The following is a 1,140,920-nucleotide window of genomic DNA, read 5'->3' as shown; positions in this document are numbered from 1 at the left end:
ATTCCAGGAAGTTCTTAAGGGAGTACTAGGGTTAAAGATAGTCTGAGAATTTCTAAAGAAGTTTTTTATTGGAAAGAGGTAGAAAGGTCAAATCAAAGAGGCTCTTTCTGTCATAGAAATATTCTCAGTACAAAAGCTTCACTCAGAGAAAATAGTGTGGCCATGTACTCATTCCCTAGCAGATCAGATGTGTGGAACTGGCCCTATTGTTAATAAAAAAACAGTTTCATGACAATGGCTGCAATTTACTTCTTCTCACAGCCAAGAAACCATGTGGCCAGAGGGACCACTATGGGCAGATGGAGCTCTTGTCTACATACTTTCAAATTATTATTTCACTGCACATATATTAAACAACCCCAAAATTTCAACCCTGGTTGTAGTCATATTCAACAGATAAAGTTTAGGCCCTAAATTCAAAATTATTTTCAAAGAAAATAAAAGCTAGGAGGTTTTCTTTATACCTCTCTTGCTTTACCTTTTAGACAGTGTTAACATTATGCAGCCACTTCACCATGGACTTACTGAACCATGGACTCCTCTGCAATGCAGCAACAATTCATTTCTGCTTTACTTAAAGTCTATTTTTTTTTTTTTCTTTTGAGCCTGGCAGGACTGAAATAGAGCCCCATTCTATTTTAGAGACAATACAGAAAAGGCCACTTATTGCATATGCCTCAAAAAACAGCTAGTTTTGACTGACACCATAATATTGTGCAGATCTAGGCATTTTATCTCCCCTACTGGAATAATTTCAGATTTACATTTAGTTGATCTACCACTCTTGGAGCCTTAGCTGTGCAGATAATTGTAGCATGTGAGCAAAAATATAAAACAAGGTAAAACTACATAGAATGCCAACCATAATATGAAAGGAGACCTTTAACTTAACTTGTCTGTGTAGCACATGAGAATACCTTGTCCCTGAAGGGGGTGTGACACACACCATGTACATCAAAGCCAAAGATAAATCACCCAGTAGGTTCTGAAATGAATAGGCACCATATCACTGCTGATTGCTCATGGCCACTCCACACAAACCTCTACTCAATATTATCACTTTTATTCTTTTTATGGTAAGAAAAAGAGAGCGCTGAAGAGGGAGCACTTTCAATATCCCATTTGGGAATCAGCAGCCCTGTGGGTGCTGGGTGCTCAGGCTCACCCAAGTCTGAGCCCTTCCAAGCAACCCCTGCCACAAGCTTTCCCAACCCTGTTTTATATAGAAATGTTCCTTTCCCTTCTTTTTAAGCTTCTGTTTTGTTTGCTTTAACAGCCAAGCACCCTAACCTAACCCAGGGAGAGCTGCATTTCACACCACAGAGAGGGCACAGAACAGCTGGGTGACAGCAGCAGGCAGAGAGAGGCAGAGCAGACGAGCAGGATTGCTCTGTGGCTGTGCCAGGCAGGCAGGGCACACAGGCAGGCTCTGCTCTGGCCCTACAGCTGGCCCGTGTCTAAAAGTGGACCAAAGCTCTCACACAAAAAAATTCATATCAAGGACCACAGATATTTGTTTTTCTTGGTACACGATTCTTGGTTCTTGTGTTTTTTGAGTTCAATATCTACTAATAATCTCCTTAGTCATTTGTTAGAGTAGCCTCTGAATTCTCTAGTTTTTTATGGTTTTACTTGTTTTTCCTGTTACTCACATTGCCTTTTCTTTTTGCCTTTCTGTTTTTCAGTGTTTGTTATGGTATCTCAGGCGTCACCCAGAAATCAGTGTCTCACTCAGGCATTACATAACAGTTACACCAGATATTGCTGAGGTTTCCCACTGTTTACAAAGCAAACTCGGTTTGCTCTTCATGTTTTCCAGTACACAATTGTCAGTTTACAAATGAGAACTGAGTCATTTTTGCCGAGCCATCATCTTTCCACTTGCTGTATCCTAGTCCCAAGTGACAGGGAGCACGCAGCAAGAACAGCCTTACCAGAAAGGGCAGAAATCTGCTGCTGTCAAAGAGGGAATTTGTTTTAACTTGATGTAAGTGGTTATGAGGTTATTTCAATGGTACTAATAAGTCTTTTAATTTAGCAGTGTTGATGTAGGGTTATTTTTTTAACTGGTTGTTTTCCTTTCAATTTCCAACATTCACTACTAAGACCTAAATCTCTGGCCACAGTAAACTCTACCTTCTCTGACTTCCCTAAAATTACACTGAATTACACATCCTGTGGCCTCCACCCCAAATCTACAGCCAGGCAATTATAAATGGTGCTTGCAATTAAAGTTTAAAAATGAAAAAATGTTGGTTTGCTTTTGCCTCCTGTATCCTAACCTGAAGGTATGACAGAGCAGTCAGGTAGTGAACCTGAACAAGACAGAGCAAACTTCTGGGCCAAATCCCATCTCTTTCCTGAAGATTTACCTCTCTTAGTCTGTCCTGTGCCAGCCGTGGCACGGTCCTTCTATGTGCATGTGCTTTGGAAAAGGGGCCAGGTGACATACAGGGGAAGAAATGTGGGCTATGCAGAGCATTATTCTCTTGAGGTCAGTGTTTCCCAGTGTATGCTGTAGACCTGTTTCTCACATATCACAGCTCTCCCCTTAAAAATTTAAAGCCATGAGCAATAATTTTCTTACTCAATACTTTTCCAGGCCACAGTAGAAGAGTCATTCCAAAGAACCAGTGTGTGAATCTGCTCTCAGACACCTCTTCACTCCACTCCTGTGTATTTCCAGTGGGGACAGAAATGATGCAGCACCAGCACCACTACCCTGCCCTTTGGGTGATGGATGTTAGCAGTCACATATAATCACTGAATCCATGAGCACTAAGAGGAGCTCATTCCTTTGCAGTCCCAATAGAGTGTCACACCATGATCTATCACTGTGCCTCATAGAAATGAATTGGCCTTTTCTTGTTCTGTTCCTCCACATTAACAGCCATTAGCATTTCCCTGCAATGGATTTTATAACCAGGTGAGGTGACTATTCTTCACAGAACAGGTTTCAGACCTTGCAAGGCACAGTGGAGGAGGAAGGTTGTGACACAGAGAGCTTCACTGTTGCTGTAATGCCTTCTGGGCTGCAGTGAACTGAAATGTTTTCGTTTTAAAGGCTTTGCTTTGAAAGAGCAATTTCACCTTCTGAGTTTCTAGTGAAATAACTACAGTCATGCCAAACTGAGGCTGGTACTGCACTCTAAAATGAGACATGAACCAGCTGTGTTTGACATTTTGCCTTCCATTTACAAAAGGGTTTCCTTCTCAGGTCCCAGATCTTTGCACGAATAAGCAAAGCTGCAACTGCACAGCTTTGAGACCCCCAGCATCCTTGTGTGTTGTGCATTTTTCTCAGGGTTTGCCCTGAGGCTGCATGGAGGAAAGGTAAAGAACTGACAGATAAAAATAGATGTCTTGATGCTGTTCTTTAAGCTGGTGACCAGATGTTTGAAGTTAAATGTGACCAGTGCAAGCACACTGAACATTCACTCCACCTGAGTGCTTTGTTTGCTTTGTTTTCTTCACTTTCCAAGAAGCCTTGGATGACTTCATAGGATCTTACAAAAAAAAAAGTAAATAAACAGCTCCAGTTTACATCCACACAATGATAACTGCATTAATGAAATTGTTCCTTTTTCTACTGTGGTAAAACCATTCAGCATCATCCTTATCAATTTCCATGTTGTACAAAACTACCATAGAGAGGAAAAATTAATTGCTCCAAGTATTTTGCCATTAAAAGTAACCAAATGGGGCTTTAGGTCACAGCAGTGTTTTATCTGAGTGACTCATTTCAATCTTCCTGACATACACTTCACTCTCTTCTCTGTTGTGCCTGAGCAAAACTGTTAATGGGCCTTTGCAAAAGGCCTTTAACATTTCCTAATGTATTTTCCCTGCTCCTCACCTCATTACTGGCCGTTTTATTCTGCTTCAAATTATTTCTTCTCATGCATCCTCAGAACAGATCCTGCGAACTTTTGATGTCTGGGTTCATCAGTGACACACATGGCTGAAATGCACTCATTTCACACTGTGCCCTGACCACTGACATCCAATAGCAGCCATACCCTGCTGCATGCAACTGTTGGAAGATTATTAAATTGCATTGCCTAATCTTTTCTCATGATCCATGTTGCAATTTTCTTTGTGGCACAGCCTCCCCTCCAGCAGCACCCCCTCTGTAGCAATCCACTTTGCACGGCCCCAAACTGCAGCCGTAGCAAAGTTTGATTGTTGCCTGAGGTAATACATTGGGCAATGAAAATTGTGCCTGTCCTGAGCATCAGCAGTGTGTCAAAAATATTCACCTTTATGGCTTCATCTTACACCAGATGTCCTGTACTGAGAAATGCTCTAGGTGTTCTCACATGGTCTGCAGTATTTCAGCTGACACAGTGCCAGCCCTTCCCTGCTCTCAGGTAGTGCCACCCCCCATTTGCAGAAGCCAGAGGAAAGGCCCAGCCCTGGTACCCAGCTGTGTCACAAACAGCTGCTATCCAGTGCTGGAGGAGGCCACAGAAATTGTTTTCATGTTTCACAAACTGTGTTCAAGCTGTTTGCTAGATGGAAATGGAGAGCCAGGACTGGGCAGCCTCTTTGGGAATGAATACCCTTGAGTTAGAGGGTGGCTTGGGTTATGTGACAGTCATGTGGGCACTCACTGCAGTCTACCACCCATAACTGAGTCTGTGATCTCATAGCAAATGACTTTCAACTTAGTCCTCTCCTTAATACTTGAAATTATCCACTGATTGTTACCAGTGTTTCCTGAAGATGAAGTAGTTCAGTCTAACACAGCATACACTTTAGGGAGGGAAAAATATACTACTCTTTTTGCAATGGGTTATTCATGCCTTTACCTGCTTTCTTTAGGTACAATGGTGGGCTGCAGAGCAGGGAGTGACAACCCCAGGTTTGGCAGAGAAGGCAGGAAATGTAACCCATGGTTTCCTTAGGAAAACCCATTGGGAGTTGGGCATCAAAGCTGGCTGTCTATTCAGGCTTGCAGGCAGAGCCCACCCCCAGACTGTTCACTGCATTGAGCCCATGTGGAGCAGCTATTTGATGTACACAAAATGGAAGCCTTCTCTGAGTTCCGAACTTGATCTGTGAGTCTACAGTTAAGTATCTTTCTTTTACAAAAGAAATTTTTCCTGAAGTTTGCTGGATTTCATAGTAAAGTGCTTTTCATTTAAGATGTCTTTGTGTGTTGACAACCTTGTCTGAAGGTTATTTCATTGTACTCTCCTTGATCAAGTGCTATTCACAATACAGTGAATGTCATGACCCAGTAATCCCATTTAATAAAATTCAATGTCTCCTGACTAGCTAGCAAAAGGAGGCCCTACTCAAATAATTACCAGACCTTAGCATTGAACTTGTGACTAATATCAAATCAGAAATGGCTTTTATTTTTCCCCTTCTTCTCACCTTGAGTGAATTTGGGTTTAATAGATCTAGACATCATCAAAGTCCTGAAAATCTGCACACACACTATGATAAAGACAAAAATAATTTCTGATGGGTACATTAATTCACCTCATAAGGCATCCTGTTAATTCCCTTGTCTCGAACTGTCTAAAGCTGATGATGTTGCACATTTGTCTTCCTAAAATAACTCTTATCAAAATCCACTATGCTTCATTTACTCAAGCATAACAAGCTTGTTGCTCACAACACACAGTTTGTCTTTGATATCATGAAAATAACGTGAAAGAAAGAGGCTCTAGATCCATAAAGGGCATGGGTGTTTAGACTGTTATCTCCTATTTCCCAAGGGAATTACTTCAGCTTGTGAATTTGTCCAAGAACTTGGGTGCTGAAGCTCCTTACTATGGCTTGTGCAGGACTAATCTGACTATGTTGGGAAAAGTGGAGCAGCTTCTGTGGAAGAATGAGTACCACAAGATTACCTGTAAGGAAACATTCTTCTCTTGAAGCTGCTGCACTTTTCTGAATATTAAATACTTATGGAACTGTGTTGAAAAATGCAATGATACATGAGCTGGTAGGACCTCTGCAAGGTGGGAGATGTGGGAAATACCTGATCAGCAGGACACTCTCTGAACTTCAGCAATAATATGTCCAGGGGCCAGGAGAAATTAAGATGCCCAGACACCTCTTTTTTGACAGGAATTTGAGCATTCCAACAGGTGTAGGAGTTTTCATGTGAGTTTCATGCTTACCCAATGAAGATCTGATGTGGGTGAACTATCTAAGGACTGGAGGGGATAACAAAGTCTTTGCCATCACTACAGCAAGAAAGCCTAGAGGTTGCTCATGCTGCAGTCTCTGAAATGAGCAAAGGCTGCTGACTTTCCTGTCAACAAAGTCTCCAAGTATTTCTGGACAAGGAAGATTAGAAATTATGACAGCATACGTGGAATTTAATGCAGCCTGCCTTAAATTCCATGAAAAGTCAAAGAAAAGGCATCTTGCCCTTCCCTCTCTCAAGGATCACATACAGCTGCTGTGTTTCCAAACAGCTGCAGCGTTTGTCTGAGGAAGGTGCAGGAATCTGTTCAGTGTCTGCATATTTGTCTGAAGAGTGCTTAACAAACCATGGGGGTGATCAGCACTTTAAAAACTTGCTACAGGCCAACTCCTCCATGTCACGTGCTACAGTGACCTCAAACCCACATCCAGTATGATTTAAACCTAAATATGCATTAAGGATAACATATACAAATATCCAGCAATACCCAGACATAAAATCACCACTGTGGTAAAAGGTGCTAAAGCAATAAGGTCACCATGCGTTTCAATGTACACAAGTCACAAATATCAGCAAAATAAAACATTATTTCAAAAGTTAAATACATCTAAATGTTAGAGAACTGAATACTACAATGAAGACTTCCAACCACTTGGTGTTTTACCCTTTGGGTTATGTAACTGACATCTATATTTTACAACTTTAACAAACCTTATAATGTTATGGTAGTACATAAATGCAGCACATAACATAGATGAAGAAATAATTGTCCATGTATGTTGCAAACCACCCAAAACAGCTAAAACTAAAGCAAGTAATAAAGATATTTAGGATAGACACATCCAAAACAAACCAAAAAGAAGGTTATTTATAGACATTAAGAGTTAGTAACAGTTTGATACAAGCTCAAAACCTCTTAGTTAGAAAGTCAGCATGTAGATTTATTGTCAGCCTCCTTCTTTCAGCATCACCAGAAAATTAACATTTACCTGATATATATATATATGAATATATCGGGACATTTACCTGATATATATATCTGAATCAAGTAGTTCCATCCATAAGCCTGGTACACTGAATTTATATTGAGAAGATCCCTGCAATCTGACTTTTCACTAGTTCTCAAGCTGTTACAGACCCATACCTCCAAAACAAAGTGAAATAACCCCAAAACATGGATGATAAGACTGTCACAGCATATGCCACAGCTGAGATGGCCACAATACACAAAGTGTCACCATACAATATCAGAAAGCTTTAAGCATTCTCCCATCCACAGTAGCACCATACCTAATCAGAAGGCTTCAGGCACCTGCCCATACAGAGGAACATCAGGTCACTTCAGAAGGCTGCAAGCATCTGCCCTTCTTGTTCTTTGTCCCAGCCTTTTATCCCCTCACGTTGATGCCCTGCCCCTGTGTGCCTCTGCTCCCTTTGGTGGTTGGTCAGTGCCCTGGGCACTCCATGGCTCATTGCTGTCAGTGCTGCTCACCTGCTGCTCACAGCTGTGCCCACTGGGGATGAGGCTGGGCCAGCCCATCCCAATCACCACAAACTGTGTGCCTACAAGATTGTTTTGTTGTCTTCCGCAGCCAGCAGCAGAAAGTAACCTCATACAAAGTTTAACCTTTGTTTTGGGATGTGAAGGATATGAATATCATGGCACCATGAATAGAAAGGAAGAAAACAACAGTGGGCACTAGCACATCTTTGGATGCATAATCACAGCCTTAAGGCTGCGTTGCAATAATTAAAGAAACAGGATTTCAATATGGATTTGTTGTGAAGTCATGTTCCCACCTTAACCCTAAATGAAATGGGGTGGCCGGGGTGAGGTGGTGGTGGTGTTTCTAATGGACCTCAGTGCCACAAAGCAGTTTATCGGTTTTGCTATTTGGCGAAGCATTCTAGCAGAATCGAATGCTCCTTTGGGCCTCTTTCCTTACCTAGCAACACATCCACAGCAGCTAGCTGGAAGCTGCAGCCAGCACTCCCAGCTGGACACCAGCAAAGCTGGTTACCATCTGACTGGTACTCCTGGCCTTGGTCCTTCAGAGCTCCCTGGAGAAAACCCTGCTGACACAGAGTCACAGAGTAGTTTGGGTTGAAGGAGACCTTAAAGATCATCTCATTGCAAGCCCCTGCTGTGGGCAGGGACACCTCCCACTAGACCAGGTTGCTCAAAGCTTCATTCAACCTGACCTTGAACACTTCCAGGGATGGGGCATCCACAACTTCTGTGGGCAGTCAGTTCCAGTCTCTCATCACCCTCACAGTAAAGGATTTTTTTCTGATATCTCATCTAAACCTACTCTGAGTTTGAACTGTTCTGCCTCATCCTGTCACTATCCTCCTGTAAGGAGTCCCTCTCCATCTTCCTTGGCAGGCCACAGTCAGATCACCCCAAAGCCTTCTCTTCTCCAGGCTGAACAATCCAATTCTCTCAGCCTCTCCTGTTGGCAGAGGTGCTCCATCCCTCTACTCAACTTGGTGCCCTTCTCTGGACTTGCTCCAACAGGTTGATATCAGTTTAACACGGCTGTTGTTGTTGGCCTGGGGAGGAAGGGACAGGACAAACTGTGGTGTGGAAACCAAGGGGGTGAGCCAGAACCAAGCCACTCCTGTCAGCTCCGTCCCAAGTGCTGGCACTGAGCTGAGGGAGCTGTGCAGCACACGGGAGCCCATGGCACAACCCTTGACATCCATCACCACCATTTAAGGGTGTGCTGAGGGCTCAGCTGGGCAGGAGGCCGGGAAAAGCCAGCAGTGAGCATTTGTCCAGGCCAGCAAACTGTTCTTTGAGCAGCTCTAACCAAAGCCAACCCCATAGACAGAGGAAAGCATCCCAACTATCCCAGCTGGCAAACATTACTTTTTTCCTTTTGAGGAAAAGTAAAATACCATCAATTAAAGCATATTTAAAATATCATTCAGCATTTGTTTGGGTTCATTGTTATAGCAGCACTGTGTGGCTGATGGATCCCTGGAGTAAATGAGTTGTTGCTGCTGTAGAAAGGTATTTCTGCCCAGCCATGACTTCCTGCTCTCCTGAGTGTGCTGACAGATCTAATCAGATATTTAATTGTGTTCCTTCAAAAGTGAACAGGAAAGGCATTCAATGACCAGTGAAGACATTTCCAGAGGAAAACACTCACTTTCTCCTGAAAAAAATACAAAGGATTAGCTCTCCTTGGAACTATGTTATTGAGAATGAATGGCTGTAAACGTGGATTGCAGATGATTTATTCTATATCCCAGGATTTGGGGGATGAGTCATATTACTGTACCAGACAATGGCTGGACAAATAAAGTCTGCTTCTATTGAGAGAAAGAAATATATAGTGGAAACAAAAAAAAAGTGTTCTCCAGCACAATGATAAAAATAAATACATAGTCAAAAGAATTGTAGGACTGCTTTTATTTAAAGCAGAAAAAGTAAAAAAGAAAATGCTTTCATATCTGGATTTTTCATAATTGTTATGAAAACATACACATAACATATACACATTATGTTTGCCTTTTATTTGTCTGTATGCATATATAAAAACAGTACAATTTTGAAAACTTATGTATTTCCTGGCATGTCTTCAAGCCCTGGATCACTTCTGGACAGAAAGAAGGCAAACCCTAGAAATCTGCTTGCTTTGGATCTGGCCTTTGACACTCTTTGATGGATAACAAATAAGAGTGTCATTTTTAAGAGGCCTTCAGCTGAGATAAAAACCTGTATATTAACTGCAATATTTCTGTGGTAGATCAGAGAATATAAGAGACAGGGTTTGGCTGGGGGAAAAAAAAGACCCCCTTGGCATGTGCTGATATCAAGGAATATTAAGAATTTTCTCCCAGCTCACTGAACCTTCCCAGATTTAAGGCAGACCAGTGTAGCTGTCCACAGCAAGGTAATGCCCTTTCTGGAAGGAGTCAGGGAGACAGCCAGCCTGGGGAAAAATGCTGAGCTAAATTCAACACAATATTACTGCTCATTTCTGTGCTCATTGAAACAGACTCAGAAAGGAAAGGGAACTTAAGCTCTACAGTGTTTGAAGTGTTTGTTAAATAAGAAGTTGAGTCAAGTGACTATTTATCACAAAGTGCAGCAGATTCTGAGTAATAATGTCTCCTAAAACCAGTCTGAGTTGTAGGAAGGCCAGTTCAGGCAGCCGCTGAAAGCAAAACCTGGGACCTTTGTTTCAAAATGTGAAATTTGGTGGAAAGAAAGTGATGCTTATAAAAGTGGGGTCCTTAGTGTGCAACTGCTTGAATTATTCTTCCCCAGTGTGAAAATTGCCATTTCATTAGAAGTAATATAGATTTGTGAACAACTGGCAGCCATGCTTTGTTCAGGGTAAAGCAAAGCAATGCAGAATTCTACTCCATCTTTCACCAGACTGCTTCAGCTCTTTTACTTAACTAGAAGCCCATCATAATATTACAAAATACTTTTAAAATGTTCTGTAATTAGTTTCCAGGAATAAATTAGCTAATAGTGAATGAATGACCCTTTTTTAACCTGCACATACCAGGCTGATCAGTCCTCAGAGATACTTGAGCCTGGAAAAGTCACAGCTGAAGGCAGTGTTGTAGCCTTGTCAGCACTGTACAACTCTCAGCTCCTGGCTTTCATCCCTTTTCTAGCTGTCTCCAAAGACATGCACTCCCACTGGTATGATACTTGTCTTGCTTTCTCAGGAGTGATGTGGAAGTAGAGCAGAGTTGTGGATGGCTGAACTGAGCTTCCAGCTTCCTTTGAAGTCAAGGAACAACAGACTGTGTATGTTAGAGTATTTCTTTTATTGCATTTCCAAGCCAGTGCTGCTCATGAGCTTGCCAGCACTAAGCAGTTGTTAGCTTGCCATACAGGAGAGCAGCAGCTGCTGGGCACATGCCAATTCTTTCTTATATCCACAGCACTGCCACCAGAAACCACCAAAAACACAGCAGAGCTAAGGAGGAAAATGCCACAAACTCATCTACACATTGATATCCTGAGCTGCTGTGGGCAGGCTGCAATAATCACATACTCAGCCCTTCAGAACAGGGCTGACAAGAAAGTGACTCCAAACATAGCCAGCAGCAGGGCAAAGGTAAACTTAAAAGTGATTGTCCCCTGTTGGGTTTTGATGCTGGTGTTGTACTTTACTTCTCAAATAACTTTTCTGTTGCTTTGAAATCCTCTGTGCTATTGCAGCCGAGGCAGTAAGCAGCAGTTCACTCGTTAATGTCACCATTTGGGCCAGCACTGGAAGCACCAGCTGCTTGGCCTCTGACAAAGGCTGTAAAGAAAGGGCTCTGGGCTGGGAGCACACAGCACTTCAGCTTTGCTTTAGAGAGCAGCGAGGATTGCCTTTTGATGTGTTACTGCTCCCATCACACGGTGCATGTCTGAGGTACTGCCTCTAATAGTCCTGATTCAAGCCTGCTTGCACTAAAAGGCACCTGATCTTGTTAAAAAGGCTGACACACGCTGCAGATAAAATGCCAAAGCCCTTAACTTTTTGAAAGTTTATCTACTGTGGTGTTGAATTTACTATGGAGTGTATGAGGTGTGCTGCCAATGATGGATTCAGGTTGTAATCCCAGCAGGGGAGGGAGCTGAGCTGTTTTCCATATGTAAATTGATGACAGTGTTAATGGCCATCAGCAAGGAACAAATAATCTTACTCATAATGCCAGTGCCAGTTTCCTGTCTTTATCACAACCCATTCTTACAGTTGTAAATGGAATAAAACAGCCTTTTCTCCCCACCCCCCCCCCCCACCCCGTCTATGTACAAACATTCCTCTTGAAGGCTTTACTCCAGTTAAAAGCTTTTTCTTTTCTCTTTGCAGAGGAAAGATGTTCTACCTAGGGATGCATGTGTATTATCAGACTTACTTATTTGCATGTCTTTGTTCTTAACTTCTTTGATTAAAAAAAAAAGGTTTTACACAGTTACTCCATTTGAATAAGAATTTTAGGCACTAGAAATATAATTTTTACGTAGAGTTGAACTCCAGAAACATTGGCCATGTGGTCAGATACACAGCTGGACAGATTGTTGTCTCTCAGCACTCACCGTGCTAGGAATGCTTAAATCCCTATCCATCACCAGCACTCCCCAGCTTGTGTCACTGATCTGTTGTAATACAAAGGCTCACTGTCTCTCTTCATGGTCCATCAAGTTTGAAGGTACCACACTGATACTACTGGAAAAATCACACCTTGCACTTATCCTGCTCACTTAGAGAAGGCTCCTCTCTGGGAGAGAGACTATTGCCATTGGCATTATGCAACTAAGTAAACTCATCTGTTACCATTAAGTTGGTAATATTTACAATAAATAATAGTCCCAAAAAAATTAAGTGTCCAGAATTTGTGCATTTCAGCACAGCAGCTGAAGGATAGAGTGAATTTTTAGGAGGCTGTTTTGGTACCGCCAGCAAGGCAACATTTCTTTCCTGCTGTCATACACATTTAAATAATACAAAGTACCTGAAGATAATTAGCAGAGTAAATTACCTAAAGTAACATAGTTAAAATAGTTCTGCAGTAGCTCTACAGCATGTCAGTGGCGCTGAGGAGAGTGTTATGGAGTTAATGAAATGCCACTTCACTGTCAAGTGCAGAAGCGCCACGAGAGGAAGGCTTGTCAGCACAGACTGTGGTGGTGGTGGCTGGGGGACAGATGGGATGGCACTGGCACACAGGACCCAGCTCTGGCTGGCATCTGTGCCACCAGGCAAGAGCAGATGCCACTGCAGTTTCCTGTGGTGGCCTTCAGGACATTCAGCAAAGCACCCCAGGTGACTCCCAAAGCCCCTTTTGGCACCAGTGGTGGCCAGAAAACAGGGCTAAGCATGGGGAAAGAGTCATCCACATCTGCAGTGGGCTTCTCTCTCCCTGCCAGAGCTTTTGGCCAGGATTTCTGGCCATATGGGCCTCGTGGACTCCCTCAGGCTCCTGTCTGCAAGTTTGGCAGTATATTTTTTTTTTAATACTATTTGCATTGGCTACTTTGTGAAATAAAGTCCATGAAATGTTTCTGGGGCTATGTTGTCAGCAAAATACTGAATAATGACACAAACTTCTCCCTGTGTAACAATCTCAGGCTCCAACCCAGCAGACAGTGACTTCTGCTCAAAGCTGACTTGCTTGTCTGGCAGGTAGCAGAAAATTCCCAGTGTGATAAAGAATGATTTCTGTGCCACCCCCAAGGGGCTCTCTGAGACTCAGAGAAAACAACACAACCAGACCTCTGAAGGTGTTGGACCACATTATCACAGATCCCAGGAAAGGCTCAAAAATCCCTCAAGGAATCTCCCTGTTTAAGCATCTAAAAATATTTCAACAGCCTGTCCTCTACTCTTCCAGAATAAAACTCTGCATCAATCAATTTCTGGGTACACACTTAGGGAGTGTGCACCACATCCCATCAGGGAGCTGACAAAACCTTTTTTAAACATGAGAATATTATTTATATCAACCCAGAGTGGCCCAGCATCAGCAAGGAGAAGGATGAGTTCTGCAGGCTGGGAAGGAACCTTCTGGGCTGGGCTTCAGCAGATCATTCATTCTACAGATCACTTAAATATTAAATTAGCACAGACTCTAACACTGGCTGTGCCACATATCCTCAGAATGGTGTCACTTAAAGACATAACATTGCATAATTGTGTGCTTACTGTCCTAGCTGCCACATTGACAAGCGTTCTATTTTATCTCCAAAGAAATTTAAAAATTATGAAGTGTTCATAAATGACCCCCTCAAATCAGGTAATGAGCAGCAGGAGACAAAGAGAAGCATCTATTTTATGTAGAGTAATGGAGGAAAAGCCAGAATTCCCATGACCAGCCAAATGCCACTGATGATGAATGCAGGTAACTCTGGGGCAGGCACCCAACAAACCAGGCACAAGGATTAAAAGGGCATTCCAAGATAATGAATGTAGTGTTTCATTTCTGCCTTAGATCATTTTTCTTCACCTTTTTTAAATTTTTCCCCTTTTTAAAATTTTGTTTTTATTGGGGATTTCTGCTCTTTCTACACCTTGATGGACTGCTGAGAGTGTGAAAAGTGACCACCTCGAAAAACTCAAATTATTTCAGTAAATTATGTGCATATATTCTGCATGGGTATGGGGACTTCCTGTTCACTGTAAATAGCATTTCTTGCTTTATTCCTGCAAAGCTTTACTATGCCTAGAAGCAGGAATGCTTTTGTTGTACAAGAGCAAAGCCACTCCTTGAGATGCTGTTTGGAAACAATAATATTAAACTGCAAACCAAACAACATGTAGCCTTCCTATGTTTAATGAGAGCTTCATTTTTCTTACTTTGCCAAGCCTGGAAAAATGCTTTCAAAATTAAATGTCATTCCTGAGGCCTAGGGGACATTCAGGTTGGGTTAGAGCCAGACCTAATTGAATCTGAAATTAAAATATTTATTGAGTTGTAGAATTAGAAGTATAAATACACAAATTCTTCCAAAACCATCAAAAGTCTTTCCAAAGAGAGCATCAGAGGCAGAATATGGCCAGTGTATTTAAACAAAATGCAGAAAAAGCGATGGAGGAAAAAAAAAAATCAAAATCAAAGCTGTCCTTGAAATAGACCTTGTTTGATTAAATGCACAGCGTGGTTATTTTGGCTTTAATTCACTGTTGAGATCTGAGTGGTTTAAGTCTTAGTGCAGGCTTTCCACTGCTGTGTGTTCACAGAGTAATTCACACCTCTGAGGAGTATTTTCAGGGAGATGGCAAAGTGGCCCCAAATTCAAATGTTTTTGTTATTTCACCTACACTGTTAGCAAGTGCAAATAACTGATCACAGAAACAGAATCACAGAATGGTTGGGCTGGAAGAGACCTTGAAAACCAGATAGTTCCATGGCCCCCTTGCGCTACACCAGGATACTTAGAGCCCCTCCAGCCTGGCCTGGAACACTCCCAAGGATGGGGCAGCCACAGCTTCTCTGAGCAACCTGTTCCACCACCCTCACTGTAAGGAATTATTTCCTGATATCTAACCTAAACCTACTGCATTTCAGTGAAAGCCATTCCCCTCTCCTATTCCAAGGAGATGAGCACCTGCACGGCCTCTCCGTGCTTTGCTGGCAGGGCCTGGTGGGAGCACGCTCTGGGACCAATGTCCCCCTCCTGTCCCCGCTGCAGGACAGGGTCAGGATGAGGTGTGCACCTCCCCATACAGGAGAGGAACGAGCCAGCACCGTCTCTGTGCGGGAGCAGAATGAACAGCAGCAGGAAATAAATCACAGAGGGCAGAAGCAACTGAGAACACTCATCTTTGCTCACGTCTTTTCACTGCACTGTCAACAAAAGCTCTGCTCCAAGAGAAGGCAAAGCTCACCAATAAGACACAAAAACACTGATATTTTCTGAAGGTAAAACCATTTCTAAAACCATCTGGAGTCTGCAGAGGACACTGTTAGCACTGGCACAGGGCATGGGGGCTCTGTGGGGGCTGCTGCCAGGCGAGGGACTGGCACCCCAGAGTTCCCTTCAGCTCCAAGCAGTTCCTTGGCTAGAAACACATTGGAGGCTTTCATCTCATATTTCATCCCTGCTTGAGCTGAAATGATTTTACAAGTTTTGAAAGCCTCTGTATAACCTTTATCCACAAACTTCCTCAAGTCCAGCAAACCCATCTATTATTCCCCTTAATATCTGGCAGCAGCCAGCTGGAGCCCTGTCCCTGCTCTCTGCAGCTCAGGCTGCCCTGTGCCCTCAGTACCACACAGCTTCTGCACAGCAACACAAATCCTTGTGCCATGCTTGAAAGATATAAATATAGAGAGAAAAGAGACATTATTGAACGCCATGGGAGTGCAGTAGTTTTAACTCTGTGTTCTCACACCCCACATCTTCCAGGCTGTCCTGATTCTGTGGCAGCACTTGAGGAAGAACAGTCTCCAGCAGCTGCAAAGCATCAGCAGATATGGAGCTGCCAGGGCTCTTTCCCCTTTCTGTTTTATGGAGGGATACATAGCTGTGCAGTGAGAAAGCAGAACATTCATCCAGCTACTTTTGCAGAAGAAAGACATCTCTCAGACAAACACTAACGTCTAAATATTAGCAGCCACCACATAACCACTACTCAGGCATGTCTCAGAAATACTGGTTTAATAGCAATGTTTTAAAAGAAAAGCTGAGGGTCTTTCTGTCACAGAAACAACATTTTTCAGAAGCTCACAGGATCCAGAAACATGCACTGGAGCACACAAGGTGGGTGCCCAGTGCTGCTGGGCAGGCTGGAGGGTGCTCAGGCTCTGCTGAGTTATTCATAACACATTAAACTCACCAGGCTCAAGGCACTGCTCCAAAGCCCCAGGTGAGATCAAGAGCCAGTGCACCAGGCATAATGCAAGCCAAGGACTAGGGAGCTCCTACCTTGGATGCTGCCAGATTAGGCAGCAGTGGAGGGGTCCCTGTCCTTGACCAGCCCCCAAGGAGCCATGACAGGAAGAAGGGGATTGCAAACTCTATTTTCCTATGTGGAAAACCAAAGCAGAGTGAGTTACTGAGGCTTAAAGGGGAGAAACCTGTGAAAGAGCTCAAAATTGCCACCCCACCTCTGAGCTCTCCATCCTGATTCTGAAGCAGAAGCCACTGTCTGCCTGACCATCACACAAGCACACAGGGACAGAAACCACTGCTCTCATTCAGTGCTACCAATTGGTTCAATACAACACTTCATTTATTTTCAGAAACTGAATTTCCTAGGAAGAAATTAGCTATTGAATAGAGAGGAAATATGTTCCCTCCAATACCTTCTGGAATCTGGAGAACACTTTTTTTAGCTCCCTTTTGTTTTTTAATTACTCTGTCATTGTAGCTCCTTGAAGACTTATTGCTAAATGCTCAAAAATCTGATCCTTAGACCAGACTCAAATATCTTGTTTGTGCAAGACTGTGAATTACATTGGCCAAATTCCCTCTTTCTGATATAATTCAGCTGGCTTAGAGTTACTCACACTTTATGGCAACATGAATGAGAGGAGATTCAGGTTCAATGCTTCATTTTCCATCCCCATCCAAAGCTAACTACCAGCTTTATTGCTGATCCTGCTGAAAGAGCTGATGTTGGTGGGACACAAACAAAGGTGCCTTGACATGCAAAGAGTTGGGTATGTTGTTGCTAAACAAACTTGCCCATGTTAACTTCAGCCTCATTAAAAATACAAGACAAACATTCATCCTGGGATCCCAGACAGGCAATTGGTAATAAAGGACGTGTTCTAAGCATCAAAAAACACACAAGACACTCCAAAACAAACAGGAAAATAACCCACTGTAAACCCATGGTAGATAAACACTCAAAATTATAAACCCTAACAAAGAAAACATCTTTTCTGTGTCCTGACTAGCATGTCTTGAATCTGGATAAAAAGATTTAACATTCTTTTCACTCTATCCACTTTTAATAGGAAAATCCAGGTGCAGATGTGGGGTTGATTCCAGTGCCAAGATCCCTGCTCTCTTCAATATAGAGTTTAATGCAATTTAATCTAGAGAAGCAAAGAGCCCTAAGATATAAGCAGTAGAGATTCAGAATCCTGATTAATTCTCTGTTGGTCAGTTGTCACAGAGATTCCCTCAGTTTAAAAAATATTAAATCTAATAAACTGTGGATAAATAAGTTGCAACTCTTGGTGAAATAATTAATATTTATACAAGAAAATAGAATATAAGCGACCAAAATTATGCTGTTGTCTCCTCCCTCCCCTCACTTCATCCCTGGCTATGAGATTTTTCTATTATTAATAAATGGATAACCATAAATGTATAGAAACACCAGTGGCTGAGTCTGTCTCAACTGGTGTTTAGGAACAGAAAGCAGAAGCAGTTGTTCTCACCCTGCCAGCAAATCCACAAGGAGACATGACACAGGGACCTTTCCACCACAGGAAGAGAAACAGTTTTGGGTGGCTTATGAAAATATGCAGTTTATTTGAATTTCATAGAATCACAGGTTGGCCTGGGTTGGAAGGGACCTTAAAGATCATCCAGTTTCAACCCCCCTGCCATGGGCAGGGACACCTTCCACTGGAACAGTATGCTCAGAGCCCCATCCAGCCTGGCCTTGAACACTTCCTGGGATGAGCTAGTGACATTATTTTACAGGAAGCAAGTGCAAGCCATGCTTCCCTTGGCCTGGAAGGAGTAATTGGCAGAGAAGCCATTGATCATTGCACATGCAGCTACCCAGGGTCTAGGGTAGGCAGCAGCACAATGGCCTCATTTGGACATAGAGTGAAGGCACCAAGAAATTCAGCAGCCCAAGATGAGGAAAAGTTCACCAGCATGTTAATCACTGTAGCTGGCAGGAGGTCTGGGGGTTTAAAGCCAAATTCTATACAAAGGAGAAACAGCCTTTTGGGGGTGGCTGTGCAAGAGGCTTCCTGTCACAGCATACACCACAGCTGAGATGGCCACGATACACAAAGTGTCACCACGCAATATCAGAAAACTTCAACCCATACAGAGAAACACCTTACCACTTCAGAAGGCTTCAGGTGTCTGCCCAAACAGAGGAACATCACATCATTTCAGGAGGCTGCAAGACTCTGCCCTTGTTCTTTGTCCCAGCCTTTTATCCCCTCATGCTGATGCCCTGCCCCTGTGTGCCCTCTGCTCCCGTTGGTGGTTGGTCAGTGCCCTGGGCACTCCATGGCTCATTGCTGTCAGTGCTGCTCACCTGCTGCTCACAGCTGTGCCCACTGGGGATGAGCTGGGCCAGCCCATCCCAATCACACCAAACTGTGTGCCTACACTGTCCCAAAGTGAAGAACACATCTGTAGTCCCTACTGCTCCTGTCTCTCACCCATTTGGAGCCAGCAGCAGCTGCCTGCCTTGATGAGACTCAAAGCAGGGTCCCAGGGCAGGCAGGGGCTGGCCACGTGTGCAGCACACCCAGCGCAGCTCGAGTGTCCTGGACCCACCCACAGTGATATTAACATTTTCAGAAGCCCTTTGTTTGCAGGAGCACAGGCCACACATTGATTGCATTTCCTCCTGGACTAGGGTGAAATTCTGACTGAGAAAAGCACTGACAGGAACTCAGATAATGCATCACAAATTCAATATATTCAATACAAATGAACAAACACCAGAATTTCTGACCTCTAGTCACCATATCACTTTTGTAATATGATGACACCATATCAAGCTATTTCCGCCTGGTTCAAGAGCCAAATGCTATTTGCTGAAAGCCAGTTCAATTTGTCTGAACTTAATAAAATATCATTTTGCAACAAAGCATAAGGATTTTCTTCTGAAGGAAATTAATAAACATTTGACAACTTAAACAAACTGAACCCTGCTGAAACCCTTTGAGGCTCAAGCATATTGCTTTTTTTTTTCTTCTCCCCAAATCACAGATTTTAATAAATGGCAGGAGTAGACCTTATACAAGGGATTGTCATTAAGTAGATTTGGGAAAATACTAAATGTCTGGTGTCTGCCTGCTCACTAGAACTGTTCCATTGTACTGACTGGTTCCACCAATATAATTTTCACTCCCATTTAAAGATACCTGAGACAAAAGGAGTTTCGGCGAAGGCACAAGCATTGATAGTGATGATATGGTATTCCAAGCCACAAGCAAAGCAAGAGCAAGACAATTTGTGCAAAGGAAGCCTCCAGAGCTGGAGAAAAGACCTGAGACAGTGGTGGTTCCATGGCCCATGGCTGCAGCCATTCTCTGCCATGGGGGTTTGGATCTTCAGATGACCTTTATTTTAAAATGTTCAGCTCTTGAATTTGCTCCATCCTCTGCTCTCTACCTTCCTCAGAAGGGTGAAGAGAAAGTTCTTGCGAAGATGAGAGACTACCAATAGTTTCACAATTAATTTGGCAATAATATTAAAACTATTGCAATGTGGTTTTCAAAGAAGCTTTTTATAACAGTTTTCTATGTGAAAACAGAGCAAGTAGCCAAGCAAAATGCAATTATTATACAAGCTGATTTCCACTACTGCAGCAAAGAATCTTGGCAAAAGAGATCATCTTCTCCTTATTTATGCACAGCAAATGACACAGTCAAAAATAATAATGATTAAAAATCAAAAAGCCCATTACGCAACTGATTTCAAGAATGGTGCTGGGTTTTTTTAAATAATGCAGTCTTTCACAAAGATGAATATTAACTCAGCCACATGTAAATGCTGAGCTGTTTTTTAATGACCACAGTAGTGGGGCAGCCCCTGAGTGAGGTGACACCTGAGTGCAGTTGGGCTACACAGGAGTTACTGTAATCACTTAGAGAAGTGTCTTTGAAACCTCCTTTTCCCAAAAATAATGGTACCTCTACAAACAGTGAACTTCACTTCTCTGTCAAAGGGAGGAATTATTCTGTTGGTGACAGAAATAAATGTTTTCAGATTACTGAAACGATTATACACAAGGAGAAAATAATTCATGTTGAGGTTTTACTTAAGAGACAAAGCCCATTAAAATACGATCTTTTCCCCACTGATGTCTGAACCCTCTGCCAGAGCGTTCAATGTCAGCAGGACTGTGCCTCTCTTTCTTGCAAGAAAAGACTCACTCTGTGATGATTACAAATGGAAAGACTGAATAATACATGCTGCTGAGAAAGTCCTGTGACTGGGAAAAATTCCTCCCATCCCCTGCTGCTGCTTTCCCCATCATCCTGGGGCTGTCTGATGCCGCAGCGGCGCTTGCAGGGCGCAGCACTGTAAGTGGGAGAAGAGCAGGTTAACACAGACACATCAGAATGGAGGGCTGAAGCCAGCAAGAGACAAACCCTTGTGGTGATGGAGTTATCACAGCTTGGCTCTCTCCCGGTTGTAATTTCCTGCAGACATCCAGGGACAGTGGGAAAAATCAACTTGTATGTGTTCCAGTTAAAACCACTGGCGTGGCCTTTCAGGATGAAAAAGTAAACGTCAGGGTATCAGTATCTGAATCCAGGAATGCATTTTCCTCCTAATTGCACAAGCTCTCCAGAGCTGCAATTACTCCTGAGAGTGCCTGTGTTTTCTTGGTCCCACCTAAGCATTCAGCAGCATTCACAGCACACTGAGCACCTCACCAGGTTCTGTTTGGGCTTGGTGACAGCAGCACCCCAGATGCTGGGGGAAGCTGGGACAGGTTTTCAAAGGAGTTGTGAATCTCTGTTAAGGTAGCTTCCTTCTCTACAGAGTTTTCAAAAAATCACTGTTTTAAACATGATATTTCACCAAGAGTTCTTTGTAGCAATCTAGTGCTCTGACATATCACTAGGTAAGAATTATCAGCAAAATGCACTAAAGTGCCCCCTAAGTGGCTTTGAGAGCTGACAGGGAAGGAAAGTGAAGATGCAGATGAGTGAGTTTCTTGTCTGGCCCTCAGGGTCCAGAGGTTAAACCACAAGAAATCAGGTGCGAGGGGAATAAAAGGATGCACTGAAAATTCCACTGCCTTGACATGTGGGCGAGGATGAGTGAAATGTCTCCTTTCATCTTGATGTCACTTTTCTGGGCAACCAATGTTTATATGTTTAGGAAGAGAAGAGTCACAAGAGATAAGGTACTGTTTTTCGCCGGAGGAAACAAGTCTAACCCACAAAAGAAATCTTTCTCTGTGTTTTCACCATAGTGACAAAGTGAGTCCTCTCTTTTCATTAACAATATTGTACCTGTCAAACAAAAGTCAAGTCAACAACTAAGAGCTTCTTGAAACATAAGATCTTGACATGTGAGGTCTTTGTTTTCAGTTAATGGAAACAGGCTATCATGAGAAAACTTCACTGCATCCTCCTGGTGTCCCTCACCTCAGAAACTGCTGAAAGACACCAATCTGTGTGAGTGGGAATTCTGTATGGCAGGCTGGGGCAGGCTTGGTGCCTGTGGTCTTGCAGGATAGAAGACAGGGCATTCTTGCAAATTTATTTGCAACATTTTGCCTGCTCCCTATAAATTTACTTTTGTTCATTACCCACTAGCAGCTAAAATTTATCACCAAGGCTTATGTAAAGATTTGATGTAAAAAACTAAAGGTATGCATGAAAAAGGGGTAAAAAGACATTTTCCCATTGCTACAGATATTCCATTCCAGTGCTTCCTAACAAGAGCCACTTTCAGGCTTATCAAAATGGGATAGAAATGGTTTCATCAGTGTGCTAGTGCTCCCTCAGTCACACTCTGACCTTGGGCAGGTAATTTATCTGCTCTGTGCATCAGTTTTTCCTTCTACAGAAAGGAGGAATTGAATTTTACCTTATAGGGGCATGCTGTGAAGCTACAGAGTTTTAAGGGTGACAGAAGCAGACCTAATAAAGGGAGAAGATACAAGACCCTGAGACAGATCCAGCTCTTCGGTTCATTTTCCAGGACTTTGCCCTTACAGTGCAAGGCCAAAAGAATTTATTTAAAAAAAAAAAAAAAACAATAGATAAGTCTTCATGAAAGTCAAACATGATATTAGCTGCCTCTCAAAGTCATAACATTAAATTTAAAACTTCTAAATTACGGGAGTTTTCAGATCAAAGTGCTACACAGTAGCTCAAATGGAACAGAAATAAAAAGTCATTTATATCCAACTGCCCTCCTGCCAGCCACTCCTGTGCAGGCTGGGCTCAGCTTCCAGTCAGCAGCTGCAGGGAGCACAATGATTTTCTGAGCTGCAACAAACTCTGCTCAGGAGCCTCCCAGCAGCTGGGGAGGTCCCTGTGCTGTCACCCCCAGGCTGCCACTGCCCCTGCCCCGTTGTGGCACGGCCAGAGCACTCACAGCCAGCAGGGATAACAGCTGGGGACTGCCAGCACACAAAAACCCAACTGCACTGCTCTGCCCGCCTGCTCTGTCTGCTCACCGACGGACAAGGCAGATCAATGCACTCCCACAGCAAAGGGCAGAGGCAGGAAATGTGAACTGGGTTCAATCCAGAGAGACCCCACCCATGGCAGCCCCTGATTCTGGTCCATACCTCCATCAGGAGCACGTGCATGTGTCCACTCTCCGCTCTGCAGCAGGGAAACCAAATTACTCTGGCACATTTGTCAAATCCCTGCCCTCCTCACTGGTTTTCTGGAGGATTTTTGTTTATAGATTTTATTTTTTGGTTTTTGGTTTCTTTGGGTTTTTTGTTTTTTGGGTTTTTTGGTTTTTTTGGGGGGGGTTGTGTTTTTTTTATTTCATTGGTTAAAGTCTAAAATTATTAAATAACTTCTTTTCTCTCTCTAAACACCAAGTCTGGCTCTCAAAACTGCATTTTAGAATGCAAGAGGCTCTCAAGACGGGTCCTGCAGGAGAGGTCTGACAAGGGCAAAGGGCAGCCAAGGGGGCTGTGGCTGTGGCTCAGAGCTGCCAGGGGCACTGCACAGCTTTCCTGCTGCCCTTCCTGCAGGGAAGCTCCTGCAGGGCCCTCCAGCAGTGCTGCTGGGATGTGCAGAGCCACAAATCCCAGCTGTTTGCTGCTCCTCTTGCCATCCCTCTCCAATCAGCTCTCCAGGTGACCAAATGGACCCTCTGAAACACCTTATTCAAAACATTCATTTATGGCAGTATCTCAAACAGCATGTGAGGTATTATTTCTGTTAATTAGACCTTTTGGCTACTTGATATGCCAGAAAGTTCATATTTTTCTACTCTTTTTTTCCTGCTTTTGAGTTGTTGTATTTATTCAAGATGAAAGCCAGATGTTACATTAATAAGAGAACTGCCTTTCCTAAAGGGAAACATTCATCAGGGCAGAAGGAGACATTGTAGCTTTGCTGTGAATTATTTAAATTCTTCCTCTTTTTTTTTTTTTTCTTCTGAACAGGAAATCCAAGAAGATGTATTTGAAAGCAATAGTATTGTGACTGCACAATAAAAGCCATTTACCCTAATCCCTTTAAAAACTGGTAATAGGGATTTGAAAGTACTGAAGCTTAAAAATGTTTAAATTTGAAGGAAAGACAAATATAAACCCAAAATATTGGGGAAAGGAAAAGAATGTTTGGATAATTTATACAGCAAATACTTTACAAATCCAACAACAGATAATTACTATCAAACCAGCTGGATTTTTTTTATACCCAGTGGCAATTGTTTTTCCTACAGAGGCTCTCCTCCCAAAGCCAGGGTTTTAGCAGAAATGGACCTAAATGTCATTTTGCTTTATGCTGAAAAAAAGACACATTCTAGAGAACATCTCCTCTGATATTGTGCTGGATGGGTACACTGTGATTATTTTCACAGGGAGGGTGGGATGGGAGGACTGGGGAACAAATAATCTGTGCAAAGACAACCTTCCCCATGGTACTGCCCAGGTGGCTCTTGGGCTGTTTCTGACACCTGGGTTTGGCACTTGAGGAGCTGTGCTGGCTGTGACTCCTGGTCCAGTGCCAGAGGTGGGAAATGCTCAGTCAGTGCCTATTCTTTCCTCTCCTCCTCGAATTTCTTCTCACAGTGGCTGGAATGACACCCATAGGAAGAAGAATGGAGAAGGAAAATGCAGTGTTTTCTCCATATTTAAAATTTAACAGCAAATAAATAATACTTTTTATGGAAAAAAAAATAGACTTTACAACTGACTGATGGCCACAGTATTTCCCTGTGACTGGGACAAGCGCAGCCTCAGGCATTGCCCCACCCCCTGACCCCGGGTATGTGGGTATGCTGCTCACACTTACTTGTGATCTGAGTCCTTTCTAGTGCCAAACATGAAATCTAATGGCTTAGAAATCTAACTTTAGCAGCATAACTTTTTAAACAAAGATTCAAGCTTCTCACACATCCAAATGAACACTTTGAAAGCATCTCTCCCATGTATTAGCTATTTTATATATATATATATATATAATCTCTGATCTTTCTAATACCATACATTCATAAAAATAATCATCACCCTGAAACCTCATTTACTGAGTCTTGGAAAACTTTTTGAAGTTGTAGTGAAATTATCTGTTCTATAGAATGTTGTATCTTTATTATTAAATATTTCCATTATGCGATTTTAGGAATATTTTTAGAATTAATATAATCTGTTGTAATAAAAAGAAAAGTACTGGCATAGCTATTTGACAGAATGTGTTCCAGCTGAATGAGCTAATTAGCTTTTAATAATGAGATCCAGCCCATGGACTTACAAAGCAAGCTACTGGAGCCTAATGATTTCAAAAGCTATCACATTTACAAGTTAATGTAGTATAAATTATTCATGAGCATCTTATAAATAAGTGTAATAAGTTATTTGCAGGGCTAGTATTGCTTTAAAATGAGGTTCTTCTGAAAAGTGCCTTTAGAAACAGAGCTTTTTTGTGACCCCATATCCACCCTGGTTTTTGGTAGTTTCACATGAAGTTGCAGAGGTCTGGATGGTGATGGTCATTCACCAGCTCAGGTTTCCTTCAGCCCACATCTCTGCTAAGCCCTGACAGTCCCCACGGTTTAGGGGTGAGCAGAGGCATCAGAGGCACTGGGGCAGTATCCACCTTTCCTGTTTCCCTCTCTTAATGGCAGACAGTTACTGCCCATGACTCCCTCCATACAGAAACCAATTCCAGGGAAACTTCCCAATGCTGAAGCCAGGAGAGCTGCACAGAGGCACCAGCAACACTCTTCTTTGTCACACAGCCCTTTCTTTTATGGATAGGTTTTTACTCACCCAGCAGATTGAGATACCTTCCCCTGGGTGCCAAGCACCTGTGAAAAGTCAGTAAATGTTACAAATTGAAGAAATTCTTTCCAACCCAGGCTTTGTCAGTCTCACCCTGAACAAAAGGCAGAGTTTCAGTAGCAGAAGGTGAATCAAGTTTACAAAGCATTTTAAAACATAGGTCAGGAGTGGTTCAGGGGATATTCTACAGGTAATTAAGAGTTTTGAGCCTAAAGGAGGAATGCTAATTTAAAGGGAAGGATCTCTAGGGGTTTGGGGACTAAGGGCAAGAGGAGGGAAGGGTTGGCTTGGTATTAAGGTATTTAGGTATTTACTCTTTTGCCATGCTCCTATTCCCTTTCTTGGCCTGGCTTAATGAATTCTAATTGGCAACTGAAACAGGGCTTCAGCTGCAGCTGTTCAGGTCGGGGCTTCAGTTTGTATCACCTGGGGATGCTTTTCTTTGGGGTTCAGAATAGCAAAACTGGCTCATCAAGAAATTGCTTTGATTTGTGAGAATATTTGAAAGTCAAATCTTCTAGTGCACAATCATCTCTGCCAAACATCACTTTTTATGCAAAAATAATCCCTCTTCTAGGAGGGATTTTTTATTCATTTTATATACAGGTCATAAATCTACAAGTTCTAATCCTAGTTTAAGACCAACAAACACACAGTAAGATTAAGGCAGGAATTCTTTCCCTGTTTAATTGCCTGAGTTTTATCTTGGCAAAGTTCTCTATGATTTGTTTGTTTTGAATGGATGGTACTCTAGGCATTTTCTCAATTTTGTTATTTTGCTTATCACTGGGGGATCTAGGATGACTCAGAAACATCAATTCCTATAGAACTTCAGACCTTCAGAACAATCCCTGCCATTCCAGTCAGCTGTCATCCTTTGGGATTGTTTTGGGTTTGATTTTACTGAGTTTTTGAGCCACAAAACAATCTCTTCAGGCCTCAGAAGGAACTATGTGGTCCTCCTCATACTTCTTATTTGATTAGCTAAAACTGGTATTTTTAAAGAACAGAGGAAACAGTTTATTTCACAACTGCTCATTGAAAGCCAGAGGATTGTATTTTCTCTCAAAAAAGCAACTTGGCAATGTTTATGTATCTTATCAGGAAATAGGATGAGGGAAGACACTTGAACTATGTTCCTCTTACTCACTGGTTACACAAAGAAGATGTTCAGTACAAATTTGAAGAAGCAGAGGTTCATTAGATGCGTCAAACTTGAAAACCACAACTGCATCATTATCAGAGCTCATTTGCACAACTGGAGGAGAGAAGCTTGACCCAGAGGATTTCTAGCAAAGTGTTTTACTTACCTTGGGGGTCAGCTCAGGAACATGGAGTCACTCGTCAAGAGATGCTAATTATTACTACCAGGTTCTCCAGCTCCTGTATCTCTTCAAGCTGCATTTTAGCCCTGTTTTGTCCATCAGCAGTATGTAGCAACCATAGCAAACTGTGAGAGAAAGGCAGATATGTAGGCACAAATGTCCACATGTGCATGACTTGCCCCCCCCAAGACAAAATATTGTAGGAGTCCAAAATGTCTCCCCACAGGGAAAGGAAATAAGAGCAAATATCAGCCCACTATTATTTAAGAAAATTATACTGTTTTTAAAAGGGAACAAGACAGCATATGAATCTCTGGGGTGATGTCTTCCACTTGGGTATCTTCCCTCAGCTCACTCAAAGTTCGTTCTTGAAGTGCAATCCCAGTTTTTCAGCAATAGCAAACAAAGCTGATGGGTCAGATGGTCTGCAGGAGGCTAAGAAGGTTGACAGCAGTTAAAATACTTCTCTATATTTGTGTTAGAGGTATGAAAATATATTCAAAGCATACTCCTCAAAAAAGCCATTATGGATATTCAGTACTTCATGAACACTGTGTATGCTGTTAGTTGGGCTTTCAGAGGGCACCCCCATGAAACTCTGGTTCAAAAAACAGGCTGGTGTTTGCAGGTTTCAGAGAAATTCTATCTGCACAAGCAATGACGAGGTCCTTGAGGAAGACACAAGGAGCATTGTCAGTGTTTAGCCATGCCTATCAAAGTAGTTTCCATAAACATCCCACATTAGAAACAAAAAGGAAAAGGAAACAGTTTTCATCAATCAATTTAAATTACTTAATTTACAAAATGTTAAAAAAAATGCACATGTTTGCAGACACTTCTGAGCTGAGTTTTTTCTCCTCCTTTAATTAGTAATTTATTAAACCTGTTAAAACTATCAGGGTTTGCCAAGCAGTTCCGTCAAGCTACATCCTTCAATGAGGCCATGACTCTTCAGTGGAGTGAAGAACAAATGAGCAGTGTCAACAAGACCTTCAGCTAACAGGAACCAGGTGGGGTTTGACACAGTATTTTCAACTTGTGCGTCGTGTTGCATTCTTGAGCCTGGTGTGACTTCCTGGGAGCAGTGCCAAGGTCAGGCAAATCATTATTTACAAATAATGACTGACATCTTGAATACCACATGCACTTAAATTTCCCTTGTCCTTGTTTCTTTTGAACTGCCTCTGTCTTCTTTTGATTCTGACTGCAGGCTCTTTGGAATAAGGATTTCCAACAATTTACAGTGTTTGGGAAAAGGCTGGAGTCTCCAGAGATGAGCCACCAAAGCTGCACTCGTCAAGAGACAAGTTCTGGCTCCACAGGCACGTGGAACAGCACTTTCTTCTCCGCAGGGAGTGGTTTGCTGTCCTGAGCTGCCACCCAGGATAAGGTCACAGAGTGAATGAGGGACTCCTCACCCTGCAGCCCAAATGTGAGGGATTCATTCCTAGAGCACGGCTCAGCTCCCACCTGCCTTTCTGCATTCCCCAGCTGTTGTGTTTCTGCCCAAATTCAGCTCCCAGCCACTTGGGCAGTTCTGGGTGCCTTCTCCTCACTACAAAGTGCTGCCATGCAGAGCCCAAGCCCTCCTTCCAGCCCCTTTCCAAAGCTCCCTTAGCTGCTTCAGCCTCCACTGCAGCCAGCATGGTCCCCTCAGGCAGACAGAGCCAGGACCTGAGCACAGTCTCCATCCATCTCCCTTCTCCAGGGTCAGGGCATGGCTGCGTTTTGCAGATTCTATCTGCATGATATCTGTAAGATGCAATTTTCTTATCTATTGAGCCATTTAAAAAATTTCACCAGCACTACATCCCCCATCTGATACAACCTTCCCTCAAAAACTCAACCTTGTAGCTCACCCCCTTTCAGAGACCCGCAGTGGATCTTTGCATGACTCGTCCCTGCTACCAGCAAACCCAAACCCACTGCCTCATCACTCACCGATTCCCAGCTCCAGACAGACATTTTGCAGCTTCACAGGCAGAAACCTCTGTAATTTTCCCCCTCACCTCCTTTGTTGATTTAACATCTTATAACAGATAATTTTAAGAGCCTTTTGGACTGAAAGGCTTCCCAGGTGCCTGCACCATTATCCATTCCCTGTGTTTACTCTGAGCATACTAAACCATTAACGGACAAATTCAACTCTTAATTACTGCAACAGGAAAATGAGCTTTACTATTAAAATCACAATGATCTCTTGTTGGAATAAAAATTAAGAAGCATGCCGAACTAGGAAAATCACCAAGTGGACACAGAATCATAAAATTATTTGGGTTGAAAGGCACCTTAAAAATCATCTAGTTCTAACCCCCCTGCCATGGGCAAGGACACTAGACCAGATTGCTCAGAGCTCCCTCCAACCTGGCCTTAAACACTTCCCGACATGCTTTGGTATAATTTCCCTAATGTATCTGGTCAAAGATGGACTGTTGATACATATTTTCCATATAAAAAGCACCTCTTAACAATTTTCTCCTTATCCTTCTTCCTTAAAGTCTCCAACAGTTTGCCATTTTGTAATTATTTTGTTATCTTCTGCATTTGTAGTTCATCAAATTTCTCATTAGTTGCTTATCCACCAGGAATTGGAGATGATTATCGCTCTGCTGCTTTGAATTTATACTTTGATATGATAATTTGCTGTCTGGATGTTATCAATAAGAGCCAGAGGAAGCAGCCTGAACACCCTGGCTGTAATTTGATGAAGGATTTGTGGCTCTACTTGGCAGTTCTTTAACCATCGATCTTCCTCTGCAGGGACTTCGCCTATGCCCCCGTCTGCCACACAATGAATTAGGTTGTGGTGCAGGAGGAGCAGTGATTGTTCCAATATATTATTTCCAAGTCAGAGTGTCTAAGAAATGTTTACAGCCTGTATGGGAAGGGATGGTTATAAAGGACTTGTCTACAGCCCTGAATGCACACTTCTCCTGGAATTTATTAAGCAGGTGAATAGCCCGAGTGGTAGTCAGAGCTTGTGTTTTGTGTCCAGTTGTAACTCCATTAAAAAGATTGTCAGTGACCTTTGCTAGTTCATTGTGTATATTTGAGGGAAGAAAAAGGAACTTGTTCTTCACTACCATTTATTCAGTTAATTATTTAATAAAAAGCTAATGCCAGACAGGCCTCCCTGCTAGCACTAGAACTACATCTGAGGAGAGGAGTAGCACCAGTTTGCTGGTTGCCCAGTCTTGGAGAAGACAGCCACATTTATTTTCGCAGAAAACATGAGCAAAATTCAGCAATTCATCTAAACAAACGTTCACCCCAGGGTGATGGTCCCTGCAGGGACCCTGGAGCTCGTTTGGTTTAGGAACAAAGGCAGTGTGGGATGTCCCTCTGCGCTGCTCATCCCTGCCAGCCGTGGCCTTGGGCACAACCTCCCGGTGACCCGGCACCGCTGCCAGAGACACCATGCCCCAGCCAGCACTGCAGTCACAGGGGGAGGGCTCTGGGCTCAGTGCAAGCCTAGACTAAAATAATTAAAGTCCCTTGTCAGCTGCATGGACAGAATGTCGCTGTCACCAAAGCCAAATTCCCATAGTTTTACAGCTCCCAAAACAGGCTGCCAGCCTGCACCTGAGGCGACATTTCTACGACACTCCACCAACACTGACTAAATAAATTCAGAAGGAAGATGATGACAAACACAAAAATTGGAAGCAACCATAAAATTCTGCCCGTTTGTGTTTTTCAAGACAATTCGTGTTTGTAAAAGTTCCCAGTTCTTGGACTCCTTGGCTCAGCAGCTGCTTGCCTGGTTGCATAGCAACTTTCTCTCTGCTTCTGCTTGCCAGAATCAAAGGGCCACATGTTGCATAAAATAATTAGAGCATTTCTTGGCTCAGAGGGACTGAAGTTCAAGCAGGCTGGCTGGCACCTTGATGCCTGCACAGCTCTCTGACTCCAAACTCCCACCTTGACCATAAGTGATATTCATAGGACTGAAATCACAGACCTATCATTTACCTTTTTTCTTTTTAAAGGCACAGTATGATACCTCTTTTCACTGGCCATCTCCTCCTCTAAAATAAAGATGAAAGGGGTCTCTGTACAAGAAGAAGATTATGCAGCATCCTTGTAAGAAAACCTGGTTTTAGTACCATCTGGATTAGAAGACTCAACGCTCTCTTGGTCTTCCCCAGTGAGATGTATGATGGCTATTTAATACTTCATATAGATGCAAGACCTGACTGTGACAGCATCTCTGGGTGCTAGTCATGAAAGTGATGGCAATCATCTCTGGACACTCAGTCAGAGCCATGAAACACACACCAGCCCTGGCTACAGCCTGGCATGGCCACAGGCATGCCAGCCCATTGGAATATTATTGACTAAGCCCTTGTTTACTGGGTTGGCTTTAGGACAACACCAATTGCATTTTAGCATGAGGCTGAAGCATGGTGAGCTCTCAAGGTGCTTCACCAGCTCCTTGCAGGACTGTGCTCCTGGAAGGAGCTGAGGGGACAGTGTTTTGGTGGCATTTCATGTATTTCTGTGTGGCTGTGCATTTCCTTCAGGGCTGTACCCCAACAGAAAACACGGCCTTTCTGAAACAGAGACCCAAGCTGTGCCCCACATCACTGCTCTGTTTTATACTTTGTCCATAAAATCAGTAAGGTAGACAATTACCCCAAATTCTCTCCAGCTATCACAAGCATAACCATCTTTACAAGCAGTCCAACTATCAACAGAAAAAACCTCCAAAACAAACAAACAAACAAACAAAAAAAAACCACCAAAATTCACTCTAAAAAGAGATGTTTTACAGGATCTTTAGGGCAAAAACCTGTTCAAGCCTTTGATGGAAATATCAGATACACACATACAAGGATCCAGCCCTACTATTCTGTATTGCTGCTGTTACTGGGAAATGGGTGTATGGATTTAACAGAGTCCTTTACCTGACCCTAAAACCTCCCCACATTTTTTTTTCTTTACATCTCATAATTTGCAGAGCACAATGTCAGCAGGAAAGAAATCAGTGAACAGTCGCTCCATCCCTGTGCAGCAGCTCTGGATCATGTGGGCAATCCAACATGGTCCTTGCTGTGCTTTTGGGCCAGGCCACCCATCAGCAGTGCCAGGGTTTGCTGACAAGCAACAGAAAAAGGCTGTGCCCTGGCAAGGAATCATAAGAGCTCACAGCAGCCATGGGCAATGCCCACCCCTCTGTGGGGCTGGCTGGCAAACACGGCCTCCTGAGCTGTGCACACAAGCACACACAAAAGTGTGTCAGTGGCTCAGCCAAAGTGCCCAGCAAGCAGCTTCTGAGCATCCTGCCACTCCCTAACAGCTGAGACAGAATTGTCTCCTTTGTTCCTCTTTCCAAAACCCCACACTCCTCAGTTCTTCTCTGTGAGACCAAAGTGGTGGCTCAGATACAAACCACGGGAGGAGAATCAGCCCTATCTTGCATCTACCCATATCCTCTGGTGCTGGTCCTACATCAGCTTCAGAGGAGTCACACTTTATCTACATCACCCTGAAGGAAAGGAGAAAATCTATTTTCATCATCCATCCCTTTTTCTAGCACAGGAAAAGCAGCTTACCTTGCTGGAAATACATTGAAATCTCAGATTTATAAGATCTAGGAACTTCCAAAGATAAGACCAGTGCTGGATTTGATCTGAAATGTGCAATGAAGGAAAAAAGGGAAGAAGCTCATATCTTCCTTCTTAGTCTCTGTATAACATGAAAATACACATTTTTGAAGAAGCTGTCAGAATTAGTTTCATCCTAATTCTGATGCCTTTCCCCCTTAATCACCATAATTTCCAGTGAAAAAAGCACTGTCAACTTCCCCAATCCCATAAACATATCTTCAACCCTCTAACGATTAAATTTGAAGAGGGTAAGGGCAGAGACAGGTCACCTACTCACCTTACTGCAGGGTCAAACTTCTACAAGGAAAGGTCTCCAGCTGTGTCTGGACCTAGAATAATTGGTATCCAAGAGCACTGATTTGGGATGCTAATTGATCTGCAGGCAGGTGCCTCCTCAACTCCTCTAATTTATAAACAATGTCTGGACACCAAGGTGTATGTTTGTGCAGGGCATCAGAAATATGCAAATTATGTATATGTGTGTGAAGATAAATACATGCTAATTAGCAAATACTGGTTTTAGGGAGAATGAGGTATCTAAACATTTTTTAAAATTTGGCCGCAGCTGCAGGAAGTAGTTATACTGTGCTCCAAATATTTACCAATGCATAAAAAGCTGGTTCCTGATCATCCTAAGGACACAGAAATTATTTGAGATTACCCCAGGAAGACTTTGTTTTATTATAACCCAATATACTCCACAAGATTCTTTCCACCCACATTTCTTCCCAGCTGTCTGATGACTGTAGAGCGTAAGTGCACACACAGAGTGGGCAGGAGGCTGGCTGCAGCTTCTTGAGAGCTCAACATTTGGATGAAACATTCTAAAATTCTTCAGTCATCTTTCCAATTAAAAAAAATACAATTATCTTTCCTCTTTCTATACAGCTTCCCCTCCTGAAGAGCGTATGCTCCCAGGCTTCCCGAGCCCTCCAGCCCCTGTGGGTGCCAGAGCTCTGAAGGAGGAGCTCACTCACAGTCTGCTCTCTATCACTGTCCCAGAAGGTGCAAGGATCTATCCTGCACTCCTTTGGAAGCCATGTGCCATCTGATAGGGCACAGCCAGGATGCTTCACTCATGCTGTGATTTTTTCCTTAAATCCCCCTTCCTTCCTGTAAACACCAGCATGATCCAGCCTGAAAGGTGTGCTGCAGCTCCTGCTGGCCCAGCAGTGATGCCCAAAGCAGGCGGCAGCAGACACAGGTGAGGAGACACTCAGCTTAAAGAATCCTAAATTTTGGCTCTTTCGCTGGGACAAAAACAACTGAGCAATTTGTTGCTCAGGTGAGCAACTCCTCTCTTCACACAGTTCATCTAAGGAAGAAAAGGGAGGGTTATTCTGAGAAAAAGACATGGTATTTTCTGTCTCACCGTCCCCCAGGCTCACACTGACACAGCTGCTGAGTTATGGCTGCTCAGCATCCACAGCCATACTCTGGGCACAAGCTGGGGCTCTGGGCAGTGAGTGGAGCTCCACTCCTGCTGCTGCCTATTTGCAGTCTAAAATCCCATCAGGGAGCAGCCCAGATCCACCAGCCAGCTTTGCCATTCAAACATATGCAGTGGTTAAGTGGGAAGTATCACCTTTGTGCTGCTGAGGCCACCCAGTGCCATGGGCTGCTCTGGGGGTTTGCATGTCCCTGCCTGACTCCGAGCTCCCAGGGAGTGGGATCTGTCATCAGAAATGAAGCACTGCCTGAGCAATATAATTTCCCTCCTTTTTTCTTCTTTAATGAATGCAACAATGACAGCACAGTTATGATAAAAGGTTCCCTCTGGCAACAATCATGAAATAAGAATATGATAGACCCTCTATCTGCTCTGAGCTGTATATTGGCTCTGGCATTTTTATTTTTTTTTAAATTCAACTCCAAAGTACATAAACGTGGGCTAAAGCTTTTGGAAGTTGGTTTAGTGATCTGGAATAGGATTTGCTCCCATGAAAAGTTTGTTGCAGCTCCTCCTAATTTAAGTTGTAGAAATGGACATGAAAATAGCCATTAAAAAATATAAATGCTGGGAATTCTTCTTACAAACCTCCCCTTGGTCACAAACATTGTTGTCCTTCAGATTTTTTACATTACCTTTAGAAAATCAAGCAGTCCAAAGTCCAAGAATGTCAAACCTAAGGCTATTTGGACAACTCATACCACTGAATGGAAGACATTGGTTACAGACCTGTTTGGTGATATTAGCACCAAAGGTGTTTGAACATCACCTCAGTACTTCAAGAGAAAACACCTCATTAAAATCCGTGTGACAGTGGGAAATGGGGAGCCTTTTATCCTCCACATGGAGTCCTCTGTGGAGGCAGCTTTTGGCACACTGGCAAGTACAGCTGAGCTCATGGGGCCTTTGGCTGCACCCAGCTCTGAGGATGGTGTGACCAGCTCCTGCGTATATGTCATGGAGAGGGTGCAGGTGAGCATTATCACCTTTCCATCATGTCAGCTCATGTTGGAAAAGATGTTTTAAAGCAAAAGGCCTTCCAGGAGAATGTAAGAACAGCTGGACCCGTAGTTTTTCTAGCCTTGCTGCTTTTTTCACCAGCTGGATCCTTTCAGACAGAAATGTCTCATCTTTGGCTTCCATCCAGCTGTGTGGAACCTCATCAAAGCCATCAGCATTACCTCAGTCCCCAAGCTGGACCTAAAGAGGAAGTGAAAACCCCTCTACCCATAGACCTCAGGAAGTTAGAATTTGCAAATAGGTCTTTTCTTTAGGACAGCCCCCATTTACCACAGACAAACCTGGGTACACCTGAGAAACTCATCCCAAAGGCAGCACTTGAGCCCTGGTCCTAACTGATGGAAATAATGAATGTGTGATTTACTGATAAATTTTGTCTGTGGTGCAGTAAATCTGTCCAAAATTTTGTAGTGAAGTATTTGGCAATAAATTCTTTCAAGCCATAATAACAGGACAAAGCAATGAAGATGCTGTCACTGAAATGCAGAGAAGAAACTAATTTCCAGCAAATATTAATTGCATAAAAATATATATGCATAGTGCATGTACAAATGCATGTAAAGTATATATTTATATAAAAATACAGGGTATGCCAGGCACATAGGTTTAAATGCTACCCAATTACAAAAATGCTACACAGTGATTTGCTGCTTTTAGCAAGTCTGCTCTTAAAACCACAGTTCTTAACCAATTCCACATTTTGAACTGGAATGTTTATAGCAGGTTTTTTATATGGTAGTTTTCTCACTTATAAAACTATCTGTATGTTTAACATACCTATGAAAAAATATTTCTTCCATTGTAATTGAAAATGGGTATTATTTCACTAATTGGGAAGAGCTATTTATCTGAAATACATTAATTAAATTGATTTGACAATTGTTTGTGATTTTGCACTGAGAGAATATGTAATTTGCATAAATAAATACTAAACCTCTGACAACTTGGCTGACATGAGTAGTCTTTCTTTTTTAATCTTAAATTGCAGCATTTGCATTAAAATGGTCAAGCTTGATAAAAACAAGCCATGAAGAGATAAAATTGCCTTGGAAATTAAATATGGAATTCACTTAAGTAATTTCTTTGTGTCCAAAACACTCTTTGCAGGGTCTTGTGTCTCTTTGGCAGGTTGGATTGCTGGTGTGTGCAGGAGAGTTTGACAAGCATAGAGGTACCAGAGAGAAAGATCTGGATTCTCAGCATCACAGAAGCATCGCCATGTCATACCTGCTAAGCAAACAAATAGATTTGCAGTGAAATCTAAATGAGACTTATCTGGGATTTTAAAAACCTAACAGAGGAGTAGCAATAGTGCCAATACAACCTTCTGTTGGGGTTTCCAGTCGATGTCAAATGGAATATTTGGGATATGAACTCCGGTGTGAGGAGGATGGAAACTTTCCACTCCTTTCCTAGCTCTGTCTTGGGTTGTGCAAAGCACTGAGAAAGAGCAGGTTTGCTGTCAGTGTCAGGCCCCCATCTGTGAGTGGAGAAAGCCCTCCCTTTCTCTGGGAGTTAACAAAGAGCATGACATCCCAGCTGGGCCACCTGGGCTTGGTGGGCAGCTGCTGAGCTGGACAGGGCACTGCCCACCAGGGTACTTAGCACTGCACAGCCAAGGGACCCCGTCACTGCTGCTGCACCCCAGCATAAGCATTTGCTATGCAGATCTATTAATTACAAATTGAAAGCATCCACATACTCGGGATAGCTGCAACATTTTCCCCAGGAATGTGGGAGATATTTGACATTACCAGCTTCAAAGAGGGGGAGATGGAGAGAAGGAATTTAATCCTGCTTGTGCATGAGGTAACAGCAATTCCTTGCAGTCAGGAGACTGGGGCTTAATTGATATCATATGGCTAACAAATGTATTCCAAAGCCACGCTCATTTGATTGCTTTTTAATAACTAATAACTCTCAGTGGGAGTCCAAAATATGTATGTATGAAAAAGAGTGCTGGAGCTGCCTCTGTTGTCTGCCAAGATCGCTGTTACTGAAGCAAATTTGTACCTTTTGCAGTCCTGGAATAGATACCAGCAGTGGCTGGACACGTACTCTCTCGGCCTGGCCCAGCCAGGAGTGTCTGGAAGAGCTGCAGAGAAGATGGAGGGCACGTCCCTGGTGGTGGCAGTGGTTGTCCACCCTCACTGGGGTGGGCTGGGGGAAGGACTGAACCCCTCCAGGGGTTCTCCCTTGCCTGCCCAGACCCCAGCTCTACATGGGCACATTTGCCCATGGCTGTAGGGCACATTAAGTTGTTGCCACTGGGCAATAATTCTGTCAGAAATCATTTTTCCCATGGAGTTCATTGCCTGGCTGAGTCACAGATCCCAAAACAAGCGACTGTCCTCTGTGATGGGGCAGGGGAATCATCCAAGGTTGGGCTGCTCAGTCGCCTTGGTAGCCCCACATTACCTCCCCTGGTGCTCAGAGTCTCTCTACCTGCTCCCCAGCCCAGGCAGAGTCAGCAGGCCACCAGCAGTGTCCCTCAGTGTCCCTCACCCCAGGAACAGCACAGAAATCAGCTGGATTCCCCTGAACAGCTGTTTATAAAAATGCTTTGCCTGAACAGCAGGGTTCAGGTGCAAGGAGATTTTTACAGAGCAGGGTATATGCAAAAAAATCTGGTCTACTGACTAGCACTAGCTGACAAAACCAGAGGCTGAGTCCTCCTTTCCTCCCTTCTCTCCCTGCCCCAGCAGGGTGGCTGAAGAGGAACAAAAGGATATGACACTGCTGTGTCACAGCGTGTCATGTGCCTCCCTCCAGCCCTCAGCTGGTGGGTGAATGGCCAGGACTGGGCTATGTAGGGCCCGGAGTCAGGATCACTGGCTGGCTCCCCAGGGCTTCTCAGCCACTGGAAGCAGATCATGTAGTGGTCACTTCTAGCCCTTGGCAACTGAATATGTGGTGGGGGTGACCTGAGTGAATCCCTCTCTGTGGCAGGCTGTGGGAGCAGGGCACCTGCAAAGGTGAAGCACTGCCCCAGGGGAAGATCCCATGCTGCACGTCTGACCTTCTGCTTTATGGCATTGGTGAAACTTCTCAGGGAGGGCTTCCTTGTCAGGACTTGGTTTTATTTGGAGTTTTATTATTTTGGTTTTGTTGGGGTTTGGGTTTTGTGGGGTTTTTTTAATTGTTTTTTGGTTTGTTGGGTTTTTTTTTGGTCCAAGGGACCAAATCTTGAAAAAAATGCTGATCCTGTGCATCTTTCATTCCACCCATGGTTAAAAACTCTTCTTGCTGTGGTTGCATCTGGATTAGTGTCAAAAGGAATTCAGATGGCTTGTGCCCAGATGTAAAACTGGGCAAATTATACTTGGAATAATTCATATGTATTTGATTTCTATTGCTTAACAAGAGGATGCAGGAGAAAGCTTATTTAAAATGAGTTTGCAGAAGGACACTGAAGTCCATATACTGAGAACAATTAATAGAGGCCTTCTCCTGAGATTATTAGAAAGACTACTAGGAAGAAGCAAACTATGGAAAATTAAAGAAACTTGATGCAGGCCAGAAAGAGGAAAACAAAACCCAGGCTGGATAATTAATGATGAAAACAAAATTGTATCCTACTTGAGAAGAAAACAAACACATTCAAATAGTCCAGGGGTACTTGTGTGAATAGAGACTGATGACTGAGCACTACCACTGTTTCTGTGAAGCACCAGCAATGTATCAAAATTAGTAGAAAAATCATGAGCTTTAAAACAATTCCTCAGAAAATCACAGGTGGAATGCTAAAAATAGCTATTTTGTGTAGAAAAAGGGAAGAAAAATTACTACTTTTGTGTCTATTGCCTTGTTATTCCTCCACTATTCCTCTTTTTCCAAACCAACAGAGGTAACAGTCACATCAGAGCACACCTGCCCACCCCACTTCCTACAGAGGCACAATGGGACCAATTTATAAATGTCATTAATGGAAGCAGTGTCAGGAAAGATTGTGGACTGTTACCAGTGCAGTGACTGGTGGCTTTGTTTTACACATGTGCACACTGATTTTCCTTCATCTCTATAAAGCTGCCATTGATTAGATTTTCATTAGGACTCACTAAATTGCACAATACATTTGAGTGAAGGTCTTTCCTTTGCTTTTAGCCAGACCCTACCCTTGGCAAATTGAGGTTGTTCCTTGGCCAGTGCCTTGCACCAGCCATGGAGCTGCTCCATGAGAGGTCCCCATGGGCAGGTAAAGCCACCTTTAGCTCTGGTGAAAGCCACCTGCACCTTCAGTGCAAGACATGCCTGGCTCCAAGAGCTGATCATAGGGATCCAAATCGGAGCCATGGGGAGGGAGTTTCCTGCCACAGCCCTGTCCTCAGCGAGACACAGCAAGTGCACTGATGTAGCACCACCACCATCACTTCATTGTTTCCATTTCAAAATAAGATGATAGAAAAATTCTTGTGTCTGAGCATGCAGAGGTGCTCATGAAAAAGTCTGTTAATTTTTATGACTCATAAATGTAAAACACTCTTTAAGTTTGCTGTGAAAACATTCTTTTTAAAATCTGAGATATAGGACACGGAACAATTAGGATTTCAGAATAAAGCCTGGTTTCTATTATCTCAAGAATTCTGTTATTGTTAGTTAATAATTCTGCTTTGCCTTTCTTTGTTTTCAAATCTTTTCAAGGCATGTATTTCTGAAGTTCTGCTGTTTTACTGCTCTCCTTTGATGAATATTTTATCACATAGTAATGAACATCTTGTAAGGCAATTGTACAGTTTACAACTGTTACACAGTGGAACATAAAGCAAGTGGGGGAAGCAAGAGCAGAATACTATTAAACATTTAAACTTCTAGAAAAGCTGGAGTGACATAATATTAACTTATTCTAATGCCAGGCAGCATTTTGCCATTCTGCTCCTGCCTGCCACTTTCCTGAGTGGTGAGATTTGGCTGCTGGTGTGTGATCAGGGTGTTGATCACCCTTTTGGAAGCGTGGGCACAGGGGGCTGTGGTGGCAGCGAGGCCACAGCCACTGCCTGAGCTGGGGCACAGAGCTCTGGCACACCCCACACCTGCCTGTGCCTCCCTTGCTGGCACTGCAAACTTCTCCCTGCCTGACAGTCATGGCAGCTGATGCAGCACTGGATTTCATTTATGTCTGTGAGGAAGAGCTATTCGGAAACCTCGTGGTGAGTTTCTGGTCTGAGCACAAGGCCATTGCCCCTCCGTGGCTCTGCTGGGCACATCCCACAGACACCCTCCTGATGCAGAACATCACCACTGGGGGAAAGCATTTTCAACAGACATGATTTATTTACAGGCTGACAAAATGTAGGCCTTAGGGCTGAATATTAATGTAATAGCCCTAATTGTAATAAACCAGCTGCTTCTCAGAAGTGCTGATCTCCCACAGCTTTCAATATCCATATATTTTTCCCCCCATATTCTTTACTGTTCTAAAAATCAGACTGCTTTCATTTCCCTCTACAAACAACAGTCTTTTGTCAAGCAGCCTTTGGTGTTACTGTTTTGTTTCAGAATTGATTCTTGTGTTCTGCTAAAGTCAGAGGCTTGCAAACAGTTTGCAAGACTGTTTTGAAGTTTTTGGGTTTTGGGGATTTTTTAAACACTCATAAGAACAGCACTGCATGCAGCACCCCCCAAACAGTGTGCAGGAACCACAGATTTGTTGTCAGCATTACATGACACCCCCAGGGAAGCTTCACGCAGTTCAAATGCAGGAATTCTTTCTGGTGGAGGAGCACCGTCACATTTTTGTGGTGTGTGCTACATGGATGCATTTAGACCATTCTTGACAGCTGCATTTTATGCTATGAGGTGCAGATAAAGTGCTAGGAAAGGTTGTGCCCACCTTGACAGAAAAGGTTCCTCTTCTCTTGACTCCCCTTCAGCCCCAGTTCTGGACAGTCCCAGCCTTCACCAGCCGTCCTCAGTTCACAAACTGAGAAATGGATGGAAAACCAAGGGGGGAAGCACGCTCTGTGCTGGGGGAAGCATGCTCCAGAGAGGAGGCTGAGACCAGTGGTCACAGTGCAGATGTCAGGCCTGAAACAACAGCACAGAGTGAGCACTGCACACTTGGCTTCACTGCTCTACTGTTCCTTAGGCTTTATTTAAAAAAAAAATATTTAATTCTGTATAGATACCTCTCAAAACAATGATCCTTGTACACCAAAGCTCTGTCACTCTTTCTTGTTCTCCTGTGGTCTTGGGCTGCTGGTACACTGTTCAGAAGGAAATAGAAGGCCTAGAACCAATACTTGTTGTGGAAATGTCCCACAGAAGGTGAGTAGGACTGTTTCTTGCCCTCAGGAGATGACAGGAGGCAGTGGCATGAGGAATCTTTTCTCAGCCAGCCTCAGGAACCAGTCTTGCCCCCAAACATGATGTCACCAGTTTCCAGCTGCTTGAGGCCATATTTCTTCTACAGATGCTCCTTGAGCATGACAAACTGCTGACAAACCAGAGGTTCAAATGCTCTGGATGAATTTTGGTGTTTCTGCTGGTGCAAGTCTATAGAAGCCTCGTCAGCAGCAAGGTAGATCTGCCCATAACTCCAGTACCATTCTATGGGAAATACTGAGTTTTATTTCAACACAGGTTGAGTGGCTGGCCCCTATTACAGACAGTACAGAGCAGTACTTGGAGACCTACAGGAAGGAAGCAAAAATCAGCTATGATATGCTAAGTTTTCCATTTGGAGCAGACACAAGCACAAGGATACATATTCAGCTGCATAATACTGCCAGAACAGGAAAGAACAGGGTGATTTTATCCATTATCACTGTACTAGAGTAAAGAATTTTGCATGGGGGAGTAAACAGATTTTAAACAGCTTTAAAGATTTACTACTGAATTTAAAAGAGTTGCACAGCATGTGCATAACCTATTAGCTTTGCCACATATTATCTTTGCATTCAATTGTTTGACAGGGTTCACATACAAATCAGACAGAGGAAAATGAGAATATCAGATGGCTCTAATGAGGTAGATAGGTTTAAAAAGATGTAAATACTCAGATTTCCTTGGGGCAAAAGCCACTTCCAAAGACACAACAATGCAGAGAACACAGCAATGCTCTGCCTGGCTATGGTAACTTCCAGTTCCTGAAGAGCCCCATACTACATTTTACTGTGTCCTCTTACACACTACCTTTATACCTGAGAAAAAATAGTACTTGCTATCCTTGAAGTGCACACAAGAATTTTTAGCTGCATACCCATATAAACGTAGAACTGCCTTGGGTTTTCTCCTGGCATTATTCTGCCTTGCCTGGCACCTCTGAGCAGCTTCCAGACCAGCATTCCTGAGTCACTGGAATGAGCTGACAGCGAGGCTCAGCACACCAAGCCTTGAAGCTGTGTGAACACAGGAACGGTTTAGGAAATTGCTATCACTATCTCAGCATTTCAAATGGCATTAATCTTGAGCCCAGCATTACTGCTATTTCCTTATCTCTGGAAACATCCAAAATCCAGTGCCTTTTAAGCCCTTTTTTTTCACAGGTTTTCAATGGGGCCCACAGGCTATCAACCTCAGCACTGAAAGTCAGAGACGGGACTAACCAAATTAAACCTTTCTCTTGACTTCCTTTACAAGTATCCTTTGACACTTTCATGGCCACCAGCCCATCCAAAGGCAGGCAAGACAGGAGCCAGCTCAGCACTGTTTTGCCTTTGGCTGTTGCAAATACTGTTAGAACGTGCCTCGCCACCAGTTTCACCACTCAGGGAAGCACCAAGTCAGATGAAGGTGCAAAGAGGAGAGGGGAAATGGAAAGATCTATTTTTGGACATTAAAAGAAAATATTTTAAAAATCACCAGTGTTGACAAGGAAAAATATTTGATTTGAGGTTTTCAAGTGAGCAACTTTCTTTTTAAAGCTGGCATGAAGTCTTGCTTTGTCCCACAGGATCTAATCCAACACCAGCTGAAATCACTTGCCCATGGACTTGCACTAGGACTTTCATGTAAGTTAATACTTTACATTAAAAGTTACAGCTCAAAATTACCCAATAGAAATGTTTGCAATAACTACCATTCTATAAAAATAAGCCTCCATATTTTTAGAAGCATTTTAAGTGTTCACTATAAAATTTTATTATATATTAAACTTAATTACCCAAATTAAATTCTCAATTATTGTACCTGTGCATGCCACATTCTTTGCTTCAGTAATGCCAGACAGTATAGTGATTCAATTGTGTTTTGAAATTTTGATTGCATTTATTCAGGTATTTCAAGCTGGTAGTGAACTAATGATAGAATCTGGTTAAGCTTTAGTATTACTGACAGCAACCACACAGGCTCTGTATTGCCAATCATGGCTGGCAACACACCCTGGGATTTTTTGGAAGAAAGACAGCAGTGATCAAACAAACAGGACTGTCTGCTAGGTCCTAATGTAGAATCAAAAGCAGATTTCCATTTTGAAGCCAAATCTTTCTCAAAACCAGGTTTTCATAGATGAAAACATTACATCACCTTGGGGAAAAGGGAAAGGATACAATAAGAAATTTTAAGGCAAATAAGCCTTATAGTTTGCCAAGTATATGACTGCTGACAATTAATTTCATTTATGCACTTACAGAACATCTTTTACATTCTTATATCCAGCATAATAACCTCCTGCCCCACACCCTGAGTCTCTACAGTACTAAACCATCAAAATAAGAAGTTACATTCTTATTATTTTGATTTGAAATCTGAGTTGCCTGTTACTCTAAATGTTGTAGCAGGCATATATTTTCTAGTAAGCTCACTGATGAGCTCTGCTAGCCATACAAATAATACAAACATAATTCACTGCAAAGATATATCCCTTTCAGAGACCACTTCATTTATTCCTTGCAGTAGCTGAAAAATCCAGGCATGAAATCATGTTTTCCAGCTATGCTTTTTGTCATATTTATGGTCTCTTTGGTAAAATCAAAGGAATGCACTTCTGTGTAATGGGGCATAGTTTGAATGGGGCACAGTAACCATCACACCATAAAATTTAGAGTTGGGCTGCCTGATTACAAAAGCATGTCCTCACTCCAGCCTTTGCACAATGCAGCTGTTTAAATCACTGGGAGTTTAAAATTGGAGTCACTTGAGAACTAAAATTGCATGTGATGGCAAAATGGAAGAAGATATTAAGTTTGGGCTGCCAATTTCAGAGCAATTTCTAGAAGTCTGAGAGCTTACTGATAAAATTATGAGATGAAGAACATGCAGCAGTCATTAAACTCCTTCCCTTTTGCTTGCATCATGAGATTTCTTATCCCAACACTTTACTGTGGAACTCTTTGGATTTAGAAACAGGTACCAACAAACGAGAACAGGGTAATGAGATTTTTGATGGATGGAGCCTTTAACTACTGCTGGTTTTCTCCTGAGACATGCTCTCTGCTACTGCTCACTGGAACATTAATAAATGTTCATCTATTACTGTGTTGGACAAAACCTTGCAATCCCTACTTGGTTTAAAAATGTTCATGATGTGACAATCCCATGTAAATTTCCAAGTACAACATGCGAGTGCAACGACCACCCTCCTTTTCCTTAAGGAGATGAGCCTGGAGAGTGCTCCTGGAAGACCTCACTGCAGTCTTCCAGTACTTAAAAGGAGCTTAGAAAAAAACATGGAGAATTTTTTTACATAGGCAGAGAGTGCTGGGAATGGTTTTAAACTAAAAGAGGAGAGTTTTAGATTTGATGTTATGAAGAAATTCTTCTCTGGGAGGGTGGTGAGCAGTGGCAGATTCCTTGGAGAAGCTGTGGACGCCCCATCCCTGGCAGTGTCCTGGGCCAGGCTGGATGGGGCCCTGTGCAACCTGGTCTAGAGGAAAGTGTCCCTGCCCATGGCAGGGAGTTGTAACTAAATTTTATTTAAGGTCTCTTCAACCACATAATTTATGAGTTGATGCTGAGGAAGATTTGTGCCACGGCTTAGTTTGGGCAGTGGAGGCACCTCTGATCACACCGTCTCTGGAAGCTGGATGGGAGCTGGCCCATCCCCACTGTGTTTCTCCCCTCTGGGAGCAGGAGACAGAAAGAGGGGGAGGTGACACCTAAGTTACAATAACTGCATTGTTAGGAGAAACTAAAGGGACTTTTTTTCCCCTTGTATTTTTCACACTCCTCCACAGAAGCACCAAACCATGTGAGCTGCCAAGGATACTCAGGATGACATGTGACTCATTAAAACTCAATAAATGCAGGTTTAATAGCATGATTTTGCTGCTTTTCCTAATTTCAAATGCTAAATAGCCCTATACCTTTTTCTCAAGATAATTCCCAGTTTTCCAAAAAAGAGAGAAGACCACACTTCCCCACCTAAATATTACAGACTGAAAGCCCAATAATTTATCTTTATCAGAAATACGTAAGAAAAATAATGTGATTATCAGAGCGAATGGCAAATCACTTTCTCCTCAGGATGTCATCTCAGAGGTCTCCAGAACTCATGTCAAAGCATCAGTTATCTCCCATGCAGGGCAGTTTCTGCAGGGCAAAGGCCAGTGCAGAATCTGTACTCCACTGTTTCCTGAAGCTACTCACACACTTTCCACAGGAAATGCAGTTTAAGGATTACCAGACACCAATGCAAGTCTGCTCCTTCTGGTTTTCCTATACTAATAAACCCTCAGCCCTGTTGCCAACAAAATGTCAGTAAATTCAATAGCTTCCAAAAGCCTGTGTTAACTGTGGGGCATCTCCAACAGCACAGGGATGAGTAGAGCGATCTTCCTTCTTTACAACCACAAAACTGTTTTATTTGGAAATTAGTGGAAGGCCATTGCTGAACCAGAGCATCACAGGGAAATAAGGGTACAACACTTCTTTCTTTTTAGCTGTTAAGTGATTGTAAAATTTTTCCATGTTTGCAGCTATTTTTTTCTCCTTTCTATTAAATCGGGGTGTATAGTATTTCAGATCATTTTGATTTCCACCTGTGTGAAATTTACACACCTCTTGACATGATTTAATCTGCAAGAATAGAGTTAATTCTCTGTTTTACCTGATTAACTCCACTGAACTGATCACACTTGCTTCTCTCTCTGGCTAAGATGTACACAGCTGCTCATCTAGAGCATACAAATTATCTCATAGCCTAGTTATGCTGCTGACACGAGGTCATGAAAAATGTGCCAACAAAACAGAATCCCCAGCGCTCCAGCAGACAACAACGAACCTCATATTTCACTATAACTTGGCAATTAAGTTGGAAGAAATACCTCAGGAGAGGAGCCATTCTCCAGGATTTCAAGCAGAACAAACCACTGCTGCTGAATTAGCTGAGACCCACTGCAGCGTGCAGGCAGAATGTGAACCATGCTGAAATGCTCTGTTCTTAACCTTTATAACAGCATAAATTAGGATTCCTGTAAGTAAGGCACAGGGAATGCTGAGATCTGCTGCACAAAACTGTGCTCAGCACAGCTCAGCATCACCTCCCCCTGCAAGCAGCTGCAGGGCCACCAGCTGGAGGCACCCGGCCTGTGGCTGGGCTGTGGGGACACCCCAGAGCCAGCGGTGACAGGGCTGGGCTGTGGGGACACCCCAGAGCCAGTGGTGACAGGGCTGGGCTGTGGGGACACCCCAGAGACAGTGGTGACAGGGCTGGGCTGTGGGGACACTCCAGAGTCAGGGGTGACAGGGCTGGGCTGTGGGGACACCCCAGACCCAGGGGTGACAGGGCTGGCCTGGCCCCACGATGCTCCCACATACGCGCTCCTGGCTGGTGCCCCTCACACACGTGAGCCCACTGGGACCATCACCCTGACACCAAGGCGTTAATGACCTGAGGCAGGAAAGATGGATGCAGCCCAGCAGAGACCCGTAATGAGTCAATTATCAAACACTGGCTAATTACTGACAGTTAAACTTCTGCAGAGTGCAGGAAGGAGCCTTTTCAGCCCTTCCCTCTCTGCTCAGCACAGCCCAGTGCATTACCATCCACACACTTCCACAGCACTGCTAAGGAACTGTGTATTTTTCTGACAGGCCACACAAATTTAATCAGAGCACGCTACCTGCAGAAGACACTGCAATGGCCCAGGGAGCAGAGCAGAGCTCATTGGAAGTGACAGCCACCTCCTCACAGGGACACCAGGGACAGGCAGAGCAGGACAGCCAGGCTGGGGCAGAGCAGTGGGTGCAGGGATCCCACAGCTCCTCTCTCCAGCTCATCCCAGGTCATTCCTCTGCTACCCAACAGCAAGGACTGTTAGAAACAGGGAAGGGAGGCACAAATGCTGCTAATTCTTTGTGGCCAGAGCTGACTCAAAAAGACACAAAGAAACTTACCTGGGAACCCCAGAGAAATCAGGTCCCAGCCCATCTAGGAGAGCCTGGGCAGTTGTGAAGCATGGTCTATTAGTCAAGCACAGTTTCAGATTTCACCTGCTCCTGCATTGGAATAGGTCTGACATATTTTATGGACACAAAAATATCTTGCAGTTGACTATCATCATTTAACCTCATTTTTCCTTTCTAGAAGAGTTTCCTTTGAAGTTCCTCTGTGTATTTCATTATTATCTTGGGATCTGGAAAAGCTGTTGTTACTTGAAACCATGAGATCTGGAATCCATTAAAGATGAGACTGAGCCAGGGAGCACTGGCATGGTGCTGAGCACTCAACCACAACAATTTAACCCAACTGTGCAAGAAAACCTTGATTAATTACATCCTCAGTAATTATGTCTAAAACTATTTCTACTCTCTAAATGAGAGGTAACTAAATTGAAATAATGAATTTGAAATGGGAATAACACGCTTTTTCACATTCACATGACCTATATCAACGATATAAAATTACAATTCACTAAGAATGAAATCCACTCCTGTCCATCATTCTCATAAAATCTATACTGCCTGCAGGAAAACATACCAGCCACATGATGCATTATTCATGGGATTATAATGTTTCCTCTCTTTCCGAGAGCAATAAGATTTGCAGGAAAATAGCAGAGTATGTAAAGCACAAAGCAAATCAAAGTCACCACCTAGTGCTATCTTCCCACCCCAATGGTGGAAGTTGGGAAAGAGAGAGATGCTCCAGTCTGCACAGTAACCACCCCCTGGGGAAGGGACATTCTGGGGAAGGATGATTCTGCACCATGTGACAGGTACAGCAATTAAGATTCCCTCCTTTGCCATCAGATCTGGGACCTTACTGTGCCCTCCCACCCTCTCCCCCAGGATTACCAGCCCATCCCATTTGCTGTACAGTCAGCATCTGCATCACACCTGTGCTTCCAACACATCTCATAACCCTTTATCAGAGAAGGCACCACCGTAACATCTCTCCAAACATACAATTATTTTCAGTAAATCATTGTATCTGCTTTAACAGCCCTGATCAAAATTAATTACAATTCTAACTGCAGAAATTCTCACAGCACTTACCATGAACTGCAGCCACACAAGAGAGGTCTTCCCAAACTTCAAGCAAATCAAAGCAGACACTGTGCACTGCAGCACAGGGGCACAGTACCAGTGTCTGTGTCCTGCTAGGTGGGAGGGCACAACCCCCTGGACAACCTTGCCTTTCCCCAGCCAACCATGGTCAATGCCACATTGAGAGAGAGGAAGCATTTTAATGGAGTTCAACAAAGAAGGAACTTTTTAAAACACCCTGTATCTGTTTAAAATTACATTAGAAGAAAGGTATAGTGAGTGTCTCTACTTTCACTAAAGGATATATTCTATTACTGTAAACTCTGGTCTACAGGACAACAATCATACATTTAAGTCATCACTTCCCAATTACATGCAAATTAATAACTCACTGCCACAGGGAAAAATGAGCCTAAGCATATATCATTCTTAGAGCAGCTAATTGGGCATGGAGTGGGATAGCTCTGGTGGTAAATGGTAAATAATGCATATGGTACATCAAATTTTGCATGTAGGTAGACAATTTAATTTGCTTCTTACTGAAAAAGGGAGAACCGTTTAATAAGTAAAACATTCATCTCAAGACCAACATGCAAGACTGCCTTCACACATCCACCTAGTGTTACATGTCTATCACATACAGAATATTTAACAAGGATCATGTTTATCAAGGTGTGTGTGTGTGCAGGTATGTATGAACAGATATATCCATACATGTGTACACAGACACAAAGAGAACCTTACAATTAAAATAAAATTCAGTGAATTCACTGATATAGAAGTCTCAAAACTTCCAAAAATAACCTATTTAAAGTTTTCTAGGAGACTGATAAGGGGTTGCCACTGTATCAAAGGTTTCTCAATCATATACCGTTTATCTGTAAGTTTTAGGAAAATTAAATGAAAGTCATTGGCAAAATCCAACTGCTTTTTCATGTAAAAGTGAAGTCATTCTCTACAGAAAAGCTAAGGAGTGGAACCAGCTGCAGAGGGTTTTGTTTTGGAGAGGTTTTTTGTCGTGTTTTTGGTTGTTTCCTTTTTTTTTTTTAACAAAACAAAACATTCAGCTGTTCTTTGGAGCCTTTGAGTTTAAACATGAAAGAAATTACTCTCTGCCTTTCTCCATCCCCCTGGGCTAGAACCCCCATGCACATCTAAGCAATTCTCATGCAATCTATGCTCACTAGTGCGGAGTGTTGCTCTCCCCATGGCACAACCACCATTCACTCACAGCTCCACAGAAGACTTGGTAGGATCAGAAGACATTTAGACTTCAGAGCTTGAAAACCAAACTAATTTACTCTACACAGAGTCACAGTTTCTCTTTCTTAAGGTAGCTAAAAATGGTGAAAATTACCTTGGCATAACCGTGGTGATGTTACGTAGTGGCATTGAGGCACAAGGACCTAAATGCTTTTTCCACACTCCTAATAATGCACAGACACTCGGACCCTTTCCACTCTCCCTTAGATGCACAAGAGGGAAATAAATCCTTCACATGTTTTCCTGGCTGACACTGAAGGAACTCATCAACCCACAGCGGGATGCAGTGAGATCCAAAACTGGACTCTTTGTAGTTGAACAGCAACGACTTTAGCCAACTGGAAATTACTTCTGATGGAAACTTTGTGATTTTTCTTTTCCAGCAGATTAATTGATGTAAAAGTTTAACTTGATATTTCATTCCAGTATCTACTGGCAACTGATAATCAGTGATAACTGCTATGCTAGCAATTCATGATTGAAAGCATTTCTCCTTCTTGCAAATGGCATCACACATTTGGAATTGATAATGCACAGAGATTTGGCCTGAATTCCAAATTATCTAAGAATCCAAACTCATGATACTGATTATTTTTCAAATCTCATGTTTTCAAAGACACACTGCAGTTCACATTCCCTCATATTCTCTTGCATGTTTGAACTATTAGAAAATAGCTGGTTCGTGTTTCAAAGGGTCTGATTTTCTAATAAAAGGACTAGAATTTTCTCCTTTATATTTCATTTTTATCATGCAAAATTCTCAACGAATCCACAGCCTCCAATCACTTAGGAATTATCACAGATGCCACAGTGTCAAATATCTTTGGGAGACCTCCCCAACCCACTGTAAATCAGTACATCTGTAAAACAGAAATGTAGACTATCCCGTATAAGAAAATAAAAATGAAAAGACAACAGCAAAAATCCCAACAAAGATATTCTTCACTCAACCCACACTGGCAGGTGACTTAGAGAGACAGTATATTTTCATCAGGTCCCAGCACATTACAGGAAAGACAATTAATAATCAAATCATCATAGAATCCTAGACTTGTTTAGGTTGGAAAAGATCTTTCAGACTATTGAGCCCAAATGTTAACCCAGCACTGTCAAGCCCACCACTAAATCATGCCCTTAAACCCCACACCTACATGGCTTTGAAATACCTCCAGGGATGGTGACTCCACCACTTCCCTGGGCAACCTGTTCCAGCGCTTGACAACCCTTCTGTGGAATAAACTTTCCCTAATATTCAATCTAAACATTCCCTGGCACAGCCTGAGGCCACTTCCTCTCGTCCCATCACTTGTTACCTGGGAGGAGAGTCCAAGCCCCACTTTGCTACAACCTCCTTTCAGGGAGTTGTAAAAAACAGCGAGGTCCCCCTGAGCCTCCTCTCTCCAGTTCCCTCAGCTGCTCCTCACCAGATTTGTGCTCCAGACAAATTTTCCCAGCTCCATTGGCCTTCTCTGGACATGCTCCAGCACTTCAATGCCGTTTGAGGGACCCAAAACTGGACACAACACTGTCAAGGTGCAGCCTCCCCAGGACCCAGCACTGGTGGAGAGTCACTGCCCTGGTGCTGCTGCCACACCACTGCTGACCACACTGCTGTGCAGTTGTGCTCTGGCCTGGACTGGAGGGTGAGAAGGGCAGACTGTGTCAGCCAGAAAGATCACACCCACCCCATGACAGGAAGACATCCCACTCTCCTAAGTATTTGCTCCAGAAATGGAAATCCCAAACTCAAACCACCCACTGTAGGACTGGCAGGAGGCACCTCAGCTCCTGTGTGGGGTGGGCTGGGAATCTCCTGCCCCTCCCACACTCCAGCAGCCCTTGGCTAAGAGCTGGGGCTCACACATGAACCCCTCTGCTGTCAGCAGGGACATCTGGGTGAGAGGATGGAATGAGGGATTCCACCCACCCATTTATAGCAGCTTTGGTGGCAGAGCATCCAAACAAGTCAGGAAACTAACATATGACTACAGCTCTGAGCAAAAGAAAATAATTTGTTAAAAGTTGAAGAAAATTTTGCCTAATTCTGCCTTTGTTCAAAAAGGCAACTATATACACAGCAGGACCCAGATTTTCTTTTCTTTTTTTTTTCTTTTCTTTTTTGACAAGCATATAGTCCATACATGACTCCCCACTTCCAAATGCACATTGCGGGAAGAAAAAGAGAAATCATTTTTTAGATCTGTATTTGGAAACACTGGGTCATCCAAAGATTCAGACAAAAACTGGAAGCTGCCAGCATGGTGGTGTATTCCCCATCTTGCCATCAAATGCCCTACCTGAAACATGCTGTGATTTCTGTAAGCAAGGCAATACTGCTCCCACTCAGCAGAGCTCATTTCATCTGGTCAGGCTGGGAGAGGGGGGTATCTCTGCCACCTCCTGCTAAGCAAAAATTATAAATCATGTCCCCACTCCACAAAGTAAAAAAAAATTAAAAAAAAAAAAACCAACCCCCAACTGACCAAACAAAAAACCCAAAACAATCCAAAATAACCAACAAAACCAGCCAATCAATGAACAAAAACCACAAAAAACCAAAAAACCCCAACAACTAACCTCACAGCAATAATTAACCTAAACATTGAAATTAAAATAATGTTAAAATGTTAACAGCAATTCTCATGATGACTGATGCAATAATTAAAAGGAAATAAATTAACATTTTCATTCCACTAAATGAAATAAACACAGAACCCACACACACAAAACCACTGAGTTTACATTGGAAAGACAGCTTAAAACTAACAAGGTTTAACTCAAAACTTTTTTTTTTTATTAAAGTATGAATGCATTTATGCTGGAGAACAGTTTACATACATTGTAAAGCAACAAGCATATTTTCAAGAGGTGTGGGCCCTCCTCAATACATCTCCATGCTCAATCCACATGCTTTACCACTGGACTCGCACATACACTCTCACATACAAACACAGAGACACAAAACACAGACACAGAGCTATCTGCTTGGATTAGCTTTCTTTTAAGGCTTCTGTAAGGTGCCCTAGTGCCCCTAACATTACCATAATTACAAACAAAATTGTACAAAGGAGCAGCATTACTTGCAAACTATTGATCTGCTCTCAGCCTTAAAAAATATCAAGTGAAACAAGTTTTTACTTTATTTGAGTTTTATTAAACATCTGCATTTAAGAAAGGCATGACTGTATATCTGTGAACAAGGAAAGATAAGGGAATCTTAACACGAGGTTCTCAACCAGAACAGATGTTCAAACCTGACTCCTAAGGGACCACTTCCTTTGATCTTTACAGTGAGGCAGCCCTGTGTGGTGAGACACTGCCAGCTCCATCCCACCAGGGTCGCTCGACCAGCAATGCAGAAAGGGGACACAGAGCTGTGCCCACCGCGCTCGGATCTCGTCACCCCTGAGGTTGATGAGAAGTCACAGTTCTAACACTGACACACCCAAGCGTCCCTCAACTCTTCCCAGCGGGCCCCCCTCCTGTGGAGCAATCAGGGTGGGCTAATGCACAGACAGCAGGGCTGACTTGCTGACCCCCCAGCCACCAGGGAGTATTTCTGCCCACCCCTTTTTGGTATCCTGCAGTACACAGTCTGAAACTGCAACTACTGGTGTTGGGTGAAAGACATGGCAGCCAGTATGTTAAGAAAATAGGTACAATGAATAAAATAAAGGATAGCATATGATATAATGTGTACATACAAGCATCTTTCATCTTTCATCTGTGAAATGTGAATTAACTGCAGAATGCCAGGCCATTAGTCTAAAAGGCTGTGTATGGCTGTCTTAGCCTACATACTGTCAAAGGGTCTGTGTGATGTATCATGGGGAAAGATTCTTCGGGAACCATTAGGGCTTTCCAGGCCTACTTGCTCTTGTGCTTCAGCATCAGCCTGCAGCTAGGAATGCCAGAGAAGCAACTAATAAAATTGCCTGACCAGTCTCATAAGACAAACAGGAATGACTGCACTTCATGGTATGCACCTGAACTACAGAGACAAAAAAGGAACAGTGATGGGAGGGTGACAGAGGTGGGGGAGGGAGATCTTTTTCTCACTTTTACAACAGCAGCAGATTTCAATGCAACGTAATTACTTTAATGATGCATATCTGTAGGTACCAAATTGCTCTTCTGATTTAAAAAGCTGGTCAGACAAGTGTTTGGCAGTCCTTTCATTACCCAGTTTCAATTGTTGCTTATTCACCTATCAGCTCTCATTCCCTAAGCCATTTCTGCCTTTGCTGAACTGTGAATGAGTTCAGTCAGCCATCATCAGATTCAAATTCATGAGACACTTCCTCCGATGAGCTGTTCCTGTGGATCCGGCCATCGCTTTTCATGCTGTGAAAAGTCTTCTTAAAGGCCTCCATCATGGCATGGGCCAGCTTCTTGGCCTCCAGCTTGCTCTCACACTCCACAGCGTGGCAGTCCATCTGGTAGGACAGGTCATCGTTGATCTCCCGATAGACCCAAGCGAAGATGTTTGGGCTGACGTTGTGGTCAGCAGTGCAGTAGGCTATACGTGCTACCTGAAAGGTATCCATGTGCACTGTCGCCTCACCCTTGAGGTCCAGATGATGCAGCCAGACTTGGAAAGGGCGAATTTCCAGCAGGGCATTAGCTGGGTAAACATCCTCCCTGGTGAGCGTGTGCTTCTTCCACAACTCAATGACTGGTTTTTCTGTGCAGCCCGACAAAAACTGCATCCCTGTTGTGGAAACTTTACCCAAATATGTAACCTGCAAAGAAGAACAAAGATAGATGAAAACACAGAGAGCAGACTCTGGTGGGACTTTCTGCAGTTCCAGGGAGTTTCATTGGAGAAATAAAAGCACACACCTCCCCTCACAAACTCCCCAATTTCCACATCATTTTCAGTAAAACAGTTTTCCAACTGCTTTCCAAATATTTGTTTTTGCAGATGCTGACTTCCCCATTCAAACCCAGAGATTAAAAATGCCCAAGTGTCCGAGTTCCAAGGCATTCCACTTTCTTCACCTCTCCTAGAAATCCCAACTTTAGAGCCCCTGACTACCTCTATGCTCATCTCAGCAAGTGCAAATGCCATTGGAGCACGTCCAAAGTAGCTGTGATGCAAACTACATCTTTTTTTTTCCTTCACACACTATTCAGATTATTTATCTGTATCATATTTCAAACATTAGTATTAAGGAGATGGAGAGAGAGACATTCTCAGTTTGATAATGCAAGGCTGCAGGGGGTCAGAAAAGTATGATCACAGCAGAGGGTTTTAAACTGTTTGAATGTTTCTTTTCCAAAATGATCCTGTTTTTCCACCACTTTGGCTACTTCTACTTAAGTATTAAACCAGAACAGCTCAAAGCTGTTCAAAACTTTATCTTTGAGCTGGGCTGAGATATTTATTACATCAATTTAAGAAAATATACTGTTAAAAAATCTAGTAATAAATCTACCTAAGTTTAATCATATCATCTCTCTGCTTTCCTGTGTAGTCCTTTTGAGTAAATACCCTGTTAGGCAATCAGCACATGAAAGCAAGGTGGTTTGAGAGCCTTTACAGAAATTTGTTCATCAAATATCAAATTCACTAGGAGGTCCACATCAAAATTCTGTATTAAGCCTGTGCAGAAACATTCCCCTAAATCTGTGCAGCTACTAATGAGGCTTCCTTCCACTTACAGCTGAATGGAAGATTATTTTATCTGGGAAATGGGATTTTCTCTAGGAAAGACAGGTCAATGCCACATAAATGCAATTATGTAGATTATTCTATTTATTGCTCTTGTCAGGATGGTACATTTAAGAACAACTATATCAAAGCAAAATTGTTCCTCATTTATCTCTTGCAGCAGTAACTGCTTGAGACAGAATCTTTTACCCCTTGCTTGATGTCTTATAGCCTCCTCTACATTTTATTCAAGGCATTTGGAGGAAAAAAGTAATCACATGCACTTTTCAAATTAATTTCTTCAAAAATCTGCATTAAACATGCAGTATAGGTTATTTTTATGCTGTAAATGTGTTAAGAAATGAAAAGAAAAAACCATGGAATTTTCACATTTAAGCACATTAAAAAAACCTATAACCACAAGAAATACGGGATTTGTAATCTATGCAAACAAAATTTTCCACAAGAAAAATATTTTGCTGCAAGTTTCACACGTTTTGTTAAACTCAGAGGCCTAAATTAAGCCATAATTAAGGAAAAAGCTTACAAAACTTTATTGGAAGTCTGTGTGGTTTAATCATGCTTGCCAAAAAAGCAATTTCATAGCACTGACATTTCAAAATGGGAAGTCTTATTCTTTGCCTATAAATATTCATGATTTGCACTGGGAATATGTTGAATCTTATAAAGCTTTGTATTTTTTTTGGAACAGTGGGAAACACAACAGCTAGAACAGTTAACAAGGCAAGACCTACCAGTGTTTTGCCTTATTTTATTTTATTAGTGATGAAAGTTGAGTTCCCTAAAGTACCGTAGAAAAACTTAAAAGAAAACCTCAGAGTTCACAGTGCCAACTAAACACATACAAACAGCACATCCAGGACCAAAGAGGAATGTGTCTACAGCATACTGGGGGGTATTTCAACATATACCCCAAGCCAGATTGCTTTGAACGGAGCAAGATCATTGTGCAAATCTGCACATTCAATATATTCTCCAAAGGTTTGCTCAGCACTGCTTCATACTCACAAGCCAGCAAACAAAAGACAAACACAGTAAACTGACGCTTGGGGTCAAATTCAAAGCCCACTGCAGCATCAGAAGTCCTTCACTAACTTCAAAGCGATTTGCACAAAGACTTTAAACCCTGAGGAACAGTGAAATAACCTCTTGCTCATGCACTTTGTCACTGCCCAAATACAGCTTTGAATCCCTGGCTGCAGGAGAGAGCTGCCACCACAGCTACATTTTGTCCCTCCAGCTGCTGTTTGGAGAAGCCCAGTGTCACCTGGAGACCACAGAAATCGGCACCTCTCATGAGTGCACAAGAGGGGATGCAGGGAAGTGTTTCACTACTGGCTTGTCCTAAAGAGGAAGCTGCTGCCAGCTCATGAGCTGCCCCGAGGAGCAGCACAAGGATGGGGAGAGGGGAGGAAAGCAAAGACAACTCCATCCCAGGCAGTCAGTGTTGCTGAGCTCTCTCCTGAAAATTCACCCCAGCACACATCATCAGCTTCTGAGTATGGGCAACTCCCAAATGATGCTTGGACACCTTCAGCAGCCAAGGAGCAAGATCAGAGTGAGCTGTCACAGAGCAGCATAAATTGAATGTAATGTTCTCATCTGTTCCTCTGCAGCAGCTAACTGCAACCCCCTGTTGGCCATCAATCCATGTGTGTGGCCTGCTTAAGAATGAATCTACAAAAAATAATGGACTTCTCTAAAATAAAGTAGTTGTATTTTAAGAAAAAAAAAAAAGGCAGTGAATTACTCTGTAAGCAGCCAATGCAAAAGTAACTAATAATAAGGATGGAATTCTGGCTTGTTTACCAAAATGGGATGTACTGGTCTGATTTACTGTCCCCGTTCTGTCATGGTATAACTGTGTAGGAACCTTTGGAAAGTTGCTTCTTTTAACGTCACTTTGAACCTCCATTATATAAATCTCATTTTCCTTTGAGGACACATCCATAAATATTTATAAGGTGCTTAGACATTACAATAAGGAGCTTACTGTAAAGAATAAACAAAACCTCAACTTTAAAGTTTCTCCTGCACTGTGTCTTATATAGAAACATCTACACCTACTAGTGCTGTTACTTTTTTGGATTTTAAAATGAATTATCTTTTTTTTTTTTTTCCTAGTTGAGATACAAACATTTGACAAGAGTAGCATCACTGAAGCTCTTGGTGAAGACAGATGTCTAACCTTGAATCACAGCATGGTTCCCTGCCAAAACACAACAGGGATACAGGGGCTGGGGAGACACCTCCACTCCCTGACCCACAGGAAGGTACTTCTCCCTGAGCTAGGAGTTACAAGGTTATTCCACAAGCAGTGCTCCCTGCATTTTGGCTCCTGCCTTGACACACCTCACAGCATACCCACCTTTGTTTAAATGCTCAGAAACCCCTGACCACACTATTACAGTGAAGCCAGTACAGTACAGCCATCAATTTTCAATTTCCAAGTCTGCCAACCAAAGGTCAAAGAACAGATAATTCCTTTCATTATCAGATGGAAAAGAAAGCTATTTTGAGGCAAAAATTCCCACTGGTGGTCTTTCCCATTAAAATCATTGATATCTCATCAGTGTGAAGGCAGCAGAAAAAAAAATAGAATTCCATCTTTAATAATCGTAAGAATGAGATGTGAAGGGCACAGAAAGACATTAGTAGTGGAAGCAGTAGTGATGTTGTTACAGTTCTCATTGCACATACAAAAACACACTGAAGTGCCTGAACAGCATCAACTCCATAGCTTTAATGACCAGAGAGTCATCATTGCCACAGTGCAGGCTGAAAGCCACATCTGTGATAATACAGCTCTGACCACCAGCAAAAGTTCACCAGGACTGAACAATGCTTTTTCTTCCTCTGAAACTCTGGAAGTCACTTGGCAGCAAACATCAGTCCAGGAAAATTACTTATTTGTGCAAGTGTGGCATGTCCAATAGCAAGTATCATCTTATTCACAGTGAGGCCAGGACCTTTATTCCCTCCCCTCTAGGGTTGTTAAGCACTGGAATGAGATGCCCAGGGAAGTGGTGGAGTCATCATCCCTGGAAGTTTTCAAGAAACAACTGGTCATGGCATAAAATACCATGGTTTAGTTGACAAGGTGGTGTTTGGTCAAAGGTTGGATTTTATGATCTTGGAAGTCTTTTCTAATCTTAATGATTCTCATAATTCTATGATTCTAGCCTCAGTGCAAGGCAGAGTAGCTACAGGTTGGTTGTAACAAGTAAACTATGATCAAGCTGTTGCAGCCTTTACTTGTTCTGGACACTATCTTAAGTGAGAAAAGGAATGCAAATTCAGCTCAATGCCACTGTGTTAATTTTAGGCAGTGAAGGCATTTCCTATCATATCTTCTACCAGGAATAACAGTATATTTCTTTATGGCCCTTTTAGTCCTTTGTGTGTTCCATTTGTTCCACAAATTTCTGAAAGATATATACACCTCACAAAAATTTCTTGTGCAATTAAATATTACCCACATTCTTTCCAGCCTTTCTATGGCAAATTTCATCCTCTGGCAAGCCACTGTCACCAAGCATGACATAAAATACTCTTGAGGCTTCAGCACCTCTATGCTTGCAAGCATCCAAACCTTTTGTAAAAGTCAAGATGTTCTGAAGAGCTCCTTTTTTCACCCTAGAGATTCACCAACACCAGTGTCAGTATCTGGCAAAACTGTCCTCAACTGAAAAATGCTGTGCCTTTGCCCTTCTGTAATGCAGCTACACTCATGAGACACATAGAGACATCTCATGTCAAAGGACATGAAGAATAATTGATGTCATTTTTCATTTCTGTCTCCTGGAAAGACAGAAATATCTGAGTATTTTGACATTGTTGTTTTCAGCTCCTTCAATCCAATAACATATGGTGAAAATGTCTTTTAATAACTATGTTTAAGAGCTTACCAACTTTGAAAAGACCAGTAGAGCAGCTGCCATAGACATTTACACTTCTAGCACAGTATGATTTGTCAGAATTAATAAGGGGTTTTTCCTCTTCATACCCTTTTCATACTCTTTCATCATTGATCTCACATTTTTCACTTGCAATTCATAGCAGATAAAGAGCAGCTCAGCTCCTGTGTGTGTCACTCTGACCTCAGACCTGGCTCCCCAATGGAACACATATCCATACTGCTCCTATCTCACAAGCCTCACTCAGGCACCTGAAGTTAGGCAGTCAAATGGCTTTTTCTCCTTCTGCTCCCTATCCCCAGCCCATAGACTATCAGTGCTCCAGGAAAGCAGATCCAAGCTGTAAAGACTCATTACTGCACTACAGGAGGACAGATGCTCTCTTGGCACAGGAGCTTGGCACAGGAACACATACCTCACAGGACTCCCAGTCCTCTCACTATTCAAGACCATGATCAAAAGACCATATGTAAAATTAACTCCTTGTTTATTTATTTAATATAAGTATTCCTTCCATACCAGATAAAGAGGTCTTTGTCAGCAAAATCAGCAGAGAAAATGAAGAAAAAGTTTAAAATAGAGCACTGACCTTGAGCCATCAGGTATTTACTCTGCATATTTGCAGTCACCAGAGGATACCCTAGAGGATCTTCAGTCTTGTGCAAATCTTAGTAGTAGATGACTGTCTCTTTTGTTGATCAGTGTTTTAAAATAAAAATTCCTTTAGCCTCAAATTTGGTCTAGTTGCAACTGATCATGTTTGATCAAGGCAATTTGCCTCACTCAAATGTGAGGCAAACAGAGATAATGAGACATTTTCTTCCTGAAAATACAGCTCCTCCTGCAGCACCTTCAGGACACGTGGCAATGAAAAAAGTGACTGTAAGGGTCTGTGTTAAGATGCACAGGTACAGACCCACCAGTCAGCAAGTAAACCATCACAGAATCATGGAAACATCAGGCTTGGAAGAGACCATTAAGATCATACAGTCCAACAATCCACTCAGCACCACCACTGCAACTCCTACGCCACTGAACCACATCACCCAGCACCAGATCCAGACACCCCTTAAACACCTCCAGGGATGGCAGCTCCAACACCTCCCTGGAAAACCTGTTCCAGTGGCTGAAGCTTGTCAGTTCATCCCATCCAAGCCAAGAACCACCAGCCTAAAGATCGGGTAAACTTGCAAAAGTTCTAAAGAAGAATGCAGAGGAGATTGGAAGAACAGCAGCCAAAAGCAGGTTTAGGAGAACGCATGCATGTCTTGTTTAAAATTGCTGCAAGAACACACAAGTGGAGATGCTCCCTGGGTTTGCAGCACAAAAGCAGATGCAGGATGAGAAAGTTCAGGCTCTATCTAGACTCCAGGCACATACTGTCAAGGTCAGGACACAGCAAACTTCATCTCCATCTTCATTATCATTACAAGATCTGGAAACCTCTGCAAGAAGTTGCTATTCAGGAAACCTACACTCAAAGTCACTGCAAGGACAGTGTGCACAGAGCCCCCAGTGGCACCTCCAGGCTGAGTGGTTGGGGAGAATCAGGGCTCACCAAAGAGTCACAGATTTGATGGCTGAAACTAGTTTTTCTTTTATCCTCAATGGAGCTGGGATACAAGTGGGACAGGCCTGCAGCATGCTGCCCAACAGCTTGGTAAGTCCTGGCACAGCTTTCATGTCAATAAAAGCAGATTTAGCTGCAGAGTCGTTTTCCACATCTTTAATTAACACATCCAGCTCCAGGCACAGCAGGAGCGCTCTGTGCTGGACAGGGTACCCGTCTCACCACACCAGCTCAGCTCTCCTCACCCTAAAGCACAGTGACTCAGCCTCAGACTGGCAGCTTGGGATTTAGAGCCAAAAGCTGCTTTTTGGCTCTGAAGGAAAAACAAAAATATCCCAGACATTCCACTGGATCACTGAGCAAATACCACGAACTGCATTCAAGCAACATTTGCTTAAGACCCAAAAAATAACTCAGTCAAGTAAAAAGGCTGCACAGTTTCCCTCTGCCTGTCACTGCTTCCTCACCCACACTGCCTGTGTCCAGCCAAAGCCTTGCAGCACGAACACAAGGGTCTTTGTGGGAACAGCAGGGCTCCTCAGCACTAAGAAACACACTGTAAATGCAGTAATGTGGCTTACAGAAATATGTGAAGAACTGTTTTATTTTTGAGACAAAATTCGGAGGGAGAACAGACAGAGCTAGGCAACTATTTAATGGAAAATAACCATCAGCTCTGAGGGCTGCCGACTGGATTGGGAGAGAAAAAAAATACATCAGTAGTTAATGTCTGATTTATTCCAAGGAATCAAAGGATAGCTCCAGAAAAAGCTGGAAGCATCAGCACCTCTTCAACAGTTAAGTCAACATCACCTGACTCCTTTTGTGTGACCAAGGCTGAACTTAGGCCTTACAGCCATGCTACAATTCCCCCTTGAAAACAAAAATAATAAACAAGCCCAGCAAGAAATGCATTTGGCTCTTTACATCTTCAGAACTCCTAAGAAAAAACAACTGCTGGGCAGCAGCTGCTCCAGTTGTCCATCTGTCCCCACAGCCACGCTCACAGCAGCCCTTTGCAGGTGCTTGTATTTTCCCATGTGTTTCTCAGCTGTGACCATGCAGCAGATCCTGCCTTAGCTGCCCCCCAGGAAGGGGTCACCACATAAGTAAGGCATAATGTGATAGCACAGAGTAGTCACTTTGGATATAGTTCCCCAACTAAATGTCTTTGACAGACAGAAGAGCTCTCATTTTTAGTCCATCATTGCTCTTTCAGGTTTTACAGCCTTCATGCTTCTCAGTAGCTGTAGCACATGAAGGAGTAGGAAGAGCTGGGGCACTGTGAAAATACCTTTTCTTGAAAAATGCTCTTCCCCAGCAGAAAGAAAAATATAATACCAATTTCAGTGCTGCTGCTTCTGAGGTTGCCTAGGAAAGCCCTTTAACATGGCAGCAGACACAACAGGGGAGTTACTGTGATCCAGTGGGTGTCCCAACATCCAGTCCAGGGCAGCATCTCGGGAATGGGGCTTTTCTCAAGGCAGAGCTCACCCATGAAGAACTTCCAAACACTGTGCAGGACAAACACTCCAGAAACTGCAGATGATTGACATCAAAGTGCAGGGCACATCTCTGAGATTCTGTCCCAGCTCTGAGTAAGACACCCAAAAGCACACAGACATCTCAGAGCCCCTCTTCATAGCCAAATAAACCTGTAATCCTCCCAGAGCAGAGCTCTGCCAGGCCTCCCACTGATGGCAGTTGAGGAGGGGAGCAGAAGACAAAAACCTCTGCAGAATGCCCACAGGAGTGGAACCCTCCTTACCCTATGAGATCAGCCCTATCACCAGCATTACCCCACACTGCTCGAGGAGGACATGGGAAAACACATCAGCATTTGGCAAGTTTAAGATTTAGTAAATAAATGTACTGGAAGAGAAAAAAAAATTACCCTTCATGGCTTAATTTATAAGCTCTGAGAGGAAAAAAAGCCAATAAGAAAAAGCCCACTGAGTCCACAGGCCAAACAGCCAGTGTGGGGTAAATAAAGCAGTGAGCCAAATTCTCCTTCTGGAAGACAATCCTGAGAAACACAACCATCCAAGCTTTTCACCTTTCATTACATCAGACTGCTGCTCAGCAAGTCTCTTTATAAACTACTCCAGGTATTAAAGTACTGCCTTCAGTTAGACCTAAGAGCACCTAACTTATATCCAGTGACCAGGAATCTCTGCCTCACTGGCAAAACAGTTAACCAAGCCCAAACACAACCTCAGCAAGAGCCAGCTCTGCTCCCCGCAGCCTCCCGTTAGCAACAAAAGGATCGCCTCTTGCATTTCATTCTCCACTGGACAGGAAGCTCTTTTTGTGGTTTGGCTTGCAGGGATGAATCTGAAATGAAATCAAGTGGAACTGGCAAACTGCAGTGAGCTTGCAGTCAGAGACTCTTCGGTCCTGGTGTGAGTGGAAGATTTACGCTGCACTATTTAAAACTCAAGAAATCAATTTCATTCTAGCAGCAATTTAAAAATGTTGTTGTGCAAGACATAACTGAATGAACAAATACATCCATCACACACAACCTCAGCAGGGCTGCTGGACACCCTATTGTACAAGCTGATGATTACTTTTATTCCCAAATATTTTCTTTATGTTGCTATTTAGATCACTTTCCTCCTTTGTCTCCTTTCATTGCCTCATGTAACTTCCTCTCTCTGTACTCAGTTACTGCTGGGTTGAAATTAATACTTGGATAAGCCAGTTCATTTCCCATTGTCCTTCAGGAATCTTCACAGGCAAGGAGAGGTGGAGGCAGCCAGGAAGGTGAGAAAACCAACCCACTCTGTAGCCATTATTGCAATTTCTTGAAGTTTCCTTTACACAAAGTCCTTCCAAAACCTTTCCTCTGCTACCTCAAAACCTTCTCACCGAGAACATCCCTTCTGCCAGGAGAATGTGGCATAAATTTGCATGACCACAATCTCCCTGCAAATATACACCTCCCTTGATGTTTATGTTCAAAGTACACTCAAACCTCTTTCACTTCACATTCTTTATTCACATGAGGTTGAAACCAAACATGGAAATCTGATTAAGCACCTCATCATGTTTCAGAAAGCTTTTCAGTGCCGGGCTCCTCACAGTTGTTGTCTCATAGTAGAGGGAAGGAGCCCATGGACACAGAGGGAAGCAGACTGTTCGCTTTTACTTTGTTCCCCTTCTTTTCCAACCCACAGAAAATTCACTTTGGCACGAGTCCTACAAAAACTTCTGTACCTCATGGAGCATGCAAAGAGGGAGTACAAGAACAGTTACTACTTCAACCACCTTTTCCACTGAGGCATGTGTATTTCACATACTCTCCAAGACTTTGGGCACTGAAGCACTCCCAGAAAGCCATGCAGAATGCATGTTTTTCACTATCTTTTATGGGTAAGAGATCAGTCCTCAAGATTCCCTTCTTTATGCATTCCCCAGGATATCCTTGTGTTTCTCCTTTAGTTCTTGCCTTCAAAAGAAGATGCCAAGTAATAAAATTGAACAAAACCTCTGTTACTAAGACATTCCGTTCTGAAGACCAAAAATCTCAACTGCACTTGATTCCTGGCACAACTTGACAACACCTGAAATTAAGAACAAAAGGGAAGGGAGCCAACTTCGGGAACCACTGAAGATGACTACAAATTTGGATTGTGTATCAAAGGAACTGTCAGATCTACACTGCAGGAAGAACAGAAGTAATGCTCATAAAATTATTTCAATTCTTCCTCCCCCAAATGCTATAAGACCAGTACTATTCAAAAAAAAAAAAAAAAGAGAAAAAAATCACAAAACAAAGCACAGAGACTCCCAGAAATAGCAGTACTTGGTCCTTCTCCTAACATTCCCACACTGCAAATTAAACACTTTCCCTGAGGAGTACAGGGGAACACAGAAATATCAACCCCATATAAATGTAATTGTACCCACATCCCGCAAAGTCTCAGATTAAAATGCTCTGTCATTACTTTTATATCTCCTTCAAGAATTATTATGTGAAATTAGTTCCATGACTTAACAAAACCTTTTGAGATTTTTCCCACTCTCACAAGTTTTAGCATCTTCAGGAAAAGTCTTATTTGAAGGCTGGAGAAGAAGAAATACAGTGCCTACACTGGAATGGAACACTTACACTGCAGCAATGAAAAACCTTGCATATTTCAACTTAATAAAAAGCACTAAACACATTATGAAGAAGAAAATATAGTTAAACAACTCTTCTTATTGCCAAATGAGTCCTTACATAAATATGCCTGATTAATCACTTGTTTGTGTTATCAAATTCTGGATCCAGGCTATGGCAACACAGGCTCTACACAGACAAGAAAGAATACAACCTCACTGCCTCTAAGGTGTATGACACTGTGTTACAATTAAACCAGAAATTTCCCACTCAACAATGCAACAGTATGTCAGCAGACTAAAGAGAAGACTTTAAAGGAATAAATATGTCCCAGAGAGTATAATGATGGAAGACAATAGTGCCATACAGTTTTTAATTCATTTCCAAAGCCATGGTTCACATTGCCTCCAAGGTCCTGTTTTCACAATGGATTTAGTGCTTGCCTGTGTCTTCTGTACAGTCACTTTGCATTTAGATAATGTTCTTCCAACCAGCACAGAAGGACCTGAAAGTGATCCTTAGGCCCTGTGAGTGAATTTGGTATTCATCATTGATCAAGCTCTCTGGGCTCCAGAGATGCTCATCTCCTGCAAATTTCTCCCTGCATCAGGAGGCTTTTCACAGTATCACAGGGGAAGCCTCCTTCCTTTTCTGATTAATTTAATCACAGTACCACCCAAGAGCCTCTCCCAGAAAAGCTACATTGCCTCCAACCCATTCTCTTGGTATTTCACCTCTAAGGTGACGAGCCTACAAAGCAGCCAGAAAGGCAGCCCCTAACCACCAGCAGCAAAACCGAGACATGGAGATTTCTATGGTGCTAATTTCAGCCAACATGAAAGGAAACACTGAACCTAGGATGGGAGAGCCTGGAAAGCAGCACTCCAAAGTGAAGGACTGTCTGGAGGAAAGAAGGGGATGGGGGCAAAGGTCCTCCTCTCTGGGGACAGCTCTACTTATCACTGCTGTAATTTGTGTCATCTATTACAGCAGCTTGCCCCCAGCAGCATTCAGATGGTTGCAGGTCAGACTGATCACTATTCACACCAGTTGTACAGCAAGCTCCTAGAAGCTCCCTTCATATCCACAGTTCATCTCTCTGTATTGCAGAGGTTGTGGCTTTTACAAAGGGCAGAAAATTCATTTTCATAGATTCCACTGGCCCTGAAGTTGACTTTGCAAAGACAAAATCTATAGCGAGCAGCCCTGCTGTTGATCAGTTTGATAAAGGACAAACTGGCAAAGATTTTAGAGCTCTAAGGAAAAAAGAAACTACTTATGAAAACAAATAAATCCTTCACTGTTTTTCTTCACAGTTACCATCTTCATGTAGTAATGAATGCCAGCAGCTAAAAACATCATAATTCTATTTTCTACCTTCCAGTTTGCAGTCTGGCATTCACTGGGCCATGGCTAAGCCATAGGGAGCAGAGAGCCCACCAGGAACTTTGCCACTGACACTCAGACACCTTTACCCAGCTGCTTCTTGGCCTAACCAGGGACAGAGGGCCAGCCCTGGATAAAGCAACACTGACTCTGAAATGGCTCTTCAGCATGACAACAGAATACAACTTCCTAAAGAAATTAACATTACAGGATACCTATGACATTCTCTTGATGCAAAATATATCATTTGAAGCACAGGCCATTGTGTAGCAAAATAAGCTCAAGGAATTCTCACCACCCAAAAATCAACATACGACTATGCTCCAATATATAGATGGTAAAAATCTCAGAACTCTTATGAGTTTTCCTATAGAAGCAATTACTTCAACATATTTGATTAATAACGTGTTTCACAGCTCTGTAACAAGCAGAAACTCAGTCCCATCTATCATCATCCTAGAGTTACAATTTTCAATATAGTTTTTAAAATTATTTAATAGAATAAGCAAATTTTCTAAGAGCTTAATTGTTCGTGATCATATCAAACTAAGAGTACAACTAGTGCATAATACTTTCTCCAGCACTTTCCAGGATCAGACAGAAAGGAAGAATAAAGAATAAAGAAGCAATGTCCGAACTGACAAAGCCATGGCCAAGACAGGAATAACTGCTCACAGAGGAAGGTTTTCTTCCCCAGAGACAAGGAACCAAATATTTTCAGGCATTTCAAGAAAGCCCATGGGTTTGGAGTGCTCTCCCCCTTTGCTATGACATATTGACAGAGAGATTTTCAAAAGAGCATGGACAGGAACGTGTGTCAAGCATTTTAAGAAAAGCTGACCATTCTCTCAGTATCTAAAAATGCAGGCAAAAATTTGGCAAGAGAAATTAGTGTTCGCATTAAATAAAGAATCACTCATCCTGTAAAGTTCTGTAGCTTTCCCCATGTAGCCCAAAGCAAGCAGAAGCAAAGTGCTCCTGTTCCCAGAGACCCAGATCCAGAACTGCTGTGAGACACAGGTGTACTTTTACACAAGGATTAGAGCCTCTGCTAAGCCTCTCCTAACACTCTCATTTCCTACCAAAGCTGTTATTATTCTGGTTAAATACTTTTAAACAGAAAATTACATATATTTTAGGTTAGTTATGCATGAGCTTAAATATGACAGCACAATAGAAACCAAACAGCATTTTGGGTAAGAAAGAATTTATGCTGAAAATACAGATATTTACAGTACAAGCACAGACTATATTACTTGTTTCCTATTATCTGCCTCTAGCCTTCCACTCTTCTCCTCTGCTGCCTCCTCATCAAAACAAATTGGTATCTCTTGTTGGGCCGAAATCAAGCAGAAGATCCTTTAATTACAGTGCAAATCCACAAACAGCTTTAAAGTTCAAGCAAAAATCAAATCTGAAGAGACCAACCTAGCTACTCCTGGGAAGAAATCTTATTTAAAAGAAAGCATACTGCATCTACAACAAATTCATGGGGGGGACAAAACCCACAACAACAACAAAAAAAACCCTGCACTGTTTCTTACTCCAGGCAAGAGTAGCCAGCACATGATGTTTCTTTGCAGGATCTTGTTTACCTTTTGTTTTTCAAGGAGAAAAAGCTGAAATAAAGGTTAGTCCCTCCTGAAAAAACAATTACTGTGGCAGACAATATAGATGTAATTTTTTTTCATGTTTTGTCATTAGCAAGGTCAGATATTTAGTTTTTTGAAAGTAGTTATAAACAATAGCCTCTCCCTTTCTCACAAAAGCACCAGGGAGATTATAAAAATCTCACATTAAAATCAAATACAGCAAAAGCAAGGCAGCCCCTCCCATGGCAGCAAGATCATGCAACTGCAGCACAGCCCCTCTGGGGATGAACTCGTAACACCCAGAAATGGCATTAATGCATCATATTGTAATGCCTGTCACAGCCTTAGCTTCCTATGGTCCCAAATTGTTCAGCAGTGCAGACAGACAGCTTCCTATCTGCATCCTTAAAGTGACACTATGCTATTCTAACAGGCTGTGACAGACACATATATGTACTGCAAAATAACTCTATTGAATTATTTATAACACTTTTCTTCTTAAAGAAGCATTTAGCAAGCTGTATCATTAAAATATAACCAGCAGCTGCCTACACAGCCCTGTATATGCCAAATTCAGAGTTTAAAAGAGGAGGTGATGAATGGCATTACTGAGGGAAACTGCAAGGGCAATTTATGAGGGAGCAGTGCAATTAACAGAACAGAAATTGGGCTCCAGCAGCCACAGTCAGAGTGCCATTCCTGCAAAAAGAGACACAGCTTTCCAATGACTGCAGTACTTGGGACACTGCCTCATTCACAGCACAGTGTCATTAGAGAGGTGTCTCCCAGCACGGCGGGGAACAGGGGGAGCAGTGGCCTTGCACCACCTCCACACCCACACTCTTGGCAGAGCAGGTTCTGGCTACATAAACACTCAAGAATAAACAAATACAGAGGACAGGCAAATATGAAGCAAGAAAAATCCACTACCTTCTTGCATCTGCTTTCTTTCCTGCCTGCCATTTGCTCTCCTTCCATCCTTTGCTCCAGAAAAGTGCAATCCTGGCAATGGACAAGTGCCCCCTCTCACGCCCCAGCACTGCCTGCACTGAAGGCTGATGGAAGGAGCCGTGAGCCTGGGACACAGCCCAGGCACAGTGTGGAACCTACAGAAACTACAGCAATGGGAACTTTATCTGGGGAAGACTGGAAATGTGTGGAACAGATAAAGAGCCACACCATGACCTGGAGGAAAGCTCTTGGGAGATATGCAGCTGTTTTGAGGGTGGATTGCAAACCAGAGCACACCTGTCACAGGGAAGCGCATGGATGTCCCTGGATAATCCATAAAGATATTCCTGTGTTCCTCACATCAGTCAAATGTAGTTCATGTGATCATGAACCAATGACTAGAGCGAGCACTGTAAGGTTTACCCAGACATTTTTAATTTAAGATACCGGGATGAAATTTTAGAAGGTGAACAGAAGAAATTCCATGGAGTGATCCAAAAAGTGCATCTCAAGGGTGGGTCATACAGTAGAGGATACCAGCCAGAAAGGCTAATAAAACCAGAGAAGCTGTGAGATCCCAGCAGAACTGCCACCTGTGCTCTCTTGGAGGCGGTCCAAGAGGATGACGGCATGGTACCACAGGCCAAAGCAAAATCTACTCTCCATTATATCAGGCTGTTGCTCTTTGGAAAATCACATAACCAGCACAGCTAGGTTTAGCTAGAGCAAACTTTAGAGAAGGCAAAAATCACTTGGCTACTACTTATAGATTGGGTTTGGACTTGCATTATGAACTGTCTGGAAGACATCATGAAACCAAATATTGCTCTTTGATGTAGAGTCCAAACTGCTCTGGAGTTTCTTGTTAAAATGAAAACCTTTTTTCCTTTTATGCTTTAGGCAAAGGAGACATAATGTCCTTCACACTTTCCAGCTAACACTTAAAACTCTTACCCAACACTATGTCAGATACAACCAAAACCTAATTAAATCAAGGATGCAATGGCAAGAGCAGGCTTCATCTTGCCTGCATTTTCCTCCAATTCCAGCAACTTAGCTGCCACCTTCAGGCACCTACTTTTTTTTCTGAAAGGAAAATTAAGTAAGCACACACTGTAAAAGAACAGAAGAGAAATTTTTATCCAAGAGTGCTCAGCAAGTAGAAAAAGGAGATAGAGCTCCAGACTTTTCCAAATGGCACAATGATCTAAAGCCTGGAAAAATTCTGAAAGAATCAACAAAAGACTAACACAAATCCTTCCACATAAATGGCTAAAGACACATGGAGCAATTTTCATGACACTCAAAACACCTTGACTTAAGTACATGTACAGTCATCCTCCTTTTTCACTACCTAACCTGATAAGGAATGCAAACTCTTGGGGTCAGCTTCTTCCACTTCCATGTGCATTTCTCAGCAGATGATTCTCAGATGAAAAAAGCCCCAATCACTCCTGAAGGACATTATCATGTGCACAGCACTGCCAAATCACCTAGCACCTCATATTCTGAAATCACAGTGAATTCCCAGTTGAAAGGAGCTATAGCTCTTCTGTTTTCCAACAAATGATCAGCTTGAAGTTATTAACTTGGAAAGGAAAGCTCATGGTCACAAAGACATGACACATTTGACTGGGCAAGCTAGATTAGTGAGTTAAGTTCAGAGAAGCTATTGTGCAAGGCATGAGACCACTCTAAGATGAGGAGGCAAAAAAAAAGGGAAAAAGACATTGTATACAGAAGTCAAGAGAAAGTGCCTACCATCACCAGAGCACTTAACATAACTTTAAAAGAACCAAAGATTCCTGAAAATATCAAGTCATCAGAAAATACAACTGACATTTGCAGGCAAAAAAAAAAAAAAAGGAAAAAAAAAGAAAAAGGAAAAAAAAAAAAGAAAAAAAAAAAACAACACCACACCAAAAACCCTCACCCAATAATGTAAGAAAGTTGAAACTGAAATTTCAGTCCTGGTCTGATGTGGCCTCCCATCAGAGGAAGGTGACATTTGAAAGACTGTTTTGAGAAAGCTGGATGATGTCTGTGCCCAATGCCAACCTGTAGCCACACAACATCACTGAAGCCACAGTCATTTGTCCTTCCTGGGGCTGGGTGATCACTACCAGACACCATGTGAAGCAAGGAAATAATCAGCAGTGCATGGAACCAACTTTTCCCAATTTTTCAAACACTGTCATTAAACTTAACAATGCTCTGTGACACACACAGCTCCAGAGGGAATCGTAATTCTTTCTTAGCTGCAGAGATGTCTTATCTTCACTAGGAACTAGAACTCTATCAAGAGCATTTATTCAGAAATATTGCTAAAGTTCCAACAGCTGCCTTCACAGTCACATATGCAAAACAGTAGGCTGGAATTACCCATTAATCTCACAAGAGAGAATTAGGTTGATGTCACGTAGTTTGAATAGTAATTATAGCATGAACTAGAAACTGTTCACAGTAATAAAAATTGTTATAAACAGTTCTAGATCCAGGGAATATGATGGATGACTTGTTATGACACTGAATAATGTTTTAAATATTGCACTGCTTAAATTCCAGTACAAAGCACCATATTCAAATTTAGGGTGACTCAAATTTGATTCACACCAAAGATTTGCTTATCTTAATTTAGAAATATGGGTACAGCCAGTTGTCCATAAATGGTTTTGCCAAGAAGGTCAACATGATGTTTCATTTGAATTCTGCATGATTAAAAAACAAATCTTAGCCAAACTACTGGGAGCTTTTTGTCCTTTAAACATAGTGAAAGTCTGAGTCTTGAAACGAATCTTGGAAGCATCACTAAAACTGCATGCTAAAGCAACCACTGCCCAAACCAAGATAGGTTATATCCAGCAATGGATGCAGCAGCTTGAACACCGGCCTTCAACACCAACACTCTTCATAATGGCACCTTCTGGGGTCAAAAATATTCTAGCTACCCAACCAAATACCACTCTCAATGGATATTTTAACTTTGATCTGCCTTTGGCAACCCACTATTTTTAATGATATCCCCTACTATTTTTCTGGAGTAAAAATGATAGGAATATTTTGGTTTGTTTTTCTTGCTGCTTGACAGCTAATCAAATTTGATATTTATATTGTACTGGGATAATGAAATGTCAAGATGGATATTATAACAACATTTCTGAAGATAGTAATTTAACCTTCAGCAGTCCAATTTGATTTGATGGTGTCTACATGCTTGCAAATAATTGTATTTTAGAGCCCTGAGCCCTGATGGCAGAAATAAACTCTTCCCCTGTTAGATTGTAGGTCTGGAGTGCCACTCGGTGGCCAAATACAAACACTCTTCTGTTAGCAGACACCTCCCTAACACCACTCAAGTCACATGGTAGAGTCTAAGTTTGGGATAAACTGGATTTGGAAACACTCATTCTGCCTTTACTTATATGACAGCCTAACACAATGAGGAACATTTTTATTCCTCATATAAACTGGGGTCACGAAACCCTGGTGACAGTCAACATCTCCTCAGTGAGGCAGAGAGCCTCCAACTCAACAAGCTGAATGTCACCTCTCACTTCAGCAAATCCAGCTGTAACAAACATGTCCCCTGTGCACGACACAGAGAGGGACCTGCAGCCCGTCCTTACCAGTGGATAACTTTGAATCCTTAGCACTGTGAAACTCATTTAATTTTCAACCTAAATAATCAAGTTTCTCTACATAAACAAATGTGCCTATTCTAAATTAAGAAGGAATCAGAAAATAGGGTGAGGCAGACAAACAGAACTTTATAAAGGTGGGAGCATCTGTACCACTTTGTACACTACCATCACAGGAGAATAAATTACTATTTATTTATTCACAACATCTCATAACTACATTGCTGAGTTTGCATCACTCTGACCTGGCCATTTTCAAGGGCAAAGCACTTCCTGTACCATCAGAAAATTTCCATTTCCTCTTTCTCAGCTGTCTCCCAGATACTGAAATGCAACAGGGATTTTTGTGTTCCCATTTGTTTTTATTACAACTGCAGCAGCAACCAGCAACAGCATAAACACCACACAGGCAGCAGGTGGTTAAGAAAAGATGGAGAAAATTAGTTTATGCATGACTAATATCTTTCATCATTCAGAGAATAAGAAAAAATTCACTTCTAAATTTAAAAAGTTCCTCACAATCCAGATAGGTGCACTGTTCCTTTTCCTGTTGGATAGTACAGTATATAGGAATGGAGAGCAGAAGTAATTCTCTTGCATGAAGAATTATAACTACAGAAATGAGATTTCATTATATCAAAAAATATCAAACATCCTTTATTATTAATACCTTTACTGTAAAGGTAATTGCTAGCAGCTTCCCAGATTTTTTTTTTTTTTGCCTCTTGTTTTCTCTCAAGAGTAAATGGCTCACACTGCATTTAAGATCTTTAATCACTTTTACATTGCTACCTGAATAAATTCCAATTAGGTCAAATTAGTATTCCGTGTTCTTCAATAACCAATCCACACTGGTTTAAAGAGAGGAAAAATTCTATCTGGTTATAGCTTGGTATCAGACCAGAAACAACTGTCAAATATAACACCAGGCAGAAAAGACAATGCACTCTTAATTCAACAAGACATTAACTCATCCTGCATCAGTCCACACCACTGGGCAAGGCTCCTGCTGGGACATGACTCATACATGGGCATCAGTCTGTGGGAACAAGAAACTGCCTGTAAAGCCAAAAGTTGCTGCATGGGAGACTTGTACCCATGTGGGCAAACCTCAGAGGCTCAGGGGCTGCTGGAAGGTGTCTGCACTGCTCACTTCAGCAGAGCCTGGGATGCTGGAAATAGTCATAGGCATACAAAGTAAGGTCACCACAACTGTGCCTGTACTGTGGTACCAAAAACATCTTTATTTCAAAAGAGGAAAAAAGAAAAGGAACAATGTTAAGTCATCACAGAAAAAAAAAAGACAAAAAAATAAAAAACCTGCATGATTTTTGTAGAAAATCTGTGAGCTCACTGTTCCCTATGATTTCATCGCAAGAGGTGCCATGACAGGCAGCTCTGGCATGCAGAAGGTTCTTTGTAGCATCATTTCTTTAAACCAGAAGGTGACAAACAAACAGTGACAGCGTGCTGAAACCACATCATCCATACAGAGGAGGTGCTAGCAGGGTCCTAAAGGATGCCAACATTCCATCAGCTACAAAGCCATCATCTGGTTTTGCCCTCAAAGTTATCAAAGCCAGTATATTCCAAATACCTTTAAATCCCTGTGTTCTAATAAAAAATGTGGTCCAACCAGTGAACAACTGCAGGCAGATACATTCTGTGTTATTCAGCACTTGAAAATGAGAACAAGGGACATGATTTGCTGAGAGCAGGTGAGGTACACACCTGAGATGGGAACTGCACACCTGAGATATTTGCCACAACCACATTTCAGGGAGGCTGACATCCAACCTTTTCAAGCTGGAGGAGGCCTGTGGTGGGCTGGGACAATCCCACAGAGCTCTCTGCCATGGGAACAAACAGCTGAGCCAAAATGGTCAAGAGCCCAGAGAGGAGCACCAAGCTGAGCTCACCAGCTCCTTACACTTTTCATGTGACTTCAGAGAAGTGCTTAAGCACAGGAACCTACCCCACGCTCTCTGTATAATAGGAAACATTGAATTTTGTGAATAATTATAAACAGAAGGCTCTTGAAAGGGCTTTACTCCCCAGCAGAACCCCTTAAATATTTACATTCCGAGGGCTGATGTACAGTAAGGTCTGTTCACTGCCGAGGCAGCTCAGAGAGCCACCACATGCATGCTGCATGCCCACAGCACATGGCTGTGCTTCATCTGCCACAGCAGCAGCAGCTCAGCTTGGAAAACCAGGATGCCACAGTCCAACTGCTGCCTAATCTGCCCCATCAAGTTCATTTGCAAATAAACCACCTATATTCTTCCCTTCCAGGACACGGCTCAGCCATCATCTCAAATGTCTCTGAGTATCCTCCCCCAGAGGATGCAACTCTGCCCTCCATGCCACAGCCTTCTGGAAGCAGCAGAAATAATTCACTGCAACAGACAGATCTTAAGCAGGGTTTTTTGTTATTTTTTTTTCCTAAAGAGCTAAAGATTGTAGTAGAAAGAAACTGCTAATACAGCTCTTACACCCCTCCAAAATGCAATTCGTGTCTTGGGAAGCAAAAAACCTAAGACAAATGAAATGAAAATGTGGAAGGAATAATATAGGGACATTTGAGTCACTTCTGTGACATGACCAAAGTTTATACTAATTGCAAAACTGTGCTATGTCCATTCAGCAGCCCATTTTTCAGCTTTTCATTTAGATAGAGAGGCCAACATTTAGCATAAGCAAACAAAAATCCTGAAAATTCACAATAGGTGGTTCCTGTTGTGAGACAGCTCTAGTTTATCACTTTTTTTCTTTATTGCTATTTAATGACTCATATCGTGCAACTCTTTCCTCATTCCTTATGTCTGCTGCTGAAGTCTCCTCTAGAAAGATAATATTTGAATGCCTGAGGGAAAGTCAGAGAGAAGATAACTGCAAAAAAATCATGGGATTCATCATTTCCTAAGTCTGCATTGAAACACATAAAGCTTCCATTGCCAAGATTAGTTCATATGGTACAATATATGGGGAGATGGACAGATCTCTTTACATGGGATGATAGGATGAATCTTTCCATCAGATATATATGCAGACATATATGAAATAGCTTCTTTGAAATCAGCTGAGTTACTTTTGATTCACTGCCAGAAATATAAGGTCTGAAATTAGTTTGCTCTGTGACTTGGCAGCTGGAAAATCCAACTGATTGTCATAGAGAAGGTGCATCTTCTTTTGCAATACAGCCAAGAACACTAAGCAGAAAAATATAAACCAGATGTTATCTTAGCATATCATTGCATACAAACCCATTAGTTACTAACTAATTTCATGCACAATAACCTGCTAAACTAAAGCTGTAACTGTCACAAATGGTGCTGTCCCTATTTCATCATTACAGGTGATTTGATTCACCTTGGCTAAATACGAACCATACTGCAATTACTGAACAAAGTCACTCTTTGTGAGATCTTCACTTCTATACATTCCCTAAAGAATGCACAGCAGTCCTAAACATTTTTATATGGGCTGTTTTATGTCATAGCAATGAATACAGTCACCTCCTGCTCTCAAAATTTTAAGTAATAAATGTTTCCACAAGTGTGTATTATCTCATTGCTGGCCAGCATCACTGACAGCACAGGTAAGTGAGGATGTTTTATACTGCACATAATGGGAAATCAGAGATCTATCCTGTGAAAATCAATAAACCCCACATGATTTCACAACTAGGCTTGCAGAGATTCCAGGTATTTCCCTGGAGAATCATAGCTAAGAAAACTGAGGATATTGTAAAACCAATACTGGAGTGTTTTCCAAGTGGGCAGATGACTTAATTTAGACCATAACATTGCTATGACTTAGTAAAACATACACTGAAGTTACGCAAAAATAGAAAGTCTATTTCAAATGAGCCTGCACCAGCTCTGCACAGCTTTTGACACCAGCCACGAGCACTGCTATGACCAGGGGACATCCTCCCCTCATGCCCCCAGCCCTGCTGTCCTCCCACACAAGCCCTGCAGCAGCACAGCATCCTCCTGCCCTGGCTGCACAGCCATGAGTCTGCTGCAAGGCACTCTGCTGGGTCACAGTGGGGACACATCCTTAATCCTCTAACTCTGTGCCACAGGGCAGAGGGGGACTGCCCAGATAGCAACCTGCAGGATAACTGGAAAGCAACTGCACAGTGAAAGAAACTCTGCAGCAAGTAGAAAATATTTTTCATGCTTTCTATCCTCGGGAGACTGCAGAAGTCACGCACAGAAACCTCTGGCTCCTACTGAGAGAAACTAACTGTGCTCAGTAGATAATGCCTTTAGAAAGAATTGCAGGGAAATAGGAATACATTCTGCCACGGGCTGTGGCTGCAGCAGTTCATACTGAGGCTCAAGGAGCTGCCAGAGGAAATGCACTGCAGAGGTGAGCCCCAGGCTTCCCCCCTCTTCTTGCTGGGAAGAGTCAGCATGCAAGGACTGCAGACCACATGCTCTGCCTTCCTGATGCTCCATTCACAACCTGCTCCCTATGCAGTACAGGAGGCAGCACAGAAACCTGCTCAAGATCAAGAGTTTTCCTACAGTCTACTACCCCACATTTTAAAATCCAGCTGGGTTTGATTGTAGGTACTCACTTCCCCACCGCCTGCTGTGACTCCCTATCCAGAGCAGTGCCTGCTTAGATATGGACAGAGAAGAAAGAGTGTCCCTCCCTCCTCAGGCACCAGCTGATGCTGTCTGTCCTAAGCAGCCAGCTGGAGCTCTACCCATGCAAAGCCTCCAACGGCATAATTAAAGGATTCCTCAGCTAAGCAGGGAGGCAATTTATCCTTGCCATTATCAGAATGCCTCACAAATCTTCCAAGCGCCCTTCAAACAGCGCTGGATTTGCACTGACAGAAAGAGCAATTGATTCCACGCTGGCAAAGGTGGAAAATTCAGGAACACGTTACACTGCAGTTAATACAGCACAGACAGGGTGCCCTTAGCAACACCCGAGGTCCTCTAGCTCCAGGGACAAAACCATCAATGCTTCCAAGCTAAGCTGCTGCAGATGAGCTCCTTGAAGTGCAGGCCTTTCATCATGGATGCATATTTGATAACTGCCAGCCCCTAAGGTAAATAATGGATTTCCATTTCAATTGATAAGCATCATTTACTGTGCATCAAAAGGACCTCTGTTGGTAGAAGGGATTAGAAAACAAGGAGGTGCCTCAAGAAGGCCTTAAAGCTTTCCCCAGATGAGTTTCTTCTCCCAAATCTCCATCTTTTTTCATTTTCATCTCCATAAACAATATTATTTTATCCACCAGGTTCTGCAAATCCAGATAACTGGTAGCAACTCTTCTTAGGTGGAGGAACCCTGGTCTAGGGTTAAATAATGTTTTGCCAGTTTTGTAATGTCATTAAAAACCAAGGAAAACATTTGTGTTTGCTATGACTTTGATGTGAAATGCATTTAAATGAAGTCATTTAGGCTGGGCTTGGGGCAAAATTAAAAACCCCACATGGGACACAACCACATAGGAAAGCAAATTCACTGAGCTTTGCAGAAATCATCACAGAGATCCAAGCAGAAAACCCATTGTTAACTTACTGTAAGAATGGCTAAATTACAAAGACAACACTGAAACATTATAGTCAAAACACGTAATCTTGAAAGAATTTAGGATTTTTCCTTGAGGCCACTGCAGCCCAGGCCCCCAGTGGGTCTGTGCACAGAATTTCTATTGTCTTCAGCAGGAGACTTTTGTATGGAAGAATCGCTAACCAAAAGATTATTTCATGCCATTGAAACAGGTTTTAAATGTTCATTTAATATATAGACATATAGACAAATGCACATCTTTTCCAATAATCTTAAAAATCAGGCATTACAACAAATTTTCACAATCATGAGAATTGGAAAGGGTTTGTGAATTGTTATCAAAAGAGAAAGTAATTTTCTAGAAATACAAAATAAGTAAATATATTTTTTTAAATTACTTACTTCCAGAATTCAGCTCATTTCTTAAATACCCCTACTTTTCTTTTTTCTAAATATTTTGAAAGAAAGATAGCCTACCTCCTTTATAACCCAGTGAGCCAGCAAACCATCTGTGGCATATGTGGCAACACCTATCCTGATATTAGAAACCATATCCCTCTCCATCTTGAAATACCACAATAAAAATGTAAGTTGCCATATAATTTACCACACCCTTACTGTTTACTGCAGGACACCTCCTCAATGCAACAGGCCCCCTCCAGCAGTGCTGGCAGCAGCAGCCAGTGGGCTGAGCATGGTTATTTGTCACCTTAGCAAAAGAGTGACCCAAAGAGGGGACCTGCCTGCCTTCCCCACCACTGCAAAGACCCCAGGAAGCAGGGCTCATCTCAGCCTGCACTGGGAGTGAAGAGATCTCTGCTATTCAAGTTACAGTAGTTTTAGAGCTGTGGAGGGGTTTTAATATTTTCTGAGACTAGGATAATGTTAACATCAGATACTAATTAGTCTCAGTATTTTGTTTAGGAACTGGTCCTTAAATAAGGCAAAATTACAGTCAAGCCAACCAGAGTTTGCTCTGTTGGATAACCCAGTAGCATCATCCCAGTGACCTGGGATGAAGCAATTACACCACTGTGATCCATGGCAAAGCTTAAACCACAACTTGGGGAAATAAAACAAGAAGAAAGGAAAGAAAAGGAGAAAAAATACAAAAGGTAGAGTTCTAAATGTGGTTGCAATTGGTTAGTTACCATGATCCAAAACTGAATGCCAAAGAACATAGAGAAATGACAGCTCAGGTTCGTAACCTGCATCTTGCAGCAGCCAGAACATGTTGAAATAGAAATAGTACAAGGTACTCTAACACAAGATACTCTGCAGGTTTGCATCACCACAGATTCACACAGCCTGAAAACACTACCTCTTCTGGGTATATGATGGCCACTTATCCTGCAAAGCAAAAATCCAGAGCAAGAGAAAATGGAAGAAAATGCCCAAGAATAGGCAGAGATGCTCTGTGGGCAGCTCTCACCATGGGCACAGTGCCATGTCCATATTCCTGTCCTTGGCTATATGCAGGTGTAGCATGGAGAAAGTACCACATATGGAACATAGACACAGATGTAAAAATAGTTAGTCAAATTCATAGTTTTTCTTAAAATACTCATTATAATAACAAATATGTTTTATTCTGGGCATTGTTAAAACATAACAGTGCAAGATAAAGTAAATTAGAACAGAATCATGAAAAGGATCTAGAAATAGCAGTGTAATTCCATTTCAGATTTTGATTCAGTTACTGTGCTGGAACAACTCCAGGTTTCTACCATCCTGTCAGACTATAATTTGCTACCACATATATGAAATCCTCGTCTGGGTCAGTGCAAAGAAAGTCTACAAAAACCTGAAGAAGTTCAAGAATCTCAGTACAACATGAGAAGTTCAAAGGGGAGTCCAAGAATCCTAAGTAAAAATATTTTGCTTTTTCCAAGTATGCACATGTGGAAAAAGTGCCTCTGAAACAACGGCAGTTTGCAAAACATCAGCACACAGAAGTGCTGCAATTGCCTCTCCACCCGACAGCAAAGTGTTTGCAGCTGCCATACCTTACTCTGATCGGTTGGAAACCTGTGTGCTGCATTCCCTCCTCCTCTCCTGAACCTGGAGAGGAGGGAGAAGACAGTCATGACCCTGCTTTTGGTTTTTCAGAGCACAGTATACAAGTCTTTCTTAAAAAAAAAAAAAAGGCAAAAAAAAAGCTGCATGTTAAGAAACAAAACCTCTTATTCTTGACAAACAATTGCTTCCACTTTGCAACACAAAGACTCCCTCCTCCTTACTAAGGTAGCTCCATAAAGCAAGCTGTATTTTAATCAACATCTCCTGCCCAGACAGTACTTTTCACTGAGCACTTCTCTCCCTTAAAAGACTGCAAGAACTACCAAAAATTTCATGTTCTAAAAAGAAGTTTTCAGGACCATGAGATATGATCTTAAAAATCTGCTTCTGCCTCCGCAGTCTGTTTGGGTGCCAACCTTGGCAAATGCAGTATTCAGCAGGGACAGGCATGGAGACAAACAGCTCAGCCCTCCTGGCTGGTGCAAGCCAGGAAGAAATACCATAGAGCTCTCTCTGAAGCCCACACCAACAGCCACCCTCAGCTATGGACTGGGCAGGCAGCCCCAGCTCTCTAAGCTGTGTCACTGCAAGATGCTCTCACCCCTGGTACCACAGGACTGCAATTCTGCACCAAATGAGTAACCTTCACAACAAATTTAGAAGGTTGTGATGTTTCTCTTGCTTCTGGTGGTAATCCATGGTATCCATGTCCAGAAGTGGTAAAGGACACTTTTCATACCTCTGCTCTCAATCTAAAACAAAATAGACAATCTCCAAAGGAGAGGTGGAAGGAATGTCCTAGCAGCCATTTTAATCGAGCAAGAATTTGTTAGACTACAGCAACCAACCAGAACTCAGGAGGCATGTCAGATGTGAGGCATATTCTGCTCACCTCCAGCCCCTCCAGGCCTTACCCAACCCAAGATCATGAAAGCCAATTCAGGAAAGAAAATGAAGCAATGTGACAGCATGGGTGCCCTTGTTGTCCATCCCTTGTTATTCCATTCATGAAAGCCATCTGTAATTCAACGCACCCAGACGATAGCAAATCAACAAAAGCACAAGAGAAAAGCAAAGAAGCAAAGGACGTTTTCTCAAATGAGACAGATGTGTGTAATACTAGCAGTAACAAGAAGAGACTGTGTATATGTGCTCCAGGTTAACAGACTTCTCTGTGAACTCCTTCCTGCCACTATTTATATTCTCTAGGACAGGAATACTAAATTATCCTGAAGGAAACAGTCACCACAAAATGACAATGTCCTGTCAGTCGTCACGTAGCTGCAGAGCCCTTTCCCTCCATGTGGGCACTCAATAGCTACACTCCTGTTCTGCATTGTATCTAAAGTCCTTGCACAACAGGTTACATAGAAAAGATTGGGGTTTTCTTCTATAAATCCTACATGTTTTACAGTTTCTTCATCATCAGCTTGATTCCTTCCTGTGCTGCTTCAGTGAAGGGGCAGGGAAGAGAGTGAAGAAGAAGAAGGGTCTGGACTTGGCTCCAAATCACCCTTTCCAGAGAAAAGAGCCTGAAAACAGTTTGGGTCCTGCTGCAATAGGTGCTGTGGAGCTGATGCTGTAGGACTCCCAGGAAAAAAAGTTCTTTCCAGATCAGCCTGGCAGCAACACCCGTCATTAAGATCCCCACAGCTTTCCACTGAGCAGAGATGTGAGTACCTGTAAGATGGCCCTCTGGGGTCTCATGTCAGCAGGTGTATTACTGTATGAGTGACCGGGAGCAAAAACATGCTCTCATCTGGACTACTTATCTACAACTCCTGTACTTATTCCTGCTGCAACCCACTCAAAAAACATGTAGCACTGACTGCAAAAGTGGATGAATTACACAGTGGTGTCCCTCATTCACAAGCCTTACACACTGAAGTCTACAGCCAACATCCACGAAGGATCTTCTTCCCCTGCCTGATTCCCACAGACCTCCTGAAACTGCACTACTGAGCTCATACACCAGACAAAAAAGCTATGCCTGCATGTGCATTTACAAAATAAAATCTTATTAAATCATTAGTCATACAGAGCCTTAAGACAGGGCAGAACAACACAACTTATTTGTAGCTGTTTCATAATTGGACCCTGCCTGTGATCCAAAGATGACACTTTGGGTCAGTGCTGGATTGGCCAATCTCTTCCATGCACAGCACAGGGACCACCACAATGCTGAACACAGCCCATGGCAGAGCAAAAGAACCACCCCACCACGTTCCCTTTGAGGGGCTGGGACAGCACCCCTAACGCACTTGCCCATGTGACAGTGACTGGGGTAAAAGCTACAAGGACTGTTTTTAAATGTACTTGTTATTAGTGGTCAGTGTATCTTTACTTCTCTCATCTGCATGGAATTATTGCCCCTTTCAAAATTGATACTTGGACAGTTTATTTCAAGATGACTTTACAAGGCCTTCTATGTGATATTCATTTCAACAGCTCTCAAATATTGCACAACAGTCATATGATCCAGTGTGTGTGTTTTATGAGACAGACATGACACATGAAAATTAAAAACAGGTTCCTTGTCTGGAATACAGAGAGGGACTGGAGGGGAAAAAGGAAAAAAACAATGAGAGTGTGCGCCCAAAGATCAGGGTGGAGGGAAAAGGGGAGGAAAAAACAGGATGAGACGTCAGAGTCATGTCATCCTTCCCAGAGTGAAAACAGCTTTCATCAGTATGAAAGACAATTAATTTGCATAAATTTACTGCACAATACAATTGAACTGTGCTGCTGTATTTCGGGACTGGCAATAAGGATTGCTTCATCTATAGCCTATATGCTTACAGACATTTATCAATAATTTACAATATTCCCTTCTGCAAGCAAGACTTTGTAATTGCCCTTGCATTTCACATGACATTTTCTGTAGGTATTACATTCAAGGAGAGACACAGAGAATCACGTTTTAAATGCACAGGATTTAAAGTTTCTTTTGTAACCCATAATCTAAGCTCTCAGTGAGAACAAGAAGGTATTTCCTACGGTCAAGAGTATCCTTCTGCATGTTCTGCTAATCACAGAGGATTCAGAGGTATTTCAAATATCTCAGTGCTGATTTGAGTGCATCCCTCATTCAGACTCACCCTCCAGACTGCACAGCTGAACAATTTACAAGATCACCAGAAGCTGCAGTCATTTTGGTCTGTTTAACTTTGAATATATTTTTATTGCTATGTATGCATCATATACTATACTGGGAACAGCACAAGCAGAGCAGAACACCTCTACCTCAGGAAGAGTGCATAGCAGATGTAGTCTCTGAGCTTCTGCAGAGGTCACAGCAGGAAAAATCACTTTTACTTTGTCTGGCCTGATGTTATAGGCTGAGACAAAGAGGCTCCCTGCTTTAACCAAGTGTACTTCCTTGGTCAAAGGGTTATAAAATGGGTAATTTTACAAAGTTAGGTAACACAGCAGGTGTTATATTTACAGCTATGTGAGCATGAACAGAAAGACCTGAGGTAATCAAATCTCATGCTTGAAGGATAAGAGGATTCATAAGATGATCACCAGCTGAGATCAGGGTTTATCCCACACCCCTTAGACACCGAGTAATCAGCCAGGTGCAAATGTCTTTTTATGTACTTTTCAGTTTCTCCTTCTTCAAGGCATCTGCTGCTGGAGGTCAAATAGAGACCAAGATGATGATCCAGGTCCATTTGTTTTACCCCATGTAAGCAAAGTGCAGAGGGGACAAATACCTCAGTACACACAAGTAATGGGGAGGCAAGCCTGGACTAGCCAAAATTCTTGTACATCTCCATGCATCTCAAATACACACCACAGGCTTCCACGAAACCCAAAGCACTCCTCCAAACATATGAATTATTCACTTTTGCTGCCTCTCTCACTGGTAATATCCCCAGAGTTAGCAACATTCTTGAAGTAAACATATGTTCCATTGTACAGAGATAGAGTATTTCTCAAACAAGTTCACCTTTGTGGGATCTTTTGGAACACGTAATTTTAAATTAATACCATCACAACCATATGCATTTTATGACAACCTCTCGAAAAAAATATTTTTAAACATAGATGATGATTTTATGGGGAACTGAGTGCCAAGAAGCAAATAAGTATAAAAATATACAACAAAAGAACAAATGCATTTCCTTTGACTGAGAAAAGCCATTGGAAAGGAACACCTAAGAGCCATTTTTATAACTTCTGTTGCACAGCCTACTCACGACATGCAATACACAAACATCAATTTGCTCTGCCTGTATATGCAGTTATCCCAACTGTGATTGCAAGGGAGTATTTTCACCAGTAAACAACCACTGCTGTGCCTGTTGAGCCTCTCTGTACACACAAATATCAAAAAATAAACAAGTACCACAAGAAGTATCCAATAATAGTGAATTTTTAACTGCCTTTCTCTGCTTTGAAGCTTCTTCTTTTAACAGCTTTAATGACCTATTTATGTTTTTTTCTTTTACTATTAAAAAATGCCACAGTCAGCAATTTGCTTGTCAAAGGTATGCTATTTAAACAATTAAAAAGGAAAAAAGCAAACAAAAGTCATAATATGCAATAGTACCCTTCAGCCAAATCCAACTGCTACTAATATCAAAGGAATTGTCATCATGAACTTTAAACAGGACTAAAAATCATATTTAAAACTATGGATAAAAACAGCTTTCAGACAATGAGAGAGCAGGGGAACTGACTGTATGAACAGGAAAAAATATAAATAAATTGACTAAATTTAATCTACATTCATTGACAACCAAGATCAGGACTAAACTGATTGCTTCATACTCTCCACTGCTGCTCGTGCAGAATATCACAGAGGAGCAATCAATCTCCGTTCAATCTAAAGTAATTGACAGCAAAATAAAGGCAAGAATGGATTTTCTTCATGGTACTCTGCAAAAGGAACAAAAGGCCCCAAGATAATATTAATTCTGTGGGCTTAAAAAATCCTTATAAGGTTTGGAATTTATTTTGGTTTTTAAAAACAAAATAATTTGGAAAATTGTTTGTTTGAGCCAATCTTTTAGAGAACTTGTTAAAGAACTTGCAAGTAACATTTCCAGCCAATGTTACTGGCATTCCACATTGCTCACATCCCTGCAAAAACACTCTTGATTTGCTTTGAGACAGGATCCCATTTCAGTTGTCTTGAAGGATGCTAAAAATATCACCTAGTAAACTGGACTTGTTCTTGTGTGCATACAACCTTTCACGTTTATATCCGACCCCCAGAAGAAACATGAAACCTGATTAAACTTTGTGCTAAAATGTAGGCACATAATGTTTTCTGTCTTACAAAAAAAATCAAAAAGAGGTGGGAGGGATGGACAGCACCCACTTTTGTCATTCCTACATGTTACCAGGTAAATCCATTCTGATTCACCAAAGCGTTGGTAAAATGAATTCACTTCATTGCTCACCACAAGGAAACCATGAGGATTCACTCATGATATCACTGCCAGCGTGTTCTGCTATCTATCCAGTAGAGCCAAGCACAATCACACTCCTAGTTTTTTTTGTACAGTCTCTACAAAATAATTCGGAGATGGCCAGGGTCTGTGTCCTCAATCCAAAATCTGAAATCTAAACATTAAGAGGTGGTTAGCATGGAAGATTTGTAGGGACACACTTTTAACACTGAAACCTTCAACCACCCTCACACCCATCTCCTGCCCAAGCTACTGATGGGTGTGCAAGGTAACTGGAGCCAGGGGAAAGTGAAGGATATAGGCATTATTCACACTTTATAAGAAGATCAGAACAACAGTGGCCAATGCTATCTTACCATTCTTTTATGTTTAGAAGGGAGAGAATGAAACACTGGATAAAGTTAATATATATTAACTGTGAGGAATGCATGCTGGTTTGGGAGGTTTCATTTTCTACTAAGATCTCTGAATTTTACAGTTGGGAATAGCAGCCTGAGCCATAGCTTTTTTTATATGCTGAACAAGCATCTTAAATATCTTATATACATTTTGATTATGTCGAACTGTTCCAGACATGAAAAGACCATGGCTTGCTTTTTGCTATACAGCAAAGGCCACAATCATTTATATGATCTGGACCCTCAGCAAAAGAAATCCAAAACAGATTTCACTTGGTAGAATATGAACAATATGTTTCCTATATTTCACAAAATGTAGTTGGCTTTATATGCAACACTCCTCTCATTTTGGAGGAACTTACAACTGTGCTTTATATTGCAGTGGGGGGATATCAGAGCAATCCTGCATGTTTAATGCAGTTGCTGTGCAGTTATACTGCTCTAAAATGAATAGGGAATTTGCTTGTGAATATACAGCACTCCATTAAAAATATCTTTTAATATCTGTATAATCAGGCAGCACTTTCACCATCACCTGGCACATGCCCCCTAATACATTTCACGTTATTCAGCTCATCAGCTCTGGAAGAATTAATTGAAAAGATAGCCCTGAGATGTGAAGCAACACACCAGCTTAACCAAATGCAGGGCTAAACCACAGGGCATCTCCTAATTCACAATGATGATCCTCATTTATACCTTCTGTCAGCTGGAAATAAAGAAACACTTCATATCTTCAGGCTACAGTCAGGCATGACTACAGGATAATTTGTCTATTTACTGTCTGATTTCCACAGCAGCATGAGATACTAGGGAACTAGGCAGCTTTTTTTTTCTATTTATTCCCTGCTTCCTTTTTAATAACCTTCCTGTGGTAGGGCAAAAAAAAAAAAAAACAAAAAAAACACCTCATCACCCTGCAATCTCATAGAAAAAGACCCAGTGCTTTAGGGATGACATTTGTAACACCTTCCTCTCAACTCCAGCCTGGAGTCTCACACTTCCTCCCCACCCCACATGTGACAGGGACCAACAACCCACACACAATAATCATAAAGAAAGATACCAAGCTCTCATCCAAGGCTCCAATCATGCCACCAAGAACTATTGGGTTAACCACATATTTGCATGCTTTAATTGCACTTTCTTGGCCTTTAAAGACTACAGTGGAAAACAGGCAGCAGCTTGTTTTCAGTGGATGCAAACTTCAGAGAAAGTAGTGAAGGACATTTGCTCATTTCACACCCTGGGTCAAATTCGGCACGCCTGCATTTTTGCACAGTCATGCTCTTAGAAGAAGAAAGCTTTTTTGTAAATCCAGTCTTTCCTTCTTGAAAAGACAGCAAGGCTTTCTCTCATGTACTGGGAAATGTCATTCTTTGTCTATGCAGTTTTACAAAAACATAAACAATAAACAATGAACTTGAAGCAGAGAAGTCAATTATTGTACAAATGACTTAATCCTTTGTAGTTGTCCTTCATGTAATAAACAAATTGTATTTCTATCCTATACACTGTTTAAAGGCAGTGCCTTACAAAGGATATTCTAAAACACACCATGTAAACATTGCTGTAACTTGTATGTTGTTTTTTGGTTTCCCTTCTGAGAAAAGGTAGTGCTGCCTTGCAAAGACAGATAAGATGGGACAGAACTGATTCACTGTGCAGCTATGGATTAGTCACTTAAACCTCCCCAATTTCCAGTCTGCCCATGTGTATAATGGGGCAGCTCTGGCCAGGATTGTTAGGAGGATTAACTAAGTGGCACTGAAAGGCTTTGAAATCTGCTCAGTTAAAAATTATTTCTATAAAAGTGCATGTGCATAAAGTGCTAATTGATGCCAGCTGGCCTTTCATCCTGGGCAACAAAAACAGCTTCTTACCACACACATTTCCTTTAGTGGGCACCAGCGGCACATTTTTTATTTCTAAATTCCTGGGGTTTGCCTTAAAACATACAAACCATTTGATTTTCAGGAATTCTCCATTAGGAGATTGATGTATTCTAAAAATTACCTTGATTAACCTTGCTCAGGCACTAAGTGTAAACATTTTAACACCTTTCAAGCTGAGAAATGAGCCCTATTTGCAGTGCCCAATTCTAGATTCAGCAATTTGCATCTTAGAGTCTGCAGTGCTCTGTTCATTTCCTAGAAAACCCTGACAATCAATTTACCATGGCCCCTGAAATGAAGCAGAAATCCGCTGTTCCTGAACTGGCCTTATCTGACAAGGCAGCATCAAATGAAGACACATAAGTAATTATTTTTAATTTCATTTCCCCTCTGTGTTGCAAACAACTGTTTTTTCTGGAGCCCCTCCCTCAGCTGCAGAAACTTGGAAATGCTCCACCTGCTTATGTTTGCTGATAGACGCCAGAGGAATTTTCACTTCATCTGTTTCACAGATGCTCAGACTCTTTCCTCAAGACACATCATACAAAAATGTCTCCAAAATAATTAGCAGGATTTTAGTCGGCATGACCATGTGGCTGCACGTAAAGGAAAGCTCAGACAGCTCTTAAGAAATCGAAGCTCTGGAATGAGTGTCTAGGACCTTAACAGCACTTATTTAAATCTTCCTGCTTGACACATTTATAGTTATTCATGTAGTCGAAAGGGCAAAGGGGTTGGTATGCAGAAAGCTGCTACAATGTGAGAAACATCATGAACTTCTATAACCTCTTGTACTTATACTGACAGGAAAGTAATAGCCAGCAGAGAACAAACATGCAATCTAATTCAAAGCGGGGGGGAAATTATGCAAAGATCTCTGTAATCATCGTCTCTGTCTCACTTCAAAATAAAATTCACTACCTTACTGAAAAGCTACCTGAACAAAACTAACCTATGAAATATGTTGCAGTAATATCATATTTAATTGAAAGATGGCCCCCCATTTGGCCATTTGCCTGGCAGGGCAATCATCAAGCAGGGCTCTTGATCATCCCAAGCCTGCTCCTCCCTCCCTGCTCTTCACCATGCCCCATCAGGCAGCTGAGCCAGAGGCAGCAACGAGGACTCACTGCAAAATGAGGGCAAGCCAACAAATCCAAAGAGACAGCAAGAGTGCCTCGTGATAGTTCACAAAGCTCACACTACCAAGCCCAGGGGATAAATTACCTGCACCTCTCTGGTTGCACATTAGACTCTATGAGAGTCCTCTAGTGCCACAGTGAAGGATTCAAATTGCAATTCTTTTGTAGAAAATGATAGGAATTTAATTCCCACTGCATAAACCCTTGTTGAGAATACTTCAAAGGGCCACAGGCCACCAATGTCTGATTTCAGGCCTATTGTCACATGCAAGTATCCTTTAAAAGGCCAGGAAGGGGGATCTAAGGAATGTTATGGCTGGGATGGCCAACCCTCCACCCAAAGCCACACCAGAGAGCTTTTGCTTTCTTCTGTTTCTCTTTGGATGAAGGAAGGCTTATTCCTGTTGGCTTAGGTTATCACCACGACAAAGGCTCAACAAGCTGCAGGTGTTCATGCCACCACCCACAGGCACAGTGGGTTGCCCATTTCAGGGGCAGTGAGACACCTGAGAGCACACACAGGAACCCTGGGACTCCTCCCATAGTGGCCCTGGCTCCTGGCACTGCCAGGGCCAGAGCCCTGAGTCAGAGAGCAGTGGCCAGGAAGGGCCCAGGACAAAGCCAGACATGTCCTCACTCTCCTCCGTACCCAGATGGCAGCAGGGGCCACCTGGCCCCAAAGGATGGAGTCACCTGAAGGTAGAGGACACACAAAAATCAACCCTACTCTGCTGAAAATGGCCAGCAGCCACCAAGGAACAGCAGATACCCTCACCACAGCCCTGAACCGGAGCCCAGGAAATGCTCTGGGAGGTGACAGCCATGCTGGGCCTGGAGCAGCCCTGGGACCAACAGGTGTAGTCAGCATCCCAGGGAAGTACACGGATATCCCAAATCTGTGGCCTGAACAATTAAATTTATTTATTTATTTACCTATTTAACCCAGGCTCACTTGCTTATGACAGTACCACACACAGAACCTGAAAAGTGGACAGAACTGCAGCTGCTGAGCAGGACCAGGACACAGAAAACCCACCATATGTCTTCCTGTCCATCTTTTATTTAGTGACCCACAAACAAAATTTTTTAAAAGACCACATTTTCACCTTAGATAAGCATGCCCAGGAGCATTCAGTGGAGCACCACAGCAGCATGAGGCAGCAGCAGCCATGCCTGGGGAGTTGGGTTTGGGCAGGCCAGCGAGTTCCTTGGGGGCTGCAGCCATTCAACAAAGCTCCATGAGAGGCATCACCCTGCCAAATAATGCTCAGGGGCTGCTGGGGTGCCACTCAGCATCCTGGAGACCACTGGTGGCAGGGCTGGAGCTGGGATGCAGAGATGTGCACAGGCACCACAGCATGGGGCTGCCTCCAGAGATGTGCCTCCTGCTCCAGCCAGCACCCTGTATCAGACTCCTGCAGGGCACTGCTGCAGCAGCAGCCAAGCCAGTCCCTTGCTTTGGGGACCTGAAGACACATGCTGTCTGCATAAAACTGATAACAGTGAATAAAACCCTATATATAGATAAGGAAAGTCATGCAGAACAAAAACCTTACAGCAGTCCATCAGTGTCACTGGTAATTAAAGTCATTCGTTTATCCTCACTATAAGGAAGTGCTGTAAACAGTTCCAAATTTAAATTACACATATAATATATATGTTTAATATATAATATATCATTTCTCCCATTTGGGAATGCAGAGTGACAATTTATTTGGCCTTGTATGAAGGCCTGCAAATGTAACTCAAGGCAAAGCTCTGGGGTGAAAACACACCTTTCTTTAAATTACTATTACACTGTTTCATAAAAATCATTTCAAGAATTACTTAATATTTTTAACATTTCTGCCTAATAACAAATGACAAACAGCACTGGTTCCCATAGGCTGTATTCAATTACTTTGATTTTATTAACAGACTGCTTTCAATCAATAGGAACTCCAAGCCACATGTCAAACTAGAACACTGGATTCTTAAATGATATAACTTAGCATGGCAGTTCAGTCAAAGGAAGTATGCCAATTTATACCATAGCAAAGCCAACCCAAAAACTGCATCCCATTAATGATAATTCCCATGGGGATTCTGGCCACTGTGGTTACAAACAGCTGACAAAGCTGAAGTGTATTATTGCACTATTTGTAAGAATGAGTCAGACATCAGCACAGGGGAATTACTCCCAGCCTACAGATAATTCAGTCAAAAAAACAGCTTTCATAAAGAACTAAAACCAGTTTGGTTTTCTGTTCATCCTGCTCCAGAGAACACTCAGAATCCACTTCAATAATAGTCTCAAAATAATCATAACACACGTATATTATTTTGTTTTCTATTTTCCTTATCATCTCTCCCAGTTTACTACTCAACTGGACCAGTCTTTAGGAAGATCTTTCTCTAATCTTGGAGATATTAATTTAAATCTCTTTCTGACTTGAAGCTTGTTTTCCACCCTTTTGAAAAATAAACTGGGGCATGGGGGGACCCAGAACAAGCACTGAAATAAAACAAGTCCCCAAGGATGAAAAAAATTCCATCAAATAACCACTCATTGACAAATCTTTCTCAGCAAACAGTTCAATGAATCTTCAGTGAACTTTAGAAAGTACACTTATAAAGACTCTTTAAACTTGTTTATCTTCTAAAATTTGCTCATTTAAGTTAGTTTCCTTCTACTTTAAATGTTTGTGTATGGACATCTATTAAATATAAGGTTATCTACATCTCAAGTTTGGGATTATAAAGTGCAGGTCACTGCCATGCCATTTAAACCTTGAGAGCACTTTAATCAAAATATCATGTCACCATGCCCCAGATGATTAATTCAGTAACTCTTTTTTCTCAGTGTGCTATGCTCTAGCACTCAGAAAGCAACTCTGATATCTACCAGGCAAAAAAACATCAGCTTCCAAAAGGGATGGACCACAACCTCAGTGGGTATTCTGTTTCATCAAAGTTAACAAGGTACTACCAATTCAACATCAGTTTTTCATTCACTGATAAAACATAATAAACTTCATTCCAAATTTACATTGCTGTGAAATTCAGTATTTTGCTTCTGTGGCAATATGTATCATTTAATAGGATCTTGCTGTGAAATGACTGTAGGTGAATATCAGAGATTCCTGGGTTAGTAACACAAGGGAAGTTCTTAACTTAGAAGTACTCACTCATTTTCCAAACCAGACAATAAATTTTAAACTTGATCTGTCTCTTTTCTTAGAGAAAAAAATAAACAAACAAAACACCCTCATACTTCTGTTGCACCTGTTATGCCTATAGAACCTAGAGTCCCAGAGAAGAGAGCTCACTGAATTAGCACCAGCCTCGAGTCAAATATTCACAGTAGTTTACAATAAAGGTAATTGATCAGCAATAGATAGCATGCATCAGGCCTTAAACTTGCCCAGAAGCATTGTGATGGTGATTGTTATGAACTTTTAATTACCTATGCAAAGAAAATAATATTTTAATGAAATAAATAAAAGAAGTTATTAGTCTCAGACACTGACATCCAGATCCTGGAATGGAAAAATTAATTTCTCTTCTGAGCTAACATATTTATACATCACACTGCATTGCAGAATATATTGCAGTAGTACAAGGAGAACAGGATTACTTCTGGAACTAACAGAAACAGAGGTGGCACAAAGGACCCTCCTTTCTCTTATGACATAAAGCATTTTGGATTGCAACACTAATCTACATTCCAGCAGCCCGTGCACGACAGACACGGCCGCTGGTACCCCATCTGCAGGAGAATGGATCTGTAATCCAATTTCAGCCGCTTGCTTGCCAGCGTCGTTTGCTCCAGTGGGAAGCTTTCAGCACACAGGACTGGCCCCAAAATAAGTACTGCTGAGCTTGGGCATAGTACAGCTGTAACCAGAGATTACAAATTCCCAAGAAGGCTCATGTTGGCTCAAAGTAGCCTGAGCAGTGGTACCCAGTGCCAAATGCAAATTTTGCAGTATTCTAATGGAAATCAAAGTAACAATATCCATGGCTTCAGGGGAAGCGCCACACAGAATACCTTCACAGAAAAAGCACACACGCCTTTGTTGTGAAAAAGCACATCTGAAAAGATCTGCCAACACCTCTCCCAGCACATTTCATGCTGGTGAGTGGGGAGAGGCCCATTGCAACAATACCAGGGAGCAACAACCGCAGAACCAGAAGGTTTTTTTTGATTCTGTTGAAGAATAACTTCATGGCTATGAAGGAAGGGTGCTTCCTCCTCCCCTGAGGGGCAGCCCACAGCAGGGTCCCTAATGCCCTGAGGGCCACGGAGAAGCAGCAGCTTCCTGGGCTCTCCAGCAACACAACCACAGCTCCATCCTTACGCTGACACAGCCACACAGAGATGGAAACATTTCTCAAGGACACACTAGAACAAAACAATTGACAGTGACTGCAGCATCTGCTCAGCCCAGCCAACATAATAAATTTCAATCTCATTTTAATTTTTATATGTCTAAAGCTATTAGGTCTTAGAAACTTGAACTTTAATTACTATGGAAGCAATTAGCTCCTATGACCAGAAGGCTTTGCCTGAACAATTGCAATGAGCACAATATTTTCTGCAGCATAAAAAATAAATACCCTGACACATCTGTAGCTATCTAGGACCTTGCAATTGCCACTGTGCTTCACACTGGTGTCCTGGCTTTGTGCCAGGTTGCAAAAGCTGGAAATTACTGGCATAAGCTGTGTGACATTGTATATATGTCTAATTGAAGATTATCTCCTAAGGTATTCTGTAAGTTTAGAATTTCAAAACTTAAATATTTCCTGCTGTAGAGAGATTAAATTGGTTTTAAAATTTAAATATTCTTTCAGAGGAAACTATTTTGGTACGTTATCTCCTACAAAGACAGCTATAATTTAACAACAGTTCCAAGTACCCTGCAAAGTGGTATTTCTAAAACTGACAAAAGAACTCACATTTGTGTTTCAAGATACAGAAGTATTCCGTGGAGCTTTGTGCATCAAAGGAATTCCATTAGCATATATTGCTTTTTAGTACCTTCATTCAATGCATTACTACTTAATAGAAGTATGCATTTTAATTCTCATCATCTTTTTCAGTTGTCCCCTGGTGTATTTTATCCACAGTACAGTGGCCACACAGCTTTCCCTGAGCTCTGGTGAGCTGATCTGACCTCTGCACACAGGGCTGCTGGCAGAGAACAGCAGCTGAACAGCAGGGGACAACAAAGCTGCTTTAGAAGGGGCTTGGGGACCTTCCTGGTTCAGAAATGCTACAGATGTACAAATCACCCTCAGTGAGGATGTGAGTGAGCATCACCTGCACACAGTGTCTGGCCCCTCAGCACCTCCCAAGCTTCCCTTTGCTTTCACAAGCAAGGGTGGGAATTCAGGAACGGACAGGGCTTGTTCTTAACCAAGTCAGAGAGCATTTTTAATTCCCGTATGTTGGCATTTCACACAGTGCTCTCTGAATGCCAATCACTATCTCTTCCATAACTGAAAGAAATATAAACTGTTTAGTGCCCTGTTTTACACCAAGAGGTTTGATTTAGATGACTTCTGCTGATAAATACCATTTGCTAACAAAATCAAGGGTCTCTGACTTCCCATTCAAGCTTTTGTTGAATCAAAGGCAACTAATAATGTCAAAGCTCTGAAGCAAAAGGAAGTGCTAGATTTCAACCAAAGGGATTTCTGTTTAAGTTAAAAATATTTTCCCAGGCTCCATATCATGCATTGTCACCCACTTTCTTTACTGGGACCCAAGGCATCCACTACAAGGGCAGAACTGCTGAGTAAGAAGAAATTAAATGTACACAACTGTTGTGCAAATGACAAAATACATGCACCAAGGGGAGGAGCAAAGCACAACAAGCCAATGGATGCTGTGTCTTTGTATACCCTTGCATTTTCAAGGGGATTTTATTGTTTAGGGGTTATTTTCCACTGACAAAGAAAATGGGCTCAGGCACACATATATCTGAGCAAAGTCTGGCTTACCCAGTGCAACCTTTCTGCCTTTATTTACTCATGCAATACAAAGCAGTGCTGGGAACAGGTCTGTCCACAGACAAAGCCTGGGACCCTGAGCCTTGCTCTGAGGAACTAAGATCTCCTCAACACAAATTGGCAGCACTGGGGCAAGGGGACCTCTCTTCCCAGGTGCTTGGTCTGTCTGCAGGGTCCTGAGCAATTGGAAGCCTTCCCATGCAACCCAACAAGCAGGAACCCCAGTCTCTTCTAGTCCTCCTGGGAGTGTGCACACACACACACAGCTATTTTCACAATATTTTCACACATCTCTATGAAACTTAACTCACACCTGATCTTCCTGACAACATGCCCAGCCTTGAGCTCCCTCCCTCTGGAAGCAAACCCAAGGGGAACCACAGGAAGAAGGCCCTGAACCCAGGGTATTTCCAGCCCTTTTCTGGCCACAAACATGCAGGGCAGCTCCCAGAAATCCTCCCTGCCACCAATGCTCTCCTCCCAAGGTGATGATCTTATTCTTTTCATGGAGCTCTTTAAAATTATTTGAGAAAAACTTTCTCAGTGAAAATCTAAAAGGAAACTGAAATAGGCAAAACTGATTTCCTTTAATTAATATACATATATTCAGAGCAAGATTGCTCTACCATACACAGAAAACAGACACATACTTTCTTCTATGAAGGTAATTAAAGCAGAAATATTAAGCTGACTGCAAAATATGACCATTTTTAGATGGGATGTAAGAACTTCCTCAATAAAAAGATGCCCTTTACCTGAACCATGGCTTGAAAAATGTCACCAGTGCAAACACTAAGGAAAAAACAAATACCACCAACATATCTGACAGGACATAAGACATAACTTCCACCACTCTCAGTATACATTATTCTTACAATGCCACTTTAGCAGTAAGCAAATAAAGTTATCCCAAAATACATCCAACACAGCAAAACTGAACAGTGGACAAGATACTATTTAAAGCAGGCTCAGTTAAAGATTAATTCAATTTTACCCAATTTATATTCTCCACCCAAGACTCCTGGACATCAGGAAATGAAGCATTATGATGCTTTAACAACCTTCTGCACTTGCATCTACTCTTCATGTTTCTATTAGATCCTCTGCACTCATTCAAAGTATAAATTCTCACTGACATAAATGGGTTTTCCATGCATGTAATTTAAAAAATCATATGCAAGAGAGACTCTTTCCTAAGCTGAGAGCAGCCAGTGTCAAACAGCCTGCAGTGATTGCTGCCTGAGGGCTGCTGCCATCCTGCACAGCTCATCCCACCTTGCTCACAGCAGAGCCCACAGCAAAACTCAGCAGCTCCGTAGGTACCAGGCAGGACCTTGCTATATATAGACATGTTTTGAAACAGAAATGAGCACATGCAACTCTCCATTTTCAATGTTAGAACAAGATTCAGCCAATAAAGTCATGTTTCAAAGTTTCTGCAAGCAGTTTACTCTTCCACAACTTCAGGATTCATCTTTTGCTCTTTTTTTTCTTTTATTTCTATAACACTAAACCAAAAAAAAAAAAAAAAGGTAAAGAATATACTTCATCTTTATATAGCATACTTGTTGGGTTATGAGTTTATTTGATGCACTTCACCTTTGGAAAACACAACACAGACTCTGAATCTCTCACCAACCAGCACTATATCTATATCTAAATATAATGAAGCTACTAAGTTTTGACCTATGCAAGAAGTCATGTGTGATCTTTTGGTTCATTTTATGAGGGGAGAAAGGAGCAGAAAAACAATCTCTCAGTTCACAATACAAAATAAGTAATGCTTAAGGATAAAAGTAGAAGGCTTTTAATAAAGCAAGAAGAAAAAAAAACCCTCTGTGCTTCTGACTCAGATGAAAGATGATGGAAAACTGCAGGTTGGGGAGTGATGGTACAATTAGCTTTCCTCACTTGTTTAATTTGTTTCTTTATTAAAGTTAATGGTCATCTTAATGTTACAGGCCTACAAAATGGTAATGAAGATCAGGCAGCCAGTGGGACTTATGTTTACAGCTCCACTCAAAACAATCATCCTTAACCATTGTATAGAAGAAAAGAGAGCACTTTTATTAAGTTTTATGAGTATAAAGTGAGGTGGTTTTAAGAAAATGTGGAGCTTCCAGTTTGCTATGGTTTCAGTAGTCAAAAGAGCAATAAATGTTCAACAGGAGTAGGCTTTTTAAATTATTTGTGGAAATTTAAGTAAAACACAAGGTTTTTAACTACCCATTTATGTCATCTGGATTTCACCATCCCAAAGAGACTATGGATGCATTTTCAGCCAATTTGAGTCAACAGGACATAAAACCAGTAAAGGGTCCCTTGGTCTCTGGGTACTGACACGAGGGACAGTGTTCTTGCTGCATTTTATCTGATTCAGTATGAAGACACAAAACCAGCCCATAACAGTGACACAATTACAGGGCAGCAGAGGGAAGCCATTTGCCCATGCTTCAGTGACCCAGAGCTAAAACTTAGGCATTGGGGACCAATGAAGGGGAAGAGGAATGAGGCTGAAATTGCCACCACCAAAACCATGCTGTATGGGCTGTTAGAAACTGGGAGGATGGATCATCAATTTAAACATTTTCTGGATGCTGAAGGGCCTCCAGACCCAGCAGATGCTGCACCCCTGAATGCTCAAGTGGTAATAGATTTGGCCACTGCAGGATGAGCTGATTAGGATGGGACACCAGTAGAAGAGCTTGCACAGGCCAGAAATGCTGGAGAAAACAGCTTGGGAAAGTCTGGTCTACAGGGAAAAAAGCAACAACATTGTAAGTTTTAAAAATGCAAAGACCAATAAAAGCAACAACACAGCATTACTAAATTAGCTACAGAGGCATGTAGGGTAGAGTAGAAATGGGGTATTTTGCAAGTACGTGGTAAGAGACAGTCCTGCTGCAAGGCCTTTGCAATCAAAATTAACAAGGCAGAAAACCAAAAATAGGCAGTAATATCTGAGAAGATATTATTCCTAAATGACTGCCTTACACAAGGAATTATAATCAGACCAAGGAGGGCAATTTTAAGACAATGTTTCAGGGTTTTTTTAATGTGTATCCCAATGAGAAACATTGTAATTCTAAAGAGCATAATTAAATCACAATATTTCTTACTCTCTATTCATCCTATAAGCTTATTATGAGCTTTCCCCTATGTCCTAGGCTGACTTTATGATGCTGAATTGTGTCCCCATTTGTCTGCCTAGCCCTTGCAGGCCAAACTTCCAGTCTCTGCTGCACTGCTGTACATCCTGCAGCTCAAAGCACACGAGACAATTTCATGTGCATGGAGATTCATTAGTAGGGCCCATAGGTGATGGAATTGTCTCTAATGATGAAAGCTACTTTTAAAAGAAAGAGAAGAAAAATGGGAGAAAGACAGAGAGACAAAGGGAAGATGGAAACTGTTGGCAGCAGCCAGCAAAGCCAGGAGAAAAGGAGGAACAAGGGCAACAGGCTGTGGCTTTGCTGAAGGGGCCAGAGCTGCTGCTGCAGGGCAGGCACAGGTCAGGGCATCTCAGGCATTGCCCAGCTGTCCCAGAAAACACCCCCAACCCTGTTCACAGGTTGACAAACGTAGCAGCATCAGAGTTACACCAGTCAAGCTTGGTGTATCACTGCTGACACTACACTGGTTCCACAGAATCCCAGTGGTGGCCTTGGCCCCACTCATCACCAGCCTGCAGCCAGCTTAGCACAAGAAACACTTCCCTTTTTGCTTTGGGAGTGAATCTATTAAGCTATTCTGAAAGACCAAACTCTATTTATTTATGTTTCTTCTTGTCTACTTTTAAATCTCTATCAGTATGTGCAAGACTTGTTTTTAAAACACTATTACCCCACAAATTGTTAAACAAGGCTTTCATCAATCTTAAATTAAGATACACCATCACAGAGGTTTCCACATCATACCTTCCACAAAGCCTGAATTAATAAGCTCACAAAATCAATCCGATAAGAAAGGCAAGCAATGAATATCATTCCTGTAAGCACCATATCACTAAAATATATTTTCCTATTTCATTAAAGCACACTCTTAAGAATACAACTATTTGCACTGTTTATGCTCCTCTCATCCTCTGAGGCTGCTGAGAAAAGTTTTTCCACTGGTGGGAACTGGAAGAATAAGACTGCCTGACCCAGTGCTGATTATTCAGCACTGACTTCACTTTGAAGAGTCTTTCAATAAAAAGGAAAAAAAAAAACAAAAACCTACTACACCACTTTAAAAATTGCAGAGAGCATTTTTAACCTCTGTCCTTTTGCATTACTGCACCAGTGCCTGGAAAAGCTACAGCAGGAGAGAGAAAGTCATTTAGGCAGCTCTCTTCGTGCCACCACCATGGCTCAAAGGGACAGAAATCAAGAAACATTAGAATCAATATAAGCCGATTAGGACATTAAGGAAGAACAAACCATGCAGAACTTAAACAAAATCTGTTGAAAGGCACGAAGAAAGCAGGCATTTCTGAGTAGAAAGTAACTTATTTTCTGGAGATACTCCAGATTTTGCATTTCCATCTGGTGGTACTTAGTGCTGGGATAAGCAACAAGCAGGTTTCCAGCTGAAACACAGGAGTGCCCATTTGACATGAAATACCTACAAGCAGGACTGCCACAGTCTAATTGAAATCCTTAGGATCTGAAGAGAATGGATGTTTCTTTCTATACACGCATCTAAATCACACTCATACCCAAATGGAAAACATGCTCTACTAAAATAAAATCAGAACTGGGACTGGAAGTGTGGTGCAGTTACTAACAAAATATTTATTCTCACTCTTTTTTGTCTTTCTCCAGGAAAGAGTGGTTTACCTTAAGCTGAGATTTGTCATTTACAGGTATACAATAAGCCAGTTAGGTGTTCTCATTCTTTGGAGCAGCTGCCAACCTTAGCCCTTGGTGATCCAGCATTCAGAAATGCCTCACCCATCGCAGGGAACAGGCAGGATGCACACAGGATGTCCCCAGCTGTGTGTCCAGAGAAATGGCAGCTCTCTGGGCACAGCATCCCAGTGCCCTGCCCTGGCATCCTCAGCTGAAGGAGGATGAGAAGCTGCAGCTCCTCGGGCCAGAGACCTGCCTGCAGTGACTGCACACCACAGCTCAAATAAAGCAAATGATACCCCAGGAAAAAGCACAGAGGCTGAGTACTTCACTGTACCCAGAAATCCTGCTCTGGTTTGGGCTGTCTGCTGCGTGGGGCTGCACCACTCTGATCCCGGGGCTGTCACTCCCCACTTGGAAACAGGGCTGGTGGGCACAGGAGGGAAAGAAGGTGCCCTTTGGGAGCTACAGCCTCCAAGTCAACCCACCTGACTGAGCACCACAAACTCCCAAACTCCCAAATGTGTGCACCTAAAGCTCTGTGCTGCAAATCAGTGCTAACACTATCCATTTCTCCTGCTTGGGGGAACCATGTCCACAAGTCTAGAAGGATGGGAAGGACAACAAGCACATCAGAGCCAAGCAGCAGGTGCAGACATGCAGTTACAGAAGAATTGACTATTAAGCCTTCTGTTACAAGTAAAAAAATGTATTTGAGAAACCACAATGGCAACAAAGCTGCATCAGATGTGCAACTGGACAAGAAAGTTAAACAATTGAACAAATTCAGAGTGCTTAACTTTCCAGATTTGGTGAGGGCATCCCTAGATTACTTCAAACTAGACATTTCCCTGCTATTCTTAAAACCACCCCACTGAATTAGTAAATGGGATTAGATCTCAGCAAAAAAGGTTTTTTTCTTCAACATTCAGCAGCTAACTGCAAATGAAAGCAAAAAGAAAAGCCTGTCTTGTGATGAAAGGACAAGTAAAAGAGCAATCACATCAGAAAACCAATGCCCAGACTCTAAACAGCAAAGCAATTGCATGTGTCAAGTTCCCACAACAAGATGGTGCCAGCTGAGGCTTATGTTAAAACTGTGCAATACAATTAGATGTCTGGAGCCAAATCTGTCAGACAAATGATGCTATCTCATTAATGGGATTACATAGAAAAATTGGAGGGATTTCAGTCAAGAGGAATAAAATTATTAAGGATCAAAAAAGTGTGACTCATGAAAGCAAGTAGAAACTGGTTGCTCTTGCCTGAAAAGCCCAAGAGTCAGACCCAGACAGGCCTGGTGGTACCAGCAACACCACAGCATCTCCTGCCTTACATGCAGTATAACAGGAATTGATCAGACCTGCCAGTGCAAAAAATCAAATTATAAAATTCTAGCTTTTTTATGGCAACGCTACTGTTGTATGAGTCAGCAAAAAACTAATAATTGGAGGGGAAAGATGACAGGGAAGTTAATTACCTGTTAACAGCTGGCAGGGAGAATGCATTTAGTCAAGAAAAAAGAGGGAGAAAAGAAAGGGGTTGTGACTACAGACACTGGGTAAAATTGAAACCGTTCAGTTATTAACAGGAGAGGATTTCTTAGCCACAGGAACAACATACACATGGCAGGTACTGAAAATCACAACAGCTGAATCACCTGAAGAGAGCCTGGCCACTACTCCAAAACCACAATCATAAAACTCCAGCACTGACAGGAGGCAAACTAGCTATAGGGGAAGGGGACAATGCAAGAAGGAAAACAGGAGTGTTGTGGTAGATGTTCCCTAGTCAGCACTACTATGCTATACTGCAGAAAAAATAAATGAATAAATAAAAGAGATCTAAATATAGAATGAGATTCTCTTCACTGAGGGGTTCAACATCTCTCTGCAATTCTTTTCCAACGGAAGGACTGTAAGTGGAATAAAAAGCTTCATTTAAATTCTATACACATTCACAAAGATAAACTGATTTCAGAAAGCATTATTATGCCTGACCTCTCTCACTGGGGGTGAAAGCCAGATACTTTGTGAACCATTTTGATTATACTAATAGTCCCTAAAAATTCATTAGATGTCAACATAAAGGACAAAAGCACCACCATGGAAGAGCAGATGCTATGAGCTGCCATACCATGCAGCTTCCCCTGCATTCCTCTGCATCAGCACAGGGCAGCTCTGCTTCAACACCCACAGCAGAGTCCTGCTCCTGGCTATTGTGACAGGCAAAGAGTCAAACACTTGGGAAACGACACTTTCCAGGAAGAAACTTTGCTGAGGAAGTGCCAGCCCTGGGGGTACCCAAGTACAGTATGCCAAGAGAAGCAGGGGAAAGCAATTTCTTCCAACCCCACTTCACTCACATCTGATCCCCCAGCAAGGAGGAGTGTGTGTGCCCATGTTTGTGTACACACTGTGGCAGGGAACATTTAATTGCACTTTGGATCTTATCCAGCACACATAGCATCCAGCAACAGTTCTAGCGGAGTTAACACTTTACAGAGCAAGTGAGTCTGAATTCCAGTTCTCTCCATTTTCACCGAGACCCTGGAGGGCAGGTGGACACTCCCTGCAGCTGGCAGCCAGGCTGGGTGAAGGGGAATTGGTTGCCAAGCCCCAGCTGGCAGCACAGGCCAGACTGGTACCCAGCTCAGTCTGCCCATGGCTCTGCAAGGCCAGGGGAGCTCTGTGATCAAGGAAAATGACTCCAAGAAAAGATGCAAACAGAGCAGATTTGTTTCCTATTTTTATATGGCTTCTTACCACAGAAGAACACACTCAAGGCTCTTAAATGATTAAACTTTTGAAAAGAGGAATAGCCTTTGAAGAAGCTCGACTTTGATGTAACAGGACAGATTGATCTTGTTGCTTAACCAAATCAAGTAAGTCTCCTGCCCCCCTTTTTCCTTTTTTTTAATCTTAAAAACCCCAAACAAAGAAATAAACCCAACCAAACTAACCTTGAGTTTTAAGCTGCAGCACTAGCCCTTACAGAAAAAATGTCAGTGTTTACAACCAGCAGTTCATCACATCATTAGAAATCCTCCACAATTTGCATCATGACATGTAACCCAAAACTCTTTCCTCCTGAAACCGAAAATTTCTGGTCAGAAATGCTCAATGACTTTTTCAATTCAGAAACTTTATAGTATTAGTAGCAGCTGATGGAATTTTCAGCACAGTGTTGGTTACTTTGAGCTCTTTAGAGTTCTCACAATCACATGGGACACCTGCACAGTGGTGCCACTCCCTCAGTGTACACTTCTGAGTACCTTGCATCCAGTGTGAGTCCGGGTCTTCATGAGGGGAGTTGTGGTGCACAGCTCAATGGCTTCTGGTTCATGGAAGATCACTGTCGGGAGAGGCTCTTTACGAAGAGTTAGGACATTCAACTTAGTCTTTAACATGGTCTGAAAGTGCTAAACAGAAAAAGAAAAGAAATTACCTCCAGTTCTAGTGCAGAAAAATGAGAGTTAATAATTGGATGTGTCTCCATGTTTTACTTGCTGTTCAATGCCTCACAAGCTATCCTGGGGAAAAAGTTCTACGACTTCAGAGCATTCATTACTACCAGCAATGTGGAGACTATTTTTAATTAAAAAAGACACACAGAAAGTGAAAGAATTCATTACAATTCACACATGCTCCACAAAGGGTCTAAATTTAACCTCTGATCAATTGCAATTATATAATAAAGCTGGTCATGGACCTAGTTCCTCTATTAATGTCCACAGAGAGGAAGAACAGGGGATCAAAGACCATTAAAAGACCTTGTTCTCCTTCCTCTGTACTTAAATCTCATCCCATTGACCTTTGTAGATGTTACTGTGCCCACTGAGCTGAATCCCTCATTGGTTTGCCTTTGTCCTGTGAATTTTATATTCTCTTCCTTTGTAAGCAATAGTTCCTGTAGCCTCCAATGTAAATGTCACTTTTGGTACCAATGAATAGATGTCACTCAAAACTTGTCATTTTCTTAAACAGACTCCCTAGGCCTAGGTGAAGAACTATCCAAGTGGACAGTAAAATCATCAAATTAAATGTTTCTCAGCAATTGCTTAGAGTGACTAAAGTCAATTTTCTAAAGAATTCCATATCAATTTTGTGGAATTAGGGAAGTCAAGAGAAATTTTTTACATTTAGATGTTTCTTTGAACTGCCTTTCATTTGAGAAACTGAACATTTTCACATGCAACTATTTATGTAAGGGAGAAAAAATGCAGACATGAGCAAATCAAGGTAGTAACATGCCACAGCACTGTCTAGTGAAATATGACTTTATCAAAACTTCATAAGGTGACTCTTATCAAGCAGCAATTTTTAGACCTATCTGCAATGACTCCAGATTACTTTCATCAAAACTAAACCATTTATTCTGACTTTTGATAGGAGGTTCTTAACTTGCTTTGCAGCCACCCCTTTTCTCAGTCTCCACTTTACCTCTGCAAGGCAGACGAGCATTACAGGGTCTGGATTGCAGAAAAAGAGATGCTAAATGATTTCCCAGAACCATGCAAGAAGTCTCTATCAGAGCTAGAAATCAAAACAGGTCCTTGTTGTTCAGTCCTGTACTTTAGATGAAGAGAGTGTCTATTCAACATTTTATTTATACACAGGGGATGAATCAACCATTTAGATAGTATGCTTGGTTTCCTGTGGATTTTTTTGTGGATATGAATATTCCTTTGAAAATAAACTTGCTACCAGATCATAAATACTTTATCATGTGCCAACTGAAAACCTGTTAATGCACTTTTGTAACAGTTCAGTCCTTAGTTTGTCAGTGTTTAAGTCTAATAATTGTTATGCTACTGGAAGTACAGCACTTCAAACACTCTTAGAAATATATTCAAGGCATATACACTAAGAGTCTGTGAAAACAGTACTTGTTTACCTATTTCTCACATGAAGTTACAGCCTGCTAACAGCAACACTTTAGGGCCTCTGTGGTGTTTGTGCAAGCATACAAGTTTTCACCCCAGTGAAGCGCTCTACTCATACTATTTTTCATCTGCTCATCTCTTTATATTACATGTCACCCTGTTCACTCCCCCAAACACAGCTCAAGCAAAGAAGTACTCCATTTAAGATTATTATACACTAAAGAATATTCTCTGACATGTTTCTGGAGATAACAGACCTCTTTGACAGCTAGGATTACTAAACTGACTGAGAAAACCTACTTCATTTTACCTTTAGGTTGCAATTGACAGCCTTTTTGGCGTTTCCTAGGCCTCTCCAGTGGAGCTGTTAGCAAAGGCTGAACAGCAGGTAAAAAGCCATGGTGAGTACAAAACAAGTGGAATGTTTGAGATGCTGTGTTTGAAGGACCATCACTGATTATCAGCTGGGCTGGCTGGTCCCATTGATTAACTGTGCCTACTACAGCTTGACTTGCTCTTACCTATAGGCTCTAGATCTGCTAACCTGCTGCTGAAGTTGTATTTCTGCAAGTGAAAAAATGCAGAAGGCAAAGAGCGCTGGAGCTCAGACCCAGCCATGCACAAGTCACAGCATTTCCCCTGCAAACAATCCCTTTTCAAGCCTGGGGAAATGGTGTCTCCAGGGCTTTCTGCTGTGTCTTGTGCATGCAGGGGGATGGGAGAGGTAGTCAGAGATGAGAAAAATGTACTATTAAGGTTAAGTCATACTGTTTTCCAAGTGAGCTGATTTTGTATCAACAGAGATAATGGTTGTGAAACAATCAGGTTGAAGAACCTGTCCTAGCATTTAACTTTTCCCTGCCCTGAGTGCTGAAAGAGCTCTATTTCCATAAATGATCAGTTTACAGGACTTCTCCAGTAAAGAATGGTGCTTCCATTAGACAACAGATGTAAAAAACTCCATTTAGCCCTCCTGAGCAGTGAACTTGGACTTGCAAAATGGTTGTTCAACTCTGCTGACATCTCGATAAACTTCAATGAGACTACTGACAGAAAGGGCACAATTTGATCAAAATGAAGAAAACTACAGCAATGATCTATCTTTTTTTTATGTTGTAACAACCACATATACAATATTAAACAAGGAAAAGCCTACTCTGTGCCTTACAAAGGCAATTCAATACTTGCATGAGCAGCAAGTTGGAGCGGTTGGGTGCCAAAAACACGAGAGCACAATTGGCAGCAAACAGCTGATCAGCTGCCAGAGAAGTGCAGAAAGGACTGGGGGTGGACACAGAAATAGCCTTTGCTTTGGCCCACAGGGCTAATGCAGACCACGCTGTGCTCCCTGCACAGGCCATGTGATGGCTGCCATAAGAAAATCAAATCTCTGCCAGCAGACATCACACAGGGAACCCCCAAATAAGCACGTTATTTAAACACGTGCCTAACTTTCACTATGTGAGCAGTCACAGCAAAGCACACGTGGGTAGTCAATGGGATTATTCATGTGCTTTAAGCCAAGAACAGGATAAAGTGCTTTGCTGAGCCCATTTCTTGGGTTTCCACTCCAACCTGGCATCTCCTGCAGAAACTGTTGGCAAAAGCTGATCTATAACAATAGCCAATGTATTTTTTGAGAAGAGGCATTCACTCTCCACTGCTGTGAGCTCAAAATATTTCTTTAAAGTGCTTTAAGTTCACAAAGTTCTTGAAAAGCCTGACTTTTGGCAATCCAGTGAATAAAGTTTCAGGGAACATTATACCATTCACGCTTCATGTGCCAGAACCACTAGGTTCGTTTGGTGGCTCTTATACTGAAATTCATCATCAGAAGATATTCTCAGCTGGCATGATTACACCAACAGCTCAAAACTACACATCGCTCATTCTGTACCCATTGAGATGGTGCTACTGATAGGACTTTATATTTGAAAGAAATACAAGGAGTAACATAAGAAATTAAAATACCTTAAATGTCAAAGAAAGCATCAGTCCTGTAATTAGCATTGTATTTTACTAGTTGCTGAACATTACATCATTCAGAGCAAAATTTAAGTAATGCTGACAATAACACTAGACAATTATCTTAATTCAAATCCATAGTTTTGCTTGTTCAAGGATTCAAGTTCCATCAGTTTATTTTGCTCAGTTTACCCATCTTAATGGCATCCTTTCCCCCTGCAGAAGAAAACCAAATTGTGCATAACTGGTAGCCCAAACCCATAACTGGCTAAGACTCACTCCAGAGGTAGTGCCTCTTGTCTCCTTGGTGACCCTCAAAGTGCTCCCTGTTCCAATGAATATCCTGCCATCACTAAAAGGCTCAGCTACCAGTTAACTGAACATAAGATTCAGGAACTTCTATGTTGTTCAACGTATATTCTGTTATCAGCTCAACAGTCACACATTAGCTCTAGAATAACTAGTGCAGAACATTCAACTTGCAAATTTTATTTGCTGCATATTTAGTTCAGGCACAATTTCTGTTGCAGTTAAAACTAAAAATTAACAGCATGTGGGTTTTGGTTTAGTTTGTCAGCAAGAATACAGTCACTACCAGAACTCAGGCCAAATATCTTGGAGAAAATAACTATGATTCCATGCAAGGAAACATGACTTGGAGAAAATTATGCACTGAAATTTGTAATAATAATGCTCTTCATCTTCAGGTCTTGACAAAACAGTCACTGTTGTTCACAACAGTGAATATTCAGCAGCCAAGCCTTGTGGATCTTTTAATATTCCTGATGGAAATAAAGGACCAAACCCAAAAATCTAAGAAAGGGTTATATATTGGATAGGAGTATAAAAATAAATGTCAAGAAAGAGGGGACTGTAACTCCTTGTAATCTCTGATCCAACAACAGGAATTAAGGAAAATAAATACATTTTACAAGTTGACTGGGTTGCAACATGGTGATTGAAATAAAAGTTTTCAGCACCTTAGCCCTCATCCCCCATTCTCTCTTAACATCAGCATTACAATCAACACGACTGCCTAAACTGGCATCACATTTCCAGATGACATGTACTTGGCCAATTTTGCCTAAGAAGTACATTGAACCCAAACCCAAAAATGAGAGGATGTTGACTTGTGAAAAAGAGTTATTCTAAAAGTTCAGACTCTCCCAGAACAAGAAGCAGTCCTCTGGCTAATTCATCCTTCTACATCACCTACAAAGGAATTCCCACATTAAGTCCATGTTAGTGCATCAGCAAAAGATGAAGGGAAATTAAAAAATAATATCTGTAATTTACTACTTCAGTACAAGTACCTCTCTACCTCTGAAACCCATTTAGTCTCAAATGAACCCAGAACTTTTCAACAGCATCCTACAGCAAGGAAAAACAGCCTAGGAGAGGAAAGACACAACCAAGTGAATTGAACTGCAAGAGAATTTTAGCACTGTGGTTACCCCGTGAGTTACACAAGCACAGCTGTGAGCTGAGGACCACCCAACCCCAAGCCTCCAGCTTTTCAGCAAGGAAAGAAGAATTCTGATCTATATGAAAACTGATCCATTTCAAGGCTTTGTTTTGTTTAAAGCCAGTCTGTCCAGTACAGATAAATGTCATCTCTGATCCATTTCTTGTTAAACAAATACTGCTAATACAATATAAATGCTTTCCCTCCCTCACATTAAACTATATTGTGCTTCATTTATTTATCCTTTAGTAGCAGTTCATATAAACACTGTACTGAACACTGCAATAAAACCCACTACAGAAGGGATGGAAGCAATTTATCATGATAAAGTCAGAAATAATCCCATCAGCAGCCTGGTCTGTAACACAAAACTGGCATGCACAAACCCAAGACCATGTCACAACTATACTCAAGCTGATCCATCCCAAGGAACCTTCTTGAAACCAATCCAGAAACCTGCTTATTAAAAAGTTATCTCATCTAGCATCTCAAGACCTGTGGTTTGCCAGCCTATCAAAACAAATCCATTCAATCTCTTTCGGGTAACAGATGCTATTTCTGTGAAAAATCGTATAATTATGTCTGAATTTTCACCTTTCAATCACAAAGAAGCGGCAACATGCAGAAGTGGTAAGACAGGCTTGCCTGCAGGCACCCTGTGATAAATTTTGTAAGTAGAGGAGCTTGGACAGGCCCATGGAACAACTCAGTGGGCTGAGGGCATGGCATCCCCAAGAATCTTGAGACAAAGTATCTGGGAAATGTTCCACAAAACAAAAACAAAATCCAACCAAGCAAACTTTTCCCCCTCTCCACACGTCCAATGACCATGCATGGTTGCACATAAGAGACTCAAGCAGTGCCTGCCACCACTTCCCCTCTCATGTCCCCATGCTCCTTCCACCCTACCCAGCACAGGAGAGAGACGGGGTGGCACAAGGAGTTTGGGCACAGGAAGGAGTGATCTGCATTTGACAGGATAAGCTCTAATCTTTATGACAGAAGAGAAAGAGGAAGATGGCATCGAAGCAAACAGGGCATGAGACTCAAGAAAGGAAAGCACCAGGAGAGGCAACACTACAAGCACTGCTGCCAGGCAGGGCCCCTCCTGGACTTCTCCTGCCATTACTGAGGGTCTTAAGGAAGTCAAGGATAAAGCTCTGATGGAAAAACCTGTAGTATACAGAAACAACAGGTAATGAAAGGAAAGGGACACAAGACTGCAGACAGAAAAGCATGACAAAGTACACAGGAAACCAAAATCAGCTGTGTCAAAAAGCCTTCCAGCAAAGATGCTACTGGATCTTTGCATGCAAGTACTGAGCATTTTCCATCTCACTCTGACACCAACTTCTCAGAAATATTCTTTTTCCCTTGGTGGAAAGATGTATCTCTTAAAAACACATAAGTACCAAGATTTCATAAGTAGAGTCGGCACTCCCTGTCAATAGCTATGATCACAGCTGCCCGTGTGACGGTGCTCACAGTGCCTTGTTTTCTTACAAGTTTAAAGAATTCCTGTTTCCTCACAATTTAATTCATGTGAAACGTTTTGTTCTCAGACCCTGTGTACTTCAAGTTTGCTCTGGCTGAACGCCCCCATTCTGTTGCCAAGCTTATGCGATTCCAATCTGCAGGATTGCTGCCCAAACAAAACAGTCCCAGATACAAACACCCTCCAAACTGCAGGGAACTTCAGAGCCAGATGAGAATTTCATGACTGATCCTCTAACATCTCTCTATCATCAGTCAAACTAAACCCCAACCTAAACAAATGTAAGTATACAGGATATTCAGAGACCAAGTTTCCAGTTTAGTCACAAGTGCCCAGAACATAAAACCTCACTACAGAGATCCACATCAGAGTCGGAAGGAAGGAGTCAATATTTCAGGACACTCAAAATCATGACAATAAAATAAGACCTCCCTAACACATGAGTGGAGGAGGGGAAAAAAGTCACAGTACTACAGTAAAATGTTCTTTCATCAGTCTCTACATTACACTGCTTAAATTCCCAGGTTAATATTTCAGTGGAAATTAGGCACGTTGGACAGAAGACAAACATCTAAATATACTTGTTTGGATTTGGGCTTTTACAGACTTTTACCGACTGATGACTGTTAAATATATTTTGAAATAAGCTGTAGTTTCCAATACCTGGTGTTCATGGCACATATGGTTTATAACATTTTTTTAGCATCAATACAAATGAAGCATAAAAAAACCCTGACCAATATATCAACAGAGCTGCTCTCATAAATAACTACTAGCAAAATTTTGGCCCCAGAAATTACTGTTAACTCTCAAAATCTAATAACTTTGTCACAAGTGAACTAGTTCTGGAATCTTAAACTAGATTACAGTTTCAAAGACACCAGAATTTCTCTGTGGAAGCAGAAGAATTTATCAGCTCCAGCATTCTTCAGGACAAATGGCAGTCAAAATACAAGTCCAAGACAAGGCAAATGGTATAAAAAAAAAAAGAAAGAAAAAGAAAGAAAAAGTAGAAATAAATTAAGAAATAGGAGCTGACAAGAAAAGAAAGAACAAAACAGAACATGCAGCAGCATAGATATGTCAAGTTCATTCACTTTGATTTTGAGCTGAGCCCTAAGCTGCTTTCCAACATATTTTTCTCCTAACATGAGTTTCCAGTACATGTATTATTTGGTATAGTTGGCCCAATATTAAAACAATGGAATCCTGCAGCATGAAGGCAGCTGTTGCTTTTTCAGTTTGCCCTTGGAGGCTTTCCAATAATGTCTGTGTCAGAGGATGCTTTAAAAAGTTTTTCTCCTCACTCTATGCCTGGCACAAGAAGCCCATCTTGGACAATACCTGCCAGACAGCCACTGCATTCTGCAATGCAGCCCTTTCAAAACCAGTGTTTCACTCTGCCACTCCCCTCCTTCATTTTTTGCAATAAAGCAATAATTTTGTAAGCAGTTATGTAGTTCAATGACACCTCTCTTGCCTTGCTAAGACTTATTTTCTTCAGGGAGAGGGATTGGGTGACAAAGGCATGCGCTACAAACAAGGAATCTGCCCCGATTGTTTGCTACAAGTAACGCTGTTTCATACTGTGGAGAAACAAAGTGTACAAATTCTTGACAAAAAAGGTTACATATTGCTAAATGTAAATCAAATTAATTTCTGGTCTAATGAACTGTATTTACAGCTCAAAATAAGGAGAATCCATTTCTTCCTGTAAAGCTATTTTATCACGGAGCCCTTTGATGCCAATGTACAGCACTGCCTTTTCCAGGTCAGAACCACTCTCAAGATTTAAACCTGGCTCTCCTGAGGGTCTCTGAGAAGGGCTCCTCCTGTTTTCCATGGACACAAGCCACTTCCAAGGGAATGGACCTGCATCTTTAGCAAGTCAGCCTTTTTGGGAAGCCTTCACCAGGGTGCACCTCCTCAGCCCTTGCAAGGGATGAAGAAGAAGCCTGGAGGCTTTAGCCCTCCCTCCTGCCACGCATCCCACGAGCCCCATCAGTGCCTGCCCCAGAGCATCCCCGGGGAGCTGTGTCTGGCCAGCACGACTGTCCCAGCTCAAGGAACTTCCCCAGCCCTGACTACACTCACAGGCATTTCATCTCCTGCAACATGACTCCTTTCCCACCTCCAACAGCAAATTATTCATCATGGGGGAACTCTGCCAGGTTTATAGCTATACAAACCTTTGAGCACACAATGCAGAACACAGACGAAAATTGGGTCCCACTGCAGTGCAGATCCATAACCACTACCCCAGGGCAACTTCACACAGTAGATCTTTCCACATTTTTAAGCCATGAATAAAAGTAGTACACTAGAGAGCCTACATCAGAAATAACGGATTCTACAGAAAGTGATCAAAAATACCTTCCTACAAAGTGTCTCATTAAGTCAGCAAAACTTTAGAGCTGGATAATTGACAGGATTTGCACCAAGAAACCTTTACAAAAGAAAAATCAGACCAACTCATTTACATTCCTGCAAATACCTTGACAAGCTGAGCCAAAACAGCCAGATGCAAAATTACTCTGCTTTGTACAGTTCAGAATGAGTTAAGTAAAATGGCTGAGGATGGTGCTCCCCTTTGTTAAGGCCAACAGAGCCCATGGGTAGGACAGCCTTCCAATATCCACATCTTCCAGATATAAAGGTTAAATCTGCATCATGTTTTCAAGGTTTCTCCAAAAGTAATTAATCTTTTGTGACGCTTCAATTTCTTTGGTTTTCAAAGAACAATTCATTAGCACTTGACAAAACAGAGATTAAGCTTCTGACTTCTTGCAATTTAGTCATTCAAACTCAGTGATACTCAGAAACTCCAGCTATAAAACCTCAGTTTCTTCCTCTTGTCAGCAAAGTTCAGATAACTTTGCAGAAGCTTAACTAATCCTTCAGCTGAGTATTAAGTTTCAAAATGCTAGTGGTAATACATATATGTACATACCTACAGTTCTAAGAACAAAAAGTGGGGGGGAAACCATGGAAGAAAAAGCAAATCCCTCCAGAAAAGAAATAAAATATGCACCATGAGATTCAACCAGATGCCCTTATCCCCTCAAGGCATGGTTAATATACTATCTGCCAGTACATATGGGACCAATTAAAAAGAGCTAACTCCTCACACAGGCGCTGCAGCGTCACTCTGGAGGAACCCACAATCCATTAAACAAACTCATTCCAAGTAATTCCATTCTGGAAACACGTGCTCATTCATAACCAAATCCCAGTCCTTAGGAATCTCATATGCCATGAAAAAAAACAACCCTGCTTCCACAGAAATCTCTGGCAAAACAATCTGCAGTTCAACAAGAGCAGAACTACCCTCATCTTCACTGCTGCTTCACGTGTGCTACTAGCTGCACCTACATGAAGAATTACTAGCACTTCTTGGAGAAGTAACTGTTTTGGTCTTACACTTCAACATGGCCAATGAAATTAAATGCACTGAATGATGGAAATAATGAATTGTTTAACTAAAGAAAACAGAAAAGTTTGAAACTATCCAAGTGTTCCCTTCCAGCAAGACCAGAATTGGAAGATTTCAGGCATGTACAAGGATCATCATTCAACCTCTTTACATTGTGAAAGGTACTTCCTCTGTTTCCAGTAATTATACTCTCACTTTTGTCCAATCTGCTCCAAACTCTGTTCAACACAGCAATGACTTACAAGTTTCTACACACAAAAGACCTAGGGAATAAAGAATTCCACTCAGCAATAAGGAGGAACATCCTTATTCTCAGTACAGTCTCAACTTTCTTTTCCCCTCTATTGATTGCTCACCACCACAAACACGGTCCATTCTCAGCCACTTTACAACCTAAATAGTTCTGCATTGAAAAAAACCTGAGTTTTCAAGTTTGGGCTCAACTTGGAGAAATGAAGCTGCAAAAGAAACAGGAATGTAGATGAGAGGGTTGTTTGGGGGGGAGCAGAGGGGTTATTATTATCAAGTGTTTGTTCATGCAAACCCTGTAAATTATTGCAAGCAGTGTTTCAGCAAGTTTTAAGGTTAGAACAAATGAATAATATAGATACATCAAATGAATAATATAGAACATAAAGATCCAAGGAAAGTGACCTGGGATGTTAAAGCCCTGAGCTTCTCTAGATGGATAGCTAAAATATATTCCTATAATTCAAGATGGAAATATTTTGAATACCCACCACATTTCTAGACCACTGTTTGCCTGTGTCAGGCAGCTAAACAGATGTGAAATAATCAACAAAATTAAAATAAATTAAGTGCCTGCCCAGCATTTCCCAGCTGTCTTCCTCCTCTGCCCCATTCAATTTAACTTTGAAGCACTAGTGATGCAGTTATTCCAGCAACCCTCAAAGAGCACAGAGCTGTAGTTCTGCAGATGTTAACAAGGTGGCTTTTATCAAATTTGATGCAGCTGAAATCTAAATTATTTACCCTGAAAGAGAAGGGAATAAAAGAATTTAGTGGCCTCTGATAAAATACTAAAGCATTGAATCCTGTGAATACCTATTAGTCATTCCTCTGAGGAAAAAAGTATCAAGATATATATTTATTTTAATAAAGAAAAGGCATCTATTTGGCTGAAAAAAAAATACTCAACTCTGATGCAAAATGTTTGAGCAGCTTTACAAATTCAGACCTCTATAATTATACTGAGACTGTTAAAAATTCCACTTTTATAACCACCACCGCCACAAATAAATAAGTGCCAAAATAAATCCAGTAGATTATCATGCAAAAATGTGTCCTCTATAGCTTAATCGTGAGATAATGCTTTTTATAGCATGTCTTTCTGCCCAGATTTGCAGCTCTTGTTACTTGCATTCTGACCACTAAGCACAAGGGTCATCAATCTTATAATTCATTTTTTTCATTAAATTCTTCATGCTGCAGCCCTGCTGATGGCTTCTCACCTCTGATTATCTAAGGCATTTGCATATAGAATGGCCATACAGCTCTTTGAAAGATCTCCAAGCCTTACTCAGTGATGTCAAGGACAGTAATTTAGCCAAAAGAAAAGAAAAGGAAAAATATAACCCTTTAGAGGTAAATTGGAAATACAAGGCAGATGGATGAATGTACACAGGGATTCAATATGAATCTCCAGTGACACTTCTCTATTGGTCAGCCCCAAATTTGCAATGAAAAACTCACAGAAGACTTTTCAAGGGAATCTCTGAAGTTTCCTTCTTCCACAAATACTTTTGGGAAAAGTAACTCTCTAGCTCCAAGTGTTTAATGCAGTTTCTCATGTTTGGAAAGCAAGGATCATTCAGAAAACAATAAATTTGAATACCAGTCCATGGCTGGGATGATCAAGACCAACCAGTCTGATGGAACACCGTCCTCAGAAGGGAACCACTGTGGAGAGCATTTATCAGCAGAGGCACCCAGCAGCCAGGGCACAACGTGACAGCTCCACAAGACTTGTGCCTCGTCACCACACACTTCCCCCAGAGCTTCATTTACAGCTGCTGAGATCCCAAACACTGCCCACTGCAAAGCTGCTCTGCCTACACCATCATCAGGAACGTTCAGCACAAAACATTCCACGTGGGCACAAAATAAGGCTTTGCCTCTAGGTCTCCACTTGGGAAGTCAAAAGGTAGTCAGAGCTGAACACTCAAAATGAACATTTCTCTTGCTGAGGGGTAATTCTGAGCTCGATGACAGATGGCTGTTTTCCTGCCTTCCAAGCCTTACCATTATTTAGAGGAAAGTCTGTAAAAATGTTTGTACTTGTTGGTAAGTTACTTGGGAGACCACCACAAGTAAAATATTTTCATTTTTAAAGAAAGTATGTCATTTCAGTCCAGAAGCAAAGCTTGAAACAGATAACCTCAAAAGTGGAAAGTCTTGGGCAAGTTGTTAACTGAAGTCACAAATTTTTCAGAGGGGACTTTAACTCCACATCAATTAATCACCACTAGTTCCCCTCCCACAGACCAACCTTTAATCCAACTAGACTATTTTTAGTGTCGAATGGCTTGAGGAACAGAAGGTATCCTTGTTTGATTTTTTTCAATTTTGGATCCCAGGTTGTCTGACTGGAACAGATTTTCAGATGACATTAGAAATGCCTCTGAAATAACATCAGTCAAGTTTTGCATGCACAGCTATTTGCACAAGCCAATTCTACAGTTTTACAAGACAATCAGCTACATAAACATCTGGCAGCTCCATTCCCAGCAGCTGATGAGCGAGGGGGACCTTTGATCATTCAACAAAGCCAGTTTCCTCCTGGGTACAATCCAGCAACCACCACAATTCAAGGGTTCCAAGTTTTGCTGTTTCCCTGTCCTGAAGCACTCGTTGGCTATCATGTGCATCTCCGTGTCATCCACAGCACAACAGAGAAAATCAGAGGTTGAAGCCACAGCAACTCCCTGCAGAAACAGGAACCCAAACTACCACCACTGTCTCCTGTTCAAGCCAGGGGAGTGTATGCCACAGTTATCCACACAGGGTGACCCTGGGTTTTGACTGACACACAAGGAAAACTGTATAACAAGGGCATCTGCTAAAACACAGATTTTTTAAAAAATAGCTTGTTTTAAATACAGTTAGAATTCCTTTGAAAACCATGATATTATACAAGGTGCTCCTTCCCTTCCATAAAGATTAAAAGAGGAACAGCTTCAACCAGCACATGAAACAGGGCTATGTGTTATGATCTATTTTCTCTGTAGCATCTGTAGAAAGCAGATTAGTTCCAAGTCATGCTCAACAACATGAGCACTTCCACTTTCATGTTTTATCACCATTATAGTCAGAAATTAAAAGACTCTGGTGGCTATCACTGATGTTCCCAACCTGGCAGAGTAAAGCCATTCCTGAAGGAGATTTGAGCTTGCCTTTTCTGCTTACACAGCAGAGAAATCACAAATGCAGTTTACTGTGAAGCTGCCAATATTTAATAGTGTTTAATTGTGAGGTATCTGAGTGGAAAAAGGTGCAAGTATCTATCTAGAGAACAAATCATCCCTCAGCTTCCACTGAGTTTCCCCTTTCCTTGATCCCTGAATGCGTGCTGCTGGGCTGGAGCTGGGGGCCTATTTATTTGCTGAAACACCATCTCAGAGATGATTCTGGGGAAGAAACGGGAGGTAATTCTGAAAACAGAGGCAGCAACATGCGCACCATCGAGGAAATAACATAGGCAGGACACAGGTAAATCTCAGTGATAACTTGGCAGAGTTACCTATGGCAAGGGCTCTGACCTGCCTCAGGTTGCCTAAAACACCCCGGGGTGTTGCTGCCCTGCAGCAGGTTAGGCTGTGGCCAGCCTGACCGACCCCCACAGCTGCTTCCTCATCAGTTCTCTCAGAGGATGGCTACCTTTCCATTTCTTTAGCTCTAAGTGAGCATGCATAGCAGAAGGAATGAGCAATGCAAGGTTCATTTTGGCCCAGCCCATTTGATTTGGAAGATATTCTTCTCCAATTCGGCACATGAAGTGCTCTGGCTTCAGCCTCTTTCCTGTTTGGCACATGATCAAACATATTTAGAGGAAATGCAATTCATCTATAAAAGTTTCATCTCAATATATTGTGACTTACCTCTTTTCCCTATTCCCATTCAAAGAGAGAGACCATTGCACAGCTTTCAAAGCCATTCCCATTTGAACATTACTTTCCATCTGTACATTTTTCAACTTCCAAAACTGTACTTTGTATGAAAAAAGAACAGCAAAGAAGGAAGGCTGTCTCACTGTATTATATTCACTTAATAATCATAAGCAATTTCTCAGAGAAGTCCTCCAGGCAGAGTTTTAATGTTAAAGCAATTCTTGCTTCATTTTAACTATCCACTGATGCAGAGCTCATAGCCCAGCTCATTAAAAAGTACAGGGCACTATTTCAAGAAATGTCATAATTTATCAGGCAGAGTTAAGTCACCCTGCACACAGCAGCCTGGATGCACAACACCAACTGCCTCCGACACTTTCTGAATCCAGCTCTGAAGTCCCTCTGCTCTGGGCTCAGCTGCCCGTGTCGCATGAAGTCCCACAGCCAAGCTCCCTGCTACAGTGTCATCTTCTTTTTCAAGAGGCTTAGCAGCATTTAAAAATGCATGAACCTCGCTTGAGTGACAGCCCATTTAACCAGCTATAAAACTCTTAAGAGGAAGGATAGTTGGAGAGAAAATAAATATTGCAATAATTTTTTTTAACTTTAGCATGGAAAGTCCCACATTAGGTTGACTAAGGAGTCCAAAACAGTGACAGAGCTCTCACTTTGTCCTGTTGGACATCAGCAGCTGGTCAGTAGATTTAGCATATGAGTGATAAGATCCAACACCTTGACTTTGCAAATTTTAACAGGCAATGCAAGGAATCATTACTTGGGATGAAGTTCAGTTTAGCCCCCAAATTATTATTTTGAGGGACTGTGTTTCTATTCTCTCAAGTACTCCCAACACTGAGGAGATAATTATTGATCTTTGGACACAGGTAAGATGGTAATGAACCACCTCCCCTGCCCATCAGAAGGCATTCTTACAAGAAAATGGGCATTAGAAGAAATTATTTGGGACTGTACAACTTACTGGAAACCAAGTGGTGACTTTATCAGTGAATTCAAGTGGCTCTGTTGAACTAGGTGCTACACCCAAGTGAGACATGCAAAACCAGAGCACCTTGCTGACCCACTCTGACTCTGCAAACATCACACTGCTCTGCTTAACGATTTGTGTTGCTTTCTGCAAGAAAGCCTGATTTTTAAACTAAAGCCCACTAAAAGAAGATTAACTGCTCTTAAAAAGTACTTAACCACCTCTTTGCTTATTATCAAGTGGCCCATACATATCTGTCAGATGAGCACCATTGATGATAATGCATTAAATAAACACTTCTGCTTAAAATACATAAGTTTACTTATGAGAAGTTTGAGACACACAAACATCTACAGTTTATTCAGTTGAAGAATCCCCTGCTCTCAAAATGTCCATTCAGCAGCCCTGCCAGATAATGTTTCACAATACTACAGGCTCACTTATTCATAAACAAATCATTAACATTCTTGACATAAATCCATAGCGTACAACAAATCCCAGCTATGATAGTGTTTTACTACATTTGCTGTGCCCATCATGAATGGGAGTTCTGTTTTCACTAAAAAAACCATTCTCAACAAATAAAAGGCAAATTATTCTCTGCAAGAAAACCACTAGGATGAAATGCCTATGCACGGATTACAAACTAATTATCAAGTTCATACAGCAATAAACCTGGTATTCACTCAGTGAAAAGGGCTGCCAAAATATATGCAAGAAATTTTCTTCCTAGAACTCTAGTAACTCAGAAACTCTGAAGGTAAAACACACCATTACAGGCTTTTTTATATTTTCCTCAGCTACTCAAGAAACCTTTCATACATCCCGATTTCTCCACACATGGGCACAAGAATCATCTGAGAAGACCCTTCAAAAGCCCTTCGGCTTTCACTCACTGCCAGGGGTTTGTTTGTAGCCTTGGATCAGAGGGTTTCAGCCAAGCCCAAAATTATCAAGGCCAGTTTTACATACCTACACCACAACTTAAATTAGACTAAATTAACATGAATGGAATAATTCAATTAATGCATCAGGACCAGGCTTCTTGTTCTGTCTGAATATACTCCACATAGATGACAGCACAGGGCAGTATTTCCCAAAAAAAAAGTCCACATGTGAATCATCTGCAGGTATCCCAAAATGGCTCTATCATGCCGGTGGCATCCCACTGTAGTGAGGGGCATGGAGAGCACAGCAAGATGGAATTCCCTGCCTGCAGCTGGACCACACAAGGGGGGACACTCCCACAGCACCTCCCAGAGCAAATCACCCAGCATCCAGCCATCAGCAATGGCCAACCATCAGCAAAGCTTTGGATGTCACAAAGTTAAACCTTCTACCCTCAATTCACTAATACCTTCCTCACCACATTTAAAGAATTAAATGCTTCCCTGAATGGCCATATTTAAGTAATTTTAAAAAAAAGAGGGTGGAAGATAGTTAAGTTCCTATTGGTGTTCTTGGCAGATGAGATCTATGCTCCCAGGAACTGGACTTCTCCCCAGACTGATAAACATAAAGCAGACTGCCTTCTGTGCCGGCTGCCAGCTCAGCCCGGGGAATAAAAGATGTTTTCAATTCCGGAAAAGATCCATGTGCACTGAAACACTGAACACTCAGCAAGGCCTCAGTCCCTCACTCACAGTGCACAGGCCTGTGGGCGCCGGGGGCTGCTCAGAGTACGTAAAAATACGCATATGGCAAAGTTTTGCAGAAATGAGACCTTTGTTATTGTAAATATGTGCAGATTTTCATAGCCATTACATTGCAGCATTTTTAGGGGCATGATTCCTCTTTTTATTATTTCCATTGGCATGGCTTTTCCATTTCAGCTTGCTTTAGTTCCAGTTCTGTGATAATTGCATGGGAGTACACTCATGTGTGAGAATATGCAGCATGAACGGCTCACCATTTTTAGGTGCAACTGAGGATTGTTCTGCAAGCAGGAGAGAGGTTTACAGGATCTATTTATGGGTCTCACTCCGTATCCAGGCTTTAAAAACATTTCTGATGTTTTAAACATTGTGATGTTTAAAAACATCACAGCTACTGAAAAAACACTGGGGTTGTCTAATCTGGCTTTTGGTATCACAGAGCTCACCATCTCTAAAGTTCTTGCTTTCACCCATGATCACCTGAAGTGGTAACAAATCTGTTAGTATGGAAACTATCACAGCTGAAGGAGTTCAAGGGGTGAATAAATTTAGGAATCTTCTCATTTGCCTCCAAGTTTTCTGAGCACCTCAATCACAGTTTTAGATGTTGTCTGGAACAGATAAAACCTAACATTTAAAAAAGCAACAATTTAAGACAGAAAATCACATGTAATCACACATCTATAGTAAATGAGGCAGTACAGAAATGCCAGACTATGGAGGAGGTCAGACTAAAGTGATATATGATTTAGAAGAAGGCAAACAGCTCTGCCAGGAATCAGCAAGGAAACCAGACAAGTTAATCACTCATTTGCAGTATGATACAACAGCCAAATGACACTGAAACCTCAGTGTCAAGTCATCCAAGGAAACCACCGTGCTGCAGAGCAGCCCAGGAAGCCCCTGCTTAGGAAACACACCACACTGACCTTGCTGAGCAGTGCTGGGAAACAGCAGGAATGGAAACAAGTAGTACTGGAAAACTCAGAAGATATTCATGATCTGAAAAAATTTCATCCTCCTGAGTTACAGGTAGATCAGGGAGCTTGCAGGGCAACTTGCTAAGAGGGAGTGATGCCAGTGAAATGCCACCTCCAAGGTGTCCTGTGCTGGCCCATGGAGAGCTGCAACAGGCAGAGCCAGGAGCCAACAGCAGAAAAACCTGAATTAACAGGGAGGCTGAGCAAAAGTCCTGAGGACACAAGTGTTTGCCAGCCTTGATTGCCCATTTTCTGAAAATATCAGTATCTCCAACCCCACCTTTCCTTGCTGACCAGTAACAGCATAAAAAACTTTAAGCTCTGCAAACGAACAGCTGCACAGCACCTGGCACTGCTAACATCTCTTCACTAACCTGGTTTAGAAGCTGAAATAAACACTACACTTTTGTTTCTCAAGGCAAAAGCTGGTCATCAAAACCCATCTGTCACTGGCTGTGCTCCGAAACTCATCTCATGCTGAACCCCAGCTTGCAACTGCACAAAGCACACCCCACTCACAGGAGCAACAGGCACACTGACCAACCTCTTGTCTCCTTCAATACACTAGTGCTGTATTTTGCCCTCTGATCTAGTTCTTGGAAAAGAAAAAGGAAAAAAAAAAAAAGGCACGACCCCCCTGGCCCCTGATCCAGCAGCAAAATTTTCAATATTTTAACAGTGATTTCAAACAGGAGTGAAGCCAAGCCTGAATCCTCAGATTATCCTTTGCAAAACCCCAGCATCAGCGTTAGCAAATGAAAAGATCAAGTCAGTTGGCTCAGGCAGACTGTAATTTCTGTACCTATATTTATTAAAGTAGGTACATAAAACTGAGGAAAAGAAGTGCTAGAAAAACACACGGTGATGTTAACCACAATGGCAAACTGAATGTACTGATCCTTTCCTCCAGCCAGGAAACATTTTCAAGCTGTTTCTTTCAAGCTAGTCACTGGGTAGGAAATGCTTTTTAGACAGAAAAATATTTTCTTTTCCAGAAGACACCATAAAACCCAGGCACAGAGCACAGTATATGTTTTGATGAGAATTAATTACTTGTTTACTGTGGTAGTTCATCACACAGCTAATCCCCACACATTGTCTAAACAACTTATTTCCTACAGTGAGTGAAGAAAGGTCAACATAAACAAAACAGTTCAATTTTTTCTAAAGAAGAAGATGCAGACCACTGGCAACACATCTGCAGGGTGTAAAAAGCTGAAGAGCAACATTAGAGGGTGTTCTTTGAGCACCTTCCAGTTTTTTTCTAAGTGAAGGTATTTCAGAATGAAATGTTACCAAATATAATGGAATTGAGATGTTCCAGTATACAAAAATATTGTTCTAAACCAAGAGCTATTAATTCTTCAGAGCTGTGGGCTGTAGTTTTTCATTAGCATCTAGAAGTGAAGGATAGTTATAACAGTCAATTCCATTTCTCCCCAGTGACTAAATCATGTACTAGCTAAATCATTTATGAATGTCAAAGGGTGACAGTTTTCAATTAAGATAATGAGATTCTAGAGGCTCTGGCCATCTGAACCCAGTTTGTGGATTCTCTTGCCAATTAAAAAAAAAAACAAACCCAAAACAACAAAACACAAAACAAAACAGTCTGACAAACCGATTTTACTTAAAATAGGTACTAACAATTTAGCATTAATCCTACCACATACCTGCTAGCTACATACCAAGAATAAATATTTACACAAGTCACCACATGCTGTTAGGCATTAACACAGGGTTAAGAAGATGTTAATTGAATCATATATGTTGAAAACTGAAATAATTTTGCTCCCCTTGTACTCTTCAGCTGCTCAGGCAAGGACCCAGCCTTTGTCCATACAGCATCTCAGCAAATGGACACACAGCATCCAAGGCCTGGCTGCTCTAGGAGAAGAGGGCAAAACAGTCGAGGGAAAAAATCAAGGAACTGCTCACTCACACAGCAGGAGTGGGCAGCCTCCCAACAGCCAAAGTGCCCTCCTGATCCTGGGTCAGGTCCAAATGAGGACACAACCCTCCAGTAGCAAACACTGCCTGGGTGTGGAGATATATATTCCAGACCTTTGTAAATATGACGCCTGTAAGTGAGCATCCTACTCATTAGACCCTCTACTGCTAACTTCCGTGGAGTATCTATAATGCAAGTGCTGGTAGCAACAACCATTATTCTTTTTAGCCATCTCACACCCACTGATATCAATTCTTTATATTGACCCACTACTTTTCAGGAAAAAAAACCAAACAAACAAAACAAAAAAATCAAAAGAAACCCTAAAGAACAACAACTACACAGTGAAAGTGAAGATAAGCTTCTCAGGGTAAACTTCAAACTCCCACAGAAGTTCAATAAAGTCAAGTCAGAAAAGTAACACCACATCAGACTTGCTGGTTCAGACGTTACTAAGCACTGGCCAGACTCCATGCTTTCCCTTTTTATTTTACTTACAATTAGCTGGCAAGAGACGATGATTAGCTAGAAAAACCACATTCCCTTTTGACCTCCAGGTGTACAAAGCAGAACAGCATTAAGTATTTCCTAAAGCAAACCCAGGATCTTTAGGCAGAGTGCAGGATCTTCAAGCAGCCACGGCAGCAAGTCACCACACAGTGTTTATGGCACAAACTCTCACTATGGAGCCCTCAGCTCCTGCTCAGATCTATCAAGGCAGGCTCTGAGTGTCACAGCACTGTCAGGCAGGCACCTGCCTCCAGACTCTTTTCCAAAGCCTTGTTCCAAGGCTGGACCTGTACAAATTACTGCATGCAGGAGAATTTAAGGAGACAAGGTTACAGCATATTTCTGTACAATGGTGTGCACTGCCAGCTCAGCTCCCTGTTCTACTGGAGATCTGGACTTTACCATCTCTGTTACCAGTTCATATCCATACTCAGGAAGAATTAGAAAGGCCAAAGAGTGCAACAACAATGCCAAGTATTGTAAATGACCCAGGCAAAGCAAGGGGAGTTACTCCAGTGCAGGCAGCTCTGCTCACCAGGGGAATGTCACCGTACAGCACACAGGATCCAGTCACCTCGGCATTGAAACCTTCTTCTCTGTGGTAAAACTGATTACATTTAGCAGGTGATTATATGCTTGAAATTCATTCCTCTCCACCTCCAACAGATGGACAAATTGTGCTATGTCAGTTCATTCCTGTTACAAAATAGTCCCCAATTCCCCTGGAGAGCTCCCAGCAGCTCTGTTCCCTCCCTGGCCCGTCCATCCCACTGGCATTGCAAAGGGAGCCTTTACCTGCTCCTTTAGCCAGAGAGTTCCAACTCAAGGGTTTAATACAACTCTACCTTAAATAAAACTACTGCTGCCTATGAGACCTGCTAACTGGGATACCACAAAGACTAACTTTTCTGGAAACTGTGTTGCACAGCCAAAAACACTCTGGACTGAGGGCTCTGCAACACAGCTGCAATTGTTAGCAGTGACTAACATTGTTATCTAAAAATCTTCAAACTTACATTACTTTACAACCAGCATGGGAAGTCACACATGGTGCTGGCACAGCAGTGCAAGGTCATTTTAAAGCAAACACCAAGTTACAGAGCCCAGTGGAGACCAGATTTAAAAACCTCCCAGAAAAGTGTTTAAAAATCAACAAAAAAAATTTTTAAAACTGACAGACAGATTTTTGGGAAATGGGGAATATGACTGCACATGTATGGATTTGAAAGTAAGAACATGTTGAAAATAATGTTTTCTTTCCCCAGGATGAGGCAGACTGCTCTTTAACTTCACTTTTGTAAATGATGGCTGCTGGATAAGAAACATTTGTTTGTTTCTGAGAAACATTGAAAAAAAATAAAAAGCAAAGTGGGTGTTTTTCCACCCTTTGAAGAAACAAATACATGACTTTTTCACAAGAAAATGTGAAAATAAGAAAAGCTCTCAGAAACAAACCGGATCCACAAATAAGCAATATGAGTTTTGGCTGAAAACAGAAAATATTTCCTGAGGCTCTGGAGGTGTGTCAGGCTCCTGGCTGTGCTGGGCAGCAGCTGCAGCCACCATGGAGCAGCAGGGCTGGTGATGCTCTGAGCCCACTGCCAGGCAGCTGCCATGGCCCTGCTCCACCCTTCAGTGACACACTCCCTTTTTCCCCCCACAGAGGGGGGCAACTGGGTGACTGTGAGGTTTATTAACACTTCCATAAGTACTCTGTAAAGCAGTTTTCCCCCAGCCCCAAGTGAGCGGGCGGTGCGCTCGCTGCGTGACAGACGTTCCTCTGGCACATCCAGAGCAGCCCCTCATCCAAACAGCATTAGGGCCTGCTCCAGGATGACCTCAACAGCACACACTTTCCAAAAAGAGTTGTACAGAAACATTTAATTCAGCTCTCTTAGACATTAAGTCTTGTCTCATAAAGCTACTCTTAAAAAAAAATAAAATCAAGCAACATTTGGACTTTTAAAAAAACACATGAAGTTTCTTCTCAGTCATAATAGAAGAAACATAGTGTAAGTCCACTGGCATTAGTATTGGCACTTAGATTTACACCAACGCTCTCAAAATCTGAATTTGGACCAAAACCAAAACCCACATATAGACAGGGGCAAAGTTTATCCCCAAGCGAACAAAATAGCATCTCTTGTAGACATTAATGGCTTCTGAAACTCAAGCTTGATACAACATCAGTGATTTAAATGCCAAACCACATTCACTCTGTTTATCTTGGGAAGCTCCACATCCATGTAAGAACACCCTCAGACCATAACAGAGGAATGAAAGGTCAGGCTGTTACTTTCAGAACCAGTGCAGAAAACTTAAACAAGGTATGGGCACTTCCCTGGTCAGTGCCACACACTGCAGCTGGCTATTTTTCAAATATCGTGTAAGCAGCATTAATAACGTCTGATACAGAGAAATAAAAAACTCAACTTGAAATAAGCAATATAAATACACTCTCAAAGTAATTCAAACCAACCAGAAGTGAGCTACTTCAGTGCAAGATTTCTGCAGATGTGACTCCTGGGCCATGCCAGGCTGCTCATGGACCCCAGCTGATGACCTGCTCCTCCCACACCCAGAAGTTCTACATCACTATATAGCACTTAACTTCATCCAAAGCCTCCTTGGATTCTGTCTTTCTGACAAACACATGCAGATATTTTAATTTATACAGATCTCACTGCCCCACACAGCTGGACCCTGCTCTGCCCTGCTCGAGCACAGGCCCAGGCTCAGAAAACCCCTTGAGCTTGTCCAGTCACAGGGGTGAAAACCCTAAGCTGCAGCTCTGAATGCCACTTTCCAGTTGAAGATCTGTCCATGACTCATTTCAGCTCACACTTGCAGCTCAGCATCTCTTCAAATGTGACTTTTCCTTAGGGGAGATGAGCTCCAGCACTTCTGCAGCCTGAAACTTGTCAGCATTTTAAATGTGAGCAGGACTGGGGAGAATGGCTTCAGGAAAGGTATTACTAAGCACTAACTATAATTTATAACTAGAATAAGTGAATATTTTTCACTGTCTTGCAGTGCCAGGGCTTTTCACTACCCTTGATTACAAAAGGCAGTTATCTCACTCATTCAGAGATGGGTTTCAGGCTGGCCATCAGGCCCAGACAGGCTGCCCTGTGCCTTGGCAGACCCTGCAGCAAGACTGGTATTTCTGACAGGGCTATGTCCCACACCAGGTACCCCCATTTCCACTGGACACCCCCGAGGAACTGAACTCTGTGTGTGATGGCCATTAAGGAAAACAAAATCCCAAGTTTCATAGAGGGTTAAGTCCCAGGAGCTCTGGGTCCTGTTCCCAAGCCAGAAGCTGCAGGACTGTGAAGGGCAGGCACAAGGAGTCACCCATGACCTCAACAGCTACAAGAAAAAAACTGACTATTGCAACACCCATCTGTGGGGAAAAAAGCAACAGCAGATCCTACCTGTGATTCTGCAACCTTTCAAATTGTTCAACTCCTCCTTCCATAGCAACTCTGTATTTTAGAGGTACAAGATTAAAACATTGCCCTTTGAAAATGTTACTTGTCCCAGCACCAAGCTTCAGGCTCTTTAATGAAAAAAAGAGCCTCTAAACACCAGATCAAAACAAGTCAGTCACAAACAAATGCTTCCTAACATTCCTTATAAACCACAGAAAAGTTACATTGCCATCTCAAATGGCAAGATAAAAGTTAATGGATTCAAAGTCCTATCCCTATGCACCGAGCTAAGGCTGCATGCCTAAATCTGAGTGATTTAACACTCATTCATCAAAGTGAACTGTCTAATCTCAGAAAGTAACATCCCTTCTGCAGCCTTCAGCACCGATGCTCCATCAACAAGAATGTCACAGAGAAGGCTCCACCTCCCCCATCATCCCAACAGGAGCACTGCTGATGGCAGCACAGCACAGCCTGAGGGGAGCCAGGGCCACACACCCACAGTCCCAGGGCAGCCCAGCTCAGCAAGGGTGAACCTGAACCCAGCTCAAGGCCTGGACAGTCCCTATGCCCTGGCCTGGGCTGGAGGATCTCGAGGCTTTGGGTGTCTCAGAAATCACTGATGGGCTTTTTCTTTGTTACCCACCAGAAAAAGCAAGCACTCAGCACTCCTCAGCAGCACTGCACATCCCTCCAGCACTCCATTCTAGCAGGAGGCACCAAAGCTGTCTTTACTATCAGGATTTTCTCAAACACACAGTACCAAGCTCAATAGGGCCTTTCAGCCACGCTATCAAGAGGCCAACATAAAATTTTCAAAATATCCTTCCTTCTAATTCTAATCCAAACAACAGAGCACAGCTGTGAAAACTGAAGCCTGTACAGATCTACACTGTATGGGCTCCTTCTTAAAAGCACTGGGACAGGATTCAAGCTTCTACATTTTCTGATTCAAATTTATAGTCAGGCACAGAAAATTCCCATGGACTAGGGAAAAAAGAAGAATGCTTAAGCTGACAATTTTCTGGAAGATGAAAAAAAATCACTGCTGTCTTCTGCTGACACACTGTGCAGCGAGCTGGGACAGAGGTCCACACTATTCCCTGAAAACCAGGCAGCTCAGGGAGCTGCCAACTGGTGTTTGCTTAAGTTCCAAAAGGTACTTTTCTGGTCAAAAACCAGAATAAATATAATAAATGCCACATGGAAAAGCTAAAATTCGCTTATTTAACCAAAAGGTTTGGTTAAATAAATAGCCGCAAATGAGAGGAAAAGGGATTAAAACACTGGTTTTGAAGTCTGATGTATTTTTTTCTAACAATTTTGCTGCTTGTCATTTCACTCTCCAGCTCAGAGCCAAAGCCAGAACAACCAGCACACCATAACACAATTCCCAGTGCTCCTCTCCCCAGCAGAAGGGAATACTAGAAAACCAAGGACAAAATTCCTTTACATGACACTAGAAACCAAATTCACCTCGCTAATTTGGATGGGACAGTTTTGATGAATAATAACAGAAATTTAATTTTCCTGTTTTTCTTAAGCAGAATGACAGGGAAGGAGGGGTGATTTCTCTCCCTGAGAAACTACCCTTTTCAGGTCAGTGTCACCATGATCAGTTCAGAAAGCACAGGTTAATCCTGACAGCAGGAAAGCTGGTCCCCAGCTAGAGGAAAGCCACAGAGCAGCTGAGACTGGAGAGCCTCTCACTGTAGCCATTCAGAGAAGGAATGTTGCGTCCAACCCTCCCTCCTGTCACTCAGGCAGGGAAAGGAGAGCTAGAAACTTCACAGGTTCAGATGATGTATTTGATGTTGCCACCACCACAATGTCTTGGCCCCTCACAGACCCCAAACTCCTTTTATCCTACCTTCCAGCCAGCAGAATTACTCAGGAAGCTCCATAGCAGACAGAATTTTTCATTTTAAATGAGACACTACAAACCCTCTGGATCTCCTGTAAGAGTCCAATGGATGGGTTTCCTGCCCTGCTCTTGAGGCTCAAGGTTGGTACTGACCCCAGTGAAGTCTGGATCAGATCCCACTGCAAGAGCTCCAAAGCAGTTATTTCACCAGTGGGACCAGACTGAACGCCAGCTCTCCTCTCCAGACACTCAGTGAGTGGGTAAGATTTCACAAGAGCACAGTCCACCAGGTAAAACAGTCTCTGGAAAAGCCTGGCCTTGAACAAAGCTGAATACAGCCAGCTGAAGACTTGAAAACTTACTCCAGGGTCATTCTGCAAGCTTCACATGAGATGTATGGAACAACCATCTCTCAAACCCAGAGGGAGCTTGGCATGGGAAGAAAGAGATGGCCACAAATCTGAGCTTCAAGACACTTAATTACATTTCTATCTGCTCTCAGTGTTCTTGGCAGCTCCCATCAAATATATCTGGAGAAAGTGTTTTCATGTGAGGAGACATTTGAAAATTGTCTGGCACAACACAGACCCAAGGCCACAAAGGGTGATGCTGCAAGGACTCCGACTGCCCCGGTGCTGTCCCAAACCCAGCAGCACTGTGCTCGCAGCATAGCTCCATCAGTGAAACTCACCAGCAGCAACTCAGGTTAGAAATGCTCCTGCTCACATTGCCCAGAAGCAAAACCAGCCATTAATCTGTGAAAGGGACATTTATTAAAATGGTCCCAATGAAAACATGGAGGTTTTTCAAAGACCAACACTCCTGAAGTCGTCACCAAACTGCCAAGGTGTCAGTGCTACAAGACCAACTTAGCCATTCTGAGGCTACGTGTAATTTTGTAGAAGCAACATCATTAAAAGAATATTAAATACTGGCAATACACAACTTTACTTTTTTCCTTCAGATTCTGTGCAAAGATTTATATTTGCCACTCCATATTTTCAGGATGTCAGCAGGAAAAACAAATCATGAAATGTCGTATTAGGTCTTCTCAGGACACTTGCAAAATCACCCACATTTAACATCTTTGGTCAAAGAGTTCTGATACACTTATTCAGAAACAGCTCAAAAGACTTAACACTGTCACCTGTAACTCTTCCAGCTATTATATGAAGCACAAATAAGTTCAATTCCTATACATGAAAACACGAGGGGGGAAAAAAATATTTTAAGTACTAAACATTGCTTAAAGGGACTTTTCAGCTACACATTTACCTGTCTCTGGGTAATCAGACTCTCCTCTTGCCTGCACAGAGCAACATCCAAAACCCAGTAGTGCTGTAAGGGTGAGGACACCTAGCCCAACACCTCAGCACAGCCCAAGGCATGTCTGTGGAGAACACAGCCACGCCTGGAAGAAAACAGCTGGGACACCACTGCTGACTGTGCTGTCCTGCAGGATGACACCAGGGACGCACAAAATCTGAAACAGGCACTTAAAATTCTGAACTAGACTGATTGTTTAACTTGCCTTTCTTCAAGGAAATCACTGCTTAAATTTTTTGTCTTGGTCATCAAACGGGCTGGCACTTTCATAAACAGAAACTAGTAGTACACTATAAATGAACCCTGAAGATCATTTCCCAGGGGGCTTTCCACAAGGCTCTCACTGATTTCGATTTTCTTTCGGTCATAGAATGCTTCCCAAAATTAACATTTTTCCAGAGACATTCATTTTCTACAAAGAATAAATAATGTAGAAAAAAAGGAATTGCCTGAGCTAAGTGATGCCAGATGAGCCTCCTGGAATCACAGAGCTTTGTTTTAAAGATTCCTGACTGCTGTAAAGTCATAGCAGCAAACGAGTGCAAAAACACTGATGCCTTGAAAGATATCCCGAAGCCATAGAGTGCCAAAACACCGGGCTGTAAGACTTCAGACGTTTGCAGCCACATGACTCAGGCTTAAATTTCAAATACTTACCATTTTTTCCTTCTGACATAATATTTAATGAAACCAGAGTTCAGTAGTAGTATCACTCCTGCTATACATGTCTTGCAGCAGTTTCTGCCTAGACAGCTGTTTGTGTGCTTACAGCTAGCTTGTGTTTGATTTAGAAAGGCTTTCCATATGCTTTAAGAATTGGAAAACTATTGTTTTAGCTGACTGTATGCTGTTATTTTTAACACAAGTGAACATTGAAAAGCATCAGAAGCTCATTTTGAAAGCACCAATAGCACCTAAAATCACATTACAGCTGAACACATGCAAACATGTCAGCAAACCACAGTGGCTGTGATCACCTAGAAGTCATCACACATGTGTAGATCTACCCAGAGCTCACTTCTCTTCAGTGAAAAAACTTTTTAATGCTCCTGATACAGGAAAGGCAATTGATGTGTATACTAGTGGTAGTAAGATGCATGTAATATACATGAAATTAGCAACAGTCCACAATGACAAAATTTAAAAGTAGATTGAAGATGCAAGGCTACAGATATATTAACAAATTCCTGTTTAAAAAAAAAAAAAAAACAACAATATGTTTGAGGCTTTGGAAAGCAGTGCTCACAGCCCAGCCCAAAGGTGAGCAGCAACACCCCAATACTGCTGCTTTCGCTTTTTTCACTTCCATTAAAAGCTACACTGTTGTTTCACTGCTGTAACATAATGATGTGGAAGCACATTACAGCAGCCACTCAAAGACTGTGGTAAAGCAAACTTACACAACCTTATTTCTCGTGGACTTCAGAGGACCTGCACAAGTTACATGATGGCAGAATTAAGCCCTGGGGTTCAGGAAACCCAACCTGCCCCAGTAAAGGATGTGAAGCTCCCTGCTCTTCATCACCTGCTTCACTTCATCTCATCCTGCCCACCTGCAGCTCTCCTGCATAGTAATTCACAGCACATTAGGAGAGATGAGGAACTTTACGAAAGAAATCAATTCTAACAATACACTACAGCCATCCATTAATAAATCTTCGCCCAAAAATGGCCCCAAACTGTGGGTTTCCATCAGAATACTGAACTTCCAGAAGAGCAGAGAATCACTGGAATCCTACTGTGAACACTTGTCTAGCTGCATGCCTGTATGAAGCCAAGCAGCGTCCAGCCCAAAGCTCCATGACACAGCAGCCCTGTCTGTTCCCCTCTTCCCCTCCTCACTCATCTGAGCCCTGTACCACCCACAGAAGCAGAGTGAGACCTTCTCTGAAAAGAGGGCTCATGAGCACAGCTCAGTTCAGGGACAGCCAGCAGCAGAGCACGAGGCTGGGCAGCACCAGCACTGCTGCACTGCTGCTGGGGAAAAGCTGTTTGAACATGGTGAGCCCTGTCACCCACACGTGGCAAGGGAAACAGGGAAACTTGTAAGCAGGGCTTATAAACAGCACAGCCTCGGAAACTATGCACACATTGGGATTTATTATCTAGAAACAATGTCTGGCATCAAGATTCCAGAAAAAAATAGGTTACAAAGCAAATAGCAGCCACCTCTCAGGCTGTGAGAACACCTTGCTTCTTTTCAAACACCACTTCAGAGTCCTCACGGGAGCATCACTGAGACCATCAGCTCCAAAATCCCAGCTGTGCTGGCAAGGGCTGCTGAACCAGGCACAGAGGGTACATTTGGAAATCCTTTTAAAGAAAGATTTCACAATATTTTTGGCATCATTTCAACAAGTCCCACTGCCACAAACATCAAACCACAAATCAGTGCCCACTGCTTATAACCATTGATAAGGTCTGCTGCAAACACAGCAAGGCAAATCAGATCAAGCAGGTACAGTGAGCTCAGGACTGGAGTCTCCACATTCCCAGCAGGGGGAATGACCTTTAAATACCTGAAGCAACCTTGGCTGCTGCTCCAGAGAAGACTGGGAGGTACACACATCTTCCACATGCTCACCTGCACTTTACCGCACACAAGCCAGGAATGCCATCACAGAAATTAGAAGCTAAAAAGTCTCCCAAACAAATACAGTCCCAAATAATCTCTCTTAAGTGTGAATAATGCTAATCCTGTATTACCTGCAAAATCATGATCTTCTTACCACATCAGAGACTCGCTGATCCCTGTGGTATATTCCTGCAACATCCAAGCTGTATGATTTCACATGTAACTGCCTGTCCCACTAACTTTGGGGAAAACAGACGAAACTTCAATGTTGCTATAGGTGAAAGAATCATAAAAAGTGAAAGGAAGGAAAAAGCAAAAGAGAGAGCAGGCTTTGCTGTATTATAATTTCAAAAAGAAACCTCAATATCTATATTTTCTAGATTATTCTTCTAATCCATTTAATTCAATTCTACATATCTTCCAGAAACAGAGAGGCTTCTTCATTAAACAGCAGCATGACAGGAAAAGCTTCCATCAGAGGGAAGTAGAGAACAGGCTGACAAAAACAAAATAAAACAAAAAAACAAACCCAAATCAAAAAACAAGCAATCACAGCTTATTCCACAGCAAAGCCAGAAACCAAGGCTCTGGGAAGGGGGGCACATTTCAGCAGCAGATGAAGCTTTCAGCAGCAAATGGTCACAACAGCAGTGGGGACACGTCCAGTTCATGCCCCAGCTCACTGTGTTCTGTAACCCAGCTGCTGATGACACTTCATTCCTATTGCGTATGCGTGAGCTTTGCTGCTGACCTCACTACTGGAATTGTACCATCCAGTCCATGCCAAAAACTTCAGCACAAACTATGAAACTTGACAGGACTGAGCACATTTGGAACAGAAGATTTTGCGTGAACGGCAGCAGACCAGGAATGTGCAGTCTTGTCATCCTTTGAGTGGGACTGGGAAAGGAGGCCCAAGAGCAATTGAGGACCATGGCACAGTTTGTCAGAACACGACAGGAGCCCTCACACTGCAATGGCCACTGCCATTTCAGTTAGACACACACAGCTTGCCTTAGCTCTGAGGGCAGGACTGACCCACACCAACAGGCATCCACTTCCAAAAGCAGTTCATACTTTCCCTTACTGAACCGGGCCAAAAGAAATATTCTGAGAGATGAAAATATTTTCTTTGCCGTTTTACTTAGTACAGAGCTACACCATGGACTAACAACAGACCTGCGCTTCCACACAGCTGGGTACTGACACAAGATACATCTGTGTCAAAACTAAGTCACATACCATGCACACATTAGAACATCAAGACAGCTGGGCCAGCTCCACACTTCCTGCACCCATACATCAGCCTGATGTAAAAGACAGGGCTGTATCTGCCATTATACATCCCCTAAATATCCTACAGTAGTGACAGTTGCCATAACTGTAATCCCAGAATACATTAATAGAGACCATAAGACGTCATCTACTCTATCCAGTGACCACAAACCACCCTGCTACAACCAAAATCCCACACCCAGAGCCTCACAACACTTGCTTGTCAGCCAGAGAGAGCTTGTGATGCCAAGGACAAGCAGAGGGCCCCCCTTCAACACCCCCACAGCACCAACATTTGTTTCACAGCAGTTACGTGCCGGGAGAGAGGGAGCCTGGGAGAGGAGAGCAACATGGGACACCTGAAACTAAATTAGGATGTTGAGGGGGAGGAAGAAGGGAAAAAAGATGCATTTATTTATGCAAACTCTCCTCGGGGGCCAGGCAGCGCTGCCAGCAGTTCTGGCCAGGCTGATGATTCACAACATGTCAGGGGGAGATCAGACTACTTGAAAGAACCAGGCTTCAAGGGTTTTCTGGAGAAAAAAAAAATCAGAGGGGTTGGGGTTATTAGATAGTTTATAGCTCATATATATATGGATTAGGATTAAGCTTTCAGTTACAGGATCTCATCCTAGTTACACCAGCATCCTTCCCCTCACTGCATTCATTTTGCCCACAATTCACAACGTTGTTATTTAGCCCCTTGTGTGAACACAGAATTATTACGGGCTTCCTGCGACTTTTCCAAGGCTTTCTCCCCATTTCAGAAGCTGGCACAAGTCCAAAACATCCTTAAATTCTGCAATTTTGAGTCCCCCTGATTTCTTTATCTTTTAGAGCATCTACAGTTATTCATGTACTTCCCCAGAAACTCCTGTTGGCAAAAAGCGCATTTACAGGCACTCAGCATTTTGATCAACTCAGGATGCCCGGAGACTCCAGTCAGAGGCAGCCAAAGTAGATTTGGTTTGCACAAAGTTAGTGGCCACTGCTGAGAACTTTGGTGCTTGTGGCTCCCTTTCAAGAACAGGGAGGAGACGAGTACAGGATCCCCTCACTACAGGCTTGGGTTCCGCTGCAGCAGGTAAGTGAGAAGCCCAGTGATCAATCATCTCCTCTCCTTACAGCCCTGGTTCCCCACAGCACAGAGCCATTCCCACCCACTCCCTAAGGCCAGACCCCTAACAGGGCACAGGATACAGCTAAACAAGGCTGAGGTTACACTCACAAGCTTCTTCTGCAAAACACAAGCATTTGGTTCTCTTTAGCCTTGCATACTCTTGTAGGCAAGATCAGATATTTGTCATAATAGCACCTTGTTATTTTAACACCTCCCTAATTCCACAAAGGGGACACAAAGCCATTCTGTACAACCCAGACTAGCACAACACTACCAACCTAGGCTTTCCCTTTCTCCTTCCCTTACCTTCTCCTTTGTCACCAGCCACTGGGTTCAGCCTCACCTGAGGTCTGTCCCCTGCATCAGCATCTCCCCAGGGAACACCCCTGCCTCCACAGTGCCCCACACCATTAACTCCTTCACTCAGGGCATCCTGCCACTAGTGTCTAGCAGAAAGGTTTCTCACTAGCACAGGGAAAGAAATAATTAACAATACGCTCACATAGTTTTACCCTGGAATCCACCAACTATGTATGTGGTACCTCATTTCTATCCGCTAAAAATCAAGCTTTTCATTGTAGAGAAAAGTACAGCTTTTTCAGACCAGGAATTATTCCCATTACTGGCTGGTGAAGATTAAAGCTCACGGATCTCTCAGCTTGGCTCTACTATCAACTCCAATCAAACTGCTGAATTTTCTGCTTGATGATATCAAAGTAAATTCTCATTCTGAATTGCGAAAGTAGTAATAACCTTTTCTTGTCATCTGCTGTGCCCACTGATTCTTATCTAAGATATCCAATTCTCTCTCACTCGACACTTGCCCTGGAAAACTACACGAAACCGACGCAGTGAAACTACAAAGTGAGTTTTATTTCATGTCACTTTCTGCCTGTCTCGGATTTCCCCGGACTAGCAACACGCACACCAGCCACACGAACAACGGCAGAGCCGGCACCGCACACCCGACCGCCGCCGGAGGCTGCGGCAAGGGGGTACCCCGGTGACCCTGACACATCCCGGCCCGGGCCGTGGGGGGGCTAAGAGACTCCCACGGGACCCCGCATCCCCGCGCCGCTCCGGGACCCTCCGGCGGGTCAGGCAGGGCCGGCCCGGGGGTGCCCCTCACCGGAGGCGGCGGCGGAGAAGCCCCTGAGCCTCGTCCCCCGCCGAGCCCCGCGACCGGCACCCAACTCCGCCGGGAGCGCCGGAGCCGCCGAGCGGCGACAGCCGGGATGCGGCCGGGGCAGCGGCCCCCGCGCTGCGTGTCCCGCGTCCCCGCACACCCACCCTCCGCGCCGGCGGGGCGACAAGTTGCCACGAACTCGCGCTACGGGGGTGATGCTCCGCCGGTCCCGCCGCCACCCCGGAGCCCCGCCGCCCCCGGAGGCTCGGAGCCCGCCGGCCGCCCCTACCTGCAGCCGCTCCGTGGCCGGCTGCCACATGGTGCCGCGGCGGCGGGAGGCGCTGCCGAGCGGGGCCGCGCGCGGCTCTCTGCGGGCGCGCGCCCCGCCCCGCCCCGCCCACGCGTGGGGGCCACGCGCGGACCCGCCCGGCAGCGCCGGGGCTGGGGCACGGCAGCCCCGGCTCGGCAACCATCCTCCGGGCTCGGCAACCAGCCTCCGGGCTCGGCAACCATCCCTCGGGCACGGCAACCATCCCTCGGGCACGGCATTCCTCCCCCGAGCATGGCATCCATCCCACCTGGGCACGGCATCGATCCCCTGGGCACGGCCTCCATCCCAGCCGGACGCCTGTGGTGACCGGGACAGCGCCTCCCGCAGGTGCTGCCGCAGCCCGGCGTGTCCCGGCCCCGCTCGGCCTCTCGGGCAGCGGTGCCGGTGTCGCCGCTCGCTGCCGCGGAGGGTGCTCCCCCTCAGAGGAGCCTTCCCCACGGGACGCTGCCTCGCCACAGCTGAAACTTTTCCTCCGGTTCTGCAGGTGGCTCAAGCTGCTGCCAAGCACGTAGGACGTGTCAGGGCGCTGTAAGGCCGCTGCTGCTGGCAGTGCGGGGTCATGGAGCACAGCTGGGGGCAGGATCCCCCTGCCCGGCCAGTGCCGGGGTGGTCCCCCGAGGGACCAGCACCAAACCAGCAACAAGGCCACATCCAGCTGTTTCATGGTGTCAAGCATCCCAGCTGTGCCCCGGCACCCACAAAGACAGACATACACATTCTAGAGGTCTGCAAGGCACTGCTCTTCCCTGTGGAGGCCAGAGATGCCACAGAAAAGCAAAGTCTCTGCAGGTTCCAAAGCTGCACCAAAGAACATTTTTTCTAGACACAAAAGCTGCCCCTGGCCCTCCCTGCTCATGTAGGTAATGCCTCATGCCTGGATGCAGGAGGATTTGTTGAAAACCCAGAGGAGCCCGTGTCATACTCATCCCAAGCATTGACCACCACATCCCACAGGCTGCAAGCCAGGCTCCAACACATTGTGGGTGTGTGCCCCTGGGACACAGGGCATCCTTTCTTTGTCAGTGTTTTAAATAGCAAGGAAAAGCAAAACTGAAGGGAATCTTCTCAAAAAAAGGGTGTCAGGCTCACCTGTGGACAAACCATGACCTTTGGCAGGGCAGCTCTGCTACAGGATTCATCTCGAGGGCCAACACCTTGACACCCATTGCAGGATCTAGGTGAGGCTGGATGTGATCAGAGTAAGACTCTGTGAACATGAACTTTTAGATTGTTTCTGGAAAGATTCTATCAGTATGCCCCTGGGCAGTGATGGCCTGATTAAAGCAATCCACGTGTTGCAGCTGCATTTACTGATGCATCACCCCCTTCCTTCCCCTCAGGAAGGGAAGCACTAATTCTGCACCAGCTCTTGGCCAAGATGCCCACTAGAGCTCTTTCCAAACACCATGTCCCTGTCACACCATTGTTTGTTTCAACTGGTGCCTACACTCCTGCACGAGGGCCTTTTCTAAAAGCCTCACTCTTCCTCAAGTGAGCTCTGGAGCAGTTTCATCGACCCTTCCCATATGGATAAATCCACCCACCACCATTTCCTGAACCAGCTAGGAGCTGGCACAACCCAGGCTGTCAGCAGCAGGGCACACAAAGGAAGTTCAGGATCTGCAATTAGCAGGAGACCAACCCTGGGGCTGGAGGCTGCTTCTTTCTTGGTTTATATGACTTTTATACAAACTAAAACAATTGGGGAGGGAAATCTGCATTTGCTACGAAATGGGTGGCACATTATGGGAACAAATGAATTACTTAATTTCAAAAAAGGATATGAAAACAAGAGAAAATGAATGCTGTAGGCTTCAGATTTTAGTTGTATGAGAAGAAGGAAGGAATATGCTCAAACATGGGGAGGAGCAGCTCAGCTGCAAATCTTTTAAATCCAACTGGTTGATTAGAAAGCAATCTGTGAACCCCTGAGCCCCACCAGCATCCTCTCCAAGCCTTCCCCCTCCCCAAGGCAGCAAAGTGGCACTGTGGGGACGAGAGAGCTACTGAGCCCTTCTGCTCATGTGGTTTAGTCTCCAGGTGTGCTCTGCACCATGGGCTGTCTCAGGAAATTCAGCTTTTTGGTCGTGCCCCATGACACCTCTGCAGGAAACTTGGTCTTCTGCTGGGCCAGGTCCTGCTGGGGTGGTCAGGCACCAGCCAGAGCCCGGCTCAGGAAATGATTCATTAGACTTGGGTGAGTTCATGTCACAATCTCACTAAGATTAGGTCATTTCTACCTAGACTTTCTAATATTTTAATCCAAGCATCATTTTTTTATTTGATATTTAAGCTGTTCTGCATTAGGTAAGGTCCTGCTCCAAGCCAGTCAGAAATCTTTCACTTAAATAAATAGTGTGAATTCCTATTTCCAGGATGTACTGTGTTCCAGAATGTGCCTGTAAGAAGATACAGGATTTTTTTCTATTAATTTTCCTTTTGCTGTGCCAAATTGTAGAGTTTCTCATCTCAGAATGAGTTAAGACAATTCTTTCCGAAGACTGCAATACATTACACAGGTTGGTCCCACTTCTCTCAGTCTCCTTCCTTTCAGTGCTCACAGGACAGAAATTCTGGAGCCAGGGGAGATCTTGTATTTCAAAAGGGAATATTGGATGCATTAGGACCAATTTCACTTTTATTCAGATAGTAAATCTGAAGCATTTCCTGTGACTCCAGGATATTTTGTGTCTTTTAATTGCTTCTAGTTATTGGTTTTGTCTTCCTTTTGCACCATCTCATCCCCTAATAAGGATTATTTTATGTAAGGTCTTTATAGAAACATAGCTCCTCTGCACTTGAAAAGAAAAATAAATTATTTTGGTTTTAACTATAGCATTGCCTTTTTAATTAACTAAACTCATCCAATTGCTGCTCCCATTGAATTATTTGACTTCAAAAGCTCAATTTAGCTTTAGGACCACTTCTTTCTCACTGAAACACAACTAGAAGAGTCATTCAGTTATTTAAATGCTGCTTCCCCAAATATTTTGCAGACTTCGCAAGTCCTTTTTCCAAGATCCTCTTTTTGATTATGCAAGTTTACAAAGCATACAGAACCCATTAAACACATCTCTTTTTTTATTTTTAATTCACTTCACCTTGTATTTGCTTTTGTAGAGTAAGTTTGCCTAATTAACAAATGTAATGTTCTGTAAAGTGCTGTAATTAATAGCATACTTCCAAAATCTAAATACACTTGTTACTCTTAAACACTGTCCAATAACCTGAGGCAAATGCAGCTACCCTGCATAGATGGCACCAGACACATCATCTGAGCTTTCCAATATTCCTCTGAAAAATTTTTAGTGCCTAAGCAACCCAAAATACACTATCCAAGTAATCCAAACTGTTTTCTTTAACAACCATTACATTTTAATGTTCAAGGTAACAATAAATGTATTTTTATGTAGAACTTCATCTCATGCAGATGACAAAGCTGGGTAGGATGGCATGGCCTCAACTTTATCTCGTATAAATATGGCAGAGGGAACACAGAGATTTCCAGTTCCCATGGCAGGGCGCACACTTTGGAGTCTGGGCATGGGGGAGCTGCAGTGTGGGCATTACCTGGGGAGGACACAGTCAGGCTGGGGCTCCAGCACCACAGCCACACACAGGATGCAGGCAAGGGCAGCCAGGGGCAGCATCAGAGCGCTGGCAGTTTGCAAACACTGACAGCAGAAACCTGGGGTTTGAGGGGTCTCAATCATTTGCAGAGTTCAGAAGCTATTGAGAAGTAACTTCAAATTACATGTGGTGGCAAATACACCCTCTTTGCTGGGAACAGCAGCATCTAAAGGTCTGGTTCTGATTCCTTGCCAGGGATATCCTCAGGCATGGTCACTGTTAAACTAGCAGCAATTCAACAGTAAGAATGTTTCATTAAAATACTGCCAAAGTACAGACCACATTATCTTCAAAGGCCCTTGATTTCCTTTCAGTATTGTGTTTTGATATTTTGTAAGGGAAATTTATTTACATCCCTGCTTACTGTATAGTCCCTAATGTTATTTAGTAATAATTTTCATTCTGATTGTGTAGGTGCACAGAGATGATTATGCAGACATGGGAGTGCAGCTCTACCAAAGGTGGTTCAGCTGAGGGCACTTCAGCTCCCAATGCATCTGCCTCATATCCCTGCACAGGTATTTGAAAATGGCATCAGGAGACACTATAACCTGAAGCAGTGTGGTGTTAACGATTTGTGAAATTGAGGCAGCAGTAAGTATCCCAGTCAAGGGAGATAATTCAGCTTTGGATATGCCATATTCTCCTACCCATCCACATTACGCTTGCCAGGGATAATGAGGTCCTGATTTCCAATTTGTTGGGGAAGCTCTTGCTGGCGTTCCCATAGCGACCAGGTGTCTTTAATTACCTGTGCTGCTGCCAGAAGAGCTTGTGCTTCTGATTCCCTCTTCAGCTTTAACCACCCCACCACCTTCCCCAAGTACCAGGACAGCTACTTCTCTTCCTCTTCCAAAAATTCTGTTTTGGAGATGGATGGACTAAATAAAAGTGTGAAATGCATAGGTAGTGGCGTATTTGGCCATGTTTATGTGATATCCCTTTTTTCTTCTCACCTCTAGAGGTTTATTTTTAGAAAGGCACAGAGATATTTGGTCTTAGTTTTCCTTCATGTTGACACTGCACTGGTCCTGCTCACAGCAGCAGAGAAAATAAAGCACCAAAGCCATGGCAGGTCAGCAAGTGCATTAGGAAGGTTGCTGCAAAGGTCTTGCATACATTTAAAAGAGCACAACACTTCTGTGAAAAACAAAACACACGAATACTTGAAAGGGGGAGCAAGTTTTATTCTGCCTCTGCCAGGCAGCCCCTCCACTGTCCCCGCAGGAGCCCGGGTGAGGAAGGGAAGGGCTGTCAGCCTCCCAGCAAACACAGAGCTGATCTTTTGGAGATGCCAAGTCCCTCGGGCCAGCAGCACCAAGCCTGTTTTTCCCTAGCCAGCCCCGGGGACGAAAGGCCGAGCCTGTGGGCGCTGGCAGCGGCCGCGCTGAGGGGCTGCGGCCTCTGGGCCCCGTGCCTGGCGGCCCCGCGCCAGCCGGCAGCGACAGCCGGCCCGGGGGAATTCAGGCCATGGAATCTGGGCCGCACAGGCGGCGAGAAAAGCGTCTGGAGAGAGCAGCAGAGGCGGATGCGATCGGCAGCCCCCGGCCAGGCACTGCGGCCATCCGGGGGTGGGCGAGAGGCGGCGCGCACGGGAGAAGCTCCGGCCGTGCCCAGCGTCCGGCCGGGGGCCTGGTGAGGGGAACCGGGGCACGGGGCCGAGGGCAGCGTCCCACAGAGGAAGGGGGACCCGAGCAGAGAGGCAGCAAGGGAGAAATCCCGAGAATTTCCTGCTTCCTGCAGAAGCCAAGTGCCCCGGGGTGTGGGGGCAGTGATGACACGCAGGGCAGGAGCGCGGGACAGGAGGATCAGCCCTCACCGCCCCAGGGAATGCTCTCACCGCTGGCACAGCTGCTGGCAGACACCTCCTTGCAGGAACACTGATATTTCCCAGGCAGCCTCCAACAGCAAATCTTGCATTAACAATCGAAAGAAGCTCAAGTCCAGCTCTTAATGCACCAATTAATCTTGTAAGCAGCAGAAAATGAACGCCAGAAAATCTCTGGGTTGACACATGCCAGACGCTTACACATTTGTTCTTTCTTAGTCCAGAAAAACTTGATACAAGACCTGTTAAGACCCCTGTCCACCTTGTGCACCTTTGACTGTATTGTCTTTATTTGTTAATTACCCCTAATGATTATTAAGTACTTATTTGTCTGTGACAAAAATAAATATGTACCTCCACAAATCTGTACAGAGATCCTGATGACCCTTACACCAGTTTTACAGTAAGTTAAACCCATGGCATCTGCGTAGCTCCTGATCATGACACTTTTCTGAGTTGCATAGATGTGATTCAGTGAATTGAATTCAAATTACTTCTGACTTTTAACAACATAAGAGAGAGAAGAATCATGTCTATATAGATGAGCTGTTTTTAGAGTGAACACTGAAGAGACTGAAATGATAAAAATGCATGAAGTATGATAAATGATAAATAATACTGTGGGCAATTTTACATGCACTGGATATTCCCTCAGAATAAGAAAACTTACCAAGAAAATAGACTTTTGACAGTCTCAAATTGCAACTTTTTTTTTTTTTTTTACAGAGCATCATTATAACAGGAAGAAGCTTTGGCAATCTGTGATCTAGATTTCGCCATTCCAGCTACCCAATTTTGTCCATTAAAATAGGAAGTTACTAGAAGCCACACTTCCTATTTCAGTGACACATCCCCAGCAGTTATTCACAGGCTTAGGGAGACTGGTCAGCTGTGTGGCAATCCAGGAGATGTTTCTCCTCCCCCCACTCAAGCAGGGGAACATAGAGCGCTGCTGCAACAATCCAGATTCCCCTGGAAATTACTGTGCCCACAAGCATTGTTTAAGAGCTAAACCCAGGTAATTTTCAAATTACACTGCTGAGCTGTTCATGGCAGAGTGTGCAACAGCACTGGTGTCATTGGTTAGGGCACTCAGTGTCCCCCACAGCAGCAAGTGGTACCAGTAGTACCCTAATGGCTGAGTATGGCCAGGCACAGAAAGGGGCAGAAACCCAAGACCTCTGTAGGACAAGGGACACGAATTCCCTGTTCTGCAGTGATCATAGACTATAAAATGGGCGAGACAGGAAACAGAGCAGAGTTCAAGGACAAAACAATACTTCAATTCACCCCAGTCCCAACTAAGAAAAGGCAGACAGGTAAGCTGGGAAGGGCTGCCCTCTTTGTCCCTAACCTGGGCACTGCACTCATTATTGGGAAGAATTTCAACACATGTCGGCGAGTGGATGTGAACTGATTTTCTGGGAAATTACCCACAAAGATTGTAAACAGAGATTTACAAATCATCCAGAAAAGCACATGAATCACCCTCTTGTGTACAATAATTTAGTGGACTTAAGTCCTTTCTAAGTTTTTGGGAACCAGAGTGAATGTAGAGCCCTCACAGAAAGTATAAGGCTGATGCCATCAACATTTCACATAAGATTTTACCAAATCTTGCAACTCGAACAGCTCTATAAATGCAAAAATGCATAACAGAAAGTTAACAAACCTCCAAAGTCCTTCATTAAGCTTATGCTTAGGTTTCATCACAAACAGTGCCCAGCACAGCAATGCAGCTGGTCTCCCAGGCTTTGCTCAGCACCGTGAAGTGCTTCTTTCAAGCAAAGAGCAAGAGATTGGTTACAGAGCTGGACCTGAGACAGTCAGAGGGACTCCCAGTGGATCCATCACATGAAAATGCCAATTCCATGTGGCCAGAATAGTTTTTGTACATGTAACATATCTATAAGTAATTATGAGTTATTATGAGATGGGATTTGCATTTGTCCTTTCAAAAAATAAAGTCTTTTTAAAGAAATTCAAGGGTTGTGTGCCTCTTTGGTGTCTGACAAAGAAGAATACATCCCCTTGCTGAGGGAAGGGATTTGCCAACTATTGCCACATAATATTACACAGAAAATTGCACTCATAAATCACCCTTGACACTAGAGTTTGAAGGAGAGGGATGTAAGTCAGAGACAACACATAAACAATAAAGAGAGAGACAATGAATTCTCAGAAATCTCAAGGCTGAGTTGCTTTTGAATGAAGATCACATTTAACTGTTAATTTGAAGTCTGATAATTCTCTGTCCACAATTTCTGCCCTCTTTGAGAGGTACTGCCTTACGGGGAAAGAGAATATGACTTTATTGCTTATGCAAAATCAGAGCTTCTTGAAAAACTATTGGAAAAACATGGACAGTGCCTGGCCAAATGCCAGGGTAGGGTAATAGTTTGTTGCAAATTTTGGTTTTCTCTGCAGATGACAGTCCCCTAAAGTCAGGGAAAATTTGATAGTATTAACCAGTTTTTACAGAAATTTTGTAGTTTATTGCATGAAACTCCAAAATATTATTAAAGCATTTACCATTCAATAATCCAAACCACTGAATAATGTATTCCAAATTAAATCTTCCAAAATTCAGCAACATACATCACTAAGTAAATCACAGCTGTGAGACATTGTGATTTAAACCTGACATGTCTGTCAATACTGCTAGCTTACTATTTCATTTTAAATCTCGCATGCATTAAAGAAAAATAACCCTTCAGATCTCTCAGGGATTAAGGCATCTCCATGGAATTGTAAAATATTCTCTCCATGGAAATTAAATGAACAAAAGACAGAGGAAAACTGATAAACACCACACCGAATTCAGCCCTCTAAAAATCTCCTCCTGTCTTTGTCCCTATTGCACACAGACAAGACAGGCACTGGGAAAGAGGGGAGCAACGTGGTGAGTACTAGAGATAAAAATAACTGGTCATCATCTTTCATATGTAGAACAACCTCAAGTCCAAACTCATGGCAAGATGAAAGTGAAATGGCATAATAGGCACATGGGAAAGCAGATCTGCCCTTAGTTACATGGCGTTCTGTCAGCTTTGTTTTGACAGACCTTTCTAGCAAATGCCATACAAAGGCATAACAACTGAAATAAATGTTCAAATTAAATTAATAGGAGGAACTGGTGTCATGTATAAACCACAAATAAGACACTGTGGACAACACATTTAGGTACAAAATCCTTGAAGTAAATTATTCTGCATCGTGACATGTTGGGCTGGTTGCCTTATTCACATGACAGATGCAACACAGCAAATCAAACAACCACAGACTGATCTGTAGAATAAATATCAAGGCCATTCACTGGGATCTACAAACACCCTTTTCAGCAAGCTGATGCTGCTTTCTGCTCTCTGTAACCTACCCACATCTCTCTGTTCTCAGCGAGAAAGAACCATAACTGGAACCTGTTGTTTGTGCTCTCTGCATCCCAATACAATATAGAAAATAAGCTTCTAGGAGGCCAAATTGCACCAACAGTGATCACATATCCAACAATTACAAATGGGGGCGAGAACAAAATATTCTACTGACAAACTAATTAGTAATGCAGCTCCTACATGCCAAAATAACCTCCATTGCATCAGGCTGTTTGCTTTTCCACAGAAGCTACATGCATTTTTGTTACCTTGTGCATCTTGTATTTGGCTTATAGGCTCAGATTCCAGGCAGATTTACTTTAGATTACTTCAAATCCATAAGTCAATAAAAAACCATGGTGAAAATTGGAACAGTCACACTCATTTCCTTGAGTGGTGTTGGACTGAGATCCATGCAGAGTCACATGCAAACTTTCTCATATGCAAACATGAATGGAGTCCAAAGTTTAAGACCCTGCAGATCCAGACTGTTGTCCGTGTGTGTTCTACTCCCAGGAGATGGAAGAGAAGCCACAGCTGACCTCATAAGAGACCTCTGTTCTGCTGTGAGGAGCTACCTCTGACAGGAAATAGACCAGTCCACAGGAAAAGAAACAAATCAAAAATTTAGGCCGAAGGACATCTCCTTGACAAGACAGCGCTGCTGCCAGAGTGATAAACAGAATCTCTCGTGCTCTGTGGGATGCTAGCAAAAAGTCCAGGCTCAGCGAGATAGAGCAGATTGTTTTCCTTAGACTGGTCTATTACTGAAGAAAGCACAGCAGTCTAGCTTATTTTCCTAAATGATTAACTTTGCTGCCTTTTCTGCTCAGCACATCAGATAAAGAAGTTTATTCAGTTAGCTTATTTATTTACATTCCTTTGCCAAAGATCTCACCAAACAAAGCCTATTTGATGATTTATTCTTTGCTAAAGGAGAAGCTTATTTACAATAATCATCTTATCATAAACGTCTTAAAAGGAGGATTTGAAACTGGAATTCATAATAACAGAGAAATCTGACTTTTCCAGAGAGGTCATATTTGTTATCCATTTTGCACAGCAGAAGAAAAGAAGCCAGCTGAGCCCAGATGAAGCTGGATGTGGCATAACTGCTTTGAAGTTTTGTTTGTTTTCACTGGTTGACCCATGTCCTGTTGGAAGGAATCACCTTCACCTACTTGGAGCCATTCCAAAACATGATGGGAGAAAGGATAGAAAGGGTTCAGATGCTGGGTCCTACAGGGGGGACTCTGCAGCACAGAAGTTGCACCAGAGGGATCAGCTGTAGTGCAAACAGCAAAGTCAAGAAGTGCAAAGATGGCTTCTGAGGGTCACCTCTCCAGTGACCAGCACATCAGACTGAGCAGGAGCTCAGGGCACATCACACTCTGCCTGTCTTGGCAGTAATCTCCAGCATTCTCAGGTGATTGCTCAGATGCCAGACTCTGGCTGCTCTCGTCTCCCTGATGGGATGTTTAAGATGGACATAAAAGTGTCTCAAATCTGCCTTATGCCACCCCTCCCGACCCCACACAACTACAGTGTTTTGGCAGACACTCAGCCAAAGTCTCAAGGGACAGAACACAAACTTGCAGGGAGGAGATAAAGCAGATCAGCCCCATGTCTCTCATTTGGCACCAGTTCTCTGCTTTGCCCTTCTCTCACTGCTCCCCTGCTCATGCAGAGTATTTCCTAAGGGAAATGGATGCTGAGAGAGAAAACAAACTTTAAACGAGAATTTTGTTCATATTTTGTTTTAAAATGAAGGGTGCCTCAAAGCTGTAAGCCAGTGCACATCTCTCTCAGCAGGTTGGAAGAGAAGGTTTAAGCACACATTGGACTGCCCTGACTCCCATTTTTTTATTTTGGGAACATGTCTGAACTCATTAGCTCTTGATAATACACTCATTATTTTAACTATTCATAGCAGGGCATACCATGAGAGACTAAACTCTTCCCTGAATTAATCTGGCTTTCAGCTGCCCTCCATGATCCATGGGAAGACTGTACTTCTGCACCCCCTGTGAGGTCAGGAATACAAGAGCAGAGTACCATACAAACAGCAATTTCAGCCCAGCTGAAAAAAAAGCTTCCCAAAGCTGGTAGCACAGCAAATACCTCCCACAGAAACCAGGCTGGAGGCACCCAAAGGGAGGATGGGCTGCATTTGCATCAGTCTGATGCAATGTGCCTGTCTGTTCTGCAGAAGCTGGGTGGTTGTGTGCAACATGAGAAGGGAATCTCAGAGAAATTTTGGACACAGAAGGATTTAGCCACATGAAGGGGAAAAGAAGTTCCCTCTGGCAACACAAGTGAGGAGTGGCTCTTCAATTCCTCTCAGCCAGTCACACAGAATAATTTTCAGAGGTGTTGAGTTTATTCCTCATCAGGTGTCTATTGCTATCAAAGATGAAACTACACATCTTCAGGAATGTCATAACTGCTCAGGCATTTCTCAGCAAAGCCCTGCTGGAGAAAAGCCATGCTGTTTCCAGAAATGAAGCTGAGACAAGATGAAAACATGAGTTCTGTGACAGAAGTGTCACAACACAAGACTTCACTAAAACAAGCTGTGTTTACTCCTATGGTCAGATCTTGTATATTTTTAGATGCCCAGGGACACCAATCCACTTTCTCCCAAAACATCACACACATTGTCTTTAAAATCCCATTGTTTTCAAAGGGATTAACCACACAGAGACTTTCACTGTTTGAGGATGCACTTATTGAGCTGAAGTCTCTTTTCAGCTCTCATTCCCCTCACACCAGTGTAGTATTTGGCCACAGCTGCAATGGAGGGAGAGCAGCAAAATCAGGTTGGCAGGTTGGTGTTACCCAGCTCTGACTGACACAGGCTATTCAGGAGCCCAGGTCTCCTTGCAACCTCTCACCTCTTATGTGCTTTCCCCACATCTCATCCCCAGCCATGAGTGTCCCTCTGAGCCCATTGTTTAATATACTAACAAGAACAGGGTTAGAGAGCTGAAAACAGAGTTCCTGCAGGCTCAGCTGAGTCAGGACTGCATCTCCAGGCCTTTCATCCTCTGCCTGCTTGCCCACGTGAGGAATGAGGCTGGCAGTGCCCCACTGCCACTCACGGCAGGGCTGCTGCTGCCACTGCTGTCCTGCCTGGCACAGGGACACAGCGGGGCTCTGGGAACCCCAAGAGGGAGGGATGGTCTGCACTCAGCTGCAGAAAGGCCGGGCCCCTCACCCCAGAGAACACCCCATGGCACAGCCCCTGCAGTGAGAGTGCTGGGGACACAGCAGGCCTGGCTGGCCTGGAGACCTCATCTGCTTCTCAAGCTACCTGCACTTCTCAGCATCTTCATTTCTCATCGTGACTTTGGAAGATGAAGCATGTTGGAGTTAGGAAGGATTGAGAGCCAGCTTGTTCCAAGTGCAAGATCTATTATGAACACTGGCTCTGACATGGGACTGAGGCTTCTCACCCAAGGGTTTGGCAGGGTGTCACCTCTGGAGCCCACACAGAAGGAATGCAGATTCCCAAGGCACATCCCAGAGACAAGATGCAAGGAGCAGATGAATCTGTCTAATATTTCTAATGGCAATGGTCTAATTTTTCTCAGCTAAAGTTAGGTTTACACCTTCAGGTTTTAAAGGGGATAATTTGTATAGTTTCAGCCAACATGTGTTTTCTAGATGTTATGCTCAACTGTTCCCTCTGGCCTTGTATCTATAATATACTGCCATTAGCCCAATTGGATAGGGTCACTGTCTTCATCATTTTGGAGTGACTCTATCCAGAACCCATGTAAATGATGACATTTTCCTGTTAGCACATGTATCACAACTCTGAGCTGCAATGGCAAGTGTCACAACACCCCAAAAAACAAGTAAGAATACATGTACATGCTTCTGGAGGAAAAAAACACTCAAGGATGTTTTCCTGTTTCCAGATAGAAGAGCATGAAAAAATAGCCAAACTTGGAGAGTACACAAGTGTTGCAGCACATGTCACAGCTGAGACAGCCATAACACACAGAGTATCACCATACAATATCACAAAGCTTCAACCCATACAGAGAAACACCTTACCACTTCAGAAGGCTTCAGGCACCTGCCCATACAGAGGAACATCAGGTCATTTCAGAAGGCTGCAAGCATCTGCCCTTCTTGTTCTTTGTCCCAGCCTTTTATCCCCTCACGTTGATGCCCTGCCCCTGTGTGCCCTCTGCTCCCTTTGGTGGTTGCTCAGTGCCCCTGGGCACTCCATGGCTCATTGCTGTCAGTGCTGCTCACCTGCTGCTCACAGCTGTGCCCACTGGGGATGAGGCTGGGCCAGCCCATCCCAATTACCACACACTGTGTGCCTGCACACAAGTACTAGAGGTTAATGACAAGCCCAGAGAATTGTCTCTGTCTTGTCCAGGAGGAGCTGGAGGCTGTTAGCCCATTGCTAGGGGAAGACTATATACAATCAGCCCTTTCTGCAACTGGATTATTTACAGGGGGGGAGAAAGAAAAAAAGAAAAAATGTAGTATCTTAACAGCAAGTGGTATTTGCTATACATCTGCATTTGCTCCCTGTACAGAGCAAACCTCATATGGTTGGGCAAAAGGACATGAAATAACCAGTGTCCCTTGCCCACATTCATGTATGTTCTCAGGACACAATCTGGTGTACAAAGACAGTAACCAACTTGTCCTTGCAGATTCAGAGCTGGGATACAAACGCAAGATGGGTCTGTTCCCTCCAGGTCTTAGGACAGCTCCATCTGGCAGGCAGTGCAGTGCCTCACAAATATCTCACAAGTGCATGCATAACATGCCATCAGAGTTCAATAAAATAAATTGGAAGGAGACAAAGTAATTTTCAGAATACAATTCACAGGATGCACAGGATGATTTACAGCAGCTAGAGGCTTCAAGCTGACAGGAAAATAGCTCCTCACAAATTACTTATCGTTCAGGTCAGTCAATTGAGAGAAATATAGGTTGGTCAAGAATCGCTGCCAAGGTGTGATTTGTATGCAGAAAGGCTGCTGCTCATTGCAACATCTCTCTTGTAAAATATGGACCATGAATATGTATGTTCCCTAAAACAACAGAGTTGCTTGTTTCCCTACTTCATGTAGATTTTTAAGCCAATATTTTACTGACTGAAAAGGCCAAAAATTCTGAAGAATGAATATTTCCTTTCCTTTGATTAACAAATTAATTAACAGTGCCCCTTTTCTGCTCAAGTTACCAAAAATGGTACAGGGTATAGCTTGCTCTTGATTTTTCTTTCTTAAGGGTTCTCAAAAGACTTCTAGAAGTCACAGTAAACAAAAGTTTCAATATACTGGTACAGCAGAAAACGGTACCAATAAAAAAAACCATCATCTGACAGCCACCAGATGCAAATTTACAACTTCTGTCATAGAAAACCACACCTGAAGAATTAATCCAGTTTAAACTTGGATCTGAGCTCCTCAGTCCTCTCTTTAATAATTGCTGTCTTGGGCCACCATTGCTGAAAGCCCATGGTAGCAGATACAGGACATCAGGAAAGGACATCAAATGCTCGGAGGAGCATTTGGCATTTCTGTAATTCAGACACAGAATGGTGTTACTAACCTGCACATGCACCATTCAGGACTGTGCCTTTACTCTGCAGCTGCATTTATCTCACTTTTGAGAGATTACCTTGATAATACAAACCATTTCTCGCTTTTCAGATTAACAGCTGAAATGTCATCTTTTTGCATTATTTATAGTACATCATATGCTCATGTCCTTTCAAATTTATAGACAACACTTCAGTTTGAAATGAAGAAAAACAAAGAAACAGCTGCAATCTTCACTGGTTAACTTTTATTCAGTATTTTCTGAAATAAGCAAGAATTTAAGACGCTCATAAGCGATCAAATACAGCCACAAAAACCCCATACTGATCCTAAATAAGAAGCACTATGAGAAATACACAATATTTCATGAAACAATACTGTACATCAACAACCTTTAGGAAACAAACAGTTCAAACCATATGCTTAGTTTACTCACAATATAAAAAAACTTTAACCTTTAAAGAAAAATATAGATTCAGTCCAATTGTAGGATCCAATCCCATATCCAGTGAAGTCAATGGATGTTCTCTCATTGATTTCAATGTTTAAAGGATCATGCCCTTACTTTGCCTCAAGAGGCACTTTAATTATTATACAAGGCCTAGCCTGAATAACTATTACAAAAATGTCAACCATCAACTCAAGAGTATGATTTAGCAACTTTCAGGAAATAATGGAGGAATAGGTTATCTATCCATGCATGGAATAAGGCAAAAGCTAATTCATTCAGATTAGGAATAATAATTTTTACTAGTTTCTTTTTCACAACACAAACATTTTAGACTTTTTTAATTAATGGATATATTATATATCATATTATGCTTCACATTTTTCCTACCTCTACTGAGAAAGCTGGCACTGACATTTCATAAAGAACTCCTCATTAATTATTGTTTTCTGTTCTGTAACAACCACAAGAAACTCATCTGGGTTTAGTAATAGTGTCTACCAAGAAAAAAGCACACACTATCATAAGCTTATAATTTATAGAGCTCAAGGTACATTAAAATGTAAATCATGAAGTTCACAAATTCTGTTTTAAAATATTTTTCCAAACTAAAAGCTGCAGAAAATTGGTTCTTAAATATTCTACAGAAAATTCTGAAGCATCTAATGGTTTAAATTACTTATGCTTTCTTCTTAAAAATATTTAAATTAGGTTAGTAGCCCATCCTTTTGAAAAATAATCCAAAAAAGATACACTAGATTACAAATCTTTTGTCTTAATCAGTGTAACCAAAGGTTTGTCATCTGGGCTGTAATCTTCATAAGCAATGGGGGTTGCATCATACATTGCAGGTCGGGATTTCTTGCCAAACCTGGAAATAAAAGAAAACTTTTAGTGACAAACAGAAACATGAATGAGCTCAAAGCAACACCACAGTGAGTTATGGCCTGTGATCAGAAACAAAGTCAGCTTAGAAAAACTCTATATAACAAAAGAAATCACAGGAAAATGAGGCAAAAATGGTCAAGTAGTTTTTCTTACTGACCTGATGCAGAGAAAACATGACAGAAAACACAGAAACCAAATTATTTATTTAGTCATTCACACTAAGGTTATTTAAGCATTTATGAACTATATTAAGCCTACATTAATCTGCATTGTGCAACCTGGAAAGTAAAATCTGGAAAATTGTTTTCAGTGATATAGAATTGCAGACAAAACTGAAATGGCTGAAAGCATTACGATATATATGGTGAAAATTTCATTTTTCAAAGTACTTCAGCTGTCCATAAGGCTACACTAGATTCATTTCCATGAATGAATGTCTGCCTTATTCTATAGGTTACTTTAATAAATACAGACAGGTCACATTGGCTCATTCCCATCATGATGGATAAAACTGATTTTCTACAAATGAGATAAAATTTCAAAAACTAAATAAAGGAATCAAGTAATGGCATCTTACTAAATCAGAGGCAGCATTGAATTCTGAATCACCCATTTTCACCATCACTCTCAAGGCTTTAAAGGAAATAGAACTTTGCAGAGATACAAATGATGGTGAGCATTCTCCAGACATTTCAGTCAAAGTCTACCTGCCCTTTCTGACAGCAGAGAGCACGTGGCTTGTTGCACACAGGGAAGCAGGACAAAATCTGTTTCTCCTTTAGGTCAGGGTTGACATGTGCCCCTAATTAGAGAAGGCTGAGAAAAGAGCACAGCACATGTTTGTTTTTTATGATCTGGTTGAGCCACAGAGCTGCTCAACCACATTGCTTTGATCAGGTGGTTCAGAAGTCAGCCCCTGCCCAAAGCAGCAAACAGACAGAGTTATCACCAACCTCACAGGTTTATGTTAAAGACAGAAGTGTTAAATGGGAACTCTGTTCAATGGGTGTGTATCTGCTAGTTCTGCACAGCAGGGCTATGCTATCTAATTGATGGCATAAAGGAACACACAAAGCAATTATCAATACAATCTGCAAGAGGCAATGATTCGAGGACTAATCAATAGTGAAAAGCTGCAGGTTCTTGCTACAGAGTGTGCTGGATCAATTAACTGCCTGCTTACAACAAAAGCATATACAAACAAGTGAATAAAGATTTTTTTTTTTCCAGGGCAACCAAACACAAGATTATTCCTCAAACAAAGAGTACACACTGTATGTGGAAATCTTGATCCTGGGAAGCATTGAGTGTGAAAAAATACTGGAGGGACATGATGGATAATAATTTTAACATTAGCTTCAATGCCATACTGTGAACCATTATGTGCTTGGGTTGGTAAACAGTGTAGCAGTAGCACAGGGGAAGTTTTTCAGGGTCAACATTTAGCTTTGGCATGTCCATTCATGAGTGATGATGGTGATATTCCAATATGCAGATCAGACATCCTTACCAGTGTATAACAATATTACACATCACAAAGATAATCACAAAGTAAAGTACATGAAATAACAATTAGAAAGTGTATTTTGCAGTGAAGCACTGAACAAGAGACACCTGCATAGCTTGAGAGAAACTGAGGGTTCCATGACAATTCTGAGGACAGCACACATTCATTGTAGCAATTCTTGGCAAAGGCAGTTCCATATGTGAGTGACAGACACTGCAAATCAGCTTCACATTTGGAATGGTCCTGATCCTCCACTTCCTTAGAACAACATTTCAAGAGATGGCTAACTATAGACAGTTATTAACCTCAACAACTCCACTCAAACAGATTTTTGAGAACATTGGACAGCTGAATCCTGAGGAAATTCTATCTTCCGACTTCTGTGGAACAGGCAGAAGTTCAGAGTTTACCCAGCAACAGAATAAAGAAACCAACCACATGTTGCTACTCTGCTCAAAACCAGCAACTGGCAAATGGAGTCCACAAATGAAATTTAAACAAGAGAAGTAAAAGAGACAGAAGTTAAAAAAGGGATAAAGCATATTGAGAGGAGGGATTATTTTGGATTCCAGAGGAGGAAAACGAGAAGATTTATTTCCTCTGCATTATTCAGAGAAAAGGTCAGATGTGCAAGTGGTATTGTGCCTTGCTTAGAAAAATTGAGCTATAATCCCAGAAAATTAACCCGGGCAGAGGATGTATATTAAGCAATTGCTAGGTGATGTGAAGACCAGAGAACATGTGCACGTGATCACACTTCTACAAAAAGGCAGCTGACGGAGATCTATGCCAGTAAGAAATGAGTGCATGCTGATGCTCATCCAATTCAGAAAGCTTAGAACAGCACAGTCTGACACAGGCATCTCCACAGGAAGGGGGAGAATATGCAGTGGAGAGAGGCTGACCCTGCTGTGACAAGAAAACTTAATCAGAGTCTGATGAACCAGACTCTTCAACTGACAGAGACAGGACAGATCAGCACGTGAAAATAAAAATTAAATAAACTACACTGTAAGTGGTGCATGAAGACTACTGATATCTGGGCACACACAGAACTAACTGCAGCATAGTCTGTCACCAGATAATTCATGAACTCAGCGTGAATGCTTTTCTAAAGTGAACAAATTTGTTTCAATAACAGATCTTGGTTCCATTTCAATGGCATCTTATGGCTGCCATAGCCAGCAGTCTATTAGCCAACTATTTCGTTACACTGCTCTCTTCCAGCTTTAGAATGTATACATTTTAACATAAAAGGAATATTTCTTTACTGCATCATGGATGCTAAAGACAGCTGTGCTTTTTGTGCTCAGAAAACTACCTATTTCTGATCTGCTACTCTTAGGAACATTCTCTAGAAGCAGATATTTATTAATAATGATCCTCCAGCACATTGGTTTTGTCTTACAGCAAATACCTTGATTAGTAAAGATCAAATTATATAAAAAAAAAAATCCAGGAAAAAAATGCTGAGAAACATGAACAAGTAATTTTAAAATAATTCAGTGACTACACAACATGCATCCACACCCCCAGACACCTGCTGACTTTATCAGAAAACTTCCCTTTAAAGAAAATAATCTACCAACTTTGCCCTTGGCCTCCACTTTCCAAAATTACTAACAACTTTTGGTATCTAACTGTGAAAGGGAATTATTTTCAGAAAATGCTGAACTTTGTTATTTGAAAGTAGATTTCTTAGATTCAGCAATTCTGAAAATTCAGACCTTTATAGATGTAGATTTAAGAATTTATGCAAAAAATAACTATGAAAGTTTTTCTCATTTTCCTGGATTGAAATGACCAAAACAGTGGTTTATATCTTTCTGAACCCAAAATATACACAACAATCAACCTCCATGAATTACCTTACTTGGCAGCTCTGTCTTGGATTTTTATAAGGCATCACATATTGGAGGCACTGAAAATTATTTGGAATTAAAACATTTCATTTGCTTTAAGTAGAAATACCTTTTCCAAGATAGGGAAACCCTCAATGGACAAGAATGTAATTTCTAACTACATAATATGGATTTGAAAAATCATCATTAAACTATCCCAGTCTAAGAACGTTTTTGAAGTTGGAACACTTTGAAGAGCTACTACTCAAAGCTGTGATGTGATTAACTGAGCCTGGGGGAATGCCTCACCCATTTCAGATAATTTTGATGACTTCAGCAGTGGTACAATTGAACCTATTTCATCTTCACTGAAACAGAACTGGAGCATTCAGAAAATGAATTACCAGCAATCACCAGCCAACATGCACACATTTCTCCAGTTGTTTTAAGAGCATTTTAATGGTAACACACATGAATACTCTGTTGGAATTTGAAGTGATCCTGACAAATTGAAGAAATGGGGAAAAATAATGACCAAAAATGAAAGTTCCACCCTATTAAGAGAGATGTCAAACACAGAAGAAACCATACTGGCTAGGAAGCAAAATGACAGAGAGGATCTTGGGATGAGGAAAAGGTCTCACAGGTCACAAAAGTATGCCATTTGTCACTAGAAAGGGAAAAAAAAAAGAAAAAGCCAAAAACCAAGCAAGTTTCTTTTTCAGATGTATGAACAGAATATAGAAGATGCAGGAGGTGATTACTCAGTTTATTTGGTGGACATAAATCTTCAGACAGAGAACTACTTCCAGCTTTAGGGACCCCCCTTCAAAAACGAAAAAGAAGAGAAATATAATCTGGACTTTGTCCCAGGAAGGCAATAAGAAAGCTGGCATGATCTGGGAGGGGATACTGAAAGGATGGGTTAGTTAAACCTAGCAAAGAAAAAAAGTTGCTTTGCTTTGTTTGTTTTTATCATACAAGAGAAGGGGGGAGGGCTGAGCACCTGATAGACAAGTGATATGAGCAGTGATACATTATCCTTCATGGCAGCCTGAAGAGCAGTAAGAAAGAAGCAGCCAGGTTAATAGCAAAGAAAATCCAGGTTAGATTTTAGGAAAGCCCTTTCTAAATCTACTCAACTCCTTTGGAAGTTTTTGAACACAATTGTTGGCAGGGAGCTAGGTATATTTAATGCCATATTAGTGCCATGGCTTACACTTGAGCTCTCAAATCCATTCCACTTCTACTTTTGGATTATTCTGACATTCAATGCCCTGCCTTGCAAGTATTCCATTGAATTTCAAAGTAAAAAAATTACTGTCTCTAGGAAAGCAAGTAAGAAAGGCAAATAGGAGCATAAAAATGAGTGATGTGAAGAGATTCTCACTGAATAATCTGGTAAATGAGTCACAAAAATCTATGTGCCTTTCCTAATATCTGATCATATTACTTGTGTGTAGTAGTTAAAGAATCTTTACATCCTTAACAGAAGATCTGACAGGCTAAGAACTCTGCACCTGTCCCACTTCACCAGTTACACCAAATAAAGTCAGAATAACTCTGTTTTCAAGGAGTTTTGCTGTATTGTCACCCCTCAGATGAGAAGAGTGAGCAGTGCTGGTGTTTTCCCAGCAGAGCAGCCCACTGGCTCTGCCAACAGCACTTGGCTGCACCGTGCATGAGCTGCAAAGCCACATCAGAACAGCTTCCCAGGACAGCAGCATGCCCAGCACCAACCTGGCATGTCGGATGGAAGCGATTGCACTACTGAATTCGCTGTCAATGCTCCTGCAGTTGTAGAACTCCTCGTAGGCTGGCCTGGAAGAGCCCTGGTACTCGATGCGGCTGATGCGGCAGATGCCCACGATCAGGATGATCAGCATCAGCACAAAGGCCACGCACAGTGCCCCGATGATGATGTACAGGGAGTGACGAGGCATATTTGTCAGGCTCTCTGCCATATGCCCAGACTTCCACTGCAGATCTGCCAATAAGAAATAAAAGGTTATCATTAATTAATAATTTATATCCGTCCTGCTGAACTACTTTATGATATTAATTTTCAATAGTTCTGACTTTTGAAACTATGGAGATAGGTAATTTGAACTTCCCCAGGCTCTGTTACCAATACACCACCAGGCCTAACATGCTACAAATTTGAATAGCCCTATGTTGAACCTTCACCCACTTTTTTTCTGTTGATTTTTAAGGTCATCCAGGAACACCTATCTAGTTTGATCTCCTGTGTAACCCAAGTAACAGAAATTTGAGTTATTCTTGCATTAAGTTATTTTTATATTACAGGCTCTCTAAAGGCAGGCAGGTTTTATGCAAAAGCTTCTAGGAAACAACCAGTTCTCTTGTGCAGTTTGTTCCAATAGTGAAGCCTTCCACTAAAATGTGTTATTTAAGATGTACTAAACACACTTGGTTTGTAATTTGAAGCAATATGATATGCTTATCCCCACCAAACTGCAGAGACTTCAGCATTTCAAGGACAAAAAGGACACTTCATGAGGTCCTACAGTAGGAGCCCATTGGAGTCTTTTTCCAAGCATAATTTCCCTGAGGTTCTCAAAACAGACCTTAAAGTAAAGCCAATCTGGAAGAGGCTTCTTGTATTTATGTATTCTAGATCTTCTATATAAATATTCTTGATCCCCAAACTATATCTATGCCAAACAGATTTTCTATCAATTGCCTATGTCCTCATATCTGTTTCTCTCTAGCATGGGTCAGAATATTTCTAATTAACCTGTACTTCCCTCCAGGGTTCATTTTTGGCAGCCTATGTTCTCATATTACTTCAAAACAGGAACAGACTTGAATCATCCTGACTACAGAAATGTAACACTCTGCAAAAGTTATTTCTAGGAGGTGCCTGTTCCTTTTTCAAATGTACTTCTGCTTTGCACAGATTTAGAATCTTCCTTTACTCAAACAGGCTGGGGACAGGGCTTCCAAGCATATGCTTTGGGAGGTTAAGATATTCTCAGAAGCCACCTCTCAGGGATGATGATGGTGGCAGATAATTCAAGCACCTGAGATGAAATCTCCAGTTCAGCAGCAGTGGATAAAATCTCTGTCTATGGTAGAAATACAGGGCATGTACAAGGACAGGAAAAAAAAAAAGAGATCTGCTTTAGAGGCAGGTGGTGAGAAAGCCCAAAGCTGTAACATGTGGGATTCAGCTGGGCAGAGTTTGGAGAACTGCTCTTTGTCACAATACTGAAAGGTGTCCTGGAGCACCTCCCTGCTCAGGGGGGCTCAGACTTTGTCCACAAATGGGAGCTGAGTTTATGGACTGGCTGTTTCTCTTATCTTCTTCAGAGGTCAATAGTTTTGATCAGCCTGAATCATTCAGTGATTTCATGTTTCTAAGGCACTGTTACTGCAGTTTGCCCAGTCAGGATGTGAGGGAGGGAATACAGCTGTGCCCTGTGCAGTTTGGGATGGGCCTCTATTTCTGTTCTGCAGCACATTTGTCACACACAGTGGCTTCTGTCAGGCTGTCAGACTAGGATGAATTCAGATCTAATGTGTGCAGATATATGGCAAGACATTTCTGATTTAGATTCCATGTCTTCCATCTCTGGATGACAAAGATGAGAAAAATTTCTTCCATTTTTCCTCACCATATCAAAATATAAAGATTAACATCTTATACTCCAGAGATTAGAGATAGCATATGACAGCTTGAAATCACAGTATTTTCAGTTGTTATATTAAAGTTCATAAAATTAATTAAGAATACTATTTCAATGCACAACACAGTGTGTACTAGAAATTCTTCATAATGTTAATTTTCAAATAACCACATGATTTGGCATACCTCAGTAGCTACATTAATAATTACAAAACTGGCAAAGGTAATGATATTAACAAATAACCAGCAGGCATTAGAGAATTCATATGAGACATTTGTAAGCATTTTTACAGTGAATGCTCCATTAACTTTTTAGGCAAATGCATTTCATTTTGAAAGAAAGAATATCCTCTTTATAATTAAGACCAATTTAATCCTATTTAATTGGAATTGCTAATACTGGTAAGGATCATAAGATGATATTAAAAAATATCACAATTCATCCAGGCAACATACATCTTATCTAGTTTTTTGTAAATACAGCACTTGGAAATTAAAAAGAACAGTCTGACAAGAAGATAACCCTGAAATCCTGTTAAGGCAGTCAATTCAAGTAGTTAAACCAGCTGGTGAAAAGTGGGGAACTATAAATAGGGTGGTTCTACAAAAAAGTTGCAATATCCTCCTTCATGGTCAGTAACAGAAAATCACAAAGGATAGAATGTGATCTATTTAGTCAAATGCCACCCAAACACCAGTTCCTTGATAAGTCTGGCTTTGTGTCTTATTCTAGCATTCAGAGGGATGGTCCAATACAAAGTCAGTATGCAGTGTTTAAATTTAATTTCCATCACATCATTACCATTATATACAAACTGCTGAAAGAATATAATAAATATGGCAAAGAGAACTGGAAAGATGAACAGAAGCACATTTACTAATAGATTCAAAATTGAGAGCTCAAAAAAATCCACTGCACCATTGTCTCAACCCCAGTGAGTTCAGAAGTGCTGCACCTGTTATGGTGTCCCATAACAACACACCCTTTTACTTTGATGTCGTGGCAAAGTGACTTGTATAGCAAGGGAACATCAGATATTTGCTGAAATGAAGCCTACTGGAAAAAAGACTGGTAACCCTCAAATTTTAAATATATTTGTTCTTTAAAATGCATCTTTTTGTGGTTATAAGAAGGTTTTTTTCCTGTTTTCATTCATGACCAGTCCAAACCAGATTTTTTTACACTGTATTTTTATATCTTCTCTATTATTGTTATTATTTTATACATGCATTTTATTAACTACTGTCATGTGTTGGATAAAAACCTCAGTAATTTCAGCCACTTTAAAACAATTGCCATGAATAAGGTAAGGTTGAATACTTCTGCTGGGAACCAGCCTTGCAGTGTTACTAATGCAGTTAACATTCAAGTAATTCCCTGCCTTCTGTCATAGCAGTCACAAGATAAAAGAATTTGCATCCCCAAAAGAAGAAATACTTGAGTAGCTGGGCAGTAGGAGAGGCTCCTTCCACCCTCTCTTCTGCTTCTCTCCTTTTCCCGCGTGTTTACATGCACTTCACTGTGTCTGTGGTGCACACAGCCAAACTGAGTGACTAGAGCATGACAGCCACAGCACTCCAGAGCATGCACCACTGAATTCCTGCAGCACATCTGCAGGCTCAGAAAGCATGCAAGCCTTTGCATCCCTTTGGTATTCCATCACATAACAGAAATGTAATTGTTACTTCATCAAGGGACTCCAGGAAATGGATTTCCAGGATGATTGTTGCTTTCTCCAAGAACTAAACCCATCTGTCTGTCAGCCAACTACTTGTTAGTGAAGGCAGGCAGAATTATACTGCCTTGCTGATCAACTTGGACATGCATGTTGCAGGTGTCACCAACATCAGCCTTGTCAGGAAAAGTTCATCTGAGCATATTTTAGATCAGCAATATGGTACACAGACAGCACACAGTGTTGTGCTCCCAGTGTCTGCTGGCTCTGCACCATCCAGGGAAGTGTGTGAGCCATTCACAGAGATAAAAAAAAGGCAGGGCTGTCACCATGTCTGGGCTAGCTGGCAATGGTCTTCTGCAGTCTTTGCTCATACCAGAAAGCTCTGAAACTGAATGTACTGGGTCAAAGTAAGGACTAACAATAAGAATATCAAGAGTAGAATCAATTTGAAAAAAAGTAGTCGATAGGTTTAAGTAAAGTGTATGTAAAAGAGAATAAAAAATAGAAGGCTCACATGCTCCTGGTGTAAAAGAGATACAGAAAACATTTTTTAATCCATCCTTTGTTTGTTTTATTAATCTATCACCTATCCCTGCAACCTTAACTGTGCTAACAAACCTGTGTGTGTATCTGTATAATGAGTCAAAGGGATCTATGACCACAGTACCCGAGTATTCAAGCAGTTAAATACACAGCCAAATTCTCTAGCAGAGACAACATCTCTAGCTCAAGAAAAAAAACATCAGGGAAACACAAAGCAGGTCTGTGAGCAGCAGAACTAATGAAGCCTAATTTCCATTTTAACTCTTCTACAGTTGGGCTTCATACTTTCTGTCTCTCCTGGACTCTCCACTGTGCCATAAGGATGCCCTTACAGTGAAGCTTCTCTCTAAAATAGGAAACAAGATTACACTGAAACTGTTCCTTCCAGTGGAACCTCTCTCAATTCTTACTGAATGCTCTGGAAATATCTGGCCTTGGAGCCCTTCCTCTTTGTAAAAAATTTGATGGAAATTAGCCTATGGCTGGAAAAGTTATTACTGAAAAAGTTGTTAAATGCCTGTTAAATTACAGAACAATTACACAGAAGCAGTTTCCTTAGGTAAGCAAGTTCCAAGTTATTTTGCTGAAACATCACTAGAGCTGCAGGTGCTCAGAAGTCAACACAAGCCTGTTAGGAACGTGCTTATACTGCTGTGGAACACACTTGACCCAAAGTGTGCAGGGAGGCTGTGAAGCTTGAGCACAATTAAAATGCAAACTGAGTGCCCAGCTCTGAGACAATCTAGTCTGACATCTCAAAGTAGGGTGCCCAGAAACAGAAGTTTTTAACTTTCATGGCCATTTTTGAAATGCTATGGCCAAAAATAAAATTAATTTACCATTATTTTGTTCATTTGCGTATGATTCAGAGTATTTGTGCAGATAAGTATTTAGAGATAAAGAAAAAACTCCTTTAACATAACTTACAATTTTTAGAAATGTTTAGAGAACTCCAAAACTTACGTATTTCGCAGTTTGCACCGACCCACCCATGAGGACAATGGCAGGTGTAACCACCAGGCTGATCTATGCAAGTTCCAGCATGGTGACATGGGTTGCTGTCACAGTCATTTACATCAATTTCACATTCTTCACCTTACATAGGAAAAAAAACAAAACCAAAATTATGGATGGCAAGTAACTGACCCCAGTCATTTAACTTCTCTCTTGCTGCAAAACACGTAATAGTGCAATACATCTTCATTCTCAGAACATCAAAAGGATTCCAAGAAGGAGGTATTATCCTTATTCAACCAGGTGAAAATAAAGCCTGAGGACTAAGGGACTTCACTAACCTCACACAGACTCCATCTCATTTCTCTAAATATAATTTCCATCCCAAGAAAATGTGGTATAACAGATGATCATGGATATTCTGATATGCTATGCAATAATGTAGATAATTGCTGCCTGAGAAACTGACATGGTACAATGGAAAGCTAATTCTTTTCCAAAGAATGTCCTTTAATTAGAAGAGATCCAAAAGCACAATTTGATCTATAAACCAGCTATGAATGGGTTTACTTATTACTCTCACATTGAATATTACCTTACATGACTAACAGAACATCAGATTGTAAATTATCTTGACATCAGATATTTGGATTATGCCAATCACATCAGTCTAAGCACAAGGCCAAAAGATTAAATGAGTTTCTTACCAGTACTCTGAAAGTGTAAATTGATTCATAACGAGTACTTTAGGGCTTTAAGCAATTGCATATTAAGATAATGGAATAAGCTCTTTCTTGAGCACACAGTAACTAAGGTCACTGTTAAAACATTTTTCAGTTTCAACAGTGTCCAATTAGTATATATTGGGTTACCTGGAAATCTTCAAAATACTATTTTTAAAATGCAATCTAGTCTCAAGTAGCAAGGGCATAAGCCGTGCTAAATAGCTGTTAGCTTTGTGAAGTCACTTTAGTAACAGGCCCTTTTTGCTACAAAGTTCAAAGCAGATGTAAGTAATATCAAAAGTTTTTCACTGTCACTAGACTGCTCACAATACAGCAAAGCCCAAATTAATTCCTTTCTTGAAGAGACACAGCCTTACTTGGTATTTGTCTTCTTCTAGACACGGTGAACAGTGACAACCATGTTCTGTGTAACACACAAATCACTTGCCTGCATATCCAGGTGCACAAATGCAAGTAGCATTTAGACCTTCACTGTCACAAGTGCCACCGTTCTGGCAGTTGATGTTAACACAAGGATCTTTGTATAATTCACAGTGCCTTCCTGAAAAGGAAAAAAAAGTAATTGCCATTGACATGACTGATAATGGCAGCATGGAATCAGTACATGTGGTAACTCGACTTCCCCTGGATGAGTGTGCAGACTCCAAACCTGTCCTTCTGGGATAATGATGTCATAACACCAAAGCCATGGGGTTTATGCTGGCTAAACTTTTTACACACGTGCCTCCTCTCTGCTCTTCCCACAGGCTATGGGCTAGGAGAGGCAGGGCAATTTCTGTTTAGAAGAACTATTGGATGTCTAAGAAAAACCACATAATGAAGAATAAGCAAATCAGTTATCTAAAATTCTTCAGTAACATGTCAACAATAATTGTCTTGACTAATAATTTTATGTAATAACTGCTTTAATAACATAAATAACCATACTGATGCCTGTCATTACCTGTTGCTGGAAATGAGGAATATTACTTAGGTAATAAAAATTTCAAATGTATAGTTAAAAGTATATAACTGGATGGCTCTACTTGATGCCACTGCCTTCACTCTTTCATGCCCAGTGTAGGCCTTGTGAATCCAGCAGGTTTGCCTTGCAGAAAACAGTGAAAGCTGCATCTGGCATACAAAACATGTAACAGCATATTCCCACCTAGGGACCTGGAGAGAGACTCTAATGCCACTGCTGCATGCATTATTTTCTTGGGGTCTACTGTTCAGATAAAACTTATGTATATATATTTTTTATGTATGCACACACACTACACTCACTACAGACCTGTCAAAATCATTCTGTCAGCATTTGCAGTGTTAGCAGCAAAAAGGCAGAGCACTCAAGTTGAGCAGCTGTGAGTGAGGAGCAGCAGAGGCAGCAGCACAGGCACCTGCTGGCACAAGCTGCAGCCCTGCCCAGCCCTGAGAGCTCTGTCCATCTGCCAGCCCGGGGGTGGAGGCAGAAGGGGCACTGGGAGGGGCAGCTCTGGGGTGGTAGTGCCAAGACTGAGGCAGCTGATGGCCCACAGCATGTCTGGAGCTGGGTACCTCAGCTCTGTTCACTGGTGCCCCTGAACCCCTCAAGTGCTGCAGTGCTGGGAGCTCAGAGATCAGCAGAAGCTGCTTCCAGGACCAGCTGCCCTGCTTCCATTTCCAGCACGATGTGCTGGGCACACAGTGCTTCCAGCTCCACCAACAGGTCGGGTGAGAAGATAACCATAATGTTCACCATGATGTTCAAGTGCTGCTTAAACTGTCATGAAAAGCTGAGGGTCATTTCCTCACCAGACCTCTAAAATGATGAATTCTGTATCTAGAGTTGAAGAGCAGTGCAATCACCAGTGTGAAACACATATTTATCTCAAGCAGCTGTTAAGTGAGCGTTACTTATCAGCACAGATAAGGGTTGATATGCTTAATGAGAAAATGCTAGAGCAATGTTCCTTAAAACATAGTTATTCTGTGTAGAATATTTACTTATTTATAATCCTAATAGCATATAAAATTACATTCAAAGTGTTCTCATGATTCAAGACAGAATACAATAAAAAAGTATCACTTTAGCCTTCCCCACAAGGACTTGTCACAGACCACTGATACGTGTGAATTTGTTTACAGCTGAAATCTGCTGTGAGAGAAAAGATTTTGTATAGCCAAACAAACACTACTCTCATCTGTTTTATAAATTATTTCAAAAATGCCAAAGATGGATTCCATTTGAACACAGATCTAAGAATAGCTACAGTTAACATGGAAAAGGAGTCACAGACCTACTACTCTCTCTGGGCTTTAGTTTTCTAAATGAACAATCAAGATAAAGCTTTTATTTCTACTCCTTTATGCTAATCTATTTCAAATACTAATCTTTTATTATTATGTTTTAGCTCACTTCACTGGAGAAAATAAAAAATAATTTGAAAGCTCTCTGTGTAAAGGCTCCAACAACAAATGATGAAAAAGTCTATTTAACAGTTATGGGTTTTTTTTAAATCTCCTCACTTTCTAACATATCATAAAAACAGCAGAATAAACTACACCTGAGAACAGAGAAAATCCATTTGTGCCCAGACCAGGACATGCATTATTCACAGAGGAGCTAAATCTTAACTATTAATTTGAATAAAGATTAAGGGATCAGGATCAATACTGAAGTTTTTCTCCGTTAATTTTACATGAGGGATATACTTCTGCTCAGGATATGGCATCTCTGTAACAGAACCTACCATAAAAACTGCAGAGAACAATTGCAAACCCCAGCCTACCTTCGTATTCAGCAAGGCACACACACTCGTAGCTGTTGACGAGGTCTCTGCAGGTGGCTCCGTTCTGGCAGGGTGCAGAGAGGCATTCATTATATTCCTCCTCACAGTAAAGGCCATGGTAACCTAAATCACATGAAGGGGAAACAAAAATAGTTATGAAACAATTTGCAGTAAAAATTAACAATTAGGCAACTACAGCATCTGCCCACAGACTAATATAAATATACTGTGCAAACTGATATTTGTTAAGACAATGATTTTAAAGGCATCTGTTCCCCAGGTGAAAATTACCAAGAAAATATTGGAAGCACAGTATTCTGAGAGAAATCCCAGCTCCTGTGATGAAGCACAATGAGGTGTAAGGATGGAGGCTGGTGGCAGAGGCCAGAAGCAGCAACGTGAATGCCCACACTCGGATTGTTAAAAGAAATACAGGAATATTGACTGTCTCCAGCTCCTTTGGATCCTTGCATCAAAGCCACTGTTCATCAAAGAGGTGATAATTGTATAACAGTAGTTAGAATGATTACATGTTTTAGCATAATGCTGTACAATGTCAAAGCACTGTGGAAGCATTAAGGTACTTTCATCTTTACAGTATTTCCAAGCCAGAGGCAGGTATTATGGGCTGATTAGGTAAACATAGAAAGCAGAAGCAGAGAAAAGCTACAGGGCCTGTTAACAGCCACTGAGTAATTTGTATTATGAGATAAGAAAGAAGGAGTCAATCCACATGAAAACAGCCCCTTTTTCATTACATAGTGTGCCACGCAATCATTAGTTGTAACAGTAGTTGAAATTACAGACCTAGTGTAGTCTATGATATAATACCAAGCACTGGAACTGTGCTCATGCGCTTATAAAAGCTTGATTTCCTCACTACATTAAAAAAAAAATTAATGAATGTACAATGAATAAATATGCAATGGGCATGAATACAGATGCCAGGAAAAAAGGCTTAAAATACTAAGTGTGGATTCTTCAGTGTGACTTTCTTCTTAAAGTAATCTCTAGTTAATGCTACTAACTAGATATTAAACTCAGATATGAAAGGAGGGTATCTTTCATGAACAAAGAACCAGAGAGTGGCATATTCTCTTAGTAAGTCACAATCAAACTATATTCAGCATCCTGGTCTAAATATTCCCCAAAATTCTCAGAGAATAATAGAAAATAGGATAAATGCTGCCTTCAGACAATATTTGCATTCACCCTCTCCCTCCCTATTATGGATAATTCAAAACAATTTTTTGAAGATACAACTGTTAGTACTACTCAAGATATATAGACAATACCATCCATTATGCTTCTCAAAAAATTGTCCTTTCATAGGAAATAGTTGGGCTAGTAAGGTATTAAGAAACATTTTGGAACCACTTTCTCCAAAGCTGTCAGCCAGGCAATAGAGAATTAATTATGCTAAATGTTAAGGGTTTTCTTGCTAGCCTACAATGAAGTTTATCTAGCTTATGAATATATGAAATATTCTTATGTAGTGAGATCTGTAGCCAACATAAAAACCACCAAAATCAGACGGGAGAATCAGTAAGAAAACAGATGGGAATTCCCAGTGTTTAACACCGATGTAATTAGACATTCTCAGAAAAAATATTTTCAACTTCTCACCTTTCCAAGAGAATGAAGGGAATTTGTGACTAAATAGCTGTCTGGTTTCCAAAATCAATATGAGCTATGGTATCACCTCCTTAGGCTGCAGCCAGCCCACGCTGCCAGACTCCGCACACAGCCAGGGAAAGATGTTTCCTCTCTCCACGAGAGGGCAGGTCTCACCCACACACAATTTCACCCTCAGCATCCTCACCCTGGGGCCAGCAGCCTCCTTCTGCTGGAGCTGCTGGGATGGAGAACATTCCACTGTGGGACCACCTGAGGGAAAGGCGTGCTTCTCCTCAGGGAGATAAGAGGTACCTTGTCATTCTTAATGAGCATTTCTCCTTGTAATACTGCTTTTCAATAATACTGATATATAAACCCTGTAGTACACTGAATTCATACATATATCTTCAAAAAGACTACATAAATAATTTATACATTTTTGTTGAAGAATTTAGATTAAAAAAGGAGCATTTTTCATAAATAACTTGAGTGATGGATTCTAGTGTAGTTGCTTCCTTTCCTTCTAGTAGTGTTACAATTCTGCTGCTTTTATGTTCCCAGCCAAAGCCAAATGCAGCTCCTGGCATATTTTGTGGTGTGCAATATTTCTGTGGATGTATTCAGAAAGAAGGAAAAAATACCTACAATAACAACACTTCTCCAGCTACTGTGTCCTGAACAGGATAAAAAAAATCCACAGGAGGCATTGTAGCTTCAAAAAAGAGCAACTTTCCCAGGCCACAAGAAATTGGAAAAGTCTTTAGTAACAGAATCTTCATGAACTCAAGAAGAACCTGAAAATGAAAGTTGAATCCTGATGTGCTCTCTTCAGAGGCTGAGGAATGGATAGGGAACATGTCCATTCAAAAAAACCTGTCTACCCAAAAAAAACCCTAAAATAGAGATGTCCCTATGTCACCCCTTTTCCCTCTATGTGACCATCCCACTGGCACTACCCACTGCTACTGCTCTTTACAAAAGCAGAAACAGATCTGTTGCCATTCTCCTTGTGATCCCCAAATTCTTCTTCCTCTTTCTTAAGCAACTGGAAGGGTGCCTCAAAGAGAGCAGGTTATTTTCCTGATAGAAATAAAACCTCACCACTTTCTAACATATCATAACAACAGCAGAAAAAACTACACCTGAGAAGAACAGAGAAAAAGTCCATTTGTGCCCAGGTATGGCCTTCAGTTGCATGCTGAACTGCACTGTCTTTGTACATGGCTGTTAAAAACTGCAGAAGGAGAAAATGGGAAAGGGAGCTCACAATCTGTGTCACATGGGCTGATCAGGAGAAGACATGGGGTTTGTCAAAGCCTTCAAGAGCAAAAGATACAGCAGAATAATCTCTCAAGAATATCTGCACTATCAGGTTAACAAAATAGAGGCAAAATCTTACTCTCCCTTTAGAAATCAATAAAGAACAAAGCTGAAATCTTTTCAGCCTTTTTAGACACTAACCCCTCAATAGTGACTCCCTGGGCTTATCCATAATTAACATTTCACCCAATCAAGGCAGCAGAACATAAATCCCATCCTTATGGGAAGGCCTAATGGGGTACAATGCAAACCAGCTCTATTTTGCAGGCAACAGCATCATTTCATACTTATGGCTGTTCACTAACACAGAGTTGCATGTTATATAGCCAGGAAATGAATGTTCTGTTAAAGTCTGAGCTTATACAGCAATTAAATAAGAGAAGAATGCTCCAGATGGCAGGAGGTTGGAAGCCGTGTTCACCAGCCATGGTCAGATTGCATGGAAGGTTGTCTTAATGTAGGAGTGGAAACAGATGAGGAAACAGAAGCAATAACGGGCTCAGAGACAGTCAGGAACTGGAATTAACCTGAATTCATTTCTTCCAGAGATCACATGTCCTGCCCCAGTTACAAAATGTGGGAAGGGAAAAGACAGAGAAAAGAAAAATTGCAACTGCTGCAGACAAATCTTGCTCTGGCCTCTGCAAAGGCACTTAAATAAACTTATGCTCCTAGAACTATCTATTAAGCTGCATGAGCAGTACAATCAAGGGAACATACTCCATGGTACTACTTCTAAAGTTGCAGCCACTTTTTATACCCTGCAGCACTTTTTCTGAAACTCCTTTTTTCTTTTTCCCAAATGTTCTATATATGCCATCATATATATCTATACAGAGGGCAGGTGCTAATGTCTGTACATGTGCAGTTTCAAAATCCGTGTCTAAAAAACCCAAATCCAAAACCTTGCAGTGATATTAAGCCATGCAATTTCTAGCTACATTTGTCCACTTCAGACCGGATAAAACTAAAAATACTATATTAAATATTAACATCTGAAATTTATAATGGTAACTGTATTAAAACAATTGCATGTAAAGAGTAAAAAGGTTTATCAGGAGGGAGAAACTGGTTTGGGATCCAGGGACTAAATAAACATTCTACAAACAGACACAAAGGGTTCCCATTAGTTTCACCAACCAGACTTTAGATGAGAAGCCAGCAAATGAGCACAAGAACTTTTATTAGAATTGGTTCTTTAATATGAGGTAAGAAGTAAAACATGACACAACCTCTGAATCTAAGGTCCAAACATTAAGTATTTCTTTGTTACCTATAAAGGACAAGGTGATAAGTGTTAATAATTAGGGTGTGTAAGCATATAAATACAGAGTTAAGGTAAGGTTTCATGTGCAATTGAAAAATTGCACACACAGTACAAAGCAGGTATGGTTGCATAGGCTTGGGAGTTCCACAGAGCCCCTCAGCAGACATTTGAAATATGTTCAACTTGGAAGCAACTTACACACTTTTCCTTCCACTCTGAAAATAGGAACATTCAAAATATTAGACTTCTTTCTAACTATATAGTTAGCTTATACAAATTAGCTTTCCTCTACAAGCTATTAGATGAAAGCTCACAATGAAAGCCAACACATACACAAAAAATTAGTAGCAAATGTCTGGTTGTTCATGTTCTGCAAATTGTGCAGCTATGCAAGTATAACCACTATCATTTATCATTCTTCAAATCTGTACATTGGCCAAAGAAAAAAGGAAGCCAAACTGCCTACCAAGCAAGGAGACTTGCACAGACCTTGGACTAATTGGAACAATTTAAAATTCCTCTCTTGCTTAATTTTTGAGACAGAAGTAACACTGATGAAAAATCCAATTGACACTGTAAAATAGTGCTTAAAGGAAGGACAACATTCAGGTCACACACACAAGCAAAACTCTTAGTCACTTTGTTTCTGTATTAGAAAATTATATCCTCTGTCAAATACTTAAAAAAAAGACTACAGCATGTTAGAGCTAAACACAAAATTTAAGTGACAGATTCCAAACTTCATAAAACTGTTTTTCAGACACGTCAGATAATCGATGTAGAAGAGAATTCTAAAATGTCATTTAACAACTTTTCCATTAAAATACCTAAAAAAAAATAAAGTGTAGGATTCAGTGATATGTCTATGTCTGAAAGCCTCCTGTACAAAGAAGCTAATGGTCTAGGAGCAGGCACAGATGCTGAGAGCCTGCAAGTCAGAAAGCCTCAAGGTCACAAGACAGAGACCGTTTCTTTCCTGGTAATATCTTTATTATTAACCCTTGATAATGCGTCTAAACTGCACACAAATTTTATTCATTCCCTTTACAAGTAATGTAACAGATACTGTCAAGGTCTGTAAATAGAATCCAGCTTCTTAATATCCCAGACATGTAACTACATTGCTCACCCCCTCTAGCAAACTGCTTTTTGAGAGACATACCAAAAATGTATTAGCCTATGATTTGTAGTTTTGTAGTCATTACTTTAGTTTGGGTTTTTTTAGGAATCACAACATAGGAATCAAGCTTAATTGTTCTTACATGCCTTACACTCCATAATTACCCAAACGAAGTGCAAAGTGTATGTCACAGTGCCTCCTACATGCTGATCTACACACAAGTTGACTGCCCCTTGTCTATTATCCTTTTAAGTTATGGGGAAAATATCTGAAAATAATTGATTAATAAAAGCCCATGTTGGTATATTCATAACAATGAAAAGACAGAGAAGGAAACATTCTGTCTACCCTATCTTGATGCCACTTAGGTGCAGTTCTTAAACAACCTTCTGAAATAAGTTACCCAAGCTATTGACAGATTAATGATGAGCTCACTTAATTTGGCCTCTAGCTCCACCTCTATGTGAAGCAAGTAATGTTATTTTTTAAAGTGACATCTACAGCAGCCTACAAAGTGTATGGAAAAAATAGATAGTTTTTTTGAATGTCATACATGGAGCAACACAAAAGACTTTAAATAAATGCCACATGGGGTCCTGGATGCCACCTCTAAGGCTTCTCATCTCTAGCTTTTAAATGCATAAATATTGTTCAAATAAAAATAAGTTTTCATAACATGAGAGGTTTAAGACTACTTTTAAGTCCGGAGAGAGACAGAAAAATTTTGAAAAAACCAAACTATGGAATTCTAATCAGGTTTAGGTGACAAAGTTCTGAAAAAAGCTTTTATTTGACCAAGAATATTTGACTAGCTTTTCTTTGTTTGAACTGCAGGCAAAGAACATGCTGAAGAAGATTAAAACTTTCCTGGGTTTCTTGGAAAGATGAATGTCTCGTTTTTCCTATTATTAATGACAAGTGCTGTCAACAAATGCATTATAAGATAACATTACTGTGGTATTGTCTGCATTTCATATTTTTCTCCTTTATAAAAGAGTATGTAATTTAACTATAAATCTGTCAACTCCAACAACAAATTTCCATAGTTTCTGGTAATTTGTGACTTCCTCCCAAAAAATTTCTGATAGTCCCTCTCATGTCTCTAAACAGCAGATAAATTGTGACACCACCTAAAAATGCTGAATAAGTTAATTTCATTACAAAATCCCCATATTCATAAATATCCACAAATAGATTAGTAGGATACATGCACATCCTGAAAACTGAGATGGAAGAGATGAAGAATTATGACTGGTTTCTCACAAAACAAGGAAAAGCAGCAGAGAGAAGGTATTCATCTGAAAGGAGTGTAGAACAATGTGAATGTCACAGCAGAGCTACAACTATTAAATGTCACTCCTTAGTTTATCCCTTGTACACTGGAAATTTTTTTTATCCTTAAGTTATTCAGTTTTCAAGTTTATAGCTTCATAGGAACAGACTAAAAAAAAAGTGAAAACAAAGATTGGTGCTCACTCTGTAAGTGCTTAGGCAGCAGTGGATGTGTAGCACTGGTTATCAACATCTGAACTGCTACTTCACCTACTACTTGCTAAATCATTGCTAAAATGGATAAAGGGAGCTATAAGCACCAAAATATCCTGTTCTATTGGTACAAGGATGAAAAAAATCTGGAGCTAAACCAGTTGCTACACAGACCCCATGAATGTCAGGCTGTGCTGTCAAACAGCTCCCAGCTGAGTCTCCCCACTGGACTCACCTGAGCAGCCCTGCTGGATCTTCTCTAGAGAGACAATTTATGTAAACATGGATGGCAGAACCGATATTTTTCCTTCTCTACCTTTGTTCAGCCACCTTGTCTGTTTTTCCCTAAAGATCAGTGTCACATTTTCCATTCTCTCTACCAAATGTTGTAATTCCAACAGTGCTGATGCCTTGCCTTAGAAAGATTTATCCTGCAGACTACAGTTTTGTATTACAGCTGTAGAGTTCGCTCAAGCCATATGGATCTCAGTGGGTATTTCAGTGCTCACTCTGCAATTTTTGGTTCTCCAAGTGCAATGTGTGGATTCCTATCATTGCTCTAAACAGATAGAACATCTGCTCAATCTGCTTTATAGACTGAAAAGAAAAGGAAGTAATTTTAAGCTATATATGGAACCTACATATAAAAATATGAGAAGATTTACAGAGGATGTAACTTGGTACAAACCAGGGATACAGAGGCATCTGTAGCTGGTTCCAACGCTGCGACAAATGCCGTGTGCACAGGGATTCAGAGCACAGAAATCTATCAGCTGGGCACACGTAGGTCCTGTAAATCCAGGACTACAGCTGCAGGAGAAGGCAAGTCTGTCTGCATAGCAGGTTCCATTGTTCTGGCAGGGAGATGATGCACAAGGGTCTATTTTGTCCTCGCAAGTGGTTCCTAAAAACCCTACAAGAAATAAATGGGTTTGATAAGTAAGCATCCTGATATGCATACAATTCTAAGAACTAAAGCAAGCTGAAAGTAAGCCATTGAGAAACCTATATTCCTTTCTTTAATTCTATGAATATTATAAAAATACAGACTTCTTACACAATTAAACTCTAATTTTGCCTATTGACATTCTCTGAAAAAAGATGCTTCAACTAATATCATACTATAAATGATTAACGCAGTGAATTGCAAAAATATTTTCTTAAACTGACAGTGCTTATCTGCTTTCTGGGTGAATCTGGCTTGAAAAGCAGAGGAGATTTTCTAAAGATCAGGAGCTGGCTAGCCTAGAAAAAAAAAGAAAAAAAGGCCAAACTGACCTATTTTTCCTCTGTTAACGTGTATGTAAAATGTAACAACCTCTTAAACATAACATGCGTTCATTGCATTTCAATAACTGAAATATCTTTTACAGGAATAAACTTCTCATTAGCAGGGGAGACAACGATTTATTGAAGCAACACCATGCCAAAAAAAGACATAAGGAAAGGGATATTCTTGCAAGGGAACTTTTAATCAGGTGTAAGGAAGAATTATGTTTTAATAAATTACAGTAACTGCACCTTGTACCTATACATACACATACATCATGTATGTAGTAACACAATGCATGGTTATTGTATCCTAAAGCAAGTCAGAAAAACATATTCAAATTCTAGAACCCTTTCAAATAAAAGAACCAACTGTCCTTTCCATTCCATTATATATTTTTTTAATAAGTATTTGGTCTTTTTGTACAGACCATCACTTTTCAGGCTTAAAATTCCCCGGAATATCTTACATTGTAAAAAAGCTCACAATATTGCAGTAGAATAAGCAAAGGTGAGTAACCCACACAGAGCATACTACAGAGATCTACTCACAGAGTTAAAAAGACATATTAATGGAACTAAGAAAAGATGGGGAGGCCACAATTGCTCTGTGAGTGCCAGAGTTTTTGGATTTTTTTGGTCACAACTGGCAGCAGGATTGTAGGGGCATCTTCAAAACATTAGGTGCTGGACAAATGAATTTCAACGCTGAATCTGCCTTAGATATCCATAAGTCTTACATCAGACTTGTGGAATAAAAAATATGGAAAAAATAGAATTTAAAAAAAAGTAGCTAGAAAGATGGAAAGAAAAGAAATAACCTATAGATTGGACTTTTAAGTTTTGTCATACAAACTCTGCAACAGACCAGGAGAGAAAATCAGGTCTGGCAGAGCACAGATGAAGAATAGGCAGGAGCCTTCTGTCCTCCCCATGTTGCTATCCTATGGCTTCAATTGCTTCATGGGCTTTGTCAGGACCACCTGCTCACCAGTGCTGGACAAAGAGCCTGAAAAGAAACACTGTGGAATCCTATACTAGAGGTCCCTCCTGTAGATAACTAACCATCAGAAACTGTAGAGAACAGAAACCCCATGAGCAAGGATGTAATTCCAGCAATGGTTCACTAGCAAATTTACAAAGCCTGTACAGTTGTAATAAAATCTTGGTCAGATTTAAAAGAACCTGCAAGGACTTTTAACTATTACCAGGAGGAGATCAGCTAGTGAGTCCAGTGAAATCTCTCAAGTAACTCTGAAACCAGATTAAAAAGGTTTAAGGAGATCTGAGGTCACACAATGACACTAATACAACCTTTGCAGTAATCCTCCCTCCAAAGAGGAGGTTACTGGCAGATGGCTAATGTTCCAAGTGACAAAGCACTTCAAGAACATATGCAGGTTTAAAATACACCAAAACATGTTGCCCTTGTGCTATCTTTGACTGCACTGTGAAACGCATTTAGGTGATTCTGGAAGTTCAAATCTCAATCATGAGTCAAATATCTGAAAATACTCAAAGCAGAAAATATGGAAACCTATTATTCTGGCAGTTCTGAATGTACACTTAAATCCATACTAGTCGAATTACTGAAAGCAAATAATGCAAGTAATAACTATAAAAATCAGATTCAGAGGTGTATTGACTGAAAACAGAATCAAATTCCAGACCAAAAAAAAAGTCCCCATTGTTTATGTGCAGAAAAATATCTCCTGAACTTCTCTTCAACCAGCTAACATGGACCCAAAACTGCATGCAGGTCATTGCTGGCACAAAAGGGACATGACTGAAATGCAAAGTCTAGTGATAATTTGAAAGAACTGAATACAAAATTTACCAAGAAATAACACAGAAGGTAAAGGGGAAAGGCAATAATAGAAAATATTTATACTGGTAAAACCCAGAGTACAATGTCTGTGCTTACATGGATAGTAATTTGGCTAGTTGTCAAGAAGTATAACAGTCTTAAGTTAGGTGATATGCTTTATAAATTGCTACAGACCTCCAGGGCAGTGACAGAAACTAGATCAGATTTCAGAGACAGAAAAGCTCTGAATAAAAACCAAATTTCTCACCACAGTGGGATATTAATTATTTGGCTATTGAAAGCAAAAGAGCCATGTGCAAGTCAAGGAAGTCAAACATCTCTGAAGACACTACAGAACTGCCTGTTATACAGAACTACCTTTTATACAGCTTGTAAAACAACTAACTTGTCTGAATGTCACATTAGACCCAATTCCAAGAATTAAAAGTATGTGAAAAATTAAGTCTGTGAATTGTGAGAGCTCAGGACTATAAAACTTTAAACTTTGAAATGCAGGGATAAGCACTAAAAGAAACACAAGTTATTTATTATTTTCTCTATAGAAATTTGTCTTGTGAAAAATAGAAATAAATGGTATTTCATCAGAATTCTGTAGAGAGAAAAAAGTTACTAATCAGAAGGATCAAGAAATCATTAAAACACTTTAAGATTTTGATTGAAATTCACTCTAGCTAAGTCTTTCTGGATGAAGATGAATAGAGGCTAAACCCATTCAAGCATTGAGGAGAAGTCTATTAAAACTAAGAGCAATTTGGGAAGGTGCCAGATAAAAACATTAGATTAGTGGAAAGTACCAGAAACTAAACAGCCATAAAAAAATTTAATTAACAACAAAATGTTCTTCAGGTAAATTAAACTCCTATGGTAATATGAAAAATGTTGCATTCTGATCACCAGTAACCTTGGGAAATCTTCCATATGCAACAGCTGTGTGACCCAGTTGCCTGAGATCAAGATTTTAAATGGTTTATTCTATGTAAACCTAAAGAAGTTAGAATGACATCTGCAAGATGTGCTAGACAAAAAGGCTTTTACAAGAACAATGAAGCAGAGAAAATAGTGAAAACCTTGAAACTTAAACTGTTCTAAGACACAGTAAATAATTTCTGTTCTCCCAGTCAATTAAGATTCATGGTGACAATGTGCATTTTCTAGCTGCAATTGCAAATCAACACATATGAATCACAACTTAGCATCTTCTATAGCTGTCAAACTCTATTTTCTAAACCACAGAAGCCATTATAAGAGCATTCATAAATTTATGAATTCCAGTATTTTCAGAAATGCCTGCAGATATTTCAGGCACTTTTGCTCAGTGTGTTGCCAGCAGTAGTTACCTGCAGCTACTCAAATCAAACTGTCAAAAGTAAAATAAATCAATGCTAAAATGTGAATTTCAAGTAATCTATATACGTTAAACTCTTTATCATAGCATTGTTTTCACTCTGTCTTCTTTTATTCTAGAGGATGACTGACATCCATTATTGTTGATGACCATTTTTAAAAAATATATTAAGCCAAATTAAAATATTTCTGCCCCTTCTGTCCAAGCTGGTGACCTCCACATAAAGCATGTAGGAACAGCCCAAGAACCCAGGCCACTTTGATGGGGATGGCCAGCTGAATGCAAGCAATTTTTAGCAAAAATTAATGTTTTCCTATAACACTGAAGGCAGTTAATCAGTACTTACAGACATCAAACTTGCACAGAACAGAACTTCAGAAACATCTTGCAACAGAAGTTTATTTCTTTATTATAACTGATCTGCACTTTGCTCATTACTGTCTGGCTTTGTTCTAAACCACAGCCCACTACTGAACCTTTTTAATATTATCATATGAGCAAAATTCACAAAGGGTGAAAAACCTTCACGTACATCAGTACCAAGTCTTTCGTTCTATCTAATTTTACAAAATTTGTGTCTGGAAGGAACACAATTCCTCACCACACAATCAGGCAATTTCCATACAGTTGGGTTTGCTTTTTTTTTATTTTAACTTTCAATAAAGATTTATGTGAATTTAATAACTACATAAACAAGGATCACTAGCTTCAACATCTCTAAAACCTATATTGATTTATTTAATAATATGTGTTTATTAATTTACCAAAATGCCATTTATTTATACCAACCAGGGTTTTTTTTACGTTTCCAATTATTATTTGTATATTTAGTTCAACTTCAGGGTATTTTGGAAATACACAAAACTTCTCAGAAGCTTAAAGAAAATGGAGTAACCAAATTTGAAAACTGATGAGCAGTACTCCAAGCAGTTTAAATCAAATCTATCAATGTTACTGTCAATATAATAGTCTGTTATATACTAAAATAAGTGGAATAAAACAAGAGGAGATATTTTTAAAAGTAATAAGGATGGAATGATTCTGAATAGAAATTTCAAATATTCATTTTCAGGTTGGCATGTTTACTACGTGTAGAGTTTTAGAATGTCTAGAAATTCCTTTGCATGAACATTTGAAATAATATTTACTAATTGTATGTTTATTGACAAAATTAATAAAACAATCAAAGATCCCTATCCAATTGTAAGCAAGTACAAGATCCAAACATTATTTTGAAAGTAATAGTGTCAAAATTTTAAATAAATTCTTTGGTCTTTAGTATTACTTAAGCTTCTCCACTACAAATTCAAATACAAAATCCAATTTTCTCTTTACAAGTGATTCAACAACTTCATATAAGGGTTTATTTTCTGATGTATTTTGGGTATTGAAACCTACAGTGCATCCCACAGAAAACTGAATCTGTAAGCATAATGAAATTTTCTTTACAAAAGGAGACTCTTAAGACAGTAAAATTGTCAAAAGAGTCATCATGAATTGTCCACATCTGAGACAGGCTGCTTTTTCAGGGCCTCAGTTCTAGCCTTCTGTCAGTTATCATGTGCTTTTTCATGGACCACAGATCTTGTTTGTAAAAGAAATGCACAGTCTCAAGATCATTCTTCATTGTTTCCATCTCATTCTTTTTTCTGCCATCTTTTTCTTTTCCTTGTGTGATAGTTGCCACATTTTCTTATCCTTTTCCAAGCCACATTATATCTGCAGCCTGTAGTTACTACACAAACAAACTCCTTGGTTACTTTTCCCCACTGTGCTGAATTAGCAGTACAGAAAGAAAAGCCATTTCTCAACAAGCGATCACTATTAAGCAGAGCAGTATAACAGCAGAGAAAGAAACCTCACTTAAATGAGAAAATTGGGGGTTGGCAGCCAAATTTGCAAGTTACTGCATCTGCAATTTTCAATTAACTACTCTGTTGTATTTACAAAAATCACTGAATCTCTTCAGAGATTAAAACCCAAACAAAAGCTCCCAAATTATGCCTCTGTGAAAGGATAACACCTCAAAAGATGTAAGAATGATCCAGGGACAGTCATTAGACAATACATTTTGTTAAATCAACTTTCTTTCCTTCCACAAGATATCTGAATTCTTCAGCTCGTTGACATGAGACCTTCCAGAACAAAATGAAGAAGCAGCAGTGCCTGGCACAGCCCTGCAGGGTCCCCAGCCCAGCAGTGACCCTGCCCCATGGGCAGCAGAGAGGAGCTGGGCTATGAGCAGCACGTTCATTAACAGGCCATCAGGAGCCTTTAATTAATGAGCCCCACACAGAAACACATATGGCAGACATAAAACAACCCAAAATCCCAGTAGCTGCTCTTCCCAACGTTATTGGAAAGATCATTTCCTGCACTGCTTCCTTGAAGAGCCTTGAACAGATTTCTTTGGGAAATTGCAAGTAAATTATAGACCAAGTCTAACATTTAATATTTTTCTCCTGAATTTCACTACTATTTATAAGGGAAACAATTTCCAAAACTTTTCCATGTGCAGGATCTGCATGGCTGTCAGTATGTCAGCCCGTGTTTCAACACAGCAGTTAAGTATTAAAGCATACCACTCTAGGAAGGCAAAATCAGCCCGAAGAAACTACTACTACTATTAATAATAATCTTTATTATTAAGCACGCAGATATTACCAGAGCAGTTATCAAAGACTTTCACCCTGAGAGCAAGCATTAAAGTACTGGTAGAACAAAACCAACATCCACAGATCAAGGAAGGACAGAAGTATAATTAGTTCAAAGTTCCAATCTTAATTATAAATAACTAATAGGAGGCTTCATAATTGAAAACTTCCACTCATGGTAATTTTTTCATGCGCAATTTAGGGATCTGTCATTGCAGTCAGCACAGTGTTATGAAAGCACACTCTGGCATTGGGGTGTCCTTGTTTCACATTTACAAGATTTACCAGTGAGAATCAGTGAGAAGCTTCCACGTCAAAAAAAGGAATATGTCCAAATGGAAAGGAGAATTAATTAAAAATTTTGGGGGATTGAAATAATTCCTTCAGTTATTACTTTTACACACCTTGTAGCCAACTGGCCCATGTGCAGAGTAGTGCAAATACTACAAGGGAGACATCTTTTTCTCACACATTTAGTGGACAACACAAAAATCAGATCACACCCTGAGTCTCCTCAAATTTGCCTTTCTCATCAGTGCTGGAGCCGGACTTCTATTGTAGAAATAAAGAACATTTCTGCACCACATACACACTGAAACACAAAACTGCTACAACACTTCCTATCCTTTTGCTGATTATCCCAAGATTTCTCAGCTCATTTTCATTTCTGCTTACAATTACAAGCTAAGGCACATTAAAAAAAAAAAAATTAAATATACATATCTACATGTCAATATAATCGAAAATTTAGAGGAAAAATAGCACTTTGTATGAGGTACTGGAGAGGAGTGTGCTGGTTACCTTCTGGGCACTGACAGCTGAATCCATTGAGGTGGGATGAGCAGGTGCCTCCATTCTGGCATGGCTGCTGGATGCAATGATCAATCTCTGACTGGCACAGCTCTCCAGTGTAACCTACAAAACAGCTCACAATATTCAGAAGATGGAGCAAAAACAAGGGTTTACCATTTACATACTGCTCAGCCATCCAAACAGTACCATTAGTTTTCTTTAATCCAATTAACCAATAGAATGCAGGACAGTCTCTCATTTCTTATAAAATGATATTTCTAATTAAAATATATACTTCACAGGAGAAGCGTACAAAAACAGCAGAATGCTAGAGACTACATCTGTGGTATTTTACAACAGCAATATTCTGACATCACCAGTGAACTGGCAAGAGCTATTGGGTCCTCATTGGTGCTCATATAACTGAAAAATAAAGTCATTTTGGTGTGGTTTTCATATGCCACTTGAATCCCAAGTCAACAATCTTTAGCAAGGCTTTAAACAGAACTTAAGACTATGAATTATTTGTGCATATGCTGAATGACTGTCATTTGCTCCTACTTCTGGGCTTCAAGAAGAGTGTTTATTTTAAGTGGGAGCTGTGAAGAACTGCTCAGCACAGTTGCAAACTCTTCCAAATAAGCTTCTATAAGTTCACAAGCTACAGATTGTGTGTACTGTACTATTTGACCATAAGTTTGCTTTGTTCCATATGTCTCATGTCTGCAACACATCCTCAAAAAATGAACAAACTTCAAATACAATCTAAATTATTCTACACTCCGTACCTAAATTTCATAACAAATACCACACATTCCCCTTTTCTAATTTTTAATTACTTCCAAGAAAATATCTTGGATGCATAACTGAAGAGAAAACTACATGCTACACCCAGGCATATCTTATTTTTTTAAAGGAACCCTACAAAAAATTATTAATCTCTTCCATCATGAGCATATTTAACTGAATGGCTGGTGTCAAAGGCTAGTAAGCTGTGATTATCACTGCTATGAACAGGTATAGAAGAGAAAGACCCCAACGTGAGACAGAGGTCATACATGGACAGGATTTAGCTGATGCAGGAGAGAAAAAGGAAAAAGAAGGGGGAAAACCCCCCAAATCAAACAATAGTGTGGGAAACATCCATGGGTTTTTTAATAATTATTTTTAATGTAATCAAAATCGGTATGGTTTTTTGTACACAGTAAGACCCACGCACATTTAGATTTATGATGTCACCATAAAATAGCTGTCAACACAGAGCTGCTATAGCACTGCTACAGACAAACATCTGTAAGACTTTCTGTGAACCTTCCACTTCTATATGCTATAGAGAGCTAAATTATAAAACTGTTCTCTGCAATGCAAAACCTGGAAAAAGAAATGGCTGTATATTGTAAAATTATTCTATTAAATCACCTAAACAGAAGGAAAAAAATGAGGTAGAAAGCCAGAAATGTGGTCTCATATGGCAGGTCCTCCTGACTGGGTTAAAGCACTTGGAGGGAGGGACCTCAGCTCCACTCCAGAAAACCAGTGATTTTCTGTAATTCTAACTGGTCTCAAATTCACATAAATTTTACAGAAGCAACAATGAAGTATTATAGAAGACTGCATGCACTGACTTCTTTCATCTATAGGCTTCACAGCTTTTTTAGTTTGCACATTCAGCTGATTATTTTTATAGATTGTAACACAGTATTGAATGTGCTTAAGTCATTTAAGCATTCTTCCATCTTTGAACTGTTACCAAGCTTGTGAAGGTTCAAAATTACCCTGGAATTCAACATGTATCCAAAAGAATGTGGCATGGAGGCTGAAATGATTATGCTGCTCTGAATTTTGGTACAAGAATTGGTCTTCCTGCAATTGTCATTACAGCTTGCAGGGAAACTCATTAGAGATAATATCTTATGACACATGTATAAATATAAATATGTCCTATCTTATTACCACCTGTAGTGCATGTTTTGTCCAGATGAAAGAGAATATGATTCAGGAATAGCATCTCAAATACATTGCAGGGACTAGAAACACAGAGGTACTACACAATCACCAGAGAAGTGGGGGGAAAAGCAGGTTTTTTGTGAGATACACAGTAAGAATCATGACACCTCTCTGTTTTGTGCTGATATTTAACTTCAAAACATTTCCTTCTATCAGAATTTGGGAAACATGATCATGTTCACATATAAATGTTTCTGAAACTTACATATGGAGACATATTGGATAATTAAACTCTTACCTACAATTTTCCTTAATATTTTTCATATGAAATTGATATTTTTTAGAAATTCAAAGTTAAATTAAAACAGTTAGTTTTCCAGACTGTTTTATAGCGTGTGGACACAAATTCTGGTGGATACAGTAATTACAGGTAGAAACACAAACCACTGAACTTAATAATGATTGAGCCATTTGAATGACATAAGACATTTGATATTAAAAAATGAAGAAGAATTCTTTTTTAAAAAACCAAAAAGATAAACCTAAGCTTATGTGTGGCAGTGACAGAAGACTTTTGGAAGAAAAATCTGATAAATAAAAAGCTGATGTAAATTAGATTTTGCTCCTGTGTTTTTAGTAGGTAAGGTTCCACTAGTTATGATTAATTCCCTCATCGGGTTGATGTTCAGACATGTGCTTTCAATGGCATTTTTCACCAGTGAAGAACCTTCCACTGCCCTTATGTTGTTGTTGCATTTTCTCTCTGTTCTGGTATCAGAAGTTGCACAGTTCACTGCTCTGCAAAAAGAGATGCACCGAATGTCAAGCAAAGCTGCATTATTCAAGAATTCAAAACCTACCAGGCAGGCAGCTGCAGGTGAAATTGTTCCTGTCATGTTTCTGTGCTACATCAGTGCAGGTTGCATTGTTCTGGCAAGGCTGGCTCTGACAGGCATCAAATTCTTCACACAGGGAACCCTTATATGCATCTTCACACTCACAAAAAAATGTTGCCTAAAAACAAAGAGGATATGTACTTCACAATAAATTTTCAAAGATGATGTTTTCATTTAATACACTTCTGAACAAGGATGGTTTGGTTTTCCTGTTCATAACAACAGTAGTTGCTATAAATACATCAACTGAACAAAGTTACTCCTTGAAATACTAAATCTGCATCAGTTCTTCAGCTCAAATTTTTAATGATGTTGGGTCATTTCATCTAGACAAGGAGTCTGGGATCAGATCCATAATATCTAAATCATTATACATTTTTCTTCCATTCCAGAAATTAGATTTATAGGCTGAAATAACTGTCAGAATCAATAATGTGCAGATTTACTGCAAGAAAACCTTACTACAGATATGCACTCTTTATATGGCAGGCTCCCAGAGTGGTACTTCAGCAGTAACACTCCCTTTACAATTCTGTTAAAATACGTCTTCTGAGTGTATTCATTACCTTTTGCAAACTTTGCTGCTTAATAGAAATCAAGACCACTACACCTCTTAAAGGTTTAAAGCAGCACCTACAGGAAGCATGATATGGCACTTTTTTGTTGGTAATAAAATAATTCAAATCAGATTTAAAAACTCTTTAGGTAACCAAGATTGTCAAGGAAGTCTGCAAGAAGCAAGGAAAGCTCTCTCCTCTGTGGTATGCATTCTGAATCTTGGTTCATCAAACACTAGATGGCAACATCACTCACTCTCATCTATTCCAAAGCCAGACCTTTGGTGCTGGAACGCAGCTGTCCCATGCACAAACATTGGACTGCAAGTGCAGAACACACATGGAACTAGAAACAAAGGGGTGGGGGCTTCTGGTTTTGCTTGGTTTTGCTTCATATGAATAAATTACTTCAGTAGAAAATAATCATCTTCACTTAAATAAAATACTTCACTCAGTAAACTCCAGGTTTCACTCTTCCTTACAAATATGACACTGATAGAGTTACACAAGAATAAATATGATACACCTTCAAAACTATGACTATGTTATTTATCAGGAGTGCCAGAAGCCCTTATTAAGTGTACAGTCTACACATGTTCTGGAATTTACCCCAGCCTCTTCACAAAACAGCTCTGAGTATCCCACACATCACCAATGACAGGTTTACAAAAAAGGGGGTAGTTCAACAGAAAGAAAAGACAGTCAAGCAAAAGACAGTCAAAATTATTATACTCGCATAGCACAGTAACTATCTTTAAAGTTTTATCCAAGAGTTTGATATAGGGATCAATTTACCATAAAGAGTACTTAACAAAATGGGGTTTGAAAGCTGCAAAAGAAAAGCATTTTAACACTTCAATCTGAAATATCTAATGACAGGTAACAACTCTGAGATGCTGACAGGTTATTCTGTGGAGAAGGAGAAGATTAGGTTATCATCACCCCAATTGATACTACTTTTTTTTTTCCTGAACAGACAACATGGACTAGTATATTTGAGCAAAACTGAGTCAAGAAGCAGCTTCACACTGCCACTATGCTAGAATTAATGTCAGTAAGAACTCCAAAATAATGTATTATCAATCAAGAGACCATCTGTGTATTTTACTTGATTAAGTGCAAGTATATAGTATAATTTTGGATGGCAATAAAGTAATTTTTTTAATAATTTGCTATTATCCAACCTACACCATATTATAAATATAGCTGGAATATAGTAATTTTTTGCTGTTCTAATTAGGAGAGTAATAAATCCTTTTTTTACAATGGCAAAGAAGTTAAGATGACCAGAACAAAACTAATGTCTACTCTCTCTGACTGAGAAAGACTTTCAGTATTTAGTACAACTCAGAGTGAGTTACTATAATATTTGATCAAAATGTTGCATGATAATTACATACTCCAGAGCATACTGTACTTAGGAAAATAAGTCCATGTGAAGGACAGCATACCTTCAGGTATACATGAGGGGTTTTATAATTTGCCTTTTTACAGATTATTATCAAATGGATCTATCCCAAAGCTTCCAGCCTGCATAGAAGACATGAAAACCATTGCTATTCAATTCAATGTATTATTTCTCTGTGCAGGCAGAGGCCAGATATTTTTTGGTAAATCTCATGGGTTCTAAATCTAGCAATAAAAATTCATATTTACACAGTCAGCCCATCCATATTTTTTATGGGAGAGCCAAAGTTATGGAACAGAGCAATCTGTGACAGACACAACCTCTTGCGTAAGCAAAATTGTGGCACTCGCAATCAATGGATGGCCCAAGTCCACTTCAAAATCTTACATGAAATAAGAAATTCACACCAGACAAATCTCTCCCCTTTGGGTTAACACCAAAACCTCTCTCTTCCATTAACTGCTAACTGTTAACTCATCCTGGTAAAGGCGAGTAGATGAATGTGAGAGTGGTATTTATATTGTGATGATGCCAAGACCAGCACTATACTTCTGACACATTCCCGTTTCCCTTGTGGACCAGTGGCAAGCATGGCAGAAAAACAGGCACAAAGCTCATACAAAGGAAGGAAAAGGCATCACTTGAGCTCAGCATCACCTCACTGCACAGAACTTCATTCAGAGTGATGAATTTTATCTTCCATTCAAAAGCAATAATTGAAAACAAAACTGCATTAGAACTTGCTTTTCATAACCACACTGTATAAAAGCATCTAGCTGAGTAGAAGTCAAATTATAGATCAGCAAAAATGAGTTAATATTGGCTAAAACTCCCAGGTTAGATCAGAATTCATTTGTTTATAGTTATATGCACTCTATACATAACACTAACCCCCTGTGCTTATATCACTGCAGATTGTTAGCTACATTCAAATTTCCCAATAAGCAGATGTGTTCCTACATTCTTTCACATTCTACTAGATTTGAAATAAAACTATGAAGTACATAAAAGCCCAAAGACAACCATTAATCTTCTTGGCACTGGAAGCAATGACTGCAGCCAGCAGAGCTCTGAGCTTGCTCATGGCATTGGGCCTTTTATGCATTCTTCTGAGAAGTTGCTTTGCATCCTGCAAGACTAGATTGTGCAAAGCCAGAATGCATTATGGATAAAAACAAAGAGCAAATCACAAAGGGCGCATTTTTAAAATTTAAAAAATTAGAGTTTTTGTTCTGCAAGAAGAAGTGTGTTGTGGGAAACAGACACAATGGTTCTGATGTCAAGCATGCAATTTTGGCAGCCGCTTGTTCCATCATTAGGGAAATCATCAAGATATTTTAGAGCAAATCTCACATAATTTCAGTTAAACAATGGCAAAAACATTCTACTTAATGAAATATGCCCTTCTATTTTTATCTTCTGCTGGGCATGAATCAGTGTCCTATCTGAAGTTCTCTGATGTACATAATAGGCTAAAGATCAAGGAAAGTTCACGGATTTAGAAACACAGGACAGGCAAAAAGACAACATGGAATTTTAACTCCGCCTGGATATAAATTAACTTCCTTTTGGTCACTGTGTGATGTTCTAGCAAGCTACCCCAGCCCAGCAGGTAGCACAGGTTTGATGGCATTTGAGAGGATCACTGGGAGCATTCCTCATTTATTCAAGTTCTAGAAAACTCAGGAGCAGTTTACGACAGCAAAAATAAAAGCAGCTGTGTTTCTGAAGCTAAAATTTTATTTGAAGATAGGTAAATATCTGCAATGTTCATATTATATATTTAAATAATTTTAATATATTTTTTATATTTAGAAATATTGAGAATCCTGCTAATTCTTGGTCTCTCACTGACATTAATTGCTAGATACTCTACAGAAGTGGATTTTGACATGGCTTGTGTGTCCCACAGCTTCAGCCACAGGGTTTTGGTCAACTGCAGCCTAGTGCATGTTATACCAAAAACACTGCCTTAATACATTTTCTGGTTATTAGGTTCAGAGAAAGAATAGCATAAAGATATGAACAATCCTAATTTTTTCTATTCACTTGCCAGGGAAAACAGCAGCCTGCATGTGCACAAGGCAGGGCTCTCTCATCATTCACTGTTCTGGTTTTAACATATAAAGCTTCCAATGTCAAGATTACAGGTAGGAACATACAGATACTGACTTATCTTTTTTTGGTTTTTTTGAGTTAAATAATTGCCACTCTTTCTTGCTGTGAAGCCAATCCATCTCTCTTTTGTAAAGAAAATTTTACTTTATTTGCTACACCTTAAAAGATTAATAACACACGGATAATTATTAGAGGCCATATATGCTTTTCCCTAAATACAGAAAGCCATTAATTCTTCTGCATAGATATAGGAAACAATTTATTCTTATTTTGTAACATCACATGCAACGAGAGAAAGAAATTAAAGTCATAAAACTAGACAAACAACATGAAAATATATGAAATGAGGCAATCTATCAAAAGATACAACTCTCAAATTGACAAACAATAGAAAAAGACAATATTTTGATATGCTGTTATGCATAGAAAATTTGAACATATTTATGCAAGTCAAATTCAAAATACTGATTTATAAAATAAAAATTATAAATACACTAAAACACAAAACCAAAACTGGGTCATGAAATAGAACGCTGTATCTGAATTAATAATTTATTTGGATACCAGCCAGCTGGTATAGTAAAGCAGCATTTATTTCAAAATTCATCTTGCAATAATTATGTTCACACATTACCGCTAGCATTTTACAAATTCATTTTTGAGAAATAAAACAGGTAATTATTCCAGATGTTAGTACTGCCACGTATGTATAGATTACTGTGGCAATTTAATTATTGTTGTTACAATTGAAAACACCATTTTCTATCAAACATGCTTATTGAGAATTTAAATCAGAAAATGGTAGCAGATGAACTACAAGCGAATTCACTCAGTATGCCAAATTTTTTGTGCTCACAGCAGGCTCACAGCTGTTAATATTTACTCAACAGTTACTACTGCTTTTATCTCCCAAATGAATAATAATAAAACCAAAGATTAACTGTGCATATTTGTACTGTAAATTACTTTAAATCCATAAAATAAAAAATAACATGTATAGAAGGTAACAGAGTATACAGTATCTAAATCACAAAAGCCCAATCTGGTTTTGTAATAGAAGAATACAGACTGCAAATTTGACAGATTTGGTTCTTATTTCCTCATGTTGCTAGATCACACAAAATCCCCAAGTCCAGTGGAATTGCCATTGTAATCCCTCACTGCAGCATTATGTAAAGCACAAAGCTGTACAGGAAACCTTGCAACCACTACCAAATTACTCCATTCTGCTTCTTTTCATAATTGTGGTCAGGAAATTCTATTGCACTGGTCAGTCTGTTCTGAGTAAGCAGTTATTAAGAGGTAGAGAGAGAAGCACCAGATTAAAGCTGACCTAAAACCTACGACAAGGTTGAGAACTTAACAAATCTGAGCACATTGGTCTGGAGATTGGAGATCCCTAGTGCCCAAGCCATGGTCCTCCTTTAGGAAAGCTTCCTTCTACAGTGACTGTAAGATGCAGTACAAATTCCCTTACCCCTGATTTGAACCACTGTTTTTATTGCCAGGGCAGGGTATGAATCTTTGCATCTCATTTCTGTTATTTTCTTACTTCAAGTGCTTGATTTTCAGGTATAGCAGATAAATATTGTTATTTAGTAACAGCTGAGAGCTTTCAATTTCTGTTACACAGCTGCAAGGCACAAACACCAAGGACAATTTGCCCTGTTTCAGTTATCATGGAATTGCCACATTACAGGAATGTCTTGGTAAGCTGACCTTACCTCATCTGGCTTGGTGATGCATTTCCCTTTCCCTGAGCATGGGAAGTTGTCTGAATGGCCTCCCACAGGCATGCAGGTACTCACTTTCACCACCACAGTCAAGCGTAGAGCCACAATGCACTTGGTAACTGAATCATTCAAAAAACCTTTTTAAAAGAGAAGAAAATATTCTTGTTATATGACAAAATAGGCTGATACAGTTAATGCTCTGCAGCTAGACAAAGAAATGAAGCTGATTTGAAATAAACTGTCAACTAAGAACCAAATTGCTCATACGTAATACACACCTCTCTGATTGCAAGGCATGTAAATACAAATTAAAATACAGTTTGGTGACAAACCTCATCATATTGACTTAAAAAATGGAAGACAGGATGGTGAACATATCTACGTCTAGAGCTCAAATCTACATTTTTTTATGTTTCAAAAATAAATGCTTTTGCCTGCTACTTTTTGAAAAGTTAAAAAATATATTTCTTTAATGTCTCTAACAACAAGGAACATTAAAATCAAATTTTGTGGAGAAATATGTTTAAGTGAGTTCATAAAAGTTACTTTCAGAGCTACAAAGCACCCAGATTCATGACATTGGTAAAAGATGGAGAATTCGTTTGGTTGTGTTTTTTATGAAGTTGGCAAGTATATATTTATACCACTTGACAGCAATTTGCAATACAAGTATTATTGATGTCTGATCTGATGTCTCTATAAGCTGATATGGCAGGTAAAGATGAACTAAACATGGAAATGGGAACACTGGACAAGGAACAGGAAGATTCATTAATCTCTGGCTAGCACCTGTAATTGCATGGAAGGAAAAAATTGTGGTTGGTAGCTATTAAAACACACTGGAGCATAACAACTTCACTATCACACATATTCCTAACAGTTATCTGAAAAATAAAAGAAGGACAGGAAAGATAAAATGGGGCTCACACAGAGTCCATGACATATGGGATAAAGTCGGAGTTCATGTCAAAACACACAGCCCCTGCTCCTTGTGCTTGAGCTGCCTCGTTCCAGCACACTGATCAGACTCCTGCACCACAGCCCTTCCATGTGTGGCATCAATTAATTGTTTGTTTGGGGAAAATAAATGTGCACTGACACAAAAATGTGGGTTTGGTATAGCGTATATACTGTATGCAGAATTTATGAATAAAAAACCACCAAAGATCCTTCCATAGACTGTCAAACCTTGACTTCACTATCCTCCATGTAAGTAGACCCCAAAAGGGGCTAAGACTGTAGGACCAGAATGGAATGCTGCAGGCACAAAACCATTCTATGATTCCCCTTTTCTTTAGAAAATATAGAGAGAATTTAAGTAAAAATTGATGGTTTTTTTAAAAACAAATATCCTTAATTTTAAAAAGAACAGCACTAAATAGATGCAATGTATGACAGAATGTTTTTTCTTAGATTTTTCCACTTCAAATTGCAAAATCCATTTACAGCCTAAACCTCTAAGGAGCTTCAAAGATGCAGTTCAGCTTCTTGCATTACAGACTGGATATAGCACATTTAGTTAAGAGAAAAAAGTAAAACAAAACATTTTTAATGAACAGGAACAAACAAAAGTTTCATGAAACAGAACTTCAAGTGAATTCTCTTTCAGAACAGCTGCTAAGCATTACTTATATTTTGCATATGGAAGTGTCAAGCATGACTAATTCTACAAATTCCACACAATCGTGTTTCCACAAAAACTTGCATTCTTTGTTCTTCATTTTTAGATTTCACTTGTTAAAATGCTGCATTCCTTCAGCTATTGGTTGTCTATGATCCTTAAACCCTACCTTCAAACAGGAAAATCTTATGTCCTACATAGACATCACTGGCTTGAGTACAGCCTCCACAAGTTAGCTGAATGTTCTAAAGGATCAGATTAAAAAAAAAAAAAGCAAACAAAAACACATGTATTGGGTATAGCTCCAAATGCCTAATGGTCTGTTTTGGCTAGTGAAGATTATTGTAATCTGATGACCTCTTCAAAGCAAGCCAATTTATTCTGGCCTCAATACATACCCCATTTTTACCCATCTGTTCAAAGATGCAGCCAGAATTTTTCTTTAACAATTCAATGCGATTGTCACTGGCAGTCATGCAATTATATGTGAATGCTTGGAAGAATGTGGTATTTAGAAAATGTCTTTGGGTTCACATTTCCTTGTCTGAAGCAGATTGTTACATATTCTTCAGGACAGTTCCCTAAAGAAATATTAAATCAACCTTCTTTGTACTTTGAATCTTGTTACTATTTTGGTATCAAAAGCCCTTAGGCAAACCACTGAAAAAATCATTATTCTCTCTGGAATGCCACACATTTTCCTGCAATTTCTAATTATCTCACCTAATTTGTAAATACTAGAAAAATACAAACATGGGTATTTATTTTCATTTGATAGAAGTTGCATATAACATTCTGAGATGTCTAGTTTTTAAGGCTAAAAAAGAAGCTTGTCTGACCATCTAAATATAACACCCTGCTTAACTCAGGTCATAGCACTTCAATTAATTCTTTCCACAATTCCCATAACAGCAACTGAACTAGAGTGAGTTTTAAGTTCTATTTTTAACTTCTAGATGGGAGAATAATTTCGGAACCGTATTTACAGCTCCTTTCATCTCAGGTCTGGAGAAAAATATTACAGCAGTTTATACCAAAAGGTAGTTTTGTTCAGTTCAACCTTGCTGGTTTTCTAAAGCCAGTTAAAACACAATGGCATCAAAGCATTTTTAGTTGCAGAATTCAGGGTTGAGTTATTTACAGTAATATTACAGAAACAATTCTCAAGCCTAATAAATCATAATGTGATGTGAGTAGCCATTTAGATTGCAGAGGAGGCATTTTCAAGCTTTTTGCACACACATTTGATAGTCTGGGAAATTCCTACACAATTTCCTTGGCAGAAAGCTTGGTAAAATACACTACAGCTCCTTCCATCCTGGCAGTTCCACACACTTATGTCCAGGAGCACAAGGTACAAGTGCTCCTGTTTCACTCACATCAAAAAAGTTAAGAATGAGAAAAAGGAATAAAGTCAAACTAAAAGATGACAGGTATCATCATTATGTCCAGATACTTTAAGAGGATCATATGCCATTCAGATTACCAGTACTCAAACACTGAGTAGACAAACTGATTTGCTTTCCCCACAAGCCCCATTTCTGAGCAATACCTTCCTTCTAAGCACAACAGTCTGAGGTCAGCGAGCTAGTCCACAGTGAACAGTCAAAATAGGGAAGACTGAAACTAACAGAGCACCAAGAAAGTTATCATATTGCACATAATGTTAGCAAAAGGCAAAACATTTCACTAGAAATCATTCACTAACTCTTAGTATGCGCCCCACATGCTCTGACACACACCAACGTCGTTTCCATTTGGCTCAAATGTATCTCTGTATTCCACACAGTGAATACATCTATTCCAAAGAGATCCACCTTTGGTTGAAACAGTAGATTATCCTTTTAGTTCCAGTTCACAGAAGAGCAGATCTTTGAGTTCACCTAAAGGTTTCTTGGATGAGTGAGAATGACTGCTAAGGCAGGATTGGGCACTCACAACAAAGTATCAGTCCTCAAGTTTTCAACTTATTTTTAGCCTGGTTTCCCAAGGAAATGAGACAGCAGTGGGATGTCTATCAGTTTCCATCTGTTCTCTTTTTCTCTCTCAACACTTTCCCACACCAAAAGCTTTTGGGGTCAGTAGCCAACTTCAACATTTTGCAAAGCAGTGAAGTTCTCAAAGACACCAAGTGCCTACAGCTCTCCTGCACAGCAAGCAGCCCTTGCACCAAGGGCATTGGCAAGGCAAGATGGTAGGAAAACTAAAAAGGGCCCCAGAATAAGGTGATGTAGATTGTCCACCCCATTCCCCATGTACAGTACAGCCAGCTATTCATTATTTGGAAAATGGGAAACTGAGATATTGTTAAATGGAAGAAAAGCAGATCGTATCAATCCTTCAGGATCAAAGCAGCAGTACTTGGTGTGCCTGCACCATATCTTCAGCTCTTGTCATGCAGTAACATCGTGAACTGTGATACTTCCACATCAATTTCAGCTTCTAGGAAAAACACTGCTATTATAAGAGCATAATGAGCATCCTTTATAAACCTTACTGGTTCAGGATTGAAGCTACGTAAGAATATCTGATAGTTTATCCACAGATGATGGAAAGTCATAGAATTAACCTGACGTGTAAAAGAGTCCAGAGGAATTTTCTGTTTCACCATATCTCTCCCACCACAAAAGAAAACATTATCCAGCAAACCAAACAACAGTGGTCAATATGCTCAACCTTTTTTTTATGACCATTGAACTTTGCAGACATAAGAATACTTGAAAAAGAGGAAGCTAGGAAAGAAAGAGAACTATATTTTTATTACAGTACCCACCAGAACAAAAAAAAAAAAAAAGAAGAAAATAAAGGAATTAATTCTAGTTCTTCCTCCTTAAATTTTTGATGTCCAAATTTTATCCAAAGACTACTTCATGTCCATGTCATGTGATATAGGTAACATTCAATACCATGAAAATTACTATGAAAACAGAAGTCTGTACTAATCACCACCATGCTTTAGTGCCTTTTTGGATCTAAGCATGAAGTTGGAAATTAACTATATGAACCAATTTCCCTCTGTTATGGCACTGTATATCACAATCTCAAATAGTTTTCCATCTAGCAAATCTAAGCAAGCTCAATCCTTCTCTTGTCCACACAAGTCATGTTCAACTCATTTTAGAGATCTAACAAATGAAAAAGCATGACAAGATGTTCTCATGATGCACTCAATTCTGAAAATTTACCTTCACATGTTAAAGTAGTAGAGGCCTGCTTTTGATTTACAAATGGACAAATATTTACCCCCCTCTTTCCATGACACTAAGGGTCATTAAGGCCTCCCAATCCCCACAGGACCCTGACACCAATACTGTTCTACAGAGTATGAAAAATGGGTCAGGAATCCTTTCCTGATTTGCCTCAGGATCATTATCATACATAAGAAAACGAGAAGTGAGGAACAGGTAATCAATGCCATTTGCAATCTTTGATGCAGTACATCAGTGCCATCAGCACCGTACAGAACATCTGAGATCACTCTCTAACGATGCTGCTAGGCAACATAGCATCTGGGGATACAAAAATACAGCTGCCATAGCAAAATTGCTATTTTGTCCACAAATAGCACTATTTATAGGTGGTAAAACTCTCCCAAATTCTACACAGATCAGCATTCTTACTGTGTTTTATTCACAGAAGCCTTGGTCAGATACTGCTTTGGAAAGTATATATGGATCCTAATGAGAACAGTTCAAGAACTATTTCAAATATTTTACTTTTCACAATCTCACATGAAGCAGCAATTTAAAGAATTTTTCCTGAGAGGTGGCTGAAAACCTTCTCATCATATTCATTGTCTTCTCCAAACTGCATTCATAGCCACTGTCAGTTTTAGATGGATATGCTTTCTTCCTTTGCTACCAACAATGAAAACGGCCTGGGCTCCTAAAATCAAACATACACTCTCTTGCCAGGCACAACCACATAAAGGTAAGAGTGCAAGTTACATCCTCAGTAACAATCCTACAGTTCTGCCAGAGGCAGATTGACAGTGACAGTGTTACACTGGTGTAAGAGAAAGCAAAATTTGGGTATCATAAAATTATTACCAAAACTTTGGGGAGAAACAGCACACAGCTTGCCTTTCAAGCTGGAGCTCAGTTTTCCAGGGGTCATAGTAAAAATTTATTTATGAACTGAGAAAAACAGTTGAATTCACTTAGCATAGCAAAGCCCCATGTTCCACTACATTTCCTCTATAACAAATGTCAATTTGTGAATTTCACTGTTACTTAAACAATTATCCAGCTTAATAACTTGACTGGACCAAACCCCATGGCAGAATTATGAAACAGTCAGCTAGCAGGAGTACATTTACTCTTACAAAGCCACTTGCATTCAGCTTATTAAGGAGCTGGGCAGTGGCTTACTGTGTCCTTCTCCCACAGCTTCAAGGACTCTGCTTACGGTCCAAAGTAATGGGGAAAGCCCAGCAAGGGGTGACAAGACTATTCTTCTAAAAGATTTCCTGTATCACAATTTCCCAATGTATCTTTATTTGTCAGCATTTCAGCCAAGTTGCCAAGCTGGCACAGAACTAATTTGGGCCCAAATGTAGATCACTAGAACCTCTGATTCCACGCTTCGCAAATGTAGTTAAGTGTGGTGGAATACAAGAGGCATAGCTGGGACTGCACGAAGGGGAGCTGCAGAAGATGGGATGGCAAGGTTGGCCAGGATATATCTCTAGTGACTGGTTCAACTGAGAGGCTTGTGGCTACCCTACTTTGTTACACTACTAGCTGAAGATCTCATTGCATTCTACAAGCATTAGTAAAATGTGTCTCACATTGGTGAAACAATGAACCAGTTATGCACTGGTATCCATATTCCATGGATCAGGCTAAGAAGTCTGTCCAAGACTGTATCATGCAAACAACTATGTGATCAACTTAAAATAAATATTTTGATCTTGATTGTGAATTGGTCACAGAAGTAATATTTGAAGAAAGAGGAATCTTAAAGAAACAAACAAAAGGTATTTCACCAAACATTACGAATCTGAGTAGATGAACCTCCAAATACAGACCAGAAAAATAATTTCCTATTGTTACTTGCTAGAAATAGAAGTGAATAGAAATTATTTTTTAATAATTTACTGTAATTAAAGATTACTCTAAAGACTAAAAATTATTCAAATGCTAGCTTAAAACATAATACAATGTAAACATCAGACTAGCTACTAGTTTCATACATCTACTTATATGTGAGACAAGGTACATGCAACTTAAACATAAAGGACAGGATATTTATTTTATCATTCCTACCAAGATACCCTCTCTTATATAGGCCAACAGCATTCTTCAGAATGGCTTGGATTTCAGCTGAATGCTGAAAGGCCATCTTTTAAAATAAATCATTGAAATTAACACTTCACTGCGCTTTTCTTGCAGTTCACACTTTGCTGCTGCTGCTATTGCTTACCAAAAGGCCATTTTCTGCAAGGTTAGCTCTTGTGCCCGGAACCCCAGGGAAATGTTCTGTTGAGCACAATGCTCAAATCGGCAGACAATAGGGCCCTTCCAGGCAAATTACACACTTAAGATTGAGAACCCCACTAACTGGAGCAGTTGTCACCAACTCCCGCCAGCGAGGCACAAAAGGAGCAGAACAGTCACGCACACGGACAGGGGCTCTGCACATCACCACAGCATGTGCAGGGCACAGAGATTTAATTAGGCCCAGAGTGAGAGAGGGTTAAGTCAAATGACTCAATATGCCGTGGACTAGGAGCTCACACAGATGCTCAGCTGAGACAGGGCAACTTGTTAAAGCTAGAGTAACTTGATTATGTGGCTTTCAGTGAATTCAATTCACACATCTCTTATTATGAAATAAAATTGTCCTATTTAATTTTTTGCTTAAGTGAAAACAATTTCAAGATGCAGTAAACTGCTTTCTTTAGACAGAAATGTGTGCATGTTTTAGAGGCCTGTAACAACAAAAAACATCTCAAAACCCCAGCTACAATTTACGTCCTAATCTGAAATCCTATTTCCAGACAAGAAGAGTTAGAAAAAAACAACTTGTTTCAAATATCTGTATTATTTTTATTTCATATAGTATTTTATATACTGTTTCATTTTGCCTATTCAATATAGCTGCACAAGTATTGGTGGTGACTACTCCTTAATACATGATAAAGTCTTGTAGGGAAACTCATTGAATAATCAAAGAACAACAAAAGAGTAAATAACTGCTCAGGGCAGAGTCAGAAAAGAAAATACTTCGTTGCATTTGAAAGGCAGGACAGCATTTTGGATTAGAAAATATTATCCTTCCTGACACAGAACCATATGGCTCCCACACTTATTAAAAAGCAGCAGATATCTTGTGCTTCAGAAGCCAAGCATTAATTTTCCTTTTTAAGCCAAACATCAAAAAGTTTTGTGGAATTGAAGCAAGCTGCCTTAGAGGTGTTGGCATTTGAATGGCATCAGTACTCTTCATCTCACCACAAAGATGCTAGAGCACCTATTTTCAAGTGAGTTTGTACAGCTACCAACTTTATTTAAGGAAATATTTTTTTAAATACTTGATAATTATAGTTTAAAGCAGCTAATTATATTGTATTGATCTAAAAGGCTGGGCTTCTTGGAGAAAACCAGATGACATGCCAAGCAATGTCAACTGACAAGTCTACATCAGTTTCTGTTTGCTATGATGAAAACAAGCATTATAATTTAAAGGTTGTGCTGGAGGACTTATTTTCTGTTCAGATACAAATATTAATTCATATTAAACATTGAACTTTCTACCTTATTATCTGCAAGGGCTTATCTGAGAAACAGCAATTTTGTTTATAAATGTCTTCCTTTGATTTCATAAGCAGACAATAAGCTAAAAAGCTAATGTAGCAATATCTCATGAAAGCTACTTTTTAAGCAGCTGCTTAAGCAGCACCATGGAAGTGCTAAATAAAGCACAAAGTCTAAAAGTAAGTTGTTTCAAGCTATTTACAAGCCTTCTTTTTACAATTATATACAAATTTTCTATCATATTAGCTACAGGGAAATGGAACCAAAATACCATTGCCCAGCTGTTTTACTATTTTTCTGAAGAGCTCCTATCATTACTGCTTCAGCTCTGGGCACACCGAGGCAGAAGAGCAATTTTTCCAACATTTTATCATGAAAGCTGTTAAGAAGATATTTTTTCAACAGAAATAATATCCTAACAGCCATGATAAAGACCTGAAAACATAATTTCATTTTTTAATGTTGTTAGGAGAAAGAAAGGAAATAGGTCACATGCACACAGAGTCGGCAGTGCCAGCTCCACATTATGTCCAAAACCTCCAAACAAACACTTCTTAAAAGTAAGTAATAATCATACAATAGTCATGTACTATGCAGTTTTATTCTGGTATGAAAAGGAAAATGGTATGAAGCTGTGTCAGGGGAGGCTTAGGTCAGATATTAGGAAAACATTTATCATCCAGAGGGTGTTTGGGCACTGAACAGGCTCCCCAGGGCACCAGGGCTGACAGAGTTGAAGAAGTGTTTGGACAATGCTCTCAGGCACAGGGTAGGATTCTTTGAGTGTCTTGTGCAGGACCAGGAGTTGGATGATCCTGATGAGTCCCTTCCAACTTAGCATATTCCATGATTCCATTAATTATTACTCAATCTCCAAATTCATTAAAAGGAAGCTATGGTTGTTTTGTGTCCTGGCTGTTAACTGGACTGTTAAATACGATCTGGTACCTGTACAGCCACACAGGTGTATATATATATATATGCCAGTTTTCCAAGCAGAATGGAAACTGTGAAATTAGACCTGCCTGACTGCAAGTCTGCCAGCCACAGGTGCACCTTTGGATACACCTGAAGCACAGAACTGCTGCCCTAGTAAACAGGTATATTAATTTAGCACCAGGTAGATTAACTGAGTCGTGCAGAAGCAGATGGTGTACAAGCACTGTAAAACTCCTAAAATGTGAGCATTAAAAAAAAAGGAAATATTTTAATGCTTTTATTCTATGTTGGATTTGGTTTTCTCAGTATTTTGTCAGCAACCTATGTTCTCAAAATTAATGTTCCAGTTCTCAGTCACAGCGTGATAGCATGCTTGGATAAAAGAGATGCATGCAACAAATCAAAGAATTTTTGTGGGAGATGCCATACGAGCAGAGAATGTCTTTCAAATCCCTTTTTTATTTTTTAAAGAAAAATGTTAATGCATAATTTTTTCTCAATACAGCTTTATTTAATCAATTTGGTAAATCTTCAGTGTTTGCAACAATCTAGTATAGAAAAATATATACATATTCCAAAATTCAGTGTATTATTCCCTGAAAGAGAGGACTGCACAGTGCTGGGTAGATTAGATTTCCCCCAAAACATATAACAAGCAGCAATTTCAACTCACCCCAGAGATCCTTAGCTGTAACCTATTAGCATTCATGAGAACTACTGAAAGACTCCTCCACCAGCTGATGGTGCATCAGGGACCTCTTATCTTACTTTTTCAGACTTGTGAAATGTATTTCATCTGATTTCAATTTTTCAAGATATATTGCAATGAAGAATAGGTGTATGCCTCTAACAATGTAAAGTTTTGCAGTTCACTCATTTTCAAACATTCTAGTACCATTACTGCTAGCATGAATATGAAGATCCAGAAATAAAACAAATACTGATTAGACATTTTATAAATATCATAAATACTTTATGCAGGAATCACTCATTAACTTCAAAGAACATTGGGACAAAGAGTACGAATCTATGTCTAATTAATGGAAAGCCTGCCTTTTACTTCAATAATGTTTTTAATGTTGAACCCATAATTTCCATCTCTTATTCAAAGACACTATTAAATCCCTCCTGCTTCTCCTTTTCACTCTTTGGCCAATCTTGATGCCCACCCATAGCACTTCACAGAATAGATAATAATTTCCTGTTTAGAAATGCTCTTGATTAAACATCCTTTTTTTAAATCTTGGTTTTGAAATAAATGTTGTTGCTGCAAACCATGAGCAGAGACAAACAGCTCACTGGGCTGTCCTGCACAAACCAACCACCTTGTGACCACCTCTGTCCAGCAGTCACCTGGCACTGAAAGCCACCAGCACCTGGGCATGGGACATGTGCTTCATCCTACTCCTAATCCACACAATCCACTTGCTCACTTCAAAGCCTGAACCATACTGGGGTTTCTTCCCCACTGGCTAATAAGTACACTCTAATAAAACACAACAAATTATTTTAGAAGACTGGCACATGTGTAGCAGCAAATCTCAGAGAAACTCTTTAAAAATCCTCTGAGCAAAACATGGAAGGAATGTGTTACAGGATGCTCAAGCCAGTCTTCTGCTGGCCACAGGCAGGTCAACGCTGTAATTAAACCACATAATCCTGCTGCATAATCACAGCACCATGGCTCTGTCCTGCACTGCAAGGGGCTGTTTGCAGATGCAGCAGCCATTTTATAAACCCAGCAGAGAACACAGAGTGCTCTTTTTGGCCGAGCTGCGCTCCGCGCTCCCCTTCATTCTCACACAGTGCAGGTACTGTCTCTGGGGTGAACAGCTCTGTGCTGACAGCCTCTATTTTTAGATCTCAAAAACAGCATTCTTCCCAACCTCTAGACACTGTGCCCTGAACCACATGATCAGCAAATCAGCACATTACTGCTGACTTCTGAGTCTTTTCAATCTTGTATCAACAACTTTAAACTTGTGTCACCACAGGCTAACACAAAACAAATAATATTTCCCTAAATGTTTTATCTTTGATATAAATAACTTATTCAGAAAGAGCTGCAAAAGGCAATTAAAGTACCTTGCTGAGTAACAAAACTTGGAAGGAACACGGTGAGAAATGACTCAAAAAGGATGTAGATCAAAAAGAGACACACACATACGAAAAAGTCAAACCAAAAAAAAACACTCATATCTTCCTCATTTTTCTTTTACAGTTCTAATCAGAAATTTTTACAAGTTTAAAAGTGTCCTTGTACAAAATTCACCAATTAAGAGAAGAAACCTTCAAAATCATAATTGAATAAACAGAAAAAGACAGGGGAAAGCAGAAGGAAATTATAAAAAGTAAATGCATCGACTGACATGGTCCACAGCCTTTCTGTGTGACTCTGTTTACAGAAACCTACAGCATCTTGCGGCCTCCTCATATCATTCCAACTTTAATAACATCAACAAAAACACTGGCAACATTATTGTTTTTCTAATATAAAATCACCCACTTTAACTTATTGTACCTTAGAATAAATTTTTCATGTCTATCAAGAAACACGGAAATTTGTCTATAAGAAAAACTTTATTGAAGTGAGTTATTGAAAACTAAATTATTAAAAACTTGCAAGGCACATCAAATTGACAGACCTCTTCAACATATCTGGATCAAATCTGAAGATCAAATTATTTTTCTATAAGCTTTGGTAGAATTATGGATTTCAGTTGAGTGAAGATAAAATTCATTTTCACACCAAATAACTGAGTTACTTTTTAAGTTTTACACCCATGACCTACACTTCATTGGACAGAAACTGATGATGGGAAGTAAGCAGAATATTTCCATACAACTGAGAAGGAAATTCAGAGGCTCTTTCTTAAACCAAAAAATTCATGCCTTATTTTCAGCAGCTGGAAAATTTTACAAATAATTTCACTATCACATAACCAAAAAGAAAAACCACATAAAGTATTGAAAACCACATGGAAGTAAAGCAAGAGGTCTCAGAATACTTGTACTGCATGAAATAAGCCATTTTTGTGAATTCAGCCTCGTTATAAAGGTACATTTTCATCTCCTGTTATCCAGCACACAATAAAAAATTCAGAGTAAGAATCCCAGTGACAGAAACTCAGCTATAGAGATGAGAGGACAAGACAAGCTATGAAAGAGTAACACAATTCGTATTTTAGTTACCTAAACCAATAAGCTGTGCTTGTACAGTCGAGTGGAGCCTGCACAGAGCAACCTGGCCCCTCTGCTTAGCAGCTTAGGCCAAGCTGTGCCTTTAGGCATTTGCACCACTGCATAAAAGCTACCAATCATCCTGTCTTCAGGATACTTTTATCATACATTAACTACCAAAAAGCAAATTCAAAAATATATTCCAGAGACATGAGTGGAAAGCTTTAACTCTGATAAATTAAATGTAAAACAAGATTAAAAGGGAAAAAAAAGGCCTAAAACTAAGTATCTTAGAAGGAATAATAATATTAAAAGAAAGTAGAAAATTATTTGAAGGAAATAAACATCCCTAAAGGAAACCACTGACGATAAAAATTAAATTATTCTACTAACAACCTTTAAGCAGTATCTTTGGAAGGTGATAGCTGAAAAAGGAGAGAACAAGGCACTACTTCTGTATTTGGGGATTTTCTGTATTGGCTACACACTTGGAATTCTTTCCCATGTTTCCACATCAGAATGTTTTTAATTTTACATTTATTAGCATGGTAAGTTTTCAAATAACAATTGTAGCAGCTTATAGTTCCTTTAGAAATATACAGCATTTCAAGCAGATAACAATAAGTGCTTTTATTACAATGATTTTGGTTTCATGTCATTGGTATAATAAAACATCTGCCCAGAAATCTCAATTTAATTAAGTCTATTGTGTCTATGCAAAAATTTAGCTTTAAATCTGTGTTATTTCCATACCCTTAAAAATAATGTATCAGGCTATTTTCATTATACTCCTTCACCAAAGATGCTTAACATTTAATTGCTGAGTGAAACAAATAGTATATTTCTAAGGCTCCATATTCACAGAGACAACACTAAAAGATAAAAAAGCAGTGCAATTAAACACTGTTAAAATACAATAGGAAATCTGATCTTGTAATGTATTTTTTCAATTTTCCTGTCTACAGTCTTAAGCTTCTTTACAAAGGATCCCACAACACAATTCCTGACAGAAACACCTCAAGCATTCAATTATATACTGCAGCATTTGCCAAAAGCTTATTAAAATAGAACATATAAAATAACTTGCATCATCTCAAGGCATCAGACAAAAGGACCGTGTGGATTTTAAAGTGAATGGTGCCAACTGTGTAAGAATTTAGAGTAGCTCTTGTCTGGTTTGAATGAACCAATGTCTGAAACATGGTCCCAATATCCCATTAGGATCTTTCAGCACTTAAAGGAATTAATCCTTTGTTCCCCTAAATGCTGAGTGTACCATCAGCTGTCACCTAGAGGTGATGGACAGAAAGTCAGCATGTTACTCACCAATAAAGTAGTTGTTGCCTAACGCAAGCATTTCTTCAGAAAGCACAAGTCCACCCAGTGCCTGGAGAAGAGTGACACTTCTGCCATCAATAAGTGAACACTGTTTAAATCCAGTGCTTGTGACCTTCCACAGCAGGATGAGAGAAGCAGTAGCATCTTGCCTTATTCTAAAAAAAGAAATTATGAGAATAATTACACTGAGGGAAGTCAGTGTAATTAGGAAGTACATCACTGTAGAACTGAACCTTATCAAAGATGGGAAACTTAAATCTAGCAAGTATGGAATCAGGAAAAATCCTGAACATCTTTAGTATGTCCACAAAACTTAAAAATGCTCCAGTTGTAATATTTGCATAATAGTTTATGTAATAGCAGATGAAATCATACAGAGTCCCAATTTCTGATTCTTGAAGGTCACCATCTTAATACCCAAGAAGAGTTTTAGATAAACACCACATAATAGTAAAGCATATCCTTATAAGGGATCCCTGTTCAGTCTTTGCAATTATGCCTTTTTGAGTATTACCTCCATCCTACTGTGCCATCATTTTCTGCAGCTGAAGTACATCCAGCCCTGCTGTTTACTGAAGAACATTCAATGTTCACTCAATACTGGGAGTCAGATCCTGGTAGAAATCCTCATTTGTTTGACACACCAGATCGAAGATTCAGGACAGTTTATTCTTGTAAATCAAATGAGTCATGTAATGCTCCCAAGGTCACTGAGCCCATGGTGCCTTCCTGAATATTGACAGATTGGATATAAAGTCTACTGCTGCATCCACTCTGTTGGCTCCATTAGGGAGCTACATTATGCCACTCTTTGTACTCACAGGGCACTTTTTTTCCTACTCACCTCCATAATGAAACAATAAAAATCTGTCATTTTTCTGGTAAGGTCCCAGTATTTGCATTAATTTCCTATGAAGGAATCCAAAATGAGTTTGAACAATCCTCCAAAAATACAAACACAACGGCATCCAGCTGCTAAAAACTGGTAATTCTCTCCTGCTGAAAACAGACCTCTAAATACCTAGAGATGAAGCTCTGTTCCATAATATCCTGTATTGAAATTGTTTCAATCCTGCTAAAACAAAGGCAGTTTATCCCTGGTTACTTGTTATTTGACTTCAAAACAAGAAAACCAAAGTTTTGTAATAATGTGCGACAGACATTGAAAAAATCTTGCAACTAGGTGTCATAAGAAGCAAATTTCTTACAGTATTTGCACCCTCTTTAAGAACAACCCCAAATACTATTCCAAAAGCTGTCTCACTTTTAGAACAGCATAGAAACTAGTTTCACAGTTTAGGTCTCATATGACAATCAAAACAAAATCAACTTATTAAACTGAAATTATTTTCCTTTCACAGCCAGCCATTGAATCAGGTAAGTTACTTGGGCCTTTAAGTTAGTAAATGAAACGAAATAAAAATCGATCTTGACTTGCACTAATCTACTCAGGTATAAAACTCCACTAAATATATACAATGTAAAAATGATCAAAACTGACTGTGTACTCTGCAACCTGCTTTAAAACAGGGTTTCTCCATCAAAGCTCTTAAATAGAACTTCAGAATCTATAAATGCCAGGTTTTTCCCGATTCCAAGAAAAGCCACTTGTTTGCTTTCAGACTGCAGCCAGTCAGGGCATCCACACTCCCAGATCTCCTCCTGGCTTAGGCTTAAGGCTCATGAATGAGCCCAATTCAAGCCCCGTGGGAAGGGTGGGACGACCCCACGTTTAACAGTTACTGCTCCAAACTGTCTGCAGCTTGTCTGCTTGCATCACTTTGTTTTTTCCTGTGAGCATGGCCTTTTTTAACAGAAACATGGGATTCTGAAAGATAAGATGACAGTATGAGAAAAGTAGGCTATTTTGGGGAAATGCAAGTCTAAAAGTGCAGCAAAGCTGTGAGCCAGAGAACTACGTTGGCAGATTTTTTTTTAAATAAAATTTCCAATAAGAAAATGCCTCATCCCAGCTGACAGAATCAGATCTTTCTAGGAAGTCAGGTTCTCTTAACTAAACACAACAAAACAAGTATTTTATCCAAAAAGCATGATTTTGAAAAGTGAATAACAGAATACATTCAATTTTTTTTGAGAAACGTGTTTTTTAGGACACACACAAAGATTTCACAGCTGATGGCAACACCCAAAGCAATAACCCAGAAATCAAATACAAATGCACAATATACATGCACCCATATAGTCAACAATAACACTTTCTATCAGCAAGTTCACCTGGAGATTAAAGGGGGAAAAGTGTTCACTGCATGAAGTCATATCTTCTCCAAACTGACATCTTCAACATATCTGCCCTAATTTCTAATGCATTATGATGGCCCAGAGACAGCTTACATGCTTACATCTTCTAAAACATTAAATATGTCAGAGAAATTATGCAAAGCAAAGAGCTGCCATGGCTCTGCTACATGCTTGAAGTCTGCCTGAATTGTCTCATCGTCTTTTAGTCATTTGACAAATTTGCCCATCTGAAGAACAGTTGTTTGTCTAAAATATCCAGTCAAATGAAAATAAAAGTGCTTTTGTATTTCATCACATATAAGACTATTCTCACTTTATTGATGTATTCTGTGGAACTTCAAAGGAGATAAGCCGGCCTCCAGCAGAAGTATTGGAACTGGCATTTCCACAAGCCACATCTGGGGTTATCTGAAAATAAAAATAACTTTATTTAACAGCAAACCACAAAATCTGACAAAAGAAAACATGAAAGATTTTTCTTCTTTACAAATGACACTTGTAGTCCAGCAGTCATCTTCTAAAAATCCTCAGGAACATTCACTGAAACCTTTGTGCTGCCAACAAAGGTGCTGAAAATTCACATAACCATCCTTTCAGGGTTTTGTTTTACCAAAAAGCTCCTGCAGAAAAGTGTGAACTTCTAAAGGTATCTCCCCTTTAAAGTGAACATATTTAGAAAAATATGAATAGTTTTCTGGTCCTTCAGAATAATAAATAATGCTCTAACATTTGCTACATCCAAGAAATAGTTCATCATTAACCAGTGCAATACTGAAGGATTTATAGTAACAAATACAGACATTGCCTTTCTACTATACTGAAATATGTTTTTTTCCAAACACAGGTTTCCTTTAAAAATCACTCTCCCACTTGCCCATTACTATTCTTTCCAAGAAAAAATTGCTTGGACAAACAGTAGCTTCAGATGAAAAAAATTATGATCACAGTGAGACAAAAGGACACGTTTGCCAAATCTAGTGATGCCTAGTAGGCATAAAAATCAGTTACTACATTGACTACATCCAGACACCATACAAGGAGTCATGCAACACAGGAACTACAGAGACTCCTTAATTATGCAGATCTTCACCAGCAGTAATTTCATAAAGACAGGTTGAAAATTATTAGTGTTTCCAAGGGTACATTTATTTCAAATAAGTAACACTTTATATGGCATAATTGAGTCTATTATTTAATATCATATCATCAGAAGTTTTAAGTAACTTTTCATGTATCTTCATCAACTTGCCTATGAAATGTCACACTAGGGAAAAAACCAACAAACCAGTTTAATCTTCAAATTTCCACGCAGTTTGCAATGCTATTCTTTCAGACAGAGAATGTTTGCAAACTTTTTACATAAACCTTAATACTGAAAACACAAATCTGCAACCTGACGCACTTCTGCAAATTAATCTTACACCAAAGGAAAAGCCAGAATAAAATTTGTAAATTTAAATACAATTCAAATTTTAAATATTACATTAATGTAATGAAACACATGTAACTAATACATGAACAACAGAAGTCCACAATATGATGCAAGTAATAATTTTTAGGACACTCCAAGCTTATCTTGACTCAGGCAAGACAAATACTCAGTATTCACATTTCCCAAGGGAATGATTTCCCAGTGTCTAGATTACTCAATTCAGTGTGGAATTCCCTGATGTATATAATATGAACAAGTTCATGAAAATAAAGCAAGATGCAATTTTATTGTATTTTTAAATGAATTTTGAAAAATTATAGTATATCCATTACAATTACATTATAATATATCCAGTATCATTTGTAAATCTCAAAGCCAAAAGTTTGGATCTAACAGTCAAAGCACAATGTATCCAAAATTAGTTTGGCTAACACTCTTCCTTATTTGCCAACATTTAAACTTTTTTTCCTTGAGACTCTGCATGCCTACTGGAACAAAAGGAAAAAAGAAAAAGGATCTCTCTTCTCATACAGTCTTATACTACATCTAAGATACACTTGTTTTTACAGTATTTCTATAATTTTACAACTTCATGCATCTATTACCTTAGAACATAGAGGGGCAGTTGTAATGTAAGCATTTCATTCCCCTTACTGTTTAATATTAGAAGTTTTTAAAGTAAAAGGTATTATGTCTTTACAGATAGAATAAAAATAAAAGAATCATAGAACCAAGAGCTGAAAAAAGTGGCTGCAGAACAAGACCCGAGATTTCGCCTTCATAAAATGGAAAAAAACCCCATTGAAACAAAAAAAATACTTTAGTTTGCAAACATGCCAGAATTTAGGATTACTCAGCAGGAAAAGCACACACAGGAAATATTGCAAAGATAATTAGAAGAGTGAAGGTAAAATACATGATTTTGATTCTTTTATTCAGAGATCTGTAATGTCTGATGGATTTCTCTAGGAACTCTATTTGTAATTGGCCCTGACTTCCTGCTCTAAGAATCAGGTAAAATAACCATCTAAACCAGTAGGATGATAAACCCAGATTTTACAGCAACTGAAATTTGAATTTTTTGATATATTAACAATCCTGATACTTGGATCAGACAAAAAACATAGGAAGAAGTAGTAACTCTCATAAGGAAAAAAAAACGGTCTCAGCAGTGTCCTACTTCAGCCAAGTTCTGTGGAGACAAAAAATGACAGCTTTGACACTTGAATTAAGAAACAAATTGCAGGTTTTTCACAGCTGTGAAAAATTTCTATAAATATTTTAGATTTTTAAGTGTGTCTCTTTCATGTCTTAACAGAGCACTCTGCAAAACTCTACTACTGAAGAATGAGGGCAAAGACAACCAATATATTACAACAATAAAGGACTCTCAGAAGATAAAAACAATCTGTAATTTTCACTCTCAAAAACAAACAAACAAAAAAGTGTTGCTAGAACTGGTAGGAGATATTTAAACTCAAGTCACTGGGAAATATACTTTAATGATTTTCAGAGGACAAAATAAAGATCATTCATAGTCTAAAGTAAAAAATACTAATAGAGTAGGTATCTGTCATTTAAAGACAATCAAAAGAAAACATAACTGTAATGACATCCAACACTTCTCCTAAAGCATTTCTTAGTACAGAAACATCAGGACAGCAAGAAGGTTCTTGGGGAACAGACTTCTAAACATTTACACAAATGATGCAGCTACTTTAAAAATAGTTACCAAAGATAATAAAACCTTCATGCACCCTCCAGAGTCTAAAGTATGTTTAGGAGCTGATCACAAAGATAAGCTCCTGTGTCAACACAGAATACATGCAAGACTGTTCTTCAATACCTTATTCAGAGTTCAAAATTATTAAATATCAAATTGTGGACAGTAAATAGAGAATTCCTCTTTACATAAATTTTCCACAAGTTTGCATCTAAATCATGTTATATTGATCTTAAAAGATAACATAATACATAAAAACTATATTTCTGCTTCAAATGCTTTTAGACTTTACATAGGTAAAAAGCAGCATCATTTGAGAAAGCAAGAGTGAAATCTTTAGAATTCTCACTCCTACAATCTCCACCTGGGCCTTAACAAGCCAGCAGTGATTTTGTTAGATTTCCTTACCAGGCCATGGCAGCGGTATAAAAGAGATTGCAAAGAAAATCAGGGCTGGTACCTAAGAGAGAAACAGACTGTTCTTCCATATTACAACTTTTCTGAAGAAATTAAATAACATGAGTTGGGCAGATATGCTCCTGCCTAACAAAACCAGAATAATGAGATATACACTAAATTCAACTAGTGCTGAAATACATACATAAATCCCAAGGCAATATTTTTACATGAGTGAGTGCTTTCATTACTTTCCTAAGTGTACTAGACTTTAATTCAATAAGGCTGAGAAGAGGAGCGTACAGACTTTAAGTCTACTTTTATGCAGCCTCTCAGTGTTGAAATTAGTTCTCTGAAGACACTATTGTATATGAAATTTCATAGTAGATTTCTTAAAAAGTTGAGCAGACATTTGTAATTCTACAAGGCCTTATCAACACAGGCAGACTAATCCTGACAGTGCAAAATCCAGCCATTCTGCTGCCATGATACGTTGGCATTTCTTTTGTGTCTCAACCCCAAGTTGATAGAATTGCAGAAAGCTTTTACTTCTTGCAAAATAGGCTACACTTTCCTCAAATTTAAAAGTGTTTTGTAAGTAGCATGGCCAAATTCATATGTTCCTTAGAAAGTCCTCACTACCCTATCAACAAGGTAATAATAAATGTTTCTGAAGACCAACAGATAGTTCCAAGCAGTGGAGGAGGCTGCCCAGGTATCTTGTGGACTTTCTATCCTCTGAGTTATTTAAGCTTCAGTGAATAAAGCCCTGACCAACCTGCTCTAGCTGACCCTGCTTGGAGCAAGGGTTTGGACTAGAAAAAATCCAGAGGTGCCTTGAACCTCACCTACACTGTGAGGCTGTCAGTGAAAAGCCACCCCATGAGCCAGTTGCCTATTAAGTGTTTCCTGTTAATTGCCATTGTAACTTCAGTGACAACACAGCCTTCACTAAACCCCACTCCAACATACAGTGAAAGCGCTTCTTTGGAAAATATCCCCAAATTTACCACAAATAAGTGTATGTGTGTGCACATTCAGGCACACTGAGATACCCATGACTCAGGTACTTTCCTCCTGTTCCCAGACTGCTCTCTTTCAAAATATTGTTTTGGGAATTTTCTCTCTGGTCAACCTCTTGTTTTTTTATCTCAAAAAACTGTTCTCCTGTTTTTACCTCCTAGTGGGTCAACAGACAGCTCTGCAAGGTCTTGCAGCCAGAACAAAGTGAGGCAAATTAGTCTGAAATTAAACAGAATATATGAATGCACATATAATTCTTGAACTAAATAAAGATGTATACAAACCCATCCTACAGAAAAGATCAGTGCTTAAAAGAAAAAAACAAACTAAAATTTTAAACATATTTGAAAAGACGTTATCTTATGGAAGGAGTGAGAAAATGAGTTTTTTGAGAAAAGCAAGGCTGTGTTCTGGGGTGGAACCCCATGAAAACTGGCATGGTCATTAAGAAAGAAAACCTTTCAGATCTTCTGTAGGACAGAAACTATCAAAAAAATGTAGTATGAAGGATGGTCTTGTAAATGCTAGCTCTTTCAGATTTTCTTCCAAGGGATTTCATATTAAATTTCAGTTCAATAAAGCAAGTTTCATAACGTGCAATTTTGGCTTTTCTGAACATATAACTACTTTTCTATCAGAATAGGGCCTGCCAAATTTATTCTCTTCTGATCCTGTAAGTGCGGCAAGGGGTATCCCTCATTTTTAAGAAATATAACATGTTTGGCACTCTTCCTTATGCAAGGAAAAAATAATACATGAAAGAAATAAAACAGGTTAGCTCCTAACTATAGATCTGGAACAGCAGTTGGCAAATAAAAAGTGAAAAGAGAAGTAGGAAAATAAAAGGCAACAGAACAGAACCATAAGAACAGGATCTAGTACTATCTACTTACTGTCAAGGATGTCAAGCAACAAAGCAGGATCATTTCTAGCACATAAATTGAACTCAGAACAAAATTCTACAAGAAAAAAAAAGTACCCTTGCCCTGTAGCACAGAAAAACTACTGCTTCTGAAAAATCCAGTGTCACTTAGCTTAACCTCCACATCACCACACTTGGTTCTATCCTAGAGTTTCAGATGGAGCAATGCTTGAAAGAAAACCAGAACAGAAAGAAAATCTAGGTTTACTTCTAACACCTCACCAGTGGGAGAGAAAAGCAAAAGTGTTTAGAGTAGGAGTAGTGCCTCTCTGAGGAACACCAGGGGAGACTGACAGACTGCATCCAAAAACAGTATCAGATGAAGAAGGCTTACCAGTTATCACAGCACTGAAACCTGGTGTAAGGGAGGCTGCACATCCACCCAGCACATTCTGCTGCTGCCAGTCTGTTTCTTTGCTCATCTAAGCAAGAGTCACTTTGGAGAGTCAGCAACCACAGCACCAGGAGGATCCAGCACATTCCAGTGCACAGCAATCCTCCAGATAACATTATTAAAACTTTGTGTTTTTGTCACAGACTATCAATGCCAACATCACACCAGGCACAGGAGGCTCTCTTACACAACAGATAGATTACCTAGATTATCATATCAGCAAGCTGCCTGCTCATCTCAAGCCATCCACCAAATTCACTGCCAGCTCCATCAAACCTGACATTCAGTCTGTACTGGTTTTGGCTGGGATGGAGCTGATTCTCTTCACAATGGCTTGCATGGTGCTATGCTGCTATGCTTGCGTGTTTTGGACTTGTGATGAACCAGGGTTGATAACAGGGATATTTTAGTTGTCATTGAATTATTCACACAGCATCAAGGCCTTTTCTCTTTCTTAGAGTGCCCTACCAGGAGGTGGGCTGGGGGTGCTGAGGGAGCACAGGGGGACAGCTGATCCCAGCTGACCAAAGGGACACCCCACACCACAGGAAGCCGTGCTCAGCAATAAAACTGGGGGTGGGGGGTGGAAGTTGGCCAGGGCTGCTGTTGCTCAGAGACTGGCTGGGCATCAGTTACTTGGTGGTGAGTAATCAGGGGTTTTTGCAGTACTTGTTGTGTTCAGGTTTTTCCTGTTTTCTATTTCTCCTTTTTAATATTATTGAACTGTCTTCATCTCCCCGTGAGTTTTCCCACTTTTACCCTTACAATTCTCTCTCCCATCTCACTGGATGGGGCAGTGAGCAAGTGGCTGTGTGAGGCTTAGCTGCCTATCCTCTGCTTAGATCACAGCACAGTCATTCAACAAAGATTACTGCCATGAAGAATTAATAGTCATTTATTATTCCAGAGTGTATGGAGCTGTTCTGAAAAGAAAGATAAACACTGTGTAAACAAGTTCATTGAGCAAAAATTCCACATAGTCAAATCTTTGCATGCAGTGTATGAGCTCAGGCCACTGGAGGATAAGCTGGGACATAAACTTCAACCTAAGACTGTCAAGTCAGCTATAGATACTTCTACACAAAAACAATGAAAGGCAGTAAACACATCAGGTTTTGGGGCTTTATTTTTTTTCTCTTTTTCCCTCATACTCTCTAGGACTTCAAAACAGGATGACTCCTGAAAGAGCAGTTAAATGAATCCAGATACTTTTCAAAAACAGGTCTGGATAACCAAAAAATCCTGAGCCCACCCACCACTATAGCTTAAGAAGAGAAGATGTTCAATATCTTGATGTAATTGTACTCCCTAGAAGTCTTAAAGAGCTTTGATTTTAGGAAAGCTAGTATTTATGACTATCTATTAAACATGATTAGTAATGGAACATAATAAACTGAGGTTTGTATGAACTTCACATAAGTTTTGTTTAAGCATATTGAGTTTTTAGAGATATTCAAGGGTTTATTTAGAAAATATATATAGTAAAGACTAGCACCTATCCTAGCACCCAAGAGATGCTCTACATCAACTTGTCTATGGAAATGATGTTTCTATATAAACAAAAAGTTCCATAAATTAATATTGTACAGAAGAGTTATTGAAGTTACAGATTTATCCTAGAAGAAAGCTAATATTATTCTACCAAAATCTGTGCTTCTTTCATTCTCCTTATGTGTTTGTAGAATATCTTTTTCTCAGAGCAAAAGAAAAATTACAGAGATTTCAAAACCAAATCTTATACACAGTTAGAAGAGCTGTCCTAAGTCAAACCAAAATTACACATTCCAGAACTTAACAGCAATAATAAGAGGGAATGGCAAGAAAATAGGGTAAGAAGAGGACAAGCATATATACTCCAACCTTCACCCATTTCCATGTGAAAGCTTTTCCTAAGACATCATTTTTAAGGGTCAAGTTTCTATTCTGTATTTAGCAATCTCAAATGGGTCTTTCCTCTGCTATTGTTCTGTTCTTTCTTCTGCACCTATATCATACTTTGACCAAAAAAAAAATGCATGAACATTTGGCAACACATAAAAGTAGTCAAGACTTAAATGTTCCTGTTTCAAGAATATACTTAAGAATAATTCTGCCATTGCTGCAGAGCAGGAACACTCTCGGGATTTTACACCTGACTCAGCCACACTCCTGAAGGCTTGCAATTTACTGACTAAGGACACACGTAAAACAAGTGCTGTCCCCACTGCAAGGGGAATTAGAAGTTTATTGTAGCCTCTAATCATTGGTTCCAAACCCTTGGATCTGAGCACAGAATTGCAGTATAAATAGAAGGTTAGGCTAGGACTCACACGCTCAGCATTCTAATTTCTGGCTGTGCACCTGGCAAATCACTTCACTGCTCTGTGCTTCAGCATCTCAGTCTGTAAAATGGGAATAATACAGCTGATTTCCTTTGAAAGAATTTCAGGTCTATTATGAAAAGCTGTATATACGAGTATGGTACTGCTATTCTTATGGTTGATTTTGTACACTGAAGCCTTTATTATATCCATTAATTGAATAGGGTTAATGAGATGGTTTCTTTTTCCCTCCATTACTGGCTAATAAATATCTCCTATACACTGTAACACAAAAGATGTTTGAACTGGGTAAATGTGGATTGTTACCTGGATCTCTCTTATAAGGGGAACCAGTTGCCCGAAGTAGGAAAAATAATTATCTTTCAATGGATGAGCACAAAGATAAATTCATATTATACTAAAGAAAATCAACTAAGAGAAAAAATTCTTGCTTATGATCTATGGTTTTAGTCCTTAATCTGCACATCAAGAAAATATTAATTTCTTCTATGAAGACCACTCAGAAATTAAAACATCTGCATCCAAAAACATCTGTACCTTACCTACTGGTACAGACACTACTGAGACAGTTGATTCCAGCAAGCAGTACTAAATGCATCCCTGGTATCCAAGGAAAACAGAAAACATGTCCAACTCTAAGCACACATCATGCCTCTCCTAGACAGCTTACTTCTCTCAGGTGTTCATTTTTGAGTTCCCAAAACTTCCCAGAAAAGCTGTCATGGAAACTTCATCCTTGCAAAGATAGTGAGAGTTTTCACTTGGAAAGAGTCTGGCAAATTTTTTCTCAGAGACAAAAGTGTCTGAAGAACATTAATTCACTTCCAGTATCAGTATAGAATAATTTGGAAAACAGACTGTCCTGGAAGATTTATAAAAAACAAACAAGAACATATTTGTTGTCCTCAGAAACTCAAAGATCAAAACAGCACATTTTTGCAATACAAAACCTACAGCTACTCTTCCTTTTAAGAGAGTGAAGAAGGATGAAGTTTTGCAAAATTCTTACAGCTATGAGGAAAGATAGTGTTTTTGTTATTAACACATTTGACTTTTGAAACCTCCACCAAAGAGGCTTTGGAGCACAGACCTTCAGGCAAATCAACTCTCCTCAGTTAATAGAGATCAGATAGAATGTCTTTGATCAGCAATTGAAATCTCTTTGTTTCAGATAATCATCTCTCTTGTTGTGACTTCCAAAGAACAAGGTAGAAGGTCATTATGCCACACTGGAGAGCTTGTCAAAAATACAAGACCCATCACAGTATATTAAAACATATCAACACAAGCCATTTTCTAATAGGATAGCAAGTAATTTCCATGTTAGTGTTAGTCATGCAATAGCAATTGATGACCTATCTGTACTTCTTAGCTAACAGAAGACATGCAGAAGAGTAAATTTCAGCTACTGAAATACTCACTTGTGAATTAACTGCTTGACTGAAATTCTTACTGAATCTACCTAAAATGCAAACCAGGCAGAAATGTTCCTTATACAACACCAAACCACAGATTGAGGAAGACACACCAGGGAAATCTGGTACAGGGAAGAGCATGCCCTTAATTGATCAGGACATATGGACCATCCATGCAGAGATGAGACTGCATTAAAAGTAAGTAATAAGAGCAGATCATTGTTTGTTTCTGCTTCAGTGCTCTCTCCAAACTCCATCTGTGGTGCCTGACTGTGGTTCTACTGTAAAGTAATAGATATAAGGGATGGAATTCCAGGAAATAAAGTTTAATGCTCCAGACATTGCCCACCAGCACTCCCACTGAAATGGAATACAGCCCTATAAATGCTTCTACCTCAGCTAAAACCAGAGAGTCGTAACACACCAAACATACATTTTACATGGTCTGATTCTATTTACAGAAAATTGATTAAATAAATTTTACAGTGGAAACATCAACAAATTTGTTTGGGCTAGCGAAGAGTGATGTAAAATACACTTGTTCCATGATTAAACTCCTGCCTGCTCACTTTCTCATTATGCAGTATGTTAAAACACCTCAGGAGAATCAAACTCATTGAAACACTTCAAAAAAAGATACAACTGACATTTTACCTATTTATTCCTAAATAACCTGAAATAAAATTATATTACAAGACCTCTCTCAAAAACATGCCAGAAAAATTCCAATTCTTTGCCTACAGAAATTAAAGTATTTTTTTCAGCAAAAGTTTCATTATTCCTAGCACTTGGTACTAAGGTGGTCATTACTTTAACAATAACCTTGTTAACTTTGATCAGTTGTTTTTATTTTTGCAGACACTTGAGTCCACGCAAAACATTTAAGCATTATAAACAGCACAGAGTACAAGGTGGAAAGCAAAGATCACATTTCTTAAGGATCATATGTTGTGTGCTTTCCAGCTGTAGTTTTACTGGATATTGTTAAGTTTTGATAGAGACTCGTTTGTAGGAGTTACAATAAAAGTTTAAAATTGAGACATTTAGAAGTTTCCACCACTGTCATTGCATCCCTAGAACTGTGCCCTGTGTAATGTATTAACTACCACTTTTAATCCTCAAGCAACTATGTTGTCTTAATAATGCAGAAACATGTAGCAAAATGTGATTGCAATGGCAAATACCAAAAAATATATCAAAGGTATTGCTTTAACTTTTAGCATTTCCTTAATTTTTTTGATGTTTGGAGATACGTTGTCACACAATTGTCTGAAAGAACCAATATCCCATTTCAAATAAGTATCTAATACAACACACTAGCCAGCTTGAGTTCATTACTCATAACATGGATCAAATGGGGATTTATTTTAATTTTATCAGCATTTTAACTCAGGGCAAGGTTCATATCTTCAGTCTTCTCCTGAAGAGATCACGAAACCATGCAGAAAAGACAACCCGAAAATAACACTTTAAAGTTTTTTTGTCAGTGAATTTTCACCGTGTCCGAATAGTCTCACCTCGATTTCATCCCATTTGAGATCCACCACTCTCTGTCCTGCCTTTGGCTGCCACGTAGGTAACGTCACAGTGGCCCTGGAGCGGGGCAGAGCAATGTCAGGCTCCAGGGTGGACGAGGCTGGGCTGCTGTGCCGGGGTGAGGTGGCCTCTGTGCCCTGGGAGGCTGCAGGGCTGTGGGGCGAGTGCTCACAGTGCCTTCCCTCAAAGCCTTCACTGCACACACAGAGGTAGCCATCCCCGCTGGTGCTGCAGTTACCATGGAGACAGGGGTTGCTGGCACAAGGATCTGAAACAAACTGGAAAAAACATATCATATAGGTCAATTACTGATTATAAAGGATTTATTTCTGGTTTTAAAAATACCATAAAACAGGATTCTTTCCCCCGACTGTATTCATCTTCTGAACATATTTATGAACCAAACTCATCTTTGATGTATCTTCAAGGAGGTAAATTCAAAGGATTTAAGAAGAATACAAATTAATTTATATTAACTACTTTCTTCAGACCATTTATGCTAATTCACTGTTGCCACATTCAAGCAAAGAAATAAACAGGAAAAAGGAACGTGACCACCATTCATTATCAGGAATTTTCAAATATAGACTTAAAAGAGTAACCTTTCCAGGGAAAACATCAGATATGTTGGAATTTAAGGGAGTAACAGAAATAGGAAAGGGCACAGCACTTGTACAGATCAGCAGGTTACAGAGCAGCTCTGTGTGGTCAGAGCTAACCACATCACACAATCCTATTTGTGGACACAACTTCCTTTGTAAAAGAGCTGGGCCTTTTACCTACACTTCATTTTGTGGAGAGCAGTTTCAGAGTCCAATTCATTTGGGTGCTGAAAGCTTTCTAACAGGAATTAGAAAGCAGGGCAAAAACTGTGCCTGCTTTAAAGCAGCACTTGTAATAGCATGGACAATATTAAGCCCAGTATGTAGGAAAAATGCTGTCTGAGCCTTGCATGCCTTCAATTTCTAGCTTGAATTTACCTACACCTATTTCGTAGTTTCTTATATCATCACTAACTTTCAGGTTAAATGTCTTTCCTCTTCTTTGTTGAATTTTACATCCATAATGCATTTATAGAATACATCTACAAACTCTTCATCTCCTGAAAAAATTAGCTGTACTTGCACTGTTTCCTAGGGGAGGAGAAGCCCTTCCCTCCAGACACGTTTAATTTTGCACCTGGGACTCCGAAGTTTAGCACTGCCTTTTGCAAAAGCATCAATACTTTTGCTTGTCCTGGAAACAGCTTCCAAGATAATACTGAGGAAATGCTTGCCTTAATGAGAGCTCAATCACCACTGCTGGCTCGCTGACACCAACCAAAACCATCAGGCGGGCTCCCTTCACTTGTCTTCACATCAAAGGGAAAACACATCACTGGAATCAGACATTTCCTCATCTTTAAATGCAAATTTCACCCAAGAGCTCCAGTCCTAAAGGTTACTCCATTCTTTCCTGTACAATATTCCTGCTCTTCTCTGCATAAGCAATGCTTCATATTACATTGCTCAGTAAAGCAGCACAGTTATTTATTATTAAATAATTTGTTATAATTACCTTAATAATTACATAAGTATTAAATATCATTTATATAAAAAACAAGTATTGGGTCTACACTAGGAATTTTACCTTTCCACTAATCCCAAGGTCTGGTGTCAGGGACACCAAACCCTAATATAAAGCCTCCCTATATAAAACAACACTATTATTGACCTCAGCTGGAATTCTTTCTTTGGCTCAAATTTTTGTATACCCCAGATTCTTTAACGTTTTTGGACAGAAAACAGAGGAAAGATTATTAGGAAAGTTAATTTTGGAAACAGTTGATGAATGTCAGATTTTTACCTGACTGACATAGAAGGCTTAGAGGCCATAGAGGACAGTCCAAAATATATGGTTTATAATTTATCTCATGGTTTGGTCACAGTTCAGAGTGTTATTTATTTTGCTTGGGGACACATCTCGTACATACAAGGTGATACATTAGACATCAGGATCTAGCTCTGACTCTTCTTCATTTTTAACACTCAACTACATGGCAAGTTTATATATATACTTGACATATCAAGGAAGTATGGAGTTTTATGTTCAGAAGGGCTTATCTCCTTAAAGTCTCTTTCCCCTGCAAATCAAAAGAATACCTAGGTTCTCAAGGAACAATTTCTACATCCCTTCTCCCCAAAATGATATTTAAGTGACAGAAAAGAACAATTTTCAGGAAGGAACTGGTTCTGTTCTATGGTTTGTCAGTTACATTTTAAGCTTGCTCCACTGCCAAGTGCCAGAGATATTCATAGAAATTTTCTTTTCCTTTAAGAGTACTGAAGATAAAATGTGTTGACATGTGAACAAAGCCCAGTTCAAAAATTGCTTGCAACACTTTTTTCATATTCTAGTTTCTTGGACTAGATCTGAGTTTCAAAGAACTGCATTCTTATTGTTGGATAAGCTCTTTACTCATGCTTTCAAAATAAATCCAAATTCAAAATAAGCCTATTTTGTGTTAGTAATTCAATTGTTCTTGTCAAACCTAAAATGCTAAGGTTATTATCTGCAACAAGAAAGAAAAAAAATAATGCTTTCAATCACAAAGGGCACTTCCCCCATTACTGAATGCATCCATTCACCTTACAAGCACAATAATAAAAAATGCTGTGTGATCCATTCTATTTGATACAAACTGGTCTGAGCGTGTTTGACTGGAAACAGATGTGTTTAATTAATTATTAAGTCCTGCTCAGTGCTGCCCCTGCCATGCACTGAAGAACACCTTGTGCTGTAGGAACCACCCCTACCCTTCAGACAGCGGAAGCGAAAATAATTAAAACTGTTTAGATTAGATGAAAACTAAAAACACTATGAATAGATGTTGAATTTCAGCCACAGACTTCCTCAGAACTTAGTTTTATGAAGCACTTCACAGGATTTTATCATCATTCTCACTCCTTAGTTACTAGTAATTCAAAAGCTCATTTGTCTTCCAATAAGCCTATCAAAACAAATCAATGTCGTTTGTGCATAGGTTTTCTGTTGAACTAAAGAGTCCATTTTAATTATCAGATAAAAAGAGATAATAAGCAAATCAAATGGATTAATTTGTGCTGGTTGTAGTGTTTCTGTGGTTTCTCTGGTCCTCACCAAGGTGCCAGCAATGGTAGCCAAGGGGTCTGAGAAACATTTTGACACAGTGAACAGCATGGCTACATCAGAATTAAAGCTAGCAACATTTCAAGGCTTAACCTTCAAGAAACTATTGAAGCTCACAAAAAAAATTCTAAAAAACCTAAACCGAAAGAAAAAAACCAAAACACCTTGGTCTCATAACTAAGAGCTGAACCTAAGTGTACTGTAAAGACACAATTACAAACTCCTTTTTTAGCCACTCCTCATGCAGCTCACAATATCTTCAGAGATTTGCACAGAGAAAAGAAGGCAGCAAGCAACACAAATCCATATAGCCCATGAATAAATACTAAATCAGTATGATCACTACTAAAAAAATCCAGGGTTGTTTTAGGTACAGAATTTCCATAGTCACTAATAAGAAAGTATATTTTGTATTTTGGCCTCTTGTTTTCATCCTCATTTTTTCATTTAATAGTCTGTCTGTTTTTATAATGCATCCCTTCACTAAACAGGCACAGCCAGCCGTTGCAGCTGACAGAGCCAAGCTAAAAAGCGTAAAATGTATTTGCATGCAATTACTATTCCATATGCCTGGACAACTGTAATCCCCGAAACATTTCTCCAACAGAATCCTAAGACAGATGCATAGCAAGGTGCCCTTCATATCATAGTTAATTTTCCACAGGCAGACTGAATACGGTATAACATACTGGGCTTGTTTAAGAATCACACTCACAAACATGGATCCTTTGCCAGCCAGTCCAATTACTTCCTAAGGTTTTAATTCAAGATAAAACACTGCAGGATGTAAATTTGCAAGATCTTTCTGCCAGTACTACTTGTGATGACACCGATTTGTCAGTTGATGCTCATTCACCTTCTCTTCAAAGTGGTTCTACTTGTTCCACCTGGAGACAGTCCAGGTAGATCCTCCAGAGAGCTTCAAAAAATAGAATGGTAAGTCTAAAGCCAAGGCTACAGATGAGCTCCTAAACACTGTGCCAAACCTCTCCTCCACCTGCAACTCTCCTCTTAGATGTGTCAGTACAAAACTAACTTTTAGCTCCATTTTTATTGCTGTTGCCTACAGCCACAGACAATATTGCACCAGTTTGCAACTTCAATAAAATATTGGGGAAAAAAAAAAGTAAATCCAGTTCTCATGTTAAGAATTCAGCAGATTGTTTAAATTCATTCTACATAGTGAATGTTAACCTGCTAACAAAGCCAAGCTGCCACAATCATGTCAAAGGCTGATACTTTGCATAGGTGTCCAGAAGCACTCACTACCTCTGAAGCAGCCTGCAGATATTAAAAAGCAACACAGCCCAAAGTTTTCAACTTTCCAAGGCTCCCTGAGATCGTTTTTCCAGTTACAGGGTAAATTGCTGTGGTTTTCAAATACACAGAGTTGTTCTAACTCTGCGTGGCTGGGACTTAGGTAGTTTCTTCATGTGTTCTGGTAAAAAAATCTTAGGAGAAATTTAAATCGGTAAAAATAAAATTGGTTTTGCACCTACACTGCTGAAGAAATTCCCCAATACAAAAAGAACTTCTCTCCCAGATGAGATCACAGAAAGATCCACCACATTCCAACACCAACTTCAAGATTTGCACGGTACATTAGAAGTTATCAACTTCTGAATACTTTAGAAAGAAAATAATTAAAACCTACAGTCTAAGCCATTATCTGCTTTTAATAAAGTAGGGGGGAAATATTTTTCCTTTAAAGCATCTGAAATATCATCTATTTTTGCATATGCATCAATTTATGAAAAAGAGATGGAAACAGATCTAAATCTTTTACATAGCAATGACAATAAAGATTATCAAAAAATGTAATCTCTTTGAAAAAATGTGTTTAATTATGTTCAAACTATTATTAAAATTTATTCTATTTCAATCCTTCACATAGTGAAGCTGTAAATTCCATTCCATCTCACATCAAATATTAGTGCTAAATATAAAATGAAAAGCAAGAAAAAAAAATGAATTTGAATTTTAAAAAATCCCCAGATGTTTCAAATAGTATCCACAGGAAAAGCATTGAGATGAGTATATCAAATAAATGCATTTTCTTCAGTTTTGAGAAAAGACTGCCTTGAGACTCAGTAGGACTCAAGCAACATATCTGGGTTCAATTTCTGTCTCTCCCAGAGACGTCCTGTGTGAGCTGAGAACAGCCAGACTCCATCTCTGCCTCTTTCCAACTGCAAAATGGGGATTACACTTCCTTTCTCACACTGCCAGTGTTGGCTGGTTAGAAAGCAATTTTTTTCAGGATGGGAACCACAGAGACAATAGGAACTCCAAAGCAGCACTGAAATACAAATAAATACAATCAATAAATAGATCCCTGTAGAGCAAGGCTAAATATGTAACCTGCAGCTATTCAGGTTTGTTTCTTAGTCTGTCTTTCTTTTTTGCTTCCTTCTGTGGCCATTCTAGTTTCTTCTGAACACTTCTTTGCTCCAATGGGCAGAAGTGTTTACAAAATTATTCAGCAAACTTTAAAGTCAGGAAAAAATTCTAAGTTATATTAACTCTTCTAATTAACCCATAACAGACAGGAAAACCATCTTAACACTGCATCTCAAGACACTATTCTTCTTCAAAACAAGATCTGCTTCAAAACAGATGCGCTGAAGAATACACTCATTTTCCAACTGTGACTGAACACAACAGAAATAAAAGTGGCTGAAACACCCTGATTAGGAGAGTCAGGATGAATGAGAGCTTTTTGTCACATGAGGATGTAAAAATAGAACATGATCAGCACTGTGATCACACAGGTACTGCCACATCAAATGGCTGCTCCCTGAAAGCTGCCTGCAATGTCCTTTGTGTGAGAATTTAAGGACACTCTGCAAAAGTAATTCTTCTGCACGTGCACCAGGACACGCAGCACACTGCCTGACAGGGTGAGGTGACCACAGCTGTCAGAGCCAGGCCGTACAGGAATGGGAATGTCAGTCTGTCTGAAGGAAGGACGGACGTGCCATCGCGGTGCTGTTCATACTGCGAGCTGCTCATGGGCACCGAACTACACCCGGCTGAGTATCAGGATTTAACAGAATAGGCAACAACAAAGGAACAAAAAGTGCTGTATGCAGAGGTCCTGGAAGCCAGAGCAATCAGGGCTTTCCTCAAAGAAGTGTAAGCAGGACAAGACATTTTTCTATTACATAAAACAAGAATGTGGCAGCTATGTCAGCTTCAGTCATTAGGAACTATCTACAAGCTACAAGACAAAACTGAGATTAATCAAGATTTAGAAGGCCAAGACCAAGACTAAAAATAGAATATAAGCAACTTCTTTCTAGAAGTAAACACTCTTTTCATTTAGCAATTCAACCCTATGCTCAACCCATGAGGAAAGCTATCAATAAATCTAATAAAGTGTAACCTTTATCAGATAATTCAGAATATGATTCTTTGAAACACCATTAACAATGAGAACTTTGGATTTCTTCCAAGCTGCAATTCTCATTCCATGAGTTTTGAATATTCAGAGTAATGAAACTGCCAATGAATGTAATAAATGGATATAAAACATTTTTCTTTCCTTCAGTGAAGCAGAAAAAAAATGCCTAAAGAAATTGTCTGTTTAATTGCAAACCAAAGCATGGCTGCCCAAATCTATTTGAAAAACCAGCAAACATAACACAGCAGAATTTGAAGAGCGCGATAGATTTTCAAAAGGGAGCTCCAGCAAATGGCTGATTTACCCTTGTGTAATAAGTTACCAGACACCAACTGCTTTGCTCTACCTATCCTCAGGCACATTCTTACCTCAAGGTATCCTGAAATAACTGCAGAGTAAATTGAGATCACTTTTCCTCTCCCTCAATGAAAGGACAATATCTGCTTCACATTAACCTGAAAACTGTCAGATGTCAGCATGTACACAAACAATTATCGAGAAGCATCTTTTTTCTCTCTGCTTTTGTCATCAGATTATTTTCAATCCCTTCTTTTAAATATATATTTGCCTTTCTCCTGTTGTGAAAGGACAAATTGCTTGATATTTTTGTAAATACAACAGATTTACCATTACATTCCAAGCAGACAAGCCAAGCAAGTACACTGCATTCTTCAGCAACACCCATAGTCACTTTTTCAAAAAACCAAAATGAAGTCAGGATTGAAACTAGGGGGTAATTGTGAAGGCAAAGCATTACATTTGACACACTGGCACAACACACTTTTGTTTAGATCTTATGCTATTATTTCATTATTAAAATATCACACGGTGAAAGAATTATCAACAGTACCTTCATTCTTAATATTGTTTTCCCTTTTTAGAAGAAATTTTTCTTGAGCAACAGCACAAAATATTTTTATGATAGAACATTAAAATATGTAATGATACAAGCATTCATAGCATTTTTTATTTCTACTCTGAACTAGCACAAAGCTAAAATTAAGTAAACATGCTCATAAAAAATTACTAGTAGAATTGTATTTAAAAAAAAACACACAAGCAAGTTTCCAGGTTATTTGCACAAGATTTCTAAAAAATTTTTTAGCAAAAGACAATTTCAATAAATAAAAGTTTGAAATTAACCATATGGGTCACAGGCTAATTTAAGGTTATTAATATAATTTCAAAATACTAAAGTTCTGCCATGAATATTCGGAGTTATAGTGAGATCAGGTTTAGCACAGGCAGAAATACACTCCACCTATCTTAACACGGGAAAAAAAAATATCCCAAATTATCTGCTACTTGAATGTTGAAAATTAACTAAGGAAATTACTTATCCTACTCCAAGTAAGATGATCTTAATTTCCTAAAATTTTAGCTGTTTTAAAAACAGTAGTGTGTTATAATTTCTCTAGAGGAATGCTGAGTTTTATATGTTTGCCCACCCTTAAAAATATTGAACAAAACAAATTTGAGAGTTTTCTAGAAATCTAAAAAATAATTTGAAATTTTACCTTCATTGCATGAACAAGCACCCAGGTCAAGGATCAAGCCTATGCAGGTGCTCTAAGTGACAAAAAGTGCACAGTGTAAGCTCACACTTACTCATCTACAAGATCCAGCACGCTTCCTAAGTTCAGCAACAGAATTCTCATTTTCTTTAGCCTTAACATCAATCAACCTCAAGACACAAATTCATACAAAATAGACTTCATTAGTTCAAGTACTCAGAGCATTTCTTGATTTCCAAGTCTGAGGCTTCACACTTTGCCAGGAAAGATACAGCAAAATAGACAAGATAGGACTTAATAACACAGTGAGTTGTGCCTAAAACTGCAGCTGAACCATCAATGGGGCATGAAATCCTGAAAAACTCAGCAGATGTGACAACTGGCTACTCATAGCTTTTTGCCCACAAGAGAGTATGAAAACAGGAAAAAATAATAAACACATCCATAAGGTACCTAGGAGATGTGACATAACCAGCAGTTCATTGATGTGTCACATTTTCCAAATCAAGTATGAAAAAGAAAATTAAAATTTGGGGACGTTGAAAAGAAGCAGTTGTTATCATTTCAAGCCACAGCACATCAAAAAGGAGACATTTTGGCAGCTGAGGCATTTGGCAATCAATAAAACAGCAAATGCTTATGCACCAAGTCAAACAGATGAGCATGAGATGGGTCCTCCAGCACTTTCAAACAACCAACATTCCTTCACTGCATCCAGCACTACTGACAGCATAGTAAATCACAGCTATGTGCTCTGCTGATTTTTTGCTTATTCCTCATACTTAAAACATCCTGTTAGATGCAAAGTTAAAATATTTTCTAGTTGGAGAAACACCGAAACAAAGATGAAAAAAATTGCAAACCCATGAACACATTCTCTCAGTACACACGTCTGGTTTTCTGTGTTGGATTATAGTACACCCCATGATTTCTATTTCAGAAACTCTTTCCTTTATAAAATATATACTTGATATTAATCCTCTGGACTTGCAATTAGAATTCCAAGACCCAGCTACATTTTTACACACTTATTGGGGGTAAACTGACTACTAAATACACTTAATACACCTGAACAACACTGGGCATCTGACATTTGCAGTAATGTCAGAGCTATCTACAGAGAGCACGTAAAAAGAGATTGCCGTGGGAAGAAACTGACTTCAGCTCTCTCGTTGTTACAGCAGGCAAGGATTCAAAGCCTTCCTTTCTGGACTAGGAACCTGACCATTTTCTGGTCAAAAGTGATTTTTAATTTTAAGACAGGGCTGGAGGCATCTTTATCTCATAACAAAGCAGCTGCCCACACATAAAGAGCAGTGTCCAAAGAGTTTCAAATCAACATCCACTTCCTCACCCCTGAAGAATTTACCATCTTACTGCAAAAAGTAACTGGATTAAATATTTGAACAATGTTGGGACAGAGATAAAAACTCCAAATTTCTCTGGTGCTACTTGCTAAACACCATCACTCACTCATGTTGGCACTCACTGCCATTGTCACCATCCCTCTCTGTGAAAGTGCTTTCAACTACAACATTTTATCTCACATTTTATGACAGCCTGGGTGTACTCAGTTACTCCACAGCACTTAGTTAAGGTATGAAAACAGCAGCATATGCCTGAACTTTGAGAATAAGCTAGTCTGCAGACCCATAAAATAGGTCTTTATATTTAGTGGTGAGAGGTAATGTTTCTTTTAGCCTCATCTGAAAAAGCATTTTTGCACAGTCAGTAGAACATCCTTTCTGGGGTTATTTTTTTAAAAACAAATTTATCTTGAGATCCAAAATACCTTCTAAAATTGTATTAAAATAAAATGGATCAATTTTTTCCCATGCCATCCAGTAACAATTGCTCAGGGTTTTGTCTTGCTACTCTATACCTGTCATCAAACTACATTGTGTGCATGCTGTCATTTTGCTGTCCACTAGAAACAAGACTGGGTTTTAAACAATACCATTCTACAACTTCTGTCACTTAAATTTCTCTTCTGATGGTTTACCCTTATGAATTAGTCTGTATCCAGACAAGTTGAGGCCTATGCCATAGGTCAATCCCCATATTATTTACTTCTCCAAATCAATTATTACTGTCTGTGAATTACTTCAAATCTGCTGTTTTAGCTAGTAATGCCAATACTAATTTATCCCTTCATGGTTTGATGCTATGAATTAGACCTTTAATTTTCACATGCAATACTTCACAGCATCTAAAAAAATTGTAAGGTTAATAACTAAATGTAGATTCTCTCTGATTAAAATTTGGCGATTTTATTGTATGTCCCTATGCCTTATCTTGCAATATTTAGCAAATACATTGCTCTTCTTCAAATCACTTATGGTTTTAAGAGACTTCTATCACAACTGTATTTGAGAAAGAGGTGAACAAGCAACGTCAGATATTTAGAAGCTCTTTCACACCCCTTGTTTTCATTTCACCCCTTGTTTGTATCCTTTTAGGATGTAGAAAGAGAATACCTGACATGCAAGTATATCTTGGATTTATATACTGGTATTGTGATATTCTTCTGCTCTTTTCTCTGGCCCTTCCATCACAGTAATCAAAATATTAAAAGCAACTTTTAGACCAATTCTCATTTGTTTTGACACTATACATAATTTCCTATGTATATGACCCATGACATTCTACGCACTGTATTCAATGCCCCGATTGTCCTGGCTGCTTCTCTGTGTCCCCATTCCCCTGTACAACACCTGACAGCAATGACCCACGGGAACTGTGAGGGCAAGGACCTCCAGCTCTGATCACAACCATGCTGGGAAGCTTTGTATGGAACACAAAGGCAACAGCAGCAGAATTGTGTTTCCTGCAGATCACTCCAGCAGCCTTTCATCAGTTAGAGTCCTACATGTACACTTACATTATTAATAGTTTTCTGTGTAATTTTTTTCAAGTTTCCATTAATTCCCATAACAAAAGATTCATTTTTGGTAGCAAACATCAGGGCTTTTGAAAGGCACTCTACTGTATCTATTTATGATATAATAGATAGCAAGACACATAAGAGTGCCTGAGAGCACTCCAGAGGCAACGAGAAGTGTTTATTGATATTATTTTCTCCCAGATTATCAGGTTGTCAGGGCTGAAGCACTTATCTCCTTTTGAAACAGCTACAAGAATTCAAGTGAGTATTTCCTGGCACTGTAAAAGAATTCTAGGTTATTTCTGGGGTTATCACCCAGCATATTGCCTCCACGTCATGCATTAGTGAGGCACTTGGACACTGTCACTTGGAATGCTTAGCTCTGATACAAGTGTTAGTCACAATATCAAAAATGCCACTTTTCCTGTTGTAACTGCACTGAAAGATGGTGATTCAGGAAACATTTGAACGGGCAGCCAAACACCAAGTGTACAAATAGCAAAACAGTTGAGCACCTTTTGCACAATATCTCTGTCACTGGGGGCCCAACACAGAATACATTTTGTCCATTCTATGTGTTTACATCACGGAATGAGATGGCATCTTTTGACAAATGTCAAGCTTTTTATAAATTATTGGAAATTACACACACACAACTTGCATCAGCATTTTGTCCTTGACCTTTAGCAAACACATTTATACTACAACAAACTTCTTTTAAAAGATAGCAAAAATAGGGGGAAAACAGTAACAATTTTAAACCACTCCTAAGGGCATGCCTTGCAGGAAGTTTCTGATAATGGACAAAAAAATGGCTCATTAAATCCCTGCTGTACCATATCCTACACATCTTATTCTGTCAGGTTACATGATATTTTAAGGCACTACACCACTGCCTTTCCCTCAGAGGATAGAAAGTGCAATGGAGTAGATTCTTAATGCTGTATTTGCAAAGTGGAACAACACAACATAATATCATTGAGGTATAAGTTTTGTCATTAGTCCTTGTTCTTAAACTGTTTGTTGATTCAAAAATTGTTTTATATAAGTAGTTAAAAGAGTAACAAAAGTATGGAGAATTAAAATAAAAGTAAGAAAAAAGTTATTTTCTCTTCGTTTGTCTTCTTTATAGACAGGAGACAAACCATGATGTGACTAGGTAGTAAACCTGCCAAACCTCTTCCCATTGACTTACCTTTTACATTACAAAAATTATTTTTTAATTAAAGACCTAATAAAAATATTTCTCTGAGAAACAAGAGTGGGGTTTCTAAACAAAAAGTTATTTTACTGAGTAATTTCTTATTTAATATAGAAAGGAACCAACACTGAAATACATTAGGAAATAAATACTGACAGAGAATCTAGAGCAAGAGCAAAACAAAACTAAGAGAAGTTGACCAGGACAGACATAAACCTATTTTGCCAATACAAGAGAAAGAAGTATTAATTCATTAAAAAGTCTAATCACAGAACCAGCTTGATTTTCTAGTACTTTAAGATGATGCATCATGGGCTCAACATCATTTTCTCAACAAGATACTAAGTTATAGATCAAACTAGCTACTAGCTGTAGCTAGTGCTACAGCTTTTTGCCCCCCAAAATATATTTGTATTGCAAGGACAGAACACAAGTATTTTACACATGAACATGCAAACATTTAAAAAAAAATAAGTCAGCTATACCTGCTAGATTTGGTACTACAGCCTTGAGCTGAAATCTCCCCCTACAGATGCACTCTTGAAGCATTCAGCTGCAAAATACTTAGAAAACTAAAGCACAACTTTCTGAAATGAGTCTAAGGAGAAAAAGATGTAAAAAAAAATCTGATGTGTTAAAAACAAAAATGTTATTTATGCACATATATAATCTTTCCATTATTGCTTTTATCTACTACGTAAATATGTAGGAGGAATACAACAATCCATCTATTGCAGGGCACAGCAGAAAGAATTTTTAGAAGTACTGAGACCTACATTTTGGAACAGAAGCACTCCGAAAATAATATAGTCCCATTTCTCTCTTTTTCAGGAAAAACTGGGCTGCTGCTCACCTTTGAAAAAACATTCTTGTGAAATTCTTCATCACAATACTACTCCTTCTTGATCAAATTTTCTGTAAGTTCCCTGTAAATGCTAAAATATAAAACAATTGAAGTACCATCACAGGAAATCTACTGCAATCATACCCTCAGAGGCTGGTCTTGATGATCAAACATATGTTGGAACTGAGCTTCTAATGAGCAATGCACACTTATGCATAGTTGGATCCTTTAGTAAAGAGGTATAAGTTGCAAATTCAGAATAAGATTCAGAATTAGAGACTCAATAAATATCCTAGAAAATACCATTACCCTGCCTAACAGGTATTAGGAATTAAGATGACAACTCCTGATAGGTTCTGTCAGCTCTGATGGATATTCACAAAAAGACTGAACTTCCTACAAACTCTGGGTTTCTGTAACAATTCATTTACTCACTCCAGTTTTACTCCTGCCTCTCCGGGTTCAAACCCTTAAGGACCCTTTCACAGGCACCCCCAACATCTCTTTAATCTCCCATTTGAAGGACACCATCATCCAAATATCTGCGCACTTGTTTCAGGATAAACCCTCTCATAGTAGGTCCCTTCCTGCTCAGAATAGTCTGTGATGTCCTCAAAGGGGATTTCATTGAGGACTACATTAGCTCGTCACTCACCTCTGACAATGAGCTCAGATAACACTCAGGCACTGAGATTTCAGACATGCACCCACTTTACTGGGTGAGAATGAAAGAAAAGGAGTACAGCAGGTGGAAAATCAACAGGAGGTGAATAAATCTCTTTTCCATTGGGCAAGCTACACTAGGATACTTGGGTTACAAGTCAGTCCAAAAGCTTTCTTACATCTGGGCTTGCAAAATCCACTCTCCTCTCTAAAATCACTTAAAAAAATGCACCCCTCTTTACAACCTTAGTGTCTGCTTTGCTAGTTTACCAAATCCATACTATTTTCCTTCCCTACTCAAATGATCTGCTGCTGAATTACAAGTTCATGTGGAAGGATCAATATCTCTTAGCAGTAAACAATTCATTATCTAAAATTCCTGCATTTGATTCAGAGAAACTCCAGTCAATTTTTGATAATCTGTCATCAATACCTCATTGAATTCCAGGGCCAAATACACACTGGAAGAAAAAAATATAATAAAGAGACAGAAGCACAACACATTTGTGGTCAAAAAACCCCCAAACTTCTACAATCAGATACATATTAAATCCTCATTGTCGCAGCACTTGTCACAGTTGAGACAGCTGCAATACAGATTATCACCATACAACTTCAGAAAGCTTCAGCCCAGACAGAGTAACACCACACCGCATCAGAAAGCTTCAAGAGCCATCCCTTCTTGTTCTTTGTCCCAGCCCTTTATCCCCTCATGCTGATGCCCTGCCCCTGTGTGCCCTCTGCTCCCTTTGGTGGTTGGTCAGTGCCCCTGGGCACTCCATGGCTCATTGCTGTCAGTGCTGCTCACCTGCTGCTCACAGCTGTGCCCACTGGGGATGAGCTGGGCCAGCCCATCCCAATCACCACAAACTGTGTGCCTACACCTCATGGTCCTATCCCCTGAGAGAAATAAGTAGAGATTTGTGAAACACTGCTGAAATTACATTTGAAGCCTAAAAGGTGGAGAGATACAGCACGTAAAAAGTGACTTCTATTCTTCTGGTCTTCTCTACCAAATCACTGGCTTCCTGTGACAGCAGAGAGAAAGAATAGTAAATTAAGCATAAAATTCCCGTTTAAATCAGATAATCAGATTTAAAAAATTGCTTGTTAGGGCTTTCAGCAAGACCGAATTATGTATCACTCTCTGCTTTTGCCATATCAAGTGGAACAAAGGGACAGACTCTAGAAAGCCTAACACAACATGTAGTAAAATGGACTGTTTCAGTCCCAGTATCAACGTCTGCATAAATAATTAGCTGGAACACATGCATTAAAATCATAGGTATAGACAAAATACAAATCATAAACATGTACAAAAGCTGTCCCTTTGCCAATGACTTCACTTCTATTCATTTTAAGTTCACAAAACATCTTACCAGGAATGAACTATTGCCAGGACAATTTTACTGGAATTTAGTGCCTAGGTACATTCAGGTTAAATGTCAGTCCAGTGCTGGCAGTCACACTCTGGCCCTCAATAGATTCACAGAGTAAAGGAAGTCTGCAAGCCAGAAAATTTTTAAGGGATGTTCTTGGTCATGTGAATTAGTACTGAATTTGGAAACAGATTGAAAGGTAAGATAAAAGCATGTGGCTTGTGCACAAGCTTTGTGACATTGCTTTGTCAATATATTTCCAGCTTGGTTTGTCACACTTCTGTTACTTTTTTTATTATCCATTATTCAAACAGATTGCATATTTGATGAAGACATTCAGGAATAATTTCTTGCACACAAAAATGTCAAGTAAAAATAAAATAATGAGCAATTTCATTTTAATTTATGATCTCAAATAGAAAAAGCAAAGGAACAACCTCAATTATTACTTTCTTGCACTGCGATTTTAATTTTGTGTGGAACAGTCCATGTTACTTATGCCTGAAATGCAACTAAAAAAAAATTTGCTATACTGACTGAACAACCAACCAGAGAAACCCCTCCCTCATAAGCCAGTAGATTGGCAGCAAGCAGTGCTGTAGGTGTGCCTGTAACTCCCTGCTGTGGTACCTAGCACATAAAAAATAAACCAAATGTAGAGATCTGCCAGATAAATATTTGGAAACTGAAAAGCTGGTATTACAAGCAGATTGAAGCATGGCACCATCCCATCCTAAATTTCTTTAGGGTATGTTCCTTCTGCTCACTCTGATTGCAAAGACAGAAAAATAAAAGCAAAGCAAAGCAATGCTGTTTTTAGATAACAAACCATCTGGTAAAATGCCTACAATAATTACTCTGTTTCCTTTACAATAACTTTCCATATGTTGGTAACTAGTCATATTTTCTTGTCCCACAATATAATCAGCTTGGAACTAAAAATGCACTCTAGAGTGCTGAAATTGGACTTACATTCACAATTTAGGATATACCCTACTGCAACTGTACTTATTTTAAGCAGAAGATTATGCCCGTGATTTAATATGGTTCTTCACTACCAATCCTTATGAGATTTCAAATTGCAATGATCTTGCAAAATAAAGCATTATGATACACTTTATTATTCTCTCTTTTTTTTTTAGATAAAAGCCAGCATATCTATTTCACCTATTTACCTGCTCTACTTATTATAGAAATATTGAAATATTTCCAAAAATAAAACTATATTTTTATCTCCATCCCAGTAGACATACTGTATCTTTATCATCCTTTCCGTGGCCAAGATTTACTACCTAAGACAAACAAATGCACTGAACATTTGTTACACTAATCTTATCTAACCCCTTTTCTGCTCCCAGAGAATACTTCAATCTTTTCTTCTTGCAATTTTTATTTCCCATAAAGAGCTCTTACCAAAAAATGCACACGACTCCATATTACATATTACTGCACCCCACAAACTATGCAATTTTTCCTTTGAATTCCTAATAGAAACAATTTTTAGCTTGTCAGCATTTTCCAGCTATATCAAACTTGCCTAGCAAAATGTGTCAGTTCTATTTACAAACTCCACCCAACTAGCGAAAATATTTTTATATTGAAGGAAAACTGAGCTTAAGTTTCTAGTTAAGAGCTATAAAAAACTATCAGGCCCCCAGACAGAACAAGCTATTTATTGACAAAGCAAGTAGCAGGATACTGAGTGACATAACAAGACAGCAGAGTTTATATTCTATAAGAAATACTGACACCCTACAACTGAAGCAATGCATGACTTGTTAATATTCAAGTACTTGCACAACTAGATGACAGAAATTCTCTTGATTTAGCATCAAGTCTTTTCTCCATAGCTTGTCAAAATATGACAAGTTACACCCCACAGCAGCCAGCAGTACAGAAATGACCTAACAATGCAAACAACACCCCTGAGGCTGGGGAAAGAAATACTGGTAAAAATATATCCCACCTTCTTTAAATACAGGCTCCCAAAATTGGTATGAAAAAGTCAAAACACCTGGTAAATCACAGGAATATAAACTGTATGTTTGCACACTCCTTAATACTACAGATTCTCGGACCTCTGCAGCAAAAAACTGAACCAAACAGAACATCAACCTTAATTTTTCTTACAATCAATATTTACCCACAGGCCAAAAGCCAAGCACCAGATAGTGTGCACTGGCATCATGAAATTGCATTAGGGATGGAAGGGTTGGGAGTAAATAAACTGAAAGACAACTCCCTACTCTCCCCCCTCCTCTATCACTCAAAGCTAAGTTCTTAAAGTATGTCTTTGAGGACATATGCCCCTTTCTGAACTCTTGCTATAACTGCACACTTACATATCAGCAAACTCTGATGGTGTATAACAATATTTAGGCACAATTTTAATTTGCTTCTTGAAATGTAAAGATTACATTTATCAATTTTCTTTTAAAGAAAATGCAAATGAAAATTCTAACTTCTCTAAGAATTTCACACAGATAAGATGGAACAATAGTAAATTCCACACTGGTTAAGAGAAATAAAGCAAAAAAAAACCCCAAAAAGTACACCTCTTTGTCTATATCTGTCCCAGAAAGTATTTCAGTTGAAAATACTTTCAAATTTTTATATTTTTTACTCAGAGTCCTTGAGTCTTTCAAGACACAGAAAATTATGGAAGACTTTTTACATTCACTTCTTTATAAACAGAAGTGGATTTACATTTTGTTCCACTAATTTGAAGATACAGTAACATTTTGAGGATAAGCCAGAAGTCATACATCAGTGTTGTAGGTTACAACATATTCTTAAATTACAGGTTAAAAACAGAGTAAAGCAAAAATTTTATAGTGGGCCCTGCATCCAACATTTACATCCAAAACCTGATATTTATTGGCACACATCCCCATTGTTTCCTTTGTTGAAATCTTGCACTTTCTTCCGATCAGTTTGTTTTCTGTGAATAAAAACAAACATTTAATTGTGATTTTTACTAACATGAGTAAACATTATCAGAATTGACCTCTTACTGTTGGAGCATCAGATGCTTATAATTACACCAGACTAAGTCTGTGGACTATGTTCAGTATCTTTTTTTGTATTCATATAATGCTAAATCATAGTTTAATCCAAGCCTGACTTGGCCTTTTAGTGCTACCATCAACACTTATCTTACTAATGACCTGATGACTCTTATTTGGATCCTCTGCTCCATGGATCATCATAATTTTACAATCTTTCAAAGATCAAATAAAACTCTACAAAGTGATGATAGAGCTAATCCACTTGCTAAGGAAAATCCCCTTGATTCTACAGAGATTATTTCATACACTCCAGGATATCCTTGGCTGCTAAATACTACATCTCTAAACCAAAAAGAAGATGCTTAAAATGAGGGAGAGAAGGAGAGAACCTTTCCAATATTCAGTCTTCTTCACAACTATTTTATCTGCAAAAATGTTAAATATTCACTAACACTTGTTCTACCTGGACTCCATGGAAAAACGTGGCAGGCACAGGGAGCCTCTGTGTTTTAAAATGTCTGAATCCATGAACATCACAAAATGTATTGCCATAAAGTATAATGCCTTAAATCCCAACCAAGGCTTTGCTAATCAAACTTCTGGATTAAAAGTTTTACCCAATTAGCTCCCTATTAAAAGATATGGTTACTGAATTTTCACATTTCCTTTCCAATTGCTTCCTCTTATCTGATTTCTGTCCTTAGGTCCTTGTGATGACCTACATAAAATGGCAAAGCCTCATTATCAGAATTCTGCAGCACCCAGAACTGGGTGAATTGAAGAACCGAAGCCACAGCTGGAGCAAGAGACTGTACATGTAAAGTCAGGCAGGAAGGTGTTCCTTTGAAACAAGACAGAAATGGGCTCTTCTCACCAGGGCTTTGAAAACAGGTAAAATGTGAAGTTCTATTATATTTAAAAAAAGGATGGTTTAGGGGGGAAAAAAATCTCTACTTGATACTTTTATCCTCCTAATCTCTTTCTGCCCATCCAGGCACTCATTCAGGAGCACTGTCCCTCACAGATTTCACATGCTTACAAAGGAAGAAAAAAACAAACGTAACTTCTGCTGAGATTGTGATACAGAAGGGGACACTTCTTATACCCCATATAAAGTTAATGAGTAAATCCAGTCATGGAAAAGCCATGGAATTCCTAGAACTCTAGAAAGGACGTACACAGACATCATCCAAAAAATAGCTCATGAGTTTTCTTAGATTAGCACTTCACCTGTCCTCTAACAAGTGGGCCAGCACTGTTCAGCAGAAGAAGCAGAGCACACCACAGAACACTTTGAGTCTTTGAGAGCACATAAAATTACTGGGAGCATTACTTTCATCTTACTAACTGAAAGCAAAGTGGGAAGACAATAGTTCTGTCATTCCACCTAATTCTCTTGAAATCTGGAGTACTCTTGGGACCTGCATTGTGCATGAACTACTTTTTCAGATGCAACAAACACGCTGATGTTCAAGTGTTTACAATGCCAAAACCATCCCATCTTGCTGCCTATATATTCTGTCGTGACTGAACTTCAATATGAGGAGCTCTATTGTCAGCCACCCCAAAGATGACTTTCCTCCATGTGTGAAGGAAACTTCTGATGAAACCTCTCCAAACTCTTTCTGTTCTGATTTAAAAATTCTTTTTTTAGCTGTAAGAGGTTTGTTTATTATGCTTAGAATTGAGTATTGCTGTTTCAAATTTTATGAACTTCCAGTACTGGCAATTCTAATGGATCTCCAGGGCTCTGACAGCAACAAACAGTTTGTCAGAATTTCTTAGATTACCTCCAGTATTTAAGTGTCTATAAACATGTATAAACTCTGTATTTGTTCATAAACGTATCTTGGCTAAACCTGACAATAAAATCTCTGGTTATTTGCACTTCTGTTCAGAAGCCATCACAAAGTTCACCCGTGTCAAAACATTTGGGGTTTTCAGTAAATAAAGTAAAATAGCAAGATTTTTGTCATCTAACATTGACTTAGATAGAACTCTTAGCCCTGTCTATAACCTATGCTGATGGGTCATAGCTGGGGTTAAAGGAAAAAAAAAATACTTTAAGGATATTTTAACATGTTCACTGTTTCAGAACAAAACAGTACTGACAGCAACAACCTAAAAGCATCAAACTTCAGCCAAAACAGGCACAATGTGGATTTGCTTCATAGCCTTGTACCATACAATACAAATATCACCTGCATGTGTGCTACCACACAACATTGAAAGCCAAACTCTTGTGCCTCAAAAAGATATCAAATTAGATTAATTTGATCAGCCTTATTTTATATTTTTCCACATACAAGCTGTTTTGCTTATTAAGTGGGACTACAAAAAACATAATTCAGTTTAAATTGCATGTGTCATATCGAAGCAAAGGTTTCATAATATGTTCTATAGTTAATTTTGTTATAGAAAAAATCAGACAAATTGTTGTAGATATGGCTACTGCTTGTAACTGACAGTTACAGGTATGTGCTCCAATTCCACTGATTCTACAGAAGTACATTTTCCTAACAAGGCTATTGCATCCTTAGAAGACATTCAAACATATTTTTGTATTTTCAAGATATAAACAACTCATTTCCATCTTGCATTATAAAATTATATTGAGCATCATGCTGTATCTTATTATAAACAGGAACTACTTATTATAAATACATATAAGAAATGAACATTCCTAAAATCTAATGAACAAAACTGTGATCTGCATGCTGTGGTTCATTAGGTTCTCATATGAAAAGCAAAAAACACTCCAACCCAAAATTAAAAACTGTGGTTTTAAATTAGTTCTTTTAGGGCTCCTCATCTTTTGGCTGCAGTGGGAAATGGATATGAGAAGACAGATGCTGTAAGTTCATTACTAGCAGCTCTGCATTATTTCCCAGCCTTCCTGATACTATGAAGATTGATTTTTACTCTATTCCTTTAGATGTATGTGGATTTGAATAAATGGTTTGTTTTCTCTATCCTATTTCAAAAAATTTAGTATTTTTCTTTTTTTTCTCCCCTTTCCTTCTCCTTTGTGGCACATTTTGGAGATCTCTTGACCCAGCATACTCTCACGTAGCACTGGAAGAGAAATCATTAGCAATCTTGATTGAACTCTGTCATGGCTCCAAAGCAGCACAATTACGTTTCACATGGGGAGAGCAGTGCTGCACTTCCCAGAAAAGACCTACATTAGCTCCAGAACAGTGGGCAAAACAAAGATGCCCTCATGATCCAAGAATGGGGATAATTTTCACCACAGATGTGTGTAAGTAAGGAAGAGGAGATAAAAGCACTCGAGTTAAAAAACCTTCACAAACTACAGCTGACCTCTCCATCAGGCAGCTTATTTTCAGTACCATATGAAAGCTCAGGATGTTTATCAAACTTTCAAGTAAAAAAAAATAAGATTACCAGTTAATAATACATCTCTTGGATAAGAACAAAATTATTGTGTTCTGGGAGTTTTTTATTTTTAAATCTACCTTATTGCATTAGAATAAAGTCTGCCTTGTCATATTTCAAGGCTGTGTAATTTGGTTTTTTATCTCATGTCACGTAAGACTTTAGATATCTCTGAATTGCCTTAACACACCAAAGCAGTCACACCTCTACACTTTGTAAAAGCAAAGAAAGAAAATATGGGTATTTTTAAATAAAACAGGTATTTTAACTGATGTCTTTCATCAGATACTTTCATGAGATTTCATTTGAGGATACACACTGGAGGAAACAATGATTTGAGTATGTAAAAAATGGAAGAGGTTGCCCATTCACAGCAAAGTGCTCTGCACTTTTTAAAGCATGTATTAGTCAAAAGTGGATAATAATGCCAGGAATTACATTTATACAAAACCTTCTATAACTAGAAAATTATGTCTGTACAGCAACCATGAACCACTGATAGAGGGTTAGCACAATGTAGGCAATTCCCATGGAATCTGGTTACTGAAGTGATGCCAGGTTAACTGAATTGGTTTTGTTAAACTAAAACATTCTTTGCGCAGGGACTTTTCTATAATAGGTTTTCAAACAGTTATTTAAACTTAAATTGTGTCTGTGAAGTTGTGCTGTTCTCATTTTATAAGAATTTCATATAATCCTGCTAAAGAGAACTCTTGCTCCAAACTCCTACACTTTCATTGCTGCAGGCAGACATGGAGAGGGTAGATAGGGCAGGAGGATTATTAGACTGGAGACAGGCAGCTTTCCCATTTACTTCCAAAGACAGCCACAAATATTTCTTGTTCATGTGTTATTAATCAAGCCTTTAGCACTACTTTTTCTGCACTATCATGTCAAACCAACCTTGGAGCCAACACTGCTAGGTCTCCATGTCCCATCATCCATTTTCTTTTGTGACAAACTGGAAGCTCCTTCATATAGGAATGATTCCTCCCCTCTGTGTTATGCAGGTACAGCAGGATTCTCATTCACTGGTAATTGTAGAGATACTACAAACATACATGAACTATTATACACAGAATTACAAGAAAATGATGGTCTTGGTTGATTACCATGGCTGCAAGGTCAGAATGTTTATGGGAGGTTATTGCAGTCAGTTAAAATGACCCAAATTTGACAGGCTATGCAAACTTCAGCCCTTCCCAAGCTAAACCAATGTGAACAGCTCTCAACAGGAGAATAAGAGCTCTCAAGTGTGTTTTACACTGTCTGCCTAAAAACATCCAACCCAGGAAAGAGACACCTCACTGATCACTCCTGTCTGGAAGGGAGTCTACACCCAAGGACAACAGGCTTGTAACTCAGAAGTTCTATCTGAAGGTAGCTTAGGAAAAAACACATTTTTCTTTTCAGCTATCATATCTGAGAATATCTACCAGAAGAATGCCTAAATGCAAGAGCTTTGTAAGTTACATTACATCCTTAAAGACTGCTAAAAATTTAACTAGCTGGAATCCAAAACATGTGACCCTAAATTGAGAAGCTGTTAAATAAAATATGTAGGAACACACTCAAAGCTTTCATTTGGAATTCTATTGTGGTCATTCTATATTTGGAGCTTGAATGTCTCAAGAATTACCTCAGGTAACCCATTAAAAAAAAAAATCTGGTGGGGAGGGGCGGGGGAAGAAGTCAGTGGCTCTAGGAGGAAAAATAAAAATGAATCCTCTTTTTAAACCCACAGACTACATGAAATGTAGAAGTAAACAAGGACTTTGAAGCACATTTTGTCACAGCCAATAGTTTACCTAATTAAGTTGGGAGTTCATTGTCATTAAGCATTGTTTCAGTCTTAAGTGGATAGCCAGAATGAACAGCCAGCTGTCAGAAAGTGACAGAGATGAATATTAATGCATGTTGGGGGAAAAAAAGCCCAAAAGCTTTTCTGTCACATTAGTTTCTTACATATAAAAACATATTCCTCCATTTTGTGGGCTGAAAATAATCCCTCATTTTACCACTTTTTAACTAATACGTGGTAACCACCACACCTCTAGCCAACATTAGGCAAGGTGAATTTGGGGAGGGGGGTCCCACTATTAGATCATTCAGTTAATTGATCCTGATATATGAACCCATACACATAGGAGAAATCAAATCCTGATAGTCTGATAGAAGGGGTAACTGAAGACACACTTTTCCTGATAGAATCTGCATGCTCCAGGAGCAAGAACAAGGCAACATTGCATTTAACAGCCTCTGGTCAGGAGCTTACCAGCTTCAGAAGCTCCTTGTTAACTTTTCCCCTGTGGTAGAACTTCGTTTTTCAGAAAATACACTGACAAGGTGCTTCTCTATTCTATTTCAAAATAATTAAAATGTGCATACACCTGAAACAATAAAAAGTACTGGTTATGACAGCACGTTTGAAGATTTTGGAAACCAATTTCTTCTGAAGGTTTTTCTAATAATTTCTGGCAACTTCTTCAGTCCTGTCCCATATAATCTTCCGCAACATAAATACTATGTTGGACTGTTCTTGAAACATTCCACATTTTTAGGCAGGGCAATGCTGATTGGACTAATTTTTTCAATCAAATTTTCACCAGCCCAATATTAGTACATTATTTATAAGCTGTTTGCTGGTTTACTAGGTTTATCCATTAAACTAAGTAAGTCTTTTCATTGACATTTGTCTGAATTGAGACCAGGACACTATTTAATATTCAACCCCACAAAAGGCTTCAGTAAAGGACAGTAATGAAACTGACTTTAAAAGTTATTTTAGCAATTGTGGAACTATGAGCAAAAAGCAGAAACAGCAATATAAAAATCACTGAGTAAAAAGTGGGGCTATTTTCTTTTTGTAAGAATATGCCTTACAGAATAAAAATATTGGAGAAATTGCATTTCATGTGTATTTGTTTTCACTCTCTGTCAAACACAGATCTTCTAGCAAACAAATCAAGTTTGAAGGTAGCTTTTTGGATCCTTTATTAAAATTAGCTTCCCATCCATGAATTTCTCCTAGAAATAAAAAGACTCAACACTAGAAGTTTTAAAAACTATAAAAATTGTGTTATACATTTTTCTTACAAATTCTCCAATAGACCTAAATGTGAATTCTCCCATCAGTGTAAACCCATACATCATCCATATGATGATGGTCAAATCAAAGAACAAAAAATTAATCTAAATTTTCTTATTTGCAAGCTGATGATAAAATTATTTCTCTTTTCACTATATCATACAATTTTGTTTATCTAGCTGTTGGTATTTTATTCAAAGCAAATGTTCATTGTTTTCTTAAGAGTACGAAAAAACACATGCCACTGAAATTCTCCATATTTCAATGTGAAACAATGCTCACAGCTAAAAGGCAGTATTTTTATCAGCACAAAGGTCTTTTTCAATAATAAGTTCTCAAGCAGATTATGATGAAAAAGTTAGGATTTTTTTGTTTGGTTGTGGGGATTTTTCTTTTAAGTACAAAATAATTAAGGGTATCCACTTACACTTTACTGAACCAAGTACAGACTAGTCCTGACTGTCATACTTATGGATCCAATTTCTCCATAATGCCAGACTTCCCCATTTCTATTCAAATTACAAGCCATAATTGAGAATTTATTATCTATTGAATCTTATGTGTAGGACCATTTACTTTTTAATGAAACCAAACAAAACAACATAGTAGAAAATGTTCCCTAGTTACAAACATGCCTTCATTAAACCTCCTTTTTTAATTAAAAATATGATATTAAAGTCAGGTCTAATGTAAACTGTAAGATCTAAAACCCCAAGTAAATACTTTGATAAAAAGTTATTAATACTACCTCATTAACTTCAGTGCTTGTCAAACATGTCTATTAACGAATGTTAAAATTTAATCTTATGTCTACCTATTAAAAAGCCGAAAGCAAAGGGAGAAATGAAAGAACAACACATTATAACTAAAAGCCTGGAGCAATCAAGGCAGTGATAGTGATAGCAAATTTTATCACCTCCAGAACATTGAGGTGTGTTATACAAAAAGGAGAGTCAGATACATCTGGGGACAGAAAGAGAGGAATAAAACAATACACTTCTAGAGTAATTAGAATTATTATTTCTTTAATATTAAGCAAGGAATGTTTCTCACTATTTTTTACTTTCTATATAACATGGAGCAAGATTGAGAAGTATTATCAAAGGGGATAAGCAAACCCATAAATAAACTGAGACTAATGAGGAATTGCCACCAAACACCATCTTTGATATGGAAGAAAAAAATCTCAAAAATCATTCAAAGTAGGAGAAATTAGAAGTGACATTATACTGGCACAAAAGAAAAGAGACTTCAAAATAAAAGAACACATTTCAGAATTAGAAAAACCTTGACACTAGGTTTCAAAGTCAGAAAATTTGCTTTCCTGTAATTTAGGAAAAAAGAAAATCTGTTTCTTGTTTTTAACATAATCCTGCTCCAAATGGATGTAAATCCTTTAGATTTAATTTCTTATATATAAATCTGTCTCACATGACATGCAATGGAATAGGAATGGTGTCACTGCATATGCTGTTGGCAATAACAGTTTGGGGTTTTTTGCCTTACAATACTCTAATTTCAATCACACAAGTCATTAAGCGCTGCAGCTTTCAGGCCAAAAACTTTTGCTTACAACTGTCACAAAACTTCAAAAGATTTCTTATTTTTAGAAGTGCCTAGGAATACATGCTTGGTTTATTACATCAAAGAACCAGTTCACTGACATCCCTGCATCTGGACAAGACTAAGCATTCATGAAAGAAGTGCAAGCTAGAAAGCTTATTTTCCTGATAATGGACACTATAATTTGAAATGGTTGATGGTTTTGAAGAGAAACTATCACTATTCCCTGAAATTGTGCAATCCAGCAAAACAACCCGCCTTTCTGGCAGCACAGAATTCAGATAATGTGACAAGGAAGCTGGACAGCATTCCAGCCCAAAGCAGAAATTTTGCATTTCATCTGATATAAGTAAACCTGAATATAAAGTCACAAATATTTTTCAGTCATTTTGAACACAGATGCAGAGACATGTGCAAGCTGTGCTGCAGAAAATAATCAATTATTTGAGTTCTAGCTGACAATGTAATTCCTCAAACTAAACTTTCTTCCTCATCGTAACTGAGTGCTACCATCCACTGCAGTAACACAGCAAGCAAAGCAAGCCCTTTCTCTAAGTGAACTTTCATTCTTCTTTCTCTTTTTTCATTCTCCCTCCCTTTCTTTACTGCAAGAGATCATGTAAATAGAAGACTGAAATAAACTATCTCTGCACCAAGCTATCTAAGCATCAAGCATATGCCAAAAAATTCTGCTGTTAAAATCAGCAGATTGAAAATTAAATTGTCAAACATTTTAAATCCCAATGATTCACTCATTTGTAACAGGAAAATAGTATTTTACTTCTTTCCCTGTATGCAAAAATATCAGAATGACCTACTGTTAACTTTTTTACAATTAAAGATACTTGGCAAAATACACTTGCTTCCTCCTACTCAGAAACAAGTTAGAAAACCTCCAGGCCTGACTCCGTATTTCCTAATTTTATAAACCTTTCTCTATTTAATTTTAACATAAGAGGTGGCAATAAATTTACTTTACTGACTGTGCACATCTCAAACAGCTACAAAATACAAACAACGAGGCGCGGATCCTGCAGGAGTAAGAAAGAAAGGATGCAGATGGCATTGCAGTGAGGATTTGTGCTACGGATGGAAGCATTTCCCAGACTGAAGGCTTTTGTCAATCACTGAATTGTGCCCCTGAGCGCCGGGGTTTTGTCCCGCGGCTCTCGCGGCACAGCGGCTGAGCATCAGCAGGACAGGGACAAGGACAGGTCAGGGACAGGGACAGGACAGGGACAGGGACAGGACAGGGACAGGGACAGGGACAGCCCTGATGTCACCGAGCAACACCCAGCCCTGCCTGGACTGGAGGGCAGCTGGGCTGGGAACCCACCTGGGCACCTGCCCAGGCCCTGGGAATCCCAACCCATCCCATCCCATCCCATCCCATCCCATCCCATCCCATCCCATGCCATCCCATCCCATCCCAGTTGGGGCAGCTGAAGGGCCACAGCTGGAACAGCTGGACTGCAGAGAGCTCGGGCAGGACAGGCACTCTGCACCAAGGGCCACAGCTGGAACAGCTGGACTGCAGAGAGCTCGGGCAGGACAGGCACTCTGCACCAAGGGCCACAGCTGGGCTGAACTCTGAATAAAGGCGTGGCTGCAAAAAGCAACAGCATCTGCTCAATATTGGTGTTTAGCAACCTTAGTTAGTACCTTAGGCACTAAAGACAGTCTGTGTGTCTTCTGCAAAACCCTCTGCAGGAAGAATTGTTCCACACTATTAAGTCTTTCTATTATACATTTTCTATTATTAGATATTGCTATTTTAAGTTCTTCTCCAGGTCTTACAACAAAACTGTATAAACAGAGTTCACACTGACAGCATTTAATTGCTTTGCATGTGCATTATTTAATGCATGAATGATTTGAGCAATTAAGAGCCAGAGGTGCTGCTTAGTTTCCATCCTTTTAGAATCCAGGAAAATCTAGTGAAATAAAGCAGTGATTCTCAACTGGACTCAAGCAGTCTGAAACCATTCAGTGTGTCCTCTTAAAAAACAAAACATGGAAAACATGCCTATGATCCTAGGGTTTAACAGGTATCACTTTTATACTATTGGACTATCAATATGGCATTAATTTTCAAGAATATTTTAAAACAGCAAGAACAATCACTTTCTGGATGTCTGTAGAACCAGAGCATTTATAAGCAATTCTTTCAAATGATGGATTACAACTGAGAAAGTTTATTTCATTCTTTAAAAAAATCAACTAAGCACTCAACCATTCAGTTAAGACAGCACCAATAATTTCCCCAAAGAAACTTAGATAAGAATATATAGTGTCCACTTATGTGTCTAGTGAAGAAGCATTTCTCTTGAGAAATCAAATTGGTTTTTTCACTTTTTATCATCATATGGTTCTATTTCCAACAATCAAAAAATACTTTTACTTTCAGAATTACACGTAAATGTAAAATGCAAACAGAGATAAAACATTATGCATTTTTACATGAATAAGATAGTTCTGAATTTCTAAGAAACAGAATTGAATTATGGTTCAACATAAACAGAACAATGTTTATCATTCAGTGCTTTTCACTGCATTGCAACAATATTATTATATAAATTATATATAACATGAAAAATATTAATTACAGAAGTACTTGTAACTAATTAGTTACCTGTATTCAGAATGAAACAGGATCTTTTTATGTTAATTCTAAGAAGACAAAGACCTTGAATTAGGACATACTTCAGCACAATCTCATGGACACAAAGTTACTGAAATGTGAGGGTAATTTTGCTAGCTAAATACCTAAAAGACTCTCAGGGCACCAGCCTCAAAACTGGCATAGTTGAACACTTTTACTGGTCTTACCAGCTGGCCTGAACTGACACGAAAGGGGAATAGGAGGTCCTGTTAAAGGACATGACAGTGGCTGGTGTATAAATCAAAACATATCAAAACACATCAATTGCAAAAGTCCACAGTTTTCAAAACCCTGATTTTAAAAATGTGTTGAATTGGATTTTTGACTTTGAGATTTCCTATGCTTTCCTAAAGAAGAGATGACATCCAGATGACATTCTGATAACTACTGGATTTTATTTTTTTTATTACTAGAGCTATTACATCAAGTTCAAAACATTTTGTTACAAATGCCAACCCATTATGCAAAGTTCTTTGTCTAAAAAAGAACATCTTACATCTTACATCTTACATATACATATTCTGATTCCTAAATTTTGTATATTTTGTTTAAAAGTTATGAGGCGTTTCTCATTGTTAATTAAACAACAGATGCTAGGATAAACTTTGTGAATCTATATCATAGCTCCTTTTTTCAAATGAACTACCTGTTTTTTTTCCTTCAGCAACCCAGACACCTGAATTTAAATTGTAGAGGAATGGAGAAATGAGCAAGATCTGCCTTTTCCACAGACACTGTGTCTCTGATGTACCAACCATGAAGCTGTTGGAGCCAGCATGCACCAAGCCTGGCTTCTCTCAGACGATGCACACTTATCTGTGAGGAGATTCTCCTGGAGAAGCTCATTCTCCACATCAGACCAAGTTACAGAAATCTCTGCTGGCATGGGAGCCAGAGTGGCAAGAGAAACAGCCATTATTTATTAAAAATAATAAATGGATTTTTTTACTTCCAAAAAATATAATTTATTATTTGTAAATAAATAATTATTTATACACACATTATTTGTAAAATAAAAAATTCTTTACTTCAACTAAGTCCAGAAAAGGCAATTGGCTGACAATCAAATATTGATTTGCAATTTGTAGGCAAACAGCTGGGAGAAACCTGGATATGCATCAGCATTTATAGAGAGCTGACCTGGCAGCCAGGGAAAAATGAGCAGGAAAAGATTTCTGCATCTGTAGGTTACTGTAATTAGTAAAGAGCATTCTGTGAAACTTCCTAAGACACAAAATCAGAACCATCTCATTTTATTTATATAAAATAATAGAATTTCATGTGGACAATTTGATGACACCATTCAGCTTTCAGTTGTTAGCAGATTTTTTAGGGTGGAAAATAAGCAGACTACAGATGGAGAAAACATTGGAGCTGGCTCAGCAGGGTTAATTGTGGCATGATGCTGCATTACCAGTCAGCTGCAGTGCCTCAGCACCACACTCCAGGGACCAGGGTAATTGTGCATGGAGCTGGCAGGGAGTCAGGAGCTTTGTTAGCTCCTGATCAGCATTAACCATTCTAAATAAAGCTCAGCTCTACGCAGACAAATGTAGGTGACTCCACATGATCCTCATCAGTACCCTGGAGCTTTCTTCCATGTGGAGTATGTTATTTCCCCAATAACAGATAATGGAAAGTGACTACTAGCAGGAGAAAGATTTTGTCCAAAGCTGTTCCGCTCCAGTTTCAGCCCTTCTGTACAAAACTTCCCCAAAATGTACAGGGGAAGGAGGAAGTTAGGAGGAGAAAGCAGACCTTCGCATTGTCACAGGTGCACAAAAAACAACCTGCAGTAAAGTGAAAAACAGAATTTGCATTTGGTGTGCTTATTACTACAGAGTGAAAATGTTTCATCATGGCAAGAGGAGTTTTAACCATTACTGAGAATTCCATAAGGTTACAGTCCACACAAAGGAACACCTTCAGGGATTCAGAACTCTACAGAAGACAAACTAAACAAACAATTCACCAGAATAACATCCTGTGACAAGGTAAACTGGTAAAAGTAAAAATAAAAGGGGGACAAAATGAAAGCCTAAATACAAAAGGATACCAAATTAAGACTTTGGCACAACTAAGCACCAAAATCCACCAGATTGCTGGACAATCTACTAAAACACTTCTAGAATAAATCTGATAGGGACAATAAGGAAAGTAAATTAGTATCACCAGGTAAAAATCTACAGTACCTATCAGCTCTGAAGAAGACCTCTACAAGCTCTAAAGGGTCATCATATTGTTAAATTGTACAAGAAAGTCTGCAATATTTGGAATGAAAATACAGAGTCCATTTTGTAGGCTGAAGGTCAATATTTTTCTTATAAGATCAAGAAATTTCCAAAGTGAAATGTGAGTATATATTATTCCGACATTATAGACATACAGAAAGTTTTGATGTTGAAGAAAATGGTGAGAAAATTTCTAGGGGCAGATTATAAATCAAGCCTTGCAACACCAAGTTTCCAAACCTTCAGATCAAAAATCAACATTAACAGATCAGGCAGGAGACAAGGAAGAACAAGCAGGGTGAGGACAGAATTTTTTCCTTACATCTATTAATTATTTGTAGCCAGAATTATTTTATCTGAATTGACCAATAATGTGGTCTTGCAGATATTACTCACTATTGCAGCCTATTGATCCAATCCACAATCAGCTGAGTGCAATGGAAACAGTCTTTAATTAGGAATTTAAAAATGCCTGCAAAACAGATTCTTATTTCTTTCTTTCTTTCTTTCTTTCTTCATTCATCACATCTTGAATCATATCAAATATTTTATCTTCACACAGAATCCAACATAGAAGTCACCCTATAGCAATACACAAAGAAATCATTAAAAAAAAAAATTAAAAGCACAAAACCCAAGGGCACCTAGAACAAACTGTGCTTACCACATCTACACAGCATAGCAAATGATTCAAGGTTTCAGAGCAAGGCCTCTGAGCTGCACTGCTCTGTTCAAGCCATTTCAGAGTACCTGGAGAAATGAGCTTCTTGAAGACTGTCAGCAGCACCACAATCCACTGTGAAAAAATTAAACCACACTTGCCACACCACTGGGTATATCTGCATATATATAAATGATGGGAGTCCTATTCAACTGCTAAGCTCAAATGTATCACTGTAGATAATTATTTTAAATGTTGCTAGAAAGAAGTCATTGTTACATAGCTTCAACAATAGATTATTCTAAATCTATTCCACAACCCATACAAAAATGGAATCTCAGATTTTACTTACACTATCAAGCTGCATTGAGTTATCACAAGTGTAGAAAAATAACAAAGTTGCTATCCAGTCTAGTTGGATGAAACAAAACAAGATGAATTGCAGCACTAGTAAGAGTTGTTTTGTCATCTGATTATCCAGAAAGCATTTTAAATGTTATAACAAAATCTTGAAAACAAATTAGTTCAGAATGATGCCTCTGTGGTTCATAGGATTTTCAAATAAAATTCCCATTCTCAGCTAGCTTGGTGGTAGGAGCCATCTACTTGCTCCAGAAATACCTTTCCAGAATAAACAGGAACAGTTAAACAATTGTGAAATTGTAATTACAACTGGAAAAACTCGTTGAAGGACTTAGTCCCTCAGAAATTCAAGCTTATAAATAAAATCAAAAATAATCAACAGTGAAGAATTACAAAGACTGACTCCAAACATATTTCACAAAAAGTAACTTTAGACAAACTTCTTTTCTAGAAGAATCCTCTCACTCGATCTGAAATAAGAAGAGATGCAATCCACTCACACTTCCAAGTTGATGTGGATGACTATACAATATAACTTCAGCAAAAAGGCACATGACTTCCACATCAGTTATTGGCCAAAGCAGAAATGAGATCTTAAAAGGCTAAAGACCTAAATACATTCTGAAATGACAGTATTACTTAATAGCCATAAGTGAAAGTCATAAGTGAAAGTCATGGTTAAGAAGTTAGTCAGAAACAGGGAAATCTACCAAATTTGTCAAGCACTGAGCACATTCACTAAATTTTTCAGAACTAAAATGCAGGCAATATTTTTAGCTGGTAAGTCACTGCTGAGGTTATTGCTGCTGAGCACAAATATTTCACCTATAAGTCTATAATTTGTTTAATAGGAGTAAGTGAACACTAACTGGATCACTCTGGTTAGTTATCTAGCATTCACTGTGGAAATGCAAATCAGATTTACTACCAAAAAAAAGGGTGAGGAGAATAAATATTGTTATATTTGGAAACACATCAGCAATGAAAACTGACTAATTTTCTCTAAATTATCTGCTTCTTTTATATCCCAATTCATACCTTAATGCCAAAAATTAGTTCTTAATATTTCTATTCATGTGAAATCCTATGGCAGATGTCTAGCTATGTCTGCTTCTGCATTAAAGAAGAATGCTGGCCTTCGAAGAAGCAAAATTCAAAAATCCATACAGATGGCTAAAAATAACGTGGGTTGCTGTATCCACATGAACAATGGTATAGAACATCATAATAGGACCTGAGAAATTCATAATCCTTTCATACCTGAGAGAGTGCTAAGGACACCTGGAACACTATGCAGGATCATTAATGCATTTATTCAGATCTGGACTACAGGCAGGTGCTAAAGGAAAGGCCAACAGTCAAATTCTCTGCTATATTATGTGAATTCATCTAGCTGAGGCACAGAAAATTCAAACCAACTATCCTTTTAGTTATACCTAAAGAACTGTCAGTACTGAAAGGAAAATCCCACAATGCCATTGAAATGCAAGTCAAGCAAGAAAAGAAGCTATCAGACTTTTTCAGCATCTAAATCCTCTTTGTCTAAGAAGAAAATAAAAACTATTTTTGGCAGCTAACTTTATTTATGGAATTCACAGTTAAAAGACAACACCAGAAGCTACAGAAATTACATTCCTGCAACTGCAGTGAACAGATGCCTAAGCATCAAACAAACTGGGAATCGAACAGATGTTATTCTGATAAAGGTAGAGGAAAACCAGAAAAACGTACCTAGAGAATATTTCAAATAGATTGCCTTCTAATGACTGTTTGAAGTATATATTTACTCATTTAGCTAGGATCCTCAAAAGTATTCCGCACCCTGTGAAAGTCAAAGGCAAGGGCAGCTTTGTGGCTCAGGAGCAGCCCTGCTGTGGGAGTGGGTGTCAGACCAGGGCCCCAGCCCAGATCTCCCTTTCCAAACCAGCCAATGCAGCAATGCAAACTTCCCTTGCTCAGAGCATATTTTGTACATGAAATCAAAGCTGTAACTGTCAAACTCCAGAGCACAGACACAAGTGCTTTGTCATTAAGCCTGAATGTATTGATTTCCTCATTCTATGATGAGTATCTACAGCAAATATTTCAGCTTATCTGATACAAGTTCAAAAGTCATCCAAAAAGTTTAACTTTTGTCTTTTTTTTTCCCCCAATGCTTCCTGTACTTCATGTGTTAACTAAAGAAATGCAAATACACAATACTGTATTCCACACTCACCTTTATCCCACTTACTTCATGAGGTTTAAAGGAACTATGAATGACTTATTATTCTACTCATCCATAATTGCAGTAGAATGACTGCAAATTAGTTTCTGCACTGGAACATCCCTACATACACTTTGATTCCCACTAGTTTGACATGATTGTCTTTAGAAAAAAAGCAAATTCTTCTAAGATGAGGGATACAAGTTTCATCAGCTCAGCTTGATCAGCAATCAACCTCACACCTTTACAATTCCCTTGAAAAACAGAAAACCTCATCTCTGTTATTTTAAAAAAATTGAGAAAAATAAACTGTGCAGATCAACAACTGGTACTCAACAGTTTTACAGTTATCTCCAAAATTAGATTAGGAAATGGCAAGGTTAACATCTAAATCGATTCACCATTAAAAACTCAGGAACTTTTCTCTCCAGACACAAGTGATAGAAACTTCTAGCTGAACATAGGGGTTATCAGAAAATGACAATTCATTGATTAAAATGAGTTTTGTGCTGATACCTCTGATCAGAGGAGGCCAAATCCCAGATGTGTTTCTGACAGACACTTCACTGAACTCCCTCCTGCAGCACTAATGTTCTGCTCCAAGATCAGGGCATGCTGCCCCTTGAAGCCCTCATGCTGCAGCCCCACTCTCCAAGTCAGAGAAGAGGATTTCAAAGCCATAAGACTGCCAGGGTAACTTGAAGACTTCACAAAACTTCAGCTTCACAGAACTGCCCTGCTCACTGCCAAGAAGCCTGGAAGAGCCTCTGCCAGCCAGCAGCTCCCACAGCTCAGCAGCTGCTGGCAGGAAAGGCCCCAGCTCCCAGTGGGGTGAACTGCCACACGCAGGCAAGGAGCTTAGAAATTCTGAGAATACAGAACACAGCTGGATGCAAATGTATCTTGGAAAAGGAAAATGTCCTCAGAACTAGAAATCTGAAGCTGAAGATGCTGCAGTACTCATTACAAAGTGAAAAGCACATACATCATGCAAAAATAACTAAGATGTACATTTACATTTGCTGCGTGTCACATACTAAGGTTTGTTAGTACAGCTGTCATTCTAGAGTATCCTTCAATTGATTAGTATGATGATTTACATCATGTCTCATGTAAACATAAAACATGGTTAAATCACTCACAAATATGTTACATTAACAGAAAAGCCTCCATGTTCCTAAATCAAAACCAGCAAAGTTGGACCATATCCTGGTTTGCTACACACTGCTACCAGCCAGACTTGATAATCAAAGAGCAAACTAACTGATAGATCTATCCTGCTACTCTTAAGCAGGCCTTTGTGAAAAGGTGGAATCACTGTAACTAATGATCCAGCCTTTCTCACTCACCTGCACAAAAGAAAATGATGACATTTGATGACTGCAGGGGAAGATGTTTAACTGGGGAGAAAGGTGTTTTGGAATCAAGTGGCACAGCTGAGCTTGTTCCTGCACTTTCACCTTAGAGAATTTCTTTGGCACATTCCAAGAAACCAAAGCTAAAATGGTTACTGAAATAACAATTTCTAAATACATTTAATGTTTTCATAGACAAAAAATTACTATGAGTTTACATTAGCTTTAAGTGATATCGCAGTCAAGTCCCAAGCAGCCCTCTAAAGAGTTCCACGTTTTTAGAATCCTCTGTACAAGCCAGGTCCTCACAAATCCTTAGAAAGATTATCAAGAATTTCTGTAACATCAAGTCAGTACCTTTCCATTACTTTTAAAAGGCAATAGTTAGAGAATTTTTAACATTAGAGTCTATTACAGTCATGTAAATTAAGTCAATTTGTCCTTCCTTCAATTAAACATGTTAATTTCCCAGGGGACTCAACACCATTTTCTTCAGTTGTCACATATGCCATCATCACACAGTATGCTGTAGCCTTAAAAAGAATTAATCAAGTATCTGATCTTACAGACCCTGCCCATGTCAGTAAACCTCACGGAACCCAACTCCCTGAAATTCAAAGACATTGTCAAATGAGAAAGTTTCTCAAGTCCCCACATACCAGAACACAACCTTGGTGTTCCATAGTCACAATAAATGCCAGAAAACTCTCTTGCGACCAGACAGCAGAATTAGAAATCTCAACACAAAACGCATTTAGCTCATAAACTATTTTTAGACTTTTACACAACCTTCTTCCTTCTGTTTAATGTTCAGTTTGTCTGAAAACGGTTAAATTTGCCTGAAAATCAGATTACAATAGAAGTACAAGTATATAGTCAATCACAAGTTATAAATAGACTGCTAGGTGTGTAAGAAACCTAAAAAATTTGTTTTGGTTAGTCATTACAGAAATTCATTCATTAATTTGATTTTGATAAAGGTATTTAACAATTTGCTTAAGTTCTTCAGCAGAAGAAGCCATACATTACCTTCAAAGCAAAGATTAAAAAAAAATTTGCATGAATTTTTACAGATTTGCTGAATTGAATGCACAAATCATTACGGCTGAATAAGAAACTGAAGAATTGTCATTGTGGTTCTTGGTGATAGTTACTGTCCTTATGGACAAACACAACCAATACATATTTCAAAGGGAGATCACAGCAACGTATCAAGTCTGGAAAATTACAAAAAATTGTCCATTTATATTCCTTTGCCACATGATTTGATTAAAAGCTGATGCCCAAAAGAATTTAACTGTCTCACTGATACTGTTATTTTAAGGGGTTGTCCTTGTCACAAGATTACCTTCAGACTCTCCTGTTTGTATGAAAGTGAACAAGTAGTCCATCCCACACTATTCAAATCTTTCCATATCTACTACTAATCTTTCTCGGGGTGCTCTCTATTTCTGCCTTCTCTATCTTGTAAAAAAAGTTACCACAATGTGATTTCAGGGAACCAAGCACTATTTGTTCATAGAAGGGAACAACATTCTGCTCTCTTGTGACATTATCTGCACATCTTTAAATTGTATGTTGAACACTCAGGCTCAGTGAAGATTCTACCACCCACCAAACCTTATGGGTATTCCTCCCAAAGAATCAGAGTTTATTTATTTATTCAGAATAGGCATGGTTGAGTCAAGTTATTCCTCCTCTTGTACCCTTGTCACCAACAAGCTCCAGCTTTGTTAGATCCAGCACAAAGGACCAGATAAGGGCTACCTGGGCTGAAAGAGAGGCTTGTTGGAAAGAAAAGGAACCCTATCTTGTTACTTTCTTTACAGCTATTGTTCCTACAGCTACCCCAAAGTCTTCTCAAACTGACAATACAGCTGCTGTTGCAACTAATACATGAGGTACAACAAAGTTCTCAAAATCATTAACATTCAGTGACCTTATCTCAGTAGAACACTTTCACTGTCAATTGGAATTCTGTTCTTACCTTACTCAACAGCACCTTGTTCACAAACACCTTTGCTACAGAAGTCTTTGAAATACTGGTCATTGATATATTGCCCTGTTTTCAGTGGGAAAGAACATTATGAAACTAAATTAATCTGTAAACTGCTAGACTGAATATTTGCCAGATATAAAAATAGTCCAAGTGGTTGATTTTTTTTCTTTAATAAGAAGGCTTTTTTCATTAGAATTTAAATATATCCTGATAGGATCACTGATGTGTAATTCAGAATCTGGCATTTCAATACTATACTTCCTTATAAAGTACTTCTCACTCAGCAGTCTTAGAGCCTTTATATTTATTCACAAATTAACCTTTTGAAAACCCAGGATTAACTGAATTTACAGAGGAGAAATGGAAGCAAGAAGGTTCTATGAGTTTTTGCCCAGTGTGACTCAGCAAGGCAGTGAGAATTGCAAGCACCAAATCCTGATATCCCCATTCCTAGTCACTATGTATCAATTCCAGACTTTTCTATAGAATTTACAGCTACTTTTTCAGGGTTTACACCAGAATATATTACTAAAAATACATTATAATTGTCACAGCCTATATTATTGTAAAGCAAACCAAGGTCAACTTGAAAAATAATATAGGGCAGTGATATGTACTGCTGAACTCAAACAGGCTCCATATGCAGCACACAAATCAGCTTCTGAGTGCCTGAGTACTTCTCCATAAGAGATTACACTCAGCCAATGGAAAAATTAAAGAGTTTTCTGATCAAGCAAACATTACTGTCTCAATGTTTATTTTGTTACAAAATTGTTGGAAAATTACCACTGAATCACAGTTCCAGATCTTTTTTCTAATAATACAATTACAATTTATGTTTTGTGAATTCATATTGACAAATGAAAAGTTTTCTCTAGAGAACATTTATTTTGGAGTTCACTTTATTCCAGTAACGTATAAATTGGAAAAACTATATAGAAACAAAAAGCTGAATAAACTACTTATTTTCCTTAAAAAACCAACACAAGATTCTTAATAAACAGCGCTCAACAGTGTCAAATGCACTAATAAACTGTTTTTACCTTCAGATTTTAAGTTAAATGCCACTAAGAAATGTTAATGCAATTAGCCCTAGTTCTGCCAAAAAATGTGCTTTCAGCTGAAGCAGGTGCACTGGAAATTTAGATCCTTTCATTTGGGGATCACCATACCACTAGGCAGGTTGCTGAGCTCAGCTTACCACATCAATCAAAAGTGTTAAAGAAAAATATTATTGAAGCCTTCCCTCTAGTGCAGTTGTCAAGAGAACAGGTGACCTCTCAGCATACATAAAACAACCAGCCTATGTTTGTGGTCAAGTGGACAGTGTTTCCAGCAGACCCATATCTGCCTATTAAAACAGAACTTTAATTTTAATTAATCATCTTCTAAGATTTCTAGACTCATGACCCCGTGATCAAGCGAGATCCTGCTAAATGCCACTTCTGAAATTACTGAAATTACTGCTACTCCTGTAACACTGAACCAAGGCATTCAATTCCACTTCCATTGGGAACCTGCTCCACTAAAAATGAGTTCCAGAGCTACACAATATACACATGACAACATCAAGTTAGATTGTTTCAAAGGAAATAAAACAATGATGGTTTTTAAGCAGATATGATTGTAAACTGATTCTCTTAGATCAAAGAGCATAAGCTGCAATAAAATACAACATATGAAAAGCTGAAGCATATAGAAGTATAGCATATCTTCTAATATTATTCATTTACTTTACACCTGATCCAGCTTTTTGCAATCTTTAGTCATAAAAAATTATTGTATTGAAAGCAACACATTAAACTTTCGTTTATATGATGGAATTTTTCAGAGCTAAATAGTTTGCACTATATGTAATGACCTGACTAGCCTTTAAAATGATCTATTTTTAACTAATTTAAAGAGAGCCTTTTGAGATACTGGAAAAGACAATACAAAGTTTCAAAAGGTCAGTGTGTAGATGATACCTAAATAAAAACCTCTCATATAACTGAGACAGTTTGGGTTATTGCATCATTCCAGATTTATTCTACAGATATTTACAATAAATTTTTTTAGATCCCATGGCAAAAATCACGGCACAATTTTTTACTGACTGCTTAGGAAACTGCTGAGTAGTCTCTTACATATTTTCACATTATATGCTTCAAGGCAAGATGCTAATTTTAAAAGCTTAAATTTCTGACTGAAAATATATTTCTACTACACTCAGAGAAACCAGATGTTCTAACAACTAAAATAAATTGGGTGAAGAAACCAGATCTCACATTCATTTACTCTGTGCTATTTGAAACTACTCATAGCCACACTGCAGAACTTCACCAGCTCCACTGCAACCCTGGGGATCAGAGTTCACGAGGTGCCTGAACAATACTGCACTTGCAGAGCACAAGAACTCCCAGAAAACAAATTACACCCATAAGTTCCATGTGATATACAACTGTAAATTGAAAAAAAACCTCAATAATGACTGTGCAATGTGAATATAGTCATTTAAGACTAAAGGAGATGTACACTAAGTGTCCTGGAATTCATTTTTTAGCTATCTAACAGTAACATTGCCATCTTAGGAGTCCTGCTTGCATGGCAGGAAGTTTGTCAGCATCCAGGTACAGCTTAAACTTGATGTTAAAACAGACATATATAACAACAGGGAAATAATTCAGATTTCCAGCAAAGGGGAGGCAGAAACAGGATAAGACTAATAGGGAAATGCAAAATCTAATGGGGAGAAAAAAATTACAGGGGTGTGTATATGAAGAATGGTTTAGACTGGAAGGAACCTGAGGGAGGTTCTCTGCTCCAAGCCCTGCTCAGGTCACAGTGCTCAGGATTTTGGCCACTCAAGCCCAGAATCTCCAAGGATGAAGGACCTACAACTGTTTTAAATGCCTCTTCCAGTGATTGACCATCATCATTGCAAGGAATTTTTTCCTTAGATTTCTGGGACTTTCCCTACTACAACATGTGTGTTGCCTCTCCTTTCATTGATTACATCTGGGGAAAATCTTGCTCCTGTTCTCCATGACCACCCATTAGGTGGTTGAGAAGGGCACTTGGATCCCCCTTTGTCGCCTCCAAGTAAAACAAACTGAGCTCTCACAGCCTCTTCTCACACATCGTATATTCATCAGTGCAAATATTTAAATTCTGCATCCTGAAAGTACTGCAAGAGTGAGCAGAGCTAGCCAGCAGGAAACAACATGGTATCTCAAAACTCAGGCTAAAGGACATCCAAATAAAAGAAGAAAATTCGAGGGCATCTGCTAACTCTACATGTTACTGTTATTAAAGGTAAAAGAGCAAACAGAGTGGTCACGTCACAAAACATTTGAATCACAATAACCACATAATCTAAGTATATACCCTTCATTAATGAGTACAGAATGGGGAAAATAGCATTTTAAATATATTAGGGAATTCATTATAAATGTAAGGACTAGAGACCGTTCAGAAGGATGTCAGCGCTTAATAGAAAACAGGATCATGTGAGGAATTAATCAGGATACTGACACCAAGGTGATTTAGCAGTTAGATTAAAGGATGTCCTTTTACACAGCACTGTCCAGTGCAACCTGAAATAACCCGGCCAATGAAATTCATACTGCTCATGCTGAAGACCAGCGAGCCAAGAAACAACAATCCTTCTTCCTGCAGCAGTTTGCTACATCTGGATTTCTGCATTCAGCATTAAACACATTACTAGAAATCTATTGAGAAAAAAAATCAAAGAAAAAAGAAGCAAAAACCCAACACAAAATAAAAATACAAAAGCTGAGGTCAAAGGACAAAAAATCCTGAAATCTCTGCACTAAAGTCTACAAACATTCAAATACTATGATCAAAGACAAGAATAAATTCATCTGTCATTCAAAGGTACAAAACAAAAGGGAGGGAATGAAGAAGAGCAATCAGGCAGAAATTCAGGAGGGAAATAAAAAACAACTTTAGAAATGCTAAAAATAATTATAAGAACAAAATTTAAAATGTAATCTATTGTCCAGCTTTCATAATATCAGTTCCTTCCTTGACTTTTCTAAACTCAAGCTACATCCTTCTAGAATTCTGTTATAAATAAAATGTCCACAATTACATCTAAAAAATATTTTCTGTTCTAGGTGTGGAAATACAACCAGTAAACACAACAAATCATCCCCAAGACCAAAGAGATCTCTCTGCTGCTAAAAGACTAATTTGAACACTATCTCAAAAGTGCACTGCACCAGTGGCTACCACGTCACGCTCAGAAGTGGAACAGTCAGTCATCACTAATCAGGCTGGACAGAACTGCTGCAAAGTCAGAGTGCTGCTTCAGTATGCTTGGACACTACTTGTTTTCTAGTTTTCATTACTGACCGTCTATAAAATAACTAAAAATACATTAAAAAGCAGCAAATGAGAAAAAATTATCAACCAAAGGAGAGAGAAAAAAATTAAATTAAAAAACAAGCAAGTTAAGCAACTAAAGCAAAGCATGTATGACAGTATTTTCAAATACATTAATAATTTAATATTTCTTCATGTGATAGCCTTTTAACGAAATTACCACTAGCATGGGATCAAATAAACATCACGCAATTCAATGCAATTAGCTAAGTTCCAATTATGTATTTTTAAGCAAATTACCAAGTTGATCACAAAGGTTTTTAATTTCCTAACTACTTACTTTGTGCCTCATGTCTCCAAAATTATTTCATGAGGCACTAACACAAATTAATTTTTACATACAACTTTCTGGGTCAAAAATATTGAATATAGAATAATAATATTGAATAATATAGAATATTATTGAATTCTATACATCATTAAATATAACAGAGTAGTGATTACCTTAGTAATTTAAAAATAAATGTTGTTTTTAAAAGTAAAACACAAATAAAAATTTAAGGATTATAAAGTTAATGGAACTTTAGTATTTGTTAATGTCAGCTTATTTCATCAAATTCTCCCAGTGTAAACCTGAGAAATGGCCAATGTCAAATTCCCACAGAAAAAAGGCATTTGAATTCACTATAATTTTTTGTACAATTTCCTTGGGAATACATGTGATTTCTTTGCTCAGACAAAAGTTTAATATACTTCAACACAGTAAATCTATGTCTCCCTTACAGACTAGAAGTATTGTAAAGAAAAGCGGGGAAAAAAATTCAGAACCATGAAAATAAATGGAAGTAAATTAGAGCAATGTCCCACAAAGGGGGAGCAGACAATCCATAACAAAAAAAAAATCCTGAAATTTGCAAAACAAAGTATATTCAAACCACAATGTGAGATATAGACAAATGCATAATTCATGGGATGGATGCACTAGAAGGACCTGTAATTTCTGTTGTTAAATAAATAATGAGTTACTAAAGCAATTATAACGTGAAATCATGGAATTAGCTTGCCCCAGTAAAACACATCACTTGCTGATAGGAAAGCTCTGGACTTTTAGAAGTATCTCATGCGTACGTGATGCCAGTTTTATTACTTTCCCATGCCAGCACCAGCATCCACAGATGTATCAAAACCAGTTACAGTAAAATCTTCAGGGGTAAAACTGACATGCAGTCTCCAGGTTTGACTCTCAGCAATCTTTCTGCATTATCAACTTCACCATGCCCAGCTGACTCACAGGCACATTGAGAACATTCTGTCTTCATTCTAAAATCTCAACACATCTGAGCAGAATCATTGAAATGTTGCCTTCACTACAAGAAGCAACATGAAAGTAATTCTATGTTTTTAGGAAAGCTGGAGTCCCCAGAGAACTCCAGCTCCACCATAAATTCCAAAAATCCAAACTTACTTTCCATGATCTGAGTATTTAAATACAATAATTCCTATTCTTTCTTCCCTTCCTGGCATTTCCCTCTATGAGTCCAACTGTTCAGTAACAACTGCAGCATTAAGACAAAACCCCATATCTAGATATATCCCAGTGATACCTTAATTTAGCCAATAGTTTTCTCATAACCTGTAATGGTACATGAAAAAAAAAATCCTTACAGTTATTTTTAAATCATTATGGTTATTTACTGTCACTGAATTAGAAAACATGATCTTTCTTTGTGGAAGTTTAAGCTATTAGGCATCTGTTAAGCTCTGAAGTATCTGAATGACAGCAACACAAGAAGTAAGGCATTTATACAACACTTATTTATTCCCTATTTTGATAAAATGAGCAAAACCTCAAAGATGGGTGTACTGTGTTTATACTACATCTTTAAAAACCCCTGCCTGGTCTCCAGTTAAAGTTACATTTCAAAACCATATTAATTTTCCAGAACTACCTGGTATCCACACTCAAACTGCTGATGTGATAGCTAGAAGTGGCACTCATTTCTTTATCAGTATTCCTTGCAGGGGTCATTACTCACTGTTTTATAAAAAGAAACAAAATGTGTAACACCATAAGCCTCCTGCTATCAGCTAATAGAATGCATAACTGCTATGAAAACATTGCCTATGTCTTTTATTAGAAAAACAATTAAACCCAGATCCCCAGGCACAACACTTCACAGGAGGTGTGATGGCAGCAAGTGTTACATTTTACTAGGTCTTCAAAAGGGTCATTAATCTTTCAGTCATCGATCTCACACACTTAAGTCTAACAGCAACGTGCAGCAGCAAACACACAGCGCTCTCTTTCTCTCCTTGCAGAGATAGAAACACAGCAAACTCCTAAGACAGGATCTAAAATAGCCAAAGAGAAATCTATTTAATCCACTTTCATCTCTCCGATTTTACAGAATCTCATTAGTGTAAATATTTTCACTTTCATTGTTACATTGAACCAGCTGAGGCATTTCAAGGGAAGCAGAGAACTCTGTGCATAGCGCTCCTACTTTGCAATGACTCTTACACTTCACTACACATTAAGTCTTCAGTAAACGCATTATCCCTTTAATCTATTCAGCAGTATGGATCAGATACTACACGACAAAGGAACAAGAAAATAAAGTCTAAAACGCTGACTGAAATTACTTGAAGTCATTTGCTTCTATGTCAAATGCACTTACAAGCGAGAGCACTGACAAAGCCATGGTCATCAATCCACAGAGCCTTTTGTACACCACTGTCACAGAAAGTACCCTAGCATATACACACGCACGAAACAGCCCTCTGTGTACCTGCACCTGCTTTCCCTCATCTGGAGACAGACAAAAATGAGTGTTTGTGAATTTCTTCACGTGATAACAAAGATCCTTAATGCTAGAGACAAAAGAAAAGAAAAAAAGAAAGAGACTATTTCATGTTACAATAAATAAACTCAACTATTATATTACATTAGGTCTCAATATGACCAAGCACATTAGAAAGATATTGCTTACTGCTTCTCTGTATTTTAGATCATTATCCCTACTTTAAGCGTTCCAATCTTTCAGAATTCAAGATCAATTCAAAAGGCACCCAAAACGTGGGAGCGAGCACTCCTAGCCTATGAAAATGACTACTGGAGACACGATTTAAGGACTAGCATTCAGTGCAATAGAGCATCCGCTTCCAAGGACCATCCTTTTCACCTTCCAGTAAGTCAGTGTTAAATAACCTGCGAGGTCTGGCCGGCGGGGGGGCTGAACCACTGACATTAACCCGCAGGCACCGGCGGAGCTCAGCCCCGTCCTCCCGAGCCCCGGCCGAGCCCGAGCCCCAAGCCGCTCCGGCTGACGCCCGTGTCGCGGCTCTCGGCTCGGGAGCCAGCCCGCAGGGCCGGCAGCCCCTCGGGAAGCGCCGGGGCCCCGCAGCCCCGGGTGCCCGCGGCGGCCGGGAACGGAACCGGGGGGGAGCGGCCGAGCGGGGCGGGGGGGACGCGACAGCGCCCGCCGGGGACCGGGACCGGCCGGGCGGCAGGGCCGGCGCAGGGCAGCGGGAAGGGCGGGATGCGGAGCGGGGCAGGGGTGAGGCGGGAGCGGGGGGAACACGGGCTCTGTCCCCGCAGAGCGCGGGGACACCCAAGGGCAGGGACGGGCACAAGGACGCGCGGCGGGCGGGCGGCGCTGAGGCGCGTCCCTTACCTGGCAGGAGTCGCCGGTGACCCCCGGGGGGCAGGTGCAGCTGTAGCCCACCGGGGGCTGGGGCAGCACCAGCTGGAGGCGGCGGGGCGGCGGCAGCGGCGAGCAGGTGCCGTTGTTGCGGCAGGGCTGGCTGAGGCAGGGGTCCCGGCCGGGGGGCGCGGCGCTGGCCGGCGCGGGAAGGCAGGCGCGGCGCTCGGCCAGCGCGAGCAGCAGCAGCAGCAGGAGCGGGGCGGCTCGGGGCATGGCGGCGGGGCGTGCGGGTGCGGGCGCCGCTCCGCTGCTGGCGGCGGCAGGGAGGGAAGGAAGGAAGGAGGGATGGAGGGATGGAGGCAGCGGCCGCCCTGCTGCTCCCGGCCCGCGTTCCCCGGGCAACGGGCGGGCGGGGCCGCGCCGGGGCGGAGCCGCTGCCGCGCCGCCGCCTGGCCGCCGGGGGGCGCCGCCCGCCCGCAGCGCGCGGGCCCGCGGGACGGGCTGAGGGGTGGGGGGGGCCCGACAGCGGGGCCGGGACGGTGGGGCCGGGGCTGCAGAGACCCGCCGGGCCGGGGCTGCAGAGACCCGCCGGGCCGGGGCTGCAGAGACCCGCCGGGCCGGGGCTGCAGAGACCCGCCGGGCCGGGGCTGCAGGGACCCGCCGGGCCGGGGCTGCAGGGACCCGCCGGGCCGGGGCTGCAGGGACCCGCCGGGCCAGGCTGAGCCCGGGCGGAGCGGACCGCGCCGCGCCCCCGCCCCATGCCCCGGGCGGGGCGGCGGCCGGGCTGTGCCGAGCAGCCGGGGCCCGGGGAGCTGGCGCTGAGCGGGAGCAGCGCGTTCCTGAAGGGCCCGCGGGGCTGCCCGGCCTCCAGGGACGAGGCAGAGGAGCCGCGGACGGGCGGCAAGGGACACCCCTGCCTAAGAGCGGCTCACCGTTTGCTGCTTGTTCACTTTTCACAAGTGAAATTCACTGATGGTTACTTTGAAGTTCTGTTGAGACCGAAGCAGGGTCAGATGAAAAGCATAAACACTAACCCTATCATTTCTCATACTGCAAGGAACCTGTATGTTTTCTCAAGTGAGGGTACCTACGGCTGGTTTTTAAAAATCGATTTTTATTTTACCAGTCTTCTGGGGATTTTCCCACTACCTCTTACTAGAACTAAGGTACAAGATCTGTAAATCAGCCAACAGAGAGCAGAAAGATAACCCCTGTTCTTTGGCCTTCTATTCATTTACTTCTGCAAAAGTGAAGTATTTGAATTTCTCGTAACTAACGACTTCTCACATCCCTATCACAGGGTACAGGAGGATTCCCGCCCACAATATCCACTAAGTTTCACACAATGTATGGCCAAAAGCTCTGTTAGGAGCAGAAATGATGCTAACTGAACTGAAAATTCGTCAGGGTCTCAAGCAGCTTCACCACGATATTCTGTCCCTACAGCCTGTCTGTGCTCCTCCATCCCAGTTCCTCAGGGGCTGTCTGTGCTGCTCCGTGCCCCCCATTCCTCAGGGGCTGTCTGTGCTGCTCCCTGCCCCATCCCAGTTCCTCAGGCTCTGTCTGTGCTGCTCCCTGCCCTATCCCAGTTCCTCAGGCTCTGTCTGTGCTGCTCCCTGCCCTATCCCAGTTCCTCAGGGTCTGTCTGTGCTGCTCCCTGCCCCGTTCTCAGGCTCTGTCTGTGCTGCTCCGTGCCCCAGCCCCGCTCCTGGCAGCGCGTTCGGTGCCGCTCCGGCTCCCTCTGCTGCCTCCGCTCCGCTCGAGCCGACTCCATTCACATTCGACAGGATTTGTTCTTGATAAGTCCACAGAGGCTGCTGCTTGTCTCCCTGTTATCTTCCAAGCGCTCCGAAATAACTTGTGTATATCCCAGGTTGCTGTGGGATTTGCTGTTAAAGCAGCTGGGCTGTAATTCTCTCTGTCCTCCTTCTCAACAGGGTTTGTCCTTTTGCAGTCTCATAGGACTTCACCTTTCCTATCATCTTGTCAAAGATACTTGTTAATAACAAGCTTTGGCCAGCTCTCTAAAAATTTTATAGAACAAGTCATCAAAGTCAGACAATCTGAAAGAATGTTCTCCCCTCGAACGTGACCCATCTCTCTGCTCCAGCTCTGCTCCTGGCTGATGCTAATTGTGTTGAGCTGCTGACTGATCTTCCTGACAAAGAGGATGGCTGAACAGTCAGTCATGCAGTGACCCTATATTCCAGTTGTTCCTGTACCCCCAAATGTTCAATAATTGTGGTCTGTAGCTGAGGTTTTTTGGGAGTAAGGCATTTTAGATAAGCATTGGAAAACATGGTTTCAGGACTGACAGCTACACTAGACAATGAATCCTGTTGGTGGAGTAGCCTGGTATTTGCAGAAAATAACAACCTGAAATATAAGCTGGTCAGCAATGCAGCTGACCAGGCAGGACACAGCACAGTGCTCTGAGTCAGACTGTACATGCCTTCATCACAGTTTTCTTAGCTTTTCACAGAATATATAAGGAATGTTTACATTATCTCATATGGAAATATTTAGCCTTACAACAGAAGATATTATGCTTACCTAATTAGTTATTTTTTTGAAATGCTATTTCTTTTTATACATATTAATGTTCCAATGTGCATAGTTTAAGTAATTTTGTACCCAGGTTTCCATAAACAAATTGCTAATCTTAGTATTCAATAAGGATTCAAGCTGTCTCCCTCATTTACACTTGCTAGGATTTGAATTGTATTACCAACCTAATAGCTTATTAGTGTGGCTTAGATAAGCTACATTACAGCTTAACTATTTATTTTGATGGAGAAGTACTCATCCTCTAGTGGCTTGAAGGAGATTTTGCAGAGATTTTTTTTTCCTGTTCTGATTAAATATTTAGTAACCAAAAAAACCTTCTCTTATTTGCTAAAAGAAAGACACATGCTTTAAATGTCTCCCATGACAACAATGATCTATTTTCTAAATATTAACTCCTTTAAAACTGCTAATTATTTCTTGCATTTTTCTTTACTAGCATAGAAGTTAATTTGTATAACAAAGTTACTGTGTTGAGCCTTTTCTGAACAGTGTCTGGACTGTGATTCTTTTGTTGCTTGTTTTGGGTCAACTGGAATTGACATACTAACATTTTCCTCATGCCTCCCTCAGCTTGTGCCTGCTTTACAGCATCTCAGGAGTTTCAGTTCCAAATTACACAAGGACTGGGACCTTAATGTCACTTGAGAAATTTCAGAAGGGCCCCACTCATGCAACTGAAGTAATTTTTTTTTAAATTGCCCATTGTCCTCCCAGTCCCATTCTGAATAGCAGGCAAAATTAAAGCTATATCCCCTGGAAAATAATTGCTGTAATCACAGAAATTGTTACTGTTAAAAGTTGTGTTTCATAAGCTTTAAATGCATTTATTTAAAATGTTTGCTGCATGTTTTTTAATTTTCTTTTTTCAACCACATGGGGTTTACTGAAATAGAAACTATTCATTTAACTTTAAATGACCCATACTTCAATTTATCAAAATATTGGAGTATAAATTTAAACACATCAGTGGCCCACAGAATTCAGTAAGAATATTCACCTTGGAAGGAATGTGCTCAGGTGTTTCACATTGGAACTTATTTTGTCTCTCCTTCCTGGGTTTGTGAGGGCAGTTTTTAACCATAGGAGAAAGGTAGTTTAAGGCTCTGAACCGAAACAGAAAATTTAAATTACATTATTTACTGCTGTAGTTGGGTGAGGGGAAAATACTGCTTTATTTCTGTGTGCACATGAATAATTGCTATTTTTCTTCTCTCCTGGCACACACCTTGCTCCCTGACAATGTATGGGGATTTATCTGCTTTTCTACCCGGCTCTTTCATTTACATTTATTTTAGCTTGCTCCCCTTTATTAAGCTGTAAGAAAATTGCATGTTTTCTTCTTTTTGTTTGCTAACTTTGCAGTAAGAAATGGTGATAATCCTGCTGATTTGTGTGCCACTGTGTGTGTTGTTATTCAATGTCTGCTGGGCAGGGAGCTGGTACCAGTAGGGAGGTGTTGACACAAGAATATCAAGAGCTGCCAGCCCAGGTGGAGAAATATTCTTCATTGTGGGAACCATAAATTCCTGAGAGCCATAAACTGTGCTTAAAGACAAAATCCATGGAGCAGAAGTTAAACTCTTCTATCAGGGAGCACAAAGCCACCGTGCTGTGAAAATTCATGGCGTGTGTTTTATCAGTGGCAGCATTTCCCACATCTTCACCTGTTTGCTTGGTTCAAACGTGGGTTTTATTTATTTTTAGAACAATGAGATAAAATATACACAGTACAGATATTTCACAAACAGACCAACTCTCAGATATCTAAGAAAGCTCTTTCTCTGAGGGTTAACAGAGATTTTCTCAATGGCTATCTCACCTTTCACCAGAAAGCTGTACACGTCCTTTGAACACAGGCGCTCTTCAGCCAAGGTGTGTTTTTTATCCTCTTATAGTGCTTTTTATCACCATTTTGTGTGACACCACAGCAAATATTTCTGTACATCATAAAAGGAGAAAATTATCATAGGAAAAAACTGATCTGGACCTACCTCTAAGCAAACTGCATCGGGTAGAATTCTGCATGTTTATACCAGGCTTGAATTCACTTGTTTGGAAAGTCTCTCACAAAACAGATGCTGCAGCTAACACAAGTACAGCTTAAGGTCTTTAAATCCTATGATGTAGATACAACAAAGTAATTAAGAATGTATGGGGTTTGCCATTTACAATCTTCTGCTCTTTTCTTAAGCTGTGACCTAGACTTTCAATTAATGATCTGATGCAACTACAACTTCAGTAGAGATAAAGAAAATAATACATAAGTATCATTCATACAGACAGTAATTTTTAGTTAATGAAGCAGAGTAAGTGCAAAGCACAGGAATAGAATTAATTAATGTCAGAATTACCTTAAATCTTCATCCTAGAATTTATAGAGATGTTTCAGTAATTCAAGTGTTGTGCTTAATATGGCAGCAATCAGAAGAAGTATTTGACCGTAAGAACTTCAAGGAAGCAAGATATCTGAAGAAGAGCTATATTTATATCCAGCAATTAAATCACTTTTTATTTCTATGAATTTCAAGGTGTGCATGGCAGAGGATGTGACATCTGTGTTCTGGTTGACTGGAAACCTTACACATTAGGAGCTGTAAAAAGGAAAAATAAAATGCCAATAGACACCTGACCCTAGCTCTTTGTTCGCTCCCCAAAAAACAAACAAACAAAAAACCCACAAAAGATCATTTACTGACAGGTTTTAAGGCTAAATGCTTCTTTTGTTATTCTTCCTGAGCAGTAAACAAAAAGGTGATGCTTTAGTTTGGTTGGTAGACACAAAAGAACAGTACATGAAATTCTCAAGGGGCAGCCAGCAGTAAAAAATACTCCGAATAAAGAACTGCTTTTATTGCTTTAATTTCAGCACAAAATTTCCCAGAAAATACAAAACTGAATTTATATGTTGTAATTTTTTCTTTCATTCAATTATTCTTTCAAATTTTTTCAGGTATTCATTTGAAGTCTTTCAAGTTATTATTGCTCTGTGATATCAACCTCACTAGAGTTGAAACTCACAATAAAATATCACTTTTTTGTTATCTGTTCTTTTACAATACTTCATAATCAGTAGACTATGGCTCAGTCTGGGCTTATCTTTTCAGTTTCATTCTCTCCTTTAGCATTTATTTCAAAAAGATATCACAGAATCACAATATGGTTTGGGTGGGAAGGGGCCTTAAAGATCATTTAGTCCCAACCCCTGCCATGGGCAGGGACACCTTTCCCTAGTCCAGACCTCCATCCTGCCTGTCCTTGAACAGTTCTGAGGCTGGGATAGGCACATTTTCTCTGGACAGCCTGTTTCTGTGCCTCACCACCATCACAGAAAAGAATTTCTGCAGTATCTAATCTAAACCTACTCTCTTTCAGTTTGAATCCATACACATCCTTGTCAAAAATCCCTCTCCCCCTCTCTTCTGGGCTCCCTTCAGGTACTGGAATGCCACAATTAGGTCAGACCAAAGCTCTCTCTTTTCAGGCTAAACAAAGCAAATTGTCTCAGCCTTTCCTTGTAACAGAAGTTGGTGAGCTCCTCTGGCCTTGCTCCATCAGGTCCCTGTCCTGCCTGTGCTGGAGCCCAGAGCTGGATGCAGGGCCCCGAGGGGCAGAGCCCCTCCCTGCCCTGCTGCCCAGGGGGCTCTGGGTGCAGCCAGGGCACGTTTGGCTCTCTGGACCGAGTGCCCTGGGCAGGGCATGTGCAGCCTCTCACACACAGCACCTTCTCAGCAGGGCTGCTCTCAATCCCTTCATCCTCAGCCTGGACTGGTACTGGGATTTGCCCTGACCCAGGTGCAGCACCTGGCACTTGCTCTTAGTAAGTGGTGTATGCACCTATTTTAGTAAATGTGGATCCACAAAATATCTTGACTCCTTTAAAGGATGGATGTTCAGGCTCACAGTTAACTGAGTGCTGATCATGACTCACCATCTCCTCACTCCTCTTCTGAGGTGAGGAAGTGCTTTACCCCAATTTTACAGCTCAAGCTTCAGATCCTAAACAATTTAGACTTAACCAACAAGCTGGATTCTTGCCTCACAGCTACAGAGGGGCTGGTAAGTACAAAACTCATCCTAAAGCTCTGAACTACTGGTTTACACAATGCTGAACCTTGCTAGAGAAAATAATCAGGTTCTAATTTCTGTAAAAATTAAGAATAAATATTATATGTTTATAGGAAAACAATGAAGCCAGTATGACTTCATTGTCATGAAAAAGAGTGCTACTGTGCACAACATGGTCTTAACATCAACCCAAGTTTAGGGAAAAGCAGACTGGACAGATGCAAGGTATCAGTGGTGTTTGCAGAGGCAGTGGATGTGTGCTGGCATTCCACACAGGCCACAGCCAGAGTTAATGACAGCCTGTTAGAAACTCTATCCACTGTTTCTTAAAACCTTTTCAAAACAAAATGGTAATGTTGTAAGACAGTTCTGGGCCAGTTTTCATGAGGCCTCCCACATAAAGAACCTCTTCTTAATTTTATATTCAGACTAGAAATATGCATAAATTACAGTATCCAGTCTTTATTTGAAGACAACAAGTGATGAAGACCGAGGTATATTTTTCTCAGGAATCATAATTTTAATCTGAATTATTCTAGTTTTCAGTCACCAGATCTGATTTTACTTTTTCCTCCTCACAGATTAAGGAGCTACATGCTACTAAAATAATTAGCATAGCATTTTTGCTTTGTAGGTGATTCTACATTAAGATTAAGCCATTTTTAACATGCTTTTAGATGAGCTAATAATTTTGTGGTCACTCTTATTAAGACTAGTGTGCTATAGCTTGCATAGACATATAATGGCAGTAAAAGCTGAATCTTGACCACTTCCCTTTGTGTAACCACTGCAATTGCAGTTATCTCCCACTAACAGTTACTGGTTTCTGAGGAATCAGGTTGAATGTTTAGCTTATGTGAGCTTGTAAAGATTTTATAGGGAATAGGCCAAAAATTACATGTGCTTTTCCTTGTACTGTAAAAATCTTCAGAAAGAAATGCCAGAGTGTGGAACACAAAATAGAAAGATCCTTAATCTGTGCCTTAGTACTGAAATCATTCAGTCTTTTACATCATCAGACAAAAAGCAATGCAAGATTCATCAAACCTCAAATCAAAAACCTTAGAAAGTGACTTTAATATTCCAAACTGGCTGGCAGATACTACGTAACACACTAGTGGTGGAATGACTTCCTTGAATTTTAGTCCTCGATTAATTAATTGTATATGAATTTTTTATGTTTCTGAAATTACTACAAAATTATAGAAATCTACAATACTAAAAACAATAAATAGCTCACTTTCATCTCTATGGCTACACCCCAGACATTTTTGCATTAATACAGCAGTGACAACTATTAATCCCATCCCACTGTCTACTACAAAAACAGAGCAACAACACATTGTTTATTTTTTTCTTAATACCTTCTTGCTTAGTTTGTAAGTGGCTATAAAGTTGATGCTCTTACACAGTTAAGCAAGTCAATAATCAAATGCAGAGTCATTCATCTACATTCCACATTCAGCTTTACTACTTTTTGGTTTTTTGATTTAAAGTGTTTGTGTGTCTGTTACCTCAAAGAATATGCCCACAGGATTCTCCACAGCAGAGGCACACAGATTGAAGTCCCTGTTTTTTCTTAAGTAATGAGAAATCTAAGTCATAAAAATTTGATATGCTATCTCAAAGATAGATATCAGGTTCTGTCAACATCTAGCACTTCTGGTACATGCAAGAGTTACAGGTGAGCTCTATCAGGCAATTCTGCATTAGGTGGAGCTCTAGAAATGAGGCTTTGGCTTTTGGGAGGATGGCTGGTTGGTTTTGCTGAAGACAGTGACAGGATCTTTAAAAATTGCTCCTTTCCTCAGCAATCATCACTTCTGAAATAACAAGTACATGTATAAAAACTGAAGGAATGACTTACTGACATTCGCAAGTTTACTGAAGAGAAAGATACTAAGTACTTATTACCAAAAAAAAAAGAGAGCATATTGCAGAAATAGGCTGTGTCATCCATTTAACAGCTTCAGCTCCATGCAGAGGTGCTGTAGCTCAGTCTTTCTGGAAAGCAAGAACAGCAGCAGCACGGCCCATCCCCACGCTGTGTGCAGCCTGGAGAGCTGCAAATGCAGAGTTCCTAATCCCTGAGCCTCTGCAGGGGAAACACAGGCACTTCAACAAAGCTCCAAGACATGGAAAACGAGGCAAACTGTGGAGCAGTGCTTAACCTGAACTTCTCAGTAAACTTCATAAATGGCCCTGGCCAAGTAAGAAGAGTACATTGAACTGAGATTAATTTTACTATAAAAACTGAATGAGAGGTGTAGATTCACCCTTTGGAAGGCTGATTTGCTGGTATGGTGTAAGGCAAAGAAAATATAGCCTAGATTTCTTAACACCTTCTACAACTCTATGATGGCAGCATGAAGTATAAAAGATATTATTCTAATCTTCACATTAATTCAGGTGTGAAAGACATGCATTTTCTCAAATAGGTAGTTCTCCTAAAAGAAATAACAGAAAAAGCCTTATCACCATTGATAAATGCTTATATTAACAACTAGCTAACTGGAATTGCCTAATTCCATTTGTTAATTATTTAAAATCTAAAATTATTTTGATTAAATTTAATATTTTATTTTCTCACATAAGATTAAAAAGTAAATCTCTAGCAGCTGTTGATTTTTTGCTTCCATTTCCAGATTGGGTAACAGTTCTGAGACATTGTTCTTATAAGCATGTTCTACTTGATGCTGTGCATAGAAAGGACAAGAAGACCTCTCCACTTTTTTTTACCATTAAAGCACAAGAGGAGGCAAAGTCAGGCACTACAGAAAAACAACCCATCATGAAGGGTATAATGAGATAATATCAACCATCACAACAAGCCACAAGAATCCACAGCAATTGTCATTTATCATGATCATTTCTGGGGCAAACATTATGACAAAGAAGCTTTTTAAAGATCTTTTAATTGCCTGAGGCAGACATGAGAATACATTCAAATGTGAGGTGAAGAACAGGAGAGGGAACAACAGTTCCTTCTCAGAGCATGGGAAGACAACACCTTTATATTTAATGTGGTGGAGGAAAGGGAGCTAAGAAATATACATGGAGAAAAGAGACTATTAACAGAGGCAAAGCTGCAGTCTGTGTGTCTGTCTCCTGAATGGGTATAAGCATCATTGCCTTTAGTAGCAACAAAAAAAAGAAAAACAAAAATGTCAGTTACATAATGGATCCACTACAGCCACTGAATGATGCATGTGGACAGGAGAGGACCTGCACAAAGCATCAGTGCATGCACCTGTGTGGATGCAAGAATCTATTTTTGAAGCCAGAGTGACAGGGAGGATGGGTGTATCTAAAAAAAAAAAAAAAGGTGAATCTCTTGGAAGAATGATTAAAAGCCTTATTTTGGACTTAACAGATATGAAACGTGTGGACATCAGTGCTATTACATCAGGATTGCAGTTCAGTCAGAAATAGTCTGCTTCAGCACAGGAGGATAAAACCTTTAAATTTTTAGTATGAAGGAAGCAGCTGAATGTGTTTTAGTGCAAGACTACTGAAAAATAAACTATGAGAGAAGAAAAAGAGGAAAGCAAGAGTGGGGACAGTAATTGTAACATATAATGCATGTAGCAAAAATACCAAGGATATGAGAAGATAAAAGTGAGCTATAGCTGTACAATATACAGCTGGTGTTGCACAGCCTCTGGCCCTGCTCTAACAGTGCTTTCACAGTTCAGGAGCTGTAAAGCTTCAGCTGCCTACCTAATGCAACTTGTACATAATTCTGATTTTACTTTTGGAAGAGGTGTGTAAGAGATTGGTGCTGCTAGGGCAGAGCAGGGGCTGCTGAGTTACAGGGTCACCTTTGCTAGGGCACAAAGCTCTGTGTTCTTTCCTCCTATGATGTGCTGCCTGCACAGCTTTAGCTCCCATCTCTGCTTTTTCACTGTTGTTCTTCAGACAATTATTTTCCTATGAAACTTCATTAACAAAGATTGCTTGATGGATCCATAAATGCCTCTCACCAAATAACTGATACACAAAATGAAATCCTACTTGATTTGAACTAATTGGTAGTTTCTTGATACATCTTTTTCTGTTTACCTTGTCATAGACAAGCAGGATCTATACCAATTCAAAATCAGGCCTCCTGTTGAATTCTGCCAACAGCTTCCAACAATAGCAAACATCCCAAATATGACAGCTGGAATGTACAAGGGTCTCAATACTGGGCATAGGATCCTAAACAGCATCTTACTCTGTTCCTTTGCCCATACATTTCTTAGGATCAAGGCTTAATTAATCTGTAATTAACTGTACAGTGAGCTTTTGGTAGAAAATGTATTTTGCAGGTCTGTATCACTAAACTTTTGCACTAACACAGTAAAGCAGGAGGTGAGTGATGTAACATGATCATAAATAATCTTGAGCATTCCCATGGATATCCACAGCACTGCTGGTCACTCACCTATCAGTACTCATTTTTCAAACTTCACATGCAGGACAGAAGAAGAACTTTTCCCTATCCTGTCCATTTCACATTCCTAATTCCTATCTTTCCATTTTCAGGATGCTATTTTTTGCTAACACCTGTGAAAACTGCCCTTTCTAGAAACTCCTCTATATGCAATTATGGCACCTCTCTATAAGTGCTGTCAAATCATGTTAACTACTTACCCCAGAAGAAATTGGAAATGACCAGGTGCTTGCTGGGGCAGGGATGAACATGGAGTCATAACAGTTTCTCATCACAGATAAGTGCCAATCCATTCAATATTAAAAACAGAAGAGGAAGCCAGAAAAAGTTTTGAGAATTGAAACCATTTTGAAAAGTAGAAGTAATTAAGGCCTGTAATTTTCAGCCAGTTGAAAAAGAGTGCTGATGTGGAGATTACCCATAATCTGCAGCTGAAACTAAGAGCCTTGTGTTTTCTACTTATTTTATCAGAAAATTTAGAAAACCTCTCTGCATATAAATTTCTCCCACGGAATTTATTTGAATTGATGGGACTGATGTAGCACAAACAGTGCAAGGGTAAAATGCATATCAATTTAGTTTGATGCTGTCATACAGCTCTGACTTTAAATTCTAAAGAGAACTCATTTTAGAACTGTGGTATGTTTTAGCAAAACAAACACATCCATTTGGATCTTAAAAAACCCACGGGGACTGCAAAATCTCCTCTGGGGATATGAAGCAAAGGAAATAATCCCTTCCCTTGATTCAGCAGCTGTGCTCCCATCACTGCAGTGTGTGATGCTGCTGCCTTCCCTGGCTGCCAGGGCACAGAGCTGACCAGGGCTCAGCCTTTCCAGCAGAGATGCTCTCTAGCCAGTTTCTCCCTTTCCCTCCCACTTCTGGTCCAGTAGAAGTGCCAGTACAGCTGGCCATAAATTGAAAATTACCACTCTTAGAACCCAATGTTACTAAAGACAGAATAATTTTGCTGCTTGATTAAGTTTTAAAATTACTTTTCCCCTTCTGGACAGCATTTATAGTTTTAGTGCCCCAGAACAAGAGCTGGTCCTTTGTCAAGAAATATCAAAACTCTGGGAAACCTTTCTGGATGGTTAGTAACATCAGTACTTCCAGAAAATTAAGCAGGCCAAGCTACAAAGCAAAGGCAATTTTTTTTTATTTTTTTTTTTTCTGAGAAGCATAGCAAAAATACCGGAAACATTGTGGGGGGGAAAAGTAATCAGCTAGCAAATTTTTACTGTTTAGCCAATGTCTTGACAGTTTTGTACATTGCAGCAATAATCTGTAAAAAGGGCTGGAAGATGAGGCTGGGAAATAAAATGCCACCTCTTAGATTGGCTAACTATTTTGGGATCAGTGCTTGCATCACCCTGCCTGTCAAAAAGGCTTCAGCATGCAAGAAGTCCCAAGAACAGCCGAGCTGCAGTCAGACCAGGCCTATATTTAGCCTAGAACACCTTGGATAGCAGCTGAAGGAAGAGTAAAATATTTGGGAAATAGCTGTTGAGATGGGAAAACTGCATTACATCCATTTCCAGAGCAAGAACCTGCCTTGGCTTTCAGTGTGGAAGCTTACATTTTGCAAAGGGAAACCTCCTCCTTCCACACCCCTTCCTGTTCTGAGGCAAGAGGGCAGGGTTGTTGCTGTCCCACATTCTCCTCCAGGCTTATCTACTTCTGTCTTTTATGGGGGTTTAGGAATCATAATCCTGAAGTGAGGGGCAGGAAGGGAAACAGGACAGAGGCAGCCAAGACCAAAGGTACAGCACAAGTGCTGCTTTACTCCAACACACTGCTTCCAGCTTGACTGCTCAGTATTCTCCCTATGGGAAAATACCACAGGACTGGCAGTTCCTCCCCACTTTGTGAAGGGTGGGTGGGAGAGGGGCTTTCATGGCAGCTGTTATGCCTTTTAAGAGTAGTTTGGGTTTTTGAGTTTGTGTCTTGTAGCATTTTGTTCTCTGTTTTTCTCTTAGAACCAGCTTTCCAGCAGCTGCTGCCAAACTAGATCCAGAGCTATCAGGAACTTCAATCTAGTGCCTTGCAGATACTAGATATATCTTAACCATTCTCCCCCACTTAGTTCTGCTTACAGCCCGAGATGTCGCTAGCCCCAGATACACACAAAGGAACATGCCCAGGATCCATTCCTCCCTCTGCCCCCAAAGCAGCTTCATACCTGATCAATACAGGCACATTCCAGTACCAGGAGACAAGAACACAGCATTCCTCTAGAGAACCAGTCATTCCTTCAGCCATGTGCTGTCACTCACAGGCAGCAGAGGATGCAATCTCTGCTGTACCAACAGGCACCAAGGTTCTGATCCAGCACTGCCCGTGCAGCTTGTGCTGCTGCACTGGGCTGGGGCGACCACTCCTGCTCTTGGGGCAACCACCTACACTCACCTGAGGAAAGCTCCCAAAAACACAGCACAGGGGGAGATAAGGCACGCTGGGAACACAGGCTGGAAAGTTCCTGCAGGATCACAGGAGGAGTTCACATAGCACAGATGCTTTCCAATTCCAGCAATCAAGAGACCAGGAAGGGAAAGGAGACAGCCAGGGCAAGCCCTGGCAAGGCTCACCTATTACCTCCCCTTCGAATTCCAGCATTTCCAGAATCCATTTCAGCAAGGCTTTTCATTTTTCTCCATTCTGCCAACAACTTTAGCTATAGCAAACTCGTGGCTTGGGGGAAGCACATTCGTATCGAACCCAGGGCATTCTCTCTCATGTCAGGCAGGCCCTTGTTTCCTGCCTCTGCAGAGCTCAGGCTGCTCAGAGCACGGGAACTGGCACTACTCATGTGAAGACGGGGGGCCAAGGCCCAGAAATTCCACAGATGACCGACCTACCTCCATCAGGGGCCAGAAGAGAGGGCACAAGTGTTAGAGGCATCTGGAATTTCACCAGTCCCTGCCCTTAGGCACCCATCTTCTTATCAGCTCAGTAAGGGAAAGGAGACAGAACAAAATAAAACACATGGTTGAGGGGAAAGAAGGAAGAATCTGGACAATTCAATTATGCAAGCAGTCTGCATATGGAAATTTGAGTATCTGATTAAGTTTGGCAGTGAGCATGGGGGACTTCACACATAATGGGAATTAATTCTTGTGCACCTTCCTAGAGAACACGAAGAACAACCGTAACTAATTCATGTCAGATGGGACTGATGCTAAAGTGTTCCCTAAACAAGATATTTTGGTAAAAAGCCAACAACAAAAAAATATTGCACAAGTTCAGTAGGAGCTATCTGTGCCTGTATGGCCCCTTCATCCACTACTGATTTTTTTGCTACTCTTGTTAACACAGAAGGACATTAAACTCATCCAAAACAGTAACTGGTGGTGTTACCTAAAACCAAGTGAACTCACATGCTAAAAAAAGCATCCATTTTAAAGATAAGACTTCTGATTGCACCTTTTATTATACCTTATAAAGGTATACAAAGTGCAGTACTACAATGACTACATACACCCATGGATTGATTTTAGCTTTTCCCTTAATCCAAAATTCCTGAAAACAAGAAATCCTTAAGGTCTTGCACCACCCCTCCACTCATTCTGAACTACTCTTAGATACATGCATATGTGACTTCTCAGTTTATTCTTGTAATTTACTATCTTTACCTTTTAAGCCAGACTGCTTTTCTAATATGCTAAAAGCTGCCTTTGGTAGGAAAAAAGAAGTGTCACCCAATAGGGTTTCATTCACTTTTCAGGCAAACTAAAACCTTAGTCTGTGCTCAAAGTGACAGCCAGAACACATCACCACAGGTACTTGTTTTTCCCTTCCTTTTTTAACAGGCACCAACTTATTTTCCCACTGAAACAGTTACACAAGCAGTTACACTATCAAATCTGAAAGCTCCTCAAAATTTCCAAGTCAATGAAAGCCAGATTCTAAAGGGAGACAACATGGGTAAAAAAAGTATCAATACACATGATATTTTAATACAAAATATTAGCTTTTTTCTTTTTTTTTTTACACAAGTCAGTTTTTTTTAAAATATAGAACCTTAAAAAAATGAACAAATTGCTATCCACACACTATAAACACTTGTTTGTGCTCAGTTTGATCAAGTTATCAGAACAATTTAAACACCAGTCCATAGTTTAAACACTGCCTTGAAGTTGGATGCAAACTATGCCGCACTGCGCGCTACCATTATTGTATGTACAGGGTGAAGCGCCTTCGGTCGGGTTTAATACCGGAATAAAAAACTGTTCAGTTATCAGGTTCTTTGTGCAAGGATTTCACATTCTACTCATGCTCATGACAGGTCTGTATTACATTTCAGTGGCACTGGTCTGAGCAAGCACAGGTAATTCTGTGAATGTTCACCAGAAGAATGTCCGTTACATGTTCTGGAAGTAGGAGTTCTTCAGCTGGATAAAAGAAAACTTGTTAGTTTAGGGGAAATAACTAGCCTGATTAGCCAGAATTTAACAATTTCTAAGCACTGAAAGGAATTTTGATTTCTCAAAGTTGAATAAAAGTCATTAACTATCACATTTTCATAAAGATTACCTATGTAGCAGGTACATCTCAGGAATATTCATAATTGCCCGTTTTTTTTGAACGCACAGAAAGGAAAAAATTCCCCTCAAAGTTGGAGGTCTTAAAAGGTCTTGTTTTAGTAGTAAATCATCCACAAGTTGCAGGTTGTTAGCCAAGTAGATTTAGGATGATTTACTTGCATTACAGTAATTTACACAATTGAACTTTAGGCATACAGTACAAAACTATGAACAAAAAGGTGAAGCAAACTTTTTTATTTATATTCAGGTAAAAACATTAACCTGATGAAGTAAATTATTGCAGATTTGAGAAATCAGCACATAAAACAGTTGGACAGAGCATTGCTTACAGGTGCTTTATCTGTGTCAAAAGACAAAGGCTGAACTGCTTGTTCCAAGCTAGCACTGGGGGGAAAGAAAAAAAAGAAGAAAAAAAACCTACAAAATTAGCCAGGAACTTAGATCAAGAACAGGAAAATTCTTTACTCAAACAGGGAATGAAACGACTAATTTGTCTTTTCAAAAACTTTACATCAATTCGAAATGCTCTGGGCCTTACCACAATACACGCTGGCCAGCCCAAGCTGTTGGACTTCAACTACATGAAAGAAATAATTCTTCCCTGCCTCCCTTACGAGGCCTTTGCTGCCTGAATCACTGTGTAAACAGCTCTGGAGCACTCTGGTAACGACTGTCGCCATTATATCCTACCACTACAGTAAAACTATGCTATAAGAAAGGTTCTACCTAGTTACAAAGGCTGAATTATATTGACAATATATATTTGATTTCAGTAAAATTTAAATTATCTTAATCAGAGAAAGAGGCATGGAGCAGTTAAATGCCCACGCTAACCAAAACATAACAATTGTTGAATGTTGCACACAAAAAGAACCAAGTGAATTGCACATCAGACAATACATGAGGATGGGTAAAATTAGAGGCAGGTGAGGGTACACAGAACTAGTCTACTAAACTAGATTTGTCAAATACATGGTGTATTTTAATTTCTGTACTTATGTACAAAAGTTGTCTTTGGAGGAAAAACTTCAGACTTAGCTAGATGGATACACACAGCCCAGTATTAAACTGCACAGCGACATTTATTGTTCCAGCCTGGAAAAACATCCCTTTTTAAATTTCACACAGCAAAGCAAGTTAAAAACTTCACTCATCAAATAAATGATAATTTAAACAAGAACTTGCTAAAGAAACCTTGTCACAACAACTTTTAGGGCCTGATCACTTTAAGTCCATAGGGGCTTTTAATGAATATCAACCAAGTGTCTTTGCTTATAATCTGCAAGCCGTTTTTCTACAACAAGAAGGCGTAACACGTTTCCTTGACTCAGGTGATATATTTAGAAAAGAATCATGAGTTTCTCTTTTGCTGTAACAGGCAGACATTGCATTTTTCATTGTGATCAGGAAAGATGGAATGACTGCTGCCCTTCTCTTGCAGCTATCAAGAGTTTTTCACGCATTATCTCAATAGTTGAATAGTCCGGCAATTTGAGATAGTTCACACAGGTCATTACTGAGGGTAAGAAATCATCGGGATTCTCTGTGGACTCAAATGTCTTCCGTACAATCGTCAGGGGAGGATTCAAACTTCGAAAACCTAGTAATGAGAAAAGACACTCAGAATAAGGCTGCTCCTCCTGAACACCCACAGCTGACTGCAGACATGCCCGGTGACAGAAGCACGCATCGCACAACTGACTGCCTGGACACCTTCAGTAAGTTCAGAATATGGCTTTGTAAAGCTGCACAACAAGCTAAAAATACCTCAAATCCTGCCTGCAGATTCATCTTACAAGATTAATTTAAAATAAAGGAATAAGCTGCATGGATCTCCTTTTAATTGTGTTCTGTATGTGTAAAAATTCTATTCCAACCAGTATTTTTAAGTTTGTTGGCTTCATGCACATTTCTTAACAGGAATCATCTATGACTCTAGTACCTGATTCTTCTTACTTCAGCTATCATTTCTATACTCCTAAATACTCAATTGTGTCTGCACCATATGTCCACAGAAGAGCTCCCAAAATATACTAAGAAAAAAGAATAATCAAGTCTTTCCCCCAAATCCCAAAGAATGTAAATATTGGAACATATGCGTGAATGTTGTTTTGACCTGCAAAGCACTCAGTTGAGAATACAGTAAAATGCATATTTTACAACAGTCTCTAGCAAAGACAGAAAATTTCTCTGTTTACTGCACTGCCTCCTACCTAAATGCTGAAATCAAAAGGGGGAGAAATTAAATAAGATTAATACTATCCTAAGCATTGTCTCCTTTCTGTAAAGGAGACTATTCTTTTCAGGTTACAATGCATCATATTGTTGCCATAACTTACTGTACCTCTAGCCAAAAAATACAGTATTAGGACCTTTCAGTTTTATTTAAATTTTGAACTCTTTTTTGCCCTCTGACAGATTTTCTGGCAACAATTTAAACCTGGAGAGTGAACTGTAGGAAGTGTCATGAGATTAACACAAAGGTTATGAGAATTATACCTGACATCTGCCCAGCCACTTATGAAATTAGAAATGGAAACAGTATGAACCTCCCAAATACCTAAGTTAAGGAATTTCTTCCTATACTGAAATAAATATCAGAAATATATCAGTAACAGTGATTTTAAGCACAGCAACATGTAATAAGGAAAACCTACCTCCTACAGGCAGTCTGGGGCTGCCTGTCACAAACTGAAGAAACAGTCTTTGCTGCTCACTATCAAAACTACTGAGAATTTCAAAGAGATACTTCACTGCTCGACTGAGGAGGGAAAAGAACAAAGAGAATATTATTTTGCTTATAATTAAAATAATTGCATCAAATTCATATTCATCACAATATGAACATTTTCAAATGTCATATAATTCATTTAGCTTGAAAAACAATGTATAAAGATTATTTCAAGAAAGTATTTTCTACTGTTTTGGTTTTATGTTTGTTTAACAAGACAAACATGGTATTACCTGTCGTGCGTATAACCGTGATCAGGCCTGCAACATTCCATTAAAGTCTTTGCATCCCAAGTGTCTGTCTTGCTGCCACACAAGAGCTGCTCCAACTGTAAAATTAAACAGGGAGTAAATGTTCCTCTTTGCCTTGCAAAGCATCAGGAGCAGAGGAGTACCACAAAGACTTGGCTAACACATTGTTCCAAAGCGTGCTTTAATGTTTGTTCTTAAAGTCAGAAGTCTGAGTTTACAAAGGTAAAAAAACCCCTCAAAGTACAGTCTTCAAATAGACTCCCTCAAGGAAGAATAAAACATTCTCTCTTCTCATCCAGAGAACCATAATTGTGACTCAATTCAGTCCACTTAAGAGTGTTGAGAATTTTACAAGGAAATTGATATGGTGGTGGTGAGACTAAAGCAAGACCAACTATCCTTGTTCTTTATCCCTCCATCTGAATCTCTTCTTACTGCTGAAGCCTTGCTAAAGAGCTGGCTACTTGTTTTATTGTTCTAATAGAAGACCCAGATATTGTCCACAACTATCTACAGCTATTCAGAGGTACTGCAAAACAAGGAATTAGGGTACCCATACTCCATAAAGAAATGAAGTATGATACATAAATTAAAGCACTTCTCAGAAAAGATGGATACACACAATTTAATGAACATAATAAAAGCATTAAGTAAGTGACTACTGAACAGAGAAATCTTTAAGAGTTAAGTGTGGAATTTCAGGGACACTCAGTTTTACTAACTTGCATCAGAAATGCAATGTCAGACTGTCGCAAATGGCCTGCACCCAGGTTAAGACTGCCCATACATGCACATAAAGGTTATAAAAGCAGCAGCAAAAACACTTTCACCAACCTCCTCAGGATAAAAGTACTGAAGATGACTAAGGGGGAACACCGACTCAAATCCATCTCTGAAGGAGTCAAACTGTCTGGCCACACCTTCATTTAGTGCCCAGAATATAACCAACTGCAGGGAAAGAAAAAAAAAAAAAACAAAATGAAAAAAGCAATTTGAACAAAGGAAACATGCAGTGATCACTACTGTACAAAGAAGTACAACTGCAGAAGCCAAACTCCAGCAGCCCAGCCATATGCTCACTGGAGTTCCCACAGGGTGCACATTGATTCATGGAGCTGCTCTGCAGCACTGCCTCATTCTGCCTTAATTCATCATTTGCATTACCCTTAATATGAACTTTTGCAGAATTTAAACAACTCATTTGCCTTTTTAACAAAACAAACAGAACTCAGAATAGCTGGTTAAACTGAACCTATTTAACAGAGTAACAAAGTAAATCTGAACATTTGTTATCTTTAGAAGCCTTACCTAGGTGTTCTCTCTCTACACCTCTTAAAATGCAGCACCTGAAGCAGAAATCCATAGGGCATCATTTGGCAATATTATCTTAATTTCCCCCATGGAAATATATGGATCCCTATTCTAATATTAAGTTTAAAAAAAGCAACTCTAGCCCGTTTGATACATTAAGTAGCTTAATATTGTAAGAATACATAGGGACAAAAGCAGTAACTTCATTTCAAGTTACTGGAATATGGTTCAGAATCATAATGCAAAGCACAGTAAGACACTAATCTAGGCCTTTTGAGCGTAATTTTTCTGCTTTGTTTTGTTTTTATCTCTAGTTACCCCCTCAACATTAAAGTAACTTCCAAAGTGGACAGCACACATTGAGACAACAATCAATGGGGGGAGGAAGGTCATATGACACAAATGAGATCAGAGTTCTTTTAAATAAATCTCCTGCAGCCACTAAATTAAGGTATTTTACAAAGCAGATTGCAGGCCAAGTTCACATTCTCTTGTCAGTCAGTGCTATTTGCTGATTACACTTGCCCTGGATATCCTCAACACCAGCAGCAAACAAGGGCTGGTCATAAAAGATGTGCTGTCAACACTGAACTGCTAGTTTAAAAAGTGTTAAAAGCTCTGGCCTGTGGTGCTGATTAAATCATCTATGGATGCATCCCAACAGGATTAAAAAGTTCACAGATCCTGCTAGAGTCCTGAAGCAAGTGTGTCACCCTATCCCAATAACTGAAGAGTTACTGCTTCCAGAGAGCCCTCAGGATACAAAAGCTCATTAGGATCTGCTGGTAAGTTTTCCAATAGAAGAGTCAGGCATTGAGTTTCATGTGAGATACACTGCACTACTTCCACAAACCAGTCTTAATACTGAAGAGAATGGCAGCAAGCACCAGCAGCACAAAAAACTCTTCTACAACACAGAATATTCTAACAGCAGAGCTGCTTACCTACAATTGTGATTAATTTTTATGATCAAGAGCCTGTGGCATAATTAAGCTGCACTGTATTCTTGCAGATTCAAAGAGAAGATCAAATTGCTAGACAAAAATCTACACTACTGAAACTTTTTGTTCACAAATTTAGAACAAGCAAGGTGGCCTCTTTATAATACAGGGGAGAAGACTCAAAAAAAAAAAAGAGAATACAGTCTTTCACTATAGTGGTAATTGAAGCAGTTCTACTTTCTGATAAAGGCAGCTCCTGTGGGAACTGTCCTTGGGGGGAAAACAGGGAGGTAGAGGGAAGAGTGAAATGATGGCAGAAGAGGCACAAAAAGCAACATTAGGATATTCCAGCTTTATAGACTACTTTTCATGTTAATCCTCACACAAGATTTTAATGAAAATGACATGTTCAAGAGCAGGGCAGCTAACCTACAGGATGTTATACAGGCCAGGTGAGCAATTAAATATATTGTTTCTAAAACGCAATTAATGATACTTGCGATGGAGAGCACACTAATTTTCCCTCTGAAATATTTTCTATTTCTTTCACATCAAGTCTATCAAGTCATAAAGACAAAGGGAGGAAATCTGCATAGAGATCCTTTAAGAAAATAAAAGTTCCAAAAGCTTTTAGTAGGAGGAGAAAGTTTTCTGTTGTAATCTCCTTTTCCTTTACAAAGACAGAAGCCTGCAGCAGGACAACTACAGGACATCTGAGCCATCTGTAAGCCTTTCTCAGAGTATCAGATCTCTCATACAAGTTACTTAAGGAAGAAAAAAAAATCCCACCGCAAACTATGGAAATCAGCCTGGAGTGCTTAAATGCAACATTACTCAGTAAATGGAGACTGCCAATTCTGTTTCTAATAAACACTGGAAGTTTGTATTGCTTCTCTGTTAGGTCTGCAAAGAGCATTAAATCCAAATATATTTAATTCCATAAGTGATTCTTGACTATCAGAATTTACTTTTAACAAATAAATGCATGAGAAGTGGACAGGTAACAGTTTGAAACTATAAGGTAAACAGAAACTGCTCAGTATTCACTTGTAAGGATTACAGGACAGCTTTACTAAATTTCTCAGCTGACAGGCAGGAAGTTACATGACCCTTATTGAATTGTTTCTACTAAAACATCAGATATGTTTCTTATCAGTGCTTCAAAGCTTAACAGAGTGAAACTGGCAGAACCCTAACCTGCCAGGAAATGCATTATTTAGTAACTGGAACACAGTGGTCCTCCCCTCCATCCCACCCACAACTTCATGTGATAATACTGCATTCTTCCCATCTTCCCTCATCTCTTTTCCAGGCTGTTTTTAACCAATTCCCTTGATCATTTCCTTCAACAGAAACAGCTTCCTACCTTTGTTCAGCAATGTCAACCTTCTGTTTTTCTATGTCCCTTTTGTCATAGGAATGAATCAATACACAGGTGTACTGTCAATTTATTCTGGAAATATTTTGTTATCTTTTCCTTATTTATTCTTTTTTAGGGTTTAGGGTTCTTTCACACTTTTGGGGTTCTTTGGTTGACTGGCTCAGTTTTCCTTGAGATTTTTTTTGGTTTTGGCTTTTTGGACAAAAAAAATGATGCTTTATTTTTGACTCACAACTGCTGATGTTTTTGTAAGACTGAGCCCAAAAAAATTACACTACTATTACAGCAGTTTAAAGGCCACTGAGATGCTATTCACTATTGCTAAATAATTTGCTAAATCAGTATTCCTAAAAAATTGATCATCATAACTACTTACAATGAATCCACTTAAATTACCTTTTCTCCAAAAAGCCAAACTTCTGACGACTTTATCACATATAAACCAGGCTTCTTGTACTACACAATTTTCAAGTCAGGTGCAATTAGGTTCTAACAGTTTTACTGGAGTAATAAACTAGTACAGAAGAGAAGTCATAAGTAGGAAAATTACTGTCATGCCTAGTTTATGAGAATGAACTGAAACATATATGGAAACAAACTACCTGGGAGCAAGAAAAAAGCGAATTTTAGTCATAGGTTTGCTTTTACATACTCTGAGATACTCCTCTAAATTGTGGATAGTGACCGGTGTATCTTTTCCCCCCTTTTTCAGCTCTATGTTGGGAAACCCAGGAAGTGTGAAGTCCAGCCCTAGATCTTCCACTGAGCAGCCATTCATAGTCAGAGCCTCCAATGCATACTGTAGACTTTCTTTGGTCTAAAAAATTGGAAGTGAAAACCAATGAGAACAATTAATTCAAATAAACTTATCCAGAACTTTTGACTTCTAAAGCAGCTTTGACTAATCAGACATTTCTGTAAGAGCATGACCATTAAAACTGTTGCAGCTCCTCTCCTTGCTCTCCTTCTGGAGTTTTCACACATAACAGTAAACCAAGAGAAATCAGATAAACAAGCTTAATGGATAAACTGGAAAGATCACAGGAGTACACTTTTTTCTAGCAGTTTTAGAATTACTTAACATGCCAGAAGACAAACTAGCTAGAAAATACTACTGCAAGAAAAAGAAATGTGAAATATGCTACAGCACAGAGGCTGTTTTTTCCTTATATTCGGCATGCATACTGACATTTTTCAACTTTCATCCACCAGGTTTCAGATTTTTCCAATTCTTGGGAAATTAAAAGCCATGACCAAGGAGAGAGAGTGAGACAATGAGGCAAAGAGGAACAAAGACCCACAAACTTGCAATACTTTCACTAGTAATAAACCAGATAGATGTATTAAGAGTATAAATTAGGTTATTACTTCCTGCCATCTATTAATACTGGATGCCAGAAAAACCATGTGTGCCAAAGACCTTTTACCAGGAGTGCCAGAGTGAACTGTGGTATTTTCAGCTAAGATTAATATTAACTACTCTTATTAAAAAATTCATGTATGTCTGAAAGAACCTGTGTGCTCATGCATGCTGACAGTTCACCTCAGTTCTGCATACAGCTCTTCAGTGAAAAAAAAATCCTACATAAAAGGCACTTCTATGAAACATGGAATTTTGATTAAACCAACTAGTAAAAAAGCCGAGCTTTGGACTGTTCAAGTAGCAAGGATGGATTTTTTCCACCGATATTTAGTCTTTTTAAAGTGAACCAAAAGAGAAGTTAGGCAAACATCTGGCAGTTTTAGGCATTTCTAGGATTGTGTTTAATCACACAGAAGAATCTCATAATGAATTTCTCATGCTAGACTTGACAAGAAGACTTTTATAATTATTAGCCGCTGATCTAATAACATTAAAACTACTCTGTGTGAGCACAAAGCAATTATCACAAAACAATCAGTTTCAAGCCCTATGATACATGCTGAATTACTGCTATTTCATAGAATTCAAATGTGCAAAGATGCACTCTTCCATTCTTAGGCTTATTTTCCCACCTGAGTTTTATCTTGTTCAAGTCTTTTCTTTTGTCTTACAATATCTTCAAGGTGATATATTGATTTGGCTACTACTGGATCAATACTGAACAAGTCATGTGATGTCAAGGAAGTTTCCTGTCGTAGCATCCACTTATAAAAAGGAAGTCCAAGAGGAAGATCCACCTGGAAAGCAAAGCACTGAACTGTTTAGTATTGAACTGCCTTCCAAAAGTATCTTTTACTACTTCATCTCTTGACCAGATCTACAATACTATCTCATAGTTCTGGCACACACCAAAGCATGTCCTCATGTGCTTGACTCAGAAATTTAGTCAAAAATCCCAAGTGACTGCCTACTGGCTATACATTAAAGCAATCAGCAGCTGGTGTAACAATGAGCCCAAAACATTCTTGAAAGACTGGAAAGACTGCAACACATAGCAGATAATAGCTTTTCCTTTCCTCTCCATGGTCTCAAAAGCCACTGTAAAGATCTTCCAACATGTATTACCCATTTCCCCCACAAAACTTGACTGCATGCTCATCCCTCTCCCTGCCCCACCTCAGACAGCCCTGACTTCTGGAGCTGAACGTAATACCATGTAACTCTTAATGCTTTTATCCCTCAACAGTCAGAACTAGTATTTTTATGTGACCCCTTCAGAATAGGTTTTCTATTCCATTCTCACCAGTCTGAAGTCCATGATTGCCTTGGCCATTAGTTTTCCCAGAAAGCGGAACTTCATTTTGACTTTTGCAATGTGAGCTGGCTTGGCTGTTCTACCAAAAGGAAGTGCAAAAAGGCCTTGAAGGTTATGAATGTACTTGGTACCTTCCTGGCTTCCTGTTGAGGAAGAAAGAAGGAAAAGAGTTCAGTATTTACTCTACTAGTTTCTTTCAAGATGCAAGTGGCATTCAGATAAGCTAAACCTAAGCTTCTCACTTCAAAAAAAAAAAAAAAATCAAACCAAACAAAATGCACACAAAAACTCCAACAAAACCCACACTATGATCAGGCATATTATCTGACCACAAACTGAGGTGCTCTTTACATAATTGAAGTCAACTTAGATTCAATTCAATATTCATCAATATTTATAGATTAGGTAGTAGAGCAATTACCTTTTGGATTGGCTAAAGTCACTTCTTCTCCCCTCCAAAGGCCTAAGTCTGCTCTCTGTAGTTCCTGAGATACAAGTGCATAGAACTCTAGTGTAGGGCCTAGGCCTGTGCCAACCTTCAGGGGAGGAAGGGTGAGGGGAGAGACGGGGAATGAGATAGATAAGTCCATTAGGTCAGTTTGAATATAAAAATCTTTACTTAGTCTGAGAAATACATTATTTGCTATAAAAAAGACTACATGGCATAAAGTATCTAGGGAACCTAACTACAGAAACATTCACAACATGACAGAGGCAACCTGGAAAGACCACATACCAGAGGAAGTAGCAATGCAGTAAAAAGCATTAACCACCTAATGCTCATATATAGAGAACACACACACAGTTTGCTCAAGAGTTAGAAAACAGATGAGCTCTGCTAACTACAATTGATTATGAAATTTAGATCAGAAAAAGCTTCTCCTAGCAACTAAAAATCACAACCAAGTGGATTAGGGATAATTAAAGGATAAAATTCTTTAGCACCAGCAACATGAAAGACAAAGGGTCTGACCAAGCCATTTTAAGAAAGCTGTAGCTATTTTGTATTAATCTTCAGTAAAAAGGGGATAAATTAGACTGCAGTGGTATTACTTACTTCATTCTCATACTGGATTTCCAACATGGCTCTTGAACTGCCTAGATCCTGCATCACAGATTCTGCCTGTTTCAACAGCTCATCTCTGTTCACAGTGCGCTACATTAGAGAAGTTTTATGTAGTGAAATTATGGCTTTAAGTTCCAGCTCCCAAGGCAGTTACAACAGGTAAAAATCAGTCATGCACATTTTCCACCCCATGCCAATAGTTCCACAGTTCGGTTCAACAATTTTTAAGCTTATGCTTTCATATAACTCTTGCTTCTATATGAAAACTGTTTAGAATGAATGCGTTCAATATAAAGTGAAAAAACAATGCCTTACACTTACATCAATATAACTAATAGGCACTTTTCTCGCCAAGAATATGGCAATAGAACCATGATACAGCAAAGTGTTATCATGTGACATTAAATACCTCAACATGTAGAGAATGTAATATGTAGAGAAGAAAACAGAGTAAAGATACTGAAACCCAAACAAAAACCTCAACAGCACTGGGATTCCTACATGTGGGCAGCTAAATTCTTTTGAACTTGATTCTTGTGTCTCCTGCTGCTTATCTCCACAGGAATTTGAGATCATATAGTATGTATAGCAGATATCATTTTAAGATAACATATCTCGAGATTCAAGACAGACATCCCTCAAAGACTCCCTCAAATTTAACACGATCACAGCATACTTTTATTATGTTGTGACAGGTAATTTACCTTCCCCAAATACAAGGACAGTATTTCTGTATATTAAGGGTCTAAATCTCATTACTTGAATTCTTCTGAGAATCAAGCAAAACAGGGGTCTAGAAGCCAGTACGTGGAAATATCATTAATGCTGTCTGAAACTGTGTTCACTGCTGGAATTATGTCAGGCTGCTCCTCCTGCCCTCATGCGGCCAGCACGGAGAAGACACTGCGCCTTCTGCTGGGAGACTGCAGGAACAAACCCACCTCCCCTTCCCTATACCACCAAAACATCAACTTCTACAAATAAGCCTTGCTCACAATTATATTCTTAAAGACAATATAAAAATAAATAGATCCTTGATTCCATTTTCAAGAAGATGTACTCACTTTTTTCCTGTCCAGCCGTGGTGCCACTCTGCTATCCTGAGAATCCGACTGATTGATTTCTGGATTAGTGTCCAGGAGCCTCTGCATGGCTCGATCACGATCAAAGGCCGTTACATAAAACAGCATTTGGCGGGTATCAAATGGAAAGAAAAATGGGCTGTGAAGAGCATTAGATTAGTCAGCTGTGTTCCAAACAGCATCTCAGACTAGCATTTGGTTTTAAACACAACAGAAAAGTAGTATATCCACAATGAGTGGTTTATTATACTCTGTGGTGAAAGCAGCCTCCAAAGCATGCTGAAGTTTTAGTTAAAATGCTGAGGAGCAGGAGTTTTGAGGAATGCAATATATGAAGGTGACTAAAAATTCCAGAATCTTTTGACTCCTCTTGAAAAGTAATTCATAGTACTCGAATGCCTTGGCTGTGCAAATTTTAAATCAGAAAATAAAATTCCTTGTTCACCACTGCTCTACAATTAATAAATCCAACAGATCAAAGACTTAAGCTCACGCTCCCATATTTGGCAGCAGAAAGACATGAGAACCTGCCCAGAGCAGCATGACTATTCTACCTTCCACCATTTGCAAAAAGTAGTCTAAATAATCTGTGAAAGACTCCCAGAGAAACTTCTTGTTTTAATTTATCACTTCCACTATTCTCAAAGGCATGTGTATAGTAACAGTTTTGTCCTCCATAGGCATTAAGTGGACAGGCAGTTTTACTGAACAAATAATGCTACAGATGTTTAAGAATATACATTCATGCTCATCATCTTATCTGGAACATTTATGAGATCTTATTTTTAAAATGAAAAGCCAAAGTTTCTCTGAGTATGTATTCCACAGTCATCAACAATATTGCTGCAATTAACATGCCTGAAAAACCCAAGAATGTCAACTCTAATTTCTCATTCTTTCAAGTGCAAGAACTTGACAGCCTGTACTCTGTATCAAGATAATACAAAGTACCATGTATATAGCTTCATTAAATTATTTTGATTCTTTTACCAGTATTCTTCATGAACATATCTTCCTTTGTATCATACTGTATGTGCGGAGATAAATACAGTGATACGGCAAGAACGTTATTGAGCAGTTTATCAGGAGAAAAAATATCACATCACTAATCAAAATTTCAGTGAAAAACCTTCAGATTGCTCAGCAATTCCTGTAAGAAGTGGTCCAAATTCTGCACATCATCTACCTCTCTGAATGTGATTAAAACTGTGCAACGTAGGTGTAAACATCCATGCCACTATGTAACTTGGCAAGACAAGACTTCAGTGACTGCATTTTGCACTCTGAAGTCCTGTAAGGATGATGCACTGTGCTGCCCAGGTAAGATTCCTATTTAACTGGAATTAGAGACACTACACAGCAAATTGCTCATACCATGTTTTTCCAAGTTCTGTCAGCCAAGTCGGGATGTTTCCTGTCATAATTACCAAAGGATCCTGAAGCTGCCTGTTTGCCTTTGCTGTCAGTTTACTGTTGATAAACTCTGAGGTTGGAATTATCTCCTTGCAGACTGCATTCTGCGTTAAATAAAAGCAATGTATTTCTAGTTAGAGAAATGCTGAAAGAAATAGCAAGTCTTTGTTAGAAAAGATTTTTAATGCTTCTAATTTGCTTAGCATGGAAAGTAAAACAATTTTCACTGCAGTTTTGTTCATCCAGAGTTTCAGACGTGAAAGAAGGACTGAGTAGATGTTCACTTCCAATCTCCTTTTCAGGAATAATGTTGGTCTTTGAACTTAAAGGGCAAAGCATGGATATTGTGTTCAAAACAGTATAAAGAAAATATGACAGACTAAGAATTTACAGCTTTCATCTTCTAAGAAGTTAGACAAACATGTAGGAGAAGATGGCAGTATTTGCGTTTGTCTGTTTTCTTGAGGGGCAGTGGAGAGGCAGGAAAGGTTATTTAAAATGTTACAGATGGTTCTGTCCTGAACCAAGTAGCAAAGTGATGTAAAAAGTGTTCTACTCACATCATACAAGTAATACCAGTATCGACTGATAGCATGTAGAACTCTCAAAAGAAGAATAACATCTAATGAGGGGTCTTCAAATGTTATATTTTCAGGTGGAGTAGATATGAGGTAAATTTCCAGAGGATTTAACACCGAAGGGCATACACCATCTGGCAGGAAAAAACAACATCTTAGTAAAACAATTCAATTAGAATTTTTCCCAAGATTTAATTATGAGGAGCCTAGACAGTATTAGTCATGGCATTCACTTAACTGCAACAGTTCAGGTAAACAACTCAGTAAATATCTTACTTTTAATATACAGCTAAAAATATATGCTTACAATTTTTATACTATGTCTGCTTTAAAAGAAACACTATAGTGACAGTAAACATTGTGAAAGTTCTGAGAGGAAATCTAACATATAGCAAGGCACCACACTCACCATGCCACAACTCATCATGTTTTTTAGAATTTCTAGGGGAGGTTTTTGTGGGAGCAGTTTGTGCTCTTCCTCTTTTACCCCCAACACAGTCCTTATTACCATCTTCATCCTCTCGCACAGGTTTGTACCTAAAAAGTGAACAAAAGTTAAAAATGTTTTAAAATGCTAACTTACAGGGAAATAAAAGCACTTTTAAAGGTGTTAGTTCTCAGATTTCCAGAACTTTGAATGACAGTTAAAAGCAGAAAGACAAGAACACTGCACTAGGATATGATCCAGCCTCTGAAACAAGTATTTTACAGGGGAGAAAAAATAGGGACCCGTCGGCTCCATGAACTGGAAGGAGAGAAGGTGAATGTATAAACAAAACCCAAAGTGTTTGAGGTGAAACTCAGGTTAGGGTTTGGCATTTTTTGGTTGCTGTTTTATGCATTTTTATTTGTTTGCTTTTTTCTTTAGCACATTTAAATGTTCAAAAGAAAGACTGCTGAACATTCAGATGTTCAGCATAGTCATGTGTCAATGTTTCTTGCAAAGTATGGCCACAGAACACATTCATTTTCACAGCAATTAACTGGAAAAATTAGTATGAAGTCAACCATTAGTTGAATACTGCACATTCTCTACTGTTTGTGGTTAGTTATCTAAATCAGAATGGCTCCTCCCCATCTAGCAGGTGTCATTTTAAATTCCCCATTTCTTGTTCGCCAGCTTTACTCAGGAGCTAGAAAGAGCATCAGGAGCTAGCAATGAATTCTTCCTAAGTTTTAAGTATCTCAAGCACATCAAGAAATTCAAAGCTCCACGTTTTTCAAAGGGATAAAAAAGACAAGACAGCTATATTCCAATTTCTTGGTGTATATACATTTAGTAAACTGCAGAAGTTATTCCTGGGTCTCTCTAGGCAGCTTACCAAATGGTGTGCGTTTTTGTCCAAATCCCAGCTCTTCCCAGTGGGTTGCTTTCATCATCTGTGGACTCCCTCTCTTCCTCAGCTTGTAAACTGTACTGCCTCACTGCTTGGTACACAGTCATATTGTATGGCAGCAAGTGATCTCCAATGTAAAACTGCAATCTATGTCTCACATTCCCTGAATTTAAGAATTGAGCAGCCTGAATAAAGAAAACAACCATACAAGTTAGGAAACTTGTTGCATAGCTTTTCTTTAAGGGCCTCCCCACACTGCACCCTCCCTGTGCAAAAGCTTACCAAAGATTCATCTATTTCTTCATCTGACCCATCATCATCACTATCTTCATCATCTTCTCTAACTCTTCCATAGCCTGAGGCAAGAGAGAAGACATCCTCATTTGCTTTTTTTCATGAAAAGGTATCGATGCTTTGTACTTTGACTGTTATTCTAAGATGGTCCCAAAATGTATCAGTTAAGAACAGTAAGATTCAGAATTGCTAGAACAAATTTCAGTATCAACACCTGGCATCAAAACTGCCAATATACAGCCAGTGTGACAGTAAAAGAGCAATACTTCTGATAGTATTTTGACTGAACTGTTTACCACAGGAAACAGTTTGTCCCAGAAAAGGAAGATTCTCCACAGCTTCAATCTTCTCCCTTGTGAGCAAGGTATCTCCATAGGTACTTTTCATTTGTCTTCAGCATAATCCTCACAAGGTTTTACAGACTCTACACTGACAGCAGGAACTATTCCAGAAAGGAAAATGCAAGTGACTGTGTAATAAATAAATACCTCTAACTACAAGGTATCTTTCAATGGCTTGTACCAAAGCCAGAGGATCAATCTTCACAGGTCCACCTTTCCACTGTTTCACATTAGCACAGTCTGGATGTCTTTGCAGTTGGCATTTTAATTGATGTGTATTGAAGAATTTTAAAGCTTGGGATCCTCTGTTAAGAGAAAAACTCAAAATAATTTGTGAAAAAAGTTGCTACACAAAGAATCTAATAACCATAATTGCACTAAAAATGCAGCAAAATAGGCTGATACATGCATTTACAATTTTACTTGTTCAGAGTATTATTTGTCAGACTATTTTTCTAAAAATAAGCTAATAGGGTTTGGAGAAAAAGTTTTCTTCTACAAGAACAGCAGAAGCCAGAAGTTGAACAAAATCTGGAAGCTACATGAGTTGGGAGAAAGCCCAGCCTGAAGTCTGATTACAATATGGCCTATACTGACCACCTCTGAAATCTGAAGTACTTCAGTGGTCAGCTGATGGCACAGGAGATTTAGAGGTGTGTTTATGTGCAGAGCAACAAGGATCAGAAACAGGCATGGAAAATGTGAGTATTCATTAAAATGGATTTTTTTTCAATAAGGACTCAAAGAGAAAACCTGAAATCTCATGTGTTTTTCTCTTGCCAAGAATACTTAATACATACATTCCACCTCACCAAACTATCAATACTCAAGCTAGCTGGTTTTATACAACAAGCCTCTTATCTTGGGCTGCTTCTATTTCCAGGTGCTAGTAAAAGACTACCAAAACTTAATGCTTCAAAATCCTCATTGACATAATCCACAGTAAAACTTGCAGTCAAACAATGCTACAGCACTCTGGCTTCTTGTGTTTCATTTTCTATGAAAAACAGCAGGATTTTGCTTCTATGATTAGCAGCTTTTTAATTTTGGTAGTTATCCCATTTTTTACAAAAGTAATATACATACAGAAACATTTTGAGATTACAGAGCACATACTATTTGCCAAAGCCAGTATAGAGACACTAATTTCTTCTAATAAGAAATCTGTGTGCTGCATTAATTCCCACTGATTTTAAGTTTCACAAAAAACAAGTATTGAATTTTAATGTCAGATTAATGCTACAGTGTGAGGCTCCAATACATCAAATTGAATGGATGTTGTGTCACCAATAATGAAAAAAAACCTCTCCACACTACCATACTACCTGAGACATAGAAGACCTTTGGCATTTCTAACTTTAAAGAAGAGTTTTCAAAAATTCATTTTCAATGCTCCTCCTCTCATGCTGAGCTTTTAGCCAGCACCAAAATATACTTTCAAAACTTATGCACAACTGTACTAAAAGAAATTCACTGTTATATAATAAATAAAAACTAGTCTTGATTTAGTGAAGTATAGAAAAGACCTTGTAGAAACAGGTCTTTATTCATTCAGATTTGTTACTTAAAGAACAACTACCAAGCTGGATTCCAAATTTATTCTCTATCTTAAGACTCAGGGTAGGCCTACAGCTATTTTAAACTCTATTCACAGCCAAGACTTATCACCTAATCCACTATCATGCTAGAGAACAGAACCTAGATGAATAACAGAACGTAGATGAAGTTGAGCACTGTAATACACTCTCTGCAATTTAATTACTCTGCTAAAAAACATCAGTGTCCCAAAAACAGATTGTCTCTTTCCAGTGTTTGTTATGTGGGGATAAGGAAGACATTTGTATTTTTAAAGGGTAAATTTTGAGATTGCATTTAAAGTTTATCTATCACCACCAATTTAAGTGAGATAAAAAACCAACTGTGTCATTGCTTTTGTCTTTAACAGGGTCAGAGGTTTCCATTATCTTCTCTTGTAATCGTATTTCTACTTGTACTTGTCCTTTTAGTGTTGTTTAAAACAAGTTTTAGAAAACAAAAGCATCCAACAAAACTGTTACCTGAGCATTAATCCTTACCTGCTCCCTGTTCCATTTCCACTAGGGAAGTCATGCACTTTAACAGGAAACTGTTCCATCTGACTGAGGCAGTTGTTCATTTTATGGACTAATGCCAACAAAGGTGCGTTTTCTAATGGCTCTAATCTTCCAAGGGGCTCTTCTCCAGGAAGCTGAAATATGGATCAGTTTTTAGTTACCTGCTTGAATTAAAACATCCTAAACAATTTATACCATAAATTAAGAATCCCTGCTCTCACTGAAAATAGCAGCAGTATCAGGATGAGTAAGTGACAGAAGTTTATGAAAGACCTGTTTCAAAGAATGAACTCTTCTCTCCTGCTTTCAACTGAATAGCCCAACAGTATTTTAGCATTCACCCTTAACTATGAACAAGCTTTCTGGAAGTTTTAGTTATCTGCTTTCCTCTCTTCCACTTCAAATTTCATCCTTTAAAAACAGAACACTAGTTTATTGCAGTATTTAGTCCCAAGTGATAATATTACTATCCAAATTCTTTCCATAATAACTTCATGAAAGAGAGAAATAACTTTTAAGTTGTTCAAGATTCAGACAATTGGGCATTTTGGCATTTTTTCCACTGCTGTGTGGAACTTTCTGTAATTACAGGTTGCTCAAAAAAGTTCATGACCTACAAAGACACTGAACAAAGTGGAAGTTGCAGTGTTATACAACTTAGACATAAACAAAACATTCTTTCTGTATTCCACCTTTAAGATAGGTCAACAGAACCTTTCAGATGGTTTTCTGAGAAAGAAAATTTGAAAGAAAAAACAACTAAGAATGCCAAAAAAATAAACAAGAAAACTTACTGGAGAAGAAAAAAATACATGAAGAAATCTTTTCAATCTGATATCCCTGCTAACAGCATCTTTTTCACTTTTAGATGTCAAATAGAGCAGCAGTTGTTTAACAAACCCACTATGCTGGATTTCAAATGAGGAGACGTCAGATTCCGAGACAATGCTACGGATTTCTACAAGGCACTCTGTTCCACCATCCACCTGAAAAATATGAAGAGTGTTTTACTACCCACGTATTACAGGCTTCAAGAAATGTTAGCTTCCTTTCTACTGCATGAAACAGCTCTAAAGGGCGGGGGGGGGGGGGAAAAAGGGAAGTCTGGAATGTATAGTAACTCAATACAAGCTGCAATGAAGGACAAGTAATCTGAGGATAAGCGTGTCTCTGTTCAAGGGGAGACATTACTGGCAACATCTACATTTTCTCTACTTTGAGAGAAACACAAGGTCTCATTTCCGTCTTATGCAAGGTAAAGATAAGCTCCAAGCAGGGGCTTTCTGTTTGGAAAAAAAACCACACTAACAAAACCCGTACAACTCAGATTGCTGTATGTTTTATGTGACATCTGAGTGGGAGAGAGGAGGTGGGAAAGGTTCATATTTTAATGATTGCTCAGATCAAAGCACAGAACACAGCTCAGCTCTTGTACTGGTTTACAAGTTAGATGTTTGGACCACCTATCAAGGACTGCTGAAAAAAAGAACTGTCTAAAAAACAAGGCTGAAGTTCTTGACATGCTATCACATTTACCCCAATCTGTATTTCTTCTATCATTTTAACAAAATGCTGCTTCCCTCTCCTTCTCCCTCCAGTCTACAAACGGTATTGTTCTTTAAGAATAAAGTTGATCCCTGACACTGATCCGTAGAACTTTCGAATGTGAAATGCTATGCAAATGACACACTGCTAGGACTGGTCTTTTATCATAAAGTGGTGTGTGTCAGAGCATACACACTCATTCTAAAAAATTACTCCAAGTCATAATGACTCATAAGTCAAGGCAAGAAATAACTGTCCCCCCACTCTTAAGTAAGTTTGCCACTTCTAACCTGGAGGTTGAGTTGTTCAGTTGCAGTGCAAAGTCTCTGTAATACATTTAGTGCAGGATTGCTTCCATCCATGTTTTCAGAACTAAAGTAATGTTCTACAAATTTATGGGCTTGCTCCTTAATCCAGCCCTTAATTTTTTCTCTGTAAAGAAGCACACAAAAATCATTTAGCCACACTTAGCATTTGCATACACCAACATTGCAAGTAAATACAGCCTGAGTATTACTTTTTCCATGTTGAACAGCAGTCAGAAAACCCTTTGCTTTTACTCCAACGCTGTCAAGTAATTTTCTCTACAGATCACTCCTTGCATTGTCTTCCTCAGTTCTCCAATCTTTCCCCACCATTCAACTTCAAATTACTCAGATAATCTCTCTACCTTAATTTCTTGATTTTTTTTCCCAGAATTTTTTCAACTGTGGTTCAGCTCCAACTTCCTTGTAGGTGCTACCTAATCACCTGATTATAGTCAACATCATGTTACAAGTACAGTGATTTTTTTTGGTGTGTGTGTACCTGTTATTGGAAATGGTATCCTTGGAAGCAGCCCTTGCCAGACCACTTACTCCTGCTGTTCTTGCTGGTTCAATATTATTACTGTTGGACTGTGTGCTTAATCTTCCCCATGTTTTAGGATTTAAACTTGCCAAGAAAGATGATTTAGGAGACTGTGTAGTTGTAGGGCTTTTAGCTGAAGGAAGTAAAGACAAAATTTAAGAAAATCAAGAAGTTTATCACAGCTAGCTCTTTCTGCAGTTTATAAGCTTACTTTAAAATGAGATTAAAGTATCATATGTTCAGAATTATTTACCTTGATTGTCTACTTTGTCATCATCTCTTGGAGGGGAGTATTTTGGTCTCCTTGGCCCTCGTTTTGGCAGTCTTTTTCTCTTTAGAACATCACTCAGTCGTCTGTCCAAATTTAAAAATAATTATTTCCACCCACAAATATATACTCATGCACACACCCCTCCCTCAGTTTAAGATGCATCTGCCAACTACTTCCTTGAGAATTAAAGAGTAAGTGAATATCCTTGTTATGGGATGAAACAAACTCCATCCAGAAAGAAAGTTTTGCCGGCCATCATCTTTCTGTTATGAGCAGCCAAATACAGCCAGAAGTGGCACTAAACAGAGGTTTCTCAAGATTTCCATGCTTTAATTTGTATAACCATTTGTTCGTCCATTTATTTAAATACACTTAAAATGAAAAAAAATTCCACACATCTCTACTGAATAAACACCAACCAACATTGGATATTTGACATGCCTCCCCTACAAAAGCACAGAAAACACGTCAACAATTTGTGGCATTTCTACTCATCAATCATTACACTTCACAAGTTCACATATTTCAATTCTTGTTTAAAGTGACAAATCCTTGACCTTTAAAATAAGAGCAAACTAATAATTTATTCCTACACTGTATTTTAATTCTACAAGTGTTCAAAATTATTGCCTTTCAACAAAACTTAAGGATAATTTATTTTTTCTCAAGTCTCCAGCAGAAATAAACCATGCCCCACAGCTCTGAAAGAATCACTGTCCTCAACAGTTAGATGAGACTACAAGCTGTTGCTCTTGACAGTCTCCCAAAAAAGAAAATTATTTAATATAAATAATTACAACCTAGCTATCAGGTCACTGCTTTTTTTCCTCTTTTAAACATTTAATATAAAATGAATCAAAACTACCCATTGAAAAATTCAACACAAATTTAGTTCTTGAGAGGAAAACACCACAGCGAAATGCAGATGATCACGTGGGCAGCTCGTGTTACCCTAGACATCCTCTCAAAAAATAAGGTAAGAAAAACCCAAAACCCCACAAGAAAGCACCAAAGCCAGAATGCAGATTACTCTTCAGGAAGTGCACTCAACTCACCCCTGTGGGCTCAGATCCAAGGAATCCTCCCGGCTGTGCTGCAGGCTGGGAGAGCCCAAATCTGCAGCTGCGTTGCTGGCAGCAGTGGCTGTCCCAGTGCTTATGGTCGTAGTGGTTCCCAGCGTTCCTGATCCATTAGTGCAGACTTTTGGGGGGCTTGTCAGCAAAGCCTCAGACTCTGCCAAGTTTTTCACTTGGTGCATCACCCCTTGGAGAAAGAAGAGATCTTTGTTTGGTGGGTTGGTCTGGGGTAGGGGGAGAGGAGGGGGTGGTAGAGATGTGGTGGCAGGAACAAGAGTGTTTGAAAACGTAGAACTGAGTGTTACTTGAACCTCTGCTTTGACTATGGCAGTATTTGCTCACCCCACCCATCAATACTAAGCTTTAAAAGCAGTTCAATCTTTTCTTCAAAAAGTTAACCTACATAGTTTAAAAATAAAAAATTAGAACAGTATGAACAGCAGCTAAAGAAACCCCAAGTGCAAACATTAGTATAAAGACTTCCTGCCAAAGATTCATCCATTTTCTCCACTAAGACTTCCCATGTAATTTCAGTGAGCCATCTTCAGCCTAACTGAGTTCACTAGTATCTAGTAAACCTGTACAAACTTGCTTCAGATTCTGAAAACACAAGCTTGCTTCCTCCGGAAAAAAATCTGGGCCAGCTCCTCCCTAGGAGTATGAGGACATCTTGCACAGGACTTCCTTTATTATTCAACAACAATATTCAATTTTTACAGCTTAGGAAAAGCAGACACACATTTTTAAAATACTACATAAAGAGGTGAAGGAAAAAAAAAGAAACCAGGATTTACCTTCTCTCCTGAAGTAAACACTAAAAATGTCAGGTAACTTCTGCATTAAAATCTCTGCCATCTGCAGGGCTCCAACTACTATCTTAAGGTCTTGACTCGACAGCATGGAGGCAATATGACTAAAACAGATAATTTATTAGAATTAGCTTTGTGAGTTTTTGGCTGAGTTTTTCTTTTTAAATCAAGTCAGTTCATCTTGGATACACAGCACTGGAGACTAAAAGCGAACAAATCTCACAGTGCTTTTATAACAGCTATCAATAAAGGACTGCAACAGTTCTCTTCCTACCTATATAATTTTTACCAAGTTTTCACATGGCATAAAGGAGACAGTCTTTTATAAACACAGTTCTGGAACTCAGTACTGTCTCTGAAAAACTATTTGGTTTATACTCCAGTTGCAACCTCAGATTCCCAACTTTATGTGTAACATGTAGGACAGGTTTCATGAATAAAACAGTTGAATGCTATTAGTGTCTGTTACTGTTCACACTGTATTACTTCAAAAGTTATCTTGCCCTCAAATTTCATAGGCAAGTTTTACAAATGAAAAAACCAATAAAGGGTAATATTTGACACTTCTAGTACACACAGCCAGAGGCCACCTAAGTTTCTAGTAAGAATGTCTAGCATTGGCAACTACTGCAAAATCTATGATGCAAAAAATCTATGATCCTGCAGAGCTGGCAGCCTCAGCTTTTGGAAAATAAGTCAGACTTTTAAAATATTTTCCCTTGAAAAAGATTATTAAAAAAAGTATTAAGTTTGAGCTGTAAGCTCAAAATTAGTTTCATTTGCAGCAGTTAAAGAACCCACCTTGAAACAGCATGATTTTTCAACACATCCTTCAGAAGTTCAGCATCAGCAAAATAAATTATCCTAAGAATTGCTCTAAGGCACTTGTGTCTAACAGCAGGTCCAGCTGAAGAACTATATACTTCATAAAGAACACCAAACAATGTTTTGATAAAGGATTTTGCCAGTTCTGGGTCCTCTTTCATTAACTGTGCTCGAGCATCATCCTTCTTCAATTCTGAATGTCCACCTGTGAGAGAGTGCACAGCGTATCACTGGACAGACCTTTGCATCTCTGCTCTGATGATTACTTTCTTTTTTTAAAACTGATTCAATTCAGCGCTCAAATTGAGAAAATAAAATTCAAGAACCAGAAGTCAAAGTGAGTAATAAGGTACAAAACCTTTTCCTTTTTCAAGGAGTTTAATCTTTTTTTCTTCAGTTTTCTTATGTATTTCTGCATAACAGTAAGAAGCCCTCACAGAGTCTTCCTTAAATAAAAGAGTTGTATGAATAGAGCTGTTTCAGAAATCTCAAGCCAGGAACACCCCCAGTTCCTCCCCTGTGCCATAAATTTTCAGGTCCCAGGAGGAACTTACATGTTAAAAAGCACATACGTCAACAATACGAGTTTTGTTATGAAATTTTCTACATTCATGTAAATCAGAACAGTTTGATGTTCCACAGAAGCCATAAGAAATTTATTAGTTAAAAATAAATGAACACATTTGCTGCACAACCCAGCATATACTAGCCACAGCTAGAGAGCCCAGGTGTCTCCTGGGCTGTACTTACTAGTGTTTGTACTGGCTAAAGGGTTTGGTTTTCGCTGAATGGCACGAGCTGTTCCAGTATCCTCATTGATTTGCTGCATAGAGTTAAAATCAATAGTATAGACACGCCCAAGCGTAGACAGGCTTATCTCATCCTCACCAACCTGATGAGCTGCCTAAAATCAAGGAAGAATTTAAAGTTAAGAAACCCCTAACAAACAGAAAACTATATGAAAGGTGAGGAGAGGGGTAACACAGTAGGAAAAACAGTGACAGAAATTCAGTAAGAACAGCCAGTAAGTGATTTGGTATGGATGAACACCAAAATAGTGCAGTATTACAGCAGGATGTCTGAGGAAACTTGTGTTTCTTACTCAGAAAGATCAAGAGTGGTATGTTTAAAGACAGAGAAAGCACTCAATTCCCTATACAACCGCACGCAGATTTGAAAAGCATCACCACACAAACGTGTGGAATTACTACCTCTATTATTCGACTATCAATCCTGTTATAGGGATGCCAGAGACCCCTGTCATCTCGCCATTGCCATATTGCACCATCTGTATTTTGTGCATTTCCTTTCTTTAGCATAGTATCAACAGCAAAGATTCCCTCTTTTGGCAGGCAAGGCATCAGTTCACTGTAAAGAACATTAAAACAGTATTTTACTAGAAGTATACAATCAAGGCCATCTAAGCTGAAAACTGTTTGCCTTATTTTAGTGAAGTTAAGGATTTTAATATACCAACCACACCCAAAACCTAGGACTGCAAGACTTACCAGATAAGAGAAGTAAGTTCATAAAGTTCTTGAGGACTTCGTGGAACAAGGTCAATTTGTTCTTGACAGCTCCCATTTGAGGCTCCACAAAGGAGGAAGTGAAGCGTTTCTGCAATATCTATAAAAAATTATTATTCATGACACTGCCTGCATCAGATATGGATTCCATTTTCTGTTGGACACTACACAGAAGAGACAGTTACTGCCCAAAGTAAAAAAGGGACCATAGGACAACAGTGTTTCTTTGAACACTAAGAAATGTGCTTGTTCTCAGGTCTGGCGTTTGTGGCTTTTTTGGTTTTGTGTTTTTTAAGGGACAACTAGGGGAGAAATATCACTCAATATGCAAGACACAGAAGAAAACAGGGAAAGATACAGGGCAGCTGAAGGGGTCAGTCAAAATTTGTGAGATGGAACAAGAAAACAAATGACAATTAAGACAACTCTACAGCAGTTATGTTTGTTAATGTTTTCCCCTTGAGGAAGTACTTAAAGCACATAGTTCCCCCACATGGTAACAACTAAGAATTATTGAGCTCATGTTAGAATAAGAATAGTTTGTGCAGCCAAAACAGACTCAAAGTTAAGTGAGCACTGCAATGACAACAGCTAGAACTAGGAAAAAGGATAAAAACCCCTCTGGATAAAAGTGTTCAACAAGTTTAACTCATCTTTTTATCCCAAAGGGAAAACAGTAAAAGAAAAATTGAAAAAACAGAATATTTATATAATCAAGTGCACAGAGTTCCACACTGACTGTAAGCATTAACATGAACAGGCCTCCTAGAACACGGAAGAGTAAGAACTCACTTTGCTTCATAAGCTGGACTGCAAGTGTGGGGCAGTTGGAGCACATCAGGGAGAACATGCGCACCACCATGATGAACATTCCTGAGCTCAGGATAGGAGGTGTCACGACCAAGAGCTGCTGGATGTTTGTTAGCAAGTCCTTGGAAGCAACCTGCTGCAGCAAGTTCTTCAAGGAGGGAACAACAAAATGGGAAACATTAGTCCTGAAAAGGTGAGCCCTCAAGAGAAACAAGCAGAAATGCACCCTCATCCACACTCTTACCTCTTCATGCTGGAAATTGTCCACTAGCCGTGCAAAACACAGACAGGTGCTTTCAACAGACTTTTTGTCCTGTTATAAGAAAGTTTTCTTTAAATTGAAATATTTTAACTTGCATTAGAACATGCTATCATCTTGAGGCATTCATAAAAACTTCTCCAAAAGGGCTGGTCTAATCACATTCATTTTACAGAACATTACAGCTGCCACTTTTAAACTCACTGACAGTCTAAACTGACCTCCTGATACAGCTGTGCTTCCTATGTATTCCCTGGGAAACACCCCCCCCTTGCAACACAAATACCTTTAGGGACCTTTAGAATTAATAAATTGATCTCTAATACCCTTCTGGATTCTGAAAGGAAGAAACAACAGGGAAAAGCTGAAGTAAGCACTACTACTATTCTACAGACTACATGAAGCCTGATTTTCATATTATGCAGCACAGACAACACAGCAAATTCAAAGACACAAGTAAAGACTGCCCTGAAAATAGGTTAAAAGTTCAATGAAATGCTCAAAAAAGTTCACCTGAACATGATAAAACACTAACTGTAAGGGTAGCTGAGCACTGGAAGAGGCTAGCCTGAGAGATTAAGTCTCCATCCTTGAGGATACTTAAAAACAGAAATAAAAGTCATCTGGACATGCTCCTGGGCAATCTGCTCTAGCTCAACTTGCAGGGGAACTAGGACTAGGTAAACAGAGCTCTCTTCCAACCTCAACTATTCTGTTAAGAGCTAACTCAAGATTCTTTTCCAGAAAATTTCCACTTCAAAATTTCTTGAAATCTTACTTTGGTGGGTTGTAGCTTCTCTTCAGAGATCAGGATCAGTACTTGTCCCTACTACTGGTGAGAATGGTGCTTCCTGTTTCTAGAGTACAATCTAAAGCTGTCATTTGGCTTCTTAGAAGCTGCCTCAAAGATTCAAGCAGTCTTTCAGCAAGACGATGTAGGCAAAATTAAGAACAGCACAAGAATACATAAAACCATGGAAGCTTCCAGTTAGTTGCATTTGTTAACAAACAAAATATTTCTCCTTTTTCATCTTTTTAACAGGGATCTGCCACCAAGCAGATCACCAAAACTCTCTTTTGGTGCACCTGTTATTGTAAGTGCTCATTTATAAACACAGCAGCACTGCAGGATATGTAGCCCTTAGGAGCCCCTTGATTTCAGATTCATCACTTCAAACTATTGTACAAAAGCAGAACTTTTTAAAAATGCCGTTAAGTCCCCCAAAAAGTTAAAGCACAAAAAATTGAAACAGAGGGTGTTCTGATTTAAACTGGGAGAGAACCTTGCAACCCATCTGGTTAAGAAAAAATAAAACCAGTAATGCTACTGGACTTCCTCTTACTGATGCCCTTGTTCTTACAAGGACTACAAAACCATTACTCATGCTTTGAGTTAAACTATCTTGTCTTGTTTTATAAAATTTCACATTTACAGAACCACAGAAGGTCTATATGCACATTGGCATATCACAACCTGACAGTATAGAAACTTGAAGTCAATTATCACCTTGCAAAGGCAAATAATACACAGCAAAGAACCAGGTATCTGGAGATATCTTTAAACTGCTTTCAGATCAAAATCAAAATGTTCCATTTTTTTAAACTTCTTACCTGATGGGTTAACCTTTGTGTTAGCAGTGGCAAAGAGTCTGCCACAAAGTGAAACTCATCAGGTGTTATACTCTGGCAGCAGTTGGCAGCGATAGCTAGTGCATTCCTTTGTGCATTTATACTGAAGAATTCCAGATACAGCAAACAGTCTGCCAACCCACCCTATAACAAAAGAAACAAACATTTGCACTCTCAGTACTGCTGAAGTCACAGAAAGTTGTTTTCTTATTTCATCTTCACAGAAAATCACCAAGATGTAGAGCTGGCAGAGGCAAAGCTGCCTGGTTTTGGTTGTACTTACTGCCTGCAGAATGGCTTTACTGTGCCTGCGTGACAGCATCTCCAGGGCTGTAAGCGCCTGCTCTGCCACATCAATGCACTGGATAACTTGCAGCTACAAGAAAACAAAAAAGCTGGTATATCAACTTCTAAACCGATTTTCAAAAATAATCATCTTGATTAACAATCAGACATACAGCCTCTACTAAGATATATATGCTAATGAAGCCAGCTCTGACCAAGTCTGACAGTCTAAGGCTACCTCAGCCATGAAGCTACTCCAAGGGGCAACAGCTCATTTATTTACACATTTTCTATGTTTGTAACACCAATCCAACAAAAAGTTCTCAGTGAAGGAGAGAGCACTTTTCAGTAAGGGTGGGAGCAAAGATTAAGCCTGGCTTTAGATGCTTCTCATGCACTTGATACTATCTTGTAAGCCATGAAAAGAAGCCACTACCTTAAAGGCATTTCCTAAAGTTAAAACAAACTATATAATCCCCTCATGCTGTTTGATTACTGTTTTGATTTCATTTTACCTTTTCCAAGAAGACAGGAATTGCATCTACCACTACAGCAGATGATCTAGGAAGTGCTTCCATCATGTATGTTAAGGCCCGACATGCATGATTCATCTATTAAATATAAAGATATTTGATTTTAAGTTCAGATAATATCTTAATATTTCAAAAGCTTCTTAAATATTACAAACTACTTACAATGTCGAAGTTGTGCTCCATCTGCAGCAGCGTTATCTGTTTAAAAAAAGGTATTTGTTTAAAAAAATGTATCTAGATATCATCATATAAAGGGTACAAATCACTGTAGCTTTTGACTCAGGATTCTGAATGTTAGTAAGAATTCCAAAAGAACCACTGCCTATTCTTGAGCTATTAAAAAATTAATAGGACTATCAAAATTAAGCAAAACATCCCCTCTATACCAAATAATAAGAAAGATACATACACTAAGAAGACAATATAAATAGTGATGATTTAATGTAATCAAGACATTGAGTGAAATGTTATATCCTCCAACAGAGATCTGAGATTAAATCTTTACCAAAGCTGGTACAACACTCTTGACTGGAAATCCTCCTAATGTTTCTTCATTTCCCATAACCAACAGCTGGCACATCTCAATCACTGCCTGTAGTTGCTGACTTTCATCAGTGGCTTGGAGACCTTGTAAAAGCTGTTGAGCTTTGGAACCTAGATATCCAGGAAAAAATTTAGGAAAAAAGATATTAGAAAATGTTCAAGAGAACTGTTATGCTATACTTCTGCCAGAGTGGAAGACCAGAGATAGTTTGTTTTCCTCTGTATTTGTAGTTTCATTTCCTTTCCCTGTCACAGAAAGGGGGAATAGGGAAGGGAGACAAAAATCTCACTCTTGGCTGCCTTTCCAGTGCAGACTGGTCAGCACAGGGAGTCCGCCACACTGCTCAGCACAGCCATCTTGCCAACCTACAGCAGGTGCCAGAACCCCAACCATCCCAACCTTTGTGCAGCAGAGGACTTTACAACACCCCCCAGTTAATACAGCACATGGAGCACCCATGAGACCCCATCCTCTTCTTGGCATGCAGTGTAACAGGCTGCCTCTGGCTCTCCTGGGAAGCCAGACCTGGACTGGAAGGTGCACATCTCATCCAGCTGCATAGCGCAGACCTGGTGCAACAAGTCTAAGGACCCACATTCTGACACGTCTGAAGGAAATCCATTCTGTCCAAAACCTAAGACACTCTTGACACTAAAACCAATGTAACTTAGAACTGACATCTACTAGTTGTTTTAAAGCTAGCTTAAGCACGTGTTTAAAGCTAGCAAAAAACCCAAGGGGTTGGAGAGGTCTTTTGTTAAGCAGCCCATCATGCAAAAGAAAAAGATAAGGAAGGGGTGAAAAGGCAAGAACCCTCCCTTCCCCACCTAGGAAGGAACATTAAGATGCCCCAAAAAAGAAAAGCAAAGAAATACAGCTAAGGCAAAATTTTCTTCCTTAAAGGAAGACAAGCAAATTAAAATTGTTGACAAGTGGTCTAGCACTATCATGACATACAAGTCTCCAACATGTAAAATGCTATATTAAACTATGAAGCTAATACAAATATTAGATTTACTATTGGCTGAATTCTACTAGTCTGGAAGTGGAAAGAATTAAGTCAAATTAGACAAACTTTGCTTACTAGCTCCACTTCCAATTGTCCTGTGGAAGAGCTGCGACATCCGAGGACCAAGAGGGCCAAACAGGTGAGGAGGAAGACCCCTAGCCTCTAATAGAGCTAAAAGCAAACAGAGGATAACAGCCATTGTCAAAGCTTCTACGTATATTTTTAAAAGCTTAAATTCCGTGATGTTATCATTTAAGACTACTAGAATGTTGATACTTTTAAGAGTTAGGATTAGATGACTGCAGCTACCTGGATTTTGAAAAAACACCAAAAAGATGACCTTAAAGGAACAAGTGACTCATTTTTATGTTAGAGCAGTATGGTCCTTTACAAAGTCACCCGCTGAGTTTGCATAGCTGTGTATTTCACAAAAGTAATCTATTCAACTGCTACAAGCCTAGAGCCAGAGCAGCAGATACATCAGGCTGTAATTTCAAATCTGAACTCAAACTACACAGGATAGGTTAAGCTTATCTTCGTGTTTTCAGGACCTGCAGGCACTACTACTCTGAAAAAAATGTCACTGAAAAACAGATTCAACAGCTTTATTTGCTGATAGGAGGAGAGGGAAGAAGTCTGGTAAGTATTAGCGGGTTTCTTGTTTGATTGATTTTCAACACTTTATAGTACTGTTACTTAAGCTAAACTAAGTGGGTGATTCTGATTTTTATTGTAGCAACCATGACTACTGCTGATAATAAAAATAATGAATAGTGAAAACCAATTTAGCCCAATGTTTCTAATGCATAGCTGTACTTACTGATAACTACAAGCAAGTGAACTGATACTGACAGCACTCCCACATTAAATATACAGATTAACAAAAACCTGTCATTTGCAAGGGAGATCATGATCTCAGGACTTCCTGCAATGTAGTAGCAAAATCATTAGACCAGTTGCAGGACATGCATACTGAGTTTATACCTGTCATACGCTCTGGTTTTGAGAGACCAGACTCCTTTAGCCCAAGCACAAAAGCAAGCATTTTAAGAACATTCAGACTTTTTTTGGTCAAAGCTTACAGCAACATGGGTATCAATGACAAGCACAAAAAAAAAAAACATTATCCAGAAGCAGGCAGAGTATAGTAGGCCTAACCTACCCTCCAAACTTAAAACATGCTTACAAAGAATATTTTCATATTTGGGCTTACACACTTAATAGGACCGAGTTCTCAGTTCTCTCCCTCCCACCTCCTCCTAGAAAATCATCAGTAGTAGGGTATTACACACCACTTAAATGAATAAAGACAATATCCCACCCCCCGCTCCAGACTCCTTGCATCTTTTCTGAATTAAGGCTTGTAAACCCTTACTTCAGAATTACTGTGAGCAGAAACACATTCAGACAATGAAACAAAACACAGCCTTCCCACTTGAATGCCATACAGAATTTGTGTAGGTATGGTTATTTATAGGCTAACAACCAAAAACATAAATTAGTGACAACTTTTATACCTTGTAGTCTTCCCATCTCAGAATCATCTGACTCACTTTCTCCAGAAGTTGTCATACCTACAGCTCCAGCAACAGAACTAGAAGCTAAAGGAACAAGAAGAGATTAATACAAGTTACAGAGTCTTTAAAGCCCCAAAATCCAAAAAAGCTCCACCATCAAAAGCACACTCTGCATTTAGTGCTTCCACCAGCAAATTCCTGTAAAACTTTCAATTTAATACAGAGAACTAGTACTTTCCAAAAGCTGAACAGGATGGCTTTATCAACACAGGATAATGAAATAAAAATACAGCGTAGTTCATAAAATTAAGTTTCAGACAGATTTACCTGTATTCTTAATAAATGTATACCTTTCTTAGTTGAGTATTATGCTATAATACTTCCATTACTACTTTCTGTACTGATATAGCCACCTTTAAGCATAGAATGTTTAGTATTGTCTACCATTCAGCATAATTACTGCATAGTTCTTTCAAACTCACTAATTAGGACCAAATGATAATTTTAACATCTAACAGAACTGTGCAACTAACAGTATTCAACTGGTCACAAATTTCTCCAGTACACACATGCTTGCAATTTCAATAAAAAGCTGTAGAATATTTGAGTAGTTTCAATAGTGTTTTTACAGGTAATGCATGCCTTCTGTATTCTGAAGTTTGATGTCTTTTCAGCTGATGATATTTATGCAGCACCAGCTGAAGTTACTTTTTTTAAAAGTAGCAGAAGCTTAAAAGCTAATATCTGGATTACTGGATATAGTTTGGATATTACAAAAAAGCATACCTGAAACATGTACCAAATGGCAAAAAAAAAAAAAAAAAAGAATTTTATACTAGCAACTATGCTAAAAATTCTTCAGTTGGAATTCCTTTTTACCTGCAGCTCCCTGGGGAGGCTCATCTGTCCGTGCAGCTGAAGAGTTAACTCCATCCTGGTTGTTGTCAGGATCAGCCATCTTCTCCTGTCGGCGAGCTTCAGCTGCTCCTCTTTTGCCCAGGCCAGAGCCCCGCCGACTAAAGGTTCAAAAAACAGTTTCAGACCTTGTGAACTAAGATAACAGATTTATTAATGCAAGTCTACTAAAGACTACATAATGTTTATGTACATCACTGCCACAACACTGCACAAATGAGCAATTTGTGAAAGAATCAATCTTCATAAAATTATCCAACCTTTCTGTGCACTCCCTACCCTGCAACATGGCAGTGATTTGTTTACACTAAGGCATTACAGACAGGTCCTTACATTAAACATTTCAAGACCAGGCAGTCTACTAAAATAAGACAGGGAAAATCAGCAAGCTAAAAGTGACTGTTAGTTATAAATCATATATACATTTGAGAAGGCAAATGATTGAGTAATCATCTTTAGAGGAAGTTCTGAACTACTGAAAGCAAGAAGAGGACTCTGACATTCAACTCGGTTTTCAGTCAGAACAAGTTTGAGAGGATGAGCCCATTTAGATTTGCAGTTTTTAAACACTACAGCCTTCATCACTAGAAATACACTTGCCTTCAAAGTAAACAGTCAAATTCAAATACGCACTTGACAACAAAATCAAGACTTCAGAAGTGGTTTTTTAATAGTGTGGAAGAGGGAAAAGAGGATGTGCTAGAAGTACTAAACAGTCTAGGCATAAGAACAAAAATAAAGCTTGTTAAGGCTTCCTACATCTAGTCCCACAATATATGCAACTAGAAAGTTTATTGCATCACAGGATATTTAAATCTCCCCTCCCATTTAATCTACCAGCTGTTTAAAATTACTAATTCAGGACTACTTCTCCTCCTACTTCTACTACCAAGAAGTACATTATTAAGTACTTAGATGCAGTTCAGACAAAACTGCTGACAAGCTGAGTCAGCTTAACAGTGTACCCTATTAAAACTGACTCCTGTGTGGTACCATGAAGTCTTATTTTTCAAAACAATTATCTATTTCACTATTCATGACAGACAGTAGTTAAGCACTACTGTCTGTCTTCTAGAAGACCTTTCTAAGGACAGGATTACTGAAGTTTGTGATAGTGGCTTTAGCTGTTTCTCTTCCTCCACCTCCACAGCTGAGGGACTTACTGGAAGTCTGATGGTGACAAATTCTATGTGCTATCCATGAGCAATCCAGCAGGCCTGAAAAGCTACAGCTACTTTTACAACAGCCAAGTCAGAGACAGCCAAGGCCAACTGTCATGCATGGAAATGACATGAATACCAACTCACTGTAGTAATCAAGTTTCATTTCTCTAAGTTTTACCTGGTGCTAGCACAGGAGCCCGTGGTCTTTTGCCGTGTGCTCCGCCGTAAACTGGGGAGCTCAGCAGGTGGTGATTCACTGCGCTTCTTTGTAGATTTTCTTAGACCTATGCAATATATAAAGAATTGAAAATAAATCAGTTTTTAAATACACAGCAGTTCTAAAAAGAAATTAAACTTTTGTGTAGAGGAAACCTCCATGTAGAAGAACAGCTTCTACATAAGAACCACAATAAGTCAGCTTATACTATACCAATAAAAGAAAAGTCAATGAATAAAAGTAAATGTCTGAACCTAAGTAATACTAAACTCAAGTTTTTATGTAGGCACCTTTTACTAAACTATATACCACAGCTATAGATCATCTGTCTCATACTAAACAGGTATCACATTATAGGATACAAGTGTATTATTTCTACTTTCCAACAATTAAAAGATGCTTTAGCCTTACACAGAAAAAAAAAAGCAACTATATTTCAAGAGAGTTGCAGTAATGGGAGGCAGTAGTGGTTGCAATCTCAAATTTTAGTCAGTTTTATTCACACTAATCTGGCTCAAAAAAAAACCTCTTCAATCAGAACCATGCTCTCCTCCAGGAGTTAAGCACTGTCAGTGCTGAGACCTATCATCCCATGTATTATTTGTGTTCCTATTTCAACTACAGCCCTTCAGCCCCTCTTACTGTCATAAGGCCATCCTTGATGTGTGAATAAGCAAGCACATCCTCACAGCTTTGGAAAAGGAGTTCCAGTGATTAATTTACAAGCATTTTCATGGTTGAAAACTGAACCAATTGATAACTTGCTCTAAGTGACAAAGCCATTGTTCTTGTAACATCCCACCACAGAAGCAGGTTAAACACACAAAAAACCCATGCAATATAACATTCTCAGGTGATTCTCAGCAGGCTTAGTATCAGGTTGAAATATCCAATGGCAGCTTCCAAAGCACAAACGGATATTTTAGGATAAAAATAAAAAATTTTTATCAAGCCCAGTTTGACATTGCAGTGACCCCATCCACATACTCCACAACAAATAAATATAATAGAAGAGATCATCATAACATAACATTGAATTCAGACATACTACTAGAACAGATGTAAACAATTTTGAAAAATAAGTTAGATCACTGCTCCCTCTTCTGGCAACAAAGCAGAAATAAAAATAGTTAAACATGCAATGCATTTGAGTTCAGAAGTTATCAAACTAGCTCCTAGTTCCTTAATCCTAAAACATTCCAGGAATGTAGGGTTGTGGTACTGAAGGATGAAATTATAACTATGCAGCCTCTGACTGGAAAATTAACAGAAAAGGAAAAGTGACCTATAAAACTACTACTGATCTGGCCAATATTGTGACCTTTCAAACACCACAGCATATTTGACCCAGAAACACAACGCTGTGTGCAGTAAAGATCCGTGCAGATGAAGGTTAACCTGATATTCAGGTATTTACCACACACTTGGCGTAGCAACTCCAGAAATCTGGCAAACTTAAGAAAATAGCAATGTTCTGTAATTAAAAGCCACCAAGCACTGAACTGAAGCAGGCCAGTCACTTGAATTTCCACATGGTCTGTACATATAGAACACATGCAACTTTTGAGTATTGAAAAAGTAGCTGCATTTTTACTACAAATGCTTTGAAACCAAAACTGTAAGTTGAAGTTAGCACTACACAATGACTCAAACCTTACTTACATACAGTATATGTAATACTGGGGGGGGAGGAGAACAGGACAGGTGTGACAGGAGAAAATGTGTTGTAAGGTAGAGATACAAGACAAAACTCATTTAAAATGGTTGCAGCAGGATCCCATGCCATAGCTACATTTCTCAAGTACTCAGAAGTACAATGATACATCAACATTTCCCTCATAACTGGTTTTATTTTACAGTAGAAAATGCATTCATCAACTGGCACCAGGTATAGCACTGTACTATGCCACAGGTAAAATCTGTTTGCCCCACTGAGTTCAGAGATACACTTTCTCATATATAACATATATGGAAAACTAGGTTACTCAGTACCTGTTAACACTATAGTAAAATTCTAAGGGAAATGCATTTTTGCTTTACATTAGAAGAACAAAATAATCACCTCGATACAGTAGAGTTCACAGGGGGGAAAAAAGGCACATTTTTGTCCTTTTTGTCAGCACATCATTTACTACTTCAAATCTGTGGGTAATCATTTTCAAGTAGTCAAACCTAAATTAGGTAATTTCATATTAGCTTAGTAACAGGCTAATATGAGACACCACACATTCACTGTAAGTGAAGGCTGACTTAGCTTGTATCAAAATAGGATTTCTGCTAAGGGCAAGGGTTTCACAAAGCAGCAGAGCCAGCTTAACAGCTTACTGTTGTTTAAAAGTATGGCCCATCCATCTCTTATTTTCCCCAAATCAATCCCAGATGTCCCAAGTACACATCTGACACACACTTTGTTCTTTTAGTATTCTGCCAGTTTGGTGAGCTGAGCTTGCTAAAGGGTCAGATGAACACAAACACCATCAAGCAGCAGGGCAAAGATGGAATAAAACGGGTTGTCCTCTTCCATAAGTGGCATTAAATTAGCTGAGCCATCTCTTTAAACTGAACTATTTCAGAGGGCTGTAGAGAATATACAGTTACCCAGTTACTGCTTGGTGGGTGAGCTTCAGAATACATCAAACCTTGAGCATCCAGAAATGCCGAGCACATTTTCTCCGGCTGCTCAAGAATGTTCTACTTGTCAGAAGATCTTCCTATGTTTTTCTTTTCCCAAGTCTTTACTTTTCTGTCTCTGGGCATCTACCAGGGTACAACTGAGCTTCCACCTGCCTCTATTTATTTTAAAGGCTAAAAGAGAAAGCAAAGAAAGTCTTCTCACAGCATGTTCCCTTCCTGCTGTTCAATGCCACTCTGCCCTTAAGAAGCCTTCTTAACCAACTTTAGGTCAATCTTACTCTTACCACCTGTATCTTCTGCAAATCCTTCCAGTCTTCCCAATACCATAACTTTAGCACTGCTAATCTCTTCAGACTGAGCCTTCTTCCTTTCACTCACATAGTCATTCAAATTTGGGATAGCCAGCACAGCCGCCAAACTGAAGGTTAGTCCTGTGTCTTTAGGAGTTGCAGGAGGCTGAAAGTGGCAAGTATTCACCAGCAAAGAGAGCACAACCAGTGTTCAGGAAAATGAGATGAAAGATGCCCTGTGTAAGCCTGATAGAGGAAAGCACCAGTCACGCTGTCACAGATAGCAAGGGCTCTCAGGGGAACTGGTGTGATGCTCATCTCCAGAAGTTGTTTACTCGGCTTAGTCAGTTTACTTTATTACTATTTCTGTAATACATACAGCAATTGTCACAGACTCACAGGAAGGTTGGGGCTGAAGCAACCTTCAGAGAGCATCCAACCCCACTGCTACAGCAGGTTCACTGGTCATGTCCAGGCACATTTTGAGTATCTCCAGAAAAGCAGACTCCACTGTCTCTCTGGGCAGCCTGTTCTAATGCTTTGCCACCCTCAAAGAGTTTTTTCCCCTTATTCACTGGAACTTCCTGTATTCAGTTTGTGTAATCTGCTGTTTGTCCTGGTGCTGGGCATCACTGGAAAAAGTCTGGCCCCAATCTCTTGACAACCACCTCTGAAGTATTTGTATGCATTGGTAAGTCATCTTTTCTCCAGGCTAAACAGGCAGAGATATCTCAGCCTTTCCTCACGAGAGATGCTCCAAGTCCCCTCATTACCTTCACAGCCCTCCACTGGACCTTCAGTAGTTCCTTGTCTTCCTTGAACTGGGGAGACCAGAACTGGACACAGCACTCGCTGTGAGGCCTCACCAAGGCAGAGTAGAGCAGCAGGATCAACTTCATTGAGCTGTTACAAGTGCTCTTCCTAATGTGTCCCAGAACTTTGTTTGCCTTCTTAGCCACAAGAGCTCACTGCTGGCTCATGCACTGCCTGTTCTCCACCAGGGCCCCCAGGTCCTTCTCACCAGAGCTGCTTTTCAGCAGGTCAGCTCCTAACCTGCACTGATGTGTGACCCTGCACTTGCCTTTGAACTTCATTAGGTTCCTCTCCACCCAACTCTGCAGCTTCTCCAGCTTCAGCTGAATGGCAAAACAGTCTCTGGTGTATCAGCCACACCTCTCACTTTTGTATCATCAGACTGGCTGAGGGTGCACGCTGTCTCCTTATCCAGGTCATTGATGAACCAGCAGGACAGGACTGAACCCAATATTGACTCGCTGCCAGCTACAGGCCTCCGACTGGACACTGCATCGCTGATCACAACCTCTGAACTCTGCCATTCCGTCAGTTCTCAACCTAGTCCATGGTCGTTCACCTCACCCACACTTCCCAAGCTAGGAGGATGCTACAGGAGACAGAGTCAAAAGCCTTGCTGAAGTCAAGACAGCTATCCACTGCTCTCCCTTCATCTACTCAGCCAGCTATTCCATCACAGCAGACTATTAGACTAGTTAAGCATTATTTCCCCTCAGTGAATCCATGTTGACTACTATGATAACCTTCTTTTACTTCACATGCTAACAGATGACAATGTGATAAGTTCTTCCGTCATCTTTCCAGGGATAGAGGTGAGGCTGACCAGACTACAGTTCCCTGGCTCCTTTTCCTTGCCCTTTCTGAAGTGACAATGGCTTTCCTCAAGCATCTCTGCTGTTCTCCATGACCTTTCAAAGATGATGGAGAATGGCTTAGCAGTAACATCTGCCAGCTCCTTCAACACTTGTAGGTGCATCCTATCAGGGCCCATAGATGTGTGGGTGTCAAGTCTACCTAAATGATCTCTAATCCAAACCCTCAAAGAAAATCAGGTTTAAGCATCTTATATTCAGCACCTGCAAAAACTTCAGAAGTAAACGTCAGAATTAAAGCAGAAGCACAGGCTTTCTTATGGCAGACATTTATTGCTTATGCCCTGACATCATCCTATTTTGCATGCAAAGCACTCATGTTTATGAGTCAGAAGGAAAATACATTCAAACAGGCTAAACCTGAAATAGCACAGCCCAACAAATCAAACTGAAAAATCTTAACTTCACATTTAAGTGTGTTTACTTGTCAGCATTTTTTAAGGAAGATTTTGTTGTGCAAAATAAAAGTTCTGAATGCAGCTGTACTGCAATCACTAATTAAGCCTGAATGTATTACCCAAGTCAAAACAAAGTTAGACAAACTTTCACAGTTCATAACCTAAAAAGCCCTTCATGTACAGTTCAGAACGGCAATCAGCAATAATTTACTTGTTAGGACTGGAATTTTAGTCTTCAGATTGGCTCCTGTGTGAGGCTGTTCTTCTCACTAGTTGAGATAGGATAACAAGAGCCCCAGCAGGGGAAGGCAAGACAGCCTCCTGCCCTTGTAATATTCCACTATTACCCTCCCTCAACACCAACCCAGACATCCCCAACTCTTATTAAAGCCCCACAGGCTGTCTGTCACCACAATTAAACAAAGTATCTCCAAGCTAGCCATCTGACTGCCTCAATCCCAAATCCACAATTCCAAGGCTCTAACTACCATCACCCCAGACAGCACAGTACCCACAATCCCAAATAAACTGATTCAGAGCTATCTTCTGACTTTTTTCTCCCTCACCACTGCCAAATCCCTCAAAGGCAGGAGTTGCATACCATTCACACACTCTGTCTTTAGGTTCACATGGCTTTTCACTGCATACATCAATAACCACCCTAACTCTCCAAATCTCCAAATATTAGGTAGAGACTTCCCAGGCAGGGACAGCTATCCTGAATTACCCTGCTCTTAGCACTGCCCCACGCCATTGCTGCCAGCATCTTCCTACTTAGGGGCCACAAGACAATACACAAAGGACAGCAAAGATTTCCCCAATAATGGAAACATAATTGAGCTTGATTTTATGCTGTTACATAATCAGTAACATGACCCAATTTGCAATATTTTAAAAGCCCCTCCAACAGATATGGCCTGGAAGGGATGTGAAAATAGGCAAGTCACGAGAACAAAATGAGAAATTTGCTTTCTTCCTCTCTTCCCCCTTTCCTCCATGAAGAAATATTCAACTACTCAAATAGATGTGAAGAACTTTAGTGTAGCCTGTTTTTATTATTCAAACACATTCTTTAGTTGTTACTTAGTGATGTCACTGCTCTGTTATGGAGTCTGCTATGTAGAGCTTAACACTCTGGATTTAACACCTATTTAGCTATGCAGGAGGACTGGACAAGAAACCTCAGGGTATTCTCCTCATTCTCCTTCAGCACGTGAAAAACTTCTGCAAAGATGGCAACCATGTTTGTCCTCATTCTTCTCTTCAGTCAAATCAGCTGCTCTAATTTTTCATTCAAAGATCACAACCCCTAAAAATGATTCTTGTACTCCTTGAACTGCATCATCTCCAGAAGGGAACAGCATTGCATTTATATAGACAGGACTTACCAGATGGGGCTTTGAGAATCTGGTGTAGTAGAAGGCAGCCCTGCCTGTGGCAGGGGGTTTGGAATTAAGATCCCTTTCAACCAAACCACTCTATGATTTTATGTCAGCCTGAATAATCCCCCCTCTCCTCACACTTATTTTCCTTGAGCCACTTCCACCTACAATTTTCCTGACTTTATTGCAGTTATGTTTGCTTTTTTTGTTTATCTTCCACTAATTCTATAAGCCCTATTTCAGACTTCTCCAAACATGTTTCATAACATACACACCTATAAAAGCCAATCAAGTTAAAGCTTTTTGTTTCTATACAGAATTACTATGACTTCTAAGGATTTGTTTCCAGGTAGAAGGGTGGACACCTCCATTTCATCTAGATCACTCTTTGCCTTCCTGCTTTAGAAAACCCCAGTGTTAATATTTGTGTGAGACATCACTTTCTTGTGCTCTATTATCCTCTAAGATTACTGGTCTGCTATAGAAAACAAATTTGAACTTGCCCATTCTTTCTCAAAAACCTACCCTAGTGGTTTATTTTTCTCATATTTTCATGACACTTCTCAGCATTATGCAAAATGTGTATTTTGTTAAAATACTTCAAAATTTTCCAAATATTTTTTAAGTGCATGTCACACACACTCTCTTTTTCAAAAAGACTAAGCTAGCAGTAGTTATTATTGATTCCAAGATCACCTCAAACTGTGGTCAGAGAGCACTATTTGAAAGGCTGAGACTGTTTGAAAATATCATAGTTTAAGTCTTCTGTTCTAGGTTAGGCTCTTACAGTGATATTTGGTGATCAATGATATTTACTGGAGTATGTTTTGCTGCAATCTATGGTAAAGAGGCATTAGACATTTTAGATTTCCTAATATCACCTGTTAGTACTTTTCCCCTCCCTCAAATTGAAATGTCATCTATAAAAAATAACTTGGTAATCCATCACATGTAGAAATATCTCTCACCATGCTTGGTGCCCCTTAGCAGTGACATTTTATACACACACATCTACAGTCCCCACCAACTTGATTTTGTCTCATATTTCAGCATCTTCTAGCAAAAAAAACCCTTTAACTTTCAGGTCATAGAAGAGCTAAGTCATAGTATCTTTCCTCAGTTCAGTCTTTGCAGTAACAGTTTAGATTCACATTCTCAATGCTATTTTCTCAAGGTACACAAGACATGCACACACAGCCCTTTACATTGTGCTATTCCACCCCTGTCCTTCTCACTCCTCCAAGAATTTTTGTAACGTATCGCATGAATTACTCTCTGCCTTCATCTTCTTGTTCACTTGTTGGAGGTAAATCCTTTTTCCTTCCTGTTGCCTTTCTTCATTGCCTGTAGCCTGACTTATCTCAGAACCTGCTGGTCATTCCCATTGATCCTGGACTTCTACTCACTTCCCTTTCCTTCCACCCCATGCAAATTCAGAGTTTTGATTCTGGAATTCATCTGGTAGCCTTGAATCACAGAGCATGTAGGGAAAAAAAACCCATAAAACTTTGCTGTAAAACAAATAACTCCTCTCTCTTCCCCAAATGCAATTCTTCATCTGTTAGGTCATTCCAGAATCAATACTCCAGTCATGCACATTAGCCAAAACACACCTGTAAATTTAATTGACCTATGTTGATTACACAGAGACAGCCAGTTGCTTTTGATTATTTCACCTACTTTCAGCATTACTATTAGCTATGGAGGTGTCCCTGTTTGGACAAGCTACTCGTGATGCCTAAGTAAAGGAACAACAGTGAGCAAGCTTAGGAATCCAACCTCTTCCATCAAGCTTTAGAGAATGCATGCAGTAAATAAACCATTCAGTACACAAAGACAGTAAAACACATATTTCTTTAAAGTGTTCAAGACAGAGCTACAAGCATATCTGCATACTAGCAAGCAGGTGCTCTGCTTGGAAACAGCCTGCAGTTCTCAATGATCATGTTCAGGAACTGTAGCTGCTATTCCAACTCAGCAGCAGAGAGAAGCCATACTTTTTAAGAACAACTTAGAAGATAAACTGACTAATATCCCCAGCACTATGTACACCAGCTTTACAAGACTACAGTTTTTAAACATAAGTTTCTCACAATAAGGAGGAAGCAGGGAAGTAAGTCTCAGAGAACATACCACATATGAACTATTTGTTTTCCAGCATTTATCATTCCCACTTCCAAACAGAAGACTTAAGAAAATGAGGGGGAATAAAAATCTGACAAAAGGAATATAGTCAAGAGTGTTTTATAACATATATGCCTCCATCACAACATCCAATTACTTTGCATGTATTTTATTTTTAGAATTGATTTGTTAGACACAGAAGCAACTTAAATTCACAGAACACTGACTGAACTTAAATTGTCTGCTTTAGCTGTCAATAATTTCAGCCACAGCTTTACTTTACTCAGCAGAACATACTAAAAGTTAATTTTTCTAGGAACACCACAAGCAGCTTGAAAAAACAGAAGCATTTGTTTAAAAGACTTGATTTTAAAATATGTGTTTATTCTTCCAGAAAAGAATTACTTACTTGCTAGCTTAGCCTGTAGTCCTGAAGGTCCAGGTTTTGATGTCTCCGACTTGGAAGAGCCTGGTAGAGACAGTTTTGTTTTAGGGAGACTGACTTTTGGGCTAAATCGAGCAGCCCAGTCAAACTTTGAAGAGCCACCTGTTTTACTTGGTTCTTTGTCCCTGCTACTCCTTCTTGGACTGGGGCTGGATGCAGAACGGGAACGTCTAGCCTTACTCTGGTCCTTTCCCTGTTTCACTCTGGCACCCTGAGGAACAGTAGAAGAAGCAGAGGCAACAGCAGAGGAGGAGGAGGAGGTGGAAGCTGAAGAAGAAGAATCAGTGATGGTGCTACACCCAGCTTTGGCTGAGGTCACCGATTTTGAAGCCAGCTTGGAGACTTTTGCTGACTTTTCTTCAGTGCCAGTTGATTCAACTGATGACCCACTCTCTATACAAGACAGATTCTCTGTCCTTTTCCTTTTCTGACTTCGGGAGCTACCAGCAGCTCCACCCTTTCTCGTGTGAGCCTTGCTTGTTGATGGCAATTGTGTAGACTTGGGCTGCTCTTGGTCTGAGTGTCTTCTCTTAGATTTAGTATGTGGCTTGTTAGTTTCTGAGGAAGTTTCAGTGTGTTGAAGTGCTTTGGGTTTTTTAGCAGAGCTAGGAGAATTGGTCCTCCTGTAATCTGGACTAGCACTGCGTTTAACTCCTCTAGAATTGTCTTTCTTAGGCACTTGCCCCGTTTTTTGCTTTTCTGAAGTATTGACTCTCTCTGGATCTTCTTGTTGTGGTATTAAAACAGCAGATGAACTACAGCCTCTGTAGAAGTAAGCAGGAACAGCATTAGAGTTGAACTCAAGAAGCCTCACAGCTTGTAAGAATTCTGCATTATAAATGTCATCATTGTTTAATAGTAAAGCATACTGCAGGTAAAAAAACATTGTTCAATTTACACTGAAGCAAACAAACAAAAACCCCCACATGCTCGGATGCAAACAGTCACATTGCACAATTTGCTAGCATAAAACCTAAGTAGATTGCAAAATAAAAGCACGATACACCATTTTTTTAAAAAAGAAAATATAACTTGAATAGATTTTACTTTTTTAGATCTATGTCAAACTGATTAAAACCAAACAAAAAAATCAAGCCATAAAGTTATTAACTGAATGTTTGAGAATATAAGTTCCACAAGAGAGTAAGGAGTGTTCAGTAATGCATAACTAGTCATAACTGGATTCTAGTTCAAGAAGGGCTCTTGAAGAAAGAATAGTTTCTCACCAATCTTTAAATTGATGTAGGGAATCACATACAAAACTGGCAAAATTCTCTTCTATGTAATCGAAAACTGTTCCAGTGTGTATATAGCAGAAGCATATGAAGAGCAGACAAGCAATACCAAGATTACCCTGAGCACAGGCCTACTTTAGATTACTGCACATTTCAATTCACATTGGACATTGCTCTAAACTCCTTGGGCAATCTTCCCCCAACATGAAGCAGAAGAAGGGGAGAAAGACCTTGCAAATATTCCAGGACTAGTTATGCAGAAATCATTTCCTCCCCATCACTGATGGAATGCTCTTAGTAAGTGAATTAGAAAAAGAAAAAAACAAACAGAACTGGAAATACTGAACTATATCCAGTGAATGCAATACCTAGATTAGTTAAATATCCATTAGTCATACGTTTTATTAGAACTCTGTGTAACTCAATAATTATACAAGTTTTTCAAGTGCAGATAACACTGGTTAACATATGAATATGAAGCACAATTACCTTTTAGAAAAGTGTCCCTTGGACTGCTCAGAAGTAGTATTAGACTGCACTTTGGGTGTCTTTGAAATAGATTTTCTACTCTCAGGAGGGCTATGTGCCTTATGCTTTGCCTGCCCTAAATGTGACCTGTCAGCAGAAAGTCAAAACAGAAAGCTATCAGGATTCCAAGATACAGATACAGACCTGTAGGTGGAATATTGTTTATTTTTGTAGCATTTACACATATTAATTTACAGCTACCAATTTTTCCATATCAGCTCCTCATATTAAAGCAGCATTTCAAAACAACCACCTGATGCAGTTACAAATCACTACCAGTGTAACTGTTTTGCAAAGCACACAATTATTTAGTCATTTTAAATGAATAAAACATCATCTTACATCTGAGTTTTGCAGATAAGTTCAGATCTTTTTAGTGTGCAAGATTACTGAATTATTCACTTAATCATTAACCTAGCAGAGTAAAGCACAAGACCTAGAACCTCTGCCAAAGATCTCTTCTCAAACATAGATGTATACTCATCTACCTCCAGATCCCAAGCATTAAGTCTTTATACACTTATGATTATTTACATCTTTACTCTTCAGTTAAAAAAAACGAAACACATGGGCTCAGAATGGGAATGCAGCCAGTTCCACTTGGTAGGAAAGCTCAACCATACCAGTTATTTTCTGGCTGCAAGATCTACCAGTTCAAAGGATTGAGAACTGTTTGGTAACCACTGAAGTAAGAGGAATGAAGAAATGCACACCACCAATGAAGGCAGTCAAATGAGACAGGAAACTTGTGATGTCAGAGACCAGAACGAGTTTCACACAGATAAGCTGTAAAAGGTCTTGTAAGCAGCTTTCAGCTGCATGAAAAAAGAAGTTTGTTGTATGAGTTGTGACTAAAGGACAAAGATAATCCTATACACCATGGAAAAAATTTAAAACTTTAGTTACATCTTCATATATTCCACATTTACTTTGAAACCCATTCAGAATTATCATCTGCAAGACTCAAAAGAGAATGCTCATCAGCATTTAAAACAGGACAGTATAAATAATTTCTAAGGCAAGAGACATCTCACTTGCACTTCCCTGGATAAAAAGGCGGGTTTTGACTCAGCTGCCACCAGGAAAACCCTACTGCACATATCCTACCAATACAGAAGGCCCAAGAACCACCAATCTTTGTTTCTTTCAGCATTAATAGTAGAGTAGTTTGAGATTTTTCAATGTTTCAAAGTTAAAGAACTGCTGTTTACATGGTCATATGCTATTAACCCAGGCCTAGACAGCTTTTGAGTTGAGCTCTGCAAACATCCATGGAGGATGGGGAAGAATGTAGACTTCCAATTCCAACCCATGATCCCAAACATCACAAAGCTTAGCCCAACAGACTAAGTAGAAGTGAAGTTCCACAAGCTTTAAAATTAACATCTTCCAAGGAAATGCCAAAGTGTAGTAAGTAAAGGCAGAGTTAAGTATACTACTGACCAGAAAGCTTCCCCATTCTCTTCAGGATTTCAACACAAACTTGAATCTCAGTGGAAAAAAAGTACCATGTTCAACCATCCAGATGATAACCACATGCTAATTCACTTAGAGTCAAAACAGTAAAACTTCAGTAATATGACTGTTTTTCCTTGATAACTTTCCTCCTTCTGCTTTCTGCTGAATTATTCTCATTTAGGCAGTTACTCAGATGAATGCACATAGACAGTACATATTCAACATTTTCTGTGCCCCATCTAAGAGTGTGACAGTCTGAAAAGATTAAATTAACAGCATCTTCTCCAGACTCCAGTAATTAATTTTTATTTATCATACTATAAGAGATATTGTTTACTATCAAAAGCAAGTGAAATAAAACTGTTAGATCTTGAGATCACAACAGCAAACTCCATCAAGGTAAACTTGGGAATGTTTCACCTAATCTTGAGTATTTGGATTTTCCTTTTCCCAACAAAATATTAAGGCGTAAAATTTAATTTTCCCCATGAAATGTTTTTATTATGGGAGTAACAGACATTATTACATAATTTGCACTTGGCAGGAATGTCAAGTTTTATGTAAGCTAAACTGATCAGGGTTCATTTATTCTGAAGTACATTTTAAAAGATGACTTTCCTGTAAAGATTTTTGTTTTGCTTTAGATATTCAGAAAACATAATAATTGAAGAACTTTTCAACTAAAATACTGCTAAAACAATAGATGCAAAACATGCACTGAAGAGTTTCCACTTGCTTCTGACTCTCCCCTCTCACATTTAAACTCTTCTGATTCTTCCAAGTTTTACAAACACACTTTCATACTAATGTCCAATTTGTGTGGACTGTTAAAGCTAAAGCCATATCCTAGGGATCATGAATACATGCAGAGTATTAGCATTTGCTTTGCTTTCTGTATCCATCAAGCTACCAGTACAAACAGCCTTCTGAGCAGAAAGGTTACATCACAAAGGGGGAGTCACCACTGAGGTTTTTTTGATTTTATTTTAAAACACCTACTGTGCTCTCACATCTCACTGTGAGTTTAATCATTCACCTTGCATCAATTAGAAAGAGAAGGCCCCAATACAATAGCAACTGAGCACACAGTAGCATGTCAGTCACTAGGATCATGATATGAACTCTCCTCACAGGTTTATACAAGAAAATTGAGAATTTGATTACAGGATTAAGATAAAAACATAAAACAGAGTAATCAAGTGCTATAAAAGATATATGCACAACTGGAAAGCTGATTTTAAGGTTGTAAGCTATATGTATTTTGGTCTGTAAACCATGGCTTTTCACTTGTAACTTAGAATTACAAGTTCTACAGTCTTTTCCATTAATGTACTATTCATTAAGAACTGTCATTCCAGCAAGAAGTGTTTTGAAAGACTAAGTTCCTCATTAATGACAAAATAGCACGAGATAAGTATTTATGAGCTTGCATTCTTCCATTTCCACTCTCAGGGGCACCTCCAGAAAGACTGGGCTCCTGCTGCACCTTCAAGCTGTGTTTGTAGGGATTTGTTTTGCTTTCCTCCCCAAACTTAAAGACAGTTTCATAAACAACTCCAAGACTTCATTCAACTGGGCAAAGCTGTCTGCTGATGCAGATTTTAGTTCACAAGCAGACATTCAAGTTTAGAGTAACACAAATATACAGAAGTTGACAAGATAACCACCATTTAGCTTGCTGTGTTATATAAACAATATGGTGCAAAATGCCAGCTCTGAGCAAAACAATAATAAAGGACCAACTCGAACCTGTTCTCAGAGTTACTCTGTGCATATTAAAAAAACCTTTTGAAGTTAGTTAATAAACAAAGTGTTTAATCTAAGTCATGTCCCTCGGCAGCTGAAAGTGAGCTATTAAATGCTTCCAAACAACGTCTGCAAAAACTATTCTTTTATTGCTGTCAAAAATGAGATTAAGAAAAAGGCAACAGCACACATAAAAAAAGCTGTGGAAAAAGACCTACTTTCTCTCCTCAGAAATACACTATATGTCTTCCCCACCAACTCTAGCATCATATTTAGTTTGTTACAGGTCTCACATAAGTTCTTACCAGTTAACCTATCACCAAATCCTGTTTAGAACAAAAGCAATATAACTGACATAAGCACTCCTTCTGCTTATATCAAAGTTCTACACACAGCCAACAAGGATCTCATTTATCATTTAGCCTTCAATTCCAAATACACAAGAACATGTATATATTTTATTCCAAAACATTAAACTTTGCTTATAAAGTATCCTACTTTCATATAGAACAACAGCATAGCAGCTATTTATGTCAAAGTGATAAGCTACTTAAATACTACTACTCCCAAAAATTACTTAATACTAACAAATGTGCAAAAAGATAACCACCATTGTCATTTAATGCCACTAATTAAAAAAAAAACAAAAAAACGTTTGCAGCACTGGTAAAGAAAGTTCTAGTACATGGGACCACTTCCATTACTCTATACCAAATACAGTGAAACATTGCTCACAACTGAAAGGAACAATCAACTGCCCCATGTCCAGAAAAGATCTTATTGTGTGCCTCACAATACCACTTCCAAATTGCTCCCATTCAAAGTAAATCCTATGGCATCACTGGGAACTAAGCCAGGAGGGCACAATTCTTCAACACACATGGTAACAATGTCAATATACAGTTATAAAAATGACAGTAAGTACCTTCCACCCCCTCCTCCTACCACCAAGAAAAGAAAGCTTCATTAACACATCTGCTTCAGTTTACTGCTGCAAAGGGAAATTTTAGCATCATTACTGCTTCCTTAAAAATGTGCAGTCACTCTTCAGCGGAGAGTGCTCCAAGAGACTTCAGACAGAGTTCAGGCTGCACCATTCTAAAGGTGCAATCATAGCAGTAATTGCAAATTCAGAGGTAAACACTAAATACTTTCCAAAATGGTAGTAAAACCAGTAAGAACTATAATACCCGTAAGAGCTAAAATTCATCCGAAGCACAGTTACTGCAAAATAACTACTGACAACAGATCACATTAGTCCAACCCCTTTTCAAATACAGACCCCTTTCTTCCTTTAGGGAAAAAGCATACATCACTCTTACAGCACAAATTGCAAATAAACAGCATCTGTCTTTCTACGCTTCCTTGAGCCTAGTACCATTGCTTGTACCTTTAAACAATGCACCTCAAAATCAAACTCTAAAAGCTCCTATCAAGTTACTATGCTGAGAGTGAATTGCTGGTAAAACTCCAGCAGAAAACCATTACAGGCGTCCCCTTCTCATTGTGACTCAAGTATTGACGTTATGGGGACCTCAAACAAGTCCAGTCTAGAGGAAAATGGGTTTGCATTGTTACTTCCAGGTTAAGCCAGTCTGTCAATACTCAATGTAACAGGAGGGAGATTCTGAATTTAGAACAGACAAGAGAGAAGTTTGGAATTTCCACGGTCTTCATACAAGTGAACAGTAGCAGCTCAGCAAGTTAAATTGGCAGAGTTTTAACAAAAGACCTTTAAGCTGTAGAAGTGTCAAAGATTATAGAAAGACATACATTAGCACTTCAGCTTGGCAGCACTATCATTCTCCTGACTCTCTCTTTTTTAACACCTTTATCAACTAAAGTCTCTGGCATTCAGTCCAGCCAGAGCATAAAAAAGATCGAGGCAACTCTAATGCTATTACAAGGCCATCTGGCCATACCACACACTTACCTTGGATTACTGGCCTTCACACCCAAGTCTGAAATTGTGAGTGACAAACTGCATAAACTCTCCAAGCTTTCGTCACTTAATTTGTATTTTGAAAATGCACACACCTCAGCCACAAAAAAAGCTTTAAGAAAAAAGCTGTTGCATTTCCAGCACTGAGAACGCTATTTATACAAAGCAGAAATGCAATCAAGTACACAAGTTCAGACAGTATCGAAACCTGTCCTTGCTCGAAGGGTTATGATTGCATATCTACGACCAAAGTGAAGTAACCTCCAACACTGCAGAAGGTGTGGCCCTTAAGTCTGCTTACAAACTTTGTGGCTAATTTTAGGCATGAAGCCACAATCCTCTACAGTCACATCACTGTCTAATTCAATCTTTTTTACTGGGAAGGGGGGGAGTTGGGAGTTTTCAATGTTTGTGTATTGGTTTGTTGTTTATTGGGGGAGGGCAAGAAATAGGTGGATCTAATAAAGTGGCTGAATAAAATCTCACACTGTCTGTACAACAACATCAATAAGTAGTACGGATCAACAGAAGAAAATCAATAAAGCAAGACAGTTGCCATTAAGGATCAGTGTCCACCATCTCTGCATTTCAATCATTTCTACTTTAAAGCATACTATATCAAAATCACAAGTGACCAGCATACACAAACTGCTCTCACAGAACACAACCTCCAGCTCAGTTTCATCCAAAAAGATTCTAGTTCAAGTGCTCCAAGACCATTCCACATTAGCCAAAACACAGCAGGTGAGGATGACTGACTGGCTTCAAAAGAACATTCCCAGCTCCAACTGAAATACTAAAACAGATACATCCCAAGTTCAGTTATTTGCAGTGTGAGCATATTACTGAAACTAGTCTTTCCACAGTTTGTTTATTCTATTGAAGTGATTTTACAGCTGAAACTGAAGAGTTTCATTTTACTGATGACAAACGCAAGAAAGACTGAAAATAAATTGTCTCAGGCATCCCAAAAACCCCCATAATGTAAGAAAAGGTGTATTGTTTTTTGCTGTGTTTGTTTGGGGTTTTATTGGGTTTTTTAATATAGCAGCAAAAGCAGTATTTATCACTGGAGTACAACAAGCTGTGAACTCAAGACCCTCCTGCATACTGCTCAGCAGCAGAACTGAAACATACTATACCACTGCATGCTAGATACATGGAAGGGTGAGTCCTGGGAGGTTTGTGTCCAAAGACACCAACTAAAAACTTATCTGAGAGCTTGTCTCTTTCCATGTCTTCCACAAATTTTGTAAGGACCTGACAGATCAATCTTACACTGGTCCTTGAACAATAGCCATTTCTGCCCAGCTCCTTATTAAAAAGGAGATGCTGATGACAGTAAAAGAAGAAATATTAATTTTAAATTTTCTATTAACCACCATGTTTTAACCAGGCACTTTTATAGGCTTTGCCAGCTCAAAATGCTTGCTCAGAACTGCAAAGGCAGGGGAGATCCTGTTCTAAAGAGACCCAGATTCAAAGAGAACTGTAAGCTTCTTCCATCCTGCTCACTTTAGCAAGGAGCTCTCATTCTGATAAAGGTCTAACATAGCTTAAAAGTGCAATACACTCTTGTTCATGGAAGTCTGGCACAGACCTGGTGAGGGGTGGAAGAGGTTCTGTCATTTCAGACAAGTGAATCTTCAGTCAATGTATGACAGCATAACAGATCACAATGCACCAAAACAAGGGATGAGTGACTTCCTCAAAGAAAACAGTGCTACCCTTAAAATGCTTCAGTTTGTCTGACTCACTCACTGTGGAGCTTCTCCCTGGCATTCTACTGTAAAATCTGAACTACCAGTAGATATCTAAAGAAGAATCCCCCATCTCATCTCCAAATAACTTGCCTCCTATCCTTTATTCTAGGGAGAGCTTTATTCACTCCAGGTCAAGTTCTGTGTAAAAGGAAAGAGTTGGTAGGGCAATACCTAATTTAAACAGCCACTGAGATGCAGAGACAACACAGAATGGGCAAAAGGGAATGAAGGGCTCACTATGCCTCTGTTAAAAGAGCTGTTCTCCAAAACCAATTCTAACTTACAAAATAATCAGCTACATAAGGCAGCAACTTCCCCTTCCTTATGCCACATTATTTGAGGGGAGAAGCCTTGTGTTTATAATCTGTTCTTCCACTTGTACAGTAGACTAGTTTAGTTCTACTAGTGAAGCTGCATTTTTCAGGTTGAATTCCACCCAAAGTTCCTTAGAAGTTTGCCTTCTTCACCCATTCAACAACTGTTCAACTTCTTCTCAGTTAGACTTGATACTAGTAACACACCTCATCTTCATTAAACTTCCCAGTTCCTTCATAGTAAAAAGCTTTTGTGTCACTGAGCTGTAATATATTAATACTCATCCCAAAAAAAAAAGTCAAGCCCAAGGTACACATATTCAGCAACTCACCAGTAATGCATCTGAGGGAGTATAATAGACAGATTTGCCTACCATCACACTATAACCTCTCTCTTCATTAGACTGATTTTTTAACCAAGTTGAAGACACTTCCATCCATATAGGATTCACTCACAGCAGTAACAGTACAGTCATCCACGGAACAGTTTTAAGGATCTTTTTTGTTCTGCACTGCAGAGGCAATCACTTACAGCACAAATACAATCTGGTCCACTTGCTCACTGTATCAGGCATATTAAATGATGACAAACCATTCTTTTCTTGAATTATTCAAGATCTGCACAGCATTTATATGCAGTGCAAAGGTAACAGAGTACCAGTTATTCAGTCTTGTCAAGGAGGAACATTTTCCCAGATTCCCAGTAACAGACTCTCCCTGTCATCCCCCTCTCATATTTTCAATATCAGCAAGAAAGACACTGAAAGAATTTGTTACATGTGATTTATGGAAAACAGCTTTTTCCCTCTATAGGATCTACTACTACTATTGCAGCTGAACATGTATGGTAGTGAGCTATCCATGGGCTTATCCCATGCAGTAACAGTACAGGTTGCATTTCAGGGGCAAAAATATTTAATGGAAGTTTCAGTGCTTGGATTGCAGGGTAGAAAACATTCTCTAAATCACATGCATTTCACTGTTACACATCTGAACAGTCACAGAGAGCAGTCATACCTTCCTCCTACTGCGTCGTCTTGTGGCTGGGCCCCGGCAGTGTTCCTCTGTGAACGTCGCAGTGACCCCCCTGGATTGTTACTAGGCCGGTTGGACATTGGCACCTCTCTCCTGAAGGGACATACCCTTTCTAGACACTATCATTCACTGAAAGACAAGAGAGGAAGAGCCATAAGATACGTGGCATGAAGACTCACCACCACAGCTCCAGAGACAAATGTAAAATGCTATCATTTAAGCCAAAACCAAAGACAAAAACCTTCAAACAATTTTTAGTTAAAAGACACATGGACAAGGTTCTTCTCAAGACATTTAGAACCTTAATACAGAGCAACCAGGCTTTGGTATACATAGCATGCTGAACTAAATGGCCTTTAAAGATCCCCTCCAACCCAAACTACAAACTCCTCTATGATTTTGTGATGCCACGCTTTCTTTCTAGCAGGCTTCTCTAATTATAAGGAGACAGGACAAATGCAATTTAGGAGAATCTGTGTTTATCAACACTAAGGAAAAACTCAGTGCTTCACAGACAGCAACAGTATTCAAGTATTTTAACTTTCACTGTAGGAGATTACAAAGCCCATTTCAGGAGTAAGAAGCAGCATTCATAATATAACTACAGTGCTTTCCAAACAGCTTCTTTCTCTAGTCAGATTTATGCAACTTTCATTTGCATAAAACAAGATATATAATCAATCAGGAAAAAAGATCTAGCTTTATTATCAGGAAGTGCTCCTCATGAGAGCTAAATTAAAGGGAAGGGTATTTGGGACAGAAGGATTAATGAACACATACAAATTTTTTTTTAAGATTATCTACCATGACTTTCTATTACTACTGTTGGTATTGCTTTTTGACTGTTAGAGGTCTACAGATATTATTTTGGTAGTTATTTATTAAAGACTACCATAACCCCCAAGCCACAGTTCTCTAAAACAGACATACTTCAAGAACAAGTCTCGGTTAATTCCTCAGTGAAGAGAGGTAATTTCTGTATACTGAGTTAAATTGGTATTTCTATGTAGAACATAGCAACAGGATCACAACCAGCAAATCCAGTTTTACTGTTTCTAATTTTGCAGAATCTGGTATAAAAAAGGTATGTGCAGGTGAAAAAAAGAAGCTGTAAGAAGGAAAGTAAAATTCTTAAACCCAAGTTTAAGAATTCAGTAGTCTACTGCTTTGGTGTACAGAGCACAGTAAGAAGGAGTCTGTCATGAAAAAGTTTAAAACACTGCAGCTTCAGATTCAAATTCAAATGCCTCCAAAGAAATCATTTTCAAGATCTGGCATTGTCAGTAAAAACAGTGAATAGCTGAACGTAATTGTCTATTCTTCTGAAAAGGGCTCATAGAAGCGAACAAAGGTGACAGGAGGGGAAGGGGGCACAAAGAAAGCATCCTAAATGACGCAGTTTTACTGTAGGCCATAAGAAACCAGACATATAAACTCACATTATGCAAACCATTGCTTCACATATGATGCTACAAGGAACACCTATATCATCGATATACCTGTGCAGCACAGGAAATTATTGATCAGGATTTTGTTAACTCAGACTCAGTCCTGCTACACTGTAATAATACCACCTAATATTGAAAGGTCACACTTCGCATGCCAGAAATACTTTAAATATTTCCAGGAATTGAGTAAGAATACAAGTTAGGCAGAAGAATTGCTTTTCATCCTAATCCCCACATCACAAGAACTAAAAGCATGTTTTGAAAGTTTTTCATGTTCTTTCTACTAAGAAGTCCAACATAGCAGCAAACCACAAACACAGAAAGTAGAATTATTTAACTAATCACTTATACCTTCACTTGTTTTGGTTGGGGTTTATTTTTACCTTAGGCTTAGGGATTTGAAAGAATACAAGTAATGCACAAAACATGCAATCCCAGTTGTTTGATAAACCTCTTAGATAGAGGTCATGATGACTAAGTTGAGAAAGCTATAAACACTACTACTCAAAAGGTGACCATTCCCTCTTCAGTTTTTCCTCTTATACAAACTCCTTAATCAAAGCCCATATTCCCACTAACAGAAAATTTTAAAGCTTTTCAGTAACATGTAACACCATCGATCTACAACTTCTTATACTTTAGAGCACAAAAAGATTTACATAAAAACAGAAAAAGCTTGCAACTGCTGGAAATCCTGGCAGCTTGCTGGTGTAGCCAGACCAGTCAAGTTCGTAAGCTGTAGCATTCCCTTCAGAACAGCAGTGCAAGAAACAAAGCCTAGCATTAACCTGGCTGAAAGCTGAGCAAGGGCTCAGCACCTGGGAGGTCCAGCTGAAGTCAGTCACAGGCACTGTCAAACGTTTCTGTGCATTCTCTTTTTATTTCCTTGTATTCAAACATTAAAAAAAAAAACCACCAAAACCTCTCTACTATCAGAAATTAGGTTCATTTTGCACATTTTCTAAAAGGAGGGAGTAGTGTCCCCTTCTGCATGAAGGTCAGCTGACACTGAAGCTGTACTGTCAAACTTTCAGTCATACCACAAAATGGTTGCCACGGAACTACTGTCTCACCTTGTACCAATTAAAGTGTGCATTCCAGCAGGTTTCACTCCCTAAGAAGCAGTGCTCGCCTAGACCTCTGCTAGGTTAGCCAAGCACTTTCCTACCTAGGGCCAGAACATGGGCTTCTCCACATAACCACCACAAGAGTCAGCTGAAGAAAACCTCCACAGGCAATCCTGGCCCTCCCCAGAGAAACTTCAGTTTAACACTGATCTGCCTGGCTGTGCTGGTTTTGTCTCTCACAAACTTGAATTTAAAGTAGCTGGTAGAGGCGCTGTGTTTTGGATTTCTGTTGAACACAACATTGATAATAGAGCATAGTGTTGATAATACAGATGTTTTAGTTATTGGTGAAAAGTGCTTAGACAGAACCAAGGCCTTTTCTGCTTTTAGTCCTGTCAGTCATGCTGGTGAGGAGGCCTGAGGTGCATGGGCGGTTGGGATGAGACCCAGCAAGGAGAGGTGACCCAAACTGACCAAAGAGATATTCCAGACCACAGGACTTCATGCTCAGTCTATCAATTGGGAAGAAGGAGGAGGAAGGGGAGGACATTTAAAGTGGTGTTTGTCTCTCCTGGATAAAGCTGAACACCTGCCTAACAATGGGAAGCAGTCAATTCTTTGTCTTGCTTTACTTGTATTCATGGCTTTTGCTTTTCCAATTAGACTCTTTACTTCAACCCACAAGTTTTCCAGTTTTTACCCTTACAATTCCCTTTCCCATCCCACTGGTAGGGGAGAGAGCAAGCAGCTGCCTGGTGCTTGGTTGCTGGCAGGGATTAAACCATGACAGGGTTTAGCCAGACACTTTAAGTAGTCTGTGCTTAGAAGTTATGTAGCACAACGTGTTGTCATACACACAGTATGTTCAGCTGTGTAGAAGAATGAAATGACAACTGTTTTATCCTGTAAGGCATCTGTCAAGTAAAGATGATGTACAGAGTTATGCTCTGTATTGATACCTCTCAATTTAACTGCATTTCTTATTGTGTACTTGTTACCATATGACTGCCAGTTTGCTTTTAAATATAATGCAGCTTTGTGACTCAGCTGTGACCTTTAACATCAAAATGCTAACTTAAGTCTCCCTGCAAGCCACACAATGCCATGTTCCCAGTTAGTCCAGCAATGAAGAGACATTTTCACAACTGTGCCTTCCACATCCTAAAACAAAAGAGCCCAGAGGTTCCTAAATCTCAGCTGTTCTCATTCATACTTGTCAATATCTGTGTGCTCACTCCAAGCACTTGGCTTCTTTTTTCCCATCATCAGACACCTACATTCAAAACAAAACATGCAACTCAGTAGAGACCAGACAAATGCACCAGTGCAATCCTGCTAGATTTTAAGATAATTTCCTTAACTACACTGATTCTTCCTCACACCCACAATAAAAAAAACCTCCAACCCTCCCTCAGTCCTCCATGCTTCCAAAACAGACAATGCTATTTTGGAATTGTTAAGCTCAGGTCCCTTTCTAGCATAAAGTTATCTGCATACAAGCCTTTTTAGTTTCATAACTCCATATTCCTAGCTATGATGAGGCCAAAGCATGGATGGACCTGCAGAGGTTCTCATTATCAGCAGACTCCTTAGAATGAGGATGAATTCCAAAGGCCAGCATTTCATATAAACCCACAATGTATCTTTTGAAGCTATGTAACAACACTGCTATCTAGTGCTTATTATGCTGCATAGTATTTTTGAGTTTCAGCAAACATTATTGATTACTATTTAAAGTCATCTTTGGAAAGTAAGGAAAATAACTAGAATTAATTTCTGTAGACCTAACATATCCATTGCACATAATATAGCTTATCTATGGTTAACATATGGCTTGGAGAGGTTGTACAGGAATACAAGACAAAAAACACCTGTTACCTTGCAGTGAAACCTTTACCTTTCTTCTTGCAGAAAAGCCAGCAGGAAACAATTAACATGCTTCCATGTTTTTGAAGCAAACTGGGAAAACAGAACTACACAACAAGCCTTTGCTTAGCATCCAAATCACTCCCTGCAGGATACTAAGAGCTAATGTAGCTACCCTGACACAGGCTACTGAGACAAAAAGACAATAAGTAAACTGAACAACTCCAACATGCTCTAGGGCCATTACAGGGTAACATGGCAAATCAGTAACAATACCCATAAAAAATGACCTGAACTCGTCCACAAGGGCCTTCTTAATCTACCTGCATAAGCTCTGAAACTTGTTTGGGGTGTTTGTTTGGTTTGGATTTGTTCTGCTGTTTTGGGTGGTAGTTTTGTTTTGGTCTTGGGTTCGAAGTTCCTTGCAAAAATCTTGGTAATGCTAGATTTTTTCAGACTCTTGCACTCTCCTGAATATTTCAAGGTAAGCCTAGCACCTCTGCCTGTAATCCCTCATTATGATACTTGTTATCTCCTAGGAGTTGAGCTAAGTACGCCAGTCATCACCCTTCCTCTCTCATAGTTTAGCCAAAAAAAACTGGCGCCTTATTTAATGTTGCTGCAGCAATCCTCAAAATTGTACAGACTTACTGCCCTGAAGTGAGTATTAGGCAAAAGGAGGGGAGGAAGAAGGAAAAGACAGGAGGATGTTTATATACCTTGCAAGTTCAGAACATTTTCTTCCAGCAAGTTGCACATCTTTCCAGCCAGAATCCAGAGTTCAGAGCACATATCAGAAAATATTAAGCCTAAGACTTCAGATTTATATTCCTTTACTTCAATGTAGACATTAATTTACATGATCAGCTGTCTCTGTGATAAATCTTGTCACTTAAGATAGAAACAACACTCTAAATATATAAGCATATAACACATTTAAGAGCTCAGACTTCAATTGTGACTAAACTGAAGAAATTACTGCCTACAGTTTAGTAAATGCTGAATTGTTGCAGATTTACATCATTTTCAACTGATCACAGCTGCACCTCATTTTTGCTCACTGGTCACAAGGTTCTCCTCATTTAACTGCAGACATACACACCTCTTTACTTGCCTTACAAGCAAGCACTTGCAAGTGCTCAATTACTACTTCTACTTCAATAGCTGACTTAAATTAAGATGACTTTTTAGTCCAAGGAGTTGCTTTAAACTCGATCTTCTGCAGCTGGTTTTGACACAATATTCTCCCTCCCTATACTTTCGAATTCAAGAGTTATCCACTCATTGCTCCTTTTCTACTGAGAGAATAACTTTCCAAATTGCCAACAAAAAAGAGGAAAAACTTCAGTAAAATATTCTTCCTAGATGCATTTACAGTGGAAGAGATCTTTTTAATTCAGCTTCTCTAGAATCACTAGAGTGATTTCAACATAAAGAAAAAAAGTAAAATAGATCAGTCAAGGAACAGGAGTTATTCCCTGTTCCACTGACTTTAGACCAGTCATCAGAAAATTAAGGCAAACTTCAGGCCTTGCTACATTAGGAAATCAGCTTTCCCATTCCCAGACTTTCAAGAGGTCAGCCCTTGCCTACCCTTCTAGCCAGGAGTGGCAGTGCTGAAGGCCACCTTGACAGAACAGCAAAATGAGTGGCTAAGAGCCTGAAAGGATGTAACCCCTACATAGGTTTCCAGACTGCATTTATGCATATATGTCTAATGACATAGACAACTGTTGAGAAAGTTTCTGTATAAAAGAGGAAGGAAGAAGAGCACAAGTCTACATTTGTAATCTCTTACTGCTAAATGGCAGTTCAAATACTCATTATCTGCAACCAGAAGATTTAAAAGTTCCCACAGGCACTAAGAACCCTGAACACACCTCTGAAAAGATGCACAGCACTACTTGCTAGAGGAATGCCAAGGCTGTCAGGATTACGTGATCTAAAAGGTCATCCATGCCATGACCCCAAGCAACCAAAGCAGCACATTTACCTACTGACTTCTGGCTACTGTCCTTCTGCAAGGACTGGAAGATATGAGATAAATACATGTATCACATATTTCAGTGGTGATAAGAACAGTTCTATGAAAATGACCAAGTTGCAGAAGCTGAATAGTCTCCCCTGCTTCAAGCAGGTCAATTGAATTTGAAGTCTGAGAGTGCAGAGACCTTTCCTTGAACCTGGTATGGGAAAGAAAAGCTAAAGACTTCTTCAGAGACCTGTAAGAAATGTAAAAACTTGTTCCATTAAAATTACAGAGAACTAACAACCATCAAAACAATGGATTGGCCTTTATGCCACAGCCTGAACATCAGTAAGTTCTCCTGGGCAGTGGAGAAGTCAAATTGAGTTAGCAAATGGGGTACTACTCAAAATTACCAAGAACTACAGGTACCACTGGCAGTCAAGAGTACAACCAGCTTATCAGCTGAAGAACCAAGAGAAACCTATGGATGGAGGGGAGGGTCACAAGTTAGCTAAAAAAACTTAAATATTAAGCAGCTGCAGAAGTTAGACAGCAGAACATTCCCACTCATCTGAATAGCTTAAAGGAACAAAAAACCTAAAGCTTGTACAGGATACAAGGACAAGCTCAGGTATATCAGGTCTGGTTGGACAACTGGTGTTCCCAGTTCATGGTACACAGGAATCCTGAGCTTCATTTCATTACTGAAGGAAAAAAATCACTGTATTTGTGCACTGAGAAATTAAAACCAGGTCTGAATTTTAACTGAACTCTTGCAAGGTGGTTGAGAGGGCTACCTAACGTTAAGACAGTAAAAGCCTTCACTCCTATAGTTTGTTTTTTTCAGAGGAAAGAAAGAAAGAACTGCAGTCTGAGGAGAAAACTTAAGAAAGTAGCATGAAACAAATATAATGGTCTCTCTTGAGGGCATCCCTCTTCAATTCTGCCCAACACTGCTTTCTATCTCTTATGTTCATCAAGGACTGAAACATTACAATTTGTGTCACTCTTTGGACTGCACTTTGGTTCCCAAAACAACACACGCATCAGTCAGCATCTTTGATCCTCATCCAAAGGAGAAACTAGGAAAAATAGAAAGCATTTATTTTCTCCTGCTTCTCTGTAGTTTTACATTATGTATTGAAAGTGCTGTCAGCAGCTACTATTCCTCTTGTTTTTGAGTGCAAGAGTAATAGAGTTAACTATAAAAATAATGTCCTAGAACATTTACTCACTATTTCATTCAAAGAATTTGCCCTTGTAAAAAAATTAAAATATTAAAGTTGTTCTTCTCCAAATAAACCACATTTTATACTTTTCCATGTCACCATTCATAACATGTTTAAACTAGTTCTGTCTAAGTTTTTCTCTACTATATGGTTTGACTTGAATTTATTAACAAAGGAAGGGAATGCTCTCACTGTGGCAGAGAGCCAGGACTCAAAGCTTCAAGAAAATATTTTCATGTTTACAACACCTGTAGTTTCTCAGTCTAAATTCGGTGTTCTGTATTATTTCAGCTTTTTAACCAGCTAAACATTTAAGTTTTGTTGCACAATTCCATCAACTCTGCAGCAGTTAATATTTTTGCTAGAGACATGAAGATTATCAAAAGCATAAGAAGCCAGAAACTCCTGAGTCAATCTATACCAAGGAATAGTCTGACCTGGATAGCTGCAAGCCAGCCAGAGACAGCTCAACTTCAGAAGCAGCCCAGAGGTATTTAAGCCATGTCAGTAACACAAAAGATTTGTTAGATCACACAGAGAACAGGCACACACAAACACAGTAAATGTTTGCTGCAAAATACTGAACCACATTTCCTATCTTTATTGATAGATTTTTTTTTTCCCTTTGTCACACCAACAGGAAACAAAGGAAAAGAGAGGAACAAATACCTTTACATTTTTATCTTCTGTACACTTGTGTCACAGAGCAAAATTTTTCTGCCAAATCAGTCCTACAGCAAGGTCTTGACTTCACCTCTACAGGACCTTTAAAACTACTCTTACAGACTGACAAATCTACACTATGAGACCCTCACGATGGAATTCTGCTACCAGGTGTTAACAGAATTGTAGTTGCAACTTGTAGTAACAATGAAAATAATAGTTCCTTTCCTTTTTAAAATGAAAGCAGCTCTCTCCAACAGAAAAGAACACATTTTCCAACAGACAAATTCTGACCAAAACCATGCTATTTTTACATAAAGTGAAATGATGTGAACTCTTCCTTTCTTGCACACTTTTAACTAAAAAACACCATAACCACTACAAGTAAAATCTTACCTGATCTTTGTTTTCAGACTCTCTAAAAACTCCTATTTAGTTGTCACTATCAGAACAGTGGTCTAAGCTTTCACTAACAGCATAACAAAAAACATTAAAAAAACCATAACAAACACAAAACCACATTGTCTGGCAAGAATGAAGAAGACTCTACTCAGAAGACAGGAATTCACTTGAATGAGCAGCTTTATCTTCCGTGAGACAACATGAACCAAAGGACAGAATCCTTCATGAAATACAGATCAGTGACACTGCCAGAAAAGAAGGCAAGCTAGAAGCAGGTGGTCAAGCTAAGACCAAGTAAAAGAAATGTGGCAAAGTTGGGAAAAGGGGTATTTATTACCAGAGGAAAAAAAAAAAGATAAAATTAGCTGAGTGATTTATACAAATTTCAATTTAGCAGTTTATTTCAGTACTATCTTGCAAGTGAACCAAGAAGTACTCAAAATCATCACCACTAATGCTTCATGCCCTGCTGCCTTTGAGCTGCACAGCTGCATTTACTTACAACACTGAATGCAGAACCTAGTGCTGGAACACCAGGCCTCTTCCCTATTCTAATGCCACAGACCAGATGGTGCCTCATTTGCAGCTTGCCATTCACCTGCAGCTGGCACACACAGCCCTTAAGCAAAACCAAGTGCAACAGCAAGACAAATACTGATATGGTGCACAGCCACGTCCTACCTGCAGAGCCTGTTAGACAATACGTGCCCCAAGTTGCAGCATGGAAGCTTTTCTGAGACCTGCCAAATTCCTCATCAACTTTTGCCAAGCTGTCTTAAATTACTGAGAGACCTAGTGAGTTCAGTGACTAGTACAACATAGTTTGGTCACACAAAGTCTAAATTAACACAAGATCAATTAACACAAATGATCTCTGTATCTCTAGATGGGTATAGAAGGGTACAGGCAAAAAACAAACAAACAAACAAAAAAAAAACAAAACGAAACAAAACAGAAAACCCACAACAAAAGGCCAAGAACTTGAATCAGCCACTGGACTGAAGAAATTCAGAGACCAGATGCCACAGAAGTTACTGCTGGAAAAAGAAACACAAAAACCAGTTGACTTATAGATGTGGATTAGAAAAGTGCCACAGATGAGCTCAAGACCACAGGTCTAAGTGTATTATAAAAACAAGATAAAGAAGCAAAAGACTGGGTCTCCATCGTCATAATACTCTGCTTCAGCTCTAAATCAGTCTACAAAACTGTTCAGTAATAGCAGCATGCCTTAAAGAGGAAAACTACAAAGCTAGAAACAAAAATTTCAAAAAATACCTTCTACCTGGCCTTGGAAGCATAAGTTATCTATCTGTCTTCTACTCACCTAGAATGGGTCCTCAGATTTTTGCATCTTCAAAATATAATTTAGACAAGTTTGGGAGAAAACAGGAGGATTTCAGGAGTTTTCGTGCTGTTTTTCTAATCACTGATCTCTAGCACTGATTCAGACCAATGCCTGTTGAGGCTTCCTTTCCCACCCTGGCTCAAGCAGGTTATGTTATTCTCCTTGAACAGAGACTTGATCCAAATGCTACACAGAAAAGGTAATAGGCCCTAATGCATAGCAAGAGCCCTACACCACATGACACAATCTGGGAAATGGTTTAATTGCAGTCATTGAGGAAGAAATCCAATTAAAACAGGTTAAGTTTCCGGCTTCCTCAGCACTGGATCTGCATATGGATCTTTTGCTATCACAAGAACACTGTAACAACAAACAAAGGGATTAAAACACATTGAAGTTTCCTAAACTGGGCAGTGCTTAAACCAGTGGCATCTTGGAATTATGTGCCAGAGACATATTCTGTCGACTATGGAAAAATTTATATATTTACATTATATCTTAGAGTGATGTAATTAGGAGGAAGCTCCAATACACATACCAAATTACTGACACAGGCACAATTAACAACATTTACCTTGTATGAAATCATGAACCAAACTGCCTACCAAATACCTGTATAAACAGAAGTTCTGTGTAAAGTTGAGCAAAACAAAGCCACAACCCAAGAAACATGTGTTAAACACTAAGGATTAAGCTGTCTTTAAATTGATCCTATGAATTGTAAGATCATGACTTTACAGTGCTCAGAGCTATTCTTTCATGTTAAATACAGGGAATAATATACAATATATGTAGGTCCCACAATTGTACTTAAGGAAGGTTCAAACTTTTACAGTCATGGAAAAAGTTTTCAGAAGCCAGAGCTTTATGAAGAAATTAAACAACTTTATGGCACACTTTTTAGACAAGTGTCTACTCCACTCTGCACATTTACACCTTCCCATTGCTCCACAAATAAAACAAGAGAAGTTGTGGGAACAAGGCACTGTACATGATGCTGACCTTGAGCAAAACTAAATATTAGAGCTCTCTGAAGTGCTTTTTAGCAGGATGCTAGATTTAGTCTTAGTTTTAAGCTAGACAAAAACTCAGCATTACCAAATACACACAAAAAAAGTCTGCTGCAAATTCCTTTCCCCCTTCCCTTATGTGCAAGTACCACTAGGACATTTTTCTGCTTCACCTCACCAATGATTTTTACTTCATCTTTCCCAGGCTACCCACACACTTTCCTCGAACAGGAACAACTGTAACTATGCCCATATGTTACAGTTCACAAGACTAACAAGTTCACACTAATGAGGTGTTTTTCCTGGGGTCCTAGCATGGCCAGGTTTGTCAAAGTCTGAATTTCTTGTCAATAGTCAATCACTTCAGGGCTGGAAGAAAGGCTCCTTACTTTCTGACAAAAAAATGTTCCAACAGGTACCGCCTAAATCTGTTCAAGGCTTTTTGTTACCTTCCAGCTAAACTGCTGCTCTCTGTGTTTTCCTGTTGTGTGTTCTGTATTCATCAATCTCTTCACCACCGTGAGACACTCATAAAAGAAGCAGAGCTGTAAGTTTTCTATAGCTTGATCAAAATGATTATTTAAGAAGATATTACAGTAGCTGGTTTGATAAGCCGTTGCTCTTGCAATTTGCTCTGTGACCCAATCACAATACTGAAAGAGTTGTCTCCTATGCTGGTGACCTTTCATCCAACACTAATGATTAACTATGCTTTATGAACAAACCTACAACCTACTGCCCTGCAAAACAACACATTATTTTTGGCCTTGTCTAGGACCGAAAAAGAATCGGGTGAGGAAGAGAGAAAAGGAAGACAGTGTCTCTCCTAAGTGCTCAGTGTATACATCAATGATGTAAGCAAGGCAATGCATCCATCTTGCTACACTCCTAAAATACATTTTTGCAAACATGAAAATAACCCCATACTGATAATATGACACTGAACTGGAGGCAAAGTTCACTCAACTCCCATGCAAGATCTTTTGTCTTTCTGGTTCGTTTTTGTGGTTTGGGCTTTTTCCCTTAAAGAATATCTGTAAGACACTCCAAAACTACTCCACATCATCCTCTTTACTCTCATCCACTCATAATCCATTTACTAGTAAGGAAGACAAAAACAAGGATATTTAACTGGAGAGGTCAGCTTCATCATGGAGTAAGATAAAATAACTCTTTACAACACTTCAGTAAAAAACATACAGGGAATGGAGTGGCTTCAGGGAAAGATTAAAAAAAAAAAGAATATGAAGCACACAGGCTTGTAAAGAAAGACAGAAAATATCTGAAGTGAGCCAGTTTCTTCCCTCCCCTCTGCACAGTATCCTACATATCACAGGTAGGATGTCCATAGTTCCTAAAGGCTGCAGCCTCTCTTACTCTTCATTCTGTTTTGCAAACCGAAGACACTCAGGAACATGCACACCCCCATCCCCCATATGATTAATGGGCAAAAAAGCATGCCAGTAATCCCAGTATCTTTAACACCTCCATTTCCCAATGTCAAGTCTTGGAAATGCTTTCAATCTTTTCTCCCATCAACTACTAGATGAGGTGCTAAGGAGAGCACCTCAACCCCTATTAGCTACCAAAGATGCCAAATTATTGCACTGACTTTGGGTCTTTATTCTATGCTTTTCAAAATTTATCTGTATGTTTACTTGGTATTTAAAGGCTCCCCTGACAGACCGGTTTTGGGACACAGATATCATGTACTGCTATTTGGAAACAGCCTGATCTGTCCAACACAAACTTCTTCCACATAACTGAAAGCTGATGAAAACACAGCTCTCCAAACATGCAGTTATCTATGAAAAAACTAATTGAAACTATTTTCTATTAAATGTCTATTTTGGTAGAAAGTGGAGGATATAAAGCATACAATATTGAATTTTCAAAGCAGAATTCCAGAGTTGTTTTTTCTTATATCAATGGCAGAATATGCCACTAGCATATTACTAACATGGCAGTGTTTATTATATTAAACAGTTGCATGATAACAGCCTGAAAGTTTCAGAAGTACTTTTTCATTTTCAAGGAAAACACTTCAGATGTGGCATCATAGTCTGTGTTTTATAATGGCTACTTTTTAATCAAAATGACAGCATAAATATTCTGTACATCTTCAAGTATGACAGATGCTCTGAGCCAAACACTTACTTGTTTTTTGGGTTTTTTTGTAACTCCGTTAATTCTAAGCTTAGAGGTGATTACACTCCTTTATACTCTTCATACAATATTTAATTCACTACTGCAGTTACAGCACAGACTAAGGAGAGAAAGCAAACAGGCCAGACTTCAGGGCATTACAGCCGTGAGTCTGCACTATGCAGTTGCTCAGCTGAACTCCATTATTTCTCCCAAAGAATATCAAGTACTGATGGAAGCTAAAAATCCCAACTACATTTCTTGGGAGACATCCTAGTATGTTCACCTAGATAAAACAGGAAGGTCAATTAGCTGCTCTAATCCAAACCTACATGGATGTCTTGTGTACTACACAGAAGGCAGTTTCCAACTATTACATGTATTTAGTTCCACACACCTCAGAGGGTATGGGGATAGAGCCCAATCACAAGCTTCACTATTATGCCAGTGCAGACCGTTTTCACGTTAAAATTCAGCACATGAAACTTAGGGAGTTGGTCCAAAATATAGATTGCATCTGTACAAGTTGAAATAGACAATTTAAAACCTGACATTTTGATCTATCACCAACTGTCACAAGTTAAACTTTTCAAATTCTGATGAAGCAACTTGAAATTACATGAGCTTCTCCTCCACTCTCCCTCACAAACATTATTCCAGTCTATTCAAGTACAAAGAACAAAACAGTTTAAATGACAGCCAGTCACAAATTTGTATTTTCAAGTTAATCCTACTTCAAAGCTGGGCCACCAGCCTTCCCAACAATAGAGCAAACACACCCCAAGAGTAAATGCATTTCTAGTTTGTTGTCATAACCTGGAATACTATCAAGGAGTAACAAACTACCTTGCTTTTGGATGCATCTAAGCTAAGCTTAGACATTTAAATCACTATATTCTGCCATAGGTTAAACTGCTGCTTCTAGCTGCCACAGGTCTGGGCATGCACTAGTCACATCCTGCATTTGATGTTGTCAACAGAAAGCCCAACTCCTTCTGAAGCAGGCTTTTTAACCAGGTAGATCATATGCATAAAGCAAGGATAAGGGCTCACAAGCCCTTATCCAACTCAGCTATGTCTCACCGGGTTAGGTGAAAATTTGAGTAAATACAGTAGCTTGCATCTCCTCTACGTGTCACACTCAGTAATCTCTGAGCAGCATTCCTGAATCCATTGGCACAGAACTCTGAGATTCTGAATTCCTTGACTCAGTCATTCAAACCTTAGGCATGGCAGGTTAACATCTTTAGAATGCCTGAGAACTCTCTCCTGGTATACCTGTAACATTTTTGACAACACGGCTAGAATCAGTGGTATGAAAACTGAATACTTGTACATACTTTTGCACTCCACTTTTTCTCCTCCTTAAGTTAGCCTTCAGCTGGCAACTAGGTATTTTACACAAAACTCAGGTATTTAAAGTCCCCCAGCCTAAAGCGGTACAAAAAATACAGTAAGGAAGAATTGTCTCTTTGCTTTAAAAAACCAAATTACTATTTAAAGAGATACCCTTAGTGCTGACTGTATTTCCAGGAATAGGCCTTCTCCTTTCCTGAGAGACAAAGTGTGTTCTTTTTCAAGTACTTCACACAGGACAGCCTACCTGCCTTCCCTATGTCAGTAGTGCAATGACATTTTATTTAAGTTAAATGAACTTATGTAGATAGACATTCTCATTGAACCAAAGTTTCAAAGTTTAGCAAAATGTACTCTCTGATGAGGACTACAGCTTCCACCTGCTGGGTTCAAAGCTGGGTTACAGCACACACACTCAAAAACACCATTCAGATGTATCTGGACTTAAAATATTCACAGCTACTCCAAACTAACAGTCAAAGGCCCAAGGTTTTGAAAAACAACTGGAAAATAGTATCTCTGTAAGCTGTGGGTGCTTAAACATTTTTAACACTTGAAGGCAGGCAATAATGTTCAACTTGTAATGGTATTAAATCTTGAAATCGTACTTCAGTAATGACAGGACATCAACAGGCTCCAGAAGCAAAAGATTTCGGTTTTTGACAGCAGACCTCTGCACACTTGTTACTGTTTCCTGGCTCACAAAAGAGAGGTCATTAATATTTTATTTCTGTTTTGTTAAACCCAAGACTATTTAAATTGCTTGTAAGTAGCATCCAAACAGATTGCATCACTGCACAAATTTAACAGAAAGTGTTTGTAATGATGGAAGACTATTACCCATAGAAGAAAACTATGAACTAAGAAGAAAACTTTGTTATCATTATAGCCTTGCTTATTTCCAAATAACTACACAGGTGATATGGTTATCTAAACACAGAGCTCTTCCCTTAAAACTCCCCTTTTTCCAAAATTATCAAAACTTGCAAGTCCCCTTTTCTCTCCTTTGTCCCTCTCCCAAAATAGTAAGGGTATACCAAAATATGGAATAGTAAGTTATTTTAAAGAGACACTTGCAATGCTATGAAGTACAATACTACCATTCAATGTGGAGATGTTGTACATCAGAACTGAACCCAAAAAGCATTTGCTGTAAGCCAAACCCTGTCAGCACATTCCAGTTCCTCCCAGTGATGCTGGAGGGGAATGGGAAAGGAGGTGTGGAAGAGGAACCAATGCTTAGGTGCATGCTCCATTACCGAGTAACTGAGAATTCACAGTGCTTATCTGAAGTACTCTACCCCAGCACAGTGGGCCTTTAGCAAGGTACATGAATTTCAGCTGAAAATCAGAAGGGTTATCTTAAAGAAGTTAACTAATAAAACCTATATTATTTAGCTGGGCAACAAGGTTGTAAATACTTTGAGTAAGTGCTAAGACTAAAACATCAAGAGAGGAAAATAAAGAGAGCATGGTATTGATACAGTTAGCAGGCAAACAGTTAAGAGGAACTTTCAGGCTGGAAATTAGATGATCCTAAATTTTGAGATATGACATGCTGAAAGAACATCCAATAAGGACTGAAGAATTAAAAAGGCAAGTGTGAGGTTTATTACTAAGCTTACTCCCAGAGAGTTTTCATTGTCCTTACAGACAACTAACAAGTTCTGTTGTCCTACCATGCCCACTAGAAAGAGGAGATGCTAATGCTGCTCAGGTACAAAAATCTCTTTTAAGGCTCAGTTCCTACAAAAAGCTAGTCCCACGCTTTGCATCTTTTGGTTCAGGAAGTAACTAGAACACCATTCTTGCTATTGTAACAGCCATCCCCTTTCTCAGAAGGTATTAAGAAGTCAGAGAAGACACTGCAAAGAAGCCAACACCTCTATTATGTACAATTTGAGAAGCATTTCCTGTCCTTCTTGTCCCACGGTACCTACCACTGAAGCTCTGTTATGACTGAAGAGAGAAAACTTGTCCCCACACCTTCTCCTGGGAAAGAGGAGGGGAGGCAGAAGACAGCCCTCCACAAAGCAAGTTACTGCAGTAAGCAGCAAGTTCTAGGATTTAAAAATAAAAAAACCACAAACCATACACCACACTTTGGGATAGGGCTAGTCTGTGCAGAGGTTGTTTATCCAGCTTGATCCTTCTATTGCTGTGTCACTCTGTGCCCATATGTTCACGTTTGATATCTGCCACATGACGGGGGGGGGGGGGGGGGGGGGTAGGGGGGGCAGAGGGGAGGAAGCTTGCCAAAGTTAATATATTCCAAAAACCAAATCAGTTATTCCATTTGTGGAAAGGTGGAAAGAGCTTCATGTAGAACTAGCAGACAAAAAACATAGGAGTCCTATGAAAATGCAACAGAGAAGTTTTATAACCAAGTTGCTAACATTCAACTCAACTGGTGTTTCAGAGTGGGCTACACAACAGAGAAAGTCAAAATACTAATTGAACTCTGCTGTTAGATCAATTAGCATTATCACCTGCTATCTGGTTTTGATTTGCCATCTTACTGAGCTGACTTTCCAAGTAGCCTGATACCATCTTGGTAGAGGAAAACAGTATTGCCAATCTGCAAGTCTAGGGAAGAAGAAATCATTTTTTAGCTTAGAAGGGCTAAAAAGGCCCCTTTAGAAGGGGAACAGCTTTTAAATTAAAACACACTATACAATTTGGTAATGCAGAGCAATCTACATGGCTTACTTCTGAGATAAGTTTTTAAGATGCTCCAACACCCCTAAAATAGGATTAAAATTATTTCAATTTAAATTAATTAATTAAAATAATAACACAGATGGGTGTTTCCAGTAATTGCAAGGTAGATGTGAAACCAACAAACAAATGCCACAAACAGAAGCAAGTTTAGCACAGTCTGCCTAGTTTAGCACAGGCAGACTGCTGAGAACAGGTCAAGGGAGTTGAGTGTTCCTGATAACACTACAGGTACTACCAGCAAGAATCACAGTTTGCATTCAAGTGTGAGATCTCAGTCTGATATAAACCCAAGATTTCGTCTGAATAAAATAAATGAATTAAGATGTTTTGAAAAACAGATGATACAATTGTTTATCCATTGACTTGTTACTTAATAGGAATCTATTATATTTAAACTACAAGAATAGTTTTAACAGCTTTTGGCTAAGTCTGTGACAGTGGAAGAGCAGGGCATACACCTTAGGAACCTCTGGAAGCCATGAAGCATAGCAACAAGTATGGTCACTGCATTGTATTTTGAAAGTGACAGATTGAGATTACTTGGCCTGTCACTTCAGTGGAGTTTCACAGACAACTTTACATTTAGTTTAAATGTATTCCCAAAAAAATAACTCATCACTACATTCCTATTTACCCCCAGTTTTTAATAATTAAGTTCTCAGGTTCTAGCTTACTTGAGTTCTTCTCCATAAAACACAATAAAATTGGAATTTTCAGTGTTCATTCTGCTCCAACTCTGGTTTAATTTGGATAATACATCAAGAATCTCTAAACTATTAAAAAAAAATATGGCCATAGTGCTCAAATATGTCAGCATTAACCGAAAGCATTAAAGTGATTCCTTCACATCATAAATTTCACAAAGTTCATCTTTCTTCTTCACAGCTAATCTGAAGAGAGCTCACTTTCTCCACGCCATGGAGCATTTAAATGTGCAGACTGAGGTGTGCAATGGCATTTCCCTTAACATGCTACCTCCAATTCTAGTTACCAAGTGCTGGTGAAAGTTCTGAGGGGCTGTCAAGAGTCAGGTATCCAGCATGGCTGTTTGTTTACAAGTCTACAAATATCCAGCAGAACTGTATCAACTTAAGAGCTGCCATGGAGGAAATTTTTCAAATGCACATTTCCTATCTTACTTTTGGCAAAGGAATGTATTTATTCTTCTGCCAAGCTTTTTGTAACTAAGGGAGTGAAACTAACTTCTTTAATCCACAATCTTATGATATAATTAAATTTTTAATTTTTATTACCAGTCTTTTACTGTAGACTATCATCTGCTAAATACAACAGGCAGAATATTACCAGAATAAGATATGGCAGCAACCATTACCCTCATATAAACTTGAGAAACACTGTAGAAGAGACTGCAGCAGATCTTCCAAGTACAAGCTGTAACACTTGAAACTGTGGTTTAAAGTTTGCTGGTTATGCAGCTTCCATTCCCTTCATTAAATGAGATTCAGCTGAAATTTTGTTTTCTCCAGCTGTTTAACTTAAAGATCTCATATGTACCTACCTAGCTGTGTAGCTGCTTCTCAGGTGCTGCTCACTCAGGCTTATTGACACAGCTCATGACTGTCTGCTGTCCTTGTTCAGCTGAGCAATTTCCTACCTTCCCCTCACCCCTGTAAAATGGGCGAGTTCATCAAGCCATCACACCTGAAACAACTGCAAAGCTCAAGACAAGTGAAGTTATAAGGAGAAACTAGTTCGCAGTCAGTAAGTTGATTATAAATAAAGTGTATCCCCAAAATAAAGAGGAAGAAAACATTCTCTAAGGAAGGCAGAGTTTCAAGTTTAAATTCAGCATACAGCCTATTAATATGCAGCCTCAGTTGCTTTCTTCATTTGTCCTCTTTAAATGCACAGCCACATCTCACCTGTGATCAGAAGATTCAGTTACACTGCACACACCTTCCAGGACAGGACACTCCCTACACTGAATAAGCTAATTACATAAGGGATTTGACATTAGAAGACACAGAACATTATTAACTTGGATAAGATGGCATCCTCTAGCCCTGACATTAACCACATCTTACAGTACTGCCTCGTCCAAAAACACGCATCTACCACATATTCCACAAAGGCATATATAATGTAAAAAGAGCTTCTCCTCACTAACAGCAGGAGTTAAAGTAAGCAACTCATCATTATACCAGTATCAAGGACATGTAATTCAAGTCCCTTGATGAGTGGGTGGGATGCAGGTGGTTTTTTTCCTTTTCTTTAGGGCTGGAGGGAAGGAGGAGGAGGCAGGCATGGGGGATATTGGAGTCCACCCTGACTACTATTACTATGCATTGTTTCCATTTTTTCATTTTTGGTGCCTCAACTCATTTATGTTGCTCTTGATCCTACAAAAACTCAATGTCAACTCAGAAAATACTATACAAGAGTGTATTTTTGATTTCCACACTTATTTACCTGTACTTTTACATCTAAGCAGCCTTGGACTAGAGCAGAGGTACAGAGCAGACTTCAGTCACATAAAAGCACATGTACAGAGAGATCATTTCTCCTACCCAGAGGTGCTAAGACAAACTATCACAAGCTCAAAGTAAGACAAGTAAGACAGAAGACAGAGAAGGAGAAAAATGAGAGAGAACAGAACACACATATGCATTCTAAAAGCAAACATAACTATCTAGTTACTGCTCTGCATTAACAAAACTCAGTATTAACCTTGTCAGTTTTGTGGCTGGCTGTTTGAAGCAGAGGTGCACACTGCAAGCATTAAGTCTAATGCCCACCTCAGGGCTTGACAGCCTCCTGAAAGTTTAACACTTCTGTTCCCAAAAAAACATACATACCTCAGAAAACAAATAACATATTTGTATTCTTTTATTTCCAGCTTTACAGAAGTCAAGCAACTATTTGCCCTTCTTTACATTAAGTTCAGTTATTTGGACTTTATGAAACGCAACACAAGTTGTCAGCAACAAGTTGCTCTGAAAGTAGAATAAATGTGAAATATACTTTGCCTTTCAGATCTTAAAAAAGGCCATCTTATTTAAAAAGTACCAGGGACCTCAGCTTCCAATGTGAAACACCAAATTGCTCCCTACAACTCAAGGTTCACATTCCAGAAGATGACTCAGACCCTTTCATACCTTTCATGAATGTCAGATCTTTGCAGTTCAGCATGTGCACTTTCTTGTGGACACTATCAAAGCAAATCACATAGAAAACACTTGAGAAAATTGGATTTTTCCCTCCCAGTCCATGAGCCAGCATAGTATTACTACACACTGATAGAATCATTCCAGTTTCTTCTCCAAGAATACCTTTGTATGTTTGTAAGCTTTTGGTCCTTTCTTATCACTCAAGAAAATGGACCTCTTTTTAGCAGGCTGTAATCAATGAAAAACTACTCAAGGGTATAAGAAGCCAAACGTGAAAAGGGCCAAGGAACTTCCTGAGGTTTCCAAACTTTCCAAACAGACTTACTGTATGAGTCCTTACAAGAGAGGCTTTTCTAGAGCAACTGAGGGCAACCCTGGCTTGAACATTGTTGCTAGTATTTCTCATGCATCTTCAATATTGAAGTCCAATATTAAACTATCATGATTAACTTTTTTTAAGACACCTAAGTTTTCCATTACTCCTATATGAAAACAGTATTTCCATTTTTCCTTACAGACTTGACCATCTACTGCTCCCAGGGCAGTTTGCTGCCATATTTGTACCAAGCACCTTCATGAGTCGAGTTAGACTGGCAACAGTCAGCACCTTGCAAGGCAAGCATCATCCCAGACAAGGAGAGCAAACAGATTTGGTTCTGTGTGCTTGAACCCTCGCTGCTGAAGGAGAATATACATATTTACACACTTGGACTCTACCAACTTGATGGCAGGATTAGAACAATTGCTCCTCAAACTGAACTTCGTACAAGCAACCATTGCTGGGAGCAGGCAGGAGAAGCCAGTTCACTTGACTCTGAACTCCACAGACACTGTACACTTGATAGGTAGTTAAAATTTCTTAATTTGCAGAAGATAACTTTAAAACATTAATTCAGCAACTGTTTTGTTTAAAAAAGCAATCCCGAGACAAGTGGGTACATATAAGCATTTTTTTTTCATTATTGCTCACCACTGAGAACCGTGAAAATAGTTTCACTCCTTGAGAAGCACTTCATTTCACATAAATTGAAAAAAAACCCCACACCAGCAGGAAAAAAAAAGTTAATATGACTTTGTTTTGCAGTTACCAACCTCATGTTCTACGTTAAAACTGAACTACGGAAACCCTCAAGTTTGCTTCATATACTACCGTAAATCTGTTGTGGTACTATGTAATGATTAAAATATTAAGAGCACATTTAAAATACTACTTCTTCAGAAAACTAAGCAATCACCCAAAGCTAATACGTTAACTCTATTAAAAAAATATCCAATGTGCTACTATCTTCAGAGTCAGCACTGAATGGGACAGTGCAGTGACACCTTGATGAAAAGAGCATAACAGAGTCAACAAAGTGCTTTATAGGGAGTTTTACTGATTTGACAAGTGATGAACAGGACACTGATCATCCAACAGGCCAATGGGAGATCCCAGAAACATTCTGGGTTAAGTTTTTGCCAAGGCCATAGTTGACCATGTTGTACAACTTCAGTATTTGATTACACTTTGTCATAAAAATTTAGCCTCAGTGTTGCACAAGACAGATCCATGATCAAAAGTGTTCTACATGATGCTTACCAAGTAGTTGGTTAGAAAATATAGCATGGCCCATAAATACAATATTAACACAGATAACTGTGAGATTCATTTCGCTGCAAATTAGGTACAAACATGTAGTTTACTTACTACCTTTTCTACTTCTGCTTCAGCCTCATCACTTAGAAATAAAAGGAATTTAGTCAGGTTATGCTTCTGGACTGCTGCAGAGTAACTGTATTTATCAGTGATCTAAGGATCCACATGGAAATTGAGCATGTCTCCACTGATGGCATTAAAGACAAATGCATTTTATTTTTGCTACACTGCTGCAGAAGGAATACTGTTGTTGTAACCTATAGCTTTAGGCCTCAAATTTTGGAATAAGTCTATAAGAAAAAGTTTTAATAACAATTTTTTTTCTGTAATATTTACACTCTGGGTTTGAAGACAGTCAAAAGTACAATACAAAAAGGAAAACTAAAAAAAAAAACCCCACACAAAAACTTGTGCATGATTCCTGATTAGGAATGACAGCTTTGATTATTCATTTACTGGGAAGATGCAGAATATTTCCCCTAATGGCCACTTTGACCTGAAAAACTTTTGCAAGACATCAAAAGACTCCATTTTCATAAGCTCTTACTCAACAGGTTGGCACTCCCACTGAAGTAGATCTGCTATATTAATAAGCAGTAATGCCACACTGTGGGTGACCTACAATCTTTCTGCTAACAGCTAAGACACCTTTAGGTTCCTACCTATGCAACCATCTGGAGACTGAAGACTTAAAGGTTGTTAATTCAAGTTTACTACTCATTTTTATCAGAAAAACCCTAAGAAAGGGGGGAAAAAAAATCTGATTACCTGTATTTCTAATGCAACAATAAGATACACCAAACAATAAAATTTAAAAACACCTTTGCATTTAAAATCAAAAGAACTGAGCTGCTCACAATCAGCTGCATTTTATAAATACAGAAACTATTACAAGTTAAAAGCATGTATACTGCCAAAAACATTAAGTATTATTTTCAGGATTTATTCACTGTTTTAAAATTTCTTAGTTCATATACAACATATTTTGTTAAAATATCAGCTGCAAAAACTGAAATACTAGTATTTTCATAGATACATTTAGCTCCTGTTGATATTTATTAAGCTACCAAAAAAACAAAGATATAGTTATTTTTCCAGTACCTTCATGTCCATTACATATATTTTTACATATATAAAATACAACTTGCTTAAAAACTTATAGCTTAACAAAAATCTTAATAAATCTCAGAAACCTCAGAAATCAAACACCAAAAATTTTTAATTTAAAAATTAAAAAAACCAACCAAACAAAAAAAACCAAAAAAACCTCAAAAAACACTCCAACCCTGTACAATTGGAACTCTCATTTTGAGACTGGAAGAGGGAGAAAGAACTGAAAAAAAGAGACTACATCAGAGATAAACAGAAATAATCACAGGAATGCTTTCTCTAGCTTTTAAAGTCTTACAAAAGCATACCCACAGTGTCAGTTCCTACAAGAAAATCTTGAAAAATTAATTTAAGTGCTCAGAAGTCCTTTCTCATTATGATAGATGTACTTCAAATTTATCAACTGGTAACTACTCAATTCCTCTTTATGGCAGCCTCTAAAGCACTAGGAAGCTCAAAATTCATATTATACACAACACAAACCGTGGAAGTTAGTCTGAGTTAAGTTTTGCATTACAGTGTTAGAAGCTCTGAATCAGTATTATTTCTGCTGAACAAGGCAGGAAGAAAAAAAAAAACAACAACTTGAACTACCTTTTTAGGGGAAAAAAAAAGATTTAAAATAAAAATTATTACTGGATTGCTACACATAATAAAAACACTCCCAAAACAAACTACACACTCCCTGAAAGCGTTCCTAAGTTCTATGCCAGACTTACAGAATAAATTTAGGCCAGTACCAAGCACTCATTTCTTCCCCGTGTGTAAATGCGACACAATCAGGCCTCACATGCAGGCCTCTCTCTCCAGCACAGGCAGGACCTTTGTTCGATACGTCGATGTTTTTCCCCCAAAGCCCTTGACATAACTTTCCATTCTTTCCCCTATTATTTTCCGGTTCCCCGTCTAGACTTTGGGACTCCCGAGCCGTGCAAACCCCCGCCTGCCGGGGAGCCCGGGCACTCGGAAGGGGGAAGGGGGAACAATAAAAAAGTTGGACACAGGAAGACAGGCCTGCAGGTCTGGCCAGAGCCCCGGCCTCGGCTCCTGCCCTTCCCCGAGCAGCGGGGCAGCAGCCGGGAGCCCCAGCAGCCCCCTCAGGCTGGTCCCACGACCCAGCCCCCCGGGAAAAGGGAAGGAGGAAGAGCCAGGCAGGAAAGGCAGAACCCAGCGTTTGATCAGCCTCCAAGTACGACGCATTATGCAAGCGAACGCAAGGACCAGGCAACTTGCTTCTTGACTGAAAACAAGAAAAACATCAGCTCGAAAACATTTAGCTGCGAAAATAATCCCTTTCGTGGGCAGCCAGCTTTGTGACTCCGACCCCACGGGCGCCTCCGTTTTCTGCCCACCTTCTTCCTCCCCCCAAAAAAGATCGTGAAATATGGACGTCGGCCGATTGTTTAGCATTTTTACCGAGCTGGGCAGGAAGGAAAGAAAAGGAAAATGCTATTTTTTTTCCTTTAAGATATTCCCTACCTTTTTTAGAGGGGAACAAAAAAATAAAAGGGGGGGGGGTGGGAAAGAAAGGACCACTAAGAAAAAGGGGGCCAAGCGGAGTGGGGGAGGGAAGACAGGGAAGGGCATCGAAATCGGCACGGCAGTGTCAACACTGACACTGCCCTTTTGTATCAGCAGCCACACAGGGCCCGCCGAGGGGCGGCCGCGCTGCCGCCCCCCTCCCCGCCGGGCGGCCCGGCAGAGGCCAGGCGGCCCCGGCACCCCAGCCCGGGCCGGGGGGGCGAGGGATAGCCCTGCAGCGGGCCCGGGGACCGCCTGGCCATTTTGTCAGCTCCGCTTCCACCCCTTCCCTGCACGGCGAGGGCCCCATTCCAGCCCTCCGGGCCGCCCCACTCACTCACCAGCACGGCGCCGCGTCGCTCCCGGCTCCCATTCGCCCCCCCCCCCCCCATCCGCAACAATGCTCCGGGATGGCGCCGCTCCCCTCCCCCTGCCCCGGGCCGCCAGGAAGGGCAGCTCGGCTAATGCCAGGATGACACAACAGGCCCGGCCCGGAGTCGCCGAGGGGCCCAGCGAGCGCCCCGCCGCCCCGCGCCCGCCTCCCCGGCGCCCCCCGACCGAGCGGAGGGGCCCCGGGTACCTAGTTTGTCCCGGTGCGGCCTCCGCAGACGCTCCGTGCCTCCCTCCTCCCGGCAGCAGCCGCCTCGCTTCCCTTCAATTATCAGCTGAAGCCGCAGCACCGAGCGACGCCTCGTCCGCCGCCTCCGCCGCCGAACCCCTTCCAGCGGCGCGAGGGGGAGGCCGCGGGACTACTTTCTCCTGGCGCCGGGGCCCCGCCGGGGCCCGCGCGCGCCCCGGGCCGGCGGGCGGCCCCTGCCCCGGCTGCCGCCCCCCGCGCAGCCCCCGCCGCGGCCCGCAGCGCGGCCCGCTCGCTGCGCTCGGCGGAGCCGCTGGCGGCGGCCGGTATCCCTCCGCCGGGGTCGTCACCTCGGGTCCGCGGGAATGTCCCCCCTCGGGGCGGCCAGGGGGCGGCCGGGGCGCGGGTCGCTGGTGGCACCGGCGGCGGGGGTCAGACCCTGCCCGGCACCGCGGGGCCGCCGCGGCTGCTCCTTTAAGAGGGGGCCGGGCTAGCGGTGACCCCGCGCGATGTCCGCCCCTTCCTGGTTGCCATGGAGACCGCCCGCCGGCGTCCCAAAATGGCGGCGGCGGAGCCGCGCGGGGCCGCCGCTCTCTCCGCTGCCCTGGGAGGAAAGAAGGAAGGGAGGAAGGCAAACCGACAGCCTGAGGCGGCAGCGGCTTTAGCGAGGGCTTCTCCTCGGGGAAGGAGCCCCTCCGTACCCGAGCAGGACGAGGGGCCCCGTTAACGCTGCCAGGAAGCGAGCCGGGAGGCGCCGCCAGTAAGTGCCGCTGGTCCGGGCTCCTGAGGGCTGGGAGCGCCCGGCTGCGTGAGGGCCGGTGCCAAAAAGGGAATTTCCAGCACGGCCGAAAGAACGTCTAGACCGCAGCCTCGGTGTGTGGGAGGTTGCTTCCACCTGGACTTTCCCGAGCCTGTGGGATGGGGCTCTGCGTGAGGAAACACAGAAAGGGAAATGTGAGTTAGAAGCCTTGAGTAGCACATACATATCGTGATTTTGTACCTTTAAAACAGACATAAGTTCACTCTCAGAAATGCCTCACAAATAAATGTGGTGCGGCATTTAACACAAATAAAGAAAGGTAAGTTTAGATACACTTTCAGGGTGATCAGACTTAATGCAGACGGGAAAGCAATAATCTAACGTTCCAATAACATGAAATTAACCTCTGGGAATGGGAAGGCTGTATATATTTCCACATTGTACCTGGAGATGTTAGATCTCCTGCCTTTCACCAGTGCAGATAACTGGTTTTTCAAACACAGAAATAAGCAATGATAAATATCTTGGAAGAGTTTTTTGAACCTTTGTTTTAAAATATCCTGTAAAATGTGCAATACAAGTATTTTTCAGACTAATCTAATAGAATCATCAATGAGAAATGTTAGACAGTAAACAAATGAAATTTAACAAATCTGATTGTGTTTATAAGATTAATGAAATAAAATGCAAAAAAACTATAATATTTGTTTCATTTTGAGACATTTTTACTTAGTTTACTTGCTTTATATTTACTAGAGAGACAAACACAAATACTTGTCTCAAGCTAGACATAATGATTTAGAAAACGTAAAGTTTCAGAAACTTTTCTGAGAAAGTTTTTTAAATGTCTCACGAGAACAAAAAAAACCCCACAACATATTTTTAAACTAGCAGAAAGTTTTCAGTTTGTTTTCATAACATAAACCAAAATAATGAACATATTTCAGGGAAGAACTGCTGCACAATAACTGGGAAATATGTGGTTGTGAGTAGCTGAAGCCTTGTAGTGGGCCTGTCCCACTGACCCCGTAGGAATCCTACCAGTGCTCTGCTCGTCTGTGGAATGTGACTGGGTGTTGTGGGGTCTTTGCTATTCAGTTTTGCACTCAGATAATAAAAATAAGATGGTTCTTATTATTGTTTCTGTCTTTAGGGTTTTGGTTCTCATATCTGTTTCCTGTCCCACACTTCAGATATCTGTTCTTGGGTTTGTTTTCAACTGACCAAATATATCCTGAAAATGAACCAAAATCAGTTAAGATAAACCATGCAAAAAAAGCTTCATAACTGTCAGTGTAAGTAAGTTCAAATTCTTCTGCAAATGTTCATTGTACAAGGCATTACCAGGAAGGTGGTGTCATTGAAAAATAACTGGTTTGGACTGTTTGAAAAATTCAGCTTTGATTTTATGGCAATAAGATCATTTAAGTATGGTGCAGTGAATGTATGTATTTGAATATATCACTATATTTTCTGAAGCTATTGCATCTGATTCCAGCAAAACCTCCCAATTCACTCAAATTTTAATTCCTTACTCCTCCACACACCTTCATGTAAGTAGTGTCTCCAGTTTTAACTTCTGTACATGTAAAACTTCTGGATGCTAGTTAACCTTTCTACAGGCTATGGAATCTCCTGTGAAGAGACCTGTGTCAAAAATAGCAGTTGAAGGTATGTGCATCACTGATGTTCCAAGTTGTGTCTCATGTAAAATATATTTAGCCATCCTGGGTTAGCATGGAGGAGGCCTCGTTGTTGGCTCACGTTCCCAGGGTGCTATTTTGCAGTTTCCAAATAAATAACAGTCTAAGCCTTCAGCTAGCACAGGGTTACCTGAATGCTGAAACCTGCTACTTTGAATATCCCTCTTCTTGGAAGTTTGTGGTTTCAGAGCTGTCTGTTGTTATTTTTTTTAAAAGCAAAAAGGGGAGTTTGTGGCTGCATAGTGGATTTGTATAAAAGCTCCCATAATTCTGTGCAGTGTTGCTCTGCTTCATGGGCTTTACATGAGCAGTAAATTCAGCTCCTCCAGGATGAAATTATCAATTTACTGGTATGTCTTATAAAGCTCCAAGGCTTGTGGGCCTGTGGTCATGGCCAGGATTTCCAGGTATCTGCTGACTATAAAGTCAAACTGTCACAGAACCAGAAATCCTGTACAAATACAGAAGATCTTAAGAATGTGTTAGGGCAAGAAACTTACTTGCATAAGTGAGCATTCACAGAATGCAATTCACCCAGCTGGATTGTGTGGAAGGAGAGATCTTCTGAGCCATCAGCAAAAATAATTTTTTCAAGTAGCTATTTTAAGTCAGCAATCATAATTTTACAAATGCACAGAAACTATTCCACATATTTCCCCTGTGTGGGCATCTGCCAGTTCCACTGCAGAAATATAAGACTGAAAGAGACAACTTCAGGTCATCCAGTCCCAGTGCCTGCTGTTTCATCCAGCTACATAATAGATCTCCTAGCATAAATGGGATTTGATGTGTTTCAAAGGCAGTGAAGCTTTTTTTCCTCTGCTACTTCACATAGAACAAGTGCTTCAGATCACTTCTCTGATGGTTAGCAGTGCAGTTGTGCAGATTCATTTACAATTATTTTGTTTAGATATCTTTTGTGTTGGTAACAATGCTCTATTTATGTGTGTGTATATATGAGATATATTGTATATATTTAATAAATACACACTCTGGATAGGGCTTGTTTTGTTTTATCAGTCTCCACTTGTGAAACAGACACTCTGCTTCTTGCTCACTCTCATTTTCTCATTGCACTTATTCCTATTAATAATTTTGTTCTTAATAATAATAAGCCTAATAAGTACCATGTGCAAAAGCATTGTTACTTCCCCATGTCTTCTGAAAAAAACTGGGTGATTTAAATTTTAGGTTTGTATTTAACTTTCTCTACCAAAATCACATTAATGACTCTTGATCATCCTTCGATTATTTATTATTCCAATGTCTTTCTCCTCTGTCAACTTTCAATTTATAACTTTTGGTTTATGGCAGAAATTATTTCCAGATCAATGACTTTGCCATTTGTACTTTTCAATTTTTTTTTTTTAATTTATTTCCTTTTTTCCTCTTCAGGGCTGCTCTGAGTTGTTATGAAGGAGAAGTTGGTGTACATGTCAGAATAAACATAATAAATAAAAAATCATTCTTGGCCATAAAATGTGTTCTAGAAATCCTGCTAGTATTCATGGGAATGGTGAATAGTTTTTGTTTTGTTTGAGTGCATGTGCTGTTACATAGAATGGAAATCTTTTTGTTCAAGACTGACATGAGGGATGGCAACTTGTTTCACATATACCTTTTACTGTACATGTTTTTTGAACTTTAAATGCCAAATTAATATTTGATATACCAGTTATAATTTGGCAACATTTATCACAAAAAACAATAGATGTTATCTATTTGTACAAGGCAAGTGATTAATCCTATGGCTTCCAACATTAAATGTAAGATGGCTTGAGAGAGCCACACAACCTTTCAAAATAATATTTTTTATAAATTGCCTAACAGATGATAAGTACAGGTTTTGAAAAGTGCAAGAGAGGAATCCAGATGGTGGGGTAGTGTAGGAAAGATCAGTCACTCATTTTGGTCAAACAAGGAATATAGACACACATCCCCCACCCTCAAAAAAAAAAAAGTCTGGTGCTTAATCTGCTTATAGGGCAGGCTGATAACTGGAATGATGAGGCTGGTAACAAAAGAAATGTAATGGGAAAATGATCCGCTCAACATGTAATTAATACTAGCATCTGTCACCATTTAATGAATGCTACACTAATCAGAAGATTTTGTCATGTTAGTAAAATGTTCAGCTACTTACCCACAAAAGCCCAGCTTGGTACATTCACCAGGCGGCCGCGGCTCTGTGCAATATTCCACACATGATCTGCTCGTGTAACAGCCAGGGCTCTGTCAAATGTGCCACTGCAGGATTGTGTGTTTGGCCAGAGATCAGCAACTGGCTTCTGTCAAAGGTACACACAGGACGTGTAGATGAACAAACAGTGTAAGTAACTAGGCAAACAGTTCTCATGAATGTTCTTGTTCTTTACCCCTCATCGCTCCTATTGTTTAGTGTTCGCCTCTGTGTCTTCAATCAGTTTCTGATTAAATCAATACATCCTGAGCACAGCACATTATTTTGGATAGTGAATATTATAGTATTTGCTTGAAAGATCCTGTAATTAATTGTTTCAATTTTGAAAAGAAAGTTTTTTTCTGGCTTTTTTAGTTGTAAGCAAAAATTCTGAACCTACAGCGCTTAAATCTTTAAGAACCTTTTTTTTAAAAAAATCCTTTCTCAATAAACAACCCAATTCTCTAACTGAGCTCTGTAAGCCCTATACTACAAAAACCCAAACAAAAAAAAAACCACCACCACACCACCACCAACATAACCCAAGCAAAAATTAAACAAAACAAAACATGCCAACAACTTATCATTTTCAATAAAATTTCCGTTTTAGGAGACATTAATAAATAATTCTTGTAGTGGTGGGCTGGCTGATTTTCAGTTGTAAGAACCTTCATGATTTATGAAACGTGCAAGGATAGCTCCTTCATTTGGAAAAAAATGTATTATACAGTTAACTGTTACATCTTGGGCTTGTTTTCAAGTCTTTATGATGACATTTGATATGTAACCTATTTGATTGACAGCAGATGCCATTTGAAGTGCTTAAGCCAGATGGATGGGGGGGAAATTAACAGATGTTCTAATAGTAATTGAGCTGAAATTAATTTCATGTTACACAAAACAATTTTTGGAAAGATAAGTCTTATTTTAAGTAAATATCTGTGGGAGATGAACCTCTTTCAAATTTCTACTATTTTATTTGCATTTGAAACCTGAGGGATGCCATACCAGTTACTACCTAGCGGGATTCTATCCAAGTCTCTTCTTTGACTTTTCAAACAGAGATTTGTGTTCTTAGCAAACAAAAAGAGCACATAAATTTCTCAAGAGGGAGTTTAAAAAAATATATTTTTGTTATTAGCTATTTGTATGGAGGACTTCAACTGCATAAAATAGGAACTTGTTGTTGTAAAGTAGAAACATTTCAAGTATAGTTTGTTGAGACCAGGAGACAGCAGCCATTTTGTCCCAGCTAAGGAAATGCTCTGCTGTGCTGAAAAGGTATATTTCCAAAAGAATCAAACATTTTCATGGTAATGGTACCACACAGTATTAGCTGTTATTATCAGGAAAATGTTTGTTAAGCCTAAAATACATAGGGAAATTGTCCTTGCTCTTTTGCTGTCTCTATTTCAGACATCAAATCAAAGCTGCTCAGAGAAAATGGAGACAGTTTCTCTGGGGAAATAATGCTGAAGTGGAAAAACATGAATATTGTTGTCAGGTGTTTCAGTCCAAAGCTAAAATAAGTCAGTTTAGCAGTGCTGTGACAAGTTATGGTTTGGATGCCTGATGGTACCTCTCACTTCTTCTGTGATGTGCCACCTCTGGGTGCATGCAGTTGCTAGATCTTATCCATAAGTTTTGGGGAAGATTTGGGAATTCTTTGGTCATGTTGCAATATTGAAAATGTAATACAGCACGAGAACTGACATAGGAAAATTTGGGCTTTTAACAACTGAATTGTAATTGATGTGTTGCACCGGCAATGCTGGAATTTCAGGGCTCTCGTTATTAGCGGAGCATGGTTTCTCTGCTGAAGGCATTACACACAGCAGTCTAAGTGGTGGGTTCTTTATCTTCCCAGAAGACGCCATTCTCTTTTTTAGAGGGTGATTATTTTGGGGTTTTCCCCCACAAATGTTACCAAATGCTTAACCCTGTGAAACATTCATTTATTGATTTGAAATTAGATATATAATTTATACGGAGTGATTATTACTTGTGAAGTTGAGTTCTTAGTGAGTCTATGATAATGCAGTGCTGTCATGTGGGCTTATAAAATCCTTTTTCAATAGAGGTTGAGCTGTTATTTGAAGATGCATTGGAATATTCTCATATCAGTTTTAATTAAGGTATGTTAAAGTAATCACAGTTAATTTGCCATTAATCTGGTTTTACTATATCACTGGTAGCCTAGAGATGTATTTTTTACTTTTGTCTCAGCTGGGTTTTGTCTACTTATAACCAGTCTTTAATATACAGACAGTAGTATCTCACAGAATGGCAATGTTTAAGCTCCCTTTTTAAGTATTATGCATGGTTTTAATATTTGTGGCTTTCTTTAAAAATATCATACTTGATCTAGTCCTACCTGACAAGGATGATTTTCATGTCATGAAATTAATAGTTTCTCAAGGTAAGCAATCACAACTACTTTCTGCTTAATAATGTAAACATTTCTTGCTGTAACCAAGTCATGTTCACACGTTCCCTACTGCCAGTGCTTGTTCTTTAGAAACAAAGATTTAGTTCTATTTTTCACTTGCCTTACTTAGGTAGTAAATCGTTATCAATCTTGTTCTCTGGGATACCTCAGGAGTAATTCTACTTTCATGTTACCAAAAGTAAGTTTGTGTTCTTGCCTGTTTTATTTTCCTTTTTCCTGCTTCAAGTTAGAAAAATAATTATTTATTTTTTCTGTTACTTTATTAACCAAGAACTGTTTACATTATTTCATTTTCCATATACATAGTAGCATTCATGATGAACAACTGTCAGATATGTTTACTTGACTAGGCATACCATATATTTATACTTTTTCATTTATCAAAAGTCATTAAATGCACTCAGCAAAGTGTTCAAGGGAAAGAAGAAGGCAAGAAGTGTAGAAGGCAAAGCTAGATAAAGTTCTGAATTTGTAGCTCAGTGTGAGATAGGCTATGAAAGGTCTTATCTAAAGATGCACCAGTGTAACCTAGATATAATTTTTAAACAAAGTTGGTGGTCTAAACTGCTCTATGGATTTTTATTCTAAAGATTTGCTTGATTTTGATACGGTATAAATGAAATCAGTTTGTGTTAAACTGAAATAAACCTAAATAAAACCAAATTAAAAGTGCCTGCAGCTTTTGGATGGACTTAAAAAATTAGATTAAAATTGTGCATTGGGTACAACCGTGTAAATGTCATTTGTTGGCTGAAGCCTGAATTACACAAATTATCTGGAGAAGGGTGGGAACTAGAAGAGTGACCACTAGTGCACAGTAAAATTATAGAAATAATTTGTTGAAAAACTCAAAATAATACTGTAGATGCAGAAGCCTGGGAGAGTGTCTGAAGCCAGAGTTCTAAATAACATAATAGGATGACAGTGAACAATAGAGTGAAAGGAATGACAGCAGATGGGGATTGCAAGCAAGAGAAGCTGTGTAGCTGGAAAGCATCACAAAACCAAGCAGATACTTATGACAGAAAATGCAATGTATGTTTTAATACTTGTGCATATCAAATTATCATGACAAATGATAATGAGAAATTTCAGCTTTTGCTAAGTTGGTGCTACAGCTGAGTTGTACAATTGTTTCCTCCTATGCAGTTTATAATGGACTGAAACCTAAAGGCAATCAGTGTTAAGTTTCATGTAAAATGAGTAGTTAAAATTGGACTGAAAAAATCCTAGTGTTTGAATAAACAGGAAAAAAAAATTCAACCAACAGGTAGCACATGCTCCCTATAGTACTGGGCTGATAACTGATGGAGAGAAAGGGCACACTTGTTAACACAGCTTTTTCTAAAAACTGGAGTCATGCGTAGGAGCCAAGTATATGAGAATGCCTGCACCATGTGATAGATTCTTTAGTGTTCCTGTCTTCTGATTTGAGGTGGAGTTAAAGCTGTAAATAGACAGCAAGGGAACTTTGAAAAATGCACTGATGGTGTTAGTTTGTTCTTAAAAAATGTGGTGAGATTTTAGGGACCAATGCAATAGATGTTCCTCAAAATTTAGAGTAGGAGATGTCAGTGCTGAAAGTGAGCTGCCCACGTACAAATATAGGAAAACAGTTTTCAGCAGATATTAGATTAAACTGGTGGCAGATATATGCAAATCAGGAAGATAAGAAGTATCCAAGAAGGGAGCAGTGGGATGATTTAACTAAGACTTCATCTGTAATAAAAAGGATTGCCAGTTATATATACATATCCTGCTAAAAGAGGTGCAGATTCCCTGAAAATTACTTTGCACTGTAACACTGCTGTACTTCAGGACATTTTATACAGATAGCAAAAGTCTGACTGCTCTATTCTGTTGTTTGGAGTTTTTTAATAAAGAGGAAACAAACTCAAACACACACACACACACACAAAAAAATTTAAAAACATTGACTAGACCTGAAATTGTGAGAGGGAGACCTTAAAACTGAATTAAGGAGGACAAAGTTTAAAGAAATGGTTTTAAATGAAACCTGTCAGTGTCTTATCCATCTAGAAGGGAATGTTATGTCTTGCACTTAGCTTGCATGCTTTGTTCTATTAAGTGGTAGAATAATCTCTTTGTGGCGGTCTGATCTAGGTCTGCCTGTTTAATCACATTAATAAATGGCCAGTATCATGCTCATAAGTGAAGACTCTGATCCTCTAGAGTAATATTTTATTCCCTCTGATAGTTTTGCTTTCCCTTCAGCACATCCCCTCCCTTCTGCATTGTCTCTCACTCTTGTACTCTTTCTCTGATCTGTGTGCACAAGTCCCTACAAAGGTAGACCTTAACTTCTGAAGCACCTTTGCTGCAAGCAGCTGTGATAAACAGCTTTAGTTACTTCTTTTTTTTTTCCTTTCGTCACTTTTTATTTATTCTCTCTCCCACCCACAAGCTCTGGGAAAACTGAGAAAGAAAGGTACTAAAACAGAAATAAACCAGGTATGAAACCGAGAGAAAGGGAAGAGACCGTGGCAAGACAACAAATGTTGTGTTCAAATATAAGTACTGCGTTCCCCAAAGGAAAAGACAATTATTATTTCCAAGCTTTTTATATCTTCCTCCTGAATTTTACTAAAATGTTTTTCAGATGCTCTAAGTGGGAGCCTTCAGTAGTCAGGCATACACACACGCAAAGCTAATCCCTTGGTTTAAGTGGGTTGATGTTTCCAAGTGTGAGTGAAATGGGGGAAAAATTATCAGCTTCATAGTTGCTACATGTGAAATTTTGGAATTGAGACACTTCATGCATTTGAAATACTTGTTAAAAGCACCACACAAGAGTTTGCCTTGCCACCAGGAAGTTACCTTCATTATCTCTGAACTGCTACAGTCACTGTTTCTATTTTTGTTTGCTAACTAAAGCAAACTAAAGCTTGTTTTAACTTTCCTTGCTATTAAAACTTCTTTTTCTCCAAAACCAAAGCAGACATAGGGAAAGGAAGTATGTGGGTTTCCATGATGACTAATGTGGTCCTGAGAAGAATCTGTACAAACTTTCAAGTACACACTGTTGTCCAGAATTTCAACTCGATTTTGTGTCTGGGTATTTCTTGTAGAACAGTTACTTTAGCACAGCTGGGTATTAGCTTTTACCCTTTAGACTCTTTGGCATAGATAAAGTGGACATCTCTTAGAATGACTGAAAAATGGCCTATGTCTAGTAAATGCCAGATAAACTTACTTTTTCTTCTCATGAGTGCAGATCAGAAGGAAACTTTTATCTTGTAGAGATGTAATCCTATCAGTGTAGACAAAATAGTAATTTGAATAATTTCCTATATTATAGCACATGCAGATGTTGAGGTTTTGTATCAGTTGTGAAATGAAGCCGGGACCCTGTAAGCCCTACCTTAAATTTGAGAAGAAAGTCAATAAATTGCCAAAAGAACAAAAGGCATCTGATTTCACAGACATAACAGCAACTAGTACCTGTTTTATTTCATATTGTTCATCCCTGAAATGTGGAATGGCACCAGTGCATGTTTAGTTTAATTTCAGTTTGGTGGACTCTTGCACTATTGTACTCAGATGTGTTTCATTTTTTTGTGTTTACTCCTAAACAGTTGTCCTTCAAAGACTTCTGAGAACCCCAAATAAATTAGGACTTCATTAACTGCAACCTCTTGATAGTCCGTTTTACTTTCTTTTTCAGGTCAAACCCTGCCAGTAATTCTGAGCTAATACCAGCACCAGTCCTGAAAACAGTATAGTCCCTTCTTCCAGGCTGCATTTGCTGGTGCTCACATTCTTGCATATTAACCAAATCAGAACTCTCAAAATAATCTGCTTTGACCAGTCATGTATTTTCATTACCAAGTGTCTAACTGGTCTTGGAGGCAGGAAGGAAAAAAGGAGACTTAACAGATTCTTCAGTTCCACAAGATCTGCATTCTTGCTTTTAAGTTAATCACAATATGCCATTGTAGCTCTCATGAAACAATTGCCCGTGTGTGTTATCGTTCCGCAGCAGCTTATCCCACAGGGATCAAAATAGCATTGGCTTGAGCTGGGGCAGTGTCCATGCCTAAGGAGAGCCTCACTCCAGCCCTTCCTAAAGATATGAAACATTTTATTTTAGTTCTTTTGCAATTGCCTGTCTATTGTCAGTGCTACTGCTTTCATAGTTTAGACACAAAACATGGTTGCCTCTTCTTGGTGAAAATGGAGTGATATCTGTTTTGCATTTTTCATAGTCACCTAGAAGCCTCAGCTTCATTCACTTGCAGAATGAGGAAAGCTTTGTCTAAACTTAAAGATTTCTGTTGTCCAACTCAATATTTCCTTTATTTCTTATGCAGTCAAAGCTGCAGTGTGGATGTAAATGCAACTGTTAGAAAAACTTCACTATGAAATAAAAAACACTCTCTACTATGGTATCAGCTTCTCACTTAGATGTAACTATGTTAGAATAGGAGTAGAAAAAACTATGATGAGAGGCTGCCTTTTCATAAGTAAAAAGTTTAGAAATATCTAATTTATAGTTATCTCCTTTAAGATATTTCAGTAATGCTGATATGTATTCCACTTTTATTTTGTTAAGGTTTAAGTGAGGGTGACATGGGCAATTTCTTAACCAAAATACATGGAAGCAAATTGTTTTGAAACCAATAGATTAATTTGAAATTGTAGTAAAAATGCAACAACACTGTGCAAGAGAAGAGAAGATAAAATGATAAAGTGAGTGACAGAAGCATTTGAATACTCTAATTCTGAAATGAAGATTTTATGGTCTTCTTCAATCTACAAAACCCAAACAAAAGCATAGGTTGGTGGGGTTTTTTTTTAATATGATGGAGAAGTAATATAATATGTGATAAAATAGTCTGGGTAAAGGGATTCAGTAGAGATAAAGTCTCTAAGACTGAGAATGTGGCATTTTCTCTGTAGAAGACACAATGGCTCCTTCACTGTACAGTGGAATCTTGGACTGTAGTAACAAATCCAAGGCTAGAAACAAAGACTGGGGATCTAGGCCATTCACCTGGGACTGAGGAAAATGTTTCAGTCTAGATCTCCTGAATCTCAACAATGTTATTTTCTAGATTCTGTAGTCACCTGCTTTCTCCAATGAATGTTTAACTACTTCAAGGAGAATAATTTAAGGGAGAAGTTAACCTCCATATAGCCTGTTATCTGAGAAACTGTATTTTGAGTTACTAGTTTTAAGCAAAGCAAAAAGATGAATCTGAAGAAGTTTGAAATCCTAATAATGTGTACTGGGGAAGGAGAAAATTTCTCATATTTGCCTTTGCCCAGGGTTTCTCAGTTCACACGTCTGTCTCAGCTTCCCCCAGAGGCTTCTTAGTACACAGTACGAGTCTGACATGTGAGACTTGTCTTCACTTCTGTAGCTTCTGAAAGAGATTAAAGGAAAGTGAAATCCACATCCTTAAAAGGTGCCTAACTATGTGACAAATTTCAAATACTATTTTCTCATACAATGTAGAGAGTTCTATGCTTCTGGTAATCTACCGTTCAGATTCATTTTGACAAGAGATACTTCCTAAATAGTTTATTTTTTGCTAATTTTCCCGTAAATACTTTAGTTGTTTTATTTGTTTAAAAATTGCAATGATGTTTTACCTGAAGCCTTGTTTGGTTGCTGCTGTTTAGATTTGGGTTTGCTCATCCTTTCATCTTCTCTCTTTTTTAATGAAGAAAATGCCTATGGAATAAGCAGTGTGGTAGTGAATTCCTTTACCACTTGCACCTCCAAATAACACTGAGAATGGAATGTGTCCATGGTAACTAGGATGCACTCATAACACTTTCCATTCTTCATCTTTTAATCTATGCAAATAGTATAGTATTATAAAATCTATGCAATATTTTTATTTGAAATAACCACATGCTAACAAATTACCAAGGTAACTGCAATTTGTCCTGGGTATTTGTTTTTTAATGGAGTTTTTTAATGGAGTGGTGCTATTGACAGTTTGTTCCACTGTAAATCAAAGAATAATGTTTCAAAAAATCACAGTGGTGTTCAATAAAATTACTTGAAATTTTACTTTTTCTGTGCCTCTATGTGTTGGCCTGATTTTTCAATTTTGGCAGAGTTCTATTGCAGTGTGCTTCCTGGTACAGCAATTAAGAGGAGGCAATGTTATGGAAGTATGTATTTCTTTCACTTTTTTGAAATTCCTATTAAAATGCCTTGGAATTTGTAAAACAATAATTTGGAATTGTACAACAATACTGTAAGAAAGTACATTTTTATACCCATATTAAAACATCTGCTGTAATAGACAAGGGTATTTCATTTGCAGAGTATTGGTTTATATTCCATTTTAAAGTTTGTTAGATTCTGTAACGATAAAAACCTTTTTCAAGAGTCTAAACACACATATGCCCACTCTAGTGTTTGGAATAAATATGATCTTGGGCACTCACATATATTTAAGCTTACATTATGGATAAATTTACTCACATACACAAAATAATAAACAAAAAGTATATAGAAAATTTGCTGTGAAAAGTTTGTCTTGCTTACAGCAGTGCAGATTTTGAGTATTTTCTATCTGTATACACTTTGTTTTGTTGTACTGTATATCCCAGACTGAAAAGTGTTGATTAATATACTTTATTACAGATCCCAACACATTGTAATCTCTGGTGCAACAGAGCTCTGCTTTTTAAAGAATCAGACTTATAAAATTGTGTATGGTTAATTTTCTGTATAGATAGATTTAATCTGTAGAACATTGTTAGGTATGCAAGTTCAACAGTTTAAAGGCAACAGTTATTAATCAGTTTTGGTAGGTGGTTCTGGGGCAGGTAGCTATTTTGTTTTTCAGTTACACTTGGCATTTTCATGCTGAGAAATGGGTTTGTTTGTTTGTTTATCATTTCAAAATGAAGTTTTGTTTTTCTCATCAACAGTTTTGGTTGACATCATCTTATGTAATCATCATCTTATTTGAGTAAGTTCTCCAGGGAGGTGCTGGAGTCACTTTCTCTGGAAGTGTTCAAGAGGTGTCTGGATGTGACTCTTGGAGAATGATTTAGGGATGATTATGGTGCTGCTGGGCTGATGGTTGGACTGGATGATTTTGAAGATCTTATCCAGCCTTAGTGGTTCTGTGATTATTTACACCAAGATGGAGGAGATCTTCTTTCCCAAGAATTATATGAATCTTAGGAAAGAGGTATGGGGTAGGGGAGGGTACAACCATGTATCTCTTTTCAAGAATAAATTGGAGTGTATCCTCACTCAGAGTCTCAGATAAGACCAACACATTATGCTTTGCATATTAAAATCTAACACATCCTACAGCACAACTGAGAGACTTTTAGCCCTGCTGAGTTCATGTGGCCTGAACTTCTATGTTTAGGTTTGTGTTTGTTACATTTGTGTTTCTGATTCCCTGTTATAATTTTTGCAACTGATCAGTTTCAAGTGAACTTGGTAGAAATAATAACACCACCTCAGGCTGTTGGGTAGGGCTGTGAGCTCTGTTAGTGTTCCAGGGACGGAAAGGCTCCACGTTCTGAGCTCGAGGGACTGGATATATATACACAAGCCATGGAAAAAGTTTCAATCAGCACTCACAGTCCATGACAAAACCAATCTTTAATTCCAGTTATTACTGCTTGTTTTGACTAGAGGGGAATGAATATGTCCTGAACCAACAGAAAATGGACTGCCTGTTGAACTTGGCTCAGGCTCAGACAGTCTTTAAATATGCTGGAGTTTTGCAGATGTTCCTAATTGCTCCATTAGTTGAAGCAAAAAGTTGTACCACATTTTAATTCATGGCAAAATTGTTCCTAATTTTTTATAAATTTGAGCTTTCAAAGAAGTAGTCTTCTATAGTCTTTTTGTTTACTTTTCTTTATTTATTTACCTTATAAGTGTAGATCTGATATGTGAATGTATGCTGGTGAGAAGGATTCTAGCTTTTTGGTTTTTACTCATGGCTTGTAGGTTTTCCTGCACTACTTGATATCAATATGATGTCACAATGAAAGATCTGTTTTACATTACGTGGGTGCAATGATTTAGATAATTAAATTATTGTTAGCAAGCAGTTTTCTACTGTTATTCTGTGGTTTTAGTAGGTTACAAATAATTCAGTAGGTTATGAATAAGATCTGCCTGCTTTTTCTTGAAAAGTCTTATTGGTGGTTCAGAGGTTTCCTTCCCTATAGGAAGTATTGAAAGCCACAGTTGCCATTCTTTTCTAACATGTAGTAATTTCTTTCTCCTTCTAAAAGTATCTCTAAAATTGGGGGGTTCCTCTCTATTTTTTTATTAAAAATATAATACAAAATAAGGGTGTTTTCTTTTTAGAAAAATGCTAACATAAATAGAAGTATTACAAGTATCAATTACTATGCTTATGAATTATATTGTCATACTGATATTATTTCTGTCCATAGTTCTTGCTGTTCCACACAATCAGATGTTTTTACACCTCCTCACCTCCTGTTAAGAGCTTTGCTGCTCCTAAGTATTCACACACTATTATTTTTCTATTCATTCTCCACATATATATAATATACATACATATCATACATATATACACTGGAAGGATAGATAGATAGATAGATAGATAGATAGATAGATAGATAGATAGATAGATAGATAGATAGATATTCTGAAATAATATTCTAGTTATCCGTACTGATTTATTTGCTAACTGAGAGTTCAGATAAATAGTTCTCACCAGATCCGTGGTTTGCTGCAAAATATTTGGTACTCTCCTGCCACTAAAATGTTTTCCTGTTAATTGTTGGTATTTCCTGTTATTATCTCCTGGTTTTCGTTCCTGAGATTTTATCTCTCTTCATGTGATTGGGATTTTTAGAGAACTTTTTTTATAAGGTGCCTGAACTATTAACATTACCATTTTACTAAATTTATAAGAAGGACCATACAGCTGTACACATTCATGTTTGTTTTGAGATATTTTCTGTTCTTTTTGGGCAGTGAAATAAAGTATTATTATGTTTCTTTTCATTATTTCATGAAGCCAAGAGGATAGAGCAAGATTTTTTATTTGGTTTTGCAATGATGGAAAATTAATTGATGATAGTGTTGAGCAACAAGAAGAGAGGTCTACTTATATTTTTGGGTGAGTGAACAATTAGTACAAGTCATCAAATATTCTGCAGCACTTTCAGAATGATAATGCCATGGAAAACTTAAAATTCAATAGATTTGCACAGTTAGTTCATTGTTAGCTTCACATACATTAATAAAATAAATTAAATATTAAATATATTTTAGAATAGGCATACCAGATCATACTATTATTTCTAGAAATAAATAATTTCTAATAAAGAAAAAGTCAGATATGTGTGTGGTACCCTGCTTGATCATTCAACATTAAATAGATGTGCAGTGAAAATATTTATCTCCATCATTCCCAGGATGAGAAGATTTGAAGCATTCTTTCGTATCGGCTTGAATTAGATCAGCCTGACCATTTTTAGTTGGCTGTGTAGATCATTTTGTACTTGCATAAGAAATTTGAGGGAAATTACCAACTGTATAGAACTGAGATGCTTGGAACACAAAAAAGCAAAGGAGAACACAGCAAACTGATTCTGCAGTGTGATATAGCATGGGAAAGAGAGCTGCAGAATATTGGGCCACCTACCCAAGCATGAAGGAAGAGAAGGTAATAGCTTCCTCCCCTATGGGTACCTCAGGAATATTTGGGCAGGGGGGAGAAGAAAAAAATCTTAAAGTCTTAAAATCATGTCATTTTCAAAGCTCTTTCAAAGGTATTCACACAATGTTGAGTTTTGTAATTAATCTTACAAAATACTTTGGAAGGAAAACTGCTGCATCCAAATAGGCCTATAGTCAGTACAATTTCAACTTCCATGAAAAATAAGGAGAAAAAATCCTGTACAAATCTGGATGGCTGCATTCATTTTGTTAGGAAACAAAATGCAGCTTAAAAATGTACCACTGATTGTTCATTAAAAGTGTAGCAAATTGAATTCAGGAGTCTATTTTGTAGTGAACCAGTAATTTTATTACGGGAATTTGATAAAATAGATAAGTGATCTGAAGAGAACAGTGGTAAACTCGAAAGTCCAAGTTCCAAGTTGGACACAGAAGCAGCAATAATGGGCTGGCTGTGGGTTGGGCAGTTGGTCACTAGGAAGGACATTTACAGAAGGACAGTTTTGTGTTGTGCTGGATCACAAAGGAATAAGTCAAAAAATGCCACATCCCTGTGGAAAGGAACTGCCTTCAATTTCATGTTGGTTTAACTGTACCTATGTAAGATAAGAAGCAGAACTACAGGGACTCTTGATGTCAGAGCCATCATTCTTTTCCCCAAAGCATATGACTGAAGAATTTTTTTCAGTTTTTTTAACCTCCTTCTGAGTAAATAGTAGTCCTTACATAAAAACCTATATGTATGTGGAAAAGTTGATCCAAAAATGAATCTGAATATTCATGTTAAATAATATTTTCTCTAGAAAACATAGGGGGGGAAAGCTGACTTTTTGTTGGGTTCGTTTTGGTTTGTTTTGTTTTTGGTTTTTTTAAAGATGTACCTGCATAACCTGAAATTATTGGAAAGAAATGTCAGGCTTTTACAAATCTGTTGTCTCTTGTATTTGGTTTCCCACTTGTGTTTTTTTCCCACTTGAGATTGCTGCAGTGTTTGGTGCCAGAGTTCTGGAACGTCCTCCATCTGTGCCGAGGTAACTATGACTTCCTGAAACGGCTTCCTGTCCCGTTGCTCCTGTACATCATTTCCTTTCTGGAGCTTGAAGATATTGCCAGACTTTCTCAAGTTTCACACAGATTTGAAACAGTAAAAATTTAAAACCCAAAAAATTCAAATTGAAATAGTTATCTTTGCTGAGCAGCCTGTTGGCTTTGATTCATGGTTTAACATAATCATCAATCTGTCTGCTTTACTTAAGACAACAAGTAAATAAGGATTGTCATTTTTTTGAGACAATAAATGAATCAAACTGAATGGCTGCAGTAAAAACCAGATCTCTAAAAGGCTGTGTTTATCCTGCAAATTTTGTTTTATAATAAACACAGTGATCCAGGTAATTCCATTGCAACCCATGGCTGGGTGTTGCACACTACCTCCAGGATTAAGTATTGGAAATGTGAAACCTTTGCTTTGTGTTGTGATTTGTATTATTTAGTGTCTAGAAACTGACTGGGATCCCCTTATACTGAACTCATCACCAAACAAAAATTCCTTACATTTTATGTCTTCAACAAAAGACATGAGCACAAGGAAAGATTTTTTTCAGTATTTTTTTTAGATTTTGCAGCAAGGAACTGTTAGAAACACAGGAGGAGAAAGAGGTGACTTTTGCTTGCTTGCTAGGAAGCTCTTCCCAGCCCTCAGGAAATTATGGGAAATAGTATGTACATGTTGAATTGAAAATTTAAAGAGTGAATAACAGAAGTTGCCATTATTGGACAACTGGAGCTAAGGGTATCCTCTCCATGCCAAATGAGGGGTAAAGGATTGGAAGGATAGCCTGGAAGCTGCAGGAGAATGGGGGGCAATCTATTGGTGCAAAAGAAAGAAAATTTATTGGAAAGGCCTTTGGGAGGTCAAGTGTTCCAGCTTCCTGGTCTGCGCAGGGTCAGGAAATTGGGATGGAAAGCTAAAAAATTCACAGCTATCATGTAAGAAGTTTATTTTTGTGGGCCTGAATACCTCAAAATTGTAATTTCTGTCCTTGTCAGAGCCTGAAAAAAGGCTGCTGCAGTAATTCAAGTAGGAGAGAAAAATATTTTAGCCTATAGAAAATAGGAAGATAAATGTTTTAAAGAGTAAAATAACTTCATTCTTATCCCCAAGGGTGCTGTAGAGGCCTAGAATGAAGCCCATTGGTTTCTGGGTGGAGCAATTAATGAGAACATAAGCCACAGTGAGACCTTATGAGGAATTTAAAAATGGGTTTAGTTCTCTTGATTCTGCTGTGACAACTGGATGTGCTCTGAAGGACTTCAGAGAGGCAGATTAAATTTGTAGTGTGGAGAGTGGGACATGTCTGCTGCAGAGTGCATCCCAATCAGAATGAGCTTGCTCACAGGATTTGTATTATTTTGAGGCTACGTGGGACAAGATTTCAAGAAAAGTTCTGTGTCAGACTGGCAGTTCCAGAGGATGTGGCTGTGCTGCTGCTCCTGTTGTGTGGCTACCAAAGCATTACAGATGCTTTAGAGAGAGTTAAAGTGAGCACAAGTTAAAGAGGACAGGGCAAAGAAAGCACAGGAGGAAATGGCAATACAGGAAAATAGAGCGTGTCATTAATTTTAAAATGAAGGCCAGATGGGAGTAGATAAGCTTGCTAAAGTCCTAGTATGTATTTCAATTTGAAGATAAATCAGTTGATATTGTGACTGGGGAACAATTGAATGGAGAATAAGGGAGTAAAAATAACTAAAGGAGAGGAAGATAATGAATTGAAGAGAGACCAGGAAATTATTTGTCAGTATATCTGGAATTCATCTGTCATTTGAAGAGTGTGAGTGGAGTAGGATAAGGTATTGTGGAGGGCAGTAAACTTTTCATTAGTTTAACAAAAAGCCTTGGATATTTTGGAATTTAAAGAAATCTTAGAAAGAATTAAGTTTCATACTAATAAAAATATGATTTTGGCATAATGCAGTAAACTATCAGAACAAGTAAAGCCATGCTCCCTTTCTCTCTTTTCAGCAGTATATTTAGAGAATTTAAAAATTGCCTAAATAATATGAGTTTTTATTTCCAGACTAATTTATGCATATGCCGGAATGATGCTCTCTGTGGGATTATTAAGTAGCATATTTGGATTTCTGAACAGAGGAAACAGAACAGTCTCTCCACTCAGGACTGGAAAGTGGAGTGTGGGAGCTCTGTGTGTCCGTGCCGTGCAGTGCATCCTTGCAGGCTGAACTCAGCAGGTATCTGCAGTTACCCCGAGCATGGCATTTCTCAGACTGGGGTTCTGAGCATAACTCCTGCTCTCCAGAGATCCAGACCCTTTCAATGTGAATTTCAGAGGATTTTAGACTGTTCACTAGGTGCTACTCTTACGTCCTGTAAAAGAAGTCCTAACGTGGACACCACCGTGCGAGCACTGCGTGTGTTTTCGCGGTGCTTTGGCAGCGAGCTGCTGCTCTGCGCGGTGTCCGGCGCCAGTCCCGGCCGCGATCCGTGCCCGAGGATCGGGACGAGCCCTCCCGGGAGCGCCGGGAGCTGCGGGAGCTGCGGGAGCTGCGGCCGCCAGAGGGAGCCCGGGGCAGGGCCGCTGTCACCGCGCGGGGGCCAGCCGGGAGCGGCGGGACTGTCCGGAGCCTGGGAATGGTGGGACAGTGCAGGGACAGGGAACGGTGGGACAGTGCAGGGACAGGGAATGGTGGGACAGTGCAGGGACAGGGAATGGTGGGACAGTCCAGAGACAGGGAATGGTGGGACAGTCCGGAGCCTGGGAATGGTGGGACAGTCCAGAGCCTTGGGAATGGTGGGACAGTCCAGAGCCTGGGAATGGTGGGACAGTCCGGAGCCTGGGAATGGTGGGACAGTCCAGAGACAGGGAACGGTGGGACAGTCCAGGGACAGGGAATGGTGGGACAGTCCAGAGACAGGGAATGGTGGGACAGTCCGGAGCCTGGGAATGGTGGGACAGTCCAGAGCCTTGGGAATGGTGGGACAGTCCAGAGCCTGGGAATGGTGGGACAGTCCGGAGCCTGGGAATGGTGGGACAGTCCAGAGACAGGTAACAGTGGGACAGTCCGGAGCCTGGGAATGGTGGGACAGTCCAGAGACAGGGAACGGCGGGACAGTCCAGAGACAGGGAATGGTGGGACAGTCCAGAGCCTGGGAATGGTGGGACAGTCCAGAGCCTAGGAATGGTGGGACAGTCCAGGCCCTGGGAATGGCTGGGATTCAGCTTTGCTTTTCTTCCTGTATTTTTTTTTTATAGACCACTGTGTTTGGAAATAAAAATATGCAATAGTAAAAACTAGTCTATATTTTTTTTTAACTTCATTAAAGACTTCACCATTCAGGATGTCCTTATTTCATGGGCAAAGAAGATTGGCAATAGCCGAGAGTAAGCAGAAATGCAAAGAGAACTTTTAAAAGGCTCATACATTTTCATTTCAACACTTATACACATTTTTCCCCCTATAATCCCTGCTTTTGCTCTACTACAGTGTGCTAGGATGTTGTGTACGCCTGCATAAGAACAGCCAGGACCACACGTACTCTGAGACAGTTTTGCTGTAGGCAGTGAGTGAAGCAGTTCCAGCTACATCTGCAGTGTGTAACACAAGTTACATCAGGATTTTTGCTTTTCTATTTCTGTTACCACTTGCATTGGAGTCATTGAGTACAACTGCACTTAGGGTCCTGCAACTGCATCTGTAGAAAAGTGGAAAATTTGTGGGAAAAATTAATGTTTCTGCATTCTTGTATAATTTACAGTGAGTAGATAATATATGACAGAGAGTATCTTCCTATTTTTTTTGGTGATGGCTCTGTCATCTAACAGATTACATTTTTTTTTCTTCCTTATATTATTTCCACCAGATTCTGTTCTCTCCTGAGAAACAGGCTTAATCCTTACAAAACATCGGAAAGTTTTCTAAAATTGCATTTCTGTTCAAACCTCAAGGCCTCTTTTACTTGCCTTGAAAACAGATTTGTATTTCTGAGGTGATTTTTACATCCTGACAAGGTTTTTGGCTTCAGTTTACACAGCTTGGTTGATTTCAGAGCAGCTGTATGAATTACACACCAGGAAAGTACGTGGCATTACAGCTGCTTTTTTTTTTTTTTTTTTAAACAGTGGCAGAAAGGCCTTGGATATTATACCAAAAATAGCTTCTCAGATTTTTCACAGAAAAACATGTGATATCTTGCACTGGCAACCCTGGGCAAAACTTCTGATCTGCTGTGAGTTTAACGTTCACTGCATCTTTCAAAATGCGTGGGCAGCTTGCACTGCAAATGACCTTCATACAAGGCCTCTGTGCTGTCTAAACACATTTTGTGGAGTAGAATAATCAGCAGTGAGTAAGCCAAATGATGATTCTAAGCCTCTGCTTTCTCTTACAAGTAGCTGTGTGACAGTGATGTGCTTTGGGAAGCTCTTGTGGAGAGCTTGCGTGACACAGCCACACCTGAAATGAAAGAGCCCCACAGGAAATGGGCTGGGAACCTTCACACACACAAATGTCAGCCACAGCTCCAAAGGAGGCGGGAGCAACACGCCAAGAACAAAAAACTAACTGAATAAAGGTGCATGTTCCATCAAAGCAATTGAAGTGTATTTTTGGGTAACATAAGTTTATTCCCAACATATGGCCCTGTAAGAACCTCTACAGAAAGATCTATTGCAGATATCACAAGTGAACAACATATTTTTTATTACTGTAATATGCAAATAACGTTGCTTTTGACAAAAGACAAAGTGAAGATCTATGTATGAAGGATACATATTTTTTAAAAAAAAGGCAAATGAGGGAAATCATCACTACAATATATATTTCACCAATAAAAGACAGCTCAGTTCAAATGAGCCATCAGCAGCATTCCCACCAAGAAGACATTTAACCTGTAACAAAGAACTGATGTGAAAATTTACGTGCACATTTTCTCCAATAAAAAAAGTTGATTTTAGGAAGTTACTGACTGTGTGTTCACACCGTGTGTTGCAGTTCAGTGCCACCTCAGTTGTCTTATGTGAATTTTAAAGGCCGTACATAACTACCCTATATGATTGCACTGATATAAATCTTAAACTAATTCAGAGTTCCTTAAGGTTTTATTTTTTAACTTGGCTGACTTCAGTGGTCCTTAAGGAATACTTTAAAGTATGTCCCTGCCAAGAGTTGTAGAAGTGCAACACTAAGAAGCTGGTGAATTGCAATATAGAACGATACACATTCAGAACTTTTTCTTAACCAACCTTGCAGCTATAAAGAAGATAAGGATATTGATATTGTTGTGAACTGAACTGTTTCCCAATAGTTCTTCAGTATAATCAAATAGTTTCAATTGCTTTTTAAGGAATTCCAGCAGCACGTAGAAATATTAAACTAAGAACCTGATTTGTCATGCAAAGAAATTTCATAAAGAGGATGAAAACTTACAGTGGTTCTTATTTGATAGGAAAATTAACATCAGACTCACCTCTCAAAGCTGAAAAAAATATGCCCTCAACCACCACACACCACCTTCTGCACAGGTTACCAGACCCTTAATGTTAAGAAAATTTATTTTAGTATTTTAAATGCTCTTTAGCTATTCCATGCTCTGTAGTATCTCATTTTCTAGAGAATAAATTCCTCAGACATGATGAATCTTAGTCAGTTCATGATACATTACAAGCAGCAACACGACTGCTCACATGTAACAAAGTTGGTGAACAATTAAATTAAATTATAACAAAATTTAGTGTGCTATAGTAGAGTTCATTCCCATGGAAAGAATCAGTGGCAATGTTATTAAATTCTACAATAACTCTAATTAGGTAAAGGGGCCAAAGAACTCAAACTGTTTCTGGAAACATTTTCCAGTCACAGTGATATTTTCCATATGTTTCCTGTTTCTGCATTTATTGTTTTTTCTACTTCAGGTGCATTAAGTGTCACAGCATTTAAAATGTAGCCTATGTATTGAGGATGGCTACTTTAGATGCAGTTGATACTTTAAAAAAACAAAATTAAAAATCATTGAAGTAGAATCACAGAATATACTGGGTTGGGAGGGACCTATTGAGTCCAACTGAATCACTTCAGAAATATATGAGACCTTTTCTTCAGATTTGCATCACAGAAATAGTAATTTTAGTACACTGAATTAATGGAATTATTATAATAGTATTTCAACAGTACTTGACTAGCCAGGCAAGAAATACAATCATTTTCTAATACCCAGTAACTAATCTTTCATCAGCTTGAATACATAGTAGAAAGGACTTTTATAAATCATTCATGTCCTGACCAAATTCTCTCATAGGACTAATGTAAATCAAAGTAACTGCATTGCAGTCAGTGGATTTTCACCAATGGTTAATGGTGAAATATTAAAAGAGAAGCAAGGGTAAGTGTTCTTAGCATTGTTCTAATATTGAAGTACTAGCAGTGTGCTTTTAATCACTGTATTTGGTAGTTATAAAGTAAAATATATTAACTATTTTAAAAGCACACTTCAAATAATTTATAAGCCTTATGGAGCACATTTGCTTTTCAATTAAGTGCAGCTAAATGTGGTTGGTTCTATATGAAAAACATCTTCATACTGTCACACAAGAGAAACACAAAACCAAAAAAGTTCTGTAAAAAAGTTCTGGAATTTGTTCTATACTTGTGCTTCTTCTGTAGATTTTTCTCTTGACTGTTTCTTTTGAATACAAGGCTGTAAAAGTAAAAATATTATTCCCACCATGTATAGCAATCCAGCTATGTAAAAAGAAAAATCGTATTTTTGTGTGATGTCATAGATCCAACCTGGAAAACAAGGACAGAACATGTTTGTTACAAAGTTTGCCAAAAAAGTACATTTCATAAGAAAATACAAAAAATACTTCACTTTTCTTTCATGACATTTCTGTCAAATCCACAGATGCTTTGTGGAAAACCAGTATTTTTCAAACAAGTTATCACAGGTTTGATTTCAAAATTGACATTTTGTAATCCCAAACCAATTAGATCCTCCTCCCTATCACTGCCTCTGTAAAATGCCCAGTATTGGGTATTTCAAATGCTCTGCCTTGTGCAAGCAAACACATTCCCCATAGCTGTTTCTAAGCCTCACATACCAATAGAAGACTGTTCAAGAGATACAATCTCAATACTGCAATGACTCTCATTCCAGCCTCAATTCCTTTGCAAAAACACATTAAAGTTACTTCTTCATTAAAGTTACTTCTTCATTGCTTTGGGAAGGTTTGAGAACCCAAATAAGCAAAACTGCCTCACTCCACACTGGCTGCATTGCGATGTTCCCACAAGATCTGGAGCTCTCTTTACATCAGCTGCTTGCATCCAATTTGCTTCCTAACCAAAGACCAAATTCAGAGACAGGTTTAGCACAGACTGGGAGGTGCTGAGGGAATGTGGCAGAGTAAAACACTGCTGCTTTCAAGGGGCACTGAGAGAGCTTTCTTCTCACTCGTGTCGCTCACCCAGTGGTGTGGAGAGAAGGGGCTCTCGTTTTCCAGGGCTGCTCATGCTGCTCAGGCTTCTCTTCAGCCTAGAGCTGTCCCTGGCTGACTATAGCCATGACATCCCCAAGATTTCTCACAGCAGCACCTCGGTAAGAGAGCTCAAGTCTGATATAATACTGACAATCAGTACCTGTATCTCTTCTGTACTCCCCCACCTCTTCCTATGAGGAAATTTATAACGAATGTCTGTTTAAACCTAAGTAACTCTAGGGATAGCATACATACACTTCTCCCTTTTGCTGGGGATGGCAGAAAAGAGTTTATGAGCAGTGAAGTCCCCAAAGTAGGCATTTCTGGCTGAAGGAAGGCAAAGCAAATGTAGCTAAATCAACACATGAGCTGGCAGTTTGGAATGGGGACACCCAAACACACAGCACAGTCCTTGGGGTAATGCTGTGGTACAGACAGCTGCCTACCCTGAGAACTAATCACCATTTCTTCATGTGGGTAAATGAATAGTGCATATAGTATACAAAACATGAAAAAATGGGTTACACCTTTCTCATTTAACAAAAGAAAAAGTGTATGGTAACTATTTTAAGGAAACATACCATTTTAAGGATAGGTTGTAATAGATTTGGGGCTATGTCCAAGAACTGTAATTTGCAATGTGAGGGCAGTGAGCTAGAACCCAGCAGATGTGACCTGTAAATCTGTACAATGTAAAGCTCAATGTTATGTCCATTCTGGAGCAGCTGTGATTTTGTTAACTGCACATGCTCATAGCATAAGTTTAATAATACAAAGAGTCACACGGTCATTACACAAACATCTGTTGGTTAGCAATTTGAACTTTTTACCTGCAAAGGGTGGTCCAAACAAAGCAGATATTCCATTGGCACAAATGATGATGCCATAGGCATTTGCAAGGTGTTTAGTTCCAACTAAATCTTCAGTCACAACAGGCATTAGAGAAAAATAGCCACTAGAAAATCCTATTAGAGCACAAACCACAGCCAGGCCAATGTATGTCTGCATTAGTGGCAAAGTAAGAATGCAGGTGACCAAGGTAAAGTTAGCCATGAGGAAGACATTCCATGTGCTGATGCACGGCAGATCAGAGATGATTCCAAGGATCACTTTACCAAAAATATGAACAATGGCTATAATGGATGTCAAAGGAAATACATTGTCCTGCCTAGATAAGTTGTACTGCTTGACTATTTCTGGAAGGTGAATAAAGGGAATGACAAAGCTGCTATAGGCAAACAAAGCCCAAATGATAAAGGCCACAAATACTCTATTGGTAAACAGTGATGCAGCTCCAAAGTAGCTGGAGTACCAGAGTGCAAAGCCCTTCCTGACTGTAATTGTCAGCTGGCTCACTGTCTTAAAGAGGCGCAGTCCATACATGCTCCTTCCACTTCCAGATTTACCTCCAATTTCTGTGTGCTGCACATTGCCAAGCACTTCTTCATTTGCTGCCTCTTCTTTTTTCTCTGGTTCTTCACCAAGGACTCCATTAGATTTTATAGTCTCTGTAGAATGGGACAGAGCTTTTGCCTGATTTTCTTCGCTATCATTTCTCACCACATATTTTTCACGGAGCTCTTTGGGAGAGAGCGGTCTCATGAGTGCCCCGCAGACACAAAGGTTCAGGGAGATGGCTCCCTGGATGAACATGGCATTCCTCCACCCAAATTCAGTGCAGAGGTACTTCAATAAGGCAGTCATTAGGAAAGCTCCAAACCCCGTTCCTGTGGTACTGAGCCCTTGTGCAAGTGCTCTTCTGTTCTGAAAATATTGCCCTACCATGACCACTGCAGGTAGATAAACCATGCCACTTCCAATGCCTATAAAAAAAAAATTAAATAAATCTGAACTGTTTGCCAGCAACATAAAAAGCAGTGAAAAAAAAAATCAGTTTTATTCCTAATTTTTGTGTAAGCATAGTAGTAAAACCAATAATAGTTCTGATGTTAGCTTTCATTTCTGTCTTGTAGTGTTTTCCAAATTCTGCAATACTCATTTCCAGTGAGAATGCAATACTAATATTTATTGCTGGAAAAACTAAACACATGGAATAGAAAACCTTTATCTCAGGTCAGCATGTCAACATTGGAAAGTTACAAATGTCCCACAATCAATCAGTGACAGTTACTATGGGGGCAAACATAGACACAGCCTATTTTGAAATATCTGCAATTATAATACCCACATCTGATGGTATCAGTGACCAGAACTGCTTAGTGAGCACATCTTGTTGCTTTCACCTAAACTCCCCAGCAATGAAGATTCCCACTGAGTTCCTGTCCTTGTTCAGTAATAGTGACCATGACATGTATTTGAGAAGCCAGCACATGGGGTTAGTGCACTGCTGGGACTTTAGGTGGCCTCCAGGTTGGTTCTCTTTGGGCATTCCAGGGAGGGCCACACAGCAGCTGCTCAGTCTTACAAGGTAGATCTCTAATTCTGTTGAAAACCCCTCACCTGCAGTTAAAAACCAGGGTGGGTATTCATGGCATGTACTTCAAGCAGAAAGCAATGAGGTGTGCAAACACATCATTAGAAGTAACAGTTCACCATTTTTTCTCACAGCAAATTCTTCATAGAGGGATTTGGATTGGAACAGGTGTATGCAGAAAATGCTTCCCAACTCACTGTGATTGTAATTCAGAAGTGTTTTGTGACTGTTTTGTTTTCCTAAATAGGTGCTAACGTAGCTGCATGCAGCTGCAGCATGATGTAGCTGCAGCTAGGCCAGAGAAAGCCATGATTCCAAAAAAGCCTGAAAAAAGCCCTTCAACATCATAGCAGTGACCCTGGCCAGAGCTGACCCATTTTGCTTGTTAGAAGTATTTCTTTCTTTCCTAGGCAAATACACAATTGAGCTTTTATTTTTGGGCTTCTATTTTGCACCATTGTCCCTCCCTACACCTGACCACAGACTCTGAGGCCTCTCTGCCCCCCGGAGAGCCCCTGCTCCTGGGGCTGCGAGGAGCTCCCTGAGGGAAGGGGCCCTCGGGAATGTGCTGAGGGTGGCTGCGGATGGACAGATGAGGTTGGGATCGGACGGATGAACTGAAGGCAGCAGCCATGAGCAGGCCCACAAGCGCAGCGTGGAGGCCCAGAGGTGATGGCAGCAAGAGGTGGCCACCGCAAGGGAAAAGCGGCTTTCCAGGAGCAGCCATGAGAACATGGAGAGACTTCCACGGATGGGCCGGGACTGAGAGGATGGTGAGTGAGGGGATGGGACTGAGTGGGCAGGACTGAGGGGATGGTGAGTGAGGGGATGGGACTGAGTGGGCAGGACTGAGGGGATGGTGAGTGAGGGGATGGGACTGAGTGGGCAGGACTGAGGGGATGGTGAGTGAGGGGATGGGACTGAGTGGGCAGGACTGAGGGGATGGTGAGTGAGGGGATGGGAGCAAGTGGCAGGACTGAGGGGATGGTGAGTGAGGGGACGGGAGTGAGCGGGCAGGACTGAGGGTGAGTGAGGAGATCATGAGGGAGGGACAGTGAGCAGAGGTCTCATGGAGCTGGAAGGAACCTCTCAGGTATCTCTACGCTGTTTTCCTGGACAGAATTACTCCTGCAACATCTCACTTCTCCATCTCATATAAAAGTTTGTCTCTGATTTTTTTTTTCCCCCCAGAAAATCTGTTTTTAAATTTAAACTCCTCTTTAAATTCTCTACTTAAACTCTGCCATTTTTTGGTTTGTGTGTGCTCTTTCTGAAAAGCAGCAGGGGCTGAAGAACTGTGTAGATTCCTGCCTGCTTGATTATATTCAATATATATGAAAACAGAAATTCTTGAAAAGGCGGGATCCTCTCTGTGATCATTATTCTTTTTTCAGGAATTTACAACATTACTGAAGTCTACGGTATGGTGGTGTAAAGGGTCATCAGAGTGATCTTTGCTAAGCTCAGTATTTCTCCATCCAAAAAGCTAGATAGAAATTTATGTATAGAAATTCTGTAGATTTCTATGAAATTCTATGAAAGGACAGTTTAAGATTATATAGAGTACTGAAGCTATTACTAATATTGCAAACAGTCCATTTTTTCCATAATGTTGCCCTCTGGCAAATGTAACATAGACAGTGCTTCATTTGCAAATTTTCAATTTGTTATCTGTGGAGTGAGTAACATTTCAAAGCCCCTTGAACTGCTCAGTGTTGCTGAGATAGTAATTAAAGCCCAAATTTTGCATTTCTTACATGGATAACTTTCACGTTTTTGTTTCATATCTGTTAACAGTATCTATTTTCAGAAATGAGCACCAAACAAAACTGAGTAGTGCTTTAAGTACTTAATACTGGTTCCTCTACATAACTTACTTTATGTAACTGAATTTTTTCACAAGAAACATTGTTAGAAACTGAGCATTCAAGCACTAAGGATTTGTTGGTTTTGAAGGAAGATGCCTAAACCCACATCTTTTTGTATTTTGCTTGGGCTCTTGCTCTTTGCTTGTCAAAAGGTTTTCTAGACACCTAATTTCATTAAAATGACAAAACATTACATCAGTCATTTTGATTTTAAAAATTGTAGTGATATTAGTTGCTCTGAGTGGTTGTTGATATAATATGAATAAATGTTATTAGAAACTGCATATGAAATACAGCTCCATACATTATCCTAAGTGAGGCTGGGAGAGAGTTAATTTGCTTCTTAGCAGCTCATCTGGTGCTGTGTTTTGGATTTGTGACCCAATCCCTGCTAGCATGCTTAGCTGTTGCTGGACACTGTTTACACAGCACCAAGGCCTTTTCTGTTTCTCACAAGGCCTTGTGTTCCTCACCCCCTGTGAGTGGCAGAGAAGCTGGAGGGGATGCAGTGGGACAGGGGACCCCAGCTGACTGAAGGGACATCCCACACCACGAGACGTTGTACTGAGCAGTAAAACTGGGGAAAGGAGGAGGAAGGGGGAACACTTGGAGCTGTGGCAATGTCTTCCCAGGTGATAGCTACACGTGACCAAGCCCTGCTTTACTGGAAACAGCTGCATGCCTGCCTGCCTGCCCGTGGGAAGTAGTGAATGAGTTTCTTATCTTTGTTTTGCTTGTGTATTCAGCTTTTGCTTTATCTACCAAACTCTCTTTATCTTATTTTTACCTTTCTGATTCTCTCCCCATCCCACTGTGGGAGAGGGAGTGAGCAGCTGTGTGCAGCTTAGCTGCCTACCAGCTGTAACCCACTCCAACCTTTAAAATGGGTTTTGAAGCAGTGCTGAGTCTTCACATTCCAGTATTTTATTAATGTGGAGCAACTTCTGGAGAAAACATTTGTTATTCTTTCCTGTGACAAGGAGAGGAGTTAGCTAGATATGAAATTCATCTTTAAATTTTACTGGTCAGGGTTTGGGTTACAGTAACTCCCCTAATTAAAAATGTCCTCTAATGTATTCATTTGGGTGAAACTGATAGAAATTCCACTTTCACATGGCAAATTTAAACAACAACAGAAGTCACTGGGCCCAATCCACTGAATAAATAAGTTTCCTAAAAAGATAACAGGCTGTAAAAAGTGTAAAAGCAGAGCTGGAATAACTTTACAGTCTACCTTCCCTATTTACTCACTCAAATCAGCTTCAAAGGAATCAAAAATAATTGAAAGAACCTTCAAACATTAGTGCAGCTCTCACCAGCTGTCAGTCCAAAGGTGAGGAAGAGGTAGTGCACATTTGAGGCATAGGCACTCAGTATCCAGCCCAGGGCATTCAGGATCCCTCCAATTATGGCTGTCGTGCGGCACCCACACATGCTGATGAATAAACCAATAAAAGGACCTGTTAAAAAACATGAAATAAATGATAAATTATTTATTTAATTATTTAAGCTCTAATAATTTTTCACCGTAAGTTTCTTAATGTTTTCAATAAAATGTTAAAACATCAGGCAAAAACTCATGCAACTCAGTTTGTTTACTTCTTAAAATTACTTCTTAAAATCATGGAAAGAGAAATACAACCAACTGATTAAATACTTAGCAAATACCTGCCAGACCTGCAATCAAAGTTGCCCATCAGTTTAAACAGAAGAATAAGCTGAAACACCTGTTCCTCATGCTGATGCTGTAGGAGTGCAAGACATTTTCACAAGTAACTAGAAGTTAAGCATTTTATCTTGTTTTCAGTAGAATAATTTAGGCAGATATAAACATAACTTTTTTCAGTCTTCATTTAGGGAGTCATACATGTGTATGTACACATATACACAAACATTTCCTCCAGATACTATTTTGGGTTGATCCAACTACAGCTAAAAAAATACATTTTCATTCAGCTGCCAAACTGAAATATAAACTGTGTGAATTCAACATTTTCTCCTCACAGATAGAGCATGGGGATGACTCCAAGCTTCACAGATCATATTTTCTTAATTCTAGGCAGACCTGGAAGTCACAGGCTTCCTTTCCTGCTCAAGCAGTCTCCTGGGCTAACTGTCTTCCCTGTCATCTTCCTTGTTATTCCCTTTCTCCATCCACATTGTAAAATTGGTCCTGGTGACTTTAAAGGTCAGCTTGGGACAACCATAAGAAAATACTTTAGGGATGAATGGCAAACATATTCTGAAAATATATCCAGTTTTAATATATGTGATGCTGGCACATACCTACAATAAGCGTGATGCCCATGCTGAGGGAGCTAACCCACGCTGTTAAGCCACGACTTTGATTAAACTCTTCAAGCCATTCCATGTTGAGTATTCCAAGGGCCATTTGGGAACCCATGATGAGAATGTGCACAAGGAAAGAGGAAAGTACAATCATCCAAGCCCATCCTCCATCGATGTTTGGATTAGGTTTAATTGGCTTACTTCCAACTTTTGAGTCATCCCCAAAATCATATCCAATATCCTCTCGGCTAGCATACATTTTCTCCACAGTATTCTGAAGCAAATGCAGTAAATACCTAAAAACATACAAAATAATCAGATTTTGTGGTTTGGTTATGGTGAATGCCATAAATCACTACCATATTTCACCACCATAGTTAGTGCAGTTGTAGTGAATACTGTGACTTCATTGTTCAAATGTAAAATGCTTAGAAAATTGTCCAATTAATTTATTTGTGTAACTTGTTATCATGGCTGTCTATGCAGGAGTATTTACAGGCTGACAGTAGGCTGCATTATTTCCATTACTATATATTTTACTTACTTTTATGTGGCTGAGAGCCCTCACTCTTCATGGGTTGACTGTGGTCACAAAACAGATTGGTCTCCCTCTGTATATTACTTCTCTATGTTACCTTCTGCTGTCCCAATAAGATGATGTGCCTTTGTGTTCAAGTTCATAAAGCTTGGAGTAAAGAAGCAGCAGGTAGATGAAGTTACCACATCTTTTCAGAGGAAACCAGTTTGGGGATGTATTTTTTCCTTAGAAGTGGAAGAACAAGAATGAAGACAGCAAAAGATAAGGAATTCAGATTCTTAATTTTTAAAATGTTTTGCTTACATAAATCACAACAAGGCAATTGTTACTGCCCCTCTTTTTAATAGACTCAACATGACAACAGTTTGTTATTATGTGTTCAGTTTCCATAGTATTAATCCTTATAATCCTACTAAAAACAAAGAATTCTTCCAAATTAATGTCAATGCCCATCAGAATCAAACTGAGTGACAGAGTTACATGCATAGGTGTACATAGGATCAGGTCACACTAGCTTAATTTGATTACTTTGATTTATACTGTTACTCTGAGTAAAGATTGCAACACAAGGTGAAAATAATTTCAAAACCACTTTTAATTGATTAACAGTCAAGGTGTATAACCCAGTCTTCCCTCCATCTGATTTCTGCTGCAACAGATTCAAATCTTACCCAACTGTGGAGCACCACATAGGTTTCCATGGAGACTAGAAATGCAATGATACAAATTACCAGAGAAGGTTTTTTTTTTGTCTTCTTTTCTTCTTCAGAGAAATAAAAAGAAACATCAGCTTCATGTCAGTGGAAAGGGGGAAAAGATATCAAAAATTGTTTTTAAAAGGTCCTTATGTCTCCTGTGAGCTCTCAGAATGTGTGCCTGGGCTGGCTCCTCACTGCTGCAAACAGGCAGTGAACAGACAAACCCAGATTCTGTCCCAACTCAAAATTTGTCTTTAAATACGTGAGTACATTTTGCTTCTCAAGTTACTACCTTTCCAAACAGTTTTACCTTTTTTCTTATTGCTAGATAAACACACAGAGAAGGCTCTGGGGCATTCCACAGTAATCCATAGCTGGGGTCAGAGCTGGCCAGTCCCAGCACCAGTGAACACCTGTGGATACGTGCAGCCTCTCCAGCCTGGCTGCTGCCTAAGTTCCCTTTGTGCTCAAACGCCACCTGACCCTTCCTGGCAGGGCAGGTAATCATGTGTAACTAAGGGCAGCTTGAGCATGTAGGTTCTGAGAGCACGCTGATCTGCCTCATAAGTGAGCTGCAGCTAAAATATGTTGCACTCCTGGTAGCAAATCTTGAACAGATGGATGTGTTCTATAGTGACTCAGTTGTCATTAGCCCTGACTTGGCCATGGGAGGTATTGGTGACACAGTGAGGAAGAACAAGAACTGTGCACATTTAACACTTGCTGCACAGACAGATAAGCTGGGATCAATTGATGAGTTGCCAGTGGAAATGGATACTGAAATGCCTTCCAGGCTGTTGCTTTCCAAACTGGGAAACAGAGAATGGGATAGGGCTTAGAGGTCCTTTGAGAGGTCCTGCAGGGTGTTTGAGGCAGGACGAGCAGCAGGGGAACAAGTCAGAGCCTTGCACTGATACGGACTGGTTTTCTGACCATAAAAGGACAGCCTGGTCACAATTAGTAAATTATATTATTAATTAAATTAAAGAGGACAGCCTTAGTCATAATTATACCTCACCATTCTTCTGCAAAAGATAGGTCTTAAAGATGACATCTCAAGCCTTTCCTAATAACGAACTTGGAGCCAGATCCTCTGTTGCTGTAGGTTACTGGACTACTTACAGAGGATTCAGCCCACTCACAAGGCAGAGAGAGACTAGGTGCAAAAAGGTGATAAACACAATGAATAATCATGTTAATGGGAAATAATGAGAAGAGGCAGAATGAAGGAAAATCGCAAGCTGTTGCACATGCTCTGCATAAGATTAATGAAAATGTATGAGGGATATTACAGTGCATCTTAGATAATGGAACACAAAATTATGTAACTGAAGATTCAGAGTCAAGATTAAATGTAAAGCCTCACCTTTCTCTCCTATACTTTTGATTGGTTTTGTGCACACCTGAATCCTGATACTGGATACAAAAAAATTTTCTTCTTTGGACAGGAAATAGGCACATCTTTTACATATTTTAAATTATTTGAAGAAAAACAATTGATATTGAGCTGCAAAGTTATGACACTCCTCTTTGCAGTCTTGCTGACAGAAGTGGCTTAGATTGAGTAGATGCAAGTTAATGTCATGCTTGTATCAACCCCCACAAATCTTCAGAAAATGCATTTACCATTTGAACTGAATTCTTGCTTATTATTGCTTTCATACTATTAACTTTTCACTAAGGTGACAAGTTCAGAGTGAATACACTCAAAAGCAGAGGAGGTCATCTCCAATAACTGCACAAACTCTCAGTCTCTGGATAAGCAAGGATTGGATGCCTGGATCCCCTTCCCAGGACAGTCTGATTGTCCCATGGCCTGTTGCACCCAGAGGAAAGGCACATACTGCCTTCAACCTTCTTCCCACACAGCACTGCCAAGAGCAGGCTCATGAAAGGCAGAGGAGCCAAATGAACTCTTTGCAATTGTGAAATCCTAGAGAAACTGTAGCGAAAATGACAGCAGCTGATGAAGCCAGCCAGTCTCCCCAACAAGCAAGTAACAGTGTTTGAATACAGCTCCTCAGGAAGAATGTCATTTAAAGGCAGGGGAATCTAGATTCTTATTTGGTCACCTGTAAAAGAATGAGATTTTTTTTTTTCCCCAGAAAAGCTTTTTAGATTATATGCACACAAAGTATGCAGAGCTCTTAGAAAAATGGCCCAAGCATTAGTGCCTGCAAAGATGCTGAGCTTTTCTGAAAACCTGACTCATGAACTATTTTAGGGACAAATGCAGATGCTGTAATAAGACCTAAGTTAGCAGCAAAACACCCAAGTTCCATGTACCATCAGTGGAGCTATGGCTCTCTAGCTTGTAGTTCAACTAGATCACTGAAAAACATCTGCTCTTGCTATAAAAAGTATATGATTAATAATTTACATATATTGGGTCAACTACCTCCAGCATTTGACTGCATCAGTGTTAAAAATTATAGAATAAAATTGTACTTTAAAGCCAGTTCCAATGGATAACTCATAAACGCACTATAACTAGTAATGAGGTTTACTTTGTAATATCCCCAGTAAACATGCCACATGTAATTATTTGGTTGATGAAGGCATACAGAGGAAACATTGCTAAAAACATGGTTTATTTTGGTTGTCATATGTTTCAGCAGTCTTGTTTCACCTTGCTAACATGCCAAGCACTTCATCCGTCAGCAGCTTTACGGAGATGTGGACACCGGCCACTTCTGCCAGTCAGAGCCCCAGTGCATAAAAATGCAAGCCCAGAAAGGGATACAAAATCAGGGCAATTAAATGCTTAAAAGGCTAAACTAATTGCCAGGGTCACAAGTTTGCATAAAGCCGGCAGCAGTTGCGTTTCCAGAGCGGGGTGCTGCCCTGCTGCCCCTCCCTGAGGGATGCTTCCAAGCCCTGCTCAGGCGGCCTCCCCGGAGACCGCTCGGTGCTCTGTGCCCCGGTGGGACCCACGCGTGGTGCCCGGTCCCCAGGCAGAACTGGCTCCGATAGTGGACAGTTTTCTCCCCTCCTCCCCTGGGCGTGGGCAGCTCGCATCAGGCGTGCACCTCTATTTTGTACAGGCTTTTGTACAGCCTCTTTCGGGAGCAGCCCGAAGGCAGGGAATGTGCTTTTTTTCTCCCAAGAGAGCCGCTTTGGGAGCTCCACACGCGACGCCCTCCCAGCCCTCCAGTTCGGTTCACCTATGCGGAGCAGAGCTGGGGCAGGGACGGCCGCCACCGCCCGGGCCGCGGGGCTGCCACAGGGACGGCTCAGCAGCGGCTGTCGCGCAGCCCGGGCCGGGGAGGGGGCGCGGGCTCGGCCCGCGGGGGCTGCGGCGGGGCCGGGCGGCGGGGGCGGCGTTCGGGAGGCGGCGCGGCCGCGGCACCGCCCGCCCGCCGAGCACAAAGGATGACCGCGAGTTACCCCGCTGCGGCAGCCGCGCTCCTGCTCCGCCGCACCTCCGAGGGGCCGCCGCCCCCGGCCCCGGGAGCCCCGCGCCGGGGCAGCCCCGGACAGCCCGGGACAGCTCAGCCCCGCACAGCGCAGCCCCGCACAGCGCAGCCCCGCACAGCGCAGCCCAGCGCGCCTCTGCCGCAGGCGGCGTGGCCGCTGCGCGTTCCCCTCCCGCTCCGGTGCCGCTGCCGTGCGGTGGCTCCCGGCTCCTCCCGAGGTACTCACCGCGTCGAGCTCCGCCAACGCCGCCGTCCCTGAGCGCCTCGGCACCGAGTCCCCTGTCAGCCCAACCCGCGGCGCTGCTCCGCGCCCCGGGACCCCGGGGGCTGCGGCGGGCTCCGGTGTCCACCTGCGCCCCGCTCCGCTCCGCGCCCGCGCCGGCTCAGCCTCGCCCCTGCTCACCACCCTGGGGCTTATTTTCCATAAGAGTGCGGCACCGGTCTGGGGCCTCCTGCTCCCCAGGCAGCTCGTCCTCTGCACCGCCTTGTCTCCATTCTCTGCAATTTCAAATCTCCACGCTCTTTCATTCCTGCGATACCGGCTAATTCTGGTTTGGCAGAGCAGATTTGCAATCCTCTCACATGCACACTCTTGTGGCTGAACGAAGTTTATTGCTGCACAGGTTATGGCTGGAAATTTACATCCCAGAGAGCTGGAGGATATGATCCAATAAAATCAGCCAGTATCGAGATTTTAAGGGCCGTTGAATATGTTTATTTCAGAGTGGCTGGTTGAATTTATGTATCCAAACCACCCTGACAATGCAGCTTGGGAAGTTTCTCTGTATGGTACCTAATTTGCACTATAAATAAGTTTCAAAAATATTCCACCCTTGGGAGAAGAGCTGCAAAAATACATTACTTTTTCGGACCAGTATCCGCTCCTCAGTTACGTCTTTCTAAGTAACCTGACTAATGAGGTTTACACTCTGCAATTCATTGCTCTATTTGCAGTGAAGATACCCAGGCTAAGGTGACTATATGCCACCACACATAACTTTGATTCTCAGAGATTCTTGATGTCCTAGCAGTGCACTGAGTAGTATAAATTAAGGTTGTTCAAGAAGAGGTAAGAAGTATCATGAGAGAAGACAAAATGAGGAGAGGCCAACAGGAATGTTTTGTGCTACACATACTGCCTATGTGCAAAACGTGGCACAGAATCTGTTAGAGAAGAAATGGTCAGAAGAGGGCTAAAAATATTAATTTGGGGCTTTTAAAATATTTTTTCTGCATTTTTGCTTGACTCCTCCATCTACTGATAAATGCAAGTCTGATCTGTTTTTTTCATTAAAAATGTGCTGATCCATTATGGATCTAATTTATCAAATATATCAATATAAAACACTTCTAACTGGGTTGGGTTCAAATGTGTGGCAGACTATGAATTATTGCTAGGGCTTCGGTCTTTACATAAAACTTACACTACTTTGCATTGTAGTCTTCAAAAAGAAATCCTTTTCCAGAATAAATAACTAGATTAGTGTCAGAGACTTGTGATTAGGTTTATTTATGTCTTCATCATAAACAAAACTAGATTTCCATTTTAAAAGACTGTGATAGTGCATTGCAAATATGTGTCATTCTACAGTACACATGTTCCCTGATGATTTCATCTTTTACAATAATACCTTGCCCGACAGTGTATGGGCACTTGTATCCCAGAATTTAAGTTATAACTTGGCATTAGCTTTTTGTCTGGAGTCTGCTTTCTTAAAAGGCTTAATGCTAGGGGCTTGGCACTTGAAATTTTCTACTTATTGACTAGTGTTATTACTCAAGTTTGAGACACATACACTTGGATTTATAAATTATCTAACATGCTAACATCCTTTAAATCTGCCACAGAAACAGATTTGACTGGCTGCTAACCCAGTGCCTCCAGAACCTGAGTGCCGCCTATGTGCCTAAATCCTTGTGCCCACAGAGATTTGATCTGATGGAGAATTCACTCAGCTGTGTCATACTGCTTCAGCAGTTTTGGTTCGTATACCACAGTGGTTCTGGGCTATTGTTTTGGATTTATGTTGTCCCTTGGGAAGATGACTATGTGTGGATCTACTTGAATTGTAACCACTAAACTGTGCAGGTCTAACAGCAAGAGTACAAATTATGTTCAGTAAGGAAAAAAGCCCATTTTGTTAGAATGGAGAGCACAATCCTATGGTATCAGAAAATGTCTACAGTTTTTAGCTAAGAAGAATAAGGTGCCTGATCCCCTAAAATAAGAGGTAAACAAAGTCTGACAGACTCTGGTGCCTTACAAATCTTAACTGTGTAAAATGCTTGGATGGCAAGCAGAGTAACCCCAACTAAAAAGGATGTTTTACTAGTCTCTTAAACATAAAGGTAATTAGATGACATAATATAAGTTAGAGGGAAAGAGGAATGGAGGGAGAGAGGGGAAGGCAGAAGTAGGAAGAACTGATAACTCAGTTTCCTTTACTGTCACTGTGGCAGTACAGTCCTAGAAGTGGTAGCTGGAAGGGATCTCTGGGATCCACCCAGTCCAGCCTTCCACTTGAAGCAGGACTGTCACCTGTGGTATTGCAGGTCGGTCATGGCCTTGCTTAAACTGCCCTTGAAAGCCTTCAAGGATAGAGACTGGCCAGCCTTTCTGGGCAGTATGTTCCTGTATAGCACCAGCCATGCATAATCACATGCATCCAGTCACAACTCCAAGTACTCAGCTTGTGACTTTTCCTTCTGGTTTTGCCATTTGCTGCAATTAAGAAGAGTCCAGCTCAATAATCTTTGCCACTCCCCTTTGAACAGTTTTAGGTTGTTGTCTGATAGCCCGTTATTTTCCTCTCTGCTAGGCAAATGAAACCAAACTTACTCTAAATCACTTCACAAATTGTATGCTGTAGGCCATTTGCCATCTCATCAGCCCTCTGCATGCCCTTCTCCCGTTTCTTGATATCCTTTTTGGAATGGGGAACCCCAAACAGGACACTTTATCCCAGGTGTGGACTCACTATCACTAAATAAGGAGGGATAACAATCTCCATTCATCTGCTGTCCGTGCTCCCTTCCTAATGTAGCTCGGACAGTGCTTCACTTTATTCACAATGAAAACACCCTGTTGGCTCAAGTTCAGCTTAGTGTCCACTGTGACCCCACATTCTCTTCAGCTGCTGCTCTGGCAGCTTGCACTGGTGCCTGGCACTATTCAACTGCATGTGTTCCCTTTGCACTCGTCATCACATTTTGTAAGGTTTCTCTTGCCTCAGTTTTTAAGTTTCCCAAAGGCCTCTCAACTGGATCTCTACTGTTTGATTTGGAAATCACCCCTTCAAAGTTAGTATTGTCTGAAAATCTGCTGCAGGTGCATCCTATATAATTATTCCAGCTAAAATCAAGGTAATGAACAGTTCTGGTACCAGTATTGACCCTTGAGTGTTCTGCTTGTACTGGTCACCAACTAATCACCCCACTAATTTCTATTCTTCAAGCCCAGGATTCCATGCAGTTTTAACCCATCTTGAGTTCATTCATTCAGACCATACTCTTCAGCTTCAAGCACTTGCTTAATCCTCATTGCTTAAAAGGGTAGCTGTGCTGTAGATCTCACAGACCATTTAGCCTTCTGGAAATGCATACTGATAAAAACATAAAGTGCTATTTATCTTCCCAGCACTTTTCCTCTACTGTTGCTGTAGTGCTGATCACTCTCCTCCCTAAAGCTCTCATTAAACTGCCACCCTGCTTCCCATGAAGTCATAGTGCTGTAGTGATTGATGAGGAAGGTAAGGTCTAAAATAGGAGCTTGGCTGCTGCAGCACCAAGATACACAACAGAAAAAAAAAATTTTTAAAAATCCTTCTCCCAACCGCTGAACTTTTAACCAGTACAAAGTATCACCAAATGACCCGGCCAATTCTTCATTACACAAGTTACTGTTAAAAGGAAAGATAATTTATGGTATTTATAGATTTTGCCTCCTCTTTCTTCCATGAGCCTCTTTGGGTAACTGAAGAATTCTGTATATTTGCAAGGGCATGTTACATTGGTGCTGGGTAAAAAGGCAAAAGGAAAACAACCTAATATTATCATTTGGCATAGAGACTGCACAGTAGTACAGCTACCTTACGAAACCTTAAAGCTTGTGCTCTCTCTTCATTCTGGTAACTCCAGACTGCCAAACAGAAGTAATGCATATTTTCTTCTTTTCCCACTGCCTGTCTGCAGAGGATCCTTGGTATCTTTGGTGGATTCAACCACAAAACAACATTATCAAACAATATTCTGAGCAAGTATGAACATTTTCAGCAATTCCCCTGCCTACTCCCATGATAGTTGCAGAGTCTTACTCAAATGGGAAAGAATGAACTAATTTGCTATCTTCAAGTTCACTCAATACTGAGGATAGGCCATGGGAATGGAATTCAAAAGTAGAGGAAAAAGCAACGTTTTTATCATTGCTGGCATGGAGATTTCCTTTTGGAGAATAACTACTTGTCTTTTCTGTCTTCTCCCTTCTCTCTCTAAGAGAGAGCATTACAGCAGCTACAAAAGGTCCTGTTTAATTTCCTTAGATCCTTTAGGAGGACAGTGCAGAATGATAGAATGGTTTGTGTTGGAAGGGACCTTAGAGATCATGTAGTTTCAAACCCCCTCCTGTGGTTAGGAACACCATCCCCTAGACTGAATTGCTCAAAGCCCCGTCCAGCCTGGTCTTGAGCACTTCCAGGGGTGGTGCAACCACAGCCTCTCTGGGCAACCTCTGCCAATGCCTCATCACTCTCACAGGGAAAAATTTCTTTGCACCATTTAATCTAAGGCTACACTCTTTCAATTAAATTGTGTAAAAAACACACTGTATGCTGTGAGAAATGTGAAAGTTTCCTGGACTCTATTAAAAGAACCAAAGAACGTTTCTCAGCAGCTGGGGATGCTGCAGAGGTTAACAGTCCTGCCTCAGGGTGGAGAGGCTATTTTATCAGTGACTTGTCAAGATTCTTGTTAGAGGTTCTCCCAGCAAAACTGAGCATTGCCTCACATGAGAAGTGCAGCAATGAAGGGAGAAAGTGAGCAGGAGCAGGATACTGAGCTGCAGAAGTCTAAAGAGCTGGCAGGGTACATTGTATGGGTAGGAGTATGTGTGGTGGCTGCTGCTTCTGAACTGCTGCCATCTCCACACTTTTAAGCTCTTCAGAGGCAGCAGCAACAGCAAACCCACATGTCCATGTTATAGAAAAAGACGTCCACAGGAAAATGTGTACTCTCCAACTCATTATAGTTATTTCCCTAATTCAGAAAGTCACAGCACAGGAGGAATGACACTTGCTAGCAAAACAAAAGAAGAGGTGATGAAACAGTCCCTTTTTGCGGTGTTATTTAACTTCAGCGTTCTACGTTAGCAATCAAAGTTGTAAATTGAGAAGGAAGATAAACTATCTTATCAGGAAAAATCCCATGAGTCCTAAGTGCAACTGTAACACTAACATGTTTTGCACATGGTGATATCTGGCTTTTCTGGTTTAAAACGTGTGAGTATAAGGGTGTGGTTGCAGCTGGCTGAACATCTGAAGTACCGCGTCAGGAGAGAGAACTTGGGGCCTCCAACGTGACTCACGCTGGCACTGCAGTCACTTCCCCCAGGTCAGACCTGGGCATGTAAGAGATCTCACAGCATGCAGTGCTTGGTGCTTGGTTGTGGGCTGCACCTGTTGCAAATATACCAAATTAACTGCAAATTCCTGCAAGGTCAAATTAGCACTGAACTAGTTAATATAAATGCAAGTATTTATTTCAGTGGCACCAAGGCTATGTCTAATTTTATTGCATTCAAATCACAAATCTGTGTGGAGTATCTTTCTAAATTTTTGCTCTTTAAATGTTTTATTCCAGTGGGTATGAAGTGAAGGTTTTGCATGTGTCTAGTTCAAACCAATAAAATTTGGTTGGTTGTAAATTATGTATAAAGTTTAAAACATATACGTATCTTTGTTCTGTAGTTTTCTTCATGCTTATCTTGACAGACATTTTGGTCAAAAGAATCTTCTGATCTCTAAACATTTTGAGAATATAATATAAAACAGCATTTGTGCTTGTAAACATTGAGTTTTTCTGAGATTGATTTGAACTGGTGATTTTCCTTTCTGTTTCCCTTTTTATTTGCTGTAGCACCGCTGCCAAAGTATTACGTTCTTTATAAACAGTTTTTGAAATATCAAAACTTTCATGAAATCCCAAAAACATTTTATAACTTGATTTGGGTAAAGTCCCAAAGCAACATATTTTCAGAAAAGGTATTTTTTAAACACCAGAACAGCAATGGTGTTAGGATTCATGAGAGCAGGTAAACAATGATTAGAGACAGAAGGAGACACATACACTGTCCTCCACTGAATTGAGAGCTGTAAATAATTCAGCCAAGTTACAGCAGGTGACTTCCTCAGCTCACAGCTAAACCGCAGTGTGCCATTAGTGGCTCATATCTCATAAGGTCATCTGCAGCAGTACCTGAACCAGGGACTTTCACATTGTGTGAAGCTGCCAGGGTGTGCTCAGTGTTCTGCTGCTGTCGTGCTCTCCACAGCTGCATGGGCTGCTTTGGAGAGCTGAAGTGTGACTGATCTCCATTAGGCCCAAAAACCCCAGAGGTCCTGCAACGGAGATCCCTGTGACAGCTCAGCCAGAACTGTTTGTACAAAAGCTGCCATTATGTGTCTAAGATAGAGCCATTCCTTCCTTCTCAGTAAGTGTTCCAATATCATTTGCTTGTTTCACTGGAGTTTTTCCTATCTCTGCATAGCGCTCATACTGTCAATAACTACAGTTTTCTCTAAACAGACATAGAAAAAATGAATGTATTATTACACTGCCTCCAGTTTCTTAGAAAACTTAAATAAACGTAAACAGGACTGCAGAATAGAAATATATTTAATGGGATTTTTTATTTGTGAGCATTTTATAAACTTCAGAATTAAATTCAAACATTGTATTAAGGCCTGGTTTGTGTTTCCTTGTTAAGTTTTTGTTCTTGAACCATAAAGAGAGGGCTTCCTTTGAAATCTATATGAGCACAAACCGAACAGTTGTTACCATGTGCTTAGTTTGTCCATGTCACAGTATATAAAGAAATATTTACAACTTTTCAAGGTCACTTAAACTTCCAGTGCTAGATTACTGCTTTGACAATTGACATATTAACCCCTCCCAGCCTTCTCTACTCTTTCTGCAGTGGGTTTTAATTAAAGTAACATTTCAGCTTTTGATTATGTGCCATCCATATCTGTCCTTTAGGTAGTGGGCATCCTGTGCCCACTGTCCAAATGACCTTACAAATGCATCAGGAATTTGGTCCTGCTCAGTACTCTGAGCTAGAGCAAGTGTCTCATGTTTCTGTGGGCTGGGGAAGTTCCCACACTGAGGCAGTTCTGTGGGCACACAGACACCAGTTCTTGTTTTCTTACCTACCACAAACTGCAAACTAGCAGAACCGCGAGTCCAGAGGACTGAAAGGGACAGATATTTGTGTGGATATCATGACTGGATCATCAGGTTATTTAGGTGAAATGGAAACACTGACACTCTGAACAGTTACTGTCAAATTGTATTTGGGGAGGTGAGACTTCTCTGAGCTTCTGAGGTGGAGAGTGACCTGTTGGGTGGAAGAAATCGTGCTCTGATTTCTAAGGAAGCAGTGAAAACAATGCTATACCTGCAGGAGTATTCCATATCCCATACAGAATGGAAAGTACAATATAGGTTTGGGGTTTTTTGTTATCAAATTAGTAACTGTTACAATTTCTGTTACTTTTGCTATTTATTTTGGATGTTTTAATAAATATGTTAACATCTATGTCTAAAGAAATCAACTTGGTGTAGTATTGATTCCAGAAAGTAACCTAGCAGCAATGAAATTTTAGATTTCAGGTCTTTAGTATTTTAGGAGTTACTTTGTATTTGATAAGATGATGAACTGCATTCCTGGGGTTTTTTTCCCCAAAACTTGACATCATTGCTTTAAATGGTGCCGAATGAAATTGTTTGCAGAATCTGCCCAGCAACAAGAGCCGCTCTCTCTCCCTCTAGCGGAGAATAATAAAATAATTTTCTTTCTGTTTTTCCATATGTAAACCGCCAAATAATGCTGTCAGAGCTTGAAAGCTTTTCTGAACAAAAATATACAGTAATTTAGGTTTCATGTATAACATAAATATTACATGAATAGCATTTTAATATATGTTTTCATATTAATACTTTTCTGCAAGTGCACTGTTTTAAAAATTATTTTATGTATTGTAAAATATTTATGTGTGTAAATATTTACATATATCTATGCACTTTTAAAAACAACAATAAAGCAGTAAAGATTATAAATAGCTCAATCTCAGAAGTACAATACAACATGCTTATGAGCATACAGGAGCAGCTTACTTCTTGGTATTTTCCAGACTGATCCTCAGTTTAAAAAACATATACCTAAATTATAAACCTTTTTTTTTTCAATCCAAATGTTTTCAGCATTTGTGGTGTTCACCTTAAAAGAAGAAGGAGGGTGCCACAATACTTGGATGGGATGTGTATCCTCTTTTTCATAACTAGATGCTACAATCTACTGCTTTGTTTCAGTCTCCTAAAAAACAAATTTTCAAAGAACAGCATAAATATCTTCCAAATATTTTGTATTCATTGCAAGTACAAACTTCTTATGCAAGTAAAGATTTACATGACTAAATCCATAACTAGGATGCTAGAAAACACTTCTTATGTATTACTGATAAAATAAGATGTGCCTATAATTATTCTACTTCTAGTTTCCAAAGTGTACCAAGACCATTGTTTCTTGGCTAGATTCCTGTTGCTGTTTTCAGGGGAAAGTTTGATTTCTAACTCTGCTGCTGAGCTTCTTTTTAGCATATTTTTCTATTTTGTGTTTTTGTTATCTCGCTTTCTCTATTAGTACTTTTCTTTCCTTTCATTGTTGCCATATAAAACTTCACACAGGTAGGTGGGGGAGCTGTCAGCTCAAGGGAATCTGAAAGATTCACATGTAGGTAACTTCAGAGTCTTCATCTTTCGGGGAGAGGCGCTTTCCTATCTGCAAGTCGCTGTCTTGCACTGCATGTCACTGGGAGCATTCCAGCTCCATTTCATTTGAGTTTGTGTATTTGTTGTTCCTACCAAGTCACTAAGGGGTAAAAAGCTACTTGAGAAGAAGTGTTGGATGACAGTTCTGTCTGGGTTGCCACCATCTGACTCAAATACCAGCAGAAAGTAGGTCCCATAGAAAAGAGGGAGAGCTTTTATTTTCTTGTATGAGGGAGTGACTCCAAGACTTGTGGTGTAATGACTCACTCGAGTTGTAATTGCTTTAAGTAGCACAGAAACTTAGAGAGGGGGATGGAACAGTGTGCATGCAGAGAGATGACACAGGAGAGGTGGCAGAGATGTCACTGTGGACTCCTATCCGTAGCCGTAGTTCTCCCCCAGCATGAGAGGAGCCAGAGGGATGTATGGGATCTCTTGTGCGTCTGTGGCTGCTGCAGCAGCTCTGCACTTCCATCCGGATAGAAACGGGCTGATGAAAATGCATTCCAGATTCTGGAATCTGACAAACTATTTCCGGCTCAGTTTGTGTTGTTTTAGGGAGAGTAACGAAGAACAAAAAGCAGAGGAGCAAAGTGCGAACGGGACATTTGTTCAGTAATTGTTTTTATTATCAAATGGAGAGAGAGAAGTAAGAGATTGCTGGACAGGATAACATCGTCTTGTCCTCCCACACAGCAGCCTGTAGATGTTGTTTTCCCAAATGCTTATTGCTTTCCTTTCAGTGCAATAAGAATGCAATAAACATTGTTATTTGAGGGAGAGCGAGGGTGTGGGCTCCCAGGCGTTCATTCGAGCCAGCTGTTCCCTTCGCCCTGGTTCCCAAATGGACTCGAGCTCCAGCGGCTGGTGCTGCCGGTGGCCCTGGCAGACTTTGGAAGTGCTGCTCCTGCTGTTGCGGTGGCTGCAATGGAAAAAGCAAACTAGTCAATGTTCTTTAACCTAATCATCTGGTCACCTGTGGAGTTGCTTTAATAGGGAATGCAAATATTACTTTAATACAACTTTATTATATATTAAGGAAATGATTGTTAACCTCTACAAACATCGTTTTAGAAGCACTTTTTGTTTGTAATCTGAAATGTCAACGTGCTCCTGACACTGGGATGATGATGATTTCTGCTAACCAGCTGCACTGTTTTTTAGGTTAGATACTACAGACCCTCTTCTCAAGGTTTTATTCCAAAAGGGAAGGTTTATTCAGCTCATACTATTACTAGCCTGACTTTTCTGCCCTTTGTATTTTCAATATATTTCTTAACAGAACTGCATTGCGGCTCTAATGAGGAGCAATCATTAGTTTTAATAAGGCTTCTTGCAAGCGGCAGTGACCACAAGGTTTTACTGTCCCTAAAAATCACAAGTTTTATTATTCCAGTGCCTCCGGCAGTCCCTTTCCCCGTCATCCCGGTGTGAGACCGGTGCTCCCAGCGGGGCCGCTGCGGGACCATTGCGAGACCGCTGCGGGGCCGCTGTGGGAGCATTGCGGGGCCGCTGCGGGACCATTGCGGGGCCGCTGCGGGGACGCTGTGGGACCATTGCGGGGCCGCTGTGGGACCATTGCGGGGCCGCTGCGGGGCCGGCGTTCCCCGCCATCCCGCGCTGGGGCCGGGGCTCCCTCAGGGCGCGGGGGCAGCGCGGCCGCCATGGCGGGCCTGGCCCGCCAGGGGGCGCCGCGGCGCAGCGGCCGGGCCGCCTCAGGCGGGGCCGCTCCGGGAGCGGCGCGGCTCAGGGCCCGGGCCGGGCCGGGCGGGAGCTGCAGCCCGGAGCAGCCTCGGCCGCGGTGCGAGCCCGCCAGGAGCAGCAGCTCCGCAGGGCACGCCAGTGCTGATGTGATGTGACACACACCGGGCAGGCGCTCCCGGCGGTGCGGGGCGGCAGTGACGCCGGCAACACCAGCGCCGTGGCAGCGGGTCACGCTAGGGTCATACACCTTATGGGTTCTGAAAGTTTAATTATTTGGCAAGTATACATTGGTTTTTTTAAAATATTTTAATGTACTTTATACTAAGATCCATCTGAAAATATTGCTACTAAAGATGTAGCAAATTAGATTAAAATATTTTTAAATCTATATTAATATCTCTCATGCTATTGCCAATTTATTGAGTCTTGATGGGTTATTTAAGTAAGCCCACAATAATGGGGGCTTTTTGTTCAACACATAATTAGTCTATATCCTTGAAATTCAATAAAACTTTGCTGCACTAAATAGCGGCTGTTAATGCTTTCTGAGTATCTTTAATATGTACGATTCACAGTACTTGCAAATCATTAAAACATGACATTGTTTCACAAACAATGCCACGTTCGTCACAGAGGAGCCAAAAAATACTGGGAGCAGAGTGCTGAGAAGACAGGAAATAATGAGCTCGTCCTCTGACCCCATTTTGATGCCTCTTTGACCCAAAAAGCGAGTAGTGCTTGATAGGCAGGCATGGCTGATCACCAGGGCCTCTAAGGAGGTTAGAAATTGCATGCAGGAAACCTTAGAATCTCTGTTTTCACATCAGGCTCAGAAAGCTATCCATGGTTTTGATATTTACTGAAATACACCTGACATCTGTTAGAAAGGAGGGATCCTAGCTGTCAGCTGCACTATTCTGAGACTAGAGAATACTGTACAGCAAGTACATACAAAGTCTGACCTCTGTGTCAAATTACCCTGATCTTTCTCCCTGCAGCTCTTCTGGAGAGGTGGGGAAGCTTCTGGGTCTCACCACTGACCTTATCCTCACCTTTTAAGAAAAAATGTTGTGGACTAACTAGGACCACTACTAAAGGACGATGTCTTAATTTTCTGGAGTTACAACAGCCTTACAGAATCAAATTTAATCTTACTCTGCCAATAGCCAACTGCAAACCCTGATTACCTTTTGCGGGGTTAGCATCAAGGCCCTTGGCCTGATTCTGCCAGAGCTCCAGGCAGTTTTAGATAACTGCTCTCACAATATCATTTGTCAGACCAAGGTTTTGGCTTACACAAGATCAGAAGGAAAAACAGTTATCAAATGCATTGCTGAGTCGTGGTTCCAATGGGAGAATGCAGGGAAATACAACTGTTACTAAATCTTTCAAATGTTACATTAAGTCATTTCATCCTCAGTGCTCTTCACAATTACTAAAGTTAATTTATAAACAGAAGGAAAAAACATTGTCCCCATTAGTAAAAAATGGTTTTTGAAATGCTTTACTTATAGCAAGTAATTAAATAAATTGGAAAGAAGCCTGTATTCTGTAAATGTGTACACTGACCATGAAAAGTGCCAGTGTGTATATATAAAGTCTCATGAAAGAGAGAGGTTTCAGTATTGCCCAGGACCAAGGTCATACCAAGTTAGCACAGGACACTGATCCTGCAGTGTTAGACAAGTATGTGCTGAGGCAGTGAGCAGGACTTTTCACAGCACAGGGAGTTTGGGACGTGCAGTAATTTGGGACATCTGGGGCCAAAACTATACGGGGCATTTTTCTAGGCCTTTTTTCCTTATGTTTAGAGAGCTAGATTTGCATTTAAAATTGCTGCCTATTTCAAGTTTCTTGGTTTTAATATGTTAGAGGTCTTATGTCCATCTGCTTTGATCTTTTTGAATTTCTGGCCTCTTTCAGATGATTTCAAATTTAACACCTAAGAACTGAGATGCTAATGACTTCTATGCAGTGTGTTGTATTGTTAAATGTATCTTGATTTGTGTGTTTCTTATGTAGGTAATAATTTGGCTTACAGGTAGCTGGAGCAGCCTGCAGCTGCTCCCCTGAAATCTGTGGGAGTCTTTTAGCTTTGACGGCAGCATGAGCTGGCTCTAACCTAGAGGCCATGCAGCTGGCTTTTACCATACTTAGCTGGGTATGAAATCATTGTATTAGTCAGAACAATGAGGAGGCAGCAGCAAAGCTGAAATTGAAGCTTCAAGGATCTGACTCATTCCGTTTCTGGCGCAAAGAGGTGCAAATTGCACTTCCTGAATTTGCTGCACACCTACCAAACCCCAATTACTGCACACCCCAAACGGGCTGTGCTGTGAAAAGCCCTGCTCACTGCCTCAGCACAGAGCCATCAACTGATTAGCTGTTGGCAGCTGCTGTTTGTAGGATGTTAGCTGAAAGTTATCTGTGTGTTGCTGCAACTCTCTTTACCAGCCCTGCAGTCCTAGCTCACTGTCACCCAGAGAGCCCGGTTTGCTGCAATGGTACCCTGAGAATCTTCAGCTGGACAACAACATGACAGAGCAGGGCCCTCATCCTCTGCTGGTCATAAGGAGCATATTGTCTACTTGGTTTTTTCCATCAGAACTAGCAAGAATATAGCTCCTCAGATGTGTTCTATATATGTGTTCTAGGGAACTAGAATAATTTTATCACCCTAGTTCATAATATTATATAAAAAAAAACAAAACCCAAACAAAAAAACCCACATAAACCAAAGCTGCAAGCCCACTGTGGTCTTGCAGAAAGCATGTTGCAGCCCCTTTTAAGTCACAAACCCTGTCTGAGAATTATCAAATGCAGTGGGTTGTAGCTATGTCAGTCTGATTCAGCAGGTAATTGTGCATGGAGACAGCCACAAGGTACACTCAGCATGAAGAGCCAGCCAAAGGAATTCTGCCTGCTGATCTTTGATGGTTGGAGCAAAGGAGGAGCTTTCTAGGACAAGTCAGAGAAGATGGGAGGCATGTTTTTCCCGGTGCCTGGGTCATTATACAGAATGTACTGGTGCAGACACCCCTGGTTGCTGCTGTTTTCTATCCAGGGTAGCAGCTTGCAGATACTCATTTAGGACTGTTATTGACAGCTAGTTTGGGGGAAAGGCTGTTGCCATTCTAAGGCTTGGGACCAAAATTTGCATGAAAAATGTATGTGCACAACGTCTTAGGCTATTAACAGGTATTCTCTTATCACAGCAAATTAATTAGGAGAACTACATTCTAAGTAAGGGGAGCTGGGATTTGTTACTTTTTCTGTTTCTGTAAAATTTTAGTCCACAGTAAATCTGTGGTAGCTGTGAGGTTATAGTATTTGTTACAGTATTTATATCTCTTGCTATTACTTTTTGAGTCTTTGATGGCATAAAAAACTGTAAATGCCTCTAGAAGGACTCACATTCTAACTATGTAATGACATTGTAGACATTTTGGTTTCCAAGTAACTTCTCTAATTTTGCTTCTCTTTAATTTCTCTTGCTTCTTCTTTTTCAATGAGCAATGTTTTAGCAACACAGAGAAGGAAACATGCAAAAAGTACTCCAATTTGAACAAAGACAAAATACAAGGTAAGTTAACTTTCTTTGAAGATACAATCAAATTACATCATATTCCTTTAATTATCAGAGTTTGATAGGCATGAGTGTACTGCTGAATTTGATGTTTTATCTGTTTTTTAAAATTTGTCTTTTCCAAATAAAAGTCTGGGTATTCTCTACATGAAACTCTTATCAGTAAAAGGATGAATTTAAGACTACAGTTTGTGTTACACTCAAAGAATAAAATTATACCCAGTAGCTAAACATCAAAAGAGTAGGGATACATCAGATTATTCTTCTCAGTAGTAAGAAAAACTGTTTCTGGAAAATATACTTTTATATTTAAAGTCAGCAAGATATATTTGAAAATTATTCTTGATATTATTCAGTGAGTCTGCACCCTAAGATTTGAGTCATATATGTCTTTAAATATTGCCTCAGTAGGTTCAAACGTATCAAATTTTCCTACTTCTGAATTATTTTTAGTTCATCATTCTTGTCCTTTAAGTTCACCATGTTCCTATACTCTTTTTGTATTGTGAAACTTCTCCAAATGATATTTCTTAAATTTGGGAATAGATTATTGGTACAAAATCGAAATACTTTTGAATTTGTGCTATCTTCTTAACATTTTACCTATAGTTAACAACATTCTTTCTCATGAGTCTGAATAAAACTGCAGGAGATTAGAAAGCATTCAGCATCAATTCCCACACTGCCATCTTAAACCAGTCCTGTCCAATTGAAACCAGCAGTACCCTTTGGCTTCAGTGGAAGACAGCCCATTATTTTAACTAGAATTACACATAATTTTCTGTCATCATGTGGATATGTTTCACAGTCAGCTCTGTGGTATTACAGACAGTTTAGAAATACCTTTTCTGAACATCAGTCTGACCTGTTAGCAAGTGATGCCTTCCTAGCATCTCATACTTTAATCCACATTTTTCCTTGTTTGAAGTCTCTCTCATACCAGGATTACAGTTAGAAGCAGGCCAGAATCAGAGCAGCAGGCTGCTCATGCAGTGTTATTTGGGATGAAATTCAGTTTCCTAAATGGAGGCTTCCAGTGCCTTTTAAAACGCCCTGAGTTACCCAAGACATCCATATGGGGCAGTTGGATGTGATGGGGCTGTCAGAATAAGAAGACCCCCATTCCTCTGGAGCACAGAGGGGTTGAAGTGTGTGACCCCTTGGAGCTGCCATGTTTTAGGCACTGCCAGCAGACAGTGCAGAGTCAGTGCTGTCACAGCTACCACCTGCTGAAGGGGCAGCTCCTTCTCATGTCACACAGCAGCAGCCCTGGCTGCAGCATGGGCCAGCCAGGCTCCTGAGACAGGGACACTTCAGGACACAGCCTGGGCAGCTGGTGAGCACGAGGTCCTGGGTGCCAGGTTGAGCTGCCCCTCTTGAGCAGGGAGAGGTTACTTCTGCTGGGTGTATATTCTTTTTGATTTACATTACCAGACCACTTCAGCCACTAAATATTTAAGTATTAAAAATCCTTTTGTTTCCACAGCGATGAAATATTGCTTTCAGATTATTAAATATTTCTATATATATTTAGTCAAAATTAGTTTGGAGTTTTGAAAATCAATGAATGTAGCAATGATAGAAGATAGCATAAGACACATCAGTGTGGCAATCTGATTTTGATTTCTTTTAAACATCTCCTAATTTATTTATCAATATATTATCATTGTCATCTCCATGGGCAGTGCCTGAAATAATACAACTGATATATTGTGGGTTTATTGTTTTGGGTAAATGCTAAAATGAAATAATTTTACTTCCATGTAGTCTAAATAAAAACTCCAAATGAAGTCTGTGATGCTTTTTAAATGAAGCTTTAGCTCCATGTAGAAACATTGCTGATATAAAAACAGGCTTCACTTCCTATCAAACTCAGTGTTAACATTCTTTTTAGGCTTTTGTAATACTGAAAAATCTGCAAGATGAAGACTTCCATGTGTTGTGGGTAACGACTTGAGTGAACAGGCCTCATGACACTGCTATAAGAACTGTAAAAATTCATACATTGAAATTTTACCACATGCCTTGCAGACTGAGCTTAATCAGCATACAGATCTAAACTGCAGAGAAGACCCTTTAGCCACTGTTATCTTTTGCCCATACATAGGAAATGACCAACTGATAGATGAATGACTAAGCAAAGCTGTCCTTATTTATGCACATACAAAATTGAGTTTCTAGAGACCCTGACAACCACAGGACTCAGTGATTTCATTCTACAATGTCTATTCTGAGAATTCTAACAAAAACAATAGCAGTTTTCTGCTTATTTAATGCATCCTTTCAATGTGTTCATCATTCCGCACAGTAAATGGAAGACTGAGTGCCTGCCATGCAAATATATATATATATATATATATATATATATATATATGTACACACACATATATCAAAGTAGGTGAAGTAGCTAAATGTGCCATTTGCTAAACAGATTACAGTAGGAGATCAGAAAGCTGATTCATGACAATGCAGTGCACTTTAAAAATAGCTCCAGACACCAGTATTGCCACTGCTGAACTGCAGCTCAGTGACTGCACTGTACAAACAGAAGCTGGCCTGTGTGGAGCACTTTGAAGCTTTGGAGCTGTAGCTCTGAAGTGATGTGTTAGTGCTAACAAGTTGACAGGAAGTGGTGATTCAGCCCCTTGGAGGGAAGCTGCAGTCACTGGCCCCTTTTGCTTAAACAAAAGAAAAATACGAATATTTCTCTTTTTATGTAAAACTTGTTCACATGCAGTATCTGTCCCTGACACTTTCATCAAAATAAACTTCATATACTCTATTTTTCCACAGACTTTTTGCAGTCCATGCAATAATTTTAAATGCTTATTTCTTCTCCATGTGCCCAAAGGCCACACATGTCTATGGAGACTCAGTGTCACCTTCTTGAACCATGCAGAGTCAGTAAGAGATACTGACTCTCCCCCATCCATATGCTGTTTGTATTCAGAAGTATTCTGGAAGAAGATGACTGTAGGTGAACTATGGAAAATCTGCTGTAGGGTTTTGTAAAGACAGAAATTATATGTAATACCTCCGTTGTGGCTTGCTGTTACCCAACAGCCCAGCACAGGCTGGTCTTTATTGTAATAAAAACGAGGTCACTCCAAAGCAGACTGGAAACTTTGTCAGGAGAAATCCTATGGCTAACAGCTGAGTGACAGCTGGCCATGAGCAAAGCCAAAGCTTCCACCTTTTGAAAAAAGGACTTACACTCTGAAATTACCCAACTGCTTTGGAAGTGCTTAAACTGTAGTATTTATGTACATAAGTACTTTCTTAATTGATGATCACACAGACAAACCTGAGACTCTGTAGATTATTTACAGCACCGTCCTTGCCTCTGAAATACCTTCCTTGATTTTGGGGGCTTTTTTTGGGTGCTTGTCTCTGTTCTCAAGTATTACGTTCAGTCTTCTCAGTAATGTGTACTTTAGTTAAATGCAGGGAGCATCAAAAGATGCCTGAAAACCACATAAAAATAAAAGTTACCTCAAGTAAGCCCAGCATTTAAGACTGCATTTAAAAGATTCTACACGTATATAAAAATAAGAAAATGTTAGATGGCCCGCTGTGGTGCCTTCCAACTGTGTCCATTCCGAGACTCTGGGAATCAATTTACCTATCAAAATGCTTTGCAAACAATCCTTATTGTAAGGATACTTTTCATTTCCTTACTCTCTATATTTACCCACCCACTAAATGGCCATCAAAAGGAGAAAGTTAAGGACATGCTTTAGAGGTTCTAGTATGATATTCTTTCAGCCATGAAAACCAATATATTACATGTTACAGTAAAATCAGCTACTTGTGTGCAGGAAAGCTTGTCTTATTGTAAATATCTGCTAATTGTAGATATCTGCTAAACATGAATCGTGCTTATGGTTATGGGAAGAAATAGCATCAAGCTAACTGTACAAATTATGATACTTTTGGGTTTTTCTTTTTTTTTACAGGACCTGGGAGCTGCCTTTAAAGATCATGAACGTGTTTGGTAATTCATCTGAGAGGAAATGCTCAGTATCAGTGTATATGGAAGTGTACTAAAAACCATTCCTTTAAGCAGATGATTACATTGTTATTATTTCACTTAGCTTGCTAATACCAGAGATAGTTTGAGAATGCTTTCAAATGAAGAAATAAGTGCAATATTTTCTCCTGTGCCATCACCTGCTATGTTGTTCCCTCCTCTCTGACCTTGGTGCAATCTGTTAAACAGTACAAGTACTTAATGTGACAACTCCACAATTTGTAATATGGACAATGTTTGGAGTATAAGGAGCAAGTGGCAGAAGACCTCTTACTTTGATGGCACTTCACTGGTATCTTGATTCATATGCTGATCTCCACATTATTTACGGCCAGTGTGCTCGGTGAAACACCAACTCATCATTTGTGCTTGGATTACAACAAAGCTTAAAGCTATTTGCCTATTACTTACAGAAAGCAAAAAAGAAACACCTCAAGGTACACTCAAAACAGAACCTCATGGCCAACTCTGCCTGGAGCTACTTTTGTCAGAGCAGCTGGAATTGTTTTAATTGTAGTTCATATAATCATCATTGTAATTGACTACTGCCTCTTCTGCAGAGAAGAAAAACATGATGGTCATTCAAATATCTAAAATAAAAAGCCCAGAAAAAACTATCATTATTCATGGACAGCAATTGAGTTTGCACCTTCTGCTATTTCTGATAACAGGTGTTGGAAGACACCATGAAAGCACTATTTCACAGCCCTTCTTACTTTGTAATTTGCACTGTTTTAACCCTGTGGTTTATGGTCAGTGAAACAAAGAGCTGCAAAGCAAGCTATTCAAGAGGCGAAGACTTGGTGCAATTACTCACCACATGGCAAACATTAATGACACAGCAGCTATTTAGTTTGCTGAATTAGGTGAGTGATCTTATATGCAAAATTATAACTTTCCACTTTCTAAGCAATTATGATCATCAGGACTGTAAAATAAAGAAGAAAGTCTTGGATACTCCTGCACAAAATGTTTTTATGACACTGAAACTTAAGAGAAGTCGAACTGTTTCACTCCTTTAACAATTTTCATATTCTTGTTATTATGACCCTACTGCTATGAAGCTGGCTATGAAACAAGATCAAGCAGAAGACAGAGTACAACTTTGCACGTAAGAATGCTACAGGTTTGCCAAATGAAATCTAAAACAGGATTTATTTTAAAAGAAATTAAAACCTGCTTTGACTGGCAGTGAAAATTATGATTACGAAGAATATGATGGAATCTATCTGAAGGTAAATATTATTAGACAGGGAAGTAACAGCAGTGCAGTAAGTTCCGCTTAGCAGTCTTTCCAAATGCAAAATCAACTTGCAAAATCAAGTTTCAGAATAGTTTTTAATATCTGAAAATATGTACACTATTATTTCTTTAGTCATTACATTTAGACCAATGAAGTTTTTATTACGATTTTAGTGAACTACCTTTTTTTTGGTGAATTTGTCCCTTTTACTGTTGAATTCTGAAATACATCAAAAAATAGGAACAATAGAAATTCTTTTGTTTATGTATTTAAAGCAATGAGTTATTGATCTAACAATGCTGATACATTGTTCTTGTAGGACCACTAAAATGGTCATGTGTATTTTTTCACCTCTTGCTTCCTTATACTCACTGTATGCTCTGGAAAGTCTAGAGGTTGCCTTTTGAATTCGAAGGTAAAGCTAATTAAATCCCTGGGGATTTATTTTGAGAGAGGCTACCTAGACACAGAAATCTGAAAAACTAGAATAATTTTTAATTGAAAATTTTTCCAGCATTGTCAACTCCAAGAGATCATTCATAAGTACATACACCAGAAAATGAATTGTCAGCTTTTAAATTGTTATAAAACTAAAGGAAAGCAAATGTGGCATTCACTTGCCTTTTAATGTTTAACTTTACAGTGTATGTTTGCTTTTAGCTTTGATATAGATCTGTGCAGCTAAAAGTTATTTTTAAATAAATGCTAATAGACTTCCTACTAATAGGATCCCCAAACCCATAATGCTGCAATGAGGCAAAAAGTTACATTGTACTTGAGTAAATTTCAGTAACTGCTGCATTACTGTACCATTCACTACATATTGACATGCCTAACTTGGGACATTTAAATTTGAAAGCAGTGTCTACATGGTCTTACTTCTGCAGATCTGACAAGCAGATGAAAAAGGAGTAAAAGCCTGCTTATTTAGCAGTGGGTTTAGATGAGCCAATGAGATCCCCGTTTGTAACCTGACGTACAAAAAAAAAAAATAAAATAAAAAAAAAAAAGAGGAAGTATGAGCCCGACTACTTGCCAATTTCTTCTGTGGTCAGGCAGCAGATAAGCTGTTTTCAGCTTGGTCTTTATTTTAGATTATTAGCGTCATCATAAGTACAGCACAATTTGCACTGAGACTGAAAACTAACGCCAGCTGATAATGAGTTCCACTTTGAATGAGCCCTGAATTTTAGGTATGATGGAGGGGAGAGTATAATAGTGCGTCGCAGTATACAGAGAGAATGGTATGCAGGTACTGGCTTGGGAAACAGAGGCAGCCCGAGGTTGTGTGCGAGCTGAGCCCGGCCGCTGCCCGGAGCCGCCCGGCCCCGGCTCTGCCGCCCCGCGCAGCCACCGCGGGCCCGCGGGCTGGGCTGCGCGGCCGGGCCTTTCCCCCGCTCCGGGGCCGCCTGTTTAAACCGAGAGCTCAGTGAGGAAAACGTCACAGGATGTCAAAAACAACACAAGATGTCTGATCCGTACAGTCACAACTCCTAAACAGGTCTGTTTACACATTTCAACATCGCTGAATTGCTATGTAAAAATATGAAAACAAACTGTATAATACCATAGCTCCATATTAGCAGCAGAACCTAAAGATAACTCCTAACAAATACTGGAAAACAAAACAATTTGGAATTATTAATATTTTTTTCACCATAAGTAATTTGAAATCTTGCTGCTTTTCTTATTTTACCCTGTTATTCCCAGTGTTGAATCAGAGCAGGAGAGACTAGAAGAGTCCTGCTACAGGGAGGTGGGGGAAAGTCCAAGCTGACAGGTGGAAAAAAGTACTGTGTGTATGAAGACTGGAGTAACATGGCCTGTTCTGAGTATCACTTAACTGCGTGGCAAGTACAGGACCAGATTTAGAATAACCGCAAACTGAAACCTGAATAGTGGTGGAAACAGTCATCTCTACAGAACTCTGGTAACACAAGTTGGGTGATCGATGGGGTCTCTCTTCTGAGTGTCTTGTTCACAAGCACTTGTCCTGGCAAAAAGCCCTATGTCCTGGATATCAGGAAGCAGTTCACAGTTTTTCCTTTCTGTGGCTTCTTTGGGGTTACAGTCCCAGGAGCAGGTGGTCTTAAGTTCAGTCACTAATGCAGATTTATTGTGGCTGTTACAACAATTTTGGTATCTTTTAAAGGCAGAGTTTGCAGTTAACGTAAATTCCAGTTGATAAACCTTTAGATAATACCAGATTTTATGCAGTTTTATCATAATAAGATGATTGTAGACCACAAGCTAAGGCAACCACAGACTTTCTCAAACAAGTACGCTCAGCATGTTATATTTAACAAGACACCAAACATTCCATGATCATCAAATCCTTTTCTCCAATAGAGCTCCTCCTTATAAAAGAGGTAATGCCAGTAGAATCTTTGTCAGGTAGACAAAAGCTAATGAGGGATGTAGTTAATTTCTGACTTTCTCCTTATCCCTTATGAGAGCTCTAAAAAGCTCTCTTAAGCTACTTTTGCTTTGTTGTGTTTTTATGCTTTAAATGCATAATGCAAAATACGCTATTTGTCTCTGCTTTTCCTCTGCATTTGTGAAATGGTCATTGGTCCATTTTATAGTGGCAGAGAACCTCAGAGAGCAGCAGAGGCCAACCTGCTCGCCAACACTGAGTAACCACAGGCTAAAAATAGCTGAGAACTGCATGCTGTGTAGAAAAGACACAGAAACCAATTGTCCTTGTGGTAATCCTTCTTCCTTCAGGATTATGATTGGTATTGCTTGTTAATTTGTATATTCTCCACTCTTAATGGAGAGGATATATTCTGATGCTATATACAGAGGATTTCAGAGTGGTGACAGCTGTTGGTGGTTGTCATTTCAGAGAATGTAGACAGAAACACCTTGGAGTGTATCTTCAAGGTTGCCTTCTGTGGTGGTGCATCCTCCCCCACTCCTTGGGCTGCACTATCGTCTCAGAAACGCCCATTAAACCTCGGCCTTGATGAACAGAACCTGGACTGAGCTCCTTTTGAGCTTGTCAGAAACTCTATCAGCTCCTGTTTTTCGAAGAATAGCCTTGGAAAATTAGTTTTCAAGCCTGAATATCAACTTGAGTGGAACAACATTTTTATTATCAAACTTTCAAAGAACGTCACTGACTGTAATCATGGCCAGGATGGAAAATTGCTATGACTAAAGGGTTGTCCTAAGTGAGACCCTTTGAGCTGTCCTGGACCACAGCAGGCTGTGCCCAGCCTCCCCCACCTGAGTGGGACACGCTTGGAGCAGGTGAGCTCTCAACTTGGCTATACTTGGAGTACCTCTGCCAAGCACTGCCAGTGTACCAATGCCAGTCATTTGTGACACCTTCATGACAGATGTTCTACAGTCCTGCAAAGCTTTTCAACACTTTCCAAGAAGGTCTATCAGGCCATGTGGTTCTGCCCACATGTAAAGATAGGTTGGGATATTTTACACATGTGGGTTGAAAGCAGTGATTGAGCCTAAACAGAGATTACACAGCAGTTTAATAGGGCAGCAGATAAATTCTCTTCTACAGCAGCTGACATCTGCCAGCAGTAACTGCCATAATGTGATTAGTTTTCCAAATTTTAATTTTTTTTCAGAAGAAAGCATGCTTTTAGATGTATTTTTACTTTTTAGTGTTCCTACTCAGAAGTAAAGCTGGCATCAAGTATCATGAATATTCTCTCTCAGTGTCTTCAATTCAAAAGGCGATAGCTTTAGGTGATACATTCTGTTTTCTGTGTTTGCAAGCACAGTGAGGGGTCAGGTCTCTGACAGTGAAGCACTGTGCTTTTCAGTACATTTTTCATTGATAACAAAAATCCTGGAAATCGAGTTATGCCCTTGCTTATATCTGCTCAGCCTGGCTGCTAGACCTAGAGCCCAGAACCATACTGACTTCATGGAATTTGCAGTGATGTAACAGTTTGAAATTCAGCTTGAAAAAACATGAAATACATTCTTCACTGAGTAAAGAGAAGTTGGACTTCCAACTTCTCTTTATTACTTCTCTTTATTATTACTTTCCAAAACAGATTCCCTTGCAGTTAGATGTTTCCAACAAAACTGTTTTGCACATTGCTGGAAAAAGATTTTGTGATCGTGGGTTTTTTTGTATTGTTCTGTTTTGTCAGTGTGGTTCAGAACACAAAGGCTATTGTTTAAAAAAACCATGAATGTTAATTTGCATTCCATTGCTGGGTTATTACACAGAGTGTGGAAAGAAAAAACAAGCTCTGATTTAAAAAAAAAAAAGGACATTGTTTCCTTTTCCCTTTCTTCTTCGTTGTGACTGGTTCTCCTTTATTTTAATGTTTCTAGCCCAGACTATGCTCTTAGAGACACTGACTGTCTTCTAGTACTTGTAGGCAAATATAAGTATATCCACATTCTCTGAGTTTCACAAGTGGCAGAGACCCCACTCAGACCACAGTGCCACATCTACCACTGTCTGTTGATTCTCAGCCCCGAGCCACATTTTCCAGCCAATTCCACAGCACCAGTTCTGGTGTTCACACAGCAGTGTGGGGAAATAACCTTACCAAGGGGATTGTTTTCCTCCTGAGCTGGTCTGACTCCACATGCAGCCTCACAAGCACTAAGCTAGAATGAGGAGGGTGGGAGGAACAGGACACAAGGAAGAGGAACAAGTGGAACTGTCAGGACCCTGAGGACACTGATAAGCCTTTACTGGCTTCCCCCACAGCCCCACCCATGGGCCCAGAGGCTCTATTTACATACAATACCTATTTCTACCACAGCCATACCTGTGCCTGTGTCTGTGCCTGCTGATGTGGGCACTGTGGACTGTTCTGGCCTCAGACCTATGGACTGACTTCCCAGCCTGACCTTGGCTCTTTCCTCTCACTGTTGTCCTGACTGTGGATCACAAGGCTGGACCACTCCTGGCTCGACCTCAGCTCTGCTCTGGCATCACAGACCTGCCTGTCAGTCACAGGGCTGTGTCTGACCCTCACTTGCAGACTGGCTTCTCAACCTGACCTTGGGCCTGCCTCATTGTCATAAACTTGCTTGGTGACCTGTTTTGACCCTGGCTACACCCCTAGCCTGCCCTGCTCCCTTACTTCAGGACAGGAGGAGGGTGTCTGGTGAGCCACCTGCTCTGCTTGCTGCCATCTATCTCCCTGTCCCTAGGGAGCAGCCAGCCTTGATAAGGACCAGGCACTGGGAGCAGTGTGGTGTCTGCCTGGCTCCCAGCAGTTTAAACAAATTACAAGGCTGTGTTAAGAGGTGGCAGGCACAGAAGGTGGTGCCGGCTCTTCCAGGAGCTGCTTCCAAAAGAGGCTGTCACGCCACTTCCCCAGGCACAGGTATTTGTTCCTACCCTTTTTCCCTGGGCCAGCACAAGTGTTTGCACAGCAAGGCAGTGAACCAGGACAAACAAAAGTGATTCAGTTGGTTCCTGAAGGAATGGATTTAACCCTTTATCTGGATCAAGAACAAACACCTCATGTTGAGAAGAGTGATACAGATTCAGCCTCAAGTGTTTGTGGAAACCTGGAAGATCACCAAGATTAGGGATTTTATTGTGATTCCACCAGGCCTGGGATCCCAGGAATTGGTGTGATTGGCCTAGGCTGAAGTGAGCAATTGTGTATCTTCCTTTCTGTCACTACCCAGACTAGCTCAGGTATTAAGGTGCTGTTGCAATTACATCCTGCAACTGACAATGTAGCTGGATGTGTGGTTGTTTAGACCTTTCATATATAAGTAAACAAAGCAACAAAAATATTCCTCTAGACCCAGAGGTCCTGGGCTCAGGGTTTACTTTCAGTTCCTACTGAACCAGGAGAGGGTCAAAACAGAAGTGTTCTGTGCCCGATTCTGCCTGTTCAGTTTTGTGAGGCTGAGCCCCTTTAGTCCTGATCGGCTCTTTTGGGCTCTCCTACTGCTCAGCATTTTGACTGTTCTTTCCAAATGTCAACTTCTCTCAGAATCAGCATGGAAATAATGTCATGACTGGTATATCTGAGCCAGCAGTGTTCAGAAGATGTTAATTTATGGAATCCTCAAGGCACTAAGTGAAATCTCCTGGATAAAGCTCCCACCATTGGCCATACTGCTGGCAGGGAAGCTTGTGGTTAGCTGGAAATGGAGACTAAGCTGATGCTGCAGTTGATTTGCTTATGTCTGTAGTGTTCAGCTCCTATGTTACACTAATTTAATTTTTATGCAATGAGGAAGAAGGGAAACCTTTCATATAAACTGATAGGGCCAGAACTGCCCAGCAAATAAAAGGCATATTGAGCATAAGCAGGTAAGAAACCTTTAAGATTAATGAAAAGAGAAAATGGTAATCACCAATAATTTCTTCAGTGTGTTGTAGAGGAAAATACCTTTCATTAATTACTAGTTACTCCCTGTTGGATATTCATAAGAGAACATTTGCTTTCTTCTGCTATTAAAAATGACAAGTCTGTTAAGGACCTAATTAAAATAATTTTTGGGGGACTAACAAGGTACATTTGCATAAAGGTTGTGATATTCTAGAAACTGATAATGTTTCAAAATGTATCAAATATCATGGAAATTAGGAATCATTGAAAAGGCAGTCTAAAAGTAGTAAAATATGAAAGTAGCAGTGTTAAATAAGTAGCAAGTGATGAATGGTACAAAGGGTGGAAGAAAGGCAAAGGATTATTTTTGTCTGAAATTGAGTCTCTGATGCTTGGCAAAGATGCAACTTTGTTGTAGCTCTTATTGTGAGATACATTAAATCAGCCTAAGATTAACGAGTGACAGATTAAGTGTTTTCCAGGACATTCAATAAGAAGAGGAAGCCAAAACAGCTTTTAAATATTTGGTTCTTGTTTAGTTGTTTGTGTTTGTTTTTTGGTTTTTTGTTTGTTTGTTTGGTTTTGTTTCCCAAGAGCTGAAAATATTGGAGGAAACTGGAATGGTACATGGAGAAATAATTTATTATTGTAACAGTTTTGTCCTCCTTTCTATATCCAACATGATGTTTTAAAGAAAGTTGATACAGTCATGGTATCCTCTTCTTTGAAGTCATAATTGATGTGAATAACATAGATGACTGCTTCAGACCTCATGACCATTATTTAAAATATTCTCCTACTCTTAGATATGTATCTGAGTAAACCAATATAACCAGTAAGAAATTCTTGATGCTTATGAATGATCTTGCAAAGGTCCAGTGAGAGTTTCAAAGTAAATTAACAAGTGAAAGAAATTTACCTGCTGTACATCCACAGCAACACTACTTCCTTGCTGGTGAGCACGACCTCAGAGCCATTACATCATGGTTTTGGGAGTGCTTTATAATGTTTGTATCTGACATCCCACTTGGATTAGTCTGTCAGCAATTCTCGGTTGGGATAACCCCCTTGTGCACGTGGTGCTGGGCTCTATTCCTGAGTGAATCACTTAACCTCTCTGTCTTTTTCTCTTTCTATCCATAAAATTAGCATAATAATGCTAATTCATCACAAGCTATAGTTAGGCTCAATTAATGTTTGTAATGATCTCTGAGATTGTTGGATAAAACATGCTGTAAAAGTGTATTATTATTGTTAATAGAGCCTTTTGTACTTCGGCACTCTAACAAAGCACTACCATTGCTCACCAGCTCCTAAAATTTCATTGAAACTCTGAAGGACTTAATGGGATACAGCTTTCTCTTAGTGTGTCCATTTATCTTCCTGACTTATTCAAACCATCAGAACAGTTTCAGTTCTGCAAATGGAAGAGCTATGGAATTTGAGCTGAGAGAAATTATGTAATTTATTTTGTAAGTGATCTGGGACTGAAAGCTTTTTAAACAGGCCCTCTATTACACTGACCTCAGTTCTGGCTGAACTAGTTCAAACTGCAGAGAGCTGTGATTTGTAGAATAACTTTTTTTAAAATGAGGTACCTGTCTGGTCAGGACAATAAATAGTCATATCTGTGGAAATGATGGCAGTGGAAGAGAGTGGGAGTAGACAAATCTCACTCTACTGTTGGAGGAAATGATATGGGGTTCATCATTAATGCTCTTGGGTCTTGTTACACATACCAGGTTCAAAGCTGGAAGACAAAGGCTTAGAACTCCCCTTCCATTTGTCAGGAGCAGAGGAAGAAATGAAGGAACAAGCTTCACAACTGAACTAATTAGGAGAAATGGTTTGAGATCTACTGGCCTCAAAGAGCAGCCCACATTTAGCAGCATATTGGACAGCTAAGCTTGAGCATGTGAGCCTGAAATGGATTTGTTGGTTGAATTGGTTCTACATTTGTAAGATTATTTGGAGCTGTGAGGCAGTCATCTCTACACATAGGTTTTAAGCAGTGAGATTACTCTGTCCTGTTATGTGACATTTTATTTCATCAAATGCTAAACAGCTTTTGTGGGACTTCAGATATTTTCTCTTCTGCTGACACATGTTGGCTTCCTACCCCTGCTTGTTCCAGTACCTGTATTATTCACAAGTGATTTCTTAATATTTTTTATAATGAGAAATGTGTGTTATTCTCATCTTGCTTGCTCTTGAAAATAGATGGACAGTCCTTACTAAAGCTTTATGGAAAAAGAAAACCAACAATAATTGAGATCATATTCACAGACTGGTTCTTCTGAAAGTCTTATGTTCCAGAAGTATCTTTAATCATGTGTTTTTAAAAGAAAGTTTTTGATCATTTGAAAATGTAAAATGGCTGAATAGAATTTAAGTTGGCTACTTTGAGAAACTTCCTTTTTTTCCAACCTAATTTTTATTGCCCTTCTTGTCTACTGTCTAGTATAACCAAGGATGATTCAGATAAAATGACTGTAATCTCCCTGCAGGATTTTATGTGACTCAGTGAAGCCTTATTCCATATCAAATCTTTGAATTTTTCACTCTCTAAAAGAAACGTTTTCTCCTTGAAACTGGAAGAAATTGGTGATGCGAACATGGATGAGCTGATCAACACAAGCAAGTTGTGCTGTTTTGTACAGAGAAAAATAAAAGCAGTAAGCACTTAATAAATTTGATAAAAATACAATACTTACATTCACTAATCATGTGAATTAGCCAGGAGTGATAAGAGACAGAAATTTGAAACCTTTGTCAGAGTGTCTGGCAACAGCTTAGAAAGCAAGTAGGGCCTTAGCAGGTAGAATTAGATGGGGAGACCATGCTCATCAGTAATTAAAGGACTATTCAGAGAAAAACCAAGATAAAGTCACATTTTATTGCTAACTACTTTGAGCATCACGTTATACAGAAATACAACCTATAAAGGTGAGTGCAAATATCTATAAAGGTTGTCATTTTCTTGAGATTCCATGGGTGGTTCTACAGGGTTTTAAGACATTCTTTTTGCCATTTGTTCACAGTGAATCTCAGGTGTTCTATCCTTAAAGATTTCATAGTTTATAGAGTACTAGACTGTAAGTGGCTGTTAGAAGCATTTCACAAAAAACATCCAGCATCTCAGTGTATCTTAATACATGACTTGTGTAGGATCCTTCAGTGTAGGAAAGCCTATGCTTTTTCCTAATGCATGTTCATAACACATTGATACAATGGAGTATCTGAATACATTTCATAATCTTCAGATACTTACTATTTTTTCTAGATTCTCAGTACTTGCCTTTTGTAAAAGGAATTGCCTTTAAATGCTGATTTTAATTCAGCTGGGAAGTCCCCATCTAACAGGAGCAGCAGGAATCTAAACTTGCATCTTAGATCACTTAGATATTATTTTTGAAGTCCTGTTTATATGAGTGTGACAATTAAAAATGAAGTTGTGTAAATCATTCATAGGAATAACAAAAACCAACTGTTTTCTGTCCCAGCAAATAATGGAAGACTTCGTAGCTGTACAGAGACACAGAAGGAATTGTGGGAAAGTCTGGGAAAACTGTCAGCACTCAACTGAGTTAGTCTGTGTATCCTTGGGGCAATTTAAGCTAGATGTGTACACAAAAGGAAGTGCAGGGCATGTTGGCTGGATCAGGCATAAATGTGCTTTACTTTGGCTCTGGCAAGGCACACTCTGGAGGTTTTATCATCATCTTTTTTTTCCTCCCCCAGCCTTGTTTTCTACATCCCAACAACAACTAATGGAGGTTTCAGTACTGAAGAAGGCAGCATTTGAGCAGCAGGTTAATTACTAGGCCCAGTGTCTGGGTATATGGATGCTTTCTTGAGTGTGTTAGGTCAGAGAATTTTAATTCATGATAAAGGGTGTGGGTTTTTTGTTCTCCAAAACTCCAAAACTCTAAATTTCAAACTGAGGCTCATCAATAATATGTTTTATGCAATGACACCAGTGGAACAAAGAGACAAACATAATTAATGCAGCTAAATTCAGAGGCTGAAGGAGTTGTTCCAAGAGCAGGTTTGCTGATAGGCTGTAGGCAGTTCTGGAATGCCCTTTTAGAAACACCCACCCTGGATTCCCAGCTGTGCTTCATGTCCCCTTGTCATTGCTTTGCAGGGATGATATCACCAAACAGTTGACTACAGTTTCTTGAGGGTTGGGGCTGATTCTGTCCCTTGATTGCTGTAATGCTGCTCATTTATTTGACAAACAATTTTAAAAACAAAAGAAGCAAAACTCTAAGGTGGGAATGAACCCAAGTGTAGGTATGTTTCTTCATTCACTTATTAAACATGTTGACCACTATTAAGCAGAAGTCCCACCTGCAGCATGTCTTCTATATAGCTGGAGGCACAGTTTAATCCCTTGGTCCAGCTTAGGCCACTGTCAAACAAAGAAGTGAGTTGATCCATATCAAATTAAAAGTGTTTGTCACTTTTTTCTCAAAGTCTCCTAGTCTTCCTCCACATATTTACTGCTATAAGGTTAGTGCTTGGCAGAGTTCCCAGACTATCAGGCTGCCCTCAGAATTTCCTTCTTAGGAAAACAAGGTGTGGCAATACTTTGAGACAAAAATCAGTACAGTTTTAAGGATTTCAAGTGAGTCTGTCTTTCCACACTCTACCTCCTTTTGCCAAGTGATTGATGTGGAGGACTAGGACATTTCTGCTAAAAAACCATATGTCATGAGGAGGATGCTCAATATAAAGTGATGTTGGAACTCTTCATTCCTCACCAGTTTTGATAAGCTATAGTATGTGAGGAGAGATAAGATATTGTTGCACTCGAGTAGTGATAAATAAAGGAAGAGGAAACATGTTTACAAGTAGGATGCTTGAAAGTGGGAAAGGCTGCAACACAAATAGCCTGTGAGATCCAGTGTGGATACTTGAAATAGGCTCACTTTAAGCTGATTGAATACAGAACCAACACAAGCTTATAGCCTGGATAGAGGTGGTGCTGCAGACACAGGGAATTTTGAAGTAAGGAATCAAGTGAGACAGTGCCTTGGTACTGTAACAGTTTCGGCACAAATTATGTTAGACTTAAATCCAAGTTGCTGACTGAGAAGTAACATTTAGTATTAATATATGTCAACCTTGAAAAATTGGACATACTTTGTGCAACATACAAGTGCAATTTTTAAAATGTATTTATTTACTATGGCATGTACTGTGCAATTGTAGAAGGACTTAGAGACTGATTTCTGAGCTGAAATGATGTTGAGTCTGAAGTAAAATCATTGCAAATCTAAGCCTGCAAAACTATTACTAAGCACTGAAAATGGCCCATTAAAACAAGAGGTACGCATAAAGATTTGGACAAGCTCACTTCCCTGTTCACTGGGAGTTGTTTATTCGTCTGCTGTGTTCACTTCCAGCAGGTTTTTAATGTTTCCTAAATCACACAACCCAAATCACCTTGTGTCTGTCCCAGAGCACTACTTATCTGGGTGAATGCAAATGCTGACTTCAAGAATGCAGGAACAGATATATTTATTGTGAGACTCCACTGAAATCGGTCTTTTGCTGGAAATCATTTGCTTTAAATAAAACTACCACTTGCTTCTGAAATAATAATATCATACTTTAACAAACTGCTCCATATAGCCCAAATCTTCCGTTCTTGAAATCTATAGGAACTTTGCCATGGTTTTCAACTAACATGACAATATACATTTGACTAAGAGATGAACATAAAAAACCCTCAAAATTAATCCATATTAAACATTCTTAAATTTGATATATGGTGACATCTATATAATCAGACAGCTCATACTTTAAAAACCTCAAAACAAACCAAAAATCTAAATAAAGGCTTGCTAAAATCCAAACTTATTTCGTAATCATGCATTGGAATAGCAGTTGTTTTTGCTGGTCTGATCTGCCTTTCTGTTGGCTGGATTCCCTTTCTGTGACAGATGTGCTATTTATGGAAGGGGATTCTGAATATTTTAAAGCACTGACTGTTAGGAACATCTCATTCCCAGACTTTAAAATGAAAGAGAGCAAAATGCCAAATAATTTCCCAAAGAAAAACCTCCAAATTAAACAGATACCTATTTAATCATTAAAAAAAAAAAAAGGAAGGGAGAAAAAAGCAAAATAAGATTGTCTATTTTTTGATAATAAGTGAATACATACGTACAGCAGCCTAGTTTTTGCTGTGCAACATTTTCTGATTTACTACAATACTTTATATTAGTCTTCCCTTTTAAAAACAGGTCCTCTTTGGAGAAAAAAAAAATCAGGTACACAGGTTCCCAGGGAAAGAATATGTGTTTGAAAATTTGGCTGCTTTCTTCCTCAGGCGTACTGGCAGGTCAAATGAAAGCTAGCGCTTCTCTGGACAAATCTGCTCTCACAAGGAGCTGTTTATTTCTGCAACTGGTCAGAAACCATCTAGATTTATTTTTATATATGGTAAACAATGGCTACCTGAAGAAATCTTTAAGTGGAATATTTTTAGAGCTAACACATTAATCTTCACCATTTTGTTCTTGTGCTGGATATCATCTTGCGGTATTTGCAGGAAGAGAGATAAAGAGCTGAGAGAAGTCACCGACATAGTGGGGGGGGGATTTTGCTCTCTAAACAGGTATACCTTATGGTTTGTTTTACCTCACCTGGTGGTTCAGCCTTCTGGGAAGGTAACTCAGGTTACAGAAAACTGTAGCATGGTTCTCTCATTCTCCTTCTGGAGACAGAGTGATAATGAAAATAGCACCAGTTTTGCTTATTAGGCATTAAAAAAAAAAATCAGATTGGCAGTTTTTGATGCTTTTCTCTTTGCATATTTTTCATTATACATGCAGAATATTTTGCTGTAATTTTAAGTTTTCCAGATGATAACCCGTTTTTGACATATACAAAAACCTAATTCCCACAATTACTCTTGCAGTCTCTGCAGAGGGTGATACCAATTTAACGTATGTGGCTGAACAACGTACATGCTATTAATCTCAGAGGGTAATAGAAAGACATTAAGTAGGTGATGTGAAATTTTTAATTATCATTATTATTATTATTATTATCTTTGCAGCTATGGTTTTATATTTCAATTTTCTTTTCTTCAAGACGACAGCACTTTAGTATCTGCATTGACCTCCATGATGTCAGAATGTCATTGTGCAACCGTAGCTAAGAAAAGCCGCTGAGAAAAAAAAAACAAAGGAGCTTTGCGTCTTCCAATAACATGAGATGTGCATATACAGTACGTAGCATTTTGGAATTTATACTGTGCTAGTGAGTTGTTGCTTTCAGTTTGATTAGACAATCATTGTTTCGTTTTCCTTGCTTTGACAGTGAGTATGCTTGCACGCTGCTTAAGTCTTCTTAGTGTTATCTAGGTCAGTGTACTTAGGATAGCTTTTATGTTCTGTGAGTCTGACAGATATCATGCTTGACAGTGATCAGCAGCAAATTTTGTTTTATTTGTTATATCTGAGGATAGAAAAATATCTTGAAACTAATCAGAATTGTATACCACATAGCACCTACTGTTTCTGCATTGCAGATATATTTAGCTCTAACACTGCTTGTGGTTAACAGGGTGTAGCGTAGACACAGACAGCTGATCATGCAGTCAGAGCCGGTGCTCGTGTGGTTTGTCAATACTGCTCAGGATTTTGATGGACTGTAAAAGAGAGAAAACAGAAAGGAGAGAAAAAGAAATGCTTTATTTGTCTGAACATTAGACCTTTAGCTATATTATTTTTGCTATCATTGGTTTTTAATTTTATTTTTTAATACTGGAACTTAAAAATTAAGAAAACACAGCAAATGCATTCAGGATTTAATGTGTGCGACGTGAAATCTTTCTGCATCGAAAGGATGTTGCTGTAGTGGATGCAGCGTTTCTCCAATAAGCAAGAAGACTGTTTTGTTTTCCTCGGCAGGCGACTCAGCCATTGCACAAGCAGATTTTGATAAGAGTTTGAAATGCCTACTACTGTATCGTTGTAGAATTTGGAGTTTGCTAACAGTGTTAGTGACTGGAGCTCATCTTGCATCACCAGTTGATGACAATTTTCTTTGTTCCCTCCCACCCAGTTGAACCAAGACTCTGTAGCTGATACGCAATGTCACTTACAACATTAATCAGATACTGCATTTAAGGTGAGCTGTCCCCTGCCTCCTCCCTTACCAGAGCTGTGCTGCAGTATGTATCTTACTCCTGCAAGCCTAAAATGGCAGGCAGGATTAACGTTGCTTGTGCTGTGTGCATGCTGTGTATTGAATTCATTATACTGTGCCTAGTATCTCAAATGTGAGTATGTAAATGGTCTGTGTGCCATGTCATGCAGTAGTGAAGACTGGTTTGTGCTTCATTACAGGCTTAGATATTTGAGCATCACCTTAAGAATTCTTTTTTCATTTGCAATGTGGTGAGCTGTTAGCTTGTCATCACATTCAAACTACATTATTAGCCCTTGGAAAGGAAAAAAAAAAGCAAACTGTGCTTCCAGATGGTGTCACCCTTTTTCTTCTTGCATTTACTGTAGTTTAAATAATGTATATTGTATTGTTAATTAATGTGAATATCGAATTAAAGCACTTGAAACTTACATATTTATTATGCAGGTAGGAGGCACGTCAAATCTATTTTTAACTCTTACGCAGTCCACGTTGTGCAATGGGCTTTGGTTGTCGAGTTTATATTTTCAGCTGTGATATCAATAGGTTGATTTTCAGTAAATGTGACAAGTGGCCTTTGCACTGGTCAGCTTCAAGCTTTGAACCCTCTGAGGAGGAGAAAAAAAAAAGCCAACCTTGTTTTGCAGTTTCGGAAAACCTTGGATGAGGACTTTTTTTTTTCCCACTCCTGCTTTCCCTGTTGATAAACTCAGTTCTCCTGCTCACGGTCTATTCAAGCTGCTTCCCATCTGAATTTTGACAACTGCTTCTAAAAAATTATCAAGAAGACCACGAACAGAACTTATCTCCATCGCTTTACATAAAAATGGCTGGGTGCATTGCCATGTTAACACTGCTCTAAGTGGTACATGCAGGTAGGTTGAGATTTGCATGTTTTACTGTTTTCTTGGTCAGTGTTGCAAGAACATGAAATGGGCTTTGGAATGTAGCTTTCAGTTTTAAAATGTACTAAACTGTTAATGAAAACAACCTATATTAAATTGTTGTCTTCACGTGTTGGCATGGCAATTACTCTTATCTGTTTTTTTTTTAAACCTATTGTGAAAGTGGAGCAATCATGTCTGTTAAAATAATCATATGTACTAAGGGCGTGGCAACGCTTATGCAACAAAAGAATTTTTGAAAACCTTATTGATTCCATTACATTTTAAAGCTGACTATAAGCATTACTAAACTTGCAGCTAAAAGGCAGAAATAAAAATTGAGGAAGATTATAAAAAAGAAAAATATTTAAATTCTGTCATAAGCGGTTTTGTGTTTTGTGCGAAATATTAATTAAAGAATAATATGCTTTAATGCTTATATTTTCAGTACTGGCTACAAACATAAAACTGCAGTATTTCTTGTTATTTAAAAGTAGGAGAACTTTAAAGAGAGATATTGATATAGATGGCCCTGTCAGCTTAAACTGAGTATCAGTTCACTGAAATGTGTTTTACTTCACACACAAACAAAAAAAAAAAAATTAATTAAAACTTAACAGCCTTAAGTAAAAACTTGAATTTGAGCATAAAGAATAACAATAATTATGAGTACTGTATTACTTACACCAACTCATGTAATACATTTCTTTCAGATTAATACTGGGCCAGAACCAGTTTCCTTGGCAACCAAATCCTTTAAAAAGGTTCAGTGGTAGAGATGTAGAAAGATGTTATTCTCTTTAGTAGCAATATCACAATGCAAATGGAAATGTCGCAGTTGTTTCCTCTCAGTTCGAACTGAGAACGTGATCTCACTTTGTGTTTCCATGCGGCTATCAGTTCTTAAATGATGCCATGTTTATAAAGCTGTACACACAAAACCTGTTTTATTTCTGGTTTGCATTGGTTGTTCCCAGAAACGTATCCTGGTTTCTTTTTTAATTTAGCCCAGTCTTGCATGTAGGTCAAGGTTTGTACTGTGTGTATATAAAGTAATAGTTTATTATCATCACAAGTATAAAAATATGACTAAAACATTTAGCAGCTGACAAATGTAGAGAATCACAAGGTTTAAGCCTTCTTTCAACTTTGCTGAATTCAGCCACAGTAATGCTAATAAACCTTTCTTTAAATAGTGGACCCAGTCTGAAGTTCAGGTAAAGAACTGTGTTTAAGCATACTGCAAAAGAGCTCCAGTCAGACCTTAAACAAGCCTTTAGAGAATAAGCTCACTTGTGGTCTGCGGTAATTTCCAGACCTTGTAGATTTTGCAAAATTTAAGTATTATAATTCTTTATTTCTATTTTTATCTAACATTTTTTACCATGCCAGTAAAGTGAAATGTTATGTATACTACAAGTAAGTGCCTACACAGATCAGATGTTACTGCATGTCTCCACTGAGCTTATAATGTAGTGTATCTCCTCGTCGATGCCCTTTGTACGTGACTTGAGAAATTCTCACTACTGCAATGAGACTTTTGCAGCAGGGAAGCCATTTTCCTTTCATGTCCTTGACTTTAAAATGACTGAGTATATTTTGTGTGGAAGAAGACTCAGCACTGAAAGTGAATGCAGAGGAGGTATTTAGAAGCACAGCCAATTATCAATAATAGCCCTGACAGGATGAGTAATATTAAACAAATTCTCATTTACTTCTAAATATACCAGTTCAGTGCATTCCAAATGAGCAGAGTATAACTGTTCAGGAATATGACTTGTCATGTGTCATAATAGGCAAATCCTTAATGATTACAATAAAACCATTAGATTCATAATTATAGGAATAATTTGATGCACTCCAGTATTCCTCTGTTCCACCTAAAGAAGCAGAACTGAAAACATAACACACAGCATCTCTCAAGTGACGTATTAAAGCCTGTATTTTTGTAATTTGATTTATCTCCAGTAGCTTGCTGATTATTTTCCTGTCTAAAATGTTAATACAGAGGGCACCATTAAATGTAGTAAGAAAGTCAATTTCTTTGTTTATTTCTTGTGTGGTTATTTTTAAAGGAAATGCTGAGCAAATGATGTGCCTAATCTATTTATTGCCTCTGATGCTTATCTTTAGAAAAGCTGGGGCACTTAGCAATAAACTGTTTTTATTATATCTTTGTGTTTAAACATACCCACTCAAGGCATTTTAAAAAAGTAGCTCCATTACATGAGCACATTTCTCTATGGTTGTTTTAAATCCATTTGCAGATTTGCTCTTTGTTAAGGGGTGCAAGTCCTCTTGTAATGAATATGACTGAGCTCAAGTGCTTTCATGAGTCCAGAAAAACTCATTGGCAGCCATGAACGGTAATTTCTTCTAGCGAAAGAAGCGGATTTCTTCATTTAGGAGGAGTCCAGTAATTAGCAAGCTGTTTCCAGTTTTGACTGTTATACGTGGGTTGCTGTATGTATTTCAGCGGCACTCACATCCAGCTAATGCAGAGTGTCAGAATGTTGCAGACAGAGGTGCTATAAAAAAATCTTCTGTGAACTTCATCCATTTTATTCTTTTGCTAAGAGGGCTAACCAGGGCATAGAGGAGCAGGTGCAGTTTTTCCCACCTCCAGCACAGCCTGCAAATGCTATTGTCAGGGGGGCCTGTTAGGGTTTTTGGGTTTATTTTGTTGTGGGTTGGGGGGAGGGGGTGTTTAGTTTTATCATAGAAGTCTAATTGTTGATACTAAACCACCCTTTTTATAATTGGAAATTGTTCCTCTATCCAGGCAAATTCCATTTCTGCCTAACAGAAAATCTAAACAAAGCATGACTAAAAATGAAATCAAACAAAAAAAATTATTGACTTGGACACTGTCCTACTTGTTTTTCAATGGTCTTTCTAATTAAGGTTACTTCTGCCTCTAGACTTCATTTTGATTTGAAACTGCAGGTCTCTCAGTGGGAAACTACCTGTGTTCAGATATTTGTCAAACTATTAAACAGATTCTGGTAGTAATGAATAGGTACCAATTAACCCTTTTGAGGTGGTGTCTGTTGCGCTTTTTCACATAAATTGCTTCACTAAGTATTAAAAGGGCTTTATTTATAATACTGTATTTGAATTCCAGTATTATCAAATTTGGGAAATCTTTAGCTTTGGTAACATCTTTAACTGATTCCTCCAAACATGATGTTTAAGCTTCCCTTTTATCATATTTTGGTCATTTATGAATATGCCTTTATTGGAATTTGAGGTAATAATAATGACTTACTGCATTTTTTTTCATTCTGGCCTTCGTTAAGGGCAGATATGAGCTACATATTTCTTATTCAAATTAACATATACTAAAAATGTAAAAGGCTAAACCAACAACAACAACAAAAAAATTAACTCACCTTCTTACCTTTTCAAGTAATGGGTCCTGTATTTCCTGTACAATGTTATTGCTAAGAGCATACAGTGTATTTGCAAATGGAGGATGGAGCTATGTATTCTTAATTGCTGCTCCATACTTGCTGCTGTGTGAATGCCTATCAGCTGAGTCATAAGGCCTTATCTGCATGATTTTGCAATTTCTCTATGGAACAATTTCATTTTTTTCAGTATCTTTGAAAAAAAAAAGGTTCCACATAATTTTTATACTGTTACAGGAAAACCTTTTAAGTATTTTTGATACATAATAATAAAATCAGAATGTTTGACAGTGATGAATAATCATTTAAGCAGAGAAATACAGGAAGTGTATTCCAGAGAACAAGAGCTGCCTAGAAATGTCATTATCACAGATACCGTGGTGATATCTGTGACAAGAGAGATCAAAAGAAAAGTGGTGGAAGAGAAAGAGGAGAAAGAAAACGTCTTTCAAAATAATTACTTTAAACTTGAAAACATCCTTACATTCCTGTCTAGAACATATCATTATGTCCAGTCTGCACAACACAGGTTAAACCATAATAAAACAATGCAGCAGAAGTGTGGTTAATGCTACTGGTTTGTTGCTCATGTGTTCTAAAATTCCCAGATGTAGATTTGGAGCCATACAGCACCCCAGGGAAAATTTTGATGAATTACACAATGTATGTGGAAATTAGTACTCGTCTAATAATTCAGTCATTAAATTTGGATTTTTCCCTTTGCAGGCTGATACACTGTAGCCACACAGTTCACAAAATTACTGAGATGGTTTTGCTGAAAATACCTGTCAATACCACTTTTAAAAGACCCTAACAGAAGAACAACCTGATTTTAGGTGGGTAAGTTTATGGGGCAATTTCACATAGAAATAGAGCTAAATTATTTAACACCATCACCACTGCATTACCTGGGTATATTTTCTGTTAATTTCTAGTTTATTACAATAATTTAAGATTTAAGTTCTCACTGTGGTACCACATTGCTCTATTTACATGTCAATATTGTTGGATTTTTCCAGTTCCTACCAGCTTTCTATTGCTATAGAGATTGGACAAACAAAATCAGACAGAACCATTTTTGAAACAGGTTGTTACAGCCTCCAGTGATCTGCACAAACCAAACATACTGGTATGCACACAAACCTCCTGAGCATTCCAGAATGTTAGCTCTGGATCCCAGGCACGAGTGTTCATTACAAACCTGTGCCACACAGGAGAGGCAGAGGAACTCCCAGTGCCAGTGCCTGTTTCTGACACTGTTGTGTTGGTTAAGCTGGGCAGAGTTCATAGAATCTCTACCTTTATACATGACTGTAATCAGGGACACAAAAAAGCCTCTTGATTAATGAGCTGGAAAGAGCAGTTTGTAGATTCAGGTATAGTATTGTGATAAATAATCACAAAGGATATTTCAAAATAACAGTTCACATTTTGCACAGCTTTTTCAAATATTAGCATTTTCTTTTTTTCTTATTGTGAATGCCCAATAATAATCTTGGTTAGCATAAGTATGACTGGTATCTGTGCTTCAGATTTAAGATACACTTGTATTGAATGAAAGAATCAGTGAAATTCTGATTAATTCATTGATTTTTAATGTGGTCCTTGGTACCAAAGGGCACAAGAAAGGGAGAAATCCCACTGATTAGAGTGGCAATATTTGCACAAATTCTGGTAGGAAATGCTTTGTTGCATCAGAGCCATTCTTGCTGTGGTACCTGTAAATTGAAATAAGTAATTAAGGTCACCAGGCAGAATGTACAGTAAGGAATCAAATTTTAAAAAACCCAAAAAACCCCACAATCCCACAAGTCAAAAAGCCCTCTTCAATTCCTAGAGTATCTCAAAATGTTTTCTGTAATTAAATCTACTTTTAATATGCAATGTTGTATGACACAGAAAATGTAAAGGATTTTCAGAGGCAATAAAATGGCATTGGTGTTTTAAACTAATCAGTGAAACATTACAATTAGATAAATTCAGGTTACCTGCATTTACAGAATCGATGAGCCACAAAACCCAAGTTGTACCTGTTTTAAGTAATTTATCTTAGAACACTTGCTCAGTACATTTTAGACAGAATACTGGGCCATAACCTGTTTCCTTGACAACCACATAGGAATAAAAGGTACATTAGCAAAGCTGCAGATGTGTGTCAGTGAATGCTTATTAAGCAGCCCAATGCATTTACATACCATGTGCTCACAATAATGCATGCATCTTGAAAATCACCATATAAAAAGATTTCTGGGCATGGCCCAGTGTGGTTTCTTAATACTCAAAGATTTTAACCAAAACTCCTCATGTTTTCAATGCAAATATCTCTTCTGACTTTTTATTATTGAACTTTCAATTTGGCTTGCAATAGCTGGATAAAATTGGCATGGTAGGCTTGGTCTGCAAATGGAAATCTTCCTCTAGGAATCTGAATACTCACAGCACTGCTGTAAGTACAGATGGAAATCATGGGTAATGGTGTCTTTCAGCAATGCTCAGGCAATCTCAATTTGATCTTGTACCAGCATTCAGAAGCAAGCTGGATTATATTGCTTTACACAGTGACAAAGTAAAGCCACTAACTAAGAATGAAGCTGCTGTTGCTTGTAGCACTCTGGTTCTATCTAACATAGCCAGGCAAAGAGATATGACCCAAGTATTGTCTTCTGCCAGACAACAGGAGAAGACAGGGGTTGAGAAACAGTTGTGGAAGTCAAAATGACAGTTGATCGTGGACTTCTGGAATAATATCTGGATGTAGCATTTAGGCAGCACTTACACTTTCCGTGCAAGTGTTCAGCCCCGGATTAAAAAGAAGCTTTGATAAATAAGATCAGTTCTGAGAAATTTGTCTACTGACTTCAAGTTTATGTACAGGTTATTTTTGGCCTTTTTTCTTAAAGTATTCATTTATATGTGAAATGAACAATGTATCCAACCATTTGGGTTACTCTAAATTATCTATTTTAAAGAAATAAGTCTAAAATCCTATTTCTTAAAAAGATGGGGGAAATGAGAATCTGCAAATCTTGAGTTTAAATTCAGTGGGTGTAACCTGAGAAGTTGCTTAGCTGACAAGTAGCCTCATTAAATTTGCCTTGAAATCAATGAAAATATTCCCATTTATTTTTGGAGTGCTTAGTAAGAGAGTAGATTTCATATATAACAATCAGATTTAGGAAATGAAGATTATCCTGACAGTGTTCAATATTCCCCTTACTCTCAACAGCCAAGTTGAGAACCAGAACCTACTATTCATTTCAGATAGTTTAAACACTGCCACAGGAATCTTTTCATGATCCTGAACCATAAACAATGTGGATATGTACTATCACATGCTACTATTAAGGCTTCTGAGTGAATAGGAGTTTGGGAAATTATAACAGAGAGGCAAGCCAACTGTTGGGGTTTTAGTAGTAGTAGTAGTAGCAGCAGCAGTAGTAATAGCAGTAGTAATAGTAGTAGTAGTAGTAGTAGTAGTTGTTGTTGTTGTTGTTGTTGTTGTTGTTGTTGTTGCTGCTGCTGCTGTCCCCCACCTGAGCTGAGCTCGGATCTGAGCAGTTCACATTGGTGGCAGAGCAAGCAGCACAAACCAGAGCTGGAGCCACCACAGCTTTCTTTGTACTGCCAGTGCTATTTGCTTTTGCTACAGTCCTCCACTGCATGAGCAGATGTCCTGCTTTGGACTTTAGTTTGGAAACATGCAGTAGGATGGAAAAGGAGGAGTAGGGCTTGGGCTGGGCCCCTTTGGTCAGCACAAAACGGAGCACAAGAATATTTAAGAGCATATGAAGTTCTCGAGCATTCACGAAGTTGTCATAATACTGGCCATGCTGAAGTAATGACTGAGAGCAATAGCTATACCTTTTATGTTGGTTTTGGTTTACCGAAACAACAGCAAAATCAAAAATATTTTGCAAAATTTTAAGGAATACTGGAGGCTAGCGGTGGCAAATTAACAGCTTGAAGACCAGTTCTGGTTTCCAAAATGGCTGTGTGCAGCCACCTGGCAGACCAACTGAATGAGCTGTTTGCAGGCGCAGACTGAACTCTATTTCCAGTCCATCGTGATTTGCTACATCAGCACTGGTAAAGGGCAGGAACCCATGCATTGGCCTGGCCCCCACATACCTCACCCAGAACAGCAGCCCCAAGCCTGCACTGTGGATGCTGGCTCCCATATTCAAATTATGCTTGCTCTGAAAATTGGAAAATAGAGGCTGAACTTAACTATTTATATTTTACCTTTCTGATAACAGAACAGGCAACAGGGAACCACATAGCAATTGTTCTGAATGAACAAAACCTAAATGTTTAGTTTGCTTCTTCTGTTTCAAGCTATTCAAATATATTAATCACTACATTTGACAACAGTCATCACCAGAAGAATGTCTGTTGTTGTTACTCTGACTGTAAACATAGCTTCATGTTTGCAACTGATCTCTGTTAGCTAAGGACTGATATGTCCTACAAGTGTAGGCAGCTAGAAAACAGCTTGCCAGCAGCATATAAAAAAAATACTTAAACGGAAAATAATAATAAGATTGTTCAGAGATAGCAAGATGTAAGGCCAGATGATTCTTAGCAGCAGAACAACATAAGCTTTTGTATTTTGTGCAAGAGAAGAATTTGGATTTATGTTATTGTCATTACTTCATTTTCTTTTTTAGACTGGTGAAAAAGATGTAGTTACACCTTTTAAAATTGCTTGTATATGTCCTGTTTAGTGTTAATGGGACTCTGATTAGGCCATGCCTAAATTTTAAGAAGGCAGCATTTCTTGGAGAAAGACTTGGTTTGGTGCATGTGCACAGCTCACAGTTTGAGAGCCAAGCGAGTTGTCCCAGGTTTCTCTCCTCTCCACCAGACTTGGAAGGGCAGGGGGCTGCTGCAGGTGCTGTAACTGGGCTCCTTCCCCCTCCATTTGATGCTGAATTAGAGGAAGAGGGTTGCACATGAGCTCCTTCCCTTGCTCATGGGCCCCAAAGGGGAGCTGAAGTCACTCTGGGCTGCTGGGTCTTTGCTGTGCCCCACTCCTGAGTGAAGGGTTGGCCTGCCTGAGGGTACAGAGGAGCTGTTCCCTTCTCAGCAGCACCCCTGGGTGCTCTCACCTCAGCAGGGAGAGCAGTGAAGGTGACAGTCTATCCTAGCGTTTTTCTCTTGGACAGGCTGGTCTAGGCACCGAGACAGAAACCAGTCAAATCCTGGCCAAACTCCTGTTGCTTATGAGGAATTTGCAAGACTGAGTAATGCTCTATATGTTGTTTCCTGCTGTTGCTTAAGAACTGAAACTGTTTGTCTAGAGAGGAATATTGGCACATTTTTTTCATTAAATACTCTTACAGAAAGAATACCATATGCCATGACTTGCAAAGTAAGATTACCAGACTTCAGCAAAGCCTCCCAACACCACCATTTCAGTAACCTTGGAAATGTTTTATACATTTTAAAGAGATTTGCTGAAAATTTTCTTTAGATCTTGCAGATTTACCATATCAGAAATAATCCAGTGCTAAACTACTTGGACTTCCTTCTACAAGGAACACAGTATTTGTGTGCTGTGATGAACAATCATTTATGTCTAATAGGAATTGGTACCATATACTCTAGCAAGCTCCCTGTTTCTAAAGGACATCACTAGTGTTGGGGATTACACCTGCAATCAGGGCTGCAGAGCAAATGGATCTTGTCCCACTTCTCCCAGATATCACTGCAGTGCATGCACAGGTCTGGCTGCAGCACCAGTGCCTCCATTTTCTTTGCTTGCAGTTGGTTTTCCATGAAACATTAGACTGATTATGTAAAATCTTGGATGAGGCCAAGACAGCCTTAGAAAGAATTACTTTTTCTGAAAAATATTTTTAACACACAATGAGCTGATGGGACTGTGAATTCCAAATAGCTCAAATTATATATATATATATACACATAGACTTATATATATACACACAGAAATTAGTGCCTTCAATTACACTACTAGTCACAGAAAAGGTGATTCTTTTTTTAGTGGATGAGCTAAAATTGCCTTAAGAAAACACCCTTTTTAAAAAAGAGAGAGAAAACTTGATTATTTTATTCGTTCTCTGTATCTATTATATTATTTATAGATACTGACTGCCAGAGCATCCAGTGTTTAAGTACAAATAAATTATTGTCTCTAAGTTGGACATATCAGCTATACAAATGATGGTTATGCATCTGATTTTCAAACCAATTTAAAATAACCAATTTTAATTAAGATTTAGAGGGAATTAATAACCTAATCTTGCTTAAATTTGTTTCAAGATGCTTGTTCAGTAAGGCATTTATTTCCTTTAAGGGATTACAACAGGTTTAATTTAATCTATTTTATTGTATTGTTACTGACAACACATTTGTCACAAATACTTTTTATGGCACTTGCGTCAAAAATCTTCATTAATACATACTATTATGTATATACACATCTAAAACAGTAATAAATGAAAAACAGCTAGCAAATAAGCAATAGGCAAAGTCCAAGATTAAAAGTAACCAACATATAAATATGAAACTGCTTATCCAATAAAAATGAATGTTGGGAAAATGCTGAGACACACTCTGCCTTTGCCATCAAAACCCCTGTGCTCTTCAATTATTTGTTTCCATTCTAACAGCTACGGTCATTCATCACTCAATTTGCCATGAGATTAAAGAAATCATGTTTTGGTGGCAGAGAGCCCTAAGCTAAAAACATATTCATGGCTTCAGTAGGTGAACTTATAGGTAAGAATTCCAGTGATCCAGAATTACAGAAGGAATTAAACTCTTCACAGAAATGTTCAGTATTTCTAAGATGAACTTTTAATGTAGACTGTGTAAGTTAGTGAAAATTGTGTGCATAAGTAAGTCACTGAAATTGTTACAACTTCCTGACAGGAAAAAATGTCTTTCCATAGCTTTTAACCAACTGGGAAAGCACTAATTCCAAGACAGAATTGGGGGGAAAAAGAAAGACCTCCCCTCTTTATAACAGATTTTGTACATTATGTTGATATTAAGCAGTTTCCTGCAATGATAAGCAGCATTTATCATGAAGACGCTCTACCAAAATTCTAACTTCCAGGCCCATCAAGTGTGACAATGATAAAGTAGTTCTTAGTTCTGAATTTATTTTTTTGCTAAAATTAATAAATTCCTGTTTTTCAGGGCTTTTACTGCGTAGGTTTAAGATTCGAAAATAAAGGTTCTGTCCCATGAAGCATTATACAAAATACCTTGTAAAAATAAACATAGGTTAGCCTTGGACAAAAGCAAGCTTTAAGACAAAACCCAACTGTTCATTTACCTAACAATGTTTTTCACCTCTCTCAAAGCCCAGTTTTTCTCTAAGCTTCATGACTCCGAGTTCTGAGAAAACAGCCTTTGCTGATTATTTACAGTGAGAGGCTGAGAGACAATATCTGGGAGAACTGTACAAATGTGTTGGAGCATCGGGACAAATGAAATCAAGCTCTGTCCTTCTTTATCTAAGGGAGCGTTTGTTACTGCTTATGAAGCGCTAATGGTAATGTGTTGTTTCCCGAGGCAGTAAAAAATATCAAGAAAACCTGAATTATGAGCAAGAATACTGCTTAAAACAAAATTCCTCATGTTGAGTTTCTATATATGCTTTAAAAAAGATAATATAATCAGATAACGAAAAGGGTAAATGTTACTGTAATTCACTATTTAAATGTAATCTATTTCAGGTATTTTTTTTTCAAGCATATGTTTCATCTCTGCTTTGTGGAGGGAAGCGGCAGAAGGTAGCACCGAGCTATCGATGCTCAGAGATACTTTCTCTTTCTTCCTGGCCGAAGGGCCTGGAAGGGCAGACAGGCAATGAAGTCCCGTGTTAGGTCCAAGAGGAATTCTCCGGGACGTGCACAGCACTGCGTTGATGGCCGTGGAGCAGGCGCCGGGTTCTGGGAGCGCCGCGTTTCCTCACGGGTGTCAGTTCACAGCGGTTGCCTCCCAGGAGCTCGGCGGAGAGGCGCCGTGCCCGCTGGCCGCGCTCGCTGCGGAGCGAGGACAGGGAACACGCGCGGTGCCGCGGAGGGCGCGGGCCCGGCCCTGCCCGGCAGACCTCGGGCAATCCCATTGCCGGGATCGGCACAGCAAAATGGCGCCCGCGCCGTCCGGCCGCCGCCGGGCCGGGATCGCGGCCCCGGCCGCAGCCACCGCCCGCCTGCCGCCCGCGGAGAGCCCGCGGGCCCGGTGTTAATGGCGCGGGGACGGGGCGCTACTGCGCGCGGGCCGAGGCTGCGCCGGCGGGGACGGAGCGGCGGCAGGTCAGTGGCGGCTCCCGCGGGAGGGGCCGCGCGGGCACCGCGGCCCCGCCATGAGCGGGCGCGATGCGGGGCCCGCGCGGGGGGGGGCCGCTCGCAGACGCGCAGACAGCGCGAGGCCGCCGCGCCGCGCCAGGGCCCCGGGACCTGCAGGTGACGGCGCCGCCGCCCGCGGGCCCCGCGCTGCCCGCGCTGCCGTGGCTGCGCAGCGCAAAGCCCGCGCCGCGCCGCGCGGCTCGGGCCGGGCCGGCACTGCGCGGGGCCAGCGCCCCCCGGCGGGCGGCGGCGGCCGGGCCGGGCCGGGGGCGGAGGGGAGGCCCCGGGGCTGGGGGAGGCCACCCGCGGCGGGAAGGCGGTGGGAGCGGAGCAGCCCCGGAGCGCCCGACACGGGCTGGTCCTGCGTGTCCGAGCGACGCGCCGCGAGGCCGCGCGGGCTGTTCCGTGCGGTGCGAGAGGTCACGGGAAGCGCAAAGCGGGGAGTGAGAGAATTGAGGTGGGGATGCTAACAGTTGGGAAGAGCCCCGGCTCTGAAGGAATGCTCGTCTTGGGGCATCAGAGGTGTGTTGGCACTGACATACTCCTAGGCTACATTCCGTCACCCCAGCCCCCCCCCCCCCCCCCCCCCCGTGCTGTCGAATTAAAAGAGGAAAACGCGAGGCTGAAAAAAACATTTAAAGTAATGCTCTTCTATAGCAACAGGGAAGGAAGGATGTGAGCAGCGAGAGTCCAGAGAAAGTCTCTCAATGCAGTTGAAGTAACGTGTAGCTCTGTAGGGTGAGCACTAAGCTACACGCTCCTGCGAGCTATTGAAAGTCATTAGACATCATTAACATCGTTAGACACCACGAACACGGCCCTGCATGCCCGAGGTTGCAGGGAGGCTGCAGTGCCATGATCCAGGCAGCCCTCCTGCCGGCATAGGACTGATGGAATGATTCCATAAAAAACTGGGCAGTCGCCTTAGCAGTGATGGTTGGACAGTAAGTTTCCAGGTAAGCAAGGATCAGCACTGGGACGATAGGGGGGGAAGGGTGGGGGTGTACTTGTTTGGTGGTTTTTATTTGTTGGTGATGCCTGACTCCATTTTGGATCTAGAACAAAACCAGCATCGTTAAGGAGACTTGAGATACAGGTGAATGTTTCTCCTCATCTGGGGAAGCCAACTGGAAACAAAAGAGACTTCAAAGTACCTTTACAGAGTGGGGTGAAACTGAGCATAAGGAAGATATGGAATGAACATATTTCTGTAGTGTCCTGTTGGTTAGTACCAGAATGTATTAGCACTTTAAAAACCCAGCAGAAATTCACGGAGTAAGAAAACAGGGAGAATTCTTACTGCAGTTCTTTTGTCTTGCTGGTTTTGATTTTGCTTGGGTACTGCCACTAATGCTTTGGAGTTTTTTTGTTATGCCATTAGCTTGTCTTTCAAATTCAGCTGACTGAAGTGGAATAGAATAATCTCATACATAATGGGGTACACTCGCCTGGCAGTGGATTTCAAAAGATAAGCAGAAGTTAAAAGAATATTCCTAGATTGTAATAGTTCTCTGTGGTAGTAAAAAGTTTGTATTTGGTACTCATGGGCCAGTAAAACGTCTTCTGAACTCTTTGTTGACTTCAGAGTAATGTTAATATAAAAATTAACAGTAGCTTCTACTCTCAGCTGTGTCCACCTAGAGCTGGCTTCTCTATTTATAATTAGCAGTGTCATCTGTGAGGCATTAGTAGTCAAATTTGTGTTTGGATGCATCAATCTCTGATGTTGACATTAACTTTCAATATTACTTATTTTCATTTGTGACTGTTGTCCTGGAGTGGTGTTCTGTTGATATCAGGAAAGCTACTGTTATAATTTAATAAACCTACTGACCATTACATTTACATTTCAGATGAATATTTAAATCTTACTTTTCCAAGTGATTCCAACAACTTTTAAGGACAGGTTAAGTCTATTCCTGTATTTGCAGAAAATCTGAAAATAATATTGTAACCTCCCCCAATCAAAAATTCTGCTGTTCTGAACCTGAAGTTATTCATAGGTGTACCAAAGACCATTAGGTAACACTACAAAGGTGCTGTTCAGATTCCTAAGAAAGTATTTATGTCTGGTTTGAGAGTAAAGAGTATGAAATTAACAGACAGATTTGTGAAAAAAGAGGGACTAGTTGGCTGAGGAGTTTTATCGGTTTTTAATAGGTCAAATGGTACTTATTTATGTTTTGGGGAAAATTTACAAATACTAGTTTTTTACTAGTTTTTTTTTTTACTACTAGTTTTTTACAAAAACTAAATTTTCTTCTGTAACTCTATAATAAAAATCATACAGAAGAGTTGTTACATTCTGAATGGATTTTCCAGTGTTTTGATGAAAAATATTTGATACTAACACATCTGAAAAGTTTGATCTCCATGTGTCTTGGTTCTTGGTAGTGCTTCCTTGGAAAAGCAGGTTTTCATTTTACAGTATGAACTGCAAATGGAATGTAAAAAAATTCCTAGAATATTCCATTTATATGTGTGTTTTGGTAGGGCATTTTGATTTTATAGCATTTCAGACATGTTTTTACAAATGCAAGAAGCAAGGCAGGTGAAATAGAAGGCAGTAGAGAATCATTACAGACATGAATAAATGGACTATTTGAGGTATGTGTAGGTTGAGATGAAGAAGGAAAAAGTGTTTGCTCTGAAAAGTGATGTGTTCTGGAAGTTTTTTGTATGACTTTCCAATGAGATATTTAGCTTATGGTTTAGCACACAGAGAAAAAAAATTAAATTACCAAATATCAAATGATCATTTCTACAATGTTGACACAAGGAATCTAGTTTAGTATACCAAATTGTCCAGGATTGCAAAAGCTGGCAATCTATATACATGGCAAGTAGAAATTTAAAATACTCAGTTTTGTCCTTAGGAAGATAAATTTTAAGATAATTAGTTGAATAATAAGACTTGTACTAAACCCACTTGGGTTTGTATGCCTCTCAGCATGGCATTAGCAGCCTGATACACTTAGCAAACAGTCTGTCAGATGATGTGTCTTTGAACTAAAACCAGCTGTCTCCAATAAAGAAAGAGAAAAAACACAGGCAAGTTCCTGTGGGGCAGTTCACTGGGAGGTAGAGTTGACATCATTTATTTCCTATACTCAGGAAATAACCCTATCAATAGCTCCTGTTGTGAAATGTTTTTGATGTGTGACAGTTGGTTTCTAATACCACATCACATGAGCAAGTCAGATGTAATCTCAGACATTGTCAATGAGAAAAAGGAATCAATTATGGAATAGTGGCTGTGCTGGATGAAAAGAATTGTCAGTATGCTTGCTCTAGACTCCATACGCCAGAAACTATCTACAGTTCCCATCTGAGTTTTTAGATACCCAACCAGAGCAGATAACTGTATCTGAACACTGTGAATTTCAGGTTGCCATTCCAAAGGAGTAAATATCACTTATTGTAAGCCAAATTAGTGTCATAAACAAACCCGTCATAAACTATGATTTTAACATTTCAAGGCACAGAACATTGCATCTAGATTTACAGCTGCTGAGAGTGATCAAATAATCAAAATAATATTCATGAATGTTTCTATCACCATTATATTGATGAATTCAATTCTTGACATCCATGGCATATCATGGGAAACATCAGAGGTATTTTTTGTGAATCACAGTTTTGTTCTGAATTCTGTGCGTTGAAAATTCTCAGCCATCAAAGTCTATTAGAAATTTTGACTATTTGCATAGATAACACCTTTCCTGATAGAAGCTGCAAGGTAAAAATTTTACTTCCAAGCTTCATCTGTAATGTACTAAACTACAGTCTTGTTCATAGTATGTTTGGTTTGTCTTTGTGGTAAAGTTGTTGCTACTTTTTGTGTAATTTGATTTGCAGGGATGTTGTTTGTGGATTTGTGATAAAAGTGTGCTAAGTGTAATTAGATGAGTTAGAGCAAGAGTGTATGACTTGTATTACTTACCTTTGTGATAGAGGCCCTATTTTCCAGAACAGATTACTTCCCAGTATGATAAATAGATATGATTTGTGCTAACTAAATTGTAACTACATCAATATTTTGGAAAATAATTGTTATAATATGAGGAGAAGTATATGTGATTAGTGTTACAAAGCAGATGGGCCCCTTTGCAAATGGTACATGTGACAAACAGGATACAGGATGTAGTATTGAGATAAGCAAGATCCCAAAACAAAATTGACCTTGGGATGAGCAAAGCTGGGATGATTCCAGACAACAGCATCAGTCTTGGGATGAGCAAAGTTGGGATGATTCCAGGTATGGAATCTAAGTAGTGGTTTTATCTATGAAATAATAGGGCTTATTTGGAACATAATGCTTACTTAGATAACACAAAGCCCAGTGCATGTGTACAAACTGTAAGACTGTTCAGAGGGCAGCGAGGAAGACAGCGAGCCTTCCTCTGAAAAGACCACCAAAAAGGCAGGAGACACCCTGGCAACAATGGAGCATGTGCTATGCAGTGTAGTGATGTAGAGTTCAAGAATTGACAATAGGAGGAGATTTCTGGGAAATATTGATCAATATGTATTAGCCTACAGTATGTAAGTGTAGTTTGGGTTCCTTTGTTTGGTGCGTGAGGCAGGGTGAGGAGCCCTCCCCGTACCCTGGTTGGTTTTGCTTATGCTTTATATGAACCTTAATAATAATAAATTAATCACTGCCAATTTTTTTAATATGCGTGATTATATTTAACATACTTGATTGTATTAATTTATATTAAACTGCTGTTCAATTAAAATTGCTGCAGAATTAAATTTTGTTGATTATTAAATTAGACATATAGAATCTCATTCATAACACCACTGTTTTGGGTGAATGAGCCAATGTTCCAAATGGCCATTGCTGTTTGCTTAGTGAATATGGGTCAAACCTTTATTTTGCCAATTGGATCAAACCCATCTTATATATTGGCATTCTTAACTTAAAGTATTTGAGGGTAAAGGTCATCATAAAATTTTTAAAGCTGAACATTAAAGTTTGGAGCAGCAGATGGAGTGTTTAGAAGGTAAATCCTGATTGAGAGTGTTGTAATATTTCAGCCTGTCTTACAAAATTTCTGTCAGTAATATTCTTTAAGGTGCATTTTACTTCCACAAGTTTAAAAAAAGGGTCTTTAAGAAGTGTAATTTTTTTTTACTGTAGTGATAAGTTCCACTAGCACAGCTATTTCTTCATGACTTGAAGTCAGAAATGGACAGTAGTAGTTCAAAACTCTACTCCAGACATGGGAAAAAAAAGAATAAACCTCATTGTGTGGTACAGATCTGAATTTGAGAAAAAACATCTTTTGAAAACAAATTTTCACCAGACAGCAAATTCAGTTGACAAAAATTGTCAAAATTCAAATTCAACTGGCAAATTAATCAATTTTTTCCAGAATATTTTTCAATCATATTTTGCATATTTTTTCTCAATGGGATGAACTAGTATATTCATATAGTAACAGCCTGGCTAATCAAAATAAGTTTTGTCAGCATTAAACCTGATTATTTTATATGAGCAGTTATTTAATGGTACTTATTATTGCAATTAAATCTTACTATTTGAAAGAAATCAAGAACACAGTATCTAATTATAAAGTGTGAACACTCTATATGAGCTGTAACTGAAGGGAAAAACTCTCTTATTTTCTATTTGTTACTCCATTATTTTCTACTTGTTTTATTCAGAACTTTTCAATAATTTTGAAGTAATGTAAATTATTGAGTGGATTTAATCACTATTAAAAAAAAATCTGTTCACATAAACAGTGTTTTAGGTACTTCACTGTTGTCTACCAAATTGTGTTCCTCATGCATTCATTTGCTTATAAAGCCTTACCATGAAACTGAGACTCTCTTGCTGTGATTTAAATATGAGCTTAGTAAGGAGGCCAGATGCAGCTGTGCTGTGAAGTCGGTGTCTGACATACAACCCAGAAAGCAAAGTCCTCCTCTGCAGAGAACCTCGGCAGCACAGCCTTCCCCTTCAGCTGTGCCAGGTCCCTCCGTGGCACGCTGGGGAATTCCATCCAGGCTTCAGGGAGTCCTTCGGGGTGACCCTGAGCGGCTCCCCTGCTGGCAGAGCAGAAGGCATGGGCTGCATTCTCGGTGAAAGGCGCAGGATGCACAGCAGGTTCCAGCTGGGAGGGAGTGAGAGCGATCCTCTGCCTCCTGCTGAGGAGCTACTGGTGCTCCTGCCTTCCTGATCTGGACAGACATTTCCTGCAGTAGTGTTGGCACCAGAGAATATAAGATGACTTAAACCTGAAATACTATGACAAAATTTTACTCATTCTTAAACTTTTAAAGTTAATCAACTAAAAAATATACAAAAATAATATATAATGTAATGTGTAACTGAAATGGATGAGAAATGCCTTCTAATTGGTGGTTTTTTCTCTTGTAGATGACAGTCATGTCCCATTCAAAGGACCTCAAGGACGACTTCCACAGTGACACTGTACTTTCCATTTTAAATGAACAGCGCATTCGGGGTATTTTATGCGATGTCACCATAATTGTGGAAGACACCAAATTTAAAGCCCATAGTAATGTGCTGGCAGCTTCAAGCCTTTACTTTAAAAACATTTTTTGGAGTCGTACTATCTGTATTTCAGGTCACGTACTGGAGTTAGATGATCTCAAAGCTGAAGTGTTTACAGAGATACTGAACTACATCTACAGTTCCACAGTAGTTGTTAAGAGGCAGGAAACTGTAACGGACCTTGCAGCTGCAGGGAAAAAACTGGGAATATCATTTCTGGAAGATCTTACAGATGTGAATTTTTCAAGTTCCCCCTGTCCCTATTCATACTGTGTTAATGAAAAAGGGACTGTCAAAGAGGAAAAACATGAAAAGCGACATGAAGATTCTGCTGTGACAAATGGACCACGAATTACAAATGCATTCTCAATTTTTGAAACAGAAAACAATTTGTTTTCTCCCCTTGATTTGAGGGCGAGCTTTAAAAAGGTGTCTGACACAATACAAGCTCCCAGCATTGGCCTCGACAGAAGCAATGTGTGCAAAGATGCTGAGCCAGCCAGTACCTTGGCTGAACACTCCTATGCAGTTTCTTCTGGGGGAGATACTTCACAAGGAGCACCTTTTGTTGACCAGGACAGCAGCCCTTCATACCAGGTGGGTGAGGACCACTATGAAAATCACCAAGCCACCCCAGTCATTCAGCAGGGAAAGCAAGCAGGTAGTACTCCTAAGTCAGCCTTTAAACCCCATGGCACTGGTTTGGCTGCAGCAAAAGTACCAGCCTCCACCGTAACCACTGCAGAAGCCCAGCACAAAGCAGTTAGTGATCAGGCAATTACTTCCTTTCCAAAACCTCAAGATAAAACAGGAGATTTGCATGTATCCAGAGAAGAGGGAAACACTTCTGCTAATGTCTCTGCATCTGGGGTGACAGCCACTCCACCTGTTTACACTTGTAACTATTGTGCAAAATCATTCAATGACCGGGTGTTACTCACTGCTCACCTTCAGCTCCACTCAGAGCATCAGGAAACTTTCATATGCAAATACTGCAACAAACAGTTTGCAAATCTAAATATACTGGAAAGTCATGAACAAGTCTGCACGAGATCAAGTAACTTATCAGCTCACAATGGAAATGAACAAAATTTTGCAGATAACTGCACTACTACAGAGGGACGGAACGGAAGCTCCTGTGCGAACACAGAGCCTCTGTTGTCTGAAAACAGCATCACTGATTGTTCTAATGCAAACTGCACTTTACCAGAAACGGATCATTTGGTTAAAGTCGTTGATGGGCAGATATTATACACTTGCGTTGTTTGCAAGCGTAGTTATGTCACATTGTCCAGCCTTCGAAGACATGCAAATGTGCATTCCTGGAGGAGAACATACCCCTGTCACTACTGCAATAAAGTCTTCGCGTTAGCTGAGTACCGCACCCGACACGAGATCTGGCACACTGGAGAGAGGCGCTACCAGTGCATTTTCTGTCTGGAGACCTTCATGACTTACTATATACTGAAAAATCACCAGAAGTCTTTCCATGCAATTGACCATCGCCTGTCAGTAAATAAAAAGACGGCCAATGGGGGTTTAAAACCAAACATGTACCCATACAAACTGTATCGACTCTTACCTATGAAATGCAGGCGACTGCCTTATAAATCCTATCGAAATTCTTCCTATGAAAATGTTCCAACAACTACCCAGGCTAATGAAACTCCTTCTACTAACTGTTTCATTCCGAGCTCTCTTAGCTCTGAGCTGCCACCGCTGAATTTTCAACATAGTATAATATCAAACAACAGAACTCTGGCCTTGGATACATCTTCGTGTAATAATACAGCATCTTCCACAAATACTCAGAATTCTTTCTCTGGAGGAGTAGGTATCTTAAATTCTGACCTGCAGAGGGACTTTTTCCCAGCTGAAAAAAGAGTTTCTACTGCTGCAAATGACTCAGGTTCACAGGAGTGTGATTCCTCAGTTGTGTCTTTAGCTAATGTAAATGAAAAGTCAACCTCTGTCATCAGTTACAGCAGCTCTGCACCCTCTGTTATAATGCACAGTAGCAGAGTTTCATCAGTAATAATGCACAGTAAAACAGTCACTTCCATAGAAAACAGTAAGACAGAATCTTCAAATAACCTACCCAGTCAGTCAGCAAGTGATGACTGTAAGTATGGGTCGGATAGTTATGGGAAATGCATTACAAAATCAAAAACTATTAAGGAGAAAAAGAAAACACTGCTGTACAGCAGAGCAGAAGCAACTGAGGATACACAGCACATGACAGGATCTGAAGGTTCATGTAGCAAAACTACAAATACTGTCCAAGAGTCCAGTAAAACTGAAACGTACATTGCAAAGCCTGCCTTACCTGGAACATCTGCTGACAGCAATGTCGCGCCTCTTTGTCAGATAACAGTAAAAATCGGTAATGAAGCCATTGTAAAAAGACATATATTAGGATCTAAGCTGTTCTGTAAAAGGGGTCGAAAATCCAAACACGAATCCAAACAGGACAATCTCATTGAAGAACCAGAAATGGAGGTAAAAGAAAAAAGCCCATCTAGACTCTACAGCTCAGAATGCCTAGAGCTGACAGAAATGGGTGATGATGTTAGTGACCAGGACTCCAGTGATAAACCCTGGAGACCTTATTATAATTATAAACCAAAAAAGAAATCCAAACAGCTAAGAAAAATGAAAAAGACCAAGTGGGGGAAAAAGCATAGAAGCAAGAACACTGGTATGGAAAGCCACAACACAAGCAGTCGAGAGTATGCGCTCAGGAATGCTCCTGAGGAAAAGGTGGTCAGCCAGGAGGAGAACACAGAAATGCCTAATCTTCACTGTGAGCTCTGTGAAAGAGACCAGTCTTCCACAGCAGAAGCTCAAGAACACGTACACTGGCATGTAGCTGCTTCAAAGCCTTACATTTGTGAGTTATGCCAAAAACAATTTCAAAGTCCATCCACTTTAAAAATGCATATGAGGTGTCACACTGGGGAAAAGCCCTACACTTGCAAAACCTGCGGTAAATGTTTCTCAGTTCTTGGTAATCTACAGAAACACGAACGTATTCACCTGGGTGTCAAAGATTTTGTCTGCCAATACTGTAATAAGGCATTCACTTTAAATGAAACACTTAAAATACATGAAAGAATTCATACTGGAGAAAAACGCTACCACTGTCAGTTTTGCTTTCAGAGCTTCTTGTATCTTTCTACCAAAAGGAACCACGAGCAAAGGCACGTACGCGAACACAATGGAAAAGGATATGCTTGCTTTCAGTGCCCCAAAATTTGCAAGACTGCAGCTGCTCTGGGAATGCACCAGAAGAAACATCTATTCAAGAGTCCAGGCACACAAGATAGAAAAGAGCAGTTTTGCAGTGAAAGCAGTAAACTTTTGGAAAATCCACATTTCCTTGGCTCAGAAGGAAGCGAAGTGAAAAATAAACAAAATGTAACTCCAGAAGTTATACTGTGAGTGACAATTGTGCAAAAGAGAAAAAAAATCCAAAACTATATATTGGAGAAGATAAAGATGTGTTGAATGGGGAAACGTATCAGTAAGGTCAAATTTCTTCCGTCAATATATGCAAAAGAAAAAATAACACAGAAAAACTAGTATTTGCAATAATACAGATTTAATTTGGAACACCCAAAATACTTTTGCCACAACAGACTCTAGCATAGAGAAAAAGAAAAATGGCCAACTCAGACCCTTCTACTTAACATTACAAGAAAGTAGTCACTGAACTATTTTACAGTTCTGGTTTTGAATCAGAATTGTTGGAAGCAAAAGTAATAAGTAGGTTCATTGTGTATTCTGTAGAAGGATTTTTTGCTGCAGAAACCATACATTGCTTTTTTTTTTTTTTTACAACAGTAATGTGTTTATAAAGGAAATAATTGTAATCTTGTGTATTCTAAAGTGAAGGTGGGAAGTGTTTCGTGGGCTTGGGTGTGCCGAAGTACATTTGAGTACTGCCATGCTTTTCTGTAACTCAGCCTTTACGAAACATTCAGGAGTTTAAACTACTCTTTTCCTTTCCATATTCAGTTTTGTAGTTACCATAATAACTGTTAAGTCTGAGTGGAGGTGTGAGAAGTATTCCCAACTTATATATGTTCGAGACATTTAATAAAAGTTCAGTGGAACTTGCTATAGCCAGTCTTCCAAACTGCATAAATCCCCATGCCAGTGGCCTGGTGAACTCTTCAGGTGCATTGGTCTAAAGAAAATTGTTCTTATGAAACAAAGAAGTCCTGTGTAGAAATGTCCACCTCTTGGTGGGTCTGCAACTCTTGTCTTTTAGAAATACAGTTTTTCCAACAGAAGGACATACAGACAGTTTCCCTCCTCTTCCTGGAATAATGCCTGGACACAAACAGTAGAGCAACTCCCCATAAATACTTTGAGTTTGAGAGGAGTAGGTAAATAAGACTCTTGCTTCCATATATATCCCTGAGGCTATCTGTGTGTATAAACAAGTATAGAGCCAGTTTGTGGGGTTCCCTGTGATCTCCATGCCTTAAATGCAACATTTAACCTTCAGATGTCCCTTCTCAGTGACCCCAGTGACCATTCCAGCAGCGACGGGCCAGGAGCAGGCTGCTGCAGGGAGGAGTGTCAGCCTTCTGCCTCCCTCACCCTGCCGCACCGAAGGGTGGTGGGGAGCCTGCAGTGCACAGCTCACTGCGAGCTGCGAGAATGGGCTTCTGAGAGGCAGCACCAAAATGTTCCAGTTAGTACTGTGTTGTGGAAGTGTGATTCATTTTAACTGAGATGCTTAAAAAAGTCCAAGCAGGTGTATGTCTGCAAGTTGCATTTTATATGATAGGGTTCTGTTGTACCGTATCTGCATTTCTGGTAGTCATGTTCATCCCTGTGAAGTGTTAAAAAATTAGGTCATGACAAGGGTTAGTGATTCTTGACTTCATTCTCTGTGATGGTTCACAATTTGTTACTTAACTTTGTCTTCTTGAATATTTTAAAAGAAACTATAGCTTGGGTACAATAAAACTACAATGGAAATGATAATACAGTATTGATTGAAGTAATAATACAGTCCACTTGCTTATTCTGTCACTGGTGAATGCTATGAACCCTTTGAGAAACTGGTTTCATGGCAGCTTTGGTTCCATTTAAATAAGGATAATAGAATAATAAACACAGGAAAGTATAAAGATGTTTCAAAGAAAGTACACAAAGATATCTTCTAAGTGGACTTGTATGGTGATAAATATAGACCAAAGCAAATAAGGTAGAATATTTATAAATACAAAGATAATTTTACAAATATTTTATATAACTGTATAGTTCATAAGAAAAATATTGTTAGCTTGTGTTAGGTTTGGGGGGGGTTTGTATATTTTGATAAAAACACAACAACTTTGTAACTCTGTATATTCTCTACAGTTTATAGCAAAGCAGTTTTAAGATGGCAATGTCATGTTTATAGTTCAATTGTGGCACTTTTACTACAAGTAACATGTTGCAGTAATGGATCAAGTATTAATGACCAAATTAGAATTAAAGTAAGTGTAAGAGAACGTAAATACTATACGTTGTCAAAGACTGTAATTTGCTACATAATCACATCTGTATTTTTGTTTAGAAGAAAATATTAAATGCAGATGTTAAGGATTGATAAAGAGTCTAATTTTATTTTTAGAAAGAGTGATTATAACTCTGTTTTTGCTTAATTAAAATAACATATTCCTATTTTTCTGTAAGTCTCTCAATTTTTTAAATTGTTTTAATACTTATATAATCTATATGATCCACAGATACATATCTTCTAATAGTTATTTCAGTGGAAAATTAAGCAACACGGTTACCAAGTAGTTCCTTCATTAAGGTCAGAACACTGAATTGAGAACCTGCCAGAGCTCAAGGGAAGTGATGGTATCTCCTGGCATCATACAGGGTGAATGCAATTCAGAACAGAATCTACCTGCTCAGTGTTTCAGAGGGCTGGAAATACAGGTGAACGGTGTTTAATACTTTGCAACATCTTAAACGTGTTCATGAGGACCTGAAACTTGAAAAATTCTTTTCAGTTCTGCTAGTAACCTTGTAGTATAGATTGTGTATTTTACACAGTCTACTTTTTTTGGCTTCTGTCAAGAAATACAGTTCAAAATGCAAATATCTAATTGCATATGAAAATATGAAGATACATACAAAAGAGAAGACCATGCATATTCAAAGTACTTCCCCCTTCAGCTAGGTGTCACTCGTCTGTAACCTGCATTAAAAAGCAAACTTAAGCTAAATTATGCAGGTCATTTTGGAATGGTTGGCAGGAGAGATGTGTAACTAAAAAAAGTTATAAGTCTGCTAATTGTAATAAGTTCTTTTTTTTTTCTCTATTTGAAATGCTAATTAAAAAGACAAGTGGATCATCATGAAGTTTGTGCATCTAAACAAAATGTTAGTCCTCATTTATGATACACCCAAAGTTAGAACAAATGTAGTAAATGATATTGCTGTTTTCTGTGCAGTGAGATTGCATGGCAGCTAAACGACAGGCAGAAGCATTTGTGTGTATTTTCATTACTATTATACATTCTAAACTTTCTTAACACTGCAGCTATCACTGGCAGTTCAGCAGCTTGGCTGTGAGGTTCTCTCACAAGAAGCAAAGATCCCCCATGGTACATCTCCATTGTTAAATGAAGAAATCTTTCCCGTAAGTTTGCAACTCAGCACACCAGTGTTTGTTTTAACCATGTCCTTAGCTACACAGATGTACTTGTCATACAGATACTCCTAAAATGTAACTTTAAAGGAGTCCAAAAATGAATGTTATGCAATTGAAACAGTATTCTGAATATCATTATGTTATACTAAAGCAAAACTTTTTTTAAAAATAAAACTGTGTCAGGAATCTGGCAAAACTTGATAATGCAGGTCAGTGCTGTAAAGAAAGCTGATGCTAAAACAGTAAACCCCCACCGTGGTCATAACATTTGAGAGAGTATGGAGGCAGTAGAGTCACTCTGCCTCCCAGAGTGTGGCAATGCACAGTTCAAGCACACATCTCCATTCACAGCGTGCTGCCCTGCTGCTTTTCCAGATCAAAGCTCTGACTCTGCCCAGGTGAGCCTCAGTTCAGCAGCCACCAGCCAGACAGGGCAGCCAGCCTAGACAGCCAACTGGAGATAATCAAATCCTCAATTTGTACTGTAGAGGAACCTCTTGTTTCCAACAGGTTAAAATTCAGCTTATGCAAACTCCTGTCTTTGTCAGGTTTAGGTTTTGCATTCACACAAATCCACCTGTCACTGGTGTGATGCAGCAGTTTATTCCCCTCCACTACCCTGCTTGCCTTGAAACACACCTCTCTCTTTCTTTCCCCAGCCACAATGTAGAGTATGGGGATGAGGAAGGAATGTCACCACTGCTGAAGAAGCAGTGGGGAAGTTGGATGCAAGGAAAAGCCATCAAGAAGTAACGACAGACTATATGGCTCCATACCATATCATAGTGATAATGGTAAGATTTGCAAAGGAAAAATAAAAAATGGCCAGAGCACCACAGCAGGGGACTTCAGTTAGAGACAATGACAATGCTGGTCTGCAACTTTCCAAACTTCCCTTTAACAGCAGGACAGACTGAGGAAGGTCTTTATGTGTAGAGTGAAGAACCCATGTCCTGTACTGCTTCCTGAACCAGCTTTAGCCAGCTGAACTACCCGTGTTTTAGGACGTGTCAGTCAGGAAAGGCTTCCACCACACTCTGTCTGCAGGGTCTGGGAACGTGTGTACCCTCAGTTTGACTGAGAGGGACACTGAAGCAGACAAGTCACCTGCCGCCAATGGCTGGTGGATTGGGCGGGCCCAGGGTAGATGCCCAGAACCAATGCAGGACCAGGGTGAAGTCTGGGCGTAAGCCAGATCCCAAAGTTTCACATTAGGATTGGTGTCTTCAAGAATTCTTGGTAGAAAACATGATGCAAAGGCCCTTTAGTTCTTGATGAAGGCGAGCTGCTGCAGCCTGCAAACACCTCCGGGCGCTGTGTGACTCCTGAGGGAAGCCTTGCCTGTGGCGTTCTGCAGGCAGCGACATCTGCTCCTGGGACAGTGCTGGCAGCCGAGCCATTTCCTACTTGTTTCATGGCATTTCTCACACAGCTGAACAGCTGAACGTGGACTAGTGACAGCAGAGGAGATCCAGTGGAGCCCGTGCTGTGCTTTGCATAGGGACGGGCTCTTGGCACACCACAGGCCAAAATGGCCGGAGCTGCCACTCGTTCCATTTAATGTGACCAGTCTCGGCATAGAGAACACAGCGTTCAACGTGCCGGGCTGCCGAGCCCTCTGTCCCGGTGGGAGGCATACAACCACAGAACCGATTAGGTTGGAAAAGACCTCTGAGATCATCGAGTCCAACCTATGACCCAACACCACTTCGTCAAGCAGACCCTGGCCCTGAGTGCCACGTCCAGTCTTTTTAAAATACCTCCAGGGACAGTGACTCCAGCCCATTCCACTGCCTAATCACCCTTTCTGTGAAGAACTTCATCCTAATGTCTAACATAAACCTCCCCTGGTGCAGCTTAAGGCTATGTCCAGTCTTCCTGACTAACAGCAGGGGAAGGAGCGGTCAGGGCAAGCTCCGGAACCAGCCGAGCCCCGCGGCGGCCCGCGCGGGCCGGCGGGAGCGCCGGGTGCCGAACGCCGTGCGGAGCCGCCTCGCAGCGCAGCGGGAAGAGCCGCCCCAGCGCAGGCGCCGCGCCCCCCGCCCGCCCCGGCCGGCGGTGCCCGCGGGCGGCGGGGGCGGGGCCGGGCCGCTCCTTCCCTCCCTCCCTCCCTCGCTTCCCCCGCGGCGCTGCACTGCGCAGGCGGCGGCGGCGGCGCTGGCGCGATGGCGGCGGGAGACGGCGGCGACGAGGTGCGGGTGCTGCAGAACCTGCGGGGGAAGATCTGTAAGTGCGGCGCTGCGGTGGGGCCCAGCGCCCGGGGCCGCTGCGCTCAGGTGTCGCTCCCGACCCGGCCCCGCTGCTGCCGCTCCCTCCCCGCGGCGAGACGGGCGGGCACTGGCGCGGCGGCCCTGGAGGCGGCGGGGCGGGAGCGGGGGGGCGCGGAGGGGCCGCGGGCCGGGTGCGGGTCCGGGTCGGGCCGCGCCGCGGCGGCCCCGCGGAGGAGCTTTGTGGCGGCACGTGCGGGCCGGGCCGGGGTCTGCGCGCCCCGGGGCGGGATGGGTGCGTGAGCTCTTGCGTGGATGGATGGATACATGGACGCGGCGGGGCCGGCCCGGAGTGCCAGGGAAGCATCCGTGGCTCCGAGGGATTCCTGGAGTCAGCGGGCCAACAGAAATGCCCCCTCCCGCCCGGACCTCGGGCATCACAGTCTGTTTGTCAGGCTGAAATTGCGAAATTAGCGATGTGCAGGAAGTTGGTGGTGAAGGGTTGTTCTGGAAGCGGTTACCAGCACTCCCGTGCCTCTGTGCAGAGTGTGTGCGAGCGGGAGGAGGCGGAGAGAGAGGCCGGTGGCCTTGTTTTGGTGTTTGGGAAGTGCTGACTGCCGATGCCGACAGGCTCGGTAACGTGGGAAGCCGGTGGGCTGGGAGGGGGCTCGGGGAGGCGCGGACAGTGCGGTGCGGCTGGGGAGCGCTTCAAAGCGAGTGGGAGAAACAGGATGTGCGGCGGCTTCCTGAGGGGCACCGGAGCGCGTTCACAGCGCTCGGACGCGGCCCGCTTGTTTCCTTTCTCACGCAGCCCGTCGACTTTTTTGAGAATGAAGCGAAACAAGTTGACTCGGGCATGGCGCTGGGGCTGAGAACCGGTTGTGAGAACGTGTTGAAGGATTAGGTTTGGTGGAGGAGTGGAGCCGTGTTTACTTAAATATCGTCATGCAGCCTAGATGTATTTACTGTGTCTTCAGTAAATAGAAGACTGGGTCATGAAAACAGGAGATGGCCCGGAGTGGAGCTGGAGGTGCTCTCAGCCCGAGCTGTGAGCAATAGGACGTGGTTAGGTCGGCAAGGCTGAGCACACACCGAGATCTGCTGCTGTTAGCAGTTAGCACAGAATAATACAGGCCAGCTAGCCTTTTAAAATGCAGACTGTTAGTTTTGGGGTTAAAGCATGAATTCATAGAATCATAGGGCTATGGAATGGATTAGTTTGGAAAGCACCTTACACACGGTCTCATTCCAGTGCTGCTGCCGTGGGCAGGGACACATTCTGCTACACGTCTCAGGGCTCCATCCAGCCTGGCCTTGACCGCTTCCAGGGATGAGGCATCCACAGCTTCTCTGGGCATCCTATGCTACTGCCTTACCACCCCGAGAGTAAATAATTTCTTCCGTATATTTAACCTACGTTTCAGCTTTTTCAGTTTGTTCCAATGGGAACAATAGGAACTCTTCATTCTGTCAGTGCAGAGTCCCTCTCTGGCTTCCCCCTGAGATATGGGAAGGTTGCTGTGAGGTCTTCACACAACCTTCTCCAGCTGAGCAGCCCCACCTTTCTTAATCTGTCTTCAGTAATCTCTAGCAACCAAGGTTTTATGTATTCCCTGGGGAGGTCATAGTACTCCCTAGGAAGAAGGACTATGACCCACTTCCTAGGAGTACATAAGAAGTTAGTTGCTAAAGATTATTGAAAGTGGCTTATTTTTTGATGCTATTCTGCTTCCTATCTTCTATTGTAAGGTTTTGTCAACATTGGACTACACAACATTGAGTGAGTTTTACATTTTGGGATATTAAACTTGATAAAAGTTTTCCACTATGCATTAAAAAACAAAGGAAAATGTCTTAAGACTTATATTGAAATCAGTTTTATTGTCCCGTTTATGCATTATGGATTGAGCCTGTGGTTGTATCCTAACTTTGAATGTTCAGTTAACTGACAAAAGTGTCAGTAAACAGAGGACTGTGACCTTCTTCCTGGGGAATATATGAAAAGTTCATATGGACCTGTAAGAACCCATTTGAAAAATGAGTGGAAGTAACAGCTGCAATAAAAGACATGTCTTGAAACAGTGTGAAAATCATTTTGTAAACCTACTTATTTCTTGTAAGAAAACAAAAACTGTTTAAAAACTCAATGAGTTAAATATGCTGTGGAAGCTTGGGAGCCCTCTGATGCCTAGATGCTCTTTTGGCTTCTTCACACCATAAATACTGTGTTATTTTCAGTTCTTGCTAGTATTTTAATGCTGTGTTTTGTAGGGGAAAACCCTCTGAATGAAGAATAATAAACAAATGTAATAATGTAATCCTTGATCTGGAGGGATTAACAATAGCAGGCCTCACTTTGGAAAGCTGATGTTCACAGTCTGAAGAAATTCCTTATAGCATGTTTCTTACAAGGAGAATACATTTCGGTGCCCAAGCTTTGCTGGCAATTAAAATTTGACACTTGCTCATTTTTTGTGTGTTGCATGAGAGAGCATGGTAGTTTTAATGAGGTAATGTCAGTTCTGTGTAATTCTGCATGTATTGAAAACACCATCTGCAGAAAGTTGTTATTTATACCTTGTTTTCCAATGCACAAATTGGTGGCAAAATCTAAATTTAGCAATGTTACACAAATCGTTACACCAGATTTAGAATTGAGAGGTTCTTAAAGGTGGTTTAGGCAGCTATTGCATACCTAGAAGTGAAGAACCTGAGTAAGGACATGTTTGCAGTCCCTGGTATCCTGTTTTTGTGGGCTGTCAGTGTTTGCAACCAGTCTTCTGCCTCCAGTTTTCAAGTGAAGTGAACTGGTCTTGCCTGTTTAAGACTCTGTAATATTTTTGGAAAGTGTAGTATTACTCTTAAGCAGGTTTTCACCAAAAAATCCAATAAAAAAAACTGTATTTCCTTTTTGGCAATGCTTTTGTATTGATGGCTTTATTTTATGTGCCATAGTAATGACAAGAATGCTTTGCAAAGGTATGTGGTGTCAGGTAGCTTTAGCTTATCTTGTAGTGTAGTGTTTCAGGCGGGGGCTTCTGTTTTCATTTTATGCCATGCGGAAGTACCGTTAGTGATTTTAGTTGCCTTGATTTTTGGAGTGTTTACTGAAACCTGCATTAGTGAAGCACTTGGAAAAATGTCCCTGTTGTCTCCTAGAGCTCATTTGAGGATTCAGGATGCGTTCTTTTTCCAACTTGCACTGTGTTTTTAACAGTGTATGGTTATCTTGGATTATGCTGCACTCCTGGAGTGGAATTTATTGTTGCTATATAATATGTTTAGTCCTGTGAACCAAATACTTCAGAGTTTGTGTATAAATGTCCTCTGGTAGGGACCCAGAACAAAGAAATTTAGAACATGGACACTAATTGCACACTTTGACTCAACAGAGGTTATTACATATATGTACAGAAAATGTAAACATTCAAGCAGATATCTGATGTTGTTAATACTTGATTTTTATGCAACCATTATAGCCTTAGGTTTCTCAGAAAAAGGAAGATGCAGTGTAATCGAAGACTTGAGCCTTTTTTTTTTTTAAAGGAAACAAGCTTCTTGCAAGAGTTGGGTCACTGTGTAGGTGAAATGTCTCCCACAGTCACAGATAATAAGAGGTGTTAGAAACTATGTGAAATCTCATGCTCTGTATTTCACCTGACAAGTGCTCTGAGGTTATTTTTAACTCAGGATTGAGGATCCTCTTCCTCCCAAAAGTTTGTCTGTTCTCTGAAGGCAGACACTTGGGCTACAAAATAAAGGTTTTTAACTGATTGGAAAATCAGATCACAGAATATTCTGAGTTGAAAATACCCTACAAAGATCATCAATTTCAGCTGTTAAGTGAATGGCCCCTGTGCTGATGGAACTCACAGCCTTAGTGTTGTTAGCACCATGCTCTAACCAGCTAGAATCAAAACTTGTATTTTGTGTATTCCTCTGGGTGGAAAGTTTCTTTTAAAACTGAAAAACTGCACTATAGTATACAGACAAATAGTGAATTATTCAGAAATATTTGATTTCTACTCCATTTAAGAAAATATGAAACTATAATAACTGTAATATCCTTTCAAAGTCCACTGTACGATGCCTTTACAGTGATGATTAAATAATGTTGTATTTTAAATATTTTATGGAAAAACATAAGTATTTGTATTAACTAAAAAACAGAGCTGTTCTCAGGAACAGCTGACACATCCAGTTCATGCTTATTAATTATAAAGTTTTGGTATCAGAAGCTCTCTGGGGATTACATCCAGATTGATGAATTGATTTTTATATGTCATATGTTTTATTAAATTGGCTCTTCCTTAAAAAAAGTTAAGGCAGTGGTAATCTGATGCTTTCCTTGGTTCTCCTGCAATATCTCACTTAAGGGTAACTTGGAGTTTAGTCCTTTTTTGGAGTCTAAAGCCATTAAAACCAGCTTTTGTTCACGTCTCTCAATCTGTCAACATGAAGTGTGGTGTTTAAAAATAAAGTGTATACTTCCTCCTCTCCCGCACCCAAGCTGATGAAAAGCTTGTTGATGCTTCTGAGAGCACAGGTTTCAACTGTGGAAGTTCCTTAAGTGTCTGTTCATGCTTTCCATCAGTGTACATATCCCGAGCTGAAAAATGTCATGATTGAAGTTCAGTCTGTGTTCCTGTTGAACTGTCACGTTCTCTGCTCAGAGATGGTCAGCGCAGCCCTTCCAGTGCTGGGCATTGCTTACTTTACTTCCAAGACTGTAATAAGTTAACCTAAATTAACCATCTAACACAGAAAGAGTGTGGAGGAGAGAGAAAACAGAACTTTGATTTTACATCTTACCAGCATAGAGAATAAAGCTTACTCACTGTGCTTCATATCTGCATTTTTAAAAAATAAACATGTATGACATTTCAAATCTAGTTTCAGACTGTACTTTCTGAAAGGTCTTAGGCTGTTCAGACATAAAAGTAATTAAACCTCAATACTTAGATGTACTTTTCATCCTATTTTTAATATCTTATATAAATAGATAATGTTTGTATAAAGTTGATTCCGCTTGTCATCAGGAGGGGTATTTCCAGCAGCAGGCAAGGATGTAAGAGGTCCTGGCTAAGACCTAATGCAATTCTGGTTGCCTGTGGTTTCCACAACCAAGTGGAAAAGGGGCAGATCACCTCCTCTGTTTAGGAGCCTCTCATGGGAGAGAGTACCAGAAGAGCTTGTAATTTCTTTTAGCAAAATAAAAGGTGGAAAGGGTCTGTTTGTTGTCTACAGACATTCAAAGGGGAAGGAGACATCTGGGCAGAAAGTCTGTTTAATTTAGAGAATGGTGTTGCTATAAATTAACATAGTTGTCTGTAGCATTTGGATTTTGGAAGAGCAACTTCAACTGGTTTTAGCTGTGATTGTTTAGAGGGAACCATTTCCTAACAGATCTGCCTTATGTCCAGCATGTAATTGCAGTGACCTAGATTCAATACCCAGCAAATCTTTGTATTCTTGTGCTGCCAATCTTTCCTTCTTATTAGAAACTTCCTTTTATTCTTTTCCATGTTACATTGAATTAGGAGGTGATTATTTCCCCCTTCTACTAGTCAGGAAAAAATGAACGTACTCATGAGGGATATATTTTCAAAGGCTCAGCCAACTCACAATTTGCTGTTCATTGTGGAAAATGAAATAAAGATTTGATGGGCAAAGCTTATTAATCAGCTTCCTTTAGCCAAAGTATTTGTGGAGAAAATACCAAGTGAGCAATAGCTGAGGCAGATCATGTCTTGGTGTTATGACCTAATGCCATATGACCTCAGGCTGTGAGTGTCTCGGATTTAGTAAGTTGTGCAGGGTCAGGGCAGAGATGAGACCTTTCAAGGGAAAGTGCAGGTGCTGTGCTGCAAGCAGTGCTGTTCATGAGTCAGTGTGTCTCTTCCTGTCGACTCTCATTCCATGGGAAGCTGCATGTAGCAACTTCTCTGCCCTCTTGAAGCTTATGAATTGAAAATGAATATCAAAATGCATGCTGAATGGAAAAGTAAATTTTTTGAACACACTAAAACTGTGACATTCTTGTACCTAATATTTTGTTTTTCCCCTGCAATATTTACAGTAATTTTTTTTATTTACAGATGACGCCAAACACTTAGTACCCAACAAAATGAGAGACTTTTTCTGTACCATAAACTTGGACCAAGAAGAAGTTTTTCGTACACAGGTAGTTGAAAAATCCTTAAGGTAAGCTCAGTTTTTAAATGGATGTGATGAGCAAGACTGCCCAATACCAGTGTGTATGGCTTTTGCTTCTGTTGCTTTAAAATGAGCACTGACTTGTGGCAGCTACTCAGATGTTACAGCAATGTGTAAATCATGAGAGTGTTGCAAGAAGTCAAACTTGAGTCTTGTGAGCTTTTAAATGAAATATGCTAGAATATATTTCACAATTACTCTATTCTGTTCCAGTGGGCAGTATAACATTCTTTTTCTTGCTAGGTTGTTTTCTAGGGAAAGAAATCTACTTGGTGCATGCTCCCTATGTTGTTTCCTTCTTCTGAGAAGCAGTTGAAGTGTATTGGTGGAATTCTGCTCTTACTGTGTATCTGGTAAAACCTGTTCCTAGAATGAAGGAACCGGAACTTTGCCATGTATGAGTTTTCTGTGCTCTGGGGTGTCCCCTGAACAGGCCTTGTTCTCTCCTGTAATTCTTGTTCTGGGAACTGTAACAGGATCCACACAGAGTACCTTGCTTTGTTTCCCTGGGCACCATTTGCTGTAGATTCTGCTACTGATTTAGAGCCTTAAAAAGAATCAAACAAAAAGTCAGGATGACGCAGCTGCAGTCATATAAGGGCTTTCATGTCTCAAAAGTCTGAAGTTCACAGAGGACCCAAAAAAGCATCACTGCAGCTTCATTGTTCAGAATATCTGAGTGACAGTTTCAGTTATGTGGAGGTGACATTAAGCCTTCCTTTTAAAACCCAGACAGTCTGTTCAAACGCTGGAAAGTTTTCTTAATTCCTTTTTCCAATGGTTTTGTTGTTAGTATTCATTCTTTGAGATGTCTCTCCAGATGTTTACAGGTGAGGAGCGGCTCAGATGACAAACTTAAATAGGGAATTTAATTTTTTCAGGACATCATTTCAGGGCCTCCTTATGCTCTGCATGAAAAGCAAGTGCTATATATGGCAGTCAGGAACAAATATTTTGTTTCTATTCATAATCTGTAGCTGCTGTAGTTAGATCCATAAAATTTTCAGAATTTAACAGGCTGCAATTGATTACCAAAGCAAAATCAATTGAGTAATCCTTCAGAGAAAAATGTTGAGGAGACTGTATTGACAAAGCAGAAACTTAACATTTCCCCTTCAAACAGACAATAGTTTCATGAGCAAAAGACCCCAAACCATCTCTGAAAGACTTTGCTCTCTGATTTTGATGTTAATAATGGAAACCCTAGAAGCTACTACTATGCTCAGAAACAAGATCTGTTACATTTGATGTATACAGATATTTTTATTGTGTTCTATTTAAAAACTATTACATTTATATGCTTTCATCACCTAATGAAAGCATTATTAGTTGCATATCAAAATATTTGATGAAGTACAACGCCTTAGATCCATCAAAAATATTTTAATATTATTGAAGTTTTAACTGAAATGTAATTGCAATGTCATTAATACTTTACAGAGGAAATGAAGTAAAAAATCTCACTATAACAAAACAGCTGTGGAGAGAGGAGTCTCAAATAACATGCCTCAAACAGAGAACTTTTCAGGTGATGACAGCATTGTGTTAGAAGTTAGGACCCGGTGTTTAGAACTGCTCTTTTCCTTTCTGTCTCCACTGATTTTCTAGGTGACTCCTTCATCCTCTGAATTAGGGGAGGGTTTCATGGAAACCAGTGAAATGTAATAAAATAACTCATCCTCTAATACCAGCAACCCCAGTAGGGTGCTTATACTTGATTGCTACTGTGTATGCAGTTATGAAGGTTGACTCTCATTCCAGAAACTTAATTACAGCATCTTGTTTCTTATTGCTGTGTTAAACTAGAAACCGTACTAACCTAGAGGTACTGGGACAGGAGATGAAAGCTCCAATCTCTTATTAACCCAAAAACTTCATAAATTGCTTTTCTGTGAGGTGTAGTACAGTATAATTTTAGTCATAGATGCAATTTTGCATTTCATTGTTTTGTTTCATATTGTTTGCTTGCTTTTTCTTACACACATAATTCACAGTCTGTTTTTGTCACTCTATTATGGGTTGCAAATTTATACAGTTTTTAATCTAAATTTTAGTCCTGTGAATATCAGCTAATGAAGTGACTGTGGAAGTAATTATCACTAGAATTAAAATTAGTTTTGACTACCCTGATTGAAAACTGTTAAGAAGTGTATTTTTTATATGTGCAAATAGGTTTGGCCTTCCACTAGCACTGGGAGAGTTGTTGGAATGCAGATGTAAAACAAATGACTTTCCAAAGTTAAAAAAAAAAAAAGAAATAATACTGAAGTGAAAGAGGGATATTTTGGCTAATGACTGAGAAATATTTCCTGACATAGTGTGGGATTTCTGTGGGTTCTAAAGAAAGATTTTTTTTTTTTTCCCTTGGAAAGTTGAAAGAATATCTGTGAACCTTATCAGATGTCTGAAATGAACTTAGTGGTAGTGCAAGGTTACAGCAGAAATTAATTTTCTCATTGATGTAACCATTGCTTTTATTAGGTGACAGGCTGGGACATTGATCAGTGTCCTCACAGAACTGCCAGGTTACTGTAGCAAGGAAGGGAAGAGCAGAGGAGTGTGTTACTCAGTGAAATTTAATATTCTGTACTACTGTAATCCAGTTCTTCCTGTATGGCAGTCTGGTTGTCCTTTGAATTAGTGCTATCTTCTAATTTCATATCCATCACAGTCTTTAAAGTTCTTGCATCAAAGTCACAAATGAAAGTACTAAACTGACTGAATCCTTGAGGAACAGGATGAGTGAGTTCCCCATTTTAATTATTTCTTAATGCTGTAAACTGTTGTACCCTGCCAGCCTGTTCTGGATCTAGCTAAGAATGTCTTTACTAATACATTGTGTTCTTTACCTTACATTTTCTCTCTCTGCCTCATACTTTGCTTATGAATCAACAACTGATAACCTCTGTTAATTTAGATAAAGAAAAATGTATCAACATGAGTAAAAGAATGTATTGCCTTCTATTTGAATTTGTATTATTGGCTTCTTCATTGCCAAGTCTGAGACTTAATATAGTGTTGAGGTCAAAATAATAATAATAATAATAGTGTTAATGGCTGTTCATCCTTTAGGGGCTGGGGCATATGTGTAGCTGCAAAGTTTGCTCTCTTAGGTGCAAGATAAAGGTACTAAATAGATTTTTGGAAGTCTCTGCTTATAGTCTCCATCTCAGCCTAATTATAATTGGATGCAGGGAGTACCATAGGTCCTTCCAGAGCAGGTACTTAAACCCTTGGCACTTGTGTGCACTGTAGTCTGCTGTTCCCTGAGGATACCTGTGTGGAGCTGAGCTGGAGCACAGTTTCCCCTGACACCAGTGCCAGCTCATTCTCCCACTGTTCCCTCTTTCTGCTGTAGTGTCTCTTTGTTTGTACTGCTGCAGCTTTATTTGTATAGCTGCGAGGGGAGGCAGATCCTGGACTTGACCTTAGTTTAAAATAAGCCTGTGTTTGATCCTGGGTTTTGGTCTGACTTATTGTGTCAATACAATTAAAATGAGCACTGATGGCAATAAGGAAGTTGAGGCTGTTTAGGGCTGCACTGCTGCTGAAGGTGATGCTCTTGAGTTTAAGCCTTCAGTCCTGGTGCTGACAAGAAGAACCCAGCCCTTATAATCAAAGCAGATTTTGTTGGCTTTGAAATTATATAAAAAGGAGGGGAGCTGAAAAGCCACAGCTGAATTTTTCTACTGAGAATTCTTAAATTATTTCTCAGAGTAGTGCAAAGGCTAATACTAATTTGTCTTCTTTGAAGCCTGTGGTAAAAGGTCTGTGTTTTAACAAAAAGAACGTTATTACTTGTGGAATTCCTTATAATGAATTCCTGCCCTTAAAGTTCTTGTTTCTAAAAATCTGTTCTAGACATTTGAAATACTAGATTCTTTTGTCTGTGTTCTTACCCACTTTTCAAGTTAGTTGTCAGCTCTTTTTAATTTATCTGATGAGCCATTGTCCTTAAGCATGGGGTGGTCTTTTTCCATGGTTATTTTGGAGGGAAGAGAGTAGGGATGGTGACCTGTTCTTCTGGTATCCTTTGGGTAGGTAATAACATGAACTGCTTGTTCCAAACATAAGCATATTTGTCATATTTTTATTAGTTTAAGAAAGTACTGTAGCAATAGGGTCAGAATGATACTTTGCTGGGAAACAAAAAAACCCCAGCATTTGTTTCAGGGTTTGGTATAACAGATATCACAGTACTTTTCTGCATAAAAGCAGTTTCATGAACATCTTTCCCCAGTGATATTAATACATTGTAACTGAAACTATTTTAAGAACCAGTTCTAGAATGGTAGGGTTTTTCTGTGGATCTCCTTGACTTTTGGAATTCATCACTTGCAGTAACACAAACAACATTGTGGTTTTGTTCAATCTTGAAATACAATTTCTGACTGCTGGCTCTGATTACATTGATAAGTACTCCTTAACTTCAATGAGAGTATCAGTTCTGGGAGTGAAGATACCAACACACTGTATGAAATGTGTAACATAGAGGAGCCCAGAGTCTTTCTGTAGAGGGCTGTGCACATGGCAGTTAAATAGGGAGAGCTGTAAACATGATATTGGATTTCTTTAGATGGAGAAATGTGGTGACCATTGTGGTGTGAGGGCGATCGTGTGTATTTGAGATTAACGCTTCTTTTTCACTGTTCTATCTTAGAGTTTCTAGTGATAACTTCTCACAGGTCTGAATCTTAGAGCAGCAGTTTTGACATGGAAGTTAGAGCTAAACAAATGCCAGTTAGTTAAGTAATCAATAAGTTTAAATTAAATTAAGATTAAATGTAGTTTAATCATGTACTGAATAACAAAATAAAACAAAACTTGTTAATGTATCAGGAAGTCTAGAGAACCAGCTAAAATAATTTCAAGACAGAAAAATAGAATTGAAATTGCAGAGGAGACACCACTCTCTGTGTGCTCTGATTCTTACCTTTGATTAAACAAACAGAAGGCATTGCCATATTTTTGTGCTCTTGTATTGGAATGGTTTTGGGCACCTTTGATGACAGCTCAGTGTAGTGCTGAGGGCCACGGGCTGAGACAGCAGTAAAATGCAGCTTTTTGATGTTCATGTTCTATATAAATTGCGTAAAGTGTTTCTCTATTTTAACTTCAAATCTTTCTTTTCAGTCCTTATTTTGGAGAGGAGTTTTACTTTGAGATTCCGAGAACATTCCAGTGGTTGTCCTTCTACATTTATGATAAAAGTGTTTTACAGAAGGACCTGCGTATAGGTAAGTGTCTGTGAGGTGCTGTCTGCCTCTTGCAGAACACTTGGTTATTTTCAGTAGCATTATCTGTAGGATTAAGGATACAATTATTGGTGAAGCATCTTTCAAAACTGTGTATAGGGCACTTAAGTGCTCCTTTAACGTCTGAAAATAAGGATTTTGTTTCCTTGCTTCATTGTATTATGCTAAAATATGTTTTGTTTTTCAGGCTAGTAGGGCATTTTATAGTCTTATTGTGGTCTGAACACATTTTTAAAAATTATTTGTTTTCCACTTTTGCTTCATTGGAATATTTGAATAATTGTCACTACTTATAGATCTTCAAAGAATAAATTGTGGAATCATTCCACAATAATTACAGTTGTGGAATAATTCTTGAAATCGTTTATAGATTTTTTTTTTCCCTGTCAATACAATCTGTAACTTAGTGATTTACAAAGTATTTGGCAGCAACTTGTGTAGCTTAAGTGAAAAATCATGGGAGGTAGTTTTCTCTCCACTGCATAATAACTTTATTGCAGGTGCTTTTTGGATACAGTTGCTATAAAACTCTAATAGTCTGTGGAAGAAGCCTTTGCTTTACTTGAATTGAGGAAGGAAATAATTTGCACCAGGATGTCAGATAATTAGATATAATAACAGCTTTCCAAATAGCAATCAGAAGAGTAAAAGGCATCTACTTCAGTTTCCTGTTTAAGCATTCTTGAACACCGTTTTTGTTCTCCCAAATCTATTATGTTATTTCCAGTTTCAAGTGTGTTCTTTATTTTACCTTCCTATTGATGATATCCAGGATAACAAATAATAATTAATCCCATCAGGCTTCATACAAACTATTTTCTGCTTTACTTACCCATAATATTCCTTATGTTCTTCATATAACATCATAATTTTTTTAAAAACTTAAAAGAGTTTAGAAGAAAATCAAATATCAAACATAATTAAATATTTGTTCTATTCATATGAAGGTAATGTTTATGCTTCTCTCCCCCTGCCACCCTCCCTCAGGAAAGGTATCAATCAAAAAAGAAGATTTATGCAACTACACAGGAAACGAGAACTGGTTTATGCTTCAACCTGTTGATTCTAATTCAGAGGTTCAGGTAACTATGAAATTGCACATTTACCTTGTGAAAGTTCAGTGTAGATAAGGACATGATGGTAGAAGATGGCACTGAGCTGTTGGAGATAAGGTTCAGCATCTGTATTTCTTGTGAGGCAGTTGTGTCTACAGTTTAGTTAGAGAGTAATGCTCTCTAAGCCTAAGCTGGTGTTATTCCTCATGGTGCTTAAAACTGGCAGAAGACATGAAGCAACTGTTTGGGAAATGTCTTAACAGTATTTTGATGAAATGCTTGTAAGAGGGGTCATGTACTTGAGGCACATGAATGGATCCTAAAACTCTTGACTAACTTTTTTTTTTTAGTAATTTTTGGTGTTAACTGAAATAATGGCTGATTCTGTGACATAGAAATGGTTAGCCTTCAAAACTTGGAGGTACTTGTGTTGTGTTCATGTATCTTATCTTCAAACACTTTGTGCATTCAGTGTCAGACAACTTGCACTTCACAGTTTTATTTCAGCCTGTGGTTCTGGTTCTTCAAACAGGATTGTTCTAGGAATAGGTAAAAGTGAGATGGCTCTAGAAGTTGTAGCAATTCTCTTGTTGGTTTCAAGAACAAAACAGAATTCTTGAGAATCTCTTAGCCTTCTTGCTGTGATAAGGTAGTAGATTTTAATAGGGTTTTTTCCAGATTTGCCTGAGGGCAAAGTCTTAGACTTGACTGTGTTTGTATTTTTTTAGTAACCTGAAAGTCCCTTTGGGTAGGGAGAATCCTGGCTACTTTTACAAGATCTGAATGTACACAGAATTCTCCTATTATTTCCACAGATGATTCATTTATGTGTCATAAGTTTAGCCTGCAGCTCTTGGGTATAGGAGGGCATGTGGTTGCTTTGCATGAAGACAGATTTTCAAAACATCTGAATGCCACTTCCTCTTCTCTATTGAAAATCAGTCCTCTTTCAGTTGAGATCAAATGGAATAGAATGGTTCATTTGGAAGGGACCTGGAGATCATCTAGTGCACCTTCACATTGTCTTCTTTGAATTCTTTCGTGTAATCACTCTGAAAATTCTAGAAAGCACTTTCCAGATACAAAGTGAAAGGTAGTTTCCACTTTGACTTAAACATTGCCATGCTTGCTATGTTTTTTCTGTCATAAAAATATATTGAGAAAGGTATTTTTTTGGTCATAATACTACATGAGTATGTGATAATTCAATTAGAATATTCCATTAATAGAATTTTTTTATTTCTTACACATTGGAAATAAAAAGTTCATAGTTTTCCATAGCTATATGACTGACAGCAGAATGTAAACTCTTACTTTTCTATGACTGCGCTGTGCAAAGCACAATCCTGCATGACACTTCCATTAAAAAATTACCTTTTCTGCTTAGGTGTATGCACCTCATATTTATCTTTTCTTGAGTCAAAGCATTTGGGTAGGTTTGTCCTATCCTGGTTTATCTTTCCATAAAAGTCTTCAGAGCATAGCTGAGAACAGTTCCCATCTGTCACATTTGGCTGAAATCTTGTTGGTTTGGATGTACTACACAGTACTGGAATATATTCTGAAATGTCCAAGACTGTTGGCTAGACATGGCTGAAAGTAGCAGACTTTTATGTTGTACATGTGCAGAAAAAGTGCATGAAATATTTATAAAGGCAAATCCGTTTGGAGGAAAAAAAACTTTGTTTTCTTTTCCTCATGGTACCATACATGTAGTTGATTTTTCACTCCTCTGGTTCCCTCCATGTGAGTATTTTCCAAAATTCATGATGTGTGCAAGGCAATAGGATAGCAGAGAAGTATTTCATGTTCCATCAATATGCACAGGACACTTTGCAGTTGCTTGGTTGGGATTCTTTTTGGGGCTTTCCATACATCTGCATTTTTTTCAAGAAAAGTGTACTTTTTATATACATCTATTCTTGACAGGTTAACTTTGGTCTAATTAGCAGCTTGTAGACCAGGTATCTTAGTGGTGGAGACTTTTAGAAAGTAGCTGCTCTGCTCTCTTTTTTAGTATTAGCTGGTTTTTGTTTTGCTGCTGTTCACAGTATTATGAGTTCATATTAATCTTGTTTTCTTGGAACTTTTTCCTTTCTCCACTAGTTCCTGAAAAATAAATACAAATGGGAGAATACTAAATAAATAAATCAGAATTTGAGAAGCTGGGTGAAACAGACCACATTTAACTGCAGCTGACACAGACTTGTTTACATTTATTAGCTTTTAAAAATTTTTCTTGTTTTCTAAAATGCAGATAGTGTCAGCATGGTACTAAAATTCTTAGGATTGCTTGATCCCTTTTTATTTATAAAATCTTCATTAATCTTGTTTGAAATTGGCTCATTTGAAGAAACACACCTTTGATCTATATTATTCATAGCAATTTAGGGATTTATATATATATATATTATACTTTTATACCTGTATTTATTCATAGTTAGAGTTTTATAGAGATCTGTGCTTGAAAAACACATTGGTTAAAATCAAAATCTTTCACACACTGTTAAGGTTTTTGAACATTCATTGTTCCTTTTATTAAAATTGATAGGATCTGTATCAATTATACTCCATCTTTCTGTAATAAGTACCTGAAAATTGATTATCAATCCATTTGTGAAGTTAAAATGGTACCTGCCTGCCTTTGAACAGCCCTGAGATCTACAGATGCAAAGTGCATTCACATGAAGTCACTGTTTGTTTATTATGTATTGTATGAGAATGGCTGATTTCTCTATTTTGAAGTAAAAGCCTTCTGTACAGCCACATTTAAAACCCAGTTGCATACTATGTCTGAAGTTCTGATACAGATCTGCAGATCAGCAACTTTAGGAAACCATCACACTGCTCTCAACAAACAAAATGACAAAAATCTTCTAAAATTCTCCACGCATGTTGGGGAAATATTTTCTTAGAGCCCTGTTACTGTAGTCATCATGGCACTGGGCTGGGAGCAAACTGCATGCACAGGTAGTTCTCAGGAGCAGCAATGTGCTGTTTTACTCCTCCTGTTCTGTGTAAAACACAGTTTGTGGGCTTTGGTTTTAAAAGCAAAAGGAAGGTGTTTAGGCCATTCACAGCATTTGTTTTCTAAAACAAGTGAAGTCAGTTATTTAAATAAATATTAATAATGTTTGTCTTTTCATTTGTCATTCAAAAACTTTGCCTTGTAAGGCTGTTGGCATGCTTCTCAGTATCCTGTTTTTATCCTGTAAATCTGTTTTTGTAATGGAGTTTCTCTGCTTGACAAATGCTTTCTTAATGTACCTGTGTTCCTGTCCCTGTAGTAGCAGTTTGCAAAACACCTGGCAGGCATCCCAAAGCAGTTAGGTTGGGAACTGCCTTGTAAAAGAAGCTTCTTTTCTCCTCCCATGTGATGAACAGAGAGGGAAACGCAGCCTTTGCCCCAGGGGATTTACAATGAAAACATTGCAGTTCTATGTCAAAACATAACTGCTATAGAAATGTGTGCAAGGTCAGCTAAGGGTTTTACTTCCATTTTAGCAGAAAGGCAAAGCTGTAGTACAGATTATGACTTGCTTCCTTTGCCACTCTTGCAAATCACCTTCCAGAACCCTTCCCTGAGACTTTTGATTGTGAACAGACCGGTATCATCAGTATCTGATGTTCCATTTAGCAAATAGACAAAGTTGAGAACACCAAGGAGAACATGGTTAGAAGAAAGACTCTGACAGTGTGTGCTTGTCTTAGATGTAAAAGCCAGCACAAACAGCCAGGCACTGAAAGGAGTAGCAGCTATTGTTCAGGCAGTAGCTGTCTGGAGCAAGATTTAAGTAATAAATTTTGGTCATCCCAAAAAAGTTGCATATCATGGTTTAAAGTTCTGGAACCTTTCATTGAGAGGGTTGGCCCTTGCTGGTTTCTGAAGTTAATCCATGCTGTGCCATAAGTTATGGATTCTTTTTCTTAAATGCATCCTGCCATATCAGGAAAAGAAAAGGAGGAAGCTGGGTTTAGCAATTATTGCCACCTTTTCCTCTCTTTTGGTTGTGTTTACTGTTCCTTGAGTACATCAGCAGTCTTCATGAAATAGTTGAAAACTGCCCTGGGAAGCACAGTACATTTCTAAATGATCTTCAGTCTGGTGGGATGGACAAGATTTCACTGTGGATATTAAATGTTGCTGGTTATGGCTATTGCATGCTATTCTACTTTCCTAGGTATGCCTGCCTGCCTGCAGAGTCCAAGGTCATTGTAGAACTTTATCCTGAATTGTTCAGAAATTCATGTCTGTGCAAGGGTTCATCCCATGCTTGGGATAAAACAGCTGAGACTCTTACTCTTGGCAGTTGCTCTTGGTGGAAGAAGTATTTGTGTGTGTTAAATCTGTAGAGGCTTGACTGATTCTTGTGCTGTCTGCAGATGAGATAGTGCTTCTCATTGTCTTAAAGTTCATGTGCATCCATCATGCTCTACTTGCAGGATATGTGCTTTAGATTAGGTATTTTCTTCAAGTCATAATATTGGAATTACCTTAAATAACTTCTAACTGTAAGCTATATTATTGTTCTAATTCCTACTCTTAAAATAATGCTTTTAAAACTACTTGTGTTTCTCTCTTGTTTTTTTTCAGGGAAAAGTTCACCTTGAATTAAAGCTGAACGAACTGATAACAGACAATGGATCTGTGTGCCAGCAACTTGTAGTCCAGTAAGGAAATACATCAATCCTTTAATATTTGGTTGTTTGTTAGAATGTTATGGGATTTGTCTTTCTTGATACTGGATGTGTTAGTACCAATAGCATTTTTCTTTTTATGCGATTTTCCTTGCAATCTGCCTTGTGGAGAGATGAGTAAATGTCTAGGGAACTCCAGCAGAAGTTTTTCACAGCTGCTGACCTCTGCTGCCAAAACCCTCACTTTTATTGGGACTACTAGGATTAGTGTCTTGTAATTCCAGTTGAATTTGGTCTGGTGAGAAGGCTAGGAGAGGGCAGTGCAGAACTTGCAGTACGGCTGTTACTGACTGAATTGCTGCTGCTGGTATTTTTGTGGGTCAATATGGTAAAATTTATTGCTAGTTTTGCTTCAGAATTATTTTCTTCCAGTTAACCACGATAAGAAATTCTTACAGAAAAACAAAGTATACAGGAATTGTGGTTCTGGAACAGCATGTTTGCCACATTTCAGTAAAACTTCTTAGCAGCAACTTGAAGAGTTTCACTACCAAACTTCATTTTGGCTCTGAAGTGTAAAAATGCTACAGCATATCAAAGAGCATCATAGAAACAGTGAATTTTTGGTATATTTGCTAATGTAATTTTTGTTATGAAGTTCAGATGATGTTCTTGTCTTATTCAACTCTCCAGACCCAGATGGGTAGTTGAGTTGGAGCAGGACTCAGCAAAGTGGTCTGTTTGCTGTTCTTTAGCTTGTTATGAGGGGGGAGCTGTTCTGTGGTAGAATTAAGCTAGTGAAACTGGTGATGGTTTAATGGCTTAGGCTCATAATTCAGGTAAGATGGAACTTGCTGGACATCAAGATATCTTTATTACTTAAAGATAACTTGGCATGTGTCTGCTTTTATAGTGGGGTAGCAGCATGGTTCACTGGAAGTCCTGATGCTCTTATTTTTGTATCCCACTTGCAGCACAAAGCAGAATTAGAACAGCTTTTCCCCATGGACTGTTCACCACTAAAAGCTGGCTGGAGCTTTATGACCTTGTTTTTTATCCCCAACTTTTTTAATTTTCAGAAAATTTCATATTTTTATGTCTTCATGCACTTCATGTTAGTGTTGTGGGTTTTTCATTTTATAAACTTGCCTGGATTTTTCATATGACGAAGAAAAGTTGCATTAGAAAGTTACTGTTGCAAATTGCAGTTTTGAGTAGGAAGTGGTTTACTACTGTGCCCTCTCTTAGGATCTCTTTATGACGGAGATAATTGATCAAAAGGAAGCCAGGGTTCTCTTTTGGTTGCTGCACTCACCCACTCAGTGCCATGTGGGAGAGGTTTGTGCGTTAAACGCTGCTGTATTACATCAGTGCAGTTGTCTGAGGTTATGAAATGCACTGGAGTTCCTGAAACTGAAGATGTTTAGTAGAATTTTACCACACGTGCTGCTGCCCTTGAAATAATTTACTGCATTACTGATACATGGCACATTAATGTGTTTTGCATATACATGTGAGAGTTTGTGAAATAAGAAATCTCTCACTGAATGTGGTGTTATAGAAATGGATGTGAGGGCATTTTTGAAATGCATTGGACCTTAAAGCATGAGGAACTTACAGAAAATAGGTGTGGCAGTATTAAAGAGAAAATTAAACTTTTTAAAACCCCGCTTGTTCTGTAAATTTCCCATGATAGTGATGCACTTCCTGCTGTGTTTTTTGCTGGTCACCAGGCCCTGAGAAGACATTGACTTAGTAACTCCTTTAACAAAGCTGAAAGATAGAAAGGAGCAGAACCATGATAGAGTAAAAGAGAGACAAGGAGTGGGCACAGATCTATTTATGTGTCTGTTTCTGACTCTTCTTTATCTGTTCTAAACTGGAAAATAATGGCCAAAGGGAAAAAAAAATCATAGAAAAAATAACTCTTGACATGCAGGCTACGATACTTGCCTTTCAGAAGCAATATTTTACTTCATCTTCAAATAATCGTGTCTCAATGCAATGAAAATGAGATTCTTTTAAACCTTCACCAGTTAATTTTTTTCTAGGATAGGAGAATTCTAGATACTTGTGCTGGCTTCTGTGTGTAGTGAAGTTGCTAATGGATTTCCACTGTTATTCCCTGAGAGTCCAGAAATTCTACAAAGGTGAAAAATACTAGCTCCAGCTGTCATTACACAAGATGAAATGTGGTGTTAAGTGCACACACAATAGCAAGTAATTAAAAAGCTGTAATTCTGAGCATTACCTGGAGTCCCCTGTCACCTTGTGGCTAAACCAAAACCGTGACTGGCTAGGCAGTGGATTCCTGTTGATTTGGGTCTGTAAACATGGCTCTAGAAGCTGTTTCTGCTGGTCTTCTAGATGAGTTTTGTGATTAGGATTGATTAAAAAACTCAATTCCAGTTGTTTTTTCTGTTATAAAGCATAGTTAATCTTCCTTTGGTGAAGGACTGTCTTAGAGCTCATGTAGAGCAGGCTAAGCCCTGATTTTACACATGATTTTTGTATTTCTTGCAAACTTGCTGCTAAGTTTCACGCAGATAGACTCACAGACTGTGAAATAAAGCTTTGTTTTGTCTCTAATATGAATTGCTTCCTTTCTTAATGTGTGAATGAGGATGGGCAAAAGTGCAAGAGATCACCTGCTGACGCAGTGTGGGCTGGTTTTTTTTGAAACCACAATGGTGTGTATAGTAGCACATTTCACAGATAAGTGCTTGCAGCTCTTGCTGGGAGTCCCTAAGAACAAGTTTGCATGCCCATTGTTTGCATTGCTGCTGCTGAAATAGATGATGCTTGACCAGTTTCTTGGCAAATTAGGCAGTTGAGTGGTGGCACCTGCCTTCTCTGAGATCAGCAGCCCTTCAGCTCTGAAAGAAGGTTTTGTGTATTTACAGTGTGAATACTTCAAAGCCCAGAAATGGTTTATTACAGCTGGATTTTGACTTCATTGCACATACCTTACTAAATGAATTGTGCACCATGCTCTCAGATTGACCTGTCAGTTTGTTACTGTCCTGTTTATACTTTGTCTGCTCACATGAAGCTGTTCTAGCAAACACAGCAATTTTTATGAAGTGTACATACAGATATTAATGGCTGCAGCTAGGGAGTGTCTGCCCATGGAGAACTTGAGTTGATTTGAATGATGGAGGTAGAGTCAGTCATTGAGGGGGTTTATTGTGGGCTGGGTCTTTTTGAGGGCTTACTTTCATCTTCTAAGCTGAATATATGCCGGTTATATCTGGAGGGCTCTCATTTCCTCTATGAAACTCCTCTTGCACAACAAGCTGCTGAGATGAGAATTAATGAAAACTGAATCATATCTTGCACTGTACTGCAACAGGACAGCAGTTGGAAAAGAGAACCAAAGTTCTGTTACCTGTTGCTTAGGCAGCATATAGGATATAGAAGTCTAAAATATATAATAAAAGGCTTCTAAGTTCATGTCTACTTCTTCAAACTCTTTGCATTTATGCCTTTCGATTGACAACTGCCTAGCTAGGTAGATGAAATGATTTGTCAAAGCTGAAGTATTTTTATTGTGTGTTAGAAATGTATTCATTATGGTTGTTGGAATAGGAGTGTATATTTAACGTTAATTTGGTTTTTGATTGGTCATTGTTTTGCTGGTGGTGGTTTTGCTGGGATTTCTTGGTTGTTGTTTTCCTTTTAAAGGAGATTGCAGTTGCAGCACTTTGCCTGATTCTTTGAGGAAAGGCAGTATTCCTATGAAATTTGCTGACTAGCAAACAGAGTGAGGTTTTTTTCGTTCCATTCATTTTCATTCCAACTTTTCCATTTCTGTTCAGTCTACTCTAGTCTAGCCACTTCAAATATCTTCAGGATTTTTAAACATGTTTACTGGAGGCTGTTTGTTTAGTAGCTTAGAAGTCTCAGTAGTGATTCAGTGCAGTGTGCTCAGTCCCTGGGGAGGAACAATCCAGCTCAGTAGTGCTGAGTTGATATAATGGCTTCCTATCCCTAAAGGCTGCTTGCCTTTGGAGCTTGGGAAGGCTCCTGCACGAACAGGGTGATTCAGTTTGCCAAACTGACAACTGGCTTTTAGGTTAAAAGCCTCCTGTCAGGATGGTAAACAGAAGCAGCAGTCCAGCTGACTTGGCTGTGCTGTCACATAAGTGTCTAAAGCAGGCTCAGGCAGTACCTGCAGACTGAAGGGATGGATCTGACTGGCTGCCTTGGAGTGAGAGATGGAAGGGGAGGAGGTGAAGTAAATTTGGAAGAAATTTTTGTGCCTGATAGAAATGGAAGAGAGAGATTTGAGGATATTAGGAGTTGATGGTCAGGGGAGGTGTTGGACCAGGACAGGCTGTCTGATAGACTGGGCAGACTGTACTTGCTGGGGCTTGGGCAGGAGGTGAAAATGCTAGAGTTTTCACCTAGAGCTGCCTCCGCAGGGAGACCAGCTGCAGCATGAAATCAGCTTGAAGTGAGGGATCCATGTGATGAATTCAGAGATTCTAGTTCTGCTGCAAGGCTGTGAAGTTGTCAGTAAAATGTTTTTCAACTTGCAGGAAATCACAAACAAGCCTTTCTTTAGTTTGTCTATGTTGTGGTCAAGAGAACAGAACAAGCTGTGTAACCAAAAGTCCCACAGACCTGTGTCTGTTTGCTAGAGAAATTCAGGAGCTTGGTGATCATGTCAAAGACTGTAAGAAGAGAAATTGTAGTGTCCTTGTTAAAACAGCTGAATTTTCTTCAGATAAGGTTGACTGATCCATCTGCTATGAATTTCCTATGAGGTTCAGATTGCAGCTGGTTTATAGGTACACTCAGCATCACACCTGAAACTGCAAAGGGTGTTTTATGCTACAGGATGCCCCTCAGTCTGAAAGAATCGAGTCCTGCCTCAGGTCAGATACCCCAATGACTGAAAAGTCCAGACAGTTTACTTTTGTTGCCACTCTTCTGTGCCACTTCTATGTTGGAGGAGGAATCAATTAATGCTTATGAAACAACTGGATGTTTCAAGAACCCATTTAAATGGTGGGTTTGAAATCACTGTAGCATTCATTGTGATTCAAAAATTATTGAAATGCTGAAGGCCACGTGCTTGATAACTGGAAGAAAAATAACAAATGATTGTGCAGTGGCTCAGCACTAAATGTTCCCTGAGCTGGCTAAGACAAAGGGACATTTGGGGGGGGGAAATACCATCTGGTTTATAATTGTGCATACTCCAAAGAGGGTGGAGTTTTGAGGCAGCACAGGAGTGTTAGTGTCTGTTGTTTCCACTCGTGTTTGAATTTGCAGCTCCTGTTATTCTTTAACACCATTTTTCTACACTACATAAAGTGTTTATTTTAAAATGTGTGCAGCTACGTAATTTCCACTTGATGTACACAACTTTTTATTCCACATTATGATATTAGAACATATACTTAATTGTTCATAGGAATTTAGAGAAGTTATTTTCTCCTAAAGTTGCCTGGGTTTTGGAGTTTTTTCAAACTAGTAAATTATGACAATTGAAACTTTCTTGCACTAATTTAGTTAAATTCCTGCAGTACACCTAAAAATGCATTATTTTATAGAGAACAGGAATACAACATTCAGATCTTATGAAATTTTGTAATCTGTGGAATGTTTCTGGACTTAAATTACAGCGTGTATGGTTACATTAGAGCATCATTTTGCTAGAAAGTCTGATTTCTGCTATGAATATACAAATTCTTCCGCTTCACTTTTGCTGTTCCAGCTTTTTTTAGTTAATACTTATGTGTGGGCAGCATCTGAAGGTTAGGCAGCTTGCTGACCCAGCTTTGTGTTGCTGCTGTGGTGATTCAAAGATTGCAAGACTTTAGAAAAGGTCCAGAAAAGGTTTCTCTGTCTCCCTGCTGCATTAGCATCCTGTCCCTTTTACATCAGGACTGTGAACAGTGTGCCTGTGTACCTGTTAAACACCAGTTTACCACTTACTGTATGAATTGTGGAAGAAAACAGTGTTTTTAAAAGGGCCATTTAACCCTGAACATAGACTATTGTGAAGAAAGATTGAAAATAAACCTTAGGCACTATTTCAAAGATAGAGCTAGAACTATATACTGTAATAGTTTTGGATGTTTAATTTTAAATATCATTTCAGGATTTGACTTTGCATTTTTTAGCATAACTCAGAATGTAATTTATCCAAAATTAAATATTTTCATCCATATCAATGCCTTCCAGATATAGTTGCTGCCATTGATTGAGGCCAGACAGCTTTTTGTGGGCCTTGAGAAATCAAATTTAAGTTAATGAAATCTGCAATTTTTCCTAAAATATATCAGTTCATTTTACTTAGGATTTTGTCATTCATGTGTGATACTGGAGTGTCTTTATCAAAGCAATTCCAACAGTTTTGTTCTGTTAGAACTGTATACTTGAGTATTATTTTGTGTTACCATCTAGAGATCTTCTTCAAGTACCTGCAGTATGTTGGATCAGTGTATAGCTATATCTGTGTAATACAGCAGGACATAAAAAGTTTTCAAAAAGAAAGCATTGTTTGGATTTTATTTTTTAAGCCAAATAATTGCTTCACTGATCTATTGTTTGCTTTTTCCTTGTAGCATAAAGGAGTGCCATGGGTTACCTCTTATAAATGGACAGAATTGTGATCCTTATGCAACAGTCTCTCTTGTGGGGCCTTCCAGGTAACATTTTAGTATAAAATCAATAAATCTTAAAATGCTGTGATGTTGAATTGGAAAAGAAAGTCATAGGTTTTAAGCAAAATCTTTAAAAGACAGAAAAACCTTCCAGTGCTCTCCTGCATACATCACATCTCCATGGATACTGTTCTCTCCCTTCCCTGCCATATGCTCCAGACTGGGATGGTGTTTGGTCTGTCTGCATTGTCTGCACTAGTCCAGAGCCACTTACACCTCAGTTCTTTCTTATGTTTTGTATTGCATTTCTGTACTGTACTTCCTGTTCATCTGTGTGAAATTCCTGTATGTTGTGATACAGGCAGTTGCTCACTCACCTTCCTCTCTTCTCTGTTTCTCTTAATATGTGGGTTTCTTTGCAGCAAATGTGTGTAATTGGGAGGAGACGAGAGAGGAGAGGTTCTGGAACACCTTCAGGATGCTGTGTTCAAAGTCCACACAGTTCAAACATCTCCTTGTTTGGGATCTGTAATCCTCAGTAACTGCTGGGTTTTTTCATTTAAGAAAAATCCCCCACCCCACACATTCACTATGTGCAAGTCCCTGCCCAATAAGGAGGATAAGTTTCAGTTGCTTCTTTTTTGCTACATCAGACCCTTTCCTTTCTCCTGTGCTGAGGCATTGCCTTTGTCAGCATAGTGCCAGGATGTACCAGACTTGCTTGGCTTAAAGGCTGTGGAAGGATTGGCCCTGAGTATGCTCTGCATGGAGCATTTTTTTTTTCCTCCTTGGTAATAAAAGATCATATTTTTAGGTTTGGCTTGGGGGGTTTTCTATTTGTTTAGGTTTTTTCTAAGAGGACTAGGGAGGCTCCCTCATTATACTTAGGAATCATGGGGCCAAATGGCAAAGAAGGTAAATTGACATATGTTTTCTGTTTGAGTCCTGTGATGTGGATGGAAGTGGGAGAATGTTGGTCCCACAAAAGATTTACCCTGTTAATATGGGAATATATGTGGAAATCTGACAGGAATTCCTGGTTGAGATTTTCCAATCTTATGCATGTGTGACTCATGTACCATGACTGGAATATTTATATGTCCAGTGCCTGAAAATAGGTAGTTGATACTTAGAGCAGTTTTTCTTCTCCCTTTTCTGTTTTTCTCACGTATTTTCTTTTGGAAAGCCATTTTATACTATCACACCCCTTGGCTAAATAAGTAAGTAAATAAAACTATATTCCTTTATAAAACTTGTAAAATTAAAAAAAAAAAACAAAAAAAAAACTCCTAAGGAAGTGGCGGCAGTTGTTTTGTTTGACCCTGTATTGCTTCATATCTAACATGAGCAGCAGTTGTTTTCAAAGAAAACCTCCAGTGTCTTGGGTATAAGCCCCTGTCTGTAAAGAAGTAGTGGGCATTTCAGCAGCAAAAGAGGGTGGGAAAAACAGAAGCTGCAGTTGAACAAGACAAGGAAAAGTGTGCTCATTACCTTCAGGCAGTGGTAAAGAAATTTAAATTTTAAATGCATTAGAAATTGTTCATGCATTTTAATTAATATGTGTAAGTTTTATCTGTTTGTGAAATTAAATACAGCCTTTGAGTTGGATAGATGCATGGTTAGCTAGACATAGCATTTAAAATTTTAGCTCTTTAAACTGTATTGTGAAGATTAATTTTAAGATTTTCTTCATTGATCAAAGTGAATTGTAAAATAACAAAAAATGTTTTAACTTAAATGCATGGGTCCTTCTTGACAATAGAATGTCTTTATAATTGTGTGTTTAAGTTGTCTATGGTAAAAATTTTACCACATTGGAACAGGAATGACCAAAAGAAGACCAAAGTTAAGAAGAAAACAAGCAATCCGCAGTTTAATGAAACATTTTATTTTGAGGTAACTTTTTGTGTGCTGTTCTTCCTGTTTATCTATTTTATGCAACCCTTCAGGTATTTTTAAGCAAGCTGCATAGCAATACCTAATACAGAAAGCTCTCTTCAGGCAAATTGAAGAGCTTTAACTGGCCTCTCACATGTAAGTGGATGACATATTTAAATTTCTGTCTGACAATAGCATTTCCCCTTCAGTTGCTGTGTGAGAAATTACTTTCTCACAAACACATATATGAAGATAATTCCCTATCTTGAATCACTTCATATATCATCTGTTGCCATCTCGAGTTCTGAGATAACTTTAACCTATCCCATGGACTTCTATTTAAATATTTTCAAGCTTGATTTAAAAAACTCAAACAACTTATTTATTTAATAAAGTAATATAGTGCTTATACCCAAAAAAGTTTATTTTATTTTGAAAAGTTGACTTTGTTGTCTTTTAGGAGTTTATTTCAATTCTACATGAATTATCTGACAAAGACACTATGAGTTTAAATTTTCATCTGATTTGTGTCAGTAATAAAAATCAGATTTGCATTTAAAACATGCAGTACTGAGAGCTGGAAGGAGTACAACTGTTGTATGTGCCTCAAATGTATTATAATTTACTGTGTTTTTGTAAATCCTCCTGTGGGACTTGAGTGAGAAATAGTTTCATACCTATGCACAGTTCCAGTGCATGTGTGTGTCTCAATTGACTTGCTCAAGAATACTGAGTGTGATTTCTTAGGCAGTTAGATATTAGGATAAAATGTGATCCAAACCACTCTGGTGACTTTTTGACTTATGATTTATTGGAGTTAAAATGCAGTCAGTCAAGAAATGAGGAAAGTGTAGAGGAGAGGTTACAATTGTGTTGTTTCTTTAAACATTTCAGAACTGACTTCAGTACTTTCATAGGGCTCGTGCTAAAAGAAAAAAAAATCTGCCAGTTTCATATCATACTACTTGTTTTTTCTAATAGATCTATACTGTAATTCCCTCATTTATCAGCCTTTAGTGGGTTCCACCATGAACCCTTCTTGACCCGTTTTTCTCCTGCTTTCTGGAAAAAGGCAGTTTGTTTGGTCAACTGACCTTTTTCCTTTGTGTAAGGAACAGTAGCTATTTACCTATGGTAGAGGCAGGGAGGGTTTCCTTTGATTTTTGATATTCATAATACAAAAAAATGTGTTAATAGGAGGAATTTACTTGCAGGTAACCAGGTCCAGCAGTTACACCAAAAAGTCCCAGTTTCAGGTGGAAGAAGAAGATATTGAGAAACTAGAAGTCAGGTAAGTTATGTTGATTAGAAAGTGTTTTAATAGAATCATTAATAAATCATAATATTTTATCATCAAGACAATAAATACCTGTTTTATCTTGGTGTAGCTCCATAGAATTACTGATCAGACTTGTAGAATAGATGACATAGAAAATTTATTTTTTTTTTAACTTGTATTTCTTACTGAAGATGAGTTTTTGTTTTGAAATAAATAGTGGTTGGGTGTATCTAGCAGCCTAAACTTATTTCCTGGGCCTGTGAATAAAGAGGTATGAGTACCTTCTATCAAATTGTATTTATTTGGGCAGAGTATTGGTAATAGAACTAGTACTGAAAGATACCAGCATAGCTGGTCCTAGTCTATAGTTTCAAATATAGTTGGCTGGTTTCATAAAAAAAATAGGAGAAAGCCTCTTCTATGAGATTCTTACAATTTTATCTTGCTTTTTAGAGGAACAGTTGTCCTTCATCTTTGCCTTGCAAATGCAGATACTCAAAGTATGTTCTCCTTTTCTGCTGCTTTACCCTCAGAGCAGGTCTTTCTGTATTTATGCAGTGTAGTTAGAACTGCAGAGAGCCCTGTACTCAGTTTCTTTTCTTTATTGTGCTTCTGCACATACATGCACCAAATTTGCTGAATGACAGAAAGTCTTCTAGGCCAGCATATGTTTCCTAACAGGCATCAGAAGAAAAATTTAGCAGTTCATCCAAATAGCCATTATAGAACTAACTTGGTATGTATGTTTTTAACTATTAGCTTCATTAATTAGAACTATATATTTAATTGTAGATGAAAATATATTTAGAAAAATAGTCATGCCCCAACAAATCTAGTTGTCTTTTGTTTTTGTTTTTTTTTTTTTTTGTTCTTAACAACTGCTGTCTGTCAGAAATGTCAGAGAGGTAAGAAGTCAGAGCAAACGCAGGGTGCATGTGTGGAGCCGGATTCCGTTGGAGGTTGTAAGCGTTCGAGCTGCTGCTTGGAGAAACAAGCGCATGTCTTGGTGTGGCATTGCAGTGTCCCAGGTTCTAGCAGCTAGGTAGATATTTAAATACATCAGTTAAAAAGTTCACTTGAATTACCTGAGAAGAAGTGTGCACAGTTTTGGGGGTGGAGGCTGCGCAGAGCCCGTACATTGTGCCAGTATCACTTTATTTACTGATGCAAGGTCTGCAAGTCTTAACTTTCACTGTTTGTTTCTTTATCTGTTCTTTATGGATTAATAAGCCACTTGTTTGAGTCTTCTTGATTTATTTAGAATGGAGTGAGATTTCTAACATTTGCTGCCTGCATGCATGTGGATTAGTGCTGTAAGGCAGTTATTGTAAACTTGCTTATTTCTCTCTGGGAGAAAAGAAAATTAAGCGATGTTCTTGTTTTCAGGGTTGACCTATGGAATAATGGGAATCTGGTACAAGACATCTTTCTAGGAGAAATTAAAGTTCCTGTGAAGGTGTTAAGAAATGATTCCTTTCAAGCATGGTGAGAAATGGTGATTCGGAAGTGAATTTGCTTGTCTTGCACTTCTTTTTCTTTGCAAAGGATATGTTTTATTCTACCTATTCATTAAACTGTGTCTTCCTGTTCTAATCTAGGTGAAACATGTTGCTAGAGCTTCCCTGCTCAATAAATTAACCTTGTCAGCAGGTACATTTAGCTCTGTTCTTCCCCATGTCTGTACGTAGTCAGAATAGTTGGTGTGTTTGAAGGGAAGTGTGGAGAGTGAAGGGAAGATGGACTGTGACTGTCTTTTGGTCAGGTTGCTGGGTTTCGGTGATCTCTGTGTGCTCTTCAGCCTACCCAGCAAACGTGTAGCTTCTCAGAATGCATCACTTATTAAATTCCTAAGTCACGCTTCCAGAATCACTGATAGAGAGTTTATTTGATCATTAAGTATGGCTTTTTTTTCTTCCTTGGGGAGACTCTGGAAGTATCTTCTAGAACAAACCCAACATCGTGCCAGGGGAGCAGGCACAGAGCTGGAAGGGTGAGGTATGAAGGGACTTCAGAAAAGAAACACTTCTGTGTGGGACATCTCAGCACCCTCCTTTCTGATGTTTTTGGAAGCAGGAGCCCTTTTCTAGCTCCTTTACTGTCCCAAATGCTTAGCAGCAGGAAGGGAGGAGTGCAAGGGATTAGAGTGTCTCCAAGTGCGTAAAATATTCTGCTTTTAGTGAACCTTTCAGTACAGGAAAAAGCATGGAGGAAGCGCTTTCATATCCACACAGAAAACACATGGGAAGGACATGTGTAAATAGCAATTAAATATAACACAGGTCATAGCCAGGAACTATTATGGCTCTGCTCCATGCACCCACCTCAGGCTCCAAGTGTCTTGGATGTTGAACTCAGACTCTTGGTGTTTGAATGTGATCCTGTAGGTGTTTGTGTTGGTGTTTCTGGTTTTTTTTGCACTGTGTCAAGGGCTGGTTCTGCCAGTGTCTCACCAACAGCTGTGTGTCCGTATTAACATAAAAACAGGCCTCTGTCAACAACCTGCTGAGAGAAAGATTGTATCAGCATGGGCTCCTTGCCTGTGAGCTGTGTTTGTAGCTTTTTGAATAGACCTAACTCATGTCTAGTTCTCTGGAGTGTGTCTGCTAATATACATTGTAGGCACACCTTGCACTGAACATCCTCATATCCAAGTACGATCTGCTTATCACAAACAGTTCTGTGATTAAAAATAAATCTTTTATACTATTGCTAATTTGTGTGATATGATTTCGAATGCAGCTGAAGAACAGCAGAGAAATTATCTGTACTACTAAATATTTGGAAAGTAAGCCTAAGAGTCATGCTGTTAAGGAGAGGTTCCCCTGGTAAATTAGTTTTATTTTATGTTAGCATACCTTCATGGGCACTGCATCTGATTATGAAAAAAATAAGTCTGATCTCCTGGTTGCAGAAGTCCAAATATACGTGACTGTAAAAGAATATTTGGAGATGGGGTTTAATTTGTTGGGGTGGGCGTTAAAACTGACACCACTGAAAAGCTGTTAACATTTTTGTGGGGCTGCACCTCCTATTGGAATGCAGTGAAACTGCAGCCAGTGAATTGTTCAATGTATTTTGTATTCAGGGTAGAAAAAAAATCTGCCTTTTCCCTATATCATGTTTCTCAAGAGAGGAGCCTGTTAATATTATGTGCTTTTTGTGGTCTCAGATAAGACAGTTTAAACTCTTCACATTCCCTGTTTCACCTGCAGTGTCCAACACCCTAAATATAACCTAGATGTGAAATGAGATGGCCCAGTGTAATCTCAAACTATTCCTGCTATTCCCTGTTAACCTACAAAAAGCATACCCTGTTCTACTGTTTACAAAGATGTGAGAAAATAAATATAAGTTCCATTATATGTTAAAGATTAATTACATGCTGCTCATGTTTTTACTTTTGTATCTTAAGGGGTTTTTTTTTGTGAATTTTTTGCCAGTTTTCACATACAGTGCATGTATACTGAAGCAGTTAAATGTGATACTTCACTCTTATTATAGAATTAGTCAAATGAATGAAATAGGTATCTAATATTTTATAATTACCCTGTTGCTTACAGGTACTTACTTCAGCCAAGAGAAAATGGAAACAAGTCTTCTAAAACTGATGATTTAGGATCACTTAGATTAAATATCTGTTACACTGAAGACTGTGTACTTCCATCTGAGTACTACACTTCTCTAAGGAACTTGCTGCTAAAATCTTCAGATGTTCAGGTACTTTTGTTGAAAATTTCATTGAAGTGAAAATTAAAATGGATTATGCAGTTGTGAGACAATATGAATTACTCATATCTAGATAATTAGTTTTGTTTCTTTGTATAAATTATTTCTGTTACACCCAGATGAACAGCTTCTAGAGCTCTTCTGCTCCAAAGTACCAGGATTTTCTTCTTATTTTAGAAGAACCAGTGGAGACAGGAAAATAACGTGTGCTATGTGCCTGGAGGAGATAAAATACTTTTTTAGTTGCTCTTTTCAACATTGTATTTTTCCATTGGCCTCTATTGGCTTCTTGGATTTAGAGGTTTTCCAGGGAAAATGATTCATTATTAGCACTGAAGGGCAGATAATTAATAAAAAGGAGCTACTTCAGAATTTATTTCAAATTCTGCTTTTGAATTGCTTCTGCCTTCTTCAGGATGTTAATCAGCATGACTGGACTTCTGTCCAGGGCATGGTGACAAAGAGGGAAGTGTGGTAGAGTGTTTGCATAACACTGGGAATCAAATCATAGTAGCCAGACTTTATATTCTTAGGTCTTTTACAGCTTTTCATCAATTCAGTGTTAGTGAAGTACTGACAGAGGAGAAGAAAGATAGAGGAAGCCGATGTGACTAAAGTTTTTGCTGGCCCATATTCAAGTCCTGCTTCACTGGAATTTAGGAATAGCTGACTATATAGGGAGCAGCAGTCAGCAGTGGTCTTTTCTACTGAAATAATTTAGGTTTTGTATTGAAATTCCCAACCCTACAGTGGCAGCAAACACTTTAGAAGGGTGGGTGAGAACTTCATTTTAATGTCCCCTGATTGTAGTTTTAAAAGTCCTATAAAGATACATGACGTTGTAGTAAAACAACTGCTTTTTGTCTCTAACTTGGGTTTGTGACAAAGCCATAGTGTAACCTTTAGGGAGGATGAGTAGGATGAGTAACTACTGGACTCCATTCTTAAATGTATTTATAGAGCAGATAATATTAATTTTCAATTAAGTATCTGTGGAATGAAAGCTTTTAATTGCCACGTTACACAGCAAACATTGAAACTTTCTGTTAACAATCAATGTCATTAGATTTGATCTGTACTTCTTCAAATACACAAAGAACATTTAACTTTAACTGCTTTGCTCTGACTTTGTATTCTGCTTTCTCACAGCCTATTTCTGCATCTGCTGCCTACATTCTGAGTGAGGTGTGTCGAGACAAGTACGACGCTGTGCTGCCTCTGGTACGGCTGCTGCTGCACCACCAGAAGCTGGTTCCCTTTGTTGCAGCAGTGGCAGAACTAGATCTGAGGGACACCCAGTATGTATTTCATGTTTATTGATGTCATGCTTTCTAAAATTAATGTTAGAGTTTCACAGGGTTTCATGATACAACACTGATAAGTAAGTCCTTTGGTTTCTTTCTCTCACATAAAACTGACTAAATATATTCGTATTTTAATGCTAATTTTCAAAAACATTCATTAAAATAATTTTGAATCTGGGAGTCAGAGTCAAAGGTGCTGGGCAGTTTGGTAAAACTTTGTCTTAGAGTACATAATGTTTATTTTAAATTTCTTTATTTGGCCACTTGTCAAATTTTATTTGTACATTATACTTGCACATTGTATCAAAACTTCCCAACTTAGATGGAACATCTTTAAATTGCTGAAAATCTTACCTTGTTCCCTTCAACATGTGCCTTAAATGAAGGCTTCTATTTTTCTGCAAAGGTGCCGTGTAATTAAGAATGTAGCCTGCATGCCTTGCAAGCACAGGAGTTTTTCCAAGTAGCAGCATATGGTCTGTGAATTTGCAGCTCTGTGGTTAGGAGAGAAATAAGGCAGATGTGAGTAGCAACCACTGCACTGCCAGGTCATGTCCAGTGGAGGTGTGGGAGGGATTTTGTCACCACAGGACAGTTCATTTCACAGCACTTAGTCTTGATTTAAATAATGCAAGACAGCTTAACTGTGTAGAAAGAGGTGACTCATAGAGAATAATTTTCTAAACTGTATTTTAGTGCACACATTCCATTGTAATTGAACTGTAACAAAGGCAGCTTAAAGTAAATCTCTCAGATTAGAAAGATACACTTTGCACAGCCGGCTGTCAGTTTTCTTCAACAGCTATAATGAATAAAAATATAACCTTGGATTAAATTATCTTTTGGTTTAAGTGTCTGGGTTTATTGGTGTAGTGTAGCAGTGTGCTATAGCTCCAGATATTTTTCACCATGACTACTGCAGGAGGAATTGTATATTGCTGAGGTACAATTTTAATTTTTTTAAAATTTTCTCCAGTTGTTCTTTCTCATGTTCCACACTGCACTATAACTTTAATTGTATAAAATTTCTCAGGCTTTTTCTTATGGTTTGATTTATGCTCCTGGGTTTGGTAATTGCTGTAATAATACTCTTGTTTATACTCTTTTTGTTACTGAGTGCCATTGGAAGCTTGGTGCATGTGTTCTGGAATTCCTGATTAAAATATATTGCAAATATTTTTTTTTGCTATTTAATAGCAAGATAGAGTATAAATTGAATTTTGTGACTGAACTTGTTGTTTCCCTGTTCAAATAAAATAATTTCTTTTCTTGCAGAGAAGCAAACACAATCTTCAGAGGCAACTCATTAGCAACTCGGTGTGTGGATGAAATGATGAAAATAGTGGGGAAGCACTACCTAAAGGTTACTTTGAAACCTGTTATTGATGAGGTATGTTATCCTGCTGAAACTTCTTTGGGCAAGTTCAGCCCCCTGTGGTGTCCTTCTCTGTTGGATAGACATTCTTGTTTCAGCTCTGTGGTAGGAATCACTCAGGTAGGGCAATCCTAGAGGAAAAACTAATTAAGCAACAATTGCTTAAGTTTAGTGGGAGGAGCTGTGTTTTGTTATTTGTGTTCCAGATGCTTCAAAATAAACTGTCAATGAAAGTTGTTGCAGCCTCCATCACATTGCAGGATTTGCCCATGTGATGCTTTATGTAATCAATCCATTTGGAAAGGCACAAACAAAAGTGAGGATGATCATTGCATGTTGTTAAAGATGGTTAGGACCTATTTAGAATTTTATTTGTAAATATAAGGGTCTGTTTTGTAAGGGGTGCATTTCAATACTTTGTTTGAAAAATTGAACTTGTATAGTTTTGCTTGTTTCTTTCAGATATGTGAGTCTCCTAAACCCTGTGAAATAGATCCCATCAAATTAAGAGAAGGGGATAATGTGGAAATTAATATGGTGAGTTTCCCAACTGGTCCCAAAATCTGAAAAAAGCATTTTTAAAAGCAGCTCTTTGTAATGGGAAATGAGTAACTCGTAGTAGCAGTATAACTCTCTGTTTTCAGAGTAAACAAAGAAAAAGCTGTATTTTCTTACTCCTCTTTATAAAGACAGCAATGGAAAAGTCCAGTGGAAAATGGGACAGAGAGGAGGAGCTAAAGATGACAGTCATTCTTACCAGTTTTTTGGGTGTTTTGATTCCTGTTGTCCTGTACTCAGCATCTAGATTGATGTACCTAATGTGAACTGCTCTAGCATTTTTCATTGAAGTTTTGCTGGCTGCTTCCCTCTTACCAGAGTATGCTGATGTTTAAGGCAACAGTTGCTGCAATAAAGTTAACGTTCACTTGATATACATGGGAAATGTTCCTTCCTTGTTGTCAAATGACAAAACCAGGTATTGATAGGTAGTTTATATTGCTAGACACTGCTTATATACTTTAAGTAAATATCATTAAACTACCTTTTAATAGTAGTAATGCCATATAAACATTATGAGGCTTTTAAAATATGCACTGTACTAGAATTCAGTATTGAATAATCAGACAGTGTTATATTTGTGCCCAGGGAAAAGAAAAGGAGAAATATGAATGTTCATGTATTAAAAAATATCTTTTTTCATAACTGCAGGAAAACCTCCGATACTACGTGGACAAAGTGTTCCGTGAAATAGTGCGGTCGAGTATAAGTTGTCCTACACTAATGTGTGATGTTTTTTATTCTTTGAGGCATCTGGCTGCCAAAAGATTTCCAAGTAAGTGCTCTCTAAGAACTTCTGGAAGTGGTGTTCAGACTGAAAACTTCTGCACTTACCTTATAGGGATTGTTAAAATTCTTGTCTTGTCCAAAGCTGTGCCCTGAACTTTGACAGACATTTCTTTTTCTGTGAGGCTGTAAGTTATACTGAAACTTTGTGGTCAGTCAAGAGACATTTTTTGTTTCCTGATACAAATATATAGCAAGTCAGAAACTGCAAGACAGCAGCAAATGAGAACTCATCAGAAGAGTACAAGATAATACAAGAGAAGCACAAGCAGTACAGGAAGTGATTTATTTGAAAGATACTTACAATTTTTAAGAGCTGTTTTGTTTATTGCTTCTAAAGAAGCAATATGTGAACTTGAAAATCAGTTTAGCATTTGCATCTTTACATGAACTGTCACTCTGTTAATGATGGCCAACACATCCATGACTTCTGTGAAGTTAGCTTTAGTACTGCTATAGCTAAACTAGTTATGGGTAGTTTTGAGGGGGGTGGATAATAAAAATTATTTATTGGGTTTGTAAATATGACCAGTATTAGAATAGCTTTATTCTTTCAGAATGTATTTAATATAGGAGTAATGTAGTGGGTCTGAAGTACTCACTCTTCAGTCAATTAAAATCTGAAATGTCCCGAATAAGCTACAGGTGAAGAGTTTGTGCCTCATAATGTGGAACATTTTACTGATTCATGTTTATCACTGAAACGGAGTCATAAATTGGTCTAGTTTAGACAGTCCTTTCAGAAAAGCTGACTTATCAGATCAGATTGAAGTGGTCGTTAGAGTAAGAATGTGACCTCACTGTATTTGCCACTATAAAAGTAAATATACCCAAAATATTTAATGAGAAAATTCTCATTTACATCATCAAAACTATATAACAGCATGGGTTTATGATGCAACTCAGAATTACAATTATATTTGTTCCTATGTGATGGCTGTATTTCTCATGCATTAATGCATTGAATTAATAAATGAGTAGCTTTCCAGGTAAATAAATGCAATAGCCCCAGAGTTCAGAGGCAGTTGCTGCAGTGTTTTGTCTCTGGGTGCAGCATCCAGCCAGACCTAATCAACTCTGTATGTAAATGCTTGCAATCATCTCATTGTTTCTCCCAGTGGAGCTGATGAGCCAGTTGTATGGGAATAGAACTTCTTTTCAGATAAATTAGCAGTAAACACTCCACTATAAGGAGAACATTTCTTGCCATGACCACCTTTCTCATTTCACGCGCTTCATTGATTTTTCTATTCTATTTTAAAATATGAATGTCTCCTCTGATGTTATCTTCTTAAGGACTTTTATGTTAACTGTCTTCATGATTTCCTGTTAAGTTCAGTGCATGTTACATTTCATGGTTTTTCTCTGCAGATGACCCTCATGTACAGTATTCTGCAGTGAGCAGCTTTGTGTTTCTCCGTTTCTTTGCTGTAGCCGTAGTCTCACCTCATACTTTTCATTTACGACCTCACCATCCAGTAAGTCTTGTGAAGCTTTGTTCTGTTTTATTCATACTGTCAGAGCTGTTGGTTTGGGAAGGCATAAGTTCCTTTCAGTAACTGGGAAATAAGATGGCTAAATGTCTCTAGGTTCAGTTCCCAAAGGAAATAAGATATTTGCAATTCTTTAAGCATCAGATATTTCAGTCTTTATGGGGTGTTCTCAAATGATGTGGAAGAGCTTTCAATATTAAAGATGCTGTGCTTTTTTTGGGATTGTGCTTCTGGGGTGAAATAACAACATGACTGAGGGGCCTTTAATGTACAGGCCTAAACTGCCTTGGTTCTTTCCTCCAAGGAAATGAAACATCCAGACCTTTATTGCCATGTGGGTCTTAAGCAGAGGATGTAGCCTTATCCAGTAGTTGGTTGGTGTATTTGTCCTGGACTCCACTAGTTGCAATGGGTTGACAAATTTTTGTTTGTGAAGTAGATACACAATATAAAACAATTTCAAAGACAGAAATATCAAGATGTAAAAACTCTATTATATTTCACCTTAAATACAGAAAATGTGTGAGATCTGCTTCTCCAGAGGTTATCATTATTACCTTATTTTATTTATTTAGGTGTGTTGTGCCTTCAGAAGAAAAAGGTACACTTACTCAAATTCATTGCTTTGACATTATCCAGTTTTTTGAGTAAAAAAATAAATTACAGGATTTTAACACTTGAGGGTTAAACATCTAAAAGGGAATAGCAAGGCCACTTCAGGAGGCTCTGTTTATAATTCTGCATTAAAATGGAATTGGTGAGGTAGCAAACAAATCAAGTAAAATCATTAAAGACAAAGTTTTAAATTTCACTTTTTTTAAATGAAAACTTGGACCGTTTGTCCTGCAGCAGTTCATTATGTTTATTATTCAGAGGTTTTTTAGATGTTTAGTAATGATTACAGCATTTGAGAGTTTCCAATGTTTTCTAGGTAAAAATATTTCCCCAGTACTAATATTAAATTCTAGTGGTAATAACTGGAATATTAAACACTATGCAGGAGCTAATAAACTAGATATATTTCATATGCATTTTTTGTTCTTCTGGGGCAAAGAAAAGGAATGAAGATGTACCAGATTTACTACATTGTGTTTAAATAATATCTTTCTTGGCATTTAAATTTTTTAATCAGTTCTACCCAGAATTGTGGAAACATATGACTTTTGAATTTTGTTTTATTGTTTTAGGATGCACAGACTTCTAGAACATTAACTCTTATATCAAAAGCCATCCAGACTTTGGGGAGCTGGGGAAGTTTGACCAAGAGCAAACTTGTAAGGCTATTAAAATTCTTTCTCATTTCAAACATTCTGTTTAATGAAAGTTCATATGAAAGTTTATTTATGTCAATGTACTTTTCCTTTCAGTCAAGTTTCAAGGAGACATTTATGTGTGAGTTTTTCAAAACATTTCAAGAAGAAAAATTTACTGAATCTGTTAAAAAGGTACCTTTCAACTGTATATTTTTTATTGTTGGTATAGCTGATCAATCTTCATTATTAAAAGGTTGTGTTAGTGTTCAGTTTTCTACTAGAGAGAAAGAGAAAAGTTGTGGTCTGTTTCAGACATAAAAAAAACCCCAAACAAAAAACAACATAGCAAAACCATGCACAAGAGTTACACATAGTGAACTAAGCTAATTTAGTTTAAAAAGTAAAGTGTGCATTCTTTGAAAGAGGTTTTTATTGGCTCTGTAGGAACTCATTAAAGAAAGCTTGTGTGAGCTCTGGGCATCCCTTGTTACATTGTTCCAAGGCCCTGCCATATGTTTTCATCTCTTGCATAAAATAACTGTTTGTTCAAGGACAAACTGTACATTTATATTTTAAAAAATAGCTTTTGGGGTTTTTGTGTTTCTGAATATTGTATATTTATACTCCCTGTGGTTTTTTCCTTAAGTTCCTGGATGATGTTTCCTCTACGGAGAGTAAAGAGCCCAGTGGTGTGAGCGAGCCAGTACATCTGAAAGAAGGGTGAATACATCTTGAATTTATATTGTCTGTAACAGAATTGACTTCAGTCTTGTTTCATTAATGCCAGATTCAGATCAATGCTTACTAAAATGTCTAATATGCTGTAGAAATTACTATATTTGTAATTTAGACAATTCTTAGTATGTAGAATTAGTTTAAAAGAACAGCTGCAAATTTTCATAACTCATCTTCTGAATACTTTAAAAAGTAATTAAAAGCAGCTGAAAACCCATTGAAGACTGTGTGCATTACTGTCACAGTTCAGTGTGTGCTCTGTGATGGTTTTTGAGGATTGTGAAAGTGTATTTTCAAACAACATGATTAACTTGGAATTATTCTACCCCCTGTATAACCCTGGACAGCTAAATGTTTTGCCTTTAAAAGTAGATAGAAAACTACCCTGTAATTGAAATATTTAGCATTTAGTGATAGAATGCTGTTATATAGATGGAAGTGAAAGTCACTCTTCCTAAAAAATGAACTGTCTTTTGCTTGATGTTGATCAATAATAGGTGATGATTTGAACAACATTCATGGGGAAAAATATTTTCATTTACTTGAGAAGCAAGTTTATAAGAAGAAAAGCTCAAACGGGCATCCAAATTTCAAACAAATGTCTCTTACTAAAATACAGAATAGAAATGAAGGAGGAAATTGTAGTAGATCAACACTTGGTTGTAGTAATAAATTGATGGCTGTTCTACAAAACAAAAGAAGGAGTTAGCAGTGAGTACACTTAAAGTGTACTAAACGCAGTTTGTCTGCCCTTGCTGTTGAGCCATGTCCAGTGTCATTTTATTGGTATTCTGACCCACATAAGGCCATGTACAATTACATGGAGAAAGGCAGGAAAGAGAGAATCTTGTAGTTAGGTACACCTTACTACCTTCTGTGAAAATTCGGAATTCTTGATCTGAACAAGTTGTGTATCCCCTCCAAATGTACTGCTGCAAGCACTGGTCTGGACTGTGTGTTTTTCAAAGTCCTTTCCTGGTTTTGGAGCCCTGCTCACAATCACCATATTGGGAGGTAATCTTGAGGATCTGTCGTGAACAAGTAGTAGGTTGTTTTTAATGTGCAATGAAGTAGATTTTTACGTGATGAACAATAATGTCTTATCTCAGTAAATGGCTTTGAAGACTAATGGTTGGATTTCATTTGATTCTGTCTTTACAGAGAAATGTACAAAAGAGCTCAGGGAAGGACTCGGATTGGTAAAAAGAATTTCAAGAAACGATGGTTCTGTCTAACAAGTAGAGAATTCACATACCACAAACAGCAAGGTAAATAATGTTTATTTTACTATTATTTTTATTTTTCAATATTGTCTAAGTGTTTGTAGCTTTTTTGTGCTTTTAAAATTGCAGAATTTTTTCTTTTTCTAAAATACCTATGATTTATCTTAGTTACTTTTGCCTTGATTAATAGAGGCTTCTGTCTGATTCATGCCTATTTTTTCAACAATAAAAATGCATATTTTTAGAGCATGAACTGCAATGTCAGTGCCCTGAGATTATAAAACAGTTCTTAAAGGTTGCTTCACTCCTCTGTTTACAATTTTTTACAGATAAAGAACCAATTTTCACTATTCCAATCAAAAACATCCTTGCAGTGGAGAAACTTGATGAGAGCTCCTTCAACAAGAAAAATGTGGGTCAAAAGATAGTTTGTATGTAATTCTTGATATGTTCTTTAAATAAAGATTGTAATTAGCTTACAGAGTTAGTGAAACCCCATTACTAAACACTTCAGCAAAAAGTTACATGGATCAGGAATAACAAGCTGTATGCAGTGTCTCCAAGTATTCTGAATGGAAATTAACCTGGAAATGTGGCTACCTGCACCAAGTTTTCTGACTGATTTTGACTTTGCTCCCCATGCCAAATTTCTGGAAGATTAAAACTACGACATTATTACAAAGCTCTTGAAATTATATTATGTACTACTGGAAATGTATTGTTACCAAACTTGTATTTGTTCCTTTTGGTGAGAACTTCCTACAGTCCCTTCATCAGCTGAGGCAGTTACCTGTGCTCACGGCCTCATTCTGGCCTTGGAACACATCAGTTGTTTCTGTTCTTACATCATTCCAAACATCTGAGGCAGTGATAACAGAACAGCTGTCACTAAGGCCAGTGATGGCTAAAGGAGAGACTTCTGGGGATCTTCTGTTGGTGAAGGATGAAGGTCATGCTTTGTGAAATCTGGGGTCACACTTAAAGATATGTGGATGAAGAGGAAAGAAAATGCATCCTGTTCTAATTTCTAAGGCTTCTTTCTTAGATGAGAACACAGGGAGCTGTTCTGGTGGGGCTTTTCTCCTCTGTGTAGTTGAAAGAGGAAAAAAGTCTGCTGTTCTCCCTTGTCTCACTTTCTGTCTTAATTAGAGTTTGTGGAAGTGCCTGAGCACTGAAATTGATTTTTACATATTTGAAGTTGCTCAGTAACTGGATTTTTTTTACTCAGCAGAATAATGCGTTTCTTCTACAGATGTTTCAAGTACTTCACGGAGAAAAGCCACTCTACATCCAAGCAAATAACTGTGTGGAAGCCAGTGAGTGGATAGAGGCTCTGTGCCGGGTAACGAGGTGCAACCAGAAGAGGCTGAGCTTTTACCACCCCTCTGCCTTCCTGAACGGGAGCTGGCTGTGCTGCAAGGCCACGGCCGAGAGCAGCGAGGGCTGCGCGCGCTGCACCGCGTAAGGGCACGGCCGGGAGCGCGGGCTCGCTGCAGCCGGGCTTTGCCTGCCGGCTCAGCCACAGTGGCAGGCACAAACACTGGATTTCTGTTACTTTGTGTGCCACACTGTGGAGGTAACCTGCTCGGCATGAAAAGCACAAATGTCCTGTTTCTGAGATCTCTTCGTGCAGAATAATAGATTTAATTTGGATGCCAGGTTGAAGGCAGAAATATTACACACCTAGATCATCTATGTGAAATTACTAAAATACTTGCTGCAGGAAGTTCAGCCTGGAAGTCTTCTCTCCTTAATGGCTTTGTCTTGTTTTATACAACCACTTTTTTATTTGAACTTTACATATTTTAAAGGAGTGCCCTAAGAAAGTCAGCTAAATAATCTTGGATGTAGATTCTGACAAATCATTTGGGTATTTTGTAGGTATGTCAGAAAAATTAATAACATCCTAAAATGCTTTAATGTCTTAGAAAGAAATGCTGTAATTTCTTTTAAAACTAAGTTTACCCTTAACTGGGTAGATTGTATAAACTGCATACTAAGTTTTGTGAAATTCTCTATTATGAGTGGTAAACATATTAAAAGGTTGTGTATAATGAAAAAGACTCTGGTTTTACTTGCTTTCAGGAATTACTGATATTGATTACCTGTCTTTGTTCACCTTTTAGAGATGTTCCTGCTGATACTCAAATTGAGATTGATGGAGACAGAGAGACAGAAAGAATTTACTCACTTTTCACTATCAACAGGTCTAAACTACAGAAGTTGGAAGGTACTGAAAAGATAATTAAGAATTACATTGATACTCAGTTCTAATTCTCTAGGCCAAGAATATAATTTGAACAATTAACTGAATTTAATGATTCACCTGAAAATAATAGAAAGCAGAGAAAGAGATTGAATTTTTATCTTTTAAGTGCCCTGGTGTCTGATGTTCTCCAGGCATTTTTTTACAATAGATATCAGGCATTGTTCTAATTGAATTTCTGTATGTGTAATATTTAGTTTAAACTGCAACTGTAGGTGGTGCTTTTCTGCCTTTGTTGTTCCTTTCCTTACCATGTGATGAATTATATTAGACAAGGTTTTGCTGTAAGAATGCACTGAACTCCTCTTAATGTGAAGAGGAGAGAGCTGGATGCTCAAGATGCTGAACACAGCTAGCAGAAAATAAGCTATAGAATTGTAAATACATTTAATAGATACTGCCTCCTGCTTTTATCTTAATCCATTTTATGTATAAGCCAGAGTAACTTTACATTTCTGAATGTTGGAGTTACCATTTGCATGAGAGTTAGATTTGTGTTTTAATTGTTGAAATTCTCCATGGGATGATTGTGTTTTTTTGTAGAGGCTTGTGGAAGCATAGCAGTCTATCAAGGTCCTCGGAAAGAACCAGATGATTACTCTAACTTCACCATAGAAGATTCTGTAGCCACTTTTCATACACTTCAGCAGATAATAGATATAGTAGAAAAGCTGAATGAATCACATGAAAAATACCAGAAGAAGAGATCATCTAGTGCCAAATATGGTAGTGAGTAAGTATCTTTGACATTGATAAATGTGTATTTTGAGAAAAATAAATCAGGGGGTGAGGCCAGACTTGTTGGGGTAGAGATCATGAAGGCAGAGTTAGACAACACAGACATGGAGAGAACAAGGAACATCATTTGTAGTAGTGCAGCTTTTTACCAGTTGTTGAAGATCTGGTGTGGATTCATTGTTCCTGTTGAGATTGCTGTAAGTGGGTGCAGTGACTCTTTCAGTATCAAGTTATATGAAACTGTCAAAGTTTTACTGCAGAAATCTGTCCTTCAGGTAGCATATTTACCATTTGCATTTCACTTGCCATACTCGATGATACTGTTTCTCATGAAGGTAAAAAAACCTGTTCTTTGGAGTACATTATTGTTCCAGAGCACATTCTTTAATTCTCTTCAATCCTGGATTATGCCTCTGGAACACCACTAGCAAATTTTTAGATTTCTTCTTTGCATCAATAATGATTGATTGACCAGGAAAAAAAGAAAAGCTCAAACCCTGATTTGGTTTGCTTAGGTTAGTGTTTGACCCAAGTTGTTCAGAAAAATTGGTTGTGATTTAGAAGTCCCATGTGAAAGTAAATGAAGTTTTTGCAAATCACTAAATTTCACAATTAATGGTAGAAATGGGGTTTTTTGCTTGATATTAATTGAAATTAAAATTGCATGAGGAGAATTAGAAAGCAAGTGTTAATCTCTAAAAGTATTTACATATAATATTTTGGTTTTTTGCAGAGAAAATCCAATTGTTGGAAAGGTTTCCTAACCAAAACAAACTGGCCCACTTGGATGAAAAAAGAAACTGGAAATGTTCTGGAGTGTTTTGGTTTTTTGTTTGTTTTCTTTTTTAAATTCATTATATGCATTTTTGCAAAATATTTAAGAGTGAACATAAATGCTAGTTGTGTTGACAATCTATTTAATATTTAAGAGAAAAATACCTTTTTGGAAATCCGGTCTTTAAGGTTTATTCTCATTTTGCTGAAGAACTTGAAGTTTCAGGTTCTTGAAATAACAGATGTGAATAAATCTAAACGTTGTTTTGCCATTGTTGTCATATTGGAAAGAACTTTCTAAACAAATAAGCTTTTTCATGGAAGAAAATCCACACTGCATTTGTTGGTTGGATTATGTCTCAGTACATACACTGCACACTTGCATGCGTTTACCATGAGTGCCTGCCCTGCTGATACGGATCTCCAAATAGAAATCCCAAGGTCTTGTGATGTGGAAAAGATCTGAAGCTTCACACTCAATACATTTGACATATTTTTTCCTCGTGTTAGGTGTTGTCAGGACTTGATTTATCTACAGTTGAAGTTCTACAGAACCATGCAGTATGCTGCAAATAATCTGGACAGCAAATACCAGTGTTAGTTGTGTTATTGAGTACTAAAGAAGAAATCAGGGAACTTACGTTGTACCTCTTGTTTACATTTGGAGTGAGTAATATATGGAGTGACATTAGACCACTATCTATTTTCTTTAGCATTTTTTAAGGTACATATTTTTACTTAATCTAAAAAGAAATGCAGGGTAGTAACATTCTTCTTAAAATAGGTTTGCCTACAGATATAAAAATTTAAGTGTGAACAGATCGTGGTTAAGTACTGATCAATTAACATCATCCCATGTATGATTTAACTTCTTTTTATAAAAAGTAATAACTACGTCCAGCTCAACTTTTGACTACAAATCTAATAAATAATCTCTATTATAATCACTCAAAGCACTTTAGATATCTGGACTATCCCAGATTATTTTTAGATACTTTGTAGTATCTGCTTGTTATGATCAGTTGAATGATCAACATTGTTTTGTCTTTAAGCAATGCTTCAGTGAATATTTTTGTATCTTTAGTTACATGGATTTGTATTTGCCACTTAACACAATTTTAAACTGGCATTCATGACTTCAGTAAGATTAATTTTTGCTCACTATGTTTGAAAAGTTAGTTTTCTGCTGAGAAAAAGTATATGTATATAACCAGGAAGAAGCAAAGGTATTACTGTGGCAACTTTGCTTCATCAGTATTAAATACAATGGTACTCCTTGGAATATTATTTTTAACAAAAGTTGTATGTGGTACTTTTATTTTTAAAGCATTTTCTGTGGGGTCCTTGGTTGTTTTGTGGGGTGTTTTTTTAGTTTGGGTTTTGTTTTGTTTTTTCAATCACGATTTGGCCAAATTAATTAGGAATGTAACTTAGACTAGAAATCCACAATGCTTGAAACAATAAGGTGTTGAAATTACCACACATTTATTATACTGTTGTAAGAAGGCTTTCTATAATGGAAGCAATGTGGCAAGACAGGATTGAAATTTCTTTGGAATGAATGTAACTCGTTAAAATGACTTCAGTTTAATACCAAGATATTTTAGAATATCTGGGATTCAGTGCTAGGATCTGCAACATCACAATCATTTAATCACCTCAGCTGGTTTTGCCTTTTCCTTTTTTACACATTTGATGTGTTCAACAGGACTTTTATTTGCCAACAGTTAAAACTGAGGGAGAATACAACAATGCAAATAAATGTGTTTTGCCAAGGTAAAGGTAAAGATTAATTGCCATTAATCAAAAACTGCCATTAAACAAAGTTGAATGTGGTTGAGTGTCAGAATTAGGTATTTGTTGTATATGAATTAACCCTGTGGCAAACCCTCTTCCTTGGAGCCATTTTCTGTTGTTTTCAAAGTAAAATTTATGAAAAATTGAGTAGTATACTCTTACAATGTTGGGGTTTTATAATATGCACTTTTTTTTTTGCTTTGGTACTGGAATATTGAGAAAAAAACCCAGAAGGCCACTGAATATTTGTGACCATTAAGATTTGATTTCTCATTTTATAATGTTTTCAAGTACAGTAGATGTTCTAGAATTTAATTAGGTACAAGTAGGATGATTAATAATAAAAGTTGCATTCATTTTGATTAGTCTAGAAAAGTGATGTTATTCAGTAATTAGTTCTGTTAGGATTGTAAAAGTTTTAATGTTCTTATGATGATGTATTGTTGAATGTATTTTTATTTAAATTTTATTTTCTTATCAAGACATTAAAATGTTTTGTAACGTTGCTTGAGAATAACTCAGAAATAAATTACAACAAACCTGAGATAAGCTGTGTGTTTCCTGTGAGGCCTGGCTGTTTAAAATGGTAGCATTTAACTGAATGAATGGGGTTACATGCAGGACTTGGGTATAAAGAGAGAAACCTGATTGATGGTGGGGGCAGAACCCACCAAAACTGACCTGGGGGATGTGGCATCTGCAGCATTGTTGCATTCTAAATTGGTGGATGGGGAGATAAATGCTGGTTCATCATCTAGTGTAAGAGCATGCAGAGAATCCTTGGGAATTTAACAGTGTTTAAGAAGTTTGTAATGATTAGTCTGCTGAGTTGAAAGATAGCTGGTACTGTGTTGTTAGGGTTAGGTGAATCTTTTTTTTTTCTTTTTATAGTGATTTGTATTCCATTACCTGTGCTGTGTACCAGTATTCATTTCACAGTACAGGCTGTGAAATTTGTCAGAACTATTTAAAATACATTGCATATGGAAAAAATGATAAATTATGTTTGCTTTTCTCAAACTGCTTTCTTTTTTTTTTCTTTTTTTTTTTATGTAATCTGGGCACTTTTTTGCTACCCACTGTCCTCTCCTGTTCTTCTGGAGATTTTTTATAAGGAAGTTTTGTACATGTACTTTTTAATGCCCTGAGGTGTTTTGTTTCCTTGTGCAGAGAACTGACCTGTTGTCCTTTGTTGCTGGCATGGAAGCTTTTGTCAGGAGTTACAGTGCAAACCTTCCAGCAGTTTTGGAATTCATTTTGATTAATCTGAGGTAAGATGTATTAAGGCCCAGTATGAATGGTCATTACATTCATTTGCAGAGATTAGAAAGCAGAGGAAAATAAGTATGAAGTTGGAAGTACAGGAGGAAATTTTTTTCTGTGAACATTAACAAAAAGAATTGCATGTGTTCTGTAATGATTACAGCAGATTGATCCTTTCTTTTCTCTGCTAATATGCTGCCTTCTCTAACCATTCCACCAACCTGAGTTTTCTCTAACCTGACACCAAAAGGGCATTCCCATTTCAGATCTGTGCCACTCAGGGACATGGTTTACTGGTACACTTGGCAGTGCTGGGTTAAAGTTGAGCTGGAGGTCTTTAATAATATAATTGATTCTATTAATAAATGCATGCTAAATGTTTTACAATGCATTATCTTTAATTCCTGGTCATCTGTGTGACAAAGTTTGCAATGTTTACTCACATGATAAGGACAGATCCTGTATTGTGTTTAAAAGATCATACACAAGAAATTTAAATCAGGCCAATAAGATCCCAGTAACATGCAACTTCTAGTAGAATGGAGAAATGCATGCAATTTACTTGAGGTTCTTAGAAGTACTTACAGAAGCATATTTAACTAAGGTTGGTGTGATTTATGCACACTAAATAAACCAGAAATTCTTTAATAGCAGTAAGGAGAGTATATCAGTGTTACTGTGTCCAGCTGTGATGAGACTGCTGCTGAAATATTTTGTATATTCCTGGGATTCATCATAATAAACAGTGAAAAAAAGAAGATTAATTTCGGAGTTGAAGAGCTGAGTTGTAAGAATTGGGAGTATAGCCTATAATTCAGCTAAATTACTCAGAAAGGCACTTTATTTATCTAAATCCGACACAAAAATGTTGATAATTGGTTGCTTTACAATGAGAATAAGATTTTAAAAGATCCAGTGGCTGCAGTGTTCAGGAAGGGCTGTGCTTTGTAAGCATTTAATTAGGTACAGAAATTAAGAACTTTAATTAGGTATCCTTGGTAAGAATATTTTGGGTGAATTTTTTTAAAATAAAAGCAAATATATGACCTTGCTGAAATGCTTTAAAAATATTCTTTATGTTAATAAATGTTTATGGTAAATAACAAAATTCAGCCATCTTACTTAATACAATTTTCCATAGAAAATCTTGTATGATCAAGATTTCTAAGTGTTTGTGTCCATCATTATTTTAGCATAATTACTATTGCAAATGCCATGGCAGTTGTATGAAGTCTAGTTAACAATTTCACCAAAAACAGGATGTAAATCATTATACAGATTTTAGAAACTAAATCCAAACAAATGGACCAAAAATTTAGTTTGCTTTAAGGAGTTGTGAATTTGTTCCTCGCTTTCATCTTTTAGTTTTGGTCGTTCCTTGTACACAGGGAAAAAAAGCCGAGAGGATCACAGAACAGCCAAAGTAAACCTCCTGTGTGACTTAAATTGAAGGCTTACAGGTAAAAGTCTCTTACCTGCTCCCTCTGAAGTCTCCAGAGATGCAGGATGTGCCGTGCTGTGTGTGCAGCAGCAGGGAGGGAGCTGAGGTGTGTACGGGGAGCAGGGCTGCAGGGGAGCAGCAGGGAGGTGAGGGGTGTACGGGGAGCAGGGCTGTGTGTGCAGCAGCAGGAGGGAGGTGAGGTGTGTACGGGGAGCAGGGCTGTGTGTGCAGCAGCAGGGAGGGAGGTGAGGGGTGTACGGGGAGCAGGGCTGCAGGGGAGCAGCAGGGAGGGAGGTGAGGTGTGTGCGGGGAGCAGGGCTGCAGGGGAGCAGCAGGGAGGTGAGGTGTGTACAGGGAGCAGGGCTGCAGGGGAGCAGCAGGAGGGAGGTGAGGGGTGTACGGGGAGCAGGGCTGCAGGGGAGCAGCAGGGAGGGAGGTGAGGGGTGTGCGGGGAGCAGGGCTGCAGGGGAGCAGCAGGAGGGAGGTGAGGGGTGTACGGGGAGCAGGGCTGCAGGGGCAGCAGCCAGGCCCTGCTGCAGAGGGGCAGTGGCTCAGCTGGAGCTCGGGGTTAGCTCAGCCCTCGCCTTCTGCGCACCAGGACACCGCTGCTGCAGGACAGGAACAAGCCTGGAAAGGCAGGGAGCAGAGACAAAATGAGTGAGAAGGAAACTCCCCTTTAAGAATCCCCTGTAGTAATGCAGCAGTACAGACCTGAAAATTAGCTGCATCTTTCACCCACAGACCTTTAAAGTACTTAATGAAAAAAGGGAAAGTACCTACAAATCAATCTCTCCTTTCCATACTGGGTAACAGAAGGCACTATGCTTTGTATAGCAATGCAAATTTGAAAAGTTCAAGAGGCAAGATAGAACTTTTTGAAACACAAAACAAACACTGATTTCTGTGACAACTAAAATAATTCATCTAGCTTCCTCCTGAGTAGTTCATTTATATTCCAGTTGAGTTCTTCCATTCTGTCAGGTTGTGACATTTATAAGGGTTTGTTATTTTATTGTTATTTGTATATATACTTGAATTAAATGCATATTTTTGGCACTGCCTTGACCAAAATCTAAAAGTAGAAAAGTAGGTTAAGGTAAAAAAAAATTAGTTGTGACATGGTACACAGGATATAACATCTGCAAAGGTGAATAATGAGAATATAAAGTTCACCTGTGCAACACCTTCCAGTAATTTAAATATGTGACTAAAGGGAGTTTCTATAAGCAAGTTGCATGGCTTCTCTTTGTAGTGCTTTTATTTTTTGTTTGGGGTTTTCGGGATTTTTTTTTATGAGGAGGGGAGGTCTGGTGTGGTTTGGAGGGCTGGATTTGCTAAGAGTGGCTTTTGGGGTCTATCCTGATACTAGGCAGGATCCAAATATCAGAGAGATGTTAAAAATAACAAGACAGACTGTGCTACCTCACAAATATATATGAAGTGTCCATATTTTAAAATAGGTGGAGGCTGTGCCCCTGCACAACAACAGAACAACATAATTTGGTTTCCAGTTTTCAATTCAGAATGCAGCTCCATTCTCAAACAGCTAACTACAGTTAAAATAGACAAAATTTTATCTTCACAGGTTTTCTAAATTAAAGAATGGATACGAGATAGACATCTAACCTGAAAATCAGCACTGTTCAGAGGTAATAGTAATAGCTGAGTTTTACTCCAGAGTAAAACAACTAGTGAGTAGAGAATTTCATAAAGCAGTCAAAGGTCCTTGTGTCTCTGGTTTTTAATCTCTGCTGCAGAAGGAGAGATGGATGAGCCAGGGTGTTGTGTGAAGAATGGAGAAGTTCCAAGGGTTTAGACTTGATTAAAGCAGCTCAGCAAGATCAGGATCTCTTTAGTCTTTTGTGACACAGGGTTTTCCATTAAAGTAGAGAGGTTCCTTTGCAGAAGTCATTAAGGTGGGGTTTTTTTTAGTAACCTCTGTAAGGATTTCCCTTCTGTGTATTATGAGTCATGAATGTTCTTTTGTTTCACTTGAAGAGTAAAGCACAATGCATTTCAGAATTGGAATTATTGCTACTTCTCAGTCTTTGAGCTCATTCCTGGACTTCTCTGAAGTTCATGCCCAATCACATCGATTTATAGGAATATTGGGATCCCTTTGCTTTGCTGTGCAGCAATATATTTGTGTGTTTTCTTCCCATTGAGTGAGATCCTCCCAGTGCAAAAGGGAAGCAGTTTATTCCACTAATACATGTTTCCCTAACTCCTGTTGTGATTTCCTTTCTATTTCTGCATGCCTTCTACGTACTTCTGTTTCACAGTACCTGTCAGCACTGGAGTCTGTTTTCCATTTTGGCAATTCCATCTGGCAGCTTCAGTAAGCCCTTAGGAGCTGTGCAGGTGGGTTTGGCACAGGTGGTGGTGTGCTCATGCAGCGCTGTTCCCTGTGCTCTCTTCTCTTGCAGCCCCACTGTAGCCAAGTCTCAGCCCTCCTGGCCATTGATAGACCCATGCAGCATATTCCCATTGGGAAAGAGGCACAGAGAGACACAGATAACCAGAGTTTAAGAAATAGTTTTGACAGAGAAGTGTGCTTAAATTGTTTTCTTTAGCAGATAAATTGACATGGTCCTCAAGTGTTTTGATATATGTTAATCTATTGACAGAACAAACAGTAAGTGGGATAATGCAGTCCAGTACATGCACCACTTTGCCAAGATAAACACATACTTACATAACTGTTCTTTGCATTATCATAAAACTGACATTTTTGTCAAGGCTTTGTTTTTAATAAAAATAATTTTCACAGAATCACTAGGTTGGAAGAGACCTTCAAGATCATCGAGTCCAACCCATGCCCTAACACCTCAACTCAGCCATGGCACAGAGTGCCACATCCAGTCTTTTTTTAAACACGTCCAGGGATGGTGACTCCACCATCTCTCTGGGCAGACAATTCTAGACTCTATCACCCTTTCTGTAAAAAACTTTTTCCTAATATCCAGCCTATATTTCCCTTGGTGCAGCTTGAGACTGGCGTCTTCTCATTCTGTCAGTGCTGCCTGGAGAAAGAGACCAACCCCAGCTGAGCACAGCCACCTTTCAGGGAGTTGTAGAGAGGGATAAGGTCACCCCTGAGTCTCCTTTTCTCCAGGCTAAACACCCCCAGCTCCCTCAGCCATTCCTCACAGGGTTTGTGCTCCCTCTCCAGCCTCGTTGCCTCCTCTGGATGTCCTCAAACATCTCAAGGTCCCTCCCAAACTGAGGGCCCAGAACTGGCCATTTGAAATTGGAGTAAGATTATGAACAGAACACTTAGGCTGGTACAAAGTTGGGTGTAAAACACTTGGAGCTTTGAATGAGTATTTTTTACATGGAGACCATCAAAATTGATGAGTTACACTGCATCATTACTTTGAAATTATGACAAAAATTTATTATCAATTATGTAATATAAAGCAATATTTCAAATTTGGATACTTAGTATTGCAAACATTCTTTTTTTTCCATTCTGTAGCACCCAATTGGCTTTAATTCTAGCTGAACAATCCCTTGATGGGCTGAAAGGAACTTGGTTTGAGTTCTCATTTTCAGATACTCAATTTGGAATGTTTTCAGTGAATGAGATGAGCAAATGCCGAGTCTGAAAAAACTGTGGTTTTTATTTACAATTAAAATCAGTGACAGTGTACATAGGGAAAACCCTCTGGAAGAGCTGTTGTGGTTTGTGCCACTCTCCCATGTGTCACCTCCTTAATGTCAGGTGTGGCTACAGGGGACAGATGAATTACAGACTGCCAGAACTACTTCTCAAAAATGGCTTGGAAATTTTCTTACACAGCTCTTTAGCTGATAAAATAGCAAGAAAATAATTTTTAGATGGGAAGCTATCAATTTCTCTAAGGCAGTATGGACAGAGTCAAAGGTGCCTGTGTCATATTTGCTCTCTTTTCACTGCTAATCTCAGTGGGGTTTATATTTGACTTTGCATCATGTACAGCACGTGTGATGGTTTGACAGCACTCAAACACAATTATAATCTCTGTCATAGTTTGCTCTTAGAACTGAAGAATTGCATCAGTTAGGGACATAAGGCAAATTGTATAAATCTAAAAACCAAAACTCCAACAAGATTTGCTTCTTATTTTTTTTTAAATCCCTATTTAGAGGTAGTTGACATTTTACATAGCAGAAATTAAATGTACTTAATTTTTTTAATATTTTAAGCTTTCTGGATTACATCTAGTCCCAGTAATTCAAACTCAGAAGTGCCATGATGGTTTTTGAAAAGGACAGAAAAGAATGATGAGTTAAAGGCGTGGAGCTGGCAAAGGGAATTGAACAGTGGCGTGAGAGAAGTGTGAATCAGCCAAGCTCAGAGACCTTATTCACATGCTCTTTAATCATGTTCCAGGTGCGTCTGAACTGACAGTTGAGTAATGTGCATAGACTCTTTAATATAATTTTATTTTTTACTTTATTACCAAGATAGCCAAGGTGCACGCCACTGCCGAAGTGTTTCGCTTATTCTGTTAGCAGTCTTAGGAAATGTGCTGAGTTGGAAGGTTGCGTTGTCTCCCCGTGCTCAAGGCAGCCCAGAGCACTGGTGAAGTGATTGATTCCGCACGCTGCGGACGAGAACGCCCTTCCCGAGGTGCCACCCTGGCACCGCTCGGTGTGCTGCTGAGGCACTAGAGGTGCCTGCAGGCTCCGAAGGCGGCCGGTCTCCGGGCAGGGCTCCTCGCCCCGCGGGCCGCTCCCGGTGCCGCCGGGCCGGTCCCACAGCTCCCGGTGCCGCCGGGCCTGTCCCGCCGGGCCGGTCCCACAGCTCCCGGGGCCGCCGGGCCGGTCCCACAGCTCCCGGGGCCGCCGGGCCGCGGGCGGGGCTGCGCTGCCGCCGCCGCCGGAGGGTGGCGCTGCCGCCCGCGCGGCCGCCGCGTCCCCGCCCCTCCGCCATGGCCGATGTGGAGGACGGGGACGAGCCCGGTGCCCCCCACTCGCTGCCGGGCTCCGCGGGCTCCAAGGCGGGCGCTCCCGACAAGATGTTCTCGCTGAAGAAGTGGAATGCGGTGGCCATGTGGAGCTGGGACGTGGAGTGCGACACCTGCGCCATTTGCCGGGTGCAGGTCATGGGTAAGCGGCGGCCGGGCGCCATGGCCGCGGGGCGGGGGGCCTGGGCCGGGCCGGGCCGTGCCCGCCGCCCTGGGCACGGCGGGCGCAGGGCAGGGACGCGGTTTCCGGCAGGCGGGGGGGCTGATCCCTCCCGCCTCCGCTTCCTCCTCCGCGCCTTCCCGGAGGAGGAGGAGAAGAAGGAGGGCCCCGCGGGGGCCGGGCCGCCGCTCCGGGGGCACCGAGTGCCCCGTGCCCGGCCGCGCCTCACGCGGGCCTGGCCCCGCCGCACTGCTCGGGGCCCCGTCCCCTGCAGGGCCGCCTTGTGAGGGCTGCGGCTCGTCTGCGGGCGAGTCTCGCAAACACTGATTGATCGAGCTCAACGCTGCGTGCGTGGGGCTGCTGTTTATGGGGCGGATTTTGTTAAGGGGTTTTTGTTCGGGTTTTTTTCACGGAGCAGTTACGGATGTACATAAAAATTTATTTTTCAAATCTGTTGAACCAAGGTGTCTTACACTACTTTACAAGCGTGATTACTGGTGTAGTTAAAGACACACAAATGTACTGAGAAATCTATTGAGTAAAGGATTAATTTACTTGGTTTTGAAATCCAGAGACTGTTTGAAAGCACCTTCATTGTTGACTCATATTACTGTTTCTGACATCTTTGTTAAATGTGGTATTTATCTTGGTTCTTTGAAACCTGTTTAAATTCTTCCTTTACAGTGTGTTCATATCTAATTTTTACTATTGGGCTGAGTCATCCTAGGTACAGCTGTCCTCTCAGTTGGGTGTGCAACACTTCGGCAGGACAAAGGACCCAAGATCCCCTCCAGAGCACCTCGCTTTTGTAGGGCCAGGAACCATGATACTGAAAATGAAGTCAGGATTTGGTTTAACAGAAATGAGGAAAAATACACAGTTCTGTCACTTCTCATAAATGTTTTTGCTGGGAACCTTCTGTGGAACAGAGGAGGCAAAAGGGTGTACAAGAGGAAAAAAGGTGAAGCACAGGCTGAAGTGATGGGAAATTGATCTTTTACATAAGCCTGTTTTGAAGATTATTTGCTTTTTTTAATGGTAAATAGAGACCATTCTGGAAATATGAAATTGGCTTCATTTGCCATGTAAACCATAATTTAAAAAATTTATTTATCCCCATTGTAAGCTAGGTTGTTACAGAACACTAAAAAAAAAAAGTCTTAAATTAACAAAATCTTACCCAGAGCTATTATAAAACTTAAAAAGAAAGTCACATTTTTTCATAGCTAGACCAAGGGAGTACTTTTAATCTGAAACTAGAAAAAAATATCTGAAAAAATCTAATAACTGTTTGTTGGGAACAAACCACATTGTTAGAATGTGAAACTTGATCATTACTGACTTCAGTTTAGCAATTTCACGTTGACCCTGCCAGAGCAGGTCTGGCTCCTGCAGAGCCACTGCGTCTGCAGTAACTTTAGGTGGGAGGCAGTGCCAGGCTCAGACTGGCACTTGCTGAAGGTTTTGCAGGGAAGGAGGTGTTAGCTGGCTCCATTTTCTGCTGGTTTAACTCCTTCAACCAGTGTGGTCTCAGATGCACAAGGCAAGGAGGTGTCAGCTGGGAAGCACAGGATTGCAGCTGGGCTGGCTTTGCTGTCCTTTGCCCTTCAGTCTGACCCCCTTGGGGTTAGGACGCAGGAGTGGAGACAGGTTACTTTGGTGTGGAGGCAGTGATTTCTGTCCTTGGCTCTCTGTGCTGCTTCTGTCTGAAACTGCAGCTCCAGGGCTTGATAGGGCAGCTGATTTATTGTGACTTTCTGCTGTGACCCCAGATTCACCATGATACAAGCTGAAGCACTTTGGCTGAATCTTCCCAGCCCCTTGGCCCTTAATGATGTTGAAATATAAATTACAGGGACAGACAACAGGAAAGCTTTGCTTTCATCTCAATGAAGAAAGGGAAGCTGTTTTAGAGTTCTCTCCTCTTTGTTCTCTATTACCTGAGAAAAGCAGGAATGTCTGGGCAGATCAATCTGAAATAGAAATACTGGCCCTATCTGGCAGAGACTGCACAAATACTCAGATTTAAATTCCTGTAGCACATTATAGTTTTGTCTTCTGGGAGAATTTGGTCCAACAAGTGACATGTAAGCCAGATTCAACCTGCAGGACGCTTGTTTAAACTAGTTCCTTTCCTTTGGAGGGGATGAAGATGTGCTTGCTCACATAACAGTTGAACACTTTCTGTTGTGCAAGATTCATGCATGAGTGTCTGTGGCAGCCCATGCTGGGGTAAAGGAGAAGCAAAGGTGTTTTCCACTGCATTGTGTGGCACAGTGGGAAGCCTGGAAGTTGTCACTCTTGTATCTTACTGAGTCCTGGAGCTGCCGTCCAATCCTAAAGCTGCAGACTGGAGTGCATAAAGATTATAAATGTTTTTAATTATATATTCTGCATTTATTAACATATATTATCAAGTGTACCACTGTATTTGTACGTGTGTGACTCCTGTGAAAATAAGATGCAAGTACTTGTTAAGGGAAGCTACTATAAAAAGTGATAGGTGGTGGGAGTTGTGGTGAAAGATGCACAGCCTAAAAAATCAAAATTGTGAATGACTTCCTTAAAAGGAAATGCTGACATCTGAAAAACAAAGTCCTGTAATTAGGGTTTGGCTTTGTGCTTGCTCTGGTCTTAATATGCCTGAGTGCCTTGGCACAAATCTGCGGGCTTTTATATCTACAAAATGGAGAAGGCTTTTTTTCAGCAAAAGTTATGAAAATACCAAAGCAATGGAAAATAAACAAAACATGCTGCAGAGTTCAGAGTCCTTCTGATCTCTTTCAGATATATATTTCATTGTCATTTGCACAGTTTTAGAATTTAAGGGTGCTATTTAATGTTAAAGGGCTGAACTAGATCAAAACTTGAGACTTTTACCTCTGTAAATTTGTATTAGAGTTTATATTTTCCTCTGACAAACCTATTCTTAAGATGGAATCCTGAGAATCAAATTGAGTTTGTTCTTGTTTACTTTTAGATGCCTGTCTTAGATGTCAAGCTGAAAACAAACAAGAAGATTGTGTTGGTATGTAGTGACTTCATTCGCTTGTTTTTCAATTGAAGCTTCTCTCAGTATGGTGCATTTTAAAGTTTGAAGGGAATACTGATTTTATTAATGCTCAGAAGTAAACTGGTGTTTTGTTCTACATTGTATCATCTTTCTACATTAGTAATACTTTATGCTTTATTTTTGAGCAATAAAAAAATCAGTTTTCATGTCAGCTGTGCTGTAAAACAAAACAGCTTCCAATTTCCTGTCAACACGTACACAGCTAAGAGGTTTAGGTTGCTTTCATTGAGAGCATATTTGAGATCATAATGTACCTTTTTGAAGTGGGTAGGAAAAAGCTGCTTTTTTTCTTCAGAGGTACATGCCAAAAAGCACAATGGTAGTACAAGTAAAAAATCCTCTGTTCTGAAATAAATGTGTGTCTGAGTTAAAAAGTGGTATTTTTCCCACTTGTAATTCAGAGATAATGGAGGCAATGGCTTGGTTGTTCACTTTTCATTCTCAAAGGTGGAATCACTTCAATTTAAACGTAATCATTCTTTCAGCGCCAGTGTATGCAAAAGAAGGTCTTAATTCTGAGTGTTTAAATTGGAAATAGTGAAAATTATTTCAAAGAATTTGCTTTAAGCCTTTATGACAACTTTTAAAGCAGTGGTAAACCTTTGCATGCTGTTGAGCTTTGTGTTTTAAAGTGTATTGTCTCAAAAAAACTGCTGGGGTTATTTGATGGTTGCTTTAATGGGAATAGGGTTTTCCTGTTCAAGATATCTTAATTGGCTTGCTAAGTATTTAAGATAGACAGGAAAAAGTATAATTTACAACGCTCCTTTGATTGGTACCTTTTTGCTTGTGAGGAGAATGTGAGCTAATAAGGAGAAAAGCAAAGTTTTTAAATATTATTCAGCAGTAAATGGATAACAGATAACAATTTTTGTAGTGTTGGAACAACTGTAGCCTGCAAATAACTCCTGTTGTAAAGTCCCATTTTAAGACTATGCTGTGTCACATGTGCCTCCTTGCTGTCATACGTTTCAGTTCAAACAGTGCCTTTCATATGAGAATTTGGTGATGTGCTCTGGTGTGATAGTGAGTCAGTAGTGCATTGGCTTTACTTTGGTACTGGGGAAGATAAAGGGAAAAACTTTAATAGTTGCATTTACTTCCTGGGCAGAACGCATCCCTAAATGTGTTTATACAGTCACAAAACCCTGTCATTTTATACAAGAAAATAAGAATATATGCATTTCTTTTTTTTAATATTTGGAAAGAAGTAAAAGGCTTGATGGTGGAACTCACTCTCATCAGGACGATCATAATAATCTAATCTCAGTGATGAGCTGTTTTGTCTGAAGTTTCCAGTGGTTATAAATATTTGAGAGTGCTAGTTTGAACCTTGCTGTAGGAGTTGATTGAACAGCTGAGTGTGACTGGAATATGTTCTTTCTTCTCTTTCAGTGGTTTGGGGAGAATGCAATCATTCCTTCCACAATTGCTGCATGTCCTTGTGGGTGAAACAGAATAATCGCTGTCCCCTCTGCCAGCAGGACTGGGTAGTCCAGAGAATAGGCAAATAAAAACTGGAAGGATTTCTTTCTGTTGCACTTATTGGAATGGTGTGTGTGTTGTGCCCTGTGCTCATGCAGAGCAGAACGTGTCCATCAGGACATGACTCACTTGCTTTACCTGCTCCAAGACCAGAGTGGGTTTGGTGCAGGCCTCTGGCTGCTCAAGGTGCACTCAGTCCATGCTCAGGCTCACTGCAGGGGCTCCACAACTCAAACAGAAGATGCTCCTTCAACAAATGTATCTGCTATGATTAGAGTGTTGTCTGGATCAGAGCATAGAAACTTAGTGGTGCAGATTATACCCTAAACACAGAGCATTTAATCTTTTTCCATTGATAAATAAATTCAATTGAAAGGGTCACCTTACCTGGTCTGATACACTGCATAGTTTACAGCCAGGATAAAGAAAATATTTCCTAAGTACTACTGTATGCAAAAACACAGTCAGTGTGTTTTTTAAGAAACTATTCTGAGTTTTAATCTAAAATTAACAGTGTGTAAAATACTTGCTATGTGCTTCTTCCATCACACTGTATTAAACATTTCTAATTTAGGTTTTCCTTATGACTTTTGTTTTCTTGTGTCTCTAAATCTGTTGCTCTGTTACATTCTAGACATGATTTCTACAACCATAACATTAAAATTTAACTATGTTAATAAGTTTTTTTATTTGTATTTCTGTTAGTGATCATGGAGACATGTGTTTTTAACCCAAAGATTTTTTGTAGAAAGTCGTGTATTTGATATCAGTTAACTAGAGGTGTAGACAGTCATGCTGGTTAGCTGATTAATATAGGAAGCAAACAAAAGTGATCATTTAAATAGCCCAAGAAAAGGAGACACTAATTAAATCTAAGGAAAAATGGTAACTTGTGATTTCATGAAAATTCAGTTAATAGAAATTTCTGTATTTTTATTTGTCATAGTGTTTTGGAAGCATTTTTTTCATTTTTGTGGAAATCCTGAATATATAATCTTCTTTGAATTTTTTCTTACAGCTGTTTAAGTGCTTGCCTCTAACTTTGTCTTTTCCCTAAATAGCCAGATGATTATGAAGCTGAACATATGCTGTGGGATTTTTAAATATATATGGAACAGAGAGGTAGAATTATTGCTTTCAATCTGTAACAAATTCAGGCTTAATAAAATGGTCAATCAATATGAGTGGAATTGAAGCAATATGCATTGTTTACTTCAAAATTATAATCTTTAATGTTTAATGTGTTTCTCAGTAGATGTATTTTTGTCTAATTCTAAGTACATTTAAAGAGGTTTATCTTCACTGTATAAAATATTTCTAATCTTTGTATCATCAAGCATATTGCAGAGTTTACTGTGGTTTTGTTTAATACTGTAATCTTGGGTTTGAGATGTTTTGATTTTTTAAATGTAGCTTTTGTTTGATTACACGTTGAGATTAAAAAATTCTGAGTCACTGTTACACTGTATCACATCAGTTGTTATTATGCCAGGTGATGTCTGTCTTAAAACCCCGAACAAATGTAAAATATGTTAACAGTAGTAACAAAGTGCCTCTAGCATTTACATTGTTGTGGAGTATTTCTGTTTGTGTAAAAGTATTCCCAGAATTCTTGGAAAAAAAAATCTGAGTGGACATGAAAATGAATTTTAGCTGTCACAGTCAAACTGTATCTTACCTACCACCTGTTTTCTCTCTCCACATTTGGACAGAGGCTCCAAATGCCATCTCGTCCCATCAGAGCACTTTTTTTTCATTTTTCTTTGGTTTATAGGTGAATATGGAAAGTACCAAGCCCTGCTTTTAGCTCATGTCACGTGCATGGCAAGAGTAGCTGAGAATTGCAGTTGTGGAAGAGTTTTTCCGAAGTGTCAGCTCAAAAGGGTGTTGACACAAATGAGGTATTAGGAAAGTTAATGTTGAAATCAAAGCAGCTGATATTTTTGTGTCTCTATTTGCATATTATAAGTATCTTGTTGACCAGTAATTGGGTTCATCTAGAACATAAGGTAATGAATTTTAAGTCCTGCATATTTTGTCTGTGATTTAGTGATTAGCGTAAGTCCCAGTTCTCCTGTGAGTCTACACCAGAGAACTTCTCCACATCATACCCTGCTATGCCTGATTAGCATGGTTGTTAGTACATCCCATGTTCAGTTCTGTAATTTTTCACCTCCTGTACATGAAAAATAAATCATTTTTGCTTCTCACCCAAATGTACTGTTTCATGAGCAGGTAACACTACCTTAAATAGCCATTATCAACTAATAGATTAATGCTGATCTGCTTTTCTCCAGTGTTTAATAAACACTGAGCAGATTTGGATAAGTCAGCAAGCAGATCTCAAAAGTGACTGGAGTAATGAGTGTATGTTGAATGATCATATTTGATTTTACTTTTAATGAAATTAACGTTATTTTAGAGAATATTTATATTTCATAGAAACTGGGAAAGATTCTAATTAATTGAATAGAATGGTCTTTGGAGCTGTAAATGTATCTGTCTTATGCAGGTGCCATAAACATTAGGAATTTTCTTGGTTTGCTTGGGCATGAATATACCCATAGCTGGAATGAGCTTGAGTTCAGCCTTAGGGCCCCAGCTACCAGCCATTTGTCCTGCTGCTCTTTGAGCTGTGGTGGATATTCTGGCCAACATAAAAAAGGACCCTACTGAATTTTAGGAAATGAAAAGCTTTATTTTAAAAGCTGCAATTAAAGCTTTGTTGCCTCCTTTCATGCCTTTCTCTACCCAGGGTATTAGAGGAATGTGTTGCAGTAGGCCCCATTTTCAGGACAGCCCCCAGCAGAATTCCCCATGTCTCCCGGTGTCTCTCTGCTGTGTTGCCCACGCTGTTGGCTGCTCTGTTGAGCCCTTTACATAACCTGCCACCCTGGGCTTGCTCTCACCTGGCACAACTGGCCAGGCTTTCAAGTGTCTGCCTTACAATTCCCCCTGTTCTCGTGCACACACAGCAGTTTGCAGGCATGGCCCTCTCCATTGCTCCTAGAAAAACACACCTCCAAGGGAATTTTGTAGAGTGCAAGCATGAGTTTTATATCAAATGCTTTCAATGCGGACAGGATTAAGCATGTAAAAACAAAACCCTGCATGGTTGTAGAGTGGCAAAAAAGCAGCCAAGAAGGGTTTAACACTTACTGTAGGGAGTCTGAACGGTGCCTGTTATTACTTTTGATGTTTAGTTTTTGTGATTCAGCTCTTCAGCTTGCTCTAAGATTGTAAGAAAAGAAAAAAGAAACTTGACCTTGACCTCAAGAGTACAGCTTGACCCCAGTGTTACTTCTTTTCTTGTTCTCATAATACCTTGCTTATATTTAAGGAAAGTTTTAACAGCCAAACCACCTGACCCTACAGCAGAAGGGGGCTTAGCCTAGTGAGTGCCACACATAATTTTTATTCTTTTGAAGGGAAAAAAATGCCTCCTGGTATGCAGCCAGCAAGTGCAGGTGGAATTTGCCTTCACTTGATTATAATCAGCTTTGTCCCTTTGTTGATGTCACCTCAGCTATATGCTGTTGCCACCTTCTTATCTAACCACTCTCTGTCATAAAGCTCAGCAGGGAAAATAAACTGAGGCCAAAACAACATATGGAAGTGTCTTGGCAAGATTTGGCTGTTCATTTGAAGTGTTTTTCCTTTTTCTGTGGGTAGGAGATGAAGTCAGAGCTGTGTTGTTTCATATATAAGGATCATTATTTTTAGACCAGTGGCAGTTCTTAGCCTCTGCATGTAATCTGCTCAGACAGAGCCACGCGAGGCAGCAGGGTTTGCATGAGCTGTCTGTGGGGCTCAGTCACTGCTGTTGAATATAACTTGAGCTTTAGAGGTGTGAATGCTCAAAGCACTGAATTGTGTGGTTCATCCATGTCGAGGTCTTTTAGGCGTGGCAGATTTGTGATAAAAGCTTTTCATAAAACTAGTTGTTAGTCTGCTGGTGTTCGATGTCAACCGGGGGAGATCCAGGCCTGTCCTGATGACTGTAGCCAAAGTTCCCCTGAGTTGGAGAGAGTGCATGTATTGCAGCCATGAATCTCTGCATGTTCCCAGCAGCCAGGGACAGTGCATGCAGAGGGAATGTTGGCACATTTAAAGGTTATCAGGGCCCATTCTGAAAAACACCAGCTGAACCACGTGCGGTTGGTACTGCCAGTGGGAAGGTTTGCCTAGGGTGTCATCCCTCAGCTATACATAGCAAACTCAAAGCTTCTTACAGAGAAACCTCTTACCAGTCACTTTCCACAAATGGTGCCTATACCTAAAGGTACTTAGTGAAAATCCTTGAGAGGTATTTAATGCAAAAGCAGTTAGTTTCCCTGGTGTTTTTCAGAAGCCCTCACACACCACTAGCAGGGAGAAGTGCAGTGCAGCTACAGCACAACTCCTGGGCCAGTTACTCATTGTGTCTGAACCAGGCTCTGCCACCCCAAGGGCTTGCCAAGATGTGTGACATGGGGGGGCTCGACAACCTGATTGCCAACACTGCCTACCTCCAGGCAAGGAAGAGTGGAGAAGGAGACACCAAGGAAATGCAAAAGAGGCGTAAGAGCCTCTCGCTGCCTAAGGTTGAGGACTGCAAAGAGCATAGAGAGTCCATTGCTGGTGATTATGACAGCATCTGTGAACAGCAGCCCATTGGCAAGAAATTCTTCAGAGACTTCTTAGAGACAGTGCCAGAATATTTGGTAGCTAGAGACTTCCTGGATGAGGTGTCAAACTGGGAGTTGGCAGAGGACAATCTCAAGAGCAGTAGCCTGGAGAATATTGTCACCAATTTTCTTAAGGAAGGCGCCAAAAACTATCTGTCTTTCATGAGCTCTGACTTGGTCAGCAAATGCAAAGCAGCTACTGCAAAAGACTATGAGAACATCATGCAGCTGGCCAAGGAGGAAACCAAAGTCTTCTTTAAAGACAAGCCCTTCCAGGACTTCCAGAACAGCCCCTTCTATGACAAATTCATCCAATGGAAAGTGTTTGAGAAGCAACCAGTAACTGATAAATACTTCTCTGAGTTCCGAGTGCTGGGCAAAGGTGGCTTTGGAGAGGTAAGAGCTTGTACTTTTAAGGATGTGAGTCATCTCTCCCCTTTCAAGACTAGCAGGTGGGTTTGCAAAGAGCAGTGGATTAAGCCACTGTATGAAGATTTGTAAAATGTGCCCCTTTAGATCGCCCATTTTCCAGAAATCAGGCTGGGTTGTTTATATTGTGATAGAGGCTCTTGTTAATAAAAAGCTACTTTAACATTTTTATATTGTGTATCTATGCTAGTTAAAAAAGCAGGCTTCTTTACAAAAGCTTGCATGAATGTTCATGTAGTTGACTTAAGTCTGCTCCTTGACATATTAGCCTGTGCTATCTCACACACTCCCAGATAATTCCTAGCTGCAGTTTAGGGAAAAGCACACATCAGGATCTTTTCCCAAACTGCAGTATGGAAGTTTTTTGAGAGTCAAGAGAGTTTAACTGCACAGATGCAATCTGTATATGCTGCTTATTCTCATGGTTACTGATTTTTGTTCTTGTCCTTGTTCCTTTTATTTGCCTGCTGGTGGCATCCTCAACAACTTTGTATCAGGATAAACTACTGGTCCAGAACAGAACTGATTGTGTGCTTGTTTTTTCTTGTTTTCTGTGCTAATATACTCTTCATAGAAGTTAGCATCAGCAGCTACTAATAGACATCAGTGATTCCCCAGTTCCTGCCTGTTATGACCCTTGATATATTCCACTCTCTGTGTAAAATTCCTTCATTACCTTTCCATGTGCATCTTCTCTAGGTTTGTGCCATCCAGGTCAAAAATACTGGCAAGATGTATGCCTGCAAGAAACTGGATAAGAAAAGGTTGAAAAAGAAAAGTGGAGAGAAGATGGCACTGCTGGAGAAAGAGATCCTGGAGAAGGTCAACAGCCCTTTCATAGTCACACTAGCTTATGCCTATGAGACCAAAACCCATCTGTGTCTTGTTATGAGCCTCATGAATGGAGGGGATCTGAAGTATCACATTTACAATGTGGGAGAAAGGGGTTTGGAAATGAAAAGAATCATCTTTTACTCAGCTCAGATCACCTGTGGGATTCTGCATCTCCATTCCATCAAAATTGTGTACCGGGATATGAAACCAGAGAATGTCCTCCTGGATGATAATGGGAATTGTAGACTGTCTGATCTTGGATTGGCAGTGCAAGTCAAAGAGGGAAAAAGCATCACTCAGAGGGTGAGTACAGATTCTTTGAACGTGGGCCGTGCGAAGTGAAGCCATTCTATTTCTAATGCCTTACGAGTCCAGACTTAATTCCCGGAACTGATTCTATGCTAAAGACCTAATGTAGCCATTTCATTCTGAGAGACAGGTCGTAAGAAGATTTGGTTTATTAACTCTTTAGCTGCTGCATGTGGTAAAATAACTTCTTTTGCACAGAAACAGTAGAATCTACTTGACCATTTTCTCTTAAGTTCTTGAACCAATGACTTCAGAGAGGCAGATGCTTTGTGCCTTATGGAATACTGCATAGTCAGGGATTTAACCAATTGTTCAATGAGCATCAGTCAAACATATGGCTGCCCTGTATTCTGCTTTTGCTCCTAGGAGAATATAGTTTTTTGCACATTACTCTTAAGTGATGCTACTGATTGTATTGCAGGTGTGCATGGCGCTGCATAATAAATTATTTCCAACCCTCCTTCCCCCCACAAATTAATTCCTGAAGCAGTTAGCAGATTTGGTGGTTTGTAAATGTCCATGCCTATCTATATGTGTAGGAAGAAAAAGATGGATGACCAACTGGATTTTGTGTGAATTAGATTGTGCAGCACTTCAGCTGTGCCACTGGTCGTCCCAAACTAACCTGGATATGTAATAATGTCAGGAGATTTACACAAGAAATATATTCAGGTAGCTTAGCTGTGAAAAAGACATATTTCTCTCAAGGTATCTGGAGCTTAAAGATGTGCATACTGAGACAATGTGTTTGAAATACACAAGGAAAATGAAGAAATGGAAGCAACATTGTAAACCGGTCTGTTAAACTCCCCAAGTTCACATTAGAAATTCAGAAGACAGGACCCACTAATGGCCTTCTACATCATGTTTGAGTACACATCTTTTGATGTGGCTGAGTTCAGTAATTTTGAAGGATCTTTTCTTTCCCTGGCAATTGAAGAAGTTTGTACTATGAGTGGTTTTAGTTCTCACTGAAAGAAAATGTAGAAATTGCTGTATGTATAGATAGTAAATAATTTTAAAATTAAACTGCATTATGTTTTAGTTACAAACATACAGCTTCTGTGGAAGCTAAGGCAGGTTTTCCAGTAGAGCTTATGGGAAATGAGAATGTGTTTTGTTTGTAAAGATGGCATTTGCATCAGTGAACCCAAAGGTATAAACCTTACAGGGCTTTGCAAGTTACAGAGGCATGCAGTTACTATGATCAGAGCAGATAGTTTTGTCAAAGGGCAATTTTTCATCCTTGTAAATATGTGGGGTTTGGCAGAAGGAAAAAACCTCAAAGTTAAAAAGTGTATTTAACCATATGTAACCACTTCTGTTGGTATTAGGGTAGAATCTCAAAGCAATATTGGACAAGGTGGACAAAATGGTTGTTCCTCCTCACCCTCTATGAAGCCATCAAATTGTTAGTGCCTTTTCTTCTGTTGTTTTCAGAAGCTCTAGTCACCATTATATGGTTGCTTTTAGTAGAGCAAAAACTGAAATGAATAATGTCCTACAGGATTGTAATATGTTGTAAGGAATTTCAGTTAAAGGCAGTTTTATTCATACATTACATTAAAATAGGAGAGGGAAGAAAAAGATTTTTTTTTGGTGTATCATAACTATAAACAAGCTAAATTAATAATTCCCTTTTCTTTTGCATTTTTGTAAAACAGTCATATTTGAAAGTTTCTAAAAAATGTTATATGAGAGCTGGATATTATTATTATTTATACTCATGTCATACACAGGAAGACCAAAGAACCTTCACCATGTACTCCTGTAATAAAAAAAATGGTGTTGTTAAATTTTTGTCTACTAACTGTAGTTACATTCTGACTTAAAATTATCTGAAAATTTACATCATAACATGCTTTTTGAGTACGACTGCCAAATTGTTATCACTTCACCAAACCTATACACACCACCTTTTCTTTTTTCACCCAGAGGAATGTATGGCTCCAAGACAAATTTATCAAATGAAATTTCATCAGTTGCACCCTTTTGTGGACACATTTTTATAAGCTAAAGCAGAATACGTATTCCTTCCAGGCCAAATCTGTATTGCACTGATATCTAAGTGCCTAATATCATAAAGCTGTTTCCACATTTTGGATGATGGTTTGAACTGACAATTTAAGGCTTGCAATTTTCAGTTGCTAATTAAGGGATATTGTTACTCATCTATAGTATATAATATATGGATTTATCTGTGCATTTATTTCATTAAAGATTGGAAAAAATACACTATTTTGATGAATTCTGAAAGTTTTCTGCACTCTGATAGTTGTAAAAGCCATTAAAGATTAAATTTGTTCTGCTTTTAAAGCAGAAAAAAGTTCCTGTCCTCTCATGTATGAATAAATGCACATCACCCATACATCAGCTGGAGGATCCATTAATCCCTTTTGTAAATCTTATTAGGTGATTAGGTTATCACATGGCACAAGCAATAAGCTTGTTAATGAGTTCCTGTTTTAGACATTTTCCAAGTTTTCATTGAGGGTTTCTACAAAATTAAAATGTTTATGTACTGTTCATCAGCCAAAAAAGTGTTCTTTGTGGGTAAAAAGGTTTTTTGAATTTTAAATGGATAACCTCAACGTGGTCTTAATAAAAATAGTGTGTTTATGCTTCAGAAAAAGCATTGTGCAACTGATGATTCAATACTTACGTAATTGAAGAAGGAGCCTTGGTATCCTTTAAGTACTGCTGTCACATACACTCCTTGTGAAAGCACTTGTGTGCTCCATACCAATGGCTCGTAACTATTAACAATAAAGATACCTAGCCTTGGTTTTCTCCCTCTCTTTTCAATTGCTAAAGCAGCAAGGAGAAACAGCCAGCTTTCTGTGTGAATGTACTTCGAACTTACCCCCTGTAGTTGCAAGTAATTGATACAGTAATAATTACAAAATTTAGAAAACTTTTATTTCACTAAGTGTGCTGATTTGCCTTTGTGAAGTGGCAGCTGGCCTTAGAAAGAAGAAATCACCAAAAAAAATTTAAATACACAAGTTTGAATAATAACAATCTTGAAAAAGTAGAAAAACAGTTGAAAGCTACTTACAATGTAATTTTCTTTCATTAAACATACATGGATTATATGGGATCTTCTCCTGATAGCTACATGCACCTGTGCAATCTACCAAGAAATGTCTGTACACATTTAGGCAGGCAGTCTGACATCTCTGGAAACAGAAATAAACTCCAGTGGTAATAAAACTATTCAGGACTTTAAATGTCATTATGACTTCCTATAAATGTGCCTGTTGCATCTGATCTGATATGTTGATCAGACCCTGGAGGAACTAGTTTGTATCTTAAAATTATGGCTTTTTAAATATTGTTATTTTCTGTGTCTTACATAATTGAACTAGACAACAAGGAGAAACTGAGAGCCTGCAAAGATGGCTTTTACACAGGCAAACTGTTTTGTCATGTACTAGGTTGATTCTAGCACTAGGGGTTTTTTGCATATGAAATGAGGAGCTTCCATCCCAATTCCATTTTCCCAGAAGTTAGTGTGTATTTGCTGTTTATTTAGGGAAGAATTTTCTGCCCTTACTGGGTATGGCTTTTGTGAAAAGCAACTGTTGCACGTAAATTGTGAAGAAGAACTTTTGTGCAGATGCATGTGTGAGACAGAGAGCTTAAATATTGACATAATAACTGTGAAAAATAACATAAACATATTTTTGTAGTATTTATAAAAGTGCATTCATATCTTCAGAGGTTTCGGGCTTCTTCACAGTTTTCCTGTGCTATGTTTTATATATTTGAAGGACATCATAATATTTTTATAGGAAAAACATGTTTTGGTTAAAATCTTACTCAAAATGTCCTTTTGCCCTCCTGTATGTTTGTTTATTATAAGATTCTATTTCTTAGGAAAACACAAGGGAATCTATTTAGATGTTCCTGAAACTAGCAGTTTAATTTCCAGGCAGCTGAAAAGCAGGAGGAGGGTTTAGACTTGTGAAATAAAAAATAACTCAGCAAGCTATTCTACAGTTGACTTTTGTTCATTATCACATGGCATTCTTATTGGATAAGATTCTGTAAAAATTTCTTCTTCCTTTGCTCTTTGAAAAATGACAGCTCTTCATTTGCTCAGAATTAGAGGAACTTGTAGCTGTTTTTCTTATACATTTGAAGTATGACATGTAAAATTGATGATATTTTTACTAGCAGAACTGTGTTCTTAAAAATATTGATAATCATAGTTGTTACTGTGATTGTTACGAGGTGCATTGTCATGCCAGGTGTTTGAGATTTTTTTAATCTCTGAAATGTACTTTACAGAATGCAGCCTTACCCACAAAAGTCTGTGTGGCCAGTTGGGGTCTGTGCAGGGGTCCTGAGGGAGCAGGCAGAAGTGCTCACCAACTCCCTTCCCATCATGACTTTCCCAGCAGTCCTGGAAAACCAAGGAGGTCCCAGCTGGCTGGATGTTAGCAAATGGGATGCCCATCCCCACAAAGGGCTGGAAGGAGGATCCAGGAAACTGTCAGCCTGACCTTGGTACCTGAGAAGGTCATGGAGTAGATCATCCTGTGTGCTCATGCAGCACGTACAGGACAACCAGGGGATCACACCCAGCCAGCGTGGGTTTAGGAAAGGCAGGTCCTGCCTGATCAGCCACATCTCCTTCCACAGGGTGACCTGCTTTGTGGATGAGGAGGGGGCTGTGGATGTCTGGACTGTAGTAAAGCCTGTGTCACTGTTAGCTACAGCATCTCCTGGAGAGCATGGCTGCTCATGGCTTGCACAGGTGCTCTCTCTGCTGGGTGAAAACGGGCTGGATGGCCAGGCCCAGAGAGGTGGGGAATGGAATTACATCCAGCTGGGGCCTGGTCACTGGTGGGGCTCCCAGAGCTCAGTACTGGGACCAGCCCTGGTTTCTGTCTTCACTGATGATCTGGACAAGGGGAGCAAGTGCACTCTCAGCAAGTTTGCAGACAGCACCAAGTTGGGTGGGAATGCAGATCTGCTGGAGGGCAGGAAGGCTCTGCAGAGGGAGCTGGACAGGCTGGATTGATGGGCTGATGGCAGTTCTACAAGGTTCAGTGAGGCAAAGCAGCAGGTCCTGCACCTGGGTCACAACAACTCCCTGCAGACTTCAGGCTTGGGGAAGAGTGTCTGGAAAGCTGCCCAGTGGGAAGAGAGGGTTGTTGGTCAACAGCTGACTAAACATGAGCCAGTGTAGGCCCAGGTGGGAAAGAGGGCCAGTGGCATCCTGGCCTGTGGCCAGCAGGACCAGGCAGTGAGCTCAGCACTGGTGAGGCTGCACCTTGAATCCTGTATTCAGGCTTCTCACTACCAGAAAGACATTGAGGTGCTGGAGTGTGTCCAGAGAGGCAATGGAGCTGGGAAGATTTGTCTGGATTTGTCTGGAAGATTTGTCTGGAGCACAAATCTGGTGAGGAGCAGCTGAGGGAACTGGAGAGAGGAGGCTCAGGGGGACCTCGTTGTTTTTTACAACTCCCTGGCAGGAGGTTGTAGCAAAGTGGGGATTGAACAAGTGTTTTGTTTGTCCTAAATGCTCCATCCTATAATGTCTGATTGTTTCCCAGTCTGTGAATGCCTTCTCATGTCTTCTGATGACACGTCACTGAGGTGGGAGTGTTAGCAGGTTCTCTCTCCAGTCGGGATCTGAGGCAAAGTTTTATGTGTGATCATGCAAGAAGAAAATGGGGAGCTGCTCTAGAATCCAAAGTTAAAATTGGTGCCCAGTTACTGGATTGTCCTTTCTCCAAGCCCTTTATCCCTTTGAGTTCCATACAGCATTAATCTAAACTGAAACCATGTCGTACTTGTGTCTATTTCTCTTCCCAAGGAGGAGCACACAGGGAGCAGTCCCTACTGCACTCAGTGGCTTTCTCTTATGTTGTGCAACTTCCTTCATTTCAGTGATTACTGATGACCAAACTTAAAAGATTAAAAAGCAATGCTGTATTTTTTTACTATTCCAGTCAGTGACTTTGAACCCAGGGCCATTTTTTCTTTTTTTCTAATATAGCAAAAATCTGTTTTGTCCCTTTTGTGCTTTTGCCTCTGGGGGCTTTTTTAAAGCACACAAATTTCCCTATGAAAACTATCTTCTTATGTGAAAATCAAAAAAGTTTGATCTTGAATCTTACATAAGTATGTGGGATTCATATGCTCATGTAAGATTCAAGACCAAACTTGGGATTGGAGCTCCTAAGCTCCAGTATTGTCTTTCTCATTGTCTTCTCCTGCTACTCTGAAGAATCCTCCCTTGTGTTCTCCTGAATCAGTAGCCAAACAGTTCATGATGGGCCACCCCATCAGAAGGTCCCTCCTTTGCAAAGCATTAACAATATGCATAGAAATCTTTATTCTGTGTGACTTTCCTAAGTGCCTTTTCCTTATTTAGATTTGATTTTATCGTCTTCAAAAAAAAAAAAAAAAAAAAAAAAAAAAAAAAAAAGCTGCCTATTAATTGGGTCAGCTAGTTTCTTGTTATTATATGAACATGTGGTGAGAAACTGGATGAACTGCAGTTCTGTGTAACTCATTTAAATTGTGCTCTGTTCCTCCTCACAGTGACTTGGGAGAAGAATTAACGTGGTGAAGTGAGTGGCAGAGGCAGATCAGTGTTGTTCTCCACATCCAGAGCCTGTTAGCTTGTGTGCAGGGAAGAGATTTCTGTGGTCTGTTCCTGCATTCCTGCAGGGTCTATTAAGGCCATTGCTGAAGGAGTGGAGGAACAGCTGGACAAGAGAACAAAGCAGGCAGTGGCACCCCTTGGAGGAAGGAAGGACCGAGCCCCAGGAAACAGCTGATAGAGCTAAACTCAGCTTGTTTTTTTTCCTCTGTTCAACAGTTCTTGTGCCATGGCAAACAAAAGATAGACATTCTGATTTGCTTTACTGTTTGGTTTGTTATATCAATTGAGTTTGTTTTGCAGAGATCTGTGGGAAAAGGTAGCAAGATCTAAATCCCATTTCTCCCCATTTGCCTGTTTCTGTGCTGCTGAAAGCTCCAGAGAGTTGTCTCCCTTCCCTGGCTGCACCTGCTGGAAGCTGGCACGGGGGGGGTGTGAGGGGCTGTCCCTGTCAGGACAGCAGCCAGGGCTGTGTGAGCTGCTGCTTCTGCTCCGGGCTCTGCTGTGCCCAGCACCCCTTGACTGCACTGCGAGCTGAGTGCACTTAGTGCTTCTCAGGATCACATCTTGAGTTACTGAAACATTATAATTATGTGACCTTTGAAAAATTTATGCAGGATCGCATTTCTCAAAAGAAACATTTGTATACTTTCAGATGAGTCATTTCTACTATGCCCTGTCAAATCACCCTCAAAGCAATAATTCCACTCAACAGAACTGCTTTGCTAATGTAGCCAAGGGCAGCATTTGCTCATTACATTTTAGAGGATTACTGAAAAATTGTCTTTTGGGTTGTTCTCAAGGTAGTGAAATAAATGGAAAGTAGATCTGTGAACCCTTTTCAAAAGCAGATCAATTAAAATTTAATTGACTGAAATTTATTGACTATTTTTATAATTCAAGCAGCATATGCAGGTAAACCATCCTGCTTATCACAAAAGACAATATTAGAGGGAGAGCAAGCAAAAAATAGCTAGTGTTGTATTGACTACACTTTAAAAAGTTCTGTGCCTCTACAATGGCGTAAGATTTCTGTCTCTAGTAAAAAGTTGGGATAATATAAGTCTTTGTCTTCTTTGTGATATTTTTATTAGGTGTTTCCAGGTCAGTGAAGGTGTTATATCGTGTGTTTGTGTCTCTGTAAGATCACTTGATTAGTTAACACATGTTCAAATGGTTCCTTGTGTTACCAGGAATTATACAGGAAAGAAGAGAATAATGTACTTGGTCTCAGTCAAAACCCAGTGAACATCCTAATAGTGTAGCGTGACAACAAAAGAATTAATTTTGAGTATGGGTTTTTTAAGTTTCTGTTTCCATTAAAAGAGTGACATTTATCCATGTAAAGTAAGATATAGGAAGAAAAAGTGGATTTCTGTTAATATACAGCTTCTGAATTTGATTATAAATTTTACCTAATGAAAACATCTACAAAATCATACAAACCTACTAATTTTTTGTATGACAGACATAGCAGTATCCCATACTTGGAGATATCCATTCTGAGGCATGGTCAGATAATTCTAACTGAATTAAATATTCAATACCAGCCTGTGGGAAATAGACCCCTTCAAAAAACAATGCATTTTTCTTTCATGGTAGCTTTTAATTTCTTTGCCTTCTGTCCTTTCTTTTTTTCATTTTTGCACTAGAATATAGTTTACAGTATACTTATTTACTCCACACCTGCCAAGAGTAATTTACTATCATTCACTTTTGCTTTGGGAATCAGTGGATAAGTTTTCCACCTAATACATTATTTTTGCTGCTCAGATTTCACTGCTGGTGAGAGCTGTACAGTTTAATAACTCCCTTCACCAAACTTCTGTTTTACTTCCTTAGATAAACCTCTCCTGAGGTTACTGAGGCTGCCTTTCCTGTTGCCCTAGGATCTCTGTTCCTGGAAAGATGATCTGATTTTTACGTCTTGTTCTCCATAATGATTAGTGTAGGGATGTTAGGTATTACCTTCCCTCTAATGCTGCCTGCTCTCCAAAGATAGAATTAAATCTTCATTTGAAGGATCTATGTTCTTCCAGGTGCTGAATAATTCCTTTTTTGTGTTCTCTAATATGGCAAATGCTAAAGGCTTTAGCATTTTCTTCCCAAATCATTTTGCCAGAACTACACATATAGAGAAATAGGTGGAAAATACTAAAATTTAAGCTCTTTTCTTCCTTTCTTAAAATTCTTGTTTTGATAAAAATAGAGATTTATGTATTTCTCCCTCATTACTGTTTTTCTTCCCCCTTAAAAATCCCTGTTCACTTGTGAAATGTGTTTGCTTCTGGTATAAAAGTGTCACATTTTAGTGGGTTTTAAAAATCTCAAATCTTATGAGATCAGATTTAGATTCCTGCTTCTTAGCCTGTTCCTTCATTGTGCATAGCAGGAAAGCTTCAGGGTTGGGAGAGATTTGTTTTTAGATTCAAGTTTGGATGAAATTCTATGAGAAAACCAGCTCTCATTAAATTCTGAATTGAAATGGTTTGGCATATCAGAGGAATGATGTTTCTAGACTTCCTCAGATGGAGCTGGATCAGCCCAGGAACAGCTCAAGATTTCAAAGCTACTAATTTAGAGTGTGGAACTTTAGTTCTTGTTTACATTTAAGCTCATCCACAGCCTGTCACTTTAGCCTGAAGGGAGGCTGTTGTTGGTCGATTCTGTTTTCTATTAAGTTGTGGTTGTGCTGTCTTTTTGGTCTGTGGTGATGGCCTTGCTTTCTCTGTTCTTGAGAAACACAAGCACCATGTCAAAGCATGGTGTTCTTCCAGATGGTGTGTCCTGCTGGAGGCTCTGTTGAAAATGCCCATGGAAGAGACTGAAGTTACTTGGCAATTACTTCTTTTGAAAAAACAGCTATGGAAGAGAAAATGCAAGTGGAAGGAAAGAGACAGTCTGAAAGGAGCTGCCTTGAGACACATCTGTGACAGTAGATTGCTGACTTTTCCATGTCAGATGTATCCAGGTTCTTTCTGTATGGTGATGCTAAGTTGCAGCAAAGTAATCTCTTATCAGGAAGACCATATTGTGCTGTCAGGGCACATTTTGATGATAATGTGACTCAATAGTTCTTCAAGGCATTAGTGCCCCAGCTTCATCTCAGTAAAAATGAGAATGTTTATTGCTTCCCAGAAGGAGGAAAAAAAAAGCAAAGAAAAAAATGTTCCAGAAACCTATTTAGAGCTGTGTTTACTAATCCACAGTGAGCTCTGTGTGCAAGCTTTTGTATCAAAATTTCTCTACTACTTTCAACCCTTCCTCTCCCTTCCAGGTTTTTTGAGGCCAGAAGATCTGGGGTCTGTGGTCTGTGTTGAGCATTGGTCCCCTTCCCTGAACAGGGCAGTAATCATACCTAAAAATGTAATACTGTCAGAGTATCTCTCAATATTTTTAGTTAGAGAAACTCCATTGTAAGCAGTACAAATTGCCTGTGGGATGATGTCAGCAGCTGCAGTGCCTGTGCTGCTCCTCTGTACTTCTGTGGCTTTAGTGAGAGAGGCAACTGTTCACTTTTAACCTTTCTTTTTGCTTTCAACCTGACTGATATTTTTGTTCTCATCCCATTTCTGTTGTTCAAGCATATGGAGGATTTTGCTCTATATCCTTAAAAGCAAAAAAACCCACAAAAATCTAAAAAGAGAGAAAACAAAGTAGATTTAATTTTCTGTTTAATTTTCTGTCTGTTAAGCTTATGTTTTAATTGATGCTAAAATGTTCCCTCTTGCACACATTGTTTACAGTAGAGACACTGTATGTCATAATGCTTAGTGACACAAGCTAAGTTTATGGGGAGACCTGACTTGAAAGTACTGTGCCTAAATTTGCAAAAATCAGAGGGGTTATCCAACCCCAAAAAATAAAATTCGTCTGTTGAGCTGCGCTTTTTATAAATACAATTTGTCCAAATGAGCTTTGCTTTACCTTTTTCTAACTGTTTTGCTTTGGAGTGAACCTCTTGTCACTGATTGTATTCTGATAGCAGTAATAATGACCATCTTGAGTAAGCTTTAGTGGAATTTTGCACAGACACAGTTTTTTATTTTAAATTGTTATACTGGTAATACATCAGTCCCAGTATTTAAAAAAGATGTGAGAGGTTCAAGCAATTTCTGACATGGTTATCACTGTTGGCTTCATCTGGTAAATACATAACATAGAGCATGAGACACAGCAGCAAACGTGGGTTCAGCTGAGGAAATGCTGTTGTGATTGAAATCCCACATCCTCAGTCATGTAACAGTGCAGCAGAGAGCTGATCCCTCCACTTCCCTCCCAGGTGAATCAGCTCCTGGGGACAGAGGCAGCAGGAGCTATTTCAGTCACTGCTTTTCCCAAGGGAAAGGGGCAGGGCTGGGCTGGGAAGAAAGCAGGCAGATGTCCCTCTCAAAGAGTGGCCATTTCTTCTCTCAAAGAAGGGGCCATTCGTGCTGTGAATAGTCTTTATTCAGGCATCTTTTTTTAGTTGAGAAGTATGAACTTGTTCCTTCACCCAAGTGTGTGTAATTTATGAATTATAATTTTCATAGGTTTACTTTCTTACAGTGGTTTTTAAGATTTTTCCTTGGGCCTTGGTGGTAGAGCATTCATCCAGAAACCAAGAGGGAGGAAGCTGAGAACTTCCTCATTGCAGCTCAGCTACTGGCTTGATGAGAATTTTCTCACAGACAGCAGAGCCCTGTGTTAGACCAATTATGTAAGCATTGCACAGGGTAGGAATCAGTGACTGTTTTGCCTAGTTTTTGTATTTTTTAAAATATTTTCAAATTGATTGCTACTTGTGTTTACGCAACAAAACTAAGAATATCTTCAACAACAACAACAACAACAAAAAGAATAAAATGGAGGAAGAAAGCAAGCTAGCCATGAATTTAAAATTAAACCACTTTTAGGTAGAAATTGCACTGACATTTCAACTTTGAAAAGCACATTTAAGACAGTTTTCTTATGTTCCAAGATGTTTAAAGAGAGTTCATGTCCTAAAAAAGTTATACCTCACCAATTCTAGATTAAAAAAAAAGGTCAGGGTTTCTGGATACAAAATATCTCAGTAGAATTACTAATATTTTGGAAGAATTATAGCCTCGTCTGTTTAACTGTATGCATTTCACTACTGACATTGTAAAGTAAATCTGTCTGTGTGTTTGCCATAGGCTGGGACAAATGGTTACATGGCTCCGGAAATCCTGAAGGAAGAGGACTACAGCTATCCCGTGGACTGGTTTGCTATGGGCTGCACTATTTATGAGATGGTTGCTGGGCGAACACCATTCAAGGATTTCAAAGAAAAGGTCAATAAGGATGAGGTTAGAAGAAGAACTCTGGAAGATGAGGTGAAATTTGAACATGCCAGCTTTACAGAGGAAGCGAAAGATATTTGTAAGCTGTTTTTGGCTAAGAAAAAAGAGGATCGTTTAGGAAGCAGGTATGCCTTCCCAATCTCGGTACAAGAGAAATTAAAGCTGCAAACAGTATAGTTATTTTACTCATTGCACAAAATGGGTTAGAACTTCATTTTCTGCAGAGTAATGATTTTTCCGTTTAACTTCTAGGAAGAAAGAGGTGGAAAGTTTTGAAGATAATATAGAAATAAGGAATATTGTTGCAATAGTGTGATCATCTATCCTCACAGCTATCCTCAACTCATAGGAGTTGCCTTCTTGTTATTTTCTGTGTTAGACTCCATATAGTTTTGGGAGAAAGGGTGAAAAGGGTTTTTCTTACACATTATTTCCTAAAGGATATTAAGTGGATACCTGCATCCCTGCTAGTGCAGACTGAATGCAGAATATTAGGCTGTAGTGCTTACTGGAATGATGTGGGCAGAAATCCAAATCTGCAATGTGGATTCTCTTCCCTGCAGATATCTAATTTGCAAGGCTGTATCATTGGCTTCTTACTGAAGAGACCTTAACCCCTCTGCTTTGTTCAAGTGCTTTTAAAAAATGCTGTAGAAGTTCTGGTCATCCTGACTCATCCCAGGGAGAAAAAGAATATTTGGCACAAATTCCTATAAAGCAGACCATTTCTGGGCACTTAAGAGGTGGCTTTGGGTTGATGAAGACTGGTAGATATGTCCATGACTTAGCAGTTTTAAGGAACTGTTCAGTAAGAAGAGAATTGCAAAGCTAAACCTTGTAATGTTTAACTTGTAATAGCTCTGATCCCTCTGAACTGTCTGTGTGTGTGTATAAATAATTTAGTGCATTTCTAATCAGACAGATTGCAGATTTGCATTTGCAATATAGACAAATAAATATAATAAAAAATTAAAAAAATTAATATGAAACCAATAATACCTATCTTTAGAATACACCATGATGTGAGTAATCTGTGAATAGAAATGTATGTATCAGGTGCTTTTCCAGTCTAAAGGCGGAATAGACAAAAGATCTCATTGAAAATGCAGAGATAGTCTTCTAAATTTATATTTCCTAACAACATGGAACAGTTTTTCAAAGTGTTAGGCAAGCATTTGTCTAAAAGAATTAAATCTAATGAAAGGTAATAGATCATTAATACACATATTCTTAATATTCTGTTGCTAAATGAAGACAGCTACTCTTGTGCCTGATGAATTTTCCCATCAACTGTGCAAGGCAGCAGAAATAAGTTATTTTCAGCAGCACATGGAGTATGTTTAATACAAGATTATGTTGTTTTAGTATGTTTTAAAAGCTTACTTTAAAAGTAAATTTAACACAAAAACATTCAGAGCACTCTAACATTCCGAGCACTCTAACTTAAAGTCAGCATACTTTGCAGACATTTGGACTTCCAGCACTTTGTGAGGTAAACAAATTTCAGAGTAGGGGAAAATGAAATTTAGAAATTGTGAGTGACTTGGTTGAGTTCATTCAGCAAGTCTGAAACAAAACCAGCAACAGACTATTCACTTATTGTAACCACATTGCCTTTTCCAGGGGAATCATTTACAATCTTTGTCTCCTTTTTTGTTCCTTAACTTCTCAGCAAAATGAGAAATGCACACAGAAAGATTACTGCCCATAGTATTTTTTATTTTCTGCTGTTTTAGATACCCTCCCTCTGATGTGCCCTGCTTGGAGAAGGCGAACAATAAATAGGATGTATACCCTGAGCATGATACAGAATAAAAGCACGCATGTACCTCTTAAACAGGGTGATACTATTCAGGACAGCGGTGTGTTATGTAAAGATTAGCACTATAATTCTCCTAAGGACAACAAGAGCTTGGGTTATCCACAGCAGTGTCTGTTGCATAAGTTAAAGCTGCTCAAAGACAGCTTTATTTTGTACACCTGACCTTTTAAAACACTCCACTCTTCTACTGAAGATGTGATTTCACTAGCTAACTCAGGAAAGATGTAGCTCACTCTCCACTCAAGCTTTTTGAGATTAATATCTCAAATCCTGAACCTGTAAAGTGATTTTTAATGTTTTTTTAATGGACGAATACAAAATTGACCAACTTCATGTGAGTTCATGTGCTCTTCCTATTAAAGTTATGTAAAAGTGCAGTTCACAGAGGATGAGCTGAAGTTCATCTACAGCTAGTTGGAAGATGTCTCAGTTCCAGCAGATGGCATTCATGTAGCTTTACATTTTTTAACTTTTTATGGTTTCAAGATGAGGAACACTGCAGCAATCCATTTTGCAGCCTCCACCAGCTTCTAGTGCTTTTTGGTTTATGTTACAGAAAGGAAAAGCAAAATAAAGGGAGGTTTTTGTGAGTGCCTCTGCCCAGTCAGCATTCCTGGCTTACCAGTGTCCCAGGACACCAGTTAATTTGAACAGCAGCTGAAATGCATTTCAGGCTAACAGTGAATGTAAATAAATTATTTCAGGCTTCTCAAGTACTTGGTTATCACTGGCTAGGTAAGGTAGGAGATGATTTTGCAAGCCTGTGGATATGCAGAAGTCAAGATCCTTAATCTGTACATTCATAATCTTGTTCATATGGTGCTTTGGGGTTGAAAGCACAATATTTTTCATTGCCCAGCATGCCTGGATGGCAGCATCTACTATTCTTCAGGTTGTGGCATCCTGCTTATTCATGATGGTGTACAGTGGGTAGTGGCTGGTGGTGTCTTGCTCAGAGGAACTGAGCAGCAGAGGTGCAAAGTGACAATTTTCTAGCAAGGGGCTGAAAAGAGAAAGCTGGTGGTGTCATCTCTGCTGTGCCCAGGGACAACCAAGGCAGGCCAGCATGAGGAACAGGCAGTAGTGCCAAGGTGGATGAGCTGTTCTGCATGCATGGAAATTAAGATTTTAAAAAATAAAGATTTTTCCATAATCACACAAATCTACTGCTTCTGTATGATGCTTCTGCACACGTGTAAAGATAAAAACACTTCCCAAGGGTTTGCATTACATTTTATTCATAGAACATTGTCTAGAAATACATGAGGTCTTGCACTTTGCTAAGTTTGAGTTTGTAAGGAGGTTGGAAAAGAGTTTGGAACTACCATTTTCTGAGGCCAAAACACAGACAAATTTGATTTTCCTATATTACTGTTTTCAAGAGCAGTGCATCCATAAATACATTAAAAAAAGAATGCATAGGTGTGGAAAAGACAGGGCTCCTCTCTGCTCCTCCTTTCTCTAGAATTCCAAATTCACACTTTGCATGCCTTGACACTAGAGGCACAGTTCAAAAGCTGTGGTCTTTGGTCATGCTTCAACAAGCACACATTTGAGGCTCAGGTGATTTTTATCATCAGAAAATATCCTACAAGTCTCTATACAGGTCTACAGTGAAATAGTTAACTAGTTCTTTTGCAGCTGAAGTTCTCCCTGAGGTCTGCAGTTGTTTTTTGAAAGATTTATTTAACTTAAGCATTTACAATGATTTAGTCCTTTCTTGTTTTTATTATTGGGTTATAACTATATTAATAAAGGATTATGTTTGCGACAGTGGCACACGTGCTTTTGTTAATGTCATCATCTGTGAATCTCTTGCCTAAAAAAAATCTTTGTTAATTTATAAGAGTAGTTCTTTTGAATGAACTGTCACTATAAGTGGAAGCGTTTATTTGAGTGACATAACTGAGTTTTCGGATATAAATGTGTAGATGCTTTGAATTGAATACTGCACCCTGAGAGGTGCAGTAATGGGATCAGAATGTTTTCAGCTGCTTGGCCTGTGTTGTACAATGCAGCGTTCCTTGGTTAGGAAAAAAGGAATTGTGTTGCATGACATAAATATATATATCTAAAGTACTGTCATGTGGAAAACACAGACACCCCTGTATCTCTCTGAGAGCAAAACACACCAATGAACAAACTTTTGTTTTATTGCAGGAATGAGGACGATGACCCAAGAAAACACAGCTTCTTCAAAACGATAAATTTCCACAGGTTAGAGGCAAACCTTGTTGACCCTCCATTTGTGCCAGATCCATCAGTTGTCTATGCCAAAGATGTTGCAGACATTGCTGACTTCTCTGAAATACGAGGAATTGAGTTTGATGACAAAGACAAGAAGTTCTTCAAAAAGTTTGCGACAGGTGCTGTCCCTATACCCTGGCAGGAAGAAATCATTGAAACGGGACTGTTTGACGAACTCAACGATCCCAACAGAGTCGTTTCTGGAGGTTATGCAAACGGAGGGGAAGCTAAGTCAGGGGTTTGTTTGTTGTTGTAATTATATCATTACCAAAAAGAGTAGAAACCACCTCAGAACTTTCCATATTCTGACTGTGTTTCACAGACTCAGTACGCCTGTTTGAAAAGAGCCAGCCAGTGTAATATGACATTGTCAGGCTGTGCAGGACCACCAGCTGAATAGACTGTATTGTTTTCCTTTGCTCTAAGAAAGGAGATATTTTTGTGTTATTGGAGATGAATCAAATGAAGAACCATATTTCTCCAAGAAGCTTAGAATAGAAATTCTGAAATACAAAAAGCAATGATAGAGTGAAGAGGCAAAAGCTTTTGAAAATGACTGTTACTGCTTCAAATACAATAATTCATTGGTTTTCTTTCTTTTTTCTTGTTATTTCTACTAACATTTCCTCTTTATTCTGCAGTTTTCAGGAAGGATTTTTTAATTTTCAAGTAATCTCGGACAGTGGAGCTCATATACCCTGTCAAACTTGGAATCTTACTGGCTAGTCAGTCTGTCTGTTAAGTTCTGTTAGTTTTTTGGTGGTTTATTGTAATATGTTCAAATTGTCCTAAGATATAAAGAAAGCTCTACATAACACTTGGAAATAAGAGCAACAGGATCAAACTGTTTGCAAAAGTGATTTTAATGGAGTGAAGATAATATTGCACCAATGTAATGGAATAAAGCATTTATTTATTATTATTATTAAGTGTATTCTTATAAGTGATAATACTATATACAAAGAAAATATATTTACAAGTAAATGCACATTCTTTTTGGCAATTTTAAACTTTTATCAGATTTCCTGATAGTTTTTCTGTATTTTGGTGATAAATTAGGCTACAGATAGACCAAAGCAATTTGTAATTGACTTTTTACAAGACATTTATTTCAGTGTAATGTAGATTTTAATTCAAGTTGCAAAATGCATTATACTGTTAAGTGCTGTAATGGTGAAAAGGTTATGTATGCATGTTGAAACTATCTTCAAATGTTTATTGATTCTTATGCAAATTTTGAAGTGTTTTTATTTTTCAATTTTATGACAACCTAAATTGAATTACTTTGGAATATTGCTATGAGTACTTGCTGCTGGTGAAGTGTATTACTCATGAGATGCCTCCTACTGATTTTCTAAGAAGATAGGCAGTTGTTCTTTGCACAGCTCTTAAAACTGGCCCTGCACATGCTGGTCACTGTCATCTATCCAGCCATAATTTCCAAAGTGGAAGTGGAAGCTACTTCATTCCTTGGAGTCCTGGAGGCTGCAAATGCCCCATTTTCTGTTTTTCCTATAGCAAATTTCCCTCTGAACTCAAGGACTTCTTTTGGCTCGACAGTGGTATTAACTCACATGTCTGTTTTAGAGGAGGAAAACCTGTGTATACAGTGTCTGCCGTACTCAGGTCTGTCATGTGGAGCACAGAGCATTGGTATTTATTTATAACCTAATAGCACATCCAAACTTTTAAGTTTTTAATATTGTAAGTGTTTTAGTCACAGCTAAGTAATACATTGGTAATACTTTGTGTTGTTCTGAGTAGAAAAATAATTGCTCTTTTTTCCTTTTAAATTTGCTTTTCCGGTGCTTTGTATACTTAATATTGAAGTGAAAAATCAAGAACAGTTTTACTTAGGATTAGTGGGTAATTCTGTTCATTAATTATGAGCATAGAATTGTCTGCCTTTTGAATGGAGACTTTCTGTCAAGTAATTTAAAACAATATGAGCTTAATTCTGATGTGGTCTTTTAATTGAGAAGGATGATCCTGAAGGATGGTGAAAAGCAGAGGAAGTTGGGAGAAGAGTGATGTTGTCCTGGCATGGATTTGCAGGAGTTCTTCCACTACTGACATCCATTGATTTTATTTCTCATTGCTCCACCCGTAAAAAGCTCTTACAGTGGTAGTAAATATACTAGACTAGTATATTTAAGAAACCAAGACAGAAAATTTTGTGACTATATGCATTTTTAAAAACCCACTAAAAACAAAGCGACACAAAAACCGCACGCATCACCTGATTACAGCTAGGAGAGACATGGTAGTGCTAGTGGCATCAAACCTTTGTCCTGAACTGATATACCTCAAATCCATAGAAATGCTGTTTCACAAATCCTCCAGAACCATAAAGCAGTACTCTGAAATGGCCGTGGGTTTTCCAGTGCATAACCGAGCTTTAAGTTGCCATTTGGAAGGAGGCTATGTATAGACCGAACCAGAATTTAATGTCTTGTTAGAATCACATATCCCCAGTGATATTGGGTGCTGCAAGGCTGCATTTTTCAAAATGTGTTGCAATACTGAGATCTGTGAATTCGGAATACCATGTGTGCATAACTTTGAGTTATTTCGTTTTAGAAATGTGGTGTCACCAATCCCAGCAGGATGTGCATCAGTGAGATCCATAATGCTAAGTGTTTCATGAATCATTCAGAGTAACACATCAGGAGTCTGATAATGCACAGTTTGGCACAGTGTACGACAGAGAAGAATGTGTTAGCTTGAAATATTCATTTTAATTTTCTAAATTCACTTTTCACAACATGGACAACTTCTGTTTGCACCATGGAGAGGAGGCAGGACAAAGATTATTTCTGTATTCCTGTTAACACTTTCAGTGAGTCTTTTAAAAATTATTTTCACTTTTTAAAAAAGAATCTGTGAAATACTTTGTTCTTTTCTTCTTCCTGCCACTGTCAAGTTCCTTGTTAAACTTTCAGGAGCAAAGTTCTTTTAACAACCTGCTTCACCTTAACAAAAAGTCAGCAATCCCAAAAGATTTACATGTTCAATGAATTGTCTTACTGCAACCAAAGATGCTACTCGTGTGAGTAAACTTAAATGAATATGCAAGTGTTGCAAGAGCAGGGCCCAAGTCAAAAGTAGTGACCAGGTCACTGGATGTTTATGATAGAAAATGAGGGATGACTGGGGGAGGAAAATAGCCATGTGGTTGTGGATTACTTGAGTTGTTGTGGCAAAAGGAAATTATGTAATTTGAAACTGCAATTTTTTTCTTCTAGCTGTCTCCCTTCTTCCTGCTTTGCCAATGTTGTGGTGTCTCACTTGGCTGCCTCATTTTCCAGCAGATAAGATGCATTTGAGTGCTACTATAATCTAAAAAACTAAATTGTGAGCTCTATTGCATTAAATGCCATTTGTGACAGGTTACAGGGTGCCCTGGCCACTCTGCAGGCATTGTACAAACAGTGCTGTCTTTGCTGCTACGTTTTACTCAGCCCAGCTGCTGGAACTGTTTGGTAATTCTGGCTGTAGCAAGCTAAAATGTGAGATCTGTAGCAGCTTGATGTGTTCTTATGAGTACATCATTTAAAGTTCAACAACACTCCTGCTGGCTCTGAAAGGTATAAGAGAAAGACCTTTCCCTTGTATCTCAAGTCCAGATTTTCTTTGGTACTACCTCTGTTCCCCTTACCATTACTCCTCTTGTTTCACTGAGCACAGAGACAAAATGATGCTTGTTATTGATATTAACCTAATGAAATCATTGTTCACAGAGATGATTTCTCAGTGGCACTGAGTAAGTACCTTCAGCTGTTTCATTGCAAAGGCTCATTTGGTCAATAAATACCTTGTGTTGCAGCAAGTAGTTCACTTTTATGTTCCAGTATGAAATAGATTTAGTAATAGGAACCTGTGTGCAAATTCCTGGCACAAATTCAAAGTGGCATCTTTATTAGGGAAGACAGCTTTACATTAAGCTAAGAGCATCATAACAAATATAATACTCGAGATAGTTATTTCTTCAACTGTAAACTAATGCCAATACAGAAGATGAGATCTGTACTTAGAGCAGATACTTGAAATTCTGCAGTTGTAGTTGTAAAGTGATGCATGGTTTTATATGCTTTTAATATCAGCATTTTTTAAGAAACAAAAGGCTTATAATACTGTGTTTAAAATATTGTCACATTACAGCTTTTAATGATATATCTGTAACTTTTCTGATCTGAATATCCACATCTATGATAAGGATAAGTAAGTATGCTGACGTTATTTACCTTAAAAAGTATAAATTGCTTATTTAATGTTATGACAATAATTTTATCTTTTTATCTTTAGTTTTTTAATACCAAAACATTTAATCTCTTTATGCTGTAATGAATTGTAAAATAAGTATTTTTTTAATATCAGTGTTTTTTTCTCCATAATAGGATTTTAATTAAGATCTTAGCACCTATGGCTCATAGCACTGTAGAAGCACTGAAAATCCTCCCAGTTCTGGGACTTCTGCTAAAAGCAAAGTGAACATTTTTCCCAAGTTGTCAGACACATCCATTTGGAAATCTACATGTAGAGGAAGGTACTGGAGGTTTCCAGTATGAGACCTGATGTGCAGTGTTTGGGTAGAGGTCCCCTGTGGTCAGGGCAGCTCAGGGAGTGCCTTTGGAACTTCGTGTCACAGCAGCCTTGGGGAGCTGCAAGGCAGAAACTGCAAACCAGCTCAGTTCAGCACAGGACATTTTATGATTCAGCGCTGCCTCATTAGAGCAAGTAAGACTCAATCTAGTATTTCATTTTTTAAAAATAGACCAAAAGAATAATGTTTCTTAGGAAATCATTGCTTGGTATTTCTCTTGAGTTTCACTCACATAACTGTGTGAACCTGAGCAGAGCTAGTATTAAATTCTTACCAGTTAGCACTCTTCCTTAGGGAGTGGAAATCTTTTTGGCATCTCTTGCCTGGAAAAGCAGAAGAGTAAGAATACAGAGGGTGTCACTGTGTCTCTTAGAATGCAAGGAACCTTTTCCATGGGAAAACATGCCTGGTGATGTCAGTAGGTAGCACCCTTCTCCTGAGTTCCTTTCCTTTTATATGGCATTAAAGATGGTCCTTATATTTACCCCATTTTGTATCCTCTCCTGTCACATGCAGAAAATTGGCACGACTCTGAATGAAGCCATTTCAGTTTTCAGGGAAACTTACTGTTACTTCTGTATCTTGGACAGGCTAAAGGTACCATAAACAACTGCTGTCAGCACCATTTAGCATTGACCTAAAGTGGTGAAAGGCTTTTGTGGGGAAAAACATGGGGGGGAAAAAAAAAAAGAGTATTTTTGAAAGGGCTTCTGGATATATTAAGTCCTTTCCATTTGACAATTTTGGGGCAGCTGCAGTGGTTAATTCCTCCCTTTCCTGTTGACCAAGCTCAAGCTCAAAGAACTAGTAGTTCTTTTATCCTGTTTATGCTTCTTATCCATGCTTTCCAATGTCTGAGCTTTGTTAGTTGGCCAGTTCTTCCAAGTGTTTTGTTTTCTGGTTAATGTACACCGATATGGTGCTATTACAGTGTTTGGTAGAATGACTTACAAAGACAGAAAATTTTCGTTTTTCTTCTGTACACAAGCATTACTTGAAGTTAAACATAACTAATGAATTCTGACATGTGTTTTATCAGTTGCACTTTACCAAACTTACATGTTGGCCTGTACAATTCATTGAAGTTGTTCTGACAGTTACATTTTACAGAGTGGAAAGATACAGCCAGGCTGAACGACACACTGTGTACATGTCCTTATGATGGGAGTTCCTCATGATGAATGTTTCCGTGATTCATGTTTTTATAAAGAATGCCAAAGGGATGACTATGGATATATCACTTGTCATAACTTGTAGTTCAGTTAACAATAGTGAAGTAACTGTTTAAAAAAACCAGCTATTGTACAGGAATGTTCAGTTATGTTTGCTTTGCAAAACTTCAAGCAAGCATGACATGGGATGTGCTAGACATGTCTCGTGATTTTTGTATCGCTGGGGTAAAAGGGCTACTGCAAGTAAGAGCAGCTTTGTTAATCACTCCTCCCTGCAAGCATTCCTGCAGCAATACATTCTGTTCCCACTGCACACCTTTTGGACAGCTTTGGAAGCTTTCTTTTAACTCCAGTGCTGCTCTGCAGTGCTTAGTGCTCAGTCTGTGCAAATACATCGATGGAACTACAAAGAGGGAAATGGTTCCCATCTCTTGGGACTTCTCAGAGGACACAGAGCAGAGCACAGCACTGTAGTGGTATGAGGGCTTGAGCCTGCTGCTGGCATCACCAGCATGGAAGGCAAGAGTGCCTTTGGCAGTGTGAGAGTGGGCAGAAGGAAGTCAGGTTCCATAATGCATGGAGTCAGTTCAGTCCCGCTGTTAGGAATGGCTTCTCTAGATTGACAGTAGAGCTATTTCTTGATTAAAATGGATGATTAGAGTGGAACCAGAATGTCTGCACAGGACCAAACAGGAAGGCTATAAAGTGTTTCTGTTTATGCCTTTCCTTCTAGGAAGGAATTAAATTCATAGTAAGAAGTATGGATAATTATTATAATTACTAGTAATAATAAGATCAGGATCATAAAGAAGAAGAATTGCTAGCACCAATTACCAATTTAGCCTGTTACTCTGCAGCAACTTGAAAGAGGCCTGATTTACAAACAGGGCAAAACAATTCTGCTTCTGTTTCCAAAACATAATACCTTAAACAAGGAACACCATGAACAATGTCTTGTTCATGACAACAGGATGTCATGAACAAGAGGAGGAAACTGGCTGGTGAACTTGTACAGGACAAGTTGACAGAATAGTAATCTCAAATATGGCATCTGGCTTGTAAATCTGTTGTATTCTATCCTAATTATGCAAGAACTATGAATCTGGTTTGACAACAATCATTAGGCAAAGTTTTTTTCTGAAGAATAGAGAATTTTCTTCTTTCTGTTCTTTATAAGGTTTCATCCCTTCCTCCAGGCTAACTTCTATCCTAGTCCCTACTAGGACATGATACATTAATGCAATTTTACAAACAGATGAGAGAGACCATTTTTGACCCCAAAACTGTGACAAAGTTGGTAAAAAATATTTTCTTGGAAAGATAACGATACATCAGTAATTATCTGATGTCCAAAATGATGAGTAATAGGAAATTAATATATATTGAAAATTAGGCTGTAGTTTAAGGACTATTTTCTTAAGCAAAAAGGAGATACACATCAGTTCCTTGGTACAACTGTTGTCCATGTCTGTAAACAATAACTGTATCACTGTTGCAGGCTATTTTAATCAGCATCCACATAGAAATATTCATTCTAATATTAAGTAAGGTTTAAAGAGACCAATTTAAATATCTTGCTGCATAGACTGAAGGCAAAAACTTAATTCTGCATATTTGATTAAGACAGCTAAAAATTTCAAGTTTAAGGTGTTACATTAAAGAGGATGAAATCTCTGAGGGGTTGTGAAAAGGTGTAATTATTCTACAGTTATGCATCTATTGATAATCAGATCTGGTTTTATTTAATAAATAGTGAAAGCAGCGACATTCTCAGTACTTTTTGAAGAAATGTGGGAAGCTGTGTTCTGTAGTTGTAATGCTCAAGTGCATCTTTTTATCAAGTACAGAGGAAGAAATCTGAAAATGTGCTCTTACTAAATTGTAAGGATACATTGTAGGCTGCTTAAAATAAGCTGATAATGATATATTGTCTGATACGACCTAAGAATTTTCATGCTTTCATTTTAGTTTAAGACATTCTATAATGAGACTTCTACTCTGTTAAATCAAGAAATGGATAAATGTTGAAATACTGGCTTTCCTAAATTCCACCACCCCAGGTGATTTTTCTCATTTCTGCAGTTCATATTTTTGCTCCTCTCCCCATCTTTCTGTATCAATACTAAATCAAGATGTTACATTCTTTTGCATGTGAATGAAAATGTGGTAAGAGATCCTGGATGAAAAGTCCTATAATTCATGAATTCATAACTCTAATCCAGGATCTACTACCCATGAGAACCATTATTGAGTGTATTCTTATATTTGGTCTTTCTAAAGGCCCTTAGGTTGCTTCAGTTCCAGGCAGGGAAAGGAATAAAAAAAATGGACAATGTCAACAGAATTTTCCATATGCTTTGTTCAAAGAATGGCAGATCAAGTGTTTTAAACAAAGAAAGGAAGGAAACTTTGATTTCTTGCCAAGAGATTGAAACCTCCTGATATTTTGCCAAGCTAGTTTATTTTGCTGCCAACAGTTTTCCTCACCTTAAACAGCTCCTTTTCATCTGCAGAGCTAATGGCTGTGAAAGAAACTGGCTCTGCAGAATGGCAGCACTAAGAATCTGCCCTAGTTTATGTAGGGACAGATTCACTTTCAAATTTTAGTATGTACCTGAAAACACAATTCTAAGCAATGAGTCACCTCAGATGATTTGTAAGCAAATTTTACTTTTTTCTCTAAGTGCATCAAAGTTACTGGCTTTGTGGATGTTGATCTCTTATTGCACAGGAATTACTTTATTGCTTTTACTATTGATTTTCAGGATTCCATGTCTTCTGTATTTAAAAAAAAAAAGTTGAGATTTACTGAATTTGAGAAACTGAACTTCTTTGAAGTGAATGCATCAGTTCTGAAACTTAATCTCCTTTAAAACTGTTGAGTTAGTTATTGTAGTTACACCATATCCTCAGTGGTTGTAGTTGTGATTTCAGTGCACTCTCTAAGCAGACATGCAGCACAAGTTCTTAGATATTTCACTATTCCTTTTTCAGTGAGAAGAACAAGATGATGAAGATGTTTGGTAAAGTCTGCAGTCAAAGGCTGGCCATGAGTACCATATGACAAGGTTTTTAGTTTTATTATGCTAATAGACCTAAGAGCAGATATGTGTGATGAAATTATCTTCTGTGAGGTAATAGAGTACAAATCTTGCACACCCTTCAGCATGTTGTCCCAATCATATTCTGCAGGGCTAATTAACTGAGGACTTAATCATCTACAGGCATCTGTTTAGTCTTTAGTTGAGAGTAAAACAGAGGGAAAGTTTTTAATTGGAGAACTGTAAATTAAAACGGTAATGAAAATTACTAATTTTGAGGGGAGAAAGTTGTAATTAATTGTGAGCTGTATTAACAAACATATTCCAGTTTCTGTCTGGATGGACACAGGGGCAGTTTGTTACTCTGAGATCCATGGAATGGTCAGTGTTCCAGACTGCAATGTATTGTTCTGAAATGACCATCATATTGGTATTATCTGAAAAATAGACATTTTGAAATCAGTTTAAGACAGGATATGCAGGAGCTTAAATCTTCACTTTAATCAGGAGTGGCAGTAAATGCATTAATTGTGTTCTGTTCCTGCAATCTTCCGGTAAGGAGAAAAATAGACTCATTCTGTAAAGGCTATTATTTTAAATGAACAATGCCTTTTTTTTTTCCACTAGCAAGAAGAGCAAATGCTGCCTGAATCTTTCTTTTCCCCTTGGAAATACTTTCTAATTTATAGTAAATGAAGTGAACAACCCTCTATATTAATTTTTTTTTCCTTTATATAGCTAGCAGACTGCAATTAATGCTTCTACCAGCAGAACTGATAAATAAGAGAACGAAGAAATGTTTCAGACTTTGACACACACATCTCTGAGTCACCTAGATGAAAATACTTGGACTATTTAGAAGAAATGTATTTATTTTCTAACAGTAAGTGAAAACTCTCCTGAAGCCTACAACCAGCAGGGCATCTAAAGTAATTGTACATACTAAACCAACTGCAGTGAACTTCTGTGTAGCCATCTCTAGAGGGATGGTTTACCTACCAATTTCTCAGTTGCTCAACTTATAATTTACACATTACTGCACAGTCATTTGTATAGTTTTCTGTTTCTAGTGACAACACAAATGATTTTGTCAACATAAAGGGCTTTTATTTCACTGGAGAAGCAAAGCATTGGGGAGGGAGAGACAAGGGGAGCCAAGTAAACAGCTTGAGAGCACAGTATATGTGCCCAGAAGAACTCAATTAAAAATACTTGTTTTTTATGAGTCTCTGTGGTCACAGATGCTTATCTAATGACACCCTAAGGATTTTTTGGGCTATTCTGCTGCTTCAAGTTCAGACAGCAGCATTTTTATTTACTTTATGCTTTATATTAACTCTTTTTGGAACAGGGAAAAGTCATAGAGAAAGAAAAAAACCTATTTTTAACTATATGGTAGGACATACCCTTATGAAAAAATATTGTCCTTCTTTTCTGACTTGAGCAACAGACATTAGAGTTCTAATAAAAGAACAATTTATTTTATTAGGACAGAGTTCTAATAAAAGAACAATTCAGATTTCAAGGTGCCAAAAGGATTTATTCTGAAATTAGTTGTTGAAAAGCAAAACAAGTAGTGTACTGAACGCTGCACTACTTGACTCAAGCTGAACACAAACTTAGAAAAGTACCATGGAAGAAGGGATTTTTTATTTAATAGGAATCTCAATCAGATCATTGTCTCTAAAAACTGATTTATTATGCATTATTTGACCCAAGAGAAATAAAAATCTTATATCTAGGAAACAGCAGAGTATGTATCTCACAGGGTAAAAGCTCAGAACCAGCCATGGAAATCTCTGTAAATGCTCACAGAATCTCTGCATAAGCCAGAAGCAAAGCAAAAGCTAGTGAAAGAAATACAGTCTTTGTGCCATCATTAACTTGTCATTTTCCACCTGTGCATCAATCCCAGGTTAAAAAGTCTGTTCCAAATGGAACGACCACGATAAAAGTAAGATGCTTACACCTTTGTAATTTAATGCAATGCAGGAAATTAAAATTAAATTATGATTTTTGCTTAGAGTTACAAGCTTTTTCTAAGTCAATGGCGAGGATTGCAAATGAGGGTTTGTGTCTTTCTGCTATGGAAATGGCACTAATGGCAAAACCTGAATCCTCACTGGCTTCCCCCAAATCCAGACTTTCTTACGTCTGTGTTCATGAACACTATTTAGCAAGAATTGCTGAGAATTCCTTATGCTGTATAAACAATTTCTCTTCCCACCTAAATACAGAGTTCCAGTTAGTGGCTCACGTGTCTCCCAGTTTACTTAAGGGGATGTATACAAAGATAAGATGAACTGGGTTTGTATCTTGATGGTATGAATCCTTAATGATTAAATAAAGAGACCTTTATAATAAATTTAAAACCAAGTTTTGAAATTGGGTCTCCTTCTAAGAATATTTTAAAATACAGAAGACATAGCTACAAGACACATATTACAGCTGCCCTACCTGGACTCCACTGTGGGTCCTGACAATGATTTGACATCTAACAAAAAAATCTGCTCTTACTGAGATCATCCCAACCACCTGACAATTACCAAGGAGGGGGAGACAGCTATCATTGTATTTCATTATCAAACTTAAGGTAGATGTTTAATATTTCCTGGTGTAGTGTTTATTTGAACACTGTTTGGGGCAATATATAACGGCTTTCAGTATGAATTCATTGCCTGTCATCTACACAAATAACTATTTTCCCTGCAGCCACTTCAATGTCTTCAATGTGATTAACTCTGTATTTTTTGGTTATACACAGAGGTAACGCCTCTCAGGTATTGGTTAATAATCATTAATAAGCTTGCTAATGACCTTTTCTGTGTACCACATTTGAGTAGTCCCCCTTGACATGAAGGGCAAGGCCAGCAGCTGTGCAGCAGCCTTAGCACCACAGGTGTGTTCAGTGCAGTGGCCAGCTGTGCTTTGTGTTTGAATGCTGAGAGCACAGCTCTGCTCTTCATGGCTCTTATGAAATACAGTTCCTTCATCTGTTTCATAAATTATCTTCCATACCTGGAAGCTGCACTATGATTCCTGCCAGAAATCACAACCAGGTTTGCTCCTTAGGATGGCTGTAAGTACTTTATTTTATCTGCTGTGGAATTACTTTTAAAAAATACATTTCTATAGTCCCAGATTTGTTAACAAATAGACCTCAGGTGTAATCAATATGTTCTTATCTGAGCATTAATATGTGCAATTATATTTGCACAAATCTATGCAGATGGGCTTTTATTATAAATGATCTTCTTTTTCTCATTTTAGCAAACAATTTAGCAAATAAATAAAAAATGAAGATTGATGGTATTAGAACAAAGTGCCCATTACAATTACAGCAGAAGAGAACTGCAATAACAAGGATGGAGAGCATTTCTGTCTTTTTTAATACTCAGGGTTTATTTGTAGTTTAAGATTTATTTCCTAATAGGCTCTGAGATTATAACAGAACACATTTTGACAGGGTTTTCTTTTGATTTTCAGTGAACTAGATCCTGCTCAAACACTTCTATTCATGTATGGCAAGTATCTCTCCCAGCATAGGAGAAGGTACAGCAGCTTTGCTGATTATGTGAGCACTCAAGTGTGGATTTTTGTCTGCAGTATGAATCTGAAAAAAAACTTGCCCAAGCTACCATGTTCTAAAAATTTTCTAGTTTCCCATCCTCTTGTAGTAACCACTGTTGCCCTTATAGTAGATAGGGATAAGTGTTCTGTTTAAGTATAATTTCCTTCCTTTCAAAGGATTGCATCTGGCAGTTGGAGGTAGAAGAAACATTTTTAGATTGTATTATGATTAGGAAGCAGTGGAAAGGGAAGCCAGTTGAACGTTCTTGATCAAATGTGAGAGAATTTGGAAAATACATATAAAAATAATTAACAGCCTTTATTGGTGGCCCTGTTGGGAAAATCTGCTAGCATTTACTGGGAATGAAATATGCAGGAGCCTGCAGAACCTAAAAGAGATGGGCACACAGATGCTATGTAACTCCAATTCTTTTATATTAGTCCTATAATACTTTCTAATAAAATTATGCTATAGACTATAGTGTATCTACTGCCTTTTCACAACCACAGATAGTTTAAAATCAACAAAAATCAGTTGCTAAGAGTTTATAATTCTAATTTAATAATTTCCTGTAAGGATAGTACAGTCTTACCAAAAATGCTGTAAAAAAGTCAGGCCAAAAATAGACTAATGGTGGAATTCAGACTAGAAAGAAAATGCTGACTTTCATTTTTCATTTTCAAAGTTCTCTTTTTTTCACTTTCCTTTTCAAAAAATCATATAAATAAACAGATTAACTTCCTCGCATGAAAAGGGGATATTATCTCAATTTGTAAGCCTTGTGACTTTGTGTGGGTGTTCCACAATTGTACTTACTATAGGGATACTCCCTACAAGTGACTTTATCAGGAACAGATGGATGTAGGACTTCATGGAAAAAATGCTAAGCATCTGCAGTATCATTTGTGGTTAATGAGAGAGGAAGGTGTTTGGCTTTTTAACAAATCTAGCTCTCACTGAGGGGCAGACATACTCACAAAGGCTTAGTAAATAACTCCAGATAAAAATATCAGTCAGGAGCTGTTCCTGTGTAGCAGCTGGCTCAATATTTTTATAACTTCAGTTTGATGAAGTGTATCAAGTATATACACCATCACTAAGGTGTATATCTGTAACACACATTATTTGGATTAGGAAGTAAAATGGAACATATCCCAAGCAAGTAGATTACAATACATTTTAGTAGTGAAAGGGGAACTACATTGCAATGGTCTATATAATACTGTGAACATTCTGCTAAACAGTACATAAAAGCTGGCTTGCTATAATTTTTTTTGCTAATGTATGCTTAGAAGGACTAATAATAGGCCTTATGAGTCACAAGCATTCATTAAATAAGCCACCAGAGTTTAAAAAATGTAACAGTTGAGATCTAGTCTGTTTGAAGTGAACAAGAAAATTAATATGTTTTAAGTAATAGTGACTCTTTTAAAAACACTATAATCATATGCTTCTAAATATTTAAGATTCTTTATTCTATGCAAAACCATCACGTTAATTACTGGATTAGCAAGAATATCTTTCAAGACCAAATTTGAACCCATCTTCTCAGTTTTGAAACACATTTGGAATGCTTGGCTCCCTCACGATAGTCCCAAGGGGAAATGTGTTACTTTCACTCGTGTCTGGTTACTGGGGAAGGCTCACTTCAGGCACAGGGTTTGGTTTGCAGGGCAAAGCTGCCTTTTACTTTACTTATCCCGCTGGCTTGATTCGGGTGCAATTAAATCAAAGTATTTGTTCAAGATCACTAAGGGATTCAGTGACTCAACTGGGGTAAGAAAGCTGGACTGGGAAAACTGAAAATACTAGTTCCCATCGTGGGACAGTTTCTCAGTACCATTTAAGTAAATTAGAGGGGCAACTATTGTATTTCAGAGTCATCTGTACAAAGTGCTGCATTGTATAGACTAAATTTACATCAGTAGGGAAATGCAGATACAGAAGGAAAACTGAATGAAAAAGATGAACACTTTCATGTGACAGATACCTTAACAGACATACCAGATTAAAACCAGAAAAGTTTAAATCAAATTTTGTCTGCCAAAGATTTTTGAATTTGTAGGTATCCATTTTAGAGGAAAAATGAGTCTTTCTTGCTTGTCTTTAGCCGTGTATGAGTCAACCTTTAAAAACTGTATTTTGTAGCCTTACAGGTGTTCAAAGTTTCTTTGTCTTCTTTTGTTTTGTTGTTGTTTAATCTTTTTTTCCCTGTTTTTTTAATGACCTAGAGACATGTCGGTTATGTCATGTTGGTATGATACCACTGCTTTTATCAGTAAGATTAGATGACTGCAAAATACTTCCTGCTGCATGCATTGGTTACTGATACGAGTAAGGAGTTGTCATTATCTATGACAACAGAAGGCAATGACATATGCACATTGGCTCATAACTTGCATCAGAAAATTTGGTGGTAAAGGAATAGTGAAATTTAGTATTTTCTAATGTATTTTCAAGGGCAGAACATAATGCTGCAGCAAGGACAAACTCCTGCAATTTCTTTCTGTCCTCTTCCTCCTTCCAAACCTGACCTCACTTCTCCAGGCCTTTCATTCCCTCCAACATCAATTTTTCAACAGTGTTTTGTCTTCATAGACTCTTCATTTCAGCCTCAGTCTCCTGACTTAGCCAGTGCTGGCTTTCTCCTTGGCTTGCTGCCTGAGTCCCCCGCTGAACTCAGGATGTGGTTCTGCCAATCTAATTGTGGGCTGCTACTGAAAGGGGTAGTCCGTCCCGTTCCTCCTACTGTCTGTCCTGGTCTCCCTTGTGAGCTGAGTCAGGGAACTAAACTTGTATAGTTCCTTTTCTTTCAGTTCAGCTCTCTGAATCAGGTCATTATGGGGTAAAATGACCACCAATGCTAAAAATCACAGCCAGGGTTGGAAGGGACAGCGGAATAGGGAGAGGAGGGACCACCTCTTTCAGCAGCACTTGATAATTAATGTGAGTTTCATCATTAAACTGAATTTCCGGCTCCAAACTCCTCACCCTGCCTCTCCTGTGCTTAATCTTCCCCCTTTAGCCCCTCTTCCTTCCCATTTGTCCCTGCCCTTTCTGGTCCAGTCCCAGAGATATCCATGAATTAATGCCAGCTGCATTGCCCAGCTCCCTTTTTTCTGTGTCAGACCTGTACTTCACTGATGTCTTGTAGACAGACTTTGCCAGTGGCCCTTCACTCAATTGCTCTTTACAAAGTATTAGCTCAAGAGGATAGAAAATGCTTCGGCAATTAAGACAGATACCTCATTTTTATAAACTCATCTCAAACCAGCTTTCGTTAAGAAGCTCTTTTACTTGTCCATGAAAAAAAATCTGAAACTGAACTCTGACAACATGTTATAAAATGGATAAAACCCCTGATAGTTATGAAATTCCTACAAATTGAGCTTTCCTCACTTTGAACCCTTTGTCTTAAAAATAAGCAGTGAAATAGTTTTCAACAATAGTTAGAGTCTCTTGTTCCTACCGTAAACAAATGCTGAATATCTGGGCAAAAATCTCTGCGTAATGCAAGTCAACTCCCATTGACTTCACAGGAGTTATCGTGCTATATATGAGAGCAGAATCCTGTCTCTGTGAATAAAGGAGTTTTTTCCAGAGTGAGGGGGCTCTGCACAATGAATGCATTTTTACCAGCCCTTTCTGATTCATTGGCAAACTCCCAAACACAAGAACTGTTTCTGTAGTCTTTCTACTCTCACAATGACAGACATTTTCTTTTTCATTTTTAGTGGGAAGTCTTTTGTACGTATTTTTCTCATGAAAACGTGTGTCTTGGTATTTTGTACAGTGAAGTAGAAAATATTTTTCAGTCACAATATTTTTGAAGTCTTTCCTTCCTGAGTTTATTGTTTATCTTCTAATTCCAGTTTAAATTTAGCTGAAGGTAAAGAAGCAGATTTGAGCCTGATGCGTACGTCTCCTGCAATTCAAAAGCTGCTTTGAAACGAGACTGGGCAGGCCCTTCTGGAAGTTCCAGCAGCCCCAGGGAGCTGTCCAGGTCGTGCCAAAGTTGTGTCAGGCTGTGGTCCACCCTAGACCCAAACTAGAAAACAAGGGGATAGCTTTCTACTTTTCAGGAATTCTCCAATGGGCCAAAGTGAAATTCCCTTTGGCAACACATTAAAAAACCCCCTTGTGCTGAAGAACTGCCCTCTGCAGAGTTTCTGTATTGTTAACAATTACAATCTTGCCTCCTATCATATTTTATTTTTTCCCCGGAGTTCTACATGACAATTTTTAAGAAGAACTTAGCAGGTATGTTTAGGCAATATTTTTAAAGTTTGGCTTTTTTTGCGTTATATGATTTACAGTTTTGTCATCATCATCATCATCATCATACTTTATTTTCAAGGTGGTTTTCTTCCTGTTGTGCTCTGGGAAATAAGTATTACTGATAACACCATTACAAAGATCAGATAAAGCTGCCTTTCCAGAGAAACAAGAAATTGTAAACTGAGGAGCACTCTTAGTGCTGAATGGTCTGTGAGATGAGCCTACACCTGACAGTGTTCAGACACCCATATTCAGAACCTCCAGTACCATTCCCTCATTTCTCTCTGTGGAACCAGCTCAAGGGTTTCAGTAACCACCTGACACACATGACTGGATTTCTTCCAAACCTGAGTTAAAACCTATCTTTAAAAAGGATATCTAACCTCATGTTTAAAACCCAAGCAAATGTATACCCACTATCTCTGCTGATATAAACTATTTAAATGTTTAATTGCCCTCACAGTCGAGAAATGTCAACATTAGGTTTGTCTTGCTTCAGTTTCCAGGAAATGGATGGCATTGCCTTTGTCAGCCAGGTTGAAAAGGTCATACTATCTCTTTCCTATATTTAAGTACATTTTCAGTGATCCAGTCTTTTCTCAGGTTTTTTCTTTCAAAATAAGCTGAAATGTGGAAGCTTCATATTCTATGTTAGCATGTTTTCTGCTCCCTGGATAATTTTTCAGTACTCCTTGAACTATCACTAATATTTTCCTGCTATTGTAAATATCAGAAGTGGCTGCAGGTGTTTTTGTACCATTTCTTCGCCAGTGTATACAGATGTCTGCTTTCTAGAAGACAAGTTTTTATGCCCATTAGATTGCATTAGCTCTTTTCCAGTTGCTGTGGTGTAGCAGTGCCAGGGCTGTGCTGGTCCCTGTGCCTGCCCACCCGGCCCCACTCTGGAGCTGGACTCTCACAGGAGCCATGTGGCAGATCAGGCTGTCCTCATTCAGCACTTTGTGTTCACTGGGGGCTGGAGGGACCCTTCCATTATTTTACCTGGCATCTCATGGGTTTATATGTCCATGAGTCAGGGTACTGACCCTCCTCCATCTCGGAAACAGTTGGATTTTCAGTGGGGGGGAGGATCCACTGTCTCATCCAAGTCAGGCCGGGCTGCAGGAGATGGCTGATTTTAAAAATGGATAAAAGTTAGTAGAGTAAAACTGAGCCTCTGAAACTCACTGGAGCAGAGTACAAAAAGATTCCAATGTTTTAGGTTGTGCAGACCGAAGAGTTTTGGTGATGTCGGATAATACTAGTTCTTCTAATATTTTAGTTTACAATTTCTTTAATTAAAAATATATTAATATATTTAATTGTTGATATGTCATTGCATAATGTAGTGCTTGGTCATTCCTTAGAGACAATCTGATTTTTTAAATCTATATTAATTTCTACAGTTCTTTGCATCTAGTAAACTTTAATGTTATTGAATCCATATGGTGCCCAGTCCAAAAAGATTGATATAGGTACATTTTGCTGACATGTTATTCCCTAATAGTGTAGGATACCTATTTGAATAAAATGGGAAAAATAATTCAGCTAAGCAGATGTTAAAATGGAATGACAGTCAGTCTTTTGCTTGGTGACATTTAGAAGAAGAATAAAAATGGAGATGGCTTATTTCTAGCCTGAAATGGAATCTATTAGCTGAGCAGTGTGACATGGAGTAATTAGTGAGCGATACGTTATTTTCTGTTGTTGTTCTACAGCAAACAGAATGATTTAGTGGGTATACTGGAACAGTAGAGACTACTGGAATCAGATGTCCAAGAGGCAAATAGGTTTATTCTATTTTACACTTTATATTTACTGCTTTCTGGCCATATTGCAATCATTGTAATGATTTAAGCTAACCATGCTGATAAATATGTAATTCCTCATAAGACATCTCTTAAACTGTGTCTCTTACATTTTTAAGATGTAGTCTGGTGTAGCTTTTTCACTCGGGTTTGGTCTCTTACTATTTTTAAGAGGTGCCTTGATGGAGCTCTCCTGTCACACGTGAGTTTTGCCATGTCCCCAGTTAATGCCATTATTGCCGAGACCTCTGAGAGGGGGAGCTCACTGGAGCTGGCCCAGGGCTGGGGTGCGCGGGGCTGCCGCTGCTCCGCTCCTGCTGGGGAAGGACTGCAGCTCCTGATCCGTGCCAGAGTAAATGGAGGCTGCTGCAGTGCTGCCAGCCGGGGGATGGCAACGGGGGCTGCGCGCTGCCTTACACGGACCTGCAGGACCTGACAGCAAGGCAGCTTCTGAGCGCTTATGCTCCAGGAGCCACCCTTCCCACAGCCCTCCTGTAGCATCCTGACACAGCCGTGTTCTGTCACCCCGTGTTTCAGGGGGCTGAGGATCACGGGGAGTGCCGAGATGCGGGTTACCCTGGCGAGCCTTTCTGTCCCCTCGCACTTCTCTAAGATGGTTGTGCATCAGAACCCGCCCCGCCGCGCGGCATCCCCGGCGCTGCACCGGGCACATGGCGGGGTCACGGGTGCCCGGGGCCGGGCTGGGAGGCGCCCGGTGGGGTCGGGGAGCGGCGGCCGGGCCGCGCCGTGCCCGCGCTCTGTCCGCGCCGTGCCCGCGCTCCGCCGCGCCGTGCCCGCGCTCTGCCCCCTCCGCGCCCGCTCCGCCGGGCCGGGCCCGCGCTCTGCCCGCGCCGTGCCCGCGCTCTGCCCGCTCCGCGCCCGCTCCGCCGGGCCGTGCCCGCGCTCTGCCCGCTCCGTGCCCGCGCTCTGCCCGCTCCGTGCCCGCTCCGCCGGGCCGGGCCCGCGCCCCGCGGCAGGGCGGCGCCGGCCGGCAGGGGGCGCGCGCGGCTCGCGTGTGGGCGGAGCGCGGCGGGGCCCGCCCGGCGCGGGGGCGCCGAGAGGGAAGGAGGGCGGGACTGGGGAAGGTCCCGGCGTGCCCGGCCCCCGCCCGCTCTCCCGCCGGGCGCCGCGGCCGCAGTTACTTAGCGGTTGGGAGCGGGCGCTGGCTGTGGCTTTCTTTGCCGGGGAGGGTCTGCCGCTGGACTGCGCGACGCAGCCGCTCCTCGCCTCGCCATGTCTAAGGAAACGAAGAAGCCCTTCCGCCAGAGCATGGCCGAGTGGCGGCAGTTCATCTACAACCCCAACAGCGGCGAGTTCCTGGGGCGCACGGCGAAGAGCTGGGGTAAGGGCTGCCGCGGGGAACGAGGGCGGGGTGAGGCGCCGGCGGAGCCGAGGGGCGGCGGGGAGCGGGGCCGAGCTGGGGGGGCGCGGGGGCGGGATGCGGAGGGCCCCCCGCGGGGATGCGGGCACGAGATGCGGAGGGCCCCCCGCGGGAATGCGGGACGGGCTGGAGGGCCCCCGCCGGCGTGAGGGGACGGGATGCGGCGGGGTGCCCGCGGGGATGCGGGCGGCGCGCGCCAGGTGAGGCGGCCCGCGCGGCGGCGGCGGCGGCGCACGCGCCCCGGTGCCCGTTACAACCGCTGGTCTAAAAATAGCTCGGTCCGTGACAGCGGCGGTGGGGGTCGGGGGAAGGGGGAGTTCCCGGGCGCGTCCCGAGGTGACTCAGCGCCCGCCCCGCAGCCCGTGCGGGCCCGCGGGCTCCGCTGCCGCCCGCTCTGCCGGGGGCGCCGCGGGGGCCGCCGCGGTGCGGCCGTGACGGGCTTCCGCCGCGAGGTGCGGGGCGGCCCCGCCCGCGGCATCGCCCGCAGCCCGCGCCTGCCGGGGCAGCTCCCCCCCAAGCCGTGCCCCGTGCCCCCCCGCGCTCCAGCCGCGCTCGGAATCCAGAATGAATGAGCGCGAATTGCCTGCGTGCTCGGAGCTGCGGTGCGGGGAACCGAGGAAAATCCCCACCCCCCCTCCCCAAAAGTTCATGAGCCCCAGTTCCAGAAAGTGATCGTCGTGTGCGGTTGTGCGTCATCGTGCTAAATTTGTTCCAGTGTAGGGCTTCTGGGCCTTTTATTTTCTTAAAGGAAGCTTTAAATGACGGCTCTCCAATAAAGCTGTGAAGGCAGTGTTTATTTTCCTATTTTCAGGTAGTCATCCTATTGCTTTCTTCTGAGCTGGAAAGCATGTTATCGTAATCTGGTTGCTTCCAATAAAAATATTTTGATTTTCCGAGTGTGTTTTCTCATATTAAGCAGTTGTACAAATGCTTAATATTAGGATGTTTCTTCAGTCCTCATGGGACATATTTACTGACTTCAGAAAATGCTGCGTCTCCTCCCAAAACTTGGATGTAGTTGGGATACTTAACAGTTGTGCTTACAAAACCAACAAGACTCGCAGCGTGGTGTTAAGGAACAGGCCAATACATCCTTGGCCTTGACACGATCTCAATGAATGCTGATGTTGAAATAGCGAGGAGGAGCTTTAAGCGGACGGTGCATGGGGTGTGCTTTCTCTGCCGTGCCAGTGTCTCCTGTCTGTCAGGAGAGGGCCCGAGCTGACAGGAGTTCCCCTCCATTCAGATGGAAATAAGAGCTTGCAGCTACTCTGCCAGTTGAATAGCAAAGGATAGGAAATTTCCACTATGCTGTTGTCTAGTGATCTTTCTGTACAGGCAGGTTTCCTCAAGTGCGTGGGCTGGGTGTGTGGATTGCAGAAGTCTGGCTGTGTCATGAGTCTGAGCAGCACAGACTGTAGATATGTTAGAAATAGCTTGCAAGTTTTTTGCGTTTTTTTAAGAGGAAGATGAAACCATCTTCTCTGTTTAAACCTATCTAGTAGGATAAGTCACTTAGGATGTTACTAGTCCGTGTTAGCCCAGGGCCAATAGATAACATTTGAAGTTGAGATGACTTGGTTGGTAACTGAGTTTCCACAGTCATTTGAGAAACTATCTATAGACAGTTGGAATAATTTTACTTCATTAATAAGTAAAATTATAACTAATAATAGTTATAAGTACTTTATTTAGGAGTTTAGGTGATTGGCATGTGGTTACTACTATATACCATTTCCTCAGCTTGGACCTTAGGAAGTGAATGTTTAGTAAAACCATATTTTCAGTGTTTTGTTTGTTTTGGCATTCTGTGATTAATGTACTGTGCTTATTTAATTATAATCTGACTATTTTGGGGCGTGATGTGTGGCTTTCTGTTTGGTTTTCCTTTTTAATGGCAGGACACTAAGTGGTGGCTCTTTTGGCACAGGAGAACCTGCAGGGTTAGGTCTCCTCTTGCAGTGGAGATGTGAGTTTAGAGCTCTCTCACAGACTACAGTTCCTTTTCTGTTGCTGGTCTCTGGGCTGAAAGGCGAGGACATAGGGGAGGGGAGCTCTGGTTGCCAGTCTGCTGGGCTGTCGTGTCTCCAGGGACAGCACGATGAGAATTCAGCTGGCTCTGGTTCTTCTGTGCGTATTTCTCTTGTCTCAAGACAGCTTCCTCACAGAAATGAGATGGGAGCAGCAGAGAAGCCATTAAGTAATTATTCACAGTATGTGCATGTTTTGCCCTAGTGTGACATAGTCTGGGGGGTTTATGTAAATGGTAACTGGGAGGCAGTGATTCTCTGTGAATGCCAATGCTGTGCCATTGGGGTGCTCCTCTATCTGCCATTTCCAGTTCAGCATTTGTGAAAAGATCAAACACAAGTGGTCTGTACTCATTTGTCATGTAACGGAGGTTGCATTTTAGAGTTTGGTAAAGAGTTATTTTTTACAGCTTGGTGAAAAATGTATAATATGTGTCTTCCTGCGGAAAAAAAATTGGAGATTTTCACCTTGGTTTTTTTTCAGACTTGAGCGATACTTCAGTTTGAATCTTTCACAAGTTGATACCAAACCTACACACACTCCCCCCCAAACTCTTCTATTTTTAATTACTTGGCATAATCGTTAGTTGTATTAAAAGAGACAGAAAATACTGGGAAAAACTGCTGATTTGAGGCTGTGCTGTTCTCAGCAGCAGGGCATGAGGGGTGCTGATAGTCCTCGAAGAGGTGATGGGGGCAAGGGTAGGTCTGGGGTGCACCCAGCCTGTAATCAGGTAGAGCAGAGAAAGGAGGATTCGGCAGGCTGCTGGGTGGGGCCTTCCTGCAAGAAGAAGGAAGATCAGCATCACGTTCTGCCTGAAGTGGCAAGGTGCTGTGTCTGCCTGGAGTTAGCAAGGATGCAGTGAGATCATCATAAACATCTTGTAATGAGATGCTCACTGCATTGTCTTATAAGATAGTTAATTCTATTTGCATAAGTTTAATAAAAAAATAATTTGTGCCAAAAAAGAAGGGCAGTATAGACTGTAGCAATACTTCATCTCTGGTCACACTAGGTGCCACGTCAAGTGTATTTAAGTCTTTCTGTAAAGCTAGCTGTGTCAGGTAGAGATGCCATTGCCTTGAAGTGCATATAAATTCAGACCTACTGAATTTTCTTTTGAATGCTTAGTTGTATTCTTTGGTGCAGAGATTTGTGTTTGTAATTACAAACAAACAAAGACCCCACCACAAAACCCAACACCTTATTTCTGGGAAAGCTTTCCACCATGTCAGTGGAAATACACTCTTGTTGGCCACCATGACAGAAGATCAACTTTGCTTCTAGTTTTGCCTTCACTAAATTCCTGGTTGGAATTCAGTGAAGACAAAATAGTGCTGTCAGACTTTTAACTGCTTTTCTGACATGGTTATTCTGTCTTCTTTATTGGTGTTTTGAGCAGGGATTTACTGTCATTTAGCTTTCTTCATGAGTAGTGTAATATTAAACATTCTGGCCTCACTGTCTGCCATTGCAGTATTTTATTTTCCTTGGCTCAGAGCACTCTGAAAAAAGGCATCTTGCTTTGTCTTGTAACAGATCTCAGTATGCTCTAGTAGTACAGTAAGTGTATTTTGGGTAGTGATGGGGTATTCTAAATGCTTAATCATGGCATTAGACCCTGGCTTTTGTGATTCTTTGCAAGTGTTGCACATAGCAGGTTTTATTGTCTCCTGAGGTGTAGCCATGTTCTGTGTGGAGCCCTGGCTTATGGTGACATAAAATATAACATGGGACTGAGGTTGTATTTCTTCCTAGTCTTTTTCTTCCTCCCTCTGCTGTCACCCAAATCTTAAAAACAGTAATTCTTGAGTGTCCAAGAAATAAGATTGAAACATGATTAGTGATTATTTCATGTGTATAGTTAGGTTAAAGTAAGGAAATCATCTGCAGGTGGAGTAAAACTCCTTGATGTTCCTGGTACTGGTCGTAGTCAGTAGGAATGTCACTTGGATGTTTAAATCCCACTTGTTAAAGATTCTGAAGGACAGTCATGCAGGTGATAGGATCAGTGCAGCATGGAATTCATCAAACCATAAAAACAGAATTTAATTTTTGTTGTTGCAGGTAATGTTGAATAGTTGCTACCCTGTTTGTGGGATTATATTGATACCTGTATATATTGATACCTGTATGTATCTAACTAAGCATTACATACAGGTGGATTTGTCAGTCTGGTTTATGCCAGAGTAACATGCTTTTCATTGTTTTTGCCATGTAAAGTTTGGAAAGCTTGTATTCCATGGAAATGATGGCCAGGCATGCGATATCTTGCATTCACCAGTCAGAAATTCTCATTTTCACAGTGGAGAGGTGTTTTGATTCCTGCAAATGAATTTCAGCTAATGGCAGTATTGACATGTTGGTTCAGAAATTTAAATCTTCCAGATTTGACTTGCTTGTTGATGTGGTTAGGATATGAAGAAGTGGTTTTCATACTGCGATGCCCTGCAAAAAGAAAAGCAAACCAAAACAACTAGGTAAATTGTAATGCAGAATTTTGGTTTTGAGTTTTTCTTGTGTTATCATTTTGGTGTACAAGATGTTCTACAACAATTGAATTGGATTGCATGTTAGATGTGGAAGCCGTACTTTGTTTGGAGGAAATATGGAAGATAGCTTTTCACTGTTACTTGGGTACATCTTGTTTCCTGACAAGAAATCCAGTGTTATGTGAAGTTATTTTGGCAGAGTTTCTTGACAGGTTATGGCTTGCTCACTGTGATTAGCTAAGGATAATTAGTACTAATAGGCTCACAAAGAGCAGCTTACTCAGTTTGGAGCTGTTGGAAGTTGCAGAGGGGATTTTTGTTGTTTGTTTTTTCCCTCTTTAATGTGGCAAAGCCATGTAAATGGGTCAGTTTAGTGGTCAGTATTCTGCAGTGCATTTACAAGCTATACTAAATAAAGATTAAACTTTGTTGGGCTGGGGGAGGCTGGTGGAGCTTCGGGGCCGTGAACAGAAGGAGCCTTTCCAGCCGCGTTGTGCTGCCCATGCCGGTGTTTGGGTGCCGCTGCGGGGAGCGGGGCTGGGCGAGGTGCTCCTGTCACCGCCGTGTCCACACGAGTGGGGACCGCTGATAGCCCTGCACGGCTGCTCCCTGCAGGCTCTGAGGGGTCCCCAGCGCTGCCAGCCCGCTGGAGCGAGGGGCTGTGCCGGTGCATGGGCACCTGTGACCCCGGGGGACAGCTGCCCCTTGTGGCACCTGCCCTTCAGTCAGCTCCCAGGCCAGGAGTGCAGGCATGTGGCAGTGCTGGCCCCAAGCAGGACTCTCAGAACTGCACTCCGTGGTGCTCTGATTGCCCATGCTATGCTCATCAGATTTTTATTTTTTCCAGTGAAGTTTGGCATATTTTAGAAACTGAATACAAGCATATTCTGAAATAACTTCCCTGATTTTCTTGCTTTTACTCTACTTGCCACTGCAGCTGCTTGTCTTGTCTTACATGTCAAATTCTTCTGTTCCATTGGGACTGTTTGATGTCAGTCACTTGATGGAAAGTGTACTTTCTAGAGAGTGATGAAAGTATCCAGTAGTTTATTAACTTGTATGGATCAAAATGAGAGCTGACCAGAGGTTTTGTAAAGGAACTTTTTTGTTTGGTTGGTTTTATAATACCCAGAACACAGTGGATATTAATCAGAAGATCCTTGTTCTGCTTTAAATCCAGTTAAAGCAATTACAGGCTTGTAGGTAAAACATATTGCTGCCAAAATAAAGATGCAACTTTTGTAATGGCTTTTGTTGACTAGTACGTCTACTATTTGTTTTTATGTTCTCATTTTAGCAGCTAAATAGCTTCTAAATAACCTTAGCGATCATTCACAATAGATATCCAGCTGTCGTGTTCATTATAATCTTGTTTTTGTGTTTGCATACTTGGCTACGTCTAATTGCTGTATAGAATCGTACATCTTGGTGGTTTCACGTGTATTTTAAGTAGCTGATCATTTTCAGTTTATTGCAGATTGGTAGGTAACTTTATCAATGTGTGAGATTGAAAACAAAAACCAAATGGAGAATCCACTGACATTCAGCTGGTTGCTGTTGAGAACTTTACTTAGAGTAAAGAATTTGGAAACCATGTCATTATTTTAATAGATGTACACAGAATTCTTTTGGGAGAAGTAAAATGGGTACTTGGATTTTTAGCAGTCATGGTTTCTGGGTGCCATACTACACTAGAGACTATTTTAGTGCAAAATGCAAGCATAGTTTCTGGGACAGGAGCCAGGGCTTAGGCTTCCTTCTGTCGTCTTCCAGTGGACAGTACATAGCACTGGAGTACAGTTGTGTTTACTTTTGCTCTTTCCTTTTCTGTGAAAGGGTAGAAGGTTCTGCACTTGATTCTGTCAAGTGGTAGGATGTTGCATAATGGTTTTGAAGTGCATTTCTTCATACCCAAGCTACATCTCTGATTTCTGATAGTGCCCTTATGGCTAGAATGTCCAATAAAAATTGAATTTGTGTCAACATTTGCTTATGTTTTTGAATTAGAATGATTTTAAAGATGGCTCTCAGTCCAAGCATCGAGTCCCCTCAGTACTTTTAATAGCTTCCATTCTTTTTGACAAAGTCTCTGCATGTGTCCTTAAGTCTCAGTCTAAAAACATTTATTTAGGTCCCACATATTTTTTTAGGTTGGTATTGAGTGCTCAGTTAATGAAACAAGTTGGAGCTGGTAATATCTGTATTTGGTGAATTCGGTGGGGTTGCTGGGTCCCCAGGGTAGGTTGGTAAAGCAGGTGTGTGTGTGTTAGGTTGGGTAAATCTGGAGAGAAGGCTTGGTTTGTTTTCAAAAACATGTGGCAGAAAGCATTTTCACCCTGAGGGGTATCTTGTAACTGGACATGTGTGAAGGACTGCTCTGTGTGGAGTTCCCTCAAATATCAACTATGTTATTAAAGCACCAATTGCTTCCTCCCTGGTCTGGATCCAGTGTAATAATTTTATCTTTTTCCTCAGTTTTTTCATCTTCCCAGCAACCAGATACAAAGCTAAAATTCCAGTAAACAAGTGACAGGTTATTTTTTTTTTTGTAATGCACTACTTAGTAATTTTTGCTAGCTTTCCTGAATAGCCTAAAGAGTGTTTTTTAATGCTTCTCTCTTAAAAATAGAGATGCCAAAATGGCTTGTAAGCTTTAAGAATCATAAAGTATTAAGAAAACCTCTTTGTATACATTCCATATGTATGCTCGAGGCATATTTATGACTACAAACATTGTATTGCTTGTTTCCCATTTCTGATTTTCAAAATAGGTAATGGAATTAGATGAAACAAAATTATAATTTTAACTTTTTCTTTACAGGATTGATCCTGCTATTCTATCTGGTATTCTATGGCTTCCTAGCAGCACTCTTCACATTCACAATGTGGGTTATGCTTCAGACACTGAGCAGTGACATACCCAAGTACCGGGACCGGATTTCTAGTCCAGGTAACACTGTATTTTTATTTTTTTTTTTCATTAATCTGTGTCTGGTTTAACAACTGAGTTTCATTTGTGAGCTCTTTTGAAATATGAACCTCTTATGGGAAATCATCGTCATTATTCAGTTACTTGCAGGTTGCAAAGGTAAAACTCTGTGTCAGGCAAGTTATATATATTTTTAGCATAAATTCAGGCAGTAGCTTTTTGTGGTTTTTTTTTTGCTAAATTTTGCTGTTTTTTCCTTTAAGCTCCTGTCACTTGAGTTTGTCATGTAGAACACAATTTTGCCTGCAGATTCAAACAGCATGCTTATGTATAAGTTGGTTTATAATTTAATCAAATTGATGTAAAGCTACTTTAAACTGCTTCTCTTGGGTCAGGTGGAAGGCCACCTTGATTAGTGTTTGATACTTTGCAGAAGGTACAGAAAAGCTCTACTGTGGGTGTGATCTGCTAAAGAACATGTAAGGACTGTGGGATAGAGGCCTTTGCAGAGTTTTTATTACAGTATTAGATAGTTTCCAACTGGCATGGAATATCTGGATTTCAGGGATTGTAGACCTGTTACATAGGGATCCACTGGAGTAAGGGCCTGTTTATGATGAAGCTAAGTCTGTGTAACATGCAGCTGCCACTGAAAGTGGTGTCTTGCTTCCTTGGTGTACTGCCCACCTGTCTCGCTGTTGGCTGCTTGAAGGAACTAATTGTATGTTGAAAAAATCAACCCTGTACAAAGAAGAATGAGTAATAAGGTAGTTGTCTTCACTAATATAATATATTGGTGGAAGTGAGACCATGTTATTTTTTTAAATACTTTTTTTCTTTTGTTGAATGCAAAGCTCTTAAAGTGGAACATCATCTTGCAGCTGTATACACACTTAAAATGGTACAGTTGTCTTTGTGTGAGCAAGTTGCAGTTGGGCCAGTGTGATCAATGTCTCTGGATTCTCAATGGATTTTGTTTTGGTGTAGTGTTCTGGCTTCTCTAACAAGTGTCATATTGTAAGGGATTTTGAGGATTTGTGCTGTTTTTTCAAGCTAAGAATGGGCTAGATGCTTGAGAGAATAATTGAAAAATTAAAAAAAAAAAAGAGGGAAGAAAAAGGTGGCTTAGTTGACCGTTTCTCCCAATTTCCATTGTGTCTGTTGTGGACATCAGAAGCATCATAGTGGGTGAAGCTGTGGGTAACTGTGACTCAATGCTGGCCTTGAGTGGCATTTCTTCTCTCACGTAGTTCAGGTTATTAATTTTCCTTGGCTTTCAAATAAGTCATAAGGGACGTTTGTTTTTAAAAGTATGTATGCCACAATAGGTTTTTAACTGAAGAATTCCTGTAACATTTCTCAATTAAATATCTTTATTAACCATGTCTTTAGTTACTCATACATTAAAAGTTAATCAAGTTGCTTGTTTCTATTTTAATGTTTCTCCTTAACTCTGTTGTTTTTCATTTGCAGTGAGACATGTAATGTTCCTGGCTGTAAACTTAAATTCTTTTAAAAAACCTAAAATCTACACACAAAACCTGGATGCCGTAGGTCAAAGGTTTTCCTCTTAAGTTAAATGTACTTGGAAATCTCATGATTGATTTATTTTATAATTGATATCTGAATTGCTTTGTACCCTGGGATATAATAGTATCAATCAAATCCAGCTGATTTTAAAACCTTTTTTGTTAAATCCCTCCTGGAATTGTAAAATAATGTGATCTCTTTTACAATCCTAGATGTGATCCTATGCTGAGGCTGTTAATTCTGTTCCTCTAGGAGTGCTCAAATTCTGCATCTCTCACAGTCTTTTCATCAGTCCTTCAATTAGCATCTTCTATAGAATTTACACCATAGTTTTTAGGCAGAATTTAATCCACTGGAAGTGGAGCAGTCCCCTCTCCATAGGATGTTTCCGACATTCCCCTGAAGCAGTAAATCTCTTCAAATTATTTTTTCCTTCATTGATGACTAGTTTAGTTATTTTGTCATATACCCTTTGAAAAATACCATTTAAGTCCTTCATTTACATTATAGTTCTGTAGATAATAATCTCTTATCCCCTAAAAGCTCCTGATGTGTAAAACCCCTTCAATGATTTTTCAGCCCTGCTACTAATTGCCTTTTATTTTGTGGAATCCCAGTTCGGTGTGAATGCCAGAAAATTACTGTAATGGTGCAAAGTAGTCTGCAGTCAGAATATGGACTGTTAGTCATTAAGGCCTTTACTTGGTGTCTTCCATGGAAATAATTTAACTGCTCTTATTGCAAAACAGAGGATTTATGATTTATTTGGAATCCTCTAAAAGACCTAGAATAAAATACATTAAATTGTGTGTGGTTTTTTTTTTTATATAAGTTGAAGATTTGTTGGTGATGAGTTTCTGGTATAGATGTTTATTATTTGCAAATAGTTTCCACCTTTGGATGAGAAGCTTGGCCATTTCTGTAGATAAATCCTTAATAGACCAGGCTGCTGAACTACACTCTTGATGTACCTTACTAAACTTTACTGTCATGGTTAACTACAGTAACCTAACTTTATCTTACTTTCTTTAATGTTTTTTTACAAAGATGGCCTGGCTTGTTTTTTTTTTTGGGGGGGGGGGGTTTATTGCCACCAGGTACCTGTGTGAGTGACAGCTCCTGGTGGCACAGGCTGGGAGTACCAGTGTGCCTTTTGCTTTCCCCTGCTGCAGAGAAATCCCTGAGACTGAGCTCTGCAGCTTTCTGGGCCGTGTGCTGGGAAGCAGGGGCAGTTCAGCTCTGGAGAGGGCCATCCTTACTTTATTGCATGTGTGCCGTGCCCATCCTCCAGCTGAGGCTTTGTGGTCCATGGGCTGGTGCCTCCTCTGCTCTGGTTCTGCCCAGAGCGCAGCTCAGCGGGAGGGAGCAGGAGCTCCCCGGACACTGATGCTGGCTGAGTGTGCCCTGGGGCTCTCTGAAGTGTCTTGTATTCTCCATGGAACAGGTGGCACCTCAACTTTGTTTGAGGAGATGGAGGAGAAGACTGAAAACTAATTTGGCTTGTCTGTTTTGACCTGGGTAACTTTCAAGCTGCCTTTATGTATAATCAGATTTTCAATTTTTTTTTCTGGGTTTCTATGAGAATAATACAATCATAGCTTCACTCTGTATTGCCAAAGCTTTGAACTGTTGCTTGAAGTGAAGGTTTTCTGGGTGTGCTTTTGGTATTTTTTAAATTATTTTTCAAGCTTAACTTGCTGAGTGTGGAAAGTGGATCAATAAAAATCTTTGATTGAAGGTGATTAAACTGCTGATTTTGCTTTTCCTAATCACTTGGTTTGGTGTGTGAATTGCAGTTACACATCGGGGTGTATTTAAATGTTAATTAATGTACTGCTGATTTTCATTACTGGCTTCAAACACGAAGTACCTTCCAGAACTGAGTATAGGGGTAACATTAATGTCTCTTTACAGATAATAGACATTTTCCAATTTATGGATGTTTGAGATGGGGTTAGAGTGGTGAAGGAAAGATAAGTTGTTTAGTTCCTAACTTAAACTTTTTCTTTTTAAGGACTTATGATTTCACCAAAGCCAGACACTGCATTGGAATTTTACTTTAACAGGAGTGACAGCCAATCATATTCAGAATATGTTACTACACTTCAAAACTTCCTTGAATGTAAGTTACTTACAATTGTCCAAGTAAATTAGGAGTCTTAATCTTGAGTACTTAATCTTGAGTATTTCATTTCTTGCTTGTAGTTACTAATTGCTAATGGAGACTAATGCAAGTTCAAGGTTACTGTAGATATGTGTGTCATAAAAGTCTCTGTTTTACAGAAAATGGTGAGGATAATGCCTGTATTGGACAGGGAGCCTGAGCATGAGGAATAGTGCAGTACATAATGGAGAGTTTTGGGTGATGTGGTTATTTAAAAATACTGTAAGATGTAGAAATTACATATGCCAAAAGAATTTAAGTTTATCAGGACTTATCTGATTAGTTTAAATTATTTGGTAACTGAATGAGAGTACTTTAGTCTGAAGAACTTAAGGGTCTGTTTGAAAAGTGAGGCACACAAAGATTAAATTAATAGCAATTTATTAATTTTTCACTCTGATACAGAGTATCCACACACAGAAATATTAAACCACTGAATTTAGAACATGGAGAAAAGGTAATACAGGATAAATCTGAAGGATGGAAAAATCACTGGTTTGTCATACGTTGTTTTACTTACGTGCCTATATGTACACTTGCTCTAATAATATGGAAATCAGTTGAAAATATTAATAAGTTTAACCCCTCAGAAGTCATAAGTCAGAATGAGGAAGGTGCTGTGAAATCTCTCCTGTGTGCATGAGTTGCTTTGTTAGCTACAGCTATACTTGAATCTCTCCATATTCACAGTTTTGGTGCCTGCTAAAAGCTTCTATGAGTAGGCTTTTCTTTCAGAGCTCTGCCAAGGGTTCCTGAGAGGAATGCTGCATTTCATGACTCTCTGCCTCTCCTACAGTTCTGTGGGTCTTGCATTGAGGATGAACTTTCCCTTTCTCCATTTTACCTTATTAGCTGGGAGCTGGGGAGTAAGGGAGGAGAAGAAATCTCAAAATGTTTTAAATGGGAGTAGTTCAGCATTTGTGACAGTGTGGTCTGTGCACTTCAGAAACACAAGAAAGTATAATTTATGTTATACTAACATCTCAAGTTGTTTCTCACTATCTGATGTAAATATAAAGGCACTTTAATATTAATTATTGGAATACTTTCAAGTTTTCCTGTGCATTTGTAAAAGAAACGTGCAAAGGGAAAACTGGTTGGGTTTACAGATAAAAACTTGATTCTTTGTATTTTAATACATGATTGGCTTAGCATGTGTAGTCAGTTTATGTACAGAAATGCATGCAGTTATAATTATTGTTACAGTTTAAAAAGCAGGAAGGTATTAATTCTTCTGTAATACTCTTTCATTGAAGTACACTGCTATTTGTCTGTAGGCTTTGAAGAAGTTTGTTAAGATGGATGTAAGGTACAGTGCTCTGAAAATACTTCTTTGAGAAAACTTAAGGAAGTAACAGGATAATTATTTATATAGGCTTGCAGGTTTTGGCTGGTTATGTGCTTTATACCATTGATTTACAAGCTGTTTTTGTTTCATAGCATATAATGATTCAAAGCAGTCACAAAACATCGACTGCACCCGGGGGAAGATCTTTGATCAGAGTGATGCTGCTGTTAAAAAGGCCTGTCGGTTTAACCTCTCTGACCTTGGACAGTGCTCTGGCAAGGAAGATGCAAATTTTGGCTACTCTAAAGGAACTCCCTGTGTGCTTGTGAAAATGAATAGAGTAAGTGCCTACTTATTTTTTAGTTCTTAATACAAGGGCTCCCAACTACTGCTGTATGAAAAAATTATGGTGGAAAGGACTGAAATATCTGTTCAGTTTGCTGCTCAAAATATTTGCATTTCTTGAAGAGTGAAATTTACTGAAACATTGAGCAATTCCAGAGAGCAGTATGAGGTGACCTTTTTAAGCATTCTAATACTTACCAGTATTGGCTTTGACGACTTGAACCAAAATATCTGAATCTTGCTTTCAGAAATATATTGTTCTTTGCTTTTACTTAATGTTCTGTGAAACAGATTCTAAACCATTTTATAAAGTGTTGTACTTCATGTCTGTATTCCAGAACTCTAATGTAATAAGTCTAATCTAATGCATTCTGTAACTCTTAAAGTATGAAAGGTGAGGAAAACTACAGTGTATTTGACTTTTCTATGATGTCCTGTTACTGATTGATGAATGATGTACCTGTAACTCGAATTGCTAACTGGTTGGAGCCATTAAAGTTACATGCTAAATAAGAAAATAGTACTTTCTGTTATTACTGTAACTATGTTGAGTTAACTTGAGTAAAATATTTAATTTAACAATGCTTTAAATCTTAGTCCTAGTTTTAAATTGTGTTCAGGTGGAAATTACACTAGATAGACAGTCCCTGCATGAACTCTTATTTAGTCAGGGAAATGTTAAAATTCAGTTTGTAAAAATTGAAAGTGAGAAAAAGATCTGTAAATATTTTAACTTTGTCTCCCTTAGATAATTGGATTAAAGCCTGAAGGAGAGCCACATATACAGTGTACCCCTAAGGTCAGTTCAGAATGTAAGAAACAAGTGTGTTGTTGATTTTCCTCGTGATTACGATGAATAATGAAGTAGTTTATTTCACTCCTCCCTTCTTCTTAGAGATTTTGTACTTTTGTTTGTGTTTTTCATCTTACTGTTGTCTCATTTAATTTTAGTGTCTTTAATTTCTTCAGTGTACCTACGGAAACACTTTTTGGTTTTTCTTTCATCCTTAGATGTGTTTGAACTACCTGATTTGTTTTAGATTTGAGCAAAATGCCTACATGTGTATTTGTGGTCTTGTTTATTTATTTATTGTGAGTTATATTTTGTTTTCTCATTTCATAACCTATATTTTTATTTTTTCTCCATGCTGCAAGTGCACCTTAGACAATTTTATAAATGATGGGTAAGACAACTGTGTGTGAAAACTAATGTTACTGCTCAAGTAAAAGTTGCCTTCAAATCAAGTATAAACTACTTATAATAACAGCTAATCTTTGCATATTTGTTATGTACCAATGGATTTACACAGAATGTTTTATTGCAATTATAATAATTATTTTGACTTATGGGTGTTTTTCCTAGACTGCTTGGGGAGCAGTGAAAAAGTTGGTAAGTTTGTAGCTTGAGCAAGGGGCAGAATCCTGGCTTTTAGCTTCTGGTGACTGATAAAAGTGTAGGCTGGGAAATATTAGCAGTTAATGAGACAAACACATGTAAGTGTTTCTGCCTTCATCCTAGATACCTGTGGTAGGCACAGATTTTAATACTTGATTTTTGTCAGGTCTTTGGAAGTTTTGATCTCTCCAGGACAGTCCATAGCAAACAAAGGTGATTCCTCCTCTTACTTGAGACTGATTTATTTGCTTCCATTCACAAACCCCACATTCTCTTGAACAGGATAAAGGAATTAAGCTCCTTCTACTAGTACTCTTTTCTTGACTTGTCTAATTTATAATTTTTTTTTGCAACGTGATATTGCAAATTAGAGAGAATTTTGCCTCTAGCTAAGGTATTGTTAATGACAGCATTTCTCCCTTTGTGATCACAATTGAAAGCAAGGTGAATTTGCTGTTTGTAATACACTAGTCTGTATTTTAATTGTTTTATTATGTAAATAATTCTTTTGGTTATTTCCCAGTCTGTATTTGTAGAAGTGATTTCTCAAAGTTCACAGCTTTGAATTTCATAGAGCTATTTTTGGCCCTCCTCTGTCATTTTTTGTGATCATTTTAATGGGATCAAGTTCTTGGATGTGTTTTGCACTACTTAGCTTGGTGCCATCAATGAATGCCTTGGGTCCTTACTGAAACATGGAATAGGATCCAGAGCAGTCATCTTCATTTCCACCCGAAATGCCTTGTGAGGCGTTGAGAACTAATGTTCAAGTGGTTTATAAAATATTGATGGCAGTCCTATTCTATGATGTATTTCTTCAACTTTCATCTATGGGTGCTCTATGAGACAATAGTAAAAACTATACTAAGCAAATGGTAGTTTTTCTGACCTCTTAACTGATTTCACTAGAAAAACAGTAAGCTTGATAACAACTTGGTTGATCATGGTGGCATTTTTTGCTTTTTTTTTACCCTTTGGGATACATAGAAATGATTTGCGTGTGTTTTCTTGCATCCTTTTTCAATAAGTATGAAGTTCTGTTACTGTATCCACTTAAAATTTTTGTGATCTACACAAGTGTGATGGTTATGATTTTTAAAGTTATTCATCTTACTAGTTATTTAGTGACTTCCAGTGAAGTACTTGTCAGGCTTTGCTGCTTTGAATGCATCTGTTTTATCTGTATTAGCCTATTTTCCCCCTAGCTCATAATAATTTACTTGCTTAGGAAAGCTTAGGTACCAGTTAGAATTCATCCTGTAGATTTACTGTTCACTGATTTTTATATCCCTTTCATCTCCATTTTGAAATACTCCTTACAATTAAGAGTCACAGAGTGGATAAGGGTGGATAGGACCACAGTGGTCATCTGGTCCCACCTCCCTGCTCAAAAGGAGGTCATCCTAGAGCCCATGGCACAGAGCTGTGTCCAGACAGTTCTGGAATATCTCCAGTGAGGGAGACTGCACACACTTCCTGGGCAATCTGCTCCAGTGCCCAGTCACTGCACAGGAAAAAGGTTCTTCCTCATGCTCAGCTGGAACTTCAGTGCATCAATCCCAAATGTATTGAGAGCAATTTGGAGAAGGGTTTGCCTGGACTTAACACGCCATCTGACTTTTAAATTTTTGCTTTTACAAGTCCCTCAAATACAAGATTAGGTCAGTAGCTTCTGTCTGCACATCCTGCCAGTCTTGGCCACCTGAAACATCATTGTAAGTTTTTCAGTGTGGAATTTATGTTCTTCAGGTATTCTCCTGTGAGGTGAATCTTCTTTATTCTCCCTGCACTTTTTATATGGGATTTTTTTTAAATGGAAAAATTTTAGATGGGTGATTTCAGAGTCAGCACACTTACAGCTGGGGATGCTTCTCCCTCTGCCCTCCTGTAGTTGAAGCTGTCATCACTGTAATTTCTGTAGATGAGGGATGTGAGTGTTTGCAGTGTCAGACAGTCGTTGCAGCTGGTTCTTCCTTCTGCACCATGTAGGAACTAATCTGCAGTGTTGAGAATCTCCAGAAAGAGAAACAAAACAGCAGAAGATTCTGTCTCCAAGAAGTTTGAAGATCAGCATTTTAGGTTGTTAGTTTGGAGCCAGAGTTGTGCAGTTTCACATGTGCTAGAACATCTTGCAGCATTATTTATTTCAAGTTAAAACAACATTTACTGAAAACTGGTAAATTTGATGGGGTTTTCTGTTTTTAACTAGAGAAAAGAAGCCTTAATTCCAAAATACATATTTTTCTGCTGTTTATTGATCATCTTGACTTTGTGTTGGGTATCACTTCGTAGTTTTTGGGGTTGTAGTTGACAGGAATGAAGAATGGCTTCTATGTGCCTTGCTTTTGTCAGCATACTCAGGATCTGAGTAACTTGCATTTTGTGATAGAAATCTGTTGTTTTACAGTTTCTACTAATGGATACCACTCTTTATCTTCTCCATTTCTTCTTCTCAAGTGATTATTGAGCATTCCTTCCTAAATTCTTTTCTTGGGTCTTAATTATATTATTTCTTTAGTATATTATTCAACATCTGCTAAATTCTTCTTTCTAAACTACAGTCTTAAGATCCAGTTAGAGGTGGAAGTCTGTCTGTCCAGCTACATTGTGAGACTTTTAGATTTGCTGTCTGTCAGCAGCTTTTTGTGGAAACTACATGATAAGCAGAAAAAGTGACACTCATTAATGAACAGATTCTTGAAGTTCCTCAGCAGATGCAGCTTGTTTAGGTGTTTTTTAGTTTGCTTTTATTTAATTGTGTAGGGATATTAGTTAGGATTGCTTATTCAAGAAGATCTGGAACCCCCCAGCAGTTGCATTAGATAGGCAGCTGCATGTCCCAGAACCTCCCTGCTATTGCACTGATAGCTAATGCATATATTTAGTGTATAGTGATGACTGCATGCATGCCTGGTGTTTAGCTGCTCCAGAAAGCACTACTCCTATTTACTTTGCCTATGTTATTCCATATGCTGATTATTTAACCATTATTTCAGCAACATATTTGAAAAGTAAGTATTTTCAGCTGCATGAGCTTTGAAGAATAATGGTGAAAATCAACATATTCCTGCTAAATAGCTGTATATGCAAGCTCAAGGTCCAAAATACTTAATAAACTTATATTAATGATTGCAGTAATTCAGACTGCAAAGGAATGAGAATGTGGCCGTATCCTAAAAAAATATTGTATGTTCTTTTGAGGAGGTGAAGAGATGGTAACCTTGTGCTGTGGCTTGTTCTTAAATATGTTTTGATAATACTGCAGTTGTCTTCTGAGTTTTGTAGGGATCTTTAAAATTACAGCTGTTGCATATGGTAATAGAGAAACAACAATGAAACTTGCTAATACACTTGGAACTTGTGAATTACATGGAACAAGCAGTGATGTTCTGAACTTATATTTAGCATTTAGGGGTGGTTGTTTTAATGACATTTTTTCTTGGTTATGGTAATAGAGTTAATTTTTTACAGGAGGTTACAATGTGGGTATTTCCTAGTGATATGAACTTGGAGCAACTTGTTAGTCTGCCAGGATACAGAGTCGTGAAGAATGTTGTGTATAGTGAGAGGTGTTTGTGTATTGCTGTACTGATAACCTGTGTCTGGACAGCTCAATCATACATACATATTTTTATGTTTTGTGGATTGAGTGACTCCTTAGTCAGAAATTAGGCAGCAGCTTTGTAGGTAGCTTATTCCAGCATTTGGGCTTGCAGGGGCCAGTTGAGTGTAAGGCCTGCATCTGTATATATTGTTCCTCTGAGGTGGTGATATAACTCCAGCAACATCACCATTTTAACCATTTGGGTTTCTTCTCACCTGGCCTCTATTTGAAGGATAGAGGGCACCCAATGTTAGGAATGACAATATTGAAGAGAGGTGTCTGTGGTTCTCTGTGAAGCCTTTATCATTAGAAGCTTGAGAGGCCTAAAAACCTGGCTTTGAACAGCACATGGTTCACCAAAAATACACAGGCTTGCTTGGAGATACTTGGGATTTTAATTATATATGTTGGGTTGTTAAATTACTCATTACAATGAACATACTCCCCTTCCCCATTTCTTTGACTCATAAGTGTGAAGGCAGGCTGTCTTTGACTCGATTGCTAATTTAAGTACTGCTAATCCTTACTGCAGCAGATGTGTGCAGCATGTGACCGTTTGCCAAAAGAAATCTGGTTTGAATTATTTTATGAGTTTGAAAGTCAGTTGCCTTTTTTTAGGTATCTTGCAGTTCATCATTGGGTTATCATTTTAATTTTGTGTTCATTTTCATGCAAACAAATGTTAACTTCTACTTTCCTTGCTGTCTGCAATTACAGGAAGAAGGCATGGTTAACATAAACTATTTTCCTCCTAATGGAGCAATGGACTTGATGTACTTCCCATACTATGGGAAAAGCTTGCATGTAAGTATCCCTTCATGATGATCTTAACTTTGTTTTGTTTCTGTGCCCATTCACAGTTGCTAGTAGCAGATTAATTCTGAAGTTTGAACTTTGCAATGAGGTGCTGCCAAGGAGTATTGCAGATGCAGAGGTTGCACAGCACTCAGTGAGGCTGGAGATGTGCTTTGGCAGACTTGCACAAACTGGGCATTGTCCTGATGGAGGAGTGGCTCCACACCAGCAGTCTTGAGAGTGATTGCTCTTTTTTGCTCATTGAAATCTTTTGGAGTCTTTTTGAGTGCAGGCAAAGGCAGGAGAAGTGAACTGTCTTCATGTTACATTGCACTTTCTAGTAGTTAATCCTTGGTATTCCTGTGTAGGATATTAAGTTTGTAAGTCCTTATGGTGTTGTTGATTATATTTCTTTGTGGCTCTGCATATCTTGCTTTCTATTTGCCCTGTTTTATGAAGGACTTCAATGCAGCAGATAGGTTTGGGGTTGTCTAAAATTATTGTTGTAAAAACCTAAACTCACTATTTTATGAACACAATATACATAGAATTAAAACTCCAGTTTCTTTCAAAACTTGAATTTAATCTTTTTACTTTCTTCAATTTGTGATCACTGTATGCAGAAAATCTATACCTTCTATAAACCAAAAAATTATATTGCATCTTACTGACCAAGTTATTTAGTCTAATGAACACTGTTTACCATTGAAGATAAAGGTACTTTTTCAGACATAAATCTGTTAGATCCATAGTGTACCATGGTGGGTGGTTGTAATTGCACCAAAGTGATTTTTTTATTAAATTACTCATTTCTCAGTTATTTTTCCAGTGTACTCTATACATGCAGCAGTTCCATAACCTTTTTTAACCTCCTATGGCTCTTACTAATGCAGAAGGAGCTTGTTTTCCTTCAACATTTGCTTTCAGGTTACTTCTGGGTAATTCTGTATTTTCCATTCTGTTGCCATGTTATGAATTGGTACCCCATCTATTCACTTAGGCATGCAAATTAAAGAGAGATTGCCTGTGCTTCCAACAGCTGGAGTCAGTACAGGTTCTGTCTTGTTCTTGGAATAAAAGAATAGGGAAAGAGAGCACCTTTTATGCTCTTTAATGCTGCCTTAACAGTGTATAATAAGCACCTATTTGATTCATAAGCACTTTACAAGAACATGCAAGTTCTTATTGAATTGGATGTGAGGTACAATATTGGGTTGACAAAAGAATGGAACTGATTCTGCTCTCATTCTTAAATTTTAATTTTTACAGTAGTCACAAGTTGTAATTGTTCCACCAAATATAACTGACCAGGAAGGATACTGTCAGGATGCTCAAGGAAAAGCAATGCTCAAGCTGTATAAAGCTATTAAACAGATAACACCTTTCAGAATGGTTTGTTGCTGAAAAAGTAAATGGCATAGGGGAGAAGGGAAGCTGGTTTAATAGTATTTGTTGAGCCAGGCTTTTGGAAAAAAACCCAAAACTTTAAACCCTGCTAGAAAAGTTGCATTTTGTAGCAGGTTACATGCACCTTGCCAAACCCAACCCAAAACAAGCAGAAGAGTGGAAGACACTCATTTCTGAGGTTCTGTCATTGAAGGTTTCTAGAAGAATTGGAACTAAAAAAGTAGAAATTCATATGCATCTTGAAGATACTGTCTGTGACTCAAATTATGTTGAATATATTAGTTAAGAAATAGTATGAAGAATGTATTTCTAACCTGGGAAAATAAAGTGCCTTACCTGAATCAGATTGGACTTTGAAAAGTTAGGTTCCTAATTAGCTTTTTCTTAACTGTTCTGATGGATTAAATGTTAATTTAATGCCAACTTATTCTGGTCTCTCAAATATTTTCCCCATCTTTCTGTTCACTAGGCTCACTATTTGCAGCCTCTAGTGGCTGTTCAGCTAGCAATTACCCCCAACGGTACCAAAGAAGAAATAGCAATTGAGTGTAAGATCCTGGGCTCTCCTAATTTAAAAAATCAAGATGACCGTGACAAGTTTCTGGGACGAATTGCCTTCAAAGTTCTGATGTCTGAATAGCTGGAGTAAGCACTCTCCACCAAGTAAATGTTGTGTTGTCTGTTTTGTATCAGCTGGACATGCCATTCTAGGATATGAGACCACCTTGAAGAATGTTAAGGTGGTTTGTGGCGTTCAGGGTAGCATAATAATATGCTTCCAAATTGTATGTTTAAATTCCCTTAAAATAAATGCCTATCCTGCTTTTTGCCTGCCCTGTTGGAACAGTGTACAGACTATAGTTATGTCATAGGGACCTGTAAATAGCTGTTTTCAAACACATAATGGTGACCTTTGTCCTGCTCTAAAATGTGGTTTTATCCTCCAAGTGAGTGTCTCAAGCTTAATGTGCTGTGCTCTGTAAATATTGTATTGATTTAACACTGGTTTAACTGTCATATCTCAATGCAGACACAGTTAGAGGGATAAATAATAAATGGTACCTGATTGACATAGTGATTTCTTTGTAAGAGTAAACACCTCCAACATAAATTGTGTGTATGGGAGTGGGTGGGTCAGTGGATGGATGGCTGTGTGGAGATGCCTTAAATTGTAGACTGGGTGGCGTGGGAGAACTGAAGTGGATTTTAAGAGTTGGTATGAATATCTGAAAGTAAGTGCTCAACTAGTACTTTCTTGTGCTTGTCACTGTGCAAGTATTGTGTACATGTAATACTTGGTATAGAGTTTGGTGTTCTAGCTGAGGAATTGAACCTTTCTTTGTGTTGTTAATTGCTTGTAATATGTGGAGCACAAATAAAATCTACAATAGTTTGAAACTTTTTAGTTCAGAAATATCAATAGAAAACAATTTAAATAGTTTAGGATCCTGGTAACAGTTGTACAACAGAGCTGCTTGAAAGAAGTGGCCTCACTATTGTGGGAATAGGCTTTGATTTTCCAATTAAAAAAACTCTGAAAGAACCTCTGTTTAAGAAAAAAAGGAAAAAGAAAGGATTGTCTTGATTAAACATTCTTGTTTAATTTATATATCTGTTTTGTCGCATCATTTTAACATCTCATGCCTTCATCTGCTCTTTCATCTTGAACTCTGTATGTATTTCATCATCATCCATTTGGAAAATTGGTGTCATCAACTGCTTTGTAGAAATACCTTGTTGACTTGGGGTTAATTACTTGCAGTGTAACTTAAAGTGCAGCTGCTAAAATGTCTGCAGCCAGACTGGTTTACTTGTGGCTGCTGCTCACTTTGAGCCAGGCTGAGCCATGCTATTGGGCTGACTTGGGCAGTTGAACTGACATGCAATTTCTATTACTCTTCCCCAAGGTTTTTGTGTCTTTCAGTCTTGGGGGGGTGGGCTTGAGCTCATGGTTCACATTCTGATGTCTTCCCAATATTAAAGACCACAGCAAATCTGCATTTGTGTAAATACCTGTATGTTGTACTAGTTAGGCCCAAATTTGTTACTTAACAACTTTTATACCTAATTATTACAGTGGTTTTTAATATTTTATTTAAACAAATTAAATGAAGGATTTCTAAAATTCAAGATCCTGTCTTAATGCCCTGCTTTAAGTTTGGGGCCAGTCTAAGCCACATTAGTGAAAAACTTTTAACAGCTGTGCAAGGCTACACTGATGCACAGTTGGAGGAAGCTGCTCTTAATGGGACTTGAACAGTGTCTTAAACCTCATTAAAAATAGATTTATATTGATCTGATACCATTCAGCATGCTTTTTGTTGTCTACAAAAGAAAGTTGTTGTTCCTACAATAGGCAATGAATATTTTTGTAATAATGGCATGCATTAATACTGAATGAGATGTTCTTTCAAAATATTCCATTACTAATGTTTTAAATGATGCACTTTTAGAGCTGGGATACCTGGCTTCTTGAAGATATGACTAATTGCTTCTCTGTGTATTAATACTGCCTGAAAGTATTTTAATAGTTGTGAGGGACCTTAAGTGTAGATGTTGCATCTGACAATGAAAAGGACTAGCTTCATGTAAAAACTTCTCACATTTGTGTTCACTTAGGAATGGTAAGAAGTTCTGGACAAACACTCAGTTTTCAAATGAGCTTGTTTTTTGCAACAATTTCTCTTTTGACTTATCTTGTCTATAGACAAAGCATGAAATGGCAACTTTTCACCAGCACTTTTCAGACAGGTAAAACTCAATAAACTCCTGTTCTCCCTAGATTCTGTACAAGTGTTTTTTGTTGTTGGTTTTGTTATTTTTAATTTAAACATGTAAAGATTATCAGTTGTGGGGGGGTGGGGGAGAAAGCTGAACCTTTCCAAAAGTTTTTTTTCTTTCAAAATAAGCATGTAAATTGTATGTGGGTAGCAAGTCTAGTGTTAAGCTATTTAATCAAACTGAACTTCTCGTTTTTATTTCTGTGTCTTGAATAGGTAAAGGATACAGCAATTATCTCTAAACAGGTGTACAGACTATTAGGACAGGATAAAAATACTGTTTTCCTTCATATGAACTTTAGAGTAAAGGTTTCTTAGCCTTCATTTTAAATTATGAATAAAGATAGAAGTTAACTACTGTGTTACCAGAAGCCTGAAATGTTTAACTTTTATACTGGTAAATTCTTACTAGGTAACTTCTAGTGCCTTCAGATCTGGAACAGGGACTTAATTTCAAACCTGTAAAATTGCCAGTGTGTGTCCAGATCAGCTGAGGTGCCTTCTCCTCCCATGCCCCACTCCCCCTGGCACTCCCCACGTGAACACACACAGGGCTGCAGGGGAAGCTGAGGAGAAGCTTGTCAAAAGACAGAATGAGCTGTAGGGCTTTATTTACATCCATGCTGCAGTGGGTAGGGTGATCCCTTGAGGACAGGTGCCACTTAGCACTGACTAGTAATAACTTTCAGCTGGGGATGGTGCTGCTTGTAGAACAGAAGTAAAGAAAGCTCCTTCCTTTTGTGCTGAAATGTCTGCTGTAGCAGTTCCCCAGCAGTGGAGAGAAAATCTGGATGGAAATGAAGAGTAGAAGGAAGAGTTGTAGACTAAAGGAGTTGTGAATCAGTATGGAAACAAAAACAAGAGTGGGGAGGGTGGGTATTGTTTTTTGTGTTTTTAATCCCCTGCACCCTGCCTCTTTCTCAGTAGGAGATTTGGAAAGGAAAAATATATTTCTCAGCACCAAGTCCTGTTGAATGATTTCATACAATTCTTTAAATGCAGTATTCTCAGGAGCCTGGTACTGAACCTGGATTTGCCCTACTTAAGTTTACCTCTCTGTGAAGTTTATTCATCATTAGTTTTGGAGAGATTGAGTTAGAGCTTGAAGCAGAACAAGAACTTGGCATCAGAAGGTACACTTTGGTCTTCTTAGAAAATGAGGTGGGTTGCCTGTGATGGAGAAAACTGCATGATTTAAGGGTTTCTGGAAAAAATCCTACATGCTAAGAGTATGTGGGCAGCTCTGAGTATGGATTTAAAAACCACAGAATGCTCAAAGCTTTAATCTTACAGATCTTTGCAATTATTCAGAGCTTTGACTTCCCTGCTAGTGGAAGTGCTAATCATCATCTTGCTAGTTGGACACGGTTAAAACACCTCAGCATTCACACTAAGTCTACCATCAAACGACTGAAGCCTCTTAATGCATTTATAGTTACAGTTTGTGTTAGTGTACCTGGAAGCTAGTGCTTTTTTTCTTAGAGAAAAAAATACTGTTAATGTCATCTACCATGACATTTCATTTAGATAGGATTTTTTTTGGTGTGCATTGTATTAATAGGATATGCAAGGCATAAATGTGTTCAGAAAGTACCTACTTGCTGCAGGTTTTCTTCCTGTTTTACTGGGAGGGGAAAAAACATCAGAGGAAAGCTAAATCAAAAATTCAGGTTGCTGCAGTTTGAAGTATGTTAATTTGGTGACTGATTCTTAATGTAAAATCATTAGCAGAACTATCAGAAAATCATTAATATGAGGATTACTAGCAGCTTGAATGTCTCTGTAGTTTGGATCAAATAGCTCTATTAATTCATGACAAAAAGTAAGATTTCTTTGTCTCTTTAAATCTCAGGCAAGCACCCAAGGAAGCCAGTAAAGAGAATTTCCAAGTTTTGTTCACTAGCGTGTACTTAAATCTTTTTATGTGGTCTGAACAGTAAGTATTGCAAGGAGCTGTGGAAGCAGTGCCTCATCTTGATTTTCCATTACCTGAAGGGAAATGTTAAGAGTTTAATCTGGATTTGGCAACAATTCCTGTAAAAAAGCTCCTGGTTATCAATGTATTTGGAACAAAAATCATCATATTCAAGTATAGAAGATTTACTTAGCTGTGTATATTTTGCATTAGAGAATCTTCTTTTAAATTTGCTTTACACTTGTATGGAACAAAAATGTGTCCTTCCAGTACCCAAATGTTATGTGACTTGCGAGCATATTATGCTATTTCTATTTTCCTGACACAAGAGAGCCCCTACAGTGATAACTCCTCCAGGGTTTATTGTCCCTAACAAGGTCTCTCTTAAACCTGCTGGGCTGCAGATTCTAACCTCAGAAACTGCCACTTCACTCCTAATTACAAATGGGACAGATGCACTTAACACCATAAATATTATAATGGCTATTATTTAGTACCAAGTTCTCTTAACATTTTAAGTGTTCTTGTCAATGTGAAAAAGCATAATGCATCAGAGCATGGGTGAGTTTTAGTGTAAGAATTGGGTTTTTGCTTAACACCAAACTTTTTTTAATGCTTCTTTTGCCTTTTAATTTTCAGGAAAGGCTAACACATAATTAGCACAACATCTGTAATTCTGCAAATTTCTCTCTAAATTTATGTGGAGAAATTGCTTGATTTAAATATTACTTACAAGTGGTCATCAGTTTCTGAGCTGCACAGTAACTTCCTTGTTGGGTATAGGGGAGCTTTTATTTTTAAGCTGATAGCACAGAAGGGTTTGCACTGAGGTTCAAGGTGATGTATTAGCCTACAGGTGAAGCCTGAAATACCTCTTAATTATTTTAGTTATCTTAAAGGACACAAAACAAGAATTCAGTAAATAACAACATTACATAAAACCTCTTTCATTTCACAGAGAAAGTAGTTGACCCCAAAGCAAGAGTATACTAACATGCTTGTGGTTTTCAGTAGAAGTAATAGCCTCACCTAAAGCTGAGGCATTGCAGGAAAACACAAGAAAGCTCATTGGGGCACTGTAGTAGGAAGGTACAAATTGGACTGGAATGGCAGGGCAAGAGTGATAACTGTCTATTATAGAAACCAGGTAAAGAGCTATTGGTGAATAATACTGGATGTCATTTGGCCTGAATTGTTTTGTCTGCATGGGAAAAGTTATGATGGTATGTATGGTCTTTACTTCAACCATGCTTAAAACTTCCCTTAATAACAGAACTTGGGGAGGGAAAAACCCCCAACATTTCCAGTATTATTCTGAAGATCTACACTGCTCTGTAGATCTTGAACTTCAACATAGTTTGCAGTGACAAGTGTCTGCTGGCTCACTCAAACAGCTGTGGTCAGACACCTTAATCAGATTACAAATTTGAAATTTCCACACAGTGAAATGTGTCTGGAGTCCTCTTTCTCATGAGGGAGAAGGAAGGGATAGTAATCCAGATTTCTCCTTATTACTTCTCCTGTTTAAGGCTTAGTTGTAAATTAATGGTAGAAATGATTCTATATGCTCTCTTTGCTTTAGTAGTGTTTGGACCCTGTTAGTTAGGTTCACATTGGGTAGTGGAATTAATGAAGATCAAAGATCTCCTTTGATAAAACTTTGACTTCTGTGAGATTGCTGGAGATTTGGAGGATGTGTAGAAGATGATGCCTTTTTTCTGAACACAGCTGGCTGGTGGGGCAGGAGAGAGGATCCCTGTACTGCTAACCAGGCATCAGTCACACACGAGCTCTCATTTGAAGTGTTCTTCGGGAAGTGCAGCCTAGAAGGGCCAAGAAAGAGCAGTGCAGGTCAGTGCCTATGAAAAGTTTATTGACTTGGCCATTTGATCTTTTTTAAATAATGTGCACACTCTCTAGGTAAAAATCATATGTATTATGATTGATCTGGATGCTCCTAATGGCTTGACAAATACCTTGAAAATTAGTCTGTCACCTGTATTTTAGTGGATCCATGTGTTTGTCTAAAGACTTGGGCTTCCTGCTGCAGTGTCATAGTCAAGCAGAAAGCTGCTGCAGTGGATCTCATGTTTCCAAATGCCCCAATGTGTTAAAGTAGGTCAGAAATTGCATAAGATGCCATTACTGGAAACTGCTGTAGGCTGACTTGCATATGAAAACTCAGCAGTGCAACTGGCAAATGCACTCTGACAAAGAGAAATGCAGCCATGGCTTCAAACATGACAAGAGAGCTCTGAAATCTCCCTAGGATATGAATGGCTGTTGGAATTGTGAGACGTCTTTGCCCCTTCAGTTCATGTTCCTGCTATCTGCTGAGCCAGAGCTGCCTGCCTGGCTTGTCAGGGGGCTCACGTTGTTCTTATCTGCAGGGAGCTCAGGCACACGGCTCCTTAACTCCTTCTGCACCGCACAAAATGCATTCTGTGTTCCCCTGCTGGCCTCCTCCTCCAGAGCACACACAGCACAAGCACACTGCCCGTCCTGTAAAGGCAGAAGTGCAGCAGCTCTTCCACTGACTCTGGTTGCTGCTGATCGGTAGGGGCCACTGGAGCGTGGGGCTAAGTGCACAAGCCTTGCATTTTCTATCTGCCATAGCACTGTCTCAGAGCTCTAGCACATTCCTGGGTGTCCAATTCATGCAGTATTTTACCCTCAATATAGACTTACAAAAACATGCCGATGGAGAAGGAAAAAATAATTCTGGAAGTACCTTAGTCACTCCTCAGGGTGCCTGCTTGTTCTGTCGTGTGTGCATCCTGTGCCCCTGAAACCAGACCCACTTGGTTAGGAATGTCTGCTGGCCCACTCTCTTCCATGCCCTCGTACTTCACTACATTTTACTTTCAGATTTTTTATCTTTTAAGAATTTGAACACTGGAAAGGACAGTGTCCTGTTTTATTGGGATTTTTTGCTACTGATATTTTCATATAAACCTTTCTAACACAAGTTTAACCAGCTGAATAGAAACAAGAGAACTTCCAGTTGGGGGGATTGTATCCATTAATAGTCAGAGTGGGGTATATTTGGTTGTAATTATATTTTAAAATTATTATTATATTTTAAAATTATCTTTTAGTCTAGTGTATTTTTAAACTCTGAATGGTTCATTAGTCAGAAAATATACTGCTTGGTGATACATTTTACAAAGGTTTGAAATATGGGCACTCCTCCATGAAATGAATGAATTTGCAGTTATTTCTGAAAAAATCTTCACTATCCAGGACTGCTTTATTTCCTGGAATTGTTGCATCTCTGGTGGTATACGTGCCCATTTGTCATCATGCCAGTCACCCATTTCCTACAGATAAATAGAAGGGTCAATACCAACCATCTCAGGAACACACAGTTGTGCAGTTAGATGTGCTGGAAGGGTCTGCATTAATGTACAAACCTCAGCAGGTCTCTGCCAGTCCAAAAGCTTCTGCTCCTCCTTTTGCTGCTCGAGGCCAACAAATAGTTGTGAGATAAATGCTCTGATACAGTTGACTCAGTCATTTGGCAGTGGCCTCTAGACAGAGCAGCCCTATCACATCCAATCTTAATTTAATGGAATTAATGCATTGCCTGATGACAGAAAACGGTAGGTAGAAGCTTGGCAGAACTTGAAGTAGAAGTTTTTCAGCATAGATAGAATGTCTAGAACTTGGCTTTAGTCATGCTAATGAGATGATGAGAAAATATCAAAAGGTGAGAAGGTTTGAAAGTAATAATAGTAAAAACCTGGGCTTGCCCGGGGCTTACAGCAGCCTGGCCATCCTGATTGCAAAGAGCCAGCAGCTGTGTTAACCTACATCTTATTAGCAGCAGTTACAGCGGCTTTTTCTACAATTTGGTTGATTTAGTATTAATTATACTTACTGACTTGTCTATGGTAATGTGGAAGTGTTATCCCAGTGTTAAGATGCTAATTCCAAACCCTTCAGGAGTCGGGAATGTTTATAATCAGGTGGGTTTAGCGCAGCGTTCCCGGCGCGCCGGGCCCGCGGAGCAGCGCGGCCGCTGCCGCTGAGGGAGCGGGCGAGCCCGGGCCCTGAGGGACGGAGCGCGGGCAGGGGAGCCCAGGGCCAGGGCAGGAGCCGCCGGCCCGCCCGGGCTCGGCCCCGCCGGAGCTCGGGCGGGTCCCGGCTTGTGCGTGCCCCTGGACCGGGGAGGGCGTGCGGAACCTGCGCGGGGCCGTGAGTGCGGGAAGCGGTGCGGGCCGTGCCCTGCCGAGAGCCGGCCGGGAGCGCAGTGCCCCCAGCAAGGGAACACACAGGGAACCCGGCAATACAGGCCGGGTCCTCAAGGCAGGGATGCAGTTTCTTGGAAAGGAGAGTAATACGGGTGTTGCGACTGGAAGCTGACATTCCGAAACAGCAGATATAAAGCACAAGAACTGCCTCTTAACAAAACACATGAACATGCAAACCCCTCTTTTTCTGATGCTTAACTAAGGTGTGGCCTTCAAGCATGCTGGCAGTTGTGGAAGCTCCACGGGTTTCTTTTTTATCCCCCTTAAAAAATAACCCTCACCTTTACACGGAGCGGTGTGGGCAGTCCCCGCGGCTGCCTGCGGCTCCCTCACACCCTGCGGCTCCCTCACACCCTGCGGCTCCCTCACACCCTGCCCTTCCCTCACACCCTGCGGCTCCCTCACACCCTGCCCTTCCCTGCGGGGACTTGCTGTGCTCCATGCACTCAGCCCAGTCCTGTCACTGAGGGCTCTGCTTGCTGTTTTAATTTCACTCTGCAGAGCCGGAGACTTAAATTATACACAGGTCAATGCTAGGATATTTTCCTGGGGTTTACTCATTTGAAACGTTTTTAACTTCTAAATGTGCCAAGACACTTACGTCCTTGTGGTGCTTATTTATTAAAAATAACTATCTTGCTTATGCCAGCAGCTGCCGTAAAAATGCAGTTTGCTGCTTTTTACATAATATGGCGTTAAATGTAACTTCTGTTATTTAATATTTGAAAAATAATGTTCAGTTAATGGTGGCAGATTAATTTAATGTAATATTGTCATTGCTGCATAATCTGGACTTTAATGTCAGGATGATGAAAACTTGAGTTAGCACAGGTCATTTGAACCAAGGGAGAGTATTGGCTGTGTGGTTTCATGTATTGTACAAGAAAGGTATTTAGACAATTTTGCCATTTTGTAGCTCTGTTTGCCGCCTTATGCTGGAAGAACACAAAGCCTTCTGTTTGCTTATTTCTTCCTTTTGATGTCATCTCATTGTTGTAGGCTTTTCTATCACTTCCTGTGCAGCTTTGCCTGGGACAGTGGTTTTCAGTTTTTAATGGGTCTGTGAGTTGAGTGGCCAGTGAGAGATTCCTGAAATGTTACAAAACCGAGCCTGCAATGGGCTGTCCAGGGGGCAGCTGTATGAAAAGTGGGCAGCAGTGCCTTCAGCAGTTTGGGGCTTGATTTAACCTCTGTGACAGCTGGGAAGTTCTGTGAAATATATAGGAACAGTTTCTTCTATTTTGTTACCCCTGAATTGCAGTTCAGCAAGCAGTCCCGGTGACATGAGGTTTTTCAGCCTTTTGACTGATTTCCAGCCAGGACCAGAAGGGGAATGCAGTGCTGTGTAGGACCCCCAGGACCAGAAGGGGAATGCCGTGCTGTGTGGGACCCCCAGAGCAGAGGAGGAATGCCGTGCTGTGTGGAACCCCCAGAGCAGAGGAGGAGTGCAGTGCTGTGTGGGACCCCCAGGGCAGAGGAGGAATGCAGTGCTGTGTGGGACCCCCCAGAGCAGAGGAGGAGTGCAGTGCTGTGTGGGACCCCCAGAGCAGAGGAGGAGTGCAGTGCTGTGTGGGACCCCCAGAGCAGAGGAGGAATGCCGTGCTGTGTGGGACCCCCAGAGCAGAGGAGGAGTGCAGTGCTGTGTGGGACCCCCAGGGCAGAGGAGGAGTGCAGTGCTGTGTGGGACTCCCAGGGCAGAGGAGGAATGCAGTGCTGTGTGGGACCCCCAGGGCAGAGGAGGAGTGCCATGTTCTGTGGGACCCCCAGAGCAGGCGGGTCCCTCCCGCGGCAGGCCAAGGACGCGCTGCAGCACAGCCGAGCCTCTTCAGGAGCAACCTACACGGATCACACGGCTCAGGGCAGCACTCGTGACACGGCGCTCGGACAACGAAGTATTGTTCACATTTATCTCCTATCCTACACTTGGGGTTGAGCAGAGTTTAATGAATAATAAACCTACACATATTTGGGGGTTTTCTGGTTTTCCTGAATGTTTCCAGATATTTTTGCTTTCTAACAGAATGTGTGGAATTCAAAAAGATACAGTTTTAAATACTGTTATTTTTAACCAAGGACAATATTTGTTGTTTCCATTATTAGCACAGAGCACCTTAATCCTGCAGCAGTTACTATTGCTTGATTCCTTTTTTAGGAAACATGCAGATTTACTTCAGGTGAAGAAAAACATAAACTAGTTTATATTATGGTATCTGGTTGGACAGTCAGAGAAACTCTAACCAAAAGTATTTGTAATTTCAGAGAGCACTCTTTGCAGACTTCTTGGAGATCCATGCTGAGTACTTCTTAGAAAAGATGAAATGGGCTTTTATGCTTTCACATCTCCTCAGTTGCTTTGTTGGCTTCTTGGGGAGGAGATCCCCAGCTGAAAATATAGCACAAAGAACTAAGGATTCTTTAGAGGAGGGTATTTATTCCAACCAGGTTCACCATCAGGTTAATGTTTCAGAGTCATTCTGATAGCAGTTTATGGAGCACTGACACAAAAGAAGGTAAGGATTTTTAGACTTTTTTTTAGGAAGCATAAATAAGCCCTGAATATCTTTATTGCTGGTATAAAGATTGTACCATCTCATCCTCTCATTTCTGCAGTCGTTGTTTCTTGCTCATAAAAAAGACTTCACAAGAGTTTTTAGGTGGTTATTTGCCAAATCTGTTAGAAAAAATGCTTTCCCAAATATGCCACTGCATTTTAAATGAAAGGAGTTTGTGGTAGATTTTCTATTTATTACACAAGAATGAACTTACAGTTTTGCAAGTTTTCTGCTATTGTCTTTAACCTTTATTTTAGCTGGTTTGAGATTAAAAATAGTGAGTCATGGGTCTTCTGTGCACTTGGAGAAAGGCAAGCACTGTGACGTTACTTGATGTTTTCATATTTGGCAGAGTTGGAAAAGCAACACAGAAGATGGACTGCATCTAATTTGGATTCTTGCTACCAAAATAGGAGGATAGTGTTTGGGAGGATATGTGTTCAGTCTAGAGGTGTTTGAAGGGTGTTCAGCAGGACAGATCTAGCATGAAACTGGGGGAACCCACCCTGTTTCTGGGCCTTCTCTTAGCTATAGATTTAGGTGTGTGTCTTGAATGGATAGGGACAACAATATCCCTAAACTTTTTGTGAGTTATCAAAATATAACCATTTCAGAAATCCAGCATCTCTCCCTGGATAATGGCATAGGAGGCTGCTCTGCATGACCAGCCAAGGAGGGTGCAGCTGTGGACTGTGGTGTTTCCAGAGACCAAAGGATGCAGTGATTCCCATGTAAAGCAGGGCAGTTCCTCGTTTTCCTAACGAGGTGCACCGACTGGCAGTGTTAACCTTGAGCAACCTTTTCTCTGCAGGGTTCTTCTCAAAGACAAGCTCGGTCCTGTTGCCTTGAAATTCTTTTATTCAGTTCTTCTACAGTTAAGGTTTACATTTCAGTTCACAGGAAACTGGTTGTTCTTCTCCAAAGCACACACAGCTTTCACCTCAGCCAGACTGTCTGCTCCCCACCCCCATTTACAATGTACAATTCCCCCTTGCAGCATTTCAGTAAACATGGAATCAGTTGAGAATACTGAAAAAGCTTCTATAAAATTTCCATTAAAAAAATAACAAGTATTTATTTACAAAGTGTTTACTACAAAGTAATATTTCCTATTGGTTCAAATATACTATTTGCTAATGCCAGTGTTCCTATTAGGAAAGTAAAACTTTGTATATGCACTTTTCTTTATATCTTTGTCAGTGTTTAAAGCACATAAAATACTACCACATTCTTTTTTACACTACTCCTAGCCACGTACAATGTGGTAGTGGAAATTAACACTATTTGTTCAGGACAAAAAATCAGCATAGCTTAATAGCAGATTTTCTGCAAAAATAAAACTTTAGTTTATAATTTATAGGTATTTGGAAAGAAAGAAATGTGTGGAGAATTCAAAAATATGCAACAAATGAAGATGAATGAGAAACTTGGGCTTTCATGAAGATACAAGAGTTTAGCACAAGAAAAGGGAGAAAAGTTTCCAGAGTGTTTGTGTGACACTTTGTGCCAATACACATCTTGGGAGAGTAAGATGAGTAGATTAAAAAAATTATTAAAACTTCAAATCCCATATAATTAGCATGCTTGTAATTGGATTTGTCTCTTCCCACCCACCATGTTTACAAAACCCTGTTCTGAGTTCAGCCTTGGAGGTCATTAAATAGCTTTGTCCATGACTGGCCTTGTTCTTAAAAAAAAAAGTTTAAAAGTTAATTGACTTTCAAGTGGTTTCTGCATTTTAAATATAAAAAGGAAGTGTCTGTACAATTACTTCCATGTAGAATATAGTGGATATTAAAAAGTGCTACTGTAAGGAGGGGAGGAGGGCCAGACCTGCCTTTTCTACCCCTTGCTGCGGTTGTAGCACCTTCAGAACATGGGCTGATGGCACACCAGCATTCAGAATTCAGCATCAGTCCTCCTTGCCAAGGACTCATCCTCTGCCAGATCATCCCCCAGCTGCCAGCAAACAACTCCAGGTGTAAAACTCTGCCTGTGCTTGCTGGCCAGCTTCTCCTGAGGCTGAGCAGGATATGCAAACACAAAGCTTGTGCCTTGGCCCCAGGGCATGGTTTGCAGTCAGGGCCTGAGGAACGAGGACAGGCTCACATCCTACTTCTTACAGATTTGTTCAAAGTAGGATTCATTTTTTTTACAGTAGGTGCTTGTGAGATACAGTGTCATAACATTTGCATATGCTTCTCTGATGTATTTCTCATGTATACAGCATGGCCTTTAGGACAAGGGAATGTTTTAGAGACTTGCACGGTGGATTGTGATTCAGCTGGGGAAATTCTGGGAGATCCACTTAATCCCTGCATTAGTACAACCAAATCTACTAATTGTTAAAGTTACAATAGTAATTTAACAAACCCATCAAAAAGCCTGGAGACTCATTTTGTGGACTTAAACTTTACTGATGGTTTTCAGAATAGTTGTATGTGACCTGAAAATGTCAGCAGGAAGGGCTGTGGATATGTGATGTTCTTCCCTCTCTGGCTGCCTGGCACGTGTGGGTGGGCAGCATGGGCAGCACAGGAACCAGGCAGTGTGAGGGACGAGTGTTTCACTCAGCCTGGACAGGAGAATGGGCTAAAACCAACTCATCAGTAAAGACTCCATTTGTCTTGGAAAGTTTCTGCATAGATGAGTTTGATTTGCATCTACAACTGGGTTTAAATTTGACATTGCTGTATCCTGCTATCCCATGCTGTCCATATATCTAAAGTACCAATGCCTGGAGAATGTTGAGTATTAAGAATGGCATTTAGAGAAATCAGATTTAAGTGATTGCACTTTTCTAGCCAATAAGAGATGCAAGTTTGGGCTACTGGGAGGTTCCTGTATCTGCTTGGAATTATCATGGCTCTGTTACACATACTGACCTGACTCAGGTCAGTCTGCTTTTCTTCTTAGATAAATGCAAAAGTAATTACTCCATATTGGTCCTAAGTAGGAGGCTTTCCCTTGGGATTTGGATAGTTAGATCTCAGATGTTATTTCTGACCAATTTTGACCAAGGAATTTTGGTGTCCTGCAGCTTAGGTGGATATCCTAAATGTTGGATTCTTTGGTACTGTCAAAAATATGGAAGCAGAAAAGGAAACATTTTGGTTTTGTCTGATCTCTGGGTGGGCAGACAAGGTAGGTGTATTGAAGGTGGAGAGTGACTGTACAGCTGCAATAAACAGCCTTTCAATGTACTGCCAGACTGCTGGAATGAGCATTCCCTGCCCTCCCTGTCAGTGCCAGCTGGGGAGGGATCCATGGATGCCACCTCAGGCACTCAGACTGAAGGAGCTGCAGCTCCTTGCACATGCAGCTTGGCAGTGACTTGCAAGGACAATAATCCTTTGCAGATGGAATGAACAAATGGGAGTAACACTGGTTATGGGTAGTTTTTGGCAATATACCTGGACTGGGGAGAGAAGAGTTACTCACAGCCCCTTAAAAATACTCATCAGACAAAATTCAAACAGTTAAACAGGAAAGAGATAATCTGCTAGGGAACTTTGTTAAGTCTAAGGAATGAGTTTCATTAAGTTTTATGGTAGCAGGATTGGGTTGTGTGAACACCTGCCAGCAGAAAATTAAGTATTTAGAGTGTGTGCCATGGTAGGTGTGTGATGTCTACATCACAAATGACTCATTGGTGCATTGCTTGCAGTCAGAGGCTAGAAATCAAGAAGTGGCACATTTTAAACAACAAACCTCCATAAACAGGTCCTTGGCTTCTCCCTCCCCTGTTCATCACTAATGCTGCAAGAGGCACCTGAGACACCTTCAGCCTCAGAGTGACCCAACTGCAGCAGAAGGATGTCACCTCAAAGTATGGCTATTACTAGAATTTTTAAAATTACAAATTAAAAAAGCACACATAGTCTTTCCCCAGCTCATTACATCTGGTTATTTACTGTAATGATGCTCCTGAGAGATTCCTGGAATGAGAAGATAGCTTGCTTTGGTTTGTTTTCTCTACACCGTACCCTGTGGTACTGGCTTTGATTTTAAATGAATCCAAACCCCAAACATCTTTAACTCACTAAAAGGAAAGTCTTTACAATCAACTGCCTGGATTATTTTCAGCTGAAAAGGGCCAGTTAACTACAAAAAGGAGTATTGCCCAGAGTTCAAATGTGGTTAAGTTTCAGCCATACTCTTGAATTAAAATGGTGGATTTGGTCAAAAGAAAGAGCACTTGAAATTTTAAACCTTAACTGTGGAATTCTAAATTCAAGCATCATTTCATGTATGAAGATGAACTTGAAGGCCTCATTTTTCTTTAAAAAAACAAAAGGATTAAAATTTGGTTATTAGGCCTTTTTACATAATGTTACTTCAGGCTGACATAGTTGATCAGCAGAAGCCCTTCTGTGGGAATTCTGTATCCTCAGCAATTTCTGGCTACTCAAAAGGATTTAGGGGTATTTGCAAGTTTAAAAATTAAAACCCCTTAACCAAAATGGAAACACCTACAGCAGGGCTTATGGTGTTAGTTTAAGTCATACCTTCAGTTGAACTTATTTGCTGGATACACACACTTTCTGAGATTAAGTGGATTGCTGGCATTAATTCCAGTGTGGAAATGAGAAGACTGGTGCACCATAATACAATTTTAAATACCAAAATCCACAAACATTGTTATATTTCCACATAATAGAAAAATGCTATTTCCTGCTTGCAGTTTTTCATGTAGATAGTGGAGCTGACAAGTTATTCTAAATCAAATTTATATTTTTCAAGCACCACAAAGTTAGTCCAGAAATAAAGTTTAGTGCACTATAGCTATAAAGGCATTTACATACAGCATTATATGCTTGTAGTCAAGTGCCTCCTGAATGTGTAACCAAGAGAGAATGTTCCAAGACACAGAAACATCACTTAAATTTGCATGAAAATTTAAGTGTTAACTTTTTCTTATATGAGGTATTATCTAGTACCAGTTGCTGCTTGATTTCTGTCAATGAATGTCAGGGGTATTGCATGAGATAGGAGATGATGATGGAACTGAATAGAAAATGGGAAAAGCAGTCTGGGTCATGACCATTTTATTGTGGAAAGTGCTGGCTCTCAGCAGGAGGGAGGGCCTGTGTGTTGAAGCAGCTGAGCATAAGCACTGCCATGAGCTCAGTGAGAGCTCTGTGGTTTGTTAATATTCTCAACCCCCTTGTTAGTCACAACTGCAGCAGCTGCATTTACCTGTTTTGGTTTGTGGTTTTTGTGTCTTTTTTAAATATGGCAGCTAAGATCACCAGGAATGATTGAAAAGTTTGCCTGAGATCATACACAGGTGACTGTGGCTGGATCAAGTCCCAAATTCTCCTAGTTCTCAGGCTTTAGTGTGGCCACAAGACTGCAGTGCTTCAGTTGAACTTCATCCTCAACTGGTACTTGGCACAAAGAAGCCCAAGGAAAGAATTTACTTTTGAAGTCTCTTCTAAATGTTCTAACTTGTTTTGTCCTTTGTATTCAAGTAGTCCAGGAAAAAGAACTTTTGAAGGCTTGGTTCAACTGTCAAATAAGTGTTATGTGCGCCCATATTTTTTATGTTTTATCTTTAAATTTGATAGTTTGATGTTTGCCAGAAAGCAAGCAGCTGTGCAGGCTGCAGCTTTGAAGGGCACAGACATCAGTGGAGGAAAGGTGTCACTGGAGATCTTCCCCCTGTAAAGCAGAAAGCCCACTGACTGCTAAAAAAATACATTCCATTTCTGGGCTGGAAACCTTTTTTTGCCAGGTTCTTATAGTTCAAAGTGCTGCTCTTTTGGAACTGTTTAGTGTTTTGCTGTTTTTTCTTTTTACACCAATCTTGAGTGGGGAGTGTGAAGAAAGTGTAAAGTTAAATGTATCCTTAATGTATTGTTGGGGAGAGGCAGGTATAACTACTTTGGAAGAGATTTCCCTCTTAGAGAATTCCTTAGGCTCATGCATATGTAAGTTACCTTTGATCTGTCCCTTCCAATGAAAGCTTACTGACAGGGCAGTTTAAAAAAACAATGGGTTTTTTAAGAATGAAAGTGATGGTCTGTTTAAATGAAATGTCAGTCATGAAGCTGACATTCCATAGGAACATGTGTGAAGTACCTGTTCCCTTCTCCCCCCTTTCAAAAGTGAGCCACTTGGCTCAATGCACTGACTCTCTCAGCAAGAGGATTTTTTTGTATCTGTAAAGCTTTTCTGGTATGGAGGTAGTGTTACAGATTCGGTGGAAGTGAGGGGGTGTAAAGGCCTCAGTCTGCTGTTGCCTGTGAGCCATGAGCACAGGATGGTCTGAACGGTCTTGCCCCAAGGGTGAATACCACAGCAGGCATTTTAGTTTGTGCATTTGCTATTCATTGCTATTGTCTGTGAAACAGATAGCTGAGTCAAGAGCCATACCTACATACTGGTGCTGCCCTCAGGTACTCCTCACCTGCAGGAGTTTGAGCTATCTGTGAGAAGTTTCTCTCTGGATGCTTCAGTTTGTAATCAGCATACAGGTGGTGCTTGTCTAGGCCTCACAGTCTGACCTGTCCTGTGAGCAGCCAGCCCTGGGCTAACTCCTGCACTCGGCCAGGCAGCTCTTGAGCTGGAGCCTCATTTTCTCTCTGTAGCTCAGGCTTGGTGCTTTTGGGTCTTGCTGGCCTGAGTGAGTGCAGGTTTGGCTGCAGAAGATGATGTGGACACAGCCCAGGCTATGAGTGACGCTGCCAGCATCAGGGGGAGCTGCTGCCATTGCTCAGGTGAGCAGCAGCACAAGCTGCCTCCTCCCCAGTGCAGGAGCAGAGCCAGGACAGCCTCAGCTGAGACACGGGGCAACCCCCTACACACAGTGGGAAAAGTGGCAAGATTTACCTCATGAAAACTCCTAGTTAACTTAGAGACTCCGCAAAGCCCTGGGCACTGGAACACCATGGGAAGAGCACATTTACAGTGTATTTTGCATTGATATTCAAGGTTTTGGGTTTTTTAAAAGGTCCTTATGATTGGATGTGATGTTAGCTATGGAAAACACAGCCTCCTGTTGCAAGTCTAAATTTAACAGTTCACATGGGATATGTGTTGGGTAACTTGAGCCACAGATTATTTTACATGGTTTGATACAACTTTCAAAGGTGCATCAAGGTGAGTGCAACTGAAGTTACTGATAAGAAAGTCTGTCAGAATCCAAGCTGACCAGAATGCAAAACATTAAATGATGTATTGTTGAATTTTTTTTTCCTAAGAACCTCAGCCAATGACTTTGCCCACCCCAAATTTGAAAAGACTGCCATGAAAACACACTGCCTGAGATCCTTAACATGGTGGGAGGCTTTTTTAAAAAAACCAAGACATGCTCTAACATCAAAGGGATTATATAAAGTTGGAACAGTAAAAGAGAAGCTACACTAAATATGCTGTAATCTAGAAATACAATTTTTAAACTTATTTTCCTTGAAAAAAGCTGGTGCAGAGAATACTGGGGTTTTTTCCTGACTGTTTTAATAATGGCTAAGAATAATCACTTATAATAAATTAGACCTGCAATATAAATGAACATATGAACCTTTCATACTAATGTTTCTTGTTACTTTTAGAGTATCTAAAATGGATATAAACTATTTCAAGATTCATTTAATCACTTGCAATTTATATTACTTTAAGAATCCTCTATACAGCAAGTTGAACAGAAAAAAAGCAACCATTTTAACAGCCCCTTTTCCCTATAACCACTTTCATACAAGATAGTTTTAAATAATGATTTTAGCACATTTGTGTGTGCTCTCTCCCCCTTTTTCTAAAGGCAGCACAGCCAAAAGACAACACAAGAATTGGCTTTTACTGACTGACTGTTTTCTTCTCCATTTAAAAAAGACAAGGGGAAGACAAAGCCTTGAGTCCCAAAATGGAAAAGATGATCTTAAGGTTTACTTTGCCAAATCTCCAGGGGCTTTGTTCTTTTCCTCATTTATAGTTTATAAAACCCACTTTGCTCTGTCTCTGCATGTCACTCTGTGTTCAGTTACACAATTCTTCAATTTCAGCTATGGATAAACTTGTTTTGAAGCTTCCATTTTGGTTCACCAAACACAGTGCAAACCAAGGCAAGAAACCAGGAAAATCCAAACAGGAACTCTCGGTAGGAATATTTGAGCAGCATGTTTTATATTCCATTTTCTACTGTCCTCATTCTGGGGAGGAAGAATCCTCATCTTCATCCTCTTCATCTTCCTCGTTGAAGGAGCAGGGTGTCTCCCCGCGGGACGCTGCACTGCTGGACTGCTGACTGCTAGGGGCAAGCAGCTGCCCAGTTGCTAAGGCCACTTCAGCATCCAAACACAACCCTGGATTCTCACTAGCAAGACAACAGAAAGGGTGAAGTTTAGAGGGTTTCTCATGAGGTTTTAAGGTTTTTCTTTTTGGCCTCAGCTTTTGCTTTAGTTGAAGAAATGCTACCAACAAGGAAAAATCCCAAAGTGTTACAGTAAACAGCTATTAGTTAGGAGAGTTGATAAAACATTGGAAAGTTGCATAAAAAAGAATATTGGGTGACTTCCCTTTTTTTTTCCATAAACAACTAGTAGAATTGCTTAAGCTGAAGAAAAAAAAAGGAAATCCATCACAGTTTCAATACTACACAGAAATTTTGCAATATAAAATGAAGCTGTTAATTGCTATGAGAAAGAGCCTGCTCCAAAATAATAATCCCTATAATAATCCTAATTTCCATTTTTTATGGTATAGGTAACCATAACCTCCAAGCAAAGTCTGGCTGTGTATTTAATCTATTTAAGGTTGGGGTTTTGCACATGGTGTTTTTTTGTTTGGTTGTTGGTTTTTAATTTTAAATTCTTATTAAGTTGTGTGAACTAAATTTCTTTCATGAGAGCTTAAATAGCAGTGCATTTAGAGAGCAGACATTCTTATGCATTCTTCAGAAAAATTACCAGGCTTTTATCCACATGTAATTATCTATCTGTAGTCCATGCCCAGGCAGGAATTTAAGGTTAATCAGGAAAAGGGGCTTGAAAGTGATTCTATTCTTATGAAACATAGATACAAAATAGCTGGCATGTTCAATGTTCAAAGCATGTTGATTTGACCTTTCAAATATAATTTTCCTTTAAGGAAGGCAGAGACTTTTTCACAATCAAAATCAGCCATGATAATATCTCCATTCCTGCATGCAAATGGTATGAAATAGCAGGGTTACTGAAGTACCACAAGCATATATACCTATTCTTGAATAAAAAATTATTTTATTTACCTTGATTTAGCATCATAAGTGCCTCCAGCTGCCTCTAAATGGGAAACTGCTTGTGCTGAACTTGAAAGTAACCCTTGATTTATCCACGAAAATCCTGCAGACATATCTAGAGAAAAACATAACTATTTATGATAGTTACTTACATTTTTAAACTTTTTTAAACTTTGCATTCTCTTTGCAGTTAGAATCCCTTAATTTAGTTTAGAAGGTACCAGTAGCTTGAATTTTCTACTGTAGATGTGTCCTGTTTAATCAAGATGATATTATATCCTGTGTTTGTGGATACACTTAAGCCTTGCACTCAGCTTTTCCCTCTGTCTGAAGAAGATTCACCTGGCTGGTGGCTGTATGCAATCCCAGGTATGTGAAATGAGTTCTGGACTCCTTCATGGACACTTGCTGCCACAGCCTGAGCCTGTGAAATGCCCAGACAGCTCCAAGTGCCTTGGCTGCCCCAGCTGATGAAGGCACAAAAGGAAAGGTATTTATCTGGGTTTGAGATAGTGCAGTGAAGGCCCCCAGGCAGCCTGTGTGTCACTGCGTGTGCTCCAGTGGCCAAAGGCACTGTCAGCCTGGTGCTCTCACGGCTGCCTGGGGGGCAGCCTCCTCACCCACTCTCCCCCAGCCAGAGCTGGGCAGCAGCTCTGAACATGCACAGGCCATGAGACACGAAAGGCCCTCTCCTCCGTAGGGATAGGAAATGCAGGGTTAAGACCATTCAAATGGTCTAGCAATAATGCCAAGTTTCTTTAGGTACTTTGTTAAAAGCCTCCTGAGAGATGTGAAGAGGCTGCTTACAACCCCCACAGTACTTGTTTTGAAATTCCCTAACAAGTTATGCCTGTCAGGTGTTTCCAGTTATGCACATTTCTGCCAAGAGAATCACCAAAACAAGTCTACTGACCCAATTACATTTATAGGATTTTTTTTTTTGCTGTGTATTTTTGTTTCTTAGATAAGGAATTTCTATTCACCTACCCAAATTCTATCTCTACACAAAGTTAACATCAAAACACAGTTACCAAGACTGTCTAGTTCTTTTCCATGGTACTTGCATGTGGTTCCAGCTGGGTGCATTAAATCAGAAGTTAGAGTCCTTACTGTCAAATTCTATGTCTAACCAAGCTGCTGTTTTAGACAGCACAGTGGCACTAACTGGGACTGTACTACTCATAATTATCTAGAATTGTTCTACAACAGCAGGTAAGAGGAATAACTGTGTTTGTTACATACACATTCTCATTTGTCTTTCTGTGTCCTTGTCAAGCTTTGGTTCCTCTAGATTTGGCAGTGCTGCCTAGCACAGGGACTGCTTTAAGCAGGTTGACACAGCCGTGTAAATTGGCTCACCATCCACTGGGATGGATCCACAGCTACTTTGGTTTGTGCTGTGGAAAGCTGTTGCAGCAAGGTAATGAAATGTCATGGTACAAGGGTGGTTCCTGGCAGCAGTCCTTGGAACATTATAGCAAACATTGATAAGTGGCAGTTTTAGGGTGATCTGTGAGGACAGAATAGATAAGAACAGTTAAATGTGGATGGAGCTCAATGTCTTTCATCAAGATTGCCCTAAATGCAGGTTTCGTGTTACACAGAACATGTTCTCACAGCTTCCTCCTGTCTGTGCAGGAGGAGGCTAAACCATTTGGAATGACTGCATTGTATTTAGAGTAATAGAGCTGTACCATAGTGTTGTTCCCTGGTATTTTGAAGGAGTGTACCTGTGTGTACATGTTTAATATTTCAGAAGAATAACAAGACACTGCTAGTGATCTTGTGGTTTATAAACATTTCTGGATAATAGCTCATTAGTTTTCTTTTTGAAGAGCAAAGTAGAAGCATGGCAGAAGGGTGGTTCATAAAAGCATATCCCTGCCTTGAATGTTCATTGCCTTATATTTCCAAACATAATATATATTTCAATAATATAATATATATTTCAATTTTCCACTGGGCTCTGAGGAGCAAGGGATAAGAAGTTTGTGACAGATGGGGAGTTGAAGCCATTTCCATTATGTAAAAAATGTCAAAACAGAAGTGTGCCTACAATGAAAAGACATTTCTTCTGGCAGTGTAGATCAATTACTAGTAGCTACACTTAAAACCAGGGAAAGCAGTTTGAATAAACCTTCCCATGGTGGTGCAGCTCAATCTAGTAGTGGCATTGTTATATACTAGGCATATCTTGTAGCAGATGCACTTGGTAGAAACTGATACTTTATTTGAGAGGGCTCTAAAGCAAAACCCTCAATAGCTTTAGCAGTTCATGTACAAACGCTGCATGGGAGTGTTGTTGACATCTGAACAAACTCGCCCGGGCAGTGGGTGCTCTTAGCTCTTTAGTTCCATCTCCAGCCCATTTTCTAGTCATGGCTAATTACACAGGTAAACAGCAGAGCACTTCTTCACACAGGGAAAAAAGCCAAGTCCTAAACTGCACCGCTTTGCTCACTGCCTTTGTGGGATACATAAGGTGAGATGTTGTTACCCCAACTGTTAGTGCCTCAGAAATCTTACTTCCTGCAGATTTTTTAAAATCTGCAGCCTCATTTCTAGTAGTCACAACTCAAATAACAAAGGTGGGACTTGGTTGTGTGTTAGGTGCCTGTAGGATGTGCACAGCCCAAAAAACAGAAATGTTGCTCTGGCTGCCGTTCTACGAGTTTACGCTTGTCCCAGGCAGCAAAGTATTTCTGCTCACCCAGCAACCTCACTCCCACCTTTCCCACTGCTGATTTCAGTCTCTCTCTCTCTCTCTCCCCCATTAATTAATTGGGTAACACTTCCTTTACAGATAAAAGTCCCTCCAAAAACATGGCAAAATGCTGGGCTAAGTTTAAGCTTCAGTGCAGCAAGAATACACTGACAATAACTATAGGAAGTGATAGCAAATTTTGGCAGCTCTAGTCCAGTGATGGACCAAAGGAGTTCCAGTCTTGCACGACCTGTTCAGACAGGGGAGGTAAAAGCCCCTGCCTGGGACACCTGTCCTGAAGTCTTTGGATTTGCTTTATTTAGAGAAGCTTAGTTCTCAGGTGGCACCTGCTGGCTTCTGAGGGATTGCACCCAACCAGTTCAAGATGCTTTTTTTTTTCCTTTTCCTCAGCTTGGGAAGAGCTGTCTTCTTCCAGTTTGCTCTTCCATACATTCAGTTACTCAAAATTAATAGTAACACATGAAATTTGTTCTTGGTGTCAACTTAGTTATCTAAGAAATAATTTCTTCATAATGCAGCTCACACATCACACTATTATAAATCAGTGTGCATTAAGTCAACAGGATAAACCTTCCAAAATTAACAGTAAAACAACTGATTAATGTACCAACCATACTAAGTCCCACAAACCCTGAAATTTACTTTTGTAAGTTAATATAATTAAATTTGCTTCAGTTAAGTAAGGTTATGGATTTGATCAGGAACAATATTTAACTTACCTGTGATGTAGCCTTCTAAAGCTTTTGGCACCAGTGATTTTGCAGTTCTTAGGTCCTCAGCTGAGCATTTGCCTGCTTCCAGCCCAAAGGACATTCCCATTCTCTTCAGCACCTCGCTGTCATCGTGAATCTCAAAAGTATTATCGAAATTAAAGAGGTATTCAAATCTGCATGTAAAAAATTAAAAGTGAGATGATTCTGAAGAGCACAGCTGTGCTCTTCTTGCCTGTTCTTTCTGTGGTGGTTTTGGCATGTACTAAGGGTAAGCATCTGGAGTCCTAGTTTTCTGTAAAGGGTCCTTAAGGAAAGAGAAGTGCAATAAATGCTTTCTCTTTTCTGTGACTGGCATGCCTACAGGTTTAAAATGACACATTCTCAATTAAAACAACTTCACCAGCGCAGGAACAAAGTTTAAAATTTTCTACCTCATTAAGCAGATTCAAAGGGGAAGAGGGAGGCCTTAATTAAACATGAACCTTCACTTGCACTAAAGCCAATAATGTCACCTGAAGCCCTGTCACTAAAATAACTATTTTGTTTTTCTGCTTTTACATTTCACTTTCTGTTCTAATGTGCAACTCTCCTCCTGTGAACTGACCTATTTACTTTGGTATCATTTTGCTTCTTTGGATGCAGCTAGAAAAGCAGTCTGTTCAGAGTCTTGTGTGTTCACAACCCACCGCTTCTGCTGCAGGACCCTCAGAATGTTTTTAACCGCATATAGAAGTGGAAATTGAGATATAAACTTCAGACAGCTTTAAGAAATGCAGGGCTGTTTAGGCTGGCCTTACGCTGTCATCACAGGTATTAAAAGCCTGGACAGTTCTGGTCTGTAAAATAAGGCTTAGTTCCCAGTACCTCCTTTCCTGCTGACAAAACCTTTATCCTTGGAAAAGCAACTTATCTGTGAGATACAGTCTGTAAAAGATAACTGACTGGTGGGTCTTCCATTATCTCTCCAAACTCATGTCACATGTCATTCTTCTTGCTAGGTTGTTTTCCAATACTTATTTTCTTATACCTGAACCAGGAAACTTGGAAGCTTTACTGCTCTTGAGTTTATACACAGAATTTTTAATTGGCAATCTAATGCTTTGTGCTGGGTGTAATTGTCAGTTACACACAGCATTTCTTCTGTGACTCATACCATATTACCTGTTAACCTACTGTTTATGCACCTTTATTTATTTCAGCATAATCACATTAAGAGGGAAAATAAGATGTGTTGCTATAATTTCAACCAGTACAATTACATTGCTGCTGCCTAAACTGGCACAGCTCAGTGCCATACTGAGCTACTACCAGCAAGCTGTAATTACTGACTCATAACTGAATTCCAATTTATGGCACAGGACCAAGAGCTGCATTTATTGATAGCTCTGCAATTCTCCCATGTGTTGTGGCCAAATACTGGATATTAGAAAGGAAGGTAACTTATTTTCCTTTCCCAGCAAGTTTCCAAACTGAGAAATTTACAGTCTCCAGTATTTTTCCAGTTTAGTTTCTAGCAGCCTGCAGTCACTGATACAAGAAATCCCTACACTTCTTCTATTCTGCTGTTAACAGCTTTTTGAGGATTTTCTTTCAGGCACTTGACCATGACCCCCTTCTGAACTTAAGTAAACTTTTAGCATGAACAAAATCAAATATTACTACTTGCATAGAGTGTTACAAAAACCTTCTTTTTGTCATCACCTGGTATCTTCTCTTAATGTCTCTCAATTTAAGAAGCAACTGTGTGCAGCTATTCTCTATACATGTTCACCATATCACTCATGATTTCTGAGACACCTGGGAATCCACTGTCCTCTCCTTCCTAGGCCAAAGAGCCCATCTGTTCTGTCTGTCAAAGCCCTTCCACAGCCTCAGTCCCTCTTGCTGCCCTCCTGTGTCTCTCTTGGTTATGCCATAATTTTTCCCAAGAACATGAGAATGTGTAGTATTCCAGATATACAGCACTAGACTGATCTAGCTTTACATTGTAGTCTTGCTGGTTTTCCTAGTAATTCCCAGCATGATTTTAGCTGTTACTGAGAAATCAACTTTAGTTCTCACAGGAATTATCTACTGGGCTGCCCTGTTGTTATTCAGTACTACAAGCCAGGTCCAGAGGCTGTTAATACTGTGGATGCAAAGTTTGGGTACACTTCCAGTCCCTTTCCCATGCTATGTGCAAATTTGATCACCAGTGATTTTAACCTGCATTTTCTGCTGCTACAGGCAATTCCTTCTGAAAGGGTACAAGAGGCCACTTCCCACATGTTCTTACTAATATACAGCATTGTATCTCCAGTGCTGTACAAAATCTTCTGCATTTCCCCTTAGAGATGTTCTAATTTTCCAAGTTTCTGATACATCTGTTGTGTCTGAATGCTTGTTTAAAACAAGGTATTCCTGGTTACTTTTTCTTTCTTTTTCCTAGGACCAACAGCATTTATCCAGAAGTACCATATATGCTAAATACATTCTTCCTGTTTAAATGGGACCTACTTATTCAGCTGCCTCATCTTTAAAATTAGTTCTTGACTACTTCCTTTTTACCTGAAGACTTTGCTTTTCCTACTCCAACTTTAGAAATGTCATTCCCAGCATGCTTCTTGGCACCCATCTACCTTCTCAAACCCTAAACAAAACTTGCCTAATAACTTTTTTTTTAAAAAAAAATTATTTGTGAAACATTCCACTCTGTTTTGGCTGTTCTTGCATAGGAAAACACTTAGAGGACACAAACCTATTTTCCTTCTGATACTGTATCACCCTTATATGTACGACATTTTCAAGCAATTACTTCCCTTTAGAAGTTCCTCTGTAAATTCAATTTTGAGTAGCTAATGCTGTGAGCTTAGCTCTTCATTGGACTTACTAACATCAGTACTTTATATAAATGTTGTTTGGAGAAGAAAGGAAAATGGATGCCCCTTAAAAAGTGGTTTTCAGTCTGGAACCAAGTGCAGAGCAAGCCCTCAAGCTGACCAGTGATGGAGTCAGGCAGCAGAAATATTCTCCAATTAACTCCAGACTGGGACTTCTCCAAACCAAGCCACCACCTTTGCTGACTGCATTATTTAGCAGATCAGTGTAACAGTGGTTAAAACAGAGCAGTTTCTGGCACTGTTTACCTATTACTGCTGCCACTAATTAGTTGCACAAATAATAACCCCAGTGGAAATCTGGCTTAATTTGGGTTGTACACTTAATGACCTCCAGGTGACATACTACCACAGCTGAGTTATATAAATTAAAGAATCAACAACTTCAGTAATTTTGATGTGCTCACTTTTAGTAAGAGTTTTCACACAGCTAGAGAGCACAGAAGTGTGTTACACTGCTCTGGATCCCAAATGCCAGATTAACCTCTGACAACTCAAAGCAGCAGTTCTGAAGCTTCAGTATGAAATTGTTCTACTTTTTAACACCTTCAAACCTAAATGGAGAGTCCTGTTTAAAAGAGCAGGAAGACCTTTCTAGTGAGACTACAGAATAAGGGTATAATTATGCTAAATCAAAAATGATCCTAAATTTCCTAACTCGCTGAGAGAGTTCTCATGAGAGTATTCCACAAGTTTGTGACAGAATATATTGGACTTCAGCCTAATTTTCTACAAAAATTCAACTTTTAATAGTATTGCTGTTTTGCATGCTGGTGCATGGGTTACTAGAGTCTGTCTATTTTTGCTGTGTGATTGACTTGAAGTTCAGTACAGGATTTGCATACCACAGAGTGAAATCTGTAAGCTACAGTATTAGAGCAAAGCCAGCTATTTTCAGCTAATAAACTGATTGTAAGCCAATTACCAATTAACGTAACAGCACCTCAACTTCAGCCATATTTTCACAGGATGAAGAGCACAAGCACCCACAATTACATAACTGGAAGATTTTCAGATTAAATGTGAATGCAACTGTAGCAGTTTGCTCACAAAGACAGTATTACAAATTTCTGTATCTTCTCCTTCAAAGAACTTTTTGCTGTTAAAAACACTTTCAAAGTTATCATCACCTGGAGCATGTTACTTTTGTGTCACATGGGTAATCTTGTGTTTCTGACTGTGTGCATTTTTATGGCATACTAAGAGTAAGAATTCACATGGCTGCTTTAAAAGGTAGTGCTGTCCTAGTAAATGGTTTCATTCAGTTTCATTTCTTCTGTGTGGGGAGTGCTCTTTGAAATGTCAGCCTGAAGTCCTTTTACAACAGTGAAAGTTGGCCTGTTTTAACTAGGGATTGTAAGGCAGTGTTAATAAACTCATCCATATTATTACTGCAGTTACATTAAACACTGAAAAAAACCAACAAGCAACCCCCTGAAGTGACAGTTGCAAATGCAAATATAATAATTACTTCTAGTAAACTAGAAAAATTTCCATCACTTGTTTGAGGAAAAATTCCAGTTCAAGAAAATAAAATAATAAAAATTAATTTCATAAACACTCACTTATCACTTGATATGCTGCAGTCTATAATTGTTCTTTTGCTAGTGTTGACTATTAAGAAAGGCAGCTGTATTGTGGAGGTCAAAGATGGAGGGCCTTGATTTTGCTGCTCATTTTGCTGATTTCTTTGTACCAAGTTTTTAAATGCTATTTGCTGTAAAACAAAAGAAAGAAAAAATGATCACTGACAATAAAAAAGCAGACATCAGTGTTTTCAGGAAATGAAACCTCATAGGTCTTATTTACCAACTCTCAATACCTTCAGCAATTTTTTGTCAAAAAGTGAGTTGTGGCCTTACTTTCTCTTGGCACTGGTGAAGTTCACCAGGAGCAGAAATTAAACCAAATTTTTGCACACATTTACTATTCCCCTCATATTCCCTGGAGAAGAAACAAGAAAGGAGCAGTAAGGTATGCTGAAGAATGCTTCCCCAATCCCTCTGAAAAGGAGTCAGAGGTCTTCTCTGGTACTTTTTATGTGTAACTGCCTCAGGGTAGGAGATAGCTACACTGAAACAAAAATTCCCCCACTTCCCATATCTCTATTTTTATTCTCTTTCCCTTCTCATCCATCATGTTCTCCTCTCTCTCGAAAGAATTAGTTTGGAAATTCTCCTCTGGGAGTTATTAAGCAGATGCTGTTTGTGACACCACTCTGTGCCTGCTGGTTTCTTGTATCTGACTGCACATGTATGAAAATGTGTGGGTTTAGGAAGCGTTATTTGAGGGACTAGAAGTCAGTGTACTCACCCACCTGAGGCACTGCTTATTCCATTTAAGGGGAAAAAGATGGACAGCCACAATCCCAAAGGACTGGTAAATCCCTTGGCAATCAACACAATCAGGGCAATAATGACAATTGTGGACAGTGAGGGAGTCAACTCCATCAATATTTGGACTAAAAGTTAAGAGGGCCTGAGTTGCCTTCTTTTCACTAGTGCAATTTCATATTCCTGTTGGAGGAGCTACTGATGTACTGGTCAGACAGAATCCCAACTGTACCCTAGGCAGAGAAACAGCTTCTGGTGACCAACAAAGAAGAAACATCAGATGTTTGAAAGTTTCAGTGAATATCAATTACATTAAAATTGTCTCAGTGTAGCTGAACCAGCAAAAAAAATATAGCCTTATTACCTGTAATCTCATAGAATCGTTTGATTACATTTAAATTACTAAAAGTCTGCAGAGACTAGATAGAATGTTAAGGAATGCTTGTAACTATAAAATGTTACTTTCTAAACAAGATGCATTTGAAGTATATTTCAGCAATTAAAGCCAAAAGTCATCTCAAAGGTATGTGAAAGTAAAGGTGTTGGATTTGCCAGCCTTCCACTCTTAAGATCCAGAAATGTTTATATTCCCCAAAACAACTCTGCACACATTTACACAAGTTCTGTTGTGAATGTCATAGCTTAGGTCAAAGACAAAATTTGAAGAATGACTCAGGGTAGCTCTGGGGGAAATTAAGAGTCAAAAAAGGGGACTTGTGAGGTTTTCCCATTCCCAGTGAGGTTGGCAAAGCTTCAGCAGAACTCTTAGGAAAGCTTGTGGCACACGGATGGAGCGTGCTGGTTTCCAGCAGGCAAAACTGAACCATGGAGTGTCACAAGAGGTTCCCCTACCAGAATCCAGCTGGTCACAGGGGTCAAACTTTTCTCCTTTGTATGTCACAGCTGTTAGTTAAATCTACAAAGAACTTCAGAAGGTCTAACATGTTGGATTTGCACTAGATATTTTCATTTATGGGGAAAAAAATTAAAATTAAATATACCTGCAGTAGCAGTTCTTGCAGTTGGGCTCGCTTCTGTTTTATCCTTTCAATCCGCTTCTGTTTTTCTATCTTAAAAGATAAATGTAAATGCATCAAGATACTTGGTTACCTTGCCCATTTCCTTGTGCCAAACTGAACAGGCTTTCTTTACAAATGGAGGCAAATTGCATGGGCATAAGAGTTTCTCCATTAAAAAGGTCTGGCAGACTGTAATGTTTTTTTTTGTCAACAATTTTAACTCCAGTAAGGATTTAATTATTACAAGAGACTTTTATGTCCCCCCCATTCTGCCTCTGTCTTGCACTGAGTGCAAATTGGCACCAAATCAAACACTTGCTCAAGGGGATGCTTTGGGGTTTTTTTCTTTCTGCCCTCCACTTTTTTGGAATTGTGCATGCCCCACTGTTCTCCTAGCTGCAAGCTACCAGACATAAATATATGGAGGTTGGGCTTATGATCACCTGTATCTTACCAGTGACCTCCACTTTTTGTTTGACACTTGATTCACCTGACAAGACTGCACAACAAAAAGGGTTGAGGTACCACTTTCAATGGGAGCACAGCTCTTGCAGCAGTTCAGTTACTGCTGGCTGGTGTGGCCAAGCTGCTGTACCCAGGACACGCAGGGCTGGGACAGGCCAGAGCTGACCCTGCAGGCACAGCAGAGCTTGAAGTGTCCTCTGGGCAGTGCTGAAGAACTGGACAGCAGACATTGGGGCTGAAAGGGCTTTTTGCTCATCATCCTCTTTGGTGCCAGCACTATGTCACTGGCTCCCAAAATACTAGACTCTTAAATTACCTTTTCATTCAAGTGCTGAAACTAAATAATGTGCTCTTTTAAAACTTAGCTGGCCCAAACTCCTCTCTATCTTATTTACAAGGTTGCTTTTCTCCTGCCACACTCACACCCTTTAATGTTTAACGTGCATCTTTCAGTTGGCTTTCTGTGCTGGGACTCTTAGAACCAGTCAGCAGTACAGATATCATTCAGGCATCATTTCTATATAACAAGCTCTTTTCATTGATTTTTGTGCTGGCAATCTTATTACGGATTTACATTGTAAGAACAGTTGCCACTTTATACAGCCTTAAAAACAAAATTAATTCTGATTTTCACACCATGAAAATGCAGCTTTGTTTTACTTTCTTTTCTATTATGTCTGAGGAAGCAACATTTTTTTGAAAAATATGCCTGGCTTCCATTTTGTGCATGTATAATCAGGGCCTGAAACAGTGAATTGCATATGATTATTGAAGATGAGACAATGAAATTCAAGTTCCATATTTATAACAATACCCTACACTGGAGACAATGCATTCACATGAATGCATGCAAAATGTAGATTCATCCAGAATTAAAAAAAAACATCCTGGAGCATAATGATTGAACACATCCTTGGATGGATGTATTTTTCAAGTTACTGTAATGCAAAAGGACAGTAAAAGCTTTTCTCCTACCACATCTAGAAAGACAATTGATGTAAATGACCCTGCACACAAAGAACTGTTCTGTACTGCAGAGGCACCCACCCACCTTTTAAGATACCTAATGTTCAAGTGTCACCAAGGGAGATGTATTTGCAGACAGCCATTACAGCAGGCTGCAGTAAATACAGTGATTTGTGCTTTTTATTTATAGCACATTTGGCCTGAAGGACAGGCAACATTTGTGCATATAAATTCTGGCATCCCTACAAAAAACACTGTAACTCTTAGAGGGCTGAAAAAATAATAGAAATAACTGATAAGTAAAACTTCTTCTTGCTTTCTCTGGCAGATCATAAATAGTATTTGACATTCCAGCAAGAATTATTTTTCAATTTAATTCCCTTTGAATTATCTTTCCAAGTACAGACATTAATAGAGAATTGGTCTCATTTAAAATGTAAACCATTTTGTGACCATAACTGAACCATAAATTCTTTTGACTTTCTTCTGGTACTACAGACTTTAATCTTAAAAATAATCCCCGATTTAATCAATGACCATTTTTGTAAAGTAAACAGCTTAGCTTTTTTAAAAAACTAGATATAATGTATACTAAATGAAACTGAACTAAGCATGCACAAACATATTTTTGCAGTTTATTCCAATATCAAAATTTGTATTTCCATAGTGCACAAACATCAAAACCAATCAGGTTCAAATTAAGAAAAAAAAATCCCTCTTCTAAAGAAGAGCAAGTGAATTATCACAACATGTGAACAAACCAGAATTTCCCATGTACCTCCCTTTACCTCTAGATTCTGACATTCCTGAGCTGAGTTTGTGGGAAGGCCGATCCACCGGATTTCCTTCTTCTCCTTTGAAATGATGTTCATTGCCATCAGGACGTTGAGGGCATCGTAAACTCTCCGTCTAATATTCTTCTGATCATAGGCCTGCTAAGAAACCAACACAATGCTAATTACAACCACAGAACTGAATTAAAAAAGGAAAACCAATCAAACTCATCCTCCACAGACATGGAGAAGATCAAATGCCAAATGGCAGTTCTGGTCAGAGTGGTGTGAAACCACAATCCTCCATCTGTGATACCCCCTGGACACCACATGAGCATGCTTGGCTGCAAATGGAAGCTTCAGGCCTTCCTGAAGCATCTCTGCAGGAAATTCCATCATGACAACTCTGGCACAGTTGAAAAGCCTGACAAGATCACATGTACAAGAGTAGCCTTTTCTTAAAGTGAATTATTCTGGCAGATTCCTCTACTTTGTTATAATTTAGAGGGAGTTCAATTCTTCATCTCAATTCTATATTTTTAGATTTCAAAGGGTAAGTCTTTATATTTGAGAACTAGTTAAGTGAAGGAGTGTATGGACTGTGGCAGGACAGTGCAGAAACAGAATTCTATGATAAAGCAGACAAATCTGCATTGGTATAAGAAAATTCACCACATATTTGCTTACTGAATCGGCTGCGAGGTGGCTGTTAGAATTTGTGAATTCTGATACGAGCTCATCAGCGACTTCATTGTACGAAGTTGTTCCTTTGCGTTGAACTTTTTCACAAACTTTCATTGAAAAATGCCTCAGACCCTTCCCATTTTTATCTCCTTTCTTGCTTCTCTTACTGAAAAGAGAAAAGTATTATTTTAATACACTGAATGTTAATAAACTACTTTGTTACACAGAAAAAGGTCTGCATTTTGTAACAGAAATCTGGACTATCTAAATGAAAAATAAAAGTTTTGCATCAATTTCTTGTTTCTTAGAAGTTGGCAAAAAAGTGCACCAGAGCCCCTTTCCCTTTCTTGACTATTTCTAAATTGGTAGCATTTGAGCACATGCTACTGGGAAGATGCTTAAAATGGATTTGTAATTCATATCCAGGTAGTCTCACAAAAGAACAACCAAAAAAATGATGAAAACTGAAAACCTCACAAGGTGCTTATGTATGTGGAGGCCATGTTTATGTGAAGCTCTCATATGTGTGCCTAAATTAGAAAGGCTCAGACATCTCTATGTAATACACAGCAGGAGATACCAAAGTTGGTCATTAGGGGAATTAAGGTGTGTCCATCATAGAATATATCCACATAAATACATCATAGTATATATACATATATACATATATATATACACACACATCATAGTATATATAGATATATACATACATACATATATATGTATGTATGTACACACACATCATAGTATCTATACATATATATACATCTATTCTGTGATGTATCCATCACAGAACAGATACAAGAATCTCTTTTATGGAGAGTAAGTACAAAGTCATTAAGGGCTTTAAGATGCCAAATTAAGAATTGGCAAACTGTCAGGGTTATTTTCCATTCACTTTTTTCCAGAAAAGGTAAGGGAAATAGAAAAAAAACAGGAGCAGTTGTTTTTATCACACAAACTAGATCTGGATGTGTAATTCAATAGAAGCCTTTAAAAAGTTCAGCTGTGTTGTTTTTGTTTTTTCTTTTTTTTTTTAATTAGTCTCATGGTTTCATTTGACAATGTGTTCCGGGGAGAGCTGTTATTTTACAGAAAAAAGGGTTCCTGTCAGCAGTAAATAGCAAAAGAAACTATTAAAAAAACCAAGAATGGTTTTCAAAATTGCGAATGTATCTAAGAAAACAGAATACAGGTAGAAGAAACAAAAAAGAGTAAAAAGGAACACCAGCAGACTAAAAAAGCCCAACACAGCTTTGAGTGAAAACTGCTGAAAGCAGGAACTGGGCAGTTATGTTTCTGAAAGACAAATCCAAAGTAAAGCAGGTAAAAGGTGTAGTATAGCAGGTATTTATACATAAAATACACATTCAGAAACACTCACCTTTCTGAAAAATCTGACTCTATAATTTCTTGAGTCCGTTTCCGCTCCCTACAACAAGACAATTCAAACTTAAGTTGAAAATACCATTATATCTATGGACCACTAAAATCAGTGTCTGTGGGGCCTAGCTGGTTCTAGTGTTTGCTGTTACATGTTTACTGAAAGGGAAAAATACAACATACAGAGCTTGACAAAATTTGAGGGAAGGTGGTTAGGACTTGTGGAGGAAGTTTGTGGAGCTCACTGCCAGACAAATTCTATTCCAAATTTTACCATGCTTTGCCCACAGGAATTAAGGGAAGTCACTTCACCTGGAACTACAGGAAGTGTGCTGGTGTGACCTCGATGTCCAAAGTCCATCAAAATGGAGAAGCTGGGCTGCTTTGAAAATTCCTATTTAAAATTCCTCCATATGGAAGAAAAATGTCTTTAAACAGTGCTTAAAATATATTCTCTATTTTCAAGCCAGTGAATGTTTAGGAATCTTTAAACAAAACCCCAAGGTTAAATACTAAACATATTCCTGTTAGAGCTGATGCATACAGAGCTGAAGACAGACTCTGAAGAAGCAGCTGCCATGAATTTTCAACAGCAGCAGCAGGCTGCAATCATTGGCCATTCCTTATCCTCCAGTTTATTCCCCACAGCAAGCAGGAGCTGCTTTCCAGCCCTGCCTTTTCCTGCAGCAGCCAGCCCAAGGCAGAGCCCCAGAGCTGTGCTGAGCTGGGGCACATTGTGTCCCTGTGCTTTCCAAAGCTCCCAGCACAGACTTACACACTGAACACCTACCACTGCTGGGAAGGAAACTAAACAAAAATTATGGGTTTGAAAACCTGTGCTTGAAAGCCAGCACTCTTTGTTTGTGTGATCCAGAATGCACAACCAGGCCTCTCCCTCGGCAGCACCACAGGGATTTCTGTCCGTGGTGCTTAACTGGGGCTGAGCAGCTGGGGCCAGGGGTGCCCTGGGCTGGCAGTCAGTGAGCTGTGCCCTGCTCTGCACACCAGGCTGCCAGAGCCTGTGCCAGCCCTGCCAGTGAACGTGTTCCTCTCATTTTGGTAATAATTTGGAGTCTGTGAAGTAAACAATGGGGAAAGCAAGCAGTCTTCTGAAGTGTCTTCAGCAACAGCTTGCTACCTCAGTTCAGGAATCCCACAGACCCTTCCTTAGCTCTGTTCCTCAAATGAAAATATGGCCTATTGCATGGACTTCTGCTTGCATCACCATTGACTCTGTCTGGAGTCACCTCGAGACTTTTATAGATGAAGCAAAAGATTAAGCTCATTGGAAGTCCTGTGACTCGACTTGGACAGTACACAAACAGAAGGATGGTGCTGCTTGGTGGTCGTGGTTGATGCACTGCCACAAGGCTGCTCTGGGAATCCCCACCACTGAAAAGCACATGCCATACTCCAGTTAGTTGTGCAAGAAGTAGAAACTGTAGGCCAGCACAGATTCAACAGTATAAATAATGGAAAAGAGCAGAAGAGATGCTCAGCCATCTTTAAGTGAGACAAAGGCTTACCCTGGGACCCAGCCGGACGCCTCCGTTCTGTGTGTCTGAGTGACCATGGCTGGAGCTGGGCTGTACGGGCTCCCAATCAGAACACCCCCTGAGCTGCTCAGTCTTTGTGGTGTGCTTATGATCTGTAAAATTTAGCAATAAAAACCACAGCTCTCTAAAGAAAACAGAGATAACTACAGCCCAAAATTCATACTAAGCATTGCACTAAGTAATAATAATTCTGTACCAGAAGCAGTCACAGTATACAGAAGAGATGGCATCAGAAGATCTTCATGCAGCAAAGCCATTACAGCTTGGCTACAACTGCCAAGCTTCCTATTAGTTGTACCACATTACTGTATCATTCACATGGACAAGAGCCAGACAAATGATTCCAAGTAATTCCTAGGTATGGCAGATAGGATCTGTACCTACAGCCACCCAATTATTTCTTCATGAGTACATCTAGGCAATTTCTTGATCAATGTAATCAATACAGCCATCTTTCTTTCCAATGGATTTGTCTCTTCTAATTGTCTATACAAAAGACAGTCTGAGCTGCAGGCAAAGCATTCCCTGCAGCTTCTAGCATTCACAAGATCTCAAGGGACTCTGGCAATGAATTGTACCTACAGAATTCAATGTAAAGTCTCTATGGTATAGATAGAATTTACATTTATGCAAACCTGCTGAAACTGTAGACACACTGGTTAACACTGACACCCAGTCTCAACTTTTAAATCACATCCAAGTTCATTTTCAGAGTAGGTTACCAGAATAATTTAAATAATATTTACAAATGAAACAGTATTGAGAAAGCTAATCTTTAAAATAAAGCAAATTTAATTATTTTGATTCCATTATGGTAAGATTCAAATCAAAGCTTCTTGGACAGTGCTTTCCACTCCTGTATCTTACCTAATATTTTAAAACTTTGTTTTATTTTACTACATTTATTTTTGAGTAGTGACTGTACTAAACTTTGTGATTTCCTTTACTATTTAACTTATTTAACACCTGTGTAAGCATCCCAAGGCCCTCAGGTAACTAACTGTTGTAAGTATATGCTGTAAGTATAGAGCAGATATATAGGTACTGCAAGTGTGTACATATATATATGCATATATATACAAACTAGAGATAAGTATACAGCATTTATATGGTATCCATCACTGTTGTTTAGAGAAGTAGAAAAATGTTCTGTGAAGAATTCCCCATTTCCTTAGCTCATTGGGCATTACTTCACATCTGCCCTGGTACCACGTTTGACTACATACACATCTTTTTTGTCTTAAAGATATAAATTATCTAATTTATTGTTTGCAAATGTACAGCTTGACAGAACCAAGGGAAAAGAGAACTTCAGAGAAACCAAAACACAGGTACAGGTTATGTATTTATTTCCTGGTTGGGGCTGGAGAACCAAAGTCACCTGGCTTTAGCCATTGCAGGCACACAGGAAAGGTCATTTCTGTCACCCGGCTGCTGCTCCGGCCTGGGCAGAGGTGTCAGGGGCTGAGACTGGGCAGAGGTGACAGGAGCGTGGCTGTGGCCGCAGGTGCCAGGGGCTGACTGATCAGTGTTCTGGAGCTCGGCCGTGGCCGCAGGTGCCAGGGGCCGGTCAGTGTTCTGGAGCTCAGCCGTGGCCGCAGGTGCCAGGGGCCGGTCGGTGACAGGAGCTCAGCCGTGGCCGCAGGTGCCAGGGGCCGGTCGGTGACAGGAGCGCGGCCGTGGCCGCAGGTGTCAGCGGCTGTGGCAGGTGCCAGGGGCCGGTCAGTGTGACAGGAGCTCGGCCGTGGCCGCAGGTGTCAGCGGCTGTGGCAGGTGCCAGGGGCCGGTCGGTGACAGGAGCTCGGCCGTGGCCGCAGGTGCCAGCGGCCCGGGGCAGCGAGAGCCCGGCCCGGCCCGCGCTGCCCTCTGGCGGCACGCGGCCGCTCCTGCAGCGGCTCTGTCCTGCTTGAAGGACCCGGAGCGGCCCCAGGGCCTGGAAGCCACGGTGGGGAAATAAGGCCTAAATAAATTAATTAATCAAGCAGGGTGTTGCTGACACAGGCAGATGCTGAGGGAGCGCTAACATTGCCACTACTGAGAGCTCGGGAGCGTTGGCTTTTAAACAGCCTGGCACAACACAGCTGCATGCTGGGTGTCTTGGAAAGCCTGGGTTAATGGCTATTCATTAAGAAAATGTTTTCTGAATATAGATCTGTTCTTGCAAAGCAGCAGACTAAAAGGATAAAAAAAAAAAAAAAAACAAAAAAAAAAAGAATAAAAATGGTGTGTTTCACATCACACAGTAGCTTTTGCAACTTCTACCTGCTGTAGAACCTGAACTGCAAGCAGGGCTCACTGAAACCAAAAGCAGGGCTTGAGAAGTCCATCATAAGAGTAGGAGTGCATTAAGTGAGTGCTCTCCCTGTTGTGGGCTGTTTATTGCACTGGCAGGACACATCCTCAGTGGCAGAACTGTTCCAGTGCAGTGCCACAGGGCACAGCCTGTGACACAGCTGTTCCTGGCAGGCAGCCCCTGGCCATGCTGGGGCCAGAGCTGTGTGAGCAGTGAGTGCCACGGGGCTGGCTGTGATGTGTGTGCCCCTCTGCCCAGCTGGGACAAACCCCCAGAGAACCCTGCTCAGGTCAAAAAGGCCCAACGCCATTTTTATGAAACACATCAAATGTCTCTGTACTCAGGCTAAGTGCTTGGCAATGAGGCATCAGGTTACTAGAAACTGTTCACAGTATTGCCTATTTAGCTCCTTGGCCACCAGTAACTCTAATTTTTTTTCTTAAAACTAAATCCAAAATCCCTGGAACATCAATATACATATACAATTATCATGGACAGGAAAAGAGAGTTTTAAGAAGAGTAGTTTCAACAAGTTTAGAATTTCTACTAACACATCAAAGACATTCTCTGACAATTCTGGAGATTTACTGGTGAGAACATGACTCAAAACATTCAAAGTGTATCCTCTCAAATAATGAGGGGATTTTCTTAATACACTTTGAGTAATAGTTAAAGTGTCAGCTGGTAAAGCTGTTTCAATTTCCAGTGAAAGCCCAGGAGACAGGTACCCCCTAAGGGCACACGCAGCAGCACTGCTGGGAGTGGCAGTTCGGGCATGCCAGGCCTGCTGTGCCTCCCATCCAGGTGGGGACCTGTGGCTGAGGCAGGAAGCAGCAAGTTCCTCTCGTGTTCCTGTCTTACACCACCAGGAAGTCACAGCCAGTTGCACAAGCTGGCATTACTGGGGGTGCAAAACTTACCATTTGGGGTCCAACATTCACATTGATTGGTCCCAAGGTTTTTGGCAAAATCTTAGTCGGAGAGTTGGTGCTGGAAACTGGCAATGTGATTACTGAAATATTACCTAAAAAGAATGGTAAAAGGAGACTTTTAAATTATTTCCTTAGTAACGTGTGAAAAACACTTTAACAAATTCTCACATCACTCTAACGCTTTGGAATCAGGTTGGCTTTGTTTCATTTGCTGTGAACACACGCTCAGGTAACCTCCAGACCTCTCAGCAGATGTCACAAGGACACCTCACAAAATTACACCTTCACTATTCTACTTTTATTATTTTTTATTACATGTATTTTATTTCCAGAAACAATTTATTCTTGCTTAAGACAAAGAGCACACAGCCTGACATTCCTCAGCATTAGAAGTGAAAATTAATAAGAATACTTCTGAAAGAAGCCAACATACAAATCCTACTTACAATCATAATCACGTGTACAAAATCTCTAAACCTTCAAAGCCTTAACCATTCCTCCTCTGACTGTCCCAGAGCGTTCCACAGTCATTGCTGATGTAAGCCAAGCACAGCCTGCCCTGTACAGATGGAAGTGATGCCTTTACAACTCACCTAAAGTCACAGAGCAGGCAGCCGGATGTCACAGTAAAGTCTCCCGTGCCATCTCCAGTGCAGGGTGTTCTCATCCCAAAATGTTTATCATCTCTGTGATCCCAAACTGCTTATGGGTCTAAATCATCCTGCCTTCCACAGAGAAGAGCAGCTCTGTGCTGACAGCCCCAAAATACTGCTGCTCCTCCTCTATCCCAAACTGCATCTTGTATCTCGATTATTTGGAATTAATGTTTAAAGCAAAACTGTTGCAGCACCACTGCTACTCCTTGGGTGTTCAAACTGTTGTGCACAAGCCACTCAAAGCCCTGAGCATAGTGGCTTATCCAAGTGCCACAGTGGTGGCAGCAGCTCCTTCCTCTGTGACAGCTTCACATCAGGAGAGCTGGCACCGATCAGTGAAACACCAGCCCCTGTTCCTACACACAGCCTGGGGAGGGATGGGCTCTGAGGCACAGCCACATGGAAGGGAGAGCTGCCACTGCCTGTAATCCAGAGTCAGCCGGGGTCTAGCTGGGATCATGAGGACAAGGATAGGTTCCTGGAGAGCTACTAATGTTCTCTGGCACTGCAGACAGCAGCTGAAGGCATCTGAGGTGACAGGTCCCTTCAGAGCAGCACAGGCACCAGCCCTCTCCCACAGGAGCCAGCCAACACTCAGCTTAGCCCACATGGCCCAGGCTGACTCAGTGCTGCTACACATCCCTGCTCCCCCATCTCTTCTCACATCACCTGTTCACCTCCCCTGCCCAGTTTTCTTTTCTCACTTGGTCCTGAATCATGGTCTCTTTTTTTACATTTTATTTTAGTGCACCTGTTTTCCATGAGGTTACTGAAAAATGATAAATTCAACAAAGTAACCTCTCTGCAATAGGAAGCAGAAGCAACACAACTGAGAGGAAAAAGGATCTTATCTTCTGTAGTTACAGCACAGAAGTAGAAAAGATGTAGATTTATGTGAAGTCTCACCTTCATAAGAAATATTCAACAGATATATGAGAAATACAAACAAATTGAAACTACGATGTTCTAATATTCTGTGTTGATTCTTTTGGCATCTGGAGTAATACTACTACTTAATATTAATTTTCCAAAAAGGAAATCTGAATCTGAAAACATCTTCAGAAGCAGCTTGCATCTCTACTCAATAAAATGAATCAATTATTCACTCATGTAACTCACCTAGAAAAACAAATATAAACCTCCCACACTTGCAAACCCACTCCCTCCAGTAAATCTTTGCTCTGTTATGAAACATCTTTTGTGGGGTAGTGCCAGAGAGCACAAGACAGTAATTCATTATTTACATACACTGTGTTCCCATGCTGAGCTCAAGAGTTCTCTCACTTGCCAGTTTGACTTTTGCTAGAGGATTTTGCCCAGGATTTCCCAAGCTGTGCCAGCATATTCCATCAAAACCTAGTCTCTCCCCTCATTCCAGGCTGTTGCCATCAATGATGTGTCACTTCCAGCACTGCTGTAGGTATTTTCCTCTTTTCTGCTGCAACTGAAACTTTTGACCCCTCTACCTCCAAGATCAGCTCTCACACTATTTCTCCTTGTCCCTTTTCTTACCAGGGAAAAGAAATAAATTCCTTTCTCTGGTGTTGACAGCGTAAGGCCACATGGCCAAGTGCAGTAAAATTGTGCAATGTCGGTTTTGGCTCGCAGCTCCTTCACCACAGGGCTACCCCCAGAGCTGCCTGCAGCTGCTCCTCCCAGGCTGCAGGAGGCCCTGGGCTGTCGTGTGTCCGTGCCAGGGTGGCCTGTGGGGCTCACAGCACTGGCAATGCACAGGGCAATGCGAGGGCCACCCACCCCATCCAGCAGCGGGCACAGCCTGCTCCCCTCCCAGCAGCTGCCAGCCTGGCATCCACGGCATCCACGGCATCCAGCTGCACCTGTGGCTGCTGAGAACACTCATGGATGGACTTCCCTCACACACACATGCAGAGCCATGGCCAAAGCCACACAAACCCACCAGATCCACTGAGCAGCCTGGGAAAAACCACTAATAAACCACTAATTAGCAGCTACTGCTGCACTGTGCCTTCATTTACAAGGCTCCCTGGATCATGGAACACTGGCACCACTGGGGTAACTTCAGTAAATACAAGGGTCATTCAAATGACCTGATCTTGATTTTAAAAAGACATTTGCTTACATATGGTGTGTGTTTATATGGCTTTTTGGACAGTTACTGTCAATAAAAAAGATTTTCATCTTCTAATCCCTACACAAATCCCTCATTTGGCAGCAGTACTGTCAAAAGAATCTTAAGAGTTGACCAAGTTTTCAAGAAATGTTTCCCTGCCCTTGTTCTTACTTTTAATTTTCTTCATTGGCAAATATAAATATGTGGATGTGTAGATTTTAAAATACAGATAGGATGAAAAAGAACCAGTTTGTTTTTATAAGTGAGGTATTTCTTATCCACAGTGGCCAGAAAGAAAGAACAATCAAATTCTTCACAGTAAGAGGTTGCTTTTTGTGTTTGTCAGCAGTTGAAAAAATAGTAAACAAAGTTTTATCAATTACAAATAAAATATTCCTCCCTACCATTTTCTTTTTTTCCAAATAGCATCATGTTGCAGCTACTCATGTAACCTCAATTGCTTCAAATATTATTATTATATCATTATATTATTATATTTAGGAGGAAGCAGATGTAACAAAACATTCAACAGATTTCAATATTCAACTGAAAGCAGAAATATCATCAAACTAACTATATATACTATCACAAAGCAACTGCAAAGGCTTTAAACATGGCCAAATTCTAACTAAATGCCAAGTCTTAATAAGACCCATCATTTGGGGACAAAAAAGATTACACTGATTTATGTCCCGGGGCACAAGAGCAGTGAGTACAGTGATAAGCTGGACACAATGAGACCCATCAGCCTCGAGTCACGGTGATCTCACTGCACGATGGAAAAGGTCAGCACAGATGGATCAAACTGCAATGATTTGTATAATAATACTCAGTTCTTATATAATGTTTCTCAGCAGTACTTTCAAGGCACAAAGGAGGTCAGTGCCATTATTCCTATTTACCTATGGAAAACCAAGCACATGGGAAAGAAACCCACTTAAAACTCTCATAGGGAGGCTTTAACTGCAATACACAGAGAGCCATCCCAAACTGAGCCTCCCCAGCACTGAAGCAAATTCAGAATAACAATCTGACTGTGGATATATATATATATATATATATGTATGTTTCTCTCAGAACAAAAGTGCTTTGCTTCTACATAAATTATTTTTCCATTCTTCAGTTGCCACTATTGTTGCTTCTCAGGGAGAGAAATCAGTGTTGCTATAATTTCATATTTTTAAAAACCATCATTGCTACATAACTATTATTCTTCCTGACATTTGTGCAATAATTTTACTGGCGCACAAAAAGAAAAAGTCAATTTAAATGATCTTCAGCTTCAAGCAGTCACAGATAAAGTTACTCATATTTATGTACATGTATGCTCACATGCACACACAAAGCAGCTCACCAAACTCAGTTTAAATCATTATGTGCCACCCTAAAAAGGTCTAATTTCACATAAACAACATGCATTCCTATACAAATACGAAGCTAAAGAGATTTTAGTGATTTTTTTCCCCCCTGTATAACTAAATCTGTTAGGTCTGCAGCTCAGTTACAAAGATAACCAGAAACAATGTCAACTGGAGAATCTATAGAATCTGTCACAGCCAGTTTGAAGGAGACCATGGCTGATGGGGAGCATAGCCCAACCAGCTGGGGCTACACACAAAGCTTACATCAACAAAAAACCCATTGAATTTTCAAACAAAACACCAGGGAAGTGGTGGTAATTTGGATTTCATATTCAGAGCTCTAAACAAATGTCCACTTTTTAAATGTGTCTCAATGAACAGCCATTTTTAATAATACAGCCTACAGCTTGACAATGATGGCAAAAACCCCAGCTCAGAGCTGTGAGACATCAGCAGCCCATTAGGATATTTTGGAATAACATATGTGATGTGTCCTCAGGATCTCCTAATACACTAAGATAGATCAGTAAATTTACTGATCTCCAAGATCAGTAAATAAAAGCATATAGAAAAATGGAATTATTATTGCATTATTAGTACACAAGTATTTTCTTGGTAAATTTCTTTGCATTGCACAAAATTACTGGGCTACAAACCTAAATTTAAAAATTCCATAGAGATGAAATCAAAGAGATCTGTAGAAAAGAAAAAATAAAATGGGGCAGACAATTTTTCAATGTACTTCAGGCTTACACTGAGCAGTACAATTTCAGTCTTTTACTGTTCAATTTGAGACAAATCTGCAGGAGTTAACAGCTGTGTGAATCTGAAAGTACCAGGCACAGGCCTATGGATTACTGCTTTTGATGTCTTGGCCATTTTAGCAGATCTCTTCAAGCATACAATGAAGTGCTTCTCTTACAGCAGCCCTGAGCAGTAAGTTTTTAAAACACCAGTCCTGTCAGGACAAAGGCCTCCACCAGTTTGTCATGTTCTGAAAAGTTTAGAAAACTAGGAAGGTACTGTAGCTCCAGCCATTTTCTGTTTAGCTGTCTCAGTTTTTCAGTCTCTTAGGTTTGATGGCGTCAGCCAAAAATCAACCTTCCTGCTACTACATGCACTGGATTATTGCAGTGGGTAACAGCAAACCAGTATTTACTTTGAAAGGTTGATTGAAATGTTTCCTGAACTGCAAATCCTTGAGTCTTCTAGTATAAATAAGGGGGTTTTTTTACTGGAATACCATAGCTGTTATGACTGATCATAAATTGTTTTTGAGTCAAAAGTGATTAATCTAGAAGTGCTAAGATAAAACAGGACAGGACAAAACATAATTATTATTGTAAATTGTGCAGAACATTTAGAAAGAAGTATGACAACATGTTTTAGCCTTCTCTGTTATTTCTGTCACAGAATCAGGGAATTTTAAGGGTGGACTAGAAATCAGAAATTCAGCATATTAGTCACCATTGAGGAATGAAAAAAAAGGGCTTATGTTATCCTCTTATTATTTTTATTACACCTTCTTTTCTCCTCTGAAATCCTGAAGACCTTCCCATCTTTGTACTGACACTTACATGTCAGTATTAAACAACTACTGGTGGGGATGTATATTTTGAACATTTAAATTCTGAGTATCCCAAATGTGAATCAATCATATATTGCAGTGAAGGAAGTCTTAATGTATGTATTGAATAGAATTCTCTTACCTTTTGTTGGACTCTGGTTCTGATCTATAAATCCTTTCAAGTCTCCATTTGTGGAAGTCACACCAACCTGAACAAAACATTTACGGAGTCTTAAAATATGATAAACCTTTCTATGTTTTCTAAAATGCAACTAATAATATTATGAAAGCAACTTTGTGAATTATGAAATATCATAATCCTATGGACAGTAGGGCAAAATATGCAGGACATTTGGAAAGTCTATTTTCAACTAAGTTGTTACCTAAACCCACCCTGAATATTCTGACTGTGTACTACATGTACCCAGGCAGCCCATTCTGGCTATTATGGGGTAAGGCACCATCCCCTCCAGGTCAAAGGCCACCAATAACACAGCAGAAATCTGCCCGTGCCCAATTGCCTCAGCACTCAGCTGCACAGTCTGCAGGTATGAGATGTGCCTTGAAGCATTCTAAATACATTCCCTACTCTTCAGAGATACACTGATTTGCTGAGGGGAAGTTACTGGGGACATGGAAAACTTAAATCTTATACAGAATGGTGCAACTCAGACTTTAGCATGCACACAAAGCATAGGAAGGTGTAGTTTGTACAGAAAAATACAAGATCATCTTGGATGAGGAAGGGAAGAGGTGGGAAGTCCCTCATATCTCAACTTCTTTTAAAAATATTATAAAATTTGACTATTTCTGTAAATCATTGGGACAAATGGGTCCACTATCCAAGTTAAAAGAAGGCAATCATATGATGAAGGATCAAACATTTTGCTTTATTTTACAGATATATGTAGCAATAATGGAACCTATGCTAGGGCCACTTCAAGAATTTTAACATACTCCAGTCAGAGCATCATTTAATTTTAGGCAAATTAAACTTAACTAAAATAAACTACACAAAAGAATATCTACTATAAGCATTCAGTCTCTCAATTCTGATTAGAGACCTTGTATTCAGCAGATAATTTTTGTAGGGGAAAATCTGCACACAGCATTGTGACAGTCTCTTGAGAATATTTCTGCTCAGATTTTTTCCCCATCAGGAGACACGTAAGAAGATCAACTGCTCCTGCACTGCTGTGATTGTAAAACACTGCCCAGATGAGCTCAGTTGTGCTGCTATAAACAAACCCTTCGAGATGCTCAGCACAGCCCTCAGTTTATTCAGGCATTGTCACATCGGAGTGGCTCTTTCCTGCCCTTCCTGGCACGCCCAGCCGGATCCTCCTGCACCGGCAGGCGCTGTGGTGTCCCCAGAGCTGTGTCCAAGGGCTGTCCCATCTTCCCTGCCACTCCCGGGCTGTCTCCCAGCAGGTGGCACCGGTGCAGCAGCGATGCAGCAGCGCTGGGGAGGGCCCGGGCTGGAGCAGGGCAAAGGGAGGAAGACATGAAACAAACCACAACATCTCCTCAGCACGGTTTGGAAGCAGATCCAGGACCTCTTGAGCATGGGCACAAGGGACACTGGTGTGGTAGGAGGCCACTGTGGCTCCTCACACTGAGGATGTGCTCTGGAGGAGAGGTTTAACCAGAGGCTGGGAACTGCACAGGGCAAGGCACTGCAAGGGAGGGGAAGAGGCTCTGCTGGCTCACACCTCTGCTGCTCACACCAACAACAGTGCCAGCTTCTCCCAGCACCCCTGCCTGCCTCTGCAGCAGCTACAGCAACACAAACGGGAGAAATTTTAAATTCAGGGAAAGAATAGGGGTCCACGGGGATAAATATTATGTTAGATTATGGGCTTCAACTCATTGCAAGGGAAGGGATTACGAGGAACATCTTCAAAGACAGCACTGAAATTTGTTCACAATTGAACATTTAGATCCAGATCTACAACTGTACATTTCCCTATTAATTCAGATCAGTGTTGTAATCAAACACTGAAAATGATGTACATATACAGTGTCAGAATGAAGATTCTAACTTCTACATTTAATTCTATAAAAGATTGTGTGTATTTTGTACTTTTAGTGATCCAAATGACACAAAATTATAGAACTTCAGTTTGCACAGAAATGTGTTGTTTTCATTACAATGATCCTAGTAGCACATTTATAAAGAGCAGCACTTTTCTCAATTTTACAATCCTTGTATCTAAGTTTAGAAGACCTTGAAAACAAACTTGAATTTCATGAGAACTGAAGTGAGAAATAATGTGGCAGATCTAAAGGAATTTGTTTCTCCTGAATAAGAATGATCCTAACTAAGTCCTCCGAACAAGCAATGCGTGATGCAACATGACAATACTGCTGCACAGCAAGGCCTGTACAGGATTCCATCTCAGTGTTCAAGAGGTCCCAGGCCATGTTGTTATCTGACACAGATCACACACTGCTTTTGGGAATCTTATACTGTAACAACCCCTAAGCTGAAACCGGTACACAATCCAATGCTTAACAGGTATCATTTGTTACTTTCTGTACTGCTGCTGTGATATTTCTGCTTTATAACAGTGGCCCAGAGGGTCTGGATTGCTGGGCATGGCAGGAGCTGGACTCCTGCTCCTGTTCATCTGCAGCACAAGGAATGCAGCCACGATGGAAGATGAAGAAAGGACTTGGCAGGCCTTTGCACACTACTGAATATCTTAGAGGTTTGTTTGCCTTTCCTGTTAGGTGACTAAGTTTCCAAACAGGGTGAGGGGAAAGAAAGAGTCACAGCCAGAGCCTTGGATGGGGCCAAGTGCCACGAGCAGCTCTTGTAGCTTGCCTTGTGCCCAGCCCTCTCGACCACTGGGCTGGGCAATCTCTGTGACCACCCTCAGCAGTTAAACTTCCTTCCACACTGACACGTGAAAGGAGCTATCACAGCATTTAACTGACCTTATCCATGGCAAGACAGCTACCTTCTGAGAAGCACTGACTTCACAATCAAAACTAGCAGTCTTCAAAATTCAAAAAACTTGCTGAAGTTGTATCATGTATTTGTTTGAATAAATGAAACTAAAAATAAATTTACCACGAGCATTTGCTCTTTTTTTATTCCATTTGTTAATACTGTTTTAGTGTCTTTTTACCTGAAGGACTGATGGGAAATGACATACAAAACAGACAAGAAAAAAACACATTTTCTCATGTAAGTAAAGAATTAAATAACCCAGTTGGACAGGGTGATCTGGGTACAATGTATATGGTAAGCACATAATAATCTTTTTTTCCAAGAGAACCTGTAACATTTGATTATTCACTGCTTCTTTGATCGGATTAGTTTTCTAAGGAAGGTCAAATTACCCACAAACAATATTCCACAAACAGATAGGATCCTGTGTTTAAAGAAAATGAGCAGTGAGCCCAGCCTGGACAATTTTCCCACCACACACTCAGAAGGAAGGAAAAACGGTGACTGGGAAGGTTTTTCATCTTGCACACACATTCCATCTGCAGGCACGTGCTTGGAGCACAGCTGCCTTGGACAGGAGGCTGTCCAACACAGCTTCTTGCAAGGTGGAAAACCATTCCAGGGACAGCTCACTGCAGGGGCTGTGACGCAGCAGGAGCACAGACATGCCCAGCTGAGGAGCAGTGATTGCAAAAAGCAGAGGTGGCAGTTCCTGCTGTGCACATTTGACAGAAGATACCTGTCCTTCAAGAGTTTCCTGGAAGATGCTCAAATTCCAGTCCTTTAAAATTTCCTTTCCTTGATGCTTCAACATAAAGGAAAATGATGGAAGTACTCTTACAAGGAAGCTCACTCCCTCAACTCACTCTGCAGATCACTGAACCATTTCTGACACTGTAACAAATACTAACCTTACATTTGAAACAGGCTTCCAGCTGCAGAAACCCCCAGGCATATAGAGAATCTAAACCCTGCAACTCTGCAAATTCAGAAGCATTATGGCCTTCTAACAGCACCAGGAAACACCAGGGCTGGCACTATTCTGAGTAACCAGAGCAATTCTGAGTAACCAAGGCTGGGAAAACCCTAAGAAGTGCTACCAATGACACAAAGCATATAATCACCACATGAACAAGTAAACATGAAAACTGAGTCCTACATTCATCTGCACTACAATAGCTGATGTTTGGGTTTTTTTTAACATAAACCCACAAAATATTAGGTATCTGACTAGGTTTGCATGATTTTTGACATGCAAAATTTCAAAGCATGCATACCAATAAAATATTTCTTCTCTAAAGCAACCACAGCATTGTGCTGAAGTAAACAACAGAATTGTATTTCTATATTCAGAACAAGAGTAGGTTACCCAGAGTGAATGTCATGTCTATCCTCTGAGATTTTCAAAACCCAAAGCCCTGATGGAGCCCTGAACAAAGCACCAAGCAACTGGGCTCCAGTGTCAAAGAGCTTTCCACAAAACACCAGAGTAAATGGCCTCCTGGAATCCCTTCCAGCCCGTGCCACTCTATGACTATTACACATGGATTTTATCCATGGATTTTATTGGGATTGGTATTTATCCTTTGACTGCATCAAACAAAAGGTCAAAGCCACAAATGACCTGGATTTGTGCAGCTGTCCCACATACATCAGTAGAATTATTTATTTGTACTAGAGATGAACATGACCTATGAAATAATAAGCAAAGGGCTTTGAATATACACATATACACTTTATGTCTTGGTAAGCTTGAATCAAAAAGTGAGATATAAGATACCTCAAAGCCTGGAACTACACACCAAATAAAGCTATTAATAAAGCCAACAGAGATTTCCAACATTTGAGAATTAATTTAACCAAACTATCACTGGCACCAATCTAACCCAATATGCACAAAAGCTTTTGCAGTGACTGAACAGAGCACATTCCTAGGCTACCTGCACTTTCATTGTGGGCACTTTGGTGGTGCTGGTTCCTAAACCCACTCAGATTTAACTAGAATGCAGGATGTCAGCAGGCAAATTGCCCAGGGCCCAAAGTCATACTCAATTCACTGATCACCAGGATTAATCAGAACTGTTCTCTGTACAGGCTGTGTACCTCAGGAAGCACAGCTAATTAGGCAGAAAATTAAGGTCAGGATGTTAAGACATTTCATAAGCTTCCTCAGAACTCAGGATAGAGGAGTCAAATATAGAGCCTTGAGACACCACCACAGGCTGGGTCATGAGCAAGCAAAGGAACAAGAAGGCCTCCAGTCTTCTAGAAACCAAGGGTGTACCCACAGCAGCCAAATAATAGTTTATTTTTTCTACTGGATCTGAGACTGAGATCTGAGTCTCAGAACCAGTAGAAGGATTTTACAGACATGCAAAGGTGAGAAGACTCAACAAAATGTGCAGCTTTCACATAAGTTTGAAGAAATGTTAGAGAAATCACTGACTCATAGAATATCTCAAGTTGGAAGGGACCTGAATAGATCAATATGAAAACAGCATAAAACATTGCCTCAGTTATCAACCTGACCAACAGCTGAGTAAACTCCACGTGCTTAAAGAGCTTCCAACCAGTTTAAATTTACCAAAATACTGCAGAAGATGATGGGGTACATATTTGTGGTATACAAAAATCAGAGAAGATACATGAATTTGAAGGTCTTTGTGATTGATTTTTTTATATTTGCCCACACAATTCTGAAAGTCAGAAGTGACTGGCAGAGTGCCAATATGAAAAGTAACACACATTGAGGAGTTATACTTACATTTTTTGCCGTCATGTCAGACAGTATTGCTTTATATTTCATAAAGCCATAAGATATCCCTTTTCATCTTCACATAATCTTTAAAGTGAACATCCTGTAAGACAGTTAATGAAATATCTTAGTTGAAACCCAAGCTTCTGATAAAATAATCACCACAATAGTCAGGTTCTACAGGCATACTAAAAATGTTCATTACTTGGAACAGGCAGAGATTAAATCCTATATATAAAGGCCCAACTTACATAAAGGCCTGACTACATTAATGTGCTAGCCAACTATGTTATATCATTACCAAAGTTTTATAATTAAAACCATGCAATTTTTGCATTTAAGGCAGATTGGCTTTTAAAATGGAAGTGAATTACTTCTCTTTAGCCAACAACAGAGAAGGCTTTTAATGAAATGTATATATATATATAAAACATTCAGAATTTTTAGGAAACATGCAAGAAAGAAAACTATTCATCTCTAACTAATCTTTTACATATTTTCATTTTTGTTATTAAACCTGTGTAGTTAGAATTATAATATTAGAATTTCAGGAAAAGATAAAAATTTTGGTACTCCAAAAATAGGTTAAAGTGACTTATTTTTTAAATGAAAGCTTCCAGAAGCCTTACAGAAAACAGAAGTTACAAAACAATGCTGTCAGCACAAACAATTTTAAAGACAGAATTAACTTGACAAAGCGTTTAGGTACCTTGAAAAGTACTTTGTAAGTACTACTTGCAGTTTAAAAATGGACTGCAAAAGACATTTGAATTGCATTTGGATGGATAAAATAGAGAGAACTGTTCACACTTTGAAGTGTGGAATCAATTAAGTAAAATTAGGAAGATATCTAAACTACTTATCAAAGAAGAGTCATGGCCATTTACAGCAGAACTCACTAGCTACAGAAGTGGGATGCAATTCATGCCATTTCCTCTGTATTTTGACCTATGTCAAGGCAGTGTCTTCACCTCCTTCAGGAAAGGGCCAGGGGGTCTTCAGCAGCGTGCACAACTAATGAGGAGCTCCACCATCACATCCCATCACTGCTTTAGTAGTTTTGGATAACCCAGGAGAATTTTAAATTCTAGACTGTTTCTATACATTTCTTGATTTATTCAGACATCACATCCATTAAACTGTTAGTGGAAAACCATGTAATTCAATTTAGAGGTGTCCTCCACTTCCTGCTGCCTGAGTTGTACTTCTCTTCCTTGGTGCCTCCCTTCATTGCAGCCATAATTGAGCAGTTGCTCCAGCATGTGAGCACCACACAAATCTACTAAGACATTCTCCTGTGAAAACTTGTACATTTTAGTTTCACCGCAAATCATCCAAGAAAATAATAAAAATTTTTCTCTGGCTTTAGAGAAGATACTACAAAGAGGTATTTATTCCCAGCCTGGGGAAAGGAGCTACTGGATCTGGTAGTAATCCTGAAACCTGAAGCCATAAAGCTACAGGGGTCATGGCAGGGAGCAAATACTGAATTCTTGCAATGCATCTGAAAATTATGATCTTTGGTGCCTGTTCTTTTTCGACATTTCTGACCCCTGCAGATGAACTCTCCAAATCCATCATCTGGAGCTCTGGCCAAAATTCACGTTGCAGTCTGGCCTCCCTCTCTAAGAGGCTTTACAAGTAATTTACTCAAATAAAATGCAGTTAAGAACATAATTGCTGAGCAGTTTTAACTTATTTGCAGATAAGCAAACTAGGTTCATCTTTGACAAGTTATTTGCTGTCAAGCTTAATGACCCAGAAGGTATTGTCCATAAACTATTACAGTCCTTTGCCACAATGCTCTTCAGCCAGTAAGAACAGTTGGGATTCTTCCAGCTTTATGAACACATTTTGTCAAGCCTGAGAAGCCAGACTTTGTGACCCCACCATCTGCCATGACCTCTTGTCAGGTTCAGACAAAAGAACCGACACAGATGGCCTCAAAATGGAGATTTTCTTCATTCCCAGTTGCTGCATGTGCTTGCACCACACAGACAGAAAAACATAAAACTCAACCTTTTTTTATCTTCTTCAGCTGGTTTCTACTGAAATGAGGCTGCATAAAGACAGAGCCCAGAGCACGAGACACAAAGATTGCTTTTTTTTTTGAACTACATTTGTCCCTTCATAAGCTAAGCCTTGGTTTATAATCCACTCCCATAAATTTGCCTTTTGGTCATATACTGTATGGCACAAGAAGTCAATCAAACTGTCTGACTTTGTAAACTCTGAGTTGTAGCTTCTTTTAGAACATATTTGCTAATTAATCACTTATGCCACTGATATTGAAAAGCCAGTTTGAGCATTAAATTTATAAAAGCCCAGGTAATCAAGCTCTAGTTACAGCAAAACAGTACAGGAGTTTTATCTGTACCTAATCCAAGTACAAGTTAAAAGCCAGATCTATTCTGGAGTTTTGGTGATTCTGAAGCTGAGTCTCAGTGCAACAGCCAGTGCAAAACAGAAAACAGTTATCTGCAGAACAACATTGTACTCCTTATGTTTACTTTCTATCTGTTGTTCAGTCTTATTTTTAAATTACCCCATAACATAACATTACAGTCTCTTCTCTGCTCTACCAAACTTACCCTCGTTTCTCTTCTAAAATTTTATCAGTACAAGTCACACCCTCACCTAGACCAGCACCATACAAAGACCCTCCTCAGTGCCAGAGGCCAGTTCCCAACAGAAAGTGCCATTTATGCAATATTAAATCAGTACTAAACATCTACAAATGAACACAACTATTGGACAATCACCTAAATTGTTATGATCAAAAGTCTTTACAGAACACATGAAAGATAAAAAAGAGATATTTTAGTATACTAGAATGATTTTTATCACCACTAAGGAGCGCTTTTTCGCATTTACCTGATAAATAGTATTGCAAAGTGAAAATTATTCCAGGTAACTGGGTCAGCTAAGAGGAAAGTGTGATGAGTTTCAAGAAAAAGAAACCTGTATAACACCAGCCTTTGCACAAGAAAGTAATTTATACTCTTCATATCCCTCTCCATAGTACTAACTTTCAACTATTACAAGACTGATTTCAGAAGACAGCAGTAACAAAAAGACTCCTTATTAATCAGTACAGGCTCAGTTTTAAACCACTAATTTATGCACAGCATCTACATGGCTTAGACCACCTGTTACACATATGCTGCTTCAGTACGTCTCAAGTTTTCAGATTAGTAAAATTTCAGAATTATTAAGTACTTATCAGAAATCCACCTGCTCCCAGGAAGTGTTTCTCCAGCTTGTTCCTAAAACATGTTTCAATATCTGACTCCTTTTTGAAAAAAAATAAGATTAAAAAAAACCAAGACAGGAATCCCAGATAACATCCACCTTGTCACTCAATGAAGCTCTTCAAAAAAGCCAACCAAGGTATTTATTCTACAAGCCACATATACAGGATGGGAAAGAAGTCACCACCTTCACCTGTCACACATTTCAAAATAAAAATTTTGAAAATAACATTAGAAAGTAGCTCTAAGGAAGCCTTTGAAAGGAAATCCCAGCATGTCATGTATGATGAAGGTCTGGCAGGTATCACGACTTATTTTTCCAGCCTTTACTGTGAGCAACTGTATGCCTTCAAAAAAGTCCTAGTAGATAACAGACAAAGTGATCAGAGAGACTGAAGCAAGTCTAAGTGATCTGACCACTGAATGATATTACATATTTTTAACAAAATAAAATAATTTGAGAAGAGTATTCAGTTTAAAAGTGTAAAGTGTGTTTAATCACCTTTACTTGAGTTAAAAGGCTGCAGCCTGCAAATCCAAAGCACATTTCTCCCAACTATACAACAGAAAAAGAAGATGAGGATTACTGCTTTAAACCTAGATCCAAATGAAAGATAAAACTACCTGAACCCAAACTGAAAGTGAAGTTCTCATCATGTAGTTAAGATTGAGCAAAATGCCAATGTATCATCAGAAAAAATTAACTGACACCTCCTGGCAACAGCAGTAATTATGACTCAAGTTTACACAGCACAAAGAACTTGGAAAAACAGAGGAAGCATTCCTGCAAGTTCAATGAGTATAACCTGTAGCACTTCGGCTCCATGACGGAGAACAACCAACCTGTGTGGTTTGCTAAAAGCAAATGTCCCCTCATGGACTTAATGTAGCAAATACTGAGGCAACAAATGAACTGGATCCCATTCAGTGCTCTCGGAGTGGATTCCAAATGCTACATCCCAATCACTCCCACTATTTGTTGTATTTACTCACTGTTGTAACTATTATTTACTACAATGTACATAGTATATGACTGTACATTGACACATGACTAACAAAAGCACTGTTTGATGGAGGCTGCTGAATATCCTGAATCCCAGCGATGAAGACAGGTGTGAGTGAGAAGAACACATAACACAGGAAGAAAATCCAAAGCTGGACTCACTCTCTCCTAGCTGAAAGTGCTCCAAGTCTCCATTCGTTAAGTGCACTGCTGAGCCTCAAGTCCTGCTGCTTGCCCAGCCCTGACAGTGCTGAGTCCCCAGTTCCAGGACCTGGGTGCTCCTTCCCTCAAGGACTCCGTTTCTCAGGCACGCTCAACGCCAGCACCAGCACTGAACCACATGTCCAAGAACAGGGGCAGCACTCAGGGCTTCCTTCAAAATCAGCGGGGTGAAACACGTCTCTTATTGTCCAAAAAAGGAGAACTTTACATAAAACACGTGGGGTAATTCCCAAGCACCTGAACCTTTGAAGGCTTCTAGTTCCCCAAGCCAGCTTACTGTCATTCCAGACAGAGTACACAGGGCCTGACATCAGCACAGTGGGTAACGTTCATGCAGCACTTAAAGCATGATCTAAAATGTATTTTTGAGATTTACAGAGAACTTTTAGCACTACCAAGATAAATTTGGGAGTAAGAGAAATTTAGCTGCAGGGTTTTTTTTTTTTAAAGCAGACAATCTATTCTATAAACTCATTTTTTGTTCTCTCACTGGGTTTCTAGCCTATAGCTGACTACTATACAGGCACAACATTTGTACCTTCAGTAGTAAGAAGCAGGTACAACTTCCTTTCAGAGCAAACAGCATACTGTATTTTCACAAACACATTTTTGCCCGAAGAAATTTCATTTTCACAATGGATTGACATTTGAAAAAAAAAATTTAGTGATTTATGTGACGACTGTAAAATAACATGGTAAGATGGTCTTTGTGCATTGCCAAGAATACCTTGGCTCCTCTTTCAATCAAGCCCAGCTGAAAACAGCATCTTTTTGTCTACTGAGCCTTCACACCAGCTTCTTCCTAACACCAGCCCATACACTGTATATACATCAGAGAGTGCTCTAGATATTAATCTGGTATTGTAAGTTTTAATTTTGAGATTGAAAAATTTCCAGAATTACCAGTGTATTGACAAATATATGGAAATGTTTAACCACACTTGTTGAGATATACTTTTGGCTATGCTTCACAGCTGGAAGGATTTTAACATCCAGTGAGCTGAAGATACTTTTACACTTGCATTTAATTAAAAATCACCAAGTTATATGGCAACAAAAAACTTGAAAACTTAGTAGCTATTTCTTACATTTTCCTTATAGTTTGCTCTAGTTTAATGCCACTATTTAACTCTACTCTTGCATGGGTTGAAGATTATGACAGTATTCACCAATGGGTAAAGGTTACAAAAAATTTCATACTTCTTTAATTATAATTTGGTACAAGGGCAAAAAGGGATTTTTTGGTGATGAACAAGCTCACAAATACTGATTACAGCACACAAGGTTACCTGGAGGGCACGGTTCCATGAAATGCACTGCACTGCTCTCAGATCCCACCCTGCTAAGACTGCTCCAAGGGATCTTCCACTGCTACCCACTTCTTCCACTTCCCACTCCTTCCCAAAGCTGCACACTCTCAACAGCTCCCAGTCCTACCCGATACCCTCAGAGAGCCACCTCAGCTCTAACACTGTCAGAATTCCAGCAGTGGGGCTGACAGGGGGTGCAGGACAGTTTTCCACATGCTGTGACCCCTGCAGCTGCAGAGCCACCTCGCTGTGCACAGCACAGGACAAACCCTCAGACTCAGCACTGACTGACCAGCTCCACTTCTGAAAAAATGCACTCATGAGCCCTCAAAATGTACTTATGGATTGAAATGTGACAAAAGGCTGGATATGGCTTGTTCATATGGAGACTACTGTCTGCTTTTGAAGAATTCACTGGGGTGTGTGCACGCTTCAAAAATCCATTAGGAAGGGGGATATTTTTGTCTCCAGATCACAGCTTCCTCAATTTCTTAAACAGCAAGAAGCAGGATTAATAATTTGCTTTTGACAGAGAGCAGAAGTCTGCTGTTATACCAAATCAATACACAGCTTGAAATTTTATCAGTTGTATGTATGAAGTTATTGATCTAAAAAAAAGTTTGAATGTATTTGCAATTGTAAGTTGAATTTTAAATAAACTGAAGTTTATAATAACCTGATTGTGCCTTTATGAGAACAGAAATATATTTCTCACATTCCTCAAATCTCAAGGTCAAGTTTATAACAAAAGGAAGTTACCTAACTCCTTCCTTCCAAGAAATGGAGAGCCATGCACACCCAGGTTTCTTATTTCACTCTGAGGACATAAGCTCACTTTCACTTGCAGTTTCTAATCTCATCCATAATTACTGGTCATATTACCACCATATATTCTGGGATGAGCATTACAGTTCACAAGTGATTTTTAGTATGTCAATGCATTGGCATTCACAAGCCTTAACTTAATGAGCAGCTACTGATATATTTGATTTAATTCCCACAAATAGCATTATAATAGCTGCTACAAAGTCAAAAAATTCCTCTATACAACTAAAAGTTCACAGCCTTAAAGACAGTGGGTACCTGTTGCAACCTGCTAATTTCTTTCTGACCTTATTTTTCTTTTTTTCCCACCCTGAAATTTGCAATAAGAAAACAGTAAATTAAAATGGTCCTTATTCACACAGAACATATTTGTGTACACCACCCATGGGCAAATGGATTATGAATTCCTATCAAATTAACCTTCCCATACACCCAGGCTGATGTTATAGCCACCCAAGAGAGGTCAGTGAGGGACTCCATTGAACAAAAGCACTAAAGAGGTAAGCCACAACTGAATCATCTGCTATTCCCACCCAAACCAACACAAATCTGGCAGCAGCAGGAACCTGATGGAACAGGAGAAACCTGCCTTGCCAAACACGGCAGAACACTCTAAGCTCCACAGGAAAAAAATAAATTGAGCTGCAAGACCAGAATTACAGTCACAAATGGATTTTGGTCTATAGATGTTAACAAAAATTCCATGGTTTGGACATGGGCACTCCATTCACTGTTAGCAAAGAACTGAGGAACAGAAGCAGTCTAAGCTACCATCTCTGCTTCCTCTGAGCACTGCTTGTGTAAAACCTGCTGGGCAGGGCACATCCCCTGACTGAAATAACACAAAGCCAGTCAAAATAACATCACCTTTATAAGTGGATGATTTCTACAGGTCATGTTAAAACCTGGCTGTTCATGTCAGTCAAATATCCTATGGACTGCAAACCAGGAAGATCCCAGTGCTGTGACAGTTCTGGATAATGCCTTCAAAGATACCTCTAGAGAAACCCCTTCTAGAATTCACGCTTAAATGATTTGGGAAGTTACTAAAAATCAAGTTGTCTTCTATTTTAAGCATTATCAAACCAGAAAGAATGAATCTGTGCCAACACCTGAATTGCTGCAGTTCACAACCAAGCACACCAACAAAACCAAACACTCATCTTTTCCCACCTTGGTTCCAGGCTCCATAGTGACAGCCAGTACTCTGGCTAAAGCATTATTTTCACCAAGTCAGTGCTGCAAAAATCTAGAATTCACTTCAGACATCAGTAAAGACAAATATCCTCAAAAATGGCTTCACAGTAGCCTGTGGATTTTGCAAACCATGTTCTGAAAGCCAAAAAGTTTCTTCAACAGTACTAAGTGAATAGCTGGACCTCAAATTATTTTCAAACATCATCTTTTTTCATTTAATTACTGTTCTGTATTTCAGCAGGAGTATGATATTCTACAAAGCTGTGCTTTTGTTACAGGTCCATTACAGTAATGGTCTTGCAAACTGAACTACTGTAGGCCTGCAGCTTGACTTGCTTAGATTGATTTTTATGCTATAGATATTGAAAAGCATAAAAGTAAATTTGAGCAGTCTGTAAAGGCCTTTATTGGAAACTATCACTGCACACAGGACATCAGACCAAGGAGCAAAGGAGTTCATTTAAGGAAACTATGAAAGTAAGATCACTTGCTATTGCCTCACATCCTTGCAGAGGAGTCACAGTCTACAAATCAAATAATGGGGGGAAAAGAATTAATTTCATTCTAATACTGGATGTTACAAAACATACATGAAGAGTGAATTTGTGCCCTCAGCTCCACCATGATTTGTGCCCTATTACCACACCAAGACACTGGGATTGTTTTTCATCTAAAACCTAAAGTTTTGTGACAAACCCATCTGATTCCAGTGGTTTCTTGGCTTTATGCACAAAAAACTCCACAAGTGTATCTCCTTGCAGGAGAACAGACAGCTGATTTTCCCTATTTTAAGATTCACTGTTGGTTCATTAAGAGTCACAAACAGTGAAAGTAATTGGAAAGGTACTGGAGAAAGTCTTATACCATTCCACTCAAAAAATGAAAAAGCAAACAATTTAAGAAATTATCACTTATTAGAGACAGTCCCAAGAACATTATATTAAGGTAGCACACCAGAAGAAATGCAACTCCAAGAACTGAATTAGACTGGCTATAACTAGAACTCATTCTGCTCCACATTAGGATGCAGAAATTTGAATATTTTTCTCTACACAGGATGGGCTGCAGCAGCCTCTCCTCCATTCCATGCAAGTCACTATACTGCATTTAGAGATTCACATTCAGCTTTCAAAGGCACAGTGACAGGGTCTGCACAACTAAACCAACATCATACACCCTTGAAGAGGATGTAATGCTGGAATTTTGGTCCCTGTTTCTTCACTAAACCTTTAACAATTTTAGCCAAAGCTACTGAAAGACCTTCAGTGGGAGGGTGCTCCCAGCTGCTCGGGAAGCGTGTCCAGATGCAGCAGGGGTCTCTGCAGTGCTGTCCAGCACAGGCACAGCACACAGAGATCAGGAATGCTCCTGGACTACCGACATCCCCTGCAGAGCAGCACTGCTCTGCCCAGCTGGCTTGCCTGGCCTGTGCCTTTTACCATGGATGCTGCTCTGAAAACTGAACCTTCTCACTTGGTAAAGTCAGGCCACCAGTCAGAACCGTCTGCAGCAATTCAAAGCATTCCTCTTACTGGTGTCTTTTCTGTAAAATTAATTCTATTACGATAGTACAAGTCAAATGGTTTCTTTTTTGCTATGCTCCAGTAGTGACTTTTTTTCAAAGAGGAAGTGGTTAAAAGAAAGCCAAATAATTTGACAGTAATGTAACATCACTCTTAAATTCACCCATGAGACAATCTTATTAATATTTAATAATTTTCTTTTTTCCCCTAGTAGAGAACTAAATCATTTGACCTGTTACTCTGTCCTCTTCTAGAAGCACCAGACTTGCTTCACAGTAAGAAACTTTTCAAAAGAAAACTTGACTTTTTTTTCTTCCTGACCACCTCTCCTGCCAAGTCTGCTCTTTTCTATAACACAAACTTCTCCTTGGTCCTCCCTGTTTTTTTCAAAGTGCTATATTTAACACACTACACGTTAGTTTGAACAGAAGCTCCTGAAATTCAATACTTCACTGCGTAAAAACCCCGGTGAGTGTACACAGCATTGGCACAAATATGGCTGGGAAACACAGTTCTGCCTTTGCCCTGTAACGCTGCTCCTCTCAGTCTCTGCCACACTTGTACAGATCTATTTTTGTGTATGACAGGATAGAATATAATCAAATGAACTGAAGTTAATTTGGGGAGGGTAAAGGAATAGAGAAAAATGTATTAATTTCTTTTTTAACAGCATCCATTTTTACCAGCATAACATTATTTCTGAATAAAAGATTGTAGCAAGTTGCAATTTGTTACAGCACCACACAACCTCCAACATTTAACTATCTTTGCTCAACATAATTAAGCTACATCAGTGATAGTAGTTGAAAAAAAAGTCACTGTGAGCCATATTAATGAAGAGTCAAAAAATAACTGAATTGCATGAAAACTGACCAAAAATTATTTGTAAACAATGTTAACCCAGTGTACTATATAATATAAATTAATACTATTCATTTTCTCTGTCAAATCAAGAATTTAGAGAGAAAATGAAACCCAAAGTCCTTCCTCCAGAGGAGAACAGCATAAGCTGTGATACACAGCTCGGCATCCCCCCTTTACTCAGTGAGGGAGCACGCTCTCATTTGCGGTTTTCTTCCACATTTCAAGGAAGTTTGCTTATTCCGTATTTTCCTGCTATTGTTTGTATTCTCAGCTCCAACAGACGGTGTTTACACTGGGTTCACCTCTGCCGCCGAGCCCTTTACAGCTGGGAGCCCGGGCAGGCCTGGAACTCCCAGGAAGAGGCAGGCAGGGAAGTTTTGTTGTTGTTGTGCCGGACTGACCCTCTCCCGATAAGACGGGCGGTGAGGACCGCCCCGCCGCGAAGCTCGGGCAGCCCCGAGCAGGGCCGGGCGCCCGGCCGGTGCCTGCCCGCCGCGGGCCGGGCCCGGGCCCCGCTGGCCCCGCCGAGCCCGGCGCGGCCCGGCCCCGCCGCGCTCCCCACAATGGAGGAGGCGCCCCGGCTGTCACCGCCGCCCGGGCCCGCCCGCAGGTGCCGGCACCGGCTCCCGGCCTCCCGCGTCCGCCCGGCGTGAGGCACCGGGGGAAACGAGGCGGGGCGAGAGCGCGCTGCCCGGCGGCAGCGGGGAGGGGGCGGCAGGGCCGGCGGGACCGCGCCGCCCGGGGCACGGCGGCCGCCGATGGCTGAAGAAAGGGGCTGCCCTTCCCCCACACAGCCCCCCACACCCGGGCCCCGCTCCCCGCTCACCCGCAGGCCCGGCCAGGGACGAAAGGTAAGGCGGGCGGCAGCGCGGGCTGGGCCCAGACAGCGACGCTGAGGCGACGAGACGGCGACGGTCCCTTGGCAGCCGCCGCGGCAAGGAGCGATCCAGTCGCGCCGACGACGCCTCTCGGCCGGGCCGGCGCCGCGCACTCGGCGCTGGCGAGGAGGCCGCGGAGCCGGGAGCCCCGGCGGCCCCGGAGCGTGGCGGCAGCGGCGGCGGCAGCGCCCCCGGCCCGGCCCCGCCGCCCCCCCGCGCCCCGCGCTGCCCGGTCCTGCTCCCCCGCACAAGCTTGGCGGCGTCTGCCGGCCGGGAGCGCCCATTGGCTGCCGCGCCGCGTGATGTCAGGCGCCCTCCCCGCGCCATTGGCCCGGGCCCGTGTGTGTACACACAGCGCTCGCCAATCCGCCGCGCCGGGGCCGGAGGGGCGGGGCGGAAGGGCGTGGCCGGCCGGGACCCGCGGCCGCCGCCTCTCCCTCGCGGCGCGCGCCGGCCGCTGTCAGGACACGGGTTCGATCCCCGCGACGGCCGCACCTGTGCCAGCGGCGCCCGGGCGCTGCGGGCGGTGCGGAGTGCATAAATACACAAATACATAAATATATAGAGGCTGTATGTACACACAGCGCGCGGCGCCGCGCTGGCTGCGGCCGCCGGCCGCGCCGCTTATCTGCGAGGAGCTGGTGGGGCTGCGTGCCGGGATGCAAAGTTCAGCCTCGGCGCCACGGGCGCCGCGGGAACGCCCGGCCCCGGCGGCACAACGGGGCCAGGGCCGCCGGGGCTCGGGCCGGCTCCAGCTCCGTGCTCCCCCGCGGACAAGCTCCAACAAAGCGGCGGCCGCGCCCTCGCACCTCCGCCCCGAGAGAGCCGGGACCCGGCCCGCAGCCGAAACACAGGCCCAGCTCCGGGCCCCGGGAAAGCCCGGAGAAGGGTTTGATTTCAGCTTTTCCTTACCGCTGTGAAAAAACTGTTTCAACGAAGCACGGTTACGTATTCTTACAGAGACCATATAAATAGAAAGCACTTCTGGGAGGAAAAAAATAAATTCGGCACTAGTTCCATTCAGCGCAACGATGCAACATTTGTTAAGTCTTTCTGGAGTGCAGCCAGGCACACATCCAAGGCGTGCAGTTACCCATTTTGCATATTTCTCACACAAACGCAGCTTAATGCACTGAGCAAGCTGAGCAAAACAAGGTTTATGGGGACACAAACACTATTTATGTGCTTTAGATCCCTGCAGATCATACATATACTGGATCAAACATGGTAAACTTCTGTTTTTCTTGCATTACAGAAAACATTAAGTGCTCTAGAAAGACGCATTTTTGATGCTGTCTCAAAAAAGGGAAGTAACATCAAAAACCCAGGTGTTCAGCCTATTGAGTTCTGAAATGTCAGTCTAAGGAAGATTAGCAGTATTAGCAAACAAGACCTTTATATTTATTTCAATGGGGCAGTTTACAACTGAAAATCTTGAAGTGCCCAGGAATTTGCAGATTGTGGCTTTAGTTTCTTTTCATCCTCTATAAAAACTTCCATGCCATGTAACAAGACCTTTTATCAAGATTGGCAGTGTTATGCAAGATATATTCACAAAGGCAATAGAAATATGCAAAGTGTTGTGTATTCTCTTGCAGCCCCCTCTACCAGGTACAACCACAACCACTAATGTGACACACGCCCTGACAGAAGTGCACAAGGCACACACTACCTTCAAAAGGAAGCAAACCAGAAGCAACCAGGTTGGCTGGTTTACTGCACTATTATTAGTTACCACAGCTAAACAAATACTTGAACCCAGCCTCAATAAAGACACTTAGGTTTCACAGATCTCTTTTTGGTTCACTGGTTTATTTACTTCCTTTGCAAGAAACACTGATGAGCTGAAGTCAGATGCTGGAACTGATTATGAACATGAAAAATAGTCATTTTAACCCCCAAGGAGAGAAACAGAAGGAAGGCCACTGCTGTAGTTTGCATTTGCTTTCAACAGCAAATTGCAGACTAACTCTATATACATACCTCTACACATACATATACACACACAGAGTTGAGTTTGAAGGTGGTGAAACAATGCCCAACTTGCATGAGTGTAAGTACGCTACTTATGTAACATTCTAAACCAATACACAGTCTTTCAGAACTTGCACAAATCCCAAATTTTACCCCAGAATGAAGGCTGCATTGAAAAAAAAACCCTTAGAATTGGGTTTTTTAGACATGCTGAGGTGTGTGTTGAGCAGCTACACCTGCCCTGCAGGAAGCTCTCATGTCACCCTCCAGAACCTGTCTGGTGTCCCAACCCTAGAACAGCACCTTGCTCCCCGTGGCCAGTCAGACCCCTCCTGGATGCCACCTCTTCTCCCTTTCACAGTACATCACTTTCCAGTATTTGCCAGTTTTACTGCCTTCCTGCCAGCCCACAGCCCTTGCTGTGATAACCTGCACAAACATTAACCCAACAGGCTCCCCCTGCACCACCACCCCTTTTCTCCTGCTCAACCTGCCCCGAGTCCCCACAAAGCCTAAACTAACACAACACTGCCCAGCTGCTGGGTCAGAGCACTGCCATACTCCCCGACTGCCCTGCAGGACTGTCACACCTCTGTGTTTCACCAGGGGCTCACACCTTTGTACTCTTCAGCTCAGACCAGTAACTCAACCCCGCCGACTGGCAGGAAGGTTCTTACCTCCTTCCCTTCAACTGAGCCTCTTGTGCTGTGCCCTGATCCTGGAAACAGTGGGACTAGATCTTGCTACTTTCTTTAACTCAGGCTTTCAGTAACTCAGTATTTAGCTTTTTTGACTTTCTCCTGACAGGAAAGAAAGTCTAAATGTTCTTGTTAAAAACAAATGAGAGCAACCGAACTAATTTTACATAAAATTAGCTGTTACAAGTACAGCAGAAAATACTGCTTAAAAGAAAAGAGTACTCAGAAATTTTGGTCAAGTTCATTACAGTAAGCTTTTTAACACAGCTGACTTGATATTTTTTAGCTATGTAACAAAATTCATACAGCTTCTCAGTATTTTCAACTATCTGAAGACTTTTTCATCTGCCCTTTGTCTTGATATACAACAATTAATGTAAAAGCAGCAAGACTCCTCCAGCAATAGAGGGATTGTTACTGAGGCATAAATTTTCATGCCACATAGTCCCCACATATTTACTAGGACTATATGTTATGAATGATCCAACTGCCAAACTGATATGAGGTTATCTACTATCAGCATGGTAGGATCTGTGAAGGCAGAATGCCCAGAGATCATTAACACATCTCAACTGAATTGCCAATCTTCACATGGCAATGAGCTGCATTGCTGTCCAATCCCAAATACAACATTAAAACTCAACTGAATAGCTTAAAGTTATGAAACTGCAAACTAGTTAATATTTGTAATTTTGTATTGTTACCTTTACTATCAAACTCAGCTGACAGAAAATGTAAAATGGCATATACTTTCCAAACTAATGAAAACACTTGAGACAAAAAAAATAAACAAAAAGCAGTAAAAGCTGTCATATTTTAAACAGAAGTTACTATGAGTGAGGTTCTAAAATGGTATTAATGCCCTTCTGTGCAGCAAATATTGGGACAGCACAGCACCTGTAAAAATATATCTAAAGCTTATTTCAAATCCATTATCAATTAACAGGTAGCACTTTTAGATGACATCACATTAAAGATTTCATGGGAAGATAAAATCAATTTTTTTGGTAAAAGATAAGCAAAATAGGCTTTGATCAGTAATCACATTTCTTCAAAATACCAGTTAGTCTGCACAATCCTTGGGCATTTCATGTCACAAGCTGTGGCAAATGCTCTGATCTCCAAAGGCTGGTCCATCCTGGCAGACTTTCAGACACCCCTCTTTTGTTTCAGAGCCCTACTCCTCCCTACTTTGAACCTCTCCACAACAGAGCTCACAACTCTGCAGGCCATTTGAAAGGTTCAGCTGGCAAATATACCAAGGCCTTTCCACATCCTTAATTTGTAGTGAAGTTTCTCTCCTGTAGATTTGACACTAGTGAAAGGAAAACAGCTTGAATTCCTGCTTTAAATTAAACAGTGACAGTGGTAAAATGGTTATCCAGAGTGTGTCCTCCAGGATACCACCTGAACAAGAGGAATATGCAATATCTTCTCCCTCTCTAGCTGTGCCATTGCCAGGGTGAAAACCATCACCACATGAAGATGAAGTATCAGGCACATGGTGCAGAGTTGCCTTCAGCAGAGTGATTTGAACAGAATCAGGTTCAGCTCCTGTCAGAGCACTGCAACACTGCCTGCTCAGCCCAGCTAACCCTCCAGGCTGTCAAGAGAACCTGAGTCAAGGAGCCTTCAACAAAGGGCAACAGGTGATGAGAGGCAGATGTTGATGAAACTAAACTCCCTCAGTGAGAACCAAATGTAGAATACCTCAGTGACTGAGGCACAAACTTCTGCCCAGAGTGCCAGACTTAAAGCCTTTCTGCTTAGCCTTGGAGAGAGAACCTTCTTGCTAATGAGAATTTTCTTTAGCAGTGACTTTGTGACGTCAAAGGAAAATCCCAAGCTGAATACACAGGTGTTAAAGGAAAGCAATTGTTTCAGATATTCAGTAACTGCAGAATCTTACCTTACAGCAGGAGGAGGAGTGGAGGGAATCTCTCTGGGGCACTTAATACTGGAGTCTTGGCACTACAGCCTGGCATATTACTAGAAATCACAGCAGACACACTTGCTTCTGCTCTTCATTTAAGGATTCACATTAGAGAAGGTTAAGGATTTGGTAAGATACCCAGAGAAAAGAAAATTGCCAAGATGTAGCACAGGTTGAAGGGCAGAATGTAACAGAAGAACACGAAAATGGCACATTAAGCTAAGGCTGACAAGTAAATGAGATGGAGGCTGAACACAGCTAGAGGAGATGCTCCAACTCAGGGTACATGATTGAAGGAAACTAAGGAAATGGTGTATGATTTGACCTTCTGTGTATCAGCACAAGAAAATTAATTACAGTTCTTCAGCCCTCTTTAAATGGTAAGTCTGTGAACATTTCTTATCTCCAGTGTCTGTGGAACACAAATCACCCACAGCTTGAACTTGATATTATTCTGAAATTAAAATGTTTAATTATTTTACATTTTGGAAGCTGATTTACACATAATCCTGAAAAAATGACAATAATTTAACATTAGAAATAAGCAATTATATAAGAATAATTAACTACACATTTCTTTAATTATATTTTATTTGTTTAAAAATACAAAAGTAATTTATAGCTTCAAAAATAGACTTTTTACTCCCTTTTAGTTAATAATAGTAATAGGATTTAAAAATGGCCTTGAAGATACTAACAGTACAGATATTTACAAGTTAGACAACATACCTGGAACTAGTTTTAATGTATCTGTGCTGGCCACTCCAGATAAGATTGCTTTATAATTTTTTTTAAAATTGACCTACAAGCGAGCCACAATGTATCAGCTACAAAAATCCTGGATTTTTAAATGGAGTGTTAAAAGCCTATTTGCTTGTGCATTTCATCTTGATCTAGTGCACAAATACGGCGACCACAGTGCGTGGTGTCAACCAAAAGGTGGTAACAGGCTACTACCAAAACAATGTCTTTGTACACGACTGAATTCCTCACAAGCCAGCCCCAACAATCATTTTGTTTCTTAGCAATGCCTAGGGGAGTAAATGTGCCTTTTACCCTTCCTGGATGATTAACATACGCAGGATTTTAAAGATCCAAAGGGAGGCGAGCAGTGCAAAACCATCACAGTGAGAAGAGCCCATGGGCAGTACATGGCAGCATTTGAGCAGCTGGGCCACCCAAAGGAGGTCACTGAAGGGACACAAATGCTGCAGCTGGACCACAGCTGCCACAGGGATGATGGGAAGGTTCATCACACCATGGTAAGTAATCCAGCAGCAGGGGGGGAACTGAAATACCACACAACTTATAATACACCGTCACAAATTTCAGTTATGGTTTTTTACTGTCCTGTTAATGTCAAGATGTTATAAAATACGAATTAAACCGTCCTAATTCTTCTAAAATTAAAATACCAGTTTCTACCAGTGTGGTGAATGTTTCATTGCTTGCAGCCATGCATCCATAGCAGGTCTGTATTCCTCTGAATCCTTTTGGGGCTCAAACACTGCTTCTATTCGCCTTAGCTTCTTTAGTTGTTTTTTGTCTGTCCAAAATCCTATAAACAGAACATTCATTCTCCAGCTCAACTGCAAATATGTTATTTTTGAGTTGTTTTAATCTATTTCCAAGAGATCCAAAGCAGAAATACAGTAAGAAATAATGACAGCTTTTCTTTTTACTCTACCAGCAATTTTCTCAGAGGGAAGCATATTTTTAATATTGTGAAAATCCTTTCCAGTAGGATCCACTTGTTTGGAATCCTGACAACAGCGCATCTGCTTAACTGGGATGGTTTCCAAGGAACAGCTCTGGTACACTGAAGTTCCCTTAGGTTTCATCACAAAGTGCTTTTGGTTGCAGGTCCTTCTCAACAAAGAAGGGCCACAGAAACCAAGACTTAGCTGCTTTCCTACTGTCTTAAAAATTGTATCAATAGCAAGAAACAGCTGGTGTTACAGATTCCTATCAATTTATGTTATTAAATCACTCTTGTCTCTCAAGGGCCTCAACTTTCTTGCACTTTTAACTGCTGAATAAGTCTTACCCAAGCATATAGTTTTTACCTTCATTTGCGTTATTAACATATCAAAGCACTTCAACAAAAACATGTATTGTAGGTGCATATTAAGCAAAACCATCAACAGTTTGGAGCTTTCAGTCTGGTTAACAATATGAAACAATTCTGTGTGAGTAGAGCTGTTTTTCCTGTTAATAATTAATTTGGTACTTCCACTCCTGTGAAAGCCTCAAAGGATTAAGGCTGTGTTCACAGAGCACAGGACACAGCCTCAGTGGGAGTGACAGAGCTGCAGGTGAGCACAGTGGCTCCCTGGCCACATGGTCCATCCCCAGCCAGCAGCACTCAGGCAGCACCAGTAGGGGAAGGGATATGGAAAGTCTGAGTCAAAAAGAGGAGGGAGCAAAGACAGGGCTCACTTTTCTTCTCTAGTAATACATCCTTCTAATGGTACTGTTCAGAGGAACATAAACACTGTTTAGGTTCCCACAAAAATAGCTAAAAGAATCCTTTGGGGGGGGGGGGTTACAGTTATTTGAAGTTGTGCCCTTTTTTGTCTGATCTCTTTTCTATTGTATTTACAACATGTATTATAAGGGGGGGGGGGGGGAAAGCCTTTTTAATGTCTACATACCTGAAGCAAGGCCTGCTAGAAAAGCTGCACCAAGACTAGACATTTCCACATTTGCAGGTTTTTCTATTTTCTTATTAATTAAATCTGATGTCATCTGCATGACAAAACTATTATTACTGACACCTCCATCAGCTCTATAGGGAGAAGGAAAGAAGCAGTTAAAAAAAATGTGTTAAGTGCTTATTGCCAGCATTTCAGAAAACAACGTTTGGTATTTCACACTTATGCATAAATCTTCTTGTCACTCATGCACAAATGCATTTCCACTTTATGGGTAAATTTAGAGGACAGAACAAGGTGCCAAAAAAAAAAAAACAGAAGAAAAAAGTTTATAAACTTGTAGAGGAATGGTAGGCAAACAGGGACACAGGATTCTATCAAAAGCTCAGAAAGTTCTGTCTTTTAAAACTATGCATCATCTTGGCTGAAATATTAGGGTTTATACCAGAATTTTTACACAGTTACCACCACATTATGAAAACAGTCAAAACCTTACACCAAACAAACCCTTTCACCTGTTCTCAGATCTGGAAAAGTACCATTTTCCTTAATACCAAATCTTTGCATTAGTTAGCTAAAATGCCTTCACAGTTGCTTCTTTTTAAGAGGAAGTTCAGAATGAGGCTTCCATATGTCTATTTTCCTAATCTGAGACCAATTTAATGGAGAATATGAGAACTTATCAGTGATCTTTAATCATCTGAGATTTTGAAGTAACGACTCTTGCAAACAAAGTAACTTTAACAAAGAGCAATCTTTGAAATGTCCTAGATAGGTTCGTTATGCCCTTGTACTCCAATACCAGCCGTGTATGGAGCTGATGTTCTATCAAGTGTGGTGCAGAGAAGACCCCTAGTGTTTATTGCTACAGAAAGTGTTAGGTAACAAAACTCATTAGTTACATGTGGACTAAAGCTGAGGGCTCTTTCTCTGTGCTTTCCTTGATGGTGTTGAGACAAGCAAAGGGGAGTAATGAAAACAATGCCCAGAAACCAGGAAGGAACAAGGAATACAGGACAACAGCTAAAAAAGAAAGGAATAAGTTTATGGGATAAAAACAACAACAAAAAATCAAAGGTAATTGACAGATGCAAAAGATGTGTGGATGTAAGGATGGTAGAGCAGTCTGCAACCCTACTGAGAACCCCACTGAGTGTGTCTCATTATGTTTTAATTTTTAATCCACAAGCTGAATTGCTACTGATTTTAGTTAAGTAATACAGGCACTATATAAAACTGCAATTTTATATACATGAATAAAAAATAACATGATCATACAATTGAAGGTTGATATTGCAATGTAAACAGAATCAGAATTCTAATGCTCCCTAGGCCACATTTTAAAAGAGTTTGCTCTTTTAATGTGACTTTTCAAATTTTGGATGCAAATCTCTATATTAAAAAGCTACCTAAGTAATCAAAGTTCTGGTACTTTTCATATTTTCATTAAACCCCTAACCCTGGCTGTTTCTTCACCTTTGCCTGCTCTCTCCCAATATGTGATGGAAAGCAGAAACTTTTACCTCCTCCCACTTCTGTACTCTTGCTTTTTTCCCACTCAAGAGTCTGATTCTGCCATGCCTGCCAGTCTGCTCCTCCTTTGCAGAGGCACAGGAGGGATGGGAATGCTCACCTCTGCTCCTGACTGCAGTGCCATGCTGACCCCTGGCTGCCCGAGGGAGGAATTTCATCCCAGAGCTTTCTGAGCCTCAGGGGGCTGGAGCTTCTGACAACTGGTGTGCTCAGAGAAGGTCCCTACCAAAATGTGAAATGTGGTCTTCCAGCAATGTTTAGTTCAGCTAAATGTTGTACAAGCACAGTCTAGGGACTGGAGTTGCCTCACTAAATTTGATATGGTTCTTCAAAGATTAAGCAAAACCAATGTCTAAAACTCATCTCCCTCTTTCCCTCACAAACAGAACCAGGTTTTACCAATGTCTTAAAAAAATTGTCTGTGAAAGACCTAGCACAGAAAATGTCAGTATGAAAGAATGATGACAGTGGGTAGAATGAGCTTTGGGGTAGGCATTGCTATATGCACTTAGTACTACCTGAAAACATGGATATGCCTTCTTTTTAATTTTTGTTTTAATAATTACAGCAGTTCATTACTCCCCCACTAACAACCACCAATGCCAATAGCTGTGGGTAGACTTGGAAATCATCTACTTCTAAACAGCAGAATTATTTCAGTAAGAGAAAATGCATAGTAAAGCTCAAACCTGTTTAAAATCAAACTCTCATATATCGAATTTAACAGTTACAGGGAACTTACCGAATAGTTCGAAGAGGAATGTGCACCTTCTTCACAATGATATCATAAAGCAGCTTGTTTCTTTAAAAACATATTTTGTTGAATTAAGCATTATATTTTCCATGAAGTGTTTTCAGTATTTACATAGTCAGAAAATAAATGCAAGGCAAGAAAGGCCTCAGTTCTGTCAGAACTGCTGCAATAGCTGAAAAGTTTCTAGAATGTATAAATGAAAAACCCAAACCCACCGAACCTGATGTTTGGTCTTTGTCACTATTACAAAGGCAAAGTATGGCTAAATCATGGCTCATTCTATAGCAAGTCTGTAGAAGGTTCATTTTTCCCACTGAAAGTTACTGCTAGGTTTCTAGAGATGCAATTGTTGATGTAACACAAGTGGCTTCGAGTGAGGAAAGTAGGCCAACAGTGCTAACTGGAGTTTATCCAGCTATTCTGTAAGGGGAGTATCTGAAGCCTTCCAGTTCGACTTTTTCCAGAAACCATTTCATTTAATGGGAGAAAATCTAAACACAAAGGATCTCTACTTTTTTCTAGTTATTTGTATGCAGTATTTGAATGAGATTGATGAATTCTTAACATCCCTTAACATCCTCTTCAAGACACCCATATGTCAGTTCAGAAATTACTGCATCTTATGTTCAGGCTTACAGTGCAGAAGGAAAATCCATTAGAAACCAATTGCAGCAGTGCTGCCCTGCTCCAGACATCTTTTGTGAGCTCTTTACAGGAGATTTTTATGCCCAAAGTGATGCCTCTAAGGCATCAAAAGCAAAGCTGATGCCTAAAGGAAGGAATCACATCAGTGCTCCCTAAGTGGTCAAGCACAGTGTGAGCCAGGCTCAATCCATGCTCAGCTCCAGTCTGAGGCATGTTGGGGGTTGGCAAAGCAGTAACATACTGATGTATCAGCAGTGACATCTTTAGCCTTCACAGATCTGGAAGCTGCCATCCATTCACATCTTTTAAAACTTTTAAGAAGCTTGTTACATTGTTCTATAAAACACCAACATGTCAAACTTTTAAACAAAAGCTGATATAAAACTTTCAGCTTCAAGGATACTTTAAACACAGCTGGAGAGGACTACAGTTTCTGACAAAACAGTGTCAGGAGAGGAAGGACAAACAGAAAACACTTTCAAAACATGCAGAAAACAACATTATTAAGAATCTTAATGATTTTTAATGACAAAAAATCTGAACTAACAAATATACACAAATGTATTTGTAAAGTGTTAAAAAAAGGAAGCAGCTCAAACTCCTTTCCAGCGTAACAGTAGTGTATTGTATAAACTGCAAAAGTCCATGTATTCATTTAACACTGCTGATCTAAATAAAAGCAAACATAAGAGAATACAATCCAGATAATTTAGCAAGCAGTACCTGAAAGCTACAGACTCCAATATAGCTCGAACAAGATGGTTTCTGTTAGTGGAAGGTTTCACCCCCATGAAAGAGGCACATAGATATGGGTCATCCCCAGGAACCTGCAGAAAAGATGTCACCATGAGTTCAGTGAATAGTATTTGTAGACTTTTGTGAAAGAAGTAAAAGAGTAAGAAAAAAATAACTTACGACAATTACAGGCAGCATAGTGAAAGAAGAAAATTGAGAACAATATGTAAGAGGTATATAGTGTTATTTTAGCTTACTCAAACAGTTTAAATTGCTTCTTTCAACAGCAAAACTTTTAAGTGACTTCTTTCAAATCAGAAAAACTAAAAAAGACTAATCCACACGACATCCCTTTAAAATACATTTAAAATGTACACCAATTGTCTAGGGTAGAGCACACTCATGTTACTGATATTGCTGTTCTCTAACAAGGGGAGGAATGGCATTTAAACATTCTGATATGACAATGGCCTTCATGTATTGTGATGAGCAACAGAAAATAAGAACCTCAACAGCACAGAATAAATACTGTGATAAGATGTAAATGATTACCTTTGAAAATGTAAAAATTAATTTTTAATTCGGTTATTAAAATATAATCTTGATTTTATTAATAGTATTTTTACCTGCAAACCTGGAATGAAACAAACACCTTGAGAATCAGCAGCACTCTGTGCCATTTCTGCTGTTTCATCTACATTGTTGAAAAGTTCTGTAAAGATACACAGGATGCTATTATTTCCTTCAATTTCTTCATTTTGTCTCACTAAGAGAAAAACATCTCAGACTACTCCAGACTACTCCTTTTTTAATATTTTCAACCTGCATATTCTAAGTGAGACAATCTCTTTTCCTGTATTTCATGTCCATCTGTCAAATCAATAATCCCAAACTATTCAGATGAAGGCTAAACTCAAAAGGATCCTCTCCTATCTGCTGTGCTGTAGCCCTTTAATCTTGAAGACATAAATGGGAATTAAGAATGATAATGGCACCTAAGAGTGCTAAAATCTTAGTTTCATAGAACATATTTTTCCTCCATGTTGTTAGTGTCAGTCCAACAACGACCTGTCTAACTGACTAACTTACTGTCACCTAACAACTACAGAGAAAGTCCTTAATACCCATATTTTATCAGCACTCTTAGTATCTTTACAAGTGACACAGAAGGTAATACATCACCACAATAATGCCTCTTGGATAGACACTGCTTTTACTCTCTGTCCAGCCAGATGACTCCTTTCATAACTCTACAGATATTCCTCTTTAGCTCGTTCTTCACCCACATCAAACTCCTGTACTAACATCCCTCTTCCACAGCTGGAACTAATGATGTCCTTATGTGGCCACATAACATGATTTTACAGAAGACTAGAGATACTGCTTTTTCTTGTAAAAAAAGTGAATTTTCCTATTAAAGATAAATTAGTTTAATCTAGCTCAACTTAGCTTTGAAAAACCCACCTTGGTAACTTATCAGGACTTTCAATTTAACTTTGTAACCTTTATGAGTTTGTAGGAAAACTATGGATTCTACTGTGCTCAGACTAATAAACCTATATCATGTTTTTCCCTTCTTGCTGTCTTTGCTATTACTGAATTATACATATAGTACCTCTATGCCAGCACAGAAAATCAAAAATTAAGACTGACTTCATGCTGAAATTCCACATACTACTACTTCTTAAAAATTCTTAGCAATTATAGGATTCCACTAAATGAAGTCCAATAAACTAAGTCTGCCTTGCTGCAGAAATTACTATTTCCAAACCTTTACCACTATTGTGTCTCATCTTCATCCCTGTTGGGCCTCACCACCCTTACTGAGGCCATTAGCTTACCTTGTGTTTTGGCCCAATTCCTTCTGCAGAGCTAAAGTTTTTCCATTCTCTAAAGCTGATAAAAGTTTCTGAATTCTGTTTCTCTGCAACAATATTTTCAGAAAATAAAGGCCTTACTTGTTACAGAGTTTAAAGTGGTTTGCCTTTTATTTATCCCATCTCTAAATTTGCCCCCTTTTTTCTTCCTATGGTAGCAACGGATCATTTTACTACTGAGTAGCTAAAAACCCTTCATACTTCTGCATAAAGCAATGATATCCATTTTAAGTCCAGATAAGTTCCATATGGATAACTACCCATTTTAATTATGGAATCTGAAGTAGCAAGCTTATATATGTAGCACTGACACTTGAGTCTGCAGCATTGAACTGTGTACTGAGCTGAGTCCTTTCCTCCAAAGCCTAGTGGCTGTTACTCTCTAGGCTCAGTCAAACGTTGGATGAAGATGTGAGGACCAATCTGAGTCACACTTAACCCTTAGGGGCACATACATGTACACATGAATCTAAAGCTGACAGCTTTAAGAAATGTGGAATTTTGTGTGAGTTACATTTGAGGAAAACCCTTCCCCGACAGTCCAAAGTTTGAGACATTAATCACTTTTTTCTCATCCTAGTAAAAAATGTACTATATTTCTAAGTAAGCCAAGTCAATTTTGAAGTTCTAATTAGAATACTGAGAACAGTTGTTCTGTGAACAATCAGTAGGTCTGAACATCAGCTGGTAGTATTTTTTTAGGTAGTATTTTCTTAGTCGGTCATTAAACTGGAATGCAAAACTTTTTATTACAAAATAATAACAACAGCCAAAAGGCACATTACTTCCACGTGAAGCAAAAGTTACTTGCAAAGTTCATGTTATTTTCATACAAATAAAACCTGTTATTAGTTATGAGATGTACAGCTCAAGACCTCTCAAAAGCAAGTGAGGAGTAAAATGTTATAGGAAAATAAAAGCCTGGTTAGGCAGGATGGTCAGAGGCAGAGACTGAAGAGGAGATGATTGTGCAAACCAAACTCCCTGCAGCAAACACCCTCAGCAGAGTGCCTGCTAAAAAGATTGTGCATTTCTGCTGTCCAAAGCATGAAGATTAATTCCTTCAATTATGAATAATAGAATCAGTAAAATAAAGTCCAGTAACACAACTATGAACCCACAGAACAGCCTCTTAAGCAGTTATGTATTTCACCCTCTATATATGACAGAAGTTACCTATATCCAGAGCCCATTTTATGGTAGTGCCGACATCTGATATAGAGCCTTCAGTTAAATACACAACTTCTTCCCCAATCTTCCAACCGATCAGAGGATAAAGACCTTCATTATTTTCCAGGAAACAAAATATTCAGTTAAAATAAACCTTTCCAGAAAAACACAGACGACCATTGCTCACAATAAACCCCCTAGAAAATGTCAATTTCTTTGTAGAATTCAAACTAAAGAAGTCACTGGTAGAGGTTAAATATGGGGTTTTTTATATAAGAAATTGTGCGTACCTAAAAATTTATCAGTGTTTTTCTATTTAAGTCCATCCAACTTTCCCCAAGGGTTTCTAAAAAGGAAGAGAGCTTTTCCCCAAAACATAAAGCATGAAGGCTTGGCTCTCAGATGGGAAACACAAAACTGAAACAGACATACACACACAAAAAAGTAACAGAAACTTAGAGCACAGATCTTATTCACAGAAGAGGATGAAAGTGATGCAGTTTTTAATTTCATGTTTAATATGCAACACTTCTTCAAACAGAAAGCAAAAAAGAAAACAAATTTCACCTGCACTTCAGCTAGAGAAATGGCTTTTCAGGTCACAAGATAAGAGCCCAAGCAGTCAGTGGTCACTGCCAACTTCACCCAATCAGGCACAGTAACTGCTGGAGTGAAGAAAGTGCCCATAACTTTACGGAGCCCTGCTGAGGACTCAGAGATCATGGGTACTGCAACAAAGGGAAACGAGTCCCAGTGTACCTTTACAAGGACCAGAAAAGCATCAGAAGGATCTAGGGGTTCTCTCTGCTTTCTCAAAGTGACTTTGCTGATGTATTTGTTCCTCACAGAATCATCTCCACTTTGCTTGCCTGTATCCAAATGAGTTGTGTGAGAGTACCAGTGCAATTGCAGGAACTTGTCTTAGTACTGGGGCACTCAGGTGCTTACAATATAAAACAATTAGCAGCACTGATTAAAGTCTGCATTTGTCTCTTGAAATGTAATATGTATAACTCCAGATCATCTGTGCAGGTGTCCCTTGAAATCTTTATTTTTTACCAAAGGTAAAGCCACAAAAAAAACCCCCAAAAAATTAATTGAGCCAAACATCCTAAAAAAGAGCAGGTAAGTAGGGACAGAGACATCCATCCATCACGTGGCCTCCCCAAAGGTGCTCACACCAGAGTCTCCAGCAGGGTAACATAATCCTACCTCTAGGGAAGGGATCCCCATGACACTTGCCATGACCAGAGGTATTAAGAACCCTCACACTACCTGAGGTAGTTTTAAACCTATACAACATGATTCCATCATTGAATTGTGCTACTTTATTTTTCTTTTTTTTTTTAACTGTTATATGTAGGAGCTAAATGTAGACTAGCAACTAGAACAGCAACTAATGAATAGCTTGCACCAGGATACTGCAGGGATTCATCCTGCAGTCTTAAATACACTGTCAGCTTTAAAGATTGAACACATTACATTTCATGCCCAGGGCACTGAGAAAGCCAGGCACTTAACTTGTCCCACTAACCATACTCCACAACAGCCAAAGATCATAGGGAAAATAATTTTAACAAAAGTAACAGCCCAAAGCAGTAAAAGTTTCACAGCATTGCCTTAGAAGATTTGAACTCCTAGCAGAATACAATAGCTAACATTTTAACAGACTGTATATGTATTATTTCCTAAGTAAAAATATCATAATAATGACATAATTAATCAGCATAAAAAGCATTTGCATTCATAAGGAATTCAATGTCTATGCTATTCAGTTCTGACACATCTCATGTATTGGCAAGGTCCTTCAAGACTTGAGCTGGTAAAATTCTCTTTATCACACTGCTGTCCTCCTTCCCAGGCCCACTCCATTTTAAGCAGCAGACATCCTGAAATTAGTAACTCTTTAAAAATACGACAGACAGAGAGAGACTGTGTAGGCAAATTTACTTCAGTGTCATCTTCAGTGTTTGCTCTCTTGACAAATAGCTATCTCTGACAAATTACTTGACAGACCACAGATGTTCAGAATGACAAAGTTTTAAACACTAGGAACACACTGGGGAGCCCATTTTAAAATAAAACTTGTAACTTCTAATTCTGCATTATCTCATTGCATGTGCTTCAATGCTTAAGGGCTCAAGGGGAGGAACTTGCAATGATTCACTGCAACATTTTGATGTGAGAAGCCAGAGGACCAATCCCTTTTTTCTTCTATCCTGTACAATACTGCTATGAAGAACAGGTGAAGGAAAAAAAACAAAACAGGAGGGGATGCAGATAACAGATATAATTACTAATGATGCTACTTAAGTTCTCTTCCTGAGAAGCTTGTTTTAGAATAACCAAAATTTACATTGCTAATTAAAATTTTCCACTGTTTTCTCTTCTGAAAGAACTTCCAAGCTGTTTTTCTACACTTATAGACAGAAGGAAAAGCACAGCCCTGATCTATTCTTTTGTGTACCCTCAGCAGTAACAGTTATCAAGGAACAGCTGAAAGAATAAAATCCCCTAAAACCAAAACTTCACTGTCTTACTTCCCCGTGATGCAAAGAGATGCTCTCCAGTATTCACATTCCAGAAACCACCTGTTCCCATGGTCAGTTTAACATCTCCTGGGTGAAAGCAGCATTCTCCAAACATGGCTGACTGCTGATCAGCCACCTGTCAATCCAACAAAAACAATGGGACAAGTTAGCTACTGCCTCCCAACCTGCAATACTGGCTTTGAAAATATCTCTGTAAACACTTTGGAGTTCTGAACACCAGTAACCACTCAGGAACTGAGCATTCAGAGAGAACTCATTTACAATTTCTTTAGCATTTACAGGCCATTATAACAGTCAGACTTATCACTGGCATCAAATTAAACCAAGTTTCACAGTGTGAAGTATCTGTAGGACTCCTTGCAACACTGAAAAACATTATGGAAACAAAAGAAGTATTTTGGGGTTTAATATTTAACAAGGATAAATGAGGCATTTACAATCCCAGGGAACATAACAGTAGCTTGGCCTGAATTCCTTTTTCTCCAAATAGAAAGCTGAAGTTTTGAGGTCTTGCCTTCCTTTCTCCTTGATACCCCTCCTGTACCAAATTATTCCACACTCCATTGTTCAACCATGATTATGGTTATTAAATGTATTTACTTATGTTTTTGCATTGATGAAACAGTAAATTTACAGCTAGATTTAGTCCACAGTTCTTTAAAACAAAACAAATTCATGTAAGCTAGAGGACAGTTTTCCATTTAGCTCAATTCAAGATCTTGCTCCAAATCATCACTTTAGGTTTTCTTATCCAAATTCTAACTACTGAGCAAAGAACTTGCTATTTGCCACTTATTTTTAGTGAAAAATAAAAAGGGATAAAAGCTACTACAAGTGGATCTATTAACTAATACTCTTAGGTTGTTTGGTCTCACTGAAGTCAAGCCAGAATGGACTCATGCATAACTTTACACAGAACAACTGATTTTAAGCCAAACACACATTACCAGAGCTTAGAGTCCTACATTCAGTACTTTATCATTTGGGCACACAACCTCTAGAAATCCCTTCTTGTTCCTTTCTCCTCCTTCCCCCTAAGGTTGTAGACTGGGTTTTTAGAGAAAAAATTCAACAATCAATTCTATTGTAGCTAAGTCACAGAGAATCAATACAGAACACTAATGAAAGAAGCAAGTACTAAATTAAAGCCAAATAAACAGAGTATAAATACATAGACTTTAGAAAATATTTTCACTTACCACTGCCATTATTGGAATAGGTACACCAAATATTTCAGAGTCAGTTGAACCAAAGTTGAAGCTTAAAACAAATCACATAAAATGACCTTTCTGTTAAAACGAAATCTAGGAACATACAGCCTGGGTCTGTATCACAAATAAAAGGTAATACTACTGACTTATTTTAAGGAAAACATTAAAAATACTACTTTAGGAAACACAGTAAAAAAGTTTTGAACTTCATATACTATTCGTATAAGGTATAACTACATGTAAAAATATTTTTGTGTACATGTGTATTATTTGGCCTGTGCAGAATATTTAGTATTTCTTAATTAATCATAATTAATTTAGCAATTAATTTAACAGTTATAATATTTTTTTAAATTATGCCTTTGAAGTTACCTTGTGTCTCTCACTGGTGGAAAAATAGACACTGGAATAGAAAGCAGATTACACAAAGTGGGATTCCAACATTTCTGAAATGAAATAGAAAAAGAAAAAACATCAGCAACCATCTGAGAAGCACAGTAAGTAGCAACAACATTCTTTGGAACAGCACATACCATAAAGGGTTCAAAAATGCCTGTGGAACTGGCATTTGAGTAATCTGTAGCATACACAGCACCTAGCAAGAAAAGAGAGAACAAAGTAAGATTTTTAGACATTCAAATATTTAAGAGTTTTCTTTAAACATCTCATTGACTCCTATGAAATAAAAATAAAGTGTGTAAGAGCAAAATCCCAATGATACAATGAGCACAGAGATTTTACCTGCTGCTCACTATACCGTGCACACATGAATTACCCCATTTCCTCTCATGAACCTGTCTAGAACAGCCAACAGCACCACAATCATAATGTGACTCCTCAGGCATTAGTGCTCAGGACTGAAACTTGTCATTCTTCCACATTTGTAACAATTCTTTGTTCTTTTGTTTTCACAGGTACTTTTCTTCCATTAAAACCAATTAGCCCTGTTAGTCCTTTTAAATCTTATGCTCTTAGAAGGCTGATTACACTGAATAAATATTTCCCTTCCAGGTAGGCCCAAAGAATAACTTATTCAGAAGTTCTTTTTGTAAGAGGAAATACAATTTTTATCATATATACTTTTTTTGCAATTTGTGCTTTTGGATCTGTATTCCAGGATATATAAATGAGAAGTAATGAATATAATTTCTTAGATTCCAGTGTGTTTTACTGACATTTAAGAGGAACTGTAATGTTCACCTTTAGTCAGTCTATACAGTAACCATGTGTCAACCGTTCCAAAGCAGCAGTTGTTTTTTTTGGCAGCTTCTTCAGCCTGGGAAAAAAAAATATGGAAAGAAATTTACAACTGGGTACAATAAAAGAAGAATATTTATTGATTTCTTTTGTTATTTTCTTCATGATTAATCAAATGTCCTCAGAAAATAAGTCTCTGATTGTAAACTTTTCTTCCAAAAGGCTGAGTTGGCTATTTAACTAATATTATCCTACAAGTTCATGCTCCTAACAGAAAATAAGAACACTTTCTTACAGCTGTTTCTAAGGAATTAATCTTCTACTGTAGGGGCATCACAGCCTTATGAAAAGAAACTTATAGTCAGAATTATAACAGTGGTGAAAGAGTGGTAGATAAAGAAAACAAGGTCCTGCATGGTGAGTATTAGAGCAATGAATACAGCAACACATAGCTCAGGGCTCATTTGTGCACTAGATTAATCCAGCACAACTTATTCCATGTACATTTTCCAATTCACAAAAATGCAAAATCAATTGTGCAGTATGGTATTATTTGTGAAACTGCAAAACACTGGCATAACGCAGAGTGGAAAGGTAAGAGGTCCCATTGAAAATAAATGAAATTATCATGCAAAACCAGAGGGCAAGCAGCTTTAAAACAAAGTAAAATCACTAACTGTATAAATGTATCAAGTGAAATAAGATGATTTTATTATGTTGCTTATGTATGAAGAAAGCTTTTTGCTACTATGCATTTCCAGAATGACAGGAAAAATTTGTACAAATAGAAGTTACTATTTAGGTAGACAGGCTTTGAACATGAACATGGAAAAAAATCTGGTTCTTCTGAGAATGAAGAAGACAAAACTGAAGCAATTACACCCAATAGCCACAGAGTCATGGAATGGCCTGGATTGGAAAGGACCTTAGAGAGTTCCAACTCCACAGCCATGAGCAGGGACACCTTCCACTAAACCAGGTCACTCAAAGCCCCATCCAGCCTGGCCCTGAACACCTCCAGATCACAAGCCATCATTATGACTTAAGAAACCTGTCACTTTTCCCTTTCCAGCTTACCTCATGTATGTTTTTAAAAACCCATGACAACTTCATAGAAGCTTGATGTGTTGAAAAAGTAAGAAAACTGGGTGCCAAATATCGATCATTCCCAGTCAGGAAATGAAGCACTGTAAAAATAACATGGATCACCTGTTTCAAAGGAAAACAGTTACTTAGTTTTTTATCTTGCCCTTTAAAGGTTACTGATCAATTACCTTTCAAGGATGACAACACAGATGAAAGCTGCTGACATTAGATTCAGAAAGCTAAAACTCCTTTAAAAGGATCCTCGAGTAGGATTATGTAAGGCTGTTCATATCAACAGACAGCCTTCCTGCAACACACCACAGGAAAGAGCAGCTGCTCCAAGCAAGGCAGCTTTAGCACCTTCTGCTGGAGCACTGACAGCCACTGCTCTGCACTGCCAACACTGGTCACCTCTGTGAGCACAATGCTTCATGTGGCTGACAGCATTAATCACTTATTCCAGTGGAAGTTCTCTTACAGTTGGGAGGCTCAATCATGACTTAATAGATTTACCAAAATTTAATCATTAATCAAGTTTTCACAAAAGAAGTAACTGGCAAACTCAAGAATTTAATTTCTTATTGCGACTGTGCTTTCACTTAAAGGAAAAGTAACTTCTGTTTTTGGACTTAGAGAAAAATCTTTCTCTTCTAAAGGTAAGAAACACAAGCCACAAACAGCATAAAATGTACCTCCTATAGATAATCTGAGCAAAGGATACATGAAAAAAGCAAGCCAAGAAACCAAAAGCCCAAACCACTTCCAACCCAGACCTACCTACATCCATAATCTATGCTGTAGTGGTGTTAACATGCAATGTTTTGATATAACAGACTGAAAAATAACAAAATAAGCCTTAGACCTATAGGCATTTTTTTCCATAATAATTACTTTAGGCTACCAGTACTGAACTTTATTTCTTGGAACTATCTTCCCTGGATATTACCCAGCTAAATGTTCATTGCTCAGTAACATGATGGCCACATCACATCACCATGTGAACAGGACACTTGCAGTATTCCATATAGTGCCCTTACTTGTCATAAAAGTTAAACACCTCTAATACATCCAAGCAGTATCTACATTAGTGCAGTTTTACCTTCAGCAGAAGGGATTTGTTCCAGGAATTCACAAGTTCAGCACTTCTTAAGTCTTGCCAACTTATGAAATTATGAAAGGGTTTCCCTGTCCTCCTGAAAAACAGTATTTGAACGATTCAAGCTAGAGAACACAAATTGCCCGAAACATTCAACCTTATCCACCATTTCCAGGACACCAATCAGGACAATAAACACTAGGTCAGTTCCTACAACAACTGCATATCCTCCTGGTGGATTTGAGGAATTATCAAATCAGCACACAGACATTTGGAGTGTCAGACTTCTCACCAGAATTAGAAATATGTATGTATTCATCTCTCCAATGTATAAAGAACAAAAAGGCCACACACTCACAATCTGTTCTGAACTGCTCTAAGGTGTGGCTGTGCAAACACAACAGAATATGAGTGACTTGACAATTTTTACTTTTGAGTTGAACACTTCCACAGCCTGCTTCCATCCAATCAATGAATACAAATGAATACAAGTTCATTTTAAAGAACACACAACATGCATACTTGTGCCATGTAATGAAAGTTCCTCTCTGGGTGGAGATGCCAAGACCAGCAATTTGCCTCATGTGAAGTCCTGCAGCTAAAAACCGAAAATAAATGACAATCACAAAAAAATCATTTATTTGGAGAAACAAAGAAAAATATTACTTCTTCAATATAACTATAAAACCTATGGAACACTTAGGAAAATAATAGTTTATGAGAATATGAATCTCTACAAATCGTTCAACTAAGTGTTAAAGCAGTGAAATGTTAGAGAGCTCTGAGTCAGACAACTGATTCCAAAGCAGATAAGCAAACCTTTTTGCAAAAGCAGTTGTGGCACACGGGTCCTTTCCACCCTCTGAAAGGCCTGTTGATACTTTATATGAACAATCCCAGAGACAAGAAGGCAGATTACATATGCCCACATAATCAATTAAAATTTGTATTTCACATGGATGAATATGAACAAGAGCACCAACAAAAGTACCTTCACAGACTTAGGAAAAGAATTTCTATAAAGAAACAAAACTAGATTGATCCTGCAGACAGTAAAGAGATAAATATGAATATACCATAATTTTTTGCATCACTTTGATAATGACATGTCTCACTTTAAATATTTCTTAAGCCATGTTTTAGAATTCCTACGAAAGAATTTGCTTAAATCAGGTACCACTGAATGCAACAAAGTAAGTCAGAAGCACAAAAATGTACATTTGGATACACACCAATTTTGCTGTTAAACCTTACCTTCAAATAACTGTTAAAGAACATTTTTTCTAATATAGGTGTAAATAATTATATATGCCCATAGCTGTTTTCAAAGCAACTCTGATCAGCTTGCTTATTACCCTCCAGCCATACTTACAGAAGTAAAATTACATTAATCAAATACACAATAAAAAATTTCCACTTAAATTACAGACTACCCACCCTGTCCTAAGTACTGTTACTCTGAAGGGCTCTCAATCCAGCTCCTTAAACAAATCACAAGTTAAGGAGGTCCCGCTCATACGTGTTCTCATGTTAATTTTCATGCGCAAAGTTGCTCATTTGTGTGAGCATGTCCTGCAGACTTTACACGCAGCACCCCCTCAGAGACAATTACAGAAGGGGTTTCACAGAGAAAGGGCACATCTTGTGCTACTCAACTCTACGTGTGCTTCTGCACCTGCCCTTGCACTGGGTCCTTGCATTCCTGCCAGCAGTGCTATCAATTCCTCAATCAGCTGAAAATTAAACCAGTGCTTTCGCAAGGCAACCTGCTCCACCTGCCTGCACAAGTGCTGCTGGTAGCAGGAGGGCATGGGAGGAGGACCTGGCAGTGGGGGGCCTGAGAACAGCACTATTTCTTTTTCAGGCAAAGCCACAGCTTTCAAGCACTTCCACAGCTCACTAAGGACTACAGGCATGTGTTACTCCTTCCCACCTCCACAATCTGCACAGTCCTGCCACTTTCCCTGTGTCAGCTATCATACTGCCCAGACACCCACGTAATTGGAGCTAATTTCCATTACAGACAAAAATAACTAAAGACAAACATGGATATTTTTCAGTTAAGCTGTCTTTTGGATGGAGTGCCACAGTAAGAGACAGAGTTGGGACCATGCAGGCAGAAGTTTCCACCTTTAGGTAGTACTGAACTGCAGCAGCTCATCCACACATGCATGGAATCACGGTCAGCTCTGCAAGCCCTGCAAACCCAAGTGTCACTGTGCTCCTTCTGCTTCCAGACAGTCATTCCTGCCCTGCTACCACACCCTCTCTTGCGTCAGCACAAACACTGGTGAAGCTCTGCTGGCATAAACAACAGGACAGTGATTCCACTCAGGAAGCTGCCCTAGACTAGGAAAACTCTGTAGAAAAGGGGTGGCACTGATTCTTTTGACAGCACTGTGAGTTATGCTTACACACCCACTTAAAAATAACTTGCCAACAATGTGTGCAGCTTGGCCACAAGGAAATATTCCCTTTTTAAAACTAGCTGAAAAGTCTTGCTTCCTGACTTGTCCCACAGAACAGAAATGAAGGAAGACAGTAAGGTCTTCAGGGGTTGAGGTGGCATTACTGTTCTTGTGACCAAACAGTTGTGGCTGCTGACAAACAAACCAAGAGCCCAAAATAATCGGCTTCAGCGTGCACCTGGTGATATTTACTTTCCCTGTTCCTTAGGCAGCCTTCCAAAGGAAGGGACAAGCAGTTTTGCCATGAGCCATGTTTGAAGAGAGCAGAGCAACACTGGAGACCAAGCAAGAGGGGCTGAACAGGAGGAACTGAATGAATTGAATGAAAGAGTGCAATGTGCACACACAGGCAAAGAGGCTGTGTCACTGTGGGAAGGCAAGCTGGGGCCCAGTTGAGAGGTTCACAGCATCAACATGGCACAGGTGATCCAGGATGGATGGCAGAACACTGGAGGGAGATTAATATGAAAGCTGTGAGAGTTGTAGAGAGTAAGAGTGAGGTTAGAGCAGCATCCAGAAAAGTGGGGGGAAAAACCCATCAGAGGTTTATCAGTAAAGGGAGTTGTATGTATTCAGTGTGTGGAGCACTAGGAATTTTTAGGCTAAAGTACTAATAGAAAAGAACAGCAATACAGGAATAGGAGAGTAAGAACCACTTAAAGTTTGAATGGGAAAAGGAGGAATATCAGGTTGCAAGGGAGCGAGCCCAGCTCTGCAGCATCCTGCATTCATTTTCACTTGCACATAGAAAGTGGTGGTAGAACAATGGGGCACTGGAAGGGGAACAAGCCTGCCCTCTGTTCCTGCACAGAGGCATCTGGAGGAACAGACACTGGGGAAGGATGCATATACAAAAAGCTGGAGCCACAAAGTGCTGGCACTGATGCATAAATCAAGTATTCACATTGCTTCTACTTCAATCCTAATGTGGCCCCAATGAAAGGAAAAAGGTAATTGAAGAACTCTAATCTACATAATGATTGAATAGGCCTTAAAGCATGTAGTCCTGTGCCCAATGATGATTTCAGTACTAGCTAAAAATAGTTCTAATATCCAAGTAACTAGCTTCACTAATTTTGATAATTTCTCAAAATTTAGGCCCTTACCTTGTACAGCCTCTTTTATTACACCAATAAATTGACTCCATAGAACTTCAGGATCTAATTCAACCCATCCAGGATGAGGATAAAGTGATTCTACCTGTTAGGGAAACACAAATATCACTATTATGATCTCTAGAAATCAGCAAATACATTTGGGTTTGAATTGTTTTATTTTATTGTTCGTTTTGTGAATGTCCTGCAAGAGTAGAAACAACAGGGTAACTTTTAAAACATTGTTCAACATGGGTGTGCGATCTCTAGAAGACCTGCTCTGTTCCAGGGAATAAAAAAGCTCAAACCCCTTGAAGTAAGGAAGTCCAAACCTCTTGGAATAAAAGAACCTGTAAAACCCCTTCCAGAACTGCAAACAGGAAAGCAAGTGTCTCAGAAAGCCATTTCTGCTGCATTGCTTAATTCTGACGTCGATGCCTCCGAGCCTCTCAGTGCAGCACGGCAGGCCAGGGATCACCTGTCAGACGGGCTTCCAGCGTCAGGGAGTCAGCTCCACCGGAGCAGCTCCTTCCATCCCCGCAATCCGTCAGATTTCTTACATTTCTCCTCGCTGCAAGCTTTTCATTGCAGTAGGTAACAGTGAAAAAAATTAATTCTGGAGATTGCCTTGATCCTAAAATCACAAGCAGCACTAACCAAAAACAGCCTGAAATTCACGTTCTAAAGTTGACACCTTTCCACATGGCGCTGTTACATGATGGGACGTCCTACGCAAATCTCAGCTATGCCCTACTAACAAAAGTGACTTTGTTCAGCTAGAGATTAGTCGATAAGCGACCGAAGGTAAGGTAGCCGGGAAGGGTGGGAGCGGGTGAGCGCTGCGGCGGTCCCGCGGCAGTGGGGCTGTGGGTTTCCTCCCAGCCCTCGGCAGGCGCAGCCGCCCCTGTCCGCCCTGGCTCAGGGGATGCCCGCGCACCGGGAGCAGTCGAGCTGGCTGAGAGCCTCTGCGAACGCCAGCCACGCCGAGCCCCGACGGGCAACCCCGGCAGCCTCTCGGGGGCCCGCAGCTCGGAACCGCTCGGGGCAATGCGAGCACGCTCGGCCCCGCCCGGCTCCCCAGACAGGTGCTGCCCCCGGCTGCTCTCGCCGCTCGGCCCCGCTCCGCACCGGGGGCGCGCTCACCTTCCTGCAGCTGGAGCCCCTGACGGTGGCCGCCCGGTCGTACACGTGGCACTTCACCACCGTGCTGCCCACGTCCACCCCCAGCACGTACCGCGCCGGGGCGGCCCCGCTGTCGGGCTGCCCGCACGGCATCGCCCGGCCCGGCCCGGCGCGGAGTGAGGGCGGCCGAGCGGCCGCGCCCGCCACAGGCGGCCGGGGGCGGGCGCTGCCGCCGCCTATGGGAGCGGGCAGCGAGCGCGGCCGCCGCGCGGGCAGGTGGCGCCCGCCGGGGGCGGCCGGGCCGGGGCAGGCCGCGGCCTGCGAACAGCGCGGGCGGTGCGGCCCCGCCCGCCGCGCCCTCAGCGCGCACGGGCCGGGCCCTCGGCCGCGGGATCCCACGGGCACAGCAAGAACACGAAAGCGAAGCCTTTCGCGTTTCGGCTGTGCAGTGTCTATATAATCTACCACATGCACGTTAAAAAAAAGGCTTTTAGTTAAACAGCTTTTTGTAAAAGGCTGAATTCAGCCCCGAGCGCCGCGGGGAGAGATGCCCACGGTGCGATGCTGAGCCCCCGTGATCAGTGTCTGACCCCAACTTCTCCTCACACTAAACGAGGTATTTTTCCTCCTGGGATTTGTCACTGAAGGCACTGAGTATCAATAAACAAATTACACATAGTTACACAAAGTCATGAGCTGCAGCAATTCACTGGTGCCATCAGTTTGCTTTACAGAGGGACCAGCATCTAAAATTACTGCTGAAACAGAGTTAGTGACAGAAATGTTCCCGTATTGCCCTTAGATGGGGTGGTAATTTTTAAACAGAAACAACCAGAAATATTAACAGTAAACCAATAAAATTCAGAATGCTCAACCCCAAACTAGTACCAGCAGAATTTAGTTTTAACCCAAATGTAATCAGAAGAGTTAGTTTAAACTCATTTAATTAGAGCAGAAAAAGAAACAAAAACCACTCTGAAAATATTTCCCCCTTGCACTTCTGGTTTGGCCCCTCTTAGAAAAAACGGCAGTATGAACAGTATAATGTGAGATAAGTCTGGCATTACTGGATCTTTAAACCAGGAATACTGACAGTGAAAGCCACATTAAGAAGAGGCTTCTCACCTCACATGAGCAGTCGCAGAGGTCACTGGGACAAAGGTACGGATCACGAGGAAGTGAAGGCACTTGAAAGAGAAAGCCAAGAAACAAGTGCTTTACCTCTGTTCCCTAAGGAACAACACTACAAAATCACAATCTCTTGGATTTTTTATTCTCTTTGACTGTCTCTTGACATACAGCTAATAGATGTATGTCAGAGAGGAACCAGTACTTCAGATTCTGAGGAAGAGTACTTTCCTTCAAACTAATTTATCAAAACTAACAGCATAATAATAATTACTTAAAACTTCTGATGAAAGCTCCCTCAATAAGATTCAACGTGTAAGTGGTACAAAAGGCTAAAACCTCTCCAAACATTCAAAAATTAAGAAGCCTTAAGAAAAAAAGGCATCTAGATATCCTTTGTGTTTTCACAGCATCAATACAAGCAGGGCCTGCCTCACTGCAAGATTAAGCAAAACTTCAAAAAGAAAATGGATGCAGGTTACTTTTTTCTTTCACAAGCTCCTAATGCAACAAACACATACCCTTTTGATTGCATGGAAGTGGCCATGTAAAGTCGATTTCTTCTTACAGATCTTAAATTCTGTTTAATATGTTAACAAAGAACTTAGATGTGTGGAAAAAGATAACCTGAACCAACTTGCAAAGTGTCAATGCATACATAAACTTAGTAATAGACAGCATGTATTAAAATTGCTTAATTTATGAGAGGCTTATGAAATACAAATTTCTTATTATTGTTCTGTTTGTAATGTCATAAAAGTAATGCAATAAAAGATACAATGTGCTTTGATATGTGCAGAGCGTGTCCATGCATGACTTATCTGTTGTTAGTTTATATTGGTCTGTCATAAATAATCTCATTCCCACACTCTTTGTCTATCCAAAATCTTATTGTCAATATGCACAAAAGCCCCAGGTTCATTTTAGCACAGGCAAGAAACATTGAAGTGAAAGTGTCCATACATTTTCCTGGTAATCAGCCTGCATAACCCCTGCCCTGAGTTGTCCTGCTTGGGTGCCATGTCAGTGCTCAGAGAGGGAGCTGGCACACCTGGGGTCACATACCAAGTACCTCAGCAGCCATGTCCCGTACTTCTGCATCTTCTCTGCTGAAATCCTCAGCTTCTTTGCTCTTTGGAAAGCGTGGCTGGTCTTATGTTTTACTGGGTTATCAGACCAAATGAAGGAGTGGAGGCACTCCAGGGACCTGCACAATGCTGTAGCAAAGGGAAGAGTGATTAAGTAAAACCAATCAAATGGCAGAACATCAGGGTCAAGAAGATCCTACACGGCTAGCAGGGACAGCAAAACCCCTACCATGATTTATATTGAATATAATTGAATATTTATAAGCAATGTCATCACACTTGGAATGTTTCAGTCAGCAATAGACAGACTTCATAGGATGATGCAAGAGACCTTGAGAGATGGAACTGCCACAGACCCAGCAGACCTAACTCCCAGAAAGAAAAAATTATCTTGACACTGTATTGATATTTTCTAGGGCCAGAGTATTAAATAAAATTTCCAAATTAACTGTATTTGAATAGTTAACTAGTTTTGGTTTTTTTTAATAGCGTATTTTCAGGTGCATTTCTGTTGTGTTGGAGCATCTTCATTCACCTAAGGCTTCTAACATGAATCAAACTTGCCACTGGCACTGCTAACACGATTCCAGATACTGAAATCTTGAAGAGCAAGACCCAAAATTTATAATACATGGGGGTTTTATCTTCTCTTCCGCAGCTGATTTTTTTGGTCAAGGAGCATCTCTCTTCTTACTGCCTCCTCAAACTGTCAGTCACCATTTTACCCACTTACTTAGCTCTACCTTTTAAACATGTTTTAACGTTATAACATTATGAAATTTAACATTTAACATTATGAAAGCATTGACGTGGGGCCCTTTGTCAGTTTGCACACGAACAAGAAAGAGCCCACTAATTTCCGTTGCTCCATTGGCTGGTGCAGCCCACATCCATAATTCACTAAGACTCACCTAAAAATTTAACAGACGGACCAAAATTAAAATGATAATCTTTATGCAAATGTTGTTGCAATAATTTACCATATGACCCTTTCTCACCAGTTCCTCCTGTACTCCTGCAGAAGTTACCACTCTCCTCGAAGTCAACAGACAGAACCACATGCAATGACATCACTTGATGAATCATGTTAGATTTGTGGGTAATTTGAGCTTTAGGCAGTCATGGGATGTTTCTTAAGGAGTTCCATTCTTGCTAAATCATCCCACCCTCACACTACAAACTGTACCAATGCAGCTGTTCTTGGGACTCCATGATGAACTATGAAAAATAACACACAGGACAGTGCCAATCTGATTAATTCCTTGATAAGATTCATAATGTGGCAACACAGTTTGGCATGACCCAGAGGGAGCAAGTAATAAGAGACTGGTTAATCCAGGATTATCACTAGAGGATTGCACATCAAATCCGTGCCCACATGCATGAGGTTTTGCACTGTGCCTCAGGCACAAGCGGTCCTTCCTTTCTGCCAGCTCTGCAGCACAAGTAAACTCTGACAGGAAATGAGGTGGACTTTAGGACAGTTAAGCTGTAAGCCAAAAATTTATCTACCAAAGCAAGTGAAGTGAAAACTGGTGTACTTACTTTGTTAATGTTTCATTATTTCCCCATTATTTTTACTTGGCCTAAGGAATATCTGCATTTGGAGAAGAGCAATGTGTATTAACAAGGAAAGTGCCCATCATCCTCTGGATGTCTCTTAAGGAAGTACTGTGTGAAATGACATAACTATGAATAATTTAAAGAAAATGAGTGATTGAGTTCCTGTATATATATATGTGTGTGTGTGTGTGTGTGTGTGTGTACATATATATGATGGTCCTGTGTAACTAGAAAATTCAGGGCTGGACAGGTTTTTAAAAGAACATTCAAGTTGAGAAATTAATGAAAAAAAAAGACAAAAATGGCCATCAATGAGGCTTAATTAGAACAAGAGAATGGATAAACTAGAATCTAAAAGGATGAAAAAGCACTTAAGAACTATTGTTTCAGTAAGACCTAGCCCTTAAAAACAACTACAATTACACAAAATACAGGACTAAATGTGATTATCAACTTTCATAAATCACTGCCAATGCACTGATGTTCTATTGACCAAGTTTTACCAGAAAAAAAGTTTTAATGAAAAATGCTTTTTGTGTCCTTTCAAATAATAGGGACCAAGTGTACTATATGCACTTGATGGCATTGTGACCATTTCTTTGATGTGTATTGTATTTCAAAGCAAAATAAACCAGCAAATTTGTAAATTATAGAAAAATAAGAGTAAACACCCACTGAAAAATTGACAGCAATAAGGAATTGTTGTTGGAACCATGGATTCTTTTAATAAAGAACAGCCACTTACCTCATGACATCAGATTCTTCAAAACATTTATCAGTTACAGTCTCAATATTCAAGGGTCCTCATGCACCTGAATTTGAATTCTTTTGGCCAAGAGTGTGTATTCAGACTGCCCTTATGCCCTTGATGTCACTGTGTCCCCTTTCCAGATACAGAAAGAGAAGAACATAACTGTCTCTCAGTAGTAAGGAAGGCTGATTATGGAATACATAAGGAGATCACATTGCAAATAGAATTAGAAAACATTCTTATTGTAAGTAACAGTTACTTCTTTGAGATTCCTCACTCTCAGGGGTCATCTATATAGTAGTTCATATCAAATCAATTCAATTGAACAAAAGTCCTGTAATTTTTGAATGGAAGCATCCATGCAAGATTTACTCTGCAATAACTGATAATATTTTCAAGTAATCCCTTCATTTAAGTTGCCTGAGTTTTCTTTAGTGCTATATATTGAGATGGCAGAACTCACCATGCAGGGTAACAGCAGTTAAGACTTCATTGACTAATCATTTGAAGCCAGTTTATGAAATGCAAGATTTTATCTTGGTGTCTTTAAGTTGAGCAATATGAGCTGAGTGTTTACACCAACCAGAACTGTTCTATACAGAAACACCAAGTTGCATACACACATAGATAAAGTTGCAGCAGCCTGTCATGCTAAGAGTGTACTCCAATCTTTATGCTGGTTGCTTTAAACAAGCTAATTCACACGAAAATGCGTAAGAAAGACATGGACATTCTGCTTCTCAGCCATCAGCTGGTTCTCCACCTTGTTAACAATCACTAGGACTGAGGTTACTGGAAATTAATGACTTTTCTATGGGGTTGGGTTTTTTTAATCTAATCAGTGACAAGGCCAAAAATTTTTGGAAGATCAGTATCATGTTAAATGCTTTTAATTGCAAGGTGACCAACAGCCTTTTGAAAAAACCTTGTATTTTGATCACAGTTACAGTTGAAGCCATCAAGAAACAGTCATGAGGGCAAGTCCTGCTTCTGAGAATCACAGAAACTGAGTTTCATGAGATTTGATTAATATTGTAAACTTCTGGGATGGAGCATACACAAGTTCCCACATAGTATTTGGAAATAAAACAGTGAAAATAGGTAATGTTTCTTGTTTCAATATTTAATCCAAGCAGACACAGACAGTTTATAAAATTACTCTATTGCATTAGAGTTCTATATAGCATTTAAGTTTTATGAATGTTTTTCCTTCAGTGTGGCATATATTCATATTCCAAAATATCTTTGCACAGTCTTTGTGCAACTACATGCTAAAAATCTGCAAATGCACACTTAACACTAAACAGCACAAAAAATACATTCTGTATCCATTCATATGCAAATTTAAAACATTTCACTTGGCAGATAAACAATGAAAAGTTATTTTAAAAAAATCAGAAACTACAAAAATGCGCACATAAAAGTCTTCCCTTTTGGATTTTTAGTAAAATACTGCTCTGTATAAGATCTAATGAAAAACTCCAGTGCTTAGAAAATACTTTATATCTATGAGAAAAAGAAATGCCTAAATTTATATCTGTATGAGCTAAACATTATGACCTTGTTAAAATATAATAATGAAATCAAAGGGGACATGGCAATGATCAATGCAGATGTCACATCTACCAGGACATGTAAAACTGTAATTAACTGGGCACCAGGCAGTCACTTTCATAAAATAGAAAAACTAAAAATCAGGAACTAATACAATATGCAGCAGTTACAGAATAAAGGGTTTAACCACCTAAATATACAACATATAGCAATTCCACTTGAAGAGGGAGCAGAAATCTTAGTCTGAAGTAGAATAATTAATAATAATTGCTGTGTTCACTGGTACATAAGAGTATAGCATCCTCCTCCTTTTTGTTTCTCAAAAATCTGCATAAATTGGGTGTACAGACACATCAAAATTTTTTGATGTGAGAGTCTAACATAGCCTCATCTCTGTCACGGAAATTTTCAAATAGGTATTTTATGATCAGATCATTCAGATAGATACAGTGGGCCAATTAACTGTCACATAACCACTTCTAAAATATTGGCATGGCAGCATCGTATCAGTCTCATGTTGCTAATGAGAAAAAAAATCCCAAAAAACCAACTTTCCCTCCACAGAACATGGCTTTGAACCTCTTGAGACTAGATGACTATAAAGACAACAACAAAATCGATGCAGTTTCAGATGATATGTAGACTACTCCACAAGTTTTGTGATACTAAGTAAAATAAAATTTCTTAATCTTGTTTTTACCTCTGTTACCTTTTTTATAGGGCTTGCTGCTATTCTACAAATACTGCTGAGCCAACAACGTTTTGGAGAAATGAAAATTAAAAAACACTGTGACACAGTAATAATGTGAAGCTTCATACTACACTAAGAAATGGAGGCAAAAAAACCAAATTAAAGTCTTGCAGACCCAGAATGAAACCTGTTCAGAAGCAACAAAATAAAGCACTCAAGTTTGCTTTATTTCTGGTTTCTGGGCCTTAGAGAAAAAATACTTCTTTTTCTAGAACAGATGAAAAATGAAATTTAATTTCATGCCAGTAAGCAGCACCAACAGAGGTTTCAAATTTTTTTCTTGGACTGAAGATTTTATAGTAATGTCCGTAAGATTGGCACACGTGGGTTAAAAAGAATACATGGACCTCTGAGCCTTCTTTTATTCCTATATGAGCAAATAATCCCATAGAGTTCTGTCCAAAAATTTAAGTCAGCTTTTTGTCTGAATATTTTTATGAAACCAATAGCAACACTTCCTGATAATTTAATTTTGCAACACAGAAATTCTCTCACAAAACTAGAAAAATAAATATTAAAAGTCATTAGCAACAAAGAAAAAACCTACTACAGAGAAGGGTTCAGGGCACAGACTAGTAGAGGAAGAAATGGACTCTAAGTAAACATAACTTTGACAGCCATCCAGCAAAATGGGTTGTCTTTCTGTCTGGCCATTTTTACAGTTTAGAAAAAAATCAGGCTATCACAAGCATTTAGGAGGCTATGCACATCTGTACTAGATAACTTTGTTATTTTATCATCAGAAAACAATTAAATTGGTAGATTAATAAAAAAGTTAAATGTACTTTACCAAAGGGATCTCTACTTTGCAAATTTTTTTTTAAGTCAATACATCCTATAAATTAATCTCCTGGAACAGATTGTGCAACAGCAACCAGGTTTTGCCACTCCAATACCAGACACACAATAACACCTAAGTTCTGAAAGCTGTAAAGCTGTTGCCCTCTGGTACAAAACCCAGCAGTTCCTGCTTAGACTGGATTTGGCAGTTTCTTTGTAGTCAGCTTGCAGTTACACTGATTCAACTCAGAAGGACCTGGAGTGCCAATATAAAAAACTGCATTTAAATAATTTTTACTTTCCGTCTTATTACACTATTTAAAATCAAGCTAGAGTACAAAATGTCATGCTAAACACTGTTAGATGCCCAACTTATTACTGTTCCACATCCCTCCCAAAAAGCACATCCAACCTGAGTAAAGGTTGCCACTGTTATTGCTGCTTACCCGATATTGTCTGTAAGCCACTGTTTAGAAACCTAGGCACAAGGGATGGCATGGCAACCCTAACTCGGTATTTCCTGGCTTTTGCTAATTTAAGTGAAAATAAAACAAATTTTAACATAATTTATATGGTTTTAATGACAACCTGAAAACCATAGCAAATAAAATGTATTTCCTTCTATATTATACTTAAAGTGGCTGGTCTTTTTAATAGAGATTTCTGATTTTTTTAAATGATAGAACATAACAGTGGGGAAGAGTTAAAGATAAAATACACCTAGCTACCAGATTTATTCTGAAGATTTTGGTGCGCCAAAATTGACAGCCAGTTTTCTTGGCTTTCGCTTGCTGGAAGTGTTTGGTGTTGATTTGTTATGAGGAACACTTGGAGTAGCCACATTGTCTTGAAATGAAACAGTGGACTGAGCAGCTTGAGGAGATTTTAAAGGAGCTGAAGAACTATCTTGCTGAATGTGGTCAGAAGACATTGGCTGTTCATTCTTTAGTGGTGCAGCTTGAGGGGAACTCTGAAACTCCTTGAGTTCAAAGTTTTTCTTGCTAGCAGCCCTTTTTTTAGTTACCTTTAAATTAAATAAATATTATTTAACAGAATGCATTCTCAAAAAACTTCAAATATTCCACTTTCAGAAAACATGCATACATATCTTAACAACAATTTTCTAATACTAAATACTACTTCACAATGGGGACGTTGTTGTATTCATCTTGTAGCCACCATTTTTTTTACAAAAATACAATATTAAGACAAACCTGCTGCTCTTACCTGCAGAGGTATAAACTGGTTGTGAGAACCAACTGGTAGAGTTCCTGCAAGAGACACATTTCCTGGATAGGAGCCAGGATAATAATGCTTTGGTACTGGAGTACTCCAGGACACTGGACCAAACATGTGAGATGACGGAGGCATCATATTAGCTGTGAAAAGAATAAACTTTTAGCTCTCTTTCATTTAAAAAAAAACAAAAAAACCCCAAAAACAAAACAACACAAAAAAACCCAACCAAACTTGCCAAGAGCTCAGGACTACTCCAACTACAGCTGTCTGCACGTTGCTTATCTTTTCAGCAAAGCCTCATATGCCTTATATTGACTTCAAAATATCTAAGTAGTCATTTATTATCAAAAGCCCCCAAATAAACAGAACTACACCTAGATGACAACACAATTAAGAGCACTAAAGTCATGGTATCTGCATTCCAGAGTGCACATAATGTGGGATCTCCACATCCTCAGCTCAGCCAACTGTATTAGGAGAAAGCTGCAAGTTTAGGCCATCATTTTGGAACACAGCAACAACACAGAAACCCCACAGAAAAGAGATGTAGCAGCTGCTGCATGAGTTTCTAGGATGCTACAATGGTGCTGACTCATGAATTCCTAGCTGTGATGGCAACTTCAGTAAAATACAAAACAACTGGGAGCCAGAATACAAAACAACACCAGAACTTTTAGCAATTTTTGGAGGATTACTTACCATGCTCGTGTTTGGCAGTGTACAAGAGGACTGTGATGTAGCACTTCAGTTAAAGTTGGTAATAGATGGATAAAAACAGTATTGCATACAGAAACATTAACTATATGGCGTGGGGGGAAAATCCATGTAAAAAATCAAGGAGGCTGCTTCTTACAAATTCTGGACTGGGATTATCTGCTTTCAAATAATTACTGTTGTTTTGAAGGCAAAAAAGTGGGAAAAAACACCTATGACTGAATAGATCAATACATTCTTGAGGAAAAGTAATCATTAATAGGCATGATCCTTCATACTGAATTAATCTGCACATTGATGCAAAGAGGATCATGAACTGTTTTCAAAACTGTTCAGACACACAATACACACATGAAAACCAAAAAATGGGGCTGTCTGGAAAGCATTCATTTTCATATAAAGAAACACCACAATTAGAGGATATTGTGATATTACTTGAAATGTGTACTAGTCAAACACCTACCAGGGGGCTGTGCAAATACTGGAGGAATTGATCCAGGTGGTACAGGAACTCCCAGTGGTTGGTAATTTGGAAACACTGCTGGAGGTGGAGGCGAAGCAAAGTTTACTCCTATAGAACCCTATGAAGAAGGAAACAGAGGTTTACCAGCAGATGCAGTGCACAGAGACAAAGATTTGAAGGGGTTTTGCACATCCTCACCAAGCGCTGTAAAGCAAAAAACGCAGCCTTCTCCTTTGCTTCAGCTTCGGAATGACACTGCGGTCCGTGAACCAATAAACCATTGGACAGCTTTATGTGGCAAACTGTCATGGTCTAGAAAAAAGAGAGAAGATTTTTGAGGGAATTTGTATTGCTAACAAACTGTGAGACAGAAACAGAGATTTGTTTGTTTAAAAAAAGGCAACAAAGGGAGCTACGGTTTATTTTCATACAGATTTCAGCGGTCAGTCCAAATATTTAATATAGAACAGTTGAAAGAAAGTTGAGAACTTGTACTTTTACAGAAAAAACGTTTTACCTGTGGTGTTTTTAGGAAAGAGAAATCTGGTTGTGACATTCCAAGAAGAGAACAAATACGAGAAAGCTCAGAGACAGTAGACAGTGCAGGCTGCGGACAAGTGAAAGGGTGACCTCCAGTTTCTATTGCTGGTGTGTTCTGGGGGCCTCCAAGGCTGTGCTTGTTCATATATGCAGCTGACAAAAAGGGAAAAAAAAAAAAAGAGCTGTATCATAATTATTTCCTTCGCTAAAAGGATGGCAACTTGGTTGTTAGCAAAAAAAAAAAAAAAAAAAAAAAAAAAAAAAAAAAAAAAAAAAAAAAAGAAGGAAAAAAGGCTTATTTTATTTTTCCCTCGTATTTCCATATTGTTTAAAAAAACCCTCTATAGCTGAAGAGAGTTTTAGACCCAAATACAGAAGTAGAACTAAAAAAATGGAAATTTTATTACTATATTTTGATAAACAGTACTCTGCTGAAACTGTGTTCTAAAATGTCACTACAAGGTGAAGCTCTGAATTATGAGCTGATGGTTACTCATACCCATTTTTTTTGTTGGTCTGTATTGCACAGCAGCTCCATGGCAATCCTGTCTACTAGAGGGAGCAGGAACATCATTAACTTGTGATTTCACTTCATTCTTTGTTTGCAGATCTGAGCCATCTATCTTCAAAATCTCTTTGAGCATCTGTGTTCCTTTCTTTAAAAATAAAACAAACCACTCAGGAACATTCTGGCATCAGACAACATGACCTTCTTAACACTGATTATCATAATTGGTAACAGAATCTGACTTATTTTCCAATCAGTTATATTTTATCAAAGCAAAGGTAACAGCATCTTAGCATAAACAAAGGTGTTTGCTAATTTTTTTTGAGAATAGCTAATTAAAAAATCATTAATACATTTTAAAAAGCAGTATGAGGTTTCTTAGAGATTCTTTAAATAGAAACATTGATACTAAGACAGCAGATGCTAAACTGCAATGTAATGATTCCTGCAGTATACAGACCATAGCAAATGACTGTGGTGACAGATGCTCCTCATTTGTAGGTCCTGCTTCCTTGGAATAAGTCTGCACTTCATTTTCTTTGGAAATTTTCAGAGAAGCTAGAAGCCTTTCCAGTTCGTTGTCCTTCTTAAATTAAAGAAAAAAAAGGTACATCAACTAAGTGTATGTACAAGCTGAAGCAAGAGAAGGGATATCAATTTGAGCTTAATTTTATTCTCATTGAGATTTTTCCTCTCTTAGGTTGGTCAGGTCACAGTCATGTCTGTTCAGTGTGAACAGATATCCAGAGACTGCATCAAGTTCTGCATATTAAAATTGATAGATTTGATTTAGAGAAATATTAAAGTTACACAGGTTTGTTTATTTCTTAAACATGAATTTGCACACAAGTAACCAGGAACAATTGAACAAAATGGACTGGAAACTGAAGTTACTCAAAGAGCACAAGACAGTCAACTCCTCAGATCCTACCTTTCCACCTGTGCAGGGACCATCAACTGCAGCCTTCTGAATTAAAGGCGTGTTGGGACTTCCATTCCTCTTCAAAAGTTTGACATTGTACTTATTCACACCTGCAAAATTCTGAAATAAATTGCAGCCATTACTATTGAAAACTCTATTACTCATTATAACACAAACTTATTAGAAAAGCATCTGCAAAGAGTCTTCACAAGCTAATATTCTTAGAGGATTTCAGCTTATTGAACACCTAGCATTTTTGTTTTCCCATTACAACATAGCTTTTAGAATCTAAGAGTTATAGTAAAGTTGTTTGGTATCATCATACATTTCATGCACTCTCTCTCATATTCTGTCTATAAACCTCTAATGAAAAAAATATCCAAAATAAATTTTCTGACTAAATGAATCAACTAAGATGCCAGTTAAAGACAGGTCTGTAAAATGACAAGTCACAGCAGAGTAAAATGAAAAGAATAGGTTAACTCAGTACAGACAAAATTACCTGTTGGTTTGACATTTTATTATGTGGTTGACTTTCACTTCTTGTAGTTTTGGAATCTTCTTTAACTACAAAAGAATGCATTCTTTTGAAATACTCTTAAAAACAGTAACAGTCAAGACTCAAAACAATTAGTAACTCCATACAAATACACAGAGTTGCATTAATATAAATGATTTTATCAAATGTTTAATTTTTACTTCATAGGTCATTTGGTGTATGCTTTTCTTCTAGGATAAAATAAAACCAAGCATATCCAATAATATATCTAATTTTCTATTCTACAGATATGATCACAAGCAGATTTTCAAAGACACGCATGGGTTTTTGTTTGGTTTTTATATTAGATGGGTGGCAAGTCAACAGAACACAGAACAACTTACTTAAAAGGTTTAGAATTATGTGTGGAACAATCTAATATACACACCAGGGACATTATTTGACAATAAAACTATAATAAATTATTTCCTGTCAGTAACTACAAAAAACCAAAAAGTTCTTCAGACATTTCAATGAAGGTCAGATAAAGCAAGCAGTTCACCTAAACAAAGTTTCTAATTATAGTACTTACATTTTTTATAAGGCTCCTGTTTTCTCTGCTGACATTTAAAGCTGCCGTCATTGAAGCCTGGCTTGTAAAACTGATGGCCAGCTCCCAGCTTGGTTTCCTGAGGTAGAAGTGCACCCTAGGGTTTCAAACATCAAAGCTTAACCAGAAAACTGGGTATCTGTTATTTACATAGTAGTGCCCTATGATAACCCCTTTCCAGAGCTATGCATACTCCGTGTAACACCACTTTCATCCAGAGGATTTATTTGTAACATGAAGTTTTCTGATACAATGAACCAATGTATAAAATTAAGACCTTCATATTTTGAATGCAGAGATCTGTTAAAAGTTTCTATACAAACCTTCTCATGCATGTTTTGTTGAATGTGATGAGACTTCCCAGAACTCTGCAATGACTGCCATATGCTGCAGAATTCATCATCTGGCTTACTCTGTGCCTGACAACATAAAAAAACAAGACCCCAGACAAACTCAGTGGTGATAAATTCAACTTTTGAACAGCTAAGTATATACCAAGACATTCTGGAAATTGTAAGGTTCAAGTTTAATAGTCCTCAGATGACAAATACTTTCATGTTGACAATAGTACAAGTTGCAGGTAATTAACTATGGAACAAGCTGTGGTAGTGGACTGCAGTTACAATTTTTACCAAGAATCACTACTAAAGTGAAATGAAGTTAGTTTGATGATTAAATATAATGAAACTCAGTTAACAGTTCAGAATGGTTTCAAAGCATGCTTTCATACTGGGAGTATTCTTAGATTGTATTATTAATGATTTATTTTGTAAGGCCTTACCAGCAAGGCTCAATTACTTCATTACATTACAGGTATGTTACCGCAGAACTGAAGCCCAGCTATGCAAAAAAACACTTTAAAAAATCTAATATCTAAACAAGGATAACACAGGATATCATATTCATTCAAGAACTGAGAGCAGTTCTGCTCCAGTCTGTATCTGAACTAAAACATCTGATGTACTAAAACAAAGCAATTTATTAATCATGAGAAAATGACACCCACCCTGAACAGAGGGCCAAAACAGAGACATTTGGGTCCGATACTAAATGAATCCGAACACTCACTTTATTTTTCTGATTGCCACTCAGAAATGATCCTTTCTGGGGTGAGTTAGAGTTGCCCTGATTTTCAGCCCTGAGATTGTAATGCTGTCTTCCATTCAGTTGCTAAATCATTGAGAGAAAAAAAAAAAAAATCAGAAGTGTTTCATTGTCTTACATTTTCTTTTGGAAAGTACTTTTTCTTGTATAGACTTGAAAAACATGAGAAAACTGTTTTCAAACACACCTACAGCAACATGAAGTTACTAATTAAGGTAAGTTTCTTTAAAGAAGACTCTTGTTAAAAAAATAAAGTGTCATTAAACCACCAAGAAACTCAATTCAAAATGTGTAATTTTCCTCCTTTATTGTAGTTTCAAAGTAAATTATAACTGAAAAGCAAAACTGATAGGGAAATAATGTCTTCCCTTTCTATGCATGAACAAACAGCCAATAAGGAAGCATTAATTGGATCAAAGCTTTAAGGAACTAATTGCATCTCTGTCCACACATACTATTTGTTGACACCAAATATGGTGTCACTGCTCCGAACTAAGTATCTATCTTTCAGAAAAGCAACTGGAGTTACTCAGAGCAAAACCACTGTCAATAAGGAAATTTTAGTCCTTTTCATTATTAGATTAATTCATTTCTGCAGCAAAAGAGTTCTATTGACATAAAAACTAAATTCTGTTTGGACCAATGAAGATAACCATGTCAATATTTCAGACTCTAGGGAAAAACGTTTTTGTACAAATGTGAGAAAAATCTTACTTGCGTAGGAACAAAAAGGGAGCGAGGAGAATGGTTGAGGCCTCCCAGATGCACTTTTTGTGAGCATACAGATGACAGATCAGATGCATATGAGTTGTAGTTATTCACTGCTGGCTGAGGTTTAACTATGGCCATCAGCTTTTGATTTCCCATTTCTGACCGACTACCATGAGACAGGTTAATTAAGGCACTTGAGGGCAGGCGATAACCTCTGGCAGGTGAGCACCTTGAGAAAAGTGAATTCCATAGTTGTTTCATGCAGTTTAATTGTTGCCAAAAAACAATGACTCAAGTTTGAACAACAGAAGCTGAAAACTATGCAATACTGAAATCTAGTAGCATTGCAGACAACCTGAAACCCATGGCTCCCCTTTGCCCTCTGGCTGTCAAACAGAAATTAGCACTACTCTCAGTTTATATTGTACCTTTCAGTGCCGAGCTTAAAGAAATTTTTAAGATGACTGAATTGTTATAGCACAGTTCTGTAGTAAATATTTCTGTAAAAGAACCAGAAAACAATATTCTTTTATTTTTCAGAAATGAAAACTGAAGTTTCAGGTTCAGTAGCAGAATTACAAATTGAAGTTAAGCAGCATTTCTGAACACTGAGTATTATCTGCAAGGGCTATGACTGCTGAATGCAGGTAGTAGGGAAGAATTTCCTCAAACTCCCATCATTAAAACCTTAGGTAAGAACAGTAAAAATGAAGCCTGCTGGGTATATCTGAGCACTTAGAATTTTAGCTGTTTACTTCAATACAGAAGAGTTATCACACTTATAAAAACAAAAGCACCTCCACCTCTGGAAAAACAGCTTAGGTTTTTAATGGTTAGAATTTAGTGTCTAAGTATCAACTTTTGAGTTCAGAGAAACAGATGCCTTCTGCTTGGTTTTTAATCCACATGTTGAATACATACTGGTAAGAACCTATTTTCTACGTATTTGTTTAGAAAGACATCTAGGTCTATTGCTTTATTCTGCTGGTTCACATTTCTTTTCTGCAAGTCAGAAGTTTATACACCAAAAAAGCCCAAAGAGCATTTCCACAATATAACATGCTTCACAAACCTCTCTTATGTTGGGCAGGTCATGGTCATGACTGTTCAGAGTGTGAACAGATACTCAAAGAGAATCAAGAGACAAAAGTAATAAAAACTGACCAACACTGCCAAGAAATAAAGTTTCAAGAAGAGGCATTAAAAATACTCAAAATACCAAACCAAAGCCAACAATTCCATGCCAACTATGCCAATAGCATGAATTGACTCTGAACTCTGCCACACAAACCTTATAGTGAGGCCTCCAAGGAATTCTTCATCAAACAAAACTTCAAAGAGCACATCTGTTTCTCTAGTAGCTATAGAAAACAAATTTCAACATCATCTTATACAGTTATGTCCATCTATATTATGTAAATATCTATACTACATATACAATAAATAATGAAAAGACCAAAAATGAACATCAGACCCCCAAATAATTTCTGAATAATTTGATTAACAGGAATTTGGAAATGCTTCTGAAGGTCTCACATATATCTGCCCTTCAAGATATAGTTTCAACAGTAATGCACCATGCATTACACCTTACCCATGTGCATTTACAGAACTGCAGTTTACAGCACTATGTGACACGTGTCAGAAACTGGCAAAAAGAGATGCAAGCCACTTCTACATTCAGGCAGTCAGAAACTAACAGCTTTAATATTAGCTTCTTGCATAATGATAGACTAACATACCTTCAAAATTACAGTAGTATTTCAGAATAATGGAGAAAAAAATATTTTTTTTTAAAAACTGCACTCTAGTCTAATGTCTTTGAGATTCTGTTAGATGCAAACTGAATGAGAAAGCAGCTACTGAAATGGCAGGTAAGAAAACCATTTGTAATACTTGATCTCAAACTCCTACACTCTGTGGCCCTCAATAAATCCTTCTTGAAATAGATTTATGGTTAATCTTCTTGTCAAGCAAGGTATAAATCTATGCCAATTAATGGAAATGGAGTATTACAGAATAAAAATACAAATTAAAACTGTTTAAGACAAATCATACTTGATAAAGTTTTATGTTCAATATAAGTATTAAGGCTAATACTTGGTTTTATGTCTACTCCACTTAACTTTGCCCACATTTTCCCATAACTTCATTTTGCTCCTTTTCTGATCTGCCCTCTTCATATTAAGAAGAAATGAAGAGTAATTTCTAATTCATATAGGAAGGACCATTGGGTAAGTAATTTCTTTTTCAAATAACAGTTGTGTAACACATGAAATTAAAACAGAAGGTAGGTTTTATTCAAAACAGTAAATATATTATTAACAGGTTCAAGTTGCATATGCTTCATAGCAAGAAATATGTGCATTCAGAACCATTACATAAAACAATATCCTGAATCCTGCTTTCTTATTACTAGCTGAGCTGTTATGTAGTTATAATCATAAAGAAAATATTACCTCCTTTAATTCCAATGATGGTGCCTCGTAGACCAACAGGAACAGAAAAGTTCTCTCTGACATTGACTACACGGTCAAACAGCCTGTACTCCGCATCTCGATCTGGAACAACCCCTTTCTGCTGCTCTAACGGCTGACAATAACCAATAGACTGTGTTAATGTATGCAAAACAGTAAGAATTACAATAAAAATGCATTTATAACTATATCTGAGACACACTACAAAGTAAACTTCCTGGGGAAATAAAAAACATAGGAAACCCCCCCCCAAAACCGCACCAAAGAATAAAAACCTTTTCCCTCCAGGTTCAAAGCAAACTTTCTTTTTTTCCCCTTACAACTCTCACTACTGCTTCTGCCTGAACATGTGTTGTACACTAGCTGACAAGGAGGATCAATTCAGACAGAACTAAAATATTAGATGTAACCTGCCTGTATCAGTAACATGGGCAAGTGGAGCAATCAGTCTTATGTGAAGAAGTGAACAAAAAGTAAAACATGGGAAAAGAGACAGCAGAAAGCACATTTTATTTTGCCTTCAATACAGAGCCAGTAAGAACTGCAGAGGCATAAAGGGCACAAGGCAGAAAAAAACCTGAAAGTCTGTGCCCAACATGACAGAGTTTGCAGTTACAAGAAATTCTCTCTCCTTGTAGAAACAGACTGCTGTTTCCAAAATTATTTTCTAAAAGGCATAACCAAACGTTTCCTTTCATCAATGCTGTCATAAAATTCTATTTTCCTAAAGTTGGCAAGCTTAGGTAAAATACATATAATCTTAAACTGCCCCCCAATCCATTCACATCACTTACTCTGTACAGCAAATGGGGTTTCACAGTTACTCGCACCTTCTTGTTGCTCTTCCTCTGCTAAAGGAAAGGAACAGAAAGTCTTTACAAACCAGTGTGGGAACAAGCACTGGAATATATAAAACAAAATTCCTGAAAGATCATGTAGAATTCTTTAGTTTCTTTTAGATAATGGTATAGAGCTTTAATGAAGTCTTTAGAGCAAGTCTAGTTTTTACAACATGTTGGATTTCATATCAATCCGTTAGTTGTCTAATTCCAGATTTCACACCAATTTTCTAAGATGTCCTTGCAAGTTATTTCAAAAAGTATCAGCCCATTATTTCATATGGCTTTGTCCCTACTTTTACTTTAGCAATTTCCATGGCCACTTTTTTCATCTTTTGGTCTGCAGAAAATAACTTTCTAATTTTGTGCAGATCAAAGAGAAACTGCAAGGGAAGAACAGCTGGGATTTCAAATAAAAAGAGCACCTTACTATTTTTCAATATACACTGATAAGTGTTCCTTTACAAAACCACCAAAAGGCACAGCTCAGAGTATGTCCCACTACTGATAAATCACGCCTAAAAGAGTGAATTTTTAAAATAGATTAGTAATGAGCTCTTCTGAATTTCTGGGAAAATATTACACATCCAGATTTTACATTATATTCTGTGTCCTTTTTCTTTGGAATGGCAAGTAATCTTCAATTGTCTTATTTAAATTCAAGAACTTCAAAAATAACGAGCATTGCTTTTTGGTTCACCCCTGCTCATAACGACACCAAGCTGTGTACCTTGCATTTCTCTACTTCTTCTTCAATTTTCTCAACAATGGCTGCATCCAAAATTTGCAAGTCACAAGATGAACGAGACAAAGCAGACACAGGATGTGCTTTTAACCAGGCAACAATTTCTTGCACTTTCTCAGCTCTGAATAAAAAATGGCATGAATGGAAGCTTTTAGCTGCATAAACCAGGGATTTTACCATGTTCCCTAAGTTAATCAGTCAAGTATTATCATACAGGCACTCTGATTGTATATATTCATAAAGTGATGGAATCTAAAGGATCTGTATGAGTTAAGAAGAGTCAGAATTATACAGTACTGTTTCAAAACAACAAAGTTTTGTTTAATAAAAAAAAAATTACTAAATTAATTGAAAGTATTCAGCAAATTAAGTTTGCATCCAACCAACAAACTGTGTCCAAATGTGATTACTGGTTCTGTGACCAGCTGTTTCTCACAACACAGGAAGAAAGAACTTCACAGGGGAAGACTCTCTGGTAAAATGAAGAAAAAAATCTGAGATTCTTCTATGAGAGGAGTCCACACTGGTGTATCACAAGGTAAGAGTCCTGTAGATTTACTGACTGAAGCCCATGGATTGGGTTCATTGTCTAAGAACTTAAGCTTTTGCAACTTACCATTTTGGGTCTGGAACCAAGGTTGCTATTTTTCTCCCATGTAAATGTGTATTAAAAATGTGCAAACTGCTTCAAACTCTGTAGGATTTATTTTTCAAATTCTAAGTGATTTCAGACAATTACCACAATTATTGCTTATTTAAAAAATATTTATGACTAGTCATAGCTATGCTTACTGTAGGCTATTTTAAAAGCAAGAAATTAGGAAATAGCCACTGAAAATTATATTTTTCATTTACTGGACTTGACATTGAAGTCTAGCAGAAACTTGCACTCCAGACTGAAAAATACAGCATTCAAATAATGTTTTCAGCCATCACTGAACAATCAGGCTGCTGGAGGAACAGCGAGGTTTCAGTTACACAGCAGCCACTGCACCACCATTACCAATTTCACAGCTGTCAGTCTTTATTCTCATTATTGTAGAAAAGAGATAAGGACCATAGCTTACCCATTCTCATCCTCTCCAGGCCAAATGTCATCTTCGTAGCAGATATCTTCCTGGCTGTTCTTGGCTACATAATTAAATAGTTCAGGCACCCTAAAAACCCCCGAATATATGGAAGATAACTTTAGTTTCACATCAGCACAGACCACAAAATAGCCCCATCAAAATCAAGTCTGTTGAGCTTCAAAAGTTGTGAAGCCCAGATGGGTTATTTTTTACTTAATTTAGTATCATACTGCTAATTTTCCAAAGGCAAGCTGCTAACACAATTACTCTGTCCCAAAACAGAACACTGGAATAAACTCATTGTTCTTAGAAGAGCTGTGACCAGAGGACAAATCCCAACAATTGATACAAAGGTGGGTAATTTGGGTGAAGCCCATATCCAATAACTTACCTCTCTAAATACTCAGCAAGTAGTTGTTCTACTGCAGAAGAATACATCCATTCATTTCCAACTTTCTTAGTATAGCCAGGAACTTCTTCATTTTTCTTATTGAACTTCAGGTTCAGCCCCACATTTGCTTTGTGATCACCATGGGGACTGGAAGTAAGAAAAAGTTCATTAACTTACAATATGTGTGTGTGTTTACGTACATTAAAAAAAACCCTCATAAACATACATTCATGGCCTTAAACCACAGAAAAAGTAAATTCATTCTATTGTTTACTTGTTAACATTGTGTCAGCTGTAAATGTCACAGACCAAGAGCTGTGCTATGCTAGCTGTCCACCTGCGTGCTTATACTTCATTGCAAAGGAGGGTAGGAAATATTTTGTATTTCTTCCTTAATTGAGACCTAATCAACCACAATCAACCTGGCATTTCCCAAGGTGCAGAAGGATGTCCTTGAACAATCCATCAGGAAGAAATGTACACATCAGATCACAAGAAGATGCTCAGGCATCCATCAACCACATCTTTAGAGAGGAACCACAATTTTGACATTCACAGGTCTACATTAATTACCTCCCTTATGTATTTTAAGAAGTCTTAACTAGTTCTGAGAAGAAGCTACAAGTAAAACTAATCTTCCTTTATAGTAGCAATAATAAATACAATGAAATTAGATCTTTTATTCTCAGTATGGCAAAGTCAGTTTAAACTCCTAATTCAATTTTGCAAATAGCTAACCAGGAAAGTAAATCTTATGTCAGTCTACAACATGAAAGCAAATAGAACTGTCCAGTAAATAAAAATTTAAAACATGCTTCTGATAGAAAAAAAAGCACTGCATATCAACTTAGTTTACAGCAAATATACTTTAAAGAAAGCTTCAAATCACAAGAGTGTGCACTTGATAAAAAAAGCACTTAAACACAGCAAAAATTCTGTAGAGTTATAGCAGAATTTAGAAGCCTCTCTACAGTCAAAATTTATGAAAAGAACTTACTTCTTCTTTGATCCTCTTCCAATAAAGATACTCCCTGTAAATCTGGAGACAAGATATCCACTTACTCCAAGACGGCTGGCCAAAATATATGCAGGATTGTATTTCACAGAATATTTCTTTAAAACAAACAAACAAAACATATTGGCAATGTCTAAAGGATTTTTTATACAAATGGTAAATGAATTATATGGAAACATCCCTGAAAGACATTTACCATTGCAAAATCTATTTGATACATTGTTTAAGCTTTTACTAGAAAAGCAGAAGCACTCACATGCTGGTTCTGTATTAAAGTATCAAGCTGGGGTTCACATGGAATATTAAAAACCACCCGGATTCTGCCTTCTGGGATCACATCATGTGAATCATGAACCTTGGAGAGAAACACAATAGGTTACAGGTGCTATAAAAGTGCTGTTTAAAAACAGCAGTCTTTGGATAACACACCTCATGTTCTACTTTATCAGTAATTTTGCTGCAGTAGGCACAGGGAGGCTTTGGGATTCATCACTTTGCCTTGACCTGTACCTTGCTTCCTTATAGAGCCAATCAGTAAGCATTAAACTAAAGGATTTCATGACTGAAAATAACACAAGTGGGAACTTTATGGATTATCCCAAAGAACTAATAAAAATAATCCTGCATTCAAGTTCTGCTTTTTCCTCTTACATAAGCAAGAAGAACAGGGAAAACCCAAGATCCCTCTCTTTCTCAGACTAAACCACCAGGGAATCCTAGACTAAAAACTTCAGCTAGCAAATGGCCACTACTGTCACACAACATCTTAGATTATTTTACATTTACAAAAAGAAAAAAAATCTACAGGGAAAAATTATGAAATTACTGGAACTAACTTCTCCCATGCAGCCATAGTAAGGAGATCCCAGCATGAAGGCTGTACTTCCAGGAGGAAACAAATCATCCAAAGTTTTGATGCTTGAAAAACGAGAGTCAAAGGCTTTGATATCCTACATGAAAGAGACAACAGTGGTAATCTTAAATATCATTCAGTTCCAGTAGAATAATTACAAAGTTTACATAAATAGACACTCAGTTTAAAACATAGTCTGAGTCTGAGATAACTCAGAGAAGATACTGAACTTGTATATTTTACCTTGACAACTGTTTGGTAAACAAAAGGAAGAACTTGTTTAGACCACTGCTTCTCCAAATAAACTTCTCCATTTTGGTTTAGTTGATATCTATTACCAGTGAGTAACTGAGCATATACAACTACTGATGTTTCATGGATAATTATTCCTTTCCTTCTCTGGTACCTGAACACAAAGCAGAACATTTAGTGTGATTACAACAAACAGAACTAAACCAAGAGGGTAAAATTAATTTCTTGAAGTAAAATTAAATAAAATAAAAAACCTTCTTTAAAAGAGGATTCTAATAGTTCTCTTCTTATTTTACAAAAGATTCCCAGAATAAATGGCTTAACCAGCTGTTTACCTGCTGTTGCACAGCCATCACTACAGAGCTCAGAGCATTAATTTAAGCACATTTAATCTTTACAGTGGAAAGGTTAGGGGTAATTAAATCAGTTGACTCAAATGACAGATAATGAAATGCCAAACTGGTGCCAGATTGATTTTTGCCTTTTTGCTTTTATATATTCTCTATAATCTTTACATATCCATTTGTAGTTCTCAAGGCTATGACAGTAGTCATAGCTAGCATTTTACCTGCTCTGTTAGACAGAAAGACAAAATAAATTCCTTGGCAGCTCCAAGCTGGAGGTCCAAGGTTAGATTCTCTGGGAAGCCAAGGTTGAAACCAGCTCTCCAAGACACGTTTTCATAAACAAAGTTTAGTTCCTGTCAAAGGGGGGGTGGGGGGGAGGAATTCAGAAAGGGTTGAACCGAGTGGGAATTACCTCATCACTACATCTCTAATTGGGGATTGCTGGCAGTTATGCTAATTGGCTAAACACATAAAAATTGTGTGCTTTATGTTCCAGGTGCATCTTCAGGTGCCTTCCCTCTAGCATGCTGTGCACTTAAGGATCTTCAGAAAGGCAACCACTTTTATCACATAACTGCCTCTGGCTCATGACTTTAGGATCAGCAAAAGGCATCAAAACTACTGTAACTCATTTATAGTCTACTGAGCACCCACACTCTAGAAGAGCAAGAGCTGTACTCAAATTTAACAAAGCTAAGCTATTTGAGTTGCAAGTTGATTCTGTACTACTTCATTCTACATACTTTCTACAACTGAAGATTGCAAACACCAGAACAGAAAACTGAGAGGGAGAATAAGTACTGAAAATAATTTATTTTAGAGTTCTTTTGTAACAGCATCTAACTTTAGTTACCTCAGAACAGACTCCATATACTCTGAAATTTCAACATAAGCTCTTTTATGTTGTTTTAAATTTATGCAGACTTGATTAACCTTTATCATCAAGTATGCAGCAGCTCTTCTGTGCTACTTAGGTCTGTAATACAGGAACAAAACACAGCCAAGACATAAAATGCAAAGCCACACTTTAATTCTTGAAGTTACTTACTGCTCTGAAATGCCTTGAACTTCTTTTACCCACATGCTTTGCTCCTTGTCTCCAACATAAGCCACTTTAGTTGGGGGTACTGCATTTCCCATGTAAAGCTTCTGTGTGCCATGTGGTTCTTCCAAATAAAACCTTAAGAATATTATGACAGATAGGAAATTTAACCAAATAAGATTAACCTTGACATAACCAATTGTAAGCAAATCTGAAAACAGTTAGAAACGACTTGTTAAGGATGTGGAAGACTTGCAACATTGTTTTCTCTATCCCTTCCACAACGGGCCACACAGCATATTTTTAATAAAAAATACTAGTACATGTGCTATTCATAAAGGAGGATTGTATAGAAATGTTCACAGTGTGGATTTCTGTGCATGCTTTTTTCCCTCAAAACGAAGAAGGAGCTCTCGCAAGCTTCTACATCTATAACAAACAGTGAAAGACTAGACTGCTACAGAGGCAACCAAACCTCAGAACAATGTTAAACATTCTTCACCAAGCTGCTTTGTTACATCTGGACTAATTGGTTGTTAGTTTTACAATAAAATCAAAATTTCAACGCAGCCCAAGGAACTTAACTTGAAAAAAAACCCAATAAGACAACAAAGAACTACATATCAGGTAACTCTTACTTAGTTTCTCCATCTGACACTGCAACAACTCTGGCTTCTTCAAGGTGGGGCCAGTTAACAAAAACTCGCTTTCCAAGTATCGAACTGGCAACATTTTCTACCATCTGAAAAAAACCCCAGAAGTATTATTATTAATTGTTTAACATGCTAAAAGATTTGTTACAGTATTTTCAAGCTGTTTTTGCAATAAAAACTACAATAGTTTAATAACAGATTTTCTTGCAGAGTAAAAAATTAATTTTATCTTACTAAAATATATTTGATACAGATTACATAATCCCTGATTAAAAATGTGGCTCTTTACATGTTGCATGTGTTACTTGGAAGACCTGGGATAATTTGTATGTCTCATATAGGTTTGCTAAGCACTTCTTCTGTTAAATCACTTAGAACTATTTGTGTCTCTGGGACACAATAAACAAAATTATCATTTGAGATTACTGAAGTATTTTTTACGATATATTTTACATATATATAACATTGAAAGAAAGGAACAACTTTTATGTCCACAACTTGCTAGCATCTGGAAATTCAGTCTCACATTATGTTCTTTTGTTCCAACGAGTCTCTGCTATATTTTAATATATTAATTTGGCTTATTTGATTTTTCTTGCCATAGATCTTCAGTATGTACTCTCCTTATCCCTCTACTGTAAAATCACATTATATTGTTTTCCTCCTCTCTCCCTTATTTTATTTATTCCTGAAATTTTTTCTGTTCTGCACACGTCATTTGATACTTTGACTCTTCTCTCTAATTTCTCTATCAAACACCCTCGTTAGAGTGGAAGGTGTTAAGTCTGCTTTGTTGATTAAAAGGAAACACTTTTTCTTTTTAAGTGGTCATCCCTTCAGTTAGACACAAGACAAACACCACTGGTCTGGAGACTTTTCCTCTGCATTTATACCATTCATTAGCCACCAGATCCTTACCCAAGAACATCTAAATACTACCACAGAGAAAGGCCAGAAACTCAACTAAGGACTCTGATCCTTCCTGTTGTGAAGTCTGGAAAATTATAAATGATTTTAGCCAATACCCAAAATTCTACATTGTTTCCCCACAAATTTAGCATTTAAACACCTCAAATCTGACCATTTAACAAATTCAGACTTCTTAACAAGTCTTTTGTCCAGCTGTGGGGTTTGTTTTTTTTCTGTGCGGTTGTGGTCTTTTGTTAGGAGCTGAATGCTTACCTGGTCTTTTGAGTTCTCATCAACTATGATTTCCAATATCATGTTTTCTCCATGGCTGCTTTGCTGAAACACTTGTACACCACTTTTTTTAAGATAGAACTAGGTAAAAACAAAACAGCACATAAAACTTGAGCTCTTACATAGTCATCTACTATACACAATTGAAATATTGGAAGAGAAAAATCTTTTACCTTATGTTTAATGTGCTTTAAAGTAGGAAATCCACAAAAATACAATGCACTCTTGTTGATTTTAGTTATCTTATTGTGGGTTATTTCTACATGCCAAGCATTCAAAGGTATTGTTTTATACCTAAAAAAGAAGTGGCACAACATTTGCTCATGCAGATTGACCTTCACCTCTAGAAAAAATCATTACTCATTCACTCATTAATTGCCAAACCCTTTGCTTTTCAGTAACTAATTTATATCACTTGGAATATATAGAAAGGACTATAAAAACCCCCGTGCTATTGCTCCAGAGAGACTATTCATTAGGAAAAAGAAAAAACTTCAGGATATATGCCAAACTCACTCTTAAATAATTGTAATTACTGAATTCTAACTAGTAATGGTTCCATATGGTATCATTCATCTTCACAACTGTCCATTCTTTACCAACTGTAATCCAGCAACAGGCATTCCTCCTCTACTCTGCTTTGACTACTCTTAAGGTTATGTTTCCATTTCATCTTCAGCTCGTGTGAAATAAAGCTAGCTACTGCCAGTGAGAAGAAGGTGGGAAACAAATTTGTGTTTAATTCTCTACACTGGATCCAAATGCTTACATTAAAAAAAAACCACTCTGAAATTAGCATGCCAGTAAATGATCACTATTTATCAGATATTTGTACCAGTTTTCATCCTCTGTCATACAAAGTTTAGTTATTCTCTGGATTGTTCTTGACAACTTAGCACTGGTTCATCTGTTTTGCAAAGTAACATCTGAAGGGATAAATACCTTTACTGTACCATTCCAAGCAGGCAACATCTAATTCAGTACTTTTCATTTCTCAGTTTACACATTGTCATAGGCAAGGTTTGGTTAAAGTGTTAGTAAAAATCCTCCAACTACTTTTAGCCTGCTCTAAAGCAGTTATGCCAGCATTACCTTGTGTGACATCGTTCTATGGCAGGGAATTTCTCTGGCCATGGTGACAAGTACTGGAACTCAGCATCTTTGTCATACCAGTACATCAAGCAAGCACTGTGAGTGTTTCTTTTTTTCTCCTCTTCTTTTAGGCCCTTATTACAGGATTCCATGGCCTGCAGCAGTCGTTTCTAAATTTTAGAGGAATTAGCACATGTGAAACTGGCAATAAAAATTAGATGGAAAAAACGACACTGGGAAAGTAACCCAAGAAATCCAGATACCCAAATGTGCTCAGTGTCCAGCTGCAGCCTCACCCTTTATCAGGGAAGGTCCCTGATAAAAATACTCTCTGAACAATTACCATGGAATGGCTTTGGAGAATAATCACTTTTCTGCAAGCCTATTTCCAAAGGGTAGCCTTGTCTAACACTGTTGTTCTATATGCAAAAGCAAAGTCCTATTTTATTGCTCTCAATTAATGCTTCCCTATTACTTGTGTTCATATGAAGGGTTTACTGAAAAAATACTTTCTTCTTTTTCAAGTGTTTATTTTATTTTTCCTATAGATGTTCTCTATTTTTATATGTACACAGAACAGAATATTTTTCTCAAAGAAATGGATTGAAAATATTTGAATAGCTGATTAAAAACATTAACAACACCAAGTCCACAGCCATCACTTAGGACTTCTGCCACCTAAAACTAACTTTGCCTGTGGTAACTTAATCTAGACTTACTCCCCAAGCAGCAAACATGTATATTTTTTTCTGTGGTGTTAATTTAAACTTCCACTTAATTGCATGTCTAACTGCTGATAAATTAAGAAATTAAGTTTGGTAATGCAGCTTTTATGGACAGCAGATGCTGAAAGAACTTACCTCATCAATAAACGGGATTAATACTACAGCTTCCCATTCCTGCTGTTTACCATTTAGGTCAGTTTTAAAATCAGGTGGATAATATTCTATAATAGGAGAGTCTTGACTCGTCATCAAATGCTAGGAAAATACAGTAGAGATGATATCAAACCAAAAGCAATTTAGTGCTATACAGGAATGAAACATTTAATTGTCCTAGCTGGAAATTGCTTAGCAAATGTAAAATTTTGTATTTATTACTAACTTTACAATGCACATATAGTAACAAGTAGAATATTTAACCATACATCTAAAATGTAGAGATAGAATTTAATTAACAAGACATGCAAAACCACCCAGAATAGAGTAAAATAAAATAAAGCAGACAATGAGTAAGCAGTAGATAGATAATGCAATTTAATTCTATAGCTTACCTGGTAACATTTAGGTAGCAGATCTTTGCTAGCTGCTGGAAGTACAGCAAGAAGCTGTTCAAATGGCATAAAAGGTTTTCCAAGCTCAAACTTGATTTTGAGTTCACTGATGTTGTGAATATCTGACAGGTAAGGTGCATAATGATAAGGGTAATACCTGCAGGTTAAAAAATCCCTTAAGTGACATGACTTAATTAGAGCACAGCAGTGTTCACAGATCAGAACCAAACCAAACTACGTTAAATGTTCCCACCATAGAAGATGAAATACCACTCTATCTTTCAGCAGTCTCCCATTTAATGTTTTTTCTTACCAACTCCATGATTGAACTCCATGGTAGTAATAATGCAAAATCCATTGTATTGCCTGGACATAACATTCAGCTTGATCAGCTAAGAAGGCACTTAAAAGAAAAAGGAAAGATACTTATTAGTTTTCTCATTTTCACTGGTATATAACAAGTACTTAGCACCCTGTACATAGGGATGAAGATAGAACATTTTGGGAACCTAATAATACCATGATTTTCTAGATTCATTTCCCCTCTGGTCCTCAAATACTTATTACAGAAAACTTAATTTTCAGCTCTTGTTGCATTGAGGAAAATCATCACCACTGCAGTACTCTGCCATGTGTTCTCTGCTTTTGACATGGGATGAATATTCTGTCTTTTACTAGAATCACAAAACGTTGAGGGCTGGAAGGGACCTTTCAGATCATCTTGTTCCAACCCCCTGCCATGGGCAGGGACACCTTCCATAGACCAGACTGCTCAAAGCCCCATCCAAGTCCTGGCCTCAAACACTTTCAGGGATGGGACATCCACAACTCCTCTAGGCAAGCAACCTGCTCCAGTGCCTTGCCACCCTCACAGTAAAGAAATTCTTCCTTATTATGTAAAGTAAACCTACCCCCTTTCAGTGTGAAGGCACTATACCTTGTCCTGTCACTATGCACTCCTGAAAAACATTTCTAATGCATATATACAAATGTATGCCTTGAGTACATATCTACAAAGCCTTGTCTTCAGCATTTAGAAATAAAAACGGAAGAATATACTTACTCAGACACTACTTCTACACCCATTTTAGTCATGTAGTAAGTTCTTTTGTATTGCCTAAACTCAGTTTCAAACAGATCATCATCTTCGGGTTCATCTTCCAATGTGGCTGGAAAACCAGTCATGAAAAAAAAGGATTAACATTCACTTCTCTACTACAATATGGTCTGAAAATATTAACTTCTGACATAATGTCTTCATTTTACTCCTCAATTCAAAGCTATAGGTACTCACACGTTCCTTGCACTGAAAGTAACATGAAACAATCAAACAAAATCTTTACCCAGAGAAATTCTGGAATTTTTAAGACAGGCAGCCCATTTTTTAGCCCAATCACAAGAAAAGAGAAGATAATATAAGCCGTTAAAAAGTCTGAGAAAATATTAAAATTAATTTTAAAATTTAATTATGTTTAGCAACATCATCTAATATCACATGGTAACATTCATACATTTTCTAAAATTAATTTCAAAACATGAGCAAGAAACATTTCCTACAAGTAGAATTAATTTAAAACCAACCACAATCACAAATCCTAAAGCTATACAAAAATCTATTCCCATGTCCTCCCATCTAAGAAAATACCTATGGATACAATTATCAAAACCATAATACTGTTGAAGATTTGTTCACTAATTCCTTTAACTCATCATGGAAATATGGGAAAGGGAAAAAGAACCTCTAAAGCTTTAGCCCCACTCTCTCTCACTAGAGCAGTTCCACTTCCCAACAGATGAATGTCTTGCATTCAACTTAAGCTCATCTCTGACATGCAATTCTTACAGTTCTTTGAAATCTATACACACATTTTTTTTTATATATGTATAGAAAAATTTGCACTTACTTTTAGGGGTCACTTCACCTTCATTTTTTTCTAAAGCAGCCAAAGATATAGAATTTTCCTGAGCCTATTAAATTAAGATTTGAGATAACGTGAGAATACAGCTTAATGTGCATGAATACCGTTCAAAACTTGCAACTCAAAATGCTACTATCAAATGCATAAATATCATTTATTATAAACCCCATTTCCTTCTCTTACAATTGCTTGAACTGCAAGTTTAACACTGATCTGAGACAGCTCACCAATGAAACTGCTTGTTCCCTATTTGCTGTCCAGCAGTTAGCCAATACCAAGACATACATCAATGTTCTATCAGTGTATCTGAAATATATGGAACTTGCAGCAGACTATGCATTAAAAATTAAGATTATGAAGCATAGCAGGTTTGATCATAACACACACGAAGTTAAGTTCTGCTGTTTCTGAAGAACAGCAAAGCATTAAATACAGGTTCATGAGACTAAAAATCATGAACACCTGCTCCTGACTGAATCATTTCATCACTCACAACCAGCAGTGCATGCAGGCAGAATGCAAACTGTTACAATTTGCTATCTTTTCTGGATGAAAAAAAATCTCAAAAGAGAGGTTTATTCCACTTAATTTGTCTAAGATTAAATTACTGATTTGCAAAAAATAACAATCTTATTTCTGAAATTGTGCATATAAAACACTGACCTTTTGTTTCTTTTGTTTATTTTTTCTGGCTTCCTCTGCTGCAATCCCAGCTGCTTCGTTGAGGTATTTATTGCCCACTTTACTTTCAAACCATTTTAGGTCAACAAAGACTTCACTGAAGTGCTCACGATCAAACTGTGAGATTAAAGTAAGTTTGCAAATATTTGAGGGATGTCAAATTTAGAATGCCAAATTAACAATACCTTTTTAGTACGTGCATTAGATTACATCTAGAGTAATCCGTACAGAAACATTTTGCCCTAGAGATAAAACTAAACAGATTAATACTAAAAATCCTGTTTCTCAGCAATTTGTAACATACAGCCATACATATTTTGTTTTCTTTCAGTAAGGCAGCAAGATGTAACAAAAAAGAATTAAATAACTTCTACACTTCACTATCAACTCTAGAAGCAGTACACATATAAAGTCTGGTTGATACAGCCTTGCACCACAGATCTAACACTTTCATAGCTCTATCCAAGAACCAGAAAAATAAGGCTGAGGCAGGGACAACAGATGATCTCCCTCTTTCCAGGTTCAGCAGAAGGTTTAATCCTTTCCATTTCTATATGGCCTACACCCTATCTCTTCTCTAGGATGGATTACTGTGCTAGCAATTAATAAGATTACCTTCTGTACACTAGTTAGTTCATGAACAACATTGATGCCTGCCTCTCAGAGATGCTCCTTGATCTTTACTAGTGATATTCATAAAAATCTTGGAAACAATTCTCCCCCTCCAAGACATTCAGCCAGCCTGCTCCACAGGAAACTACCAGCAGGGGAAACAAAGAACATCACTGCGTGCAGCAAGCTTTAAGAACACACGGAAATCACAGACAAGTGGGAGCTGGAAGAGACCCACAAGGATCAGTGAGTCCAACTGTTATGTGAACAGCCCTAGAGGGACTGAACCCACACCCCTGGCTTTACTGGCACCTGCTCCAACCAGCTTTGCCTGATACTGCCATACTGATGGGAAGTGAGCACTATGATTCTATAGGTGAATCATTTGACTTGCAGTATTAAAAGCACTGTGCTGGCTAAAGCACAGATCAAGTGATTCAAACTTTTTCTCCTTATGCTATAAGATCAGACAACAACTGATTGGATTCCATCTGTTCAAAGCTATAACAGCTGATTAAACCACCTGTAAAGCACAGCCATTTAACAGTTAATTAAAACTACAGTATGGTGTATTTTAGGGTACCATACTGAGTTTAAATTCAACATTCTAAAAACTTCAAAGTTACTTACATCTGACAATCTTGTAAGGTATTTCTCAAAACGTTCTAAATTCAGATGCCCATTTTCATTGATGTAACCTGTTGAGAAAATTAAGTATGCTTTTGAAGTAACAATTCAACAAATTTAAAACTTGCATTTAAATGATGCACAGGTTATAAAATGCAATCTTGCTGCGTCTCTGAGGAAAGTGTAACAAATGCTAAACATTCTAATGTGGAAAAAAAGTCAATAAATACAAATACATCAATGTTAATGCTTCTACTTTCCACAAGTGAACTTGGTTTTCTCACCTCCCAGTTCTGGCAAGATAGCCATGTATGTTCTATAAAGTAGCGGCAGTGCATCATGATTAATGTGTAAATGAGGTAGATGAGGAATAAAATCGTTTCCTACAAGGAAACCCATTAAGATCCAATCATCTATTATCCTTTCAATATCATATTCAAAAGAAATCTTGTCCTGGAAGAAAAAGGATAAAAGAACAACACTCAGGAGTATAATTTTTGTTGTCATTTTTGCATAAAGACTTCACACATTCACACATTTTTTCCCATCTCAGCTCCATCAGAACTTACTTTTACAGGGGAAAATTCATAATCAATATATTCTCTCATCAGTGATAAGTGCAGTAAATGAAACGTGGTTTCCTCTGGTGCACACACTCTGTAAATTATTCAAACCACCAAGTTAATTATTTATAAACACACTTTCAACATTAACATTAATAAGTCCAAGGTTACCCAAACACAAGAAGTTCTACTAGGTTTCTATCTTTGTAGAAGAAATAATGTATAAAGATTTCCTTGAATCTATTTTAGGATTAATCTGATTTGGTCCATAAAATTTTGCAGTAGCATCTTCTGAACACCAGATGTGATTATGTAGGAGAAGAACTAACTTAGAGAACAGCTGTGTGGAGTTCCATGCTGCAGTAACTATTTCCTAAATCCTTATCCCATTGCTCAAATGGGATAACTAGCCTAACTTAGCACCAAGCCTCACCATTTTAAGGTATTTTCTAATTAGTCTGAATAAAAACAGAGTACACAGATTTCCAGCTAAACCAGCTGGGTTACATTTCTAGTCATTTGAAATGTTTCCTGTAAGAGATGAATATGCTCAACTTGAAAACATGCTCTGTATGTATTATTTCGTGGCTTCAATGCAGCACTAGAAGAACAACAAACCTATTGTTTGTTTATGGCATAGGCAACACATGTTCTGCCTTCCTTTCTTCTCTTTGCTAAAACCACTTGTAAAATCCCTAAGCCAACATTAGCCCCAAATCAATTAATACCTACAACAAAAGATTAATGACCTAATTGTGTATTTCAAGTTAATAAAGGACTATTTCACCTTGTAGATACTATAACTAGCTGAGACCACCTCCAATGACAAACCAGTATAAATACTTGTGTCTTCACACATAAATAGGAAATTTCACAAATTATCCCAAAGGGAACATGTGTGTGATACCAGCCTTCAGATAAACTCATGTAAGACAAACTGAGCTACACTGGGCTTCAGAATCAATTATGCCATTTTTAAAATGCAATTTTCATATTGGTATTAAAGAACTCTGGTAACCAGGTGGATGCTATAAGACTCTAGAGACATTCTGCCCTTACTCTTCATGGCACTGGACTTGAAAATCCTGATAAGACAAGCAATTTCTCTCAATGAAAAAAATCGTGGGGAGATATCCATTTGTACATATTTTTAGGATTTTCAAATTTCAAACTGTAAGTATCCACAAAAGTGACAATATTGACAGAAGGCAATTCCTGTAACTTACAGAAGTAAATTCTTGTAATGAGCAAAATTATTCAGAAATTACAACATGGAACAATGCGGGGAGGAGCGGGAAATAAATAACACTTTGCCTTTTGATTTCATGCGTTCACTAATTAATCTTTCAAAAAGTAATCACACTCTTATTTCACATTATTTTATTTTTTAGAAAGGTAAAACCAAGGTTTTACTTTGATTAGATGTATGGTCTTTAAAAATATTGCAGTGCTGCATGCCAAAACTATCCATGAGTATTAGTGAAATGCTGATTGCAAAGACTGAAAAGAAAGCACATTTCTGATGTTCATCATATTGTCCTTGGCAATAAAATATTCCTTTATTAGCAAAAATTACATATTTATCTAAACATTCATGACTTATCCAGTGTTATCCAAAATCCTCTCAGTGTCAGAAATGTTTATTTGTGTCTCTCCCATCGTCCACCTTTATGTACCCAATATATGCTTAAGGTCCTTCAAAGAAGGAACCCAGGCACAGTAACAGTTATAAATTATTCCTGCATTACTTCAGCACAGCTCCAGGTACACACACAGCTCTGGAACAAGTCACCAGCTTCTGACTGTTTACAGACCACGAGTTATTTCAATTGGACAAACCCTGAATAAGAGCATCTACCCAGCCATTTCAAGAGAGTTTATTTTAGTAATGGAAACAATGTCAATTCAGCCCAGGTTGCTCCATTATTACATGAAGTAAAACACACTAAAGTTTTAAGGATTTTTTTATCAGTTGTTGTGACAGCATACATTTTTTCATGTAAACGAATTCAAATGCACAATTCAGCACGTTGATTTCTCTAATTTCATGACTACTCTAACCCAAAGAATAAACTAAGACTTCATTAAATTATTACGCAATCAGTAAAAGAAAACCCAAATCACCACACACCTGTTTTAGTCACCCAGTATGTTTTTAATTTCATCATAAATAAAGTAAGAGTAAAGTTAAATCAATTCACCTTTGAGCCTTTTTACCACCAAATCTGACTTCTTCTCTTAAGAGCGCAAAGTGTGCCTCATGACTTGTTAATCCCAGCATTATCTATTACAAAGAGATATCAGAAAGATCTTACTTTTAAAATTTTTTTAAACCTTTCAAGCAGTATAAAGAAATTTTGATGTTTGGTTTCATTACAAATTCAGAAGTTTGCAGGAATACAAAATTACATGCTTGTTTCAAGCAATTTTAAAACCCTGTGAGCTTAGGAAGATATCAAAAATGCAGACACTTGATAAATCCCTGTTGTTTGTATTATTTTAATTGCACATACCAAGTCAGCATCTAAGCCGTAGAGACAGTGTCTTGTGTTTGGATCATGATGGGGCTTTGCTTTTTCTGATCTGATGAACTCCATAATTTTATGCTCACCTTCCCCTGGAGTCTGGACACCAAAAAAAGAATCACAAAAAAAAAATCAGCAGTAAGTATTACTCTGTACAAAAAAAAAAAATTAAAATAGGATAGTAAGAAAATAGAATGACCTCATGGCCTGATAAGTAGACTGTTACTCCTTGCCAGGATTTGTCTGTGGAAATCTTCATATTTACAAAATATTTAAGATGCTCATTCAATCTGGCCATGAATTCAGTTCCTGAAAACAGAAACTTAAGTTAAATTTTTTTACTAGTGTGCATTTACATATCAGAAGTATTAAAAAAATGCCAACAAAGAAAACTTCTGCCAGAGACGAAGGGAATGACTGGTTTCTTTCCCAAGACATTTCACTTTTTACATAGTAATCTAAAAAATTTTTAGAATGAGACAGTATTCCAACCATACTGAATATTACCAAAACTTTTGTACAAACTTACTTAAAAGCCTTTATTGATTCAGTCTGTTTTTTAGAAAACATGCCTAAACATAGGAAAATAGTACCAAAATACAGATGACAAACCATAAACACTTAAATTTAAATAACCAACAAGTTATCTTACCTGGTGTAATACAGTTGGAGTCAAATCTGGCTTCTGTAGGGAGAGTTTCTCCCTTTTCCAATGCCTTTTTTATTTTATCTTCTGCCTCTTTTGCTGATCTAAAACAAAACAGCATTGGAGAGAAAGTAGAGAACGAATCTTCTTATTCAAATGTTAATATCCTAAGTACAGCTTTTTGGCAAAATAAATATAGTTCAATATTTAGAGTGCTTAATAAATAAAAAGGATAGAAACTGAATACCTGAATAGTTTGAAGTTATTTCTGATACAACTAAGGTGGCTTAAAAATAGCACTTTTTTCATAGAGATGTGTCAATCTGTTACTATTCAAATGCAGTTAGTATTTAGATTACCAAGCTGATCATACAATGGTTGATCACAATGAATGGCTATTAATGTTGAAACAACAGGAATATTTGTTATCTAAACATCTGAAAATGCTACCCTAGAACATTAACTGTAACATAGTTAAACAAAGCAGCAGGTGGAATTCCAAGAGAGTCAAGAGAGAACAATTTACCATGCCCAGTAATGGAGAAATTAACAAACATCACGCTAGACTTTCTCGGCTAAGAATTTCCTAAACATTTCTGAACCAGAAATAAAGTAACCACCAAAGTCTTAGGTTTTTGTCTGGCCCTCAATTCTGCTACAATTTTCTATTTAGAAGTCTTAATCTTCGCTTTGTCTCAACCTCCTTTATTCCTTAAAAAAAAATTACTTCAAAAACCAAATCACAAAAAAATTCCACTTGCTTGAAAATGTTTTCTCTTGTTCCTTTCCTGCAGCTTGTTTATGCTGCATTTCATTCACTGTCCCAGTACTGTCTGACCACTGCCTATTTTTCCTTATAGCAATCTTAAAAAAGCTTCCCAAAGCATTACTGCAATTCTTAATCTACTTGCAGCTCTGTATCTGAGCTAGCTTGGTAACTGGTACCAATAGGAGATTAGTTTCACTAGAAACTTCATTTTTAATATGACTTCCACTACAGCTACCAAGTAGGCACTCACAAATGCCAAAGACTCTCACAGGTTATGAAGCATTTGGAAACATCTGAATGAGCTCCATTGCAGAGTTGTTTCACAGAAAATTTCATAAGAAAAAGCAAAAATTTACATAACAAGCAAACTTTCCTTTTGGAATCCTGATTTTAACATTTTACAGGTAGTTACCCTCATTCAATTAAAACTACTGTCAAAGGCACAAGCACTCACCATCTCTTTTACTTTGCATGGCACACATTTCAGTAAGTGGGTTCTTTTAAGTGTTTACTATCCTCAAGACAGAGTGAGAACCAATCTTCTTACCTGAAACGTCTCCCACGCTGCTGATTCATTTTTGCTCTTGGAGCTACTCCATCAACTGCCATGAAGAAAACCTTTCTTGGTTTAATAATGCGAAACAGCACTTCCAAATAGTGAAAAATATTGGCAAAAATCTTATCTTCTGAGATTCTGAAGTGGACATCGTCATCGTTTGGATGTGAACACTGATGTATAATGCCATTCATGTCCAGGTACAAGTTGTCAAATTCTGGAATCTACAAACAGCACAGTTAGTACCCCTTGGGGAATGCAGCCACTGCCAAGGCACACCTGAGAGCCCTCTGGAAATGAGCTGAGGTGGGAAGACCTCTGTGGAACCTCCTGCACCCAACAGGCTGAGTAAGAATCTCTGCACTGGGTATAGGTTTGCCTGCCCACGCAATCTGTTACTATGATTGTTCTCAGTGAGCCAAGTCAGCTGAACAGATTCCTACTTTATCTTGGCTGTTTCTGGAACCTCAGGACTTTTGTCCCTTTGCTCAGACTCTTCTACATTGTAAAATGGAAAAGCAAACCAAAACCACTGTTTTCAGGAAGATTTTTTTTTTTTCATTTTTGTAAGCCTGCACATTTAATCGATTCAACTTTTCACAGCTGCACTACAAACAATAAAAACTACAAAACTGAGTATGCAATTTCCAACAACATTTCCAAGCAAAGCTGGCTTAAGAACCTTTAGAGTTCTCCTCCTGTTCAACAGCTCCTACCCCAACCACTACATGTCTCCTCAGCTATGTAGTATGCTTGTGAGTATCTTTGAGTCTAGAGAGTGGAAATCAGCACCAAAAGCAGAGAGCTGGCAATAATAACATCAATTTCTTACCCAGACTTTCCAAACAGACTTTCTTTTTCGTTCTAGTTCTCTGCTCTTCTAACAGCCTTATCTATAGCAGCCACACATTCTTTTAAAGGAAAAAAAGAAAGACTTCCCAAATGTACACAGGCAACATATAGAGAACAAACACTGGGAAATGTACGACAAAGGGGCCCCTACTACCTCAGTGTTACCAAAATGCACCACAAGAGCAACTGACATGAAACAAACCTATTCCCTAATCCCCCAGTAAGACTGCTCACAAAAATCCCCCCATCATCACATCGAGGAAAAGGCACTGCCAACAAGTCACCTTGTTGGGCTTGCATTTATCCTCCAGATGCAAGAGAAATGGAACTGTCTTAGAAAGAGGAAAAGGTGAGGGTAAGAAATTAGAGGCAGGATCAGGAATGATTCCCACTCAACTGCTGCAACTAGTCTTCTGTTGCACATCATGATCTTTAGTATGGTTAAACTCAGTAACCAAACTGCTCTCAATGCTTTCAGATAAGTGAGCAGGGCAGTGCACAGGCAGCATTTTAAAGAGACAAAAACTTAAGCTTTTACATGGAAGCAACATACATAAAAGGTCCTATGTTTTCTTCAAGAAGCACAGCTATAATACGATTTAACAATAATGTTGTTTTACATGGATAGGCCTTTCAATTTGTTTGTTTGGTTTTGGTTTTTTTGGGGTTTTTTTTGTTTTTTTGTTTTTTTTTTTTTTTACTCTTAGCATATACTCTAGATGCCAGTATGTCAGTCTGTATATTCTAGTGATCTGGAAGGGTTAAGTCATGTTTGCTGTTTATCTTAAGAGCTCTAACTGCCTCTTTCAGAAGGTATCAAGGGTAGCATGCCCTGCTGCCTTTCCCCTGGTTAGAGCAGACACTGCTGCCTCCTCAGCTTGCCACAGTTCTTCAGCACAAGTTTAAAGATGCGTGAGCAGCCCAGACTTCTAAGGAAACAGCAGAAAAGGTAGCACAAACTGCTGCTGCCCTGCAACACAGACAGCTTCAGACACTTCAGAGAAGGCCAACAGATCATAAGCAAGACCCAAGATTTGAAAACTGCTTTAAATCTAGCAGGTAAGGCCAAACATCCAGGCTGGGAATCACTTGAGCTGGGCATCGCAGTCACACTGACACAACAGCTATTTAATCTTTAAAAATCACAGGTGTTTAGGGAAAACGTATTAATATTCAAACATACTCTCAATTATCACCTATCTCTGAAGATTCTTCCTCAATCTATAAAACCACATCTGTGACACCAGCTGAAAATTATAATTAAAAGTGCTTGCATCCCACAGGTACCAAACATGACATCTCTGAAAGATGACGTCTTTGCCCAACTGTTACAAGTATGATTTACAACTTTCGTTTCGCCTCCGACGTAGGCGACAACAAGGAAACGCAGCAGAGCTGTAAAACCTGTCCCTCGTCATCACCGCGCCATTGGCCCTCAGCAGCTGTAACTTTTCTGAGCCCAACAGTGAGTAAACTCCGACCCTGGGCTCCCCGCGGCTGCTGAGGCAGCACGGCGGAGCTGCCGAGGGGACCCAGAGCGAGAGGAGAGCCCGGCGGGGCAGCCGGGCAGGGCACGGGCCGGCCATTCGCCGGGGGAACAGGGCGCTCCGGCTCCGGGACTGCCGAAACCACCGCCGGCCCCAGCCGGCCCCCGCACTGCTGCCCGCCAGCGGCGGGCTCGGCCCGGACAGGCGGGCTGTCAGGGGGCACCGAACGCCTCGCCCGCTCCCCAGCGATCGCCCACCGCCGTCCCACCACTTTCGGCCGCTCCCGCTGAGCCGCAGCCGCCCCCTGCGCCGCCCCGGCTGTGGGCGAGCCGCCCCGGGCTGGGACTCGGTCCCGCAGCGCCGGCCGGGACGAGGCCCGCGCGCTCGTCCCCGTCCCTCATCCCGCCGAGGGGCCGGTCAGGAGCCCCCCAGGGCGGGCCAGTGTCAGGCAGCGCCGCTCCGCCCCCAGCTCACCTGATGCTCCTTCAGCACCTGGCTGAGGCAGGGGTACCGCTCCGAGATCCAGCGGTAGAACTTGGGGACCCCCATGGCCACAGCTCCCCGCCGCCTTCACAGCCCCGCCGGAACCAAACACCGCGGGCCGCGCTCCGCCCTCCTTCCGGCGCGCCGCGCTGACAGCGGCCGAGCGCCCGCACCACCGAGAGCGAGCGGGCACAGAGCGGCGCCGGAGCGGGGCGGGCCCGGCCGGGGCGGGGCTGGAGCCGGGGCGGGAGCGGGGCGGACCCGGGCCAGCTCCCCCCTCGGCCGCCTCACCGCCGCCCCCGGCGCGCGGGCCCTGCGAGCGCAGCGAGCTCGCGGGACCCCGTTGTCCCCTGCCCCGGGCAGCGGCTCCGCTCCCCGCGCGGTGGCAACGCCCGCTGCAACAGCTCCCCGGGCCGCTCTCCGCGCTCCGATAAACTGATAAAGCCTGGGAAAAACAACAGAACGTCAGCACTCAAACACAGCACCGGAAAAGATCTCTGTGTGTTCCAAATATTTTACTAGGAAAACTCGTCGCGTTTATGGGACAGTGACAACACTTCTAGATTATCCACTAGATAGACAGAGAAACTCCCTAGAAGCAGCTGCAGACCTATTATTTTACTTTCCCAGACCTCTGGATTTCAGCTGAACAGAAGAAACACTCGAGTGTCACACCACCGTGTGCGCCTGTGTTCAAAACCTAACAGCGTTCTTTGTCTCTTAGAATAGCAGAAACAAAACCACTGTACAAAAATTCTAATGATAGCCTACTGTAGGTTAAAAGGGTATAATTTTTCCCTACTTCCCCCCACCCCTCATTTCCCTGCAATTTGGATGCCTGGAAAGCAAGCATTTATGTAAGTTAGCATTTGCCTTTCAACCATATTTTAGTCTACTCTTTTCTGTGCTAAAACCTTTTCTGAAATGGAGTCTGAAAAACACTCCCTAGAGCTGTGCTTTTTCCAGGGGAGGAAGAGGGGATCACAAGGCTCTCAGGAGCCTACAGGGATGTTCCAGTCACAGCTGCAACCTCCTGCCTGCTGCCCTGGCCTTACAGCCACACCACCAGGGTCCTCCAGCTCCCAGCTTTGTGCCGTGTCCTTCAGGAGGGCTTTTTAGAGCTGCACTCAAGGGCTAAGGAAACAGGTTCAGAACATGGAACCACTTTACCCGTTTACTCATGTTAAGATTTAAGATTATTCCTAGAGATAGCCAGGCAACATGGAAGACAGTTGTAGAAAAGTCTACTGCTGAAAGAAATACTAGTAATTTTTACAAAGTCCTTCTCAATATCAGTACAAAAGTTGAAATAACCACTTTACTTCGTATCAGTATTAAACTGCTTTATTTTCTAATCTAAGCCAAATGAGAAACATGTTTACAAAAATATACAGTACTTTACAGAGTGCATCTGTCAACATCATGAAAATCTTTCATATAGTCAGAGACTTGCATAGTCTACTTTTTAAGCAGTTCTTATGTACTGCCTTTTATATGTGTACAAAAGGTAAGTCCTAGCACCTTACACATCTGCATTCATAGCATCCTTGCAAGGGCTGTACATTTTACACAGATTTTGGAAGACCATAAGCCTGTTCTTCTGCTTGCAGCCAAAAATCAACAGAAGTAACCAGGTACCACTGAGTGATTTCCTTCCCAACAGAATTATAGCTAGAGCACCTGTGCATGCTATCATTCCAAAGGGAACAAACATCACATATATGGAGCCCAGCCCATGTACATCTGGCAGAGCAGGTTGTCATCGCTTGCTTCTTGAATGAGGTAGTGAACATGTCCTTCAATAGACAGAGGTAATCCTTTGATTCTGTTTCTAGTCTTAATGACACCTTGCAGCCGTTGCTCTATATCAAGGACGTGGGTTTTGGCCTGGAAGGAAGAAAAAAAAATGGTACTATTCATGAACTTCCACTTCTCAAAATAAAACCAGTATTTCTTAGGATGTGTTTGAAATCATATTATAATTTAATATAAAATCCAGATGCCTATACAGGCTACATTGAAAACAAAGGCTACTCACTTTTAAGAGCAATTCTCTAGAATCGATATATTACTGGTCAAGCTATAATTTCTGCCTTACAGTTTTACAGTTAAAAGTTACCAAAGGACACTGAAAGAGCTATGTAAATATATTTGAGAATTGTTAGAAAGCTTTATTGGACACAATTAATTTCAAATAAATGCAACATTTTCCTAGCCATGTTCCTGGAATTCTGGATAAAATTTAAGTCTGGAAAATTTATGTCAAAACTTGAGCATCTCAAAATGAGCTGTTCCAAGGCCCACTGGAGTTGCTAGTTCATACCAATTACACTCACACATCTTCTTTTAAAGCTCAAGCATAATGTTGGCACTCCTCCAGAAAAAGCAGTTAACATATACAATTATGTGGGTGGTCTTGTAAAATAAAATCCTTGTAAAAGAATGTAGACACAGACTGGTTAGTAACTGTTTGAAGACCAGGAGATTTTCTGTGCTGAAACAGACCAGGTAAGTTCTTTGTTATCATACAGTTTCAGTAATGTAGTTTTCCCTTATGTTAGCTGTTGTGTTTGTCAGTGCTCCCTAAGTATTGTCTGCTATTACACATTTATTTTCATTAAATAGTCCTTAAAAAAAACCCAAAAAAACAAACCAAAAATAGAAAGGGACAAATCAGAAATTTTGCACAGAGGGAAGATAACAAAAATTAAGCTATACTTTGGATGAATAATCTTCAGCAGCAGCTAATAAAGAAACAGTATGAAATTTTAATTTTTATTACATAATTATTTATATGTATGAAGGCACGTATTTATTCAGTAATAAACATCCACTCAGAAAAAGCATAAAAATACACATGGAAAGGACTCCTGATGTTACCATCACTGTAAATCTGGAGGACTCTGCAAGTGAGGGGTAACAAGATCCATTGCTTCTGCTGATATTGTCCTTGATTTGGTAACACCAACATGAGAATTACAGGCTTTTTTGTTTGGTACTTTAGTAGATAAACTACATTTTTTACCAGTTAAAAAAATCTCTTTGTAGGTAAAAAATATGAACAGAGAGACACCCAAGAACAACCAGGTAAATTTTTAAATGGAAGAAAAAAAAAAGATGAAGTTTCAATTACGAAATATGTAATTTGTAACAATAATGGACATTTGACTTTTGAATACTTTAGGTTGTGTTTGTTTTAAACTCACCTTTTCATTGACAACTTCTCCAGTTTCATTCACCTGGGCCTTTGTATTCCCTTTAACAGGTTTACTCCATTCAACAAGGGGATCATGGAGAAAAGTCTTTAAGACACTAAATAAATTAAAAATTTAGAGAAGGATATTATATATACAATTAATTTAATTTTCAAAACACAAACAGTGGCAGGAGCCTGTAGTTAGTGCTGAATATTTATACTGCTTTTATTTAGCTCCATGCCATGATTAGAGTGTGTCCACGTGTTCGTGGGTCCCAGGACAAGAGAAGAATCTGACTCCATATTTCTTAGAAGGCTGATTTATTATATTATGATATCATACTATATTAAAAAGTGCTATACTAAAGCTATACTAAACTACAGAGAGAAAATAATACATCAGAAGGCTAGGAAAGGAATAAATAATAAAAACTCGTGACTGCTCGGAGCCTTGACACAGCTGCACCATGATTTGTCAGCAAGTAAAAACAATTCACATGAGACCAATCAGAGATGCACCTGTTGGGAAACCAGCTCCAGACCACATTCCACAGCCATCAGATAGTTATTGTTTACATTTCTTTTCTGAGGCTTCTCAGAAGAAAATCCTAGCAAAAGGAATTTCATAAAATAGCACAGTGACAAGAGTGAGCTGCAGGACAGGCACATGCAGTCAGTGTTTCACACATTTAGACTACAGACAGCTTGGAGGAGTCTGTAGCAAAAGCAGAGGCCATACCTCATCAGAGGCTCCCTCTGGTCTCGCATCAGCCTCAGGGTGACTTCACAGGCTCTTCGGAAGAGCCCCTCAGTTCCCATGGGACCCATCCCATTAACCATGTTGTGAGTGAGGCGGAAGGGAACGATTTCCGGAACTTCAAAAGTTTCTCCCTTTACATTGTGAAAAAAGGTATGCCCTAAGTGTTTTAAGCATTATTAAAGACTAACATTTACATTGGCTTTCAGTTTTTTCCTCCACCTTTGTCAGTGGCAGTTTCCAACCTGGCAAGAGATGTTTGCTCAGCTCACAGTCCTACTCAGATAAGGGAAAATTACAGTGAGTAAAAGATAACATTGTCCAAATACCCTCTTTTGCCCTGTTTTAACACACTAATACAGGGTATAAAATTTTGTTCTTAAATATTATGTTCTGTAGTCCCATTGCTAACTTTTCTTTTATAATATGCAAGTCAGCTTAAAAACATTTTAAAAAATTGTTATATAGGACAATGTTATGTTAATTTAGACTTACAAAAAAGAAACCAGAAGAAATAATAATATTTCTACCTCACTTATCAGAGTTAAAAAGGCCACGTGTCCCACGCCAAAAACATCTTTCAACTGGAACACCAAAACTCCAAATCCCAATCTGGCCACAATCTCTGGTGTTTATTTTACAGAACTGTTGGAATTTTTATGCTGAATTTGTGTGAGAGAGAACAAGAAATTCTCCACAGCAGCAGAATTCTGAATGTAGCAATTACAGTTTTGTTTGGAGGTGATAGTGGATTCAGGAGTCACAAAATATAAACAGTCTAAAATTTGGGCTGTTTCAGTGTATCCGCATCAGGTCATCTGATACTGGCTAAATCAAAAGATGGTTTTCATTGAATGCAGCACACAGAACGATCACATCCTCTTTATGTATCCCAGGCTTTTTTGGGATATAAATACAAGATAAAGTGAGACAAAGAACACAATGGATATATTAAAGTAAAAACTTGGGAAAAAAACCCCAAGACAGCAGAAATTTATAACTTATATGCATACAATATACAGAGCTCATTCAGGAAGTGGCATTTCTCACCTTATTGAAAAGGCAGTTGAAATCCACGTGCACACACTCCCCGGTGAAAGAATCAAAGAGGATGTTCTCCCCGTGGCGGTCTCCCAGGCCCAGGATGTAGCCCACCATGGACATGACGGCAACGGAGCGGCAGTAGGCTGACCTGCTGTTGTACCTGAGACAGAGCAGGCAGCCCTGAGGCACTGCTGCCTCAGCTGGCCTCATCCTGTTCATTCTTAGGGAAATACACAAAGTCGATGTTCTTGAGCTCACCCAAGCCCAGTCACTCACCATGAAGTAGGGTCAGGAAATGTTCTAAGAAACCATTCATGAAAGAGAGGAGGGTGACGAGGCAGAAGGACTTCTTTGAACATTTTCAGCTTTTCGGGCAAAGGTGCTGACTTTGGAAGCATGTGCTGCCGCAGCTCTTTCCCAGTCATGTAGATACCTGCAACAGACTTCCTCAGTCAGGAAGGAGAAATCCCCAAATACAGAGCCTTATATGTACTATTACAATATGGTAATTTAAAGAAAATAAATGTCTCCATAAAGTGGAAATCAATGATCAAATGAAAAATAATCTATAAACCATGTTGGTTGTGCAGTACAGAAAAGTTTTTTTCCCAAACTATTATTGCACTGATCAGAAAGCTGCTTTGTTAACAAGAAATTCAAAAGAAATTTGATATTTTCTCTGTAAAGCTGCTGTATTCCTAACCTTGATTCAACTGTATATTATCTTAATTAATTATCTCACATAAATGTTACAGAAATTAAAATTAACAAATCAAATACAGAGAAGAAGTTCACAGTGTTTTTTATTATTCAGTGCTGCACATACATCCCCATGCTGCTGAAACAATTTACAACACTGTATGTAAGAAAATATTAAGATGCCTGTGGATCAGTTCTTATAAGGAACTTGTTCATTGCAAGCACCAAGTCTCTTCCATTTAAGAGCAAAAGTCTACCACACATATGAATAATAATATATTGCTGATAGATAAAAATACATGTGACTACATCTTCCTAGAATTTAGCCTGACTCTTGCCATTTATTTCACTTACTTAATAAGACACAAGCCCTTTAAAAATATCTCAAAACTTTTACTATATTCTAATATATTTCTTTACCTTTCTCCTTATAAAGTTTAATCAGGATATTTCTTAGACCAGCAGTGTTATTCACCCACTCAATTATGCCACATTCATCATTTAATGGAATCACTGCGTAGGTGCGGATATGGAGCTCTCGCCTACGGGACTCTGCATCTTTTCTTAAGCACTATTCACAAAAGGAAAATGAGATTAACACAGAACACAGATAGGATCAAAATGGATCTATAGCATTTACATTCCATCTATAACTACTTTCTAATCACACAATCTAGAATTTACAAATCCAAGCTTCACAGTCTGGAATAGGTCAAATGAAATCAAAATGTGCATCCGTTCTCCAAAGTAAATTTAAAAAAAGTGGATTTTGCAATAAAATAGTCAAACTGTGTAACTTGTACATGGCTTAAATCCCTTAAAAGCAGTATTTGAAATGGATCTTTTATTATTTCAGAGATGCTGTCATTTGCCTTAACCTCACAGAAGACATGGTACCTTAACCTCAAGCATATTCTTGAAAAGCAAAATAGAACTAAAATAAGATATATGGCAACACGCAGTAAGAAAAAATTAATTAACCTGTTTTTTATAAAATATATTAGAAATTACTTAATAAGAACTATTAAGCTTGACAGCAGAAAGTCTGCAGATATTTATTCATTGTAAATAACCTGTTCTGTCTATTTTTGCTGGAATAAGCAATTGTTTTGGCAGAATATTGTAATTTGTTACTGTTTTCACAAGCCTGTAACAAGTCATACATTATCAATTGCTACTGTTGTTTTGCTAAAGTTAAATTGGCTTTTTTGTTAGATAGCTCAGTGTTCTGTCCTGGTCAGAAAGTATAATTGATTGTCTCATTCATCAAACCTTATTAATAAGGGAGTTGAATTCCATGAGCCGACAGTCTTTTCTCAGATCATCTTTTGGCTTGCACATCATAATGTAAGATTTCCCATCTGAACCTTTCAAGGTGATCTTTTTTGGCTTTTGAAGTGAGGCAAGAATTTCCACCTGAAGAAAAATTAACTTCTTTAGTAACATCTGTATCAGATTATCCAAAATAAAGTGTGTAATTGTAATAAGCCACTGCAACCAATTGTGTTAGCACTTCCACGGTGCTGCAGCACATTGACCTCAGACCAAATCTTTATCTGATTCCAAGGGGCCACACCTGCCTCAGGCTGCTGTGACAGAAGCCATTCAGCTTCCACAGAAATAATTATGGAATTTCCTACTTCCTCCTCCCATTTCTAGAGAACAGAGATGTATTTGCAGCTATGTTTATTTAACATGAAGTGAAAAAGCAAGTGACAGCGAGAGCCTTACCGCATCATCAAAGCCTGCAATGTAGGCCCAGCAGCCAGGAAAAGGGTCATGGTTAGCATGGGTACCAGGAATTGAAGGAAGAGTTGGTATCATTACAGATTGTAAGGGAATGAGAATTTCACTGAATGTAGGCTCTTCTACTAATCTTTTCAGTGTTTTGAAATGAATACTCATGCTTAATGTTGAGTTGTTTCCATCAACCTTGAAAAAAAAAAGATGACCAAAGTTAGAAATAACTTTTGAAGTTAACAAACACTTAATACTTTTTCATATTAACTAATACATAGACTAGAATAATAAATGCTGATTGTAGGTGAACAGCAAGCTACATTTCAAATTAAATAATCAAGAAGTAAATCTATCTGGCTGATATGACAGATTTATTTTTCACTTTGAATATAAATACAGAATAGTGGAAGAATTAATTTAGTTCTACCTTTATTAACAAGTCGATTTGTTCATAAAAGCACAACTACCCTATTCTTACAGTAAAACTCTGAAAATCAATGGGCATGAGTGATATGTGAAAGTACAAAACAATGTAAAGTCCATGCACTGTTAAACAAGCTATTATGTACTGAAAGATTTTGCTGTGTGCTTGATTTAGAGCTATTTGAAATCTTTTACAACTACAGTAATATGATTAATTAATAATGATTGTTATTGATATATAAGTATTAATGTAAGTATTAATAAGAAAATTAATATTATGAATTGGATAATGAAAGCAATCAGAAGCAGCTTTTGCATGACATTCTTGAATAATCCTACAACATTCACATGTTTATTTTTGTAGGTACCGGTTTGTTGCAGAGTTCCAGCAGCTTGTCTGTAAGGCGTGTGGCATCTCCAATAAATTTTGCTAAAGATTCCTTCATGTGAATAGCTTTGTTTAGAATTTCCTTACATCTGTTGACTCGCATAGGGTAAGAGGACTGAAAGAAAGGGAAAGTTAAATTTTATTAAACTAAGAGTTGAAGAATCCCCCCAGTAATTAATATTCTTTCCTTACTGCTTATCATATTTAATATCTAGAGAAGGAGGTACTTCAATGGAAAAGCTGAAGTGGTACTATTGGTGGGTGTGTGGGGGTTACTTCTGAAACCATTCTTGGGAGTCCCACAACATAAAGGCCAATATTCAAGAGTATCTCAGTGTATCCTGAATGTTATTTCACCACCCTCAAGAACCAGTATGCAGCACGCTTCCCAGTCTGCTTTGGAATGACCTTACTGCTAAGTAATTACTTGTACATCTATCTGCTAAGTTGATTCTTTGATTATAGGACTGAAAGTACTATAACACAATTTGTAAATGCAACAAAATCTGTTGTCCATAACTACACAATTCATCAGCTATTTGTTATTCAAATTTCCTTTCCTAATACACCATACAAGTTTGGATGCATATTAGCATTCCAATTTGGAACATTTAAACTGTAATATCTGAATTAAGACTGCAATAAAATAATTTGCAGTGATGGCACTGATAATCCTCTTCTACAACACTGTATCACAACAAATGAGACTCTCAAATCCTTCTTATCAGCTTAGAGTAAAATGGGTTATATATACATTTCTGAGAAAAACAGTTTTGTAAACTTAATAAAGGTGTAGCTATACATATAAAGGTACCTTGGACACAGCAGTCATCATCCACATTGCTTGCTGTGGATAGGCTAAAAACACCTTAGCAACAATCACCATCAGAACTGCAAAGACTTCATCATGAGAATGGCAGATTCGGGAGATGAGCTGAGAAAAGGCTGTCAGGAACTGGTAAGGTGCCAGGTGATTTGTGTGCTCTGTAATCACCTTGTTGATTTTAGCCAGATCATTTTTCATTTGAACACGTTCTGAACGACCTGCTGAAAAATGTAAAGACCATATTCCTGGTTCTCCCCACTGGAAATGGAAAGTCATTTAAATCAAGGTTACAGAATAATATTTTGTTGGCAATTTCATAAGCCAAAAAAATTGAAGGCAACTAAAAAGCTCCAACTGTAAAATTCTTTTTAACACAGCATACAGTGACTGAATACATATCCTATTTAACTAAGCAGAATACCAGGAAATTAAATCTCCTTACACTCCTAAAATGACTTCTCTAAAATGATACAGTGGCATAGAACAGACTAAAAACACTCCATGTATTTGCCTGATAAAAGGATTCCAATGTTCTTTAGTGGAGAGGAAATGAAGAAAGTCTTTCCATGGGATGAAATTAGCACATCTGCTGCTCCTATCTCCACCTCTGCCACTGAGGATCCAGCTTGAGTTTCACATCAGCACCTGGGAGTGCAGGATCTGATGTGCCTGCTGCCAAGCAGTTGACCTGAGTGTGTAAAATGAGGACAAGATCAAGGAGCACAACTGTCTGCTTCACTCCAGACCTGCAAGCAATACTTGCAATTTTCGTTTGTACCAGAATCTCCCACCTGAAGTGAATCTGTGGTTTTAGTTTCTCGTGCCTTCATGCTGCTGCCTACAAGAGTTTTTTCCCCTTTGTTTCAGTAAAATGAGGTGGAAAGTTTCAGTAAAATTCTTTCAAAGACTGGAAACAAAACAAATTGGAAAAAAAAAACAAAACCAAACCCAAGGCCTAACACTTTACAATAGCAAATGCATACAAAACTATTACTCATCACTCATGAGGCACCTTAAAAGTGGTGACGAGGGACATGCAAGGACTTTCCCTGTATCTAATGCCTTCAGTTACCAAGGAACAATGTAGTCTCACTATATACTTGAGAAAGATTCTAGAAGATTTAATTAAAATAATTAATACTCTCCTGCATATTAACATCCTGTATTTTACAAGAATAGTAGTACTTTCTTCTTTCCATATAACCTCAGGCAATAACTAAACGAAGAACTGTAAATATACTTCACTGTTCTTTCAATCATTTATTCAAAAGAGTGGCATGGGAACTATGTACTGGGAAAAAAATATTCTACCTTTATCACATTCATATGCTTTTGCTCCAAAGTCCAGCCATAAAGACAGCATTCTTGGCATTGACTGATAAATGAATTGGTTTCCATACTGTAGAGACCTGTGATTACATGTTAAATCAAAGTATGTTAATGATATATATTAGAAGTAATACAAATTTTCCATTCTCATTTGTTTAATATTCCATTCTAACTTTAGAAATTTATGTCAGCATTTTAATGCATCTGCAACAACCAAAAAATATACAAAGGGTTTGTTTTTATTACTCAAAACCACAGATTAAATAATTAACGGTCTGACAAAAGACACAAATGGTTTGTCAGAAGTAAAATTAATTATGTATGAAAACAAAAAGGAAGCATGTAGTACTTTAGTTTTACAATAGTGCATAAAAATTGGAGTCAGTCTGAATTGCTGAAAGACAATATATTCCTACAGGGATGTTTATTTTTCCCCGTATAATTGTCATCCTTTTACAGAAAATAAGCAAAGTTGCCCTCTAACCTCCCAAAGTGATGAACTATGTATCTAATCAGATCTCCTTGTTTTTCCATCTTGTTGTCAGTCACCATCGGCATTAATTTATCATAGTATTTTGCAAGATAAAAATGTCCATCTTCCCATTCTGGTAAGAAAACTGTAACATCCTGCAACATCAAAATGACACAATTACTTCTGAGAGGATGCTAACTTAAGAATATAAAAAATAAAAATAAATCTTCTCAAGAAACAATCTCATATTAGTTATGTTGTGCAGAGTACGTGCAAAAAAATTATTAGTTGTTAACCCGGTAACTCAAAAATTCTGATTTTGCCTGAAGATACTCTACAAACCAGAAGTCCATTTTCAAAATACATTTTAGTTTTGGAGACAGACAATTCAAGATAAGGGATTCCTGAACTAGGAAAGATCATATTTTCATTAAAATCAGGTTCCTGGTCCTAACTCAGTACTGGGTTTCTCAGAGCTTTTTGAAATGTGAAACAGTATCAGTGGACTCTATCATCTTCCTGACCTTAATGAATCTATGATTCCATATTTTTCACACTTTTCCTTCTAAATCATGATGTTTAAAAGAAAAACAAAAAATTGTGTGACATGTGTTAGAAAAGAAATAATTGGTGAGAGGGACATCCCTTATCTAATAACACTGGCTTCTTTCCTGTGCCAATACTTAGAGAGAGTACTGAGTGTTAGTGTTTTCATGGAATCCAGTGAAATTTCATTTGTTTACATTATTGCAACCCTCATTTGATTTGATACATTTACATTTTTCTCCAAATGACTTTTACAGAAGTATGTTATCTAGTAAGACAGCAGTAACTGTTAGCAGTATCAAATGCCAAAACTTGGACAGGAGACATGCTGCTTTTAAGGAAGCATAAAATCTGCATCTCCTACTGTTTTAGAAGGCAATATTAATCAGCACCAAAAAGTATTTCACAGGCATCGCAAGATGGAGCATGCAGTGCTGTACTGTTTAAGAAGATCATACCAGTTGTCCCTTTTCCTAGTTCTTCAGAAACTGGAAGCACATTTAAATCACACTTACAAGTCACTACCAGAGAGAGAAATAACACTGAAGAATAGTGCAATGGATCACCAAGTCAACTCTCAGTATTTGGAGTAGTCCACATTTTAGAGAGGAATTCTATCTGTGCAAGCGTGAGAAAAAAGCCATACTTCTGTAACTTGTTTATTTAAAAAGAATTATATGAACTGCAGTCTTCTCTGTACTGATGTGTTACATTAAACCTGGTTAAACAGGTAAATCTTTACAAGAACTGCTTCCCTTCTACAATGGATGCACTGTTTAATCCCATTTGTACTTGACTGACACCATCAGGAGCAGAACAACAGCTTACTTAAGGAATACATTATTATTCAAAGCTCCTGCCTTGTTAACAGTAGTATTCCAGATTACCTTATACTTTTTCATGACTGCATTGCTTTCAAAGTTAGCAGTTTCCTCCATAAATCTGCCCACTAGCAGCATTGCCCGACCATGGATGAGCTGATTTTTGCTATTGCAGGGTGCTTTATTTTCAGGGAAGCATAACTCAACCCCCTTCTGGAGAACAATTAGTGCTTCATGAACTTCACCCTAAGGGAAAGACAGAAAACATTTTATATACTTTAAATAAGAGAGATGCAAAACCTCCCTCTTAGAGTTGTTATTAAGGCAAAGCCTATGTCCCCAAATGTGTTCTAGGCTGTTCTGGGTGAGGTAACTGAATATTACTAACTTCAAATGCTTCTTGTATTCCTTGTTATCTCGGCATTGTTGTGCCTTTAGGTGTACCACAGTAATTTCTCTCATGTTTGCTGCCTACTGCTGTTAGTTAAAAGAAAACAAATTAAGAAGAGGTTTACTATTAAGACAATGTAAACTTGCCTGGGCTGCATTGGCAGAGACAGGTAATCCACCAGTTTTATACAAGGGTGCCAGGAAGGTCAATGGATACAGAACAGGGCTGACCAGCACCTGGAGGATCAGCTGTAATGTGTTGACAGCTGACATACTTATTTTACATATGCTGACTGTGTGCCCTTTTTTTTTCTTCAAGAAAATTAAAAATATTATTTTCTTGCACGTAGGAAATTAAATTCCATTTTTGTTTTCCTTACCTTGGACCACAGCCACTTGGCTCTTTCTACATAAAGTTCTGAGAGCGTTGATTCCCCAGCATTCAGCAGAGCATTATAGGCAGTCTGGTGATGCCCAGCTTTCCTTGCAACTCTGGCACTCTGCAGCCAACACTGGCCAACAAGCTCACTGTAATCCTGGCTGCAGGGACACGTTTGCAGAAAATGAAACATTTCTATTTTGAACGCTACTTTAAAATCTGAAGTAAAAATCACAACATGTTGAACCATAAGGTGAATTTTTCAAGAAGTTATATACTACATAACGATAATTTAAAACTATTTTAATATATTTGTTTCACCTTTTTTCCATTTAGGACTAGAAACAAATATACTTTCTCCCTGTTCCTTGCTTCTTTTTCCTTTAGACACTTCTTCTGCTCCTTATTTTGAAGGTACATAATACTGGAGGACTGCTTTTGTCTACAACAAATTCCCAGAGTTTTATCTTCTCTCTTCTAACATATATATGGAAACCCAGAGTATCACTGAGAATACAACACAGACAAGAAACAGTCATGTCCTCACCTTTTACTGAGACTAAGCAAAGCCCTCCTCAGTGCTAAAATGGGTTCTTTTGCCCTGTAAGAGTTTTGGGTCATTTCAATACGAGCACACCAGTTCAGGGAATCTCTACTGTGGTCACCATCTGGTTGCTGAAACATTGGTCCAATGCTGTGTTCCAACTCACACAGCATATGCAACCTGTGTTAGCAAAATAAAGGCAAAAAACTGGTGAGAATTGATGGCTGTTTGAGATGCATGTAAATATTACAAAGTTTTTGCAATTTGCTTTCTAAAATTTGGCCCTGTAAATAATGTCACCCAGTAGAATTTATTCTAAAAAGCAAAAATGCAGCAAAAGCAAGCACACAAAACCCAATATTCATAAACTGATTTGTTTTTTCCTCAATATTTCTGTGTCAAGCTGCTGAAGGGAGAGACAATGTAGATCACCCAGAGAGGAAGTCAATCTTTAGAAAGATTATTTCTATCACTTTTGGCAACAATTCTTCAGAAAGTCTGACATTTTCAACAAATCCCATTTTAAAAGCAATATACTTTTACTTAAAGTGAAGTTATTCCATTTATTTTAATACTGTTACTGTTAATATCTGTCACTGTAAAGATGGAAAGATGACTGGCTGTAAATGCCTCAGTTCTCAGTGGCAGGGAGAAGTGGGTACAAATGTAGTGGGTACATCTGACAGAGAAAAAGTGATCCTTGAAAGGCTTCCAAGTAGCCTGGATCAGTGGCTAAAGGAAACTACTTGGAAACACTTCTTTCTCAATCCCCAAACAACACTGCAGAAATTACCAGCAGAAAATAGAACTAAGAAGTAACTAAAACATGCACTTCAACTGGCTTCACTCAATATCTTGCCATAAGGATGCATTTACAGTGCAGAGGAAGTATTTATTCTTCTTATTCAAAAAGGCTACTCACTTTTTAGTCTACTGCAGCCAAATTAAAGGTTTATTAATAAAGAAAAGGGATGGGGTATAATTCTAACTCCTCTTTCTTGATAAAAAAGGGAGTGCTTTTCAGCCTCCATACAGATCAAAAGCAATGCACTTGAGTTAATGGAGTTACTGGCCGATTTGTACTACTTCAAGCATGGAATTAAATTGCTGGTTTTATTACCTGGTGTTTACATTTGCTTGCTAGCTGATTTGGAAAGACCACACCACATAGTTTTATTGTGAATATTTTCCATGGAGGATAAATATTAATTCCTAATTAAAGGTTTTTATTTGGATGAATATTAAAAAAAAAGTGACAAAAAATGTACTATTTACTGTAAAAATGCAAAATTCTTGCTGCTGCATACTTGATTACGTGATTTCTGAATTTAAAAACAGTGCCATGAAAATGAGAAACCTGATAATGTGTTCATATCCTCGCTGATAGGATCCTCTTTCAAAGCTTGCTGCTGAAAGGGGCACAATCTGCTCTGCTCGAACAACCTTGAGTGTCTCGTAAAAAGCTGCTTCATTTTTCTTCTTGGCTGATAATAATAAATGTCCCAGTCTGACACTCCAAGTAGTGGACTTCACATCTTTGGGGAGAAAAAGAAGACACTGCTTCTTTAAGCAGCTTAACCTGAACATGCTAATTTGTCTTAACATACTACTGCAAAATTAACTTTTTCTCAGAAGTAAGTAATTGCATGCTATTAACAGTGTATAATTCAACTCCACAATGCACCCAGCCACACAGACTCAAAAGATACATACACTCAAAACTTCTGCTCAAAGACTATACAGGTTACAATCAAATGCAGTTACAAAATCCAGAACACAGTCAGAACCAACCTTCCTACCAGTGAAATGCAAAACAAATGACAATAGCTGCCCCTTGCTTCTAGATGGTTAAACTAAAACATACAATGGTTCAGAAATGCAATGAAGTATTAATACTTTTATGTAATGGTAACTTACCTGAAGCCAAATAATTTTCCAGTAAGTCCCATTGTGAGAGTTTCCAGGCTGCTTCCACTCTGTAAGTGTTCAACTCAGAAATCCATTCAGACCTATTGACAGAAAACAAAGGCAATACAATTTTGTGCTGTCTCCTCTCAGTATGTTAATCCTACATGACATTAGCAAGTGTTCTTTACATAAAACTTCACTTACTTGAAAAGAGGCAAGATAAGCTTGCTTCTAAAGAAAGTCAGTAAAATCAAAGGACATGCACTGATAACAAATAAGATCTGTACAACATGATCCCACAAATGCAACCTCCAAAGAGTGTATTTAACTTCTGTGGTACATCAAAAACTACCAGCTTTTAACCTATCTACCTATTAGACTACAGAATACCAATGGAATCAGTGATGTGGGAAACAATGCAAAAATCCTATCTAAGAAATTAAAGCACATTCCAACAGTGCCCACAGTACAGACAAGAACTATGAAAATTTCTGGGCTTTCTGAAATAAACAATTTACAGATAAAGCACTCAAAGTTTTCTAGCTTCACACTGCTAATTCAATTATGTTTAATAAGCCTCAAATGTTTGATAATGAGCAGAAATGGCTACTGAGGCAGAGATTTATACCAGAGCTTCATATTATGCAAATGAACTGTGTATTAGTTGCTTACAGTACCTGTTTGCAAGCACTCCATTGACCTGAGTTATTACAGCAGATAACTGACCAAGGCCTAACATGGACTTCACTGCACCATGATAGTGAATGATCTAGAAAGAGGAAAAAAAACCAAAACAACAAATGAAAACCCTACATACACATTAATTAAACTCATAGCAATCTGAAGGAAGAAATATGCTCATTTGGGCACTTAACTAATTGGCATAACTAATTGCACAATAAGATAAATGAATATTCAAAAAATCCAGTAAGAGATTTGTTTCAGTTCATAAACCACTTCAAACAGCAATAATTATTTAGCAACTGGCACAATAAACACTTAGATTCCTATTTTACTTAAATATTCTGAAGACCTTTTTTTGCCTCAGTCATCTGTAAGCCAATAAGATTAAAAATAATCATTATATTTATTAAAAAAGAAAGAAAGGTTTTTATTTACCTGATCAGGTTCCAGTTGGATAGCCCTATCATAGCAGGCTGTTGCATCCCTCAACAAGCCAATACTCTCATGTTCAAGGATTTGCTCTTTGAGAGATGGCTCTGCCTTCCGAATGGCGCTCACCCCGGCCACTCCATCTGGCTCGTGCATAGCAGCATACAATTTCTGAATTCAAACACAATTGGATGTGGCCATTAAAAACAGCAAGTTATTTGATAGATAACCTGCAGAACCACAGAACTTCTTGAACATGGATCACACACTACTCTGTAGGACTCATTGGCAATAAATCTTCATTAAAGATGTCAGTTTTGCCAGGCTCCTTCCAAAGTTGAGCCCTACTTCTCCTTAGCATACAGTAACATTTATGATCTCATACTATTGACAAAGTACCACATGAAATATCCTATCATTACATGGCAGCATAAAGATGATTCTTTTGGTGAAAAAGCAACATACTAAGTTTTTTCAAATTTCAAGTGTCACTGAAGAATATAAACCATAGGGAACCACAAACAGCATCATGCCACAGGTTAAAATATTTTTTGAAAACAATTTCTATAATTTGCAACACCTTTAGCATTGCCTCTTTTTCTATTTTAGAATAAGCCACTTGGAATTTCTTTAAACGTACTTGGCTTTTTTTTTTTAATTTTTATTATAGCTGGCTGTATTTTCTGGCAAAAGGCACAGAGCCAACTTCAAAGCAATAAATGTTATCCTCTCAACAAACCCACATTTAATTATTTTTGTGAATTTACAATCTTTTATTATACAATAGAAAGCTATTAATTCCTTTTCATATAAGAAGCATGCCAAGCAAGAGAATGTACTAAATATTGCTGAAAGAAAGATGACTAAACATTTGTATTTAACAAGTGCCCAAATAAATATTTTCTTTTTCCCATCACAAAGAAGAATTTGACCAAGCTTTGTCATACACATTTTCATCTTAAAATAAAAAACAAAACCCAAAAAGAATTTCAGAACCTGAAGAAATCCAAGATGTTCCTGAATATTTTGTTTCTTCTCTGTTATAAATGATTCAAAGTGCATCACAGCCCTGGTGTAAGCCTTGGAACGAAAGGAGGCTACAGCCAGTGTATCCTGGGGAATGAGGTCTAGAAAACGTGTCACATTTTGATATTCTCCATAGTCCTCACTTGATGCTGTTGAAAAAAAGACATATTAAAGAGTTTCTCAACTGAGGTTTCATTTATAAGAATTATCTTATGCACATCAAAATCCAATTAACTCATTTAACAATTTAGTGAGATAACTGTGCTAATTGAATAACATGGTTTTCTCTTCTGTCAGAAACAAATAATTTAAAACAATTCTGGTGAACTTTCTGTATCTCGCAAGACAGCATAGAATATTATATATGTAATATTATATACATAATATGATACATTCAGTTAAACAGAATGTTTAGAAAACTATAAAAACTTTACATTTCATTGTTCAAGTTTTAAATCTATTTATTGCAACAGGCATTCAGAACAATCCATTTGGGGTAGAAGGGGTGGAAATCATAACATAACATTAAGAAATCATAAAAGAGATTACATTTAATACTAATACAGCATTTGTAAATGGTCACAGTGTGAACCTGCAAACATAAATAAGATACTTCTTTGAATAATGTTAATGCTATTTTAAATAAAATAAGCATCCCTCACTTTTTAGATCACTTCTGTCTTTGCTAGACTTGCCAGCATTTTTCTCAGCAATGAGTGTTTGAAACTTGTGTCTCGCCCACTGAGTGAGGTGATCGAGCATGGAGAACACTGTCTGTGTGCTCAGCTGGCTCAGATCAGACGCGCTGTCCTCAAGCCTCCTGCTGCTCTGGTCATCGTGCTTCAGGACAGCCATGATCTCCATGTACACCTGCACAAAGGGAAAAGGCACAGGTGACACACCTGCAGCAAAATAGCAAGAAACAGCAGTTAACAGAAAACTTGATCTAAACTACTAGATATTTTAAGTGTCTATTTTAATCATTTGGAGATTATTTTCATGATCTTGTCTCACAATCTCAAAAGGAAGGACTGGCAAACCAAGCAGCAGCTGTTGTCAAGGGATTCCATACAGGGAGAAAGTCTTGAGGTTTCAAGACACAACAAATGCTACTGCATCTCTTCAACAAATACAATACTTCAAGATTTGGTAAGAATAAAGTTATCTACTGGTTACAAGATTACAGATCTACCTTTTTGCTTCTGTTTACATAAATGCCCTTACAAAATATCTGTTTCTGTTTGTTTTAGTCCATAAAATATGAGTTAACATAAATAACAGATGCTTATTGTGGATGTACTAGCTCACAGAGGAAAAATCATCGCCTCTGCACGCCCACAATATTTAAACACAAATATTTTAGCTGTGAAATTTCAAATTCATGGAATGTAAGTTATACTTTTCAGTATCTTCTGATTCCTTCATTTAATCCCAGGACATGTTTACAAGGAGTCCTTGCAAACTGGCATCTCTCTGTACATTCATGTACTGCTCCCAGTAAAAAAGGCAGCACTTGGGCACATGCACTGACAGCTCAAGCAAACAAGGAAAGCAGGGTGACTTCTCCCCTACCCCTGCTTTGCTACAACACATCTATGAATCCTGCACCCCATGAATGTGGCAGCTGAGTAGTTTATCCACTGAAACTATAATTGTATGCAAAGGAGAGGAAAAAATTGTAAGTCTGAATTCTTGGAATTATACAAGTTCAATTTACTGGCTGTTTTTGCTGCACACTTCCTCTTTGTACCACTCCAGCTGTTGATGTTACTGCAGTCATGATTAACTATATAATATCTCATCCCAGGCCCAACTGATGGAAATCCACAGAAAAGCAGTTCCAACACAAACCTGTATGAGTATATTCAAAACACTGTTAGAAAATGTATATTATTATTTCTATTATTAATACACAAAAAGTAGTTTAGCACCTGAACGATTTATTCATGTAGGCCTACAGAGCTGAGCAGCTCTCATAAAGAACAGCTCCTGACCACTTCTGTGAAAAACACTACCATCTTACACATCTCACCTCTTGCTGATCCTCTTGACTGCATCCCAACAAAACATAGACAAGGATGTGTGGAAGCAGATAAATTGTCACTTTATAGTCATTTTTCATCATAATACTGCAACAATCAAAAACTTTTCTGGCAAGTTCATGTCGCACCTATAGAAAAATATTATTTCCAGAAAAAGCATCATTACAAAAGTGCAAATACAAGAACAATCAATAGATTTCCTTTTGTCGATGAACACAAATTCTAGTCCATCAAATAATTTTAAGATACCTGTCTCCAAAAGAAGGTTCATCAGACTTAAATCTGCAACAAGAATACCAGAAATGGCAGCTGCTATTACATGTAGCAACTGCTGACAGCACAAAGATGGGAAAGCACTGCTGACATTTCCACTTCTCCATGTGATTCACACCATTGTGAACTTGCACTGGCCATAGAAAAAACCTTTAAGCTGAGAGTCTGCCACTACACTCAGCCTCTCTTCTGCCCTTAAAAGCCTGCAGAAAGTGGGATATTGTGAAGACATTCAATTCTACCCTGTCTGAAAGAGGACAGTGTAATTACTGAGCTGTTGTAATTCAATTCACTCCTTACAGTGGCTGATTTGGAAGTGACATTTTCAGTGGGTCACTTAGATATTGGAAAGGGAAAAGAAATAGAAGATACATGTAATTTTTATGTGCTGGGACTGTGGAGCTGTAGGGAAATCTTTCCAAAACTGAGAAGGCAAATCCAGAAGCATTTCAGACACTTTTCACAAGCATTTTTCAGTGCCCCAGTTTCACATGAGTGTCAGGACAAAGACAAGTTTCCTTGATTTTTAGCTTTGACACTGCCTGTGAAGCCTCACCAGGAACCAGTGCTGGGGAAGGGGGGGTACAGCACCAGCTGTAGAAGCAGCAAAGTCCTTTAAGAGGCCTTTAGCCAGCAGACATTCTCCTATCCACCCCTGACCTGCAGAAACTGAAATGAGGTTCAAGAACTGTCTTGCAAAGAGCCTAACAGAAAGATTTATTTTCTTACCTTTGTTATAAGATAACCTGCCCAAGTTGCTGACCATTCTGCAAAATTATCACCTAATTTGCTTAAGTAAATTGGCTTCTTCACCTTAGACCAGTTTACAGCCTTCTGATAACTCTTGTACCTGTAATTTTGAAATATCCATTTAATAAAACTAACTTTCCATTTAATACAGGAAACAATAGCACATATGTTAGTTATGAAATTCCCTCACTGCAACAATATTCAGTTCTGTCTTCTGAATCTTTGAAAGTAGAATTAAACCCCCCACTTTCGGTAGTCAACATCTTTTATTCTAGAGCTTCCTAAAATTAAATATGAAATAAAAATTCTCATAAATTGTTAGGTTTTTTGTAAGTATCTTTTAAAGTGCTATTCATAATCAGTTTTAAGAAATGGTGTTTGATAAATATTTAAATACTGTGTTCTTGACAGGAAAAACCCAGAGCATACATGAAAGCTGAGAAAGGCCAAAAAGTCTGTTTTCTAAAAAGGTAAAGCTTACCACAGGTGAGCATGACTGTCTTCATGAGAAAACAGAAGGGAAACATTGATTATTTCAAGTTGAGACACCAACATAATTTGAAGTTTCATTTTATTGAAGTAATGATAAAAATAATGTGAAGAAAAAGTCAAATTAAAACTCAGTGAGCTCCTCCTACTTCTATAGAAGGTAGGAGTAATAGGATGCTAGTAGATTTGAGTAGAGGGGAAAGAAAATCTTCAAAACATCATCTCAGTCAATGCCCTAAGAACAAATGGGCAGACATGGGCAAAGTATGAGCTCCGAGTTTTGCTTGTTTGATTTAGAGAGAATTATATTCAAGAAAGCAACAATTCAGATTTTAGTAGAAAGACCTTATTTCAATTTTGTATATATACATATCACTCTTCCTAGAAGAGTGAGTCACAAAACCATATATGGTTAATACTAGCCTGGAGGAAAAACCAAACAGATGTCATATACCGTGTGTTTAAGTGAGGTTCCAAGATCTCCTGCACATGCTCAGGAAACCTCCTCCAAAGCCTGGAGCCAGGGCAGTCAGTGTTTGTCTCTCTACAGTCATAGATGGACAATAACTCCTGAAAAATCATGATTGCATCACCAAGTTAGCACTGAGAATTTTCATTACCACAGTACAAAACCCTGTGCATACGACCAAAACCCCATGTATACAATATGATCTTTCCAACCTGAATGAGCCTATGATAAGTAACGAGAGAGAAGTTATGGAATGCCTAAATCAGAAATCATAACTGCAAAACTGTTATCCAACACTGTTAATCCCCTCTTACTGGGCAAGTTTTGATTTCAGCTACTGATTCCCCAGATTCTCCAGTTGGTGTTTGGACCAAATTATCTTGTATTTTTCACATCTGCCAATAAACAGGACTAGAATTTAGTCTGATTCCTCCTTGTGCAGGAAGTAGACAATCTTGTGCATATACTAAAAAAATTCTTATCCTGCTTACTACAAAGGGCCATCTATTTTCTCCTGGACTAAAGAACTATCCTGAAGTTTTCACAAAGATATTAAACATCAAAACCAGCAAGAACAAAAAAGCAACAAAAAACCCCATCTGCTAAATAAAACCAGCACAAGAGACTAGATCCTGAAAATCAGAGTAGGCTCCCTTTCAGTTGTTTCCTAAAAGGGTAAGCAGAAACCATCTTAGGAATACTGCTTTTCATTTCTGCCTGTGCAACATGAACTAATTCTAAGCCACTCTCAGGATTATTCCCTAATCCCTATGGAGTATGTATGAAGCAGAGTATGGACTGCTAGTTACCTCTAAAACATCAGATGTCTCCTAAAATATTGTGATAAAAAAGCAAACAGATCTATCTTATTTGAGAAGTACCCAGAATACTAAGTGTACTTTCTAATTTAAACCTGTTACAGGATGAAGTTTCAAATACTTAAAAATGAAAAATTGTATTGCATAGTTCTAAGTTCAGTGTTACAGAAAATAATCTGTGAAATAAAAGTAGGATCTAATAACATATTTACCTGAATTGCATATGCTGCAGAATCCTGAGCACGAACATTGTCAGCATAAGCAAGGAAAGCTCTGGTCAGTTCCATTAACAATCCATAGGCAAAATTTGGATCTTCCACTCCAGCCTTAATCGCAAACAGAATGTCAGTTTTACTAAAACAGAGTAATAGCTGCATCTGTAAATAACCACTTGGAAGCATAACTCTAAACTGTTTTAGGTGAGACAGCAAGTCCAGATTTTCAAAGGGTCTAGAGATAAGAGGTTCCCTCCTCCCAAGGACTTTTAGAAGACCCCTACTACTAAACAAAACACTACTGCAATGCTTCTTACTACAAATGTGAAGTGTTTTCCTTGAGTTTCACTTGTTGAAAAATCGAGCCTGCCAGGATCGATGGCTCCCAGTTCACCTAAACATTCTCCACAGAGCAGTCGTGCTTGGGAATTTGCATCCTGGCAGCCGATGAGGAGCACTGTTACCAGCTGGGAGATGACTGGCTCCACGGTCTCACTGTCTGTGACATACTTGATCAATTTTTCCTAGGAAGATGAATAATAAAGGTGAGTTATTTTTCAACCATATTTGTAAATAATCTCTGAAATCTTCAACTTGTAACTCACTTCCGCTTTCATTTAGCCATGAGTTCAGGTTGTAACTACAGTCCAATTGCACTAATCTGCTTCTCACCCTAGGAAGGACTAAACAAATGTGTGAGGGATTTGGGCTTCAGTTAATAATGCTGTCATGGCAAATACTGTATTTCATTATCTAACTTCATTTTCTTTGTCTCACCAAGTACCTCTCTACTTTTCTACATTATCTTTTTCACTTATCCCTCTTCTTACGTGTTCCAATACTTTCTCCCAATTTCTCTCATGCAACTGTTGTAATACCTTCTGGGTTTGCTGCCATTTCTATTCTTATTATTTGCCATTTCTTGGACACTTCTTCACTCTCAAGTCTTACAAAGCCAAGGGTTTCAAGTCTTTTGATCAATGTCCATCATTTTAATTGGGTGTCCTTTCTTTTTTTGCTTTGGCCCAGCTTTTATTCCTCAGTTTCACATTTAGTCCAAATACAGAAAAAAAATCAAAATGTTTGTCATTGTTACACTTAATGAAAACTGAAACCACAGCCAACATAAGAGAGCAAATAGTTCCACAAGCTGTGGAACTAATTAAGTTTGATTTGCCTCAATTATTCTGCTAGACCTCTAACTCAACAAGACATAGCAGGATTTTGCTGACCTGAGCTGCAAGAATTACTGGTTGGCCAGGAGCACACACAATGATTGTTTGTTCTTTGAGCTGTTTATATTTGGCTAAAGAGTGTCCCACAATCTTATAACTACTAAGGGTACAGATTTATTGCTTTTTCTAATGGATCACATACACCCTTTGGGCTAATAACCACACAGAACTGTAAAGCAATGTCTTCAGCTTGTACCTGGCTATAAAATGCTTTTGAATATGACCAATGGATTCAAAATTTTGAGGGTGGAAGACAAAGAAGGAAGAGAAAAAAAAAGAAGGTCCAAGGTAGGCCAAGCACATCTTAATTCCTTCATATATTACACACACACACTTGCTTTTATGAGGCTTCTAATACAAAAGCTACACATGCCCTAAACAGACAATAGGCCACATAATAAATTGCTGAAATGGACTTCTTAGATACATCTTTCCTCAGAGTTGAAAAAAAAAAGTACACTAGCCTTGCTAAATCAGCATCACAAAGATTTGAAGGATTTGAAAGCCCACCTACACAGAGGTGTCATGAAAGAGAATCCATTTTTCCCATTATATGAAGAAACATGAGGAGAATAACCCAGTTCAAGTGAACACCCTGTAACCACAAGGACTTGTAGACTTTTGGTCCAGATACTAATTTGATTTATTTTCAGTTCTACTGAAGGAGGTTTTCATACCTGGTTTCTATACAATGTTTCTTTCAGGCTGGTAAGTGCATGGATCCGAACATCCACGTTCTCGTGCTGAATAGCTCTCATGGACAGCTGCAGGGCTGTCTGCAAGTCTGTGCTTTTGGAGGATTCCTGAGCATGACATAAGAAGTTCAAGTTAAGTATAACAGGATTATGACTGAAAGTATAACAGGAATATGACTGAACAGCATCTCAAAGAACACAAGCAAGAACACATGGAAACAACTGCCTTTTTGCTTACATTCTCACCTATATCTAGATACCATCGTCTTCTTGCTTATTTTAAAAAAAATTTATTCAAAAAGGTACTATATTTTACTTTTGGGTAAATATAATGATGGTCTAAATAAAAACTGTAAAATCAGAAGAAAATGCTTTGCATAAAGTCTGTCTAAAATCAAATTAATTTCTACTTTTGTTGCATCACTCCCACAAAATAATTGCTACTTCCCATCTATTACCTAATCATTCTGTGGACAAGCAAATGAAATGGACCACAGAGTACTCCTAAGAAGAGACAAACTTTGCTCCCTGTAAAGACCATATGGCCATAGCTAAACCTGTTGACTTCTCATCCTAAAATCTGTCACAAAAGAGAAGTCAGGGTTCAGGAGATGCTACAGAAACAAGAATGCTGAACATGGTATATTTCATTCCTAAACAAGAATCAGAACATGCTTCAAACTATGCCCGTGATACACAAAACCTATTTTGGCAGATAAATGTATTTCCACTTAACAATACACTTTACATGTTTTCCTCAGTTGTCATAAATTCATTTTATGCAATAAAGTCAAGCAAATAAATAAAAGAAGTTGTACCTTTCTGTATTCCTGAAGGACAACTTGAACTTCTTTTAGTTCAGGAAGGTCAGGTAGAAAATATATTTCATGTAGAAAGTCTCGTACTGCATCCCTAATAGTTACCAAAAAAAAAATTTGCAAAGAACACAGCAAACATTAGTTGAATAAAAAAAATACATCCAAATAAAACAATTAGGAAATCTCTTTCCATATTGCTACTATGGCCTTCTACAAGAGCCTTATTATTCCTGTTACTACCTTTTATTGTGAAAACTGTTGGTAAGATACAATGCAAGAAAAATGAAAACCTATCAAAATAATCAAGGTATTAAGTACCAATATTCCTAAAAAAAACCCTTTTAAGCTACAAAATGTAAGACGGAAAAGAATTATGACTCAACCTTATCTTCAAAAAGATTAAGTCATGAGAATGAATGTATTTTGTATTAAACTTCTATTTTCAGTTGGTGTGACTATTTGAATGGAATGTATGAAAACTTAACATAATAGTCTATGCACTTCAAATTATACCTCTCTATAATAATTATACCTCTAATTATTGAAGAAAACAAAGAACTCATTTCCTCCCAATACTGTACACTTCTCTTTAGCTTAGAGCAAATGTCAGCAATCATCATTATTCTATAGAGGGAAGTAATTTTCCATATCAGCACAATAAACACACTGAAGAAAACCTGGCTGGATTGTAACTTGGCCACAGCACTTGCTACATTTCAAGACCTCAACACAATTTAGAGAAGGGGCAATTTTATAGAACAATAACTATTTAGCAGAAAAACAAGTTCTCTTGTCTCAGTGCTGGATGACTTGAATTTAGGGTTATCCCCATTCCTGTTGCAGGATTTAAACCATATAACTGAAAATATTTTGTGCAGTACCTGTTCTCCACTATGAGGAAGTGGAATATTGCTGTGGTTTCCTTGGGTTGGATATGTATGAGGGGCAATAACACTACTATCACATGGCTGAGCAAGGAGCCCAGGTAGGAATGGTCCAGACTTCGAACAAAGCAATCCCAGGCTCTAAACAAGAAAAGGCAACAAAACAATATAACTGATGATTCTTCTCTGCAGGAAACATTAGAGGTGAGTCATGAGAAGCACTTTAAGCTATTTCAGCACTGTGGTTTAGATTCCTGTCCAGAACAAAACCACACAGTACATTAAAGGGCAGGAATGTCAGGGATGTCACTGTTTGGGTACACCATCAGTTCACCTGCAACACAGTTCTGGGAAGTCATCCTTGTATCTCAGAGCTGTTCTCAGCGTGGTCATCATCTTCACTCTGACAGAACTGACGTGTTTGGGACCCATGAGGGTCATTAAAGACCTCAGGCTGTTCAAAGCCTAGACAGATGAAAGTCATTTTAGTGTATTAGATACTCAGGAAAACATGTAGAAGTTACATTTTCTAATAAAATCAGGCTACCCTTGCTTAAGAAATCATACTCTTAGACATCAAAATTAGTTTGATGTTTTAATAAAGAATTTGGGTTTAGAAAACAAAGGGGGTGAATCTCTAATGACAAGATTGTAACAAACCCCTACATTATCTAGGCTGTTGACAGGGAAGAACTGTGGACAACAAGGAGTTAATGATTACAGATGTCTATTATAGACATGATTCACTATATGTCCCGAGCTGAAAAGAGAAGGCTTAGGAAATATAGAGGAAATTAACAAACTTGCATTTAAAAGAAAAATCAAACCAAGAAAACCCCAACAGCGTTGACATACAACTGCTCACAGAAGTGACTGGCAAGCATCAGGGAACAGTTGATAGCTCTGTTGTCAATGAAAGACAGAAGAGAAATACTGAGATGTAGGGGATATTTCAGTCACAGTAACACTACACCCAACAGGGTAGTAAAGTGTCCAGCATGACAGATCAGTAACACAGGAATAAACCTGAGCTTGAGAAAAGGTCATGCAAGGAGAAATTCACCAAGAACAAAAAACAGAAGAAAAGATAGAAACAATAGCAGGTGCAGCAATACAAATGCTATACAAATTAAGAAATTCAGAAAGCATGAAGAAATGGAGCCATGAAAATGAGAACATTTTAACATTAATATCTGAAAATAAAAAAAAAACCACCAGAGAAAATGCAGTCTGTCAACGCAAAGGTTATGTACATTCTAGCATTGAAAACTTCCTGCAGAAACCATCTACACTCCCCCTGTGAGGAGACTAAAAGGCCAGTCTTCTGGTTAGAAGCACTACTTTAGTAGAATTTTCACTTTGTTTCAAGCTGTGAGCTCTAATTTCTCTAAATGCACTCTACTGTAAAGCTTAAAAGAGCTGTTTTGTGAGAACCAAAACTAATCTCTTGGATTTACATCTTTTTTCTTTACCTTTACCCTTTGGTGTCCTTACATAACCCCATGCAGCAATTCCAGTTTTCTCCCATATTCCCTCATCCTCCCACTGGTGTTTGTTTCACACACTGAAAATCATACAATTGCATTTCTCCCCTATAATTCCTGCTTGATTGACTCATTGCATACACCATGTCTGACTGAAATATGTAATACACTATCTGACCATTAGAGAAATCAGAACTTTTGAGCTTACTCAGAAGTCCTACACACAGTGAGACCATCAGTTTTAAAGAATCATTTTGGGACACTAGAATCTTTGAGACTCCCATGACAGTTGCATGATCACACAAGTAAATCTGGAATATTACAACAGTCCTTGCTTGTTTTTGTTATAATATCAAAAATTAAGTTTACATACCATTTTTTTATCCTCAATGCCAACACTGGAACTCAGTAACTGCATGTTAAAAAAAGCCAAGATACCAAGCAATTTAGGTTGCAGATAATCAGCCTGTGGAGAGGAAAAAAAAAGTTAAAACCCCAAATAATCTTACAATTAACACACTCCAAAGCCTAAGAAATTAAAAAGCAGGTATGAAATGCTAATTGTGAAATACATATGAGAAGAATCCCAAATACACAGCTACTTAAGAAATATCAGTGTTACTGACAGACATCCCTGTTAGGCTTTGGGTCTTGCTGTTTTGTAGGATGTTAGGATTTACATGTGTGTTGCTGGTTTGTTCAGGCACTTTTCGTTTTTATTTGGTTTTATGCATACTTGGTATGGATCTCTCTGTTGAAGAAACACTTAATAGGAAATATCAGCCTTTCTTCCACTTTTTCCCTGAAATAAGTGATGTTCAGAGAATGGCACACTGTCTTCACTTTTGCAACAGCCAAAAAGCAATCATTGAAAACTGAGCATGAATATTTGGGTGTCCTTACCATTTGTTCTGGTGAGGTTATTTCCCTAGGACCCTGGTAGGGATCATCCTGAGAGGCAAATGAAGCCAGTATGGACAAACCATTGAAGACTTGCTGGTAGTGCTCCCCGATCCGCAGCAGCAACTCGTTATGCAGGCCCTGGTAGTCCTGTCTCAGCAAGCTGCCCAGCTCTATCTCAGTCTCATTCTGCAGTCAAACACAAAGCCTTCATTTCATCACAATGTTATTAGCACACTGACAGACAGGAGGCAATGGGCTCTGCTTGGTTTGTTATAGAAGTCAAAGCTTTCAAACAGCTCAATGTTAGACAAACCAAGCTTTTAGAATTTGCTAAGTTCATAAAATATCTTAGAAACATTCCTCAGAGCCAATAGAAGTGATTATAAACAATAAGAACAAAATTTCTGCATACAATTTCCAGAGCTCTGCTTTGCAATATCTTAAATAAAGCAGAAAGCTTTCTATGCATCAACTGTTGCTCCTGATCTGCAGGTGTAACAGAGCAAATGCCAATTTACCTTGAGGTAATGCAGTGCCCGCTCCAGCTCATCCTTGGTGCAGGAACAGACCAAATGAGAGAAGATGTATTTGAAGTTATTGATTAAAATCTCTCTTCGGTTCACATTCAGTTGCTTTGCTATGGTTCTGATAAGTGTGGAGGCTGCAGGACTGGCCTTGGCTGCAAGGTCAGGAAGCAAAACTTGCAGGGTCCGCTGGTAAATGAAGAACTACAGTTAATGGAAAAAAACAAACAAACAAACCCTCCAAAACTCCAGGGTTAGGCTAAGTTCCATTTGTCAGTACCACAACACATGTGTCTGGTCATAATTATGACCACAGGTATGAAAACAGAAAAACTTTAATAAGATGCATATACCTAGTAAAAATGCAGATAAAACTAATTACTTCAGGAGCTGCTTCATCTAATCCATACTAAGAAACTTGTAAACAAAAAGTGAGCTAGCATTTTTTGTGTCAATCCAGATTCTCCACAAAAAGAAATCTTAGAAAAACCCCAAAAGAAGCAAAAAAGCCAACATGCCCACACACAACACTCACCCAGCCTATGATTCAGCTAGAGCACTACTGACTTAACAGTTGGGCACTTTCCATCTACCAACAAGCAAAACACAAGTATGATTCTGAAGCTACTGAGGATTCCAGTAAAATAGATATGTAACCAGATCAAAAAGATCTGTACCCACAGAATGGTAGCTTTCTTCTTTGGAAATAAGAAAGCTGAAACCAATAGAAAATCCCACCTTACAAAGGATGCCTCCAAGTGCACTAAATCATTAATATAGATATACTTCATGAGCATTCTAAACTTTAGCTCCTTACCCACCATAACTGAACTGGCACTGTAGCCATCCCTCCAACTCCTTGATAAAACTGTTCCTCTGCATTTGCGCTCTCACTTGCAACATTCCCAAGAGAAATTGTGGATTAAAATTTAAAATCCCAAGCACAAACACAAAATACCAAAAGGACTGACCAACTTACTGAGAGAAAGCGATTTAGATCTGGAAAATCAAATACACTGGCAATCTCAGATAACATGTCCAGAGCCATTTCTCTCTGGTGAGCAGCTGTTTCTTTCTGCAGCTCATTGCCCTGGCATGGAGCACTCAACACCACCATCTGGCTGGAGTGCAGGGATTCCACTAGAAACTAAGCAGGAAGAAATAGGTATTTAGTATTATTTTCCCCTTGTTCACTCCCTAAAGCTAAACACAAAAGTTTCCCTGGTCTTTCTACGCATCATTTTTCTCTCTCACTTGTTGCACACATATCTATGATTATTACTTTGCAACAGAACTGGGATTATCATCCACTTAATAATTACATTCAATTTTGCAATCCTGGATTCAAATATTACATTACTAAAAAAATATTAAAAGTTAGAAAAGTCTGCATTTGACAATTTTCTTTTTAAACAGAACTTGTTGTGGTTAGGTAATGGATATAACAAAAAACCTAAATCAATCATGGCAGAATTATGCCTTTGCAATGCTGACTTCAATTCCAATTTTAAACCATAGTGTCTTGCAGCAATAGTACTACAGAATGCAAGAGCCTCTATTTTAGAATGAAGGGAATAAAACAGAGAAGCAACACTATTGAAAGGAGATCACAATAAAATCGAAGACTTCTCATTCACTCCTGAAGGTTGGTAGGGTCTTTTCCTTAAAATAATTTCTTTCTTGTCCTGAGATTTCACCTTGAGCAATACTGCTATTTTGACCTTGAATTCTGCTTTCAAAATATACACAAAGAACCCAAATACATGCACTTGCTAAGGTACACAACTCTTTTTACCTGGCAGATTGGCTTCTTGTACTGACTGAAAAAAGCCTGCAGTTTTATGGCCTTGGCTGCTGCCAGGGCCCGGATCTCTGTGTACGCTGCTCCGGCCACCGAAGGTGACTTGGACAACAAACAGTGCAACAAATGCAAGAGGGCAAATGGCACCAATTCTCCTTTGGATGCCCTTACAAAGTAAGCAGAAGAAAAAGGATTAAAAAGCAAAACTGAATTGCTGCATTAATAAAATGACACAAGAACATGCAATTGCCATCATGCAAAACAAGCCATGTATTTGCATGGCTTATCTGTACTTCCTGTGACAGGGCAGAAGAAAATGAATGTTCCATAGGAATCAACAGCTCTGTACAGCTGGACTCAGGGAAAGGATGATTTCAAAACAAGTAATTTAATCTTAGACTTAAAGAAAGGGCACTTTGTATCACAAACTGACACAACTTGGCAATTGTCAAGATACTATCAAAAATACCTTCCAATATCTCCTGTTGTGAGAATCAAGGTGTCTTTAAGCTCATTATTTCTTGACATTTTGGCATTTGTGTAGGCTTCTTTCATCCTTGAAACAAACAGCTGGTACATAGGAAAACAAAAACACATAAATGTTAGTGTTTGACACTAATGAAACAAAAACCATAGTAAGTTAGGAACAAAACCCAAAAATAAACATGAATTCACCTCTTTTATGAATCCTTCTTCAGAGTCTAAGGATTCTAGTATGTTCTTTATGCAGTTACTGAAAGCCACTCTTACATCTTTGTCTGGATCTTCCATTAGATTTAATAAAGACCCAACAAGAGTCTTCACGCTGGACTCATCAGTATTAAAATCCAAGTGTTTGCAAAGATGAGGTATATTTTCTATAAATGCTGGATGGCATGGTTGGAGGAGGAAAGGAAAACATACTTTTAATAGTTTTTAAAAATCTACTGAAGTGCACAAAAGAGTGAGGCAAACAAACCATAAAGCACACTTTACTTTTTAAAAAGGATAAATATTGTGAAATCAGAGAAGACATTTAAAATTCAGATTTGATCAGGTATTACAGTTTTAGATTTAAGTCAAGGTAGTTTAAAAAGAACATCACTGACAACATTAAATATCAGCACTGATATCAATTGAAATACAACTCTTCAAGCATCAATAGCACTATTAAAAACCCAACATAGAATAAAAGGAATGGAGCAAGATACAGATAAAATCACTTAGTACCTCAGATGGAAGTGTAAAATGTTACTAAAGGTAAAGCCACATACCTAGCTTTACTGAACTGGGTGCTTTGCTCTCCAGTAGAATGAAAAAGGGCTTGAAAACACAGGCTTGCACAGAAGAGGTTTTTCCATGAGCAGAAGTCACAGTAAGGCTGCTACACAAAATATCTTGAGTAACATCCTTAACAGCAGAGTCTGCTAAGGAAGGTTGTACATGGAATGGACCAGAAAGACAACAAGATAACTTCCCAACTATACTAGCACAAGCCTCCTTGACTAGCTCAGACTCATCTTTGATTTGATTCCTGAAATGGAAACAAAAATGAAATAGTTTTAATAGATAATTTACCTAGAAATTTGTTTTTCTACATTGTCTGAGTTCTCTAACTACACTGGCAGTACTGTCAGGACAGCTTAAGGATCTGTCCCACTAAATCATCTTTGTCCTTCTCAGATCACCCTCATGTTCTGTTAAATGTTTGAAGTAACACTGGGCATGGTGAGGCTGGCATGCTGTAAAGAAGAAACTGAAGACTAAACCAAAAGGACAGAAGACACCAAGACATATATAAAAAAGGCAGAGAAGCCTTTTATATATGGATAAGCCTTAAATATATGGAAAGATTTTAAGAGACATATGGACAAATACAAGATGGATTTCACTGACAAAGATATCTCCTTTCCCCTCCTAATTTAAATTGGGGTCTTGCACAAAGACAGAAAAGCTGCATTAATACATACAAAAGAGCTCTGGGAATCACGCTGCAGGACTGCACAGGATGAAGCAGGAGAGAGAATCCTTTAACACAAGTAGCCCGAATTATTTCATGGTGACTTTGTAATGCCCAGTGATAAACTGATTTTCTCCAATCCAGATGAATATTTTTTGGGAAGAGAGTTAGAAGGAACACACAGTGTGACTGAGTTTGGGGTGCTAAAGAGAAAATAAAGAAAGCAAATAATTACTTGATTTAAACCTTTAATACCATCACTCATCATAAGAAGGCAAATAAAATAATTTTACTTTAGAACAATCATTCCAAAGTGGAACTAGGCTTTATATACTTTAACATACTTACAGAAACTCTGTGCAATTTTTTGACTCAAAACTAGAGGACCAAAACCCCAAATAGATGGCTTAAAAGAAGAATCATCAGAATGGCTGTAAATCCAGGGCAGAGACAGCAATCCACATAAGTCATCAAGAATCTGATCACTCAGTGGAATTTTCACTAGGGGAAAGAAGCAGCAAAACAAACATTTTAAAACATAAATTTAAAAAAATAAAACTTTTTATGTTCTTAATTTACTACAAAATATTACTTTTTCTGTCAACAAAGATTAGTATTACTATTCCCACATGCTGATATCACTTTTTAGGCATGTAATAATAAATCATATAGTGCTAAATCAGAATAACCTAAAAATTTCATTGAACAGATGAGAGAATATAACACATGAGCAGCAGAATTAATATAACTTTGGTATCTCTGGATTTGTGCAAAGACTTTCAGCTGGACTTCTGTGTGTCTGGTAAGCTGAGCTCATAATAACATTTTAGTCTTGGTAACTGAGTCTGTCCTCCATCCTAGTTACTTTTAAAAAACATGGAAGTACATGGAAGTACTCAATATTTTTGGCACCACACATGCCACGTTTGCTGAAGCTGGTCACAAGCTTTGAAATTGTTGAGTGGAACAAAGACAGTAAATTATGCTGCCTCTGTGTGTCTTTAAAAGAAAAGTGCTCAAGTTTTTTCCCTTTTTTGTGTATTTTCACTATCCCCATGTATTCTCTTGACCAGATAAAAATCATTAGAAGTACAGACAAAAAGTAAATGCAGTTCATGAAGGAATGCAAATGAAGGTCTCTAAACAGAAAATAATGATTTTTTTTTTACTTAACCTTTTTTGCAAAAAAGTTGGAATATTAGCACAAGATTAATAATTTCAGTACCTCTACCAAAACAGACTTAATACGGTCAGACTAATTCCTAATTTACAAAATAGAAGACAATCTTAAAGGGTTTCTTACCTTGTGCATATAGCAAAGCATCAAAAATTTTTACTACTCTGTCAATCACTTGTTCTAGATTAACAATCTGCTTAGCAGCCTCTAACAGGTTTCTGCAGACTTTCACCACTCTTGTGGTAAAATCAGAGGGAATCCACTTGAACTGTACATTCACCATTGAATCCCAGGAGCTTGGAGTATTCTTACACGTATCAGAGTGACATGGATGAGACACTCCATGCTCTTTACTGTTAAAACAGAAATCACATCATTGCAACAAATGCAACAAACAACATTTAATATTAACTGCTTGTAAGCCAAGTCAGTATGAAAATGTACTTCTTCAAAATGTACAGGACCCATCCAGTATTGATTCTGACACACACACAAGCATTAAAGTAATTACACAGATTGTAATGAGAGTAACAAGAAACTCTTGGTCCCACAGTTTCCCACTTTTACCTGGTGGAATCTGTTGGGGGAGAACAATGAACTATGCACAGAGCAGCCAATTGCAGAATTACTGCAATCCCTTCCACAGTCTGAAGAACATCCCCGGGCAGAACTTCTTCCTCAAGGAGAGATATTAAGGATGCAGCTTTCTTAGTGATGGCATTCCACAGAGCACTCTTCAATTTCATGTTTACAGGGCTAAGTCTGTAATTTGACCATATTAATTATTTTCCCACACATACTTTATTTCAGAAAAGATAAATAATCATAGCAAAACCAGAGCTAATCCATATTTGATATAGCATTAGGAAAATACCAAATGAAGCTTTAGCTAAAATGTGTTTTTTTGGAAGGAAAAGATTCTATCTCTGAATTTTAGTATGACTCAGACTTATCTGAAAGGCTATAAACATATAACACTACAGTCCTTGGAAGGTCTTGGCAACCATAAAATGGCAAACGTTACACCCATCATTGAGATAGGCAAAAAAAAAGAGAATCCAAGGACTATAGGCCCATCAGCCTAACCTCAGTCCCCAGGAAGATTATGGAAAAAGTTTTCCTTGAACTCATTTCTATCTGCATAAGGGACAAGAAGGTGACTGGGAACAGCCAGCATGTATTTATGACAGGAAAACCATGCACTTGATTCTCTTCTACAATGAGACAAGCAGCTCTGTGGAGAAAAGTGGGCTGCTTTTCCACAAGATCTCAACTGTCTATAAAATTAGGCTGACAAGAACTTTGTGAAGGTCTGTATCACAAGTCCTGCAACTGGCAAAAAAACCCCTGATGCAATAGAACAGACTGAGAGCTGACTAATTAATGAGCAGCTTTGGAGAAAATGACCCAGCAGGCCTGTGGAAAAGCGGGATATTAGAGCAGCGTGACCTTGTTTTAAAGGAGGTCAACTACACCCTGGGCTGTTCACAAAGAGTGAAGGCTGATCACAGGCCCACACCTGGAGTGCAGCATGCCCGAGCCAATTTTGAGTGCCCAAAGACAAGAAATCAACTACTGGCACAAGTCCAAGGTAATCAGGGAGCACAGCACAAGCAGAGACTGAGAGAACTGGTTTTGTTCATCTAAGCACAACTTGACTTAACTAGACCTGCTTTAAGTACATCCATTGTAACAGCACAATTCTGTCACACTATGGATGCTCTCAGCTTTGTTTTCAGAGTGAAAAAATGAAAATAATTTTCATTGAACACATTCAAAACAGTCTCTTCAATAAAGTTTGGCTTAAAATCACGAGTAGATTTTGATCCCTCAAAATATAATTTAGATTTTTTTCCCCAGAAGCCCTTTCAATCTGTTAAGAAGAAACTGTCTCAAGAAGTTGTCATTTATTATTCAATAGCCAAAGTACTATAAAAATAATTATAAAGTGTCATACATTAAAGGTGCAGGAGATTTCTTTGGATGTTTTGTGGATAGGCTCAGTCGTCGTCTTTTCTCTGGAACTTCATCACTGCTGCTGCTCCACCCATCAGTATCTGAGCTCTCCAGCTGGTTCTGCTGAATCTCCTCAAAGATTTCTTCTGTTTGTGTTTTTAATGCTGTATAAAGTGGACTCACCAGATACTGGGATGGACAAACAACAGAGGTACCATGATGTATGCTCTTCCTTACTTAAAGATGTGGCATTATCGCTTCTGATTTAAAATATTAAATTGCAAAATATCATGGTAAAAAAGTTCATAAAAACCTTTCAGTTCAAAAAACATAATTACAAGATGAAAGCTCTTATGGGCATTGAAGTTTCCTGTTGTGCTACAGAGAGGATGCAGCTTGTTCAGCTGTTTTCCAGTTCCTGCCATAGTACCTTGCTACCAAAGCCATCACACCGACACACTATGTTTAACAAACAGCTAGGATATACAGATGAGTGTATGGAATAAAGGCACTCAGCATATCAACAACTCATTATCAACACCTTGTTATGCTTCTTAACTAAAACAGGATTTATTTAGGCTGAGTATCAGGAAGAAATTTTTTATTAGGAGGGTGGTGACACACTGACACATGCTGTGTGGGGAGGGGGTGGATGCCCCATCCCTGGAAACACTCAAGGTCAGGCTGGGTGGGGCTCTGAACCCTGATCTAGGTGAAGCTGTCCCTGCTTATTGCAGGGAGTTGGACTAGATGGCCTTTAAAGGTCCCTGCCAACCTAAACTATTGACTCTGTTTTAAGTTAATCTTTTCTGTCTACCTGTCCCTAACAACCATGACTAAGAGCAAAAGGTTGGAAAGTAAGAGCATTTCAAACTACTGCACACTACTTGCAAAGCTGCCTTCCCAGTGCACTCTGGGCCTTACTCCCATCTCATATTATGATTATGGACAGACAGTTGTGCCTGCATAGCTTATGGACATTTAATACATCTGAAAAACAGGAGTCCACTTACATCCACCAGATTTAAGAACCCTGACCTGTACAAATGTGAAACAGTTGGGAAAAAAGGAGTATCAACCTAAACATGCAACTAAAAATTACATTTCCTAGATTTTCTTCTTTGCATAGGTATAGATTTTTGTATATGACCTATTCACACAATAAATTCAGTTTTTAAAATAAACCTACCTTTTGTTCTTCCTGAGTTCCAAGCACATTCACAAATATTCTACATATGGTACTGATACGGGCTTTTCTTATTTGTAAGGCAGATTCATAGCCAGCTGGAACAAACTCCAGAAAATACTGCAGCATGTGGCAAAAAGCAGTTTTCAGCTTTTCAGACTGAAGGCATCTAAACACATCCCCTTCAAACCATGAGCAGAGTTTCTCTAGCAGCATATTCAAGTAGACAGGTTCAATATTTTTGTAAGAATGTGCTTCAAAAGGCAGCAATGTCCTCACCAACAGTAAGAGTGGTTCTCCAAAGAGTTCTGATTCCTCAGGATCCATTTCAAGTGCTGATTGTAGAATTTCATAAAAGACTGTGAAGAAAACACTGGCCATCTGTTCTGGAGGGCCTCCTAAATGAATTAACTTCACCATAAACTTCATTGCCAAAGTTTTAACTTCTGGACTGCCATACTCTAACAGGGAGCAACCTATCCCCCAGAGAATAATATCTTGTCTTACAAAAAAGATGTCTGCAACAATATTTGTCAGAATAGACATTAATACAACTTCCAAACATTCTATATTTGGCATACCCATCAGCTGTAATGGTGCCAGTCTTAAATATCCCACTTTGTCACTTATATTGCTGGAAAATCTCTGTACAGTCACTGGCCAGACCAGTCCTTCTCCCCAGAGATGCTTCTGTTCATCTCTTTCATGCAAGATAATTAAGTCTTGAAAAAGCTGTAGCAAGTCTTTAGTTAGTGCTTCAAAAATGAAGCCACTCTTCATTTTAAACAGAAAAAGTAAAGAGCAGATGACATCACAAATGTTCTTGTGCAATGTGTTGCAGTTTGGAGCTGCAGCAATACGGAGAAGCCTTGTTATGATCCAGTTACTAAATTCTAGGAAAATAAAAGAGAACCTTTATTATTAAATAAAAACTCAAATCACCAGCTGAGAACCTCCCTAACAGCAGATTGCTTACCACTAAAACTCAACTCATTGAGATAAATGCTTGTAGGGTCAGTAAACAGAGTCTTCACTGGGACATTTATTCAGCAGATCCCATTGAAAAAGTGAAAAAAGGGGACAGAACACGGTGTTGGAAATGGAAGACACACATTTTACACTGGTATTTCCAGACATTTTCCTCTGTCAAGAAAACACCCTCAGGCGTTGAGTACAGCTTATCTCATAAACACTATATAATAATATATCTATACAATGGTGATGGATAATGTCAAAGTCTGTCCTGAGAAATTTCCATTATCACAAGTGATAATCCATTCACAATAATAAAACTCTATCATCATATTCACTTATAAATTTACAATTATGAACTTACATATCTGCCTTTTCCCCCTCCCTGTTCTTTTGGACAATCCCACTGTCTGCAGCTTTAAATCCTGAAAATACCAAGCTTCAACATAAACATTTTCAACAAACTCACCAATGCAACTGCATTCGGTTTCCTCCTGACTTCCATCCACATTTACAAACATAAGTGGGGAAGATTTCATGATATGTTGAATAAAATCAAGCAACATCACAGAACTTGGCTGTGAATCTGATTTCTTAATCAGTTCCAAGGCAACTTAAAAAAAAAGACAATATTCAAATCAGCATTGCAATAAAACACTTCAAAAATTTTGTTCACACTTTATGAGAAAGACTTTTTAAAATACATATAAAATACTGTGATATGGTATTAAACCTTTCAAATTATTACTTCTGAGTATATTTTTAATCTATGAAGATAACTGTATGCATGTTGTAAACCCTCTCTGTGACTCCAAACTGGATGAAGGAAAGTATAAATTACTAATAACCCCAAATGCATTAACATTCAGTTAAAATTCTATCCAACTGTGTGTTGACTGAAGAACAGCAAATACTTGATGTTTCCCAAGCTTTACAGTCTTGCTGGAGAAACAATGCTGAGAATTGTTTCAAACTCCAGAATATTAAAGGTTTTAAATAGTAAATTGAGCTTACTAAAGCAGAAAGTTTAACAAAACACTGAATATATCCAATGCTGCTCCACTGAAACAGGTATCTGAATCATATCAGATTTACCCAGATCCCCCAGGGATCCTATTCAGTGTTAGCACAAGAAAGAAACTGAGATTCAGGCAAGATTTCAGGTCTGAAAGACACATGTGAATACTAAGATTTGCAAGCTGTGTTACTGATGAACAGTGACATTACAGGACACTCCTGCTTTTCAGTGTTGGGAGCATTTGAGTCCATATAACCCTGCACTGCATTCACCCCTCCTTCCTTGGGGGGTGTCTGTGTGTGGTTTAACTTCACATCCCAATGTGAAAATACTTCATCACTGACTTTATTAAACCTAAGTCATAAATGGTTTGTATTCAACTAAAACTTTCTATAAAGTTTCTTAACTTTTAATTTTGGCAGGAATTACTTAAAAGTATAAAGCAGACAATTTCAGATGATAGGAACGTAATGCTTACCAACATCTACATCTGTAAGAATTCTGTCAATGAACTGGCAGAGTATTTGTCTTGGTTTCTGCACAACCGTGTTGTATTCCTCTGGACTAGCACTAAAATTAGAAGAATATTTGGATGTTACCAATTTTAAAGAAAAAACTAATTACTTGGAAGTTTGTCTCAACAGCTTAATGTCAAACACTGATTTTCTTCTAGAAGTCTTCAAAAAATACAAACTGATTTATTGGTGGGGTGTAGAGGTTTTGGGGGGGAGGTGTTGGGTTTTTTTCAGTTTTCTTGTTTTAGTGAGCAGCCTGTCCCTCAGCAGCTCGTGGGCTCACATCTCAGTGTTGCACTGCACAGCAGCTCGCTGCCTGCAGCAGCACAAAGCCGCAGCGCTGGCGCTGCCATCGGGCACTGCAGAGCCGGCGTGTTCCAGCTCCTGCGGCTCTCGGTGAGCGCCCACAGCACACTCAGCCCCACACCAGGGACTGAGGCCACCAGGCCGCTCCCGTCAGGCTCTGCCAGCGCCCCCCGGGCGGCACAGAGGGACAGAGCCGGCGGGTGAAGGGAGAAGGGACAGCTGAGGCCAAGGCGCGGGTCCGGCCGCAGGACACCTCGCACCTTCCTTCTCCCCTTCCCCGCCACAAACGCCGGGCGTGCCTCCCCCAGCGCAGCACAGCCCCGCACACACGCGCCCTGCACGGCGGCCGCCGGGCCCGTCCTACCCGGCGAGCTCCCGCAGCGCGGGGATCATGGAGGCCATGCCCAGGCCCTGCTCCGCCATGGCGCCGCTTTGAATCGGGCGGCGCGGCGCGGGGCGGGCACGGCGGGACGGCGGCCGGCAGGGCCCAAACCTCCTCCCGCGGCGCTGCTCGGCTTTAACCGCTTCGTCCCTGTACGCGGGGCGGCCGCGGCGGCTGCGGCTCGGTCCCCGATGGTTCCCGCGGACGCCTGGCCGCACCAGCGGGGCTCTGCCGCGGGCAGCGCTGCACGGACAGGTAACACCCAGCGGGGGCCGAGCGCGCCCCGCCGAGCCTCGGCCGGTCCGGCAGCAGCACTGAGGGACCAGCCGGCCACAGCGGGCGCCTGGCGGAGTTCGGGCGGGGGCTCCAGGGGATGGGCGAAAGGAAGCGCCGCAGCCTTGAGAGTGGCTTAAGCGAGGAGTGGAGCGTGAGGGGCGGTAAGGAGGAAACTCCGGCACAAGGGAGCGCTCGGTGCAGCTCCGCCTGGCGCAGGCACCTGGGTGTCAGGTGCGGGACAGCCCCGCCGAGACCGGCCCCGAGCGCCCCGGCCCGCACCCGGCATCGCCCCGCCCGGGCAGCAGGTGGCGGCGGGAGCCGGCGGGGCGCGGGCGCTGCGGGACGGGCCGCGCGCAGGTGGGCAGCGAGCGGGGAGCGGGGCCGGTTCTGGGGCACTGCCGTGCGCCGGGGCCGGAGGGAGCGGGGCCGGGGCCGGCGGGAGCGGGGCCGGCGGCAGGGCGCGTTCGGCAGGTGAGCGGGCTGGGCGCTCCTGACAGGTAGCGGTGAGCAGCGCGTGTGAGATACAGACTTTCTTTTTTGTTATTGTCATTACTTTCTGAGCGTGTGACGCCTTACGTTCTGTTTCTTTTGCGGAACGTTTTCGTGTGTAAGGTGTAGTGCAGAAGCCCGAAGGGACGCGGTCGGGCGCTGCGCGGCCCCAGCCGGGAGAAGAAAGGATAGAACGAGGGGCCATGGGCAGGTGCGAGCCGCAGAGAGTTCGCGAGGGGACACTCCACTCCGAGCTTTGTTTTTGTCGTTAGCAGCTCCGGCTCTTTCTGCGTTTGTTTATGAACTTTGCTTAGCGTTGTTTCTGGGCTGAAATAAAATCCTCTCGGAGGATAATTCTGTTGCCTGTTTCCACTGTGCTAGGGCTGTGTCGCTTGCATGTAAAACAGCCCACGTGTGTTTCAATTACTTGAACCATTTCAGATGAATGCTTTCGGGAACCTATTGCTAATATTTCATTTCAGAGATGATTATTTTTGTGCTGCAAAATACATGTTTGTCATTTCAGTAAAATTCTGCTGGCCTTCTAAAGACTGGTATCTTGGCATGGACCTAAAATACTTCAAGAAACTTTGCAAAATATAACTGGTTTTATCTTAGTTTGTGTTTCAGCATGTATTGCAGTATTTTCTTCCAGCTGACATCATAAAATGTTAGTCTTTTTAGAGTCATTCATAGAGAAAAAGCAGGAACCATGTAGCTCTGTGTGGTTTGTTAAGTAGAGCTTTAATGGTTCAAGAAGATCAAGTATGTCTGGGTTTTGTTATCAGTGTTGTTTTGAACACAAAATTTTCTAGACTATTTCAATTTAAAGTATCCATTATTGTGAAAACAATGTTCTGAGTGTAAATTTCAAAGACTGAAATGACAGTCACACTGAGGAAGGTGTAAACTGTACTGCTTGCCAGTTTGATGTAGAGTTAAAACTCCTGTGTCATCCCTAAGAGAACAGGATACTGTTGGTATTTTAGGAAGTTCAGGAAGACTTTGTTATCCTAAGAAATAAGTGAAATTTACTGCATCATAGGGTGATTGTTTTTGCTGAGAAAAAATAGGTGTGGCACATAAAGTGCTTAATTTTAAAAAGTGATTTTGCATGGGAATCTCTGGAGTCAACGGTGAGATCATATTAGTATAGTTATTGTAGAAATGCTTTCGTTTGTCATAGTTAGTATACTACATAAATTTGTTGTGAAGTTTCTGTGAGCATTCACTGAGCATGTAATTCAGGCTTTTTTTGTTTTGTAATAAGCACTTCTAACAAATCAGCAGGGAGATCTGCTCCCCACTCTTCCCTGTGAATTTTACTTTCCAGTTGCAAAGCCCCATCTGCTGACTTCTCACCATACCATCAAATTTCCCCAGCTACCCTGGTGTTAGAAATTCCACATGAGAGTGCCCATAACAACTTCACTGTGCTGTGAGGGTGTGAGAAATCTCACTCACGCAACCTAGTGTTTTATAGACCCTCCAGGGAAACAGCACCTGAAACACCTGATTTCATGTCTTACTTTTCTTAAGCACAGGATAAGCATCTCCTCCTTTCTTTCTCATCTCATTATGTTGCACTTTTATGTCTCTTGGCCCCCAGGAGGAAAAGCAGGCATGTTACCATGCATTTGAAGAGAGTGGCTAATTGCTAATGAAGATAGTGTGCCTGGAGACTTTTCTGCTCCAATGCAGCTGATTCATATTGGTGAAAGGATTCTTAGATGAGCAGAGCCCAGCTTGCAGAACTTGGGTCAAGGGAGGAAATTCATGCAGATGGGTACAACTAAGTGTCAAATTCAGTGTATACAGCACTTCCAAGATTTCTGCCGAAGCTGCTGTTACTTTTTTTTTTTTAATTCTTTCATTTTTTTTCTGTTCTGTTCCCTACTTGAGCAGTCCTCTCACTGTATAGCTGCATGATTCTTCCACACCCAAGCCTCTCTCTTGGCTTTCATTATTTATTTACCACATGCCTCTGCAGGTCATTGTACTTATTTTAAGGCACTGAGTGACTTTGCCTTGGACCAGCAGGTCTGAGAGGACAAGAGCATGTTAACTGTACTTTTATTCCCTCTGTTGTTCAGTTCTGAGGCATAATTACTGTTCTGGGGGCTCGTGTGCTCTGTGGATGTGTGTGAGCCATTCCCTCAGAGGCTGGTGTGGCTGCAGTTCACTCTCAGCTGTCCTGCAGGCAGACAGGAGGATCTGTGTAAGTGCACGTGTGTGTTCCTTGGTGCTCAGGAGCTGAGAGCTGTGACCTCCCCAGCTGAGAGGGTGCCCAGGGTCCTGGGAGCTGCACTAAGGAGTTGTGTCAGGCTGGGCTTGTGGCTCCTCATCTGCAGGGCTGCTGCAGTCACAGAGGCTGTGAGTGCTCCAAGTCTCATTTCCCTCTGCAGTCATGCAGCTGCTGACCTTTGGACACAGGGCGCTGCTCCTCTGCACTGCAAGAATGTGGATTTCAGCACTCGAGGCTTTTATCTCTGCCTCTGTTGCTTAGTCAACTGGGCTGGAATGAAGTGGCACAGATTAAAATTATGTGTCACCCTGAATATTGGTCTGATGATTCAACAAAAGAGTAAAAAATGGAAACAGTAAATGGTGGTGAGGACAACAGGTAAGCCAGAAACCTAAAAGCTGATTGTGTACATCCAGCTAAGAAAAACCAACAGGTACAAGAGGGGAAAGAAGTGGGAAAAGAAAACATGTAACACTAAAATCTATTTGATTTCTAAATATAATCTTGACAGGTCCTAGTCCTGCAAGCCCTTATTCGTGGTTTTTTTTATGAATAAGCCTACTAATATACTACTGATCATGTAAAATACAGTATTTTGTAATTTGGAGAAATGGCATATTAGATTATACATTCCTTTGGAATCTAGTTTTATTGTTTGTATAGCAGCAATTACTGTTTTTTGTTTATCTGCAACTACTACTTTTAAAAATAGTTGCCTATATATTTTTTTTTCTGTTTCTTGCTTCCTAGTATTTCTAGAAAAGTATTATTCTTGAGGCTGGTAGCTGTGGAGGAAACTCACAGATGTATTTACTATCGGTATCAGTGTATATCATCAAGACATTTTGAGTGAGAGTTAAAATTCCTGGATTATAGTTTCCTAAAGAAAAATTTACAGAATCTGGAATTTACTCTTTTTAAAAAAACTTGTAGCCACAGTGATGCTTAAACATCCATTAGAGACCTTTAAAACTCTGTACTAGTCATGCTGGGAGAAAATTGGGCAATATGCATTTAAAATGTCATTTAAACTACATTTGAAAATTCTGACTGTTGAAATTATGTAGGTTCTTTTATTCTAATATTTTTTTCAATGAAAATCTGAAAAACTGTACTAGCTAGCATTGCTCCAGTTTTCATAGAGGGAAGTTGTAGTTTTCTGAGAGACTTATTAGAAGCTATACTTTTCCATCTGATTCTGCGTTTTGTACTGATAAAAACTGGAATAGAGTTTATGTATGGGAATATTGATAAAAGTTCTGCTAAATGTTCACTTTCCCCATTGTATTGCTTACTATAGAAATCAGTGCAATGGAGGAGGGAGAAGGGGAATTAATGTTTTTTGTCCTTTTTTCATCTGCTTTGGAAAGCAATTAAATTAAATCTATATGCAGTGGAGCACTATTTATCACTTCTTCATTCCTTGGTGAGTATTTTCCCAGTACTCAGAGCTTCTGCTGCTCTGTGAGGGTTTTGTCAGTAGAATAGACATCAGCTTAACAGCCTGGTATATGGAAATACCTAAAGTGAAAAGTTTAGGGATACTCTTACATATAAGACTTCACGTGAAGTCTCACTGTAATGTTCCACCCTTCTTTTTGCAGTAATAACTTAAATAAAATACTTTCATAGCATTCACTACAATGTCCGAAATACTTCACATCCTTGATAGCTGTTTCCATAAAAGCTCCAAAAGTCACCATGTCTACATAAACAGATTAAATAAATGTAGGGCAGAATCTGATCCCAACAAACAACTGTCCCTGGGCAAGGCTCCACTGTACTGTGGCAGAGAATAAGGAAGCAATAAATTGTAAATGTAGTTCTGAGCTGAGCAACAGCCTAGGTTTGAAGACCTTCTGTGGAAGGTGGTGTCTTATTAGCTCATTTTCAGCCTGACATTCAAGGGGCAAACAGTCCCTGGTGGTGTGATTTGTAAAGCAATATTAACAATGAAAACAAATGACATTGGTCAGATCAATATGGATCAGAAATTCCAGGTTACTGACAGAACCCATTCTGCATTACTGGTCTCTTTATTAAGGTTTTTAATCATTGCTGTTGCTAAATCTTTCAAAAAGGGGTTGAAAATGAAACAGTAAGGATAATTTCTCTATTCTCTGGTGTATAATATTTGTCATAAAATTACTAATTACATTATTTCAGCTTTGATTCATCTGGTCAAATGCTAAGTGTTAGCTATGGTCTTATTATTTACATGATTATTTGTTTTGCTACTTCTAAATATAACTTGATGAACTCCTAGGTTTTTCTGTGGAGGTGTGTACTTGGTTACTGCTCTTCCATACAGGTGTCCAAGGAGAATAAAGGTACTGCATCACAATAGCTCGTCAGAGAGACTGATATTGCTAAGACTCAGAAATAAATTATGCATAAAGAAGATTGTGTGCTTCTCCATGCATGCTTTTGCTGGGAAGAGGATTATCAACCCACTTTCAGGGCTCTCTTGGCAGATGTTTCCTTAATAATAATAGTCACTAGAGGAGGAAAAAAAGCTGGATCCAGTATTTCCCACTTTTGTTCAATTAGTGTATTCATCCCTTCATCTCATTAATAATCAGTGCTTGAATAGACTGATAAAAAACACTGACATGTAGAAAAGCTGAAGTACTAAGTCATATGTTCTCAGCAAGATTATATTTATTTGAATGCAATTTCAAGAGTTTGTTTCTGTCCAAGATTCAGGACCCACTTGTTCCTTTCAAACCAGCTGTTCTCTGATAGCTTTTCTTTTCCAGAATTTTTATAGTTTGGAATGCTTTTGTCCTGCTGATTTATCAAGCTCTTCTTCTAACTCCACATCTCCTCCCATTGTGTTTGCACATGTCCTATTGCTTCTCTTTGTGCTAATTTATCACCTTATGACAAAGGGAAATGAAATTATTTCTATTATAGCCTAAAGGTAAGGCAGTGTAAAGTAGTATGAAGTTATAATTTTCCATTGAGCTGATTATTTTATTTCTGCAGTGTTTCTAGTCCTTCCAAGCTTGATTTATAGAATCAAGATCTATTTAATTGAAGCTAGTGAGGATTTCCTCCTCCCTTTCCAGGTAACATGATGTGTTCAATGTGAAATAACTGAATGTAAAGATATATTTCATTTTACTTATCATCAGCCACTTAATTGTAGCTGTGTATTTAATTGTATGGGGCAGAATATTTTTCACATCCCAAATGACAAAATATTAGAAGCACATAAATTTATATTTTATCAATAATTTTTTTTAAAGAGAGTTAATTATAATTTTAATAATATCAATTTCCTCTTTTTTAGAAGAGTTAGTTGTCACTTGCTTGAAGTTGCATATAGAGGTAACTACTTCACTAGTGCAACACCTATTGGACAAATTTTCTAAAAGCTCATACCTTGTTCATCTTAATCATTGACATTTATATAGCTTTGATCTCTCAAAAGGCATTTCATTGTTCTGCTATTACTAGAGATTAAAAAATAATCAAAAGTAATGTGTGCACTCCTTAAAGTTTCCAGTATCTTTGACCATTCTGCTTGAAACTCAAACCAGAGATTGGCCTCTTTACCATGGGCAAGGTGGTTTGGTCACCTCCTACCAAAGCTGCTCCCAAGAGAAGCTTGGCAGCAGCACAGGACTTGTTTTTTGTCATGCCAGGGCAAATCCCTACTTCTGGCACTCTTGTTGTGTTTGTTTTCATAAGGTGCTTGCACCCTGAAATGGCAGCCCTTGTGCTGTGTGAAAGACCACTACTGGGTCAGCCACGCTGGGCTTTTCACTGAGCTTCTGTCTGATGGACTGACTGTCTTGGGGAAAACAGAAATTATCTGTAATAATAGAAGCACATATTTTGGTTGCATTCCAAAATTTCTTTGTGCTTTCCCTCCTGATTTTTTTTTTTGTGTAGTAAATCTATGGAACAGACCCGTCTGCCATATAGTCTATTCTTTAAGCTGCCATTCTGCTTTTTCCTAAGTAAATTAAGATCTAGGCATTTAAACTCAATAGGATTAATCCATATCAGCCCTCCCCAATGAAATAAGCATATGTTGGATGAGTGATTGACTCGAGCCTGTGTGCTACCTGAGAAGTGCTTCATTAAGATGTCACTTCAGTTATGCTGCTTCTCACTGGACTCCTCACCCAGCAGAGACAAACCAGCAATAGGGGAAAGCTTGGGAAGGTAAGCATGGTACTGACTTGCTGAGTGACAGTAACAGCACAATAAATATTTCTGTGTCATGTTTAGAAACTTAAAAACAGGGATTTAAATATAGGGTATTATTTAATGTTCAAGAGCATTAATTTTGGAGACTTAGAAATATGAGTTATTTTTCATTAATTGTCACCATGTAAAGTGACAGTAAACAATGTGACAGAGTTACTGAGTTTTTGTGAAGGTCAGTAGGAGTAGAATGATTCCTTTGGTGTAGACTTGGGGCTAACTTAATATCCAAGACATATCAGTTAAAGTATTATGTGAAATAAAATGCTTATTTTATATGATCTCCTCCAAAGACATTTTATCCTTGTGAGAGTTGATTTTCCAACAAACTGATTTATCTGTTGATCACAGTTGATCATCTTATCAAAGAGTCACTTTTTGGCTATGTATTTCATTTTAACAATATGTGAAAATCTCCTCTCAAAGTCTGAACAAGTGTTCACGACTTCAGAGTGGTGTAAGAAATATTAATGTTTTCCTTTGAAAGTGTCACAGTTTGGAAAGGCTTTGGACTGTAATCTGGCAGCTTTGGAATCTCACTGCAGCCTGTGAGAGTCAACAATTGTCCCTTAATCATGGGACATCTTAAAATGGCTAACACAAAACGTGTGAATACATTATATGTAAGAATACTCGGTGTTTCAGCAAAGAGGCTCATCACACAAAGGTGATCCAGCTTACCGCATTTTCTGTGTTGTAAATATTGTTCCTTATAGCAAGTACATACTAGAAACTGTATAATTGTGTCTGTCTCACCTTTGGGACTTTAGGTAATTAATTTTAAAGCAACAAATAATTTTTTAACTATTTGTTTTGTAAAATTTTTTTATTAACCTAACATTATTTTGTAAGATGAATTTTTTCATGATACTTATAAACAGGAAATAAAAACTCTAAATAACAATCATGAACACTTTTATGCATTGTTTTCCAGCAGACAAATAAAATATTAGATTTTCATTGTTTTAGTAGAAATGCCTGGATATATCTTTTGTTTAAACTTTTTTTTAAAACTCATTATTTTGTTGCATAATTGCAGTGTATGGTTTAAATGCTTAGGGATGTTTGCTTCTGTTGCAAGCTCAAACTTGCAAAAAAGATAAATTGTTGTGACCCAAGATTTTGATAGGTTTATTTTTTTAATTTTGATTTCTGATGTTTACCAAAAAATAATGGCAAAGTTTTCACCAAAGCATCAGAAGCAGTTTTCATTAAAGAACATAAAGTTATATCCTAATCATAGGAATCCTAAGGCTGAGATTTTGAATAACTTAGTTATGAAAAAATTTGCTCAGGAATTTTGTTCTTTTTCATCTACAAAACATGATTAAAAATGACAGTTGGCAGCAACAACTGTAGATGTTTTATTCTGGCCTAATTATTAAGAACTACAGTACCAGCAAATGAGCTTCCTGTGTGCCCCAGATAGTCTTCTAGTTTAGAAGGTATGAACAATACTCTATTTAGCTTTAGTTACTCAGATTTACTAATGTGCTCCTTTTATCCTGAGCACTTGGGCAAACATAGCTCCTTAAAGCTCTGAGCTGGCACACAGGTGGCACTTGGGCATCTGTGGCTCTGAAGGGACTGGCTTTCAAATGCTGCCAGTTGCTTTGGCCGTGTGTTGTGGAGGACCCTCCTTTTCCCTCTAGCTGGACCAATGAAAAAAGAAACCCAAAAATAACCTATGAATTTTCCATGACAGAAAATCCTGGCTTGCTTGCGGTATAGTAGCTGATCAGTCTAATCTAATAATCTTTTGAACCATGTGGAGCTGAAGGAGGCATTAGTGGGTGTCAGAAGGCCATACTGCCATCTGATAATTAATGAAAACTGGAAAATATTCTGGCACCGCACATCTATTCAGTACTAACTGCAGTTAGCCAGAGTATGGAGGATATGTGGCTATAAATTCAACTGCTAAGGGCAGAATGAATGCATTTCTGTTGTTACTCTTAATGATATTCACGTGATTAACTTCTGGGGTGACCTTAAAACTAAGTTCATTAGTCAGAGTTAGCCTGTGTGTCTCTGCTGGAGTTTTACTATTTGTAGCAAGGTGAGGTTTCCTGCTTCAGCTACCAAGGAGCAGGCACAGGGCAGGGTAAGGCAGTTTTGTGGAGTTGTGCTCCCTCCTCTTCTGCCTGCTAGGCTGTTTGTTCAGGGAGAGCTCTGCTCATAGTTCTGTCTCTCAGTTACGTGGTAACCAAATGTTACCTTCATGCTCAGGGAAGAGAAAAATGGTTCATAATGTTCCAGTTGGCTTAAGGAAAAGATCCTTTTTTGAAGTTATGAATGGCATAGAAGGCTGAAGCCTATTCCTCAGCAAAAAATAGGGAATAAATTATGTCTTGCCTCTCAAGTGGCACCGAACCTGGAAGAAACAGGCTTGGGACAAATACTGACATCCTTGCAAAAGATCAGTGACATTGTAACAGATTAAACAGTCCAAGGTGAGTACACTTTGATTGGAGAAGGCAGAATGCAAAATCCAGCAAAGTCTCAAAAACTGTGAAGCTCGTAATTTAACTGTAATTTGGCACAGTTTGTGGGGTTGAGAAAGTACACAAGAGTCTGTTTAATTCTTAAACAAATTTCAAGTCTTGCCAGTTACTGCAAAGCAGGGCTTAAAAAGTTAATCTGATAATAATGGGAAGTATTTGAAAACAGAAGACAGGTGTTATTCCATATTTCATGGGGTTTTTAGTTGCTTGGGGTCTAATTTGTAGATTTTTTTGGAAAAGCTATTTTTGTAATGCAGACTATTGCTGCTCATTAGCTTTTCTGTTTAGTAATTAACTAGCAGTGCTATAGTTTATTAAGGAAGTAAAAGAAAAATTAAAGCATAAACTTTGACCTCTGAATCTTATTTCAGAGTACTGAGATACCCAAAAAGTTCTACTGTCAAATGAGGGTTCTGCCAACACATGAGTTCTGAGTATGAGGTTTTTATTGATACATATATTTCAGTAAGAATTTCAGAATATTTTCCAACTGAAATGCCCTTTAAAAATAATGCAGCTTAGATTTGTCATGGTAGTTGCATGCTAACAAAAGCTGCATCTTCCTAAACCTAGACAGAGAAAAAGAGATTAAGTATCATTTGCTGCTGTGTCTTTTAGCTCTCTCTTTTGCTGTTGTAAACTTGATACGTAATGTCAGCCTAGGCACAAAAGAGTGACTTGAGGATGGAGTTCCTGAATGAACTTGCTTTTAGTAGTGTAGCCTTTCCATTTATATTTTAGTGTAGTTTGCTCTAATGGAATGTCACAGAGACACCAAGCTTGGACTAAAAAAATCTATTCTTCAGAGCAGTTGCTGGTAATCAAAGGGGTTTTATGAGTAAACTCATAAAATTGTCTCTTTGTTATTGGTACTCTTTCCTTCTAACATGTATTTGCATGCTGAAAATGATACGGTGCTTTGACCTTTGCAGGAACTCGTTTTGCCACAATTCCTGTGTTTAGCTGCTGTAGTTGAGGTTCAGCCTGTATTTTCCTTGCTTTTGGTCTCAGCGTCGGAGGTAGAAGCTCCAGTGTTAATTGGAAGGCCTGATCCTTGCCAACTGTGGCCCTCCAGAGACAGGAAATTTTCCTGGTTGCCGTGGGTGCATTCAGAAGTGATGCACAAGCAAAGATACTCATAGGGGGACAAGGTCAGTGAGGCAAAGGAAGCCTTTGGAGCAGGAGGAGCAGGAAAGGTGCTTGGTGGGAGCTTGAGCAAGTTCTTCAGGAAGGAGGGTCTAGCACCTTTGTGCCCAGGGAAGCTAAATGATGAGTCAGCATGGGACATGCATTTCAGTATAATAAACTGATATTTGGAAAGTATCAAATTGGAGAAGGTAAATTATATTGATGGTGAGAAGAGAGAAGAATATGTCAGGTAAATGAAACAGTACAGGATATTGATTGAATTTTCTGTTCAAGTCTCAGTCAAATGCTTCCTGGAGCAGCGTAAACATTTTGATGTTTACACATGTAAAGAAGTTTATTCTACCAATTCACCTTAATTCTGTTATTTCCTTGCTAATTAATTTGAATGTAGTTCTGCAATCAGGAATTGCTTAAATACATTGCCATGTGTGAAATGGAAAAGCAGGAGTCTTGCTTTCAGAACAGTGCCTTTAAATGTTTATGTTCAAAACTCCAACTTCACATTCTTGGATAAAAAGATGAGGTGGTGGGGTTGCTTCACTTCTGTTAGCATTGTTTTTGTGGGTTATGGTGGGCAATTTAAGTAGTGTTCTTGAGCTAAGAAAAACCTGTTAATGACTAACGAGAGTGAAGTTTTTCATTGGAAATAGAGGTGACTTTAATGGCAAATAGAATGGACCTAATGGTAACGATATATAGTCATATATCAGAAACACAGAAATGAAAATGGATCTGTCAAGTGTAATCCACACAGCAGAAATGGGCAGCAAGTTTTATACCAGGACTTGTGAATTTCCTTTGTAAGGACTAGTTTTAACTGTGTCAGTAAAAGGTAAAAAATATTCTAGACTCTGGACAATAAGGTGGGAGTAAAGCAACACTAAAATGATTTACAGTAGGAAGGTTAGAACCACACCCACAAAGGTCACATGTACTACAATCCCAGTGGTTTCTACAAATGTACATTTTCCAATAGGCTTCAGGAGACACTTATTGGAGGATTTGCTGAACAAATGGAAGGTGTCCTGTGTGATCTCATGTCTCCCAAGGGAATTCCCTTCTCCCACTTCTCACACTGTTTTTGCCCATTGTTTCCTGTCTTTGTGTCGCAACTGTGTGTCATTAACAGCATGTAGATTTTGTTGCTGGATGCAATACTTCCTTATTGTTAAATCAAAATATTATGTCTATGACATTCTGCGTTATGAACTATGAAACTGAGGCACTGGGTGTTTACACTAACACTTGTGTTTCCATGGCAGCACCAAACAAGAACTGCTTCTGTCTCTCTTGGAAGGAGATTGCAATTGCATTGCACTTATTTATTTCCCAAGTTTTTCACTACTTTATATGTGGCATGATTATTAGAGGTTCTGAAAATCCCTAAAGCCAGCTGACTTCAGTTGAAGCTGTTGAAATACAATTGAAAAACTTGTTCTTAATAACCATGGTACCTTTGCTGTGATAATAAGGAAGATGTATGTCCTCTACCTGAGTGCCACAGTAACTAATCTCCTTTAGGCCAGCTGTGAGGCTTGATAGGATGTTCCAGAGCTGAACTGCTTTAGGTTGGTGGCACACCTTCCAAGCTTCTGATGTCATCCAGGCATTTCACCTTGTGTTTCCAAGCTGTCTGCCTACCAAGTCATAGGCTCAAACTCCTTGAAACAGACCTAACAGGACCATCCTTTTCTACTGTAGAATGTAGTAACTCTATTCTTGTTTATTCTATTTCATAAGCTGCTTTTATTCACAATTAATTCTGAAAACACTTTTTAGTGGAAACAGTCTTATTAGTGGGTAGTTGGTATGTTTATATTAAAAATTCAGTTCTTATCCCTTTTGTGTTCTTTTTCTTGACTAAATATTTGTGTTGATGAGGAATGAAAACCGTGAAAGATGCTGAGATAGCATAAACAATAATTAAGGTTTATGGCTAGAGTGTACTCTGGCTCTTCCTACACTTCCATTTTCCTTATGTCAGTACTTCTGACATAGTTTGGATACCATCTACATGCTGTTATTGAACTTTCACCAATGTAAAGGCTGTCCATAATAAAAGTGAGAGCAAGTGCCACTTTAGCAGATTCACTGTATCCAACTTTTAATTTGGTCAGTTTTTTATATTCTAACCATGTTAAAAATTCTGTAGGGAAACTTTGGTTTTGTCCCTTAATTTGCTGTTGTAATATGGCATACATTTATTATTTTGTATTGCATACTTTGATTCTGCACTCCAAAATTTATTGGAAAGGTAATATATTTAAATTACATTAAAAATTAAGATTGTTAAGATACTGAGTATTGATGTTTTCATCACAGAAAACTTAAATCTCATTTCAAAAGTAGAATGATTTTGATTCAGATTAAGGGGTACATTGTTTTTGTCAACAGTCTGATCTTGTGTTCTGAAAAACAGAAGTGTTGGGTCTTACCAAGAGTTGTGTGAGAAAAATCTTGTTTTGTTATTCCAATACTGATTTGCCTGGTGTTTTCAAATCCTAAAGAAAAGCTGCTTGTTGCATGGAAGCAGCTTTGTTTATGTACTTGCCTGGAAATGGTTTCTTATCAGGTACGGAGCCCTGGACACACTGTACTACAGAAATAAAAAATTTAACTCCTTTGCTGCTCTGTTACTTGCAGAAGTGATCTAACCATAACTACTAGTATTAAGAATGACAGTATTCATAAACATCAGAAAATATAATTAGAGTGTAGTAACTTGTGTGTACAGGACTTCAGTGCTAGTGTTATTGACTTGGGTCACCTCAATGTCCCAGTTTCACAGAGAATGTCACTATTTCAGATTTGCTCTTGACAGTATTCACAGCTCTGTGCTGGAAGCAGGTGAAGCTTGTATAAATATTTTAAAAATAACTAATTAAAGCAGAATGTGATCTGAGGTAATCCATTTGGGCAAATTCAGCCCAAAATGTTGGTGTAGCTAGACTGTAAAGAGATTGGGTTTGCAGAATGTTTCATGAAAGGTTCTTCCATGAACTCAGTGTGCAACAGGCTTTTTTCAAAATTACTTGCCTACAAGTGGTATAGGCATAGGTAAGGTTTCTGTTGATATGTTTTATTTGGAGTGCTGAATGCAACAACACAAAGCACAGGCAGTTTGAGATCCTCTTGAATGATGCATGCAAAGGAAACTGCGTGAAACTGATACTGTTGATAAATTTGCATGGCTAGTCTGTACCCTCAGCAGCCAAAGGAAGCTGGAGGCGTTTTGTTTGGATGAAAAGGTATCTTACTGAGGTGAGCTTTTATCTGCCTTATAAGAGAATTGCTCTTAATGCTGACCTGAGCCTCATGAAATTGTTCTGTACTTACACCACAGTAAATGAACTCAGAGCAGGCCCATGACCAGTCTAATAATTCAGTATCTCAGCTTGTTTTACTTCTTATTCATCCAGGTTTATCTGAAGGCATAGAGGAAATGTTGATTCTGTTACTGACCATAGTTACTGTACTATGTTGAATGAATTCCTATGGAGTGAGTAATTAATTTCAGTGTACATCTAGTCCTCCTTTCATGAGATACATGTTTTGTGGACACAAAATTTATCACTGTGGCTGATTTGATAGCCTTGATTTAACAAAGGTCAGTGAAGTTAAAAATACTATTTTTTCCTCTTAAATTGTACCTTGTTCACTGTGTAATGTCGTTCCTAAAAGATGAAAATTCCATGGGTCATTGGTTTGTATGTTGAATATTGGTTTATATAGTTAGTTCTTCATTATCTTTTAGCTTCTAGCAATTAAATACTTTTGATCATCATAAATATATCCAGCCATGTTTATAAGCCCGGGCTGAGAAATACAATCTGAGTGTTCCAGGTTATAAAGCTTCAGACTGACTGTATCACATTGGAAGAATTTTGCTCTTCGAACTACTCATTGATATCATGATTATACCCCATCTCTTCTTTCAAAAATTAGCCATATACTTGCAACACCTTTATTTATATATATATGTCTATGTACATATACAGATACATGTATGTATATAGCTAATTACTTTGATCTTTTGGTGCTCTCTTTTCTGCATTTGGAGTGGATCTATTTTTTTATCTTTTTTCTTTATAAAGCCTAGCGCTTGTCAGTCTACAGGTGTGTTAGATTACTTGCTTCTGAGAGCTGGCCACACCTGGGATACTGTGTCCAGTTCTGGTTCCTGCCACAAATATAGATGTGGGCAGGCTGGAGGTGGTCCAGAGAAGGGCCACAGAGATCATAGGAGGAAAGACTGAGAGAACTGGGTTTGTTCAGCCTTGAGAAAAGAAGGTGTAGGGGACACCTTATCACCATGGTCCAGTATTTAAAGGCTGTTACTCCTGTTTTAAAGAAGTCACATGGAAAAGAGGAGGGGTAATATCTACAGGTTGCTCCTGGGGACACTCCAATTGGTCACAAGACTATTTTTTACAAAGAGGAGCAGTCAGCCATTGGAATAATCTCCCCAGGGCAGTGGTGCGTTCCCCAGCATTGGGCACTTCTAAGATTTGGCTGGGCAGGCTGCTGGACCATCTTGTCTAGAGAGGAGAGTGCTTTTGCCAAGAAAGGTTGGGCCGCCTGATTCTTGCGGTGCCTCCCAACCTGGCATTCTGTGATTCTGTGACTGTGTTCCACAACGAAGGCTTCTTTCACTTTGCATGCAGTGCAGTTCTTTCCTAATGATCTCTCCTCCAGCCTTACTAGTGATACAGGAAAGATAACTTATCTTTCCATATCCTATGCCAGGGCAAACAACAATAACAATGAAATCATAAAGTCACTGAACTCTGGTGATTATTCATTTGTCATAAAGATTGAGACTGATCACAGTAAGGTAAAAACATACCTTTTCTTAATTTAATTAAGATTAATCACCACTGCTGTTTTATTACAGACCACCAGTGCAACACCTAAAGCAATTTGTGCTTTCATGTTATTAAAGGATCGATTCAGTTGTCCCCTAATCATCTTTTTAGTTGAAGGACAAAAATAATCTTGGCATAAATAAAAAGTTCTTTCAGTCTAAGATGAGTTGGGGTGGGGAAACCAAAAAATAAACAGAATAAACAAACCTGAGTAAACCTTGATAAAAATCAGAAACCTCTCTGTGTGTGTTCATATCAAGCTAACATTCTGTATGTTAGTTCCATTGCACAAATCTTTATTATATCTGGATATTTCCAGTAATTTTTAATTAGCATTTCCTCTTACCTTACTGTCTAAAGGGAATATGTGATTGGAATATATTGTTTTAAAGTTTCTTTTGTGTGTCTTATGCCTTACAATGTATTACTTTCCCACTGAGACTGGATAGAACTCCTAGTTTATTCCGAGATTAAAAGACACTAATAGTGCTTGAAATCTATCCTAAGTCATCACATTGACTTAGAGTCCTGGATAACTAACACAGGAATACTACAGGTTAAGCTGTATTTTGGGGGGATTTTTTCCCATTAAAATCTGTAGCAGATTCAAAGCCAAATAAGAGGAGAATTTTCATGTTTTGTAATTATAGATAGTACATTGTAATAACCAGCTGGTTGTTGACATAAAAGCACAACCTGTATATGCAAATGATGCTCTCTTGGCTGTAATTAGAGACAAGAGCTTTAAGAATGATGCAGCAATAGGCAGTATTTGCAGCAGGGATAGAGGAGGTGTGTCCCTGATGCAGACAAAAAGAACTGCAACAAAAGAAAATAAGCTCTCGAGTCAGCATTCTGAACTCCATTGTCACTGCAGTAGCAGCTGCGTGTGGAAATGAGGCAAATAGAATTTGAATGAAGAACTGGAAAAGAAATTGCCACTTGCCTGCATGGATGGAGACAACTATTGGGCCTGATTGCCAATTAACTGATCTGTTTTTTCTGACAGCTTCGATAACAGGTCAAAAATGTGGCAGGAGCTCTCTTTGACCTACTCACTTCATCCTTTGTGGTTGCTCAGCCATAGATACTCCTCTGCACACAAAGAAATACCACAATGGTACCAACAATAGTTTGTATCTGTTTTATGTTGGATGTGGATGATTTCCAGCAGAGTCCAGTGAATTATCTTTAGGTTGAAAAAGCCTTCCAGGCATAGAAAGCAGGTTAGGACTATATAAATATTGCCAGTTCATACTAAGCATATTTTCAAGGACTAAAAAAAAGGATCAAGGGTGCTTCATCAGCATTAAAACAGTGTTTGTACCTACCCTGTCCTGGAGCAGCGGGAAGTGGTTTATTGTAGGTGGAGACTGCAGAAAATCCAAGTGTCGTATGAACGCCCTCAGAGTACAGAGAAATGTTCTCTGGAAATGAATATACCTTTGAGCAGGTAGTCATAGATCCAAGACCCAGATACCTCTGGGGGCTAAATGTTGTCAGAATTGCCTGTGCTCTGAGTCATGTTGGGTGGTGATGGGCCTGGGTGTGCAAGGTATTTATTAGTTTAGATAGAAGGTCCCTGTTTGTGGACTGGAAATGTCTGTAATGTCTGACTAGTTAAGGTGTTGTCTCTGAATGTTCAAACTCTGTCTCTCCTGAATGCCTGAACCATGATTGCAGCACTTTTGCCATTTAATTGACCAGATAATTTACCCTGTCAGGATATCATAGGCTATTTAAGGCTGTCTCTTTAGAGCAGTTATTAGCTTTCTTTTTCTGATTCATTCAGGAACAGATGTTTCTACTGTGTAACTGAAATAATCAACGTCTTTGGAAATCAAAGATTGCTGTTTTATGAAATAGAACATGATGGAAAATCTGAATTATTAATTATAAAAGGGCAGGAGTGAAACTAATTTTATGCAGCTTGGCAGAAATTTATAAGATCTGAGTCATGATAATGGTAAATAGTTAACAACTTTAATGGTGTTGTCTTTTATACTTGCGTAGCTAAATATTTCACTTATGCTTTGTCATGTCATTTCTGTATTTCAGAGGAGTGTCATCTGTTTGGTTTTTGTTTGTTTTTTTTTAGATTTGGAGCTGTTTAAATTTCCTTAGTAATTTGCATTTAAATGTTTTAATTTTTTCACCAATTTTTCCACAGTTCATTATTTCTTTAATTGCCATATCAGGTTCCCAGTGAAGGTACTTGCAGAAATATCTGTGTGAAGGGTTATTTTTTTCTGAATATATATTTTAATTTTTTCCCTTTTCATTATGGACACTGGTACATGCTATTAGTAAGCTTAGCAAAACGGGTAAGAAGGATTTTAGTACTTAAATAAGATCTAGTGACATGAAGGAAAAAGACTTAACTTGCCACCCACACTCAAGGCCATATCCTGTGTGACCCACAGGAGCAGTCCCAGTGAAGACACAGAGAATACTAACCCAAGTAAAGTAGACAAAATCTATTTAAAACAACCCACTGTTGTTTAAGAACTCTGTTTGTATAGCATCGTGGAAGAAAAATTTTCCACAAAAGGTTGGGAAGCAAAAGTACAGTCTTTCCTGAGGGCATCCAGCATGATTCATGCTAAAACATAGTTGAAGTCAGGTTTCCTCTTCTAGAGTCTTGTCCAATGGGTGACAGTCCTGTTCTGCTGATATGCACATTTTTTAGGGAAGAAGCAGCTGCATTTAGCAGACCAGAATATATTTATTGTGAGCTTGGTCATTCTGGGAATATATTTTTTCTTGCTCTAAAGCAAAAGCACTAAACCAGAAGAAAACTTGGGCAAGTTGAGAACTTTGGAAATAAGAACAATGAAAATATATATGAGGTGGATTTTTGCCACTTTTGGCTTATATAGTAAAAGCAAAGATGAAACTTGGACATTTAGGACAGGCACTGTGGCAGCCTGTGCTCTCTCTGTCTGCAGGCAGGTGCTGCTCAGAGCTTAGTGCAGGCAGGCTTGTGCTGCCCTGGGCTTGCCTTGTGTGTGCCAGTGGCCCTGCATGCTGGAAAATGGCAAAGGCAAATACAAACTTGGGTGTGGAGACAACTGCATGTGGCTTCTTTACGAAGCTGCACCTAGTACCAATAAATCTGAATCATCCTGTTGTAGTAAAGCTTTGATAAGAGGCAAAATCTTTCATGGGAGTTTATCAACCCCTGTGAAGGTGCCTTCAGTTTTGTTCTGCTTTTCTAAGAGATCAGTAGAGAAAGGTTCCCACTGAGACTCCAGTCTTTGCTCAGTAAAAGCCTTCATTGAGCTCTTTGGCAGTGTTAGGAGACAGCAGGGTGTCAGAAGAGTGGTAGATTTCAGGTGGTGGTACCTCCTGGAGTTGTGGAAACGCTCTCTGGTGTTCACTGAGGGATTGTAGGTAGGTACTTGGAAGTGTCCCACTGGGGTTTATGTGGTGTAAATGTTGGAGTGCTCAGTGCTTTGCAGGGCTAGATCCCAGCACTAAGCACTGCTTGGCAGTGATGCTGCATCTCACTTAGAAATTAATGTTTCCAAAAATTGTTTCTTGAAGTGTGAGGAGATTTTAATGCTGGAAAACCACTTGAGCAGTGGAGGTAGGTTGTTGTCCAGGGCTTCTCCATGGAAATGAAAACATGAAATGTATGTAAACAGGTGCTGCTGTTGTGAATTTTCACTCACTATTGCAGTGAAAAGAATTGCTAGGTATCTGATGTACTTTCAAGTGTTGTTTGTAATGTTTAAGGTGTGTCAGGCCTGGACAGGTCATTCAGGTCTGGTACCTCGTGTTGAGCAGATCAGTAACTTATATGTGTCTGGAATTAAAGCCTGCCTTATATCTTACCTGTTTATTGTTATTATTAGGTATTAGCAATTGAGGACAACACTTCTGCTGTCTGAAGATGGAGAACAACATAACTACCATCTCTCGTGAGGAGCTTGAAGACCTACGAGAAGCATTTGGCAAAATAGGTATGTTTTAAATAAGGGAGTCATGAGGATGCCATTAACACTGCAAAACTGTTTAGGCTTTGTGGAAGAAATATTTATGGATCACTTGGTTTTGATAGGGCTATGTTTTCCCTCTGTATTGCCAGTAATATCTAAAAAAATACAAAAAGAATGTTTACATAGAGCCCCTTACTTTCACTGGAACTACGTGTGTTAATTTCTTTCAACTTCAGCACTGAAAACAGACATGTTTTCTTGCAGGGTGGCAGCATTTTATGTGTTTTTGTTAGGTATTGCTACATAATGGGTCTCAAAATTCAGGTTTTTGAACTCCTTAATTTGGAAAAACTTTTGATTAAGCTTAAGGTGTTATATATTTTCATGTTAGATTACTGACACTTGGGTTTTGCTTTACTTGCATGCTTTGGTGAACTAACAATTTCATTTATTCAATCAGATCTTATGTTTTAAGAGAACTAAACTTAGAGCTTTTCTATCTTTTGTTAATATGATCAACTTTGTTATGCCAGTGTTAATAAATAACTGTACAGTTTTGTATGCTTGACAGGATGTTTACAGATTTATCAGAGCACACAGAAAGTGTAAGAAATTATATAGCAGCTAACCCTTTTTTCCAGATTGCACTGCTGTTGTGAATGTTCATATCTGCTTTATTTACTGCCATTCTGAGGGGTGATGTGTAACTTGTACAGCTCAGAAAATCAAACAACCATGCTTGTAATCAGTCATGATGGGGAGAACAGGATCATTTTAGGCAAGAAGTCTTAAATATTAGGAGTCTTTACTTGGTAAAGAAACTATTGGCAAGCTGTATGTTAGAGATTTGGAAGACTGTGAGTAGTATGGAGAAGTGAAGAGGGAGTTATCCAGGTTCTGCCAATAAAGGTATCACGTGATGCTCAGTAGAGAGTCAGGGAGATTAGAATAAAAATAGCTAACTTTACAATAAGTAATAGAGCAATGAACCCATTCACTCAGGATGTTGAGACCAAACAAAGAGTAGAAATTCTAAAGGGAGTAAGATACATGCATGGAAGATAATTCATGAGTTGCTGTTAAACAACTATCAGGACATGTGCAGCTCAAGTAGTTTATATCCTGCAGGTGCTGGAATGACAGACCAAGGAGAAGAGCACTGTGTACATGTATCAGCCTACTAAGAGATGTTAGCATAAGTAGAGACTCACTGGTGTTGTCTGACAGCTTTTCTATATGTTTGGTTTTCACCATCTCTGCTCCTTCTTTTTCTCCATTCTCTGCCTGCATCTTTTCATATTTATGCTTGAAGAATTATCTGTACTGCTCTTACTCACTGAAGAGCATTTTTGTCCTTATGCTTTCTGTAAAACATAAAAATTAAGCATCATTAGTTTAATTTTTTTCACATTTCTAATGTCTTTATGGATAAAGTACTTGCAGCTAAATTGGTAAACTGAGAGAAGGCATTTATTTAACTCTCAGCTTGTCATCATGGAAACTTACCCTCAGTGAAAGATGAACCTAGAGAAATAAAATAGCTGGTAATCTGAGTGAGCTCATGAGCAAGTCCTCTGATGGTTAGACCATCCCTGTTATTGTGTATGGTCTTACATGTCTGCAAACCAGTGGATGAATTAATGCATATGCAGACCTCAAGTTTGTGTATTGATTTGTAAACTTCTGATAGTATCAAAATCACAAAATTATTTTTTTTACCCTGCATTTTTAGCCTTTTTTCTGCAGTGAAATGTAGCTGTCTCATGAAGCTGTACAGAAGCTACATAGTGTAGTATGGATTACAAAAAAAAAATTACTGTATAGCAATTAATTATGGCTGGAGATGAAAGCATGTTTCTCTGCTTGCCCTTCTGTAATGAGACTCGTTCATCCACTCTGGTATTATTGACTGAGTTCTGATAATAGATGCAATATGAAAAGATGTTCTTAACTAGTAAATGGAAAAAAAAAAACAAACCAAAAGTGGGAGCACCTTGACAAATCAGAAAAGTGGCCACATCATCTGCTTGTGTTTCTGATTCATTGTGATATTCTCTTAGATGTTTTACAAATATATCATTTATAGAGTTCTTCTAATCACAGCATGCATCAGATTTGAACTTACTGATTGCAAATGGTTTAATATTACCGTAAGCATATATGAATTGACGTCCCTTTGGCTTGAATGTTTATAGACAAGTTTGTTTTGGAGTCTTAAAAAAAAAAAGAAGAAAATCTTGAACTTCACTATTTGCAAATTTGCAGTCTTGTTCTGTCTGGGATCATAAGATAATTCCTGAGAAAGCATATAACAAGATGGCACAAATCCTAGATAGTTGTGCCTCTAATCCACAAGCATTCCTTCATACTTATCTATATCAGAGAAAGAAACACTCATCTCCTAGAACTGTGTTTATCATGCTTCATTTATTCTTAACAGTTACCATACCTGAGTACATGAACATGCATGAGTCTGCATAAGTATAACAACTTGTGCTTTCGTTCTGCAGATATTGACAACAGTGGGTATGTCAGTGACTACGAGCTCCAAGACCTGTTTAAAGAAGCAAGTCTGCCCTTGCCTGGTTACAAAGTCCGGGAGATTGTAGAAAAAATCATTTTAGTGACAGATAGCAACAAGGATGGAAAAATCAACTTTGAAGAATTTGTCTCTGTAAGACCTTCCTTTTGGATGTTTCTCTACTGTTTAATATCTATTAAGTTCTACAACTGAATGCTATTTTTATATATAACTATTATTTTGAGTTTTCTGTGACAACCTAGAATATCTTATATAGCTATCTTCTAATTTTTATCTTTCCCACTCCTATTTAATTTAATGGTTCTGATTTCAGCAGCATGTGAAAGAACAGTGGTTGCAATCAGTCTTGTTTTCTGTTTCCTCCAAGAAGAGGGGAATGACTACATGTTGTAGGAACTGTTGGGTCAGCCCTGCTCTGACAACAGAGCAGACAATTGGATACCAGCCTCTGAATGCTCTTAGTAGTGCTTCAGTATGCTTAATCTCTATACTAATGGCTGGTTATTACTGGGAGTGAGGTACAAGTTTTCCCTTTCACTGAGCAGATTTCAAAGCTTTAGGCTTTTCTGATGAGAACTGCTCACTGGTGCATTTTAAAAGAAACAAGAACTTAGCAGGCTGTTGGTTTGTGGGTGTTTGGAGATGATGGTGTTTTGCTTTGAAGTTAGAGTACTGCTGCTAATTGCGGAAGGTTGCTTGTTGAATTAGGTATTGCTCTCTCTTTCTGAGATTCTAAACATGCAAGTATTTGCTTCCAGGTATTAACTGTGTCTTTTACTTACACTTCATGGTCAGTCTGAGACCTCTGCAGTATTTGGGCAAACCTAGGACATACTAATATATCCAATGTGGTTTATATTGCAGGCAGGTGGAAAATGATACTAGCTTGATAAAGGAAGAGCATGTTTAACTGTTATATCATAACCTTTTACATGCAAAGCATGTGAGGAAGTAAGTGGGGAAAAATACACTATCATCATCAAAAATGTGTGTATCTTTAGTTGTGTTCTTCAGTTTACCAAAATATCAGTGGAAAATTGTGTGGATATTTGTATGTCTATATTTTTAGACAGCATTGCTTAATAGAGGTATTCAATATGAAATAATATGTTAAATATCCACTATAGATACAGATATCCAAACAGTAATTATTTCTTTTTAGAACAGAAGTCAATATAAAGAAATATCAAAGAAATTCAGTCAGATTAACTACTGACTCTAGACAACTTAAATGAATTAACATTTATTTGAAGGTACAATCAATCACAAAATGCTTTCTATTTTTTAAATTTCAGATAATTCAGGAATTGAAAAGCAAAGATGTTAGCAAATCTTTTAGAAAATCAATAAACAAAAAGCAAGGTATTACAGCAATTGGAGGAACATCAGCAATATCTAGTGAGGGGACACAGCACTCTTATTCAGGTAAGAAATAATTAAACATGGGCAAATTTTCTGTGGAGGAAGTCTCTTTGAATTTGCTCTACAGATAAAACAGAGCCTAAGTGGAAACTCTTGGCAATAAAAGCAAATTAACACAGCAAAAGCATGTGGAGATAGACACGGTAAGTGTGGGTGATAGTTTACTAACTCTGTTCAGTTGTTGCTTCGTTTCCCTCTTAGTTGCACTTGGAGGCAAGTTGGGCATCTGTGTGAGAGCAAAAGAGGAAAACAAGCACTGACATCTTGTGTGGGAGGAAATACCCCTTTTGGCATACTTCTAGTAAAGCTAGTCAAGTTTTTGCCTTCATTATAGGCTAATCATATGCTTATTCCTATATTCAGATTTTTAAAAATGAATGAATCTTCATTTTCATTTCTACAGTGTTAACTAACATGAACTAAAACCCCACTAACAAACCACCACATATCCTTTCTGGATGGACTGCCCTCCTCAGCTGTCTCTGCCATTATGGATTGTTCATTCATACTTGGTTTTTGCATAGACTGTCTCACACTGAAGAAGCTGCTTTTGATATTTGATCTGTTTCTTTCTACCTCCCCTTGCTGCATGTAATTTAAGTTGGTAATTGTGCCTAATTGCATTGCAGCTCCTGGACAGAGTGTGAGCCACCTTCTAGGATCATATTGCAATCAACAATATTGCAACTTTTTTTGATTGACTTAAGTCTACAATTTGTGTCATTCCAGATTGTGTTAAGGTTCTGTATACGAGGAAGATTTACTTTGATTAACCAAAGGTGGCAATATCCTCTCTTTCGGTAGGATTCCAGCACCAGCTATACCTGGTGCATCCTTAAAGCAGGGGATATGCTCCATCCCAAAGGATGCCTGTAGGGCATCAGAGGTGATTCTTTAGATGCAGTTTTATTTGTGGTGGAGAGAAACAAACCCCGCTAGAGCTCAGTTCGTCTGGCTTGGCCTCACCCAGCATCTCATTGATGATAAGGTGAAGTGTGCTCTAGAATTTCATTGTTTCCCGTGACAGTGAAAGAAGTGTAGTGAGTCAGGAGCTTCTTGAGGTGAGGTGACCACCTGTACTGTTTGGGAATTTGGATACTGAGACTTGATTGACTGGTGTCCAAATAAGCTTTCTTAGATATGTAGTAATAAATTATGCACTGAATATGAAAGAGAATTTAAAACTGAGATATTCAACTTCTTAAGTTTCTCAAAGCTAAAGACAACTCAGCAGTTCAGATCAGTCTCAAAAGGCTGCCAGTCTCTGAAGTCCAGCAGAAGGCTGCATGAAACACTGAATTTTAAACAAATAGTGCATGGAATGAGATGTGCCATATTTCAGATGAAGCATTTCCCCCTCTTCTTTGTAATTGCTGAGAAACCAAGTTTGAAGTCAGCCTTGAGGACACCTTCTCTAAGATGTTCCTGATATTCATGTTATCCTTCAGAAAATCACCAGATGCTTAGAAGGTGCAATGGGAGAAAGGTCAATCTGTACTTACCATTTTTTGTGTTCTTTCTCATTGGTCTGATTTTTTTAAAAACTGATCTCTGTGAAATTAAGGGGTTTTGTTGCAGATGAACCTCTTTGACCCAAGTGTGCTGTTACTAGTATGTGTTCTGGAAATGTTAATCTTTTATTTTAATGTTGTCTTTCTTTTCAGAGGAAGAAAAAGTTGCTTTTGTTAATTGGATAAATAAAGCTCTACAAGATGACCCAGACTGTAAGCACCTCCTACCCATGAACCCATCAGATGCCAGTCTGTTTAAATCCCTTGCAGATGGCATCCTTCTTTGGTGAGTCCAAGGCTATGAGAAAGAAAATAAATTAATCTCAAAGGTTAAATGCTGATCACAGTGACGTGAATTAGAAAACTTTAGACAGGATTTAACATCAAGACCCCACTCTTAAATATTTCAATCTGGGTGCAAGGTGGGGAAAATCTGTTTGCCCATAGAAATGTGATTTTTAGCCTATTTTCTATATGTTACAGAAGAAGTTTTCCACTTAGACCCATAATTATACATGCTAGATTATGTGCAGGCTGTTTATAAAGGAGATAATTAAACAGTTAATAAATCCATTACTTGAAATAATTAAAAAACTTGACTATTAAAATATATTTTAAAGTTACTAATCATAGTCATTAAATCATGGAGTATTAGGAACAGTAATCTGAATTAAATCCATGGCAAAACAGAGAGCATATAGTAGGTCCCTTAACTTCAGTCTGTTGTAACTTTCTAGTCAAAGTGGATTACTAGTGCTTACTCACACACCATGGTAACAAGGGATTAGCTGTTAGTATTGATGTGAATTAGTCTTTGAGATCCACGTAGATACAAGGTACTACAGAAATGCAGTGCAGAAATGCACTGATTATACTACAGTTTTTCACTAGAGACCATTTAAGTTATTTTGGTTTACAGTTTTAATCTCAGGAATGCTCTTTGACAGTTATAGATATGATATATTAATTATAAATGGAAGGTGCAATATGTTATCTGGGTCATTCTGAACGAATGTGCTGTTATTTAATGGGGGAGAGGAGATTCAGATGATGGTTTGGGTTTTTTTTAATCTTGTCAGAAATGTTTGCAGCCAGTTGAGTGTTAGTAGTTTATAACGAAATAATGTGCTTTCTGAGAAATGGAAGTTTGAATAAACTCTTAACTTTTCTTTCTTAGCAAAATGATCAACTTTTCACAACCAGATACAATTGATGAAAGGGCTATTAATAAGAAAAAACTCACTCCTTTCACTATTTCTGTAAGTACTGCATGGATAGCAACTTGCCACAAATGAAAAAGTAAAATATTTTTCTGTTTTAATGGCAGTTCTCCTGGTGGAGAAAAAAAAAATTAAAAATCATATGTAATAAAAAATCCTGAAGCATGAGATTGTATTTTCTAATAAACTCTATTGTATTCTCCTATTTCTTAGATGATTTACAGAAAAACTAGTTTTCTCTTGTTTTCTCTAATTCTTTTCCTATTAGCTATTTTTGTTTTGCCTTACTGAGTACCTGAAGAAAATTATTTTAGACTTTGAGTGGATGGCCAGGTTGTATTTTAGCCATGCAGAAAATATCTGCATGGATGTATATTCTGTAATAGGATGATGCACTTTCTATACTGGAGAGTAGCTTTGACAGAGGGTCAGGAGATCTATTTTAATTGTGTACATGGAAAAGTTTGACAGAAACAGTTTTTAAGAACTGAGTTTGGGTTTAAGAAAACAGGTCTGGAATGGGAAGTAGATCCCTAAGTTACTGACCCAGTGAGAAAAAACTGCTGATAAAAACCTCAGTTAAATGTCAGCCTTAATTTTAGGCAGTGATGTTAAAATATGAAAAGTTAAACCACACTGTGTTCTAAATCCTCCACGTGGGTTTTGTAATTGCTACTCATTTAAAAAAGATTTGTTCAGCAAAGACGATAGTGCATGTGTTTAGGTTGCCTCTGTAGATAGTGAAATATGACACAAGAAAATAGTAACACTGATGAGAGCTGCCAGCTATTTTTTCTTGGAATCTTTGTCAATATCTCTGGCAATCACTAGCTTTACTTTGAGTGTCAGGGTTTGGAATTGTCTTGATTTTCTTAGGCTCTTCATTCAATTATAGTTTAACAATTGCTTGAATAAATGTGTAAGATTTAAGATGGGATGACAGTGATGTCAGTAGTGCCCTGCACAGGACTCCATGCAGGAATTCCATATGAACATGTTTTTCAGGATCAAGCCTCTGAAATTTACATAAATCAATGTAATGCATATGCAATGTATGCTGGGCAGCATTGTTTAATTTGTGTAACTGATACTTAGGAATTGCAAAAAATATTTTGATTAAAGTATTTCTCAGTAATCCCAGCTGCAGAAGGTGGCCCACAATTTTTTGGTGGGTCCATATTAAACACTGTAATTATTTTCATTAAATTTTGGTAAGATGCAAGGTAGTTCACAAAAAAGCTCCAGACTGCAGTTTTCCATTGGAAGCCATTGAACTAATGCATTATTTCTTCCAAAGTTTAATATGAACAATTTTACTAAAATATACAATCTCCCAAATTTGTTAAATGATGATATTCCAAATAGGAAAACCTAAACCTGGCTCTGAACTCAGCATCTGCCATTGGCTGCACAGTTGTCAATATTGGATCACAAGATTTGCAAGAAGGAAAACCACACTTGGTATTAGGACTCTTGTGGCAGATCATTAAGGTTGGCCTTTTTGCTGATATTGAGATCTCCAGAAATGAAGGTAAGAGTAATGCCAGGTATAGCAATGCCAGCCACCTGGAATTAGCTCAGACCACAACAGCAGTGATTGCAGCTTTCTTTCAAACTTGCTTTTAGCTCTTATTGCCTTGCTAAATGAAGGGGAAGAGCTGGATGAGTTAATGAAGCTTTCCCCAGAAGACCTCTTGCTGCGCTGGGTGAATTACCATCTGGCCAATGCAGGGTGGCAGAAAATCAGTAACTTCAGCCAAGACATTAAGGTAGGTAGTTATTTCTTCTCATAATTGAACACAGTGGCATTAAAACACACAGTGCATAGAAAAATACTGTCAGATCAGAAGAATTTGTATACAATAGTAATCTGCTTTATCTGACTGCAGGTTTGTCCTGCATTTTTCAACATTGAAAGAGCATTATTGTGATCTCTTCTATCCTCTTTAGTTGCTCATCCCCTGTATTATCATATCACAGTGCAAAGTGAACATTTCCAACAAACTGATAGTCAGGGAAGTTCTAATGTTGTTCACTGGCTATTAGAGTTATTTGGGATAATTTGCACCACCTTACCACCTTACTAGCTGCCTGATAACTGCCAGCCACTGTTTGCTGTGTGTCAGCTGCCTGCCACGGGGGCTGAAAGGTTCCTTGGGGCTGGTGACAGAGTGTATCATTCTCTCTTCAGTCATTCTGCAAAGGCAGGCAGAGCATTGTAGTAGCCCAGCTGAGGAGAGAACACTGCAACTTTTTAAAACTGAAAGCAAAGGAGGAAGATTCCCTTAAAGTGGTTAGACCTCCTTTCATATGTCCTTAATTTTAAGCAAGTTACATCTTTTCAAATGCTACCAAGAAGGCTGTTATTAAAGCAGACTGTAACTAGGGTTTTCTATGAAAACTGCTACTATGGTAAAAAAAACTTCATGGTGTTTAAGAGAAATAGTAAATACTTCTAGAACTAGCAGGGGTTTATTTTTTCTTCTAGTTTGTTACTGCAAAATTGATCCTTTTTGTGGATGACCACATAAATTTGCCCTGAATATCTTAATTTCAACAGTCTAGTTAATATTCAGCAGAATAAATTTAGCTAGCATTGTCCAGAATAATTAGCAGATATTCCTTTTCTCTGTCATCTGACTAAGTAATTCTGTGTGAAACAGGGTAGTAAAATGTCTGTATGATCTCATCTATATTCACTGAAATTAGGGTGCTGTGCATTTGACTCCTATGGCTTCTGGACTGGACTATTAGAATAATTAATGTCTAGGAAAGGCAACATACTTACTGCTTTTTTTAAATTTTTTTTTATCATTACACTGTTTGTTTTAGGATTCAAGAGCATACTACCATCTGTTAAATCAGATTGCACCCAAAGGAGATGACCTTGAACAATTGCCCATTAAAATTGACTTTACAGGATTTCATGTAAGTATCCAGAGATGTAAAAATAGACTGGAATTATCTGAGATCCCTGTGTATGTATCCAACATTCTGGTTACCAGGTTATCCCTGAATCCTCTTCTGTTTCCTAACATGTGCAAAAACTCAGCCAGATTCCTCAGTGTTACAAAAGCTTAAATGAGCAAAAACTTGAGTAAGTTCTACACTGCTGCTGAAACAGGATAATGCATCCTGCAGTCAAAAGTTTGGAGCTATGTTTCACTTGGAGTAGTGTATATTGATTTTCAGCTGGGTCATCCATGAATATTAAAACATCCTGCTCAGTTCTCCTGTTCTGGAATTCAGACAAGGAAAAAGAACAGCCTTCACAAACCATTGTTCCTTCCTCTATCCAAATAGCATTTAGAAATAGCATGTGAGCCCTTCTAGTAACCAGCAGCCAAGTGTGGCATCCGTCAAGCTTTAAGTTGTAAAGGGACAGAGGTTCTAAAACCAGCCTACACTGATGTGGAAACACTTGTCTAAGCTGCTTCATAATGCCTGTTGGAAGGATTATTCTGGGAGTGCATTTGGTACAAAGTTGAACTGTGTGCCTGAGATACTTATATATCAATCAGAATCTACACTAGAATCTCATTATTAATTATAATCATGAAACCCATGTGCAAGATTGTTTTCTTACATGCTTTAGTTCTCTTAAATTCCTTGTTTGCTTTGTTTGCTCTTGTTTGGGATTTTTTGAGAGTGAGAATAGAAAAAATTTTCCATGTAATTTCCTACAGTTCATATGATCACATTTTGTAATGAACCAATATATTACTAATAAAGACTAATGAACAAAATATAAGTTGCCAACTTATGATGATTAAGAGAAAAAATATTAAAAAGACGGCAAGTTGGAAGCATTCAAACTCTTGTTCATGATTTTGGGCATCATCTGGAACTACTTGAGAATATCAGTTTAAAGCAGTGATGGTGAACCTTTGGTACATGTAGGAGGATATGCAATATGGGAATCAACAGCCTAGAAATGTAAATAGAATCTCTGCACTCCTGGCTGCAGTTCCTGTGATTCATGAGGAATGCTCTGCTGACAGCCACAGAAGTGAAGGACAGTAGAAGGCAGAGGGGAATTGTCATGGGCTGTAAGAACTAGCTCAGGCATTAGCAGAATGAGGGAGGAACTGACATGGGTCATTTTCAGATTTCCCTACCTGATGATTCAGTAAAATCTGGTACTAGATTTAACTCTAAATTAACTTTTGTTTGTTTTTCTTTTTAGGATAAAAATGACTTGAGGAGGGCTGAATACATGCTCCAACAGGCAGATAAATTGGGCTGCAGACAGTTTGTAACTCCAGCTGATGTGGTTGCAGGCAACCCTAAGCTCAATTTGGCTTTTGTTGCAAATCTCTTTAACACATACCCAGCCCTGCACAAGCCTGACAATTCATCTTATGATCTCAATTTATTAGAAGGTACTCAACTTTCTAACCATATGGAAGAGAATATTAGTGATTTCTACTTAGGTATTCCTTCTAGGTTGTGATGTAGGATCCCTGTGTGCTGGTGCCTGTGTTTACTTAGTAGCAGTCAATATAAGCCTTAGTAGAAAATCCCAGTCGTGTATATTGTTCACCTGTGTTAGCCTGACCAAATGGTCATTCCTGAATAACCTTCTGTCATCCATTTGCAGGAGCAAAAACTGTCCTACTTTCCTTTCAGTTTCTCGTGCTTCTTTCCATGCTATTTATATTTGAGCTGATGTACAAATTCTAGCTTTTCTTTGCAGCACTGTGTTATGCAACTGTAATTTAAAAGTTTTGTTCGCATAGTGCATTTATATATATGTGTGTGTATATTTGTTGCCTTTTAAAGTAGGAAACATTTTTTTTAAAAAAAGGCTTCTGCATCAGCAGCCTGTATTAATCTATTGCATCAACAGCCTGCATAGATCCTGTGATAACAGGGAATTTGGCCTTTAACTGTACAGTTCAGATCTGTAATGCCAGAGATAAAGGGATAATTGGTAACAATCTCTGGCTGTTGCCCTTGCTGTGGACCAGCTAATCTAGGATAATGGAATGGCTCCTGCCAGTGTATTTCACAGTTGTTCACTGATCTCAAAGGAGTGTGAGAATCAGGGGTGCTGCACTCGGGAGAATCATCAGCAATGTTCACATAGTCCTCTGCACTGCCTTCTCGTGCCTTCCTCTTACTGTTCCTATCAGATTTCCTTTCCATCTAGGTGAGTCCATCTTCCTTTGCTCCTGTTTTTTCATGATTTGTCTGTGCTGCTGCATCCCTGTGTCACAAATCTTGTATCCCTCAGAGCCTTCCTGTTTCAGGCTTCTTGCTCTTCTAGCTTCAGCTGGGTGCCAGCTATGGTGTGATAGAGGTTGTAGAGCACAGGACATTGTCTTCCCTTTTCAGCTGTGATATCCCCAGTCACTGCAGTCCCTGCTGGCCAGGACAAATGACTGACAGAAAGGTCTGCTCTTCCTCTGCTTTAGGTAGAAACATCAGCTCTTGGAAATGTATACAGGAGCTGTGTGGAGGTAGAATATGTTCAGTTCAGCTTCTCTGCTCTGAAGATGAAATTGCTGGTGTGATTTGAAATACTGAAAACTTGGTTAAATTTCCATTTCAATGGCATGGGAAAAAACGGTTGAATTAGTTTCTGGACTTTCCTGAAACATTTAGATGGAGATGAAAGTCTCAGCCAAACCAGTTTAAAAAATTACAATCAACTGAATGCTAGCCTATGATTTTGTAATTATAAATACTGGCCAAATTTAACTTACTATTTACAGTATATATTTTAGAGATGGATAATCATGCCAATGTCATCTGTTCAAAAAAAAGTAGATGACTCCTTTTTGACCTCAAATAATAATTTCCATGTTGTAAAGTAGATCTAAACCATCAAAATAGTTATTTCAGCCCAAAGACAACGTTGTTAATGTTTTTTTCCTGTTAATGTATTGTTTGTTTTCCATTAAGTCCTATGTTTATACTGATGTTTTCTCAACTAGTGATATAAAATATGACATTGATTTTTTTTATAGTTTCATCATAGATTGTCTGTTGAAATCTGACTTATAATTTATAATGCTTTCCTGTTTTGCTTCATGAAATGCAGATTTGACCCCTCCTAATGTAGGTACTGTATTTAGTACTTTTCTGTACTCCATAAAAGTGTTTATTCTGCAATTTTTCATTCTTTTCCCCCCCTATTGTTTAATCATCTCTGTCCTTTTCTGGTTGATTTTTTGCATTGTTTTTACATTTTTCTATTGTTTTAATATGCCATCATAAGTAAAAGAGAAGGAAAAAACCCCACAGCATATAAAATGAGGGCAAGACTTGCAGTAAGTCAAATGCCATACAGGTATTTTGGAGGGTTTAGCCAGTAGGGGCTTGCCATGAACCAAGATGTCAAGCTGTAGGCATGTGTGGGTGAGTAGAGCTTCCTGAAGGTTTTCATTTTCCTGCATAAATTCTGTCTTTTCAAGGACTGTCCCACCTGACCAGCATGGTGTGGCTGTCCTCTTCAGTTTAAGACAGTTAATGCTGTGCATAAACTGACACCTGCCCTGATAATATGTCTGGTGATGTGTCCTGAAATATGGAGAGCATGTCTCTCAGGAATACTGACACAGCAAAATGAACATTTGATATTGTGTGGGGGTGGAGAGGGCAGTCCTGAGCTCAGTTATTGCACCACCTTTGCTGCTGATCCAAGGAGCCCCTTGCTTGTGGGGAAAGCAGCACTTTGGAGTCAAAGCCACGAAGAAAGCGGAGTTCTTGGGGGGAGGAAGAGGAGGAACTGTGTCCACCCCCTTTTCCTCCAGTGTAGATGTTCTGTGCTGTTGCTTAGATTACTGGCAGCCTTCATGTACTCCCACTCAGGCTGGCTGAACTTTGGGTGCAACTCAGTTGTGTTCAGAGATAATCTTAGATTTATTTGGAGCTCTTTGGAGTCTTGATCCCCTCCCTATGGCTACTCTCCACTCAGTTCCACCGTGTAATGATCTCAAAAAGAGATGGCAATAAATATAAAGGATACTACCAAATTTGCTCCTCTCTCTTTTGTGTAGCTCTGCCCCCTTTCTGCAGTTTTCCAATGATTTTGGCTATCTGCTGCACCACTCAGCAGAAGATGTGCTCCTGATAGGATCACAAGGTATATTTTGAATAAAAGAATAGAGAGAAAAAATTGGTCAGTTCTCAGCCATCTGGAAAACTTATGAACACTCATGTATTGCATGATAAAGGGATTTGTTTAGAGTGGCATATTAAATATAGTATGCTTGGTCTAGTTCCTGGACTCCCACTTTCCAAAAGGGTCCTGCCCAGCTTGCATGCTCTTGCTCCTGCTTGGCTACTTTGGATTCTCCTGACAATGTTGAGCAAGCATTTTAAAATCCTTAGTCTGAGTGCAGTTGCTGAGTATCTGTTTTTGTGGCTACGCTGTTTACTAAGAGTTCACTAAATAACCTTGGTACTGTCTTTGTAATGGACAAGTGTTCCTAAAAGCACTTTGCAGTCAGTATTTTAGGCAAATCAACTCAAAGCTCAGTAACCATAAAATCATTTTAAAAAGCACAAGGCACTTGCTTCAAAATACTATAATCTCAAAGATATTATTTATAAACTTAAATTATATGTAATTCTTGAGTTATTATTGTTTTTTAAATGGAAAACCTGATATTTTTAATAACTTAGTCACAAAGTGTGATTGTTCTTTTAAATTTTAATGTGACAAGAAATACGTGAAACAAAGCTCTCTGATGATGTTGTGGAATAGGATTTTTCTTTGTTTCTTCAGTGTTTTTTCACTGTTTCATCAGTAGCTCTGTGGTTGTTTTTACAAGCAAATATTTGAAGCAAGCACTAATTCAAATTCCATGTGAAAAAAATAATAATTTAGAAAATGTATCAGTAAGATGAATATCAACTATTTCATAATAATTGGAAAGGAAAGAACCTGTTAAGGTGGCTGAAACTTTAAAGATAAAATTCACTCTGTTAGAAACTGTAAACTACAGCTGAAATTTCTGAAGTCCAGAGCTTTTTGTGTAAAAGGCTAAGAGACCTAGATTAAAATGGTAGCTTCTGTCTAAAAATCAATGTTAAGACATAGGTCTAGGCATGAAAATATAATGTTAAAGAGATTTTCTTTCTGGTCTAATGATAAATACATGTTTACACAGTAGCTTCATTTTACAAAAATATTCATTATTCCCTAGTCAGCCCAGAACTAACTGCAGTACTAAATAAGACAGTTTGCATGCTATATAGACCTCATCAGACAAACATGGTATTGTTGCCTTCTAAGGAGCAAGCAAAAACAGCAGAGAAAAATCTTTCTTATATACTTGTGCTTCAGTCTGGAGAAATCTGCTCTTTCATTGTTTGGAGAGGTTTTCTCCCTCCTCAGTGAAGACACTGTTTTCTTAACTGTGGATTATCAACCCAGGGGAACAAAGTGATAAGTTTATTCCAAGCTCACATATTCAGGCTAAATATTTTATCAAATATTGCTCCTCTTTGATGCAAGAGAAAACAGCTTATGCAGCGCTGATTCACATGTAGATGGCCACAGGGATGTTGTTAAAATTTAGGTAGTGTTGTATATAGAAAATTGATGAGTTATTGCAAGCTGTAACTTTATAGAGAAAGAGTTAGGTTAGGACTCATGATTGCAATAATAAAAGCAATCTATGTCAGGAAAATGAAGGTTGGGATTTACTTCCTAATGAATTTTCTGCAGTTCTTGTAGGTAGAATTGCTGGTTAAAACTATGAGGATAACTGGCCCCCTTGGCAGTATAAATAGCTTCACAAAGTTAACCAATATAACACTGCCTCTCCCTGTTTTCAGTGCAAAGAACTCAAAAAAAATGAAATATGTTGCTTTGGGGAGGTCCTTTGCAAATTAATACTGTCAAATTCTGTGAGGGGAGAGTGGAGTTATAGTGCCTCGTGCATTAGAACTGACTTTTAATAAAAAGATGTTATTTCTCTCAAACTGTGGAATGCAATTTCCATTCATTTTAGTTTCAGGAAATTATTATTCATCACCTCCATGATATGTTAATTATGTGAAGTATAACAAAAATTTATTCCTGTATTTTATCAAATTGTATTTACTCAGATAAGTGTAGTCTAATAATACTACTCCCTGTAGTCCCCCTGCCCTGTGCCCAGAACTGAGTGAATCTGAATTGGAGAGGATTGCTTTGTAGTATAGACTATTGTTTGGGAAATTATGAACTCTTTTTGGGGTGGAAGTGGGATGGTGAGGGATATGAGAAGCATTTAAACATTGCTTATTAAAGCGTTTTCCCCAATAACTTATATAGAATTGTATTTGTCACCATAGGAGAAAGTAAAGAAGAAAGGACTTTCAGAAACTGGATGAATTCACTGGGTGTGAGCCCATATGTTAATCATTTATACAGGTAAGATTTTTTAAAAAGAATTATTTTACTTCCCATGGGTGACACGGGAGGAAAGAAGGAAAGAAGAGGGGAAGTTGTATTTCTACTAGAATAGTGATTTCCAGGTTTTCTCTTCAAAACTGGTCTGTAGGACTACATTAAGCAGTATCTGACACGAATATTCTAGTCATAATCTAGATAGACTAGAAAACCTAAGAAGGTTTATATCTTCCCCCTCTTGCACTTGTACATTGAATTACATTTTTTTAAAAGTTGAGATAATTGTGTTTTATGCTGTATAGTTTTTGTTTTTTCAGTAGACTGTAAGAAGGTCTGCAGTGTAATATTCCCTCAAATGAAGGGCTTTATAACAAGCTTTATAGATGCTTCTGGCCACTTTCCAATTATGCCAGTTGATTCAAATTCTGTCAATAAAAAATGACATTGAGGCAGCAAGTGGGAACACCTGCTTGTACGTATATTTACTAATTGGTTTCATTATTTCTGTTTTCTGATCTCTGTAAAGTGATCTGTAGGTAACTTAATGTGGAGAATTTAATTTATTAAGTAGCTGATGGGAATTATCAGTAATGCAACATATAATGAGAAAATAATACTTTTCCTACTATTCTTCTTTTGCAAAATAAGTTCATTGGTTTTGATTACACTTCAGCAAAATACATCTGTAGGCATCTGCAGATAAAGCATGAGTATTTAACATTTGGGAAAGTCCTTAGAGAACTAAAACTAGATCAATAAATTAAAACTCTTTTAACAGCTATTTTGTCTATGCCTGCCTTATGAAAGTAATTATTTAATTGAAGCCAGACTGAGATTGCCTCAGTAAGATTTGTGAAACTAATGAAATTAAATGCAGAATTTGGTGTATATAATTGCAGGAATCGAGCAATGGAATGTAGGCCAGTTTCTTTACAGAACAGCACTGGTTTTTATTTAAGTCTCTGGAATTTTTCAGCAATTTACTTACGCTGTGAGAAGTCTCAAGTACTTACTTTCGTTGTCAATCTGTGCTTTTGTGCTGAAACCCATTGTTTTGCTCTTGGTTTAGTGACCTTTCTGATGCTTTAATCATCTTCCAACTGTACGACATGACGCGCGTTCCGGTGGACTGGAGCCACGTCAACAAACCTCCTTACTCACTGCTTGGTGGCAACATGAAAAAGGTGGGCGTGCTCTGGGAGGCAGCCCAGCTTCATGGCTCCCTTTGTGCTCATGGCAGTCTGTGTTGTCAAGATTTCTGTGCTACTGAGACAGTCCTGGGAGAACAAAAAGGAAAATCTATTTTTCAGATGTTATCCCAAAGAATAAATAGCAGTTATAGCATATATCACCTTAGTTTCCAAATGGTGACATCTTTTAGCAATATTTAATTTATGGCCTGATTTGGCTCTATAAGTGAAAGCTTCAGGCCTGACATTGGCTGTTGTTGCTGGATGCTCCTATACTGTGGGGCATTTTCTCCCAGAGCAGTTTTGTATGCTGCCCAGAAGATTTGGGCAAGACATGCAGAATCCAAGCTTCCACATAGTTTTGTAGTTGTTGTGAAGCCTGAAATGTAGAGGATAAAAATTACTGCCTGTTTAAGAACACATTTCAATATCTTTCAAAGAATAGTTTTGATATAAATATATTTCATTCACTACCTTAGTGGAAACTTGGTTTTCTCAAATGTAGAAAAAATTATCATTGCAATCTTGCATAATTACATTTATAGTAAAAACTGTGTTATTTTAATCACAGTGTAGCTAGACTGGAAATCTTTTCTAGCTTCAGATCTCACTGTAGGTAACAGTAAGCCAGAGTAATTCAAAATACACATAGATTATATGTCTGTATTGCAGAAATATTAATATGTTTTCATTATTTGCACACAAAATTTATTTTTAGATTGAGAATTGCAATTATGCAGTAGAACTTGGGAAGACAAAAGCCAAATTCTCACTGGTTGGTATTGCTGGACACGATCTAAATGAGGGTAATCCAACTCTGACTTTGGCTTTGGTATGGCAGCTGATGAGGAGGTAAGTTAGGCAGTGTATAATAGATGTGTAAATATGTGTCTGTGCATGTGTGTCTGTAAATCAAGGCAAATTAAGGGTAATCTTCAGGTCACCTAATTAGTATTGTAGAGAGAAATCTCTAAATATCCCTGTTCTCAAAGATAAAATTTTATATGTGCTTTTTAATTTTACATACCGTGCAGTGATTGAAACCACAATTTGTAATGACAATTAAAACCCTGTAAACTAGAAACTGTGACTAAAATTATGAATCCTGCAGCAAGTAAAAAGACCTCAGCTTATTTAATGTTGATTCCATGTATCTTTCTATAAGTAGAGAGTAATTTAAATATTTGTAAAACCCAAGGAAGTGGTGATACATACACTATAGAAGTTAAAAGAGTAAAAAATTGTAGGCCATCACAGCTGTAGTTACATAAGCAACACCAAATCAAAATCTTGCTACTGTATTGAGCAAGAAAAAAATATTATGAAGTGATTTAATTAAGGAGTGTTTTATTGCAAATGTTTTCCTCAAAATAGTTTTCTTAGACCTATCCCAAAACACTTAGTGGTTTTTGTTCTCAGACTGCTGTGATTCCATTTTTTCCCTACTAGGGTGGTAGGGAGTCATATAACCTTAGGAAGTGTAATTTATTATGATGTACTGAGTAAAACAAATGCATGAATATGAGACAGTGAATATTATGAGGTTTGGGATTTTATTTTATTATTTTATTCAGTCACCACTGAAAAAGTGATTTCAAGTACTATACAGTTTGTAAGGTAAGGGTACATTATGAAGAGTACTTAGCATTGTTACTGTGATGAAGTAATATTTTACATTTGCTTATAGCTTTGTAAGAAAAGTTGAGTTCTGCCACTCATTTTAACTTGGGCTCTTGTCTTTACCAAAGGTATACTTTGAATGTACTGTCTGACCTTGGAGAGGGCGAAAAAGTAAATGATGACATTATTATTAAGTGGGTGAATCAGACACTTGCAAAAGCAAATAAGAAAACTTCAATCACAAGTTTCAAGGTAATCAATTTTATTTACTTTTCCTTCCATATATAATAAGATCTGGGATTTTTAACCTGATCTGTTCATGATTTGGCTTTAACAGCAGCTCTCCCATCCACTAGAAAAATTGTTTATGGAAATATTTCTGACAGTCTTTGAATCTTCAAAAGTATTTTACAAATTTAATGACAAATAAAATAACTTCTAGTAGCTGCAGTAAGATATGAAACAAAAAGCCCAAAAACAAAGAAAAAGAACTTTAAACTTTCAAAGGGGCTTCTGTCTGAAGTTACCAGTCTTTGGGCCTGGCATGTCGTATATTTTCCAAGTTTTTGGATATAGGCACTCTCATGCTTGTACAAGCCAGATAAACGATTTTGGAATACCGGGGGCAGATGATCGCTTCTCCTAGGGGCTGGTTAAAAGGATGTTCTCATGTGTGACAGAGCCGGGAGAGGGAGCCCAGGGTAACCAGCGACACCTTGTGTCGTCCTTGGCGCTGCTGATGTGCAGCAGGCCGGGGAAAACGGGAGCTGCTCCCTTCAGCATGAAAGAACACATTGATAAAGGAAGCTTTCCTTCCACGTTATTTAAATGTTCAAAACAAAAGAAGCCGTATGTGTGTCAGGTGTGTTACTCTGTGTGAATCTCTTGCTCTAGAAATGGCTGATTAAAAATTGCACACAAATGTAACGTTCTCGTACAGGTTCATTTTATAACCTGAAACAGTTAAGTTTATATTTATAAATAAATATTTGAGAGTTCACTATGTTATGAATTTTAATTAGGTAAGCGTTATTAATAAAAAAATAAGTAAAAATAGTTAATTGTCACTTTAGAAGGTAACTTGGGCCTTCATTTTCTTATGAGATGTCATTGCTTCTCTTATTTCTACATAAATTGTTATAATGGTGGTATTAAATAAACTGAAAGTATGACAAGAATCTGTCCCAATATCTAGTCTTTGATATGCATGTGTCTTTGGGGGTTCACTGGTTGTGTTTTTAAGGTCATTCAAATGTTAATTCAACTGATAAGGAGAATGTAAAGTGACGGTATTCAGTATTCCTTTTTTTACTACTAATTTTTACAACATTTACATAAATATTGCCTTTCACTGTTTGGGTTTTGGGATTACTGTGGCAAGCAGACTGTAGAGAATGCAGAAGTGCCTTATATTTCACTGTGGACTATGAAAGCCAAGTTCTGTTGTATTGCCATTAGTTCAAACAGTAAAAATTATGAAGATGTGTCTTATGGCCTTGGGGACTCCATGCATTTACTGCCTTGAGGCAGAATTATATTAGTATTTTTAGATGTGTAATTAGTGGTGGCTCTGTGGGACTTCCCTGGCAGTCCTAGTTCTGACCTGGTGACAAAGGCAGCTGTGTCCTGTGGCTGTGCTCAGCCACTGCAGGGCCTGAGCCAGGCTCACGGCACTGCCTGTGCTCGCCTTGGCATCTGCAGCTCCTGCTCTGCCCGGACAGTCGGCATGGAATGATTGCAGCAACAGGACTTGCTCTTAAAGAATCTCTCTGTATTAAATATGAAACACAGACTGCTCACACAAGCTCAGAATACCATCTGAGCTGAAATATTATAGAAAGAGTGAGCCATAAACTACTGGAGAAAATAGTTCCACGGCAAGAGAACAGGGAAAATATATGTATGGGGGCCTGGAAGGATCTTTTTGTTGTTTGAAAGTCTGGTCCTTGAACTTCTGTCAAAATTCCTTTCCTTTCTTACGGCTTAAGGAGGGAAGTTTGATTAAATAAATTTTAACCATTTTGCAATAATTATACCAGCACAGTGAATATTACAATATTGATTGCAGAAAAGAACATTAGAGTTCATAAAGTGTGAAGGAAAACCTTCACACTGTGAAGGAAGAAAACAGGCTTCTGTCTTCAGTATGCATGCAAGATGTGCTGTAGAGTTTTTTGCATTTTGAAGATGGAATAATCAAAGCAGATTTGTTAAACTAATCCTGAGTCTTTTTCTTTTAGGACAGATCAATTAGCACTAGCTTACCTGTCCTAGATTTAATAGATGCCATTGCACCAAAAGCAGTTCGTCCAGAAATGGTCAAGAGAGAAGATCTTTCTTACCAAGACAAACTGAACAATGCCAAGTAAGTTTTAAATGAATGCTTCATATTTTCCTGCAGGAAATGCATGAATCCACAGTGTAATGCATGATTTACTGATTTATTAGGAGAAAGATAACACTAATATTAATTGATTTTTTAAAAATAAAATATAAGTTCTAATATTATTTATTTCTCTAGTGTATCTAAAATATGAAGTCAAATTCACAGCTGGTATGACCTACCACCACTTCACTGTAATTGGTTTCTTAATAGTTTGCCAAACCTCATACTGGTTTTGACCAAAATAAATGCTTTGATAACCAGTAGTAAAACATCTGCCAATACATGCTTTCTGCACAATAATTTCCATTTTCTGGTAGAGCCTAAGTACTGTTAAATAGGCATATCCTGCTATTGAAATCTAGTTTTGTTGTTGTGAATTTTGACATATTAGTAGAAGCCAGGAAAATAACAGTGTTTGTTTTCCCTTGTTTTCCAAGGTATGCCATTTCAGTTGCTCGAAAAATCGGTGCTCGTATTTATGCTCTCCCAGATGATCTGGTTGAAGTGAAGCCAAAAATGGTGATGACAGTGTTTGCATGTTTGATGGGAAGAGGACTGAACAGAATAAAATAATGCAGACATGTAATATAACTTTCTGCCATGTTAAGCACAATGAATGCCTCGCAGTTTACAGAATTCTGAAACTTAGTATGAGAAGAATTGTATGCACAAATATCAATTATCTTTTAATAATGTGTTTATATTAGTTAACTTTCTTCAGTTTCATAACACATGAATTATTTATGGCTAATACCGTTTTCAGAACATGTTCATTAACAAATTAACATCATAGATTTGTATTGCTTGGAAAAACTCATATGAATCAAGCTTCATTTGTATTAGTTTCCATAGCACTGTGAGAATCTGCATTGTTTTACATATATTGTTTCAGGACCAATTATGAAACACTGTTTGATTTTTGTGAGTGTTACTTATATGTAGTCAAACAAGTCTCAAGGTGCATTCCAGTCCTGTTGGATTGGACTCCAAACTGCACAGAAATTATCATCCTTGCCTTATTCTTGGAGAGCTTAACTCTTGTTGGAGCCAGTGAGAGTCTTGTCATTGACTTAAGAGCAAGTAAAGGCCTATGATAATGTCTGGTAACTAATGAATACTGATTAAACTGATGACACTTTTTTGTGGCAATAGTCTTTAAATATGTGTAGTAGTTTTGTTCTGTTACTTAGCAGAAACTTTTACAAACCATGTTGTAAGAAAAAAACAGCAATAGAAAGCAGAAATGTCCTGTCATTATTAGGTCTGCATATGTGCTAAGTTTTGCAGTTGGACTAAACAGCTGTTGGTTGAGTTTTTTTAACCTTTTCATAAAATATTGTATTAAGAAAACAATAAAGAGCTGGCCAGTCTGCTATGGAATTTCTCATTACTGTATTGCATTTCCTTATATATAATTCCTTTGATTTTTCTAAAGTGTGTATCATATGTGCAGAGGTTTGATGTAGAAAGACCAGTGCATTGTCTGAATGAAATGAAATCCATGGTTTCTTCTTAGTAATTTTAAAGTAATTATTTGTACTCCTTTTTCATCAGCTGTATATTTTCACTTATCAATCTGGAGCTGTACATTTAATGAAGTTGTTTACCAAAAGCCAAACAATAAGAAAATAGATCAAAATTAAAGACATTATTTTTTTAACTATGAAGCTTTTACTTTCTCTCAGGTCCTGAAGCCAGTCCTAATTATGGCAGAATAGGAGAATCCTGATGAGCAAACAGTTGGACTACTAAGTTTTAAATCTTCACTGTCTTGCACACAGTATAGCAATACTAAGGGATGCATCCATCCAGTTTATATTAGATAATGGGATAACAGGGACTGAAGGGAATTAAATTCTTGGATTTGAAGCCATTAGCCTCTTCCTATTTACTGGTTTGCATTGTTGGGAGAAGACTTGATTTACTTGGTGTCCAAACGATGACAGAGCTTTGTACAGGATTTGAGTTCTCGTGACACTCAGTCCAACTCCTCATTCAGGAGAGGCTAAATGGAGACTAAGTCTCTATACTGTAAGAATAAATGATCTCTTATTAAATTATAGAATCCTTAAGTACGTATTTACCTACCAGACACTTGGTACCTTACTCCATAAAGGCCACTATTTCCTGTTTTATAAACTATTGCTGTAAGTGTCCAGAATTACTTCAGAGTTGCTTTGAGGAAATTTTTATGGGCAACCCTCTGATGCTGTGATGAGCAGGGCCATAGTTAGTGTAGCAGCTGGGAGAACACAGATTTAAGGGCAAACGCGGCCCTGAGGCCACCCAGGAGCAGCTGCAGCCCGCAGTCCCTCACGGGCAGCCCGCAGTCCCGCGCTGTCCCTCACGGGCAGCGTGCGGCCCCCGCCCGGCTGTGGGGAGGGGCAGCCCCGCGCTCCGCCCGCCCGCCTGCGCTCCCCGGCGGCGGGCCCGGAGCCTGCGCACTGCGGCGGGGAGCGGCCGCCCGGCGCGGCCCGGCCCTGCCCTGCCGGCCCCTCCCAGCCCTGCCCTGCCCTGCCCGCCCGACAGGCGTGACCCGGCCCGGGCCGCTGCCCCGCTCGCCAGCGGTGCCGAGGGGCAGCGGCGGCGCCGCGACACCGCCCGCCCGGGTCCGCATGGGCCTGACGGAGCCATGGCCGCCCTGTACCAGAGCGCGGACCCGTCCGCCTCGGCCTCGCCCAACAAGCTGCTGGCGCTGAAGGATGTGCGGCAGGTGAAGGAGGAGACTACGCTGGACGAGAAGCTTTTCCTGCTGGCCTGCGACAAAGGTACCCGCCCCGCCGCCCGGCCCCCCCCCGAGGTCTCGGCCGCTCGCTCCGAGGGCCGGAGCCGTGGCCGGGAGTCAGCCCTGCGCTGCCCTCCCCTCGGCCGGGCTGCGGTCCCGCCGTGGGGCACCGCGGGGCCGGGCCCGCCGCCTCCCGCCGGCCCCTGAGCGGGAAGGGAGGCGCGGGGCCGGCTCCTGCGGTCGTGAGGGCGTTCGGTTTGTGTCCGGGGAATCTGGGAGGTGTTCGCTGGTAAAGGAGTCTCTGGATAGAGAGCTGCTGTAAAATTGGGGCTTATCTAGACATCCCCAGGATAAGCGACACCAGTGTCCTGCGATTTGCACCACTGGTGGCGCATGGGAAGAGATTTTTCTTTCTAAAACATGCTGCTTGCTTTAAGCCTATATTTAGTTATGTTTGAGTCGAAACGTGGCCTTAAATCAAACTGATCCTGAAAGGCTGGACTCCAGGGTATGTATTCAGTGATGCAGTGGCAGGGCTGCGGGAGCTGCGGTGCTGGCGCGGAGCTGCGCGCTCGCCCGGGCTCAGGGCAGCTCACAGCCACAGCGGTGCTCCTGCAGCGGCGTTTGCCAGCCAGCTTAGCGGTTTTGTGCTGGGACTCTCTTTGTGCTGGGTGGTGCGATGCCTTGCATCTGGACAGCCCCTGCAGTCTGTCCTCAGCATCAGAGGAAGCCATGGCTTTCTCTCTTTAGCTATAGACAGAGGTTCAGGGAGCTAAAAAGCTGCATAACCAAAAAAGTGACAAAACCCAGTTGTCTGTATAACAGTTGGTTCAGTATTCTTGGTATGTATTTTACTGTATTCTACATATACTTCTGTAAGTAGTCTATCACTGTGATCTGTCTTGGTCATGGTCTTTTGTGTTGTGAAGTAATATGTTACCCTAGAGACAGTTTTGGAAAGCACCCCTGCTTTTGTGTGTGTTTATTTTTAGGACTGAAACTAAAGGGGTGGATTGAAGTACATGTCCAGTGCTCTCCTGAAATATCTTTAGTTTTCTCCCTGATGAGAGAATGCTTATCTACCTTGACTTCTTACTTGTCTGATCCACTCAGTTACTGTTGTTAACTGTGGAATAGTGCCTTATTTCATGGTCACTGGTACTCAAAATGATCACATGCTTTCATTGCTTTATAATATGAAGTGATATCCCTGCCTTGCTTCTGCAGGTGACTATTACATGGTTAAGAAACTCTTAGAGGAAAACAGCTCAGGTGAAATGAACATAAATTGTGTGGATGTGCTTGGACGAAATGCTGTTACTATAACGATTGAAAATGAAAACTTGGACATACTACAGCTGCTTTTGGATTATGGCTGCCAGGTATCCAACACACATTATTAAAAATGTGCAGTGTAGTCATAAGTTTTGTTTGTTAATCTGTCAGAATTTGGACATAAATGCAGTCTGCCTTTTAGGCAGTAAATTTCCAGTAAATTGGAAAAAGTAATTGTAAAAGTTGTTTCTTGTCACAAGTTGACTTTTCTAGTGGAATTTTATTGGTGTGGCAAATGTTTAACATTGTTTATGATGTTAGCAAGTTTGAATTTTATTTTAAATGTTACTCCTGCTGCTGATATAATGCCTATATTATCCTCAAGAAAAAAAATACATGGTTTGAGTGCCCTATATTAAAAAAGTGTAAAATGCAAAAATCCTTTTGGCTGTAGAGTTTCTGCTACCACTTTTAAATGGTAGCACAGAAAAATTCACATTATATTAGTTGATTTTAAGGCAAACATGCATTTCTGTGGTGTTTACTTGTTAAACTTGATCTGTGCTTGATGGCAGGGCAGTTTCCTACCAACAAGACTTCCTTATGCAGCATCTCTGGTACTGGTGGGAGAGGTGAAGCTATGATGAATTAAATGTGTGAGACAGGAAAAAGTAGCATCTTTTGTTATATTGTTTGATATTGGGCATGAATAAAACCACAAGCTTTTCCATACGTTAATTAGTGTCAGTAATAAAAATGGTGTCCTTTTATTTTTTTAGTAAAATTCCAAATTTTTGGAAATTAATCAAGAAGATTAATATTTCTAGGGAAAATGAAAAGATGCTTATCTCAGCGTAATAGAAGGTGCAGAAGTGGTTGGTTACCAGTCAAGAAGGAAAAAGCTTATTTTCCTAGCTGTACCCCAGAATTACAAATGCAAGGCTGAAGTACCCATATGCCTGAGCTGTGTTTACACTAGTATTTGCTTTTAATCTGTCTAATAGACCTGGTAAATAGACCTTGGTCTTTAAACTTAACTTTTTAAGTCTTCTGCATCATCTTTGCTGGAAAGTGATTTATTGAATTGATTCCTCTTCTGGTTGTGCAGTGATGCAAATTGTCACTTATGTTCTGTGAACTCCTGCAATGGCAACCTGAATTTGTATCCAGGATCATATGCCTGGTGATAATACAGAACATCATTTTAGTTCTTTAAAATTAGATTTTAAAAATGCAGTTTGGCTTGAGTTTGTCTCTTTGTGCTGTTTAAGTTACTGCTGTTTTCACATATGATTTGTTCTCTTTATGTAGTCCTCGGATGCACTTTTGGTGGCAATTGACTCAGAAGTGGTGGGAGCTGTTGACATTCTACTTAATCACCGACCAAAACGATCCTCCAGGCCAACCATTGTGGTTAAGTGTTGCTACTCCTTGACTTTTGGTTGGGGCTCTGAAGGCTATTGCTTTTTTTGGGTGTCTGTAGTATTTGAAACAGTGTTCTTAAATTCTGCATCTGTAAGGTGATAGAATCTAGACACCAGGGATTATTTTTGTAACCTCTTTTGTCTTGAAAGATGACATACATGATTTTACTTTATCACCTAAGGAATCCAGTGGCTTTTTGCCTGACTAGTTCAGAAGAGAAAAAACCTAGTGGTTATAAATCTTTTCTAGTAGTCTGTTTGCAAGGTAATTAGCAGCCTTGACTTATAAAGTGTTCATTCATGTATGGAAGCTTCACACATTTTCAGAGCAAATCTGTAAACATCAGACCTCCACCTTGAAATTAAGCAATTGAAGCTTACCTTGTCGATGCTTTAGTACCAAAATACTTTTGAAAGCACAAAGTGGAGGTGGAGGCAGGGAAGGAATAAGGTGTTGTGTAACAGAGCATGGCACATTTAGGATATTTTTTCTTCTCTTAACTAGTAAATAAAGTATTTTTTTCACAAACTAGAGCAAAATAACAATTTCTAATATCGCATGTGTATTGGAAAAATAGGCAGTGTTTCTGTGTAAATTGACCAGAGAAGTATCTGGGTCTGTTTTTCTTTTTTAGTATTTATCTGACAGGTGTTTGAATGTTGTTACATATTTTTCTTTCTGTTCATGTTATGAAACACTGGAAAGTATTTTGAAGGAGAAGTTCTTGAGTGAACAGTCAAAAACCTCCTTATGTTTATTAGATAGGTAATAGATTTGGGTAATAAATTTAGATGCTTCCTATATTTTATTCCAGAAATTAATGGAACGCATTCAGAACCCAGAGTACTCGACAACCATGGATGTGGCACCAGTAATTTTAGCTGCTCATCGTAACAACTATGAAATTCTCACCATGCTGTTGAAGCAAGACATATCATTACCCAAACCTCATGCTGTGGGCTGTGAGTGCACACTGTGCACTGCCAAGAACAAAAAAGATAGTCTGCGACATTCCAGGTAAGACTTAAAAGTCATGAGCCATAATAAAAAGATTCTTAATTCATTGCCTGGGTTACATTCAATATGTTTCCTTTTTCTTTTTAAGGTGAAGTTTATGAGTGGATTCCTTAATATTTGTAGCTCTTTTTGTGAGAGGTGGTAGTTCTTGGGCATGGATTGTGCCTGAAAAGGCTGGTGGGAGGCAGTGGCTTTTTCCATTTTGCTTTTATACTTTTAGTCACTGTGCATAGTCACTATGTGCATTTCCTTTCTAGCAGGTGTGTCTCAAATATTCTAGCTACCTTGGGCTTGGGAATATAGGGACTATGCAAATAAAATTTTTCTCAAAAGTTTTTTGAGTCTTTAATATTGAGCTACCACAGGCCAGATTCTGGTATCCATCCTATTCCCTAAGTCATCCTTTTCTCATACTAAAGTTCTCAACTTTAGTATGAGAAAAGATGTCAGGGTATCCAAAGCAGACAAACAATAGAAATATTTGAGGTAGCAGCTCTTAATTTAATCTAGAACTTCTGCTGATGTACTGATAACAGTGGAAGTAGTGAGGAAAAGAAGAGGGAACCAGTTTGGCCAATTTTGGATACTTTGGGGTTCTAAATATGTCATGTGTCTTTCAGGACACACTGTAGTTAATGCTTGTAGTGTCTGATTTAAAAAAAACAAATTATTTTGTCTTTCAGCTGGCCATTTTAGGCAAACCTTTGGAACAGGTTCTGGTTTGAAGCTGCTAATGAAATAAAACATCTTTGTTTTGTTTGCTGTTCTTTTGTCACAGGTTTCGTCTTGACATTTATCGGTGTTTGGCCAGTCCTGCCTTAATAATGTTGACAGAGGAAGATCCAATCCTAAGAGCTTTTGAACTAAGTGCAGACTTGAAAGAATTAAGCCTTGTTGAGGTTGAGTTCAGGTAGGAATTGAAAACTCAAATCAGTTTTAATTTTTTTATGTAATTACAGGTGTAGAAATATGTTTGCATTAGAAAAAGTTTATTCTTAATTTTTTGTAAGTGGAGTGTTTAAACTGATAATTAGACATAATAAGTTACGTAATATAATTTATGCCTCCTTAGTAGTCATTTCCACAGTTTAATTACTTTGAATCCTTTTAGGCATAGACATTTTAATGCGTGTAGTTGCACCAACAGCTCAAATTTCAGCTCTGCTCTGCAAAATTAAACAGAAATTATGCTAAATGCTGACTTACTTGGAAATTATACACCTATTAATCATATCAATATCTCATTAGTACTCTGCATTTTTTTTTCTTTATCAGGGTACAAATATGCAGTACCTTCTTTATACTGGCCTGACTCATGCTGGGAGTTGTTTTGGGTATTGTTTCTTAATTTTGCTCATTATAAGACTTTGGAAACCACATATGTGTATATATTTAAAATATCCATATGTGTGTAGAAGACTTCATGCTGAAAATGCTCTCTGTATGATGAACAAATGCTCAGTGTAATTTCATGTTTAAACAATGCAGATTTCATCATTTTGTAATTTACCAGTACAAAAGCTTTCCAAGAATATGAAGGCAAGTGTTTATGTAAGGTAATATTTTACTTTGCTAAATACATGAATTTTCTAAAAATGTGACTTTTCTGCATTTTAGCTGCCTATCTTTCTTAATAAGAGTTCAATTGTTGCATTTTTGTGATACTATGAGGCATTAAAATGGACTGTGTGCAAGGTGAGACAAGGAAATCATGTGGTTTCTTTTCATGTGTTTAGTACATTATTACATAATCCTGAGTGAATGGACTTTAGTTTTCAAATAACAGGAATAAAGCAAACCCCCAGACAATTTCCTGTCCACTTAGAAAGTCCAAGTGATTACTTACCAGTGCCATATTTTGTGACAACTACACTTTCTCATGTCCTGAAAATGGCTTTTAAGCTTTAACTCTGTATGGAACTCATGACAGAAGAATTTGAATACTGTAAGTCTGTGTGTCAGATTTTCTCTAGTGATCTTGCAAGCTAAGCAGAAATAGAATTGTCGTGTTACATGGTGAAAATTGTTGGAATGCTTGGACCTTGACATGGGGCTTCTGGGGTGGTTTCTTTTAATTTGTCTCAACATAACATACAATCCCAGCTGAAAATGGCTAGTTTGTGATTGAATGGAAAATACAGGACCAGTGTAATGATACATACTGCCTCTGTGTGTTTCAGAAATGACTATGAGGAGCTCGCTCAACAGTGCAAAACCTTTGCTAAAGACTTACTTGCACAAGCACGGAATTCCCGGGAGCTGGAGGTGATTCTGAATCACACCTCCAGTGATGAACATGTAGACAAGAGAGGATTGTTGGAGGAGAGGATGAACTTAAGCCGCTTAAAACTTGCAATCAAGTATAATCAAAAAGAGGTTTGTCTTTGCAGTAACTTATAGACTTTGAATGTCGTATTTTGCTAGTAATTAATTATTTTGTTGTTCTGCCTCTGGACGCAGAAGTGGAAATAAATTTGCAGGAGTTATAGAAGAGATGGTAATACACAAGTACCAGTATGTGAAACAGGGATGCTGCAAGATGCTGAGGAATTCTTTAGTGTTTACTGTGGAGATGAATGTAGTAGTTTCTGCATTGGAGTATAGGCCACTGCTTTTTATGAACAGCTCGGGTAGTGGTAATTATTTATTCAGTTCCTCATTAAATCCTTGCCTAGAGAAGCATGGATCCTTAGGTGCCAAACATGATTTATCATCTTCTCACTGGTCATTAACTGTTCAGCTTTGTCTCAGGCCTTGCCTGTACTGTTCAGTAATTGGGTTGGACCTGTGCTGGTATAATTGAATAGCCCCTCTGTTCCAGAATAGCAGCACTTTTTATGCCATCAATATGCAACTTCCCCCATGCATTAGGTTATTGTAATTTTTGTCCCTTCATAAATTATAGCTGAAGTTTTCTGTGCTGGAATGCAAATGGATATTTGTGGGATTCTAGTACAAGGACCAAGGACAGAGTGGAAGTTTCCTTTTCAAGCAAAATCCATTTTTAGTTAGTATTTGCAAAAGGGATTATATAATTCTGTCTGTTCTACATCTCTAGGCTTAAACTGTTTGTGAAACTCTTGAAATACATCACATTTATCAGTCATAAGCTGTAGTTCTGGAATGCCCTGCAACCAGCACTACACATTTCTGGCCTGGATTCATCAAGCACACTGAAGTATTTCAGTTTTCCTCTGGATTTGAGCATAGCTTGCTTTTACTACAGGGCTTGGAAAATAGGAACTTTTTGTGTGGTATACATACAGTTACAATGTTAATTTTAATGATGCAACTTTGTAATGTGTGTGAAGAAACCTGAGAGTGATTCCTTGTTTGTTTCTCCCCCTCCCTCCCCCAGTTTGTTGCCCAGTCCAACTGCCAGCAGTTTCTCAACACGGTGTGGTTCGGGCAGATGGCCGGCTACCGGCGCAAGCACACCTGCAAGAAGATCCTCACTGTTCTGATGGTTGGCATTTTCTGGCCACTTCTGTCCCTCTGTTACTTGTTAGCTCCTAAATCTCGAGTAGGTCGAATAATTCACACTCCTTTTATGAAGTTTATTATTCATGGAGCTTCATATTTCACATTTCTGTTATTACTTAATTTGTACTCGCTTGTCTACAATGAGAATAAGAAGAATACAATGGGACCAGCCCTTGAGAGAATAGACTATCTTCTGATAATATGGCTTATTGGTAGGTATGATTTGGGTGGATTGGATGACACTTGATAAATATATAAAAAATATATGCTAAATATGTAAAAAAATGCCAGTTTAGTGGTACATCATCAATAGGTAATAACTCAGTCTTTCATGACCAGTTCTAAAATGCTTGGTTGGAAAAGTAGTTAATAACAAAATTTAGACTTGCTGCACAGTTGGTACTAGGTGGTTTAAAGATAGAAGTATATATTATGTGTGTTTATGTATGCATGCTCCATTTTACAAAGAGATTGGAGGTGTGCATTTACCTCATGTTTGTTTCAAAACACAAAACCAAGTATTATTTTCCCAAGTTTTGGTTTTCTATGTCATTGTCACCAGTTATCATAACTGTACCAGAAGGGCTGCATGTCACTTCTGGTTGATGCAGCAGAGGGAGCACAGGTATAATTTTTGTTGAGTTCTCAAGAACTTTTGGTTGAAAGTTCCTAACTTTTACCTTGTTTTTGGTTGTCTGGCATGCGATTGTTTTTACATTAAAATTTATCTTTCTTAATGTAAGGTAATTAGATATGTATCATTTGTTTAATTGGATTTATAAAAAGCAGTGATATGGTAAAAAACAACACAGTTTTTATTTAAATAATTCTGAGGGTGATTTATTGGATATTTTAGGGTGAGAGGATTTTTGTGTAATGGTGATTCCTTTCACAGTTGATCTGTATTAAAACTGTAGAGCAGTTCTTGCAGATTTTGGAAATATGTAGTAACCCACACACAAACACAGGCAGGTCTTAAAAGAAACTTGAAAACTTCAAATTTTGAGTACAAGTTAGATTCCTCCTTTTCTTTGAAATTAAATATTATAATTTTATAAATTCTTTTGTTCCATCAAGTCTGCTGTAGACAAAGTGTGTCATTAGGTGGTCTTGGTAATTTTAATTAAAGGCTATAGAAATATATTTTTTCTGCATGTAAAATTATAATGTGGATTTCAAGTAGGATTTAAAAGTTGTATCTAAACAACATAATCATTAAAATGGGGTTATTTTTCACATAATTGAATCTCAAGTTTTTAAATAGTAATTACATTTATAGCTTAAATGTTTATTTTGTAATGACATTATACTGATTCCTTGAAAATATTCTAAGTTGATTAAGAACATATTTAGAAAATATTCTGCAAAATCAATGGGAATGAAAAGAATAAAGTAACAAGGATTCACTTACATTATTGTATTCCACAGTTCCTTTAAAATATTCCCTAAAAATCACTGTCAAAATGGCCACAGCAGAATTTATAACACTTTGGGTTAGTAACAAGTTTTGTGTTGTTCTGAATGGACTTTCAAAATCATGAATACAAATGTCTTCCATGGGAAGATAAAGCAACAGAACTCCAGTTCTTGTGTGTGTAAATATCATCTTCTATATTTCTTTTCACAGATTCTGTAACAAATTAAGTGTAAAACATGGTGATCATATGTAAAGTAATACCTGTTCAGTGCAATGGCGTCACTTCCCTGGGTTTTATTTTTTTCCTGCAGGAATGGTGTGGTCAGATGTTAAGAGGCTCTGGTATGATGGTTTAGAAGATTTTTTAGAAGAGTCCCGCAACCAGCTTAGTTTTGTCATGAATTCCTTGTATTTGGCAACTTTTGCCCTCAAAGTCGTTGCCCATAACAAGGTGAGCACCAATCTTCATAGACCAAAGCTCCTCTGGGGCTGACTGAGCAGGTGTGGTTTTAGTACATTGCTGCAAAATAGCTGAAGATGTGTTCCACGTGGTGTGCTGGGAGTAGGGTGTTGTGTGTGGTTCAGTGCACAGCATCAGTAACAGCCTGTGATGGGTGCAGTGTGGGCTTTGGCCTTAAATCTCTGTGTGGTCTGGCCATGGAGGTGTCAAGACCTCAGGTCTGGTTGCACCTTGGTCTTCAAAGCACCATTGATCAGGCAAATGAACACATCAGGACATGTCCAAGTACTTGGAAACCCCAAACAGAGCTACTGTCTTCCTTGTAAGAGCTGGCTGGTCTTCCAAATGGTTTGATTTTTGTTTAGGGAAATGCATCTCATCAGATTGGGCAAGAGCTTGCCTGACTCCACTCAGTACTATGCAGAAAGCTGATAGTATCCTCTGTGTTTGGATTGCCTGGTGCATTTTTGTTACAGAAAGTTTTATTTAGCTTTTGATTACATATACTCAAATGTCATAAGTGGTGGATTTTTAATTGGTTTTTGCTTGGTGCGGTTTTTTTGATTGGGGTTTTCTTTGGTAGTAAGGATAAAAGCCCTGAGACAGTAGAAGAGCCTTGTCTTGTCTCTATGAAAAGCCATCTGGATTTGATTGAAAATACGAGGTTTGAAAATGATCATTGCCATTCTGTTGCATGTGTTGTTAACCACACAGCACGTGGCAAACTGCCAGACCAATTGAATGTGAATATTACAGCAAAATCCAAGCCAGTGCAGTAGCACCCTTATTGTGTCTTGAAAACTGCAAGTTGACAGCTGTTTGGCAGTTGGGAGGGAAATAAACGGGTTTATTTCTTCCCAACTTGGTGTTTGGCTCATTTTCCTATCCTAGCATTGATTCAGAGGCTGGTAATCGTTTGGAAAGGAAGGTTCCATTTCTTGGAAAAAAATAGAGGGAGAATGCCACATTGGGCTCCTTTCCCAGCCATTTGCTTTGCAACCAGCATGTGTCTAGTAGTAGTTCCTTTGCTGAGATAAAACCCATTGTTACCAATTTTAAACTGTAACCTTTTTGAACATGCAGGACTCCTGTCCTATACAATAGGCATGTTATGGGGGGTTTTTCCCCTTTTATATGGCCAAATTTATTTTTATTGTTTATAAATCATATGGAAAACTAAGTAAAAAGGTTCAGTTTGCATCTTAGATCCATTATAGGCCCCAAAGCGGTAAAAAATAAAGGAAGAGTCTCTGTAGCAGAAGGATTTGTAAGCATGCAGTTGTAGTGTATAGCAAAATACTTACCCCTATTTCTTGCCATCTTTGTGCAGCAGACTTTTGGGTGTTATCATAAAGCAGCTTAGAGTTCCTTGGTTTTTGAATGTCCATTTTGAGACAGCAGAAGCTGGTAATATAAATGCTAAGTGTTCTCAGCCAAACCAAAAGGAGTTTATGGATATTCCCTAAAATAAGTTGGATAGTAGTACTTGGTGAATAATACATCAAGCAACAGTTTACTTGTAACTCCTATTCTCTGTAGCCATTCATAAAATCTGTTGAAGGAACCCCAAGTCATAAATCTTTCCAAAACTGTTTAAGATCAGCTGTCACCACACTGCAATTGCAGGTGTACCTTGGTTTTCTTTGTAGCATCTCAGTATTGTTTTTGACTGAGGCCTGTTACACAAGGCAGTGCACATGTTTATATAATAACATTCCCAAGTCCCTGTTTCAATAGACCGTGGGAAACAGAGTAGAAGTGGAAGGAGAACAGAGGAATAAATGGTTTGAACAAGTGAGTGGCAGAGTTAGGTGTTCAATTTAAATTCTCTGATTTCTGGTTGCCTCTGGAATGGCTTTTAAAATGCCTTGTCTGAAAGAGGTATGACACCTTTGAGTGACATATGTTAATTTATTTCATGCTCTTGCCTGTTTTGGAAGTAGAAGTAGGGAGAGGTGTATGGGTTCATTTCTGTATTTATAATGCTAGTGATCTCAAGCTTTCCTTTTTTATATTGCAGTTTCATGATTATGCTGAAAGGAAGGACTGGGATGCATTCCATCCCACCCTAGTGGCAGAAGGTCTTTTTGCCTTTGCCAATGTTCTTAGTTACCTGCGTCTCTTCTTCATGTACACCACCAGCTCCATTCTGGGACCACTCCAGGTGAATAGCATTACTGTTTGAAAAAATAATAAACATAATTTGCTATCAAGAGTCATATTGAAAATAGGAAAAAATGTTAAAGTAAGAAAGTGAAAAGTAGAAAGAAGTGATACTGCATTGAAGTTTGATTTTTTAAAATTAATCTCTTGTGTAAAACATACTGATTCAGATGGGAAAAGGTAAGAAAAAGAGTGAAAGACCTTGTGTGGTTCAGTTAGGGTATTTTTCCATGATAACTGTACTTATACTGTCTTTTTTGTTTTCATCTGTTCTAAGTGTAACATACCAGCTAAGGTCCCACATTTTGGAATGTCTAAGGATCAGGTTCTTCCTGCAAAGTTTTATGCAAATAATTGCCTTAGCTTCTTATTTCTAAAGAGATAGATGAACAAGTGTGTAGCAAGGAAGATTAATCAAAAGCCTTTCTGTTTATGTTTGTGATCTCATTAAAGTTGACCTTGAGTTGTGCAAATTGCTTTTGTTTGAAAAATATAAATCTGTCTAGAGTATTGAAATACTCACCTATTTATTGGCAGTTAGAAGAAGGGAGAAGAGGTTTCTTCTTTCTTGGTATTTGTTAGAGCCTTCCAGTAATGATGACAGTAAAACCTCCCACATTTTAATTATCTAATTTTCTGTTACACATTTTAAATGGAAATGTACTTGCACACTTTGAAAAAAATACTGAAGTCTTGATGTTGCATTAAGCATTAGGGTTGTACAAATTGATTAAACACATCTCTCCACATTTTAAAGAGATTCACTGTTTAATGTGCATGTTTATTTATGTACTAGATCTTTCACAAGTTTTCTATTAGCAGGCTGTGTTGTGAAATTTTCCAAGTAAATAAAAACAGTCAACAGTCACCCCATTCAGAGGCACACAGGAGCTTACGTTATTACTGCTGGCCAGTAGGGCTGGTGCAACAACTCTTACAGTATTTTCTGAAAGTAGGTCACAAAGTTCACATGGTGGTAATCAAATATGGGATGGAAACCCAACAGTGGGGGGTGGGGGAAGGCAGCTACCGTGTTCTTTTGGCTCTTAGAGTTATTTTTAAGCTTTCAGTTACTTGACTTATTGGCTAATAAAACTGTAATAATCCAGATTTGTAAGTTGGCTGTGTGTGGTGGATTTTATTATTAACAGAAGGTAGAATAGTACTTCCCTAGATAAGATAATTAGATTTCAAGTACTTAGATATTGTAAATACTCAGAGAGGGAAAGCATGAATCTATGAAGTAAGCAACTGGCATTTGGGATGGGTTGTTACACTCTCTTCCAAACAAAATAGTTTTGGGCATTTTGCACTTTTTGTGCATTCCTGTTTCATCTACTTTGTCCCTCTCTTGGCTGGAACCATGTGTTAAAGGGAAAATGGTTTGTTGTTGGGATTTGGGATGGGTTTTTTCATTGGAGGGTCAGATGTGATGAAACAGTTCAGTGAGGAGTACAGTGATCCTCTGACCAAACATGCACAGAATTGCTGCAGAGCTCTGCCCACAGCTGCAGAATCTCCATGACCATTACAGACTGTACAGACTGAATGTGCTGTGCTGCAGGAGGCACTTGGTGAGTTTCCAGCAGCAAAGGAGGGAGCAGGAATTCATCTCCCAGTAGAGCTGTACTTGAAAAATCTGGCAGTTGTGTTACAGTTCTGGACTATGAGTTGGTACTGATTTTGATTCATATAGGACTGGGTTTTCCACACACTGATTTATATAGATTAGATCCACCCAATCCCACATTACATACATTTGCATTCTTTATAATGGTACACTATTCTGAAGAAGTTTGTAGGAAGACTAATTAAATTATATAAACAGTTTATGCTGTGTTTGTGTAAAAATTTGGGCTTATGTCAAAAGCAAATCAAGGTCTTTCCTGTATTGGAAGAAATGACAAGCATATGATTGGGTTTTTTTAAAGGTGCTTTATGTCTAATGTTGCAAAGTTCTGTATAGGATATTTTTAATTGAAAACTAATGATCTGAATTTACTTTCATACCTTGCATGCTTTATCCTTCAATTTCTATGTGTCTACGCTTGTCTATTTAAAATCACACATAAAATGTACAGTGAGCTAATTTTGTATTCTGCAGATGGGCTTTTGTATACTTTTTTTAAAATTAGTGATAAATTATTCCAAATGTTTTGATTAATTCAGTGTTCCAAGTGTTTTCTTAACTTTCTATGATGGCATTTATGCTCAAATCCATTTCATTTACTGCTTTTGTCTGTTGACCTGTGAATTCCTTATTACCATTGGTATTGCAAATAAGTAACAAGGTGTACATACTATTGCTTATGGTTACTTGGAGGATACTAATTTTCTAGGTGATGTTCAAATTACTTACCTATTCTTTTTAATATCTAGATTTTTTCTCTGAAAAACAGTACAAGGTTATCTCCTGACCTTAAGTGCTGTTTAACATATCAAAATTTAACTTAAATATTTAAAATGTAAGTAAATTTTTGTTGCTCAAAGGCTGAAGGAGAGAATACAAATAAAAATAACTATGTGTTTTACTAAAATTGGAAATAAATCTATTTTACAGATTTCAATGGGGCAGATGCTACAAGATTTTGGAAAATTTCTGGGCATGTTTCTTCTTGTCTTGTTCTCATTCACAATTGGATTGACCCAACTTTATGATAAAGGATTTACTGTGAATGAAGAAAAGGACTGTGCGGGCATTTTCTGTGAACAGCAGAGCAACGACACATTCCATTCGTGAGTTTGAGATCTTCAAATAACTGTATTGTTTTAGCCTTTGATCCTTAGGAATTAAACAGAACGGGATTTTTTCACTCATCTTGATTTTATGTTAAACACTTTTAGGTGTTTAGGTGTTAGGTTTACCTAACCAGATTTTTCCCTTGTTTCTGTAGGTTTATTGGTACATGTTTTGCTCTCTTCTGGTACATATTCTCCCTGGCACATGTTGCAATCTTTGTGACACGTTTTAGCTACGGTGAAGAATTACAGTCTTTTGTGGGTGCTGTTATTGTTGGGACCTACAACGTGGTGGTTGTGATAGTATTAACAAAACTCCTTGTGGCAATGCTTCACAAAAGTTTTCAGCTGATAGCAGTAAGTGGTGTCTGATTAATTACCAGTTACCTGTATCTTTGGATTTTACACAAATTTCTTCCTATGATGTGTAAACTCGTGGTCTATAGACCTCATGGATGAGCTCTGTCTATGTGCTCATATTTTTCCTTCAAATAAGAACTTTTTATTTACTTTGATTTTAAAAAAATGTAGTTTCCACATTGAATATGTAAAGGGCTTTGGCCCACTGAGAATTGATGGCTTTCTTGATACAATGGCTGTTCAAATGCTGGTTTTGATATGTGTGGTGCTTTGGCATTTGATCTGGGTATTGATCTATACCTTCTGAATTTTATACTAGGAATTGAAGAAAGATGTGCTTGTTTAAGGTATTTAATATTACAATATTCAAGCAAGCCTATTAAAATACTCTATAATTTATCTATTAAAATGCTATATAACCAAAATTTTAAAATAGTCAATTTTTTCAGGTATGAGCAAATTAAACTTACAAAATAACCTATTAGTATTTCTGTTTCTTTCCTCTGTTAATGTTTCTGATGTTTTAGAATCATGAAGATAAGGAGTGGAAGTTTGCTCGTGCCAAGCTTTGGCTTAGCTACTTTGATGATAAATGCACACTCCCCCCACCTTTTAACGTTATACCCTCTCCCAAGACCATTTGTTACCTTTTCAACAGTCTCAGTAAATGGATCTGCTCTCATACATCAAGTGGCAAAGTGAAACGTCAGAACAGCCTCAAGGTGAGGAATGACTGGGCAGCTCTGAGCTCTGCAGCTGGAAAGGTGCTGCTTGCTGAAATGAAAACACAGATTGCTGCATGAAGCTGCCTCTCAGAAAGTGAATGCTACTAAGAGAAATAGCAACTGTAGAATAATGAGTATTGCATCCAAGATAAATAAGTGTTACTTATTTCTACTTATGTAAGGTTTTATTAACTTTCTGGTTTGGAAATTTCAATCCACTTCTCTGCAACTCCCAATTCCCCCAGAAACAGTCTGAAAAAAATGCTTTGATTGAATGAAAACACACAGAAACCTCAAGGAAGTATGTGCTAATCTCAAAAACGGTGAGGTTAGAATATTCTTTGGAGAAGGTAATTTGTTTTAAACATACTACAGAAGTGTCAGAATAAATAACCAAAAAAGATCACTGAAGCCTCTCATTGTTAGGGAAGGGATTTTTTGTTTGTTTATTTTATAAACATTTTTTGTACCCTGCAATTTTGCATACTAATTTTACCTCTTCTTGCTGCTGAAAATAGCACTAAGTAAACAAACTCAAGCACTTTATGGAATTTGCACTGAGAGACCTTCAGGGTTATGGAACTCTTGATTGCTTACAGAACAATTACCAAGGCAGGTAGATAAAAATTTTCAGTTTTGTTGGTACAGCAGATTATAATTTAATTTGGATTTTTTGGGCAATTTATATGTGTTGTATATTTGTGTACATTAGGATGTATTTTAAAAATAGTTATTTTGTTCATGTTTGTTCTCTGTAGAATTGTATACAGGCTTTAGGGCTCAAAAATCACTTCCATAGTAAATATGTTTTGTTTGTTTAAAGGAATGGAGAAATCTGAAGCAGAAGAGAGATGAGAATTACCAAAAGGTGATGTGTTGCTTAGTCCACCGTTACCTGACTTCCATGAGGCAGAAGATGCAGAGTACAGATCAGGCCACTGTGGAAAACCTCAATGAGCTGCGGCAGGACTTGTCGAAATTCCGGAATGAAATGAGAGACCTGCTCGGCTTCCGAACTTCCAAATATGCTATGTTTTATCCAAGAAACTAAGACCTAACTTTGAAACAAAAGGTGTGTGCTTTTAAATACCCATAGGAGAAAGTGTTGACCTAATTCTGTTGCCAGATCATATAGGCAAGATTATTGCACAAAAATACATTTGAAAATGAGTTTGTGTGAGTTGCAGCTCGGTGCCCAAGTGGTCACAATGAATGCAAAAACAGATACACTAATTTTCTTAACCTCTTTATCTTGGTGTGTATATAAAATTTGTATATAGGAGTTTTTTAAATGTTCCTCAGACTTTCTGTGGCTGTCAGGTGTTAGAGCTTCATAACTAGCACAATCTGTTTCTTTCTTCTATTTTTGCCGTTTGTTCTTTTTTTATACTTGTTTTTCAAGTTGTGGGAGAAGATAGGCTTTTTAAAATGAAAATCCAGCCTGTTTATTTTTAATAGAAAAGTCAGATAAAGATAATAGAAAATTTCCAGCACGGTTGGAAATGATGTATGACTGTAGGTTACAGTGCAAGTGAAGACTGTGTGGCTCTGAAAGAGGCAGTTCTAGTTTTGTATGATAACACTGACTGTAAACTAACATTTCTAGAATGCAGCAAAGCAAATCATCAAGACTTTTTACTTTTGTGGGAACATTGACATTTTGAACACAAAATAGATCAACCATTTCTTGAATGTTCATGGTTATGTGTAAGACAATCAAACCCTGCTTGGATTTTTCAGCAGTGCCTCAATAGTATATTTTAATATATATGTTAGGATTGAGAACAGAATTTAAAAATTAATCTGTGAACATTTAATGTTTAGTATCTTGGGTTTTTAAAATCTAGATAAATTATGTGAATTACTAAAACCTGTGATTTCATGAAAATGAGGTGAAGCACATGAGTGCTATTGTTTGCAGTGCTGAACAATTCCTGTACACCATTCTACTCTTCTTTCTGTGAGGTCATTGAGTCTTGTCATTGGAGAGAGGTATTTTAGAAGGGTCTGCTTGGCACAGGTTTTACATATCCTACTTTTAAATTTCGTTTTCTTTTTTCCTGTTCTTTACCAGAATTGTTGCCAAGCTAGATTTTTTTAATGTCAGATATAATGAGTCTGAAAATAGTTTATCTGATTTTGCTTACAATGGACAGTAAGGGCTTTGTGGATTTTCTGTGCTAGAGAGTCCTATATGGCTTTATATGCTTATATACAATTCAAGCTGACAAACTGTAACTGAGAAATGTGAAATTCCTGTATTTTTAATTACAAATTAAGTATATTTATGACAGCTAAAGGATTGATTGACAGTTTTACTGTTATGATGGTGCTCTTCTGAAATGGTTGTGTGTCCAGAAGGCGCAGGTAGCCATTGTGGTCTTTGACTACAGTTGATTTTGGGAGATTGACAGACTTGGGGCTTACATGAATGTTTACTTTTTTGAAGGAATTCTTATAAAACTCTTTCTTGTAAAAGTAAAGGTAATATATTTTCCATACTATGAAATTATGTATTTCTGAGCTAGGTTTTAATACTCTGCTTTCAGAAGTGTTAGAGTATAGAGGGACTCTGATCTGTGTTGGCTGTTCCTGGGAATAGGAAGTTAATCTCCTGGTTCAAAGCAAAGAGGATCTCTGAGTTTTGTATTTGAACTGAGATCTTGTTTGAATAATGCACCAACATAAAAACTATGTGTTGTATATGTTATGTATATTCAAGAAAGGAAGCAAATAAAAGCTCTTTGAAAAATACTGTTGTATTAATATTTGTCATATTGCAAACACATTATATCAGTTACCACACTGAAAGTACTTTTTTTTTGTCATGTTGAGGTAATACCTTTAAGGAAGGTATCTGGTATTAATGTGTTACTGCCTTTTTCCTTCTGGACCCATCCTGTTTGGCTCAGTGAAATGGCTTCATGCAGTGCCATGAAGTGATGCTGGTTCCAGACCAGCTGGGTTGGATCCTAGATGCACCATCAGCTCTTTGGCACTGGGACAGTTAGTTCTGGGACCTGGGGGTGTTGACAGTGAATGAAGGAGCTGATGGAGCTATTTCTGAATGCTTTTCATGCATTGAGCAGAGTCCATCAGAGCTAGCTTGGTCAGGGTCTTTGGTGCTGTGTTCTGCTACAGTGTAGATGGCCTTAGGAAGAACTGTTGCACTTCAAGGCTCTTAGGGGTTTTGGATTTGGAGTTCAGAAGTTTTTATTTGTCACTGAAATACAAACCTGCAGAATGAGAGAGATAGAAAAAAGTTTGTTCTCTGCCACACCTCAGTTATATCACATTATACATCTCTCTTTTATTTGAAAGCTGCTGTGCTCTTCCAAGCTTTGTGGCTACTAATCAGTACCAAGTGGTCTGTACTAATTTTTTTCTCATACTTTAGATTTTTCTAATTCACGTGTGTTAAATGTGCTATTGCTTTCTCATTTGACAGTTTAATACAGGCTGTTCCAAGGTCTCTCTTATACACACTCACAGAATAATTCTAGACAGGCACAGAAACAAAATTTTACATGTAAAAAAATTTGGGGAAACTGGAGTTTACTTGGCTGTAGGACTCAGTTTCCTTGTACAAAGTTTTCTGCAAGTCATGAAAGGACTAAGAGTTTTTGAGAAAACTGGAAAAGGTTTTTTTCTTCCCTTTCATATTAATGTCAATTTTGTATTGGAGCCAACTTTGCCTTGGTAAATGAAAAATGGAGATGAAAATTTTTATGCATGCATTTGGAGCAGGAAGATCAAAATCACTGATCACTGAAAGTCAGTTTACTTTACACTTTTGCTGAACTATGTCTTGTTATTTCTGTAGAAATTATTTCAGAAATCATTATTAGATAATTTTGATTCTGTTTGGTTGCAAGATGGATTTCAAATTTTTTTAGTTTACAGTCACTACAAAGAGGGTTTAAAAACTTGTAACCATTGTTACCTGTGTTTTGTAACCAACTCTTACTTGAGAAAACTGGCACTGCTCCATGTTCCTCTGTTCCCTGTTTCAGGCCTACTGCTACCAGTGCATTGATTTGGGAAAGGAGCTGGTGTAAAGGGAGCATTGAGAGGAGCAGGCAGGAGCTCTCCCTACCTTCCATTTGGCAGATGATGAGTGAGCTGCCAGTCCTTTCTTGCCTCACTGAAAAAAGCTGCATGACAGATGGGCATGTCATCATAAATAAAAATAGATTGTTGTGGTTCAAGACAGCTCCGAGCATGATTTCCACATTGCTTTTCCCCAGGCTGCTGCCAAGAAATGCAGAGAGTGCTGTGCATAAAATCCCTTAGTCTGCACAGGAATTAATGCTGGAAAATTAAAATTCCAATTTAAAAGTTTTAAAATCACAAAACTACATCTGCTTTGCAAACAAATGTTGTGGTTGGTTCCACAGAGAAATGCTGTTTGGTTTGGTCAGTCGGGCAATGCAATCTTTGAAGTGTGGCTGCAGCATTGAGCTGTTGGATGTCAGCTGCCAGCAGAGCCTCTCTGTACCTCTGTGCCCCCCTCTGATCCTTTTGTCCCCAGCCCAGCTACCCATAAAGTCTTTGGAAGAGAGGCTGTTGTGCTGCCGAGCTGCATTACGTGTGAGAATCCCTCAGTGAAGGGAGTGGCAATCTGCACTCCCGTGCTGGAATAAGCAATGGCTACTTCAGCAGGGACTGTTTTATTGCATTAGTTTCCTGCCCATGGCCACAGATTATCCAAAGAACTCTGGTCTGGTATTTATATACAAGAAAATCAAATGCTTAAAGGGATCTTAGGTTCTATTTGCACCTTACCACCCCTAAATTAATTCCTACCTTCCTCTACCTCAGCACCTTACAGAACTTAACAGTGACATTTACTAAGTAGATAGTCATCAATGGAAAAGAAGTGTGGTGCTGTTTTACAGCTGTCTAATTCTTTGAAGAGCTCCTGTTCTGATCAATGATTCACTGACTTCCATGTAAGGAAAATCAGACCCTTAATCAGCAAGGAAGGGTAGTGTCAGTTACAATGTGCAAGGCCCAAACCATGAAAAGCACATAAATGATCAAAAAACAGTTTCTGTGTTTAGCTGCCCCACTTTATAAATAATTAATAACTAGTCGGTGGATGATTTAATCTTAAAATAGTTTATTAAGCACTGATAATAATGCAGAAATTCATGTAATAAAACAACTTTAGAGAAAAAGCTAAGTTGAACTGAGTTGCTATAAATATTGCACTTAGAATTCTTATTTTACGTACAAAACTCCTTAAAAAATTGGACAGTTATAAATTAACATCTTCCAAGTAATTGGAATTTGTATGTTTGAGATCAGATGGCTGTGCTGCAGATCTTCGGCTTTCAGCCTTAGGAGGGTCCGGTCTCATCTTGTTCATGAAATGGATTTCACTTTGTGCCAGGTGTGCTTATGTGGACAGGAGGGAAGGAAGGGTCAGCGTGGTCAAACTGTTGGCAGTCAGTTGTATTTCCATGACTTATGCTTAGTTAAAATGATTTTTCAAGACAGATGATAGAATGCAGCTGCAGAGTTCAATTTTGACATGTTTTGTTTTTCAAGGCATTTAGGATCTTTGAGTTCTTAGTCTTAAAACTCATGACAAAGCTGTTGGGAAAGACTTTGCCTCTACCATCTTCTTCTACCTGGCCCATGATGATATAGTTTAAACCTAGAAAGGAGAGAATGAGATTACAAGACAGAAATCTGGCACATCATTTGGTAAGCATAGTTCTTTACCTGTGGTTTCTGTTCATTTCACTGTTTGTTACCAATGCCTTCCAACATTTTTTCCTTCCTACTTGCAACATTTACTCCCTTACCCATCTTGGCCATGCTTGTTACACCACAAACTAGAGTTATGTAAAAGTCAAGCAGATACACAGCTAAGTGTCTACTACATAATTAAATATGTAGGGGATACTCTTTAAACATAGACTGTTGAGTCTGAGAGGCACTAGAAGTGCCCATCAACACTTCATAACCTAACCACTGTCACCCAGGATGGACTATGTCTCATTAATTTTGAATATTTTCACATTTTCTCAGCTTGTAGGTTAATGCCCTTAAGGAATAATGCTCTTAAATCTTTTCATTCCCTTTTCCTCTGCAGAGATGTAAATATTTTCTAGATACATACAGAAGCATTCAGGCAAGGTGGCCTTAATGAGTGGTAAGACCTGGCTTTGGACAATTCAATTGGATCTGTGTATTTTTATGCCTTAGAAAGGTTGGGGATTTGCAAGGTCTTGGGCTGGAAGGAATGGTATCACAGGGATAGAAACAGAAAAGTTCAGATATTATGTAATGGCTCTTAAATAATTCATTGAGATTTAGGATGAGAAACAGAAGTGTGTGGTTTGGAGCCAGAAGTCTGCCTAAAAGGAGACAGTTTGCTTCACCAAGGACATTATTATGTCTATTATACACATCATAATAATTATTATGTGTAGTTTTCAGATAACTAAAGGCAAAACCTAATTTCTCATAATAATTGTTCACTTTGTTACTGCCCACTTTGAGTTAATATGCTTAAGCACTGGTAGTATCTGGAATGACATCAGGGGTTTTTTGATGCTTATTAAATTGTTTCCTGCTATGACTCTGTTTATGTTCTCATGTTGTACCTGTTTACTTATGAGCAAAGCTAAAAGCAGTTTTATTTTTACTGAGCAACTTAAATAAAAAATGTTCTCAATATTTCTTTTAACACCTTTACCACAATTAACTGGAATTTATGTTGGTTAATCTCTGTACAATATTATTTAAGGTACCTTTTAGCAGTACTGGCTGTCTGCAGATATAAAGTGGGCTTAATACTATGAGTATTTTTGTGAAGCTATAAATACATTCAGGAGCTACACAACAGTGGAACTTGATTTCTGCCATTTCCTGTGAGAAATGTGATCTTCTAGGTTTAGCAGGCTGTTGTCTTTCCCTTATAAACAACTGTGTATAAAAACTAGCTCCAAAATGCATACATGTAACCACAAAATCTATCTCAGCTTCATCTGAGAGATGAAGCTGAAAATCAGATTTTATCTTGCATCATGTGGCTTTTAAAGAAAAAAGTTTTTCAAAATCCTGTGAGTTCACTCTATGTGAGCCTAATCCTTTTCAAGTAAAACAGAAAAATGCAATAAACCCCTGGATTACTGGTTATTTTAAATTTATTTTAATATTAACTGCTGATTATAGAAAAAACATGGCAATTTTATTGATTTTTGTGGCCACATTTCAAATAGTAGTTTTTATAACTGTTATCTTTTATAAACACACAAAGCAGTTATTACTGTGTACTTACCTCTCCTGATGAGAGGACACTGCTTACACATAACAAGAATCTTGGCACTCATATTCTTGCCAGCTTGTTGGATTGCTAAATTTCCCTCTTTATATACATTAATGATGGATATTGTTGCATGCAGACTGCCAGCCCGTGTTACTGTTGTGATTACAGTTCCAGTTATTACTAGAAGAAAAGACATTTGATATATTTGGTACATTTTTATTATTTTTAGACATAAATTTTGAGGCATCAGAAAAACTTATTAAGTATATTAGTGCCTAATAAGGAAATAAACAGTACTGGGAACACTTAACTAAAAATATAAGTATCACTGCTAATAACTAACTAACTACTGTCAAATTTTGGTGGCACCAAATATGAAACTGTTCTACGATGTGTCAGTCTCCTGCAAGCCCAGTTCTCTAATTTCAGTTAAACTGTTCAATTTAATACTACTTTTAATGAGTTACTTTCAAATTGTGGAGAAGTTGAATTGAAACTCCTGTAGCCAAAATGTGAATTCCCAGCTCTCTGACACTCCCAGTTGAGTAGCAGGGAATAGTTAATGGCCTAAGAACTAGATTTTGATCTGCCTGAGGCCTGATACAAACTTACTTATTTCAGCTGAATGTAGTTTCAGATCTCTAGTTACCAACATATCTCCCAAAGACCTCTCAGTAGGAAAATCAAGATACTTTCTTTTCCCTAGGATGACTAAATTAACTGGTAAGCCAACTTTATTTATCCAAAGGAAGTGGTGATTGGTATTAACAATTTGGTTTCTTCTCAGGTCATCTTTTTACATCAGATATTCTACCCTAGGATAAATTCTATCCTCAATTACCAAGTAGGTACAGTCAGATTTATTTTACAAAACTGCATAATCCACATTTTGGGATATTGTAAATTTTTACATTATCTTCCCTTAATGCAGAGCTTTTAATTAAATAGACCGTTCCAGCTCAATCAAGAGAGAACTGTGGATGTTAAAGTGCTGGGTATTGCAGCTATATTTCTAGGAACAATAAAATGAAATGCATGATGAAGGAGAAATAGTTATTATTTTCTAAAATCATAAGTTCTGCAAATAAACTTCAAGTAAATAATATTCTACGAACAACAGACTTCCTATTCCTACCTTAGGATATGCTTCCATTCACAGTAGCATATAAAGTATTTTTACTCTCACTCCTGTCACAGAAAAGACTGAAAAATGTCAACTATTTGACAGAAGATGGGAGGGAAGAATGTGATTTATTATTGTGATGCTAGAAGAAAAAACCAAGCTTTATGTAGTATCATTTACCATGAGCCACAAGAGCTGAGGTGTGATCAGTAAGAGGAGACCATTTATGGATTGGGTTTTTTCCCTACCTGTTTCTTTTGTAGGACCAGCCTGTGGGGGCTGCAGGTTGGAAGGGGCTCCCTGAGTCCACCCTGCCCCAGGGTACAGCCACAGCCTCCCCTGCTGCTCGGGCACCATGAGGCAAAACTGCCCTCACATCTCCTCAAATCTCATGGGATTAGCAGTGCAGTAAGAAAAGAGTCAGCTTAAAATGAAAAAAGGGTGGTGGCAGGGAGTTTTCCCATCAAATTGCCAGGCATGTTATAGGGATTAAAAAAAGACTGCAGGATTAATATGGGAAAATACCCTGACACATAACTGAATAGATCAGCAGTGACAGTGCCACACTAATACACAGCAGACACCATTTTTCCTGATTGATTTATGTCTGTGTACAGACAGCAAAGCTTGGAAGCTTCCATCCCTAATTTATTTTCAAAGCATTTTGGAAGTCTATGCACTGTAATGTGGAACAGTCAGCAGGTGCAGCACAACATGTATTGGCTGGTTACAGAAAATGGAGATGACAATACAGCAACTGAATCAATGAATCCTGGGGGTGTCTTACATTGTCATTTGCTTCTCAGATTAAGAAGGTATGTTTGTCTCCTATCTGTGCAGTGTCTATTTCAGAATATCTCCAAGAATGTACTGAGTGAAACACAGGTACTAATGTCAGATACATACATAAGTTGGTGTAAAAATTTTAGCCTATATATTAATGGAAACCCAGAACTACATTTGGGGAAATTTCCTTGCATCTAAAAACACAGTAGAGAATGGATAATTAAAAAGAAACTTTGTTTCCTTACCAAAGTTGCTTGAACAATAATTGCTTTCCAGAGTCCCACTCCTTTTACACTTCTGCTGACACAGGGCAACTGTAGGTTTCACAGCTTTTTGAAGAGCAAAAAGGAAATTGAAATTGAAATGAATCATTTGATACAAATAAAAGCACTGTGTTCAAAAAAAAAAAAGAAGAAAGAGGAATAATCCTGATGTAGGCATGAACCAGACCTGGCATTTCAGGGGATGAGCACCACAGTAACAATATTCCTTCTCTCTGCTGTCACCTCCAGTCATTGTCTTGTCAGGTTTCTCAGCTGTGTCTGTTCTAGCAGCCTGAAGCAATGGGATGTTATTCAAGATTTGTGTGGCATCTGAAGTCTGCCACTGCTGTTGCCATACAGCCCTACAGAACACCTGGAGCACCACAACACGATGTTACAGTAACACTTCCCAGGGAGGGAGTGGCCTTTTATTGGAAATTACTGCACTGTGGTGAAAGGATCAGAGTTCAAATTCCTGACCCTTTTTTCCCAAATTTTTCACATAGCTTCATGTCAGGTAGAGTTGTATAGTTTTTCTTAATGACAGTTTGAAACACAATGTTTGAAATATGGATTTAACATTAGGGATTGACATTTCCTTTCTGAAATGGAATGCTTTGTTTATAAACAACTGAATACACTTGGCATCTTTTTCTTACTTGGGTGGATGTTCATAGTCTCTGTACATCATTCCATGTAACATCTTGGGATGCAGTACTTTAAGGTTTTTATGTTCTTTTCAAATTTGTTTGGAATTAGTGACATAGGTAGTGGAAACATGGAGGTGACACTGACAGATTAAAAAAAAAACCAAACAATAAAACCCCACAAATCCTTGTATAACCTTCATTTCCAAGAAAAATTAAATTAGTTGTGACAAGTATCTTTGTAATTTTTTACTTCAGAATGGAGCATTTTGCAAAAGTTTTATTCAGCCTATATTTTTTGAAAAATAACTTCTGACTAACTTTCAATTATACTTTATTATACTTTTATTCTTATACTTCTTTTTAATGGAATAATTATCCAAGTTTCTAAGAATGAACTAAATGATATTAAAATTACTTTGCCTTTAGTGCAATGGCTATGACTGTTAGAAGATCTGCAGTGCTCATGCAGATATTTGTTTTTCCTTTCAAATCTGAAGTTTAAAGGTTAGGCTTCATAGTTTTTCATTTATTTTGGGCTGGTGTGTTGCTTTTTTTTCCCCCAGTCTTCTTGGTATTTGAGTCTTTAGAAAGTTAAGTGCCTCCCACAAGGGAAAGTGTTTTAAAGAACAAGTTACTATGTCAATGGTACAGGTCTGGCAAATGATTCCTATTTTAATGCTACACACAGCACACCAAAAATTTAGAATTTAATGTTCCTTGAGGCTTTTAAGTTAGTGTCCATAGTAGGAGGTTAGGAAATCCAGCAGGTAGATGAGTCCCATGAGCATGGTAGCTGCCAAAAATCTGAGGTGCTCTGATTTTTCTAAATTTAAAAGTGGGATTATGCATTACGAAATAGTCTTATTTGGTCCTTTTAGTTCACTTTTTTCTTTTTTTTTTCAGTTCAGTAAATTTTGGTTGGTGATCAACTTTGCTATGACTTGTCAGCAGAGGCTGCCTATTGTTTGTAAGGTACTTAAGCAAAACATGAACTGGAGAAGAACCGAAATAAAAGTTTAGTTGCCTACCACTTTACATGTAGGCACACTGACAGGAAAATGCATGACTTTATCCAATGATATAAGGAAGTCAAATACCTCACCACAGGTATTGGATTAATCTTCATTACTTTTACAAATATATTTATAGCATTTATTTATTTCTGGAAGTACTAATATTTGTATGTTACATAAAGACTGACGTAATTCTTGAAAGAGCCTACTAAAGTTTAATACTTTATTCGTGCCTGGAGTTCTGTGCAAGTTTAAACAGCTCTGATTTGCAAGATAATAAGATGGGTCTCTTTGAACTGGACACTTCTGAATACAAGTGGTTGCTCCGAAATGTAACTGAACTGTAGAGGTTTGGTTTGCTTTGGTTTGTTGTGAAGATCAGAAATGCCTACACTGTGCAAAACTGATCACACCTTGAAAGGACTTCTTATTTCTGTCTGCCTGACAAGTCTTTTGAACGCTTTGCCTCTGTTGTCCTTTCTCAGATGAATCTGCATGTTTTTATTTTCTAACACTGATGCTGTCAAGAAAATTGATTTGGAGTTAATTGGTAAATTTCACCTCTCTTGCCTGTGCAAAACCCTCAACAGGGCTACTGACAGCCTGGGTTATTGAGACCAAGTATTTCAACCAACAACGTCGTTAACAAGTGTTTTAGAGTGAAGAAAAGCTGAATTATTTATTGTTAGAGTCACATCAGAATGATTTACAAGTCACTATGATGTCATTTTTTTAATGTTTATTTTCACCTATTTTGAATGCCTTCATTAGCAGGATTAAAGCACCGCAGCTTCTTGGTTTCCTGCTGGCAAGCCATTGCTGCCCTGATTTGTGATGTTTTTAAGTCCAAATCAGGTTGTGTCTTGCAAAAACATCATAAATAATTTGGTTTTCTGCTATAATTGTATCTGAAATGCCTCACATTCAGGTTATAGAAATTCTAAGAATTTATCCCTTCAATATCTCAGTAATGAGGTGTTTTTGGCAGCACCTTCAGAGAAATCCAGCTCTGATCTTTCATATATGCTGTCTAGTGTTAAATACAAAAGGAGACTTAGTTTTAGTGAGACATATTTCTCCGTGAGTTCCAATCACTAAATATTTTCAAATAAAAATTATTCTAGGAGAGTGTCATATTGACAGGGTCTTGACAGAACCTGAAGAGGGCTCAGTTGGCTTCCATACCAATTTTGCTTGATCTTAAAAACTATGTGAAGAAAAATACAGTAAGATTTTTACATATCAACTTGTATAGAAGAAATATTTCCTTTAAATAAAACTATTTCCCAAAATATTCAGAAATTTTTATTCAATAGAATTTAGTTTCTCCATTTCTCTATGGAATGTGCTAGTTAACTGTCCAAAATTGAGAAGAGAGAGGAAAATTCTCTCAGGTGGATAAGTTACTTTTACACTCTTTTATTACTTTTGAACTCTTGCCTGGATAGATTTCATTTAATAATGTTAAGTGCATTCGCCCTTGAGTATATTCCAGTACTCCCTTGAGTATGTTAATTTTAATTAATTCCTTTAACATTTAAAATACTAACAAGCTGTAAAACTTGAATTTTTAATATAGTTTCTATTTTGTATTTCTGTAATTCTCTCCTTGTCCTGGAATAATTAATTTTATAGGAAATGAAGTAGAGCCAGTAAGACTTACTTGAGGTAGCAGGCACTGTTGTGGTTGTAGGCAGAGCTGTAGTTGTGGGTAACTTTTTTGGTCTAAATTTATAATGGCCAATAAAACCATCAGCTGTTAAGCTCAAATCAGATAAAAACTGAATGAGCAACTCATTTTTCTCAGACAGAATAGGCCTGAAATAGAAAACCAAAATAAAATATTTCCATTCTTTCACATGTCAAAGCCAAAAAGCATTAATAACATTATTTAAAATAAAAAAACAACACTCCAGACTAATACTGAAAAATACATGATTCTTTGCTCGCATGTCACACACTGGTGTTTTGAGGATGAAACTTGTTTCCATTAATCACCTAAAACCATAAACTGAAGTTTATGTCAATATGAGTATTGTTAAATTCTTCCCAGTGACTTCATTGCAAACTTGACTTCCATGAAATGGAAGGGGTCAGATTAAGAAAGTGGGAAAATACATTGAAGAACTCCTCAGTACACAGGGGAAGTAAATGGGGTGTTTTAAATTTTGGTTTTGTTTAGTGAAAAAGATATTGCACAATTGGAAGGGCTATGAAAATTCATGAAGTACTGAATTGTGCAATTCTTCAACAAACCCAGCAAAAATAAAATGTTTTGGGTTATTACTTCTGTGGGCTCACTTTTTGCCAATGATTAGATATCAATTACCCAGGACTTCTTTGAAATCCCTAATGAGGTCTTTGAAGTAAAAACTTGTCATTGTTTCCCCTTTTTTTTGGCAGATTATCAGAAATCAGTTTACTCTGATGGCCAGGTCTGACATAGCAAAAAGAAAGGGGCTGATTAACTGTAATTCTCTGGATTTGCAGCTGCCAGGGTGGTTGCCCAGATTAGACTTTCCTTGCTGCAGTATTGACACAGCCTGTGGACATAGGAGGGCACTGATTATCAGCTGCCAAGAGCTTTGTTCTGCTTCCTGAGCACCAGGACTACAAGGCCAGATCTGAAAAATCTGACCCAGTCTGTGTATCCTGTCTTTTTTAAAAGGGCCAAGAGGAAAATGAGTCAGATAAAGTGAGGAATGAGCCAAGGGGCTAGAGAGCTCAGCTGGATCCTTGTCCTTCAGTATCTATAATCAAAACATACACATAAATGTTAGTGTTCAGCCACCGTTACTATTGGTGCCACACCAATATCAGCAGCACTGGGGCTTGCACTGGTGTTGTTACACACTGGTCTGATGAGGCTTGTGGGACAGCAGAGAACATGGGCTGGAGCCAGGGTTAGTCATGGAGAGAGAGAAAATAGAGGAAACCTAGAAAGAGAATAAGCAATTTCTACATGTTCAGTTGGAGGTACAAAACACTGCATTTAATTTAAAAATTACAATCTTTTGGAAGCCTTGGACAGAACTGTTAGCAAAATGACACACAGTGGCAGTGAAGCTCCCAAGGAAAGGAAATTACTTACGCTGGTGGGCTGTCTCCACAGTACTTCCCAATTCTTTTAGCATCATTGATTTCCCCACCATTAAACACTGCAACGTAGTCATATCTGCAGTAGTTGTCTCTCTCCACATCAAACTTCTCAAATTTTAACTCTATTAGCTAAAGGGAAAATGGAAATAAGTCATTTTGGTTTTGACATGCAGAATTTATTAATACTTATTGCAGTAAGTGACATCTTCATATGAAGTACTATTTAATTTTTCTTTCAATAAAGGAAAATTCCTTAATCCACTTAATTGTAAAGTATTTTTAATCCACATGACCTCTCCAACTAATAGTTCAGCATATGACTCTAACATTCTGTAAAACATTTTCCTCTCAAATGTATGCAAGTAACTTCTGATAAAATTATTTTATGAACTGAATGTTAGTAGGTGTTAGGTGTTACAAGGCTCTTAAAATAACTACAGCAAGTGTAAGCAACAGAAAAGGAACTTTTAATATCATTGCATCTTTCAAGATATGCTAAAGAAAAGGCAAAGGCAAAGTTGATATGAGGCATTTCACTGACTTCATTAACAGCAGGGCCTAAATCACTGTGGTTGCCAATGCTGTGTATGCTTGATGCAGAATTAAAAAACATTAGAAATTAAAATGTTGATAGAAAGAAAATTAGCAAATAGTAAAAGTAAACCCAAGAGAAAGTAAATACTGAAAGGAATAGTGTTTCCATGTCAGATTTCCATCATTGTTGAGGTTTTACAAGTATAAATGTGAACTAGTATCATACTGGTATGCTATTATCTCCAATGACTTTTATTTATGGAATTTTCTACTTAAGGGGAAAAAAAAAATCAAACAAACAATGTACAAGAAAACAGAAATGTAATCTACTAATCTGAAATGAAGTCCTGCAGAATGACTCTGTCAGTCATGTGTGGCAAGGAAGGGAAACACAACCTAACTGCTGCATGGAAACAGAGGTAATATATGCATTTAGGTTGCCTCTTTAGATGAAGCACAACAGTATTTAAATCATCTTCCCATAAATAGCACAAATAAAGCTTGAATGACAAGACTGATTTATGCTGATTGTAGATCAACCTTTATACAGATCTGACTCAAAGAAAGATGGTATTAAATCTTCTAAAATTGTACAAAGAAAAATAAGTAATTTGTACATGGCATGTACTTTATTTGATTACTGACATAGCATAAGTTATCATGTTCTACATTCATAGTAATGATAGCCTGTTATCACCTGATGTCTTGGATATAGTTTTGCACTATTAAGATATTTTAGGAATAATTTTGTTTCCCATCAAGTATGAGTAACCTTGGGGGAATTGATTTCAGAGATGACTAACAGGCTTGTTTCAAACCCTCAGTATCATGATGAAAAAATGCACTTTAAATGGAATACCCATCTGAATAACATGCTTGTGATCAAAAAAGATGGTATGCAAAGAAGTAATGCAACTGGGAATAGAAATGGTAAATTTTTCCATAGCAGGCAAAAGAGCAGGCCATAATATCTACTTCACTATTGTTCAATAAGTGCACTTTGCACTAATAAGTATTTAATAGTAGAATAGAAGCTCTTCATGATCAGGATAAGATCCTTCATCTTGTGTAATAAATTAAGTAATTATTGGTTTGTATTTGAAGCAACAAAACAAGAGTGTCTTGTTTTATTGATCACATGCTTAGGAAAGGGAAATAGAAACAATAACACCTAAATTCTGGTAAATGGAAGACTGGGAAGCTTTTTCTGTGCACTTGAAGAGAGATGCTTATTCAGTACTTAATGGAAAATGGCACTGTCAAAATTCTGCCTTTTTCCATGCAAACAACCACTGTTGCAGTACATGAATAATATATATTTGGAAACAGGTAGATTTATGGAATGAAATCATCAAAAGGCACAGGATATAATGCCCTTATTTTTATGCTGATATAGCCTTTCTCAAATCTTCTCTATGAGCTTAGGAAAAGTTCTTAGGCTTATCTGGAGACATTTGGAAAGAACCAAAGTAATCTGCAGTTTACAGATAAGGGTTTAAAAATCACTGCCTATCTATTGGATTGTTAAATGGCCTGTATCTAGCAAACAAGGAACGTACATTAAAAAGGAATACAGGAAAGACTAAGCTGACATACTGCTTCAGTTCAAGGGAGGAACTGTCTTGGTAAATGCAAAAGTAGGAAAGATCAGAAGAATATATTTATCTGGGGCAGCTTTTTTTATTTCAAGGATTAGTCATGAGCGGAAGATGAAGAGGAAAGTCATCTTTATATGTAAATGAATTTTAAAAGCTGAATGTGGCAAGAAAAGCAACCTACCAAACATGCCTGTCAACCAAAACATTCAATCATTGTAGACCTCCTGCTAAGGTACAAAGCAGATGGCTCAGCAGCAGCCAAAAAATGTGCAGCTAGGATTGAGATTTGCCCTGCAGTGTAGGGAACACCCTTGTGTTTGCCATGCGTGGCACAAGAGCCCTCTCAGTCTGCTGCCACATCTCCTCAGCTCCTAATGAAGTGGTAACATATGCTCGCATGGCATCTGGCTAATTAATCGAGCATGTTATGCGATGGAGCCTTCAAAATGTGAAATAGAACAAACTGCTTTTATTAAATTCAATCAGCTCCACCTCAACAGTAAACTGCAGCAACACCAAAAATGCTCAAACATTGTTAGACTTAAATGCAGCATTGGTCATCATCACGTTTGGTGCTGAGATGATCACATGCCCTGACTTCATTTACATGGCATTTTTTTAATTAAGAAAATAATGATTAAATTTTTTAATTAAATTAAATATTTAATTTTTTTATTAAGAAAATAGTGTTTTAACCCTCCTTAGCTCAAAAGCCTCAGCAGTCACAGGTGCTTAAATGGGTTTCATTTCGGGGTGTAGCCTTGCGTGGCCCTGCTGAGGAAGCCCAGGAGTCACCGGGGCGATGGGGAGGGAAGGCACACGGCCGGAGCGCGGCCGTGCCCGTGCTCGCTGTGCCGGCCGGTGCCACCGCGGTGTCCCGGGCCAGCCCGGGCAGCCCCTGCTCTCGGGTGTGGCTCCCTGCGGGCGCTGGAAGCGGAGCTGTGCCATGGCAGCGCCTTACCTGGTTCTTCGGGGCCACGATGTGCCAGGAACAGGTGACTCCCGCGGGGTAGTCCCGCTCGGGCCAGTTGGGCGTGTGGAAGGAGCCCGAGGGCTTGTCCAGCCGTCCCCCGCAGTACTGGTCCCCTGCAAGGCAGCACAGCGCGGGCCCGAGCGCCGCTGAGGCGCGGCGGCCGCGCCCGGGGCCTCCGCCACAGCCCCACCGCCCCACTGGGGCACTCTGGGAAAACACAGCTGATAAACAGCACAACAAAGACAGAGAAGCGTTCCTGCAAACACTGCAGGAGGGGGAGAAGCCGCAGGTACTGGAGGAGCCATCCCCCCAGCCCACGGGCAGCGATGGTGGGGCTGCAGCCTGTGGAGTGTTCGTGATGGACAGCGGTCTGTTTCTTCCCTGTCTCCTGACCTCAGCTCCAAATTGAAAACTCCATCAGGTGTGTAATCCTTATTTACAATATTACTATGAACCTTCTCGTTAAATTAACTGTATCCAGTCACAGTTATTTAATATATTGTTCAGTACAAGGTTCCAATTTATCAGGAAGGCCTGATAAATTACTCATCACCTGCACTGCCTCTGCCCAACAACCTGTCTGGTCTGGTCTCATACCAATAGCAAAAGCCTTGAAAAAGTCACTAACTAGGGCAATACCACCTCCCTGTGACCTCCCAGCCTCTCAATGTTCATACTATTCCCAAGTACCAGGCAATGCCTTTATGTTTAGTAATACCTGATGAATTTTGCTTTGATATGTTTTTGTACGTGTTATTAAACCAGGGAAGAAACAGACAATCCACAATGTCCCCTGGTACAGTGTTCAACTGCTTCACAGGCCACAGAGAAAAATCACCCTCTCCTTTCCTTTGCAGCCACTTGCTCATCTGGGTTTTACATTTAAAGAGATGGACTGAGGTCCTCAGTCACTTCCTCTACACTAGTCATGACTTCAAAGCCCTCTCCTACAGTCCCTTTGACTTTCTCTTCTGCAGCATTGAGAAGTTCATGCTGTGCAGCTGATCTTTGTGTATGTGATGTTAACTCTATCATACTTGCCTTTGATTCATTCCGATAATTCCATCATATTCAGTTCTCAGTTGGGAACATCAGAAAGGCACACTTTAGTCAAGGTGTACATGCATTATGGATTTATAATGAAGTGGATTTTGTTGTTATTGTATGGTCTTTACTTTCTTTTCTAAAAATTATTAAGTTTTGGTTTCTTTTTTGATACCTATTAAGCACTGAATTGATGCTCAACTACTGTTTTCATAAATTATCTACTTTAAACCTAAGATCTCATTCCAAAACAGTGGGTCAATTCAGAACCTGCTGTATTCTACACAAAGTTAGGGTGTTTTCCCCTTATATGCAATACTTATCTATAATTAATTTCATTTGCCCTTTTAATGACTAGCTATTACCATTAGGTGTAGTTCTAGGTGTAGTTCTTCCACTACTCTTAGACTTGTCAGCTTTTCTCTTTACTACTTGATGAGCTAAGATGGCTAACCAGTTACACTTAATAAATATGTTGAATAGCACAACCCTTAATATCTCTGGCACCACATCTTTTTAAGCATTAATGTGGCTCTGGATAGAGCCGAGATATATTTGTCTTCAGCACATATATAATGGTTAATTACCTCTTTCGTGCGGTTCTGCTGCAGAAAACTTTGCGATGAATCCACTCCCAGCAGTATTAGCATCTGAAGTCATCTGCACCAACATCTTATTGCTGCTGGACACCAGGGCCCCGGGTTTCACAGTGCCACAGAACCTGCCGATGCGCTGGCCGTTGGCATGGCCGCTGTAGATGTCCACAAAGTCATAGCGGCACAGGCTGTCGCTTTCCAGGTCCAAATAGCGGAAAGAGAGAACCACCACTTTCCCCTCTGGCACCTGCAGAGAGAGGGAAGGAGGGAGACATGCATCTGGAAGTGTGACCACGTATCTATCAGATCCCACTGTTTGCATGGCTGTTTTCATACCCTTCACCTCCTGTCAGATGAGCTCTTTTTGTTGACTATATGCCAGGCACAGCACTTTTTAAAGTAACTTGGACCCATCCTTAATACAAAGCTCTGGTCATCTCTTGTCATTATCTTATTTCTGATCCAGAGTACCTGCTAGTCAGGCTCGTGCAGTTAATTATAAACCACTTCAGCTTGGTGTGTTTCTCTTATTTTCTGTTGAAAGTGTGGAATCAGCCATGCAGTTCCCTGTCACCAAGGAGGATGAGATTAATATGAAAAAAATATGGAACAAGCAATTTAGGATTTTAAACAAATGAAATGGCTTCTCATTCTAATTTATGTTACCAAGTTTCATAGTTTGAAAGAATTTTTTAAATTACTAACATACATCTTACATTTATAAATAAAATTGGAAACTTTATGGCTAACACTGTACAACCCTAATATTTAGTTACTGGAGTGGATGCAGTGAAAGAATTATATTTGGAAAGACAATGTAAAATTATAAACAGAGAATTCAAAAGAACCACTAGTGGGTGTCCTCAATATAGAAGAGAGTTTTGTTTTCTGAAACATCTGAGGAAACATGGGGCAAATCTTGTTACATGTCTGCATCTGTGGACACTGCAAAAGAGACAAGAGTACAGAGAAGGATGTAAATTAAGACAACATAATAGTTTACAAGGAGGAGAACATTTCCTTGTATACTGTTACAAGCTTTTAAGAGAAAAATCAGCATACTGAGAAGTGAAAACTATTCTAATAAAGCACCTAATGCTGTATGTAACAGAACTGAAGAAGGGAAACAGTATTTTAAAGTATAGAGAGACCCTAGACAGGCAAGTGTAATTATCTGCATTCAATCCATATCATGGTAGAGTGGTTAGCTATTAAAATAATTGCAGCTGTTCTGCTTTACTGAGACACTACTATAATTTTCTGCTTTAAACATACACTTAATATATCTGCATTAAGTTCATATTTAAGCCACGTTATTTAAGAGTTCATGAATTTTTTTCATTCCTTAACAGTGACTCATTTTAAAACACGGGTTTGAAATAAACTAAAACGAAACTGTTCCTATATGAAATTGTCAAACTGTTTTAACATTGAGTCTCAACAGTTAAAAATTGCTTGTCAAGTATAGATGGAAGTGCTATAAATGACTGCTTTAACCCACAGAAGATACTGATAAAGGCATCAGCTCTAGAGGTACTGAAAAATGTGCTGTAGCTGTGTTCAGGTTGCTCTTTCATGTGGCTGCTTTTATGTCCAGCACTGATACTGATCCTGCAGCAGGACAGACTTCTGCTTGAGCTGTTCTCAGCTGCCCAGGGTCCATGTGCACACTTCCTGACCAGCTCCACTGCAGTTCCTGCTGCTGGTTTCAGAGAATTTTCCTTTTTAGTTCAAAGTTCTCTCGAAAATGCATTCAGGGCCCCTGTGCTGATACACATCACTGCTACTACTACAAAACTACAACTCACCTAATCTTGAATTTATTCCTTGAATCACGGCTCTCATATATAAATCTCTTATTGCATTCACTTGTCTTCTGGTCTGAATCACTAAGGAGCATTAAGGCTTGGTCATTTTAACATAAAATGAGCTAAAATGAATTTGGTATTCCTTCCAGAAGATCTGAATAATATTTACAGTTGTACTACAAAAGTCTGTGTGACTGGACAGGTCAATTCAGAAATGCTGACAGTAAAATTAGTTAGATAAAGTCAAATTTAGGCAGTTAGATGACAGAAGCCATTTTTCCAGAAGTATGTATGTAAAATAGCACATGCTCTTTTGGGGTGAACAGTCATTTTCATAAGTCTGGACAACTGGTATGACAGGATGCAAACGGGGTGACCTTTAAAGGTTATTGTGTTTTAAAATAAATTATCATGCCTACAGTTAAGTTTGTCTAACATATTCCACAACAGTGTCTTGCAGCTTTGGCTAAAACTTGCCCATCTTTAAGGTATTTCCCCTTTTCCTTCCCCTGTTTTTGAAAGCTGAGCAGAATTGGCTCTAGCATATTAGATTAAACAGTTCTATCAATGCTTATGAGATTTCCTCCTGTTTTCTCAGCCTGAAGTGCTTCTTTGAGTATACCTGCTCTCTCCCAGAGTTTGAAGAAGGAAGTGGAAATGTGAGAGGTGGCTGATTCTGGGGTAAAAAAGGTCTTTTTGCTGTCCTCGTAGAATTGCTTTCAGATTCAGCTAAGTGGTTAGTGCTCAGTAGTGCTGATGGTGCTCACTGACAGCTCTGTTCCAGGAGTGCACTGACCCAGCACTGCTCTACTCACAGGAGCCCCAAGGCACTCCCTCCTGCCCCTGGACATGCCCCTCTCCTGCTGCCCCATGGGGACAGAGGGAAACAGGACATGGGACAGAGCCCTGCTCAGGAGGGAGAGCATGCTGGCAAAGCTGCCAAACCCCAAACTGCAGTCAGCCATTCACTCAAGTCTTAGTCTTATCAAGACTGATATCTGCTTCATGATATCAGTCATTCTGTGCAGTGTTCCGCTTCCTTCTTCCCTCTCCACCACTGGCTATACTGTACTATACTATACTACACTGTACTATACTATACTGTACTATACTATACTTTATATTTCATTGCAGCTCTTAATCTCTGCTTCTGTCAGTTTAGTCTACTTGAACTTGGTCAAGACTGTTCCCCACAGATGTACTGACTTCTGTTTCATGACAGTATGTAAAAAAAATGTGTAGGAAAAACTCAGCCACGTGGTCATGAACATTTAACTCGGAGCCTGCTGCAGGTTTTACTTAGTTTTGTTTTTAGCACAATAATCCTTGCTCATGTTTAGCTGAATTTGGGGAGGTAAGTAATTTAGAAAAAATGTGGCAGGCCTTTAGTTACAGTCACTACTTACTGCTATGACTGTTATTTTAAAAATATACTCACTTATTAAAATATTTATCATTCACAAAAATAACTAATTTGTTCCAGTATGTTAAATCAGTTTAAATTTTGTGGTCTGAGTAGGTGACAATTAGAAGTGCCGAGGATGGTGGTTCCACATTCTGGCAGCAGCTGTTCCACTTTGCAGCTACTCCCAAGAAATCTTGTGCTAAATACAGGCATCTTTGCATAACTGTACTTTTCTTTGATTTTTACCATTTCACTTCTTTAATGTTGAGAACTAATGTGCTAAAATCTGCCAATGATTGTCCCAGGACATTTAAAATATTGTTCCATGAGAAACCCGGGGGAGCAAGCAAAGGCCAGCATGACTCAGTATTGTTTACTTTGAGCCACATCTGAGCCTGATGCAGTAAGATGGGATACCTCAGAGGAAGAACTGGAAGGAATTCAGCTCTTAAAAGAAAAAGGAAAAAAAAAAGAGGGAGGAGTCAAAGGAAGAATGATGTGATGCTTCCTCTGCAGGGTGTGCCTTATTTTTGTTTTATCCATCCAGCTGGTATCTTTCAACAACAGAGGCACTTCATCCTCTGCCTTTCCTTGTCACAAAGAGGGCACCTGACCCATACTCACTCTCTGCTTCCCTTCTTATTTTAACTCTATGAACTTCTTTAGGTTCAAAAAATTATGATGCTGAACTAATGCAAAGATGCCTTACTCCTATGGAAGGCTAAATAAATTTTTAGAGGGAGTTTTTATAGAGCGTAATTCCCTAAAATAATCTGTGTAGATTACTAAGCTTTTAAAAAGGGCATGATTATTCCATATATACAAAGCATCTCAAAATAAGGTCTTGAGATTGATTAACATTATATGAAATATCTGCAATGAATGATAACCAAAAACAAAGTTCATATACCATTAAAGTAGTGATGCTGTTTTTCTGTTGTTCTGACTGAATACAAAGCCCTCTTCATCAAAATGACATGGTTTAGACTATTTTCTTTGAAGGGAGGAAACCCCTTAAATGGCAGATTTCACAAATATATTTTGACTAACTTTTAAACCTGTATTGGGTTGAATATATTTTTATATATGTTTAATACAAAAATGCTGATTATATGCGTAGCTATAGCAGTCCCAAGTAGAATTGAAAAATACATCAGCTAGCTGCATACCAAATGTATTATTTCTCTCTACTGAGAATGAATGTAGAAGTTATTTGGAGTTACATCCTGGGAAGAACCATGATTTCTGCCTAGTTGCTTGTTCTCTATCTCCAATTTTAAAAATTTGTATTAGCTTGCTCTGAGAAGGGCATTAGATTCTGTTCATCTTTTTCTTTTCTGGCAATACGACCAATGTGTAAAGACCTGTTTTCTACTGGAAGGACAATTTAAAAAAGACATAGAAAAATGAATGCTTAAAACATGGAAAAAATTGTTTAAAATATTCTGCTCCCTCAGGGCAGATTCTCAACTGCCCTGATAAGTAAATTTTTCCAACTTTGCTTATTGTCAGTAAACCTGCTGGAATGCAGCTCCTGAACATATGAAAACATAACCTTACATAACTCAGACAGTTTTCAGTGTTATTGTTGCACATGAAGTTGTTGGAGTTTTATGGGAACTAAGCAGTCTGCCAGAAAAACACAGGACAGCAGTCCAGATTCTCAGACTATGTGACACATTTATGTGAGGTGATGGCCAAGAAGGATTACAGAGTATTAAAAGTAAGTGTATATGACATATTTCAGATAAAGGTATATACATTACTATAGGAAAGGAAGTAGCTGTACAAATGACTTCTTAGCAAAGCCAGTGAAAAGCTGCTGGGTAGTCTGCCAAGGCTGTAATAGAACCACAAGCATGTGCTGAGCACTTCTTAGAGCTCTTAGAATAGAGAAGCTGTTTTCTTTAGCCAGCTGAAAAAGTCCCAGTCTCTTGAAATAACAGAACCATAATTGAGTTAGACTCTTTCAGCTTTAGAAAACTAGTTGGAAAGATTTCAGATGATACCTGAATGCTACATTGCTTTATCTGTATTACCTGTAATGTTTTCTAAACCTGTTTTCCTCTAAAGAATGAATTAGCTCTCATTCTGCCCTTCTTTCTGCATTTCTTGTGCAGCTGATGAGATCCTGTAGTTGAGAAAACAAGAGCTTCACGCTTCTTGTGACCCAGACACAAAGTGAATCAACGTCTCTATCAGTCTTGCAGACTTGTCAGATCCTGCATTAGCAGAGTGTTTTCAGAAAGGTGTTCACAGCCCTTGGCTAAAACGGACAGGCAAATGTGTCTTAGTCATTTTCTAAGACCAGATGCTAAATGAGGAAGACTAACAGTAACTACAGAGTATTTCTTCATGGCAGTGTAACTGGCTTGCTTACTTACTTGGGTGCTATTGCAAGCTATTCTGAGCCTCAGTAACATTTGGTGAAAGGATTTTGTTGTATAAATTCAGGCTAACCAAACCCTTGAGTGTACCACTTTGCCACAGTTTGGTAAACCATGGTCTTTTTAAAGAGAGTACAAGCTTAGTCTTGCAGGTTTATTAGTCCTTGCCTTCCCTACGCCCTTCCTGCACACCCAAAAGACACAGAGCATTCTACAGTTGATGGGGGAAAAGAAATCAGCTTGGCTTAGTGAACATTTTTAATAAAACAGGGGTTAAATGGGCTGAGGGCACAAGCAAGCCTGGACTACTCCAGTTGTGCAGCCCTTCTCTGGCTTTTGGGCAAACTACAGAGGATAAGCAGGAGGCAGTCAAATGGCAGCACAGCAGAAAACTGCGAGTCAGGGTGATCATGAAATGACAGAAGTCATTGAGTTCCTCCCCTTGTCAAGAAAGCTCAAGTGCAGACATAGCTCTGCTACAGCTTTGTAGAAATGCCTCTCACCGTGCCCAGGTTCACCTGGATGTTGGCATCTTGTTAGCAACAGCCACATAAAGCCTGCAATTAAATCACACTGTATGGACTTTCTAAGTACCATAATTTGTTCTCTTCTCCCTCTACCTCCCATATATGAAGGGCAGATACATAGCATGATTCAGTAATTGCTTCTTTAGTGCTGCCTCCATTTATTAGTTTTTTAGTGGTAAAAATTTCATGCTGTTATAAGCAAAATTATTATCTCCCTCCAGATTCAATTTTGAACTTCTGAACATCTAATACTGAGTTATGCTGGTAAACTAATTTTGTATGATTTTCCATTTTATTTAAGGCATGTGTGTATGATTCCAAATGCAATTTGCATCTGCTCTTCAGATTGCAAGGTGGGCCATGCTGATTGCTGTCACCTCAGCCCCTGGACAGCAAGGAAGCAGCTTTATGGGCATGCACCATGTTTCACATCCTCTTCTGGATGAGGGCAGACACGGATCAAAGGTAACCTCTAACTAGGCCCCAATAATAATGCAACAGAAAGGTGCAGAAAGCAACTCTGCAGCTTCACTGGGATCTTTCAGATAAAACGATTAAAAGCACATCACTCATTTGCTGCGAGAGTTGTTTTAAACTGAACATTGTAAACAGATCAATGCCTCCCACTTTGCGTCAGCATCTCTATAGTAGCAGGAAACAATTATCCTGTGACATCCTATTCTCCTCCAACACCTAGCCTGTGATGCAGTCTTTCAGCTGAAGTTGTCTTTAGTGATCCTGTCAACACACAGACTAAGTTATTTTTTTATGCCTTCTTATTTTTTCTGTAGGCCCAAATGTCAGAAGAGTTCTTGGTGAACTGTATCTAAAAAGGAGAGGAAATTTGGTGGGCAGTTTCAGAGGGTTTAATTTGTGCAGATGTGAGGAAGAGTAATCATTCACTTACATCTGCTTCTCTGAGTCTGTGGATAAGGATATCCAGAACAGGAGTATTTAGTCCTAGTTGTTTCATGGAATCTGTTGTCCATGAATATGATATCTCTGCCCTACAGTCTCATTTCAGCATCAAAATATCAATTGTACCACATGGTTCCATTTCACATAGTCATTTATAAATGTAACAACACTTCCCTACTGCTGTCAGCCTGCTCTATGACAGACTCCAGATGTCCTGGCTGGCAGAACGCTGCTAGCAGCACACTTCAAGCAAACCTGCCTGAATTTTTTGGGTTTGACTTAAACTTTTTTTATATGTCTTCTTGCCAAGAAATTTTGCTTTTCATACGTGCCACCTCAAATCTTTTCTTTGACAGAACTCACTACTGCTTTCCACAGTGACATAAGGGGAGATGGTTGCTTATAAGTGGGTTAATTTAAAACAATTAGAGGTGCGTCAAGTAAGTCAATGAAAATTTGCTTCTGATATGAGGCAAGGCCAGTTATGTTTCAGTCACTATTATCATATTACATCAACCCTAAAAAGCTCCAGATAGTTGAGCTACTTTGAGTTACTGAGTCCATTATTGCACATATGTTACCCCACGTAAAACACTGTTTAACAACAAATAGCTGTTCATTGTCTTCAGCACTGATTTTGTAGTATTAAAAATTCTTACGGTGATTTTCCAAGTACATTTGCTGTTTGGTGGGTAGACGCCTGGAAATCCTTCACTCCCAATAAACCCTGACTCTCCAGATACAACTCCTCCACATGTAAATGTAGGCCTGAGAATAATAGAAAAAAAATCATTTATCCTTTGTATAACAGGCACAAACTGTCTCAACAGCTTAAATATTTAAAGCCATTGCTACCATGGAATATGTTTAATCATTTGTATAAAATCACTATTGACATAGAATATGCAATTTAACGTGCGAACTTAGGTGTAGAAAAAATTAACTACTTAGGCCTTAATTTTAGGTCAGCACAGACTGTTATCTCTCCCTCCTTTTTTACTTCCTAAGAGCAGTGGTGTGCCAATGTGATATATCATTGTAAATTGTTATTATAATGGAAAAATAATTATAAAAAGGCATTAGCAATGACTTTTTATAGTACATATAATAGTAGTTAAAATAGCACGGATATAAAAATTATTTCTCATTCCTTTCTGTGCTTTGAATTTATACGTTTTAATCAAGGAAGTCTCTGGTACTTTTTTGTACCTCAATAGCACAACCTGCCCGTGCTGAGCGCCGCTCCGGGTGCTGAGCCCTGTGGCCCAGCCGTGCTCAGGGCTCAGCTCAGGTGCTGGTGCCGGCTCCGGACGCGCTGCACGGACACGCGAGAAACCCTGGAAAAGCTGTACGGAACCACTGCTACTGCTGAGGACACGAGGGTGAGCGACCGCCCTGCCGAGCTTCAGACACCTCATGCCTCACCCTATTACACTGTTAAGTTAGAGAGGTTACAGCCCGCCCGGCACCGGCTGCTCCCGCAGAGTCCCGCGTTCCGTGGGAAACGCTCCTGCCTTGATGCAGTCACGGGCACTGGAACGGGCACGAAGGGAGGGTTCAGAGGAGCGCGGTACCTGTGCGGGGGGGCGGCGGGACGCGCGGCCGCCAGCAGCAGCAGCGGCGGCAGCAGCAGCGGCAGCGGCGCGGCGGGCGGCATCTCGGGCGGCGGCGGCGACTGGGGCAGGGCTGGGGCCGCGGAGCCGCTATCCGACCGCCGCCTGCTCCTCCTGTGGCTGCCAGGGCCGGGGGAGGAGGCAAAGGCTTCCGCGGCCCTCCGCCCCCAGGGCAGGGGCCCGGGCAGGGCCGGCCTCCCTCCCCGCGCGGGGCGCGGGCGCTGCCCCGGGCGTGCCCGGCCCCGCCCCGGTGCCTGCGGGGGCTGCGGGCTCGGCCCGGGGCGGCCCCGGCCCCGCGCGCTTTGCGGCCCCGTCCGAGCCGGGCCCGCGGCCCCCCGCGACGCCCCGCTGCCGTCCTCAGGTGGCACAGTGCGGGTGTTTGTCCCGGCATGAATGAACGCAGTGTTACCGGCCGTGCGATCGTCTGCAGCTCCGCCAAAGCTTGAAAAATAGTAATGCTGCTTTGAAATTTCTTCTTTATTTAAATTCTAAAGTAAACTTGAGATGCTTCGTTTTGTTTACCAATGGGTAATCCTGACCCGTTTAGTAGCCTTTTCACTCTGGCTGTGAAGGATACTCTTTAAAAGACTGTGGCAGAGCATGCAGTGATGAACTCAATACTGGGGTGTTTTACAGAATTTGGGCCAAAGTTGTTTGACTGAGAAAAAAAATGAAAAATTAAGTCAGTATTCTTATTTTGAACACAGTATTCTTATTGAACATGCCATTTGAAAAACACCACATTGTTAGTGCTATTGAACAATGACATGCAGATTATCACATCCATAAGTGATAATTTATGATCTGAGTATTGCTTTAAAAAGAACCTGTTCCTCTTACTGTTTTTAAGTACTTCTTCTCATATGTGCCTCTTGCAGGAGAAGGAGGTAAATCTGTATACGTGTTCAGGCACAGCCAATTGAACAAATACTCGAGGAACTAAACAGAAATTCTCCTGCATATATGGCAGAATATAATCCTATTCTCTTATTTTTAGCTTATTTATTGAGCACTTAACATTCCTATTCCTGCAAAATACAAAGAAGATGGTCTCACTACCAAAACTTCAAAGAAGTGCTTTTGATTAGAGAGGATGTTCTGAGGGTTAAGCAGAAAGTGGATGGTGCAATTCAACAGTCATGATACCTGTACTCTGCTTTCTGCAGTGCTGGGTGAAGGAGGCAGTAACTAGCCTGGATTCATGCTTGCTACATTTCCAAGAGGGATTTTGTGGGAGAGAAGGTGCAGCTGCTGTTGGAATGCCCCAGATCTTTGGAGGCAGCCTGCAAGATGGCTGGCAAGTAAGAGGTGGCAGCAGTGTCCCTGTGCGCACAGAGGCACTGCCAGAGGAGAAACAGCCGGGGCTGGGGGTGTGTGGCTGTGGTGAGGCCCAGGTGCTCAGGGGTGAGGTGTGAGGGCCTGGTCTGCAGCCCTGAGGAGAGGCTGCCACATCCCCCCAGTGGGACTGGAGCAAGGAGCAGGACACATCTAGGCAAGACCTGGCACAGGGTTGGGGCAGGGAGTCCAGCTCACAAGAAGGGGGCTGTGGAAACAGAGCTCATAACATTGTGAGAACAGAGATTAAGTTTGCAGCTGGCTTTGAACTGATTTTAAGTGACAGAAATGGGAAGTAAGAAAGCTAAAAAGGAGACATTTACTTACACCATGACCAATGAGATGCTGGGTAGCAGCTAGAAGTTGAACTGCTGCCACTAGGTATATTGGGTGTAGTCATGAAGGTATAATAATGGTATAATATATTATATTATATTAGGTATAATATAATGATAATAAAAATTAGTACATCTGGAAGTCAATGTGTATGACAGAAAGCTGTGTAATCCTCACAGCACAGACACATGAGTTCCTTGCTGCTCCTTTCTGTCAATCTTTTTTAGTCTAGAGAAGACCCTCTATTTTATAAGAAGAATATTTCAGGCCTAATATCCACTGAAGAGCTGTGCTCTAGGCAAAACCACCCACAAAGGCTGTTAGATCCCATGGATTGCATGTTCAAGGACTCCTTTTATATGTGGCTGCTGCAGATTTTGCCTCATCTAAAGGTAGTTTTAAACTTCTGAGCAGTTAACACCTTAACAGGTTCTGCATTGCCACCCAAGCATATCTACAGATTTGTGCAGCAGCTGTGCAGCTCAGGCCTGTTGGGCAAATTGAGATGATGAACGGGCTGCTGGGAAAGCTCCCAGCCCTTGCACAGCCTATGCAGCCAAGCTCCTGCACCTTTGCCAATCAGGAAAACAGCAGCATCACTCCCTGGCACTGCCTGTCTGGGAACACACCCTAAATGTGTATTCCCTAAATCCCCAATCTAGAGTGCTCAAGTACTTGTTTAGTGCACACTATTAAATAGATTACGAATACCACAAGTAGTAAATGACAGACTATAAACAAGGCTCTCAAATTAAACTGCATTTACCAAATATAAATGATGCTGCTAGAGAGAATTCACCCACAAACTAACCCAGAGATGTCTGGCTGGTTTCCATCAATGGCTGCCGAAGGAACAGAAAAGTAAAAGGCCAGTAAGTAGTTACCCATAAATAAACGTATTAGCATTGACATTAATCTTCAGCTAAATTATGATCTGTTAGGAACACAGAAACAGGAGTGACCTTTATTCTTCACCAAGCCCAGTCCTCTACTCTTGTAGGGAACCAAATAAAATAAACCCTTTCATATACTGATGATATTTCATTTTTGAAGTCAGGAAGCTGCTCAATCAGCATCTGTTGGAGTCCCTGTCTTTTTGGGATAAAACCATGGAACACACAGTTAGGAATTGTTTGTAGGTAGTAGATATAAATTCAGCTAGAAAGGTTTTAAACTCAAACCCAAAAGATGGCAGATTTACAATCTCATGCAATCTTAATTATGCTGCCTTGTGTATGTATTCTTTACATAAATGATGCATAGGTTATGTGACAAAAATAGTATGGAGTTCCATAAGCAGTGTCTTTCTTACTGTGGACAAAAGATGTCTAACTTTTGATGGTTGACATTGCAGCAAAAGTTTTCTACAGTAGTTTCTTTTTGAAGGTAGAACAAAAACTAATTTCTGTCATGTGTCCATGAGGTGACAGATCTTCAGGCTTGGAATGATGAATCCTTAGTGACAGACATTTAATGTATGAACTACAGAGCTAGTGCCATATTAATTATAAAAAATGCCTGGTGTCACAGGGTGTCATTGCCTCCTGCAGCAGTCTGGCAGAAAAGCCAGCCTGAGGGACCCGTCTTCTCCCACCAGCTGCTGCCAGCAATCCTGGGCTCAGCTAGTGATGCTGGTGATCCAGGGGTGAGGGCTTCTCCCTTTCAGACACTGAAGAAAGATATTTTGTACACAGACCTGACAAGAGACAAATTTCCTAATGAATGTCTGGCAAGTGGGACCTTGTCTGCCTGAAAATGAGACAGCTACTGAAGTGGAAAGTGGAAATCTCTTCCTGAAATGTAACCCTGTGTGACAGATTGTCCCTGAGATTTTTCTTTGAAAAGACTGTGTAAATGTTGGTGCAAACCTCCTGTGCCTCATGTATCCCATATCTATATTCTCCCTGCCATCTTCCCTGGGACAAAGTTAATCATAATGTTGCTGTACAGCGATCAAAGTGGGCTGATGACCTGACTGAACATGAAGCTTAGCTTATGCTGCAGCTTTCAGGCTTCTCACCAAATCTTCTTTTCTCTGTGGAGAGTCACCTGGACAAAATACCTTGGCATTTTGTACCATGGCAAAAGACCTTTCAGTACTCTCTTGGTGTTTCTGTACAGCTGTACAGTTCTGTTCAGCTGACACTGTGAAATTAATTTAAATTTACATCAATACTATCAACCATCACTCTTTATTTCATTTGAATCATAGAATGGTTTGAGTTAGCAGGGACCTTTAAAGGTCATCTAATCCAACACCCCTGCAATGAGCAGGAACTAGATCAGGTTGTTCAGAGCCCCTCCAATCTGACCTCAAATGTTTCCAGGAATGAGGCATCCACCACTTCTCTTGGTGTTGCCACCCTCATAATAAAAAAAATCTTTCCTCATGTCTTATCTGAGTTTACACTCTTTTAGTTCAAAACCATTACTCCTTGTCCTATTTCTACAGGCCCTATTAAAAAGTTTCCCCCCCCATCTTCCTTGTTAAGTCCCCTTCACATTGAAAGGCTGCAGTAAGGCTGCTCTTGAGCCTTCTCCAGGCTAAACAGCCCCAACTCTTTCAGTGCAGTCTTAAGTGCCAAGATCTTGATACTTTCACTTCCAAAAGAACTTTGGTATTTCCTGCAATTGCAAGTTGTCCCTTTTCGTAATAGCATTGGAAAGCATGTGATAGAGAGGATTTATCCCTATTTTCTTGAAAATCCAAGCACCTAAAATGACTCTTGCAAACTGATATGCCCAGCCAGTTCCTAGGATTCCCAAATTTGCTTAGATTGGTAAGATAAAGAGTTATCCATATTGCACCTTCAACTGTATCTGCTACTTCATAGAAATAAAAATCCACACGAGAATTGTCACTGGAAAACTTGCAGAGCCTCCAGGCTGAAAAATGCACTCTTCTCTCTTTTTGTCTGTCAAGTTTTGCTCTTGGCTCATTTATCAAATGACAATATGGTTTCTGGCTTTATATGAAAAACGTCTGTTATGAGCCATAGACCTCCCCGCCCCTGGTTCTTCTGACACTGAGACACCAAATGTAAATGTAGTATTGACAGTATTCCCACACCTTAGGAATTTAGGAAATTATTAGGAACTAAGCTTACATTCTTTAATTATTTTTTTTTTTGTCTCTTTGCTAGTTTTACCTCAAATAATCTCATATTTAATACAGTTCAAAACTTCATATTTCATTTTAGCATTTAGCAGATAGCAGACATGCTGCATTAATCATAAAAGCAGTAGAGTTTTTCAGTATGGCTTTTCTAAATTACCTTCTGCTGTTTCCATTTGTCAGTTTGGGTAAGTCTAATAGCAGTTTCTACTTGCCTCTCTTTATAGGAATACAAACTGATATCCAATAATTTTTTTTAATGTTTTACCTTCTATTGTTCAAAGTCAACTGCTTATTTGCCAGCATAAGAAAATATTAAGGAGAATGGTGCTGATTTATCATTAATTAGACTGTTTTGGATCATAACATAAAAGTTATAAATTAGATAACTACTGCTAAATTGCAAACATTCCTGTTACCAAAGAGATCTAATAAATATCAAGCAGGATGCTTGAAATATTGATAATGTGAGCAGATACTCCTTCATAGTACAAGACTCCTAAAAGATTGTTTCAACACTTCCAGTGAAGCATCCCAGGGTCTATTGACCAAGAGCAGGCACTTACAATGACCACACAGCATTCAGGCAGCAGGTGTAGAAATGGCTAAAGTATCAATCAGAAGAATGGATTCTAAAAAAACCCATTTCTAAGCAAGTGCTATGTCCCTAATAGTGCCTAATACGTAAATAGTATAAAACATAATAGTCCGAGACAAATACTCAACACGTAAAAGAAACAGAAGCATAAAGTATGGAGTAGAGGGCCCTAAAATAAAAAAAGGCAGAGCCCCTGAAGTGCCAGAAAGTACCTGTGAATCAGACAGCCCCATGGCCAAATCTTTCAGCAGCAGACAGAGAAGACAGGAGAGGAGCAAGGTACCTCAATCTCTGCAGGTCAGCTTCTGAGCTCCAGCACAGGGCAGGGCATCAGCAAGGGTCACAGGGTATTCAGCTATTCTTATCTAGATAGCTGGAAAAGCTAAGACAGATCAGCTAGCCAGTCTTGATGTAATCTAAATCAGCAAATCTTCAAGTGGATAATATTATGAAACAAAAATACAAAGCAGATTCCCTTAGCTTTCGTGGATGTTAGAGATAAACCTGATCATTAGAGATCATTAATTGTGTTGTCCTTTTAGGAGAGCAGCTAGAAAATTGTGGCACTGAAATGGTAAAAATAGACTTTCTGTTTCTTGATACAAAATAGAATTACTTTAGTGAGGGATATATATGTATATAAATCATCCTTGGAGCCATTGTTCTTGTTTAATGACAAGACTCGTGTCTGTATGTGAATAAATTTCTAGAGATTTAGATCAGAATCTGGTTTATAGATTGAGACATGAAAAGAGCTGATATTTTGAACAATGTACTGTACAATAGCATACTTTCCCTGCCAAAAGCACCACCTCCACTAGACACTGTTAAACTCAGCTCTGACTTGAATGAAGAAAGTGAGAGTGTGGAGCCAGTGCAGTTGCATGACACAACTGATGGTAACAAACTGGTGATGGTCACAGCCACCTTCCCTTCGAGCTGGCTGCAAGTGACACTGGAGGCACAGGGAATGCCCTCAGGAGTGTGGGCAGTGAGAGGCTGTCAGGTACTCTTAGTACCAAAGTAGGGAAAAAAAAAGTTGCAAAAGGCAGCAAGGGTGCTCCAGAGAAGTCTCTTTCAGGCTGGGAGTGCGCTTTCAGCAAGAATGCTGTCAAAATTGAAACTGGAACCTCAAGCAAATAAGGTAACTGTATTTTGTGTGTGTGCTTTAATTCTCTGGTGTTCAAGAGGGACTTTTACGTCATCTATAAATAAGTAGGTTTGTATTAAGGTATCTAGCTTCTAGTTCCTCCCCCCCCCTCCCATTTTTGTTCTTTCCTGTCTTCTGAATGCTGTAGTTGCAGGATAGAGATATTTCCAAAGAGAATTGGATGTGTTATGGTGTCATACTCTATTGCACAGGTGATACCTGGGACCTGAGTTTCACAGTGCAGTTTCACATGCAATTAGTTTGCTGTTACTGGCAACAGAGATTTGAAATCAGAACTAAGCCCTGTGAGAAACTGTTTCCTGCCAATTCTCTCATTACTTTTCTTGAATTTCCCTCTACATTATTTATAGGGCTAGACACAAAAAGGAGAACAGTTGGACCTAATTTATTTATTACAAATGCTCTTAGGAAGAAAAGTGTTGTTCAGCCAACTAAAATCCTGGTTTCTTACTTTTACTGTTAAGAAAACTCACTATCTGCTTCCAAATTATCATAAAGAGGCCAATGAGGAAAAAGCTCTCTACAAAATGTGCAAATGATATGACAGCCTGTGCAACAAGAGATGGGAGAATACAATCAAATTTCCATCAGCTGTAATAATTCTTGCACTTGTTTTCTTGCCTTGAAAAGGAGTCCCTAACTTAAATGAGCAGCTCAACAGCTACATCTGAATGATAAACTGGGGGAGCCTACATCTGAAGGACTTCCTTCCTCAAAGATGAAAATTCAGAATGGGGAGAATACCCTTTCTTTAACAGGCAGATTAGGCCAAGCCAAGAGAGCTGAATTAATTGTGAGGGAATATCTTGATAAGGTCATTCTCTGCCAGGTACAGCATCATATGGATGGTACAGAAAGACTTCCTGGGTTCCTCCTGCTGTTCATGCTATGTCCTATAAGGACAATAAGTTGTCCTTATTCAGCACAGAGTCCCTGGCAAGAAAGTGGGTGTTGCATCACTGATGTTCCTGTGCAACAATAAATTGTACCAGGGCTGGGCAGTTCTGAGTACAGGAATTACAGTCAGTCCCTATGGCCTACTTCCCATCAGAGTACAGGGGTCATGGAATGCAAAACTGGGGCCAAATTATTTCACTGGTGGCTGGAACTCAGCTATTTGCCATGTGCATTACAATAGTGAGTTTACTTTTTCTAAGTGCTGAATTACTGCCCTGGGAGATGCACACATGCGTTCCAGACCAGAATTCAGAGTTTAGCCTAATATTATGTTTTTTAAACACATCTGTGATCTATTATGTTGCTGGGTAATGATTTTCACAGATTCCTTGTTTTTTAATATGCAAAGAAATGTCACTGTCAATATCAGTCTCAGTATGGTATTGCAAAGAACACATCTGAGTAATAGATAAGTGCTTCTTGCTATGGAAAAACATTACAGGTCATTAAAATGTTAAAGCATTAAGGGGGAAAGTTATAAAAAATGGAAGGAACATACATGGAAATTTTAGGAGCTGGGATCTAATACTAGATATTAGTAATTTTAGTTACAAATGTATCAGAAAAGTAAGCTAAACATGGGAAAATAATTATGGAAACAGCATTATATGCCTAAATTAGATATATACTTGGTATAAAAATTAGATTTATACTTGGTATAAAAATACAAGTTAGAACTAGTATTCAGTTCTAACTCCATGGCAGTCATTTAGTACGTTAGGAATTAAAAGTGCAGTGCCAGAATCAAGCAGCAGTTTATCCTTTCTGTATTCCAGGAGTTGCTTGTTTTAATCCTTTCAAGAGCCTCAGACTGTTTTTGTTTTAAAAGTCTCTGAGGAAATTTCTCATATCCACCAAACAAAATAAAGGCCAGGCTGAGTAAGTAAACTATACTTCAGTTTGGAAGTGGACACTTGAGCACAGGCAACTGTTTTGAAAGAGTTTTTTATGTTTAAATCCTTCTACTCACTTACTGACAGGATACTTTGAGATGAGAAAAGCCTTTCCAGAATCTAAGCCTGGTCTTTGGGCTTATTGTTGAGATAACAGCCAAATTTAATTTTAATCCCAGCAGGAAAGGAATGAAGACTGCCTGCCTCTACCACAAAACATTTTCTGGAGGATTTGAAGCATCTTTGAATAGGGAATCAGAGAATTTGCAAGGATTGGTGAGTATTTGTTTAAATTTCTGTTGTTACCTGTTCTGCAGTTGGAGACCTGTACTGCTGTAACTCTTCCACTTCAAAGCAATTATGCCTGGTTTTCAGTGTGCATGAAAGGCTGATGCAGCTCTTGTGCTGTTTTATGTAATCCATCCTTCTTTAAGAGGTGCAGTGCTTTGCCTGAGGTATGCTGAGCCAGCATTCCTTCATCTTTCCAGATGTACTGCAGTGCACTGATAATAATTATCCTGTGCAGTGTCAAAGAGCAAGGAATTCCTGCTGTAAGTAGGAGCAGATGTAGATATGTGATGCAAGGTATATAGATTCTTGAAAGGGCATGAGAAGAACTCATTCATATGGAGCCTAAGTGCAAGCAATAGGTCATGATTATTGTACTGTCTATGCAGTACAACACCTCTGCATTCAGCTTTCCAGCTAAGTTTTCAAAGCTCTGGGCTCTTAGGAGCTTAAACCCTGCTGACACTTCTCTGTGCCTTGACACCTTTCTAAAATGTTTCCTGGCCTGTCTCTTGGTTATGACCCACCTCATGGTTACAGGTTTTACCCAGGTAAAAGTGTAACTCTGTGGATTCCTTAATAATTTTCTGTCATTATTAACAGCAGAGTCTCCTCTTAAGTACCCTTATTCAATTATCTCTTTTTAATGCAAGTCCAGCACATCTAATTAATTCAATTAAGTAGTTCCTGAAGTCAGTGTACTGTGTCTCTGATCTGCCCTGGATTGTTATTTTCTGAATTTTTACCTGTTGTGTCACTTTTACATTTTCTGTACTGCAGAAGACTCCAGCATCCATTTCCAGTTGAAGTCTAATGCAAGTGTTAGACCCAAGAGGTTTTCACTGGAAGAAAGTGATCAGAGGTGTGATCCAAACACAACAGGACTTTTGATTTTACTGAATCTTTGTGTTCAAAGATTATTGTGGCAATTTTGAGTCCATTTCCAAATTCTTCAGCTACTTTGTATTAATACAAAAATCAGGGGTTTGATCTGCCATTTGATTTTGGATAGTTTAGCAGTCTGTTCCTCTCCTAATCCCAGTTTATCTGTTTTGGTTTAGTTTGATATTTGAACCACCTTTAAAATATAAGTCTATTTGTTAAACTGAAAGTTTCTCAGTTAAGAAAAATGAAGTTTTTCCTGGCTGTGGATTCCCAAGTTACCCTGCCTTTCACAGAAACCCTTCTCTCTATGATAACAAGGTATGCTTCATAAAATTCACAGTTTTTAAAGCAGAAAGCAGAAATTATCTATCTGACCTTTGATAAAGGCATAGAATTTGTGGAGCCCATATTGGTAAACAAGATATTATTAGAAGACTTCCTAATTTAGGATGAGCTAATAATTGACTGAATACTTGAACAAGAAAGAAAATCTCAGTACACAGGAGCTGAATATGATTTTTCATATTTCTAAATGAAATTAAGTTTCTAAATTGAATTTAATTTGGTGCAAACCATTCAATTTAATGCTAAAGAAGGATTTTTAATGGAAGTTGTTTTCAAAACAAATTGATGTGTAAATCTCACAGAGAAAATTAGGATTGCATTAGTGCTCCTGAAGAAGTCAGTGCATGCCTTACAAAATCTAACTCCTACCTGGGTTTGAGAGGAATTCTCCTCTGCTCTGCAAATTCAGGTTTCTGCCTCACAGCAGTGACCTGACCATCAGTCCCTTTCACTGGAACAGTCCCACTTTGTAAAAAATACTTAAATATTCATGGAGCCAGCTGGTGAGAGAAAAACAATGCTCTAGTCTGATGGTTCAGTAACCCTCCTGGGGAGGGTGGAGGTGTTAGTCCCAGTCCCAGTGAATGTGTAATTATTTATACAAAGTAGAACAGTGTCAACAGGAGAAATGACAAGTCCCATCTCCCAAAAATTTTCCTTGCAGGAATGGAGAAGTCTAAAGGAACAATAAAGCATTTGCCAGAAATCTGCCAGGTATAGTTAACAACACTTAAACAAACTCTAAAAATAATTTACAGATTATTCCTGAAATAGCTAAGCTTTTGGATGAATAGATATTCTTCCACATCTCTGAGACAGACCTTGTTCCTCATATTAAGTGAACAGGCCTTTCATCCCCCAAAGCAAAACAGCTCTTAAAAATAGAAATAATTCAGAACATATTTTAAGAACTTAGCATCTCATAATATCATACCTCCATCCTTGCTCCTATTGACATCAATGGAAGGAAAACCAGTATTTATATGTCCCACAAGCAGATCTGTCTCTTGGAGAATGCTGCTCTATAATGGTTTGTGTCTGACAGGAATAAAGAACTCTTGAGACCTGCCTGCCAGTTGAATAGCCAGGGCTGTACGAGCTCCAGCAGTAATGTTTGTGCAGAGTCCTGCTGAAAGCATCATGTGAGGCACGGCTCTTCAGCACAAATGAGTTTTCATTGCACCAGCTAAAAGACAGACAATGTTTCAGGCAACAAATTCTCAGTCAGGGCTAAGGCAGAAGGAGCAAGCTTTAACCTATGTGCAGGCTGAGGAGGACTGCTCTCACTTTATGTCAGTTTGTAAATTAGACAGTGTGTCACAATTTTCTAACATTTTCTTACAGTTTTATGAGTTTCTGCTAGAGAGCTCAAAAAAGCATAGATAGTTCTAGTGCATATGCCTGAACTACAGACACCCAGCTAGACAAAAATGGCATCAGGAATTAGAAATTCACAACCTCTGGCTTTAAAAAATGAGTAAAAAAACCCTAAGAGGTTTAAGCTTTAGTCATCAAAACCAGAGCTGCCTGAAAATTGTTTTTAAAGCTCAGCTGTAAACAGTGATGTAATAATTCATATTACAGTAAGCATAGAGTCATATCCCTTTTGTTAGTCATATGTTTTGCCAATAAAATGACTTTCATAAAACAAAGGAAAAATTCATAGTATAAAAGGCCTTTCAGAGGAATGTATAATTAAAGCACAGTAGTTTCTGACATCTGGAAAGAAATTCTGGACTTCAGAGTGATAAATGACCTGTAACCTTTAAAACATACATTTTCAGATGAAAGATTTTCAAAGAAAATTTTGAATGTTAGCTGCTGCAAAAGCAGAGAAGACTGTCTTGAAACTCAGAGATGGACGGGACACAGCAGATTTCTGCATCTACACATCTTATGTAAAATCTGTAAAGAGCAGGCAGCTGTCAGCAAGAGGTAAGAATCCATGAAGTGATATTGTGATGAATACTCAAAAGTTAAGGAGTTAAATATCACATAGGTTCTAGCAGATGAAAAGAGAATGACCAAGCAGCAAGTACTGCATCAAATCTAGTATATGTAGCTGATGCTTGTAAAGTACAGCATTATGTCCATCCAGATTTTGTGTTAAAGATGAACCAACTTAGATTATTACAACAAATTTAAAAGTTTTAGTACGTCTAAAGCCATAGAAAGGAAATGCAGAATTTTTTAATCTACTGGCATTTTCCCCATGTGGTTCAGGTCATCATTTCAGGCCTTTTTCTTTAGGAAGAAATCAAATTCTGTCAAAGAGAGACTGAGGCAGTGGCAGTGGTTATAAAGCTGGATGCTAACATCACATTCCTATTGAAATACAGTGTGAAACTGGTATATAACTCTAATTGGTGTCTTTCAAATATGCTACAATGCCTCTCCACTCAATTCCTTGAGGCAGGGACACAGAATTTTCCCTGTGTTACAGGAAAGAAAGGGAGGCACAATTGTGTACATGTATTCTGAATATAGTGCACATTTGGCATGTGGACAAAACTAAGTGCAGACATTGCAATATGTACAGAAACACTGTGAGCAGGTGCCATTGATGTGTGTATTTTTGGAGGAAGCAGCATTTCTCTGTTCCACTCACCGCTCTGCTGCATTCACCACAGCACCATCCACAAAACCCAGCCCAGCCCAGGAGCCAGACTTTGGGTTAATGGGATGAGTGCCCCTGGCCTTGGGAAATGAGTGCAGTGAGCCACTGCCTAGCTGAGGCTGAGGTGTCCTTCAGGCTGGGGTGTCCTGCAGGCTGTCCCTGGCCACGTGCTCACAGCAAACAAGCTGTTCTCCTGGCCCAGGATGTGCAGGCAGTGCAGATGCAAAGCTCTCTGCAGGTTTAGTTTATAGCTGCCTGCCCTTGGGTGTCTGATCTGAGTTTTTAGTCATGACTTCATAACTCAGCCCTGCTCCTGCCTGCGGGCTGTGGCTGTGGCACGCTGAGTGTAACCTGTCTCCTTGCCTCAGCTTTCTCTGGTGGTGGCCGAGGTAAGGCTGGGATGGTGGCACTGCACAGCAGGGAGCATGAGCCTGGGGTCCCTGGGGAGCTGTGGCTGTGCAGCTGCAGGTTATGGGTCCATGAAGGTTTTGCATTGTACCTCAGAGACCTCTGAATTCTGGCACCTCTGCATGATTTTTGTCCTTCCTGTTAAGTCTGTGGGTGTCACATGAATCCTCTGTAGGCTTAAGACTACTCTTAACTGAGCATTGTTGAGAACACTGCACTGTAACCAGCTGGACCAGAGAATTACTGCCCCCAGTAGTCAAAGCTGAGCAACAGCTTACAATTATGTTATTTTATTTTGTTGACAGCTAGTCCCAAAGCAACTGATACTTTTACAACTTGATCTCTTCATGGAAGTAATTAAGGGAATGTGAGAATTTTAAAGAAAATTCTTTCAGTTAAGGGATAACGTGGAAAGTTTTATTTCCCCCATTACATTTCTATTTCTTCTGTTATGTTCCCATCATAAAATAAAAATATTTGAATATACAATTATAAGTGAGGTCTGAAATTAAAGATTTAGCATCTGTATATCCTGTAGATGGTTGTCCTTCACACCTATAAAGAGCCATATGAAACCCCCAGAGTTCTGTTGTAATTTGTGTAAGAGGAATTGTAAACATGTCACTGAAACTCCCTCTGCTAAAACCTTCTGAAGAGTGTTGTAGATGAGAAAACTCCCTGTCATGTGAAGCCTTTCTATTTTTACCATGTCACTGGGAAGAGTCACTGTTTACTGTATTAGCTACAACCTAAGGAGATATGTTCTGTGGCAAATCCAGGACTGGAATTGCTGGACAGGTTGTGATGGTTCTATTATTAGAAACCTGTTACATTTGACATTGAGCATAAAAGATGGGGTTTGTGCTGCAGAACATTTCTTATATTCCTGAGAGTAAATCCCAGAAGTTATTACCAGAAAAGATGCTGAAGTCTCTGAGTTCTCATTGATTGGACTTGCAAGTCATCAGTCGTGTTGAGATACGTAAAATCTGTTGACAAAGAAATGATGACTGATATCCTAATAATAAAATCTAATGACAAAAGCAGTAAATCTTGCTATTGCCAGAGCAAATTCCTCAGAGACCAGAATTTCACTCTCAAAGGGTATTTTGCATCTAGACAAGTTGTGTGTTGACTTAGTTTATATAATGTGTCTGAAACATCCAGCAAAGCTTTACCTGTACCTGGGCTGTGTGAGGAAATAAATGCATTCGGTTTTCAATGGCATAATAAAATGCCATGAATAAAATATGTTATTACTGGATTTAAGTGAATGTACAAGCATGATTGCATGTTGCCACATTTCAACCATATTTCAAATGGGATGTAGAGTTATTTATCTTTAGTGCTAATACAACCAATTGTATCAGACAGGAAGAGAAGATTACTGAAAGGCCACAGACAGTAGGGAAGTCACTTGTGTGTCCTGCCTGTGTGACAGCAGCACATGTAGCTACACAGAGCTACACGAGCCTCAGGCAGGGCACCAGTGTGCCACTGACACAGGGAGCAGTGCCTGTGTGCAGCCTCACTGCCTGCTCCACCTTGGTTCTTCTCAGAGAGTTTCCACCCACATTGAAAGCAGTTGTCAGTGTTCCGCTTGCATCGAAGGAGTCAGATCTGAAGAAATTTGGTTTCAGGCTTGAAATTTGTAAAGGGAAACAGATGAGATAGTGAAGTTGGGTCAGAAAGTGGGAAGAAATAAATGAAAGGAAGAAAGTAGTAAAGAGAGTTGGAAACACTTTGATGAGATGCTACATCTGCATCCATACAGTAAGGCTGCTGGCTTTCACAGCTTATGCCAACACAAGTAGGGATCCCCAGGCAGTTTGCACAGGATGTCATAATACTGTAAAAAAAATTTTCTATATGCTGGTGTTAAATAAGAAAGGAATGGACCAGGCTTGCTTATATCCCAACTTTGACAAGGGCAGTGGAGATCATCTGACAGCCTCAGGGCAGCTCTGGATTGTGGCTGTGCCCAGAAGAGACTTATTTGAAAGATGAACAGTGGACAGGAAAGCACAGCTGTCTGGAAGGTGCTGTATGATCTTTGGCATAGGTTGGGAATGAAGTGTCACTGGCCAAAATGAATGGGAGTTTCCCAGGAGAGCTTGAAGGTCATGGCAAGGCAGGAGCTGGTGTCTGTGTCTGTCACTGAGACTGTGAGTGTCAGCTCTGCCCTGCAAACAGCATAGCCAGTCCAACAGCTCCTGCAGTAAACTAGCACACAGGGATTGAATCATAGCACTGTCACAATACTCCAGTTAACACTGCAGTGTCAGAGCCAGGAAGGGGACTGCAGCATTTTGGAAAGTACATTTTAATGCCTAAGGTGTTGAAAACTGTAGCATGAAATATATGTGCATTGCTTGACATCTGGGAGTATGGTAGGCAGGTGTATGAACATGGGTCAGTCTGAAACTTCAGAGTAAAAGAGTTGTTCCCATCCATTGGGCAGCATGCTGGCTGTGGCAGGGTGGTCATGGCATTGTGCCAGCCAGGTGTGCCTCATGGCTAACTGGGGCTTTACCAGGCTCGTCAGTCTCACTGGCTCTGGGGCAGAAAGGAGCCATTTCTGAACTGATGACTTTCAACTGCTCAGCTTTGAAAGCTGCAATCCTGCATAGGAAGATACTGTCAGATTTTCCTGTTTACTGCTTGTCTGTTTTTTTTTCTTTGCTTGCTTGTCACACTGGCTTTAAACTACTATATAAGTCTAATAGGCATGCTAATCTGCATTTGCATGTGACAAAGGAAACAGATCAAATGAACTTATTTTAGTCAATGTGTTTAAACAAAATGTCAACATGGCCAAGATGCATACTCTCACTCCGACTGACTTATGTTCAGTTTAAGTTCCAGGAATGTCTGAGAGAGTGGCGTCATCCCCTTCAAAACAGGTTTTTGGTTTTTTTCCTATTGGATTTTTCAGCAAGCAGCTGCCTCTAAGGCATTATTTTTGCCGGACGGCCAGATCTCTGTGCCAGCTTCTCCTGAGAGTGTTCCATGGATGGGGCATCCCTCCCAAAGCCGCTCAGGGGCCAGCAGCGGTGCGCAGCCGAGGTGCGGCGAAGGGCAGCACTTCCACCAGCCGCGCCAGGGCGAGCGGGGCGCTGGGCGGAGGCGCCTGCCGGGATCCCTGCCGAGCGCTGCGGATGGGACACGCAGCGCCAGCCCCGTGGGCAGGACGCGGCCGTGGGCAGAACGCGGCCGTGGGCAGAACGCGGCCGTGCGGAGCGCCCCGGCCGTGGGCAGAACGCGGCCGTGGGCAGAACGCGGCCGTGGGCAGAAGGCGGCCGTGGGCAGAAGGCGGCCGTGCGGAGCGCTCCGGCCGTGCCCGCCCCGGCCGCGCTTGGCGGCTCCTCCTGGCGGCCCCAGGGCCGCTGCAGCCCCGCACACACCGCTCGGCTCCTCTTCAGCCCTGAGCCTGTGCTGGGGCAGATTAAAACAATCTGAATTACCCGGTATTTTTTTCAATAGATGTGAATAATTTGTTTTGCCTTCTTCATTTCAAGCTGAAATTGAGGATTCGATCCAGCTCAGACCTCACAGCGCAGAATATCTTGAAAGGGGCTGGAATAAACTTTCTAACACGTGAAGCATTAGAAAGCAAGCATTCTTTATCTGTGCAGGACACACAGAAGTTTTTTTTTTAAATTCTGTGTGTGTTGTGAGGCTTTACAACAAGGCATTTATCCATCATAATCATACATATTCATTTAAACGTGGTTCTTATTTAATACATAAACATTACTTTCCTAGAACTAATGTATATGTATCCACCTCTCACTGGAAGTCCTTTTTTGGTCCTGGAGAGTCATAAAAGGGGTCTTTAGTGATTGTATTCACTGAATGCTTTGATATTAAAGGTGACTTTTCCTTGAGCTTTTTCTTTGGGCATATGCTGTTACTTCTTTGTTATATGACTTGCAAAAAACCACTCTAGTCCTTTTTATCTGTTTGTCCACAGATAAAAGTGGTTCCAGCCACTTTTATCCTCCTGTGGTCATATTTTTACATCAATTTATCTTTTTTTGTCATTTAGTCTTTAAGCTCTATCCAGCAACTTCAGGGAAACTAAAAATTTCTATTCTTTCTATCATTTATCATCGATGGATGAGTTAGAAAATGAAGGTTTGTTTTCTTAAAACTGAGTAAGACCAAATCTTGTCTAGGAAACTCCTGCTGGTTGACCTCAGTGTCCTCCATGGGTCTGCTGGGCACAGAGTAATGTTACAAAACTTTCTTCTGAACAGCAGGCCTGAATCTCTTTATTCTGATGTTCACTTGGCCCAGCAGGCAGGCAGGGCTGTCACTGCCTGCTTCTCAGGCTGCTTCACTCATGTGTGGGAGCTGCCCTGGTGGGATCATGCAGCCAGGGATGGACTGGTGCAGCACAGAGCTGTGCTGTGCCACCCTGCACTCCTGCTGCCTCCTCTGTGCCGGTACTGCACACACGGATGTGACTGGGGAGTAGGAGGGGAAAAGGGCTTTTCACAAGTCAGAATTATTCTCCAGCCTGTTTGAGCCTCCCGGGCAAAACGCCAAGGGAAGAGAACTGAGTCTGGTGCTTGTTTGTGAATTTAGCTCAGGAATCACTTGTGAGGGGATCTCGCTGCTGCTGACCTATTATAGAGCACATGGGAAGTTGTCACCTTAGAGACTTCATTTACCAGCCTGTGTGCTGCAGATTGTTTCTTCATGAGCTAGTGGGGAACTGAAATGGCTTTTGGAACAAAGAGTGTTGAGTAATAAGTTGGAAGTCACTCATGTCTAGGACATACCTGGCAGTGTTGCCCTGACTTTGAAATTAGAAATCATGACAGTTCCAGAGCCTGAAAATCATAATTATTTATTAGCTCTATGTGCATATTTGGCTAATAAATAACATTCCTTGGGGTTATTTAAAAGCAGCAATGAAGTGTGTTGGAAACTCCTAGGTGAACATCTAGTACTTTCCACAGAGCACTTGCACTTCAAGCTACAACTGCTGTAAAGGGAGAGGGCCAGATCAGATTCACTGTGGGTCTTCAGTAGCTCTGCTTGGAGAAAGTCACTGTGACTTTCAGAAGAGAAAGCAGTCATTACTTCACTTGGTAATATTTGTAAGTCCACCAGTTCATTTGCTTTGTGCAAACCCATGTAAGGATCTGCCAGCAAAGTCAAAATCAATACATCTTTTAAACTCTGTGAGGTTAATTTTACCTTTTTGGGGTTTTTTTCCTTAATAAGGAAGACTTCTAAAATGTCTTTTTGTCTTTTTTTGTAACAGCTGGAGACTTCAACCAAAGTATGTAGAGCACCACCAACATGTTCATGTGTGTAATTCAGCCTTATATCTGAATACAAGAATATACTCATCATAGATTAACTGTAATTGAGGTGTCTACTATTTGCCATTCATTATATCAATTTACTATATTCTTTGGAATAATGGTCATGTCAGTAGAAGCACATCTGAAGATACACTGTATATTCCCTCTGAGGTAATAGGGCTGCTGTGTGCTAAGCTAGCTGGGACTTCAAATAATATTCATTTAACCTGAATATTGCATTTTGAGCAAGTTTCCCACTCTTGTCTATGTTGTCAATCTATATCAGTTGTCTGTGTTTTACTGAACACAGTTAAGTCAAATTATTTCTTTATTGTCCAAAGAACATCTGAACTTTAGGATAAAAGAGATGGCATGCTTCTGATAGGGCAGAATAGTTATAGCTTGAAGGAACATGCTCTATTGCTAGGGACAAAGGTGTTCTTCACAGAATATTTGGCTTCTTCTCTGTTTAAGTTTTGAGACCATATTCCACAGACATAAATATTCTTTTAAACTACATTGGCTAGTGAACATATTTTTCAGTGTTCAGTGATTCTGGTTACTTAGTGTTCCAAACTGTTTCTCTTCAAGCTATGATTTTCTACTACACTACAAGAAACAATGTTTTGATGTTGTAATTGGTACAAATGGAAACTCTGCAGCTTTATTTCATGACTAAGTTGGTGCATTTCTGGCTATATATATACTTTGCTCTTTGTTTTGTATTAAAGTTTTTCAGACGATGCCCTGAGAGTGCTTTAAAATGCTACAGCTGAGGAGGGAATGTGAGTCTTGGGTGTTGGAGTGTAGGACACTGCCTTAGGGCTGGATAGCAGGATCTGCTGTGCCAGACTCTTGCTGGCAGCATTTCCCTGGCACTGTCTGCTCATTAGGGCTCTGCTTCTATAGCACACTTAAACACAAGGAAAAGTTCACCCTGCCAATGGACAAAGATAAACATATAGTCCTGTTAAAGTTAAGCATGTGCTTATGAGCTTCACTAAATTTTGGATAATGAGAGATGATGCCTGTGTGTACAAAGGTGTCAGAGAAGCTGCCCCAGGGACCTGTTTACCTTTTGCTCATTATTTGTGTTATTTCTGAGGGCTACAGATACTGCTGCTTGTTATCCACCTCACTGACATTTCCTAGTTGTTCTTCCAAGTGCTGCTAAAAAGAAAAGCTGAGATTTTGGAACACTAGTGAGTGCCAGTGATTGAATTCCATAGCCCCAGGACTGTGGATGTGGAGAGACCAGCATATAAAGAGGGGGGAAAAAAACCCCAAGCATTTTTTTCTTGTACATGTGGCATTGCCCAGTTTCTCAGGACAGCAAAGGAGAGTGAGAGAGAATAGACATTTTCTACCAAACAGAGTATAATATTGAAAAGTATGCTAAACACCGAAAATTAAAGAAAACTGTATTTTCATGTTTCATCAGTGAGAAGGGACAAGGAAAGACCTTGGAGGCAGGAGAATTTTCAAATAAGAAAACTCTGTAAAATTGCTTACTCTCCAAAAAGATTGTGTGAAATGGTTGTTTTGCTTCTGTAAAGCATGCATCATGTACCCAAAGGCTGTGCTCCCTGGCAAGAGAAGTATTTCCAGCCCCCCACTAACAGAAGCACACTGCCACTCCTGATAAGAAATCTGCCTTGTAGTAGTAGAGGGTTTCTGATGCAGAAAGTGCATCTGTAGTGTCTGCCCCAAAGGCTCTTGTCACTGCAGCCAAGATTTAGCTTTAGCATTAATACTGATTTGCTCTACCATCAGTTTTTACCAGCTTTTAATTTTTAATGTGTTTCATCTCCACTCTCAGATCCTGCTAGCCTTACATGATCCTATGATGAGAGAATAAAATCTGAAGGTAATTGTTGTGCGTCAGATGTTTCTTTTTTCCTCCTCAAATATAGTCCTGACTTTTAGGGTCATTTGTCAGAAAAGTGATGTCATGGTAACAAAATATAGATTGTCTCCAGATTTCCAGTAGGTTATCAGAGTAACTATGGATCCACCACAGCTGAAGGCTGAGGCACTGACCTCAATAAATTACCTGTCCTAGCAGCTGTAACTTTTGCTTACCATTCTGCTCACTGTTTTGCCATCTTCACTGGCTTCGTGAGTTTTGTGAGTTTTTCCTCCAGCCTGTTCATGTCCAGCAGTCAGATCCAGAGTTTACTGATAACATTATGAAAACCCTTAAGTGTTAACAGGAGGGTGCAGTCTTGTGAAGCATTTGTTTTTTTGCAGGATGTAGTCTCTTGAAGCATCTGGTTCTAAGAGGGTAATGGAGGGTTTTGCTGGGATCATCAAATCCTTGAAGTCATTGCCACATTTCAAATAGGATGTACAAAGTCTGAAAATAAGAATCTCAGGAATTTTAGAATTTTGGAAGGAATTCTGCAGACCTCAACTAGAAGATCCTACAGTTTTGCATTGTGTTTGTATCGGGGGAACCTGCAATTATGTTGGGATACATCCTGTCCTGATGAATTTTGACAGAAAAGGCTTAAGGCAGATACTTCATGTACTTGCAGTTCACTGAGTGCTTTCTGGTGCCTGACTTGGACTGAAAACAGTATTCTGCCATCCTACTCTGCCAAATAGGAAACTTTACTTGATGCCAAATAAACCTCTTCATTTTGCAGTCAGTATTTTGCTGATTCTTTACACTGCTATTGCTACCAATTTCATGATTTTTCAGGGAGCTCTATAGGCTGAACACTAATCTTCTAATACATATTAATGTATTAGATCTTAATGTAACAGGGATGTCTATCATTAATTAGTTAGCAGAGAACTAAAATGTTAAAGAATGCTATTTTATTGCTTTAAAATATAAAAGACAATGAAACGGGAATGAGACTTTTGCTAGTATAGTGTTTTCAGAAATACCAACACCCCTATACCTCTGTATAAGAACTGAACGTTCTTGTACTCATGCTAACATCACCTGTGTTTGAAGAGAACTACATTCAACACATTTCTGATCCTACAGGTGTCACAGTAAATTATACAAACAAATGAGAAAAGCCTTCATAAATGCATTTCTGCAAAAATTAACTCAGAATCAACTTTATTTATAGATCACACCCCTTTTTTTTGCTAAAAATGCATAGTCATTACATATACAGTAGTCAGCATCCAAAAGTGTACAAAGAGTAAATTTTCAAACCCTCCCAACAGAACCACACAAAATTCACACTTTTTGTTCATTGCATGCACAGCCCCTTGAACACGATACCTCCTACTAAAGCGTGCTTGAACCTCTAGCAGACAGAATTGACTTGCTATAAACTGTTTCTCTGTACTATTAACCCCCAGCTACAACACAAATCCTAAGGCATTCCCACGAAGTAGCGAAGCCGCACTTCAGAATCCTCCGTGTTCTGAGTACGGCCCAGGAAGCAATTGCCCTGAAAGCAGAAGTCTGCTGGTGGTGTTTCCTTCCAGGCAATTTTAAGCAAAAGCCTGCTTCCTTTGTCTTGGTCAATAATTTATTACTGAATTCAGTGGAATGAAGCAGCATCTGTCTATGCAAGATGTGAAAATTATTTAACTTAATTCCACACCCAGCTCCAAGACACTAAGTGTCTTGAATGGAGGTCTGTGTCTTTCAGTGCATGTGACACTACCATCTTACATCTCATCTGAGGAGAAGAGAGTAAAGTTTCAGCTGGAACTTGGGTGTTGATTATATAGCTCTGACTCAGAGCTGGCTAACAGAAGCTAGGAATATACTTGGATATTGGGAGAATTTCTAAAGGTACAAGCCTTGACTAACAAACCACTCAAACCCTTTGATGTGTTTTGTTTTTTTTCCCCTCAGCTACTGCTGCCAGTTAGAAAGCTCTTAAAAACATGGTCCTCTTCTCAGTGGTGGTTTTTGCATCAGCCCTTCCAGTTGATGGGCAGAGTGGGTTACTAGAATGATTATTCAGGGCTTCTTGACAGAGTACATATATGTGGTCAAAAGACCCCCAGTTCAGATTTCAACCGTAAGATTAACTCCATGTTGTTGATTTTGCAGAACAGGAGGGAAAAAGAGAAAGTTGTTTGATCAGTATAATTTTATGTTCTCAAATGATTACATATTTTTTTCTTAAAAGCTTCATTTACTTCAGGTCTTTTTACTCTGGTAAGAAGTTTGACGTAGTTCAAAATTCCCAATGGCAACTGAGACATAATCATAATCTTACAGACACTGATGGGAAATCCTGCTCCATTGTTTCATAGTAACTGGAACACAATCCATGGCTACACGAACAAGGAGGCCTCGTGGGTGTTACAATGCTCCTCAGTACAAGTTACCAGTGAGAATTTCTGAAGAAAAGCATATGTAAGTCATGTATGTTTTCTCTTTACTCCTGACCCTTAAGCATTTAGTCAGCCTGTTTAATACTGCCTGGGTCTTGATTGCCCCCCACTTGAGCCAGTAGAAATTTTGCCATCAGCTCCAGAAGAGACGGGATGTGAACATCCTAGAGCACAGCAATGACAGGGGTTTGTTCCAAGAGTTCACAATCTGGAAACATTCATGTTCCTCTCCCTGTGAGATGAGGGAAAATATAACATTCTCTCTGCTGGAGTTCAGTAATATTTCTTCTTAGCACCTGGGAGGGTCTTTGCATTTTTAAGTGCTTTACAAACATTTGCTAGTCTTCAGAGCGACCCTGCGAGGTAGGTAAGGTATATTCTCCCCATCTTACAGATGTGGAAACTGAGACACAAAGGGTCAAATTCAACCCTGGTACAATTCCAGTGTTTCACATGAATTAAAATTCATTCAAAATTAACACAGTTTAAACAACTTGCCCTAGATTACAGAACAGATAGTGGCAAAGCAAGGACAAGAGCCCAGGAGTGCCTGACTCCTCAGCTTGTTACTGGCCACTTGGTCATTTTTACTCTCATAGGCAATGAAAAAAACATTTTAATCTGGGCAATTACTACAGGTATGATTTGCTTCTGTAAGGCATGTGGATGGTAATCAACTGATTTTAGTGCAATAATGCTCTATGAATGTGCTGCCTCAGAGTTTACTTAAACATGAAGTAAAACTCATACTGTCATTTTCTGCAGATGCACTGTTGACAAAAACCTGACAAAGTAGCTGGATTCAGCAAATAAATAATAAGCATAACACTTGGACAACTAAGCAGAATTATCATTTTAGCAAAAAAATTGAACATACTTCTACTTTTAACTGCTACATTTCTACAAGTGCAGCATGCAGATGAAACCTTTCCCTTTGTTTCCAGACTATATAGATTCCAGTCTTGCTAATGAAGCTGCTCAGAGCTTCACAGATATCCTGGATAGTGACATTCAAATGAACATACTGCAGAAAAACTACTGTATCACCACAGAAAACAGGGTAGTGATTACAGATGAGGTTTATTGATCTTCCAGGAAGATGAGCTTGAGGCTCACAGGCTACTCAGAAGTGCCCAGAAGCCAGGCTTACTGAATATATGCCAGTGTAGATTGCAGTTCTAGGCACGTGCAAGGGGGGTGTCTATGCCACCAATACTCTGAGAAATGGCCCCAGCAACAGTCACCTCACATCAGCACAGTGTGTCAGTCTGGAGGTCAGTGCTGGCCAAACACAGAAAGACACCCAGGCATTTACAGGCCACCCCCTGTGCTCCAGTCCCCACCTTCTGCTCCCATCCCCGTACAGATTCTACTACAAAAGGCCTGAAAAGCCTTTTTGGTTTCAAACATGAGCTGTGGAATCCACAGTGCAGACCTTATGGCAGGTCATTAAAACATTATGACACGTACTTCTGCAAGCAAGTTAGTTTTCTAGGATTGCCTTATGCATCTAGTCTGCAGGTTAGACCTCTTGTCTGAGCTCTGGACATGCTTACACACGTTCTTCAGTTGTGTGCTTTCACACCAGAAAGTTACCCTGCACCCTTACAAGTCACACAAATGCTGACTCACTTCTGTGTGAGCAAATTCAAGCACTATAATTATAGATATCTTGTTCCAATTTTAATCTTTTTATCTCAGATTAGTTCTGTCCATCGGACACAGCAAATGGAACTATTATCTACATGCATGTCCTTCACTGAATAGACACAGACACTCAGGCACTCAGGTAACATTTCCCTAGATATTCTCCACACTTACTGTACCTTTTTAATTTGTAGTCACGTTTTTTTAGACAAAAAAACAAACAAAGATCCATTAATTAGAACTCTTAAATTCTAGTCACATCTCCCTGTAGCCATTCACTCTGGATTCAGCAGCCTGCTCACTGTGGCTCAGACAGCAGTGCTTGCAACCAGCTTTTACAAATAATGCCATGAGGTGCTCAGGCCCATACACGTGCCTAAACAATTTGCCAACAGAAACTTCTGAATGAAGCAATATTCTTAATATCAGAGCCAGGTACCCAGTCTTCAGTGTGACTGGGGCTCACAGGCAACTCTTGTAACAGCAGTAAGATTCCAGTAAAATTGCAGTTGGTTGCAATCCAAACTTTATACTGTTATCTGTCGTTGAGATATATATAGATGACCCTGTGTGGCCTAACTACAAATATCAAATGTATTTTTACAAGTTAGCAACAGCCATTTTTGACATTGCCTCTTGAGATGTCCTCTACATTGTGACTGACAAGCACAAATATAATTCATTATACAGTATGCTCTAAAAGCCTGGTCTTTTTAATTTGGCTTTTACTGTTTGTTTCTGAGGTGCCTTCTAGTGCTGAGGTTTGCTGTCCCTAAGATTTATTTCTTAGTTTTTAATTGCTGGTTGGATGTGCTAGTGGCATCTCCCAGGCAAATCCTTTCTACATAATTAGTTTGGATGAGTCACTGGGCTCTAACTACTATGCCTCTATTATTTTAACTTGAATACAGCCCATCTCAAAGATTTTTGGCCTCTTTTTGCAATTGTGGAAATTCATAGCATGACATCGTTGCAGGTCTTGATCCACTGGCTTTCTATTGCGAGTTTTCAGGGTTTTCACAATATTAAAGCACGTTTCAAGGAATAACAGTGTTGTGAACCAGCCTCCTCTCCCAGTGGTGCAGACAGTTTTCTGCTTTGTTGGCAGCTGAAGAAAGCAATGCTACATTTATGACAAAACTTAGTGAAAACAGGTAAAATTTAAAATACTTCATGTAGTTTCCATTTTCTTTTCATGCATCTTGGCAAATGAAAACTGAACACAGCCACTCACACAGGGCTATGTAGGTTTTTTATGGCCCAACAGCAATAACTCGGGAGGCCACAGTTTGGGAATTGCTACTTCAGATAATTCTAGCCAATATCCTTAAAAGACATCTGACCCTTCCAGAAATTACATACCAACAGAATTGTGGCTGGCAAAGAGTATATATTTTTGTTAGGCCCTTTTCATTCTTCGCTAAGAATCTAAAATATTCAAACCATTATGCTTAAAATGGGTTGAGATAAAAGCTAAATCGAGTGAGTGTAATTTTCTTTTAGCTTATGCACTTCAATTGAGAAATTTTCATAAAGCTGTTACATTGGTAGAGGGCATATCAGTTATTGGGTCTGTGATGACTCTGACCCACGTTATTTGGGTCATAATCCTTGGCTACAGTCCTTCCTATATTCCCATTTTAAACAAAGGGGACTTTGTCTTACAGAAGATTAGGACTGGACTCAAAACATTGTCTTGGCATCCAGATGCCATGTCCATGAAAATGGGAAAGACCCAAGCAGAAATACACTTCTACAACAGGAGCTGAGTAAAACAGCTATTACAGTATTACACAGTCTGACACAAGGGTTTGCTAAGGAAGTACCACCCTTCTTTAGACAATGGGTTACACAAGCAGTTTCTCACCTGAACTTTGATTGGTAAGCCCCTTGTGTAACATTATTGCACTTGTTCTGTCAGACAAAAGCAAAACGCATCTGCTTAAAATCTGCACATGGTTTACAAAAATGAATCTAGAGAAATTCAATCTATACTTAGCTCTTTGTTGTGCAACAAGGATAATACATGGGTTGCTCTGAAGAGATACTGCTTTGGAAAACACCTCCTAATTCTTGTCTTTGAACTCCCCCAAAGCTTCAGAAAGAGGACTTCAACACATCCAGCTGCAGCCACAACTAATCAGAATAGGAAAAAGTGGGGAATGACAAAAAAAGTGCCAGTATCCAGTACTTGTAGAGCCAGATTTTAGGTGCTGAACTCAGATGCAGCAGTATCGTATTCTGCAACTAATTTTAGGATGGTAAATACGACAGTGCTCTAATTAAAGAGCAGTAGAAACTAGTTCCATGTAGTTTTTTAAAAGATCCAGAATGAAATCTCATGCATCAGTTACTCTCTTTACATTCACAGAACTCCCACCGAGCTTGGCAGGGGTTTACAGCAAGTCTGGCATCTGAATTTGACTCTAGAGGACTGGTTTGGGGGTGATTTACCCAGCAAGATAAAGGGGCCCCTTAGCAACTCCCTCAGCACAACAGATGTTCCTGACATGCTGAGGGAAGAGCCATTCCATTATGCAGGGTCCTTCTTCCTCTGCCCCCGTTCCAAACCATTCTGACCCCTTTCTGGTTCAGTTATTTTACACATCCTTCTATTTTATTTTAGGATCCGAGTGGCTACACCAGCCACTCATTGCCTGTCTAATTAAAGTCTCTCCATTAACTGGTAATTCTGTAATAATTCACAACTGGTTTTCCTCTCTCTCTTAAATCTATTGTTCCCTGGCTGAAAAGGCTGCAAGACCTTAGAAACTATAGATAGCTATTGATTTGTTTGCATTTAAAATCCAGTATGTGGCTGCAAAGGCCTGTTACAATATCAGAGAGGAAGATAAATGTCAGTGCATAATCTGCTAGGAATTTTCACATAGGAGTTGATTAAAAGACTATGAGAAATCATTGCACAAATGTCTTCAGGTGTATACATATATATACACATATATGTAGCTAATAAATATATAGCTAGATATATAAATATATATGTATATACAGAGCTAGTTTAGACCTAATTGTTATGAAATTAGTAAGTGGCATTCACCATTCATGCATTCTTCCTAGTAGCAGAGCTAAATTATTTCAGCTTATACTCTAAGCAGCAACATACCAGTAAGCATTTGCTTGCTTCCCCTGGTAACCTAGTAGTTTAAAGAGCACGAGCAGTTCTGCCATGGTCATTTTCTCCAGCAAACCTCCATGAAAGGGACCTGGCTCTTCCACAGGTGGGTTTCCCCCAGGTTTCACAGCTTCTTCAGGACATGGTGGGTCTGGTCTGAGGGTCACCAGTCTGAAGGTCATCGGCCCAAGGACCTCCAGGCCAAGGGTCAGTGGCATGGGGGTCGCTGTCCCGAGGATCACCGGCGCGGTCAGTCCTGCTTGCAGAGGTCTGCAACGTTGAGGAACCTCCTGACGACCACAGCAAGGCAGACGGTCAGGAGCAGCATATAGCCCACGGTGCCTAGGTAGGTGGGGGCAGCCAGGGGCGCCTTCAGAAACTCAGCCAGGCCGTCCTCCACGTAGTGCACCTGGTCGTAGATACTGAGGAAGGTGAAGATGTGGAAGAGCTGATGGCTATGCCCCACGATGTCGAAGAGCCCCGGCTGGATCCGCTCGGGGATTTTGCTGACGTTGAAGAAGGCGGCCACCAGCAGCCAGAAGTAGCGGCGGTAGAAGTAGACGAAGAGCGTGGGGTTGCGCGCGCGGAGGTCGAAGAGGAGGCTCTCCAGCATGATGGGGCAGGCCATGCTGAGCGGCATGGCGAACACGAAGGTGCGCACGGCGAAGGGGTAGGCGCAGCACGCGGCGCGGCTGCGGCAGCAGGCGGCCGTGCAGCCCACGGCCAGCGCCAGCGCCACGGGCAGCACGAGCACGCGGTAGGCCGCGATGGGCAGGCTGCAGTCCAGCTGCCAGCCCAGCCGCTGCTGCACGTAGCGGCTCATGGCGCCGGCGTCCAGCAGGCTCAGCCCTGGCAGCAGGTAGTAGGAGTAGGCCACGGTGCTGGCGAAGCCGTAGTAGCTGATGGAGGCGTAGTCCAGGTAGAAGAAGGTGGCGCGGAGGCGCGGGGAGAGGCAGCTGAAGAGGTGGGCCGTGCAGCTCATGGCGAAGGTGAGCAGCACCCCCGAGGCGTAGCACCAGAGGGGCAGCAGGGCCGGATGGTGGAAGGGCACGTCCCCGGCGCCCCGCAGCAGAAGCAGCCGCCCGAAGCGGCTGAGGAAGAGCAGCAGTGGGATGAAGTGGGTCCAGAAGTTGAGGGTCTCGTTGGTGGGCTGCAGCACCGAGGCCAGGCACTCCTGTGCCGAGCAGTGCAGCCGCCGGTAGCCCGAGAGGATGAAGCACTCCACGAAGTCCTCGGGCACCTCGTCCCACCGCAGCAGGGCGGCAGGGCGAGGCGGCGGCGGCGGCGCCGCCTCCTTCTTGTCCCCATCGCCCGCCGGCATGCTGCTGCTGCCCCGGCCGGCCCCGGGCCCGCCGCCTCGCCGCCGACCGGGCGAGGCAGAGCCGCTGCGCCCGCAGCCGCCGGCGGAGGATCCGCGGTAGCTCTGCGCCTCTCCGCCCCCGCCGCCGCCCCCGGCAGCATCACTCATTGCAGCAGGGGCAGTGGCAGTACCGCCGCGGCTCCTCCCGCCCCGCCGCCCGGCATCGCGGTAACTGGAAACCGGCGGCGCATCCAGCGCTCCCGAGGAGCGGGAAGAGACGCCCCCGCCGCCCCGGGTAGGGTTTCCCGGGGTGGGAGGCGCTGGATACCCGAGCCGCCGTTAATGATTGATGCGGCCGCAGCGGGGGGGCGGGTCCGTGAGAGCCCCCGCGGCCAGGCGTGCGGCCGGCGCGGACCGCGGCACCCCTTCCCGGGCGCTGGGTCAGCTGGCACCGGCACTGCTCGGTGCGGGGCCTGCCCGCGGGGCTCTTCTGGTGTAAAAAGCACAAAGGGGGCACCGGGGCGCCCGCCCAGCCCCGAGCGCGGCTGCGCCCGCGCGTGCGGCAGGAGCCGGGCGGGAGCCCCGGGAAAAGGGAGAGGGACCCGCGGGGCTGGGGCATCCCCGGCGGCGCGACAGAGCGGGGAAGTACCCCCTGACAGGGCACGGGTGGCAGCTGGTGGCCGTCTGTGTGTTTCGGTAAGGCCGCTGAGAGCTGATATCCTCGGTGACATTATCTCATGCAGTGAATGCAAACGTTATTTTAGGCTAAACTTCCCCGGCCGGGCTGCATGGGGTGAGCGTCACTGACACACACGGCACCCACCTTATCTGTGCGCTCCGAGCGGGGCGGCTGGGAGGGACACTCGGGAACGGCTGGCAGGAGCTGCTCCGTGTTGATCCTTAGACAAATCCTACACTTATTGTCGTCGCGGTTATGCAAGCAGCACAGTTACATAATCAGAATATAAAAATACGGCGGAAAGCGCTGTACGGGTGTTGCTGTTCCTTAAGGCATCTGAAGGGAATAGAAGGTCAGTCACTAATGCAGGTACAGGTAGGAGCCAGACTAAAGGATTGCTCTCTGCTGCTTTAGCGTGTTTGCTTTTCTTTGTTTTCACATGGTCTTAAACATCCAATAGATCTTGGTTGCCAAAAGTACATTTTACATGGTGATATTCGGGTACATGCCTGGTCACATGGTATAAACTGAGGTCAAGCAGGGCCCTGCTCCTCGTGAGCTCTGCAGCGTGGGGTTTCAGGAAAGGAAAGGCTTTTGGGGATTACAGGAAACTGCTCAGCCTCTGGTAGAGGTGAGGCTTCTCCTGGTGCTGCTCTTCACTAGAGAGGCCACAGTGAAGAAGAGTCAGGCCAGATGCTGGACTGGGTGCTGCATCCCTGCAGAGGCAGGCAGTGGGGAGGGGGCTGTTAGCTAAAAAACACCTGCCCTGCCCTGCTCCCAGCACGCCACACACACAGGCGCTCCCAGGAGGGCTGTGGTGATCCTGTCTCAGTCCCATATGGCAGTGACACTGCCATTTGTGGTGACCAATGCCACGACATGCCCTACGGTAGAGGGCCAAAGTGACCATGATCTTCAGTCCCTCTCACCAAGGTTAGATAAGGGGTGGTTGACTGAGAGCAATCAGGTTTTAGACCTGCACTAAAGAGGCTGTTGGAAAGCCACCAGCAGCTGTTGCAACAGATGGTGTCTAGAGAACAACAGCATCCACTGCTGATTGGGAGCTGCTGGCCTTGCAGCGGCAGCGGGGCTCGTTTGACACGTTCTGCTTTGCTGCAGCCTCCTGACATTCAGGATGTGGGAGGCTTTCAGGCCTCGTGCCTCAGGGAGCTCTGGGGTATGGCCTGGCTGCCTGGGAGAGACACCCACTGGGTTTATGGCCCACTGGGGCCGCCCTCCAGGCTGGGAGGAGCAGGTGGGGTTTGCTCGTGACTCAACGCTGACAGTTCTGGTGGACACTGGACTGTCTGCTGTTGCTGGAGGTACACACTAATGCTTTAGCAGCCACATCTATGGAACTCATTGCTAGTGATCTAAGTCTTTTGCTTATTTCCAAGGCAGACTCCTCACAGGGAGAATGATCTCTGAGGACAGCCTGGGCTTTCATAAAGACTACTGCATACATATTACATTGAGTTGAGTATTCTCCTCCCAAGCCAGCTGTGGGATAGTGTGCAGGGAACCTCACAATTTGAAGCACTTAAAACCTCAAAATAGCCTCTTATTCATATGTAGTCCATCAAGGTTAGCATTACATGACCATTATGTGGTAAGCCAGGGAGAATCAGGACATCTGGAGGTCACAGAGAGGAGTCCACGTAATGTAGTGCATGAAGAGCCTCTCCATTTCTCTAACCAGAATTTATATTTAGAAGGGCATGGTCAGCATATACCATGGTTAATCCTACCATGTGTAGAATTTTCTTTAGGCTTTATCTCCAAATAACCTTTTACAAGACTCTTAAAACACTGATGAAGGTACTGCCTAATGAGGTAAGTAATGGAAGCTAATGTTAATCAGTGCTGGATGAAGACTCAAAGGAAAATATGTGCTAAAATACCAAATGTGAGTTTGTTTCTACATTATACTTTTGTTTTATTCAATGTTGATGTAATTTCTGAGGTGTTATTTTTGTCTGAAATATCAAAAGGCCTAAAATTTTTCTAAATTACTTCAATCCTACCCAGTGAAATGATGCCTTTTGGTTAGGAAATGAAAAAATAAAAGCTAAGTGTATGTTTTGCATTCAAACATACTCAGCACACTAGGGAAGAGTTTGTACTTAGCCCTCCTATTATACACAGCTTTTTTGAATAAATAAACTAATTTTAAAAAATCTTAAAAAGAGAGAAAGTCCTAATGTAATATGCAGTGATGGTGTTTGGAAAATTTAAGATTCTTTTGAAGATAAACTTTTAGCCTCACCCAATTCTACTCACACTAGCAAATATCAGTCTTAGTAGCACTTTCTTGACTTAATCCTCTACCCTACAATTCCACCTGTATAATACCTTTTTCTTTCTCAATGAGAAGTTTTATCTGAGTAAAAACATTTACCCTCTTTGTTTCCTCTGGATTTTTCTCCTGCACTGAAACCTTTTTAGTAACTCTGTCTCTGATGTGACATCTTCCATGGAACCCCACTAAACCAGAGAGAGGGTCGAATTTGGCCCTGTTTAAAAAGAGTAGCTATTAAAGAAAGGGAAGCTTTAGCCTCATCTAACTTTGTTTGCTGTACCTCCTGGTTGCAGTTTCTCTGGGAGAACATCTGAAGAGATACACAGACATACAAAAATGGTCCTTTTGTTCTGTGTGTTTTTTTTTACCCTTTCTTGAATGTGTATCAATCTCTTGCAAATAATGGTTTGATGGGTTTTACTGCAGTGATTACAATACTTTGTAATAATTGAGTAGACACTGTGTTTTGATCCAATACTGAAGGGATTAACTTGCCTTTAGAGATCCTACTCCACTATCTTTGTAAGACTGGATAAACAGGAAACCTTGCGTCACTTTCTCCTTCTTGACTAACTAACTAGGGTCAATTATACTTTATAAAGCTAATACCTTGATAGATAAAGAAAAGTGGGACTGATACCTATATTTTAAAGCCTCACCTGGAGGAGAGAAAAGGTAGATGTTGTGAAAGGGAATAGCAGTAACCAACACCATCATAGCTGCACAGCAATGTTCATTTTAATGTCTCTATGATCAGGAGCTTCTAATTTTCTGCCCTCTTTACCTTGAAGCTGAATATCTTCAGGTTTGTATCCTTTATGCTTTAAAAACTAGCAATGAAACCCATCTGAAAAAACACCAAACAGCAAATTGGGTAAAATACTTCACATTTTAAGAAAATTTCTCTGAAAGTTTGGTTGTTGTCTTTTTAGAGTTCCTGGTTTTGAAGATTTGAGGTAATAAAACTTGCCTTTTTCTTGACAGCAGCAAATCTGAGCATAAGTATTGCTCTGAAATTAGTTTCACTGTGATGAAGAATAACATATTGGGTAGGTGCATATTTCATGTTTTCCATGGTCAAAATCCACCACTGTCCCAGATTCCAGGGGCTCGTGGTAAGAGCAAAGTACAGCTTGTCCTTTGCAAGGGTTGCAGAACTGAACCCTCACTTACAAAGTGCATAACTAAGAAATTGTTTTGTTTGTATGTGCAGAGTGGGAGTGTTTTGCAGAGCACAAATTGCTACCCACTGTTAGTAACCTGACAGGAGGGACTCTCAGCAGGGCGAAGGAATGACTGGCATTGCACTCATCTTGAACTTCCATGCTTTCAAAACAGCTGATAGATGTGCACATCTGGATTCTAGCCACGTAGGCTAATTCTCTCTGACAAGAAGCTGCAGGAGAACTTTTGAAATTAAGCCTTCATTTGATACTTGCACTAATGCCTGCAAACTACGCTGCAAATGAGTGACCCTTCTCAGCCAGACGGCTCAAGTCAGATGTTGGCCCTGTGACTGGTTTGCGAAATGTTCCTCATTGCTTGAGGAATCCCAGGGGGAGAAAGAGCCCAGGTTCCCTGATAAGACGTGTCCCAGGAGAGAGCAGTGGGGTCCTGGAAGGGAAAGCAGCTGCTGAATGGCAGGAGTAGAGCAGGAGTCAGAGCACTGAGAGATGGAGTAACACAGAGATGGCTCCTGCCGGGGGACAGAGAGCAGACAGAACAGGGGCAGCAAGTCCAGACTTGCTGAGAGGCAAACTGCCTTCTCCAGACAGCCCCTCTAGCTCTTTTTCCTTATTCCCGTGGTCCCTGTTAAAGCATCTCAGTTGCGGCCAGGCTCTCTGTGCTCGGCTGAGCGCTGCCCGCCTCTGCTCTGGGCTCGGCGCTCCCTAGCAACCCGCGAGTGCACGGGGAGCTGCAGCTGCCTATTCTGAGAGCCCTCGCTGGCGCTTTTCAGTCTCTGGGGTGGGAGGAGGTGGAGGGCGGAATGAGGAAAGAAGCTGGAAGACGGCTGCCTAAGCACTGGGGAACACACAGCCGGTGGCTTTAGTGATCCGCGAGCCACTCTGTGAAACTGCACAGGAAAGTGTGATACTACAGAGTTACAAACCTGCACACCCAGCAGCTACACTCCTGTCCTACTCACTGTCTGCCTGCCTCGTGTCCTCCAACGTGCTTCCTTTGCCACGGGGTAGGGAACTTCCACAGCACCTAAATCCTTCCTCTCCTGTTCCCTCTCACCCACACGTGCTAAAGGATGACAGCAGTTCTGTGCCCTGGTCTGTGAGAGCAGGGGAGAGCTTTCATCTGAAAGTTGGGAAAAAAGCAGCCAGAAAGACAAGTGTAACGCACTGCAGCATGTGGTTTACTTAATGTAGCTTAGTGTTAATTATTTATGATAATTCATGATTTTCCCAATATATTGCCTAATGATACTTGTCATTGTAACAACCGTTAATAAACAATTCCCAGGTCTGCAGGCAACCAGACTTTATGCATTATAGTGAACAATGCCTATAGTTTGCTTTCAAATATTGTTGCTATTATTATTAGCCTACCCTTTCCAGCATTAATTCTCCATGGATTTCTGCATCTCACTGTTTCCTTTCCTTCCCGCTCTCCTTCTCCTTCCTTCTCTCCCATTAAGCCCAAAACGGTGACATGTGTTCTCGTTCACTAACTGTACACAAGTGCTACTGTACTACTGCAATGTGTTATAAATAGCACAGATTGAGGAGTACAGTTCATTCTGAAAAAATTATCTTTAGAGATGACCTTTGAAACTCTAACTATTTCTTTCCTGTTTTTCTCAGCACGCTCTGGATTGTGATGCTCTTAATTTGGTGCAGTTTATTAATTACAAAAGAGCGTAGAGGCTGAGCAGTAAGCAGAGGATTTGAACAATGAGGTGCATAATTAAAATGGATTAATGAGGTGGATAAAATAAAGGGATTGAGGCCAAATGGAGCACAAATTTTCTAAACATTATTGGCTCTGAAACTCTTATCATCCAAAGGCACATTCCTCTTTCCAGCTAGATGTCTGTTTCTTATCCAGAAGTGTCAGTCATCTTTCATGCCAGGTTTATTAATATGGTCCCAGGAGAGTTGAGCATCATCTAGTGTTTTCTCCGGTAGCCCTAAGTTCCCCAGCTGGTTTGCTTTCAACTCATTGCTGCACCTGTTTGCACTAATACGTTAAAAACCACCCCAAAAGCAGGTCACAGATTATGCTAATCCTGTGTTTCTGCAAGGCAGTGAAATGGTTTTCAAGTAAACAGGGAGAAAGATGGGCGAAGAGAAGGGCTTGCCTTGGATTCTGAAGCAGTAAATCCTGCCTAATCCATCCACAATGCTCCTTGACCAACGCCATCCCTTCGTGTGGAAGGACTCCTCTGTGGGAACGTTTGGGGCTCAAAATATCCTAAAAAAAAGACTGGTGGAGTTGTGCCTGGCAATGCTTGGGTTTTATTTCCCCCTCCTTCCTTCCAAGCCTCAGTGACTGCTCCTCAAATTTATCCAAGAGAGCCGTGCAGGCTCCTCCAGGGTGGAGCGGCCACCCGGCACGGTGCCAGCCGAGGGAGCAGCACGCGTTTCCCGCTGCAGTTCCTGCCGTGTCGGATCCCCGCGCTGTGGCGGAGGGCGGCAGGAGGCTCCGGCAGCCGCAGGAACGCCTGCCGCCGCGTGGCCCTTCTCCCTGCCTCGCCTTTGCCGCAGCAGCACTGGCCCGCCGCGGACTGAACGGCGGAGTAAAGCGGCTCACACCTAAGGAACGATGGGCATCGTTATTTTTTATTTTGCCATTTTTTGTGTGGCTCCGGGTGGAGTCACGTTACGTGGCGCGGGCTGCCTCAGGCGGGCGCGGGGCACGGGCCGTGCCTGCCCCCTGGCGGCGCCTGCGCGCCCCGCTGAGCCCCGCTGAGCCGCGCGGGTGGGGAAGGCTGGGCGCTGCCGCTGCCGCTGCTGCTGCTGCCGCTGCTGCTGCTGCCGCCCGCCCGGCTCCGGCTGCACTCTGACCCGCGTCCTGCGCCCGCCACGGAGCCTTCCCCGCCCTGCCCCGCCTGCTGGGCGCTGCCGACACGCGGTGACAGCTGCCATGGACGTGCTCGCAGCTGAGCCGTCACCGTGACCCAGCTGCGGGCAGAGCAGCCCTCACCAGACCATGTCCCTGCGCACCTGGACGCACATCTGCAGCCGGTGAGGTTTTGCCCTCCTCTATAAACTTCCAGCCCTCTGCAGTTGCCTCTGCCCTCTTCAGCCTCTCCTTTTGCTACTTTTCCCCTCCCTTCTGGAACGTTCATTCTCCAGCTGGTTGTTAGCGCAGGCCCTGCTCCCTCCTGCCGCTCACAGGGCAGTGCGTGTCGGCAGGTGGTGATTAAAGCTTTCATTAATTTCTGTGCATCTTCTTGTCTTTTCCTTAAGTACTATCTCAGCCCCTGCCTATTCCACTCTGAAAATCCATAAAAACAGGGGGATTCAAGACTCATGATAAATGTGACGGCTGGTTGTAATCCCCAGTTAAACAGCCTTCGGTACAGTTGCAGTTGCAGTGCGGTATCAAGCCCAGTACCGAAGGCTGTGCTGTGTTGGCCCTTTCGCTGCTGAAGGGCGTTTTTCCCGGAGGTGCAGCGTTTCAGGCCGCTCCAGCCGGCCCCGCTCCGCTTCCCGTCGCTGCCCGCGGTCGGGGCGGCCCTGCATCGGCGGCTCGGCCATCGGCTTCGCGCCCTCCGCTCGCGGGCTCGGTGGGATCGGCGCTCGCTCGGCCGCCGCCAGGGCTGAGCGAGGGAGAGGCAAGATGGCGGACAAGGCGCCCGGCGGCTCGCAGAAACCCGCCGGGAAGGTGAGGCCGCTCGCCCCGCGCCGCGGCCCGCGCCGCTCCCTCCGGCGCGGCAGCCACGGCCCGTGGCCCGCTCCGCTGCGCTCGGGGAATGCGGCCCGCGGCCCGCTGCCGCGGCGGCGGGGCCCGGTAGCGGCAGGGTGGCGAGGCGCGGGCGGCGCGGCCTGCTCCGAGCCCGGGGTGACCGCGGGCCCCGGGATGGTGGGAGGCGGGAAGGGGGCCGGGGTCCCGGGCCTGTTGCGGGGCACGCCCGCTCCTCGAGGCCGCCCGGGCACGTGTCTGTCCCCGTGTCCGTCCCCGTGGCCGGCCGGGAGGCCGCGGCGCTCGGCGGGGCGCTGTGCCGGCCCGCGCTCCCTCCCCGGCCGGCGCTGCGGGCTGTTCGCAGAGCCCGAGCCCGGCCGTGCCGCCGACGGCTCTCGTTTCATTGCCCGAGCCCCCACGAGCGCTGAAGCCCGCGCAGGATTAGTTTCCAACTCGGGAGTGTGAAGGAAAACGACGAATTGAGATAGAGCGTGTTTTTTGAAGTGCGATGAAACTACAAGTTTCGTAGAATCGCTGCGGCGTTCCCCGCGCTTTCCACTGAGCCCTCTCTGCTTCCTGCAGTTCCTGCTGGGTGGATTTCCAGCCCGGGAGCGCAGGTAGCGCGGCAGCGCTGAAAACTTGGCCCAGAGCTGTGCTCCGAAAGCAGCGCTCCCAGCGCAGAGCTGCCTGCGCTCGCAGCATCGCTCCTGCTGGGCGGGCACAGGGCCAGACATTTTGGGGGGCGGCTGATGCCTTGAGGATTACTCCTTTTCATTCACTTTCATTTCAGGTTTTAGGTCAGAAGTGTGTAAATCTTCCAGGTTTTGGTGTGTGAGTGTGTAAGTCATTCAAAGAGGAAGCTGTGTTATGGCTCAGGAATTTCCAGTGCTATACATGAATAATTTTTGCTCATATTTTATTTGCCCACTTTTTATTAAGCAAAACCAGGATTATTTAATTTTTTTTTTTTTGCTGCTAAGAAATTTTAGTAATTAATGCAGTTGGTAATGAAGTGTAGTTACTTAAAGTCTTTTCCATGTTTACTCAGTTGTTATTAGAGTAGTAGAGTTTTATTTTTGTTTTTTTGTTTCCCTTTTATGATCTGTTCCAAATATTGCCAAGAAACCTTTTCTTTTTTTAATCTTGCTTTTGGCTTGGGATAACAAATAAGAGCTGGACAGAAAACTTCAGTAGTAAAATAGGTCTTAATTTATGGGCAGTGGCTTTCAGGCAATAGGACATTTTGGGATTTCAAGTATAATTAGAAATGGAATACTTAATTATTGATTAACGCAGCTGATATCATGGTACAGAAAACCAACCCAGATGTGATTCCTTTCTTTTTGCAGTTACGTTGTAGACTATTTTTGTTCTGTCATTTACTATTTCTGTACTGGTGATTCTCTTTTTTTTCAATGTACAGTAATAATTAATTCATAGGAATTGTGTTCTGTCCTAGATGTCAGTTCTGCAGAGCTGTGTTCAGGCAGTTAACTCTTCCATCCCAGGGAAGTCAGTAGGAGGGCTGGGGAATACAAGGTCGGGCTGTGTCCATCTGCCAGGGCCTGCTGAGGACATCAGTACCTGCACTGCCACCTCTGTGCACGTCCCCTCACCCCTCCACACATCCAGGCCACGTCTCACTTTGTGTTTTACATCTGGCTTGGTCCTTTTATTATTTTATGTGCCACAGAAAATAGGGATAGTACCTACTTGGATCCATGAGAATGTTTCTGTTGGAAAGTGAAGTGAAATAAGACATCTCTTGGGATTTATTTCTCACAAAGGAAATCTTGGGGGGCTGAACAGTGTGTGTTCCCTTCGGCACCTTTGTTTTATTATTCCATAAGTGCTTGTGATACACATTGAGATACTTTTCAGATGTCTGCAGAAAGAAATGGTATTGAAATTAGTGATATTATTTTGTTTTAATTGGTTTGTTCACACAGGGATTAAAATGTGTATTTTTAGTTGAGCCTATATGAAAATGTTTATGGTTTAAGGATTGAGCAAATAACCATTTTGCTAGATTTTATCAAGTAATTATTTATCAGACATTGTGATTATTTAAAATAATTTTAGGATTCATTTACTTACGTAATTAAAAGTGAAGTTGTAGGCTTCTTTTGCAAGTTACATTTGTTTTGCAAATACAATAATTTATGTATCTCACAGACTCATAAGATATGTCTCAGTGGCAATTCCAATTCAGTGCCTTTGCTGGCTTCTAGACACCTGCTGGAAAGACACAGTGACCTTTTATTTTCTGTGCTCTGTGAGGAGCTGTGACCTAGTGCCTGAAATAAAATAATTTCTCCCCTTCAGAATAGTTGGTGTTTTTTCTTCAGTCTTCTTGTCCAAGTACTGAATTTGACCCAGTTATTTTGAATGTATATATTTATAGTGTAAAATCACATTTTTTCAGCCAGGCATTGTTTGTTTGATTCGCTGACTGGGAAGTGTTGCTGGAGGTGGTACAGGAGTCCCCAGTGCCTGCATGGCTGTGGTGGCAGCTGCTTTGTGTGATACTGGCAGCTGCTAAATAACTTTGAGAGTCTCCCATGTGAAATGTGTTGCAAAAGCATTAACTATTCCTTTGGCACTTTGAGATGAGAATGGCAAGATTTGTGCTTGGGAATTCCAGAAATCCAAGTAGGAAAGAAGGATAATTAAAGAATAGAAAATAGATATTACCAGAGCCTGCACAGGACATCGGTGTAGGACATGATTCTGAAATGACAGATACAGATGTTCAGTTATTTATGTCATGAAATTTTAGCTGCTCAGCAACTTTTTGATTTCGTTATTGTTCTTCTGAGAATAGTGACTCTGGCATGGCCACTGCTCCTACATACACTGCTGTTCAGATTGGGTGCCATATGCAGAAGAAATGCTCCACTCGGACCAAGCTGTGCTTTTCCCTTTTTCATCCCAAGAGCTGTACCTGCTATCTGAGTTTAAGGTTCTAGTGGAATGCCATTCTGTATTATGTACAGATACTTCTGGAGGAAGCCACAGTCCATTTGCTGTTGTGTCTGCAAGTTAAGATTACTCAGATAGGGACTAATTCTGATCTGCATTATTCCAGTAACTGTAAAGACCAAATACATTAGCTGTAAAATAATTTGCAGGTGTTTTCAAACACTTACTTTCTAGAGAGAAAAGAAGAATAAAAAGTAGTATAAGGCAACCTGGAAACCTCCTTTAGCTGAATTTTGACATCTTAATTTACGATGTGTTCCCATTTGTTTTTCCTTGCTGTCAGTGCTGACACAAGGAGTCCCAGCCTTAGCCACTTCTTCCCTACCAAACATTGTCCTCTTCGGTTGCTTTGGCATGCTTTGGGCAGCAGGCTGCTGCTATGAGCTGGGAAATGGTTTGGCTGAACCTCCCCATCTCTCCCTTTGGTGAGTGATCTCTAGACCAGGAGCAGTGCTGTGGTTCAGTGTGGCCAGTGTGGGGGCAGGATCAATGGAAGGTGTTGAAACAGGGCAGGAGTGGCTTTCATCAGAGTTTCTTTTCAACATTTCACCTGAAGCTATTGGTTCTTTCAAGGACGGGCTTTCATTTATGTTTTAAGTTGTAGCAATTACAGTTGTAAAAATACCATTCAGCATTTAGAGGACCACAGATTGTCCCCTGGGTTGTTGGCAGCTTTTGTTGCTCTTTGTTTCACTAAATGGCATTAGTATTAATATTTTTTAAATTGCTGTATACAGTGTATTTTAAATACTTGTGAAATAACAGAATTGTGCCAGTTTTACCAAGAGATTTTTAAGTCTGGGGAAACCGAGAAGAGCTGGATTTGTGGCCATGTGAACTATGGGCAGGAAGGAAGATTTCAAAGAGCTGTTCTTTTCTCTGTTCTCCTTGGAAGCTTCCATGAAGCTGGAAGAAAATGTAAAGGTCAGGATCTCAGAGATGACTCTGCTTTGGCATTTTCATGGAAGTTTGTAAGAAATCTCATTTGTACAGTCCTTTGAAGTTTTTGGGTTTTCTCTTGGAGGTTAAGTGAAGCTGGCTGGACTCAGCAGTGAAGCTTTGGGTGCCCTGACCTCCAGGACTGGGCTTTGACAGGGCTGTATTTTACTGCAGCAGCACTGCAGGCTGCTGAAATGACACTTCAGCTGTGCTGGCACATGCTTTGGGAAATGTGCAGCGTGAAAGTGATGGAAAGGGTGATCCAGCTGTAAAATAGTCTGGTTGAGGAAAAAAAGTAAATAAAGACAGTTTTCATGCAGAGATGCAGTGAACTGGGGGTAAGAAGGCATTTGTCAGTTGTCTGTGGTGGCAGTGACTGAAAGTTGGATTCACTGCATTTTTTCTGTTGGCATTTTGAACGTGAGGGAGCTGTCCTCACATCTCATCTTGTGTAGGGCAGAGCTTTGTGTGTCTTTCTTTCAGCAGTTAAGTTCAGTTGAGCTACTTGACATGATGAGAACAGAAAAAATAATCCTGCTCTAGATTTCAACACAGGTGGGCAATGTCTTATAAAACGTTTCTCTCTGTTAGAAAGACACCAGTTCCGCTGAGTCAGTGCAGCTGGTCGGACTCTTAAGGAAACAAAATGGCCCCTTTTGCCAAGGCAGTACAGATGGATACAAAGTGCAGTGCTGTGGGAATTTGTGATTTTTTTTTTTTTAATAGCTACTGTTTAGAAACTGGCAGGTAGCAATGTGTATTTTTATCAAGAACCTTTTCATCTTATGCATTGTCAGAACAGTTGTTTGGTTGGTGAGGAGCAGTATCAAAGGTAGAACTAAATTTATACATAGGAAAGAGAAGACCTTAAAAATAAGAATTGGTGAAGGAGGAAGATAACGTGGGTCTCCAAAGCTGCTAGTTATTTTGGGCTATGGTTGGTCTGAAAGCTAAAATTGCTTTTAGAAGTTTTCTGAATGCACCTTAATAGAAATTCTGCTGCTCAGCTAATGTTCAGTGGCTCCACAGTGCCATGGTCTCTGTTGGTGGGTTGGGGAGTGCCAGAGGACTCCCACAGAATCTCTGTGTGCCACCACGCACTGCAGCCTTTCTGAGCAGTGTCATCTGCTTGCTGCTGGAGAAGCACATTTAGTGTCTTGCTTTTTTCATGTTCTTTCTCAGGGTAATCTGTACTGAGCATTCCCACTGCTACTCTGTGTAATGCTTTGTTTCTGTCCTCCTTACAAGCAGCTTCATCACCACCCCTGGTGGGAGGTGTTGCTATCTAAAACTTCCATAAATGAAACAGATGTGGAGAATCAGGAAGTGGCCATTCCCTTCTGCTGCTGCCAGACAAGCTCCTTTCTGGAGCAGTGCTCGATCTGTGTCCGTACACCAAGGCAGACAGCGCTCCATCACTCCACCTTTGAGACTGATGTTTTGAACTGCAGGTCTCAGATTGTTTATTGGAAGGCTGGAATTGCAGCTGCTGTGTTGGTTGCCACAGGGTGGCAGCTGCCAGCAGGAAGAATGCTGTTCCCATGCTCTGGAATTCTTTTGCACAGTGTATGTCTTTTATCTGTGTGATGTTAGGCTACACATTCATAAAGTTTTGAGAGGAATACAACTTTCCTTAGGCTACATTTGTGCAGTAGACCTGTGCATAACAGATTACAGATCTGAGTGCCACAGGCAATTTGGGATCACAAAAAAATCCAAGTACACAGGAGGAGAAGTTTGCAGGAAGTGGCATTAGTAAAAGATGCTTGAGATATTTGCTTCCATGTGTATTCTAATGAACTGCTACTGCTGCATGTGAACTCAGCTTGTTATTGGCTTCTGTTATTGGCAAAGATGTGCTTGTGAGTCAGGTACAGTGCTGCGAGGATGGGATTTGGGAGGTCATTGAGAGTAAGACATTATTTTTTTCCCCCTTTTTTTTTTTCCTGCTCCATTTATCTTAAAAAAACCTACACACATATTCCTAGAAGCCTTTTGCTTCTCTCTTGGAAGAGCTATATCTGTGTGTTGCACTCTACATTTATGCACTTAATTCTGATTTCTGTTGAAGACCATTTTTTCTAAATTGATTTTACCGTATAACATAGAAATAAACTTGTTGAAAGAGAAATGTCTCTATCTTAGCTGATGAAAAAGCAGGATGCACAACAAAAACAAGGCCTAGTAAATGATTTTCTAGAGTAGTACTTGGTGCTTGTTGGTTTTGAAAGAGTGGAAATGAGCATCATATATTACTATTTCTAGTATAAACTCCTGGTAATAAGGAGAAATGCTAATGTTCTGTAACTAATGAACAGATTTCAGCTAATGGAAATGTGTTACTTTGACTTAAATTTTAATTAAGGTATGAATTGTGCATCAGGCAATAATATCTTAAAAGTAGATGTTATGTCAGATTTTCTGGAATTTGGGCATTATGTGATTTAAAAGTGTGTTCTCTATCACTTAAGCTCATTTCAAACCTGATTTTGTGTATGTGCTGGTTTAGGTGTTAAAGTTCAGTTAGGGTTTAAAGTAATAACTCCAATTAGTACCTGGTCACAGATTGTGGTTTTTGAGGTGGCCAGGTTCCAGCTATGCACAATACAGTAAAAGCAGTTTTGGAAATGATTTTATAGGAAGCCAAATGCAATCAAGCACTTTATGTAATCTTTAACAGCCTTTGATGACAACTCTTGAACATACAGTGTAACTAACCTGCTTTTTTTCCCAGTTGTGCCATTACTGATGTATTTTTAAAATCCAGCTGTGGAAATTGAGATTTTTTTTAATGGTCTATCTTTAGGTCTCTCCCTTATTTGCCTTATATTGACATTGTTCCTCAGTCAGATAGGTGACCTAGGTCAGATATATCATTAAAATACATTATAGGTATCTTTGTTCTTGTGTCTTTGGATGTTGAAATTGAAATGAAAATTCACATTCCAAGAACTGGGAAAAAGCCCCCAGAGGCTGTTTGTCTGTTTCTTGTTGTGTGCCTCACGTCCTCCTCATTCTCTCCTCAGGTCAGAGGGCCAGATGCAGTACATACCACTGGATCTGCTGATTCACATGTAAGTCCAAAACACGTACACAAAAAACCAAAAAAAAATTCCAACCAAACCCACAAACTCAAAATAGGCCTGTTTTTAAAGAAAACTGCTTGCTACAGGCAGAGTTTGGTGCATTGGGTATGTAACCTGTAGGTGTTTGCAAATGAACCGTTGATTTCATGTTTAAAAATACTCCTTGGAACTTTGAAAACAAGCAGCAATGTAGGAAGCTGTGCTGCATGGAACTGCATCCATGGTAGGTACTGGAACAGAAAGGAGCTGCAGGGACTCTCTGTGGGCTTGTCTCTTGTACTGAGCAGTGCTTGAGGATGCCAGGTGATCAGTCCTGGGAATCATGGGGTATTCAAGTGCCTTTTCACATACACTTGGCTTCTCGAGGCTGAGACAGTGTGGCCCTAATTCCATCCTTTATTTTTCTTTCTAATAGAATATGATAAAGGAAAAGGTAAGAGGAATAACCAGGTCCTGCTGTCCCCCTGCCCCTGATCCCCTCAGTGACAAGACCTTTGCCTGGTTGTGTGCTTGGTATGTTGCATGAACACTTACCTGTTTCTGAGTTAAAATGAAAGCAGGCAGCAAGAGCCAAGCTGGGAGTTAATACCAGGCAATTCATTCTGTGGTTTGGATTTCCTTCAAGATTTCAATTTGATTTTGTACATGCAGAAGTCAATTACCAGCTGTTAAATTGCTTGTAAGAGCATTAGTTGAGTTGTGGTAGCAGAAACTTTTCATAGAGAAGTAGCTTGTTTTATTGATTTCTTTTACTTGCTACAATTTGGGCAATTACTCTTAAATCTCTTCTGAGTATTTTGTACTGATGGAACTGGAACTTTAGTGCTTTGTGCCACCTTACAGTGCAGTGTTCTGGTTAAATAGAAGCTTTCATACAGAGATTTGATTACTCAGCTGCAAGTTTCTCTTTGCTTCTATCATTTGCTTTACCCTTTTCACAGTATTTTGCATTCTTTGAAGGAGGAAGATCTTCAAGTTTTGTATAGTTCTGTTGTTAGGAATTCTGTGAAACTGCATATGGTTAATGATAATGTTATAATTGCCCACTGGAATCTAACTAGCAGGCATAAATTAGTTCAGTCTTTACTTTATATTGTTCCTGCCCGTTGGCAGGTGGGTTTTTTTTCCTGAGATCCTTTCTAAACTGAGCAGCTCTTAGTGCCAGAGCTCTTTATCTTGCAGCTGCTTCCTTTATGTCACTGGAACAAATATTCATGTGGCTGATCTGCAGGTATCCTGTGACATTACTGTGAGAGATTATTTTCTGATGACAGGATAAGCCTTGGGTAGGAGTTGGTGTTTGTTCTGCCTGCATTGCTGTGCCATTGCTGTGTGCCCATGTTTTGCCAAGGTTGTATATTGTCATACTGAAATAGAAGTTGTTTTTCATACAACTGGGAGATGGGATTTTATTAAATTTAAAAACACACTGATGAGTTAAAAGCTCCTGATAAGCCTGTCACAGCAGCTCACATTGACAAACATGGTGTCATACACCAGATGACTTCACAGACAGCACTGCATAAATTTGTCACTGATAGCTTTACTTTCAGTGATGAACAGCAAACACTTCCAAGGAAGTATGAACTACTTGGTCCTGTGCTTGGCACAGAACTAAGAGTGATGCTAAGCAAGGATTATAAATTGAAGATATTTCAAACAGTTTGTTTTTTATGGTGATTTTTATGATTTTTTTTAATAGAAAACTGATACTAGAAATAAAACTCTTTACAAAGAAAATTATTCCTAGAGGAAACCCTTTCCAGTTGGTATCAGCATATTTCTCATAATATGACATTTAAGTTGTTCACCTTATTTGTCTCTTGATGTTTTATTAAGCTGATTTTTTTTAGGAGCTGTCATTGCAAAAATCATAGTTTTAAGCATCGCTATGTGCTCTTTGCAAGAGCATCACAAATATTTTGAAAACAAGACTCATAGCTTTTGGGGCTTTGTTTTTGTTCTGATTCTTCATGAATTACTGTGTGAAGGCAGGAGTTTCCAGAGAAGTATTTTTTCTCTCAGTTAACTTCTCACTGCCCGTGTCTTTGGAACATGCTCTCCATCCTCTTGTCTTTCTTCTCTTGATGCTTTGCTGCCTGTTAACTACCACAATAGAGCCTGAAGAATTCCGTTTCCATACTCAAGAAATTACTGTTGTGTGGAGTATTTCCTTCATCAGGGTTTTGGAAAGACATTAGAAACAGTGTAGGAGCTGAATGTGAAGTTTTTATGTGAGGTTTTTTTATAGGTGAAGGCCTCTGGAATGCGTTGTTCCAGCAAAGCTATTAATTTTTACCTTGAAGTACAGTGGAAATTTAGCATCCATGTGGTTGTTCCATTACCTGTCCAACCTTGCACAAACATAGTCTTGCCAAAATAGTCAGAAAAGCTTTTCTGAGGGAAGGGTGAAGAACTGTAATGCAAAGCATGTATTTTTGAAGGTTTAGGAATTGCAGCACTGCATAGTGATAAATGTCCAGGCTCTTACAGCAAGTGTCCTTCAGATTTCAGCTGTGTTTGAATGGTCCATTAAAAGCTTTCTCATTAAACCAAGGATGATTTGTTTAAAAAGAGCCACACAGATTTAAGGGGTTTTTTTGGTTGTATTAGATAATGAAAACTTCACAGATAAGTACAGGACATCTTTTCTTTGTTTTATTTGAGTTACTTGTCTAGACCAAGGTCAAAAGTAGCATTATTGTAATTGTTTTGTAAACAATTTGATGTCTGTTTTCTTACTCCTTTTGCAGCCTTTAATGGAAAGTAAACTTAAAGCATTCAGTATTGGCAAAATGAGTGCTGCCAAACGGACACTGAGTAAGAAGGAGCAAGAAGAATTGAAAAAGAAGGTAATGGTATACAATGAAAATTTTACTTTGTATGCAGAGCTCAAATAACTTCGCTTTTAGATTGCTGTAATTGTAGCTCTCTAAGAGTGAAAGTGAATTGTATTTTACTGTATAACATATTTTTGGCATCCATAGCATTATGATACAGAGAGGCTTACTCTGTCCTTTTCTGAGAAATCAAGTTCTCTGGCTTCCTGAAATAGGGAATTACCATAATCCATTGGTGCATTGCTCAGAATGGAGACAGCCATCACCTTAGGTAGTTTTCTGTTCTTCCTTTGCTCTCTATCATTGGATTTCAGTTATTGCAAAGAGTACCTGCCATTTTTGAACTTGTTTCAGCACACGTCCTTGTTAGTTCTGTAAAACATTTTTTTTGTCTAATAACTGTATTGTATACAAACCTTAAATTTTAGTACTGCATTTTAGATTGCTCAGGAATTACCAAATTTTAAGAAATATATATATGCTAATTGGTAAGGTGAAAGTTTTGAAAATTTTGGGGTTTGAGATGTGTACACACAACCCGTACTGTGTTGCAGTGGCTTACCTCCTCCTGGGTTGTTGGAAATACTGGCCTAAAAATCATGGCAGTGCTAAGCCACAGTGCTCAGCTTAAGCCATTTATTCAGCTTGTTCTCTGGGAAATACAGAAAGGTGATCCTCTTGTTGATCTCCTTCAGCCACGTGGGTTGATCGTAGAGGCTGAGATGGAATGGGCACTGTTCTCTCATGCTGAGGCCAACAAAGCTCCAGGCTCATGAGCCTTTGATTGGAGCTTTTCTCTTTGGCATCTTTTGGATGTTAAATTGCCATGTAAACTCCTGCAAAGGAATATATTGGAGCACACAGCCTCACTGGCTTTGTTTGTTGTATGCTGTGTTCTACCCCCATTTCTCAGAAATTTGAATTATCTAAAATTGAAACTCCTTTGATGCTGTTTGTAGCTTGAACTCTAGAAAATAAAAATGAATGTCACATAGTTATTTAAAGAGTAACTGTCTAGTGAAAGTTGTTCTGTGATGATAGTAAATAGATGAACATTTGCTCTGTAGGAGGATGAGAAGGCTGCTGCAGAAATTTATGAAGAATTCCTTGCTGCCTTTGAAGGAGGTGATGGTAATAAAGTGAAAACATTTGTAAGAGGAGGAATCGTTAATGCATCTAAAGGTATAACTAATCTTTTTTTGGAAGTGGTGGGTCATTTGGCTTTGAGTAAAGATGAAGATTGGCTTTGAATTGTGTTTTAAAATTAGTATGTTACATTAGAAGCAGAAAAGAAAACTTGATGCTAAAATCTACTTTGTGCTTTGATTGAGGTAGGCAGTGGTGTGATTTGTGCTTTAACCACAAGAAGAAAAAATGCCTTGGTTTAGATTACCTAATCCGTGTTCTTCGTATTAAAAGATGTTAAATTATGTAAAATTTGTAATGTCAGCTTTTTAAAAATGAAGTAATACATTGAATTGAATGACCAGGACTGAAGAACAACATTCTTTCTAATGAACAGTGTTGTGCAGGATGAATTAATAAAATTTGCTTTCAACTTGTCTTTCATTTCAGAGGAGCATGAAACAGATGAAAAACGGGGTAAAATCTATAAACCATCATCACGATTCTCAGATCAAAAAAATCAACCAAATCAGCCATCTAATGAGAAACCTCCGTCCCTCCTCATGATAGAAACCAAAAAGCCTGTAAGTTTCTTGCTTGAATCTTAACTGCATCCTGATGTATTTAGAAGTGCTTAGAAGAAGGGCCCTGAGTTCTTGCAGAGTAGTTTTATCTGCACGTGTCACACGTGAGAGAAGGTGGACGTTTGGAGTTGGCTGCAGCAGTAGCGGATACGAAGGTGATGAGGTGCAGAGGCCCAGGAGCCCTGTCTGTGGCACAGTGCACCTGGTGCTGCACTGCCCTTTTCTTGTGTTCCTGCTAAGGTGGACAGACTTCTCATGGCTATGGATTTAGTGACTGTTGCAAAGTAATAGCTTCTTCAGTCCTGAGAATTTCTGCTTTTAGAATCAATTCTCAATTTCTATTGCTACTGTCTGGTTTTGATTTATTTTTAACTTTAAACAAAAAAATAAATTGACCTTTGTGTTGATCCAAGTTTTTCTTGGTAGGGTTTTTTGAGTTTGTTTGTTTGTTTTGGTTTGGTTTTTTTTTTTGAGGGGGGATGAAGTTTGAGAAGTTCCTTTAGAAATCCCTCTTTGAGTTCCAGAACTTGCACAGTTCAGAAGCTGAACACCTTATTTTATTCAATTTATTTTGTCTTCTGCATGATTTGGTTGAGTTTTTTTTTTTGTTTAGTTTTTTGGTTTTTTGTTTGTTTTTTTTTTTAACCAAGGTTTGTCATAAAAAGTAATAAACATGAACCAGCAGTCTTCAAGTCAAGTGATAATTGCATATGATTACTGTTACTACTCTGTATGTGTAATGAATGTCTTGGATGTCTTAAAAGTCTTTTAATAGAGCTTACTACAATTTTAAAGCTTAAGTGAAGCATGTAAGATGCTGCCTGTTAGGGTGGGAATTGATTGTAATAATTGTGGGCAGTTCCATCATAACTTCCCTCCAGCTTTAAACAAATGCCAGTTTTAGACCAGTGGGGTACTACTGGATGGCAGTTTTGATTTTCATTGTATGTAAAGCTCTACATATACAGAAATGAATTGTAGCATTTTTTTATTTTTCTGAGCTCTGTTCTGTCATATGCAAGTGTTTGTACTGTAAGACTATTACTGCTTTTCAAATTTTTCATAAATACTTGTGAAGTAATGCAATCAGTTTACTCACTTGCCATGTCCAATGGTGATTGAAGATAATGAGGTAAAAATGATTTTATTTATTTGGCAGACCCTCCCCAAAAACAAAAACAAACAAACAACTTTGCCTGGGGTGAGTAGGAAGTCCAGTTTTTCCAAAGCTGTAGTGTGTAACACAAGTATTTTGTATGTCTGCCTATTGGAAACGTTTTCATTTAAATTTGATTATATAAAAACAATGTTGTTGAAGATAATATTTCACATGAGTTAGTTAAGGAACATATATTACTGTTAAAAAAAACCAAAAGTAGTATTGCAGTATCCATATTCTTCGTCGTTCAAGAGTTTTTCCTGAGGATCTTGAACTATTTAAAGTAACTTTTTTCAGACTGTATTTACATCCAAAGGGAAGCAAGAGAAGGAAATTCTTTTCAAGTAGAATGTTTGTGGATAAAATAATTGAAAATATATATGTAAAATAATTTACATATATATGCACACACATCTGTCAAATTCATTAGAGCATGACGGTTTGCTAGGGTTGTAGTCAGCATCCTAGTTTCCAAATGGAACAAAGTGACAAAATACCTCACAGTTATTTTAAATGTGTATGTAGTAGAGAGAGTGTTTGATCACATGTGCTGCATTGTGAGAATGAGAAGTAACTTTTTTTTTTCAACTATTCTGAATTTTTTATTTTCTAGCTTTGTGTTTGATAGCGCTCAGTCTGAATGTGTCAAGTCCATTTGGTTGTTGTTTTGGTTTTTTTCCATTGTTTTTTCCTCCTGTAGTTACTTGGTTTGAAAGCTGTGGGTAAAATATGCATGGAAATTATATACAATTTTGTTATGTGATTTTTAATTCTGTTCATTTTGTCTTCTGAAATGTTGTTTTGTATATCTTTAATTTTAGCCTTTGAAGAAAGGAGAGAAGGAAAAGAAAAAGAGTAATTTGGAACTTTTTAAAGAAGAATTAAAGCAGTAAGTTTGCTAGTTTTTACTGTAAACAAATAAAATCCAAGGTTTCTGCGTTATTTTACAGACAGTATTTAAGATCATTCTTGCTAAGTTGTTTCCCAAGGAAGGTTTTTAATTTTTTTTCTCCCTCAAATGCTTGTGAAATGGTATAACTAATTAGTTTAAAATAACTTTGTTAGGATTAATTACTGCCATTGCTGATGGGCTTGGCCATTGTTGGGTCCATCTTGGAGCTGGCTGGTGTTGGCTTCATCAGCTGTGGGGGAAGCTTCTGGCAGCTTCTCACAGAGGCCACCCTGTAGCCCCCAGGACCAAAACCTGCCCAGCAAAGCCAGTGCAGGGGTGTAGCAGAGAGATTGGTGGCAGTATGAAATGTCTGTCACTCTTGAAAAGAGTGAGCTTCGTCACTGTTTCTAAACTATATCCAGAGGAATTTGTAGGAAGAGGTTGAGCTTTAATGCTAAGTAATGCAGAAATAAGAGTTGTAATTCAAGTCTAGAGACTTCAACTTGCATAGCATTGAAAACAAGCTGGATAATGCTTGAAAAAGCAGATTGTTTCGCTTTCATATGTGTTGGAATACAGCAAAGAGCAGCCCATGTATTGAGTGCAGCTGAGTGCCAGATATTTATCCTGATGCTAGTGATGGAAAACAAATGAATCTATGCATGAGAAAGCAGTAGGTACAACATTCTAAACCCATATGTGGCTTTTGTGAGGAGTGCCAGAGCCTCACTGCTGCGTGTTCCTTAGCTGGTGTAAATGTGTTGAACGGACAGCCTTGTATTCCTGGGATTCATATCAGGATTTAAGGCCAGACTGCAGGGAACCAAATAGTTAACTTGTGAGTACTGTCCTCAGAGTTAAAAACTGAGATGAAATCCAGTTTATTCTGGAAATAGTCATGTGGGTGTGCCTCTGAGTAAGGCTTAGAAAAGCTGGAATGATAAATAGACACTAAGGAGTTGTGTGCGTCTTTAAAAGTCACCTGAGTGGTCTGTGGATTTCTGGCAGTTAGATGTGGAATTGGAGTCACTTTTTCAGAGCACAGCTCTTATTTCCAGTTTTGTTTGAGAATTAAATAGCCTGACAATATGAATGAGGAAGCATGCAGCTGGGGTAATGCTGGTAGATACATTCCAGTTGATGAAACACAAGTTCAGTCATACTGGCAACTTGGAAGTTCTAACAAACTCATTGTTTCATATTAAAAATTCTCATAATTGTTAAGTCAATTCAAAATTTTAGAATAAAAACTTCAGAATGGTTTTAAGTTGTTGCTCACTTTAAACTTGCTTCTTAGAATCCAAGAGGAGCGTGATGAAAGGCACAAAACAAAAGGTAGATTGAGTCGTTTTGAACCACCCCAGTCTGATTCAGATGGGCAGCGGCGTTCAAGTAAGTAGTTGTTATTTTTTATGTTAGTCTGGGCTACAAGATTTGTAGACTAAATTGTACATATTTTCCTTCTCTATATTCAGTGGATGCTCCTTCAAGAAGAAACAGATCATCTGGTGGTAATACTGATTCTTTTCTTATTCAATTTAATGTTGTCATTTAAATGCATAGCAGGGATTATGACTTCTTTTTGTTGTTTGTTTTTTTCCTTTATTTTAGTACTGGATGATTATGCACCAGGGTCACATGATGTTGGAGATCCAAGCACAACAAATTTGTATCTGGGAAACATCAATCCTCAGGTAAGTTTGGAGCAAAGGAGTGCAGTGTTGGCACGTTTGGGCCCAGACAAATTTTTTGCAATATTCATTGGAATAAGCGCTCTGAACATAATGCTGAAAAGTTAAGGTTTAGACTACCAATCTCTAGCTCAGTTAAATTTCTTTTTCCATTGACATCCCTAAGCAAGGTGGATCATATCTCAATCATTTGAGTGGGCTCAGTTAAAAGTGCAGTTTTTTAGATTCTTGTTTCTGCAGTAGATTGCATTGGGGGGCTGTCAATGAAGTGGTGTTATGCCAAGAAACTAAAAAAATGAAAATTTTGACATTTGGACAATAATACGAACATCTGTCACAGAAATACAATGGCAAAATGTTAATTTTTACCTCTTTCTCCTGTAGATGAATGAAGAGATGTTATGTCAAGAATTTGGCCGCTTTGGACCATTAGCAAGTGTTAAAATTATGTGGCCAAGAACTGATGAAGAAAGAGCAAGAGAAAGAAATTGTGGCTTTGTTGCCTTTATGAACAGGAGAGATGCTGAAAGAGCATTGAAGAATTTAAATGGTAAACAGATTCTCAGTTCAGGGCTGTAATTATCTTTGCAGACTGTAAGCACATTTTCAGGTTGTTTTATCAGACAAGTGACATGGATTCTGTAACTCCAGTAGATACCAGGCTGGCAGTGACTTTACACTTGACTGTTCTACTGGCAACTGAATGTTGTCAAACAATAGCAATTGTGTACTGTAGTGTCCTGAAGACAGACATTGGGGGAAGACTAATGAAACATTTTGTGTAATAGGCCTTCATTTGCCTCTGTTGTAGTCTGATAGATGTAATAACAGTAATCAACAACGCAAGCAAAAGGTGAACGGTGGCAGGCAAACCTACATGTTGCACTTAGCAAGAAGTCTCAAGTGATGCAGAACCTGTTTATAACATCATGATAATGGAGGGGGTTTTTTTTCACTTTTTCAGGCAAGATGATTATGTCGTTTGAAATGAAGCTGGGCTGGGGCAAAGCTGTACCTATACCACCACATCCAATCTACATTCCACCCTCCATGATGGAGCACACGCTGCCGCCGCCCCCGTCAGGACTGCCTTTCAATGCCCAGCCTAGGGAGAGGTTGAAGAATCCTAATGCTCCAATGTTACCACCACCAAAAAACAAGGAAGATTTTGAGAAGGTAACTTACAGTACCCTGGGCCGTATCTCATTGTTAAATACTACATCTGTGACAGTATTTCAATGGCTTCATAGATTTGCATTGTTCAGGCTGACTTTGGCAGCCCTTAGTCTGCAGATTCTCTGGCTCCCTGCTGTAGCCCAAGGGAACCTACTTAATTCCTGAAGCTCTATTTCATGTCTGTGTTAGGGTATAGTATATTGGCTCTTGGTTAATTTAGTGCTGCTTAAAATCTGGCTATCATTTTCCCCCTCCAGGCTCCCTGGATTTTTTTCTCCTACGTCCCCCCCTTTTCTTGGCTGCCAAATTGCAGTATCTAAATTGTTTTCCTTATAGAAAATCCTACATATTAATTTGGGTAGCATTACTTTTACCCTAGAAGAGTTGATGTATTTTGTGTAGAAGGTAATTAATCTGGACATTGAGTAAGTATTTTATGCTACTTATGAAGTCAGTTTTCAAACTTTTCTTTTTGTGGAATATTAGCTGATAAAAGGGTAAGTATCTTGAAATCACAAACCAACTTGATTTACATTTGTAAGAGTTTATTGATTCTTTGAATGACACTTAAATGCAGGGCTGTTTTTTGTAAGACTTGGGAATAAAGTAATACCAACATGATCCAAGTCAAATAGTTTAGAATCTTTTCATAAACGTAAGAACTCCTTTCTTGTATATTCAGCATAGTTCCTATTCAGTGCCTCAATGTACATTCTGACAGGAATGTTCTGATACTTTGCAATTAGTGAACCTTCATGGTTCACTGACACAACCATTTGAATTTTGTGTAATTGCTTAGTTATAACTTCACAGCAGTGATTGCCTGCAAAGTTTGTCATAGATGTGTAGTATTTTCATTGCATATGTATATTTTTGCTTGTTACTTGTTAACAATACTCACATATTCTATGTTTATTATCTGATGTGACTTCATATACAGACTCTGTCGCAAGCCATAGTCAAAGTGGTTATCCCAACAGAAAGGTACATGTTTTTCTTTATTATTACTGATCTAAATATAGAAAATTTCCCCTTCGGAATTTTAAAGAAAAATGGTGATGTTGTGGAAAAGGTAATGGCTTGACTGAGCAATGGTTATTTTATAACACTTAAAAGAAATGTGTGTGGTTTACAGTCTAACTATTCTTGTCTTACTAACTTTTTTTTAAGCAAGGGTAGACTTAAGTAATTATATTTTGTATTTAATTTGATCACTAAAGAGAGATGCAGGGTAATTTTGTGAGTGAGCAGTAGGGTGAAACACTGACTTACAGATGCAGCCTAAGTCTTGACATAAACCTCTGCATATGGAGATGCAGCTGTGGGGCTTTTTTATTTTTCTTTTTTTTAAATTTTTTTTCTTGTTTTTTTCTTTTTTTCTTTCTTCATTTTTTTCTTTTCCTTTTTTTTTTTGAATTGTTCTTTTTATAACCAGTTCAGTTGAAACCAGTTCAATTTTGATTTTTGCTAATTTTTTAAGTCTAGCAGTTAATAATTTTTGTCACTGCAAAAGATACTTTTGTATTATGCAAGGATATTTTTCCATTTTGGTCCCCTGTCACTGTTTCTGCCTTCAAGCTAGTCTAGGTATACTCTTGCTCAGTTAAGCTAAAGCCTTTTCCCAAACATAGGAACACAACACTGTTTTAAAAGTAAAGAAGCACAAAAGATTACCAAATTCTCTTTGACATTGGCCTTGGTGAGCAACACCAGCTGAACTGTCTGCGGCAGCGGGGGACCAGGAAAACATCATGGGATGGATTGGGAAAGTATACAGTTTTTGACCAGACATTGGTACGATCGGCTCCAATAAATGTGGTTTTATTATAACTGAAAAACCTTTTTTTTGTTGGCCAACTTAAGCTAAATGACCTTTTAAAATAATGCACTATCGGTTTTTTACTACACTGTCTTAATTGTCACAAAGTCCCTTTTTTCTTTTTTTCGCGTGGGGGGAGGGGGCAGCAGGAGATTTGTGAAGCTGGTTATAGTGCATTAACAAATTTGTCAGTACATGCTCCAGTGTACTGTATTTTTGATGGAATTTTAGGACAGTACAATTCTTGTTGGGTAGAAACTTGAATAATTGGGGCGACCAACCAGGAGTCTTGATTTGTGAAACATATTGAGTAGTAGAACAAGTACTTGTAAAACTGTACAGTGCTCACAGAGTAGCTGTCAGAGAAAAAAAATTATTTTTCCATGTCCATTTTATTTACTGTAGCATTTTAAAAGCCTGTATGATAAGAACTCCTGTTAAATGAGTTGTATTTGAAAACACTTCTAGTAATTCCTTTCTTGATGATTTTGGAAGTTGCCAATGATAATTGCTTAGACCATTCCTTACTCAGTGCATCCCATCATGCAAAAATGTTGATGGAATTTAATGGGATAATACGTTTAATTATTCTCCTTTAACTAAAAATTTTCAATACTCTTTTTAAGATCTCTTTCTTCTTAGTAAACAGCAAACCTTGAGTATGTATAATCAATTATTTTTTCTGAGAAATTCATTTCCGAGTAGTCACATCTTACGTACCAAAATGCCTGCAACAACCTCTTTCAGATATGGGATGAGCTGAATCTATTTTCATACAGCAGAGGTCTTACGAAGCAGATGTTCTTATTCAAGCATAAGCTGCTCTTACACAACTTGATTCTACTTGATGAAAGAAAAATTAGATGAAAACCAGTGATGATTTGCAGGAAGCCAGAAGTGATCACGCTGGATTTGCCTTAAAATAAATGAATGCTGTAATAGCTCAGGGGCTTGAAGGCTATTGTAGATTTCTTTCTTGCTGATGTTTTCAAATATAGTTCATATAACAAGAAGAGTCTGGCTGTTCAGACTTTCAGAACGCTGCTGTAAATAAAATGGCTACAGAGTTGTTGAAACTATGTCCTCTTTGCAGTGTTTCTGGGATTATAAAAAGCAGACAGGAAAATTGAACTGGTAGCAGTTTGATTTTATTTGTGTAATATTTGAGGCAAATGCAGATTCAGTGCTAGATGGCTTAAAAGAGCACTTGCAGATGGCTGGGGTAGGATTCTATTGCTATTCTATTATTACTATTTTTTAAGTTGATTTTTTAAAAATCTAGTTCATTATATCTGTGGCCAAACTTTGAATACTGATAGTAGAAAATAGTCATCTGATTGCTAAGAAGTAGTAGAAAATTCTGCAATTTTGCAATGTAACATTTATGGAGTTTTAGTCATTAAAAAAGTGCTATATGGAAATCTAATGCATTACATGTAAAAACCTAATATTTGTTGCATCTACGAAAATAAATATAAAAATGCAAAAATCTGTATTTTTTTTTGGCTTGCATCACATTCAAAGGACACGTGCTGTGAAGTTTTTGCTATATGTAGGTAATCTATTTTAAAAACTCAGGACACTGTTTCCATAAAACCCCAAAGGGGTGGAAACTGGCTGTCACTATTTTTGATAAAGCTTTTCTGACTGTCTCCTGTTAGCCTGCTTAGAAGTGACTCTGCTTTGAAAAATGTGCACTTCACATCCACTTCTTGCCTGTCGCAGGATGTAGTGCTGAATGAAGGGATACAGATTTTTATTTTTTTAATTGTGATTTAGTTCTGTTGTGTGTCTGAGGGAGGGAACATGGGATGGAATGACACACAAGAATGGACATCATTGTTCTATGCCAGTAGTCGAGTCTTGACCAAAAAGAGGTGAACTAAATTTAGTAAATATAATGCCCTATTTTGCATCAAGAAGGCTATTTGCTTTTCCTTTCATACTTGAATAGTTTGAAAGCTGAATTCAGATTCTGTTGAACGTTCAGAAGTATGTTTGTTTTATTTTGAGCAAAATATTCAGCCACTTGTTCCCCTGTGGAACTTCAGCTAACACTTCAGTCTTACTTCTAGCCAATGTAGATGAGAGCTTAGTTTTTGATAGCTAATTGTACTTTGGTGTTCAGGTGCCCATATTTGTGTATGAGGTTTCTGCTAAGCAAGACATGATTGTAGGCTAACACATGGAAATTTAGGAAGGTGGTCTCTTCAATTCTTACTCCACCACTGCTAGGCATGGTTTGATTTTTAGAATGCCCGTGTCTGTGATGCAAAGCTATAATATGTTCCATGTTGCCTTACCTTTGATGCAGATTTCTTAACAATACAGCAAAATAATCTCCTGCACAGTTGTAGTATCTTAGGTGGAGTGTAGTTTTATATAGTGTTAGGTCTGAATCAATTTTTCTTTAACTGTGTTGTTGTTGTAGGAATTTGCTCGCTTTGATACATCGAATGATAGAGTTTGTGGTTCGGGAAGGGCCCATGTTCGAAGCCATGATCATGAACCGAGAAATCAACAACCCAATGTTCAGGTGCTTATTACATTGCTCCATTGCACATAACACCAGCTGCTTTCACTGTTGTTAACATTCTGCATTCTTAAAATACTAACAAGACTGACTTCTGCTGTGTCTGTCTTCATGTGCAGACGCAGACTTCACAAATTGCATTTTGGCTGTACTATCCTTTTATAAGGAAGAACACATTTTTATTCCAATTGTTACTAATGTGTACATGTAAATAAGTGAAATAGTACACACACACACTGTGTAATAAATTTCTATATATTTAAATAAGTACCATTTAACAAATACTCTTTTGAGGGATTCACAGTCAATGGAAGCAGTAGCATGCATTTTAAAAAAAGGAAAAATCCCCCTCCTCCCCCAGACAGACAAACTCAATGTGAGGTCCACTCTTCCTGGAGCCTATTTTTTAACCTTTAGCAAGAGGTGGGAATAAATTTTCTTCTGTGTCAGTTAAAATAGAATTAAACTTCAGCTGACATAGGGAAGTTTTGAGAATTTTGGGCGCTTGTCCTTAATGGAGTAAAAAAGGGCCAGTTTCTAAATTTCTTGTAAAATGCAGTCTCTCAAAAAAGGTTTTGAGGGACGCGCTAAATGACTTTTTAGTAGTGTTTTTTTTGCAGTAAGTTTGAAGTGCTTCTTTATGATTTTTATATGCAAAGTGAGAAGATACGCAGGTGAAAATATCCTGGCCATTAAAAATGGCCTGCTTGTCTCCCACATCCTCCATCAGATGTTGCCAGTGTTCTGCCAGACAATTTACTGGTGGAAAACTTCAGGTCCTTTAGTATTTGATGACCTCACTGTGCAACTGCAAGCTCCTGCATCACTTGTGCTGAGGTTGCAGTTGCTCCTGTAGTGACTCTTTGCACTGATGATTCTTCTGTTTTGCTGTGAGGTTGCACAGTTGTTCTTTCTGACCCTGTTTGTTTTGCTCTTGAGTTCTGAGCAGTGCTGTGCCTTTGGGGAGCTCTGCTCTCTGCAGATTGCATGTGTGTGTGTAGCAGTTGCACATGTTCTGACTGTGCTGTGGGTGTACATGATTTTAGCTCCTTGTGTTCTCTCTGCAGCTGAGGTGGGATTCTGAACAGGGTTTGGTTGGGGTGTTTTTATTACTTCCTTTAAATTTCTGTCACTTCAAGATTTGTAATATGCTCTGTGTCTTTTCTTTGCTCTTTGGTTTAGGTTTTTATTTGAAAATCAGACTCCAGCCCATGTGTATTATAGATGGAAGCTTTATTCAATTCTTCAGGCAAGTAGAATTTTCATGATAGTTCATAGCTTCAAGCATAGTGAAGTAAAATAGCAACAAAGTAAAAATACTTCTGGTTTTGTTTTTTTTTCATAGGGGGATGCTCCAACCAAGTGGAGGACAGAAGATTTCCGTATGTTCAAAAATGGATCCTTCTGGAGGCCACCACCACTGAATCCATACCTGCACGGGATGTCAGAAGAGCAGGAAACGGAAGCGTTTGTGGAGGAGCCGAACAAGAAGGGTGCACTTAAGGAAGAGTATGTAGCAGCACTGATGGATGGTGCTGCCTTCATTGCTGGTCTGCCTGGGTTTGCCCCTTGTGCTTTTGTAGTTCTAATGTGTCATCCCCTAAGTTTTCATACTTGTCATGGTGTCATGTATGTGTCTGAGTAAGTGTCTCTTCACTTCAGTGCTTCTGATCATACTTGTAGCTGAATACATCCTTGACTTGATTAGATTTGTCATCACTGAACCTTTCATTCCAATTTTATGAACCCTTAAGTTGAAAGGGATTAGGAAGATGAGAGTTTTTCCCCATTTTCTGCTGCTGTCTGTAGCTGAGGATATGTAGCATCTTTCTCAACATTGTTATGACTCACAAACTAAACCATTGTTGTAATCTTAAACTTACTGATGCTGTTCATCAGAAATTAAAATTGGGAACAGTTGTTATTAAACAGGAAGAGAGAGATCATCAGAGTTCTTTGCTGTGAAGTGTCAGTGTACTGGAAGTGGCTGTTGTACTGGAAATAGAGACATGCTTTTCTTAATTTTGCTGCTGTTGTTACAAATGTGTTACTAACATGTGGAATTTTTTCGTTTTGTTTTATTCTTCTCTTCATAATTACCACAACAGTCATGCCTCTGTAGCTTTTAATATACAATTTGTTTCTTATAACTTATTTTGGAAAGGCTCAAAAAGATTAGTTTAAAAAAGTTCTCTGCATATGGAGGTCAGGAAAAATGTGAAGTAATTATTTACTAGCTTTGTGCATCTAGTGTTTCTTATTCTGTACCAGTAATGACTTGCATGCTTTAGATTTATCCATTTGGTTTAGGCCTAAACTAAAGATAATTACTTTATTAGAGATACTGATGTGCTTAATTATCAGGTATTTTTCCTTGATTTCTATATGTAATCAAGACTTGAGTGAGAATTTTTTGTACTTTGTGTAATATGGACACATAAATTCATGAACCACTTAAAGAACTCAGGCAAAAGAATATGAAAATACTGAAAATTGCTTTTCTTCTTAAGATGGAAAACAAAAAAAACATTGTTAAATGGAAATTCGCAGAAGTACTTTCCATTTCATATTGAAAGTATTAAAATTCCTGCTATTTCAGACAGAGGGACAAATTAGAGGAAATTCTACGTGGGTTAACGCCTCGGAAGAACGACATTGGTGATGCAATGGTTTTCTGTCTCAATAATGCGGAGGCTGCTGAAGAAATTGTGGACTGCATTACAGAGTCATTGTCCATCCTCAAGACTCCTCTTCCTAAGAAGGTGTGGAGATTTTCTACAGTCTTGTATTTTGGGGGAAGAGCTCCTTTAGCAGCATGTGCATGTAATTTACAAGCATTATTTCATAAGTTTTAGGTAGTATTGAAGTGTGGACTTGAATTTAGGTATCATCCCTTCTGTGGAATTTTGTTGCATATTTTTTATTTCTGAAGTTGCTTGTAAATAATATTTTGCCTTACTGTGAAATTAAGAACAGTGAAATGATCTGTTCAAGTGAGACAATTAAAACAGGAATGCCATGATTCTCCCTTGTAATGCAGTGGTGATATGTTACAGTAGTTAGTACCCTAGAGCATAACAGGGGGCTAATTGCCTCTTAAAATGTTTATTAATAATATATCTGTGCTGCACTTAATTCTAATTAGGTACTTCCAGATAGTTTAAACTGTCTTGTATTCTTTCTGTGAAAATGCCTTTATTTTCTGAAGAATTTAAATTGGACTTAATTTGACTGTTTTTATTGTAGATCGCAAGATTGTATCTAGTGTCGGATGTGTTATACAACTCTTCAGCTAAAGTTGCCAATGCTTCCTACTATAGAAAATTGTAAGTATATTTTAGGTGATTGCCAGTTAAAAAAAACCCTATTATATTCATCTCTGTATGTACATCTCTGGATAAACGTGGTTGTAGGAAATTCAGACTTTTCTGTGCTACTGTTATTACAGACTGATGGTATTTATATCTGTTTGCATGAAAATGTGTAAGATGCAGCATGTTGGTAATGCAGAAAATGCATGTGCCCTATGCAAGGGACCACTTGCTGCATGGAACTCCATAAAGGTGAGAATACCTCATCTGCCTCTTGACAGAAAGAGCCTGAAGATAATATTCAAGATATGGTGTAGCAGATAGTTCAAGCAAATAAGTACCTTTTAAAAGAGATTTATTTTTAATAAAATGAAGGTTCCATAAACCTTAGATAAGGTATAAGGGGATATTATATATTTTATTTCTAAGGTGCTGAGGAGAATTTAGGAAGAATGTCCATGGGACAGTATCTTTGTCATATTTGTGTCTAGTTCCTGGAGAGTCTCTAACGTTAGGGCAGCATGGTGGGAAATACTCAGCATGTTATAAAACCAGTGATTGCAGTTGATGTTTCTTGTTGCAATGTGTCTGTGTTGTGCTGGTTTATTTTTCACACACTGTGAGAAGCTCAAGGGAAGCTGGGCAGCTGTTGCTCACTGTGCTTTCATTGAGGGCCTCACTGAATACATTAGAATACAAGTATAACTAAGAATTTTTTTAAAATACAGATTGAATTTTGAGACAATTCTTTCATTCTGTTTAAGGTTGTAAAACTCCTTTTATCGTCCTCCAATCTTTCCAGGGTGTATAAAGAGACTGCAGCAGATGTGAAGATCTCCCTTCACAGTTCTGTTGTTGTCCAAGGTGATTTAATATATAGTAATCATATTTGCTTTATAGTTCAGTTCATGGCTACTGTAAGGATCAGAACCTTGTGCTTTTGAGTCCTGTGTCCCAGGTATTTTCATGAATTGTGTATGTCCAAAAAACATATATGACAAAGTTTAACTAAAGAAATGTATATGTTTAATTCTAGTTTTGAAACAAAATTATGTCAGATATTCTCTGATCTCAATGCTACTTACCGTACAATACAAGGCCATTTACAGTCTGAAAATTTCAAGGTATGTATTTCATTGTTATTTACATGACATAGAAGTCACATAAATAGATGTTCCTGCACAAGAGATTGCATACTATGACAGGTGGCTTAGGCTTTAAAAAGAATAATTTTAAAAAAAATTTCTGTTTTGCAAGGGTAGCCTTCAATTAAGGAAGGAAATGAGCATCTGCCAGCTGAAGTGTGCCAGTAGATGTACAGTTGAGGAGTTGAGAGGATGTCTGTCTACCTAACACTTGACTTGCAAACAAGGCTTTCTAGCTTTCTTACTGTTCAGGGCCACCTCTATTTCAGTATCAGAAGTGAACTGGGGTGGAAGTGCTCAATGTGGGAAAGAAGCTCCTGAGTAGAACAACATAAAAGTTACCTCTAGATGGGTTTTTTTTTTTTGTGTCAAGCTTTATTTTAGAGTTCTGATAAGCAGTCTGACCATGGGTACTTGAAAGTGGTTTTTGAGATGAAATGCTCTCCGCTTCTCATGCTCGACCCTTTTCCTTCTGTTTTCATGATGCCTCTGCACTCTTTTTCTTTATTTTTCAGTCAGAAGCTGTAAATACATAGCTTATAGAGTAGTTAGTTTGTGTGTATTAAGATCTTCATCCTGGTTGTCCTCCTTCTGCTCTCAGTTGCTCTAGATTGAGAATCAGTTTTAGTTATCTGCTATTTTAAAACTTTCTTAAATTATTTGATAAAGAGAGGCAGATTTTTTTCATGTATCTACATCTTCAGTTACATTTAGTGTGTCAAACTTGAACTGAAACACATGTTTTCAAATAAGCTTTTTAAAAAGGAAAATGATAAAATTATTTGCTTTGGAAGGGACTTTAAAGATCACCTGTTCCAACCCCCTGCCATGGCCAGAGACACCTTTCACTGAACCAGGTTGCTCTGAACTCCATCCAGCCTGGTCTTGAACATTTCCAGGGGTGGTGGGGCAGCCACAGGTTCTCTGGGAAACCTGTGCCATGGCCTCAGCACCTTCACACTGAGGAATATCTTGATAATAGTTAATCTAAACCAATCCTCTTTCTTTTTGAAGCCATTCTCCCCTTTTCCTGTCAGAAAGAAATCCTCCAGCTTTCTTTTAACCCCTTCAGGTGCTAAAAGGGGCTCTTAAGGTCTCCCCAGAGCCTTCTCTTCTCCAGGCTGAACAAAATGACAGTAGGAACACAATTTCAGTTCAATAATATGTGTAACCCAGTGTTAATTTTAGTTATTTTATTTTACAAACAGATATCTTCTCTTAGATTTGGTAGAGGCACCTGCTTCGAACATTGGAGCAGAATGAAATTTACTGTCAGGGTAGAACTGGCAACAGCCAAAATGGATAATATAACAGGAATTTAAAGGGAAAATAAAACCCAAGTGAGATTTTTTAAAATGTAGTTCCTATATATGTGTTTTTGTAAAATTACTAGTCTTCCCCAGTGTGGTATCATTGTAATATACTTCAGTATGGAACTGCTTAAGAATAGTTGTCTGCAGTAGTAGTTCTCTATGGTCTTTTTCCCATCACATAAGATTTCTCAGTACAAATGTTTTAGCATTTATTTTTTCCTCTTGCTTCTAGCAACGGGTGATGACATGCTTCCGAGCGTGGGAAGACTGGGCAATCTATCCAGAACCATTTCTGATCAAACTACAGAATATTTTCTTGGGACTTGTAAATATCATGGAAGACAAAGAAACAGAGGTAAGTGACCTCAGGAGTGATACTTGCAGATGGCAGGGAAAAAAATGTGTTAATATAAATTAGAGCTGGCAAGGATTATTTTGCTCTCTCTTTTAGGGTGAATAAACCTTTCTTTCTTCCAAGTCCTTGCTCCAAAACAGAGGTGTAACATATTGTCAGAAGAAAATACTATTTATTCTGTTGATGTGTTTCTTATTTGTAGATTAGGTGCTGTGATGGAGTTTCAGTGTGAAAGTGTTTCAGAGCAAAGACTAGTACAGAATGACAGGTATTTCCTTTGTGCTGGAAATATTCTGTAATACCTGTCTTTGAATTCTGAGTGGAGTTTCAGGCATTGTAACTGTGTGGAAAGATGCCTTTCAGAGCTGTTGGAGGGAGGAGTATAATTTAACTAAAGCTGATTTATTGGAGTGGAAAAGCAGGGTGAATACACACATATGAAGGACAGTACATAACAAGTTAGAATACACAGCTGTATTTATAATTTGTGTGTTCCTTTAATTGCTGTTCCTGCTAAGTAGTCCGTTTGTGTCAGATGTTCATTTTAATGGTCTTGGGGAAACTTTCATATCAAGGAGTTATGATTTATCTGACTCTAACTGATTGATTTTGAGCTGAACTTCAGCTTAATAGCTCTTCTTTTGAAGAAGAAGAAAGCTTCCAGTACATTGTGGACAAATTCAAGTTCTTGCCTATAAATTTTGATAGGGAGATATTGTTGTGTTATTTCCCCTACAATAAGCAACTATACAGCTTAGCAAAAATTGTTGAAGTAGGTATTTCGGAGGTTTTGGTATTTATAAAAGTGCTTCTTTAAAAAGAAATTATTTGATAATTGGAGAAGTAAAGAAAAGCAATATAGATTTGTACTTGAAATAATGACATATTATTTGCTTTCAGGAAGTACCAGATGATCTTGATGGTGCTCCCATTGAGGAAGAGCTCGATGGTGCTCCACTAGAAGATGTGGATGGAATTCCTATTGATGCTGCTCCTATTGATGATCTGGATGGAGTCCCAATTAAATCCCTGGATGATGATCTTGACGGAGTTCCTTGTACGAAATGTTTCAACTTTCAGATTGATTCTTTGGTCTTGGATCTTTTCTTCCTGCGTAGTTTTTCTAGAATTGATCTGGCGTGTAGCTTTGTAAAATGTTGATTAATTTCAATATGCTGTACTGTCTTTAGATAGTAATTGCTTCAGAAACACAGGAGGTGTTTTCTGATGCTACACAGCAGGATGTAAACACTGATTTCTTTACTTTGCAAATACTAAGATTGTATAATCTGTTTCATTGTTTAATTCTGACTGTTGTCTTAGTACTTTTTGGTTTCAAGTTCTTAGAAGCTTTCTAAGTTATTTTTCTGTCTCTTTCTTCAGTGGATACAACTGAAGACTCAAAGAAGAATGAGCCTATATTTAAAGTTGCCCCTTCAAAGTGGGAAGCAGTGGATGAATCAGAACTGGAAGCTCAAGGTTCGTTCTGAAAGTATCTCTTCTGAAGTAAACTGAAAGCATAATGTCCCTTATGTAGTGATTCTTTTCAGGTGATCTGTGCTAAAATGCTAATAGGATTCATGTTGTAACATATTAGGATTTTCTGTTGTAACTTGTTCACTGAATTTCTAACCAAAAAGGAAGATAGTGTGTTCTGTTATGGTTGTTCTCCTTCAATAACCTATCAACCTTTAAAAGTAACTTCCAGTTTATTAAAAATAAATACTGAAAGCAAACAACAAAAATCTGGGCATGTGGCTGGCAGTCTTTTTAAATTTTGGTTTGAAAGATAATGTTTTACAAATGGACAAATACTTGTGTGATTTTGAAGGATTTACTGCAATGTGATGTGCAGTGTGAGTGAATAGCTCTGTGAGTAGTAAATATTCTGATAATGGGCTGGTTGAATATTTCTGTGAAACAGAAAGTCTGTATTAAGTGCTAGATGCTGTAATTCTTATTATATGTTATATGCTGTATATATCTTACTATAATTATATTACAAATACTGATTTTCAGATTAAATGGTAGCTTTTTTGTTAAAATTATCCTGCTGTCTCTTTTAGCTGTTACTACTTCTAAGTGGGAGCTTTTTGACCAACATGAAGAATCTGAGGAGGAGGAAATTCAAAAGTAAATACTTTTTCATTCTAATGAAAACATACTTATTTTGTGTGTCTAACATGGAGTTTTTTGGAACTCCTTATAAGATATATATATTATTTATTACATGAGTAGAACAAAAATGAAATCTTGAATGTAGGAAAATAAGAAAATGGAGAAAACTCAGGATTTTAGTGCAGCATGCTTTCAGCCCCCATGATTTTTTTCTAACATGATAAATTACATCTTTTGGTAGAGTTTTTAACAATAATCTTTGAATTTATGGTGATTTGAGAATTCAGCATCAAATAGTAAGAGCTAAGGTAGTAGTATGGAAATCTTGCTGTCAGGTATATATGAGTGAATCTAAACCTCTTCCTTCTGCTGCTGAGACAAGCACAGTGAGCCATGTTCTGAGGTGTTTCATTGGATGCTGATACGCCCATGCCAACAGAAGTTGGTTTTGAATTGTCTTTTACTTTGCTCTTCAGGCAGCTGAGAGGGTCTCTTAGTTAATGCTTTAAATACTTCCTGCATTGCATGGAGTCCTGCAGCACTCTAGTGGCCAGCCTGGAAATACAGTTTTGGGTATCTGCCATCTCTCAGGCTTATCTCCCAAAAGCAAAAGTAGTAAATATTGTTCTTCTATGAAACTTAATATACCTGGGAAGCACCATTACAGCACTTAGAGTTTCTACTGAGGGAGTGGGTTTCCTTTTGTAGCTGAGATAGATAGGTATTTGATGACTGTAAATTTCCTTAATTATTCTGCACTCTGTTTCTATGAAAAGTGTAAATTGTGTGAGTAATAAAAACTAGCAGTTTAATTAAATAAAAATGAAAGCTAGATACAGATTTGTAGATGCAGACTTACAGATTTAACAGATTTCCAAACTAGTAACTAATCCTAGAAACTAAGAGAGATAGTACATTTCATATATACTTAAGAGATCTTAGTTAATTCTGTATGTTTTCTTCAAAGTCAAGAAGAAGAAAGTGAAGATGAAGAAGACACACAGAGTTCTAAGTCAGAAGAACAACACATGTATTCCAATCCTATTAAAGAGGAAATGCCTGACTCCAAGTCATCAGTCAAATACTCAGAAATGAGTGAAGAAAAGCGTGCCAAACTCCGAGAGATAGAGGTGAGCATGGGGTGTTTTGTGCCACCCTTCTGTACCTTTCCAGTCCTCAGCCCTTCCTGAGTTCTCTTCATACAATTGGGAATTGTTTTTACTGAAATAATTACAGTCCTATTACATAGTGGATTTGTTGTAGTCCAGTGTGTTTTTGTAAAGGTTAGTTTATTCACACCCTTACCTTGCCTGGTTTTGACGTTTAAAATAATGGAGGAAAAAATGAAGAATAGAGTCAGGGCATATTGCCTGTTGAGAAGGACTGTTCTTTTTCACTCTTCTGTTTCAGTACCACTGTAGCTTTAGATCGCTTGGATACCCTTACGCTTTCCTCCCCCTGGAAAATTAACTTTTGGGATTAACTTCCGGATGTGGCCTTAGTCCTCTACCTTTCTTGTTTTTTCTGTTTCTTGCCTTGAAGTATCTGTATTTTATTGCATTTAAAAGTGTCTGTTTTCCCTGTCTCAGCCATCAAACAAAGAAGTAGATACAGCTAACCCATGTAGTCATGAGTTGGAGGTATTTCAGTTGAAGCCCTGCATGCACTTCGTAGGGCTCCCTGGTTCTTCTCTCCTTTCTCCAAGTACAGGTGGTAGTGTAGCTGTTAAGCTTAGTCAGCAGAGGTTGTTATGGCTTTGTTCTGGCTTCTGAGCTTGTGCTTGGCTGAGAAGGTAACTTCCTTCCAGAAGGAACTGGAATTTAGCACAAAGTGAAGCAGTGTAGCAGTGAAGCCTTTCTGGCATACACTGCCATGTAAAATCAGATTTAAAGTTGTGTGTGACTTCTGGCTTGTATTCAGACCTGGGTTACATTGAATAGCAGAAATCTTGTAGCTTCTGTTCAGTGCCTTAAAATGATATTAAGAAGTTGCTAAATGCTTATTGCAGTTGTAGCATCTCCAAATGACAGGTTATAACCTGGGTAATGTTTGGAGGGTGGAATTGTGGCTGCCTTACTGTTCATGCTGTACTGTGCTAGTTAGCTAACATCAGACATTGGCAAAGTGCCATAATATTCTTGTAAGATGTTCAGCCAAGAATATTTTAGAGTGTCACAAATGTTGTTTCTCTTAAATATGCCTACTTTTAACTATTCAGATTTTGTTGAAATTAATAGACTCTCACTAAGCACTTAGAAATCTCTTGCATTGCACAGCAGTTTGATAGTTCTGATATACAGCCATGTTAAGTGAATAAATTCTGAATGTGGGAAGCTGAATGGGATTTATGGCTGACCTGACTCATGGTGGCAGTATCTTTGTAGAAAATACATGATGTTAGACTAATGAAAGTACAAGTGAAACTAATTTTCATGTTGCTGTAATATTGATTGTAGCAGTTATGGAAAGAGCTCCTTTCAGCCTGAGTATCTGTTTTACAGACATTATCCTGGCAGTTGTGGAGGCAGATTAGGTAGTGATTTGCTTTATCACTGTCAGTTTTACACTGCACAAGTGTTTTAAGTTCTTTCAGCAGTTTATTCTGTCAGTAAAAGTTTTAGGTGGCAAATATTTGAGTTTTTCAAGTGCATGCTTGCATTTTATTCTTTTTTTAAGTAAATTACCATTTTGATTCAGACTTTTGGAATTGCCTGAAGAGGAGAAAAATTTTTTTGCTTTTGAGAACATTTCAGACACTATGTAGGAGTACTTAAAATTTTCCTCAAGTTTGTCATTGACAGGAAAGTACTCCCTGTACTACTTCAAAGCATTCACGCTCGTGGTTTCTTCTTAGTATGTACCCAATCCCTGCCAAAACCCACATCCATTGTTAAATTTGAGGAAAGGAGATGAGGAAAAAAGCAACCAATTACCAGCTTTAACAATTATGCCATCTAATATGCCCTGTAAAAAGTGTTGTGTAAAATATTTGGCAAAAATTTGGTGAAATTTAATTCTCCAGCTGCACAGTCTACACAGTGACTGCCGGGGAAGCTAAGAAACATTTTTTCATGCATTTTTTGGAAATTCATTAGTAAAGCAACAATTCTTTCTCTTGGCACAGTTAGTAAATTAAGCTTGTTAGCTGGAAGGAGAAAGTGAACAAACAAACTTTGGCCTCGGCCATTAGACTGGTGCCACCAGAGGAGGCAAGTTAGTAACTTTTGTTTGCTTCCCTCCTACCCCTGTTAATCCTTCTGAAGTGTGAATTCTTTCCTGAACTTAGCAGGGGCAGAGCCTTTCCTATAACACTGAAGAACAGTGATTTCTTACCTGTTTTTCTAAGTGTGGAAACACTGGCAATTTGCTTTATATTATAAGTCAGATTTCAGAGTGATATTTATGGTGATTTGTGTGTCTTTCTTCCCCCCGACACATCTAAAAAAAGGTGCTTTCCTCTCTGTAAAGGGACCTTAGTGCTATGAAGTAGTAAAAAAAAAGGGAATTTTATTATTTAAATAGTTTATTAAGCATGTTTCCTTAGAGTGTAGATAAACTCACAGACAAAATTAAGCAGCATAGTCCTCTTTGGACCTTTTTCTAGGGTATCTTACTTCTGTCTCCACCTTGCTGCACAAATTTTGATAATCCTGCTCCAAACAGAAATGCACAGCACAGGTTTCATCTGCAGCAGGAGGCAGGCTCATCACAAACTCGCAGAAGGTTTTAATTCTAGACAAAAAAAAAAACCAAAACAAAAAAACAAACCCCAAACAAAACAAAACCAAAACAACCCACAAAAAAAACCACATGGAGAAATTCTGACATTTGCTTAACTTTGTGACTCTGTCAGGGATATTGCAGCAAATTTAGTGTTACATTTAGCAGCACTTGGGAACTGAATTTGGTTGCTAAGCTTGTTAGCACATGAAAAAGTATTATGTTAGTAGAAATCAGTTCTTTCAAATCAGTCACTCTGTGCAAACAACCCTGAAGAGGAGGTGCATTGTTTTATGTCCTAATTATGTCAGTCATTTGATTTTAACATTCAGGGTTAAATGGAAAAAAGGCAGTTTCCAAAGGAAACTTTGAAGTAGACAGAGAAGTTGAAAGAATATATTGACACCTGCAGTAAATTATTTCATTTTGAAAGGAAAAAAACAGTTAATGACCCAAGAAATACAAGGGTGCAGTGTACTAATGATGGGAACAGAATTTAGTAGAGTAACAGAAAAAAACTCTATTTTTAGTTCTCACCATGTCTGTAAACAACTGCAGGTGCTGCAGATGAGTGTGTGGTTTTGTTACTTGGATCCATTTTAAATAAATTTAATATCTCTGTAGTATCTCTATACAAGCACAAGCTTGTATAGAAGGGATGAAGAATACAGATTACATGTAATGGAAATTTCATTTTCAGCCACCTGCCTAACTGGATAATAATAAGTCAAATAATCTAATGGTCAGTATTGTTTTCACAGCTTAAGGTGATGAAGTTTCAGGATGAGTTAGAGTCTGGGAAAAGACCCAAGAAGCCAGGCCAGAGTTTTCAGGAACAGGTTGAACACTATAGAGACAAGCTGCTCCAGAGGGTAAGAACTGTTCTTCATGTTTGCCTCTGATTCTGTGATAGACTTCTATTGAGTTCATTGAATGTAAGGTGGCTTCAAACACAACACATGGTTCTTGTTAAAATACTGCTGTAATATCAAACTGCATGTCTAAGTCCCAGTGCTTTCTGCAGAGTACAGAATACAATCTCCTTGTTTAACCCAAGTCCTGTGGTGTTTCCCACTGCACAGCTGGGTATCATAGCCTGTGTAGAAACCTTAGGGACCACTCCTGCATCTACTGCATGAAGCAAACTGTTAGGTGTGGGAAAGCAAAGGGACAGCCTCAACTGAAGATGTTCATCACTCTTCTCATTTTGCTTTTAGTAATTGATCTGTTGCCTTCAAGGTTTCCCAAGGAAGGGAGAAATAGTTTTAGGCAGCATACCTGTTTCTGATTCTCCAGTGTCTAAGCTTCCTGAATAATTCCAGCTCATCCATTCACCCAAATGTGACTAGTTCTGTACCATGACCATTTTTAGAAGACCTCTCTGGACTATGAAGTCAGAGTGATTTTAAAAGTTAGCATCTTATATGTGCTACGATGTGATCTCAAACCTTTGAAACATAATGGAAAAACAGCCTCTTTGGACATTGCATAGAGTGAGGGAGGATGAATGACAGTTGCTTTTCCCATCTGGTTTTACAGCCTGACAGATCACTGATGGAATTAGGTACCCATGCAGTTCCCTGGAAACTAAATACAAATAAGCAGGTTCCACCAGGGGTTTTTCTGTCACTTGTTATTTGCATTATTTGGTGCTCAGTATCTGACTAATTCACAGTACCTTGAAGAAAAAGACTTTTAAAAATTAGGTAAACTGATCCCTGAAGGAGATGCACACATTAGAGGTTGATGTTTGCAGTTAAGACTTTATAAGGCTTTTATAATTTTCTTTCTGAATGTAGTTGTATTGTAAAACTTTCCACTTTCTTGGCATTTTCTGTAAAAGAAATTATTTGTACAGTAAGCACAGAATGCTTAGTGAGACAGTAGATTAAACAAACAGAAATTGATAATAACGGTCCTGATAAAATTTTAGATGCCTTGTGTTGAATTAGTTCAACCAGCTCACAAATTTTGGATTTTTAATAATTGTCTCTTTCACTTTCAAGAAAGAAATATTTATAACCATTGTTTAAAACAATAGTAACTCTGTTGTTAAGGGAATAAATTCATCTTTTGCTTTAATGCCATAATAATGTTAGTTTTTGTAACAATAATGTCATACTGATCCTGACTATATTTCCCATTAACTTGGTGGCTGGTTGTTCTTTTTTATCAAACTTACAATAAGCTTTCCAAGAGTAATTTCCCAGCAGCATTGTATATTGTTTAGAGACTAGAAACTTAGAGCTATTGAAAACACTATTTATTCTTATTTATCAAGATAAAATACATAGTTATGCTGTCAAATAAACCTGGCACATCTTGAGAGTGCAGTGATTTTAGAGATCCCTAACAGCAGTTTGTAAGAGTAGGTGTAAGGATAAGGACACTTGCAGGTTTTACTGCTGAGCCTTCCCAGTAAAAAGAACGTGAGACGAGATGAGGATAAATGTCCTGGTATTTCCTGCACTTGCGTTACCTCCTCTTCCTCTACTGTATTTTTTTTAATTTTTAATTTTTTTCTTCACCATCCCTCCTTTATTTCATTTAGCTAAGTCACCCCTTCTTTATCTTCTTTATGGGGTATGCAAGGAATATCTGTTTATTTTTTGCCATGGAATTGATTTTTTTAAATGAATGATCAGTACTGAAAACCACAGCATCTGATCTCTGTGTTCAGATGTGCTGATAAGGTTTATTTTTGTGTAGTTAATTTTCTGTTTGACAGACAGACTCGGTGTGCTCAGGGTATATGTTTTCTCTCAAAATGGTCCTGTTGATACCTAGAAATGGACTATAGTTGTTTGTTTTTGACAAAGTAGGTGTTATTGAAGAATCTTGTTTGTATTTTGTTTTGTCTTGAGATAACTTCTAGTTATGAGTGTATATCAGTTTTCAGTATGGCTTAATATGGATGACTGCACATGTTTAAAGTAGAAAGAGGCTCCTGGTATTCTTCCATGTTTAATTTAGTTTGGAAAATGTATTACTGCTGTAATATTGCCCCTGAAATTTGTACCATTGAAAACTGTTCATTTCCAGTTAAGATACACAGATTTTCTCACACAGGCTGATATCCCTCGTGTTTTTGTCAGTTTGTGTTACAGTAAGTGTTTGTGCTGTGTCCCTGTTTCTAATAATCTAGGAAAAAGAAAAAGAGATGGAAAGAGAACGGGACAGAGACAAAAAGGACAAGGAAAAGTCTGAGACCAGGTCCAAAGATAAGAAGGAAAAAGAGGAATGTACACCAACACGAAAAGAGAGGTATGGCTCTCCTTGGACTGAGGTGGATGGGAGGAAAACCCTCACACTATCTTTGCAGGCAGTGGCAGCCTTGAAATTACCTTGTATCACACATCTGATTTTAAAAGAAAGACACGGAACCACCCAACAAAACAAAAAACCAAACCCCATGCTTTGGCTATTAAGACATTCTCCAAAATGTTAAAGGAATTGTCATTTTTACCCTGCCCCAAGTGAGGTCCCTTTGAACAGGGCTGCCCTTTGGCTCATTTATGCCCTGGGGAAGCATGGTCAAACGATTACCAGTTGCAAACGGGGTTAACTGTCTTGTGGCAGTGAATTGCCTGCAGTGCCTCAGTCAGAGAACTGTCCAGAGGAGGCCACAAATGAGATGCAGAGGTTTCAGTGTGACTCCTCTCACAGTGCAGATGCTGAGCAGCAGGGTTTGGGGTAGCTGACTGGGCACTGATCTCCTGATGCTCGCATAGCCAAACTCTGCCATGGTTCTAAGTGTGGCTGTGGTAAGAGGCCTTCCTTTTCAGGGAGCTGTGACAGAATGTGTTTACCATTCTACCATCATTATATACCAAATTACTCACAGGCCTTCATCTTTTTTCAAGCAGAAAAAATCTGTTAAACTTGTTAACACGATAAACTTGGGTTGGTTTTTTTTTTGTTTTAATACCAAAAAGCCTACAATGCCTTAATTACTCCCAAGTCACTGCGATGGCTTGGCTGAAGCCTCAGGGGGAGCAGTGTTGTGACTGTGTGCTTTCCCTCCCGGCTGTGGCAGGAAGCGGCGGCACAGCGGCTCCCCCAGCCCGTCCCGCAGCAGCGGCAGCCGCCGCGCCAAGTCGCCCTCGCCCAAATCGGAGCGCTCCGAGCGCTCCCACAAGGAGAGCTCCCGCTCCCGCTCCTCGCACAAAGACTCTCCCAGGGATGTCAGTAAAAAAGGCAAAAGGTGAGCTGGTATCTTCTCTGGTTCAGGGAGCTGGCGGGTGTGTTTGGCTGGGGTGTGGGGAGCAGGGGCGTGTTTCAGCAGGGCACATCTGATACTGGGGTATCAGACTCTCACAGTACTCTGCAGTGCACGTTCATCATTAGTGCCTTTGAGCACTGGGGTTGGAAGTCCACACAGCCTCCTGCCCTGATAATCAGCTCCAGACTCTGCTCTGCTATGGTTTTGTTTACCTGTTTACTGGTGATTTTAAGAAATGCTGCTTTAAACCAAAGCACCTTGCTGCTTTCTTAGATTTTTATTTTCAAAGGATGTCTTCTGTAGTCCTAAAATTCCTGTAGCCCTTCTATAGAACCTCTCAAATTGGAGTGACCATGCAGCCTTTCACTGATGATCAGCTTACATGAAGCTTCTCACTCCCACAGTTTGTTTTTTAAGGGAAAAAAAATCAGATACTGCTTATGGGGTTTTGTTTCTGAGATAGGTATTTCCTAATACCTCCACCCTGATACAAATATTTGTCTTTAGTTAATGTTAAACTTGAGGTGAAATTATATTATTCTGCTAAAGCTGCTGTATCTTGGAAGTTCACCTTCCACTTCTTTTAGAGGTATGGAATATCTTACTGATATAAAATTCCTCGGTCAGGCTGAGGAATACTCCTTTGATGGTGTTGAAAAAATCATAGCACATAACTACAGTATTCTTGTGCTTATGTAAATAAGGATTTCAAATAAAAGTAGAAAAGTAGTTGAGATGTTATTTTTAGAGTTAATATGATGCTCATTCAGGTTTCATTATATTAGATCAATATATTAGGTGTGGGTTAGATGACAATAATTTATTCAGTGTTCCTTTTTTTTCTGTGGGGCTGCATCACAATCTGAATATGCTTGATGAAAATCAAAAGTATTTCACTGTAACACAATTGAACATAGTTTTTCATTTCTGTGTGGACATAGGCTGCAATACAAGAGCCAAACTAGCTGAGACTCGTGTGAAAGGCTGTGAGTTCCTGGTGTGGGTTTAAGGATGTGAGTGTGTGTTATTTTTCATGTGGGTTCTAAGCACTGAAGTTAAGCCCAAAATACTCTCAAAACCTTATAATGTAAAAATGGCCTTTTACTCAAAAGCAACATATCATCCCGTTACTTTTGTTATTAGGGAAAAATGTTTTCTGCCTCGTTTGGCTCAATAAATGAATACAAATAACTTCAGGAAAAGATGCTTTTCTCTATTAATATTTGACTTTTTTTTTTTTTTTGGTAGGTCGCCATCTGGCTCCAGGACACCCAAAAGATCAAGAAGATCACGATCCAGATCCCCTAAAAAGTCAGGGAAAAAATCCAGGTCTCAGTCCCGTTCTCCTCACAGATCTCACAAGAAGTCAAAGAAAAGCAAACACTGACAATGTTAATATTTTTTATGATGCTGTCACTTACTGGAAATGCGGTTTTGTTTTTGTGCCTGAACAGTCTGTTTAAAAACAAAAAAGCATTCCTGATTTTTTTTTTGTGAATGCACGTGTATACTCATGAGTATCTGCATCTGTAGACCTGTCATTGTTTTATATTGTACAAAATATCTTCATTGTGACTATTTCCCAAAAGAAACATTTTTGTGTTTAGAAGTTTCATCAGAAATGTGTGTAACTGATCTGCTGGCAGTAGTGATATTTTGTTTTTAGAATGTTGTGACATAGCAGAAATAACCCAAATGTTCCCCCTTTTTGTAGCTTTGACAATTTGAATTAGATTTCAAATAAAATCTGAACAGAAAATGAAGATGCTGTTTTCTTGCCCCAGTGGTGATGCAGATCCCAGAGGGAGTGCAGAGTTTGTCTGGGAGTTCTGTGTATTCCAGCCAGCCTGGGGTGCTGGATGGTTCAGTGCAGCGTGGCTCTGTTCTGCTCTCACTGCTTTGACTGTCCAGATACAGGCGCCTGAATCCAGTGGATGGGGTTTCTTTCCTGCTGTGAGGTTTTACTGTCAGAAGAGTCCAGCAGTCTGGTACCTACCACGATAAGCTTTACAGGTAAATCTTTGCTTCCTGTGTCTGCATTTTAACCACAGGGAACATTTATAACAGCACTGTAATGTTTTTGTTCATTTTTACAAAAGGGCCTCTGCAAAGACACATCCTCTGGGGTGTGTGTGTAGCATGTGTGATGTCTCAGTAACAAGCCACCTTTGTGGCACACATGGGGAGCACTAAAGCACAGAATGCCTGAGGCTCTGTGATTTCTTACATATAGATAGAATAATTGCAGCCTTCAGTACACTCTTGTTTTCTAAAACAGTTTTTTCCTGCAAATGGACAGCTTTTATATTATTTTACTGAATTTATTCGTCTGTTGTGAAAATTCTTGAAGATGGGAAAAATTAAATTTTACTACGTATTTATTAATATTGTTTGTTTGAGAGGCTGTTTAACTTCTTTTTTTCATGTTAGGCTTTCCATGCTCCAAACCTGTTCTGTGTGTTAGGCATTGATGTGGCTTTAAATTGCATCACCTCACCATGCAACCTTTCTGTGGGTGGGAGAGGGGAGGTTTCAGTGTTTATACGTGGAGGTGTGGGGAGATGGAAATAAAAGTCTAAAATCAAAAGGGATCTAGCCTCTTGTGAGCTGTCTGTGAAAGCCAAAGCTGTGCTTAGCTGCAGGCACAGAGTGCTGGATGGTGGCCTGCTGTTACACTGCTGGTGCATTGGTGTGTCCACAGGCTCCTCACTGCTAGAGATTTGTAAATGCATTGGGGAGAACCTCTTGGACATGTAAATAGCCTCACTGGCTGCACTTCCAGAAGCAGCATCTAAAAGGTCTTACAAAAAAAGAAAACAAAATTTCTCTCTTTTTTTCCTGATGAGAGACATTGTTATAAGATTATGTAAATGGTTGCATGTGTGATGCAACACATCACATATGTGATGTGTTTGCTAATGAGAACACTGCAGTGATCTGGAACTGAAAATATGAAGAGTGCATGCATACTTAAAGACTTAGAATGAGTACTGAATAGATGCATTGATAATGAGAAAATAATACACCTTTTATCTGTTTGTAATACATTATAAAGAATCTGTTTTAGAAATATGCAGAGTTTATTTTTTGTATTTTTTTTCTTCCTGTAACATAAGGTGATTCTGGATAGTATTCAGTAGAGATTTTGATTGCTTATAAACCAATTAATTTTTTTTCCTTAAATGCTGTGTATTTATACTTGGCACAGACCAGATGAGGCTTTCTAGAAAGAAAAGTAGGTACTAAAATCAATTGGGGATAGGGAGAATCCTTACTGTGCAGTGGGAAGATGATCACTTCAGATCCAATTAACTTCTTCATTACTTTTATCTTGTAGCTGTTTATAAATGAAGGAGTGATAAATGTCAGTGTTCTGGGTCAAGTGGGACTAAAGATGCTTTGCCACAGGAGTATTTTATCTGCAAATCAATTGTATATTTCATTTAATAGCTAAAAACCCTCAGGGTAGAAAATCACTTAGCATTTCAGGTACTTTTCAATAATTAATTTTCATTTCAGCTTTTACGAAATTCTCATCAGTGATTATAGAAAGCTTAAGCCAAGTAGCAAGAGAGCTAAAGGAGCACACCCATTAGGGTTTATTTTGTAACTGCTCTATTATGCAATGCCTTTTTCAGTATCTGTTCTCTAAATACCATAGCCATACCTCTTGTTCTTCACTTTATGTCCTGGGCTCTAAAACAGCTGATCTTACCCAATGGTCTCTTAAGAGCAATTAAGAATCTGTATCTTTTACTGAATTGCCTGGACTGTTTTGCCCTGTAGAAAAGAGTATTTTCATCCTGCTTAGTCTAAATTTCCTCCTGCTTTTGTACTTTTGTTTATAGCTTGGCTTTTCCACAAAGAGAAGCGGGAAGGGGGCGGCATCTGCTAACAAATATTTTGTAAAAGATGCAAAGTTTTACTGAAGACTTAAAATCAGGCTGCTTATGAAATTCATTTTTCTTTAGGTCCCGTTGCGGTGACAAGGTGCAGTCGCCGTGTGCCATTACTGTGTGATGTGACTTGTGTTTCTGCAGCATTTTGGGTGAAGTGCTGAGTGGGTAATGTGAATCACTGATCTGGGATTCAGGAAGTAGCATTCAGAAGAAGCCTTACCAAATAAAGTCCTGTCCTGAGGAGGTGTGGTCCTGTGTCTCCCCGTGGTTTCTGTGGTTGTAGAGGAAGAGGGAGCCCGTTATCCTCTGAGACCCTCAGTGTGCGACCAGCTCTTCACTTTGGGAGGGCGTGGAGACACGAGTGGGTAACAGGCTCCTCTCCTGCCCTGCCTTAGGGAAACCCGAGGGAGATGTTCATGCTTCAGGGTTTAGGCTTGTCCAAAGCAGAGAAAGCAAGTGTAGCTTGTACAGCCTGTTCTAGCCTGGCTGAGAGCCCCTGTGCAGCCTGGAGCAGAGTGGGGTGACCTTGGGAAGGGAATGTCCCTGGTATGTTCCCAGATCTGTGCTGGATGCTGCTGTCCTGATGGGCTTTGGTGAAGCCTGCCCTGCACTCCTGGCCATCCCATGCTTATGGGAATGCCTCCAAGGGCCACAGCTGCAGGTGCACGTGCTCTGAGCCAGTCCTGGCCCCAGGAGTGTCTCCACAAGGTTTGCTGAGGCTCAGTGCTGACCCGTGGGACCTGTGCTGCTGCAGAAGCTACATAGTGCATAGAGCGTCCTTGCAACAATTAAATCTTCCCAGTGTTACAGAAGTGTTTGTCTTTGAACTGCCTTTTTTAAACTCTGACTTCCTTTGGCTTCCCTGCACAACAGCTGCGTGTATTTCTGATACTGTTTGAGGAAGAGTTGGTTTCTGAACAGGTTATTATTCAGACACTGTACGTGTGCATGTGGTCTCCCCACCTCCCCTTTGCAGGTATTGAAGTGTAAGAACCAACAACCACTTAGGAACAAGGGTAGGTAATCAATGTTTCCCAAAGCATGTATTTAGAATTGCAGCTGATGTGGGTTCATCTGTGCCGGTGACACGAGAGCAAAGAGCTCATGTAACGCCTTAAAAAACAGAATCTTGGGATGAGAAAAGCAAGGTCAGCCACAAATGGCAAATCTGCTCTGACTCTAATCACTTGAGGCAGCTTGCTTGTGGGGTTTTCCTCCAAGGCATTGACAGTGCTTCAGTGGAATTAATACTTTGAATAAATAAAAATGCAGAGCACTGCTGTATTTCTGCAGATGGACTAAGGTCTGAACTTGGTAGGTTTTAGATAGGTAGCTTGCTGCATGCACTTTTGTACAGCTGTGTGAAGAGTTTGGGGTGGGATGGTTTTCATCTATTCTCGGTCTACACTGAATATGTAAGGTGAATATTCTAGAAGAGAAGACAGTAGCAGTGGCATAACCTAGAGGAGAATTTTAGTTATCTTCTCTTAAAATCAAGCACTGTTCAGGGTCAATTAAGACACTCAATAAACTGAGAATTATCAAATTACAAACATGATATTGTCAATCTGAAAATTTTATCAGTTTTCTGAATATGGCTGCTGAGGTAATTTTATTAAAATAACTCATAGTAGTATTTTTAAATTTCTTTTTCTCATTGCTGTATGTGCTGTTTCAATACTTCAGTACTTTGGTAGTTCTTATTGCTGCTGGAGCTGCTGCTCCTCAGTTTGTAAGCCACTCTCGTAAGGAGAACAACTAAAATGCTAATTTAATTTTGTCCAAATCTGTTTCCCCTGTAGGATACAGAAGTCTTAAACAATTGCATACTGTTTTTTCCTCCACCTGCTTCTGTCTGTACAGTGTTGGTTTTCATGGGTGAGCCTGGGCCATTTTCCACTTTTGCTGTCTGGTCTTGTGCTGGGATTTTCTACAGCATAACTCTGTCATATGCTAGAAAGTTTTCTGTTTGTGGTTATTTAAAGAGGAAATGGTAGTTTCACATGGACTTTTTTGTCTTACTTGCTTTTGGGTTTGTATTTTATACAGAAAATTTTCCAACTGACGTGGCAACAATAAAATTGTCAGTTTGCTGGTTGCCAGAAATGGTTTTATTTTTAACCTGGAAGAGAGCAATGTTCGTGCCTGTTACGCATGAACAGTTCTTGGCCCCAGCAGCTCTTCTGCTGCCCGATGCTGTTCTGCCTGTGTTGTCCAGCCCTAATGGCTGCTGCTTTCCCCTGTCAACAGTGACCTCTGTGCTGCTCTAACTCGTTAATGAGGCATGGGCTGCTCACTAGTCTGTATGAATCTCCCTTGAACAAAGGAAACTCCCACTGGGGGCTGCTGCTGGGACAGGGAGGTGATGGGCAGCTCGTTAGCGCTGGCAGCGGTTTGCAGGAGGCCGGGGGAGCGAGGGGCCGGGCGGTGCTCTCGTGGGACATTGAGTGCTGTGGCAGGGCCAGTGTCACGCCTTGGTGCTGCTTTGGGGCCAGGTCCTGTTCCAGCCCTGCCTGTGCCTCTTGTTCTCTCCTTCTGTCCTTTCTGCTGCCTTGTGTGACAGCTTGCCTTGTGGAAGGGGTGAGTGGGCGCAGGGCAGGCAGGCTCACAGGAGGAGGTGCAGGGCAGGAAGGATGTGCAGAACGGGAGCCATCCCTTAGCAGCCTTGAGCGTTTACAGGCTGTGCCTCTGTCCTTCTCCCCTTTGCTCCAGGGACACTTGAACACAGCACTCAAACCTGAGAGGAGCAAATGCCTCCAAGATAATTTAAGTTCTGCAAGATCTTTGAAAGATGAAAGAGAGGAAAGAGACCTCAGACGCCCCCACAAGATGGGAAAGGCTGGGATATGAACTCTTGATGTTAGAGGCCAGAGATTCCTTTGGGATAGATTACAAATCCCAGTTACTGAGATCTCTGCTTAGAGCTCAGAGTTCTTAAACACGGGTTTTGATATCCCTGGACCTCGTTCTATTTTTATTCTTGTGTGAACTGGGGAACTTGCTGTAGCTGTTGGCCTTAAATACAAACCATCAGTTTGACTCTTCCAGACCTTGTTAAGAGGCTGCCTGCAAGCGAGTGTGGAATGTGTTTCCTGAATCTTTCTTGGCCTCCTGAGGCTGGACCTAGGTCTGAGATTAGAGCTTGTGTTTGGTAACTGTGCCTGTAGAGAGGTGAGCAAGGAGAAACAATGAGCATAAGGTCTTTGTAAAGTTCTCAGAAATCTTTCACAGAAAGATTTAACCTGGCAGAATTTCTTAATTCTGTATGACAAGTTGTTCTTGTTTTAAAATTTAGCTGGTGTGGGAAGAGGAGGGTGGAATTGATGCGTACAATTTGGATTTGTGGAAGATGGAGCAGCCTGTGCCCAGGACTGAACTTCCAGGATCATTACCAGCAATCAGAATCATCACCAAAGCCATCACTGGGAGTAGAAACCAGTTTTCATATTTTTGAGCCATGCTAAAGAGGTACAGCTCTGGTGTTTCAGGAATGATTTAGCCAAATGTTTTTACCTGCTAGATACTGCTAGAGCAAACACTGACCACATTGCTGCAAATGGAAACTCAGGAGGGTAGAGGTGAATCTTCTGAACTTGTTATGGTGTAGAGGTTTGCACTGCAGCTGATACTGGGCATTTTCACCGTGAAATCTACATCTCTTGCATTGCTGGTGATTTTTTTTATCCCTTGGCTTTTCAGGTTATCTTCCCTTTAGAACTTGAACCAGTTACACAACAGCCGAAAAAAGATTTCTAATTTTAATAAAAGTCAAGTAGAGACTAATCTACACTGCAGTGTCCCTAGGACATTTGCAAAGTTCTGGAATTCCTTCAGCTGCACAAACAGAAATTTATAAATATTTATTGAAGTGTAGTTTATTGAAAATATCACCTGTGCAACTGGAAGTGAACATGAAAGAGAAACTGGGGTGGCAGGGAACAGCTTGTTACAGACAAGTTGTCCACTTGGTTTTGTATTTCTGGTTTATGAGTGGCTGCTTCAATTTTGGTCCCTGCTGCTTCTGCACCTATGGTTCAGAAGGAACGTCCAAGAGAAAATGGATACTTTAGGAGGCAGACTGTGGCAGCCATCACTTAATGGAATAGCTGCTGAAGGATTCAACATTACTGGAAAAAAGTGTGTTTTGGGGGAAATCAGCTGCCACTGCGGCATGACATGTTGAATATGCTGTAAAGACATCATGCACAATACTAGAAGGAAGGGTGCAAAATACAAACGCCTGCAGTTCTAAATGCTACTGTAGAGATTCTTCTCACTCATCTCCAGTGGTGAGGCTAAAATACAGTCCTAAATTCATAGGTTTCCCAAGTTTTGAGAGCTACTCAATTTTATATAAATTTTGTTCACGTTTTGTGGTCTATAATTTGTGCTTTAGTTTTAAGAATCTCACTTTTGGGCAATGTTTGAGGAATTCAGGATCTCTGTTTATCCTGATTAGGCTAGATACAGCACTATTTAATCAGCACCCAGAACTTATCTCACACTAGGTTTACCACACCATAAATCTAGATCTTTCAATTTCTTTTAAAAGATAAAATCTTGCTCAAGTTTGACTTCAGGAAAAACTTCTCCTTGGGCCCATTGCAAGCTTGTGAACATGAGAGAGGCAAATCTTAAAGCATGAAAAAATAGAAAGTTGGGAAGTGTTCCAATAAGGATGAAACCTTTTTAGCCCCATTGCTTAAATGAAGGGCTGTCGTGGAGGGGATATTGGAGAATTCTGACTGAGGCAGTATCTGAGGGAGGAAGAAATTCAGCTAGTCAGGATTTGGGTTGCCTAAATATTACATGTAAGATTAATAAATGTAGTTACTAAATATAAAATACTAAACTATAACATAAAATATCTAAGTATTGAATGAAAAAAATTCCCCTCATATTTTGAATTGGGGCATTTTAATTGCAGGTACTTATCCCTCACTTTACACATTGCTGGCCACAGAGTTTGAGGGAAATAAAGCCACCCAGCTTCTGTCTGAGTTCTGTAGTGTGTAACAATCTGCACTGGAAAAGGAGCATTCTCTTCTGCTCCTCAAAGCAAACTACATGTAATTGTCAAAAACTAAAGCTGGCCTAGAAAGAAGTGTTGGGGCTTTGAATTTTACTTTTTGAATGATGATTTTTGCTTTTTGAAGAAAGGAAACTTTTTATTCTTTGACATGGGTGATCTAGTATACTGAAATTAGTGAGCATAAAATAGATTGACATGAAGTAAAATAGAGGGTGGAAAATGTACACTGAAATATCTGAATATATTTGTGAAGAACTGTATTTGTTCAGCTGCAGAATGTTCCTCTTTCACACACTTTCTGTGCCTCTTACCATTTTTTATACTTTTATGTTTCTTTGCCATATGTTTCTAATACTTTGCAACAGATGTATTAATGATTTAAAAAAAAAAAAAAACCAACCAACCAACAAAAGCTCCAAACTTGTGAATTGAAAGTTGGCTGTATAAATCCCTTCCATATAAACTTATTCAATATTCATTGATATTGGGTTCTTCAAAGTGCTACTTGAGTGCCAGGTCTGAAACTTCTGGAAGATCAGATAAAGCAGCTGCACTGAACCCGACTGATTGCAGTTGTGTTGTGCGTGGGTACTCGGATGCACCTGCACAGCACAGACACCTACATTGCTCCAGTTTTGAAAAGTAAGATCCTGTTTAGCAGCACGTGGGTCGAATTAAAGAGCTGCTGGCCTCGTGTTTTCCTCGTTGAGTTGGAGCAGTTTGATGAAGGCAGTGTTGCTTTCAGTTCTCCTGCACTCGCTGATTCAGAGATGTAACCACTGTGTAGCAGCAGGGAAGGTGCAGAATCCAATTACAGCTTTTCATGTTTGGCTTTACTGATTAGTTTTACCATTTCAGACGTTATACCTGCAGTTCATGTTTGCTTATCTTTATTTGTTACTTGCTAAATTTTAAATGCTGTAAGAACTGGAGCTGGCATTGTGGTTTTTTTTCAGAAAATTTCATATCTCTCTTCAACTGAGTGAAATGGAAAGAAGGGATTAATTTGAACTTCATGGTATTGTAATGATTTTTCACTGCCATGAATTGGTTTTGCTCCCTGTAGTCTCTGTCCTTTATTGCATTAGTGCTGCAGAACAATAGTGCTGGGAGATATTGCTTTATGAACTCCAGCGTCTCAGTACTGCTGTTGTCATTCATCATCTAATATAGGCTAATTGATGCTACTACAGACCATTCCAGAATGAAAAAAAATATATAAAAAAGCAAAAGTCTTGTTTTATGTGAAGAACTCATGGATTAGAACTAAAGAATAAAATAACTGCAAGAATTTTATGCTACAAGGTACTCCAGAGCTTTATTTTCCGTTATGTACTATGTTTCAAGAGTTACAAGTCAATCGTTTTAAGCTCCTTTAAACTGCACATTTCTTTTGCAAATAATTTGTACACAATGTGGTTTTAAAGACTTCCTCTGGAGCATCGTAAGGTAAAAAAATAGCTTCCCCTTTCCCCTCACTTTGATGAAATAGAGACTTCTTCTCAATATTTAATGGTCATTTAAAGTCTGCTATTAACAAATCGCTTCTGTATGAAAAGTCACAGTGACATTTGCAGGCTGCCGCCAGGGTCGCTGGCAGCTCTGGATGGCCCGTGTGCCCTGATGGCCGTGTCGCACACCAGGGGAGCTCCCTGCTCCCATCCCGCTGCCACCTGCCCTGACAAGGCTCGGAGAGAGGAGCCCTCCTGCTACAGACCTTACCCTTGGCTTTGGGGCTGGAGGGGGCTTAGAAGTTTTCCCAGAAAGGGAGCTTGGCTGTTAATATCCCTGCAGAAAACGTGGGAGGAGTATTGAAATGTTTTGATAAGCGATATGAAGATTGCTTACACAATTATCTCCTTCGCCCTCTTGTGCTGTTTTCTCGCATTTATTAAATAGCGTGCTACCAAGCAAGAACACACCGGCTGAATCTGTGCTTTATCTGCTTTCTGAGTGTAAAAGCTTTTGCTGTAGTGTCAGATCCGTGCTGTTAGTAAACCTTCCAGCAAAATCTCCCCAGTGTCCTCTGTTGTGGCTGGTCTGAGCCAGGGGCAGCCCCAGCGCTCCAGGCTCCCGGCTGCCCGGGGAGATGGGCCGTGTCTGTGTGTGCGTGCTGGGAAACGCTGCACCAGTGCGAGAGCTGCTGGGCACAGAACGCAAAGCGCAGGAGAGAGCCGCGAAACGCTCCTGCAACTCTGAGCAGCCCCGGAGCGCTCCGAGCTCGGTCGGGGGCGGAGGAAACCGCCGAGAAAATTCTCTCAGAGTCACTGAGCTTTGGCAGAAGCCCATGGGGAAGCCTGTGCCCCACAAGTGCGCTGTCCCCGCGGGACTCGCCACTCCGCGCCCTTTTCAGGCGCCTTTTGGGGATGTGGCCGTCTTTAAAGCACCGCGGCTGCCTGGAGCCGCACCGCTGCCCTTCGCACAGCGCTGTCCCCAGGACACAGGAGAAAGCGCTGCCCGATTTCACTCCCGCCCGGGGCAGGGAGTCCCGGGGCCATCCCCGGCCAGCTGCCGGCTCGGTGCCCGCGGGGCCGGGGCGGGAGCGGGGCTGCGCTGGGCTCTCCCGGCACTCGCGGCCAGCCCCGCGCTCCGGCCACTGCAGGGCCGCCCGGTGACCGGACACCGGCTGCAAAAACGCTCTGAAGAACTGCGGGCGGATGCATTTGTGCTGAGCTCTGCCGGGAAGATCCAGTGTGACGATTTTTTTTTAAACGTTTTGGAGAATCTTTGAGAACTCCGAGTTTCTGCACAAACCACGATAAGGGCGGCGGGGCTGGCCCCGGAATCCTCTCAAGCCTTTCAGGGATCTTTCCCCTCTCTTCTGTTTTTCCCGTTACCGGCGCAGCTCCGCTGTGCGAGGGGTACCCGGTAGGAGCCTCCCGCCGGGCCGGGCTGACGGCAGCGCCCCGGCAGAGCAGAGAGGAGCTCCCAGCAGCGCCCGCCGCGGAGCGGGGCCCGGCCGGGGTCGGGGCCGGTGCCGACCAGCCGGGCTCTCCCCGGGGGCGGTCGGTCGGAGCGGGCGGGGCGCTGCAGCCCGGGGCCGCCAGTCGGGGCCGCCCCTCGGTGGCGGCGGCGGCCCCGGAGCGCTCCCGGCGCGGCGGGGGCGGGGCGGGAGCGATGCGCTCTGTCGGGGCGGCGCAGCCCCCGCCCGCCCCTCGCCGCCGCCCCGCGCTGCGGGGCGGAGCGGAGCGCGGTTCCGCCTCGCCCCGGCGGCCGCCGTGAGCTGCGCTGCGGCGGCGCCCGCGGCCGCTCGGCGATGGCGGCGCGGGAGAAGCGCGGGGCGGGCGGGCGGCCGTGCCGCTGCTAAGTAGGGCAGGGGCGGGGGCGGCGGGGCCGGCGCGGCGGCTGCGCTATGCGGGCCGGGCGCGGGGGGCCGGCCGGGAGACGGCGCCGGGGGCGGCGCGCCCTGCTGCCCGCCGCGGGCCCCGGGGCGCCGGGGCGCTGAGCAACAGTTGGCCCCGCCGCCGCCCAGCATGAAAGTGTGCCGGCGGAAGGCGCTGGCGCTGTGCCTGGGCTACGCGCTGCTGCTGCTGCTCGCCGCGCTCAACCTGCTGGAGTACAAGTGGCGGCGGGAGCCGCGGCGCTGCGGGGAGCCCCCGGCTGCCCCCCGCCACCACCCCCCGCCGCCGCCGCCGCCGGCCGGGAGCCGCGGCCCGGGGGGCGCCCGGCGGCAGCTGGTCTATGTCTTCACCACCTGGCGCTCGGGCTCGTCCTTCTTCGGGGAGCTCTTCAACCAGAACCCCGAGGTCTTTTTCCTCTACGAGCCGGTGTGGCACGTCTGGCAGAAGCTGTACCCCGGTGACGCCGTGTCGCTGCAAGGGGCGGCCCGCGACATGCTGAGCTCCCTGTACCGATGCGACCTCTCCGTCTTCCAGCTCTACAGCACGGCGGGTGCCGGCAAGAACCTCACCACGCTCGGCATCTTCGGGGCGGCCACCAACAAGGTCATCTGCTCCTCGCCCCTCTGCCCGGCCTATCGCAAGGAGGTGGTGGGGATGGTGGACGACCGGGTGTGCAAAAAGTGTCCCCCGCAGCGCCTCAGCCGCTTCCAGGAGGAATGCCACAAGTACCACACGCTGGTCATCAAGGGCGTGCGTGTCTTTGACCTGGCCGTCCTGGCCCCGCTCATGCGGGACCCGACCCTGGACCTCAAAGTCATCCATCTGGTGCGGGACCCCCGGGCCGTCGCCAGCTCCCGCATCAAGTCCCGGCACGGCCTCATCCGGGAGAGCCTGCAGGTGGTGAGGAGCCGGGACCCCCACATCCACCGCATGCCCTTCCTTGATGCTGGCCACAAGCTGGGCGGGAAGAAGGAGGCGGGCGGCTCGGACTACCATGCCCTGGGTGCCATGGAGGTCATCTGCAGCAGCATGGCCAAGACCCTGCAGACTGCTCTGCACCCCCCTGACTGGCTCCAGGGCAATTACATGGCCGTGCGCTACGAGGACCTGGTGGTGGAGCCCATCAAGACCCTGCGGCAGGTGTACGGCTTTGTGAACCTGGCAGTCAGCCCGGAGATGGAGAAGTTCGCCCTCAACATGACCAGTGGCCCCGGCTACTCCTCCAAGCCGTTCGTGGTGTCGGCCAGGAACGCCACCCAGGCGCTGAGTGCCTGGAGGACTGCGCTCAGCTACCAGCAGATCAAGCAGGTGGAGGAGTACTGCCAGCAGCCCATGGCCCTGCTGGGCTACGAGCGGGTCGGCAGCCCCGAGGAGGTGAAGGACCTCAGCAGAACGTTGCTCAGGAAGCCGCGGCTGTGACGGGGCGGCGGAGCCCGGGCGGAGGAGCCGCTCCGGCTGCCGGGAGGGAGGGAGGGAGCCGGGAAAAACAGCCTGGTCTCCGATTTCCTCCAAAGACTGCTGAAGGGTAACTTACAGTAATGTGATGATTTCGTGGTTTTTATTTTTTTTGTTTGTTTGTTTTTTTTACCCGCCCCCTTTGCATTGGGTTAGATGCGATTTAAAAAAAAAAAAAATCAAGTGGAACTGAAAATATGTATAAAGCCTCTTCCACCTTCTCTAAAACGCCAGGCACCAATATCGTGTTCATGAAGTTCTTGTGGGTTTGAAGACGGTAACACAAACTCTTGCGCAATTCCTAACACATCTTTATCTGCCTTGGTGCGGAGGGGATGCCCTTGGAAAACATAATGCTGAAAATCAGACTTTTGTATGAAAGCAAATGTTCAGACATGATAGTAATAAAAAAATAATAAATGATATTCATTTTTATAATTACCTCAATTGTTTGGGAAATGCAGTGTTGCTTATGTACAGCTGGAGGGGATGCTTGCTTAAAATAACAACGTGGACTTCTTAAAGGCTATGGGCGGAGGGCTGGAGTGCAACATTTGATGTGTTCAAAGATCAGGAGCTGCTCTTGCAGAAACAAATACAGATCTTGCAAGTGTAGCGCAGGTTTCATGGCTGTGTCAAAGCAGGTTTCTATTTAACTATTGTCTTTTCTGTTGTATTTAAAAAGTCTTTCAAGTGCCACTGTATTAGTGTCCTAAGAGTTTTAAAACGTTTGCCATCGCAGCAGTATTTATTTTTGTCTTGACATGTATGTCCAGGAGTCACTGTCAAATAGAAGTGGATCTACAGCGTGACAAGAAATGCAGGATTTAAAAAGACATTTATCATACTGGAAACATTAGCATGTGTGACAACAAAAATAAAATTATATATATTCTATATATTCTATAGTGCTAACAAAACATAAGATGTAAGATATTTCTTGACATTCATTGGTAACAGGCAGAGCAGGGAAGCATAGAAAATTGCATAAAATGATTTATTTTTTCCCTTTGTCTGTGTCTGAGGGTATATTTATGTACGAAGAGGGAGGAAATGTACAGCTGTGTGTTCATGGCTGTAATAGAGCTTTTATGGAGCCAGCCCAGCGTTTGATTTCAGAGTGCTGGTTGGAGACTCATTGCCTGTGAATTGTCATTGCTCTGTGGTGGAGCCAGATGGTGGTCTGGCTCTTTCTGGGAGCTCTGCCTAGAGTCTGTCCCATCGTTAAAACTTGATGATTAAAAAAAAAAAAAGATAAAAAAGAGATTTTACTACTTCTGCTTTTGTAATTTCTTGGGAAAAGTCCTGCTTTATTAGAGGTTAAGTGGTGTGTTGCATATGAAAAGTGCAGACACCCTAAGTAGTTTTTAATCTTGGTGTTCTCTGCTGCTCTTTGAAGGCTCATTTTGGAACTTGAGTTTTTAAACAAACATAGTTTTGCCAAACTGTTCTCTTAGGAGACTACAGACTTTTCTACAGGAAGTACATTTTACATTGCCTATTTGGGTGTTGTGCCTTCAGAAAATGTGAAGAGTATGAGTAGGAAAAAGAAGATTGATTTGTGAAAATAATATAAACAGGATGCTGATACGTGTGTGTGTATGTGTGGGTGTATGTGTGAAAATTTTAGTGATGTGTAATATGTCTATTTCTTGTAATTCAAACAGCTGATAACTGGCTACTAAGATTTTTGAGTTCTTGATGAAATTTTGGCATTAGATGTTGAATTTATTCTGAAAAGGAAAAACATTTAATAAACTAGTTAAAAGATTATTGCATAAGGTTGCCTATACACTTGCTGAATGACTGCATTACATGTTGGTTCCCTCAGCTCATTTTCACCGTCAGTGAAATCACATTAAATCTAGCAATGGGAGATCTTTTAATTGGCCTGTTAGGATGTGTTCCCAGATTCCAGACAGCAGTGCTAGAAACATGAGGCATAGTTAGTTTGGTATTTCAAACGCAGATTAAGGTGCTCGTGTTGCTGTGGAATGATGTGTTTTGTGTTACCACTGGGCATGTTCAGTGCAGTGCTGAGAGGATTTTGGGTGTTTGGCTTTGAGCTGTGCCCATCAGGGTTTTTTATTTTCTTCAGTGTCCGGGGACAGTGCTTGAAAATCTGACCTGCTTGTAGAGCACAGTGCTTGCTTTTTCTCCGTGCCTGCTTTCTGAGGCTGCCTGCTCCCCTGCCCTGCCCTACCCTAGCCTGTCCTGTCCATGCTCCAGCAGCCCATGGAACTCCAGCCCTGTCTGGGACACTGCCAGCGCCTCGGCTCCTGTGCTGCCAGTGGGGAGCTGTGCTTGGGTCTCCTGATGGGGCCTTTCCGTGGCAGCATGTTACAGCAAAAGCTCTTTTGAGTTTGGGAGCTGATGCATGGTCATTTCTGCCTGCAGAATTCCTTGGTCTTTTTTGGGAAAGTTTTCAGGATGAGTAAAGTGAACAGGAATTGATTGCCTCTGGGAGTGTGAAACAGATGAGCCCAATTGACTTAGCTTCCAAAAATGTCCTTTGGCTCCTGATTATGCTCATCCTGTCATTCTGAGAGAGCACTTGCTGCTCTTCTAATAGTGGTGCATTGCAAGCATCTGCTTCACTTTCCCGATACAAACACTGCCAGTAGAGTTACAGCGTCTGAATCTGGTCCACAGTTTGAGCTCCACCTACGACATTGCAGCAAGGAATCACCCAGCATACTGTACAACTGTGCCCTGGTGTGCTTTGGTGAACAGAAGAAATAATGCAGTGTTCATTTTGTGAAAATGAAGGACTGCATGTTTGTTCAGGTAAAGCTTCAGGAGAACTGAATGGGATCCTGCTTGTGTAAAATGCTGGTGGGCTAAACCCTATGTTTAGTGCTGCCCTATTAAATATGGATGTGAACAACTGGCAATTAAAAGATGATTTTTAGCCCTTTTTTGTATTCAAGAAATAGAAGTAGAGGAATTTTAACAAGCCAAACAGAGCTGAAAAAAAGTTTTAAAAAACAGGGTGTCAGAAAGATGAAGGACATGGTTACAAAAGAAGTTTCCCTTGTGTGAGGAGGGACAGCTAGCTGTGGTCAGAATAAACTTGACTTTTAAGCTTGAAAATAGTCCTGGGTTTGCTTTATGTCTGATTTAATAATTACAGTGTGCTTCTTCAGCTGAAGCTAATGATTGTATTGGTGAAGAATCAATAGCATAAACAAGGTACAGGGTGCACGCAGTTGCGTGGGAGGGAGATGCTTCTGAAGACTTGGCACGTTGGTTTGATGGAAGAGAAAGGCCAATGGGCAGCTGCTACGTGTTGCTTTCTGCTGTGAACAAAGCCACAACATCAAACAGGTGTGGTAAATTGCAGTGATCATTTAGTGCATGAAAACAGGAAAACTCTCTGTCTTCCACTGAATCAACCAAACCACAACATTGTGAAAGTGTGCAAGTTGCTGCCGCTAACCTCGGAGCTGACAATGAAAAAAATGTTAGATCAAGTATCTTTCATTCTTTCTTAACAAAAGGAGGAAGTCCCTTATTTTTCCAATCACTTTGTAATTTGTCAGACATGAAACATCACGCTATGACTGGGAAGAGGAACATAATTTAAACCCACAAACCTTGTATTTCCATTATTATTAGAACTTGGATCTTCAGAGGTGAAATACTGATGGTTCTAAGCAATCCTGAAACAAGTGTTTCTCATCCTGTAGGCCACGAGAAGACTTGTGAGATTATTTTCCCCCTTCATTTCTGTTTGCTAGTGGTGTGCTGAAAATGAAAGGTGTTTAATGTGAGCCCTTGCACACCTCACAGGTGGTCCGAGAGTTGGTGTTCCAGCTTTGCTCCTGTGCATCCCATACATGCAGGCACGGGTCCCTTTGGAGAGGTGAGTGCCAGCTGTGCCCAGCTGTGTGGGGCTGCTTTACGTGAACAAACTGAACATGGGGCAAATGCTGCCTCTGTTGTTACTTCATTGAATGGATCAAAAATGTTCTTGTTCTACTGCCATTTCAGTTAAGGGTGTTGTATAAATATTACTCTGCTGGAATTATGCATATGAATAAGGTAAGCAGATTTAATTTGGAGGCTCTAAGTGAATGTGAGACTGCTTGCCATTGATGTATCTGACTGCAACTGCCTGTGCTTTCTGCTGAGTTATCCTGGCAGTCAGGGTTTGCATTCTGTATCAGAGATCCTGAGCAAGATCTTACAAAAATGTGCATGTTTTATAATTAAAGAATATATAGGATAACATTTCAACAATACTCATTATACTGCACACATTTACAGTAAAAAAATAAGGTTTATCTGGTTTATTTGGGTTCCCTGGCAACAAATGAGTTCTGTTAAAGTGTCTAAATAACAGCTCCTCTCTGTTGTGACATCCATGATCCTGCGTGTAAGTTATCATTTCTGCAAAGAAAATGCATAAAATTGGTACAACACGGAGTGTTTTATATTTGCAAGTTGGAAAATTTCCTTGTATTTACTTTAACTTGCAGCTCGGGGCTCCCTGCATCATGAGATTATGAAAGGAACACAAGAATGGGCCTGCATTATTGACTGTGCAGAGTCTGGGTCATTGCAAATTTGGTGAGAATCAGTGCAAAATGCAAGGTGTCCTGTCTTCCCTTGATCCATGGAGAGCTGGAATTCCTCACACAGATCAACACCATGAAAACTATGAAAAAATAATCATAATATAATGGCCTTGAAAATGGGAGAGCTGGGATTAAAGAATCATCTGCTTCTGCACTAAAACACAAAGCTTTAAAATATGTGTGAAACTATATGGCTTATTTCTTCACAGAAGAAAATTTTGTATGTGAGAGACACATTTATGTGTGTGATGTGGGTGAGCTCTCTGATGTCCAGTGCAGTTCTGAGACAGGAATATGCTTGTTATAAACAGGGTGATGGGAAGGGATTTGAGGTTGAGTGGTGGGTTAGCATCTCTTCCTCTCAGAAAAATTGGTGAGTAGCCAGCACAGCCTGCAGGGCTTTTAGTATGAGGTACTGCAAATTTCTGTCTGAATATAATTTCATTATTCTGATGGGATTTGAGTGGAATAGGACTTTCATGCTGAAAAACAAGATGAAAATGTGGTTGCAGGAACTCCCCAAATTAAATATTGTTAGTGAAGCAGCCTGAGTGAGAAAGGATCTGCTGAGCCACCTTTGTCCCAGCATCAGTTGAAGTGGAAGTTAATAACTGGAAGAAACTCCACAGATACAATATTAAGAAATCTGAAGATTCTAGGAAGCTTTAAGGGTGATTTTAAATATCTGCATGTGCCGTTTTCACTGGAGTTGGAATATTATGCAGGAGTCAGTGGGAGTTATATGTCAGGGTGCCTCTGGAAGTCATGGCCTCATAAATTTGTATTGGAAGGGGTCTTTGGGGGTTTGTGGTCCAAACTATTGCTTGAAGCAGGGTCAGCTTATGAGATCAAACTAGGTTGCTGCAGGTTTTATCTTGGTGGGTCTTGTAAAGCTGCAAGGACAGAGACTGCACAATTTCCCTGGGCAACCTCAGTGCTCCATGGTCTGTGTGGTGATCCATGAGGCTTCAGCAAAACCAGCCCCAAAATCACTAAATATGTTACATAAATTTATTAATATTGTGTTTTGCCTGTGACTACTGATGTGGGTCATGTCCTCACTTCCCTTTAGCTGTAAGAGATGTTGGCTGCAGCTCAGCTGTTGCAAAGGGTCAGCAGCAAAGTGGCTAATGAGCAGTGATCTCAGTGGAAAAATGTGGATTCACAATTAGAACGCTGCATCCAGCAATATCCCTTGTTCTACCCAGGAGGGATAAAGAGGAGAGCAAAGGCAAAAGAAATTCACTTAGAAGAAAGGAAAGGAATACAAAGCGGGGCTTATCAGACATTGCTCTTTCTCTGCTATAAGAAGAAAGAAATACTGTTAAGGAAAATTGAAAGAAACAAACGATACCATGCAGCAAGGTCAGGAGAGGATGAATAAAGGCATTTGCATGTTAAAGGCAGTGAGGATAGAAACCTGAAGGACAGAAGAAGAAATGTGATGCTATGTGCTGTACCCATTTGTGATTAATCATGATATGCAGAAAGAATTCCTCACTTCTAAGTTCATGGTTTTAGATTCACTGATTTTCCTCACAGTTTCAAGATGAATTTCAAACAGGAATAATTTTCATAATTATTCGGATAGTTTTGATGTTCCAGTTTGTTTTGTGTATAGATAGAAACAGAGTTGCTGAACTTTTGTCTAAATATTCCTCTCTGCAGACCTCTATGCATAAATTTGCAGGCCCCCTAGTCTGCTAAATTCTTGGCACCTTCTTGTTTTCCATGTGCCAGATGGCTCCTTCTCCCACCAGTCAGGGTTATCAACAATTATCTGTTTCAAGCCATGTGCATGCCTCATAACAGTTTATCATGGGAGACATAAAATGGAAAAGTGACATATTTAGTGTTTATGTAACTTTGAGAATCAGTCTTGGCAGCTTTCATCACTTGCTTATTTGCCACTGGTGGTTCCTATGTATGGGCTGTAGTGGTCTGGGATCAGCCCTTCAGATCTCAATTATTCAGTCAGTTTACTAAAATCAGACACCTTGCACACTCAATCAGCTGGTGTCTTTAGGTGTACTAACATAGTTGATTGAGTGGTGACCTGTTTTGTTCTTCAGAACACCCTTCTATCTGCTTGACCTCTCTTTTCCCAAGCACCAAGTGATAGGAAGCGAGGAAACGGACTCTAGTTGCATCAATGAAGGTTTAGATTGGATATTTGGAAACATTTCATCACCTTGAAAGACTTGCCAAGCAATGGCATAGGCTGTTCAGGGAAGTGGTGCAGTCCCTGACTCTGGAGGTATTGAAATTCAAATGTGGATGTGGTGCTTAGGGACACGGCTTAGAGCTGGGTTAATGGTTGGACTTCATATCATAAAGGTCTTCAGAACCTAAATGGTTCTGTGATCTGATGGTGACATCTGACCCTGCCAGTGCCATATGGGGGTGGTTGGAGGCACTGGGGGTCCTGCAGCTCATGAAGCAGTGAGAAAGCTCTGACTGCCAAAGCAGAGTTTGGGGCTGAGCTCTGGTGACCTCCCTGGGCTGGTGCTTTTTACCTACTTCACCAGCTGTAGCTCCACCACAAACTGTTAGAGCTGTCAGTGGTAAAGGACACCTGGTTCAAACAGGTACAGTGGTAACGAGTGAGTGATGGAAAACAGTTCTTTGTGCTTTTCCGCTCCTCTCCAGGAAGGAGCACACAGCAGCCCGTGCTGACCATAACACTTTGGTTTTGTAAGAGTTTAATATCTGGTCCCTAATTCCATGTTCTTTCATGCTGAGTGGAGGTAAAAATACACAGTATGAAAGTGTTGTGGCTGCTGCCCAGAGAATACCTGCTGTGTTATTTTAACCAGGAGCCCTCATCCCAGGACACAACTTAGACACACATGAGCCCCTCCTCCTTTCATTTTACTTTAAATAGGAAAATGTTGTATCTGATGGCACACCTGAGAGGCAGCTCTGACAGGTGGTGCCCCACAGGTGTTAATGAGGAACGTTAATGAACCTGATCTAGACAAGGGACACCTGAAAGTTGTTAGGGGGTTGTGCTGCTCAGCCTTTTCTCCTCACAATCAGGTGACTCTTGGCAAAATGAGATGGAAGCCGAGGTGTGCTCTGTGCCTTGTTATTTCTGGCTGTGCCGGGGGGCTGCTGCTAGGGCAGGAGCAATCCTGGGAGGATAAATGCAGGAGAGGAGCTGCTCTTGGGGATGGTGGGCTTTGCCAGAAAGGTCTTTGATGGGAAGGGCTGCTGCAGGCTCTGGGTGCCTGTGGTCCCCATGGAGCCTGCTGGAAGGTGCCCAAGCTCAGGCCCGTTCCAGCGCTGAAGCCTTGCTGTGCCCTGGGCTGCGGAATGTCACCAAAGCTGCAGGAAAATCGGTACATTTTCCAACAGGGAGAAGTGAGGTGGTGGGGCTGCTGTGCTCAGGGACATTTCAGTGTAAAGAGTTGGTAAAGCACATGGAAGAGCACCAGCTGGGACTGAGGAGGCTCCTGAGAGTGCTGGAGCGAGGGATGCGGCTGAGGAGCGGCGCGGGCGGCCCAGCACCGTGCGGGACCTGCGGCCTGCGGGCCCATGGAGCTGATGGAGGTGATGGAGGTGAGCCATGGTGGGGCTGCGCTGCGAGGGTGGGGGTGGTGCTGGGACCCCCCTTCAGCCGGGCTTGGCTGTCAGGATGGAGCTGCTTCGGGAGCGCTGCTGGGCTGTGCTGGAGATGAGCAGCAGCCTCCCATTGCTGCCGGCAGCAGGGCTGGCAATGAGCGAGGCTGAAGCGTGCTGGAAACTCGTGAAAGTGTTGTTTGGGCTGGTGGCTGTGGGGCTCAGGCTCTGGGGTGCCCTGCTGCTGTGAGGACGTTTGGCTCCTGTGTGTGCCATGAGGTGTGAACATCACCGTGGGCTGTGTGGTGCTGCTGTGTCCCCACGGGCACCGTCTGTGCTCTGGGTACCCTGGCACAGCTGCCTCTGTCCACCTCTGCGGGGACATGCAATGCTCAGGCAAATCTCCTATGTGCGAGGAGAGGCTTCAGAGTTGGTGGTTTCTTCACACATGTTCTGACAGAAAAATTTTATGCATTTCCTTGCCATTTACTTGTCTTGTTGGGTTTCAATGTGGAGTCCTTTAGTGTATCTATTGGTCCTGTCCCATGCCTGCAATCGCAGATGAATTACAGAATGTGTCAGTTTCTCTTTGTCTTCTTTCTGAAATGGACATGGCTCTCCTGACCTCTCATCCCTCCTGCACAGGTGAGCTTTTGTCTCACTCCCATCTCATTCAGAACAGTGATAAGGCTCCCTGTTGCTTAATTAGTCCTTTCATAATGAATAATTTGGGTAAGTGCTTTGCTCTGAGTAGTAGCCAGCCATTTGTCTTTGTCATGTCTATTTGAGCAAAGAATTATTTGGAATTTTAACATTTCACCATTGCTGGCTTTGACGGTGGCACAAGCTGTAAACTATACTTAGATTGCTGAAACCATATCAAGAAATCAATGGACTTTTCCTCACTGCAGGCTTCAGGTCTTGGCACAGCAACTCATAATGGCTCCTCATTTTCACTTATCAGCCTCTGTGTAGGAGATGCTGAGAAAATGCTTGTGTGTGAGCTTACAGCTGGATTCCTTTTGACTGCTCTGAGCACCATGAGTGTGTGTCCCTATGTGCCATAACCCCTGGTTAAAACAATAGACATAAATTATTCTCATGTGTAAGCCTTGGATTTTCTTGCCTTAGGTGTGCAGGCATCATTTGGCAGCCTTTTGGGTAGCTGCTGAGTTTATCCCTGTTGATGCTAAAACACACAAAGGCAAAATGGAAGAAATGAAAAATCTAAACATAATTTTAGAGAAAGGGTAGCTGAATGCACAGGCAGATGATGCATTTAAAATGGTTTGTGTTTTAAAAAAATTCCTCCTAACTATTCAGTTAGTACTTCTGTAATTAAGACAATTATTTCAACTACCCCCAGCAGCAGTTCTGCATCAGGTTACTGAAGCTAAATCAAGTCCCACTCTTCTTCTCTGACTTGTGTTAAGGGGTCACTGCAGGCTGCTGGTGATGGGCATTCTGTTTCCTTGTTAAATGGGTGGCCTTGGAGGGAGAAGAGGGGTATCCCAAGATCTCCAGATGGTGAATAAATTTCCTGCAGCCACACTGGCTATTAGAGAATGTACTGGCACCCTTTGGTACAAGGCTGTGCTGGGCACTCTGGGGATTGATGAACAACCATGGCAGTGAGGAGATGATAACGTGTTTGGCACAGTAGATCATGTTATTGTCTAGAAAGTTTGTTTGACATGTGGTTGTTCTAATCCAGATAGTACATGCCTCATTATACAAAGTTATTACTGTTTCTAGCTTGGCTTTCTGGTACTTCAGTGAAAGCAATGTAACTCTGGCATTTACTGGACTGTAGTAGTGACAAAAATGCAGCACAGTGGGGTCATTATGTATGTACAGAACTCTTCTTCTCAGGCCACTGGATGCATCACAGATGCAGATCTATCCCCCTTCATTGTTCATGAACTTAGCCTTAAAATCTGAACTCTTTTAGTGGCACTGTGGCCTGGGAGAGGCAGCCCAGAGCTTGTGTGAGACATTTCTTTCTAAGTGAAACTTCTCTGCAGAGGGAGGTTGTGGTGAGGCTGGGTAGAATAGGTCATGTTGCTCCTGGACAGTTCTAGGGGTTTCTGACAACCCCAGACTGGGGTAATTAGGACTTAAAACAGCCATGAGCCCTCCCTATCAGGGTTCTGCACCTGATAGGGAGCTTGTGTCCAAGAGCTCTTGGTTTCTTTCCTGATCCCCTGAGAATAACCAAGATTTTTGAGCCAATGGCTGTGGAAAAAAAAGCCATAAAAATACAGTGACTCACTTAAGAATGTGCTTTCAGAAGGTTTTTAAAATGGTCCAGCAATGCTGCTAATTGTGCATACATTTGCATTCCAACTATCCAGGCTTGGTCTGTGTGATGAACAGGGCCAGTGGCTGGTCATCAGGATCAGGCTGTGGTTAGACACAGGGGTAAATTTAGTTCATTGATGTAACATGTTCTTAATTTAAAAACCTATTCTCAGTAAAAAGTGTTATTGCATTTGGATTAGAATATGGTCTTAACTCATAGACATTTAATTTTCACACAAACCCCTCTTAAGTAAAAAAAGGAAGTAAGGTAATTTAGAAGAAGCATTTCTATGCTAATGTGAAGCACTTAGGGAACAAGTGGTGCATGAGCAGGCCACTGAAGACATGGTATCTGAAGAATGAGAATGGAGAGAAGTTTGATTTTTACACCTAATGGCAAGAGCTCATCAGGCAGCAGACTCAAAATGAATTTCTGAAGACTGGGACTGGGAGCCTAGCATGGCAGAGTATGGATTTACAGGAGAGGCTAGGTAAAGAGGTGCAAATATACTTTTAGTATAGATGTATCATCTTGTTTTAATAAAGCATGTTGCCTTTTAACAATGCTTCCCTTCTGCTAGGCTGAGCAGTGTTTGAAGTGTATCCTCCCCCACCCTAAAATGGAACTGAAATTCCTAATAATTGCTTCCAGGTGTGTTGAGTTTTGCTTTAGCCTTGCCTTGTTCCTGGGGTTTGGCTTGCTTCAGTCCCTGACACTTCATCACTCCCTGGATGCCCCTGTAAGTTGCAGGTTTTGCTCTGCAGCCAACACAGAGCAGTGGGTGCCCCAGAACTTGCTGGAAGCAGGCTGGAGCTGTGCCACATCCTAGCAACACCTCTGGCAGGCAATTGTTTCACAGTTGTTCTCACATACAGCTTTACAGCAATCTGTGCCCTGGCAGCAAGGATAGTGTTTACAAATTTCCTAACATGGAGCTTTTAGGGTCACAGGAACACTTCTTGTCCTAGCAGGAATTTAGTATGACTTCATACAATGAAACTATGGTTCTTCACATAAAAGGAAAGCAGGACTTTGCCCTATATTTCCAAAAATATTTCATTTATTTATTTTTATAAGAGCAGTTGGCTTCCTGAACACTCCTGTTATTTCTAAGGTGGTGTGGGAATTGGTGTTGCTGATCTGGCACTCTTGCTTTCTTATCTGCTGTTTCATCATGTAGAGACATTTGTTGTCAGAAAATCAATACACTGAGTTTGGGAAGAGCTGCAGCTGCTTGGGAAGTGGAAGCAACAAGCTAAACAGCTGATCTATCAAGTTCACTTGCAGTATTTGTTTCAGTAATGGATCACAGCCCTATCCAGTTAAGTGATGGCCTTGGCAGTCACCTCAGTACCAGCCCAGGCTGGCTCTGGTGATAGAAAAATCTGATCATACAACAGAAGCAATACTCCTTCTGGAGTCCCTGAAGGAAAACTAGGAAGTCAACCTCAGACAGGGCAGATGCAGCCCAGCCTCATTCCCTTCATACCCCTTTTTTCTCTGCCTGTACCTGATTTTTGGCATGTGAACAGAGAGGCTTGGGTTTTGGTATTAAAATATGCTTTCTGAAATGCTTCCCTGAGGGGCCATGACTCTTCACCCTGGGTTTTTTCACTGTTAAAATCTTGAAAAGATTCTTTAATATGCAGATTGATTGAATGAAATTACTAAAAAGGATGCTCTCATTATTGCCCTGAATCAGGACTGAGATTTGATTGTGTATTATATTCTTAAATAGATTCAGCACAAAATGCCTTGCATTTCAGGGTGTGAAATGGTAGGCAGGGCATCAGCTGAAATGGGCCGTGCACGGCCTCATTAGACAATGTGTCTGATTTTTACTGAGTACCTCTATTTCAATGGCAAGTTTAGCTCTTCTGATGGGAAGCAGAAATGTTCAGTAGGTAATATAACAAAATCAGGCTGGTTGTTTGATGGGGCTGAAAAATGAATGGCCTGTTCCGTGAAGGATGAACATTTCTGAATGAAGCTCATCAGATTCATAATCATGCCAAATCCAAGACTAGCTGGCTGGAAATCGTTCTTTGAAAAGCACTGCCCTTATTTTCTAGAAAACTCCCAATGTGCTGGCTGTGAGCCTAAGATGTGGTACCTTGTTTTAGTACAAAAGTGAGCATCAAATGTGTTACTGGAGTGCATTGTAAAAATACGTGAATTAAATAGCCATTTAAAAAGCTCTTGGGATTAGCCAATTTCCATAGAAAAAGATCTGATCTCTGGAATCTATTTCAGAGATATTTCTTGATACAGGGTTCTTGAAGCTACAACTTAGTGAATGCTTAAGAGTTCAGACACCTATCAACAGGCTATATTAATGCATGTTAATTGGTTTCCTCTCCTTTTAGAAGTAATGTGACTGGATTCTGCTCACATGCAAATATTTAAATCAAGAATTTTCCTGTGAATAATCCAGCTGAAATATTGCCTAATCATTTCCTTTCTTAGAGGAGAGCTAAGTTATGGATTCTGTGGATAATTTTCAGATTCTTATAGTTACCAGAGTCTTATGGATTCTTCTGTATTTCTGGCATGAATACTTTCCAAAAAGGACAGTACTACTTCTAGATGGATTTGAGTCTGAATGATTCAAAGTAGCCATGTGCTAGCTCTACACTCCCCAGGTCCAGTGTTATATATGGGTAAGGTTGGGTTGAAAGTGAGTTTATAGAACCCAGCTGTGGAATAAAGCTGTTCCTAGCTGACTGAGAGGCACTAAACATCTATGGCAGCCTGATGAACAATGCAAGGCCACATTTCTGTGAAAGGGAGTGGTATTTAATGCACAGTGGGTGCCAGCTCCAGGAACACATCATTTTCCAGGAATCGGTGGCTGCCTGCTGGGGTTCGGCACGTTGTTGGTGTGGCACTGCAGGCACAGAAACACAGCCAGACCAGGGACACGGCCAGACCAGAGGCACAGCCAGATGGGCACAGGGAGGCCTCTGAGCCCTTGTGCCAGTTCTGTGCAAACAACTGTCTGCACATAATGTACCCTCATCATGTGCTGTGGGGCTGGGTGCTGAGCCAGCAGTGCAGTTGTGTGTTCATCTCTTTAAATCATCCATGATTATAACTTTCATTGTAGTCACTCGTTGGTGTAACTGAGAAGAAGGGTGTAACAAACTTGTGTAATTTGTTTTCTACTTATTGTCAAGCTCTCCCACTTGTAAATAACACAAATTGAACCACATCAGTAATCCAGTAAGTGCGCACTACAGCAAATCTCATGTGTGTTTCTGAACTGGGCTACAGATCAAATTGCAAAGTATTTTTTAGATTGTTTCTCATGTTTTTCAGTATGCAAAAGAATCATGTCCAGCATGTGTGCTATAAACTATGTTAAGTTCATTATATAATTATCATAGAATGGTTTGGGTTGTAAGAGACCTTAGAGATCATTTAGTTCCAGTTGACCTGCCATGGGCGGGGACACTTTAAATTTTGTATGTTTTTATTTTTTTAATCTAGTATTTAGTATAGGATTATTTCAAGTAGTCAAATTTTAAGATTTTGTCCCTAGATTTCATCTTCTTTCTATATATCTGCCTTGAGATTGAGTCTGCTGCTTTTTTGTACTACAGTGATTTTGTGTGAAGTCTCCTGAACTTCATTTTTAAAATCCAGTGAAATAAGACTTTTTTGTACTCTTGGGATTGTTGAATAAGAGTCTGTACCTATTTTGTGAATATTGTTACTCTTATTAATGATAGATATTTGTAGATGAAAAGCAATATGAATAACTATAATTGAAATATCTTTTATTCCAAGAATATCTGAAACTACCAAGGTAGTAACACCAGAGTTATTTTTGCAGAATTTATCAATAATTGCCTTAACTAGGAAATTATTTTTTCAACACTAATATCTGGATAAACATCTGATGTACCAAGTGTGACACTTAATCTTCAGGGAAAGGTTTAATTGATATCTGGCTTACAATGGCCTAGGTACTCTGTCAACTGCGGTCTCAATCTGACTTCTTTCAAATGGGGCCCACAAAATGCTTGATCTCTGTTCCAAGCAATTATCTAGTGAATTCTTTTATGCTGAAATACTCTTAAATCTGCAGAAGAAAAAGAATTTCTGGGCTGAACTCGCATCTCAAGAAGTTCTAAATATTTTTAGTAATTGAAATCATGTAGTCATCTGTATTTTGATTGGGACAGAACAATATATACATAGGACTTGTGCTGCTGAATTCTACTCTAGAAGCTATAGTACAGACTACATAGCTGGCTTGATTACTTTTGGCAATGCCTTTTGCAACAGTTAATCCCACAAAAGTACTGTGCAATGTATGAGTTTATGCATTATATTGCAGTAACTTATTCAGTACTGTTTAATTTGTGTGTACCTTGTCAAGTCTCTCCTTTGGCTACAATTTCAAAAAAGAGGTCTGAGGTCTGTAGTCAGCAAATATGAACTTTCTGACTTTAGGCGCTTGAAAATCTCAAAGTTAGAAGAATTTAGATTTTTAGGAGGGAAATGCAGATGAGCGTGTTGAGTAGAGCTGGAGCAGAAAGCTTTCACAGGGCCTGACACTGGTGCACTGGAGAGGTGGTTCTCACTGCCCTCTTATAGGGAATGCCTCATCTGCAATATCCCCCAGAACAATCCTTTGGCACTTTTGTGATGGACCTTATGCAGAGTTTAGTTTCTGATTGCACAGAGCTACTTGGAAGGAGGGGAGGAGGAAGGAGCTGTGTTTCTGGTGCCATCACTGTAATGAGAAATAAATTAGATGCAAGGAGCACTTGTGTTGGGCCTTAAGATTTGGTGCAGTCATGCTGTGTTGTGACTAATGCTTTTTCCCACTTTATTGTTGCTGAAATCAATGGCAAAACTCCATTTATGTTAAAAGCACATGACAAGATCCAGAATAAGTGAAAGAAGCAGATGACTAACAGTAATGGATATAATTGGGAAAAAACAGTCCTATCCAAGGGTGTATTCAGGGCTGATTTAGAGTGCTAAGGAAAGATCATTTGTATCATACTCAAAACAAGATAAAGGCAACAGCTATTAAAGGCACATCCACTGTGCACAGAGGGACAGAGGGAAAGGGTCTCTTCATTCATTCATTTTAATTGGGGGGGGAAGGGACTGCAGATGGTAGTTATGTAAATGATCTTTTAATTGGTAAACAGGAATGTTTGTCTTTGCTCATATTTATTTTTTGAGATTAAACTTTTGCTTGTGCAAACAGTGTCCTCAGGCTGGTACACAGCAATGGGCATCTGTGCTTTTTCAAATCATTAGCCCTAGATTAGAAATTTTGGCTGAAATTCTGAGTATTAAGTACCAGCTTGCAGCACCTGGTTTTAGTTGATCCGCGTTAGGGTTGGGTACTATCCCTTCTCGGGCCTGTTATCTACCATTTTTGAGCCTTCTTTCACTGAAGCAGCATTTCTTTCCTGGGAAAGCTCTGCCACACGTGCTGCCTTCTGGCTTCTCTTGTCCTTGGCAAGGGGCTGCCTGAGAGCTGCAGAGCAGCAGAGCTACCTGTGCTGCTGGCTCGTGGGCTGTGCAGAGGGATTGCCTTGTAGGTTAGGGATGAGCTATTTAAGAAGTTGATCTGAACTTAGCCTCACTTAACATCACCTCAAACACTGCTCTGACCATACAAAGTGGCTGTAGGCTTTTTTCCTTCTCAAATGTGTGCATGGACAAGTGCTTGGTGTAGCCATGAACCTGGACTGCAAGTATGGAGGAGAAGGAAGCTGGGATGTGAGCAGGTTAGCTATTTGCCATCAGCTTTTGTTGTGGCTCATTTGGGATCTAAGTCACATAATTCGAGCCACTGTCTTCCTTGGTGTGGTGCTACTGTGTTCAAGGAGTTTAGGAAGATGTTGTAAAGTGTGGGACTGTTGGGTAACCTGATTAATGTCTCTAACTAGCAGGGAGATTCATGTCTCCTGCTTGCTTTGGAGTGATGAATGCCCAGAATCCAAACTGCTCTTCTGTGACAGTGTTGTGCAGGGGAGCTGAAATTCTCTGAATCATTGCTTTTAGCTTGGTTGGTCAAATGTATCAAATGGCTAAATTACAGGTGACTCCAGGAGCCCTGATGTGATCCCCAGTATTTATGTCCATCCAGTTTGCGAGCTGCATGGACACTGTGCTCTGCAGCCCGAATCAGCAAGGAAGTTAGGTTAAGAGTTGTGTGAAGAAAATGAAACTGTACTGTGAACAGAAAAGAGGAAAATTATTTAAATACTTAAGCAGTAGAGAGACTGGTATTAGAAAGCTAAAGATGTCAGGAGATAAGGGAAATCTGCAATCCCGTTTATTGCTAGCACGGATCTTGCGTATTTTTCCTTCAAAACAGTGGGTTTGAACCCTGTCTGTTTGTTGATCCCAAACCATATTTCAGTGGAGATATGGACCTGTGACCAGTACATTTATTGTTCTTGATTAAACCTAAAAAGCATGACCTTAGTTTCTCCCTTTAGAGTTCTTAGAAGCTGTTTCTGGACCTTGAGGATTCATGGTTTAGAATTAATGGAATACTTTAACTCAAGAGAATTGCTGACTTGCAAAGGAACTCAGTAGAAACAGGCAGATGTATGTAAATTTAATTTCCAGTTGCTAGTTAATTAGAAGAAAATGTCCTGTGTCTTGGGGAGAAAAAGGACAGGATGTGGCACGTGACCGCCACTTGAAGCCACAGTTCTTGGCCTTTGCAGTAACCTTATTTCCTGCAACTCCAGCTGCTCTTCTCTGCCTGTGCCTGGCTGTGGCTCCCTGCCCCACGAACAGTGTTGGTACAACTGTTGTAATATTCTGCTGTAAATTAGATCAGTGAGTGGGGGGCTGAGTTAAAAATAATCTGCTTTGAACCTAGATTATGTCACCAATCTTGTGAGCAGCGGTCACATGGCCAGCAGGCAGGGGCGGCCCCTCAGAGGTGTGGGTGCAGGGGAAAGGGGCTGAGCGCCTGGGACGCAGAGGCAGGGCTGGCAACCTGTCAAACAAGCTGACATTGGAAGTGTGAGCTGTGAAATGGCATGCTCGGGTGCTGCACCTTCGCACGTGGGCTGCTGCAGTGCTGTGCTTGTGTCCCTGGCAGCAGGAGTGTGCTGTAGGTGGTGTGGAGCTGAAGATGAGAGTGGCTGGCCCTGACATGCAGGTTGTGTGTGACAGTATCTAATCTTTGTGACAGTATCTAACTGCTCCACTGCGGGCATGAAGGGCAGGACACATGGTGCTCCAGCAGACTGAGCAGGGAGCTGCCACTGGAAACCTCTGGAAATGGTAGGGCAGGGCTGTGCCTTGCATACCTGCCTTTCCTGGGAGCCACATCAGGGGTGCACACCATGCAGATGCCATTTCTGGCAGGGATGCTGAGCAACGCTCCCAGGCCATACTTGGTGAGATGGCCAAGCTGTTGGAGTGCCCATGGAGGAGATGCAGGATGATTCCTTTATTGGCTTTATTGGCCACCAGTGCTAGTGGCCTCTGCAGGGGTAAAGTCATGGCCTATCTCCAGTCTAGCTCTTACTGCTGGAATGAGGCTCGGAAAAGAGTGGGCAAGAAAGACCTTGGCTTTATAGCCCCCTAATTAGAGCATTCTGATTGAAGTGGTCATTAGCTCCTAGGCACTCACAAAAATGTAATCATCCCCCCAGGAGTGAAGCAGCCACATCTTCCAGGCATTCTTGTCAGAGCATCTGTAACATCCGAGTTTGTCAGGGGTCTGCCAATTGTTAGTGGCTAAGGGGTCATGGGAGAATGACAAGGCAGGATAATAAAGTGTTTTTTCTATGTTAATGGTTGAAATTTGGAAGTCAACCTCAACAGGGCTTCAGATTGGTTCTCACCTTTGACTCAATAAGGTGACAATCCTTTATTTGGAGCATTTAGTCCTGAGATTTGTGAGCACAATCAAAATAGCTTGACAAAGTTGCAGCTGAAACTGATGACTTGTACAGCTCTGCAGTGTCATAGAATGAAGCAATTATTTATAATTTCTATAAGAAGCAAATTTAAAAGACAGAATAATTACTATTTGGCAAATAATTTGTGGATGTAGTAATCTTTACTGTGTAACAGCAGTATATACATGATTGAAAACTGCTGAGAAAAAACAATCTACAAATTCTCTGTGTGGAAATTTCTTGTGCTTTAATAGTGGAGAAATTAGTAGGTTTTCAGTCTTCCTGGCATTTGACTTTTTGTGAGTTATTTGGCTGTTTTTCTACATTCTCATTTCAAAAATATGATAAGATCAAATGCAAAAGTTCAGCTCTGTTCAGAGAGGTGGAAGAGCAGTAATGGCTGTTGTTCAGAAGCCTTTAGCACGTGCCCAGCCAGGTGGGTCCCAGGGACAGCAGCTCTGCCTCTGCCAGCCTGCCCTCCTGCTTGGCAGAGCTCATTAGCTAAAGAGCAGGCTGCAGTCAGGTTTTTACACTCTTTCCATGACTGGAAGGGTCTGATTTCTCTTTAAAATTTTTTTTTTACCATCTGTAGTGTCTCATGCTTTCTTTTACTGATATCTTCCTCTCTTTCTCCAGTAGACAAGTTTTAACACAAGCTGAAGAGGATGTTTGTGGATAATATCAGTAGGAGCAATGCTGGTTTTGAAAGTCTCTCTATAATGTTTGAGCTACTGGCATAAATTACTGCATCATTGTGTATCAATGCCTTTTTTTTTCTTCTTCTTAAGAGTACTTTCTATATGTGATTACTCAGCCGTGTTTCTGTACCTCGAGAGTTTCTGTACTTAAAATAGCCATACTTGAGCTTAGTTTTGCATAGTTGATCTGTGGTAAGATTTCAAGTTGCTGCAGCTGATATTTTGGGGCTTTTTAATGCTTCTGAGGACACTGGCATAATATCACATCTCAGTCCTACCATAGCTGGTTTCTTGCAGAGAAGAAAACCAAACACTTTAGGAGAGAATGAGGCATTTCCTTATTGTTAAATAGTTTGCTAGAATCTGTAGCCTAATTAATGAATATTTTTATACATTTATTTATATTATAAATAATATAAAGATATACATAATATAAATGCACAGTTCATTTTTATAAGCAATGTATAGTGCCATCCATATTATTTGTGACTACTTGTTTTTCTTGTGCTGCCTGTAACTAGGATTGCTCACCTGGAAAATCGTTTGTCTTTACCATAAAAAATATTGCCACTTACCCAGGTTTTGTATTTTAAGGAAGTGATTAATGCCCCCTGTCAAGACTGGTCTGTTGCTGTTGGCTTTTTATGGAAGCTTGTTTCATTCATGCATCTATTTCTGTATATTGTCTTCCCTGGCTTATTTCTCTTCAGAAGCAGATCCTCTAACACAGCTCGGTTGCAGTTGTCACACCTGAGCTCAGAAAAAGACAGTGTTGAAGGGAAGGTTTTGCTTGGGGTTGTACTGTGAACAGCATGATCCTTTCTTGCTAAATCTACCAAAAGACACAAAGCTGAGGGGCTGCTGTGGGACTCCACTGACACATTGTATGCCAGAGCAGTTTGCCGAGTGACATCTTGAGTCTGTTGCCAAGTTGGAGGTGTGATATTGTGAAGATTTTGGTTCATTTTAGGCTTGTGTTTATTGAAATTAACTACAGGCAGAGGCTACATTCTGGCCTCTTTTAGTAGATGTGCTGATGACTGCAGATACTGACTCTAGCAAGAATCCATCCTTAGAATTGATGTCCTTGTTTCCAGTGTCAAAAAGAAATCATGTAGCAGTGTCTATAAAAGTTGTCCCACTTGAATATTCCCTGTTTCATATTTTTGAAACACTTAAGTATTTGGGGCTTTGAACCTTTCACTTCTGGAGTCCTAAATTAGCTATAAAAGGATATATATTGCTGAAATTTAGTAGAGGCTATTGGTAGTGGGGACTGATCTAACTGTCCATGTTCCATTGTCCCTGCTTTCCCATTTTAGCCTTTTTACTGAAAACATAGCAGTGATCTTGCTTGGTAATCTTTAGTTGGTAATCTTTAGTTGCTTAATCTGGTTTTATGCATGTTGATTAGATTTTTAAAAAATTGTTTTTATTTCCTGTTTCTGCCTCAGAAGAGGTAACTTGTATTACTACTTCTGCTGCCACTGGATTTTGGACAACACCTGACTAAATTGATCTATACCTCTATTAATCTGCCTGGCTTTTGGCAGTCCCTCTAATCTGCCTGATGAGTTGCTTCCTGATAAGACAGAGTTGTTAGTGATGGTCAGCTGCTAGTAGAGGTTGCTGGCTGTTTTCCACTGACAATAATTTCCTTCCTTGCTTCCAAAACTCATTACTATATTTTACTTTGAATGTTCTTGTGAGGCTAATATTTATTTGTTTTATTCTTTGAATTTACACAGAACTCTCCTAGCTTTAATTAACAGGCATCCATCTGTGCTCTCAGATCCCTGATGGTAATTAAAACTAAGTATCTCTACATTGTCCAGAGCAATATATAGAACCAAATTCTTCAAAACATTTCTAGAAATGTCTGTGTGTAGGGGTTTCTCCTGCTGGCTTCCCTTAGTCTGTGGTGTTGTAGTGCAATCACTGCTGTGATTTAAGTATGTATTGTAACAGCTTTGCCTGCTGCTTCTCTTCAAAGCTTAGCAGGTTTTTTTTAATGCACGCTTCTTAGATACCAAGGAGTGGCATTTCCAAGGCACCCAGTGCCTGTGGCTCAAATGGACTCTGGTGGGGCAGGAATAGGCGTGCCAGAATGATCCCAGCAGGGCCCCAACGTTGCTGCTCCTGCAGCTTTCCTGATCTGCACCAGCCACGGGTTTGGGTTTGGGCTAGTCTTATGCTGAGGGTCAGGCTTAGGGCTAGGATTGAGAGAGTCAAATATCCTACAGCTCCAAGAACACTGGGGCAGGAAAGGGCATGCCAAGGTGATTCTGGCAGGGCATCAACATTGCTGCTCCTGCATCTTTCAGATCTGAACCAGCCATGGGGTTGGGGTTGGGCCAGGGTTAGTATTAGGGTTAGGGTTAAGAGATTCAGAGAGCCTGCAAGTCCAAGAACACTGGTGCTGGAATAGGCATGCCAAGGTGGTTCTCCCAAGGTCATTTTTATGTGGGTTTTTACCATCTTGAATAAGGCTTAACAGGTTTTTTACAACAGTAATATTTCACATGATGTGCTGGAGTTCACACCCTCTGCCCAAGGGGAAGAAGCACAAAAAAAGCTCCTGTGAAATGGCAAGGTGTTGGGAAAGCAAAATAGAGTGGTAACATAAATGCAGAAGTTTTATAATCCCATGAACTGTGCTGTTAAAGATTGTGCTGATAGCTTGCAGGAGGCCTATCAAAGGAGGCTGCTTCTGGAGCTTGTGAGTTCCAAGCTGCAGCACCAGGTTCCTGCCCCAGTGCTCCCAGACCTGTAGGATACTGAACTCTAAACCCTAAACCTAATCTCAACTTCACCCTGAACCTAGCCCAAGCCCAATACCATGGCTGCTCCAGATCAGAGACCTGTAGGAGCAGCAGTGTTGATGCCCTGCTGGGATTGTTTTGGCATGCCTTTTCTAGCCCTAACATTCTTGGAGGTGCAGTGTATTTGACTCTAACCCTAGCAGTGATCCTAACCCTCACCTTAAACCTAGTAAAGTGCAGAACAATTGTTTTCTCCATTCAGTGTCTCAATGGCCTTCTTCTAGTCGTGAAAAGGAATTGCTTTTCATTAGTTTATTCTCTCTCTTCATTCTCATCCCAAAAGCTACAGAGTGCTTTTTGGACATTATTATTAGGTATCAGGGATGATAATTTCTTTTCTGTGTTGCCAGCTTGCTCTATGAGTATTAGTTCATTTGAACCTTCTTATCTTGGTACCCAGAGGCCTCATGGCAGTGAAGGAGTGGGAAGATGATGAGTTTATTGCACCACACAGTGTACTAACAGCTCCATGTGAGGTGCCTGCTGCCTGTGTCTTGAGACTTGTGTTTAGGTAAGGGCAGTCTCCAGTGAAAGTTCAGTCCTCTTTAATCTGGTAGAGCAGAGGTTGCAGGACAGAAGGCTGGAGGGGTAATTTCAGGACACTGGTAACCTGTAGGTAAAACAGTTGCCTCAGCCTTGAGGCTGCCTCAGTTCACAGGGGAGCTGTATAACCAATTTGTGACATTGCAGCTACCACAAAATAAGCAGTGTGTTTAATATTGTTTAATGGGGAATTTTTATCTTTAGGGTCCCTGTACTGGTGAATTACTGATAAGAATAATGGGAGTTATGATGACAAGCAGATCCCAAGAATTGGGCTTTTTTGTACTATGGGCTGTTCAGATCTGTTTTGAGATTTGCAGCTATTAGCTTTTTCCTGTCTTTAACACGTTAGCAGACAGAGTATGTTATAACCCAGGTGCCCTCAACATTATTCACACCAAAGTTTTCTTCTGACACTTGAAACAGTGTGCCTGCTATCTTGCATCCATTTACATTTCTGATTTTTTGAGGAACAGATTTGGGGAGGAACAAAAGAGGAGATTGAAGGTAGGAAAAAACCATACTAAATATGAAATATGAATGGGAGCACAGGTTTTTAACACATTGTACCTCATAGTTTAAGGGCAAATATTTTCAAGTTGCTGCTTTGCTAGAAATGGGCTGGTAACACAATCTTGGAAACTATTTTTTTTCCCCACTTACTGTTGAAAATCAATATACTTCTGACTTGCAGATCTGGCATCCTTAATGTATTGATTTTCATATTTAAAAATATACGTTGGGTAATCCTTACACTACTAGGTCTGGCATCCTGCCCTTCTTGGGCATAAAAGAAAAAATTTATAGGTTGAAATGATGTATTTTATTGGAACATCTGATCCAGCTGGAAGAAAGTTGGAAAGCATTTGGGCACAAGGTCTCCACATTAGGCTTCACAAAATTAGTGCAGACTTCAAGCTAAGGACATTAGCTGAAGAGCTGTTGTGCTTGCTGTGACCTCTGTGTATTAATCAGCTGAATAATTTCAAGGAAATATACAGGCAATTGTAGGTGTGTAAAAGTGCTGTTTTCTGGAAGACAATTCATGTGACTGTTTTGGAGGGCTGAATTTATTTTAGAAGCAGGCATAATAGCTGGAAAAACCCCTTCAGATAAAAGGATTTCCAGCTTGTTTTTTTAGGACCATACACTGCTTCTAGAATGAGACTTTGGGTTAATTCAACAAAAATAATTTGTTAGCCAAAAGTAGGTTTGACTGAAATAGTCCATGTTTCATTTGTCGTGGTTCAAAGGACTCTTCAAGAGACCTCTTATGTTTGGACCTTCTGGGAAAATTGCTTTTCAGCCAAATCTGAGCCTGTGAATAACATCAGAATAAGCACTGCAAGTTGTAATCCCACATTAAATTGTCAGTCATAGTCAATGTTACTTTCTATTTTTTTTCCCCCAATTAACTACACTGTGGAGCTGTTAGAACATGGGGCTGATTCCAAAGGGGGAAGCATTTAGTTGTGAAATAGGATGTATGGTGCATATAAGACTTGGGGTCTGAGCTGTTAATCCCACTCACAAGGGGAGAATTTGGAGGTAGAAACCACTTGTTTCAGCATGTGCTTGGAAGACCTACTCATTACTGGGGATTTTGCCTTTGTAGTTATTTCCCCACCACTGAAGGGAGAAGTGTTTAATGTAAGTAAATGCAGTCTAACATGGAGGCTGGTAGCACTAGAGCTAGGAGTAAATTAAAAAAAAAAAAATCTCACTTTTGTGTGTGTATTTATGCAAGACAAACACTGAAGTCAGAACCTGGTTCTGTTTCCTTTGTGAGTACATGTAAAAGCATGAGAAGAAATATGTTTAAGTATTTAAACAATGTCATCTATACATTATTTCCAAACTTTGGAGAACTTCTTCTAGATTAAAAAAATAACATCAATAAGACTGAGCAGCCTGACACCAGTTAGACTGATAATTATTAATGCAAACAACTGATTCATGCTAGATGTGATAGATAGGACCCTTTCAGAAGAATACTCTTTGGTCCAAACCTAACCCTATGGGATGTGCATGGAACTGATTTTGTCCTTACATGGTTTTCTACCTTTTTTTACATTGTATAAATTGCTCAGCTGACTGAAGGCAGTTCTGTGCTCATCAGGAACCACGGCAGAGAAACTTCATGAGGCTGATGCAGCCCCTGCAGCAACCGTGTGGGACAATTCCCTTTGGCAGCTGTGTCAGATGTTGCAGATTATCCTGTGTAGGATTGTCTGTTCCAGCAGCCCTGTGACTGGAAACTCCTGGGAACTTGAACCTGACAGGCAATACATCTGGTCTGGGATCTAGACTCAGTCACTCAAAACCGTAAAATTATCAAGAAGTTACTCATCCAGTATGAAGTGTCTTGGGGGAATCTCTGTATTTGTACTGTTGAGCATCTGTGTGTTTTACTTTGTGGAAATATGTAAAAGAAGAGAGAGGCAGCCTGGAAGAACAGGTGGAGGAAAGATGAGTAAGGAAAATGAAACTGGAAGCAAAGGGAAAAGGCTGGGGGCTGCAGTATTGCTGGAAGGGAATTTGTTGATTGACCATAAAGTCTTGTGAACAAGTACACACTGTGTGGACACTGTTGTAGTTTGCAGTGAATCCCTATCCCCTCTTTCTCCTTTCTCTCCAATGATTGCTGCTCATGGCCTTGCTGAGGTTTGATTGTTTGCTTTGTGGCTCATTCTGGATCTCTCTAAGGTCCTGTATAAAAGCAGATACTGTGCTGCTGGGTTGAGAAGATGAAGTTGCATTATTCTGGAATAATTTGTATGTCTAACTTTACTATTTTTGAGACTGTATGTCTACAGTGTTCCCTTTCAGTAGGATAAAGATGTTCAGGTAAGGATAGTGTGATTTACTATGCCAATAAATTATTGATGAGAGGCAGCTGAAGAAATAATGTGGGTTTTTCTCTGCCAGCTGGGGCCTGAAGGACAAAGTTGCAAATACTATTTCTTCATGATGCCAAAAGGCATAGCTCTTCCAGGTTTGTTAGAACAAAGACAACGGATGTGAAATATTCCTGTCCTTCTGGGTTGCTAACAGGCGCTTGGTGGTGCTCTCAGTGTGGGACCTGTATCAGTCACCCCCAGCTCCCTGCAGACCCTCCTGTGCCCTCAGAGCAGACCTGGCCTTGTGGTCTCTGTTGAAAGCCCTGGGATGAAGGCAGTAGGGGGAAAGGGGTAGAGCTTTCCACAAAGCATGTCTAAGCACTTAATACCATAACTCAGCATCACGCGTTTCTCACCTTCATTCTAGTATTTTTGAACATGATCAAGGGTATGTTTCTTTGCTTTATCTAATTGAATTAGGTTGTTAGATTGAAATTAGCATACAGTAAATTAGCAAAGCAGCAACTGCCTACAATAACAGAGCCTGGGCACTAAGCACAGCTCAACACCTTTTCCTAAAAAGAAAAGCCACCCTTAAAGCAGAGAAAGTGAGCTGAATTTGCAAAAATGTTACCTTTTATTCCTTACGGGATCCTCTGAGATTGCTCCCAAATCAAGGCTCCGCAGAACAATGGAGCCATTGTCTGTGGGCTGGCAGCAGCATTTGCACAGCTTGCCTCAATGAATATTTTGTCAGAACGGTTTCTGCATTGCCAAACTATGCGAACCTCCACCCCCCAAGTTGGAGCTAATTAGTAATGCATAACAGAGGAAGTGGCTTTGTTTCTTGTCCTCTCCCTGAAAGAATAATTTGACCTGCTAACGGGTAACTTTTGGGACTATGGGAAGAACAGGCCACAGAAATGTTTTTCTTATAGTAAAGATGCAGCAGGAGGAATTCTCTGTGTTTTAGAGGGTGTCTTGGGATTGTTTGCTTGCCAAACATCAAATATACCATGGAAAACTTTGTTTCTCAGAATTTGCCTTTTTGTCCCCTCTGTTTTTTACGAAACTGGATTTACTTATTATAGTTCTCCTGTAAAACAAATAGTTCACAAGCCCATGCCCTGTCACACCCACCATTTGTTAGTTTATCATCAAAAGTTCTTCTGATTTGTTTTCTTCCTTTCTCCACCCACACCACAGCATCCCTGTGAATTCTTTTCTGGAGGCCGCAGCTTTCTGAGCCCTTTAGATGAGCTCTGAGAAAAGCATTATGAGCAATATGCAGTGGCCTCCTCCAGGCTGTGTCTCTTCTGAAGATGGCAAAATGTAAATTAGCTGTTGGTAAAATCTTAGATTCATTCCTGTTTTACAGCTAAGAAAGGCTCAAGTAAAAATCTAATTTACAACATTAGGGAAATGCTTAATTATGCACCAGGGAGGAGAAAATGGTTAAGGGGGAAATGACAACAAGCCCAAAAAACATCAAAACTAATGTATGCTCTGAAAATCCACAAGAACTGAAGCAGGCAACATAACCTATATAGTTTTTTTAATAAATTTTCTCATTCCTTGAGAGAATTCCTTGAAGGCAGAGAGATACTCTGCATTAATGTTGCCCTGAACAAAGCCCTTTTATCTTTTAGGGCTGATTTTGTATTCAGTGATATTAAAATAATTCTAATTCAAATTAAAATTACTTCTTGCCTTGAAATCACCTAAAGATAGGTTTGTCCCTAATTTCTGATAACTTATTCTTCACATACTGCTTTTCATCACTGGGCATTGTGCTCTGTTGTAAGTTGCATCCATTTATTCATGGGAAGTCTTGACCACCATCTCAGGCCAGAATAACTTAGTAAGGTTGCTTTGGGTTTGCCAACAAAAGTGAGAAGTCTCATTTTCTTGCTTTATTAGAAGTTCCAGCTTTTGGTGTTACTGGGGATAATGAAATAGTTTGTAGCTGTAAATCTCAGGAGAAACTCCTGCAGTTGTTGAACTTCTCATAACTGGTCCTTGGCTGTGTTTGTGGATCTTTGGAATTTGATTATTTGTGAAATGTGTTGCTTAAATAGAAAAATGAATTCTGAATCCCACAGAAGATATCACCAAATTGGGTTAAACTGAACATGTTGAGTTATAAGTGTTTTCTTGGTTGTGTTTTTAATTAGAGCATTGATGGACAAGACTTCTGTTGCTGTCCAGGTATTAGTATAGTTAAAGTTGTCACATGCACAATTCTCATTTTCTCTTTCCATGAGTTCAAGGCTTCTATTAACTTAGCTATAACTTCAATTTAGCATTATTTACTGAGAGTTTTTAAGACACTTATGAAACAAAATTTTACTGAAATAGCTGTTTGAACACAACAAAAGATGATGATGAAGCTACTCTGTAAAATACTTCCCTGAAAGCAGTTTTGGATTTGCTTTTGCAAGTAAATCTTTCTTTAGCACAGCTCAAAGGCAGTGTCAAAATGTGCTTGGCTGTCTCGAGGTTTTGATCTTGATAGGAGAATTGTTGAAAACAGGAGGTAAAATAATAATGGAATTAAGAGAACGGGTGAACAGTGAGAGTGACTGAGAGCATGACACTTCTATCACTGGTAGAAACGAATATTGAAATGAGAGATTTGCTTCTAAAGAATAATATAAGGTGTATGTTGCTTTGATGGCATTCCTTAAAATCCTAACCTTTTCTATATGAAGCTTGCTGTATGATGTCTGAGAAGGTTGGATGTAAGTTGGTGCATCCTCTGAAAAGCTGGAATGCTTTAGGGATCATGTTTAAGCAATTAGAGTTGAAATCTTAGTCCTGGTGTCAGGACCTGGGAAGCAGGAGCAGTGTTGTCTCTGGCCAGTGCAGTGATGCTGCTGGCTCAGACAGTAATGCAGCCTGTAGGATCCTGGAATTATGATCTGATGAAAAGGCTGCTGATCATACCCCAAATATCTTGTCCATCCTGCAGATGGTCTCTCTCCTGTATAATAAGGCATAGAAGTTATTTTCCATTTATTACATTGATTCCCTTGAATAAAATCTATCTCACAATTGTTCTGTATGTTAATTCTTCTGTCTGCTTGTAAATGTATTTTGTGATAAATTCACAGAGATGGAAATTGCTTAAGGTTGTCTCAGAAAAAGTAGTTAGACACAAATCCATTCTCCTGTTTTCTTTTCAATTGCAAACCTGGCTTTCAATTATGCATACTATTCAAGAATTTCTCCTCACTGACTAGCCAGTCTTATGAGGCAGTGTGCTTGCAGGGGAGCTTCTTCACTAGCCTTATCCCTAATACCAGCACATATGGGAGCTTTTTGAGCAGTTCTGCAGGAATGTACATCATCTTGCTACACCATATGTTCATAAGGAACAGGAATGTAGAAGTCTTCCAGTATTTTTCAGGCACAATTATTAAAATGTTTCCTGTTTTTTCAGTCCAAGTGATCAACTGTGGTATTAGCATCATGTTGTAATGTGATAACGTGTGGAGTCAGTTTCTCTGAGGAAAAGCAAGATGCAGATTTTAGGGGATTAGTCGGAGCATACCTTTACTTCAGTCCAGGGTAGAACTGAACTTTGTGGGGACTCAAGAACAACGCTGTGGTAAAGCTCCCCTCTGAAAGCAGCCATGCTTTTGAAGCATGGTCTGAGCTATTGAGAGCAAACCTGGGATCCTGAATGGGCTTGTGCAGGCTCTGGTGGATCCCAGGGATCTGCAGCCTTACTGATATGGATAAGAGCTGTCTAGCCCAAAGCTAGTTTGAGTGTTTTCTTGTGTACTGCAGATACAGTTCTTGACTGCATTGCAGATAAACTGTATATGTAACTTGATTTATGTATGTACATATTTATTCACCCTGAAACAGAGAAATGCAGAGACTGTGTGCAGCATTATCCTTGCTGTGCAGAGTCTTCCAATGGCAATAAGTTGATTTCCAGGGAAAAGCTGTGCCTTACTTTCCTTAAACCAATAACATTTTCCAACTGATTAGTAGGATATCTTAGTTTTGACATCAGCTTGCATCACCTTAAAGGTGGGTACACGCTGGTGCATAGCAAAAATAGTTGAGGAAGCTGTCTGTGAGCTGCCCCTCTGTGTGTCCTGTGATACCAGTGTGGTGTGTGTGATGCTCACAGTGGTTAACACTTGGTGAACTGCTGTCACCTCAGGTAACACGGGAAAATTGGAGAGCATGGTGTATGCCCAAACTGTCACTGGGGCTAAGGCTTTTAAAAAGGATTCCTTTATTATGGCCTTCTTTAACTCTTTGGGGGTATGACTTCAATTTCTGTTTATTTTCAATGAAATATTCAAGTATGTGAAAGTAGTGATAGATGAAGTGTCACCAAAATAATTAATCTGTAGCAAAAAGAACTAAGTGCACCCCCAGCAACCACGGTGCAGGGGGGGAGGAGGGAATAGCAATTTAGCCAAAGGTTCAGAGGGGATAATTTTTTGCCTTTACCTGCCTTTTTGAAGTTTGAGAGCATAAGGCAGACTTAGTGACCAAGGAAAGGAGGTGTATTTGTGTGTCAGCAGGAAAAATGTGCCTTCAAGAATTTGGCTTTGTTGGTCTTGGATCAGATTTCAAATTGGCTGACTTGCAAAACACCCCTTTAAACTTAGATAAGGCTTCAGAATGACTGTCAAAACAATAGAAAAACCAAAAAAGTCCCATCTCTACCCTGTAGTGTATGGGAAAAGCAGCTCTAGGAGCTGCCTGGTTGACTATTATGAGTGATGTGCCATGGGCATCCAGCTGTGGAGATGTAAGGCTTCTTCCTCTGGAAACGTGTGCTTCCCTTTGTGTTTGCTGAGGCATTATCCAAACTCAAATATACCATATTTTCTTGGGAATGGAACTGCATTTTTAAATGCTCTAGGGGCCTCATCAAACAGTCTGGAAGAAATACAGTTGACTGCTGTATACATTTGAAGACTGAGGAACAATCACACCTCTTCCAAACAGGGTTACATGGAACAGAGATTGGAGAGGTAATGCTTGTCCACAGGAAGTGGTGGGATTTTATGCAGCCTCCCCAGCTGTCCTGTGCAATTTTGTCTGTGTTCCAGCCGTGTATCCAGTTTTTTTCAGACACATCTGTACATTTATGGGAGGATCCAAGCATAAAAAGGTTTAATCTGCTGCTGCTTTGGGCTCAGGTTTTGCAAAAATATATTTGCCTGCCTAGGAGTTCTCTGGTTATTGGAGAGTTTGTAGGATTCAAAGAGAGCAGAGTAGCTTACAGACTGATGCTAGAAAGAGTTGATTGAAAGCTGGTGTTTGTTTAAACAGTTTTGGGTTTGCCTTTCAATTCAGTTTTTACATTCAAACTTTGTGTATATGCTTGTCAATAAAAATGGGGAAAAAGCAAGTACTTATTTTGGTGTCAATTGATTATTTTTTTTCCCCTAGAAATAAAATAGGGTTTTGAATTATTTCACCACCATAACCCCCGATCTCTGAAAAAATTCTTAGAAATAAAATTTCAATCTAGTTGAACACTCTTTTTCAACATATTTTGGTATTTTTCAAGAGAACTCATCTGAAACTGTAAAAAGTAGGTATTTAAACATCGTCAAGAATCCTCATCTACACTTTAAAGAAACATGAGTGCTGAATTTGACATGGGGCTGTGAATATTTTTGTTCCATTGGAACTGCATTTCTTTGAGTTTAGAAATGGATGAAGAGAAAATGCTTTGTTGTGATTTGCTGTTTGATGGAAGGCAAATGGTTCTCCCTGTGTGCCCAGTGTTTGAGGGGACATTGCACACATTGTGCATTCTGTTATTTCATGTTACAAGACAGGCTCAGGTCTTGGACAAACCAGCCCTTGTTGGTGAGGTCTGGGGGCTTCCTGGAGCTGCACGTGGTGTTTGGAGGCACCAGAGCTGGAGAAGCAGCCTGGCTGATGCTGCAGGCAGAGCTGTTGTTCAGAGCACCTCTGCATCTGTTAAAGGTTATAAGCTGCAAGTTGCTATTGCCAAGCCTGGTCTTCTCCAAGGTGTACATGTGTGTCAACAAATTAGAGCAGGAGAACAAGTGGCCTGGCACTCCTGGCTTGGCTTACTCCCAAAAAAAATCCACCTTCGCAGTCTAAATTTCTCTTGACTGCAGGGGAGCAGGACATGAGTTTAATATTCTGGATAATAAGCAGGGTACTGGATTTAAAGCAAGGATAAAGCACCAGACAGGGAATTGTTTGTGCTGCTCTGCTTGTCTCTCCAGGCTTTTTGCCTAGCTGGCCAACACCCAGGGAGCACAAACTGCTGTGGTTTGCTCCAGGAGAGCAGCAACTGAGGGAAACTGGTTGGGAATTAAGTCCTGCTTCCCATTCCTGATGATGAGCGGCACTTAGTGAGTGCAGCAAGGGATTTGATGGTTTTTCTAAGGAAAGCAGCTTGCCAGTACTCCAGAGGGAATGGCAGCTGCTGAGGGAAAAGGAGCAAAGCATTGGGTGCAGTGGTGCATAAGGCCAAGCCTACAGCTGTAACAGAAAATGTTATTTTAGAAATTCTGAGCTAATTCAAATAACAGTCTGGCTGAACACCCTCAGCATGTAACACTGCCATGATGAAGGCACTGTGAGAGACCTGCCTGAAGCACTGGGGCAGCTGCAGGTCAGCAACTAAGGAAGCAAAATGGAGCAGCCTGGGGAGAGGTTTCAGGCTTGGTCAGAGTCCGAGTGGGACTGTGGCTGCATTGGGATGCAGAGAGAAACTGTGGGCAACAGAGGAGCTGCCCTGGGGGTTTGTGCAGACAGGGCAGCAGGGTCAGTGCTGCACTTGAGCTTGTCACAGGCACGCTGGATCTGTGGTGTGGGAAAGTGCCCACAAGAAAAGGGAGAAAAGTCAGGAAGGCTGCTAATGTATGATGAAAATTGAAAGGGGAGGAATGGAGCATGGAGAGGGGAATGGGGAAACTGGAATATTGAAACATAGTGGGCAAGAGGGATTTGGAGGCTGAAAATGTCTTGGGACCAAAAAGTACACTTCTGGGAGCTGCTTCTACTACAAATGAACCTGTTCCTCTGTGCCATAAGTTTCTCCATCTTGTAAAACACGGACACTAACAATTATCAATCTAATGTTGTGGGTATGTGCCCATCATTTGTGTGTGGGAAGTCCCAGAGACCCCCAGTCAGAAGCTGAATCTTGTTATACCAAGTGTGGTGAACACCAGAAATGCCTAGACAGCTTTTAAAATAATTTATATGCAATTTAAGTGTATTTATGTACCACTGTAAGGAAGCTGTTAGGAGAGTCCCAGCAATATGCTACAGCTTAAAAAAAAGAGGACATAGGTGGGAAGTGAAGAATAACTGTGAAATGGCAAAAATAAAATAAGTGAAGCTCACAGAGTTTTAGTTCTTAGTTATAGGCAGGAAATAAAGTCATATAGGCAGAACTGAGAATGGTCTTTCCTGACCTTTCATTGCAGATGAAGATTAAAACCAAATAAGACTTGGGATACTTAGGAGAAAGGGGCACAGAATTAGAATGGATTATGCTGCTCCTGCTGTGAGAATCAAGGTGACAAGTTCTTAGTCTGTAACTTCTGTGGCTGAATAAAGTGCATATTGTTAATTGTATGATTTGGAATCATAAAAGGATTATTTGGTGTCCTATATGTGTTATCTGGCCCAAATGTGGTGCCTGTTTCTGTGATGTGGTTGTTTTGGGTGTTGTTTTGTTTCTTTTTCCAAATGAATAGCGTAGGCAGAGTGCATTCAATCCCAATCTGGTTAGAGGGAGGGTTGTTAAATGGGAAGTGGTTTATTGATTACTATTTTTGCAAGCTGTGATAGCCTACCTTTATCATTTTAAGAAATTCTTGTTTTGCCCTTTCACTTAGTGCAAGGTCATAGAACAATTGATTTGGCATTTGGTACAATTTGCAGTTAAAGGGCTGGGTGAGGAACTGAAATGGTTGCAGTGTTTGCTTTACTTCTTTCTTCCTCCTGCTCTTCTCCCCTCCCCAAATGATTACTTGCTGCATTTTCAGGGAAGATTAATAATCTGTCTACAGATTTCAGTTTGATCAAATGCTCAGCTGGATCCCGCAGTTTTCTTCAGCAGGTGTTGAAGACTGAATAGGATTCTTCTCTCTTATCCACACCCTCGCTCCATTTCCCTTACTAAGAGAGTAGCAAATCCATATTACATGCTGTTATCAAAAAGTGTAATTCAACATATGGGGTGTGTGCTTGGTTATTATTTATTTTATTTTACATCCTTTATAAGGCTCTTGTCTAACATTACAGCTTTTAAATTGTAAAAAAAGTGTGATTTGACTGTTATCTGAAGAGACAATTTTGAATTTATTTAAAAAAGTGGAGCATACCAAAAGCTAACACTCAAACTATCTATGACAAAGACGCTCCATTGTGATGTTAGATATTGATTTGACATAATCTCCCTCATAATGCAGCATCTCTTTCTCTGTAGGGAGTAGAGAGCTCCCGCTGTCGTTTGAGGGTTGTCAAAACTGGTGGGATTTTTATGCAGGGTGGATGGGCAGTGGTTTGGCTTTTGGATTGGAACAAAAGCCACAGCAGCTGTGTTTGGCACTCCTGCCGTGACAGAATTCCCCAGCAGCACAGCTGGGGTGGGTGAGCTGCCGGGCTGGCCCCTCCACACTGCCGGGGCTGGGCAGCAAGGGCTCCTCCAGCCTGCCTGGGCACCGGACAGTGACAGCACTGCCCTGCCAGCGACAGGCACTGCACAGCTGCTGCTGTGTGCCCGGGGCTCGCTGCAGCCCAGCAGGAAATACACTGCGCCACTTACCAGCTGCAGTTTAGGTGCCTTATGTCCAGAATAAATCATATGGGCTATAGGCTCCTATAGGAGACTCTATTCTTGGTACTGGGGACAAAAATGAAATACAGACTGCAGAGATGTCTTTCCTTTTTCTTTATGATGAGGAGTTTGTGATTATAATCATCTGTCATAGAGCGGATGCAAAAAGACAAACCAACTCCTGCGGTCTGGTATCTAAGACCATTTTAACTTTAAAGAAAACTGTTAAGGAGCAAATTGTCCCTAACCTTATTTTCACAATGAAAACAGATACATCTAATTAAGACAGAGAAATCTAATAAGCCTTTTGTCATTAGTGATGATCAGACACTTAAGGCTGTCAGTAGCCCAATTCTTTCTGTGGAACTTTTCTCTAGGTAATAGATTGCTCCTTGTGCTTTCTTAAGGAACATTTTCTGTTAACAAGCTCTATTTAGAATGTGCAAAGAGTTAATTATATCCAGTGCTTAATGAGTTCTTAGCTTCTGAGAATTTCTCTGGCTGAGGCTGAGAACTGTTGACATATTTCATAGGCAAGCAATTTGCTGTTATCTCTGCTGTGGTGAATGGCTGCAATTGCTTTACCTTTGTAGGTGCTGGTAGTAGAGCAGAGATGTGGATAATAGGAATGGGAATTCCCTGAGAAAACTGCTGTTAAGAAAGTGCTGTGTAAATTCCATGAGAAGTTTCTTAATTATTGTAGCCTCGCTCTTTCAAGCCACCCAGCTTCAGGAAATGTAGTTGTGTATAATGAGCTACCTGTGCCATGGAGCCATTTACAGAGGAAATGTGGGGATGAGGTGGCAATTCCCCTAGTTCTGGAAATAACATGAAGATGCATGATTATTCCTTTCCTTCACAGTGGAACTGGGCATTGTGTTTATAATATTAGACAAGCTTATTAATATTGCAGTTACTTCATCTTATAAAACTGCACTTGAAGATGTGGGGAAGGCTTAAGCTGCCTGTTGTGCCTACCTAAATTTATCTCTAACAAAAATCTGTGTTTGACAGCTATTGGTTTTCATGCCTCAGAGCTGGGGATGTCCAGCACTGGACAGGAGGGAACCTTTTGATTATTTTTTTCTGATGTTAAGTCAGGACTAAAAATCCATGGATGTGCTGACATGGTCATGGTGAAAGAGAGAAGAATGGAGCCCTAAGTTGTTGTAGTGGATTTTTAAAATATTTTTATTTTTAATAGAGATGCTGGCTACTGCAGTGGAAGTCTGCATGTGTGAATGATAATGACGAATGAATCAGGAAATGAACGGAGGACAGCATGTCAGGAAATGGCAGTTAATATCAACTGAAAATAAAATGAGCTGTGTACAGCACTTAACACAGCCAGGAATGAAAAGGACACAAGTGATATAGTTAATACAGCTTCTTTCATCATATTTAATTTTTTAAATGGGCCTGAAAGCCTGAAAATGAGCTGGAAGCAGCAGACTTTGTCTAATCCCCAAGCACCTCCCCCTTTTCCAATGTAACTAGGGGAACCTGGCATTAGTCATCACTGCAGGTGATTGGGGAGCATGAGGGATTTATGGCTGAGAAGTGAAGGGTTTAGAAGTCAGCCACAATTCATCTAATCACAGCCACTGAACTGACTTTAATTAGAGAGCATTTGGTGTGTTGTTGGCAAGCTTTCCATCTATCATAAACAAAGACACCAAACTAACAAAAATGCTTGCCAGCCCCCTTACCTCCTACACGAAAACATTAAAAAGGCAAGTGGCAAAGACATATCTGATAAAGAATTATTACTGGCAGGGATGGGAGAGCACCTATTGATCTGCTTCAGGTAGGCATGTCTGTAACTCAGATGGCTGTGTTAAGATGAAATAGCAGGTAGAGATATGAGGTTTAGTATCAGGAAAGAAGGAATCTGCCTGCAATAATTATATATATGGGCAAAGAAGCTTTTAAAGCAAATCAAAGTGAAGCTTGGTCCAAATTCAACTCTACTATACTCTTCTGAGGGCAGTAGTGTTACACCAAGGATGAATTTGTCTTTTAGGCCTTCACAAAGGGGACGTTACTGAGGCTGGTTAAAATAATTGCCAATACAGTGGGTCTCAGGAGGGGGCATTCAGAGCAGTAAAAGCCCTGGCCTTTTTGTGCCAGGCGAGTACTGCAGCCAGTGCAAATAGCTCTGTGTTCCCCTCAGTGCCACAGGGAGGGATCTTTCTTTTTGTGAAAGGGAAAGGTAGTGATGAGAGAGAGAGATGGCAGCCTACCTGCCTATAAAAGTAGTCATTAACATGAGAGGAAATAATCAGCCCTTTGTCTGGAGAGGTGGAAACAGCCAGCAGCCTTGCTGAACAAATGAATACGTTCAGTCAGGTTATGCACATTTCTGCTGGGGCAGGAAAAGGAAGCAGTTGTAAAGCAGGTGCAAAGCTCATGTGGTAGTGCTATTCTGATTTATTTATGGTTCATAGTGCTTTCAACTCTGGTTTCTTTGTCCGCAGCTAAAGAAAAGCAGTGCTGGACATCCCCAGACAAACAGCCTTCCAAAAAATGACTGTAAAGTGATTCTGTTGATTCAGTGAGTGGTAATGTTTTTTCCTGACTCAGTCCAATAGCACTAGGAGGCCAGGGGGTACTGGTATCTGTCATTTATCTCAACACTAATAATGAGCTCTCGGTAACTTCTGACAGAGAAGGCGCCTGCTCATCTTTCTGAGAAAATGTAAGAGATGTATTCATGTGGAGAGTCAGCTGCTTCAGAAAGAACAACCTAATTTTTCTAAATGAAATTTTTGTCCGTTACTTTACACATGCCTGTAAAGGTGTAAAGGCTGAAAGCACCACTTCTCTGCTGAAATTTTTCACTCTTAAAAAGTGGAAGTGAAGAGAAAGGCTTTCCTTGGCTCATGCTCCAGTCTCTTTCCCAGCTGAGGTGAACTTGGCTTGGGCTGTTTAAAAAAAATAGAAGAAGTAAACTCATTTTCTGGGAGACCATTAAAATCTTCAAGTTTCTGAAGGGTGTAAATGCCAAGAAGGAGGCTTCATTTCCATAATGATAAGCAACATGCTGGGAGCAACAGATTGAAATTAAGGGAAGAAAAATTTAGGCTTTATATCATGAAATATGGTCTTTCAATGGAGCCTATGTGCCACTGGCACATTCTGAGGAAGAGGCAGACCATGCCAGCAACCGGCTCTTTTAGAAGTGGGGAAGCTGAAGCACTGATCCCCTGATCCTGGCAGTATCTGGTGATGGTATGATGGTCTGAGACCAGCATGTTCAGTGCGACTGAGGTTATCATTTTATTTGTGCCTCATGCTGAGTGCTGGCAGGTGTGGCAGAGATTTGGGTCACTGCCATTCTCCCCAGCAGGAGGGATACAGTGCTTTCCAAGCTTTGGGCATGCGTGGGCATCTATGGCTTCAGGTCTAAGAAACAGCCTGAAAAGCTGATGGTGAAATTATTTATTTTCAATATATTAAATATATAAGTAGGTATTAAATATATTTTATGTTCCCCTTTGGCACTAGAAAAGTGGAGTACCTAGAGGAGATCAGGAGACTGGCACTGGTGACCACGTGCACAGGCTTGTGGCAGAGACAAGGTGACAGATGAAGGAAAAAGCAAAACCAGAGTTGGAATAGGAGACTCAAACTGTAATTCCCAACCTTTCCAATCTTGAGGTAGAGATCTTTTAGGCCTTGGTTTCTGTCCACTCCCAGAACTGGTAGCACAAATCCTGTTCCTCTCCAAGTGTGACTGTTGCCTAGCGTGTCGAGTTTTTGCAAGAGAAACAAGAAGCAGCCTCTGATGCAATCTGCTCCCACCAGATGGGTCAGTTTTTGTGCTCAGCCTCAGCTCTCTGCTGCTCTGAATGTAAACCCACCATAATTCTATCCATCTGAACACACATTCCCCAGCCCATCTGCAGCTTGTCATACAACAGGGGCAAAGCAACAGATTTTTGTTGGAGTAAATGAGACCCCTCAGTTACCTGATGGTTGCTGATTTGCAAAGAATTGCTTCCAGCAAACACAATTTGTTGCTTTGTTGATTAAGGCTAGGTGAATTCAAGTTGTCAATTTCCTCATTAATATTTTGAGTGGGATGGGGATAGGAGGAAATTAAAGTCCCAAAAAACCACCACTCCCTCCTCTGAAGACCAGGCAACAGAGCAGGAATGCATTATATGGCATGTCCTCTGTCATAATGGTTCAGCCAGCAAGAAAACATCAGTGAATAAACCCACTTTCAGAAATGTTCTCCTTTAACTGCTCTTACTAACATCCCAGCTGTGTAACAGCAGTGCTGAAGTCTCCTGTCCTCCTACTCCTTGGAGCACTGACCTTGAGTTCATCTTGTGCTTCAGCAGAAAAGATGATCCCCAAGGCTCTCACAGCTTCACCTCCCTGTGCCGCAGCGTGTCTGAGTTCAGCTGAGGGCAGGCACTGCTTCCCCGTGGCTGGGTTGCTTGGCAGCACTGGCAAAGGAGGCCAGACACATGCACAGTGACCTGTGGCTGGCATGCCTGTCCTGGTGAACTTTCTAAGCTACAGTCCCCAAAATATGGTGAAGAGGAGGCTCCGTTTATGCGTCTGATCCCTAGGTGCAAAGGAAGGTGGTGTTTTAGGGTGAAAGGCAGACAGGATATTTTTGGAGTTATCCCCTTTAAGTTCAAAGATCAGTGAAATTATTTTGATGTTCGCCTTCTGAGTTTCTAAATTTCTGAAGTCAAGCTTCAAAAAAACCCTGTAAAATATAAAAATGCAAATCGGGTTCCTAGTCAGAAGGGCATATTCTCTCAGAAAAACCAACTGGCAGTGCATTAGAGAAATTGGCTGCACTGTTCAGATGTATGCATCGTTCCATTCTTCAGATTGCTGTAAAACCTATTTTAGGTATTTGAATTCAAACCACTGATGCAAGACAGGAAAAAGCAGCATCACAGAAAAGGAAACATTTACAGTGCAGTGGCCACTGTGCATGGCAGGCCCCTTTCTTAACACAAGAATGCTGCCTGCTGGAACTAAATCCTCAGGATGAAGTTTTTTACACATAATGACAATCCTGAGGCTGGGCTAATGCACAGATTAAGATTTCTGCAGGCAGATCTGGAGTTAAGATCACACTGGGTCCCCATAACCTTCTCTCCTTAGGTGAACCACACCTGTTCTGCTGACATCTGGGAGTCAGGATGGTTGGAACCTGGGTATTGCAGGGCTGTTGTGAGGGGTGCCAGCAGCATCTATGTCATCAGCACTGCAAATACAGGTGGGAGGCATGTGGGAGCTGCCTGGGGGTCCCAGCTCTGGTGCCCGGGAGGGTTTCCCAGGGCTGCAGTCTGTGAGTGCTCTGCTCCTTGTCCAGCCCCAGTGCCAGTGGCAGCCCTGTGCCCGCTCTCCTCTGAGCGCTGGGATTGTCACTGTGACCTCCTCTGGCCTCCTCAAACTGAATAACACTTCAGATTTTAGTGTCCTAATTATGCTAAATCATTTAAAAAGATGAGGTAAAAAAAGCAAGGCAAAAAGAAAAGGGAAAGTGATGCTTCTCAGTTATTTTTGCGCACGCAGCTTTTGAGCAATAACAAATTAGATTTTATGGAGAAAAAAAGGGCACTTGTCTCTTTGGTTTGAAAAAGGTATTTTTAGTATGTCCAAGAGAAACTTTGAAGAAAATTAAAATGTTTTCTTCTAAATGTAGAAGTCCTGATTTTTTTACTCACAGAAGTGATTTTACTGGGGAAAGGATTTGTATACTTTGTCTCTCCAGAAGTTTTTTTTTTGTAAACTTTGTTAGATATATTCATTTTTTCTCCCAGACCTTTACTTAAAAAACACCAGACCAAAATAATTCTTAAACCCCAACTTTGCAAACCCAGAGAATGTGCCAAGTTCTCTCGAATATATGATTCCTATTGTATAGGTTTCCTTTTGACATAAAGATATGTGACACTTGAAAATATCTTTTTTCCCTGTAAGAGGATAAAATGAATGTTTGCCAAATGGACAGCTTATATAAATGACTTATCATTTTATTTTTTAATAGAAATCTGTCAGCTATGTGCAGCTGGGTGTTTAATTCATAGTGAATAATTTATGCGAGAAATTTCTCTTTTATGTATTCATAAACTGGAGTTAAGCCTGAAATTAAGATTATGTTAAAAAAAGAATTTGACAGATGCTTTTGCTCGTGATCATATTAATAGGCAGTTGTCCTTCCTCTAACTAGTGTGAGTTTCCTGGCTTTGTCGTCATGTTCCCATTTAAACCTCTGGGGGTTTTGAGGGCTTGTCATGGAAAAAGATGATTGCTGTGGGATGGAGCTTATTTGGGTGAAGCCGACAGGGAGCCAGGAAAGACAGGAAGTGAGCTGGTTTGAGAGTGCTGGAGTTCATGTGGTAAATGACATTCTTTGCTACCCTGTCACGGGCTGGAGCAGACAGATACTTCTCCTTTCTTATCTGGGAGGCCCTGTGCATGTCCTGCATCCCCAGAGGGGCTGTGGGCTGTAGCAGATGGGCTTGAAGCAGCCTAAAACCACTGTTAGATAAGGTTCAAAGTTCAAAGCTAAGGTTTTTATGACTGTTAATCCTAGGGTGGACAGAAATTTCTTCTATCTGAAATATTTCCTCCCCTTCTGTACTAGAATAGAAACCTGAAATTTCTTATGAGGACATTAACCATTATTGTTTAGTACCTGAATTAATTTAAGATTTGTTTGTAAATTTGTGTATAGTATATGGGCAAATAACGTTACTCTATATTAATTTTTAATGTGTAAAATTAATAATAAATGGGCAAAATTTTAACCAAAATAATAAAATTTATTTATATTGGACTTCTGTTCCATAGAATCTTTAATGAAATCAGCACAATACTGTACAGCCTTTGATTTTGATGCAAAGGTGTTTTTTTGTTGCAAAACATCTGAGTGGTATTTTTGGCCAGTTCTACAGTAAATGCCCTGCAGAAAACAAGAGATAATTTAACTAAGCCTGGGTCACTCTGAATTCCATAACCTATGGACAGCACTGCAGTGGAACAGCAAAGGTATGATTGTCCAAGAAGGAATAAATGTAAAAAATGAACCATCAGTGAATGCCAAGGCTTCTCTAACTTTGTCCTGTCAGCTCTTGCACTGACTTTGCCAGTTTTCTGCACTGCTGAGACAAGAAAAAATATTTTATCTATAGAGGAGGCAAAAAAAGGACATGGCTGATTCTGAGGGCAGGAGAGTTTATGGCTGCCTTCACAGTGGTGTTTCCTGCTGACCCTTCCCTTCATACACACACTGCACTTTTCATGGCTCTCAGGGCAGAGCTGGCCCTTCTAAAGGTGACAGCAGGAGAAGCAGGGCTGTGAAGGAGGACAGTTTGCCATCTTGAGGGAAGCATCAGCATAACACTGACAGCAGGCACTGAGGATAAGTGCTGGGAATGAGGGATTTGTTTCTCCAGCCTTCAGGGTGGTGGCTTCTTGTCAAACCAGTTTACCTGGGAGCAAAGGGTGGAAATACCAGTCCTTGCAGGAGGAGAGTGGGAAGGGTGCATTTCGTGTCTGCCTGGAATGGCTGCTGTCCATGCAGGTGAGGACAGGCTCCTGCTTCCTTGGGAGCTTGTGGAACATCCTTTGAGGGTCCTTCACAGAAGTCTGTTGGGGAAGCTCCAATGCCAGTTGCCCAGCAGTTAGGCAACTGATAGCTATAATGTCTGGAAAACTGGCACAGAGTTTGCTGAGGCATCATTTGTCAAGTAGGTGGAAATAGGTTAAAAAGACAGGGATCAGGGCTGAAGCTGTTGGCTTTAAGGAAAGTAGAGATTCATGGATTGCTTTCATTGGACTCCGGTTTGAAGGCATTTTAAAAATGTTGTAGCTGTAACTTAGTTTGCTAATTATTTGGAGATTTTAATTTCTAGGTAATAAAAATCTCTGTAAGAACTGTGTGAAGGCAGGTGATGTATTAGTGAAGTTGGCCAATTTAATTTAAAAATCTTTTAAGTCATCTTAGTTTCAAAGAGTTTGGGTCTCTACTTCATAGTATGAAGATGTATCAATGTGAATTCATGTAAAACAGAGAATTCTTTTACAGTGGCAAAAAGTGAAAGCATTAAAGCTTCAATCCTCAGTTTATGCCTGAAGGAGAAACCTCAGTGACGTTATTAATTATTTTCTCTGTATGTATGTTGTATATTTGAGTATAAACTGCTGAGCTCATCTGTGTTTGTAGCTGCTTGTGAAGTGTATTTTCTTCATGTTTTCAGGATTTGGAAGAACAGATGGTGAAAGCTCTTCTAAATAAACTGAGTCCCAACCAGGGCTCTCTACATGCATAAATCCTGGATGCTAAAACCACAAAGAATGCAGGAACTTCAGACACTGTTTCATGCTAACAACCTCTTCTCTAGCCTTGCACTGTCGTGTCCTGAAGTTATACGTTTTTGCATAGAAGTTTGAGAAAAAATCCCCATCAACTGAGGCTGTTCTGAGCACGAGGCCAAATCATACAGAAGGCATGTGCTGGAGCAGCCAAGGGAAAATAAGCTGCAACACACTGGGCTTTCACACAAATTGTGGCTCTACTGAGAGTTCATGCAGACTGTTCCACACCACCTTGGCTGGGAGGCTGAACAAAAGATGAGGTCATCGCTCCTCAGGCTTAGCCTGGTCCACCCCAGGTAGCCTTGAAAAAAGAAAAAGGAAATAAAAAAACTCAACCCAAATGCAGGAGCAATGGCCTGAAGGGGGTCGGTCCTGTTTCTGTTGCTAATTTATTCCTTACACAGAAGCTGAGTTCACCCTGTGATAAAATCAGTTTAATTCCTGGAATAGGGAGCTTATTGTGCCAATCAAAATAAGGTATGTTTTATGCTGTATTTTTGTCTTGGAGGCTCTGCTGGGAGCACTGTGTGTTTTGGCACTTCTATGGGCTAATTTCAGTGTGTCTTTAGGGCTGTAGTAGGTTTCAGTGTGAGTATTCATCACTTGCAAAATTTTATTATTACACACTAAGTGTGTCATTACTTGTTCATTGAGGGTATTGCATGAGCAGAAAGGAATATTACAAATTACTTTTATAGTTGCGTGTACAGAAGGTGGAGATTTCTGTAAAATAGCCATAAGAGTTCTGTTCCTTGCGAAGTTCAGTTGGAGCACCTGCCTTTTGTTACAAACCTGTACCAATAATGCTCCTCAGCTATATGTGGGTTTTTTTAGGTGAAAGTTAATTTTTTGCAACTGTGGTTTAGTTATCCTCCCAGAGCACCTGAATGACACTAAGAATTGGGGAATCTGCATCCATGTGCCTTTTTACTGAAATTCTCTTCTAGCGCCTGTAAACCTCAGTTCAGGGATAGACCATTGCAGTTTTCCTGTGAACTAAGTCAGTGTGAAACCCTGTCAGATGATGGCATATGGGGGAGCTCATGCAGAGGGGGAGGATGCTTGTTCTGAGCCAAACATAGGGAGTTTGAGGGCTCCTAACAGATCTCTGTTACTGGTGTTTAGGCCTTCCAATATCGGGGGCTCGGTGGCTGTAGACAGATTCTTGCTGTAAACAAAACAGTTAAGAAATAGGACAGTGGTTTTGTTTTTTTTTTTGCATGGGCCTGATGGTTCATTCAGCAGAAACTGGAGTACTTGTCTCAAGTTTCCACTTCACATTAGCTTTCATCAGAAAAGGTGCTCCAGTCACTTCTCTAATCAGCAGTGGCAGCAGTACTCTCTGAGTACCAGCAGGAAAACGTGCCTGGACCACGAAAGAGCAAGAGAGCAGCACCACATTCCCTGCTCTGCCAGCTGGAAATGTCTGCTCGGTTTGCTGCAGTCAAACGTGAGCTCTCCCGTGGGTGAGGGAGTTGTCCCTCCTGGAGCTGCCCAGGCTGTGGGAATTTGTGTAAAGGGTGAAGGAGAGGGTTTGGATTTAGGCTGTGTTGGTGCTCTGTGCCAGCCCCTCCCGAGCGCTGCATCCTGTGTGCCCAGGCTTGGGAAGGACCATCCCCACTGTGAGATAAAACCATGCAGACAGAGTGCTCTTAGGATGTTTCTGCCTGGCACTGGAAATCTCCTATCAGCCTCACTGAGAATGGTTCTGCAGCTTTTCTTAAGGGTTTTTCCTCCTCTTGGTTCCTGTGATTAAAAATGCACGAGCTCTTGCTCTTAACATCTGCAGTGATAGAGAAGTGCCTAAAGGATGTTGCAACGTGCTTGAGCCTCTGATTTTGAGCATGATCACCACTGAGGGTAGAAGTTATATAGTTCATGCAATCCGGTGTCATATTAGTTTCTTTTTGAAGAACTATTTAAAATTGTGCTGGGTGTGGATATCATGCAAAGGGAGAATAGGACTTCATAATTTTGCTAGCTCAAGGGATGGGGCAAGTAAAGTTTTCATCTTAAAGATAAACCAGAGAAGGTGTAAGAGACAACTGGGTGAAGAAAATGAATAGCTGATGAAGGAGGGAGAGATGAAATAAGAGGACTGAAGAACTGGCATCTTCAGTCACTCTTCCACCCTTCTGCAAATACAAGGCTTGTGCTGTTTTTATTGCTTTCCAACAGTGCTGTTAGAGGATTAGCCTTTCAGCTTTGGTCCTTTTTTCTAATTTTCTTTAAATGTGGTCAGTCTTCAGCTGGTGGCTGTTCCTGCCTTTAAGTCTGTGGAACACCTAAGGTTTGTAATATAGTAGTGTCAGGGCTATCTATGGCTCAGTAAAGTTTTTAGGAGTGTTCTTTGAGATAATCCTTAGTTTCTCGCACTGCTTGATTTGGGTTTTGGCCTGAAGTTGCTATGAATATCTTTCTGATATTTTTCAATTTGAATCTCCTTGGCACTGATTCTTTCCACCCTTGCTCCCCCTTTCCTTCCTTCATCATTCATTTATTCGTGTCATTTTCTCTTTTATATTTTCATTTCCAGTCAGGCATACACTCTAAAGTTACTTTACCTCTGGAATAAGAAATCTTATTATGCTTATGGGATATTATCTTATTTCAATTCACTTATATATAACTTGTCCTAGACTTGCATGAGATCTAATATCATGGCATAAGATTATTTCTTTCAGTGTTCATCTTGTCGGGTGCAAGGCTCCATCTAGTCTCATGTCCTTATTCAATAAAGTACCCATACTTTTTTAATGTCCATCTGCTTTTGCTGTAACACAGCAGAAGCAGACAGCTTTGTGGTAAATAATGGTGTAGAACAGTGGCTGGAAAACGCTCCTGGATATTCTCTACCGCTTCCTGCACCAGAATTTCAAGCTCTGCTGGGTCCTCAGAAGGATGATGTTAATTTGATGTGCTCAGATTTGGGGGCCTCTGAGGCCTGAAACAATATTTATTCTTCCATACCTCAGATATGATTTTTTTGTAGGGTAATAATGTTGACCAGTAACACTGAATTAGCTGGGGAAAATGTACCTTCTAGTCTGACACTGGTGGGCAAAAAAAAAAAGAGGTTTATTTGTAAGCAGAATCATTCCTGTTGCAGATCATGCAGCAGAGCTTGTGCTGCCCTCGCTGCCTCCCCTGGTGTGTGGAGAGAAGCCTGCCCAGAGCCAGGTGGGCTGGTGTGGGAGGAAGCCAGTGTGCTTGTTCAGAGTGGGAAAGCTGGAAGGTTTGGAATTGCAGTTTCCTAACTGGAGACACAAAACCTGTGGGTTTTTCCTGTGGAATTCCATGGAAGTATGAGATGGTCTTGGCTGATGGCTTTTCTAGCACTGCTGGGCCCATGCAGAGCCGAAGGTGGAGATGGATGCCTGACACAGCTTGGGGTAACTACAGGAAAGTCCCTTTTTCACAGAGGGAAGACAAACCTGGGCCATAGACTGGCACCATGGGACTGACTGACATTGTTTTGGTTTTTAAGAATAGTCTGCATTTTTAAAGATGTGCCAGGATGTTCAGTAGGCAGATATAAGACTGGAAGTGTGACTTGCACCAGGCTGTTGAAGGGGATACTCACCTGCCTGATGCCCATCACTGCACTAGGCTGTCTTATTCTTTTTATCACTAGAAGGCATGAATAAAGAGAGAAATAATTACTCTAATGGCAAAGTTTTCTTCTGTGCTGTTCAGAAACTTGCACTCTACAATGTGATCATAATGTAAAAAAATGTATAGGTTACCAAGAGCAAAAACCCCAAAACACCAATAAACCAGTATTCAAGGAAACCTGTTTTGTCTAACTCTCCTGAACAGTAATATCTACCACAGTAATATCTATCTAAACTAATTGCTAAGCCCAAGGAAGGATGTAGTTTCATGGTCTGAAAACTGATAGGTTTTGGGACCAAGACTGTGGGATAAATTAATATTTGCTTAGAAAATTTGGGTCAACCGGAGAATTTTCAAGTTCTGAAATGCAGTTTCTAAAATAAAATTTTGACGAGTCCTTTACAGTTCACTAAGCAGAACTCATGTCTGCTGGGATTATATTGCCAGAGATGAACTTCCTTGTATTAAGTTATTTAAAATGCTCAGATCTGGTTTGCTTTAAGATGTCAATAAAGGCTATTTTCCACTTTGCTAGAAGGAAGTAGGGGAAAAACCATTTTGTCTTTAGAAGTATAGAATCACAAAAAATATACTGAATTGGAATTAGTCTTTTCCAATCTCTGCAGTGGCTTCCAGGATGTTGTCTTGGTTCTCTGAAGTTTATAGTTAATATTTGTATCCTAGGAATTCTCAATCTCAGTGAAAACAAAGAATTTCTAAAGCACATGTGTAATGCTCACATGCATCTAAAATACAGATCTGAATATTGCTGCATTTATGTTGTACCCAAATGTACACAGCACTCAGGGTGTTACAGGGCTCACATTTCTTGATGGCTGATAGCAAAATACAGAGGAAGAAAGGAAAGAAAGCTCAGCAAGGCACTTGAATAAGTTGCTAGGTGAAAAAAGGTGTGAACTGCTCTCATGGCTTCAAGGCAATTAATTTCCTGGCTGAAGTTATACACAGGGTTCATCAGTTTGGAGATAGCCTTTACGTTGTTATTATTGAAAAGTTTAAACTTTTAACACAGCAACATAAGTGTACACTTCCAACGGCCCCTGTTTTCAGTGAGGTTACCAAATATTGCACTTCTCTGTGAAAGTTATCATAGTAATCTGATATTTTCAGTAGAGTGTCTTTTTGGACTGGCTCTGCTGTGTAGCCAGGATTTTGTCCACTGCTTTCAAACTTAGCAAAATGCTCTTCATCGTTCTGTATAAAATGCTAGTTATTACTTTTGAAACCTGAAATGTTTAGCAGTATTCCAGATTTCCACCTTGCCTCACATTTTGGCCTTCATTCTGAATATGTAGTCACTACATTTTTGACAATATGTATTACATTTCATTTTCCAAGCAGTGTTTTATTAGATTAAGTCAGGTAGAAGGAATAGCTTCAGATTTATAATGAGTGACTTGCACATTCAGTCAAACACTGTGTGATATTGAGTAGTTTAAATCTCCAGTGTATAAACTGTAAATTACATTAAAGACCTCTCTTAACATTCTTTACTCTGTTTAAACAGTCATGCAGAATTATTGTCAGTAATTTTTTATTGAATACAAATATATAATTTATTCTAATGTTGTAACTCTCTTGAGCTGTGTCTTATGAAAAGAGTATCTTAAAATAGGGAAATGGTGAGTGTAATGGACAACTGAGATTCTTATTGCCATTTAGCAGAAGCTTCAGGTTTGCTTGCAGCTCATATTGCTAATTTTCCTAAAAGCCAATGATACTTTTGTTGCTGAGCATGATCCCAGATGATAAATACCCTTCCTGCTGGGACCACTGATTCAGCCTCTTTGGTAGTCTTAGCACAAAAATCTGACCTGTGAAATGTGAAGTATGACTTGTCTGTCATAAGGGATGACTTTCTCCACCAAGTAAAGTAGCCCTCTAAGGCATGAGGGTAGAACAGTGTGAAAAGTATTTGTTGCAGACTTTTTTTATAAACAGAGAATTTCAGACCCCAGAGCTCTCCATTTATCATTGTACAAATGTGAGAAAGCTGGACATAGGCACAATAAATCAATCAATCACTAAGCCCCTGCACAGTATGCTGCAGGATGCATTTCAGAGTAAAATCTAAGAGCAAAACTATTGAAGAGCTTGTCATTTCCAGTTCATGTCACAGATGTGAAAAACAGCTTTGCATCTTTGTTATGCTACAGCACTTTATGGATTTCCAGTGTAATCCAAGGACTGGAATCCATGCTTCCCAAGAAATTTAGTAAGCCTTTGAAACCAGAAACTGGCTGCTGAACTCAGGGAGGTGTTAGCACCTACCCCAAGAGCTTCTTGCTGGGTTGCCACATTTTCACCTCACTCCAGTGTCTGCGGGCTTCTCCTTCCTCTGTTCTCTGCTGTCTCCCAGTACTTGGTGACAAAACCTTCCCTCCTTACCCATTCTCCATCCCATCTTTTCCCAGCCCATGCAGCTAAACAAAGCAAAGCAAGGAGTTAAATTCAATAGTTCTAAGAACTTGTGATGCCTGAATATTATTTGATTTAAACCACATGGGGATTAAGGCTCTTTGAAGATCCTTGATTAGAGTTTAGGAAAAAATGAAATGCCAGTTTAAGGTTCTGATTTTTTGTAACAGTACATGCAACTCTATTTGTCTTCCAATTTGTGCTTAAAATAGTTCTTCTAGAGTCACATATAGCCAAAAATTAATTACACTGGAAAAGAGTGACTAAAACTTGATTATATTTGTATTTTAAGTTTCATTTGTGGTGAAATTAGGACCTATTCATCTTTAGGACTATTAATAGAGACAGCTTGATTTTTTTTTTTTTTTAGATAACAAATTTCTTCTTGCCCATTATCTTTCTATACTAAGGATGATCTTCCTTAGAAACTCCTGATGTTTTGACTTTCTTAGTAGGAACATCATCATGCATAGTTAGTTGAAACTTCTGCTGTGAGGAAAGGCACATGCTCTACAACAGAAAGCTGGTCTGTCCTTGGTTTTGCGCTGCTTAGCTCTGCTGTGTGCCAAAGCTATCTGTACTAATGCTTCATAGTATTTGACAGCCAGCTGTATGTATGGCTGAGCAGCTGGTTATCCATTTACTGTCTTTATGCAGAACAATGAACACTTTGAAGCATCTCTTGTGCAGTGTGTGTCTTTTTTGGCCCCCCTTTCATATCTAACCACCACAGTCCTCATTTCTAGTGTGAAATGAGTGTCCAGCTTAAGTAGACAGACAAATTTATCCTTGGAGCAGGCAGTCTGAAGATATAATTGTTTTGCAGAAGTATTTGGTTAGAAACAACTCTTCTTAAACAGTAAAAAAAGAGAAACATTTCAGTTCTTAAATCAAAGTATATGTTTAGAATGATCTTTCAAAACAAGAAAAGCTTTTTTCCCATTTAAGCTTTGCATGTTGCCAAGCTGTAAGGACAAATGCCTTTTGGAGTAACTACTGGTTTTAAACAGTGGTTGTGCCCATTCAGTGCTGCCACGAGGGGTGTTTGTTGCTGATTTCATACACCTTGATGTCTCCTACTATCAGTGTTCAGTTTGTGGCAGCCTACTGAAACCCTCTGTGGACCAGGCTATAAGGTGCATTTAGAAAGCAAATATTTGGCTGGATGTCAGGACAAGGCTATACTGCGGGCATGAGGCTGAGGTCTATCAAGACTGATGTGCTGCAAAGCATGTTTTAAGCATTTTTAGATCACGCTCTACTTGGACGAGGAATCTTCTGCTTCTTTCCTATAAATGTAATAGCTACTGAGTAGTTACGTGTGTATCATGTCAGGACCAGCTGTAGAAAAGAGCTGTCATCATATGAGCATGAATGTTAGGAAGTGATTTCTCTCCATTTTAACTTAGTGAAGACTCTCAGCAATATTCAAAGGTCTGTGTACATGTGAGTGGCACAGTACAGCCAGGTGCTGAGACAAAACATTACTGTAATGGATTTACAGTGGGCTGGTACTGCCCTACGCCTTTATCCTAAAAACTGCTACAGTCATAAAACCTGTGTATGGTTGTACGTATATGGGTATGATGGCAAACTCCTTTCCTGGAAGAAGCAGGCATTTAGTTGCTGAAATCTAAATTTTCTTTGATTTTTGTGCTTAGTACATTTTTTTTGACCTCTTGTTTACATAACAGGATTTTTTGTTTCCTTGTTTTCATCTCCTTTCTTGTGATTAACATTACACTGCTCATGCCAACGAATTCTTCTGGGGTTGACCTGCAGTGTGTTGAAGCTGGAGTTTGTATCCTCCTAATCCTAGGTCTCCTTCCTGAATATCTTCCTTGCCTGTAGCCTGGGTGGAGGCTGTGCTGTCCTGTGCTGGCACTGCTATGTGACCAGACGATTCATAGTTTTCTGTCAATTCGTCATTATTGATGATATAAACTGAGTCGCCGTCCTTCAGTTGGTCCTGTATTCAAACAAAGAAAAAGATCTGTGGAAGAGAGCGTCTTGAGGGAGATTTTTGTTAAAGCTTAAAAGAACAAGAACCCCGATGCAATTTCACTTTCATTTTGTTTCATTACTTGCTTATTTTCTCAGGTGTTCATTTACCATGTTGTTGATTAAAGCCAATAGTTGCTTACCATGTTTTGCTCTCAAGCGGTGTTGAGAAACAATCTACCCTTCAGATGTTTTAGATAATTTCAGTGCTTAAATATTGCTGTTGGGTAGCCAATAATTTCAGCATCTGGATGAATTATTTAGAATATATCACTCACATTTGAAGCTCATAGTATTTAGTGGCCATCCATGAAAATGTACCTTGTTGTCGTCTTCACAGCTGAAGAAATTGTATAATTCTTAAGCTTAAAAGTAAAGTATTTTAATAAAGAGACTGTACTGAAGTTTTCAATCTGAAGTGGCAGGTTTTGACTAACACCTTGAAGGCAATGAACCAAGCTGGGTACTTACCCCATATGCCCTGGGGCTGGTCAGAAGCCTGGCAACGGGGTCGCACCATTCAGGCAACGTTGATGTGAGAGGTGGCCCAGTGTGGGTCAGGAGAGGCTTTAGATATCTGTCAGGTTTGTTAAAGGATATTTGCAATAGACATACTGCTGGCAACATGCTGCTCTATTACACTAAGAAATTCAATTTTAAAGCACAAGAAAATAATCTTACTAAATAGAAATATATAAAATACTATATCCCTGCCCACCTCCCCCATTACTGCATATATTCACCTGTCATCAGTTTTGTTGAATGTTTTTCAGTAACAGGGAAAAAACAACCTGAAAACTCCCCCAAAACCCAAACCATTTGATGCTGGAAACCTGTCTTGAAAGGGTTTGAGAATGGCTGAAGGGAATGTCTTGGCATGCATAATGCAACAGGAGCTGAAACACAGGAAGTGTATACTAGATTGTCTCCTGATCAAATTGCATAAGAAATCACACTTGGAGCAAGACCCAGAAGAGTAAACAGGATAATTTAAGATGCCATTCTATCAGCTAATTTATATAAGAACAGTAGCAAATGTTTTCTTAAACACATTTCTTTAGCCTTTTGTAAAATCAATATATTTCTTCAACATACAGCATATTTCATCAAATATTAAATTCCTTTATCACTGGGAGTGTAAGCAAGTTGTTCTCTGTAATACTTTATCTTCAACATTCAATGCATTTCTTTTCCACTTCATACATCAACTCTTCTCTACATAAAATTATGCAAGTTAGGAACAGGCTTTATGCTATTGTCTCATACCTGCCTTTCCAATCTTTTTATCCAGAAGTGCTTAATTGAGATAAAAGAAAGACCTGCTCATCTTGAGCAATTACATCACCTGTGTGTCTGTCAATAGCAGCTCTCCCGTGAGTCCTTCAAGTTGCCTTATCTTCTCTGCCACTTTTACTCACAAAGTAATTTTCAGTGTTCTTTGGGAAGCAGATCTGTCAGCTATTTTTGCTGCTAGGGAAAATTTACTTCATTGATTTGTCGTTCCACTGTCTCTCCCCTGCTCCTTCTCTTGCTTTCTTGCTTGTGCCATCTTCCCCAGTCTTTCTCCCTGCCTCCTTAAACAGGAAAGGAACAAATGTGACAGTAGTGATTCAGGTTCTGCAGCAATATTGTAGAAATACTGAGGAAGGAACACTGAGCCTTGGGCCTACCCACGCCAGTGCCTCCTTTTCTTTCATTGTTGGCTGTTTATGGTCTCACTGCTTTACACAAAACACAAATTCTTTATCCTGAAGAGATGTAAAATATGCTTCTGATCCCAGTTAAAAATTGAAAGGCTAAATAATTTGCTGTTTCCTATATGCTACACACATGGAAATTGTTCTATAGTGGTGTTTTTATGTCCATATTTTATATTTATTTTTAAAAGTTAAGCTGCTTTCTATTTATTTTTAAAAGTTAAGTCAGAAGATTGGGTGATTTTTTTCACCCAAAGTTTGTGTGAAAAATTAATTGAGTCTACTTCAGAAAAGATGGTGAGATCATAACATAAATTCTCATCAGAACCATGATCAAGGTGAGGATCTCATGAGATCTAATTGTGTAGGGAAATTTTAGATTTGTCTCACTTCTTTTAGAGTAAAATCAAGTTAAACAATCTTTTCTGATCCATTCCAAATTTTATTTGAAACCTCCAAACTGCCAGGCTGTTAAGAGCTATTATTAAAAAGCAAAGTATGAAAGCCATTAATTAGAGTTGTTCTGTTTTCAGCACTTCAGAAAAACCTAATTAAAAGACCAAAAATGGAAATACAAGCCTCATTCTAAGTTTTTAATCTTTGGAAATATTTGCTTTGTTATTACAAACAACTTGAATTGTTTGAACTGAGTTGTCAGACTGGGCGTAAAAAAGTACAGGCTTGTAAGGGAAGTTGCAGTTGATTATGCTGAGTTCTGTCTGCTCTGTTCTTTCATTCTTTCCAGAATAAGCAATTGAAAATGAGTATTACTCTACCTTTCTTAATGCCCTGATGTCTGAGTTAGGCCTTACTTGTAAGCAGCCTTATAATTTCCTAATGAGCATTTATCTCACTCTGTAAGAGTTGTGTTTTTGCCCATGCTAGCACAGAGCCTTGACCACACCAAGTAGGAGGGGCTGTGTGCTAAGCAGACAATCTACCCAGCCACCACAGGAATCTTCAGCCCCTTGAGCCACTGCTACTTTTAGCATAAACTTTTGTCTGGTGTGTTTAACTGGCTGGCATTTATGTATGTGGATATTCTGAAGTTGAGTGATTACTCCATTTTGCAACAGGTTCTCTAAATCCCCTTCACTTTGCATTTGCTCTGACACATTCATTGTGTGCTGTCCGTGCTTCTGCTCTGAAGCCTCTTGAGATGCAGCTTAAAGTGAATGCAATTTTCTTGTGCTTGTTGTGTTGATTCTGTAATAAATTATTTATCTTTGTTCCTTATTTAACTAGTTATTATTCAGCCCACTCAAAGAACTTAAATTGCACTGGCCTATTTTTCATTGTTTTAATAACCTATGCCATAAATGTTTCCTCTTTATAGTTGACACAGTTGCTTTATAGTATTACAGACATAATCACATCGTTTAGGGCAGCATAAAAGAGGAAGAAAAATCCGTGTGCAGCGCTGGCATTTCAAAAGCATATCAGATGTGGGTCCTACAGCATTTTAAGGCTGGCAAGAAGCCTTATCACACTCCAGCTGCTCTGGTTGCATCTCCAGGGAGATGTAATTTAAATAGTGTAATAGAAAAAGGTAGATGTTGCACTAAGGCTGCTTTAAAAATTTGGAAAAACGAAGTGCAAGCCTCTTGGCATAACTGGGAAATTACAGTCAAACCAAATTGGTGCCTGCCCCGTTCAGGGATGGGGAGAAGACAGCAGGGCAGAGCTGCTTTGCCCTCCAGCCCTCCCTGGGCACACAGCCCCTCTGCGTGGCTGTGCCACACAGCTGCCTGTCTTACAGAATGTTATTAATATTGGAAAGGTGGCGACTTCTGAGTTGTGAAACTGGATTAAGGATGCCAGTATAGGCACGTGCAGAGGATTTTAATCCATATGTAATGCAGGAATGTTACCATACCCTGCTTTTATAATCAAATACCCATTTTCTCATTGATCTCCTGGCTTCTGCTCTCAGTTCACATACCCAGAAATGTTTACCCTGGTTTGCCTTATTGCTGTTTGAAACTGCCCAGGCAGTTTCAGTCTAGCCAGGCACAGTTTTTCTCCCTTTCTGTCTCACTGACACCAGGCTCAATATCGAAATCTGTTTCCTCGGTCCTGGTTCAGTTTCTGTCTATTCTGAGTTTAACTGATCTGATGTCCTCTTTGCTCTAAGTGAAATGTATTTAAAAATAATCTCATGAAGATTTATCAGGAATCAAACATGGAACTGTGAACTGACTTTTTTTTTTTAAACATTGTCTGAAACAAATATCTGTTATTGAAATCTTCCTCCTGTGTAGCTCCTGCTTCACAAAGATACATCCTCCTTTTCAGAGGATGTTTTCTTATATCAGACTGCTATAAGTGCACAATTGTTGCACATGTTTGATATTCTGATGCTAGGTGCTATATTTCTGCTGCAGGCATGAATCTCTAGAAGTTAATGTCACCACCCCCCAAATTCATCCTTTGTGCAATGTTTTTAAGATTTCTTGAGCTTTGCAGATTTTTTGGTGTCCTTTTTGTGAGTATTTTGGAGTCTCAATTTGTAGATTACTTATGAGTTTTTAATATTAGTTTTTGTTGTGTTTAGGAGGAAATGTATTTAAGAAAGGTATGAAAGTAAAGATGTAATTTCTAGTTTTTCGATCCGTTTTTCGTAATAACGAGACCTCACATTTTGCTCTTTGTTAGAGTTCAGTTTGTGTGTGGTTTTTATTTTTTAAAGGATGATTTGGTATAAATTACGTGTTAGTCTAAAGGGCAAACATTTCCATTTTGATAGTGTTTGACTGGGAGCAGGCAAACCATGAAACTTTTCCCTGGCTGAGCTGTGCACGTGGCTGACTCCTGCTCCCAGCTGACCGAGATTGTTGGGGTGCTGTAGAGCACAGCTGGTGTGCAGGACTGAGCTGGGGGGGCACGGAGACATCCCAGCTCTGCAGTGCATGCACAGCAGATTAAAACGCCCCAGAGGAGGAGAGGGGTTTTGGAGGGGGCTCTCCTCCTGGCTCTTGCACGAGAGGATGCTCTACATGCTCTTGTGTAGCACGGAATTTGTAGAGGATGGAGAGTTATCACTGTAGACTGGTTGACAAATTGAATAATAGTTCTGTTAGATGTAATTGGTAGAATAACAGATGTGTGTTTGGAAAACCCATGAGATCTATGGTGATTTAACATGTAAAGATAAGTTAATCTGCACTGTGGAAAAAGCTGAGGAGGAATCACCAAATCCAGCATAAATTATATCTTAATTTTAACTTATAGCTGTTACTAGTGAATTCTGTTTTAGTTCTTTGACTTTTTAAAATCTTTTCAATGAGTGCTTTAAAAAAAATTAAAAGTCTGCTACTGTTGTAACTTAAAAACAAAACAATTGAGGATAAAAGAAATAATACTGTAGCTCTGCAAAGTCAAATCGTCAGATCTCTTTAAATAAAAGATTTGTTCTTTCTGTCATTGTGTTATGTCTGAAAGAAAGGGGAGTAGTGAAAATCAGTATTAATAAGATCTGATTTAATGTGCATTTATGGGGAAGTCTGTCTGACTCCAGATTCAGATGTAATGTCAGACCCTAAGAATTAACTCTGGCTTTTTTGCAGAATAGGGCTAAAAATTTGCTGCTTTCAGCTTTGAAACTGGAAGTATTGCAGAGATGTGGGTAAAATGGAGGAAGTTAGTGGAACTGATCTTAGTCTCATCTTTTTATATAGAAGTAGCTGCAGACTGAGAAGTGGCTTGTTCTCTTACGTGTGCTGAGTAAAATGTCTGGGGTATTTGCAGACCACAGTCTTAGTTGATAGCTCCATGAGGCAGAGCAGAAAACCAAGACATCTTACTCAAGTTATTTGAAGTCTATTATATCCTGAATATAACGCCTCCACGTAAGTAAAAATCAGAGCCCTAAATGGAAACCTGCTTATATAACTGATGAGTGGTAATGCAGCTACTCTGGAAAATGGAAGGATAGAGCATGCAAGGGATGGAAGTATACTCATATAAGATTAAAAAAGAATATACGAAGAGACAAATTAACATTGGAAAGAAGTTTGGAAAATGCAAACTACATGAGGCAGAAAAAGAATAGAAGGAAAACTTTCCCTGCCATCAGTTGTATAGTAACAGGAAAATGACTCTTCATCTGACAAAAAACCAGAAACCGCCCCGAAAAATAGCCTCCCAACTATCCCCAAACAAAACAAGCACTACCACCCCCACCACCAAAATCAAAACCCCAAACAAATGAACAATACCAAAAAACTTAGAACCAACTAAACAGCACCACCAGAGATGCATGAGTCAGCTAGATGCAGTGAAGAGGTGAGGCTGCTGCACCAATCACACCGGTGTTCAGGACATGCAGGGGACTTTTCTGAAAAATGTGTGTGTGATGTTGAGTTGGCATCATTGGTATCCCCTATTTGCAGACACCTTTCAGCAGGATATCAGGCAGACACCTAACCTGCCAGGATTAGTTTTTCATCAGCAAAGAGAAATGGCCAAATCCAAGACTGTTAACTTCAGCACTGAAGGAGTCAGTCATAATTGGAATGAATTAAGATTAGGATGAGTTTCTTTCCCTTTCTTGACTGTAGAACAGTCTAAACAATTCAATTAGATGTAGATGCCTAATAATTAAGTATGTAAAACTTGGTGAAATGAATCTCTATTCAGAACACGAGAATATAGAATTCCTAAGGCAAAATATAAGAAATCAAACACAATGTCCTCCATACCAAGGAGACTAGGAGTGTGTAAAAGGCATCAATTTTCATAATTAGAAAACACTACATTAAATACATCTAGAGGAAAAATATAAAAAGCACATTAATTTATGTGTAATAAGTATGGCAGCAAACTCAGCAAAAACTTAAAAAATATTTAGCTAGTGAGAACCTGAATGAGCACGGGATTCATAAAAAGAAATTTGACCTCGGAAAACTAAAAAGGATTTCCTGGCATATTTTAAGGCATAGAAATTTCTCAGGACATTCCAAAACTGCTCTGCCTGTAGCTTGGCAGTAGGGTTTATTTTCCTGCAGAAGGGCAAGTTCTGCTTATGGTACATTTAACATGATTACAAAACTGGAGATACCATTGGTACGAGTAAGATAAATTATCGCATTAGAAAGGATGAACTCTGTTGTAACCTGGCTGTGCACAGGCCCTTAAAGCCTTAGAAAGTCTCTGGTGCCAGCTGCCTCAGGTGAGATCGCTTTGAGGCTCTTCACTTGAAGTGCAGCTTTTGTATAAAACACTTGAACCCTGGTGCTGGCAGAGGGAACTAATTTAGAAGCACAGGCAAGTTAGCAGGGGTTTCTGCACTCTGTGTGTGGAAGATTGTTTCATGAGATTGTCCTTGGCATCACCATCTGGCAGAAGTATTCCAGAAAGCAGATGTGTGAAGAATGTGGACTGGCAGCAGTTACACCCCTTGCTAATGACAGTTTAATACCAGTGGCACCACAAATCTAATCATTTGCAGGGTGCAGGGAGAATAAACCTTAAAAATTAAATGCAGTGAAGTATAAGTACAAATTGTTTTTGATCAAGTAAATTACTTCACTATCACAGAGGAGAACAGATAAGGTCTGATTGAAATAAAGTGAAAGCTTTCAGAAACCTTTCATCAATAAATTATGTCAGGTAAAATGAATCTGCATCAAGATAGCTCCTGAGGATAGCAGTAGTTGTAATGCCTCTACCCTGTAAAAGGAGAACCCTGGGACCAGGAGGATGGTGGAAGTAGAGGGTAACAAGAGAATAATATGAGCAAGAGTTTCCAAACCCATGGGCAGCATTCTGCTCAAACTAAAATACTGCAGTGAAAGCAAGGCAAGGAAATGGCTGCTAGAACTTTGTGAGTAACAGCTGGAGTAATAGTCTTGCTATGAGCCTCTGGTAATGGAGAGCTAAAGCCAGTGGACCAAAATTATGGTCCAATAGAAAAATAATTATTTGGCCTTTTTTTTTCAGGAAGTCAGATGAGATGTTTGATTAAATGCATGAGATATAGCAGCACAATAATAGTTAAAATAGTTCACAGCTCTGTGGAGAGGGTTTTTGAGAAATCTCCAGCTTCTGCACTGCCACGAGTCAAAGAATGCTCTCAGAGTTCTAAAGGTACAACTTGAAAGGAAAATACAATCCCTTATGAGAAAAATCCTGTAAAGAACTTTTCTTGCAGAATTTAGTGGAAGGACAAGCAACAAATGTAGAAGAAGGCTTGGAGGAACAATCCCTTTTATTCTGATGTTTGCTTATTTTTGTAAAGATTCTAAAAAAAATAAAACAAAAGTGATAATTCACTATGTATTTTAGAAAAGAAAATCTGTATAAAGATAATAGAATCTCTTTTTCTTTGAGTGGTATAAAGAATAAAACACAAGATTGATGTCATATCAGAAGGGAACAGTAGCTCCAAGGAAAATGAAAATTCTAAAATTCTGGAAAAGCTTTTTGATGGCTGTTTGGTACAGTAGTGAGGATAGATTGGAGTGCTACTCTCTTAGCCCAGTATGAGTTTTCAAACAGAGCCTGTAATCAGGGCTGTGTGTTTCTCTATGGAATGTAAAAGCAGGATCCCAACACGAACCGTGCTGGGTGAAGCCCTTGAGCGAGCTGACAGCACCTGCATAACATACAGTGGAGTCATGGAAATACAGCATTGCTTTTTGTGTGATTGTGAGAAACCATGCTCAGTCCAGGTATGGAAGTAGATTCAAAAGCTGTGTGGCAAGATCAGGAAAAGGTATGGCATTTTGCGGAAGTGTATTTCACTCAGTAGCATGCTGTACCTCTGGCCAGATTGGTAATGAGTAAGAAGTGCTGGGACTGGCTTAAAATAAGCAGTCCTTACATCTCGCTGAGCTGAGCTGAGCTGCTGAGAGAAGAACATCTTTGCAAAGTCCTGCTAATACAGAGTCTGTTTAGTTTAATACATCCTCTGAAAATCTCTACCCCTGTGAGCAGATTGGTCCAAGGACTGCACTCAGACTCTCCAGCAGCTTTTTCCAATGTGTAACACATGTTACAGACACAATTAGCTGGTTGGACGAAGTTGGAACTCTCTAATAGGTTTGTGAAGAAAGCACATTAAGTGGAGGGCTCAGTGTTGAAAATGTGAAGACACATTGCCTAGGAATAGGTTTTGCTGTGATCCAGGGAAAGCAGCCTTCTGGCAAGCCAGATCTTTGCTGTTGTAAGGATATTTTAATACAGAGAAAGACCTGCTAGAAAGCCTTCACAAAATAATGTTCCCCAAGAGGTATGCAAACCCTAGTGCAAAGAGCATATGAGGATAATTAATTATGGCACATATCTAAGAATAAAATAGGTTAGTGAACATGGAAAGAAATTTGAAGTATTTATTCTAATATTAGTTTAAAATTCTGAGTAGATAAACCAGAATGTTTTGTTTATGAACAGTGCCAGATTAAAATAACAGAACAGAGGCTACATATTGAGAGATCAGACTGCCTTCTGCCTTTTGATCAGCAGAGCAGCTTATCAAATATAAATCAGAAATAGGAAAAGCAATGCCAGATCTCCAGCCAGGATGGCTCCTGTCCCTGCCCTAGTCTGGAGCAGGACAATTGTCTTGAGAGGGTCCGAGGCTTTCCTGTGAGCCTGTGAATGCTGGCACACTGAGTGGGGACAGTGAGATGGGCAAAGCTTGAGAAACATGGGGCAGGGCGTGGGTGGGAACAAGATGGATTTTTGCAAGTGTGACGAGTGACTTCTGTGCTTGGCATCAGTCCCTTGTGTCGATTGCCAGTACACTGCACACACACACTGGTGCTGCCCCTGGCACAAGTACAGGCTGTGATAGAGGTGGGGAAAAGCACAGTACAGCATGAATGAGCATGAGGTTTTCTCATTCTGTGTTGTATTTCTGAGGGAGAGGTCTCTTGTCATGGTTTCAGTCATGAGCTGCTCATAATACAAAAACCAGCAATATTGTGCATGAGCATGTGTAGCTATTCTATGAACATGATTTGGTTAAGAAACATAGTTATTGAGATCATTGTTTTTCTTTCCCATCTTTGACAACTCCTGTGCTAACTCCTAATCCAGAGGGGATACCAAAACTGTTTGTCACTCAGATTTCACTCTAGTCACTTTTTTTTTGTTCCAGATTCTTTCACAGTAGTTCTTGGTCCACTCTCAGGCAAGATGATCAGTGAGGGATTTGAACTAAATTTCTGCAAGACATTAAATTATAGTTTATAATGGAAATATCTTTGATTTCTCAGTAGGAAGTAATTCTGGGTTTAGATGCCAGACAGTTCAATGAAAAGTCAAAATTTTTCCAAGGGATTTTTCATTCAGTTGAAAGCTGATTTTTCAGCTGAAAAAAATTTGACCATCACATTTAATAGAGTTTTGTCTGACTTACAATAGTAGTCAAGGACAGAGATTTGTAAATATTTTGGATTGAGGATAGCTATGTATGTCTGACCTCAGTACTAAACAAAGTCTTTGAACCACTTTTGAAGGGAAAGAGTAGTTCAAGGACATGGAGTTACACGGAAAATTGGATAAAATGCAATGTGTTTTTAACAAAAGCCAATTGTGTCAGATTAGACCAGTATCTGTCTTCGATAAGAACTGTTTGGCTGGACAAGGTTGAAGTAGCAAATCAAATCTATATATGCAGTTTTAAGTAAGGCACATAAGGTACACTGCCTCATGGGACATTATTATTTGAGAGAGACAAAAGGGAATAGTATGCATTTGAAGACAGATAAGAAATTAATTTCCTGTTTAGCCAGCTTGGGTCATCTTAGAAAGGGCATTTAGAAAGGGAAGGGAGAGAATAAGAGGTGTGCCTCAGGACCAAGTCTCGGCAACAGAGAGCTTTGGATCTGGTGGTGTTGCATGGCTGTCCTTTGCTGTGTTTGTGAATATCAGTTGCTATAAAATATGTTATGCCCTCTCTGTATCATTCCCTCCTTGATTTTGTTACTTCTAGCTGTTTTTCTCAGTATCACACTGATTGTCACTTACAGTAAAGCACTCTGACATGTGAGAAGTGTCTGAGACGTGCATGTTTCCTCTCCTGTCACTCTGGGGCACTGAGGCATTGTCCTGTGAACCTTCTCAGGTGAGCAAACTGAAAGGAGCCTGTGACACATGAAGTGGAAGGAATTTAAGATGCAGAAAGATTTAATAGCAGAGCACTCTTTTGACCTCACAGTTTTGACAAAGAAACTCTTAAAACATCATATTGAGAGGCAAGCAGAAGACTTTTTAACTTGAAAGAAAAGATGACAGCCGATTATATTTGTGGCTGCAGTAACATTGTCTGAATGGTTAAATCGGGCTTCTGTGCTTGTGTTAAGATGAGATGGAACTTAGAACAGACCTATCATCATTGTGAGATTCTGTGTGTCAGGCTGTTTTATTTGCCTGCATCTCAGTCAGTTCTGTCACTGAGGAACTCATTCAATCTTTGGCCATAACCTGCTGAGCTACATCCACTTCATGTTCTGTTCCTTGCTTCAGCAATGTACAGAAAATACTCTGCAGTTTCCTTGAGGAATTGAGACTGGCAGGTCCCAGCTCCCAGGTAGTATCTGTGCCTCTGCTGTATGAAGTCATTGTGGTTTACTCAATGTTGCGTGGTCTGTACCTGCAGGGTTTGACTTTCAGTTAAGGCATGGTTGATCCCTCTGTGTGTGTGTGTGTGATAACATTATGGGGCAGCCTAGCAAAGGGCAAAAAATTCAAATACACAATACCAATACTAATATTAGTTTGATTTTCTTATTGGCAGTGTAATGCTTTATGTGAGTTCAAATAGCTAAAAGCCATTTGAACTCATATAAACATTTCCATTTTGAATGGTTTTTTCGTAACCAAGGGATGATTGTTTTGGAATACACTTGTGATTCACTTTCTTCCCTCCTCCAGCTCTAAACCTGCCCTCATGATCTTTGTCTTTTAGATGCCAAGATAAACTATTGTACATGTGCATTTGTGCTTATACCATGAAAATTAGTGTGAATTTAGGGGAGCTGGGAGGTGATAACAAGGGACAAAGAACAGCATAATTGGATGAATTTTGCAACTGGAAGGATTCTGACCCTCTGTCAAGCAAGCTAGATGAAGGGGTTAGGAAAGGAGGCTCATCAGCTTGTTCTGTTGTGCTCACTCCTGATGTTTGGATGGAGAGTTGGCAGCCGAGCAAAGCCCTCATGGGCAGGTGGATAGAAAAAGTAGTAGCATGTGAACTGATCTCTCAAACCTGAGCAAAATAGTTTTGAAGGAAAATATATGCTTTTGTGGAAAAACATTGGTTTGTACCATAGTATGCACTGCATGCCGAATGAAAATAGTAGAGATATTTTCTAATTTTTGGAGCTGAAACACTTCAGCTTTAGAAAAAAAGCAAAGCCTTTAGGTGTGCTGCTGTTATTAAGAGTGAGATCCTGCTAAGGGGTTGTTGATTTATGCCCCAGATTTGAGACTTGGTGATGATTTGTCATTCTTAATCCCAGGTAGTTCATGTACACAGGATGTCCTCCCTTTTTTTTTTTCTTCTTCCTTTTCACTCTTGTCTTTTTGCCTGGGTTTTCTTCTTGACATGATTTTCACAGATAAATCCCACCCTATCGTTCCTCTCTTACTCAGGATTAAGAATTGTCCTTCTACCTTTGTTTGGCACCATTTTAGCACATATTTTCTACCTACTATATTTTCCAGACAGCATGTTTGTTGTGTTGTCCCTCTCAATTCCACTGAGTTTTCTTAGACAAATACTTTGGAAAAGCTTTAACTAGTTTAAGTTCCTTAAAATATGATAATATTATATAAAAAAATTTACCATGTGATAGAGGTATAGAAAGAAATTATCTATATCTTTGTATTATGTCTTGCAGGTTGCTATCCTGTAGGGTGTGGGGAAATTTTGGTTTTTGTGCAGAGCCTATTGTTTGTTACTGATTGTTCTGAGAATAAAGAGTATAGAAGTAATAACAAAAAAATAAGCTGATGATTTTTCATTAATATTGTGCAGGAGTTTCTATCATGATGTTTATGCACACATTCACTGTTGTACCTTGCCCCAAATGTCAAGTACAAAAAGAGATTTACAATTAAAATGATGCCTACTCACCATTTAAGATTAAAATTAAAACTAGAAAAAGTAAATACCCAAACCCTAAGAAATAATTAACAATTTAGGCTTTTTTGTTTGTTTGTTTTCATTCTGTTTTCTTTCAGTAGCCTTTTATCCAGTGCAAGAGTGATTTCCTCAAAATGAGTTCCTCTTTGACTTTTGGGCATTAATGTGCCAATTTTCTTTCTGCTGCTGAATATTATCTGATCCTGAAGCTGGCTACAGTTGAATTAATGTTGCTGTCAATCACAGTTGCTTATCTGAGCCTTATTGGGGCTGAAATTGAAAATTCCTTAATAGTGTGGCGTCAGAGCTTAGGTATTTTCTCACCATGGCCAAATGGTGTTGTTCCCTCCCTCGTTGCCCTCTGCATGCCCCGTTCTGTGACAGCTGCAGTGGGTACAGCCTCTGCCAAGCCTTGCTCAAACCTGTGCATTTCACCTGTGAAAAGTGAGGGGTGCAGTGGCAGGAAGGAGGTGTGAGCTGAGAGCAGGGGCCAGCCAAGTTCAGCTTTCTTTTTGCACTGCAGCAGTGCTGTTGGTGCAGCAGCTGCTGGAAGGTGAAGCTGCCCTATCACACATGAAGGAAGATTCTGACCTGGTCTACCCAGCCTCTTTTCCTAGGTTTTGCAGGATACTGCTTCCTTCCCCTCTACTGCACAGCTCTCAGGAGATGTTGGAATAAAAATGTCTGGGTATCTGTCCTCAAGCTAACAACTCATATTAATAATTAATAATTAATTTGCTAGCAAGGGTTGTGTTTACAAGGACACTATGACTTTACATTGTGAGCAAAATTTTATGGGGAAAAAAACAAAAGAAAGCATTAAAGGGTGTTTATAATGTTGTAGTGGGAAATAAAGTTTTAGAAAAGAAACTAAACCAACATGCTATTTTGAAGTATTGAGGAAAAACTCAACACTCTAAACCCACAATTTTCCTTATAATCTTCATGATGGAGCTGTGCAAAGGCATGATTAATTTTAATAGTTTTAAGAATTAAATAGTGTTTATGCATAGCATAATATTGTCTAATTTCTACTCAGCTAAAGCATTGATTTCTGCTCCTTCAGAGAACTCATAAAACAAAGAAAAAACATCCTTTTTGCAGCTTGTTTCATGCTCCTTCTCTTTTATATTTGATATAACTAGGTTGTGTCACATACTCTATGGAAAATTTTGTTTAAATTGGAGAAACACAGCATAAACCAAAGCAGTCACATGGCTTCTAGCACAGCACAATTTTGGTGTTTAGGAAGACTTGGGAATCTATCAAATGCACAAGATTCAAAAATTGGAACCAGGGGGAAACAATTTCTCTCAGACAGATTTTCAGACTCCTTTATCTGTTCACAGTTCTAGGTAAATATCCTCGGGTTTTGATTCTATGGGATTAATGTAATGATTAATATGAAACAGTTTGCAAAATACGTGTAAGTTGTTTGGCTTGTTTCAGAAAAACTCTTGAAGTCTCATCCACATTAGAGTTTTTGATGAAGACAAAGCATGCTGATGGGTATTGGAGCACACCGAATCCCATTAGCCCACTTGTATGTGTGCACAGATGAATCTATTCACACCAGGAGCCACTGCAGAACAGATGTTACCTTTGAAAAATTGATTTGTTCATAGAGTTTATTTATTCTGTTTGTGCTATTAAACTTTGGCACCTCTCCAAAGAACTGCAAGAATGCTCAGACTTTTTGTTGTATTTTGCTGTTTAATTTGTTAGCTTTGGGCACATTTATATTCAGGGCTGTACCACTGAAACTTAAATCAGGTAATTCAATCATAAATTAGGTACATTCAATGTCTAGTGCACTAAAGGTGTCCACTCAAGGTTTTGCCTGACTTTAAGTCAGTTTTAAAATATCTGTATGGAGCCAGCGTGACTTTGAATAAAGATTGGGTGTAAGTTCTCCACCTGCTTAACAGGGTAATGCTGAGGACAGGGGAAGAGAGACATTTCACAAGTAACATTACAGACCAGCAGTCACAGAAACCAAACTGCTAGATGAAAATAGCAAGCCCATGCAACAGAGTCCTGCAAAGATGGATTGCTTCCCTTTCCCCTTATCTTGTCTAGCCAGTGTGACTGGGCAGGACTTTGTTCTGAAACAGGAATACCCTGTTTTCAGAATTCAGAATTCAGACCAATGCCACTGCCCAGGCTGCAGACACCTCTTTTCAAAACAGAGAAGGAAGTAAGGAAGTAACTAATTTTTGCCATCAGCAGTGAACCATGTGTGGTGGTAGTTACATGATAATGTAGAAAAGGTAATGAACACTTACATACAGTTATGATATTATTTTGTCATACTAGGTCAGGGGGTGCAGTTCTATGGTCCTTGTTGATAAACCATTTTCTCAGCAAGCCCCTGACCTTCTCATTTGTGTAGGTGCTATGTTGAGTTAGGGAGCTCCATCTGCTGAGCTTCTATAAAGTCCTTATGAAATATGTTTGTGAAACTGATCCTTTGGATATTTGGTGTTGTAGCAGTCAGCACTGTGTCACCTAACTGCCAGACCCCAAAGTGCCTGTGGGACTTGTGAGCTTTGAGTTCTGTAGTAACAAGGCGTAGTCATAAAGAGACTTAAGAGTCCTGATGAGTGAAAATTGACTGAACCTACATTTAAATGAGATTCTGAGAGAGGGTGGGAAGCCAAAGTACCTCTCCCTGTTTGCTCTCTGCTCTGGGGGGCACTCACATCAGTGGATCTGCCTTGGGTCTTGAACTAGTCTCGTGTTGGATATCCTCTGTGGAAAGCACTGCTGCCTCCCAGAACTCCAGACACCCCATGGCCCAGGGGAACAGAGCACATTCCAAAGCCTTGTTTCACATTTACTTTGTCTCATCCAGAGTGGCAAGGTGAACCACAGTGAGGGCTACATGGCATTCTCTAATAGTGTCCGTGGGTCCTATCTGTGATAGCAGTGGTAGTACTAGTTACCTATTTAGATGTAAGCCTCAGTTTTCCTCATATGAGGCAAAGACAGGCTTCACTGCATTCATCTCTCTGCCTCAGGGACTATTTAATCATTTAGACAAGGTAAAGTTTTTCTATTGTGAGGAACCAGAGAACACAGTACCTGGAGGGGTTTTCTAAAAATTGAGGTTCATTCTCTGCTGCAAAAATGTGGCTCTTTATATCTTTAATAGCCAGTGAGCTCTGCTGGGATGGGGAAAAACTACCCTGAAAGGGTCTTGTCCTCTTGTGAGCACACCTACAGAATAGGAGCAGAGTGGCAGCATAGGCAGGGGGTGCTCCAGGATGGCAGCACTTGGAGCTGGGTTGAAGGCTTTGCCTGCTGGTGGCAATACAGACATCTGGGCCAGGAATTTACCACCACAGAATGTAGGTGCTTCTGGAAAGTATTCACAAATAAAGAATATAATGTCTGCCATTGAGATTGATAACCATCAGTATATGTAAAGTCTTGGAAGCGATTAATTTGTTTTGGACATCTTTTCTGGAAATTATAGAACTCTGGTATACTGCTTCTCCTGCCCTTGTATAATTTTACTTGGGTACACTGAAAGTGTGTTCTTGAATCCAAGTTTTGTTCCTTTGGATTTATCCTATGAATCATGCTATAGCTCTATGAAACAAGCTTACAGCCCTAAATATATCATGAGCATAATGTATATAAATATTATTTTAGCTCAGCGCTGCAACCATTTTAGAGAATTATTTACACAGAGAAGCACAATAATATAAGAAATATGTCATGCAAGATATCTCTGCAAATCAAGTCAGTATATACTAAAAAACAAGAAGTAATTGATGCCCTTGGGTGACAGACTAAAGAGGAAATAGAAAAGTGAGAAATAGCATAATAAATCTAAGTATTATTAGAATTAGGAAATCTGTTTAGGATATCTGCCTGCAAAATGGAAGACTATTTTATGGAATTTTATTTACATTAATTAGGCAAGAAGACTATTTACCGTGCAAAAATGGCAGTTACTCTTTAACTTTGGTTTGGTCTTCTCTGCTTTCAAATTCAGCATGGTCCAGTGCTGAATGCACAGATTTCTGCAGGCTTAGATCCTTATCCAGAAGATTATTGCCAAGTCATGCTGAGGATTTCCTGTACTGAAAAGGCCAGGTGTGTGGGGCACGGTATTTTGTAATAAAGTGGGCACTTTCCCAAGGAGTTAACTGCTTTTTTCTTCTTAGTATCCAGACAGACCTATCCTTTGTGTGTTTGGAATTGGATACTAAGAAAAGAGGCTGTTGGAGTCAGTAAGAAAGGTGTTCATAGCAAATGCATACAGAAAAAACCCACAGCTAAATGAGTATTTTGAGGGGAAAAAAAAAGTAGCCCAACAACTCAGTTTAGCCTACATGAGGTAGTTCTGCTGTTGGAATGATTTTTAGTCATCTTAGTATCACTTTAAAACATTAGGCAAATGGAGTAATGCTCTGCTAATTAATCAGAACTAGGTGGACCTGTCCTCTCAGTGTCTTCTGTCTTTACAAGTCTTCTCAGAGCATTCCTTCACCAACCAAAGGTCTGCCTGCTCTGCTCAGAGCCTGCTCCCCTGGACTGTGGAAAGGCAGTATCCTAAATGGATCAAGCTACTGAGAAAAGCAGGAAAGCAGAGACAGCTGGGAGCACTGGAGACTTGTAGTGGGAGCACACAGAGAAGGGGGAGGACTGGCTAATTTCCTTCCCTGCTCCCTCTGGTCAGGTCAGCATTTTGGTCAGTCACAGATAAAGCAAACATCCTGTATGTAGCTTTTCTCTGCTAGTTTTTTGCCTTTTTCTGGCTTCTGTTCCAGGCACTTTTCTCTCTCCCCATAACTCTCTTTTTAAATGCACAGTTAATAGCTCATCTTTTTTTTTTTTCTTTTTTTCTGACATTCAGAATTACATTCAAAATTTCTGCATTTAATATACTACATTGTAACTGAGGAGTAATGTGTTTTACTGACTTTTTTTCTTTGTATCTAAACCCACAAATACATAAAAAAATAAGTTTGACCTTTGTGATTGCTAAACCTGAAATGTGTTTTGGATGTTTTTACATCTTGCTTTTCTCTGTCAACTGAATATTGTTATGATTGAGTTAGGTTTGTGTGTTGCATTTCAAATGTCTTGTATTGTTTTGAATACATGTTGGCTTTGTGGATTAGTTATAACTTACTCTAGTTTTTAGAAACACAAGAACTGATGCCCCTGCTCTACATCTGTCCAAAGAACACCAGGAAACATTCAAGTTTCTATTCCTGAATCAAAGCATATTTTTCACTTGTAACTTGAAATATGTTTACAAATCTCCTGCTTTGCTGAAAGCATATTCTTCATTGAGAAAAAAATCCTTAGTGTTGTTTGACAGTTACTACAGCATGAGTAAACACAAAAATCATTTTTATTTCTCATTCTAGCTTGGATTTACTACCAGGCATCAGATTTAATAGTAGGGACTTAACAGCTTGTGTGCCAAGCAGCATAAAATTTTCATCTAACGTTATGCATTTATCAAATAATTCAACGATATTTGAGACATATTCTGTCTCTCCTATGAGGAATCCTCAGATTCTACTCAGGACAGAAATTAAATTAGTACAGTGATTTTATATCTTAATTTTAAAAAATTCTTAGAATGGAAAATAATTGCTTGATACCTCATATGTGAGGCTATTACTTATCTGTCCTCTGTTCTGAAGTTCATGAGATGTCTTTCACACCTGTCAAAGAAACAGGACCTGATTCTTCTTCATATGGCAGATATCACTGTAGGTACAGACATGCCATCACACCGTGGTGCGAGGACACAGTGTCCTTGAGAAACTTAAGTCTCTCCAAGAAAGTCTTCTTGATCTGGTAGATAAATGTTACTAGACCAACACTGACGATTGCGGCATAACAGAAATCAGAGCATATTCTGTGTTGGAAGGAATCATCAGGATCATTGAGTCCAGCTCCTGGCCCTGCACGGGACACCCCAGGAATCACACCCTGTACCTGAGAACCTTGTCCAAACACTTGTGAGCTCTGCCAGGCATGGAGAGCCTGCTCCAGTGCCCAACCACCCTCTGGGTGAAGAACCTTTTTCTAAAGCCCAACCTAAAACTCCCCTGACACAACTTGAGGCCATTCCCTCAATCCTGTCACTGGTCAGCACAGAGCAGAGGTCAGTGCCTGCTCCTCCTCTTCCCCTCATGAGGAAGCTGTAACTGCAGTGAGGTGTCCCTCAGTCTCCTCTTCTCCAGACTGTACAAAAAAAGTGACCTCAGCTGCTCCTCATACTGCTACCTATGGCTGGTTTGTTCTAGATTGGCAGGCAGTATTGGCTTCCTCACAGAAATATGACAAATGAAAGGGCAGATGGGGAAGACATTGCTCTGGGATTCTCATCATGATATTAGATAAAATTCAGAGCTCCACCATGAAGTTCAAGATAAAGGAAATAAATCTAGAATGCAATAAAGATACCTGAAGGTCACATAAGTATGTCAGCCCACTGTAAACACAGAGCTTTTGAGATGAGATTCAAAGATAGGAAAATGTCATAAAATGCAGATTAATAGGAGCAGAATATAAGGCTGTGCCAAACTTTTTAGAATTTCTTCTAAATCTAGGGATGCTAGTTAAGAACCAGGTCTTGGATCTATTTACTTAATCTCTGAAGACTCTGTGGTGAGATCAATCAGATTCTAAAAGACTAGCATTTTACATAAGCTTCACTTTGTTAAAAAAGTTGCCAGTTAGCAGTTAATATTTTATTGATCTGAACAGTGAAAGAAGGTGCATTTTACTCCCTTTCTTACTACCTGTGGTACTTTAAAGGATTTTCCCCAAATTAGATTACTGCAAAGAAAATAACCCAGTGAGATCTGAAGTGAAAGAAATGCACAGCACCTCTCAAGTAACAACAAGTGCTCATCTGGCTTCTCCAGGACTGACCAAAGCTGACAATCCAGCTGCAGAAACCAGTGAATCATTCCCTTAGAAAACAGATACATCATTTTTCTTCCCTTACAGAGAAAGAAGAGAGAAGGAAAATGTACAGTAATCCATGGAAAAGGGAAAAGTAACATGAATTTTCAAATAGCTAATGAAATCATATTAATTTTTGGGAATTGATATATTTTCTGTTAGTGTAAGGTGTTTGTAGAATATAAAAATACATTTTGTTTGCGGTGAGCAGGAAAATAAGAATACACATATTTTAATGTTGGCAAGTGTGTGCAGTTTGGAAGGGACAGCCGCTATTAAATTTTTTTTCCCAGTAGGAAGTACTCTGAAGTCATCAGGCTTCCACATATAAGTAGGTCAAGAAAGACTTCTTCCAAATTTTTTACTTTTTAGCTGCAAACAGGAAACTGTTCCTCATTTTTATGTCCAAAAGGCCATACTAAACCTGACCTCAAGCTTATGTACAGTTTTACTTGACCTTTATTTAGAATCCCTTCTGCTAGAAAATTGCCTTTTGTTGTCACTAAAAGTATACTTCACTGTCACAACGAGTCAGTATTCAAAGAGAAAAGCTTTCAATCCAGTATAGAGGTGCAGTGGAAATCCTGGCTTCAGTGATGTCAGTGGAAATGTTTCCACATATTCTGATACCACTATTTTCTTCCACCTACTTTATTATGTCAATTGCTTTCCTTACATTTTTCCCTTCTGTTTTTTCCTCTGGATTACAAAAAAACCCATTTTTTTTTTTCAATGGAGCAGCATATGTGTTTTTAGATATAGAAGCATTCAGTTCTGCATTTGTGGAGTGGCAGGTTGTATAACTGGCATTCTTCATCACTCCCATCTTTATGAAAGAAATGGTATTACTTTTGCTTCTCTTCAATTGTTTAACATGTGCGCAAAAGCAGAATTCACCAACTTCTCATTCTGTTATTTCTTCTCAATATCAACCTATTTATTTTTGCTGCCTGCAGGCAGCACACTTGATAGCATAAGAAATGCTCACTGGCCAGTTTTGTGGCTTGCTTCTCTCATGACAGCAAATCTGATGAGAAAGTTTTGATAAGAGCTGGAACAATAGCAAAATAGAGATCTATGAAGTTAATGTTTTCTTTCTTTCCAACAATTTAAAATAGTCTAGGTATTTTTTTTTTCCTCCAGACTGTTTTCCATACTATGAACACTTTTCCTTTCTGTTGGCAAATACTTTTATAACTACTAGTTGTGGAGAGGAAAAAATCCTTATAAAAAGTGTGAATCATCTTTGAAAGCAAAGTTGCAGGTGCAGTTTGCTGTTACTGCATCTGTAGAAATGAATATCTGGTACTTGAAGGCTCTGTTCTGTGGTTTATTCAGCTGCAAACAGGGAACAGGAATATTTGTATCATACAGGCTTTTGAAAGAAGAAATATTGTAGGGTGATTTGAGACCTGTGCTGACAGACTTTTCTTACACATGCATTAAAGGTCTTTGGTTGGAAAATTGGACTTAAAGAGGCCCAAATCTGTGTGTATTGAGAGATAAAAAATCTCTTGATTTCACTGGTGCTGATCATGTCCCATGAATCTTTGGCAAGTTACACAGTGAGACTGCTGAGATTCTGGGCACGGAAGTCAAAGGTCCTTTACTTTGTGAACCTCTGTCATATGCTAAAATTTGTGGTAATTTCTTTAAGATTGTAGAAATTCCCTTAAGATTCTTCTCAAAAGTTCAGGGTATTTCTAATTCAGCACTTCTTGACTATTTAATATATTTTGTGAAATTTGATTCCTAAAATTAGAGCCATTTTTAAAGGGGAGAAAAAAAAATCATAGAAGTTGGGCAATATTCCTGCTTTTTATGTCCAAGCAGTATTAACAAATTGAGACATATAGCAGCAGCATGAAAACAAACTTGCATACTGTTTTGACATGTGCATCTCATGGAAGGATTCCTAATTGGTGAAAATGCCAATCATTACAGAAAGTGATTCATGCTCAGGGGTGGATGATATCTACTGGTGCCACATGGCATAGAATCAGTGCTGTGGGAACCAGTCATGACCAATATTTGAAGTATTTGGGAGAGATTTCAGCATTCAAATTTTTCCATAGAAATAAAAGCAGAGAAAAGGGAGAGTTGGTTTTTAGAGGAATATAGGGGTAAAGAAGAGCAAGAAATTGCTGAAAGGAAAAAAAATATCTACGTATCCATGTTTTAGTTTTCTTAAAAAGGAAAAATGATGCCACTTGCCCACCCTAGGCTCGTGCAGTGGTGTTGAAGAATCACCACAGTCAGTCACCATGGGAGTGATGTGGTGTAAGTGCCCAGCTGTTCCATGGCTGCTGGACTAGCTGGGGTCCCTAAAGCCCTGCCTGGGGAGAGGGGTGGTGCTGCCCCTGGGACACACAGCCCTGGGCAAGGATCCTGGGGTTCAGTGGCTGGCTGTGCTGTTCTGAGAGAGCATGGAAAAGGGACTGGGTGAGCCAGAGCTCTACTCCTGCCCAGATGTTCCCCTGTGCCCTCAGCACTGAAGGATATTGCTGTGCATCTTATTAAAAACAAAACAAAACAAAAACAATCACGTAATCTTTTGCCTATCCTTGCCTCCCAAGACTGGAGACAAAGCTTACCTCAATGTCTGAGGACCTATCAGCTCCATGAGGCAGGACATTGTTTGGTTTATTTTAGGCCAAATTTTGTTCTTCTGATTTGTCCCTTGTCCCCTAGCTGCAGTGATGTCCTCGGTGCAGCTTCCCCAGGCTGCTCCTGCTGCTGCTCAGAGGGATCAGTCCCTGGAACTGGCTCAGTTCTCAGGACAGGCACTGCACTGCCAGGAGCAGGCAGGCAAGGCTTGTCAGAGCCATTACATCTAGGGAGATACAGAACGTGCTCTCGTCTGTCAGGAATGAAGAGCAACTGAAGTTTCATTAATGGGGCATTATCAAACACTTGTGAATATCAGAAAATAAGCTTCCATTCACATGAGGTTAGCAATTTGCCTTCTCCACTGGCTGTTAGTCACAGCCTGTTGGTGTTAGAGCTTATAATTTGCTAAGCAGTGGCCATGCTGGGTGTATTTAACTGAAGAATGAGAAACCTCGAGAGATGTAGACTTGAGTTGTAAGCAACGATATTTAAAAAAAGTGTCTAAATGAAATGTAAGCTAAAATGTGTCATAGGAACAAAGTGCTGATTTTCAAATGGAGGACCACTCAGTGCTCTTGGGGGTTGGGGTAGGGAAGAAATTCAACTACTTCAGAGTTTCACAGATTACCAAGACACAATTTTGTTAATGGAGTAGTGGGCAGAACCTTTTCTTTCTGCATCCTTTGCAGAGAATTCTCTGCCTTGGAGATTTCTCCAGGTACTAGAGAAAATACCTCAGCAAGCTTTTCTGAATTGCAAGTTTGCTGGCTTGTAATTTTCAGGCTGGAGGAGAGCTATGTTTAAATATGTGATCCTGTATTTCTCCCCTTATGGATCAGTTCAAAGTACTGCGATTTGTCCTAGTGAGGAAGAGTGGAGGTAATTATACTGGTGGGAGGCTTTGTGTGTAATTATGGAAGTTGCCTTCCACAGTAAATAGATTTTGAATGGCTCAGTTTGAAATGGTACTATATTGTATGTGGCTTAACTTAGAACGACCCTTTTTATAAATATTAGTTTTCACATATCTAATTCATGCCATTTAACATATATGAAACTTAAAAAAAATGTACTATGGGCATATGTACAATAAAATCCCTCTTCAAACCTCTTGAACTCTTCAAACCAGTCATGAAGCAACATTAAAATCTGAAAATTCTGTGATAATCTGAGAAAATGGCTGATTCCAATCAAGGCAATGAATCTATGAAAAGAATACCTGTTCATTTATGGAGATCTTTTAACTTGAAGATTGGGGCTGATCAAAGTCTTGTTTCTTCTACGCAGATGGTGTTATTAAAAAAATAATGACATGCCATAGTTTAGATCACTCCAATAAAACCATGTAGGATTATCAAAAGGACAGGATCTCACTGATTTTTTTTTTAATGAGGGTTTTACATCACTCTTACCACCCCAATGAAACAACTGGAAGGAGTCACCAATGGAAATTCTGCCCTCAGTTACAGAAATTCTTAGGCAGCGTAACTGACTCCATCTGTGCTGGGTTCAGCACTTGGAGCAAGAGCTGAGTTATGTCAGGAGTCATATCAATTCCATTCATTCCAAAGGGCTTATTTTGGATTTACTCTTTTGTTGGGCCATTTGTTATTTTATTGATGCTAATACAAGATGGCAGTGAATTGTGTGCTATTTTTTGCATGTAATTCATCTATGTACTTTTCCTGTATGCTGTTTTTAGAACAAATTCTGTAACTGTAGGTTTGGTTTTTTTTTAAACAGATCAGAAAAGTCACCTATGTGCTCTAATGCCATGCCTTTTACAAGTGTGGTTGATGTACAGTCTAAGGGGACTAGCTGAAATTCTTTTCAGAATCATTATATCTCCTGACCTTCCAAGCTCTTTATCATTTACTGTGACTTTTTTTCCTGGAAGACTCTTTTGTGTCCCCTTCCCTGATATTTGTGCACTCTAGCAGCAGTCATCAAAACTGCGAGTATTAAGGCACAGGGTACAGAATCACAGGAATCCAATAATCTCCTGACTGTGATAGATTGTAGCTCATGAGAATTAGTCCTGAGCATTGTTTGATAGATACAGTTTTGCATACAGGAGCTCTAAAAATGCTCATTGCTGAGGAACTTACACCCACCCCTGCAAGCAACAAGAATTCAAATGAATGGTAATGAGAATTGTTCATGCATCAGAAGGGGAAAAGAATGCAAGAAAAGTCATTTCTCTCCCGAAGCAGCCTGTCTCCTTGACTGTCAGGAGAAGGAATGCATACCTTAGGAAATCAGTCTTCTCTTGTTAATTCCAGCTGAAATGGCTCAAAAAGGTTTCTTCCAAGTGTTTTGACAGAAAGTACAGAGAAGGATAAGAGATCTATTCCTCTGATACTTCAGCTGGAACTAACACAGGAAGGCTTTTAAAAAAGAATACAGTGAGGGGGCTCCATAGTCAAAATGGGAGCTTATGCATTATTATCCAAGTTAAAATAAAACTTCTACATCTGAAAAATTCAAAATAAAAATAAGGAAAACCTTGCTGAAAAATAGAGGCCTCTTAACAAGTGGAAGTAAGGACTTTGTCCTCTTGTCCAGTGCCTAGAAAATAAAGCGCTCACAAAGGTTGGTGCTGACAGCATGTCTTATGAGAGGAAGTCAGGAATATCCTCGTGCACCAAATGCAAAGCAAATAGGCATTTTAATTCAATCTGTCAAAATTAATTAGAAACAAGATTAAAAAAGCTCCTCACAATCAGATGAAGCATTAGCTTGTTAACATTAATTCCCATTCTGTTGTTGTGATAAACTGAGTCATAGCTATTTGCTTTGCAGCTGATCAACTGCTCTGCAGAAATTTTGAGTAGAAAGTATCTATCTGTAGTGACAAGCCATGGAGAGGGAGGCAAAGTCTTGCTGAAGCTTCTGCTGCAGGAACTCCCTCCCCATCCCAGACAGCAGCACACCTTTCAGGGAAGGGGGATGGGAGAGGGTCCCCTGTGTATCTTCTGAGGAATTCCTGAGAAAGCGCTTGTGATGCATTTGCCTTGAGCTTCCAGGCTGATCAGATCCACAGCTTTTTGCTTACAGCTCTATTTCATAGCCAAACTCCCTGACCTGTTCCTGAGCGTGCGTGCAGGAGGCAGCAGCTCCAGCTTGGCACAGCTCTCAGTGCAGTTTCAGGTGCCAATTCCCTGGCACAGGGAGGCAGAGCTGCCTTGGGAGTGTTTGGGCCTGCCCCTCTGTGCATGGAATCAGACCCCAAACGTGCTTCATGCCTTGTGTCAGGTTTATGTGAGCAGCTCAGCAGGGATGTCCCTGGACACCCACTGTGTGCACTCTCAGCACTGCTGCGTGCCCAGGCTCAGTGCAGTGAGCTTTGGCCAGGAGATGTCTGTTGTCAACAGACCTAACGTTAGGGAAATATTTTAAGCGTGCCGTTTCTGAAATAGGTAGCAGATTATGATTTTGTGCTGTACAGATGATAGATATGCTAGTAGAGGAAGACTGAGAAAAAGCAATCCAAAGCATAATGTTCATTTTGCAGTTCCACCATAATGGAAGCATCCATGTAGTTATGCTTAAAAAATAGGATCTAGCCCTGCTATGAGCAAAAACTATCACCATAAATACATGGTTGTTTTGTTAAATCTGCAGCAACAGAGCCTAAAGCAAAACCATAGAGAAGTAGGTATTTATTGCTATGTAAGAAGTTAAAGTAGCAATGTAATTTTCAGCTGTACTTTGTGTGCTTGGAAAAATTGGTTAATGTGCATAAAAGGAGCACAGTTGGCATTTTACCCTGTTAAGAATAAACCACAAGTCACCTGCATTATTAGCCACTAATCTCCTTAGGTTCCTAATCATATCCCTGGGCTGGGAAGAGACGTATCAAAGTGGTGGATGCCTTAGTGTCCCTGTAATTTGGAAAGGGTTCTGAAGATATTTCATTTCTGCCTTATTTCCTAAAGTGACATGCTAAGTTAGTTGTCCTTGTACCATTCCTAACTCATTGAGACAGCAGTGAATTCAGCCAAAAAACCCCTCATGCTGCCAGGTGACTTACTGGCCATTTTTTTACATAATAGCCTAGGTGTTAAAGCACTGATCTGTGAAGGGAAAGATCAGGATTTTTGCTTCTTCTCAGCCCAAGAGGGTTTGAAATCACTGTTTCTATTTCCTAAAAATATCCTAGCAGGCATGATAGAGATCAGCCTGTGTTGAGGCTATGCTTTCTCTCTTCAGTCCTGCTGCTGAGGTTGTACTGTTGTGTGAGTGAGAATGAAAGCTAGGGAGATGACAGTAGAAAAATATTATATTGAATGTGGACCGTATATGGATGTAAATGTGTTATATTTTAATATTATTCTTTCATTATATTTAAAAATCTAAGATATTATTGAATTGACAATCAAAGATAACTAAATGTAACAATGTTTTTATATTGCCTCTTAAATTTGTATGGCAACTTATGGAACAATCTGATCCAGAGTGGTTTTATCTGCATTTTCATGGATCATTAACAAACAGCATTTTCTGCATCACACAAAGTGTAAGTCTCCAGTTTAGCTGGGAGGACCAAGTTCTAGTGACCAATCACAATCTTAATTCACTCCCGCTCCCACTGATACTTGCCATGATACAAAATATCAATAGCAATTTAACTGTGTCATAGCGGCCTGTATGTATGTATTTTTTACTACTGAGTTTTAACTAAATGGGAATGGACCTCATATGCAGTCATTTGTGCAGCAAGTGTAACCATCTTTTATGCATTTGAAACTTTTGGATGCCTGCAGTACATGAAAAGCACTCTATGGATACTTGCATTATTGCATATTTCATTATAATGTAACACTGTATTAGATATTCTGTTTATGCAGAATCCAAAAATAGTTCATGCTGTGTAGCAATGCAAATTTCAGTGAATAATCCACAAAGAATTTCAAAGCCTTAACCATTTGTGACATGCACTATTCTGTATCTTTAATGAGGACTCAGCCTTTGAACAAATTATACTGGTCTTTTTATGAGTAAAAATAATTTCTGTGCTTCCCCATTAAAGAACAGTCTATCGCTTTTTATCTTAATGGTATCAGAAATATTAGGGGTTATTTTTACTGCTCAAAATTCCTCAAACTGGTTTTAGGTCAGTAGTAGAAGTGTAAATCAGGTTTCTGCCCTTGAGGGCTGTGCCCCCTTCCCACCTGACAGCTGCTCACCAGAGAGGGGCACAGCATCAGCATGGCCAAGGCTGTGCAGGACAGTGAGGAAAAATCCACTCTCCTCACACTTCACCTCAAGGAACCCAGCTTGAACCAAGGTAGAATGAAGGGAATTTCCCACAGATGTGAGTAGGGATGCATTTTTTCACCTGGAGTATCTGAGGCCACTGGAGGCAGAGGTGTGCAGTGGAGGGGCTGCAGTGTGCACTGCCAGCTCCCCTGCACTATGTGAGCCCAGGCTGCAGGGCTGTGCCACTGATGCTCTGCTGCTGGGACACAGCTGAGCAGGGACCACCGGTCCTCAGTGGAACAAGCAGCAAAATGAAACAAGAGGGGAACTTCCTCTTGAACTATTTAGGAGATGTTGCAAAGCTGGGGCTTTCTACTGTTTAAAATAGATAACACTGAGCAGAAATTTGCCTGCTAAGGATATAATAAATAACAATTTACAGAATCAGTTCAAAAAAGCACCAGCTTGCTTTTAGCAAATTGAATAAAACATTTCTTATAAGCTCCTAATGAACAAATAGCAAAGCACTCCAAGTCCATCAGCACTAGGATTTTTTTTAAAATTTGAATGAGATTTTACTATTCATAGCACAACTGTGTTCAGTACATAATTACATGGAAGAACAAAATAAAAAAAATCTGTAGAATTGCCTGCGTAAATAAGACATTCTTTGCAATATTTTAAAGTAAATATTTAAGAGATTAAAACTTTCTTTGGGAATATTAGCACAAGTTAAAAATTTTGAAGAAAATAATTAGATCAAAATGCTTATTTCCTTCCTTCATGCATTTAAGCATTCATTTCAAGAAGCTTGTATTATAGTGTAAGATGTAAGACAGCCTTTATATTGGGACTTCTACATCCTGTGACAAAAGTTAAAGTGAGCTAGTCAGATGTGAAGGTCTGCTGCAATACCTCATGCTAACTTGCAGTCAGCCCTGTATCAGTGTGTTCGTTCCTTTGATCTGTCCTTTCCACCTTTCCTTGGCATCCCCTTGAGAAGAGCTGAATTAAGAACTGGTACTGAGATTGGTTGATTCACAGTCTGTCTGAATGCAGGATGATGTTCATGTTCCAGTGAATCATGTGCCTATTTCAATATCAGAAATAGAAAATGGCTCTTGAGTTTCTGTGCTGCCAGAAATTGCTTCATTTTGAATTGCTGATTTCCAGAGTGTTCTTAAAATTAGAGGCAAAAAAAAAGTTTTTTCCTCTCACATTTGCGCATTTGCCTCATCCTTATTGGTGCTGCTGTGTTAGGGTGCTAAAGTAGTTTATTAAACTTGAAACTATCATAGCCAACACAAACTAAGGGGACCAATGGTGCTTTTTTTAGAGCAACCACCTAAAATGGGGAGGATGCCAATAATACAAACCAATCTTCCAACTAAAATTTTTATGGAGGGTCTGATTAAAACCTACTTGAAGGCACTGGAACATATCATTGACTTTACAAGGAGTTTGCATCCAGATATTAACTTTCTGTAAAAGAGTTCAATTCCACAATATTTTCTGATGGAAGAGCATTAATGTGCTCTTTTAATGTGCCATTCCTGCTTGATAAAATTAATCATCCTGATTCCTTTAGTCTCCCAGCTTTTACCGGAATACCACTGTAATTTAACATTAATAACAGCCCCTTACTAGGAAGTATTACCAATTTCTTGCCTAGGTGAGGTTATAATTAGCAGTATCTTGCTGTGACAATTGCTGCTGTGAAAGAAGTGCCATTTATAGATGGTATTACAGATGCAGCATTTGCTGCACATCCAGGCATTCCAATATACATTTAATGTCTGGAAACACAACAGTGGAAGACACACATGCAGAAAAACACTTTAAAACACTTTAGATGTACTGCAAAGTAACTTTTTGCATATACAGAGGTGTAAATGAAATAATAAGAGACTTGAAAGAGAATTTTAAGTTATGCTTGATTAAATCTGTGCTATAAGCTTCCGGTACTCTGATATCATAGTTGGGTCTCTTGGGTGCTATTAAGTATTGTCAGTCAACAAACTATAATTTCATGCTTGAGTGGACTAATACAAGCCTAGGCTTCTGCTTCTTTGTACAGTCAGCCTTCAGTTTGCTGTAATAATAAAGTGAGAAGGGGAGGGAAATAAAGAATTGTCACCCAGAATGATAATACTTATCAGTAAAATCAGATACTATGATGGTTTAAACTATAATTTGTTCAGGTCAATAAACTGTGAGTCCATTTACTTCACTAAGCTTTAGATCAACTCCTTCAAGTTTTGTATTTTCATTTTACACGTACTGTAACAGGCAGCTATGCAGGTAGAAGCTGCAGAAATGGAAGGTGTTTTTTGTTTGGGGTTTTTGGAGTGGTTTTGTACTGGAAAGACCAAAGTGTATTTCCTCTGTGAACAATTTCATTTTTAAATTATAAAACCCCATACGGGATTGATGTTTGTGATTTCTATGTATTGCAGGTTCTAATCATTTTAATATATTACATGAAAGACAGTGATATAGTTGCATAAAGAGCCAAGTACTTATATTGGGCCACCTAGAATCTGTGAGAAGTCTCTGTATTCAGCTGAGGTCCTTCTTATCATAAATTCAGAGAACAGCACACACGAAAGGTATAATATGTCATGTGAGCCAGGATGTTAAATAGAAAAGCTGGTAATTCTAAGCAATTGTCAACAATAAGCTCTAGGTCAGGTTCTGCCTTTGATGCTGTGCAAAACTTTTATAAAAATCAATGAGCATTTGATGCAAAGAACAGAAAACCTGGTGCAGCATCTCTGATAGATGACAACAAGGATTTGGTAACAGCTCCAGGATAGCATTCCCTGCTCCTCAGGCTGCAACAATAATGACATGTTCTCCTGCACTTGTCCCACCCCCATGTTGCTTAACCATTATTTTGAACACTGATTTTTTTAAAAATCCCATAAAGTTTCTCCCATGTGACTATTTCTTCCTTTAAAGGCAAAAGCAATGCATAGTACTTTGAAGACTTTAAAGAAATCAAGAAGTTTGATATAATGGCTTTGTTACCAGTGAAGTAACACCTTTGGCAAGAAAAAGTCCTATTCCAGAATGACTTAGTGTTTGTATTATTTTATGTAATTTTAAGAGGTATGATTAGACTATGAAAAAGGATTTTTCTGATAGTTTCCCCTTCTCTGTTCCTTTTCTCCCTAATTTAATTTTGTTTGTTTTAAACATGTAAACAGGCCCTTTGCAATGTACTGAATCTTGGTGTCAGGATAAAAGATCTAAATAGTAAAAATTAAATTCCTTTTGATTATATATTGTGGAAACAAAATACCTGAAGCTCCCTTATTCCAGGATTGTGATGAGGAAAGGGTAGGCTTAAAGATTTGCATTTTTTGGTAAAAATGTCAAGAAATTATAATGAATAATTATGTGTGTCTCCATGCAATATAACTGTGAGAAGGTCCATATGTCAAATATTGTAAAAAAACCAAAGATTTTTCATTTAATACTTGTATTTAATTTTGCATTCATACTTGTTATTTAAGTCATGCTTAGTAATTTTTCAGTGTAAAAAAAGTACCTGAACATGAATGAGACTTTCAAAGAATTGACATGAATGAAACTTTAGAAATGAAAAGGATTTTACTTGCTTATTCAGTGTGGAATTGCTTCAGAATTATTTATCTAGGTTTCTTTCTGTGAATGGAGGACAAACTGAGGTCACTTATTATTCTGGTTAATTATTAGCCATGTTTATTTATTAGGTTAATTTGCAGAGTTTCAACAATCCTGTGTCCTTGAAAGTGTCAGGAAATAGCACCAAATCAGCTATACTGATTATCCGTGCTGCAGAAAGAACAATGAGCTTTTCTAGATCATGTTCTTGAAAATGTATTTTGGGAATGAGCCTTGAACCAAGTCCAGGCAATTGTTTCTAATGATAAAATCCCTTCTGGGACCCTCCCAGTGCTGTTTAAGTTTGCACTGTTTGAGGAAGCCTTCTGACACACTCAGCTGCTTTTGTCATGCTCATGTTATGAGATCCACTCTAACTCATTTATTGTGGTTTGTGCTTTCCTCTCAGCTTTTATGATCTGCTTTTAACAGCTGCAAAGCTGATTCTTGGGCTCTCTTGGCATTTCTGTGCTATGCTGGCTGCCTTTCCTGCCAGCCCATTCTGCAGCAGTGCTTCTGTGGTACCTGGCTTGGCTTGAGCTGTTATCTAATGCTGCTTTGGTTCATGACTGGCCTGAACTGTCTCTCAGATAAGATTCTTTTCTGTTTGAAAACTGTGCAGCAGAATGAGTTTCTGGGCCAAAACTAGGGCGCTATGTGCAATTTTGCTGTTTTCACTGAAGTGCTAAAAGAAGAATAAATCAGAATATTGGTAATTAACAAACTTTTAGTTCTCCAGTAGGTAAAAGAAAACAGCATGCATGTGGATGCTTTCAGGCTCTTCCTTGCCTTTTCCTTCCAAAGATGTTTGTCTCTGATATGAGGGTGACAAACCAGCCCAGAAGGAAAATTCAGCTGAAAAGACCACAAAATGCTGAGTTTGTCTTTGATTGTCAGTTCACCCTGGAATGCACTTTTGCTTTTAGTAGGCTTTCCATTTTCTCCCGGGCACAGAATAGTACTTATCTTGCTCAATAGTCAGCCATTATGTCTGTTTTATCCACGTACAAAGCACAGGAGGAATAAAATGATAGGTGCCCTGATAAGGAGGATAAACTTTTGAAGTCTACGAATAATGCAATTCCTTTTGGCTGATGGATTTCAGCCAAGTGCAAACAACATAAACAGCTCTTTTTTTTTCTTTTTTTTAACCAAACTGAAAGGCATGGATTTTGATGGACAACTGCAGTTTAAGCAGAAACGCTTTAGGAGTTACTTTATGGAGAATTGTCTCACTCTATCCCAGACATCTGCTTCTATTCAGTGTACCTTAGTGTTAGTAACTCAGACTGAAAAGAAATCTGTATAGAAGGAGAAAGCTCTCCTCCCTCTGCTTTCCAGGTATCAGTGTGTGTGAACCACTCAAAAAGCAGAGTTTTGTGCAAAGCTGGACAACTGCATTGTTCTTTGGTAGCTTGAGCAGTACCAGGGGTGCAGTAGGCTGTCATTGCAATGCTCCTGGAAGCCACCCCAGCCAGCTGACAACAATCACAGTCCCTCTCCTGCCTCCCCCTGGCTCCTCACTTATGCCAAAGACAGGAGCCTTGGTGCTCTGCTCTTAGTCTTGGGAGGCCACGCCATGGGCAGTGCCATCCTCATCCCTTTGCCACAAAAACAGGATTACACTTTGCCCTCAGTAGGACCAAAACCTGTCTTGCAATTTAACACAAAGTATTTAAAGAAACTTACTGTGCATTTGGTGTTTTTGTCCCTCTTCCTTCCCTTCTTGCTTTCTTCTATTTAATTTTGCATAATTTTTCCTGTTATGTAGTAACTATTTTGTTCTCAATGCAAGTTTCAGGTACTGTCAAAGTACCTGCCCCACAACACAATGTGGGCTGTTTCTTATGAAGATGGTGAACATTTCTGTCCAGAAATATCTTACTGTGTGCATTGCACTCTCTTTTTCTCATCTTCAATTTCCATTATTTTTGCATTGTTTTTGTGTAGCAATCCCAAGTTGCTCCTTCTCTTTTCACTATAGAGCGTGAGAACTTAGGTGAAAATTGTAGTTATCTTCCTGACAGATGCCAGCAAGAGCAAGAATGTCTCCACATGAGGAAGCAAGAATTATATGGATTCTGGGAAAGAATGAATCCTTAGTTGATGAAGAGCCTTGTATAAAATTATATGAACCCAGAAGTGAGTGCTGAGTTTAGTCTAGAGCAGCTGGAAAACCAGGTGAAGGTTGGTTGCAAGATGCTTTTATTGCGCTAATTTCCCTTCATTTTTAGAATTGTAACTGGAATTCTGGGCTCTGTAGAGGAGGAATTCCAGCTCTAGTCAGGTACACACTGTCTTAGGACTTGGCAGGCAAAAGGAGGATATTAGCCTAGAGTAAGCAAGTAGAGAGGCTGGGACTGAGGCGAGTTAAAAGCAAATTGTTCTTAGCTGGGAGCAAAGTTAGAACTTTTTTGGGGATGCTGTGGAATGGGAAAATTTTGCTCACAGTTTGCCTGAGCACTGCCCATATACACACAGACTCTTGCCCTTTCAGGCAATTTCCACTTACTCATTCATTAGCTAAACTTGCCTACATCTGTTATGAAAAACCACAACACTTTAAAGATGTATATGTCATGCTGGATTGTAAATCTGTGGTGTCTATTTCTACTGATAAATTCTTTAAGCCTTTATTTGTTCTGCTGCTTTCTCACTAGCCTTCAGTAGGATATTGTGGTTTCAAATGGAGTAATGCACTGTAGGCTGTAAAAACAAAGCTTGAGTCACTGGAAGTTACCCCTTGTCATATGCAACTATTTTATTTTATATTTTTCTTTTTTAAATTATTGAGATGGAAATCCAAGAGGATAACTCTACTGAAATGATCTACTCATTTTTATTATTTCAATATTACAATTTCTTAGCCTAGATTTTAGAGAATGATATATTCTTCCTAGGTGTCAGTACCTGATTCAAAGAAACTTTTGCTGAAAGAGTACAATCCTCATTGAATCCATTTGGCTCTGGATCAGGCTCCTGATGTTTCTTTCAGAATGAAAATAAAATGTGATTCTCAAACAGAATTGCGGGGATTATTTGCATAGTTCTACCCCAGCATGGCGTGTTGCCATTGCCTAAGATCACTGAACTAATTGGAAATCATTCATAACGACAGCAAGGAACAGCACAACTTTTTGATTTCCTTAGTGATATTTCCTCCCTCTTGCTTTCCTCCTGTGAAATAAATATAGGTATAAGAGACGTTATTGCCAGAAGAGTGGGTAGATTTGTGCTAATGCCTAAGAGCAAATGTCAAACTATAGAAATGTCACAGTCTTGTATGCTTTCGAAGTACATGAACAGATATGTAGGCACACAGTTTGTGGTGATTGGGATGGGCTGGCCCAGCCCCATCCCCAGTGGGCACAGCTGTGAGCAGCAGGTGAGCAGCACTGACAGCAATGAGCCATGGAGTGCCCAGGGGCACTGACCAACCACCAAAGGGAGCAGAGGCACACAGGGGCAGGGCATCAGCAGGAGGGGATAAAAGGCTGGGACAAAGAACAAGAAGGGCAGATGCTTGCAGCCTTCTGAAATGACCTGATGTTCCTCTGTATGGGCAGGCACCTGAAACCTTCTGATTAGGTATGGTGCTACTGTGTATGGGAGAATGCTTAAAGCCTTCTGAAATGGTATGGTAATACTCTGTGTATCGTGGCTGTCTCAGCTGTGACACGGGTTATTAGTTTGCTGTATCTTTTCTTTGAAAACTTTATCATAATCCTCTCTGCAATCTTGTACTGGGGACAAGTACTATGCTACATGGCAATTTCTTCTAAATCTAGCAACATGGCTTTACAATATTAGGTAGGGAAGGGCAAAAGAAAGTTTGGGTGAATAATTTTTCTTTCCTTGAAAAGAATGTCTTTCAGAAATAGTCTTACCAAAGAAAAGCTTAGAGCTGTGAGTCACAGCATTAGTGGGTTGAACTATCATTTCATGCAGGAATATGGGCATACACTTGTAGGATTAGTGAAATGTAGATGTATTATTTGTAATAAATATATATTTTAGGGTAATGGCACAGCTATAATCGTTGAACATCTGAATTCTAAGGAAAGATTATTGCTTAACTGGTAGTAAGACTGACACAAATAAATGTGTTCTTTAAAAAATTCTATTTTTAAAAATAATTTAAAATCTTTTCTTGAAATGCAAAGGACATAGAAACCAGAATTTCTAGAATAAAGCATCAGGCCCCCATATTCCAGATCTCTACCATGATAATCTCTGAGAATTGGTGCTTCTGGTGCCTTCTACAGACTTTTCATTTTGCACGTACTGCTGTCTGACTTTTTCACACTCATTTATCTTTCCCTCTTCTGCCTCTGTCCCTTGTTTTCTATCTCTGCCCTTGTTCTCTTTCATGTCTTTAATTCATGCTTCTCTCCTGCTCCTGCCTTCCACACTTTTTGCTTGCTCTTTTTTATTTTTTTATCTTCAGAGGAAAAATTCCCCCTTCCCCTCACCCTGTTCATCTGTTCCTTCTGACTTAGTTTCTAGGATATACCACCACCACAGGCTATTCCTTCTGAAAAAGGGGTGGTTAAAGCCAGTCGTGTTGGTACTCAACATTAACATTTAAACATATTTTCTCACTTCATATAACATTTACCTACTATTTCTATGTATTCTTGAAGAATTATCCAAGGGAAAAATTTTAATGCTAAGTGGTTTTTGGCCTTTAAAACTGCTTGAGTAGATCAATTAAGGAAAAACCATTCATTTCTAACCAAAAAGATGTTTTTCCATCAAAAGTCTCTTTGAAGGATAACTTCAGTTGAACTCTCCAAGGAAGCTGTATTCCCAAAGAATTACATTTTATCAGCTGAAATATTTCACTCTAGTTTGCTGCAGCTGGTATCAGGACAAACACACATGCAGCCTGAACATTAATTTCTGCTCAGCAGTGCAGGGTGACTGACCAATAGATGTGCTGTTGGATAATGGAGACAGCATTGGCAGGGCTTTGCCTGCTCAGCTCCTGAGCCAGGATGCATGGAAATCAGCAGGTGTGCTTCCCTTTTATTCACTGTGTGTCTCTGCTAAAGGCTTGGGGGGGATTGTTGCTGTGGGATCTCACTGGCAGCTGTGCAAAGCCTGTGCAGAGTCAGTTTAAAATGACAATAAATCAGAATGGTAGTGTTTACAGTTTTTGCACAGGCATTAGCGTCAGACTGTATGTTCTGCCTTGGCTTAGGGAGGATGTTCTTTCATCACTTAAAATATTTTCTTGAAATGCAAAAGACATGGAAACCAGACTTCCTGGAGCAAAGCATCAGACACCCATATTCAAGGTCTGTACTACACATGCCTCAGCAGGAATGTGAATGAAAGCACAAAGGCTCAGGAATCCAGGGGTTAGGAAGCATGAGCTTCAGGAAAGTTCTGGGAGCTTTTTATAATGGATGCCTCTTTCTCTGTTTTATTAGAGGTGTGTCTTATTTTTTCCTTAGGCAGCTACTGCTTTCTGAGTATATGGTCAGGCAGCAGGCATCTTGCTGCTTCTGGCTCCAACCTCCTGGTTCTCCAAACACAGAATCTACACCCTATCTAAATAATGATTGGATTAGTTTTATCCAGGAATTTAAGAAGGTTAATTAATTTAAATGAATTGTCTATATGCTACTGTAGCTCAGAGCTCCTTAACTTGTTCCCTCTCCCCATAGCCTCAGTCATGGCTGGACCTTCTGCTGCCTTGGACTTGCAAAATTTCTCCTTAATAACATGTTAAAATAGATTACATTTTCATTTTGGTTTTTAAAAGTAAAATAGTTTTTGATTCTTAAATATTTTAAGGCAAATATTAGTGCAACTCTCATTAATGGTTTATAACAGAAAAGGATACTTGTGGTCAAAGCCATACCATATTCTGAACAGCCATGCACTCTCAGCTTTGGTGGTGTTTTTATCCAAGTTGGGTGCACTCTGCAAAATAAACAAATGAGTGAAGTGAGAAGCATTTTTATAAAACAAAACATGGAGTTCTGATATTAAGAATACCTGTCAGACCAAATTACAATTAAATGCACTTTTTTTCTTTAATTTAAAAAGCTTTTTTGTTGCACAAATGTCATCCCTGTGAATCAGTTCAGGAGAAAATTGGCTCATACAGCACATTTCTCATTGCTGCACTCATTGCAAGAATGTAGCATTTACTGTTATGAATGATTTCATTTTTTTTAAGCAGTTGAGAAGTGCTATACTCTGAGATCAATAAAATGATCTTTTGATTTAATTGCCGTTGTGGGAATACATCAGTTTACTCCTACAAGATCAGAGGCTGTTTGTGTATATCTAACAAAATGTCTTTCCCAAAGGGATTGAGATGTTCTAATAACTAGGAAAGTCCTTTCTATACTTCTTTCCAAGGGGAGGGGAACATGAGTTGAATTAACAAGGCTCAAAATACCCTTTCCACTCTGCAAGCTAATTCTGTAACCGGCTGCACAGGTCGAGAGGTGGGCTATCCTTTACCTCAGGGTCCTAATTTGGAATAATAAATTAGAAACAGTTATCTGTACAAAGACAGCCAGTTTGGTCATACTCTAGCTATCACATCAGTACTAGTGGAAAGATTACTATCAGGATGAAATTATGTACGGGATGGCCAGTTCTCTAAGGATATTCAGCTGTTGTCTTGGTTTTGTTTTGTGGCAAGTTAGGTTAGTTTAAATGAGAATATTTTTCTTTATGCACTTTTAAACCAATGGATCTGTTAATTTTCATGTTTTAATCTATTATATTAGAATACCTTATAATAGACTAATATACATGTAAATTGGTGATGATAATGTCAATGGTCTGACCCTCAAAAGTGTAAGGTCTAGTTCCCAGGCAACCTGTTCATGGGAGCTTTGGAACAATGGGAACATTGATGTCATTGAGTTTTGAGTAAAGTTAGACAGAATCCAAGCTGTAGCTGTTATGATTTTGCAAATGTGGCCACACTGAACATGCAAATGCACCAAATAGGACAACTATTATTTTTGGGATCTGTTTCCTTGTTAACGGAATTGAGTATTTTAGCAACTGTTCCCAGTAACTGGGGAAGCTGTGGGGGGAGGGGGGAGAAGAGGGTACTAATCCCTGACCAAGCAGCAGAACACTCTTCCAAGCTCTAAACATCTAAAAGTGCATTTTGGCAAGATAAAGATTGGGAAAATGGTTGAGACATTTAAGCAGCAAGTGTGATTGTAGGCAAAATCTGTGTTAGGTCAGAACAACAAGAACACTGAATAAAGGAAAGGGAAAGACTTGAGCTCACAGGGGTAGAGATGAGGAAGAGAAGGACAGACATGGAAATAAACATATTGTGGAGAGGGCAACTCGTGTGTGGAGCAGAGGACAGCTTGTTAAAAGCACAGTGAGCTCTGTAAATGGCCTGTGTCCTGTGTTTCAATTGTAATGGTGTTGTTGGTTAATTCCTCTTTCCAAGCTCATTGTACCTCTAGCTTCCTCTTAAGAAAAAAGGTTTCCTCATTCAGGAAAATGATTTGTTGAAAGCAGTGGACAAAGAATTCTACACAAGGGTATAATCCCCCAGGGATTTTCTGGTCCTGACCTGGGCCTTCTTTTATTTCTGGTTTGACATGTTGCACCTTCCTCCTTTTGTCTGTGAAACCTGTGTTGTGTTATCTGCTCTTGCAGTAGTGGGAATCTGGGTGGTTATCTGGAGTGCAGCCCCTGCAGACACCGTGCAAGGGAGGACAGGAGATGTTGGTGTGAATGTTTCAGGGCTCTCACAGGTCCTTGGATCCTATTTTGGATCCTATGATTTTAAAGAGTAACTTTTCACTTTCCCTACAGTTCAGAGAGGTAAAAGTATTTCTCTCTGGGGAAGGAAAATGCCAAAGTTTTTCACATCTCTTCTTCCATATGGGAATTGCCCATATGGAGATTGCTCTCATTAGTCCTTGCAATAAATTCACCGACCAGCTGGCAGATGAAACTGATGAGAACAGTGTAACTAAGTTCCTTACTATACTTACAAAGATGTAGGGACAGTTAAATAAACTATGCAGATTAGCTTAACAGAGATGATATTGATAAGCATTTTGCATGCTCTTATTTTTTTTTCCTGAGATGAATAGCATATCCAAAACATTTTTTTCTGAAGTGCTTGTAGAAAATATATTCTTACCCTCTCTCAACTGAAGTTAACATAGCAGACTTTGAGATACATAAGCCACCTGAATGAAATATGCTATTGACTGTCTTTTTAAATGGGAATTTAGTTAAATAGCTCACTGCCATAAAGCTTTTTGCCTTTTTAAAATAGACTAACTTTGTAACTATGCTTAGTGATTATGTGTCCTGGCATTATGTTTTGCAGAGTTAGCTTTTGCTGTTTATACACTGCATGTACATGATATGCAGCCAAGTGGTTTGTTTTTACATACTATTTTCTATGCAATAATATGTATTATTTTAGTATGTATTTTGTAATTTCTTTCTGAACTAAGTTATGACAGTCCATCAATAAGTAAATGGGTATGAATATGAGGGTACTTCCTTTTGTTTGTGCTCATGCTGTGATAATGATTTAATGATAAATTTAAGGGTGGCAAGACAGAATATAAACTGAGATATGCTTTTGATGGCTCGTGGTATGGTGAAGTGCAGATGTTAATTATATATGAAGAGGCTCTACACCTTTTCTAGGGAAGGAGCTCCTGGTTCCAGGTCTTACAATTTGAACTGGAATTTGCTGACAGCTGACTGACAAAATTATTGGTTCAGGTAGCCCAAAATAGAACACATTCAGATGTTTAGAAATAACTGTATACATAGATTTATTGAAGAAATGAAATCTCTTCACAGAAAATTGAATTTTTGGGAGGCAAAGGACAGAAAGAAGGGAGAAAAAGATGAGGAGGTAAGGAAGGAAAAGGGTTTTGCAGTCATATAACTGCTATTGCATCTGACATAGTACCCATGAGGTGGAAGGCCTTTAAGGCTTATTCTGCCCCTAAAGAAACCCTCTAGGTATGGTTGCAGACATGGATTGAGAGGCTCCCACAGCAAGGTACCCATGTGCTGGTACTTAGAGTGGTCACAGAGCAGCTAAATTCAAATCTCAGCAGCAGGCCTTGTAGCTTTCCCATTCTGGCTGAGTGCTCTGAGTGAGCAGGGAGAAGCCTAGAGGTTTCTTTTCCATTAATTTTTGCTCTCTTTTTAAGCATCTTGTTCTTGAAGATATTTCATTCTTATTTCTGGAACAATCTCCCCTGAAGCTTCAATTAACAGCACTGAGAGTGGGCATGTGGTTTAAAGCTCATCTGGGCAAGAGCTTTCACTGGCAGTGGGAGGTACCAGCACCTGACCTGTTATTTGTGCAGGGATAGACGGGCAGGAAAATCAACTGCTTCCACTGTGAAAACACAGTAACATAGGATAAAAATAAGTAATGAAAGGTAAACTAAATAAAAACATTGCTTTGGAAATAAAGGAAAAGAAACAGAAACACAGGGGAAGAAGAGGAATGAGGGAGATGAGAGGAAAGAAAATTAGAAGAAACAACCTGACTTGAGTAACTATGATAGGTACTGAGTTAAAATAGTGAGTGCTACAGAGAATGCAGCAAAGGTTTGAATTACTAAAGCATTGAGATGTCAAATATAAAAAAAAAAGTCAGATAAATGAAAATAAAATACCATGGGAGGAGGGAAGAATAATCAGAACAGCAAAAACATTTTCCAAGGTATAATATAATACAATAAGGAATGCTGAACTGGACATGACAGGGCATGAAAAGTGTTATATTTATTTACACCTTCTGTGTTGTATTGCTCAGTTTTGTCAGAAGGGATAGGTGTTAATTCACAGAGCACAGCTGGGACACTGGATGTGTTACAGTTGTAAATAAACATTATTATTTTCATTTTCAGTAAAAGAATGAGAAAATTAGATGCCTAGCAGCCTCTGAAGAAATCAGGTTTTTGCAGAACATGCATTCAGTCAATTTTATGCTGCATTCTGCATTCCCTGATCTTTGATAATTCTGCTTTTTCTGCTGAAAAGCAGAAAATTTCTGTAATTCTGTATCTCTGTACTCCACTAAAGAATAGACTATGGTTCTGTGTCCTGCTCTGGTTCAGAATTTGGGCAGAGGCATTGCAGAATTCCTACCAAGATGCTTAAGAAAATGAATTTAGCATGAGTCTCCTCATACTCAGAATAAAACAGTGCCTAGCCATGGTGCAATGAAGGGATATGCTAAACCTTTATGAACAGTGATTGTGCTATAAAATGAAAGATGTAGTCAGTGTAAGTAATATTGGTTTTCCTTCTTTTAAAAGAAATATTAGGATAATTAGGCATCTGAATTCTACTTGTTACAATGAAAATTGAGATTCACCTTATGTACCTTCAGAAATGTGCCAATATGTAAATGTTAGGAATATTCAGTTCATAAGATATATTAAAGTTTTGCCTAATGGCATCTCTGATATATTTTGAAATGAAAAAAGTATCTTATATCTTCCTCAGCTTATTTTCTACATTTATGTTATTGTTGGATGATTTAAATTTCAGTTCCAGTTGTGTTGTCTGAAAGGGTGCATGGGATGGTATCACCAGCATTAGGCACTTGTTGGCTTTTTGCTTTGGCACCTTGTCAGTTGAACTGTGGCTGTTCCTCAGTCCCCCTGCTGTTCCACCCACTGTGCTGAGCCACAGGTCATGGCTCTGTGCATTGATCAGACAGATTCCTCCTGCTGCTGCAGGCAGTGCTGCAACTGAAACTGCACCATATATATGTGTGTGTGTGTGTGTGTAACAAAAAAATGGAAAGGCACAGATGAACAGCTGCAGCTTGTTCAGGAGCCCCCTTTCACAATGTACTCAGGCTTCCATGTGAAAAATAACTGAAAAATATTTTCATACACCTGACCTACTAGAGCTGAACATGACGCATTCTCCTCTTTAATTCTGAGGGATTAAACGATGTTCTGAGATGTCTCATTTCCACAGATGCAGTCATGATCTGCCAAACATTGAGCACTTGTAAATTCAGCATGTATGTCCAAAAGCCTGACATACCTGGCTCGCAGCTCTAGCTTTCAGATCTTCATCTGGATCTACGCCAACTCTGTAAAAAAAACCAAAAACCAAACCTGAGGACATATGGTAATGATCTGGTGTATATTAGACAGCTTTGAGTGTAAAAATGTTTCTTGTGTCACTCATTTCCTACTAGGTGAGAAATGAGAAGAGCTGGGAAAATGTTAGGATCACTTTTTAAATTAAGGAAGTTCTGAAGTTTTTAGAAAACTTAAGTTTCCGTGTAACTGCCACTCCTAACACCTGAGACTAGATTTTTATCCTGGCTCTGATCCATCTCTGGGGAGACAATCAAGCTGTTACCCTGTGCTAGGAAATGCTTAATTGCTGTCAGAAGAGCAGGGCTGAGGTGCTGCAGTTGGAAGTGGAGGATGGGATTGCAGAACTCCTGTGTGTCTTGACTGCTGCATTATGGATCTCTTGAAGCACTTGGAAAAGGCTTTACTTGGCACACCAGGTACAGGGAAGCAACCCAGAAGGGAGAGGACGCTGCAGGGAGTGATGTACAAGATGGTGATAACCTGGGTGGCACTTTCCCATCCCATATGGATGGGAAAAAAATAAAATTGGCTGTTTAAAGGGGTGCGGTTTAAAGGAAGAATTGACATATTTGGTTAGGGCTGATACTCAGAGCTGAGGAGAAATGCAATTGAAAAATATTTTAAGTTGAACAACAGAGGCTTGTACTGATGAAAGAGACAAAGTATGGAAAGCAGTGAGGGATGATAAAAAATACACCTTACTATCTCCCAAATCTGAAGTCCACAGCTAAGGTGGCCAACAACCCCCACGTGCCTCGCAAGCTCCCACATGTAGCAGGTCCACCAAGACAAACCAGAATTTACTGATGCAAAGAAAATGTAGTCTTTCACTAGGTATGAATTTATGGCCGCTATACTGGTTTTCTGATAGTGTTAATTTTTGAGTATAGTTTTGTTTTTGGTAATAACACATCACATTATGTCTTAAAATAATATTTAATATTAACAATTGCATACCACAACATTCTCTCCTGTGAATGTTATGCACACACTCTTATTGAACTGGAGACAATGACAGGAACTATATGCAAAGTAGATGCTTTTTATATGTAAATACTGAATGGACAAAAAAAAAGACATTTCTTTCTATCATAACTCTAGAACTTCCACAAACCTGAGTCCTTCAGGCATAAATATTTCTGTCTTTTTATTAAAAATAACCATCCTCGTGGTGACTCAACAAAGACAATGAATAGCAGATTCTCTTTCTTTTATTTTCTTTTTTTTTGTTGTTCTCTTGGCCCTTAAATTGCAAGGAAAAGCTTCTGATGACACTAACCCTATTCATTAGTTTGGAATAAAGCAAGTAAGGTATTTCCATTTCATTAAAATGGAAACATTTACATATGAAAAGGAAAAGAATCATTACCCAGAGGTTTAACCATCTCTCTGACAGTGGGTTTATCATTGCCATGTGCAGAACAGAAGTGTCCAGGCCTTATCTGTGCTCAGCCCTGTAAAACAGGGCAGGGTGAGACAGCCCTGCCCTGCACAGGCTGCAGGGTAAGGACAGTGGCTGCACTGAAGGTGCAGCAGTGGCACAAATGCGAGCGCTGTGCTCCCAAACTCATAACCCAGGTCAGAATCAGAAAGCCATTCTGTTTCCTGAGCACAGGCCCTGTTTATTAGACTGTGCTGATTCATTAGATGTGTGCACCAGCACCTGGCCAAGATAAACCCACCAGCAGCACATCAGCTGGAGACTGCAGAGTTCTGGAAGTAAAAAAATCCAACATATTTGCATGTGACAGGTGCAGCTGAAAGGCAGGGCTGCAGCACAGACTTCCCAGCACTCTTCTTAATGAGCTTAACTTGAGCTCAAAAAAGGTCACTTCTGGGACAGAAGTAATTTAGCCTTCATGCAGTTCTCACCTTACTGGAGCTGAGAAACCAGCACTTCTGGCTGACTGTGTGTGTTGCAGTTGTGATGTGTTGTTAGAGACTGAGCTAAGGCAACAGAAAACATTTCACCCAGGACTCAAAGGACTGTAATAGCAAATGGGCAAAGGGAGAGGCCATGGGGATGGTAGGACCAGAGTTTCTGGCTGTGCTATTGATTCAGTAGCAGGGACATAAATAATATCTAATTCCACTGACGGCAGGAATTAACTGGTATTGTAAATCCAAATTTTTTTCCTGAGTTCTGCAGAATTTGTGGTGTGCTGAAGCTTCTCTGCATCTATAATTTCTCATCCTTATAGCTACAGAGACAGCTAGACATTTTGCTTTGTTTATTCTGCAGACAACAGATTATTATAATACAGCACAAATGAAGATTCTCACATGACTCACATCTAGCAGGAGTATTACATTTAAAGCTAGAAAAAAACAACAATAAATAAGGATTTCAACCTTAGGTTTTTCATGTATGAAAATGAAAAGAAGGCTTCTATTCCATATGAATTTACAGAGCCTGAGCTGACACTTTTTTTTTGGTCTGTTTGCCCTCATTTAAAATACATGGTCAGATGTAATTGCTGTTTTTCTCATGGAATAGTATCTCACTACTGGGGGTTAGTCTGGATACCACAATATTACCAAGAGATTAAAGTCCTGTGGGAAAAGAACCAAATTATTCTTTGCATTATATGGGAGATTTCTTTAATGCATTAAAATAGCAATATGTTTCTGTAATTTTATGACATGTGAACTATGTAAACTCAGTCCAGTCAGTTCTGAAATTGTGGCTAATTATTTCACATCCAACCATAGGCTTTGGAGCCTAATATCATGCCCCTAGGATTGCAAATCATGGTCTTCTAAAATTAGCTCTGATACACTTGACATGAAGTAGAATTTAATATTTCTAAATATTGAAAAACCAAAATATACCAAATTATATGAGACAGTCAAGATGACTGAAATTAATCATAGATATGCACTTCGAGTTTACAACCTTGAATTCTTCAAAAGGCCTGCTAGATCTAATACTACTGCCAATAGAATTTGCAAGATTAAAATATGTATGAACTACTGTAACTGCCTCTAAGAAATATCCTGATAATATTTGTACAAACATCTTTCCCCTTTTAACATTCTCAGGTTTCCATTCCTGTGAGAAGATCTAATGGATGCTCAGAAAAATATTTTATTAGTGCTTTTTCTCGCTATCAACTTTTGTCTCTATCCTCCTGTGGTCTTTTACTTCCTGCAGCCTCTCTTCTGTCCTTCTGTCCCACTTTCCCTGGCTGCTCTCTGTTCCTTGTTTGTCTTCTAAATATTGTATGCATTTATTTCTGCCTATTTCTGCATCTTATTCTATACATTAAACATTAGGATGATTTCTCTTCCATGAAGACAAATTCAAAGACTTAATCAGTTCTACACTGCAGTGAAGTTTACTTTATGTATTTAGATAGGCTTTAGTAATAGCTCAGGTCCAAATGCCCTAGATAGGGAGGAAATCAAACCTCTGACAACTTCTCTGTATTGTCCTTTTCAGGATTTTTGGGTGGGGGATTGGGGTGTGGTAGGGCATGTGCCATGGTTTTTTGTTTTTAAGTAAGTACATGATCAAAACCTGGATTCAGCAAATGCTTCCAGTTGCTCTGCTCAAAATGTGGAAGGAAAGCTTTTGACTTCAGCCAGCCTCTAGCAATTAGACCTAAGAATTGCTGGGAGCTGTACATTAATCTGCACAAGTACCCCTTGCAGTGGATGGGATTTAAATCCCTGTGTGCTATCAAGTGTATCATTTTTTTAGCAAGAGTCAGAATGAGTTTTGTAATAAGAGAAGGAATTTGTCATTGAATACAAAGAAGTTGATAACATTATGTGGTCTGAAAAGAAAATGGATGGGAAGATAAATCCCAAATTGCCAGGGGAATCAGTAGTAAGAAATACACACCCAATCCCTAGGAATACTGAGTAGTAAATCACTATTCAGGCATTGCAAACTTTTAGTTCCCTCACATCACCACAAAATCAACAGTGTAGGATAAAATCTCTGCTTTCTACAGTGAAGTCACACAAAACCCTGTACAGACTCATGTCTTCATGAGGATCTAGGCACTTAGAGAAGAACTGTTGGTGTCTACACTTACAAGTGTGATTCTCAGCCCTCCCTCACTTTAAGTGCTGGGAAATCTAGAAATAGAGACGTTTCTCTGAAATCTGAATTCTAATTACAGAAATTGTCCTTCTGGGCCTGCTTAGGCTTTCTGTACTGGCACAGCAGGGCCTGGTTCATGCAAGTTAAATCTTGTTTGCAGTCCTACCTAGTCTGGTTTGCAACTCCCATGGACTCGCATGGCTTAGGTGTGCCCCAGCTGAGAGCTGGGACTGCTTTTACTTGGAACCTAGTCCTGAGAGCATGTAATTAATTCTGTCTAGTTGAAGCCCCTAGAAAAATTGTTTATATCTGTATTATTTAATGCAGCTAATGGTTTAATGAACAAAAGATCAAGCCTGGGAAAGAGAAATATCTCCTATTGCAAGTAGCAATCATGCCCTGATCTAAGTATATGATAGTAAACGTCTACCTGATGGAACAGGACATCACTGAGCTGTCACATAAGGGTCAGGATCAGCCAAGTGTCCTCTGTATCCTTTTCTACACCAGTGGGGCAACAAAGGCAGTACAAGGTGTGAAAATCTGGCATCCCTGTCCATTTCTGGCCTTGTACTATGAAATGGGGATAACACTTGCTTCACCCTATTGCTTCTGTGTTTTGTGTATTTAGCTTGTAAGTACACATCCTTTATTATGTTTGTACAAAATCTAGTGCAGCTGTGTTTTTGTTAGAGCTCCAAGAGTGCTGCTGTAAGTTAATTAATAACAATATTGGCTTCTTGGTTTGTCAAAGGTTTCACTGGAAGAAACTTTGTCAGTGCAATGGCCTCAGCCTTCCACTTGCTGTCTCACTAACTAAACCAGTCCTGAAGCCTCAGCTTACATTTCAAAAGCTACACATCCCAGGAAGGGTTTTTTGAGTAAGTGATTTAGAACCTAATTTTCCAAGATGGCCATTAAACAGCATTTGCAACAGGAGTCTTGAATATTTTTGCACGAATAAATCTCAAGCTTGTAGCTATCCATCATCAGCATATTGCATTCAGTACAGAATTATTAACTGTAAAGAATAGAAACATGAGCAAAATCCAAAAAAAGGTTGTTTCATGATCTCTAATAAATCATTGTAATTGAAATTAAAAAACCTTCAGGATAAATAATGATTGCTCAGGACATTATTCTTGTCCATGTGGCAGTAGGTGTGATGTGTATTCCTAACAAACTGATACCTAAAATCCGCTTTTGCTTCTAGATTGCTCTATTGCTGCTACATGTTGCCTTTTCTGTGGATTGATGCTGTCAAGAACATCTGGTTTTGAATGACTAGCACACTATTTCATTGACAAATCCATGAGGAACTGTGGCATGAGTATAGATCTTCAAAGTTCAGCTCAAGCTGATTTGGTTAATCAATGAAAACACTTCAGTGTAAGTTTAAGGCAAGAGTAATCACTAGCATCTCACAGCAGAAAGAACAAATCAGTTTAATTTCATGCTGAGGAGGTTAAAAGAAATTAGCAGGTAAATGATGCTTTCTAAATGGTTATGACAGCTGTTTGTCATGTAGCTAATGCTTTCTATATGCAACATATTGAAATGGAATGAAAAGTATAATTTTAAACTTGTTGAATCATATAAGAGGTAAAAGTGATATAGTTTGACTTTTGAACTTGGAATTTCATAAATTTCAAAACTGGTGAGATAATTTTAAAAAAAAGCTAAACATTCCTTCTGTGGTCAAAGTCTAGGCACCATTTTTGGTGGGCATATGGAGAACTACTGGGTTGCAGAATTGATAGTTAAATTAATACACCTGTGTAAATGGTGTTCAAATAAAAGTGGGGTGAAATGCAGGAAGATAATGGGTAAATGCAAATAGAAGATAAGGCTGAAAAAAGAACTGTAGTGCTTTATAAGACATCCACAAGTTATAGCTTCTAGATGTGACCTTAATCAAAAAGATTTTGAAATTGAGAGTAATGTCACTGCATAAAATTTTACCACTTTCTTATAGCTGTGCAGCTGTGTGAAGAAAATGCTGAAGTTTAAAAACAGATGATGGCTTCCATTTACATTAAGAACTTATTTGCAGAGCAGCCAGAAAGATGAACTGAATCTGTATATAGCTGGTACCTGATCCTCCATTCTGATAATCCTATTTTAACCTAATATTGGGGCAGGGGCACTAAAATGTATGGCCACTCTGGAGTCACAAAGTACATCTGCATGGCAGAATGCAATGTCAGATGTTTTGCCGTCATGGGAGCAGGGCGCTCCAGTGCAGCATCCTGAGCAGCAGTGATTTACACCCCTACAGTGTTTTTGGCACATATGGTAGATTATCAATGTTATTGTGCTGTGTGAATATCCCTGTAGAGGAATCAGGCCTCTTGCTTGAAAATATGAAGCCAAGTTGAGTCAAATTAACATAATTTAGCTTCTGTAGAATTTTTAGAAATCATCATTTGTAGTAGTATCAATGCACATGAATAGAATTGGAAAAAAATCAGCATGAAAGTTGGCAGCAACCAAAAGAACATAAACTTCTGGTGACAATGTCAGAACTGGGATGAGTTTTCAGGTTCAAGGAAGGATTATTATAATAGATTCTATGACAGAATAAAAGGTGTTATTGTTTGTTATGACACTCAGGCTTGTTACATCAAAGATCATCAAATCTAGATGGATGGGAAGTGCGAGTTATACATTTATGCCCACAGACATAATAATTACACAGATTATACTGAATTCCCGGTCAAATTGGAAAAAGAGCAGCTACTGACTGTCCAGATCCACTCTGGTCCAGCACCATGCTACTCACAGCACAAGGCTGCAGGTCAGCTCAGCACTTCTTCATCTTCAGGCAGTGGCTGAAGAGGGTTCCTGTTTCAAGTGTGAAGCTGAAAAATGCAGGGCTTTACAAGCTTAACCTCCTTGTGTCCATATGTATGTGTGTCTTTAGGGACCCAAACTTACAGTTGTTTCCTGCCTCTGATACAAAGTGAATGTGTGGGAAATTTGATTTCTGTGCTTTCTCTAGAACTGTTGGATTTCACAAGAATTGTACAATATGTGGTTCAAAGACAACTGGTGAAATGCATAGACCCTTGGCAGCAATGTTAAATATCCTCTTGGGACACAAGCTGATCAACAGTATTTTGCTTTTTTTACTTCCCTCTTCCTTCCCCCTGCCACCCCCCACATATTTTGATTTTGGTTTTCCTATTTATATATGCTTATATCATATGTTGTTCCTGAACATTTCATTGCACTTGGTAGGTGATCCAGCTATCACCTTCTACTTTGGTGTGTATAGCTTGCTTTGCTGAGTAACAACTCACTTGCGTGTCTTATTTTTCTACTTCAGCCTTAGGAAGAAGAAAAATCCATCAAAAAATTATATTTTTAGTAATCCACTTTAGATTAATAAACTTTCTATTCTAAAAGTATGTGGAAAACACCACCATTTCCCCCTCTTTTTTTAGATCCTTATTTGGAAAACACATCTCAGATGCAATTGTTTTTCTAGGAGCCTGGCAATGTTCAGATCCCTCTGGCGGTTTGGCAAATCCTTGTTCTGTTCCCCCCTCCTCAGTAAGGACTGGTCTGTGTGTTATGTGCTCGTATTCCACTCTCCCTGCACCAAAAGCAGGGTTTTGTTTTAATCTGTTCTTATCCTAAGATGCCCCTGCTGGTTTTTGGGCAGGCTCTGGGTTGCAGTGAGGGGAGGTTTCCCCAGGGCTGGGCACAGCTCTCACAGCTCCCAGTCAAGCAATGTCCCCGGTGTCACTGACTTCCCAGGGAGCACAGTCACACCAGCACTCTGTCTTTCCTAAGACAGTTTCCCTGATACTTTTGCCACCTTCTCAGCATGTCTGAGTTATACTGGTGTGTGGTGGTCATTTTAACTTTCCACTTATGATTGTGCTGGCATCACTCATCAGCCTGGGTTTCATTAGCATTACCTGGGCTGGCACTCACTGCCATTGCTGTCATGTACTCACTGAAAGAAAGAGATCATTTTATGTACCTCATTTATTTAAAACCTGAGATCTGTAGAACAAGGCAAGCACTTTACTGCCTGCTTTTCAAGCATTTAGATGCTGTCTACAATCTCCCTCTTGTTTTGAAGTGCAGGAAGGGCAGGAATTCCAGAACAGGGTTACGAGGAGTCGGCCACAGTCAGTTAATGGGCACTGCCCCTCACAGCAACACTGCACTTACTGAGCAGGGAGGTGATTACTTGTAGGCAATCAGACATAGATTTATGGGCAAAGAATGGGAAAGCTTGAAAGGACTGTAATCCTCCTGAATTTTTATTTTTAATCATAGCTACAGAGAAAAAGCCAACCCCCAAACCCTCAGTAAATCTAAAATTCAGGGTAAGTGGTACCAGAAGTCTTCTAAAATGAAGCTTTTGTGCCAACAACAGATTATTTGATATAAAAATGTTGTGAAATTATTAAAAATTTGCTTTGTATAGATTTGAAAAAATCTGTTCAGACAGTTGAGATGGAGACACCACTGGAGAAAAATATGGCTACAAGGGTCACATCACTCAGGAAAACTGTGCTCCGATCAAAGAAACTGTAAAATAATAACACATGAAAAATAATGTGACTTGAATAATTTTCTAAAACTGCAGGAGAAGTTCAGATATGAGGAGTGTACATGGTAGTAGCTGAGATATACAGGGCAATTATCACTTTCCCAGCACAGTGACATTTTGCAATTTAGTTTTCACCTGAGTTTTATATCTCAGATGAGAACTGGGACTCAGAGAATAAGAGAATCCCTAGATATCATATTGTAGTGTTGATGCAGTATTGACTTTGAAGGAAGGATGTGATTGGATACCTTTTTTGGCAGTAATCATGTTATTTCTTTTGAATGCCAACCCAGTTAATCCTGACAAAGGTGAGCTTTTGAGATACTGAATCACAGCACAGTGTGGGAAGGTTGTCACGAGGTGACTGTGATGCCTCCCATCCAAAATCATTATTGTTTTGAGGGAATAAGAAGAAGGGGGCCAGAGACATTTTGATATCCATTACTTAAGTCAAAGATATTGTATTTTCAATAACACCAAGCTATGTGTCTTAAGAAGCTATTGTGATGGAAGGTGCTTTTTTTCCTTTAACTTAAGATGTTGCAAATGGAGAGATTTAGACACACACATGCATCTGTGTATCATCTTTTCAATAAGAGGCAGTAAAGAAAACACAGTATTGATCAGCCTCCTTGTGCTTTAAGAATTTCATTATTATTACCATGCTTCTCCCCATGCTGTGAGGAAGTCTACAGATTAAATGCTCTGTACACAGTATTGGAAATGTATTAATAAAAAAATCCCTGGCACATTATTAAAAATAAATTTTCAGTGAATGCAGAAAGACAGAAACACCACTGCATTACAAAAAGTATCATTTTTGCACATAGTAAAGATCCTAACTGCTACTTTACTGAAATCCATGGAGATGAGTAGAGCTTTCAAAAACAAAATATTAAGTAATTAGGCTGTTTTGTTGCTGTCTTACTCAGGTTACTAATAAACTTTGTCAGCTAGGAAAAATGAGAACTGGTTTTACAGAAGATCTGTATGAGAAAAAGAAACTGCATGCAGATATATTTTGGCAAAATCCTATAGATGAGATTAATCAAGTTCTGGCTTAGAAATAACAGTTCCCTCCAGTGAATTATGTCAATGATTTTTAGAGCAGTAAAATGTTTGTTCTCTGAATCACTTTAGGTGTCTGTTCCTTTATTTTCCTTGAACATAAACAGCACAGTGTTGGAAAGAAGCCCAGGCCATAGCAGATGCATTATATTATTGCTAATGTGATTAACCCAAAGTAAAACATTAAATCCTCCTGAGGCATTAGTCTCAATAATGAGATGACCAACTCTAAGTTCCCTGGGCTCACAGCATGGGGAAAAATATATCATGCACTTCATCTCTTGCATTGACATTTGAAATTTATCATATGAGGCTGGTACTGGGAGCAATTGTGCACAGAGCCATTGCAAGGGCATTGAAGCTGGTCAAGCTTAATGCACATCAAAACCAAATCATGCTGAGTAAAGGCCTCTGCCTTTGCTGCTGGGATCTGGTGCCATGAAAGCTGTCACCCTGCTGCCCATTTAGGCTACTCTTTTCACAAGAAGCTTGTAAATCAGCTGCATTGTTTAAGATCGTATTTAATTCCTGCTTTGAAATATGTTCACCTAAGTTCTGTCTGAAGTGCTCAGAACAGGAGGGAATTGTAGTAAGGACTTGTGTGGATTGATTGACCCAAGGCTGTAAAAGCAGGTTGAAGGTATGTTCTCCCATATACCATATAAGATATGCTGTACTAATTTTTAAAAATCAAAATTAAATCAAAATGGCAGTTCTGAATTCTCAACACCATGCAGCACAAGGGTGTGTAGAGCTGAGCTCACTGCTCATAGGCAGAGATGCTGCAGTGCATAATCTGAATAAGCACTGATAGGATTTCTCCATGTTTCCTTATGTAGGAAAAATGGCTCAGACTCAGGAAAATGTTAGGTACTTACACAGAAAAGCTTTGCCTAAATTTTCGTTGTCTGATGTACACAGTGCCAATAATTATTACTCTTTTGTTTAAATGGCAGAATGACACCTGTGCCCATTTGTGTCAAAACACACTTTAAAGCCACTTTAAATACAGCAGGATGAGCAGTAGTGTCTTTTCTAAAGACAATGTTCTAAGACACTGCTTAATGGAAAATTTAACTTTTCATTTCTTTTCCACCACTTTGCTTCTCAGCAACACAGAATAAAATAATGGCTCAAAGACACACATTTTATTTAATTTTTCACTATACCATTTAAAACCCCAAACCTACACAGATTATATCCTCCTGATATAGCAAATGTCAATTAATGCATCATGGTCTTTTTGAAAGAGTGACTACAGAAATGCTGGAAAAGTGTGCTTCCCTTTATCTGGAATTTAGATATATTAAAAAGTTCAAGCTTTTTATTTCATGAGTTGTTTGATAATTGCACTGTTTAGTTTAGACAGTGCAGATTTCTGTTGATTTTAAATTTGTTTTTGTAATATAATCCTTCCTTAAGAAACTTGGCCATCCTTACCAGTTTCAAGCAATGCATTTAGATATTTTGTGACCATTTAAAATAATATTTAGGCCATTCATACAAAAACGTACTGTGTCTAAAAGAGATATGGATCTATTTATGATCTATTATTTGCACTGTTTGTAATGTGAGGCAATGCAAAGCTGTTACTGACATAAATGTGTGTGTGTGTACAGACACCCTCCACCCATTTGAGCTGCAGAGGTTTTAGGGAGAAAAAAATATTTTCTGGTGCAGTTGGCAAATTTGGACCAGATGTCACCCAAAATGGTGAGACCTGCCAGTGGCACAGGGCTCATGGAGCTCAGGTGTGGCTTTGGGACCGTGCTGTTCAGGGGGGTTTGTTTCCTCTTCACTTTGCACTTTTCTTTCACTTGTACAGAACACCAGTGAAGACGGACACTTGTAAGTTAGTGGCTCTGGTTATCAAGAACTACAGGAAATGGCCTTATTTCACAGCGTGCAAAGGCCCTGTAGAGTTCAGAAAGTACACTAAATACAAATGCTAGGCTTGGGCTTGTTTTGAATTGTTTTTACTCACATCTCTAAATATGCATGACTTGGGAAAAATTAATTTATTTTGAGTCTGGTCTCTTTTGTTTGGCCTGGTGCCCTAACAGGGATGAAATTCAACTTGTATACATGTGTTTGTTTTGTGTTACATTGTATTCAGGAGAATGGAGGAACTATCAGGCATTTGTTCTGCATTTGAGCTTTCTTATTCTGGCAAAGCCGAGGTTTTAGATGTCAATGTTGGGTTTTTCCTTTTACATCAGCAACTCAACTGTGGCTGCAAACCTCTCGATTCTGCTCATTCTGTTGGTCTCAAGTCAAACATTTCTTAATTTTCTTTTGGTAATGAACCAAGTTGGCATTTTTGTCTTATTTGCTAGGGGCTAGCTTGCAAACATGTGTTTTGATATTTTATTTATACTGCCTGCACCAGTCCTTGCAAACTTTTCATGAGCAGCCAGGAGGAGGGTTAATCACCCCTTTGTTAAACAGTACTTATTAATTGGGAAACACTGGTAAAACAGTTTCATTTTAATTAAATAAAGTCTATCTTTTCATAAGTCCATTTGAAGACACTCCTCAAAGTTTCTACTGTTTGTTTTTTTAATTTAAAATTTATTTTGTCTTCTCTCTATAGCCATATACAGCTTGAGCAATAATCCTGAAACACCCAGTTGAAGTTTAAAATGAGAGCAGAGGAAAAGGAGTTCTGGAAGGATGAGATAGGGAGTGTGCTATAAAGTTTCATACTTTTATTTAAGCTTCTTGTGTTGCTTTGTGATGTGTTTGGAGGTGTTTGCTGCATCATAGTTAAGAAAAGGACTCCATTCCCATTGCCTTCTTGTAAAAATAAGAATAAACTGCTGTATGTAGCAACTATGAACTATCTGAATCCTAGCTGTGATGACAAGGAAAGCAATAGCTTGCATGAGATTAAGAAGAGACAAAGTGAGAAAGTGGAGTGAGAAATTGCCTTGATCAGGGATTCTGAAAGCACAGTATACTTCTGCCTACAGGCCAAGAAAATAAATGAATGACATCTTGCTAAGGATCTGTCCCCATTTCTCCACTGCCACTCAGCTTCCCTGGGGCTCTAAGTACTTCTCTCTGGCCAGTGACTTCAGGCAATGTGATATTTCTGTTGGTGTATTCATAAATATGTGATGCTCTGGTTTCAGGTTCCTACCTTACTGAGCAGAGCAGTAAACTTCAGAGCTGAGGGGCAAGTCTAATGCCTAAAATCAGTCTAATGCCTAAAACTCCTCACAGATTCACAGAATCATTTAGGCTGGAAAAGACCTTTAAGATTGTAGAGTTCAACCATTAGCCCAGTACTGCCAAGTCCACAACTAAATCCTGGACCACATCTACATCTGGAAAGGCAAGAGCCTTCTTTCCTTCTTTCGTGAAATGAAGAAAATATTAATTAATTTTGCTTTTTAAAGTGCATCATTAGTCCTTTCTGGGACATGCCAGTTGAGATGTTTGTAATAAATTGTATCGACATTTGCTTAATCTAATTTGGGGAGCTTGTCACTTATTTATAATTCTGCTTTTCAATGTAAGTGATAGGAAAGTGGCACACATCCATTATGACTTAGAATTCCAAGTCACAAAGTGATACAAAGAAATGCTCTGATGGAAAATTCAATGTCTCTTTTCCCAGTAATGCATAGAGCATAAATAAGAAAGTACATTGGCTGCAGACTGTCTTTTGGAGTTAAGTTGAGAAAATAGAATTCAAATTCAAGTATATGTAAGGGTTACTGGATCAGAAAGCATACGAGCAGTCATTCTTCTGTAGACTAATGAATAGGGTACTGGACGACCTGGATTCTGAACTTTACTCTGCCAAAGATGAATGCATTTTGGTTGACAACTCATTTAAAATGGAACAGAAATCCTTGTTTGGACAGAAGCTGACACCTCCTCAGTGAACACATTAGGCACTGGTTACACAATAATTTTATCTAATTTTCTGCTGAATTACAATTATTTTCTAACTTCTCTGTTTTCCTCACCTCATGATGCATATGCAGCCAGATGAAGAATTGATGAGGTTTGGGCTAGAATTCTTCCAGAAGGGTGGAAGAGATTGAATGAGGCAGAGGAAGCAAACCATCAAACCTATGCAGGCACGAGGGAGAGCAGGGCTGTGGCTGCTGTGTCTAGGTGGGGAACAGGCTGCCATGGTATTTGCAGGGATTCTTTGGGGTGGAGATTGGAAAAGCTCCGGGACTGATTAAGACCCAGATCAAGATGCTGTCAGACTCCTTGAACCCATTCTGTAATTTCTGGCCAGGCTCAGTGCTCATGAATAAATGAATAGCAAAGGCAACTAGGTGGTTCCAAGGTCACCCTATACAACACCTGGTCTACTTGTACAATAAGAGCAGCAAAGAGTGATTTTTTTAGGATTCCTGTTTGGGTATTTTACATAAACAGCACTTATACATAAACTTTTGTACAAACATCTTTTCTGTATATTTTTTTTGCACAGAAAACATTTGGGACTTATAAAACCATAATTTTATATATGTTTTCAAGATCCCTTTATATATTATTTGTCACTATTAGAAATGGTGTATCTATTTGAAGAAGTAAAAAAAATGCAGAACCAGAATATAGCTTTAAGGGCATTGAAATCAAGTACTTCTTGCTGAGATAGGAGGTGATTTTCTCATTTAAAGCTCATCAATGTACTGACCAGCCAGTCACTGTTGAGCTGTTTCTGATAACTCACTATACAAAAGTCTCTATTACACTGTAATTATCTGTTTATTAAAAGCTAAAAGCCCAGACTCCCATACAGAGCCTCGACTACTTAATATCTGCTTTAATTAGCTTTTTGCATTCAACTAATTCTGGAACAATTTGATAGGCTTGTTATCAAGCGTGCCAGACCTGTCCTTCCACTCTACATTTTAAAAAAGAACACAAAGTTCAGAATTTCCAGAGGAATATTTAATGAAAGTTGAAGTCACAGTTCTCTCCTGCCACAAAGTTCCTCTGCAAACCCAGATGTACCCAGTAATGTTTTTATTTTTTAGATTCACTATTGTTTTGTTAGACTATTTATGTCATAGTCCATATGTTGCATAAGACCCTTAGGGCCTGTAAGACCTCAGATCTTCCTAGTTATTCTTTACCTTTATTCTTGTTGAAAGACACAAGGTCTGTTATTTTTTTCCCCTTCATGCAGAGTTTAAAAATGGAATTAAATGCTTTTTTGCACTTTGTGGAATATTTGATAACAGAAAGGAAAACCACAGGAAAGCTTAAAAAAACCTGAGAAAGTTTGAAAACTTTTGGGTTTTTTCATACTGAAATGATATTTTAGGTCATGCTGAAAACTTTTATCCCTTCTAAATGAAACATTAATTTCATATTTTCTTGTTGAAGAAATTCTCATATTCTTAGTCAAGCAAATTAGGAGAAGGATGAACATACACACTTTGGAAATTATGCAAACTAACAAATGTGAAAACAATTCCATGCTCTTCTATTTTTCAGTCCAGCTAACAGCATCACACAGTTCTTAAAATATCAATGTTCAGTGAGTTTTGAGACCACTTATTTTGCAGAAAGCATCAGTTTCTGACCAATAATAGAAAGCATTAAGCAGTACCTTGTTCAGTACTTACAGACTAGGAATATAAGATTCATCTTAGTAAATATGATCCTTATTTTTTCTAGAGTCCAGTTTGATACCACATATTTATCTCAAACTTTTAGAGGCTCAAACTATTTTTCTGTACCTTTTGCTTACCTTCAAATGATACAGTTTTGACATATGCTTGAAATAACTGGGTTTATGCTTACTCCAATTTAATTCTGACAGAGTAGTTAGAGATCCAGATTAATTTGGGATATTTTGGTAGAAAGCAATAAATCATCAGTCTCATTCCAAAGTTCCAAATAATTAAGATGTTCCCTAGCACTATTTCCAGACAGGTTTATTTGATTCTTTGTAACTTGAATAGCTTCATCATATTGACTGCTGCATAGCAGTTATCTTTTGTATGACAAGGAGAAATGCTTTAATAGGAGAAAAAAGTTACTGCATCAGATGGAAGAAAACTTTTTTAGCATACTCAGACATATCAAAGCAGCAGTATTTAAAATAGGATAAATTAAATAGTTTAATTGACACAAATCCAGCTGGATGGTTTCTATTCCAAATTATAGATTTATTTATAGTTTTCTGGAACAATCCATGGTTTTTGGCCTGTGGAAAGTTAATCTTATCATTTGCTGCTAGTAAACTGAAAGGCATGAATCTTTTATTGTTGTGTAATTTTCCTTCTCTCCTGTACCAAATATTCTAGCAATAAAAGTGTATCTTTCATATCTTCTTTTTCTGTTTTCAATAGCCATGCGGAGCTAGAAATACAAGCTGTGTGAGGTGGGATTTAACTGTCTGCCCTGTTAGGAGACTGTGCTCAAAATTAGACCCCTCTGGCCAATAAAGACCAACAGAGTTGACAGCTGGAGTCGTGTACAAGTCATGCACCAGTCACAATTGCAATCCAAAATCTCCTATTCAACATCTGCACTGGGCTGCCTTCACAGTTGCAGTCAGAAAGCCAAGTCCTCTGTATTTTAGTCCTTTATTTTGTTATCAAGCACAAATGCTTATAAATCTTGTTTAGTGCCATTCAGGTAAAATGCTGTGGTGAATAACTGTGAGGGATCAAATGTGCACCTTATCTTTGCAGAGAAGTACCTTGCAAATAAATGACAGGCATTTCAGGAGATCACTGAGATTCATTACCTGGATGATTTCTCATTTTCAGATAGAAATGAAAGGAAATTATCCAATTTCTTTTTTTTATAATAACATCCAATACATTTAATGCCCAGTTTTATAGTGCTGCTTGATTTATAGCATTTCCCAGGCCCATCATGCTCTAACTACCATTACAAAAGGTGTTACCACCTTAACCCTTTCAGTGTGGGTGCTCCCCAAGAAATGTTTCCTTTGCTCAAAGGTAATTTCATGTCTGATATTGAACTCCTTTGGGTTTGAAGCAGAATGCCTTTCTAATATGGCTTCAGTCAGGATCTCCAGACCATTTGCTATTTCTTGTACTTACTGCATGCACATGAAGTGCTTGCATACCCACAAATCCAGAACTGGTGGCAAAAACCACCAACCAAAGAAAAAGCAGCACATCTAGCAATATTTTTGTATTAAAAAAAGATCCTTGACTCAGTCCTAACACCGTGCTACTACAGGGGATCAAGGGGAACAAAGTGATAAACCAGCATCTGATGTGCTCTCTGTGAGCCATGTCACAAGTAATCAGTACATTACCATGCAAATTATTCAAATGCTGAATGACAATGATCTCTTGGCTAAACCTTTCTGCCTTTTCCACTGGGCCAGTTGCTCCCCACCCTGCTGGGAAGAAGAGTTACTGGGTGCACAGAGAGTGACTGGCAGCCATGCAGTTACCTAAGTGAATCACAAATTCCCATTTTTCTGTTGTATCCAGAATATTGTGTGCAAACAATGAAACAATGATGGATCTCATCAGCTAATCAATGTGTCATTAAGATAATCTTTCAGTAACTCTGGGACCAGCCTTTTCTCTGAACGTGTATTGTGGGCTGTCCATGAACACATGAAAGCTTCCTTGTTAATTTGACTTGAATAATTTTCAAGGTGTTCTTCACAGTCATGAAAATCACTTTTCAAACAGCAATGTAGATTTTTTGACCTGAGAGTCTGCACATGGATCAGTAACATCCTAAGGCTGAGGAGAGCCTGGGGGTCAGCAATATGTTTTCTCATGTATATGCCATTAGTGGTATTGCAGGAATATTCAAACTATCATCAGTGTAAAAGGCGCCAGGCAGAAGGCTGCCCTGCAGATGTTCACAGGAGCAGATAGTTGGCCACCTAAGGACAGTATAATAAAAATAGTTGCAGCATTTATGGTTAGACTTGTTACATTGAATTACAGTTGTTTCTGGTTTCAGAGGGTTTTTTTTTAGGATTAAATGCTTTTTCAAGCAGACAGTGTGATTTCTCTTGAAAGTATGTCTGGGTGAAAAGATTCTCAGTGGGCTGAAGAGACTTGGCTGAAATGAGCCTCTCAACAGGAGTGTTTAACACAGTGTGATTTAAATACATACTGTACCATGGCTAAAGAGCAATATGACCCTGCAAACCAGATCAAACTTTGTTTATTGGAGCTATATTTTTTACTGAGAAAGAACACCAGTAGGCTGATTATGACTGTTCTAAACACAAAACAAAATAATAACCAGTACAAAGTGCACAGAAATACAACAATGCTCGAACATATCCTGCTTTTAATTACACTGTTCATCTCTGTGTTGTGGTCACTCACAAATTACAGTTGAAGATTCTGTTTCCAACAGTAAATAACAGATGCTTCACATCAACGAAACTGTTTTCCAGGACTCTAGAGGAATTATGACCCAAAGGAATACAGTTATAGAGGAGAGAACCTGTCAAGGCCAGGAAAAAACATTTAGCTAAACCTTCTTTTCTAAACTGACTTTCCTTCTTCTTGACAAATGAGGACAGGAAAATGTGTTCCAAGGAATACAAGCAAAACAATCAACAAGGTTCATAATAATTTCTAGGTATTGAATTATGGAGCATCTGAAGATATGTACACATACTCTTGGCTGGTACATTCAGAGTGTCACATGGACTGACTGTGTTTCAGGAAGGATAATTCTTATGTGTCTTTGTGAGGGAGAAAGGAAAGCCAATATGTGTGTCCTTAATTCAGAAATAAACAAGAAACACTAGAGGTCAAACTCTAGTTTGGCTCTAGTTCATAAGGAATGGCTGTAAGGAGATGTACTGTCTCATGCCCTTCTCCATGAGCAGAGCAGCTCTCAGTGATGCAGCACAATATTCTGATGAGGATTCTCTTAACCAGGCCACAGGACCATTCCTCCTTGCCTCAGCTGACTGCAGCCTCGTTCAGATCACCTGTCAGGAGACCATTCTGTCCAATGCCCTCCTGCAGCACCCCCTTGAACACAGCTGGACACAGGGAATGCTACTACAGAGTTTGGGAATAAGGAAAATAATATTTCTGTTACTGAAGCAGTAGTGCTAAAATCCTGGCCAAGGTCATGTTGTTACTGTGGTTGCTCTGCCATAAAGTTCTGTCTTTCAGCAGTGTATAACTAGCTGTGAAAGGGCTGAGATAAACAGAACCATCTTCTACTAACCAGGTTTTTGGGTTGTTTTGTGGTGGACAGCCATACACAGTCATGGCACAGCATTTCACCCCACTGCCCAGCTACACCCCTAACGAGCCATCCTGCTAAACATATGCACTGCCTTAGCCTTTGGTGTTGAAACAAACTATTGGATACTGAAGGATCCAAAATGTTGACTACTTCTGCTGAGTGAGATGCTTTTGCTGAGAATGTGAGTTTGGTCAGCCTTGGTCATCCCCCAAAAATGGGGTAAAAGCCAGGCCTCAGTACTTAGAGAAAGCTGGATATTTGGAAATGAAGTTTTAGGTGAACTAGAAATGGTGTGATTTTAAGGGCAGCCAGGCACACAGCTCTTTTCTAAAATACGTTTACCAACAGCAATGGCCAGATAGGCACAGTAGTAAAAGCTACTATTCAAAGCTGCTCAGTATTTATTTAGATTATGGAATAAAATTATTCCTATTAACTGAAGAACAGCTCCAAAGAGACGCACAAAGAGTTTGGAAATCTCTTGACAAACATTTACACAGAAGGTGATGATAAACAAACAAGACCTAATACCTAGCACAATGCTTTTATAGGACATGTTTTATTAATAGCTTTGAATTTTTCCTCTGCCTGTCAGGAGAATCCTTTATCCTCAAACCTCTCAGTGCAGATTTACTGTAAAATGTAGCTCTCTATTTTTAATCAGAGTATGGGGAATGAAGGGAATCATATATCCAAAAGTATTATCAAGTAATGCTCAACATCTCTGAAGGCACATTTATTGAATAGTTCAATTTGACTGTGGACTTAAACGGCTCTCTCTGTTTTGGTGTTGATGTATTATGGAATTATTCTCACATGCTGATCCAGGTTTATTCATTGTCTGCCAAGAACTGAATATTGTAGTCCTTTCACATGGGCAGTAAAAGCAATTTTTTTCCTGTTACAACGTTAAGATAAGTCAAAAGACAATGTATTACTTGGGAAGGTGGTGCAGCCAGTTCTGCTCTCGGCGTGGCAGCTGATAGGGCTGCAAACACCTGCAGCACCTCAGTGCTGGGAGCTGCTGGGTTACTGCACCAGACAAATGGGAACTCCTAAATAGAACCCCATCTTCAGAAAGGGAACACCCAACTCTCCCTGAAACTCAGAGTTTCACGTGCTTAGAAAGGAGACAGCTAAAATAAATAAGATGTTTCCAAAAATCTGTTTCATTCTTTTAGAACAAAGTGAAGAAATAGTCTTTGTCAAGAATTTAAAGACTCATTTTGAAGGCTGGTGTGTATGAGTAAACACAGTAGCAAAATGAGAATTATTGGTATGGATTTCTTTTAAGACTGTGTTTTGACATATAGATACATTTAGACATAAATTCTGTTATTAGCAGGTCATATTTCCAAGGCTTTGAGAACTTAGATTTAAGATAGACTTTAAGTAGGAATATATATGTTTTAATATAATTCATTTGTTAAATAAAGGGAAAAAGAATTCTTATTAAAAAATTTAGTGGATTCCTGGGATCCATTTAAGCTTTTTTTTTACGAAAGCTCTTAGCTGGTTATTTGTGACACAGCTGATTTATGTTTCTGCAGTACATGGGAGATGGAAGCTGCTCTATTTTGGGTAGCACATGGTTGATTTTTATAGTGTATCTTACTATATGTTTTAGCAACAATTTACAAGCGTTGTATAAGCCATACATAGTCCTGGAATAAATCAACTGTAGTTATCTCTGAGGACACATCCTAATATTTTCTCTAAAAATAGAGTGACAGATGATATTTACGTTATGTTAAAATTTAACTGAAAAAGATGAATGCAGATCTGATGGTATTGCTATGAGGACAGGGGGAAAATTATGGGAATTGCAGTTATTATAGAGACAAAGACTGTTTTTTTTTCAGAAGAAGTTTCATTCATACTCTTATTTTAAAATTGTCATTGTAAAGGAATTAAGGTGTAAGGGAATTGTCATTCCCTTATACACCAAGTGTCCTGGTCACTGTTATGAGAACTTCCCAATATAAATTATGGAGAGAGCAATAAATAATTGAAACACGGTATAATATGTGGACAATAATATACAGTAAGAAGATGGTAGAGATCTGAGTGCTTTCTTCTGCCCTGACACTGTAATGCATTATGGCAGAGCAAATGGTAAATGTATGGGTGTGAGTTCTTTCTGATTTATGTTATTTTTACGTATCTTTAACTGAATGGATGATAGATTTATTCATGTTTTAAATCCAAACTGTGGGTAAGCTGGTCTGTACCATATAAACTCAAGCATTTATCTCTAGGATAAGACTGAGCTGATTGACCTTGAGGAGTTTAGAGTTGCATCTCCTGAACTAATGATAGGAACTGGACCCTATTTCACAGAGGGAGAGGGGACACAAAACATGTGAATGAGATTCAATCCATCCAAATAGATTCAGAAATCACATGTTCTTCTCTATTAGTCTCTGAATGCCTCCAGTTCAATTAAATACATTATCTCCTGGATAATCATTTTATGATGACAAAATGGCAAAAAAGCACACTCTGCTTGTGACTGTTGTTTGCTTGATTGTGCTGTTTTTGACACTCTCTCCTGAGAAGGTTTACCTATACAGCAACTTGTAGTTTCTGTAGGGAAAGCCAGTGTAGTCACTGTGACCATTCAGATATTTTTAATTTCCTGTAAGCACTATTTTGATAAGGTGAATGGCTTTAGTTGTTTAGATTAACTGAGCTGGCTCTGTGCTCTGGATTTGACTGACAGTGGTAGTTCTGGTTCCCTGGAGCACTGCGGAATCAGAGAGGAGTTTCAAGCTGTCCTGAGAAGGTGCCTGAGCTATGTTCATATCAGCTGTCACAAAGAGCTGCTGTGAGACCAGGCCCCCTCTTCTGTGCTCATAGCCATGGCTGCAGCGTTTCCCTGGCTTCAGCCCCTTTTTTCTGTAATTGATGGCACACAAACTCCTTCCAATCAATCTTTTCAGAGACAGTCATATCATTTTTGTACTTGTAATGTAGTTTCCCTTGGCTTTGTGAGCTGAACCCTCCAAACTAGCTTGAAAAATACCATGTTTTTCTTCTAAAGAACCATGGGGATTGATGCAGCTCAGACTTGCTGTTCAGGCACAGGTGCCAGCATGCTGGGGGATTACACTAAACAAGCTGGTGTCATTTGCCACAGCTCCATAGCTTTCCTCAGCAAACTCATCTGCCAGAATCCATACAAGTGTCAATTGTCATGAATTACCACCACATTTTGAATACAATTACATAGGAAAATTAATTAAGACTAAAAAGATAAATGCTGGTAGCTAAGGACAAAAGTCCACATTGAGGTGTAATAAATTATAAAGACAATGAAATCTTTTCACTAGAAGGAGAAATCAGAGCCTCAAGATAAATTTGTAATTAAAGATGTCTATTTAAAATTTTATCTCAAGTTGACCTCCTCATAATTTATGAAGATATATGTTCCAACGTCAAGAAATTAAGTGTAAATTATGAACCTAATAGCTTTATAGTAAGAAAATCAATATCCTGATTACAAATCCAATTTATTTTATTGATAAAAATGTCTGGCAGATCAGATGGGATGCAGAGGAAACCCTCAGAGATGAGCATTTCAAATCAGTAATGATTATCTACTTTCAGTGTCTTTGGTGAAATCTATTGTCCAAGAGGCTAGAGAAAGAAGCATGTGCATTGAACAGTACAAACAGTTAATATGAGAGTCAGCCCCTCACTTGTGGTCTTGGGGGGCTTTGCACCTCTGGGTAGCACTAAGTAGCAAAAGCAATGCCCTTGCATCCAATGCATTTTCTTAGTGAAAGCACTTCACAATCTTAATTTAACAATTCCCTAGAGAGCTGAACCACAAGGGGCGTCTGGTGACCCAAGCTCTCAGACTGCACACTGAGAGCTCACAGCCTTTCCCCTTACTGTATTCTCAGCATTATTCCTTATCTCCTGTTATAGAATCCCAGACTGATTTGCTCCCCAAGATCTAATGAGAAAGCTCTTCCTCACCCACGTTTCCATTGCCACACAGAAAAACTCCTGCTGACTGACAGTGAAAAAGTGGCAAATCTCAGAAAGATGACTGATAGTGCCAGAGTGTATCCAAACTGTAATGGCCTTGATTGGCATTATGGGACATGAGACATGTCATGAAGAAGAATCAAACTGTCACAGAAATAGAAAACCTCCCCACTGTACTAGGATGCCTGCATCCATGTTTATCCAGTGCACTTGTACTCTAGTCCTTATTTTGTCTGCAGTTTTATCTATGCTCTTTGTAAAAGCCCCAATTTGGTTATCTTCAGCTGCTATTTTATAGCAAGAGTCTGACATGAAGGCTTGTAATCAGACATCATTTTGTAAACAAGGAAAACATATGCTATATATAGAATAAATGATAAGGAATTGTGAAATGCAGGCCTGTCTCGATACTGAGGATTTCTGTGGTGATCTTGCAAAGCACAGCAGGGAGTTCTGAATGGATTGTGAAGTAACCAGAATCAATAACCAGCATGAGTACACTCATTACTAAAAGTTGGGTTTCAAAAAAGCACACTTGGAAGGACACTAAATTAGATCCTTTTTACTCCAGTTTTCTATTTCCCTTTTTCTTGTAATTTAACCTTCCTTGTCATTCATTGCTCTCTATAAATACAAGTGACTATGAAGTAATTAAAAAAAATAATGCAATGAAGAAGAATATATAAAACAAAACCTAATAAATTAATGCCTGAATAAGGCAGCAGTGGAGGAAGATTTTTCCAGCATATTCTCATAATCAGAAATACACAATTTATCACATACTTGTGTAGTAACTACGGACTTTAGGATGAGGGCAAAATCTGCCTGTGTAGCACATTCTTCAGCAGCAAGGAAGACACTATTAAGATGTATTTGTGATCTTTAAAAGGAGCAGTAGTGAAACAAACTCTCTCGAAACAAGGATGTGTCTGACCTATGTCTAAGCCCATAATTTAGGAAGAACCTGTTCCTTGTGGTCTGGAGCCTCTAAGAGGTGCATAAACCCTCCCTTTGTGTGTGTTAAAGCTCATACAAAGCACATCTGTGAGCCTCAGGAAGGTGTAAGGATGGTGGGTCCGCAGGGATCCCGCTCTGCTCTTGGCTGGTGCTGCACAGACTGTACTGACCTGATCTGCAGCCAGGTGAGCATGGCTGTGGTGCCCCCCCCAAAGACCCAGACCGTGAAGAACACCATCAGCAGGGCTGTGCTGAACATCATCTGCTTGGGCTGCGACTCCGTGTCCCGGATGGCCAACGCAAACGCGATCGCGCCTCGCAAACCTGAAACGAGACAGGGGTCGGGAGCTTAATGCGAGGGAGAAACAGAATTTTAATCTTTTCAGGCCAAACCCGCTTCCAAGGGCAGAGGAAATTTTCAGATCATAATCCTTTTTAGAAAGAATTGAATTGGTAACTGAAAGGGTGGGATTTAATGCAGCAAATTTTCAAAAGTGAACAATGAAAGTACTCCCATATTCATATGATGATCAAAATTTTGCTTTACATCCACTGAATTCTTTGTCTCGAATAATTGCAAATTAAGTAGTAATCTGAACTTAATGCAGGTTGAAAAAGAAATCTAAATCCTGTGTTAAGTCAGACTGCTCATGAAGTCAGAGCAAGTGAAAAACAGGGTTGACATTAAAATCTGTACCCAAATATGCTACTCATTTCTTCCTTGAAAATATAAAATATATTCCTTTAAAATAATTTAATGTTCTAAGACTAGTCAGAAAAACATGACTTAAAAACAATGAATAGTTTTTAAAAGATGATTTTAAATATCTAAAAGAGGATGCAGAATAAATTAATGTACTTGAAACATTATAGTAGTTGTAGAATTATACACCCACAGAAACTGAATAAACAAGAAATTACAAAGGTGGTGAAAACAGCTAAATGAGTTTAGAAAAAAAGCCCCATAGGTAGTAATAAGGGGACTAAATATGTCTTGACAAAATGCCATGTTTAAAAATTGAGGGGGAAAAAGCCTGCTAGTGCCTGCAGCCCTCAGGATGCATAATACAAATAATACTCCATATTTTCCAATGCCTTTCATTTATCTATTTAAATGTATTTTATGGTTTTCCAAAAAACTTTCACAAAATAATTCTAGAGAGCAAAGTCATTACATGTATACAATACATGCTGAGTCCAAAAAGTACCTTGCAAAGTATTGAGAGATTAAATCTAGTAATCAAACCTCTTGTAAGGCACTGATGACATATGCAGAATCATTTAATTAACTGCTAAATGCAGATATTTTTGGCCTAGAACTCCAAAGCTCTTTAAGATTACATAGCTAGAATGTGAATTATTTGGTATAGAAGCTGGGCTTCCAATTATTTGGTATAGAAGTTTATCCAGAGAACAGCACAAAGCCATTTCAGCAAGGAAGAAGCAGACTGGGGTTGCACAGTCTGAAAATACTCAGTGGCAGCAGGTTCAAAACCCTGCAGGCAGACACTGGCCTTGTCCTTGGCTTTGCTTTTGTGTAAAAGACATCTCTGAGCATGCAGTGCTTTACTATTTTCTTACAGGGAAATAATATAATCTCATTTTAAGCATGTATCTGAGGAGGGAATGAATGACTATAGAAATGGTCTTTATTTCAGTGGTTATAGTGGTAATCTGGTTTTTCAGCACAGCTGCATTTCAGTGGAAAACATTGCTGCTTCCCACAATTGCATCTCATCTTTAATTTTAAATCTAGAACACCTCTTTTTGTAAGGGGGGATATATATACACACACACATATATACACATGTATAAAAGTTAATTAGTATGTCTTGAGCAGTGGACTGGCTATTTCTTCAGTTCAGAAAAATAGTGAGCGGCTTGTCTGCATTTTTCATTTATTAAAGGCTCAATGTGGTCCGTAAGAGAGAAGTAATTTTCAACTAAAGACATATCTAAAGTAAAATAAATAATCAAACTAAACAACGAAAGCAGTGGGAAGCAGATGCATCCACTAAAAATGTAAAGACTCAATATGAAGCAAGGAACACTACTATATGTGTGTGTGTGTATATATATATATATATATATATATATATACACATGTGTATATCTCTCAAAATACTTTCCACGTAATAATACGAGTGAAGGAAGGGAAAATGTTGAGCTACTGAAATGGACTGAAGTTAAGGAAGATTAAATTTTCTGTAAAACTTCAGGGAAAAATGCCACAGAGCCTCATGGAATGATTGGATGCAGTGGATGTTGGTACCTCAGCTACCCCTGGACAGAGTGGTGCAGCAGAAGGACCAACTCTGATGAACCATTAGCAGAGATTCCCTCACCTCATCTTTCAGAGGTGCACTGTTGGCAGCTCCACATCTGTGTTAATCCATTCATCCTTAGGCTGAATCACAGATTTCCTACCAGGTTTTTATTTTGTGCCAGCCATTAGGGATTCATCTGTAAGCAATACCCTTTAATGTGTCAGAGCCTTCAAAGCAGAGCAGCCCAGGATTAAGCTCCAGAGTCCCCAGAACTGAACCTGTGTGTCCTGAGGGCTCTTAGCCATCCCTTGCCCAGACCCCACACAAACAGCTCCCCAAACCCAGCCCTCTGAAGAGCCCATGAAGGCTGGAGTGTTTGTTGTTGGTGGGAAAAGAATCTGCCAGGAAAGACTTTCTGTGCGTAGCCCTGGTGTTTTGGTTTCAGCTGCAGTTTTCTGCTCTTTTCTTCCTGGCTTTCTTTTCTATTTAGCTGATTTCTTCACATTGCCACTTCCCACCTCTGTGTCTGTATGAGTGTGTAGATGTAAATGCCTGCACAACAGCTGCCTGTACATGGGCATCTTTTGGCTTCATTCTGTGTTTGTGTTCATCCTTTGAGACTCCACTGATGCTATAATGCCTTATATTAACAGCAACCACCCCTGTAGCACTGTGTACCACAAGCCTCTCTGTTGCTCATTTATGTGTTGTAGAGAAGAGGAAAGCAGAGTAAAAAGTAAATAAAGATGTTGGGAGAAGAGTGGAAAGTGCTATAAAGTCTAAGACCTTAAAATGTTTCTTTTTCACATGAGCAGACACTGTTGGGCTGCTCACTTTAGCTGATGTTCAACTTAATTTGAGAAGCCTGGGCTTAATTAGTCCTTGCATAAAGGACTAATCAAGTGTTCATTTACAATGGAATGTTATCAGGAATCATGATTAAAAACAGTTGTAGAAGTGAATCCACCCTCTGTAATGTATTTTTAAAGGAGTGGTAGAAGCAGATAAAGAATGCGATAAATCAAAATGCTCCATAATCCACCTCCAAGCCTAAGTCTTCCACCTTTTCTCAGCTGTATTGATATGCATCAAAAAGCAGAACTTAGTGACTTCAGGAGAGTTATTTGCAGAGTAAGGAATAATCAAAGGCTAATCAACAGTGTACTTGCCTGACCTTAATTGCTTTTCTCAGCAATTTTTCTCAGCAATCACTTTGGTGATTGTGGCAGTAAAACAAGCAGTAAATGTTTGGTGGATTTGGTAATAAGACAGAAAACAAAACTAACCCAAATTCATTGTTTTCCACATCTGAATGTGTGATGCTGTGGTGAATAAAGGCCATTTCTCCCTGTCATTAACTAGAACTCGATGCTACACCATAACAATGAAGGTGGTAAAACCCACTCGAGGTAGTGGATGCCCCATCCCTGGAAACACTCGAGGTCAGGCTGGATGGGGCTCTGAGCAACCTGATGGAGTTGAAGATAGCCCTGCTCATTGCAGGGGGTTGGACTAGATAACCTTTAAAGGTCCCCTCCAGCCCAAATTGTTCTATGACTGTTACAGAACTTGGTAGATAATTTCCTTCAAACTCAAATTCAGTGTCTTGTTTACTCATCAGAAATGTGTCTCTCTCCTGGCAGCCATTGTCCCCTCTGTTTATCACTACATGCAGTTTAATCAGTTTGTAGCACTAAGCACAAATCTTGGTGCATCTTAAAAAACAGAATTACACAGAAAATCTGTGTCTCCTGTGAAGTGTGCAGCTGCTGGCAGCGTGAGAGACAGTCCTTATTATTATAGTTGCAGATTATGCCATTACTTTGTTGTAATGTAAACACATTTTTCTCTAGAAAATAGAGGGGTTTTATCTTTGAAAATAGATAAAAATTACTTTTCTGAGAATTTTAGCATATAAATTTTAGAAGCCTGCAATACTACTGTTTCAGTTCTCAGCTGCCAGATTGTCCTGGAAAGCTAATGTGTGTGAGTTCTCACGTTCAGCTGCTGGCTGCAGGCTGCTTTCTGCTCCTGCTCTGTGGAGAATGAAATTTGACTGCAGAAAACGAGGACAGAAAATTTAAAGGATAAGAGAGATTTCAGAAGGTTTTTCATCCTATACTTTAGCTGATGAAAATCAAAAACCAAAATGGAGCCCAGGAACTAGATACCAAATGATATGAAGCTATTTTTCATGCTGTTGTCTTGCTGGCCACCTGCTAGGCTTAGCAGAGGGATCTCCAGCTCCAAGTTAGCCATGGAACAATGGCAGGGGAGCAGTTGGGCTGAGAGGCAGCTCCTGCTGGATGTGTCATCATCCCTCACTCCGGTCTCGCTGGAATTAGCTGACATTTTCAGTGGCAGCTTTTAGCAGGAGGATTGAATGGGTATAGAAATGAGCTGCTGTGTTGCTCTCTAGAGAGTTGGAATTACATAGGCACAAATGAGGCCCCCTGATGTGGAGTAGTCCTGATGAGGGAGCTTGAAATGCAGCACATTGTATTTCTCTCGTTATCTGGCTAAATGGATCTCTGTACATCAAGGCTGTCAATCAAGAACTTTTATCCATACAAATGTGGAATAAATTTTTGCATAAAAAGCAGGAAAATGAAGCAAAAAAATGTGCTGAGTTTCTAATTTTAGAAAATTATATCATCAATAGCGTAGGGGTATCTGCATTTCTGTCTTTTACTGAACAGATATTCTTGGCTTATAAGTGAGTTTTTCCTAACTAGCATTAGAAAGTCAAGTGGAATTATTTCTAGCTTGTACAAGTAAAAAAATACGTAGTCCAGATGAGCCTTAACAGATTCTGGGGATGCTGTGCAAATCAGACTAGAACATGGCTCCCTCTTCTGGATTTGAATTTTTTTTTGGTTATTCTACAAGGTTAACAAAATCAACAAAATTAAATATCAAGCTGGAATAAATATGAAAAGGTCTGTGGAATTGAAATGATCTCATCTCATGTTTAAAAGTAAAACTGGTCCAGAAGTTTAAGGAATTGCCAAAGACCATATCTGATCTGAGTATCAGTACTAACACTAAGTTGGATATTTATTTGCTGCTATGTAAAATACTCTCAGGTATACTACAAGGGCCTCTAAAACAGCACAACTTAAAAACATGGTATTCCCAAATTGTCATGGAAGTGTAGACAGATGAGGGACAATGGATTGAAAGACAATGGCTTCCTGGGCAGTGATTTTCCAAAACATTAATTAAAATAGAGTGAGAGCACAGTGAGGTTGATCAGAATGCATCCATTTGCTTCAGTAGCTGTGGAGAGATGACCTTGAGTTTTAAGACAACAAATTCTTTGTGATAGATGTGGCTTTTTCTAGTGATAGATGACTTTTTTTGTCATTCATTAAATGTTGACAGGAGAAATACCAAGAAAGCCAAAATAGCTCTTACCTGAAAACATCATCATGTGCTGAAAGGTCCTGGGAATCTTTTGTTTTCGACCCAAATTCAAAAGGAAAGAAAGTGGGTATATGTTGGAAGCTCTTGCTACAAAAATTGCCACCTAAAATGTAAGATGTTGAGGAAAATAGTGGACAAACTACTGACAAAACCAGAATTAACCCAAATATTCTCTAAAATTAATTTAAAGGTGTAATTAAACAAATATTATAGTATTTTCTTTCATGTTTTACATGCCATGTTGTAATGCTTCCTGTGCAGTGGCAGAGATCTGCCTTCCCCAGACATCCTGGTTTTATATTCATCATAATATATCTCCCTTCAATCACTCTACTTCTACTCATCACATTTGTGTCACATGTGGCTTCATCTTCAGCTCTTCAGGAAAATGCCCATCATCAATTGCAGAGAGAGCATTATCTCCTTCAGCAGCAATTTGCAGAGAATAAATGTACTTTTGGACCTGATTATTACTTCCTTATTTCCTGGTGATTCATATTGTCTATATCCAGCACTTTTTGCTTTTTCTTCCCCTTCTCTGCAGAGATTCTTCCGATTAAGTTCTTTATTACTCTCCTGTGGAACTATCCCAAAAGTTGCCTTAATTCGAACCATGAGGCCATTATCAGATTTAAAGAAAGGCAGTCTGAGCTCCTTATGTATGCTTTTTGCACATTTTGCACGTTTTTGCCCTCCCCTTATCTTGTGGCTCAATTATGGCACTCCCAGTCTGAGCGTGCTGGGACTGGAGAGCAGGTGAAGAGTTTGAGAGGCGATGTCTGAATCCCAGCAGCTGCCCAAGAGCTGCCTGGAGCTCCAGGGCTCGGGAGAGGCAGAGAGCCGGGTCCCTGCCCCATCCCTGGCTGCCCCTGCTCCCTCCCGGTGCCAGGGCTGCAGCACAGCTGTGGTACTGCCCCGGGGGGACACAGTGACCTCCTCGCTGCCACCCAGCCCAGCCTGGAGCCAAGGGAGCTCTGGTGCAGTCCTGATTATTCATTTAGAAATTACATATAGCAATTACTGCACGTCAACAGTGTGCTCCCAACTTTCAAAGCTATTACAGTTCATTTAAAAGTGATAAGCAGAGGGGCTGCTGCTCTGAGAAAAAAAAAATCATTGAATAAATTGTCAGTGTGAAAAGAATCTATATTGGTGTACCAGTAAGATTTATTGAGAAACCATGGCAGAATTAAAGAGTTTTTCTGACCTCTTAGGCACATGATGCTGTAAGTAATTCCATGTATGCTAGAGATACCAAGTATAAAGAAGGAAAGATTTGAGCAAAGCAGAACTGTGGCTTTTTAAGGACTTCATACCATTTATGTAGTTTTGGGGAAGTCCTGCTTATGGCACATGTCTGTCTGGAGGCAGCTCTCCAGTTTGTGGATCTGCACTGGCTCCAGACAGGAAAAAAGGTTTTGTGTTGCACCTGTCCCCACAGATGTTTCCCAATACTTATCCCAAATTCCCACCTCACTTATAAACCACTGGCAAAAGTTCCCCAGCTGGTTTAAAGCTATTTGCCTGTAGCAGAGGAGCAAAACAGCAACTGTCCAAAGAACATGTGCTAACATGCATTGGGGCAGTTATTAGGATATAGGTAATAGATGATTGTACTTGGAATTGACAAGATACTTACTGATCTTTAGCATTCAAGGAACTGATTGGTTTGCTTGTTGACTTCTTTTTTCACATGAAACATGCATTATTTGTATATATACACACACACACATACAGAGATATTTACTTCTTTAAAGCAAAGGATACAAGAGCACCAAATATGAAAAGAGGATTGAAGATGTGATTTTGAAACGTAAATAGCGCGAGTCCCATGTAACAGAAGATGACATTCTCAGCCAAAAAATTCATGAACTCGAACAACTTAAATGAGAGAGAAAGAACATAATTATGACTCATGTCTACAACAAACTACTGATTATCCCAGGTTCCCTTGGAATACAGAACTGTTTAGATGAAAGGAACAGAAATTGCTGCTGTTTGAAGGGTGGATTTTAAACCCACCTAATTTGCTGACAAATTAGACACAAGGTGTCTTTTAGCTTTAAAAATCATAGTTGCTTGCAGGTTTTTCTCTGACTTGTATATGAAAGCTTTACATACACAACTGGTAAAAGACATAAACAGCAAGTAAGTTATATAAGTTTCAGTGCAAACTGAGGGAAATGAGCTTCACTCATGTTTGCAGGGGTGAGCTGGGGAAATGGTCATGGTTCCACAAGTGGCTGTGCACAATGCAGGCCTGGGTATGGGTACACTAAGGCCTAGAGAGAAAAAAAACCCCTAAATGGCCTTTTAAGAACCTGTCCCTTTAAAATATAGCACAGTCTTTCTTATTACCATGAATATTATCCTGCAGATGGAAATTCTTGTTGAACTGTATGGACATCAATATCAATACTAATTTCAAACCAAACTATTTATATTTTCATTTATAGGTATTATAAAATAAGTTTAAAATACATGAGTAGGATAGAATTTCTTCTGGGAAAAATCAAGCAAAGCCAAAATATTCAATTGCCTTGAGGGGATGTTTTTGATTATATTTGCAACTGACTATATTAAAACTAATAAAATAAATTTTCCTATTTAACCACATCTGGAAAAAATCAATCATTGCTGTGAAATAACTACAGAGAGGAAAAAGGGGCATTTCATTTCTGAAGTCATTTTTGAGCTTAGGATTCTATGCTAACAAATCCTGATGCAGAGTTAGGACTGAAGTTTGTCAGTCTGTCTGCAACCAGCCATACATCACTATCCAGAAAGTTACTATGGAGATGTTTTATTCATCCTCAGTGGGCTTATGTATTTTTTGTAATATGTTTGTGCTTCTAAAAATAAATATCCAGATACAGTCACTAAGATTTAACAAAGGAAAAATGAGAGCTGTCAAAATCATTAAAATGAATTTCAGAGGCAGAATGGCATAAACCCATTAGTATATGAGAGGATATTTTGGACCCCATGGCAGCACCATCAATTATCCCAAGCACACATTCCATAGCCCTCATTTTGTGCTGCAATACTGAACAACATTAAAACAAACCCAAAAAATATTTGCAGGTTAGCAGTCTTAAATTATTTGAATTAAATTTAGATGAGAGGAACCAATTGTGAAAATCTTTTAAGTACAGGATCTTGTGACCCATAGAACTGATGATAAATTCTTGCATTTTCACTTGGGAGCAAACATGATCCCATGTCTTTTTGGGAATGTCATCTGATGCAGTGTTTGAAACAACAGAAAAATGTATCAGGAGTGCCATGACAGGATCTACATCTCTATAAAATAGATATCTGCGTATACGTGAAATTTTTGAGGGAAGGATACTGTTATGAAGAGCCACAACTGCATTCTTTAATTATTGGGATGAGGTACAGTACTCCACAGGTTTTAAAGTTGAATAATATTTCATTTAGAAAATCTCATTCAAGACTCAAAAAAAATTAAAGTAGATGTAGTATTAAAGCATTTTGGAAACAAAAATTCTTAAAGTAAATTTCCCTACTTCTGTCTTCAAAAGTTCTCTTAATAGAAATTTTTTGGAGGAAAGGAGATATTTTCTATATCACTGCCTTTTCTCTATACTTTTTCACAGCAATCTTACTAAATTCAAGCTTTTACTATTGCCTGGAGAACTTTCATGGTGTAGCTGATTTTAAACTTCTCACCCCTTGTCTCCCAGCCATCCGATCAAGATACAATCTTTATGGATTTCTTGCAAATCCAGTTTAGTGCATCTTTTTCATTTCCCCATAACTTTATCTCCTTTTACTCACTACATGCCTCCTGCTTCTTCCTACTTCAAACTTCCAGGCTGATTTCAGTAAATGATTGTCAAAGACAAAAAGATCCCTCATCTTTGTCTGGGAGTTTGCACTCAACATGAACAATGCATTTTTCCTGTGCTCTCTGGGGGAATGTGTGGTGTCCCACAGCACAGCCCTGCTGGTTTGCTTGGCCTCTGTTCACAGTGCATGTAACATTGGTAGCCCCGGCATCTGTGTCAGATGCCTCTAATGTTGCAGTTGAATTGCAGGACATCAATTTTTTTCCCCCTGGGTAAATATAATTCAAATACCTTTTTTTTTTCCTGTGAGTTTTTTTTTTTTTTTTAAGTATGTGTCTTTGCTGAACTGTGCTGGTTTTTTTTTCCCCTCTTATCTCTAGTTTCTCTGTATTTTGATCTTTCACTATCAGAGCACTGCTTGCTTGCTAGAAGATTAAATCCAGACTACTTTTCTTCCTTTTTGCAGCAAAAATGCAGGTGTTATTTCAATAGCTAAATTAGAGCAAGCTCCACTCCTTCCTAGTCCAGGCACAACCATGATATGGTCTATTATCAAAGCTTCAGCTCCTTAAAATGGTAAAAGTAGCTTGTTAGCTTCATTCAGAATCTTCTGTGTTCCCCACCTAGTTTGCTCTCTTTTTTAAAAGTCTGTCACTCACCTATGACACATTTATTCAGTGATTGCAACTTAGTCAAATTTCTCACCATGAGTTAGAAAAAATTAAATAAAACAACTGCTTCAGAGCTAGTTATTGTCATAAAAGGAGTGATATCTGAATGTTTTTTCCTGAAACATGACATTGCTGATATAGCATAAAAATGACCCACTGTTCTCTTGGCTTTATTTTTATTAGTGTATTTAAGAGTAGTGTTTTATTTAGTGTTCAGCTTCTGTGTTTTGTTCAGCAGTAACACAGAGCCCATGGAGAGATTCCATTTAGCACTTAACTGTCAGTGCTGTGCAGCACAAATCCCTTCAGAGCAAAACAATTTGTTCTAAAGAGATCTTCCGAAAACCACGTTAAGAAACAGCTTCCATAGGAGCATTTCCCCAAATTGTCATGCCTTTCAGTCAAATGTTTCTGTAGTTATTTTAAAGAGGGGATGTCAAGACCTTTTGATGAGAAGTGGAAAAATAGGAGCAATAGGATTTAAAAATTCCTGGGTGACCCAACCATTGCACCATACACAGCAGCCTGTGGGTGACATCCTCTCCTGTCTGAGGGGCCATGAGCCAGGGCCATGCTGTGGTCCATGCCACCCAAAAATTCTCAATATTTTGAATATATGTACTTGCAAGTGGGATTACTTTTACTTTCCCACTTTTATGGGAAGAAAAAGTTAGGAGTAAAGTCTCCTGGATTCCAAGTGTTTGGAAGTATTTTTTCTATAACCATAAATTCCTTTCCCTTGTCACCCACACAGACAACCAACCTCTTTCTACTCCAAATGAAATTGGCATAAAATGCTTATACACCACTATTAGTTTTCCCAGGGCTACCAGAAAACCATTTTAATATACACATAGCAATAAGACATTTTTTGTTATAAAACTAAACCCCCTCATTTGTAATGTGGCATTTCTAACCCTCCACAAAGTCTATAAATCTGGTTATACTTTTAATGTAAGAGCTGTAATAAATCACCAATGTCAACACATTGCAGAGTAGAGTATTAATTACAAGAACACTGGTTCAGAACTAATCCAGGCACTTGGTTTAGGTGTTTAGCTCAGTGAATTACTGAAAATGGTATTTGCTTTGCTTTGGTAATTTTCTCTGTAAGTAGTGGTTACTACAAAAGAGTTATAGTAAAATTGACATAATATTTATGTATTTAAAGACACATCATTCATGAAATATGCTTCACTTTTCTACTGCTCTCAGCTGTTGTAAGTACAGAGAGAGATGTGCAAAAATTCTGTTTTAAGCTGGGACATTGTTCTGGAAAATGCCCCTTGCAGTTCAGTTCTCACTGGCAGAGGAAGGAATCAATCCAGGCTATCTCTGTGTTGAGCCTTGCTGTAACCATGAGTTCATCTCACACCAATGTTTTATTTTAACTCAAGTGAAAAAATTTATATGATATAAAAACTGCATTAGTTTTATCTTTTCAGTGAGATAAGGAAAGCATGGTCTTTTTTCCCCTTTCCTTTCCTCCTCCCCCACAGTTAAGTTCCAGCCAATTAGAGCATTAAGCTATGCCAGAATGGCTTTTGCAACTCGATTTGTTTTCTAGAACTACTATTTTCACTGAGTGTTAGAGAGATTTTCTAGGTAAGTAATTAGTGCACCTGGAAGATGGAACACACTAAGTACCAATCTTACCTGTAATGAAAATAGAATTCCTTAAAGGAGCATCAAAAGGAGAAAATGAACATAATCTATGCCACAGTCCCCTTGTGGCTGGGGAGATGGAAAATGTAAGATTTTTCAAATACTGATATTTTAAGGAACACTTCTCATCTCAAGGGAATAAAGTTAGTATGACAGGACTGGGTAAAGCAGAATGGCAAACAGTATTCTTTCCTCTTGAGGGAATAACATTAGTACAGAGGTATTGGGTAGAAGCTGAATTACATCCTCAAATTCCTTCCAGCAAAATTTACTGAATTTTAATCATCGATGGCAATATTGCATTCGTTCACTTGATTTAATATCTGCTGAAAGAATGTCATCCACCTCTTGCAGGTACCTGCAGGCCTTCTGTAGTTGCATTGATTTAGCTAAAACATGGAAAACATGGAAAATGCCACATGTCTGAGAGGTGCACCCTACAGTGATATATTCTTGCATCAAAACAGGGAGAGTTTCCACACTCCAACAGCAGCTAGGAAGCTAGGATGTAAAATTGATTATAGTTTTAAGAGAGATCTAATGGTGGCAGAGCTACTAAAAACCCAAGAATTCAGTGTTAAGTGATGGTTATAAAATTTATTATCTTTGAATAATGCTATTTAATTAGATCACAGATTTCAAAATACTCCATGAGGTCAAGGATATTGATAAATTAATAATTGATGAAAATTGCTTTTCCTTAACTCTTTTGTATTAAAATGCAGTGAGAATTTAAGCTACTGTAATTTTCCTGAGATCATAGAAACATTTATTATAACCTAATTGCTTTATTTTTCTTCTGATTAGAAGTTTCAAAATTGGGAAAAGATTTGGATTTGAACCTTTTTCTTGAAGTCTTACATGGTTGTAATGAATGTTCACAGCACAGTGATATAATGCTCATTTCTGAATATCCTTAGATGAAAGAATCAGCAAAAGTAACTGAAATTCATGATAGAATATAAACTTGTTTATGGTGTTAATTTGATACACAAGCATATCTGACTCTCAACTTGCAAACGCAATAGCAGAGAGAAATTCTTACAGGATCTTTAACGTCCTGGGGAAAAATTCTGGAGTTTTTTATCAGTAGGCTTTGCTACTGAATTAAATGTATTTCACCCCAACAGATTTATGGAAGACACACAATAACTTTCTATTTCCCTTCAGATCTGGGAGGTTTAAAGGATTCATAAGGCCTGAGGAAGAACTAGACAAGGAAAAAGATCTAAAAGAAAACAGTAGGGGGGAAGGAAGGCCAGCAATATTTTGCATTTCTCTGGTATGCTTACTCTTTCTGGCATAATCCACTCACCATCACCAAAGTTCAGCTCGGGAGAAGCTGGACAAACTACAGGCACAGAGTACACTTCTGACCAACAACAGCAATGGAAAACTGTTGGTCTCAGATATAAAGGCAAATCCTACTATTAAAATTATCATAGGTCCTGAATAGCTTTGCTTAAAAAAAGAAGTTTAAAGCAAAAATGTTGACAATTAGGCAGCCAATAAGAATTTGGCATTTAAAGTAAATGTTGCCTTCAATCAAATTTGGATCTAGCTCTAGATCATTAGTCTTGTTAAGTTGCATAGAAAAGAGAATTTCTGCAAAGTTGGTTTTTTTTTTTTTTTCAAACGTGCCCAGTTTGTGAGAGAGAGAACATTTTTACATCAGGATTTCCTTTTCGTGCAGCACAACCAACTTTTGCTACTGTACAGCACCTTAAATGGTACCTAAAAGTAACCCCAGAATGAGCCCTGAATGGAAGCTGCCACCAAAAGAGAGGTGACGGTGCCATTGTTCCCACAGCTTGTCAGCCAAGTTCTCCTTTGGTTCCCAAACTAGAAACAACCATTTCCAAAGTGCTTATTTATCTTGAATTCCTGATCTGAGATGATGCAGGCACAAAGGAAGGAGTACCCCAGTGCTCTGTTGTCTCAAGATTATGTGCTCAGGGATTCCTGCAGTTCAAACTCGCTGAGTTTATTTTAGCAGGACTGGTTTCTGCAAGGATTAAGGAAGGGCTCTGCTCCAGATGGGGTGTAATAGAGTGCAGCTGGAAAATTGTTTGAAGGGATATAAAGGACTTTTGACTGGTCAGCAAATAGTGGTAGCACTGGAATAACTGTGCTCAGGCTGAATTTGGACATTTTTGTGAACATTGATGCCTCGTCCATTCCCTGACAGAGGCAATGATGGTAATGGAAAATGAAGAGGCTGTTAACAGCCTGTGCTGTCCAGGAGTAAGCAAGTATTCTTATGAAGCTGAAATCAGACTCTGTGTAGAAGAAAAGAATAAAAAAATGTCAGATAATAATCACATCACTGAAAATGAAGCTTAGGGACATATTCTGAACAACTGGAATGATACTTTCTTGGAATGTTCTTTCTGGGATGGTGAATCACTGATCATGTGGAAGTGGGGACATAAACTGAGAGTTAAGAGCTATGTGGAATAATGGTTAAAGAAATAAGCAAAAGAAAGAAACAAGTGGTGGCTTTGCCAAAGCAAACTTCCAGTAACAAAGGACACTTAGTTGCTTTAAGACATGACTGTTCTTCTTCTGATCAAAGAAAAATAGGAATGTTGTCAATGTAATATAGTTATCTTTAAAATGGCAATGAGATAATAAATCCTTTGCATCTCTGCATTTTTATTAGAATTAGAGGAACTGCTGCTGATATTTTAAAATTAAAACACAAAATCAATCTCATCTTTTCCCTTCATTCCTCTGAAGTATGTTTTTAATTTTTCTGTGATCTGCCACCACACTCCTAACCTCTTGCAAGCAATTCAATTTCTAACAAAGACAATGCAATTTATTCCATTTCAATTTGCTGAGAGGAAATATACTCTAATACTAATTATTGAAGTGTGTTCTTAAAAACAGTTTCCTACCTTGCCAAGTTTTGGATATTGGAAAGAAATTCAGTTAGTTGTTGACATACTAGGAATTAGTGACTTATATGGGGGCCTTTAGCCTATCAGGACTAAACCCAAAAGGTTCTTATGAAGTCTGTGGTGTCTTTTCTTCATGACTGTAAGATTTCACTGCCAATCTTACTCTACAGGACAAATACTTGCCCTCTTTGCATCTGTTCTAGAGACATTATATTGCAGCTCCTACCTACCAACAGTAATGTTTCCATTTGAAGTTTGTGAAACTAATTCTGTGGAAAAATAAAGCTGTAGAGCTATAAAATAGGAATTACTCTATTTTACCTAAACCAGACAGCAGTACCATTTTTCACATGCATTTTTCTGATGCCATGTTGTTGTTTTCTTTATTTGGGGCCTAATCTAAGATAAAAGAGTTTTTACTAAAAAAAATTGTCTAGTTTCTGAGCATCATTTACTTGTTCTGGGTTTCCCATATTTACAGTGCTTTGTTTATAGAGGCTGGAGGGGAATGGACACAAGGCATTACCAGTTTCTAACTCAGGCAGAGCATCCTCATGCTGAGAATTGCTCTTGCTCTGAACAGTGTTGAATAGTATGAGATCCTCATGATATTAAGCTCCTTTTTATTTTCTTTAAGACCTGTTATTGATGAGTCAACTTTTAACTGCATTACCTTGGCAGAATGCCACCCTGGAGTTACATTGGGCAGAATTATTTGCAATTACTCTGCAATTCTAATATCAGTATCTGAGGCAGGATCCTGAATTAGTATATTCACTGATCTGCTCTTATAAGTCTATACGTGGTAATTTGGGGAATTCTTTTGTTTCATTTCTACAGTCATCTTTAAACACCTTCTCTGCTTTCTGATGTAGGCTGCTATTCAAGAATTGAGATTCATTTGGACAAGAAGTCTGAGAAACGTGAATAGCAGCTATGTTCTGTGTGTCACACTTTTCCCCTAAGTACTAGAGTACATGGCTTTTCTCATCTAACAGTCTTTTACACTTAAATCTGTAATCTAGAGTGCTCTATGGAGATGTGATAAATGAGACATGGTTTGACTCCAGCTGGAACAGAAGATGCTAAACTGTTGGAAAAAGTATTGCAAAGATTTCTAGTGTTTTCAGGTCTACTGAATTCCTTGTAGTGTCGGTGGTGATGTTTTATTGACATCACCAAAAGGGGGAAAAAAAAATAGTAAAACAAGCAGAAATTAAAAATGCTACACTAAGATACATCTTCAACAGTACTTAAATCTGAGAGCTCAGGTGACTATTTCACATAAAATTAAGGATCTGTAGTGAAAGGATACTAATGCACCTTAAAAATACCTTCTGTCAGATTCTGTGGGAAAGCAGAAGGTGGATGAGCTAGGGACATATCATTGGGCACCTCAAAAAAATGCTTTTACAAGTAAAATATTTATTACTACATGAGTGTGTGCTTCTGAGGGTGCTGAATGTCTGTTTGGAATTTTCAAACACTCCTACCTCTTCTCAGGTTCTCTGGAGGCATAGAGTGGTCAATATCTCCTTTAATTTGTGTGACTGAAGCTGAATTAAAAGTCAAAAGCTTGAAAAAGATCCTGAGACTTGTAGCCCACTTCATTATTGTTGGTTAATGAAAGTATATAGGTACCAAAATATGTGCAAAGATAGGCGACTAATTTGAATCCTAGTCATGATTTAGACATTTAGTGTGAAAACTTTTGACAAAGGGCATTTTAGCCCTTAATTATGTGCACAGACGGTGCCATGAGGAAGAGATGAGCTACAGTCAGCTGTTTAGTATGTCTTGCACTGTGCTACCATTTGGTACAAATGTCTCTTTGGAAGGTAGGAAATCCATTAATCGTGTAATGGAAACACAGCTGTGCAGTCACTAGAAAGACAGGATGCTGGCAAGGGCTTGAGACTATTATAATGCCTTATTTACATGTATTTATTTTCTTCTTGCAGCTCATTGTGTGAGAATTCTATTGTTGCCTACATGCTTCTAAAAGTTTTGACCAAAGCCTTTGTGCAGTTCTTACAGCTGATAGGGAACCTTGCAGATAACAACCCTTGAAAGACAATTGTGAGGAGTGAGCATTCTTGCAAAAATCATGTAAGGTAAAAAGGAGGAACATCAGATTGCAAGACATAGATCTTTGTCAGCAGCAGTTTGGTGCTGTTAGGAATCACAAACAGCTCAGATTCCTTAAGGGCTCCCATTGCCCCAGGGCTCTCTGGGCAGGGCAAAAGCGCTGCTGTTTAAAACAACAGAAAGTCAAAAGCAGCAAAGCCCGCAGGGTGCTTTGGGTGAGCTCAGCCCCCAGCTGCAGCAGAGCTCTGGGTGCTCTGCAGAGATCCCAGTGCAGCCTCCCCAGCCAGGCCAGAAATAGCAGCTTAATTGTGTTTCCAAACACAGGCCTCGCAGGAAGAGCAATTATGAACCTGGTGACACGTACTCATGCAAGTGTAAGGCAACACAGGGCTCTAATTAAGGTACCTAATACGAATACCCTCAACAGTAAAACCTATTTTAACCTATGTGCTGAACAATTTTCCACCATTCCAATTTAGCAGTATAATGTACTGTGCGCAGTACATTATACAATACAAAGAGGTTTTTTTTAAGAGATTTATTCTATAACTGAAGAATTTATTGATAAATCCTGTATTAAAATAATCTAACACAATAACATGAAGTGTCAGTGTTTCCAAGCTAGAGAAAATCTTTACCATTGGGACATAACTATATTTTAAGTAAGAGACTGAATGTTTTTTATCTCTAGTGTCATTAGATATATTTAGAGCTTGCTCATTTATAGCATAAGCCAAATGTCATTGAAATCAAACGACTTTGGTTCATTACATAAAATTCTACTAAATTAGTTTTCCTGTCTGAAAAATTAAGGAAGACTTAAAAGAAGAATCCTACCTTTATTTTTTATCCTTGTCACAAATTCTCAGACAGGGGAGTTCTAACTGACTATGTTTGAGGGAATTGTTGTAATTATCAACTTTTACAAAACATGAGATTGCATAAGTTATACTTTAAAGTTGACCATATTTGTTCTAAGTATGGGATACTAAAGTGCACCCTGCTCTGTTTCAGCAGTACATGTTGATGATGTGAGAATATGTTCCTAACCCAGGACTAGATTGATTCTGGTTTGCTTTTTCTCTTTATGCATTCCACAGTTGCTGTTATCAGAGAGGCAATAATTAGGATGGGCTTCATTTCACAGGCTGCATGCATAGAGAGAACACTCTTCACAGAACTAGATGTGCTTTACACAAGTGGGGCACGAGCCTGGATATTTGCATAGCTGCAGACTTAAAAACTAGGGATAAGTGCTAACTACCCAAAGTAGGGAGAAGTTTCTCAGAGGTCACTCTTCAAAGCTCTGGTGAGATGGAGGGAGCACAGCAGCATCTGCAGAGCTCTGTAAGCTGTGTCTGGTTCTGCAGCAGCTCTCACAGCCCCAAGAGTCTGACTCAACTGCCCAGAGCAGGACACGTGAGAGCCCCATTTGTGATTCAGGGCAGTTCCAGAGCAGCTAGGGCACAAGTCCCATTTTGGAAGTTCCTTACACATTCCTCCATATGCCAATGTGATTTTGGCCTATCTCTTCTAATTACAGTTGGTATATGTTAGCTAACTGCTGGCATCTGATACTGTGCTGGAAGAGTAAACTACAACCTGAACAATCAAAGATCTTTATTAATATTTAAAGGAAATGTTTAATGTTTAAACAGATTGTAAAAACTTTAATGAAGCCATTTGGAAGCTAGTTTGCATATGGTATTATGCTCCTTAGCCTACCAGCACCAAAAATGACATCATTTTTCAACAAGATGAGCTTCTCTGTAGAAATACTGCTTCATTACAGTTCTGGGTTACTTCAGGGTATGAATTACATTTCAGTGTGTTATTTTCCAGTTTCTGTGCTTAAGCAATAGGAAGAAAAACATTTTTTTGTTTTTCAAGAGAATTCATCTTCTTCATAGGTCCAAAGTACTGTTCTTTATTCTCTGTGTGTGTGTTTAAGACACTAGAATATGATATTCCTCATAAAATGCTGATGACAAAGGGGCTCATGCTTTATGGGAGCTAATGAGGCCAGAGCACATCTGCACATTCTCAGTTAAGGAATCACTAATGCAGGTGTACAAAAAGAGGGAAAATGGAAGCTACAGAATGAAGTATAGAACCAAATATTCTAACAAGATTTCTGTATATGGACACCCAATATTTTCAGTATTATGGGTAGGAAAGCAGCTACTTTATTATATAAACCATGGATGATGCAGGTAATTACTGATGCACCAGAGTTATAAAGTCTGCTGTTATTGGTTTACTCATAGCAATGCTTTCTAGCTGTTTACCATCCATCATGTAGCTCACAGCTGAAAGAGAGGAAACAATTACAGCATTTTCACATAAATTTAAGGGGAGTCACATGTAAAGAGACTGCAGATTGATATTCTTTTAGCATGGTGAAGTAATCAGGAACATCAGTTCCTGATAATGAGGGACTTTGTTAAGAAATTCAGATTGAAAGACATGATAGTATAATTTCTTCTGCAGAAATCAAGATTTTCTTGTGTTGTTATGATTCTTCTTGTTAAACCCATACAGTAAGCAGCTTTAGATTTCTTTATAGCATTACACTGTTCTACAGAGTTCCATAAGATCTTATGGTACATCTGGTCAAACAATGCACCTGGCACGTTTCCAACATTCATCTCTTTCTGCTAAACACAGAAAATAGCTGTGCGGAGGACTGGAATTCATTGTACACTTCCTGTCAATTGCAATCCATTTTAAAGGTAACAATTATTGCAAGCACTCTGCATGTGGTGCATATTCAATTAGAGAAAAGAAGGCGATTGCTGAACCAGGGCAGGCTGTTTGTGACAGACCCAGGGGCTCTGCAGAGATGCTCTGGCTCTGCAGTCAGGAGCACAGAGCTCAGCCAGCAGGTCTGACACTGCTGGAGCTCAGGAGGGAAAGCACAGGGCAAGAATGAGGGGCTGCTGCTCTTCAGGGTACGTAGGCTGGAGCTGTATTGATAGCTAATGTCTAGAGACCTCAGCTTCTGGACTTTTAGAAGGGTAGAAGACTCTGGCTTGTGTTGTTTCCAATGTAGGTTAGTTACCACAAAATTAGAAATAGTTGTAACCCACAGTTTCAGGTATCTGATCCTAATAGCCATAAGATAAATGCTGCATAAACTATTCTTTTTAAAACTGTGCTTACAACCCTTTTATGTATATATAATTTTCTTCTCTCAAAAAGAAAAAAAAAAAAAAAACAAAAACCAAACAAGGGCATTTCTGTGTTCTCTCTGATTGTTTCCAACAGCTGCAAAATGAAGATTTTTGCTATATTTTTCTTGTCTAAAAGAAGAAAAAACAAACCAGAAGACAAGATCAATGTTTTTCCCTAATATTACTAATTTCTGAGATATTTAAGCAAAACTGGCTAAAACATGGGCAGAATTATACTAATGCTATTCAAGTACAACAAAACCTTCCCAAATGCTATTTTATTTTCAGACTCTTGTTATCAAAAGGAGGTTCTTCTCCAGACTTTCTGTTGAGCCTTGTTAGTTGATCACCTGTGCTGTTTCCTGGGCAGCACTGCCTGAAGCCTCAGTCTTTATCAATTTTGAGTCTGAACTTGCAGGAGTTCAAGGAGGTTGGAAATCAGGGATGTTTTTTGTTCAGCTGCAGAAAGGGAACCATGAGACTCCCATTAGAGCTAACTTTTATGCTCAGTCTCCACTTAAATAGACAGATATTCTTCATGTATGCAACCTGTTTAATGCCCACCAAGAATTTGGACTTTACTGGATTCTTTAGGCAAAGACCTCTTTTGTATTATTGAGGAGTGCCAGACCTGAATGCCATGCATTAGCCAAAAAGAATTTCCAGTTTGCTCTCAGAGGACTATCAGACTGCCAGCTATATGCCTTGGAAGATAATAAACCCCCCATTCTGCTATGAAAGGCACTGGGATTGAGGCGTGCTGGGAAAACAGATTCCTCATGCACAGCACAGATGCAAAGACAGATTAGAATCTGGTACTGGTGGTAACCTTTCTGAGAGACAACTTTTCTCTCAGTCTTTCTCTCTGCCAGTCATTTGTGTGGAAATACCTGACCTCCTGCAGTGCCTTAAAGGTCACTTGTCCCTAAGAAGAGTTGCTGAACAAATCACAACAGCTGTCAATTAGGCTGCTCATTTCAAAAGGATGAGAATTATCCTTGTGCATCCTTATGTGTTGTGGTAGTTCTGTCTTGCTAATAATCTAGGGCATTTTACTGTAAGTAGGGTTTTCCTCTGCCTAGAAATACTCTCACTTTTTTTATAAATTAAGAGTTTGAATTACAAGAGCCAATATAACCTGACATTGTGCATGTACTTTTCTTCCTAGGAGTATAAACTCATTATCTATAAACAGTTCAATGTTTGATTACAGAAAATAGTAGGCATTAACCAGAGAGAAATTAATATAGGCTGTGTAATATAGAAGCAAGCCCAGCTCTCTTTGTTTTGTCTCTTAAACACTCACACAAATTGCAGAACCAAAGCCCCAGGGCACACACATGTCCAGTGTGCTGTGGAGGGTTTAAGATAAAGGCACCAAACTATTTCATTTTGTGCTGCAGCTCCCTATGAAGCTAGAGGGGCTGCTTCTCCCACGTATGGGTGCTGGATATTTGGGATGGGACCCTCACAAAGCAGATGCAGTTTGGGTGTTGGTAGTGCAGTCATCTCTCCCCAGCTGCTCTCCTTCTCTCACAGAGATAACAACAGTAGCTGCAGTTCCTGGCATGTGCTTTTAACAACAGACTCAGGAGAAATTGTTCTGCTACTAAAGCAGATTTTGCAGTGCATTATTTATTTTCTTATCAAAAGACAGCTGAGGGGATAATCCTATAAGACAGATATTATGTATCTGGAGAAAGGAGTTTTGTTGTTGCAGTGCTGGCTGTGGGTCTGCTTGTAACTGGTTTATAAGATACACAGGCCAGCAGAAAAGCAGCAGAATGCTGAGATCCCAGTGATGGTGCTTCATTTGGATACAGTGAATTCAGTCACCTCTGTCCTCCAATGCTCTTTTTAGTAAACATTGTCTGTTGGCATTCAGGTAACATTCCTTTGATTGATTGATTTTTTTTCCCCCTTTCAGTTGTTTTGGATACCTCTATTGCCATACTTTACTTTTGCTCTACTGTTTTGCTTTGCTTCTTAAGTGAGTCCATAATCATGTATGGAACAGATACCCAGGGAAGTGGTGGAAATGCCATCCCTTGAAGTGTTCAAAAAATCAGTAGATGTGGCATGGTGGTATTTGGTTGATGATTGGACTTGATGGTCTTGGAGATCTTTTCCCACCTCAATGATTCTGTTATTCTAAGTCTAAAGTCTATATGGAGACTATACTATAACATAATAGGGTCAAGAGACTGTAAAGATTTGATGTGCAGTTTTTGAGAAACTACAAAAAGTTTAAGACTGTTTTTTCAACACGTTTTTGATTGATGTGATTAATTAGAATTAAATTAATATGCTTAAAACCACAGTCCTTTTACACCAAAGTGTCTTTGGAATGCAGCTTAATTTCTGATCCAGAAATCAGCAGGTTGATCCCTAGCCAGTGTCCCTGTTGGAAGACATATAGCTGCATCATCAATGAGCTAGGAACCTTTGGAAAGCTTCATGTATTTTTCAGGGATTTCCAGAAAATATTAGCTGTTCCCCTGCAAAGTGATGACTTTTATTAATCAGAGATAATCATGTCTGCTTTATTGTGCAGAAATTAAAATTTGAAGCACTCAGTACTATGTCCATCAGTGAGCAAAGCCCAAGAGCAGTCTGAACTTTGAGCCCTCCAGTGCAAACTGATCTGCTCAAGCCTCCAAGTAAGACTGCATCTTGGTAAAGTTACTCCCAAGTTAAGCAGCACTGATCTTTATCTCATTCTCCTGCCTGTGTTAAACCTTGGAGGTGAAGGGCCACTGCCTTCTTAACTTGGAATCTTGTGCACACAGCACGCCCAGGGCAGCTGAACAATCAGGCCAGGAGCTCTTGCCCCTAAGGCAGCTTGTTCCCTTCATGGGTTTGCTATCAGGAACAACAAAACAGGTGAGTAACTGTTTAACTCCTCATGTGATTAGAAAGGCTACTACACCTGATTTGAGAAAACAACCTTCACCAAAAGTTAGACACACCTGTTTCAGAGGTGACCATGATAACAAGGCTTAGCTTGGGGAATGAATGGAGACAGGCAGGGCAGTGTGTGACATATTCCCTTCTTGGCTGGACATTCCTGTGTCTTGTAATTCCTGGCTCTTCTTCCATAGGTGATGCATTTCAGAATTCCCTTTCCAGAATTTGTAACTTGCTTGCACTATTTTGTCTGCAAAGAGAATTTTTCATACCCTTGCACATTTAACCAAAGAGAGCTATTGCCCTGCCCCACTCTCATTGTTGCAGTTGTTCCCCAGAGTTAAAGGAACATAACCAGAAAAAAATACAAGTCAAGTATGGTGGATAATATTTATGGCCATTAGTCAGTACTCCACCACTAGAAAATGTGCTGGTCTTAGCTTGGCATTTGAGTGAAAGTGATAGAGGGCAGGGAGAAAAACAGAACAAGGAATGTCTTATCTTCCTGTAGAAAACACAATCTTATCCATGAATCCTTTTCTAGAGGTGACCTGTAGGGATTTACACTCTGCCCATTTTTTAAAAAAAACAGGGATTTCTATTTATCTTACAGCACCCTGCCCAGCCTCTGACTTACTTGTAGCAGAGCAAATCAAGCCAGCCCAGCTGTACATCTGAAGCCTAATGTAAAATTGGAGCTGTAGAGTCCCAAGATTTAGCAGCAAGTGTCTGGCTGCAGCATAACGTGAGGGGAGATAGCAGCTGTAAATAATTCTGGAGAAAGCTGCTCAGAATCAAATAGCTTTCAATCAGATCTCAGCAGTTTCATCTTCTCCTTCACTAAAGATACATTGGATAAATTAAACTTTAAGTGCCTGAAATTCAGGAGCACTCGTGTTAGACCTAACCTTGCTGCCAGGGAGGGCAGGGTCAATCTCACTCTTTAAAATCATGATAGCTGATGTCAGGTCAATGATGATGACTTAAAATTACTTCCATAAAATATCACCCATGTTCAAAAATTGACAGTAAAAACACAGAGAATGTTTATAAATACCTATTGAAAATTGGGATAATTGCATTGAATGAAAACTATCCAAAGCCTCCATTTTCACTATTTTTTTAAATCTTACTTTTCTTATGAAAGTGTTAAAATAATTCATTTATTTATGAAATGATTAGTGTTGCTTTATAGTTTCAGATTCTGTAAGTTTCAGATGCTTGAAATCTAATATTTCTCTTTCACGGAATCTTAAACAATGATTGACAGAATAATAAAGGATACATGGGGACTAATAATTACATGGTATCTTTTAACAGGTATTTTTAATAGATGTTCTTAAATTCTCATTTAAGAACTGTAGATAAGTTCTTATTTTATATCAGTACTGAAGAGAAACTTTAAATTTTTTTTAGAGCAAAGGATGATGTATTATGGGAAAGGCAGAACTTGGCACCAGGGTCAGAAATACCTTTTCTATCACTCTATACTGGATTTTACCATCAAGCTATAAAATTTTAAAAGCAAGTAAAAAATGTAAAGAAAATTATGCAAAGCAGTAAAGAAAGAGTGTGTTTAAAAACAGCTAACACAATTTTGCAATCTGATTTACAGTTTTAAATCTAATTTCCATAGTTTTTGTTAGCTTCAGCTTCAGCCTTAACTCACTGTTTTGTCAGTGTGCATTACAGTTCAGCACTCCTTTCTGAAAGATCTGTCATATTATGACAAAAGAGAGAGACTGCTTTGGAATAATTCTATAAAAGAACTGAAAAGCCCTTGATTTTGGCCAGTAATGAGTAATAAAAATGACTTAGATTGGGAGCAAAGCCAACTGTCTGAGCAACAATATTCATTGAAGATGCACTGAATTTATATATGATTATGAGAATGCTAAGTGTGTGGCTTATTAAATTTGCTTGAAGAGAATTCTTGGGAGGAGAGAAAGAAAGAGGCAGTGCAGGTCTCACTGAAACAGCTGTATATGAAAGGGTAATATTTGGATTAGGAAATAAATTAAAAGAATTCAAAGGAATTCAACAACAATGTTTGAACCATATTGTGAAGGAGGCTGAGGATTAAGGGCTTATGGGGAAGAGAAAAACAGAATAGAAAAGTGTGCATAAAACTCCTAGCTCCATAGAGAAACACATAATCCCTTTTCTGTGTGGTCAAGGGTAAATTTGCTTTATTTTCACAATTTTGTTTTGCACTTGTTGAATAGGAGGGAATAACAGAGTAAACATGAACAAAACTAGGATGCATTTAAACAAAATATTAGTTGATTGTGCTGCTGAAAAGCTTCATAGATAATTAAAAACACCACAACCTTGTTTTTTTTCTGTCTCTCTCTAAGGCTATGCATCATTAAAACATGCAGATGAATCCCTGAAAAAACCTTCTATTCAAATTATAAGTTATATGCAAGGAAAGTAATGGCATATGTAATTCAGTCTTTCTGCAGAACAGAAACAATTCTATGGCAGATTTCAATGTCATTCCCTTACAATGCAGTTCTCAGAGAAAGGTTAGTTCTCTGCTGGAATACTTTCTGAAAGCATCAGACTCTGCTGCTATGAAGAAATACAATTGAAAATACTTATCCTGTTCAATAGCTAACACTTTATTATGGGAGTAGTGACCAGAAACTTTTTTGTGATCTAAAATCTGTGAGACTCTAACAGTTGAACTGATACTGTGGCCAGTATTTCTTTTTATCAAGCTGTTTTTGATAGAAAATTGGATTTTTGATTAAATTGAGATGTGCAAGAAGCGATGAATTTTTCTACGTAAAATTTCCAAGGCTTAAAAGAAAGGAATTGCTGAAAATTTATGAGACTGCATCATGAAAATTATAGTATTGGGCCATAAGTTTCCATTTTATTCCAGGAGATAGATTTCCTACAACCTGGGGTTCTTGGGACATATGAGTCAACGTTAAAAGGGAAGGCAACTGCATTTAAATGACTTCTACCAGGCTCTAGGTAGTGGCAGGATTGTCTAAAATTACTCATGCTGAAAAGTATTTTGAACACTGCAATGCCATAGATCTGAGAACAGCCTCACGTTTTAAAAATAATTACAATTGTACTAGTCACTTCTTCAAACAAAAACCAGATCAGATTTCACATTTCTAAACTCTAAATAACACTCTAAAAAACAAACCCCAAACCCTCTATCTTTCTAATTATGGCAATTTTTAATGAAACAGAAATGAAACAATGTCATTGCTTAAAGCTGTGGGCCAGACTGCAGTTTATACAATCCCTTTGCAAAAATCTACAGGGATCCAATCTTTCAGACCACTTCTGTCTTACTTACTAGAGCTCTTTGATTTTCTTAATTTTGAAGCATTTTTGTATGGAAGTTGTGTGTAAGCTGTTATCTCCATACCTGTCTGGCATTTCAGGTCTCTTGAGAAGAACAGATTCTTATATTCTTATTTTTTTGCTTATCCTGGTAACTGTTACTGTTTTCCTGGCAAAATCTCCAGCCTCTCCCCTGATGAAGACATAAGCCTCTTGCCTTGCATTGATGAAATCCCATCCAGTTGTATTCCAGTGACTGTTACTCCTCACACCAGTGTCAGACACAATGTCAGTTATTTCCATGTCCTACCTGTTTCGTTCTCATTTTGGAATCTGGTGACAGATTGTTGTAGGTGTAATGGGCCTGTGTGACTCCACAGAAAAGGACAGCAACAATACCTGAAATTAAAAAATAAAAAGAGTTAGCTGCTTCTGTTTTCTTACTTAGGCTTGCAAAAGGCTGCATAAAAAACCAAATTAGTCTGTTAATAGCTTTTTATAAGAAAAGAAATATGAGATATATGTTCTAAGGACAATCATGCTTTCATAGCATTTCCACTGTTGTGTATTAGGAAATTTAAAGGCTGTAGAAAACTTTTTTAATGAATACATGGTATGATCCAACCATAATCTGATAGTAATTGTAAGTGTAGGACTAACATAATTGTAACATGTAGGAATTTGGACTGTTTGAAAGAATTTGGCAGGGACTGAATAGGAAAGGAAAAAAAAAAAGTTGTTACATTTAAATGGTTTGAGATCACTTGGTACAGAATGACTGCAACAGGGTAAAATAATTTCAGTCTGTGCCTGATTGTATCTTATCACAAGCAGTGTGTAACAATGTCAAGGTGAACAACAGCACACTGCTTAAAAGTGATGCTGGGCAGGTGCAAGCTGTGCTGCCCAGAGCAAGCAGGCCAGTTCTGCTTCCTCATGGGCTGCTCTGCACACTGCTGGATAATTCTCAGCTCACAGGCTGCTCACATGCACTGACATTGAACTGATGAGTCTGAGACAACAAAGCAAGCAGAAAGATGCCTGTCCAGGTTTAGGCACTATTCATCCTTGTGATGTGATTGTCCTGCAGCTTTTGAGGCATTTATGGGGTTAAACAAGCATGAACTGAAACATAAAGCAGTTCCACTGGAAGCAAAGAGCATGAAGTGGAATGGTGAAGAGAATCTCTTTTCCCCCAGTCCTAGGCTGGAAACTGGATAAAGCTCCCTCCATCTTCTCCAGGATGGTGACTCCTGACTTCACAGGGCCAGCAAGAAGGGGCTCAGTAAGGGGGCAGGGTCTGCAGCACTGCACCTTCAGCCCAGCAAACCCAACACAAACAATCTGCTCCTTCCAAAGCATCAGCTGGGGCAGGCCAGGCTTCAGAGTCCCAGGAAAAGGGATGGGAGCAGACTGAACAAGTGTCAGTTGTCTCAAGCACTGGTGCCTCGACAGGTTCTTTGACAGGCTCATCCAAATCTATAAATGTTTGAATTTTAGCAGCAAGAGGGCCCTTGAGGTAGATAAAATATCCTCCTGCCCTGAACCACAGCACAGGAAAGGAAACAAATCAAAGTAAAAATTTAGACAATGCTGAAACTATTTCATTTGAGGGAGATTGTGTGTGGGGGATCTGTGAATTCTCATGTACCAGTTAAATTAATCATTACCTTATCATGCTTTTCTTTAGACCCTCCTTATATTGCTAACCAAGCAAATATTGGCAAAAAATATCCCATTTTCTTGCAAGCCCCTCTCTTTTTTTTTTTTTTTTTTTTTTTCTGGGAAGAACTGAGGCCTGGCATTAATAAGCCTTTAATAGAAGAAAAAAGTATGGAGTAAATACTTCTGATTTGATTTGGCACAAAGAACAACTTTGTGTGTCATCAGAAAGAAAACAAGGAAACAAATATATGTTTTCCCCCACAAACCACTGTGGACATTTTGTTTCCTTCTGGGTTCTCTTTATATTTTAAATTTACCTGTACTGCTTCTATGGAACACTGACTCTTTAGCCAAGAGAAATTCCACTGAACTTTTAGTGTGCCTTTGTTTTTTATGTTTATTTTCTTAAGTCTGTTTTGATTTTTTTTCCTAGCTACACTAAGAATTTTCTTCATGGTAAATGTTGTGGGGTGTGGTGAGATTGTCACTGCTGAAATACATTCCAGGAAGTTTATATTTTTGTGAGGTCTAATTACTCTCATAAATGTGTCTATTTCTTTTTTCTCAGTAACTGTATTTGATTGTGCAGAACTGATCTGGGGAATTAAAAAATTCTCAAGGCATTAATAATATGCGCTGGGATGCTCAAACAATGTCATTTCAGTTAAAAATATAGGCAAACATTAATGCTGCTGAGAATCACTAGCTCCAGGCTCAGTAACTGAAATGGAGATAAGAGTTTCTGATGCAGCTTCTTCTCTATTAATCATCAGGATGTCAAGTCTTGCATTTTAAAAATTGACTATTAAATTCTACTGTGATTATAAACTGGTTTTGACTGCTAAGAAACTGTTAATTATGGGTAGTGAGAAAACCGAGAGAGTGTCATGAAGAATAAAATGGCTTAAATCAGATTTTGCAATAAGAATAAATGAACTGAACCATGCAATTATGCAAGTGTAGAAACCAGATACCCTGTTTCCAGGGAAGACTGGGGGAATGCAGTGGAATATTTCAGTTGCTACAATTGAAAGCTTAATATGTACCAGCCATGACTCTCACAATGAATAGTTCATTAAAAGGCTTGGAGAAAATTGTTTGTAATGAATATCCATAAAAATGATTACTTAAGAGTAATGATCAATTACATGTTAACTGAAAAGGAAAGAGAAGTACCTAAAGAGGCAAACACAGAACTCTTTAGTTACAAGGAAAATACAATCTGGATTTCTTTGTAGCACTATTAAAGCTGGATTTTCAAGTTAGCTGGGTAGAAAAATACTGTATGAGCTGAGTGTGGCACAGAATGAGGTTGTTTTTGTGGGCTTGCTTTCACAGAGAAGCAGGTAAGAGCAAATATGGCAATACTGGAGCTGTAAACAGAAAATATCCAGTAGATGCAGGAGGCAGATAAAGCAAGGTGGAGCTTTTACTTGTCCTCAGTTTCAGGCTGTTGGAGACAGCTCAGACACTCATTAGTTGTTTAAGTGGCAAAATCAGCAATTACTGAGACAGTACCACAATTGCAGAACAAAGTGCTAACTTAAAGTAAGCAGGGAATGTTTTGAGTTGAAACAGATGGTAAATTGTTAAATGCAATACAGCTCATTGTGTTTATTAACAGATTACTGACATTCTTCTCTTAATACAAAAGATGAGACACTTCACAGAAAAAAATGCTTATATCACTAGTAAACATTCAGCTACAGATCAACCTCTTTTTTTTATAACAGAAATTGAGACAGCTTGTTAGCTGTTAATAGAGCTAGAGAACTTGTTCTTACATTAGTTTTTACAAATATATGTAGTTGAAATGTTGTTGAGTCTAAAGCTAGTAATATAAAAAATGTAGCAACTATATAGGAACTTGTACATCAGTATTTTCCTGATAGTGCTAATCTGAAAATAGCTCCTATATTGTCACTAATAGACAAAATCTTCTTTTACATAATTTCACAAAAAGGAATGTCAAAGAAGAACATTGCATGTGCAATATTCTTTTAATGCAAACCTGGAAGTGAGTGGCCACAATCAAAACCTGAGAATTTGCTAATTTGAGAGATTAAAATAGACATTTTTCTCCAACTGTCAGGTCTTTTGGTGGTAAAAAAGGGAATTTGGAAAAAGAAAACCCCCATACTGCTACCTTCTGGAGGAGCAAAGGAATAGATAAAAAAGTATAGATTCCTTTCAAAAGACCTGTAAGCAAACTGACCAGCTTTCATCCCAACTTCGAAGGTTTCCAAGGCTTCTGGGATGCCTCTCTAAAGATGCACAACATCCTGAAATCTCTCAGTAAACAGCAGGAACTGGTCCTTCATCAGAGGTGGGGAAATGTGTGGAAAAAGGAACAATGAGCATTGGGTAAAAGAGAAATTATTTAAATCAGATAACACTTACTTTGGAGTCATATTTATGTCAGAATCTCCACAGCATCTCTTGGGATGCAGCTGAACGTGTGAGTGGCAAGAAATGAGACTCTGTCTGCCTCAGATTGCTGCAGAAACAGAGCATACACCCAGTGGCAACAATCTCCCTATCCAGGCTGCTTTCACTGAGGGTATCAAGTGTGACTAATCATCTTCTTGATACTAAAGTAAAGATTTAAGGCTTCTCACACCAGACCTGCACCAATGCAGAACCAGAGCTCGTGCTTTGTTCATGAGGCTTTTATCTCTGGAGTTGTCTGAGGCTGATTTTGTTTTGAAGTGACAGAAAGCAACGAAAGATGGAGCTGAGGGGATTTTTTAGGCCCTTATCTGAGGACTGTTCATTGGTATTGCACCTGGCTGCTTCAAGTGAGACCTGGGCTTCAGTGTTGCACTTTTGTAACCCCAAATGAATTGCTGAATTCAATTTACACTGGAACTCCTATGGTGACATATAGCAGCCTTTATTCTGGACATGCTAAGAGTGCTTACCCTGTTTATCCTGAACCTCTGCCTTAGCAATTAGACTCCACTATCCACATTTTATGCAACTGATCTTTGGTTTCAGCTTAATGCCTTGCTAGAATGTGTACTTTTCTCTAAAACATAAACATTGTTCTTTTTTTCTTACTGCCTTGGAACACTGTACCTACAGCAGCCCCTAAATTAGGCAGACCCAAGCCTGACTCCAGTAAGGGATTTGCAGCAGACCAGCTCAGTTGTCATCTGTCTCTGCAAAGCAGGGCAAATGCCATCTTCTTACCTATTGCTTTCCTAATTAGGCTTAGATTTCATCCTGTGCTCCTGGGAGTGGCAGGGATAGAGCTTACAAGGGTTGTGGTCTCTTTCTGACCTGGAAGCCAAAGTATCCCTTCTCCCTCCTCACTGGCAGGAGTCTGCCTGCTCTGCATGACACAGCCTGGCACATTACAAATGAATAAAGAACAGAAAACCCCACAGTTTAGAACTGAAAGCCCAGAATATCTTCCTTGTATAGAATACTGTCAGCTCAGGGAACTAAAGCCCATCAGGCACCAAACTGCCTTGGGCTCACGGTGCTCAGAACTGCAGACAGAAATGTTTTGGTAGATCCCTTCTGAAAGTGTCCACAAGACCTGCTCACAGCATTTTAAAAAAGCAATGAGGTAGATGACAGATTCTAGACAAATCACAGCAAACAGATAGGAGAAGTGAACAGCATGAGGATAAATGCACTTTGTCAGCAGTATTAAAGAAAATGAAGTTGGTGACATTCATGCTTGCTATGTCCTAAATAGAAAAGTAGCACAAAACTGCCCCAGTGAGAGACCAGATCTTTGGACTCATCCTGGGTACCTCATTCATAATATGCTGCTTATTTATTTTTGGAGGAAAAGGAGGAAAAGCTTTCCTGCTAGGTAAACTCTGCTCTCCTGTGAGCCCCTGAATAAGAAGGCAGGTGTGACAAAAGCAAAAACATCACAAATGTCTAGACAAGAATTGCTGAAGGTGAGGAAGCAGCAGTAATTTATTATCACAAGCTTTTTTGCTTTATAATGATGAGAAATCAAAGGGCTCTGAAAACCAGCAAAGGAACAAAAATTACATTCTCCAACAATTTTTTCCTTCAAGGTCTATTGTCTTTTTTGTCTTCATAATGCAGGTCTTTACTATGTAAAAATCAGAGGAGCTTGGCAGCAATTTTGGTGCCTTTACACTGAGTCCCTGTGTGACTTTGAAGTATGCATCAAATGAACACATACACACATACAAGTCAATCCCCATCCACATGCTTGAGTGTATTTCTGTAGGTAAATGAATCTCTTTTTATTTGAGTATCTGGTCACTTCAAACAGCTGTAGAGAGAGAAGGTCCAAGTGAGATGACCATTAAATGCCCATGTACATCATGGAACCTTTCTCAGACTGAGTGATCATTCAAAATTTAAAAAATGTTGTTAATTATAAAACAAGATAACAAGCAATAAATGCAAGATGTACTTTCTTAATTTATTTCAACAAGTGTTTAAGTTATTTATGATTTTTTTATAGCCTACTAGTAAATACTGTGTAATGAACTTAGCAAATGAAAACATCTCTATTAACACTGACCTTACTCTAGTATTCTGCTATTACAGCTTTGCTCAGCAGTCAGGAATGATATACTCCAGGGCAAATGAGAAAATGCACAAATTAGATTCTACTGTATAAGAATCAATTTATCATGCATGTGTCACAGCTTGATGATATAGCTATAAGATTAATAACCATAACATTAATTTATAATTTCCAGTTCCCAGTATAACAATAATTGTGTAGTCATCCCAGATTTTTCATTTTGATTTGCTGGTTCGATCACATCCATTTTTCAACCAGGGTCAGGCTCATATATTGTGTGTTATATATCATGGGATATCTTGAGGCAGAGGAATGAAATATTTTCTAAAATATTGACCTGTACTACTCTCCATTTAAATTTTATTTTAGAAATCTGCAAGCTAAACAAGTGAGCCCTACCATCTACTTTCCTGACTAAAAAAATAGTATAGCCCCTTATTTCTAAATTATGAAATACTTCAAAAAGCTCAGAATGATTGAAGGACTGCTGTGGAAAGCATTATAAGAATAAAATCATTTTGCAATTACATTACTTAATAGCTACAGGGAAGTACTAGTCTAGTGTTAATCCTTTGAAGTTCATTTAGAAGGAATGAACAGAGAAGACACAATGTCCAAGGAAAATGAAGATGTATATAGGCACGAATGTGTAATGGAAGCATTAGTTTTTGAAGCACGCTGACACGAGGAGTGTGGTGCACTGAGTGCAGTGGTGCAGCTGTGCCATTGCTGGGGTGAGACTCTGCAGTCTCACAGCTGCTGGTGAGGACAGGACAGGACTGTGAAACCAGAACCTGCACACACTGAGACAAAGGGCAAAGCAAGAATGCTGAGAAACACTGAAATTGGAGTATGGATTGAGAGCTGAGTGTGTCCTGAAGCACGACTGCCTTTTTGCTGGGCTCCCCCTGCCTCCTGCAGCAGGAGCTTGGTGTGCACCCACCTGTGTGGGCACTGCACACAGCTGCATGGTGCACACATTTCCTTAGCATGGGTGTGAGAAATCAGTGCTGAACCAAAGTCTGGTGAAAACGTCTTAATCAACAGAATTTCTGCTGCTGAACTTGGAGTTTAAAATAGTATTTTGAAAGGGGGAGTGTTAGAACTATTTCAGAGGAAACGGAAAGACAAAAGCAACACTGAAGCCAAAAGAAAGGCTCCATGATTTTTTTTCTGTAATAACAGCTTCTCACAAAGGCCTTTTACAGAAATTAAGTGACAAAGATTTAACTCATAAAAGTTTCAAGATTAAACTTTGCCTTCTCACAACAGTAATTAAACAATTTCCACAATGAAACTCAGAACCCATGAAAAAATGCTAGTGACAGACCTAAAAATGCTGGATACTTTTTATTGGAATATACATGTTGGTGCATTAATTATCTGTCCTCCATCAGTTCCTATTTTGATAAGAATTAGTTAAATTTCCCAACAATTTTCTATTTTTACCTTAAATTGAAACTTTACTTTGGTTCCACTCTCTTCCTCCTTCTCTGCCTCTGTCCATTTAAAATTCCTTACCATGGCTACCACTACCATCTGTGGTGTTCAATAATTAAGTCTTTTATTTCAGATATTTTATATATTATAGCAGAAAAGAGCAATGAAGCACTCTTCAGGGTAACTACCAGGAGAGACTCTGCTGTCCATCATCACGTTTGCAGCATGCAAAAAAGACATATGCCAGTTATTTTTGTCTGGACATACAGTCTGTTCCTATGCCTGAGAAATGGAAATTACCTTTGGTGCAGCACCTGAGGCTCTGAAAGATATGAGTGTTTCCTTTACAAATCTACTTTTTGTGCGTAATGTATAATCAATTGTTCAGTTGCTGAAACATAGCATCCTTGTGCTCTGTAAGAATGCATCTTAAAACAGTCCTTGGAAGTCACTGGATTAGGAAATCAGTAACTCCAGTAGCAGGAAAGTGATCAACAATCCTCCTCCTCTGCTTGCATTTTCTGCAGTATTCATGCCCCATTTTTGAGAGCTTGTTGAGTCTAACCCCAGGCAGCAGCTCAGACTCTGACAGCTGCTCACTCCCTCTCTCCCTCCTCCTTGGTGGGATGGGGGAGAGAATGGGACAAGGGTAAGAGTGAGAATCCTTCTTCCCCCAGCTTCTCTTGCTCTGGAATGGCTCAGCTGGGGTCAGCTGTCCTGGCACTCTCAGCCCCTTTGCTGGTGGGCTGAGGAGCAGAAAACCCCTTGGCTCTGTGTCAGTGCTTCTCAGTGATACCTGAAATATCCCTGAATTACCAGGGCTGTTTCCAGCACCATATTAACTACTGTGAAGAAAATTAATGCTACCCTTGCCCAAACCAGTACAGAGCTGTTAAGAGACAAAATGGACTTTCATTCCACCTGGTATCTGATTTTCTTGATGTAATAAAATACCACCATTTTGTTCAGTTCATGTACTTGGCCTGGAGAATTTGGCAGTAAACAGGATGCAAAGCTGTATAATTAGTAAGACAAAAATGCAGATATTAATACCCATTCAGAAATAGTTTGATTGTGTGGCTGATATTAAAAAAGTAACATGTTGGCTGCAGAGAACTCAGTAAAAATATAACTGTTGCCATCAAAAGGCTTTGAACAATTTTGCAAACAAACCAGCATGGGCTGCATTACCACTCCATTAAGCATTTTTCTTCTCCTGATTTTCCCTGACATTAATTAGAGCGCTGGATTTCAGAGGTGACAACCTTAAGAGCATTAAAACAATCAAGGTCATAGAAACTTTGTTCTTTTGAATCACACAATACAATAGATTGCTGTGGAGGCAAACTATATCCATTTAGAAATTTTGCCTAAACTTCTGTGTGCACTTTAATGGAGGCCCTGGTACATAATTGACTGTGATTGTACAATTCTTTTCCTGGCATTAATGAAAAAACAATCGGATCACACATCTTTCTCCCTGTCAGTGGGACCTGGCTGTGCCAAAATGTACCTGTTAGTGCACTGAACAAGATGACTATTTTTTTGTATGTATAAAGGTGGATACATACCACTGGCTCTGTTCTTGGTTTGCTATTGATAATTGGTCTCAATTATTGATAATTGAGAAAAACAAGAAGGGCCTGGGATATGGAGTGTGTGCAGAGGAGCACACAGGCTGGTAATCACAAGGCACTGCCTACCTCCTTCCTGGCACTTACTGTCTTTGGTCCCATAGCTGGCCAGAAAATAGGGGGATTAATAGGCATGGGATAATGCAGGGAAGAAAGACTGAGAGCTTGAGTCTGATCTGTTATGTCTTTGTCTGCAAGAACTATTCAATGTCATTACAGAATCGTTCTTAAAGATGAAACAATCTCCAATATAGCAACAGGCTTTGAGGAGCTTTATATATGATGTCATGCCTAAAATAAGCCATTCATTTAACCCACACTAGAGGCATATTATAAAATTGCTTTTATTTCATTAAATGCAATACTTACCTGTAAGCCCAGCGGCTTCTGCTGATAAGAAGGCACTCCAGGATAGGAGGAAAAACAGACCTGTCTCCAACATAGGAAACTCACACAGCTTTGTGAATTTTGTCAAGTGCTAAAAGATTACTAAGGAAAAACAAAAACCCAACTGGTCTGTAAGCTAAAATTACTCTGAATCTGAGAAAGGATGAAAGAAAGAAAACAAGCTCCCCCACCATACTCATCTACACATATAGAATTTGGGAAGAACAGCACAGCTTCTAACTTATCTCAAGGAGGAAAATCCAGAACAGATTTTAAAGTCAGATATTTTAAGTACTTTTGTGGAGTTTGAATTAATACCTAGTTGGTTGCATTTGATATCCTTTTTCCTAGAAAAAAGGAAAAGGAAGTAATTTTGTCCAGTTTTATAAAAAACTGGCATTTGTTTACTTTTGTGTGAATGCAAGAAAGATAAAAATCACTGATCTTTCTACAGTAGCATTTTATGAACTGCAAAACACAAGAAAAAATGCAGGGCAACAGAAAGACCTTTAATTTTCAGCTTAGTTAAACTGATGAGCTTGTTGGTCACACGGACACGTTGTAGTGTTTCCCTTGTATCTTTGTATAACTGCTGCTAGCCTGGAGTTCATAAATCAGTTGCTGTTCTTAATGAATACATGTTTGAGACTCAATATACTTCAAAACACTTTCCTTAAAATACAATTATTTGCAAATAGAATGATAAAGGCCAGAGTCCTGCCTAATGATAAATGTAAATAAAGAAATTTGTAGATTCTGACAAATGACATTTCCTGTCAATTCATGATTTATATGTTTCCTTACAAACACTTTGAGCCTGGAGAGAAAAGCTGCAGGCTCAAACTAAAGATGGTCACTCTCAGATATTGCATATTTTTTCCAATAGATATAGATTTGCTCCCTGAAAACAAACCATAAAGGATATTAAAGCTGTGACAACAGCATAAGAGGATCCCATGGCAAATGATCCAGCAAAGATCCCCAGAAAATTTCCCACTGACTGGAAGAATGCAGCAGCATCAAAAGCATTAGGATTCTCCTTAGGACTGTAAATGGATATTGAGCTGAAAAGAAAACAAAGGGGTGGGGGAGAGGGAGAGAAAAAGGAACAACAAATTCAATCACATTGTAACAATTTTTGAATCAATAATTGCAAATGAAAAGTTTTAGGCACTCAAAATGTAAAACAAGACTTCTCTGGGCTAATAGCAGATGAGAGCAAAGCAGATGGAGACTGGGGAGAACCAATTTGTTCTCAAGGTATCACACTGGAAATAGTCTACTGCCAGTCAGCAACACTTTTATACTAGAAGTGCCATAAACAATATTGTTTCCAGGCCAACAAAACATTAAAAGGTTGTAGGTGGATAAGAAAACTTCAGGGAAGATAGATAACTTTGAATTATTTATTGGCCATATGTCCTCAGAGCAGTTACATATTCGCAAATATCCTTGATAAAAAGTGCAGCTTTATGGCTGAGGCTCAAATGGGTGACACAAATCACAGCAGGTACCACACATGCAGCAGCAATTTTGCCACAAACCACCGAGCATTTTCCTTCTTGGTGTAACCCTTCATAACCAGGGCTGGAGCTGTGGCAAGAGCTCTGCAATAGGAAACTTGTGGACAGAATGAATGTTGTCCCACAGAAAGAAACTGCTGCCCTTGTCCAAGGTCATCTCCTGTTTCCCAGCCCTGAGTGCAACAACCACAAGTATTTTGGGATGGGAAAGGAATCCACCAAAGCAAAGGAGCTGTGCACTAAATAATTGTTTGAGTGTCTCAGAGTTATTTGCCAGCAGTCAGTTATTACCCAGAACAGCAGAAACTCCCTGTATGCATGTTCTTTTTCTTGTTGAGATGTTATATTGAACAGATACAAAATAGCTCTAAGCCTCACAAACTAATTAAGAAACATTTTACATCTTTGTGTTCTGTTGCTTTGAGTACTGTTTTGAGTACTTTTATGATCCTTGTCAAAGAAAATGTGCTGAGCTTGGCTTTGGATTCCAGAATGTGCCTTGGATTGCTGGAAGATGATTGGTATTTTAAGAACTGAAATTTTAGAATTTTTAAAAAGTTGTGAATATTTAAAGCTTTTGGATATTAAGAATGTGATCCTTGCAGTCTGATGTTTTTAATTTGGAAATAAGGCTTAGGGTTGAAGTTCTGCATAAAGGATTTTCTAAACAGATGCATTGAAATAACATGAAGATGTGACAACAGTTCTCATGCTTTCAGTCTGCAGAAATGGCACAAAGATTCTCAAGGCATATGGTGGAGCACCACAAAAATGAGGGGGGAGTGCTCATGTACTACAACAGAATTAACTAAGCACTAAAATCTGTGATCTCCAGTTATGCTGATTAGCACCACCAGCAAATCAGTGAGATGATTTCTAGTGGAAGGTGCTGTTGATAAAAGGACACAAAACACTGGCAGCAGAGGAACTGGTGATCAGCAACATGCTGCTATCTCAATTTTCTGTCCTTTTTCAGCTGTGGCTTTCTTAGACCAGGGGATGAGTTGTAATTCTTTGTTTCTCTTGTCTAGAAACTTGTAGGTGTGTCTTGAGAGCAAAGCAGCCCCTTGGTTCTTTGATGTTTGTCCCAGCCAAGTACAAAGACTGCAGCTGCTGCTCTGGTTTGCTTAGTGGATTAAAAATCAGGAAATGATCTTTTGTGCCACTGGTGCTCTGGCCTGCATTGAGCGGTGAATTTAGAGAGGTCCTAAAATCAAGGAAAATAGTTCTGTTAGAATGATGGGCTCTGACCATGATAGGCTTGCAAAGTTGGCTTTATTAAGACTGGTTAAGGTTACAGTTTGCTCTCCAATCTACTAACAGATTTCAGGGATGAAGAAAACTAGAAGAAAGCACCCTATTCTTAATGTAGTTATTTCAGGAACAAATATGAAGTGACTCACTCTCACTGAAAAGTTTTTCTATTCAGTGTGCCCCCCATGATACTTTAAAAGAACCATAACATAGCATATGCTCATTATACTACTGTGGTTTCTGGTCTAAATCTTTCCAGAACTCCTGTTTCCCTGCAGCTCAAAGAATATGTACTTCTATTTTTCATTTCACATTACTCTCTACTAGAGCTATTTATTTTTCTGGATATGTTTCTTTTTAGCACTAACTTTTAATCCTTTCAAGCATCCAAAATGCACAGAAATTTACCTGAGATTTTCTATATAAGATGTAATTTAACAGAACAGGATTTTATCCTGTTTATTCCACTACTTCCTGCCAAACCAATTATTTGACCTAAAAACACAATTGCAAAGTCTAATACTGGAGAGAACCATAATTAAAATGATAGTGCCTCTACTCTTCTTGCTTTTCCTTGGAGAGCAATTCAATAGGCCTGCTGCCATGACTTGCCCTCTCTGCTATCTGCTCTCTGTGCTCTCTGTACAAAGGGGATGATTTCAGTTCATTAATAAGCAGTGTGGGTTTGATACTAAATTTCAAACTGTTTTTAGGTTTTAGAGGCTTTATAAACGCTGAACGAGTTTAAGGGAAAAAAAAAGGGTTTATTTCTGTAAATTTGTATCAGAGGTGGATTAAGGGAGTCCTCAAAGTAAATGCAGCAGAAAAGTGTTTCAGAGACTGATAAATGAGCAGATTAATGGCAAAGGCCTGCTTTATCTGCCAGCCTGAATGAGAAAGAGTGCAGGGATAGGAATGAGAGATTTTTGTTGGCTCCTCACTGAATACTCAATATGTGTGTTTCACAGACACCTGGCCCAGTCCTTACTGTCTGTCTTGTGTGAGTTTGGTAGCCTCTGCCTCTCCTTCTGGTTGGAGTCAGGAATAACACTTCACCTCCTGGCTGGGTTCCTAAGGATTAGCCAGCACTTTCTGTATTAGACAGCCATTTAACAGATCTCTTTATTTCAAGTTTTTCTGTGTTTCCTTGAGCCAACAACATTGGACAGGCTCAAGTGCTTTCACAGCTTTCAAAAAAGGAAGCACAGGCAATATTTATTTATGCAATATATGGCAAGTTGGGGTGGTAGTTTTTCTTGCAGCAGATAGAAGGATTAACAGTTTGTGTCAGCTGTACCACGCTAAGCATTCCACTTCCCTCCTCTTATCTACTCAGATCACTTTAGGATGAAAGCTCAGCATGACAAACACTTTCATTTTACACACTTTATAGGGATCTAATACTAAAGGTCTGCATTAGAGAAGGGCTTTGCAATAGAAAGCATCCAGTCACATTTCCAGTTATATCTTAATTGATTACTTTTTACATCTTCAGTTATTCATAAGATCTCTTTCTTCCTGTGAGTTTTCCCAGCCTGGGAGTACAGCACAATGTATTTTCCTTGGAAAGAAAGAAATAAAACAGAAAACACTTAGCATTGCAGCAAAGATTTTCCATAATTCATGTAATTTTTTTTTCAGGAAAAATCTGTTGTTGAGGTTAAATCTTGTATCCTACTTTTGTTTCTGTCCAAACCTGATGTGCAAAGGGCTAATGTGGCAGCATCAAATAAATAGATGCTAATCAGCCTTAACTAGCAGAACAGCATAAAGATTCTTTGTTTTTATATAAGCCAAAGTGAAGCAACACCTGTATCAGATGAATTTTAGAAAAATGCATTATGCTGAAGAAAATACACTCAAGAATCAGAAGCAAAGTGTGTGCAAACAGCAGAATATTTCTAATAGAATTATGTGGAGTCAGTTATTAGAGATAACCAGCAAACAGACTGGTTTATTCCTGTCTTTGTCCTGTCTGTTTGACCAACATGAAAATAAACAGCTCTGGAGAGGAACATTTCTTTCCACTTGTAAGCCACAGGGCTTCCTTTAGCCAAGTGCCCTTCTTCCTCCTTGCCCTTCACCACGTGCCATGCAGTACTGCACAGAAGAGAATCGGGAACAGTGTGAGAAAAGAAAAAATACCTGAAAATACAGGAAGGTCAGATGTTCCCTAAAATACCTTCATTGAATAAACTGGGATCTCCCTCAGGTGATAAATAATTATAGAACTACATGGTGATTTCATCAGCTGCTAATTAAGAAAAATAAAACAGGCCAGAAAAAAAAAAAAGTATTCTAGAGTTCAAGGTTGTTTTTAAGAAGGAAAGAAGGTTATTTTTCCTGAAATTATAATTGTGTGGAAAAAGGTGGGTCACTACAGCATGTTAGAAAACTTGGATATTTCAGAGAAGTGGATGGAATCAAACAGTTTCTGTTCCCACACAACTTTTTGGCTATATAGTTTTCCTAAATGTGTTGGAAGGAAGCCAAAACATGAGAGCTGTAATTTACCCCCAATATGTGTTTGAACTAGAAGCCAGATGTGAAAGTCCATGCATGGCACCAGACACCCACACCTCCTCTTGGCAAGCTGGCTTAGGCTTTTTCACAAAAGATCTCCTCCCACAGGAGGAACAAGCAGAGGAACTATAAAGGTAAAAACAACTGGGGAGGTTTGGGATGTGATCGTGCCAAGCCAGTAAAAGCAACATGAAGCAGGGAAGGTTTGCAGGTGGTTAAGGCAAAGCAAAGACACACCAGAGCAGGAAGGCTTAAGGACTAGCAGAGGCAGCCAATTTCAACAGTTTTGAAACAAATATGCAGAGATCTTCTAGATAAAAATTTCAAACAGCAAACAAGTGCATTTTTTAGATGTGTTAAAACAGTGATCAGTACATTGAAAGAACACAGAGGAGTCTTTTGTACCTCTCTCTGTATAAACAAATCTGTCTCTGTGGAATTTACTCCTGACAATATTGGCAAATTTTTAGATATTTAAGGTTCCTGAAGAAGAGATTTTGCAGAAATATAGATATTAAGCTTTCTATTTATAGAGACCTTTATATAACAGCTAAAACAGAAAAGGAAGGGAAAAAAAAGAGGGACTGGTAGTTGGATTACTGCCCAAGTGGCCAGTGTTTGAAACTTCATTATGGATACCCAAAATTTTATTCTTCTTGGCAATACAGCAGATCATGCCTTTTATTCCACTTATAGCCTGGCTTCATCACTGCTAGTATTAGTACTCCTATTATTGTTTTTAATTCTAGAAAAAGGTCTAGCAGTTGTTTATAGAAACTATTTTCTATCTGGGCTTACATTCTGTTTCTTTTTCTCTGTGTCATGGCTTATTTTCTTCCTCTATTTTCTGACCTTACTTTGCTCCTTTGTAGGCTTTTCCAGAATTTCTAAAATACTAGAGGACATTTTATCTTGATTACTTTAAACCAAGCTAACACTTAACTGTTGTTGTACATGAGCTTTTATTGCTTTTACACTGGTAACTATTTTCAGTTCTCTTCTGTGTCCAAGCCTGAGCTGACACACAGCAGCAGCAGTTTGTCAGAGAAAACAACAAATAGTTTGTTCTGTTCCAGGTAGACTTTCCCTAATGCAGATCTTAGTTGTCATCTAGCCCCAAACATCAGGGACTGCAGAAAAACTGTCATCCTCTCTCCTTTTCTGTCTCCAAACCCATTATCCTTAGAAAGTCTGCTCTACCTCCTCTGGGAACCTTGGAAGTCATCTATCCTGGTGATCCCATTCTTGCCCTCAAATTCCACCACCTGGGCCACAAAAGGACCTGGTATCTCACCCAGCTGGATGGGGTTGAACTCAGCTTCCCTGGTGCCCAGGGACAACTGTGCCAGTCCCTGCTGCCAGAGGTGCTGGCCACCCTGCATCCTTCGGAGCCTGCTCAGAGCTTGCTCCCTGCAGGGCTGCAGTCACTCTGACTGTAGAAAGGAGATGTGAGATGATAGTTGTGACAAGGATTTAGGACCTAATGGGCCTGCAGGCAGAGCAATTTCAAGTCTAACATCATCTCTGATCTGGTGTGGAGCTTCTCTGCCCAGTGCACCTGAGAAATGATGTGCACTGTCATCTGTACAAGTATCTTAGCTTCTCATTACTTTGTTCTAACCTGGTTTTATCTTTGACAGAAAGAAATTCTGATGAGCAGCAACATGGGCTTAAAATCTGTGTAGAAGAAAATTAAGGCTTTAACAGTAAAATTTGTTCACATATCTCTGAGGCTTGGCGTAGGAATATTTCATTCTCAAATGATTGCTATTGCTTCTAAATGCCTAATTTTCATAAATCTATTTGGAAATATCACAGTCACAGTGACAACTCTTTCCTGTCCCATATCTTTGAGAGGAATGAAGCACATCAGCAGAAAACAGATGGCTGATAGTGGGCTGTCTGTGACAGCATGTGCTGCATTCTGCGTTATCTCTCTGACTGTTCTTACTTATGAGCTGATCATATCCAAAGGCACATAATTTACACATTTCTGTGCCTGCAAATATGATCCTTTCTCATTTGGCTATCAGAACTGTAATCCAACTCATTGCTTAATTTCCATTCTTTTTAAACCTTGAATGAAAAGGAAAGGCTTGTGTCTGTCCAGAGCAGCTCAGTCTACCCTCCCAGTCAGGGAGCTTTCAGTGGCTTCAGCAACTGGGAAGATGCACATAGTTAGTGCTAAGAAAGTAGAAACAAAGAACCAGACACCAAGGAAGAGATAAATATATTTATTGTACTAATACAAACAGCTGGACTTCCCTCTGCCTGGCATCTCTCTGTAATCACTTATGTTTATGCAAAATAGAACAAGGGAGAACAGTACTGTAAAAAATATGTTTTATTGTGCAACAAAAACATTACTGTAAATGTCACAACCCATCAACCCTCTGAGTTAACAAGAAATAATGAACAAGTTAAAATTCCTCAGTCAATATCTGGAAGGAAAAGTGAAAAAGTTCTCTATATTATTTGAACCAAATCTGCTGCATGATGCTAATTGTGCCATAAGGGGAGTTAGATGTGCTGTATATGTTAAGACTCTTGCTAATGTTGGTTCATGAGCCTGGGCAATCTTTTTCCTCCCTACCCCTGACACCTGATTTGGGAGCTATTGTCCACTCCCAGCTCTTGCACTACTAGATTGACATTCTTCTTCATTATCCATGTTTGTGTTATCTTTCAATTTTTTACTTGTGAGCCACTCATCTCCAAAGTTACTTAAAGAGCTGAAAAATATTTATCAGAAAGATTTACACAACCTTCCCTTTATGTGACAGTTCTTCCCATTAGTGCACGGTGATGAGACCCTGGAATAAGGATTTTCTGTGAAAATGATGTATCTCTCTTGAAATCCAAAACCAGAATTAATGTGCAATTGCAAGTGTTTGAGCATAAGCAAGAGTTTAATGTGCTCCTGGAGGCCTAATTCAATCCACACCTCAGTGGCAGAATGTGATACTATGGGACTTCATTTACTCAACAAGCAGTGTGCAAAGAATAAAACAGCAGAGCATGTTCACAAGACACTGACTGATGTGTCCATAAGGGGTAGGGAAGGTGATGACTGGAAGAATGGGTAGTCTTAATTAACCCCCCCACCATTTTCTACTAAAATTTTTGGGATGACTCAAGGATGAGGTAACAAAGCCTTCCAACTACCCCAGTCTTTCACAGTGACTTCGTTCCTGCAAACAAATTTTCCATTTTTCTATGTCAGTTGAACCCTACCTGCCTGTTGACAAAATGATGTGGGATGATGGTTCCTGCGCGGAGCAGAGTGTTAGAACTCTGCAGCAGATTACCAGGAAATCACTGTGATTTACTGTCATCCTGCTCCAGAGGAGAAACTGCCTCAAATTACCCTTACAGTGATGAGTATCTGAAGTAACTCCACTGATTCAGTGCAGTTGCTATGGATGTGCACTGGTCTTACAAAAAAAGCAGGATATGACCCAAACTCTTTAAGGAAGGTTTTAAGCAGCTTGGTTAGTCATGAAAAATCCTTTGTTCTTATGGACAACTAGCAGAGATTGAGTGGAAATAATTTCCACTAAATCTTTATTAAATAGTAATTTTCTTCTAATCACATAGCCCATGATTTTGTTCAGGAGCAGCTGAAGACTAAAACAACAGAAAAGGATGTATAGTTTATGCCAGACAGTATTCCCTTCATTTAGGCTTTGACTCATCCTCATAACACTGCAGGAGAACCCACTAGACCTGTGAGCACTGTGAGATACCCAGGGATGAATAGCAGCATTTCCTTTGTAGTAACAGCTGCTTCTTATCCTTCACAAATGCATAGTCCTACTCACCTCACCCTCCTCCAGGCTTTAAACCAACTTGTCCCTGAGATTTAGCTGGTTAAACAGTACTACAATACTCTGTAATCTTCTCTGAAATCCCCTTGAATGAATGTGGACAGAGGAGTGAGGGGTAAGAGCACATTGCTTAGCTGATCAATGGAAGAACATATACAGCAGGCTCTTGTTTAATGTTCAAATGTCTTTTTTCTTCTGTAACCTCTCCTTATGAAAATCTGATGTGTTCAAGAGTGGTGCACCCCGTGTCTTTTCAGAGAGAACATTGCAGATTCCTGTCTGTGCCCAGCTCAATACTGCCAGAGGCAGGGAGAGGCTCTGAGTGCCCAGTCCCGCTCACCTCGAGGAAAGCAGGCTGTGCTCTGCTGCTCCTCTCCCCTTGTCAGTGGCACAGGGAAGGACCCCATTCTCACCACTGCTCTGCCAGGCCTCAGCTGTCCCACGTCACTGCTTGAAGTGTAACAGGGCTGTAAAGCTTTCCTAGGAGTGTTGAAGAGGAGGGACAGAATTGGGAGCATGCTGCTGGGAATATGCCACAAAGAATTCAAAGGTTAAGTGAGAAAGCAAGAGAAAGAAAACTATCTTTGTGATTTCTGCCAGATGTCAGTTTTATATTCTACCAGATCTCATTATAAAAATATAATGTACTAATTACATGCTTTCATAGATTTTTCTCAGGCATGAGGTGTAATTTTGTTTTTTCTTTTGTTTTTCCTGTTACCTCCCTGAAATAAATGGTCTGTGACCCAGAAGTAATCTAATGAAGTCAGACTATATAATAATCTATGTTTGCAACAAACCTAGAGCTTAGTAAGTATAGGTACTCTTCGTCTTTTAAGAGATTTTTGTGCTACTGTTTGTGTTTAAATTACTACATCCTAGACACAGCTAAGTGTGCTGCTAGAGGATGCAGGTAGTCTCTGGAGCAGCTGGACAATCCACTGCCAGTACTATAGGGATTTTGGCCATAGGATTTGGCTGTGCCAAATTTCTTCAATTTGGCTGTGCCAAACTTCTGGCCTATCAACAGCCTTGAGCTTTTTCACTTGCAGAATTTTTTCTGTCAGAGATTAAGAAAGAAGCTCCTGGTCTCCTGCCTTCACTGAACTTCAGCCTCTTTAGGAACTTCTGAACAGAGCAGGACACTGGGCAGCCTGATGCTGAATGTAATTGATAAAGATAAGGTACACAGCATCCCACAAAAATTATAGTGGAAGGAGAAGGAAAGTATGTTTAAAGTTTTTTCTATTTCAGTGTTCTCCCTCACTCTGCATAAGACTCTCTAATGTGTAACAAATAGGAAGAAATGTGGTCTTTGGTATGTGGTATATCATCCTTGTATAGCCAGTGCATGCAAAACAGATTCTTTCATAGTCAGAAGGGGGTTAAATGAGAAAAATCTACAGTTCATGTAGCTTTTTAATATCTGGAGTACAATTTGTCTATCACCTACCCAGATTCTTAGAGCGATTAAACAAAAATAATTAATTCTCCAAGAAATATTGTCAATAGATGCAAACAAAATGGCCCACGTGATTTCTAATGTGCCCAGACCATACATTAGATGTCCCCACCCCAGTCCTGACTTGGAACAACCTAAACTTGAGGTTGTGCCTAACATCCCTCTTTAGCCCCATTTTCCTCAGGAAAACAGTTCCCTTCTCTCAGGTGACAGTGCAAGGGATGTGAAGGGCAGGACAGCTCACCTGGAACTGTTCTGTGCCAGCACTGCAAGCTGCCTGTGGAGTTTTCCTTTGCATTCATCATTAGCACTCCTCAAGGATGGCTCACATCATTTTTTCCCCCAGTGGAGACACACCCTGTGCTCTCAGTTGTCACTTTCTGTGCTGCAGTTAGAGCACAGCTGCTGTGGGAATGGGATTTTCAGAGCTCCATAGCCCTATCGATTTTTCCATGTGCCCACCAAACAGCTGATAGTTTTTGCCTCTTGCTAATCTGGATTTGAGATGAGCCAGTAATCTAAAGAAGAAAATCTTTTTAATCTCCTGAGCTGTTCAATCCCGCCTACATTTCATTATTGAAAATATTTTCTATATTTTTCCTTTAAAAATTGGAATAGCTAGGGAAAAATGACTCAGGCATTGTCTGAATGAAATGCTATCCTGCGTGATAACAAAGCTCTTCTCACAAATATTAGTTCCACTTCTATTGCTTTATAATAAATGGCTGCAGCTGTTGCCATGGCAATTTTAATTTTAAAAAATGTATCCAACTGAAGACAAGAAATGCAGCTGTTGTTATGAGAAAGTCTAAAATAAATCCAGATGTGAATTGTATGATCTAGTGTTGGCAGCAATAACATCAGAAACAAAATATGTTGCATGTTTTGTTTTCTTAATATACTGGAGCTGGGGATGGGGATTTAGGGATATTCTGAATTGTAAGTCTCTGTTCCTGATTCAAATATAGCAAATAAACAGAATGAAATTTCACCTTAGGGAAAGGCACTTCACTTGCTAGGAAAGCTGGTCAGCCTTGAATAGAGAGTGGCAGTAATATTCCTGTAGGAGAAAGGTGGGCCTCCAGCTCTCCTCTACCTTTCTGCTAATATGCTAACATTTCATTTTTACAACTTATAAAAAGATAAATTCCAGCCATGGTAGAAATCTTAGAATTGCAATATTACCTATTGTTTACTACCTTATCACTCTATAGCCTGAAGTTCTTTAACCTGTTAGACCTTTAATGTTAGAACATTAAAACAAAATTACTGGACAGTGCTCTCCAAAGAAAGCATAATCCAACAAGTCCCAGTACATGTACTAACAGTGATCCACTGGAAAAACCCACTGTGCTGGGAAGGTAAATAGTCCATGCAAGTCTCTTTTGGGAAAAAATATTTAAAGATAGGATTTCTGAGAAGAGCAGTAGCCCACGAGCAGAGAGGTGTTGAGGGCAGCCTGTGCAGCGTGACAGGGACCCGGGCAGGGCGGCAGATGGGCTGAGAGGTGGCTTTGAATCCGTCTTGTACCTTTTCTCCTTGCCTTGGAATGGCAAAGGCTGCTCTGCCTGTAGCGCTTTGAAACTGTAGCTGGCTCTCCACAGCCTGGGAGGTTCATCTCAGCAGCTTGGGGCTGCTGAGAGCAGAGGTGGGGCTGCTGAACCTTGTGGGAATTGGTTTGCTCAAGCGTGAAGTCAGTGCTGATTACAGCACCTGCCAATAGCTCTTGGCAATCTGGAGATTACTGAACTTCACTCATGGTAAAATTAAACAAAGAGGGAATCACCACTTAGGCAGAGAAGTTGATGTGGATAGAATTTCAGTCCCAAATTCTAAGGCAATCAAAATAGCAAAACCTTGTTTTTATCCTTAAGGATTTCAGCAAGAAGAGAAAACAAGAGAACACACACAAATGTGCACTCAAATACTCATTCTGTTTCTCTGACTTCCATCTTTAGGGATATTTTACTCAAAATAATTGGAAGTCTGTATTTCTTTATCCTTTGTACAGGAATTTTGAATGATAAGTCACCTGTAAGCCTTGATACTTAAACAGGCTACTTGAAGGAAATGTAAAAGTTAATGGGAATCTTGAAAATAATCTGGATAATAAAATCCTACCCATCCCAATTTCCTAAATATAAATCACTTGATCAAAGTGACCTAATACCAAACATACTGGATGAGAGGTTTTTCTTTGATAAGAATGAATTATTTGTAAGTACACATGCTAAGGCTTTTGGATGCACAGCTGCCAGCTGATCGTGAATTATTCCTCAGTGCTAAGACTGAAAGACTTAAGGAACATCTTCCTTTGTTAAAATTAAGGTATATGCTATTGGCCTATCCAATGCACTGTGAAAAACCTCACAGAAATGACAGGCAGGCAAACAGATAATTTTTTTTTTTTCTGGCTTTGTAAAGACTCCATTGATTTACGGATAAACATGTAGTATAACACATTAATTTCCACCACTTAGTTTAAAAATAAATACTTTCCCTAGACAGGAAGTTCTATGAGGCTTAAACACAGCTATTAATAAGAGGAAAATTATTCTGCCTAGCTTCATTACCCTCATAATTACTAGAACATAGGAGTCTTGCCTCAGAAACTTTTGCATTCACTTCACTCTAACAATGCTCACTGAAAGCACTCTCCAAGGTATGGACTAAGTCCTGCTAATGCTGGAAATAAAATGTAAAACTGTGAACATCCTGTAATGAGAGTTTAGAAATACCTTTCACTTTACTCTCTAAGAATAAAAACACTGTAATAAAGAAGATGTACACTGTTAAATGGTTCAGGACGGTGATATATTTCTTCAGGAATATTTTCATCTAGCTGTAACCTTCTCCCAGTGTGTCTGAGGCAGGAACAGCAGCCTGCTAGGCACTCCATTATTCTCATTTCTCTCACTAACACTTCTGGCTGTGCTTGCTACAGATCAGTAGAACAATGTGGAAAGAAAAACAGTTTGATTTATTTTAAGGGAAAATAAAGTAAACTTTCAGTGGGTGGGGATACAAAACTAAAACGCTTTAAAGTCTAAGAACTATATGACTTTTGTGAGATTTTGCAATGGAGAAATTACTAAGGGAATAATGTGATTATCGGTTTATTCAATTGTTGGGATACTACTTTGTTCAAAGTTTTAATCATATTTAAACCTTCCTTTTCAAAATCCAAATTCTAGCATCACTATGTCTCCCCAAAAATGTGCTGAAATTTTATTAGAAATCCAAATAACATGCACATATGCACATTATATTCAGAATATGTATATCATTATAATTAGCAGTTAGTTAGGGAACATCAGCATTCTAAATGCATTAAGAGCAAACTGATAAAAAGAGTGGATGTCTTTCCTTGGTACACGGGTCTTCACAGGGAATGTCCATAAGTCCCATTGCCCTGAACACAGTAGAAATCAACCAGCTCTGTCACACTGAGCTCTCTCAGGGCCACTTGCACAATGGCTGCCCTGAGTGTTTTCTGTCTCTGTCACAGCTTGTGACTTTGCCAAAATGTCACTATTGAGAATACATTGCCACGTTGTATTTGGAAATTCCATGAAGATTTTTTTTCTCTCTCGTTCTTCCCCCCCTCTTTAAATTGGCGTTCTGCAGAGCCATTATACAGAGACTACCTCTGTGCTTATCTTGGACAGAAACCTTACAACCACATAATTACAAAGCTTTCTTACTGTACCACTTTGAAATTCAGACTTGCCATTTCCGAGGGGAGGAAAGAGGAAATTATCCATCTGTTTCCTACATCTTTCACCCTTGTGAAAATGTGACAAAATTATGCAAATTTTTAAAGGCTTCCAAAATGTTTAGTTGACAAATCTCAGTGGAAATCTGATAAACTTCATCAACTAAAAATCTTCCAAGATCTCATTTTTTAGGGCACGTATCATCTAAAACTTAAATGTGTGGCTTTTTCCTCTGCAATTGCTGATGCCCAGACTCAGCCAGCTGCTGTCCCCAGTGCTGTGACTGTCACATCACCCCTCTTGTCCTCATTACCTCCTCTGTTTGTCACAACATAATAAGAAGGATAGAGAAGAGGTGCTTGCACCAGGAATGAAGTCAGGGTCTCTCGACTTTAGGGTATGAAGGAGGTTGGAGCTTACAGTCCTAGATTATCTCTAGATAATCTATCTCTATCTACCTCTATCTCAGGTGGGTGACCTAGGGACTGGTGAGTGCCACAGCAGTGGTGGAGCTGGTCACGCAGTTCAGGGCAGCGGGCAGAGTGAGATGGAGATGGTGACCATTGTCTTGTGCAAAGGCAAGGGAGAGAAAGACTGAGGCCAATACAAAAGCAAGTGGAAACAAGGAGAGAGTGGAGTTTTGTTACCATTGGAATAGATCCCAAGAATAGAAATTTGCTGAGTCCCATCATTTAAGTAGCTGTGAAGTGCAGTAGCTAGAGGTTTGCAGTCACTCCTGCTGTGCCTGGCACTGAAGGAAGGCAGCTGATGCTGCTGTTATCAATTATTCTCTTTGCTCAAGTGACAGAAGTATATCCTGAAACCATTAAAGTTTCTACTCCAAAAAGGTGAAACATGCACACTGAAATGATGTCTTGGGTATGGAGAGCTGGGGGTTTCTGTGTATGGAAAAAATAAACTTAAAAATTACATTTAATGAAAATGTTTACAAAAGGTACCTCTAAATTCTTCCTTTGTAAGATATGAAAATTTTTGGGCATTATGTAACTAGTGAGTGTTTGATAACGTTTGCATTATTTTGATGTGCACATATGCACACGCAAAAGAATTTCATGAAGAGTTGTGTCAGTTCTAAGAGTCTCAGTAGCTTTAGGATTTGAGCCTTAAAAGATCAAGGCTTGCAGGAGGAAGCAGTTTGCCTGATATTTTTGGTAAAAAATATATAAATGTTTAGAACAGGTTAGAATGAAGAAATTCAAACTGAACTGTAGCACAGAGGTGCTGGAGTGGCTCACAGAGGGATCACAAGAGACATCAGTCTTTCCTAGTGTTCCTGGGTAGCCACTGGGAATAGTCCATTCTCCCACAATAGCAATGGGTTCTTTGTTCCTGTAATCATAACCTGACCTCCAAGGAACAGCAGCATTTTTATGGAGTATCCTGTAGTGACAAACTCTCTGTCTCTCGGAGACAGCTGTGCTCTCCAGTACTGTATTTTCTGGGAAGGATTTGGGCAGTGAATGGGAATTGGTGGCTACCTTGCAAATGAAATGGCAGAAAGGACTCCCTCACCTTTCTGAGATACACTTTCCTCTATCTTCTCTGCCACGAGACATGATATGTATGTTAATTTATGGCAAGAGCCAGATAGACTCTTACATACAGTATTTCATCCAGAGGATGAGATCAACTTTCTTTTGGAACACTTCAAGGGAAATAATACCAATACTATCATTTTAATATAAAAGGGAGTTGTCTCTGTAAGTAGAATTAGACTCTGTATGTAATTATCTTCCTCTCAGGAAAAATATGTCTTATTCACTAGAAAAAAGTTATTTGGACAAGAAAAAGCATCTGAAGAGCTCAAAAACCAGGCTGACTTGTACCACGATGTACTTCAGTTCTGAAGAGTTCCCAATAGAAATCTTTGAAATGAAGAAGCTTTGATGCCAGTTTGGTAATTTTCAGGGAAAGTGTAGCTAAATAATTACCTCTTAGTTGTGATTTGCAAGGACTGCAAGCAGTGCTCTTAATTCTGAACTTAAAACTTATCTCTCTGTTTGTGTATAAGTGGACTGAGATACCTGCAGCTACTCTGGTTTGATTGGGTCTGACAAGTACAGACATTCCCAGCTGATTTGAGCTAAGCTCTGTCTTCATACATCCCTCAGGGCAATCTCCACAACGCTGCTCACTGAAATCTACTCTAGCTTAGCAGTCTGCAACTGAGGGCTGCCTGTTCAAATAAATTGCATAGACAAACCAGTGCCAATTAGAGAACTGTGGAGGGCTGGCCCTGGCTGGTGACAGGTGCCTACCCAGCCACTCCATCACTCCCTCCTCTGCAGGATGGGGTGGGGGCAAGAAAATAAGATGGAAAAAGCTCAGGAGTGAAGATAAAGGCAGATTAATGAAGCAAAACCGTGTGCGAAAGCAAAGGAAAACAAAAGTTTTATTCTCTGCTTCCCATTGGTGGGTGATGCCCAGCCACGTACGTGGAACATGAATGCAGTAACATTTATCTGCTCCTTCCTTTCCTCCTTTCTCTTAGCTTTTATTGCTGAGCACATCACACGGTACAAAATAACATTTTGGTCAGTTTGGGTCAGCTGTCCTGCCTGTGTCCTCTCCCAAGTCTTTGTCCACCTCCTGCCACTGGGATGCCGCAGAGACAGGGCTGCTGCTGGGCCAGCACTGCCCAGCTGCACCAAAACACCCCTGGGTTATCAGCAGTGCAAAGCACAGCTCTGTGAGGGCTGCTGGGGGAAATGAACCCCAGCTCACACACACCCAGCAGCACAGAGAGTAAGATCTTTAGCATATATTAACTAGATCCTAAGTAAAATTTAATATGGCACTAATATTGGAAAAAGGGATATAAAATACTGAAATGTGAAAGAAATTGAGGAGAGAGAACTACTTCCTGAAAATGTTCTCTTCAGAGTGCTCATTTTCATACTGAAATTTTGGCTTTAAGAAGCATTTCAGAAATTCAACAGCATTTTTTCCTTTAAGTATAACACTGGTCTGTACAGTAAAGCTCATGGAGGAGAAAGAAAAGGAAGTTTTGTTAAGCAAACATACAAACATTTTATGTGGGATTTCCTCTATTCTGGGAGAGAAGCTTTTTTAAAGTTCCTGCTAATAGCAAGTTTGGTTAGCTTCCCAGTGCTCACATCTCCCGTTCCAGATGGTCAGTGACGTGAAACTCTAATTATCATCAACAAAATAAGCTGGGACTAAACCCTTCCTCAAAGGTAAAAAGAGCAGATGGACAACCAAAATTTCATTATTAGAGAAATAATAGAGAAAGAGGACTCATCATCTACTTTTCAAAATCACCCACTAATATGATGCACAATTAACTCCTTGCTCTATTAATATAAAAATTACTCTGTTATTTGACTGTTTGAATGGCTGCTTGTTATATAAACCTTTCCAACAACATTTGGAATAGCAGCCAAATCCATCTTGTCTAAGGGGAACCCGTAAGTGAAATGATTGGGCTGAGCTTCCATCCAGCATTTCATTTGCTTTCAGGTTTTCAGGGGATTCTATTTTATTCTCCTCCACAGTGTTACAGACATCCCTCCTCAGGAATCTTTGTGGGAATAAAATCACAAATAGCATTTATCTGGAATGAGGCAAGACCTGTATCCAGAGATCCAGTTAGTCATTGGTCCAGAATTGTGGCTCACAGACACTGAAATCCTCAAATATTTGTGAAGGATTCAAAGTCATGCAGGTCAGTACCATGGAGCAGCTCTCCCTGTGCCTGTTGGGCTCCAGTGCTGGTCTCGCTTTGAGCTGGGATTTCTGGGTCAGGCTTTGCAAAGGCAGCCCCTCATCCAAAGCTGCCACTGCCCAAACCGAGCTCATATGTGCCTCAGTCCCCCCAGGGCTGCCCCACCAGTCCATATAAAGACAGCTACAAAGAAAGGGTCTGTGAGCAACCCCTTGTATTTCTGGCAGAATCTCATTAATTTTCTGAGTTCAGATTCACTGTCTGATTGCAGCATATCGCTCTTTAGAACTGGCTGTCCTAATTCCTATTCTGTTGCCAGTTTCCTACAGTTCAGCAGCTGATTTTGATGTACTACTTAAGGATTTCAACATAGGTATTCATAACAAAACAATGTAAAACTGCAAAATTGCATCAGAGAAAGATAATCAGGTTTTCCTCTGCATCCCTATGAGTAAACAAGCTTTTCTTCCCTCTAAAGAGTTCTAGCTACAGGTTTATGTATCACTGTCATGATCTGTAGTTACACAATGAGCCTTATCTTTGTTTCTTCCTTCTTTTTCCTAGCCATGCCTTTACAATGTCCATTTGTTGCTTTCACCAGCTCATTTTCTTACATCTTCATTTCACCACCTCTTCTCACCTAAGAAATCTATTTTCTTTAAACAGGAAAATGTTGCATGTGTTGATACTTTTTACCTGTCACCTGTTTGATGGCACAGGTGCTTTTATTTCCCTCTTTCCCTCCTGGAAAGGTTCTGTGCACACTTTGTACATTAGTTGGCAAGGAGTGAGGCTTTTATCCTTTTGAAAAAGAATTCCTAGGCTGAACAGTTCTATGTGTAGGTACACTAAAGCTATTAGCTGTGTGTACATAAGGACCCACTTGTGGATAGAAGGTTTTTTACACTATTTCTATCTACTGATATGTCTAGGATGTGTGAATAACATCTTAGCACTCAGATACATGTCAAGAATAAATAGAACTTAAATTAGTTTCGTTTTCACTCCAGTGGCTGAGATAGTATTGTAAAAGACACTAAGGAATTGCAAGAATACAGGGTTTAAAAAGTGGCTAAAAATATAAGGGCTATAGAGAAACCAGCATCCTTTTTCTTTTCTTATGTGATGACTCAATACTATTTGCCATTTGCTAATAGTGCCTAACAAATCTCAGCATGGGGAAGGGGATTCAGGCTGACAGAATTCCCTGTGCTCTTAGACTGAACAAACTCCTACTTACCTACAGGTGGGGAGGAAGCTGAAACAAAGGATTAGCTAAGAGAAAAGGCTTTGTTTCTTCATTGATACACATGAAACAAAAGATTTTGACACAGTACATATGGAAACCCACAATGCTGCTTTTAAAGTCCACTTTCTGAATATAACTGCAGTTTGTGGGAAAAATGATGTGAGAACATTCAGATGTCTTTCCTCTGTAAAATTTGTTATTCAATGTGCTCAGGGATCAAAGTGTGGCAAAAACTATACAGCATAATGCTTCAAAAATGGAAGGGCAAAGGATCCAACTTAGAGACAGTCCATGACAAAAGGAAAAAAGAAAAATGTAATCATAAAGGGAGCTTCAAATCTACTGAGATATGCATCAAGCAGACACCCATCATAACTTTCAAAGACAATATTATTCCTGGAACTCCCAGCTCCCATCTTAATTATTCAGCAGCATGGTTACAATATCTGTTCTTGTCCTTTGCAGGACAGCTGATTTTAATATATACTACTCAAGGAACAACAATCAGAAATTGTGAAAAGTAGGGAAGTAACGCTTGCTGATAAGGGACAGTTACATCACTGGGACAATGACCACATGAAATACAGACTGAATTCTTGTGACTGCATTTAATGTTTGTCCAATGTCTGTTTCTCAGTCTCTGATTACATTTTTCTCCTGTGCATGCTACATTCAAGTTCAGTGACATAATAACCCACTGAAATAATAACAATACCAGGTAAACAAGTACCTAGAACCAGAAAGGTTTAAAGAGTCTTATTAATTTTATATTTGAGGTCCATTATATCACAAGAGTTTCCTACATTTTGAAAAGATCTAAACTGTACTCAAATTAGTAATTCGATGGCTGTGCCTATCAGTAAGAATCACCAGTGTGTCAGAAGGAATTCTCTTGTCTGCCTAAGATAATTATAGGAATCACTATCTGAGAAAAGACAACCTTAGAGGGTGCTCAACACAAACTGAGCTGAACTCTGGCTTCTGAGTTATTTCCCCTGGAAATTGATACTGTTTTTCAATAAATTTGTTACCCTTTCAATAAATCAGGTACCTTTGCCATGTTATTTTAGAAAGCCCTATACAAGCTTTTGCCAAGAAAGAAGGGTTTGAGCATCACCTTAACTTGCATAAGGTATGTCTAGACTAGAATGAAAGTATTTTTTGAATGAAGAAGATGTACAATGTTTGAGTGGGTATATGTTCATCCTGGAAATATTTAAGAGGAACCATGAAACTACTTTTATCAGGATTTTCCTCAGTCAGTATTCTGGAAAACAAAGTGTGTAGGAAGTATTTGTGGCATAATTAGTCATATGGGTTTTTCTGGCTAAAAGCAAACATGTTTAGTAATCTAATACATACTGTATTGTAAGGGTCTGCTATCATTTTTCTTAAATACTTGGAATTCTTGATGTTTATTTTCTGTGAGAATTCTCACAATTTTTTTATTAAAAGGAGAATTTTATCCTAATAACAAAAAGTTGTAAAAAACTCTGGAAGTAATTTCAGTATGAGGAAATCCTCGTTGCATCTCCCATGCCCTTGTTTAGAGAGGCCCTTGTGTGTGTGAGCTCTCCCAGATGCACAGCAGCCTGTCAGCCTTCCTGCAGCCTCCGCTGTCAGTTTGAGTCACAGTGATCCCTCCTGCATGGATTATCCCAGAATAGCACACTCTAAATGAAGTCTTGCAGTGACCACAAACACCCAGGTGTGTGGTGGGGCAGGGTGGCCAGAGGAGAGCTGATTCACTGGCCCAGAGAACTTGGTTCCCTGCTTGGTGTTTTCACTGTGTGCACACACTCTTGCAGCAACACAGCTCGTGGGACTTGCTACTAAATCCCTAGAAAAATGCAGGGGTGGCTGGTCCTGCTGCTGTCCTTCTTAAACTAAATGATAAACAGGACAGGAAAAACAGGAGGGAGAAGCTGAAAGAAAGAAGAGAGATCAATCTAAGCCCTTGTTGGCAGACAGCCATGCTGCCTTCACCTTGCCAAATTGCCACCTCCTGCCATAAGGGCCTTCTCTCTTTTCTCTTCCTGCCTCTCCTGCAGTGAGTCACTCCTGCAGACATTATCTTATTTATTCTGTTAGTTAATAAAAGACAATGTGTATTTTCATATTCTATTTTTCTGGTTATCATTATGTAGTGTACTAAATTACTTACTCTCGCTTTTCCAGCTTTGTAAACATTATTCTCACACCTTTTTAAATAGACATCTATTGCTGTAATTATGAACATGTTGTGTTTGCACACAAGAATGGTATGGGTTACAGGAAAAAAATAGCTGTTCCTTTGCAGTGACAGAAAAACAATTTTCTTCATTTAAACTCAGAATGGTTTAGTAGGGTGTTAATGACCTGAAGCTGGCAATATTAACAGTATATCTTTACTTAAAATGCTCCAGGAAGATTATATTGGGTTGCAGAAATATTGTATTTGTGCAGAAGATGATTATTTAAGCCACAGAGTAATGAAATGTGAAACTGATGATGCCAAGTATTCTCTTCAGTCTCTACAAATGACTATAGAAATCAAATAATTGGTCACAGTGAATATATAAAAAACCACAACAATTTTCCAGTGACAAGAGATTTTCTACTAAAGATTTGTAATCTCCCATGTAACAGCAAAGAAAACATAAGAAGTAGATAAGGCTGAGGAGCATAACCTAGACTTGAGTACTGGGAAGAGCAGAGCTTAGAAACTCATGAATCATGTACTGGAATACTGCTGGAACTGCAATCTGATGGGACTTTTCCTTTTAGATTTGTTCTGCAGTTGAGTTGCTCCTTTGGGAGATCTGTGTGCTTTGGCATCAGGGTGACTGAAAACCAGAGAGATTTAAAACACTCTGAGTTCCCTTGAGCTGCTTGGAGCCTTACTGTTCCTCTCTGGGAACCTTGCACTAACTGATGAGGAGTCTAAATGAGCTGAAAAATGTCTCAGCTGTTATTAAACCATGCCAAGGGAGGGAGATAAAAATCTCAGACATTGCCACCTACACGCTTCTTCCCAGTTCTAATAGCTGCTGCAATGCTTTTCTGTGGCTCTCTCTACCAGTTGTCTGGTCTTTGCTTACTTTTCCTTTTGTGCATTTTATTATCTGTTGCACCAGAGGTCCCCCAGGTGACACATTCCAGCCCCAGGCCTGGGATGTGACAGCCATGCTGCATGTAACCCTGGACTGCTGTGCTCAGACACTCAACAGTGCTTGAGAACATTGCTCTTGCTCTGAAAACTCTGGGAGGAGTTTAGGTGAAGGTTACTAGACTGGTAACTGGAGAGTGATAAATTAAATAGGCGTAATATTTATTTTTTGTATTGTGAAACAAATTCGAGTTTTTTTGCAGTCATTATTATAAGTTGAAACTCCATGGGGTTTCAGACAAAATATTAAGCTCATCTTTTAACTATTGTAAACTCTTTAATACTGAGAGATAGAATAAATCCTTGTTCAAGAAACCAGGTTTTAAGGAGAAGGTTGGCACTGAATTGAGGCTTACTGTGAAACACTTTCAAACATCATGGAAAACTGAATTTGACTTTGCAGTTCTGTTACTTTTAAGATTATCTGAGAGGATTATTTGTATTTCTGGCAAAGCTCTGGGAAGCATGTAATGCATGTAGAGTGGAGTAAACTTGAGATCCTGTTAATCATGTACTTAGCATCTATGTTTTTAGGACAGCACATACTTGTGTGATTTTGGCCCATCATTTGTGATCTGTTTGAGGATTCCTGAGAATAAAAAAGCTATATATAAATTTAAGATAATATTATCAGCTGAAGCTCTGCCAGCTTCCATAGACAGTAGATAAACAGATACTGTGTACCACTCTGTGGTTTTAATCTTGGAAAATAATAATTGCAAAAAAGAAGAATAGCCTATCTTGAATTTTATAGTTGCTCTATGTCCAAGATGCTCATTTAGCATTTTTTTTCAATATACCTTGTTTAGATGAAGAAAGAAATTGTAATAAATTAAGTTTATAATTTTACAGAATATACTGCTTTCTGGGTTAAAGAACAGGAACTAAAATTGCATTCTGGATATACAGTTGCTATGAACAACATTGGAATTCTAGTGTTAACAAACCAAGAAAAATAAAAATTACATCTTTGCAACAAAACCTTCAAATGGTATAGCTGTACTTCAAGAAACTGTATCAGTGAGAATGATATCAGTGACTAAAGCTTTCATTGTGTCACCAAGTAAAGCATGGAGGTGGGTGCAACTTACTGTGTCAGCACGATAGCCACAGCATCATTTAGGACACTCTCTCCAAACAGGAGTGTGTATAAATCTGTATCCACATTCAGCTCATGGAAAATAGCAAGGACTGTCACTGTATGGAAGGAAAGCAAAGTGAGTTGGTATTTTCATATTCCTCTGGCAGTTCAAGAAATAAAGCAATGTTAAAATACAGGTTTTGAGAAGCCCAGTCCTATATGTTGCCTAAGTGGATAACAATGAGTTAAGAAGGATCAACTGGAAAACATAAGATCATTAAATTCATTAAGTCTACGAGTTTTTCTGCTTCAGCTGAGTTAGGAAGGAGCTTTCCCTCTCACAGAGAGAATTCTACAGAAATGAAAATGTCACAGCATTTTTCACTGTATATGAAGCACTGTGATCTTGTGACCATGGAGGAATATGGATGTTGAAAAGAGTTGGGTTTTGCTGTGGATTTTGTGTGTGATGAGTAGGAGTCTACCTGTTTTAAGAAGGATATAAATACCCTTATCCATCTGTTACACATGCTCACTCAGGGATGTGCAGCATACCCACCCTGTCCTGCCCCGTGCTCAGCAAGGATGTGGCTCAGGGTAGCCGGGAAGTCTCTGACCCAGACCAGGATATTTGACACCTACAACCCATTAAAAGGCTCTTTCAGCATACCAGTAATTTAAGTTCCTTCCTTCTCCCTGAGTTATACCCTATATGTGCTTTTCAGTTGACCAGTGCAATTCTAAAAATAGAGTGTGGTGAATTTAAATTGAAGGTGAGCAAATGATTTAGACACACATCATCAGGAGTATTTAGACATTTGGTTTCTATTCAGGTAATTAAATCCTGTAGATATTAACTTAGGCCTTGTCTGTTTTTCCCTCTTCCCTGCAGATAGGGGATCACAGTCCCTCCTATGGTCTATCTTGCACTTCATAATCTCCAGCTGAGAAGGCTGTTTATGTTCTGTGTATGTCTTAGCTGAATTCTTCTTCTTCTTATTATTTTCTCTTTGCATGGACAAAGCAGAACTTTCTCATTTCAAAGAAAATTTAATGTAAAGATGCCCAATTACTTCTGTGGTTAAAAATTGCATGGTAACTCACTGCTTCACTGGTGCTCATTCTAATACATAGCTGTACAATTGACTCAGTCCTCATATCCCAGGAATCCTAACAATTAGGAGTGCCTCTGGGATGCCATGTTCACATCTGACATTTTAGAAATAAAAATAATATGCTTTTACATTCATGTGACTGCTGACAACTCATACAAGAACATGACCAGCTGATTATGCTTTGTCTTATAACATTTCTTGAAACTTTGAAAGCATTGCTGCTAAGATTTTCTAAATGGCACTTAAACATCTACGTAATCTCAAAATCAGTTTATAAACCCAAAACAGATTCTCAGTTCTCCTGTGAGATTTTATGTTAAAGTGATCTTTGTTGATGTGTTATCTCTGAAGAATTTTGGAAGTGTTATTCTACATAAGAAAATTTAGGAGATGTGTGTAGCTGAACATTTGCTGATATAGCTATATTTAAATTAGCTAGTTATATTTAACCATCCTGGTAACCTCACCCATCTACTCCCACTGCAGTTATAATTTAAACTAGGAAAAGAGTTCTTTCCCCTGAATAGCTCAAAGGTGTAGGCAGAAGCTTTATTGACAAAAGATATTTTCTTGGCTCACCAACATCTATATTCAGGTTTTTGCCTGATTAGCAATGCTGACTTAATGTGCTAAATGTGGACTCAGTTTAGTCTCCTGCTCTCTAATGTCATTGGCATAAAAACAGACTTGTTTTCTAAAACTATTTGCCACTTTCAGCTTTTGCTTATTAGCTAATTAGTTTGGGCTCTCGTTAATAGTCCCTGTGATAATGATAGAAGGAAAAGAAAACAGTAATCAAAGTCAGTGTACTGCTGGGGTGTGTGTGGCAGGCCAAGCCAATTAGACAGAGCCTACACATTCCTCTCCTTCCTCTTGCCTCCTAAATAAACAACTTTCTCTTCTTGCTTTCTTTCTTTCCCAACTCTACCCCAAAAATATTACTTTAATCTTTTCAAATGAAAGCAAAATAATAAAGCAAGCAACACAGTAATGCATCAATTGCCTCTTCTGGGAGAAACTCCCCAGTTCACCAGTTCTCAGAAAGTATCTTCCATTTCAAATGTTTTCCCATTCCCAGGGGAGGTTATTGGATCTTCTTTACCTGTCCCTGACTGAAGGGTCCTGGTCTTTGCTCTGTCTCTCTGCTTGTCTGGCCCAAGGCAGAGCAAACTTCAGCCCCACCTCTGCTGACAGATATTTATCTGATTTGTTTTTAAAGAACTGAAATGATGCTGGTTCCATGAAACTCGAGGGAGTCTGGCTCACTCTTCAGTATTCATACCATTTATAAATGCAATTATTCCTGAATCATGTCTAACCCAAATCTCCCCTCCTGCTTTTCAAGTCTGCAATTTCCATTCCTAGCCTAATGAGAGACAAAAATTTGTCATATTTATTCTGATTTTCTTTCAGCAGAATTTGTCTATTCAAAGACTCATTTCAGACATCTCCTCCCTAAAATGACTCACTTCATTCAATCTCCTCCTTTAGTAATGTTTTCTTGCCCTCTAATCAGCTCATATCTTTCCTGAAATACAGTGCCTAAAACCACATCCCAGTAATGTAGTTGACACTTGCTGTCAAGAAATAAAATGAAAAAATGCTGTAGAACATGTTAATAAATCCTGTTTTCCTTTTTTCCTGTGTATTGGTACTTATGACTCATTTTCATAGGTTTCATAGGTTGTAAACTCGAAATTGTTTTCAGAAGTGAATGCTCACTTCTTATCTGCTATCTATGAAGATGCTTTTTTTCAAGTGTAGCATTTATCCCTGTCTATTTTTAATCATCAGGAATCATACTGGATTCTAACCACACCTTTCAAAGTGTTTGCAATCTCCTTTCAGTCATCATGTCCAATGAAGTCACATAACGTTTTGTCAAACAGATGACTTTAAAATTCAAGGGAAGTAATTTAAAAATAATCCTATAGGACAGTAGCATGTCTAGTCTGTGAGAACTTTGATATCTAAATCAAGTTCGTAGATGCTGCACTGCAGTCAGCTTGGCCCCTGGCTTTCAGAAGGCACTGCTGAGAAACAGTAAGTAGGGCTTGGTTTTTGTGTGGTAACTACTCAAAGACTCACATAATTCATTAGATACAATATGTATTATAAAAATACCAAATTACTTTTCACTAAAGTACCCAGCATCTCTGGTTTCAGTGTACGCAAATGAGGACATAAGAAGAGGTGGGTAAAGAACTGGCTGGAGGGACAGGTCATTGGGGGAGCACTAACACCTTTTGTGGCAGTAGAAAACTGACACCTACAGAAATAACATGTACCAGAGCTGCTGACTCAGAAAGGGTTGTGAACTTCAGTTAAAAATTCAGTGATGGGAAGCAGGAAATAGTGAGGCATCTAAGATTTTCACAGATTTTATTTATGCCAACAGAAATCTGATTCACTTCTTCCTTGACTTCATGGGCTGAGGTAACATCTGTCACATGCTAAGCCCAACATGATCTCAGTTCTACCCAAGTCATAAGAAGTGTCTGTGGAGCTGCTTTGTGAAAGGTATCTTTGGACAAATGGAGAAACAAATTGGCTTGTTGTAGATGCCTGTAGAAAGTATATATAACTGAAATATCACCAAACTACAGCAATCCCTATGCTAACTGCATCCAATGCTACTTTGCTGTTACTTTTAAAAGAATAAGGAAACAAAAAATAAATTACACCATTGTATAAAGTACTGGTATTATTGTACCTCAGTCTTCTGACTAGAGCTATCAATATCTTTCATAGCTCATGGGCCTAAATTTTTTTAGGAGTGCAGTATTAAATGGGAAGAAAATAAGGTTAGAGAAATCAAACTTTAATTTCCTATTGACTTTGTCTAAAAATAAAGATTCCAATTTGAATTATAGACTAATTTCCCTATTAATAAGTCACAGCACCCACAGATTGGTTCACTGGTGAATAAGAAAGCAGACATACATTTTAATTTAAAACACAATTATAAACCATCTTACGGAAAGAGTGTTTGAAATGCATTACCTTGTTGTATTTATATGTTATGCTTCTCAATGCAAAATCCTTCAATTTTATGAGAAACAGAAACTGCTCTTTCTGATAAATATCCAATTTTATCAATAACAAGAGCAGCACAACCCACAGCTCCAGTTCAGCTGTAACCATAGTAACTTCAAAAAGGGAAGAGCCTTGTGATTGTCAATGTGACCAAAGGTAAGAAAGTTCACATAGCTCAGAAATAGCTGTGCTTCAGCAAACCCTGTGAAGGTAAAACAGTTTTCCATACTTGAAACGGCAAAAATCAGAAAAGAAAACAAAAGGAAGGGCTAAAGGTGTGTGGAATGTCTTTGGATGGGAAGGTGGTTGCCCAGAAGGTGTTACCAGCAGCAGCCCTGGAGAGTTGTGCTGTTTGTGTGCTTTGGGTGGCTGGGGCAGAGGTGCCACCCTGACACCCCTGTGCTGTTCATTATTCCATCTCAGCCTGCAGCAGGGCTGCCTGGCAGCCCCCGGGGACAGCAGGGCCACCCAGCCCTGTGGCAGTGTCACTGTGCAGGTCTCTGAAGGGCAGGCAGCCCGAGCTGGGGCTCACAGCAGCTCCCCTGCTCACTCTGCTGCCCTGGGCAGGGCACCGGGCGAGAGCACAGCGAGGAACTGCCCTGCACCTCTGAGGGGAGCCCAGAAAACACCCCCAGAGCCAGGGCACAGCAGAAACCAAATCCCAGGAAACCCTTTCAACAGTGAAACACGGAAATCTGTGCTGCTTTATGCAGATGAAACAATAAGGCATGATTTCCTTGACAATGTGATGAATTATGCCTATTGATCAGAATGAAGAAAAATGTAAATACTGGTGTCGTGTTTTAAGTCAAGAATAATAAAGGGATAATTTGGGAATTTAGACATTTCTATTTCTTAAAATTTAACCTCTCATCTAAAGTCTTAAAATAAGAAACTTTCTCTACTGAAAATGATAAATTATTGGAAGGAGATGTTCTCTGTAAGATGAATTATTTGGTCAAGAGTGACCTTGTTTTGTCCCTGAAGTTTCTAACTGTCCTTTCTAGAGACATGAAAGGTTTTTGGGGCATAAAAAACTATTGTTGATATTTAAGGATCATGGTCTATAATGCAAAACAAAGTCCCAAGTATATCCAGTCCTAAATTAATTTCTTAATCTCAGTTCAAGTTTTAGTTTTCTATATAAGAGAACACACAACACATAAGAACAATTCTCCTGAATTATTTTTATGCCAAAATATCTAGATGAAAAATCTTCAGATAAAACCTACAGAGTGCTGTGACATTATTTCCTTCTTAACAATACTAGCAAATTTTACCTGGCATATGTTTGTTTACTGCCTTGACAGTAAAAATCTTTGTTTAACATGTAAACACCTACCAGTCATCTTTACTATCACAAATAAGGAGCTCAATCAAATCAACTTCTGTCAAGTCAACAAATCAGTTTTCAGCATCTTTTGAGACTTAATTGCTTTCCATAGCCAAGGGAAATTAAATCTCTTTTTGAAATGAGTTCATAATCCTACACAATGAAGAATTAAATGAAAAATCATGTAGCAAATCTGACAGGAATTTATTATTTCATCGTATGACTAATTTATTGTTGATAACACTAACAACATTTTACTGAAATTGTCTTAAAAAAACCCAAAATGAACCCTAGTTATCACGGATAAAATCTTTATACTGATTATTTTTATGCCCTCCTATGTGTCAGTCCTCTAGGGAACCACATTTGAACTGATTTTGGAATGCCAGTGAGCTCTTTACACACTTGAGATTATAATTCACTAGCAAATCCTAAAACACAATGAAATATTTTCAGCAGTGTCAACCATTTAATTAATGAAAAACTTAATTTAAAATTCTCTTAAGTCTTTGAGGGGTTGAAATTTAGGGATAAGATTAGTGAACACATGAAACAACTTAGAAAATTGTGAATTGATAGCAGAGGGAGCAAGACTGAACATTAAAAAACTCTTGGATGTGCCCAGACTATATAAGCAGACAAGTAATTAGAAACAATATTAATCAATGACAGTTTGTCATACTAAAAATAGTTTTTTTCAACTGCAGCTTTACTTTTTAAGCCTGTTTAAAACTCTGGGAAAAGTAATCCTTGTAACTTATTCCTTACAGTGCAAGAGGAGCTTCTGTTTTGTTGATTTTTTTTCTCTCCTCTTGATTGTTTTAGATTAATCAGTGGTGATTTAATACTCTTATAATCAAAATCAGTGCACTTGTCTTATACATTACTCATCATAAGTCAACATTTGTGAAACTAAATAGTCTTGGACTGGGAAATGGGAAAAGAAATGAAGCCAGCTGCAAAACCCTATTCATAGCACTATCAAGAAATATACTTGGAAATTGTAAGGATGTTTTATTCCATAAGCAGTTTATTTTCCTAGGTTTTCCTTGTGCTTCCAACTTGTGTTTTTCTCTTGCTCTGAGGAGAGGCTTCAATCATGTGCTGAATCTTATTAATATAGCTGGGTGATCAAAGAAGTGGCAGCATATTGGATGTGTGGATTAATTTGAGAATAACAATTTCATGCTGCTTTTACAGTAACCTTGCAACAACTGGTTTTGTGGAAACAAATTGTTTTTTACTGTACTTTTAAGCTGTCAGAATGATAAATCACAAGCCCCAAATCTTTTGTTAAATATTGAGACTTCATTTTAAGACTGGAAAAAATGTGTAGAACAATATTGCTTTTTGTCATTTCTTTTAAAAGCCGGGAATTTGAAAGCTTTATTCCTAAGTCTCTCAGAGAAGCTTCTCAAGGGTAGTTTTTTAACACTAGTGCAGCATTTCACATGCATCACAAATTATTTTATCTTCTGTCTCCTTTAACAGCTCAGATGAAAACTTTGCAAAAATCCATCACACCCTTGCAGATTTTGTATTTTGTCTTAGTAGATAACCTCTAAAAAATATCAGTTCACTTTCTCCTTTACTGTGTTCCCACAGCTGCAAATAGCAATGCTTTTAATATCTGAGTAATCTTATTGACATTTTCAACATAAGAAAACCTGGACAAATCTATGAAAGCTAGGCTAGCTTTGAGATTAGACTGTTTTAATTAGAAGGTAGGACTAGAAGACCTCCAGACATCCCTCCAAATCTAAATAATTCCGTAATTCTGTGATTCCAAAACTGACTGAGTCTGCTTCCCAGAGTTTGCCATTTCATGTAGCTTTGGGCTTTAAACCTCACATCTGCAAATTCAAGTCAATTTCTCGGTATCTGGGTTTTTGAGTTGTATTTATCACAAACGCTTCATTGGTATCATATAAACAGTATTATATGGCCAAATCTGAATGGTCCATTCCCCAGATCTTTAAACTGGGTTAGGTCACACATGGATGTGAGTTGTGATTATTATCTGTGAGGCTCCAGCTTATAGCAATTCTCATATCAGCAAGCAACAGGTGGTATCCTGAAGATCAGAGAACATTTTCCCAATCTTTTCAGCAACCTCAATTATAAAGTTTGTGATCTCAATGTAGGAAAACCAGCCACTAAAAAACCACAAGGGACCTCAGGAACTTGGACTTTGATTGATTTATGATTATCAGAATATCAGGTATTTAACAGGTAAGGGAAGAAAATAAAAACAAGAATAGAGACTTTGAACATTTCTATGGCATATACAGTTCTTATTTACTCTTCTGACTTTTGAAAAAGTAATTTATTTGAAATGGTTACCTGGATCTGTGGCAGACATCAGCGATCCAAAAAATAAACAGTCAGTGAAGTGGAATTCCCATTGCCTTAATTGGCCAATGTGTACCATGGCCTTCACAAAGCCATACATTATCAACCTGTCAGGGCAAGGATAAGACTGGTATTCAGACAGAGAATATTTATGTTTAATTTACAGTATTAAACAGGTTCTTGTTCTCTTCAGCTTCTTTTCAATTAATGTATCACATGAATACTGAACATAAACTGGCATAATATAAAAAATCTATTTCCTGCTCAACTGTCAAATATTGTATTGAAACGTCAGAGACAATTCCAAATCAAAGTTTTTCTGGGTAATTTTCATCTGCTGAGCAGAGAACAATGGTTTGGGCTGTTTATTTTTCAAAAGGAAAGATAAGGTAAGCTTAAGACGACATTATTAAGACAAATTTGTCTAATGTAGAACATTTAAACAAAGGCAGTTCTACTATCAGCTCTGGGGCTTGCTCTGTATTTCTAAATTAATTGTTTTCATTCTATCAGCTTTTAAATGTTAGCAGCTCTCAAAGTTCCACATAAGGTCTCTAAGTGGGCATATTTAACAACTCACAGTGACAGTGAGCCAACAAAGTCACATTTCAAAATACTGCTACAGCCTCACTAGCTTCACAGGAAATGTTATCTCTAGTTTATGTAATTAGACAGTGCTCTCTGAGATGTGCATTCCAATTAGAATCTTGAAATAACTTGGGAAAAAGAGATTCACTTGTTGTTAGAACCTGTTACAGATTTTTACAATATTTTTCATGTTCAGGCTAGTTAATAATAAACCCTATTGCATTCAATGCCTGTTCCATAAACACACAGATTGACAACTGTGCTCTTCTAACTTCAGACCCCCAGCCAATCCTTTAAGCACGTTCCATGCATGCTCATCCTGAGCTAGGTTTTGCCCTCAGCTTTCCTCCTAAGGTGCTCCTGAAGTCACATGAACACAGACCCGAGGGACAGGTAAAGTGCAATTAACAAACAGCCTGAGAGTTAATTACAAATCACTTTCAGATACTTCATCAAGAGAAGCAGAGAGGTCACCACAGCCTCCCCAGTGGCCCTGAGTATTTGTGTGCATGTTTACAGAGGTTCTCTAGCAAGCAGTTCAGCAATCCCCCTGCACCTCTGTGTGCAGCTGTGGGTCTCCCTGATTGATGAGCTCACTTTCTCTCCCTCCCCAAAGAATAACAACTCAAGACCTTGCAGTGAACTTAGTCTTCTTATCCCCAGAAAAATTTTTCAGCTTTAAGGAATGAGTCCTTCAAAACCTGACTGTGGTGCTGCTCTCCCAATTTTCAATTGTATCCAAAGCCACAGTAATGGAAGTGAGCACAGCCATGTCTTTTAGAAATAATTGTCTAAACCTCCTTGCAGGTTTGACCAGATACTTTTCTCCCTCACTTAAAAACATTTTAAAATAGTAAATAAAAAGAAGTTCTAAGTATCTGGCAAATTTAGTACTGATAATTCTACATATTGAAAAGATGTGTCCCAGTGGATACCTGAGCTCCCAATGGTAGTGATATTACACATCATCCAGTAGTACCCAACACAGCTGTTCTTGATGGAAAACCAAGAAGGAAAGCACACCCTAAAGACAGCAGGACAGTAATCCCAAGGAAATGTTCTGCACTGATGGTACTACTGCTATTATAAAGTAGAATTGGGGAAAAAAAAAAGTCTTATTGATTTTTGGGGCTGCTGTTATTTAATCTGATACATTTAGTATATTTTTACCAAGTTTACACCAAATTTCAGTAAGCCAGATTGTTTTATTAATCAAATATCCATTTAATAGATGTTAAAAATTTATGAAATGTCTATTAGTAAGTTGTAAATAAATCAAAGCATCATAACTCTGAATTTCCTGTGGAATGTTCCTGTCCCATGGGAACATGTTCCCACCCAGCACTCACTGCTGACACAGAGCAGGTTATGGACACCAGTGGAGTTAACATAAGAAGCTCTGAATTTATTGAGTAGGAGAGCACTTCTGTTTCCAATTCCCCTCAGTGAAATAATCTTTTTTACTAATAGAGAATGCTAAATTTTATTTTTCATTGTTTTAGAATTTCAGAACTGAGATCTTCAGGGCATTATAAAGGAAAAAGAACTTGAGTGGCAAATCAGTGTGACTCTAATTTTCAATGTGGCTTTGAAAATCTAATTTTAAATAATACTGCAAAATTATTTATATACATCGTGGAAACATTTTATAAAAGCTATATTGAAAATACCTTGGTAAAGTGGTTGCCTCTTAAAATGTGGGATCTTTATATCTGTGTTCTAAATGATCCTTATCTGATAATTTTATAGAGTAAGAGCTGTTTTATGTATAAGCCTGCATTTTGCATCTATACTGTGAACTGAACATCATTTAGAGCACTGTGTTTACCACAGGAGATAGTGTCCCTTCATTTTCCCCAAATGCAGCAGTGAGTAGGATTCTGTGGAACAAAATGAATGAGGCACAGAGCTGGGCAAGGACTTAGGAGAGGAGAGTTCTGTTGAAAATCTGAGTCCTCAGAGCTGCTGCCTCAGGTCCCTGCTGCACTTTGATCCACAAAGCCTTTTAACTCCCAGGAGGTTTTTTGGTGGGGTTGTCCAGGACTGTGTGTGTCCAGCACATCCTGCTTGTCTAGAGATCCTCTGGGATTCACAAACTGACGAATGACCTGTCTGCCAGTGAGAACTGCAGGGACATCCTGACTCTCACAAAGCCCAAAGCTGCAGGAAAAAGAGGTGTCTCCACTTTGCAGTCCCTTTCCATTTACTCTGATAGGACAGGACATGTGAACCTCAGAGCCAAAACCTTCCTTCACCCCGCCGTCCTTTATTTTTCCTACCCTACATCTTCCTAAGATGCCAAACAGGGTCCCAGCTCCTACAATCTGCTCCACCTTGCTCATAAAAAGCCATTATTCATTAAATTATGCAGTTGGAATGTGCATGGATGTGACAGTGAGATGTGGTACCAGGTGCCATGGGTCCTATCCTGGGTGATGGAAGTCTGACCCTAAGCCTTTGAAGTCAAATTCTTTTCCCTCTGTCCCTCCAGCTCTGTGCAAGTGTCTCGAATTCTGCTAGGTGACAAAGTGTCCTAAACAATGCAGTTTTTATTTGCATCGAGGCATATATGTCTTTTCTAAAAGCTACATAGATTCAATACAGAGCAGGGAGTTGATTTGGAATTTCACTACCTCCTTATCACTTCTTTTTGTCATGGATAAATCTTCACATTCAGCAATGTATTTTTGTGATCAGAAAGTAGATTATTAGAAAAATTATACTTTAGAAACAAATTGCAGCTAAATTGATCAGTAATTAAAAGTTGCTGAAAACTTTTCAGTTGGACTTAGTGATGGTTTGGTTCTTCAGAAAATGTTTGTGAATAACTGATTTGTCATAGATTTGGAACTGTCATAAAGTAAGAAAACAGAAGAATAAAATGCAGACTAGCTTTGCTGCAGGGGCTCTGACATTTTCTACACCCAAACATATTTTTTTAGTCTGGGGAGGAGCCCATCAAGTTAGAGCAAGTATTTTACCACTTCAGCAGGAAAAGAGAAAAACAGTAATGTAATATAATGAAACACATGAGAATTCAGAATTTTCCAGATTACGCAAGTCTGGCACTTGCAAAGTGCCTCATCACTAAAAAATGCTACATAGAATGCTATCATTACACAGTAAAGGAGACACCATATAAATATTTGACTTGCTGAAGTAAGACTCTTCTGGGAAACTGAACTTTAACTCCCACAATTTCCAGTATGAACCAGCAAGTAAACCACACAAACCACACAAAATCTCAGCACAACAACACAAAAAGCCCCTTTAAACCGACAAAACTGATAAAAATAAAAGTAAATGACAGACACTGAGGAACCAGAACCAAAGCTCTTCAAGCCTTTAATTATTCTGAGCATAGAGCTGTCCTTAGATTTTTGAAGCCAGACTGAATTTTGAAGCTTGTTGGTGTAAAAAATGGGGATGAAGAGTCTCCATTTATACAGGGTCCATTTTTTTACTACCACTGTTCTGCTATGCACTGAGGAAAGGAGTTTGGAAAGCACACTGGCTGGCTTTCTGTACTGGTGTACTGCTGGAAGGGTCCAGTGAGTTTGTTTATAAAGCTGCTCTCCAGGAAGGCTTCTCAGGGACTGGGACATCCCTGGACTAGCTGCTGTTTACATGTAGAGGGGAAAAAAGAGAACCATCTCCAATGGCCTTTAAAGAGTAATTGCTACAGAGAAAACTTTCTAAATGCTCAGGAAGAACTTTAGATACAGCTCAACAGAAGTTTGGTGGTTTTTCGTTTGGTTTTTTTTGGGTTTTTTTTTTCAAGAGTTTCCTTTAGTAGCATCTGGTTTTAAGGGACCTGAAAAAAGAGAGCAAAATTGCTTTGGGGTTTTTTGGGAAGCTCTTGTCAGAAAGCTCTCAACAGCATAACCTCTCTTCAGCAAACTGCTAGTGGAAGAGAGATAATTGGCAGTTTTAGAGCAGGGGAAGTGGGGTTTGTCTGATGCAGAATGGGGAGGCTGCAGGAAAGATGCAAAGGACAGAAGCATTGCAAGTAGTCACAAACAGGACCAGAGCACACTGGGAAGGGAAAAGATACCAGAGTCTTCAAGACAGGGAGGCTGAAAGCCTGGCAAGAGTTTTGGTCCTCTGGGTGGCTAAGAAAGGGCATGTGAGTAACAGGCAGTGAGCACAGCACACCCAACAGGCAATCAGACAGCAGGGGCTGTGCTGCTCCCAAGGCAGCTGGGGAAACCAGCCTGCGACCAGCACTCCTGTCAGTGTGAGACTGCAGGCTGTCCAAAAGAACACAGAGAGCAGCCATGAACAGTGCACAAAGGGGACAAGATGACAGTGCATGAGGTACCTTAGGTACATGTGAGATGAGACAAATACAAATTGAAAAAAGTCCTTTAAATCCCTTGTGGTAAAAAGATGCCTTACTGGTGTAGTCAGGCAAGAAATCTGTGCCAAGCTTTGCCTCCTAAAAATCCCAGCCACACCTTCAGCTTGCAGACCTGGCATCAGAGCACCTACCCCTCTGCAAGAGAGCAAACTGAAAAAAATATGGCAATAAATACATATGGGCAGGTTAGTTTATAGGCTACTGCTTTGAAAACTAACTACATCCTCTCATGCAAACTAAAATGGGGAAACCTACCAGTTCTAAAAGAATCTTCTCCTAATTTAAAGCTCTAGGGGACACAAATAGAATGTAACAGAACCTGCTAAGTGAAGATATACAGCACAAACACATGCCTGTATCCTCAATACAGATAGCCCCATCTGCCTGATGATTTTATCAGCAGTGGTATTTTCTTCAGCTTTGTTATTTATTGCATTATCGCTGCTAAATCCACTATGGATCTTTATTGTGTTAAAGGTTTTAAAAACATAATTCCAGATTTAAAGTGTTTGTGCAGTTATGCTCTGTAGCATGGAAGACACTTGTAATTTGCATCTTTTTTGCCAAGTATGTTTTCTAGCCTGCAGAGAATTTTTTATCTCATAGTCTAACTCCCTAAAGAATCTTGCCCTATCTAGACATGATTATCTTGTAGCTTGAAGCCAGTTGAACATAGCTACAGATTGTAATCATGCAAGTAAAAGATGAAAAAATATTTCTTCCTTTACATTTCTTCTTTTTCACAAGGAACAGTGATATTAATAAACCAACAATAGGAAAAGGGGATGGTTTTATTCTCACTTGTATCTGAAGTAACATAGTGATTGACTGATACCATAGTAGAAATAAAAAGTCATTTGTCAGAATTTAAAATATATGCTGAAAAACACAAATAGTAGAGATTTCTAACATACCAATGTATTTCTATAGCTTTTTCCACACAATAGAATTCTTCACATCAAATGCTCTGGCCGCAGCGATCCGTTATTTCAAATTGCTCTATGTGCTACTACTTCCTTCTTTTAGTTCTCTTTTAAATCTGTTTTGTCACTAGAAAGGCTAGTATCATGGGCTTTTCTCCAAAAAATGATTTTCTCACTAATCAAAGCGGGAGACAACCTCACTGAAGTGTGTCAGGTAACAATAAAGCAATAGTAACATTACCTAAAGTTATTCTGTATAAATCACACAAGAAGAAAACCCCTCGGGCTATAGAAATAACAGAGATCAGAAAAGACCCGACTTTACAAATCACTGCATCCCCAGTTACCTGGGGCACAGTGACTGTCCAAGAGCTGAGCATCAGAACTGCAGAGCTGCAGCTCCCACAGAGCTTCAGCATCAGCAGATCTGACACAGCTCCAGGGAGCCCTGCTGTGCTCGGGGAGCCTTGCCCTGGCTTTTCCCAATGGGCACTGCCAAAGATCTATCACAAAGATTTTGGCAGTCGCAGATCATCTTCTGTGTGCTTCTTACATCAGAAGTTTGGATGGGAAGGCTAAATGGAGAGAAACACACTTTACACCTCAGAGATAGGAAAGAAAGGCTGTGTTCCAGTAACCTTGGTCCACAGGCAGCTCCTCAGACAGTCCTGTGCTGCCGGAGCTCTGGGGAAGAGAGGCCGTTCAGAGTTATTCAATCAAGGAAACAGGTACTGAATGTAAATAAAAAACCCAGCCCAGGTTTCTATATCAGTCAGTTTGGGGTCCACTGGTAATAGAAAAAGTGAAGAGATCTGAAAGAGGCTTCAAAATTGAGGGCTGTCATGCTCTGTTTCACTTAAAGGACAGCCAACATATTTGTGTGCAAGGCTTTAGGACTGGCTTGAACAAGATTATGCAGAAGGCCTGAGTGCTCAGAAAGCCTCAGTGTCTGAGCCTTTGCTTAAATAAAAATATCTTCCTATGGATTTGCCTTCATGAAAGTAAAGAATAGCTACATGTCAGTATGAATTTTATTTTGGTTAGTCTTCCGTAGTACATTCAACCATGGGTTGAATTATTGAAATATAGAGATGCTTTCCTTTAAAATGGAAAAAACCCCATTTTGCCCAGGTTCAAAATTTCAAGATACAATTGTAGATTTTGCTGGTAAATGCTAACAGTGTAGCAAAAGTAAGGAGTGAAAAAAAGGGGATAAGGCGTGAACATGCATGAGATGAAAGTTAGTTGAGATCACCAATCTTCACTGGAAACTGTCAATAAATGGTATTTCATGGGTTTTATTTTTTTTTTAATTTCTCATCTCTTTTTTCAGCTGACTTTCAAATAGCCCTTACTGTATTAGAGGTTTACAACAGTGTGCACCACAGACATATAAACCTGTTCACCACCACTCATGACTGCACACTATAATTTAGTATATTTTTAATATTTCTCTAATGAGTATAACAAAGCTTCAGGATCCTGTATTCCTGAGCTCCACTTAAATTAGAGCCATTATGCATTATGTGCAGAACAACCTGAACCTCTGCAATGAAAAACCTGCACTTGATCTCAGAGTGCTGAGTAAAATGTAATAATTACTTGGGTAAATGAGCCATGAAACACTGTCAACTGTACTGTGTCCCAATCATACTGCCACTTAATATTTTATTGCACTACACAAATTTAAACATTACCTCAAGATTTACTTTACTCAGTGTTAGAAATTGAGAGAACCTTTGAAAAGGGGCTGAATTACTGACAGTCTTGCATACATACTTTGAGACAGATATATTCATGACAGTGAAAAATTAACTCTAGAAAAAGCAGACATATTATTTTCTAGGTACAATAATGTAAATTCTTTTAGAAAATCCTAAATCAATGTTTTACAGAAGGTGGTGGGAATTCAAAAAAATATTAGTGACACCAAGAGATTTTATTAGGAACAAAGGACTGAAAATACCCAGTTTACAGAGAGAAAATAAGGCAGTGATTATATTATTTACAGGATAAATGTAATTAAATGTCAATAACTTGGAGTTCTCAGATTACACAATTGTGGTCTCATCCTGAACTAACACACAAGTCAGTCAGGGTTGGGTAAATCGGGTTCACTGGTTAATTGGCTCATTCAGTCAGTCAGCAATGAATTCACTTCACCAAAGAGACACTCCAATGATTACCATAATTCTAGCAATCAGAATATGCAAGGTTTTTCTTTACCTACAAGAAGTCAACATTCTGAAGGATTTAGTCTGGTGTAAATATTTAGGGTTTTCTAAGTTCAAGAAAACCTGTTGCAGCTCATAAATTTGCCTCCAATATGAGAAGTTTCTCTCTAGTTCTCAGCTGAGTGGGTGCTTTGTATTCTGAAATGTTAAGACCCTTAATCCCATCCCATTATCAAAATAAATGCCTGACTTTAATATTAAAGACTGCTAAATCCATGGCTTTAACCACATCTGATAGCACCAAGTGTCTCAGATTATCTGTGGACCCAGAACAAAACTTTGCATCTGTTTTCTTCACCTTTGAAGCTTTAAATGTGCCAACATATAATATCACTGTATATCACTTTATTATTATATTGACAGAGGGATAGATGAGGATAATTTTGTCTTTTCAACCTCAGGAATATTGTATATGTGAAGAAAACTCTATGGGTTTTCTTCAGAACTCCATATGACAGAAAAATCCCACTTTCAAAAAGTTTTCAGGACAGCCAAGAAAGTTAATATAAAAGACCTGTCTGTGGAAAGTCCTCAAACCTTTCAGATCTGAGTGATTAAAGGAAAAAAACAAGTCTGATTCAGCAGAAATTCACAAGAAAACTATTTTGAGTCAAGAAAGTGAGAACCAATAATGTTTTGAACTCCTTCTCCAAGTACAGAAACATTGCTGCATCCTAACCTGCTATCAATCTGTGTTAAAGGCAGACTGAAGCTTCTGGTTATTATTCATGCTGAACTAATTAATGAATTCTATTCTCTAAATTTCAGAATGAACTCCTCCAAAGATTCTGAAACAGCAACGCTTTTGTCCCACACTTGAAACTACAGTGTAAGTATTGAATTTTGCACATAAAACAAAAAAAATATTTTAATTTAATATTTCATATCAAAATACATAAACTACATGATATCATTTCAAGGAACTTCTACAATAGGTTACACTGCAGCACCTGATGTTTCCTTTAAATTAGCTTGTATTATCATTAAAAGGTAATTAGGAACAGTTTGTGATTTCAGAATAATGTAAATTAGATTAGAGAATAGCCTGCTGTAAAATAGGGCATGAAATGAACTATAAAGAAAAATGTTTGAAACAATTTTAGCATTTTTATTGAATTAGCTCAGTCAAATAGTGGTACAAGTAGCTCAAGAACAAAGAAAAGCGGAATTCATACCTGTGCTACAAATGAAGATTACCAGGTACTCCTGACAGCCATTTAAGTTAGTGCAGTTTTCAAATGTAAAATTTATTGTTTGATGAAAAAGTTAAATGTGTTTAGGACAGACAGGGACATTGCCAAGGCTTGAGAGTTTCCAGGTGCCTACCTGGGATTGGTTCAGTCTCCCTTAGAAATAGGAGACACTTTGAAACATCAACCAACTTTAAAACAATGGAGTTCCACATTTCTAAATTAGGGTGTGGTTACACCTTGGGATTTGGATCAGTCTTGTGCCTTAGTAATTGAAATCTAAAATTTAGGCCTCTGAAAGTGTGAGAATTTCTATACGTGTATAGACAGGAAAGGAAACACATGCAACCTTTAATAAACATTTCAAGTTTGGGTTTCTTTTTAAACAGAATCCTTGCTCTGATGAACAAAGATGAAGGAGAATGATAAAATTTATTTTTGTGCCCAGACTAGCTCCTGTTTCTAGGGATGTAAGAGTATGATGTGCAATGATGGCCATTGTTCAAGTGAAAACAGGTTTTTTTGGTTGGGAGAGAAAAATGAACTGATGGGCAGGCTTACAGATAGGCCTAAGGTGACATGAAACTACTGTGATGAACTTTCAGAAACAGGAACCTAAATAACTTCTCAGGGTGGAAGTATTTGTGGTGATATGATTCAGAATGAATCAGCAGCACATGAGCTTCAAAACCTGTAACCTGTGGCAAGCAGGTTATCTCCTGCTGATACAGTTATCCTTAACTGGTGTGCTAGATAGAAAGGGTTTTTAATACATTAAGTGTGGCCACAGAGTCCCCAAGAAGCCTACTGTTGTGCTACTGTATTTGTATTTTAAACACTCTTTCTAATAGGTTTGTGGCTTCTGAAGTTTGATAATGAGTTTGACAAGTATCAGTGCCCTACAGAGGAGGAGTCTGCTGTCTTGTGCCTCCTCCCCACCAGACTGTGCTCCTGGATCACACGGATTCAGTGCCTGTAGAACACAAATATTTCAGTCAGCTCCTTCACACAGTGGTGTTGGTTCTTCTCCATAGCACACAGACATTTCTTCATTATAGTTTTGTTATTTTTATATCAAAGTGCATCAAATATGTATCTGTTATTTAATTATGGCTAATTATGATACTGAGAATGATGTGCAGAAGATTTGATGTTTTCCTCTGATGCCTAAAATGTGTATGGCAAAGACCTGGGCAGCTCTGGGAATGGGGGAAGAGTGAATTTGGGCAACAAGAGGGAAGTAAGACAAGTTACATTTCTACGTTCCCTGTCCATTCTAGTGCCTGCTCCTCAGCCAGCCTCATGGTTTATGCCAGTGACTGGCCTATAAGGTTCCAAAAATTTCTGCCACATTGGTTCCCAAAAAGATCTACCTTCAGCCTTAAGAGGTGCAGCATTTTCATGGTAAATCCCTTGGTCAAAGACTCATAATAACCAAGCACATGGAACGTCAGGTAACTGCTGTTTGTGGGGAGTGTGAGGGGTGGGATGAGAGAAGCATTCCCTAATCCTCTGCTTTTAAGTATGGTGTGAGCAGCTGGGCAAGCTCAAGGTAGTGAATGAAAATGCCAATGAAAACATCCTGCCCCCACTACCACGAAGGTTCTGGATATTCAGAGTGCAATATGCTTTCTGTCACATCTGGACATAGCAGGGGGATCCTCACAGCCTTTAACCACATAAAAAGCCCTTTGTAGAATTCTTTTTTCCTTCTTTTACTACAGTTGACCCTGCACAAAGCCCATCCACACAGCAGTAAGTGTATGCTCTGTGGCTCTATCCTGTATCCACGCTCCTCACTGACAACAGCCAAGGACAGACTCCATTTAAGCTTTGGAATTGCCAAAACATTTGGTTAGTTATTGCTAGCAGAAGGCAGTAGGTGGAAGTTATTTCTTATTCCTTCTGAGATTTAGGATATAAACCTATGGGATCCTGTAGGGATATATGATTGAACCTCTAGCATAAATCTACAGTTGTGTCAAGATCTACTTCACTCCCTGTCCAGGTTTTCATTTCCTTTCCCCCAAAGGCAGAACAACCTTCTAAATAAATGTATTTTAGTTTTCTAGCACTGGGATGTGATAAGGAGACTCACACAGGCACAAGCTGGATGTATAAAAGAGAGTTTTACCACAGCATTCCTGAACAATTTGCAGCAGTAACATCTGTAGGACAGATTGATTTGGTGCATCTCATGGAGGTCACTTCTCTAACTAAGGAATGCCCAGTTACAGGACACACTGTTCCCATTATAGGACCTTTCATGATTGTTGTGTCTCATTTAACAAACAAAGTTTCCCATTCTAGAGGATGAGGTTTGACAATCTTTAAAATCCAAAGCTACTGCTGTAGCTTTTAGTGGAAATGATTAAATGGAAAATTGCCGTAAATGCTTCCTGGGTGAGGCGAAAGAATGATAATTAAATTCATTAAATGGAAATGAAGTTGTGATGCACTGACTGCTTTCTCATGGAAAAATTTACTTTGTAAATACATGAAAAATGAATTGTTTTGATGAGAAAAGATAGAGATATTTGTTTAAATGATTTTGCCTTTGTAATAGGGCTAACAGTGACAGTGGATTACAGGAGATAAAATTCTTAAATATATATGGAAAAAACATCATGGGACAAATGATTTTTGTCTGACTGACGTACATTACCTATCAAATTAAATAGAAGTGTAAATAAGACAAATATATAGGATTTGGCCAGATTACAACACTTCTGTGCTGGGTGAAACCAAGCAGCTATATCAGTCCTGAGAACTGCATACTAAGCTTAAACTGTCCTTAAATTTCCAGGGTTTGTGAAAGCAGAACAAAACTACTGATTAGTAGAAAAGCAGGTGCAACTCATTGGGATTCAGGGTAAATCTACAAATATGTGTCACACTGTGCAGCTACGTTTGCATCAGGATGTAGCAGTGGCTTGATAGTGCTTATCGCTCTGATAAAAGCAGTCAGAACAGGGAATGAGAAACAGCCTACAGCCAAAACTGCTGGGGAAGTCTGGGTGAGGAAAATGCAATGTGATTATTAAGGCTAAGGCTAGCATGGACACTGGGGTAAATGTTGCTATTCCTGCAAAGGTGTGTAAGGGGATCTTTCCACACCCATTATTTAGGGTTTTACAGTTCTAGAAACACAAACACCTTTGCATGTTATGCTGGGTCTGATTCTGTTAGAGGCCCAGTGCTGAACCACTGACAGACACTGCTGTATTGTTTCCTACACACCGGCACTGCCTTCAAAAATTCTCCCCCAGCCCTCTGGTGATGTGGGCCAGGGCACGGGTGAAGTGGCTTTGCAGTAATGCACTGCAATCAGACATAGATTTGACAAGAGGCTGGAAAATATTTTTCCAGCAATAGGACTGATTAGGCATTCAAAGCTAGAGCTGAAGCACTGTAGAAATGCAAATAGATTTGTTCTCTATAATGGCAGCAATTACTGCTTTGCTTCATCCTATAGCTGGATCAAAGCAGAGAGAAAAGGACTGACATTTCGGCACACTAGAATTGCTCCTTCATTCTTCCCCTGCTCCCAGGGTTTTAGGTATACTGGACAAAGCAGCCAAGAATGAACTGCAAAGTAGCCTTTTAGGGGTGGAATAATGAGCTCTACAGTCTAATAGCTCTTTTACTGCTCTAATTTCTATGCCTCCATGATCTACTCCTTCATTTCATCACTTCAAAGATCAGAGAAAGATTATATTCTTAAATGAGCAAGACTGAAGTACATTCCCTCATTGGGAGGACACTGAGACAAATTAACTGATACTACATCACTGAGCATGGCTTGCCATGAACTACAGGAACTTTTGGGATTGATTTTTTACAGCAGCTGCAGCCAAATTTGTTCAACAATGTATTGGCTTTGTGTGGTGGGATTTTGGTAGTGAGGAGGGCTAAAGGGGTGGCTGCTGTGAGCAGCTGCTGGAAGCTTCTCCTGAGTCTGATGGAGCCAGTGGCAATAGGCTCCAGGAGAGACCTGCCCAAGGCTGAGCCCATTGGCAATGGTGGCAGCACCTCTGTGATGAGGTGTTTCAGAAGGGGCACAAAACCTGCACAGATGGAGACAGGAGTGAGTATATGGAGAGAAACAGCCCTGCAGACACCAGGGTCAAGGAAAGAGGGGCAGGAGGTGCTTCAGGTACTGGAGCTGAGATTCCTCCTGAAGCCCATCGAGAGGTCCATGGAGGAGCAGAAATCCACCTGCAGCCCCTGAGGACCCCATGGCAGCGCAGGTAGATGTGCCTGAAGGAGGCTGTGACGCCATGGGAAGCTGGAGCAGGGGAAGAATGTGAGGAATCCTCCCCCTGAGGGGGAAGAGAGAAGGTGGAGTGGTGTGATGAAGTGACCACCACCCCCATTCCCTGTGCCCCTGTGCAGCCATGGGAAGAAGCGAGTGAACGTGTGACTCGTTAAGCTGGGGAAAAAGAGAAGGGTTTTTCAAAGATTTGTATTTATTTCTCATTATCCTACTCTGATTTGATTGGCAGTAAGTTAAACTAATTTCCTCAAGTTGTGTCTCTTTTGCCACGAAAGTAACTGGTGAGTGATCTCTCCCTGCCCTTACCTCAACCCAAGAGCTTTTCATTGTATTTTCTCTCCCCTGTCCAGCTGAGGAGGGCAGGGACAGAGCAGCTTTGGTGGGTCAGCCCAGCACAGGAACAGTTTAACAGAGGGTCTATTTAGACCTCACTGTAAGCTGTAAGTTGCAGAAATATTTTTTCCCATTTAATCTCCTATGAACAACTGATTACTCAAAATGTTTGACGGTAGCAGCTTTTCTATAGGCTGAACCTCAGTTCATCAGATACTGCTCATGTCACATTAGAGAAGTCCTTAAATCAGGCCAGGCCTTCACACATGGAAAAGAATTCGGAACCACTCACAAAACTTAACAGTGCTTCAGAAATCAGTAAGCATTGTTTTATTCTGCCTGTTGGTATAGCTCCAGGTAATTAAGTTAGTAATTATTTCTGGATTTTCTTGACAAAACTTTAAAAACTGGTCTTAAGATCTCCACTTCCTTCAGTTTGGAGTTCTTGTTGTGTTAACTTTATATTATACATTTCATATTATGGTTCAGGTGTTTTTTATACATGCAGCCTTTTTTTTTTCACGGCGGTGTACGAGATCATTGGTCTGTGGGAGCTGGCAGAGATGTTACAGATTTACTCACATCCCCAAACCGGGGGCAGCACTCGCTTGGGCTGAACAAGGGGACAATGATGGCAATGCTTGCTCTGTACCTGAGTGAGCCCAGCAGAGCTGGCTGCAGCCAGAGGTCAGGGGACACATCTGGATCCCACTGGCAGGCTGGGGAGCCCCGGGGTGGGCAGTGCCTGTGGGATCCCGGCCTGGCATGGAACCCAGGCTGGGGGAGCCCCAGCACACTGAGCCAGGATTTGCCACCATGTATTTGGGTGTCCATGGGCCAGGCAGGATCCTGCACCAAAGCTGGTCCCAGATGCCAGTCTGGCACCACCATGCAGCGTATTGAACTGGCCTAAGGCACCTCCTAGGATGGATTATTCCTAATTTTCCTGCTGTTCCCCATCTTGTTGCAGCTCGAGTCTGAAGAATACCAGTGCCTTGTTTGTCCTAGAAAGACTGTTTGTGCCTGCTTTTGCTGATTGAAAATATCCAATCTGAAATTAATTTCAGAGAGTGTTAAAACTTCTGAAGGATAAAAAAACTGGTCCAGGGGCTCCATTTACATTCACTGAAGCTTGAGTCTTTTCGGTGGCACAGAAAGCAGAACTGCCTGCAACACCTTGCCAGGAGAAAAAGCACAGATGAAAGGAGGAATCACAGAACTAAGGATTTTACATTTCCATTGCACTTTGATGTTCAGCTCTTGCTGCCCTCCCTCCCTGAAGCAAGGTAACACCGCTGTGTGTGAATACACCCTCTAAGTGCTTGAATCTGCCTCCAGGCGTTCTCCTCCCAGTCTTCCTCGGTACATTTGAAAGATCATCTGCCTTCCCAGCATCTGTTCATGAGTGATGACGATCAGTGCTAAAGGGAGAGCAAGGGCATCCCAATGGCAATTCTATCAACTGGAAATCCTACATGAGGCTTTCAAAACGGGCCAGCAAGAGGAAATTAATAATGGGTTAGAATATAATGATCAAACAGATCAAAGAAGTGCGAGAAAGCAACTCAGACATCTTTTTAGAGGCAGAAAACCCTGCAGGAAAGGAAGTATGAAGGCACAGATACCTCAGCACAGCATCTTGGCACTGCACTGTTACACGTTCCCTTGAGATAGCACAGCTTAAATAGTATCACTATGGCGAGAAAAAAGTATTCCAGCAGGGATATTTGCTGAATAATACTGCAGTGTTTCCATCCCCGACATATTAAAAACCCAGCAAAAGATAAATAATAAGTCCTTAAACAAGATTTTTATTAAATTAGATAGCTTTTATTCTTTGGATTGTTCAGATTTTAGTCTGCATCTGGATCATGCTTCCCAGTTTTTTGTCTTAATGAGGCACTAAAAAAAAATTCAATATGATTTTTTTTTGTGCTACAAGAATATCCTCAGGAGTAGAACTGTAATTAAAATATCAAAGATAAGGAGGTTTGCAAATAAAGCCAGGTTTGATAACAGAGAGGTGTGGCACTCCTCTGAAATGTGTTGCCAGGCTTCAGCCATCTGTCCTGGCTGTCACCGAAGGTTTTTGTCCTTGTAACACAATGGGGCTAGTTGTTGTTGAAAAAAGACATGTAGGCAGCTTGAATAATTAATTTTTTCAAAACAGAAGCCACATGAGGTTCAGTAATGAGAAGAGGAAGAACACAGAGGAGAAGAAGTTTTGAACAGTGTGGCTACGGACACCTTTGTTTACATCCCACGAGGAGCTAACCTCAAGGTGTGGAATTTTCTTCTCCTTGGCAGAAAAGTCCTCCTGAGACTGTAATCAGGGAGAATATTATCTGAGAAGCTTTGTGGAACTGTTTGTCCTTCAAGGAGCATTTGTGGGCAATTACTGGGAAAAGTGTTAAACTGCTACCAGTGCTCTACTGACGTGGAAGGAGCCTGCTTGGATGCTCTGCAGCTCCCAGGTCAGTTTAATGGAAGAAAAACGAGGTCTAAAGAATTTACGAGAAAAACTGAGGCACAGTGGAGAGATAATGATGTTCCTTGACTACATGCATCACCCCATGCTGTCAGCCAGACTGTGCTGAGAGGGACACCGAGGGAGTGCTTGGGGACAGCAGTGACAGACGGAGTCCCAATTATATAAATTTCTCGTCTTGGTGGAGTACCTGAGCAGGAACCCCTACTGCCTGCCTGAGAACAACTGCTATTGCCCTACAGTAATGTTAGTGCATTTAAGCCAGTCACTGTGTTGTTGACAGATAATTCTGTTTTTCAATTAAAAAAGCCAATATACATATATATGTTTGTATATATATATATATATGTATGTCATCCTTGCATATAGAAGAGTTCTAAGTTATCTAGAACATCCACATCACTAATGAGAGAGTTTTATGGAGAAAGGAAGCTACTTTATGTTACTACATGTGTCTTGGCTCACTGGGAAAATGCTACAAGATTTATGTGCTTACAATTATCATTAGATCCTAATTTTTGGCAGGTTTAACTAGTACCTTCTCTTCCCATTTATTTTTAAGTGAGTTCTGAGTTCGTGAATGTGCCAGTTTGATAGCCCCAAAGACAGAGAGCGTCTGTTTGCCTATAAAGGCAATATATTTACAACATTCACTTCCACAAACTGCTCCCGAAAGAGCGCTTCAGTGGCACACTCGAGGGGCTAACAAGAGGATCAGTAATGTAAAACCCCCGTCATCTTGCCAAGATTACTAATGAGGCTGCAATTTGCCAGTGAGAGGTTGCAACTGTAATGGGTTTTGCAGTCTATTCCTTTTACTAGGAGGGCATTGGAACAACTCCTGCAGGCTTCTGAGTCACTTCCAGTCTTCCAAGTGTTCCCACAAATTGTGTAACTTTCTTAGTGGTGTCCTCAAATCGTTGTGTCACAACTCCAGAACTAAATCCCTACTTAGAAAACTGCACGAAACCTTTTGAAAATCAGACAGATTATTAACATTCTGACAATTTTGAAGACGGGACAACAATTTTAAGAAACTCCGTTGTATCCCCAAGACATCCCTAGTTTTCTAATAATCATTCATCAGAATTGTTTCATTTATTGTGTTATTCAGAACCCCTGGGCAGATCAGTGTTGGAAAACTGACAAGTAAAGGATGACGCTTGTTCAGTAACTTGTAGTAAACCTAGTACAACTTCTGTTCAAAGTCCAAGAAAAGAGAAGTGAGAGCTGCAAGTGATGCTGCTGCAGACTTTTGGAAGCTGCTCTGTCACAAGATAAACAACAGAGCTGGCGCTGGCTCCTCCCGATTGGAACAGGAGCACATCCTGGATCTGGATGTCCCAGACTAGGCCCCTTGTGGCCTGGTGTTCCCAGAATCAGCCTAGAGGAGCCCTGAATAGGAGCCCCGGGCGATGAATGCAGTTTTGCTGGCGATGAGCTCGGTGTGCTCCCCCAGCGCGATTCCTGCAGTGCCCCAGGCGGCTCAATCCAGCCCGGCCCAGCCCAGCCCAGCCCAGCCCAGCCCGGCCCGGCCGCTCCCCGGCTGAGCCCAGCCCAGCCCGGCCCAGCCCGGCCCAGCCCAGCCCGGCCGCTCCCCGGCTGAGCCCAGCCCAGCCCAGCCCAGCCCAGCCCGGCCCGGCCGCTCCCCGGCTGAGCCCAGCCCAGCCCAGCCCAGCCCAGCCCAGCCCGGCCCGGCCGCTCCCCGGCTGAGCCCAGCCCAGCCCAGCCCGGCCCGGCCCAGCTGAGCCCAGCCCGGCCCGGCCCAGCCCGGCCCGGCCGCCCCCCGGCTGAGGGCCCGGCCGCACGAGGGCGGAGCGCGGGCGCCGCCCGGTGGCTGCTGCGGGCACTGCGGCCCCGGGCTGGGCCTGCTCCTTCTCTCGCCGTTTGTTTGTTTGTGTTTTAAAGGTCGTCGGGATGAGTTTTTTTCTCTCCTCTCCGGCGCGTGGGAAGCAAAGCCGACGGCTCGGGTGTGACGGCGGAAGGAGTTAAAACTGTGCAGCCCCAGGCAGGCGTGCTGCGCGTTAAGCTGCGATCAGCAGCAGAACGGGAGCACTGAGTCCGAACGAGAGCAGAAGTGAAGCTCTAGCACCGGTCTGATGGGGGATCAGACACAAATGAGCCTCTGGCCGCAAACGAGGGTGTTTTGGAAAGGTGCCGAAGTGGGATTAGGGCAGGAAGGCGGATCCTGAGCATCCCAGCTACATCGATAAGGCTGCTGGCTCCGCGGTGCTCCCCGGTGCCAGCCCCTCTGTGACACCCGAATTTTGGAGCCATCGGAACGGTGATGGCAAAAGGCGCTTTTCCGATGGTCTCGGCTGTGCTGCAGCCCAGGGCAGGGCAGGGGCCCGAGCTGTGTCCCAGCTGACACCGCTGAACAGTCACACCCCGTAACCTGTCAGCAGTGCACTGTTCCACATCTGGAGTGAGATCAGTATTCTGCTTCCTAGAAATCAAGCCCAGCTTAAAAGGTATTTTAACATATTTGAATGAGTAGCAGGCAGGTCAGACAGCTAATCTGTTATGCTTGCACAATCCATGGATATCTGTATGGGCCAGATGAGACAACTTTCATAGGAAGATTACTGAAAGCTGATTAAGTCACCCATCTCAGAAGGACTTGGAAGGTGGCACAGCCTCCCTCCTGGGAGCTGGGCTCAGAAAGCAGTGACCACTGGTTTGAAAGCCAGCTGCACTTGGGTACAGATGGTGCTCCTAGACATGGACACCAAGGTGCATCCAGAATGTGACCAGCAGGCTCCACATAACCTGCTCCAGCTTTTGAAATAAGCCTTGTTTTTGTTAGGGGATTGGACCTAAGGTAAATTCCACCCTAAATTATTTGTTGAGTGTGATGAGAGTGGTGAAGAGCAATCTCACTCTAAGTGTTATTCACAGAGCAAGAAACTGAAACCAGCTGTATTCACATCCTGATGACCAACAGAGGGCAACTGTAGAAAACACAGGACATGATTTGCTAGAGAAAACGACTTCAGATATGTTCCCTCTTTCTTACTTTCATTTTATGATACTGATTTTTCATTGAGGTTGCATAAACACTCACTCTTTCCCCTCCAAAAATCAAATAAAAGGAGATAATTCTCAGGGAACACACCTAATGTATTCATGTGCAGTCCCACTTGGGTTAAATAAAAAAGACAAACAGAAATCTGAAAATTATTCTGATTCATTGGAAAGTCAGATCTTTCCTTGTTTTCATCAATGAGTGGGTAGTAAGGATGGAAGAAAGGAACATGAGCAATTTAAAAAAAAAAGATTTGTTTTTTTCATTTGAAGCCTGAAGAACAACAACCCTTTCATACATCAAAAGGCAATGAAAAGGCATTGCTGGTGCAGTCTCTGTGTCTGTCCATGACCTTAAATTCTTGTTGCAGAGGTTTTGCTGTTACTCGTCTTTCTGCAGATCAAGTGGGTTTTATTTTTATTTTTTTTTACCAGTGACATCATCCTGCTCAAAATTTTCAGTGTGCACATAAAAACCATATCAGAGATAAAAGCACCCATGCTCTCAATAATCGGGAGGTCAAAAAGGAGTGGCATTTGTGGTCCTTTCACATTTCAATTTTGGTTGCTGCTAAGCTTCAGCTGGAGAGTGTTTAGCTGGGGAGAGGCGGTGTTGCAAAGAGCAGGGAAGTGCCCAATCAGTGTATTACAAAAAGGAAAGTGAATTTTTTGCTTTTTAAGGTAGGGAGCTGACAAAGAATTGAGGTTAATTAGCATTTTAAGAGCCATCTTCAGGCATAAAGGACTTGCTTCAGAAGGAAGTGAAATAATCCTAGCTTTTCTTCAGAAAGACCTTTTTATTGCAGATTCCATATTGCAACAAAAGATGAGGAGAAAGACAAACATCCTGCAAGCTAAGTGTTGGCTATGGAGTGATGTAGACCAAGATAATTGAATCAGAAAAGGTGGCAGAAAATTTAAAGTAGAAAAAGTCTGAAAGAGATGGACTAGGGGCAGCATATTTTCTGCTGTAAGGTTTGCTATTTTACAGCAGCATAGAATTCAGATTAAGTTATGTTAGAAGGGACCAGAGGATGTCATTAGTCAGAATTCCTACTCAAACCAAGGTTCAGCTGTGAGCCCAAAGCAGAGTAGTTAGGCCACTTTAGCTACTTAGGTTATGAAAACCTCCAAGGATAGAGATTACACATTCAGCATCTCTGGACAACCTGTTCTGATGCTTGGGTGTCCTCATGAAGAGAAAGCTTTTGCTTATATCAAGTCAAACCTTTTTAAAATACAGTTTATGTCTGTCAATTTTGTCCTCTCATCATGTACTACTGTGAAGAGTCTGGCTTTTCTTTTTTGGTAATTTCCCCTCAAAGCCGCTCTTGCTTAGGCTAAATGAGCTCAGTTTCTTCAGTTTCTTCTTTATGTGGCAATGTCCCAGCCCCTGTCCATCTTGGTGGCCATCCAGTGAACTTGCTGCAAGTTATCATCATTGTCAAATGTATGGAATATGGACTCAAATGTAATGGAGTTCTGAGACAATATTTTAAGCAGAGCCAAGGCTAGGGACACACTTTATATGATTTACTGTCACCTTAGTAATCAGAAGAAAAGCTCTGTGTAATATTTAAATGTCATCTGCCTCTCACTGTGTAGGATCTGGTTCCCTGACCAGACCAGCTTTTGTAGGTTCTGTCTGCAATGAATCTGTCCCAGGGCCATCATGAAAACTGCTGTGTTTACAGAACATTTCAGGCCAGAACCAGTTGTGCTCCTTAAAAGACTTGTCAGCTACAAGAGCACCATTTGATCAACTGGCTCAGAAGCAGGGTATGTAAAATGGTGGTGGGTGGGAGAACAAAGCATCCTTTGAGCTGGTGTGTTATGAATTTTTCAAAGTAACAGGCAGGAGATCTCAGTCACCCCCTCCCTTCCTGCTCCAATGAGCTCCTTGCTGCCTGTATGCTTCCCAGTGTGGCTCAGCATTTGATCTGAGAGCAAACCTGTGAGTTTGAAGAGACTGCAGGTTGCAGGTAGTTCCATACTACTGTACTGGAATAGCTTTTTCCTGATTTGTTTTAAATTTCTGTTGCACCTTTCACCACGAGGCAGCTCAAAGCACTTTGCAACCAATTCACAAGTCCATGTGCTCCTGATAGAGGGCACACAGTTGCCTGTTTTGACTCAGAAGGAAACGTGGCCTGGCTCACTACCTAGCAAAGCCATACAGGTATTTTTGGCCTGGAGCAGTGCCCAGCCTGGGCTGGAGATGCCTTCCCCAGTTATAGGCTTGGTGTGCAGGTTTCTCATGCAGTATGGAAAAATATCTGTTAGGGGTGGAAAATGAACTAACACATCAGAGTCGATGCAGCTCCCTCTGCTTTCATCTCCTCTGTAGCCTGGAATTGTTCTGGAAATATAGGATGTACTGAGAAAGGCAGTGGATTTCAGGATAAGGGGCCATAAGGGATGCATCTTTTCCATTTCACTAGCTCTGTAAAGATGTTTTCCCTGAAAGTCATTGTGGAGAGTGCAAGAGCTGATTTGCAAACTTGAGACTGCAAATGATTCTTCAGCCGAGGAAGCTTTTTTTGCACAGGTGTATGGATAATCTATAGCCAGAGAAATAGGAGACTGGAAATCTTTGGAAGCCACATTGCATGTTAATTCTTAAAGGATGCATGAATATCAGGGAAGAAGACATGAGGAGCTCTGTTCAAGGGTATTCATTCCTGCAGTTAAAGCTTTGACATTCAAGGCAATTGGGAAGACACTTCATAAAAAAAAACCTGGAAAACCAAACAAAAACCACACAAACAAACTCTTCCTTCCAGCATAGGGGTTTCTTATTGAGAAATATCTGGACTTGAGTGTTTAGCCTGTTTTGCAGCAAATGTCATTTGCATATTTTTCAGAAGAGCACATGATTTAAATTCTTTGATGGATTCCTGGAGAACCTGCTGGCTATCAAATACCAAATGAAACATACTTTTAATTTTAGATTAATCTCCTGCTATTCCAGGTTCTGTTTGTCTCTGCAGCCCCACACCTCTGGTGTTCCCTATCATACATTTATTTCCTTTGTATGCTGAGGGCTTCTTCTGGATGATACAAATAATTACATCCTGCTGCTTGGCACATCTGTTTATGAGAAGAAAAACTGTTTTTTGCATGATCAGCTCTGCTGCAGTAAACAATGTCAGATGCTTATTGTGAAATAGCGACAAATTCTGGCTGAACTAGCAGCAGCACATACTTGAAGGCATCAAAGTACACTTGGAAGAACCTTCCACTCTGTGTGGGTGTCAGTGGTCTGGGAAACACTGTTTTACATCAGTGTCTTGATTTAATCCAGCTTCTTATCCATAATTTCACATGTCATACAAATAGGAAGTGCTTTGTAAAATACTTTATAACTTTTAGACCTGCCAGAACTCTCTGAGTTATGGCTATGAGGAAACCTATTCCCTCTCTACTCCCTGTGCAGAATTCCCCAACCCAAATATCACAGTGGGTGTAAACTTTTAAGCTTCTCTAATCTTACACTTCACAAATCCATTTTGGATTCACTACACACCTTTGAACAAAAATCAGAAGTTGTAACTACCCCTTGTAACTGCAGCTCTGAGTTGGAGGTGGCAACTCCACAGATTGCAATGGAATTACCTCAGATTTGGACTGACCAAAGAATCAAAGCTACTGCTTTGGGCGACTGAGCTGCACATTAACAACTAAACACCAGTTCTTTTCCTGCTGGGGATCGGTGTTCATCTGCCTTTGGAGAAATCTGGAGAGACTTAGCTTGATTTTTCATCTAAATCATCTCTGTTGAGTTTCCTCAAGTCAATGCAAAACTGGGGCAATACTGTCTCATGAGTGAAAGAAAATGCCTGCAGTCACTCCCAGATGGGACATGGAAGCAGCCATAACCTCCAAAAGGGGTACCAGCACAGGCACTGTACTCTTACAACAGTTATAGTACATTCAGTGAATGTTTTCTTACTGGTTTTGTCTTTATTGCCACTCATAGGCTGAATATCTGACCTCAAAACATTGTTAGACATTATTGAAGTCAGACATCTGATGTTCAGGAGCTTTTACCACTGAGGAGGGAAAGTGGTCTATATATAATTTTTCCCTGTTTCTCCCTCAGTTAATTTCTACAGCACTAAGATACTTTAACACTCCCCCTCACCAGTTTCTGTTTGTACCAAAAAGACAGCTTTTATTCTTGCTTGTAGGGAGGTTAAGCATTTGCTATTTACAAGTGGTGTGTGGAGGAAAGATGGACCTGGGGGGTTTTTATGTGTCATTTGATAGGAACATGCAGTACAAAAGAGTATTTTAATTAGGAAAAAAAATATTACCTGTACATAAATTACGCCTAAATTAATACAAAAGTTATCATCTGGAAGGCAAGAGTTTAGCTGGTGCAGCAGCAGATAATCCTTGTAAAGGCATTTGCTTAGTTTATGGAGAGCCTGTAACAGAGATTTTGTTTTTTGTTACCCTTAACCTGGCCCCATTTTCCCTTGCAGAAACAGTTCCAAAATCCAGAAGAATCCCACAGCACCGCACCGTAAATTCAAGCCAAACAGCATTTGGCTTTGCTCTGCTGGAGCACATAGGTACAAGTGTGTCATTTCCAAGCTGTAAAGGCTATCCCTAGTCCTCCAGTGAGAAAGAACAGCCAGATGATAAGGTCAGTACTGCTCCCTGTCAGCAGACCCCATTTCTGTATTCCATTAAGCTTCCAGCAGAAAGTAATAAACACACCCATAACCTCACTAAACTCCCCTCTAGCCCAAAATACTTATGGAAATAAAAAAAAAAAAATCCCCAGTCTTGCAGAGCTCAGTAACCACAACTACTGCCTGCTGAAGCTTTCAGTATGTGTCTCCTCACTGTTAGAATAATGTTTGGGCAGGTATAATGGTGACAGAACTGAATCTCTGACTGGACAGTTACGTCAGGATGCATCTCACCCAGGCAAACTGTGTAAAGGACAGACTAGTGCTGCATTTGAGCAACAATGTTATTAATTCAGCCCAAGCCATCCTTCTTCAAAAGGCACAAAGAAGGACTGCTGTAACAGTACAGTTAAGAGTGAAGGAAAAAAATTAATGTGATGGTGGAATCTTTATATCATAGAAATTTGAATGGAGGATGTCTGCTTTCACAGAAATTTATGATGGAAAATCTAATTTCATGATCAACAAAAATATCTGTATTGTTATTTGATATTCTTGATCCTCCTTTCTTTCTTTTAAGAATTTTTACTTATATATGTATATGTCTATGTACAGAAACAAAAAAATTGCTCTGGTATTCAAGTAAAAACTATCTAAGATTCAGATTTAAAAAAAAAAGAATTTAGAAAGTATATGTTTTAGTGATCATGTAGTGATCATATGTGGACAGCATTTTAATATTCATTTGTAGAATGGTGAGGAATGGCAAAGGAAAGGATTCTTGACTGCCTGTGGGAGTCAAGTATGATAAATTATTCCTCACACTTGAATTTAAATATCCAAAGAGACTTTGTCCAAACTGTTAGTCACTGCAGTTAAACACAGATAAACAAAATAAATACTTTGATTCTATGAGGGTTTTTTAATTAGAACTTGAATTTTGAGCACGGATTGCCATGAAGTGATCTGACATGGTTACTGTAAATCCAGCATCCATGTGCTCACAGACATACTGGAATGAATCAAGCCAGACTAACCCCCTGTGGCTCCTGCTGAAATATGGAGAAGTCCTGTCTCCCCAGCCAGAGAAGGCTGTGCAAACTGAGCAGCTAATGAAAACACCAACATCTTTCCTTTTAAAACAGGGATCATCCAGAATGATTTTTCACCACTATTATCAGTTATTTGCATTCTGCAACTTCACTCAAAACAACAATTACTCTACTTTTTCTGATCCAAACCCCAATTTTATCTCAGCTTTATTCAAGCAAAATTCTCACTGCAGCCACAAAGATAGATCAAACTTGGCCTACACTTTCTGTAAATACATTTGTTATTTGAGTTGCACACTCAGAGAGCTTTAAATTCCAGAAAAATCAGGCCTTGCCAAACGTAGTAGACAGGCTGGAAAAATATGAGTAAGTGACTGCAAACATGCTGCATTCTGAATATCGAAAATGTGGTTTTGGCATTGCAATTCGAGAGAACCCATGTGAAACCAAATAAAAAAATCACAGATAAGACCAGTTTAATGATGTCAGTGCTTACATGCATAGGCATCTTGGCCCTGGCTGCCACTGAGAATGCTGAGCAAAGAAGTCAAAAGGATTTCAAGAGGGGGAAAAATGCAAATGGTTCTACACCCTCTGCCACTCAATATGTTGCTCTGCTAGGTTGTTATCACAGTGTGAAGGTTTTTCCAAATACTTAAGCACTCTTCCATTATCAAAATATAAAGTATCTATGACAGACATCAATTCTGGAATATGCACCCCTGCACAGTTCATTAAAAATAGAATCTAAGGGAATAGAACACTATTCCTTGCAGAAGTTAACATGAGGTCCTTCTCCCTGCTTCTTCCTAAGATGTCAAAAGTAAGAAAGGGCAAGAGGGGGGAGATGTTAATTTAATACTTCAGCAGCCCAGTTTTCATGCACTCACTGGGTAGCATCAGCTCAGTGGTGCTTCAGCTTACCATGGTCATAATAGAGAGCTAATAGTGAGGTACCTATGGAAAAATACAGCAACCCTATGCAGCAGTCCCACAGAAGCAGGGCTGGCTACACAAATGTGTGCAGAAAAACCCTGGAGTCCTGGGGGATATCAAATGGAGCACAAATCAGAATGGGACTTCACAACAGCAACTATGACTGCAAACCACATTGTGTTCATGGAGCACAGTGAGCAGACCAAGAGAAGCCATTAAGTCTTTTGTTGGCACCTGAAGGTGACAGGTGGAAGAGAGTGTTTCATTTTGGACTGCAGTACAGGGATGACAGAGAGGAGACAGAGAACCACCAAGATAATTCGAGGGCTGGGGTGTAAGAGAAGAGACAGAAGCTGAGCTTCCTCATGGAGGTGGGAGTGGAGCTAAGCTGTCTTCAGGTGGATACAGAGAACACGGAGCCCCCTTCTGAAGGCTGCACAGGGAAAGGATGGGAGGCAAAACTTACAAGGTGAAGCAAGGGAAAGTCCAACTGGGTAAACAGAAAGACACTCTTTGTAGTGAGGGTGGTTAAGACTGGAACAGACATCTCAGAGTTCTGGATGACTGCAGACATCCAGACATTGCTTCCAACCAAAGTTATTCTCTGAGTCCATGAAACTCAAGAAGTCTCCTACAGCAAAAGTCTGCCTGCCCTTTATCAGGCTGAGCCTCAGAGAGACTTGGCCTGTATGGTTTTTCTCAGGAAGAAAGAGCTCTCTCAGTGGTTATTCCACACTATTCTTCAGAAGACAGGAAGCTGGAGCCACTGACAGAGAAAAGATCTGTTGAAAGACTGGATCTTCAATGATTTTATGTCATGCAGACCTGGAGATAGCAGACTCTGTTCACCATGAAGGGAACCACTTCAGTAATTCTGAAGTTAAAATAGGGCTTGGAGAGGGGGAATTTTCCCTTTCCCTCATGGGATCTCTCTGCGTCGATCTTTGCTAGTCAGATTTGGTGTAAAGGGCATAATTTGTGCACTTTTCTGGGAAAGCTTTGTATCTTTCCTGTGTGTTAAGTGGCTGAGGACAGTCTTACAGTGAATATGGGCAGGCATTCCTTAGAGCAGTACTTAGCTGAAAGCAACTGCGTTTTGGCACAGTCTTCACTAAAAAAATCACTCTTACTCTCTTACTCCTCCTTCCCCCACCCTCAGTGGGAATATCTGATTATAGCCTTTTCACTCAAATTCCACACAGCTCCTCTTTCTTGAGGCCTTTCACACAAAAGCAAAGACTCACAAAGAGCAGACAGGCACCATTGTATCCGTGTGTTCCATGGCAACGTTTTAGCGCTCTAAGAGTTTGCAGCAAATCCAAATGATGTTTCTGTTCTTTATTAATGATATTTCCCAGCTGTTTCTGGTTGACAAAGAGAGGTCTGGTCCTTCTTTGTTACAGGCTGTGCTCTGCCACTTCAGGGAGCCCCAGAGGGGTTCACACAGAGCTCTGTAATTCAGGCAGCAGGAGCACAGCCCCAGTGAGAGGCTGCAGACATGCAGGGCTTGAGCCTGGGGATATTGAGGTACTGCCTGTGTGTGTGCTGTGCTCATATAATGAGAAGAAAGCACAAGTTTAATCATACCTGTGCACAAAATATTTGTCTACAGCAATGAAACCTAGAAGTACCTCAGGGTTCTGTCCATTTTTTAATAACAGCAACTAGTTCTTCACCCTTTCTCTCTTAGGACATATTTTTCTTCTAGGGCTTACTTTTCATTCCCTTCAGTAGAGTTTTCATGTCATCTTTCTTCTTCATGCAGTCATTATCTCCTCCTTATCCTGACGTGCACATTATGCAAACATGCTTCACATTCACACATGCCTTGCTCTGAATATATTACTGCCTTCTCTGCAGAGGTTCCAGCGGGGGCTGTGGGTTTGCACAAGAACACAGTGCAAGGCCCAGTGCTTACCACTCTCTACCCTAAAGATCTTTGGATCTTTATCCCTGACTTTGGGCTTGAACTTTGAATTGCTAGTAGGAATTGTTCCTAGTAGGAACTTTTTGTATTAGATTCTATCTGTATTTATTCTGTTTTAGACAAAATAGCATGGATACAGGAATGAAAGTATTGGGAATAAAGGCTAAATTCAATATATTATGTTTATTTTAACAAACTTATCAAAGCTGCTCTGGCATTTTCCATCTACAAGGGGCAATGTCAGAGTCATAAACCAAATGCTTATTTAAAAGCATACCCTAATGTTTTCCTGCAGTCTCACAGATCTGCTGGCTTTGGTTTATGTTCAATAATGAGATAAGAGAGAAGAAGCACAGGAAGAGTCCTACTGAGATCCAGAACCACTGTTACCTCAGAAATGTGCTACCATTTAGCTCAAACTGTTGTTTGGATGTAGATTTTTTTACTGAATTTATAAGTTCAGTCTTAGGGGTTCTTTTCATACCCATCTGCCATAGATGGGTATGACAAGAAACAAGAGCAAGGGTGATAGGTATGTTAATGCAAATAAAGACAGGGGAAAAATATGAGTGATGTAGCTGTCCAAGATGTGAACTTCAAGAATCTATGAGGTGCCATTTCTCAAGGAAAGCAAAATTTGGAGCAACCATGGCTTACAGGACTTTCAAGACCACAATGCCTCTGGTGCATTACGCTTACTAAGCTTGAATATTAGAAATCTGAGCTATCAAGATAGATATGATGACATACGCATAAAATAATGGTTTTAAAATCATTGAACTCAAAGTTATAGGTCATTCATGTATTTTACTATTATTAAAAGGACATTAAAGTAGAAAGTTCCATCACATAATAATGCCAGTGAGGGCTTTATACCTGGATGCAACACATACAGCTTTACTATAAAGAAAGAGAAAGACAGACATTAAAAAAATTAACTTCTTCTGTAATTTGACACTGCTGTGAGTAGGTACAGAACCTTGATCAGTTTTAAATGCAAGCACCCTCACAATACCTGAGGTTTTTCTACATTCCTTTCCATATCAGGCAGAGATTAAATTATATATTTCAGAGTTCTACAGCCCAGCCCCTCAAATAAGGCCTACAAATTATATTGTCCTTCCTAGTCTAAAACCTGAACACCAGAGAGTTTTGTGACTTTTTGCCAATTTAACTCTGCACAATACCAGCAAGAACAAGGCCTCTCAGCAAAACCCACTCCCATGCAGCACTGCTCCATCACCTCCCCAGCCCATCCAGACTGAGGCAGCTCAGCTGTCTCTGTGCCCAGCACAGAAATGCCAGGGGATGTCAGTGATGCTCAGGCTGAACTGGGAGCAGGGCACTGCTCCTTCCTTTGCACCTGCATCAGGAATTTTCCCAGAATGTGAGAGCTGATGTGTCTGTGTGATGTTCATAAATGTTATTAAAACCTTGAAATGTTAAGATCCAAAATTATTTTGAAGTTATTTGTTTAATTTTGATTGACCTAATCACACAGACAAAGAGAATTTTCACACCATGTCAGCCTGGAAATCCATTTCTGAGTAGCAAATGTTTTCTTTAGTTAGGCAAATTTTGACACAGATCTAGAAACTTTTCCCTAAGCAGGTCTGGAAATAAACCAGAATATTTTGTCTCTCTGCTTTTTTCCCTTCCTCTTTTTCTGTAGAAGCAGTTTAGTCACACCCAGGCTCAATTCACACATAGTTCCAGACTGAGGCTTTTCATGTGATCTTCAACTACAAATTTTGCTTAGCCTTTGAAATGACTCCAGTTACTTTACATACATGCCACGAGGCATCTATTCATATGGCCTCTGAGATTTAAAGTCCTTCCTTTACTGTCAGAGATCTGCTCTTTTCTAGAAGAAATTCCAGTTAGAAGCATGGAATTTCAATTGAGAGAATGGTCCTATTTCTCAGGACGGGTGGTTAAAGCTAGGGAGTGTTCATGCTTACACCAGTCATTGGCCAAAAATGAAGGACAATTCATTTCTCAATTTTCTCAATGCCTGGGACAATTCTTGGCTATCCACGGGTTTTACCTTTTCTATCTCAGCACTCCATGAGAAGGAATTACTTTATCTGCTACACCAGTTGCTAGGTATATGGACCATGCAGGCTCTGCAATTCTTTTTGCAGTTTAGTTTTTAACTGAAAGAAATACCAAGCATGTGATAATAGCAGAAGGCTCACTTACCCTATGACAATGCAGGAGATGGCAGTTCCCAAAAAGGCGTAGGTTAAAATTGATCCTAAGTTACGGAAAAAATGTCTCTGGGGAGGAAAGTTTAAAGGAAAGTCCTCTGTTATATAGTAAATAAAAAAACCCAAAACATTCAGACCAAGTAGAAACACATCTAGAAGTGCCATTTGTTACAACACATTTCTCACAGAGAAGATGAAGCAATATTGGCTATCTCAGTTATTTTGGAAATTACAACTTAAAGGCGTTCAATTTTTTTCCCCTGGTGGAATGCCATCAAAATTCCCTCTTTTTTATGTATCTGGCCAAATGTTTCAAGATCATGGCAGATTGGAAGTACCTGATGCAAATGGTATCATGACCCCATCCCTTGAACAAAGTCCTGATCATGCAGGATATGAATCCCTGCCTGCAGTTCACAGCACTCAAAGTGGTCTCTTCTGAAAACAGGGAGATCTAAGTGCTATAAACTCTACAATCAGATATCTGCACAGGGACAGAAAGAGAGCAGAATAAGGACCATGAATCATTCATTTTAATCCATTCCTGCCACGTCCTTTCCAGGCAGTAAAATTGTTAGCTGACTGTCCTCTGTCACTGCCTGTTGGGTCTACAGGGCAGCAGCCACAGACCCTTCTGTCACAAAAAGAAAAGACACATACCTTCTTCAAACTATATCCAGCATGAAATATAATGGGTGGCAGCAAAATGTTGAAGAAAATGGAAGGATCAAAGGTCATCTGCTAGGAAGGACAAAAGAGAGGGTAAGGACAAATAAAGTAGTGTTTAATTTGATATCATAGTTTTTAAATTGTATCTTCTTATCAGGACTGATCTCAGGCTCACCTCCACTGTTCATGGGATTATTCTGAGTTGGTTTTTTGCAAGTATAAATGTGTAGTTCCTTACAGTTTATAGATGCAAATTACTACTTGAAAAGTATCCCTTCAACTAGGAAATCAGTTGTGCTACATTACAGGGAACACACAAAAGCAGCTTTACCTGTGACAGCAGCTGCCCTACCAGACATGACAGTCCCATGACATAACTCCTGGTTCAGATGTGGTCTCCTGGTCACTTTCAGGAAAGACACATCAGCAGTGTTGTGCCTCAATTCCCCATGTACAGAAGGGTGATAAAAGGCCTACATCACCAAAACCAATGTAACATTTCCTTTGAAGGAAATGATTTATATAATAGCCATTAAAAGTTTTAAAGCAATGCTAGGATGAGGAAGTGCACTGATCAGATTGGCCTTCAACTTGTGGCACAGAGAAAGACCAAGGACATTGCTCAGCTACTGCAATTCAATAGAATAGAATTCTCTTTAAAATTACAGCATTGCTGGAGGGAAAAAAACCAACCCAACTTAAATAAGCCCTTGCTTATTTAAGCCCTTGTTCTGCTTATGTTCTGTCAGTGGGCTATATTATACCAACCCTTCTAAGAGACAGGAGGTAATTAGTGCAAGGTTTGTAGCTCCTTTGTTCAGATGAAGTGATATTTTAAGGCTACAGTATTATAGATTATTTTCCTTCAAAAGAGTAAGACCTGCCTACAAAATTACTTCTGCCTTCTTGCTAACAGACAGCTTGATTCAATAAACAGGAAGTGAGAGCTGAGACTTTTTTCCATCCTGCTCACTTTGAATTACAAAGCTAAAAAATCTTTTTAAATAACCTGCCAGCAACATTAGCTGTGCTGGCACCATCATTGAAATCCTGATGAAAAAAGGATTTTCTTAATTTATGAACTAACATTCTTAAATGTAATTTTGGAATTAATTCAGCAGATATGTTAAAATATCTTTTCTGGGCATCAGAAATCCTGACTGCATGTTTTATTATTCAAAGTCATGTTCTGAAGAATACATGTTTGCAAGTCATGGCACAATCTATTCTCTCTGATAAAAGGCACTAAGTAACACTTTTAGTGCAGTCAAAAGGGAATTACAGTTGTACAAAACCCAGAGTGTGGTGTGCTCATGCTTTCTGTTTTTCACATTAGTGCTTTTGCCAGTCAGGAAGGCTGCCAGGCATTGTTTTTGTCTCCTAAATACAGCTGAATTCATCCCCCTTTCCTTTTTTATTTGTTTTCTTTTCAAGAGGGCATCTGCCAGGTAATTTTAAAGGAAAAACAAGTGAAAATCCAGGCAGACTGAGGTCTCTCCAATAATTTAGAGGAGCTACAATTCACAGTTGAGACCTTAAGAGCCTTCCAGCAAAGTGAGACTATAGAAACAAGACAGGTCAGTTCCCTGTAAGGGCAAGAGAAATTTCGGTGCAAGTCATTGCTCCTCCTCTCTCCTAAGTCAGCTCCAGAGCCAGGTCTGATGAAGGGGATCAAATGTAATGGATTAGTGCACGTGCCCTGGAAATGAAACACACACTTTGGCTAAGACAAAACTGTAACTGCAACCAGCTAGCAGGAAAAAGAATGGAGATTCAGCAAAACCTGATTAGTCTGACTGCCACAGTATTTTCCTGTCTCCACCCACCACAACTCTAATGGTCCTTGACAGTCTGGTTCCTTCTGAGAAGGGCAAGTCTGGCAGTAACAGCAGACAGGCACACAATGGTGCTGCATCAGCAAGAAATTTGAGCAGATGGTTAAATCCTAATTCTGCTGAGCTCCACAGTGTACATTCTAAGCATAACTTAAAAGTTTTCCCAATGATAACTGTATAATACACAGGATCATGCATTACTGTGCTAGACAAACAATACTTGGAAAAAGCACAACAATACATTGCAATATTATAAAAAGTCATTGGTAAGGGCTTAGGAGCTTCATGTGAATATACAATGTTTTTGAGCACAAAATCCAGGTTTTAAAAAGTGCTTCTGCACTTCTATGTTCTTCAAATGGCTGCCATTAAAAAAAAAAAAAAGTGATTTGCCAATATATTTGCCCAGAATCAAATATTACATGGGCAGGGAAAGACTATACTAAAAAAAGTAAAATATTTTTTAGGTACTGGAAAAAAGAAAAGGCCATGACATTGTGAAAGACTGCAAATTTTCTCCCACACTTCCCTTTTTACATCCAGCCTGAATTGTCCCAATGCTGTCTCCCTACTGAAGACCACTGCAGGAGTGGAAGAATGTATGAGAATGCTGTGATGAATTTAAGTGTACATTAAGTACATATTTACAAGTTTGTGTTTTGAAAAATGTTTAGAGTTTGCAGTTTCCTGTGCTATCCACAGGAGGTAACCTCCCCTTGCATTATCCTGCCAGAGCAAGTCACTTTGAAGACAGAGGAAAAATAAAGATATCAGTGGTGTTTATAAAGGTTTAGTGGCAATGAACCCAAGTTAACAGCTGTGTCTGTAATGAACTCAGTGTCTGCAGGAGCTGGGACTGTCACTTGAAACAGCTCAGGCAACCATCCTGTGAGTGCACAGTCAGCTTGGAGCTAAATGATGGTCAGGGTTCCACCACACTTCCTTTCCTTTGCTGTTCTTCTTCCCCGCCCTAAATTCAGAATAGACTCTCTCTCTATCTCATTTTAACTTGAAGCTTGTTTTCCTCTCTCAAGCATGAAAATAAAATAAATATCTTACAGAGTTTAGAGCAAAAATAAGATAGGTTTTACCTTTTGAAGCAATGCATTGCCCTGGTGACCATTGACATTGTGGTGGCTGATCTCTCTTTTGTATTGATATTCATAGACCTGATTAGTTATATTAATAAGCAGAGTGGATGGCCCAGATTTCAGTTCTTCACATTCATAAACAGTACCACTTTCAACATCTGGTGATTTTGTCACATATCGTATAATTAATCCCATTACAAGGCCTGGAGAGTAAAGAAAAAAAGAAAAATAAAAGATATTCAAGTACTTTTAAGTATCTAATGCCACACATTTAGAGAAAAATTAGCTCTGCCAAAACTAGAATACCTCCCCAGTGTTTCTACATTTACAGAACCTCTCTCAACACCTCATGGATGACCACAAAATATTCTTCCAAAATGGTAATTTCATTAGAATGCAGATGTTGGTTTGACATATGCACAGTCATACTCCTATTTTTGTGATCCATTTTCTGGCATAATAATTAACTGAATTTCTCATCCACTGCATTTTCAATAGTTATTTAGAGCAGGGAGATGTCTGCACAACTCATATGCTGAGCTGAGCATATAAACATCAGCTGTGCTGTTGGGTATTTTACACACTTCATTTGTGGGGACAAAACTCTGACACATCCTCAGGCACATTCTGCTTTCTGTAGAATACTGCATTTTTGAAGCTGCATAAACATAGAAAAATAAAGTCAGGAGGAAGGGAAGGAAAAATAAGACTGTCTACAATTTAGGGCTCTTACAGATATTTTGTTTCCCTTTACATTTAAGAGAAAGGAAAATGTACTTCTGGACAGTATGGCTCTTTCTGTTGGCTCTAGTGGGAGGCTGCATGTTTACTTTAGGAGAGGTACTATTTAGCTAGATAACATTACTGAGATTATTTCCACCCTCATAGACTTTGATTTGGTTTCCAATTCAATTTCCATACTTCTTTTATGTCATGTATGCTTTCAGTCCCATGTATAGATTGAACAGCTTTACAGTTACTAATTATTAACACAATCATAAAATGCTAAGTATGCTCAGATGAAATACTGGGGGAAGACACCTAAACATCTAGATAGATATACTTACTATTAAAAGACAAGAAAAAAACCTAAATTACATGAAGTATCAGAGAAGCATCTCCAGTTTCAGTTTGATCCCATCATCAAAAGGGCATACAAGTGATCACAAGCACCTTGAGAATCCTTGTTATTGTCACATCTCCTAACTGAGACCTTGGAACTGCAGACTCCTGGCATGGCTGTAAGTCAAGTTTGTACTTCTTGGAGTGATGCTGAGGAACAGCTGTAATGTCTGTTTTAGTGTGTGCAGGCATTTGTGCTTGTTTAGAATCTACTGTTTAGTGTGGTTGCTTTCTGTAAATGATAGAGGATTTCAATAAGCTGTAGAAAATCCCAAGACCTCTCTCTTAAGTTACACAGCATTCATGCAATAAATCACATGATAAATCTAGCTGTAGTAAAAGACAGAATTCCTCAAAATGTTAGGGGAAGGTATGTATATGTAAAGGGAAGCAAGCACTGCATGTGCCACTATGAAATATGACTTCCACAGTGCTCAGCCCAGATGTCCAAAATCATGAGTCAGAAACCAGGAAACCATTCATTAGTTAAAACTGTCAGGGTTTTCAGATTATTTTTATTAGATTTCCTCCAGAAGAATCACATAATTAATTTTTAAATTCAATTTCAAATATGTTAAAAATTCAACTTAATTTGATAGACTTGATGTTTTTCATTCTCTGGAGCAGAAAACATACAGGTTTCCCTTTACCATTTTTGTCCTTATGACTCAATGTTTTAAACTACTACTTCTATTGCCAGGTATTACTTAACCTGCTCAGGTAACAGAAATATTTTGTAGACATTCACCAAGGCCTGTGAGAGGACACTGGCAGAAAAAGACTATTCAAAAAGTATTTTAAGCACATTTGTTTAAATGCAGCATTGAAACAGAAAAGGCTGTCACAAATGTTACAGATTTATTTCAAAAAGTCTCAACTGTCCTTTGAAGTGGGATCTTGCAGTAAAATCTCACTCTAACTACAGCTCAGTCATATTTCAACTGAAAGCAATGCAGGTCTCCAGGTTCTTCACTGGAAGCAGGATAAAATTGTTAATTACAGCTGTGACCTTTGGTGGGATTTTTTAGTGTCAAACTCCTGAGCTAAACAGGACTGTTCTTTCCCCAGGATTTCATCTAGTCAGCTGTTAAATGCTTTTTGTAATAATAACACTCAGGGAGGCAGCTTTAGTCATTACTTGATTTTTTCCAGAAATTTAAGGTTTTCTTTCAAATTTCTTTGTCTCAAGAATGATGTTCCTCTCTTCACCTCACCACTACAAAATTTCAGTTTCTGCCTTAATTGTGGTTTTCCTGTGTCTCTTCTGAGTCCCAACAACCCTTCTTCATTGTGAATGTTGTAATCAGGAAGACACTGAAATACTCTGTTTTATGGCAGTTCAGAGATTTCTCTTTCTGGCACCTGTTCCATCCATTTCTGCCTGTGAGAAATAGAGATACTCAGAACACACCAGCAGAAGGCAAATAGAATTATTTCACACCAGAGGCATACTGGATTTAGAAGGTGTAAGAATCAGAATGTTCATCATTAGACACCTCCCCCAAAGCTGAATCCAGAGCTGAATGGGATCCTCAGAAGGGGCTGCAGAGGGTTTCTGTGAGTTGGCTTTCCCTCTGCACACCTGTCAAAACCTGTCCCCTCCAAACCCGGTGAAACACCTCTAACCACTGCAACCCAAAGCCACAATGGCTCTTCTGTCACTCAGTATTTTTATGTTTTCCTTCCAGTCTGAGTAACTAATGCCATGGAGCACAGCATTGAGGGCTGGTACATCTGCAACCAGCCTCACCTTCACCGAGGGAGTACCACCCACTCCCTTGGGGTGACAATAACTCCAGCTGACAACAATTTCCATTTAAGTCTGGTAATTAACCTCCCATATAAAAAGCACAGCTTGATTGGCTGCTAATTTGGGGTTTTTTTTGTTGTTGAAGTTTAGTTCTGGCTGCCTACTTGTCAGAGTGTTTTGGCCTCTTACTCAGAGCTGGGTGGTGGTGCCTCTGTGTGAGCCTGACACCTGAGTTCTGGGGAGAGTGAGCAATTTGGAGACTTGCACTCAGTTTGCCACTGCAGAGCTCTGGGTTATTGCCCCACTCATGTGAAGGGCCCTGGCTTACATCTTACATGGGGGATTTGCTCCCTAATGGTTTATGGCTGAGGCATTTCAAGGTATCTGGCTTGGCAGGAGGTGGCTGCAGGCACTTTGGTGTTCTGTTGGCTCACTGTGTCTTCTCCAGCACCAAGAGGTCACATCCTGGGGCTGGTGTCATGAGGGCTCACCTGCTCTGATCCCAGGTAAGTGGCTTTGTTTTCATCAGTGCTGGTGCAGAGCATCTCCCACACCATTCCTGAGTGTTTCCTCTTGTATAGGAAACTCTCTCACACCCACCTGTCTCCCTGGTATACAGAAATCAGGAATTACGTTCAGTTTACTATCAGTGGTCTGTTTATCCAACCCAACTACAATGTGAAGAGCAACTTGCCCTCTGAGACTCAGGAAAACCAAGAAATGAATGAATGAACAGGTCAGTCTGTATTCTTCCTTGTTGTTTGTGAGTGATTTTTCAGTTTGGTCTCAAAACAAACAAGACTATTTGCGTCTTTAAATACTTTCAAGCTAAATGCCTTGCTACATATGTATATATATACACACTGTGTGAAATAATGTTGAATTAATTATTGTGAATTAATTCTGCAATATTCAAAATGTTTTTTTTTAAATTTTTCTTACTTTGTAGAAAGATTTTAAAATTAAGTATAGCTATATTTATTGTTGATCCATTGCTTTGGTAAAAAAAAAATGAATACACCTCAGTTATTTAAGTTTCTAAATAGATAGTGTGGTTGGGATTTTTTTCTAGCTGGAACTATTCAGCCTAAAACTGAATTTACCTACAGAGCCTAAGTGGGGGGGGGGGGGGGGGAAGCCAACCCCCCCTTTTATTTGTTCTCTACTTTAAATAGCACTTTCTATCAGGCTGTGTTCCGTTTGTGGCTGTTCAGCATTTTGCAGTAACTGTAAAACTTCCTGAGTTTGTCTTTTTGTGTTTGTTTTTTCCCCAGTGTTCCTCTCACTTTGCCTTCCCTGTCCTCTCCACTGCCTCTCCCCTGAGGGAATGCGGGCCCACCTGTCACTCTGTGGGACACTCTGCAATAGGTGCCCAGATCCCTGTCACTTGAAGCCACTTTATCAGTGCATTGTATTGCTATTCACAGATCTAACAAATAGCTCAATGGGCTGGAGCACAGCAAGCTGTAAGGACTGAAACCTCTTTTTGTGCAGAAAAGGTAGAAATTAGAATTGTTTGGAAAGGGAAGGTGAAATTAAGTGAGGGCAGGACTTGTCCCATTGTCAGTGCTTGGTGTCATGAAGATTTTCTCCCAAAGTTGCTGCCAGTTACCTGACAATCTCTCTTATGACCTCAGAAATTTAACTTTTTTTTTTCAATATTGCCATTCCATGATGCTAAAGATAACTACAACCATATACAGAATTTTGAAGGATAAGAAGGACATCATTAGCTTTTTAGCTCCTACAGATAAGCTTTCTTTCCTGTTTGAAGACTGCTATAAATAATGCAAAACTAAAGAGATTGTAAATATACTATCATGAGGAATGTTTTAATAATTCAAAAGTTCTGAACTGCTGGAGCACTCATCTCTTAACCAATCCAAAGAATATGAGCAGGTTGTCCTCATGATGTGCACAGTATGTTCTGGCAGGCAGCAAAACAGAAGCAAAGGATGAATAAAACTCTAATTCTGTACTTATTTATTTTTGTTTTGTTGTATTCTCCCATATTTCATTTGCTTTTGTCTAAATCTTCAGAAAATGCCATCAGCTGCACATGGCAAACAGCACAATAGTGAGAAGGAAGCTACTGCAGTAGGGGCACCCATCTTAACCAGTTTTGGGTGTTGCACTGGTAGAGGATGTGGTGTGCACAGAATGTGTCAGGACAGGCTGGGACTCGGATAGTGACTGAGCTGTTGATTTCTGTCTGCCATTTTGACAGTTTGCCCTCCTGCATGTATCTCACGGCAGCAGCCATGGCAGTAGGGTCTCTCAGTGAAACAGCATGGACAGAGTGCCAAGAAGTCATCACACGTGTAAGTGTGTGCCATAAAACCAGAGTGTACTTGGGGGACAAGCGGAAAGTTCTGCATGAGAGTGAAATGCAACATGGCAAAAGTTCATCAAAGATTAGAACTAGACAGGCAAGCTAAAGTTACCCTACAATGACAGCATTGAGAGCAAACTTGAGACACATTCTTCAGTGTGCTTTTCAAAGGCACAGAGCAAAGCCAAAAGAAAGCTCTCAAGATCATTTCAACTTTATTAGACAACATGTCTGTATCCACAAGGCTCCTTAGACTAACAGCTTTGAATGCTGGAAAAACCCAAGCAGGCTGTTTTTGTAACCAGTAACTCCCCAGCCCTCCTGCCTGAGCACAAGGAGCAGAATGCACGTGCTGGGGATAACCAGCTCCTCACTGCTGCTCCCCTACCAAGGCAGCCTCTGGCTACTTCAGGAGAGATGCTGTCACATCGTTATTTCACCCCATGCCTATGGAGCTGATGACATTTAATTCAGCACATTTCTGAGCTTTGTCAGCACTTGATCTCAAGTGCCTCATCATAAATATGCAACTAGTCCAGTGTTATGCTGGCACTTGAATTTATACTCACCATAAAGCATAGCTCCTCCAGTTTCATGCAGAAAGCGGAATCGATGGTTTTTAAACAACCAAATTGTTAATATTGTAAGAATGAGTAGAAAGTTAAAGATTAGCAGCTCCACAGCTCCCTGATGATAGAAGTGATCTTCATCTTTCACTGATACATATTTCTTCAACTTCTCCATTTCATTCCCTTTATAGACAGTTTGTGAAAAATAAAAGAAGAAAAAAAATCCCAGGAAGGAAAGTGTTGTCACCTTTAGCAAAAAAAAACTCCAGACACTACAGAAATTCACAGCAAGCGCATCTGTTTCATTTGCAGCCTCATGGTAAAGTGCCCCAGCTCAGAATTCAGCTGGATTCTAGTTACAGCTTCCTGTTCCTCTCTTAAAGCTGCCCTGTCTCATTTTTAATGGTACGATTGTGTCGCTGGACTGCGCTTGCTCTGGCTGTGGATGCACAAATTGCCTCCAAGGCTCACACTCTCCATTTCTAAAATTCTGTTGTAAAACTCAGCGTGTGCTCATCATGTTTTCTTCCTGTAGTTTACAGCCCAATCTGAATCCTAGGCGTCCTAGTTTGTCTTCACAGTTTAAGATGGAAAAAATAATGTAAAAAAAATGGCATAACAACCTTTATTACATTTTGGAAGTTTAAGAACCTTTCTTCTTTCCCACTTCCCCATGTTTAAACATAAATGACAGAATAAAGGTGGCACTTTACTATGGTACAAAGACAGAAGAAAACAAATCTATGGATAAGGATTTCAAGATTTGTATTGGTCCTGCCAGAAGACAGATCTCTATAAAAGCAAGGGTTCAATTACCTGGAATTAGAAGTACTTAAACCCCCCGACTGAACTGAATAAAATGCAGTGGAATATACTTTTCATCATTTCTGCTTGCTTGCACATTTTGATTTATTCAATTCGTTATTCCATTATGCCAGAAAAACGGTAGAAAAACTTTATGTATAGCAAATACTCCTGAACTTTTCTGTCTATGGTCAAGGCTGCAATGCATTTAAATACAGAGAATTTCAAACAAGCTCTAATCTTCGTAAGAAAAAACAGCAATTCTACTGCTTATTAAAAAAAAAATTCTCATTATTTGATGTTAAATTCCCATAACTTTTTTTTTCTTAAACACATTTTATAGCTAACTAATCTGTACAAAATCCATTCCAAGTCAGGTAGGTGTCAAAGGTGAATAACCCAGGAATACCCAGCTGTCCATAGTCTCAGTAGTTTTGAGGCTGTAGCTCATAATAGTGTTCCCAGGGAGGCACTGTTTCTTCAATCAATCTAAATATTTTGTTCTTGATAATCAGTTCTGTCCTCTGCATAAGCAAATTTCACCCCCTTTACAGGTTTCCCCCTTTTTTCTTTCACTTCAAAAGTAGAGGGATTCTCACCTTGGAAGATATAAAGTCAGAAAAGGATCATAATGTAAAGGTGGTAATAAATTATATAGTTAGTGGGAATTCCAAGCAAAGATATTAGGCATTAGCATCACTGGCAATTCTGCAAGCATAGGGCAAATACAGACAAGAGTAAAAGCAAACATTGAAAACAAGTGCTCCTGTATATATAATTAAAAGACCAAGCCAAACCAACTCTGAAACTGAGAAATCAGCCACTTTGTGAGCACACAGATAAAAAGTGTTCTGTCACAGCTCGCTTGCCTAAAATCCCCAGACAGACTGGAACAGGATTAGTGGGATCACAAGTGGTTATCCTTCTCTAATCCATTCCAGCCAAGAAGATCTGCCTTGCTGGCTCCTGCTCTGATACACAACTGCCCAGGAAATACTGTGGGCTGAGGCCACTCAAGGCCACTAAGCCCACACTGGTGGGCTAAGCATTGTTTGTGACTGCCAGGCCTCGGTGCATTTGAAAATTTCTTCTGCTGCTGCTTACAGTAGTCTTCCTATGAAAGCAGTTTATTTGCTGGTTGCTGTTGATCTTGTTCTCTCTTTTTTTGTGAGGTCAGACTCTGTTTTTCTTATTTGATGTTGCTGGTATTCAATCTATATGGGGCACAAAGCCTCTAGAGAGAGAAATAAATCCACATAATCTATGTATCTTTATGGTACAGCTATTACACTTAGATGAAAAATAGCTTTAAAAATAAGTTCTGCTCACTGGAGTACAGCTTTCTATCCAGAAGGTAAAATCTGGTTTGTTTTTTTTCCCCCTCCTTGGTTCAGAGTCTGTTTTACTGATTTGTTAAAATAATGTACTGATTATGGTGAATATACATTGAATTGTGTGGAACTGGACTTTTCATGTCCCAAGTCTTGTGATCCTTCTGCTTGCACGTCCCTGTCCAGAGGCATTGTATCAACACAGGAAAATCTTTTCTCCCCTTAGAGCATGAGTAAATTTGATGCACTCTGTGATGTAACAACCAGCTCATCATGCTGGAATCTGTCTTCAGAGACCAAATTCAGTTTAGACAGACCTGAAATGCTCATGTGTGCTTTTCCCACTGATAAGACAGAAATGCCAGCATGTCTGAAGAAATAAAAGCTTCAAAAGACAGGAAGCACTTTGGTATGAGTTTTTACAGGAGAGTTAATCTGTTCCAGTTTAGAAAGTTTCAGCCAACAGGTTCAGAACTAAATGACTTCTTACAAAATTGTGGAAAACTGATATTGCCTGTTTGTGCAGTCTAAATTAATCCACACAATTGACGGTCAGGATTATGAAGGAAGTATTTCCAAGTTTACTTCTGTGGGTTTAATGCTCATTTTCAGCTTGAACTTCTGCTCTGTGGTAGTATTTTTGTTTTTTAATAAAATAAAAAACAATCTAGATAATTTTTATCATTGCAACTTTAAGTTAAATCTTTCTAAATTACAGTTTCCTGGTAGAAAACTACTTTGGGGAGCTGACTCATGTTCAGCTCTTAGAACTGTGGACTTGTGCATATACACTGGTTTAAGTTTAGTTTCCTATAAAAGCAGGCAATCCATCACTCTCAGACTATGCTACAA

General features: G+C 39.6%; 20 protein-coding genes and 11 long non-coding RNA genes across 113 annotated transcripts; 13 read left to right on the top strand and 18 right to left on the bottom strand.

Annotated features, from left to right (window-relative positions):
- Positions 1–23,911: 23,911 nt before the first annotated feature.
- LOC135278955 (uncharacterized) lies at positions 23,912–46,961 on the bottom strand. The gene is made up of 8 exons (XR_010346332.1): positions 46,869–46,961; positions 46,376–46,522; positions 42,373–42,511; positions 41,300–41,803; positions 41,005–41,198; positions 27,081–27,530; positions 25,759–25,864; positions 23,912–24,564 (listed from the first exon to the last, which is right to left on the bottom strand). It is a non-coding gene; the product is annotated as an uncharacterized LOC135278955 (long non-coding RNA).
- Positions 46,962–52,573: 5,612 nt separating this feature from the next.
- Positions 52,574–149,395, bottom strand: PID1 (phosphotyrosine interaction domain containing 1). Of its 5 annotated transcripts, none has more exons than XM_064385884.1 (3): positions 149,276–149,395; positions 103,157–103,303; positions 52,574–54,544 (listed from the first exon to the last, which is right to left on the bottom strand). In XM_064385884.1, exons 1-3 carry the CDS (start codon positions 149,315–149,317, stop codon positions 54,068–54,070), a joined length of 666 nt encoding a protein of 221 aa, XP_064241954.1. In that variant the 5' UTR covers positions 149,318–149,395; the 3' UTR covers positions 52,574–54,067. The 5 variants fall into 5 exon arrangements, with proteins under 5 accessions (XP_064241954.1, XP_064241956.1, XP_064241955.1 ...); XM_064385886.1 differs by lacking the exon at positions 149,276–149,395 and adding an exon at positions 145,483–145,741; XM_064385885.1 differs by lacking the exon at positions 149,276–149,395 and adding an exon at positions 136,343–136,452.
- Positions 141,269–143,790, top strand: LOC135278942 (uncharacterized). Of its 2 annotated transcripts, none has more exons than XR_010346326.1 (2): positions 141,269–141,649; positions 142,569–143,790. It is a non-coding gene; the product is annotated as an uncharacterized LOC135278942 (long non-coding RNA). The 2 variants fall into 2 exon arrangements; XR_010346325.1 differs by lacking the exon at positions 141,269–141,649 and adding an exon at positions 141,811–141,984.
- A 1,619-nt stretch (positions 149,396–151,014) lies between the features above and the next one.
- Positions 151,015–262,356, bottom strand: DNER (delta/notch like EGF repeat containing). The gene is made up of 13 exons (XM_064385883.1): positions 261,978–262,356; positions 216,389–216,685; positions 205,559–205,653; positions 202,975–203,141; positions 189,142–189,287; positions 183,299–183,452; positions 180,501–180,614; positions 173,292–173,516; positions 165,795–165,917; positions 163,472–163,585; positions 162,308–162,439; positions 157,214–157,460; positions 151,015–152,108 (listed from the first exon to the last, which is right to left on the bottom strand). Exons 1-13 carry the CDS (start codon positions 262,218–262,220, stop codon positions 151,997–151,999), a joined length of 2,169 nt encoding a protein of 722 aa, XP_064241953.1. The 5' UTR covers positions 262,221–262,356; the 3' UTR covers positions 151,015–151,996.
- On the bottom strand, positions 229,042–230,833 carry LOC135278940 (uncharacterized). 2 transcript variants are annotated; one of them, XR_010346323.1, is made up of 3 exons: positions 230,056–230,833; positions 229,410–229,491; positions 229,042–229,154 (listed from the first exon to the last, which is right to left on the bottom strand). It is a non-coding gene; the product is annotated as an uncharacterized LOC135278940 (long non-coding RNA). The 2 variants fall into 2 exon arrangements; XR_010346324.1 differs by having other exon boundaries at positions 229,045–229,128.
- Positions 262,357–265,119: 2,763 nt separating the features above from the next.
- Positions 265,120–267,102, bottom strand: LOC135278419 (uncharacterized). 3 transcript variants are annotated; one of them, XR_010345928.1, is made up of 4 exons: positions 266,867–267,102; positions 266,549–266,631; positions 266,335–266,452; positions 265,120–265,618 (listed from the first exon to the last, which is right to left on the bottom strand). It is a non-coding gene; the product is annotated as an uncharacterized LOC135278419 (long non-coding RNA). The 3 variants fall into 3 exon arrangements; XR_010345926.1 differs by having other exon boundaries at positions 266,335–266,631; XR_010345927.1 differs by lacking the exon at positions 266,335–266,452 and having other exon boundaries at positions 266,507–266,631.
- A 10,676-nt stretch (positions 267,103–277,778) lies between these two features.
- On the bottom strand, positions 277,779–355,494 carry TRIP12 (thyroid hormone receptor interactor 12). Of its 11 annotated transcripts, none has more exons than XR_010346318.1 (43): positions 355,017–355,175; positions 329,800–329,946; positions 321,521–321,646; positions 319,761–320,560; positions 310,800–310,905; positions 309,423–309,559; positions 308,544–308,627; positions 307,102–307,197; positions 305,979–306,127; positions 305,636–305,671; positions 305,456–305,551; positions 304,939–305,031; positions 304,638–304,799; positions 303,012–303,080; positions 302,750–302,915; positions 301,940–302,057; positions 301,643–301,799; positions 301,182–301,335; positions 300,408–300,636; positions 299,592–299,710; positions 298,777–298,984; positions 297,704–297,804; positions 297,409–297,583; positions 296,892–297,033; positions 295,851–296,042; positions 295,039–295,190; positions 293,111–293,283; positions 292,611–292,684; positions 292,314–292,513; positions 291,401–291,528; positions 290,974–291,125; positions 290,375–290,517; positions 288,983–289,139; positions 287,910–288,008; positions 287,274–287,388; positions 286,841–286,995; positions 286,170–286,334; positions 284,827–284,991; positions 281,850–281,887; positions 281,376–281,489; positions 280,524–280,618; positions 280,217–280,320; positions 277,779–279,159 (listed from the first exon to the last, which is right to left on the bottom strand). XR_010346318.1 is itself a non-coding variant. In XM_064385863.1 (43 exons), the coding sequence occupies exons 2-43, from the start codon at positions 329,895–329,897 to the stop codon at positions 278,963–278,965; spliced, it is 6,123 nt and encodes a 2,040-aa protein (XP_064241933.1). In that variant the 5' UTR covers positions 329,898–329,946; positions 355,017–355,175; the 3' UTR covers positions 277,779–278,962. The 11 variants fall into 11 exon arrangements, 9 of the variants coding, with proteins under 9 accessions (XP_064241933.1, XP_064241930.1, XP_064241931.1 ...); XM_064385863.1 differs by lacking the exon at positions 281,850–281,887 and having other exon boundaries at positions 319,761–319,820; positions 319,899–320,560; XM_064385860.1 differs by lacking the exons at positions 281,850–281,887; positions 355,017–355,175 and adding exons at positions 346,810–346,906; positions 348,561–348,673.
- An 11,473-nt stretch (positions 355,495–366,967) lies between these two features.
- LOC135278938 (uncharacterized) lies at positions 366,968–367,861 on the bottom strand. Its single transcript, XR_010346322.1, has 2 exons — positions 367,721–367,861; positions 366,968–367,491 (listed from the first exon to the last, which is right to left on the bottom strand). It is a non-coding gene; the product is annotated as an uncharacterized LOC135278938 (long non-coding RNA).
- A 9,620-nt stretch (positions 367,862–377,481) lies between these two features.
- On the bottom strand, positions 377,482–392,162 carry SLC16A14 (solute carrier family 16 member 14). 4 transcript variants are annotated; one of them, XM_064385880.1, is made up of 7 exons: positions 391,742–392,162; positions 389,466–390,171; positions 387,408–387,625; positions 386,861–387,159; positions 385,891–386,034; positions 381,103–382,095; positions 377,482–379,583 (listed from the first exon to the last, which is right to left on the bottom strand). In XM_064385880.1, exons 4-7 carry the CDS (start codon positions 387,120–387,122, stop codon positions 379,435–379,437), a joined length of 1,548 nt encoding a protein of 515 aa, XP_064241950.1. In that variant the 5' UTR covers positions 387,123–387,159; positions 387,408–387,625; positions 389,466–390,171; positions 391,742–392,162; the 3' UTR covers positions 377,482–379,434. The 4 variants fall into 4 exon arrangements, with proteins under 4 accessions (XP_064241950.1, XP_064241949.1, XP_064241952.1 ...); XM_064385879.1 differs by lacking the exon at positions 389,466–390,171; XM_064385882.1 differs by lacking the exon at positions 389,466–390,171 and having other exon boundaries at positions 387,408–387,548.
- Positions 392,163–402,500: 10,338 nt separating this feature from the next.
- Positions 402,501–450,402, top strand: ZBTB38 (zinc finger and BTB domain containing 38). Of its 13 annotated transcripts, none has more exons than XR_010346320.1 (9): positions 402,501–405,844; positions 409,804–411,112; positions 412,831–414,375; positions 419,153–420,085; positions 424,518–424,653; positions 425,493–425,558; positions 426,224–426,451; positions 430,597–430,706; positions 437,577–437,917. XR_010346320.1 is itself a non-coding variant. In XM_064385872.1 (6 exons), exon 6 carries the CDS (start codon positions 444,583–444,585, stop codon positions 448,159–448,161), a length of 3,579 nt encoding a protein of 1,192 aa, XP_064241942.1. In that variant the 5' UTR covers positions 419,925–420,085; positions 424,518–424,653; positions 425,493–425,558; positions 426,224–426,451; positions 430,597–430,706; the 3' UTR covers positions 448,162–450,402. The 13 variants fall into 13 exon arrangements, 11 of the variants coding, with proteins under 11 accessions (XP_064241941.1, XP_064241940.1, XP_064241938.1 ...); XR_010346321.1 differs by lacking the exon at positions 437,577–437,917 and adding an exon at positions 437,202–437,533; XM_064385872.1 differs by lacking the exons at positions 402,501–405,844; positions 409,804–411,112; positions 412,831–414,375; positions 437,577–437,917 and adding an exon at positions 444,583–450,402 and having other exon boundaries at positions 419,925–420,085.
- Positions 450,403–453,468: 3,066 nt separating this feature from the next.
- Positions 453,469–499,112, top strand: RASA2 (RAS p21 protein activator 2). Of its 5 annotated transcripts, none has more exons than XM_064385854.1 (24): positions 453,469–453,610; positions 459,690–459,795; positions 464,941–465,044; positions 466,050–466,144; positions 470,712–470,788; positions 477,334–477,417; positions 479,196–479,268; positions 480,465–480,541; positions 481,916–482,014; positions 484,090–484,246; positions 485,405–485,553; positions 486,835–486,949; positions 487,397–487,471; positions 488,144–488,267; positions 489,650–489,756; positions 490,959–491,045; positions 491,139–491,216; positions 491,671–491,744; positions 492,921–493,027; positions 493,312–493,394; positions 494,235–494,443; positions 495,109–495,212; positions 495,792–495,981; positions 496,720–499,112. In XM_064385854.1, exons 1-24 carry the CDS (start codon positions 453,550–453,552, stop codon positions 496,748–496,750), a joined length of 2,466 nt encoding a protein of 821 aa, XP_064241924.1. In that variant the 5' UTR covers positions 453,469–453,549; the 3' UTR covers positions 496,751–499,112. The 5 variants fall into 5 exon arrangements, with proteins under 5 accessions (XP_064241924.1, XP_064241926.1, XP_064241925.1 ...); XM_064385856.1 differs by having other exon boundaries at positions 453,558–453,576; XM_064385855.1 differs by lacking the exon at positions 453,469–453,610 and adding an exon at positions 454,938–454,977.
- Positions 499,113–506,092: 6,980 nt separating this feature from the next.
- On the top strand, positions 506,093–783,590 carry PLS1 (plastin 1). Of its 9 annotated transcripts, XM_064385827.1 has the most exons (17): positions 747,019–747,096; positions 748,027–748,201; positions 760,619–760,726; positions 763,213–763,376; positions 764,540–764,669; positions 766,331–766,463; positions 767,355–767,436; positions 768,763–768,928; positions 769,024–769,166; positions 770,230–770,325; positions 771,584–771,779; positions 776,689–776,767; positions 777,816–777,930; positions 778,655–778,788; positions 779,685–779,808; positions 781,797–781,921; positions 782,380–783,590. In XM_064385827.1, the coding sequence occupies exons 3-17, from the start codon at positions 760,657–760,659 to the stop codon at positions 782,513–782,515; spliced, it is 1,893 nt and encodes a 630-aa protein (XP_064241897.1). In that variant the 5' UTR covers positions 747,019–747,096; positions 748,027–748,201; positions 760,619–760,656; the 3' UTR covers positions 782,516–783,590. The 9 variants fall into 9 exon arrangements, with proteins under 9 accessions (XP_064241898.1, XP_064241900.1, XP_064241901.1 ...); XM_064385828.1 differs by lacking the exons at positions 747,019–747,096; positions 748,027–748,201 and adding an exon at positions 506,093–506,104 and having other exon boundaries at positions 760,617–760,726; XM_064385830.1 differs by lacking the exons at positions 747,019–747,096; positions 748,027–748,201 and adding an exon at positions 741,134–741,270.
- On the top strand, positions 506,108–512,392 carry RNF7 (ring finger protein 7). 2 transcript variants are annotated; one of them, XM_064385853.1, is made up of 3 exons: positions 506,108–506,348; positions 509,354–509,401; positions 510,842–512,392. In XM_064385853.1, exons 1-3 carry the CDS (start codon positions 506,178–506,180, stop codon positions 510,896–510,898), a joined length of 276 nt encoding a protein of 91 aa, XP_064241923.1. In that variant the 5' UTR covers positions 506,108–506,177; the 3' UTR covers positions 510,899–512,392. The 2 variants fall into 2 exon arrangements, with proteins under 2 accessions (XP_064241923.1, XP_064241922.1); XM_064385852.1 differs by having other exon boundaries at positions 506,133–506,355.
- LOC135278931 (uncharacterized) lies at positions 514,666–515,577 on the bottom strand. Its single transcript, XR_010346314.1, has 2 exons — positions 515,440–515,577; positions 514,666–514,946 (listed from the first exon to the last, which is right to left on the bottom strand). It is a non-coding gene; the product is annotated as an uncharacterized LOC135278931 (long non-coding RNA).
- GRK7 (G protein-coupled receptor kinase 7) lies at positions 514,940–534,395 on the top strand. Its single transcript, XM_064385836.1, has 4 exons — positions 514,940–515,994; positions 516,727–517,164; positions 528,946–529,217; positions 533,075–534,395. Exons 1-4 carry the CDS (start codon positions 515,245–515,247, stop codon positions 533,415–533,417), a joined length of 1,803 nt encoding a protein of 600 aa, XP_064241906.1. The 5' UTR covers positions 514,940–515,244; the 3' UTR covers positions 533,418–534,395.
- On the top strand, positions 552,701–575,777 carry ATP1B3 (ATPase Na+/K+ transporting subunit beta 3). Its single transcript, XM_064385851.1, has 7 exons — positions 552,701–552,976; positions 560,360–560,488; positions 564,012–564,119; positions 565,602–565,789; positions 566,543–566,593; positions 571,512–571,598; positions 573,466–575,777. Exons 1-7 carry the CDS (start codon positions 552,868–552,870, stop codon positions 573,634–573,636), a joined length of 843 nt encoding a protein of 280 aa, XP_064241921.1. The 5' UTR covers positions 552,701–552,867; the 3' UTR covers positions 573,637–575,777.
- On the bottom strand, positions 573,835–582,302 carry LOC135278932 (uncharacterized). Of its 2 annotated transcripts, XR_010346316.1 has the most exons (4): positions 582,226–582,302; positions 580,423–580,476; positions 576,829–579,514; positions 573,835–576,563 (listed from the first exon to the last, which is right to left on the bottom strand). It is a non-coding gene; the product is annotated as an uncharacterized LOC135278932 (long non-coding RNA). The 2 variants fall into 2 exon arrangements; XR_010346315.1 differs by having other exon boundaries at positions 573,835–579,514.
- On the bottom strand, positions 585,337–639,579 carry TFDP2 (transcription factor Dp-2). 8 transcript variants are annotated; one of them, XM_064385844.1, is made up of 14 exons: positions 639,473–639,579; positions 637,543–637,665; positions 623,828–623,921; positions 618,250–618,316; positions 612,420–612,523; positions 609,177–609,298; positions 607,652–607,699; positions 606,271–606,433; positions 605,599–605,745; positions 603,362–603,430; positions 601,593–601,744; positions 597,158–597,324; positions 593,723–593,828; positions 585,337–592,810 (listed from the first exon to the last, which is right to left on the bottom strand). In XM_064385844.1, exons 3-14 carry the CDS (start codon positions 623,867–623,869, stop codon positions 592,642–592,644), a joined length of 1,356 nt encoding a protein of 451 aa, XP_064241914.1. In that variant the 5' UTR covers positions 623,870–623,921; positions 637,543–637,665; positions 639,473–639,579; the 3' UTR covers positions 585,337–592,641. The 8 variants fall into 8 exon arrangements, with proteins under 8 accessions (XP_064241914.1, XP_064241916.1, XP_064241915.1 ...); XM_064385846.1 differs by lacking the exon at positions 637,543–637,665 and having other exon boundaries at positions 639,473–639,562; XM_064385845.1 differs by lacking the exon at positions 639,473–639,579 and having other exon boundaries at positions 637,543–639,230.
- On the bottom strand, positions 640,070–663,035 carry GK5 (glycerol kinase 5). Of its 6 annotated transcripts, XM_064385838.1 has the most exons (17): positions 662,884–663,035; positions 661,816–661,877; positions 659,581–659,674; positions 656,529–656,604; positions 656,010–656,103; positions 654,902–655,033; positions 653,828–653,903; positions 653,161–653,222; positions 653,000–653,073; positions 652,616–652,676; positions 651,405–651,531; positions 648,871–648,975; positions 646,444–646,529; positions 645,806–645,909; positions 644,426–644,485; positions 642,151–642,284; positions 640,070–641,054 (listed from the first exon to the last, which is right to left on the bottom strand). In XM_064385838.1, the coding sequence occupies exons 1-17, from the start codon at positions 662,900–662,902 to the stop codon at positions 640,918–640,920; spliced, it is 1,503 nt and encodes a 500-aa protein (XP_064241908.1). In that variant the 5' UTR covers positions 662,903–663,035; the 3' UTR covers positions 640,070–640,917. The 6 variants fall into 6 exon arrangements, with proteins under 6 accessions (XP_064241908.1, XP_064241910.1, XP_064241909.1 ...); XM_064385840.1 differs by lacking the exon at positions 656,529–656,604 and having other exon boundaries at positions 662,891–663,031; XM_064385839.1 differs by lacking the exon at positions 656,529–656,604 and having other exon boundaries at positions 662,884–662,959.
- XRN1 (5'-3' exoribonuclease 1) lies at positions 664,018–700,713 on the bottom strand. 13 transcript variants are annotated; one of them, XR_010346303.1, is made up of 45 exons: positions 700,555–700,713; positions 697,733–697,965; positions 696,423–696,520; positions 695,970–696,079; positions 695,759–695,869; positions 695,447–695,529; positions 693,252–693,339; positions 692,967–693,135; positions 692,686–692,753; positions 691,426–691,560; positions 690,748–690,811; positions 689,907–690,012; positions 689,157–689,246; positions 688,844–689,000; positions 688,431–688,550; positions 687,571–687,740; positions 686,652–686,772; positions 686,461–686,559; positions 685,264–685,367; positions 684,632–684,763; positions 683,228–683,390; positions 682,968–683,081; positions 682,388–682,486; positions 682,114–682,229; positions 681,117–681,263; positions 680,723–680,812; positions 679,641–679,776; positions 678,866–678,922; positions 678,054–678,186; positions 676,886–676,955; positions 675,598–675,823; positions 674,848–674,949; positions 674,103–674,198; positions 673,762–673,876; positions 673,194–673,258; positions 672,701–672,811; positions 672,230–672,355; positions 671,761–671,917; positions 671,239–671,414; positions 670,920–671,033; positions 670,722–670,839; positions 669,533–669,684; positions 669,034–669,329; positions 665,215–665,352; positions 664,018–664,124 (listed from the first exon to the last, which is right to left on the bottom strand). XR_010346303.1 is itself a non-coding variant. In XM_064385818.1 (44 exons), exons 1-43 carry the CDS (start codon positions 700,627–700,629, stop codon positions 669,039–669,041), a joined length of 5,307 nt encoding a protein of 1,768 aa, XP_064241888.1. In that variant the 5' UTR covers positions 700,630–700,713; the 3' UTR covers positions 665,247–665,382; positions 669,034–669,038. The 13 variants fall into 13 exon arrangements, 9 of the variants coding, with proteins under 9 accessions (XP_064241891.1, XP_064241892.1, XP_064241888.1 ...); XM_064385818.1 differs by lacking the exon at positions 664,018–664,124 and having other exon boundaries at positions 665,247–665,382; XM_064385821.1 differs by lacking the exons at positions 664,018–664,124; positions 669,034–669,329 and having other exon boundaries at positions 665,215–665,382.
- On the bottom strand, positions 701,892–741,094 carry ATR (ATR serine/threonine kinase). Of its 2 annotated transcripts, none has more exons than XM_064385815.1 (47): positions 740,998–741,094; positions 740,291–740,382; positions 739,264–739,407; positions 737,826–738,715; positions 736,638–736,825; positions 735,248–735,442; positions 734,807–735,033; positions 733,852–734,004; positions 733,514–733,706; positions 732,818–733,077; positions 732,240–732,430; positions 732,034–732,134; positions 731,559–731,730; positions 730,743–730,910; positions 729,758–729,952; positions 729,240–729,425; positions 728,710–728,802; positions 727,187–727,317; positions 726,850–726,993; positions 725,969–726,062; positions 725,133–725,258; positions 723,538–723,744; positions 723,218–723,331; positions 722,173–722,288; positions 721,209–721,329; positions 720,197–720,334; positions 718,827–719,034; positions 718,135–718,313; positions 717,145–717,309; positions 716,703–716,794; positions 716,035–716,126; positions 715,475–715,652; positions 714,121–714,297; positions 713,575–713,734; positions 712,871–713,050; positions 711,450–711,592; positions 710,948–711,045; positions 709,625–709,857; positions 708,791–708,925; positions 707,991–708,191; positions 707,532–707,675; positions 706,680–706,830; positions 705,837–705,993; positions 705,567–705,720; positions 704,499–704,650; positions 703,770–703,875; positions 701,892–702,450 (listed from the first exon to the last, which is right to left on the bottom strand). In XM_064385815.1, exons 1-47 carry the CDS (start codon positions 741,054–741,056, stop codon positions 702,277–702,279), a joined length of 7,977 nt encoding a protein of 2,658 aa, XP_064241885.1. In that variant the 5' UTR covers positions 741,057–741,094; the 3' UTR covers positions 701,892–702,276. The 2 variants fall into 2 exon arrangements, with proteins under 2 accessions (XP_064241885.1, XP_064241886.1); XM_064385816.1 differs by having other exon boundaries at positions 709,625–709,854.
- LOC135278933 (uncharacterized) lies at positions 761,153–784,256 on the bottom strand. The gene is made up of 4 exons (XR_010346317.1): positions 784,031–784,256; positions 777,760–778,023; positions 769,474–769,627; positions 761,153–762,066 (listed from the first exon to the last, which is right to left on the bottom strand). It is a non-coding gene; the product is annotated as an uncharacterized LOC135278933 (long non-coding RNA).
- A 103-nt stretch (positions 784,257–784,359) lies between these two features.
- TRPC1 (transient receptor potential cation channel subfamily C member 1) lies at positions 784,360–806,431 on the top strand. 4 transcript variants are annotated; one of them, XR_010346297.1, is made up of 15 exons: positions 784,360–784,710; positions 785,895–786,049; positions 787,254–787,355; positions 788,182–788,384; positions 789,163–789,294; positions 790,565–790,760; positions 791,743–792,079; positions 793,596–793,735; positions 795,765–795,908; positions 798,468–798,643; positions 798,802–799,003; positions 799,534–799,728; positions 800,555–800,803; positions 805,285–805,443; positions 805,835–806,431. XR_010346297.1 is itself a non-coding variant. In XM_064385811.1 (14 exons), exons 1-13 carry the CDS (start codon positions 784,575–784,577, stop codon positions 800,780–800,782), a joined length of 2,346 nt encoding a protein of 781 aa, XP_064241881.1. In that variant the 5' UTR covers positions 784,360–784,574; the 3' UTR covers positions 800,783–800,803; positions 805,285–806,431. The 4 variants fall into 4 exon arrangements, 3 of the variants coding, with proteins under 3 accessions (XP_064241881.1, XP_064241880.1, XP_064241879.1); XM_064385811.1 differs by having other exon boundaries at positions 805,285–806,431; XM_064385810.1 differs by lacking the exons at positions 805,285–805,443; positions 805,835–806,431 and adding an exon at positions 803,745–803,939.
- PCOLCE2 (procollagen C-endopeptidase enhancer 2) lies at positions 804,834–827,501 on the bottom strand. The gene is made up of 9 exons (XM_064385813.1): positions 827,312–827,501; positions 826,397–826,505; positions 818,684–818,939; positions 817,041–817,165; positions 813,940–814,076; positions 812,512–812,666; positions 809,168–809,251; positions 807,026–807,193; positions 804,834–805,393 (listed from the first exon to the last, which is right to left on the bottom strand). The coding sequence occupies exons 1-9, from the start codon at positions 827,392–827,394 to the stop codon at positions 805,257–805,259; spliced, it is 1,254 nt and encodes a 417-aa protein (XP_064241883.1). The 5' UTR covers positions 827,395–827,501; the 3' UTR covers positions 804,834–805,256.
- LOC135278921 (uncharacterized) lies at positions 817,219–848,506 on the top strand. 3 transcript variants are annotated; one of them, XR_010346301.1, is made up of 6 exons: positions 817,219–817,473; positions 825,121–825,284; positions 835,938–836,031; positions 837,938–837,987; positions 839,058–839,208; positions 845,574–847,423. It is a non-coding gene; the product is annotated as an uncharacterized LOC135278921 (long non-coding RNA). The 3 variants fall into 3 exon arrangements; XR_010346300.1 differs by lacking the exons at positions 825,121–825,284; positions 845,574–847,423 and adding an exon at positions 847,436–848,506; XR_010346299.1 differs by lacking the exon at positions 825,121–825,284.
- Positions 848,507–848,675: 169 nt separating this feature from the next.
- Positions 848,676–857,388, bottom strand: PAQR9 (progestin and adipoQ receptor family member 9). Its single transcript, XM_064385814.1, has one exon. It carries the CDS (start codon positions 856,179–856,181, stop codon positions 854,964–854,966), a length of 1,218 nt encoding a protein of 405 aa, XP_064241884.1. The 5' UTR covers positions 856,182–857,388; the 3' UTR covers positions 848,676–854,963.
- A 5,536-nt stretch (positions 857,389–862,924) lies between these two features.
- Positions 862,925–902,621, top strand: U2SURP (U2 snRNP associated SURP domain containing). Of its 6 annotated transcripts, none has more exons than XM_064385807.1 (28): positions 862,925–863,187; positions 870,796–870,843; positions 873,609–873,707; positions 874,763–874,877; positions 875,271–875,404; positions 876,564–876,605; positions 877,385–877,452; positions 878,753–878,847; positions 878,931–878,966; positions 879,067–879,149; positions 879,531–879,696; positions 880,111–880,322; positions 881,263–881,306; positions 884,573–884,677; positions 885,857–885,923; positions 886,020–886,183; positions 887,274–887,436; positions 887,921–888,000; positions 889,022–889,109; positions 890,676–890,798; positions 891,699–891,855; positions 892,182–892,277; positions 892,865–892,931; positions 893,884–894,046; positions 897,398–897,508; positions 899,782–899,900; positions 900,673–900,840; positions 902,107–902,621. In XM_064385807.1, the coding sequence occupies exons 3-28, from the start codon at positions 873,615–873,617 to the stop codon at positions 902,243–902,245; spliced, it is 2,898 nt and encodes a 965-aa protein (XP_064241877.1). In that variant the 5' UTR covers positions 862,925–863,187; positions 870,796–870,843; positions 873,609–873,614; the 3' UTR covers positions 902,246–902,621. The 6 variants fall into 6 exon arrangements, with proteins under 6 accessions (XP_064241877.1, XP_064241874.1, XP_064241873.1 ...); XM_064385804.1 differs by lacking the exon at positions 862,925–863,187 and adding an exon at positions 863,721–863,830 and having other exon boundaries at positions 878,931–878,963; XM_064385803.1 differs by lacking the exon at positions 862,925–863,187 and adding an exon at positions 863,721–863,830.
- Positions 902,622–913,120: 10,499 nt separating this feature from the next.
- CHST2 (carbohydrate sulfotransferase 2) lies at positions 913,121–916,358 on the top strand. Its single transcript, XM_064385812.1, has one exon. The coding sequence runs from the start codon at positions 913,263–913,265 to the stop codon at positions 914,547–914,549; it is 1,287 nt and encodes a 428-aa protein (XP_064241882.1). The 5' UTR covers positions 913,121–913,262; the 3' UTR covers positions 914,550–916,358.
- A 45,419-nt stretch (positions 916,359–961,777) lies between these two features.
- SLC9A9 (solute carrier family 9 member A9) lies at positions 961,778–1,138,307 on the bottom strand. The gene is made up of 16 exons (XM_064385801.1): positions 1,137,934–1,138,307; positions 1,132,161–1,132,363; positions 1,129,226–1,129,303; positions 1,128,558–1,128,634; positions 1,098,376–1,098,491; positions 1,090,559–1,090,664; positions 1,067,985–1,068,123; positions 1,067,042–1,067,147; positions 1,057,719–1,057,807; positions 1,038,648–1,038,761; positions 1,036,872–1,036,983; positions 1,031,358–1,031,511; positions 1,007,286–1,007,334; positions 1,002,091–1,002,170; positions 965,520–965,625; positions 961,778–965,016 (listed from the first exon to the last, which is right to left on the bottom strand). Exons 1-16 carry the CDS (start codon positions 1,138,106–1,138,108, stop codon positions 964,795–964,797), a joined length of 1,926 nt encoding a protein of 641 aa, XP_064241871.1. The 5' UTR covers positions 1,138,109–1,138,307; the 3' UTR covers positions 961,778–964,794.
- On the top strand, positions 1,052,951–1,116,264 carry LOC135278914 (uncharacterized). Its single transcript, XR_010346296.1, has 3 exons — positions 1,052,951–1,053,077; positions 1,107,258–1,107,318; positions 1,113,259–1,116,264. It is a non-coding gene; the product is annotated as an uncharacterized LOC135278914 (long non-coding RNA).
- Positions 1,135,134–1,137,018, top strand: LOC135278913 (uncharacterized). Its single transcript, XR_010346295.1, has 3 exons — positions 1,135,134–1,135,538; positions 1,135,652–1,135,768; positions 1,136,307–1,137,018. It is a non-coding gene; the product is annotated as an uncharacterized LOC135278913 (long non-coding RNA).
- Positions 1,138,308–1,140,920: the final 2,613 nt, after the last annotated feature.

This window comes from Passer domesticus, chromosome 11, assembly GCF_036417665.1.
Source record: "Passer domesticus isolate bPasDom1 chromosome 11, bPasDom1.hap1, whole genome shotgun sequence".
Lineage (NCBI taxonomy): Eukaryota > Metazoa > Chordata > Aves > Passeriformes > Passeridae > Passer > Passer domesticus.
The sequence above is the reverse complement of the archived record's forward strand: the minus strand, read 5'-3'. Positions and strand labels throughout refer to the sequence as shown.

What these genes read in the sequence shown, in the direction of transcription:
- PID1 (XM_064385884.1), bottom strand. Translation starts at nt 149,317, where the DNA reads ATGTTCCTCTGTATGGGCAGGTGCCTGAAGCCTTCTGAAGTG. An exon ending in GCCTGAAGCCTTCTGAAGTG is followed by an intron (nt 103,304 to 149,275) that starts GTAAGGTGTTTC and finishes TTTTCTGTTTAG; the next exon opens with CACTTTCAGACCATGTTAAA. An exon ending in GGACTCACACTGGATGCAAG is followed by an intron (nt 54,545 to 103,156) that starts GTACTCAGAAGT and finishes TCTTCTTTGCAG; the next exon opens with GTTACATATTTGGGTAAAGT.
- DNER (XM_064385883.1), bottom strand. Translation starts at nt 262,220, where the DNA reads ATGCCCCGAGCCGCCCCGCTCCTGCTGCTGCTGCTGCTCGCGCTGGCC. An exon ending in GCATCACCAAGCCAGATGAG is followed by an intron (nt 183,453 to 189,141) that starts GTAAGGTCAGCT and finishes CTTTGTTTTTAG; the next exon opens with GCAACATTTTTTTGTGAGTG. An exon ending in GTGCCTTGCTGAATACGAAG is followed by an intron (nt 163,586 to 165,794) that starts GTAGGCTGGGGT and finishes TTTCCTTTTCAG; the next exon opens with GAAGGCACTGTGAATTATAC.
- TRIP12 (XM_064385861.1), bottom strand. Translation starts at nt 329,897, where the DNA reads ATGTCCAACCGGCCTAGTAACAATCCAGGGGGGTCACTGCGACGTTCA. An exon ending in TTGATAGTCGAATAATAGAG is followed by an intron (nt 301,336 to 301,642) that starts GTAGTAATTCCA and finishes CCTTGATTTTAG; the next exon opens with GCAGCTCATCAGGTTGGTGA. An exon ending in AGTACTTTTATCCTGAGGAG is followed by an intron (nt 280,619 to 281,375) that starts GTTGGTGAAAGT and finishes TTAATTTTACAG; the next exon opens with TTGGAGCAGCTCTTGTGTGG.
- SLC16A14 (XM_064385880.1), bottom strand. Translation starts at nt 387,122, where the DNA reads ATGTATGCTAGCCGAGAGGATATTGGATATGATTTTGGGGATGACTCA. An exon ending in CACCTTTGGACTGACAGCTG is followed by an intron (nt 382,096 to 385,890) that starts GTGAGAGCTGCA and finishes TTTTTTTTATAG; the next exon opens with GCATTGGAAGTGGCATGGTT. An exon ending in GTTTGGACCACCCTTTGCAG is followed by an intron (nt 379,584 to 381,102) that starts GTAAAAAGTTCA and finishes CTTGTTTTCCAG; the next exon opens with GTTGGATCTATGACATCACA.
- RASA2 (XM_064385854.1), top strand. Translation starts at nt 453,550, where the DNA reads ATGGCGGCGGGAGACGGCGGCGACGAGGTGCGGGTGCTGCAGAACCTG. An exon ending in TAAACTACAGAAGTTGGAAG is followed by an intron (nt 495,213 to 495,791) that starts GTACTGAAAAGA and finishes GTTTTTTTGTAG; the next exon opens with AGGCTTGTGGAAGCATAGCA. An exon ending in AGTGCCAAATATGGTAGTGA is followed by an intron (nt 495,982 to 496,719) that starts GTAAGTATCTTT and finishes GGTTTTTTGCAG; the next exon opens with AGAAAATCCAATTGTTGGAA.
- RNF7 (XM_064385852.1), top strand. Translation starts at nt 506,178, where the DNA reads ATGGCCGATGTGGAGGACGGGGACGAGCCCGGTGCCCCCCACTCGCTG. An exon ending in TTGCCGGGTGCAGGTCATGG is followed by an intron (nt 506,356 to 509,353) that starts GTAAGCGGCGGC and finishes GTTTACTTTTAG; the next exon opens with ATGCCTGTCTTAGATGTCAA. An exon ending in CAAACAAGAAGATTGTGTTG is followed by an intron (nt 509,402 to 510,841) that starts GTATGTAGTGAC and finishes CTTCTCTTTCAG; the next exon opens with TGGTTTGGGGAGAATGCAAT.
- GRK7 (XM_064385836.1), top strand. Translation starts at nt 515,245, where the DNA reads ATGCAAAAGCAGTTAGTTTCCCTGGTGTTTTTCAGAAGCCCTCACACA. An exon ending in GAAAAAGCATCACTCAGAGG is followed by an intron (nt 517,165 to 528,945) that starts GTGAGTACAGAT and finishes TGTTTGCCATAG; the next exon opens with GCTGGGACAAATGGTTACAT. An exon ending in GAGGATCGTTTAGGAAGCAG is followed by an intron (nt 529,218 to 533,074) that starts GTATGCCTTCCC and finishes GTTTTATTGCAG; the next exon opens with GAATGAGGACGATGACCCAA.
- ATP1B3 (XM_064385851.1), top strand. Translation starts at nt 552,868, where the DNA reads ATGTCTAAGGAAACGAAGAAGCCCTTCCGCCAGAGCATGGCCGAGTGG. An exon ending in GGACCGGATTTCTAGTCCAG is followed by an intron (nt 560,489 to 564,011) that starts GTAACACTGTAT and finishes TTTCTTTTTAAG; the next exon opens with GACTTATGATTTCACCAAAG. An exon ending in ATATACAGTGTACCCCTAAG is followed by an intron (nt 566,594 to 571,511) that starts GTCAGTTCAGAA and finishes CTGCAATTACAG; the next exon opens with GAAGAAGGCATGGTTAACAT.
- TFDP2 (XM_064385844.1), bottom strand. Translation starts at nt 623,869, where the DNA reads ATGAAATATAAAGCAATACTGTCTGACATGACGGCAAAAAAT. An exon ending in GAGTCAGATTTTTCAGAAAG is followed by an intron (nt 606,434 to 607,651) that starts GTGAGTGTTTCT and finishes TTCTCTTTTCAG; the next exon opens with TAAGAGAAGCAAGAAAGGAG. An exon ending in ACTTATGATGCTAAATCAAG is followed by an intron (nt 592,811 to 593,722) that starts GTAAATAAAATA and finishes TTGTCTTGCTAG; the next exon opens with TGAGAATCCAGGGTTGTGTT.
- GK5 (XM_064385837.1), bottom strand. Translation starts at nt 660,843, where the DNA reads ATGCCGTGCGGGCAGCCCGACAGCGGGGCCGCCCCGGCGCGGTACGTG. An exon ending in TTGGAGTCTGTAGCTTTCAG is followed by an intron (nt 644,486 to 645,805) that starts GTACTGCTTGCT and finishes ATGTTTTTAAAG; the next exon opens with AAACAAGCTGCTTTATGATA. An exon ending in TCTAGCAGGCCTTGCTTCAG is followed by an intron (nt 641,055 to 642,150) that starts GTATGTAGACAT and finishes TTCTGTTTATAG; the next exon opens with GATTTTGGACAGACAAAAAA.
- XRN1 (XM_064385818.1), bottom strand. Translation starts at nt 700,629, where the DNA reads ATGGGGGTCCCCAAGTTCTACCGCTGGATCTCGGAGCGGTACCCCTGC. An exon ending in TCTACTTATCAGGCCATGAG is followed by an intron (nt 695,870 to 695,969) that starts GTCATTCTATTT and finishes TTTGGTGTCCAG; the next exon opens with ACTCCAGGGGAAGGTGAGCA. An exon ending in CAGACCAACAAAAAAAATGG is followed by an intron (nt 671,415 to 671,760) that starts GTATGAGTAACC and finishes CCTTTTTGTCAG; the next exon opens with CTGCATATATGAACAAGCAC.
- ATR (XM_064385815.1), bottom strand. Translation starts at nt 741,056, where the DNA reads ATGGCGGAGCAGGGCCTGGGCATGGCCTCCATGATCCCCGCGCTGCGG. An exon ending in CAGTCATGAAAAAGTATAAG is followed by an intron (nt 711,593 to 712,870) that starts GTAATCTGGAAT and finishes TTGATGTTGCAG; the next exon opens with GATGTTACAGTTTTCTTACC. An exon ending in TGATGACTGCTGTGTCCAAG is followed by an intron (nt 708,926 to 709,624) that starts GTACCTTTATAT and finishes CCTTTCTTTCAG; the next exon opens with TCCTCTTACCCTATGCGAGT.
- PLS1 (XM_064385828.1), top strand. Translation starts at nt 760,657, where the DNA reads ATGGAGAACAACATAACTACCATCTCTCGTGAGGAGCTTGAAGACCTA. An exon ending in ACTTCAGCCAAGACATTAAG is followed by an intron (nt 769,167 to 770,229) that starts GTAGGTAGTTAT and finishes TGTTTGTTTTAG; the next exon opens with GATTCAAGAGCATACTACCA. An exon ending in TGATCTCAATTTATTAGAAG is followed by an intron (nt 771,780 to 776,688) that starts GTACTCAACTTT and finishes TTGTCACCATAG; the next exon opens with GAGAAAGTAAAGAAGAAAGG.
- TRPC1 (XM_064385811.1), top strand. Translation starts at nt 784,575, where the DNA reads ATGGCCGCCCTGTACCAGAGCGCGGACCCGTCCGCCTCGGCCTCGCCC. An exon ending in CCTCCAGGCCAACCATTGTG is followed by an intron (nt 787,356 to 788,181) that starts GTTAAGTGTTGC and finishes ATTTTATTCCAG; the next exon opens with AAATTAATGGAACGCATTCA. An exon ending in AACGTCAGAACAGCCTCAAG is followed by an intron (nt 799,729 to 800,554) that starts GTGAGGAATGAC and finishes GTTTGTTTAAAG; the next exon opens with GAATGGAGAAATCTGAAGCA.
- PCOLCE2 (XM_064385813.1), bottom strand. Translation starts at nt 827,394, where the DNA reads ATGCCGCCCGCCGCGCCGCTGCCGCTGCTGCTGCCGCCGCTGCTGCTG. An exon ending in AGCAGAACCGCACGAAAGAG is followed by an intron (nt 817,166 to 818,683) that starts GTAATTAACCAT and finishes GCTGCCTTGCAG; the next exon opens with GGGACCAGTACTGCGGGGGA. An exon ending in TTATTGTTCAAGCAACTTTG is followed by an intron (nt 807,194 to 809,167) that starts GTAAGGAAACAA and finishes CTTTTCTTCTAG; the next exon opens with TAATAACTGGAACTGTAATC.
- PAQR9 (XM_064385814.1), bottom strand. Translation starts at nt 856,181, where the DNA reads ATGAGTGATGCTGCCGGGGGCGGCGGCGGGGGCGGAGAGGCGCAGAGC.
- U2SURP (XM_064385803.1), top strand. Translation starts at nt 863,786, where the DNA reads ATGGCGGACAAGGCGCCCGGCGGCTCGCAGAAACCCGCCGGGAAG. An exon ending in AGCATTGAAGAATTTAAATG is followed by an intron (nt 879,697 to 880,110) that starts GTAAACAGATTC and finishes TCACTTTTTCAG; the next exon opens with GCAAGATGATTATGTCGTTT. An exon ending in GAGGAGGAGGAAATTCAAAA is followed by an intron (nt 892,932 to 893,883) that starts GTAAATACTTTT and finishes TTTTCTTCAAAG; the next exon opens with TCAAGAAGAAGAAAGTGAAG.
- CHST2 (XM_064385812.1), top strand. Translation starts at nt 913,263, where the DNA reads ATGAAAGTGTGCCGGCGGAAGGCGCTGGCGCTGTGCCTGGGCTACGCG.
- SLC9A9 (XM_064385801.1), bottom strand. Translation starts at nt 1,138,108, where the DNA reads ATGGAGAAGTTGAAGAAATATGTATCAGTGAAAGATGAAGATCACTTC. An exon ending in TGGAGGAGCTATGCTTTATG is followed by an intron (nt 1,132,364 to 1,137,933) that starts GTGAGTATAAAT and finishes TTTACTCTCCAG; the next exon opens with GCCTTGTAATGGGATTAATT. An exon ending in ATCTCCTGCATTGTCATAGG is followed by an intron (nt 1,098,492 to 1,128,557) that starts GTAAGTGAGCCT and finishes TTGCCCTGACAG; the next exon opens with GTTGATAATGTATGGCTTTG.